Source organism: Colletes latitarsis, chromosome 3 (genome assembly GCF_051014445.1).
Source record: "Colletes latitarsis isolate SP2378_abdomen chromosome 3, iyColLati1, whole genome shotgun sequence".
Lineage (NCBI taxonomy): Eukaryota > Metazoa > Arthropoda > Insecta > Hymenoptera > Colletidae > Colletes > Colletes latitarsis.
This window is the reverse complement of record NC_135136.1, coordinates 33,067,522-34,211,038: the sequence shown is the minus strand read 5'-3', so window position 1 is coordinate 34,211,038 and position 1,143,517 is coordinate 33,067,522. Positions and strand designations below refer to the sequence as shown.

At 37.5% G+C, this 1,143,517-nt stretch overlaps 20 protein-coding genes, 2 long non-coding RNA genes and 2 other non-coding genes across 59 annotated transcripts; 15 read left to right on the top strand and 9 right to left on the bottom strand.

Annotated features, from left to right (window-relative positions):
• Window positions 1-49,692: 49,692 nt before the first annotated feature.
• Window positions 49,693-63,419, bottom strand: LOC143340208 (uncharacterized). Its single transcript, XM_076761888.1, has 2 exons — window positions 52,959-63,419; window positions 49,693-52,922 (listed from the first exon to the last, which is right to left on the bottom strand). Exon 1 carries the CDS (start codon window positions 62,076-62,078, stop codon window positions 58,929-58,931), a length of 3,150 nt encoding a protein of 1,049 aa, XP_076618003.1. The 5' UTR covers window positions 62,079-63,419; the 3' UTR covers window positions 49,693-52,922; window positions 52,959-58,928.
• A 92,753-nt stretch (window positions 63,420-156,172) lies between these two features.
• LOC143340335 (cytochrome P450 6k1-like) lies at window positions 156,173-160,740 on the top strand. Of its 2 annotated transcripts, none has more exons than XM_076762162.1 (6): window positions 156,173-156,292; window positions 156,670-157,197; window positions 158,179-158,550; window positions 158,942-159,126; window positions 159,262-159,550; window positions 160,435-160,740. In XM_076762162.1, exons 2-6 carry the CDS (start codon window positions 156,681-156,683, stop codon window positions 160,611-160,613), a joined length of 1,542 nt encoding a protein of 513 aa, XP_076618277.1. In that variant the 5' UTR covers window positions 156,173-156,292; window positions 156,670-156,680; the 3' UTR covers window positions 160,614-160,740. The 2 variants fall into 2 exon arrangements, with proteins under 2 accessions (XP_076618277.1, XP_076618276.1); XM_076762161.1 differs by having other exon boundaries at window positions 156,173-156,295.
• A 2,263-nt stretch (window positions 160,741-163,003) lies between these two features.
• LOC143340334 (cytochrome P450 6k1-like) lies at window positions 163,004-169,395 on the top strand. 6 transcript variants are annotated; one of them, XM_076762157.1, is made up of 6 exons: window positions 163,004-163,132; window positions 164,812-165,339; window positions 165,731-166,102; window positions 166,869-167,053; window positions 167,576-167,864; window positions 168,794-169,395. In XM_076762157.1, the coding sequence occupies exons 2-6, from the start codon at window positions 164,823-164,825 to the stop codon at window positions 168,970-168,972; spliced, it is 1,542 nt and encodes a 513-aa protein (XP_076618272.1). In that variant the 5' UTR covers window positions 163,004-163,132; window positions 164,812-164,822; the 3' UTR covers window positions 168,973-169,395. The 6 variants fall into 6 exon arrangements, with proteins under 6 accessions (XP_076618272.1, XP_076618271.1, XP_076618270.1 ...); XM_076762156.1 differs by lacking the exon at window positions 163,004-163,132 and adding an exon at window positions 163,298-163,411; XM_076762155.1 differs by lacking the exon at window positions 163,004-163,132 and adding an exon at window positions 163,349-163,434.
• Window positions 169,396-173,489: 4,094 nt separating this feature from the next.
• LOC143340338 (uncharacterized) lies at window positions 173,490-175,776 on the top strand. The gene is made up of 5 exons (XR_013079415.1): window positions 173,490-173,970; window positions 174,663-174,814; window positions 174,914-175,148; window positions 175,260-175,412; window positions 175,513-175,776. It is a non-coding gene; the product is annotated as an uncharacterized LOC143340338 (long non-coding RNA).
• A 4,198-nt stretch (window positions 175,777-179,974) lies between these two features.
• LOC143340337 (cytochrome P450 6k1-like) lies at window positions 179,975-184,870 on the top strand. Of its 2 annotated transcripts, none has more exons than XM_076762163.1 (6): window positions 179,975-180,238; window positions 181,252-181,779; window positions 182,145-182,516; window positions 182,942-183,126; window positions 183,301-183,589; window positions 184,598-184,870. In XM_076762163.1, exons 2-6 carry the CDS (start codon window positions 181,263-181,265, stop codon window positions 184,774-184,776), a joined length of 1,542 nt encoding a protein of 513 aa, XP_076618278.1. In that variant the 5' UTR covers window positions 179,975-180,238; window positions 181,252-181,262; the 3' UTR covers window positions 184,777-184,870. The 2 variants fall into 2 exon arrangements, with proteins under 2 accessions (XP_076618278.1, XP_076618279.1); XM_076762164.1 differs by lacking the exon at window positions 179,975-180,238 and adding an exon at window positions 181,008-181,040.
• Window positions 184,871-188,925: 4,055 nt separating this feature from the next.
• Pde9 (phosphodiesterase 9) lies at window positions 188,926-396,419 on the bottom strand. Of its 5 annotated transcripts, XM_076762153.1 has the most exons (13): window positions 396,112-396,419; window positions 395,005-395,100; window positions 355,885-355,949; window positions 332,352-332,607; window positions 257,638-257,880; window positions 254,935-255,165; window positions 222,752-222,876; window positions 218,838-219,045; window positions 216,290-216,404; window positions 196,957-197,194; window positions 196,002-196,388; window positions 195,417-195,668; window positions 188,926-194,242 (listed from the first exon to the last, which is right to left on the bottom strand). In XM_076762153.1, exons 6-13 carry the CDS (start codon window positions 255,065-255,067, stop codon window positions 192,455-192,457), a joined length of 3,246 nt encoding a protein of 1,081 aa, XP_076618268.1. In that variant the 5' UTR covers window positions 255,068-255,165; window positions 257,638-257,880; window positions 332,352-332,607; window positions 355,885-355,949; window positions 395,005-395,100; window positions 396,112-396,419; the 3' UTR covers window positions 188,926-192,454. The 5 variants fall into 5 exon arrangements, with proteins under 5 accessions (XP_076618268.1, XP_076618267.1, XP_076618265.1 ...); XM_076762152.1 differs by having other exon boundaries at window positions 395,005-396,419; XM_076762150.1 differs by lacking the exon at window positions 355,885-355,949.
• Window positions 396,420-406,996: 10,577 nt separating this feature from the next.
• Window positions 406,997-409,565, top strand: LOC143340671 (protein ST7 homolog). Of its 2 annotated transcripts, XM_076762895.1 has the most exons (3): window positions 406,997-407,947; window positions 408,015-408,913; window positions 408,984-409,121. In XM_076762895.1, exons 1-3 carry the CDS (start codon window positions 407,524-407,526, stop codon window positions 408,990-408,992), a joined length of 1,332 nt encoding a protein of 443 aa, XP_076619010.1. In that variant the 5' UTR covers window positions 406,997-407,523; the 3' UTR covers window positions 408,993-409,121. The 2 variants fall into 2 exon arrangements, with proteins under 2 accessions (XP_076619010.1, XP_076619009.1); XM_076762894.1 differs by having other exon boundaries at window positions 408,015-409,565.
• Window positions 409,566-409,694: 129 nt separating this feature from the next.
• On the bottom strand, window positions 409,695-420,194 carry Fwd (phosphatidylinositol 4-kinase beta fwd). 3 transcript variants are annotated; one of them, XM_076762890.1, is made up of 12 exons: window positions 419,621-420,192; window positions 417,106-417,349; window positions 414,228-415,147; window positions 413,775-413,892; window positions 413,560-413,694; window positions 413,303-413,469; window positions 413,064-413,194; window positions 412,735-412,965; window positions 412,330-412,644; window positions 411,875-412,251; window positions 411,322-411,794; window positions 409,695-411,244 (listed from the first exon to the last, which is right to left on the bottom strand). In XM_076762890.1, the coding sequence occupies exons 2-12, from the start codon at window positions 417,285-417,287 to the stop codon at window positions 411,057-411,059; spliced, it is 3,237 nt and encodes a 1,078-aa protein (XP_076619005.1). In that variant the 5' UTR covers window positions 417,288-417,349; window positions 419,621-420,192; the 3' UTR covers window positions 409,695-411,056. The 3 variants fall into 3 exon arrangements, with proteins under 3 accessions (XP_076619005.1, XP_076619006.1, XP_076619007.1); XM_076762891.1 differs by lacking the exon at window positions 419,621-420,192 and adding an exon at window positions 418,711-419,559; XM_076762892.1 differs by lacking the exon at window positions 417,106-417,349 and having other exon boundaries at window positions 419,621-420,194.
• On the top strand, window positions 414,065-432,515 carry LOC143340672 (uncharacterized). Of its 7 annotated transcripts, XR_013079476.1 has the most exons (6): window positions 414,065-414,231; window positions 415,321-415,402; window positions 415,500-415,581; window positions 415,707-415,878; window positions 416,808-416,845; window positions 427,248-432,515. It is a non-coding gene; the product is annotated as an uncharacterized LOC143340672 (long non-coding RNA). The 7 variants fall into 7 exon arrangements; XR_013079482.1 differs by lacking the exons at window positions 414,065-414,231; window positions 415,321-415,402; window positions 415,500-415,581; window positions 415,707-415,878; window positions 416,808-416,845 and adding exons at window positions 420,313-420,747; window positions 420,913-421,047; XR_013079480.1 differs by lacking the exons at window positions 414,065-414,231; window positions 415,321-415,402; window positions 415,500-415,581; window positions 415,707-415,878; window positions 416,808-416,845 and adding exons at window positions 421,066-421,639; window positions 421,740-426,340.
• A 335-nt stretch (window positions 432,516-432,850) lies between these two features.
• On the bottom strand, window positions 432,851-436,664 carry LOC143340670 (ATP-dependent RNA helicase DDX54). Its single transcript, XM_076762893.1, has 11 exons — window positions 436,187-436,664; window positions 435,730-436,106; window positions 435,352-435,667; window positions 434,676-434,886; window positions 434,379-434,605; window positions 434,092-434,283; window positions 433,870-434,005; window positions 433,605-433,797; window positions 433,410-433,548; window positions 433,189-433,339; window positions 432,851-433,100 (listed from the first exon to the last, which is right to left on the bottom strand). Exons 1-11 carry the CDS (start codon window positions 436,397-436,399, stop codon window positions 432,913-432,915), a joined length of 2,343 nt encoding a protein of 780 aa, XP_076619008.1. The 5' UTR covers window positions 436,400-436,664; the 3' UTR covers window positions 432,851-432,912.
• A 2,917-nt stretch (window positions 436,665-439,581) lies between these two features.
• Window positions 439,582-442,561, top strand: Rpl24 (ribosomal protein L24). Its single transcript, XM_076762889.1, has 5 exons — window positions 439,582-439,673; window positions 439,798-439,873; window positions 440,000-440,085; window positions 440,160-440,321; window positions 440,615-442,561. The coding sequence occupies exons 1-5, from the start codon at window positions 439,669-439,671 to the stop codon at window positions 440,748-440,750; spliced, it is 465 nt and encodes a 154-aa protein (XP_076619004.1). The 5' UTR covers window positions 439,582-439,668; the 3' UTR covers window positions 440,751-442,561.
• LOC143340772 (small nucleolar RNA SNORA79) lies at window positions 440,412-440,541 on the top strand. The gene has a single exon (XR_013079506.1). It is a non-coding gene; the product is annotated as a small nucleolar RNA SNORA79 (small nucleolar RNA).
• Had1 (beta Hydroxy acid dehydrogenase 1) lies at window positions 441,215-443,521 on the bottom strand. The gene is made up of 6 exons (XM_076762886.1): window positions 443,364-443,521; window positions 442,419-442,606; window positions 442,089-442,297; window positions 441,849-442,006; window positions 441,626-441,768; window positions 441,215-441,510 (listed from the first exon to the last, which is right to left on the bottom strand). The coding sequence occupies exons 1-6, from the start codon at window positions 443,402-443,404 to the stop codon at window positions 441,293-441,295; spliced, it is 957 nt and encodes a 318-aa protein (XP_076619001.1). The 5' UTR covers window positions 443,405-443,521; the 3' UTR covers window positions 441,215-441,292.
• Window positions 443,522-443,648: 127 nt separating this feature from the next.
• On the top strand, window positions 443,649-448,921 carry Rel (nuclear factor NF-kappa-B family member relish). Of its 3 annotated transcripts, none has more exons than XM_076762881.1 (18): window positions 443,649-443,978; window positions 444,734-444,835; window positions 444,893-445,038; window positions 445,122-445,285; window positions 445,392-445,530; window positions 445,677-445,818; window positions 445,914-446,018; window positions 446,112-446,223; window positions 446,300-446,427; window positions 446,483-446,686; window positions 446,747-446,814; window positions 446,879-447,124; window positions 447,236-447,359; window positions 447,441-447,685; window positions 447,803-447,958; window positions 448,109-448,231; window positions 448,323-448,577; window positions 448,662-448,918. In XM_076762881.1, exons 2-18 carry the CDS (start codon window positions 444,745-444,747, stop codon window positions 448,782-448,784), a joined length of 2,571 nt encoding a protein of 856 aa, XP_076618996.1. In that variant the 5' UTR covers window positions 443,649-443,978; window positions 444,734-444,744; the 3' UTR covers window positions 448,785-448,918. The 3 variants fall into 3 exon arrangements, with proteins under 3 accessions (XP_076618996.1, XP_076618995.1, XP_076618994.1); XM_076762880.1 differs by having other exon boundaries at window positions 443,649-444,229; XM_076762879.1 differs by having other exon boundaries at window positions 443,649-444,229; window positions 444,734-445,038; window positions 448,662-448,921.
• A 166-nt stretch (window positions 448,922-449,087) lies between these two features.
• On the top strand, window positions 449,088-451,087 carry LOC143340666 (vesicle transport protein SFT2A). Of its 2 annotated transcripts, XM_076762887.1 has the most exons (5): window positions 449,088-449,638; window positions 449,735-449,758; window positions 449,869-450,038; window positions 450,365-450,482; window positions 450,557-451,087. In XM_076762887.1, the coding sequence occupies exons 1-5, from the start codon at window positions 449,570-449,572 to the stop codon at window positions 450,683-450,685; spliced, it is 510 nt and encodes a 169-aa protein (XP_076619002.1). In that variant the 5' UTR covers window positions 449,088-449,569; the 3' UTR covers window positions 450,686-451,087. The 2 variants fall into 2 exon arrangements, with proteins under 2 accessions (XP_076619002.1, XP_076619003.1); XM_076762888.1 differs by lacking the exon at window positions 449,735-449,758 and having other exon boundaries at window positions 449,092-449,638.
• A 677-nt stretch (window positions 451,088-451,764) lies between these two features.
• Window positions 451,765-454,796, top strand: Pen (karyopherin subunit alpha). 2 transcript variants are annotated; one of them, XM_076762883.1, is made up of 8 exons: window positions 451,765-451,955; window positions 452,369-452,473; window positions 452,627-452,940; window positions 453,019-453,274; window positions 453,336-453,474; window positions 453,590-453,948; window positions 454,016-454,348; window positions 454,547-454,796. In XM_076762883.1, exons 2-8 carry the CDS (start codon window positions 452,408-452,410, stop codon window positions 454,637-454,639), a joined length of 1,560 nt encoding a protein of 519 aa, XP_076618998.1. In that variant the 5' UTR covers window positions 451,765-451,955; window positions 452,369-452,407; the 3' UTR covers window positions 454,640-454,796. The 2 variants fall into 2 exon arrangements, with proteins under 2 accessions (XP_076618998.1, XP_076619000.1); XM_076762885.1 differs by lacking the exon at window positions 451,765-451,955 and adding an exon at window positions 452,028-452,056.
• Window positions 454,797-455,229: 433 nt separating this feature from the next.
• On the bottom strand, window positions 455,230-460,447 carry Ocrl (Oculocerebrorenal syndrome of Lowe). Of its 2 annotated transcripts, XM_076762882.1 has the most exons (18): window positions 459,717-460,445; window positions 459,447-459,627; window positions 459,208-459,342; window positions 459,023-459,135; window positions 458,791-458,933; window positions 458,547-458,720; window positions 458,313-458,475; window positions 458,048-458,226; window positions 457,750-457,971; window positions 457,465-457,600; window positions 457,210-457,389; window positions 457,050-457,146; window positions 456,836-456,973; window positions 456,665-456,762; window positions 456,404-456,581; window positions 456,210-456,337; window positions 456,019-456,130; window positions 455,230-455,954 (listed from the first exon to the last, which is right to left on the bottom strand). In XM_076762882.1, the coding sequence occupies exons 1-18, from the start codon at window positions 459,780-459,782 to the stop codon at window positions 455,788-455,790; spliced, it is 2,610 nt and encodes an 869-aa protein (XP_076618997.1). In that variant the 5' UTR covers window positions 459,783-460,445; the 3' UTR covers window positions 455,230-455,787. The 2 variants fall into 2 exon arrangements, 1 of the variants encoding a protein (XP_076618997.1); XR_013079475.1 differs by lacking the exon at window positions 455,230-455,954 and having other exon boundaries at window positions 456,210-456,330; window positions 459,717-460,447.
• Window positions 460,448-461,210: 763 nt separating this feature from the next.
• LOC143340466 (uncharacterized) lies at window positions 461,211-468,288 on the top strand. Of its 3 annotated transcripts, none has more exons than XM_076762461.1 (14): window positions 461,211-461,281; window positions 461,390-461,584; window positions 462,120-462,354; window positions 462,438-462,640; window positions 462,758-463,038; window positions 463,128-463,398; window positions 463,481-464,208; window positions 464,462-464,734; window positions 465,484-465,741; window positions 466,591-466,899; window positions 466,997-467,214; window positions 467,309-467,425; window positions 467,520-467,638; window positions 467,791-468,288. In XM_076762461.1, the coding sequence occupies exons 3-14, from the start codon at window positions 462,146-462,148 to the stop codon at window positions 467,961-467,963; spliced, it is 3,159 nt and encodes a 1,052-aa protein (XP_076618576.1). In that variant the 5' UTR covers window positions 461,211-461,281; window positions 461,390-461,584; window positions 462,120-462,145; the 3' UTR covers window positions 467,964-468,288. The 3 variants fall into 3 exon arrangements, with proteins under 3 accessions (XP_076618576.1, XP_076618575.1, XP_076618578.1); XM_076762460.1 differs by having other exon boundaries at window positions 461,390-461,606; XM_076762463.1 differs by lacking the exon at window positions 461,390-461,584 and having other exon boundaries at window positions 461,213-461,281.
• Window positions 468,289-469,019: 731 nt separating this feature from the next.
• Fstl5 (follistatin-like 5) lies at window positions 469,020-590,853 on the bottom strand. 2 transcript variants are annotated; one of them, XM_076762468.1, is made up of 18 exons: window positions 590,470-590,853; window positions 549,511-549,578; window positions 502,046-502,138; window positions 488,433-488,568; window positions 477,217-477,441; window positions 476,691-476,875; window positions 476,440-476,574; window positions 476,213-476,345; window positions 475,462-475,622; window positions 475,167-475,290; window positions 474,581-474,874; window positions 473,654-473,775; window positions 472,773-472,910; window positions 472,472-472,687; window positions 472,248-472,398; window positions 471,965-472,165; window positions 471,743-471,889; window positions 469,020-470,023 (listed from the first exon to the last, which is right to left on the bottom strand). In XM_076762468.1, exons 3-18 carry the CDS (start codon window positions 502,136-502,138, stop codon window positions 469,794-469,796), a joined length of 2,691 nt encoding a protein of 896 aa, XP_076618583.1. In that variant the 5' UTR covers window positions 549,511-549,578; window positions 590,470-590,853; the 3' UTR covers window positions 469,020-469,793. The 2 variants fall into 2 exon arrangements, with proteins under 2 accessions (XP_076618583.1, XP_076618582.1); XM_076762467.1 differs by lacking the exon at window positions 549,511-549,578.
• Window positions 472,614-536,816, top strand: LOC143340480 (uncharacterized). Its single transcript, XM_076762494.1, has 7 exons — window positions 472,614-473,385; window positions 480,568-480,792; window positions 481,050-482,136; window positions 501,684-501,763; window positions 515,964-516,151; window positions 534,141-534,541; window positions 536,252-536,816. Exons 6-7 carry the CDS (start codon window positions 534,162-534,164, stop codon window positions 536,814-536,816), a joined length of 945 nt encoding a protein of 314 aa, XP_076618609.1. The 5' UTR covers window positions 472,614-473,385; window positions 480,568-480,792; window positions 481,050-482,136; window positions 501,684-501,763; window positions 515,964-516,151; window positions 534,141-534,161.
• Window positions 537,575-571,812, top strand: LOC143340474 (acyl-CoA Delta(11) desaturase). The gene is made up of 7 exons (XM_076762483.1): window positions 537,575-537,714; window positions 538,193-538,472; window positions 568,302-568,553; window positions 568,960-569,090; window positions 569,183-569,388; window positions 570,955-571,137; window positions 571,196-571,812. The coding sequence occupies exons 2-7, from the start codon at window positions 538,250-538,252 to the stop codon at window positions 571,458-571,460; spliced, it is 1,260 nt and encodes a 419-aa protein (XP_076618598.1). The 5' UTR covers window positions 537,575-537,714; window positions 538,193-538,249; the 3' UTR covers window positions 571,461-571,812.
• Window positions 590,854-605,165: 14,312 nt separating the features above from the next.
• Tspan6 (tetraspanin 6) lies at window positions 605,166-622,858 on the top strand. 2 transcript variants are annotated; one of them, XM_076762501.1, is made up of 7 exons: window positions 605,166-605,269; window positions 605,807-606,073; window positions 620,809-620,997; window positions 621,251-621,427; window positions 621,511-621,723; window positions 622,375-622,463; window positions 622,538-622,858. In XM_076762501.1, the coding sequence occupies exons 2-6, from the start codon at window positions 606,014-606,016 to the stop codon at window positions 622,447-622,449; spliced, it is 714 nt and encodes a 237-aa protein (XP_076618616.1). In that variant the 5' UTR covers window positions 605,166-605,269; window positions 605,807-606,013; the 3' UTR covers window positions 622,450-622,463; window positions 622,538-622,858. The 2 variants fall into 2 exon arrangements, with proteins under 2 accessions (XP_076618616.1, XP_076618617.1); XM_076762502.1 differs by lacking the exons at window positions 605,166-605,269; window positions 605,807-606,073 and adding an exon at window positions 609,404-609,615.
• Window positions 622,859-623,362: 504 nt separating this feature from the next.
• Window positions 623,363-1,129,915, bottom strand: LOC143340465 (uncharacterized). 7 transcript variants are annotated; one of them, XR_013079448.1, is made up of 17 exons: window positions 1,129,760-1,129,915; window positions 1,128,031-1,128,375; window positions 912,237-912,317; window positions 903,446-903,668; window positions 754,123-754,233; window positions 679,055-679,188; window positions 640,768-640,858; window positions 634,232-634,480; window positions 633,013-633,277; window positions 632,078-632,531; window positions 631,335-631,593; window positions 630,714-631,083; window positions 630,161-630,450; window positions 629,690-629,923; window positions 629,391-629,541; window positions 628,542-628,677; window positions 626,635-626,852 (listed from the first exon to the last, which is right to left on the bottom strand). XR_013079448.1 is itself a non-coding variant. In XM_076762454.1 (16 exons), the coding sequence occupies exons 2-16, from the start codon at window positions 1,128,069-1,128,071 to the stop codon at window positions 626,523-626,525; spliced, it is 3,207 nt and encodes a 1,068-aa protein (XP_076618569.1). In that variant the 5' UTR covers window positions 1,128,072-1,128,375; window positions 1,129,760-1,129,915; the 3' UTR covers window positions 623,363-626,522. The 7 variants fall into 7 exon arrangements, 6 of the variants coding, with proteins under 6 accessions (XP_076618569.1, XP_076618571.1, XP_076618570.1 ...); XM_076762454.1 differs by lacking the exon at window positions 628,542-628,677 and having other exon boundaries at window positions 623,363-626,776; XM_076762456.1 differs by lacking the exon at window positions 628,542-628,677 and having other exon boundaries at window positions 623,363-626,776; window positions 634,259-634,480.
• LOC143340770 (5S ribosomal RNA) lies at window positions 1,031,432-1,031,550 on the bottom strand. Its single transcript, XR_013079504.1, has one exon. It is a non-coding gene; the product is annotated as a 5S ribosomal RNA (ribosomal RNA).
• Window positions 1,129,916-1,143,517: the final 13,602 nt, after the last annotated feature.

The following is a 1,143,517-nucleotide window of genomic DNA, read 5'->3' as shown; positions in this document are numbered from 1 at the left end:
AGAAATATTGCAAATAATTTTAATATTTTTCCACAAAAGTGGCCTTCATAATCTGTGAAATATAATTCCAATATGTAAATTGGACGACTATGTCTTGGAAAACGAAGTCACTCTCTTCTACTAACATAGCCATGCAATTTGATGGTCTACTGGTGTTTGAAAGTAGGTTTGTAGGCTATTTTCACTTCTCTTCTTGCTACGAGATAATTGTTTGCAACATTCTTTACCAGTGTGTTGAACTGTTGTAGAGGCTTGGTAAATCTTAACAAACCTTTGCATTTTCTCAGTGAGTATACATTGAGATCTCTGTGCATCGTGTAGGTAGCAACAAAGTGCACTTCATACGAGCATTTTTGATTGAAATCTTTGCATGAAATTTATGTTGATTGACTTAGCACATCTCCAGAGTTGCATTCCATAGGTCCAAACCGGTTTTAGAACGATGTTTGTATAGAAGCAATTTGTTTCAATTGAAAGTTATGATCGACACGCAGTCAGTATATTATTCTAAACTTCGTGCTAGTACCGTAAATAAATTTAAAATAATTATAAGTACCAAAACAATGAAGTTTCTATTAACGTCTCGTAAAAAGATTATTCTTCGACAGGCTTTTCACGAGAAATTCTTCAAACTGATTACTCGATCTCAAAACGTTCTACGAATCAACGCCAAGCATAATTTCGCGTCGTAATTATGTACTCCATTCCAGCAATCTGTTCCCCAGAAGACCCGTTTCCAGCAGAAACACCACCTTCGAAACAACCCCAACTCTCGCCTACCCCGCGACAAGCAAACAACGTAAAACAAATAAATATTTGAAGAACCTTCCAACTGTTTAGTCGCTCATTTCCTGGATCGACTTCTGCGCCGAAAATCCCGTATTTTACCGACTGGAGCCCAAAGCTCGTTCGCAAGAATAATTCACAGGATCGCGAGAGTTAGAAAAGATCCTGTCATTCCAGAAAATGGCGGTCCACGACTCGCAGTCGTATCCCAGACGACGTTGTTTCGCGAAGGATAATGAGCGACTTGGCTGGACGATATCGCTCCGTCGAATGAAAGTTTCAGGCGAAAAGGCTGCGCGACGGCCACTTGTCAGTTGGGAATTTATAGTCGACGCGATCGAAACGTATAAATTAAATTTAGCGGCGTCCCTTCTTATCAGCGATTGTTCCAACTGTCGCTTAAAATTAAAACAGTAACATTACGACCATAGTACGTGATCGAGGCAAAGATATTTTGATAATATCGAACAAGTTTTTAATTATTCAAATAAAACTGTATTGATGTAGAACACAGTGGTCTGTGTCTAAGAGGACTTTATATGAAACTCGAATTCTTATGGCGAGTTTGATTTATGTCTTAGTTGAACTAGATATGAGATTCAATATTGAGAAGAAGAAGGTTCTATTTTTATGTATTTGTGTCTAAGAAGATTTTATATAAAATTTGAATTGGTATGGCGAGTTTGATTTATGTCTTTGTTAAACTAGATATGAGATTCAACATTGAGAAGAAGAAGATTCTACTTTTATGTATTTGTGTCTGAGATTTTATATAAAATTCGAATTGTTATGACGAGTTTGGTTTATGTTTTAATTAAACATAGCTACAAGATTCAATATTGAGAAGAAGAAGATTCTATTTTTATGTATTTGTGTCTAAAAGTTTGATTTATGTCTTAGTTAAACTAGATACGAGATTCAACATTAAAAAAAAGAAAACTCTATTTATATATATTTGTGTCTAAGAAGACTTTATATAAAATTCGAATTCCTATGGCAAGTTTGATTTGTGTCTCAGTCAACCTAATTTTACAAGATTCAACATAGAAAAGAAGAACACAGAAAGTTCCATTTTATCACTCCAGTTATTTCTATCATTTTTTCGATCCCGAAATTGGGATAAAACACAAGTCTACAAAATTAAGAATAGAGCAGCGAGACACTATGTCGAATATTTATAAATAACAAAATAACATGTTAATTAGACATTTCTTACTGCACTTGTCGAGTATTTTTTTTTGCATTAGTCAGTGATGGAGGGTCGAATCGTTGCGTTTCAATTTCTAGCGACGCTAAAAAGTCTCCGATAAAAAAGTCTCCGTTAAATTTCATTTATATATTGGCGACTTGTCAGTTGTCACGGTTGCCCAGGGAGGAATTGGCACACTGACACAGTGGCGTCCTGCATTATTAAACGGGCAAGAGCGAGCCCAAGGCCGCGGCCAGGATTGGCCCCGAGCAAAAATTAGCCGGCTGTCGCTCAACCGTGGCATTAGCCCGCGAGCGAAGGCGGCCTTCAACCGGACCATAGTCGGTTCTTCTCAACGAACTCCCGCGGGATCGAGTCTCGCCGACGAGCCATAATTGCCGGAAGATCAACGATTCCGCGACCCGCGTTCCATCGTTTCGACTCAGTTGTCGCTCCGGACGCTGATGGTTCCTACGCCTGGACCAAACTCTTCACGCAAAATTTGTCAACGGAAGACAATTTGGGGATCGAGGTTGCAACGAAAAATACAGTTTTCGATGCAATTTTAATTATTTCATTTCGAAATCTTCTTCGTTGAGTGTCTATAATCTGTGGGCATTGATAGTCAAATGTTTTAAACTGTGTTGCTATCATTTGGGATTCGATCATTTTCTTCGACGCAGTTCAGAATTTATTAATAGTTTTCATACTGATTTGATCCATCATTGTTGGATATTCCACTGGTCTTTGGTCGAATTGCATTCAGCAAATTCAGGCATCGTATGTCATTTCATGACTTATATTGAGTTTGAATACTTATTTGTTGTTTCTTCTAATGCACAAGAAATTAACGAGTTATCAAGTACTTTTCTCTGAATAGTCAACAAGGTCGATCAGACCCGTATCTAGGCGTATCAACACCCACATCAACGATGAAATGCAACGCCCTTTCGAATACAATATCTGACAATGAAAACATAATTCTAAAATAAAAAGATTAAGTAACACTCAAGTTTCGAATTATGAAAGGAAATATTCTAATACTTGATTTAATATTTTCTACTTTCAAGAACGTCTGACTCAAGTTGATTACCTAATGGAAATTGTAAACTCTTAAGAAACACTTAACGAACACGATCAAATGTAAAAGCAGGAACTACTAGATAAATAGTCTTGCTAGATTGGAGTGAATGCAATGAAAATTCATTATTGAAAATGTGAAGCAAATCAATTTACAACGACACGCTTCGAAATTATGTAACACTTGTTGTCATACGCAATTCACAAGGTATTAAACATCGCATAATACAACGCGAATAATCGTGCATTATTTGCAAGTTAAAGAAGCGAATATCTTTGAAACGATCGAGAATTTGCATGCGTATATTGCAACTTCGTTCCACGTATCGAACAAACCGTATTCCACTCGTCAATTAATATTTCGCCAGTCCCACATCAAAACAATTTTCATCGAGGTAAAAATAATTTCTTTCCCTTACAAAATATGTTCTATAGAGTGGTACACCATTATAAAAAAATAAATATAAAAATTACAGGGAATTTAATTTTCCAGAAAAGAGCTCACTCTTCACAATCACTTTATACAATTAACACAGGAGTCAGGTAGTCGCGAAATTGAAACAAAATGAAAGTTTCCATCCTCTCCTTCGATTTCCGTTTTACGAGCAATTTGACGCGATCGAGGGTACGCTTTTTTCGAATTCGCCCAACGACAAAGACTCCCGCGTTCTTTCCACGCACCGCGACACGGGAAATCTCTTGTAGTATCGACGTATTTTGAATGCAGGGTGCGAGAAGGAGGAACAACGGGAGAAAAGAGACGATCGAAAGCCGATGGAAGGGGAAAGGATGGTCCAGAGAACGATCTTCCAAGTCCACGTTCCTCGACCCTATCTCGTTACCCCTCTCATTGTCTCGCTCTAGCTGCTTTTACCTTCACTCTCACTCTTTGCTTTTATCTTCCCTGTCTCTGATCCTCTCCTCCCCCCGAGTTCGAACCTCTCTCTCTCTATTTCTTCCCAGTTTTTCCGTATCGTCTTCCGTTCTCGTATCTCTTTCGCTTCCTCCTTGGCTCCGGTATCCGTCCACCTGCTTCACCCTTCTTCGCCGTCGGTACCACCCTTCGTCAGCACCCTCGCGAACCATTCGACCTATCCAACCCTCCTTTGGATATCTCCATACGCCACTTACCGGGCTCAGGATGTTCTTCGTGCGTACGTGCGTGGAATCCGTAAGCACTGATAAGGCGCCGCGATTGTATTCGTAGTTTATTTGCATCGAGATCGTAATTCCGCGCGTCTTCGTTCGATGGTCACGACCATACGATAGCAGCGTCTGCCATAATGGCCCCTCGAAGTGAAATACACGTATTCCTCCGCAAATAAAGGCTTGTCGAGCGTCGTGAATTCTTTCACAAAAACTTGACTCGTTACGCTTCGAAATTTGTAAACGTTCAGCGGCGATACCTTTTTTAATCGATTGAAGTTTACTGTTGTAAACGAGTAATTAATATTAAAATATAGAAACACATACACCGCGCGATGCACCACTCAAAATCATTTAATTTTTCCTAATGTGACTTTGTTCTATCTTCTACTGTTTTAATGTTATGACTTTACGATTTACGAAACAATTTTGGAACATTCGAATTTGAAATCACTGATAGGGGAGACCAGAGTCAATTGTAACATGTTAAATAATTTAAAATCTGTGTCTTAACAATAGAGTTATTCCCACCCCCAAGAATACCGAAAATGGATCAACTATTAGAACAGTGAAGGGATTTAAAAAGTTTTAAAAAAATTGCTCAATCTAGATCTTAAGGAAACGCGCGACATTCCGCGTAGAAAACGGAAAAACAGTGATTGATTTCTTTCGAAATAAATGCGAGTACATACGTCGTGAGAGCATCGAAGAAACGTTGCTGGCAAGCCGGTGCCATAATGGCTCGAGTGTCCATCGAGGCGATCGCGTTCTTCGTCTTGCATCGAGTAATTAAAAGCAATAAAGCTGAAGTAATTCATCTCCCGTCGAGGGGCAAGTGGGGGGTGGGGTTAGTAATACGGCGGAAAAGCAAAAGACTCGACGATAAAAAAAGAAACATTCCTTATCAGGCGTCGTTCGCGCTAGCTTGAGCGTCACTGTCCTCGGTCCGTACCCTCGGAAGGGGTAGTCACCCTCTCGCTAGACTGCAGAATGTTGTCGCTGGAGGCGGCAGCGACGATGGTCAGAGAAAGCTGTGTCCACGGGAGACAGTGAGCCCGAGAGGGGAAAAAGAACGAGAGATATGGGGTGGCTGGTCGGACGGCCAGCTAAGGGGGTGGACTTTAGAGTCCACCCCAAGGGGAGCGACTGGATGGTGGAGGAAACGAGGACGGAGGCAGAGAATTTACGCCCGGCAGTGAATTCCTACAGGACCTCATATCACACGCACGCACTCACGCACCTAGATGATCGTGTGTGTGTATGTGTAGATGGACGTACATGCGCGAGATAGTGTACAGGGCAGGAAAATTTCTCGCGCGCTGGTGAATTGTACGGGCCCTACCAAAGGGAATCCATAAATTCTGTAACACATGGACCAAGGGAATTTGTTAAGGTTCTTATGATTTGCTGGGCGTTATTAGACGATGTACCGCCCTGGTCTATGTTGACGTCTCGCGTATGGTGCAACCTGGACCATGCTCGAGGTTGTAAACAGCGTCGCGTGCGTTTCAATGTGCACACGGTCGTCCAAAGGGAATCTATTACTTTTCGGTTTCCTTCTCGAGAATTTTATCTGGAATTCCCGGCATTCGATAAACGATATAAAACAGAAACAAGTCGCGAACGTAGATCTGACACGATTTTTACTCGAGCACCTTGAACCATTGGAGGAATTTTAATAATTGCGGTACTAATTTTACTTGTACAAGGAATAATTAATGATACACAGTGTAATATTACTGAAATCTGAGTCAATTATAGATAGAATAATTCTCACTCTAATGTATCATAGAAACTGAAAATTCTAAGAACACATGTGTTTAGTACTTTGATCTGCAATTAACAAAAACTGTACCAATTTTTCTGGAAACTGAATTTCGAGGGGACAAACTCTATCAATCTTCCAATTACTTTCTGTCGTTTCAAATACTATCCTCTCGATTGACATAAAATTTCTAACCAAGAAAGAGTTAATCCACATATATCAGACATCAAGAAGTAATTTAGACTCAAGGATTAACATGGGTGCGAGTAGTTTCAGGAAGTGGTGGAGCCCTGACAACTTGATGAAGAGAAATCGCGACAACCCGACAGACAGCGCTGCATTAGTCACACGACAATGTACCAGACGTCTCAGATATGCTAAACATTTAAGAAAAATCGCGTCAAAGCGCAGAAGTCGACCCGAGAAACTTAGATATTCGTATCAAACGGGATTTAAACAATTTTCACGGAATAATATTTAACCTAATAAAAGAATCTTCGACTGAGATCGGTGTTCCCGAGTAATTCTATAACGTCGTCGGTTCTGCATACGCTCGTTACCGAAGTTAAATGTCAATAAACAGTCGCGTAGACGGGAATTCCAAGGCACCTTGACGTTGGACCAAACAGAAGCGGCAAAGCAAGGCGCCAATCACGCGCGAAGACAAACAGCGGCTGCGGACCATCGCTGATTGCCGAGGAAGTCCTTCCAGGACCTCGTATTCCTGCTGGTAGGCAGTGCTCTGCGCCACCGGAGGACAACGTACCCTGAATACGAAATCAAAAGGCGTCCGTGAACGCGCAAGTTCCGACTACGAAGTTCAAACATTCGCCCGAACGTAGTCGAACTACGGTGCTTAAAGGCAATCTTGCAATTATTAAATGTATCTTTCGAGTACCACGAAAATCGAGTTGCAAATGTTTGGAACCCTTTACAGATGCATTTTCCACGCAATTAAAAGGGGAGACTCGTGTAAAATGGTCAAACCAGAAATGATATTTGACAATATTTTACAGCATGAAAAATGTTTGGTCATCCCTGAGAAAAATTGTAATGGGAGATTCTAGAGGCCAAAATAAGACGAAAATCAAGAATAGCAATTTGTTGATTAAGGCGTCGCTAAAAAGTTATTAACGTTTAAAGTTCCGCCTGTATTTTTAAGAATTGTAAGTAGGTAAGAATTTTTTTCTCGAAAGTACGTAAGATTTCGGGGATATGTCTATTCACCAAAAATGATTGCAATTGACCCCCGCAACCAAAAATAATTTTTCCAGAACGATTTGAAATCTTTTAAATTTGTCGAAAAATTTGTCCACCTACTCGAATTTTTTTCTCGAAAGTGAGTAGGAATTCGAGGGTATATAATAAAAAATCGAACACATTTTGTTCATATTAGTACTACGCGTCGTACGAACTAAAATTCTCCTTGAAAAATGCAAAATTGTCGAAGATACACAGTTTTGAACACAAAAAAATAATTCTTGCAATAAATTTCTAATTCAATTATGCAATAAACATAGTTTAAATAATTATTATTATGAAGGATGTTAGCTCGCGCTCGACATTTTCATCTCCCAAATCCTTATTCTTCACGCCTTAATGTCATGAAATCTTGGTATTTAATTTCCTAATAGTATTACTTTCGAAACAAAATAAGAAGAAAATCGATTTTCTGACTGCCTGGTCCCTTTAAACAATGTTCTTTGAGGAAAGTGTTCCGTCGTTTAGCAAACATGTTCTCTACCTCAACTATAAAAATATTTTCTCTTGCACACTATTGGGGTTTTTATGCGTGTAATAAATAAATGAACATAGTAGCTATTTATAAAGATCAAATTGACAGGGTGTTATCGAATTGGTGACGCGATAAAAGGGATCTATCTATAAGTCAAAAATGTAGAGTGACATAGACTCGTACGAAACTTGATGTTCGAATAAATTGATATTAAATATCGCTTATATCAGCGTTAAAAGATTTTGTATATATCGAATGGTCTGCGTAGGGTTGAATAAGATATGGGAAAGCGTACTCGAGAATACGGTTGATCAACGTAACGTTATCGAGTCCTGGACGAACGTATTTGGTCGCGAAAGGGTGAACGACCAGAAACAATATTACGTTGCTTCCGACAGGCAATCGTCAAGCGACCGGGGGCGTCCATTATACGCATCCACGCAGCGCGAACGATCCAGGACGTCAGAAATCAACTTAGCCGATCTTCGCCAGCCGATTTGATTTTAGGGCGTGACGTCCAAAGAAGCAGATATCGAGGGATGTGTTTCGCTTGTCCAAGCCACGGCCTCGTGAATATTCCAAGCTCTAAAAGCTTCTCTTCCCCCTTTCTGCCCGGTCTACTTGCCCAGATGTACGACGAACGAAGGGTCCATCACGTCCATAACAAGCTCCCCCCTCCCCCCTTCATGGCTCACTCTCACTCTTCCGCCCCTTCGTTCCCTGTCCTCGGTGGTCTTCGTCTCTTCTCTCTACTCCCTCGTCCGAGGCCTCTCCGTCGCACCAGCCTCCTCTCTAGGCCTCCTCGAGGAGAGCTCTCAAAGGGTCCAGAGCTATGGAGACGTTGGCACCAGGGGAGCGAACCAGCGCAGAGAAGGCAGGAGAACGGAAGAGTAACGCCACCGGGAGAGACGGAGAGAGGAACAAGAGGAAGAGAGGCTACCTACCGCGCCTACGTTAGGTAAATTCGGTGTAACTCGAGGGGGATGAGGATAAGAGGAGCTCGCTGTCGAGGGGAAGAGAGGAACGATCGAGAGAGAGAGATGGAGGGAGGGACAGAGAGAGAATTTGCTAGGAGGAGAGACCATCGCCCACAGGGGTGGACCGGTGATCGATAGCCACACACTTCGTCCGCCACCACCTTCAGACCCTGGACTCTTCCTACGGTGGATAACTCTGCAAGCTTCCCAGGCTACGAAAGCTTCCCCCGAAAATCCAGATTCTAAAACCGTGGGCATTCCGTCCTCGAATCGATCGTTAATTGGACGACGCCTCCACAGAGAGCCGCGTCATCGATTTTAAACTTAATCGTTGGTAAATTTCAGCGAGTTCGGAAAAACTTTTGGTCAGCGTTACGGAAGTTTGAGCGGGGAGGGTGAATCGATCGCGAATTACGACCGCGGGGAGGAGGTTCTCTGTTTCTGTAAATTAGAATTCCGCGTTTCTTCTCGATTTCCCCCGAAGAAGTTTCGCGCCACGCTCGAGGAACTCCGTGGAATCATTAGTCTTCCTCGACAGGGCCCGGAGTCGACGGTGACCGGTGTTTGCTCAGGTGGCAGCCGGGGGATTAGAGTTCAGTTCATCGAGTTCCCGATCCAGATTTTCCGAACGCTGCAACCTCACCGAAGTCGCCGGGCATTAGCATCGACCTGAGAGCTGAGCCGGTCTAATTGGGATTTTCCCAAGAAGAGCAGAATGACCGGCCTTTGGAAAAGTACCGAATTCACGTAACGTGCTTTCTCCTGGAAAGCATAATGCGAAATCCTGGTCGTCGCGTTAGGGCCGCCTGTCCTCGTTACGGCGCTTCCGCGCTGCCGCTTCGACGACGAAAATTACAGGTCGGTGATTGACCCACGTGTCGAATCAATTCAATGCCCTTTCCCCGTTGTTTAGAAGTCGAAGAGTCGCACAGTGAGGTATTTGTCCCGAAATTCTGGACATAAGACAATTTTAAAAATTTCACGTAAACTACAATATTTTTGGCGTCTAAGGTAGTCTATATTATTGTGTGTTAATATTAGTGTATTAGGTTGGGGAAAAGAAATCCATTATTTTTCACTTAAATGGCTGTAGTGATATATATCTTGTATTGACCAAACAAATTGAGACTTGTGGTCGTTGGAAAAGTGGCATTCCGTACTAAAAAGAATTCTTTTACTGTTTTTTGGGTGGTCGATTCAGTTGTGAGTTACATGGTGTAAAAGATGGAAGTTAACAAAGAGAAAATTCTGTATATTTTACAATTTTGGCTGAAACTGTGAATGGTGTTTATGGTTCTCAAAATACTTTCAGACCAAATTAAAAGCCTGTCTTTAAGATACTCTTCGTTGGGTTGTAGAATGTATGGACAGAATAATTTCTTGGAGGAACAAAATATTTAATACTTATAATCAGTGTTTTAAAATTATGTTCCTGCATGTGTGGCCTGTTTACCATACTTTGCCAATTTCGTGAAAAAATAACGTTTGAGGAACGTTTCCTAATTAGTGGAAAAACACTCTTCCTCCAATTATCGTAAAAAATATAAAGCTGTTATTTGTTTTTTTTCTCAGCATATTATAATTAATGATGCACATAAGGCAGACAATACAAGCAGTAAAATAATAAAGATGATTACACTGCCTGTCAAATATTTAATTTTTTTGTCAACTACGCAAGAAGTCGAATTACTCGAACATAATAAGACTGTAATTATAATTACGAAAAGCTATAGTTACGACCACTGTATTATTTTTATACATATTGTTAGTCTTATTGCTTCAATATTCGCGATCCCCTTACGCTTTCGTATAAGTTTACCATACAGATTTTGTTTTTATATCTTAATTGTTCCACTGTCTTGCCTTGCTGCTAACAAATTACTGTTTTTATATTCCCATAGTTGAACGTTTACCAACAAAAAACAAAATCGAAGTAACATGGATTTAAAATGGATATCTTATCTCTTTTTCAAAGTGAACATTTAGTCCTTAATGATAGAAAACTATTGCCAAAAATCATTTCTATAAAAATTGATGCTTCAAATTTTGCTCCAATTGCTTTCAACGTCGAATTTAATTACGATTGTAATTATGTTTCTTTGCTAAACGCTTCTGAATTATTTGAATTGAACACTCAGAATGTAATACCTTATCTCTTTTTCAAACAAGTGAACATTTAGTCCTTAATGATAGGAAACTATTGCCAAAAATCATTTCTATAAAAATCGATGCTCCAATTGCTTTCAACGCAAAATAAGATTGCAAATAAGATTCTTTGCTAAAAATTTTTAAAAATGTAATACCATCTGAATTATCTAAATCAAACACTCAGAATGTAATGTACCACGGTTATTGAATCGCCACGAACATTTTAGTTCCTGTTACAAGGGTTAATCTCTTCACTGTGGTTCGCGTTTCGGAGCGACTCTCGCTGCTCCAGTACCCAAGCACGATTTATTTTCGGCCTGATACGCGGAGGGGCCGAATTCTTTTACAATAGCCGCGTCCAGGGTTGCAACGAAATGCACTTTTCCCGCAAAGAGGCGTTACTTCCCGCCATTACGCCGCGCAAAGATTAACAGCAGCTTCCTGCTCCGCCGGCCGCCATTCGACGTTCTCCTTTTTCGCGGTTCGTCGCAACTAATTGCGACGATGCAGGCATATTTCTGCCCACCGGAGGGCGAGAAAAATGGCGCTTACACCGACCTACCCTCCGGAATTCTTTCCCGTCCCACTCGAAACCCGCCCGAACGGGCCATTGTACTCGAAATTCGACCAACTTTATCTCCGTGCAACGAATAACAATTCTAAGCACGTTTCCAAACTGACCCCTACTCTTTTGGTCGCCTGGATGCTTAAAAAATCCCTTAACGATTACTCGTTCTAATTCACGAAACATAAATGCAACGAAAATTGGTTCACGAACAAAGAAAAAATTGTTACAAAGCGAAGAAAAATGGAAGTAATTTATCGTGCTATTGAAAACGATCGAAATTTATCAGAATATTTTATCATCAAATTGAGCATAGAATCCATTTGGAAATTCGTCCACGTAGCATTTGATATTTTTTGTATTTTGAAACGTCAGTGTGGTTAATTTTCAATTGTACAAAGCACAGAGAAATAGAAGTAATTTATAGTGCTATTAAAAACGATTGAAATTTAAATTAAGCGTAGAATCCTTTTGAAAACTTCAGATTGGCGATTGGGTTTTAGCAAATTCACATAGCATTTGATATCTTTTGTATTTTGAATCGTCGATGTGGTTAGTTTTTTTTTTCGAAAACTGATTAACCATGGGAAAGTATCGGTGTAAAGCGACTGGTAAAAATGAGGGTGGAAAAATGTTGGGTGCCTTTACTGGAGTAGAACGTATCCCGGCCTAGTGTGCGCCATTTCCTCGTCCAGCGTCGTTTTCGCCCTCCCAGCATTGTGCCTGTCTATTCGCTCGCGTTCCGTTGGCTTTTATTGCGGCGAGTTTTCCCGCATTTGCGGCCTCGTCGGGGCTTTCCCCGAAATCGCGATTAGCGCCAGGACACTCCGCAACCACGTGCTGCTCGGCTGTGATTTATTTTTATTACCCCGTGGGAGCAGCTTCCTTTCTCATTATCGTCGCTGCGTTATTACGAAGCCGTTACGCGTTATTGTGGCCACGACGTACCTCGTTCGACGAACACGACCGACGAAAAAAGCATTCAGAGAGTTCTACAAATATTTTTGCAAAATTTCAGACCCCCTTTCGAACGAATATTTCTCGAGAATTTGAAAAAACATTATACGCCAATGCGGTTAGTCCTTCTTAACCCTTGACTCTCAATTTCAACTGAATTATTTTACTTAATGTTGATTTTATTTTATTCATAATAAACTAATGGATTACATAAATTTTCAAATAATTACATTGACATATATTAAATAACTATTAGCAGCAGCCACGCTAGTGCAGTGTGTCCTTAACCTTTAACACTAAACCTACCGCGACCGGTCATCTGACCGGTTGAATGATTTATATGTTTCTGTAAAAAACTGGACAAAATTTGGTATCAAATTCTGGTTAGCTTCCGATGTAAATAGGAAATATATGTATAGCAAAGACGAAAGGAGTGAATCTACAGTTTCCACTGTCTTAGAACAGTCTAACAACGCGTATTAAAAATACTAAAACTTTAGATGCGTGCAGTTCTGGAAGTATTAGTGTTTTATTAATAATTAAGCCATTGTTAGAAGCGGTAAGGCCTCCCCTTTAAAATGGCTTTTGGTTTTTGTCGATCCGACTTTCCGTTTTCGAGATATCATCGTGTAAAGACAATCGTAATTTTTAAAATTCCGCTACGGCTCGCTCACCGCCTTACGAAAGCCTATTCACGCGTATTAAAAATACTAAAAACTTTAGATGCGTGCAGTTCTGAAACTACTAGTGTTTTATTAATAATTAAGCTACTGTTAGAAGCGGTAAGGCCTCCCCTTTAAAATGGCTTTTGGTTTTTGTCGATCCGACTTGTCGTTTTCGAGATATCGTAATTTATGTAAATAGGTAATTTTTAGAAAATTCTCTTATGGCGCTTTACGTGTTACGGCAGGCTACTAACGCGCATTAAATTACTAAAAACTTTAATTACCTGCAATTTCGAAACTACTAATGTTTCATTAATAATCAAGGCATTGTTAGAAGCGGCAATGCTTCCCCTTCAAAGTGGTTTTTGGTTTTTGACGATCCGACTTGTCGTTTTCGAGATATCGTAATTTATGTAAAGGGGTAATTTTTTAATTTCTACTATCTCTGTCTCCGTCTGACGCGTCGCGTCGTACCTCCTTGTCTACCTCGAGTACGTGACTCTCGTGACCTAGTTCCGGCGTAGTATTTCCAAGAATTTACTACGCGCTGTACTATTTTCACGCACGCGAGATGAATGAACTCGCGCGAGCGCAACAAAACGTAAACAAATCCTATCTCCGAAACTAGCCACCGCATCGATGCGAAACTAAGAACGCTATATCTCCGGAACTAATAAAGCTATCGACTCGTACGAACGCTCATTTTAAAGGGCTTTTCATCCCCTATCTGATGACTATACTAACTACTATAATTTATGCTACCTTCTATGTTTATTTTGACATTTACTTTGACGCTCGACTTGAAACAAAAATTATCATATCTCCGGAACTAATTATGCTATCGACTTGTACAAACGCTCGTTTTAAAGGGCATTTCATCCCCTATCCGATGACCATATCAACTATTATTATTTATATTGTCTTCTATGTTTATTTTAACATTTATTTTAACTCTACATATCCAAACAAATTTCAGTAATTCTTACTGATCGTACGACAAGTGTACGATAAAACTGGACCATAAATTGTTTATTTAACTGAAAATGAATTTAAATACAGGATGTTTGCGTAATTGCTAGCACTTTTTCTTAAATAGTTCTTTTCTCTAGAGCTAACTATGGTATCGACAAGTACAAAAATTAGAAGTACGTTGCCTCGTAAAAGAAAAAAAGAAAGTCATTTGACTAATCATAATAGAAATGTGTATACCTGAAGTGTCGGTAGGTTTAGTGTTAAGTGCACTCTCAATCTCAACTGAATTATTTTACTTAATGTTGATTCTACTTTATTGATAATAAACTAATGGAAGATTACATAAATTTTCAAATAATTACATTGACATATATTAAGTAACTATTAGCAGCAGCCCCAATAATCCACTTAAGGGTTAACAGAAATGGACAAAATTAATTATCTAAAAATTTAAATTACAAAACCGTTGTTTCAATTTCTTGTTATTTATATTTTATTTTACCGATGTTCGTTACGATGGAGTGGATTTTTCTGTATATTGATAAACGATGGAACCTTCTGTATAAGCTCGACAGTGGACGCGAGGGGTAAAATTCCTTCGTAGGTGATTCATTCGGACCTTGTTTAAAGAATTATTTATACCGTGTCCAGGATCAGCGGGATTTGTATTCCGGGAAAGAAGAAAATCACAGGGAGCTAGAATCGCCGCGTACACGGATGAAAATAAGGGACGGTGTCCCTGGAGTACCACGATCCTAGGATTTGTTTGCCACCGCCTACCCCCGGTAAACGTGCTTTCATCTAACGGAGTCAATTCCGATGGGGAAACGCGACGGATTCGCGTTTTAGGTCCCGCCGAATATGGCCAGGGCACGAATTAATATTTACGAATGTCGGAGGACACCCTACGGGTCCCCGTGTCCCCGTCTCTGATACAATTTTTGAAACGCAAACTGTGTCGGTGAATTACGTTGTCTTAACCCTTCGTCGAATGAATTTTTATTACGCTTCGAATAATAATCTTCCAGGGTAGAAAATATAATTTCTTCACCCTCGTACGTTTCCATTTGGTGAACGAAAAATTATAAAATATAGAGGCTAACTTGTAATATATTAGTCTTATCAAATTGTAATTATATCTGTTTCTATTGGATTTTAGTTTACTTTTTTCCAGCAAACTAGAGCAGTTACCGATAACGTTTTATAAAATATTAAGATGTATAATGGGTACGTGGATAGATTAGTCACTTTATAAATTTTAATGTGTGTGGTGGTGAGATTAGCAGGATGGGTATTGAATCGAGTGGAAAAAATCTTTCCATACAATCTCTCGTGCAAGGTTATCTACGGTTATCTGTCGTTATCTAAGTCCCGCTGTGGGCGATGATATAAGTTATTAATGAGTTACCGAGACGGTCGAGTAATATGTTTAAATGTTTTACCTTATCGTTGTAATATACAATGAGAATGATACTAATCCTAAACATGTTCAGACGATTCTGAATCGAACACTTTCTTAATAAAAGAAGTATGTACCAAAATTGCATCGAAAATTTCAATTATTGTTATGTAAAATATACTTTCAAAAACAGAGAGGAAGTACACTAATAGAATTATGAAGATAACCAAATTAACAGCTTTTCAATTTACATTCCATCAAAACATTTCGACAGTCATTGTCAAAAAGTAAAATTAAATAGAATTGAGAACAAATTGGATTGGTTATTTCCACGAACTGTGCCACTACTTAAACCCAAAATAGTTAAATTATAAATTTAACGAAGAAGAGACTATTGGACGTCCCTCAAAAAATAAAATTAAATAAAATTGAGAACAAATTGAGGTGGTTATTTCTAAGAACCGTGCCACTATTCAACCCCAAAATACTGTTACTCTTCAAAATAATTAAATCACAAAATAAACGAATGGAAGGCTGTTGGACTTCCCTCAAAATCAACCCTGAAGCTCCGTCGGTCTCTCAGGGTAGATTCTTCCCCGGTACCACCCGCGTTCTGTCGTAATTAAAAAATTCATCCCCGAACGAACGTTTTTCCCAGCGAATAACTGGTTGGAAAGTAGAAGAAAACCACCGATTCTTATTTTCTGAAGCGTGCACCCTCGTGCAATCCCAGTAGGTGCAGCATCGCGACGCGGTTCCAACGAGTGGCGACTCCGGGAGGGGGGAGGGGACGGTGAAAGATGCGGAAAGACAGATAGAGGAAAACGTAGCCGGATGAATGCAGCCGGTAGATTCGGCATGGATTTCCAGCGACGGTGAAACCGTCACGATTTCCGTGCGATTGTCGTCGTGAACGGTCGGACAAGCATTGTCCGTGGAGCAAGAAGGGGCGCAGCGGGTGGCGAACGTTAGGAAATTCGCCTGTGGAGGGGCTAAGGGGAGGTCAGGAGGGGGTGGCAAAGGCTAAGCCGAAACCTTTTTCAAGGATGAAGGGCTCGTTCTCCCTTCGTCTCGTGCATTGTACACCGTCGGTGTTTCTTCTACTGTGTTACTTATCTCTCTCTCTCTTGTTTAGCGCAGACTACGGTCTGCCGCCTTCTTTCTCGTTGCAAGAACGAGTACTTATATATACGTCTTCGTGGGCGCGCTTCTTCGTCCGTCTTCTCTCGCTTTGAGCTTTGTCAACGGGACCCGGAGACTACGCGTTTGTACTCGTCGCCATTCCACTTTTCCCGTTGTTTATCCCGTCGCGCGTTTTTCCTCGCGAGTTTCGCTTTCACTTGCCACGCGCGCCCCCCGCGCTATCCTCTTGGCTTCACAGGTTGTCCGCTTAAATTATTACGCGAAACATAGAAATCTTTTATAATTGAGCGTGTCATTTTACAGTATTCGTAATTAGAGCGTTATTTGGAAGGTGAATTAACCCTTAAGTGCATTAACCCACAAGTTTAAACTAATAATTGTTTGATATATGTAAATGTAGTTATTTGAAAATTTACGTAATCCTCCATTAGTTCATTATGTTTTAAATGCTTTAAAAGAAAGTTGGTTAAACTTAAAGTGGTACAGTTCAAGAATAATATGCTAGTACCTAGTATTCTATATAAAATTATCTTTTTGTTACCTTTACATGAAAGAGGTATTTGGCATACGTGAAACGTTAGTAATACTAGCCACACCAATCCCCAGATGCAAACCCAATAGAAATCGCGTGAAACCTCGTGAAATATAAGGCTCCAGGAAACTGCACATACTCTAAGCCCAAAAGCTCTCGTTTTCAATTGTCACATATGCAGAAAAATTAGTCAAAAATGTGTCCAGACACTTCTCACTGTCAAGCTATGATCAATAACGTTAGAGATTGAACAGACAATTAATCGACCGACACAATTATAAAAAGAATTAATTTTTACAAGAATGTTGCGTCCCCGTTTCGGTGTGTCGAGATTGGGGAATCCGTTTGTATCGCGTATTTTCCAGTCGTAGCGTGACAATCGTAATAAAGAACGAATCGAGCGCGTCGAAAGACAAACCGTGGCCGCGAGCGTGCGCGCGTGTCAATGGCCCCGTGCCAAAATTGCAGAAACACACCGTCGAAGCCGTTGATGGCTTTTCGGTCCTTTTGCTTGATTTTTGGTAATTACGCCGCGCGGAAGGCTAGCAATCTCGTAGCCAGGCCGTGCTGCCTCCGCGAAACTTCTCCCGATGATAGCTCGGCAAATAACAGAGACTGGCGAGGCGGACGGCAAGAGTTGCCAGTAGACTCTTCCCTCCTTGGACGTTCATCTTCGTCGTCGATTGTTCCACGTCGATCGTCGTGGATCGTGTAATTGGATCTGTACTTGCGTGGCCGGACTCGTCGAAATTCGTCTTCGCGAACGAGGGAGGACCGAAACCTCGAAATTTACACACCCTGTAGCTACATCCCCGCCAAACGGTCCAAAGCAACCCCCACGAAACGAGAACGAACACTCGAAATGGATCAAACAATTCTGATGCGTCTAATAAATTATTTACCCTCGTATTGGGTGCTATTTCTATATTTCTTATATAGAATCATTATATGTAACAATAACTTATTATTACATCGACTTGTTAAAAATGAAATTAATTTACCTACAGTACTTAGTTATCAAAAATGATAGACGTTTTATGAATGTAAACATGGACTTTTGATTGAGAAAAAAAGACCTATTATTTGTTAATTATTTTCTTAAAACTGTGTCTAGATATTTTGGTTCTTGATGCTACAATGGAATATTGTGCACATCCTATATTTTGCTTTGTTTTTCTTTCACCCTTATTATTTAATATCTCAACCTATGTATTTACCATAAAAATTCCCCAATGGAATTGATTGTAAATTTAGTGGCGCAATAATAATAAAAAGAACAAAAATGGAATATGGTACCCTACGCCCACTTTTCTTTGCGATGGAAACACGTACATAGTTCTTTTGCATTATAGTTAAAATATAATTTTAATTCTACGTACTAAAACTCAAAGGTTTACTTTGTAGAATTTAAAGCTGAAATTTTTAGTTAACAAAAACTAATAATTGAATAAAAAATGTAACAAGAAACACTTTCGTATAATCATTTGATTCGAACAATATTATTTTACAGATAATAGTAACTTCATGGTAATTTCATATTTTGGTAAATAGAAATTATTTAAATACCAAATGACTGAAACGTTACTCTGTCTTTTATACAAAGAAATACTTTTAAGTGGCTCATGCCGTAACAATCTAGCGTGTTTGTATCTGGAGAACGAACAAACAAAGCAATAGGTTCTGCACGATCTATCCATTTGTTAGAAAATCGTTCGTTCAAGAACTGTCTGGCTACTCGGCTGAAACGGGGCGGTGCACCTTCATGCATAAATCACATGCAGTGCACAACATCTAATGGAACTTCTTCCAATAATTCATGCAATTTCACATAAATGTAAATTCCTGCGATATAAATAAATAACCTTAGTAATCTAGTCCATATAGACATACCATGTTTTCGAACAAAATCTACAAATATTTCGACGCGAATTTAAACGATCTTCAGTACGTATCTACGAAGTTCAAAACTATTTTTATTTATAAATTATAATTAAGAAGAAAAAAATTAATATTATGAATAGACATAGAAAGCTAAGTTTTTAAATTTATATCATCTACTCTTTTCGTTGTCTATTTTGAACTCTATTCATACCTTCTCAGAAAAATTTGTTTCTCAAAAGACAATGTCTTCTTGGACATTAATATTTATACGTTTAAGTGATACTAACTGCAAGTTACAAACGCCGATGTTCCCAGCGTGGCTCGCGTCGTTAAAAAATTACGGATCTCTGGTGTAAACGAACATTCAAATCTCAAGCCGAAATTACTGCGTCTGAAACATTTAATTGTCCCTGGAATTCTTTTGTTCGTTTTGTTCGTGGGTCCGTTGGAACGCACTGACCGGTGGCTTAATTAAGCCCAGGGAAGAGCCACGTCCGCGACAAGGGAACTGCACATTTTCCCCGGTTAATTCGTGACAAGTGATAATTGCTAGACAGAGTCTGTCGTAAATCTATCGGCGCTCGGTATGCAAAAGGACACCAAAGGCTCCCGTTCGTTCGATTAGGAATCCATGGAGATTCCCGGTTCGTGCTGTTCTCAAAGCGACGCGGTCCCAACGTTCAGTGAAAGTCCTGGCGGGGAAGGTAATCTCCGTTTCTGGAAGAGTTCCTGGCGCGAGAGTATCCATCAGCGTTATCTTGAAATCTTTAAGGACCCGGTGTGGATTCATTAAGGGCGAGCTTCATTAGTATCCCGGGGGAGACTCTTCGTACATAAGCGCTTCTTCCACGTTCTTTCCTTTCATCCTTTTACCGTTTCAATTTTCTTCGCGATTTTCCCTGCATTTGTCTGTTTAACAATTTATTCCTTTTTCCTGCGCTACGATCCATCCCTCGTCGTACCTTTCCTTTTGTTTCTACTAAAAAAAACTATCGATGGGCAAAAAAAGCACGCTACCAGGATCTTGTTCGAAATTTTCAACGAAAACGTGCATATTATTTTAGAAACGATTCGAAATAATTACGAATAAACGATGAGTTCAGGAAACAGTAAGGTATGAATGAAGTAATGGTTTCGGAGATACTTAATATTTCTCAATTTTAACATTTATCACAGTTAATAGAATGCTTTCCAAATTGCAAAGTGGCAAAATTGTAAATGTTCCCATCATTTACTCGTTAAAAGAAACAGTTAAGTATGAATAAAGTAATAGTATCAAAAATACTTAATATTTTGATATTAATAATAAATACTTAATATTGCCTACATTTTGTCTACATATTTGCAAAATCCAAGTATACTCATCGTATAGTTTCTTTTAAATAATACCAAGCAAACATTCCATACAATTTTTGATTCGAATATTTCAAATTTGCAAAGACAATAGTCTCTACGCTTTTGAGGTGAGACTTGGTGGTCAGATAGCTATTTTAGAACGCAGTCGCGGTAATTCGAGCCCTGACAAGTTGATCGTGGAATTCCTATCATTACGGGTACGCGATAACAAAAGGAGAACCGAACTTTTCATCTTGCACGTTTTCGCCCCCGTCGCAATTCAATTTCGCGTAGCTCCTCATCCTCTTTCTTTATTTCCTCCGTATCATTATCTCTGGAAGCTATACTTTATTCAAGACCTTCGTTCTCTTCGTGTTCGCCGTGGCGATCTTCGTTCGCCGCGTCCTCGCGCGATCTTAACTTCATCTGGGAAGCATCGATAATCTCGTGTCGCGCGTTCGAGTCCTCCACGAGATCGTAAATACTTCAGGATCTCGATGCTCGGGCAACCTCTGTTGCCATTGTTCTACGCACCGCGGGAGGTCCTTCCTTTTTCGCTAGTTTATCCTAGATCGTCGCTCTGGCAGCCTTAAGTCTTCGAGGCCCTCGTCTTCTTCGCGTTCATGGAACTGCCTCGTGTACGGAATTTTTAAAACGCTCTCAGCTCCGAGCACGCTCTTCTCGGAAATTTCGTTACGAATGTGCCTATTCGACGTATCTATCAACGTCTACGCGCACCTCCTAAATCAATTAATTTCAACCGAATCCAAGACACGGATCGATCCTAATTACCAACACTTTTTGCTTCTTTTCACAGTGGAACTACAGAACTGGTCAAAATGACCCTTTGGTAATTTCTAATAAAAATTCTTGCAAATTTACTCGACTGAATTTTTGCAAATTTGCATTTGTACAAGTAAATCAAGATTGCAATCTCTTGCTAGTCAAATTATCTACACTTTTTGCTTCTCTTAACAGTGGAATTACAGAACTGATCAAAGTAACCCTTCGGTAATTTCTAATAAAAATTCTTGCAAATTTACTCGACTGAATTTTTGCAAATTTGCATTTGCATTGTGCAAATAAATAGACTAACTTTCGTATGAAATATTTTTATAAATTTTAATACGTTTTTATTGGACATTTGACGAACAGCGAACATTCTCTTACGTAAAAGTTCAATTAAAATTTCAGAACGTTCGTCACGAGCGCTTCACCGAACTTCTAACCCCCTGGGTCGAGGCGCGACGATTTTGCCCGGCGATAATTCTCGGAGAAGCGTTCAGCACGCCTAATTAACGCCCGGATAACAGGGAAAGCGGTTTATTCCCAAACGTCCGATCGATCGGGTGCTTTAATCCGTAAATGACATTAATACCGTTGGTTGTAAAACAATGCGGCCGCCGAAAGCAGCCCCTCGAACGAATAACATTCGTAGGGAATTAACAGTTATGGCGAGGAACAAACGGTTGTACCTCCCCCCTTGCGTCTCCACTCTCACTTTGCGCCCGCAACTAATCGCATTACCGTTTTCCTGAAAGCTCGTGTCTCGCTCGGACGCGAGGCTCACGAAATCCCGCAGGTAGACGGCCGAGTCTATTGTTCGCGTTCTTCGAAATCTTTATTGTTTTAGCGGAAATATTATTTCAGGCACCGTTCGAGCTGGCTAACGAACACCAACGAGGCACCGTAAATTCTTTCACGTCCGTGTAAACCGTGCATTTTTCACCCTTTTCGGATTTTCTCTCCCTCCCAAAAAGAAACGAATTATGTATAAATCACTGTTCGAATCGTCGACCGAAATAAAAGTTGGGAATTCTTACGATCTTTCTTTTCATTCTCGACAGAAACGTGGCAAATATTTAACGCTGGAGTGTTTTCTTTGTTTTTACACGATATTCTGAGGACTATTTCTATTCATAGATATTTTCAAAGCTGAATTATTAATATTTCACAGGGCTTATGATTGTTGGAGAACATGTTGATCGATTCAGGGGGTGCAAATATCTTCAGAGTATGAAATCGTTTCCTCAGGAATTATCAATTTTCTTAATTTCTAATTTTATTGTAACATTCGATGTCTATTCATACTTACAGTTAACTTATTTTTTCATGCATTACTTCTTAATTTTTCTAAATGCATTGAAATACAAATAAACGTCAAATTTAGAAATTATTTTAAACCTTCTTCATTAGAGATCCACAGATTCACCACAATTGCATTCGAAGACCTACAGTGAGGACCAAAACTGAACACACATACGACATTAGAAACAAAATGTACTTAGTATTAAGCGAAATAATAATGGTACCACAAACGTTAAATTTGTTTTGAAAAACCAAAAGATTGTAGATAATACTAAGTATATTTTGTTTCCTTTGTATTCTAATGCAAATATTGAATAAAAAATTATTTTTATTTAAATGTCGCATATGTGTTCAGTTTTGCTACCTACTGTTCGTCTCCAAATGCAATTTTAGTCAATCTGTGAATCTCTAATGAAGAAGCTATAGAATAATTTTTAAATTTCACGTTTATTTGTACTCTGATGTATTCAGAAAAATTGAAAAGTAATGCATGAAAAAATAAGTTAACTTTGATATGAACAGATAGAATTATGAAAATACTGAACCACTGAATCAAAATATCTCCAATCCCCTCAAAGCCTAGCTTACTATATTATTTCACCCTCCCCCAAATGTAACTAAAAGATACCCAAAAAAAAGACTGGCCAAGGCGTCAAAGCCTAAACAATTCCGTAAAGCCACGAGTCCTGCGCAGGATCCACAGGAAGGACCAATTCCGTTTGAATGGATCGCGCGACTCACGGTGCGTTCGATGCGAAATCGTGTAACCCCTTCGTCCACCCCATGGACAAAAAAAAAGGTGCAGGGATAATCCTATCGGTGACACAATGTTCGCGTAACCGACGGTTGTAAGGACTCGACCTGGACGAAGACGAAGGAGGAGGAGGAGGAAGAGGATGGTCCTCGAGGACCTCCGGCACGTCACACTCGCACCCCATAATCCTCGAACGGGATTCACGATCAGACAGCGCACACACGCGAGCACGCGCGCCCGCGCGCGATCCAGGAGAAATCGGCGCGCGCGGAGAACCAAGAGAAAACGAGTCGCGCGACCTGAATAACTCCGCCTGGATGTTTCTAATGCGTGGCTTAGGAGGCTCACGAGTTCGTGAAGAGGACCGATGAACTTCGGATAATCATCCGACCCCCTCGTCCCGTTCACGTACGGACGATTTCTTCTCTCCCGGACTCCTTTTCATCCCTCGGACGAGCACAATCGAATTTTTCCACAATGGCGACGACGCGCTCGCCTTCGTTCGTGACTCGTCTTCTGCGTAAATTTCTTTAACGTTTTCAGGAATTATTTTGTTCTTAATAAACGAAAAAGCAAATTCACGTTCACCCACGACGTCAATTTTTTGACAATCCTGCCATGTGATATTATTGTAGTCACTATTATGATGTAGTATTCGAAATAAGTTAAATATTAGACGTACACATATGGGTCATCCTTAAACAATTCTTCAATATGAAGAGCAAAAATGTAGAATAAAGAAACGAATCTACATTGTGAAGGGATAGGACATTGTGAAATGGAACTAACACTTGTTTATTCACTTCATTATGAAGGAAATGTAACACATATTGTATGTTATGAATTTTACCGAAATAATATAGCGAAGAATTCAGAATTTTCGTTTTATGAGTGTGTCGTCCTCGAAGAACCCTTCAATTAATCCTAGAATTTTATCAACGATTGTTTTTTTTATTAATATCACGCTAATTTTTCTATAATATTGTTTTTCAGAACTTCTTCGATTTTAAACGCGTTTATTTTCAAAAATTTGCTTCCTCGAACAATTTTTATATTTATTTTAATTTCGTACCAGAATTTTTAAATTTATAATAAAGTTAAAATGACTAAATATAAAACAGCGGGATAATAAAATTGTATCTGTACCTTAATTCGCATTTTCCAAGATGAACAGTAAAAAAATAAATATTTAAAATTTCTATGTGCAAATTCACAGACCCTCAGATACCTATTTACGGTCATTACTAAAACAAATGATGCGTTATATGCATCGAGTTGCACAAGTATACAAAAACTGAATATTCAAAATTTCTCTGTGGAAATTCACAGGCCCCCAGATATTTATTTACGGGGCCCTTCGAAGCGTACCCCAGGTTACTGCGTTAGAACATGAAACTACGATTCGACGAAGAGAATGAAAAGCAAAGAACGATACAGCGATGGAAATCGTAAGACGAGCGAAACGTGGGACAAAGTAACGAAAAGAGGTGGAGGGGGGGAACAATATTGTACGCGTTTACGACGTCGTTTTGCCACGATAAATATGCTCGGAACCCCTTTCGTGGGGATGCAAAACACCCCTCCGGTAGGCGGGGTGCAACGAAACCTGTGTAATCTGCCATACGTTTCCCATGAATATGCATCTGCGAGGCTAATGCGATTTGATTCACGATTGGCCTAAAGTGTACGACCGGAGGGAGATCTCTCGAAACCCACAATAATTCGATACATCGACCGTGAGGGCACAAATTAACGTTTGTTAGCGTAACGTTTCTCTCGACGTTGCCCCGGAGACGTTACGATCTCGTGATGAAAATAAATCGTTCCATGAACCGGGATTACCGAACGGAATTGATTATAGATATGAAAATTCGATATTCGTTGGTCTTCGGGACAATCCTCGACGCGATACACGCAAAAGAAAAATCAAACAGTTTTGTATCACGAAAGCGACCATAACCAAATGTTTACAATAAATAAAATTAATATTTGTTTCATTCCACACGCGATATTCAGTTTTTGTAACCCCTATGGACACTGATCTGATCTGTAGCGAAGAGGCACATCAGATGATTCGACCGCTAAAAATGTTTCCTGATATAAAATATAATAAAACTCATTTTTGTTGCACGTTAGAATTGTGCATTTTTCAACCCTCTTAATTTTTCCTCAAAAATAAAGAAGATCGTTCGGTTTTGAGACCGTTTCGATGCAACGATTCAACCAATAGCTCCGAAGACCATAAACTCGACTACCATGGGTGTTAAATAATTTTGCAGTTGGCGTATTTTGCGCGAATCTTAACTAATAAACAACTAGGCGTCGTGCAACTCCAGGCTCGCAGTTCCCAATAGATCTATTTTATCTTCGTTTTCCAAGCAAATTTACTACGCAAATTTATCCGGACGTTACTTTGCGCCGCCTCGAAGGATTTAATAAATCACCCAGACAATTAACAAGTTCTCAGGCTCGCGTTCCGTTAGGTAGCCCGGACAGGTACGGCCATTGATTCGCGCTCTTTTACGATCTTCCGCCGATACTGTTCGATCTCTCGTGGAAAATTCTAAATTGCACTCGGCCCGTCGTGACCCGCACAAAGCTTTCGAAACGAGGTGAGGGGCTGCGCGAGGGACGCGGTGGGCCGAACCGGAGGGAAGATTTTAATTGCTTTATTGCCCGGGAATTTCCGTGAAGCCGGCTGCACGCCAATAAAACCGATTTTACCCGGCCCTCGTAAACTTTATGCCAGTACAGCCGAGCAACGTCGAGTTTTCGCCGGTCGTGGAAACTCCGGGGACGATTCCGTGCTTCCAGGGCCGAGCAAAGGGGTGGCCCGATGGAACACGGAAGGCGAACCCAGGGGCCAGGAAACGAAAAAAAAAAAAAGGAAAAGAGGAGAAAGAAGAAGGCGTTTAACGACTCACCTGTTTGCCTGCGAGGTGGATCGTCGAACGCTTCGTTCTTTTTCTTCTTTAATAATTCTCCTGGTGTTTGCGAGGGTAGCGGCGGTCACGGCGTTCTCCGAGGGATCGTCTTCGTCTTTCCTGTTGGAAATAAAGGGGACTAGTACGAGCAATTACGGAGAGTTGTTAACGAGGTGGCCTTACGGCCTCGCAGATCGTTGTCTTTCAGGCATTACGCTTGTAATTTAGATACTGCCGATGGGCGCGCTCCCGAAGATGCTGTTATACCGGGGATTAAATAGAAACTCGACCGAGGTCCTTGCACCTGGAAGTGTCGGACCTCCTGGTGTAATATCGCGTCACTTGCAAGAGAACGCGCCCGATCGCGAGCACGACGGTGCATGATTGATTCCCTGATTTTATCCGAGACTCGAGTAACGACCATCTTTACGGCCCAATAAAAATGCCCTCGAAACGATTGGGGGTGTCGATGCAAATCCCACAGAGTTCGAATCCGTGCTTCGAAGATGCATTTTGATGCAGAGTTTTCGACAATTTTTCTAATTATCGTGAATAGAAATATTCGATAGTTAATTCACAGCTCAGAAAAATAATAAAACAATTATGATGAATTTATAAAATAACAAATAACTTAAAAAATTATGTTATTTTTTAACACACTCTTACCCTATGTATAACTATCGAATAATAAATTTGAAAATTATAGCTGCAACGGTCAATTGTCGACTACACAATTTTCTATGAAACTAATTAAAACAATATGCAGTTTCAATTCAGAGAATTTCTTGGGAATTCCTAAATTTTATATAAAAATTTTATCCTAAAAATGTCGTAGTACTATGGAATTATAACTCTTGTACAAGACTCTTGTATACGTTGTGTTATTTTTATACATTTTCTAAATATTTTTTGTTTGAGAAATAGTAAATTATTTTAAAATTTATTTTTAAACACCTTATGGTTAAAGGTTAATTAAAATTCAGATTCTGTTCTTTCGTTCGCGTAAGTATATGTCATCTGTGTCTTCGAACCATTTTAACCCTTCTTTTATGAGTGTAATTATGCCTTAACGTAGACGCGTTTTTATTATTTACTTTGACTGGACAAATCTCAGATAGTTTGTCATGTGCCTTTTAGTTTCTTTTCTCACCGACTATGGTTTCTTCTTTTCCGACTTTACACTCCTAATGGAAGGGTTGGCGACGCGCCATATTTATGTTACGCATTACTTATGTTGTTCCTGAAAGAAGGCTGCACGATAACGTATCCGAAACGTTGATCAAACAACGTGACATGCTTCCAAATAATTCAACTTTATCTTTCACACTTGTTTTGTTTCAAAAAATTAATACGTAAACGCAGCACAGTGTTCGAATAATTATATCCATATACAATCACGAATCAGATAAACATTGATAAAACTACGCAAACAATTTTAGCCGTTGAAAATTGTCAATTCTATTCTCCAGTTTCTCGTTAAATATTTTCACCGTTAAATACAGAGAACATTTTATCGGGAGCTTCTACCAATAATAAATAAAAAGTCCCAATAAACGAAGAAACGTCTTCGCGTCACGAGGAAACTTATTTAACTTCAATACGAAAATTATGTAGTAAAGTTGAGATTGAAGAACTTTCGAAGAGCTTCTTCTTTTTCCCTGCCTTAGAAATATTCCCTCGTGGAGATTCTACCTCGAGTAATTAGTTAGTAATTAAGTTTAAAATCCGAGAAAGAAGAAAATCTATACTTCCAGTTAAGGTTTAAACGAAGTTTCTTTCGACTTGACCAGAAGTAAAAAATAAAATCTACGATCCTTCCGTCGTCGCTTAACGGCGCGCGAGACTCGAGAAAATGAGTAATAGGTTTTAATAATTCTCGTAATAATAGTTTTCTACCGTTATTCCCCCGAAAGTATATTCATTTTCGCGCTTCTATTGGCTTTTGCGCGGTGAAATGAGTTTGGCTCCGGAGATGAGTTCTGAACTTGGGAACAAGTGTTCTCCCGTAAGATTTTCAGGACCCTAACGCGTAACGATCACCGCTGACAGGGCAACTCGTTACAGAAGAAGTGAAATATTGCTAGGAAGAAGAACTCGATCGTTTTTGTCGACCGTCGGAATAGAGTGCAATGTTTGCTCGTGGATATCCTACATTAAGTAATGAGTGGCTTCGAGACTCGAAAAGAAGAAGGTATTCATAATCCAGGTGAAGATTTGAGCAACCTCCGCTGCAAGTTGCACAGCAAGCTGTACTTAAGCCCAAGTGCCATAATATCCGTAACCAGTTTTCTACATTGATTAACCCTCGACCGGCAAAGTGTTGCAGGAATATCTTACGCTCTTCTTTCGAACCATTTTTGTACTCCGGTAATGTGCAATTGCTTACCTTCGCAATAAGTGCCCGAAACGATCACCTTCGACCTGAACACAGGGTATGCCGATTTTTTTCCCCCCACTTGTTTTAGCCCCCGAGTTCTTAAACATTTTTTTTTTTAATAAATCGAAAAGCCACGGGGCAAAGAATTATGAAATGTAAAACACTGGATTTGGCTGTAACAAAATTATGAGAGAATATATAAATGCGAAACATATAGTTAAGTAAATATTAAATCTATTAGAATTTGGAAAAACGATAGGTGATTGATAACCCTCAGGAGGGTGTAAGATCGGTAAAAAACGATCGATTCGAAAAGAAATAGATGCCTTTTGATTATTCTTCTTAAAAGGAATAGGGGAAATTAACAATTACTTATTTACTTTGATATTACGTAGGAATTTTTTTCTCGAAAATGGTTAGGATTTTGAGGGTATGTATAATGACCAAAAATGATTGTAATTGACCCCCACAACTAGAAATAATTTTTTCAGAACGATTTGAAATTTTTTAATTTTGTCGAAAAATTTGTCCACCTACTCGAATTTTTTTCTCGAAAGTGAATAGGATTTTGGGAGTATGTCTATTCACCAAAAATGATTGCAATTGACCCTACAAGCTAAAACTAATTTTTTTAGAACGATTTAAAATTTTTTTTTTTCGGCGAAAAATTTAGGCACCTACCCCCTGTCGATTTTTCTTAAAAATTCGTTTTTCATTTTTAGTAATTTTGTTTGACGCCCTATAGAAAAGTTGTCTAATACTTTTTTGTAGGTACCCATGGGCTCTACTTCAGAAAAAAGTTTCATTGAAATATATTCACTATTGCAGGAGTTGTGGCTGTTTGAAAATTGGACCATTTTTATGAGGTTTTTCTAATTTTGCGGGGTCAAGGACCAACTTTTCGAATATTTTTGCGATTTATACATATTCTCCATCAAAATACGCGTAGTTTGTTTTTTTAAACATTAAAATCGTCCAATCCGTTCAGGAGTTATGACGTTTTAAAGATTCGCATGAAAATTCGGGCAGAAATTTCTGGCCAGAAATTATATTTTCGGTGAGGAATATTTTTTCTCGAAAATGGTTAGGATTTCGGGGGTATGTCTGTTGACCAAAAATGATTGTAATTGGCCCCTGCAGCCAAAAGTATTTTTTTTAGAACGATTTGAAATTTTTTATTTTTGCCGAAAAATTTAGGCACCTACCCCCCTGTCGATTTTTCTTAAAAATTCGTTTTTCATTTTTAGTAATTTTGTTTGACGCCCTATAGAAAAGTTGTCTAATACTTTTTTGTAGGTACCCATGGGCTCTACTTCAGAAAAAAGTTTCATTGAAATATATTCACTATTGCAGAAGTTGTGGCTGTTTGAAAATTGGACCATTTTTATGAGGTTTTTCTAATTTTGCGGGGTCAAGGACCAACTTTTCGAATACTTTTGCGATTTGTACATATTCTCCATCAAAATACGCGTAGTTTGCTTTTTTAAACATTAAAATCGTCCAATCCGTTCAGAAGTTATGACGTTTTAAAGATTTGCATGAAAATTCGGGCAGACATTTCTGGCCAGAAATTATATTTTCGGTGAGGAATTTTTTTCTCGAAAATGGTTAGGATTTTGAGGGTATGTGTAATGACCAAAAATGACTGTAATTGATCCCTACAACTGAAAATAATTTTTCCAGAGCGATTTGAAATTTTTTTTTTTCGTCGAAAAATGTTCTAGTGGGTACAAAACTTTAAACATTAATAACTATTTAACGAAGCTTCAATCAACAAATTAGTATTCTTGATTTTCGTCTTATTTTGACCTCTAGAATCTCCCATTCAAATTTTTCCGAGAGGTGATCGAACACCCTGTATAATAAAGTCGCCTTGGAAAATTAAATTTCGCCATTCCTTGTACGAATGAATTTAAATAAAATTAAATAGTATACATTCGACCAACTATTTGGAATTAAATCGTACGTCAAGGGGTTAATAGTAGAACTCTATCAACGATTATTTTTTAATATTTTTTCCACTAGTCCTCCCTTGATTATAAACGCGTTTACCCTCAAAATCAGCTTACTCTTACAATCTTACTGCACATTTATTTTAATCCCACACGAGAGTTACAAAATTTATAGTAAATTAAAAATGAAAGCTACATAACAAAGTCGCCCTGGAAAATTAAATTTGCATCTCCTAAGATGTACGATAGCCTATGTTCAAATTACCCGAGCGTTCGAGGATCGAAATACGAAAAAGGTTCGCGTGGAAGTTGCCGAAGAGTGGCCCGGAGCCCAATTAAAACGAAAAAGTCCAATGGTCGCGGTCCCGGGGCGGTTGATTCTCAGAAAACCGGAAGGGCACCTGCGCCTCCGGTCATTTCCTGCATCATCCCCCGGGGGTAACCAGGTTAATCCTCGATTGACCCTCCTCTGCACGCAGGTTGGACCTGTCCACGGCTTGCTGGAAAAAAGGGGAGCTGTCGGGGGAGCAAGAGAGACGGATTCCGGTCCGGCACGCGACCAGAACCGCATCGCGGTGACAAAAAGGTCGCCCCGACGACGTCACACACGACCGTTTCTGTGTGGGACCCCGTTCAGCGAGATCGAACGAGGTCGGTTGCTCGCCTCCTTAAACGCAAGCTCACGGACCCCGCGCGGACCTTCTCCGAGCGTCGATCAATTGGAACGAAGGGCTTCCTTCTTGCCCTTGGGCGCCGTCCACCGCCCTAATCGACAGGTTGTCGATAAACTTTAACCGTGCCCGGACGAACCAGCGACGTCTACTCCGCGGATCGGTAGAAAACCCGTAACGAGGCGGTCTCGATCAATCGATGGCGGACGAGAAAGCTGTCGCAAGTTAGAGACCGACGTCTTTACGCGCTGTTATGGGCAGGAACTATCGTACACTCTTCCGGTCGCGTCCCTTCGGAAGAAGACTCTCGTTCACGGTGAAATCTACGAAGGGCGGGGAGAACTTTCCCCCGTTATTCGATATTCGATATTCAGAAGAATACTTTGGAATACGTGAAATAAATTTTTTGTTGAGAGTAGACATAGTATGTTGATTAGAAACGATACGAATCGTGGTGGAAGCTTGTGGGAGGACAGAAAAATTTAAAATATTTACAAGTGTACTATTCAAGCAATTAAATTGGCAATACAGAATCTTGTGCTGTTTTTGATATAGTAGAGGGAGGCATATTGCAAAGAATACTGTATAACTGTGTATTCAATGTTTAAAAAGATACTTTAGAGTTCGTAAAATAAATTTTAAATTGAGAGAAGCCATAGTAGGTCGATTAGAAACAATACGACTTATACTCGAAGCTTGTGAGAGGACAGAAAAATTTTAAAAATACACGAGTGTTCTCTTCAAACAATTGAATTGGTAGCAAAGTTGTTCGATACTCGATATTCAATGAAATCTTTTGGAGTACGTGAAATAAATTTTTAATTGAGGGGAGCCATAGTGGGTCGATTAGAAACGATACGAATCAAGCTTGAAGCTTGTAAAAGAATGGAAAAAATAAAATAAGATTCACAAGTATTCTCTTCAAACAATTAAATTGGCAGTAAAAAGATATGTGCTGTTTTTGACTTACATTAAGTTGAGAGGAACTATTATGGGTTGATTAGGAACGATACGAATCAAGCTTGAGACCTGTAAAAGAATGGAATAATTAAAAAAGATTCGCAAGTATTCCGTTGGAGCAATTAAATTGATACTAAAGAGTTCTATGGTGTTGATTTAGTAGAGGGAGACGTCTCACAAAGAATACTACATAACTGTTTATTCAATATTCTTTAAAATACGCAAAATAGATTCTATATTGAGAGGAACCATCGTAAGTCGATTAGAAACTATACGAATCATGCTCGAAGCTTGTAAGAGTATTTAAAAGATTCATAAGTGTTCCCTTCAAACAATTAAACTGGCAGTAAAAAGTTCTGTATTATTTTAGACATGGTAACGTGAGAAGTCTCGCAAAGAATGCTAAATAACTTTTCAGGTTTGCTTATGTTATTGCACTCGAAAAACTAAATACCACGTATTTCTTATACTCGATTTAAAACGGTAAAATACAGCCCCAAAAGTGTAGAATGTAACAAGAATATCGAATTCTCCTGAATTTTAATACTTGTCTAGAATGATCCTTGAATTTTCCAATTACAAACATATCTCGAAAACAGAATAGTATCTCTTCTTCCAAATTACTTAAAAGAAACGTTTTTGTGTGTAGCTACGTTTGAACTCTGTCTCTCCCATCGAATATATAGAAATTAGAAAAAAATGACCATGAACGAACGTCCTATCTAGATATAGATCCACAATAAATATTTCCTTTACGTGGTAAGAATACAAATAAACGTGTTTCGATGAAATTCTGTCGAATATTGTACGCGAACGATGCAAGTCGATACTAACGAAGGTTCTAATAAAATCCGATACCTAAACTCGAACAAAATTTCGACTCACCTGCACAGCCACGTAGAATAACTTCGGCAGATCGCGTAGAAGAGAAAAGGGCGTGCACTTTGAACGTCATCTTCAGGTACGGCGACAGGTTGTCGATAAACCACGGCACAGCACGAACCACGTCGACGAACACTTTGTGCCAAGACGGAGCGAGACGTTCTACATTCTTCGAAAGCCCGACGTAAACTGTGACCGTCCAATAATATAACTTATCAGCGCACGTATTACTGCCTCGGAAATATAAACATTGTTTTTCTGTTTGGAGTCCTTGGACCTCTGAGCGGCCAGGTACGCTCTTCGTTCGAATCAAAAGTTATCGAGACGTTACGAGAATGCTAAATATATTCTTTCTAGCTCGTTGAAAAATAAACCACTGCTGGACTTTATGTTGACGTATTTCGCTCTGTACAATGTCCCCAGGTAGTATTATTCTGCGTGACCTTACTCGTTACCGTACGATTTTCGAACGAAATGTCTTTACGACTGCCTCGTTTCTAAATGAATTTATTACCGTGAAGCAACACGACATTGTTTCTTACCATATAATTTCCTCTATATTTTTAAGTCAATTTATTACTATGAAGTGCTTGAATAATAGTGATGGTACGTTTAACTTTTTTTAATGGAACGATAAATAGTATTACTAATTTTCATTTAATACTGTAAAGTACGTCAATAATGCATAAAGTATAGTTGCGTGTATAATTTATACGAAACTGAAATATTACAATCCTAACCCTTTATCAATTTATTTAATTTATTTACCATCCCTGTTACGTAAAGCCTGGCAACATTAATAAACAAATTTTATTCCGATTGTGAAAAACTGTACTTTCGTTCGCCTTATTCTCGTCCCGTTAGAACACACATTGAAACAACGCGAAGCAATTAAATTTAAAACGTAACAGACCTTCTTACGTCCGTCAAATTCGTCCAATTGAACGCGCGGAAATAATGTTTGTGGTTCAACGTACCTCGTCGAGTCGAATAACAAAAACGTTTCAGCGTAGAGAGATTTCGATTGGCGGTGTTCCTTCGGTTCCCATGAGCTCCTAGAGTGGCAAGAAAAACAGAAGGGGGATTTTCATGGGATGTAGGTCGTCGATTCAGGAGCACGGAGGATATCCTGTCCATAGATCGGGCGAAAGAACCAGAAGGAGAGGAAGGAGCGTGAAGTGCGTTTATGAATGAGGAATCCCGAGGACCTGATCCAGGACTCTGTGCACTTGCGTTCCGCTTTCGCCCTTGGCGACACCCACTTCCGGCTCGATAGTTCCGAGGGGGTTGCCAGCACCGTATGTCGCGACAACTGTTACCTTAAATTCTCGGGGGTGGCGAGATTCACCTTCGATTCTCGTTTTTCATCCCTTAGCTTCGACGACATCGTGAAATTCCGTGGCGTAACTTAATATGCCAGAATACTACGGGGTGGCCTAGTATCGACTCGTATGGAATCAGAATATGATCGTACTCTCTAAAAAAAAATAAAATAAAAATGTAATTCAACATTGGAAGTAGTTTTGTTCATATTAAGCGAATTTGGTTATACAAGTGTTCGTTGATAAATAAATATTAGTATTTTCACAGTGATTTAATTTTAAATGATCACAGTTCAAATTTCTGAGGATGACTAATTTAATAATAATATTTGTTTATCAGTAAATATTCCCTTGCTTGTGTAAGAAAATTTGTAAACATTCTGATATCTAAGTAAGAACAAATATCGTTATTTAGTTGCTGTACGATTCAAAACTTTGGAAAATTGAAATAAAATATATTAGAATCAGACTATTTTTATACTGATGATAAAAAGTAAATGATTCGAATGGTTACTGTGGAACAGTACAGAGTTTTACATTTACCTCCTCCATTCGCGAATGAAAAGAGGGCTTCGACAATGCATATTATTGTAAAACCACATAATTAATATGAGCTTGAAAGCTATCGCTGTAGCACCGATAAGAAGTTTAAAGGTTCAAGTATAAATGGAGCGAGAATGCGCATGAAGCAGGCGCGGGAGATCACTGGGATTTACGCGAGAGTCGGTAGCAAGCGCATCTAAGCTCAAAATAAATATATTTTAATACACTCTCTTCCATTCGTTGCTTCCTACTCGAAAAAATCCAATCCTACGATTACATTCGTTAATTGTAAACTAAACTCCTGAAACTGTTCAAGATATTAGCAAAATAAAGTAAACGAAGCAGAGTAGTCTTTTCACTTTGTGTTTAGCATTCGAACAAAATCAAAATAATGAAAAGTTTTGGTCAACTTCTGGCCCTCTTCAGGGGTACAACCGTAAAATACAGTAATACACAAATGATCATACAGCGTTCTCGCGTTACAAATTATTTCATTTCCATTTAATAATCTTAGATATTTTGCACCCACCGATTTCTGTAATTTTCACAAGTGATCGATTAATTCAAAACGATTTATTTTTCGAACGGTAGAATTTCTTGAGGCTGCTAGAATGTAACGTTTCCAGAAAATTTGAAAATTACACAGAGCGAGCAACGATCCTCGGGGAACCCGTGTGTCTTCCTCGAACCCTCTAAACTGTCGTGGAAACGGTGGCCCGCGACCGTCAAACACGAACCGTCGCTTCCACGTCCGTCAAGATTTGCCAGCAAAATGGATTCATCTCTCCTGCTGCCCTATCGTCACAATGCGTGCAAGCCTTTTTTCCGTGGCTTCCCGTCGAAACGGATTCCTTTAACCGGGCGAAAGAGGCCCCTGCGCCGCTTGGAACACGTGTGCCAGCGACACATCACCGGGCGAGGACGTATTTTAACGCGAAAACGTCAGAAAGGATTCCGTGGGAACCTGGATGGGAGAGGTAGGCAAGAGTTGGATTTCCTGAAGGAGAGGAAAAATCGTCCTGTCTCTGTGCTTCGTGGTATTCGATAGAAAAGGGGCTGCGGGGAGAGAATGAACTATATTAAGGGAGAAACGCTTTTTTTCTTACTTTTAGGGGTGAATGGCGTATTTCATGCGATACACGCACCCCGATAAATTGTTTAACGCGTTAACCATGGCTTAACACGTTCACTGTCACGTATTTGTTCAAATTTTAGTGCACAAAATATAGAAATATTCAAAGATATGTTTACTATTTTACAACCCTCCTAAAGTCACTTATAATATTCAACTCTTTGTTAATAACGATTCATACATTCTTTGTGCTAAATTTCACAATAACGAAGCTTAGTCATAGCAGTCTATCCATCAAAATTAAAACATTCTCACATTTGCAAGGTATTTGTAAAACAAATCTCTTTTCTGTGAACATCATATGTATGAAGAAATTTAAACAAAATTATATACTATATTTTTGTAGAATTACGTGTAATTACATCGTACGTCAAAAGGTTAAATCTCTATAAATATTAGGATTCATTCATTCCAAATGTTTGAGAGTTCTACAGTTAAGTACGAGAGAATCATTTTTATTTAGAAAATTATGCACAATAAACATAGTACAAAATGTAACGGATGTTCAGAATATATTACAAGTACTCTCTAGAAATTATAAAGCAACATAATATATTAACAACGATGGAAATACCGTTGAATTTAGAGCCAACGAGGGAGAGAAATTATTTATAATCGGTACAACGTGATGTAATTTCACGTTTATCTTTGCTAAACGCGAAGGTAGATTGGAAATATTGTAATAAAGTTTGTTCTCGTGTAACTAAAATTCCTACGAAGGTAACCGACGGCGTAAGAAAACATGGAAATATTGCAAGTAAAAGGGGCGCGATCGTTTCCATCGATCGCGACGCTGCGCAAGGGAGGTCACAAGTCCGCGATATCAAAGTTAAATCGACAAGGGTCGCGTTGATTGACGATCGATAGGGTACACTTTGCAGAAAAGAGGCCAACTTTTGCGGTAAATGGACCTCCTTTTTGCGTGATTTGTGTCTACGACGAAAGGGTGAAACGAGCGTTTTAACACGCGATCTTGTACATTTCACGGAGAAAGGGTTGCGCGAAGAATCGTTCGCGATCGTTTCCCGTTGAACAGGTTCTTCTCTAACGAGTAAATTGCATTGATTTTTGGGGGAAAAGGGTTACCATGGGAAACACGTTTCTTCGAAATTAATTTCGAACACCGGGGGAAGAAAATCTTCCCAAGAAATTCGTTGAACCTCGAGACTTTGACATTTTCGAAAAGGCTGGATCTTTCTCTCCTTATTAAACTTGCACATGCTAGTATTTTCAAAGGGATCGATAAGTGGCTGGAACCGTTATTGCCGAACCGGTACCATTATTACGAGGAACGTTGCTCCGCCTCGAAATAGAATTTAAAATATCGAAGGAACTTTGGAATTTTATTATTTCCAAAAATAAAAATATAGAAGAAAGACACTTAAATTTGGATTCAAGAATTGGATGAAATCGATTTAAACTCTTTCCTCGCCTTTTCTGGAAATATCTACAATAAAAATTTTCTTTCGTATTCGTAAACGTTTCGTCGATGCTCCAGTTCTACACAATCTATCGATTATCAAGTCGCAATATCGGGCTAAAAAGGGCATCGAAACGACCTTCCAGGCTAGAAATCGTTGACGAAACAACGCGAGCTCGCGATGGGTTTCTCGGACAGGAACGGTTTTTCTTACGTTTAAAACACTCGTACGCCGTTTTACGATGATCCGCAACGTCCACACGCACGAACCACACAGAATTCCATTGTCGAAGGATTCCCTTGTTTGCTCGAGGATCTGGTGAGCAGCTGATTGGGATTTTCGCTCTCGAGTTTTGTGAATTACACATGGCTGCTCTCCTCGACGATATCGTATTTGTGAGAAGACTAGAAAAATAGTTCGAGGGAGGTTCAACTCGAAAAACGTACGAAAAAATATTTCAACCCTTTCAAACTATGTATTTCTATATTTAAATAATAAAACCCCAATTTATGGTAATTTAATATACACGAAGCAGTTGTAGATTACAGTAATTTTTAGAAATATTTAGAGAACTTTCCAGTCAGCTTACAAATTTCTCTATCTCTTCGAATTTCATAAAAAGTGAACGGAGGGCCGTAATTACCCTAAATATTTTTACAATTTTTCATAATTGATCGTGTCCTAGCACATATTATACTTTTAGTCTCCTGAAAAATTAAACGAAAGTCTTGAGCAACAAAAATGAATCCTCTCGCAAAAAGTACTCCCCCAAAAAGAGGAAAAACGAATATTATAACGGTGGAGGAGATTGATCGGGTCTCTGATGAGTTATACGCGTCACTCTGTTACCCTACGAATCCAACAAAAGGGAGAGAAATCACCCCATCGTCAGATTTATTTAATACAGCGCCGAGTGGAGGTGGCGTGTGGGGTGGTACAGGACTGCAAGTGTTGGGGGTGGAATTGAGGGTGGCTGCAACCTGTTGAGTCAGACAATATCGCGTTTTTACTAATGCCAACATCGCTGTCCCGGCACGAGGATCCGAGGGGGTAGCTACATTTTTGCCGTTCCGGAACCCCAGCTCGGTATCGTTATTATCGAGCACGGGATTATTAACCCCAAAATACGTGTAAATCCTCGCTACTCGTCGGGGACTGCGAATTTTTCTGCGCTCGAAACAAGAGCAGTTTCTCGTTTCGCGATAAACGAAGTACGAACAACCCTCCTACGACACGATTAATTCGTTTTGTTTCAAGATACAAAGTTAAACAAAAGTAGAGACTTCTATAACGTAAATTCACATCGTATAGAAAAAGGAAATAAATTTTCTGCGAGTATTTATTTATGTTACCGAGTGAGAAGATTTTGATATCCAGAATTTTCTAATCTTGTATTACATTTAATTTAATAGTTGAAAATAAATTGTCAGGCTGTATTCGAGCAATTGCATCTGTTAAAACGAAATATTTGTGTCGTGTATCTCATCTCGTTCGTCTGAAAAGGACACCCTCTTTCTTGAGATAATTCAAATGGGTATTATATTACCGGTGTATTATTAATGCTATCATCACAATGTATTTATTATGTAAATTAGTAGAAAGCCTATCATGATCTAAGAAAGAATACCGTAACGAAGAGTATGTAATTGCATAATTGGATAAAGACCAGGTACAGCTAAAGGCTGCTTTCAAACCAATCTCAAAGTTACTGCACGAAACAAAATATAAAAGAAAGCCATTATGGATAAATAAATTCAATTATCTAATAATCGTCCCTCGCACAGTTCGTAACGTAATACTTAATAATATGACGTGTACAAGTAATTAAGATCGTAAAGCAAACTACGAACGCGTCGTTGTAAAATTTTAAATGACTTCCGTTCTCGCGAAAAAACCAACCATTAAAGGCAGAATTCAAAGAATTTCTTCCTCGTCAGCATTTTTCGACCATGTGTAGGCCAGCCGCGAGTATTCGAGCTACTACTTCGTTTTTCTGCCTAAAAGTACACCGATTTCCAAACCGTAAATTACTATTCCAATTAAATTACGTTTCTGGTTCGAGTGAAATCATTCTGGGAACGCGTCTAAAAAGTGCAGCGCAGAAATCTTTAGGAGCAAAGTAGCTGAGTCAAAATAATCGTGCTAACGAATGATATTGAGAAGTGATAGATCCAACAAACATAAACCAAAACATCGTACAAACAAGTAAATAAAACTCAACGTTCTAACGAAGAAGTCGTATATGTATTACGTTGCACAGAAATAAATTTCAATGTTTAATTTCTACGTTCAAACAAGTAGAAGTCAGAAGGGAATTAAATTTCATTAATCAAGACGTGGACTATTTCATATACTTTTGCAAATAATGAAGTTGGCCTATTTGTCCCATGTAGAAGTTAACATTTCTAGTCTCAGTGGTTCCAAAGATTTCTAAATAACTATCAAGATACTTGAACAAGTAGTAGTTTGAGTAATCTTCAATTTTCGAGCACTGAATTTCACTGGATATTGAACACATTTTCATTCCGTCCGTATTTAAATGCACTGAACATAGTTTCTTTTTCCTGGCTAAAATTAATACCGTCTATTTAGATACGAATTTAGAAATGTAATGTTCCAGAAATAGAAGTAAAAAACACTCTTAACATCGGTACAGTCAATATTTTCCAAGTGGTATTATCTGGAATACTAAATTAAATTTAAAAATAACTAATCGTTTAGAAATTAATCTTTCTAAAACAATAAAAATTAGTAAAATTAATCTATTGAATGAAATTAAAGAACCTAAAGAAGATTATTTTTCTCTCATTCGTTCTATGTCGCCTCTTATACTCTGTACCAATAAATGAATAAATAAAATATAATTACTTTTTCAATCGACTAGAAAAGCTACAGTTCTTGAAGACAGTCGGTTTACTCAAAATTTTCCAGGCGTCACTATTTTGATTAACAATTGTAACATCGTTCTATATCGTCTCTTACAATCAGGCTCGACTAAATAAATAAAGTATAATTACATTTCGTGGGAAGAGGGCAATTTTGCCGCGACTGTCGAGTATACGGGAACTGTGACTGGGTGGATTTCGTCGAGATCGACGGAATCACCGTGCATTCGGAGGAGGTTCACGGGCGTAGATAAATCTCGGAAACGATGGGCAGGGCCTGTACAACGAGCCGTGCCGGCATTGAACCGACGCTGGGCCGTACCATCGCGCTATTCAGGTTCACGAGAGCATGTCTCTCTTCTAGCTAGAGCCGGTGAAGCAAAGAGGCGGCGGAGGGGCCAAGGGGGGAGGGAGGGGAGAAGGCAAATGCACCGGCACCACGGTGGACCAGGTGCATCCCGTGGAGCCTGGGAAGCGCAAACTACGGCAACGAATAACGCCGGCAGATGCTACCGAGTCACGGCCTCTGGGGCCCTCCGTATTCGGCGTCTATGTGCACAGACGCCGACGTCGTCGGCGACTTTTGTTTGTTCAACGAGCGCGACCGCGGTGCATCGCTCTCCGAATCCGGGGACCACGGATGCACCGGCGGAGGACTCGCATTGTCGCGATACCGCGAGCCTCGCGGGGACCCACACGAGACCAAAAACGGGCACAGTCCCCGTTTCGACGAGTATTCCAACCAACGTCATAACTACAGTTCGCGACGCTCGATTAAATATTCGTTCGATATGAACGTCAACCTCAAATTAATAGATTCTATTTTCCTACGATGAAAGGCCCTATTTGATGAAACTACATTCGTTTGTTTTGGAAAATTTATTTCTTTATTTTATTCTATTTAACGTTGTATTTAATATTTTTTCGATATCATCCTGAAGTCAATCTCAACAAAAATATATATTCTATTTTTCTACGATGAAAAGACCTATTTGATAAAATTACATGCGTTTGTTTTCAGCAATTTATTTCTTTATTTAGTTATTAGGAACCATCGATAACTGGCATATTCTTCTTTTAGATCATGTTATGTACACTCATATCATTGAAAAAACTGATGAGTTTCCTATGATGAAAATCATTGCATCTAAATATAATATGTTTCATACTGACATTTACGTTACAGTTTGGACTATTTCTGACCATTTTTCTGAAACTACATGCATTTGTTTTAGGCAATTTATCTATTTGGGAAATGTTTTATAGAAGATCATGTTTATGATACTCGAATAAACACATAGTAAATAAAACAGAAGAAAACAATACTTTATTAAAGAATATACTTTATTGATACTTCGTTTGACCACCGTTTTTATTTCCCACTCGAAAAATACGATTTGGCATTCATTCGTACAGTGAATATAAAATTGTATGTTTTATATATTCTTTTAATTCTACATTAAATGATGCTTTCGCTTCTTTAACTATACTGGAAGAATTCGTGTGGCACCAATTTATGTATATACTATTGTCAACTTTATTATATCTTTATACATATTTTGAGGGCTCTTTCCACCGGATATTCTTTCCACAAAAAAATGCATGTGGGCCTGTTAACTTTAATTAACTTTCGAATCCAACATTGTATAAAGTCGGAGCCTCTAAGATAAGAGCTTAACACGTCCAGTATCGCGATAATTACTACTTTCCATTTACGGCGCATGAATCATCAATAACCCGTTCTGACGACTTTATTATACAAGGTGTTCCGTAACAGGTGGCTCACGCATAAAGATAACGATTCGTATCGGAAAAATATATCGAAATAATTCTTTGAACTTATAAAAGTTTAGATGTAATTTTCGATACTTTTGGATTTTTGTACAACGGTACCCAACAGTTTCCATGTTTCGCCGCAAATGTAAACGACCACTTTTCGTAGTTTAATGTCTACGGTTTTGTGGATTTCTCTAAAGGCGTTGGTTTACGAAAGTTCTGTTAGATTTTCACAAGTCTTGAATTCACCGTTTGCGTGGTACCGCCAATCGTTTACTTGTTTCATAACACATTTTCTGTTGGCACATTCCTTAGAAGGCACTGACACGAATCACGCATATTTTTATAATTTTTCTCAATCAGCCAGCCTCGTTTCCACCGATTATTCAATTATGGAACGGAGATATTCTTCCGGTGATAATTATTTGCCAGAAACTACTTCCATGGTTGGGAAAACTAAAGTATAAAAGAATATCGAAAATAAAATAATGTCTCTTAGAGAATTTTGTTACGTATACGAATTTCTATTATTGATAAAATCATCTTTTACGCCTTTTCAAACATGGTTTTTCCAATTACACGTGAAAGAAAAACGTCGAGCAAAAACAATAAGGTATTCTCGGAAAATGTTTATTCGTTTCATAACTTTTCACGGTCCCGTCTATACATAGAGTTACACACGGGCAGAAATTTATTATAGTCGAGACTCCCTCGCGTTTCCTCAAGCATCACTTTCCAATTACACGCGCGAGAACAACCTGTGAAGTGTCGAGAACGAGTGTAAACGACTCTTGTTACACCTATTGCACGTCGACCTCATGCAGCATTCTTTTTATAACAACGTTACATTTTAATCAAAGTTAATTTCAGATACATGCAAAATGCTTTGATCTGCAGTTATCGCGCGTTTAATAAAAATATTAATATTATTCTTTTACGCTAAAATTGACAAAACTCGAAAGTTCCTCGAGTTTTCTGTTGCACGCGCAAGAACAATTGTCTAAATGACCACTTATTACACCTATTGCTCAACGACCTTGTAAAACTCGCGATCCTCTCCCCTGGGAAGGAATATCGACACGGTCGACTCGAAACAATGAATTTAACAGTCTCTCGTCAAGTATTACAAACGTGCCCGCCACTTATCCTGAACTTTCTCCGCCGCTTTCACCAACCTCCACGAACGAACAATCGACCGATAATCGTCTTATTATTTGTACTATGTAACTGTTATGCAAACCGGCTCTCAACAGTCGAAGAAATCCTTTCACGCGACACGCAGAGATCTCAAGACTCAAAATGTTGATCGAAACGCTGATCTTACTATCTCTGAGATTCATTTAAATTAACGAAAAAATCTACGATTGATTGGAAAACGTAAAATAAATATAATTTTTAACAAAGCATTTCTATCTATGCTTATAAAAATGGTTGTGGAACTGAAAAACTACTTTCGAAATTAGTTTGGAATAAAGACCATCGAATTCTTCAAATTTGGAGTCGAGAATAATATTTAAACGAAGCGCCCTGTATTCTTTATCGTGCAAGAATAATATTTTACCGACAACTAAAACGAAGCACGCAGTTGATGATTCAAAGTATACGAATACGGAATGAGTCAACTAATTTGACCACTTAAAATTGTTGTATTATCTAACGTGTGTTTTCTTTTAAACGTATAAACAAAAATACTTAGTTTGTCAAATAGATTTCATATCGTTAGTATACTAACACATTGATAAGTGGATTTCTTATGTCCTATGACCTCGATATTAATTCAAGCTATAATAAAGAAAATAGAAATAGTGATATTATTTAAAAGTTAACGAATATTAGACTTCGTTCGTTGCAAGAGTTTCATAGAAGTAAGTTTGGTCGATCTTTTTTAAATAACGTTTAAAAGAGAAACGATTTGTTAAATAACGTTTCGATTACTCGACTCGTTTTGCATATCGCATGATATTAATAACGAGCACCGATCGAACGTTAAATTTTAATACCGGCAAAGTTCTGCAACAACGTTGCCAGCTTCTTTAGTTCCGAAGGTCGAAGCGTTTATGCAAATCAGCTAAACTGTTGCTCGTGAATGTTAAATTCTTCGTTCCTTATCGGGATTTTAGTTTGAAGAAAACACTGTTGACCAGTTTTTCGAGATTCCTGACTACCGTGCAAGGACCAATTAGTCGCGAATCGAATGTGCACCGGTCGTGGAAAATCGAAAGTATGCATCGGTAGCGTGGGATCCGTTCGAATAATTCTGTGGCCTGCACGATGACGAATCACGAAACCGGAATGATTTACGATCGATCGGCCTGGTCCCGCCCCGCGGCGAGATAAGATTAAGTAATGACGATGATGCGGAGCCGATAAGAACGCCGGTTCAATTACTCTTCCCTGTTCTTACTTATTCTTTTCGTTTTTCTTTTTTTTTTTTATTTGGAGAGGGCGGAGGTTGACTCTTCGGCGCGTTACATAAATTTCAATGTGATTGGAATTTCGGGATTTCGTTTTGGAGCACGAAGGGTTCGTTCCAGCGTCGCTGTTGTCAATTAAATTATTATGAAAGGGAATTCATTGTAAAATTCTTTCGTTCAAATGCACAGTCAGTTTTGAATTATTTTTGGAATAAACTGTGACATGTGAAATGTGAATTTATATTACAAACGTTTAAGAGAAACGATAATATTAAATGGAAAAGAAATTAGAAAATAAAATAACATAGCATCAATATAAATTTGAAAACTTGAATCGAAGCAATTAACTCAAGTACAATCAAACAACTTGATTGCTTAAATAATCGGATACTAAAATAAGAAAACTATAATTTGTAAATTTAATAGGCGTCTTAATAATAGTAAAAGAAGTTTAAGCCCCGAAATATTTTTCGTTCAAGTGGTATTTTTTCGACTGGGTTATTTGGACGTTAAAAGGATTAAAGGATCTAACGCGTGAAAGAAACGACAGATTTATCGATCGAGTTTCGAAAAAGGGAGTCGTACAAACGAAGTTTCCCTCCCTTTTCTCATCATTCTTTCGAGATGAAGTGGCGTGGACGATCGAACCAAACTCGCGCATGATACAATAATACGTCGAGGGCACCTCGATTCGACCTTTGCCCCGGAAGTGTCACGACAAACTTTGGCGAGGATCGTTCTGAAACCTTCTTCGCGCACGACCTACCCCACGCTTGCGTTTGCTGTTAACCACTTCAAGCCTGTAACGTAATCGAAAGGTCCTTCGAATTTTCGCGATCGATTGCTCATTGTCATACTTATAAATTGTCATAATACAATTATAGATTATAACGTTCATTTTGTCCAAAAAATGAATTGGAAAGTCAACGTAATTAAAAATGTACTGTTTCGATGATCCATGCAGATCGACAACAAATTATCCATTATAGTGTTATACAAATACACAAATTATAGTATTATACAAATATACAATTATACAAATATAATATAATTATACAATTATACATTGTAGTATACTATTACATCAGTTCATTGAACAAATTTTGTTTTATATATGAATGAATAAACACCCATTCAGGAAAGGAAAGTATCAAGTATTTTAAAAATTAATTTGTTTTCTTCAAAGAAATACTTTTAGAAGATTGTAGAAACCATTATTCTGACGTGACTGATGAGAACTGGATGAAAACAGTCCTTGTAAAGTGTGTTAAGGCAATACATATTATGCGAGTGATGTTTACTAATAGGACGATCTAATTATTTTGCAAGTTCAATCACCGACTGTATATAATCATACAAAAATGTCTGTCGAGAAAAATAAAAAGAAATAAAAAATTCTTGTCTAGATAAAAATTATTAGCCCATCCGTTGTTTGTTAGAATAAAATTCGACGATCGAATACAAATCGATCGAACGAATAAATTGCTAAACGTTGGTCCCCGTTGACTATCTACTATTCGAATCAAATTTTGCCCGGTTCCGAATGCGACGTAGGGTTAAATTCAAATATTCCGTAGAGACACGGAACGTTTATACAGGAGTGTTTGCGAATCCCCCACGATGGGAGAGTCGAATGGCCATTACTAGGGGGTGTCTATTCTTCCACAGACAAAAGAAAGCGAACCAGGTCCGAGTAAGAAAACGAAGGAAGCACCTCAGTGGCGATTCCAGCAGCTGGGATCGCGAATTCCGATCGGACTGGCCGTTATCCGCGTTATCGGGACGATTTATGCCCTGCTGTGGGCTCGTTTCTCAAATTTCGTCGGGCCTGTTCTCTCACCCCTCCGTTTAGAGACGCCGCGATAAAGGAAGAGGGAACCTGTATTGTCACGTAGGGCATGTATCCTCTTCCGAAAAAATGCGACGATCGCTGATCGCGTCGAAGGTAGCTAGCGGATAGATAAAACCTTGGAGCCGAAGAGGAACAGAGACGTGAGGATGCAACTCATTACGACAGCTGTCTTCGCTGTGGGAAAAATCCCCGGATACGCATCAGTGAACCGAATCGAACGCCCGAAACTGCGGGGGATTCTGATTTAAGGGAACCCGTGAACGAGACGACGAAAACTCTGGCGCTAACGACTATCGAATTTCTCCATCGCACGAATCAAACGGAAGTGGTCAAGAGTAATTTCTTTTTCGGGGTTTAAAAAAAATTATACTTTGAAATGTAGACGTACGCGACGACTTGGAAAAGTCGGCGACCAGATTGCAGTTTGGATATTGAGAGATTGGAAAAATATTTTTAAGTGCGATGTTTTGACGAGTCTTTTAAAAATGACAACTTAAAGACTGTTTTCCACAAAACTTTTATCTGAAAGGAATATATATATTTCTAATTACGTCGATATTTGTGTTATCGCTGCCATTACTGAATGGCTTTCACTATCTCGAGTTCAACGTTTTATTCCAATTTTTGCAATCTCTTGCATTCAAAGGATTAATTGTGCTTCGTACTTGAACTGATACCTATAACTAGTGTCCTAATTAATTTAAATATTCTTTATTTGTATTATCGATGTTCCAACAACTAAATAAATTTCAATGTATGCAATAAATTAAGTACTTGCTACTTTTGTTAGTTGTATGTATAATTTGTTGGTACTAGACGAGAAATTAATTGGTATTCTTTTAGATTTATTTATATTTGATACTTGATGATTTCATGCATTATATTTTCGGTAGGGAATTTTTTTCTCGAACATGTGTAGGATTTTGGGAGTATATCTATTGACCAAAAATGATTGTAATTGACCCTTGCAACCGAAAATAATTTTTCCGAAACGATTTGAAACTTTTCATTTTCGCTGAAAAATTTATCCACTTATTGAATTTTTTTCTCGAATATGGTTAGGATTTCGGGGATATATGTAATGACCAAAAATGATTGTAATTGACCCTCCTAGCTAAAACTAATTTTTTTAAAACGTCTTGAAATTTTTATTTTCGCCGAAAAATTTATTGAATTTTTTTCTCGACACTGGTTAGGATTTCGAGGGTATGTCTATTCACCAAAAATTATTGTAATTGACCCCCACAACCAATAATAATTTTTTCAGAACGATTTGAAACTTTTCAATTTCGTCGAAAAATTTAGGCACCCTGTCGATTTTTCTTAAAAATTCGTTTTCGACTTTTAGTAATTTTGTTTGACGCCCTATAGAAAAGTTGTCTAATACTTTTTTGTAGGTACCCATGAGCTCTACTTCAGAAAAAAGTTTCATTGAAATATATTCACTATTGTGGGAGTTATGGCTGTTTAAAAATTGAACCATTTTTATGAGGTTTTTCTAATTTTGCGGGGTCAAGGACCAACTTTTCGAATATTTTTGCGATTTGTACATATTCTCCATCAAAATACGCGTAGTTTGCTTTTTTAAACATGAAAATCGTCCAATCCGTTCAAGAGTTATGACGTTTTAAAGATTCGCATGAAATTTTGGGCTAACATTTTTGGCCAGAAATTATATTTTCGATAAGGAATTTTTTTCTCGAAACTGGTTAGGATTTCGAGGGTATGTGTATTGACCAAAAACGATCGTAATTGATCCCTACAACCGAAAATAATTTTTCCAGAGCGATTTGACATTTTTTTTTTTCGCCGAAAAATTTCAGCATTGACCTGTCGATTTTTCTTAAAAATTTGTTCTTGATTTTTAATAAACGCAACCATGGGTAATGTAGCAATACCATTTATTAATAAAAAATAAAATATATAAAATTCCTACGCTTTATTCGTCACTGCTGGATGCATGCAGCTGTGACTTCTTTGTTTGCATAAAACATAATCCATAACCAATCTTTTGCCAACAAATTATATGTACAACTAACATTAATTTTAGAGAGACAAAATAACCTCATTTATTGCATTTACTTTCTCGAAATCATCATTGTTGATGCTTGTTCATAAATCCAAAAACAATCAATATCGAAAAATTAATTCGCCTTTTGATAACAAGAAAGGCATGAATGAAAAACTTGAGTGGTCCGATTTTGGTGCAGTTCCTCTACATTTAAATAATTAATTAAAAGCGTAACATAAACAGCATTTTATGTTACAAAAACGTCTTCGAGCATTGCTCGGTAACTATTGCCACCCAGGTTATTAATAAAAGCCACTCTGTAATTTAAAACCAAGGATTTCGCCATAACTCGAAAATAAAGTTCCGCGCGGATAAAAATTTATGAATTCCCAGTACCTAAGGAAGGATTACCGCGAACATTAACTGGCGTAATAAAATTATACACACAACGGTCGTATTCTCTCATAATCATTCGCTATTCTTCGGGTTACCAAAGGACCGCTCCGCCTTCGCAGTTAATAAACACAAATGTATGCAAAAGTTTTCGTCCAAGAGCGATACTGAAATATGACAGGCAATCTTTCGCGTTCATCCCTCTAATCTCGTTCCGCGTGAAAAATGTGTTTTATATATTTCACCGGATAATCGGCCGAATTGTTAAAGGCTGAGTCGTCGGTTCACGCGTGAACGTGGCCCAAGTTTGGGCAAAGGGTCTCACAGCCTTGGAGGAACATATGGTCCACGAGCCGGAGGCATCGTTCATTGGCCGACACGTAGACTCGTAATCTTGCTATTTATCACAGGATGCGAGAGGGGAGGCTGAATAAGAAGGGGCGAAGTTATTCTTTTTTCTCCTCTCCTCCTCGGAGTTACGCGCATCGGGAAAACGAGTTTAAATGCAACCATGGAATAAACTATCGTTCCGCGAATCGTACACCATCGGTCGAAAAAAATCTTCGCACACCTTATGCTGTATGATTTTTTATTGAATTTTAACGTAAAGCTTCAGAGAGCAATAACATTCAGCATCGAACGTAACATTCTCAAGAATTGTTTGGAAAACATTGCAGCTTTTCTACAGCTGTGTTCAAAGATTTTTTTTATGTAACTGTTATTAAGTTTCCATCTGTATTAAATTTAAGATGTCTATTTTTATTGCAATGGTAAACGAATGATTCTAAGTGGATACAAGCTAGTCTTTCAATAACCAACAAACTGTAAAAGATTGAATATCAATTAATATTTAGATAACGCTTTTTGCATGCAACCGGTCGTCTGGAAATCAACGTCTTCACGTTGCAAAGATGAAAACCAAATACTCGAACACGTTTAAATTACTTACTGTGTCTGTTGTCCCGCTGTTCGTCAGAGTCAGTAAACATAGTTTCGGATCGAGAAAATCGTGGGATAGGGAAGAACCATTGAGAAGAAATCCACAGAGAAGGTCCTAATCTGGATATTAATTATTTATTAATTAGCTAATATTCTGAAAACGTATGAACATTTGTACATGTGTTTTGTATCATGAGGTACTTGTGTATGGCATTCGTCAAATACGTAATTAACACGGTATCGACGCGTATACAGATACACGGGACAAACGGGTGTCTGTATGCGGATCCACGTGGGCCTACATAAGTCGATCGTTTTCACATTTTCTATCGTATTTTCTTTCTTCCCTTTTTTTTTTCCTTTATTACCTTTCGTTTCGTGGCGGCAGTGAACTCCTCTCGAAAGGACAAATAGACGTTCTATATAAATAAAACCGACAGCAGAATATCACGTCGTCTCATGCTTCCTATTTAATTCATTCTCTTTTCTGATTTTGTGCACGGATCGATCCGTTTTCGAATCGCTATTGGATGGCTTTCGGTGACGTTTCTCGGTAACGAGCTATATATATATATATAATATATATCTTATATGTATATCGTAGAATTACGCGAATTATTACGTTGCTGTTTCTCTTTGACGCAGAATTCGACGATCGAGCGCAGAAAAGATTTCACCTTGAACGGTATTTTATCATTTTCGCGGTTACAAGATGAACATTGATCCTGATCTCTCTGCTGAATTCCGTGAACGAGGAAACATTCTACCGATAGAATTTCTTCCGCGCGGAGAAAGGTTTTGACGCACAAATTGGTTTCGATAAAAATGGAGGGAGACTTTTTAATATTTGAATATCGAGTCGCTCGAGGGAAACGATCTTAATAATTTCGATCGGTTCTATCTATTTTCTATGGGTCATTGTCGTCGATATATTTAGTAGAAAATTACGCGTTTCGTGTGACTGACATCGTCGAACGATCGCGTGTCGGAAGTTCTTTTGCGCGTCGATGATCGGAACACTGCCCCAGAAATTCAAAAAATGCATCTTCCTTGTTACGTAGATCTCGATTGTCGCAACGATTCACGCGTCAACGTTGAAAAATTTACCCAATGGTTGTCGATACGCGGCGGTGGACAACGGCTCGTTGATTGGCTTACCACTTACAATTAATATCCTAAAATTTAAATATATTTATATATATATATATAGATTCATTTATTTATATATTTATACCAAAAAACATTCGTTCACAACGAATTAGAAAACATAAAAATTTAGCTAGGAGACGCATAGTACAATATAGTGGACTACACCTAACATCATCTTACTCTCGATTTATTTTGTTTCCGTTCGAATACCTTCCGTTTCCAAACTTCCCCGTCTCCATTCTTAGCTCTTATCAGCGTTCTTTCTCGTCATCACTGCCGTCTTAATAAATCGTAGGTAGATCGCATCAATATATTGCTTCGTCATCAGGTAGATGTTGCCTAAGTCTAACAATGGCGGGATACGCCGCGTGTACGCGGAGCAAACATTTGCAAACGACGCGACGATATAAGAGAACGTCGATGATGGTGCTTTCCGTGCGTTCGGTTGAACGTCCTCCATCTCGCGAATATCAATTCGTTCTATCGAATCGAACCACGATCGTCGATCTTTGCTCCGCGCAACTTTCGATTCGCGAACGCTTCGCGCCGTTTACACGTGGCTCCCTCGATTCCCGCGCTTTCTACAAATTTTGTGACATACGCGATTCCCATTGACTCTCAAGAGACGCCACAGAAAATATAGTAACATTCCACGAGGGTGTTTTTGTATTTGATCGATGGGAGCATAATTACTTTCGAAATTTATTTAACCACAAACGTCTCATTGACCATTGTTTTTAATCTTTTTCAGATACATATAATGCATAGAATTAAAAAATAAATAGAAGAGATTACGCTGAAGATCATTATTAAGCAAATTACTGAACAAAATTTTTCCTTTGTGTCTGTTTTAACTTGTATGTAAATTAATTTCACTTCTTTGATGAAGGAAAACTTTTGATGGACCACCTGGAGTAGAATTAAATAATTGCTTTTTAATTATTCTTCGAAACTGTTTCAAAACAAAATGTATTTATAACATTAAAATTCTCGTTTGATTTAATTTACAGTGGCCATTTCAAGTCTAATAGTCATCATTCAGTTTTATTAACTCTGAAATAGTAGGATAGTGTACTGTCTATTTATTTGCAATTGTCACAATGAATTAAAAAATTGTGATATTCATAAAGAAATGATTTTGTTAGACCATTTAAGCTGTACATTTACTTATTTTCATAGTTGGTGTGGAGTTATATGGTTCAAGTATAAATACAGAAAGGAGTAAACGTGACATCGGACCTGATACTACTATTATTCAGAGTTACGCCTAATAGCCCCACTTAATTTCCGATGATACATCTCATTAAAGCCCGGCCAGCGAAAGAATCGAGTCGGTTAGGGGAAGAGGTTCCAAGAATGAAAGCCCCCCACTCTTTCGGTCCCTTGGCTACTTTCATTGAATGCTGTCACACTCTGATCTGTCAGCTGAAGCAGTAAAAGGTGGAAGAATTCCCATCAACAGTATAATTGGCGGCGAAGGTCTCTTAAATCAATTCTTTCACTGGCTGGACCTTAAATTTAGGCTTGTAAAATTTTCGTGAACCGTTTCACCAACATTCCAAGATTTTAATAAAAGATTCCCATTACCCTTTAATTAATTTATCATTGAAGAAGAAAAATGGATTCTAACTGTACATATTCGTTAAATTTTTCGTTTGCAGTAGTGTCAATTTAAATTCAAGAACAATATTAATTTATTATATATTTATAATTATTTTTGTGCATTTCTTTAGTAAACATTATTAGATGAATGTATTTTCTGTAGGAAAGTTTTGAAATATATGTAAAAATTAATATAATTTTACTCAAGGTGATCTACCAAAATTTCTCCTTTATTAAAGGGGTCGAGAAGATGAAGTTTGTAAAACACTAGATTAGGGGCTGAAGGAAAAAATTTGTGTAATAACTGGATGGTTTTCGACATAATCTTTTTACCTTTTCTTCTGTTTCAGTCTATATAAATGATTCAATCTTCGCGTTTCAACATCTGTTCCTCTATTCTTGTTCTATTCTACCTGAAGAGAGTCAAAAACAATGTTCGACGTGTTTGTTTATGAATAAATAAATTGTACGAGTAATTTGGAGCTCACTGATCAATTACAGATAAAACACGAATAAAATATTATAATATTTTCCGTTGAGTTTCTTGAGCTTTAGTGCAGGTATGTCAAACTGCAAAACCGTATCCATAAAAGTTTCATTCTCAGCTTTTTTAAAATCTATGAAATCAAAATTAACCGATTGAAATGTTTAACATTTTGATGTTTGCACAAACCAATGCGAATTACTACTTTAATCCAGATAATTTATCAATGAAAATTACTCTTAAACAACTGTTCTCTCGTACGTATCTCGAGAATAGATCGTTGTGCAAAGTTTCTATCAGTCATCTGTTGATTCTGCCCGTCTCTGAGACTCCGAAATGACTGTTAAGGGGCCGTAAAAACATTTTCGAGACATAGTAGCAAAGCGAAAATTGGCCCTTCGGGTACGAAATGAGTTTGACGTGGCTGCGTTTACGGGTATCGCGAGAAACGATGATGGCGAAACGAATTCCCCGGCAGACGCGATCATGCACCGTGGAAGCCCGCCATTATCGTCGCTGTCCCGAGTTCTTCGTCGAAGGCGTTCGCGAATCGAGCGATTCCTTTCGCCCAGTCCGCAACAATTTACTAAATTACAGAATGCCCAAGGTTATGAGTGCGCGACGAGAGGCTGGCGTACGGGGGAGGAATATTGCGAGGGGGTTAAGAGGGAGGCACGGCGGGGGCGTGTACACCGACGAAATCCTGCTGGACAGGGTGATGACGCGCGAACGATTCAGCCCCGTCGCGATCAGTAATTTTTCGCGGAGTCACGCGCCATCGTGCAATCCGCCATTAAAGAAATCAACCGACAAAACCGAACCCGCGAATAACACGCGCTTTCTCGAATAATACGCACGCGACTTTGGTCGCGAACGTCAAAGTCCCAGGCGGCGAATAACTGTCAAAATTTATTTAATTAATCGACAAACAACGCGTCGGTCACGTAAATGCCCAGGTGTTATTTATTAATGGGAATCAACATATATTTTAGAATAATATTGTTTCTCGTGCTCGATCATATTTGAGCAGATTAAAAGGTTGGTAGAATTATTCGTGAAAAAATATATCTGCTTTTTGCAAAAGAAAATGCATGGATTAAAATTGAATTTTTCTTTGAACCTTCACAAAATTGTATTTCGAAAAGTAGAATATGGTTTTAAATAGGAAAGAAATGCAATTACTGAATTAAGTTCTATCAAAGACAATAGGAATGCCACTTACTAAAACTTGATTTCGTTTTACAGATTATTTCAAGCACTACTTTGGAAACAAACCTCCTTTTTGCTTTATTAAACTTTCTATTACAAAAGGTAAAGTGATTTTAAGATTTTAAAACACTTAAATCTGTGTCTATAGATCTCAATATTGTCTCGCCTAAAAATCTAAACATTTTGCAGAGATATGTTCAAATTAATATATAGATATTTCTGCTATTACCTTCAAATATCGACTCGAGCGATTACACGAAAAATATAAAAAAAACATAAATACCCGTTAAGTCGATAGACACGTAGGAATTAATTTAACAGAACAACCCATCAAAGACTTTAAATTTGAAACGCGTTGCGAGAAAGGAAATTGTTAAACGAGAAAAGAAAAATAAGGAGGCCGTGATTGTTTGGGAAATAAAATATATTTATAAAAACAAAATTAAACGCGTATAAAATAATACAGGTCGTAAATATTATACTTTATCTTCGTCTTCATAGGTTCTCTCTTTCATCTCTTAACCTTCTCTCTCGTTCGTCTTATGTTTAACGTCGGCTGTGTATCGCAATTACGAGAAGGAAAAACATGTACACAAAAAAAAAAAAAAAGGAGGAACAGAAACCGCGTGTCGTCGCAACTAAAATGTTACACGTGTTCGGGTATTTTCGCTTCGCGCGCCTATTCTCTTACGAACAGACCAAAGATCGTCGCACGATTATACTCGAAAAATCTCATTCCGTCTCGCCTTCTCTCTATTTCCGTCGCACGTTACTGTATATTTTGTATACATATAATATATACTATATGTATATATATATATTCGACTCTTGCTCTCTCCCATACGAAATTTCTCACACACTGTCACGCATACATGCTCGGCCGCTTACAAATTTTCATCGACGCACATTATTATGGCACAAAACGAGGAATGGGCGTGCACGGAAATACTTTGCTGTTACCGGATAAGAATTCCATCGACTTTCCCTTTCTTTCGTTACCTGTTTTATTTCTCACCCCTCTATCACTCGCGCGCGTACACCTGAATCCGTTTCTCACTCACTCTAGCGCTCGTGAATTATTATTTATAATCTTTTTTTTCATAGATTTCTCTCTCTTCTCTTTCTGTGAAATGCCCGCGAAATTAGAATCACACGTGAGGGGAAGCACACAAGGTTCTATTACATCTCGTCATCTTTCTTTTTTTTTCTTGTTTTTGGCACAACCAACGACAGTTTGGTACCGTGTGTATACATATACACATATGTATCTATATTTATATATATATATATATAATATATATATAATAATAATAATTTTGCACTCGCGTGCTGGAACAATTATTTTACAATTACAAACATTCTGTCGCGCCTTAAAAACGCGCCCACGGAACGAGTGAAAAAATACCAACGATGCGCGTCTTTCGTAATAATAATAATAATAATAATTGTAATAATTATAATAATATTCATAATACAATAATAATATTAATAATACAAGAAACAAGTGTAACGCGCGTTGTCGTCTAGAAACAAATCTACAATAAAAAAAAAAAAAAAAATGGAAAACTATCTCGCCGCTTCGTCGTCGTTCGCGAAATCACCGTCGTATATTTCGCTGATAAATGCCCAAAATGTATCATTATTGATTTTGTAACGCGATCTTTAACTCTACAAATATCTTATCATCCTTCGCCTCTCTCTCTCACTCATTCTCTTCCTTTCTTTCTCTCACTTTCATCGAATTGATCGAATGAACGAAAAAAAAAAAACGCGTTAATCTTTACTTTTCGTTTTGCATTATCTCTGCATCGCTAATTTTACCGGCCGCCGTGCGAACCGCACGCTTCACGCGCGCCGTTTTTTTCTCTGCCCGAACGCATTTCGCAAGACGAATTGATCCTGACAATGATATGATTATCGGAAATATGTTGATTCTCGATCGTTCGCTCGCAGTCTCGCTCCCCGTCGATCGGGCGAGTCGCTACTTTCCATCCCTTCCCTCCTTTTTTTTTTCTCTCCGTTAACTTTACAATTACCTAATAATAAAAACTGAGTGTACAGTAATACTGTTTGATATGTCTCTAAAACGTACATCCATCTCTAGAGCCCTCCTCTCGTTTTATCGTCTCACGCTTCTCGCTCGTCGCTCATTTTTTTTTTTTTCTTTATTCTTCGTTTATATTAGATTCTATATGTATAATGTTCTATTACGCGCGCTTCGCGACCGCCGGGCGACTCGAGGAACTCTTGTGGCGACAGAAAAATGGAAAAAAGAACGTCCTTTATTTATCTCTCTTGTATTTATTCGACGACCAATCGAAGAAACGAATATAAAATTTACCGGATACGAAATAATCGAACGTTACCTGCAAATTCTACTTTATTCCGCGACAAATCATACGGGCATCGACTTTTATCGAATTCTCGTTCGAAGCGCGAAAAAAACAAGGAATGCAATGAAGTAAGTCGTTCCGCCCGCGCGGTTGCGCGCTCAGCTACATTTCATTCTTCATCTTTTTTTTTCACTTTTTAATAACATTATTATTATTGCATTGGCTCTTTCATCTTTTCTTTCTTCCTTTCATTCATCGTTAAATTCCTGAACTCTGAGGTAGTCTGTTCTGGGTGTCATATTACGTAGTAAAAATGGCAAGAGTGCTATATAATTTATCGTCTTTTTTTTTTCTCTCATCTCCTCTCGCTTTCACGTATTTATTTCTGTCACATTTATACGAAACAACTAAAAAAAAAAAGAAAAGGAAACTCGTGAAAGGACGTCGTATGTGCAGACGTGTGCGTGTGCATATACGTGTACGTGTGTGCGTGTTCCGATGTGTCTCGTCGCGCGAGTACATTGGAATCGCGTTCGATTTATATGTACAATTTTTTTTTTTCGCCGTGCCGCTCGAAATAGTTGGAGAATTAACAGATCCGAAACGATACACGCGATACGAAATTCCAACGTTCTCGAATTATTTCGAGCGGTATCGTTAAACGTCGGCAAATCATTTAAAAAGAAGAAAACAGAAAACAGTAGAAAAACGATTACGTTTTTTGTCAAATTATTTAAGAAAACAATGAAACGATTCAACTTGTGACAGGAAAGACAACATTCTGACAACAATAACAAACGAACGGAAGTCATTCGAAAAATAATCGCGTTTCAACAACTATTACAAACGCCTAACTCCAATCGATTAAACGACGATCAACGGAAATAGTTATGCGTGAAGTGTATATATTTTGTCACGGCGAGGTCAACGTTTATTTTGTGTCAATGTGTGTGTGTGTGTTTGGTGAGCTGTGTCTAGCTCGAAGGGAAATTCGCTCGTGTCGCGAGAAAGGCGAGACTCGATCCGAGCCTCGTTGATCGGCTCATTTCGCGCTCCGCGGGCAATTAATCGGGCATTAATTGATCGTGCTGCGCAATTAGAGACACCGCGTTCAACGGAACCTCGGAATGATTATTAATCGATCCAACGAATTATGCCCGTAATCAATCGCGACACGTTCGCCCCGATATTCCGCGATTGAAACGAACGTCACCGCGGGGAAAACTGAATTTCGCGGTGAAACGATTTCGATATGTACGAGAACGTCGAGACACGAGCAAGATTCGATCCGGGCGACGTACTATTCGGAACTTAGGCTATCTTAAAATTTAGAAAAAAAAAAGAAAGAAAAAAGAAACGGAAAATACTGGGCCGCGAAAATTTATCCGACGACGGTCGCGTTCCTCGGAAATCGGAATGTACGAAATTGCAAGGAATGTAATCGTTTCGAGAGATTTCAAATTTTAGTTCTCCTCTCGCGTTCCGAAGAAAAGGAAACACACGAAACGAGTCATAGAATATGTTGCCGCGAAACACACCGTCGCACGAATAGAAATTCTCGCGAATCGAAATTTCCCGCGTCCTTTCGCGATTACCTATATATCGACCGTGATTATTTATTTTTTTCCTCTCGTTTTTTTTCCCTCGATAAAGTATGCTATATACGCTATAAAATACGAGTATTATGAATCGTAATCACTTTCTAGACGATATTCAATTGAGTTCGATAATTACAATGATGATAATTAGAATAATTATACGCCTATACATTTAACATATTTTGTACAATCGATAAGCTTCGAAGGTTCGACGTCGCATTAGGAAGTCTCTTCCAGATTGCGCGTTTTTCAGAGTTATTATCGTGTTCGAGCGCGCGCGATTTTTCGACGGAAACCGGTGGGAAGTCGCGATCCGCGGAGTCGAGCACGCCGACGCGAGAACGGAAAAAGGTTCTCTCGTCGACGTTTCTCGATCGACTCCGCGTATCGCGACCCGCGAGATGTCCACGCGAGAATCACGGTTCGAAAAAAAAAAAAAATAATCGAACAAACTCGCTGCGCGTCAGGGTTCTAAACGCGCACAGACCATCGAATCTGCTCGTCGGGACGTGCTGAATATCTCGATTCGCTGATCCCGGGAGTCGAGGGTCAAATAAATATTACACCGTTGAGCAAAAAACGAATATCCTTCCGAGCACCGACGAGTCCGCGCGATACTCTGGCTCTGAAGAACGACGATCGATCGCTTGGAAGAAACAAACGTAACGTCATTTTTCTCCTTTGTACAAACGAAAGTATGCGTGTGTTCTCTCGTCGTTCTGAATCGATGGAAGAGAGAATATTTCAGGCGGATTCAAGGGGGGGGAGAGGAAACTTGGACGACAGAGATATTAAAAGGATGCCTTAACCGAGAACTATATAATAAATACAAATTTGATCACGATCGAACGGTTTGTGCACTCGAGTACCAGTGTCTCTGATCGATGAAACGCGAAGTTCGGATTGCAATGTCGCACGTTTTTACGGTCTCACCTTTCGAACGAACAATCACGAGGACCGTGGCATGGTCGAACTTCTGGAATCACGCCCGCAGATGGACGTTGTGGTTGTTGGATTTTTTTTTGTGCGTCTCGAGATGCTTCATCATGTGGTCCTTCCTGATGAATCCCTTGCCGCAATTATCACAGGCGTACGGCTTTTGGCCAGTGTGGAGGCACATGTGCCGCCTGAGGTCGGTTTTGTGGTTGAACTGCTTCGGACATGTTTCGCACTTGTACGGCTTGTCGCCTGCGTGCTTCTGCAGGTGCTCCGCGTGCAGGTACTCGAGGGGGAACCTCTTGCCGCACTGATTGCATTTGAACGGCTTGTCGCCGGAGTGGAAGCTCTTGTTGTGTTGCGTCAGGTAGCAAGCCTTGTTGAATACCTTGTCGCACTCGATGCACTTGTGAAAGCCGTCCTGCGAGATGTAGTGCGAGCCGGTGTTCGTGCTGGTCACCTGATGCTCCTTCGTGATCACCGCGGCGATCTTCGATTTGTGATCCTTCGCGTATTGTCTACCGATGTTCGGATTCAGCTCCTCCTTTGCCTGAATCATCTGCGGCAGATTATTGTTCGCCTCGAGGTTGTCCCGCGAATGCTGAAGCGGATGGGGCAGATGGTGGGTTTGGATCTCGTACTGCTTGATGATCATGCCGTCGGTGTTTGGCATCATGTCAGCGTCCATGTTGGTGAGGGACTCGTATCGAGGCGGCGAACTTCTGTAGGGATCGTACGTCGATCCAGGCGATTCGAACGATCTATCTTGAGGAGATGCGTTCTCCTCCGGACTTAGCCCCCCCACGTTAACGGCCTGTGGTTGATTCTGGCCAATTAAGAACCCGGTAACGTTGAATTGCGTGAAACTTGGCAGGGTCCTCTGATGGTTGCTGAAGGTCCCAAAACCGGGTAAAACATCCTGAGTCTGCTGCTGCTGGTGGAGTTGCTGCTGCTGTCGTTGTTGTTGCTGCTGCTGGTGTTGCCCAGAGATCGTCATAGGCATCTCATTACCAGTAGTAGTTAGCTGGATGGTGATAGACTCCAGCAGGCCCGGGATGTTGGTAGTAGTTGTAACGTGGGGGGGCAAGGCGTTTGGGTACGGCTGATGAGGCATCGTAGTACCCCCCATCGCCGTGGGCGAAGCCATTGCTGGGTGGACCGAGCCCGGCGTTATGGGAGACGGCGAACTCATGTGGTGCGGGTGGGACGAGCCCATTGGCGAAGGAGAATTCAGGTGGGGCGCCGGCGGCGGGTGCATGGGCGACATGGGCGAACTCATGGGATGGTGGACCGGAAGTTGGCCCGATGGCGAACCCATTGGCAGGTGATGGAGCTGCTGCTGCTGTTGCTGCTGCTGATGGTGGCCCAACTGGGGGGACGGGGAACCCATTTGTTGCTGATGGTGGCCCGCCATTGGGGACTGGGCCGGCGAATTGAGCGGCGGTACCATTGTGGAGCCCAAGTGGACCGCCGAAGGCTGCTGTTGTTGCGTTAGGGCCGCCGCCGCCGCCGCCGAAGATTCGCTGCTGCTGCTGCTGTTGCTGTTGTTGGAATTGTTGTTGCTGAAGAGACTGGTGGTGGTGGGCGTGTGCAGCAGGCCCCTCGCCGCCTCGCCCGAAGGACCTGCCATCAAGTTTGGGGGACTCCCGGAAGAAGATAATTCTGGCGATCTCGACGATCCCCCGCTCCTGCCGCCGGAATGGTTATCTCTACCCGGATGATGATGAGCGCTGATCGGCATGTTGGCAGGATCCGGTTGATTGCTCTGCTTCACCGCGTTCTTGTGCAACGTCGTGTTGTAGTGCCTTTTCAGATGGCCCGAGCTGGTGAACCACTTGTTGCACGCGGTGCAGTTGTAGGTCTTTGGTCGCCGCGCCTCGTTACTTTTCCACGATTGATTGGCTATCGGCGGAGGCTTGGGCGGTTGTTGCAACAGACCTCCGGGGATCTGGTGGCCGGGCATCGGTTGCGTGCTCGTAATGATAGGCGAGCCTGGATGTCGCGGCGGTTCGACGGGCATGTGTTGCCCACGCATGAACTGCCCCTGATCTGGGAGCGGCGAAACACTGTCCATGGGGCCCATTGGCGATAACCCGGGGTGATAATCATGAGGCTGGGCGGCCGGTGGCCAACCCAGCATAGAACTCACCGAATGCGATCCTGCTCTTTGCTGCTGCTGGTGCTGCTGTTGCAACACTTGCTGCTGATGCAACTGCATCTGCAGCTCCTGTTGTTGCTGCTGATGCAGCCTCATCAGTTCCTCCTCGTACCTGTGAGTCTGAACCTTGTGAGAATCCAGATCGAGAATCTCGGCCTGTTCCTCCGGTTCCTGCTTCACCTCCGACTTCGAGGGTTGCCCGCTATTGTAGTCGTAGCCGGATTGCTGCTGCTGTTGTTGCTGCTGCTGGCTGGACTGGGGCGGAGACGCGTGCATCTGTTGCTGCTGCTGACTCTGCTGTTGAGGGCTGCTACCCAATTGTTGATATTGATGCTGCCCAGGGTATCCTCCGGGCGAGTTCGAGTGGCTCGTTCTCACGTGTTCGCCCAGCTGATTCGCGTCCTCGTACACCGCACCGCATTTGTCACAGTGTATAGGAGGGCTCCTCGGGCTGGTGGAACTGACGGAGCTGGTTCGTTCCGGTGGAAAGTGTTGCTGATGCTGATACGGGTGGTAGCGCGAATAACTTCCGCCGCCACCACTACCACCGCCATTGTTCTGCGTATCGTCTGGCGGCGGTGAGTAATGATGGGGCAGGATATAGGCCGGTTCGTTCTGCATAAAATAGTTGGCCTCGCCGAACATCGGCGTCTGGAAATGATTGTAACTTTGTCCGGCAGGCTGTTGCTGCTGCGGCGGCTGTTGCTGCTGCTGTTGCTGAGAGGACGTTGGATCTTTGGAGGGCGGCCTCGAGGACGACTCGCTCGAGTCCGCCGGCGCGGTCACGCTCTCGCGTTTAACGCCCACGTGGCTGTTGTGATTGCCTGCCTTACTGTTATTGTTGTTACTCTCCTCCTGCTGCGCCTGGCTCGCCCACTGACTTAGCAGGTTCTCCTGGTGGTATCGCAGGTGCACCTCGAGACTCTTGTCGCTCTCGAAGTAGAGGCCGCAGTCCTTGCAATGATGCTCCGGATTCGAACTGCTGCCCACGTACTGTTGCTGTTGTTGCTGCTGCTCGACACTCGTCATCTCACTCATATTGTCTATCGGTCGCTACTCTTATCTCTTTCTTTCGCATAGACGACGACGCGGTCTCTTCCCCCGAGCACAGCACTTGTCCGTTACACAAGGGACAGAGATAAGCGACGCGCACCTCGCACAACCGAATATTCAACGCACATACGCGCGCGTACACGCGCTCGCGCGCGCACCAAGTCCCGATAACAGTCTGTTCCTCCAGGTATCGCGGGACGGTCCGTTTGCTCTGTTTCACTATTCCCGATCTCCGTGAACGGGGCACCAGAACTCTCGTAAACGTTCGACCGGGTCGCGGGGAAACACGCGCGTCAGGTCGCGACGTCTCGCGCCTCCCTCCTTTCAGCCGTCGACGACCGCCGATGTGGGTTTCCTCGCGTGCAGCACATGGACGATGCCTCGAAAGACGCGCGAAACAGGAGTCACGTGAGATACGTCGTTAGAGAGAACTTTGGCTAGACGAGGTGCTGCGAAAGGGGGCGGGGGGAGACCGAACGAAAATGAAAAGAACGGAAAAAAGAAAAAAAGGCGGGGCAAAACGTGTTCTACATTTATCATATGATCGCACGTACGCCAGTCACGAAAGTCCAGATTAACCTCGAGCGCTCCAGCTGGTGCGACGTCGAGCGTGTCACCGCGTGCGGCATATCGTCGTCTTCGCCTCGACGATGTGCCGACGACGACGAGACAACCGTCCGATGGTCGATGGCTGCTCCAAACCGCTTCGACAGGGTGCGCGTCCGCCGACGCCGTGTCCAAAAGAAACCACGAACTCTCGTGCTCCGGGGCGAAACTCACCAAAGGGGCGAACCCAGGATAAACAACGGAACGAAAGGAAAAAAAAATTAAACGAAGGTGACAGGCGCGTGCGATTTACATGTTGAAACGATCCGCTCGATTTACCCGTCACTCGTTCCCGATGGTTCGATCGACTCCCCGACGAACGGATTCACGCGGTCCAACGGTAACTGTGACTCTTCGTTTTCGAACCATTGGTCATCACGATCGATCACTTTTCACTTTTCTCACTGGTATTCGTGTCCATTCCGCCACTTTCCGCGAGTAGCCTCTGTCCCCCAAACCGTGGATTCTATGGTATATCGAGTATCGTGGTGTTTCGCGCGTTTGAAATTCGGCACCTCGAGGAACACAGAACTGCGCTACGACGCGCGCGGGCACGAGACAAGCAAGCGGTTTATCCTTCGAATTGCGATTGTAAATAGCTCTAGCGTTCGTCTACAACCTCGTGTCCCTCTCCCCTCTCTTCCGCCTCGCCCCTCTTTCCTCCGCGATTGCTCGCTCTCTCACTCTATCCTGTTCACACACTCTCGAGACCCGCGTCGTACGACCGCCGGCACTGTTCTGTCGGTTGGAATTCCGGAGTTTCGAGTCCTCGGGCTCGCGCCAAGGCACTGCTCTCCCCCTACCTTCCAAGCGCCTTCGCCACCGCCCCCTCCCTGCCGACACTTGCTTGCTCTGGCACTGGCTCTTTCTAACGTCCCCGACTCTCTCTCCTTTCCACCGACTTCTCCCCCTTCTCCTCTCTAAACAACCATTTCGCTCTCTCTTTCCCACCTTGGTGCACCTACTCCAACCTTCTCCTCGTGTTTCCCTCCTTCGCCGTTCTTAATGTCAGTCGTCCGCTGGGACTTTCTCCGTTCAACCTTTCCCCCTCGTGTTTCGTCCGTCTTTGTCTCGAGAGTGTCCCCATCCCTTCTTCGGCTTACCAGAATAACATTTGTCTCCCTTCAACTTACACTGCTTCGTACGGTCTCTCGCTCCAGCCGATTTCCTACCTTTTCCTTCGAACCGCTCACGAACCACCGCGTCTCTTTGTTCCTCTCACGGGATCGCCCTCCCTTTCCCACCTAGCTCCATCGTCCTCAACCCCCCTTTCCGTGACGATATAGCTCGGTGCACGAGCAACAAAGACACCGCGAAAGATGGAAAAGCGAGAAAGAGAGGCTAGGAGCTCGAGACAGCCAACCAAATTTGAGACGTCGAGCGCTTCTTGCCCCCACCAGATCTGACTTGCCCCTCTGCCCTTCTGTTACAGTCCACGATTCCTCCGGTTCTCGGACTCCTTCTCTTTCTCGCCACGATCGTCTCTATCACCCCCTCGTCTAAAAGGACGACGAATCCTACAGGACGCCGAACGTTTTTCTTCTTCGTCTGTTATTGCTCCCTTTGATTTCTTTTCTTCTTCCCGCTAGAGCCTGACGCTCTGTTGTTCTTCCTCGGCACCCTCCTCCCTCTCGTCGTCGTCTTTATTCCAGCTTCGTCTTCGTCTTCGTCTTCTTCTTCTTCTTCTTCTTCTTCTTCTTCTTCTTCTTCATCTTCTCCCCGTACGATCGCCAGAAAAGGACGAAGCGACGCGCGCATGGCACAGGAATCCTTGCGCGTCCGTATCCTCTCGGCGTTGTCCTTACACACGAAACTTTATCCGACGAGATTTTTCGGAACCCCGTCCGCCCCGTGGCCCGCGCTTTCTCGCCGGGATTTTCGTGCCCGATGGACGTCGTTTTCTCGCAACTCCGGCCACGATCTCTCACTCGGTCCTTTATTTTCCTTCGCTTTACGCCCGATACGTTTAGGAAGGATTTACGAAGGACACGCGTCCCGCGCGCCCGCGAGATTGAATATCTCGCCTCCTACGGGGCGTTCGTTGTTCGAGTTTCGGCAGCTGGAGGTCGCTGACCATCCCGAAATTCGCCGCGATATCCTTGAGGATCCTTCGCACCGACGTGCCGTTGGCGATAAAACTTGCCCCGGGAAATTTTATACGAGCTAATCCACGCTGAATCCTGATTTCGACGCGGAATTTCGTAGCAACGATCGGAAGTTTATTCGTAATCTTGGACGTTTCACTTTCATTTTCGAAATATTCATCCGTGACGGGGATCGAACGTGCAATATAGTTTGATAGCTTCGAGCGGGAATATTTTTTAAAAAATCAAAGAGCGATTTTATATTTTTTAAACGAATTTTTTTTAATCAAGATATGGCTAGCTTTCTGTATGGATTTCTATGAAGCGTGGATTTCGTTTTTCTATGGTTCTTTTCAAATTTTATATTTTTATTTTTCTTTATTCGTCGATTGTTAAACATCCTTGTAAGATAGTATTCGTCAATTGTCAATTTTTTAATCAATTTCAGTCATTTCGATTCAAAATTGATCCCAGATTCTGTCTATATGATTACTTGACTTCTTTGGATATAAATACGCTACTAATAATGGCAAACGGAACAGTTTTGGAGCAGACGACAGAAAATGATCGTGTATCTAAAAATTACTTTATTCGATGTATGAATTCTAATTTTCAATCCAATGATCCATTCCATGCGTATTAGAAAAATCAATTTTTCTTTGAATATCAATAAGGTAAGGCAATGATGAACGTTTTGGAGCGCAAACATTAGTCAAAACGGAATAGTTTTGGAGCACACAGCAGAAAATTGAATCACTTGATTTGAAAATTGATCGTAGAGAATATCGATAAGGTACTGACAATGACAAATACAAGTATAATTTAATTCTACGCAGAGAGAAATTTTGGAGCACGAACCTCAAACAGAACGAATTAGCATAATTAAAAGTAACGAAAGAGTATATAATTAGCAAAAAGCGATTTATATAAAAAGATGTGTTAAGTAGAACAGTAGATATTCCGGCGACAGAAAAAGTTTTTTAAACCGTGATTTAATTGTTTCGTGATATTCAATCGAGCAATTACATTACGTATACATCTAAGAATCCCTTTCTTCCGAGTTAAATTAAAACTAACGAGTAAACGTGTCGTGTCTCGCGTTGACTTCCCCCCCCCCCCACCCACCCAGCCAACGGGGGGCGTTTTGTTTCACGAAATTACCCGCTTAACAGGTTCAAAGTGGCCACGAGCCTTAACCGTAGGTGTCTGCGTAAAAAATGCGTCGGTATTATTCACCGATAACCGAACTCCCCTCCATCGCGTCTTTCGCCGTCCTGCCACCCTCGATCCCCTCGATCGACGCCACCCCGCAACAGCCGCGAAGCTGCTCGTCGGGGCAGGGAGTAAAAAAAAATGTGGGTAACCTTGCATTTTTTTATCATACCTTTTTTTCCACGCGACGAAGCGGGTCCCCGTGGCCCGTGCACTTTGCATACGGAATGCGACAAGTCCCTCTCCCCCGCCCCTCGATCGACTCCCTCCCCCCATCGACTCAGGTCTCCGCCCCTCTCCTCTCGCACCACTTTATTCCACCTATGAATATGTTTATTACGTTGCACCGCGGCCACCTGACGCAAAAAGAAATTCGGCCCGCGTGTGGCCGACCAGGCACTGGCACGTGCTGTCAAGACGGATAAACGTCAGTCGTGCTCGCGCTGTCGCGCATCCTTTGATCTCGATCCAACTATACCGTCGAACACGGGGCTGTTTAGTAATCGTTGTTTAACGGGCGCTCGTTAAGGGGGTATTCTCGTTTGACGAGCAGACAAACTTAAATTCTTTTTTTCTCGAACGACGTTTCCTTCCAGTTCAACCCTTTACGGTTCTACAATATTCTATATCCAACGGGACGACATTCGAGTACCATTACATGGATATTTGGAAAATCAGAGTACCTACACTCTGTAAAAACTTTGATTAAAGTAAACGATAACTTTGCTCGATGTTTATTTGTTAATTATTATGTGATAAAGTATATTATTCTTTGGGAAATATTTTAACGAATGAGGGTAAGGACGAACTATGCATCTCATAAACGTGCTCGTGCGATCTTATTTTTTTTTAGATTACAGGTTATGTTAATATTCCGTCGGGCCTCGTTTTGCCTCTAAAACGGCTCCTCATCTTCTCGGAATAGAGTGCACTAATTTTGTGATGGAATTTAAAGGAATTTTTGCCTTTGTTTATTTGGTATATCATCCTATTTTATATTTCTTTTCCAATATGTGCTCTGTAGTATTTTAATCGGGAGGCTAAAGCGGTGAAAAAAGTCGTTTAGGAATATTATATATAGTAACCATTATTGTAACTTTTTCGAATCTTTCAACAAATGATTTCTGAAAATATTTAAATGTATCCATCGATCCATTATAGTATCTATAAATTTCTTATCGCAAACAACTATAAATCTGCCACTATGTTTTGGAGGTGGCTTCTTCTTTACACTTTGCCTCTCGTGAAAAATTTTGTAGTCAAATTTCACGAAATAATATTGAAAATTGGCAAAGTTTCTTTACACTATATATAATTATGATAAATAAAAAAAAATAATCGTGCCCTCTTAAGGGGACCAGGCAGTCAGATTGAGCCTTTTTGTAAGGGTTTATTAAAGAAAAATAAATAATTTCCCATTCACACGATGGTTTGGTAACTTAAAATATATACGAATACAAACTTTTTATTGCAAAATCTTGTCAAACAACCATGCAGCGAACACTTAAACAAATACAAATTATTTTTACTCTGCAGTGATTTCTCTTCTCCAGATGAAAGGAATCGATTGTATCAAACGGCAAAATACTCGAAACAACCCCTGCTTTGCGCTGAACCTATTTAAACCCATTACCTATTACTTTGGCATTTAATTTTCGAATAGTATTACTTTCAAAAAAAAAAAGAAAATCGATTTTCTGACTGTCTGGCTCCTTTAAGATCGCGAAATTAAAAAAATTGATTTTTTTGAAGATCTACCCAGAAACAAACACGCGACTTTTTTTCAGGGGCAATCAGTAATCGAAAGAGGATTATCGCGATGCGTTTTACGATCCAGCAATAGCTAAACAGTTATAAGCACATCGTCGAGTTGGGCTTCGAAAGAATTCCCGCAGTTGTTCCTTATTGTTTTATGGGGGGAGAAATCGTTACGACCGGTGCAGGTAGGCGACTGTGCGTGCGAATTGTAATTCACGCGAGCTAAATAAAGAGCGGCAATAAAAATCGCCGCTCGTTAGGAAAGTACACGGAACAACGGAGGAAAATCCGAGCGTACAAATTGCAACGTTTTATAACGGCGGTCGAAACGGGGCACCGATAATAGGGGCGAAAGTTTTATTGACGGCAATCGGGCCCGATTATTATCGAGACGCATAATCGAGTTCCCGGCGGCGAAGTGAAGCACTTCGTGCAATTCGAAATAATCTCGGAGACACGCCGGAAAGTGTTACCTGGAAGAGAGCTTGAAAACGAGGGGGAGGGGCGAAGGTTGCGGCACACGGGGCGGCTCGGCGGGCGGAAGGTGGAAATTGTTCACAAATCTAATTGTACGACGCGCCTTTGTACTTCGTCCTTATTGTTCTACTTTGTACCTGGATGTTTTATTGCGGCCCATTGTGGCCGCCTTAACCGTGCAACGTAATTAATTCTGAGTTTCAATTTTCTTTTCCAGAGAAATCATTTATGAATACGCGGCCGAGGAGCCCGGCGACCGCCAACCTTGAATATTCTCTTCCGCGATCGTCTTCTGGAACGAGTTTAGGATTGCTTCTTTCCCCCCCCCCCCCCTTTAACTTATGCATTTAATTAAACGCGCAATTTTGTTTTGCTCCCCCGGTAGCCTTTGATGCGAAAAGTAAAGTCGGTCTTGAGAACAATACCGATCGATTTAAATCGCGGTCCAAAGATGGCAGTCGTAGTAGAAATTTCCATGAAAATAATCGTTCGCGTAAAATTTTTCTAAGAACAATGATAACAAAATATTGGCTTTCAAACTTTCTCATCGTACGACGATCGTTATCTGCGATTGAAATTTTTATTTTGGCTGTTCGTAATGAGAATTTTTTTACTGGAAGTGCATTAGAATAGATCGTGGCATTTCAGTCTGCAACCAGAATTATTTAAATAATGAGAAGGAAGCACTCTATTATTCGCCTCTAATAAATGAAGAACGGAAACGCTGATCAATTTTGAAACGTTGAACGAAGCGAGAATTAATTAATGGAAACTTTTTACAATGGTAATTTTTAAAAATATGGTTACGATTGCTATTTACTATTTCAGCGTTCGTAAAATCGAATGAATATTTATCACTTTCTACGCTTCGGATGCGTCATTGATTTCGACCACGTATTTTGCATCGAGTTTATGTTACCATACTTATGAGAGAAGGGGCGAGGCATACAAGATTTGAATAATACATCCCCCGATCGCATGCGACACGAAGAGCCGACGAAAGAAAGGTAAATATCGTCGAGCCTCGGCAAACAACGTCTATCCGGACCGAAGAGTTAGTGGAACGATCTTTCCTTCGCTGGAAATTGACTTCCTGACAACAAATCGATGAAAAAGAAAATTTATTTTCACACAGAGACGTCCCTCTAGCTTAGAATATCAATAGAATATTAATTAAACTAATCTTCAACGAGGAAACTACTAAAAGTTTTCCACTAATTTTTATATATGTAGCTTCTGATTATAATTATTACAATCACTGTCAGATATATTAAAATTTTTATATGATATTGTTTTGCAAGAAATTTTGTATCAAATTATATTCCTATGAACTGCTCCTCTGATTTATCATTAATCGAAATATGACACTATCGTGTATTTTATAATTAATAGTACAAACGATGCTACGGGAGCATAACAAGTAATCCGTAATATACGATGAACATTAATTTTGATTGTTGCAAAACTTGGAATTTTTATGGAGCTAGCAGCTTTTGTAAATGGGATGATCGCAAATTCAGAGGAATATTTATTACAATCCTGATTCCACCTCTGGCACTCTTCCTGCATTTCGTGCACGTTCGATCGACAAAGAGAACAGCAAGCTGGAGCTTCTGGAAGATAGACTTCGGCAGAAATAACGCGGTCTACGTGGACGGAAACAGGCGAAATGCTCGCTAGCACCTTCAGGACTGTGTTTTCGAACGAGAAACGACGTCGATTTTGGAACGAGCTTCCTGTCGATGTAATAGATTACGGTCGATCACCTGTGCCACGGAATGCGACAATAACAGATATTTGGAGAACATGGATTTTTAACTAGTCGAAACCAGTATGGCGGACCAGCATCTGAAGCTACAATTTAAATATATCAAACAATACAAAAAACAAGCATTAATATTCAAGCTGTCAGATATGTTAGCAGAGTAACGTTTCTATCTCACAAAGTTTTTTTCTTTTAGTATTACAACGATAGTTCCTAAGCAATTTTAAATACTTCATCAGGAATCATTTCTATGCATAGAATATACAAATAATCAGAATCTCTAAAAGCATATCACGAATTTATACGATAATAAAACAAGATTACATTGCAGGAATAAAATCTAATATCGAAGAAGCGAAAATAAAATGTGAAATATCGCGTCATGCTAGAAATGAAATATATTTTGTAGAAATAAACACATAACGACGACCGGAAGTCAGAAGCATCAAGAACTAAGAATCTGGTCCCTAAAGACCAGACACCTCAGGTAAATAATTCTTCTTTGAAATTCCAAAGTAAAAATATATCGAGAGAATAACATCGTTGGACGTTTTCAGTATTTTCCGCGTATAATATCTGAATAATATTTGGAGAAGAAATTCGAGGAATGTAATTGTAACCATCCATTTTCTTAGACGACGTAACGTCACCAAGGTGTTCTCAACAGCTTCTGCTTCCGAAATGGAACATTTGATAACATGCATTTTGCAGAGGGTTTGCGATATCGACTCGAACCACTCTCACCCTCTGACACTTGTAGACACACAAACACACGGATTCACACGGAGAGCCACGAACAATAATTTCCATACTAACGTTATCACGAGCGCCCCTGCATCTCTGGACTACGTGTTAGATTTGGATAACGCTAACTTGACAGAAGGGGATGGTCACCCTCATGGAAATCTTCTCGCCTTTCTGCCAGGAAAACCGCATCCCCGCGTCCCTTGCAATCCGACGTCTCTGCATGTTTGCGATATACTTTAAATGATCGAGCAAAGTTCGACTTTTTACAAATTTAACGTTCCAGCGCACGTTTTTGCGCGACAAAAGTTCGTAAAAAAATCCCCTCACTGAAATTTATTGAAGGATTTTTCTAACGATTATTGTAAGATAGTTTGCAATATTACGATTAAAATAATGGTAATATTGCAGACTATCTTGCAATAATTGTTAGAAAACTCTCCTATAGATTTCAGTCGCATAGACGATTCAATCCGTCAGATGGAATTTAAAGCGCAGAGACTCTTTTTAAAAATTCTTACTTTTTAAATTGTGTACATAAATAAAACTTGAGAAGAGACCACGTGACAAGAAAGGCTACGATACGGCTAAATTAATAAGACCCCTAACATCGTAAGCCATAAAGGCGCCATAAACCGATTCATCGGTTCTTCGAGTAGGAAAGATCGTGAGGGAATATTGTCTTTCTTGATCTTTCCCCTCAAAGTTGCATTTGTCGATAGCAAAGGGACCATCGACCAGCTGTAACGATACAGGATAAATCCGGATCCTCATAACCAAGCGGCCGCGCGATAGATTGAATCGGCCTAAGCAACACCAACCCTCTCACGGATTTCATCCTAGCAACCCCCTCTTTTGCCTTACGTTTCAGCTCGGCATTTTCGAGGTGGACGTCGAGCTGACCGAATCACTATCAGCTAGATATTCGCTGGCGTGGCGTTTGCGCCCCATTTTATTAAGGAAATCCTACCCTGTCCACCTCTTCGACCACCCCCTTTGCACCTCTCGCCGCTCGGATCCGTTGGGACGAGGGAGGAGATTTCCTCGTCGTAACACGTGCGACGACGTGCATTTCCACCGATCCTGGTTTTCCACCTTTTCCCGTTCCGCCCCCTTTTCGAACCATACCGACGACCATGGAATTGTTTTCCCCCGGACGGAGCATTTTTCTCGCGAACAGGCGCGGGAACAGGAAGATAGGAGGACCGGGGAAACGGAAGCAGAAACGCCGGCTTCGCTTGCAAATCGACGACTGCGTCACGCATATCGATGAGACTCTTTCGCGGATGCGAGGAAATCCCGATGTCCTCGCGTGCAAAGTACGAAATTTTATTAAGAGACTTTGTCACGGTGACGATCGCCAAAACGAACCTGGCCGAGAACCCAGCCTGAAATATTCATGAACGCGCGAACGTACCTGATTTAATTATTTATTTATTTGTCGGGGTTAATCTACGACAATAAACTACACACATTCTCGAGGACCTTAGCGAACGATCCTAGATGTAATTCAGGTTTAATATTTTTGTAGGTCATTTTTAAACTCCCAAGCATTAAAAAGAGATAATAAAAACATTTCGATTTCTTCGAATCCGTCACAATGGTTTGCTTAATTAGATCTTGCATTGAGTATTCTATGGAGATTCTTAATAGCGTGTGTGAATTGGATTTGGCAGTAAAGTATACAAAGTGTTCAGCCACCTCTGGGAAAAATTTTAATGGGAGATTCTAGAGGGCAAAATAAGACGAAAATCAAGAATACGAATTTGTTGATTATGACTCCGTTAAAAAGTTATTAGTGTTCAAAGTTCCGCCTGAAGAACGGCAATCTGCGAACAGCTGCGTACACGTGACAGTGGTTCTCACTCAGAAAACTGTAACACTGTTGATACGTCAGTAATTAATAACTCTTTAACGAAGCTCCAATCGACAAATTGGTATTCTTGATTTTTGTCTTATTTTGGCCTCTAGAAACTACCATTAAAATTTTTCGTACAATAAGAGCGTAACAGGCAGTGAGAACGGAACTGTAAAGAAAGCCGCGAGCCAAATTGTACTAATATTAAAATACAAAGATACTAAAGATTAAAATGAAACCAAATTAAATAATTACTACAGTGTACTCTCGAGAGCAACCTAGATATCAATTTCAACGATACGAATTCAGGAAGCAGCGACGAAGAAGCCACCGGGGATTTCGGGCATCTGGCAGCGAGAAAAAGTCGCAATAAAGCATTTCAACTGGCTAGAATCATCCAGCAATTTGACCTCGGGGCAAGATTTTCCAGTCTCCGCACCCTCAATCTCGCGGAACGGGTCTGAGCTCCATCGCGCGGCCGCTAGACAAGGGCAAAGTAATAAAAATATTCCGCACCGCCGGCAACGCGGGGAAGTAGACAGTGGAAGGGTGGCAGGACCGCGTCATTAAAGGAAATTATAACAAAGTGGGTCCTCCGCAGTCCCGTGAGTTCCCGTTGGCCCGCGGATGAAGCTTTACAAGAGAAGAAGACGGACGCGGGACGGAAGAAGGACGAAGGGCTGACTCAGTTCGCGCGGAAAACGAATTGAAATTTTAATCGCCCACCCCCTCCGTGGACAGAATGCGTCCACCTTTCTCGTCCCTACGCCGTAACAATCCCTTCTTCCTGCGCCGGTCCTCCGCTCGACCTCTCCATCCGACTTTTTCTACTTCCTACTTTCTTCCTCTGCCCCCGGTTCTTTTTTCTATTTCGTTTTTTTCTCCCTCCCAGGAACGGGGTAAATGCTTCTACGCGCGTCGCCATTATGTCCCGTCGATGTCCTCGGCTCGTTTTTAAACCCTGTGTTTATTCTCGCGAAGTCCAAAAGCGATAACCAGATTTTCGACGACTAAATGGCCCAAGTCCCGGAATTTAGACAATGATACTTGAATAATATTGAATCGCAACTTTAGTTTGGGATAATTTTACGTAAAATGTTGGGATGAGATTAACTGTACACGTGAGATTATAGGGTCAGGTGCTTTAATATGGAGTACGTTCCTAATTTGGGACATACCAATGTTAAAGAATCGTGATTTTGTCATCTATTGGTAATGAATGCAATCGATTATAACACGTGTTTGTAGAAGAATATTAAAGGAAATATTGCAGTCTAAGTTTTTGCAAGGTGATCTTTAACCCTAATGCAATACATAATAAGGTAAGTGCATCAGCTTTGTATTAGCTTGATTATTTCTTCAACAATGGTCAAATTTTCGCAACAATTGTCGAAAGTATGAATTTCTATCTTGTAAACCTAATACGTCCAAAAACTCAAGGAACATACAGGGTGTTCGGCCACCCCTGGGAAAAATTTTAATGGGAGATTCTGGAGGCCAAAATAAAGTGAAAATCAAGGATACTAATTTGTTGATTGAAGCTTCGCTAAAAAGTTATATAAACATTTCTACACAGTATATTTTCGGTAAAGAATTTTTTTCTCGAAAGTACGCAGGATTTTGGGGGTATGTATATTCACCAAAAATGATTGTAATTGACACCTGCAACTAAAAATAATTTTTCTAGAACGATTTGAAATTTTTTATTTTTGCCGAAAAATTTATCTACTTATTGAATTTTTTCCTCGAAACTGGTTAGGATTTTTGGGGTAGGTCTATTCACTAAAAATGATTGTAATTGACCTCCGCAACCAATAATAATTTTTTCAGAACGATTTGAAACTTTTTAATTTTGCCGAAAAATTTCAGCACCTACCCCCTGTCGATTTTTCTTGGAAATTCCTTTTTCATTTTTAGTAATTTTGTTTGACGCCCTACAGAAAAGTTGTGTAATACTTTTTTGTAGGTACCCATGAGCTCTACTTCAGAAAAAAGTTTCATTGAAATATATTCACTATTGTAGGAGTTATGGCTGTTTGAAAATTGGACCATTTTTATGGGGTTTTTCTCATTTTGCGGGGTCAAGGACCAACTTTTCGAATATTTTTGCGATTTGTACATATTCTCTACCAAAATACGCGTAGTTTGCTTTTTTAAACATTAAAATCGTCCAATCCGTTCAGGAGTTATGACGTTTTAAAGATTCGCATGAAATTTTGGGCTAACATTTCTGGCCAGAAATTATATTTTCGGTAAGGAATTTTTTTCTCAAAAATGGTTCGGATTTCGAGGGTATGTCTATTGACTGAAAATGATTATAATTGGCCCCTGCAATCGAAAATAATTTTTTTAGTACAATTTGAAATTTTTTAATTTAATTTTTTATGTTTATATTTATATTTTAACTAGTGTTGCTTTGAACTTTGAACATATGCACACTAGTTGCAACAAATGACACTCGTAATCGATTATATTTATATACTAATATAAATATATATAAATATAGTACTTCATATTACGAACACTGTGAGCCTAATATGGGAAATGAGGGCCTCAGTAAAAACAGTGAACATTTCCTAAATCGTTATTTTATTTTATTTTTATTATTTTGCCTATACCATAAAATTTCCTATAAATTCATAGTATGTAAGTTTTTATAAATGTTCTGCAAACAATTGAAACATGTGCATAATAAAAAGTATTCCATATTAAGGCGACTGATCCTATAGAAGCGCAACTTTATTTCATGATAATTTAATATAAGAAGTTACGATGAGATTACCTGTACACGTAAGAGTGTATTTGTACGTAAATAAAAATGAATTGGGATAAAATTAAGATCATAAATTAAAATGACGACATGAACAAAACTTTTTTAAGGAACGTTCACAATACCTATCAAAAACGAAGTCTATCGCATAAAAGGAGAACGGAGACAGTTTAAAAATGATATCGAATTCGCGTTGGAAACATATTTGACCGGTCAATCCGCCATGTTCGAGGGTTAACCCGTTATCCCAGACCGATTCGTTCGCTTCCAGCTACGATCCGTTCTCGGAGACTAGTTTCTTCCGATCTCTTCGTCCCTCGGTTGAATATCGTGTTACGCCGTCCACGAGGCGAGCATAAATTACCGTAAAAATGAAATGTGGAGGAACGGTAACGTTAACAACGCGCGCGAATTGAATGGCGGACGGTGACAAACAAGCGGCCCCCGGGAAACGGATAGAAGAAAGGACGGAAAAGATAAAGAAATAGGGTCGAAATGGATGCTGAAGAGCGGAGAGGGGGGAAGAAAGCACGTCGCGTCGATCTTAGGTGGCCGACGCACCTGACGAAAAATGGATCGTTCAAGGATGAACCGCCGTGATCCAAGGACTCCTCCACGGTCCTCGTTGCGCCCTACCGTATCCGTATCAAATTTTTCTCGTTCACGGGACGCGGGCTCGTGCGACGGGGACGCCATGTCGGCCCTCAAAGCCATTGAAAACTTATTGAGAAATCGTGAAAGTCGATCGGCGCTCGACCCTTCGTCGACGCCATTGTCGACCACGTGCAACTCGTCCAAGGAGCGATGCCCGCGGACAGAGAGCAACGGAGAGAGCAAAAAGGGAGCATTGTGTGAAATTAGAGCCCTTCTTATGGTAATTGGACCACCGTATGATTGCCGGGTTACATTCGACGATCGCGCGGACCTTATAGTTTCCTACTGCATTAGAAGGCCAACGACTTCCACCGGGACTTTCGGGGCACGTGTCTCGGGGACCATTCCTACATTTTCTTTTTCTTCTCGCCAGTGATTCGTGACCACGCACGGCAGGCTAGAATCCGTTCGTTGCACGACACAAATAATTTACTGATTTCCGTGCGAACCCCGGTAGAACGACGATTATCGAAACGCAAGACGACTTCTCAGTCCCTTTCGATGGACTGACAAAAAAATGTTTTGCATCGAAACTAATCAGTATTTAATCGACAAGAAATTGCAGCTTAAATTTAAAAACAAATTGATTTTCGATATAAAATTAAGGTCACTGTTATATTTTTAACTTCATAGTATTGTAGGGTACCTTAAAACGAATTCAACGACCTGCTACGCTATGATCTTGAAAGAAAAATTGCCATGAATTGTGAGTGCCACAATATTTGAAATTATTCAGCGATACGTAACACTAAGGCCTCGCATTTGCACGTAAACGAATGAAGGTAAACAATACAAATGCTTCTTTATTCAACTTCAGAAATTTCTACAAAATGTGTAGAAATGTACAAAGAAGTTCTCTGACTGAAGCTATACGTAAGATTTTATTACAAAGAATAGAACTTTACGTTGCAGAAGGTGGAATGCACTTCGAACATTTAATTTAATTACTAATTACATGCACCTTTTTAACATGCGTGCTTTCAGTTTGGTTCTGTATAAATTTTTCTTTTATTTTGTGTGTTAAGTCCTGAAGTTGGATATTATGTTATTAATAAGGCATTCGTAATGTTTACGTTCATTTGTTTACGAAATTTTTAGAAGAGAAAAGCTATTACTTCTTTAATTTTTCAAACGTTAAATAGTGTACCATCGACGATTTACATATTGGAAATAATTTAATCAGAGCTGTATTTACATGCAAAATGGTAAGTTATGTACTTTAACGTTCGCCCTAAGTGTGATAGAACGTAAAATTGTAAGCTCCTTACAATTTGCAGTCTAAGAGCATACATTAATAGATGCTTTTCAGGGTGAAACATCAGTTCCATAGCTTGACGTTAGAAAAGATTAAGATTGCATTACTAGGCATTAAGAACACGTAGTGCAGTATGGCTGAATACAATCTATGTTCCACTAAATTATATTATACGTTCACAGTATCCAGAAAACCGTGGTCTGAAAGAACTCACGTGCAAATTTTCTATGAAAATATGGTTACTTATAATCGATAGCAAATTAACATTAATTGTATGTTTTTTGTATAATAAATGATGATTAAATAAATTAATATGTTTTTGATATGTGCTTTATTTGGACAGATTATTAAACATGAATTACAGAAAGAGAAACTTTTCAATATTTTGAAACGTGAATTGATTGTTCTGTAAAATCTAAGTAAAGCTCTCATTGTGTAATCTTATCGATTGATAATACAGTTGAGCAAAAGAAGAGAATAACAATGTTTGATTATTTAAAATGAGCCATTGCATGAAGATGAAGATTCTCGGCTATTTTTCTTGTATAAATCAATGAAATTTCGCTACGACAAGGCTGTTGAATTACTTTCTACTTGGTCTCGATCCTCGACATTATTTTAAGAAGAAATGTCTTAATAATACATTCAATATAATAATAATACATTCGAGCAAAACGAAAAGGAAATGATATTTAATATATTGTTCTTTTTGATTCTAAAAACGATACATGAAACTATTTTTTCAAAAAGATGTTCTAAATATTCTCCTTTTATAAAGTAAAAAACGTATGCATTCTAAACTTAATATAACAGTGATGTTTATAACAGTATTTTGGCAATATAAATATAGAAGTTGAAAGAAATATAGAATTGAGTATTTCTCCTAGGTGATATACTTTCTCTCTAGCTCTTATCATGGCAATATTTGTCCACCATTGCTATATAATCTGTACACTAATATTAAGAGGCTCACTTTGTTTAAATTTATTTTAATTCAGTATCAAGTTAACTTTGGTTTATGCTTTAAAATGAAGTTTCATACAACTATAAAGGACATACACCCCTGAATGTTGTGTTATGAAAACGAAAACAGACTTAAACTACAACGTACCCAAACATATCTGCTTGCAACGAAAACCATATTACAGTAATGATTTTTAAAATGAACTCCAGGAGTGATTCGTAAATTGAACACACTCGCTGTCCTCTTCTACGTTTGTCGATCACGGCCATTGGCAAAACATAAAGGTGACTCTGGGGATTCAACGATATCGCTGCGTGCAAATATCAGCCCCTACTGTAAGAAAAATGAACCTACCAACCCTGGAGGTATGTTCATTTTACGAATCATTACTGTAACTCGTCCAAACGACACGATCAATATCGCTAGCTCAAAGGGACGAAACGAAGGAGTCTCGAGGTATGCAAAACTTTAAGATCTTCAATCTCAAAACGGAAACGATTCATTTTCTCCTCACCAACAACGCGTTGCGTCACGAGAACGCGTAAACGTTTCCCCAAGTCGACACTCGGTCGTTTAATAACCAACGAGTCCAGTTAATCAAAGCGGCTCTGACGTCTCAAGGTCACCCTGTGTTTTTTCGCCGTCTCGAGAACGACCCAGAGAGTTAATTAAGAGAAACGAGTTGTCCAATCGCGATCGAAAAAATCGGAAAAAATCCTCTCGATTTCCCTTTCCCCCGACGTTCTTTTCCCTAATGTTTCCCCATTCTTTTTCCTTGTTTTTTCTCGTGTCGATCCTCCCACTGGTTCCTCCCCCGCGTCTCTCGTTCCTCGCGATACGGCCGCGAGAGACTCGCCGGCACCACGGTTCCCACAACATCCTTTGTCCAGCCTGGCCGCGAAGCCTAAAACTAAAACTAGTCTAACTGCATCCTGACGTCATCCGCGGCGCGATTTGCCTTAACCTTGAACAGTCTCGCTCTCTCCTTTAACCCGTGATCCTCTTTTTCGCCGGAGCAGCGAGAGAAAAGGAGCAGGATAACGCTGCGGAGAGAAGGTGGAGCGGAGGTGGGACCAGGAGTGGAGGGGGTTCGGTGGTCCTTTTGTTTGGAGCAGCTCCGGCACAATTAAAGTTCGTTCACACGTTTTCCACGAATTTCAGCCACGTTGTTCGACGTCGCGCGGCGCCGACCGCCTCAGCGGATCTGCACCCGCGTCGATTATGAAAATTGCTTCGATCGTAGGCGAACGAGGACCTTGATCGGACGCAACCAAACGACGAGGATGGTCTAGTTCGTCCTTTGATCATCACCGTCGTTTCTACACAGGGCGTATACCAATCTAAATGGCCGAGCTTTGCTAAAGATATTCTATATAATGTATTGCTGAACGATGAGACTACGAAAAGTAGTACATTTCTTACGTGCTACAAATGTTTCGTAAATTATTTATTTTGAACTTAGGTAATTTCGAAACATGCAAGATGTAAACATCTAATAATCGTGACATTTAATGTAGGATTTGCAGCATGCAGCATTGTTTTACAATTAAACGAGACAAGACAAGGAAAAACATAGAATCGTTGTGATATCGCAACGTCAAAAGTCGCTCGTTTGTTTCTAGCCTAATACTAGCCTAAGCTGTTATTAACATTTAAGTTTACTACATTAGTGGAGCTATCATTTGGTATACTGATACACAAGAATTAACAGTTTTTCTTTTTTTTATTAGTTGTGGAGTTTTATAAAAAACAAATCTTGAGAAAAAATTATTGACCCTTAAAATAGTGTCACTTGGTCCTAAGGAGTACTTTTCACGCGACTATGAATCAATATTTACTACGATTTAATGCCTCCTGATTATGTATGTCACAGATATCAACGTGTTAACACTTATCGAATAATAAGATTGATTGGCGTCACAATGGACAATAGTACGCGATGAGCAACCAATGGTCGAATGAATTGATTATCTAACAGTTTCGTGGACCGTAAAATACGCGCAAAAGTCCCCCTTTGGTATTTAGAATCGATTGACAACCGTCTACAATGCGATTGCGAGGACCTTTCAAATTAACAAATGGTCTTCCGTGGGCAAGTTGTCTCAGATATCCCCAAACGAAGAAGTCAAACGGATTGATGTCCCCGGAGGGTTCGGATCATGATCCTCCTCTACGCTACGACCTTATCTATCTCTTTGACTTCCAATCGGTCTTGCATTACGATATCCTGGACTTTATTTGCAATAGTCGAACACTTGTAGCCCTATCAATCGTGTACTTTTCGAAGCAGTTAACCACCCTTGCTTTTCACTTATCGATGTCAGATGTACTCTTTGAACCGACGAAAAAGTAATCAGAGTTTTTAGAGGATCAAGACTTATGGTCGAAAACCTTGTGTTAAATGTTAGGCACGTAGAGTTCGCGATACTTAAAAATTGTTTCTTTCCAGCCAGCAATTATCCTAATGGTTGTTTTGATTTATATTTAATTGACATAAAACTCCATTTTGGGAAACCGAAATTAATTACGACGATGACTCGAGATCAAGATAGGGGTGCAGACCGTTCATCGTCAGATTACTTTCTCGAAATAGTCTTGTTAAACCAATGGTTTATAACCCTTTTGGATTCACTGCACAGTTTGGAAGAAAATATATCATTCTTGGAACTTTTCATTAACGGGCTAAAAGCAATGTAAAAGAATGTTTGTTTTTTATATGTAAATATTAATCGTACGAGACGATGAAAGTATTAATCATAAATATAGTTTCCTCCTCTGTCTCTCGTAACTATACTTAGTACTGTAAGCAATCATGTTGTCTAATCGCAATGATATATTGTCTTACAGTAACAGAGTTCTTGTTAGAAGTCTAGTGAGAGTGAAATCTCCGTTGGGAAAACTCGTGATCGGTCATTTTTTGCCCCTAGCTCGGTTGTCGTGGGTGTGAGATCACCCAGCTAAGAACGTTGTCGTCTCCAATTAGGGTTACGAACTCTTCAATGACGATTGTACGATTAGCGAATTATTCTGATCTACCAGTCTAGGGTGAAACATACCATCAAAAGGTACAATATTTATTGACAATTTTAAATTCCACAACGAAAACGTAGACTCTTTCTGAAATTAAAAATTGCTTACATCGTTAACAGCAGTCAAGAAAAAGCTTCGTAACAATTCAACCCCTTGCTGTACAATAACGTCTGACTTTAATTTGATTCGACAATTCTTGATATCAAGTTTCACAATCATGAAGCTACTCATTGGACATCAAGTCTTACGTATTAAACTTAACACATTTTTACATTCACCAGGTATTCTTAAAACAAATCTATGCTTTCTCGTGGCCATTCTTTGTAAAAACAAATTTAAACAAAATTAAATAGTATACGTTTGAAAAATGATTTGAAACTAACTCGTACGTCAAATTAAAAGAAACACTTTTGTAATGTCGAAGCTTAGAAGATAATGTGAAGTGAAAATTCAATGTATTAAAGAGCTCGACCTGTTGATAATAAATAATAACTCCGAAAGGGAAGAGAATAATTTTACAGAATTTGTCTTTCGATAACTGTGGGAATAATTCTCAACCCCTTGACGTACAATGATGAGTCTGACTCGTTACGAGTTCTTGGTGTCATCAAGTCTTACATACTAGAATCAACACATTTTTACATTCACGAAGTATTCGTAAAACAAATTCCTTTTCGAGGCCATTGTACTCACAAATTTAAACAAAATTAAATATTACGCGATTGAAAAATTCTTTGAAATTAAATCGCACGCCAAGGGGTTAACTACGTTTCCCAATTTTCTGTAAAATAAATTCGGTAAACGTAACCTTAAGGTTGATCCGTTCGTCTGGCTCGTTCTTGGGGTCGGAGCATTCCTGGCCATTCCTCTCGTTTGGCCGTGACGAGATCGAGAAATAATTCAAACCGCGAAAACCTATAATTTTGGTTTGCCGCGTCTCGCTGAAGATCTTATCGATCTCGAACTGGCGCGGAGGGGGGGGGCAGAGGGGGAGACAAGAGAGAACGACGAAAAAAAAAAGAAGACGAAGAAATATCATCGATACTATTGGTAAATACAGAAATACCGTTCCCGCGGGCGAATGCCGCGGGGACCAGTTTCGTGGTATTCACATTAATTTTCGATGCGTCGTCGATCCGCCATGGCGAGCGCGGTTCGATTTCTTCTTCTTCGTCGCGTTCGTTCCTCCTTTTTCTGTCTATCGACTCCGCCGCCGGACCCGAGTCTCTTTTCCACGGTTCCGGGCCCTGGCAAACACGAAACGCCGCGAGAAACGAGCCGCAAAAATCCTTTGTTCCCGTCTACGTGACGCGGTCATGAAGCGCGTTCCATTTTGCGGGACCGTTTTGCCCAACGCGTTTAGGCTAGGCCAGCGACGGGGAACCTACGACCCGAGACCGCCTCTGGGGCCTTTCGAGACGTCTAGTCTCCCTCGTTACGGATTCTATCAATTACTTATTTATTTTTAATTAGCTAAACCACTCAACAATCCTTTTACTACAGACGTTACAACAGAGAAGAAAAGAAACGTGTAATATTATATTTTCGAATCTTTTAAATGCACGATGATTTATAAGAACTCCGTTTAAGAAAAGCTACAAGTACTGCACGTGTTAAGAATGATTGCAAAATAAAAACCATAAGCTGTCTCAGCTGAAAAAGCGTTGAATATACTTGAGATAGTTTTTAGAAGAAATATGTGTATAGTCTGAGGTAGAAAAAAGGTTTTATTCAATTTTAGTTTCCTTAAATTTCTGTCGAAAATACTGGTCCCTCGAATAAAGGAGCGTTGAACACAGAAAACTGCATCTCATCTGCAAACCCTTCCCTGCAGTCTCTGTTGCTCCTGCAATTGTTTTACATCAGGCACATAAAACATGCGAGCTCTATTAGAGTTTACTGCCTACTTGAACTTTCTATTGTGTTTTATTTTCTTTTTATTGCACAGAGTTTTGTAGCTCACGCACCACCTATGGCGTATACGTTTACGTGGATAGCTTTCTTGACAATAAAACATCCGACAAATAAAAATTAATTGGAATTGATATCAAAGTTTTATTTTAGTGCCTGAAAAATTGTGGCTAGTATCGTTAATCGTAAAAATAATTTCATTTATTTAACATCTATTGTCCAAAACACGATAATGAAATGCAAACAGGCCATCGTATAAAAATAATTTTAATACGTTCGTGTTCCATAATTTATAGAATACTGCTTTTCGCGCAAAAACACGTTTTGACGTCAATTGTGCCCGTAATTGAGGCGACTAATACTTTAGCGTTCAATTTGTGACTTCGTGGGATGTTAGCCATTGCGTTTCGACGCAACGGAGGGTTGATTTTTCGAACTACACAGGGGGGAAAAAGTTTCCCGCGGAGACGTGGTTGATTCAATTTTTTACGAGAAGAAAGTCTGTTAACAAATCACATTCGTCGACTAAAACTCTCCAAGTTCGAGTTATCGACTAACCAGCGTGACACGACCACTTTCAGGCTCGAACAGAATTCTTTCGACCGATTCTATTAATTTCCACGGAAATAAAATCCAGCCGAAGAAGTTTTATGGCTGGTCTTTACAGTCTGGACAGTTTGTTTTCGGTCGACTATTCGACGCTTTCACTAATGAGAGGCTAGGGTTTCATTGCTTTAGGGCCAAAACGTAATTCCGTGTACCGTTCATTTTGGATTTCTCGCCTTGAACGTCGTTAGCTGGGTTTTTCTATTCCGACAACTTTATTCACCTTACGTTGACCAATTTGTAACATTGCCCCTTACGGGGATTATCGATTCAGATTTATAATAAGACTCTTCAGGGATATACTAGGCCGGTATCTATCGACGCAAACAAATCGAGTAGAATTTTTCAACGCTGGTTGACACTCGATTTAAATTAAAATAATGAAGTCGAAACTTCTAACGCTTTGTTTGGACCACGCGTTATATTAAATAATTCTCGATTGTTGAAAAATAAAACGTCCACCACATAATATTGGTTCGACATCCATAAGTGAGACCCAAAGTACCCAAAGTTTAGATACGTATCAATACTTGTCATAGTACTTTGCTATCAAATTAACCCTTAAGTGGATTATTGAGGCCACTTCAACCCTCCACAAGTTTAAACTAACATTGTATAATGTATATCAATGTAATTATTTGAAAAATGATATAATCCTCCATTAGTTCATTATTATTTAAATGCTTCAAAGGAAAGTCGATTTCCAATTACCAATTTGAAATAATTCAGTTGAGATCGAGAGTCCACTCAAGGGTTAAATATCAACAGTACCGATCGTTACACGTTTACAATCAGAAATAAAAATAATCCCAAAGCTCCCGATCAACAATACTCGATTTCAAATCTAAATAAACAATACTAATTACGTGTACGAAACAGATCGAAGCTTATCGTTAGATCAGTGACGGCGTCCCTCGGGCGAGCACTCGCTGTCCGTCTTCTTCCCGCGTATCGTAGCCAAGGACGTGCAGCCGTGAGTCAAAGGAAATTAGGGCAATCATAATTTGCCGTGGCGCAGCGACGATAAGAAAGGACAAGTGCACTTGTTCCGTGCAGGTGTGGTCGAACGTAGCGAAGGCAGGGGAAGAGTTCAACGCGAGCCCAAGCAGTAGGGAGGCAGCGAATTCCATTGTTTCGCGAACAATGTTGTATACCGGGTGTTTCCAGTGGCACTGTCAGACGGCTCTATGCAACCAAGAGGCCGAAGAGTGCACGACGCATCGGCGTATCGGCGCCTCATTGTGTCGAGACTCAGGTACGAAACGGTACCCTGGGCGTCGTTCCGGCCACTTGGTCGTTGCTCGAACGCTACGCGGCCGTGGCATCGATTGCTTTATTACCGCAATTTCGGGATTAATTCGCCGAACGGGCATTCACGGGTCCACGCTTTCCAGGAATCCTCCAATATTCGTCGACTAATTGCACGCGCGTTTAGAGGATTAATTAATTTACAACCAGCGACTGCCACCCCTGCCTGTCGATTCCCAGGAATCGTCTTTCCAGAATACGTTGCAAAATACTCCAAACACTGGGCAAACACTTTCTCATAAATTGAATTCTTTTTTAAACTGTTATAAATCCATTTCTTTGTACACCGACACCACGTATTTTGTAAAGTATACTGTTTATATCATTATACTTCTCTATTAATTTTATAATGCTCGTCAATATTTAAAAAGAAACTCGTAATATAGTATGACAAACAACATTTAATAAAAATAAATGGAAAGAATTCATAAGAAACAAGTCTCTTTTCATTAACGTAACGTATCGTATAAGTGACCGTAGTTTTTGATTACGATTTCAAAGACTCTATTACTAGTAAACAAAAACAATTACAAAGTTACTGCCCCTTTTTTCTCAACAAAAACAATCACAAAGTTCTCCTCTTTGATAGTGAAAACTTATAAGGGAATTTATTAAAACTGAAGAAACAGAAATCGAATGTTAGCCATTCGTTTATAACGTATCGTATAAGTGACCGTAGTTTTTGATTACGATTTCAAAAACTCTATCAATATAACAATAATCGCAAAGTTCCTGCCTCTTACTTCTCAATACTACATTTTCTAACGCTAAATACAGGAAGATAAACGTCTCCCAAAGACCAGAATGGTAATACGAGAACGATCACTTGTCAGGTTTCTTTTCGTTATCGTAAGTAGAACCGAAACGACAATTTCGAGCACCGTCTTCGTGAATAATGTATTCAGCGATCAAAGTTGATAACCGAATGGACTATTTCGTCTGCACAATGACTTCGCCCGATTCCGCATTGTCGCGAATAATTATCGCCTGGAAAACCGCCGAAGGGAGTGAACGAAGGGGAAAAAGGAGGGCGAACGATGGAGAGGGAGATGAGAGAGGAACGATCGCGGCGTCGACGACAATCGGTAATTTCTTCGGTCATCGATCATCGCGAAACGGAGACGCGATTGGCCGGAGTTTCGGGGTTGTCGGTGGAATCGGGCCCTACGATTGGCTCGCGGCAAGTGTGAGAAAATCTCCGACGAGAGCGCTCAATGGCTGTCGGGGCCAAGATGATTTATCGCAATGACGCTATTTTTTTTCTATTTTCCTTTCGTGCACCGCCTGTCAACGTGACCGGCGACGCGCCGTTTGGCGATACGTCGTTGGCGATCATTTTGCGCCGACACAGGAAACGCGCTGGATTTTCCTCGGATACGCGAGCAGGACGAGTCAAAGGAGAAATAAGAAAAGGACAATTTTGCACCAGGTGAACGAAATTTCATTTATGCGTTCCCATCGGAGGCGAACTGAACTCGAGTAACAGACGAGGAATAAAAATTTCGTATTGAGTAAAGTTGTCCAAGTCTCACCCTCTGAGGGACTTTTGCATTTGTAAACAAGGAATTTTCTGAGTGAAGTTATAAAAAGTATAAATTAAGGCTTCTTAAGGGGAATGAATTTCTTGTAATAATCATTTTAAAAAAGGATACGATTTTAAAAGAATTATATATGTAGTTTTTAAACGAATACAAATAATGTATTTGATTTGACAATTTACTAGAAGTTGAATTTTTCAGCCTATTATTCGATCAAAATATTGCACTAGATTGCATTAGTACGAACTTCGAAATTCTTATGAAAGTTTAATCAATATTTGAGTTTCATGCATAATAAATATGTCGCGGTTAATTACTTCCAGCTACTATAGCCTTGCGTACACAATTTAATTCATCGAAAATTTATGGTTAAAGTTTGAAGTAAATATCGTCATAGGTTCCTGTGGTACAGAAAATTATGCAAATTAGTTCACATGGACTGACGATGGATCGTTCGCTCGTCAGTTTCCCCGACACTGCAGGTGCACGCCAAACCAAACATTAGAATTTAAGGAGGTTAAAAATAATAATTATTATTTCCCTTTTCAAATTTCCAATGAAATAACGTGAAATTTATTATAGGATTTGTCATTTATGCAAACCAACGTAATTATATTACAATCCGATGTTTTAACTCGAAAAATGATCTTAATTAGTACAAAGTTATGATTACTGATATTTTCAGAAAGAAACTCTTTAACCCCTTAAGATTATATTTTCTTGAATATACCAGACTCAAATAACAAAGCCAAATAATTCAAATGATTAAATACCATCGAATGAAACTCAAATACCAGTAATTAAAAATTAAATTTAAGTATCTGAAACAGTCGCAGGTACACCTGACAATTGAGACCAATTCTTTCATAAGAGATTCCCGTTTCCAAAGTCGAACTACGAATTACGAAACTCCCGCTGCATAAATTGAATCGCAGTCGATCCTTTTGCAAACGTCGTTTGGACACAAACTGAAACGCAAGCGATAAACAATGGCTTCTAATTGAATCGAACAGCGTCGAAGTGAACTCGGGGGGAAATTCAAACTCCTGCTACGCCGCAGTCTCAATCGCGGTCCTTCCTTCCTTTTATTTTTTTTTTTTTTTCATCGTGGTCGATGACGTGCATCTATGCGGTACGACGCGGTGCGTTCGCCGTTATATTCGTGGCATGTAAATAATGCATCCGCTGCACCGCATCGCTGAGCGCCCCGGCGTCGAAATTTTCATAGGAGGGTGCGCTCCCAACAATGGACGATGATCGAGCTATTTTTGCAGGTGAACCGACACGACGCGTGAAACGATTTTTCGCCGTTGAAAAACTTTCCGAATCGTCGTCAGGGCGAAAAACTGAAATTTAACTCGAACGATAACCAACACCGTGGACGAAAAAGGCTACGCGAGTCTCCCGGAAGATCAAAGAAGAATTATCTCGTTACTTTCGAACGAGAAATCACTGCGGTTCGTTGCCAGCGACGAAGGTACTCACGGAAATCAGTTTTTAGGTGGGCCAAAAAATGAGAAATTACTTCTGTTTTCATTTTTTCTCGATCGTACAAAAATGGGTGTCGAATTTTAGGGTCATCGGTATTTTTTAAACGGGATTACATGCTGGGTAAAATTTTAATGGGAGATTCTAGAGGGCAAAATAAGACGAAAATCAAGAATATCAATTTGTTGTTTGAAGTATCGTTAAAGAGTTATTAACGTTTACAGTTCCGTTTGTAGAACGGCAATCTGCGAACAGCTGCGTGAGTGTGATAGTGGTTCTCATTCACAAAGCTGTAACGCTGTCGATACGTAAGTAATTAGAGTTTCTCATGCTGTGAACTTTAAACGTTAATAACTTTTTAACGAAGCCTCAATCAACAAATTTCTATTCTTGATTTTCGTTTTATTTTGGCCTCTAAAATCTACCATTAAAATTGTTTTCCCAGAGGTGGTCGAACACCCTGTATATCTATCGATGTGGTATCAAAAGATTATGTATGTCGTAATCCATTAGAAAGTTTTTATTCGTGCGCGAGAGAAGTTAAAAGAATCCCTGCGAAGGACTCATCCGTTTTCGTTGAGTATTCTTGCTTGTCTCAGTTATTAGTTGATCGTTTACTTAGTTAAAAGTTTCAGACAAAATGAAGAGAGTGACAAGACAAAGTCCAAGAGCAATGGTTGATGAAGTTGTTTCTCTGACGTATAAATTAACTTCGAGGATCGCGTGAGAAGTTTCAAAAACAATTTTTTCCCATTTACAGCGAATCGCTACGAAAACGTACGAGTGGGGGTGACTGCATTCGACGGAAGTAGCCAACCGTGAGTCGTTGAGTTAGCGAGTAAAAATCAATTGCTCGAGTAGCAAGAAAAAATGGGGATTCTTGAATAGGTACGGTAACGGTGGTACGTTGATAAAACGTAGCGGAGGGAACGCAGAGAGCAGCCCTAAAGAAGAAAACGATCGAATTTATCGGTCGATTACTTACGGAGTCGCGGCGGTACGAGCTAATGCACGGGTTGAAGAGTTAATTTAAAGAGAGGACCGTTCCGATTCCGGAATAATGCAAACGTTTCGTCGGATATCTGCTTACGAGGATGCGGGATCTGCAGTCTCTTTACGAGGGTGCATGTCAATGACCCCCCTGGAGCAAGCTCCGTCGAGGGCTGACACACAGGGGCGGTCCCGGGAACCGGGGATGAGTACAGGGGACCGGCGTGTTTCGGCATTTTTCCGACTACCGTCGCGGGTGGGGGTGATGAGCTGCTGTCGTTGCTAGTTTGGGGTAGGTCGGCGCACGAACGCCGCCTTGTGATTTAAGATACGCTCGGAAAAAGGAGAAAGGAACCCCTAAGAGAGGGTTATTTACCGCTAAAACTCGAGAAGCCTATGTTCCACATTTCCCTTTGTCCCTGAGTACAAGGTTTTCGAATTTCCAAACAGCCTCCTACCTACGTAGTGTTTGCCAACCGATGTGAAATTATGTTTTCTATGGGGCGGGGAGAGGGTCCCCGTCAACGATGCTTCAGTAAATAAAACGCGACCGACGGAATCGCGAAAATTATTTTTTTCCGTGTATTTCTTTCCGTGGGGTGGTGGTTTCCGCCTCGTCTTCCTCGACGTCGCTCAGGGAAACGGAAGAATTGATAGTCTTTTACGCGTTACGTACGGAACCGAGTCGAGAAGAGCCGTCAGGGGACTCGTTAGGCGCCGTCCACAACGAGATTAGATATTGCAAATGGACGTGGCTTATCTCGGACGAAACGGCCGGCTGGACTTCGGCCCCGCTCGCGATAAGACCTACTACGGGTGGATTTCGCGCCCTCTTTTACGGTTCGACAGGGGCTTGCATTTGCATTTTTCTCGAATTTTCTCCCGGCCCCTCTGACCTCGACAATTTCCACTGGCTTGACGAAGTGATTACGGTCCGCTGGTACGTACTTTATTACGCGAACCTACTTTACTTTCGAGTTTTTTCAACGCGTTATAATCGCAACAAGTAAATTGGCTAAATCAGTAAGACGACTCCAAAAAATCAACGTGCATCTTCCCTTAACCCCTTGACGTACGATTTAATTCCAAATAATTTTTCAAACTTATACTATTTAATTTTATTCAAATTTCTTTGTACAAGGAATGGTCACGAAAAAGAATAGATTCATTTTACGATTACCTCGTGAAAACGTGTCGATTTTAATATATAAGACTTAATGACAAGTCAGACTCGTGATTGCATGCCAAGGGGTTAAGTATAGATTTACTAATCGCAGAAACGTACCAGCCTGTTGAAGTATTTTCACCTTTTCTAAAAACTGTAACTTTAAAATTTAATGTAACGTAACTTAATGTCAACTATAATTTAAGTATTGTATAATCATTATATATACCAGAAATAAACCTCAGATTAGGTTTCAAATGTTAAAAATAAGTAAAAATAAGTAAATTGGACCACGGACTGTATCTTAAAGCAGTTTTCTAAAGAGGACGATAACATAAACATTCTCCTATGAATAAATTCCAAGTTTAACAACCGTAGGAGTATAGTTTTTCTCTATCGGTCCAAGAAGGGAGAGGTCCTCCCGAAAAGTTTGGAAATCGATATCTCGGAGGGAGAAGTCATCCATCGATGTCACTCCCTTCTACCAATAACGTTCTTCGAGTATTGAAAGTATAATAAATTTGTTTTATCTTTTTATCGTCGGACAGTTCACGTCAAGTCTAAACAGAGTATGGATAATAATTAATAAAAAAAGCTTGGAACAAAATATCGAGGGTATGTAGCATTCTGATTATAAATTTCTCGAGAACTAGAAAGAGGTACTGTTTATATGCGAATCCTGTTACCTTACTATTGCAAATAAAAAGAATATGTTAGCGCACCACGCACGTAGAATACAAGGCACAACACATTCGCGTACGCGTTCGTACAAAAGAATTCTACCAGGGTGGCAAATGTCCTTTTCTACATCGGAAAGGGTAGTATTCTTATTCGTATTCCGTGACGGTCCACGGCAGACCGTGCTACATTTTAAATTTCAACCAGTTGACGTAGTCAACCGCGTATTCACTTATAAAGTTACACAGTGTGTCAATCGTCAAATATTAACAACTTCACGATGCTATTTGTAGATTATTTCACAATGACCCCGTAATTTAAATCTCATAATAGACAAAAGGTTTTTAAATCACGATACGAATAGAAGCAATTTATGTTTTTTATGTTTTATTTGCTAGGAACGAAACTTAAACTTCGGGGATGAAGTTTCTAACTTTATTTTAATGGTGATTTCTACAGTGATTGATAAATTATCTAACAAAAATACATACGTAAGGGTATATTTATTTTCTTGCTACCTGCGTCTGTCGATTGGTATTTGATATGTTTTGTGTATTTCGTCCTATTATTTTAAATTATAACGAAAGCTCGTGTGCAAGTTGATCGAGAAAATGAGCCGACGGTCAGTCTTACGGGGTGTGAACGTAACTTCGAAGAGATCTCTTCTCGCGCCGAAGATAACCATGACAGTTCCATCCCTCAAACGGACCGAGATAAAGCGAGTCTTTAACGAGCACTTAGCTGTCCCTCGCCAATAAAAGAAAACTTCGTCTAACGCGCTTGAACCAGTGACACCTTCTCTTCTAGCTCTTGATAAATCGTAGGCGTTTAGAAAATGAATTACTTTATTATCTTTAGGTTTTCGACCACGATAGCACGGTAACATGATTCCATAAATGACGCTGAAATCTTTTTACGCCGCTAACGATGGAAAATCATTCAAACCGTGCATCAAATTGTCTGTACTTCTCTTCTCTAAATGGTTAATTCGTTTCATTCCTACGTATTTTATATTTCATCCAGATATTAAATTGAATAAATTATTCAAGTGAAAACTAGGGAGTTCGATAGATGTCTGCAATGTTTTCTTTTCACAAATAAATTTTCTAAATTTGGAAGAACCTAACACTTCGATTGAATTAAGTCGTTATTGTCATTTCGTTCGTATACAGACTGTCAAGAAATATATCATCTCTTGCGTTCTGTTAGTGTTTAAATAACTCCCAAATTACGAAAGACGTTAAAAAGCAATTCGAACAGAAGATCGGTAGAGAAATAAAGGGTAGTAAGAATTAAATTCGTCGGTTGCAAGGCACAACAAAGCGTAGAAGCGTAAGCCGTTTTAAAAGATTAATTCCACGCCCGTAAATCGTTGTCCTTACTTTTCCAAGTTTGCGGATCGGCAGGCAAATAACCTGAATCAATAAAAGTTCGCAGAAGGATGGGACTCGCGATGACCCAGGGCATACAACGCGCCACCGTCGGCGAAATCTTCGAGCAGCGTGCGTTAGACTGTTCCAGATGATGCCAGGGAAACGTAACGTATAGACACGGAGCGCTGTAAATCCACAAACTGAGGCCATCCTAATAGTACCGCGGCCATACAATGTTATTAATCACGCGAACGGGCCGCGAGGGTCTTGCGAACTTGATTAATTAAATAATATAATAGCCGGAGAAACTAGGGAGCAACTCCACTCTCGTTCTCTCCGCCACTTTCCAACCCCTTCTGTCTCGGTTTGTCCCTATCCAAGTCGTCCCTTGCTCGCTCTGTTCGTCTCTCTCGTATCGGAAACGTCCGTCAGCGGCAGCATCCCCGAGGCGCTGTTTCTCCTCGCTGTCCAAACCTCATGGCGAACGCATGGATATATCGCCGGTATGCAGCTGTAATTGCGTAATTTCTCCGCGTATTTGCTTCTACGCGTGGATATTTACATTTCAAGCGTTCCTGATCTTCAGAATAAAGTCTTCGAACAACGACTTCCGCGACGAAATCGAGACTTACGTCTTCTTTGGTAAGCAGGATCCTCATACAACACGGTTCTTGGGGTAGTTCTTGGGTAATGTGAACTTTATTTTATTTCTTGGTCGTGTGTATCGTACGTAACTTGTACGTATCCTCTGAAGCACAAATCCTGTAGAATATCTTCAGTAAACTTCACAGCTTCTTGATTTTTAAATTAATTATATCTTCTGCAATTTACTTTCAAGAAAGAGTTTGTGATTTAGATCCACTAACATTGTGAAGCAATAAAGGAAATAACTTTCGATAATTTCCGTCATTAAATTTCTCAAAATTGGAATCTTCGGAGACTATCAAATTCCAATAATATTCCAGTTGATTCAAACTTCGAGAGAACTATGTTGTGTGCGAGCTAGAGAATTTAATTGACCATCAAAGTCACTCGAGCGTCGGCATTATAACAATTTAGCTGTAATTTAGTTGTTGCCTCGAGAGCAAATAAAAAAGAATCGATGAAGTCTTTCTTCCATCTCAGGGAAAGCGTGTCTATTAAAAAAGAGAATCGTAACAAGAAACACGGGAAATCAATTTGCGAGGAACAACCTGCACCGTATCGGTTCCTTTCCTGCCTTTTATTCTAGATTGCTGAATCCCCCAGCCTCGCGGAACAATTTGTCTCTCAACCTTCTGATATTTAATCAAACGTAATTGGTCATTTCGCGCGTTTACCCGGCAATAATATTTCGAACCGTTCTTTTCAAAGTATTCGAATCATGTACAATATGATTGAAAATTACCCCCTCGCCTATTAGTCAAGATTTCGTATCGCGTAGAGAAATGATTAATAACATTGCTATCATGACAAATCATTTCACGGGTGAAAAGATGGATTTCTCTCGTATCGTGAACATCACTCAAAGGCAGTCTTTATGGCTGCGCGCAGTACATCCCGTACAGGGTCTTTGGATGTGTTAGAAGCTAACACTTTACCTTTCAGGAGCCTATTCGTGGCAGGTAATTTCAGCGTTTAGAGATCGAAGTCTATTAAACGTGTTGTTGGTCGTCAATTTATAATACTGGATTTGTGAAAACGGGCAAAAAGGCTCTTCACATACCTAACGTGTAGATAACGTGATCCTAGCTCAGACTATTATCTTTTACTGCACATGATCAGATGATTAGTAGTGAAAAATCATAACATTTGTATGAAATAAATGACCATCACTCCTATTTAGAAAAGGAGGTAACGTACGATGATGTGTTTAACTAAAATTATTGTGCTTTGGTTGAGATACATTATTTCATACATTAAAAAATTCTATCGATAGAAAATCGTTTGAAAACACCGAAGAAATAAGTGTACACGAAGATATCTACATTTTTAGCCCACAGTAGGTTATTTTTTATACATATAAGCTTAATACAAAACCGTGAATACACTACATCAAGAAATTCAAACATTTGCAAAGTATCTAGAAAATTTCAACGTCCTCAAGAATCTCACAATCACCCTCCAGTAAGAAGGGTGAAGCAAAACTGTCCTGCTTTCAATCCTCAAAAACTGATAGTTTCATATCATAAACATCACTTTGACTCTATCCAACTTACACGAGAAACTTCACAACGAATTAATCGTACAAACTATTGTGATTAATCTGTCTCAAAAAAAAAAGTTCGCCATCCTCCAGTTTGCAATCGTACAGAACCGGACGCGAGATCCTCGCAAACCACGAAACTCCGCGATTACAACACGATTGCAACTTGAACTCGAGACCTGGCGACTCCGAGGGCTTCATAATTTATAGAACCACCTAAACTTCGACTTATCGCCGAAACATGCAACTGGCCGGATGCAACCGATCGATAGTCCGCCCGATAACCTTGGTCCAGGCTTACGGAAAGAGTTTCGTGTCCCTTCTTCTCGCCCCCTGGTCATCGCTTTATCAGTGGATGCTCGTTTGGCGCCGGCGGCATGCATCATTAAGTTTCCAGCGTGCCGTAACGCCGACGAAGCTTGCTTGCGCGGGGCTGGTGAACGCGCGAGCGCTGCTTCCTCTCGCTCACCCTCTTTATTCCACCCTCCCTCGTTCCACCTGTCTCTTCCTTCGCCCCCTCACCGACCCATACCAACGAAAAGGCACACGAACGCGCGACACGTGGGTGGCTACGACGCTCACACGCGTATACATCCGCCTGCACACCGACTCCGCGAGCTTTCGTCCACCCTTTCAGGGTTCCTCCACCCTCCGGCTTCAACCCAATTCCCCTTAACGCTAATTTATCTTAATTACATTCTACGCGCGTCGGCTGCTGCGCTCGCGCGCACGCGTGTGAGCCCGTACGACGAGGCTTACGACGTTGCGTCCAATTTACATACGTGTGCCTGCGTGTGCGTGCACGTAGGCGCGTGTATTATTGCACGATGGTGTCGTACACATACTCGCGTAAGCATAATCGCGCCTAGGCAATGTTAACAGTATAAAATTTTCAACGGGTTGTAATGACGCCATTGCTCAAGAGGCTTTGGAAAATAGAGAACCTATTGTCGAATTATTAGGTCGTCCCTTAAGTTCGTTTTAAAAATATAAAATTCATTCGTTTACACCTTTCCAATATTTTTAATAGCTTTACTGCCTCTAGTTTGAGAAAGGATCTCACTCCCTCGATATGAACGATGGCTGATCAAGAAAATAAGAGATCAAATATCTTGGGTCGCTCTTCCAGTGTGGCAAATTACGTTAAAATCAACGATTGACACTTTGGTATGTTATGTAAGTTATGAATTTTATCCCTAATCCAGACCTAACATTTGTTTCTCGAGTATCTTGAACAGTTCAAATATTCTTCGAATAAAATTCAAGCACTATTTCGATATTTAATTAATTTAACTGGTCCCTGGTTTATATAATCCTAAAAACTAGGCTTCATTTGCAATATGTTTGACGCGAGTTTGTATGTAGGTAACATTTGGTTTGATAGCAAATCCTGTTACGCTTGTCTTGGCCGAAGCAAATTGTTGCCGTACGTAATAAACTCGATGCATTGTTGCGACCGTTTTCGTCGTTTTTGCAATCGCAAAGTTCAGTCGTGCACACCCACGACGTCGCGAGGGCGGGTGTGTTCGTGGGGTCGTTACACGCGAGCTTTAATCTTAGCGACACGGAATATCCAACCTGCGTCCAGGGCCGAATTTCCAGGGGATGGTTCTTTACTCCTGCATCGATCGACGATTCGCCGAAATTTCCGGGTGACGGCAACACGATCTTTTTCACCCTGTCTGAATCTGTGGTATTCTTGGTCTACACTTTCGCGATTGCAATTTTTCAACGGTTCGAACAGGCCTCGCGACGTTTGATGAAATTTAATTCGTAATTATCGAGTCTCTGAACGAGTTCTTTCCAGTTAGATGATATTTAACTTCGTGAAAAAGAACTTTCATTCGTTTATAATAAGGACCATTCTCTTAAGTACCATTTTAGATGCAGTTATACATTTACGTAAGTCCAAATAGATCATTATTATATTAAAATAGGCGTGCAAAACTGTTTCAGACTTCAGGAGAAATCATTGAAGTGTAGTAAGAAATTATAGTACATAACTAGTAAGACCCATTAATACACTGGGATAAACATTTGATTTTTTGAGCCATTTATTTTTAGCAAAGTATGTATACGGAATTCAGTAATTTTGTGAAACAAGACAGAAATTAATTTACTATCTAACGTAACGTTTCTTGTACGATAGAGTTATAATTTCTAATACTTGGTTTCGATATTAAGTTTCTGATTTTCTAACAAATTCAGCTCCCAGTCCAAACAAGGTTTAATCGACACTCGACGATAAAATTGTAATTTTGAAATAATATAGTCCCGCTGATCACTCGATGGGCAATTTAATGGACGTGTTAGTATATGCCGAGTATGCATCGTAACTGTTATTACTGCGTATATTACAGGCTTGACGTACTTATGACGTAATAATTCAGGGCATAATATTACATTCGCGTAATTGCACTATCATCTCCGTAATATATTATACTCAAACATGCGACCCAATTTAATACCCAATGTTCCGCGTAATTCGTATTATCAATTTCTACTTCGATTGTTTTCCCACTGTTCGACGATATCGGTCGATCCTGATCATCGAGCATTATGCATAAAGAATCAGTATCTAACGAAATTGCATCGATATTACTGTTACGACTACATAAATTTACTATAGACTTTGAAACAGGGGAGGCTTAAAATTGAAACTATTTTAATAATCGAATAGTTCAACGCATTTTCCTTCAAAAACGAAAATAACCATTTATGACACGAATAACAGGAACAACTAACAATACCTCACTAAAACAATTAAACAAAGGATTAGGATCGTATAAATTGCCTTTTTCTACATTTCTGTCGACCATATACATATTTATCGTTTTACTGTCTTCCTTGAAGAGCGATTGTCCCGTCATAAATTCAGGACACGATGGTAAAAATCGATTGTATCATATATCCAACCCTTTGGGTCCGAATTCTTCGTGTCCCTCCCACACGCGATCAAGCTCACCATCTGTTAGAATCGACTTTATATTTAACTAAGACTCCCCAAACAGACAATTCTAAGACTTAGAATTCCAAGCAAGTTGTAATTTTAGTAGCAATCAGTGAATTTTGATTTGTTAATTTGCCATTCGAAACGATGTACTGTAATTTAAGTACCAATAAACGTATAACAAATTAATAATTCTATTTTATTTAAAAAGTCTGAATACCCCCTTGGTACAATTTTCTTCGTGAAAAGATTGCTAAACGTCTCGTAACCGTCGCGATTGTCAATTTATAGTCTGTGATAGTCACTCATTTCGATTTTGGTTATCAAATAAGAGTAAGTGGTGGGGGTAACGTGAAACTATCACCCCGATTCGGCCATCGAGGAGGCGAAAAGGGGCGTCGTAGGAGGTTTGCCCCGTTTATCTTGAGATTGAGCATTAGGATTCAGTATATGGTGCCGGCCTTGCCGGTGGGAGATAAGGGGGTAATTTCTGTTCACCGAGGGGGTCAGAACTGCCCGTAGCTCATCTCTACGGCGTATACCTACCACCCCCGTGGCCACTTGGCCCACGAGCCCCCATGGTCGAAAGTCGTTTCCACGATCTTAGGGCCACGGTCTCGGCTTAAGCCCCATGCAAATTAGATGCCGGGTCTTATGGATGTAGATATAGCCATAAGACCGTTGATATAGATACGCGGACGGCATCATGGAAAGGGGATAAATGACTGTTGCTTGGTCACTGGACTACCGCGTTAATGATTTACACTGTAGATTAAAGATATCTTGTTGGAACGTTAGTCCAATCGATCCCTTTCATTACCATTCGAGAATAGCGACCTTTGCACTTTAGACACGATTGAATTCGTTGTAAATATTAAGCCGAAAATATGCTGCTTAACCCCTTGACGTACGATTTAATGTAATTGTTCAAACGTATACAATACAATTTTATTTAAATTTATTCGTACAAAGTATGGCCACGAGAAAGTATAGATTTGTTTTACGAGTACCTTGTGAATGTAAAAATGTGTTGATTTTAATATGTAAGACTCGATGACCAGTGAGTAGCCTTATGATTGTGTAAACTTGTATAAACTAAACCTAACTTAGACCTCTACATGTATTTTTACTGATCTCTATTGTTCGTTAGAGTTTCGTCGAATTCCTCAATATTCGTCACTTTGATAATCTTTTGGTTCTGATAGTTTTCACTGTCACTATTACCTGCCCTATCAGCTCGTGAAATACTTTACTTCCTGACAACTGTTCTTTCGTCTTGGGCACCGTAATGTTATGGAATAATTGCGAAACGTTATAACACGTTCAACTAACGACGATCTAAACAGAGCCCAGAATACGACTTGACATTTAGAGGTCTCACGAAACACTGTCGAGAAATACATCCTCTGAACCGTACTCGTATAGTTATCGCTCTGATGTAAACACAAGTGTCGAAGAACCCTAGAGTGGGGTCCGAACGGACCCGAACGCTACCATCCGAGTGGTATATAAATATACAGTAACCTCTGTTGAAACGACAAAATATACGCTCACAAAATAAATTAGCACTACTAGAGAAGGAATAATATTGTTCTTAAAATGGTAGCAAAAATTATTCCAAGGATTCTCTCACTGATATAACAAAACACAACGGAACAAAATTTTATTGAAACGCGTCTTTACCTATGCAGAATAAAATAAATAGACTACCAATATTTTAAGTAAATTGACAATTTAATGTGAAGAAATCTTAATAATTTTGTCTAGCTTTATCGTTTATTACTGTCAAACTAGGACGAAAGTAAATTCAAGTATTTTAAATAAGCTTGCTAGTCTACTGTCGGCATCAAAGTGGAACTTATTTCCGTTTCTTCCACTTTTAGGCTGAGATGGGGCCGATTTCGACCCGCGCTTAGCCTGTTCAACCTACTTTAGCGATGCTCGATAGCACCTAGATTCAGTCTCAACGACCTATTTACAGGGTGACTCGTATTACTGTATAAATACATATGTTATATAAAGTATGTTGGAATGAAAATATTGGTTTTGGAAAATTACTTGCTCCAGTCATGGGCGCATTTCTGTTCAAAAATTTGAATAAATTTTATTTCTTATTTGGAATTGATGTTGATAACATAAAAGTGGCAGACGTACACGGGGAAAAAATACAGAGATAAGTAAACGCGATAATAGCATGCCCCGCGGAAATTGACAAAAATTGCAGAACGTGGTTTCCGCATTGTCTGTGTCTGGAGGGTTAAAAAAGTTCAAGGGGAACACCTTATGGCCGACATAACTTTGCTACAGGGTGGAATCGCTACCAAGATTTAATTTTACATATAAAAACATTAAAGTAAAATTCGAAACGTGAATGGTTTAAGAGATATTTCATATTTGATGCTAAAATATATCGGTACAAAATATGAAATATGGAACACTCGACAACCACAACCGTCGGCCAGTTTCCACGACAAAATAAACGAAAATAAAATTTCCATTTTCTAATATTTCTTTTTCTCACTTTATTCCCCGAAAAATGTATCTTTTAAATAAATGACAAGAAATGGTTATACCCTTAATACAAAATGAATTTGTAATAATTGATACTGAATATAAAAATTCCTTATAGACTCTATCGAATTATCTAAACTTTTATTGCCAATAAAAAGAAATAAGAAAGAGTAAATAGCATATCTCATTGAACCTCCGTTCCATGTTTTTCTATTATTTTACTCGAAGTTTACAAAATGTGACTGTAAACTCTATATTTTTATTGCTTCGATTTTACCAAATATAAAAGCGTAAAGTCCAGGAAGCGAAAGAATCGACTTGGTTAGGGGATGATATTCCAGAGATGACAGACCCAACTTTCTCGGTCCCGTCGCTACTTTCACTGAACGCTGTCGCAACTCTGAGCATCCGAAACGTCTGTTTGAGACAGTAAGAGATGAAAGAGTTCTCCCGAATAGGGTAACTGGCGGAAGGTTCCCTCAGCCGATTATTTCGTGACTGTATAAATGTGAAAGTTCGCGAAAAATACTCCCACAGTTCACGTTTCTTGCGATGCGTTCACCTACATCAAGCTTGAAAAGTAGAGTATATCTAAAATGAATTTCCCTTAAATTTGTTTTCAACTGGTGGACATTAATCATCCCCAAACTGGTGTCCACGCCTAGCAGAAGACTAAATATAAAGCATTTGTGGAAATCCTCTGGTCTGAACTGGCAGAAATATGTTTAGATACGCTTTCGTTCGATCAAAATTTCTCTACAGGTTTATGAAATGATTTAATAAAAGTCCTTGTAGCACTGTAGAGTATCGAAAGGAGGTCTTCTAGAACGAGTAATAGTTGCAATCTTGCCATAATAGTATTGAAATACGGCGTAGAAATAGTTGTCTCAAGCAAAATCTATTTAGAACACGTTATTGAAGTTGAAAGTAGGTTGATATTGAATTTATCTGCGTTTGCAAACCAGCGAAATCAATAATAGTCTGAGATTCAGTAGTCTAAAATTAATTTTAACGAGCAATGAAGTAGAAGAGGTCAATATAATATCTTGTCAGTAGATGGAACTATAGTTAGTAGATAAATCTCGGTCAAAACATCGTATTTTCTGCGATTCTCGGGAAAAATAAATACTGGCAGAACCGTATTTCTAAGAGGAAGTGATTTTTAATATAAATATTTTTCTGAGATCATATCGAGCTAATTTCTACGATTTCTAACCAATTAATGATTGTGCTGCCCTGACTAGACTACTTTCGCAAGCTTTCAATTAAAAAAAATTACTCATTATATTATTAACGTATTCAGACCTGAATAACAAAATGAGTTTAGAATACAGTTTTAACACGACGTTTTGTTTTTCTTGTACAATACGATAGCTCATAGCTCGTCGACGAACTATAATTCAGGCCCACGCGAACCAGGGAGAGGAGATAGTCAAAGAAAAATTGATTTCCACGAAGAACGGAAACGATTTCACTTCTCTCGTGTAACAGCTCGATTAAAACACTCGTTCGAAACCGGTCCGCGACAACTTTGTCATCGGTTGTTGTAGACCATATTTTTTGGATCCTTTTGTACATCCGACGGTCGACGTGTCACGCAAACTCGTAACATTTTCTGCCAGCACGCATACCTCTCGCAATTCTCGGTAGACAAACGCCGATTCGCGCTCGAAAACATCTCGCAATTATGCAGAAAACCGCGTGTGTCATTATGCTACATTTCGACGCGTCGCTGCATCCGTTTCGCTACATTCTCACGTTCTTCTTCGAACGTTGGCAAACCTGTATCCCGAGGAGTTTTTAAAAATTGCTGCTCGCCTTTCGCAGCTTTTTCTTCCTCCGACTCTTTTTCAGACAACGAAATAGGAGAAACCTATTCCGTCCGTCCCCCCTCGTTCCCAGTCCCGGGATCGATTTTCCAGGATCGCGAGGGGTTCTTTACGCCGGGGGATGGTCGCCTTCCAGATTATTTACGAAGTTCTCCGGGGGTTGTGTGTCCGTTTTTTCGGCGCCGTGGCGATTTCGCGCGCTCCACGGTCCACGTCCAGGACTGGCAACCCCTTTGGCTTCTACATCCGGCCGACACCCTCGCGGTCATTCCTCGCATCCATTGGCGTAGAAGAGGAATTTCTTAGCTCCGAGAAAGGATACATGATATACGAAGTGAACCACACAACTCATTCACCCGTATTCCTTCCATTGTCAGCGGATCGACTATTTCTTTATCGTGGTTGACGAGATTCAGGAGGTTCATCGATGTTATATAAGCTCCCGTGGATGGTCCTTGCACCTTTTTAAGAGAAGATTTTAAAGGAATATATTTCCTAATTTATTATTCTTTTTATTTTTTAAGAAGAGATCCTCGTGGATTTTAAAATTTATTGGCATATGCACCGTTTTATGGATCAACCTTTTGTCACGTACTGGATAAACGCACGATCTGTTACCCCGAAATTTATTACCTTTTTCCCCATCGAAAACTGACAGATGCAGCCTCGAGTTCTCCAGGGATTCGAAATTGGTTCGATCGAGGGAAAATTTCAAAGGCCTAAACAAGTAGAAAGTCGATGCCGTCGAGTTAGGAGAATATTGAAGATGATTGATCGTATTTCAATTCTGGAGTCACACTTATACCGTAGATTACTATTACAGAACGTTATCCAAATACTGTAAAGAAAATTCCTTTAACAACAGTATTGCTTGAACTTCTAGTCACCAAGAAATTCTTACTTTCTTAACCCTTTGCACTCGAAAACTTTTCTTCGACCATCTACTACTAATTCAAACACACTTTCTTACGAAATATTAAATTAAGAAATTTACATTCTTCGTTTATGTATTTTATCCTATATAATTATTTTAAAACAATAATATCGTTGTGTTCCCCTAGAGGATACATCGAAATTCTTTGCTGATAGAAAAGGGTTAACTATTCTGATCGAGTAAGTCTGCACACGATAATTGAAGAAATCCACAAAGGTCGCAGAAGGGTGGACATTCGAAATCTGAAATAACGTTTGTTCTTTTCGTGACATCTTCCAAGAACAAAATCGCGTTAAGGCAAATCTGTAGAGCAAACGAAAAAACTCGCCGCCCTCGAGCTGCCCAGCTACGCCAATGTTCCGTCCACCCCTTGGTCAAGGGTGGTTTAGGGTGTGTAAGCCGTGGGGGCGAGCGGAGGAAAGACGGGAGAAACGGGCGCCGAATCGTACGGTGTGCGTGAGCCTTTACGCATCCCCTTACGTGTATCCAGGTAACGTACACTTTTGCATAAACCGACTCTGTCGACCACGGGTACGCGCACACCCACGCAACACCTTCTTCGCGCACGCGAGCACGCCACCCTCCACGCGTACAATGGCGATCGTATAAACGGGAAAAACGTTTTTACACGATTCGACTAAATGTATGGTTGTTCTTGAAGTAAAAAAAAAACGTACGCTTTAAACTGGAATACAGCTTATACAGGAGGGGGTTGTAGAAATTCACGTTCTGCATTTTCTCAAATTGTAACGTCTCTGACAAACAGATGAAGTCAAGGTTAAAAATAGAAGAAAACAATGTTAAAAGCTGGAGTAGATTGCCCTTCCATTAGGAATTATCCTACTTATTAGGTCGAATGCTCTGAAAATATATCAATGAACTTACACTTGATATAAAAATGTATAATTTTCCTTCGTATGAAAAACAACTTGGACCCAGCGGTAGATAAACTTGAAATGCTTCTGGACCGTTAAGGATTGAATTTGATTAATTATTTAAAAAAGAATCATGGAAACGTTATTAACAGGCGACAGTGACATACAAATGAGTCTTACCTACGCTAGTAATAATTTGCATTCGCGTTGTATAGATATTTAAGGTCTCCGTGGCGTGGTAGCATTTTGCTTCCACGGACGGGAACGAGGTTCGCGAAATCACGGACATTTGCAAATAAATATTTTCCTATTTATATTCTTGCCGCTGTAAATTTCCAGCAGAGTCACGTGTGTGCGCGCTCGAGATACGGAGCACCGGGAGTAGCCGCGTCCAGGCGAAGGTTTGCCCCGGAGAAACGTGAAACAAGGACGAGAGACGCGTCCCGGCCGCGGGGGCGACGAGGAGGACGCGTACGCGGTACGCTCGTAAGAGAGAACACGCGATAGAGAGACCCAGAAGCGTAAGACAGAGAGAGAGAGGACGCAAAGACGGACACGGGTCGGAGGTTGCCAGTGGCCTGGAGGAGGGGGTGGACGAGGGGGTGGCTCTATCTCCTGCACTCCTAACTAACATGTATTTTGCATAAAGCTTACATTACTTGAATTACAATGCTCCAGTGCCGTCTCATACTCCTTCGTAGCCCTTCGCTACCGACCGACGCCCCCTTATATCCCGTACCCAGACCACCCTTCGTCCTTCTGGAGGAGAGACGCTGCCATGTAAATTGCTTCCAGAGCCAAGTTTGCGCGCAAGTGCTCGACGTGCGTGCGTGTGATACGTCAACGGGACGCGCGAGCACCGAGTCTGCGTCCTCGGGTCAGTGTGTTCGTTCGCGAGGGTGATTCTGGACAACGCGCCCTCCACTCTATGCTATTAGGTACACAGACGGAGAAATCGAGGGATGCGCGCGGAAACGGGGTTTCGACGGATGGGTGGGGTACGGGTGAAATTCATTATCTCGGTTATTCCGCGGCCAGAGCGTTATCGGAGGTAATTCGAATCAATGTTGATAAAATTCGAATCGCCGCGGCGGGTTATCGTGAACTCGCGGTCGCGAAAACGCTCGCGTCAACGCGCGCCCGGAAGGATCGAGATCGAGGGTGGGACGGTAATTCTGGTTCGGGACGATAAACATTACGAAATTTTTAAAAACTTTCTTTAATGTGAGGTATCCCGTCCGACTTAAGGATCTTGAATATTTCACTTGTTTTTTTAGGATACGAAAAGATGTCCGGAGGAAGATATTATTTTGAGGGGGCAAATACAGTAAAATTCTGGTTATCCGGTATACTCGAGAATAATGCACTGCTGAGAAAATCAAATATCCCGAATAAATGGATTATACTTATATATGAAGTGATAAAAACGAGAAACTGGACCATTTTTATGGGGGGTTTCTTCACTTTACGGGGTTAAGGGTAATTTTGAATTCGTCCACCTTTCATGAAACATGGATTTCTTCCTGTTGCGATAAAAGCAAGAATTTTTCTGGATTTTCTACGTTATTCTTACTAGGAATTCTAAAAAAATAATTGAAAGATACACAAGACACCTACCCCTCGATGAGCATCGTTGACAGATAGTATTTATCAATTATAAAGAAATTCCCATTCAGTTAAAGCGATTATTTCCTAAAGCAAGCAGCACATAATACTGCTTGCCTATCGGAAGTCAAATGTATTTCCCAAAGAAAGAATGGAAAACCACGAACGAAAGGGTTAATTTCGAACAACCTTTCCGAGTTCCCGTTCACCTTGAAAGTCAAGAAACTACTAGATGTTTAATTAAAATAATTTAACGGGCGCGGTTAAATTGACCGAGGAGAGCAGCTAAAGAGTGGGCGGTAAGGGGGGTGGCTCTTTGATTATTAAATATTACGGGTGCAACAGGGGCGCGGGACGTTTTCCGTTTTCGGTTTCGACGCTACGGGGATTGGTTTTAATTTTAAAAGTATAATCGCCCGTACTCCGCGCGTTTTCTGCGAATAGCGTGGTTTCAAAAGGAACATTCCTGCACGGGAGGGAACGTATTCTTCGTCTTCTTTTCCTCTTTTCGCGCCAGGGGCGTTTAAATGAGTTTCCCGGTATTAAAAAGATTCCCCGGTGTTTCTTCCGCAGGACTGTTTAATTTCTTCGCGTTTAAATTGCAACGCGGCTGCTGAAAGGGACAATTCCAACGTCCGCCGCCGAACTTCCGAGCTTCGCGATCTATTTCCGTGTGAAGACTGTTGGAAAACGGAACTTCCTGCCTCCCTCTCACTCTCTCTCTCTCCCGGCGGTAGCGCAGAATAAGCTTCTTCAGGAGGCAGCTCGGCTACGGGAGCATGGACAAAGCCCCCATTGGTTTTCACCCTAGCCGCGGAGCCCTTTCGAACCGGTTCTTCTTTTCTTACATTACTCATGCTCGCGTACGCGCGTCTATTCCCGCGCACCAGGACCCCGAAGAGAGGAAGAAAGAGAGAGACTTTTCACGTACTAAAAAAGATCATTTTCTCTTCGCACGCAGAAACAACTCACAAAGACTTTTTTCCCGCGCGTAGCCCTTATCGGTTTTTCACCTCGCAGATCCCTTTACCTCAGGCGCTCTCTTTCCATTACTCACGCTCGCGTGGTCACCACGCGCGTGCCTAGCGCCGTATGAAAAAAAAATAAATAAAAAGGAACGAACCCCGAAGAAAATAAAGACTTTTCAGCAGGTACTAAAAATTCTTTTTTTTTTCTTGGCCGAGAAGGACATACGAAGGGGCAGGCGCATCTTCCGCGGCCCTGCCACCCGGCTGGACAAAGCCCTTATTGGTTTTTTCTTCGACCCCCTCCCCTCCCACTGCCCCTCCACTACCGTTAGCTAGCCGTGTCCCTTTTGCCCGGCTTTCCTTACATTATTCACGCTTACGTGCCGCCCGCGTACATGCGTGGGCGCATGAGCGTAACGAGGAAGACTGACGACCGCGCCGCTGACTAATGGACATCCCCGGTGCGCGCGTCTGCGCGCCTCTGCGCGAGATAATTACCAACTCGTGTCCACGACGTCCTCGTCGTCCTTTCTTCCTGTCGGGATAACCCTCGCGCGTAGGACCACGCTACCGGAAACGTTCAAGCAAGTCGCGTGCCGCACCTGCCCACTTTCTGCTCACTTCGAATCGGTAAAAACATTTGTCGCGATATTTAAAATTTGACAAACACGATTGAAATTACTAAATTGGTCGTTGAACTTAAAAAACAGACCCTGAGGCGGATGGCGGGTCACTTCCGACCCGTTGTAAAATTTCTCTCGTACGCGTGCCAACTGAATTTTGAATGTTTCTTTTCGAAAATGATAAAGCACGATTGAAATTGTTAAATTGGTCGTTGAACTTGAAAAACGGACCCTGAGGCGGATGGTGGGTCACTTCCGACCCATTGTAAAATTTCTCTCGTACGCGTTGCAAATGAATTTTGAATGTTTCTTTTCGAAAATGATCAAGCATGATTGAAATTGTTAAATTGATCGTTGAAATTGATTTACTTCGAAAAACGGTCGCTGAGGCGGATGGCGGGTCACTTCTGATCCGTGGTAAAATTTCATTCATTCGTGTTGCAAGTGAATTTTCAATGTCTCTTTTTCGAAAATGATACTAACGTTGAAAATATATTTGTAACTTGTAGTTGTAATTATTATTTCAATTATAACATTATGATATTCGTCTTATCTTTTCATTTGTTGACTTTCAAAACTTTATAAACAATGAAAATGGATTAAAAGCTGGAATTGAGAGAGCCACGTTTATATGTAACTAAAAATAAATTTTTTCTAGTATCTAATAAGTTTCTTTACGAGTATGAAATCATTTTAAGGGTCAAAGAAGCGGCAGAAAGGTTGAATAGCAACGGTAGCGCCGCGTGTAAACATTTACAAGAAATTGGAAAAATATTAGACTTTCGAAAATGGGTTCCGCGCGACCTGTCAGAGATGAATCGTACCAAGCAAAATGCTTCATTGCGAGAGCGATAAATCAGCTGTTCGTTTCTCGATAAAATTGCTGCTCGCTATGAAATGTGGGTCTTACATGGGAATCCAAAACGTGAAGGACAATGACTTTCATTGGATCAAAATTCAATATCGTACCCCAGAGCGAAACTTGGTCCACGAAACTTTTACTATACATATAGTATTGTGTAAGAAGCGTGATTCACTTTGAATTTTTAAATCAGAATTAAACGATAACAACAAATAAATATAACCTTTCTCTTTGCTTTCTTTATACTCCATTTGTCTCGTTCGATTTTACTTATTCCAAAATTGTCCTACGAAGCGTTTAACGTTAATAAAATTAAACTATGCTTGCAAATTGGTAAATTTACTTTCGACCTCAATTATTCTCAAACGTAGTACCACCTGATAAGTCATTTTACGTTCGCGATAATATAAACGCACTCACCGAGCATACATTCCCACTTGAACCGTCTCTGCTCGACGTGCCGCGACAATAATCGCCCGCAATCTCGGCTCTTCTCCGCATTAATTCCCCCTACTCCACAACAGCATACACTTCAGTAGCAAGGACGTCATCAGCCGCTGAACCGAGACGCGTTTGTCATTCGCGTACGGGTCGGTGATGTTCAACTTATCGTATCGCTACCGAGCGGTACGCGATGATTTACACCTTGTCATCGGGTTACCGGTATCGTCTTCCATTGTGCGAGCAGGGTCCCGTTGGATCTACTCCCTCTCTGAGCGCGAGCGCGCGTGGTCATCGATGATCATGCACGCCCACGCGTTTCACGCAATATTAAACATTAATCAACTACCGTTGCTAATCAATCTATTAAACTTAATTTTTGTCCTCCTATTAAACTAAGTTACGTGAACAGAAATTCGAGAACCAACAAATTATTTCCCATTTGCGTACAATTAAAAATTATTCCAACAGCGAAGAAGCCTTTTAAACGACCTATAGTAATGATGAGCACTTTGAAAGATGACCACCAAGAATTAGCTTTATATTACACGTTTAGCAGTTATAATTTTTGCCCACTTATTAAACTAAATTATATGAACAGAAATTCGAGAACCAACAGAGGATTTCTTGTTTGCATATAATTAAAAATTAATCCAACAACGAAGAAGTCTTTTAAGCGACCTATAGTAATGATGAGCACTTTGGAAGATGACCACTAAGAATTAATATTATATTCCACGTTTAATAGTTATAACGAAGGTCTCTCTGCGAGCAAAGAATTTTTCTACCACCTTGAAGCTCTAGCTGTACCGAGCGGCGAGCATACGCTAGCGTATAAATTGAAGGATTACAAACTCCTCCATTGAAATGACCTTCCACATCGGCCGTAGCCAGGAGAGGACATCGTTACCTCCAGCTGGATAACTTATTTAAGGCAGACAACGTACAAGACTCTGCGTAGAGGGCCGGCGACCGGGACGAACATTGGGCTACTTTGTATGTACGCATGCTGACATCTTACCCACCCTTTCAACCGCCTCCGCCTTCCTTCAACGGTGGTCGAAGGGAAGGAGTGGGCCACCAGATCAATACTGGCGCCCCCTGGACCAGACCCGCCACCGACTCCCCCTTTTTCACCCCCATCCTCACCCCTCTCGGAGGAGGAAGAGAGAGAAACGAGGCCCACGCGTGTGAGAGCCGGACCTCTTAGAATCACCGACCCCCAAAAACCCAGCCGCCTACGCTGTGCTGCCTCACGGCCACCGCCGTAGCAACCACCCTCCGAACATCCACTCTCACCCTTCGTTGCTTTAAAGCGATGTATCCGTATTAGGCCTGCTACCCGCGTGGCCACGTCGAAATTTCGATTCCTCGTTTCATAGATTCTTCAAAAAAATTAATCCAGAGAAGGGATCGAAAGTATTCCGGAGGGTGAAACTTGGACACAGAAATAATTTAACCGAGAAACTATTTCTGTACGGGAAGAACGTATTCCAATCGTCCTGAAGGAGAGAAAGGAATTATCCCACGAAGAATTTTGCATCCACGTCGGTGGGATTTGCGAGAAGCTGCCTGGAAACGTCTTGTCTGAACCCTTCGGTGGACCAATCCGTGTCCCCTTCTCGCGACGCATCGCGGTGATCCCCTGTTTAATCATCCTGATAACTTATGCTGGTCTCTTTGCCAACCAGCAAAAAGTTCGACGACCTGGACGCCGGCGAACGGCTGAAGACGGACACTCCTATCATTCCGTTAGCCATCGTGAGTTTTTGCATGGCAATTAATCCACGGAGGTAATGGTCCTGATCCTAGCCACCTGGTGCCCAACGTCCTGTAGGACAATGGCGTGTCCTGCGCTCTCCTCTCTTTTCTTTTTACGCGTCACGGCTCTCTCCTGGTCCGGCTTTCATTAAGGGGGAACCGTGAGATGATGACCTGCATCTCGCGTCGCAGCTTCATGCGCGTGTGAATGCAGATACCAGGACACCAGGACTCTTGGGGGATTGAAATCAAGAGAAACAGGCTCTCATCTTCTGACATCAAAAGAGGGTGGTTTGGTACTGGGGATACAGCTATTAACGATTAGATAACGTTCAATGTACAGTCACACGATTTTTACGAATAAATATTTCATATATAAACTTCGTGTATGCTTCAAATTTAGTAACCATTCAACGTTCTGCAATCTTGTTACGGTAGAACACTGATTTCTCTGATTAAATTATTGCCATATTCGAAGAACACGAACAATTTAGTCAGTAATAATAAGCAAATTGAGAATTTGTCGAAACTTCCCTTTTCCTCCACGGACTGTTCAGTTAGTATCAATCATAACATTAACAAACTTCGTCGAGGGAAGAATCGTAAGACTGTTCCCCAGTAAAAATCATAGAGAACAATCAATTAGCCAAGTTGTTTTTCAATTACGAAACGGATTGTTCGTTTAGCACAGACGTTCACCGTTAAGCGCTCAACTTGGTCGGAGAACCGTACCCCAGTAGCAAAACTTGAACCAACTTTTCGTCACTTCCGTTGACTTTAGAACTTTCCTCGGCAAACGGTTCGATCCTCTCCGGTTTGGGTCAATTAATTTCTAAGGACTTCGATCAGAGGTCCGTCCACGTGGTACCGTGACCTTACCAACATGACCCCGGGTTGGCCAAAGGCGCGCTGGCTGCCCCCTGACCCATTGCTCGTCGCGATTACACGGTCGTCAAAGTTAATGACACCGTAATGATTGGCCGGCTTGTAGGTCCTCGCGAGGTGACCGCGGTCAAAGAAGGGGAGGGATGTTCAGGAATTGGCTTATGGAGGGGGACCTGGATGACTGATGGTCATCACGCGAACAGTGGACAGCGCGAGGTTAAGGGTCGGTTCTTCGACTAATCCTGATTAATCGAGGAACGTTACTCCCGTGCTTGTAGATTTCTTCCCTTCCCAAGTGGTATTAGACAAGGGTTGCTCTAAAGGAACTTGAATCGCGGTTTTGGGCTCGTGATCGTCGTACGCCGTGCAGAGCCTCGATTACGACGATACATTCCACCGACTAATTCGCTCGATCGTGGAGGAAATGGATCTCGAAATTGGAATTTCATTCGCGAATTAAAATTCAGTCGAACATTACGAAATTTAATTCTTAGATTTATTTGACCCTCGAGTGGACTCTCAATCTCTACTGAATTGTTTTACTTAATATTATTTTGGTAAATGGAAATCAACTTTCCTCCAAAGCATTCAATAAATAATGAACTAATGGAGAGGTACATAAATTTTCAAATAATTAGATTGAAATATATTAAGCAATTATTAGTTTAAACTTGTGGAGAGGTCTAATAATCCACTCAAGGGTTGAAAGACTCTGAGCTTTTATACGTTACTACTATCAGAAAACCACAAGACAATTGGGCTATTCAATAATTTACAACTACTATTCGTAAACAATATCCTGCTTTTTCTACTCAAAATTGAAATGTGTTCTAATTCGAAGTCGAAGGCAAACGAAATACGTTAGTTTTCGTAAAAATAGTTTCCAAATGTTGGAGCCACCTCCTCAAAGATCATCAACTTTCCCCCATGTTATCAATTAAGTCGAACGATCGGGCGATCGAGCGTCGCAGCTGTCGGCTCTAATCTTCTGTCGCGTACCATCATTAGCGTAATAGAGCGGGGGCCATCGGGTACGTAATATCCATGAATCGCCGTTAGGAGCGCCATTGGACAGGAAGGATCCCAGATACCGTCGTAAAGGAGCACGTGCAGTCGGAGAGGATCGGGGGCTGGTTGAAAGAAGGTAAATTCGCATCCGGCGTCGACGTCGTCCAGAACGGAATTGAATCCTGCGCTACCCCTTCCACGCTAACGTCCAGGAAGGTGTTTTTCGGCGAGGACCACAGGTCACAATCTGGGCGTTGCCCAATCCGATCCGATTTCAGCTGGCAGGTCGACACGGCACACGGGCCGCTGGCCAGAATTTTTCTATTGTTTGCAGGTAAAACGCTCGTACGCTCGTTACGGGCCACTGTTCGACGTGGACGCAACGTACGTGTGCGTGTACGTGTACACGGGGCACAGCACGTGCTTGTCAGAGGAACTGCTCGCGGTCAAACGATAGGGATGACGGGGGTACGTTGGACGCCCTTTGAGAATATGTAGCGAATCGCGGCCGACCAACGGCACCGGGCCGACTCTGATGACCAGAAAAAAAAGCATTCAAAAGCTTCAGCGAGGAAAAGGCGAGCAACTGTCGTAACGGATAATATGCAAATCGCAGGAATTTCCAGGCGGGCTCGCGGTCAACGGATTTTTCGCGTCGCGAGATTTGACGAGGGCCCGGACTTTTCGTACTTCAACGCGGATTATTGAAACAGTTTAGTTTGTAGGACCAGTTTCTGAGGACGAACGCCTTCTGTATTTATTGTCTGAAAAGCTGCGTTCGTTTGCATAGACGTTCTTGGTCGGTATTTTATACTCCATCTTGGTTACGAGGGAACGTTGCAAATTGTTAGTCTCGATACACTGTTCTTCGACTTTAACACTTAAGTGGATTATTGGGGCCCACTGCAAGTTTAAACTAACAAATTATAAATATACGTCAGTGTAATTATTTGAAAATTTATGTAATCCTTCATTGGTTCATTATTTTTTAAACTATTAAATTTTTTATTTGAACGAAGAAAGAAATACTTTGTATCTAAGAGTTTGTTCCCTTTGCTTCTTCCTGTTCTTTTTTACTGTTACTAGCTGAACAGGTGTTATTCGGTATCACCACGGCGTTATGCAGTATCGCCTCTTGTTAAAACAATCTCTGGACCACGATTGACAGCACGTGCCTCGGTTCTTCTTGGCAGGAGGCAACCGGTTCTCTTCCTTTTGTGTTCCCTCCTGCAACAATGACCAATGGTCACTCGAGTTCCAGTAGCGACGGCATTCAGGAGATCTAGCACGTGCCTCGTCAGCTCGTCTTAATCCGAAGATTCGCGCCGGAGACACGTCGGGCGAACTTTCAATCGTTTCCTTCTTCTTCCCCTTCGCCTTTACGCGTGGTCAGTGCAATAATCCTGCTCACGCGTCCTGGGGACCCCATTACGTAGAATTTATGGAAAACAGCCGACCACTGTCAGGCAAACTATTATATCGTACCATAACAATAGTAGCATTTACGTACATTTTTGGCAAATCTTTGAAATTTCAAACAAGGAAACAAGGAGATAAATTCTTCGTCCTAGATTCTTACTTCACATATATATGGATGACAGGACTACTTACTATAAAATTTCAAAAATTAATTTGCAGCAGACTTCTCACGTTTTTTTCTTCATCAGCTTCTAATCCAGACGATTCGACTAGTCTCAATCTTTTTCCATAATATTAAATATAGCTATCTCCTTGGCATTCACATTTAACATGTAACTTAGTCTCCGTACGTGCCCTTTTTCCACCCAATGGCTCGATTTGGTAATTTTAGGACAATTTGTCGCGGTTCGAAAGTTTCGTTCGCCGCAAGAAATCGTCCACGTTCGCGGCTACCGCGTCGAAATTAATCGTCGACATGAGTTACGAATAAATTTCGGTTCACCGACGGTGTATGTGCGTTGTTTCTCTTGCTGTCGTCGTCCCCGTCGGTCCTTATTTCCATACTGTCTTCGACACGTGGTCAAGAGTTGTATTTTTGCAGCTCGTAAAATAAATCGCGCGGCGCGCCGCAAGCGTTGCACCACGACTCTTTCGCACGTTTCTCCACCCCTCGACGAGACACTTGGCGTCGGACAGGAGTCCGTCAAGCGGTACATTAATCACGAATCTTTTTGCGGTCGACGCTCTACCCTTCAAGAATTCCCCCGAACGTGCCGGCGAGCTCGTGTAATATTCACGAATAAACGCTACAAGAGTTGCACTCGACTCTGGTCGTCGAGAATCTACGAGCACGAGCGGTGAGTGCACCGATAAAAAATTTAATTTCTTCAATCGAGTTCACGACGCAAGACATTTCTGGTGTGTCCCTTGGAAATTGATCGACCTTGACCCATTGGAAATCATGGATTTTTCAGTCAGATAATCACCCTGGACCAGACGGTTTATACGAATAAAGTTTAAGCATTTTATTTTAATCTCTCACTACCGCCTGCTGTGAAAATTGCAACAGACTAATCACAAATTGAAAAGGTACCAAGAACAATGCATTTTCTAATTTTATACCCCTCTCTTTCTACTAGATTGACGTTTGTTCTTTTACTATGCTTCGTCGAAGAGATTTCATAAATGATTAAAATATATTTATACTTCAACCTAAATTTTCTTTTCATAGATTTTATATTTTGCAAGATTATTATAGGTGACTTTTTCTCTAAGAAACGTCTAAACGATTGCTTCGAAGAAAGGAAGTTTCAATTGAATTGTGTTGAAATTAAACGGAATTAAAGCTAAATTTTAGCTTCGTTCAAGAGGTTTCATTCAACTTATAACTCTTCAATGGAAAACGCTTCTTTGGAGGAGCACCGACGTACAGTGATACTCTGATTTTCAAGGAAGCGATAACCTTTTCCCCTCGAGAACGAAGTGATTTACTTTCATTAAGCAATATTCATTCTTAAAGAGTAAAGTTCAAGATAGAGTTAAGGGCCTTATCTACTTTTCGATCCTACAAATTAGACGATGCGTGAGATTCATTTCGGAGAAAACTGTTGGACACGTTAGTGTTAATCTTTATATATATTTTTACTTAGATTTTAATAAATCGTAGGAAAGGTTGAAGTATAAATAACTGATTTTGTTGAAATCGTACATCTATAAAAGAAGAATTTCTATGATTGGCGTAGAAAAATGGTATGTACCATAAATGAGTAAAATTCATATTTGTAACGAATGAAAAATAAACACCTTATCCGTTATTCGTCGAATAAAAATTATAGTTTGAATTATAAAATGGAATACTTTAGGAAAAATAATAAAACTATCGTAGTTTGTTCTGTCTTATCTGCAGTAAAATAAATAAAAAAACACGGAAATTAAACAAATAGGTAGATTCTAAATAATTGGAATAAATAAGTTGTGTAATCGTCTTAGAAGATTTTGCTTATAGGACATAAGTTTTCTATTATTATATAAACAAGCATTGATTGAAAATATGCATGTTGTAATATTTTATATACTTTAAACGTTTACAGTGCTTAAGGAAACATTCCCAAAACAACAAGAAAATGTATTAACTATTATACTGAAGATAACGATACTGCAGGAAGACGTAGAATCTCTTGGCTCGGTATCTGAGAACGATTATTTCCGTGAAAATTCAGATATTTTAGATTCCATGATTCACAGTTACGCAGTGAGATGAAAGAGTCATGGTCCAAGACTGATTCATGCTTTTCCAACGCATTTCATTCCAAAACAAAAATAAACATAACTGGTGTATCACACCACAAAAGCATTCTTTGCGATCGTTCAAGTAATAACTATTTAAAAGACCTAGAAGCCGTGAAACACAAATTATAATATGGTCCCCATAGTTGATTTGAACTCGAAAATTATCGGTGAATTGGATAGAAGAGATAAAAATAAGTCCAAAATCAAAAGAAGACTCATGAAAGAAATTAGAAAAAGAAGCTTGGCTGGAAATTGAACTCGAAGTATTAACAAAATTAATTTCAAAACTCAAGTGGTCCACGCGGGATAGTTTCATCGACAAAAAGAAGGTACAAGATTACTTCCAAACTTTTTGGTAAAATTTACAGACATACTACGTATGCAGTACATAATAACTATAGTTCATAATATATTTCCCATATCTCAATTCATCGTTATGGACGGGAGTATATTGAAGTAATCACATTTCTAATATGAATCCAACATAAGCTATAATAATTTAACCGAATTAAAAATTCCCAGACGAAAACGAATTTCACGCGTTCGAGGAAAGAACGATAGACGATATTTCTGGTTCTCTTTGGAACCGATAACCCTGTCCCTTTTGGCTTTTCTTAGCGTCGAATAGAAAGGCGTCTACGCACAATAACGCGATCAACGCAACGATTGACACAGCGCCACGGAAATCTACATAGCGCCGCGCACTGTAACCGGATAATATTCTTAACCGTCGTTTTCAGCTTTAGAATAGACGGCGTGGATGGTATCGATACGAGGATCCCGGGCCCTGAAAGAGGAGAAAGACTTCCGTTGCGTCGCACAAAAGGAAAGCGCATTGTGCCTGGCTCGCGATTGTGAACGTTTTCATCGTGAGGCGTATGCAAAATCCGCGCGAATAATTCCGCCGGTTTAATCCAATTTCCGTCGGGGCCGTTAATGTATGCCGGGCCTCGTTCGGCACACATTCGCAAGCCTGAGAGAGTCTTTCACTGATCGATACGAAATCCCCAGGCGTTCGATAATCCTCGCCGAAATGTGCCGCGAGAACGTAAGAGCGTTTCCAACCGTTTCCTTCGTACGACGACGTTGGCAGGTTTTCGTGGAATTTCACCCCGAACCAGCCACGATTCCGTGACTTTCAGGGACTACCGTAGATCTCTGTCGCGATAACCAAAATTGGGGTGAACGATGTCCGACGGCGATCGTGCGTAGAAACACTGGACCCCGTGAATCCTGGGCTACGATTTCTCTTCTACGTCCAAGTTTTACCAGAGATTTCATTCATTTATATTGGGCTATTATCGCTATTTATAACTATCTCCATCGATCTTAAAAATTTTCAGTTGAAATTGCTTTCTAAGCTTCAACTTTAGAAAAATATTTCTTTTAATTTGACGTACGATTTAATTCCAAATCATTGTGGGAATACTACCCCCGACAAATTATTTGCCAGTTTCCAATTGTCTAAAAGTTTCATTTTCGTGGACAATTTGAGAGGCTCAATCAACGCGTTAAATATATTACAATATAATGTACGAGGGAACGAATGAAAGTCCTATTTTTATGTTTAAGCGGATGTTAAAGAACTAAAAAAATTTACTAGCACGATTGGATATCGTGCAGAGTCCGGAGAAGCAAAATTTAAATAGTTTAGGCATGAAAGCAGGAAAATTGCTGATCCGACGAGACGGCTAAATTGTCCGGCGCGAAAAGAAACTAATTCGCAGGAGAAACGTGGGCGGTTCTAACGCTCAGCGTGGACCAATTACTTTCGTTGATAATTTAATCTCGGTTAAACGGTTTTCCCGGAAAGCTCCGGAAATTAAGTAAACGCAGCCGTTCCGCAACGGAGGTTCGTTACCAACGGTTTCGACGCATCGATTCGAGGTCGGTGGCATAACATTTCCTTAGAATTCGCTCGGTAACCCATAAATCGGTACGTTACGCCATAACGAAGGGGTGGAAGAGCTCGTAAGAAAGAGAGACGGCGAGACGCCAGAGAAGGACGACCAACGAGAGGGAACATTATAATGTTAAAGGGATGCCACCTAGTCGAAGAAGGGAAGGAACAGTGGAGCCAAAAGCAGAGATATACCGAAGGATAGAGGGAGAGGGAAGTGGAAGCTCTGAAAGGCCGACGCGAAAGGGGAGAAATTAAAATGTAAAAGGGATGATGTGCGTGGAAAACCGGAGGTTGCTGGTTCCCCTGTCCTTTTTCATCATCTTTTCTCGTTCGTCGTTATCCCCGTCGCTCGCATTTTTCTCCTGTCTGACAGTCATTGACTGGCCTCCGCGCGACTATAAAGAAGGGATTTCGGTAGGAAATTAAAATTAAAAGGGATACAACCCTGCACGAAGGGGTGCTTCCGTGCTCTTTGGCCCGAGAGGAGACAAGGCCGGTTATCGCGTCTCGAAGATACGTTTCGCGCTCGGGGTGAAACCAACGCCATGACAACGACCTTTACACCGATCAGAATATTCGGGAAAAATTCGCGAATAAAATTCGTAAACTACGTTTCGTTCATTAGCTAATTTTTTTTTGTGCTGAAAGCCCATATTTCGATTATTGGGAAAGAACAAACGAAGTGCGCTGCGTTTTTAACCCTTAAGTGGGCTCTCAATCTCAACTGAATTATTTCACTTAATTTTGATTTCTACCAAATTGATAAATGGAAATCAACTTTAAAGCATTTAAAAAATAATCAACTAATAGAGGATTACATAAATTTTCGAATAATCACATTGACATATTTTAAACAATTAGTAGTTTAAACTTGGAAGTTAAGACTAAAATTAATTCCAACCACTGCAGGGTGTACGTAACTTCTCAAAACTTCACAATCCCTCGACGTATGTAAATACATCTCGATAATAAAATCACGAATACGGTTAGCCACAAATCTTCGAAGTCCCCATTAATTCCAAACAAAGTAGACTCCCAGCACAATATTTTAGTAGTTTTTTTTACCATATTGGCAAGCAAATCACCGATTGGATCTCTTTCCAATGTCTCTGGGAAACCGGTAGAGCAATCGAAACAGATTCCCCGTTTCTCCAGGTAATCGAGGCTCCGCCCTATTCAAAACGGAAGCACACACGCGCGTCCCAATGTGCTCCATTGAACGAACAGTCTACTCGAAACGGAAACGATCGATTCCCGGGATCGATCCTCCCGATGGCAGATGACACCGATCGCTGGGGGTAAGCAGGCTCCTCTCGAGCCAGGATACTGTCCCAAATGGCTACAGGTGATCTCTTCAGCACTGTGAGAACATTCCCACAGCATCCGCGCAACGTGTCACCCCTTCTATTGCCGGATACCACAGCCTACTTCTAGTTTCGCCCTTCCGTACCTGTGTTTCCCGGTGTTTCGTCAAGCACCTTTCGGCTCTCGATCCGCTGAAGGTGCTATAGTGCTACCCGGTGCACCCCTTTTCGTCCAAATAAGTTCGCTCGACGATCACCGGCGACAGTAAGTTGAGACCAACCCCTGCAGAACCGACGGGATCGCAGAATGGGAAACGGTTAGGGGTATATTTCTTCCGGGGGCCATCGCGAGACATATTCCTCGCTCGTAGATCTGTTGCGCGGCCTATCTTTCTCTCTGTCTATCGCTTCTTTCTTTCTCGCTTCGAGAGAAATATTGGGCAGAAGAATACGGGACGACGACGGGACGTCATTGTCCCGGAGATAGGAGGACTGACAACAGAAACGATTCGCCGGCTCATCTTTACCTGAACGATTCCTGGCGTGTTTTCTCGGTGAACAGGGAGAATCGCGGCACGGTGGAAACTCGGTGGCCCTTTTTCGGAGGCTGGTCTCAGCGATCCTTAAACGGGCGCATGAATAGCCCTTCTTTTTTCGTTTTATCGCTCGGCATTCTTCCTGTTTTTGGGACGGGAACGAAGAATCGCTGTTAGCGAATCAAGGGACTTCCTTTTTTTACCGCTCATTTTATTCGACTTCGCGGTTACATTAAGAGAGTAGCGGATTTAAAATGTTTTACGAATTTAAGGACTAGCTAAAGTAATATCTACGTAGATGATGTTCTAAATATTAACCTATGGACTTTCATATATAGGAATTATATTACATGTATAAAACCTAACTACCATGTATATTGGAACAAAACAGCAATTCTAAAATAAAGGTACAAACAATATTTTGTCAAATAATCGCTTAGAATGAGGATCTTTCTTGAATTTAAACATCTTCCCTTCTACCTAGTTGGAGTTTAAATCTTATTCAACCATGAAAGTCTCTGTGAAATTGCATTCTGTTAATAAATTCTAAAACTCTTTGCTTTTCAAAGACGCGGTTGGAATAAGGGAAATATTGTTTCTTTCTTCTTACGAATATTTTACCAACGACATTTTATGTTTTTTTAAATTTGTAGAAATCGTTAGAGTATAGCCGGCCATAAAATAGCGAATTGATGTTCCAGGAAACCGGCGAGTATTCGCGTCGAAACAGGTGTAAGCAACATTTCCTTTTCATATGTCGCGAAGAATCGATCTTTTATAACCTGGGAGCAAAGGTCGAACGTCGAGGAGAATTGAGTCGTTCCAGAACCAGATTCACAACGGCGTCCAGTGACTCGCGTAGTGACCCCTCTGACCCGATTTCCGGTTCGTCATCTGGACCTTTGACCACCGAACAGGTCCCTGTCACGGTCCCATTAGGATATCGTTTTACGGATTCCAACCCCCTGAAAAGGGAAAGGGAAATCGGGACGCGTTTCCAAACCTGGCAATACGAAACCCTTTGCAACGGAAGTGAAACGAGCTTCGAAAATTATTCTCAGCCGGTTCTGGATAAAGTTACGAACCGATGAAGTATGGGAATCAACTGAAAAACACTGTTACCATACTTGTTCAAAAATAATAAAATTGTATTACTACTTGCATCTGAAGCTATAGAAATAATTGGATGTACACGTATGAGATTTAGAATTTTTGCGCTTTGAAAGGTCTAAACAATTTTTAATGAAACAGAACGTATTTAATGAAAACAGAAATTCAGCCTGAAACTGTTTGATACAAGTGAGGATAACGAACGAGGTACAAAATTTTCTAAGGAAAAAGTCGAGAACTCGTCTTTCATAAGTCGTCACATATTTATGGACCTACCCGAAGGATGAGGGTCCTGCTGGAGGATCCTGTTCATGTGTCACCGGTTTAAAGAGCCCTCTTAATTCAGACAGGTATCCAAGCATGGGACCTTGTGTCTCCACGACGACCATGATCTCCGATGATTTCTGGAATCGTCGCTCGTGGAAACCAAATCCTTTACTTTTCTGCCCAAAACATATGCGAATACCGATAATCTAGATCCGTGGGAGACTTCAAAGGAATTTCAAAGGCTAACAGTAATCATCGAAAGAACTAATTGGGGGGCCACTACCTGAATTTTTATATGTACTCAAATTACAATTGACGATAAGAACAACGTACCCAGTTCCCATACAAATGAATAAAACAAACAATCTCTTCGACACTAACCTTATTATATCAATTCCCACACAATGAACAGTCTCACGAGTTTTGCAAGGGGTCGAAGAATCCCGATAACCTGGTTAATTACCAGCACTAATCCCGGATCTTTTGAATGACGAATCCCTCTGGTTGGCGCAATTCGAGATACACGGGCCGATAGAGGCGGTTAGGAGGAGGAGTTACGAGACGGGGTCATCCCCGTGGGAGCTAGGGGTCAACGAAGTCGAAGCACACGAATTCACCAACTGGTCGCGGGAAGTCGAACGCCCGGACCGGAAACGAACAAACCGGGCAAACGATCTTATTTAGCAATCGGTGGACAGCACGCGTTGCTCGCAGGTTGCTATCGAAACGGGATTCGAGTGGAAAAGCAAGGATAACAATTCGTTCTCGATCCACCGGTTCGACCGGTGGCCGAAATGAAGCGGTCGACGGGTGGAAACTCTGTCAACGGTCGTTCTTCACGGGTCAAGATCGCCAGGGGTCATCCGCGATCGCGTGGACAACTCGTTAGAAAGGTGAAAGGTTTCCAGGATCGGGATCAGGTCGACTACGAAGCAGGATCGACACGTACCGACGAGGTTTGCGCGGGACAGACACCCAGACTGGTCTTCTTTGGTCACCCAGGTCATATGTCAACGGATTACTGGGCGGCGATCGTGGCTAATGACGACTGGTCTATTCTGACAGACTATAGAATACAGGAAACGATCAGTGTTACGCGACTGGTTCACGGATTTTGATGGATGAGATAAGATTCGAGCTGAATACTCGGTTCCTTTCATCCTCGCTTCTGTAATTTGTGAGATTTACAGATCGAAGAGATAATGAAATAATGGGGAACACGGTTTCTTTGGCAAATCCTGACAGTTACAAAATGTGTCCATGAATGTGTTAATAGAAACGACGAGTAATGAATTCGGGTACTATAGAGGCGTACGTGATTTCTAGATAAATATGCAAATTGTTTAAACTCGAAGATGTACGAGCATATTATGCTCGTTCAAAGTAAACGTTTTTTTTCTTATAGAAAATCTGCGAATTCAAGTTTTATTTGGTCTGGTCGATTATGAAAATGTGAAAAGAAACACTGTGTTGCACTGTAACAAGTAGTAAATATGAGTCGTAAATTCAAATACGTATATAATTATCGTGTCACGTTCAGGACAGGACTTTAACGACGTGTTTCTTCCCGGTGGATGTCCGGTAGGTCTCCTTCCGGTCAGTCCGGGTCATGTGTCGACGGATTATGAGGTGACGAGCGCGGCTAATGGTCGTACGATGATCTTGACCCGTGAGACACGAGCGTGTAATCCGTTGCTGGCCGCACGGGTCCTACGGGGCACCGTGATAGGGGTTCTAGCTTTCCAAACAAGCAATAAAAGCGAATGTGTGACTGCAAATATCGTGTAAATTACACACGCGTTACGTACGAGTTCGAAACCGTTTCAATATTTGAATAACATGTTATACGTATTCCGGACTCCTACGATGCAATAATGCTGCAAACTGCAGGGACACGTTTACTTTGTGCGTTAGAAATATAATACAATAGATTATATAAGCTGTTCCACAGCTCGTGGAAGTCGCTTTAGGAGTGTCTTATTTAACTTTCTTGTCAAATTACGGTCAATTTTGCAGGGTGGTAATTTTTAATCGCGAACTGAGCTAATTATAACTTAGTTGTTTTTATACGATAAGTAGAATCTAGTTCATTATCTCGATTAGAAGTGGTAAATATTTAAACCAGAGAATGTTAAACATCCATTTGATTCAGTTGAAGGAAGACGTTCGTATACGAGTCGTTACCCTAACAGTATCTGACAAATGGGAAAACATTCCAGAGATTACACGAATGCCTCAGAGATAATTTAGGTGACGAGTGTCAGACTATGGTAGAACAATTAGTATCGCAATAGTGTGTCTAGAAAATCGAATTCCGAATCACGTCGAAAAAATAATCGCGAATAACGGTCAAAGTCCATCCATATTCAACGAATTGAGATCGGTAGACAAAAGAGCCGCGGAGAATGGAAAATCGTTTCATTCGCGTTCTATTAGTAATTTAATTCTGCTCGTTTCGTATCGAGGTCAAACTTATTTGCTCGATCAGTAATATTAGCTTTCAGAATACTGAAAATTTGATGAAGCCATATAAAAAACGAACGTTACAAAATATATACAATTATTTCACCATTCTTCAGCGTTTAAATAGTCACATAAAAGCGTGGAAATGTAGAAAACGAAACAAAATTTAGAAATAAAATTACATTAATTTGTTAAATTGACTGTCAAGTATGCATAGTGGAGGCAATGAGGGCATAAATACAGCTCATTAGAATTGCTAAGTAGACGCTTAATCCAATATATCTTCGTCGTTAGCGTTTAAACAAAGATCGCGCGAACTCTCCTCAATTATTTAGTACGCGAATCACGCACGGCGTTCATCGAGTCGATGCATAGAGAATCAATCACGTTGATTCGCGAGTAGGCAGAAACCCAAGCTATAATGGGAGGCAGTCTCCCCGTGATATGTGGCCCCGGAAGACAATGGCTCGGAAGAGGATAAACAATGTTTGACAGCCACGATAAGAGCTAACCGGCGATTAAAGGTAAGCAGCTGCGCGAAACTGACAAGGTGGCAGCCTAGGGTGGGAAAATCGTGGCTACGTGGTCGTTTACTTCGAACGGGATGCTGCAAGGGAGTGATCTTTCTTTTTTTTCAGTGACGTCACCGACTCTCACGAAAGCAGCTGTTGGCTTCTGGCCGCGCCTGCCCTAAGATTGATTGCTAGATTAGTCTAAGTATCACCGACGCGGAAAGGGTTCGTTCTCGGTATCTGTTCCGTTGAAGAAAGTCGATTTCATCGTCTCGATCGAGCTGATCTCTTCCAAGTCGCATTAACCACGCATGCTACCCTTTAAACGATGGGAACTTTAAGCGTTTTCCGCGTTGGACTTCCGGTTGTACTCTACGATAATAATTTTAGTAACAGTTAAGCCGTTAGTAAAGTGCTCTTACGCAAGAGACTGGACCAAACTGATTAAAACCAACCTTCTCAATAAATATTAAATTTAATCATTAACCCCTTGACGTACGATTCAATTTCAAAGAATTTTTCAAACGAATAATATTTAATTTTGTTTAAATTTTTTCATACAATGCCCACGAAAAAGAATTTGTTTGAAGAATATCTTGTGAATGTAAAAATGTGTTGATTTTAATATACAGGGTGTTCGGCCACCTTTGGGAAAAATATGAATGGGAGATTCTAGAGGCCAAAATAAGACGAAAATCAAGAATAGCAATTTGTTGATTGAGGCTTCGTTAAAAAGTTATAAAAGTTCCATACCGACCGGAAAATTTTTCGGTAAAATTAAAAGATTTCAAATCGTTCTAAAAAAATTATTTTTGGTTCCGGGGATCAATTACAATCATTTTTGGTCATTACACATACCCCCGAAATCCTACGCATTTTCGAGAAAAAAATTCCTCACCGACAATATAATTTCTGGCCAGAAATGTTTGCCCGAAATTTCATGCAAATCTTTAAAACATCATAACTCCTGAACGGATTGGACGATTTTAATGTTTAAAAAAACAAACTACGCGTATTTTGATGGAGAATATGTATAAATTATAAAAATATTAGAAAAGTTAATCCTTGACCCCGCAAAATAAGAAAAACCACATAAAAATGGTCCAATTTTCAAACTTCCATAACTCCCACAATAGTGAATATATTTGAATGAAACTTTTTCCTGAAGTAGAGCCCATGGGTACCTACAAAAAAGTATTAGACAACTTTTCTGTAGGGCGTCAAACAAAATCACTACAAATGAAAATCGAATTTTTAAGAAAAATCGACAGGGGGTAGGTGCCTAAATTTTTCGGCAAAAAAAAAAATTTCGATACGTTCTAAAAAAAATATTTTTGGTTCCGGGGATCAATTACAATCATTTTTTGTTAATAGACATACCCTCGAATTCCAACGCACTTTCGAGAAAAATATTCGCGTAGGTGAATAAATTTTATTAATAATTTGTAACAGTAACTTTGTTAATAACTCTTTAACGAAGCCTCAATCAACAAATTGGTACTCTTAATTTTCGTCTTATTTTGGTCTCTAGAAATTCTCATTAAAATAGTTTCCGGGGGTGTCCGAACACCCTGTATAAAACTCGATGACGAGTGAGTAGCCTCGTGATTGTGAAACTTGACATCCAAGAATCGTCATTGTTAAAAGTCACTAATACTTCGAACCCTTTCAGAAAATCGAACAAAAAGGAATTCAATTCTTTTTTTTTAAGTTCCTAATGGCGATGCCCCCTCAAACGTTTCGCGACGCCTCGCATTTCACGCGGATAGGCATGAATCATCCGCCCCGAGTCCAAGCGGATCCGCGCCGAATTAACCCACAAATTATTCGTCGAGCTTAATCCCCGCGTTTCGTGAAGCCGGCTCCACGAGACGGCGGTTGTTCCTCGTTAACAAAACGAATCTGCCGGGGCCTTATGCGCGAGCCAGCCCCCGTCAGATTTTTCAGGTGTCCAGGTGACAAACGATCGTCGTACGTGCGGATGCGTTTCTTCGTGGATTTTCGCAGCCGCGCGCTTCAGAGAAATGAACCTGTTGCGGAGGTTTATGAGAGGCATTAGCATACTTCGTCGTTGGCTCGTCTCGCGAAGAGTGGCCCTCCGCGCGCCACAGGCCCCAGGACCGTGTCTCGGTGCATCGACGATGCACCGACGAAACAACTGCGAGATAAAAAGAAACCGACGCCCGCGGGGTGATGCACTTGTTGCGTCAGCAGTTTCGACCCACGGGTATACTGCTGTTCCCGCGCCACGAGACGAGGATCCAACTCTTTATCCTGCTTCTTGGGAAAAGGATCAAAATTGTCGAGCACGAAGACTCAGAGATTCACCATTACGATAGAAAATCGGAATCGGAGTTACGCGTGTATAGTTTCGGTACAAAAGTGTCTTAGAACCGTAGGCCTAGAAAAAATAGTCGCCCTTTTGGGCCCCAATCCTAAACTTTAAAGCGCTTCTTACAGCTGCTGGAAAGACTCTTACGACGTATCTTTAGCTTGAAGAATAATCAACGATCATGAGAAGCTATGTTTGAAGTTTGAAAACTAACTGAAGGGGGATTCTTGTGTAACAAGTCAAAAAAATTAATTTTTGTCTGTTACCGTAAATTAAAAGTATAATAATTCCTACAGATATTCCTAAAATTTTAATATCGAATTAGAAAAAGATTCGATCGAGCCTAACAGGGATAAAAATTGACAGTTTCCGAGTACCTCACTGTAATTTCTTAATCGATCAGTTTTTCATGATTTCGACTTATTCACGGTCTACCAGATCACTGTCAATTGAAATTCGACCATCTTTAAACTGGTTAAATCATTGTATTATTTATGTAACTTGTGAGCAAAAAACCAAGTCTAATACACCACGGTGTTAAGTATCTCCTCCGAGCTTGAAATGGTTTCCACGAAAGAAATAAAGTCAGATACCTTTTGATCGGACCTCGTATATCCGGGGTTGGACACGAATTCGTTCCAAGAATCGACCTTTCTTATCTCGAACGGAGACCCAGCCACGCTACTCTCCCTACAAAAGTTAGGTTCGCTATAAAAGATTTCCGTTTGCATTAGGCCTCGGTTAAACAAGTATTTTTCATTGCTTCTACGGATAAAATAGACGAGAGATTCTCAAGTTACATTACTACGGTGACTAAACTAAAGAACAATCATCGATTAACTCAGGGTGTTTTAACGTGGAGTTTACGGGTTTGAGAAGGGGAGGAAGCAATTTTGAATATTCTTCGGGGTAGTTCAAAGTTAATTGTGAAAAGTCCCATTCCCGAATATCTGCAGCTTCGATACTTTCGTCAAAAAAGCTTTCAATTTGCATCAGGCCTCGATTGAACAAGTATTTTTCATTGCTTCTACGGCGAATAAAATAGACGAGAGATTCTCAAGTTACACTACTACGGTGACTAAACTAGAGAACAATCAACGATTAACTCAGGGTGTTTTAACATGGAGTTTATGTGTCTGAGAAGGCTAAGGAGCAATTTTGAACGTTTTTCGTGAAAAATTGTCCCGTTCGCGGGCAGCTGCAGCACCGACGTTTTCGTCGAGGCTGACGGGACGTTGTTGGCTCCTCGTACGTGTAAGAAGATGCCAAGCTGCGAAAATAATTGCCCCGCGAGAGACAGAGGCGTTGCGGAACGAGTCGGTGCAAGGAAGGATAGGTGGAAATAAATAAAGAAGGAAGAAGAGAAAAAACGGTTCCCAGGATTCGAATGGCTTCGTGTGTCTCCTATAAAGGGAAGATTGTTCTGGCTCCATTCTGTTCGGAGGGATGTCTAAAAACGAAGGGTCTCGGTGGCGGTGGCTCCGCGAAGGGTGGCCCGGGAGGGATGCTGGCTGTTGCTGTTCAGGGCTCCTGCTGCATCTGTCCCTTTAGTGTAATGATATCCGAAAAAAAGCCCGAGCCATTCACTCGCGCGCCTCTCGGCCATCAATTTGCCTCTTAAATGGATTTTCGACGGCGCGCGGAGCCACGGGGTACGTCGCGACGCCGTCCACGTGAATTATCGTGATCGCCTCGCCTCGCCGCGGACCGATAACGGGGCCCGTTTAAGTGTGATATCAGAAAACGAACGAGCCCGAGTTCTGCCGCGAAACCCTGTCGCGGATGGGATTATTTATCGCGGAAACTAACGTAATCTCTGGGAACGCTGAAAGAGGAACGCGCTCGAACGCGAGACTTCGCCATCAATTTGCACCCGTAAACTGGCCTACGTTCGTGGAATATTTTTGGACGAGTTCAACGCAGTCGCGATAAATTTGCTCAGAAATTTGCTTAGAATATTTAAATACCAGCGGATTAAAATGGAATGTTAACTCGAACGAAGAAAGGCTGTGACAACCATTTTGAAACCTATCCAGCGATATTTTGTGTAAAACGAGGTTTCGAATTTGGTGAGATATCCTAATCAAACTGTAATAATGTGGGGTGAAAAACAACTCTTTTTCTAAATATGGTTGTTACTTCTACTATATAGTTTGTTTCAGAGGAAAACAGTGCACCACGTCTTGTGAACATATTTTCTATATACTTTAAGATTCCTTCAGGAAAATTGTCACAATTGGTGTACTTCTAATACACCAATAAAAGATTTTTATGAATAGTCTGATTATTTTTCGTCTTTAAGGTGATGTGCACCCTCTAGATTATTGTTAAAAAGTATTCGATATTTTTTTGACTGCGTTTGCGAGAATTCGACCAAACGTTCGTATCGGAAAGACATAAAATAAACAATGTAAGGATGCGGTCGAGGGACGACCAAAACTGCGTTTCAAAGAAAAAGATTTTCCTGGCGCTGAGCCGAACCAGAGAGGATTGTACCTGAATAGGATAAGGGGGAGAGGGCGAGATAGGTGAAACACAAATTCCTCGGAAAGGTTCTCAACTCCAATTTCAATGGCTTGACTGATTTCTTCTAGAATTTCACCCCTAATTTCGAATCTCCCATGTCATTTCGGTTTGTCTTAGAAGAAATTGAATCCAGGGAATGTTTGAACTAAATAAGTGCTCTGTGAATAATGGAAAGAACCATCACGACAATTGTTCAAACGTATTTCGAAGAAGCATATCATAAATATTCTTTGGAAAAACTTGAAACGCTTACAACCTTTCTCAAGAAAACTCTAGTTATCGAGACATATCTATAATTGTACTACAAGAATTACAATTACATATAATTATAGGTGTGACGACTATAGTTATATCGATGCTCTATTAACAGATTATTCAAACGAACTCGTTGAACCAGAGAGAAAGTCCACGCCCTGATTAAGACTGCTAAATTACAGATTCTATAGGGTCATTATGAGATAGCTTGGTTCTATACCTTATTGATCGGAATAAAGGAGCAGATCTGACTGATCCTGAAGATGCATTCATAGGAATCCTTCTGGACAGACCAGGACAAATGGTCACATCATTTGAGATTTTAAATGAGAAGATTAGATCAATGGCTGTTCAGTTTTCAAGTCTATTAATACTATTTCGCAATTATTATTGCATGTGTCTCTTAAAATACTGTAACCCTTGCCCTGAGGAGTTTTTCCACATGGCTCTAACTTTATTTATTTATCTAACGGTATTTAATACACTTAAATACATAGTATAAAAATTGAGAAAACAATAAATGCACTGTTTCTCCACGAGAAGAATGCATAGCGTGTTTACGTTCTCACTACTTTGCTATTGGCTGAAGACGGAGAATCAGCTGACTGCAACAGGGGATGTGAACATGCTGTGCCTTCTTCTTGTGAGAGAACAGTACATATTGCAATCGGTGTCGACGAAATCGTGTCGGTGAAATGATTGTCGATGAAATAATTGTCCGTGAGACGAAGGTAACCCGAAATTTATTATAACTTGAAATACCTTTCCACCAGTTTCTTTCCATTACTCTTTATCGAAAGGACAGAGAAGGAGAACGAACGAAGGAAAAAGAAAGATCTCGTTCTCCACGGGATCTACGATCTAGCAGGACGTCGAAGAGGGACGTGATCCGCCTCGGTTTCTGCATCGGTCATACAGAAATCGAAGTCACGGGGACGCGTGCAAACTATAAGAGAAACAGGACACGAGCAACGAAACTATTTTCTCCGGCGTAACGCGGCCCACCGACGTGAGTTTCCAGAAAAGGCGAATCGGAATGGTCATTTCACGGTCCTCATTGTCCCGCAGGACGAAAAGAGAGCAGAAACACGGAGCCTGTGGCAGGAGCCGCGAAGGGGAGAAAGACAGCCCGACACCCTATATTTTGGTCTCATTTTACTAAAAGCCGATCGTATTTCACGATTCCACTCGTCGCGAGGACAATACGCCTGCGTGACGTTTTCTATTCGTCTGCATCGTTCCTGCTCTCCGCGTTACGTCCGCCAGGGGCCCAGTTTTTACAAAATTCGTAACCTGACTTGGGGAACGACAGCTTTCCCCTGTCTCTTTTACAGTCCCCCGCTCTCTATTGCTCCCTTTTTCACGTTCGTAGAATCGCTGATATTGAGAGACGCGGTCATTTGTCCGCAATTTGACCATAAATGGACCCATCGGGGGATATTTACTCGGAGAAGACTTTTTTCTCCACCGTCATTTTTTTCCCTTTTTCGCTTTTTGCTCTAGTTTTTCTATCCGTTTCCCTTTGGTTTCACTTTTTCCTACGAGCGCGGTTGTCTCGTCGGACGATATATCGTCTTAAGGTTCAAACGGCACGAACCGTAGAAATTTCGAATACTCGTCGCTGCCACGTGATCGCGTCACGCATTTAAGAATAAAGAGACAACCATGTGAAACGTAAATAAAGGAATTCCTCCGGTTTGGGGTATTTTTTGGAATTTTGTGAAACGAAAATCATTTAACCTACCGAGAAATCGTGTGTGGAATTTTCCACCGGATGCAGTACGTATAATTAACGAGAGAATGGCAGCGTTGGAAACTTTGGCACACCCTCCACCTTTCTCTTTATCTATTTACGGAAAATTAGATCATGCTTCGTTAGCAATACGAATACGTTTGTCTACGCTATCGAATAAATTTAAAACTAAACTAAATAGAATAAACTGCTAGTTATAAGTTTCAGATAGATCTTGAAAATATCCTACAAAATGCACAAAATACAGATACGAAAGGACCTCTGGTTAATCGACTTTTGTACATAATATTCGTTTGAAAAAATCACGTTTGACAGTTACAACAGACACCGAGGAAGTTAAGTCAAGAAATCATACCTCGTGCAACTAGTTCACGGCAGGGCAGAGTAATTGGGTCACTCGTGTAGAGCAGAGGCTCGACCAATGGGCGTTCGTTCTCGAAAGAAAAAAAATTCTCTGCCAAAGATGTCCCGTGGAACGTATTCGGCCAGTCGTCGATCGCGAGGAGGGACCAGGAACCAGAGGAGGGGGGATCGAATCAGTCGAATCCACGGACGATCAAGAAGGACACTTCGGAGCACGGGGACACACGAAATCCGACATGACAATGGCGCTCGTCCGTTGAAGAGATTCATGCAGGACCGTTGATACAGATTTGAATATTAATTTGGGGTCGTCCACGGGACGTGCAAGGATAATGTTCCTAAGGGTCAAACCGTAGGTCCGAAATAAGGATCCCCGAGGATCCTTGGTATTCGACTGTTAATAAAACGTCGCCATCTTTGCTCGATTTACAGATCGTACGCTACGCAACGGATCCTAGGAAGCGTTTCGTTTACGCAAATGATCGTTTCGAACGTCATTCGAATTTCAAAGTACAGCACGGCCAGGTTTCGGTTTTACTGTGACTGGAGATTTACATTTATCGATACAGTGAAATCATGTTGTATGACATTCGTTGATGTTGACGGGTTATTCGAAGTCACCGTGTAATGGAACGATGCTTGAGATCAATGACTCGGTTTTGGATGACGTTAATTAAGTTGTGACGTTTCGAGCTTCTTTTTAGATCTTCGACGTTTAATCTTTTGCACTCGTATGTCGCCATATAGTGATCATCCTACATTTTATTATTATACACATATTTACATTGCATAATAGAAGAAAAATCACAGATATTATGTTCGTGTTCAACGATTACTCAATTGTTTCCTTTGTATGTACCATCAAGATATTGCAACTATTTTTCATACATTCATAAAGGTAATAAAAAATATACCAAAGCCTTATATTTTATGTAGCACAGCATTATTTTAGCCCTTAGTATTCCTGTGTGTCCTACGTGTTCCTTCAAATTTAGAAGTTTTATTTATTTTTTAAATATTTTGAAATATCAAAATTTTGTTTCGATAATTCTTTTTCAAGAGGGGGTGAGATGCAAATTAAATTTGTGTATTTTTCTACTAAACCAACAAGTTAAAATTGCAATGTGTTCCCATAAAAATGTTTTGATTTCAATCACATATGAAAAAAAGTTCCGATTTGATTGGGAACCTTCTCAAACATACATACGAGTGCAAAGGGTTAATAATTGGTATAATTGCGAAGAATAGATCAATTTTTTTTTAAAGAAATAGTATTTTTGCACACTTATAACTCTAAAAGAAACTAACGAGAAGCATCTGAAACACGTGAACGATTCAATCGTATAAACTCCATAATTAGGAATAAGCCTCACTGCGAGGTTCGTTTATCTATTTAACTTATCAGTGTATTATATGTAACGAATTGCGAATACTCGTAGTAAATCGCATTCTTGAATCGAAATATCGCGAGAAAAACTTGGCTTATCGTACACGTTCAGCGTGCATTGTTATTAATGATTTTCAAAGTACTCGGTGCGATATCGGATACAGCAAGAATGGCGACGACATTAACGTCCACGCTCGAGGATGTTCCATCGGGTTCAAGGAGATTCTCCCGGCGTTCTCTCGATTCTCGGAAAGACAAAATTAACGATACCGCTTTCGAGTTTGCTTCGAGTCTGGCAACGAGTTATTAGAGTGTCGTAATTACAATGTACGGATTCACGAGTGACAGCGATGAACGAACGTTTCGAGAATCGATCGATCCCGCGTCAGGATCCTTCCTTCCACTTCTACCACGATCTTTTTTCCCCCCTCCTTCTTTCTAGTTTCGTTGCTATTATTGCCTTTGGAGAAACGCCGGCGATCTTTCCGTCTCTCTAGAATCCGCTGATTGCCGTGCGTGGAAATCGTGGGAGCGGCGGTCTCGAATAAATCGAATTATCATATTAATACCAGCGTGTCATCGTCGCATTATTCGTGTGACCGCGACGAGTATTCTCGTAGACGGCAGTCCCGGTTGTAAATCAACGGTTCGTGGAAGCCGGCCTTTCCTGTGATTTTGAAAATTCCCGAGCCCGTTATTTACAAAGAATCTTTTACTCTTCCCTGATAATCATCGAACGATCGCCGGGCACTGTCGCTTCGTATTATTACGATTGAATGGCCATCGTCTTCGGTTCCTATTGCTCGTAAACCGTGTTTCGGAAATTCCTTACCCGTACTTGTGAAACAACCCGTGAGATTCGACAAATTATTGCTTCGCGTTAAATTGATTTCAAGTTAAGTATACGCGTCCACGATCCTCGTAATTACTATTTTAATACTCTGACTTCCGTTATAGTCGTTGATGATCGTTGATTTTTAAATGGTTTGAAGCGAACCGTGATACTTATACAATTTTAAATAACGTTATTATCGTTGGAAATACTATAAAAAAATTGTTGTAGTGTTAGAAGGTATATTTACATTATTGTAAGAAGAAGTTTATTTTTCAAGTATTTATAAATATAAATTTACAACCTTATCTTGATGATAATACAAGACCCTATACGTGAGGGTAATTTGGGACCCGGTTCTATATTACCCTCATTAATTTTGTATGAGGTTTAAAATGTTTTTTTATCTGTTGGATACACGTAGATATGCCTCGAAGCATACTTTCACCTCCAGTGAACCGACAAAAAAATCATGGGATGAAAATGATATGACTGAAGCCATCAAGGCAGCTAGAGTGAAGAATATAGGTCTAAATAAATCATCTCGTATATTTTCAAAACGAGCAGTGATATAAAAATGTTATTGGACAACACTTGCAGATTTAATTTATTTTATTAGAACTGTGTATATTTCATATTAAAAGTTTACTCGTATCTACAAAATATTTAAATTATTCGAGTAGCCCCAGTGTTGATAGGAATTACTTTCGTAAATTGAAAACCATTCCCAACTCGTTGATTTCCTATTTCATTCATATGCAAATAACCAACGTTTCGCATTTGTATTGAGACTTTTGATGAAGAACGATCGGCGCGCGGAACGAAAAGAAAAAGAATTGAAAATTATCATCGAGATCAAGCGTGAGAGTGCAACAAAAACAGTTCCCGCTGAGGAACATTTAGAAGAGTCTCGCAAACCTGTAAAACCAGTCTGTGCGTATTAATAATTTTCGGGAAAAAGGGTAACAACCGAGATGTCGCTTGGAGTATCGCGTTTTGTCGCGCGTCTCGCGAGAAATGGCGACCCATCGCGATCGAAAATAATGATCGATCGCGTATCGCGCTTGAAATTGAGAAACAAGCTCGTTCCCAGGCGACGACCAGACGAAAAGGAAAGTACGAGCAGGAAGGATTTCTTTATTCCTACGTTTCTTTTATTTTTTGCCTTCCATTTCGAAGACCGAACGCCGAGATTCGAGCAATAATTCAATTAGCCCCGAAGATTTAGTGGCGCGGACTCCATAATTCAAGGTGCACCGTACGAGTGAAATAGAAACGGTGAACGGGCGGGGGCAGGGTGGGACGGAAAGGGGCCGAAAGGAGGTGGAAGAGCGGCGGCTAGACCCACCTTGGCATAAATTAGAAGAACAATGCGCGGGACCAAGGTGGACGAGCGTAATGGCTCCGGCCAGGGGTGAGCGCGGAGGACGCTAATAATATAAGCCGCGTGTTGCGCCCGGAAGAACGGACATCGTCGAAAATTCATGCGCGATACATGCGACTAGCGTCCATGTTCCTCTTCGGGTGTACGTTAAAAACGTGTTACGTTCTTTCGTGGGATTCTTTCCACAGTTTTTTTCCTTTTTTGTAACGAACGTTTATTGTACCAGAGAAACAATTGTAAATATAGAGTGGATCAAACGAGTATTGGCACACCCAAATTTTTGTAAATATCTTTATTTGTTTAAGTATTTTATTAACACCATATACTATTAATGTTTGACATGTCTGACTCGTCACAAGTTCTTGATGTCAAGATTCACAATTATGAGACCACTCACTCGTCATTGAGTCTTATAAATTAAAATTAACATATTTCTGCATTCACGAGGTATTCGTAAAACAAATTCTTTTTCATGACCATTTCTTGTACGAAGAAATTCAAACAAAATTAAATAGTATATATTGGAAAAATTACATAAAATTGTCCGTCAAGGGGTTAATTTAATGATTTGGGGATTATTTTTGAAGCAAACAATTTGATAAATATTAAATTCATAGTGATTGATGAGTACAAATAAATTTTGGCATGAATCTTCAAATAATTATGTCAAGATATATTTAAACTAAGTTAAAGTTGCGCGAGGTCGCAGCGGTTACCATAATCCGGATAAAGGTTAAAGTTTCAGGTATGGTTTGTGTGTGTTATAGTAGTGCTATTTCCTCCCCATAACTTCGACAATTTCAAGAATGTTTTAATATAATTTAAACTGTTTATTCTCGAATATACATACTTTCAGAAAGTACAATAAAAATTCTATTTGCATTATTTGATTAATTCCCTCTCACCCATTACTTACACACTCCATGGATATAGAAAATATTAAAAATAAGCAAATATTTTATCACGGTGGAAGAATATTACCGATGCACTGAACTATTATATTAAAAAGCAAAAAAGGACAAACTATAAAAGGAGCATGCACATTCAGAAATACTTTCCAATACTTTAAAATGTATTTAGCGATGTACGGCAGGTTGCACAACGCCAGGAACGAGTCCTTGTTTCGAAAAACACGTCTGGACCGTGTACAAGGTTAAAGGAGAACGGCTCATTTAAATAAAAAAAAAATTGAATGGTTTTTTGATCTGAAATAATTTCGTTATGGTGTGACCGACGTTTTCTGGAAAATATTAAAAAAATGCTCGTCTAAAGAACCATAGATTAGTTTCAAATTTTGAGAGAACCACATCTTTCATACATATTTATATTCTATATTATATACCAAATAGCAGATCGATTTGAGTAATTTCCTTAGAAATTGCCAGCATTTGGCACAAGTAAGTCCGAAACTTCCATTAATTGTAACACACTGTCATAATCATTATTAGCAAATAGTATTTTAAATATTAATTCTTAGATATCTATTTTTATTTCGAATAATGTCACCGATACAACGTTGGATTAAGTTTTAATTGCTCGAAACTGTGTATATCGATTCAATATCTTTAACAACATTTTCTGAAACTTCTGACTTGTATCTATAATTATGCAATTCCTAGTCTGCCTGTAGTTTCTGATATGACAGCTGTAGTTATTGATGGATGTTCGAATCTGGGTCTCGCAAGAGAAACTTTCAAGATTGCGAAGATTCGAACTGCATCGAACATTATTCGAAACCAGACGGTCTTGAAACTCTTGATTGGTTTCGAACTTTCAGTCGATCTTAGATTTTTTTATGGGTTTCGAAACTTTTGATAAACCTTAAACGTTTCGCGTGAGTACATAAATTTATTTGCAAATTTAACAATTCATTTTCGAAAACAAGAAATAATAAAAAGCTTCGTGAACGTGTATACAAATTCGTTTATGGATTCGAGTAGAATATTCAAGTCTCGTTAAAAGTTTTAAAATCTCTAATGACTTTCAAGACCCAATCAAGACTTTCTAAATTGTTAGGATTTAAATAATATTAAACGTAAAGTTGTCCAAATTGTTTTCTTCGATTCTTCCATCGAACTGTCTGTTTTTTAATGAACTATATAATTCGTTTGCAAATTCTACAGCTCATTTTTCTCAAGTCGAAGCCAATAAAATTCTAACTGTTCGAAGCCCATAAAATTCTATCCCCCAGGAACGACTTTCCATATTCATCGTGGTTACAATATAGGACCAAGGGGAGGTTTACTCTTCTCATAATTTTAAATAAAACGTTTCGAAGAATCGTCTTAAGATTCTTTTACAAAGACAAAACTTTAACGTGGGTTTTAAAGTAGGTCTCATATTTAAAGACTTATTAATTTAAAATTTGATGATCCATTTTATCAACCATTGATCTCATAATATTTAAGTACCTCCTGTACTAATAATATTTGTACATAAATAGATTAATACCTTTTGAAGATACTTTCGAAACCATCCAACTTTACATGAAACATTTTATGAAATGACAATAATTCACGAACCCTCACCTCTCCTCCACTTTGAAGAATGATACACACTCTCTAAACATACGATCAGGCTTCTAAACAAAAATGAGTTTCATAAAATTCGTCGAGTTGATCGTTCTTTGTCAGGCAATAAAAAAAAGACACTAAAATCTGAATCTTACGTGGCGATGACCCAGCCAGAGTGCTTTCGGTGGAAAATCGTCGACCGCCGATGTTCGCCAATGCGAAAGTCGAAAGAACGGGCCTCGTCAGGGTCGAGCATAAGGGATGGTAATAACTCGGGGCTGACACGGCCGATGTCACGCGGAAGGAGGAACGGACAGAGGCGAAATTCATGCGTAATGTATGCGATACGCGAGAGGCATGGCAGCGGCGTCGTTGGCCTCCCAAACAATTAGAAAGGGTCCTTGGCGTGTACGAAACGGCCGGCGGCGAGGGCCGACGTAGGGGTTGCGTTTCAATTTCGCTAGGAACCGTTATATTGCAACGTCTTCCGAAATTAAAACGCTTGGACTGCTTCCAACGTATGCGAATGGCCGAAGTAGAGAAAGAGGGAACCACGGAGACGGGCAGTGGGGGGAAGATCGGGGGTTGAAAGGAGAGAGAAAGAGAGTTTAGTTCGCCGTGGCACGAATACGTTTCTCATGAGACACTTGCCGCGCGCTGCGACCGTACTTCTGGCTACGGCTTAAATGTCCTGTGAATTCGTTCGGTTGAAAATACCGTCGTCATCGGTGAACGTTCCCGGTGCTCGTCGAGACAGACTGACGTCCGTGAAATTTGAGACGTCTCCGTGGCTTCTGGGGGATGATATTCCTGCGGTATTCGTTCGGGTTGTTGTTCGGGGCCCGGCAAGATGCATCGGGAAAAACGAAATTTTGAGTATTGAACTTCCAGAAATATACGAATTATGAATTTGGATCTACTTTCTGGGCCCTTTGTCGGAAAATAGGGGGTTGGAAACACGGATGGGCCATTTCTGACCCCGGAAATACATTACTACACTGTTGGGGGATGAATCGATAAAATAAGTAAAAATTATCGTACGTTCTTTATATCTTGATTTTCTTAGGCTTAGTTAACCCCTTGACGTACGATTTAATGTAATTTTTCAAAACGTACGCCATTCAATTTTGCCCAAACCCGCTCCTACAAAGAATGGCCACGAAAAAGAACAGACTTGTCTCACGAATGTATATATAAGACTTGATGACCAGTGATTAGCCTCATGATTGTGAAACTTGACATCAAGAATTGTAACGACTCAGTAATTGTAACGTGTTAAGTGTAGATGAACGAAGATCATAGAATTCTGTCATATAGAACGGTCACCGATAGCATCTCGACACTCATCGAGGAACATTCACGATGACCGTGCGGAACAATGTTGGGAGCAGGCCCTATGGGTTGGCCACGAACCGAAAAGGGGATAGAAACCCCCGGAAACCGGTAAGGCCCGTGCCCCGAATTTCGCTCGATCGACTCGGTAGTTTCCAAGTGAAGTGTCCGAGGCCTCGAAAAAAAAAAAATTGGTTACAAGACGAGGTGGACGATGACCCTTTGGAGAGGTCACCCAGAAGGGTCACTGATGTCCGACCAATGACCCAGCCCCGCCCCGACACTCCCGTGTACAATTATAAATGTATTAAACCCATCCCCTTTACAAGATAATATTTAAATCGTGCCGATGGGTTAAAGGACGAGTCGGTTTTTGAAAGGGTTGTCTCGGAAGTGTGCTGCCAGGCTGTTTTATCGCGTGAGTATTGGTGTCCACGGCCCGGTAGCCTCGATTTTATTGCGCGTATTTGGCGTTATAAATTCACTGGCCTTTGCAACCCCTTCCGAGACGCCCGGGGAAAAGAACCTTTGGGCTGGACTCCTAAAAGGAAGAATGCACGCGAACGATTTGCATGGGACTGAATTTTTCCGCGGCCAGCGAATCACGATGTTCGATTCTAGGTAGAAGATTCTAACGAACGAAACGTTTGTATCTCACGAAGATTGTTTATAATCTGAAAGGAAGTTTAGTCAACGCCGTTTGTGTTTCATTCAAATTATTAACGACCTCTAGTTTCGTGAATTCTGTAGATAAAAGAATGCAATTCTATTTTATTTTATTTAAGATGTATCTAAAACAATTTCTAAATATTTATAAATAACTCTATTAAAGATCGTCAAATGTTCAAACCTCTTAGAAACACTTTATTTACAACAATTTTTAAAATGTTTATAAATAGCGAGTACCTATCAGAAAACTCAAAAAGCTATAAAAGATCGATTTTGCTCGAAGTCTGATCGAATCCTGTATAAAAATTGTTTAAAATCAGTCTCGATTACTCTTTTAAAAGATGGAAAACTAAAAAGAAAGGATTAACACCTGTCTTATCAGCGTCTCCCTATCTCCCACCTGTCCAGTCCCTCACAATTATTTCTTCGTTTCTATAATAACGGTCGTGGACCCCCGAAAGTCGTCGGTGAACAAAAAACTCGGCAAGTTATTTAAATGGTCCCCGTGACACGCCATTTAGTTTAAACGGTGGCCCGACGGCGACGGTAGAGGCCTCATTTTCCGCATAATTTCTGAGCTGGTCGTATTTTTGCAACTGTGTCGCCGCGTTATTTTATCGCCGTGTATTTTCTGTCATAAATTCACTGACCGTCTCCCTTGCCAACGAAAGGGTCCCGGGAACGGGGCACAAAGGTACCTCCTCGCACAATGACCAACAACTTAAAGAGAGATACGGAGTGATAGAAAGAATTCGGGTGCGCGGAGTGGAAAGAGGAGAGGAGGCAAGACAATGAGAAATTGCGTGTACGCTGCGTGGCAACGTACATTTTAGTGCGTGCAAAACACGCACTAAATCGCGCCCGGGACCGTGTTTCGTGGCGATTTTTTTGCCCCTACGGAGTTCTGTTTCCCAAGGATCGCTAGAGACCGCGACACAGTGACTTAGTTTATAACGACGGCTCCTAACTCGTGACAGGCCTTCGACGAAGTTTTCCTTAGGGTTATTCATGCTAAATTGGATCGTGCTTCGAAATATTTTCAGCATCGAGCACGTATAATCGAAAACTTTGGTGTAGATGTTTATTTCCTTCGACGAATTTTATTGAGTCTTGAACATAGAGTTGAACACAAAATTGAAGATAGAGTAATTCTATCGAGACTCAGAAATGGACACTCAATATCAACACACCATCTACTGTATGAATGCCAAAGATTTACTGTACAAGAAAGAAAATATGGACTGTATCCAGAAAGATCATTGACTTCAGAAGACCACGTCAGGAATACTTTGAACAATCTGAGAGAAACCCAATTATATAATAAAATTTAACAGAATGACCCAAAAAACAACCGCATAGAACCTGTCGCTAATGACCTTGCAGTCAATGCAACATTAAACCCAAAAGAAAAAGAAGAAAAATTAAAAATGATATACTAGGTAATGAATTCACTTGAACACATAATGAAACTTATTTTTTTAAAAGAAATTAATATGAATATCATCCAAAATAAGATTATGTAAGTTATTGATGACCACTCATGATATTAATGCGACCTTGAATAAAATAAAAGATCGAGATAAGACAATAACATTAAAGTCAGTTATCGAATGTACAGTTTGTCTAACGAAAGACTAACAAAGTGAAATTTTAAAAGAACGCGTATCAGAAGAAGAGTGAAGCTCTTCTTATGGTTTCCAGGTAAAAATTGATCATGCTCTCGTTAGAGAAAGTGTATATGAAGATGTCTGTGAGGTTCTGGGTAGGTGGGTCAGTAAGACGTCCGAAGTTTTTCAGTGAAGATCGGGTTCACCTGGACGAAGGTACCCTTTTAAATTCAAATCGAGCGGTGTCCTCGAAGCCTCCATTTGTTACGAAGTAATTCGATTCACAGATGCTACGGAACGTCGCGCGAATCCGACCGAGACTCCCTTTTTGTATTCTTTGCCCTTTCGTCAGGTTGGCATCCTCCTCGATACTAAATCTTAGGGATCGTTGTATAGTCAATTCCATCTTAGAATTCACGCCTGACATTCTTATTTATATCCTTAATCTTTCTTCCCTTACAATTGGTCCAAAACGACGTTTCTTATTATCTCAGATTATCCACTTTATTGGAAGATAATTTAGTGGATAAACAGAAATAAAAAAATAGTTGGTGAAACTAATTTCTTCTATAAATTCTCCTCTTAACCCCTTGCTGTACAATAACGCGTCTGACTCGTTACAATTCTTGATGTCAAGTTTCACAATCATGAGATCGTCAAGTCTCATAGATATTCGTAAAACAAATCTATTCTTTTTTGTGGCCATTCCTTGTGCGAACAAATGTAAACAAAATTAAATAGTATAAGTTTGACGAATTTTCTAAAATCCTAGGTCCGCCGAACGTAATCTCCACCGAAGTTAAACTCCAGCATTACCAACCTTCGTGCTTACTTTACTTCTATCCGGGCCAAAACGAGCAAACCTGAACTTCCAAACGGAAATTCCATTCGTCTGGCGCGCAGACGAGCCAGCTAGCGGCAATTTCGAGTGGATTCTGCGTTCGCAGCTCGCCGCTTCCGGTTTCGTTTTTCCCTTCTGCCGTTTCCTGCGAAACGGCACGGCCAATCCGCGTACAGGAAAACCTAGTTGTCGCGGAAACTAGCCAACTCTGATGCATCACAGACGTTCTTTCCACGATTCCCAGGACGCGTACCGAATTTAATCTACCCGAGAATTTCCCTTTGCCGATGGAAATTCGACGTCCGTTAATAACGACCGTCGTTATCCGAAAGAAAATCGAAAAGTTCGACCGGAAGAAACACGATGGGAAACGTGGTTCCAACACATAAAAAATTCCTATCAACATCGACACTGGACGAAGAAAATTAAATACGAATAGAATATTTTAGAAACGATCGGAAAGTTCATTTTTATTTATAATATTCTATTTAAAATTTCGTACAATTATTCGAATAGAATATTTTAGAAATGATCAGAAAGTTCATTTTTATTTATAATATTCTATTTAAAATTTCGTACAATTATTCGAATAGAATATTTTAGAAACGATCAGAGAGTTCATTTTTAATTATAATATTCTATTTAAAATTTCGTAGAATTTATATTTCAAAACAAATATTTTTCGAGTCCTTCGTTATCAAAAGGTTCTATTATTCGGATTAAGCATCTAAGAAGTATTTCTTATTGAAATATTCTATTTTAATGGCCAAAATTAATCGTTAGTCGGTTTTGAATAATTTGTTACATTACACTGGACAATTTATTTAAAAGATAAATGAAGTCTATGTCGTCGTTGGTTTTTGAGAAAACAGATTGGAACACTTTGAAGCAACACGATATTCCTGTAGTTTGAAGGATTATAATTTTAAAGCATTCACTGTGAATAAAAATCTGTTTTATCCGACCACGAGAAGTTGTGATTATAATTTTCATTTCTGTTTCTTTTTCTTTTGGATAGAAGTTAAAACTGGTAGAGTCGAAGCGCGAACAAAAGTGTCGACGAATCCCGAATTACCTTTTTCTTACGCAAGCCTTAGAGAACGGGCCAAATTCGATCGATTAAACGAATCGGTCGTTTCTATTCGGCGCAACGGTCCACCGTCGGTGCCAGATACCAGATAAGTGAACTTCCTGAGCTCCTGTCGCGTATCGATCCGAATTCCGATTCAATTTTCTACGCCCCCGACACACACGGCGAAACGCCATGCATTAAACATCGCGCATAACGCATACCGTTGCGTTAATCTAGCCGGAGATGTAAGCGCATCAGCTTCGATACAAATGTGAATACGATCTTACACCGATCCACCACGAGAAAGAATATTTCGAACAATACTGTCCTCGACCACGATCAAACAGGTACGACTAATTCCAATAAGAAGAAAAAAATTGAGAAAAGGAACATTTTTTATCACTCAAAAATTTTCACCGTTTCAAATAAGCGCACAAGTATCAAAATTTAATTTAATCTAAATTTACTGAGCTATATTCGGTTACAATGATAGCCTTCGGATAATCTGCACGATGGAAAAATAGGCAAACCGAGTTTTTAAAACAAAATTGTTCAATATAGTTTGTCACGACTTTAACCTTTAACAGTATAGTGGAGACTTATTGACTCATTTTTCTTTTTATAGCGATAAAAGTAGTCAAAAAAATAGTTTAGCAGAATTATTCTTCTTGCAGTTTTCGAGGACCAACGATGAGGTGTTTAAAAATAAATTTTAAAATAATTTACTATTTCTCAAATAAAAAATATTCAGAAGAAACTATAACAATAACACAAACGTATACAAGAGTCTGAAAGATTATAATTTCATAGTACTATGACATTTTTAGGATAAAATTTTTCGTGGAATTTGAGGAGCCATCTTGTTTTATAATTATAGTTTTTTTTAGCCCAATGACTTCAAAACAAAATAAAAAATTATGTGAATAGGAATGGTTTCGGATGAATTAGTATCTATTAGTAATTATTATTGCATTTCTTTACTATTACAGAATTGAGAAAATAATAAACTATGAATTAAGAAAATTTAAAATATTTAAAAATTTTTATTCTCAACTGTTTTGAAACGATTTCAAATGATGAGTCTTATTCACTCTTCTATGTAGATGTTTATGTTATAAAAGTATACTATCCCGTTACAGGTTAAAACACAGTGAGAAAAATAATAGTGCAAGCTTTCGTTATATTTAATTCTTGAAGGTAAAAATTTGTTCATTTTCCAATGCATAATATTGCGTAGAAAAAAAAATGAAAGATATCGATTTGCAAGTACTTCGGGTGCTCCGTCAGAAATAAGTTCTGTAACAACCTTTGAATCGTAACAAAATTCAAGAAACAATAATTGAACCCACATGGGTTTGCTAATTAAACTGTTTATATATTCAAATGCCTTTGAATTTGCTTCAGAGACAAAAAAATATCAAAGTTGTCATCGTTGTTGGAGGAGGATGCTTCTTTAATAAAGGATAAAAAATGCATAAATAATGCAAATCGAACGTGCGATACCAGTTTCATCCTTGGCGACGAAATGCACCAGTCGGTCGTAGAAATTCAACGAAAAGGGCACCAGGGTTTATCATAATAATTACACGCGTCGGTCGCACATATTACACGCGCGCGTAATTGGCCCAGGCGCGAAATAACTATAATTTAAGCGTATCACCGTGTTCCGTATGCCCGGCTACGGTCGTAAAGTATTTGAGCTGGCCATCGAAAATTATAATCGACCGCGAGTTATTTAAGTTACCAATTTCGATTTCGTCCTTTGGACGCGTCCTGCGGATACGCGCGAGTCCTGGTATCGTTTCATCGACCAGCCACCAGAAAACAGCGGCTGGCTTGCTCTATTATTAGGCGTAATGGCCTGGGAAAACTTTCATTAACTTGTCCGATGCCTAATTCATGAGACGACCGACGCGATACCGTGTAATCCACGCCAGTTCTCGACCCGCCTTGCACGAGAAAAGGATCGAACCCAATCGGAGAAACGATCTCGTCCGCAAGAGATGAAAGGAAAATGATTTTTTACGCCACACCACGTAGTGGAATCACGTTCGATTCCAATTCTCGGTACATCGATTCTTTCTAGTAATTTTTAAATCTTACGCTGTGCACAATCTTCCTATATTATGTTTGACGCACGATTCAGAATTGTATATTGCGTATTTTGCGAAATATTTTGAACAGTAACACTTAGACATAATGTTGTATTTCTTTTGGAACGGAACGTTATGTGAAATACAAGAAATTATCAACATTACATTTTTAGTTGATTTGAATGGACCAATATATTCTGATGTTTCGTCTTTTTGTTTTATTCGTAACATTTATATTATATGTAATATAAACCTGTAATTTATACTTGTTTTGCCCTTTTATTTTTCACTATAATTAATTACTGAAAAGAAAAACATAAAAATTTGTCCAATATAAAATATATAGAATGGTTATTACGTAACGTAATAAAAATAATAAACTATACATAACTCTGATACTTTCCCATAAACGAGTATAATAAATATATAAAACAATCACTCTGCTCATTTGCTCCAACAACGATGCAACTTGTAAATCATTAGCTTACTTAGAATTTTACATCGAGGTGACAAATTAGTACACGATGATATTGTATCGAGACTAAATAAATCATATAGAATTTATCCATCTATTTCAATCATTACAATATATTATTCTACGTTTCTTCGGAAGCACCCGTAGATCTACAAATTCAAATATGGACGCTAGTTTTCCCGCCAGCGACTTAAATCCGACTTTTCCGCCACCTATGGGAGTCCAAAAATACCACTCGACCTCGATAAACGCTTAGCGATGGCTCAGGAAGCCTTACCTTCTGCAACCTCCACTACCGACGCTCTTTCCGCTCATAGCGTTTCCTGCCTTCCCCTATGTCGATGAAACATCACAAATTTTCCTACTCATGGCGTCATGACGCCGCGAAAACTGAAAAATGCCGTCAGATTGTCGACACAATAATCTGACCGCCACGTTACCGACACCCCGTACATGAAAATCGAACCACAGACCAGATATACGAGTAGACCTTCCACCCAATGTATTTTTTCGACCCATTTTTCTGATGTCTCGAAACCCCACTACCATTTTCGTGTTACTCGCAACATTACCAACAGGTTACACAAATGAACGCACGAGGAAGTGAGACAGGAAATGAAATTACAGAAATTTTATTGATTTTTATCGGAATGAAAGCTGCACGGTCCTGAATTGGGCATCAATCAATTAATTTCATTGAAAATATAAAATCATTAAATATCCCCTGTCGATTTTTCTCGAAAATTCGTTTTTGATTTGTAATAAATTTGTTTGACGCTGTACGGAAATGTGGTTTAATACTTTTTTGTAGGTATTCATGAGCTCTAGTTCATAAATAAATTTCAATTAGATAATTACCCTCAATATAAGTTAGGCTGCTTCATGATGCTGCACCAGATTCCAATATGTTTTGGGCATTTTATACGTGTCGCAACTGTAATCAAAATAAACGCGATTAGTTAATATCGCAACACTAATACAAAACGCCTAAAATATAATCACGATTCGTTCGTAGTATTTGCAACGCGATTAATATTTCGCAACTCTAATGCAAACCGTGATCAATGCTTATACGCAACGCTACTCTGAAAGAAATCGCGAAAAATTTACATTGTTCGCAACTCTAAATGGAACTACAAGACTAATTATTTGCACAATTATCTAGACAAACAGCGCGAGTATCATTCATGTTTCGCAACGCTAATAGCAAACCGTCATCCGTTCTTTTTCGTGACACTAACCTGAAAAGCAAACGCGAAAAATGATCGTCACTCTAAAACTAATCACCGAGAAGTTAAAATAATTGCAACGCGTTCGTTCATAATTCGTAACACTAAAGCAAGTCGCGATTTGCCCCAAAACACTGACCGTTGTGGTAGAAGTACCATCTGAAAAGCTACAAGTACTACAACTACAGGCGAATACAATGACACAGTAGAAACCAAGAATGATTCTCCATCCTCATCCGAAGATGAAGATGAATAATCATTTGTTGTAGCCCACTCTTGAGACAGTTTGTCAGGGCCTCTTCGACTCATCGAGTCTCTTCTTTCTTCGGCGGTCCTGCCGAAACCTGAAACTTAAATCTACGTTCGAGATCCCGTGCAATACGCAGTCCTTTAACGATTCCAAGAATTGTTATCGGACCAGGTGTGTAGAAACTCGAGCGGGACGAGCGATTCGGGGAACTTACCGCGAACGACCGCGAACGCGAAGAGCGACTTTAAGAGCCGCGACGATTTCAAGAATCGAAAGTAACACCAAAACAAACGGTAGAAACCGTTTGACATGGCTAACTTTTCAACTCTCGAAATCCAACTACAGGTATAGGACCTGTGACAGACCTATCCTGACCCTACCTACTTATACCTAACACACATACCAGAAGATAAGTGACCTACCTACCTAGCCCTATATTTAAAAAATTGCAAAACTCATTCTCGCAAACATACGCTCCACGGTTCTCACACATAATGTTCGGGCGCAAAAGCCTACACTAGAGAGGATTCCCCGGGGTTCCTCCGACACCCGAACATTGCAAACATTCACACTCTAATGTTTACGTACCAATGCCTGAAATCAACTGACAAAGCCAAGTGATCATTGCGTACCTTTATTATATACATATATTACTTTATTTTAATGTAATGAAATCTTTGATACATTATATTATTGTACAAATGAAATAAATTATTGTATTATTGTATAAATGATCGCAATCGAATTTCTTCAGTCTATTGCTCAAAGTCAAACGATATTTGTCGTTTATATTTTATTAAATATTCTGTACTATGATTTACGCATATGCAAAAAATATGTGCAAGACGAAATAGAATTTTATTTATAAATTATACTGAACTTTTAAAACGACGCAATTCCACAGCCTAACCACACACACAAACACACACATGTGGAAATTACGTCGCGCACGATACACTAACGCAATGTCAGTCGCAGATAGATATTATTAGAAATTTATATAAACTAAATCATCGTGCTCATTGCCTTCGCTTACACAGGTAGCACCTGGGCACCTGGGCGAGTTTAGGCAACGAACACGGGAAAGTACCCTGAAAATCCTGAGCTAGAAAGAGTGGTTAATAAACAATACAAACGGTATTTTTTATTTTATTTTCTGTTAAAATAATTCGACTTTTTATTTCTGATGTATTAAAAACAAAATATATTAATATTAAAATATGAAAATTATGAAAAATCTTATTATTAAACAAAATATTCTAATTGAAATTTAATTATTTAAAAGGAAAACTTTAATTATGACTTTGTGATAAAATTATGTACTTTGAAAATTTTAGATGTATCATTTAAATAAATTTATTGTATTATTAATTCAAATATTCAAATATTCTCGGTCGATTTTGTCGTCAAAGTTTTAAAAAAATGAGTATATTATAGAATGCTTATTACTTTGACTCACAAATCTACCAGTCGCGAATAGTCTTCTTGTACGTGAAATGCATCATATTTTGTAATAATTAAAGAACGAATAATATACAGGGTGTTCGGCCATCCCTGGGAAAAATTTTAATGGGAGATTCTAGAAGCCAAAATAAGACGAAAATCAAGAATACCAATTTGTTGATGGTGGCTTCGTTAAGAAGTTATTAACGTTTAATGTTTCGCCAATACTGAATTTTTTTCTCGAAAGTGGATAAGATTTCGGGAATATGTCTATTCACCAAAAATGATTGTAATTGATCCCCGGAACCAAACATAATTTTTTTAGAACGATTTGAAACTTTTCAATTTCGCCGAAAAATTTAGGCACCTACCCCCTGTCGATTTTTTTTAAAAATTCATTTTTCATTTTTAATAATTTTGTTTAACGCCCTACAGAAAAGTTGTCTAATACTTTTTTGTAGGTACCCATGGGCTCTACTTCAGAAAAAAGTTTCATTCAAATATATTGACTATTGTGGGAGTTATGGAAGTTTGAAAATTGGACCATTTTTATGGGGTTTTTCTTATTTTGCGGGGTCAAGGATCAACTTTTCTAATATTTTTACAATTTATACATCTTCTCCACCAAAATACGCGTAGTTTGCTTTTTTAAACATTAAAATCGTCCAATCCGTTCAGCAGTTATGACGTTTTAAAGATTTGCATGAAATTTTGGGCTGACATTTCTGGCCAGATATTATATTTTCGGTAAGGAATTTTTTTCTCAAAAATGGTTAGGATTTTGAGGGTATGTGTAATGACCAAAAATGATTGTAATTACCCACTGTAACTAAATATAATTTTTTTAGTATGATTTGATATTTTTTAATTGTCTTTAAAAATTTCAGTACCTATTCGAATTTTTTTCTCGAAAGTGGGTAGGATTTCAGGGGTATGTCTACCAACTAAAAATGATTGTAATTCAGCCCCGCAACCGAAAATAATTTTTCCAGAACGATTTGAAATTTTTTAATTTAATTGTTAATAACTTTTTAACGAAGGCTCCATCGACAAATTGGTATTGTTGATTTTCGTCTTATTTTGGCCTTTAGAATCCCCCATTAAAATTTTTCCCAAGGGTGGCCGAACACCCTTTATAATCCATATACGTACACTATTATTAGAGTCATCATTTTATAATGAAGCTAACAAATTAGATAAGAAAATAAATAATTACCTTCTATATTTTAATATGTGTTCAATCATGTGATGGTGATAATATTTAATATATTTTCATGCATAAATATTCTTAATAGAAATTGTACTAGTCTTCATTTTATAATGAAGCTACCAAATTAGATAAGAAAATAAATAATTAACTTCTATATTTTAATATGTGTTCAATCATGTGATAGTGAAAATATTTAATATACTTTCATGCATAAATGTTCTTAATAGAAATTGTAATAGTCCTCATTTCATAATGTAGCTACCAAATTAGATAAGAAAATAAATAACTACCTTCTATATTTTAATATGTGTTCAATCATGTGATGGTGATAATATTTAATATATTTTCATGCATAAATATTCTTAATAGAAATTGTACTAGTCTTCATTTTATAATGAAGCTACCAAATTAGATAAGAAAATAAATAATTAACTTCTATATTTTAATATGTGTTCAATCATGTGATAGTGAAAATATTTAATATACTTTCATGCATAAATGTTCTTAATAGAAATTGTAATAGTCCTCATTTCATAATGTAGCTACCAAATTAGATAAGAAAATAAATAATTAACTTCTATATTTTAATATGTGTTCAATCATGTGATAGTGAAAATATTTAATATACTTTCATGCATAAATGTTCTAAATAGAAATTGCACTAGTCCTCATTTCATAATGTAGCTACCAAATTAGATAAGAAAATAATTAACTTCTATATTTTAATATGTGTTCAATCATGTGATAGTGAAAATATTTAATATACTTTCATGCATAAATGTTCTAAATAGAAATTGCACTAGTCCTCATTTCATAATGTAGCTACCAAATTAGATAAGAAAATAAATAATTAACTTCTACATTTTAATATGTGTTCAATCATGTGATGGTGATAATATTTAATATATTTTCATGCATAAATATTCTTAATAGAAATTGCACTAGTCCTCATTTCATAATGTAGCTACCAAATTAGATAAGAAAATAATTAACTTCTATATTTTAATATGTGTTCAATCATGTGATAGTGAAAATATTTAATATACTTTCATGCATAAATGTTCTAAATAGAAATTGCACTAGTCCTCATTTCATAATGTAGCTACCAAATTAGATAAGAAAATAAATAATTAACTTCTACATTTTAATATGTGTTCAATCATGTGATAGTGAAAATATTTAATATACTTTCATGCATAAATGTTCTTAATAGAAATTGTACTAGTCTTCATTTTATAATGAAGCTAAGAAATTAGATAAGAAAATAAATAATTAACTTCTATATTTTAATATGTATTCAATCATGTGATAGTGAAAATATTTAATATACTTTCATGCATAAATGTTCTTAATAAAAATTATTTATTATTCTGTGAAGTATTTATGTATAATAACTAAAAAAACACGGAGCAAAAGAAGACTCTAACCTGAACTACAAAATAAAATAATGCGCATGTTTCTACTCACGGGTATAAAAAATACCCGCGGTCATTATATTCGCCAAAGATACTACGTATACAACCGGTCACCCGTGTTGATTCGGACCTTTCGTCCTACAACATGATTGGGGACCAGAGGAACAAAAGCACATGCGACTCACCAACCGTTGACTACGACGAATTTCTAGGTTAGACCTCTGAGATGCTGCTTCCTAGTCTAGTCAACGAAATCGTCTGCACGGTCCTGCTGGTTGCCAAGATGTAGGGATCAAATCTAGAAACTGTAAAGAATAAGGAAACAATTATAATCTACCGTAAAAATGAAAAACAATTCGTAATTTAATATAAAAGTATCTATATGCTCAAAATTGAGCAATACTTACATTTTTTACTCGTGGAGCATCGCCCAAAACTCCTCTTCAGTGATGCACTGATTCTAATACCGGTAACGAGCAATTCTACTTTTGAAAGGAATAATTGAAAAAAATATTAAAGAAAATGATAAACTATCGCGACCGAAAATCATAGTCGGCGGACAAGAGACTCTACTGTCGCGATTTAGAAAGCTAAGAGCCACGATGCTCTGGAAAAAATATACTAATGCGCAATATACACTGAATCGACCTTCGCGTGTGCCTAAAGTATAAACGAAACTCTACTCGAAGCAGCTGTGCTTCGAAAAACAATCAACTAACCTACGCAACAAACACTGATTCTACCGACCGCATTGCGCGCGGTCATAAAACTTTCTGGAAGAAAAGCTGAAATATGAAATAAGAAATAATTAAGTAATTACTCGGGCATGTCTATTAATAAATTTAGTATTACATTTGACCGATAAAAACGCAAAAATATGTAAACATATATAGGTACACACTCACATGTTATAATGAAGTCGATTTTCCCAATATTCCATTTTCAGTTCCCTCCATTTGCCATTTCCGAACATGGCGTCGATTGCGTGCCGGTAGCGTGCCTTTCAATTGAACACGAACAATCAGAATCTGTAACAGCAATGAAACACATATTATGATCCAATGCGTTAAAATAAATGTATCTATAACTTAAATAAACATCGACTGAACCCGAAATATGGTCCATGAATTGTTAATTATGTTTACGGACATCATAATTGACGAAGATTATGTGTGGGAAGAGTACGTGCGAAACAGATGAAACATTTTTCGCGATTCCGATTGACTTGAACGTCAGAAACGTGTTAATATTAAATGAAAGCACTACCAGGCAATAAAGGAAAGTACTACGAGCGATTTGGAACATTAAGACGACAATAATTAAAAATTACGTACCTCATTAGGCGCGAAGCCTGTCACAGCAGCTCATCACAGGAATTTCCAGAGGACGAATGGCGGGCAGCAACGGTCGCGTCTACCGCGGGGGGGCAATGGGTGGGGAGCGGGACGCGGTGGTCACGTAGTCCGTCTCGACTCTCGATTTGAATTTCGGAAGAAAAGGTTAAGCTTTATATCTCGAATAAATGAAAATAAATCAAGTAAATACATGAAATAAATACAAATAGATATCAGACTAACAATTAATTAATGATTTATTGTCTTTATATTCTTGTGACGTCACAATGAATAACAGCCAATCACAGACGCTGTTTGAACATCGATCCGTTAATCGACACATAAATAACTAGATCGATTGAAATACATTAATTATCACTATTTTCATAAATGCTTTTCCTGTAAATTGTGTGAATGCAATAACAATAGACAAATAATACGTATAAAATATACGAAAATATTTTAATTTTTCACGATGTTTTTCTGATGTGTCATAGGACTCCCACTAAATACTGTTCCTGTCTGTTACTCGTCTGTACCTATTTCTTGTGTATTCTATAATATCCTTTGAAAATAATTTTATACTTACCGTTGTTAGCATTCCTTGGCCAAGGACAACGATGCGATGCGTTTCTTATCTTTTGAATGCTCGGTCGGGCTGTGTTTATATTCTCGGACGCCGGCCTCTCGACTTCTCCTTGGAGACGAGCTCATGAATTCCTGGTCTGCGTGACACAAACACTGTTGTTTTATGCGTCTATACTATGCATTGTCTGTGCCCTTAATCCGTGTGTCACGAAAAACTTATCGCGTTCGGCGTCTACTTCGCACGTCGTTTATGCCCGTAGGAGATTTCTTACCAAAACCGTGTCAAGTTCAATGTTATCGACACTGCGTCAAAGAAGGTTGGTAATCTAGTGAGAATTAAAACAAATATTTTTAGTAAATTTAGCAGAAACAAAAGAAACTTTTATATGAATTACTGATTGAAATTTAGATTGAAAGTTAATATTTACACATTATATGGTTAGAATTAATATATCTTAATTGATCTAGTTACATATGCAACTAATAACAGATCGATATTATATGAGCCAATGACAGCTTCTCATTGTGACGTCACAGTAGTATAAAGATTATAAATCAGTAATTAATTGTTTGTTTAATATCTTTTTATATTCATTTTATTTACTTCATGTATTTATTTTATTTATTTTTAATTCTTCGAGATATAAGGTTTAAACTTTCTTTCGAAAATACACATCGAAGATATACAATTCAGCAAATAATTTCTCAACTGATCGCCATCCACGAGTAGGGGGCACTAAAATCATTTTTTAATTTTTTTAAATCAATATGACTGTCAGCTTAGACTACGAAAGTCCGTAATGTGTAAGGTCTACTTGTAAAATCCTCATCATCGTGCACCGACGCGTAGAAAATTACTCTTAAACAATCCTCTCGAGGTGCACGAACAGCACTTTAGGGGTCTGGATGCCTACACAGTATAATCTACACCCCTACATTACAATGTATACTCCTCGAGCTTATTATCCGCGAATGTTGTGGATCACGAAGCGTTTCCAGCGACTCGCGTGTCGGTGAGACCGATTCCTCTTTAAAGAAATCTACGTAAACAAGCATAGAGGAAACGTACCAACGAAAGAGGGACAGGCAAAAAGAATCGAGGGCCGACAGGGTTGAGAAGGAACGGAACAAAACGTATATTTAACGAGCTACTTTGTCGGAGAATGGATCATGCCCAGGAGGCGGGTGCATTCGAAGAATGAGCTGGTTGGGAGGATGGGATGTAGAGGGGAGGGATGCATCTTGTTTGTTTCAACAAAGTTTAATTATATTTATGGATATATCTACTACACTAAGTAGGCAAATTAAAATGTTTAGTAGTTGTTCAAACGATTTCCTTTGAAATCTAATTTCCTAAACTAGCAACCAAGCTCGCGATATTTTGATTCAATTTTTGGCCTCCAAAAATTTTGTTAATTAAAATGGGTCGATCCTGGTTCGAAGCTTTTTAAAAAAAGGACAAGAACAACGCGATTCGATGTATGGTACGATTGCACGTGGTTCGCGTGAACGACACGGTAGCAAATTTCGTGACCTACGTGACTCGCAGACGTACAAAGTAACTTCACGGTAGATTGAAATTGCCGTCGATCTTCATCCCCCAAGGGCGTGTTTCCGTGATGGCTGTGGAGTTGGGCCAACGAACGAGGAAAAATTGCGTAATCGCCGAAACAGCGCACGCGAGAAAGTTGTACATCGATAAATTACAAAAGGCTCTTGGTTGACAGGTCGTTTACCCCCCAAAAGCGGAAGAAAGCGATTTTATAAACATAATCCAGTGATAAAAAGTTATTTCACCACAGTCGATCGAACATATGGGCCATCGTTTGAGAGAGAAACTGTGATGGTTGAAAATAAAGGCAATTTGCAAGAATTTTTGGGCGTAACCATGAAACTTTTTCTGATAAATGTTTAATGCTTTCGAAAGTGCATTTCATAAACTACTTCTTGGAAAAATTTTATATAAAAATATTAATTATTATAGCCATAAAATATGAAATGTGATGGTTTTTTTATTTACTAAACAAACAAATTTATTAAAATTTTGATTAGAGAGAGCAACTGCTACATTTCTTTATCAGAGTTTAGTTTCTATCATTTATCTGGGATGCTGAAGTGTTCTTTCTTCGATGATAACTTTGTCATAAATTGTTCAAGTTTATGCTCAGTAAATTGCAAAGAAACTCACGGTATCGAATGCTTGCAAAAGATCGATTTCACTTTATTATAAATTTTTTTTCCTATTTTAATGTCCTGAATCTCAACCGAGTTTTACAGTTCGTATTTTTGTTATAACTTCTTAACAAAGTATTTATGGATTTTTTGTTATATAACATTTTAGTCTTAACTTTACTCGTATAACACACTGCTGAAGTCATCCTGTATGTCTACCTAATCGGGGGAACGTAAACATGAAAGAAAAGCTGTCCTGAGGCCGTCGATTCTCATTCTATCGCTGCTAATGATCGCGCCATAATCATTATGGTTTTCTTCGAACAGCCTGGACACCCACGTAGCATACACTTTTTCGGAAGCTCGTTTCCACCTGTCATCGTACCTGTACGGATCATTGTTCACTATGTAGCAACGGAGGTTGTTTCCCACGTCGCCGATCCACCGGGTGAAACTTAACCATACGCTCGTTTTTATCGAGACGACCAGATATGCGTGCTTGAATTTTCTTTCCACGACACGGCACGCTATGCTGCGAGTAATGAACGGTTAGGCCAGCGAGCAGAAATTGCGAGCGTGTCGTCCTGGAGACTGTTGCACGCGTGTACGTCTCGGTCTCTAGACGCATCACGACACAGTAATTTCCCAGTCAGGACGAGTCACGGGAACTAAATGGCGCGATTGTCGGGAATTAATCTTCACGAAAATGAAATCCGATCGATGGAAAGTTCGCGGAACGAAAATCGTCGATGGCCAACGTTATTATTTGCATCTTCCCTGAGAAACCTGGCGATCCGAGAGAAGACCATTCAAACGAAATTCAATCAATTTTTTATCGGCCACGAATGGAAATTTTTAAACGGTATTTAAATTCAATGGTCTCGTGGATGATGGCCTCTCATTCGAATTCAATTTAAAAAAACTGTTCAATTTATACACTTGTTTCTCTCGAAATTAAGTTCTATTATAACCAAGTAACAAATGAAGGTTTCCAAATGTATATTTTCCGGGGTCACCCTAGTAATTACCCGCCATTGTGTCTAAAAGATAAACACTTATCGAGTTTCAAGCATAGAACGGGAATTTTTAAACGATATTATTTACGAATTCATCGTCTCGCGACTGAGACGAATTCAATGGTCTCTTATTCGAATTTAAAAAAATTGTTCTTCAATTTATAATATATCAAAAGACCACAAACGTATTACTGAAAATGCGTAATATTCGTTCCTCCCAAAATTAAGTTCTATTATAACCAAGCAACAAATGAAGGTTTCGAAATGTATATTTTCCGGGTCACCGTAGTAATTACTAGTGTTTGAAAGCAAATTAACGCTTACCGAGTTTTAATCACAGCACAGGAATTTTTGTTCTACGCGAAAATAATCGTCGACGAGGGCGGTGTCTACAATATTTTCAATGAATCCCTTCTACAGGTAAACAATGATGCAACATTAAATAGTTCCACGAAGGAAGGGAGGAATGTTTATATTCTACGGTGCATATATAGACCTGTATCCAATGGCGTAAACGTCACTCCTTGTATCGCAGTTTGCAAAGCATCACGGGTGGAGGTCCTCGTGGAAAATGCTTTGCTGTGTTACGAATTCGATTGAACTTTTCGTACTGTGATAGTGGACGATATTCCAAGTTGTAAATAAGTTGTTTTTAAATTGCCTCTCCGCCCTGTACTATTCGATTTTGTATCTTTATTTCATGTAGCAGTCCATCTACATTTGTTTCTTTGATGGCTGCTTGGTGGAGATCTTCTTCAAAACACAATCGTGATAAATTTAGAAAAATAGTTACGAGACTTTAATTTGATTGCTCTTCTTTTATTTTATCTTCTCTTTTCGTCCTACTGTTCACAAAATATCGCTGTTCTTCTTCTGATTCCATCCAAATTAATTTAAATAAAATCGTACTTCTTCATCCTTTCTCTTTGAACTTCTAATTTTTAATCATTCAGTGATCCAACGATCGTTTCCATTAATCCAGAATGTACAACGAACGTGTTTATTCCGCAGCTTGATTCAACATGGCCCTGATAACTCCCTACTGGGGCCTGGACGGTCTCATACTCTTCTCGTCGTTAATGATAACCGCCTACATGTACATGACTCGTAAATTTAAATACTGGTCCAAACGGGGCATCATGGAGATCCCTCCGACACCGTTCATAGGAAACTTCACGGAATGCCTCATGATGAAGAAAACGGCCGCTGATTTCGTGAAGGACCTGTACAATATGTCCAAAGGATTGCCCTACATGGGATTCTACATTTTCGACAAACCGTTCTTCCTGGTACGAGATCCCGAGCTCGTTAAGCATATCCTGGTGAAGGACTTCAACGTATTCAACGACAGATACGCATCGCCTAACGTGACCGATCGTCTTGGATACGCGGGCGTTTTCCAGATAAAGAATCCTGCATGGAAGATCCTTCGAGCGAAATTAACGCCCATCTTCACTACTGGTAAATTGAAGAGGATGTTCGACTTGATGCTTGTGGTCGCTGATGATCTCGACAACCATCTCGAGGCTTTGAATTTAAGTAAGTTCTATCTTAATTGCTAGAATTAATATTTTTAACACGTTCGTTGAAAAAGAAGATCATGCTTTCGAATAATCCATCTGCAAAAGTATTTAATGTGGTAGTCCATCTACTATGCATTTGTTTCTTTGATGGCTGCTTGGTTCATCTATTCTTTTTGAAAACACAATCGTGATAAATTTAGAAAAGAACCCTGTGTCTCAAATTTCACTATTTTAAGAAGCGTTCAGAATTTTAGAGAAACAGCTATGAGGCTTTAATTTCATTACACTTCGTTTCTTTTATTTTACACGCAGCTATGAAAATTTGTGTACATTTATCATCGATATGAGGTGCGAAGAATAAACTTATAAATTTAAGAAATCATTATTACGTCAACGTAAGCACAATTATGCAAATATTATATAACGCAATTAAAGATGGTGGCGCTTCGTGTAAACCGTGTTACGTCGTATTTGTGTTAGGCATGTCATCGTTGATATATAGTCTGATTTATGCAACTGTCAACTCGAGTGATTATATCGTCTAATAACACGGTGGACGAACAATAAAAAATACGATTATGAATATTGTAACGATACTACCAACACGATTATACGATGATCACTGAGATTCAATGATATATTCCAGTGAATTACTGTACAGAAAAAACTATTATCTTGTATCTTTTATTATAAGTGCTCCACAAAAAATCTCAAAGATGATTGGAAAATAATACAGCACATTTGATAATATAACATTGAGTTGTTCGGAAGCTTTTAACAATCGTCATTTTTCGTTAAAAATATTTTAAAAATCATAGCTTTGGACGCTATTTAAAAAAACAGGGATATTAAAAATATCAAATACTACCGTATATAATATTTTTAATTATTATTATTTTTATTTATTCTACTATTCTATAATCATGGAAGTCTACATAGATTTCAAATACATTGCAAGTGGATTGGCGTTTAATTTGATAATTAATACTTGTTCCAGGCACCCCGAAGGAGGTAGAAATGAAGGAACTTTGTGCCAGTTTTACCACGGACATGATTGGCAGCACTGCCTTCGGTTTAAGGGTGAATTCACTGCAAGATCCAAAAGCTCCGTTCCGAGAAGTCGGCAGACAAATTTTTGGTTACGATTTCTTTCGTGGAATGGAATTCCTTATCATATTTTTCATGCCACATTTAACCAAATACACCGGTGCTAAATTTTTCGGAAAAGAGCCCAGCAAATTTCTACGAACCGTTTTCTGGGACGTGATCAATGATCGTATAGCGTCGGGACAGAAGAGGCACGATCTCATCGATCTTCTAATCGATCTGAAAGTGAAGCACGAGGCAGATGGCGATCTGGGTGGATTTAGTGAGTCGACAAACGAATTTTTCATTACCTTTCTCTAGCATTTCATAGATTACTTTAACGTCACCGTAAAAATTTACCAAATTTTGTTTAAAATACTTTGTTGTCTAATCGTTGGAAGTGCTCGAAAAATTGTGATAAGAGTCAAACGAGATCTGATTATTTATTTTAATTTATTACAAGTTCCAATCCCGAATGTACGAGTATTAAAATTAATCAATAATAACAATTTTCACCGGGGATGAAGATGATATCAATCTGTATTAGCATTGAACTATCGCCTCGAGCGCAACCCGTTTCAATTAGTTTTGCAAGTGTGAAAATTCAATTTCCATTTTCACGCTCCTGTCGTTGCCTTAATCGAAAGTAAATATTTCGATAATTCGCGTTTCAGGGTTCAGCGGCGACGATTTGGTGGCACAGGCGGCCGTGTTTTTCACCGGGGGTTTCGAAACATCGTCCACCACCATGTCTTTCACGCTTTACGAGCTCGCGTTGAACATGGAGATTCAAAGAACTCTACGAAAAGAGATTTTGGACGCGTTGGAAGAATCTGGCGGCAAGATTACGTACGAAATGGTACTATAATCGTAAATATATTTGACAAAAAGAAGAATTTAAGTGTTACTTTTTACGAAAGATGTGTACACGAGAAAATAAATAACGCAACATTTTTCCTTGACATTGTAAACGTTGAGTAACTCTTTTTCGCAGATCACGTCGTTGCCATATTTGGATATGGTTGTCTCCGAGACTCTCCGCATGTATCCGCCGCTGGGATTTCTAGATCGCGTCTCTAACGCCGAGTATAAGGTGCCTAATTCAGATCTGGTAATAGAGAAAGGTACTCCCGTGTACATATCTATGATCGGGATGCATTACGATCCAGAATACTTCCCCGAACCGAACAAATTCGATCCTGATCGATTCACGGACGAGAACAAACAGAAGAGACCGAATTTTGTTTACTTCCCATTTGGCGAGGGCCCACACATCTGCATCGGTTAGTATACTCACAAAATTTACGTCCATAATCTTTCAAAATTAGTCTCAACTTTCTTGCTGGGCCATTTATTTAATATGTAAAATATTTACCTAGGCAGAGTAAGAGTATTTATTTTTCACGATGTTTCGAGTCACATCGAGTTCTATTTAGAATTCATAATAAATATGACACGCTTATTCTATAATTTTCTAAGCTTTTTTAAGTAAATTATGTTGCACTTACATTATTCGAAAGATTTTTTGGATGGCTATCTATTCCCATTTTCCAACTAATTTTGTATTATATTGTGTTATAAAATAAGCAAGACTCGTGTATTTGACTGTTAAAGACCTCACGTGCTTCGAAATATCGAAAAGATAAATTTGTATATTAAAATAAATTGCTCTTATGGAAAAAGAAAGATGACGAAGCAACAAACAGCAATTTATATGTTTACAGAAGTAATATAGTATACTTGCATTTAACGTAATATAAATATTTTTAAAGCATGTATATTCAGAAGATTAATTTTTGTTCTGCCTGCTACTGATATCTTAAGGTTATAAAAGCATGTAAATGTTGTCGTTGCATATTATACAATACAAGTTCTTTGACACTTGACTTTAACGAAGTTGCAAAATATTATTTAGATTTGCAACTCATTGAGTTTCACAATTTGATAACATTACGAATGTAAATATTACAGAACACTGTTGTGAGAATAGTGCTAGTGAATTTATCCAATAATATTGCAGGCGAATTTTTTTGTTTTACATCTCTCAGTTTTGTATTTTTCATACAGATTTTTTAATTTCCATTTTATATTGTATTTTAATTTGTGTCCCACAGTTTTGATCACTTTCAGTTCACTTTTGGTCCAAGATAAGAAGTAATCGTTTCAGGTCTTCGACTAGGACTAATGCAATCGAAACTTGGGATCGTTCAATTTTTAAGGAAGTTTGAAGTGTCACCATGCGAGAAAACAAGAATCCCGATGGTGCTCGATCCCAAGGGAATCACCACGACAGCCCTAGGAGGGATATACCTAAACGTTCGAAAGATCACCTCTGAAGCTGGTTAATGATCGTTCGAACGTTAGTTCATTTTAGATCTTGAGTGACGCTCAACACGATTTATTTGACAACTAATTAAAAACTTCCCAACTAAATGATTTACATAGTTTTCGAACATGCTCTTGGACTCAACCAACATAACAAAATATTATGTCACTGTACTTTTAACGCCAGATTATTTTATTTACCATTGACATTTATTGCGAGTTTATTATGGAAATTGTTGAATTTTTTAAATAAAAATTTCGAAACTTCTTGGAACGAGGAAATCGTTTGAACATTGTTTCATTTTCTAATTGAAAAAATTCCATTTAAAGGATGTTATTTGCAGTATGTACAAAAGTTCTAATATCAAGTGTCATGCAGTATTCATTCAAAAGTTGTAAATAGTAATTTGTGAATGTTACATAACAACGTTATGTGCGTGATTTTATGCTATGAATTGAGTCACGCGTTACATAATTCGGATGAAATTAGTGCTTCTTAATTACGAAACATCATCGCATATTTAACTTTGTACAGAACTTTTAAATAATGAACTATTGCAGCGTTGCAAGTTTAATTTACTTGTGCAGTTCAAAACTATATTCGTACATTGACGTTCTTTAATCCCATTGATTTTTATTTTTCTTTAAACAAACAAAATAACAATATGCAGCAAACATTGATGCTTCACTCGTATCATATTTTTTACTTTGATATAGTGTTATTCATAAACAAAAAATTGAAAAGGTTTCTAATATACTTTTATAAAATAGTTTACTAATATACGACACCAATAAAAAAATGTAAATTTAAATAATTTATCTACAGTATAAATCTTGCATCAAGACAACAATTTTATGTTATTCATATGAGTTATTTCAGTGCATTCGTTTTGCAAGTTTGAAACTTATCTATTTGCAAAAAATATTGTTATCATTTGTCTCTAGCACAGATAAAGCGATAACAATAGTCTTATCTAAAAACTTGTCAAGCATTTTACAATGAAACTTATCCGTAAATAAAAGTTTCTGCAACTAGAACAAGAAACATTTCCACTCGTATATGAGATCTTCTTCCTTCAAGATAAATAAAATCCGATCAAATCTTTTGTTTACAATAGAAATGCGTCGTTCATCGATCTATCTTTCTTGTCTATATGTATAATGTACAATGATTTCCTCGTAGAATTACCGAAGATTACCTGACTGCTGGCAGTTATTATACAAGCAGTCGTAACAGGTTAGTTATTGAGCAACGCTAGTTTTTGTATCTTGTCTTTCTGTTGAAGCTAATTATCACCTCACTCTACGTACGTCGCGTGAAACATTGTGCATATATTCATTATTAAAATGAAGAATTGCACAAACAAGATTTCAAACACCCAATGCCAATCAACCACGCGTTATCTATACGTGCAATTCTGTCGATTTTAATAATTAAATTCTTGCAAAGCAGAAAAGGGATTAAGATAATTGCGATGTTATTCGTTCCTATAATTCTATAAACTTTAATATCTGTCGAATGAAGCGTTTTAAACGTTACCTGTTTTCTTTTTTTCTTTCACACCCTGGTCTCGTTCGATCAAACCCCCGTGCACTTGAAACATCAATTTCAGTTTCAGTAGTACCTCAATTATTGCAAAAATTTCGAAAATACCTTGCAATAATTAATGTAAAATACTACAATTATTTACGGTTCGTAATGTCTTCCGCCATGTTGCTTAGCACCTAATTATTTTACTCGTCAACACCGTGCAATACTAGAGGCTCTCGCGCGGTAATCGAGGTTTTACTAGAAATGAATATCGTAACGATCCTGTCGACTGTACGGAAGGCGCTGGGCAAATTTACAGCTATTATTTATTGCTCAGAGCCAAGCTGGTGTCCCCGTCGTCGCCCCAAGCGTCAACGTGACTAGATTTGTTTACGTTCGAAGTTTCAAGTTCGGGTGCAAGTAACACGCTTTGCTCGCGTCGTTTGGCTTTGTTGTAAGGTTACAACTATCCTCATCTATCCACGACTTCCTCGTCAGACACGTTGTTCTCTCGATGGAATTTCTAGTGCTTGTTTTGCTATCTCGCTTCCCACGATTTAGCAACTTCCAATGAACGTTTCGATACGAAGTTCATAAATTAAGTAATACAGATTATCAACGGCCAAGAACTTCTGTTCGCCTAATGCAATCTATTTGACAAATATATTCTTTGGCAAATATATGTGCATGGAGCATCCACAGTCTGAGAAAATACAAAATTGAGTCAAATTATTAAATAGCTTATCTTATTTTGGCTGATTTATCCTTCACCAAGAAGATGTCTAATACGGTCCAATTCGATTTCTAATTTTGTGTTCACGATTAGATATCCCCTCCATGGTGACCGTATAATTTCGAATGGCTGAAATATAATATGATCGACTGATTGAAAAGTCACTGGCTCGTAAAGATCTATAGCAACGCGGATATTGAGATCAACGGGCTCGAGAAACTATATTTTAAAGGACAGTTTCAGGCATTTGCTATTCCACATCTTTGAATAGGAACCGTGAATATTAATTTTAATCGCTGTAATCGTTTACAAATCCTAGACATTTGTGTTGCATTTGGAAATCATCGCAGCCGGAGTAATAACTACTTACATCCTGGTTGGTAAATGTTTTCCTGGTACAATTCCACCGATAACATACTGATCAAACAGTTGCAGGAAAGGGGGAGGGATGATGGGATTCTACGATGCATATATAGACCTGCAACAAATAGCATGAAAATTAATAGACGTCTTGCTGTTTGCAAATCGCCAGGCGTGGACGGACTTCGCGAAAGTGTAAATTAAAATTTTTTTTTTAAGTGTATGATATTGTAAATTGTAAATAACAGTTTTTAAATTAGAGTAAGATTGCCTCGTTTGTATCGTCGTCCATGTGGCTACGATCCTTGGAATTGAAGCAATTGATTTTCTGATTTTTTGGAGATTGGTGAATTTTGAATTTCGTATTTGATGTTTGCATATATATACAGCAAAGTTTAACAAAATAAGATTTAACGTAAAGTGTGTACGAGTTTTTTAAGTAGAACTCCAATAGTTTGCTCAAATTGGACCAGTCTTAATGCTTTGTAATCAATTTCAACGTGTTTGTGTGCTACGTATGTGTTTCGTGCGTTAAGAGTGATGAAAATAAAACAATAGAATGAACGACTAGTTCCCTAGTGCTATTTGCAATATTCATAGTTTTGTTTTTAATTCAGCTTATCGCTTGTCAGCTATGCCCCTATATCTATCGCATTCAGATATCGTATTTTTAATTTAGGTTAACGTTATCTCTCTTTTAAAATACGGAACCTTAATATCATTTCTATTTAATGAAGCATATCGATTATCTTCTCTGCTTAATCTATCGGTATTGTTGTAATTTTTCCCAATTTCCAATAAATCAGTGCATTCTATATCAGATAACAATCATATTTATTCTCATATAATAATTTTAATTAATTTTAATCGTGCAACACAATATTTCATTTTGTAAATTAACACGATTTTCTCAGATATGGTACTTGTAATAATCTTCATACGATAAAACGAACACGTATTATTAGATAAACGTTCCACCCATTGTTTCCACTTTTCAAGTTTTTAGCACTCAGACTGCTTAGTTGTGTCAGGAGGTAATTTACAAATTTAAAGTGTACAGAAAACATTACACTACATTAATGCAGTGCAATCTTCGGTAAAATAGAATGAAAAAATTCGAATTACCAAAACTAACAGCCATTCTACAAAATACGTAAAATAAACGAAATTAAATATACAATAGACTGTAAGCATTAAACCGAATTATTATATTTTGGGGCATCCGGTGTATTGTCGCGGTGTACACAATGCCCCTCTCCCCGCGCGGAGAGAACGGTTTTTGTTTAGGCGGACACAGGTAACGGCTTCCGGAATTGGGATAAGCGACAGTAGTCGTAGACAACGCCTTGAACCGTCGATAAGGTCCTCGAAAATTATTATATTCCCTGCACGCCTTTTGTTCCTTCTTTTGGTTAATAAAATATGTGTCCGTGAAAGCGGCCCAACTCATTACGTACCCTACAAGACAAATATTTTTGTGCCATTAATAATTATCATTCTGAGTTTGTGTCTACGCTAATTTACCAATAATAACCAAGAACCTGAAAAGTGGAAAGTCTTAATCCTAAAACGATCAACAGATTTTCTCGATTCAGATCAATTCAAAATGGCCCTGATAACTGCCTACTGGGGCCTGGACGGCATCCTAATCTTCGCGTCCCTAATGGTGGCCGCCTACATGTACATGACACGCAAATTCAGATACTGGACGAAACGAGGCATCCTGGAGGTCTCTCCGATGCCATTTTTTGGGAATTTCAGGGATTGTTTGATACAGAAAATATCGCCCTCCGAATGGGTGAAGAATCTGTACGATATATCCAAAGGATTACCCTACATTGGATTTTACATAATGGACAAACCGTTCCTCCTAGTAAGAGATCCCGAGCTTGTCAAGCACATTCTGGTGAAGGACTTTGACGTGTTCAATGACAGATACGCGTCGCCAGACGTGACCGATCGTCTTGGATACGCGAACCTGTTCCAAATTAAGAATCCTGGCTGGAAGATCCTTCGAACGAAGCTATCACCGATCTTCACCACCAACAAACTGAAAAGAATGTACGAATTGATGCTTTTGGTCGCCGACGATCTCGACGAGCACCTCGATTCTTTGAATTTGGGTAAGTTTCAATCAATTCCCCTCGTATTTGTTTCAGTTCTTTGCATAGTTCTCCCAACCAACTCACTTTTATTCAATCGTTTTAGGAATTTATTTCCTTTTACGTGTATGATTAAGAACTGGAAGATATCTGGGAAATTAAGACCACGTAGTCAATATCATTCTTCACGTTTGAAAATATTGATATTTCATGAATTTTCACCAATGCAAACATACAAGATCAACTAGAAGCGGTACATCAGGTGCTCCATATTCCATCGGTAGCGAAACTATAGTGTTTAATCTCAATTAAATCATTGGTTTAAAAAATAACCACGACAAATAAACGCAAAGAAATAACGAATCTACAAATCTATAATTTTCCAACAACGAACTCGATACTTGTGTTCCAGAAACTCAGAGAACTATGGAACTGAAAGAACTGGCATCGAATTTCACTACAGACATGATTACTAGCACTGCTTTCGGTCTGAGAGTGAATTCGCTGAAGAATCCGAAAACAGCGTTCCGCGAAGCTGGCAGGAAACTGTTCGGCTACGGTCTCCTTCGAAGCATGGAGTTTTACATTATATTTTTCCTGCCTCACTTGACCAAATACACCGGCGCCAAATTCTTTGGGACATACGCCAGCAAATTTCTACGAAACATTTTCTGGGAAGTGATCAACGAACGAAAAGCGTCAGGACAGAAGAGGAACGATCTCATCGATCTTCTGATCGAGCTGAAAGACAAGCACGAAAACGATGGCGATCTGGGTGGATTCAGTAAGTCGACAAACGAATTTTTCGTCACTATTTTCATCATTATTTTAAAAATTCACCAAATTTTGTTTAAAATACTCTGTTGTCTAATCGTTGGAAGTGCTTGAAAAATTGTGATAAGAGTCAAATGAGATCTGTGTAAATTTAGTAGCACGTTTATCTACTGTTTTTGAAGGAATTATACCTATTCAAAATGTCCATTTTAGTCTTGTAATGATTTCATATTTTTTGTCTCTATATTCTCAATTGCAACGTATAGTAATATTTCGAAAGATAATTATCCGAATAAACTTTAATATTAAATATCTTGAAAAATATTAACGTTATCACTGTACCGAAGCTTCTTGCAAAGTGAAAGGTATGCATAGGGCATTCTCCTTGCAAGCTTTTCATGTTACATTCCCCCTCAAACTCTTTCATCTTTTCTCTTCAATACGGCGTGAAAGTTACAAAAGGAAACCTTAAGAAGAAATAATAAAAAATCTCTCTCTATACGAAACACAAGCATTTTGAGAATCACTTACAGCATTCAAATTGTAATGTCAAAATTATAGTTTCTTTTTATGTGAATCATTTGCATCTCTCTTAATTTATCACTCATTTAACATAAGTTAAATTTTTATTTATAAAGACTGACAGTTTCTGATTATATCTATCGATATTTCTAAATCTTTCAAATAGTTTACCAAATGGAAGAGCTTGATTTTCATTTTTGCGCTTTTATCGTTGATTTAATTGAGAATTAATAGTTCGATAATTCGTTTTTCAGGGTTCAGTGGTGACGATTTAGTGGCACAGGCGGCCGTGTTCTTCTCCGGTGGCTTTGAAACTTCGTCGGGCACCATGTCTTTCACGCTTTACGAGCTCGCGTTGCACATGGACATTCAGAAAACTCTGAGGAAAGAGATCCAGGACGCGCTGAAAGAATCCGATGGCAAGGTCACGTATGAAATGGTAATCTCGCCAATTATCGACACTAATCTATGCATTACGCGCAAAATCTGATTAAAAATTCCAAACAATTGCATAGAGTTTCTCGAAACCGGTTACGCCTCGCTTAATTATTTGTCCATAATCACTAACTTCGTCATGTTACTGCAGGATGATGAATCCATACGTAAGTGTTTAGTATTAGATATTAGACAGACAAAGGGAATGTGTATCGTACACATTTAATACTAAAGAGACTAAAATTAAAATGTCGGGATTAACAATTTTTCACAAGTTATCTTGATGACCATTTAACTATTTCCAGAAACATTTTTGACATAATTAATTACCGAAGAACTAAAAAAATTATTTCTCAAGATTGGATGTTAAAAATAATAGAACTATTGAATTTAACGAGACTGCAAAAATAAATTCTATGACAAACTGTATCACAACGACAAAGTTTCGATTATCGTGGACAATTTCAGGGGCGTTTAAAAATATAAAACATTCCATTTTGCTGTAAACCTTTAATAATTTTCACAGATCACTTCACTCTCCTATTTGGATAGAGTCGTCTCTGAGACTCTACGCAAGTATCCGCCCCTAGGATTTCTGGATCGCATCGCCAGTGTCGACTACAAGGTGCCTAATTCAGATCTGGTAATAGAGAAAGGTACTCCCGTGTACATATCTATGATCGGGATGCATTACGATCCAAAATACTTCCCTGAACCGGAAAAATTCGATCCTGATCGATTCACGGACGAGAACAAACAGAAGAGACCAAATTTCGTTTACTTCCCATTTGGCGAGGGTCCACATACCTGCATCGGTTAGTATACTCACAAAATTTACGTCCATAATCTTTCAAAATTTTAATTTAGTCTCAACTTTCTTCCTGGGCCATTTATTTAATATGTAAAATATTTACCTAGGCAGAGTAAGAGTATTTATTTTTCACAATGTTTCGAGTCACATCGAGTTCTATTTAGAATTCATAATAAATATGACACGCTTATTCTATAATTTTCTAAGCTTTTTTAAGTAAATTATGTTGCACTTACATTATTCGAAAGATTTTTTGGATGGCTATCTATTCCCATTTTCCAACTAATTTTAAAGACCCTACGTGCTTTGAAATATCGAAAAGATAAATTTGTATATTAAAATAAGTTGCTCTTATGGAAAAAGAAAAATGACGAAGCAACAAACGATCAAACGATATTGATGAGTAAACGACAAATTGTATGTTTACAGAAGTAACCTAGTATGTTTGTATTTAACGTAATATAAATATTTTTAAAGCATGTATATTCAAAAGATTAATTTTTGTTCTGTCTGCTACTGATATCTTAAGGTTATAAAAGCATGTAAATGCTGTAGTTGCATATTATACAATACAAGTTCTTTGACACCTGACTTTAACGAAGTTTCACAATTGAATAACGTTACGAATGTAAATGTTACAGAAAACACTTGTGAAAATAGTGCATTGCTAGTGAATTTTCTTTTTTTTTACATGTCTCAGTTTTATATTTTTCATATAGATTTTTTAATTTACATTTTATGTTGTATTTTAATTTGTATCCCATAGTTTTGATCACTTTCAGTTCACTTTTGGTCCAAGATCGTATGGAATATAAATTTCGATTAGGCTTCGATCGTAAAATCGTCTCAATATTTATTATCTTAGGCATAAGCAATCGTTGTCACGAACGAAATATGCATTTAACGCGTTTCTGAGTGCGAATCCCATTCCAGGTCTTCGACTGGGACTCTTGCAAGCGAAACTCGGGGTTATACAAATAATCAGGAAGTACGAAGTGACACCATGCGAGAAAACAAGAATCCCGATGGTGCTCGATCCCAAGGGACTCACGACGACAGCCCTCGGAGGGGTATACCTAAACGTTCGAAAGATCACCTCTGAAGCTGGTTAATAATCGTTCGAACGTCGACACGATCTATTTGACAATTAATTAAAAACTTAGGAACTGTGATTTACATGGTTTTCAAACATTCTCTTGCACTCATCCAATCTAACAAAATATTATGTCAATACATTTTTAACACCAGACTATTTTATTTACCATTATTTAGGGATTTGCTGATCGAATCACCCCCCATAATACAATTTATATATTTAAACAACTACCGAACAGGAAGAACTCAGATTGTACAGAATTTTCAAGATTTTCAAAGATTTTCAAGAACTCAATATTCAAGATTGAACTCGAGGTAAGATATTAAAGATTTTCAAGAACTTATGAATTGAACTGCTTTACATATATCCGCACTGGACATTTTCTGTTAAATTGTTTTATATTTTCGAATTGTTAATAAATTATTGTATTGGTAAATAAGCGTTGCTTTCTCTATTTGTTAAATAATCGGCTTCACGAATTTTGCGGGAGCCAACACTTGTTTTGTTAGAATTAATACAGAGTGTTCGGCCACCCCTGGGAAAAATTTTAATGAGAGATTCTAGAGGCTAAAATAAGACGAAAATCAAGGATATTAATTTGTTGATTGAGGCTTCGTTAAAAAGTTATAAAAACATTTCCGGCCATACAGTATATTTTCGGTAAAGAATTTTTTTCTCGAAAGTACGTAGGATTTCGGGGGTATGTCTATTCTCCAAAAATGATTGTAATTGACCCCCGCAACTGAAAATATTTTTTCTAGAACGATTTGAAAAATTTTTTTTTGCCAAAAAATTTAGGCACCTACCCCCTGTCGATTTTTCTTAAAAATTCGTTTTTCATTTTTAGTAATTTTGTTTGACGCCGTACGGAAATTTTGTCTAATACTTTTTTGTAGGTACCCATGAGCTCTACTTTAGAAAAAAGTTTCATTGAAATATATTCACTATTGTGGGAGTTATGGCTGTTTGAAAGTTGGACCATTTTTATGGGGTTTTTCTTATTTTGCGTGGTCAAGGATCAACTTTTCGGATATTTTTACGATTTGTACATATTCTCCACCAAAATACGCGTAGTTTGCTTTTTTAAACATTAAAATCGTCCAATCCGTTCAGAAGTTATGACGTTTTAAAGATTTGCATGAAAATTCGGGAAGACATTCCTGGCCAGAAATGATATTTTCAGTAAGGAATTTTTTTCTCGAAAGTGCGTAGGAATTCGGGGGTATGTCTAATTTACAAAAATGATTGTAAGTGACCCCTGTAGCTAAAAATAATTTTTGCAGAACGATTTGAAATTTTTTTTTTCGCCGAAAAATTTCACACCTACTCGAATTTTTTTCTCGAAAGTGGATAGGATTTCGAGGATATGTCTGTTCACCAAAAATGATTGTAATTGACCCCCGCAAACTAAAATAATTTTTCCGTGAATGATTTGAAATTTTTTAATTTAATTTTTTAATAACTTTTTAACGAAGTCTCAATTAACAAATTGATATTTCAATTTTTAAATTGAGTTTTCAATAGTATTTTTAAATTACTATTATAAATAACTTTGGAAGGGAACGCAGATACAACGTAATAGAATATGCAACCGACAATGAGTTTGATCGATTCCTAACTAATTAACACATAATGGAGATGTTGTAAGTTTAAATTACTCTTAATAACGTTTTTTGCATTTTAAAGCAGCAAACAAGTTTCAAGTGTTTTTCGCGTAATTTGTTTCTACCTCGTGAAATCTACCGTACTGATACTTTGATATTAATTTCCCTTGTCTAGGTTTAATAAATTTTAATTACCTGTAACATTAACTTTAATTTTAAATTTTCTTGTATTTACAATATTAAGTACTTTCTAAAGTACTATCTTTCCTGTACTATATTCAACGGTCATAAATTTTAAAAAATTTGCATTTTAATATAGTGACTAATTGGTGTCAACATCATTTATCGTAAGATTATGTAACGTATAATCAACAAGGAACATTTACGTCGCAATCAAGAATGCGCGAATTTATATTCGATCTTAGAACGCACATTACGCGTACATTTATTTATTTACTTTTTAATCTGTCGACGACGATTATTATTATTTATTCCCAACACAAATAAAGCGATAACGGTAGTTGCGTCTCTAACGTCGTCAGTGTTCCTACGAATCTTCGATGCAAATGGAATCTATGTGTAATTAGGAAGAGATTCGTTTCCATATATTATGTAACATGCAGTACCTATTTCGGTGGTGAATAGAAGATGAAAAGAACATGAAAGAAACGTGGAAAGCTAAAAAAGCTGAAGATAAGAAAGGAGAGGATGGATGAAGATCCATCGTACGAGATGAGGAGAAGACAGTGGAAAATAAGGAGTATAAATAAACTATGCAGGAGTATGGATTGAAGGAGTTTGATGGAAATGGGACGAAGAGGGAGAAACAATGGGGTGTAACACATGCAGGGTATTGGCAGAAGTGAAACAGAGTGGATGACAGGGGTAATGGGAAGGTGAAAGGGAAGATAGAAAGGGAAATGTCAAAGGGAAGCGTGTTGACATGGGGGAGTTGACGATAGAAAGAACGAGTGGGAGGAAAGGGTGGAACGAGAAAGATCTTACAAGGTGCGTAGTCTGGTGATATAAGTTGCGTTTAGGCTTAAAAGCAAGCGGCGTGAAGCATGAATGGCGGTAAAGGAAATTGTAGACCGAATAGGAAGCAATTAAAAACGATTATAATTGTAAAAATCTTTTTACGATATCTCGAGAATCTAATAAACATTATAAATTCTAACGAAGAAACTCTATGTGTTTCTGTAAATTATTTGACGAATTTTATTTTAAATATAAGAATTTCGTCGCAGTTGATCAATTTACAAATTGTTATCTTTGACATCCTTTAAAATGAATAGGTGAAATTCGTATAAAAATTAATATCGTTCGAACCTGTTCGATAAATAATATCGAAATTCCATGGTACGTATATGGAAATTTATCTATCTATTTATTAAAGGAGTACCCGTTATGTCATTTCGAAAGTGCTCGTACACACGTAACCTGATTACATACGCAAGATTGCGTACCGAATCCCAGTGAGTTTCGAAAATGTTCGTGATTAGGGCGGAGGTTACGAGAACATGATATCACTCTTCCATAAATAACAGAGACGAATACGTCAAATGATTTTACCTAATACTGTTTTAATCAAGGATAATCATTTGAAAGGAACAAAATTTTCACAAATATGTTAATCACAATATTTATGGTGTACATTATAAGTATGCAACAAATAGGATTCTATTTAATCATTTCTTTATCAAAAAGAGAAATTTCTTTTATATGGAATTATTAATCCTTTCCGAGATTTACTTGTAAGTTCAGAATTTTTGCAAATAACTATTAGAGTAAATTATTATCCGTGGTCTGAGTTTATCCAAATTCTAATCAAACTTTACGACGAGACTATATCAAAAATATAAATTAAATAATAAAGTTTCCTTGAAAGAAAAATTGTTTTACTAGTCAAAACGTGAAAATAAATAATTAGATATTGTCAGGATTGAAAAATTCTTAAAAAACGTGTTAGTTGTGAAGTTTTCCATTTTGTTCCATCGTCACGTTTTTCAATTACCACGACTTCCTTATATTTAAAAAATAAAAATGAAATGCAAGAAATTCGATCGAAATATTTTAACTCGACTTTGCAAGTGACACGATATTAACACGTATAGTAGAAAATACGTAAAAATAAAAATAAAAGCATTCGGTTGCGCTGATAGTCGCGGGTTAAAGTGGATTAAACCAATTTCAACCAATGAAGAACGTATTCGGTACTAAATCATAATAAGACTTTAATCAACGACACAAGCACCAACCAGCAAGTTCAATATTTGTTAGATAAGCACGAGATGATGATAAGAAGTTGTGAGATTATCAGCTTTTCTTAATCACGTGGACGTAATCGAATATAAAACACGAACAAGAGATGACAAACCGAACAATTTGTAAATGTTTGGTTATTCTGTATCAGCGAATCGCGTTTATCTTAAGTGTAAAAGAGCATTGTAAAAGAAATGTGGGTACTACGTCAACGATATTACTCATTTTCCGCTGATTACGATATCTATAGCTTTCTTTAAACATCTGCTAGCAAAGAACGAATCGAATAAAATGTAATTTTCATTTAAATAACTGAAGGTGACAAACCGTGCATATTTAAAATATTTAAAACAAATTATTAGAGAATTGGTGGAAACTCTTATCGTTAATTATAGAATTAAACATTGTTGCCACGCGTTTCTACCAAGCATTTCATATGCGTTACAATGCGATAGTTTATTCTTTTAACGACAAACCATGTTTCAGGTCTTCGACTTGGACTTATGCAATCGAAACTCGGGATTTTCCAAGTTATCAGGAAATTCGAGGTGACACCATGCGAGAAAACAAAAATTCCAATGCCATTGGATCCGAGGAGACTCACCATGACAGCCTTGGGAGGAATCTACTTGAACATCCTGAAGATCACTGAAGTTTAAGCCTAGCCAAAGTTTTCTGTTTGATAGCCATTCGAATATCGAAACATTTTGAATTCCGAGTCAACAAAGTTCTGTTCGAGAATTACTTCGAAAGTTTCGGTTCCCTTCTTTGGGTGGTATTTCACGAAACGTTCGAACACATTTTTGTAATTCGTCATGCAAAACAAAATATTATATTAGCACGTTTTAATGGTACCGTTTGTATTTACTTGGTTATTTTAATCGACACTCAGAGATGCCAGAAAAGCACCGCAGGTGCTCTCTCACACTATGTCAGATCACACGTACGTGAGCTCGTGGAGTTTCGGAAACCCGACAAAGGCAAAATGACGCATGCCCTCTTTCTCGATTATTCCGAAGCTGCTCGAAGTAATTTCGGACCGTCACGTGGGAGTCGAGAGAGAAAGGCTCACATTTGCCTTCTCGCTCTTAACAACTGAAATCCGACCTCCCGTCTACGACATACGATTCGGAATCTCGACTGCCCAGGTATTTTTACTTGCCTTTCCTAGAGTTCATTACTGAACTCAGCAAATTACTCCTGCTTTCTATTTGCCTCTGATGACCTCTGATGACCAGTGCTGACAAAAGTACAGAACTCCCGACAACTTTTGACACCATACAGCGACTGTTACTGCTTGCCTCTGCTGGACACTGCTGACCATCGCTTATATTTCTGACAACGTATAACGATTACTACTGACTTCTGCTAACCTCTGTTGGTCTTTGCTGATCTCTGTCAGCGCGTGCTTGTCTCTGCTGAACTTTCCTGGCCTCTGCCGAACGCTACTGACCACTGCAGGTATTTCTGATAATGCATAACGATTAATACTTACTACTGCATGACCCTACAAGTCTCTGCTTGCCTTTGCAGGTTTCTGCTTGCCTGTGCATGCCTTTGCTGGCCTCTGCTGAACAGTGCTGACCACCCCTGATGCTTCTGACATCGTATAACAATTACTACATGCTACTGTTCGCCCCTGTTGATCTGTGCTTGCCACTGCATGCCTCTGCTCGTCTCTGCTGACCGCTACTGACCACTCCTGATACTTCTGACAACGTATAACGATTACAACTTGCTACTGCCTGCCCCTGTTGGACTCTGCTTGCCACTGCTAGCCTTTGCTGACCACCGTATATATTTCTGACAACGTATTACGATAACTACTGACTTCTGCCAGCCTCTGCCCGTCTCTGCTGACCGCTGTTGACCACTCCTGACACTTCTGACAATGTATAACGATTACGACTTACTTATGCCTGCCTCCGCTGCTCTCTACTGACCGCTGCTGGTCTCTACATGCCTCTACTGGTGGCTAACTTGATTTAACAGGTAATGTCATAAAACTGTTTTACGCTTTTTGGCTGAACTATACTGTAAAATGTACGAGATACAAGATACGACTACATATACTTCTGAATCTTGCCACAGACCTCCGCTGGCTCATGCTGGCTTCCGCTGACCACCACTTATATTTTTGACAACATATAACGATTACTACTGACTTCTGCCAGACTCTCCCAACCTCTGCTAGCCTCAACTGACCAGCACTTATATTTCTGACAACGTACAACGATTACTACTGACTTCTGCCAGCCTCTGCCCGTCTCAGCTGACCACTGCTGGTCTCTACATGCCTCTACTGTTGGTTAACTTGTGTTAGCAGGTAATGTCATAAAACTGTTTTCTCAGTTATACCCCTTTTTTGACTGAATTATAATGTAAAAAGTACGAGTTATAAGGTACGACTACATGTATTTCTGAATTTTTCCCACAGACCTCCGCTGGCCTCTGCTGGCCGCTGTTGATAACTCCTGATACTTTTGACAACGTGTAAAGATTACTACTGACTTCTGCCAGCCTCTGCCCGCCTCTGCTGACCACTGCTGGTCTCTACATAACTCTACTGGTGGTTAACTTGTGTTAGCAGGTAATGTTATAAAACTGTTTTACACTTTTTGGCTGAATTATAATGTAAAAAGTACGAGGTACAAGGTATGACTATATGTACTTCTGAATTTTTCTCACAGGCCTCCGCTGGCCTCTGCTGACCGCTGCTGATCACCCCTGGTACTTCTGACAATGTATGGCGATTACTACTGGCTACTGCCAGCCTCCCCAACTTCTGCTCTCCTCTGCTGACCACTCCTGATACTTCTGACAACGTACAACGATTGCTACTGTCTTCTGCCAGCCTCTGCCCGTCTCTGCTGACCGCTGCTGACCACCCCTGATACTTCTGACAACGTGTAAGGATTATTACTTGCTACTGTTTGCCAGCTGGCCTCTGCCAACATCTCCCGACGTCAGTTAATCATCGCTGACCACAGCTGATCGTTGCTGACAACTTGCGATATGATATAATATAATATAATATGTTTATATGTATCAAAGTTTTGTATAATGTAAATCTGCGACAATAAATGATATAATTTCAAAGAATTCCATGTGTCCTCATTATTTTTACCTTTTCTTTCCTCTCGAAATCATTCCCTTAGTTATAAGATACGTGCCATCTCTTCTCCTACCATCCCCTCCTGATAACAAGTCTAAAATGGACATAAAACCGTCATCGCCTGACCTATGGTCGATTAGAGATACTTATTCATTCATTCAGTAAACGTCAGCTCCCGTACTAGCTGCCAGAGATAAAAATTTTCAAAGTTCCGCGGAAAAATTTCGAATCTGCCGCCGCCTGGGCTTTCTCACAAGCGCTCGCTCGGGCCTTCGTTTCTATATATACACTCGTTAACCCAACTCTAAATGGGCCATTTCATGACATGCCTTCCTAGCAGCAACATCTCCCAGCAGCAGCGGAGCCGGCAGGAGCTGGTCCTCCCCTGGAGGGGAGGGGGGTGGGAGTCCGGCCAGGTCTGGCTGGCGGTCTCCCACCCAGTGGGGGGGGGGGGGGGGTCGCTGCAAAATTTTCGGGATGTTCCTTCCCGAAAATTTTCTAAGTTCCACAGCCGGCAGGAGACAACAACAATGGCGGATGGCGACTACCAGGAGAGCGGAGAAGGGGCCAGCGACGATCTTCCAGAAAAATTTCAAAGTCCCACGGCTGGCAGGAAGCAACAAACACTTAGCGGAAAAATTTCAAAGTCCCACAGCTAGCACGGAGGCACTGGCGGTTGACGGCTGGCAGGAGAGATGAAAGCCGGGCTGCCGGATGGGTTCTTCCAGAGAAATGTCAAAGTGCCCGGGAAAGATTTCAGGGGGGGGCTTTTTAAAATTTTTGCCGAAAAATTCAGGCCGGAGCGGCTGCCTGAAACTTCCAAGAAGTTTCAGGGATTCCGAGAAATTTCAGGGATTCCAAGAATTTTCAGGGTTTCCGAGAAATTTCAGGGCTCCCGTAAAGTTTCAGGGTTTTCCGATCTGTTTCAGGGATTCCGAGAAATTTCAGGAATTCCTAGAAATGACGTCATTTCCAGGAATTCGCAGAAATTTTCTGGCGGCGGGAGATTTGAAATCTTTCCGGGGAACTTAGAAAATTTTTAAAGATACGGAGAATCGGTCGAGCGCTTCTGAGGGAGTCTTATAACTAAGGAAATGATTCGGAGAGGAAAAGAAGATAAAAAATGATGAGAACAGATAGAATTTGTTTAAATTATAACATTTATTGGTGTAGATTTACATTATACAAAACTTTAATACATATAAACATATTATATTATATTATAACATGTCACAAGTTGTCTGCAACGGTCAGCAGTGGTCAGCAATGGTCAGCTGACGTCGGAAGATATTCGCAGAGGCCAGCTTAGGCCAGGAGATGCTGGCAGAGGTCAGCAGAAGCAGCCAGTAGCAAGTAGTAATCGTTATACGTTGTCACAAGTATCAGGAGTGGTCAGCAGCGGTCATCAGAGGTCAGCGGAGGCTGGCAGAAGTCAGTAGTAATCGTTATACGATGCCAGATATATACACGTTGGTCAGTAGTGGCCAGCAGAGGCGGGGAGAGGTTGACAGTAGCCAATCGTAATCGTTATACCTTGTCAGAAATGTAAGCGGTGGTCAGCAGTGGCCAGCAGAGGTTAGGAGAGGCTGGCAGTAGCCAGTCGTAATTGTTATATGTTGTCAGAAGTATCAGGAGTTGTCAGCAGCGGTCAGCAGTGGCCAGCGATGGCCTGTAGGAAAATACAAAAGTACATGTAGTCATACCTTGTACCTCGTACATTTTACATTATACTTCAGCCAAAAAGCGTAAAACAGTTTTATGACATTACCTGTTAAATCAAGTTAGCCACCAGTAGAGGCATGTAGAGACCAGCAGCGGTCAGTAGAGAACAGCGGAGGCAGGCATAAGTCAGTCGTAATCGTTATACATTGTCAGAAGTGTCAGGAGTGGTCAACAGCGGTCAGCAGAGACGGGCAGAGGCTGGCAGAAGTCAGTAGTTATCGTAATACGTTGTCAGAAATATATACGGTGGTCAGCAAAGGCTAGCAGTGGCAAGCAGAGTCCAACAGGGGCAGGCAGTAGCAAGTTGTAATCGTTATACGTTGTCAGAAGTATCAGGAGTGGTCAGTAGCGGTCAGCAGAGACGAGCAGAGGCATGCAGTGGCAAGCACAGATCAACAGGGGCGAACAGTAGCATGTAGTAATTGTTATACGATGTCAGAAGCATCAGGGGTGGTCAGCACTGTTGAGCAGAGGCCAGCAAAGGCATGCTCAGGCAAGCAGAAACCTGCAAAGGCAAGCAGAGACTTGTAGGGTCATGCAGTAGTAAGTATTAATCGTTATAGATTATCAGAAATACCTGCAGTGGTCAGTAGCGTTCGGCAGAGGTCAGGAAAGTTCAGCAGAGACAAGCACGCGCTGACAGAGATCAGCAAAGACCAACAGAGGTTAGCAGAAGTCAGTAGTAATCGTTATAGGTTGTCAGAAATATAAGCGATGGTCAGCATTGTCCAGCAGAGGCAAGCAGTAATCAGGAGCAGTCTGTAACAGTCGCTGTATGGTGTCAAAAGTTGTCGGGAGTTCTGTACTTTTGTCAGCACTGGTCATGAGAGGTTATCAGAGGCAAATAGAAACCAGGAGTAATTTGCAGAGTTCAGTAATGAACTCTAGGAAAGGCAAGTAAAAATACCTGGGCAGTCGAGATTCCGAATCGTATGCCGTAGACGGGAGGTCGGATTTCAGTTGTTCAAGAGCGAGAAGGCAAATGTGAGCCTTTCTCTCTCGACTCCCACGAGACGGTCCGAAATTACTTCGGGCAGCTTCGGAATAATCGAGAAAGAGGGCATGCGTCATTTTGCCTTTGTCGGGTTTCCGAAACTCTACGAGCTCACGTACGCGTGATCTGGTATGTGTGAGTAGGGCACCGGGTGCTGAATCTCTGTCGACACTGGGAGTTTCTACGATTTAATATGGAAACTATTTTTTAAATAAAACTTATGTGAATTTTTTTGGAGCAACCAAACTAGCGAATTTTATGATTTGTTATACACGCTCAAACATTGTGCGTTTCCATCGCGAAACAATTTATGATGAGTACATGGAAAAGTTTCGTCATTGAATAATAATGGTTTCAATGTGCAGAAGACTTTCGGAAATGTTTGATGCAGTATGTACGCGCAAGTTGCGAATAGTTCATTATGGATGCTGCACGACAGCATGATGTACACGTTTCCATGTTGCTACTTAGTAACGAGTCACGAGTTATATAATTACGATGAAGTTCGTGCTCGTTAATTACGAAACGTATCGAGAACGTGAATCTTTAATCACGTATGAAATTGACCTTTCGTATATATTTTCCATTCTCTGGCGTGCAACGCTACATAGTTAAGTAATTTATAATTCAAGTTTCGTGCGTTTGAGTCGGCGTCGATGACGTTTCTCATACGTATCTGCACATAATTGCAACGTAATTAAATTTTGCAAACTTATAAAATGTATCGTTTTGGTATCTTGATGTCGATTTTCTTTCTCTGAGTTCAGTCATTGTTAATTTCCTATTTCTATTGACTGTTAACGGTTACGTATTTAATCTGGTATTAACAAGTGCTTCTAGAATGTATCAAAAAAATATGAATTTTTTTTTGATCGTAGAAAATTTGGAAATTCTCGAATCTGTACAATAAAATCTCTGAGACGCTCTTCGTTTGGCCTTTCAAAGGCTTTTCTCGTACTTCCTGATAAGCTAAGCTGTTTTTGCCAACAAAACTATGAACCTAACAAATTTAGGAAAGTGTCAAATAAGTGCAAAATATTTTTGCAGCCATAACAATAGGTCAGAGAAATTATGTCGTACTTTAACGCATGTTAAAGTGGCTGTTCTCTAATGAGATAGAAGATTAATTCTAAATGTAAATTGTTGAAGTAAATAAATCTGTATTGGACTCGTAGATTTCAACGAAGTTAAAAATATAAGTACGTTAAAATCAGCAATTAGCACGATATTCTCGACGAAGCCTTTCCTTATCATACTTCACTGGCGTAAAATGATTACATGGTTCCATTAAGGGGGGCGCATGAGTAAAGTCTACAGAGTACGTATATAGACACGTAGAATAGTTGTATACCAGTCACTCCTCATTTTGAAACATGCGAAGTAATGAACAGTCCTCGAAAAAATGAGAATTTCGTAGAATTTGTGTTATAAATTCAAGTGATGTTTCTTACTGTGACAGAGCTTGAACGATTCTATGTTTGGTGATGCAAAAACAAATTTAGTATCATTGTTTATGGTGGAAACTCGTGTTTGAAAGTGCAACAGTTTCGTTACTCGCGAGGAAAACCTGGAATAATAAAATTTCGTAAGTAGAAAGGAAACCAAAACACTTTCGTGCCATACGTTAACTATTGATAGTTTATGAGATACTATTTCTCGAGAAGTAAAAACATCACTGTTTTAAATGAACTAGTGACTCTACAGTCAATTTTTGGTAGATTTTTGTTATTTATAGTGGATTTAGTTTCCAAGATGGGGGTACAAACCGTTAACGATCTCGTGCACGGTGGCCGGAAGTGTGTCAGCAATGCGGAATTCTCAGCTGTTCTGTGTGTACCACGGCCCCCGAGCATTTCCGGGTTTATGGCAGGCTCTGTATCACCGTGGGTTCGCCACATGTGGCAAAATAAGCAAAACCTTTCTAAACATTATTCTAATGTAAATACCTATCATGCCATACACCATATTCCAGGCGAAAATTTAAACTCTTTCGATTCGAAAATTCATAATCATTTCTAATTTCACGAATAACTATCCCATTAACACGCTTTCTCCAAAATTATCGCTTGAGCTATATATCTTCTCTATATTTTATACGTTCATATCTTCTTAATTAAACTTAATAATATCGTTTCATTTTAATCTGGAACACGAATATCGTTTTATCATAATCAAATTTAATGATGATATCTTTCGTTCGATCATCTAGAATCATACTTTTCCCTGTCCAAATATCAGCTAATAATTGTTTTAATTATTAGCAGTTCTTAGTAACGTGTTCTCATTGACACGGATTATACAATAAAGTACGTTGTTGTTTAGGTTAGTTCAAAATGGGCGCTCTAACTGGGGCCTGGACTTTTCGTACTGTGATAGTGGACGATATTGCAAGTTGCAAATAAGTTGATTTTAAATCTTTATCTTCTCTTCTTCGTTCCACTGTTGATAAAATATTCTTCTTGAAAATCCATTCAAATTAATTCAGATAAAATCGTAATTCTTCATCCTTTCTCTTTCAACTTCTAAATTTCAATCATTCAGTGGTCATACGATCGTTCCATTAATTCAGAACGTACAACGGACGTGTTTATTTTGCAGCTTGATTCAACATGGCCCTGATAACTCCCTACTGGGGCCTGGACGGTCTCATACTCTTCTCGTCCCTAATAGTGCTTGCATATTTATACATGACACGCAACTTCAAATACTGGTCCAAACGGGGCATCATGGAGATCCCTCCGACACCATTTCTAGGAAACTTCACGGAATGCCTCATGATGAAAAAAGCGGGCTTCGAATTCGTGAAGGATATGTACAATATGTCCAAAGGATTTCCCTACATGGGATTCTACATTTTCGACAAACCGTTCTTCCTCGCGCGGGATCCCGAGCTCGTTAAGCGTATCCTGGTGAAGGACTTCGAAGTGTTTTCCGACAGATACGCTTCATCCAACGTGACGGATCGTCTTGGATACGCGAACGTGTTCCAGATGAAGAATCCTGGCTGGAAGATCCTCCGAGCGAAGCTGACGCCAATTTTTACTACCGGAAAACTGAAGAAGATGTTCGATTTGATGGTTCTGATCGCTGATGATCTCTACGAACACCTGGAGTCTTTGAATTTGAGTAAGTTTAATCATTAATGGCAAGTAGACTGTGGATATTTATGCATTTATAGAAAATTTTTATTCTCAAAAAACATAATTAATCGAATCAGTGAAATGGAAGCTTTGTAGAGGGTTGAACCCTGAATATTATAATTTATATTTTGCTTTAAGTATTTACTTCAATTGATGTTACTATTAATCGAATTAATGAAATAGGAGCTTTGTAAAGGGCAGCTTTGTGTTTCAACCCCTAAATGTAATTAAATAAATATTTAAAGTAAAATGCGAATTCCATTAATTCTATTAATAAAAATATTAATTTGCATAAAGATCCACAGTCTAATCATAAGTTTGACTCGTTTTATTGAATAATACTTATTTTAGAATCTGTAAACGAGGTTGAAATGAAGGAAATCTGCGCCAAGTTTACCACCGACATGATTGGCAGCACTGCGTTCGGGCTGAAGGCGAATGCACTGCAAGATCCGAAATCTCCGTTCCGGGAAGCCGGAAAACGAATCATTTCCGTCAGTTTTTTCCGCAGCCTCGAGTTTCTTACAATATTTTTCATGCCTCACCTGGCCAAATACACAGGCGCGAAGTTCTTCGGGGACGAGTCCAGTAGATTTCTACGTAGCGTCTTTTGGGACGTGATCAATAAACGAATAGAGACGAAAGAAAAGAGGAACGATCTCATCGATCTTCTCATCGAGTTGAAGCAGAAGCACGAACACGAAGGCGATCTGGGCGGATTCTGTGAGTAAACGAGTGTACGTTTTAATAATTTAGTAAGGAAATTTTGGTATTTTATGTTACGTTTCTGCTTATCTCCTTTGAATCTTTTTCTTATGTGTGTAATATGGAAGTTGTGGAAAATTACCTTGAAAAGAAATTAACATTAAATTATTCTGTAGATCAAATTTTGTTAGATCTATTTATGAAATTGACTAACCCAATGAAATATATAAATAATATACGTTCTTCGTTTGATTATTAAAAATTAAATTAGCGTAAATTCAATGTGTGCAAAGTTAAATAAAATTCTAAGGATTAACGTTGCGAGTTCCTCAAAAATTAAAGTTTTTAATGGAGACGTGGGACACAGAATTTGTTAAAATTTGATTCTCGTCGTGCTTCTGCTAGTTACTTCGAAATTAATATTTGGATAATTCGCGTCTCAGGTTTCAGTGGCGATGATCTGGTGGCACAGGCGGTCATTTTCTTCACCGCTGGTTTCGAAACTTCTTCGAGCACCATGTCTTTCACGCTGTACGAGCTCGCGTTGCATTTAGACATTCAGAGAACGCTCAGGAAAGAGATTCATGAGGCTCTTGAAAAATCTGATGGCAAAATTACTTACGAAATGGTATATACAACACAAAATAATATTAACGATAGTCTTCATACTGATTTGGAACACATTATACTCGATCTGTAAAAGTTTCTTCGTACAAGCATTGCTAGATTACAGTAAATTTTTAATATGTGAATATGTAATGTTAAACGAATACAGAGGCAGATTACCGTACCTTTCTTGCAGATCATGACGCTGCCATACCTGGATATGGTCGTTGCTGAGTCTCTCCGCAAGTATCCACCGCTAGCATTTCTGGATCGTGTCTGCAACACCAATTACAAAGTACCTAATTCTGACCTGGTACTGGAGAAGGACACTCCAGTGTACATTTCCAGTTTCGGATTGCATTACGACCCACAGTACTACCCCGATCCAGAGAAATTTGATCCGCTTAGATTCACCGAAGAGAATAAACAGAAGAGGCCTAACTGCGTTTATTTGTCTTTTGGCGAGGGACCACACAATTGCATCGGTCAGTAAATCACTAAACTACTAATTATTAATTTCTCTTTCGTCTCGTTCCGTTACCACGCCCACCAATTACTATTACGTTATTCTTTTGAAGTTTCAATCACGTTCTACAATGTTGAACGATAAGAGCAGGTATGGGAAGCAATTAAATCGAAGGGTAGAAATTCTTTGACAGCGAATACAATCTTGCCAGTATGCTTCTACGCGTTGCAAATATTGCATCATCATCGAACAATTTTAATGTACTGTTCTCAATGCGCCCCTTCTCGATTGAAGACTATTTTTATTTTATCATGCTCGCGTTATGCATTGCAGCTTATCGATTGATCGGCTGAATCTGTTAAAAATCGTACGTCCATCAGATATTGTTTTCCTATATCAATATTTTTATGAGTGCCTTATATGTTGTTGAAATGTTGATAAAACTGGACGATACTGTCTTGAAGAGATACATTCCCTCAAATAGTACTAACCCAAGTAACTCAGTTTTTAAACTATATTGTATAATTATTAATCGAGATTTTAATTTTCAAATTCATAACGGTTCTGTGAGTCGTGATACTTTTTGCGTTGAGTAGTCATAGTGCATAGTTACAGTTTGCATTATCTCTATTCTTGTCTATTGTCAGGTGAAGATAAATAGAAGATTGGACTTTACGATGTATCGAGAAAGATATAATTAATTTCTATCGCGATATTGCTTTCGTTGTAGCACCGATAACGCTTATTACGTGTAACTTTTGTCAATTACTTTTAAGACAAACGACTATCGTTTATAGGAAGTATTAATCTACCATTTCTTAGCTGAACGTCGGTACTATTTTCTTTGCAGACAGAAATTTCTACCCTCAATTGCGAAATTAAATATTATAAACACAGAAATCTAATTGCCAAATGATTCGTATATGAAGTATCTTGCGATATATTAAACAATACTAGGAGCATAGTGCCTAGAAAAAGGATGTTTAAACAGATAAGTGCCCCAACGTGATTGTTAATTATATTTCAGGTCTTCGACTTGGACTCATGCAATCGAAACTCGGGATCGTACAAGTTATCAAGGATTACGAGGTGTCACCCACTGAGAAAACAGTGATCCCGATTGTGCTGGATCCCAAAGGACTCACCACGACAGCCCAGGGAGGGATATACCTGAACATCCGGAAGATCACCTCCAAAACTAGTTAATTCGAGACTCGTATTTGTAGATTTGTTAAATGGTTTTCGTTTAAGACGCCATCTGTTGTTCTACCATACAGAGCATAAGATCGTTAGTATTCTACGAAGAGAAAAAGAACTTTTCACCCCCATAAGATACAATTATTCGACTTTGACCAAACTCTATTTAATCGTAGTGCGATACTTCATCCAGGACAGGTTTTTCTTTTCTTCCTACGATACCAATATGGAATAAATGAGGTTCCTTCTTTTCTCGAAATCTGAAAGGAGACGTGCATGTAGGAAACACCTAATACGTCTTTAATTTACTCGGTGACGTACACATATTTATTTCATTCACTTATTCTCATTTACAAAAGAGACTAACAGGCCGACGCTCGACCGGCCGTTTACTTACAATCGAATGTCTGTAATATATTAGTACGACACCTTGGAATCAAATGGAATGACGGATACCGCGATTTAACGGTATCCTGCATTTCGTTCGCGCGCGTCGCCCGATGACAGCGCTCAACGTTGACAGCTGATTCTACGATCTATGATTATTCCACCTTAGATCACACGCGTACCCTGTGCTCGACGAATGCTCGTCCTCGAAATCGAGTGGAAAACTTTGGAGAACGCTTAAAGTTAGTGTCATTAGCTCCACGATTAAAATCGGACGATTCTGTACTCACATAAGCATTAAACTTTGTCTTCAGACGCAATTAGATTTAAACTAATCGACAAAATTTCGAAACGAATATTAAAAGGATGGGTTTTAATATTTCCCTGTTGGGTTCATCGAGGGAAAAATTCCGTCAATTAACGAGGGAATACTGTACTCAGTTCTGGAAACAGTACAATATTATTGGAGATCTGCTTATGAAATACATTTGTCATAGACTTTCTTGGAAATAAAACCTCGCACTTTATACCAGCTTTTTGATACCAAATTATCTATTCAGAATTATTTTGTAAATGAATTTACTATTCTCCAGAAGTATCGAAGAATCCTTTTTTCTCGAGAATCGCGTTTCAGAATCGCTAACGATTACAAAACGAGCGTCGTTCGTCGAGCACAGAATCGATTACAGAGTCCGTGAACGATGACTATTCTTTTCAAACGCAACAAGTCGAGCGTTTGATGTTCCTCGACCCCGTATATATATATATATTTTTTTTCTCAATCGACGGTGATCGATCTCTTGTTGCGAACGGATTAATCGCGACGAACGAACCGGCAACCGATCGCCGTCACCGAGCAGCAAACGAATCGACGCGCTGGATCCCTTTCACGGCACTCTTACACACATAATAACTATACAATTCATCGTTTATAATATCGTGATAGTAACTCGCCCGCGAGCTTAGCAGTTATTTTCGCGTCCATCGTTCCATAATTCTTCTCGCCAGGTAAATATACATTATACATATATCTAGTCGTTTTGTTCGTGCGCTTCGTACATTTCGACCTGTCCCTTCGTTACGGTAATTGCAGGTTGTTTTACCCCCGTTCCTTGTCCCCGTTAATCTTTATCGTGCGTTCACAATGTGCGTGTCAACGCGACATCGTTCAGTTCGTCGCGAGCCTCTTCGTTTTTCTACGGTCACGCGAAATCTACCTCGAAAAGCCAACGAAACGACGACTGGAGAACAAAAATTGCAATCTCGGTGGCTCAGAAATTACAAATTTCTAAATTCATATGATTTAAACATTTTTCCAGGCGTTCGTAGAAATAGAAACGTGATTTTTAACCCCTGTCACATGTTCTTCATGTCAAGTTTCACAATTATGAGGCTACTCGCTCGTCGTCGAGTCTTATAAATTGACATCAACACATTTTTATATTCACGAGGTATTCGTAAAGCAAATCTATTTCGTGACCATTCCTTGCACGTATAACTTGAAACGCAATTAAATAGTATACGTTTGAAAAATTACATTAAATCGTACGTCAAGGGGTTAAGAGATTTGCTGACTCGTGAACGAAGATAAACAATTCGAATTCCAATGTGACGTAATAGCAATACGAAGGTATTTTAAATAATATGTTATGTCGAAAAGACTCGTTCAACGATATTTAAGTGTGTTCAACTTCCTTTTTACGCAGTTGTTAGCATCGATATTGCCAATTTTCAACCCTTAAACTCAGACGAGCGCTGAATTTCATGTTTAAAATTATCAACAACATTGCATCTGCTCGGTGCTTCGATGAATTTGCAATTACTCTCTTCTCATTGACTTTGTTGATCTCTCCTGTGTTATGCAATTGCTGCACGGCAACCAGGAGCACTTTAATTGTTTCGCTAACGAGTCTCTGGATCGTGATTTTGAAAATAAGAATTCCATTCTAAATATGGAGACTTTGACATTTAATTTATATTTCTGATCTCACGATCGTCGAAGACTACATACAGGTTCTCGATATCGTATTTTATCGTTAAATCGCACTTTATTCCAAATGCAATCGCCCTCTAGGCGATGATACCGCCAAAAATTACAATATAGCCACAGCCAACGTATTAATTATAAAATAATGTTTTCGCTTGGGTCTAATAGGATGTATCGGATCCCGCAGGGCTATCACTACGAAGCTTATTACAACGCTCTGCAGTAAAATATCGCAGCGTTCGCTTGTGCAGTTGGTATCACGATTGTGCATCCTCGAAATAAATTTCTCTAATTTGTCATTTTGTATTCGAATTATTATTCTTCGTTCAACGTCGAACAACAAAAATTCACGACACGTAACAGGTATCTTTCGTGTTCCTTTTTTGAAATACCAAATGTTCTACGTTGTACTGTTTCTTTTTTCCAAGACACTCGAGATAAGCCCGACGTCAGAGACGAACAAAAGGCAGACTTCCCCGCTGAACAATTGCACGATCGTGCGCTTGGTTGAAATTCCCTGGCACGCAAACTATTCACGGGTGAAACGTTTTCGCCCATACATTTTGGTAATTGGTATTGCCGTGCTCTTTTATTAACGCTTTCGCCGCTGTAACCGATGCTCGGCTTCCTGTTCGTCAAACGTACAACGCGAACACACTGCAGATCATAAATACGAGACCGACAGGTAAATTCAATTTCCGACTACGAGTTTTCGTACCTCCAAGATAAACGGGTGCTCGAACCTTGCAATCGGGATCACGTCGCAACGAAACCGAATTAAGTTCATTATTTCAACACGCTCAGGAATGATTTATTCACAGTAAATCTGAATTCTGTTCAAGGTCTCTGCAATTCTTCGTTAATTGTATTATTGAATATATCGTTCGATCTATGTTGGTTGTTGTAATTTAAAAAACAATTTTAAATAACCAAAGAGATCCGTTCTGTACGTATTCGAGTAATAGATATGTTTCGAAGAGGACTTTGAAAAATAAATTCGAAATGGTCGTTCCCATGGGAAACACAGAATGCTTCGATATAATTAATAAAAGAAAGTCTTCGAGACAGTTAATTATCCGTCTTGCGCGTATTTATGCCACGTTGCCACATAATTGATGCAATTTTGTCGTCTCGTGATCGATCGATGCTCCGTAAAATCGACGTGACCCTGTTGCAAGAACGTCTTCGAGTCTCTCCGCTCGTAAATTGCTTTTTCACGGTAGTGGTGCAACCGGTCATTGTTTTATATAATACGAAATCCTGACCAGTAGCAAATCGACCATTTTAAAATTTCTTAATATCCAAGACTGGACCAGAATTCGCACGATAAAGGTTAAAGGGGCAGGAAGGTTTCAACGGAACGTTCCGTTTCACGTTCGACGATCGATTCCTTACTCGCTAATTAGCTTCGATTTGCGGCGTAGGAGGTTGAACGGACGACGGAAACCAAGGAACACGGAGGCTGCAGAGACGAGTAAACCCCCAGAGGTTTCTCGTGGAATTTCAGGATCGCGGCCTGCGTTTCACGATCGTCGCGATCGTCCTCCCCGCCGCCACGTAGGAGAAAACGTGGGATCGATTACGATACCTTTCGTAATTGACGAGAACGATTGGGACACGAGGACTACCTCGGCGCGGATAAACGATCAATTGACGGAGTAGAAACGCGACGTCGTACCTCCCACGACACCGTTTTGGACCGTCGAGTCTCCCGTTTATTCTCCTCTTCTCGGTCCTCGTCGACGTCCTGATTTCCTCCGGAAACCGAGGTCCCCGATTTATTACTCTTTTTGCGATCGACCGACGCCACATCGCTCGAAATAATAACACACCGGTGATCGGAAAGTTCGATTGTCGGTACAGGTGGTCCGATATAGATTAGGAAAAAATCGCCTCGCGGCTCGATATCGTCCGACGGATAATCGATTTTACTGTCTAGGAAGAGACAAATAAATATTGACAAAGGTCAGGCACAGACAGTGAGTGATAGAACGAAAAAAGCATTTGACTACCCCCCGGCTGGTGGCTGCGTTCGACGTAGCGAAACATTTTACCAAATACTTTTTTCTCTCGTACCACTGGAAGTTTAATAATTTATATTATAGCGTGTATACAACGTTATTATGGTTCGACGTAGCTCGCTCGCTCGAAGACGCCGTTTGCGTCTCTCACATTCGTCGATCCCTTTCCTCGATCCACTGTTACGGTTCAAGATTTCGACGTGGTTCCACAGGGTGGAAAGATTCGCGTGAGATTTCGTGTCCGGCGTGGGAGGGGCTGGAGTGAAAATATTCGCGCAAATCCTGAGCCCCGCGGGAAGAGATTCCGTCGATTCGACGATAACGTTTCGATTGTAACTACAACCTTGTCAAACTTTAGTTGAAACAAAAGTAGGAAACTGTTACTTGAAATATTTATTTTCCTATTTGAAATTTGACTCGGGGTACTTCTAATATGCTAGTAAAGTTTGCATGGAAACCTGTTGAATAACCTGTATATTTATAAATATCTTTTTCGTTAATATAGAATTCTTATTTTTAATAGTATTTTTAAAATGGAGTAACTTTGAAACAAGATAACCTGTTACTTAAAATAGCATTTGCAATAACATTGTTTCAGAAGTAATGAGTGAATGAAACATGTAAATTATAGTCATTCGTGTTATGAAAAATGCTGGATGAATCTTGGTTGCAAAACGGGAGTATATTGCACGAATTTATAATTGCATAATTTAAGGTCTAAATATAATAGAGAAGATCCTAAGAACACCACAAAAAATATGATTTTTAAATCAGTGTCTAATAGAAAGTACCAAAAACAATTATTTGAAAATATATGGAACAATTTTGAATATAGAACCATGTATTTATATTTGGTATATTCTAACAATAAGATGAAACAAGGGGAGTAAAAGTGAAAAACCTCTTTTGATACATTGAATATCTGACAGTATTCTATACAAACTTTATCATCACATTCTATAGTCAAAAACTAAAAAGAATAATCACGAAGCAAATGCTGTATTTAATTCTAAATTTCAAAATGTTGCCCTCTCCTAGCGAGTCACTGAATTTTAATATCGAATTTATTATACGTCAAACGCGATATAAACATTTTAAGTTAAAACCTGTGATCTTTTTCAATGAATCTAAGGGGCTAAGAGACTAGTGATCCTCGACTTATTCTTATTCTGTACGATTCCCCGTTGTCCTTATTTTCAAGCTTACTTTGCCAGTTTTATACGATTTTTCCAAATTACAATATAAAATACGATTTACGTCTCGCTTGTAAGACCGTATTGGCAAAGCGTATTAAAAGTTTTTCAAAAGGATTCGATCGAATCTCTTCCCGCGGCTCCGAAGGGAAAAATCGAACAAGCATTGCGCAGAATGCAGGGTTCATATTCCCGCTCTACGATCGCCGTAGAAAACGAAGAATGCCCAAAACGAGTTTTGGGTGCTGAAGACAATAACATAAGACTAGAGTTCAACAATACATGCGGTTTTTAATCGCCGTACAGACACACTGGTGGAGTATAAAAATATAAACATCTAAAAATGAAAAAAGCGAGACGCCGTTAGAGAACTAATTGTGTCGAGGCTGAGAAACACGTGTGTGATGCGCTGTGGACGAACTGATCACGGGGGTTGTTTTTTTTTTCTTTTAATATTACTCTCCACGACGGAGGCTACCGGTTTAGGCTGCGTTACGTTTATAGTTTTCTCCCGTTCACCGTTCATCTGCGTTTCAAAACGATTCGAGAGTCGGACATTTGTCGATCTGTGAAAAATTTATGCGGCGAGCGGGAAACGAACGGAACGAAAGTACCATTGTCTTCGATCGGCAAATGTTTACGCGTGCAAGTCGAGAACGAATCGTCGTCGCTCGTCGTTAAATTTTCATCTTACATCGTCGCGTAACACGGAAATTATTTATCAGTTCGTAGCTTTCGATCGGAGGAAGACACCTTCTCACGAGTGAACAGCGTTTAATCGACGTTCGTCTAAATTTCTGGCAGACCAACAGGAAAGTTCTCCGCGCGTTCTCGTGTTCGCGACGTTTCACGGGGTTACACCGGGAAACATTCTTTCTTCGTTTTAGTATATTCGATCGTGATTCGACGCGACGTTGCCCGTCGGAATCCGTTCCATTTTCTACCTACGCGCTTACGCTCCTCCTGTATTATATAGATTTGCATCTTTATATGATTTCTTTCCTTATATATTTATATATTTATATATGTACGCTTTCGTCTCGATGGGAGTTGCATATTTTCACGTCTTTGTATACATTGCGCCTTGCATATATTTATATATATATATAGTTTTTTTTCTTTATGTATATATATATGTATATATGTATAATAACGAACAACATTAATGATTACTCATTAGGCTATTCTTTTAATTGGACAATAAATAAAATAGTCTATATAATGCGCATTCTTTTCTTATTATTCTTCAAGCCATGTGCATCCCCTTCTCTTTCATCTCCCCCCTCCCCCAAATCGACTGCTTTGCGTCTCCCCTACGCCTGTCGAAACGAACCTTCGTTTCCACCGCGTATCATCAACCACAAAAGCTCTCTCTCTCTCTCTCTCTCTCTCTCTCTCTCTCGCTCGCTCTTTCTTTCTTCCTCCCACTCCCACTACGCTTTCAGAACAGAGATCGATAATTAGGAGCAATATACATATATTTGGTATTTGCCACTTGTTCGACAGTTTGGCTTCGATACGAACGTTAATTACACTCACACATTCTCTGGCTACATTTGGAAACAGCTAATCGACATACTACACGCATGTACTAAGACAATTTTAATTGCGTTTGATCCTCGTTACAACGTTTGACTTCGCTCCCCCCTAAAACCCTATTCTCTTTGATCTCGTATTATTATTTTACAGGCCATCATCGGGGCAGTCGAGTCCTCCCGCGCGAACTGAAGTGTTCCTGGTCGACTGCGCGACAAAAAGAAACGTCGTCGAGAGATCGAATCGATCTCGAAACCCCCGGGAAAAGCCTCGTCAGAATCCCTCGCGAGAGATCGCCCGACCGAATCGACGTCCCCCCCCCCCCAAAAAAAAAAACGAACACCGCGTACGTCACTCACGGTTACCCCTCGACTTCTCTATCTATCGTTCCCCTCATCGTCAACGATCTTTGGCTCCGTCCGCCTCCTCCGATCATCGACCCTCCCTCCGCTAACGAAGCGAAACGTTCGCGTTCAACCGCTGCAACAAAAGAAATTCTCAGCCAGCCACCTGTGCAGGCCCGACAACTGTTTCTCGGAAGAGTCCTCGACCACCAGGCCGTATCACTTGATCTCCTCCCGACTCGGTGAACGCGGGGGATGGGACGACGGGGGAGCCTGAGCCTCCAGGACCTGCCTCTTCGGCCGGAAGCTCGCCGTCAGCGAGGATATCCAACCGCTTGGCGACTGGGAGTTCTGATCGTGCAACGAGTCGCTGTTGCTGTTGCTCCTGGTGCTGTCGACGCTCATCCCGGACTTGAATCGCGACAGCAGCCCGGGCGACGACTTCTTGGAGGTAGCCGGTGACGAGAACAACGGCTTCTTCCTGGACTTGGTCGAGTCCTTGCACAGCATCGAGTCGAGGCTACCGGCGTGGGGGCGTTCCTCGGCTTTCTTTGGCTCCAACGAACCGAGCATCACGCTCTCGGTCTGCTTGGTCATCTTCGAGATGTCCTCCATGCTCGCCGAGCTCCTTCTGATCTCGATCTTACCTACGTCCTCCTGGATGTCCTCCCTGGACGCGTGCTGGGTCTCCACGACGATCTCCGGCTGCTTCTGTTTGCTCGCTGGCACGTTTATCTCACCGAACTCGATGTCCAGGTTCTTCTGCTCCACCTCCTTCAGGCTTTGCGATTTACCCTCGGGGTTCGAGAAGTTCCGTCGGTGCTCCGTCAACGAGGCCTCCGACATCGCGCCCGGTAGGGTCTCCAGCGAGGTGGACGAGCTCTTCTCCTTGGCGAACACCGTCCGCCAGCTTTTGTTCTTGCAATCGGCCGATTTCCTCACCTTGGGCAGCGTGGTGGCTCTCTTGTCCACCGAGGACAGCTCCACCACCGTGGCGATGGCCTTGCCCTCTCTGGCCGCGGGTTTCGCGAGGTTGCACCGCTTGCAGACCGACAGGGACGCGTTGTTGTGCCTGGACGATGTGGTAGGCGACGACGCGTTGCTCACCGAGTTGCTCTTGTTCAGCGTCTTCGTCACGTGCTTGGTCAACTTGGGCGACGGGGAGTCCTTCGAATCGAAGCTGATGTTCAGCCGATCGGTGAAGTTCCGGAGTCGCGAGAACAGAGACTTGTGATTGTTGGAGCCGCCTTTGTCGTCGCAGCAGCAACGGAGACCGATAGATTCCCTCTGAACCTCCTTGCGACTAGACCTGACCTCCTGATCGTTCTCCACCAAGCTACCCGCCCTCTTCAGGTTGTTCCTCTGTTGCGTCTCGACCACCAGGTTACCGTTACCCTCGACCAACCTCTTCTCCGAGAAAACCGTGTCGTCCTTCTCCAGCTCCTCCAGGATCCTCGTTCCCTCCGCCGACCTAGCGCTGACCGGCGAGTTCAGATCGCTCCCGAAATTCTCTCCTTTGCTTCGTCTTCTTTCGTGCTCCCTGACAGCCCTGGCCAGGTCGTGATTATGATAATCCAAAGAAGACTTCTCTCGACTACCCTTCCGACTACCCGGGTAGCTTTTCCTACCTGATGGCGGCCCGACCAACGAACCCTCCGTAGAGATCTTGAACTTCAACGCCTTCTCGCTGACCTCCACCTCCGTGGCTGTCTCCGGGTCGGAGCTCTCCAGGTTCTCCGCGTCCTCCGCCGTCAGGTTCTCCGTGATATCCTCGTCGGTGGACCGCGATCTCGAGTGAATCGTCCCGGCGGAACGTTTCGAGCGCATGCTGTGCGACGAGGTGGACTTCACCACCGTCGACGAACCGATACCACCAGGCGTCGTCGTCAGCGGCGTCGATTCCCCCAGGTCCGCCAAGCTTTTTCTATGGTGACGCTCGTCCTTGGCAGCCTCGTTCAATCTACGATAGTACTCTAACGCTTCCCTCACTGGCTGGACTATCAGACTCTGAAACAATTAGGCAGTTACGTAACTTAAAATTTGTTTCAATAGTTCTCGTAATATCGATAAAATTGACTGTTTATGATCTTTCGACTTGAGAATTAAATATAGGCAATTTTCAAGAATTTTTTGGGGTGTAACTTTGAAACTTTTTCTAATAAATATTTAATGTTTTCGAACAATACAATTCTTAAGCTACTTCTTGCAAAAATTTCATATAAAAATATTAATACTTTATTATAGATATATGATAGAAACCAGCGTGAGAGGCTTCCAAAAATTTGTTGGAAACGAGTAGAAGTGTAAAGTTTTACTCTATTGATGCATACGTAAGGATTGTTTGAAATTTCTGGGAGACGTTCGATAGGGGAATAAATAATCGCAGCTCGTAAAGAAACGAAAACAGTGAAACTACTTTGTTGTTGAAGTAACGAGTACAGCGTAGCAACAGTTGGGTGACATCATTGAACCGAATAGGTTATTTTATAATCCGCGCGGAATGTCATACGCGGATAAACAGCCTCATATACTTAGCTTTCAATACGCAATTATGCGATGTAATAGTTCAATCTTTCATAAATTACCCATGACAAATTGCAACTACTTCATCGGTATATTATTAACCTGTTGACTACCAAGTATGAACTAACTCGTAGATGATTTGTTACTGTCACTTACGAACGATGGATTGTAGAAATTTTAAAAGTGAATAAAAATTAAAGTACTTTGGGAAATTAAATTTTCATTAAAAATAAAAGAGACGAGTAGTGTCTGAAATCGTTTCGTTCGATAGTATTGTGGCAGTCAACGTGTTATTTCTTTGTTTCATGACTGAACTGAATCTTTATGCAAATTCATATTTCTATTAATAGAATTAATGAAATGGGAGCTTTGTAGAGGATTGTCTCAACCCCTAAATATAATACTTCTGTAGTTTTTTGAGAACTAAAACGTCTCATAAGTTTATAAACATCCATAGTCATTGATTGTTAATGTAATAATAATAGTAATGTGTTCGAATATGAATATTTTCAGATTCCTGATGAAAGCAGTTCCAGAATATCGAATGTTTTAAATTTAAGAACTTGGCTGAAGAAAGTATCGAACGTCTCGCGGGAAATTTTGGCGAGAAATTGTAGGGGATGCAGTTTATTAATATTGAAAATGATGGCAGACGTACTTGCAGTTCAGGAAGCAGTTCCCCGAGGGCCTCGAAAAGAGGAATCAAAACTAGACCGATGAAGCTGACCTGGGACGACGGTTTGGTCACTTTATCGCGATCCATGAATGGCGTCACAGGAAGTCCCTCGAGCTTCTCCATGTCGCTCTGCTTAAAAAATTCTTGAAGCAACCTATCCAGCCACGGTTCCGCGACTTCCATCGGTCGGGCTTCGTTACTAATATCCGCCACTTTGATGAGGATCATTGATAACTGAAACAGGTTGTCAATTTGCGATACAAAACACAATTTGGGACTCGATTCTTATCGTGCTTGAAAGCATTACAAGGAGCAAAGAAAACTCTTCTGATTATTATGGAACGATTACGTCTGATCACAACTGTTCCTTTATCATCTAACAAGGCTAATGTATTTTATGAAAACCATAAAATGTTTCACAGTTCACGTATTTAAAATGTTTGACTGTTACGTATTATTTTGAGAACAAGGAATTCGAAACTTAAAGGCAGAAGAGCAATTCTTTTACGGAAAGGAACATAAGGCAACTGCACGAATTTCGTTTCTAGGAGAAAGTGAGAGACTTACTGAATTGATATGGGATTTGTTGGAATAATCGAACTCCGGGATGATATCGGTGAATTTCCCGAGGATCTCGTTGTGCCTGGCCATATCCGTCGCGAGGATGCATCTGATGATCTCCTCGCGCACTATTCGATAGGTCGCGTTATCCAGAGACGCCAATATGTTGCATTCAGGCGCTTCCAGGATGCGAAACGCCACGGAGCAATGGTGGTTCTCCAGAGGCGAGATATCGTTGTACCGCAGAGCCAACTCGGTACGAGCGTTTATTTGATAAATGTTGTTGTATCCCGGATGATCTAGATCGTGACAGATGCAGGAGACGATCAGTATAAAAACCTCGAGGTCGCCGATCCGCGACGGAAGATTCGCTGCCCAGACTATCGCGTACATCTGCAAATCCAGAAGATTTATTAAAATATGTCTTCGAACTCTACAAAAATAAAAATAGTTTTACATGAAAGTAAAACGAGCCACAAGAACCCTTTCTTTTTTTGGTAAATTTACCCTTATGGGAAATGTTTAAAACGCATTTTTGTTTAACCGTGTCTTTATTGAGTTTTACTATACTCGAAGAGAAATTATATACTAAATATTTTTTATATCAAGGTATTTCTTTTCAGTGAAAATTCGTTGATTCTCAAACACAGTTTTTTATGTTTAAAAGCAAGTCTGGACAAAGGAACCAGAATATACAAGATAGTTTAAATAACGTTAATTATATTCTCGTCGCTCGTAAGCATCTTGCTCCAAAAAATGTCACTCTAAATACAACAACGGCTTCAAAGAGGACAGACACTTTGAATTTGATATTTTTAAATGCAAATGCAAACATTATTCGATAATTATAATTTAAATGCCGTCCATGCCGGTTTCTGGGAGTAGATGAAACCCGTTCGTTAAGAGCCGAGCTTCGAGCGAAGTTATTTCGATGGAAATGTGTGCAGTCGTATATACTTGCCATTTGCGCCACGCAGAAGCAGTGCCTGAAATTATGAAATGGCACTTCGTTATAGTTGTTGTAAACTTCGTAGAGGAAGTTCCTCAGGATTGGTAAAGGAATGTGAAACTTTTGAGGTAGGTCGAGCTCGACGAACATTGTCTGTAACAGCAGCAACAGCTCTTCGTCTTCCCACTGACGGGCGTCGAAAGATGGAGAGCGCAGCCACTCCAAAACGCTCGATGACACTGATACGTCGCTGAAACAGAATCGTAAACATTATTATTTTAACCATAGAACAATTTTTCTGAACAAATTTGCGGTACCAATTCCCCCCATTTTTATTTCAATTAATTCCCAGAATTATAATTACCCCTCAAATGGGTATCACAGGTACTGGTTGGACGATTCAACCCTTTTAGATTTGATAATAATGTGTATTAACGCTCAAAAATATTCGACCACTCGTACATGCGTATTATAACAGAATTTTTGAAGTCAAGGATTGTGTATACAAAAAGAGATTAATTCTAAATAATTTCGAACGTGTTTAAAATATTCGACCACTCGTATGTGCGTATTATAATAGAATTTATGAAGTCAAGGTTTGTGTATACAAAAAGAGATTTTAATTTCGAACGTGTTTTAAAATAAACAAACCGAATGTTGGATTTGGTTTAAAATATGCGGCGTCCGGAAATAACGGAGAAACTTTCCAGCAGAATATTTGTAAAATCGCTTGAAAATTCTTTTCCTACCGCCGAGCGTCATTATGTCATACGTGAGACACATAAATCATCTGTACAGTCTGAAAGTTTTCCAGCAAAAACGTGATTTGAATGTCTGTGATCTCGTATCGATGACTCATAAATATGCAAGAGTAACAGAAACGGATTTTCCCCAAAAAATTCGTATTCATTTTAATTGAAACGTGACGCGTACATTCGTACAGATCGTTTGCAACGACAATGCATAGTCTCAAAGAAGCATTGCAACTGCACATGAATTCTGTTTAATATTCTGGGAGAATGGATGGTATATAAGTTGACGATTAGCGATTCATTCGAGGGAATAAATCGTCCCACGTGCAAAGTCTGGTCCCTTTGATTGAGAAATCAACGGTTTGGATTCCTGTCGAGATGAAATTAATTGGATTAATATGCCATCTCATCGGAGTGCGGATGTTGATCAGCATTCAGTACTTTGTGGAATAATGGGTTATCCGCTTATTGAACTAAATCAACGTGGAAGCCAACCTATGACAGATTGGAATTACATTAGGAGCATATCGATTCACATGAGTAATGTGACAGATAACGTACGTGGTTGCTTCTGTGGCGCGAAATATGGCATACGTTATTAGGTACTCCTTAATAGTTCGAATAAAGAAAATGATTATGTACGTAAATCGATGTATACATTATGAATGCAACAATTATTGTTGTATAATGTACTATCTGTTTTATTATTGTGTTGAAAATGAATATAAGTGGTGTTCTTATCTCAAAGAATAATCCATAAATGGAAACGCACAATTGATGTTGCAGTAAGAATAAACATTACAGTGAGCACGAAGAGGTTAAAAAGTATTATTTGTAACGAATAATTGCGCGAAGAAGACAGCTTAAATTCCCGTGAAATGCTACCGACGTAATTAAAATTCTTGCGCAAAATTAAAAAACCAGGGAAGATAAACGCGCGAGAACATTCCCTGGAACGTAATAATTTTACATTTCTACGGTTGCCACTGTAAACTATTTAACTCTTTGAAATTTCTTTCTCTGTCTAATACAAATCCACCAACCTTAAATAATAAGACTACTACGTAATATTAAATGTTAATATTTTATATGTAGAAGATTCTTTTACGTAAAGACTCTATGCTCAAGGACTGTTCGATCATATTAATTCTGTAATGAAGAATAGTAGTGTACGAAATATCTCACGATATACTGATTTTTTAAACGTTTCATCCAAATACTGAGTAGTAAAAAAAGAAATACTATTTTGTTTAAAGAAAAAGTACATTTAAACATAGAAGAGAGCATAAATTATAGTAGTTGTTACGTTCATAGGATAGGGGATGAAAAGCCCTTTAAAATGAGCGTTTGTACAAGTCGATAGCTTAATTAGTTCCGGAGATATAGCGATTTTAGTTTCAAGTCGATGCGGTGGCTAGTTTCGGAGATATGAGGCTTCGAAGTCTGTTTACGTCGCAAGATCAATGAACTTTCTTACTACGGCCTTGCCAAGGTCGTTGACCGCACGTGCTCGTAGTAAGTAGTAAGCTCTACGTCACTCACTTGCGAGACAAAGAGGTCCGACGCGTGAGACGGAGACAGAGATAGTCGAATTAAAAAAATTACCCCTTAACATAAATTACGATATCTCGAAAACGAAAAGTCGGATCGATAAAAACCAAAAACCAGTTTAAAGGGGAGGCTTCACCGCTTCTAACAATTGCTCAATAATTAATAAAACGCTAGTAGTTTCGGAACTGCACGCGCCTAAAGTTTTAATATTTTTAATATGCGTTAATAGGCTTTCGTAAGACGGAGAGCGAAATTAAAAAATTACCTTTTACATAAATTACGATATCTCGAAAACGGAAAGTCGGATCGCCAAAAACCAAAAGCCATTTTAAAGGGGAAGCTTCACCGCTGCCAACAGTGGCTCAATTATTAATAAAACATTAATAGTTTCGGAACTGCATGTGTGTAAAGTTTAACTATTTTTAATACGCATTATTAGACTGTTCTAAAACAGTGGAATATTGTCTCCTTTTATCTTTGCTATATATTTCCTATTTGCATCGGAAGCTAACCAGAATTTAATACCAAACTTTGTCCTGTTTTTTATAAAAAAATATAAATCGTTCAACCGGTCAGATGACCAGTCATTTTTCTTAGAAAACAAACAATAAGAATAGAAGTGAATATTGAGAAAATTCATTGTACGTACACTACAAGAAGAGTCGTGAAATTAAATGGCGATAAATAATATTGCATGTTAGAAATCCTAAACGAAATATTAAAAACGGTCATTCGACTAGTCGTGATAGGTTTAGTGTTAAATAAAGAAGCCAAACGGAACTTGTAGAATTTGTGGGATTTGAATAAAGCGACTGGAAATATACTCGCTTGGAATCGCGTTCGGATTCGATCGAATCGATGCATCCAGATCAACCTGGGATCAAGGAGATCAAGCCGAAGCACGTGGTAATGAAGACCGCTAATTGGTAATCCACATTTAGTCCGCGCATCAAATCGTACCACGCGATAATGTTTGCTTTGTGACACTTGCCATTACAACCTGGCAACGGCAGGTTATTACAGAGATAACGGTATCTTAATAACATTTCGTGGCCAATGCAACCGGAGGCTACGTGTCCGCGATCATCCTTTGGCGGTGTCGACGAATGCTGAGGAACAGACTTACGAACCAAGTGAATTCGATTTTCAATTATTACGTTTTTTACAAATTCGGTTCTTGAAAATACATTACCTCAAACTATACATACAGTTATTGCCACTCGTATTCGTACACTGTAATGGTGATTCACTATAAATAGAGAGAAACTTGTTTCTCGTGAATTCTTATTTTTACCAAATGTTGTTTATTACGCTGTATTATTTCTATTAACGGATCAGCTTTTTCAAAATATTAAGAAACAAGTAATGCTTAATTATAAAACCGATAGAGAGGCATAATCCAAGCAGTGTATATTGATAAATAAATGTTCTTATATTATTATCGTATAGTTTTAACTAATATTATTGTATGTAACGTGTTTGGACAAGATTTCCTGTACTAGTTTCTGTTTAACTTTCTTAAAAGCACGCCCAGGGTACGTCAAAGGCAAAGCAAGTACTCTCGCCAGAATAATATTGACAGAACAACTCAGGGAAACTGTTTGAAAACTAAAAAACAATGAAATGAGATTAAGTACCGTGTGCAAAGAGTATGAAATATCTACACATCTTTTAAAATCACCGCTAATCCTTGGTTTATGAAGAGAAAAGAACTGACTAGTTAAAAAAATATAAAAGAGAATTTTTGAATGAAAAAATGAAGACTAGACTACGTAGAAACGTTGGAATAAGCTTCCATTAATGTTTAAGAGTCGCTCGATATTTCCAAAGAACATTCATTTGGAAATTACATACGCACATCCAATATTTCAAGTACATTTTAATTATAAACTTATTCGAACGAGTTCGTCTCTGTTTTCTACCCCTTCGTTCGCGTCGATGGATGCTCGAGTATTCCTTCAAGTTTAGGAAATGGTTGGAGTTTGCACGAGTGCCAAGTCTGGTTTATCTATATGCATAGTGGATGAGATCCAACTTCGCAGTTGTCTTTGTTGGTTTCTGAGATTCGAGGTCTAACACATTGTCGTGTTCCAGTAAAATTTCCGTCTTCCGCTTTTTAGCTGTTTTTATTTGTCATTTCAATCCGAAGAGAGGACAAGACTGCCAGAACCTGGTTAAGGAAACAAAGCGTTGAGTTCCTTAGCGAGGATGCCAGGAATCGTGTCTATCGTTAAGAGTATGCAGTGAATAGTGGTGATTATGTGGCAATGTAGATACAAATGACAAAAGAGTTCACTTTAGGGATTAGTTTCCTGTTTCATTTATTAAAATATAGTTAATATTATTATTCTCTGTAACCTACACGTTGTTTCCTTCCATTTCATATACTCATTTAGCGTGTTTAAAATATTATTGTAATTCGTTGCATAAATTTATCTATGTAATCAAATTTGACACTTGTACATGTATTTCGTACCAATCTAACTAAAATTGATTTCTAGGTTTCATTCTACTTCTCGTGTTACTTAATACTGTTCAATTTATAATACGTAAAGATCACTCTGAATTAACAATTCCAAAAGAAGATCTAAAAAAATCAAAACGTTGAAAATAAAATATCCAATGCATTGCTTCGAAAAGACCAAATAATAATAATCAGTAAAAGAAAGAAAAGAAAAAGAAAATGTATTAAATTCTCTAAGAAAATACTCCTTCATCAGTTTATCCTTTGAAAAAGTTAGAGACTCTAATGACACAAACAATTATTAAGTCCTTTGGGCTAACGTTTGCTTTTATCTCTTTAATATACCATACGTTTCCTTTGTCTGTTGCAAGTATTTCGTTCGGAATAAACGATGGAATTTGCTACTTCGAAGGGAGGAATTTAGTATATGAATAACTGACGAATAGCAATGAAAAATTTCGCTTTGAAAATGTACCATACACGCGGAATTGCAACCGTTCTTTTGAGTAACTTTTCCCACTCGAACAATAGTGTTTGCCCCCGGTGGAAAATACGATTGCGCGATACAATCCCTGGGTTTCCATTTTATTTACGTCGACAAGTAGGGAGTTTAATATGATTCCCAACAACTGGACGAGAATTTTGTTTATACATTTTCATTGTTCTCTTTACGAACGAATACAATATATCGAGAATTTTACCGTAAAAATTGGATATAAATGGAAAGTATTTTCCGGTACGCACATTTTTTACTTTCTTTCCGTGGAAAAAAACTGAACGATCCGAGCATTAAAAATAATTACTGCATATCGAAACTGCTCAATATTTTACTTTACCAATCGCTGCAGCTAAAATAAAAAAAGCTCGCAATTATTTTCTCGACAGTGTTTCCAACGTCTCGTTTGAAAAAAATACAAATCGATAATATGGTACTCGATTAATTAAAATCTTTTACTTAATTTTAAATAATATAAATTAAAATTTTAAATTAAGATCTAAAATTAAGTAAAAGAATTTAATTAATCGAGTACCAAATTATCGATTTGTTTGTTTCAAACGAGACGTTGAAAACACTGTCGAGAGAATAATTACTCTGTAAGTTTTTCATATTTCAGTTGGAAATTCCGTTTTCTATCAAGAGTGATTTTGTTTCCAACAACCGTGAAAGTTACACGTTTACGGTCTCGAATAATTAACTTTAGCTGTCTAGTTTCTCGAGTTCTATATTTTCCTACGGTTTCCACGTACGTCGGACTTACAACATTTGCATTACGCCCGATCGATGTACTTGTACGCTCTTGCTTCGTACACACGGCACGTTTGCTCCAGTTTATTTGCCTTGTTTCGACACGAAAATCGATCCGCGTTTGTTTTCGCGCGCGTTCTTTCCGCGGAAGAGAAACCTTTATAAACGATCATGGGGATTTCGTTCGCTCGCCAGTGAATTCCCGCCATGTAAAGATTTCCAACGGTTGTTTCGATAGTTTGGATATTCACCAGCGATGGTGTATTAAAAAAAAACACACACACACACGCTCGAATGAAATCGCCGCGCAGAGAAAGGAAGAACGCAAACAAGGCGGTTGCGTTTCGTTACCTGCGAACGTGTTTTGTGGAAATTTTATGCGACTGCTGTTTTCTCAACACAATTTAAACACTCTGTTACTGTGAATTACAAGCACGTTGCGGACAAAACGCATTAACATAAGAATATGGGCCTTTAGCGCACCGTAGAACGTACGTACCACCTCGAGATTTAAATTTACACAGCGTCATTCGTGTATGAATGACAGTAAAATTACAATTTTTAAGGTTCAGATTCCAGTGTGAAAAGATTCAACTAAAATATTGTTCCGCTAGAATGAAGTAAACGACGAACAAACGTGTTAATAGACTGCACAGAATTAGAGAAACCAGATTAAGTCACTGTAAATGTGTTACAGTATTTTTATTGTTTGAAATAAAGTCTACTTTGATAGAAGATGCATGCAAGTGCAATTCTTCTACTAAATAACTAAAATTAAAGTCGAAGAAGACTTTACAAATATTCGTAAGAATTGTATTTTAATTGGAAACCTCTCTGGCTAAGGGAAATTTTTATAAAATCAACTGGGGCAGTGTACGTGACAGGACATGCGCGAAATTACCATTTTAATCGCTTATTGCACGAATTTTTTCTCAAAAGTGTATGATATAACGTTCGCGTTGCATACGCACGAGCATTCACTGAATTTTCTTTAAACGATTATACGAAACGCGGCGAGGAGTTAAGTTTCTTTTTCAATTTCTCTAAAAAAATCCCCGTTATCTCTTTTTCCTGAATATTTATTAAAGACCTCTTTCAAGCTTCGCCTCGTTCTCCAGGTTTTTAATGCTATTTTCAAAGTGGCATTAAATCCTGAAATATTGTATGCATTCAAAGCCGCTTAAAAGCTTTCAATTTCTAAACGCTAAGTGCCACGTTATTGACACAAAAGTGACTACCAAATGATATTCTAAAAACGAACAACTTGAACATCATTTCGTCCACGCTTTCAGCTTTCGTTTTATTAGAAGTCTCGTTAATTTTTCAAGCTTCCCATGTATTTCGGTTTTGTTACGGATGGTTCTCGTAACGTCGTTCATTATGTAAATAATTGGGATTGCGTGCCACTCTCACCTGTACACATTTTAAAATAGGATGGGGCTGGTGCACTCGCCGAATTTCATTATTTCGAGCGTCAAAAGTGAACCCTCGGGCGGATTGAATCGCGCGATCCAACTTGAAATTCAATTTACCGAGAATCCCGAGGGCTACGAGCTTAATCGCCCACGAAATGATTTCGAACGTGTTCTCCGGCCTCGCGCCGCCAGATCTTCGCTACGCGAATGCATAAAGAATGCAACGGAGGACAATGCGTTTTAATGGAGCCACGTAAAAATTCATGACGCGGAATATAATTACGACGTCAAAGGTAAAAGCACCACGATAACGATAAGCGCCCTCAGAAATACTCGGAAACATTTAAACGCGAGTTAGGAATTTAGGTAAATTAATAATTCATAAATTATTCTAGTCCCTCTTTCGTTTTAGTTCACCTTCCTTGGCATGCATATATTCATGAATTTTCAACCGTCAAAACTTTCATGCTTTTCTTATTTCTTTTTCGTATTATATTTTTTTATTAACGTAGTTATGCTCCTTCTTTTGTCATCTTTTTCGTAACAGGTTAATAAATTAATATTCTAATATAAATTCGAGACTCGTTCCAAAAAATTCTATCAACACCTATAGACCCTTTTTCATTTTACTCCAACTTCCTTAATATGCATATACTCATGAATTTTCAACCCTCAACTTTATGCTTTTCTCATTTCTTTTCCTTGTCATTATATTTTTATATTAACGTAGTTATACTTCTTCTTTCTCATCTTTTTCGTAATAGGTTAACGAATCAATATTCTCTGATAAAAATTCGAGACTCGTTCCACAGAGTTCTATCAACACCTAGATAGAAGGATTTCGAAAGATTCCAAGAACAAATAGATATCTCGCGTCTTAATATGCACGGAATCCAGCGTGGTGCGTTTGAAATACGAAGATTGCAAAATTCTGTTTCCCTCTAGTTAAGTCTGCTTCTGGTTTACGTTAAAGCGCGATGACGTGCGTGCACTTGAAGCGCTTTGAAATTTAGAACGCAACGTGATTCTGACGTCTTTGACCACGGCCGACACAGAGAACTGGAAATTGCGAGGTCCCCGATCGTTATGTTTTTCAGCAAGTTTGAAAAATGCTACCGTTGCCACGAGTCCGTTCGAATTAACGTAAAGTCGCGTTAAGCTTTATAAAAGTGGAACACGTGGCCTCTGATTGCAACGTATCGATAATATTACATCGTTGAAAATTATCGCCACGATCGGGATTAAATTTCCGTCGTTCTTATTTCTATAAAATACGTTCGAAGAAGGTCGAAAATGTAAAGTGGAATATTTCATTTTTATACTAAACGAAACCTACGTCAGCTACGATATTCCAATCATACTACTACAAAGCGAAAAATACGCAAAGGGGATCGCAATAAATTCTTTTTCAATATGTTTCGATAAAATCGTATATTAGTTTACAGAGGCGTCCCGGAACGGGTCATCGATTGACCATTTTCGAAACTAGAAAACGCCCACCGCGAAATAATATATTAAACGGCAATATCGGGACACGTCGACACTGAAATTAATTAATTCCATTAACGAGTCGATTACTTTCATCGATCGGTCGTAAATTAATTCCTTGTTCTTTCGTACAAAGCTGATTAATATTTTCATCGATTCGAGAGATAATAAAATATTTATGAGCCGCGCGTTTAAAATAATTGTTCAAATAAATTATATTTCGTCCTCTATCGCGTACGACGTGACCGCGTTCACTTCGTTTGCATGCGCGAAGTTTCCTTATCGTTTTAAATTGCCTTCATCGAAGATGGGGGAAGAAGAGGCTTCGCCATTTGTCAACATTAAATTCGTCGTACGTCGGTTGCACCGCGGAATAGCAACTCCGACATTATGCTCAAAAGCTGTAGCCTCTTATTTATAACTTGACATTTAAATGTCTCAGCCGGAACATCAAAGTTTCTTAGTTACTAAAACTACTCGAACGTATCTGGCATTTGATGCACGTAGACTGGAAAAGTCGGTGAGCTTCACTATTCGACATAGTGTTCGCTCGAATATTTCATCGAGTGCAAATTGACGTTTGCAGGTGATAAATAAGCCTGTCAAGTGATTCACTAGCCTACGCGGAAACATATTAATCGATCTAAACGCTCTCCTAATTCACGCAGAACGCTTACAGGACGAAGATTCTATTTTTGAGAAAAACAGAATAAAGCAGAACAAAGATCGAGCGCGCTGTTTCTTTCGCAAAAGTAATTGCACAGTTGAGAATTTAATTAACTTTTTTCGCCGTTGCGTTTATTCTTCAATTTAATAATCCGTTAAACCTTTGTTCGCGAGGAAAGACCGAGCAAGTTTTCGTTGCAAAACCTTTACGAGATATTTGCTTTTATTTTTGTTCCAACGTGATCGAGCCAACTTAACGAACCGTGGGAACGGTTTTCTTTTTTATCGCGAAAACTGGTCTCGATGGGAAGAATATCTTTCGTATTATATGTACATTTGATATCTTTATGCGACTTAATATAGTCATCTCTTGGGAAGCAATCCAAACTAGCTCGAGAAAGAATAATATTTACCGAGAATATAAAGATAACATAACAGTCTTTGAACGTATCGGTAAAATCTACCACTATGAACAATTTCCATCGTGCAAGAATAGTTTTCGGAGAATTTCGTGTTGTTTCATGTCGAATTTCATCGTCGGCTTAATAGTCTGATTCTGGGAGCGTAAATTTAGGCTTCACTTGCATATTAATTTAATTGATACGATACGCGTATTCGTGCATACATTGTTTCGAGCATTATTCGTTCTCGAGTTACGTACTATATTGTTAAAAAGTAGTCATTTGTAAACTAGGTCTTTTTAAATTAATGAAAATAATGAAAGATGCCTCTGTGGTGCAATAAGGATTGGATTTAATAGCGCATAAAAATAATTGGGCAACTTTCATTCAAATTATAACTCGAGTTATTATACATCAAATATGGTAACTGATCCATGTAAATGCTATGAAACTCGTCTAAAAAACATTTCAACTTCTCAGATTTAGAATACTAAATAAAATAATTTAATTAATATTATTGTCAATATTTCCATCCCTTTCCAAATGTCGAAGCTCTGATTTAAAAATATTTAAAAATGTTTCAATCTTCGATTTCAACATTGTTCCTCCAATATCGACATGGTCAACAATATTGCCAATATTTGTCGATGTTTGAGATTTCAGGGTTTCCTGACCGAAGTTAATGTTTAAGTTCCTCGTCGATGAACACGGATATAAAAGGACTTATTGAAATCGTGGGGTTTCGATATCAGAGTCTCTCAGTCCTGAAGATATAAATTGTAACATTTGCATCCATTCGGAAGCCACGAATACTATTTGTCGATGTTGACAATATTATTGACCGCTCGCTGGTCGCTCGAGGCGAAAGATTAATTTAATCAGAGCGAGTAAAATAGGGAATTCGCGTCTATAACTCGAGGCCAGCCGGAATGCAGTTGTCACGCGGTCGTACTTAAGTGCAAACCCGCCTTTCGCATTCAACGACTGGTTTGCGTCGATTTGAGCGCTGAACTGCACGCACCGCAAAGTGTTTGACAGCGTTTCGATAGAGCCACTGTTTACGCTCGCGTACGTTTCCACCCACATAGCAAACTTCACCCTGTCGCGCGAACAAGCGATCCAACTAATAGGGGTTCGACAATCGATGTACCAAAAAATCTGATATTTTTCATAAATCAAGCACACGCGAACCTAATCGCGTTGCTATTTTTCATTTTGGTCCAAAAACGATTCTCTAGATTCTATAGATTCCCATCTCTGCAAAATTCTGATTTTTCTTTTTTATCAAAAACCGATTCTAGGTTCTATAGATTTTCATTTCTACAAAATTCTGATTTTTCATATTTTCTACATCTTTCTTTTAAATATGTAAGTAGTTTTCTTCAAGCAAGGACAACAAAATATTAAAACATATACACAAAATGAAAGAAAATAAATTGTATATTGATAATTTCTTCTTATTCATTTTCATTTTGCTTCCAGATATAGAACAAAAGATATAAAACTACTTTTTAAATCTTTTATCAAAGCCATGTATAATCTTTTGTATTTAACTTCTTTCCAATATCTCTTATAGTTTCAGAGAATTCCTCCGAAGGGGTGAAAACACTCCTAGAACCGTATTGGGGCCAACATAAAAAATAACAATGTGATTAGGTTCACGTGTACATCATTTGTGGAAAATTTCAAATCTTTTGAAGTCTATAGATTGTTGAACTTCCCTTGTGAGGGAAAAGGTCGCCTTTCAACCCTTGAACGTGCTTGTAATTTTCTACGTAAAGCAATCGAACCCATAACAAGTTTCAAAGAGAAAACTCACTGGAAGTCTCTTTGACAAATAATAATATTAACGTGTTTTTTATGCTCACAATGTCTGCCATGGAAAATGTTGAAATTTGTTAGAATAACAGGACGTATCAGAAGCTTCTATTTATTTATTTATTTCGCGTAACCGAGTAATATATTCGCTGACTAAATATTCCTTTTCATGTCATTTTTAAGTATGATAAGCAAACGAAGGTATGCGATTTTTACGTCACAGCAAACAAGTTCACTTATACGACGAAATAAAAAATTTACAGGAACCCTGCTTTTCAAATTTCAGCACGTGTAGACCGAAAGCGTGCATGTTATTACGTTTATCTTAACGACGCATTTAAATATGAAAAACGTTCTGAAAATACCAACTAAATTCCGAACTCGAATACCAACGATCATCCGCGAAGACATTTGTCACAACTTTTTCAAATATATTTAAATTAACTCTTCGAACAGAAACTTTACAATTTAATTTTTATTTCTACTTTCACCACGTTCGAATAGAGAATATTTAATTGACGGTTGTGTCTCAAATTTGTGATAGCAAGTTTAGGTATTGTTCGAAAATCTTTGCACGATATTTTTAAAGTATTATAAACTATCGAAGAGATCGAATCGAGACGAAACACTAATTTTTAATTTAATTTTCCAAACTATTGTATGCATATTACGATATTGTAAAGTAACCTAGATATTAAATTAGTTTTAACAAAATAATGTGAGACAGACATGTGAGAAAATGGCGACAAAGTTTCTATCGAAAAGGTGTTACCCATCGATTAATAATGTGCTTCTAAGAAAAAACAATGACAAATATAAAAATTTCACCAGGAATTAGAAACCATTCAATTACATATAATTAAAAGTAGCAATGCTTTTGGTAAAATGTCAAATATATAAATACTAAATGTACATAAAGTGTTCAAACCCTTAGATATCAATAACGGGGATGATTTCGTTCCACTTATTCGAAAAAGGAACATTTACACGGACGGATCAGCTAATTTTGTAAATCTGGGAAACCAAAGACGTCAATTTTGAATGGTCCTGTATATTCCAGGATCCTTTCCTTCCCAGTTGATTTCAACAGTGATTCAACGGACGCGGAATTCGCGGGACGGAACTTCCTCCTCCGACGTTCCCCTTCTTTTTTTCTTTCCCTCGTGTTTCAATCGCTGCCACCTTCCTCCTTTCATGAACCGTTCAAAATTCCGCGCGCGTCTTACGCGCGGTGCTCCCCGCTGCCGACAGAACATCCTGCCGCAGGTATCAGCGCGATAAAGTCCCGGCCAGATAAATGAATAAATAATTCCGCGGCTAACCCTCCCCGTCCCCTTCCGTTTTCGTCGCTTCAAGTCCTTAAATAAACTTGCGGCGCTATCAGCGATCAACGAAGGGCATTAATGTGCCCCGGCGACGAGTTGATTTATTATGGAACTTCGTGTTCGCCTCACTTCGCGTGTGTCGCGCGTTCAAATAAAAACCGCTGATTTATAATCTTCCCGAACGTGGACGTGTGGAACAGGAAACGGAATCTTCTCTTCCCCCGCCCCCTTCGCCATACGTCGTCCCGATTTGTCAATTTGTCACTGAGAATCGTCCGTCAGTTTTTCGGTATGTTTCGTCGTTTGATCGTTTACACCAGAAATATGCGGATACATTCATCGAAATATCACTAAACGCGTTAATTAGGATCGAGAAACTCCATAGATCTTTCCTGCGGAAAAGAAATTGACATCAGAGTGGCCTCAGAAATTTTTATGCCCCCCTCTCTGGCATAACAGTCGATCGAGTTCTGAAATAGTATTATGTGAATAGTTTGAGTAAAGAAAGGGCTTATTAAAAATAGTGTTTGAATTAAGCCCTGTCTTAGGTTGGTCGAGCACTTGTGAGAGAGACAGGTTGAGCGTAGCCCTCTGATGGCAAGCGCGCGAAGCGTCGCCACGTATTCTATATTGGAATATTCCCCCGTAAAACATGAGAAAGGCATCAAGAAATTTTCTTACACAAATTAGATTTTTTTAAATGTTATATACGTTACTTTGTTGAGTGCACTATCCTCGTGAGAAGTGGAATAAACCCATAATATTCACACGTCCGTTCCCAGAACGCTCTTTCGTTTCAAGTGCACTCGATTTATTAATAATTAATGCGGCATCAGAGCTTTGCACACTACTATAATCGTCCCATGAAAAGATAGTAAAAATGTAAAATTGCTCCCGGGGTGGAAAGGTCGCCTCGAGGAATCGACTTCCGAGTCTTTTCTTGGATCATGTATTTTTAAGTAAGCACACACGGGAAGCCCTCGAGACGTGCGAATAAATGTTATATAGGAAACTGACGGATCCTGGGCAATTTATTTGCCTTTTGGGTGACGATCGCGACGATAGGAAAATCTCCCACGCGGCGTCGATGCTGACAAAATAAAATTTGACATTTATTTATCTCGTCCCCGTCGTCGTTTTGCACAACGTTCGCATTTCGCTGCAATCTACGCCTGTCACGATCGAGGACTCCTCAAAAATATGGTGTCGAACGACGTCGACAAAATATAGGGTGTTCGACAACGAACAGCGCGGCTGAAACGGAAATGCCCCTACGTGCAACGATAAATCAAAAACGTGAAATAAAATTTTTATTTTGGAAGTTACGTCGGCCGAACATGCGTTTCGCTGATACGTCTCAACGTCGTGAATCTCTCTACGCTTTCTTAATAACAGGAGAAAAATAATTTTGGATAAACAGATATATTCTCGTAGTACTTCTGGCAATAGAAAAAAAAGACCATCAGAAATAGAAGAAACATTCAATCACTTCATAGATTTTTTATTTCTGTATCCTTGAATAGATCTATCATACGTATTTCGTTTGAAAATAAATCGAATACGAAAACAATTGCTACGGTTTATAGAATCACTTTAAAGCATGTGATGCTCGAGGTTTTCATTTTGCATACTTCTATAAACAGCGCGTATGTAAATAAGTAACATGACTAGCAAGTTTGACCGGTTTTAACTTCTCACTACACTAAGTGAAATAACTTATTTTTCATCGTAGTTAACCTTGAACGTCCTTGAACGAACTTCATCCACAGATTATTACACGCATTATAAATGTTCTTGCTGCGTATCACCTCAAATTCATTCATACTTTTAATTTATCTCAACGTATGCTAAAAATAAAATTTCTTTCGTTAATATCGAAATTTCGAATTCGTGCATGTTCACTATGAGCAGTAGTTTCTCAATTTGAAAAAGAACAGTTTTAATATTTTTGCGAATGATGAAGCGTATAAAAAAAATATTATTCCACGTTATTTGATTTATTTTTGAACGAAATATAACTCGTCCTCGACGCGAGACATTTTGCGTATAAATCTCCGAAAGTGCAACGGTTAATATTTTTCGAAACAGACACGGTTCAGCCATCGCGTTCACGATTCATCGGTTTCAAACGTGCTTCTCTGCTCGACAACGCGATACCGTCGATCCATTGCGCTCCAAGTGTCGGTCAGCTCGTTGAAAACGGTAGTTACATGACATTGTTTCCTTCCAAACACAGGACGCGTCGCGTACGCCGCAAATAGTTTGAATAATTCATACCCACGAGCATCATCTCGAGAAAGGATCCGACACATACGGACACCGCCAAAATTCTAGTCTAGAAATCATGAAATTCTGCGTGAAAAGGAAAATAACGAGTAACATATCCGTGTTTGAACCAGAGACGAGCCTAATTGTAGAAGCAATCAAATATAAAATATTTCAGCAATCCTGTGACCCAAATATTTCTGGAATATAATTTGCATAATTTAGAAATTAATTAAAATAACGAATAACATATCTGTGTTTGAAGCAGAGACGAGCCTAATCGTAGAAACAATCAAATATAAAATATTTCAGCAATCCTGTGACCCAAATATTTCTGGAATATAAGTTGAATAATATAGAAATTAATTAAAGGAATTTATTCCAATTAAAACACCATGCAAACCACAGAGGACGACATCAAAATAACGAATTTCTGTTTTTGTATAGTCAGAGTAAACTTGAATATCGTACAAGCAAGATTATTTATAATATTTTTATAATTTGATATAGCATTTCGTGCGTCACAGTAAAATTTAATGAATTTCATATCCGACGTGCAAACTGCCGCACAAATGTTTGAACACACTTACATTTGCATTTTGCGAATGAATAGAATTTCGATGGTCCAATATTTGACCTACCCCAATCTACATTTATTGAATAATTTTCCGCAAGTAAGAGTGTTTAGTTTGCTTTCAACTGCAAATAATAAAATTCAAATACGCGTGGGAATATTTGTACTTTGTTTTATAATTTCTCGACTCTGTAAATTTGTGTACTGTCATATTTTTATATTAAAGTATTTTAATATAAATACTTTTATTTATATTAAAAATGACAAATTGACGAGTACTTCAATTATCAATAATATATCTAGACTTTTGTGCAGCGTAGTAGGAACGAAAACCCTGCGTCTGATCACACATTGAGCTATACTACTGAGAAATATAAAATAGCTGCAGTAATCTCTAACGATGTATCTTTTCTTCAATGGCTCGATGGATTAACAATTCTCTATCGTTTTATTACATTTATAAACGACTGTTTAATTATAAATTAATATTTACCATCTGTAAACAATCTGGGAAAAATTGAATCAAACAACGAGAAACATGTAACGTTGAATCCAGTAGAAAAGGACTTTCATAAATCTATCAGAAATATATTGTTTTTTAATCCATATTTAACACACGAATCAACCATCGTATTATCGATTCTGAATCGCGTGAATTATTATTTCAGTCAGATTTATTATTCCATCAGTCGAATATATTTCATATTTTCACCGATGGAGAAGTAACAATGAAACATAATATTTTATAGTAGCGGTGAATTTACTGGAGTAATAATTTTTGCTAAAACTGAACCAGAATTCTGATAACAACAGTTTATAGCGGATTATCGTTTATCAATACGAATGTACAGTGGATGACGTAGGAGAATCACCCAACACTTTAAACGCCTCCATTGTGCATCGAGTTATTGTTTCACGTTGTAAGAAAATATGGTTAAACAATAACATTGTAACTTCTAATCACAATGCAATTAACTCTTTACGATCAAAAGAAACTTATGTCACTTATCGTTTGCTATTCATTGCACGGCTGAACAATTTTAAGCAGAAAAATATGGAAATTATATTTACGTCATCGCGAGCAAATTCACGTATACGTGTATCGATTAAAAATAAATCGTCGTATTTTTTGCTTTCGAATACTTGGAAACACGAAGGCTAAAAGCGTGTCACGTTTAATCATTTACGTTCAATTTGTCGACCTTTAATATAAATATCAAAAACGTCACAAAAACGCCCACCATGCAGTGAACATTCGTATCAAAGGTCGCTCGAAAACCTACAATTCGCATTTAACAAACTTTTTCATAAAACGTTACACAAGAAACGGGAAATATATTTTATAATTTGTTAAACGCTGTACGTTCCGTTAATATTGATTTGTGTACAAAACTTGTTGCTTGGATCTCATCTTATTCTTCCTTTGGAGTTTATTGGCTTAAACAGTGTACTCTAATTTAATATAAATTTTAAAATCTGAGTAATACGCGTACGATTCAATTTTGTTTCAGGTATGGTAAAATTTAAAAAGATCATGTCATCGTTTAGTTTCAAAATAAATGCTTTCCTATTACGAGAAAACTGAGTTAATCGATTATATGAATAATTAAGGATCCGCCATAATATATTTACAAATATTTCAGTGCATCGCTTCCTCGCGCAGGTATCATAATTTCTGAATTTTAATTGCCTGTCATATGTAAAGGATCGAAGACGCCGTTCAATTGACTTCGAATACGACGCAACTTAGAACTGGTCCTAATCTGTTCCGATAAGAATCTCGTAATTAACTGACCGTCGCCATCGGTGCTACATTGTAGCTGGTAGCAGGAGCTTAATAGATCGGATTATCGGCGTCACTTAATCATCTCGAGGCAACGTAACAAGGTGGCCTGTTCGAGTTAACAGGTTCTCGGTAGCTCATTGATAGTCGAATCGAATGCGTCAAGATAATCTTCGGTCTCAACTTATGCACCGAGTCGCGTCGTAATTAATGGAAAATAAGACAACTCTAAATTTCGTTTTTATCGCGTCAGAGTCACTTTCGTTAACTCTTCGCTGCACGATACTTTAATGATCGAATTACTACCACTTTCAGAGGAAAATATTAAATATCGAGGGGAAAGAATCTTTCTAGAATCTGTAATATTCGAACATAGTTTTTGCACAATTTAATATCAACAGTGGCAAGAGTTTTGAAAAGACTAACAAATGATGAATATATAATCTCCCAATCGTACGTTTTGATTTTAGTGGATAAATTTTGTCTTTTAAGAAGACCTTGGGCGTTCAGTATTAATTTCTCCTGTTATTCAGTAGTGTAAAGAGGTTATTTAAATTTTTTCGACGTTTTTACCCTTTGCTTTGATCTCTACGCGATTGATCTTCGCGGTAGATGGCCACGACGCGAGTACAACGGTAAAAGATATTGCGCAAACCAACGGAGAGAATCACGGTAAACGTCTCCTAGAGAGAGAAATTAATCATCGTCGTTGAGGCGATTGGATATTTAAACGGGGACTAGAGATAGCATCGTCTCCGTAATGAAATAATCCGTCAAAGAAATCTACATCGGAATAAATATCTTTTGAGAAATCGCGTCGAGAAGTCTTTGTGCAAATAAACGATCGTGAAACGACGATCGGCGTTATTTAAGAGAAGCTAACCATTAAAACGATCGTATCCTCGTTAATTTATATACCATTACGACACATACGCGTAACTACATAATTCAATGTACCGAGTGTTTCCGCGATTCGAACTCTGATGAGTAATGACGGATTAGGAAAGATGGTTAAGCGAAGTGGCAAACGAGTGTTTAAACGTGTACGATTTTAAACCATTCGATTACCATTCGACCAATTGGTTTTTCATTAAACTGTTACAGAAAAGATTTGATATATAATATATTATCTTAAAATTATTGATTTTAAAATAACACTCTTCAGACCTGTTGTATCATATAGTACGTAGATTATTTCTTAATACGAATCAATTTAATCAAACCATAATTACTCCAAACACTGCAATCGAAACACGACAGAGCATAAATAATTTGGATAATATTCTGCACGTATTCCTCGTGCATTTAACATATTTTTCGTACACATTCTCGTGTGTAGTTTACGTATTAATATATTGTTTTGCACATCATACGAGCACAAACATCCGGCGGCGCAGGAATTATTAATTTCGAACGCGGTCGATCGCGTTTAAATGTCGAAAAGTAAACATTCGCATTCTGCAAACTTCGCAGCTTTACGATTCACTCGTTTGTCGTTTGTTTTGCCATTTACACGGTGAGATACGTCGAGTGTAAGTCGCGGAGAAAGCAGAGAAACTCTGACGACCGTAAATGTGAGCAATTTCTATCGACTCACCAGATATTGAGGAACTTTTCCCGCACCTTCCGCTTCATGCTGTCGCTCATCCGACGATACTGCAATTTGCAGCAAGAATCCGCGAAGATGGGCTCCGGAAGATGTTTGTAGAAACCTGAAAGTGACAGCGGTCTGAAGATTGAACCGGAAACTTCGACTCGTCCCGTTGGTCGAAACCGCGTTCTTGATCGATCGGAACATTATCTTAAGGCGATTTCGTGCTCTGTATAACGCTGTTCGTCCACGCAGCTACAGTGGAACCTCCATTATCCGAACTAATAGAGAAACAGGACGATTCAGATCAGAGAATATTCCGATAACATCGCGATTGGGTGTCTGATATTCACCGTTCCGTGTTTACAAGGAGAGACGCGAATGTCGACGATCAGAATTAAAGTAACGCGTATACGCGAAGCTTGTTGTTTTCAAAACAATTGCCATTGGTAACGTGACAAGTTTAAGGCGATACGCGGATATTTTCGATTGGAACTAAAATTTTTAAGTTGCTTGTTACGTACGAAACAATTATTGCGATAAATGTACGAGCATTCTATTTTTCAGCCTACAATGGAGAAATCGAGATCTTTGAAGCTCCGACAAATTGAAAAATTATTTCAAAGGTATCTGATATTTTTGACATTCTAATACGATCGAAATCAGGTTTTAGAAAAGAATATTTGTATAGAAGAAGGGATAATGTATAACGACATGTTGTTTTCTGACAATACAACAGCAGTGTAGTCACATAATGGAGGTTCTACTATAATCGCAGATTTTCCGTCTATTTCTGCGTTTCAAGAGCCAAGTACAAAGTCGAATAGGTCGGGGGCATTGAAAAACGGAAACGAATGCTCGCTGCAGCGACCAAAAACAAATTAATAACCCGGAAACTTCTAAATGCTGTTCATCGAAAAGTTTTAAACTCGGAATAAGCTCATCAAGTTGAAAAGCGGAAAAATTGGACTGTCTGGCGAAGTGGAGACGCAGACAAGCATGAAAAGAAAAATCTCGAGGTGAAGTTTGCTCGATAAGCCTTTTATCTATACAGAGCGATCCAAGAACTCCATTCGCCTCGATTTCGCTGTTTCAAACGTTGGAAACAAGTTGAACGGTGGATTCGCCCAAGATTTACGAAATATTATGCTTCGGGGAAAAATAAAAAATTTCTTTCTCTTCAGAATACAAAAACATACGATTTGTAATATTAGATAACGTGGAAAAAATATTCGAGGGTGTAACTCAGTGTTCCCTAATATTTTTTGGAGGGACTTCAACGCCTCAAAGATTTTAATTCCTCTGTAACTAGATTCTGAAAAAGAATAAATGCAATATAATTTTCTAAATACCCCAAAAATACTTAAAATTGTCCCTCTGGGGGGTGTAGACTAACAACACTAGGGATTATACACGCAGTTTCATTAATTTCAAACGCCACTTCATATTTTTATTTATTTTTTCTAATTTATAGTACTCAAAGCTGCAACTCTTTAACTTCATTAATATTTGAAAGAAACCATGACTCATATTTGTTACTTATTTAAATGTCTACCTAATAAATCGAAACTTAATGTATAAATAACGTTCAAAGTTCTATGATTCCAAACGTCAAACGATAAAATTATATTTCGATTTTAAGTTGAAACTTCTTTTCATTCTTTAAAATAGCGAAGCCCCTTCGCGATGGACGGAGCGACTGTATCACCCTGTATACGCGTTTGGCTAGGAACCGGAGATAGGAATAGATAGGACGGTTCCTTGCATGGGCAAATATTTATTCAGCGGTAGGCGTATTCAGCCAGTCCGCTGTTTATCCGCGCGTATATCCATCGTCCCTATCGGATCGTTAACGTCGAAATGATTTTTCGAATCGTTTCGGGAGTCCAGGAATTTTTCAAAACACAGTCGAATCGACAGCAGTGGACCAAAAACCCGAGTGATCGGGGGAAAAAAAAAACGGTGAAAAATAAAACGCGCTGGGGAAAAACACAGGTTTCGAGGGGGAAAACCCGAGCACCGGAAGTGTTCTCGTCGTCGAGGCACGTCGATGTTTCGAACCACGGGTCGCACGCGTCTCTAAATCGAGCCTCGATGCTCTAATTTCGATATTCGATCGGCATCGAAACGACGAATAGCCCTCCAACGAGAATAGTTTCGTTAGAGCGAAAGTTCTCGTTTTTCGGCTGAAAAATGTTTGAAAAGCTCGCTGCGCGTCACGCGATACGACAAAAGCGAAAGAAACAAGCGATGAAAGGATGAAAAGGACTATCGGCTCGTATTCTGTTATGGTTATTTGACCATGCAGCATCGAACCATGTTTACCAGAAACAGCAATCAATTAAATTGTAAAAGCAATTGACTTTCGTTTCGCGATTTTTAATTTCAATCGTCAATTTCTGAACGATCGAATTTCGTCGGAATTCTACGAAGAGACAAAGGAACGGGATCGTATCGAAGATTTCACGCTTTCGATTTACCGATTTTACGAGAACCACGCGTCACCGAAATGTTTTCTCGCGCCGGAAATAGGGATACTTTGTGCAAAACTTACTCAGCCAATTCAGCTGGTCGTTCTGTTCCAACTTGTTCTTGAAACTATCGACCTGCCGCTTGAGTTCACGAAGAGCGAAGGATGGTGACGCGTACAGAGCTTCTTGCTGCTCCCGAAGTTGCCGTTCCAAGGCCGTCACGCGTCTCTCGAGAGCCCACAGCACTTCCGCCTCGGTCACCCTTGACGAGGCCGGATGCGCTCCGACGATCTTGAAAAGCGGAGACACGTTTACCACCACGCTCGAATCATCGCGAGATCTACAATCCCTGACATTTGATTACTCGCGTCCCATAAACACACATCTTATTCAACCTCGAGGAGATCGCGTTTCACCTGATTACTATGACTAGACTGCGGATCTTTATGCAAATTCAGATTTTTATTAATAGAATAAATGAAATCTGAGCATTGTAGAGGGTTGTCTCAATCTTTAAATACGGACTATTCTTCGGCAAATGTTACGGATTAAGTTTCACACAAATAAATACTAAACAGTTGACGAATAAACCGTAGGAATTTTATATAATTTATTTTTTATTCATAAATTGTATTGCTATAGTACCCATGGTTGCGTTCATTAAAAATCAGAAACCAATTTTTAAGAAAAATCGATAGGCAGGTGCAGAAATTTTTCGGCGAAATTAAAGAGTTTCAAATCGTTATAAAAAAATTATTTTTAGTTGCAGGGGTCAATTACAATCATTTTTGGTCAATACACATAACCCCGAAATCCTACTCACTTTCGAGAAAAAAATTCCTTACCGAAAATATAATTTCTGACCGGAAATGTCAGCCCAAAATTTCAGGCGAATCTTTAAAACGTCATAACTCCTGAACGGATTGGACGATTTTAATGTTTAAAAAAGCAAACTACGCGTATTTTAATGGGGAATATGTACAAATCGTAAAAATATTCGAAAAGTTGATCCTTGAGCCCCCAAAATGAGAAAAACCCCATAAAAATGGTCCAATTTTCAAACAGCCATAACTCCTGCAATAGTGAATATATTTCAATGAAACTTTTTTCTGAAGTAGAGCTCATGGGTACCTACAAAAAAGTATTGAACAACTTTTCTGTAGGGTGTCAAACAAAATTATGAAAAATGAAAAACGAATTTTTAAGAAAAATCGACAGGGGGTAGGTGCCTAAATTTTTCGGCGAAAAAAAAAAATTTTAAATCGTTCTAAAAAAATTAGTTTTAGCTAGGAGGGTCAATTACAATCATTTTTGGTGAATAGACATCCCCGCGAAATCCTAACCAGTTTCGAGAAAAAAATTCAATAAGTGGATAAATTTTTTGGCAAAAATAAAAAATTTGGAATCGTTCTAAAAAAATTATTTTTAGTTGCAGGGGTCAATTACAATAATTTTTTGTGAATAGACATACCCCCGAAATCCTACTCAGTTTCGAGAAAAAAATTCTTTTCCGAAAATATGATGTGAGGCCAAAATTGTTTCCCCGAAATTTTTCCCCCATCCATAAGAAATCGTAAAATGAACTTAAAGAATTAAACGAAGTAGTGCTATTATTATTAATTAGATACATTTTGATCTTTTCATTTACTTTGAGGAATCACAATTTTAAAAAATACAAAGCATCAATATGAATTACATGATAGTTATTCTGATTTTAAATTCGAATTAAATTTAAATCGATTATTTTTAATTGCTCGAAATGAAAGTATTATAGAGAATCGTGTGTTGTATAACTTCTTCGATATCTCACTAAACTTGAGTCGTCTGTGCTTCAAACAAATGCAACTCGGAATATGAAGAAACACGAAGGGATGATAAATCTTTGGTGTCGGATAAATAACTTGGTGCTGCGATGTGTTCTTACGAAAATATCGTGTCTCTGTCAGTTGAGAGTAATCAAGTGTCAAGGAGCGTATGTCAGAACTATCATAAAAGTACAGAATGAACTGCACTCTCGGTAACCGAGGGAAAATATACTACTGGCTAAAAATGCGAGACTACCCGACATCTTGTCACTTTTGATAGCGCAGCTAGTTTTAACATTCCTAAATTTAAATATGCAATATATCCCGCACATACAGCGTTATAAAAGTTGTATTTCCACTAATTTGCATACCTCTCTGTATCGTATTGACGAAACAACCGACGTTTCGACTGGAATATTAATAATAAATAATCAATAGAAACCAAATGAACCATTTTCAGTAATATCGAGTACTCGATACAGCTCGTATAAACAGAAGCGTTAAGTATCCTCGACCTACTTTCATACTGTATCGTAATATCAATAAAGTATCTTCCTAATTTAAAATATCAAGTATCTCATAAAGTATTGTGTTTTCAATGGTCAAACAATCGTACTTTTACGTACAGAATAATGAAACGAATCGATTTATGTATAAAAGTATATGGCTTCGTTGAAAAATTAAATACGAGTGCACATTGCGCCTACACAGTTGCATAAAAAATATATATTCTTAAAAGACAGTTGTTATTTAATTATTTCTATCTTCAGAACAAAGTTACAGCTTGCTTCAATTTCTAAAATTAAACTGAATAGACTAACTTATTTTAAATCTTTGGAATCAAATTTCTATTTTTATATAAACCTGGACTCTAATTGCACGATTTTCAGTAACACCTAACACAATCACCATGTTTACCCAAACTCTTAAGTATTTTTAATGATTTATTTTGAACATGAAACCCAGAAATAATTCAGAGTGACGTTTCCAAAAGCCTAGAATTAATTTTATTTTTACTTTAATTGAAATTTCATCCTATTAAAAGTTAGAAAAGTAAAGAACGAACCTAGATCATAATCATTCGGAGTAAACTGTCCCCTCGGTGCTCGAGTTAAGCACTCGCTAACGAAATAAATCACAGAGAGAGTTTTTAGTTCGTTCAGTCGAAATTAATGGGAACAAAATGGCGACGATCTAAATAATCCTTTTAATGTAATTAAAAACAGCTTGGGAGTTTGTGCGTTTCTAACTCCCAAACAACACGTTTATTATAACGAACGTATGAGAAAATTTATGAAATCGTCATAAAGAGTAATTCTATCAAAGCGTTTCGCTCGTCCAAATCGAGCCAAGTACTCATCGACGAAACAGTGAATTGGGGGTGGATTTTCGCTCAATCAATTCCGGTTAAGAGCACTGAAATCGTGAAAATGGGACTCTCGAATCGTAAACCACTCGTAGTAATTGCCCTACTCTTTTCGACGAAACAACGAATCTTGGAAAGATTTTATCCGAACCAATTCTCCACCTGGGAGGCGTAAAATAGAGAATTATACATTTTTCATAGACATTTCTTTTCTAAAAAAATTGTTTCAAAAATAATTTACGAACGAAAATATTCATCAAACCATTTAATACTTTCTTATATTTGCTTTCCACGACGAAAGTTGCTGCAATTTTCGTCTGTAAAGAATTGTGAATTCATTGTCAATCTTGACTTGAAATAAATTAAAAAAGATATACTACATTTACGAATCACTGGGTATAATAAACATTCTTGTCTCGTAAAGAAGACGAGTTCTGAAGCATTGAAAAACAGGGTTGAAATTTCTTTTTTAAAAAATTGTTTCAAAAATAATTGATGAACAAAAATAATCGTCGAACCATTTAATCTTCCTCTTATATTTGCTTTCCACGACGAAAGTTGCTGCAATTTTCGTCTGTAAAGAATTGTGAATTCATTGTCAATCTTGACTTGAAGTAAATTAAAAAAGAAACACTCGATTTACGAAGCCCAAGGTATAATAAACGTGCTTGTCTCGTAAAGAAGACGAGTTCTAAAGGGTTGAAAAACACGGAGGGTTCCCGGAAAACGCTGAATTATATAATTTAACGAGAAAGGTAAACGATTTGGAGGGTCGAGAACGAACCGAAACGGCGGGGACAGCTGTGTACGATAGCTGGATCGTTACCTGAAGAACATAAGGTGCGTCCGGGGTATTCTCCGGCAAATTAGTTGAAATGTTCAAGAGCTTGTCCCCCTTGCGAAGCTTCACGATGTCCAGAGGGCCAGCCTCTGCAGCATTTCTAAAGAGTTCTGCAACAGAAATGCAATTTATCAGAAACGCCGTATTGATACGACAGAAATATTTTTACAACGCTGCAACGGAGTTATTACCCTTCGCGTGCTTCGTCATCGTTCTGGATTTCAATCTCGATATTCGATTAGTCATTTCAATGTTCGATAGAATGGAAGTCGAACGTGGTATCGTATCGACATAGCGTGGTTCGACGATGGAGATATTCGATACTTTAATATTTACACTTTTAATATCACGGGGATGAAATGAAAGACGATTCTGCATAGATATGAAAAGTATCGTGGGCGGTCGTTCGTTATTTTCGAACGAAATATGCATGGTATTAAAAATCTGTAGGTTTTAATTACTGATAAGCACTTCAGGAGCGACACGTTGTTAATTTTATGGAGAAATAATTAAATTATAAAATTCAAGAAGGGAATATTTCATATAATGAATCCTCATATAATGAATTTTTTAATTTCTACATATCATATATTTCTTTCAAAGAAACCGAACTCCATTTAGCCGAAAAATCGAAAGTTCGTACTATCGCTGAATTTATATTTTAGTCTAATGATCCATATAGTTTTGAAAATTATAGTTTCTGGGTTAATCCGAATTTTCCATTATATCGAGACCCCAGTAACTACAGAATTTGACCAAATGGTCCAACTGCAGATGACTACCCTTTTCGAGTATTAAGTTTGGAGAGGATGAGCCCCTCAGCTTTCCGAATTAGAGAGAGAATCCGACTCGATAATTATCGCCAGTTCAAATTCCAAAATTCAAGTAAAATCCGCCCTGTTTTCATTGCATTAAGGCCACTCTGGCATTTATCGTTCTCGCGGGAAAATTGACTGTGACGCTTCGAAAATCCACCGAAAACTGCCCGTCCGAGGCAAATTCATTATTCAAATGTCGCGGCCTGGAGCGTTGTATACTTTCGGTTATATCGAGCGTAATGCGCGCTCACATTTTATAAGTGCATGTTTTATTCATAATCGAAACAGACAGTCCAGTTACGCGCGACTCCGGGCCAACGCGTGCATTATGCTGGCGCAATTACTGCCACGCGGAGACACAATGCCGGGATGACAGCCATAACGTTCGTTTCCCTTCGCTTTCGACGGATGACAAAACGATTCAGCGAGCTACTCGAATCCCCGTACGCGTTTACCCGGGAGATGCCGGAAATGGTCAACGCGAGACGACACGAGTTCCACCCACGCGGCGAATAATCTCTGAAATTTGCTCCGTATACAAATCGTTGAGCTGTAAAATTCAGATTGGGAGGATCAGAGCCGCAGAAACGGAACGGGAAATAGAGGGTTGTTTGAGAAATAAAGGGATGGTTGGTTCGAATAATATTAAAACGAGAACTCTTGTACTGTTAGAATTATTAGGCGGAATCCTTTTATTCGTACAGCCATGGAAGGTTTTCTAGAAATGCTTACTTTGGTAAAATAGCGTTATAAAATTGATTAACGAAATTTAGATTTATTAGAAATTCAGAATAAACGCGAAAATTGAAAACAATGAGAGAAATATCGCAACAGGTACATATTTAATTATGTTAGAATTGCTCGTTGTTTTTGAGACGAACAATTATCTATAAAAAGATTTAAAATTACTGTGATATTTCAATGTTATGCTTAAGCTCGTAATAAATTGCAGAATGTTCATTTTATCTCACTATTTATCACGACCTATCGGTTTCAGGTATCGACCGTTATAGTAGAGTACATTTAACTTTATCTGATACTTTATTCTTCGTTGCAAATTTCACCTAATTCTACTCTAATCTTATCTAACCTTACATTACTCCTCTTCAATTCTTAATCACATTCACCCTTCCTTTTTTACTAACTCATCCCCTTCAATCTCTACATACCCTGTCTGCTTTCCTCTCCCACCTTTCCAATTTATTCCCTCAATTTTCATCTTGTTCTTATCAATAATTTTTCCACGCCTTAAACCTTTAACATCTGCGAAGTGCTTTCCACCTACGCACATTCTGCACCTTCTTTTCCCTTCCTGTATCCAATATGTGCTACCTTGCCAAAATTACCACGTTTCTTGCTGTTAGCTTTCTTTTTTTTCTTCGTTCTAATATATTTTCTTAATGTTCTACCTCTTTGCAAACTTTGCAGATTTTTTTAATAAATCAACCTTAAAACATTACCGTGCAGATGTGTATGATAGACATAACTTCGTTTCAAGCAGAAACATTTCTGAAGTTTCAGACTTTAAGCTCACCTTTGTTCTTTTAATTATCGATTTTTTTTAGTGGGTCTGCAACTTGCAAATAAATAAATCCAATTACTACTTAAAGTTATTCAAGGATAAGTTCCATGTAAGTAAATGATAAGAATATATGACGACACTTCTTGTACTTGTCAGTAGAGGGCTACGCTCATATCTTTCTCACAAGCACTCGACTCACCATCTATTCCTATATGTACATTCTTCAACATTCAACATTCTATAGTCTACAAGATATTGTATACTACAGAATGTATTGAATACAGAACGTTGTATACAAACTGTTGAATAAAAACTGTTGCATACACAATGTAATTTTTCATAAATATCGCTGATTACACGGTATGTGTTCCCATTGACTAATCGACGTGTTATGCAAGTAGATATGTCAGAGGGGGAATAATCGTATCATGAACCGACTTCAACGATGCAAGTCTCAACAAATACAAAACTTCGACATTCTTTCTTACGAATAAATTATATCTTTCCATTGTCGAACAAAAACAAACAGAAATATCACGTTAATACGGTTCAGAAAGGTACATCGGCAGTAATAAAGGCGACTGGCTGCGTGTCTCGAATCGTCGCGCCCTTAATCATATTCGAATGGTTGAATTCCATAAATTCAGCGCCCGGAGCGAAGTCGCGCGGGCCTTGATGAACTAACAGCGAGTAAAGAACAACCGCATAAATCCCACGGTGCGCCAAATGAAATTACCATTTAACAACTGCGACCGTACACACTATTCCACTTTCAGGACGCTGCAGAGCCATGGAACGCGTGAGTTAGCGGAACGTCTGGTGAACGCTGCGCGACGAAGACGGGGGAAAATATTCTCGGCGCTGTACTATAGGGGATTAACACGTTTCTCAATGAGTAATGGTAGCGCGAACGCGCGCGCGGTCGACAACAATTAATCATCGCTACGTAGGTGTGCATTCTAATGTAGATTTATACTCGTAATAAATCGATATGTACTTCCGTTCGCGTTGCAAATAATAAAGAACGAAACCTAATGAATTACGAAGCCCGGTAAATAATTATTACGGGTATCGCGAACACGGTAATCGACTTGCAATTTTCAACGGGAATTATTCCTTTTACCGTTCCGAATTCGAGTACTGAACACTGAACGTGGTCACGAAGATCAACCAACGAGGATTCTTTTTCAAAACAGTTGTTTATCGTCTGTATACTATCGTTGACATTGAAAGCCGCTGATGTTTCTGTTCGATGCTTAGATACGAGATGTATTCTGATTTCGAGGCGTGCAAACGTTTACCGTATAAATAATAAATTTATGAATTCCGTGACGACAGCACTGATTAATTATACAGAACGCGAATCGATTCGAAGGGGGAGCAAAAGAGACATTATTTTCTACGCGTTGAATCGATTTGTTTACTAAATATGCGGAAAATCTGGAGTTTCAAATACGTTGCATTTCAATTTTATGAGTTCTACACGTTTACTGTGTAAGAGGATAAAACGATTCAGAGAGGCCATAGATCACGAAACGTTGCTGAAGATTTAGCCAATTAGACCGTGCAGAATTGTACTCGAGTTACAAAGCGTCTCCGCTTTCCTCTCAGTTATTACTTGTTACGATCGTAATAATAAGAGGAGATTTCCCGTCCAAAAAGCTTGGAGAAGATAATTTATTTTAGACGGGTTCCTTCACGACAAAATTAACTTTGAAGTTTGTTACATGCTCGCCGATCGACTAGAATTCCTCGGTGTTCCGTCATGCAAAACCGCCACAATGTTTTGATAGCATATACATTACAGCCTGTCTATCGGAGTAATTTAACACAATTTCACGCGTTAACGATGTACTGACATTGTTAAGCAATAAATTGTTGAAAGTGTTTTCCTCGTCGGTGCACAGAAAATTGAGCCCGTCTACGTTCTCAGCAATTTATTACTCAACAAAGTAATTTCTCTGTATACAGAAACGTGATAAATTACCTTTTAAATTTATTAGGACGTTCATCGCGTTTAAATATAGCAATCGTTCGGACAGAAATCCGTTCTAAAGTGCACCCGAGTGGAAAAAGATTTATTCCTCGAGTTATATTCATTTCGTCCTTCGCGAAGACTCGTAAAAATCAATCAACCGACAGTTGACGTATTCATAAACAAATTTATAATTTTAAAAGCAGGGAAACAAGTATGCAAATATTAAACTCTAACAGTAAAATTTTTAAACACTCGCCAGAGTAAAATAATTTCTCAACCCAAGGTCTAAAATATCTCGTGAAGCATTACATTTTTAATATTCGTAACCTAATATTTTTACGCGGAGAAGAATAAAAAGAATCTCTTTACGCAGAGTAAATGTACGGGTTCGTTTAAAGAACAAGTGCATTTTCACCAAAGAAAGAAACGTATGCAATTAAAACAGATTAAAAAATTTGTATTTAGAAAAGAACTACAGTTTGTCTACCTTTGTTTGATTATTTATAACAGTCGTTAATTTCCACAATGAGGAATATTAAACGTCCCAAATGCAATGCTACATAACGTGAAAAATCGAAGCAACAGCTTCGATGCTTTTTTCGAATAACACGTGATTCAACAACGAAGATCCAGTTTTATCCTTAGGGTACGACGAGGGATAAAAAAACCCCCGTTAATGTCGTTCTTTTTTTCGAGCCTAAGCTGGATGATAAAGGCAGGAGGAAAGTCAAAAGTTTTCCCGTCGTTCGAGTTATCGATTCGATGGAACGGGGACCTCGGACGTTTCCGTATTCCGAGAAAAAGATTCATGATCCCGGGTGAAAAATGAGTTTTCCAACGTACGTCATACGGGATCCATTTATAAAATTCAGCTGTTGCTCTTTCACTTTAGCCAGCGACCGACTGACGTTTACGCGAACACGTGAGGGGAACGCGAACGAAAATACGCGGCCAAGCTGGCTTTAATTAAATTTCCTTTGCTTGATTCGACAAACGAAGCACCTTCGATTCTCTTTTTATGCAGGATAGATATGTTCCAAAGAGTATCGCGTGAAAAGCATACGCTGCTTATGACAAAGTGCAGAATTTTCATAACTTAAAAAAATTGTATAAAACAGAAGTATGTATTTGTGAACGTTTCGATAAATTGTAAGTAAAAACGTTTTTAGGAAAGGGGAAAACACAACCTCGATTGTTTTAAAATATTGATTGCTTCCTTTTACTACCTAAACATCGCCTCGTTTAGCAGTAAATCGTTCTCTTTGCTTTCTTTGGTCCCATGTTTACGATTATATTAACCACTGATGCAGTAATTACATTTTACGACGATTTTAACAAGAGTTTCACGCGAAGTATTACAGGAAGATAGGGACAGTCTTGGATTAACAACGTCTAGTAATTTTGCCTTACGAAAAGCTTCGTAAAATATACAAAGAAAAAATATAAATTTAAGTTTAAGTTTGAGTTTCACTCAAAGTATTACAGGGAGGAAGATAGGACAGTCTTGGATTAACAACGTCTAGTAATTTTGCCTTACGAAAAGCTTTGTAGAATATACAAAGATAAAATATAAATTTAAGAAATTAAAAATAGAAAATATAAAGTAGAAAGTTTCCAAACTGTGTTATAAAACGACTATTCTTGTACCATTTTTTTAAAGAATGGCTGATATGTTAGAATCCATTAGTGTCGCGAAATGGCCGAGTATATTTCTTTTATTCCTCTCGAGGACACATTGATCCTCGAACGACGAAGATTGCACGATAGCGTGAAACAGATTTCTTGCCGGCCCCGTCGATTCGTCCTCGGGGAAAATATGAAATAAAATATAGGAAACAGGTCTCGTTTCTGGAACGAAATCCCGCGGTGACCTGCTCCGCCGACTAAAACTGAAATGAAATCGAAGGAAAGCGGATTGACGGAGGGCGAAAAAGCTCGTAGAAAAATATTTCGCCCGGTCTGGCAGCTTTCACTCCCCCTTAATTTCGAAAATGGCTTGAAATGTGTTTTCATTCTATGGGTAAAAAATGCGAAACTCTTTTCTAAACGGGAGAATCGAGTCCTCTGGCAAGTGGCGCGCGACGAAAAATTGACTGACAAGTTTGACAAAGCTCAGCGAATTTTCAAGAAGAGTTTTTTCAAAGGGACCACGTTAGAAGGCAACGGATATTCATAGTGATTGATACTTCTTATTCATACACGTACACATCTCGAGTTGAGCAAATTTATTCTCACACGTGTTTTGAAAGAGATATATTTAAAGAGAGAAATTATTAATTGCACTTAAGAACAGTGTTATGATATTAAAAAGAATTCTTCTTAATTGAAAATTTAATTACGTTCAATGAAACACATTTTAAAATGCTTTTTACATTTTTCATATATTTTTCTACTTTCCAATTGGAGTTTCAATTTATGTTGCTCGCGCCCTGTCGGAATCTAGTTCAGTTTCAGAAATCAACTTCGACGTTGGGTTTTTCCATTTTCCATTTGACGTTTTAATTTTCGTCGTTTTCGGTACGTAATCCTGTACACAACAGCTTTATCAACGATTTTTAAATTTGCCATTCCATACGAAAATCGTTTCCCTGAAGTTGCAAACATTTTACTGGAGTAACAAATAAACTCATCGAAATTTGTAAATAGAACTGATATGATAATATTGAAGAAATTCGATACTAAAGCATTTAATGAGAATTATCGAAAGGTATCGAAATCTCAAACTATTGATATCAAAAATTGAAATTAATTTGATATTCAGAAAGCATAAATATTATTATAAGTACCGTGCATGAAAACAAATGCAATTTCTATTAATTTCTTATCGATTAAATTTTGTTTTTCATTTTTTATACATTTGCAATTGATCACTCGATTCACACTTTGTAGAAGTATATGTTCTATTTAATTGACACGTACCGATACTTTTGTCCAAACAGTTCGATACAAAACGATATTTTATTTGAGGTATCTATAGTACAGATACGGTGTTGCCCCCAATCATTAATCATTGGAATCCTAATCGGTGTCGCGCTGAGATTTTCACTTGTACCGCTTGTCAACGACTAATCTATAACTAAACCTGTCATAGTAGATATTTTTGTAAATGTTTTCCCTCCGAATTTGTTATATATTCAAGTTTACCGAACGATATCAAAGTCCAAAAATGTATTTTTAAATTTATTGTTTGTATATCCGTCTGTCGGAATGTTTGTCCCGTCGTAATTCGAAAACGGCTCGACAAATTTCGATAAAACTTTGTACACACGTAGAAATCTTTCCAACACAAAGAACAAGTCACTTACATTAAGCTTTGTTCGAGTTGTGATGTACAAAAAAACGAGTATAATAAATTAAAAGATTCTAGGACAATTCTATATGAAAGAGTAAATCAAAAATTTTTATAAATAACATTCTACTGATTTGTTGTCGATGTAAGATGCACCATGTTGAAGATTATTAATATTTATAATAATTTTGTCGGATCGACCTGGAACGAAAAATTGACCCGGACGACAAAGGATTGAAAAATAAAAAAGGGAACTCGAGTTAGGTCAGACGATAATTTCGATGTCGCGTAGGTCCAATATTCATGAATATCTCGAACACCCTTTGTACACGACTACGTGGAACCGCGCGCGCGAGCACGAAATCCAGGAACGCGAGACTAATACAACGCTCACGCCCACACGTGCAGCTGAATGAGGGCCGCTAATTAAACTGAAATTGTTCATACCGGTTCGGGAACAATATTTATAACGCAGACGCGCTCACGAGCTGCAACGGAAGGATCTGCACGTGCCCGATCCACCGCGAAAGACTGCATTTAATTAATCCAACCTGTAACATTTCATCAATTATCCGCGACCTATGAATATCAAAACGATTATTTCATTTGATTTCAGAAAGGCTGTTGACCGCGCTGCTGTGGAAAAAATCACATTTTTCCTTCCCTTTTTTTCTAATAAAGTTAAGAAACTTTAAACACAAGTTATCGCCATCGAATCCAAATGAATGATAGTCGACCAAAAATAATCTTTCCATCTAAAAATAGATAGAAAGTGCAATTCCACAGGAGAAACATTGTTTCAAAAAGAGGCAATAATTTATTTGTAGATTTGTTGGATTAATTAATGTATTCAAGTTTGGCCAAAAATATAAATTTATAGTGTATAGATTAATAAATGTTTATATTTGATTGATACATCTTATTGATATTATGAAAGAAAAAAAAATAAATTATAGATTAATATATATTTAATGTTTGTGAGAATAAAAGAATAGATTGATAATATATTTTATTTTTAAGTCTCTGAAACGACCATTCTTTCGAACAAGAAAGTCATTTCGGTTATTTCTTTCTCTGATCTCAAATGAAATTTGCCCTGTCACGTATCTCCCTTTCGGTGTGTTTAATATTTTACAATCTTACCAACGAAATTTCGCCCTCGTAAAGCACCTTATGGCACCCATTGCTCGTCCCTACGCGCCACGCTCGTAGATTTACATGGTAATATTCGTAAGCAACGGGAATTTAAATATCTCCCACGCGTACATAAAACGAAGCGACCCAAATAAAGGGACGAATGCGAATGAACGAGTTTTATCGAACTGTGGAAACGTAGCCACGTTTTAACGATGGTTGGGGCAGTCCATGTGCTGGCGATATCCTGTTCGAATTTTCTCGAAATACGCCCGCCAGAGGAAAACTGATAAATGTTGGTGCGTTTCTTTGTGACTGAATATTACTAAAATTCATTGATTAATGGTAACGGGCTTTATGATGAATTTTGCGCTTTATGATGTATGGCAGTCCGACCAGACTTTGAAAGTTAAATAAAATTAATTAATATCGGATCCCGAAGTGAACGTATTCCTTAACCGAAACAATAGAAACGGATAGAGTATAAATTAGACTACCCTCTGTGGTATATTAATTAAATATGAGTACGATTTTTACAATGTGTAGATTTTTAAATATTTTAAACAAAAAGGAACGATCATGGAATATTGAAAAATATTTTTACTGTATGCAGCTTCGTTAACTTTTATGGAAATTTTATTCGGATTATATTTTAATAATTTTTTGGTGAAACCGATAACGAGAAATGTAATATATATTTTCATTGAAAAGATTCGATAAGTCTCAATTTAATTTCACGATGACTATTCGTTCTTAATATTCATTTATTAAGTGTCTGTTAATCTATGACCGGAAGTGTAAGTCTTCCGTAACTAATAGGGTTTGGGTAACGCTGCTTTAGTTTGAACACCCACTCGAACGTGTCGGTATTATTGTCTCCTACACCTACAGTTTCTAAGTATAATTTCATCACCATTACAGATTTGAAATGGAACGTTCTGCCTAGGAACTGAATCGAGGTAGTTTGTATGCAACCCTTGACAACCGTCCTCCGACCACTTGGAATCTAACATCGCTATTACGATATCCTAATTCAGGATTATGTAGGTATAGTGTTCCAGATCTCAGAAATCTAATGCAGACGTTGTATGTATAATTCGAACATGATAGATACAATTGTAAACCCAAGAGACATCAAAACAGAATACCGTTCCTCGAAACACAAAGAAACCCAAAGCACATAATTTCATATTTCAATCATTCGTATAAACACTAAATCTACCACAACTGGTCGAATGATCGTTTTAAAATTAGAATTTCTAACATACAATGTTATTTTAGCGCCATTTAACTTCAGAGATAATCTCCAGAAATTATTAAAATTCCACTCTTTGTCATACGAAAGTCGATTAACGTCTATTAAAAATAATAAAACTTCAGACGCGTGCGGTTCTGAAAGTACTAATGGTTTATTCATAATTAAGCCATGTTAGAAGCAGTAAAGCTTCCCCTTTGAAATGGTTTTTGGATTAGGTCGATCCGACTTTCCGTTTTGAAGATATCGTAATTTATATGAAGGGGTAATTTTTTAAATTCCGCTCTCCGTCTTACGAAAGCCTATTAATGCGTATTAAAAATACTAAAAACTTTAGGCGCGTGCAGTTCCGAAACTACTACTGTTTTAATAATTATTAAGCCATCGTTAGAAGCGGCAAAGCCGCCCCTTTAAAATGGCTTTTGGTTTTTGTCGATCCGACTTTCCGTTTTCGAGATATCATCGTGTAAAGACAATCGTAATTTTTAAGATTCCGCTACGTCTGACTCTCTGCCTTACGAAAGCCTATTAACGCGTATTAAAAATACTAAAAACTTTAGACACGTGCAGTTCCGAAACTACTAGTGTTTTAATAATAATTGAACCACTGTTGGCAGCGGTGAAGCTTCCTCTTTAAAATGGTTTTTGGTTTCTGACGATCCGACTTTCCGTTTTCGAGATATCATCGTGTAAAGACAATCGTAATTTTTAAGAGTCCGCTACGTCTGACTGACCGCCTTACGAAAGCCTATTAGCGCGTATTAAAAATACTAAAAACTTTAGACGCGTGCAGTTCCGAAACTACTAGTGTTTTAATAATAATTGAGCCACTGTTGGCAGCGGTGAAGCTTCCTCTTTAAAATGGTTTTTGGTTTTTGACGATCCGACTTTCCGTTTCGGAGATATCGTAATTTATGTAAAAGGGTATTTTTCTTAATTTGACTATCTGTGTCTCCGTCTGACGCGTCGCGTCGTACCTCCTTGTCGCACGTGAGACGTGACTCTCGTGACCTAGTTCCGGCGTAGTATTTCCAAGAATTTACTACGCACTGTACTATTGTCACGCGCGCGAGATGAATGAACTCGCGCGAGCGCAACAAAAACGTAAACAAATCCTATCTCCGAAACTAGCCACCGCATCGATGCGAAATTAAAAACGCTATATCTCCGGAACTAATTAAGCTATCGACTCGTACAAACGCTCATTTTAAAGGGCTTTTCATCCTCTATCTGATGACTATACCACCTACTATAATTTATGCTATCTTACGTGTTTATTTTGACATTTACTTTGACTCTCGACTTGAAACAAAAATTTTCACATCTCCGGAACCAATTATGCTATCGACTTGAAACAAATTTCACTTTATAGGGCTTTTCATCCCCTATCCTATGAACGTAACAACTACTATAATTTATGCTACCTTCTATGTTTATTTTTAAATTTATTTTGACGCTCAACTTGAAACAAAAATTTTCATATCTCCGGAACTAATTATGCTATCGACTTGTACAAACGCTCATTTTAAAGGGCTTTTCATCCCCTATCCTACGAACGTAACAACTACTATAATTTATGCTGTCTTCCATATTTATTTTTAAATTTACTTTGGCGCTATATACCCAAAGATTATACAACTAATGCGTGATAAAACTGGATTGTAAATTATTCATTTAATTAAAAATGAATGTAAATTTATATTCAGGATGTTTTCTCTGGAACTTTGAAACAATATTCGTTTTCTATCTCCTATCCGATGAAAATTAATATTTTTCTGAAAGAACTGGTCATTTTAACTGATTATGGCAGAAATGGATGTACATGAAGTGTCCATAGGTTTAGTGTTAAGTCCCACAGAGCTTGATTCGTCTGTGTCGTAGTTCCACAAAGTCGAGATCATCTAGAATTTTTTTTAAATGATTGACTATGATCTGAAATGTTCTTTATCCAATCAGCATCGACTCCCATGACTTTGTGATGCATAGGATTCTACATTTCGATTGTGTATCGAACACCTGTGACTCGTTCTATATAATGTTCCACTATTTGGAAGGGAGCTGCATCGAGTTTCACGACTCGTGAGTGCTTTGATAAGGGGCTTGCAACTGAAGGTTGTCAGTATCGTGTTCCCCAATTCTGAAGTTGTCGATATTCTGTCTTTTGACCCTAGTGTTATCGACATCGACTAGAAGTTTCATAATTAACTTTAGACTTGCTTTTCTATTTCACCTGACTTTCATATTAAGAAACACACATCGATGGTACACAAATTTCTTTGCAATGGTTTGTTTGGTTCGTTTAAATTTTACTTCAATCTATCCAACTTAACAGAAAACTTAATAGAATAAAATTGCTTTCTTGAATTATTTAGACTACCTAATCTCCAATAAATATGAAACGAAAATATCCACGAACGTCTTCAAAGTATCAAATTATTTTCATAAATTGATTACGTACGTAAATAGAGACAAATATCTTTCCCTGTGACTTTTTGATAATACGAGAATAAAAAGGTGTTACGAAAGAGACCGGTTGCCTCCATTCTATGTGCAAACGGATCAAGCACCCTTGCAAGAGATCGAACAAATTGTCCTCGTTGTTATCGATATGACGTAACGCAACACGAATATATAAAGAAAATGTTGAGACGCTAGAAGCGAACAGTGTTGTAAAATTATTTTTAATGATGATCGTACAAGACCGTAAATAAATGTCGATGATATTGTAAAATACAATGTTATTACAATACAACGCAATACGTATTGAACATCGTGACGTTCTCGAGAGGGAAATATTCGCGTCTCGTTTCGTAACGTATATAAATACGCTGCTAACTGAAACCATCCACGCGAATATTCACTGTATAATGATATCCCTAAATTCCGCACGAAAGTCCGACGGAGACCTAGCCCACGTCAAAATTTAGTATCTCGAACAATATTATACGTTTTCTTTGCCCGCAGAAAAACCCTCGTATAGCCCCTGGGCTCGCCTCTACGAACGTGATAAGCGTACGAAGCTTTTAGTCATAAAATGGCTGTCTGTTCGTTGCTTGAAAATCTCGTGAAAAACACACGATCTACGTTCAACTAAACCTTCCATCGCGAGGAAGCTTCTGGACACAACGAGACAGGCTGTCACGCAAAAACCTGATCCCGGGAAGAAAAGTTTCACGTTAGTTCGAGAAATGTTTCCATGAAATTTAATAAATTCCTCGGATTAGCTTCAAACAATATACAAAATTGGTAGTGTATTTTTAAAATCATTCTCTTCTTCCATGGAACAGTACATATAAAAATAATTTATTGATAATACTCGTATTCGTATCGATGTTGTATTAACGCTCCTGGAGAGATTTCGTTAATATTATAAAGCTTCTCCACATTTTCAAAACGCCATCTAAATTGTGTAGTAGACACAAGAAATGTCGTATTTTAATATACAACCGTAATTTAAATTTAGTTTACGTCTTTCAATAATTGTTTTAGCAAGACTGAAATTTTGATTTCAGACCATTTAATTTGTAGCCTTGTTAAAATTTACAAACCCTATCTAAATTTGTTTCCTTCGACGTCTCGACTTGGGAATTAATTTTTCCAATTCCATAGTGTCAGACACTCAAAGTGTCGACTCGTAGAAATTATTAAATCTAAGTATCGTTCAAAATGAATAAACCTGCAAAGCTTAATGTGTCCGTACCTATTTTATCGCGACAAAATATTCGCGTTTCCCTATAATTCCGTTGCTCCTCGTCGTTTCTTATATCCTCCGAACGAGCGTGTCTCCGACTCCACGGTTGTCAAGGTTCTCCACAGTTTAAATACAGCCACTCTGACGGCGTTTCGCTTCCGAAGCCCCTGTCGCGACGCGGTGTCGCAAGTCAGATGGACGTAAAATTTTCCAAACGAAGAAAGGACGATCGACCGTCGCTACGAAGGACTGTTCTCGCCGCCAATTACGTCTGGTCGGGAATTACCGAATCAAATATTAGCGTAGCGGCTCGCGAAGGGTGGTTACGGCAATTTCGCGAACATAGAAAACGCGAGCAGGAATAATGGACTCTGAAATTAGAATCGGGGACGCGAGCGTAGGTCAAAGGCGGAGAAGCTGGTTGGCAAACGATAAAAATCGACGAGCGAGAACTGTCATTGAATGCGGCATGCGCAATCGTTTGCCGAGCAAACTCTTTTAATTGACCAGAGGGGTGGGAGCGGTTCGTGGAATCATCGTAGAACCCTCTTCGACTGCTTTGCTGATACGACCGGTCGTTTTGTCCTTTCAGGGCGCGATTCGAATTTAAACTTAGCCCCTTAGTCGACGAATTAAGTATACACGGCAATGAATAAAAATATAACGTGGTTAGAATTTTTTTATACTTTGTATAATTGAAAGAAAAAGATTGTTTGCTTTGTACGATGTCCTACTTTATGTCAAGTTTTAGAATTTTAGAGGCTCTAAAACGCTTTGAATGTAATAAATTTATGTTATAAACCGTCGAAATAGTTCGTTGCAACATGCATGGAATATATAAAAAGTTCCAAATGGTTTTATAACTTCAAAGATCGTAAATCAATGTAACTTTGAAAACGTTCTCCTCGAAATGTTTCGATTATAATTTCGTTACGTAAGTTATTTCCATAATTGATAAAATAAATAATTTTGATTATCGAAGATTAATATTTAACGATTATAAACCTTGACGAATTGTACTCGTGTTAATGATTATACGAGTTCGTTTATTTTCTTCCGTCTCCCTTCTGAAATTTCATTTTTCGCGAAGAATAATTTTTTTCCCATCATCTCGATCATCAAAAGCGAGAAGAAAAGTACAAGCTCGGAGGAGAACGTTTCCAAACGAGCATTCCCATGAATCTCTTCCTGAAAAGAGGCGAGATAAATCTCGAGTTACCCGCAGATCTCGCGACAACATCCTCGCAAGCAGCGCGAAGCACGCAAGTCGATGATTCACCTAAACCGTGGTTGAATTGTCCTAAACCAGGAGTGGGAAACCTTTTAACATTAAACGGCCACGTGTCGCTTCACGCCAGATATAGACATAATTTTTAACCACTACTCTTTGAAGAAAAGTTAGAGTTTGAATCACGTAATAAAATATTTGAAGAAAACGATAGGATTCAAAGTTGTGTGCAAATTAAAAATTTTCGTTTTATGATTTGTGGATTATTACAAATAACGAGTACGATATACACGACATTCAAATAAAAGTTCAAATAAAAATCGTTTCCTCATCGTTGGAGATGAGGTTGCAAACTTGAATAAAAATCAACCCATTTGTAAATAAATCGCGAGTCCATCCGTGTACTCTCGAAAATAAATGCTAGTAGTGGCAAGATTGTAAGCGTCCTTTTCGACCATACAATTACCCAATCCACTCGAAGGAAGTAGTTGGCCCATTGTTGGAGCCAATATCCATTATGAAAATAAATCGTGAGCACCGCGGCCACCTGTGTACTTCCAAAAATACTCTCCAAACGAGAAGCAGCTAGCACCTATTACCCCGTTTATGCTTTACGTGTTCCATGTGTAGTCTCAAAAAATAAATAAATGTCACGTTCGTATATACAAAGTCTTGACGAAGGACTTTACGATAAAAGAAATGATAAAGAGGTCGAGACAAGATATTGTATTTTAAAAATAACGATTCCTTCGTTTCAATTGATTAAAATAAAATATGAGAATCGACAAATTGTGAGAAAAGGAATATCTGAAAAGGTTGGAAGAGTTCCCTGAAACGATGTCTGCTCTAAAACGCTATCATAACGCTTTCAACGGCACCCGGCACGGACGGTGTTACGAACCGCCTCCTCCCACCCCGGTGCCCCCTCTCCACGCCGCTACCACAGTTGAAACTTAAGTTACTCGTTGAAATCAAAGTGATCTTCCTACCTTCTATATTCGCTCGTCCGCTTACACGACTCAACACGCGAGGTTCGAGCGAGCGACAGATCTTGCGGCTGGCTTACGGGTCGACGCCGCTCGTCCTGGCTCACACGACGCGGGTCCGTACGAAACGAAACGAACGTGGTGGCACATATACAGACCGAAAGAAGGGGGAGAGCTATCTTCCGACCGTCCATTGGCTCTAATAGGATAATGAAACGTGAATCATGGATGTACGGCGGACGATTATATTTTTATTGTGACCCACGCTCAATTTATTCATTATTTTGTTGAGGCCAATATCATTGGTACGAGGTGTAGGAAGCCATTGCGGTCTGGTAGCGTCTCTCTCTCACTCTCTCTCTCTCGGGTACTCCCCGTTACGATTATTATTTTTTATCATCCGTCGCCGTGTTAGAATCTAAACGCATAAACGGATTGGCCACATCCTCGATATCAGACCCTCTTATTCTGCAACTAGGTTGCTCGATCGCCCTCCCAAGGATCCTTCGTCCTCTTTTATTTAACGACCCTCCTGTGTAGGTGGCGCGTCCACTCCTCCCGTTCATTTGATACTTTGTAAAATCAATCGAGGCATTTTTAATCGCCGAGAGTCGTATTTCAAAAACTTAAGACGACAGATTCTCGGATAAAAATTCATTTGTACGGTCAGTTTTCTATCCTAAACGACAGTTTCCGCGCTCGCCAGTAGAGGGCCATGCTCAACCTGTAGCTCTCTCACAAGCACTCGATAAGACAGGGCCTCTTATGGTTGCTTTAACGGTCCCAATTTAAAATCATGTTTTATTTTCAATTGCGATCAAATATCTTAAGTGGACTTTGGCAACTCGTCCCCACGGCGAAAAGCAACTTTGACAGAATAATCCGTTCGTGGCACTCGTGACTCGTACCAATCGTTTCATAATGGTCGCTGGAGGGACTCTCCGACGTGGAAACCGAAGCTTTTCCAATACTCCGACTGTCTGTGACCACGCTCTTCCGAAAAATGATGTCACAGTGACAGTCTATTTCACGACCCGAGCGTTCAGACTGCCGAAACGTTCCGGAAACGGCCGCTCGACCGTCCCGGCAATTTCGGAGCGCTCGATTTCCGGTTGGAATCGGTGCTCTGCCCCGAGTATAGAGCTCTGTCGAAAGTTCGTTCGCTCCCGGTGATCGGAGCCACGCGAAAATCGACGATGATTGCGCATCGCGGAAAGTTATGGTGAACTTGGCTCCATTTTCAACGAACTCGATGTCCAAATGCTTCACTGGATTTCTAGAGCGGCCAAAAACAAGCTACGTATCGCTTAGAGGCGATAACTCGAACGTATATAAAATGTAATTTACTGATATTGATAGAACGAGCGTTTTTTTAAATGAAACAGGGCTCACAAAGTGGAGGATACAATGGATAAGCAAATATTAATTAATCATTCCCAATACTCTGCTTTGTAAAGTGTCTCATCTATGATCGAAACAAATCTCAGAATATTTGCTAAATATACAAATTTTGAAGCTTAGAATAATGATTCGTAAAATGAACATCACTCCGGAGATGAAATTTGACATCAGATAATATTTACACACAGCTCTCATCGTGTTTTAGGAACATTCAACTTACGAATCACGTCTGGAGTTCATTTTAAGAATCGTTACTGTATTAATTTCGTTTTGGATCCAACTTGTACATCTCTAAGAAAGGAAATTCTTGTATATTTTTGCTCCAGGATCATTTTCTTAGGATTTTCTTAAGGTCTCAAGTATATAGAGAATATTGAGTCAAAGGGACGTATCGAAATGGAAACATCTACTGAAGTCTCAACGACAAAAAGGTAGACGCGTCGTATCGAAAACTTCCAGTGCTCTTGGCACTGATCAAAGTTGAACAATGCTTTGAAGGACTATGTCCACAAACATCCTCTTGCTAAAGTTGTCGAAGATTCGATTCGTCTGGTTTACGAGAACCTCGGGTCAAGAAAGCTTTCAAAAAGATGCGAAAGCAGATTGCTCGGTGAATAGCTTTCAACGATACAAGTGATACATTTCTACAATTCATATGATAAATATTATAACAAAATAAGAATGTATTACAGTGGATCTGTTTCAAACTGTTGAAAGAATTAACAAAAAATCAGCTATTGGTATGTTAATTTCTTAAAAGTTCGAGATTACGAAATTTAACAATTTTAAAAATACGTATCTCTTATTTTTGGGCTTGAAAGACCTGCAAAATTTCGCAAAAAATTGGGGTACTTCGTGGGTGCTTCTTGTCGGTTCGAGAACTTGGTAAAAAAAACTGAACGAGGGTAAAATTGTTATCGCGGACCACTTTAACGAGTCGCTCTAATGAACTCACGCGAGCTGAGTTGCCACTCTGAAAAATCATCCTTTGTTTTCGCCAAGTACTTTGTGAACGCGAAACGAATTTCTCTGCCCGGAATAATTAGAATCGTTTGCACGTATCCTCGGAGCAATTAAGGGATCGCGATTATGAATAATAATTTGGAAGAACATACCAAGTGCCGAGGATACTAGACATTGTATGTATTTAATATAATATATTTGCTGCATGCGTAGGTTGCGTAAGATTTGGACATTTTTTAAGCAGATGATAAAGTGTGATAAAGTGCCTTGCATTACTTCGTGAAACACACTTCCCACATTACATCATACGAGACAGATCGCCACCATGTGCTCCATAGATCCTTAAACTTTAACGAAACATTAACGAACATCTCGCCATCAAAAGAAACATTAACACATGGTAGTAATCTCTTACTAAAATTTATATTTATTTGTGTAAGATGAGAAAGCCTTCTTACAAGATTGTTTACTTTTCTCTCTTTACTTTATTTAACGACTTTACATGTCACGTACGAACCGAGAACAGAAAATGAGGCCACGAAACGTTGCAGTTTATAGAAAAATTTAATACACAACTTATAATCAAAATTAAATATAAAATGAAGTATTATAAAAAATGAGAGAATGAAATAAGGAATGGCGTGTTTGAAAGAAGCGTTGGAATCTATGGAACTTTTCAGGAAATCTTGTAAACAGGACTTTCGTTCGTTTCCGCGACGGTTGAATGCGTCCAGAATAATTTTCAACTCACGCCTTTACGACTCATTTTAAGTTCACGCGCGAGCACCACCGTTAAGATTGCATAAAGCTCTTTGATCCCGTCAAAATTAAACGCCGTAATTAGATTTATGGCACGGTTGCTGTCACGAGTTGTAATTTCCATCGGCGAGACGAGAATAAAATCAGAGTCCCAGCAAGTCGAGGCGACGCAATTTCCTACGCGAAAAGAACCGTGAGTTTTTACGCTACAATAAAATTAATATCTTTCTCCCTTCATAATAGTCAAATAAATAATTATTAGCTCGTTTAAACGACGATTGGTAGGAATATTATTACTCTATAACTCCTTTCTTCCAGTCTTTCTTTTATTAGTTTTTATTCTACTCTCTTTTGAGAAGAATCTTGAAAAATCTTTTATTTTATTCTATGCGATTGTCTCTTATATTAATGGACTAAAAAAGCTCGCTTTCAACTGGTTTCGTTACAGTGCGTTTAATATGGATTTCTTATTTTCGTTCGCAAATAAATTTCTTAAAATAATGACGGTGAGAAACGAAGGAAATACGCAATGGAAAGAAAAATAAATTTCCGTCGAGCGTAAAGTACGAAAAGGCCAGATTACGAAAGTCACTCGACCGGTGCAAAACCGATGGCCAGACAGCTGGATGCGGTTTTTTAATGGAAACACACATTCGTACGCAAAGCTGATAAACCGGACGCAACGACGCTGCGAAGCGATATTGCAAACATTGCAGACCAAATAATTTTTTCACGGATCAAAATACGCGGCCATTACTGCTCGCATTGCATATCGAACGGTGTTTTTATTGATTGAGCAAATAGGTTCGTTGCAAACCGTGCAACTAATGACCATATAGCAACGTACAGTCAAGATATACAGTTTTTTGCAAATAAATATTCATTAGTCGTTCCATAAGTTCGATGAAATGTCGAGGAACTATTAAAAGTATATAAATTAATTTCTTTCCCGTAACAACTTTGTTGACGATGTAGCTCAATCTACATTATTTTCTTATTGATATCTTTATGGTTTCGAAGGACTCCAAGATTCAAATGTTCAGCAAACATTTTCTTAATTTATTAATTTCTTGATTCCATATTGAGTTTGACAGAAAATTCACTTAAAATCGACGAACGTACGTTTAATTTTGGAATCATCTAATTGAATTATCCTAGAACGTGTCTAACGATACTGAGATACGAAAAAGGTCTAAAAATCCTAGCCATCCGTCTCCCGTTGATTACAAAACTCGACGAGAGCAAAATATCGCCTAATTTTTTCTCACGGACGCTAAACCTCCATCCGGCGAGAAAGCTGTGGGTCAATCTCGTTATCGTCGAGATAGAAAAAACTGCGTTCAATCTTGCTTTTGTGGACACGTATCTAGCGCTAGGGATCGCGCTAAGGGATGTTCACTAGGGCAGCCTGATTGATTTGCAGCCAGGGTTACACGCAAACAGCATCACCTCGCTAATCGATACATTTGTACATGGACGTGCGGTTTATTGTGTCAGGTAACCGCGTAAGGACACGAATAACCCGCACACCCACGCTTAATGTTCGAATTCATTAACTCCTCGAAAATAAAACAAACCTACATAGGTATCGCGTTCCTTAATATTTGTTTCGTACATTTCATAACGTAATATTTGTTACTGTATTACGTGCTTCTAATGTAACTCAAGGAAACAGTAGGAAGAGTAAAATTGGAGTTTTAAGAATTTTTCTCACCCTTTGATTTACTAAATGACTGTCATTAACATTTTTAAATATACACCTTTTTGTAAATGGGATTTCTGTTACTGGGAATATCTTCGTTAATTTTTACGTGAAACAAAAAGTCTAAATAGAATTTGATTATTGAAATAGGATGTGAATTGTACCACTGTACGTTCAATTCAAAAATCTATGTCATCTGGGTGTGCTACTTTTTAACTTTAAAAGGTGTCGTAGCACAGATTCAGCCCCACGACTATTCCTTATTTCCTAAGTTACAAGAAAAGCAGACAGATACGAAGCATTCAGAAGCCTTCGACCGTGTCTTTTTACGCCATCTCGAACAAGGCGTATAGGAGATATTTCAAAAGCTTCTGCAAACATCGCGAAACAAATACTTCCTCCGAGGAAGTGTATTTTCATAAAATTGATAATAAAAGTTTCGACCATGTTCGAAATATTCTTTTAAAAACGAATAGTAACATTCTCATTTTCTCGGGTTTTAAAAATATCTTTTGCTCGAAGAAATGTCTATTAAACAAATTTACTTTGTATTATTTAAGACCAAGGTTGATTCTGAATTTTGAATTACTCAATGCCTATGAACGATAATTCTAGTCGGTAACAGACAGTAGTGCAGCGTTAATTTTCGTAAATTTTAAATTTCTCGCCCATTCCCAGATTCGATTCCTGTTTAACCTAAATCCACCAAGCTCCGTGAATTCTGTTAACATCGGCGAAACACCATCATCCGCTGAAAGCTCGTAGCATTAACGTTAATCGCGGAATAATGCTCCAGGCAAACAATAGCGTTTCGATTTCATACATCCTGGCACTGTGAGATCGATTTCTCGGTTATTCTACGCGCCTTTCCGCGATCTCTCGACCCTAACCCTTTTAAGATTGAATTTTAGGCGTGTCCTTTTATATTAGATTTCGTTAACTGACCTCCTTGTAGTAGTATTTTCGACAAAATTTGTTTACTGTATAGTGTAAAATATATTGGCGAGAAAATTATATTTATAGAAGTCGTAGATCATTGTAATTTATAAGATAATTATACAATGCAAGAAATATTAATGATCTTGAAAACAAGACGAAGAAAAATTGCATTAGAAACAAGATCCTTTTTTAATAAAGGAGATATTTAGGCTCTCTGCAAAGACAACCTGTATACGAATATTACTGCAAAACTCGAATGGTTTAATGCTGTACAGACGAGATCGTAATCGGATAAATGGTTGGAAAGAAAATCGCTCGTACGTTTCCTTGGATGGAAGGGTAATTCAAAGCGCTAATTACGCGGTATTATCCGTGCCGCGTGTGTACAACAATTAGTGCAAAGAAGCTTGGAAATCACAGGATATGCACGCTGTACACGTGAGCTCTAATTTCGCGTAAATCGTCCTTGTCATGGTCGAAAAACCTGCTATCTTCCTTTTTAGAATCACTGTATTACACAGAAATTTAGCGAGTAACGGAAATTTATAGAATTTTATAAAAATTTCATGGAAAGGATTAACAGATATTTATTAAAAATGTGAATTATCATCGACTCAAAATGTTCGCTGTTTCCATTTTTAATTCACGTTCCAAAATACCAAATTGTTCTCTTAATTAAATTCGTCGTTCGTAATGGAATATAAAAATTGTCAATTTTACGCAACGAAACTTCATTGGTTTTACAAAAGCATTCCAATCAAAAATCTCTGCGATTTTTGATATTTTCCTGCTTCTGTTTGTTGAGATCTGTCAACACCAAATAACGGCGGCGAATGTTTTGATTGGAATAGGTTTTCCAATCTGTGGACATTGGTTTTGACGTCTTTTGTTTGCTGGCCTTAATTTTGTTCTCTTTTTGTAGCAATCGCGTGCATAATGAATCTATTTTATAGAGCCAAAGTACGTTCAATCTTATCGTTATTCGAGCTTAAAAATAGCTCTATTTAATTTGCTAAAATAACGTAAATGTCCTGGCTAATGTCTAATGAGATTATAAACGACCGTACGTATTAATGAAACAATAATTCGACGATTTGGTAATTACCACGAAATCGATATTGCGATACCAGCTGCTTAACGACCAATTTGTTCAACCAATATAATGAAACAGGTAACCGTGTCATTAGCGATTCGTTGGCCCGAATTAAACACGGAACTCGGATGTTTTGTATCGTTGGAACGATTAGAGACACGAAAGAGAGTGATAAGGCAAACTTAAATGGACTTCTATGTTCTATTTTCTTGCGTTACCATTATGCATTTATGTACGTGCGTGCAGTTGATATTATGTTTATGAATTTCCACGATACGTTTCAAAGATAAAGATAGATGTATTGCGACCGGTAATTATTTCCAAAGCAAATTATCTAGAAAAACATCGTTTTATTAGAGATTCAATAATCTGATAATGGATAGTAAATGTTCCTCTAAAATAGAAGTTAATTAAGGAAAACTGCGTTGAAAACTAATACACTCGCAATTAGGGAGACTTTATTTTCTTAGAATCTAGCAAACGTTTAAGAAAAATAATATGAGAAAACGTTGGGACAAAATGTCGTGACAAATGTTCACTACGTTTTAAAAAATGACTAATACAGTTTGTGTTTTTGTTTAATCAGATCTGAAAAGTCCTCAAAATTATTTTAAGAGTATTTAAAAAATTATTTCACTCGTTACTTTTCTGATTAAATAAGAGAACATTCTTTTTAATATATATCTGAAGACCAAGAAAAGTCTGCAATTACTATTTTCTTTATATCTGAATTTATCGTCTGGTAAATGAAACTATTGCATATATAGGGTGTAAGAAATTATAAAATTGATCTATCGATCCCACATTAAGGTATTTGAAGCTTTCAAAATTCTATTTTGCAACCCCTGAGCTGACAAAAATGTGCTGACACAAACCTTGAATCGTGCACAGCGCAATTAGGCGACTTTCGTGTTCCTTCCCCTTCACTGAAATATTCTGAAGAGAGGAAATTTCGCGGTAATGGCTAGCCAATAAGGATCAATTTAGCCTGCGAACTCTATCGATTCCCAACGGGGTATCGTCGGCATACCTTTTACGCTATGCGGTGACCGACCTCGTTAAAAAGCTTTCTAATTAAGTAGAGAGAAGAATATACATCGTCGGTTCGCAAAGCCGCCATATCACTGCGGGGATGTCGTCACAAAGGGGAGAAAATTGACGAAAAAACGAGCTTAATGCGCGGGGGTTGCAAATTTCGAGACAAAAGGACGAACTGTTCATGAATCGTCGCCATTAGAGAAACGTATCGAGCTCTCACGACTTTGATAAAATTTACTAAAAAGGTTTTTATCGAGTAACATTCAGTTTAAAAGGGTAGACATAATTAATTCAAAAATTCTTTATTCGAAAACATACAATTAAAAGAAAACCATCTTCCTCCCAAGATATTCCAAAAATATGTTTTCAGCACCCCAAATTTGAAGACTAACAACCTTTCAAAGTGAACGTCTAATCCTATAAAATCTCGTAAAAATTAATTCATCTTCGTTTTTTTAGTTGCATACACTATGAAATATTTAAATCTGCATATTGTACGAAGGGAAATAATAATCAGAAATTAAATGATTCATACACATATGCAGAACTCGATTCAAAGTCTTGTAATCATACTAATTTGTCGAACTTTGTTAACAACCTTTCCAACATAATGTCCTAAAAGTTCGAGACATTAAGAAAATGTAAGAAAACCAATTTAAAGAATGACAACCGTTCAACTAATACGCTTTCATCGAAATGAAAATGAAGCCGCAATTAGGCAGATTTCGATGGAATTGAATAGGGGAGAAAAGAAACCAAGATAAGAGTGATTTCATCGTAACTTGAACGGAAGCTGACGATCGACCGCAGCGACGAAGTTATTTAAATGTTCTCGAAAGTTATGTTTTCTCGATATTAATAAAACCAATTCTATTTGCTCCGTAATATCAACAATTATACAATTTTTGTATTTACTCGATTCGCGTGGTCCCCATTTTCCTCCGTTTCAAATTTCCCCAATCTCGTTCACTCGATTGGAAACTATTTTCAAAGTCCTCCTTGATCTTGATCAAGCAGTGCAAGTCATCCGTTTTCATTTCCCGAGGTCGCCTAGAACGATCACGATCACTGATATCGGTATCACCAGAGATAGAAACTATTCAGACCATCTTCTGCATGATCGATCAGCTATGGTACCTTCGTCGTAGCAAAATCGAATCATTACGAGGCCATCCGTGTCACATTTTCTAAGTCCAAACATAAATAAATATGCTTCTTCGTGACATCGGGTTTATTATTAATTTTTTGCGCTGCCCCATTTCAGTTTTATTCATTTTCTTCTAATTGAGACAAAACCTACTCTAACTATTCGTAAAACAAAGTTCTCTTTCATAAGCATTGGATATAAAAACAAAATTAGACATACGTTTGAAAAATTATAATTAAATCCTACGTCGAGAAGATAATTTCTACATACAGGGTGTGCGGCCACCCCTGGGAAAAATTTTAATAGGAGATTCTAGAGGCCAAAACAAGACGAAAATCATGGATACTAATTTGTTGATTGAGGCTTCGTTAAAAAGTTACAGAAACATTCCCGGCCACACAGTATATTTTCGGAGAAAAGAATTTTTTTCTCAGAAGTACGTAGGATTGCAGGGGCATGTGTATTCACCAAAAATGATTGTAATTGACTCCTGCAACCAAAAATAATTTTTCCACGTATGATTTGAAATTTTTTAATTTAATTTTTTACTAACTTTTTAACGAAGCCTCAATCAGAAGTCTCTAGCAGTTCCCATTAAAATTTTTCCCAGGGATGGCCGAACGCCCTGTATATTCGTAAGCACATTTATTGAAACATAAATTGTGAAATTAATTCAACTTTTCCTACCACCGATTAATTCCAGCGATAAAAAAGGTTAATAAGCGCGTCGTTGGAACGATCCTATCGCCAGTTCCGCGATTCGTGATCCACGAACGACCAACAGGATTAATTGTTCACGGTTTCCACCCCCGATTGTAATTACTACGCGATTGATTTTTATTCCGGTCGTAGGTTACGCTTCTGTTCGGCCTTTTTTGCCACCGTCGGTTTTCTTTTTATCGCGCGCGATCGTCGAACAGCGACAACAATGAGTAATCCTCTAACGCGGAAACGAGACGATGAACGTGCAGTTTACGAAACGCGGGGGTAAACTCGTGACCCGTTTGCAGCGTATTGAATGGCGCGCGATGCATTAACAGAGATTGTGCGCGTTCAACGAGGGCAATTTTTTACATCGATGTGCCGTTATTGCGCCCACGGATAAAGAATCGCGCGAATACGTTCGGGGGACTTAATTAACATCGCGATCGAATGCACATTGTGTCGCGATTTGCCCCGCACAAAACTGTCGAGATTACAAATTAATGTCATTCACCGATTTGGCGTTCATCGAGTTCGTGCTCTGTTTAAAATTTGTACCTTTTAAGAGCTTCTGGTTTGGACCATCGAACAATCGTGGTACAATTTTTATTTTCTTTTTTTTTCATTTCTCGTTTGCAAAGAAATGTTTGTTCAGAGACCTTATACAGGAGGCTGAGAAACGTACACGGTTTGCGTGCTCGCAACACTCACGGAAATAAAAATACTCTTATTCATGATACAAAATGTGTCATATGTCCAGCCACCTGAATATTTCCACTCGTCTGAATATTTCCACCCATCTGAATACATAACTTGGCGCGTCCCTTTATTGTGACTCGCGGGGGCTGAAAAACATCGAGCTTTTCATTTACTACTTGACAATAATCTGACCTGTAATACAATATCGCGCGCAGCAACTAACAAATCGATAAACCGTGTTGAATAATAAAATAAAGCCTGATATCTAACGGAAAAAATTGATTTTCGAGACGAGGTATAATTCAATGTTAAAAATATTAAAATCTGTAAACATCTTGTTAAGATTGAAAGTTGCATTCGTTAAATCAATGATGATTTTTTAATGAAATCTGGGTTTACAAATACTATTGGAAAACCTGTTATCAGTAGGCTGTACGTTGTTTATAGATAGAAGATAATATCTATAAACAAAGCCTGAAGGAACTCCAAAGATCGTTTAAAAATGGATTTCGAAGATGATAAAAATGCAGTTTTATTCGTTTAACAGTGTATGGGTCAGAATTGACTCGCTTTTACCGGTGAATAATTAATTTTTCCCAAAGCTTCGATGGAAGCTCTTTGTGCCCGTATCGTAAATTGATTAAAACGATGATCATGTACATTCGAAAAATACGTTTTCTTGAAAATGCTCGCGGAACGTAGCAAGAAGAGGATCGATGAAGAAGTTTTTCATCCAGCAGTTTTCTACTAACGCGAGTTCGAGAACGATTGAGGCTCAACGAAAAGAACCGGACCCGGAAACAGCGTGGTACAAAGGCTCATTGCCAGGATCCACTTAGCTTCGTACGGAGCCTTTGTAATGTCGGCGAATCTCGTAATGACATTGGCGGCAAAGCAATTTCCGTTAACTGGCCGACAACAAACCGGCGCAAATTTTAATGGCATTATCAGTCTAATTACGCCATGAACTTTGACACGAATTCCCCGCTTATATTCATAATACGGTAATTACGGTTCTAAAATAAACTACGAACGACATGCGATTAACGACGTTAGAAATAATTTAGAAATTGAGGAAACCAGTAGCGTCGCGTAGATACGGTGCGTCGAGTCAGACGCGGTTTAAGTAGATCAAACCAGCAATGGTCAGACGTTTGAAAAACTTTTACTATGCTCGAGAATTCTCGAGATTTTTAACAAATTGTCTAAAATGTAAGACCTCAGGAATATTGGAAAGCGATGTAATAAATTGTTTGTGATTTTTGAAAAGTTACATGGGGGGAAAAAGAATTATCGAGACATATATTTAATGGAAAAATATTCAAAAGGATGTTGCTTTTCGTACTTAGTACGATTCTCTATTCTTATTTCTGCCTTCGAAAATATGATTGTTGACGTATTATATTATTTACTGTCATGTTTGAAGTTACTTTACTAAATAAATACAGTCGTTCCGTAATTCGTATTTCAACAGCAATAACAGACCTCGAGATTCTCAAGAATTTCAAAAAACGAAACAAACAAATTATACGTTGGTATTAGAATTAATTTTCGATACAAACAATTTATTATAGTTTCCTATTACGAGTTTTATAAATAAGCTAGCAACGAAGTAGTAATAATCATTTTGCAGTTTCAGTAGATCCCTGCCATTATGATCAGACACAATTCCTTTTATTTCGTATAATATCATTTTAATTGCAGTCACGAGTAACAAAGTGCAAATTTTAACTTGCAATTAGTCGATATTAATCGACAGACAATAACTGCTAATGCCCAACCGCGACTTCAAAGTAGCCACAGTGGATTAAAGCGAGACTGATCAGACAGGCGGGAAATACTCAGGTAGAAAGTGGAATGGCTTGCAACGTTAGACGCTATTGTTGCATTGAGAAGCTAAATGACGCGGCGTTGTATCGCGTTGCACGCGGATTAACTAGATTGAGGCGGTAACGAGGAAACAAGCAGAAAATCGGCACGGGTGTCGGGCTAATGTTCATAATTCACCGAATAGGAAATGAAACATGCTGGCGGTTGTCACGAACCGTTTAGCTTTACGCGGTTACGTTCGCGATAAGGGAGAGCTCGCGGAGCCAAGGAAATCCGGCGAAGTTAACGAAGCTGTTCATATACGCGCGGCTCCCGACGTCGCTACGGAAAACTCTGTAATTTCCATTAACCAGCGAAATGAGTTTCTTCCCTTCTATCTTCCTACCTTCCCCCAAGTGCTTTCACAAAGGGAATGCAATCTTAACGAGGACAAGCGAAGATTATCTCCTCCTGCAACGGCGCAAAACCTCGCCATACCGACTAATGGTGTTTCTAACACCCAACCCCAATGAAACATGGAGGAAATTACGGAAAATGTATCATTTAAAATGGACAACCATTCGAGGAGCATTAGACCAAATATGTCTTTATTTACACGAGAGCTTTCGAACATATTTCGATCTTCGAACCTACTTAAAACTATCATTTGTGCTTCGTGTGTCTAAAATTCTATTTTTGTCTTTCTTATTTCGAATTTATCCCGAGGAATTAGAAATCACGTGCCAGAAACAGACACAGGAATGTAGGAAACGCGGTGTCCGACAAACGATCTGAATATTTCGTGCCACGAAATTTCGTCTTGGCGTGTTGACTCGAACAACCGTGTGGACATAAATCCATGTTTACCCTGTCGTCTGGCAAACGGTAGGGTGAAACAGGGTTGATTGGCAAGCCAGACACTCGAAGGTTGCTTTTGGAAGGCTACGGTTCAGTCGATAGGTCACGGTTCGAAGTATGTGCAAACATAATTTCGATAGTGCTTATGGACCCTTTCATATCGCTCGCGGGGGGTTTAGTCGCGTGGGCGTTAAAGGGAAGGATTTTGTTGAAGATTGCTCGGGTTTATTGAAACGACGATCGATAATTGAGTGGATCCAACGAATATCGAATACTCGGGGCTGCATCGGGCATCCGAGCAATCTCAATCTTTATCGAGAGGACGAGTACCTCAATAGCTGTCGTCGAACTCGAGCGAAAAGATCCAATCGGCCTGGCAAACCAATGGCTACCGAACTCACGGTGAAATGCCTCTCTGCTTCGAGATACTTTCGATAACAGGAAACCATTCTGCTCGAGGAGGAACATTCGTCTTGCTGATACCTATCATTTCGACTTCGAGCGAACGAACATCGTCACGAACGTCAATAATCATTTTTTTAACATTTTTGTTGTAGAATGTGTTCTCGCGATATGAGTATTTTGTAAATATGAAGATTGAAAATTAAATGAAAACTCCAGTGCTACTGTGACGAAGAGTATCGTGTAATTTGTTTCGAACGAACTCCAAACACAGAACGTCGTACCGATTTATTTCAATGGAACTTCTAATGTAATCAGTTTGAAAAAATCTTATTAGATCATTGAATTTCCATTCAACATTGTACTGTCTTAGTTTTGTAATAATCTATTGAAGATGACAAAAAATAGAATTAAACATCTTAAACGAATTGAAGAAATGAATGATAAAGAAAAGCAATCCAAAGGTTTAATATTCCATAAATTTCCAAACCAACTATCATTGCTATCAATATTTAACTTTAGAAAAATATGATCAACTATTTGAAACGTTCTGTGAAAAGTTTGATCTTTAAATCAGTATTCAAGCCTTTCAATAAAGTAAACTATACTATCGTTCTTGGCAAAGATAAAGTCGACAAGTAAGATAAAACACGTATTATCTATTTAGTAAAGTGCAATAACTGTAATTTTTGCAACACGCGCCAGACAGAAAGAAAATTGAAAACTAGGTTGAAACAATGTTAAACGTAAAAGAAAGTATTTAGAAGACTCATCAACGTGTTATTTAAAATTATTGTGTCTAATTTGAACGCACGATAAATTAACAGAAAATTATATACCTATTATTAAATGTATTGCAATGTATACGAATATCAAATTAAATTAGTTTCTTCCTCGAAATAATATTAGCCGTGGCTTGAATTATAGAACCGAAAGTTTATGTGCTCTAGAGGCAGCGGATTTGAATCCTCTTCGCCGTATAATGGTTTTTTAAATGGATTCGTACATAACGGAAACAACTTGGTACGCTGAAAAATTAATTACTTCTCGGGAAATATTTTATGAGCTTAAATAAATTGCTTTCTTGGAAGAAGTAAAAAGTAAAAAATATGGTTGATTGCGTGTTCCTGGTGTCGAATATTTTTTATGATTCCAACGCATCTATAATAATTACTATTTTACATTATACAGATTCCTGTAGTAATAATAAAATAAACAATTTAATATATCTGGTAAATGAAGCTCGAACATAAAAATTCGCGTTTCCACCATCGAAAAGGCAACAAATATTATCGTAATTGACAAAAATCTATTAAAGAAACTAACTGCAAATGTGTATTTGTCGATTCTTAGTTCGAAACCCTATTCATTATCGCTCCTAACACACAACGAACTAAAGAAATATCGAGTGCTCTTATCGAACAGAATGGTCAACTGGATTGAAAGATATCAATAACAAACAGTTTCGAAGGATTAATTATACCAGCTCAGTTTGCGATTAAGAGCTGTCGAAGTACAAAAGAGACTATTACTGGGGAAACAAGATCAAATAGAAGTATTTTTCATTGCTTTTGCGTCTCTTTACATTGTTTAAGAGTTACGACCGTTAGTCGAGGCATTAAACCGTTGAAATATACGTATCCTTTGTGCACATTGATCTACACAGTGGCCTAATAATATACACTAGTTAAAATTTATTTATAGGAACTCGACTGGGGTTTACACTGTGTCTCCGTGATTTTATGTTTCCTACAAGATCGAGAGCAGCTGGACAAAATCAGTTAGCTGTTTCTCAGGGAAACAGTCCGTGCGAAGGACAAAATTTATGAACCTGTTCCCTAATATAAAATAATGGACTGTGCAAAATCTCCCCAGGCATCACGCACACAGACGAATGGCGTAGGATTCAGAAAACCTTCCTAAATATCCATTAGTATTTATCTGTTCTGACACACATAGGCCTTAAAAATTGTCTCGGAAAGGGAACTGAGAAATTTAGTAAAAATTCTCAAAATCTACATGTAGATAAAACCTATTATTAATTTAAACGTCACAATTTTGTTTTTGTTTGCATGCATTTTATAAATTTGTGTTTTACTTTTAATATTTTTAATCAAAACGAATACGACTACTCGATACAACTTCAACCCTTAAATGATATCGTCAAGTACTTTAACAGCCCCAATAACTAAAATTTATTTCATTAATATTGTTACAAACTGCATTAAATAAAGGCAATCGTGCAAGTAAGCTGCTTTTCATTTTTTAACCCCTTGCCCTACATTGACGATTCATAAAGTCTTATTAAAATCAACACATTTTTACGTTCACGAGGTACTCGTAAATTCATTCCTTGTACGAACAGATTTAAACAAAATTATTTGGAATTAAATCGTAAGTCAAGGGATTAATAGCATACGTTTGAGCATAAAAATGCTCCAAGGCACTAGATAAGGGTTTAAAGAAAAGAATAGAATCTTTTATTAATAGAAAATAGAGTTATTTCCCGAAAGAAAAAATTCATGCATTAGAGAGACCAGAAGCATGCGTTTCGTTGGAACCACTTCCGCGTTGTTGTTATGAAAATTATTAGAACCAATTACCTGCTGGTTGCGGTCTATCGTGCCAGTCGGGCCAAGTTACGTAACATTAATGCCCGTCGATAGAAAGCAACCGTTCCCCGACGTCTACAACTACGTTTTGACAAACTGCCACCCGAGTTCTATTAACGGATCAATTAATTAAGTGGACTTGCCCTTAAGCTCCATATCCGTGACCTCATCCGTTTTATACATGGCCGACTCCCTGCGATCGCCATTGATGTAGTAAATATTCGTGTATTCCTCGTCGTCGTTCCCGCCGGTTCCGTTCCTCACCTCGAGGTCCATGGCCAGGCGAATAATTTCGGCCTTGAACCGGCTTCCGCTCCTCTGTACTCGACCTTGCGACAGCTTGCGAGGCGACCCGGCCTTGCTACTACTCGGGGCTGCGAAAAAATTCACCAGGATCTTGTTCAAGCAGATGCACGTCTCGTTTTTCACGCGCGGTTCTCACAAAGGGACAGATCAAAAAGAAAACATTCGAGGCTCGTCGTTAAAGCTCAAAGTTCAAAGTGAGAAAGGACAAGATATAAATTAACATTCTGATATTTGAGGGCTCGTTCGATGGCTGATACAAAATGGGAAGGTTCTACAGAGATTAACTAAATACACATAATAGTAGAAATATTAATGGTCGATGTATTATACAGGGTGTTCGACCACCCCTGGCAAAAATTTTAATGGGAGATTCTAGAGGCCAAAATAAGACGAAAATCAAGAATATCAATTTGTCGATGGTGGCTTCGTTAAGAAGTTATTAACGTTTAAAGTTCCGCCAATACTGAATTTTTTTCTCGAAAGTGCGTAGGATTTCGGGGGTATGTCTATTCACCAAAAATGATTATAATCGACCCCCGCAACCGAAAATAATTTTTCCAGAACGATTTGAAATTTTTCAATTTCGCCGAAAAATATAGGCACCTACCCCCTGTCGATTTTTCTTTAAAATTCGTTTTTCATTTGTAGTGATTTTGTTTGACGCCCTACAGAAAAGTTGTCTAATACTTTTTTGTAGGTACCCATGGGCTCTACTTCAGAAAAAAGTTTCATTCAAATATATTCACTATTGTGGGAGTTATGGAAGTTTGAAAATTGGACCATTTTTATGGTGTTTTTCTTATTTTGCGGGGTCAAGGATTAACTTTTCTAATATTTTTATAATTTATACATATTCTTCACCAAAATACGCGTAGTTTGCTTTTTTAAACATTAAAATCGTCCAATCCGTTCAGAAGTTATGACGTTTTAAAGATACACATGAAATTTCGGGATAACAATTCTGGCCAGAAATGATATTTTCGGTGAGGAATTTTTTTCTCGAAAATGGTTAGGATTTCGAGGGTATGTCTATTGACCAAAAACGATTGTAATGGACCCCCGTAACCAAAAATAATTTTTTTAAAACGATTTGAAAATTTTTAATTTTGTCGAAAAATTTAACACCTCGAATTTTTTTGTGGAAAGAGGGTAGGATTTCGGGAATATGTGTATTCATAAAAAATGATTGTAATCGACCTTCGTAACCGAATATAATTTTTCCAGAACGATTTCAAATTTTTTAATTTAATTGTTAATAACTTTTTAACGAAGCCTTCATCAACAAATTGGTATTCTTGATTTTCGTCTTATTTTGACCTCTAGAATTCCTCATTAAAATTTTTCCCAGGGGTGGCCGAACACCCTGTATAAGTATTACTCTGATAATTATAAAATGAAACATTACCATCGCATCGTATATTGTACAATTATTATATTAAGAGGATTTCACAATGATGGGATAATAGAAGTAAAACGATACGCGGACACGTTCCATTAGGAATTATTATTATTATTGCTTTCCTAGTGCTCATAGTCCGAGTCATTACTAACATCCCCAGAAAACAGATTAGGGGTAATTCGTATCCAGCCCCTAGAGAACCGAACCATCAGATGCAGAATTTATAGCTTCCAATATTACTGACCAATCCCCGTAATTGCCATCAATTTTTTACGGAATTCATTCCGGTCACCCTTTACAAGAAACGTCTAGAACACGCTTTTTTATTTTGCCTATTAAATTTTAATTAATTACCGACAGATCATTATCCGTATATAGTGACAACGTATTCTCACGCATATCTTGATTTAAATTTAAAAAAATTAATTTTCAGATTAAATACCAGCCTACGTTGTACTACGTTCAAATCCAATTTACGATCTAATTAAGAGTACGCGAAAGGAAACCGGAGGCATAAAATTCGAAACGCGAATCTTTATAAATTTAGAATTAAATCTTCTCGTTAATTCACTCCTTGAGCTTTTTGTGCGCGAGATTTAATAATTAATACGAAGAGACGCGATAAATATTTCTGTTTCCAACATATAAAAAAAGTTTGATGCATAATCTTTAAAGCCGGAGTAAGTTAAAGTTTAGCTGCATTAGAAGGTGTACTGGATCGATCTCATCGATAGAAATATTGAAATGTCAATTTCTATTGTAACCAAGAAATGTAGATATAACTATTCAGTGGTAATATTTTTGTTTCGGTGCCATAGATCCTTTGAAAATTTTCTCAAATAATATACTTCACAGAAAAAGATCTATTTTCGTTGAAAAACCGTGCAAGTAAAATCGTCGATCTTCTAGAACTATAATTTTCCTTGTGAAATTAAATATCTGAAGAAAAGTCTAAATGATTAAGTGTTGTCTATTTAAAAAATTAGAAAATTACAGACGCTGTTACAATCTTTAGCTGTTGCTTGTAGATTCAGAGGATCTTAGTTCGAAGAATATTCAAAGAAGAATCGAAAATTTGAAAGATTGATTGATTTGTGGTAGAATTATAAATACTGGTGGAACAGATGGTGTTTATACTAACCTCTGGTCGGGTGTAGAGGGATAGCAGTATCCTCGGCGAGCTCATCGTCGCATCGCCGCCCCGGCGGCAGCAACCGGGTCACCCCCGATTATTGCACCTGTCGACCTCGTGCCTGCCGTGCGCAACACCTGCAGGGTGAATAATCGAACGTTGCAGGATCCTGTCGACGATTGTCGTGGCACCAATCGAGAGGACGACCGCTCGTCTACTACCAGCTCGCGCTGCGCTCCTTCATTGTCCATTCTGAAAGTCGAACAAAAATCGTTCCGCTAAGTTCGACGTCGATTCGATTAAACCGCGCCATTTTCGCTTTGTCGCCTCGAAATCGATTTATCGCGACACAACGTCCGCGGATAATACCATACGCGGTCGCACAAAACACAGTTATTACGTTTTTAACATTTCCAAAAGTATCTTTGATTATTTTTATATCGAAGAAACTTTCATTAAAAAAGTTGCACTCTATAAAGACGTATGTATAATAATATGCAACAATAATTAATAAGTAAACTCAGAGTGATGTACAATTTTACAAGAATTAAGAATGTTATGAGAAAAATCTAGATACCGATTACGTTTTGTAAGAACAGTAGAATTTCTGTTATTAATAGTTTTTAATTGCTTAGACATGATAAACTTTGTCACAAGTAAAATTTCAAATCGAAACGACGAGATAAATGGAATTACAATGGCAACCTGAATTGAACTCTCCGGTAAAAAATTCATATTTCCCCGCATACAAAAAATCAAAGTAGGTTATCGAATTACCGAGGCAAAGCGAACAACATCTAAAGTACGAACGCGAATTAGCAAGTGCAGTTTCAATTCCCTCGTCCTTGATCCGCGAAACGATCAGAGGACGTCGCAGCGTATTTTAATGACGTATCCGTCCATCGCGTCAAAGGACTCTTCAATTCTCGTTCCTCGTTCGCGGGATATTAGCAATTTAATTTTCATACGGTCCGCGAAATAACCGAGCCCCGCCGGGCTCGCGGTTAGTACAGGAAGAAAACCAGAATCTCGTGCTGATTATGAATTGTAGGGCCAGCGATACCTCCGGATAATTTCGTTTGGCAAATATAGGGGTACGTGGCCCACCTTGGACTTGAAACTTCGCGTAAGTATACGTCCAGGTACGTCCCGGCGGTAGTCTGACAGCGGGATGTTCGCGAAGAGAGAGAAAAAATAATATTTACTACTTCTGACTGTCGAGCGAGAGCAAATTGATTACAGGGTTTCAGCCAACCGAACTTTCTCGCTGCCGAGCGTATGCAAAGTGCTGGGCTCCCGAAGAATTCAAGAAACACCAGTCGGAGAATCTTCAGTTTCCACTGTCTTAGGACACTATAACAACGCGTGTTAAAAATAGTTAAATTTTAGACGTGTGCAGTTCCGAAACTACTAGTGATTTATTAATTATTAAGCCATCGTTAGAAGCGGTGAACCTTCCTCTTTAAAATGGCTTTTGGTTTTTGTCGATCGGACTTTTCGTTTTCGAGATATCGTAATTTATATGAAGGGGTAATTTTTAAAATTCCGCTCTCCGTCTTACAAAAGCCTATTAGCGCGTATTAAAAATAGTAAAAGTTTAGATGCGCGCAGTTCTGAAACTACTAGTGTTTTATTAATTATTAAGCCATCGTTAGAAGCGGTGAACCTTCCTCTTTAAAATGGCTTTTGGTTTTTGACGATCCGACTTTCCATTTCGGAGATATCGTAATTTATGTAAAAGGGTATTTTTCTTAATTTCACTATCTCTGTCTTCGTTTGACGCGTCGCGTTGGACCTCTCTTTTTCGTACGTGACTCGTGATCGAGTGACCTAGAGCCGGGCGTAGTATTTCCAAGAATTTACTACGCACTGTTTACTATCTACGCGCACGAGGGATGAATGAACTCGCGCGAGCGCAACAAAAACGTAAACAAACCCTATCTCCGAAACTAACCACCCCATCGACTTGAAACTAAAATCGCTATATCTGCGGAACTAATAAAGCTATCGACTCGTACAAACGCTCATTTTAAAGGGTTTTTCATTCTCCATCATATGAACGTAACAACTACTATAATTTATGCTATCTTCTATGTTTATTTCGACATTTACTTTGACGCTATATACCCAAAGATGTTTCAGCAATTTCTATTGATTATACAACCAATGCGATTGTTTGTTTAATTGAAAATGAGTTTAAATTTATTTACATGTGTTTTATGAGAATTACGAAAATTTTTCTAGAAGAAACGGAATATCCTACGTTACCTTTTGCCACGAAATAATTTGACGTCTGTTATTATACTCCTTGAATATAACATTGCATAATGAGTGACAAAGGTAATATTTCATTCTCGTTAAATGCCGGAAATAAATTTCGCGACGTGTACGTTTAAATTTTCAAATTATTATATTCAGCGAAATTGGAATATACAAAGTTGAGATTGAATTTGATTCCTTGGATGTAATTTAACTGGAATTTCGTAATCAGTACTGCAACTGGGATAGACTCAATAAATTATTTATTATTTTCTGAAATGTACGCAAATACGATTATTGGAAAGGAAATGAACCCAAGGAAAAGTAACGAGATTTCGAGAAGTTCTTCGAATCCCCTTAGTAAATCGACAGAAACAATCGACGCTGAGCTTCTTGTTAATCCATTTCTTCTCACCTTTCAGGAATGCCACGCCCAAGCATCACACGGGGCAGAGGAAATTTACGATTTCTTTGCCCAAGGTCGCCGGCGGAAATTAAAAGCTCCGACATACTGTGTCTCACCCTTAACCCATGACCTCAAACAACGCCTTGCGTCAGTCGACAAAGATGTACGAACGTCGACGTATATTTATGACGTCCTCGTCAAGTTATATTCCGCTTTGAAACTTCTAGCGTAGCTTGGTCTCTGGACAAACGGTGGAAATTCAACGAGACTAACAAGGGAGACGTCAAACATGGCTCGCACCAATTTCAACAAAACTTGATGGAATAATGTGTCCATATCTACGACAAACGTAATTCTAATTGTAACCATAGATTATAGTATAGTATTAAAATAATAGAACTCTTTACTAAATAACAGAATATTTTCTCTCAGGTTCGAATCCTATCACGAGGTAACAAACTAGAAATCTTTGTTAGATTTACTTGTTGCGAATTAGGGGCATGCAATTTAGTATTGTCAGAATTCACAAGCTGAATTTATACTAGAGTTTAGAAGTTCAACGTGCTCTGCCTACGATTCTTAAGACTGATCTAGTGCCAAGTTTCAGCTTTAATTTCTCCCTTCGAGTTTACAGGGAGTTACAGATAGAGGTGATGGCGTACGAACGCGGACGAGAACTTTTGGGTAACTTCCTGAATTCAGTGTAAACTCTGGGCCAAAGGTATGCAAAGTAATGCAAGATTGTCCCGTGCATGCCCTGTATTTCAGAAACTAGCGTTAAAATCATATGGGAGCCTCGAACAACTGGAGAGAGAAAAAAGTTACGTTGAGTTTCGAAAACGTCGATGAGTTATTTAATTACAAAACACTAACAAAGTCTTTCTAGAGTAAGATAATTTATGTGAATTATATTACCTGATTCGTTTAATTCTTTTGTTACTAACCTCTTTATTATTATTTATTTTTTAACCGTTTAAAATCATTTGAATTTATATTTTGGATGTATATTTCCTATTGCTCTATTTAGAAACGAAAATAAATCACCAACTATTTGGTCCAAAACAAATCATCGAGTCCTAGACAACTTTCCCCACGAAATGTTTCTTTCTCGTCGAGTGCCAAAGACCATTTTTCATTTTCCTTTAACCAGAACAGTAATATTAACATCTGTGCCCAAATTGCTTCCGCGTCTACCGTGTTAATCGTCTCTCGACTTGGTACTTTATTCGCTAAAAGATCGAACCGAACGTTATCTATCGAAAGTATCTTGAGTAGTCTCGAGACCGGTATTACGTGGCTGGGATTATGGTTGAACAAAACGCGCGTAGTCCAGGGTGCAATTCCACGGAATTTATCGCCGTGCGAACCGGCGGGAGCGTAACTTTTAATCGATGGAAAATCTCAACCAGTCGGCAACATCCGCGGCCGCAAATTGCCATAAACGCCCCCGCAACTGTCACCGCGGGCCTCCAACGCGACCAGATTACACGAATAATAATAACAACAATAAACAATGTCGTAACGATCGATCGAGATGAATGAATATTTAACGATTCTTCAAACTGATTAAAAAATTGTTGATGGTTTTATTGTTTTAGTAGTATACATTTCATTTCGAAAGTTTGTACTTGGAATATTAGAACATATTTTCATTACGTATTATGGGAAAAATTTACATTTTCATGGTATCCGTAAATTTAATTTCAAAAGATTTTACTTTCTTTTTATTATTCTGTTCGTACACTGTATTGTACCGATGCTGTGTTTTCTACGTTTCAGAGTCGGAAGAAAGTTTCGCGTGAATGAAAATACCCTGTTATTGAGTTCTGAAATCAGTTTTCGATTACGGACTTCCTCCCAATTTGTCTACTCCTTCGCTTACATCCTTGTCGGAGAAGTGAAACGAACGGTAGATAAAACTCGAATCAACGAGTTTAGCATGCAATTGCTTTTCACGGACCACTCAAAGCAACCAGCAAAATTTGAAACGGAGTTACAAACAGCAAGAAAGCAACTACTTCTGAGAGGATAAATTAGTTAAATAAAAACAGCATTCTCTCAAATATAAGACAGGAGATAAAATAGAAGTGAAATCAGTTTTTAAAAGCAATCAAGTTTTGGGAGAAAAGACGGAACAAATCTTCCACTTTTTAATTAATCCTTAAGTAGATGCACTTATACCAATAACTTAATTCTTTCTCGCTTTTAGGATTTAATTTTAATTCAGGTTTTAACACAGAAAGAGCACTATCTCAAAAATGAAAAACGAGAGTGTTTAAAAAATGTATCATTGCTCTTAATCGTCAAAAAAGAGTGTTTCAGGACAATCTAAAGCCAAAAAGAAAATTGAATAAACGTTCGTCTTTGCTAAATTGTTTCATCGAGAAATAAATACCGTTCATTAACAATTACACCCTGCATAATTATTTACCATCATTCTAGCGTAAAATAAATGATTCGCAAACGTGCCGTCTCTCCAAGCTGTTTCGCCGCTGACTTAATTATTTATCGCCGTTGCATCGTTAAATAAAATACACGCTGCGAGAAACCCCGCGTTTCCTCGCTGCTTCTGCGAACGGAATACGTCGCGCGAAATTTGTAGGGAACCTGTTGCGGAACAGTGTCTATTACGGAATCGAATTACTCCGTATCTCGGCCTAATGGCTTCCAATTCGTTCGATATGAAATCTGCATGAAAATTGACGCTGTCGCGTCGCCGGGGAGAAATAGAGAGCCACGATTTTAATTGGATTGTACCATTTCGTGTTTGATAACGTGACAAGACATTCGGCGTGATGGATACAATCGAATGAGACGCGTCAGATGCATCGACGGGGACATCGAAGTCGGCGTCGCGACAGGGATGAAAATGGAGATATCACCGGCTAATCATGACGGATGCAGACACATTCTCTAAGAGAAAAAATTACATAGTGATTTCCAATCTTTTTTCAAGGTTATATAATGCAAAAGAACATTTATGGGCTCGTGGGAGGTTTCAAACCATACGAGAAAAATATAATTCTACTAAACTAAAAAATATCTCGATGATTCTTAAAATGAACAGATGTGATTTATGAGTTGAACATTTCTATCCCTCCCTATAACGTATGTGAACTAATTTGTATAGGAAAGAAATACGTACGATATCTTTAGAAGCCTCCCTTTATATTTTAATTACTTGTTTCTTTCATAAGTCACAATTTTAATTTATTGAAAAGGAAACACAGCGGTAAGATTAAAAATACAAGCTTGTCAATTATTTCCAAAAATAGTGTGCATGATTTACTAGAAATAAGAAATTTAAAACCTCCATTTTGTTTATTTTGAAGGGAGTTGGACGATACGAAAGACAGTTTCAGGGCACCCTTCGCGTGAAATCCATTTCTTGGCGAGAGACAATTCGTAATTCAGCCCGACCGCGTGAATTTCTGAAACACCGTTCAGAGTTTCCCTCGCTACCAAGCCATAACAAAATTTCATCAAGCATCGCGAACCCTTGCAAGCTGGTAAGCGATATTGGCTAATCAACCAGGATCTGTCGAACACGCAGAGGGACGTAGGACGACCGAAGCGACGCAGTAACAAGGGTGGAGTAGAAACGCCGTAAACCAATCAGTATCGACAACACAGGTACACCCCGGGCGAGGCCAATCGGAACTCGCGTAACGCGCAACTGCAATTGCGCCCAACTTTTAATCCTGAAAAATCGCCCTTTAGATTGTCCCTTGGGATTAAAGCCAGATTAACAGTGATGCCTACGCTGCAATACAGTCTTCAAACCCGCTGTATAGGATGCTTAAACAAAATGACAACATTTATATAGCGATCTACCCTGTTATTGCCTCCTAGTGCACTTCCACCCCCTCTGCTACAAATATCTCTCAACCATTAAAGTCATTATTTTCCTAATATACAAGATGGTAATCGAGAGAAATAATTGTAGAATCAATAGTGGTAACATATTTTTTCTTGTAATATTAAATATAAATTTGGAAAGCTATAAGATCCCAGATAAATTTTAGGTAGATTTACAGACCAAATGTGAAAGATCTTGAATATTAACACTAAAAGTTGCCAAAATGACTCATTCGTAATTTCTAATAAAAATTGTAAAAAATTTACTCGACTAGATTTTTGAAAATTTACCGTGGTTTTCTGTAAGAGAATGAATAAACACTCATTTCCATTGCATTATATAATAGTTCAAATAGACGTTAAGTATGGAAACAAAAAGTATATAGAAATTGCCTTCACGATAGCGTTGAACAGTCGTGAATTTTGTATTAAAATTTCTATTAATATTCGAAAGCTGCGCGATATTGCCAAATAAGATAGTTCGAAAAGTTTGAACAGTTGTGCTTTGTAGTCGAAACAGCAAAAAAGTACAAATTTTAAAGTTACTTTCGCGTTAGCGTCAAAATTTTATTGAAATATTCTGTATTTCAAATTTCCAACTCGCGACAGGGAAACGCTTCGAACTTTGTTTGCAGAATGCTTCGTTCATTGAGCAGTTTTTTAGAAGAGTTTTCCAGAGATTAAAACGGTTCACTAGTAGAGGTTTTTTCCGAAAAAAGAGCGAAACCGTGTGCGTTTTTCCACACATAGGATTCATTTGGCAAAACAAAAGTATGAATAGAAATTATTGGCGAACCGGAGTTCATTTCGATCGGCGAGGGATTTTAATATACCGTCGACGAGTACGCAGCCGTGATTCGCAAACACGGTTACATCTGTGCAAACACCGCTGTCAATATTAACAAGTGGATCGCGAATAATATTAAATGTTAATTTCGGGGATACTGCCGCTGACGCGTGCACATTTTCGACGGATCTGCCATAGGAGAAATTGAATAATTTATTTTCGAATGAACACCATCACGCGATATCAGAAATTACGTGGAACAATTTCTTTTACGATTCTGATTCACTATTCCTCGCGAAGCACAAGGTAAAGATAATTCTTTGCTTCTATTTTCACATAATTTCTACTTCTGATGCCATTTTTAGGAAAAAATCAATTTTATTACATCGATTTTTATTTATCAAATATTCTTCTCTCTGGTTATTCTACTCGTGTTTCGGTACATTTGATATTTGTTTGCAATTTTATTCTACTTTTTCTTTCAAATAAAAATTTTCGTATTCAATGACTGTTCTCATTATTTGTAAAACAATTTGTAAAATCCCTCAAATTATTATTCGTTTAATAGGATTTTTACTCTTCGTTTTCAAACACTGTGCTTCGGAGTAGTGAAACTAATTCTATTTATAAGTGTCACAAAAATGTAATACTGTCAGTGTTTACTTTTTCAGTTAGTAATGGAGAAAGAAAATTTTACTTTGCTGTTTTATGAACTTAGGAGATCTTGAGCTGCTGTAGAAACCGATTGGGAGTGGAGTTTCGAGTGCAAATGGTTAATATCTATTACCAGAGTACTCCCGAGTCGTTATTTTGAACGACCACCGAACGACAAAATACTAGATCCGCAGGAGAGTTCGCGCGAACGATGTTTATAACTCGCAAACACGTGCTATGGGTCTTCCATTTGTGATGTACTCGATCTGTTGCAGTAGCGATAAATGTTGCATCATAAAAAGGCACTCCGTGAAATTGTCAAGCAAAGGATGTTACATTGACAAACGTGCTCGTAAAACGAATGATCGTATCTTTATCATTCGAGATGTTCTCCATAAAAAATTGAATCGACTGCGTCCTATAAAATAGAACGCCTCAGAGCCCTTTTCTTCGCGGATCCCAGTCGTACGTAATAAACTGTGAAAACAATGAAGATAGCCAAAGAACACCGAAGCGTTCGCGAAACGAAACGACCGCAAAACTGAACATTCAACGAGCGACGCGTCCAGATTATGGCGAAACCGAAGCCCTTCGAGCGTTTCCTCGAATGCAAATTACGTGGACCAGGAATATCTCAACGATCTAATTAACTGCGAAAATTCATTCCTTTTTTTGCAGCCAGTCTTCGAATCTGGACCATTCAAAAATTTCAATATTTTTTATTCCATTGATAAAATTAAAGCGAGAACAATGCTTAACACTAGAACTACCGACAATTATAATGTGAAATTAAAATATTTGAAGATATGTATAATGCAATGGAAATAAATGTTTATTCGTTCTCTTATAGAAAACTACGGTCAAAAATCCAGTGTTGAAATTAATAGTAAAGTTTATTATTTACTAAAATGTAAAACTGTTTAATTTTTTAAATGTGGAATGAAGATTTATCAGGCCCTCAATTATTGCAAGCTTGTAAATTAATAATAATTCTTTTCTCCGCGATTCTAGAATTTGTATTCGTCGTTCGAGTCTGAAAGTTGTCAGACTCTGGCTTTGAGCTGGGTCGAAACGATCTCGAAGTCTCTCCCCGCCCGAACGACTTCCACCTCGGATGACTCAGGGAAAAAGGAAACGTGCTAACGAGCCCCGGTCAACATTAATTGTAACATCCTCCCGACGGTGGCGGACCACTTCCGTCGCGCGATCGCCGCGTCTCTGAAACGAAGGAAGCTGCCAAGACGACCTCAACGCCCACGCACACCGGCTAAAGGCCCTTTCCTTCGACCCGGCTGCCAGACGTCTTTAACAGCGCTTCTAAAACTACGTAACACCCAACAAGATACGTAAGAGGATCCAGAAGATGGGCGAAAATACGAGGCAGTTACCTCGAGGAAATGTCAGGGAAACTGGCTTCATTTATTGCACTATAGCCTACGCCCACGACCATTTTATTTTTATGAAAACATTCGGCGTGTCGGGAACAGAGGCTTCAAACAGGTTGTTCCTTGCGCCAGGGCGCAACGAGAAACTCATAAAACTTCCTTTAGAAATGTATTTTTCGAATAACCTGCACATCTTTTAATTCCCTCATTATAGCGTTAGTTTGTCACGAATGCGACGGAAGTCCATTTATCTTCGTTTCGAGATGTCGAAGGTTTTGCATTGCAATAGGCTTAGACGATCTTAAACAAGAGCTTCTATTCATTCTTATTTATTAAATAAAATTGCACCACAATGAGTTATTCTTGGATAATAAATCGATCCAATATGGCAATGTAAAAATCGAAACTTATGTTTTGAACGTTTGTCATTTTGTAGCTCGACGTCCAGATTCAAAGGAGAAGCTACGCAGACTAACTTACACGCGATTAAAATAAATTTACTTCTGAGATAGAGCTTATTGCAATCTATGCGCCACTTTAAAATTGGAAATCTGGGAAAGATATGGAACTCGTAAGAAATGGAAACGAATGCACACGATCAGTCACTTCACTGCAAACTCGATGGAAAAACAGTACCAGCATTGCAGTCATCCATCAGAATTATGCAGAATATCTTTCTTAATACTCCTTTTTAACAAATTAGATAAACAATAGTTTGAACGAGATTCGAAGATACCTGAAAGGAGAGAATTCTACACAGATTGTTAGCTGCGCTTTAGTAATTCAGGGTAAGTCTAGAGTATTAAGGACGATAGGAAATTATTGTGTAATCGGAGATCTAGTTTTACTACAACAATGAATCTTGCATGCATTGGAAAGTACTGGTCGTTAAAATAATTTCGAGTTTATCTCATCGTAAATTATAGGCATCGTAAAGTTGAGTCGAATATTTTCTTTCGTTCGCTATAAAGCTACGCGAATAAAGTCTAATGTAACCGTTGATCACGATATGATACAACATTTTTAATACATTTTTGATTTTTGTGACACTGTTCTGAGACTAGAATTCAATGACACCGCACTGGCTGAATTTTGGCCAAAAGTACATTTAGTTTCATTCGAGTCTAAATACACGAACAGTTAAAAAAAATTGATTGAATTAAAAAACACCAAAACGTTTAAATAATCAGACTCCTAAAATTCACTCTTCAGTCATCGAACGGAATAAAAAGATCCATCAAGAACGACACTCGATCATTTTAATAAGTAAGAAAAACCTTTCATTTAAGATAACACGTTTTAAATTCAGGCACTTATGTCGCCGGCGCTAAAAATACTCGGAAACAGTGATCGGGAATGGAATTAATAATATTATATTATCCCCATAAAATTCGTAGATATCGTCGAACGCAACCAGTTTTCTCGATATTAAAAAAAAAGTATGCGTCGTTGCCTTATTAAATTATATCAGAGAAGTTAGAATATATGCAACGGGTGTACCAAAAGTACAAAAGGAACAGAGTTGTCCAGGTCAAAGGTAACCAAAAGGAGAGGAATGCGTCGGTCTGGCGTGATCGAAAGATGTCAATTAAACGACTTCATAGCCTGGTGACGACTCAATCTTCGTGGAACATTGAGGACGTTTGCGGGAACAGGCTCCACCCTGACAAGGCGTTAATGCGATTGCAGCACCGTTGTCGATCAGACACACGCGCAGCCCCGTAGATTCGACGAATTCCCAGCGCGATCGCGTCATGTCGACGCGGCTTTAAGTGCATTATGCCATTTACGAGGCAGTAGCACTCTCATTCCGGACACAGGTACCGTAGACATTAAATTCCACGCACGACGAACCGTGCTGCATGCGGGCGCGGGACAACTAGTACACCCATCGTTGTTCTCTCGCGTTGGGATTCGAGTTTTACCGTCTTCGTTTTATTATACGCGCGCCGATAAAATTCAGACCAGCCAGGGATTCCTTTGATAAACTTTATCGAGGAACGTCCGAGAAACAGTCGACGACATTTCTACTCTGGACGAATCAGTTCAGGATTTTGAAGAGCTTGGGGATACTTAACTGGACTTAAAGCTATGCAACTTTGGTACTTTAATGTATACGATATTCGAAACTAACAACCCTGAAGAAGCTACGATACTGGGCAGAATTCAGTTTCATAGAAATTCTGTGAAACGAAGTCATAGACAAATGAGCTTAACATTAGAACTGGTCAAAATGACTCATTCGTAATTTCTTATAAAAATTGTTACAAATTTACTCGACTGGAGTTTTGCAAAACCGTGGTTTGCTGTACGAGAATGAATAAACATTTATTTCCATTGCAGTATACATTTCTTTAAGTATCTGTTATTTTAATTTCTTTGGTACAAATAAATACATCATAATTGTAGTTTCAGGGTTAACGACCAGGAGACCATGTATAAAATATTATTCTCAGCTACAGTTATTTTTACGATTATCAGAACGACGATTTGCAATTCTCGATTAAAAGTTAGAGTTCTGAACCTCGAATAGAGTAAGTTTGGTATCGTTTCAGATGTACTTAGGCTTTACAGCCCATAACCTGCCTGATCCAAAGATCTTGAACACGTTCCTCCTAGTGCACTACTAGGGGGGGTATTGGACTCGGAATAACTAGGCTCCTTATCGCTATCAGAGTCATAAAGGACCCCAGTTAACATAAGAAACCTTTCGAGTCCCTGTTTCTAGAGTCTAACACAATTTCTTCAGGGGGACTCGAAGGTAGAACAACTTGGAAACATCTGCAGAGGAAATTATTGTCCTCCGCGTCTGTTTACTAGATAAGAAGACATTCTTGCTGAAACGTTGTGGCTATAAACGTTTAGTGCAAGGACACAGAAAGACTCTGATGTTTGCTACGCTGTTGTTCCGTCTCTCGAATCGATCAATGTCCAGGAGAAAGTTGACCTTATTAGTTGGCGGACCAAATCAAAATAAACAAATATATCGGCTTCTACCTACACGGAATGCATAAAACGAAGAAATTTATAAACAACCAGTCTAGTCAACCTCTGAGTCAACTACTCTACGTCAATCACTGTCAACGTTGGTCACGGATACCAGTTCTCGATATTTTATCGAATTAATTTATCCGAGACTACGATTGTACAATACCTTGCGCGTACAGGGTATTTCTGAATGGTATTTCCACGAGAAACTTTTACCCGTGTAATAGATAACCAATTAAAAAATGATACAATGATTTATTAATAATGTTTACTCGACAGTTATTTAGATAAGCCTTTATTCGTTCCACGCGAAACATACTTTCATTTCATATTTTAAATTCCAATTTCTGGTGACCCAACAATGCATTAAAATTGTCTCTAAATAACATTCAAAAGGTGATGTATTTTTTATCATCATTTGAAAAGGGGAAGAGGTTCAATATTTTATATTTAACGCAATTTTATATAAAATAAAACGATGACTCAAATGTTAGAGTGCCTTTCGAGTGTAGCTTCAAAAATTATTACGATTCAGAATACAAGTTACGTGTTATATAAAAAAAAAAACATAAAAGGAAACAGAGGGTGGCAAAAACAGGGTTACAACGACGTAAATTCTTATTGTGCTTTTGATGGGATTACCAAGGCGTTATTTATTATATTACGAATTCCTACCACCTAATTTCTCTCAATTTTACGTAGAAGCTAAAATATAGAACTACGAATGTTAAAATTAAAAAATACCATAGCACAAAAATATCCACAACCTCCGAAGCGAAGGAGTCTCGTGTTTCGGCAAGACAACATCCACCCACGCGTTGAAAGAAACGTGCAAAAAAAAGCTACGCAATTTCGGCTGGGAAAATTTATAGCCGTATTCTCCATCGCCCAGCCAGACCACCATTCATCCAAATACGCTGCCGAGAAATTGTTTGCAAAACCATCAAAAAATCCACGTGAAACAATTTCTTGTCCAAAAGAGTGGAAACTGTAACGAAAGTGGCATAACAAAGGAGATATAAAATAGAATCGTACGCATAAAAACGACACTTTTCGAACGACTTAATATTTCTCAAGCACTTTATTGTTCTTTCTGTCTTTTTTGCAACGGAAGAACTGTTTTCTTAAGCCGAGAGGCTCGTATTTTTCATTCCAGTTTAATTAGAGCATCGAAGACGGTTCGCGGCGTCGATTTAATTATCGTCGATATTCGTGAACGCGGCTCCTCTATGTTATTGCAAACGCTGTGGCTCGACACGAGCGCAGCGGGGATGTTTGTTTCTATGACGACAACAATTACAGAGGCACAAATATCGTGGCGGGCGAAGCCCTCGTAACGAGATTTCCTCGGCCAGACACAGGAGGCGTCTTCGTGTCGGCCTCGATAATTATACTTTAATCAAAATCGTGACGAAATTTCCTTTGACCCTCTCCCCGATGATTGTCGTTATTCAGACGCAAACAAAATAATAATCGCGTGATTGTCGTATTTCCCTCGGTTTTTACGGGGCCACTTTGACGCCTGGCGTAAACGATTGGCCACGATTCCACCGAAATTCACGAAATTACGTCAACCATTCTTGTTCTCGACAACCCCAATTTATTTTTCCGGCTTTATATTAAACGTGTCGCAAGCTGGAAGCTCAACACGCGCCACTAAACAGGAAAGAAACAGCATTTTATGGTCTTCCAAACTGTGTTTACATTGCCTTTAAAATCGTCTTTATGGCCTGCTCTTTCCATAATCATTATTATTAAATTCGTTGAACTCGTCCCTTTCTCTTATTAAATCACTAACATAAAACCTACACGATTATACGGAGGAAAGAAGTCGAAATTCATAATAAATAGACACTTGATTTCTATCTTATTCTTGATAAACGAAATACAGAATTAAACCTGAAGAACGTACGACCTACGTCTAAACACTGTGTTCTTGTCTTATTGCGTCTAAAAAAAAATTCAATGGTTACGAAATGGAAATTAATATCACATCATGGTGAATGCAATTGCTTCCGATACACTTGTTAAACGAGTCGATTCAGCAATATTGCTCGCCAATATCGAAAGTCTAATTTCATTGTGGATATTTAATAAACTTTTTATTAAGATTTTTTCTTTCTGGTCAACGGAACCGATATAATTGAGGAACGATACCGTCTTCTTCTTACGTTAATATTATATTTCGTATCGATTGCCACGTATATCAACGAAACACAGAGCACGAATTTTTCCTTTCCACGCCAGCGAACGAAATGACTTCTGGAGAACGAAAAGGATCGCGTAAACAAGCCCTCTTTTCCTTCTGTGCTCTCCTTTGCTGTCTCACGCTGTTTTTTCCACCCGCCCGAGTCGAAGGTAATTAGACCGCCATTACGAGTTATCGAGACCTCTGTTCCGATGGTAAAAACGACCAATGTCTCGAGCAATCGACCGAATGGAAGCACGAACCAACCACAATATTTATTTACTTATTTTACTTGTGGTCGAATAATATTAAAAAAAAAGGAACAACTGTTCCCTTCGATATTTGAATTTCATTGTTCTAACAACAGGTTAACGCTTTGAATGCCACAATAAGACTTTCCACTTTGGAACTAAATAATTAATTCTCAAGTTGAAATATTAAAAGAAATAAATGTCAATAAGGTTCACGAATTTTAATGTGATTACGAAAATAATTACTAAAACAAATTTTGATATATGCAGTTTACGATTGTCTAAAATCAGTTTTGGTCTGACAGTAAACGTGTTAAACAAATACCAGACAATTACTATATCTTCAATTACGTGTGAAACAATTAAAACATTCCTTTATTTTATAAAGGATGTTTGTACAAGTCCTGAGGAAACAGATTTTCATTTGTATGTGCAGCAAAGAAATCAGAACGCACGCTGATGGCTTTGCATTTCCACGCTGCACGAGCTTTGAATTTGATACGCGCCACGGGTAAGAGGTTAACAGCTACCTTAAATACGAAACACGAGGGGACAGACTCTCGTGGGTTCTATAAAGCTTTACGACAACGTAATGCCTAGGTGTGAATAACAAGTTAATGACAAAAGAGTTGAATGTTGAGAACGATCTGTAAATCAGGGTGGAACGAAATATAGGGGCAGATTTATTTTTATATAATTCATAACTTTAATAGGAAGCAAACAATGATATTTAAGCCGTCACAAACATTATTTTTATAATTCTTATAATTTTATTTATTTTCTGAAATTTTAGAACGAATCGAAGCATAAACGAAACTCGCGAAAATAATCAAAATGCTAACGCCACGTTTCATTGTGCGATTAATAAATCATGATATGATAATAACATTGTTACGAGCCATTAATATAAAAGTACTTTGCTGACTATAAGAAGAACATTCTTTGACCGAAAGCGCTACGGAAGTTGAACTTCCCCTTGCCTCGTTAAATAAACACTCAACAATTTCGTGTAGCGCATAATAAATGATTTAATGGTATTGTTGGAAAAATATTAATGCAAAATATTTTTAATGCATCCACGTTTTACGACTTTGAACCGAGAGATCAATATTCTTTGAAAAGGATTACAATTTTAATTGTTGAGGACAGTTTAAAGTGGATTAATAATATTTTATACTCGAAAATTATATAAAAATAGTAATTCTATGCGCTTAAATAGATCTATAATTGAAGAATGTTGCAAACGAAGACACCACCAAAATGTGCTATTTCTTATTACTTTTTACAGAAGCAGTATGGAAATTCATGAATAATGAACGAGTTCAGCCAAAACTTTTCAGTTTTTAATTTCTCTTTTTATGTCTTTACTGCTGAAGGCTGAAAACTTTTTAATGGCTCTTTAATAAGAATAAAATTCTAGTGAAAGCATTCTTTTTATCTCATTGTAAAACACCCTTCTTTTTTCTTTTGTTAGCTCGCAGACATTATTTAAGGAGCACTACTTTAGTAGACACAGATGATTTTATCCAAATATTGAAAGAAACGTCATAAATAAAATTATAAATACACCGTATAATATCGACAAATTCCAGTTCCTCGATTAAAAATCGAATCTGTGTGCAACGACTCGTCTCCCCAACACGAATAGATTTCAAACTCGTATTCAGTAGTACAATTCCGATCGTATTCAGCCAATTTAATAACCGAATGCCCTTCTATTTCGTCGCGAACCTCGAAGCTGCAGACCTATTGCATCGCGTTGAAAAATCAGTTAACTGAAATAAACGTGCAGGAATCGTAACAAAACCGCAACGTTTTTGATTGAATTCCACATGGTCCGGACAAACAGCAAACGAGATGAAAACATGCAGGGAAAATGATGCATCGAATCAGAGCACTTATCTCTAGAAATGTTTCAACAGGAAAATCAGAGAAGAAAATATTTAAAAAATTAATAAAAAAGTCTCTTTGTAAACCCCTTTCACTACTTCATCAATATTGTATATACACTACATCGATTACCCAATTTAAAATCATCGATACTACTGTGTTATATGATTATATGTCAATTTTTTCTGACTACATATTTAACTCAATTTTTTTTACATATGTAAATTATCGTTAAAATGGATAGGACAAATGTATATAATTTTCTTGTTATTGACAATCACTGAATGTTTCAATTCTAACATTTACAAAGAAATAATTTTCACATCCTACAATAATATCATTATATTCATGCCTTTACCACTTCCTTTGAGATATCGTATATGCTCTGTATTAATTTTTAATTTCTGTTATACACTTCTCTACGTATATATATATTTGCTAAATTAATGTCCGTGATATTGTAACTTAAAAAACAGATGTTTGAAAAGACATTGGATGCTATTCGACTGTTTTATATCGACGTTCTGAAGTTGAGTGTAAAAAAGAAGAAAAACTCGAAACATGGTGTTCCTTTTTCTAGTAGCAATGACCGTTGTAGGTTTTGTGCCCCAACCGAAAACAGGAAATGAAACATGCGTCGAAAATCCAGGATAACCATTGCCAGTGGTTGTCCAATTAAAATCTGTCTCCTGTCAGTTATAATAATATTCCTGTACACAGCGTGCGTGGACGCAATTAAACGAGCAAGAGAATGTCGTCCGTACCGTCGTTCGCTCGATAAATTATTGCGAACCAAACGTCCCCCTCGATGTTCATTATATCGGCACGGGAACGGTCCCGTAATCGTTTCGCGCAAATTTGAACAATACACGACACCGAAATTTCGTCTAACCCTGTCAGAATGTTAAACGAGCCACGCAGTATAAAACCAATCGCTTATTCCTACATGAACATTCGTAGCTCAATCTTTAGACACTTTCCAACCTTTAAACAAAGCATCCGTAATTGATAAAAACACATTTCAAGGCTCCATTGATGAAAGTTGATTATAAAAAAAATTTTATAGAAATTGGAAATCCTCGACACGTGTGATCGAGCCTCGAGTAACACGTCTGCCCATAACTCGCTATTTCTACTTGTGTTTGCAAATGTTGATCGTAGTATAGTATTATCCACTTTTCGTCAATCTTATTAATTGCTAGTTGAAACGTACTAAAACAGGTAATTTCGTACCTGCTATATTTAGAACGATATTTAGAACCATCGATGCAAGTAGAAATAATCAGTAATGGTCAGACGCACTGAGCAAGTGGTTCCTAGGAATATTCGAAATCGATTTTCTCGAAAACTAATTTTATTCTTGATACGTAAATAATATTAAATAGTTTTCTGTTTACTTTCTATTCTGTTACACGATCATTGTTAACCAGAAGCTGCTTCGTTAAATAATGTCCGACAGAACAAACGAATTCCACGAGAGGAACGAAATAGCTCGTTTAATCCGCGACTCTTTTATGTAACTTTGCCGTACAACTATGTTTCGTACGCTTTGAGCGATAAATACTTCTACATGAAAGCCACATAAAATCGAACTATTCCATACTGAATACGCACGATGTGTTATTAATTGGCTGACGGTGTAAATCGCAATTAGTATTTTCCTTTGACACGGCTAATGGCATAATTTCATTGGCCGTAATCTCTCTGTGAATCGAACAGAAGTACGTCAGTAACGTTTATCGATCGATGTAAATCAAATCTGCAACGGTATAATCAAATAAACCGCAAACGTTTCGTCCTTAGTGCGAAAACACTCGTCCCTCGCGTTAGCTTACGTAGCTGATTAATCAAGAGAAACGCTGTCACACCGATCGAGCACACGGATTAATTTTGTTAATGAACCGTGTTCATCTTGCAGATGCTGCCACTATCGAACAAATAGCTTCGCAAGACTAATCAGTTGTCTCTAAATATTGAAAATTAAATTTAAGATAAACGCTTCCTGAAGTACATTTTTAGAGATATTAAAATAGATATTTTTAATCCACAACTTTGATTGAAATAACAAGTGCATAATATCTTTTAATACGCCGTCCACGAGCCAAGTTTCATAAATGTCTTGTCGGAAGGCGCGAAAAGTCAATATAAAAAGTCCACTAAAAACACGATGACAAACATTCGCTTTGGAAATGGCAGTCAATCTCTGGAAACAATTTGATGAATCAATTTGTCGAATGTACTGAAATGGGTCAGAGAACAATATCGGTTGACTTCTCTTAATTACCTTTTACACCATCGAGCATATCAATTCAATTTGTACAATTAATTTCGCGACGAGCTTTGCAAAAACCTCGATCAAACACTTACGCCAGTAAAGGGGTGTTTTCGACGCTACAGCTAAAATGGCGAACGTTAATATAATATTTCACTAATTAACTAACAAACAATTATGTTTACGTTACATATCATTCATTTCGTATCTGGATATTCTTTTTCGTATTTTTGTTTGAGAGAAATAGAAAGGTGCATAGACACAATTTTAACAATATTGTATGATTCTAACGTTTTCGATTTAAATTAAAATATAAACAAGGCAGCGAAAGGAGAGGGATGAAAAATTCAGAATACAATAAATATTTTACCTACGAGTGCTCTCACACTCTTTAAAGAAAGTGTTAGGTTAAAGTAAAAACATGCAAAAACTTTAAAAGGATTAAAATTACAGGTCCTACTTGAAAAGTCAAGAGTCTCATTCATAAATGCATTCATAAATTAAAATTCTTCAACCAATATTTAAAAACTGACTTCTTCCTGAAAGAGATTTTCCCTTTTGTTCCGGTTAATAATTTAAAAATAAATTTCATTATTTAAACTAAGGTACATTTAAAATTTTGACGTGTCGAATAAAATAGTTCATTAAGTGAATTACATTTATAACTCATTTGGCGCTCGAAGGATTATTCTCGATACCTTGTGAGAGTAAAACTCCTGGAGTATAACGCCAGGTATTATGTTTATCACATAACTTTCATCCATGCTACTGTACACACAGCACACGCGACCCTGTGCACGCCGAAGTGCGTGTCTATCCAGTTTATTACGCGAATTTAATGCATTATTCAAACGTTTAACGTTCGCATATCGCACGAGATGGCTTCTGGCTGTCTTCGGTTTTTATTTCGACGCTCCTTGTGCACTTCGGTATCATCGTCATCGATCGACTATCTTCACCATTGGTATCGTTTTACAACGCGGCTACTGGCGTGCACCGCCAGCAATTACGAGCCATATTTTACGCCCACGTACTTCGAGCGACAAATTCTGCGTGCTCGACTAATCATAATGCTGAGCCGCCTGTCGCGTTTCAAACTGTCGCGGTGCCGCGACAGGGGTGCACTTTGAACAAATAAAAACGACGACAATGACACGGTATCAAGTAGCAGGGATTGATGAACTTTTACGATACGAATAATGATATTTGACCATCGTTGTTGAGCGTTTGCGTAGCCGTAACGATCAATCCAAATACTACTGCCATCGCTTTAGACGTAACAGACATTATCGTTATTTTGAAAACACAAATTAAAATTTGTGGAAAATTATGGAATTTTATAAAAATTTGGAAATTCTTACAACGTTATTGATTTAGGGATCAATTTGTTGCATTTTAATATTTTCTACGTTTGACTACAATCGGTGTGTGACAAATCATGGGATAACCTTATTAACGATTGCTATATTCTCAGAAAATATTGAACTCATCTTCCTGGCACTCGAGGTCGCGAACTCGAATAGGTCTCCAAGATGATATATCTGCAGAATTCTATCAGGAAATACCTATCGACCTTCGTATATCCCTGGTAAGCTAAATTATATTCTTGCAACATTCGTTGAGTATTGGGGAAACGCGACTGGAAATTCTTCTCGCGAAGAAATAGTGAAGAAGAGATGAGAAAAATATAAGGTCGAAGATTGGAAATTATATATAACGAATTTTTACGAATTTCTTGAATGAAGGTACACTGAGTAATAAAATAATAATTTATAACAAACCTATCGTTATTCAACGAATTTCAGCTGAAAGTTAATCTCGCTTAAACTGAAAAAAGGAGAGAAGCTCAACTACGTGTCAGACGTTTCGTCGACCCTCTTCAGAAAATTTAATTGAAAACCTTAAAACTTCGTTTACAACCATTGCGTAGCACTGAAAAAACCCGTCCATGATACGGTAAAAACAAATGTACAAAGTAGACTGTCGACGAGCGTTTAAATCATGATTTACATGGTCGATTTCCGACCAATTACCGCGCGTGAATAAATTATCATTTTCTTCTTTCACCCGTTGGTTCTGGCCAAACTTTCGACTACAGGAGCTTTAACTACCGCCAAGGCTTCGCTTAATTAACGTTAACAAGCCATAACTCCGATTCTTTTTCCGAATTTAAATATTTCGTGGCAGATATCCAATTACTTCCGACTTGCTTTGTCCCGTCTTGTAAAATTACGATTCTAAAATCGCAGTCTCTTTGAATCGCGGGACACGACGACTCGTTACAGGCAACTTTCTTCTTAATGATTCGCGTTTATCCCCTATTATACTTCTTTGACTTCGCTGACGCGGAGGAAACCTGGCGAAACTTTCCTCTTCTGGCAACACGTAATTTTACGCCGATTTTCGACGCTGATGATTCCCTTCGCGGGATATAATTCTGGGTAATCGTATTCGCTTAAAATATAATCCTAAATAATTATTATTGCGTAAATGACTCGGTTTCGGGGGGCTATCAAAATGTTATGTTGAGATTTTAACATAATATTATCTTAATCTTGAGACTTTATTTCTTATTTTATTTTATTTAACGTCGTATTTGCAGCTAAGGTCATCGAACGATCATTTATTACTTGCATATTCTTATTTTATATAAATTAATGTCCTTTAAGAAGCTGACAAGTTTCATTATTATCATCTTTTTCATTATGCGATGAAAATCATTGTATTCAAATATAATATATTTCACTATATTAATATTCGTGTTACAATGTCCAACATTTCGAACATTTTTTCCAGTGATTCACTACCAAAAAAGTAAGGTACGTATTTTTCAGTCACTTCAGCGCGTAGATTCGACTTCTTAATATTAACACGTGTTTCTGAATCGCTCTGTATAACGATCAGTGACATTTTCAGGGGTCTTTTTGTGCCGAGACGTGGGTTTAAGAGCCTCGTAGCTGGTACACACCACCTATTTATCGATTTCACCCGAACGGAGTCGAAGCTTTCACGCTCTGCCGCGCTCCAAAACTTCTACGCCGTGAAATCACCTGCAAAATAGATGCTTAATCTTCCATGATCGGGCAAGGAGGATTGCAATTTACCGGATGAATCCGGGAGAGCTTCTGGCGAATTGTGCAAGGAGTAAAGACCCGTGATCCTCTTTTCTTCTCTTTCGATCTTATTGGAAAATTCCGGATACGTGTTCCCTTGTGCTTCGCGGAGCGGAAACGCGCCCCTTTCTTTTTCATTTGGTAGACGCGGACTCCTTTCGTATTTTTTTTTTCTACCCGTAGTATCCCTGACCGTCATCCCCGCTGACATTTTAATCTGTGAATTTTGCTCGCGACGAAGAAACCCGAGGATCGATTGTAATTATTAGCGCTGGCAATTAAAGTGCTTCTTTCGGTGCTTCTTGGTCGGTTAATGAGTTTGGTTCGTTAGAGCGACTGGGGAAATTGTGGAGATTTAGTTCGACCAAAGAGCATAGGGGCCCCTGGTTCGTGCTATATTTTTGCTCGCGTTCGCGTATAATCATACTAAATAAGTTTCGAGCGTGGGAGGAAGCTTCCTTTCATAACGGTTGTGTGGAACGTTCTATTATAATTTTTCATATTTTGATGGGTGTAATATGTCTGTACTGTCATTAGTCGCAGTCGTTTTTATTCATTCTGTCGAAACGTTGATTGAATATTAATCACTACAGTTTTCAAATAAAATGTGGGCCAATTATTTTGGGACATTTTAATTGCAATATTACAGTATTTCAAATGTGAAATGATTAATGACAATTATTAAGAGAATCAATAGAGAATTAATTCATTCAAGTAGCTACAAATAATAATTTAGTTTCATTTAATTTCATTGCGATACACTTTGTTTTTGAATTTCTTAAAATAAAACTATTATTCGTTGCCAAACATAGAATCTGAGTTCGTACCAAAACTATGATTTGAAAGTCATAAGAAGAGTTTATAAACAAAAAAATTTATATTATTGCAGTCTACAATTAATTCAAGTCGAAAATTCTAACAAACAACGTGATTATAACATAAAATATTTATATTCTAGATAGGATTCATTAATACATTTAATTAACGGCAGAGGAAATGGTACTCGTTTAAGTCCACAACGGAGGCCATTTTAAATTGTATATGAATTTCTTGAGCGGCTTTATAGGGATTGTTATTGGAGGTTCCGACCACACAACCACGACGGAATCCAGGGAATATGCCGTTCAGCAAAACCGAAATTCCAACAGGACGAGTTCAATAATAAACTGACTTAATGAACCAATTCCAATATTCGCGAGTAATCACCGGAAATTCAAGAAATTCAAAACTCGTTTGATATTACGGTCCCGCGGAATGTTCGGCTTAAATTCCGCTTAAACGGCCGCAAAAATTGCCCAGAGAGGATCGATACGAATCTCGACGGTTTTGAGAGTAAAGAAATTAGAGTAAATTAAGCAGGGATTTTCCGTCCCCTCTTTGTCCCTTCATTTCCTGGGGGAAAGATTTCGAGCAGTTTTATATTCGATTCCCCGTGGCGAGCCGATCTGACATTTAAATGAGAAAAGCGACGTTTAGTTCAAGTGAATTTTAAGAAGCTCCTAAGACTATGGGGGCGAACTGTTTTTATGAATGTGAGATTACGATCGCGCCTAAATTCAGAAAAATTAGGAAAAAGAAGACCAATAAAGTAATTATTAAATCGTTAAATATAGTATTTGGTCTTATTAAATGAACCATAAAAATATTTACTTTGAAAAATCGTTGTATTCCTCACTGTATTATTTCTAATGTCTTTCAATTTTCTAACCAATTTTTTAATACGTTATCTTATCGCATTTTAGACTTTATTTTCGTACCAAAATTTCTTCTATTCAAAAAATATTCAAAAGATAGCAATAACAAGGGATTTTCTCCACTAAAGAAACAAATTATGAAACACAGCGGAAAATGCTGTACCTCCGAACGAGTTTCGGTTCTTTTATTTTCCGTGGAGGATATTCTACTTATAATCTGTCTGTAATACAACGTGATTCTCTAACATGGGATAAGCTGCAGCTCTTTTCCCAGCGAAGATACCAAAGATTCGTAGAGAAAAAAGTTAAATCCCTCATCTTTCGATGCCACAAATTTTTTGCAAAGTTCCAGGCAAGGATTAAATTTTAACTAATACCATCAACGTTCGTTGGTACGTTTAATAACAGTAAATTAAAAATGGAATCACGAATGCACCGAGGACGATTAAACAATAGAAATGCATTCGTGCATACATGCCAATATCTTTCGCGAGATATGTACAATCGACGAACGTTTAAACAGAACATTTCGTGACGAAGTTATTACGTTAAATTCTCCAAAGGATTCTTGGCGATCGATACTGCTCATGCAAATTCGATTCCATCGTGTTTTCATTATTTCGATCGGAATAATTATATCTACGCTTCTCGACGTATCTTCTCCCCGAGTATTTTCCTTTGCGTACGATTCTCAGCGTTTATTTCGTTGCAAGTAGGTTACGCTTTACATGCACAATGAAATATTAAAGTAAGCCACAAACGAATTTTAATGAAAGGACCTATATTCCCGTTGGAAACAACTTCCTTCCTATTCCGCGAGGCTCAAAGAAACTTTCAGATTGCCTCGAATCCTCCTCCTTGCTTCTTAAATACGTATTTCAGAACAAAGTAACATGCAAGGGTCTGTGTGTCCTTCAAGAGTATAGAAATGAGATCAAATGTATGATTTACTTGACGGGAAATATATTTCTGTCCGTCTCTCGTTCGTTTCCTTTCGTTATCGATTCGAGGGAAGATTTTCGAGGAAAAAGTAACTCGAGGTATTCCGAATGTATTTCTGGCTTTTGCGATTACAGTGATTTATAAATGTCTGCGTAGCGAAATTACTGTACCCGTTAAGCTGCAATTACTGGCATTAAAAGTGTCCCGTGGTAAATATTTTCGAAGCATTCGAGAAAGAACTAGGATGGTTTAGAAGTAACGAGATCCCAGCAGTTAAATGTGCCAAGACTTTTGTGTAGGATAATTAAGAAGGAATAATCGTGATTTTGCAAATAACCAAAACAGGTATTTCTATGCTAATAAGAGTAATGTGTAATATAAAATAATTGTATTATAATTAATATCTACGTACATCGTAATGTAAATACAATTTTGATACGATTTTCGTTTTAGACTGTGTTTACTGACGCTTTCGTTTATCTCCAGTGATTATTTACTTCGAAATTTTGATGATAATTAACACATCCTAGGTATTATCAGTAAACCCATTGTGAAACTCTATTTATATACCCCTGTATGGAGCGGGACAGAATTTTATTCGAATAATAAATGACAAATAAATAATTGAACAGTTAGGCAGATAAATATCTGTAAGTGAAACACAATATGATTGTACCGTTCATATTGTAGTTTTTATTGAACAATTAACGCATTGTACATTATTCGAAATCTAGGTGCTCGATTCATATCAATATTTATATGATTTTATCTGAAATATGAAATCCTCAACGTTCGAAGTGTGAGAATTTTACTACTTAAAAATTCTTTTATCTAAATAATCAAGTCTATTACAGTTTCTGAGAAAGCAATTTATACTACTTCGTGTGAATCACGCCATGACTCAGATCTTAAATTTTTTTGTAATTTGACCACATCCTATAAAATAGCTATCACTCTGTATTCAAAAGAGTCCCAAGGATTAAACTTCAGTAATATTAATATCCCTGCCAACGGCGTTTGATATTCTGAAAAAATGCATAAAATCATTGAGGAACAAAACGAACGTTGACCGAACGTGTGTATCATTTTCATAGCGAGTAATTATAATGCAATCGAGACGTAACGAGTAGTTGCGTTCAAAGGAATACATTTCATCTTAGGCTTGGCGCGGTTCTATTACGTATACGTGGTGTATAATTCGAATATGTTAACGTCACGTGCCTGTGTATGTAGGCTAAGAATCGAGCAGCGGACTATACCGACACCCTGTCATTACGGTCGTTTCAACCACTCTCACAAGTGATATTCAAATATTTAATTACTTCTCGCGATAACATCCAACGTGAAAACTATTACGAATTTCTCATAGTCATTAGGCGCGCTAACCGTAAAAAAAAGCATCCGTGTACTTTTGATCACCTCAAATTACTATTCACGAGTTTGTACGGTTTTTGAAATTTCCAAACGAACGAGGTTATTCAGAAATGTTCTAAAAATGAAAAAAACTTCATTGTAAATTTTACTCCTGAATTATTTCGAAAAAGCTTTCTCCTCGAAATTCCGGAATACAATGTCCATTCTATTCGCGAACCTATTGTTGGTAGTTCTCTATATTAATTTTGCAAAAACTAGTTTTAAAAAATGTACCCTTTCAAACGACTCTTCGAATTTTACCATTTACCGAATAGTTTCATTGCGTTTATATAAAGAAGACTATTAAGAAATTCTTTATCACAATTAAATATTTCAAACAGTCACTATTAAGAATTCCCAGACCTGCTTTTTTTACAGATTTTTTTTTTAAACAGAGAAAGAAATTAATTAAGCCGAAACTGCGATAAAAATTGTTGTCTCCGTAACAGAAAGCAGAAGCACCTCGGGCCACGTCAAACTAAAAGAACTTTTTATCGATTGAATATGGCGCAACAGGCAAGTTATTGATAAATACTCCGTTCCTGTGCTTGAAATGCATCCTTCTGTCAACCAATATTGCTGTACGTTCGACTTCGTAGCCGATATTTCATCGACGTTTCGTCGAAGCAACGTGAAAACATGAAATATAATCGCAACTATCCTGTTACGAAAAGTACGACAAACGAACGATTAAACGGACGTCGCTTGTAAAGACTAATTGACTGGTTAAAAGTATTTATATTCCCTCTTAAGCATTATCATAAACATGACTAGATAATGAATTAATTTAATTATTGGACTTTTAGTTTTTAGTCTTATTTGATCTTCTCTAGTACAGTTCTTCTTATATTAATGTAAAAGAAATTTTAATGGAATTATTACATAAAAGTATGCATGGAATGTAATGTAGAGACATTTTTCATTTAAAATCTCACGTATGTAGCTCGGAATTTCAATTTTAATTGCCAAGGCAAATGATTAATTTGGAGACAACAGAAGACTGTAGATTCTGTCAGCGAATTTAGAAGAAACACGACGAAATTTACGCTTGTTTCTTGAAACTTTCCACAATACCCCGAGGACCTACTCCTATCAAAAGATTACTACAACTTTGCAAGAACTTTTTCTCCTTTGTGTTCTAAACTTTTACACACATATATCACTTCCGTCACGTTTCCTTTTATTTCTAGCTTCAGCCATTAATTACTGCCTTTCCTTTATTGCAAATCTTTCCTCCTTCCTCAGTATACTATTTGTTTATTTTCTTCGTCAGGAATCATAACACAATGCTTTTTTCTTCGCATAATTACGTTTCCATAATTGATCCATAAATTATAAAGCTTGGAATCAACAGAGAAAGAAACGTAGAGAAAACATTATACGTCAGATTCCATTTTTCGATATATAAGGAAGAAAAGTATTGTAATTGAGAAAAATTTTAAACTTCTTTTACTGAAATGCGTGTCTAAATTAAATTTGAAACAGAATCAATAAATAATAATGGCTATCTCTTGTAGCTATTTACCTGATGTATATTTATCATTTGTAAAAATTATAAATAGAATAAGAAAGCTGAATAAACATTTCCCCTATTTCCTTTGACGAACAAAAAATTAAACAAATTCTCTATCGTTGCGTACTCAAATCACATTAATATCATATTTAATTCTTCGTACATTTATTTTCTTCCATCATCGTGACGTATTCTCTTTTATTCAAAACTCAAATCGTCAAATTCGAAACAAAGAATATGGATAAAGAATACAAAGCGTGTTAATCTTGTTCTCAAGATTTATTTCCACGACGCGACTTTAATTGAAAACGAATGCCAGGACGCAAAAAGAATGTACGCCACACGTACGCCCGGGAACGAGCTACACGCTGCTTTGTTCCCCTCGCAAAAAAGAGACTCTGAAATTAATTTCGCTAATGCACGGAACGACGGGATAAAGGATCAAACGTCGCCGCCTCGCGGAAAGCTTCTCCGTTTTATTACGTTTTGAGAACGACGCGAGATCTTAGCAGCACGTTTCCCTTTATTCATAATAATGCGAATTTCATATCGTCAGAAGGTATCCGGTATCGTGTAACGTGTATTTCGCGTCGTCGGAGATATACTCGATATATTCCGCGCAAAAGGAAAACGATCGCACGGAAAGGACTTTCTCGACAGAGAATAATTCTCTTTGACTCGATACGTTCCGTGAATTCACCACTGTACGTAGAAATCGCTGGAGATTAATTGACTTCTGAACTTTTAAAAGGGTGGAGTTTAAGTAGAATTGCCAACAATGCGTCAGCCTTCGATGTGACACGCTAATTTTTAATACGTTCGTTAGCAAACATTTGCTCGTCTTTATCGAAGACTTAGAGTATGCTATTTGTTTAAATTTTTTGGCAGTAAAAAGAAGCAGAAAAATTCTATTAGTCTCATCGTGGTCAATCGACATTAATGTACTTTTCATTGGTTATATATTCTTGGGAACTGCATTGATCGAAGCATTATTTCGTAAAGACATAATTAATAGATCTGTAGCTATTAAATACAAAATACGAACAAGAAGTCAAACGAGAAGATTCGTTTTAAAGGGGTGAATACAGGTGGAAATCGATTAACGAAAAGTTAGTTTTTCCTCGACATTTGTACTATTATTCGATATAGAAAAATTAATAAAGGAAAGTCTTTTGTATTCGAGGCGTCCGTTTAGGCGTTCTTGGTGAGGCAAAGGGACAGAGATGAAATTTCCGCGAGCCGGAAAAAGCGCAGCGGCGTTAATCGCGACAATCCGCCGGAGCGCGTTAGACATTTCAACGGCGGGAAACAATGCGGCTGGCCGGAAGGCGGAAGTCGCGACGGTACTTTGAAAAATAAGGATCCATCTCGAGCCTCAGGTCGTCGCGAACCTCGCCCGTCTCCTCGTCCTAAGTATTCTCGAGAGTGCTGAAAGTAGCGTGTGAGCCAGTAGACACCAGGCATTAAAAGAATGGGTACGCGAAGGAAAGTCAGAGAGCAAAGTGCAAAAGGCTGAGACGAGAAGAAAATTCTACTGCGTAGCGATAGTGCTCGAAACATCGAAGCCAACGATGTACAGTTTTTACGATTATCTGGTATACTATAACGCATGTATTCTGCTTTCGAACTTCCACTTGTATCCATATTTAATATTTCTCTTCGTCAGTTTTCACGAGGGGTTGAGGGAATGATTTTCACCACCAACAATTTTAATTTAAGAAATAATAAACGCAATTTGTCGATGCATCTTCTTTCGTAAAGTAAAATTAAATGCACTGAGGTCTGTCAATAGCAAAAATATCATTCGAGTGTTAAGGTATGGAGTAAAGAGCAAACGAAGACTATTATGGTTCCTAAAATTCTTGAAATTGAGCTGCACTTTAAATTTAGGACACCCTGGATTTGAGAAAAATCGTGCATAAAATTACAATTACAAATTGAGGATACTTTCGTACACATATAATTAGACTACAGACCTTTATGTAAATTCATATTTTTATTAATAGAATTAATGAAATGAGAGTTTTATAGAGGGTTATCTCAACCCCTAAATATAATAATTCGTATCTGACTTTAAATATTTCTTATATTTTTCCATATTAAGTGCATAAATATCCTCAATCTACCTATAATACAAACAGATCTAACAAAACGCTTAAATCATGACTACAATATATTTTTAGTGTATCATTTTGTTTTCTCGACCCTCTGCACTGGTCTCCATTTTCCTCAAAGGCTGGAGTTTGAAATCTAATCGAGTATTAAGTAGCAAAGTTTCAGTGTATTTTTCTCGAAGGTGACGAGGAAAATAACCGCGATATTAGGCGTATGTATCTCCATACGAGACGTTTCCGCGGGAAAATCGACACGAATCGGAAAATTCAGAAGCGATCGGGGAGGATGGAGAAGCGAAAAGTTGAAAGGGACCGTGATAAGCTCGGATAAAAGAGCGGAAAGAGGAGGAAAGAAACCAAAGGATAGCAAACGGCGAACACGACGGAAGAAAACAAACGCTCGTTAACGAGGCGCATCAGGGCAGATTGAAGAGATTTCCTGCCGCGGTTTAGCCGGCAAACTCTTTCTCTCTCTCTCTCTTCTGCCCCATAGACCCCGACGACGACCTGGACCAGAGGTTAATTTATCGAATTAAACGTCGCACAATTGCGTTATAAGTCCGAGTCGCCGGGACTTTTTGCCGGTGCGTTTGTGTGTCAACATACGTGTCCGTAAGCGGCGATGTTCATCTTCGAATCCGAAACGAGGAACATTTTCTCAGCATCCGAACGCATTATCAGAAAATTCCATTAAACGTTTCAGGGATCGTGTGAACAATTTTAGCGAGTAAAATAAATATTTACTCTTACGAGAAAATAAGTTGAACGAATATAATTAACCGATAATAACCGAGTTTAATAAGCTATATCGTTCTTCATGTCGTCGCGGTTTCTGTTTCATGTCCGCAACAACTTGAAAGCGCTATATGCGTTGACACGTTTTATGTAGACGTGAGTTTCCAGCGTCTAACTTCCAAGCAACTTCCTCGAACAACCATTATCTTATGAACGGCTGGCTCGTCTCGTCGTGTGAAATGCATTCTTAATCGTCCCGCCATTGAGATTTTCATTTCGATAGGTTTCACATGGTGGTCCATACACAGTCTCCCTTTGGACGCGAGTCGCTGAAATTTCCCAACTGTCAAACTTCTCTTTAGGCAATTATTTTCAAGGACCATTATTCATCGCCTCGCTGTATAGTTCGAAGTCTAAACTCGGTTGAACTTCGTCTTCCTCGTTGTGGCAAGTGACAGGTAGAGTTCACCTATCCACCGAATGCTCTAATATTTATATCTCTTCAAAGCCAGTGTTCTAGTTCAATTAGTTCAGTTGGTTAATGGTCAGCTCTACGTAGTACTCGGTAACTAGATGCTTAGCGTTCGTAGCAGTTAACGTCAATATTAATTAGATATACGTCAAGATAGTTTAGCCACCGAGTAGCGTTGTACTCCGTGATAGTGGAAGCAACTATTATACATGTATAATAATTAAAATCGATGCTTGGTGGAAGATTACTATTCGCAAGCTTATTAAATGGAATAAATAATTAATAATTGAGACATTGGATAGGAAACACGCACTGTCTTAGTCAATCATCTACATGAACTATGTCGATTTAGATACGTTTTGTACAGCAAAATTTCGATTACCTGGCATACTCGGAACTGGAGCAATGCCGGAAAATCAAATATACCGGATAATAGAACTGTACCTACATTTTATGGAGGTTTTCTCATTTTACGGGGTTAAGGAAATACTTTTCGAACGTTCTTAAAATTTCTAAATATTCTTCACTAAAATACGCGTAGTTTGCATATTGAAACATTAAAATCCACCAATCCGTTCAGGAGTTATGATGTTTTAAAGATATACACGAAATTTCAGGAGAATCATTCATCCATGATCAGACATTATATTTTCGGTAGGAATTTTTTTCTTGAAAGTATGCAGGATTTAGGGGGTATGTCTATTGACCAAAAATGATTGTAATTGACACCTACAACTAAAAATAATTTTTTTATAACGATTTGAAAAAATTTTTTTTGGCCGAAAAATTTAGGCAGCTACCCCCTGTCGATTTTTCTTAAAAATTCGTTTTTCATTTTTAGTAATTTTGATTGACGCCTTATAGAAAAGTTGTGTAATACTTTTTTGTAGGTATCCATGAGCTCTACTTCAGAAAAAAGTTTCATTGAAATATATTCACTATTGTGGAAGTTATGAAAGTTTGAATATTAGACCATTTTTGTAGGGTTTTTCTCATTTTCCGGGCTCAAGGATCAACTATTCGAATATTTTTACAATTTCTACATATTCTCCACTAAAATACGCGTAGTTTGCTTTTTTGAACATTAAAATCGTCCAATCCGTTCAGGAGTTATGATGTTTTAAAGAATTGCATGAAATTTCGGGCAAACATTTCTGGCCAGAAATGATGTTTTCGGGGAGGAATTTTTTTCTCGAAAGTGCGTAGGATTTCGGGGATATGTCTAATGACCAAAAATTATTGTAATTGACCCTTGCAACTAAAAATAATTTTTTTATAACGATTTGAAAATTTTGAATTTTGTCAAAAAATGTCACAGCTACTCGAATTTTTTCTCGAAAGTGGTTAAGATTTCGGGGGTATTTCTATTCACCAAAAATGATTGTAATTGACCCCTGGAGCTAGAAATAATTTTTTTAGAATGATTTAAAATTTTTTAATTTCCCTCCTGTCGATTTTTCTTAAAAATTCATTTTTGATTTTCAGTAAATTTGTTTGGCGCTCCACAAAGCTCAATCCTCTACAAAACTCCGATTTCAGGAATTCTATTAATAAAAATATGAATTTCCATAAAGATTCGCAGTCTAATAATAAAGATTTGAATGGTTTGAATCCGTGAAACTCGGGTTCATACAGCTATTCAAGAATTTCTGCTTTATTTCGCCGGTATTATAAAACGATTTCTGAAGTGAGAACATTTTCACGTGGCCTTCGCGCATCCACTTTCCTTAGGAATGCGAGAGGAGCTTTTTAAATCAGACGAGGGTGAAACGAGTGGCATTAAAGCAAGGAATATCGAAAAGTCAACCATACGGCGAGGAGGATACTCGACGCAACTAGTGATTACAGGGTGAAACGAGCTTGCAAGCACGCACATCTACGGCTCAAAGTCGCCATGGAAACGTTGCTAAACCCCGCGACTACGGCGCAATTTAGGATCCGCTTCGAGGTAAAAGGAGAAATTGGATAAAACGTGTTCGTTTGCAACGACGGCAAAGTAAAATTGTTCTCCTGACTTCGACAGATTTTTCGTCCACGAGACATAATTCACTGATTCTTTTGCGCGACTCGAATCATAATTTCCTCGACGTTTTGTTCATTTAAGTAACACTCAAGTTTAACCAACGATGATTCTTAAAATGAGCATCGCTTCAGGGTAGTTACACTCATTTTTCGTACAACGGAGATGAATTCTCTCAAATTGGGTAAGATAGAAATGTTCAATTTACGAATCACGTCTCGGGGGAAATCATTTTAAGAATCATTACTCTAACCTCTTCAATTTCACGTGGATCACGTTTCTGTAAATCCTAGTTCCCTAAAATCTATGACATCGAATGGAAAATGTGATGAACTTGATATGTATTACTATGTATTAAAAATTGCAACGATGTTTCACTGTCGCGAGGACAAGAAATTCGTGGCTCAACGTCTCGCGAACACGCGCCTTTAACGTCGACAACGACGATCGTCGCTTCAGCCCGTGTATCGCGAAAATGATCCAGGTTGTTACGAGCCAAGTGAACAAGAAAACGTTACGGCGAAGTGCCTCGTGGAACGTAAAGCCTCGTTCGCGCTCCCGTGGTCATGGAAACCGGCGTTGAAGCCGTTCGCGTCGGCGGAAACGAAAGCCGATTTCGCTTGGTGAATACAGGAATATCGATTACGAAATTCCCGGTGCTCTCTTGCACTTGAGGCATCGACGTGGGAGGCTGACCCGGCCAGACATCGCGAATCGGAAGTCTGAATAGCGCCGGGCGAATGGAAATACCAGTTTCCCAATTCCCCCCGGGGAACAAGGTGTCGAAGATGCAGGGGGTTCCCGTATCTGGTCACAATGGCGGCGATGGACGAGAAAATTTGAACGATCGATGCACGCGGAATCCGTGACGATGGATACGGCACGATCTACCGACCAGCATCGATATCGAGACGATCCGGGTGTAATTTGAATGTATATTAGATCGGGCGAGGTTTTCGTGGTACGAACAAGATCGAAAGGCAGCTCTGAAAGGATCTATCCATAGCCTGGGATCCAGCGTACCTTAAACGAAGGATTTAATGCAGGATTGAACTTTCAAGCGAAATTCGATTGATAGGATACAATGGTTCGTCACGATGAAAGTGAAGAGAAGAATGTTAGTTTTGGGAATAAATCAACTTCGATCTTGTTAATATGTTTGTTATAATGGTCTATAGCGTTCTAGAACACGTTGGTTGACACATTTAGCTAGATGTATTACACATACATACGACAAAGAAAACAATGTGAACGTTGGGAAAGTTTTCTGAAATGTTTTGAATTGCACGAACCTTGAGGAACGAAATTATGGAATATTTTGGTGGAACGAAAACTTGAGAATTAAATTTCTCGAAAACGAAAGCACATTTTGACAAAATCCTTTACGGTTTTGCAACATTGGAAAAACTGTTGGTTTGTATGCCTTGGAGGTATAGTCGAAAAACAATATGACTTTCTAAGAAATTAAAATGGAACATGTATGTTTCCCTATTTGGTTACATAGAACTGGTTTTGGGCCTCTTTGGGGAATTACAAAATCTTAGAAAAGGAAAGATGAAGACAAATTTCATAATTTCTCGAAGAAGCCTCGAGCCAAAAGTCAGAATATTGAAGTAAGCAAATTTGATTCATCTAATTTTCATTGCTTGTAATTTTATTTGTAAAATTATTCTTCAATTTCAGAAAATAAAACTAGCACACATACATATACTCTCAGTCAAATATATAATAATTATAAAAATCAACCAAATGTATACTCAATGTGTACTTCGTCTGTTTTCATTTTATATTTTTATTTCTTTTCTCAAAAAATCTTTCAAATTTATATAATATGAATTAGTACAGATGCTAAGAAGAAAAAAGAAGCTCGAAACCCTTCAAACACAAATTAAAATTTGTATTCCCCCTGTCCATACAGAACCAAATAGAAAAATGTCGAGCACACAACTTTCAAATCTAGAAAATAAGCAAGAAATCGCATTACAAACCCAGCCCACGTCGCGATCCTTAACAATTGTATCAAGTTTGAAGTTGTCCTCTTCCTAATACGTATTTTTTTACTTCGCATTTTCAGAAACGAAACGTCTCATGGATAATTCATTGCAAAGAATCGGATTCTGCGCGACCAGTTGGCGCAACGGCAAAGAATTCTTTATACTCGAAAGAATGAACTACTAAACAAGAAACGCGTCGCGTTTCGAGGAAGGAATTCCCGACACACTGGCAGAAATTTGCAAACCGAACCCCTAATCTAGCCTCTCATTAACGTTAAACAAATACAAATGGTGAAAACGTTTCGAAACCTGAGAGCCTTTTCTAGCCTCTACGAAAGTGAATTTAACGATTCCATTCGCGTCTTGCAAAACGGATCTAGCTGTAAATCGCGTGGTTGCAAACACTACTAATGAACGAGCAAACGAGACACAAAAGACAGAATAATAAATAAACTAAGCTAAAGATTCACGTGCAAAAACAGGACAAAAACTAATTTTTAATATTAGAAATTTAATAAAAACTGCAAATCTTTCTTTGAGAGATCGGGATCTCGAGGCGAACGGAGTAATAATTAGAGTCGAAAGATCGTTCGAAAGGAAATTTCCGCTTTGTCCGATGTCGCGAAATTGCATTTACTTTCAGGATAATTCGTACACGCCACTCGATATTTATTAGCAGGAAACTCAAGAATATAATCGAATTGCGGATCCTTCCGTTCCACCCTAATTCGATCATTCGCCTGCACTCCGCGCCAAAATGAATTCCCCCTTCCCTGTTTTCACCCCCGCAAACGACGACATACAACCAAAGGAGCCGGAGATACACACGCGCGTGCATCCACGCGACCTCGGACACAAAATGTACTTAGGGATTGTCCATCTACGGGACCATCATAGCAGGAGGAAGCTTTGGCCACCCATCGCCGTGAAAGCACTTGAGTCCAAGTCAAGGAAATGCGATAGTATGGATCTCTAGCGAGCAATATCGTCCACGCACCGGGATATCGTCTTTATCATTGTATTTTCAACGAATTGGTAACCTTCTTCGATGGTCCCTCGAACTGGTCCGTAAGGAAAACCGGAATTTTTCTCGAGAAGAGAAAATGAAAATCTAATAAGACAGAGTTATAGGACGTTGAAAGCTTGTAGTAAAATCTCGAAGAATCATATTTAAAAAATGAAATTATGCATCGTAATCTTTGCACTCTCTATCAATAGAAATTTTGGAATGAAAAATATAAAAAACAAAAATAGTGTAAATAAAAAGTAGAAATAACGGAAGACACAGACGAGTTAACTTGTTTTCAACAGGATAAAATGAACTATGTTAAGGCAATATTGATCACTGAGGTACAGTGGAGATGGTTGTAAAGAGATTTCTGAATTCAGTGCTCCAGAGATCAGGTTCTATCGACAGGTGCCAATATCATTATCAAAGGTTAATACTTAAACGAGCTTCGACGATCAAAAAGCAAGCTCCGATTTCATGCAATTCGCGAAATTACCTCCGCAAACTGTTCGCTCCTCGGGAGGAAACCTCGTGGAAATTAACAGCAGTCAAGGATAGCGCATTTAATTGGCGAATACGAAGCTACACGTTGCAACGGATGAACCAACATGATCTTATCGCGTCCCAATGGCTCTGGATACATTTGAGGACATATTACGAAGGGAACGATCATGCAACTACAGAATATCGAAAACTCGATAGTCCTGGAATTAATTAATTACGACAACGATCCTCGGATCCAGTTTTCCATTTATTCCCCGGTTCTTTCCACGAATAAGCTGGATTTATCTCGAGTAGAATATTGCATTTTAATGATATGGTACATATACTGACGTATGACAATCTGTTCAACCATTACAGCATATTAAACTAGATTATTGCGGAGTATTGTATCGATATACTATGCACTACATTATAATTTTCTCCATAGAGGATTACGACAAATAACGGGAATTTATCGTTAATATTAAAGTGCAGGTACACTAGGGACAAATAATTTGAATACGTCAGTATTATTTGCCCTTCAAATTTTGATGGATATAAAATATTTTCATACTTTTTGCATATTAAGAAAACGGTCCATTAGAAAAATACGAAAGTACCAATATAGATCACTGCTGGTTCATTTAATGAATAATGGACCATCGGAATTCATTATTTGCTCCTTCATTCGTCGAAATTTGAATGTTCCTATAGCTATTAATCTCATAATTTTTTTTTCAAATCACGAAGAATCGCATAACGATTTCCGATAGTGCATTATTCATTCAATAATTGAAGCGACCTATATATTTAACAATTTCATCGATCCGGTCTGTAAAGCTGAACAAATTTTTCCTGTATCGAATGTCTGTCACAAATTAGTCTTTGTTAACACCGTTAGGTTGCTTTTAAACGTTCGACGCAAATATTCTAAAGGTAAGATAATTAAAATTTAATTGCATCTAAGGCAAGATGTGCTGAGTCAGCTACGAAAATGAAACATAAATTCTCATTTTCAAAACCTTCCGTTTGATGTTTCGAAACCGGGAACTAATCAAGTAATGCATTGGAGGCAAGGTTCAACTTCCGAATATTTTGAAACGTCATGATTCCAATATAAATCTTCCTACAACCATTAATCTCTTCAAAACACGAAGAACTTTTTTATTACTTTTTATTTTATTAGTTTTTAATAAGAATAAATCGACTTCACTCTTGCTAATTCGTCTGATACAATGGTCTACACTGTTCTGATTGAAAACGTTTTAGAACATGTGTTGCTCGAATATTCTGAAATGCAACGAACTATTTACATACACTAAACAATCACAGATGTCGTATAATTATTATGTAATTAGCCTTTTCTTTATTGACACCTATAAGTAGCTATCTTACACATACACACGATAGGTTTTAACTAAGATATTGTTTTGTAGACATTCATGAGGTTTATTTTCAAGACATCAGTAATAAGAATTTGTTAAGTGCTCCATCTACATCTTTCAACTATGTATTTTAACTTCACTTTTCTCAGTGGATTTGTATTAACAAATATCAGAAAATTCTTATACTCCACGATTTCTTGATCCTTTAAATCCTTTACGAAGCAAAATCTCGCATCTATATAAATATATTTATATATCTATGTATATAATTTTATTGTTGAATTTGTTATTCCTTACGAGATGAAGGCAGCTTTGGTTGCCTTCGTATATAATATTTTTCTTTGAGATCCTTTCCCCGAAATCTTATAATAACCATTTCACAAACCATCCTGATACTTTCTACGAGAGAAATATATTTCGCCCCCGTTTATAACAATGCAACGTTTGTTACTTTCTTGCAATTCCCACTTATGGTTGCACCGAAAAGTTGGAATACAAAATCACCGTTTGTATTTTCTGCCCAATTCGCATCCGCAAAGCCGATTAGCTTTCGTCGACTGTGTACCCAAATTTTGACAACTCGTTTAACCGGCTTAATTGAAATCGCGTTAGCTTTGTTAAATAGAGGGTAACAGACTATCAAAGCAAGCAAAATTTCATGAAACAATTATAGTCGCTAACGTCAAAAACATTTGATAGAATTGTTACGAATAAGACGACCCGAATAGTTCACTTACTGATTATATTATTTGAATAAATAGTCTAATAACGAGCATTGAAAGTAATAAAACTTTAGACGCGTACAATTCTGAAGCTACTAGTGTTTTATTAATTATTAAGCAGCCATTAGAAGCGGCAAAGCCTCCCCTTTAAAATGGTTTTTGAATTTTGTCGATCCGACTTTCCGTTTTCGAGATATCGTAATTTATGTAAAGGGGTAATTTTTCTAATTCGACTATCTCTATCTCCGTCTCACGCGTCGGACCTCTTTGTCTCGCAAGTGAGTGGCGTAGAGCTTACTACTTACTACGAGCACGTGCGGTCAACGACCTTGGCAAGGCCGTAGTAAGAAAGTTCATTGATCTCGCGACGTAAACAAACTTCGAAGCCTCATATCTCCGAAACTAGCCACCGCATCGATGCGAAACTAAAATCACTATATCTCTGGAACTAATTACTCTATCGACTTGTACAAACGCTCATTTTAAAGGACCTTTCATCCCCTATCCTATAAACATAACAACAAAATGTTCGCGCTAAATAATAAGGGAGTATGAATACATTTATGTAAACATACTTATTTGTTTTTGGTACATTTTTGTTTATAGTGTACCACGTTATTTCTTTTTATCAATTTTCAATGCATAGGTAGGCATACATTTGTATTGACTGTTGTAAGGTCTGATAAAAAATTAAATATTACTTTGTAGCCTTAGTTATATAATTCTAACAATGAACAAACACACCGGGAAGAAACTATTCCCTAATCCAGTGATTTTATGGAATAGAAAAAAAGTATTAAAGGTGTCCATTGCTTTAACCCTTAACTGGCATCGTATATTTACAATAACTATTATCGTGGAGCATTTCTCTACTCTAAAATATATTATTAAAAAATAAAAAGGACCCAAACAGCTTCCCCATTTGTATATATTTTACACAGTTAATTGCTTACAATACCAGTTAAGGATTAATCTTAAATGACAAATTAGAAATTCGAATACTTTTAAACCGTACGCATTTCCACGTTCCCTTCAGTCGATCCTGTTAATATTTATAGTTTACGTCGATCCTGAACATTAAATAAATTCCCTCCGACGCGCCTGACAGTGGAAACAATAAAACTCCGGGATGAAAAGCATGATTCGCGCAGAAGTAACCTTCGAGAAAATCCTCGTCCATGAATTACTGACGGATAATAGATCACCTACGTCGAGCGCTCGTTCTCGAATCAACGGCGAGAGTTCTCCCTCCATCGAAGGTCGTTACATCCGATATAAAACCGATAGGAAACGACGCCATCGACGTCGTATACTATCCCGTCGCAAAATGCATTATCAAACGGGTAGCTGCGAAAGCGAGCGGATTGTTCCCTCGCTATTCGTGGTAACAGTATTTGCGGAACACTTAAATGGAATCCTGTCTCAGGGGCCGGCCCTCGTGCGCCCAACGCAGCCGGCGTTACACTGCCAGCGATACTGTGCACATACCGTCGTAAAGTATGCGCTATTATTATGTCCGTGATGGCGCAAGTATATACACGGCACTTTACGCGAACGGGGGGAGAACGATCTTGTCCCGAGGGTGTAGGAGGAGGGCGGCGAGGAGCGAGTGCTAAGAGAGCAGATCGACAAAAAAAAGATGTAAGCGCGATAAGATATCTCGCGACAACGATAACTTTCTCTTTTGGAAATTTTCACCATTTTCTGGGCCAGCTAGAAATTTTCGTTTGCTTTGTGCCCACCTTTCAGCGTTCGAATCTTTAATGGACCCGCGACGAACTTGTTTCTTTCTCGTGCAACAATGTTACCTGAATTTTAAACGATGAAAAGAAAGATCGAACTCTCCACTCGATTCAGTGAGAATTTTTAAGTGAGTCGTGTGTAAGTGATCATTTCCAAATGATATTTACCGAACTTAAAACCGTTAGATCATTTTTTGCAAAGGTTAGTAAACACATCCTTTATTATTTGCGACTCGAGAAAGGAATTGCGTATGCAAGTCTAACAAAAGAAACGATCGCTTGTACGATCAATAATTCATTCCGTGGCAAATTACAGTATTTACGAGCTGAAGATGCAAATTTCGAACGTATCATGTAAATACGCACGGAGTAATCAAGATATTTTTTATCGTCTGTTTCAACAATTTTTACTATGCTGTGACTTTGCATTCCGTTAAAGTTACACTACTCATATCCACATGATAATAGAAAATAAGTAAACTCTTGAAATATGCATACGCACAATTGTTGTTCGTATAAATTCAGTTTTGCAACGTCTCGTCTACGTTCAATTCATCAGAAAAGATTTAATATCTTTCGATTTGAATGAAACTATTTTAATTAAAAAACATTAATATATGCCAATAATCGGACATTAAATTTACGGTAATGAACCCATGCAAGCTAACTATGTTATCAGATATAATAAAATTAAACAAAAAACTAGTCATTTAGTTGTAACCTAACGAATGAATAAAATTAAGGAGATAACATATTGAGAATAAAATTCGACCCTAAAAATGCCACCCTGGTCGAAGTCCAACGATTAACGAAATTCTAATTACCGAGCTCTTTACCTAAGTAAATAAGGTGATCGAGACAAATCAGAAAATCGCGTCGATCGTTACGTTAATTTGTACAGGTGTAAAGATTAGCGATTCAGTAATAATAACCGTTATCGCGAACGCTACGATCGAGGATTGGTTCTATTGGACTACCAGGCTCCTCCGTGTTCGTTATTTCATTTAAATTTCCGTTCAAAGTAAGCAATGCTATCATTACTTCGGTCGCTCGAACTAAGCATCTTAACCGTACTTGGACTTTTATAATCGTTATTGCGGAGATAAGAGCGCGATTATCGACGCTGAGGGTGAAACGAAGGCGCAACGCCGCGTCCGTAACGTATCATTACGTCAGAATGTTAATGTGCAACGAGCGGCGGTAAACAATAATTACGTGTGATATCGCGGTCGTAAAACTAGCCACATTGTAGCAACCTTGCAATAAGGAATTGCTTAAGTTTCGTTCCTACCGATGGTTTATTGCTGCGTATAATAATCTTCTGGTTCCCGGTTCGTGGCACTGGTCCTCGTTAAATGCATCCGAGCATTGCTTACGACTGCTATTTACGTTCGTATGAGTATGATTTCAAAGGCGTCGGGATACCCCTTTTGTACTAAGGTGAAAATCCTGCCTCGATAATATTCCAGTTAGAATATTCCGAACAAATGGAAGCTACAACTTTATTCGAATTTTCACCGGTTCGGATCACTGTGAGCAAACGAAGGATAAACAGGTGATTCGCGATATAGAGAAGGTCGTTTAATGAAATAGGTAAACGCAACAATGTGTATTACGAGGCTATAACTCAGAGTTTAATGGTTTAAGTTAAGCAACGAAGCTCGGTTTCACATTTAAAAGCGACTCTCGAACGAGTAACGCGAGTATCGACGACTGTATCTAAACGATTGACTCGAGCATGGTCACACTGCGTTTGTAAATTAAATCCTTGATCTCAGATACGTGCATACTTTGTTGAGAACCGATCGTCCACAATGTTGACCTTGTATGGAACTTTGCACTCGAGGCAAGATTACAACGAAGAAGTAATGAAATTTCTTATCGGTCGTTCGAGCGAAACCAAACACAAATTAAACTGTTTATTTTACCGTTTTGGAACACACAGCACATTGGTCCTCATTAAATTTGCGCGAGCACTGCTTACTACGATTGCTATTTACGGACATTCTACTGGACAAAGAAGAAAATTCTACCTCGACGTATTCCAGTCAGAATATTCTACGCTGCAAGTCGAACGAAAGCAAGTTGCAACTTCCAATCTTCACTGGTTCAGATTATCGTAACGAAAGAGACAAACTGACGATCCACGATGCAGAGAAAATTATGAAATAGTTATCGACTTGCTTTTCACAGCAACTCCCAAGAAATAATTAACGATTAAGTATGGACGACTGTATTTAATCTAACTCGAATATGGTACTGCTGCATTATTAAATTAAATGACAAACTTGTATTAAATGTTTTCTTTGACTCGAAACTTATTTTCGTTGGTTTCTATGATACGAGAGAAGTTATGATATTTTTGCTATTAAATCGAAACTATTTCAATCTGAGTTTCTGTTTAATTCCTATTCGTTGCTTGAAAGTTTCTGGAGTTCTTAAGAGTAATAAATTCTGTTTTTCAAAAATAAAATATTCTGAAAAAAGATTCTTCCATCTATTAAGTAGATGAAAATATCAAGAAATTCAGCACCCACACTTTCCTTCGTGTAATAGAAAATAATAGTAATAACTTTTGTTCGAGTTTCTGATATCTAGATATGTAAACAACGGAAGATGGAATCTAATGAGACGCGAAAACAGCTTTATAGAAAATGCGTTGGTAAGTAAAAACGTATTGATCAACACTTCAGTTTCCTCGAAGACGCATTATTCATGTGTGTACCTTGTTAAATAGCTCCCGGCGCATCTTCGATGTACCTTCGCACTGACGTTAGCAATTATTTTCTCATCCACGCTACCGTCATTACCGCGTGTATCTTGCTCAATTTTTTACAGTGGAACGATTACTTCTATCATGGGCGTCGACGAAACGCAAATGAGCCACCGAGATCATCAAAGTTCTGAAACTTCAAGACTCTTTCGCCTTGACAGGAAGTATCTTTAATACGTGATCAACGAAAGGGAAACGATGCAATGTACTACAAACGCTTTTTATACATATAAAGATGATTTCTTCGTCGTTGTGTTATTTATCAAACGTGAAAAAACTCGAAAGCAATTTCTCTCAAATTCTACATTGATCAAATTTTGTTTTCAAACAAGCAAAAAAGTTGTTAATAATTTTACTATGATCGAATCTTTCGAAAGAATACATTCTGGGAAACAACGTTTATTTTTTCGTAAATGTAATTTTAATCTTGTGATAACAAATTTGTTAAATAAATACCACTCTGGTAGGAGGAAAAACAGAAAAGCAAACGTATAACAATGTAATACTATTTAAATATTAAAACGGATATTGTTTCCATTATACAATTTGTCCAAAACATACCCGTATGCAAACTTCTCCTACGATTCATTTCCACTGTTACGACCACAAACACCGAACAATTTTCAACAAACTCGACGATCTCGACGTGCAGTTACAAAACTTTAGGCCAACTAAAATTTATTGCACACAAATACCACTAAACGTATGTAATATTTCAATCTGAATCCTTCCAATAATTGCGAAAAAATTTGGTTATAAACTTTCATTAAGAATGCTTTGTTTTATTTACTCCTACTTTAGCTATTTAGACATTCTCGATAATCGTTGCATCTTTATTTCGAAATCTTCGATTTGAAAATTCAGAGAACTTTAAAAAATCGCGTGCAAGTAGGTCAGTTTATCTGCAACACAAAACCATTTCTCATTCGTGCGGAATTCCTGCTCGAGCAGGTGCAATCGCTCAACTAAAATGCAGATTCCCCTTCTTGCGGAATATTCTCGTAATAGCGAAATGTATCGAAGAAAAGTTTACACAAAAGTTCGTGTTTTATCTCTGCAAAACTTCGTAGAAATCATTATCGAAAGGAAATGACTATTTGAAAAACATTTTTCTGTTTCTATATTAAACGAAATTGTCATAGTTGCAACTGAGCTGTATTATAAATTTTTGATATACAGGGTGTTCGACCACTCCTGGGAAAAATTTTAATGGGAGATTCTAGAGGCCAAAATAAGACGAACATCAAGAATATCAATTTCTTGACTGAAGCTTCATTAAAAAGTTATTAAAAAATTAAATTAAAAAATTTCAAATCATTCTGAAAAAATTATTTCTAGCTGCAGGGGTCAATTACAATCATTTTTGGTGAATAGAAATACCCTCGAAATCTTAACCACTTTCGAGAAAAAAATTCAAGTAGCTATGACATTTTTCGACAAAATTCAAAATTTTCAAATCGTTATAAAAAAATTATTGTTAGTTGCAAGGGTCAATTACAATCATTTTTGGTCAATAGACATACCCCCGAAATCCTACGCACTTTCGAGAAAAAAATTCCTCACCGAAAACATCTTTTGTGGCCAGAAATGTTTGCCCGAAATTTCATGCAAAACTTTAAAACATCATAACTCCTGAACGGATTGGACGATTTTAATGTTTAAAAAAGCAAACGACGCGTATTTTGGTGGAGAATATGTATAAATTATAAAAATATTAGAAAAGTTAATCCTTGACCCCGCAAAATAAGAAAAACCCCATAAAAATGGTCCAATTTTCAAACTTCCATAACTCCCACAATAGTGAATATATTTGAATGAAACTTTTTCCTGAAGTAGAGCCCATAGGTACCTACAAAAAAGTATTAGACAACTTTTCTGTAGGGCGTCAAACAAAATTACTAAAAATCAAAAAGGAATTTTTAAGAAAAATCGACAGGGGGTAGCTGCCTAAATTTTTCGGCCAAAAAAAATTTTTTCAAATCGTTATAAAAAAATTATTTTTAGTTGTAGGTGTCAATTACAATCATTTTTGGTCAATAGACATTTCCCCGAAATTCTACGCACTTTCGAGAAAAAAATTCGAGAAGGTGTGAAATTTTTCGACAAAATTAAAAAATATCAAATCGTTCTGCAAAACTTATGTTCGGTTGCGGGGGTCAATTACAATAATTTTTTATGTATAGACCTACCCCCGAAATCCTACTCACTTTCTAGAAAAACAGTTAGTACGGGTGGAACTTTAAACGTTTATAACTTTTTAACAAAGCCTCAATCATCAAATTAGCATTCTTGATTTTCGTCTTATTTTGACCTCTAGAATCTCCCACTAAATTTTTTCCCTGGGGTGGCCGAACACCCTGTATAGGTTTGACTTACAATGGAGGAATGTTTGGATTTTTTTTAATGGTTGATATTTCACTTTTTCGATTCAGAAACGAGAAATGGTTTTGATAACTCATTAGTCTAAATTTTCTAAAATATACTGAATGTTCAGGTTCGCGATGTTTCCTTGACTGCACACGCAGAGAGGCTGTTGCGACGATCGGACATCTTTGTACGCGCGTCCCAAGTGTATCATTGCGATAACTGTCGCAGTAGCCGGAAGGAAACACCGTGTTGTTACCATTCACGCCGCGTTGCTGATAACGCGCGATCGTAGGATGCACGCGAACATTGACGCTGTCGGTTACGATACCGCGCCTAGCTACAGTCGGAACAAAATCGACTGGCCACACAAGGACACCCTCCCCACCACTTAGTCTCTCGTAGTGCCTCGTTAACTGTCTCGAAAAAACATCGAGCTAATGGCGGCGAATTTAAAATCACTTACTGAGATACAAGGGAAAATCGTAGCCTGTAGATTTTTGCAAAATTTAAAAATATATTTAACGAAATTAGAAACTGTGTGACTATGTCTGAACGTTTCCTTTTTACTCCTTTCCTCATAGGACTCTAAATCGTCTGATGGAGGGAAATATTACATTTAAATGTGATCATGCCTTTTTAAAATATAAAATATTGAAGCTTAGAATTGATAGGGCTATAGGCAGATATGGAACTTTGGCTGTTTTAAATACAGTGTTTCCTTACAGTGCGGGTGTTTATCAATTCACTTTCCTTGGCTCAATTTTATATGAGCATGCGAGGACACGTAGGAACTTAATATTTCAAGGATTACGTATCGCAACAATAATAACTTTTCCCATCTCTGGTGTAACAGGATCGTTCTCTCCGGTCGGGAGATGCTTGCACGCGAGATTGTCAGCGGCCACGTAAGGAAGCACGTGCGTAAGTAACGGAGCACGCGTTCCAAAGGTCGGAGAGAGAAGGAACAAGAGCTGGTCGAGCGATAAGGAAGTGACAAATTGTCTAGCTAGACGAGAACGCAGTCGCCTCGAATCCCAAGCCCCGTTCATCACCGAGAAATATTTCACGATGCCTCGAATAAAAAATAATTTACGGACATTTAGCGGAACGAACGCGAAGATTAATCGTGCTTCATTGGAGTATCAGAGCCTTACGAGAGAAAGAGAGGAAGATCGATGTAACAATAAGTCAGCCACGTCAAATCCATTTTGACCCGTAGAACAATTTATACTTTGATACCGTATCGCGGACCACGGGTGTACAATTATTTCAGAAAGGTAAAAAGTATATTGAGGCTCATTTTTCACGCTGCAGGAAAATGCATCGATAAGAAAACCGCTAAAATGTGGAAACAAAAACTAAGAAAAACTATATTTTCTACATTTTTGGATTCACCGAACAATCGACGATCAATTTTTTATTACGACTTGTGTTTACGAAAGTGAGAAATGCTTTTGAATATTCATAAATCTTTTGTAATTATTCTAATCGCGTTAACATTTAATTCAAGTGAGAAAGATAAACAAATTATGATCGAAAGCTGTATTAAATAGTTTCAAAATTCGATTTATTATTAAACGAGATATTTATGCAATGTGAATTTCAATATTTTGGTAACAGATATAATGGACATAGAATAAGCTATTATTTCAAATATCATCCGCACTGATTAATATTTGAAAATCAAGAGAATGGCGATACAATTGGTCGCAACCACTGTTAGTTGTCCTATATTCGGAAACAATGTTCGCCATTAGTACTCCAAATAATATGTCATGCAAGTAACTGCAAAACGGATTACTACAATGGAGCTAATCGAGTCTAATAAATCTGCGGCTGTTTCGACGCTTCGATAGTCGCGTTGATCGACACCATGTTTAATCGACCGCTTCATCTTTTTGAATTGCGAGCAATTAAACTCTACAAACATGTAATTTTTCCGACAACTGTAAAACGAACGATAGTGACACAATAACGAATTCCCATTGGTTCAAACGAATATCATAATGCACCATCAAAAACCAGTTTTGTTCCTTAATAATCTAATATTCGATGCAAACAAGATATAAAAAAAACAATTTTTGCTTTAACTCTGAGAAATGATTATTACATATCAATTAGATTTCATCAAATTTAAATTAGTTGAATTTGTGTTATTTACAAAACGAATATAAAATATTAGTTTTATATTTAATGTTCTGTAAATCTCGAATAGTAACGAAACTAAATAAACATTCACCTCGCACGTAGAATTAAAAAAAAACTGTCGTTACTGCCTTAATTCTTTCATTAGTCACCATTACCGATACAACAATCTATCTAGGTAAAAAGTAGTGTAACAGGATAGCATTTACCCAACATGGTGACAAAGCTTGCAAAGAAGGAATTTACTCTTAGTGGAGGACCACATGGTGCGATACACAGCTATTTTAATGAGGCTTTCTGGATAGAGACAGAATCGAAAACTATTTGTCCTCTAATTGGCCGTTTTCTTGGAAATTATTAAGCAATAAAGATCACAATTCGCACGTTGGTTACTCGAGTATTCTTTTATGGCATCAGTATTTTTTTAAATAATAAATACCTGTAACCAGAATTTTCTTTGCAAAATAGTTGTGGATTCGTTTATGTTTCGTCCTCGTAACTTACCTGAAACAAAAAGAAAAATCAAGTTAGTGAAAATGACAATTTGGGCTTTAGATAGGGGTAGAGAACATTTTATCATTAGAAGCCAATTATTATTTAAAACAGTTAATTTTTGAGGCTAAATCTGTATTTGTTCCCCAATAGTGTACAATTCTCTAGAAGTTAGAATTTTCGTGAACCGACTGTAACAACATTTATCTCTTTAGAAAACAAGGAACCAAGAAATGCACTCATGGGTCAGCGTGGCACTTAAGCGTGTTTATAAGCAAACGGGGGAGTGTATGTGTTCCTAAGGGCCATCAAAAGCATCGTGAGAACGAAATTTTATGAAGAATAACGAGTCCCTCCAGTATACAAAGAGATTTAGGATCAACCAGAATAGCAGCATTTAAGTGCGAAGAGGAAGACTTATTGTTAAGTGTATATTCTATTAAGCTCGTCGCAAACGTTCGTTAACCCCATCTAAAACCATTGGCGTAGAGGTTTATCAAAAATATATTTAAACAAACTCTTTTCCTCTTCTCTGATCGATTTGTTTTTTCTATGTCACAAATTTTTATTTTGTTTTTCGAATCATTCATTCTCTTTCAATTTTAAGAATTCCCTGTCAAATCTTTTATACGCTGGTATGATTGCTCTATATATTAAGTTTTTTTAAATGTACCCAATTTAGGTTTTAATGTGAGTCCTTGTTCACTTGGAAGCCTTTATTTTGTCAGCTATTTTATCAGTTATTCATCAATTTTTTTGTTTGCTATTTTATCAAACTGTTTCAATCCCTCGAACATTTATTTTTTATTATCTATTCTTCTGACCACTAAAACGAAATTACAAGGAACAATGTGTGTGAATCCAAAGGACAACAAATCACTATATACAGAAAAAAGGCTCTTAAAAGAACACTTACCAAAGCAGTACAATAACATAATTCATGTTCTGGGGGCCACTATAGTTTCCTAAATACAAATAACTGAATAACTTGCCTATGCAAACGCAACCAAACTATCACACTCTTTTATTTTATATTCACTCAACATTTTATAAACGCCACTAATGTCACAGAACTGAACCTCGATCACAAAATCAAGAAATAGAACTTCACACTCGTTTCATCAAACAATTCGAGCGATCAAAAGAAGACGATTACTCCCTGATCGAGAACATATATATTAAAAATATTAAATATTGCGTGCACGATGCTCTCGTCGTCACCATCGTTAATTACTATTTTTACTCGTAGCCTCGTCCGAATTAAATCCTGGTTAAAAGCGTTCGTTTTGCGGCGGCCTGTACAAAATTTTCTTTTCGCCCCGTGCATCGAAAAGAGCCATTTTCGAGCGGCGTCCTTTCCAATCTTGTTTCCGCGCGAAAGGAACCGATCCGACGAGACTGCGTTTCGCGGAGCTCGAAAGCAAAAACCAGCACACGGTTTAACGTAAGAATGGCTCTAGAGCGACGTCAGCCGCGTCCATTCAGCCGTGCCGAGCGGTTACGTAATCGTTCCACTCGACGGGCGAATGCACTACGAGATTACGGCTGATAAAAGCGTGTTGCATTCGCGAGGTCAGTCGACCGCTTTTATGAATGAAAATTTATATTGTTCGCCGACGGTTCACGCTCGCGCGTCAACGCTCCGCCGCGAGCATTCGCGCGACCACCACGCGACGCGTAATTAATTAACGCGCGACGTTTTACTTTTTTCTGTTTTTCGCGACGCGTCTGCGAAACCCCCTCCCACCCTCGTAAATCTATCTAGACGAAGTTTATCCCTTACGGAGTAATCGTGTAATCTGGCGGCAACGTTCAATTAAATCAGTTCGCGAAGTTTCGCGGCGTACAACTCGTCATAATTTAATTCGCGGCAGTCGGAGGACTCGAAATGAAATTTCAACTTTTATAAGCAATCGCGTATTTGTGAAAGTTTGTAATGAAGTATGGGGGAATTTTATTGGCGCTGTGAGTGTTGGATCCGTGATCAAGAATCACGTGGTGCGTGGAGGTTTGCTGTTGTTGGAATCCTTGAATCTCAATAGCGATCTAAAATTAAAGTCTACTTTCTTCCTGGAGGATCCTCCCTTGGAGAATTGCGGACGCGAGGGAAGTTGCAGGAACGCCAATGAGAATTTTCAACGTGGTTTCCTAAATTTTGCATGCGACCTGCGCGAACCTTTTGCATGGAATACGCAGATATGGAGTATAATGTTAGTTTGAGAAACCGAGTTTCTAATAAAATAGCCTGTTTTTGAAATTTAACTCTCGATTTGGTCCGTTTCAGTTTAATCGCTATTGAGAAACAAAGATTCCACTTAAGAGTTTTTGTTACCCACACGCAATGAATTGCAATAAATAGAGAAAGACATTTAGACACTCGTAAACAAGAGATTCTATTAAAACTAATTTTGTAAAGCTATAACATTCGAACAAAACTTTATAAATACAGCACAAAAATTAAACACAAAGTCATATGAATCCTAAATCTCAAAATCAATAGAGAAACGGCGATATTAATATTAGATTAAGTGTAAGTCACCGCAAGTAGAAAAAGTAGGTTCAGGCTAGACGCTAAGTAGAGACAGGAAATCAAAGTCAGACACCTACACCTGAAGAGCGGTGAACTTGAAAAGTTGAAACAGCAAAAGTTCAGGAAGTAAAGGCATGGTACGATTGCAAATTGAGTCTAAGCAGCTATTGAAATATTGTTTACCTCTGAAAGAAGGCTGCCAAGTCGATGGCGATTGGAAATTATTTGTAAACGCAACCGAACGCGAAATATCGATTCTTTCGATTGCACGATCTGTCGACAGGTTTCGAGGTAATGAACAAAAAGTGACCTTGGTCGTAATCTTCTTCGACGACCATGGATGCGCCCTTCGAGGCTGACAGAATATGAATTTCCGTTCGGCCGTCCGTACCGACCACAAAATGTCGATCGAATCGATCGCGAAACCATCGCGTACAAGTCCATCAGAATTTCATTACGCGTAAACCTCATAGCCAATTTCAAGTCGTGACTTCGGTATATACCTCGAACGATCCAGGAATTGTTGACGTACTCGGTTTACAATCGACTGAAAGCTTATAAAAGCATCGATATCGGACCATTCGATAAACTTGTACGTAACCGACTATAAGTGGCCATTGCATGTAATTACATCAAAGTTTTCCTCGAGTGCAGCCTGGTCGAGCGTAAACACAAAATATAGATCTCCACTCTCAATACATTTTTCAATGGCTTTTAACATGGGAATTTCTACAAGGAATTATTAAATATTTATTTACCACATTTAAAAATATCAATTTGATCCTTTCGCTACTTCGAAACGACGATAACAAACTTTTTATCAGTTTTTTACGAAACAAAATTTTTGTACTCCTGGAAAGAAGACATCGCGTTCTATTTAATATAAATTCTTATTTAATGGCACCTTTATGGAAAAATGTAGTAGATCGTTAGTTTGAAAAAATATTGGTTTAACGAATTTTCGAAAACATCATTTTAAAAAAGGAATTTTTAATCAAGAACTACTGTTCTCTATCGAGCATGTTAAAATTTATACCTGAGTAAAAGTATTCTGAAAAGGATAATAATTTACAAAGCTCTACAAACCATCTTTTTCCATTTAATTTTTACTGAATAATGAAACGTTAGATTGATCCAATTCTTAGATGCTCTGTATGACAGATTTCAAAAGGTTTACACCTTGACGGCGACAAAAAGAGAATATGTTTATGATTTTTTTATAGCAACACTATACGTCCAAACGAAATAAGTTTTTTATTATGATTGAAACATATAATAAGCTGTAAAATAAAATTTCGTACGTGTACTTTAGAAGGAAGCAAATAAAATAAAAAATACTAGAACACTTAAGCTAATTTTAATTAATATAAAAGAACCCCTCATAGTGGACACTTCTTTATTATATTTCATCTACGAGCAAATTGGAAAGTTGGTTGAATAAATCTGTTTATTGACTTTATTTGGGCCAGCAATAACACGATCTACAAAAGATATTAATGAAGATCGATCTAACTGACTACAGTAACGTCACCTACAACATTCTTTCTATCTTTATTAGTTTCTGAAAAGTCCAACCAGATATTTTACACTTTGGACGCGAAAGTCAATCGATAAAGAAAAACACGGGTAATATTTTTCAGTGCTCTATCCGTGTGCAAAGTTTCATAAAAATCGACCTGTCACGGTTCGGTTGACGTTCCCTGCAAGACGTCCTCGTCCCGTTTTCCCGCTCGCAACTATTTATCAAGCCATTCGAATTTTACGACACGGATCAGCCTAGTTTATTCCTCGTTTCGTCCTGCTGCATCCCCGACGACATCTCGTCGAAAGATTCGAGAGAGGAGCTCGCAAGAAACGGGGAAACGGACCGATTAACCGTTTTAAGGATTCCAACCCGTTGATGACTAGAGACGTCCGTAAATAGGACATAATATTTCAACGAAGTTTTGCAGAGATCGTTTGAGTTCAGTCGTTGCGCGAAATTGAAAGCGACGAAAAAGAACGTGCGTCCCTTTAGTCCCGGTGGAACTAAAATTACACCGAAAAGCGTTCCGTCATGCGGGTTCGCGCAACGCAAAATGCACAAGGCGTGCCTTGCATTCGCGAGCAGTTTCTTTTTTAACGAATGTCCGAAATAACATGACGAAAGAAGAGAAGAAGAAGGAAGAGAAGAGAAAAAAAAAATGGGAAAAATTACGCCGGCCTGCGAAATTTTATTACGATCGTTAAAGATCACATGGTAGCTAGAACATACGCCGCGGACACGACATCTGGCAGTTACCGTGGATTCTTGGGCAAACGCAGCGTGAGATCACCGCGACTAGGTGAACTTATGATGACGCTGTTCCATCATGAAAGAAAAAAGTATAAACAACACCCAGAGCAACCGGATCGCGGACTCGAGGCGTACTCGCGATGTTCTGCGTTTTGCGATGAATAAACCGTACTCCAGGGTTATTAGCATGACGTGTAACTACTGCACGCCCATTTTTCTTTCCTCCTTTCAGCGTCCTTTCAGCCCCCTTCGCGTGATCAAATATTTTCATACGTCCGTGCGATTCGAACGCGAAGCACGGCCCGCAATAAACCGAGCTCCGTTACGCGTCTAGTTCTGTATCGCGATCGTAAATCATTTTGTAATTTGGATGCGGTCTGGCTTGCTCGTTGTTCTTTTGCTCCCTGTCCAGCCACGACCAGTAACTATAATTTCGGGACAAAAATGGAATCTACGAAGACAGCGAACCCCGTACCGACCTGTGGATCTCTGCATGCTGTGTGACCGTCGCTCGTAAATATTAGGACACTTGGCCGAGTGGTTATTAATCTTTGAATTATTGTAACTCCGAAAAACAGTCGTCCAATAATGTTCAGAATTGGAGATTCTTTTTAGAGTCGAGAAAGTGGGAAAAATGTTTGTCGAGGCAAGGCAGATAAAATGAAATTTTGCGTGATAAATATAGAAGTAATCGTTCTGTATTAGTAAATAAAAAGGGAACTTTGGAATATATCATTTTGGATTTACAAGGACTTTTTTACGGAATCTACCTTATAAATCAAGAGTTATATGTTGTATCAAATAAAAGACCACTTCTGATCGGGAAAACAAGAGTAAAACTGCAAGCGTTCTCTCGCGTTCCATTTTCTCGACTATCAATTTCCCTGGGGGCCAATATCCTAAATCTCTTTTGCCATTATTGTTATTATAAGCGAAACGAACTTTCTGAATACATCGGAATATAAATACAAATGCACAGATAATATTCTACAAAAAGAAACGAAAGTGTAAGTATTAGATTACGATACAGCGTTACGAATGGCTTTTCGTAATGTTAAAGTGCTACAAAAAGTATTTATTCCTTACAATAAGTACCAATTTAAATTAAATTAAATAGTTGATTTAAATAGCTTAATTCTGAGAAGGGAAAATTTCTAATTCGACGTGTGCATTCAAATTGTACTTTTCGAGTTGCCTCGATATTCACAACTATGATTGTTATATTTATATATAAATTGCCTAAATTTGAATGATTTGATGAAGAAATTTATTTAGTCTCAAGAACAATGGACATCAGTGGTTATTTAAAAAACATAAACTGAATATTATAAATTATACTGATCTTAAACTAAATGGAGATATTTTTAAACAGAGAAATAATTACATAAAAAAAGTTCAGAAGAATGATATCTATAATCTGTTTCCATAAAAATATATTATTGAGAAAAACAATTTTCTACGAATTTTGTAATGGAGTAATTTAAAGTAGCTGATGAAGCAAAGATACTTAAAGCAACTTGTAACATTACTATAACTTTATGTATATTAATGAGTGGTTCCTTATTGCAGAAATAAATGTGTTAGGCATACGATGCGTCGTAAACAGTTTTCTTTTCCAACGCCAAGAGTTTCCTTCTGTGGTACAGACATAAAATTAATATTCAAAAGTAATTTAATACGAGTTTCTAGAAAACGTTTCAGGTACCGGTCTTTCGATTAACAGGATGCTTAGATAGCACATTTCCCGACTACCTAACCGAATTTCAGTAGCGCTGAGACTACGTGCTCCCGGTGCTTCGCGCATAAATGTCGTCCCGACGACTCCGGGTATCGTATTAAAAAGGATTTGCGTATAACCTTCCGACGTGGCGCGCGAGGCGGATTCCTTATTAGATGCCATAACTTAGGTAAACCGCGGCAGACTGTAAACTAGGAGAGCTCGCGCTCCTTGCGATCCTACATTCGCCGACTACACTCTATCGCTTAAGAACGTAACTGCTTACAAAATACACTTCGTAGGGTGGTGGAAAGGGTGATCGTCTCAACGTAAAACTTGTCTAAATATCTCTCCGAAACTCGAAGATATGAAAAATATCTCGCAAACAATTTGAATATGGTATCGAAGTACGATAAAAGTTGTGAGTTACAAGACTTTGTGATAAAAAATTATCATTTTTTAAAAGTTTTCTAGGCCACTATTCTCCCTTGTATAGTATAGCTGACGTGAAAATGATTTTCCACGCGAGACGTATTTCTAAACCAAATTTTCAGATCTACGCTAAAAACCAAACTAAAGCAAGATGCTTGTATCGAACAACCTACAATAAATTATGGAATTATTGGTTTCATTTAACAACTACGTGAAATAGAAGAAATAGGAATAATTCTAATAGTGGAACAGGAAGAAACTCTATGCAAAACTCCCATCAAGAATCGTCCCTCTCGTCAGAAGTCGACGTCTTAATAAAATTACCGAATCAGAATGAATTCTTCGATAAATAAATAAAATAGCCAGTAAATCAGTTTCGAGGAAACTGTACACGAACGGAGAAATCCAAGTAGAATTTTTTTAGCAAGCGCAGAGTCGTCAGTTAGTCATCTAACGTCGTCAGTAGTTAGTCGTTCACGGTCGCCGGTGATCGATGCATAAATCAATGAGTCGTAGGAACGTCGCGATCGTAATCATACTCTCGTAGCGTCAATCGTATTCTATGGAGGCTCGCGCGAAGTCTTAAGCAATTACGGTTCGCGTTGATACGGTCCCGATCGGATCGGAAAATCTGCGTACGTGGAAAGAGAGAAGGTACGCGTTCGAGTAAAAGTTAATCGAACGGCAGCCGCGATAGGACGAAACCAAAGACAGGGAGACGCTCGAAGCAATATTTCACGATCATTTGCCAACGTCGTCCGCGTCTCTGCTTTTCCCATATCCCTCGATAACCAGCTTCCTATCAGAAATTACCTTTGGCACGAACACGAACACGAAAGGCCGCCGATAAAGTGAAAAAGCGAAGAAAAAGTAGATTCCCTATCGGAGGAAGGTATCCGGGCACGATTTTAATTAAGTACCGAATCTTGATTAAACCACGAAACGACAGTCGCTCCTCCTTCGGGTTGACGCTCGGTTTAGGCCTAGCCACTTAACATAGCCGCGTCCCAGACGAGCAATTACGAGTCTCCATTAAGCATCCGAATCGTAGAAGCGAAGGGGACCCCGGGCAATTATTCCGAGCGGCTAATAAATTTGGCCGTTGGCCCCCTCGCACGTGTAGACGGCGTTTCCCGGTCCACGGTGCGCACGGACCTGCAGGTAATATTGTTTACGGCGCGAAGTTAGATTAGTCTTGTAATAACGGTACCGTACGTGGACGCGGTCGCGAGGGAATTAGGCTTTCACGGCACCGACGATTCCCGTGGTAACGATCGAACACGACCGCCGTGACCGTGTACGTGGCGTGCATCTTGGTCCACCAAGTGGGGTCAATAATTAAAGGGGATCCAGCAATCGTGCAAGTGGACCGAGACACCCGGTGCACGTGATCGGCTGTAGCTGCCACGCGTGTGTGTCACGCGATCATCGATACACTGTGCCTCAGCTGTTCGCCTACTAAACTGTTCCCAGCTGTGTCGATACAATTTCGTACGTATTTCGCTATAACCCGCCTAATATGCCTGACCTAACCCTTCGATTACAGTAAACCCATTATTACCTCTAATTAAACTGGCCCCCCAGTGCCTCTGCTCGAAAAGTTTATAATCTTTACAATTACTGGTTTCTTTAACCCTTCTTTGCTCTCGATGATTTGCAGTATATTTTTACGTCTGTGAATCGAGCTATATTATATATTTTCTTTTGCAACATTTTTTTATTGACACAATTACTCCGAGGATAAGTGAACTAATATCAATAGAACCAACCTACATCAATTTACTCGTGACTTTTATTATCTAAAATATTTTTTATTATCCTTAGGAATAAGTACTACAATGCAGCAAAATAGTTCTATTCGGTTCACCGTATATTCAATGGAAAAAATCTCTTAATTTTTAGAAGAAAATTCAGAATTCGAAAGTTTTAGCGAAAGCTGTCGTTCTGCCGTAGAAAATATAGTCTTGCGAAAGTAATGTTGATAGTTGTGAAAGTTAAAATGAGGAAGAAGAAAATTCAAATAAGAAATTCAGTAAATTTGTAAAAGAAATATAAAAATAATGTAGCAAACCGAATCATTGTCCAGGGACAAACATCCAGCATCGCATATTATCAAGGATAAATGTGGTATTATAAGTTATGTAGACCTAAAATAAATGCCATGAAATCTGCATTAATTTTGTTTGTAAATCAGAACATAAAAATTGTAATTCTGTACATTAAAGAATTTTAACAAGAATTTCGTAGAATACTCCATAAATTTTGATTTACCACCGTAAAGAGATGTTCGTTTTTAGAGTTATTAAAATCCTTTTTACGAAAACCACCGTTGAAAATTCTATCAAACAAATGAGTTAAAATTTCAACAATTTTAAAAGCACTGTGTAACGAGTTTGGAAATAAATGTTCAAAGGAAGTAATTAAAACTTTCGTTATTATTCCGTATATTACTGCCCAGACATCGTTTAAAAGGTAATACTATAAAGCTTCGCAAATAAAGATCAAAAAGTAACTAAAACTGAACTGAAATATTCTTCTTTGTGTACCATACTTTCTGGATTTAACATCTAGTCTATGTAAAGCTCTCTTCAGAGTTGAAATTTTAATACAGCATTGAAAATAATAAGAAACGATGAAAAGTCATCGAACAAATCGGTCTTTCGATTGCTGGATAACGTTGTAGACGAGTACAATAGTTTCACTTTTGGTGTTTCATCAAAAATCGTCACGAACATTTCGGACGACCCAATAATTTCCTCGTGCAGTCAATGTGCTTCGTACAGATTCCAGAAGAATGTGCGTTTCTATGAATATTGCCAGAGTCTCTTTCACTCGTCCGCCTTAACCTCGTTTCCTCGGTCGTAGTTGATAGCTGGCAATCGTCACCTTACGACTGGAAATTTATGAATTTTCCATACGATATCAAAGTGCTCATTGCTTCGAGATCGAACATTTATTATTTGTGAAAGCTTCGTCTCTCAATTGTGTACGGACAGCATCCTCGGCTGTTGATTACAATGTAGACAGCGTGAAATCTTGAAGATTGATAGCCTTTGTTCGACGCTTTGAAGTTTCCCCGACGTTTTGCGGAAATTAAAAATATTTTTTGTTATTACGTTACGTTACGTTTTTCTTATTCTGCACAGTTACAATTATACCGAAAAATATTCATCTTCACAGACATTTCGATACTTTTTAATTCAAATTTTCAGACTACAGAGAAAAGAAGACATAAAAGTTGAATTTATCGCATCACAGGGTTGATACATTGTTGCTGGCAAAGTGTCAAAGGAAACTCGTTCATTCAGAACTATAGCAACTTTCGGAGGATCACGTCGCACCTGTGTCAACCTGGATCCCCAGGATACAGATACTCTTCAATTTTTCAATGTTTCAGCAACGTCGAGCGATAAGTTGTTTCGTCGTCGTCGGTCGTTGCGTTCATAATTCATCGACTATACGTCCGAGTTAATTTAAACTACGGACGTCACAGTTAAAAATTAAACGACATCCCCTCCACTAATTTCTTTCACCGTGATACAACGAATTTTAATCGGTATTACAAGCATTTGAATTTTTAAATTCAAGTCTATTTTAAATATACAAATAAATACGCGGAGTTTGAAAAATCTGTCAATAATACTCAAGCAAAAAATTCACGAAGCTTTGTGTACCGTTCCAGGTCAGAAAGCACCCTTAAAAGTGCGACAAAATGGGAGGAACGAGTGCGCGACGAATGGAAAAAGGGGCAATCAAATAGATAAGAGTAACATCCAGCGAAACGGATCCGGATCGATGTGGATCCTTGCAGCCGGCTGTCGAGTTCGATTAATTTCAAGACATTCTTTCGCGCGCAAGTTTAATTAAACTTACACGCTTCGCAGTTCCGCGTCTCGCGCGGAGTTGAATAGCGATCGAACGAACGAACGAACAAACGAATGAACTTGTTGCCGCACGACGCATCGTTTTCACTTCGCTCCGAAGTACCGGCTGCAAAACGAATTACGAAATAACGTAATTATCCAGCTACGCTACTCGCAGCAATTTCACGGGCAGATTCTGAACGAGCTATCTCCGTAAACGTGATCTTTCTTTTTTTTCTCCTTTTCTTCTTTCCACTCACACCCGGTAACCCAACCTACAATCACATTATTCACGGAAAACTTTCGTTTATTTTACCGCGATGAAACGTAATACCGTCCATTTTTCAGTGCATTTGGAAATTTTCAAAAAGTTTGCAGGTTTGATATTTCACGATCGGCGGGAGAGGGTGAAACGCGAAGGGGCATGGAAAGAAAACATGGTACACCTGCAGGGCGTTACGGTGTGGATTCCTCGAAACGTAGCTAAAATTTTAACGATCCAAATAAAATGGAAATTCGCTCGTTCTGAAATAAAAATTCATAGAAACGAACGAACAAACTTCTCCAATTTTCCATGTATTTGTATACAGGGTTTTCGGCCACCCCTAGGCAAAATTTTAATAGGAGATTCTAGAGGACAAAATAAGACGAAAATCAAGAATATCAATTTGTTGATTGAGGATTCGTTAAAAAATTATTAAACAATTAAATTAAAAAATTTCAAATGGTTCTAAAAAAATTATTTTTAGTTGCAGGGGTCAATTACAATCATTTTTGGTGAAAACACATACCCCCGAAATCCTATGTATTTTCGAGAAAAAAATTCTTTACCAAAAATATACTGTGTGGCCGGAAATGTTTCTATAACTTTTTAACGAAGCCTCAATCAACAAATTTGTATCCTTGATTTTCGTCTTATTTTAGCCTCTAGAATCTCCCTTTAAAATTTATCCCAGAAGTGGCCGAACACCCTGTCTATTTTAAGTATTTTGAAGGATATTAATATAGTTTGAGTATTATTTAAGTTTTTCTTTATTAGAGAAGATAAATAAGATATTAATAAGAATGATTAACTTCAAGTTTACTAGCGATCTACTCTAAGGTAATGGAATTTATTTTCCTCTCCGCTGGTTATTATTCCAACCTGATAAAATACTCTTTGAGGAGCAACATGATCTCCGTGGAAACGCTATTTTTCATACTATGAAAAGGAGAACGTGAACAGCTTGTAATAAGGCTGAACGATATAAGAGGCATGCGTAATAGATCCTCGTTTGAAATTATTTTTAAAATTTTCCGGAGGGAATTTGAGCGAAAATTTTTGAGACCTTTGTTCTGACTTTCTGAGCTTCCTTGGATAATTGGTTCGTATATACGAAACTTGCGGTATGATGACAGGATCATGAACGAGTACTTTGTGAACAGAGGCAGACAAGACTGACGTATTAAATGTACAAAGACAAAATTTCTAAGGAAGTATTTTTAAGTAATAACCAACGTGAAAAATAATTGGTAGTGAAATGACATTGGAACATACTTCAGAACCAAAGGAACGCTCGTCAATTTTACCAGGATCAATTTCATTGCCCAAATAAAATAAAAATGCAAATGTTTTATATTCGTTCTAACACTATTTACTAATGTTGTCCGATCAATCATAGTTCTTATAATTATTTAAGTCTGAACTGACCATATTTTTCAAAATATTAACAGAAATATATACAATAGAACACTCAAATCATAAAGTATATGCACTATACGTGCATTTCACGAGAAAATTACACAATTACAGATTTTAGTCACGTTTTGGGAATTTTATCCTAACGGTGTATCATCGTTTGGAAGTTTGAAATTCCTAAGGTTCTTTGCTCGCGAAGCGAGAGATCCTGGCTGCATTAGCATATTCATCCGAATCTGCATGACTTTGGTTCTTCCGATGTATTTTTTTCTTTTCCCTTTGGAATAATTTCTAAGATGGGAGAACTGTATTTACCGAAGGAACGTTGAGAAAACAACTGTGATCTTTTGATTTTTGAGCTTTCGTCGAAGGTAAACTAAATTGTGATAATAATTACAAATTTTAATACTGTATTTTAATTAATTCGGTATTTCAGGTTTTAAAAAAATCTACGCGAACGTTTGCTTGCTTAATAAACACGCTTTGCTGTATAATTGTAATTTATGACCCCCATTATTCATTAATTCTTCGGCTTAATGTCAGGTTAACAATCAATTCTTTCGATGAAAACCCCCCCATTCAGGATCAAAGCGTAAATCGTGTTTCATTAATTACTCTATTCACAGATATGGACAGCCGCAGCCTTTGTACTAATATAATAGATAGTACATGAAAAAGTCATTTCGCTGTGCCGCGTCTATGAAGTCACGACAGCTAAAGGTTGAACGAATTTGTGAGAACAATTACGTGACAATAGGTTGTAATTTCAAGTACTCAGCTCTTTGCATGCGAGTGACGTAGGTTCGCGTCGCCTGCGAACTTACCATTCAATATGGTACACTGAGATTTCGTGACTGTGGCCAGGCTGTATCAATTGTTGCTCCGTTTTCAAAATTTTCTAACATCAAATACGTCTCGTGATATACTATCGTTCGTGCAAAATTGAAAGGAACAAATAGTTTACGGATTGCAAAAATTTTCATGGCAGTAATATTTTATTCGCTGATCCAATATGGCTATCGTAGGCAACGAAAGAGTTAAACATGATATTAAATGGTCTCACTGAAACGTTCGGACATCGACGGGGAAAAGAAAGTCGAGAAAATCACGGCGGCAAACTGGAGACATTTAAAAGGGACGCGGTAATAGCAAATTCAACCGCGAATGGCGAGAGTTTAAAGCGACGTTAAGCCGTATGCAGACAGTATCTGGTCAGTCGTTTAATATTCCATCGGACGTAACACTTCGGCGTCGGTCTCCAGCGCGACTGTAAATCGAGGTATTAATACGAAACGGCTCATTGTTTGCCAAATGACAGTGCCTAATATGATCGATTTATCGCCGGTGAAAACGATTTGCGGCTGAACGCGTGATGATTACACCCCGTGAACGCGAGCACGCGCTGCTTTGAAAATGCAATCAGTGCTGACGACGATTCTGCTAACGCGATCGGAAATCAAACGTTTGTTTCGAGAACATAGAAAAAATCCACTTCGATCTTCAAATTAGTGGACCAGCTCGTTTCTCGTTGTTTATAAAGTCTTTAGAAAAGATACATCACTACAAATTCCATTTTATAAATATGATAGAATAATTATTTTCAGTTAGAAACTCTTGCAAATTATTGGAACTATTTTTGTTATCGAATTAACAATCACTGGATACTATTTTCATGATACATATACACAGTTTTATTAGGATTGTTCCTTTTATTTATACTGGAGTTTATATTTATAGATTCCACTCATTTTCCCTTTCCTTCTTTATTAAGAAATGTACGTAACTATAATATGTCCACACCCTAAGTTTTATCACCTAAGATAACTTATGTCTTGTCCTCTCGTAACATATTAAATTTTTATAAATATTTTAAGTCTCTGAAAGTGACCCTCAGTCATTAGATTCGAACATCAACAATATAAGCTTGTCTGTAACACTCACATGATTCGCAATACTTTTCCATTGTGGTTATATTTTTGCTAACTGAATTATTTTTTACAGTGTATATAATTGTTTTCTTGGTTTCTAAGAGCTCGTGAATCTCCGTTGACGGCACAGTTTGAGAAACTAAAATATTCAGAACGCGCGATAGGTGCCATCGCGGTCATTAATAATTTAATCTTCTCTCCTTTCTATTCGCGCGAATGAATATAGGATAACGCGTTATTTATTCGCAGGGTGCATAGATTCATCAACAGTGATACAACGTCTGATTCGAAATTAAAGTTTCTCCGCGTAGAAGCGGGTAGCATTAAAGTTAGTCGAAACTACTCCTCCTGTCAGTATACATTATTTGCGACCAGTTATCCAGACGGAAGAGAAGCACGTAGGCAGGAAGAGTCCTGAATGATTGATGCAGCAGAGTCGGCCAAGACTTAACACCAACGTGCGCGAAAGCTGGTGAACACTGCTTTGTACAATCAGTAGCTATATTGTGAAGACAAAATAGATAATTGTTTCAATACCGTGATATTCGAGGATCCAAAGTGTTAAAAAATGTTACATCAGTATTAGAGAAATAATCAATAATTACACATGTAACTTCGCTGGGTATTAGAATGTTTTAAACTACTCATCCCTAGAATAAACCATGTTACAAAGCACAAAAGTTTTTTTTAAATATAATGTAATAATTTGAAAGTTACTCTAAATTCAAATTCACTAAAACACGTATGCCCAGCATGGCCTGCACAGGATTAAGATTAAAAATATGACGCTACGAAAAAATGTATAAATATTGTCACGATCGATCACATTAAATTCCAGTTAAATTTTCGATTGTCCAACTCAAGCTAAATACACATTATTTTTGTATGTTTAGATTCGAGTATGAATGAAAAATTATATTTATTTTTCCAAAAGTGATGAATCTCTCGATGTCTAATCATCGTTAGATTTTTCCTTTGCCGCGTACCCGCTCGATTAAATTGCCATCATCGTACGAATATGCCTTTTTCCAAAGCCGACGAATCTCGTGACCGATAATCATCGTCATTAAAATGCTGCCAGCGATCGGACAGCAGCGAGTAAATCGTCGTCGGTGGTCCCGGTCGTACAAATCTTTCGTTAGATCCTTACCGGAAAGCTTGTCGCGGGCCATTACTCACCGCAAACGTCCGCGAACACGCGAAAGACACGCCGGTTAGCGACGACCTCCGTGACGGTCCCCAGATTCTGCTCGTCGCGATCCACAAGAAGAAGACGACAAAAGCTTTCGGTCGGAAGCGCTCGTGAATCGTCCAAGACTCGTCGGACGTGCATCATTCCAGATTACGTACAACAATTTTTCACTCTTACTCCTACAAATTTGCCCGAAATAATCACTGTAAATCTTTATTTTCAGTTCGAAAGCTTTCGAGAATTTGGGGCCCTCGCGACGATGATCGACGACACCCACTGGGTGAGAAACAAGATCTCATTTATTTTGAATCTCAGAGACTTTACGACTTTAACACTGTCATACATGGGTGGCAGGACTAAAATTAATTCTCATGTTAAAGAAAATGAATTTTTTAAATTTCGAAAATAAGTACCGAAACAAATTTTTAATTTACAATTGACTAAAATCAAAGTTTTGGTCTTGGAAAAAATTCTACGATTTTAATCTACATATTAATCCCAATATATTCTTTTTGAATAGAGTCTACTTTTTATTTAGTAACACTTCCAAGGACGAGACTCGAATTTGTCACACCCAACTCACCGCTCAAAAATAAAGCTACGACACAGTGTCGTCTGTCTACTGCAAATGCTCGTGATAACTTTTTTTAATCTAGTTTTTAGTCTTCTATATCGAAAGGAAGAAAGAACGAAACGCTCGTTAAAATCTGAGCACGGTTGACCCGAGAGGCGCGAATCGTTGAAATTTTCCATTTTTACCCGTTTTTCCCACCGAAATTCCCACGGGTAATTACGCCCACGTTCTTTTCTCCCTCGTTTCCTCGTTACGAGTATTTCTTCGACAACTGCGCAATCAACGGGCACACCTGCGAAATATTAACGCGACTCGCGGTCAGGGTGGTTCACGCAAACAAAAGGAACGGCGATAAAAAGTTGGTAAGCACGCTTTTGTGACAATAAATTACCACCAACGAGATGATAATCGATTTAGAGAAATATAAACGTTCGGTACACACACTATAATTTTTATCGAACCTTTACACAATTGTTTATTGGATCGATCTAAGACCTCTAAGTATCCATAAAAAACAATTTATTCCGAAATTTCCCAAATGAAGTTAAAAAAAAAATAACAGTGCATACGTTAATACGTCGTCTATTTTTCGAAAAAAAAAAAATCAGGGAACCCGAGGGAACCCCCAATAATGGAATATCGTATGAAGTCCTTTCAAACGTTACTTCGCTTTGTTCTATACAGGTTTTCGTTTAAAAAGAAAGTTTCAAATTACTTCGTTTCTTCGTATTTGAAAGAAAATTCTAATTTGCTCTGCGAACCAGAGAAATGGAACTTCCGCGATCGCAAATATCGGCGTATAAATTTAAAATAAAATTTATTTCGTCCGTCTCATTTAATTCGTAATATACTTTCGTGCGATATTCCTACAAAGAATCACGATATCGAAATATTTTTCAAATCACTGAAACGTAAATATAATCGACGATGAGTTGTTTGATGTTCGTTGTCGCAATTCCTTTGTTGTATTTTATTTTTTTTTGTTTATATATATTTAGCTGATCCTTAAATTAATAGAATAGTCTGGAAAGAATCTCAGATTTGTCCTTTAATTTGTCCAAGAAAGTATGGTCATCATAGTGATCGACAAATCAACGTCACGCGAGACAGTATTATCGATAGTAAACAGAAGAAGTAGTATCCCCTTTCATAGTCATATTCCATTAATAGCAAAGAGTATATTGTGTTTCAACGTTGGAAAGGCCAGACCAAGCCTTTTGATTATTAAAACAATTGAGTTTGTTGAGTTTTCGAAAACGTACGTTCAGGCAATACTTTCATGTTTAAACTATAACCATGTGTCATTGCAATTTTTAAAAATTGAAAAATATTAACTGTAAAGAGTGTCGAGTGGTAGCCTATACAGATATTTAAAAAAGAAAAAAAATAAAACAAATCTCCTAAAAATTGAAGTAACTCTAGTATAAACCAAAGATAGACATCAATGAACAAAAATCGTTGCTTTAAAATTTTCAGTCGTATTCTACGATCTATACAGAGATCTCTTCGATGGGTTATAACCTTTTTAAATCTTCAAATATCGCCACGAAATTCGAGGAGCATAATTTTAGGATCTAAGAGCGTAGAAAATGCAATTAGTAAAATGTCGATTGTTCTGATATACTGATCAGAACAATGGCTTCGTTATTTGATTCTGTTTTCCTCGACTTTCGAAATAAGCTTGCCCTTTTCAATCTGACACGAAAGTTCATCGAGAAAGCCATTCAATTAGTACCGCTCAATCTCTCTCGTCGGTTAAGTCGTTCGTTCGCTCGATCGGGCGGATTAAATTAACATTCGCGAGCGATTAGCAACCGACCGGAAGATGATTTATTGTCAACGTTGAAATTAAACGATCATGTCGACGGGAAGTTACTTTCGAGAGCTTCACAGTCAACGGAAATCTAACAATTTCTATCTTGCTACTTCAAATATGATTGTATACGAAACCACGTATACAAAAATTACTTAAATCAGGAAACTCGAATAAACTGTTGTGTGGTTGTTAAATGAACAAACATACTTTCGTTGTTTTACTCTAATTTATCAAATTCCAAACGAGTTATGAACCTCACATCACAATAAAAAAAATTCGTTATCGTCTGTTCAATTTAATAACTATATTGTATTATAATAAAAGTTAAAGTAATCCTTCGTGTAAAGATTATAAATTATTGATTTACGATTATCATGATTAAGTTTTGTAATCAATTACTGTTTAACTCTGACGCAAATCAGACGAAGTTTCGTGGATTCCGCTTCTTGTTTTCTCGTCTATCTTAACAGCGACCGTTTACTTGCACAGTGTGCGCTGCTCGTTTGCATGCTCGCATTAACTTACACCATTAACTTTACCTTGACGATCACTTAACGCCATTTTCAACGTAAACACGCTACCGTATCGCCGTACAACAATGTATTTGCATTGGCCTGCTTCATTCGGATTGTTCCGAATTGGCGGCCAGCGCGAAACAAACTCTCGCGAAATTCGTTTCACGAACGAAAATTTAAACTTCTTTGAAATTTTCACTATATTTGAAACCATCAGGTTTCAAGGAATCTGTCAAAATTAAATGCACTCTACGTTGACGACGAAAGAAAAGTAGATTACTTTATAAGTTGCATTTATAGGGAAAATTCAATCGATCAAAGACTTTCAACTGTGCTCGATGATTAGAGTAAATTACCTGACGAGAGTTCAAAGCGAAGCTTTCACGAACATTGCAGAGAAAATGGAATTAGAAAATTGCAATGTTTAAACATAACTAAATATTTCCATTAAGGTAATTACCTTTTAAAATAGAAACGAGAAGCGTAAGGCTTTTCGATAATTTCGTAAACAAAAGTAGTAATGTCGATATCGCTTAATGTAAATATTACAATCGACAATTGTACCGTAGTTTATATTATACATATATAGCCAAAAATTGTTTTAATGTCCAAAAAGTAACGATAAAGCAAAATCAAATTGCATCAAGAATTTCGAGAACAAAGAAAGTTATTTTATTTAACGATTTTATTCGTCAGATAAGATTATTCAGCAAATAAAACTGTTTTCAAAGCTGACCCAAATTATACTGTTGACTTATAATAACTGTTCATCTGTAATGACATCTATCATTACATTACAGGTATATTAAATTTATGTGAAATTAAGTCGTTCCACTCCTTATATCTTATCTGTCGATATTGAATCGTAGAAAGGTTTAACCGATGGTTCAACAAAACAAACACGTTTCACGAAATCAACGATATACGAGAACCGTATCGAATCTAATCAATTCTCTCCGAAGGAATCGAAATCCCGACGAAACACGGAAAGTACTTGATCCCAACGAGGATATTGTATTTCCTTTTGCTAAAATCGTTCGAAAAAACGGACCGAAGTGGAAGAATGTTACGGTTAGTTTCTCTCAAACGAGTGTTTCGATTCTGTGTGGATACGTGTAGAACTACGAACAAAACGATAGCAGAAAGTTCGAAGATGGACAAAGTTTTTACTGTGATATCTTCAGACGAAGTAAGAACTATTTTCATCGCTGCGTGTTTTCGCAGTTTCATATTACATATATACCTCGTTCGAGAAAATCTAGCGGAAAATTGATGCAGTCCTGGGCACTCGAAATCGAAGGAATAATTGGAAAAATGTTTTCTTCTAATCTCGTTGATTCTCAATAACGAGATTATATTTTTATTGCGTGTTACTTTCGACTAATTCGCAATATACGTGTCTACGTTCGACGCCTTTAAATCTTCCTTATCGCATCTTATCTCAAATATTTAGGCTTTTCGTTAACGTAGCCTTAAATGCAAAATAAAAGCAAAATCACTAACACCGAAACTTTTTAGAATCATGGAAGCGACGAAACATGATTTTGTAAATATCTGTTTAATATAGTATAGTTTTTATAACTCTCGAATGGTCGACTCTTCGTACGATCTTTTCAAATCATTTTAATAATTACGGTCCTCGAGCGAAAAAGAAATATCTTTTGAAAGAGTTTTTTTAATTTTAGGATTTTTGCAAACGTGTTAACGAGGATCGTGTTAGTTTCCGTGTTTCATCTCGTAACGTTAGGTATTACCGATTTTGCTCTATAGTAGAATCGCACAAAATTTATATAAAATAATTGCACACAATATTTAATTCTAGATATTATTGATATTGGATACGTTACTGTAATGAGATAGGAAACGCAAAAAATTTTAATATCTAACAAAAAATGACAATGTAATCGCGTAAGATCCGATAAACTACTATCTGCTTTAAGCCTCTTCGAATCTAAAGTATTATATTTTCGCAATTCCACACAAACAAACATATTTATTCGAAACGTTTAGATCGCGTACGTTTTATCGTGTAATATAGTATTCCGTACATTAAAAATAATCTCAAATTGATCGCGTACACCAGTATTAAATAGATAGACACGTCCCATGCGTATTTCAAAGTTCACAGTTCGTAGTGAACCATAACCATAAACTACATGTAGGAGATAATCTTAAAGCACGATTAGATTCGATACGTGATATAAAATCGCCAAACTACGAAGAAAATGGAATTTTAGAGAAACCCTATTTGTTAAAATATTTCTAAGAAACGTATATTGTCTAAAAATTTCTAAAAAATCATATAGTATTAAAAAAGAAGTAGAATGATCAATTTCAAATTGGTAGAACCAACGTTTCAACGCTCACACGGACACAGAATCATTTACTAATACACACGTAGAGATCTAAACACATCAATTACCGAATCTTCAAACTTGATTTCCACGAAAACGAAGCCTCCTACAAACAAACCTTGTGCTACATTTTCGTCGTTCCGATTAGCTATGCACGAAGAACCTCTTTTTCGGTTGTACAGCGTATCAGAGGCGGGCAAAATTTACATTAAATACAAATAAAAATTTATATTATAGAATGAAATACTTCACGATAAACAAATAAAAATTTAACCGTTTGTTCGAATAAATTGCTACACGCAGATCTATATTTCAACAAAATTTTGCCCATCTAAATTCAAATTATTACAAATAATAGAAAATAGAAAATTTAATACAACTTAAATGAAACTGGAAACATATAATTCCAACAGAATTACATTTGGCTGAAACTAATGACTTTCTTATTTCAAAGTATTATTTTTCATTTATGTATACAAATTGCATCAACATTATGGTAATTAACGACTTGCTATGTTTATCAGTGCTTGTTTAACAAGTGTATAATCGTGAGAAACGCAGTGACATTTTTATTTCTTTTCAGCGTGATTAATAATTCGTGACTGTACTTGGTCTGAAAATTATAATTTTGGCATTCAATTAATATATTATTCGACTGTGCATTGAATTTTGCACGCTTCTCAAGAAGGTGGGTCTGTCTTTTCTGTGAGATATTTGTGTGTTATTCTTGCTTGGTCTATTCTAAGTCTTGCCAATGTTGTTTGCCCTTTTCTAGTAAGGTTATCTTGTGTTATTTTAAAATAGAGATTCTCTATGATTTTATCTTTATGTTTGTTGCTTTCACGGATACCCAAGTTCTATTCCATTATCCATTGGACACATTATGGTATATTTTATAGTATTTTCGTATGGAATTAGTAATCTTCTGTTTTGTGACGATGCCCATATTAAAACGATGTTATATTTGTTACTATTTAATTTCATATGGTTCTTAAATTGCCCTTACGAACACATTTTTCAGGTTAAATAATAATAATAACACTTCGTAGGAGCACCAAACTTGTATAAATTAAGAAATTTAGAATTTAAAAAAAGGAAAAAATTAAAATAAATGTATAGAATTAAAAATAAATATGTTTATCGATCATTCACTTAAAGAATTGTTAAATATATTGTTAGATTTTTCCTTCCCTATTAATATTAGTATTTTTAAAATGACATGTGTCCCTGCTGCAAAAATATGTACATTATTTTTTGCAAGGAGCGTAAACGTTTATTATTTTCTCGTTACATTATAAATTCTACGGTTCAGTTTTAGATGCATCGGTGAATACGTTGGAATAATTTTTGTATTATTTTAACAATAATCGAACTTTAAAGTTATATTATACAGGGTGTTCGGCCACCTCTGGGAAAAATTTTAATGGGGGATTCTAGAGGCCAAAATAAAACGAAAATCAAGAATAGCAATTTGTTGATGGAGGCTTCGTCAAAAAATTATTAAGAATTAAATTCAAAAATTTCAAATCGTTCTGGAAAAATTATTTTTGGTTGCAGTGGTCAATTATAAACATTTTTGGTGAATAGACATATCCCTGAAATCCTACCCAGTTTCGAGAAAAAAAATCGGGTAGGTGTTGAAATTTTTTGGGAGAAAAAAAAATTTTTCAAAACGTTCTAAAAAAATTATTTTTAGATGCAGATGTCAATTACAAGCATTTTTGGTGAATACATATACCCCCGAAATCCTATTCACTTTCGAGAAAAAAATTCCTTACCGAAAATATAATTTCTGGCCAGAAATGTCAGCCCAAAATTTCATGCAAATCTTTAAAACGTCATAACTCCTGAACGGATTGGACGATTTTAATGTTTAAAAAAGCAAACGACGCGTATTTTAATGGAGAATATGTAGAAATCGTAAAAATATTCGAGAAGTTGATCCTTGACCCCGGAAAATGAGAAAAACCCTACAAAAATGGTCCAATTTTCAAACAGCCATAACTCCTACAATTATGAATATATTTCAATGAAACTTTTTTCTGAAGCAGAGCTCATGGGTACCTACAAAAAAGTATTAGACAACTTTTCTGTGGGGCGTCAAACAAGATTACTAAAAATCGAAAACGAATTTTTAAGAAAAATCGACAGGGTGTAGGTGCCTAAATTTTTCGGCGAAAAAAAAAAATTTCAAATCGTTCTAAAAAAATTATTTTTAGTTGCAGGAGTCAATTACAATCATTTTTGGTCAATAGACATTTCCCCGAAATTCTACGCACTTTCGAGAAAAAAATTCGAGAAGGTGTGAAATTTTTCGACAAAATTAAAAAATATCAAATCGTTCTGCAAAACTTATGTTCGGTTGCGGGGGCCAATTACAATAATTTTTGATGTATAGCCCTACCCCCGAAATCCTACTCACTTTCTAGAAAAAAAGTTAGTACGGGCGGAACTTTAAACGTTTATAACTTTTTAACAAAGCCTCAATCAACAAATTAGCATTCTTGATTTTCGTCTTATTTCGACCTCTAGAATCTCCCACTAAATTTTTTCCCTGGGGTGGCCGAGCAGCCTGTATATTGTATTTTATAACAGTATTTCTAGCCTCTGCACTAAAAATGATGTGTTATCGTGAGCAACGTAAAAAGTTTTTTCTTCGACCTGTTAATTACCAAAGGAAATAAATAAAAGCAAGTAGATCCTTTTCGGTCGTCGCGACTCATTATACCGATTTCATGACTTGCTGCTCCAAAGTAAATTAACACCTTAAAAGCTACTCACAATTAGTCTCGATGCCACAGACATCCCAACCGAGACGTTCCCGTAAGGGTAACCATTTAAACTGAAACTTCTTCACCTTGACCAATGTACCAGGCCACCGAGTAAGAAGTTTTCGCGGTGCTACAACCCGACACTTCTCAAATCGACTTTTCCTTAAGAGATTCTATTATATCCCTGTCGCGAGGAGAGACGTAAAACCATTTTTAGATCGTCGAGGGCTCTCCATTTCGCCTGGCGCTTCGACTGGAGCTAAGAGAGAACTAACAACCGGAATACCGGGGCTGAACGCCGCTAAAATCCTGCATAAATCCCGAGGGAGGAATCCGTACACGTTCTACGACCGTCGTATATTACTGGAAAGATTCCGGACAATCGAGTACTCGAAAAAATGAAGCGTCGGTCTGTTGCGCTCCGCGGAGTCTTGAAACGAGATATGAAATTGAATCTAACTGAAAACTTCCCCAACGACGACGCGACTTCTTCGTCATCCTGCTCCTCGATAGTGAACTTTGACACTAAACGTTCGAAAACTCTCGTTCCTAGCTTAACTGGCGATCGAAAAAATTTTATCTTCGCTCGTTAATTAACTTTCAGTCGTTGATTAAAAAGTCTGTTAACTCTGACTCACGAATGAAACGCGAAATTTGTATTCGTCAGTCTCGTCTTTTTTTATAATAAAATTGAACGATTAGTAAGACACTTTCAGAGAAATCTCAATATTGCACTAAACGACATTTGGTAGAAATAAGCGAAAAGAGACAAAACTATGTAAATAGAAGTAACACACTGTGATAAATAGACTGTGGATGTTTATGCGAAATTCATATTTTTATGAGCAGTATTTTACTTTAAGTGTTTCTTATATTTTTGCATATGGAGTGCATTCTGTAGTAAACATCCAGTTTAATTGTTAAGGAAATTGTTTCGAATATTGTTCTCGGCCACAATAGTTTCTCATGGGTTGAAGAGTAACAACTATCTCTGTTCTAAACTTAATAACCCGAAACTCAAAGGGAACCGCGAATTTCTCGAGTGCAACAAATTCTTGCAAGCGAGCCGGAGACCTTTGCAATTAAAGCGTGCTCGTGGAAGATGTAACTCAGTTCCGTGCGTCTTCAGAGTATCACGTGCGCGAACGTTAGCATAAAGTAAGATACATGGGACAACGAGGGAGACAAATGGTGCCAATAGTTGTCAACGCTGGGAACGCTGGGGAACGAAATTGTCCCTTACACGGGCACGCAAGTACTATTTCGAGCCTTGTTCGCGACCTTAAACCCTGCAGACCTTAAACTTGCGAGCATGGCCACGTGTCATGAAGGTGCTCCAAGCGAGAATGCACCTCGACGGTAAACATTCTTCAGTATCAGGCCATCCCATAAATTCGTGGTGTTCGACATTCTCAAATTGACGGGGATAAAATTCGCGATTCAGTAGGGAAAGAGAAAAACATTTGTCGGGTCAGGAGAGCCTCGAAATTTCAAACATACGAACTAAGACGATTTGTAAACATTTGGGGAAAAATGGGGGTGCTTCGAAGCTCCTAATATGGGTATAATAAAACCGAACCTTCCCCAAAACCATTCGATAAATGGAGATGGGAAATGTACACGACAATATTCGACGAAAAAGAAAAAGTTTTGTATGAAAAATATTTTTTCTATCGTTATATGTAATATCAATTGATTGAAAACTTCTTTTAGTTGTTCCTCGATGGATTTAATCGAAATATGCTTTGACATTAAAATAACATCCAGGGCTAAAATAATTGATTCTGTGGTACTTACAAGCAATGCTTCATATTTCGTGTACCATTTTGCTAACTACAGTAGTGTCTCCTAATTATTGCGGTTTCTGTCTCATTAGCTATCGTTTAGTTTACCTAGCGCTTCAACTACATCTCACTTGCTCTTACTGTTTAACACTCGCTCATACTGGTTCTCACTCTCATCCTCGACGCACTTGGAGAGCAGAGAGCTGGAGATAGATAGCGGTAAATTCCTGGAACACATACCTCCCTCGTTAACTACATTCTGTAAATACCACCCTCATAATGTTCCTACAGAACCTACTGTTCGCGCTCCATGGGAAAAACACTGTACTCAGAAGCTTCTAGTTCTCTGTTTTTTTTGCGCTGAAAACAAACAGCTGCACATTTTTCTCACTGAACGATTTCTTAACACTTTTACCCATCGCTAGAAAAGAAAATTGTTTCTTTGGATGAAACTTTGAATTTTCATACGCAAGCACCTGAGTTAATGAACTTGACAGATTTTAATCCCATGAATTTTTGAGGACAATACTTTATAAAGGTATACAATAAGATTGCCAAGAATTTCGAGAATCTTATTTAAAATATAAACTTTGATAAATGCAAACCTGAGAACTACTAAAGTGTAAAGGTTGATATAATGATCGAAAAAATATTAACTTCTATTTTATATCTATATAAAATAGTTAAAAACTGTAATTTTACAATTGTATCGATTCGTCTATCGATACTAAAGCAAATCTTTAAATCCCATTAATGCACCCTGAAGTGACTTTGCAGTATCCATGACATCTTTATCGACTTCCCTCTATGAAATTCTAATGACTTCCTAAAACCCCTTCAAGACCTATGCATTCATCTTTTTCTCTATTCAACTACTTTCCAAGATAAATTCACGTGTAAAGTAAAATAGGTCACCGTGTATCCAGAGCTGGGTAACATTTTCTTCGAATAATGTATACCGAATCGAAACGTTCGTTCAAAGCGAAATATAGTTTTATTTCATAGTTCAGAATGCAATTTTAGACAAGAATTTTGACCAACTACGACTATACCTAACTTTACTTCAAGACAAAAGAACAGAAAATGTGAGAAAAACGAAATTTCCGATACACTGAAAAGACGAGCGAAACGATAGAACTTGCACCAACGAGACAACGGAAAATTTGATCGTAGTTCGATCGCGATAACAAACGCGTTTGATAAAAATTTGAGAATATGGTTAACTTACCTTATTCCAGGGCGACAGTAGTTGAAGAGATCCTTGCTTTCCGCTTTCTTCCCTTTCTGCTTACTCGTCGATCCCTGTCCTCGACGTTCCTCTTCGTGTTCTTTATTCACCACTCGACGAACTTTTAAAGACGAGCAAAGAGTTCGAGGAACTAATTCTACCTTGTCCCTCGGGCAATTGCTCGGGATTTCAAACAGAGCATAGAATTTTGTTTTCCGTAGAATCGAAGGCCATGGTTCCTGAACGATTTGACGATCTGTAAAAAGAACAGAACATAATATACGATTAGATTAGATTAGACACGATACTTTAGACGCATTACGTAAAGTTCTTGAGAAAATAGTTTGACGATTCTACGGAAGAATTGTTCCAAGAACGATTCAACTACGCCACATAGATAGTTCGAGAAACAAAGAAGAAAAACAGTCAACGATTTGCAAAACTTTCCCTGTTTAAAATTTATAATAAAAATAATGAAGGTTCTTTAAAATGAAAAGTCAAAGACTGTCGATTATTCCATACAATTTGAAGTTAATGCTTTTCATTTGTGGATCACGATACAATTTTTTATTTTTTTCGTTACACAGTGGACGCATTATCGTTTAAAAAATGCCATCAATTTTCAATCAACACATTTTCCCGAATAAACAGAGAACTCTCTTTAAGGAACATTAATTTGCTGTATAAACAATCGCAGTCGAGTTCAGAGTTTGACTGTTTATTCAGTTCCGCAGGGAAAAAAATTCTCGCGAGAAAGTACGTGAATATCTGCGGAAATCAGACGCAGATGAAAACTTGTGTAAACACAAAGAGGGCAATTTCGCGCAAGGGTCGCAAAGCAATAAAACTTGAAACCCTCGCTTCCCAAGATTCCCCAATCTTCGAGTATATTAGCGTACATAATCGTTGACTGGAATAATATTTCGGGATATCCGGTGGAACATTTCCATCTAATTATAAGTTTCATCTTTACGGTTTCGTGGGATCATCAACGTGTTTATATCCAGCAATTAACTCCTCCGTTACTCGTTAATAGGCAGGTGTTTAAACTTTCAAATTTCTATCTAAACAATACTGAAACATGTATGCTCTTGTGTTCGATGCAAAATTCAAGTTTGAAAAGTACGAATGAGATAAGATTTTAAAAATATATATATTTATGTAGGTTATTCTTTCCCACTTCGATTGCATTTTCGAAAACAATAACAAAAGTTCATATAAACAGGTGCCAAAGACATTGCTCTTACGAATAAATAAAAGATTAAAAGGATTGGTTTGAAAAAGAATTTTTACTGACGACGTAATAATGCTTCTAGAATTCTAGTGTGAAATTTTAAGGACACAATTATGCCTCCAATAAATTATATAATTCGTTCCGGGTTTAAGAATTACAAATAAAAGATAACATAAAAGTGACTCATGTTGCGTAGCCTTCGAGCATTCGTTTTAACGTTTTCAACCTTGATAAGAGGTTCGTAAAATTTGTTTTTAGAATTTAAAATGAACAAAGAATGTAACATAATTGCAGCATTAACGTTAGGAATGTTGATTGACATAGTACAATAAAATTTACAATAGCAAGTAGTTAATGAAAAAAGAACACTATGTAGTAATTTTATTTTTGTGTAAAATTGATTACGATCAATTGAAATAACAACCATGATGACTTGTTGGGAATGTGTGAATGTTTAATTCGACGCAAACCGACAGGATCCAAAGAGGCACGATGCCAAAGGGCCAATCAGCACTCGAATTAAGAAAAGAAGAGACGCTGGTTGATTCTCCGGTCACGTACCATTGAACACAGCCAATCGTGATCGTTGAACGTATCTTTACTTGAGATTAAACGGCGGTGAAATTTAGAAATGAAAGAAACTTAATTTTGTTCCATTATTAAGTAGCAAAAGTGGTCCTTGGTGGTGCATTATTTATTTTATTAATGAAGTATTAGCTATCTATATATTAAAAATAATTCTGAAGGAATACTCGTGTCGGTAAAAGTATATCTCAAAACTATTCCTTTTATTTTTTGATTTATTCTTTAAAGGCCAATGGTAATTTATTATACCCTTGAAAGCAAATGACCACTGATAAAAATTGTTAACTCGCTATTAAATATTTGATTGCGGTACTCTAAAGCCATTGTTTGTCAAAAGTCTTAGTCGCGTCTAAGGCAAAATGTGCTGAGTCAGTTTTCCTGATGAATCCACCAGCAGAACTACGACGAAACGCCAACTTAGTTTTCCACACTCTTTTATTTGCATTTATATTGAACATTTCGATCACTAATTAATTGTAAACATAAATTAAAAGTCAGACGTATATATAAAGTTTATCAGACTCCCTACAATAATTTTGGTCTTTGAATTATAAAATTAAATATCTTCGTAATTGAAAAGTAGTTTAATTATATTAAAGTTAGTGGTAGAAATGATCGAAATAAATTTTTAAAAATGCTTGAAATGATATTTTTACATGGCTGTATGGCTTTTACATGACTGGATTTAGAACGATTATACATTTAATCGTAGAATTCTAAACATCGACGATGACTTGTATTTATCGGAGAATGCTCTAATTAAATAATTGATGCATAACAAGAAAAAAGAAATCACTCTGTAAATGAATACTTTACTTACAAACTACACTTGACAGATGAAGATAATTACACATGAATCAAGTACATACTTCGATAAGCAACGCAGTATCGTAGTCTAGCGAAGTAATTAGAAGTAATCGAGTAATCTTCAATGTCGCTTCGATATCGCGTGAAATGTAATAGAGGCAATGTCAGCGAACTTGCAAATTCAGTCACGTAGTTCCTCAAACGTAAGCAAGTATGCAAAGGAACAAGTTAATTAAGGACCACCCAGAAGAACCTCCCTTTCTTCCAATGTGCCGCAGTGCACGATGGAAACGTGCCAAGGAGACACGTAAACGCCTATTCTTCTCTCCGATTTGATATATTATTATTAGAGTACCAATTATCCAACACCCGGTTATACGAAAGACTATTCCGACTATTTTTCGGTAAATGTTACGAATTATATTTCACACAAACAAAGAAGTCACAGCTGCATGCATCTAGCAGTGACATCGATACTACACAGTTGACGAATAAAGCGTTGGAATTTTATATATTCTATTTTTTATTAATAAATTGTATTACTACATTACTCATAGTTGAGTTTATTAAAAATTAAAAACGAATTTTTAAGAAAAATCGACAGGGAGTAGGTTGACAAAGTCGACGAAATTAAAAAATTTCAAATCATTCTAAAAAAATTATTTTTAATTGCAGGGGTCAATTACAATCATTTTTTATCGATACACATTTCATGCTATACAAAATTTCATGCGTATGTTTAAAAAATCATAACTCCTGAACGGATTATAATGTGATGTGCATTTTTGAAACATCTTCCCTCGATAGGATCTATTTAAAAAACTATGCATGATTAAAAAAAATTACTACGCTGTAAAATAGCAATCAACTTTACTTTATCCCCACGTTTTCATGCACTTTAACTTGGTTATTTCTTTTTTTCAATTATAATAAGTACAACATGATCCACGAAGAACGGAAAAACTTAAGTGCTGAAACTTTTAAACGACTCGACCTGTGCCTCGGTAAAATATATTAAATTTCAAACAAATTTACGACCGCCTTTCATACCCGGAACGCACGATGAATTCGCTATGGCCCTATTTTCTAGGCAAAGTGTTGCATCAAAGCAATAAAATTTCTACAAATTCACTCCGTTTCACCGAAATACGCTGGCTCTTTTGGAGCACTGTGTACCGTTAAGTACGCGGAAGTCGAGACAATGAAGCCAGTAAAACAAAGCGAAGGTACGTGAAACGACTGTCCGGTAATGAGATTACGCCGTCGATTAAATTTTAATTCGACGAACTCGGCTTAATTTCATGCGCCACTCGGTTCGCGAAACTTCTCTCTCGCTTATCGATCCCGGAGACAATGGTGTATTCTCTCCCGCACTTTTGGACAAACTATAAATCACACGGCTTTTCGTTAATGCGCTACGCTACGGTACTTTTAAATTCGCGCGAAAATCCTTTTCGTGGAAGCATATTTCTTGGCCACTCGAAAATCCCGCAGCATCCCCGATGGACCTATCTCTCTGCTTTTTATTCCATACTTAGAGAGGCACGGCACGAACAAAAGAAAAAGACCGCGGATAAACGTCTAAGGCGGCAGTAGCGGACAGGATCAGCGGCCGAAGAGAATTTTCAAAAAGGAACCGACAACCTTGCGCGCTAGCTTCCTCCCAAGGATATTCCTAATTTATTGCTTCCTATCCGCCGAGGATTAACACCGTTTGGTGACAACGGCCAAAGAAACACCGACGAAGAAATTTATTGCGATCCTGGAAACAAAGTGCGAGCGTTAAATCCCACCCGTGACACTATCTCGAAAAGATGACCAAAATTAGCAAAAATTACAAAGTTCGACGAGACTTTCAAGACTATTGCTGCACAACCAGTAGAACCTTACTGTAAACGTAACTGATTTATTCTAAATTTGACAAAAATACAGTCAAGATATGGTCTTACAAAACACTTTGAACGCTAAAAGTACTCGCTGCAATAACAGAGACGTTGCAAAGGCTCTACCAACTGAATGAGAGAAAGAAGATTCGATTCGGTTTTGGCGAACGAAAAACTTGAATTTTTGCTAGCTTTTCAAACGCGATCGAAGGTGGACCGATATTTAGCGATTACGAGACGAATTTTCTTTTTCCGCTTTAACGATTGTAACGAAACTTAAACGCTGGACTTTACGAGCTTGTAAATCAAACGTGTAAGTTCGCGGACTGTCACTGAAGGAATCGTTTCGACGAGATTACCTGCCGCCATAAATTTAGCAGGTAATCGAAAGGCTTCCTGCCTCGTTGCCGAACGCACCATCCGAATGTTCTGTTCTCCAGCTTCCATATAAAATATCGTTAAACACGATTGAAAATTCGTATATTGCTGTGATTGATTGATCAATAGCGAATTGAAACGAAGAAAGACGCATGGAACGAACCGATAAACGCAAGATATTATGACATCCGTAGGCTATAAAGTTCATATTTCCCGATCAACGTCAGAATAGCAGACCCGCTTCTGTGTCGCCCCCAACCTACCATAATTTTCGAATATTTATGTTCGGGGTACACAAAGAGACAGGCTAGAGTTAAACTTCGCGTCGTTTTAACGCGTTGAGACTTCAAAGGGAACATAAACGCCCAACAAAGAACCAATAAATCCACGAAACCTCAAAAATCATTTCTCGTATTGGGTTGCACAATAATTATATAGAAAAAGAAGAAAGTCACAGTTTGCGCTCGTAAATAAATCGTTTGAATATCGTTAAGAAAACGACAAAAAATTATAGTACGATCCAATAATTCTCGCCAAGAACCGAAAGTTTCGAAGAGCCTCCAACGAAGCGACGCTTTATCAACGAAAGATAAAACACCGATGACAAAGAAATATCTTTCGGAAATATTTACAGACGCAAACGGATCCTTCGTTGCTTCGAACGTTACGCGAACATCACCCACCACTAAGTTTATTCGCATTCATGCAAAATTCGAGCGATCCGTGTGACGTAAACGCGCGTAAACTTACACGACCGAGCTTTGACTCTCGTCGACTAAAATAAGGTTCCGTTTGACGAGGCAACAACGGCCGAAGAACGCGACTGACTGACACGAATTGTCCATTCAATGCGGCTTATTTGCCCGGGACTTCAGTTCGTTAGCTTCGCGAACTGGGCCCTCCGCCGATAAATATTTACACGTCACCGAATGTGGGTTAACGTTTTGCATATCGCCCCCACGAAGGATATTACTAGCCGCGACAAATGTTATGGATCGAGAACAGCAACGAGGATACGTGGCCCTGATAAGAGCTTCCTTTTGCTCCACGGTCTTAATTGCTCATTCTTATCACCGTACGACGAACCATCGCCTCGTTAAGTTCGCCAAAGTTTCGACCAAGTTTCTGGACAGCTGAAACAGCCGAAACGATTCTAACGATCCCGGACATACACTGAAGTCCATGAGTATCTGGACACCCGGTGGAATATGCTCGAAGGTTTATATTCTCGCTATAATGGAAGCAACCCAAGCTATAATTTAACACTAGAACTATGAAAGCAATCAAATTAACCCATTCGTAATTTCTAATAAAACTGGACTGAATTTTTGAAAATTTACCGTAATTTTCTATAAGAGAAAGGATAAATACTTATTTTATTTCCTTTGGTACAAATAAATACACTATAATTGTCGGTAGCGTTAAAACAGAATAACGGCTTATCTACTAACTTTCATTTTATTTAATATAATAGATATAGAGGTAAGTGGAAATCGAAATAAAGAGACCATGTCAGTAATAACGATCTAGAAAACATCTTAGACGTCCCGTAGGTCGAACTTTTAATTGGATTAGGATTCAACAACCACTAAAATTCGACAGTGAAAGACTGCCTGATAACATTATCGAGGAGATTACGTAGATCGCGTCCATTGGACAACTATACAGTGACCTCGCTGGAACACTGGCGAAGGCGAGGGTGACGAACACGAATGAATGTGGAAAGAATGAGTAGTGGAATGATAGGACACAAATTATGTAAAAGCGTGCAACAGTAAGACTAAGTGCACGAATAGATTTCTTTTTTTTATTATTACACCACTAAATTTACAATCGATTCCATTGGGGAACTTTTAGTAAATATGTTGACCAAGGCAATGGCATGAATAGTATACTGGTGAATATATAGATTGAGATATTAAATAATAAGGGTGAAAGAATAAAAGGAGACTTGTAAAAACAAATAAATTGAATTTTGTTCGATGAAGCAAACGTGAAAAATGTATCGTAGATTATGATGTTCTGTTTCTGACACGTATAATACAAATTTCAAAGAGAGATATGAAAGATACTTAAACCGAAAATGCACCGAACACGTCTATAGTGTGTCTTTTATAGCACAAAGCCTCAAGGGTATGATATAAATAACGCACAGTTTTTTATTCCTAAAAATCGACGAGGATGAACTTGGTCTCGTAGAATTTGAGGCAAACTACTCCAGACTAATACAGACAGCCCTGGTTTTGCGATATTAAGACTTTCGCCCCTGAGGGGGTAGTAAGAATGACATAAGAGAGAACTTCCTTACGCCAACTAGAGCCCTCTGAGATAACGATGAGAAGGCTAATTATTCCGGAGTCCAAAATAGCTAGAGTACCAGTGGGTAGAATATGTTCGTAATATTTGAATTCCTTAACATTATGGCGCTGAAACACTAGTTTTGAGATATTGCCAGATACGTAAGCAATATAGGACCCACCATTTAAAAATCTGACATTCGATCGTCGTCCTTAAAACTCTTGTGTCAAGATCGTATGCAAGGAATTTCCTAAGAAAGGAATGGAATAGGAAAGAAATAAAATCCATAATAATGATATTGAATGATCGTGTACGTGTTCTTGCAAACATGTAAAACGATTTCTTGGCTAGTTAAGAGTATGTTTACCATGCATCGTCTTTAAAACTCTTGTGTCAAGATCGTATACAAGGAATTCCGTAAGAAAGGAATGGAATAGGAAAGAAGTAGAATCCATAATAATGATATTGAATGATCGTGTACGTGTTCTTGCAAAGATGTGAAACGATTTCTTGGCTAGTTAAGAGTATGTTTACCATGCACGTGTAAAAGTGAGACGAGCAACACGCGACAAGAGAGTTGCATTGCGTGTATGAACGTTGATGTCTGCAAGGTGAACGTCAGACGTCGTAACCTGAAAAATCCGTAGCCTTCCACGTGAGACTACTTCCACCGCGGCATTCCAGCGAATACTTATTCAAATTCGATCCCGAGCTCGATAACTAGTCCCGCGGGCTCTCGAAGGGCGGCTTTCTATTCGCCGGGGAAAGAGTCGTGCATCTTCTATGCCGTGTGTGCAGTGTCTGGCTACACGTGTGCGTACCTGGAATTCGCATAAGTGAATGATCGCGGCAAGGATTCCACGGATTCCCAGAATCCTGCCTCCGTATCTCTATTTCCGGTCACAGAGATCCAGATACCCCCGAGGCGCGCTAGAGAGGCTATAGGCGTTTCGTAAGCATCGAAAAATGTAACAAAAAGAGCTTTGCAACTCGATAGAATCCACACTTGTGAATCGTACGATATTCCTATTGCGTTTGCGAATGAATTTTTTAAACTATATCTTCCGTATAAAGCAACTTTTTTACTTATTTCTTTTATTTTTACCGTGTCGAAGTAAAAGAAGAAACGGAAATGTATAATTGGAAGATTTAATAAAAAATGATCACGATTTAAATAACCTTGGGGAAAACTGAGAAATTTAAATATACCAAGGTTCCAACGAAATTGTCCTCGTACGCTGAAAATGTTTTGAAAAAATTCGATTCCATCGATTTCCACGCGACGTTTGCTGAACTAAAAGAATTTAAACTTCGTTTACATAGACATTGTATATATCTGAATTTTTACAGAGCTCTCGATGCAACTTATTTGTGCTCGACTCACGTTACTGATACAATCCCATACAATTTTCTTCGCGGTTCACGATTCTTTCGCATTCCTGGCTACCATTTTCGGTAAATAAGCGACCAATTTCGCGTACAATCGCTATTTCATACGATTCTCATAAATGAATCATGGAGCATTCGCTCGGACTTTATAGGGACTGGAAACAACGTTTTGCCTCAATGACAATTACGATTGCTTTCGATATGTATCCGCTCACCTTGATAGGTAGGAAACCGGTGCTCAAGGACGCTTTAGGAATTTCACGGCAATCCTAACTTTCGTCGTTCGACGTTTCCGCTTCTTCTTCGAACGTGCTTTCTCTGTTGTTAGGTACATTGCTCGCGAAAAGTAATTTCCATTTGCGGGTAAATAACTTCGTGAGCATTGCCACGCGAATTACAGTGAATTTAAAAGAAACTACCACGTATAGAAAATATAAGAACTCTTTTGGTCTTCGAGATGAGCTTTCCTGGTAGTTGGTAAATCGATATTGGAAATCTGATATCGATTTCGTCGCCAACCTTGCAAATTTTCAAGATTGTAGATCCCAGTGAGCACGAGTATAAGTACACAATACTGTGTGAAAATTGTAGCATTGAAAATGTACAGACGTATGTACACAATTCGTTCGTTTCCTTCCACAGAATAGAGGAAATGCGTTTTCATTCTATTTCCTCGAAACGATCATTCTTCGCGAACTTCTATTTCGTAAACGAAAATGTAGAATATGGATGCATTTGTTCGAGTATTAATTTCAAGTTTATCATCGTTGCATTTAGCATGTTGGATCATATTAATTTTTTCAGACCCGCCATCTTAGAATTTTGCAAGATTAATCTCAAATTCGTGATCAGCAGATTCATATAAAATGAAAAAATATATTCTACTAGAACTTCAAAGAAAATCTAATAATGTCGAGAGAAAACGCACACAAATAACTGTGACTTTGATAAATAACTGAAGATGCACTTATAATATGAAGTTTGTATGCATTAATACTTCATACGTTTCCCTTTGTTCTTCATGACTTCAAAAATCTGACAAATGAAACGAATCGTACAGGGAATGTAAATATGCTTCCGCGATATTCATCGAAGTAACCTTTATAATATAATATTAATAAAAGCGAACGAATGTTCACATTGCCTCCCACCATTCGTAAATTAATTTCAAAAGTTCCGTTCGTTTCCAAACATTATTAAATTTGGAGAAACGAGGATCAGATAAAACTTTAACGAATATCGAATCTTTATTCATTTTTAAAAATGTGTCTTTGATGTCCCATTATGTAAGAAATTCTGTTAATAATAGTTATTTTCTACTGTTTTATCGCCAAGTCTCATATTGGTAGCATACTTTTTAAAGCATGGTCGAGGGTTAAAAAATTTCTGACACAAGATACGTGTTTCGATACAATTAATTAACAATTGCAAGTTCTCAATAACAAGAAACAATTAAATTGAATCGACTATTTAGTAGTGGTTAGGTTTATTAGCATGGAAAAAAGTTTTTTTTACGTAATGGTATGAATAACAGGTGAGAAATTATATATCATTGTCATTGTTATCAGCGCGGAACGTTCTTCACTGTAATTTTACACGGTGCATACCTACACCGAGTGCACGGCGATGTATTCAATCTCGAGTCGGCTCGAATAGTCTGTCACCGTTGTAAACAACATCGTACATCTTGCTACTCTGAGATAAAAATAATCGAGTCTAAATTTCAACTCGCAGAATGTGTGATTTCATCTGCTGTAGCGAGTGAAACAAGCACATTGCTCGTAATTCTTACGAATTCGCTACGAATGAATGAAAACTGTATCAAATCAAAGATTACGAAACTGCTTTTTATATTAAAAAATTGAACCAAAAAGTTTAATTCATTTTTTTTTCTTGCAACGATAATAGTATTCGCTTCGTTTCCCAATAATTGACAGCGTAAAACAAAAATACCGACACGAGGAGTATAATGTAAATGCAATAACGTTAATAGATTAATAATATTGTAAACTCGAGACATATGATTACTGAAAATATTTCTGTACGACGATATTTCTCGTGTTTCCCCGCAACGCAGAAACCACGGTACACGTTTCATATTTCCGATTGATACATTTCGGGCACGAGCGTATTTGAAACGAACGATTGACCTAATTTAGCACCAAACTGACCAGCCGTCGCTTCTTTAATTTTCTAAAAACCATCATGACGCGCGTTCAACGCGTCGATTCGCGATTACCAGCGCGATGCAATTTCTCTGCGTCGCGTCGGTCGTTAAATTTTCCAGCAGCAGCAAGGACAGATTTTTACGAGTTCTGACCCACGTGTCGCTTTGCATAATGTATTCCACTATGAAACGCAAAATACGTCTAACAATAAAGAAATTCGAAACCATTTAATCCATAAAAAACGTTACAATTTCCTGCTCTTTACGCGATAACAAATCTTTGGATAATTTTCATTACGTATTAATTTACCTAACAGATCAAGCTTATCATTGGTAAAACTCTTGAATAGTCCCAATATTAACCCCCTATAATCCATATTATAATTGAATTCTGAAAGAATTTATTCGATAGAACCGTTGATAAATTCTAGTAATGGGATATAAATTGAAATATTAATTTTTATAAATATAACCTTCCAATTAGGTACGAGCAAATATATTTTGATTGTCAATCGTTATTATTATCTAGCTATAATATTATTTTACTTATTGGAGCATTTACTAATCGAAGAATTCACGAGAAAAAAAGGAATATCTCAGGAAACGGAATTTTATTTTTCAATATAATAATGCAACTTCATATTTTCTCATATATACAGTGGCGATTATTTACTTATGCACAAGTTATAATTTAATTTATAAATTATGTATATTATTCTGGAAAGCTTGTGAAAATATTTAAACTAGATTATTATACAGTCTGAACCTTTATTTATACAAGGTGTTCGCCCACTCCTGGGAAAATTTTAATGGAGGATTCTAGAGGTCAAAATAAAACGAAAATCAAGAATAGCAATTTGTTGATGGAGGCTTCGTCAAAAAATTATTAAGAATTAAATTCAAAAATTTCAAATCGTTCTGGAAAAATTATTTTTGGTTGCAGGGGTCAATTATAAACATTTTTGGTGAATAGACATATCCCTGAAATCCTACCCACTTTCGAGAGAAAAAATCGGGTAGGTGTTGAGATTTTTTGGGAGAAAAAAAAATTTTTCAAATCGTTCTAAAAAAATTATTTTTAGATGCAGATGTCAATTACAAGCATTTTTGGTGAATACATATACCCCCGAAATCCTATTCACTTTCGAGAAAAAAATTCCTTACCGAAAATATAATTTCTGGCCAGAAATGTCAGCCCAAAATTTCATGCAAATCTTTAAAACGTCATAACTCCTGAACGGATTGGACGATTTTAATGTTTAAAAAAGCAAACGACGCGTATTTTAATGGAGAATATGTAGAAATCGTAAAAATATTCGAAAAGTTGATCCTTGACCCCGGAAAATGAGAAAAACCCTACAAAAATGGTCCAATTTTCAAACAGCCATAACTCCTACAATTATGAATATATTTGAATGAAACTTTTTTCTGAAGTAGGGCTCATGGGTACCTACAAAAAAGTATTAGACAACTTTTCTGTAGGGCGTCAAACAAAATTACTAAAAATCGAAAACGAATTTTTAAAAAAAATCGACAGGGGGTAGGTGCCTAAATTTTTCGGCGAAAAAAAAAAATTTTAAATCGTTCTAAAAAAATTAGTTTTAGCTAGAAGGGTCAATTACAATCATTTTTGGTGAATAGACATACTCTCGAATTCCTAACCAATTTCGAGAAAAAAATTGGAGTAGGTTGACAAAATCGACAAAATTCAAAAATTTCAAATCGTTCTGGAAAAATTATTTTCGGTTGCGGGGGTCAATTACAATAATTTTTGGTGAATAGACCTACCCCCGAAATCCTACCCATTTTCTAGAAAAAAATTCAGTACGTGCGGAACTTTAAACGTTAATAACGTTTTAACGTAATCTCCATCAACAAATTAGTATTCTTGATTTTCGTCTTATTTTGGCCTCTAGAATCTCCCATTAAAATTTTGCCCAGGGGTAGCCGAACACCCTGTATAAAGAATTCCACTAATTGGAATGAATATTGGTTAACGTAAAAATTTTAAATAGAAACCCCTGTGAAAAATTATATTTTTGCATTCTTCAAATAAAAACAACTTAATTTTTTGTCAGATGTTTTTGTCGCATCTTCGAGTTATAATTATATTATAATCGCAAATATTTATGATGGAAAACCAACGATTCATTTCCTTGGCGCGTGAAAACCAAGAGCCACAGCTGAACTGAATTTTATTTCTGTTGCGAGATATAAAAATAAATAAATGGTAAATTTCACCGGGATGAGATAGAAATTAGACAAAGGCGTAACCCAGTTTTTCGTCACTCTCGTCTCGTGTCCCATAATAATTTCAGTAAAATTAAAACAAGAAAATGTAATTTTGTGTTTGCGCGTCGTCCGTACAGAATGTTTTTTTAAACAATTACAAACGAAACTGTAAATAATCTTTCTCTGACGACATAATACGACACTAAATATTTTGAAATATTAATTATTACATCATAATTGTGATATATTAATCTTTTTCATTATATATTTTGTAACCTTTAGTGATCATTTTCTGACATAAAACCTATTATGAACGGTAAAATTGTTGGAAAAAATTAGTTTGAAAATCAAATTAGTTTAAAAATACGATGTGTTATAATTTTGTCATGAACTATTGGAAATAGAGGCAAGATTGAGCACAGCTTGTACAGAACGTTGAGAAAAGTAAGATTGCAGAAAGGTTATAGCACTCGGCAAGGGGCCAAAATTCTGTACTTCAACAATCAACAGGTTATGATTAATCCTGTTAAACGTACGCACGAGGTCCAACGGAGAAATGCATGCAACGCGACGCGAAAACTATGTAAACCATAAAAATTAAACTAAATAATTTATAAAACAGAGGGGATTTTTTCAAATTAGTAGGTCGCCTGGGGGATTAATAATGTTTAATAGAATAATTATTTCGAGTGTTCTATCAAGTCTCGTACTGCAATAACGGTTTGACTATCGATCTTGACCCAACGTTCGGATGAAAATATTTCTGAAGGGTATTACTGACCTTCATAGCGGATGAAGCGTCGTGGACGTAACCTAAATACAGACGATCGCCAAACGAACAAGACAATTAAGCCAGCCGGAAGTCGTACGAATAGCTGCTCAAAATGTAATTGACACACAATGGCGCACACATGATACGCCTACTCTCTTAATTACATTCCAACGTCGCGCCTAATACGTACGTATCTAGCATAACTCTCGCGTTCTTCGGTTGGCTCCTGAACTTGGAAATGAGCTTTGTGTTTCCGCGGCTACGGTCGAACCTACGCGTCTCGACTTCCCGATGAAGGCTATGCCAACTGAGACGCAAAATCGTTTTCAGTACTTTAAAACTCCAACAACATTAAGCTCACGATCAATATCAGGCCAATAACATCTTTCGAATTTATTCAGTCATTGTTACTGTGCCAACACGACGAAAATTACTACTTCCGCGCATTTCTCCATGCCACGTGGTCAATATAATCGCCATAAAATATATTTTCCTAACAACTATATTTTACTATCGTCGAGAATATTTATTAATTAAATTTTACGCGAAAATAAAATTTTATTGTTCTTAATTAGGCGTTCTTTCCTCAATACTTAATATAATAATATGAAATATGCTGTTTTATCGTACCGAGGATTTACTTTTGTTCGTTTAATTTTATCTTTCGATAAAGATGAACCATGAATGTGCAATTCTATAAATTCTGAACACTGGACAGTAACTCTCGTGAGTTTGGAGTATAATCAACATTGTTATTTAACGTACGCATTCATAGTTTAGCCAGAGAATTGGGAATAAAAACAGACATTCAATAATTTAATATTCATCTTTGCAAATGATTTAAAATGCTGTGAAAACTATCTGGGTTAGATTTGTTTTCTTCTTAATATAAAATATAAAATTGATAAAATACAAAATGAAGTATAATATTACGACATATCTATCAGATATACACAGTTTATTAAATGTCTTCAAAAATGGCTTCATTGCTTTGTAAAACAATCCCTTGTTGCAGAGGATATCCACTGAAAATTTTGTTCATAAAGCTTCTTCACTTAGCGAACTAAAACATACTGTTCTTTGTGAAATGAATGAAACGTGCAGATTGATATAAAATGGAATTTTAAAATGAAAATTCTGCAACTATTCCGAGACGTAATAACTAGAAATTGCATCAATTGAAAAACAATATTAGAAATTACTTCTATTTGACAACTATTGTTATGAGATGTCAATCTATCTAAACTTGCAATTGCAGTGGAACCTCGATTATCTGAACAATGTCACGTGACAAGGGAAAACAAATATTCTGGGTAACACTATGTCGATTCATGGTTCCGAATTCGTCGTTACACTATACACAAACATGTCAATGAAACATAAACGTACCGTCTTCGCTGAAAAGTCAAAGCGTGAGATACAAAATCGGATGCAACCGTAACCGAAATAGCCTTCAATTACGTTATTGGAAAATCGCCAGTTCGCGACATAGAAAGACAAAAATGTGACATTTCGAACTGCAATGAAGATTTCTCGATTTGCACGTGGAAAATGTGAAACCTGTTAAGAATGTTTGTCCTATAAAAAAGGACAAACGAAAGCCTATATCACGACTTGCATATATGTGAGATAATGACAAATACAGTTTTTATTGCCTAAACAAAACAATTCTATAGCCAATACTAAACAGAGCAAAGAAGAAGTGGAATTTATGTTGATAGTGTAACAAGAGTTTGAAAGAAAAATTCGATTATCTAGTTACCAATTAAATTCGAATAATTGTGGTCTTATTGCGTCTCGAGCTTCACGAAACTCGTTTGTTGGCGATTCGCGAGCACATACCGTTTTCAGCGGCAAAAACGAAAGCTTTTACGCTAATGGAAAGTACAACTGGTTCGACAGATGGTAAAATACATGAACATTGTTCGCATAAAACGCGATACGAGTTGTCGTGCCGCTGAAACGTCCGATAGAATTTATCAGTCGACGCGTTGTTTCTGCAAAAATGAACCGAACCGGTCAGCGAATTTCCAAGGAGGAAATTTCTCCTACGAATTCGATTTGAAACCATAACCAGCACTCGCGGAATGTTCCTCGTGACTCGTCGCGAACGAAACGATATTACGGAGGCTGAAGCGCGCCGCGAATTTACGATGTAACGACGGAAAATTCCTTATCTCTTCGCCGAGCACCGCGTTTCTTAAAAATCAAAGGCCGTCGGCGTCAGTCGGTTAGAGGGACGTGGATAGATGAGGCAAATACAGCCGCCCCAACGATTCCGTAACTACGTAAATCTAATAACAAAGAAGAACAAGCATTTTCGAAACGAAACATTTCAACTCCGCGCGAGACGAAATTTAATCTCTAGCGACGATTAAAATCTCGATTAACTTGGAATATTAACGTTTTGGTTACGACTTAACTCAAACTTCTATAACTTTTGCAACTATTATAATAACATGGAATTTTTAAATAACTATTTAAGACTAAAGTTTTTTAAAAGTTAATGGTTAAAAAGTATTCGGTAAATATACTTTTTCCTAATCAAATACTTTATTTAAATTCACTCGAGATTGTACTGCTCGAATTATACAGCTTTTTCCGATCCCTGCAAAATATAAAATTGTGAAGCAAAATGGTTAAGACGCTGTTTGATAGTTTCCTATATTTAAGACCAACCCAATAAACTCTCGAAACCTAACCACCAGCCTAATAAAACGGTCACTGTACACTCAAACGAGTAAATAAATAATCATTTCCTTAAATAATGGTATTTCGAGTCGACGAAGCGACGCTTCCTTCTCGGTTTCCCCAGGAAATATTTGAATTCTCGCAGTGGAAATGATCACGATCTTCCGGAACAAAGTGCTTTCAAGAAGGAACAAAACCTCTACTCGTTCGGTTCAATTGTAGACGTTCGATCTCTAGTTTTTCCTCCCGGTGGAATTGTTTTTAAATTCGCATTACGTTGACTGCAGTATTGATCGAGGTCAGGAGGCACGTTTTACGGACGGCAGCAGGGTATTTATCGATCACGGTTCTTCCCTGGACGCTTCATCCATCTCTTGGCGATTTCCTGTCCGCTTCTTTCCCTTAATAATCGATGCCCCGTTGAATAAAGGGTGCAGTCAGGCGTGCACGACGAAAAGGTGACAATTACGATTTGTTTTCTCCGCGAACGATAAGCTGCGTCGTTGAACACAGTCTCTGCTTTTTCATTCAGCTTTGTATCGCGGAAACGCTCCACCCGAGGTTCTCCCCGTTCAATGAAACTTATTGCATCCCGGTAATGCTTCGTGTCGCGCTTTAAGTAACGTTTTTACATTCGTCGCTGAACAATTTCAATAGCGCGTATTTACATCGACACTCGTGCTTCTACGATACATTGTGCCCGCGAAACGTCTCGAAGCATCGGAGAAAATTAAACGTTCGTCGAAAGGCGTAAATGTCGACGGAACCGAAGCTACGAAAGAACTTGGATTCATAGAGGAGAAAATTAAATACACGGAACGCCTTGGTCTCGTTAATTTAGTTCGACAATTTTAAAGAAAACTCGTTGGACTCATGAGGGAAGATACCCTCAACAATACAGAAAATTACAAAACTTTGACAATATGCTTCTTCCTCTTTGCTTCAAAAATTTACTTTGAGGAGCTGAAATTGTCCCCAGGAATATTCGACTATTTCTTTTTTATTTTATTTTGTAACTCGCTGTGAGAGAGGGAAGAACAGTTTTCAGGCGAAACTTGCCTCTTTCAGTTGGATCTATCGATCTCTGTCGCTCAGAAATTCACCGTAAGTATACTCTTGAAAGGCTATCTTGCGACCTACTTCCTTGGTTCTTTTAATTTCTGCAATATTTCTGCAATTTCTGCATTGGAATATCCATTGTTTTGTTTCTTTTTGCGTTCGTAAAGAAACTGGAGACTATTGTCTTGGTAGTCAATAGTGATGTCCTCGCGTAACCGAGCCTCGTTTACCAGTTCCAAGAATCACGAGTGAATTCGAGTTGGAAGTGGTGCTGATGGTGTCACGAAGGCCTCGCCAGAGCTTAAATGGTACCACGGGGGCTATCTGAAGAGGTTGAGAGGGTTGAGTATTTTCCAGTACTTCCGATGCTCCAAGACCAACAGTGAGCATAGTCGTTGGTGTCTATAGCAGTGCTCTTAATACACAGGTAACAGAACACTCGAGTATAACGCTGTGTTACTTTAAAGTTACGTGTCCATGTATCTATATTTTTTGGATCTTATTTCGTTTGTTTACCACCGTGTATCATATTATGACTTTAAAGGTACAATATTTCCATCAAACAGTCTGTTTAATATAGCTATTAGTTCTCGTTTCTTAAGCCAAAGGATTATCTGAAAACTATTATAAATAGTTTTGACAAGCAATGAAAGAAAATTGCACAATAATTATGAATATGTTTGTGTCACATTATAATGATGAAATATAGAGTATTTTATTTTTTCTTGTTCCTTTTATAAAATTCTAGTTCTGAAATATGGAATTACAACCATTCTGTTGGAAGAAGCAAAAAGCTATTAAAATAAGAGACATTAATTCCAGATCAAATGACTCTTTGACAAGCTCTGATTCCGATGAGGAGCACTCGATATAAATCGCTCGACGTAGTACAAATATTATTAAAAATGACAATAAGAACGAGCTTTATAACCAGTTTCTACCAATGGAAAAAAATACTACGTTTGAGCAAATTATTTTCTGGAAAACTATATCTTTGTAGAAACAAAAAGGAATTATTCGAAACTTTAATAATAACTGTTTCAAAAATTATCCGAGATGTTTCATTACATTTTCCCCGGATCGTTTGGGTTCTATTGAAATCTATTTCAATGTTTCAATTTACGGGAACAGTAGCTTATTATACCAGCTATGGAGGGCATATTTCATTACGCGAATGCCATTAAACATTGGACAATGTGACGATACGTAGTTCGCAATCGCTTCCACGTTAAAGCGAGATTGGAAATCATTTTGCAAAAGACAAATTGTAAACACGTTCGTCGCGTTAATAAACGGGCGAAATTAAACACGAAACGTTACAAATTACTACTCAAAGCTGAAATATACAGCGCGTGTAACGTTGCAAAAATCGTGCGTCTAATTTGCATTTCAAGAACGAAAATAACGACCGTCGAAGTCGTTAAATATAACTTCTCTCGTAGTTGTACGTCTCCCCGAGAACAAACTAATTATTAACTGAATCTCGACGCAACGTAACATTTCACGTTCGACACCTACCGAACTGTTCATGCATACTGTTGGAAATCGGGAAGTTCCACTCGTAATTTCCCAAGCGGAAACAAGTGTTGCTAAAGAAACGGAGTATCAAATTATCCCTGCTAACGTGAAAACGAAGTTTCAGTTTCTACGCGAGCGAACTGAAACGACTGTTAGAGTGTTTCGCGGAGGAAGCACTTTCAAATATATATAATTATCGCTCTTATTGCCGGCAAGACGCTGTTTACGATCATCTTTATATGTTCTGAATAAAACAGCTTGTAAAAATCAAATTATTTACTGGAGCAAATGTTCTTATTACGCAAATTGTAAGAAACTGTTTTTGCTCATTCGTAAAAATCCAGTACGTAGCCTTCGAAAGGTAAATATAGATTTTATTAGAAAAATACTACACAATTTAACTAACAACGTAAATAGCTATAATCAGCACATTAATAAAAACATTAATCAAATTGAAATATGAATGTAAGAAAAAGAAGAATCTTTATATGGATTCAAAGTCCCAGTTTCTTAGGATCAAATAGAATAATAGATGTGTTCAAATTTTTATATCATACTTCTTATATTAAGGAGCACAGGCCATTTGTTAAATTTCCAACAACATGTATTTTAAGAAAGTTCGTTTGCAACGTAGTATAATGTACAAAGTATGAATATTCGAAGTAATTATACTTGATTTTCTTTGCAGGGCTGAGGAAACGATGTTTGGTAATGGCAGGCGCATCGAATACTTAATTACAATACAAAATTTCTAATGACTCGCGCGACATTAAGCGACTCTGACAAACACTGACATCTCCCTTTTAATTAATTTCAGTAATCCGACGAGCCATACATTAACTATTCTAATTAAAGTTACGCTTAGGCAAGAATTATTCTATTAAATCCTCGGTTTCCATTAAACGTACGTATGCATCCATTAAACATACACATGCATCCATTTTGCGTGCACCGAGAGAATGTTTGTGCATCCTCGATCGCTCATGCGAAGAGAGTAAAGGGCAAATCGAACTTCTCCAAGTTAATAGGTAATGTATAAGCCAGTTATTTATCGTTTTAAACAAAAAGAAAATAGAACTTAATAACACCCTGCGTCTACATATACCAATAATATTATCATTATTAATATTTAATTTTTAATTCTACGCGAGACTTCGATGCACACAAAACGGACGACAGACTTTTATGAATGAAATATATGTCAGAGATTAATCACGATATAAATCTACACAAAGAGGTTGAATATTGATTGAATATAATAGGAGTATTATTAAATACTTAATTTATATTAAACATTCCTCCTCTCGTTTGAATAAACAATCCTCTGATTATCTTTACTTTGTCCTCGACTTGTTGCCGCTAAAATATTTCCTTTCAGAAAGGAATGCTTGATTTTATTGCAAATAATAATAATTATGAAATTCCTTTCCTCCTAAATTTCTTCTATTATCAAACGATTTCATACGACCAGAGGTTCGAAGAGGACTAAAATACAACAGACTACGTCGTCGTTATAAATATTAATATTCCACTGTTCTATGCTCCGAGAACCGAGTTTTCCTTTCCGCTTTTATCAACTACCGAGAGAATCGGAACCAAGAATCTTTTAATTAATTTTTCTCGTATTTAGCTTCTCGCTCGGCGAGGAAATTTTAATTTAACGACGTTCAAACACTTTCCTGTTAAACGAGAGTCACCTCGCTCTCGAATCGTGCTCCTCGACGAGCCAAAATCACCATCCTCGCGCGAAAAATCTCACGCAAGAAAATCCAGCCACGAACCGCCCCTCGGAAATTATTCCTCCGGCCAGCCACGTCAAACGTGTAATAGGACTTGTCTAGGAAAGTCTAAACGCAATACACGTCCATGGTGGATCGTGGCGGACCAACGCTAGTGCTCAACGTGCGTCAGAGAGTTACGTATAATTGGCAATGGAATATTATTATTGCACAACGTGACGTGGAACCGACCGAGAGAGTTACGAATAGTGTAAGACCATGAGAAGGATACAAATACAGAGAGAAACTGTTTGGAATCGTTGTCCTTGCGAGGGTGTACACGAACGAAACGAGATTCATGAAATATCGTGCAAAATGTGATAACGGTGTGCAACAAAAGAAATTGAAAACAAAGTAACAAGAGACGATGACGTGCGTCAGAGTCGAACAAATTTAATTCACGAACAAAGAATAGATATTTTATATTCGTTTGTAAACTAACTTTTGCCCGAGGCTTTACTCGAAATATTGATTTTCAACACAGGCCAATACGTTACTCTGCTTCAACGTTATTTTAATAGATAATAATTACCCACCCGAGTCAATATTTCCATAAATGTGTTCACCGAAGTATTTATTTCATTTTTTTTTTTTAAAGAGATTTTCCTCGTAGATTAAAATCCATTAAAGGTATTCGAATTTAAATAAGTATTCGTAATTAAATTATCCAGCTTAACGACATCTCCGCAGGATAAGTAAATCGTCGTTAGAATTTTTAATTATTTCAAACGAAATAATTTGTCCCCGAATAGGTAAACTTCGAGTATCGAGCGAACGTTAACTGGAGCCAACGTTTCCAGAGACAATGCCTTTGACGATAATTATTCAATTTAAGTTTAAACCAGTTGCTGGTGTTCGTCGCGCGATGGTGATACTTTGGTAGCTGTCAAAGTTCAAAGATCTATCTGTTAACAATAGGTGCATTCTTATACGCATATGCACGCGCAGGAGTTGTCGTACAGGTGCGCCCAGACTTTGTCGTCACATCCTGCCAAGCTGTTGCATTTTTCATTTTGCAAACGTTGCCGCGCGCTATTCGTGGCTGTATGTAAATAGATAGAGCGGTTTTCGCGGCCGAATACTAGCGGCGGTAAAAATAAAATGCAACGAAAGCTCTGAAATTGAAATGAACTTATATTTAGGTTCCAATCGAAGCGCGAGTCAGCGAATCTTGCGGAAACATTTCGATGCTGTCGACCAATTTGTGTCTCCCGTACGGTTTCGACAAAACGTTACGGACAGAAAATAAAATGATTTTTCCAGCCCCAGAAACGAATGAAAAATGTAAAATAAAATGTTTGTGTACGTTTTCGCGTGCAACGTTTCATTTTTCACGAAATTCAATCACAGCTTGTAACCTGTGGCTCGTGACAGAAGTATTAATTAACGAGTTAATCCTATCTCTGGCGCCATTTATCTTAATATTCGTCACTGTGCTACTGTTAACATTGTACTCTCGTAACAGAAGTTATTTTCCTCGATTAGTAATGCATTATTGAGAATGCCTTTCATTATAGAAACGAAATATTTTTCTTTTAATTTCAGCATAGTAATTCAAAAGGTATGCGACAACTCAAATTCAAGTTCAAATTCCACGTAAATGTAGTAAATATTATAGAACAGTGTTTCTCAAATAAAAGAAATTTTTTGTCAGACCTTCTAGAATTATTATATTTTAGAATATTTTAAAACTACTTCTGAAAAATATATATTTAACTTTAAAGGTATTCATTCAATTTAAATGGTATAAATATAAAACAAATATCAAAGTAGCCTGGGACTTTTTCAAATTTTCTAACATCATTTAATAATAAATGAATTTTCGTACTGAATAATATTAGATAATCCTTCTTCAAAAAAAATACAATAAAATGTACTGACTCTGATTAGTTTCAACCAAAAGTCACGAATGATGAACAAAAATAAATTGAATTGTTTCTTGATTTATTTCACTTTATGATACGATTCTTTTTATATTTTGAGAGCTTGCAGGTTCTTCCCAACACATTTATGGATTAGTTTGAGGAACACTGTTATAGAATAAATCGGAAAACGACTTTCGTTAGGAGCGACGAAAGTCCTGCAGAGGTAGTAACTGCGCCTCTCGATAGTGCGCCGTGTTGGTGCACCTGCAAGCCAAGGGTACATCTCCTGCCACGATGATCAATAACTTGAACTACTCTCGGCCATCGCTATCGACTTCTCGGATCTTAGGTTAGTTTCCCCCATCTCCTACACGCACTCTAGAGAAGCTGTACTATTCGAATTCCTTGCATAGTAAATGCAGTAATGTTTACGATAACATCTAACGCAGTTATGCCAAAGTAATTTTGGTAGGAGGGTCAATTTGTACTTCGTTTCTATATCCCCGGGCCACGAATACCTATATCATTTATTAATTATAATTTTCCAATCAATTTCTATTTCAATTCCCACAGAAACGAGCAAAATGGTACATTTATTTAACAGAAGTTATATTAAAAATAATAATTTCGAATAGTACAAAGCCCTGTGGTGAATCATAGAACAATTTTGACACCGATAAACTGAGAAAATTATTTCGTTTTTTTTTAAATACTTGGCACAATTTTCACAAATAGTACAAGATCAAAATTTGATACAAAATTTTGAACCGATGTTAGTTTCAAAATTGAGAAATAAAACTATTATCGATTCTATCTCAAATAAGTTTCGAAAATAGCTAAACGAATACTTCTCAGTCAACAATAAGTAGTTAAATACCTGTATTGTGAAATTTCTTTGAAAATGAGGGGTGGATTCGTCTATGTTAAATTCTCGTGACTAACCTGAAACAAAAAAAGAACAATCAAATTAGTGACAACAAACGACAGCTTTAGATTCAATTAGATCAGAGGTACTAAATACTAGGTAACAATTCTATTTTTTCAAAATTGCAATTTGACTTCCATCTTTTTGCTTTATTTGAAACAGTTATTAGAAATAGAAAAAAAACTCGATCCTCAAAGCAAAATCGTAGAATTCAACCAGTTATATTTTCGTTGTCTTCAGTCAATCTTTAGTAGCATTAACAAATTTATCGAGTAACAAAACAGTTCTTAACGATTTTCTAGCAGATGGATAGATCGTGCAGGACTAATAGCCTCGTGTGCTCGTTCGTCAGATCTAAATCCACTGGACTTTTATTTTTGGAGCCATTTAAAAACATTTGTTTATTCAACACCCACTACCAGTGCCGAAATACTTCGAGAACATGTACGAAACGGCTGCCAATGAATTCGATTAAATACTTGGAATATTTGGAAAATTAAAAAATTCTATGACAAGACATCCAAAGACTAGCATTTGAGTAAAAAATAAGTACAGAAATGGCTATCACGTGGGAACAATGTCAAACAGGGCACGTGTTCATTTGAACCTCTTTAATTACTTAATGTCCCCTGTTCACCGTTCCATCACACGTTATGAAACACCTTGTACATTCAGTGCTGTTTGTGTTGTAGTTCACAGAAGACCTTATTCTCGTGTGATCCGATACTCGCGATCAAGAATTCATAGAACATGATATAGACAATCACGGACTACTGGTACACGGTGTTGATTAACCCGAATCCAATGGAAATGATCCAGAAATTCTCTTACGAAACATGGTACGTACGATTCCGGACTCAATACGTGCGACTTTGGAATCATGAGATGTAATATAAATAATCGTGGATTCGCAAGATCCAATACAACTCTCGACTCACAGGTGTCGATATCTAAAACTTTGGTCTCGTGATCCAATACTCGCAATCTTGAACTCGTTTGTCTCTAATTGTAATTCAACAACCACTATCAGTGTTGAGATACTTTGGAAGATCTGACAACTGTATGACACGAAGACGTTTTATTCCAAAAATGGCCACGTTGATCACTTTTTTTGAAGATAAATAACTGCATATTATTGGAGTACAAAAATAACGAAGGATAAATGTTTATATGGACCCAATCCTTCACTGAAATGGTTCCCATATGATTCTTTCTCTTTGAATCTCATATATGAAGACAAATAAAGCCTAGACTATCGATTACATTATGTGAAATTAAGTTAGACTATTTACTATATTTAATTTGCATTACACTGAATGAGATTACTACGACAGTGAGTGTCGAATAAAACATTGAACTACATTTTCACCACATTCTATAGAATCCTTTCGACACCTGAAGTAACGCGACCGAAAAAGTTATTCTCGTCCGTATCCTCGCGAGTGTACTCAGAAATGCGCCCACTGCTCGCGATCCAAGCCGCGTGAATCATACCGAGGGATATTTATTTAATTTCCACAGTTATTCTTTACCATCTTTAAGCAGCCAACAAATACCATTAAGTTTATCTAGCGTCGAATTACTTTGCATTGAAAATCGCGCGTCTTCATCTCGAAATGCTACAATCAGCTTCGCGTCTAAACTGAAACGCTGTCTATCAAAAACGATGCACGAGGAATTACGAAAATATACGATATCGCCGCGATGCAATCTGCAGCAAATAATTTCTTATCTGTCATGGCTGACACTAGACGGTACGATCTTCCGCGTTCTTCTGGGAAAATAATTCCGCGCGAAACGAATCACGCGTGCTGTCGCAGGTAGAACGAAGCGTTAGAAAAATGATGTGCGGATGCAAATTTAAACTACCCTTTTTTATTCCTACGCTTGCAACGTTATTCTCCGTTGCTTCGCGAAACGTGAAAAACGATTTTGTTTGCGAATTTCAACCCCCTAAAGAATTCTAACGTTTTCAACAAATATTAACATTTTTTTAATACTACTAATGTTTTGACAATTAATAACTACACAGTCTAAGAATGTCGTTATTTATTATAAATCGTACGCGAAAAAATTGAATGTCGAATAACGATTTAATAGAATCATCGAAAAAATCGTTAAATTATACTACAACAAGGAGAGTTACAAGTTGATTGCCTCGACCAACGAAAAGCTACGTAAAATAAATTGTTTAATTTTTCGACCAATGTCGTTTTGCATAGGCATGCTAAAAAATGGTATACGAATAGAATTTTCATCAATCCAACGTCGCTAGAGATACGATATCGGCCGTTTGTTATCTCCCATCTCGTTTGCCTACGTTTTCCAAAATTTAATAGCATTAATGGCCCATATGTAGAAGTTATCGTACGAAATTTCAACTTATTTGGTCGATCCGCTTCCGAGATAATTGAATGTCCAGAAATTAATACATTTCGGCCCGCTGCGAACGTTACCACGAAATTCCTGATATCTGGTCCCCCGAAACGACGAGGACTCGCAATTCTGGTGGCCGATTACGTATCGCGGCCGCTATCCAACCTCGTTCGTTTCGTGCAGGTAATTTTTACAAACAGGAAAGCGACGGAGACGACGTCGAACAGGAAGGAAGAAGAGAGAGACGAGGAACCAGCATGTGGCCACGATGCTCGTAAATTCCAGGGCCGCCAGCGATGGGCGCGTTTTTACGAGCACGGGAGCGTCGGATAAACGTCGCTCCTAATGTTGGCCTAAACCGAATTATGCGAATTAGAGACCGGTCGTGAACAGATAATGCCCACCGCCCTCTTTGGAAACCAGGTAAACCCCTATGTCCCTCTTCGTCCTCCCGCAGCTTTTGCGGGGAAGATTAAATATTATTAATGACTGCGACACGGTTGCACGTACAACGGTGCCTCGCTACTTTCCTCTAATGTCCCTAACAGTATGTAAAAAATTACGTATTTTAGATAAATACGTGGACAATTTATGAGATGCCTTGTTACCGTTTTAATTTTTTAAATTATTAAAGTCTGGCTGTTACTTGAATGGTGGACGAGAGACGTGAAACAAATGAAAAGAATGGGGTTGAAATATTCGAAACCCTTCAAACCTAAATATAAAGTCAACTAGACAAGAAATCTTGATTAGATATTTCTATAGACAACATTTATTAAATCAGGTTCTAACTCATATTCAGAAAAGCTATTTTCTCTAGCAAATTATGGCCATTTTGATTCTACTAAACTATCTGCATACAATGTTCGATTATTGCTTGTTTTCCTCGGTGGGAGATTAACAAGTCAATTTCATGTAAATTTATAGACTAATCGATTGAATAAACTATTGAAAAAAATTCCACTTGATGTTTTGCATCGCACGTGGCACACGAACAGAGAGTATTTATGTAAAATATTTTAGATTAAACTATACTTTGGAAACCAGGTCAAATAATTCGTATCGCTACAATAAACAAAGAATGAAATTTATTCCTTTGAGGATTCGTTTTCCAGAACATCGACTTCAAACAATTATTGTGCGTGCTTGCAGCAAAATACGATTTGGGCTTCGGTATAAGTAGAAACAGTAGGTAATGGACAGACATAGCAGAGCAACTCGTATTCGATCGCACGCGTATCCCACAAGCCTCCTTCCGTAATTTCTATTCATAGAAAATTGTCGACAAAATTTATTCACCTTGTGCTTTTCCTGTTAACGAGAATTAGTAAAGAATCTACGAGATCAAAGTCATAGTTGCTAACCATCACGTGCGTTACAACATTTTAGCAAGAGTTAGCGACCATGCCTTTGATCTTTCGGACTCTACGCTTGTATTTTTTTTAATAACGATGAAATACGAAGAATTTTACATTAGTTCATTACCACAGACAAACTGGAACATAGAAAAAATTTCTTTCTTGAAATTGACGCGATGTTAAAATAATTAATTCTGAGAGTACTTTGAGAGAAATATGAATTACTGTTTGTGACGTTAAAATTCAATAAACAAATTAGTGCTGGATATTTATTTATTCTCGGCCGCTTTTGATTTAAATCTAAACTCCCTCGAGCACCCCTCGAACCCTGTTCGGTATTTACGCAAACAAAGAGCACGATAGCACAAAATCGTTAAGTGGATCGTGTCGGTCCATTTCCAAGTTGCAATCACGCAAAGTTGAATAATATCGCCGCGAATCAGTTCTCTCTCCGCCATCGGAATCCATCTAACGAGCAAACCGAGCGATGAAACCTCCGCGAGGTAAACATTCGAAGATTCGTTATGGAAATGGTTAGCAGCAGTTTTCATAGCATGTTTCGCGACTGGAGTCCTCGTGTTACACGACCTATCGAGTTTGCAGAGTTTAACCGTGTCCCGATATACGTGGAACTTGGACTGCTTCCCAGTTCCTGAGAGCAATTACTCCTGTCTACCATAATTACGCGACGTTGCACCGGCGTTACAAGGTACTCGAACGTCGCTAGATAAGGTCAGGACATGGCTTCCCCTTCCCCTACAACCTCTTACCCAGGATCCTTTCATGCTCGTCCTTTTATAGTCTCGAGTGTTATATCCGACGGTGCCACGATCGAGATACAGGCAAAATTAATCGACGATAAATAAGCAACTTGTTACGCGATAAATAATTTCACGCTGATTTAATTAGTCTCCCCTGTATCGAATTTTACTCTTATCGAAACGACTTTTCACATCGAAGGAAGGACGACTTAAAAATGTGGACGCTGTAGTATACTCGTGTTAATGTCTCGTATTCTTATTAAGATCTTTTTATTATTTTATCGTTGAATATATAATATTTGGAAGAGTATGTTCGTTATAAAAAGAAGATTGATTCAAAAAATCCAACATCAGTCTATGGACTACGAAACAACATAGATGATACAATACAGGACCAAAAATAATAAATTATTGTATGGAAAATATACGCAAGTTCAAAGTAAATAAAAATAAATTCCTGTTGTCCCAGGCGGATAATCAAATATACTTTGAACACTCAAGAAGTTTAAAACATGAAAATGAAAACGTGATTCTAATCACGAAGAACGTGCAATAAGATACGATAAAATTTATAATTTCTACCGTTTGTTTGGAGAATACAAGAATGCAAAGTTTACCTCGGTGTCTCTACGAAACGCTTTTTGTTCCGTTCGAGAAAGGAAAGAAGCTAATTGAATTCAAACACCGGGGTAACAGCTATTTCCTTCCACCGCTAGTTAGACTCAACAATTTCAACGATATTCTGTGTAACGCCTATTATTCTACTCCGAAGTGTTTTCACAAACCGTGGTGCAAACACTTTGGAACATGACGTAACGCGATTCTCGAGAACTCGAATGCTGCACTCGGAGAAGAAGTTGTAGTCTACAGTATTTTACTGATCCTGTTCTCGCGTAGTACCCACCGTGCTTCAAAACGTTAATATTGCGACAAAAGAATAACAGTTTCAAGAAACTTGGCCTCTATCAAATATCCTTGAGTCAAAATTACCTTTCAGGAAAGTAAAATATTTCCAAGATGAGAATAATATACTATTCATGAAATAATATGACATACGAGTAAGAATAATATTATAAATTATGCGGGACTAACAGTTATCCTTTCTCGAAAGCAGGTCAAGTACGATTAGAAGTTTGATAAAATCATATATGATAATGTAGGAGTCTAAGGAACTTTCTCAATAAGAAGTAACTAGTTAATACAAAACACGTGACTAAAAACAGTTACTTTTCCTAACGAAATATTAAAAAATGTATTGTTCGTTGGTAGAAAGATATAAAAACAAATGAAATTTCATTCATGTTATGTCAATTCATGAATGTGGTACACCAAATTTGTTGCATCAATGTTTTCATAATGAATCAGAAATTTAAATGTTAAGTATATCATCATAGTTTCACAAGAATCTTCAATCATTCCTATAATTATCCTATTATACACACGATAATCCAGTCGAATTAATTACTCCAATATGGGGACAAGTATTATGTAACATTTTAGTTTTATGAAAAGGAGTTTCTAAGCATTCCTACGTTAATTCAATATACACAATGCGTTTAATTAACTGTTCGAAATCGCCATGTTTAGAACTTCAAACGGATGCAATTTAAACAAACCACACTCGCCGCTGGTCGAGACTGAAAATTTTCCATTTACTTGACATCGGATGTTCTCAAAGGACGCGAATGTGCCGCGCATAGGCGCATACCCACGCCGTGTTTGGTCATAACCAGATACTGGTGCTCCTGGTTTGTTCGACAAACGTCCGGCCAACCTGTGGCAAGAGATTATGCACGAGACGATCGTACAGTTGTAGTAAACTTGTGCAAACACGCAACGCAGCTCCTATGTGCGTCAGCTCGCAATATTCCATTGAGAATACGACGATGGTCCCGTTAAATTATCTTTAAGAGGATATTGCGACCATGTCACTGTTAGTTTAGAATTACGAACCAACTGTCCAAAGCTGCACACACGCCATATTAACTTCGAAAGGTTTCTTGCAACCACTATGATATTACAGCGTAAACCTCCCAGAAATACGAAACAGAATTCTGATCTTTAAAGTCGTAATCAGATAACTTTGATTAGTGGATACAGCTGGTCTCCAACTTTCTCTGACACATTTTACTGCCAATTTTCTACGACCATTATTTAGAGTGATGTTGTCTTCCTCGTTTGTGATCTATCCACCTAAGCCTGGATCTTCCAGGAAATCCATCTCTGCACGAAATTTGTCTCCCAAGCAACTTTTATTATTGGATCATCCGGAGATCTTTGGCCATGTCCGGACCACCGGAAACATTGACGTTTTATTTCATTTGCGATGTTCGGTTTCTGGGTATGGTTCTTTCAGCTTGATGTTATTTCTTCTTGGACAATGGCCGGAGTCTCGGAGGCATCGAAAATGCATTGTTATATTTCTCGTTCCAAACTGCATACAGACAGTTCGTCTTGCTTGGCTAGTGTCCAGGTTTCACAATGTGCATGTCGTTATTTTAGATACTAATTACAGAAAGTTGGATTTGAAGCAAAATTTGTTACTCTCTTGTCTGAAGTGATGTGAAAATGTCTTTGAATTCAGTCAAACAAGTTAAATATAATAAATCATTCTTTGGAAATGTTAAAACTCTACGCCAAGATCGAAATTTTAGACATAGGTAGATGAACAAAATTAAAGACTGTTATTATATTCTCTTTTCCTCACGAATCTTGCAAGAAAATTTAGTTTGGTTTTCTGTACAGCTAGCTGGCTCTTCACACGTATTGTAAAACGCTGTATTCGTACCTTTTGAAATCAGCACCCATGCTTTATAAAGCACACGGCATTGTCATTCATCTACTGCAGCGAAGATGTCAGTAAGTGGCCTCAACAATAGTAAATACTACAAAAACTTTATAATAATAAGAAAATAATAACAAAAGCTCTCCTTCGAGCACAATCTAGAAGTAATAGATAGGAATTTGATAGAAAACCATCTTTTATACGTACATTGATGCCATTTGCTAAGCAAGAGATTAACTATGGTTTAAATAATCTAATACAGCCTTGAGTGGTGCTATTACTGACCAGTATATATGATTAAAACATCAAAAATAGCTGGTCACGATAGATCGGTCGCGTGAGTTTCCTAGCAAGGACTATAGCTGGCGAAATATCGACCAGGCTAAGAGTAAAAGGGTTAATTGAGATACAGATAGAGTCTCAAAGGTACAACGAAACCGAGGGAAGGAAAATACCAGTGCACGGTAATCATTTTATGGCCAAACTCCTATTTTCCATCTCTAATTTTAAAACAAATTCTTATCTATCAAATGTCAACACTTTAAAGCCCTGAAACCTAAATTTATTACTTTTCAAAATCATAAGATTGAAAGCTAAACTAATTGTTTTAATTACTCGTTATAGGATATTAAACCAGTTTCTTCGTTTCGTTCCCTAGTGCAAACTGTGCTCTTTTTACCGTAAATGATCGAATAAAAATGTGTTTAATTTTGTACCACGAAATTTCTTTTAGAAATTAAACTTTCTTTGGAAATACCGCTTTCGAGACCACTGTGGAAGGCTAGGAGGTAAGAAGAGGGGACGAACGAGGAACGAGAAGGAGAACATGTCGTCGAGAATAAGGACGAGAAGAAGAACACGGCGGAGGTCGACGGCGTGATGCTGGATGAGGACGAGAATGGAATGCAAGAATGTATTGGGCGCACCTGCTCGAGGCATCGGCTCAAACTGAGACGGAGCTGGACCTTACCTGTGAGGAATCTTTCGCCAAAGTGTGGGTGACGCTTACACGCGTGTATCCTGCGGAGACGAGAGGCACGAGCGAGGGGGGAGGAAGAGAGAAGAACCGATGGATCGAACACGAGGATCGAGTAGCGAACCCGGAGGACGGGAAACGAGCAAAAGGGAAGGGCGAAGAGGTGCAAAAAGTGGACAAAGAGGGTCACCAGGAGGTCCCGAAATTGCTGGATGGGATCGAGCACGTGTGCGCGGAGCGGGCAGATCGCGCGCGAGAAAGGGGCGTTTTATCTGGCTGAAAGTGAGGCTTATTGACCTACCGCTGACCGTCGGCCACATCGACGTGTGCCACAGCCTGAAAAACAAGCTCTCGACATCCTCGAGGCCGTTCGTGGTATCTAAGATTGATCTTCGCTGAAAGAGACCACGTACACGAAAAGGGACCGTAAGCGCGACAGGGAAAACGAAGAATCGGGTCCTACGACACGTACGCGGCTCCACGCTTTATCGTCTACGGACATCTTTTGTTTATTAACCCTTGGACGCCCAGGGGAACCCTTTTTCCATATTTCGTTAAAAACTTTTTAACGTAATACTTGCATTTTCGAAATACACATTTATGGAGAAACGCTTGTAAAATACAACTAACATCACTAATTTCAACATAGTGGTCATAACTAATCACGTTTGTCTTATTCTTGAGTACTGTATGTTTCGTAATTAGACCGAAACAACGAAAATTAATTTGTTGAAACGTCAATGAAAGAAGTTTAACCTGTCAGGGACCAACGAAAAGTTGTTTCAGAAACAACGAGGTAAAAGTAACCTTTCGCGTCTACTCTAGAAACCATACATATTTTTATATTTCAAAACATATTGCTTCGTTTCTGTTCGTCGATATTTTAATTGCGGACGCTCGACTTTAGAATAACACAAAAAAATACAGTTCGATAACAAACGAAATAACGTAATTGATTTAGAAATCTATTTATACGTTAAAAATTCGCCTAAGATGCAACATAACTATCCCAAGGACGAGCTAACTGGACGTCGTACGTTATCGCAATTATTTACAAACACGCTGCGTTTTATCGTTTTAAGATTCCTGGCATCGGTATTGCAAATATCGTGCCTTATCTTTCGGACGATTATAATTTAATGGATACAACTGTTTCTCGGAATACAGAGCTAATTAACAATATTCTCTCAAAACATTCGATACTTTCGAAACTTACGTTCAAAGTTATTCGCGAACTTCCGTTTACGTTTCGTGCACAAATTAATCTGCAAATTGGAAATTAATAACGAAGTGAGAAAACTTCTTCACGGAACGAATCTAAAAGTTTTAGATTACAAAACGATCGTTACATTAACATACACCGGCGAGACAGTTTATTTAATCAGTATCAATTCGGTATGAGTGTAGATTAATGACGATTAATGACGCTTTTCTCGAACGATTCGTAATTAAACGCGTGTCTCGAATCGAGGGCCTGTTCCGCGTACTCGTGTCTATTAAGTGTTCCAGAACGTCCGTGGGACAGTAATTTCGAATAATATTCCAAGCAGAACGTCGAATGCTCATCATACGCCACAACTCGATGCCCAAGGGCTAACCTGTCCGTATTGTGTTGGCGTCCTCTCGCGCGTAAATGGTCCTTCATCTATCTCCGACAGATCAAGAAGCCGATCATTGGCCAGTAAATTGTACACGTTCCCATCATCCAGGTGCAGGTCTCCATATTGAAATGTTACGGTCAATTATTGACTCTGTTTATACGAAGAACGACTAACCGCGCCTTAATAATCGTGGCGTCGATACGCGACGCGTAGGTCAAGCGCGCTCGGCGTAATGGCCAAAGATTAATTAATCGCTACGCTCATAGCGCGCCCTCGATTTTTTTTTCAACTAGCCCGCCGGCGCCTCTAATCTCTGCGAACGCGACTCTCGACGTCAGTTGCGCGTCCAAAGAGGTGGACGCAATTAACGAACAAGGTTAATAGAATATCACAGTGTTTCTCAACGCGGTTTTCAATATTTTTAGGGCAATTATAAAATTATTAACCCCCAACGAACGAAAAATTCTACGAGATTCTGTATTTACGTACAGTGATCCCTCGAAAGAGGTACTGGAACAAAAATTACCGACTGTTATCTGTTAGTGTGAAATGTTCAACTGTTTACACTGTTTCTATAATGGTTCTAAAATACTTCAGACGTCAAAGTACACAGTTGCTTTACAAATTGCATAATTTTCGTTGCCTCAATTTTAAAATAGCGTAGATTTGTTAATAACGTTCACCAGAAATCATCTGTTCATTTGTATCGCAACATTTTTTACGATTTCAAGAAATTTTGGTTTAATTAAGTGACTAGTATCGAGAGAAAATGTAACATTAACGAGGAACTACTGTATACATCTAAGATTATCGATCCTCGAAGTCATGTTTAATATTCGTTTGAATACGTTCTAATCATCAGGTATTTACAGTGGTTAATTAATCATTCTATAATTACAATCAGAATAATTACTAAACTAGCGCTACATCGTACATTGATATTCGTGCAATTGCTTTTGTTTTGGTATTGTATCAAAATTAATTATTGAACTGCAATGGGTAAATTAATTACTTCGTTGCTTCGAGAGGAAAGAAAGTTTGAAAAACACAATTCCTTATATTAATTAATTTAAAATAATTAATTCAGTTTCACGTGCACGTTAAAAGGATATTATAGAATCAAACAATGGTACATGTTTTAGTTCTTTTGATCAGTGAACAATACAAATTACTTGCATCGATTTTAATATCAACGCAACTTTCATTTTCATTTCTTATAAATTGCATTCGAGCTAGAACTTTTATTTATCTGTTTTCGTACCGGAAACTATGACGCCAAGAACTTTCATTACAAAAGTTCCGTTTCAACCGTTTCAACGGGAACTTATTGAAAAAGTTCTGTTGTTTCGACCCCTACATTAATTCGAGAAAATACACTTTGTCGATCGTCGAATAGAAGAAATATAAGATTTCGATAAAATATAATTTTGTTTTAAATTTGTAGAAAGAATCGAAACGTACGGAACAATATTAATTTATTAACCGAACACGACTCTGCCAATTAGAAGGTCGTAAATGTAAATTTAAAGTTCATAAATTTGAAGTAGCGTTAATGAAAGGAATCCACCCGGAAACAATTAAGCCGCGTAATGATATGTTGCTTCTTCGCACTCAGGTATTTACCATCGATAATAAATCATATCGGATCGACGATCAAATGGAACCTCCTAATATAAGTATGGCAATTTAGGTCCTCGCCGGAAGCAATTTTCCATCTACGCGCTTTGTACGCTCCCGAACAGATATTGAATTCGTTTGTGCGACTTATCTTGTTATTACATACAATAAAATAACAAGTAGACCTACTTGACCTCGTGAAACAATTCCATTGATCCGCTCGGGGACACTCGCGCCCCTGTTTTTTAACATACTCGCTTATCGTTTCCTACTACTCGATTTCCTTCGAGCTTCAACAATTGAAGATTAGAGTGTCATTGAAATTACTGAAGTGCAAACAATCGGTGTGCACTTCCGTAAACACGACGGAATGTCATACTTTCTTTTTAATTTCTCCCGATTTATTTTAAACTTGGCATTAAACTCGTCCTGAAAACTGACACGAAACCAATTGAATTAACACTTTGATCGATGTAATGGATTATTACACAAAGAAAATCACTTTCGATCAACCTGACAACTCCATTTTCATAGAAGATAGAATGACGCAGGGTAGATGAAGCACGGATAAAGGGTGAATACATTATACCGAGCATGTCAAACTCGCTTTTATCCGTGTCATTCGACTCATTTTTCAGTCGTATCAGCACCAATCATTTTATTACTTTTGTTTATAATTCATCAGACCACGCGATTGACACGCTCGTATTACACCCTGGTAGCTTTCAAAGTATCTTGAAATAAGCTTGTATCTGATGGTAAATTGAATGTATCTTTCATACATCGTGATTATTTACATTAAACGTAACAAATTTCTGTTCTGACAAAAATCTCGAAAACGAATATGCTCTGCAATGTCGTAAGTTCTTCCAAATTTATCATTTTAAAATAACAAAATCAAGGCATTTTCACAGGTATTTATAAAATAAATTTTTTGTGAGCATCGCATGTACAAGCAATTTTAACCAAAATTAAATATTGTACGTTTGAAAAATTGCTTCTAGATTAAATCGTACGTCGATGGTGTTACGTTGAAGTTATATCAACGTTACCAGGTTAAAGTTAGAAACGGTGAAAAACTTAGAAGAGATCGCGATCGAGTAAGAGACATTTTCTAATGAGAAACGATTCTTTATTCGATCGTTAAACTTCCTCTCGCGCATAGATGCAGAAACCGACGCGACGGCACACTCGATAATAACACGACACGCGAACTGCGTTTGCATTATGCTTAAACGACGTAGCTTCGTGCTCGTACCTGCTGATTATAACGGTCGCGAGTTTTCCGTGCTGCTCTTCCGCGGTTGATCCGCGCAAAAGATAGCCGAGGCTTCCGTAATAGTTTACACGCGTGTATAATTTGTAATTGGTTCGAGCCTCGAGGCACAAATTATCGATGTTACATAGATACATATCTAATGCTTTATTTCATACCCAGATGCGCCAAGGCAACGACGAGCATCGAAAATACTTGACGCTATTAGATATCACGATGATTTCTTGATTCATCTAATTATACCTGTTTCTAGTACGCGTAAATAAAATCAAAAAGAGAATCGCTCGTAGTGGGCGATTTTATAACACAGATAAATTTACGTGCTTAGAATTTAATGGCACACATTATGAATACAAATTGTTATTGACTGGTCCGTATCGCTTTCGAACAGTCTTTCGTGTCCTTATCACCATGTATCCATGTTTAATAATAATCGTGTTTGGTTATTCTTATTTTATAAAATACTGTAATTAACGTTTTGGTTATACAAGGTGTTCGACCAACCCTGGGAAAAATTTTAATGGAAGAATATCAATTTGTTGATTGAGGCTTTGTTAAAAAGTTATTAAAAAATTTCAAATCGTTCTAAAAAAATTATTTTTAGTTGCAGGGGTCAATTACAATCATTTTTGGTGAATACACGTAACCACAAAATCCTACTCACTTTCGAGAAAAAAATTAATTACTGAAAATATAATGTCTGACCAGAACTGTCTGGTTACCCTAAAAAAAAAAAATTTCCTAAATCCTCGTATAATTCTATATAGAAAAGATACTAGAACAAATTGCTTCGTAACGATGTTAGAAACATTTCCTAGTCATTGGATAGAGCAGAACAGAATTAAACAAAATTTGTACATTTCTAATAACTTTTATCAGCACACAAACTTCACGAAAGCAATTATAAACAAAAGTAGACCCGAGAATCTCTTGAAACCGCCTTCCTCGTAACGAACAACGAATAAATTAAGCGCAACCGATTTGCGCGAAGGATCCATTCAACCACGTAGCTTTAGAAAGCGAAACAGAGTCGTTTGTTTTCGAAACATCGTCAAAATGCGTGGACGTGGGCGCGTGACGTGATCAATAATTAAAGCGCGCGAAGACGGAAACCGCGGTCGCATAAATCGCGGTTAATCGACCGAAAAATCGCTCGAGGTCCGCGACACTGACCGGAATCTTAAACAGAGCCTCGCATTGTGGGATCGTAAACGGTTCTCTGTCTTGAATACCAGTCTGCGTTAGTATTTCGCTGGTCACGTACACAATAGTGTTTCAGATCGTCGATCCGTACAATGAAAACATTGTTTCCACTCTGGTCAAGGGGGGCAAATTGCACGCGGAGGGGAAGGATCTTTCGATCTCGAGCGAGACTCGAACACAGCCGCGATCGACGATTAACTTTCGTCACGATCGCGAAACGGCTCGTTGCGGAGTCTGGACGCGAGCAACGCGTGTCTAGCGGAGCCATCGACCAAGGCGCGTCGATTAAGCGCCGCGGATCGCGTGGGCAAAGCTATCGGGAGACAATAAAACCGGCGCCTCCGCCAGACGCTCCTGGAATCCGGCCAGATCTCCTTGCGATAGCTCGCTCGCTCAGCCCTGCGCCTAACGGTTGCCCGCGTCGATTAGCGCCGACTGCTTTTTGCACAAACCAGAGGAAAGCAGATGGCTATTAAAGGTTGCAACGCATGAAACGCCCGCTTTCCTTAACTCACGGTAAAACGATCGTCCTTGCATCTCTTATCGCGAAAATGACCAAATTAGTCGACGCCTCCTCCGCGAACGCGAGGCGCGCTTCTTCGACTTCCAAGTTTTGCACTCAACGTTCTTACAAACATAGTGTGTTTTTACCTAACACCATTTTATGTGTCGAAAACCGTTTAGCGATTATCATGCGTGATTTGGATGTTGACAATTATCTGTCATTATTAGACTGCCGATGTTTATCCATTTATGGGAAGTTTTAATTTTCAAAGAACTATGTAAAATAAAATACGAATTATTATATGTAGGAATTAAGACAGACAACCCTTTACAAAACTCCCATTTCATTAATTCTAATTTCACAGTCAAAAGAACTCTCAAAGAGAGTTATATAGCATTATATGCATTTACACGCATGAATTATAATTCCATTTTTATTTAAAACAAAAATTTTTAGTTAGAATTTAATTTAATTTAGGAATACACACTAGATGTTGTATTATTATAATTCTTTAAAATTTTTAAATAGCATCGATGGGCAGAATCCACAACTTTTGAGTCTGTTTGGTACTCTGATCGTTAAATCGGAGGCATTGATATAATTGAAATTTTTATTTTTATTTAACGAGTTAAGAATTAACAATTGTTTATCTTTTATTAGTTGTTTAGACAAGAACAAATTTCGATGAAAATATAATATAATGAGCTGACATCAAAGTATTCCTCATATTTAATTAATTAATATAGAACTTCTCCAATATAATATAAACCAGTTACAACTTTTAACATTGCTATTATTAGAAGCACGATCCTCATCGAATAGTATAATTTTGTTGTACTACGGGGCTCCGTTTGTAAATAAGAGAAATAAATATTTAATTGCAATCGTAGTTACGTATTCCGCTTTGTATGTTGAAATGGAGTTCGAGCGGAGATTAGGTGAAGAGAAACGCGCAAACATGAGACCAAAAGTCGAGACGCGTTTGTTGGTGAAGAATTTAAATTAAATCCGAGGGACGAGAATCGGAAGATAAAGACACGACACAATTTAATCGCTTCTCTATCAATTTCAATTTATTTCAATACAACTCGCTCGACAGCGCATCTGTTTTCTTTACTTTTACTATATGCAAAGTCCCCTTCGCGATGACTTGTTAACCGCTCCGCGTTTGTCTTTCCTGCCAGCCAAACGTATTCGAATTTTCTTGCCTTTGATAATATGACGCAACTGACAATATCGACTATTCATGTTATCGATGTTCACGAATAATTAGAGTTTCTCTCGCGTATATATCGATGTAAAAGTCGACTTTTAATCGCATTTATCAATAATTTTACTTTCATTTACGTTTATCAACAAGTTTCATTAATATTATAGAGTGGCCTGAGATTCGCTTACATTTACCAATAAGTCGAGTTTTGTTTGTATTTATCAACAGATGGAATTTTGTTGATATTTATCAACCAGGTGAATCTTTCTCTACTAGTGAGTCTAGTTTCACTTAAATATATCAATACTACAGTTTAATTCGTAGGCCACCCATGGGAAAAATTTGAATAAGAAATTCTAGAGGTCAAAATAAGACGAAAATCAGGAATACCAATTTGTTGATTGAGGCTTCGTTAAAAAGTTATTAACCTTTAAAGTTCCATACAGACCAGAAAATTTTTCGGCGAAATTAAAAAATTTCAAATCATTCTAAAAAAATTATTTTTACTTACAGGGGTTAATTACAATCATTTTTGGTCAATAGATATACCCCCGAAATCCTACGCGCTTTCGAGAAAAAAATTCCTCACCGAAAATATAATTTCTGCCCAGAAATATCAGCCCAAAATTTCATGCGAATCTTTAAAACGTCATAACTCCTGAACGGATTGGACGATTTTAATGTTTAAAAAAGCAAACTACGCGTATTTTGATGGAGAATATGTAAAAATTACAAAAATATTGGAAAAGTTGATCCTTGAGCCCGGAAAATGAGAAAAACCCTACAAAAATGGTCAAATTTTCAAACAGTCATAACTTCTACAATAGTGAATATATTTGTATGAAACTTTTTTCTGAAGTAGAGCTCATAGGTACCTACAAAAAAGTATTAGACAACTTTTCTATAGGGCGTCAAACAAAATTACTACAAATGAAAAACGAATTTTTAAGAAAAATCGACAGGGGGTAGAGGTGCCTAAATTTTTCGGCGAAAAAAAAAAATTTTAAATCGTTCTGAAAAAATTATTTTTAGCTAGGAGGGTCAATTACAATCATTTTTGGTGAATAGACATACCCTCAAAATCCTACGCACTTTTGAGAAAAAAATTTGTGTAGGTGGACAAATTTTATTAATAATTTTTAACAATAATTCTGTTAATAACTTTTTAATGAAGCGTCAATCAACAAATTGGTACTCCTGATTTTCGTCTTATTTTGGCCTCTAGAATCTCTCATTAAAATTTTTCCCAGGAGTGACCGAATACCCTGAAGTTTAGTAATAAGTTGAATTTAACTTATTGATAAATATGGGTGTATTGTATCTCAACTTATACATTAACGCAAATGAAACTTACGTGCATTTCTCAAGAACAAATCTTATTGAACACGTTATTATTCAATGTTTTCTCTTATCTTCAGTCAGCGAAGTATTGATTGTTACTTTACATAATCTTCGTGAAAGACAAAAACTCAAAGAGTTGGAGACGTTCGTTGTTTGCTTGTTAAGACCAATAAATCTATAAACTAGTAAAACTATCGTTGGATCTTATTATAAAATATTTATAACATTTTCCTCTACTTTTTATTTCGCCTAGTCAATAACGTATTCAAGAGGAGTGAATAATGTGGTCCGCTCAAGTTCAAGATCAAGAATTTCTTACGCTCTATGAGCCAGACAAGATTAACGAATCCGGCTCTACTTGCGATCGTAGCATAAATGCGTAAAGACTTAGAACATTTATGAAGTCATTTCCACAGAAAATAAAACTAAAAGCAAAGAATCCCGTATCTATCTTTGAAAAGAAATACCTGTTATTGATACCAAATACTACCAAAATTTGACTTCTGAAAAGATCGTTCCAAGTACCGTGTACGGAAGAAAGAAAACATTTATAGGTAGACCTACGTTCGTAATTCTCATTTCTTTTCGTGAAGTTTAAATATTAATCAGATTATTTTCCGTCTATGCAAGAACTAAGGAGCGCCCTGCATTTGGTATCTCTTCTTTCAATTTTCCGATATCCGTATCGTTAACAACGTCGTCGATACGTCGAAAATACTCGATAAGCTCTCGATATCCGATCGGGAATCGTTAACAGCGTCTCTGTTAGTGGGCAGATCGTACGCGATATGCGTCCCTGCGAATCCGAAATGCAACGGCGAGCGCTCATTATCGTTCGCGCGCGGCTGCCATTCCCAGCGATTAGCATTTTCATGTAGCTACCTACCCGAGCGACGAGAAAACGCGGCAGTGATTCATCGAACGAGTTCTGCGACCGGCAGACAAGCGCCAGAAGGTTTTAATACTTGTCCCGATCGAAGGCATTCGAGCAATGGTGCGTCCCTTCCACGCGGTTCTTTTTCCGAACCGGCCGCCTATAAATCTGCGAATTTACAGGCATCTATAAATCCAAGCACGTGCTACCATTTCTGATATCGACATTATTAAGGGAAATGCGTCGTGCATACATGACAGTCGCCTTTCGTTTTATTCCGATCGAGGATACGTATCGAAGCGCATGCACCTTGTCGCTTTGAAACCCGCCCGTTGCTCTCGAGCATTTTCCGATTCGTTTCCAACGGGGCTCAGCTTCTGATTCTGTCGCGAAAATAAGGGAAACAAAACGAGAAAGTACTGCAAAAAAAAAGAAAAGAATCACCCGAGACGATTTCAATTCTGCCTCCCGGTGACTTATGGTTTCAGGCTGATTTAATATTTATGGCGTTTATACTATACATTATCGACGTACTTGTGGGAACGATACTCGATGCTAATGGTACTCCATCAATCATATCAGAACACTCTTATTTAACCGTAGGGCCATTAGAAACCCTCGACTAATAATTATCAATTGTTCCAGCTTCGAGCAATTTTATTCAAACGGTTTTATTGTACTGTTGTCGGAATATTTACGGCGTCTCGTTATTAACAATATTATCGATTGCTTGTTCGCATAAAAATGTGCAGCGGAATTAATATATCATCTTTGTTGCGTGTACAGTAGGAAATTAAGAGGATACTACTGTCTTCCAAATTAATTTTTAAGTCGTTTCATAAACAATAAACTTTCTCTAAATACAAGGAAAACGAAATAAATCACAAATATAAACGCAGGAGATCTGCTCAGTATAGATTCGCTTATAAAAATAAAAATGAAATTTCAAAGCTTACAATATTATCAATTAATGTTTCTTGTGGAATGTACTGTATTTTATATTTAAAGAAATTTAATTACTATTGTTTACTTAAGAAGTCCCTACCTTCATGCATTTATAAGTACAATTTTAAATAACAAAAAGCTTGTTAAACATCCTTAAAGAATTAAATACTTTTGTACATGTACCAAATTGGAGCTACTAAGAAAAGTTAAAACAGAACAAAAGATCGAGTATATACAGTTATTAATTACAGTTTTCTACGGAAATTTCAATTCCCCTGCATCGATCTGAGAAACTTAATCCCACGAGATTCTGAGTCTCTAAATGAAACTGGAACAACGAACGAATCCGGAATGCAAAATATCTGTAATAGAAACTAGTGGAACTAAATGAGGAAATATTAAGCCTGATGGATCGCGTGACTGCAGTTCCTTTTTCCATACCATTTGCTTATTTTCGTAGATTTATTTTGCAGAAAAGATACACAAGGACAGAAAACACGAAACTCGTGCATGAGAAAATAGAAATTTTGCGCGATTAAAATTCAAAATTCAATCAATAACATTTTTAAAATGCTTTACAAAAACGATCAAAATGTAATTGATATACAGGAAGCGCAAATTTAATCGATTAACACAGATATCTTTAGAACTGTTAACGATGAATCGACAAATGTTTCTAAACGATACTCCAAAAGTCTCGAAAAGAACGAAAATTTATATTATAAATGAAAAATTTAACGAATTCGTGTGTACATAATTTATAACCATAATAGAAATACTATTTTATTGTAATTAAATTTAGATTAGATTAGATTATAATATTCAGATTAGATAGTGACCCACGTATTTTCGAAATTAATTTTCTTGGAAACAATATCACGTGCCATCAAATTTTACTCTACATTGTCGATTCATTTGTGCGCATAGAATCGATTCTAACGAGTGACCCGTTAATGAGAGAAAAGAAGAACAATCCTCGAAGGAATTATGGATCGTACTGGGTCAGACCCTTTAATCAGCTTTCGTAAGGTCCATAAGTAACTATACTATAAATTCATAGTTACATGTATAGCTCATCATACGCTTTAACAACATTTGTTATACGTTATAAATGCTTCTATTCAAATTTTTCCGTATCTCTATATTTTTTAATATCTCAGTACAGTAATGGAACACGGATAAAGCATTTAGAAATATTACTGGAGGTGAAAATACATTTAAGTATGCATTTTATTGTCGATTTCAACACTAATAAAACATTGGAATCTAACCTTGCGAAAATCGGGAGTGGCGGATATCGTCAAAATATTTGCGCAAGGAAATTGCAAGATATTTATTTGGCATCCCATCACGTTGGTCTAAGATATTTCAAATTTTACTGGATAATCTATAGACGAACGCGTCCGTTGGATCCGACGTTTCAAAGGAAACACTTAAAACGGGAAACGAAATATCTGTCAGAACGATCCATATCGCTGCTCCGTGTACGTAAGTGGAAAAAGAGGAACGATCCATAAAGGTTAAAATTGAACCCAAGGCGAATCGGCCAGCGAATTACAAACAATATTTTTTATTTTAAAACAAATGGTTACCTGCCCTCTATTGAAAAATAATAAAGCAACGAAGAAAATACGTTGAAAAAAACAATGTTCGAAAATTGTCGTTTTTGGTATTCGTCGAAAAAGGAATATTTTTATATTGTAAACCAACCTTTAACTCAAATAAAATAAAACAGTATTCTCTGCGTGCCAACTTTCGAATAAACGTGAAAATAAAATATTCTGTAACAATTTAACGCAGTATAAAATTTATTTAAAGATACACGTATTTAAAAGTTTTATTGACGTGCACTGATTTTGAATCTTGAAAATTGATGAAATACTACAAGAATCGATATATAAAAGAGCAAATATTTTATTACTTTCTACCGAATAAAAGAAATATTCTATGGAACCAAACTATGGATAATAGACAGTTCAAATGATACGAGTGTTCCGATAATAAAGAATTCGGATAACGGAAGTCTGGAAAAAAGTTCCTACCGTAATTACTTCGGAAACGAACCATCGCACGAAGAAGACAAGGATGAATCACATTAATTGGATGAATTATACTCGCTGTAACGTTTCAACCTTTAGGAGTGTTCCGTGCTGCTTTTTCATCACATGCCAATTAACCCTGCTATTTCATCGTGTTACAGTACAAGTTTATCTCCATTCCACATGTTTTGTTTCAATTACGAACAATAGTTACTTTCTGGACGATGCGTGACAGGCAAACAGCAACATCAAAAATACAAAATCATATAATACGATACACGAAAGGTAAATATTAATTTTCCACCATCGTTCCTATCTCCAAGCACGGCTGTTGGTTATCGTACCTGGCGAGATATAGTCAGCACGCGTAAGCATCTTATCGATACTTAAAATCTCACGGTCAATACTCAAGTGCCGTAGAAAAACACCAGTCGTCGTTTCTTTTTCCCGCCTATTCTTCTTCGACGAATAAAAAATTCGAGACTATCTGACGAAAACACGTTGTCTCCTTCGAACCCGTAGACTTTGTACTGAAAATCCCCTGTCTCTCCATATACGCGTCGAACAATCAACGTTCCAACGCATCGACAGAAAAACAGATACCTCGACGAGAGAACGCAGTTCCCCAGTTACGTAAGGATCCGTAATCGTTGGAAAACGTGCACGCAGAAGACGCGACGGCGACAGACTCGTCCGACGTTCGAGCAGGTACGGAACAACGCGAAGAAAACGACACTTTATCGCATCTGGGTGCCAAGAAACGCGATACGCGGTAGTTCCTCGATGCAAGACTCGATTTTTGCATCCGATTCAAGATCAAAAATCAATCACTGTTTGGATTCCTCGACGACGAAGCAATATATGGGTAGCAAGCTTTAACCCCTCATCAGTATCTTTTTATGATACAGATAGAGAATTTAAAAAATGGTTTATAGAACTCTAGGAAGAGGTAAAAACCTAAGTTCAGTTTAGACTAAAGCTGAGATTCTTTATACGTGGAACGTAAACAGAAACCAACTGTCGAGGGAACCTTACAGTCGTAGAAATTGCTTTGGAAAGGATAGGTAAAAGTTGTAGGATATAGTATCAAAGAACCCTAATAGGGTTCTTCACAATGGACCTTCGATTTCGAGGTATTCTTCTTTAAAGTTTGATATGCAGGTAGTAAAAGAACTACTTATATTTATTTTACAGAAGAAAATGTTCCAATCCCCACCAAGTTACTTCTTTTCTTTTATTATTTTGAAGTGCAAATCTAAATATTAAGACAAAGATCCTTAAATTTTTAATACTAGAAACAATAATAAATACAGTAGTAAAATAGCATTATACATCATATATATTTTTCTGTATTAGTCATTCGTATTAATCATTATCAAATAAATTCTGATACGACTAACTAATACAGAATTTAATTGATAATGCTATTTTACTACTATACTTACTACTGTTTTTTGTATTAAAAATTGAAGATGATAGAGTTCCACAACTGCTAACCCCTATATTTGTTAAACTAATTCAGCTTCCGTGTAACTTCTCTGTCACTCTATTTTCGTTTCTATCAACCCTTATTCGAGATAACCAATGTCTTCTAACTGCCGTATCGCGTCCGCTACTATGCAAAGATCGCAAGTTGTCGACGAGTCAAATTGTACCACCACCATTATTGATTAATCGATCCACGAGTACTATATCGTGCAATGAAACGTCGAACCCAGAGATTTCTGGTAGATACGACCCCTTTGGCCTACTGTCGAAAAGTTTGGGCACAACTTACGAGTTTTGTCGATCCATCGGGGGCCATTTTTCGATCGAACTTGTCGCCCTCTCGCGGCGAGCGCACACGCGTGTCATCAATATTCAACGGCGTCTGAGATTTTCGATAATTCAACATCCGGCTACGGGCGACAAATTGCACGCATCAATATCGTTTATACGGTGTACGAAACGATTTCCTCGAAAAGCCCGATCCGTCGATAATTTCGAGGTCGTGCGCGAAATTAGCGTCACGAGGATCGTCTATAAGTCACCGCGGGACAAATAAGCAACCGAAGATCTCTGACGTTCCTTCTCGCGCGTTTCCCCTCCCTCCATTTCGCTTCTTCGATCGCTGGCTGGCGGATCCATCGATCCTCCTCGTTCCTTCGTTCTTTCGTCTCGTTCGTCCCGCCGCTCTCAGCGTCTCGTTCGCTCTTACCCTCGCGTACGTTTGTTCTCTCTCTTTCTCAGCTTTCTGGCCGGCGGTATCTACGGGTCGTTGATATCGCTTCGCCTCGTGTTTTCTCGGATAACGTTATATAGTCGTCGTCTGCCTTGATCGCGGCGTACCAACGCTGCCGCGGCGACGGCTACGTGCTCAACGATAATAATTATTGACAGATGCGACTGACTAATGCGGCCGCCTCGGCGCGACGACGTTTCTCGTCTAGCGCGCCCCGAACTTTCAGCTTACGCGACTCTCGTCGTCGTAGACGACGCTCGAACCCGACGAGGGATTTGACGCCGACACGCCGCGCCAGTTGATGCAACTTTAACGATCCAATGCATTCCGAATGCTTTCGGGACTCGCCGGCTGACCCCCGGCGACCCCGCCGGAGTTTCGTAGCCTCGCGTAACGAGCGCTTCGAACTTTTTACGCGACCAAAATGCCCCCAAAAACCAAACGCAGTGAAACGTCGATCTACCAGAGTCAGATATTTTTCAAATTTTCTAAAATGCACTTTTTGTTTAAAAATCTTCGTGTCCTCCAGGACATTGTAAGTCATCGCGTTCAAAATGAGTTAATCGTTGCCTTAGCCACCCTTTGACTGAGGGTTGTGGTCATCATCCACCACCACCAAACGTGAGATATTATAAAACTGAAATCCGTTTGCGTCAAAAACATCTTTCTTATCAAGTTTGTAACCGAGTGTTGTACATAGAGTATTTGCATATTAAGTGCATTACATAGCCCTTTGAAAATTAAAATTTTCCATAAATGCATAAACATCTGCAGTCTAATAATTACAATCTCCACATTTTCACCGTGGAATACGGTATTTCTGTTTAACTACTTTTGCCAGAATACCAATTAACCTGTAGCGTGTAACGTTTAGCATAAAATAGATCGTAAAAGGAAAGGAATTGTCTCGTTAGAACGAAAACTTGAAACTCCAGGAATCGATCATCGGTGATTGGAAAGAAAAATAAAAATAGAAAACGTTCGAATTAATCGATCGTGAACTAAGACGATCCTCGATCACGAAGCTAGTATTACTGACTCTATTAAACTGTTTGTATATAATGTTTGATAACTCTCTTTTTCCTTAATGGGAGAGTAACAGGTCAAGCTTGTGTCAATTTCTTGTGTAATCAATTGCACGAATTAATGAAAGAAGTTATACGATGCAAATAATTCACGTGGAACAGTGCACCGTCTCTTAATGGAACGTCTGCTCGTTCTCCAGATTTTTATTTTTAGAGCCATTTAAAAAACATTTTAAATAATACTTTGATAGAATATGCGAAAAAACTACCAACGAATAGTAATGTCTATTGAAGAATTACAAAATTGAATAAACGAACAAACTTGGACAATATTTTGCTCTAAATAGAACAACTGTTTAGGGTTTTTTTTACTTTTATTTTTGCGAGACAGATTTTGCTCCTACTTAGAGCATTATCGTCTGACTAATCCAACACTTAATAACTACTCCAGCAGTCAATGAACAATGTGAGAGTCATCGGTCGATATATGAATGTAAGATATAAAAAGACACATCTATTCTCGTAATAAAAACCATCCGCTCGGATATACAGAGTGAAGCGCCTAAGACAGGATATCTAAATAACTCGCTTACTTCTTGTGACAAAAAAAGGTCCATTAAACTAATCCTACTTGGTTCGAAGGGCCAAATATTATGAAATACAGTTTTTCACAACTTTGAGACCATCGATATTTTTGTATCGTCGTTACATAATAGCGGAATTCAAAACCAATCCAATAATGTATGAAAATATGAAAATATGCTCGAGGAAAATATTTATTTGGAAGGGGCAAATATTATGGTAAACAAACAATTACATATTCTTGTCGCTGCGGTGTTATAATTATTAAATTTGTTACTTCATTATACTAATTACATATATTATATTAAAATATGATAAAGAGTGATGGTCGTTTCATATTGTAATATATCATGCAGGTTCATATTGTAACATATCACTGCATTTCCTATGACATCAGCTATAAAAATACGTATTTACCATAATACTTACTCTATCGAGCCAAGCAAGACTAGATTTATTACGTATTTTCTATCGTCAAAAGTAAGAAAGTTATTCTATTTCATCAAATAACAAATACAAAGTAGAAATTGATTTTTAATAACATCAATTGACATCGAAAGAGTTCATCGACGACGTTGAAATTTATTTGTATCTTTTATATGGTCCGATAGAAAATCTAATGAAATTATTTATTTAACGGTAGATTGAATAGGGAGTTTCATTTGCTTGAATATTCAATGCAGCACTTTGCGAATTGCAGTTAGCGAATGCGACTCCCGAAGCTTATCACCTTAGCTATCCCTGGTATAGATTGTAATGTACCCATTTAATCTATACGTGACTTCTCAGTCACAAGTACTGCGTCACTCGTGTCTGTAAACACAATGTTATACACGCCCTACCAACCCTGTCGTCATCTCTGCTACCTCCATGAAACTTCCTAACTTCGCCCTATCCTATTACCCCCTCTGCTGCTTCCAAAATCCTTCAAAGCCACTAAACAGGGTGTTTCCCGTTAAATTGTGGAAATTAATTCCATCAAACTGCTCGAACATATTCTACAAGTAAAAATAAGGAACGAGTATTATACGAAAGACGGCTGCAATTAATTTATTACGGAAGTGTAAGTAAATATTGATCTCAATGTGAAGTAGGTAGCAATGGACTTCCATTAAAAAATATAAAAAGTCGATCGTGTTTGTCTTATTCTATTCTGTATGTTTGTTGTCGCAATAATCGATTACTTAATACTCTGAATTTCTCATTACAAAGTGTTGTCTTTTGATATTGATGTGGTAACCAGATAAAGCTTCCTTTTAAGATGAATTGTGTGTGAAATAGTAAATGTATCGATCAATTTTAAATACACTGTGGTTCATAATTCGCGGTACAAATGAAGTTAGGAAGATTTTAAGACCCCGAATGAGACGAAAATGAATAACAAAATCGCGTTGGAGGCTTCCTTTTTAAAAGAAATGCATTTGATAATCAGTTGAGTACGCGTGCACCTAACTGATAACTGTTTTTGCACATGATACAACGTCAAGGCTTATTTATTATCAACAAGGATACTAGTATTGCCCGCTCGTTTCGTAATTTCGACTTCGACTCGTACTCGAAACGACAATTCCTATTAAACGAGCATGGTGTGAAACACTAATGAAATGCATACGGAATATGATTTATGTGTTTAATGTATCCTTCTGACACTTTAAGAACGCGTTAATAAGCAAGTATCGATAGTTAATGAGCCCTGACATTCTTCGCAAAAACGGCTGTAGCAGCAATTTATACTGAAATTCGTAATGACAGTTATTATTAGGTTGTATAATAAGTCCATTCGCGTCGACGGCGGTACTTTAATAATTTATTATAAACTTTTACTGAAAGCAACGACACAAAAGACTCAAATTGACAGATAGAATGAAGAAACCACAATTAGGATGCTCGAGGACTCATTGTAATTAAGCTACAGCAGATTGGTGATATGAATTTATGATTTATCTTTTTATTTATCGTCTTAGGAAGATTGCTAAATTTTTACAAATTTTATATAAATTCAATAAGACCAATTTGTGAGAAAACGACCAAATCAGCAGAAACATCTTTGCATATATAATATTAAAACTTAATGAACGTTGTTATTAAAGTTCACTCGTGTCTTGTGATCTTGTTAAGAGAAATTTCCATAACTTCCACGATTAAAGAAGACAACTTGTAAAAGTAAATAAACATATTTACTGCAGTACGACGGATCGAAGAATAGGTACATTCATGAGTTAACTTACTTTCTGGATTATCGTGATATTAAATGCTCGAAACGACATCCCTGAACGGCGATAAATTGTTTAAAACGAGCTATGACGGGTTCTGTTTTGATGAAAATAAGTTTCATATTTGGAGTTCAAGACCATTTTAAAAGGTGCGCAATTTTATATTTAGTGGAAAGGTTGACTGAAACTCTGAAACTTTTATATTTAAAGGAATGGTTGACTGAGTCAGAGTTTAAAAATATAGATAACGAGTACGTGATTATAAAGTTACGCGGTGTTGTAGAGAAAATCTAATTTTATTCTTTTACTCGATGATACAAATTAAATGTTATTTAGTGAGACTGATTTTTTATGGAACGTACGAGGGCAATTTTTTACCCGTTCCACACATTCTAACATTCCTAGAAGATTCCTCGTCGCGTCTTGCTCATTTTGCGTTCCTAAAATTCCTGGAGACTTGGTCTCGAAGCTGAGAAATAGAGTGAATAACGATAAGGTTATTAATGAACATCCTTCTGCCTTGAATCTTATCAGTTCTACCTTGAAACTAATTTCATTTGTAACTCTGAATCGCCGTATGAAACGAAGAGCCTGACGTATTCGTTAATCTGACCTTCTTCCTCAAATCCCACGCGTACAACACGTTAGCAAACTTGGTAACTCTGTTTATGGATCACCCTGTACACTGTTGAATTCTCTCCCTCGTGGGATAATTTGTTTTCGCCAACAAGTAGTCGAAGTCTAGAAAATCTGTTACTCAAAAAAGCTTGAAGAGAAGGGCTTTGAAAATATCAAAATCTCGAAATAAAAAATAGCATACCGATGAGACTATTAATAACATTTTTAATATTCTGTATAGTTTTTGTAAATTGGAACTAGAGTTCCTCAACGCGTACATAGAGTTAGTTCTACTATCCCCGAAGAGTGTTAATGAATTCTTCTTCTCTTTCTCAATAAGTCGTAATATCGAGCTCCTCTTTCTTCGCGAATTTTAAAGCAGACATCAAAGTGTCTCAGAAAACATCGCTCGTTTTTAAACTGGAATTTATTCGATCGTAATTGCAACGAAATATAATTTCAAATAATTCATAACGATGGTTTTCTACCCCCATTCTGAAAACAATAGCGTTTCTCTGCGATACCATACTGATTCTTTGCGTGCAAAAAACTCTGCACATCCAGTTCAAAAAGCGCGCCATTGTTCGGAAGAGGCGATAGTCGAACGTAGCAAGATCTGAATTATACACTGGGTGAATTCTAGTTTTAATTACCGAGCCACGGTTTGCAACACAGAAATTTAGTTCGCGACTCGTTCTAAAATTAAACGAGGCGAACAATGAAAACGCAAACAAATACAAGATACATTATCGTAATCAACACAAAAAGAGCTTTACAACAATGTAATAATACACATGCTTTATTCCGATAGACGGTTTAACAACAGCGAGCAAAGCGACTAAAACAGCTCGGTATACATACCTATTTCTCTACCACGTCGCGTTTCAGAACAATACAAAAATATATTAGCAGTACCTTTTCCTGTTATACAAACGATATATTGAAAAGCAAATAAAAATCTCTTACGATTTCTTGTACATAAATTTTCTATTTATACTTGAGGCTTCTTGGGCAAATTTTATTCATAACCAATCAATTAAAATTTTAGATTCGTTTGTAAACTAACTTACTTCGTAAATTAGACTGTTTGTAGTCGTGAGCAAAAACTGTAAAAGACTTGGTGAGGACCTATAAAAATTATGCTCGAATTAATTTTCTATATCAGAATGTGTTCGTAAACAAATCGTCTGGGGTGGATTAAACCGACGCGGTCCGAAAACATGGAAAAAGTCGAACAAACCGCGTGTGCTCCTGAACATAGACACACGCGTAAACGCGTAACCGGTGTCTCCAGTTCTCATTTCTTCGCCGTGCCGCCGCATACACGAGGCATTATGAGAGGTAAAGTATACCCTGATAATTACATAATTTCCTGTAACGAGATTTTTCCCAAGTGTCCCGCGGTTCTGGATCTCGTGTCCGATATACCCGGCCCGCGAAGTAAATAGAAGATTACCAGAAGCACCTTAACACCTTCCTCCCCGTTGGCGCACGTTGGTGTGACGCAATCTGTGCAAACAGCGTGTTCTCTCGCGAGATCGAATTCCTACGCGTGTCACGTGCGCGCGAAATCGTATCGACCGCGAAATTCTACCGAGGAACGATCCGATTCGAGGATTTGCGAGAGCACTCTTAATTGAAACGTCCTTTCCCAGGCGATATTTACAACTGAATGTAGAAAAAACAAATATCAGGTCGTTCCAGAAGTCCGTACCGAGTTTTCCACTACGACTTGCAACTCGTTTGACAACTCGACGAAGCCATTATATCGTCGCTGCAAAACTTCGATTTTTCATTAAAATGTCCTTCGACTCTGTTTCTTGGAACGTTGACATTTTCAAATTGTTTGCCCGTTAATAATATAGATTTTTGTACGTGCTCCATTTCTTATCATTAGTTATTAAATGATTTAGGAAAGTTTCGATTTTATTGTGCGCTAACGAAAATATTTATTGAAGAAGTGGTCGAACCCACAAGTTTTGTTTGTTTTCTAATAAGTTGAAAATTTGTCATTGTTAATTTAAGAATGTCGAACGAACCCATGGGAGAACACTTGAAAGACACTAGATTTAAAACACGTGTCGTAACTATATTACGTCTATTGGAAATTCAGGTAATTGCACGTGTTTTCTTTTTCGAATTGGCTGTAATATTTAAAAAACGAACGGATTGATTAAATTTACATTTTACAAACATGTAAAGTAGACCTCTAAGGCCTCTGAAAGTAAAGAGATGTGTGCAAAAATCGATGTTTTTTCTTCTAAATTATTCTATTATAGAAATTATTTGGATACACCACGAAGGATAATTAATATCTTTATAAACACATGAGATTCTACAAGCTCGAATAAGTTGTAAGATACAATAAATAGATCCAGAATAAATTTGAATTTCCCTATGGAAAGTATCTTTTGATGTTCTTACTTGTTCTTTAAATAAAAACATGCACTTTATACACAAATCAATACGTTCCAATTGTTTTGCATATAATGTATTAAGGTATAACCATTGAAACAGTAGATCCAAATCTTCGTGAAGAAATTGTATTCATAATACCAGATCACGCAATACTGATGACCGTGATTACGAGTGTCAGATAGACGATGCGATTTGTGAGCACATTTCATTAAGTTCATGATAGATCTGGATCTTGAATACCCTTGATATTCAAAGTTTGCTTAGTAACTGTGTTTTATCGAGTTAGTTTGAAACACGTTATAATAGGGTTTACTAATAACAAGTATATACATTGAATTATAAATTAAAACGAAACCTAAACACAAAGTGTATTCGCCTTTTGTTTCACTCGATGAGTTAGAAATTAAGATTAAAATGAACTATCCAAATGTAACTGCTGCAGAAATGAAAAATATAAAGGAACTAATAAACTAATAAATTCCAAAAATATCAAATGAAATATCTCATTCAGTATTACGTTTTCGCTGGTTATATTTTAAATATTTTTGACTGCGTAATAATGGAAGGAAAATATTGTAATCAGAATAAAAGAAACGTTATATCATCGGAAGATAGTCCTGGTTAAAGGATTAAACTTTTCTAGTATAAACTTTTTGTATCTTTGTTTGATAAAGAGCGTGAGCTTGTTCCAGTTTCTAGAAACGATCCTTATATTTGTGTTTTAAGAAAGAACTTATTTTGTGTGTTTATAAAGTTATCAAATATTCAGTGTGGCGTGTCAAAATCTCCACACCTGCCACGATTTATAATATGTAGAAATGATTACGATATTTACGTTTCCACCGATAAGGGTCTGCTTCAAAATCACAATTTTATCAAGTATAGGTACTACAAAAATAGATAAGATTGTACAAGTGGTAACAATAAAATTAATAGACGACTAATATCGTCGGGTGTAAATTAGATACAATTTTTTGTTCGTAAAAACATTTATTTTATTTATGAGAAGTAAGACAATTAGAAACAAGTTCAAAAATCTGTACGAAAAGATTAGAAATTTTTATTAGAATTGTAATATGGCCAAATGGTACAACAATATTAATTATTAACAAGAATTTGATGAAAAATGGAAATCTAAATACTATTATGCAATTCTCTACAACTTCAATGAAACCAAACTTTAAACAACTTGTGTTTGAGATCCCCAAATCAGTTCAAATTCAACTTCAACATCATAAATAAATCTTTAAACATATTTACTCAAATGAATTTTATCGTACTCTCGGATCTACAGAAAATGTTATTTTATTTGAACCACTAGCGTAAAAAGTTGTGTACCATTTTTCAGAAGAGTCGTTAAGAGTATTAGAAGTTTAAATTGTTATAGGAAAATGATAATACGGCACTTGTCCAGTATGACCCACCTGTGGTTCAAGCTCAATATTCGTACAGGGTGGAATGACCCCACTGGTGAGTCAGACTGCAACTTGTTAACACTCTGCAATGTAACTGTACCTCCCAAGCAGAGGCAATATCTAGCACTGTGGTCCAATGGTGCCTGGGAGGCACATTGAAGTTTAGACTAACCTTATCAGTAGATTATTTTATCGTTTGTAACTGAAACGCTCACTGGCGCTTTTATGCTCCGCAGCTTCTGTTCGTGTTTTGCTGATAGAATGTAATCTCTTAAACTCTTTGAATTCTTGAATCTCTGAATTCTTTGAATTATGGTCAAGAGAAATGTTCCGTTTTTGACCAAACGGATCAATAACAAATTTGTTCAAGTTAATCTTGCGACAGCGCGAATACGGTTCGTGCTCGTAGAATGAAAATATTTAAAATGAATTATAAATATCGTGATTATTATTTCGGTGAGCATTTTGGGATATCCGGACCACTGTGTGCCGCGTTAAGCGCGTTAATTTCTGCAAGAACGAGCGAACGTTGCAGCGTAAACTGCCGCAGATAAGAGCGCCTCCGTGCATTTGTTTTTCCAACCGATAAAAACCACAGCAATGATTCGACGATTCGCGGAAACACCAACTTGGCTTTCCATCCAGCGGAGTCCCTACAACGAAACTGTTGCGCGCAAATTTTGTCATCCGACGCCATACCAGACTTGGCGAACGACGCGATTTCATGCTCGTACGGACGAGAATGTCGTCGTTTGACGCGGATCGAACACTTGTTGCAACCCGTGCGCCCCAAAGTCGCCACGACGCATAGTACATCGTCAACGGTCGAAAGATTTCGTCATTTTTATCGTGAATTATCGAAAAATATTTGGAACATCGATAAACAGATCCACGACTTGATTTTACGGAGCCTAATTACCGCGATACCTGCCCAAACTTGACCAATCTTTTATGTCGTACTTGTAAAATATTTAAAGAAATATTTTCAATGAAACATTGGTTAGATTTTGAATCAAATTGATCTGTGGATAATATAATTTTTAAACATAGATAAAAAAAGTTGTAGTTTTCTTTACATTCTCTAATAAAGAAAAAATGTAATGATATTTCAGTTTCTGAAACTCAGTTTCGTCTTACTTTTGTAGAATCACCTGTTAAAAGTTTGCTCGCCTATGAAAATTTCTTGCACATCACAGACAGACGGAATTAAGATGCATATGACGACCGTGTGTGCACTGATATTTTGTTTAATCGAATTATATATGTTTCTAGCAGGAGTACGCGGAATGAAGACAAATACAACGAGTATCCATACATTAATAAACTTTCAACGTGGCCACCCCTCTAGCCAGACAAAACTTCTACAGAACTTGTACAACTTTTTAAAGAACTTTATGCCATTAATTTCTTTTTACGATAGAAGTTGAGCGGAGATGTTTACCACGAACTATCCACGACAGCGCGAAACATGCGGGAACGGATAATTAAGACGTGTACCGTAATTACTCAGAGTGTCGCAAAAAGAATAACGCGTCTTCCCTCGAATTTCTCATATTAGATTATGCGTCGATGCATATGGACCACTTTGAAAGCTAATTATTCGATCGTTCCAAGAAATCCTTCGATTCTTATCGCAAACATCTTTTCTTCGAAGCAAAAGGGATAATTAGGATTATTGATTATTGACTCGTTAATGAAAGTCATGCTTGCAACGAAATTCGTTCGAAATACTGCATATTCTAATTGCAGAGTCGTTGCATCCAAGCCCTGAAGTAAAACAACTTTAAAGATAGAAGTTCCCTATTAACTTCACCGTCACGTTTATCGGAACATTATCGAGTGAAATGTTAAACAAGAGAAACAAATAAGAAACAGCGCTTCCTTTCTCTGCTGGTAGCCTGCGTTGCTTGCATCGACGTTATGCGAATCGAACCGTTCGCAAGAATAATCGTTCGTGATCGTTTGCATTCAAGGCGATACATTAACTTTCTTTTACTTGTCGACAAGTAAATAACTCGGTTAATTTTAGATATGCAAGTGATTCCGACGATCCGATAACGGTTATCGCACGAAACAACTTATCTGGCAAATCAGTTCGAATCGCAGTAAACGTCTAGAGATACGACGCCAACGGTCTCGTGTAATTTCCCTGAGTAATTACGCGAATCATTCTGACAAAAAATACGTCGAAACGTAAGAATTGTCGGCAACGATACTCGACGCGGTATTTAGCACGGTGAATAAAAATCCTAAGTCTATTCGTTTATATATTACTGGTACTAATACACGGTAACATCAGTGGTAATTTACATTATATTATTAAATTTTTTAATAGATGCAATGCACAATAAAGTAATATTGTTCTTATTAATTCAATTCTTATTTATTTCAAACAAAATCATTCTTCTTCGAAGAAATTAATATAATAGATAGAGAAATTCAAGATAATATGGATTCTACGGTAGAACTTTGATCGTTAAAGGAAAACTGGTCTGAAAATTCTTACATGCATTCGTGTAGTAATCAAGGTAACTAATTTAATGAGAAGCTCCATTTAACGCAGCATATCGCCACTACCTGTAGCCCCTACACTAATTACTTCACCTTCGCTCGTTGCTAAATAACCATCCCTTCAACTTGTTAACACAAAACATCGAACGAGCAATAATTGAGATTCTCTATTGGCAGTGTAACGACAATGGATGAACGTTATTTTCTATTTATACTAGTTATTACTGGCCCACAAATCTTCGAAATAATAAAATTCAGTAACGAAACTAAACGTGCTCAGCTTTTTTAACTCAGACATTTTTTAAAATGCTTCAAAGGTACTCTAAACCGCCTGTTGCACGCGTGGAAACGTGGCTTAAAATAACTCTTCGGTTCGTGTTGTCCTTCTATAAATGTTATATTTATACTACACTATACTTTTTATAAACACTAAAAATAACTAACACGGAGACTTTTTAAATGCTTCGAATATGCTTTGAGCGTCGCATGCATGGGGAATGTAGCTTAACAGTTGCTCAACGCGTTAAGATTAACGGTACGTCTGTCTCGTTTTCGTGTCGAACGTCGATAATGCTGCTAAAAAATAACGTGTCACGATTCATAAGCGACTTTGATAATCTATTTACGCTCGAAGAAATGAAAAACGATCTCGACACAATACGGTAACTTCACGAATATCTTCTACTTTCCATTTCACGAGATTTCCATAATGCGAAGCGGTACAAATCTTAGTGACGCACTTCACGACCTATTTATTAATAGCAATCATGTCCGTATACGATGTACAATAACTTCATTCAAAGTAAAAGGCATCGATAGGATTTCAATGGCTTTAAAAGTAAAGAAACGATATTTGAACAATTAGGAAGAAATAGTTTCTAACGTTTTTTAACTTTAAAACCTCAAAGATTCTTTTCAATTCTTTATTTATTCTCCCAAAGATCCCTTCCATTAATCGTATCGTAATATTTGTATTAACTTGGAGTATCATGTATTCGTATTTACTATAGGATAAGATGGGATAAATCGACTTTATTTCTTTCTAAGTTTCTCACCGAATTATTAAAAAGTTTTTAATGATTTTTCTATAAGAATTCAATGCTTGACGTAGAAAATAAATCCACTACTCAAAGATGGTTAAGATAAAAAGTGTTCCACGTTGTTTTCGAAAATTCCGAGTTTGTAACGTATCGTTAGAAATAGTGCCAAGAGGAAAACTAAAGGAATTTGTAAACAATGAAATGTTCAACGGAGCCGATAAAAATAATCCACGGCAAACCATACGATATACTCAATGAATATTAGTCATTCTACGATCGTTCGTGGCTTGGCAAAGACAAGCAAAGTAAAGAAGATGAATAAATGGGTGGCGCAGTTGAACAAAGTTCAAAAGTCTAAGTGAATAGAGAATATCGATTCGTGAATTCAACAGAAACAAACCATCGAGACAATAGTTGAATAAATAAAAACAAACTAACGTATGTATGTCGAAATCATTTGTTTTTGCTCGAAAAGAATAATGGTGTTCTACGATTCTACGCGAGAAGTTATTCGTTACAACGTTCCTGAAACCCAAAAAGTAAATCGTAGCGAAAGCGTGTCGCAATCATGTTGCAGAAATGCAATTGAAGCCTGAGAGAAAAACAACTTGCATCTGTAAATAAGTAGGTAGGAGTCGATGCAAGGTAACGCAAGATCTCGTGTATCAAGGATGACGGTAGAAAAACATAGCGAAACGGAATATAAAATTTTATCACATCCTCCCTGTGTCCTTGATCTTTCACCGGCAGATTTGCACTTCCTCGAGCATTCGGATCATTCTTTACAAAATAACTTGTCCCGAAATGGAGAATCTACAAAAAACCGTTCGAAGAATTTTTGACTTTCAGAACTCCTCCTGTTCATTGTACAAAAGCGACGAAGCTGATCGATCGTTCAAAAATGAAAATTATGACGATTAAATATGTATTTTCAGAATTCGTCTATTTGTCCAAACACTTGTTCTGTCATAACTGGAATACGGCTCAACGTATTTCGATAAAATTTCGATTATCTTTAATCGGTATTAAAAATTTTGATTCGATAATGTACGATTCCGTTTAAGAAAATACAGTTGACCTTTGTATGTGCTCTACGTGTACGAGAAAACTTATTTCAGATTATGCGCCTCCTGATATCATTTAACTTTTGTTCGAAACAATTTTTAGTACAACCTTATATAACAGAGTTTTTTTAACCGTCATCCAGACGAGGAAAGTGGCAGGCAAAAGCTACCCACGAATAAATACTGTTTATTCCTATTCTTTATTCTATAAATAATGTAGTTAATATTCTTAAATTTAATTATAAAATAACCAATCTACATCAGGCAGCAGCACATTATGTATTCCGGTCAAAGTCTACTAGACTCCCGCGGGCCTACTTAAGAGCTAAATATACGAAGTTTCAAGCAACCTGCGTGGGTTTGAAGTTACATTGAAAAGAATAAAATAGCGTTTCGGCTGCGGCAATCTAATGTTTACACTTTACAAACTTAGCGCAAAAGGGCTACAGCGATTCCATATTAGTCGGTAGGTAATTTTCTCAAGCATTCATTCTTCTACAAAATAAAATATTTCAGAAGTTTTTACTTTTAACATTCTTAATTTTAAAAGGGAATTGAATATGTAAAAAACAATAAGGAGACAATTTTGTTCGATAGACAAATATTCAAGTCATCGATCCAAAAGAACAAAAATAGAAAATTTATAACAGGAAAATACTGACAGACTTTAACTTCTTTTGAGCGATGATTATGCGAAAAAATGTATTCTCAATAAAGACATTCTTCATAAAATAAATTATTTCAAAATGAGGAATTTGCAAATACGTCATTCTAGGAATGTTCGACTCGTAGAACTCTAAATTTTCGTCGAAAATGGAAACTGTTACGAGTAAATTTACCAAGTTACAAGGAAGCAAGTAACTATGTTTACAGTTACATCGAAAAGAATGAAGTGCAGTTTGGTAAGCGTAAATCTAATATTTTAACACGTGCGAGAGACCCGTTTCATGAATGGCCGTGCGATACGAATAGAACTACGCAAACTAAATAGCACAATAGCGCTACGTAATTCCATATTCTCAGCCAGATTCTCGCATCCTCGAGCACGCGGCTCGTTCTTTATAAAGTAAATTATTCCGGAGCGGAAAAATTGCAGAAACATCGTTCTGAGAATCCCTGACTTTCAGAAATTCGAGTTTTCATCAAACGGGAAGAACAAAACTGATCGATCTTTGCGAATTTTACGATCATAGATCACAATAATTTCTTTAAACGATGCTCGTCTGTTATTCTTAATAAAAGGTGACAGAATAATGTTGGGATTGGTCTTTGAAAATTATTATCCGTCAGAACTAGTAATTTTCATCAAACTTGCCCGATCCTCGGGAAACAGATATCATCCTGATTAAACGTACGAAGTGTCGAGATAGGTTTGAAGTTTCATTGAAAAGAATAAACCCACGTTTCGTATGCGGCAACCTGATGTTTACCATACGCGAGGCTCTCTTCGTGAATGTCTGCGTGATACGAATGGGACTACGCAAACCTAATAACACAATGGCGCCACAGTAATTCCATATTCCGGGCATTTGCGTGACAAACGGTCTGCGACGATGCCGCCGGTGTCGAGCGAATAATAAGGAATCGGCACAGCGGTAGTTCTGGCTCGCGTGATAAAAGGGCATACGTTTCGCGGAATCGAGGCGTATTCAAATTGCCCGCCATTCAACAGGAGAAAAAAGAACGCGATACCTCTAGGATTTCTCATTCAGGTTAGCGCGGGCGCGGTATTTACGCGCGCGAACACCGATACTTCGTGCGTTCGGTAGTGGCGGAAGAACCACGCAACAAGAAATTGTTTACCCCCCGCCAGGATGTAAATATTTCATGGAATAATGGCTACAATCAACCGAATCGTCTCGATAAATCTGCTCAACGATCGTCGTGTTATCGCTATTTTATACGTAATTATCGAGTACCGAAAAAGTTCGAGTACGAAGCGTTTTCCTACCATAGTCAAAGATAGTACAACGATATTGATATCAACGAAAAGTGTAGGTCGCCTAGTTTCTCATTTTATTTCGATGGTGTGATTTTGCTGAATAATTTTTTCAATTTAATCTACTATTAAGAATGTTGAAAATGTCTAAAAACACCGTCTGTAAAGGCAGACAAACAACTGCAACATTAAAATGATTACAACTTGAAAATAACTATCACTAAATTTCAAAGCAATAAAAATAAGACTATTTTTTGGTAGAGTGAGTCTTCCAGGTAGGTCTAATACATACTTTATATGTGCAGCGTATACTTAGATATTAAATAAGGAGTGTATATAGATTCGTGAAGCATAAATTAATATTTAAAAGTGAGATTATACACTAAATGTATTCTAAGGGGAAAGAAATATCAGCCCTGGTAAGAATGATTGGTCATATTAGGTCAAACATTTTAATCAGCCCTCGTTAGACTTGCAAATAACAAGGAACAATGGGTAAGCAACATATGTTCTTTTTATATCTGCGAATATTTGATTTGAAGGGGTGAAACCTACCCTCAAAGATTTAACGTGTAATGTACTTCGAAATATACTCGTGAAAAATATAATTAAACTGATAGAATTTTGTTAAATAATAATTTTGACGCCAGAGATATTATAATAAGAGATCATATCAAAAAGCACAAGAGGAAATTTAGAAATTTCAAATTTAGAATTTCGAACAATTGTGTCAAGTTTTTACACGTTTCCTGCTCCGATTTAATATTATTATTAAAAATTTCAAACATTCTCCTATGAGAGTTAAATCTTTCAGGGTGGGATTCGCCCTTTTAAACTGAATATCCCTAAATATAAAATAACATGTGTCCCTACGTTTTTGGAGTACTATACCATATGTACATGAAAAATTGGAGCACGATAGTTACCTATTGTTTTTGTAAGCAAAAATTACTCGAAATTGCCCAAATTTCCTTTATTCATAATGCTAAATTGTTCTTTCTTTCTCTGTACAGTATATTCTAAGCAAGAATTAATGTAATAAGTCGAGGACGTACTTAATATGCACGTAGAACGACCGTTTCTACGCGTAATGAAACAGAAAGATGCTGAAAGCGTCCGCGAAGGCCGATTAAAGTGAATGAATAACACATTTACTCACCTCTCGTGTAAAAACGTCAACAACCGGCGTATTCCTCGAACGGGATGTTTTTCACCTCCTCTTCGACGTTCCGGAGTCGCGTGGGCAGTCCGCCTTCTAAGTAAACAAAAACACAGACTTCAAATCGTCGATCCCGTTTCCACGAAAGTTTTCTCTCCCCCGTAATCACTCGCGTGGGTCCTTTTTTTTTTTGTCGATCGGCGAGAACAAAAATAATAGTCGTCGCGAGAAGCGGCAAGAGTTAAACGCGGCAAGAGAGGTGGCGGAACCGAGACAGAGAAGATACGCGGACAGCACGAGCGAGAGGAAGAAAGATGGAGTGGAAAGGAACAGAAAAACGAGACACGAGAAAAGTAGCCAGATAACGAGCACGAGTTTCCTGCACTGGAAGAGCGTACGTGATACGGGAGTCTCACACGTCGATCACCGCACACACGCACACGTACGCGCGCGCGAGCTCACACACACACGCGCACACACACGCGTCGGGGTACAACGTCGAGACGAAAGGCATTTTCGTCGATCTGTCGACGATTTTTCGGTGACCGGCCTGACCGTAGATGTCACGTCGTCAGCGAGAGAATCCACCTTTCCCCGCGGCTCTTTCGAACGTCCCGGGTGAGAGTTACGGTTTACGGATTTACGGGTCTCACTAGTGCAGTTTCCACCGGGTCAAGGGAAACCCTTTCGTGAGGGATAAGAAACGTATTCTTTTTTTTTTTTTTGGCCGCTCCGTTTCGAGGTGCGTGGCTGCGTGCGTGGCGCGCGTGTGTGGCTCCGAGTCTCGCGACGAGGGAGATCGTCCTCCTCCTCCGGTGTGTCTTCCTGCTCAGGATCCGATCGAGCAGCCACTGACCCCACGAGACGACGGCGGAGCGAAGGAGACGGAGACAGAACGAGCTGTTCAAGGGAGAGAGAATATTACCGGAGGGAGCGTACGAAAGACGAACGAAGAAAAGAAGGGAAGGGGAACGACAGGGAGAAGGAATCGAAGAAAGAGATAGCGGTGAAATGAACAGAGAGTGAAGGAGAAGAGCGAAGGAGAGAACGAGAAATAGAAGAACGAAGAACGGATGATCGCGGGTTCGCGTATAATACCGAACTCACGGTTGCCCAGAGTCTCTCTGCTCCCGTGTCTTCTGCCGCGTTGTTACTCTTCCGAATTTAACCGCGCGTGAGCCGTTCGGTTCGTCGAGGGATCGCCGACGTGTTTAAAATCGACGCCGTACGCACTGATTTTATGTGATCGGAGCACTGATGCAATGTCACCGTTGATATTCGAGCGTATCGTCCGGCGGGACACGGGTTCGCGCGCACAAACGAAACGTGACAGCACGTCGCGCGCTTGTTTAGAATATACTGAATATATTTTGACCCGAGCGCTCCGTTCAGGCTCGGCCAGCGCTGGCGCTTCGCGCGTTCGGCCGTCTTCGGCCGCGCTCGGGTCCTCTGCCCGAACCAACCACGACTCCCGGCCGACCGCGAACGAAACTCGCGCCCTCGCTCGATTGCAAATTACCTTGCAGGGACGATGCACCGCGGATCCGTGTTTACCGAAACGATACCACTTTCCGTTTTACTTTTCCTCAAACCGCGACACGAATAATGGCCCGAAAATACGTCACCACGGGATCTCGATCTCGGTCGCTGCCGAAACCGCTTATCGATCGCGTGCGCGTGACGTAATTCGAAAATCAAGGAACGTCGTGCGACGCAACGCGTTCGATATTGCGTTGTCAACTTCGTTATATTTTACGTTGTATTTTTGTTTAAAATAAACATTTATTTATTTCCATAACGTACTATTATCGTTCTTCGTTTCTAATAATGGCAAGTTTCTTGAAAATAGAAAATAAGAGGTAAACTTGCAATCCTTAATCGAATGGATACTTTTACTAGAGAGGCTAATTGAAATCCTTGGAAACCAAGATTGCGAATAAACAAGATTCCAGATAATTGAATCGCAGGTAATTGAGAGTCTGCTGTACGTGTATAAATTATAAAATCTGTTGAATATTGAAACTGCATTCTACATAATGAAAATCGAAACAATATATGTTATAAATTTGTTTAAATTTTATGTTATATATTATTGCTTTACGCATGCATTTAATGCATGTACATTTAAAGGGACACATAGTTCTTCGTAGGTAAACATTTTACAATAATCAGGGTAACCAATGCGATAAACAGTAGCTCCACACATCGTACCCCCACTACTTGTAACACATGCGTAGTGCCTCCAACCTAACTTGTTGCTTAGCGACCAACCCATCTAATGAACGAGGTCGTGCAATGATCGAGGTTCTATCGTATTTATCCTATGTAAATATAAAAATAATAATGTACAAATGCTTAATAATTCTTGGAAATAATATCTAACCAAATTAGAGCAATTTTAATCAATGTTCGAAAAGCCTGCGACTAAATACGATTTACTCGACACTGTCCACATTCCCTTTATCGATGATACCACATTATTCTTAACTTGCATTTGATCCGCCTTTCTCCCTGTAATATATCGGCATTTATATAATTGGGCTTACACAGTAAAGCTCTGGGATTTATTATAGCCTCAGACTTAATGTACCTCTATGCTATACACGTATTCTATGGAAGAAAAACCTGTTAAACAAACGACAAAAAGTACCTCATACCTCGCAAAACCAGTAACGATATCTATTATTGTGGACTGATTTTGTCGCGACCAAAGTGTTGAAGTGCACTTCCACGTTAAAAGGAAAACGATTTAAATTATCCGCGACGGATCTAACGCTGACAATACCTCCGCGATTTAATAAATTTTTTTCGTACGACGCGATCACAGCTTAATTATCGATCGAAGACGCGTTTCTTTGAAACAAAATGTTCGCAGATGCCAGGTACACTTAATTACACCATACGACCGATAAGAACCGCGAGAAGACAGGTCTTTATCGGTTTCTTTGTCCCGACGAGAACGGTTCGAAGCGATTTCATTACACAGGCAAGATTGAAAAGCTCTCTCGCCCCATTTGAAACAATGCATCATAGCAGATGCCTAGCACAGAAGCGCGGAATGGAAGCGAATCGGAAACGGCAGTAAAGAATGCTGGGTGTCCTTTGCATGAACGTTACCGTCGAAGTGTCACGAGAGCCTATCGAAACATTTAAGTTTCACGCCAGTTTTACAATACGTTGCCACGTACGAACGTTTACTTAATAAGAAACAAATATATGTAAATAAACGCTAATAGAAGATGCACGTATACTAATTTCGCAGGCCCGCAAAAGGAAATTCCGCGGCGTGTCGTAAAGCCCGATATAATTGTCATTAAACCGCTACGTTTCCTCGGTATCGCAAAAATCTTATCAAGAATTTTAATCGCATCACCAGCGCTCCGACCCCACCGCCCGCCTTCGATATCGCCTGGCAAAGGCAAGAGCAGTATCGGAGAGCATTGTGGAACATACACTTTCGCGTGTATACATTATGCAAATTGATTCTATCGATTGGCCGGGTAAACCCAACGCGCGTACACAGACTTCGGTAACACTGCTCTAGCTTCTGCTCCCCGTGACACAGCTATCCGGGGACTTCCATTTACCAGGCAATCTGCAGAAAATAACATCGCTGCGGAACAGAACCGAGAACCATCCAAAGGGTTACTCTAGATACGACAGTGTGTAACATATATCCGCGCAACAAGTGACCCTCTTGCGTTTGAAACAGTGATTTGGGTAATTAGTGCTTCTATGGTTTAAATAATACGGTGTAAACATAGTCGTGCCTAACTCATACTATTTTAAAGAGGAATTATAACTTTTAGAACTACAAATAAATATGTGTTACTGTGGTAGAAGCATTTAATTTGTATTATATTCTTTATGATAATTCTCAGTTTACTATTTTATGGTATTTACTGTAATCTGACTTGAATTTTCTACTTGAAGAAGACTCCACCAAAGTAGAGTCGAACGTACTCTCTCTTGTATATGTACTGTTACCTAACCCAGACCTAACATTACGAAATATTATGCGAACAATACGAGGCTTCAGCAACGAATTTTGCATACGAAAACACTATAAAAGTTCATGTAGACGTGTATCCGATTTGACTTTGTTTTCAAATTGTAGCGAATTTATTTTTTGACACACTGTATCTGTTTAGCTTCGCAAAAGTTTCTATATCTTAACTATTTTGCCAACTTTTTAAATAATTTTTAATTAAATATATAAGTAAATCAAAATTAAAATACGTCGTAAATAAATTTCTATTATTGGTTTCAATGCGCTTTCAAAGGTAGAAATAGAAATAGAATGGAGTAAATAAACGAGAAATAGAAATAAAACGAAGAACAGCAAAATACAGCGTTCTCATTTCGACGATAATTAAAAGGATCGATAAAAGAGGCGGTCAGAAACGAGCAATTCGAACCCTTTGCTCTGACAATGAAAATATGAAAAACGGCGGAAAATTACACACTCTCGAATGGTCGTCAAACACGCAATTGATCAACAAACCGTCATAAATGCGACATTGTATTCGCTGCATTTATTATTCATGTTTAAACAATGATTCCTGTAACGACTGAGCCCGTTAAATTTTCAACGATGAATTTTCACGTAGCGACTGTCGCTTTGAAGTACATACGTACTCGATGAATTACACTGAGGTCTATTTTACCAAGTGAGATTCGACGTTTGTTAAAGATGGCATCTTGTTCCATGCAACACGAAAAGAAACGTCGATGGTGTAGTTCCCTTTCTTGCCTCCCACGCACAACAGAGATGGATAAAATGCTCGTTTAAATAACAATTTTATACAACAAATAAAAGACGTGTATTCTGACACAAGAAAACTGATTGCTGACGCTTACTTTTTAAGGCATTGGTGTTGCAAATCTTTTAGAATTGATACCTACACACGAATAAGTAGCATCTGGTTGCCTATTATTACAGACCAGGTATACGAATACACCTTTCACCCAATGTATTTTTTCGGCCCATTTTTCTGGAGCTCTAGAACCCCATTACTCATTTTCCACTACCCACTTTCGAGAAAAAAATTCGAGCATGTGTGAAATTTTTCGACGAAATTAAAAAATTTTTAATCGTTCTAAAAAAATTATTGTTAGTTGCAGGGGTCAATTACAATCATTTTTGGTCAATACACATAACCCCGAAATCCTACTCACTTTCGAGAAAAAAATTCATTACTGAAAATGTAATGTCTGACCATAACTGTCTGATTACCCTGAAAAAAAAAAATTTCTAATAGTTCTAAAAAAATTATTTTTAGTTGCAAGGGTCAATTACAATCATTTTTGGTCAATACACATAACCCCGAAATCCTACTCACTTTCGAGAAAAAAATTGTTTACCGAAAATCTAATGTGAGGCCAGAAATGCTTCCCTAAAATTTCATGCATATCTTTAAAATGTCATAACTTCTGAACCGATTGGACGATTTTAATGTTTAAAAAAGCAAACTACGCGTATTTTAATGGAGAATATGTACAAATCGCAAAAATATTCGAAAAGTTGATCCTTGACCTCGCAAAATAAGAAAAACCCCATAAAAATGGTCCAATATTCAAACAGCCATAACTCCTGCAATAGTGAATATATTTCAATGAAACTTTTTTCTGAAGTAGAGCTCATGGGTACCTACAAAAAAGTATTAGACAACTTTTCTGTAGGGCGTCAAACAAAATTACTAAAAATCAAAAACGAATTTTTAAGAAAAATCGACAGGGGGTAGGTGCCTAAATTTTTCGGCGAAAAAAAAAATTTTAAATCGTTCTAAAAAAAATAATTTTAGCTAAGAGGGTCAATTACAATCATTTTTGGTGAATAGATATACCCTCGAAATCCTAACCAGTTTCGAGAAAAAAATTCGAGTATGTGTGAAATTTTTCGATAAAATTAAAAATTTCCAAATCATTATAAAAAAATTATTTTCAATTGCGGAGGTTAATTACAATCATTTTTAGTGAATACACATACCTCCGAAATTCTATATATTTGTATATATATTTCATTCTATGTATTTCATTGTGCCTACCTCTTGGCATTTCCTTGATCTTCACTAGATCGCTGACCGTGATGATCAACCTCATTGTTTGCCATCTATAACCATAATCCAACCATTGTTGACCGTCGAACACTTTTTGGGAAATGTATCCCAAGGCTGGAAAATAAAAGAATAAATGTTAATCGGACATTTGGGATGATTGATACAATAAGAGATACATACACATAATTTAAAATTATACTTACAACTGGATACTGAATCCCTGCTTATTCTAATGCTATCGAGCATCATTTTATAAGCGTAATGGGCACCAAGAATATCATCAAAGCAGTCCTACTAGAAATTTAAAGGCCATATTTAATGATTTTATATTTCCAATAAAATTAATCGATTGATGCCCAATTCTGGACTTTAAAGCTCCATTAAAAACAATACAAATTTTCTAATTTCATTTTTTGTCTCACTTCCTCTTATGTTCATGTCTGTAACCTGTGAGTAATGTTGCGAGTGACACGAAAATGGTAGTGGGGTTTCGAGACCCCAGAAAAATGGACCGAAAAAATATATTAAATGTAGCGACATCGCGTCGATCCCGATGGTAATTATGTTTAAAATAATTGACGATCGGCAAATTCAGTTATAGTTCCTGCCGTTCTGTTAGCGCTGCAAGCTTATTCATTTAGGGGTTGGTAAAGTTGCATATGACCACTGCCGATATATAAATTCATCTATCACTCGCAACATTACCAACATGCCATGGAAAGCGATCGTAGCGCTTATTATGGTAGGAAATGAAATTATAGGAATTCTTTCTACTGTACGATTCAGAGTTCGGCATCAATCGATTAATTTCATTGAAGTAATCAGTCGCTTAATGGATGCGACTGAGAATTTAATTGTCGTAAGTAAATCACGATTAATAATCGGAAACAGCTGTTTCAAGCTGCGGAGAATCACAGCTGATGGACCCAATTTAGCTGTTTCGTGGTTCCTGGACCCTAACCTGAAAATCAAACGCGAAAAAATAATCGCAACACTAAAAACAATCGCGATCAAATTCATATTATTTACAACTTGCAACGCGATTAATATTCCCATTTCGTGACACTAATAAAATCACGTATTGAATAATGGCGCAACACTAATTTTTCTAACGAATACAGCTGTTCCAGACTGCTTCCTGATATCAACGTAATATTTTGGGCTTTTTATATGTCGCAACGCTACGTTAAAACAAACGCAATCAGTGATTACTCTCAACGCTAACCCAAAAACAAACGCGAAAATGTTCAGTTCGCAACGCTATCTTGAAGTCACTAATGCAAAACGCGATTTGCCCAAAAATATTGAACGTCGTGGTACAAATACCATTTGAAAAACTAAAACTACTACTACTACAATTACAAGTGAGTACAGTGACAAAGTACTAATATGTAATGACTTTCCATCCTCATCCGTAGATGAAGATGAAGAGCCATTTGTTGCAGCCCACTCTTGAGACAATTTGTCAGGGCCTCTTCGGCACATGGCCTTTTCTTTCTTCGGGCGGTCCTGCCCAAGCCTGAAACTTAATACTAAGGTCGAGATTCCGTGCAATACACAGCCCTCCAACGATTCTACGAATCGTTATCGGAACAGATGCGAAGAAACTCGAGCGGGACGAACGTTTCGAAGGGGGCCTAACCACGTCCGCGAGCGCGAAAAGCGACTCTAAAGTCGCCGCACGATTCCAAAAATCGAAAGTAAAACCAAAACAAACGGTGGAATCCGTTTGGATCGGCTAACGTTTCGATTCTCCAAATCGAACTACAGGTTACAAGACTGTTACGCGAAAACGCGCCTACCCGAAAGAGACTGTAACAGTCCTGCCCTGACCCTACCTACTTATGTCTAAACACACACACCAGAAAGTTACCTACCTACCTAAACCTATATTTAAAAAATAGCAAAACTCATTCTCGCAAACATACGCTCCACGGTTCTCACACATAATGTCCGGGCGCAAAAGCCTACACTAGAGAGGAAGCCCCGGGGTTCCTCCGACACCCGACATTGCAAACATTCACACTCTAAGGGTACGTACCATTTCCTGAAATCGGCTGACAAAGACTAGTGAACATTGCGCTTTTGTATTATATCCATAAACATTTATATAGTAATATAGTCTTTAGTAAAATATATTGTATACATGTATGATTATACAGGGTGTTCGGCCACCCCTGAGAAAAATTTTAATGGGAGATTCTAGAGTCCAAAATAAGATGAAAATCAAGAATACCAATTTGTTGATCGAGGCTTCGTTAAAAAGTTATTAACGTTTAAATTTCCGCCTGTAGATAGGCAACCTACATACAGCTGCGTGCGGGCGATAATGGTTCTCACTCAGCATGAGATACTCTACTTAGTAACGTATAAAAGCTAATCTATTTTTGAATATTATTATTTTATTTTAAAATATTACTACCGTGAATGCAATTTAAACAATTGTCAAGTAAATGCTAAATAAAAATTTGGAATTATTATTGTAATTGATAAGAATCAAGTATTATAAAATTCTGTATGTAAATTCTAATAAACTTTTAAAACGACGTACTTCCACAACCTAACCACACACACACACATGTGGAAAGTACACCGTGCACGATACACTAGCAGTGTCAGCCGCTCACATATAGATTATTGTTACAAATCATATAAACTAAGTCATCATGCCCATTGCCTTCGCTCATGCAAGTAGCACCTGGGCACTTGGGTGAGTTTAGGCAATGAACATGGAAAAGTATCCTGAAAATCCTAAGCTAGAAAAAATGATTATAGTAAATACTAGCGCGCAAGGAAGTAGTGTTTCTATATTCTTTATTATTTTATGTAAGGATAAATAAGGAACAAAAGTTTAGTATACTTTAATAATGAAAAATATTATTGAAAAAGGAAATGATTCTGATTAAAATTAAATTATTTAAGACAAAAGACTTTAATCAAGACTTTAGAATAAAAGAATTTTCTTTGAGCATTTAAGGAAAAATTATTGAAACAAACTAATTAAACTATTTAACTGTCGAGCAATTCTGTTGTCAAAGCGAATTTTTTGAAGATGAAAATAGTACATAATGCATGTTCCTTTGACTCAAGAATTTACCAATCGCGAAATGTCTTTTTGTACATGAATTGAAACATCAAATTTTTCAATACGTAAAGATAGACTTTGATATAAAGTCATTAAATTATATTTGAATGTGAGGTATGAACAACATAAAAAACAGTCGATATTCAACATTATATATTCAATAAACATCATTGAATATAGATATAATATAAATACAAGTCAAAGAATTTTCATATTTAATTTATATTATAAACATTATTCTATATTTATTTTATTATTCGATGATATATTTTCATGTTATATTAAAAATCGCGGAGTACAAAAAGACCCTAGCCTGAACCAAAAAATAAAACAATGTGCATATGTTACTACTCACGGGTATAAAAAATACCCGCAGTCACTGTACTCACTAAAAATACTACGTATACAACCGGTCACCCGTGTTGATTAGGACCTTTCGTCCTACAACATGATTGGGGACCAGAGGAACAAAAACACATGCGACTCACCAACCGTTGACTATGATGACGTAATACCTCTGCAACGATGACGATGATGCTGGCCAGTGGAATACATCAGCGAAGTCATCTGCATGGTCTGGTTGATTTCCAAGATGTACAGACGAAATACAAAAACTGTAAAACACAAGAAAACAATTATAATCTATCGTCAAAATTATAGCATTTCATAATTTAATATAAAAGATACTACGTTTAAAACAAATCACAGGTTTTTGATAACTTAGAAAATTGTAAACCGACATTTGAAAATATCATTTCTTTCTAAACGTGCATAGAATAAAATAGGATGATACTTACATTTTTTGCTTGCAAACTTTCGCCCAATATGTATATCCTTCTCTTCAGTGATGTATTGACTTTAACACCGGTAACGAGTAATTTTAATTTTTAAAGGAAAAACGAAAAAAAGAAAAATATTAAACTAACGCAACCGAAAATCAAATTCGACGAACAAATGATTCGATTGTCGCGATTTGTAAAGTAAAGAGAGCCACGATGCTCTAGAAAAAATTTACAACTACGCAATAATCATAATATAAAAAATAAATTATAAACTCAACTCTGCTTGAAGCAACTGTGCTTCGAAAAACAATAAACTATTTCACGAAACAAACACTGATTCTATTGACCGCATTGCACGCGGTCGTCAAAATTTCTGAAAAAAAAATTGAAATTAGAAATAAGAAATAATTAAGTAATCGCAGAGACCTGTCTATTTACAGATTTAGTATTAAATTTGACCGATAAAAAGACAAAAATTTGTAAAGATATGTAGGTACATACTCACTTATTACAATAAAGTTGATTTTTCCGATGTGCAATTTCAAATTCCTTCGATTCGCGATTTTCAAACATGGCGTCGATTGAATGTCGATAGCGTCCCTTTCAGTTGAATTGCAGCAATCAAAATCTCTAACAGTAATAAAACACAAATTACGATCAAATTCATTAAAATTAATGTATCTATATGTTAATTGAGTATCAACTGAACAGAAATATGTTTCATGAGTTGTTAATTTCGTTTAGAAATATGATAATTCATGTTAAATACGTATAGAAAAAGACGCGCGAAACTGATTCAACTTTTTTCGCGATTCTGACTGAATTTATAATAGATACGTGTTAATATCTAACAAAATCACCAACAGAGAGTGGCAGAGGGTACTAGTAGCAATTAGAAACGTTTAGATGATAATTAGTAAAAAGTACGTACCTCATTAGACGCAAAGCTTTCAACGCATCTTGCTACACCAATTTCTACAGAACGAATGGCGCCACCAATGTCGTTAGCCAATGAAATTAAAGTGTGGGGGGAGGGGGAGAAGTGGTCACGTAGTCCTACGTCTCAATTCTCGGTGTGTATTTCTGAAAGAAAAATTAAACCGTATATCTCGAATAACTGAAAATAAATGAAGTAAATACATAAAATAAATACAAAAAAATACCAAACAAACAATTAATTAATGATTTACTATCTTTATATTCTTGTGACGTCACAATGCATAGCATCGACTTTCGATCATTCGATAGATTCGATAGTGTCTCTTAAAGATGAAATATCGATAAATTATGCTATTCATAAGTAACTCTATCGGTCGAAATATGTAACTAATAATATGTAAATGTATTAATTTTTAATTAATCTTTTTAATTAAAATACCGCTCGTGAGATCTAATTTTAATTGCACGCGAAATAATTAAATTCTCCTAATATTTAGTTTTAATACCTAACACTAGGAGTGCTAAATTCGAATTCCAGTGTGAACCGTTAACATTGAAAGTGATACGGAAATAGTAAGGGAGCTCGCGAAACTCCAATCCGTGTAACAAAAGAAAGCATTGCATGTAACATCTATTCTATATCTTGTCTGTGATTTAGCTATCGTCAGTTATTTTAAATATCATTACAATCGTGATCGACGAATAGTATTCAAATCGCGGTCGTGATGTTAAGATACAGTTAGTAGTGGAGCGACGAGATACAAGGACAGCGCGAGGTGAGCGTTACAATAAAATCAAACAAATCTAACGCAATGGAAGTGTTTATAGTAAAAATAAAAATGCTTTTCTGCTAGTCTACAAGCTCTCCTCCTCGCTCACCTTTGTTCTCGTCGATCCACTATAATCGTTTACTTAGTGAAAAACTGTTCTGTTAGAGTGACACGTCCTGGGAGGCAGCCAAGTAAGTAAACGTTTAAATTATTATTATTTTATATTATTGTATAGTTTCAAAAATAATTTAAATAGCTTCATATAACTACCATATCATACTCAATGATAGGTGCAAGAACAAAAGCATTTAAAATAAATTAACCCTGCGAACCACATTACACGAAAATGTGTTGGATGATATGTCTATTCTGTACCTAGTCTGTGACGAAATCTCATAGAATGTAACGTCTATTTCGTACGTCGTCAGTGCCTCGAACGTTTATTCTATACTATTGTTGGTAGAATTCTATAATTTTCTTTAATTACTTATCTACTAAAACGAAATACCGGGTTTAATATATCTCTTAAAAGTGACGCAGCAAGCGCTACGAATCTCGAAAAGTCTCGTTGCAGAGTTAGGATTCTGATTTCGACAACTTCAGACAAAATAAATGCCACCACGTTTGTTAATAGAATGAAAGCGGTTGCGCCTTATTTGAAAATTTGAAAGAAAACATGTGTAAATGTTGAGAGCATTCGTAAAGGTTGTTTTGTTTTTATTAGTTAAGACGTAATATCAAAAGTAACACTTTTCCAATGATGTAAGAATTTGGCAGTATCGTTTAGTGTTATGATGTTTAATTAGTACCATATTCAACAATATTAGTGCAATCTGGAACAATAAAGAAACACAAAAAATATACTCGGTGTTTAAGTATTATAAATGGCCCTATTATTCACAAACATGTGGGATTCCGCAATGTTTTTGAGTACCTTAACCCCAAAATTTTACGTCGCTCTTACCGGAACATCATCTTTAATTTCTGGATTGATTCTTATTTTTGAATGGTGGTACTTTAGAAAATATGGAACATCATTTATCGAGCAAGTGTCCTTAAATCACATTTCCCCGTGGATCGGTGGAGGTGACAATGGATCAGATGGAAATAATTCAAGTTTAAATGGTTCAAATTCGAATCAACAAAACATTCCGGAATGTAAAGTGTGGCGTAATCCAATAAATTTGTTTAGAGGGGCTGAATATCAAAGATTTTATTGGGCTACAAATAAAGAACCATTAACATATTATGATATGAATTTATCTGCTCAAGATCATCAAACATTTTTCACCTGCGAAGGTGACACAGGTAAATGCTGTGCAAGTGATATTAACTACCTGTTAATACTTAAATACTGATTAACTACTTCTGGCAGGTAAGACAGAATATGAAATAATGCAAACAGCTTGGAGGGAACGTAATCCGGTAGTGCGAATAAAAGCAGCCCATAGTGCTCTTGATCGTAACCCTGATTGTGCTCCTGCGTATATATTACTTGCTGAAGAAGAAGCTATCACTATTGTAGAAGCAGAAAAAATTTTGAAACAGGCATTAAAGGTAGCAGAAAATAATTACAGAAAATCTCAGAGTACGCAACATCAAGGATCGATCGCGGAAGCCATACATAGGAGGGACACAAATGTATTAATATATATTAAACGACGATTAGCTATGTGCGCAAGAAAATTAGGAAAACTAAAAGAAGCTGTAAAAATGTTTAGGGATCTAACAAAAGAAGTTCCACCAATTATGAATGTGTTGAATATTCATGAAAATTTGATTGAAGCTTTATTAGAAATGCAAGCATACGCGGATGTTCAATCAGTATTAACGAAATACGATGATATAAACCTACCGAAATCAGCAACTATTTGTTATACAGCTGCATTATTGAAAGCGCGAGTAGTTGCTGATAAGTTTTCAACAGACATTGCTAGCAAAAGAGGCTTAACTACTCCAGAAATGATAGCAGTTGAAGCTATTCATAGAGCTGTTGAATTCAATCCTCATGTACCTAAATATTTACTAGAAATGAAGCCTTTGATTTTACCACCAGAACATGTACTGAAAAGAGGAGATTCAGAAGCAATTGCTTATGCATTCTTCCACCTTGCACATTGGAAACAAATGGAAGGTGCTCTCAATTTACTACATTGTACTTGGGAAGGTACATTCAGAATGTTACCATATCCCCTGGAAAGAGGACATTTATTTTATCCATATCCGACCTGCACAGAATATGCAGATCGCGAACTATTACCTTCGTTTCATGATGTAAGCGTCTACCCAAAGAAGGAGTTGCCGTTCTTTATTTTATTTACAGCAGGTCTATGTTCCTTTACAGCACTCTTAGCGCTTTTAACGCACCAGTATCCTGATACTATGGGCGTAGTTGCACGATCGATGCTTGCCTGGTTTTCTCATCCATTTTATTATATTTTAGACAAATTGGAAGCTATTTTACCTTCTAATTTATTACAACAGCTCTCTAGAATATAAGACATTTGTATGATCTCTGTAATCATAACTTATTGTGATATTTATGATACTTATGCTTTCATTGTCATATACATCAATTATATATGTACATCCGTACTTCCCGAATTTCTTATGACTGATATCCTAATACGTATTTATAGAATTAATTATTTACTTAATGTTGTTAGTTAAAAGCGCCGTGTAGCAATCGATGTACAATTAAATAAAAATTTGAATATCTTTGAGTTATTTTCTATTTCTTTTTTACATATTCTGTACTTAATATTTTATTTAAACTAGGATGTTGGGTATATCAATCAAAAAAAAAAAAATTTGATTGGATTTCATATTTATTTAATAATTGATATTATCAGTAGCTCATAATTGGAGGCGAAAGAACAAGGCAAATCAGAGATACTAATGTTTTAATTTGTACAGAATATGTGGAATTTATTATATGAAATCAATGAAATTTTTGTTATAACATTTACAATTGTTTATGGTAAATAGAAAAATTGCACTAAATAGCTGAAATAGTAGCACTAACAAAAATTAGTGCAACGATTTTACGCAAATGTACAGTATTAAAATGCAAAGTTTATTGAGCGTTATGCAATATCAATTATCCTGAATCTCTGATCCGCCTTTCTATCATGAGACGGTTATGACAGAAGAAAGAGAGTTAAGACACTTGGAAGTCAGACGGCCCAGATTTTATACATAGGCTGGCTCGCTGTGACTTTGATTTTGCTTCAACATTCATTCTCAATTAATTTTAACTGATAAGTGATAAAATTTGTCACTTTATATACAATACCTCTTTACTTTATAATTTACTTACTTAATCGAACATATGTAACGCAGAAATACTATTAAATAACTATCTTCACACAACTAAGATATTTCGCATTACAACTATTAATGTATTGTATGTAATAAGAACATGTAAAAACTTTCAAATGTGATCCTTACTATATAGTTACTTCTTAGCATATCGTTACAATTAAATGTATTTATAATAGTATTAATCTATAAAGTAGGAAATATTTTGAGTATTCGTCTTCTGCTAATATCTGAGCCTGTTTACGCGCTTCTTCCATTGAAAGATCCTATACGAATCTTAACATCGTGTAATTCCTTCATTATCATCATGGTGGGATTATTTATTGCCGAAAATTAACTACGAAAGGAATTCGACAAAAGTTCGCGCAATGTATTTATGTACAAACTATAGATTGTCCTTTTCGTAATAGATCAGTTTTTTTCTTAATAGATCAACACACATAATCACTTCACTGTGTTCAGATTTGATCATTCCGCCATTCTCTACAAATAAGGCACCTTTAACAAATTACGCTGTTATAGGCTATAACGATCTAGCAGTCCAACATTCAGTCAATGTCACATAGTCTGCACCGACGATAGTTAACTCGTAGTTGCCAATAAGGCATACATAGTCATTTTAACGTACACAACAAAACCAATTATACATATTTAATATTGCTTAACGTAACAATAAAAATTTCATAAATTATTCCCTGTTTCGTACACTATCTTTCACGGGCAATGTGAGGCATACAATTTTGTAAACGATACTTTTCACAAACCATCCTTAATTACTGACGAATGCGGTATTTATACAAGTTTTATCAAAAACGGCTGTCATATTATTTTTAAAAAACTAAGGAATAATTTAAGAGCGAGTAAAATTAATCTATTGAAATCAGCCTACCCTATTTGGAATAAATCTATTTTTTTTTTTTTTTTAATAGCATTATCAACGCGCGATCAAATAATTAAGTTCAAAGGTAATTTGTGCTTACGGAATGCTATAAAGTGTAAAAGTTTCTGGAAGAAGTACCATATTATCAAACGCAAGGTTTTCACTTTCTGATAAAAATCATTATCTTTGTCACACAGACAAAAATTATTGTTATTATTAAAGGGTGCCATTTGCGAAATATTGATACCGATCGTATAATTTAGTAGACCACGAATGTATACTGGCTTCAACTAAGTCCTCCACGTGCCGGCGTAGTTGATCCTCTGTCAATGTAAGATGGAATCTATTTTTTAATCCTTGTACAGTCGCTGCCCCGCCACTACGGAAACACGGAAGTTGCGATCCTGCAACAATCGATATTTTATTTAATTTATAAGAATTATCAATATATTCTACTAAATTTCACCTAAATAATGCTTACCTGATAACATGATCTCTACGAGATTAAGTATTTTTTCCATGTGCTTCCGCGCTGCAATTAATCCTTGGAGAATCAAGGTTTTGAATTCTTGAAATTGTTTAGATTGACTTCCGCCCATAACCTCTACAAATTCTGGTGTTAATTTAAACGGGCTAGTCTCAAAACCTAGGTTCCTCGGTGAAGTTGATAGAATAAATCCAAAATCTATATGTATCAAATGACCATCGCTATGAAGCAAAATATTTCCATTGTGACGATCTTTAACTTGAATGAGATAACAAACAAGGCAATATGCCGCACAACTTTGAATAAAATTCTTCTGCGCAATACTAAATGTTTCCGATGTAGATGGTCCGAATTCTCTTTCGAAGTATTGAACAAGCGTCAATTGACACTGTTTCTTTACTTGATGTAATGATACAGTATTCAAAATTGGTTCGATCAAACCACTATCATTAGATAAGCATAAAATTCTGTAAAATAAAATTTAATACTTAATCAATTGTTTTACAGACAAGTTGCTAAATATGTGTGGTAGTAAAGGTGTTCGTACTTGTATGGCCGCACCCAAAGAGGTACTTGTTCATCTTGCCAAATCTTTTGCAGCATTGAAAGTAATTGTGAGGCAAGTAGCTCCTGTCGAAGGTCATCGCCACATTTCACGATAACAGCAAGTAGTTTCCAAGACGCTAAATGGCCATAAGGACTGGAAGCCCTTATACGATGCTGTTTTAGTTCCCATGGTTCTTTCAAGACTGCAGCCGACGGATCTTCCGGATCATGATTAAACGTTGCACTAGGTGTAGCAGCCATCTCACTTAATCGACGCTTTATATCACCAGGTACAAATGTTGGTTCTTTACTATCTGATGATTCTTGACTTAACTGAGATATTGTATCCCTATCTTTTGGCTTACGAAGTTGTAAATACTGTAAAAACAAAATAAGCAAAATCATGTATTTAATTTTTCCTCGATCCTTAAATGTATCAACTAAACGTATAAATACCTGTTGCGTGATTTCGTCATCTTCTTGACTCCAACAATCGTTAGGATCATCATCAGGAAAGTTAAATGCGACATCTGTACTTCTCACAGAATATGGAGAAATATTTTTAACCGGAGTTTGCCTAATTGGTGGCATATTCTGTTGTGTTTCTGAAGCGGATATGTTTGATGAATCAATCACAGTAGATTGTTCGCCTCCAGTTAAATTTTCTTCAGATTTAGTGTGCCTTAATGAACACCCCACTATTTTTGTCGGTACGGGCGATGTATAAATATCTTCTACTTCTAACACTTCAACGTAAATTATGTATGGTGCCTGAATGTTATAAAGTACATTAATATTCTGTCATATAAAGAATGTCATTAACAAAGGCGGATAATAACACTATCAGTTTAGATAATTTACCTTATCTTTACTATTAAGGACAGCAGCATATTGCGGTGGCACTCGTACGATATGATGTGGTACTGAACTGTGCAAAGGAAGCCATACCCTTGCAGGGAGATTCAAATTGAGAGTATTAAGCTCTGCTATTAATTGAACAGTTTTACTTTCCTTTGTTGGAATAGTTCCAAGCAATTTACCAATTGATATTAATGCTTGTATAAATTCGAGTTCTGGAGCAAGACGTGGTGCCTAGAAATACAAATGTTATTAATTGTACAAATTTGTACATGAAAATTATTAACGATATAAAAAAGAATAATTATATTGAATAAAGATAATCAAGTTACATTACAAAAGCAGTCGGTTTTTTGTCCTCGTAAATCATTTACCACACCTTGGCAGGAATAAAAACAGGTACAACCATTGTCAAATGCTCGACCAGAGCGCAGGTCCCCAAGACTTACTTTATTTATTGTACCTTAAAATAAGTAATAGAAACATAGTGAAATTTATGTTTGTACAAGTACTATTACTATTGATACAATTTTGTAATAAGACAGTATGTGAATTTGTGCGATCTATTTACCGGAATGGCTACGACGTAATGTTTGAAATAATCCAGTGGCGTCGGACTGAGATCTTTGGTGTGTCTTTTTATTAGGAGATGTAACACTTTGCACCGCCGTTAACGATATTGGCGCGGGAGTTTGCAATCCAGTTACACGTTGCTTCTTATTCTCATTTCCCTTTGGCCTGTTTTATATAAGAAAATCGAATACAGAAAATTTATACGGTTTTATTCTGTTTACAACATATTTTTCTATTTTTTATTTGTTTTTATACCTAAGTTCATCCGAGAGAATAAGATTTTTTAGTTTGGTCCCATGAGACTTCTTTTTGGATGGCAAATGAGCATCAGAACTATATGCATCTAATAGCCAGGCACATTTTAAAGAGAAATCTGCTGACTGTCTACACCTAATACATATATTTTGGACATTACATACACTTTTATAATTAAAGACATCGATTGTCTTCGTTTGCTAATATACACATACCTATGGACAAGATATGGATAAAGGACTTCTGTAACATCGTGGAGTTGTATGTACATTACAACCAGTTGTGGTAAATAGAAGTCTACCTCGTTATCTGGGAAACTAAACATCTTGTTCCCTAAAAAATACCATTCTTTATATTTTGTTTGCTATGAGATAGATATTTCGTATTACCGATTTACAAAAATTACAGATTACATAATCTCTTTACATTAATAACAAAACAAATTAGATAACAACAATACTCCAAATCTATTAAATTATACAAAGTATTATCTCTATCAGTTTAATATATAATTAATATATTATAATCGTGTTTTCTTTATTAATATTTCTAATTTTTTCTTTTTCTTATGTCCTAGCAAGAGGTACCCCAATGAAGAGCATCGTTTGCTATCGCACGAAGCCGGCTCTGTTTGAAGCTACCGACTATGGATCGCTGCAAATGCTCACCAAGGTAACTCTGGACGCCAGGCTCCTTAGAATTGAACAGATAAGAGATCGCCATCGACATATCGAAGATCTGGCTCTCGAATAATCTGAGCAAACATCCCTCGGACGGTTTCGGTTGAACCGTTTCTTGCCTCCGACAAACGATACCAGTCTGTTTTTTTACAGCCGTCTCGCTGGCTTCGGATTGCACGGCGGTCCCGCAACACAAAGTCATAGCCGCGCCTGCCAACTCGCTCTGTTTATCGTTCACCGGCAGGACCGCCATCGAATTTTGAAAATCTCGCGCGTCGTCGACCGTTACGCCCATTTCGGTGCGCAGTTCACCGCCGCGCGTGTACTCGTGCTGCGCCTCGAGCTCTTTGATCGCGTTGCCGGACCGCAGTTCATGCTGTTCACTCGAATCACTGATCGTGTACTCGCGTTTACCCGGCTCGTTGCAATCACCATTTTCACCCTTACTCGACGGAGGTTCACTTAAATGCACCAGTTCCACGGGCGACACTGGCACCGATACCGAGACGCGTGCACTGTTTTCCTCGCCGTCCACCGCGTCCACGCCATCCATATCACCCGGCTGCGACAACGACGAATCGAGGCTTTCGCGGCTGTGGAGGTGGTCCACGCTCGACTCTCTAGTCGCTGCGTTCGTAGCGTCGCTGGAACCGCTATCGGAACCGCAAAGTATACCCGAGTCATCGGATCCCAGACTGGCGAGATCCTCGCGTTCCCGGCTGCGCACCTTGCACGCCGGTACTACGGCCTTAGCCACCGGGGCTGGTGTCGTCTCGCATTCCGGGCTCGGCGTCACGTCCACCTCCGGGATTCGTTGTAGCGCGGAATCGAGACTTCGATTTCTGTGATGGTGCGTCAGCGTCGTCGCGCCCGCCTGTGGAACCGGCGGCAATAGAATACCCATTGACCTGCAAACAATCAATGCCGTTGGACAAATATCAAGCGATCGTTCGGTTAAATAAAACCACGAGGTACTGTAGCAGTTTTACTGCGAAATCTAACAAGGAAAGAACTGAATCTGTCCTCCAAAAAAATGGAGTTAAATGAGATTTACTATAATATTAATATCTGATTTTTCTAGGTACACCATGGTAGACTCTTCATAAACATGCTAGGTATTGCTGCTGTAAATGCATACATAACAGATCAAGATTGGAACCACAGTAAGTGCAAAATCTAACAAGGAAAGAACTGAATCTGTCCTCCAGAAAAATGGAGTAGAATGAGATTTACTATAAAATTAAAATCTGATCTTTGTAGGTACACCATGGTAGACTCCTCATAAACATGCTAGGTATTGCTGCAATAAACTCATACATAACAGATCAAGATTGGAACAACAGTAAGTGCAATGGAAGATACCAATTTTTGTTAAGGCTAAATAAAAAATACTTGTAAGACACAACAAATAAACATCTTTTGCAGTTAAAAGTCACGATTTCTGATAATATCTTTGTCACGTTTAAGGGTTAAAACACACCAAATGAGATCCGACTTCAATTAATGGGACAACGACAGGAGGTTGTGTTGTATCTTGTTTGAAAGCTTATGTTTCAAGAATCACAATGGTGGTCCGGATTGCCGGATACTTCCCGTTCATGAGATATGAGGGGAGGCGGTGCAAGAAGGGCGTATCTGGGTAGGATTTCCATTTAATGTATACCCTTTTATAAACCAGTTTACACATGTTATTGAAATCATAGTATTCATATTATTAAATGTATTTAAGCCTAAATTGAGATGCTATAAATTTGGTGATCTCATCAAATCTTTTGCTCAACTTCTTTAAGCCAGAGATATTTACACATACCCAATTAATTTCTACTTCTAATATATCCGGATCGAAGCTCGGAGTTTGTTTATGTTTGTTGCCAAACGTATGAAAGCATAGCAAGTAAAAGGCAGAGAGAAATGTTTTTATTATTAAATGTTTACCGTTTAAATTCACCAGCAATGATAGTTGCTATAAAAGCTGAAACGTGAACAAATGATTCCTCCTGGCGGGAGGGGGAGGGGCAGTGTTTTCTTTAAAAAAATCTAGCCTAACTCACTCTGATCCGTTTAATTTATAAATCTTTGAAGCCAGACTAGTAACTGGAACGGGCTATAACTCTATTTCAAGTGGAGTTAGAACAAAATTATAAAAGAAATTTGTCGTTATTTAATACGCTCTATCATACTGTACAATATTTTTTTTACAGATGAACCAGCGTTTTTTAAAAAATAAAATGTGCTACGATTTTTAAATAATTCAAAATTACGGTGTTTTCTTCAAATCATTTACCTTTTAAACTTTCTTTTATTCGTCGCTGTATGTATAATGTATAAGTATTTAGTATCACGTACATCGTTAATGCAATGTAAATGAAAGCAATTAAAACAAAAATATTCGGTGAACGGTACACAAACCCACGTTCTTCGGACGCATAAACTCCCTGTTTATACCATTTGCGTCACGAATACTTTGATGACAATAATTAATGTTCAAAGTCTATATAATAAGGTACATTATTTCAATTACTTATATCTCTAAAAATAATATCTAATATTTAAACTAATATTTTACAGATAATAACGAGGACTTGTGATAAACACATTGTGCAGAGGTAGGTTAAAATCAAAGGACAGGTCGAGTCCTTCTCCAGAAAAAAAAGACGAAGGATTGCAAAAAGAATTACAGAGTGATCTGATCCCTTAATGTTAACTCAGAGAATGACCACACTTTGTCCCGGTTCATAGAATCACCTTGTATAGATAGTACCGCGAACTATAGAGCAGATAACAGACACGAAAAATTACCAGCTATCTGCATCTATAAATGTCCTCCGGAAGCGATTCAACGCGACCACGACTATTCGTTACATACCTAAAATCCAAACTATGATTTCGTTGATGGGTGGTCAGCCTGTTACGGTTGTTGATCGGCGAATTCGTTCGTCCGTGCACGAGAGGAACATTACAGTTGGCTAATTTATGTCGTTTAATGTGTACCACGCTTTCCTGGCTTGTCGATCCACCACTAGGTGTAACAGCTACTAATTCGCTCATATTAAAGTCGAGCGAGCATTGGCTCGGCTAACAGTCATCTGCTGTTCATGTTGATCGTTCACCTGCCAACACCAACGTGTAATCGAAACGTTGAAGCAATCGTAATTTAATGGGAAAAGAAACATACGCGTAAGGTGCAACGTTATAGAAAAAACAATAGCTGGAAAAGCAATAAACGATTATAACGATTGTAATAATATTTGACGTAAAATACGAGTTTGCAGAAACATTTCCCGTGCATGTATCGATAATGAATCAGATTAATCGCGCATACTTGCGGTATTGTTCACAATAACTCGAACGATAGCGTACTTTGACTTTTACAACAGTTGTGTTATTATTTCTCAGATTAGTAACTTAAAAGGTGAAAATGTCTTTTTAGTATTCCCGGGGGATAAAAATATATAATAAAGCAAAAAATTTTCATTAGAAAATTAACTTTATCAATTGTACAAATCTAAAATAAATATGATAAAGAAACAATGACAATGATAAAGAAACATAATTTGTCAGTGAATGTTATCGATGTAAATGAAAAATGAAACGAGAGTATTTACAAGTAAAAGAAAACATATAATATATTAATTTATGTGTATAACTGAATGTTTAACAAAGAACTGCTTATTATGTGAACAAATATGTACGGATTAACATTTAAAGCTTGTGTATCCTTAATCGCTTTAATGCTAAAATTTTCCCTTGAACGCTTAAAATAGAAATATTAATTATAAATTTGTTTCAATCGTGGTAAATTCGAAATGGGAAAATCGAATTTTCATAGCTGATACGGTGGTTATAAATATTAAAATTAAACTTCTTCAGAGTCGCATTGTTTTAATGTTTCTTTATAAACATAGAAGTAATATCTTTTTTTGTATTTCCTGTATCTCTTCTTTCGTGTTTCGTTTAAATATATGATGATAAAATTAGAACAATTGTGAACAGTACTGTATGTCCAACAGAAGTAGGTAAAATTTTTACTAACGAACAAAACACAACACAATGTTATCCCTTATTATTTATTAGAAGCAATTAACTTTTATTCCGATATAAAACTATTATTTACTGACGAATAAAATGTTATCCATCATTCGTTACTTGAATAAAATTCTGCCAAACGACAATGTTCAGTTTATAACGATAGATTCGACGCGAAATGTTTTTGGATGTTATCGATAGCATTCGAAACTGATAAAGAAATTCGTATCTTATGCACGTTCATAAATTATTAAATAAGATCGTAATAAATCAAACGTACCACTTTGTAAACGTGTTACGCTTGGATTTTACTTACGACACACATGTCTCTATAGAAACTTTCTTTTCTATTAACGCTTATTAAGATTCACGGTAAAATAGCCGATCGAACATGCTCGAGATTTAAAATCACACGAGAATACAATCGCAGGTATCAGGCACATACTTTGATAACTGAAATTCCGTAACTTATTATCTCAGCTATACGCAGTAAACAGCGTTGCGTCGGAATTGCCGAGTTGATAATCCCATCCATAAATTATAATCAGTGTCGAGACGATAACGATCTTACATTAAAGCGAAATTCAAAGAACGACCGTATGTTCGTTGCATTTGCATTCTACAAAAAAAAAGATCATCTTATATGTACGTACAAATGCGGAACGATGACCAACCACGCAAGGCGGCACCATGACAGGAGCGTGAAACTCGTGCTAGGTACGAGAAAGTCGAATGCCAGTCGGAACAAAGCGTAGTACGTCAGAATTTTGCTCTCTACTCCGTGACTGCACGGTTGTACAATTTCTTACGATTTTTTCCTCGATCTCTTTTTTGTCTTGTTTCGAGGAAAATGAAAGTCGCCGCCCCCTTATCCCTTCCGAAAAATGACGCGTTTTAAAGATGATCACTTTCTAGACGGAATTGTTTCGCGTTATCGTAACCGAAATCACACGGAACGTGCTTCCTTTCCCGCGAGATTAATCGTCGGGGCGACCGGTCGAGTGAAATCCCCGGGAGAGGAATAATTCAATAAGGAGGAAAATGGAGCGAAGTCTAAGTCTGTGGTATGCCGGCTTTTACTCTCCCTCTTTTACTCAAGAGAGAGACTCGTCCTTCCGCTTGGTTCGTACTCACACGCTGACCAGCGGTCGCCCAGTAATGGGTGTGCCAAAAGCACAGAAACCAAGCACCGACTGTATGCCGACAGCCAATGGAATCCACACCCCCATAGATATTATGCCTCTCCCTTATTCATATACTTCTGTTCGATAAAATCAATCGGACGCGGAAAATCCGTTTTCTACTAAACGCTACCGTACAGTTAGGTAAAACGAAACGGAATGTCAATAACTTACCTCGTACTTGAATTCGGAACTTTGTTGCGATTGCGACTGCACCATGCGTGAACGTTCTTCGGGTTTTGCCTGTACAGCGCGTACAAAGTAGTACGGATGGATAGTATTACGGAATGAAAAGTTGGAAAGAGAGGTAGGGAGAAAGAGAGAGCGCGAGAAAGGATAATGATGATGATGCAGCGAACTCCCAAGTATGCAAAGTGCCACTGGTGCGAAAAAGACAACAAGATATCCTTTCCAATGGCAGACTCGGACTGTCACGCACCGCCTAGTCGTCGCTCGTTTTCAGACGATTTTGCACAACGCCTGGCTACGCCCTGCACGTTCGCGCACAGAGTCACACTTCATCACTTTCGTTTGATCGCACTAAAGTGTAATAGACACGAGGATGATGATGTACAGAGTTTTTTCAGTCTGAAAACGTAACTAAAAACACGCACGAACGAATTTCCGTGCCAACGCAAAAGGCGACCTCGCCAAGCTCGACTGCTTTTCGCACGACGCACTGAATACTACTCTCCGCACTGCTGCCAACGAAAAAGATGCAAAGTCCAGGCAGCCATTAGACAGTAACGTACTAAGGCATTTAAGAGCCCCTGCACTTAATAATAATCATAATAAATCTTCACTTTTACTTTCGAAAATCTAACACGATCTTCTTACATTTAGTAATTTTACTACCAACGAATCAAATAAACATAGTGTTTTAAAAATATTCCCATAATAAATGTGAATATTTTTCAATATTGTAAAAAAGTTCAACGTTTGGCTATAATCTATGGAACAATATTTTAATTTCAACAGACTAATAATGATAGAGATCACTCTAATGAACGGGTAAAAATAAGAAAGACGATATAATTTATATATTTAATATTAATTTACAAGTTAATATAAACAGAAGAAATTCTTTAAATATTTTTAAAGTGTCGTCACTGAACGTGCATATACTGTATGTGAATGTGTGTATGCGAAGTTTGATACTATGGACTGACTGACAGTAGCTGTGTGTCTCTATTTACATACATCACACACTCGTGCTTACGATAATAATGTTGGAACGAACTGTCAGTATCAGGAAAACCAAGCCGAGATAATGATGGAATGCAAATCAGCACGACCGCCAGGCATGTACAGTTCATTTTACTTTAATCTCTGTCGTAGAACAACACGTACGTACACATTATTGCGATGACACGATAAAAAAAACGTGGTTCATATGTAGATGGTACGTGATCAGCGACACTGTTCATTTATTTTTCACATGGGGTTTAGTGAACGACTAATTTTAGGTTGGTAGTAGCCGTTCGAGTGCTCGAATGGGAAAGGTCGTACAACTGTAAGTGCAGCTGTACTCGACGTACCAAACTGCAGACCGGTGTTAGAACCATTAAGAATTTGCGCCCCAGATGTATCTGCATACCATCGTATGTAAACAAGCATCATATATATTTTTATTTAAAAGTATTTTACGGGAAGTAGGATCTCGTTCTAATTTCGCACATGTAACAGTACAGGTGAAGGGTAGCATATCATACTCTGTACTAAGATTATTAATAACATAACATTATTAAGTATCGTTAATTTTTGAAGTTTATAGTGCAAACGAACAACCATTTCTTATCTTTAATGCGTGTACAATCAAAGAAATATGACGTCTGGCAAACGTCATAAATATACTATAATGTTAAATATTTGTATCTTCGAATACGATAATTACACGTTTATAATGGATGAATACGTTATACAGACTTTGAACGTATAATATTACAGAATTTATTCATACAATTCTAAACGTTATATATTCATTGATTTTTCGTTATGGACATTATATGTATTTATACATACATAATTATTTTTTGCAAGAGACCGAATGCCCGTGAATCTTGGGGTAAAAGCGAACGGTCGATGCTTCCTGTAATTTTATACGCTTTCTAACCGTACTTAAAAGCGAAGAGTAAATGCAGGTATAATTGTCATCGACTATTTGGCAATCATCTACTATACTATCCCGTGAACGTAAGATGATTTCACTTTTTACCAAGTATCGCTCAGCTAGTTCCCACCATATATCATTGCAGTTTGCGGTTAGGGAGTAAGAGGTGCTCATTTTCGATAGATAACATGAGACGCCCGACATAGTGATGCCAAGTCGATGAATCGTAGGAAATACCGGCTACATACATATATGTTTCTAACGATCGAAGAAATGATACATTTGTTACGTCTCACATACTAAGTATATAATATCTGAAACGCTTTAAACGTAAGTAAAACATTACTCAATTACGAACCAAAACATATGGAACTATTTATGGATTTCGTAACCTTCTTATAAAATAGTTCCCCAAATATTTTAAAACAAATGAAATTCCATATAACTTCTGTATTTCGATACTTTGTTTATTTTATAATCAACGTCAGTCTTCCTGTTCCAACTTGTTTGTATATACTAAAAATTCTATCTATTAATAGCGATAATAATAAATAGAACGTGGGATGCATTTATTTCTAAAGAAAATGAAAACCGCTAATTTATTGTTAGCACTGGCAGCAACTCTATACAAGATTTTGGCGCAGAGCCCGCAAACGCTACTCAGGAATTCCAAGCTTTATCACACGTTTGATAACTGCAATTACAGGTGTCCGTTTGATTTCGTTGCGCAACTAATCGCTTGCCGCAATTTGAATTCTAATCTCTATGCGCAAACGCGCGGGATCCAAGAGACTCCGCAGTTAAGAATCACAGAACGATCACTCGAGCAAACAGGAACATATCGAGGCGCGTCGTCGAAGCTCCATTCGTCCGCATCTGCGGGTCTTCCCTGAAGAATTAGTCACTGGAAGCGTACTGCTAATCGTTAAGTAGCACGAAAGGACGCATCGTGCGATTTGCTAATGTAAACACTGCCACCTCGTCGACCATGCTGCGTTTTGCATCCCGCCGCTGCTTTTGGAATTCGCATGTCAATAATCCTTGACCTATTAGACGTATCAACGAACGGGAATGGAGAAACGTGCAATCACTAAACGCTGAGAAACCTTTGCCCTTGCCATTACGATTTAATGCGTTCGTCTATAACTGTTATGGTTTCCGTCTAATTTCGATCGTGACGAATAAGGTATAGTCAAGCACCACTGGATGCATACTGGAAACTGTTGGAAACGGGATATTCAAACGGCGACTCCGATGCCCTGCGCTGAAGGGCAGGGACCAACATTGACTTTCCTTACCCCTCTTCTAGCATCTTCCGATGTCGTACGGCACGCATCGTGCAGCGTGTAGCGCATAGTGACCATACGGCACATAGTATATACCCACACCCAATGATGATACGCAGTCACCTTAGCAGCGGTGCTCATAACGATCGGTTCGCGTGCTATCGTTGCATTTATCGATACCACACAATGCTGCAGAGTCTTTTTTTAAACGTGAAAGAGTTTGCAGTCGCGTTGCTCGAAAACCGAGTAAATTTATGGGCTATTAAGAAACGTAGTTCTTTCTGCATTACTCGTAACAGCGACTGCTCTACAGCCTTGTTAATAAGGTGACCAGTAAAAACTTCGTAATATTAATACACGGTGTGTTTTTCATACTCGATATTTAACCCTTAAATACTTAAGTTTCAGAAGTATCGCATAATTATTGTCGTTGGTGGAACGTGTATATAGTCGGACAAAAATGTTCGTTCCGTTTCGACTTTATTCGTTAGAATGACGAAGCTTTGAATTCGAGACATCAATGCCACAGATAATTGACCTCCAGCGAGGAGACCGAAGCGTGTAAAATAAAATGATAGGCCCCCATGATGATGCTCAAATTACCATTTCCGGGCTGTACGGTTGTGTTTCACAAACAATCTGTTATCTAGAGAAGTCGGATTTCAATCGCGACGCAAGAGCTGGTGAGACAAGCGTCGGCGACAGCTCGCTGAACCTTGCGTGTCGTGTTGTCTCGCTGTAGCCTTGACCTTCTGTCATATACCAATTAGATTCGCGAGCTTTCTTATTCCAGACAATTGTTTCGAACTGGTCGAATCCAACATTAAAAGGAATCGCTCACGTACATACGTCGGGGAGTTGATACACATCTACCTTTCGAATTCCAGATACGCATGTGCGATATTCGCGTTCACGATATTGCATAACGAAAACGCTTTGCAAATTAGACATAGATATTGTTTTGTTCCGTAACCTGTAAACAACGTAGTTTCAAAAAACTCAATATTAATCTCCTTACAATTCTGTTTTCGCGTAATTCTTAGTTATTGACGATCCACCGTCCCCCTAATCACGAGTACCTATATTAGCGCCTATTACGAGTCGATTCGAGCGCCTATTACGATTCTACTAGTGTTATTTGAACGTATACAATCCTTGACAGACTTTTTTTTTCTCCGTCTCTTATCGTAGACATTCTTCCTCACGGTTAACCTTATTGATAAAGTCTTCTAGTAATTGACTGGCAGATGCCTTTCTGCTTAGCTTTCCTGCAAGAGCGACGTACATACATATGTGTATTGACAGGTTTTCGTTAGGGGCATTCTGCGACTGATTAGATATAAATAAATCCATGAGGGTGGGTATTTTTGTAACTTCCTTTTTCCACCGAATTTTCGATATTTCTATATTTGCGTCCATGTGTCTACCTGTATATTTAATTGTTTGTTACAGCGTAAGAATGCTTTCAACTTAGAAAATAGATTGCTTTATAAAAGGCTTTTGAATACTTTTGAAAACAAAATGTAATGGATTCTTTAAAATCCGACAAACACGCGAGCGAAGCCGCGAGAAGAAGTTAGTAAATAATAAATTAACAGGTATATTCGTTTTATTGAACATCTATGGGCTGATAAAGGCTAATTTCTGAACAAATGCTGACGCATCACGCGTACGTCGCAACTAAATTCGCGCGTACAACACAGCTTGTCCCAAAAGTTTCCTCGACGCTGGCAAGCGACACGCTCGATCCCATATTTTGCTAAGATTTCTCCTCCTCGTTCTACTTTCAGTGCAGATGCTCCATCATAATAGTTTCTATTTTCGGTCGGAGGGTTGGCTACACGTTGTAGGTGCAGATGTTCACCGCCCGGCTAAAAGCGTTTGGGGGAGAAGGTCGAGCTTGGCGCTACGTATTTTCACGGGACTAATAGACAAATAGACTAGACGAACAACTGCGGAGTAACGTCTGCGAGACTAGCAAACGGATATCGGTCGTTTTCAGACAAAACGAAGCATAAAGGATGCTTCCAGTCACATTTACGAAAATGAAAGAACTCGCAATTAAAAATAGAAAGGATACAAGCTTCCTCTGCGCCGATCGTGAGATTGAATTTTACTCCGGAATAATACAAGTACCGCAAACCCTGCATGCTACCAGCATTGTAGCCTGGGGGACACAATCGAGGACGTGATGAAAATACAAAGACACGCCGGGGACATTATAGGGAAACACTAAGGGAGTAAACGAAAGCTTAGAAAAAGAAAAGAATGAATGAAACATGCCGGCGTCTGTTATAACCGTCGTCTTCAAGCACACTCGAGCTATCTGTTTGATAACGCGAGCCAAAGATATAACCATGAGACACATACACGATAAGATTAAAGAATATTATAATATTTCGTATAATGAAATAACGTTGGCTTTTATTACGACTTAAGTCCTTTTTAGCCGTGTTTGTTTATCGAACATTTCTATAAAACAAAAAAATTCCAAAGCAACATGATTGTAAACATAAATAAGTATAAGCAAGATATCACACACTTTATATTTGGTGTCCCAATATATGTATTTGATATTATAATAGAGCTGATCTCTTCTAGGTATACACGTCATTAATTCTTTGAAATGTTGATTTAACGATTTGAAACGCACGAAAATATGAGTGGTGCTATAATTATACAACGCATCGTACATACGCGCTGTTGATAAAATGACTTGGTATAATTTTTAATAAGCTTTATCTCAAAGATACAGAAGTATGTCAAAAGCGTACCACTAAAGAAACAAGAAGCATTCGAAAAAAATTGAGAATAAAATTGCAGCTAGTTAATAACGAGCTTAGCAAACGGAAAGCGTCCTAGAAAAGGCTATATCGTTTAGCTTCAAGTTGCGCGAATTCCAGGTCGTTGGTGCTCTCGAGTAATCGTGCTAACTTGTAAGAACGCGAGAATCAAGAGGCATCAGACTTGGCTTCTATTCAATTAATTGTCTAGTCCATATGTCGTCTCGTGGCGTTTGTACTGCTGACAACTGGGAGAATGTCTCTGGAATGCGGGCATTATACGTCACAATTTTCATACATGCAAGTATCTGCCATTGCAAATACACCTGCCAACTTTTTTATCATCGATGAACAACAATATCGTTGCAAAAATACACTCCATAAATGAACCTGCGGACTATTTGCTTCATAGAACTTTTCTAGTAAAATATATATGTCATTAATTGTGTATATATTTACAGCATTTATGTACCTTGAGCTGTGCACGTACATAAGTACCTACTTACATACATTTTGTGACACAAACAGATCAACCAGCATAAAGTTACGACACCATATATGTATCACAGATATCAGATTTCTAGTACGTTCCCACAGATTGCGTTTCATATGGAATTTGGTGTCGAGCTTACGTTTTAAAGCGTTTAAAGTGTTACTAGCTAATTGGGAAATAAATATTATCCGAAATCGAAGGAAAATTGTATCTGTTCTCACGGTATTTTATTTTAATATTTTATTGCGCCATTATATGTCCGCGGCTTACAATCAGAACGTCCCCTCTCGTAGATATTATTGTACGACTACATAACTTTTCACACGTATAATCCGACACTGTCTATTTGAAAATAGCTGGAATTACCTATCAGCACAATACGCCTTTAGAAACGCGAACGTTCAATTCTTCGCTGCGTGTTCATTCATTTGGCATTTTCTTTTATGGCAGTTTGATGATTGTCAATGATGTGGTCGCTCAAGGCTATTCATATAATAGACTAAGAAATTGCTTTATGATTTCTAAGTATCCATACGTAAAATATAGATATCGTAGCATTACGCGAGATCTCCATTTTGCTCTTTTATAAACAAAATTACAGAAAACTGTAAGCAATCTGAAAGCGTATACATGTAATATATAGTATGTTTCATAATACGTCGTATCTACATATAATTCGTACAAACATATGCCCTGTTTGTCCTTGCTCTCAAATTATTGCTATTTTGCTATTTTTAATGCAACTGATTCTACCAAACTGTTTATATAAAACGCTCGATAATTCCTTGTTATCTCTTGGCCTTGTTGGCTATTCTGTTCTACGACTCAGTCTAGTTCAGAGATAGGAAACGTACGAACTTTTGAGTTGAATTCTCAATAAAATTAAAAGCAATGCAAAACGATTCCATGTTCAATCATTGAACATGCATACGTATACCACATATTATGAAATAGCTTGTAGTTGGACTTATACGCCCAACCGATTGCCGGTGGTGTATTTTCCAGTTCTCCACTTCCTGCTTTCGTCTCTTTCTTCCTTTCGCCGTCTCCTTTTGGTGTTTTACGTACGTGCCTCGGCCAATAATACGATGCACGTGCGTTCATTCATAGAACGCTAACGTGGTTTCAGAGTGCCGTGTACGGTTCAGTCGTAATCAAGTAAGATGCGGACACCATGAGTGGCAGCCTTGCAGTCGAGATGACACGTATGCATAGTCGGATGTGCATTGCATACAGCTGCATCGCCAACCGAGCGACATCTCATTCGTTCTTGCGTGAAATGTAAGCGTCTGATAGCTGTGAAGCGATCGACATTGGTCATTGTTAATGTTTCGCCAATAGTAGCCCAGACTTCTAGCCCTTCAAAAATTTCTATCGACGAATAGAGATATAAACAATGGAGAGACCACGCTATTTCGACTAGGAAAAACCACAGTTTGGAAAAACTTTAGATAATTAGTACCGTTATTCTTCAAGTATAGACAATTGCGTTTAGTTTATAGTACGTTGCGTACGGTCGTCAATATGGATGATTTGTTATAGAAATGAGCATTGAAAGAAGAGCGAGTTGTCATGAAGTTCTTGAGTACGGAGGACGTAGATATTCACAGAGGAATTATTATTTAATATTGGATGAACTACTAGATAATTTGTCAGATGTTCAACGCCTAGAATCATCAATTCAATTCTGACTTCATCAGCAACTGAAGAGGCGCTTTTGTTCTTTCGACCGTAATACGATTACGATTCTCCAAGATCACAAATATTTAAAGAAACGAGCGTTTAATTTATTTTAAATGTCTGTTGAACTCGTCAGGGCTTACACTTTGAACTATGGCTCATAAAAACATAAATATTTCTCAAATTAGTCATACTAATTGCGTGTTTCCATTTTTAGTAGCCCCTTGCTTAGTTTAAGTCTTTTTACTCATTGTGTGACATTGTTTTGGTATCATTAAAAGATAAAATATTTGATAGATAGCCTCGAAATGCTTACACATGCTGATAAAGCTGTTAATTACCTAGAGATTAACATGTATTTTTTCGTCAATACAGGAAAAATTTGAGGAACTACTTTATCCGATTAAAAAGCTACGAACAACGCTTTTTTAGCGCCCGTAATATTCAGAACGATTCTGTTCGAATAACATTCAACGCCTCGAGAAGAACACTGAAAACTTTAATTCGTTGAAGCTCTTTTCTCCGGAAGACGAAGTGCTTTTGTTACGAACGGAGAAAAATGAACACTTTCTATATTAAAATCCGACAGTCACGAATGAAGAATAAATCGAAGTTATCCTTTAGTAGGTCCTTTAACAATGGAGTCCAATTGTCTTAATCGGTAAGCAAAGCACATCTATCTTGTAGCTTACAGTCCACAGCACATTAGTTAATGTTACACCTTTCATTATTACTTAATGTAAAAGGAAGAAAAAAATTTAAGTTCCACTTGAAAAATAAGTGCAAGTGTAAGTGTAAGTGCAAAATTCAATTTTCTGCTGTATTAATTTTGTGTATCTTCGTTTAGAAAAGAGCTTGTCCCAGTTATTCCATTTTTAGTTTCAATTCGTATTAGAAAATTAACAGATGATCCTGTGATAGTAGAAAATAAATAAATAAATAAATAATAAATAATAAAAAGTTAATAAATCAATCGATAAATCTGTTTGTACTAATGTGTACTATGATTTAACTGTACTAATACTTTCTTTACTGAAGTAATTAACATAAGACAAGAAGGGTTAACGATGACTTCCTAACGAGTGCGCGTTTCGATAACGATTCGCCGTCAATTAAGAATCTGGGTTTCAATATACTTCACAATGCGAAATATCTTAATATTGATAAGCGGTAAAAGTAGCTTGGTAATAGAAAGTGTACTCGGCGAGTAATTAATTTCATATATTCCGCGTATAGAAATGTGTGTTTCTGGTGAACAATTTGAACGATTGCGCGGTAGTGTGCAATTGTAACGGTCGGATACTAATTGCGTGTGGCTCACTTTTACGATACGATATACGCTCATTACGTAACAACTCTGGTTTCGACAGTACGAAATTTCTATGAGAGATTGTAAAAAGATATCCGCTCTCTGGGCGAACATTCGGCATGCCAATTAAGCAATCAGTCCTGAGGGCTTCCTGCGTGGACCACCCTCGTAAGTGTAATAAACATGATTCACTGTTGTTTCTCGTACGTTATAAATATATTTCAATCTACGTAATTTTAATGTTATCCACAGCGGTGAACGATCTATTAACTACGCAGTCCTCTTTTTTTCTCAGACGACATTCCGCGCATTTGAGCAATTTTCTCAAGTACTTACGGCCATGTGCACCTCTCTCCCGTGTTCCGGTTACTTTTAATACTGGAAAATTAACGCAAAATTGACCAACTATTTTTATAATGGACGGGTGAAAACAAGCTCAACGACATCGTGGAAAATTGCTAGCGTCCACGGAAAACACGAAGATTTTTCGGAGAATGAAAATTTATTCTGTAACGCGTTGAACTGTAAAAAAACAAATCGTATTCCAAGAATATTCTATGCAAAACAGGGACATGTCGGTAAAAAATTTTGATATTCTCTCTCACAATTAGTCCGTTAAATCGAGGCTTTACTGTAATTCCATCTCCGATACTTCACCTAATTACAAGGTAAAAAATGAAGTTTCTAGAGTATGGAAGATAGCGCGTCGTGGAGAGTTATCAAACAATTTCGCTGTACCAGCGACTTTATTAAACGCTTATCTTTGAAGCGTTCTCGATTAACTGCTTGTGTTTGTCATTACAATGGATTTGAAGTTTTAAATAGAAAATTTAGCCTTCGCAAAGTCTTACGGCACAGAATACATTTCTTAATCCATAAATCTTTTCTTTTTCCATATTATAGAATTGATAGACACCGAAGACAGGTCCTCTCGTCTCTGATGTTTCGCTCGCAACAATGTTTCCCAAGGTATTTTCCATTACCATTGTACGTCAGCCGAGAACCGTCACAAAATAGAGAACAGCGAATCCGTGCAGGAACAATGAATTTTCGCCACCAGTTTCTCGATCAGAGATTCGTGCCAAGGCAGCTGCAGCCGCTACTCGGTCACGATCCCAATGACACCGACCGTGGAAATAAGTCTATTCGTAACCAGACGGTCACGTCTACGATCTACCGTTCACCATCCACGCCGTTACTGACTGTCTCTCGACTACGTCATACGGTTAAAAATACGTGATACTCAACCCGGACAACCGTACGCAAAACGATGATGCCGTGGTTTTCTGTGAAAGCAGCGTCATGTCTGTTGCGTTTACTCGCATGTACCGCTACAAAACAAAAAACGATTCCGCGTGTACTTTGTATTCGTCGATGGATGACGAACACGTGCTAAGGTCTTCGTACTTACGTTGCTTACGTACGCACATGGAAACAGAGTTCAACAGTTCTTCAGAACCGACCCTTCTTAAAAATGAACGAAATATCAGAACTAAATTAACACGTTCCGTGCAGGACCGATTTTTAGTTTCCGTCCAGGTCGTGCGATTTTACTGAATCATTTTCGCTTATTCTTACATACTATTTTTTAACGATGTTAAAATTAATTGTAAATAGGACATTTTATTTAAAATATTTTTAATATTATTGATATAAAAGGAGATATAAAGATATAAAGATCGACTGAAAAATATTGATAAGCGCTAATTGGCAAATTGTATTCTACTAGTGATCGCCGATAAGTATATTTGTCATATCTTTAAAGAATAAAATGGACTACACCGCTTTCGTTAATTACCGAATTTCGAAAGTACCAATGTTCTGTTTAAGACACGGAAGCAGATACTTACGTAATTCGTTATCTAATAGGTAAGTATGTAAAAATAGTAAATAATAATTGAAATTAATAGAATGAAATTTGAAAAATGAAATAAAAAATTTCATTAACTGAATTCTAACAGTCTTATGAAGCAGATGTTCACGAGGGTGTTTAATTTTAAGAAAAGATGGAAATCGCATACTTTCAACTGGTTCTTGGTATGTGAGCTTTAGCGTTATTATTTTGTAAACAAATTTAATTATTTACCTCCAATCAGAAAGCGATGGAAAGGACTGTCAGGGATTAATTGAAGAAACTCGAAGAATCTTGCGTGACTACTTCAAGAATTCGTAAATACCGAGGTGTGGCGAATGATGATTAATATGGAACAGTGAGTTTATTTAAAATTGAATAACAAAGGGTTTTTTTTAAATTGTACAACAATATTAATTATGTAGTTGTATAATTATTTTTTTAAAATAATATATTAGATTAAGTAGATTGAATTTGTTAAACAAAAATTGCGCAGTCAAAGAAATTTACAATTTTAGAGTAGCATAGATCTTCGTAGTATACGTGCGAATTGACTGTCATGACCTTGTCCCAGAGCTTTCAACAGTTGAACCATCTGCATAATTTGCATCGATCAATATTGCAGCGAATAATTGTGAGGGAATTATTGTTATCGCGTACACGTATTTTACTATACATATGTCTACATTCCTTTAAATTATATTGATTAGCGAAAAAGTTGATGGAAAGATAGAGCCTTTAATGTACTGTGATATATCGATGAAATTAAAAAATCGCAGAACTTTTCGAGAGTGAAAATTTATTCGATCTAATATCGACAAGTTTCATGTTGAAAATGGAATAACCCAAATAGACGTTTCATTACTCGTAAGCACGTTGAAAAATGTGCCCCACCCTGACATTTCGTGAATCGTAATGATATGGGCGCGTCTATCCCTTTTTCAATTTCGTACAAACTTTGAAGCGATACAACTTGAGTCAGATATAAGATTCACGAATAACTCTACGTAAATGAATTTCGAAAGAATTGAAATCATCCATTACTAATCGACTTATAAAATTCATATCTATACCATTTGGCGATAGGTGCATATATATAAATAAACGATGATCAATATTAACGCGTGACTCATAATATTTCAGTACCAATGTTTTACATACATATTAACAAACTAACTTCAAACCAGTTGTCATTTATGACTCACGGACTAGCGTTGTTTCCTTTCTCTCCTTTTACTTCCTTTTCTAAAATCGCTCGATACAGTACGATAACAATTTTTGAAATATAAAACAAAAAAAAACAGATTTGGTTTCAATCCATGTTTGTTACATCTTGTAATATTTTTTACTAAACTTTAACTTTCCGGGACTTTCGTCATTTTGCAGAAAATCACCTACCAACTTCGTATTAAATCTCTGACGTAAATCCTGGCAATTAGGCAAGGAAATTGCAATGATGCAACGGAAATCTTTGCAAATTGTATAATACTCCATAATCACTCCGCAACGAAGGTTCGACGTGACATTATTTTTAATTTGTGGTAATTTTGTAGCATTTTTTTAAAATTATTCTGTCTAATATACACATCAGAAAACAGGTTTGGTTATTTATTGTCGGATCTCTTCTCAATAAAAGTAAGTACTTAACTATAAATAGAACATAATTGTATCTATTTATTATCGCGTTATGGAAAAACGGATACACGTTTCGCTTGTACTTGCTTTTACAGCAAAAGCATTTAACATAATTTGTTGAAAATTAAAATTTTTAAACTTAAAATGCCGACGGAACCATGAGTAATAGCTAGTTCTTAATAACCGTATAGTTGTGAAACAATACACGGTAAAAATAATAAGGGGATAAAACAGAATCGATGTTAAAAATAAATATTATATATATTGCAAAATGTATTTGTCATTATAAATTTATACACAATACAAAGGAATCATATGCTATCGTTTCTTTTTCCCACTCTTCTTCCGACCTGAGCGACCTTTCCTGCCATTTCTATTACGTTTTCGTTCCATTAACTTGCGCGCCTTTAGAATTTGTTCTGGTGTTCTCAGTTCATTCTTTGTTTTAATCTTTTCCTTAAGTTTTTGATTGTGACGCGCCCAATGTGTGTTAGCCGTTGTACGTACTAAATTATACAGAACAAAATAAATGTGTACATATAATAAATAATAAAATATTAAACAGCATTAAATATAAATATTATGTCCACATACGTTTCTGCATTTCTGAAGGCTCTTCTTCGCTATCGTAGTCATTCGTGGCGTCAATTTTGCTTTTTTCTTTCCAAGCTGAATAACGATTTGTTTTATAACTAGCAGGTATCCAAACACCAGACTCTGTTCGAAATTTGTTAGCTTTCCGATCCTTTGAAAAAGATATAGGTTTGAAATACTTCTAAATTTATTAATTTATCAATAACATAAGGTACACTTACATTATTAATGGTAACCATCTTCTTCTTTTTACGATCCCATTTTTTAATCTGTGCTTGAAGGCGCTGAGATTCTTCATTATCTGCAGTTAGATCCAATTGTGCTTTATTTGCTTCCGTGTCGAAAAAATTAACAGCCAAACTGTAAAGGAACATGTAAATATAATTTCTTTTTATAATAAAAATATGATTACTTACCCTTCTTCTGTGTGTTTATCTGGGGCGAAATATGGAATGAAAAACTCTTTGTCCTGCGTTACTGATTGTTTTTTCTTTTTAGAGGGTTTGTATAAATCATCAAGATTTCTTTTCTTTGGAAAAATCACTGTGTTAAATGCTGCATTAATCTCATCAGTTGTACTTGAAGGAAGATTCGTCCTTTTAGGTTGATCTACATGAAATCGTCAATTATTAAAATAATAACTTTTATTAAATTGTTCTTTTCTTCTTATTATATAGTTACCCTCTAAAACCCTTTTTGCTTCCATTTCTTCCGCTTTTTTATGAAAATTTATGATATCTTGTTTATGTTGCGACCGTTTTGTTTTCATAACTTGATAGTCAATAGAGGATGCTTTCGCTCCAATTTCAAATATCGTCTATTGCACATAAACATTGAAATTTAATAACAACATAATTTATTTACCTGTAACATAATCTACGTAAATTTAAACGATATACGTACTCCTTGTGGCTTGTAACTCATTATTTTCGACAATAAATTCGTAGTATTAGAAGAAACGTCAGAATATTCTGGTATAACACCTGCTTCACCAATATGCAACTCCTTTACCCTTTTAATACTTTCTGACGATGCTGCTGGTCGCGATCTGATATATTGTTTATATGCATTATCACAAACCTGTTCCATATTTTGCTATATACAAAGAAGATGTTCTAATTAAAATACAAATATTGACTGTAAACTTGATAACGTTCAACTTCGTCTAACAATATATTAAAAGCACATACGAGATCTGTGGAATTTTTTTGCCAATTTATTAATTCAGCAAGTTCTTCTTCTACCATTGCTTGTGGCATTTTGCCAACAGCACCCTCTGTATTTTCTATAGATCCTGAGGGTGGAATAATACGTAACGATCGACCGAGAAAAAGATGTAAATCTATAAGGTAAGCATATTCATCTGGACCTACAATATTGTAAGCAGTTCCAATTCGACCCGCTCGCGCACAACGTCCTGTTAAAAAAATTATTGATTACGCGTTATGAAACTTTTACAGAGTACAAATAATAATGTAGTTACTTACCTACTCTATGTACAAAAAGTTTCGATTTTGCAGGAAAATTAAAATTTATTACATTGTCCAAATGTGGAATATCTAGACCTCGAGCAGCAACGTCTGTTACTATTAAAACTCTAACTTTAGAAGTTTGGAACTTAGCTGCATTTATTTTTCGTGCTGATGGGTCCAAATTTGAATAAATAAACGTATTAGAAATCCCAGCTTTATCCAATACCTGTTGATTAAAGAAAAATCTACAAAAACGAAATAAATATTTTTACTCGAGTTCATGACTTCCGGATAAACACTTTATCTATCTTCAGCAATTTGCCGACATTTCGCAAACGTTGCAGTTTGCATTTTCAGAGCTGAAGGCTCTGGTTTAAGGTCTCCTGTTTTTCAAAAGTCCTTGTACGTATAGCGATGGTTGTTCATCCAGAACGATGCATCAGCCAATCAGCGGAGTTTTAATAGATCAGCCGATCTATTAAATTACACCGCTATATAAGGACTTCCGAAAAATAGGAGACCTCAAACCAGAGCCTTCAACCCTGAAGATGTAAACTGCAACGTTAGTAAAGAAGAGAGACACGGCATCTATTTAGAAGCCATGAACTCGTGTATAAACTTAGGCAGTGAAAGTCTTAGATCTCAGATAAATATTTTATCAAAAATCAAGACATATATTCCATTTGTATACCTGATGAATGTATTCAACATGGTGTTGTGTTGCTGCAAATATTACTGTCTGAGAATCACTTTTAATAACAGTTTTTAATAAACATAATAGTACTGCCAATTTTTCTTCTGGACGGCATACTATAAATGAAAGTATTAATTCTTCTGGTATTTTACTTTCTACATCTAAACGTAATAGAACAGGATCTGTTAACCCAGCTTTCGCAAAATCTACCAGAATTTTAGGTAATGTTGCAGAAAATAACAATGTCTGCCGTGACTCTGGTAGTCTATTTGCAATTTCATTAATTTGCTCACCAAAACCCATTTCAAATAATCTGTAACAAATTTTGTACTATTAAATGAAAATTAGATATAATAACAAAGATATTATCCTTACCTATCAGCTTCATCAAAAACAACATATTCAATGCTGTTCAATTGTAAATCCATCTCTATACATATGTGCAAAAATCTGCCTGGTGTTGCTACTAATATATCAGGACTTCCATGAATCACACTAAATTGATTTTCCATACTATCACCCCCCAAAATAACAGATGCTTTTAAGCCTGTAAATTTTCCCAATTCCTTTATGAACTTTAGTGTTTGTAATGCTAGCTCGCGAGTAGGTGATAGTATCAAAGCTCTGGCACCAGCTTTTGCTTGTCTTGCCTTAAGTTTCTCAAACAAAGGAATTAAAAAACAAGCTGTTTTTCCACTACCTGTTCTAGCCATTGCAACTACATCACGACCTTCTAAGGCTAAAGGAATTGTCTACAATAAACAATGTTTAAATAAATATCGGTAATTATTTCATTTATGATACAATTTATTTAGTTTAGTTAACGACTTACTTTTCTCTGTATAGGTGTGGGTAACTTATATCCACGTTTCAATATTCCCTTTAAGACGGGAAAACTAAGAGCCATAGACTGAAACCCTCCTGACTTTTTACATACTTTCTTTTTGATATTTGTAATTTCATTTTCTTCGTCATTATCGCTTATTTCTTCGGGGTGGGCAAACCCCACAAGTTCAGTATTTTTCAACCTTGTAACCTCAAACATAATTCATCTAGCACGTGGGTTTCTTCCCCCAGTTACAACAGATATTAATGAAACAGGTTTTCAATTCAGAAGTCAGATATCATTAAAAGTTTTACTGATTAATAATAGTTACAAATCCTCTAATTTTGTAATAAATAGGTATCATGAACTCTGACTGAAATACATTTTCCTTTTAACTATTATTGCCACCACACTGGTGATCAATGTGGCCAGTTCTGGCATAATTGAGTGCATCGACGTCGACATTAGTAACGACGAACTTCCATAGCGTTTAACAGAGTGGTGGAAAAAGCTAACATATCCTACCGTAAGAGCCACATGTTACGCCAGGTCAGCACTTCATGCACCTTCGGGAAATTGATAAAGAACGAGAATAAACCTTTCCTTCTTGCTCTTGAACAGCTGTGTTCAGCTACCCTTGGGAAAAATTTTAATGGGAGATTCTAGAGGCTAAAATAAGGCGAAAATCAAGAATATCAATTTCTTGATTGAGGCTTCATTAAAAAGTTATTAACAGATTAAATTAAAAAATTTCAAATAGTTCTGGAAAAATTATTTTTGGTTGCAGGGGTTAATCACAATTATTTTTTATCAATATACATACCCCCGAATTCCTACGCATTTTTGAGAAAAAAATTCCTAATCGAAACTGTAATTTATGGCCAGAAATGTTGCCCGAAAATTTCATGCGAATCTTTAAAATGCCATAACTTCTGAACGGATTCACGGATTTTAATGTTTAAAAAAACAAACTACGCGTATTTTGGTGGAGAATATGTATAAATCGCAAAAATATTCGAAAAGTTGGTCCTTGACCCCGTAAAATGGGAAAAACCCCATAAAAATGGACCAATTTTCAAACAGCCATAACTCCTACAATTGTGAATATATTTCAATGAAACTTTTTTCTGAAGTAGAGCTCATGGGTACCTACAAAAAAATATTAGATAACTTTTTTATAGGGCGTCAAAGAAAGGTATTAAAAATCGGAAACGAATTTTTAAGAAAAATCGACAGGGGGTAGGTAAAAAAAAAAAATTCAAATCTAATTAAGTTACTCAAACATTTTTCTATACATTACTTCATCTAATTAATTAGTTATAAACAATTTCTGGAAGCGATAGTTATTTATTCCAATATTGCGCCAAAAGTGACAAAGTATCGCCATCTATCGGAATGTTAGAGGAAGTATCTAGAGTATTGTCCCCTCACCCCCCAAGGTTTGGTGCACACGAATAGTATCGCCATCTAAGAACAGGTATCGAACTGAAAAAGTTACAGCTACCCCCACTCCTGCTACTCCTGATACGCAGTATGTATTTTGATTATTCGTTAATAACTTCTTTTCTGGGAATAAAATTTGAACTTTTAGAATCGAAGAATATAGTATGGACCCTCGGCAACATTCAAGGATACTATTATAATTTTCACACCTTCTGGAATTTTTTCTAGAAAGTAGGTAGGATTTCGGGAGTAGGTTTGTTCACCAAAAATTATTGTAATTGACCCCTGCAACTGAATATAATTTGTTTAGAACGATTTGAAACTTTTCAATTTCGCCGAAAAATTTAGGCGAAATAATTTTACAATAATTTTTGGTGTACAAACCTACCCCCGAAGTCCTACCCACTTTCTAGAAAAAATTCCAGAAGGTGTGAAAATTATAATAGTATCCTTGAATGTTGCCGAGAGTCTATACTATATTCTTCGATTCTAAAAGTTCATATTTTATTCTCAGAAAAGGAGTTATTAACAAATAATCAAGGTACATACTGTGTATCAGGAGTAGCAGGAGTGGGGGTAGCTGTAACTTTTTTAGTTCGATACCTGTTCTTAGATGGCGATACTATTCGTGTGCACCAAACCTTGGGGGGTGAGGGGACAATACTCTAGATACTTCCTCTAACATTCCGATAGATGGCGATACTTTGTCACTTTTGGCGCAATATTGGAATAAATAAGTATAGCTTTCAGAAATTGTTTATAACTAATTAATTAGATGAAGTAATGTATAGAAAAATGGTTGAGTAACTTAATTAGATTCGAATTTTTTTTTTTTTACTTTAGTACTTTTACTTTTTTTTTACTATAATTTCTGGCCAGAAATGTCTGCCCGAATTTTCATGCGAATCTTTAAAACGTCATAACTTCTGAACGGATTGGACGATTTTAATGTTTAAAAAAGCAAACTACGCGCATTTTGGTGTAGAATATGTAGAAATTCTAACAATAATGAAAAAGTTGTTCTTTGACCCCGTAAAATGAGGAAAACCCCATAAAAATGGTCCAATTTTCAAACAGCCATAACTCCTACAATAGTGAATATATTTGTATGAAACTTTTTTCTGAAGTAGAGCTCATGGGTACCTACAAAAAAGTATAACACAACTTTTCTGTAGGGCGTCAAATGAAATTACTAAAAATCAAAAACGAATTTTTAAGAAAAATCGATAGGGGGTAGGTGTCTAAATTTTTCGACAAAAAAAAAATTTTTCAAATCGTTCTAAAAAAATTATTTTCAGTTGCGGGGGTCAATTACAATAATTTTTGGTGAATAGACCTACCCCCGAAATCCTACCCATTTTCTAGAAAAAAATTCAGTGCGGGCGGAACTTTAAACGTTAATAACTTTTTAACGAATTCTCCATCAACAAATTAATATTCTTGATTTTCGTCTTATTTTGACTTCTAGAATCTCCCATTAAAATTTTTCACAGGGGTAGCCGAACACAGCTGTTCAAGAGCAAGAAGGAAAGGTTTATTCTCGTTCTTTATCAATTTCCCGAAGGTGCATGAAGTACTGACCTAGTATAACATATGGCTCTTACGGTAGGATATGTCTGCTTTTCCCACTACTCTGTTAAACGCTAAAGAAGTTCGTCGTTACTAATGTCGACGTCGATGCACTCAATTATGCCAGATTTGACCTCACTGCTGGTGATACTGGTGAACAATCAAACAGTGTGACAATCAGAGTCTTCAACTTTACAAAACTACTAATAGATAATAAAAGAAATTATAAATTCGAGTGCATTACAGTTTAGATTTAAGTCGTAAAATTATAGGTATTTGTTTTCTTTTGCATTATTAGTTATTCATATCATTTACTATTTTCAATTCATAAGTATGGATATAGTTATTTGTATTTTACTCAGATTATAGAGTTTTAGTTCCAGAATATTGGTACTACGTAATTTACGTTTGAACGTGTGTGAAATTGGTTGGAATCGGCCATTTTTGTCGAATCCGTCTTTTCGTGGTTATTCAATATGAAGTAAGTGAAGACTTTTGAGATAAATATCCGTCCGTTGTAGTGCAATCATTAAAAATTTCTTCAATGTGTTAGAATAATTACACTATTCAAATATTTTTCATGATTATGTCGTCAATCTTTCCAGGATCGGTCTTTGTGCATACAGTGGATATAAAATATATCCCGGTCATGGGAAAACCATGGTTAAAGTGGATGGAAAAGTAGGTACAACACGATTTACATATGCTTGTTGTTATAATATTAAATTCTTCTTTCCATAATTAAGCAACGTTGACTTTTTATTTAGTTAATATTCATCTGTCAATCTTAACCTCTTGATGTTTTAGACATTCACTTTTTTAAACTCAAAATGTGAATCTGCACATTTAATGAGGCGCAATCCTAGAAAAGTCACATGGACTGTTCTATACAGGTAATGTTATTTTATTTCTTTGAGAATTGTTAGAAGTAGAAAGCAGGTATGTTAAACGTAATTTTATGTTACAGACGGAAACACAAGAAGGGCCAAGAAGAAGAACAAGCAAAGAAGAGAACAAGACGTACTCAAAAATTCCAACGTGCTATTGTTGGTGCATCTCTTACAGATATCTTGGCAAAACGTAATATGAAACCAGAAATTCGTAGAGCTCAGAGAGAACAAGCAATTAAGTAAGTATGATTTGTTGTCAAATTTTTCATATATGTATAAAGTGTAACTTTGTTTATCATAATTTGAATATAATTAAAAATTAATATTATAGACATCTGTTCCTCTAATGTGATATTTCATATCATGTTGGATTTCAGAATGTCTTAAATTAAATGGACTGCTTCACCCAGAATTGTGTTATATATTCACACTGTCTGGCTTTTGCGGGTTCACACAAATTTAATAATATTGTATGTATTATAGTTTACATATCCAATACTCAATTTAATTTATTTGAATCATTTAATTTCAGAGCTGCAAAGGAACAGAAAAAAGCTGCAAAAGCAACGAAGAAGGCTGTTGTTACTCCCAAAGCAAAAACTGCACCAAAACATAAAGCTGCAAAAGTAACACAAAAGGCAGCACCACGTGTTGGAGGAAAACGTTAAATTCTGATACAATATAAATAAAATAAACTTTATATTTAAACAATTTATTTTTCAATTTTACCTAAAATATTTTAAACTAGGAAATTTAATTTTAATCCAACTGTACAGTCGTATTCAATATGTGCCTCATTGCTTTCAATTTTCTTTTAACATGGCATAAATTCTAAAGAAAACAGTGTAAAAGGAAACTCGACCAGGTAATATAATCATATCTTAAAGTAGCCTTAGACTGAACAGATATTCGATTAGTCACATAAGAGAAGGATACGAACTGTCCAATTTCGATTTTGTATATTATAGTCTACACCAGGTCGCGACACTTCTAGACGATTGACTGTAGTATGTGAGCGCCAATAGAAGGCAATTGACTTAACTGCAACACTACATTAAAATCGAAGTCCGACATTTCGTGTCCTTTCCTTGTTAGTTTTCAAAAGAAACAAACGACTCTTGATATTCTTAACTGATTGTAGAAATACAATTTTTATTTAAACTTCATTAATTAAATGCATATTAACATAAAATAATTTCAACACATGCTTTTATTTTTTCTTGTTCAATTCTTTCTTTAACAAAGACAATTTTGTCAAAGCTTCGTCCCTCCACGCACGTCTCTCTTGAAGTTTATCCAATGGACACATTTGATTCAGTTCGTTACTTATTTGTTCCGCCATCTCGCCTTCGAATTTAGGAACTGGACCAAATGTCATACTGACATTATACATTGAATTTTTATATGTTTCGCAGTACTTTTTCATTCCTGAAAGAATGAAAAATTAGATAATATTAGATAGAAAATTAGATCAATAATATTTCATATTTTTATATTATATATTTTCGAACGTTTATTTTCAATGCCTAGGAAATAATTTTACCTTCCGCATTTAAATGCGCAGCTTCAAAAGCACCGAGGAATGCATATCGCATTCCGAGACCTTCGCTCATAACTGCATCTACGTCTTTTGCGCTCAATACTCCATCAGCTACTAATCTCCATGCTTCGTTTAAGATCGCATATCTAGGTGTAGATTAATTTTATATAATAGATATAAAGTTACTTACATTAAAATGGGTTAATATGAACAAAAATTTACATACTGTATTCTGTTGAGCGCGAAACCATCAATTTCTCTACTAAGCACAACGGGTGTTTGGCCTATTTCAGTCATAATAGCCTTCGTCTGTAATGGTATTTCAGCACGAGTCCATGGTGCAGGTACAATTTCTACGAGCGGTACATAGTATGGAGGATTCACCTATGTTCATAGTAATATAAATGTTTAACTGCTTGTAAAACATTTTTAAGGTGAATGTATTATTTTTTAAACGTGTACATACTGGGTGCGATACGATTACTTGCTCACGATGTTTTAATTTTTCACTAAACAAAGATGGACGGAATGTGGACGTTGATGAAGACAAAATTACTTTATCGTCGACTACATTATCAAGCTCATCGTAAACCTTTAATTTTAACGGTAAATTTTCAGGAACACATTCTTGAATAAGCTTAGCCCCTTTTACGGTTTCAGCCAAATTAGACGATCCTATTCAAAATATTTTAATATTTAATTAATAATATTTTGAAATGAACAATTAAATTATTGGTAATATTACGAACAGCTTTTTGTATATGGATACATAGTAATTTCAAACATATAAGTAAACCTTTGATTAGCTTAAATTGTTGATCCGCAGAAAGTACACCTCGTAAAAGGCCGCCATTTTCAAGTCGTTTTAATTGTTGTTGAATATCTTCAAGGGCTTTTTTAATTTGTTCATTTACAATATCATAAATAATTACTTCATATCCTACACTAGCAAAAAGCATTGCCCAACTGCGACCGATTAAGCCACTAAAATAATAATTAAAATGGAATAATATTATACAAATTCATCATCGATATTATTTTATCGTAGTTTTTATTGTTTTCTTTTCATTTATAATTCATGTCTTCGAAATTATTTTTTATATTTTACACATTTTATAATTATAAATTGCATTAAGTAATAATACAAGTGAAGAGATTTATGTAACTCTACAATTTATCGTTTTATTTTTTCGCTGTTATCTTATCAATGGTGAACTAATTCAAAACATCGGTTATTCGATTTTTTGAAATTAATGTCAATTAAAAATCAGCTTGCAAGTAAATGTAATTTTTATTTTTATTTTCTGTGATTAATATTCAATGGAAATATTGGATGTTATATTGACCTTGAAGGGAATTTTACACTGAATTATTCCGGGGAAATCAAAGCAAATAATTAAAATAAAAGTTTCTAATCTACCGCGTATAAAAAGATATCTGATAAAAAAACACTTACGCTTTATCAATTAATATCACATAAATGTTGATCTCTAAAAAATATTAATCTCAAAAGGTTCTATTACTATTATGAAATTGATCGATTCTGTTTTTAATGTCAAATTTATATTTTAATTGTTACCGCTTATAAATAATTCTTGTTATATGCAAATATAATTACATGTATGAACGTAGCACATTAGTATATAAATAACTATATAATTCATTTAAAAAAAATTGCAATTTAGAAAACAAAATAATTATATGTATTTTTAATAACATTTTATTTAATTGAACTCGTTACCTGCCAACTATTCCAATTTTTTGATTTTTCACCGACATCATTTAACAATTAAATCACTCTAGACAGCAGTATACTTCTGAGTAAAGTACAAGTGTGTAACACGATGTCAGCAATCAGAGACATATGTAACTCGCCTTTCTAATGTATATATATGTACATAATCATGAGATAAAACCCCACCCCTCATGCATGTTTCAATTATTATTATTTTACAGACATTTTGTTTGCATTCAGCTACCTCTAACGATACTTTGCAGTATTACACGCAATGCAATGACGACGTTGAAGAGTTAGTTTATATGTATGTGTGAAATTAAAAGAGATTAAATAAATTATCATTTAAGATTATATTATCATTACACAAATCATAATTTAATATTAATTTAATGAATTTGTGTGAAATCAAGATAATATCTAAGATACAGTAAAACAATTTTAATATAGATGATCAGGGTCTTTGTAATTGTTGTTACGATCCTTTATCTGCGGTGAATTTGTTAGTGAAGAATGATTGGTTAATAATATATATATGTAACTTGATGTATACGGGGAAAAACCTACTTCTGTAATCAAGGTTATATTCTGACGTATTATCAAGATAAGTTAATACGTTTGGTGAGTACGCGATCGTCTTAAGGATCTTACATGATTGTGACAGTTCGCTGTTTAACTTTTAAAAGTTTCTGCATAAGAATTTAATATTTAACGTTTATTATTTGACAATTTCATTATAATTTAAATATTAAGCTTTTATTTAATTGTATAAGAGTTTCTTATTGAAAAATACACAATGCCCGAAGTTTATGAAAATTATATGGTTTTACAAAATGTGTCAGAAAGCCAGGATTATTTTCCGTATGGACATGGTAATTATTAATAATGTTTTTTGTATGAACCGTTATATATTTCATATTAGTTATAACTAAACAAAAACAGCTGTAAATATGTGTTATTTTATTATACTAGCATACTATAATTCAGTTTGATTCTAATGTGGACATGTCAAACAGTTTGATTATAATGTTGATATGTCAAGTTTGCAACACATTCATGAAGTAAAACTCGTAATCAAGTAATAATAATGCTATTGATCTAATAAAATTATTGATGTTGTAGTAATTTTACTTTCTATTTTAATTTACTTTAAAAGTATTAAATATGAAAAAAGTATAAATTATGAGGTTTGCTTCTTTTAGAAACATATGCATAAAAAGGTACATTAATTATTGTGTTAGAATATTTTTTAAGTATGAATATTACAGTTGCTACAATTTCCTATAATATGTTTGTCTGTATTTTCAATAAAAGTACATATATATATATTTTTTTTTTGTTCTGTCATATATATATATATGTATTTTGTACTAAAGATTTACAGACAATGAATAGCCAAGGTCTATGTAGTCCATTTAATGGATCTCAAGGAACTGCAAGTGTTGGTTCACCCATGTCAGCTTCATCATCATTACAAGGTATTAATTATATTAGTAGTGTTTTTATTCAAGAATATTCAAACTTCTTTTTTTCAGTACTAGGAGAACCACATATAACAATTTTAGAGCAACCAATTGAAAAATTTAGATTTCGATACAAATCAGAGATGATAGGAACACATGGAAGCTTGGTAGCTTCAAATAATGTTAATGGTCGTAAAAAATATGCACCAACAGTTCAAGTATGTATATGTGTATTATCAAAAAGAAATAATCCATTAGAATTTCTTGAGTAGTTGATAAATGATTTCAATGTATTATTTAGCTACATAATTACTTGGAAAATGCAGTAATACGTTGTACACTGGTTACATCTGATGGAGGTCAAAGAATACGTCATGCTCATAGATTAGTGCGTAGAAAAGATGGCATTGATTCTGATGATCCACATCATGTTAAAGTTTCTTGTGAAACTGGATTCACTGCAACGTATGTTATTTCTTGTTTATCTGTTAGTTGTATAAAATTACATTTAATTAAATTAGTCCTAATAATAATTTATTTTTCTTTATTACTTTTGTAATATAATATCTAGATTTCATGGAATGGGAATTATACATACAGCAAAGAAGCATATTAGGGATGAACTTGTAAGAAAGATGCGTATGGATGCTTTAGAAAAAAAGAGATGGAAGAACATAAATGCAACTCTTAGCACTCGAGAAGAAGCACAAGTATGTTATTTTCTTATATTTGTTTCCAACCTTTTTTTTCATTAGTTGGTTAATTATTTTGTGTTTACCGTATTAGTTATTATAGTATATATTTATATAGAAGTACAGAAATATGCTTTTATTTTAATAAACACTTGATTTTAAAGATCAAAGCTGATGCAGAATACTTCCAAAAATGTGTGAATTTGAATAGTGTTGCATTATGTTTTCAAGCATTTATTTTGGATAAACATGATATTATGAGACCAATAACAGAACCTGTTTACTCAAATGCTATTAATAATCTTAGTAAGTAAGACATTATAGCATACATGAAGAAATATTTTATATTTAGTTAAAAGTTGACGAAATAAATGTTGACAAAAATGTTTGTAATTTATTAGAAAGTGCGTTGACAGGAGAACTTAAAATATGTAGGATTGACAAATATACCAGCAGTGTTGAAGGAGGAGAAGAAGTATTTATACTTGTAGAAAAAGTAGGAAAAAGTAAGTATACTTTTTAATAAAAGTTATGTTAGAAATTAATAAGAGAAGTAACTAATTTACGTCATTTTCTGATTAATTCCTTTTCTACTGTAGAGAATATTCGGATAAAATTTTTTGAGGTAAATGAAGATGATTGTGAAATTTGGAGCGCGTATGGACGTTTTTCAGAATTGGACGTACATCATCAATATGCAATTGTATTTCGGTAATTTAACATTTACAATAACTAAATCATTTTTAAATACAGTATTATTTATATTATATTTTTAATTTTTATTTAGAACTCCACCATACAGAGATCTTAATATTACTTCTCCAATAGAGGTTTTTATACAATTAGAGCGACCATCTGATGCAGATTGTTCAGAACCAATAAAATTTACTTACAAACCAAGTGATAGAATTATAGGTAAGTTATGTATATAAACACAATTAAAATGGGATTAAAAATGATATATTTCCAGGCAAGAAACGTCAAAGAATATCCTATTCAGGAAGTGCAGAATTATCTCATATAATATCAACTTTTAATAATACTGAAATGGGAAATACATCAGGAATATTAGGTAACGACAGTCGAGAAACTTCTAAAGAATTAAGAGAGATGTTGTCTGAGGGTTGTTCATCATCAGAGTTCATGGACTTTCTTAATAATATGGATTTCGATAGTAAGTATGAAATTTATCATCTGTATAAATTAAAATACTTTTAATTGTATACTCTTCTAGCATATCAACAATTTATCGACACAGATGACAAGAATATGCTAGCTCACGATGGTCCGTTATGTAAGGAAGTATGTATTCCTTTTCTTCAAAATTTAACATTTTATTTTTTTAATATTTTTTTTAACTAACTAGTATCAAGCGGATTCAATGTTCCCTAAACACATACTTATCGAAGCTGTAAGATGTATGAAAATGGATTCAAGAAATATGAAAGATCATGTACAAAAGTTACTTAAAGATCGCTCCTCCTATGGGGATTCCCCATTACACGCAGCACTCCGATATGGCCAACGTGATATTGTCAAATATATTTTAATGTTGATAAGCACTGATAAAGATTGTAAAATACTTGTCAATGGGCAGAATAGTTCTGGAAAAGTAAATATTTAACAAAATATTTAAATATATTTATTTAAAATTAAAATTCAATTAAACAAGTATATTACTATAATGTAATTATTCTAATCTGTATAACACTTCATTTATTAGACGCCATTGCATTATGCAGTTTTACAAAATCAACCAGAAATTACAAAAGCATTACTCATGCTTGGAGCTGATCCAAATCGATCGGACGAACATGGATCTACTCCATTACATGCTGCTGTAAGAAGTAAGTTAAATTAGTGTCAAGTTATTTAAATTATTAGGAATTGAATTGAAGTTCAATCAACCATATATATGTATATTCCAGTCCCTCAAGCTGGTGCTTGTGTCGATGCCTTATTGGCAGAAAAGATAGTTGATATTGAAATTTGTAATGATGCTGGATGGACACCATTACATCTTGCCACAGAAGCAGGATCATATGATGCAGTATGCTCACTTGTTCGAGCTGGAGCTAATGTAAATAACACTGACATGTCTTATGGTCGAACAGCATTACATATAGCTGTAGAAGGCGGACATAAAGACATTGTTGAGTATTTACTTAAAAAGGTACAATGTCACTTTTTTAAACCCAATTATTTACTTAATTTTAGAAAAAAAATATATGAGAGCAATGTAATCATAAAATAAAGTATTAATTAAATTGAACATATTTTTTGATCACAGACAGATATATCTGTGAATAAGAGAAACTTTAGTGGAAATACTGCTTTACATACTGCAGTTGTATATTCTGGAGTAAGAGCAAAAGAATTATGTGCATTGTTAATACAACATGGCGCAGATCCACACATTCAGAATCATAATCGAGAGTCAAATGATGTATGTGCTTTTTTTTAAAAATATTTTATCACACAATTTCAAATGCTTAACCATTTCAGTGTTAAAGGTGATCGTAAAACTCTGAGATTGCACTTCTTAACACAAAAATGGTTAATATATTGAATATATTTTATTTGACACATTTGTTAGGTGGACAAATGGAAAGGATGCCAAGTTGATATAAAAGTGGAAGTTGACTCTGAGAATGAAAATGAAAACACAGAAGAATCGACTGGACAATCATCATTTGATTTGGCTACAAATAAACCAGATGTAAATTATGTTACATTATTTGTATACACTCGTGTTAGAAGATTACGTATATATAGCTTTTAAATCTAAAACATATTTTTGTTTTGTAAAGATTTTACAGCTTCTTATTGGTCAGACTGACGAAGTTGCAAATGAAATGGGCATGGTTTCCACTAAATTAGAAGTAGAAGAAGCGGAGTTACAAATAAACTGGTTAAATAATGAAAGAAAAGAAAAATTATCTGTTATTCTAGATAAAACACAAGGATGGAAGAAGCTTGCAAAACATTTAAATTTTCAATACGTTTTAAATACACTTCAACAGACTTCTTCAAGTCCATCTTTACTTCTTCTAAATTACATTGATGTAAACTATACATTTCGTTATTAAAATATAATTTATATTGACATTTTATATGGTACTAAATATACTAAAAAAATGTTCCTTTAGGTACAGGCATCTTTATCTCTTACTGATATGGAATCTGTATTAAGAGATATTGAAGAAGAAGAAGCTGCAGATTATATTAATGAAATCTCATCTAATTCACAAAATACGTTTAATTATTTTTGAATGTTTTCTACTATGTATTATGCCTGTAATATAGAACAATATTCTGTAAAATATATATAAATTTTATTTAATTTTGTATTTGTTGGTTTTTTGTTTTATTAAGATATAATAAACAAAATTATCATAAATGTGTATGTTATATATGTACGAATATGAAATATTTAATTTTTGAAAATTATGAGGTTAACGTCATTTATATTAAAAAATTTCAGGCAGCAAAAGTTATATTTTTTTTTTTACCTATTAGAATGAATATTACGCATATGTTGAATTTAATTTATTACTTATATATATATACAATACAACAATTTAACCACACACTTACGTATGTATCATCATTGCATCCATCAACGGATAACCTGCTTTAGTACAAAAGTGTGAACATTTTAAACCTGATTCTAATTTGCATCACTCGATGCCTTTGAAAACATTCTAAATGCTTTTACGTATTTGTGTTCGAAAAGATCATGATGTACTCAATAATATTTAGTGAACCGCATTATAAAATCTCGTAAAGGAATAGCTGCTTTATGTAGTGTACTATATTATTAATACGCCTCATTTTTGTACGAGGAAACTGTTTAACGTTATACTACTTATAACACGTAATCTACTGTTTGTTGTGTATTTTAGTATTAATATCAGTTAATTTATCATTACTATCGTATCGAAATTAAACATTTAAATGAATCATGTTTTTATGAAGGAACAATATTGTATTAATTTACAATAGTATTACAGATAAAGTATTATTTCTTGAAAATTCCAGTTAATTTAAAGTAAAAATGGATAAACTAAGGAGAGCCTTAAGTGGCAATGATCAATGTGATGAAGAAAGCGGTATTATTACTCAGGTAATTAATATTAATTAATTTTTAATAACATTAGTTTTATTACATATTATTTTTATGCTGTATAAAATAATTATTTTGAATGCTCACGATTGACAGTGGAAGGCTGATGTAGATTTTGTGGTAAGGATATACACTTAAAAACTACGTAGGATTTATATATTTTTTCATCATTAGTAATTTTAATGTTTTAATTTTAATTTAATCTTAATTAAAGAATATTTTATTTATAGATTATGGACCAAAGTACATTGAGTTGGTCCACTCGGATAAAAGGTTTTGCTATTTGTTTTATTGTTGGTATTCTATGCTCCTTCCTTGGATCGTTCGCTTTATTCTTAAATAAAGGACTTACTGTATTTGCTGTATTCTATACATTAGGAAATGTCATCTCACTAGCAAGGTAGAATAATATATTTCTATATTAACATTAAATAAAATATTTAATCATTTTATCTAAGCAATTAGATAAATTTTCCTTTCTCTTTTGAAACTAAACTGAATAGTTTAGTACTCTACTCTATTTACATGAGGTAACTTTTTCATAGCACAATCAAGCGAATAATTGAATTTATCCAATAAGTTGTAAAAAAATTTGTTTCATAAAAATTATTTCACAACAGATTTGTGTATAATTATTTTTCCAGGAACCCTTTTAGTTTTATGAATAAATTTTACGTAAGGTTTATAATTACTTTAAAGGGAAAACATTTTTTATTCTATTTGTAGCACATGCTTTTTAATGGGTCCATGCAATCAATTAAAAAAGATGTTTGCAGCAACAAGAGTGATTGCAACTATTTTAGTATTTGTTACAATCACAATGACACTATTTGCAGCTTTACACGTGAGTATAGAAAAAGTAAACATTTATAATATGTTCTGTTTCAATGGTAATATTTTTAATATACATATTTTTAGCTAAAAAATCCTGGATTGGCTCTTTTGTTTATAATTATCCAATCATTGGCAATGACATGGTATTCCTTGTCTTATATACCTTATGCTCGTGATGCTGTTAAAAAAACTGTGGAATCATGTATCACATGAATATAATTGCAAAGTATGCAGTGAAACACTTTACTTAATAGATATATTCAACTTTCACAATCTATATTGTATAAGTTGTAAATTGAGCTACAAAACTGATTTAAGGATATGAAACATAACACTAACAAAACATATGAATAAATCATAGGATGCATTTATTTTAATGAAATACTAAACATTTACCTATACTCAATCGACAATACAATAAAAATGTTTTTGAATATAAATTTAATATTGTAATATTTTATAACAATATCATAACTAAACGAAATTATATAGTTTGTATCAAAATTTATAATATCCCAATAATCTTATTTCTTTTGTAATACTTATTATACATATATATATAATCGTTGTACAGTATGAGTAATTTTGTACATTAAAATAAAATTAAACTATTTATTCCCTGTAACATAACTTTCCTTCTACTACAGATATTTTTGCATTAATATATTTATTAATTTTACATTTACTTTATTACAGTTTTGATTAATATCTTACTTCTCAAAGTCAGTCACAATTCTTAAAATATTGTTAATATAAATAAATTTAAAGTGTAAATTACGATTTCTGACATTTTATTCGTGTATAAGTAAGTATACTTTAATAATATAACAAATTGATAAAGACTAACAGTTTAAATTTATAATAAGCAGAATATCAGGAACAATAAGTAATAAATCATGATAATGTCAATGTTAACAAATTATTAATATTATTTTTTTCAATAAGAAATGCTTATTCGTAAAAACTTAATTTTCAATTTTGTAGTGTTAAGTTTACGTTAAAAATAACTACACATTTAAGCAATAAAATGAATAAAATACACATTTGCTGTTTGAAATGTCAATATATACAATAACTATACAATTTCAGAAAAATTATAACTGAATTGTTTGATATCACTATAATGCATTATATTGAAAGTCTGAAAGATAATTAACAATGTTTCGACTATTTATGTAGTGTACTTAGATTTAAAATCTGAACGTTGAATATTAAACGACCAATCACGTAATGTCACAATTTTCATCACCAATCATAATTCAATACGTTATTTCGTCATACAAAGATGGAGGTTCTAATTGGACGTAGATAAACAATAATTTCTTTTTCGTCCTCCGATCAGCAGCAACAGGTTCTAAGTACAAAGAAACTTCTTAACCAGCCATTATACGTTTGACGCGCGGGTCGCGATCAGTTCATAAAGTGTGTGATAATTCTACGTTCTATTTTCTGTTTTGTTCTAATATATATTGGTATATCTACGGTTAGTGGAATTTTTTATCTTGACAGTTAGTTTTAAACTATATTTTAAACATAGTTCGTACGATGTACAAAAAAATTGCAAATTACCGTTAGAAAATGAAGGTTTGAAATAGCGTATTATTTAAATATGATTTACTGCATGATGTACGTACTTTAGATTGTCGTAAATACAGTTATTCAAATTCACATAGACCGGTAATATAATTCATTTTTTCTACTCCGTTTGCTGTATACATATATTCATTAGTTAGTAATTACAATTTAGGTATATTCTCGAAGTTTCCTATATCATTAAATAATAAAACATAAACAACTTATTTGTACCTTATTTTCTTATAACATCGTATAATTTAGTTAATTTTCATACAGTAATTTTTGTACATTAGCGTATAAGTATCGTTCGTTTTTTTACAGATAAAAGTACATACCCATTTTGCTTAATTTTTTGAAAAGATGCCTGCACCAGAAGCTGACAACCATAACCGCAAGGCTAATTTTAAATTTAATTACAAACATGAAGTAAGTTAACTCTGTAAAATAATTGAAATATAAAAGTTTATTTAGTATTTTTTTATTCTATTCTTCTATTTATGTTAAATAGAAGTAGTACATATGAGTGTATTTTTTGTTTACATTATATGTTATGTAATATTATATAATTTACTATTACAGGAGGCACGTAGAAGAAGAAGCGAAATATCAGTAGAATTGCGAAAAGCTAGGAAAGATGAACAATTATTAAAACGTCGTAATCTCACCGTAGGCAAAGAGCCACAAAGCCCTATAGGTGAAACTAATCTTTCACCTATTTCTACATCTATAGATGAAATTGTTACTGGGATGAAATCTTCAGATGAAACAATTCAACTACAGGCGACACAAGCATGTAGAAAAATGTTGAGCAGAGAAAAGAATCCACCTATAGATATTATGATACGACGTGGAATTGTCCCCCGCTGCATTCAATTCTTAGATTGTCATCACAAGTATGAATAACATAGTAAATTTATTTTACTCTTACTTAAATTCACGAATTATTTATTATTACCATAAAATGTTTGTAGTGCTGCACTGCAATTTGAAGCAGCATGGGCACTCACGAATGTAGCTTCTGGTACACAAGATCAAACTTATGTTGTTATTAAACATGGCGCTATACCAAAATTAGTTGCATTGCTTAAGTCTGTATCACCTAATGTTGCTGAACAAGCAGTGTGGGCACTTGGAAATATAGCTGGAGATGGACCAATAGCTCGTGATTTTGTTCTTGGAAACGATGCTATGCCCCATTTATTAGAATTAATCAAACCTGACACTTCTGTACGTATAATATGCATTTATTTTAATGTAGGTTCATTACTAAAATTCATTATTGATATAGGTGTCATTTACGCGTAACATTGTCTGGACATTATCAAATTTGTGCCGCAATAAAAATCCTCCGCCTCCGTTTGAAGTTGTACGAACTGCTCTTCCAGTATTAAATCGTTTGCTTAGTTATACTGATAAAGTCATTCTTGGTGAGTTAATAGTATTCATTACTGTATTTTTAGAGTACACTGTACTTCTAAATGAAAGAGACATTTTTTAAGCATGTATCGGACTTTAAAATAATTTAACATTTTAACATTACAGCTGATGCTTGCTGGGCTCTATCATACCTTACCGATGGTTCCAATGATAAAATACAAGCAGTTGTAGAATCTGGAGTTATTTCAAAACTTGTGGATTTACTTGCTTCAACTGAAGTAACAGTTCTGACACCAGCACTTCGTGCAGTTGGAAATATAGTTACAGGCAATGATATGCAGACAGATGCAATAATATCAGCAGGCGGTTTACAACATTTAGGGTTATTATTGCAACATCATCGTGTTAATATTGTTAAAGAAGCAGCATGGACTATTAGCAACATCACTGCTGGTAATATAGATCAAATTCAGCATGTCATAAATGCTGGATTACTTCCATCTTTAATACATGTTCTACAGTCTGTAAGTAAATTGTGTTTCGTAGTAAAAATGATTTTAGTTTTAAATAATTTTGTATTTTATTATTCAGGGAGATTTTAAATCTCAAAAAGAAGCAGCATGGGCTGTGACTAACTTAACATCTGGTGGATCTGTACAACAATTAGCTCAATTAGTACAGTTGGGAGTGCTAGTGCCATTCTGTAACTTGCTAGAAGTCAAGGATTGGAAAACTGTGGTTGTTGTTCTTGATGGCTTGATTAATATTTTGAGTGCAGCAGAAAAAATGGGAGAAGTCGAACGTGTAGCTATCATGATAGAAGAAGTTGGAGGTTTAGACAAACTGGAGGTTCTTCAACATCATGAAGTAGAACAAGTGTATCAAAAAGCCGTTGCAATGATCGATACTTTCTTCTCGGATGGGGTAAGCAATTTTCCGAAAATTTATTATTCGACTACTAATATAATTGTTCAATAAGTCCCTGTTTCGCGAATTGTACGCGTTCTTGTCTTAAACCAGAAGCAAAAGTCCTTTCTTACTTTTAGTTTTTAGAGAAACACATGATTTTGAATAAAAATGAAAACCAAAAATAATATTCATATAAAACTATTTTATTCATAGGATACTGAAGAAGCAACGGTAGCACCTACAACAACTGATGGTCAGTTGGAATTCAAACCAACTGAATCGAATCAAAAAGGTTTCAATTTTTAAATTTTCTTAATTATTTGTCATTTAATATGCTATCCTATCGTGTGTTTCAATTCGTTTTGTAAATAGATTTGCACTTGTTCATCAGGAAAGATAAACATTAAAGGCAAGTCTTTTTTTGTCTTTTTTGTAATTCTTTACCTATGTTTTGCACACTCCATGACAAAAGTAATTTTCATTTAATGTTTCTTTTCATACATAATATTAAAACTGCCAGTTGTTCATTATTCCCTTCTTCCATTCCTAATTTAGTATTTTTTTATATGAATTATGTGCTTTATAATTTTTTCAACAATTGTTTTTAAAACCGTTTTACTATTTTAAGTTCTTTTCTAAAATTGAAAATGTTTAAAGAAATCTTTAAAATTAATCACCACCAAAATCTTATTTACCAATTGTTTTCATGTTTTTCCTTTTTATTTACAAGTAAATGTCATAGCTTGTTATATTATGTGGCTGGAAATAAAATATTGTTAATAGCCCTTTATGTAACTCGTTCACCTTTCACGTGTCATAGTCAAAAAAATCAACATAGTTACGCGTTCCCGTTTTTCTTGAATATGGGAGACGTTCATATTGGACATGCATCGTATAGTGAATTAGTGATTACAGAACATAAGGGAGGGTTGAACTTTAGAACTCGGTTTGGACATTCCTGATTAAGTTTTTTCTAAATGATCTTGTGCATGTATATAACATTATAATATTAATAAATGTTGTACACTGTTTAAACTTAAAATTACTTATATGCAAACTTAAAATTATTGTTTCTATTCTAAACACTTGATGATAATATTAAGCTAATATAAAATTAATTTAGAATGTATCAAAGAACGTAATTATTACGAATAAATTTACATATTACGCAATTAGCCATTTTAGGCTGTAAAGACTAGATGAGATTGTAACTCGAGATTACTTATTCTTATTACCTAGTTACGAGTATTTCACACAAGCATACAGTGTATTCGTTCAAAATAAGTTTTTGAATTGGCAAGTTATTTATATATATTATGTTGACATAAAAATTTAGTTCGCATCATTGTTAAGTACTATCATAGAAGTATTAAACGTCACAAAATATTTTCTTAATGTTGCTAATTAAATTACTATTTCTAACTAAACGAAATGCTTTTAATGCGCTGGTTCTTTTAAAGCGAATAATGACTGTATTGATCACTTTGATCATTCACTAAAAAGTGATAAACAAATGCTGCCTTTTTTCTGTCAATTGTTGCTTGAACAGTACGACTTCTTTGATTTCGATCATCTCTACTTCGTGGTGGATCCCTTAGGAATATTGATCCAAACAATGTTGCTATAAAATGAATAATACAAATTTGTTGATTGTAATAAAAAATGACTACATGATAAAGTCTTACCTAAAGTTTTTGCATCTAATTCATTGTCTTGAGTATGATTTAGTAACTCCTTTAAAAAATAACATATGTAAAGAAAAACTGTTCTTCTTATCTCCGGAAGTTGCATTACAATCTACAAAACGATTAAAACAATGATTATTATGTATATAACATTTTTTCTCTATAAATAATTTACTCGTTGATTTATATACCTGTTTACACTGTAAGTAATTCGTTGCTGCAGATAAACATACACTGTGCAGATTATATGGAATTAATGGTTCAGCTGTTGACTCTAAAAGTAAGAGTAATGCTTCTGCAACAGAATGCACGCTACCAGCTTTGTAAAAGTTAAGGAATTAAAATGATTTACAGTCTTTTAAGTTTCATTTTTAGAGAAGGATACGCATTGGATCTTGACTCCAGTTGTCTAACCAATCTCTTATAGCTATAATTTCACTATGAAGTCCTGGAGTTTCAAAAAGTCCTGCAGTTTTTATACCATGTCTGTACAATCTGTCGACCAATAACCATATTTCTTTCGGTACAGCATATGGATCTTGAGAAAGATTTTTATTATTTTCCTATAATATAAAAGAATTTACTAATATTGATTTTCTTGCAAAATTTTAATTTTTTTTGTTCATTTTTTATATAACTTGCATACAAGTTCCATTAATCTGCCAATAGGAATTTCTCGGATTGGTATTGGAATGTGAACTAATGCTTCTATTGAAGATCCAAAACAACTTCTCTCATAAGTACCTGAAAGCATTAATTCATATTATCTGTACTTTTTATTTCGCGTGAACGTAGAATACATTTTGAGTCTAACTACCTGTAACGGTTATGAATATATCCTTTCCTCCTTCAAGATGTAAAATCAAAATATCATATAATTTATCTTCCCCAGAATTTAATTTACAAGCCGATCTTTTGTCAACATATATTTCGAATCTAGTGTCACACTTTTCTCCTGAAGTATAATAGATATTACATTTTAAAATAGCGTAGTTATCTTGGGAAAAAAAGGAAAACTGTTTAGATTGTACCTGGTTTTATAAAACCTTTGAAGGGTTCTATATCCAACCAATCTTTACAGTAACTAGCGTCGCCTAATTTTTTTATGAATTCGAACTGAACTGGTACCTATGGACAATGTAATTATTATCTATAGAAAGTTTGTCTTAGTTAAAAAAAATATCTTTTTACCTGGCCAGTATTAGCAATAATAAGTTCTTTGCTACTAGGTTCAAGAAATTTCAATGTATCAAATATGATTTCTGTAGTATCAACCATTACTTGCGGTAAGAATTCGTTTTCCAGTTTATCAAGTTTTTTCATAACTTCTTCATGAATTTTACGATATTTTGTCATGTCAATAATTCTGATCTGAAAACAGTTATAAAGTAAGAAACTAAATAATGAATAATTATTATACTACTAATTCGAAATGTCTGTACTTACTTGAGAATCAAAAATAGCACTAACTGGTTTGTGATCAGAGATTTTTAATTCAGAATGACTTCTATAGTCAATTGACGTGATTGCTTCTCCTTTCCATAGTATACGATCACACCATGCTGGTGCTCTGCCCTTTTCACTGTATAATTTGTATATTTGTACATGATAAATTAACAGAAACGCAAAAGACTATTTTCAAAATTTTTCTCGATTACAATACTTTCATTTTTTATAAGTCATGAAGTAAAATGTGTATACAAATATGAGTATCATAATTATTTAATTGACCTTGAGTCCCAATTATCAGTGCCTGGGTCGTATTTATACGTTGGTTTAAATTTAATTTCTGCCTCTTGAAAGCCTTGCAACACACGGCCTAATCGCCGCTGTTGAACAAGTTGATCTAAAGCCAAAACAGGAGCATAGTTTGCCGTTTCTATGTGTTGTTTAGCAACTGTAACGTCCATTTCTGTTATTCGATAATTCAAATCTCCCAACCAGTAGATTTGGCTATGTTTAAAATTGCATTGTTTTAAGTATGTCTATTGGAATATATTTCAATAGATTATTTAAATCGAATACTTACTCGTGATCTTTAAAACTTTTAGGTGGGACATATTTTGAAAAAGATAATCGTGTACATATATCAGAATAATCTTGATTTCGTCTTTCATACTCTTCACAATGTGCTGCTAAGTGAGCATTGACAAAACAAATAGACGTGTTATGAATAGAACAACTTACTGCTACCCCGCCTTTGTTTCCCTATTAGGATTAAATAAACTACAATAGTTTTCATATAGTAATGTTCAAATTTTTTAATTATATTTTTAAAAAACAATATATATTACCATTTTACCCATAATACCAGTGCCGACTGTATCAATCGATACGTCTTTTATATATGGCACATGACTGTTTAAGGCATATATAAGCAACATCATACCTACTAATCTCACAATGGCCACTTGTTCATATACACCATCTGGGTGAAGAGATTTTGCTACAACTTGTCTATGAAAATAATGTTTTATATATACCACTATTATTATATATATATAATAAAAAACGTTGAATTTCAGTACCTCCATTCTTCTTCTCTTGGAGTGTCATTAAAAAGAAATGCTTCTTTAGTTAAATCTAATTCTTGAAATCCTATTGCATATACATCTGGCGGTGTTTTGTCATAACTTAACCACTCATGCAATTTAATACCATTTGGTGGTTGACCATTTACATTCCATGTACCAACAAATATACTATAATAAATTGATTTCAGTAGATGAAAAATATTAAAATAAATTAAATTTATACAGAAAAAGGACTGACTGAAATGTTTTACTGTATGTATAATCATCTTCCTTGCATGCCATTTGATATCGTACTGCTGATTCTCTGGCAGCTACTGGAGATTTTCCAGAAGCAATGCTACGTCTTGTTACAACTAGAACTGGACTTTCTAAATCTACCAACTACAAAAAGATATTTTTAAATTAGAACACTTCAATTGTCGTTCATTGTAAAGAAATATAATTATCTTAATATAGAACTGCATGCTAACAGGATCAGCAATATCTTGCACATCTTCATTGGTGGTACTCAAGTTACGTGTACTCCCTGATAATTTTTGAATCCATAAGAATTCTGATGCAGAACTTTTTGTTTTCTGATATACTGGAATTGTTGAAAAATAACTCTATTAAAGTTAAATATGAAATTCTATTACAATCAGTAGTACACACTTACCTTCTACAGCTCTAAATATTTCAGATACCAAAGAACTAGTTCCCACTCCAGGTCTCATTTCAAATATTAAGTGTAATTTTCTTGATGTCACATTAAGATAAACATCTAAACTGTCTTGTTGTTTTTCACCTGTGTCTTTGAACAAATGATATTTATTGAATAAAAAATAAATTCTAATATCAAGTTTACATTACACACAACCGACTATAGTCAATTGCAAACTTAGAAAGATAACTTACTTATATTACATTTAAAATCTTGGTCAATGGGTAAAACTCTTTCTATGGTAAGATCACTATAAACTTGAGGAGGTGTTCTAGAACTAATTAAAACAACCAATGCTTGAGTTGTTCCTTTACTGAGAAGTGCTACAATTCTTGCAGCTTTAACCCAACCCTGTATCAGTGATGCCTCCATTGTCTGAACGTATGATTAAGGTTTTATACAGAAATCTATGATATATGTATTATGAAATAAAAGAAATAATATTAGTTTTAATAAAAGGATACAACTATCACAGTTTCCCCCGAAACAAATTTTGATTGCACAACAGTTAATTGTTCGGGTGAAGACATATTTAATGGTGAAATATTGTATACTCCTTAAAATATTTCACATAAACTTTTCAAATGGCATGTGACTGCTATTTATAAGAATGGTAAAATACTACTAAATCATATTACACTATGTATTATGCTACATAATATTATTATTGCAATACTTGTCAACGACACTTGTTAGTTATTAATTACAATAATAAAATGTGGAGTGACAATAATACGATTGAGAAACTAGCTACTCTATATTATTATTAATGATATAGCAAAATAATATTGGTGATAATAAAAGTTTTTAAAAATTAGATACAGTTATCGCTATCTAAATTGATTGGTTCCCGTCAAAAATCGTATTTTTCACGTGTAGAAAATGCGTCACCTTACTTTATTTATACTAAAAATTAGCTATCGTTGCATTTTTTTTACAGAGACTACTCCATTTTATTAGGAAATATTTTAATACTATTAATAAAACATTTGTACTAAATAGTTTAATTTATCATTGAGTAAATATGAATGACAGATTATCGTAACTGACGTTAGACATGATTGAATTTGTTTCGTAGTGTGTGCTACAGAAGTCAGTAGTGGTTGATCTCTACACTGCATTCTACTTATCTGTATACGTATATATATGTATAAGTATTATCAATGAGTAGAAACTTGCATTGGAGCGTTTTCACATAGCGAATACGGAATAATAAGAGTAATTTCTATTAAAATTTCTCAGTAATGTAAATTAATTCGTGAATAAATGTATATCAAAGTTTAATTACTCCAGTTTTTATTTTCATTCTTATTTTCAATAATTAACTGCCAATTTTCATGACAGATCAACGATGGTTATTTATTTTATATTCGTATAAACAAATGAAGTATAAACTGTCGACCGTTGTCATATTATTTGTACATAACTAAAAGCATGCACTATACTGAATAAAATTATTGCAAACATAGCGTGGTCTGTCTACATGTGCTGTATAGGATATATCATTGGCTTTTGAGAATGAATATCGATACATGAAATCAATATTTTGTTTATTTTACGTAAATGATATATACACAAATGTATTTAAACGAAATAATATCTGTTTAATAAATAATAATTTGTTTGCTGTATTTATATTCTATAAATTTAGCCTGGCGAGAAGTAGCATCGTTTCATGAAAACAGGACTTGGTAACTTTCTCCTTATTTGGTGAAAATCTGTGCCATTAAGTGTACAAAGTTGTGTCTATTATATACATATATATATTTCTTAGTTTATACACATCTATATGTACAAATAAAATTGTTGTTTTAGTCTAAATTACAATGCAGTCGAGTTTTAAAATTTTTGGCGCGCAAATAGAATTTCCCTAGTGGGCAGGAAGTACCCATATTGCGGATTGAAAAATATGCCAACTTCCTGAAGCGCCGCAAGCGAATCTTCCTTTTCTTGCGCATCCATTGACCATGCCGTTTACTGCAATGGCGGTATAGATATTTCACAAAGAAGAAAGTGGATTTTCTGTAAAGTAAGTAGATTTTGTTTTTGTTTTTTTTTACTTATCTGTATTAATTGCAAAATAGTGTAATATTACGTAAACATTTATACGAAATCTGAGTTGTTGTAACATTTACAGGATGATCACGATTTGAATGGGCAAGGTCTAGTTGTACTTTTATAGACTACAGAATTCAGTTTCTTCCATATTGATCAATGTACTAGCCAATATAACATAATCATACTCTTAAAAAGTAAAAAATCTAGTTATCGATAATAATTGTTCCTCGAGGAGTTTACTGCCTTGCACGAATACGACGCCAAAGAATTCGCGGTAATCATTCCCGACATCTTAGGTTAGGACGATTTTAAATATTGTTTGGTAATTCTGTGTAATCTAAATTTAATTTGCAAAAGTTTAAACTGTAATCATTTCAGATGTGCTGTATTATATATACATTTTTTTGTACATTATTTATTGTTAATTCTAGTATTGATACAAGATACTCTGATAAAGCTTTGTCAATTATACCTTAAATGGGATAAAGGAAAATGAAAGTTAGATATAATTTAATTTTGTTAAGTCCTTTCATTTCTTGTATAAGTTTTCAATTTATGACATTCAGGTATATACATTAGATTTTTCATGTATTTTTTCTTCAATGTTACAATTCTATTTATTATTTGAGAAAATTATAAGTTTGTTTTAACTTTTCTTTGGTTAAACATAAAAGTTATTAAAAAGAAAACTGTTTAGATATAAATAAAATTAATAAAAAAAATATGTTTGCATTGTTAAGGAAATATGAATACAATGTATAGTTTTATAACCATTTGTGGATTTTTTCTTTTATTGTAACTGATTTTAGGTAAAATTTAATATTTTGTTACCTGAATGGACAATAAGGTGAATGTCTCAGAAGTAGAAAATATTTTAATGATTGGATCGTCTAAAATTTTTCACCTGCCCGAGGTCCCAGAGATATCAGAGGTTTTAGAATCTACTGGTCTCAGCCCATTAACATCTTCCTTAGACCATACTCTTACTCTTCAAGAGGATAAATTACTTTCATCTGAAGTTAATATGGGCATAGAAGACACATGGTACAATCAATATTATTAATGCAATTTTTAATAACTGTTACATAAATTATATAAATTACATTGTTGATTCAATTTTATTATAGGACTGAAGCAAATAGTTCTACATCAGACTATGCCATTCCACTTCCACCGCCACCTGGTTTAAACGATTTCACAGATATCGTTGCAGATTCTATCAGTGATAGTGGAATTGGTATAGAGCATGGTCCATTTTTACCACCTGGTGGTTCAGCTGTAAACAATTTGTTTTTGGAGGGTGGAGATTCTCAAGATGATTCGCCAATGGGTAGGTTTAAATATTTGTATATTTTGTATATAAAATTAAAAGGATTAATTATATTTTTAAACGAATTTCTTTTCTAAATTCATTGAGTAAGAAAGATTTCATTTTTTTTATTTTTAGAGGATATAGTTTTACGTGCAGGTGTATGTGGTCTTCATAATCTTGGTAATACTTGTTTTATGGCTGCTGGTTTGCAATGTTTAACTGCAACACCACCCGTCCTGCGACACTTTTTGGATTTGCAGCAAAGAGTAGAAAAACTACCACCACCTGGATCTTTGATGGCACATTTTAGTGTACTTCTTGGAAAAATGTGGTCTGGCAGATACAGTGTTCTCAGGCCAACTGAATTTAAGCAAACTTTAGGGGCATATCATTCACAATTTAAAGATTATAGACAGGTGAATTTACTTAATTTTTTATAAAATTACTTAATTGCTAGTACAATATGGGAATAATTGTTAAAAATAATAACAATTGTTATTTAAAGCACGATTGTCAAGAATTTCTTGCTCTTCTATTGGACTCATTGCACGAACAAATGAATACGGCAAAGTGTACAAAAAATTGTCAAACTCCATCATCTACAACCACTACCAACTCGATTAATTCAAATGAGAATTCAAACGGAAAAATCATGTCTCCAGTCACTGCCACTAGTAATTCCAACTGTAATACAGATTTATTGGAAATGTATGATTGCTTACCATCGCCAGAATGCCCTAATAGTCCGAATGTCACAATGGCTGGTTCTCCCAGAGGTAGAAATATTCATTGCAAACTTTATAAATCACTAAAGAAAGTTGTCATAGAAGATTATTTAATCTTAATGTTACTTTTCAGATTTAGATTCGCCAATAGGCGAGTTAGATAGTATTGCAAATTCACCCCGTGGATCACCTTTAAACGACGGCGATGACGATGAGGAGACGCTCGATTCCGATGAAACTGTCGAAGCAAAATCAAACACTTTTATTTATAATAAAGTTGGCGAAAAAGAAAATGATGTTACACCTTCGTTAAGACTGGACACGTTGATTGAACTTTCGAAAAATGTTCCCAAATATCATGGACTATACGATATTCATAAAGAAGCGAAAACCAGCAATGCGAATTTTTTAGTAACTCAACAGGAATGTAACAATGAGATTCATTATGATTCCCAAAAGTTTCCAAAAGAAAATCTCCGTAGAATGCCTTTGGATAACTCAAATTTAATGGAGAATCACGATTTCGACAATAAAAGCGTCAGTGTTAAAAGAATAAAAGAAATTAATGTTCAAAAAGTCAATTGTGGCGTAGATTACGCGTCAAGTGGTTCCGACATAGAGTATGACAATGGTTTAGAAAAGTGTAATGTAAAACGTATGAGACTCGATGATCAAGAGAAGAATCATAAACGCGATGGTCTTGGAAGTATTAGTACCCAATGCACACGGATTTCCCAAAGTTACGGAAATGGTGCTATAGCGACACAAGACGAGATCGAGGCGGATAAGCATTGGGCAAAACACTTAAGGTCTAATAGAAGTATCATCGTTGATACCTTCCAGGGACAGTTTAAAAGCAAGGTAAATTTTACAGTATCTTATCAAATATTTTATATGGTATGGAAACTGTACGTTGGGGTGATGCCTAAAACAGTTGGTTTTTACCGTAAAATGTTTCCTACACTAAAATTCAGTAGCTATACCTTCTTTCTTTGAGAAGCATCAGAGGCAAGTCTCATTCTGCTGATACACATTAATTTTCAAATTTTTTACCGGTAACGTACGATAGAAATTAGGAACAACATTGGTTTTCATGTTTCCTTTTCTATTGCAGGTAGTTTGTGCAGTATGTAAGCACGTGTCTGTCACGTATGAGCCTTTTATGTATTTATCAGTGCCACTGCCCCATGCAATGGAAAGACAATTGAATGTTACATATGTTCCTGCAAATGGCGATCAACCTGTAAAGTGTGTTGTTTCATTAAACAAACAATCGCGCATTGGGAAATTGAAGGAGGAACTATTAAAAACACTTGATAAGGAAGACATTGCAGTAACAAATATCGCGCTGGCTGAAGTTTTAGAAAATCATATATCAAAGATTCTGGTAAGCATATCGAATTTAAACCCCATTGTATTTGCGATAGTCGAGGTTATCAAAAGTGTATGTGTTTTCAACATATTTTTATTACCAATTTATATATATATCATGTGTATGTGTACATATTTTAAGAAATTTCTGTTCGGTTGTTAAATACGATGTGACCTTGTATTGTTGTCAATACAAATCTACAATTTAGCAGAATAATCTGGGTACAAAAATCACTCGATAGATAGGTAGTTTATAGTATACTTAATTTTATTGTCAATTTAATAATATTCTCTTTGTGTGTGTTCATGTTGAATATTGAAGATATTTTACTTTTGATAGGAATGAAGTTCAATTTTCTTCGATTTTATGCAAACATGATGCGCGGGTTTTAATTTTCATGACAGGACAATTACGGAGGGTGAAGAAGGCGGTTTATCGAGTAGTCTCGATAATCGTTGATACTGCCCTCCAAGAAAAAAAAAACATTATGGAAGAACATTCTCGTAGCGCAAAGACATAGTTACGAGGCTACAGTCCATCGTACAGACTCAGTTTCTCATTCTTTGCATTTCTCTTTCTACTTTTGAATTTGTCTCTTGTTGTCCATTCCCTTGTTAATGGCCTGTCTGTGGTCACAACTCCTCGACTATATTATTTTACCCTTGCACCGTAGGTATCGAGACTTACGTACCTTGCTTGCCGTAGCTTATCGCACTAGATGGAAATGTCACTGTTGGATTGTACATCAAGGTTTTAAATTTAAGGATGACAATATACTCTTGAGACACATCAATGATACGAATCGATCTATATACGCCTTTGAACTCACGGAACCTCCTGACGCATACACTTCAGTGCCAGATGGTGGCGGAGATCGTGTGATGGATGCTGATACCTGTCAAAAGTGTACAGTTACGGGGGAGGAAGTTCCATGTACGATTTGCCTCGAAGAATTGGACGGAGATTTGAAGAGACACAGCGAGAAGAGCTGTAACTTCGCCATGTGTGATACCTGCATTGAGGTGAGTTTTTTTCTACCGTTTATGTAGGGTAACTTTTCGTAGCAATGCTTTTTGAGCCCACTGGCGACAAAATCATCCTGTGCGTTGTTAAATAGTAAATAGAAAGATATTTTTTGTCAAAACCCGATGATGAAAACGGCAGCTTCAATCTAGCGGTAGGGGTGCACCAGCCAAGGTACACGGTTACCACTATTTCACCCCGGGAAGGTCTGAGATTAAATCCACGAACATTCTAGCCGGACGGTATCATAAGGATACGTGCGGGAACCAGAAACAGCTTTGCGTTACCAATTAGCCGGGGAAGCTTCGTTTGAAGCTGAGGTGCTTGGGAACGAGAAGATGGAAACCCGTATGATTCGCTATTTGAGTACAATCCGCAAGCCAGACTGCTTATGTTCTGGAACTCAATTCAGACTAATCTGAGGCTGCCGTGTACTGAGGGTACTATGCAGTATGATATTATATATCATCGTGTTTACATGTTACTACAAGTTACACTTCACTTCAATCGTTTTGAGATAAAATCGTCGATAGTAACGCGCGGTCACCTCAAGACCAGCTTTTTTCAAAATTATCCATGTTTCTTATAAGTAACGACGGTGGTTGGAGGTTAAACAGCGTGAAGGGCCTGCTAGTGGAACATCAGTAAAATGTTACCTAGCAAACTTTTAGATGCAATTAAAAGTCGATAGGATCTTATATGTATAAATGTAACCTAAAAAAATCAACTTTGAACTGAGAATGTGATTGATAAAAGTTTTAATTAATTTATATACCGAATTTCATGTAGTGCAAATGACAATAATGTATATTATGTATTCTACATTATTGGTGTATTGACTATTGTAGGATTACTTCAAGAATCAAACAGAACCTCAAATGTGTCCAGTGTGTTCAACGTACATGACTGCATCATCCTTCATTAAAATAGATCAAACGGGACGGCCAAGGCCGGCAGTTAGGATCTTAAACGTACCGTTGGTTTTACGGCACGACACGACGAATGAAACGACAAACAACCGTAAAGGGACGAAGCTTTTCGGTTATCCGCATTTAGTGAGATTACCTTCAAGAGTGAACGCTAAAGACTTGTACGATATCGTGAGGAGAAACGTGCCGCAAGAAAGAAGTTACACGCTTCATTTTGTTACAGGCCAGGTTAGAGCATTATTATCATGTTCATTGATGTATTACTGAATAGTTAGACCAATTGTAGAAACAAAAGAAGTTAACGAATAAAAAATATTTCTTACAGGGACACCATTGTTCTCGTTGTATCTATACAGCACACTGTACGGGCTGTAGTGTGCCGGAAACTGGGATGGTAGTCCTTCAAAATGGCGATACGTTGGCTGTGCGTTACACGGAACACGTTCCTAAGATATCACCTCCTGTTGATCATGTCAGTGTAAGCAAACAGAGGCCCCATCTTCCTTTGTCTTTGTACGACTGTCTTCAAGCATTTAGTCAAAGGTAGATCTTACTTTTAATAATAGTAGTAGCCCTTTGTTTTGAAGATTTCATTTATACAATTATTCTTTTGACTTATAATTCATGTATACTTCAGTGAAACGTTAGACGAACACAATCCTTGGTTTTGCCCGAAGTGCGAACGAAATCAGTGCGCAACGAAAACACTTACGGTTCACAGATACCCTAAGTTCCTCATAGTATATTTGAAACGGTATGTTCATTATTTATATAGTAACATAAATACTTGTACTTTACGTGTTTGTATGAAATCAATAATTTTTTTCTTTCTATAATGTCTATTATAGATTTGTGTTTTACGAGTGTGCTAGCATGAAGTTGGACGATAAAGTCACATTCCCTTTGGTTGGTTTAAGCGTAGGCCGACACTTGTACGACCTGTATGCTTGCGTTTGTCACTTTGGAGGTACGTGTCGTTTGTTCATTTATAAGAGCTATATATGGGTTCTATATATTAGTTATATATGGGGTTTATATATTAGTTCATATATGGGGTCTATATATTAGTTCATATATGGGTTCTATATATTAGTTCATATATTTTTAATGGTACTGTAGGAGTATCAGCTGGACATTACACGGCGTATGCGAAAAATCCTCGAACCGATGTATGGTATTATTACAATGATGAAATCACGAGCAGGCAAAAACCTCAGGACGAAGATTTTAGCAACGCTTATATACTTTTTTATAGTCGACAAGGGGCCAATTTAAAGCCGTGCAATATATAACCAGTGCTGAATCGAAGAACCTGGCGAACCTGGAGAAGTGCCAGTGAGATAAAAAGGGTGGGGATAAGAAAAGGGTATTGGAAGTTGAAGGAGAGGTTGACTAGGTGTTTCATTTACGTGTTGATCGGACTACGTCGTGTATTGAATGGAAAACTGCTTACACAATTCATTATCTATTTTTCCTGGTGATCCGCTCGTGGTCTGTCTCCTTCGTGTCTTTTCCCCTTCCTTCCATTTTCTAACTTCTCGCTGTTTTGGAATTCCACTTACGTGCATCCTTCAGAGAGTGCAACGTGTGTGCGATATAAATCTGTGAATTCGCTGACTGTCGACTATCATTAGCCCGTAGGCTGTGCGTTTCTCCGATGATCGTTTACAATTCGGTCGGAAGATATTTTTCTTGCGATTACCGTACCGTCAGTGTTATTTAATGTGAAAGCAGAGCCTGTGCGCGGTACATTAGTATAATAATTGGAAAGGACTGAGCGTATTTATACCGGATTATAGAGCGTAAATGTACGTCGAATTTGTACAGTAGGTGATTAAACGTAGACTCCAGGATTTTGAACAGACGTAATTTATTAGCGAATAAAAGGTGAACGTTACGACTAGAAGACACTTAAAAATATGCCCGTTTAACGACAGATTGTAACCATTCACTATATCATCGTTTCCTTTTTACCCGAACGGATACAAGACTGCTAACATATATATTTATAATCTGCATGTACATTGCGTAGCAAAAATGAACGTTGTATTTGCAGATTATTTATTAAATTAGTTTTGTTGTAATTTTGTTACAAGGTATTCATTTTAATTGTTATATATATATATATATTCACACGCACACACACAGATGAAACACGCATGCGTATAATACATAATCATCATACCCGATGTCAGTGTGCTGTCTGTGGTTCGATAATTGTATTATAATATCGTCATCGTACGTGTTCAAACGTTTTATTGTAAAAATTGTTATTGCCGCGAAACGAATGGTTCAATTTCTCGGTTGAAACAACTTGCCTCGATTTGAGGTTACTATACTGTACTATATTTTTCTGTTCACTCAGATTTTGTAAGTTTGTGACTATTCGATTCCTAATTATTTAATTAGCTAGCATATACAATTCACGGATCAATGATTGGTTATAATATATTATTGACACCCGACATCGTTTAAAAAGGATTACAACTTTGTCGTAAATAAAAACATTCGGTTCCCCAAGTTTCTCAGGTATCGGCGAAACCGTGTTTTAAATTTACAGTTCGTATCGGATACGATATGACGAATATCATCTTGGATCGTTGTCTGGGAAGTTAGTTGTACTGTTTATAGCCATCGAAAATTTATCCGAAAAAGGAGAAATATATAGATACAAAGATGGAGGATATGCAAAATTGAGGGAAACTAAGGCCACCGATAGGGTAACGATTAGATACATTCAATTTATGTAAAAGACGATCTTTGGTATGTATGTACATTAAAAAGTCTTATTGGTAATGGTTCCGTGACAGTTGTTCGCGTTTATAACGATCAAAGTCTTCGCTCGATGGTGTCAAAAATACGCCATAATTATTGAAGAGCGGTGCTCGGAAAATTTTCAATGGTTTAACGATAACCACGAATAATGGTGTTAGAATATATTTCTCAAAATTTCTTTCAACCGTTTCCTCTTCTAATCTAAACAACAGAAATCCGTTTACTCTATCTTCTCGATCAAACAATATGGCGACGCACGATGTTCGTTCGTTGTCACCGCTTTTCCAGTGCTTTGCTAGTATTATCTATCTAGACGTTCTGTATATTGTTGTTAAAAATTTCGATTGTTAATGTAAAGACACTGTAAACCATACCACTGCCCCAGGGTGTACCAGACCACCGATCTCGCAATTTATTGTTCGAGTTTCTCCGTTTAGAATGAAAAGCGCGTCGTTCGAAGGACTGACCATGTATTTACCGAATACACCGCTTTGTACGATTGGTCTGTTCGGGTTGCCCCATCTGGTGAAATTTGGCGGTGTGGCTTTCCCTACACCAGTTATCATTTCCACTTTACCTGTAAATGATAATGAAAATATTTATTTTGTTTGAATTTCCAGAAGCTGAAATTATTTGAAGTATTTAGGCGCTCAGATTTCGACGCTCAAACAGTTCAGCGGTCATTTAATTTTGTTACGACTTAAAACCAAGAGTTATTGGGCACGTTAAAGTTTGTTGCAATTCTAACCATAGACGAGGTATATGAGTAGATCTTTCACCTTATGGACTTTCGTGGTCCGATCTAACTGTCATACCGACCTGAAAATTCGGAGATGATTTTAGCGTCCTCTACTCACGGATGGCGGTCAGTTGAGAAACTATTCACTGAATTAGTATTTATGGGCAGCCAGCTGTAGTGTTGCGTAATTACATGTGATTGACTATGAAACGGATTAAAAAACGTAATTTTCAAACGATTATAACACCTACAATAGTGAATATATTTGAATGAAACTTTTTTCTGAAGTAGAACTCATGGGTACCTACAAGAAAGTGTTACACAACGAATTTTTAAGGAAGATCAACAGAGGTTAGGTGCCTAAATTTTTCAGTGAAAAAAAGAAATTTTAAATCGTTCTAAAAAAATTAGTTTTAGCTAGGAGGGTCAATTACAATCATTTTTGGTGAATAGACATACCCTCGAAATCCTAACCAATTTCGAGAAAAAAATTCAATAAGTGAATAAATTTTTCGGTGAAAAAAAAAATTTCGAATCGTTCTGAAAAAATTATATTCAGTTGCGGGGGTTAATAACAAGCATTTTTGGTGAGTAGACATACCCCCGAAATCCTACGCAGTTTCGAGAAAAAAATTCATTACCGAAAATTGCATGTCTGACCATACCATTGATATGTATCACTGAAATTTCATGTGTATCTTTAAAACATCATAACTTTTGAACGGATTGGACGATTTTAATGTTTAAAAAAGCAAACGACGCGTATTTTAATGGAGAATATGTAGAAATCGTGAAAATATTCGAAAAATTGCTCCTTGACCCCGGTAAATTAGAAAAACCCTATAAAAATGGTTTAATTTTCAAACTCCCATAACTCCTACAATAGTGAATATATTTGAATGAAACTTTTTTTTGAAGTAGAGCCCATGAGTACCTACAAAAAAGTATTAGACAATTTTTCTATACGGCGTCAAACAAAATTACTAAAAATCGAAAACGAATTTTTAAGAAAAATCGACAGGGGGTAGGTGCCTAAATTTTTCGGTGAAAAAAAAAAATTTTAAATCGTTCTAAAAAAATTAGTTTTAGCTAGGAGGGTCAATTACAATCATTTTTGGTGAATAGACATCCCCGCGAAATCCTAACCAGTTTCGAGAAAAAAATTCAATAAGTGGATAAATTTTTTGGCAAAAATAAAAAATTTCGAATCGTTCTAAAAAAATTATTTTTAGTTGCAGGTGTCAATTACAATCATTTTTGGTCAATACACATACCCCCGAAATCCTACGCACTTTCGAGAAAAAAATTCTTGTACCGAAAATATAATTTCAGGTCAGAAATGTTTCTGTAATTTCATTTTCTGTCTCACTTCCTCTTGTATTCATTTGTGTAACCTGTTAGTAATGTTGCTAGTATCACAAGAATCGTAATGGGGCCCTAGAGCCCCATAAAAATGGGCCCAAAAAATACAATGGATGTAAGGTCTACTCGATACCTCGTCTGTGTTTTAACGAAACAATAGAATGCTCTATCAGAAGATTAACATTCATATCTTACCGGTGGAGAGATCGAGGAATAGGATGTCCTCTTTGTCGATGGATGACGCGTAAATGTCGTAACCATGCGTCGTCTGCGACGGATAGAGTGCAATGTCACTGATGTTCAATGTTGTCTTCACGTCGAACGCAAATTTTAAGCCTTCGGCTAAAGTAAAAGATAGAATTCATCGATCGTCATAAACAACCATTGCGTTAATCGTAATGTAAGAGTTCAAATTACATGATATTTCCTGTACGACGAGAGTCACGCCTGAATCTTGCTTGTCCAACGTGACAAGGTGTCTAGAGTCGGGTGATATTGTTGGCCGTCCGAAGAGCTTCGGTTTATGAACGAGAACGGTGTCGGTGAGATAATCCAACAATAGTTGACCCGTTGGACGATTAGTAACCGGTTCCTTGCATTCGATTATCACGAAACCGTCTAGAACACAAACGGATTAATCTCTAATAATAATAGACGATCTTGATCCATCAGTGTCGACAAAGTTTAAAAGATTACTCACAAAGAACCGAGAATTGGACGTTCATTGGAACACAATTGTAAGAACTCAAGTCAGCAATACGCGTGTATTTCATGTTCTTCAGGTCGAGCTTGTACATGCTACGTTGGTTCGTGTGACTCACGTAACCGTACTTGTACGGGTGCTCGATGTCCTAAATAAATCGAACAGACGTATAGCGGTTCGTGACAATAGTTAAATTAATGTCCAATAATTGTAAGACATACCTGTGGTTCGGGTATGTAAATATTTTCGATTATGTCAAACTGGGCGTCGATAGGTTCCGGCCGTATAGTTTGGTGTTTCTTTTTCTGACCGGCGCCCTCGATCACTTGTACCGTTTTCACACCGATGTTCTTCTCGTTTCTCCAATTTAATACCCACACTTGATCGAGGGCGACCACGTACCAGAGTTGTACGGGATTCTTATCGGTGGGTATCACCTATGCAAATTACCGTAGATCATCGTTGATTTTTCCGTACTACTCGTAAATCAATCGAAACGAAGAACAAGCACGATTTACTTACGTCGACTATAACCATTTGTATCTTGCTAATAACGAGCACTCGATCCTTGTCCGGTTGACTGACGTACACGTACCGGTTTGCAACGTTGATCGCGCGTCCCCAGGAGCAAGGTACATCTTTGACTCCGCAGACGTGTTCCTAAGACACGGGTTTCAGAAATTACAGACAAAAATGTGTCGATTACGACTGAATTTTACTGGATACAATAAACCACACAGTTCAGTAAAGTCATTTAATTAAAAAAAAAAAACGTGTCGATATCTTCATTGGTTTCTGAGAAGATAGCTTGTAACATTTTATTTAGACCAAATGGTATAGTAAAATTGCTACGTATATTTCTGAACTTAGAAGTTTATTATGTCCACTAAAATCGTTAAAATAAATTTTTTGTATTGCTTTATTTTTATTGCATTTTATTTTTTATTTTTGATTTGTTCTTTCATGTAGAATCATCCTCAGGTGTATCATCAATGAAAACCCTACATTTAAAAGAAATCAACACTATTCCAAGTGTGGACTCAGCTCAATGACTTAGGAAAGTGCAACTTGCAAGATGAAGATGTTTATGGGAATGGATCTATGGGACTGCATCGATCACGATGTAATAGAAGAGGTACGTGTAATCGCCTACGCATGAAAAGTCACTGTCATGCACGCGTACTATCGGTGAAAATAGCAATGGAAGAATAAGTAAGTAAGGCATATGAAAATACGTGCCTCGTAAGAGTTTTGTTAGAGTAGAGATAGAGATAGATTCTCGATTATCGTAAGATGTTTCCTTTTCGGTATGCAATTTTGTTGGTCAATTGAAGAAAAATCAAGAATGGGTTTCTCCGCAAACGGTTAGTTGATTTTGTCGCAATTGACGTCAATAGTTTTACCTGAGTCCCAGGAATAACGTCCGTCGATCGAATCTCGTGTCGTGGCCGACACGTGGATGGCTCGTAGACCAAAATGCCCCATTCGTGGAAAGAGAAGAACCTGCGCTCCTCGCTTGCGGTTGCTAGATACGAGATCGCTATTATTAGTGTCAATTAATCAACGACCTGCTCCTGTTTTTACAATACCCCGCGATACAGATTATCTTGTCAGCCGATGACTAATTTGACTACTTTGGTTAATGGTAGCCTTAGAGCGATGGTTGTGACAGTCCTAATACTGAACATTGAGCGTATATACAGAGCGTTCAAGCGTTAAGTTATTAGTGTTATTAGTGTTAAAGCAAGAATTTGTTGATCGAGGCTTCGTGAAAAAGTTACTAACGTTTAAAGTTGCGCCTGTAGATAGGCAACCTGCGTACAGCTGCGTGCGCGCGATAGAGGTTCTCATTCAGCATGAGAAACTCTACTTAGTGACGTATCGACAGCCTTACAGTTTTCTTTAAAGCCTTACAGTGAGAATCATTATCACGCGTACGCAGCTGTTCGCAGATTGCCTATCTACAGGCGGAACTTTAAACGTTAATAACTTTTTAACGAAGCCTCAATCAACAAATTCTTGCTTTTCGTCTTATTTTGACCCCTAGAATCTCCCATTAAAATTTTTCCCAGGGGTGGTCAAACACTCCTTATATTTATTTCCCACGCTTAATTTATATTCCATAATGGACATATTCAGCCGTATAACCGTACAAACTATCGCAACACGAACACGGTGTCTAGTTTTTATTAGAATAGTGGGAAAAGGTAGTAGAAACTGGTGGTACGATGACTAACGAAATCTCTTATAGAAATCATGAAAACTTTTGCATGCTCCTAATAATTTATAGATGACCTTTAAAATAAGATGGCGTCCTGATAGTGACTTACTCGGCGTGGGTTGTTCTTGAACGACTAAGCTACTGATGTCCCTGGTGACACCACCGACGCTGCTAGCTTGACACATATAGGCGCCTGTGTCGGCATAGTCGACTGATTTGATGATCAGTTTCGTGCCGTTCCCAATGAGATCGTACTTGTCTGGTTGGTCGTGGCTTAAAGGTTCGTCGTTTTTGAGCCACTCCACCCGCGGGAGCGGCTCACCGGCGACGTGACACTTTATGGTCGCCTCTTCCTTCAAGCGTTTCGATTGTAACCGCGGTGTTACTATTACCTCGGGGATAGCTGAGCACAGATAACACCATGTATTAATACTAGATCTACCAAGAGGGTCCGAATTTCAGAAGTTTCTCATAAGATTTCCGTATAGTTAGAATACTTTTTTTAAAAAATTAAATACATTTCAGAATTTACACGCTGTATAAAAATGATCTATGCCTGGGTTAGTTTGAAGCAAATGTCTATGAAGGAAACAATGTTGCGTCTTAATACTAGTTCTTTGTAGGAACAGGTGATTTTGACTCGGTAGAAAACGGTAGATATCAATCGTCGGTAGTTATAGCGTTAAAATACTTACTGTATATTGTTAATACGTGCGTTTGAACGACATCTTGATTCCTGATCGCGTGGCAGGTGTAATTCCCAGCGTGCATCAGTTGCACTTTCGTCAGATAGAGACTGCCGTCGTTGAAAACGCGAATCTGTAGGGAAGTAAGTGCGAAGATGTAGCAGATAATAATAAAAGTGAGTTTCATTTATAATATAGTTGATGCGAATAATACTGAATGAAAATCTAATTTTTCGTAATAATCTTGTGTACTTGTTTTCAAGTAAATTTTACTTTTTGGATAATTAACGCTTCCTGATCGTACCTCAGGCTCGTTCAGAGTTTCCAGATCGGCTTCATTGCGTCGCCACACTAATGGCGGTGGTGGTGTGCCGGTGACATCGCACTTGATTTCAACGTTATCGCCCACTCTCGCGGATATGTGATTCACTTCGAGAGACTTGTCGAGAGACACCACTGAAACGCCTACAAATAATTGCGTTGGTTTAAAAAAAAAAAGAAAAAAAGAATAATACTTCGAACCTCTGGCGGCTTTCAATGCCTCCGCGAGAAAACAATGGAGTGTAATATTCTCGGAAAACTTTTGTCGTGGCTTTTGTTAGAAGCAGGAAAATATATAGATCGTTGGCAGTTCATTATTCCATGAATAATGCATTATCAGAAACCATTATTTGCTCCTTCACGATACAAATAAAAAATTAAGGTATTAATGGCGTATAGGGGCATTTATATTAGAAACATCACTACCCTTCGTAACTTTCGTTAAAAATTCCGGGAATGAAATCGTGCTTCCTATACATCAAAACACTCTATATGAAATTCTTAATTAAATAATATTATATTAATACGCGACATTGTTTCTGCGCTTGAAACACAGTCGAAAATACAGGAACGGTCCTTGTTAGACACAGCCATTGTTAATATTTTTGTTAAACGTAACCGAGTATAACGCAAGATTAAATAATCGAGAAAATCGCTGCTTTATGATATCAATTACTTGAAGAATCATTGACAGTCTGATAGGCTTAAATTAATAAGGAGAAAGGTGTACTCACTGTACAGTTTGCTGAACGCCATGTAAAATTCATTCACGTTCAATTTCCCGTCTCCGTCCGTGTCGTCGTAACTGATCATGTGCCCCAGACTGCAGCCTTTGCATAACTCTTTTAAATCTTCGTTCTCCGCGATCTGGATGACAAGAATTATCGCGCAGAAAGGTTTAACCATCGATTTCGGAATAAGAGATTTATCAGGGATATAAAATCGCGGTGAAAATAAGTACCTGTTCCAATTCCTCACGTTCGAGGTTCCCATTGTTATTACGATCGTAATGTGAAAACATTATACTGACAAGATACTCTTTGCTGTGGTTGTCTTGAGCCATTAGTCTTGCATGGTTGTAGAGTAACAAATTATCCTGAAGCGTGAACAAGTTGTTATTTGATTCACGACGTTTAATCAATAGTGAAAGTATTTAATCTCGGCGTGTTGGTACAACAGAGACGAATTGTTAAAAATCGTATTACATTATACCTTCATTATTTCGTATTCTTGGTTCGTGCACTCTTTCGAGTCCAAATCGTCCTTCTCCGGGATCAAGTTATCTTTCAAGTCATCTTTCATTCTGTTCCTGGATCGTGGATAAGAGATGATGTCCTCAGTCTTGGACGACGTCCGGTTCACGTGCAGTGTCCTTCGAGCGTGTGCGTTTTCGATATCTGAAAAGTTTAATTACACCGGTGCTATTTTTCACGTTCCATCTGACAGGATAAAATTTTCGTACGCGACTCGTATTCTTTCAATTTTTTCTTATTTAGATTTTTGCTATTAGAATAATACATGTATTAAAGAAATATGTATAAAATTTTTGTTTACCTTGTGTACTTTGCGAATTATAACAATAGAAAACAGGCAAATATTTGAGGGTTAGTTTTCATCCTTTAAAGTAAATTTTTGCATCAACAAAAAATTGTGTAATACTTATCTGTATATGTCCTATACATATGTCTCTGAAAGCTTGACAATTTTTTAAACATGCGTGTTTTCTTCGTACTCTTACCGTGGTGTAGACATCTTATGAGCCTGCTTCTAGTCAATGGTGATCCAGCGTTGCATGCAGCTTTGTGCAGCTCGCAATGATTAGCATAAATCTGCCCGTTGCTCGCGCAAACAGGTCGATGTCTTCGTGGGCATTTTCGTGCACAGACACACAGGGCCACGGTACTGTTGGGTGAACGTTCGCATTCTTTTCCGGGACCGCAATATTTCTTCGCGCAGGGATCAACTGTGACAGAGAAATTATGTTTCCTTTATTGTTACTTCAAAACACGTTAAATTTCAAGACGCTTGAGATCTGTTACGGTATCTATCTGTTATGATAGAAGACAAAACGCATTTGAAAACGAATTCTGTTTCAAGTCGATACCGTAGTTAATTTCGGGGAAAACCATTATTTACGGAAAAAATGCTAGCTAATAATTATGTAAACATCCTGTAAATTTATATTCATTTTCAATTAAACAAACAATCTGTAATTCAATTTTATCGCACATCAGTTGTATAATTAATAAGAATTGTTGAAACTTTTTTGTAGTGTCAAAGTAAATATGAAAATAAACATAGAAGATAGCATAAATTATAGTAATTGGTATATTCATAGGATAGAGGATGAAAAGCCCTTTAAAATGAGCGTTTGTACGAGTCGATAGCTTAATTAGTTCCGGAGATACAGTGATTTTTATTTCAAGTCGAGAGTCAAAGTAAACGTTAAAATAAACATAGAAGATTTAAAATGAAATTTGTTTCAAGTCGATAGCTTAATTAGTTCCGGAGATACAGTGATTTTTGTTTCAAGTCGAGAGTCAAAGTAAATGTCAAAATAAACATGGAAGTTAGCATAAATTATAGTAATTGGTACATTCATAGGACAGAGGATGAAAAGCCCTTTAAAATGAGCGTTTATACGAGTCGATAGCGTAATTAGTTCCGGAGATACAGCGATTTTTGTTTCAAGTCGGGCGTCAAAGTAAATGCCAAAATGAACATAGAAGATAGCATAAATTATAGTAATTGGTATATTCATAGGACAGAGGATGAAAAGCCCTTTAAAATGAGCGTTTATACGAGTCGATAGCGTAATTAGTTCCGGAGATATAGCAATTTTTGTTTCAAGTCGATGCGGTGGTTAGTTCCGGAGATATAAGGGTTCGAAGCGTTTGTTTACTTTTCATTGTTGACGTCGCGAGGACGAGGAAATTCTTGGAAATGCAACGGCCTTGGCAAGGCCGTCACGTATGCACTCGTAGTAAATAGTAAATTGGGGTAGGTCAGCGCGATGCACGCGCGAGAGAGAGGTCCGACGCGCGAGACGGAGACAGCGATATTCAAATTAAAAAAATTACCCCTTTACATAAATTACGATATCTCGAGAACGGAAAGTCGGATCGTCAAAAACCAAAAACCACTTCAAAGGGGAAGCTTCACCGCTGCCAACAGTGGTGCAATTATTAATAAAACACTAGTAGTTTCGAAACTGCACGCATCTAAAGTTTTACCATTTTTAATACGCGTTAATAAGCTTTTTCTCAGACGGAGAGTGGAATTTAAGAAATTACCTTTTACATAAATTACGATATCTCGAAGACGGAAAGTCGGATTGTCAAAAACCAAAAACCACTTCAAAGGGGAAGCTTCACTGCTGCCAACAGTGGTGCAATTATTAATAAAACACTAGTAGTTTCGAAATTGCACGCGTGTAAAGTTTTACTATTTTTAATACTTGTTCGAAGACGGATAGGAAGATAGTGGAATTTTAAAAATCATGTCAGTTGTGGTAGACAAAAGTAGACTACATATTTTTCTTATAAAACAAACAATAAGAACAGCAGTGAATATTGAAAAATTTATTGTACATATACTGTAAGAAAAAGATAAGTAAACGTGTGCTTGTATCGGACCATACATTGTTTTAAATTCTTTCGTCGTGTTTGTCACTTAAAAAGGGTACGAAACGTCAATCTTATTCTTGAAACTTTTCTTTGCCAAGTGTGTATTTAAAAGGTGTGAACGATGTCAAGTATACTCGAGAAGAAATAATACAAAGCGAAGTCCGTCTCTTCAGCATTTGATATCTTTGAAAACATTACTCTTGGCACCTTGAAATAAATATACAGGAATCTTTAAGGAATGAGGTAGTGCTTTTTTTGTTCCATATACTTATGTTCTTTCTATCGTGATCGATACATTATGTATCGATTAAAGTAACTCGTGCATCGTAATTCTCTTTTTCGCAGATTACGTATCCACAACGATGTTTGAATGTTTTATTTAGAGGGATCTCTACACTTTGATAAAAGTATACCGAAATGAACAAGGAAGTTGTATTCGATTCAGAGATAATATACGTTACACGCGTTTGTACGAAACGATGCGTCGAACGCATTGAATTTTCGATTAAGCGACGACAGATAAATCTGCCCGCACGCATTTGTCACGTATTGCACTTTACATAAAAGAGTAAATATTCTATACGCGCAGATTGGTGTAATTAATACGCCCGCTTGCGATCCTCATTAATTAGCCCCCATTTTCCCGCACGAAAGTCACAACAAAGCAGCAAGTAATTATATCGAGGATGATAATGAAACGTCACGCGCGTTAACACAAATTCCATTACTTTCAGATACTTGATATCACCGACGATTATTCTCGATTATAATCAAATATTACATCAGACCGTTTCGTAACTTATATGGGGATCGAACGAAAGAGTAAACTTCTATAAAGAAAATTCATTTAATAATCTTTAGACATTTAAATTATTTATTCACCGTTTTAAGTCAAGCTTCTGAATTAATCATTCTTTTGTACCTTAAAGTAAATATCAATTCAAAGTCTTAAAATGTACTTGCGTCAGTCGTTGGTGCAAATTCAGTGCAAATTCCGGAGTCATAACCATCGCATTCACAGTGTGCCCACGTTTCGCGCATGAAACACTTCACCCACTCTTCTCCTCTTTTGTCTTCGCTGTAATTCGCATTGCAGAAGAGAATGCCTTGGAATATTCCAAATTATGTTATCTTCGGTATTCCGAATTTGCAACATGGCATTCGAATCTAAAATTTCGTGTCACATTCTCGAAACGATCGTAAAATTGACACGAGACCATAGAATTAATACACAAACGTGTAGATTGTATGATTTACTACAAAGTTTTTATACGTTTTCCTTCAACAAATGTAGTCGGTTAACAGGTAATTTTTAATTTAATATTTGCAATTTGTAATTTAGGTCTGAGTTAGGTCTCAGTTAGGTTTAGTTTATTATTAAATTAAATAACATTAATGGTGTTTTAAATTACTAACAGTAGCCTGTACGTTCGACAAAAAAATATTTTATTACTATTTTTGAGAGTTGGAAAGACGATTATCCCAGAGGGATATTGCGCATGTGCCATCCGAGTCCCACGATTATGTCTCCTCTACCTGCCGCCATTGGGCCTTCGACGACTTGAGCTCAGTCGACGCGACCTTTTCGACGAGTGATAAACAACAATCGAGTGTTTGCGCGTGATTCACTATGGCCAATCGTACACATCTGCTCATCATTTTTCCAACTCTGCAAGTGAATTAACAAGGTAATTAATTCCCGAGAACCCACTAACCAGTTATATTCGCTTTATACTGTCTTCGTGGCAGCAAATACTTGTAATAAAAATACAGTAGAGCCTCCATTGCCTCGATTCTTATTCTCGTGCTTAGCGTTTCCAACCATACTTGTTGCTCAGCGACCATTTCTCCCACTCGTCGATGCAACGCATGAAACTCTTATTATTATTAAGTTCTCAGACTCGACCACGTTCTTTTAGTAATTAAACATTAATTTTTGTTCCAGAATTCGGTACACAGAAGTCTGGAGAATTTTAGAAGCGTTTGTCCGCGTCCAAGGTCGCGTGTTCCTTTTATCCCCGCCTTGTCACGGTTCTGCGTCGCACCTGATTCAACGTTGAGCAACGTACGTAGAAATAATGAAAAAAGTTTATACAAACGTGTACCCTATTTAACTTTGTTCACAAGTTACTTCTACGTAATTATCGAGGTAATTATTAACCACGAATTCGAGCAATTTAACTGATTTTACCGAACTGTTTGTTATTCGTACTTCGATAATTTCGTGTTGTCTCTCGACCTTGTTGATTGTTCCGTTCGAAACTTGTTTCTACTCTCGAGAAGGGCACTCGATACGCAATACATTCATCCACCGCGTATTAGAAGAGATAACGAGTAACTATTCAAAGCAGGAAATAGCAGGCATCCATTTGATGTATGGACTTGCTGAATATAATTCAACCGAAGCAAGGCCTCTGTATGCAAATCGTTTCCCCAATAGACGTCTGCCAGGCAAGAGAACGTTTCAGAGAATATTCGAACGCTTCTCGAGCACAGGTTCATTTTAAAAACGAGTGTCGGACGGTAGTAGACCAATCAGATCTATTAATCTCGATGAGAGAATTTTAAATTACGTTGAAGAAAATTGTACGGGTGGCTGAAAAATAGCGAAACTCTTTACTTAAATCCGTGTAATTTCTTTCTTTTCGTACGTTCAGTTATTTTTATTAGTACTCCAAACGTGATAGAGTCGAGACACGTAATTTCCAATGCGTTTCAAAGAATTATAACGAAGTTCTCGTGCAATAATCGAGATTTTAATGTATATTGTTTCGAGTCTGTGGACGATCGGGTGCCACTGGATGAGGATGGAGGATCGCGGACAAACTGATGTATGGCTAACACCAAAAGCCACGGAATAGGCTAATTTTCATGGACGAACCGGTGTCCAGTTAATACCGGGAGTCACTCAAATGGAGACTGTTTTCGTGGACAAACTGATGTACGGCTAATACCGGAAGCCACAAGATGGTTAGGTTTCGTAGACGAATCGGTGTGTCCGGCTAACACCAGCAGCCACCAGGATGGAATAGGTAAGCCTTGTAACTTTATACTGACGTAGTTCGAGCGATAAAAGTATATCAGTGTGGGTCCTTTTAAACTATTAAATATATTTAATTAAAAGAAAGGTCCCTCGAATTACATCGACTCGTAATAAGTGTAAAACACAATGGGTCGAAATCATAGGTCAAACATTTACTCTTTCTTTATGTTTCTAAAAAGTATCCATTTTGTAGAAAGTATGGTCGAAACAAATAGTTTTCTATAGAAGATTAATTCATTGAATATAATCAATCGAGAGTTTAATTTATTTAAAAAATTAGAAAAGAAATCCAATTTTTAAATTTTCTTGTTACAACGTACGATGAAGTAGAATGTATTTTTAATAAAACGATGTTCGCGTAGCTGGTCCTCCATCCATTTGGTATAACAGTAATTGAACGTACTGTACGTAATTATTATATGCTCGAATGGAACTCGGGTGCCCGATCTTGCAGCGTTTCGCCCTTTCGAAAACTTTCCTCCGAATTAATCTGACTAGTCTTCGCAGCTGCTGCTTTTATACCCGAAAAGTCCGTATGAAAAGTGGTAGGAAAAGTACGTTACTATGCAAGTCTTACTGGAAAATTCTGATGATGTTATGCAATCTGCGACCAGCTGCGCCCCGAATATAGCGACTTAGTCTAAACACCAGCGTTCCGACTTCCTGGAAAAGACTACGAAATAGGGATGAAAAATATTCGTACGTAATAATATCGCGTATACACACTCAAGACGTCGTAATAATATCGGGATTGACCAGAAAGTAATGTGGGAATTTCCAGTAAGAAACAGCAGTAATTTATTTTTAAATATAAGACATTTTGTTAACCATTTTTATCCACAACGAAAACAAAATAAAAACTTGCAATTTGACGGTTATTCGTGTCCAAGTTTGTCTTAAACAGACTTTGGTTATCGTTATAACACGGAATGGCGTTTGTGGAGTCGAGTTTGCACGAAACTTTTTCCACACTACGAGCAGAATATGCTCCTAAACTTTGACTACTTATTTCAGAAACACCCTGTAAACGCGTACCCCGGAAACGCTTTCTTTATCAGAATACTTGTTATCCACGGTGAAGTTTTGTAAGAATCCTCGCGAAGGTCAAAGATAAAAGTAGGGAAGCTAATTATAAAAAATTAAAAAGTTTTAATTTTTTATAATCTGCTTATAATCGAGTCATAATATACGCGAACAATGTATATCAGTCTTTGTAATGGAGCGTTAAAACACGTGCTCCATTGTCATCGATTTCTTTGTGTTGTAGTAAATAATAAGAATATGTGTTGCGATCAGATAAGTCGGCTCGACATGTCGTATGAAGTGGAAACGGAGCAATATCCGTTCTGAGATCAAACTTTCACGAACTTCCTACGTATTTTCGCAAAACTTCACCGCAGATGAAAAGTGTTCGGAACTCGAAAGAGTTTCGATGTTTTCCTTTTATTCTCACCGTGAACATAATACGTTGCCAAAGTTTATCCGCCTATTTTGTGGATATCCTGTATACACGCTGTAGATTGCACAAGTATCGTCCACTATAGACGTTTACGAAAACCATTTCGTTTATATTTAAATAACAAGGGACAGTTTATGGTGAAAGTCTTTTTAAAATAATCTCTCGCGACAATTGCTATTTCATGAATAAGATTTATATTTAGAATAAGTATTGTCAGTTAGTAGAAAATGCATTTGAGACTTTCGTAACTTGGTGTGGGATTATTAAACTGTAATAATTTTCAAGACGATTCTCGCTTTGTAGAGTAATGCAACAGCGATACGATAAAGGAATGTAGTACCGGTAAAATGAAAATCTCGATCGATCAGAAATTTAATGTCTAATGACAGAGGTGAAGAATAAATATTAAAACGTATAAAAGTAAATCTCTCGTATGAGTGGTTTGAGCAATTTTCACGGAACTGCGAGAAAATATAAGTACAGAAACAGTTCGTCGGTCGATTATGTGAGCCGGTTATTACGGTCGAGGTTCCAGAAAGAAGACTTGGATTAACTAACGAAATAGGCGAAAGCGGATCTACTTTGCTGAAACATATTTAGCGTTCACAGAAGCTTTCTGGAATTTTGTAATATGTAGCAACGAGTGTAAATTTGAATTATTTAATTCTTCTGGGAGAGAACCAGAAGAAGAAATAAAAAAATCTCCGGCTCACAGTTAAATACGGAGGCGGGAACAGTAGTTAACAGCAGGGATTGGCAATCTCCATTTTATACAAGGTACAATGGACGATACACGTATCTTAACCCTTTCATTCCCACTGTATTCACGTGGCTAAATATTCAGACCTATTGAATAAAATATTACTGTCTAGATTTTGAATAGCGGACATAAAGAAATATTTTTCGAATGGAATAAAATTAGTTTCAATTTGACTAAAAATCTAATTGGTTTCGAATAGATTAGAGGGTGTCATCAAATTTCGAGTGTTCATTTTTGTATTTTTAAATTATATTAGAATATTGGTTATATCTTGGTTTGCATAATATATAATTTAAATCACTTAAAAATTAATTCCAAAAAATAAAATTGAAATATAATGAAGGTTTATAATTAAATTTTCGAACTTTGGTATCACAGTATCAGTTTCATGGAATAATAGATTTTCGTTGGTTGGTCGAGCGAATACTTTTGCAACCCACTGTATATTTATTTAATGCACGACGTAGCCAAGCTGGTCCACCGTTGTAGCAATCTCGCTTACAATGTGCGCAATATTCTACATAGTTGCAATAATATTAATTTGCGGGCTCATTCTGTACGTGGTTCTTGCCACGTACCATTTGGTCTGAGAGGGTAACGAGTTTTTAAAAGAATTAAATCGTGCGCCGTCGGAAACCGAGAAAAAAAGAGGAAATCGAAGAATCAACCGCAAGTACGAGCGTTTTCTCCCTTCCTTCCCTACGTAATCTTTTGCGCCAAATCCGAATATGTAATTTCCTTTTCTCGAACTCAATTGTGAAACATACAGTGGAGGTTTTAAAATTTATGAAAGGTAACCTAAATTTGTGTTTTTGACAGTCGAAGTCACCGAAATCTCTGATATTTTGATAGTCAAAATATGTGAATTCATTTCACAATCATATAATATTCCGTATTAATCTAATATTTATCATTATTTTTAAATATGGTCTAAATTGAAGAATAGTCATTTCGAATTTGAAAGAAACTAGATTATTATGTTTTTTAAATTAATGTAAATTTTGCATACATATTAATAGTATCCGTAGTTTCATTCGCGTGAGTTGTTTATACTCAAACAAATAATAAAATAAAAACGTAGACTTTTCAATATTTTTCTTTCTTCATTAATTTCAACACTTATAATAACACGATAACGCAGTGTCAAAGTAATTTAAATTACTTTCGGTGTCAGGTTTTCATCAATTTTTTAACTGTCCACTTCACAGTTGAGTCTAACAAAAATTAATCATACGTTCAGAGTATCAGGAAAAACACCGAATCTGTAAATTTTAGGTCGGTGGTTGATTCTTTGTTCGAAGAGGGTCACGAAGGTCTCCATTGGCGTTCAAATTGTCGGTGCGTTGATCGTCACCGGCGTGGTGTGTTTTATTCTCAAGATGCAATATCTGTAACGCCATGAATCCGGCCAGAAAATTTCCATCTCTACCGTGGCCATTTATTAAAGTTACCACCCAGCCCGGAGTCTCGTTACGCGACGCTTATACATTTCTTCTGTGCGGTTACATTGCGCGGCCATAAATTGTTCATTTGCCGTATAATGAGTCAATTAAAAGATATTCGGTACGCGAGGAAAATAACGCGACGCGCAAACAAGTGAAAATACGCTTTTAGAATAATTCGCGAACTCGAAGAAAAGGTTCACGGTACGAATGTCGGGAATGCTTGGCTTTTGATTCTTGGCGGTCCGTATCAAATGCACGCCCCGTGTAAACGCGTTCATTAATTTTTTCCGGCGTGCGGATATGTTTGTCGGTTCTTTTCAATTTTACCTCGTCCTGCGTTACGGTTAGAAGAAAAAAAAAAACAAACGTAACTTTGTTGTGCCTTACAGATTCATCCTTTTTACAATATTTTATCGAGGCATTTCGTGGTGCAGATGGAAAGGGAAAATGAGTTTGCAATGAAATTATTTACTCGAGGTGGGTTAAGACCTGATTTTAAACAGAAAAATATATCAGAGGGAGGAAATTTGCAATTCTTAGCTTTTGTTGAGTCTACAAATGCAAAATACCAGTTAAAAAATTCTTTGTATGTCGATGTATGTTATGGAATTTCATATTATACTGTGGAGGAAACATTGCTGAAAATGAAAACAAAATTAATACTTATAAAACGTTCGTTCATTTTGTTATGGCCACTTTGTGTGTTCTTTCATTTTTTTTTTTTATTATAGTACAACTGTACGACTATTTAATTTTAAGTGCTTCGATGCACTTACAAAGTGTTATTGTCAGTTAAAATTCCAATTTGGTCAGCTCGTAAGGAATCGTATTCCATTTTCTCCGAAAATGAAATCCTGTACGAAAATATTTTACGTTGTAATTTCAATGTGATTTGAAATTCCATTTCATTTGCACCACGAATTACGTCAGTGTATAAAATGCAGGGTATGAACGAACTACATGTGCGAGCTTTGGGGGTTGATAGAACTCATCGGGAAAACAAATAGCTTTTAACAAACATACGCTCACACAGATGTCTCAACGGATCAGTGTGTCAATTTCGGACGTGTTCGAAGCATTTAAAATGCCTCAAACTGAAAGGTCATTATTTTCAGCATTTATTATGAGAGACATACTGGGTCGGTGTGTGACATGTGCAGTCGTACAAACGTATCTGTTTACTTTATTAAATACTGATTTATTTTGCGAATTCCATCAATCTCTAAACAAGTTCCACTTACAATGGATGGGAAAAAGTATTTGCATACTCCAGTTTCTTGTTAGTATTTGTATATAAGGTTAATTTTATTTTAGCTTTAATAATTTCCATCAGAAAGTTCGATAATTAAACGCGAGAAAATTTGAAATGTTTAAATATAATACTGGGAAAGTTTTGTATGGAGTTTTTACGTAATTCACCGTGGAGCTATTTGCGATAATCGAATTGTATACAATGCATTGCAGGGAGAAAGAAATATCAATCCCAATTATTATCGCCAAATGGAATAGATATTATTAATTTAAAATTGTTAAGATACTAACTGGGATACTTTAACACATTTAGTTTGTAATATTCGTTATAAAAGTGAATTAAAATTAAATAGTTCCCTACCTGCTCTTTTGTGGAGAGTAAAATTGAAGAACAGAATGTTTTATTTTATATGTAAATATATACACGCGTAAAAAATATGCGCAAGAACATAAATGAGGGCATTGCCGCGTAACTCGAGACCGCGAAGCGCGAAGAGTGTAGTTTTAAATTACTAAAAATACAATGTATTTGTATACTATTAATTTCAATTTAATTTAAATGGTTTCACGTTTCTTTATTAAAATATTTCGTTTGTTAATTAAATCAATGCCCAATAATAAATATTATTATTATTAATAGAAGAATGCTTTGATAGAAAATGCATTTAATTTTCTATCGCTTGACTTTCAGGTAAAATTTATTACAAATTTGAACAAATCGAAATTTAATAAAACGAATGATGCCACTTCTCAGAAATTAGGTGGAGGATGTTTCTTTTTCTATGGTTTTATTATTGGCGGTTCAACGTATTCAAACGTGACGATTATTGAGAATAAAATACCGTGGAAAATGCTTCTGTTATTTCTGTACATAATATGCTTCTTTCTTTCTTCCGAGCGCGAACCGTAGTTTGAGAAACGCTGCTTTAAAATATACAGACGCGTTGCGGAGCAATTTGCCAGAAAGTACAATTAAACTGGGCACGAGTAATGCATATTATTTCCAACAGGACAACGATCAAAACCATACTTCCAGAAAACCCAGATAGTGGTTACAGTATAATGTTCCCCACACAATTGGTTAAATCTCAGACATAAGGTATTAATAATAACTTTTTCGGTTGCTCGTAGCAGTTATTGATGAGAGAAATCGTTAATCTTTGTTTCGTTTTTGTACTTTCCATCTAATACGTTATAGGAACAAAATATAATTTCGTTACTAAATATATAAACAAAGAGTCGATCGTTTATTACCAGAAAGGAACAGTATATTTGTATTTTTTTTTCGTACAAAAATTTCTTGTCGTCTTAATCTTTTGCCCGCTACTGTAGCTCGTAGTTTTTACGGTATTGAATGAATCGTCACTTACTTTCGGAGAAGTATGGCTCTTCGGGAAGCGGAGATTGATCGATCGCCGGCGATATCGTCATCGGAACGCTGTCAATCTTGGACGATGACGCATCGTAACTTTCGGCCACTGTGAAGTCTCGGTGTCGCCTCGAGTGCTGAAAAGAGTGAAAAAATGCATACGTAAGAACTGCAGAGGAAACTGGGTTAAAGCTAGAGGGTCAAGAAAGAGTCACCTCTCGCGAGTAGGTGCCGAGAGAATCGATGGAAGCCACGATTAGGCACGATCGAGCTTGGAAAAACTGCTTGGTCGACGAAAATTAGAACAGTCCTCTGCGGATGATCGAGGACACAGAGAGTAAATCGTTACAGATAATTCTTTCACGATAAAAAAGGGGGAAAAACCATTGCAATCTTTCCTTGAAACGATAGAAGCAAAATTGCACTATAAAAGTTCCATTACCGGACGCGATTTTTAATACTAGAACAATTATAGTGTATTTATCTGTATCACAAAAATTAAAATGCAATGGAAATCAATTTTTAAAAAATATTAGAAATTACAAAGGGGTCATTTTGACTGCTTTGGTAGTTCTAGTGCTAACAAGTGGCCACAGAAATTAAAATGCAATGGAAATCAATTTTTAAAAAATATTAGAAATTACAAATATGTAATTTTGACTGCTTGGATATTTCTAGTGTTAATGAGTGTTCTGATCGTTTATTAAGAAATTTTCTTGCGAGGGGAGGTAGAAAGAAACTTCGAGATGGAACTCTTTCCAGCAATGAAATAAAAGATTAGAACACTCCTGGAGCACATCGACCGTGATAATTCGTCGCGATAATGCCATCCGCGATCGATCGTGCTAAAATAAAAATAAAATGGATCCCTACTGTTTCCCGATGTCCGTTTCGACGTCAAGTTTTCATCGTCGTGAATTTTATCAATATCAGGGGACAAACGGGACGAAGAGCGACCGATTCTGTCACAGAGTCTCTATTTATTTAATTTTTCATATGAAACGCGAAAGGATGTAGGCGGTCGTGCAGTAAGGATGGAAGGGATATGATACACACGAATCGATCGAGAGACGCGAGGAGGTTAATATACGAAGTCGAAATATGAGAATGACATCGAAAAATATGACTAGTTTTAGTATCCATTCGTTCTCACGGTCACGTTACTTCAGCGGCAAATTTATGGGGACACCGCTGCGTTCCGTACCTCCATTAGTGTCTCCTGAAATTGTTCATTCGAGGGAACGGGTGTTTTCAATTACTTGTAGAAATTACCGGGAGGAAGAAACTCCTCGTCAGAACTTTAACATTCAATTAGATACTCTGAAAACTTGTCTTTGGGAATCATCGAACTTCGAGTGATTATTATTTCGTGCTTTGTAGCTGAGATTGAATCGGTATTGTTACCTTCGTCCCCTTAAAATACGAAATATATTTAATATTTTGTTCTAGCAGGTTCACAGGCAATTGTTTCAATCTGGTCAAAGCTCCCTACGTTGTTTCAATATTTTCGGAATATTCAAATATCAGCTCTATGCAATTTTGTTATAACTCGTCGATATCGTCGTAAATATAGAAGACAGTATTTTCATATAAAAATCATTGTTTTAAAACGTATGATAACACTTTCATATTTGTTTATTTTCTTAATATAATTATTAGATTATGTATTTTTGGGAAATTTTTATTCTCAAAAAGCTACAGAATGTACTTAATATACAAAAATATAAAAAATACATAAGATACGAATGATCATACAGGGTGTTCCGCATTTTTCCATACACGTGTCTCGTGTCTCAACTAGCAGTCGCTTTTTTTAAACAAAATTTTAGAAAATTTGTTGTAAATAAAAAAACATCACATTTCATATTTTTGTCAACACTTTAGTCTTATTTTTACTTGTAGAACACACTGCTGAAGTGTGTACGGAAAAATGCGTAACACCCTGTATTTGGGGGTTGGAACAACCCTCTACAAAGCTCTCATTTGATTAACTCCGTTAATAAAAATATGAATTTGCGTAAAGATTCGCAGTGTAATAATTATGTACCTTGCAATAATTTGTATTTAGTTTCTAAATTGAACCTCACTCCCTCTTTCCGACCGTTTTCCGTGTATCAATCGTCAGTTACCAAACGATCAATTTATTTCGCAAAGAATTGCGATTTCGTTCGGTGCAAAGAATCGTACATTTACACGTTCGCGCCGTGTATTCGACAGCCGCGTTCGATCCAATTACGGCCGACAATTTCGTTGGTTCCTGGTCTTGCTGTATTAACGCGTGTTATTTTGGATTATCGATTAACGCTGTCGGCTGGCCCGTTGCCTCTTTACAGCTCGCGATAACGTACGGAGCTTTCAATGTTGCGTCCATCGTTTACGAATATGGCCGCTGAGTTTCGTCGTGCGAGAAAATGGGAAAAATTCAAAACGCGAGCAACCTTTGCGTCAACTTCTCTGAAACTGAGATTAATAACAATGTTTTGACATTCATAAATTCAAAAGATAATTTATCAACTCGAATAAGTTTTCAGTAAAAATCGAAATGTTTTGAGTACCGGAATGCCACATAAAGCTTTGTCTTTACAATCGCGAGTCACTTATCACCGCTGTTGAGACCAACATTAATAATATTTATCTCGATTTATTCTGCGTTGAATTAAAAGTCACACACGCTGTAGGTCTGTTTCGTTTCGTTCCCGAGATAAGCATTGTTAATGTTGATTTCAAAAGCAGGGATAAATGGTTCTCAATGCCGACGGCAAAGTTTGCGTGACATTTAGTTCGCGGCTTAGTTTTCGGTAGCTACGAACGGATTCGTGTATGAAATTTTTTTGTTTTAAGTGGCTCACTGAACACCACGGACGAAGTTTATTGAATACGATAGGAGCGAGGTATAGGAAATATCATGGGGACTATGGGAGGCTAGGATGACGGTAGAGTTCACAGTAAAATCGACGTCTCCAAACGAAAATACGCCTCTAGCGCTTTCACTGTCATCCATATATAGGTTTGGTTTGAACTTTTTGCTGTGAAATTAAAACAATTCTCAATTGTCAAGATAAAGTTCATGAATTTTAGTTCGATTTTTTAAACAAACGCATGAAATTTTGGAGGAATCATTTATGGCCAGACACTATTTTCCGTAATGAATTTTTTTCTCGAAAGCGAGTAGGAATTCGGGGGTATGTATATCCACCAAAAATGATTGTAATTGAACCCCCTAACTAAAAATAATTTTTTTAAAACGATTTGAAATTTTTTAATTTCGCCGAAAAATTTCAGACCTACTCGAATTTTTTTCTCGAAACTGGTTAGGATTTCGAGAGTATGTCTATTCACCAAAAATGATTGTAATTGGCCCTCCTAGCTAAAACTAATTTTTTTAGAACGATTAAAAATTTTTTTTTCGGCGAAAAATATAGGCACCTACCCCCCGTCGATTTTTCTTAAGAATTCCTTTTTGATTTTTAGTAATTTTATTTGACGCTCTACAGAAAAGTTGTGTAATACTTTTCTGTAGGTACCCATAAGCTCTACTTCAGAAAAAAGTTTCATTGAAATATATTCACTATTGTAGGAGTTATGGCTGTTTGAAAATTGGACCATTTTTATGGGGTTTTTCTCATTTTCGGGGGTCAAGGAATAACTTTTCGAATATTTTTGCGATTTATACATATTCTCCACCAAAATACGCGTAGTTTGCTTTTTTAAACATTAAAATCGGCCTATCCGTTCAGGAGTTATGACATTTTAAAGATTTGAATGAAATTTTGGGCTGACATTTCTGGCCAGAAATTATATTTTCGGTAAGGAATTTTTTTCTCGAAAGTGAGTAGGATTTCGGGGTTATATGTATTGACCAAAAATGATTATAATTGACACCTGCAACTAAAAATAATTTTTTTAGAACGATTTAAAATTTTTGTTTTTCGCCGAAAAATTTAGGCACCTACCCCCTGTCGATTTTTCTTAAAAATTCGTTTTCGATTTTTAGTAATTTTGTTTGACGCCGTATAGAAAAGTTGTCTAATACTTTTTTGTAGGTACCCATGGGCTCTACTTCAAAAAAAAGTTTCATTCAAATATATTCACTATTGTAGGAGTTATGGGTGTTTGAAAATTAGACAACTTTTATGAGGTTTTTCTCATTTCACGCGGTTTAGGAGCAACTTTTCGAAAATTTTTGTAATTTCTACATATTCTCCATTAAAATACGCGTTGTTTGCTTTTTTAAACATTAAAATCGTCCAATCCGTTCGGAAGTTATGACGTTTTAAAGATACGCATGAAATTTCAGTGATACATATCAATGGTATGGTCAGACATGCAATTTTCGGTAATGAATTTTTTTCTCAAAACTGCGTAGGATTTCGGGGGTATGTGTAATGACCAAAAATGATTGTAATTGACCCTCGCAACCAAAAATAATTTTTCCAGAACGATTTGAAATTTTTGAATTTCAAAATTTTTTAAATTGGTATTAGTATATTCTTGAGTTTCGTCTTATTTTGGTCTCTAAAATCTCCCATTAAAATTTTTCCCAGCGGTGGTCGAACACCCTGAATATAATTGCGAAAGAATCGAACGACCGTAAAAATCGTTCGATAAGATCGCAAATTAATTAGCGAACACGGAAAGTCCTTGAAATTCAGCGTTCGCGCGTACGTTTCTTAATGGACGAAATCGCTCGGTCCGTTGTCTTCCGCGAGGTAATAAAATGCCGCGATGGGAACGCTTTATGTTTGTTAAAGACCGTTACGCGGCACGGTAACGACGGTAATTAATTATTAACGTTTTACCCTGTCGAGTGTCTACGTCTCGAGTTTAGATAGCGCCTGGTGGGGGGAGGGTGGCGAGTCGTGCGGGAGCGTAGTCGCGCGTGAGACCAGTTTCTGGGAAGATCGTTTCGAATCGAAATCGGAAGAACAAGACGATATGGAAATTAGCCGGCGCGCCGCGGATTCGGTTGTCGAGGATTGTTTGCATTTACATTTATCATGGACGTCGCGCAATCAAATCCGCTTCAGGCTGCGACGAATTATCCTCGCATACAGGGTGGATGTACACAGTACAGGGACAAATGCCAGCACCGATCCAGCCACCTATGTGCTGGGTAAATTCTGGCACGCCAACAATTATGTTGGACTACAGCGTTACACGATCCACGAGACAAGTGCTGTCCAGCATGCTACTGCTGCACGCATCGGAACAAACACTTCCGGTCAACATTAGCGGAATGGCCAGCATACGTGCTCGGGTAGCGTTGACGGCATGTCAGATGTCGGTCGACCACTGATTTTCTACGTTCCAACAGAATTCAACCCGACCATTGATCGATCACGCGTTCAACAGGGACTTACACGGGACGTTCATTTTTCTTTCCCTTTTAACCCCTCGCGTCAATAATCAACTTCCCTTCGGTGCCCCGTCACCGATTCATCTTGCTTCTATGGTTTTCCTCCGATTATACAGAGCGTTATCCATTGATCAATCGTCGGGGTGTGATTTCTCGTGAAGAAATGCGAGTTGAGAATGTAGAATGAAAATCTTATGATGCTTCGTTTTCGAGATAATTGTATTTTAACACTGGAACTACCGAAAGTGGTAAACATTGCAAATACTCGACTGAATTTTTGCAAATTCACCATAGTTTTCAATAATAGAATGAATAAACATTTACTTCCATTGCACTGTACATTTATTCCGATATCTATCGTTTTAATTGCTTTGGTACAATTAAATGTACCGCAATTGTCGATAGTTTTAGTGTTAAAAGTCGAATGTGTGATGGAATACAATTTGATCCTGATGTCCAAATCAAATTCTATTACACTCTAATAAATTTTCGAAGTTTCAGAACACAAAAATAAAATGTTTCAAGTAAATGTTACCAAGCTCGATAAGAGCTATTCGAATCCAAAAAATTAATCCCAGTTTCATTTAAATGAAAAGGATCGAAATAGATATCTGCACAGAGTTAATTTGATTTCCAAATAATGAATAATGATTTTAGATCTATTTATAAACTTTTACTCGTGGCTGTTGTTAACGGATGAATTTACGAAACGAAACGAAACGTAAACGGAGGGTCGTTCGCGAACGAATCTAAAATTTTTAATTCTTGTTCGGGAATAAAAATTGCTCGACTTCGATGTATGGGGACATCGATGTGTCAGTAAATATTTGAAAAAAAATTTATGAGCGCGAAGTTATTGACGCAAAGGGTGTCACATTTTGTTTTATAACGCGGAGGTACGTTGATTCTGGGTCGAGAATCGACTCGAATACGTTGAAATGTAAGATTTGAAATTCTGTCTGTTAAAAGCAAGAAAATTTGATCCCTTCTAGATTAATAACGGGGAAAGTTCCCCAACAACTTTACCAATTTTTCCTTTTTTCAGTCGAGAATCTATTCTTTCATGAAGCAAGGATTTCGTTTTCCTTTCGTTCTTTTCAAACTTTAGGTGGATTTCTTTTCTTCCTTTTGCGATAAAAGCGAGTACTCCTGCTGGTCCATCTGCGTTTTTCTCATTGGGTGTTCCTAAAGAATTATTAGAAAGTACACGAGATTATGTATTTATCGTTAATCTATCAATTGTTGGGAATATTCGAGTATCGTCTGATCCATCTGCAATTTCTGGTTAATCTTTTACGCATTAAACAGGGCAAAACTTATGCCAAAAAATTTTGCCTATAATCCCTTTTTTTAATAAACTCTTTATTTCGTTACCGTACGCGACGTTTACGATTTTTTAATTTTAAAATACACAGAAAGTAGTCTTAGTTGTAATGTTAACTAACAGTCCCAATGTTTCGAGGTACAAACTTCCCCAACGTTGTTATTTCACTCGCTGTAATGGGTTTGTAGTCGACGTGCATATTTTCCTTTGCGTTACGGGTAATCTCTGAGGGATATTTAATATGTTTGTAAAAATAAAAGTTTCTTTCTTTTAGATACAAACATTGTGCCTTATTATTAACCATGCTACATCCTCAATTGTAAATAAAAATTGCACATACATTATGAGATAAACTCGTGCTAAAATTGTAACATTAAATATTAATAGAGATGGTTGTATAAATAAATACGTAATAGAGGTAGCCAAGGTGACAAGTTTTCAGGAGCCGCGTTCACGAACTGGAGTTCGCAAAAAGCTGCATTGAATATTCAAGTACGTAAAACCCGATATTTAATCTACCGATGAAATAAATAATTTCATCAGATTTTCCGCCAGACAATTTAATATTTAAACAAATTTAAACGTCATTAATAAATTCTTCCAATGTTAACCAATGATATTAAAAATCAATTTCTGTTTTGAAATTGTAATTTAGGGAAATATAAATGTTTTTAACCCATCATTTATACATCAGAATGGATTTTCTTAACACGTTATTCTAAAAATTATGGTCAGTCTCAGTTCGGTCTCATAGTTTTTTTTTTTTATAAATTAGCTTACATGTTCTGTTGCGATTTGCACATCGTTTGGAAGGATCTCGAAGACACGATATCTTAGTATATACAGGGTGTTCGGCCACCCCTGGGAAAAATTTTAATGGGAGATTCTAAAGGCCAAAATAAGGCGAAAATCAAGAATATCAATTTCTTGACTGAGGCTTCATTAAAAAGTTATTAACAAATTAAATTAAAAAATTTCAAATAGTTCTGGAAAAATTATTTTTGGTTGCAAGAGTCGATTACAATCATTTTTGGTCATTACACATACCCCCGAAATCCTACGCATTTTCGAGAAAAAAATTCCTTACCGAAAATGTAATGTCTGACCATACCATCGATATGTTTCACTGAAATTTCATGCGTATGTTTAAAACACCATAACTCCTGAACGGATTGGACGATTTTAATGTTTAAAAAAGCAAACAACGCGTATTTTGGTGTAGAATATGTAGAAATTCTAACAATAATGAAAAAGTTGTTCTTTGACCCCGTAGGATGAGAAAAACCACATAAAAATGATTCAATTTTCAAACAGCCAATACTCGTACAATAGTGAATATATTTCAATGAAACTTTTTTCTGAAGTAGAGCTTATGGGTACCTACAGAAAAGTATTACACAATTTTTCTGTAGGGCGTCAAATGAAATTACTAAAAATCAAAAATGAATTTTTAAGAAAAATCAACAGGGGATAGGTACCTAAAGTTGACGGGGAAAAAATTTTTCAAATCGTTCTAAAAAAATTATTTTCAGTTGCGGGGGTCAATTACAATAATTTTTGGTGAATAGACCCACCCCCGAAATACTACGCACTTTCTAGAAAAAAATTCAGTACGGGCGGAACTTTAAACGTTAATAACATTTTAATGAAATCTCCATCAACAAATTAGTATTCTTGATTTTCGTCTTATTTTGAAAATTTTTCCCAGGGGTGGCCGAACACCCTGTATTCTTAACGTAATATTTTCCATGGAAATGTTTTGCAAAATTTTATAATAATTTTTAATCTATCGTGTGTTATTAAATGCATCCTTCGATCGTGGACAATCTCGACAAGGAGTATATTATCGAAGCTGGTTCATATTTGTCACTGGCAGGATGTATATATTTGTTAAATACGTTTCGAAGCTATTAACGCTAGAATAATTGGATTAATCTCCATCAAATGTAATGTGCACACAATAGATAGTCCAGTAACTTCGTGTTTATGTTTCAGCTTTAACCACTGTTGAATTTACTTCGTTTGGCATCGCGACATTTCGATGACCCTCCTGCCAGTTTCACTCTTTCCGATCGAACAGCAACTATCATGAATCATTGAAACGATTTAGAATTATGAAACAATATTACTGGCATTATTAAATATTCTGTAGAATATTTTATTACATAGGGCGAACCCCATAAATTGATACAAACTGATTTCTTTTAGAAATATTGGAGATTCGACTGAAACTTTATTTAGCATTATGAGAGACGATCTTTCTTTTTTTAAATGAACTGTCACATAAATGTTTGTAGTTTTCGACAGTGATTTTAATAGTAAATAACGTTTACTTAGAGAATTGTATTATTTTTTATATAGTTGCTATTTTGGATATTTAATAAAATGAATTTTAATTTAAAAAGTGTAAATAATGGGTATATAACTTGAGTCACGCTGAGTTATAGAGTGTTCATACCACTATTAATTGCAAAAATTGATGTAGATATAATTTAAAAAAAGGGGTAATAGTACAGGAATTAAGACAAAATAATTATCGTGTATGAACTGAATTTTAAACAGTTTATGACCCAAATGCATAAACCACAAATTTTCTACCATTAAGTAATGAAAGTGACATTCTAAGGTTCTCAAGGAGAAACCCTGAAAGGAATGCGACGCGAAATATTACTGCTGTCTTTGTGATGTCTGGGGCTGAGCAAAGCCTATAGAAAACGTCGTCCATTGGTGGTCGTACCATCTTGTCACATAGTACTTGCTTATTTTTAATAAACAACTACTAAGTCAGGCGTACACAGATGCCATCATAGGTCGCGTCAGGTCGTAAATTATTTCTCCCGGAGATTTTACAATACATAAACAGTGGCCCAAAGAAGTATTTGTGGACGAGAATGAAATTTGCGCAACTTAATTTTATTTGCATTTAAATGACGCTTGGTCCTTAAAATATAAAAGTATAAATGATTATCCAAAATTGCATTTGTTAGCCATTGTCCCACAAAAAAGTGTTTATCGATTCTAACGATACTGAAAAAAGATTCTGTTATTATCGCCAATAAAACAGGTTGTACACTTTTCACTCTAGTCAAATATTATTTATCGGTGACAGTCTCGTCGTGTTTTAATTTAATTTGATGCACTTTTATAGATTCATTAATTCTGCACGGCTTTCAAACACTTTCATACAAAATGTCAAAGCGATAACGATTAATTTCCATACGTATGCCGCGCGCTGCACGTATTCTGACTTCTGGGTCGTGTTCTGAATAACATCCGTTAATAGAAAATGTCATGCTATTTTAGCGAATCGTATTTGAGTTTGATCGATTATTACCACCCATGGCAAGTGGGTCACTCTACAGTGGAATCCATTCGAAGAAACCGGTTATGCTATTTCTTGCCCGATAAGGGACTGTCACGCGAATATTGTTGAATTACACCGATGCACCGGGACAAGGGGGTGGCACCGACAACGTCTACAGCAATTCTTTCCCTGTCCTTTGTGAAATTCCCATTGTGCCGTCTATACAGCCGGAGCATCGCGCGTGTAATGCACATTACCGATGCACTGTGTTGCTTATCACTTCGCGAACTAATGGAACATCCAGCAGCACAATCACTGAGAATCTTTGTAAATAAAAGGCGAAAGAACGTTTCTAGCGAACCGTGCGACCGACTGTAGTTCACATCTGCCCATGCAAACGAAAGTAATACATTTTTAACCAGTCGATGCGATAGGAAAGAGATATACGGTAGCGATACATACAAATGGGGAAATAATTTTGTCAATATATGTATAAGATGCTCTAAGGGAAAGAATTGCATTAACACTAAACCTATCGACACTTTATATATGTATATCCATTTCTACCACGATCGCCTGCTTAGTAATTATACAAACATTCTGTATATAAATGTATATTCATTTTGAATTAAATAAACAATTTATAATCCAGTTTTATTACACACAAGTTGTATGATCAATAGAAATTGCTAAAACTTCTTTGGGTATATAATGTCAAAGTAAATGTCAAAATAAACATAGAAGACAGCATAAATTATAGTAGTTGTTACGTTCATAAGATAGGGGATGGAAAACCCTTTAAAATGAGTGCTTGTACAAGTCGATAGCGTAATTAGTTCCGGAGATACAGCGATTTTTATTTCAAGTCAAGTTGTTCACTTTTCATTGTTTACGTCGCGAGGTCAATGAACTCTCTTACTACGGCCTTGCCAAGGTCGTTGACCGCACGTGCTCGTATCGAATTAAAAAAATTACCATTTACATACATTACGATATCTCTAAAACAGAAAGTTTGATCAACAAATATCAAAAACCATTTCAAAGGGGAGGCTTTGCCGCTTTTAATTATGGATCAATTATTTAATTTTAATTATTAGTTTCGGAACTGTGCGTATGTAAAGTTTGACTATTTTTAATACGCGTTTTCAGACTGTTTTAAGACAATGGTAGGTTTAGTGTTAAATTAAGTATCATTATAGATTATAACGAAGCTTTGATGTCTTCGATCAAACTTTGTTTAAACACGGTTACTGTAAATGCATGGATTATATCGAGCTGAGGAAAAAATTAGTTATGCATCTGATATCCTTGCAATGGTAATGATTATAATACGAAAAAGAAATCGTCACGAAATAAAAAATAGCGAAACGTAGTCATCGTGGAATTTTTTAGTTTATAATTCCGTTTTTCCTTGCGTCGAGAAATTAACGCCGAATCACTGGTATTCCCGCATCACGGATTTCCATCGGAAGGAAAATCGACTCCAAAATAATCAGCAAACGACTCCGTTCATCGTTGGTTATTTTTTCGGTTTCTGAAATCCCACGAGATCGACCCTCCCGCTTGCTTCTATTTCAAGTATTCTCCCATCGCAGTTTCTTGGTTCCTTCTCTCCATCTGCCAGCTTCCTCCTTCCGCTTCGACGCCAATAACTTGGTGCACCCGAGGAAGCAAAAAGGCGGGAAAAAAGAATTTCGAGGGGTGCACCAGGTCGATCCATAAATCTGTGTACAGAAATATTGTGCGTTTCCGAGGCGAACGAACAGGTAGGCGAGCAGGTAGACAGGTATACGAAAAACGAACCTATTTCTACCTTCGGGCCCAGGATTTTTGTGCCATTCTTTTTTCGTGTACAATGGTTTGAAAAAAACCATTTCTCCATACCATGACAAATCAACGCTTGAGTTTTGCTTTTTAAATTTTAATAATTTTGTTTGCTCTAAAGGTCCAATCAGATTTGTTATTGGTAGTCAGTATTAGATTAAAGAGAACTCAATGAGATTTAGAAATATAAATATTTATTATTCGCAAAGAAATTACAAATTAGACGAAAATAGAGTGGTTCGAAATTCATGGCAGAATCAACAATTTTAAAACGCCACCCTGACGAGTCAACATCGACATCCTGTGCAGTTTGTCCTAGGAATCGACCCTTTTAATTAGCGAAAACGTTTCGAATACGCTTTGTCCTGTGGGAAACGTCGGTCTTGTTCCTCCGTGAAATCGAATGGCCAATCACGTTCGACTAACCCCCAAATAATCGTCACTGAATCCGCGGTACGGTCGTTGCGGAGAATTCGAAAAGTTTTCGAGCGGACACAGTCGATCTATGATCGTAACTGGTGGAAGACATTTCGTAGCGGGAATCGAGTTTCATTTACTAAAACGTCGAACATTCGAGATCGTGTAACTTCGATTACGCGTTTAAATCCTTGGACAGCAGATTTGTGAACAATGTTAGGGTTGGTTGACCATGGGTCGTTTATGATCCATCTTATCATATACTTTAGAAATACTTTGTTTCATAAATATGCATTTAAAAGAGTTCTTATTTAACTCGAAAATAAATTGTGAACAGAGATAACGCAAGAGATATTTGCAAACTAGATTTATTTACTAAAATGTTCTTAGAAGTAACATATTATTTTTTCGTCGCTGATAAAAATTATCGAAAATTTATTTACGAGTAATTTGAAGTAAAATGTGTACCGTTGGTAATCGTGAAACATAAAACCACGACGTACAGCGAAAAATTTAATCGGTCAATTGCAATCGAAGTAAATTTCTCTCATCGATTACCATCGTGAGAACTCGAAATAAATTTCCCTCGTCAATAATGGCTATCGAAACAAAATTTCGGTCATGAATATTGTTGTGTAACCGAAACGTATAGAAATTTACATTATTTTAGTTACGTTGTTTTTTTGACAAATTTTCTGCGACTTTTCCGTTACGAATATGTCCGATGTCGGTTAGTTAAATTAGTCACCCAATATTAAATTGGTGGCTAGTACCACTAATTGCGCCTACAGCGGTTCATAGAAAATTCAATGAACAATTCACGCCATTAGCTCGCAACATAAACTGAGTTAGCGACTAATTCTAATAAATTGTTTATATACAATGCTCGATAACTCGGTGAAATTTCTATAATGGATTAAACTATTCAAATATGTCTCTCTTAATGTTGCACATTGTTCGTGTATGGTTCCTTAAAGAATGATTATTTAACAAACTCGTGTACTAATTTAACTTGCTCGTGTTTCAGACTTGAACCCGGTGGATCGTCGTAATTCTTGCAAGATTGAGAAACTTACAAGCTTGCAAGGCTGTTTTGATACTATACAGGTAAGCATCAGAGATAAAATGTAATGTTATAAATATATAATTATTTTATTCCAACTATAAAACCTCTGTTTTAATTAGGTGCAATTCTATAGCGACAAAACGGTATTAAAATATATAAAATGGGGGCGCGAACTGATCGTCGACGACACCAGGCGGTGTAAACGTCTTTTTTGAAGTTGTTCTGTTTTTTAAGCCACGCGCGTTACGGTGAATGCTATCGTGTCCAGGTCAATATGTAATTATGTTCAACGAGATGCACGCGATGCAGGCGTCGATACTCACCTTATGACCGACGACAGGGACAATGTAGGTCGAGGCGATCGACAGCGATAGCAGCAGGAAGCAAAAAGGCGCGACCTGGGATTTACGTCTCATCTGAAATAAACATCGGGAAGCGTTAATAGAAATGTCGTGTGTCGAGGGGAAGGGGGAAAGGGGATCGATCGGTTTCAATTACAGTTCGAACTCGGCGTATTTTTTTTTTCCATGCGGGAATAAATGCGCGTTCAAGTGATCTGCGCGTGATTTGTAGCGGCGATAAAAATTGCGATATTCATGTCGCGGGAATATCGAACACGCGGTGAATAACGCACACTGTATCCAGTTACGCTCGAAGGTGGCTCAATATTTTACGATTTAATTGCTTCCGCAATTACGTATCGGCTGGAAAAGGAAGGAGATCCGCGTCTACCTTCGTCGATTAATCCCCCCTGTAATCCAAATTATTTTTGGCTTCCTGAAAAACGGATTATCTTTTTGTCGATCGAGGCAGCGCAGCGTGTTTCGAATTTCGATGCGTCTAAAATATTATTAACGTTATTTAATTTGCAACGAAGTAAAAGGAAACTTCAATTTGCAGGAAATTTTTCGATCGTGGCAACCACGGTTGAAATATATCAAAACTTTAGAGTGCATCCTTTTATTTACTTGCTTGTTTATTTTTCTGTAGTTTAAAGTATCGAAATGTGACGTGAAATTTCAAGTTTCAATGCTAGTGCCCGTTTGGTTCGAAGGTTAGTTTTTGTTCGTGGACTCTTCGTCTTTCCTTTTTGTATGTCCGTTGTGTGATTTATTGTATTGTACTTCTCGTATATAACATTGCAGTCTTCTTTTTAGTTTGTTTTTATATTGGAAAGCCATTCTAAAGTCGGATTTATTACAGACTTTTTGGCTTCGACGTGAGTGATTGTATTTAAAAAAACACCCCATCAGAGAATTAAGATATCGCTTGATAATGAAAACGCATTTTAAAATGTGTATTAAGCAATTTCTTAAGCGATGATTTTCCAAGTAGTGATAACCGATCGCGTTAAATTTTAAAAAATTCTCCAAACTTTCAGGTTACGCGCGAAACAAAGTTTTTTTTTGAAAACTTTTATTCACGGTACATTAAACCTCATGGTCACGTTTTTAATTCTATTTTTTGTAAGTTGGACACCACCCTGAACAGCGTTAATGCTGGTGGAGTGAGTCGAACTTTGTTCCGAAAAAAGGCAAAACGTACGGTTCTCCTTAAATCGCGATTACCCTTCCTTAAGTAATCGGCCCCAATATTTGTATTTTTTAACTGAAAAAGAAAATAAGAACATAATTATTCCTTCGTAGCAAAAAAGAAAACAAGAAACAATTATAAAGGATCCTTAATTTTCGGTCGAAAATATCCAGACTGCCCCCTTAATCGTCTCCGGTGTACGATAGATCATTGTCTGTCCCCGCCTATGTTAATAAAATACAGCTACGAACAAAGTTTCGGTGAATTTATCGGTCGTGCGGTCAGAGGGTGGCAAATAAATGTTTATCTACTCGAGCTACCAGCTTTTCAATTACCCGACCAACAAGATCCTCTGCGATTAGAATCTCTTAGGATTCTCAAGGCGAAGTGCATTCGGGGATTAAACGCTTCCTCGCTAACACCGACGATCTATCCTTTGGATCTTTTTAGCGTTTAATTTCCAGCTTTGGGCTCGGTTGTTCGCGCGATACTTAATCACAATTTTTCATTAAACCTTGTACTTTATATTTCGCTTAATTAAAGATACTACTCCGAACGAAACACCGTAACAACGCGAATAAATAAGACGGATGTTGGAATTGCACGAAAAAGAATCGATGGGCAGGATTACGTTCCAAGATCACTTAGGTGTCTTCAGTGAACTAGTCGATTAACCATTTCATAGAGTGTATAATTATATTTAAAAATAAGATATACGAAAAAAGAATTACGTAGCTTCTGCTTTTTTTTTTAATAGTAAGAATTCGAATGCAACAGTTAAGATTTTTAATTAGTTCCGATATAGCAGCAATTTTTTCATTGCCAACTCCGAGTGAAAAAGTCTACGTACTTTGCAGTTTTTAAAATATTAAAAGTTCTTGAAATTCCCTTAACGTTTCCTTTCCTCGCAATATACGTCTACTTCACTGGAAAGTTCTAATGCCTTTTATTCTCGAAGTATAGAAAATCCTTTGATACTCCGTATCTCCGTGTTCATTTCCTATTCAACTTACTTTCCGAGACAAATCCATTTATTGCTTCGAACGGCTCACTTTGTACCCTATAGTTTCAAATTAAATTCAACTTATTCCTAAGAAGCATCGATTTGCGCGGTAGACAGCGTTTCGAAGTTTCCTTTTCCGCGTGAACGACGAAATACTCGATAACAGGTAACACGGTTATCTTATACGCTGCTCGAACCCGACTTCGGTCGTTAGAATTTTTGTTATTCGACCACAAACCTTTGTGTCTCGATTTATATTTGTGAATTAGAAGTTATTTTATTGGGTGACGCGCGAATATTTATTTTTTTAACAATCATTGGCATTCCCATTCAGCGTAGAGGCGCATATTAATTTACTAAAATATGTAAAAAAATTAGAGATCTGTCAAGATATTTTGTTAAGAAAAAATATTTCTTTTCATGGTCATGTTTTACACTGATCTTTCAATAACATTGTAAAACAAAAATGTATCTATTTTACTGCCAGAAATTATGTTTAAGATCCCTTAAAAAATTAAGTTTCATGTTCGAAAGTGTTAATAATAATCGCTTGGAGCACTTCTAACCTGCTTCGTACCGAATAGTTTTAAATTGAGTTTAACTTATTGCTAAGAATTATCGATTCGCGCGATGGACAGCGTTTCGTAGTTTCTATTTCCGCGTGATGAACGAAATATTGGTTGAATCGTGTACAGTAGACAGATTGTACCGTTCAATAGCAAGTGACACGGTTATGGAAGGGAAATCTTATACACTACCTGTACCCGGTTCTAATCGCCTTATCGCAAAGGCGATTCGCGAAGTGCTCCATCCGCGTGACCCGTTTACCACCGGGCAAATATTCCGTACGGAAAATGAGGATGTCAGTAGACGCGGAATGCATTAATTAAAAAGTGTTGGTGCCTGTTTTTGCTTTGAACGAGACAGCTTCATTCGCGTGGCTCGCCTCTGGCGCGCCAGAATTTCGTTGGAGATTCCCTTTGCTCGTTGAAATGCCACCGGAGCGTGCCATTTTTTCAGAAAAATACGTATCACGGAATGTTCAGTACATTTTTACGCGCGATCATCGCCGTTACGTTACAACCGAACACCGTGGACACTATTTTTTGATCGCGGTCTAAGAAAATGTCCACCGTCGACACGGTGACCGAATCAATAAAAGAATACTAGCGGCGAACTTTTAAGGTTATCGCTTAGAATAACTCTTTTTTTTATTGTTCTCTATACCTTAAAGTGGTTCGAGAAAGAGTTACACGGTTACAAAGAAGAAACTTCTCGTGTAGAATGAAAGTTTAATGCCGTGGATCCATTACGAGATATCGGGCGTCTCACCATTTATCGAATCGTATATTTATGTTTCCTTTCGTGAAATATTACCGAATCGGTGTCGTGTCGCCGTAATGGTTCGTCGAGAAACACAACAATTTTATGTTTATTTGAAAGCTGTAATTCAATTTTCCGTTGAAAAAGAAGACATTATTTCCACTTGTAGATTTCAAACACTGAAACGAAAAGTAAGCGTGTGAGACTTGTTTTTCTTATTTAACACTAGGTTTACGAACATTCGTAATTCGTTGTGTTGACAGTTATATTAAAATGCAGTTTTCCATGCTACCATTACATCAATTAAATTCAACATAAACTGCTAACAAATAATGTTTACGAGAATCTGAATGCGTCCGTAAACCTAGCGTTGATAAAAATCTTTGAAAAAGGAATTTTGAAGTTTAAAGAAACCCCGTGTGGCCAGCATTTGAAGATTCTGTACCGTCCCTGGTCCGATATTTATCCGACCGGTCGAACAATTTATTCAAACGTTTCGCGAGTTAGAGTGTCCCCGAGACGGATTGCGTTTCCGTACGAGGGCGTCGGATACCGAATTTTTCTCACGTGCTGTGCCCGCGCGAAGCGTTGGGTGAAAAATGAATTTCCCTTAACCGTATTCTCCGCGATACGCGATGCTTTATTTGGTCTGTTTAATCCGCGGGTGAGAAGCGGAAGATAAATCCGGCGGTCGTCTCCGGCGCAGGCCGTAAATCGAGCGTCCCAACGCTAGGCGGAGATCGTTCCGTCGTTTTAGATCGCTCCCGACTTAAGGTTCCGCCCTTTCTGAATTCATCCCGGCTTTTCAATCGAAAGACAAATAGCATTGATAAAGCCCGGTAGTATATATATTGTTATTGGTCGAAGCTTCTCGATCCCCCAACACATCCACCCTCCTGTCGATGGCACTATATTCGAAAAACGTTTATATGGCAGCGATTGGCTCGCTTTAAATCTTGTCCCCGATCCTTGCGACTGGTTCTTATTACCTCCGCTACGGACGGGGGAAGAGCAGAAGCCATTTTAAGGAATAAGAACGGCCGATCGATTCCCCTCGCTCGGGTTGCACGCGTGTCTTTTGCCTTTCTAGCTTTACGTTTTTGACGCGAATCTAAGACCGCCTCGACGCTCGAGATTTCACCCTCAAAGTCCCCGGGATCCCCGCTTCCCGACGCTTAAGTAAGTCCTCCTCGGTCCATTTAGCATTCTGATTTCCGGCAAGGTTTATGAGCTCTCCCCTCTATCGAAAGGGTGAAATTGAAACGCGATTTAAGAAGTTCCTCAGTCCACGGACACTAGAGCAATTTCTTCGTTCGATATTCACTTCGTCCTTTTTTCGGGTTCCCAATTAAACACTTGAATGTTATCCGCTGGGTTACGTTTCCGGGTAACTATCTCCATTGTTACCCCAACCCTTTCTTCGCGAAGAAATATCTCGCCACCGCAATGTCGGCTGCAAACGAGATACCTTGCGTCGTTATTCCTGTTTTGCTATGGATTAAATATTTCGCGTACTTTCCGTTGGGTAAATTTTTGGTCGAAGAATTTACAACAAAGAATCCATTTGAATATATTTGGTCGTTAGTGGCGAACAAGGGGTCTCTTGGAAATTCATTTTTGTATTCAATTTGTGCTAAATGCTTCAAAGCATTTTTTGTAAAAATATTTTATTTGCAAAGCACACATCTCTATGTTGTATTTTACTACCAAAACAATTAATAGCAAGTATACGATTTAAATCTGAGGTAGAAAATTGTTCTTTTATTACTAGGTTTCTATTCCTACTTTGATTCGAATCTTTTATACAGGTTCTTCGGTCACACCTGGGAAAAATTTTAATGGGAGATTCCAGAGACCAAAATAAGATGAAAATCAAGGATATTTGTTGATTGAGGCTTCGTTAAAAAGTTATAGAAACATTTCCGGTCACACAGTATATTTTCGGTAAAGAATTTTTTTCTCGAAAGTGAGTAGGATTTCGGGGTTATGTGTATTCACCAAAAATAATTGTAATTGACACCTGCAACTAAAAATAATTTTTTTATTTCACTGAAAAATTTATTCACTTATTGAATTTTTTTCTCGAAACTGGTTAGGATTTCGAGGGTACGTCTATTCACCAAAAATTATTGTAATTGACCCTCCTAGCTAAAACTAATTTTTTTAGAACGATTTAAAATTTTTTTTTTCGTCGAAAAATTTGGGCACCTATCCCCTGTCGATTTTTCTTAAAAATTCGTTTTTCATTTTTAATAATTTCATTTGACGCCCTACAGAAAAGTTGTCTAATACTTTTTTGTAGGTACCCATAAGTACCACTTCAGAAAAAAGTTTCATTGAAATATATTCACTATTGTAGGAGTTATGGCTATTTGAAGATTAGACCATTTTTATGGGGTTTTTCTTATTTTGCGGAGTCAAGGATCAACTTTTCGAATATTTTAGCAATTTATACATATTCTACACCAAAATACGCGTAGTTTGCTTTTTTAAACATTAAAATCGTCCAATCCGTTCAAAAGTTATGATGTTTTAAAGATACGCATGAAATTTCAGTGAAAGATATCAATGCTATGGTCAGACAGGAAATTTTCGGTAATGAATTTTTTTCTCAAAACTGGTAAGGAATTCGAGGGTATGTCTATTCACCAAAAACGATTGTAATTGACCCTCCTAGCTGAAACTAATTTTTTTAGAACGATTTAAAATTTTTTTTTTTTTCGCCGAAAAATTTAGGCACCTACCCCTGTCGATTTTTTTTGAAAATTCGTTTTCGATTTTTAGTCATTTTGTTTGACGCCGTATAGAAAAGTTGTCTAATACTTTTTTGTAGGTACCCATGGGCTCTACTTCAAAAAAAAGTTTCATTCAAATATATTCACTATTGTAGGAGTTATGGCTGTTTGAAAATTGGACCATTTTTATGAGGTTTTTCTCACTTTACGAGGTTTAGGAGCAACTTTTTGAACATTTTATAATTTCTATATATTCTCCGTTAAAATACGCGTAGTTTGCTTTTTTAAACATTAAAATCGCCCAATCCGTTCAGAAGTTATGACGTTTTGAAGATTCGCATGAAATTTTGGGCTGACATTTCCGACCAGAAATTATATTTTCGGTAAGGAATTTTTTTCTCGAAAATGTGTAGAAATTCGGGCATATATGTAATAACTAAAAATGATTATAATTGACCCCTGCAACTGAAAATAATTTTTCCGTGAATGATTCGAAATTTTTTAATTTAATTTTTTGATAACTTTTTAACGAAGCCTCAATCAACAAATTAATATCCTTGATTTTCGTCTTATTTCGGCCTCTAGAATCTCCCATTAAAATTTTTCCAAGGGGTGGCTGAATACCCTGCGTATAAGAAAAAGCAGTAAAATAAATAACAACGAGAATATACTTTCCAAATATTTTCTAGACAGTCAAATGTATTGACTGGCTTCGTATGTTTTTCCGAATACATTTGTAGTTTTCGATACATTTCCATTTTTTAAAAGTAGCTGGCGGTCGTATCACTCCCGTTGAGGATCCCTGCCCCAGAGAGTCTTATGCCTGGTGTCCACTTAAGGGTTTTACTCTTAATGCCTGGTGTCCACTCGAAAGTTTTTCTCTCGAGAATAAGAAGTCGGTTCTCGAGAATAAGAAGTTCGCGAGAGCATACGGAAAAGCTATCGCACCGGAAGTTGTTTCGTCGCTCGTGAGCTCTGCTCCCACGACGTCCGTGTGAAAGGTACCCTTAATCTTAATGCCGGTGCCCACTGGAAAGTCTTACCTTTAATACCGACTCTTCAGAGTTTTACTTTCGAATGGACGCCGTACGTAAGATCCGGAATCGAGAATAAGCGTTCTTCTGTACGAGCGAGCACAACGGAAGTTGCCTCGTCTTATTTTCAATGCTGTTCCGCGTCCAATAGAGAGTTTCTTGCTCGTAATAGCCATTCTTGAGCGGCAAACTGTCTGTGGATACCTAGGCATTAGAGTCAAGTTCAATATATACTCGCGAATCCCGAGTAAAGTCCAACATTCAAGGTTCGTGGGCTCGAATATTACTGGTAAGGAACACGGTTTCGTTTGTTGAATTTGTCGCTTCGTAACCGGAGTAATATGTAATCTGATCACGTTCGAAACGATAAAATTACGTGTAATCGTACCGTAATTACGCGTCAAATTAGACACCTTTTACATGTTTTAAAGATTTACAATTGCAAATAGAGATCAGACGGTAAATACCCGTGGTAAATATAATCAGATTAAATTTTGCCCAGCATCTATGTAACGTAACAGCATGCTCTCGGATAATATCAGTTCAGCGGGAACATTAATGCATCGTGACGATCGATGAACAATGGACGCTCCAACAATTGTCTTCGTAATTAATCGCGAGCATAGTTATTTCGTATCGATATCGTCTACATATTTACAACTAAAAGTGGACGCTCGCTTCCAACAATCCAACTCATAATTAATCGCGAGCGTAGTCGTTTCGCATCAATTTCACACGAACCGATAGTATTTACAAGTGACTATTTTATTTTCTCATTTTTTCACTGATATTTGCATCATATAATTTTTCATAAAAAGTTGGAGATATCGTATCTTTGTTCCGGAAAACCAGCAAAGTTTCGATCGAAATCGAACGCGTTACGGATGTTCGTTGTCAGTCTCATTCCCACCACGTTCGGTCCCTCGGAGACCTTTTCTAAATTATCGAGCTATACGTGCCCCCATACCCGGTCTCGCGCCTGCGACAGTTAGTCAGGAAGTACAGTATTCAACTTAGAGGGAAAGACTCTGTCACGGCAAATGGATTCCAGGTCCAAAGTAATTCGATCGACCAATTTTCTTCCTTCTACGTTAGAGAGATAATTGAAGCAAAGTAACCGAGTAGTCGGGACTTTTTGTCGATTCAACGGCGCAATTAGCGTTCCCCCTTCTGACGTTTCATTCCTCTATCAAATTAGAGGCAACGAGAATCGAGGGATGGAAATAGAAACTGGGTTAGGGCTGATTCCGTTCGCGGTACCACCCGAGATATACCGCGGCGATCGCCGATCATTTATTTCGCTCCGAGCGAACACCGTTCTCGTCCGAGGAGAACAATTCGGGCACGTACTCGTAGCGTATTTTCATTAACCTTTTTTTCCTCGTTCCGGGAGATCGAAGAGGATCGTTTCTCATCCGCGAGCTTAATCGCGACACGTCCGACGCGGTGTCTCTAATTTTGCGTCCATCTCTTTTCCGTCGGCCTTAAAAGGTCCATGTTCGTCGGAAGACGAAGCCCGGAAGACGTTTCGAAGCACTGCAGAGCAAAAGAATCCGTAGCAAACGAAATAAAAAGTGTTTCGTTTAATTATCGTCCATCCACAGGCTGATATTTTTTCAAGAAACGGACGTGGAAGAGGAAACGATCGAGAGGTGGTGGATGAGCTGACCGTGGACTGGTTTATTGGACTAAAATAGCGAGACTAGTAAACATATCAAAACGGTTGTTTTTTTAACGTCGACTTGTTGGTAAAATCAATCGATTTGGCCCCACGGAATAGAATTTAATTAATTAGAATTTAATATTTTACGAACGAGGGTTGCTTTATTTGTGACACGATAGACGTGAGAAGTTAGAAATCACAAGGGGAAACAGGACTGATTGTTAAAAATTGAATAATATTTAAAATCTATCCAATTACTTTAAAATCCATAAAAAAGTTCGAGTTCACAATGCATATAGTGTAAACGATTTACAAAGTGTAATTGAAGTTCTCGTAGTTCTAACGACTCCTGTCATTTCGTAATTCTGTAAATCTGTAATTCCCTGACTTTCGTGTTTCCTGTAACTTTTGCAACGTCCACGAATTATGCCAAGTTTGGTCATGCTAAAACACGGAGTGTAGTATAATAAATGTTTACAGAGTTCGAGACACGCGCTGTTATAAGATTCTTATGGGTACATAATTATTTATAGGGGATTGGTTTCTGTGTATCGTCAATATTCCGAGTCGTTAATCTGTCGGCCATAAAAAACAAACGACTCGGGAAACTGTGGGGGAGGGTTGCTCCCCTCCGCGATAATGTTCGTTCACATTCTGTGGTTGCAACATAAAAGCCGTTGCGTTAATTTCAGTGGAAACAATGGGATTCTCCATCTTATAGTTCAAACTTATCATCGCACGATTTTCACCTGTTTTCCTAAATGAAGAGAGATACGGTTGGGAATAATTTCAACGTGGACGATGAGGCGAAGGATGCAACGTTGAAAATGGTGTCGAGAAATCGAAATGCAAATTCTTCGAAGACACAATACATAAATTAGTTCTGCTTTACAACAAATGCTTGCAAACGCTGGGAAACTATGTTGAGAAATGGTAACTCCTTTGGAAATGAAAGATACTTTATAATAAAAATAGAAATTAATTTTATTCACCGACGAAAATTAAAATTTGTAGATCGCTTCTTTATAACAATATTACCAATAGGTTGGAGAGGTTGCTTTAAAAGAAAATAGGGCCAATTACAAACCTATTGGGACTACTTTCAATTATACGTATTTAGAAATTTGTCAAAATAGATTTAAATAACGTGCAATTAAATCCATAGAATAATATCGTATAGTTTCGTAATTATAATTTTCCCTTTAAGGGTTTCCGCCAGCTTGATTGCGATAAGCGATTTCCATTTGGATATTTACGTAATATGCGCAAATTTGATTACAAACAGTTGCACTTTTAATGGATTTTTGAGCGCTCTTTTACGACGGTGTACAAAACACATCACGCGAGCAATTACATATGTTGCATTTTAAGGCGCGTGTAATTAAAGGTTAAGGGTTAACACGGCGGGTGAGCGCTGTAATACGAGAATACGCTCGCTACACGGTGGTCTGGAAATCGTGACCAAAATTAAAAACATCTGTACAGTTATTTTACGGCAAGAAAAAAAACAAAAAAAAGAATCGATTTAACATTATCTCCATCAGCAAATTGAAACATAAAACAATGAGAAATTCGTCTTGTTTCCTCCATAGCTACAACGTGGATGTCGATGGTTCTGGTTCGGTAGATAGAGAGCACAGAAACGATAAAACTTCGCAAGACAATTTAAAGTTTTTTGAGCTGCTGTTTTTGCTACCTGTTTCTTTGATTTATGTTTGATATAAACGGATCTGAAGTTTCCGTGGTTCCGTTAAATATATCTTCTCGGTTATTCTTCCGACTACTTTTTCGAGCATGAAATTCTCCGGGACGCCTGTAAAATTTATTTTTGGATTTTGTTGGCTTCTAGCAACAGATAAGGTTCACGCAACGGAAACGTCTCAGTCTCTTAACCGCTATTTATGCTGTTACACGGCGTGATACGCGTTCAGAATGCAAGACAACGTTGAAGTACCTCCGGGCGTCCATTTGTTAAAATTCGTGCGGAGTTGAAGGTTGCAGGAAGTTGCATCCGAAGTTTCTATATTGCTTTTAGTACGAAGAAAGTTCGACGTTCTTCGCTATCAATCATGTTTTTACAAATCTACTAAAAGTTTCAATTCCTCTAAATTTTAATAAAACATTAAAAGTTTCACTTTCAATTATATAATTTTCTCTTTGGAACGCTATCTTTGATTACAGAATGATTCAATAATTAATTCAATAATAAATGATTATAAATTAAATATCTTTAAAAGCATCAAGTAATTACATTCGTACCGGTAGAAATATATGTATATATATGTATTCTATCTATTTTCACGCTTTTACGAACAATTTCTCTTTAAGATGACTGTTTAGGAAGTGAATATAATCGTTTTAAAATGTACAGAAACAAATCCAATGTAGGAAACCGATCGTTTGTGGCGTGTTAGGTCGAAAAATCCAAGCAGCCTAAGATAAGAAAGGTGGATTCGCCTGAACGAGTTCACGATCCACCCACGAATATATGCAAAACTTATAGTTTGGCGCTACTGTTCGAGCCAATCGGTGGCCCCGATTTTATTGCTGGAAAGCGAGAATTACTCAATCTTGTCGGCAACGGTAGAAATAAAAGCGGTCGTCCCATTAACGTTCCACTCGACAAACCAATTTAATTTTTTACCCCCGAGACCTAACGAGCGGTTACGTGTTATTTGAATATACACGGCGCGTTGTTCATTTTTGCCTGGCATAACCGCAACGCCACCGCCGCCAGAGTAAATTTTACTTCTGCGGTTTTAAATATCTGCTCGACTGGCAGCTCGAATTTCTATTAATCATGTTTAAAAAAGGTATCTCACGTGTACAGGAATTGAAACGTTATTATTGCCGCGATCTCTCGCGAAACCTGTGCCACTGCTCGATCGATGTTCCGTAGATTAACGAAATCGGTATTCGCATAATTAATTAATTCCTTTACGCGTTACGTCGATAATGAAAATATTGTTACGTCAGTTTTATCGATTCTGTTCGCACTTTGTTTTCAATTTCGTGATTGACAAACAAAAATGTTATTTATCAACGATTGAAAGTTCGTTTTTCGACCCGTGTAACACGAAGCATTGCGATGGCTGAATAATATAGCGTAAATGAGAATGACCAGAGCTGTTCTAATTCAGCTGCCATCGCAGAGCTGCGCGATATTTGAATAATGTAGATTGAATGTTTATCCGAGATAATTCTAGGAAGACATTGTTTGGATGAATAATTCATTCGAATAATGAATCATTTGTTATCCTTGATGATCCATTTTACCTATCGTGGTTGAATAACTTTTCGCCAGGTATTCGAACAGTTATAAAAATATTATTAGCGTGTCCCGAACGTTGGTTTTCTAATCTTTATAGTTAAAATGATAAAATAAAATGAAAGATAGAATATCGTTTAGTATACATTTAGGTAACACGTTAGACATTTACGCGAACTCTGAATATCGATTACAAATTAAATAAAAATCATTACGGGTATAACGATACGGGTGGATATCATATAACGCGAATATATTGAATTATAAATAATATTATCAACATTTAAGTTAAATTATTTGCCTTCGTAATATTTCTATTTTTTTTTTTTTTGTTAGTTTTTAAATCAACTAAAAAGAATTGCAACGTAATAATAATTGCACGAATAGTGCATTAATGATTTTATATCTCACAATCTAAAAAGCATAAAAGTTGGATTCAACAATAGTACACGTAAAATAACAAAATGTTATTTTGCATATTTTTATGATATAATAGAGAAAACATACGTATATTGCTATTTGTATTAGGTATATTAAAAATATTCAGAATTATCGCGTATTAATTTAACATCGAAAGTCGAGCAACGGTAATTACAGTCGTAATTATTCGCGTTTACTAATTAAAACACGCTATACGACGAACACTAATTTTTTCGGATCGATGATTATATGTAGAGCGTGAAGTAACATCCGAACATCGGTTCAGTGAACGAGAGTTAAAATAAACATAAACCGTATTCAACCCTCTTTTCAAGTTTGTGGTTATTTTATGATCCATTAATTCCTTCAGCAAATTATGCTAATTTAACAGATTGTACGAACTTTCTATAATCAATGCTTGTTACCCCGTTTATTATTTTATCAACCGCGATGGAATCGCTTGTTATATATTTTGATAAATTTTTTAGTTTCTGTTTAAATCGTATGTAATTATTAAAAATGTAAAAAATACGTATTTCGTGATATTGCAGTTTTCCGTTATATTATACTTGTCATTTAAGTATACTTCACGGAGCGTTAAATGTCTTCGTTGCTCGTGCTAATGGTATTCCACTTGCTACTGCTTTTAACCCTAATTCTACCGGGATGTAATTTTGGGTCACATGTTAAGTTTGAGTAACTGTAGGCTCTGTAAGTAAATTTATATACTAATGACATTTTATGTATTATTAAATTACGAAACGTATTCGCTATTACGTTATAAAATACATTAAATATAATTACTACACAAATTTAATTACAGACACTGGAGCTACTCAAATTTGTGTGACCCAAAATTTTTTAAAGAGAGTAAAAGCATTAATTATCGTTGCAGAAATGCTCAGTTTCGTAGCTTAATTATTGGACTTGTATTGTATTTTCGATTACACTGAACACTTGTAAAGAGTAATATGCACCTTTAATTTAAAACATTAATAATTTTATCTACGATTAAGTCAGAATATTACTGTCAACGTATAGTTTTAAATGATAGGCACCTTTTAAAGAAACATCGTGTTAAAAAATCTGTTTAAGTTTGTTTCGTATCATTAAAAACCTACATTAAAAATAAGAAATGGACTACTTGTAAAAGATAAAGTTTTCATACATCGTGGAGAGATGTTTTTATGGAAGGCCAAAGGTATACGTTTTTAAGGGGCGTATGTATTTAAATCGCACTAAATATAAAATTTATATTTCAGACTGCTGTGAATTGGACCGCCTTGTCGATGTGTCATACTCGGTCTTTTCAAGAAACATACAAAGATTTTCAATGAAACGTCGAGGGTCCAGAGCATACAAAGTTTGGTGGAAGAGACTTTGGCGTTCGTTCTTATACAACGTCAAGATGTCACCCAAACGTCCTACGTAAAGCAGATTACATCTGGTCGTATGTACATTTGACATTTTCAAAATAATGTTCTTTTTTCTAGATCGGGGCGAACCAAAACTGTGTTAAAAGGAAATCGTGTGTACTTCTTTTGTTAACGCAGATGTTCTAATTTCTCGCAGTGTATTATTTATCAGGTTTAAATGATTTACCTGCATCTTTAAAAGTTTGACGAAATCAGCTTTGGTATTTTTTCTTGTATCATTTATTGTTGTGTTTTGTTTTTGTAAGAGCCTTTTTCGCGGATAATAGTACAACAAGCATACAGGATGAAGTATGGCATGAAAAATCTATCGAACTTTAACAAAAAATTAATTAAAACATTCATCCTTGTCACTGACAATTTATTATCGTATCAGTAATATCTTATTTCTATATTCAATTGATTAAAATAAATAGAATTAAAATATCAAGACATTCCAGTGATCGTAGTAAAATCAAAAACCTTCATAAGAATCATTTAATTTTGCAATTAATTTTGAATGTGAAATTACATTTTTTAAACCGCGTCACAGGCAGTCATTCTTCATTTACTATAACGCGACGTAACCTAACAAGGGAAGATTCCCAACCCGGAAATTCAGAAAATTACGAAGCTGAAGACACCGTAGAGCATATACAGGGTGTTCGGCCACCCCTGGAGAAAGTTTTAATGGGAGATTCTAGAGGCCAAAATAAGACGAAAATTAAGGATACTAATTTGTTGATTGAGGCTTCGTTAAAAGGTTATAGAAACATTTCCGGCCACGTAGTATATTTTCGGTAAAGAATTTTTTTCTCGAAAGTGAGTAGGATTTCGGAGTTATGTGTATTCATCAAAAATAATTATAATTGACACCTGCAACTAAAAATAATTTTTTTAGAACGATTTGAAATTTTTTATTTTTGCCGAAAAATTTATCCACTTATTGAATTTTTTTCTCAAAAGTGGTAAGGAATTCGAGGGTACGTCTATTCATCCAAAACGATTGTAATTGACCCCCCTAGCTAAAATTAATTTTTTTAGAACGATTAAAAATTTTTTTTTTTCGCCGAAAAATTTAGGCATCTACCCCCTGTCGATTTTTCTTAAAAATTCGTTTTTGATTCTTAGTAATTTCATTTGACGTCCTACAGAAAAGTTGTCTAATACTTTTTTGTAGGTACCCATGAGCACCACTTCAGAAAAAAGTTTCATTGAAATATATTCGCTATTGTAGGAGTTGTGGCTGTTTGAAAATTGAACCGTTTTTATGGGGTTTTTCTTATTTTGCGGAGTCAAGGATCAACTTTTCGAGTATTTTTACGATTTGTACATATTCCCCAGCAAAATACGCGTAGTTTGCTTTTTTAAACATTAAAATCGTTCAATCCGTTCAGACGTTATGATGTTTTAAAGATACGCATGAAATTTCAGTGAAAGATATCAATGGTATGATCAGACAGGAAATTTTCGGTAATGAATTTTTTTCTCAAAACTGGTAAGGAATTCGAGGGTACGTCTATTCACCCAAAACGATTGTAATTGACCTCCCTAGCTAAACCTAATTTTTTTAGAACGATTAAAAATTTTTTTTTTCGCCGAAAAATTTAGGCATCTACCCCCTGTCGATTTTTAGTCATTTTGTTTGACGCCGTATAGAAAAGTTGTCTAATACTTTTTTGTAGGTACCCATGAGCTCTACTTCAGAAAAAAGTTTCATTGAAATATATTCACAATTGTAGGAGTTATGGCTGTTTGAAAATTGGACCATTTTTATGGCGTTTTTCTCATTTTGCGGTGTCAAGGATCAACTTTTCGAATATTTTTACGATTTCTACATATTCTTCGTCAAAATACGCGTTGATTGCTTTTTTAAACATTAAAATCGTCCAATCCGTTCAGGAGTTATGACGTTTTAAAGATTCGCATGAAATGTGGGGCTGACATTTCTGGCCAGAAATTATATTTTCGGTAAGGAATTTTTTTCTCGAAAATGCGTAGAAATTCGGGGGTATATCTAATAACCAAAAATGATTATAATTGACCCCTGAAATTAAGAATAATTTTTCCGTGAATGATTTGAAATTTTGTAATTTAATTTTTTGATAACTTTTTAACGAAGCCTCAATCAACAAATTGATATCCTTGATTTTCGTCTTATTTTGGCCTTTAGAATCTCCCATTAAAATTTTTCCCAGGGTTGACCGAACACCCTGTATAGGTATACTTATAATAATTTCTTTTATTGCTCAAATTCATTCCAAATAATTGAAAGTAATCGCTTAAAAATGTGACATTATTTCGATCCTACATTCTATCTAGCAATCTTTAAGGCACAGAGAACAAGTTTTCAAACAAAAGTTACTCCTTTTAAGAAGATACTTAAATTCCATAGTCTATCTATTATTCAAATAATACATACATTTTTCTACAATTCGTTACTTTTAATGGCTCTGTTGACAGCGTAATTGGCGAATAAAATAATTAGAAAATAGCACCTGTCAGATTCTTCGGCGAGTGGAACCGATACCAATTTGCACTTTTATCATTTTTGTCGTCTCGCATGCTCGCGGAAGATGATAAACTAAATTACGGTCGCATCCGGTATAATTATGGTTTTTCGCGGTCGTACGACAGCCGCTCCAGGATGTGGGGTGGCGTTTAAATTGTGTTACTTTCTAATGAGCCATCGAACGATGTCCAAAGTTGCAATTACCGTAATTGAAGTGCACGTCGTCGAACGATGAACAACAGACCATGGGGGGACGCGTCGATACAGTCGGTCTGGTCAGTCTGTGCTCGCGAAACGCGAATATTTTCTGGCCGCAGCTGTTGCTGGAGTGTCGCTCATTACCCGAACCATCGTTCCAGAATTTCCCCAACGTTTAAGAAACACCGACGGAATTTCTCCGTTGTCGCATTACGGCTGCGATTACCGTTATTCACGGTCCGCGGCACCGAGAGCGCCGACCAACGATATTTGGACTGCATTAATTGCCGAAGATAGGTCAAGCGCCGGTCCGACTTGCAATTACACTAATTGCGTCGATCGATGGGAAACGACGAGCCCGATAGACGTTCTTTTACCCCGTTCTTCCGCCGCTACAAATTTTCCATCGGTTTGCAAAAAGTTCGTTGCTTTTTCGAAGTATCGAATACCCTGCAAAAAGTTCGCCCCGTTTTTCGGGAAGATACCATTAAGCATTATGCGTTGCAATCGTCGGTTCGTTCGTTATAGCGTCATCATTCATTAACGGGGAATTCTCGTCTAACAGGCGTTAATATAAAAGTTTACTTTTTAATTTTTTCTCGTAAAGAATTAACAGTTCTATTGTTCTAGACTTTTAGGAACACGAAGAGAACTATACGAAAACGTTCTTGTTAGTCCATTTCTTATTATCTTTTATTAAACAGTAATGAAGGAAACATTTTCATACTGGGAAATAATTTTTTCTTATACAGGGTGTTCGGAGGCCAAAATAAGACGAAAATCAAGAATACCAATTTGTTGATTCAGGCTTCGTTAAAAAATTTTAAATCGTTTTGGAAAAATTATATTCGGTTGCGGGGGTCAATTACAATCATTTTTTATGAATACACATATTCCCGAAATTCTACCCTCCTTCGAGAAAAAAATTCGGGTAGGTGGTGAAATTTTTCGGTGGAAAAAAAATTTTTCTAATCGTTCTAAAAAAATTATTTTCGATGGCAAGGGTCGATTATAATCATTTTTGATGAATAGATATACCCCCGAAATCGTAGCCAGTTATGAGAAAAAAATTCGAGAATGTGTGAAATTTTTCGTCAAAATTAAAAAATTTCAAATCGTTCTAAAAAAATTATTTTTGATTGCAGTGATCAATTATAATCATTTTTGGTCAATAGACATACCCTCGAAATCTTAACCATTTTCGAGAAAAAAATTCCTTATTGAAAATATAATTTCAGGCCCAGAAATGCTTCCCTAAAATTCATGCGAATCTTTAAAACACCATAACTTCTGAACGGATTGGCCGATTTTAATGTTTAAAAAAGCAAACTACGCGTATTTTGGTGGAGAATATGTTTACATCGTAAAAATATTGGAAAAGTTGATCCTTGACCCCGGAAAATGAGAAAAACCCCATAAAAATGGTCCAATTTTCAAACAGCCATACCTCCTACAATAGTGAATGTATTTGAATGAAACTTTTTTCTGAAGTAGAGCTCATGGGTACCTACAAAAAAGTATTAGACAACTTTTCTGTAGGGCGTCGAACAAAATTATTAAAAATCAAAAACTAATTTTTAAGAAAAATTGACAAGGGGGTAGGTGCCTAAATTTTTCGGTGAAAAAAAAAATTTTTAATCGTTCTAAAAAAATTAGTTTTAGCTAGGAGGGTCAATTACAATCATTTTTGGTGAATAGACATACCCCCGAAATCCTACCCACTTTCGAGAAAAAAATTCAGTACTGGCGGAACTTTAATAACTTTTTAAAGAAGCCACCGTCAACAAATTGGTATTCTTGATTTTGGTCTTATTTTGACCTCTAGAATCTCCCATTAAAATTTTTCCCAGGGGTGGCCGAACACCCTATATAGTTTTTAAAATTTTTCATATTTTTTATTTAAAATAGGTTCAGTATCGGTGGAAGCTAACCAGTTTTAAGAAAATCTTTTATTTGTTACGTTTTGATCTCCATGATACGCTGTACACTAACTATAGTTACATCGTCGGATAGGATTAACTATCATTTAATAACAGATAATAAAAAGTGGACGAAAAAAATGTTTTCGTATAGTTTAAGGGTCTCTCTTCGCGTTCTAGAATTTTTCATTAAATTTTTTCCGAGAGGTAGCCGAACATCCTGTATGTAAAATATCCTGGGATAACGGGAAACGGACACTGAGCTTTGAAATGTGTGGTCGAAGAAAAGAAACAATAGAGACACATAGGTATTCGACGTAAATAATTATCATTGTTGTGATGTATTCCTTAGATACAACACAGTGTTAAGAAGTAATTAAAATTTCAGGCTTCGTTTTCCTGTATTTCCTTCCTCCAGAAATACGTGCTCTTCCAACCTACTTCGCTTTTAAACGCTGCCCCAGATCTTTTATCCATCAGCATTTCGTCTAATTTTTCCTAGTCCTTTCATCCGGTCTCGTTTTGTTTTATTTTATATTTTGTTTCACGCAATAGCACGGAGGTTAGGTTTAAAATCAACCTTACTTGGGCGCGAAATGCGCCCTTCTTTAATTTTGCTTTAGAAAAACGTCGTAATAATCATGGTAACAACAGTGTATATATTCTAACAAAGTGTGTGTACGTTCGTGCATAGACGTCAGCTATAGTAAAAGGTTGCTTTTTAAGTTTAACCTTAAAGTTAATCTCTTAAGGGATCTTTGCTTAATTAACGGTGCTTAATTTAACGATGCAAACAATTATTTTTCTGACACGTTCGAACTTTGTAATTCTTTCTCTTCGTCCACACTCGATCGTGCTAAATTTTAACGACGTTGGATGTATATAGCGTTTTCACAGTTGATGCCTAACTGACAATAGTTATCGAGTTGAGGGAACAACGAAATTAAACGCGAACGACGAAACCATTTATTTGCGTTCGTGTGTCTGTTAGGAGATGTACACGAACTCGGCAAACGAGAACTACACGAACTTACAGAAGACAACAAACTGCAGAGACTAACGACTTGCGTGTCGCTAGTTTCGCGTCAATATAATGATTAGGTAATTCTATCTCATCCTCCACATTACCTACGCGTCTCACTACTTTGTTACCACCCTTCTGTATACTCGAACAATCGCGCGTGGAATAAATTTGTAAATCAAAAGACGTCGAAATCGATGAAATCAACGTCGTAAAAATCAATTCTTGAAACTGTCTTTGGCCCAAATTTTTTATATCCCAGATACGATTCTGTACAATTTTTATTTATTCTTATTTACACATTTTTACATTCACATGAAACAAATTTATTCTTTTTATCATTCCATGTACGAACAAAATTAAATAGTATGCGTTCGACAAATTATTTGGAATTAAATCGTATGTTAAAGGGTTAATAAAAACACGAAACCTGAAGACAGTAAAGTGCACTCGCGTTAGAGGCATCTTTAAATTAAATTTTCTCGAAAACTAAACTCGAGTCGAAATGCTCAGCTTACCATTTCGGCTTACGTTTTCCAACAAGCTGAAAAGCGTTAAGCGAGGCTGAATTAAAATATTTTAAATACGCCCGCTAGCCTACACTCAGCCTCGAATGGGCAACTTCTTCCCGTTTTCTTCAGTCTTAAGCCGAGAAGAGGTTGAATTCGACTTACGTTTAACCTGTTCAACCTACCTTAACGATGCTCGATAGGACCTAGATTCAGCCCCAGACGAGGTATTCGAGTAGACCTTACATCCAATGTATTTTTTTTACCATTTTCGTGTCACTGACAACATTACCAACAGATTCAAAAATGAATTTTAATCCCTTCTCTGCTCATTAATACTAATTTAGTGAATAGTTTTTCAACTAATCGTCATTTATGACAAGACATAAGGTGAAAGGTCTACTCGTATACCTCGTCTGTGATTCAGCCTTTACGACCTATCTAGTCTATAGGGTGACTCATTTTAACCTCTAATTGCACATACAGGGTGGTAATCGTACGCAATCGAGAGTGGGATGTATTCCATGCCAAAAAATAAATCAAAAACGTTGCGATAGTTCATTAATAGTTTCAAAAAATAGTAAAGATTACTTTGTGACGACTATCTTGATCGTAGACTGTTTCTAGTTTCGATCTAGTCCATACGCAATAAATTTTCCTCTGTTTTTCAATTTTGTTTTTGCATAAGGAATCGTTTTATGCCGGCTGCGCCACGATTACCGGGACACCCTCTATTACGGAAAGTATGTTGTATCGGAGATATTGCTTTTGGAGGGATAAAGGAATTTAAAGGGGACATTTTATGGCGAGCATAACTTTGCTGAAGTCTCTTTCGAGATTTAAAAGTCGCGAGTATTTTCTTCGATGAAATTATGTTGTTTTCTACGCGTAACGTTGACTCGATCAATTTGTTATACGCGATAGTATAGCGTCGAAATTAATTTTATGGAACGATGAGACCAAAGGGAAATTTTGGACACGAAAGAATTAATATAATAGGTTGGAAAGTAACAAGAAGGCGAAAAATTTTCTTCTTTTCTAATTTTTAACATCGGTGAGCTGGAATAACACGCGAAATTCTGTGGTTGAAGCTAACGTAAGTTCCCCACGACAATTCCGTGGTCGAAGCTAACGTAAGTTCCCCAGGACCATTGTGACCATGTACCATGTCGACGATTTGTTCTCTTTAACCTGGCTTCGAAAGACTCGATTGCACATTCACCGTTCGAAGCTGACGCGTTTCTTACGCTTTGACTCTTCATTAGAGAGTTTTGTTCTCTTCGGTGAGATCTCGTATTATTCGCCACGAATTGACGCGTAAATTTTGTTCACTAAACCAAAACTTTGATCTTAGACAATTGTAAAGTGCAAAAAATTCGAGATTCCTATACAAATTTGTTTCGTTTAACGTTTCAATTTGAGAATGTAATTGTTTCAGTTTCAGAGCGTTAAATTCGAATGTCTAAGTATTATTATTATTTATTATGGACAGGTTAATACTTTATAACTGTACAGAACCCTTCTTTCATATTTTTTTTTTTAAATTTGTAAACTGAGCCCTCATTCTTTTGTAAACAACAGCGTACACTTGATAGTTCTAGTCTAATATCATAAATCTGGTAGATACTGTCGTTAGTCATAGACATCGACATTTTGACAATTCTGTCTATGAATCTTATACAAAACTATTCCGAAAGAGAGAATTTTTTGGTACAATCTCGCGACATACACTTAACAAACCACTGTCAGATTTTAAAAGCGTGAAATTCAATTCCGCAACCGGAAATCCAAGAAAATCTGAGCTGAAAATATAAAGTTTTCTCGTACGAGGCTTGCGGCCCCCAATTTCTGCTTGCATTTGTAAACAGTATTAGGTAGGATTTTATCGAATAGTAAATTGTAAATTTGAATAATTTATTTTAATAATCAACGAACGTTGAAAATCTCGTCTTTGATATTGCAGGTAGATTCTTGCTCGTCAAAGGAACGAACGCGAGTCGTGCGACGGAAATCGTACTACGACAGAAAAGAGGATTATGTATTATATTTTATATAAAAATGAATCGAAAATTGGAAATGAAATTTGTTCGTACGAGGTTTCATTTTCGAGGGAATCAATATTGAAAATTCGTCCGGTACGCGTGTTCTTGACTATAGAGAACAGATTTTCGAATGATACTTTAAATCATTGTTATGCATATTAACCGTGTGTACGATCACGTTTGTTTGCACGCGCATATTTCACGATTTATACAGGTCAGTTTTAAAAAATTTGACGTCCCCAACGAAAATATTTGGTAACGAACAAGGCGTTTCGTGAATTAAAAGTTCGAGGTATACCATCGAGTGTCAGTGCGTCAACAATAAGATAAAGCCAGCTGCGAATTTTTCATTTAATAAATCAATTAATTTTCAAGCGTATTTTGTTTTTTATTGAGCTTTGCAAATCATGGGCTCGTATAAAACGAACGTAACAACTGTCTGAAGCTGGCATAAAACACGCGACTCGAATCAACAAATGTCCCCCCGTTTGATCATTCTATATGTTTTATTTTTTTTATTGCTCTGACAACCAATAAATTCATTTTTATTCGTTTGGTAGATAAATCACTTACGAAACAAATAGGTTAAATCTTTTTTATAATTTTTATTTCCGTTGTTGTCCGTAGTTCTGTTACAGGCATGCTATCTATGCGAGTTATACCCGTGCAAATAACTTTTTCTTTATACAAAGGAAGCATTATAAAACATCTAAAAAATCAATACTAGTTTACCAATACATCCTTTTAATTTTGAAAATATCAAGCAATTAGTTAGTCTTGGCATGTTTAATTGTGAAAACTTTTGGTTCAGTGTAAATGTGCATAAATTTTTATTATTATATTGATCATCCAGGTTTAACATCTGCACGGGAATACTTTTTTTTTGTATCATTTAAACCACTCTCCACTACTACTTATTTGGGGTGCAAAAATGTTCTGTTTCTTGTTTTTTATCGGGGCTCCTTCCAAAAGGTTTAGAGACTACCGCTGTATACACTTGATTGCGCTGGCGGAACCGTCGCGTGTTGCGGTGTCCAATTATAACACCGTTTTTCTCAAAATTACTTTTACCAAGCCAGTGTCTCTAAAAACTTTGACACTAATGAACCAAAACTTCATGAAACTTTTTCCTATTCGAAAAAATATTTCACCCTTTCTGTAAATTTTCTGCATTTTTTCTGCATGGAATACGAACAAATGTCGTTCTTTTTGTTTCGGATTAATGGAATATATTATTCATAGAATATATCAGTACACAGAAGCTCTATGGCACACGTATTTTTTTCTTTTTAAATTAATATTTGAAAAAGAGAAAATAATATTTAAGTGAAAGATCTTTGAAATAAAAATCCTTCTAGTAAAAGGTTATATATAAATTAACATTATTATGTAAAAATATATTTTCTTAAAATCTGTAAGTATAAATAAATGTTTCCAGCGTTTTAAAATAGAAAACTTTCATAAAGGGGATAGTCGGGGTGTTATTTCTTTGAATTCAATAATTATTTTTTGTCTAAAGTCACGTGAAAAAAGAACAGTTAAAAGGTATATAATAAAATAATAATTTGTAATGAAACGGTTATTATTTAAAGTAAAAAATTTCATTTCACGGTATTTTTTACCACAAAATAAAAAGTATCGAAGAAATGGGAAAAAGCAATATATCTAAAAATATACCATCGACATTTTAAGTCAATAAGTTTATTACATTTCGAGAAATCTTGACAACCAATTCGACAAATACGGTTCCCAGGAAAATGCATTAAAACCTGCCCTGGGCGATGCGCTTGAGCAACATGGGTCCACTGAAAAGTTTTGCTCTTAAGAGTTAAAGGTTTTTCCACGCGGGCACGTGGGAGTCGGCCTTGTGGCAGTTACGAGTGACAAGACAATTTCCAGAATAAAGGCTTTCACGTGTGTTTGTGCGAATGAAAACACTCTCCAGTGGACTCCATGCTTTCTATATAGATTATAGAAAACGAATTCGAATTCGTTAAATAAAATATTTTTGTTCTCGATCCTTTTTCTGATTTTTCTGTTACAGCAGTATCGCTCCAAATTGCGTCGAAAAATAAACGAACAAAGAGATTTCAAAAGGAGTATATAGGGTTTCCTTTTAGTAATCGAAAGCTTTATTAAATTTGTTGTGAAGCAAATAATCAGAAAAAAATATTTCAAAAATATTTCCGCCATAATCTAGCACTCTACTTAATCTGCTAAAGCGCTTTCGTACTGCCGCGTCATCATTCATGACAGACACTGCGCTGGTGAAATCTGAAAAACTTTAACTTGTTTTTGTTTAAAAATGAAACGAAAATAGCTGTTTTTTGATTGTATTAATCCTTGTGTCAATAACCGGGCACACTTTCCCATATTTCGTTCAGAAACTTTTGATGTTGAAATATCACCAAACCTCTATGACAATCCAGGGTTTTATTGGTCAAATTTTGTTAGTATATTCTGTAGGACTAAATAACAAAAAAAAATACGAAGAATGGATTAGCAATATTTACGTTTAATCTGTTTTCGAGAAATGATATATGATCTGAGGTTGCGAAACACTTTGAAGATAATTTTCGCAGAACCATTAGAAAGTTGCTAAACTTCATATCGAAATACTTCAATTATTTACGAATCGAGAGTGTGCAGATACGCGTCTCGTTTACAGTTTTCGCAATGGGAATGCCCGAGGTGCTGGGAGGAAGTATTAACTACCATGATCGAACGCATACTTCGGCCTCAAAGTTTGTCTAAACTCGCGTCGCTGGACTTTTATCTGCGTAGAATTTTAAATGAATTGAATAAAGATAAATTTGCGTAACGAGCAGACACGAAAACTTAATAATCCGGTCGAATGATTTATTACAACCATGGATTTCTTATAATATAATTTATTATAAAAAGAAAAAAATACTTTATAAAGTTAATCATTTCTGTCAGTCTTGCACAAGCTGAGCTCTGGAACTTAATGAGTTTCCCTCGACTACGTCTCCATCGTCTTAAGAAAAACCGTTCACTAGTTCTAAACTATCTATTTACTATGAAGTACTCGAACAAAAATGTATAATCTTTGTACAGTAAAATTGGACTAGATAATTGGACTATACCTACGTACGAAGTGATAAAAACAAGAAAAACAGAAATGAACACAAGAAGAAGTGAGACAGAAAATGAAATTAGAGAAACATTGTTGGCTACACATTATATTTTCGGTAAAGAATTTTTTTCTCGAAAGTGCGTAGAATTTCGGGGATATGTGTATTCACAAAAAATGCTTGTAATTGACCCTCCTAGCTAAAATTAATTTTTTTAGAACGTTTTGAAATTTTTTTTTTGTCGACGAAAAATTTACCTACCCCTTGTCGATTTTTCTTAAAAATTTGTTTTTACTTGTAATAAACACAACCATGGTCAATAAAATTTATTAGTAAAAAATAAAATAGATAAAATTCCTACGCTTTATTCGTCAACTGTTTAGTACCGACGTCACTGCTGGATGCAAGCGACTGTGATTTCGTTATTTGTATAAAATATAATCCGTAACATTTACCGAAAAATAAAGGAGTTAAATGACGGTTGGTCGGACATTCCGGATAAACGGGTGTCGGATCGGAACTCTACTCTATAACGAAACAAGTAATTTCAAGCCGTCTGAGGAAAAGCGTATTTTCTATTTATCAAGGAGCGCGCGAAAAGTTTCGAGCGTTTCGTTTTGTACTCGTCGCGTTTGTTCGGTGCCGGCTAAAGCTCGGATCAGTGAAATCGGAACGGGTTCAATTCGCGTTGGATTCGATCGACCGACGTGTGGGACGCGTTTTATCTCACAGGACCGCGCCGGACCCGAATTAACCGTGTCAGCGATTTATATTTCGCCTCTTTGAGCCATCACAGACGCCATTAGCGCTCGCGAAACGGCGCCTGCTGAAAGGGCGATTTATGGTGGCTCGATTAAAAGCGTCAGATAGCGTCACTCAGCTGTTCCCGCCCTCCTCTCTTTTTTTTTTTCCTAGATATTAATGGATATATTTAATCGATCGTGACTCGGTGGAGAGTGTCGTTGCGTATCCGGTCGTAGCCTTCCTGGGTATACACGATCTCTATTCGAAAGGGCGATTGGGTCGCTCGTGAAGACTGGATTTACCGGGTGGAGCGACAAGTGGGGTGGACAGCCGGATAATGGGGGTGGAGTGCAAGATTGCGGCGCCTTCAAATAGGAAGGCGCGATGGACGACGTCACCTGCGACACGCCACTCCCGTTCAAGGCCGTTGTAACGGGTGTTTAATTTCCTTTTTTCGCGCGATCGCCGACCCAAGAGATTTTTCCGCCAACCCGAGATCGTCGTCTCGGGACGTTACGAGAGATTGCGACGTCCATCCTTACGACGCCTTGTCGTTGCGACGCGATACGATTAACAGCCCGTCGCCATTTACCTCGGAAAGCTAGTTAATTGGCACGATAGTACGTCGTAGGTTCATTATATAATTTTCTCCTACATTCTTAATGAACGTGCGATTTCTTTAAAGCGAATTACGACAACGATCTTTAAGCAATTCACCGTAGCAAATATAATTTATTGCTTTGTATTCGATAACGTTAACTCCGTATAACTTTGGTCGAATATTTATTCGGGACGCTTCGCCGTTTCGATTATGTCGCTAGTCACGCGGCGGTGATGCTATACTCGGTCCAACGAGTCGAGTCGGTAAATATAAACAAATGCACGTGAGCGGCATTTAGACGAAACGGTTCCTGAACGTCAAGAATTGACCAGCCAATGTCAACTATTGCTAATAAATTAAATCTATTATATGATTTACGGGACGACGCTTTGTTTATTCGTCCCTGATTCGATTCGTTGAACGTAGCGTAGGGTTGATCTCCTCGTTGAATAAACTATGGACAAACGGTTCCAGTCAGTTTGATTCGTAATCGATTCTAAAGTTTAAAGAAATAGATGTTCGGGAGCCCATGTAAGCATTAACTTTTGTGAAAGGAAATATAATAAACATACATGACATATGTTTTTATAAAAGATATGCAAAATAATATAGTTTTGAGGACCTTTAGTGATGAAACAAACTTCTATTTAGTCATTACTGTTTAATCGTTACTGTCTACTCGTTACTGTTATTAGTGTTATTAATTTTATCCAGTATCGGTCACTCGTAGTTTCAGTTTAATAAGTTTCACCAATCGAGGTCCTATTTCTCGTCATGTAACGCGGCAGTATTGTTCGCCCTACGAAAGTGGACGATTACAAGAATAATTCCCGTATCATTGAAGAGATATTTAATAACGTAGGACTTTGTACGTTCAATAATATTGTCATTGTTGCTATTATTTTTCCATCTCACACGATTACCATTATAAGTTTCGGTAATTTGTTTCGATATCAGTAGACTAAGATAGAATATTATCTTCATTCAAGAATGGATTTGAAAGAAATTGCGTTCAACTATAATTTTAAATTATAAATTGTAGTTTATGATTTTCCATTAAGCGATAGAAAAATCGTAACGAATCTATTAATAATAGTTACGATAAATAACTGAAGTACGTAGAAACGAATTAAGTATTTTTTACTAATCTCGACATTGGATAAATTACGGGAAATGAGTGAACCGTTTTTAAGCAGGAAAGGACACTGTCGCGCGGAATAGTTTGTCGGTGAATGAAAGATTGGCCTTAACCCTGAGGCATCCAGCCACTGGAAGAAACTTTAAAGATACGAAGTTTTCAGCTTTAATGTCTCCAACTTCGATAAGTGCTGTCATTCTTGAAATCTGCGTATATCTTTTGGAGGCTTGCTCCCTAATCTTGCCGTGTAAGTTTTCATTTGTATTTTACGCGAGACAGACACTGTGCACAGCGATTAATTTGGTTTTCGTCAGTTACTTTACCGTAAATATTGTTCTATCAAGGCTTACATATTACCCTCTAGAGAAATATCAAGCAAACTAACTTTTTGTGCAGTATTAGAGTATGAAAGGATATTTACAATTAAATGCTATGTAAATTTGTACAGTTTTGAATAACTCTTATTATTTTTAACATTGTTTATTTAAAAGAATTTCTTGTTTATAGTTAATCGTAGAACATCAATATGAAAATGAAGACTTTCAAATGGTGTAAATTATTTGAATTACTTGCATTTGCTGATGCAGTAATGTATGGTATGGATAATATTGTCAAACTTGTAATATTCGGTGAACCGAAGTTCAACCGATTCTGTTATCGCTTGCTATTTATCGAATGTTGGTCTCCGGAGTTTCAATAATTTGAGTCAATGCATTAATCCCATTATCATTTATTACGAATTTCCTTCTATTTGGTGTTTTGCAACATTGTACGCTGTCAGCAGAGACGGGGAAAATTTGATTCGAACGATAGATAACTGTTGAATTCTCGAAAATCTAAAGTTTCAAAAATAATATAAAATCCAAATTAATATTTTTTTATTATGTTTGCAATGCGTTTCGCTTGGCGAACAAAAACATCGTCGGTGTAGCCTTAATTTTCGATGTTGAGACCAGAACAAATCGACAAAATTTATAACAGATCGACAATGCAGTTATTTTCGAAAACTTCTGAACTTCTCCTAACCAGTGCAATTAGTTACAAAGTCACGATCGTCGTATTGAACAGCTGCAACGTATCATAAGCCCGGGACCATTGGACCATTGCAGTTGGCTCTGTGTTAGGTCTTCGACAACTTTGAGCCACCCCCGCAAGATATATGAAAGAGCAGAAAGTAGACAGAAGTCTGAGTGAATATGCTTAAATGTAAAATTTCTTTGCGCGAAGATACAGTATCCATCGTCGTAAATGGATAGAAAAAGAAAGAGTTTTGTCACAAAAATGATAAACACTGGTTAAACGTGGCGAGGCAGCGAGCGGGGAAAGCGATAAAAAAGGCTCGTTAAGTTAATCGAGTAGATAAAAAAGAAACGGGGAACATAGTTGCAGAACTACATAGTAGGTTTACTTAATGGATCGAGAATAACTCATTGAGGTTGAAGGAGGAAAAAACGTTTTATCGAAAGAAAAAATTAGCAACTTTCTGCGATCTTTTCGTAATCAATTTTCGGGGTAGTCGATTTTACAAAACGCGTTGAAACTAAAAATTCGTACAAAAGAATGGAATTACTTGTTAAAACGAAACCGTGCAAAAAGAGAATCGAGCGTGAATTAAAACGCCCGTGCGATCGCACGTGATAAAATTGATGAACTCGTAAAATACAGCAAGGAAATTATATTTATTCTGGCAAATAATTTTCATTGTAAATACAGGCTTGTTAGCACTTTCGTAGATCATTATCGACAACAGGCGAATTTCCTGTAATAAGTGATTTATTTCCTGATGCATATGTTTTGACTGACAGAATCGTTTGAGGTGAATGTACACACTTACGTAATAATCAGATTATATTTCTCAACTGGTAATTAAGCCAGCCCAGGCATTTCATAAAACATATCAATCTACAACTATTCCTAACTTTCAAATCTCATTTACATTTACGACTAGTACAGAATATATATATCAAACGATTTGCGTTACAAAACTTCTTTAAAGGCAACATTTTCAATAAAAATTACATTAATTTACACTATTGGTTTTCTAACTGTTGACATTTTAACGATTTCGACAATTCAATTTAACTTCGATGAATGCGCAAAAGGCATATAGTAACTCGTGGTGTAAATCCGTCGTCGGGAAAGCGTTAATTATTTACTGAACCATGCCATTAATGCGAGATGCTTGAATCCGACGTCCAGACGCTTTAAAGTTTCATAATAGGAGCGGTAATTCAAAGTTGTAAAATTTTTTACTTTAATGCTATTCCGGGCTCGTGAATATCACCAGCAACAATACACGGGGTTGTTAAGTTACAAACAGAACATAGGGGTAAGATTGTTCTCGACGTTAGCCGGCGATTTCGCGCACTCACAGTGTCTATAAATTGTTCCTGTTTTGTCGATTTTTACTCCCGGCCGTCGCTATCTATCTCCCTTGTTAATACGATTTTTCCGCCCCCGAACCATCCCTCTTCCCTGTTTTGTTTCCTTTTTCTTGTTTTTTTTCTTTTTTTTTTATTATTTTCTTCCACGCCACGCCCTGATGCTCGCAATCCCCTCGAAGTATTTTTAATGGTGTTTCCACCTACAGGACGAGACGGAAACTGGTTCTTGAGTGCTTCCAATGTACTGCAAACAACTCTGAAACAAGAGCACAAAGAGCGGAACACAGCGAGACCGACACGGCCGTGCCGGCGTTTTATTTCCACGGCGATATCAGTGTCGTATTTTCCCTCTGTTTATAAAAGAACGAAAAAATCGAATAAGAACCGGCATTGAAAGATTGATGAGGTCAACTTCGTCGTCTTTGTTGTTTGACAGAACTCATTTATTCCACGGCCAATTTATTTTTCGATAAAAGTTACCCCCCGCCGGGGCCGAGGTTTCGAATTATTCGACGATATGAAATTTAGAGTCGATGGCGCGGATTCCGTTCGTTGATTATTTCAGACGATCGAGGAAACGAAGTCGGCCGATAGACAGGATGGAAATAAAATTTATTTCGATAGAGAGGTCCCGTCAGAGGGCTCCAGCGATGTCGCAAAATTGGAAAACGCGACACGCTCGAACCTTTAACTCCGTGATTTACCCGGAGATAGTTAATAACTACTAAAAAATTCAAAATCTTCCCACTTGACAGTTTATCGGCGATAAATCAAACTTCTCGAAGAATTACGCGAGGTTGCCGAAGGAAGCGTAGAACGAACAGGACGCGTAATATATTACATGGTGCCACGATGTCGTCGTTGATCGTAGCTCACGACTCGCGGATGATAATGTTAGAGCTAGCCGTGCAAAATGCAAGTAGTTGTCGCTGATATATCGTAATTTCCGTCGTAGTCGACGTAAGTAATTATTTTACGTCTTTCGTCTCTTCAAAAAATGATCTCGACGACAATGGGGGGGTTAACGTTCAACAAACTATAGGGATGGACAATCTCAATTCGGTTTAAAATAAAATAAATTACGTTTCTAATTTATTGCACTTTGCCATCATTATGCTGTAATAATTTTACAACAGAATATGTTTGAATTTTATCTGTTCGATGATAATTGACGATTTTCTAGTCGTCAAAACGACAAAATTCAATTCATCTCGATCTGTTAGGTATTTATTAATTATACAAAGCTGTACCCCTAAAACAAAGATAATAGAAAAGGAAATAAAAGATTAAACGACCGTCAAGGTTAGGGTGTTTTGCAAAGATTTCAACGTAGAGAGATGTAGATAACTCGACCGTATTTTTCTTGTATAATTTTAAATCAGCCACGCATCCCGGGCGCAGAAATTTTCCACTTGCTTTAATTTATCGTTGATTTTATTCAAGTGTCGAATTTAAAATTATTCTTTCAATAAGTAAGATCGAGTAAAACTAGAACGAAATCGTTATAATAAAAAAGAATAAACTTATAAATGGAAGCTTTCCATGTAAAATCTGTGCTTGAAGAAGGTCGAACGACTTGGAGAACATAGGGGTGGGAGGAAAAAAAATAAAAGTTGAGTGCTACGCCCGGAGAAATGCAGGTCCGACGAGACTTCGACGCAAGTTGAATGTTTGTTAAACATTGTGTGCGCCGAAAGGGTCAAATTTTTTTATTACAAAGTGATACGATGCTTTATTCCAAGTCAGACACGCAAAATAAAGTTGAACATTGGACTTTCATCCTTTATGAATTTTCGTTTCATAGATATATATTGTCTTATAAATCCAATATTAAAGAGTTAATGTATTTAATCCATGATTATAGTTGTACATACCATGGACCGACATGTTCGACGAGGCACTTTTGAAGAAAACTATCATAATGTTTCGAATGCTGGACGACGAGTGGACGACTCTGGTGCCGAATCGACGCGATTATCGTTCTTATCGTGGCTCTAACTATCAAAACGAAAGCTTCTACGGTGGAAAATCGGTGCTGTTCGCCGTATCGGAAACCGTCTTCGATGAGGACGTGTCCGGAGTGGACGTGCAGCTTTACGTCTACAAACAGGTGTCCAAGTTCTTCGAACTTGAGCGACAGCAGAATTTTGGGTTCACCCTCGTCACGGTAGACGCTCTACTTAACGGTATTATCAAGGACCTCCGCGAACGGAAGGAGCTGGAAGGTTATTTTTCCAAGGAGCTCGAGCGGGAACCTATATCAAGGTGAATGCATTTAAATACGCGAAGCTGGCGTTTATGCAAATGCGTTAGCGTAACGGATTACCTGACAGAGAATGTTACCAGGTCAGGTTAATGCAATTTAAAAAACCGCTGTACCGTGTACACCCTGCATTAGTTTGAACGTTCTGTTCATTTGTATTGGAAACTCGAGGCACGTCCGACCCGTATCCACGAAAATCCCTTTTCCCCGAAAGAACTTGTTCCTTTTTCTATTGACATTAATATGTTCCATTTCGACGAGCACGCAAAATACATTAAACGAAAATGTTCAAGTGGGGATTTTTTAAGAACGTAGTATTCGCAAAAATATGGAAGCTATGTGCTGTTTCTTGTTTCATTCTTTGCTAGGTAATTAAATGATAATATTTTAAATATCGATGGCCTCCAATCTGTGTTTCTACAGTAGACAAATTTTATTTTTACAATTCGTTGCATTATTTTGAGACTAAAAACATATTCGTGAAAATGATTGGTGTATTTGATCAATTATAATTGTTTAACCTAAAATTTGTAAATGAAAATATCGCGTACGAATTTTCTATCGTTTCGCGTAACTTTGGTTAGTAAGTTTGTTCCTCGGATTAAAGTTATATAAATTACGAGATATCGTTTTATCTTTCTCGTCCAAAGGTTGTAGATGAGCTTGTTGGTGAAGCTCAGCAGAGAGTCGTTCATAAATCCGCTCTTCCCTGTGAACGAATTAATACGTTGAGTAGTCACACCGGTGTCTGCTGCTAAACTTTGGGTGTCGCTCACCGGTGACCAACGTTACAAACTTCGTGCCTCGGGTGAAAAATGTCGATTCTTTACTATGTTTTTCTCGAAGTGGAGAATTTTAAAAGCGCGCCTTTAAAATAGTCAAGATATCAAGGTTTGAATAGACAATTGAAAACTTCGATCTATCAAATGGAGGGTTGAGAGCCACAGTGGTGCAAGTTCAAATTCTTCACTGGGTTTGAAACCTTCAAGCTGTCTTCTATTTATCATCATAATCGATTTACTTGCAAGTTCATACTTTGCCGAGAAATGGCGAAACTTTTGTTTATCATTAAACAAAGTTAGCAGAGCGTCGAACCATAATGGTGTAAGTCCACCTTACGCTCTATTATTAATACTTCCACATAAAAATTAAAGAACATATAATATTATATATATTATATTGCACGTTAAAAATTATTATTCATTATTAAATTTTCATACAAAATTTAAACATCCTTCAATTATTTTCATACACAGATATTTTTAAACACTTTTCTACACTTTTAGATGTGTTTTTGCAACGTTAGTATTTATCTGGAATCTTTTTAATCAATGATTGCAAAACATTTTATGCGAGATAATTAAAATGTGACTTACACCACTATGTCTCTCAATCCGCCGTTTTCGAAACAGTAGAATGTACAGTGTCCAATTTAAGGGATACAAAGAAAAATACTTTTTCGCTGATATTAAAATTTATTTCAATATTATGTGATTTTTAAGGTTTCAAATTGCCCAAATAAAATTCTTCAATTTTTTTTCCAGATTATAGAATCGTTTTAATGAAAATTGTAAAACGAATATTTATACTAGTCGTGATGGACAGCATTTGATCATTGTCTAATGTCGCTAATGATCTTTTGTGGCTCCAGAATGTAAAGATCTAATCTAACACACCGTTAAGTGAGCGTACGTTCAATTTGTTGATTCAAGATCGATCCGCGGGACGTTTCCGCTGCTGGGCGATGATATGCGAGAAACGGACGCGACCATAGAGCTGTACGTGCGCATCAGCTACCTGGGCAAGTGCATCGTGACCGAGGTGCACGCCCCCATGAGCATACGGAAGGCGTTCTACGCGCGCGAAGAGACCGACGAGAAATATCCCTATCAACTTCGCGAGCTGACCACGGAGGACGTCGAGTCCTATCGCTGGGGTAGTCTGACGATTCTGGCGCCCCTTCACCCCGACAAATTGGTGTGTCGTTGCCACGAGCTGGAACCACCCGTGGAGGAGGAGGCGACGCAGACGAGAAGACGAAAACGCAGACACTCCGATTTCTGGGCCAGAATCGAGCACGTGCAGAGGCTGTTGGCACTGATGAAAGAAATGAGGAAGAACCGACCGGAAATCATGGGTCACGGGGAGGGTCCCAAGAAAGTTTGCCCTCCCTGCGTCTGCCCCACGGTCGACCCAACTCCCTGCGTATTCACTTTGTCCTCCATTTGTCCGAATCCCTGCCCACCCACCGTTTGTTGCCTGCCACCGTCCTGTTGAGAGGAAAATCGCGAGACTCTGGATTCCGAATTCCGGATTCCGGATTCGCATTATCCGTTTTTCCATGCAAAGGTATTTCTCGCGAATATTGTGCACACGCGAAGCAAATTCGCGGCGAGAGAAAGTTACCAGCGCAGAATCTCTGCTGTTCGGAGCGTTCTTCTCGAGTTAAGTTGTTCCGCGTTACGCGGTCATATCATAAAGTTTTCGAACTGCTTCCATAAAAAGTGACAGACTAAGTTAAGATTTTAGTGGCCGGGATCCCCCTCAGAAGCGATCCCCTTGGGAGTTGACGCCGCGGTTCCATCGATTCCACCATTGTTGGAATGCTTTTCGAAGCTCTTTTTTCTTCATGGTGTTCCGGTGCAACGCGTCTTCCCGAGTCCTCTCGACTATGGCGAAATCTCCACCCTGCGAACTGTGTTCAATTTAGGGAAGATAATCCTCTATATTCTCCTGATTTGGACATCTGTGACATTTTGATCTTCCCTCGAACTAAGCTCGACCGGAGATTTGGCACAGTCGAGGAGACTCAGAACGAGACGAGGATTGCGCCGGACAGGATGAAGGAAGAGGACTTTCGTAAGACGTTCCGACAATGGCAGAGTCGCTGGAACCGTTGCGTCAACTCCCAATGGGACTGCATCGAGGGAGGGATGGCGGCCAGTAAAATCTCACGTTAGTCTGTCACTTTTTATAGACGCAGTTTGGAAACTTTTTGTTCCCTCGGATTCTGCGTCGAGAGTGAGTTAACCGGTTGTAGAGTACGGTGACTCGCGACCTGTTATAAAGAAACGGTTTCAAGAAGACGACCCATTGCGGCAGTAAACTAATAAGAGAAGATCCTCAACCCGGAAATTCTGGAAACGTCGAAACTTGGAGGATATCCTGAGAATAGGTACGTGTAATACGCGATTTCGTTTTCGTTGAAGATTTAAATTAATTATTTTTCAGACCATCTTGACGAGCTACTTGTCATCAGCTATCCCTTTTCATAACCTTTCACTTATTTTTAACACGCTCGTTTATTAACCCCTTACCGTACAATTACGAGTCTGACTCGTGACATGATGATGTCAAGTTTCACGATTATGAGGCAACTCGTTATCAAGGCTTATACAGGGTGTTCGGCCACCCCTGGGAAAAATTTTAAAATCAACAGATTTTAACATACACGAGATATTCGTAAAACAAATCTATTCTTTTTCGTGGTTGTTCCTTGTACCAACAAATTTAAACAAAATTAAATAGTATACGTTTGAAAAATTACATTAAATCGTACGTTAAGGGGTTAATTATTTTCTTGTCTTGTACTTTGGGCAGAAATTTATTAACCTTCCTGCAAACGTCTACCATCGTCCTTTATTCAACCGCAGAAGTTGTGGCTCCGTCGAAGGAGCCCAGAAAGCACAAAGTCGGGTATCTCGGAGTACATGGGGAAGCCAAAGAAAGTTTGCCCATCGCCGTCGTGCGTCTGTCCAGTGGTCAGTCCGACGCCCTACGTTTACATTCCGTCTCCCAGCGTTTGTCCCAATCCCCGCTGGCAACCAACCGTTTACCGTCTGCCGACGAACCGGTACGAGAGAGGACGGATTTGCATGCGAAGGGAAATCGCAAAATCGCTGCGGCGTTTCGCCATTATACGATCATGCCGAGGTAATCGCGAGGAGAACCATCGTGTTTTATGATCCATTCATCCCCTCGCGATCGGACGGTTCTCCAAATTGCCTGAGCGAAATTTTATGCAAGTGGGCGTTTCGCGCGAGTGCAGTCGAATTCCGTTCGGAGGGGTTACATCGGGCTCTCGGATTACTTATTCCTAGGGATGGGACCGTAACGCAGTTGATCGCGAAGGTAGACCCTATACAGGGTGAGGCACCAACCCCCACGATTATTCAGCCCCTTTCGATAGCCTGACAAACAAATATTTGATTTTTGAATTGTAAACAAATTGATTTTCGATAAAAAGTTAAGGTTATTGTTATATTTTTAAACGGAACTAGGTATTCTTTTCAACAACTTACTACACGATCACTTTTAGACGACATTGAAGGAAAAATTGCTATGATCCGATTGCCACAATATTTGAAATAATTAATATTTAAAACTTCAGAACTTAATACACAAAATAAAAGAAAAGTTTATACGAAACCAAACTGCAAACATACATGTTAAAAAGGTGCATGTAATTAGTAATTGAATTAAATGTTCGAACTGCATTCCACCTTCTGCAACGCAAAGTTCTATTCTTTGTAATAAAGTCTTATGTATAGCTTCAATTAGAAAACTTCCTTGTACATTTCTACACATTTTGTAGAAATTTTGTAGAAGTTTTCCTTTTATTTTGTCTGTTAGGTGAAAGTTGAATAAATAAGCATTCGTAATGTTTACGTTCATTTGTGTATGTCCAAATGTAAGGCCTTATGAAGTTAAAAATTCTTAGTTCCATTTATAAATATAATATAACAGTGACTTTAATTTTTCATCGTAAATGAATTTGTTTTCAAATTTAAGCAATTGCAATTTCTTGTCGGTTAAATACTAATTATGAACGATTTATATTTTTTTGCAAAAAGCATCCGATGTAAATAGGAAATACATAGTAAAGGTGAAAGGAAAGAATCTTCAGTTCCCACTGCTTAGAACGGTCGAACAACGCGTATTAAAAATAGTAAAACTTTAGACGCGTGCAGTTCCGAAACTACTAGTGTTTTATTAATAATTGAATGATCATTAGAAGCGGCAAACCTTCCCCTTTGAAATGGCTTTTGGTTTTTGTCGATCCGACTTTTCGTTTTCGAGATATCGTAATTTATGTAAATAGGTAATTTTTAGAAAATTCTCTTATGGCGCTTCCCGTGTTACGGCGGCTACTAACGCGCATTGAAATTACTAAAAACTTTAATTATCTGCAGCTTCGAAATTATTAACATTTTCTTCATGATCGAGCCACCGTTGGCAGCGGCAAAGCTTCCTCTTTGACATGGTTTTTGGTTTTTGTCGATCCGACTTTTCGTTTTCGAGATATCGTAATTTATGTAAAAGAGTATTTTTCTTAATTTGACTATCTCTGTCTCCGTCTGACGCGTCGCGCCGGACCTCTCTTTTTCGTACGTGACTCGTGACCGAGTGACTTAGTTCCGGGCGTAGTATTTCCAAGAATTTACTACGCACTGTTTACTATCTACGCGCGCGCGAGTTCATTGATATCAATGAACGTAAACAAACGCTTCGAAACCTTATATCTCCGAAACTAGCCACCGCATCGACTTGAAACTAAAATCGCTATATCTCCGGAACTAATAAAGCTATCGACTCGTACAAACGCTCATTTTAAAGGGCTTTTCATCCTCTATCTGATGACTATAATAACTACTATAATTTATGCTACCTTCTATGTTTATTTTAACATTTACTTTGACGGTTGACTTGAAACAAAAATTATCATATCTCCGGAACTAATTATGCTATCGACTCGTACAAACGCTCATTTTAAAGGGATTTTCATCCCCTATCTGATGATTATACTAACTACTATAATTTATGCTAACTTCTGTGTTTCTTTTGATATTTACTTTGACGCTCGACTTGTAACAAAAATTATCATATCTCCGGAACTAATTATGCTATCGACTCGTACAAACGCTCATTTTAAAGGGATTTTCATCCCCTATCCTATGAATGTAACAACTACTATAATTTATGCTATCTTCTATGTTTATTTTAACATTTACTTTGACAAAGAAGTTTCAACAATTTTTATTGTTTATACAACTGGTGCATGATAAAACTGGATTATAAATTGTTTGAAATGAAAAAGGGCTAGTCTCTTAAAGTATATAATAATTCCAAGCGGCAACATTAATGGTTATGGGAAAAACGTTTTCTTTTTTTTTTTAAATTGATCACTAATAGTGATGTATTGATATAGTAAAATTTATTCTCGTATTTACTTATTTGATTTATTTATATGGGACGAGCTTTTTAATACTGAAAGTAAACAGTCGAGCGAATGGATAAAGGAAAAAAGACCGAGTAAATGCATAAGGCAACAGGGAGGGGAAAAGTTATGATAAGTCACGTACGGCAGTGAATAATGAACGTTTAAATAACGGGAGGGAATCAGGCAAAAAGTTAATATCAATAAAACCAGCTACATTATGTGAAACCGAAAATAATATATATATCGTCTGCTATAAAGTTAATAGATAAATATACAGATTTTCTCTCGATAACGCTTGTTAAATATTAATTTAAGTTTAGCATCATGTAAATATTTTATTAATATGATGATAAATTGTACAGTACCAAGGAAAAATGTTTCATTCATAATCATTAACATTGCCATTTGTAATTATCATACACTTTAAGCAATTTAAGTCTGACTTCATATTTTTGTAATTATTTTCTAACAAAGTCCCGTGTAAAAAGCGTACTGAAAACGAACGAAGTACCGAAAAAAAGTTGTTTCAGTTTGAAACAAATTTTCCTTTACCTCTCTTTTGCAATTGTTCTACATTGACGAGATTTTACAATAGCTACAGCAAATTGTAAAATTTGAAAAACGTGAAAATACAGTACTATTTACCTTTTCCAAGTAATTAAAAGAAAACACAAATAGTAAAACTGACTTTATGGAAATTCATTGCAGTTAAAATCGGACGTTTGCATACAGATTTATGTTTGAATACCAATTCCAACACCGTGACAAATGCATTGAAGTTATTGACACGTTGAAAATATGAAACAATAGTACGTAGACGTAGTTTGAACAAGGATAGCCTCTATAAAACAATGGTAACGCCTAAACAAATAACTGTTTTACAAACATTTTTCAAGGGATGAAATTCCCCCTCAAAATAGAGGCAGTAAAAGATCTATCTCCTGTCATCGAATCGGTCTCGTCACTACTTATTCTGTTCACGCAGAGACAGAAGAAAGACCGCGTGCAAACCACCTTGTCAAACTGGATTTCTTTCAACGCGTGGGAGTTTTTCTTTACGTATGATCGACTCGTGCAACGCGACGTGCGATAATCTCGTTTCGAGGCGCGGTTGCAAATTGCACAACGAACGTCTTCGGAGGAATCTCCCCATCCCTCCGGAGCTTGTAGTTTTTCTCAGGTTCGGGAGTAGCTCGATATTCACTTGGCGCGGATATTCCGATATTCCATGCAATTGAAAGCCGGCGGAGTTTTGCATTTTGATTATAACCCTGTAACCCCCCCCCCCCCCCCCCCCCCCCCCCCCCCCCCCCCCCCGTCGTCGGTATCGTCGCGCGCGGGATACACGCTCGTACACTCACAAGCCGGTTTTTCGATTTGCAGGTACGCGGGAGTATTTTATCACGGCATTATGCGAAGACTCCCCAAACTCGAGTGGGTGAAAATCTTTCATCGCGGGGCGCTTGTCGAAAAATAGAACGGGGAACGCTTCCTTTAGCGATCGATGAATTTTCGTGGGTGCATCGTCTCCGGCTCGAAAATTTATGAAAGTCGAACGCAGAAAAATGATTTCTTCGCTTACATCGTCTGCCAGATAGTTCGGTATTAAAATCTTTCGACGGTGATCATATGTTAAATTTGAATAACGTGGACAAGTCTAAGAAATAAACCGGTGGACGTTCAGTTTTTGCACGACGCGCGGTGAGTCAGAATCGAATTTTAACTGCTCAGTCTTTTACAAAAATATATGAGTATAGAGGCTTCGTCTAAACTATATTTAATGGGGTTCGAGTTATAGGTTTTCATGTTTTTTAAATTCGTTTGATCTACCAAATTTCGAGCCTGGCTCGCCGTGTGACGCGAATCTTTTGGACTGTCAACTCGCGTCGTTGTTTGAATTCGTTGCATATTTAGTGTTGAGAGTAAGGATAATTTTGTGTCAGCCATAATATCCCGAATGTCTCGAAAGCAGACAAGTTTGGTATCGTACGGAAGATCTTTGCTCGAAGTTGCGTCTTTTCGAAGTTCCCAGGTCCCCTTTACTTCTGATTCGGAAGTTGCTAATTATTCGCTCTTGGAACTATGTCAACGGAAACATATAGAGTGTCTGTTCTATCTGAAAATGTGAGGGTAATTCGAAAACTATGCATCCTACGGAAAGTTGTTTCGAATGAGGGTTGATTGGTATCAAAGGGAACATATCGCGGTGAAAGATATTTTAAGAACCTAAAAGATTTTGAATTTTTGTGTAATAAAAGAAAATATATGTAGTCTTTGTCAATTTAATTCGTACACAGTTAAAAGCACATATTAAATAAAGTTACTACAAATGAAGAGATTCCAACTGAATCGCAGCGAACGAGTTAAATAACGTGTAATGGTTCCAACGCTTTTGTAAAAAATTTTGGTGAGCATAACCGTGCAAAATAATGTTCGTAACTTTTTTTCGGAGGTTCGTTGACTATATTAAAAGTATGCAAAGTCGGTCAAATTTTGTCAGGTTACAAGTGGTCATTGTAAATGAATTATACTAGGATTTACCATGTTAATTAAATTGTTTCAACGCGACGATAAAGTCTAGACTTCGTAAAGCAGGACGTATCCCCTATTTTAATATATCGTTTGTGGACGCTCGAGTATTATAGCGTTTTTGGACATGAACAACCGCGACATACGAATAATTATGCTTGGCAAGTTTAAAGTGGGTCATAACGCAACAGAAGCTATTTGAAATCTACATAAAGCTTAAGGCGACGATGAAACTACCGAATACACTGTACGTCGTTGATTTAAGAAGTTTCATTCAGGAGATACAAGCCTCAAAGATTAAGAAGGTCGAGGCCGCGTACCAACTGTGAATAGAGTTTCTTTAAAGGGAATAGTTGAAGAAAAACCATGAAAAACGGCTCGAGAGTACGCATTGCAGTTTAGTGTGAACCAACCATTTGGAAAAAGAAAGAACAAAATTTGATAAATGGATACCCCATAAATTAAATGAAACATTAGCGACAGAAATTATTATTTTTTACTTTCATAAAGTCAGTTACAGATATTTTGGTTTTTGCTGGTAGATCAATAAAATTCCTTATGATTTTAAGTTTGTATTATAATTGTATGTAAAAGAGAAATATTAAATGTATAATGATCGTATTAGATACTTCAATCTTAATTTTCTGGACTCTCTAAACACATCGTACGTGTATATGCAATATTTACAAATTCTTTTTATTTTTATTCCGAGCTATCGAGGAAAAGTACGTCTCGCTTTGATTCGGGTCCATAAGGTTAACAATGTTAGAGAAGAAAAAACTAATAACGTCTGAATTGCCAAATCGATATTCAACGAAACGATGCTTTTCGACCGTGTTTCGCAAGCGTTGCACAGAAAGTGTAAAGTTTTCTTTCGCGTAGGTGACGCAAATATGTGCAACGATGCACGCAATTGTGATTGAAATATTTGATGGATCTTCGTGAATTCTTAGCTGACGAAATAAGAAAAAGGTCTTAGCCAAGCAGATGCATATTTGTTGTCACAATTTAGATTTACAGCACGCTTCGAAATCATAGGTACTTTGTCATAAAAAATATACCGAAAATGACAGTTGAATATTTTAGGTGAACTATCGATTTCATAGCAAAGCAAAGAGATTTTACCATTCGTTTCGTCGAGATGTACAGTAGGGAACAAACGCAAAGTTAATCTCTCGAATTTTAATGTTGTAGGATCTGATTCAATTCGTCGCCCTACATTTTAAATCCGGTTTCATCCAAAAAGCGCTTGAATCCATTAGTATCCTCCCTTTGTCAGATCACTAATCTTTTAATTGGGTACACGCATTAATGAGATTTATGGAACGAATATATTTTTAATAGGCAGTTAACCATTATTATGGACCAACGATAATAAAATTTTATCTGTCGGGTCTTTGTTAATTTATAATGAACTTTTGAAATTTGAGTCATTTGAAGAACTGGGGTTAAATATCGAGAGCGTAGAAGCATTTCCAATAGGCTGTGCGGGGCCATAGTTATTGCTTGATGCGTCAATTCTGTACATAATTTTACAAAAGCATTTCCAACTATTCATTCATAATTGGTTCGGTTTAGTATACAGGGTGTTCGGCCACCCCTGGGAAAAATTTTAATAGAGGATTCTAGAGGCCAAAATAAGACGAAAATCAAGAATACCAATTTGTTGATGGAGGCTTCGTTAAAAAGTTATTAACAATTAAATTAAAAAATTTCAAATCGTTCTAAAAAAATTAGTTTTAGCTAGGAGGGTCAATTACAATCATTTTTGGTGAATAGACATACCCCCGAAATCTTGCGCATTTTCGAGAAAAAAATTCAGTACTGGCGGAACTTTAAACATTAATAACTTTTTAACGAAGCCTCCATCAACAAATTAGTATTCTTGATTTTCATCTTATTTTTGTCTCTAGAATCCCCCATTAAAATTTTTCTCAGGGGTGGTTGAACACCCTGTATATTGAGTTTGCATAAATGAAAGTAAATAAACGTGTTGCAACTAACAGCACAGAAATGACACTGGAATTTGGCGTTCTCGTATCGAAATATCTTAATCGGAAATGTGAAATTGAATTTGATGCAATACGCGAAGAGTTTCGATATTGGAAAAGGGGAAGAAAATAAAATGAACGTTGTATGGATTCGAATATGGGATATCTCTTATTATACTTCAGAATTTACTTATAATCGTTATTTCTAATTGAAAATATTTTAATCAAGAAAGTAATTATTATCCTATAGCTTTTCTTTATTTTGGTTATAACGATTCTCGTTTAAATTCATCGAGCCCCACATTTTAAGACCAGTTTCATTAAAAATAGCTTTTGTCTAATTTATGCACCCTCCCCTTGCGAATGAATAATAATGCTTGCAATAAGAAACATGTTTTTCTGACGAAACACAAGAAACATTGAATATTTCTACATACATTTATTATATATATTAATTCTATAAATAAAAGAATTAATAAAGTGTATCCCGTAACAATTAGCAATACGTACAAAGTGAAATTCATTTATATAATATGCGTGTACACAATTTTTAATGGAAGTAATTTCTGTAAACGATGGAGATCAACGGGGAAATGCGCACCGAAAGTGAAAGTTGTATCTTCACATCCGCACGATTTTAACAAAATAGCTATAATAAATCATCGTCATGAAAGTACGTTGAATCATGCTACTGAATGGTTGCTGCCTGGCGTTAATGAATTTGCTTGTGCGGCACGCCACATTATCCAGTGCAATGTTTCTTACACTCGACAGGATCGCAACTCGAAGGTATTATAACACAATTTCCAGATCAAGGTTGAGAGCATCGTAGAATCTTATTCGCAGAGATTTAAATCGCCAAGCATTAGGTAGAATCGAATCCTTGAAAACGCCATCGATCTTTTGTTCAAAGATAATATAATAACTTGTTTTGTCTATTTCGAAATACGAAGTTAAACGTGCTCGACACGTGCACAAAGGAATATTAAAAAGACAATGTTTTTACTATTCAATGCTCTGTATTCTTTTGGTTTAGTCAGGCTCGACCGTAGTATGCTGCTCCTGAATCCTCTCCAAAAGTGGATTCTGTCGGATTTTCGAATTTTCCTAGCATGCTCGTACGTTCGGTTTCAATTTATCGCGGTTTGGAAGTAGATACCGCAGAGAGACGATCGGAAAGAAATCCGAAAATCCAGTAGAATCTAGTGTTCGAGAGAATTCAAGAGTAACATATCGCGTCGATTATCGCGACAGAGACAATATGCACTGCTCTTACCATTCCCGGCCAAAGACGCTTTGTTTAATCTACATGGTAACTCCGTGTTATCGATCCACTCGAATATCGGTGAAATTTTCAGATAAAACTTCAAAGGTACGTCGATATTCTTTTAGACGTGGATGTTTTAAAGACACCGTTGCGTTTATCAACACTCTGAAGTGTTCTCGATCGAAATTCGGAAGTTGTGGAATGTAAACGAGACTCGAAAAAAAGAATAAAATGCTCGTGTGATCAATTTGGAAAAACAATTTAAGAAAGTACTCGTCTTTTTGTCGTTACGAATCCGACGATCCTTTTAAACCGTAGATTTCACGAAATGTTTGTCATTGTTCGAATCTCGTGTCGTTGTACGAATATCTCTGGACGTTAGTGGTAGAATTCAGAGACAGTGGATGTTTCGAGGCACGAGACGTACGCGTAAGATTAATATACTTTCCGGCGCGTGCTTTTTAAATTTGACTGCAACAATCTCGACGGAATCTCGCTCAATCATAGCCGGAAATGCAGACAGCTCCTTCTTTCCGGAGGCCCCCGTCGACGTTTAGATAAATAGTGGGAATCCGGGAAAAGGGGGAAGCATACGAGAGCAATAGTTTGGCGAGGATAAGCGGGATGCGAAATGGCTTCGTCGTAAAAGGAAAAATGCGACCGCGGACATGTGTGCGCCGTGTACACGTTTCGCGGAACAATGTGCGTGTAAGAGCACCGGGGTATTTCGGGATTGCAGGCACAAACAGCTTGAAAAGAAGAGTATTACTTCTGTCATCAACACGAAATATCGACATTAAATATTACTGCAGGAATTTAATATTGATATTCGAACAAACGTGTTATCACGTATTCAGTCAGGAAGCGCTTAGAAATTATTTTATCACCCTGTTTACGGTTTTTTATATTTAATATCGCGACTCAAATTCTAATTCAAAGTGTAATTTGAGTTACTTCATGAATTGTGCGTCCAAGTTGAAATATAGCCTAAAATATTTGCAATTGTTTACGAAAAAGTTATTACTATAGACATGTTTTATTTCTTCTGAAAGATTCCCATAGAAATTTTTAATTTGAAGTTAGAAATATTTTGAGAAATAGTAAAAATGTTTATGTGAAAACACTAGGAAAATAAAATGCCACAGAAATGTGCACGGACGTATCACGTGTGCGTTATGCGTAGAAAGATAGTTACCATCGTATTAATATTTATTCAAATCCATAACAGCGTGCATTATTTCGTTTCTTGTACCGTATTTATTAGATGGGCGTATGTAAATTCCCGTAACTAAGTGTACAGAAGCGTGTAAATTATTAGGTGCGACAAAATATTTTAGTAATTTTGCTAGTTTTCTGCGAGAATGCAAGGAGACTGCGGTCAGAGGTTCCATTCTCGTTTATTAATCACTTTCCTGCCGAGTTTTTTCCCCCAGCAGTTGGTCCAAAGAACGCGTTTTCTTCGCGGGCTTGTTAAATATTTAATAGGAATTACGCAAATGTATTTAAGAATTTCTGCTCGGAATATTATATTTCTCCCTTTTATTTTGATCGTTATTATTTCAGTCATTCAGCATGATTTCGTTTATTTGTTCGATAATTATCCGAGTTAAGTCGGTCGCGATTGTTAATTTGGTTAATCCGTAATTGTTATCGAATATTATCTGAGAAATTTGAAGTATTTATTCACAGTTCGTTTCCTATTTTTATTATGAATTTCTTTTCTTATCGTTAATATCGTTTCTATTTCGATACAAGAATTTATTGCACATATTAAGTTGTGTTTTGTATAGAAATAATTATATAGAGGGCATATGTCTTGCTTTTCGTGGCTCTACTAATAGAAAGGACAACTATTTTTTGATCCATTGTACATACATATTTACATTCAATAATTAAATCAGTGATCAGTGATCAGGGACATTTAAAATGCACGATTCCATAAACAAAAGTTTTTACCAATAGAATGCTTTCTTTCTTTCTAACTCGGTGACCAAAAAATACAACGAATTTTCATGTAAGTGTTTACTAAGACTTCCGCGGTTTCTGCCGACTGAATTCATATCTAGAATTCTGAAACACTCGGTATACGATGGTACATAACCCCCGGGCCGAGAGGACGCGAAGGACTCGAGGGAAACGAGATTACAGGAGCTCAAGGGGGAGGAATAAGAAGGAGCAAGAGTCGAAACTGTCGAGTGACTCTTTTACTTCCTGTTCTTAGACCAGAGATGGGCAAAATTTTATTCGAACAATAGATGGCGAAAAAGACCAAGGGAACGCTATTTATTTACGACGTTTATTCCGTCGAACGGTTACATTTTTAATAATAACGTAAAAATTTAGTCGTACCAAGCACGTGTATATTTTAAAGTAATTTTTATTTTAGTTCGAATATACGGCTTCTCTTTACGCTTATCAGGTATTTATTTTAGTTGTTAAACTTTGATACGTTGCCTCGAAAAGGGCTTTCACTATAAGCTGAAACGTCGACTAATAAATCGTCGGTTCTAAATTGCTCTTACAACCTGGAGTCTAATTCTTTTCTCCTCGCCATATATTGGCTTATATTGTTATTTGTTCGCTTGTGAAATATATCGATGTCTAAATAAAATTCTAGTTCATACTTTAAATATTTCTCGTAAAAAAAATAAAAACAATATAGCTAATAATAGCGTAAACGAGTATAGTTTGTTCTAAAATGAACGTTTCGACCATTAGTTTATGGTCCTCTTCGGTATAAACGATCAAAAGAAAAGTAAATTCTAAGAGAAAGTAATATGCATTGCATAAAAATTATTAGGCAAGAAGAACTTTATAAATAATAATCTTATAAATAAACTTTACGAATGTCTAACTTAATTCTAAGTCTATCTAGTTTAAAAATAAATATTGAGGCTATAAAATATAATATTTCAACGTTTAATGAAAAGGCCATAAAAGATTTCAAGATATCAAATTACTTACTTTTCTGTACAAAGTGATGCTGATGGTTGAAGTATACAAAATAAGCAATTGTGTACTGTTCTTCTTGCCTGTATATGAAATACATAAATCGTAAGTCGAGAATTGCACATATATCTACAGGATATTCTAGTATTGATGGTATAATCGAGGAGGGTGTGATTCTACATGAAAAGACAAATCGAAAGTAAACAATAAATTTGTTCGTTTGGGGATTTATTTTTAAGAAAATTGATTTTAAAAATGCATTGCAATTTGAACGTTAGCATAAGTAGAAACAGTCGGTAGTGGACAGACACGAGTGCCAGAAAAACTCGATAAATTTTCAAATTCAATTAACTCAAAAAATAAGCTTTAAATGGAAAAACGTTATTCTTGATTTTCCATTTCTTTTTTCATATAAGATCATCTTCTTCTCGGTCGTACCATCGATACTGGAACACCCTGTATAATAGAAAAGAATCGAGCAAAACATTATTTACGAACTTATATTAAATATAAATTATGGAAGGCTTCTCGACGTGAAATGAATAATTAAATATTAAATTTAATTTTAATATAATATCATCTGAGAAAATAATTCAGTTAAATTGTTTATATCAGTGTTGCGTTTACATCTTAAATTAACAGAAGGAATGTTTTTAGAAGTTTCTTCTTTCCAGAAGGGAGAAACACAGTATAATTAATTAATTATTCAATTCATCGTAGTCGAGCAATAAATTTTGTCGTAATATTAAAACAATTTTAATTTTTTAATATTTGCTTAGATACGTTTCAATTAACAGATATTTACGTTTATATACAGGTACTAATAATTCCTTTTGTACAGCAGCAACAGAATTTCTAACAATACAAGCAAAATTCTTTTTATGATGAAAAGATATCCGTGAGTTTGTGCGATTAAAAGCTTCCTTTCTTTCGCTTCTCAGGTAATTTACAAAAGGAAGTGTCTGTTCCCAAAGTATATAAATCTTTTCTCATATTATTTCTATATACTTGCACATATTGCATATGCTTACACATTATAATAGCGAGTTTGCAAGTAAATCACAAATGCATAGTCGTAATAATCTCATTCGAAATTAAAATCATTGGTCTTCCTTCTAATAATTTCCAAGTAAATTCTCGAAACGTAACAAATAATATCAGTGATTTTATATTAATTCGTCAAATTCTAAAAAGCAATCAGAAATTCATAATCCTGAAAATCGTAACTTGCAAATTCACTATTATTTACTTATAGAATAATGTGCAAGAATTTTAATTCTAATTTTTGTTTGACAAATAACGGCGGGGAGAAAAATTCATCATTTATTCGTTATTAGACATTTTCGCCGATCTCTGACAATGTCAGTAATTTTATAATAACTCGTCAGATTCCAAAAAACAATCGTGTAACAAAAATTCACAATCCTAAAACTCGTAAATTGCAAGAATGTGAATTTTAATTTCTATTCGATAATAACGGTGGTGGGGAAAAATTCATCTTTTATTCGTTATTAGACATTTTCGCCGATCTCTGACAATGTCAGTAATTTTATAATAACTCGTCAGATTCCAAAAAACAATCGTGTAACAAAAATTCACAATCCTGAAACTCGTAAATTGCAAGAATGTGAATTTTAATTTCTATTCGATAATAACGGTGGTGGGAAAAAATTCATCTTTTATTCGTTATTAGACATTTTTGTCAATCTCTGTGGGGACGTAGCATTCTCTGGTCCGATCCAGCCCACCACACCGTGAGCTGGTAGCTATGGATTGCCGTGGCCAGCTCTCCCTCCATCGGCCTAGGAGCGCGCTGATAGCTCGTCGCTAACAATGAACGAACGCCGCGAGATTAGGGGACGAACGGGGGTAAGTTTATAAACGCGAGGCCGTCCCGCGAATCGCCGTAAAACGGTTTCCCAGCGGGTTCGTCGGTGCCTGCCTCGTCGTTAGAGCCCCAACGCGGTGGTGTAACTGGCTGTTCTAAGTGTCTGGTAGCTGGCTGACAGGCGGGTGAGTAGAGAACGTACCAAGCAAACTTGACGGCCCTCGATATTACCCCGGTGGTGTGCTCGTGGTGACATCGGCGCAGACAAGATGTATCGATTACTGATACTTAAGCACCGATGTGCGATGAGTTGGACGACCACCGTTCCGCAACTAGACTAGACCACCGATCGTTACACGAAAACGTTTCCGTAGCAAGAAGACCGACATCGGGTTCTTGCTCATCGCCTAATCGACGAGGATAACGCTGTTCAACGCGAATTTTGTTCACCAACATCCGCCCTGCGATCCTTATAGAGTTTCTTGCTCAAACTAGACTTCCTTTCTCATCCACGGCTCTTAAGAAACACGAATTTTTACTTCTCACTCGTCGAACTCAATAAAATTTTAGAAATCCCAAAATTGAATATCTATTCTCGTAATCTCGTAATTATTTTATGGGGGAGCAAAAGATTATCTGTGAGTAGTTCGTTTGTGTTTGTATTCTTGGCTTTACGAGAACTCTAGCTATTGATTATATTTACGCGAATTGTGATTCTGAAATTTCTTTATTTCATCGAATATTTAATACGCGTCGAGCACTTAAAGAAATTGCATGTCCTCCCTCTGACCCTCTCCAGTGTCTTTTGTATTATTTTTTTTTACGATGGTAATTTCGTAACGAATACAAGATTAGTCAGACTGCTTTAAATAAACTTTTGTTTCAAAATAGTTGGAATCCAAAATTTCTCAGCGTGTTTGCTCGTCGAAAATAAAAAGCTAGATAGTACAAGATAGTTTTAAATGTCAGAGGAGAGATTCAACGTGTCAGTGTATAATTTCAATAAATCTTCTGATTTTGAATTGTTGTAAATAGTCGTAAACGTTTGTGAGAGAGTTTAGAAGTAGTCCAGAGCTAGAACAAACGTTTAATTTTGCGAAGGACAGTATTTTACAAAACTTTTACAATGTTTTTAATTTAACGTCAAATTTGTCGAAAAGCAAAAAGAAAAAGAAGCATAATATTACAGACATACTATTTTTATTTGGTCAGAAGTTTTCTATATGAATATTGCATTTTGTTTGGCATTGGCATACAATGTTTGCGTAGATAGAATATTTGTATTCTGGAGCGTACAGTAAATAAAAATATTCGTTATAACAAATTCATACGGTGCAGGAAGGTATAATATTTATACAGCATAAAGAAACGACAGTCGTTTGCAGCATATAAAACCGTAAATTTAACAAACAGTGGATATATAATACGTGTTTTGTAAACTATTGATGCTTTATCGTATTTGTTGAAAGAAGAGAACGACGAACGTATATTGTAACCATTGTTTTTGTATTTTTACGATAAATTTTATATCTAATATGAATTTCCTGTAAAGTATCGGATCCATAAATACTTCTGAGGAAGAAGCTACACAGAAAATGTGTCAGATCGATTTTTAATTGGGCCAGATCGAAAAAAGTATGAATCTGGAATGTGTGCACTGCAGCTGCTGCTATGGCATAGTTCCCTTGCCTCGATTCGTTTGATGTCTTTAATCTGGTTTTGGATTTTCATCAGGAAGTTAAAAAAACCTTTCCTGACTACAGTTGCTTTTAAACAAGTTTGACGTTTCGCTATAATTATTTTACCAATATAATTGTACTAAATGTAATTTATTTTTATGCATTTTTCGTGAATTCACAGAAAGTTGTATTTGACGTTTAACGATATCACAGGTAGAATAAATCCATTTTAAAATAATCGAATACTGTACATGTAAAATATAAATGTCTGTTGGTCTGCGCTATCGGTATCGAAAGTCGTTAAATTTCATTTCTGAATAATGAATAAAATTGTTACATCCACTGTTCCTGTTTACGCTTCATTCGTCAATTAAATCGGTTAACGGATTTTTTTAAATCGACATCCAGGAGTGTAACGCGCAAAAACTAGTTTACGAATGGATCTAAAATTTTATTTTGTCGTTTGGAAAGAAAATTTGCCCAATTCTGTTATTGATTCGATTATCCAAAGTTCTAACGCTCTCCTGGGTAACATTTTCTTCAAAAATTTTTCTGAAAGCTCATCTTTATTTTCTAAGATTAGGCTGAAATCTCTAGCAATCTCTACTTCACTTTTGCACGATTTTACAAAAATTCCTGTTTTACTAAAACTGTGAGTGACGGAACAATTTCGCCTCTGTGCTCGCGTTTGGGACGAGAAACTTTCCGACGATCGGTGGGTGTTGTAAAATAGGAAATAGATTTTTATTCGTTGAACAATGTTATCGATCGACGCGCACAGGGTCGCGAATATTTAAAACAACGATTATGCTTTCCGGTTACGTCTGAGAGACTCTTATATGCATTCAGATATGAAAATCCTGGTTTACGATCGGAGACAAGAAAATTTCTAGTCTAGATAAAAACGTCGAATAATAGGGGGAAGGATAAATTACAAATTACAATCCAGATCATAAAACGAAATTATATTTCGCGTTGGGCAAACGAAAGCTTACATCAATAAATTTTTCGATGGAATAAACGTTGAGAATGAATCGCTGTACGGAGTTTTCATTCGTCATCTATTATTCGAAAGTGCTCATCTCTGTTTACGATCGGACCTATATGCCCTCATATAGCAGCTTTATTCTCGATAAATATGCTCATACGCGGAGTTTGTTCTTTAATGACCCATTTATTTCGTACGATGTTAACATATCTCGTTTAACGTAATTTAAGTAGACGTCCCCGAGCGCAGAAATTAATTGTAAATATTCAAGCTTCCCCGTCTCGATCTTACGCGATTAGTGTCAGGTCCTTTTTAGGAAATTCGACGTTAATATAAGATTAGACTGTCACATGTTATATCTCTTCGAACTCCAAATATAGTTAATCAATAGAAATTCTCTATAAATACACGTGGCCACCTAATAAAATAAAAATTAAAACTAAATTATCATTTAGCTCATCTTTCGATAAAATTAGATATTACAATATTATAATTTAATACTAATTCAGCTCTAGGCATGAAACGAATTATCTCAAATAAAATAAGAATCTGTTATCTTTTTTAAACGAATTAACTTTCATTTCGACCACAATAAATTGTTAAACTGCTTCAAAAAAATTTCCTAACGTGGAAGTAGAATTATTTCAAATAAAGTTTAGCCGAATAAGATAATATATAATTTTGCGATGCTCAAACTCGTTCGATATCTCATGCTGTTAGCGTAATAAGTTCACTGTCGGATTTTTCAGCAAAGCATCGGCTACGATCACGCGAACGTAGTCTAATCAACGTACGCACGGTTCTGTTCAAGAACTTTTCGCCATTTTTTGCTCGTTTGTACGTTTCATTAGCACGAAAGCTTCTGTTATTGCCGTTGGGGAACTCAGACCCGTGATTTTTCGTATCGCAGTTGTTCTCGAACGTTGCGCCACTCGGCGCGATTGAAAATTGAATTGCGAATGGATTGTTCCTGTAATTTTGCGGCAATTCTTTTCGTTATATCATTCCGGCGATACCGGATCCCACGATACCGTCAGAAATACTTTCTTGGATAGCAAATTAGAAATCTCGATGATTAATGATCGCTGTCGTAGTTTAGATCAAGGTTTTCTCCTTTGCGAATAATCCATCTTTTATTTCTCGTTTTCAAGTACTTCGTTTAAGAGAGCCTTTCTAGCGAAATCTTTATGACATTGATTCGCTCGGAGCTCAAACGTCGTGCTTGTTTAAAAGACGATTTTATGCGAAGAAAGTGGCTTCTGGCAAATACTTAATGTTGCATATCGCATAGACTCGTTATGTGTCAAAGTTCTATTTCGATAACACTCGGAAAAACATTTGTTTATTGGTATTAAAATCGATTCGAACGTCGTGCAATCTCCAAGGCCTTGAATAAAATGCGCTGTAAATATATTTGATAAGTGAAAGAGTGCACTTTTGAATGAAACATACAGAAAACGTCAGTTTTGGAAAGCAACAATCTGGAATTTAATGGGTTAATAAAAGCAAATGTGTGATCGTATCATTTCGTTTCATCTCCACGTTCGTTGATGATATTTTAATCATAGGCAGCATAACACTCTTTTTGTTGTACGCGCCGCGCTTTTCTCTTTCTAGAACGCTATCACTTTCTTACGATGCAAAGCATCGTTCGATATGTCAGTAGAAATCAGCTTTCATAAGTAACGTCGGGTGTAATGCTCTCGAAACCGCTCTCGTCTACAAAATTTGAACTTACTACTTGATCTTGAGAGGTAATTAGTCGATGCAATTAACGTTCTAAGTGCTGCACTCAAGTATTAGTTTGGGAAACAGCGAACATTTTGCGATACTTAATTTCACAATCAAAAACCAAATGTGACTTTTTCACTTGATCTTTTAATATCGTTTGAAACCATTCAAGGTTAATATTTTTAAAAAAATCTTCACATTCTTTCACTGATTTACTAATATCTTGTTAAAAAGGTTTAACTCTTGCACAATTGAATTCAGTGTACGAGACGATATTAAAATACGGTATTTTCAAAATTTTATTTTTAGAATTACCAGTGGTCAATTTTCCCCTAACTGTATTCGCTAATAGTATCGGGGAAAACAGGTATCGTGGGGAGCAGCAATTTTTCGTTTGGCCGTGAGCCAATTACAAAGTACATACATACAGTTAGCGAACAATGATTTCGTGGAAAATTAGTAGTTTATGTATTATGTTTTCCATCAAGTATTTAATTGCGTATCGTTGTCACGTAATTGTTCTAAACTAGCCGTGTAACCTATACCGTATTCTGCGCGTCGAAAATACAGCATCGTCTTTGGCAATTATCGATAATCGATAGATGATGCGCTCCATTACGGTGTACCTACCGAATTACACGTATGTATAGCTTGTTAATTCGGGACAGCTAATAGAGTGTCGTCGTACGAGTACTTGATAAGGCAATATATAGCTACTAACATTGAACGAATGATCGAATATTAAATGGTCAGCTAATGACGGATTATTCCTCGGTGTTCGATAGTGAATAAACGTCGTCTAATTAAATAGAATCGGGTTTAAGCATTCCTAATGCGATAATCTGGTAGACCATTTGATATTAGCCTCAAAAACTTAAGGAAAGGCCAGAATTCCTCCAAATCCACTTATACTATCGACTACGTGTATATCGATAATGTTTTGTCATTATTATAAAACCCAATGACCGAATGTAAAAAAAAACACTTCGGTTGGGATTCTTTAATGGAAACAACGAGTAAGCATTACAAGCTGCAACCTCCATAATTATTTTCCCAGTTATTTTCATTTTCTCGCGTCAGTGATGGCTGAAGAGCGAAAATGAACAAAATACAGAAAGAGGTCATCTTCGAGTGCTAAAATATATTTTTTGCCACCTGGTTATCAATGTCGACACCTGCTTTTGTTTCCTTATGAAACAAATTTTGCACATTTTTAATTTGTACGAGTTGTGTTTCGATTCGACGACGATCTCTAAATATCAAATTTGGTGGTTCGTATAACGATAATTAATTTTCTGAGAACATTCTATAGAGAAGAGTTAGTATCATTTGAACATTTTTCGACTCGCGACTTTACGAGCATCCCCCTCGGGAGTTTCAGGGTTAATTGTATGCCAAGTCAGAGCAAATGTACATTGGATATTGCAATAAAGTAATGAAGAAGGTACGTAAAGAAATTTTATGCGAAACAGTTCGCAACAAGGACAATTATGCTCAAACTCGAGTTAACGAGATACAGCATCGCGCTTGGGAATGGAGTACAATTCATTGCGCTTAAAAGTATTATAACTCGGATAATTGAAAGCGACAGTACGAGTAACGATCCTGTTTTACGGTTGCCAGATACTCCTGGTAGTTAGGTGCGCTAGTCTGCGCACCGACAAACCAGTTAGAATCCTAATTTGCTCATCAAAGTCGGTGCGTGTTTAATGTTCAACGCGTATCTTCGAGCCAGGTGTGTAATTGTATCGAACCATTGTTAATTATGCCTCCAAGACGAAGTACTCAACTTTGGATACGAATTCCATTCGTTCCAGCGACGGGACAGAAACACTTCATAAACATACGTTCATAAACTTTTCAGTTAACCTTCTGTAACCAAAATTATATTTAAAAAGAATAAAAACACGAACTTTCTAGGCTGAGATTTCAATTGCAGTTCCATTAAAATACGTATTCGAAAGCTAAAGAATTACGATACAATACAATATATTTACTCGTGCGGGGGTTAAAAGCGAACAGGACGCCAAACTTTGTTATTTTGGGATAGGTGAAATATGATAGAACGTCCACGCGGGACGTTTAGATGGAATCGATGAAATTCAATCAATTTTATTAATGGTCCGTTTGCTCGCGATTGTAATCTCCTCTGCGAGATTGCACGAGTACGACACTAGGAAATGAAATCTTCGATATGAGTTCTAGTATTTGTTGTTGCGCGTACGTCGTACGGTGGTTTTATTCGCAGACTCCATTTCCCGCTCGCGGACAAATATTCTGAGCTAGAATACGATTAGCGTGAACGTATTTCGGATAACGGTGTCTCCACTTCATCATTATCCGTCAACACGAAATTTTCAAACGATCCCTCGATAATTGTTTGCGACTAGGCGTTTGTGTTCTTCCCCTGTCTACGAGATTAGAATTGAATCTCTCTCTTTGGCAGCAAACTTCGCAGCGATCCATCATATACAAAGCTTTTCGCTGAAAATACTGTGCAGGATGGGTCACTTAACTCCCAAAGTACGCGTTCCACGAAAGTGTTTTATATCAAAATTATACGATATCGGAGGGAATTCGATTATCAAACAATTTTTTCAAATAACCTATCCGTTTACAAAACGTTAAAGTAACCTAAATATATCTTTTTCTAACGAATTAGTTCTTGTTTACTAATAGTTTTAAAATTTATTCAGTTAAAGGTAGAAAAACTCTTTTGTTACGATTCATCCCAGTTTCTCTTACTATCTGTATGCAGTCTGTGTACCATATTGTAGAGCTGTAAATCGTATTTGAATTGTAATGTGATAAATAGACCAACATTCCGCTACATGTCTACAAGGCTCTTGTCAATTACAAAAGTATTTCATCGTCGTTTCTCCAATGCTCGATAAAAATTGTTGCGGAGAAATTTTCTATTTACCTGTAAATTATGTTCGCGAAAGTTAATTTGATGGGATGGAACAAGGTTTAAAAATATTTTTAATGTATCGAAAATAAACGTTGTAGTATGAAATTCGATAACGTGGGACGCGCATAGTCGTGACAAGCCACTGATTATTCGTGTTAAACGTTTCAGACCTACCATTTATGGTGACTTTCACAAACTATCATTGTAGTAAAAATGTATATAATAATACATTTTTTTACTTAAGTGAGTCGATATATGCATAGATAATCCATATATTTTTGATATTTTGCTTTTATTTAAGTACTCTAAAGTCATAGTCTATCAAAATGTGGGTTTGTTTAATATATCCTTTCGATCATTTCTGGAGAAATTATTGTTTCTCATATCTAGTTTAAAAAAATGTTATACGAAGCTCGTCCCGCGGGTTTATTCAAATTCATATCATTAAAATTCAAAAATCTACATGAAAGATATGAAAGTATAATTTATATATTCTATTCAGAGAGTGTTTTAATTTACAAAATATGTTGTGTAACAAAAACAAGTTCCCACGATAAAATATACAGGTTGAATCGTTTAACTCTCTCACCTAAATTTATTTGTAAACTACCTTTCGTATAAAAAATTGTATTCTATTATTTTATTTTCATTATAACTTGAAATTCAATTAGTAGAAAATATTATTTGATCTACTAACGAGAAACGTTGTTCACCTAAGGCAACATTTGCTCGAGCAGCTTTAGTAACATGTTCACCGACAAAACCTGAGCAAAAACGAAATTTTTTTATTTTTTTAAACTTTTCATTTGAACTTCCAAACCTCGAAACTAACAATGTAGTTCCCTAAGGCAAGGTTCGCTGGGTCAAACTTACAGACGAATTCGCTGGCAGAGCCAAAAGTCATTTTTATTTTTGCGATCTTTTCATTCAGAGTTTCAAACACTGGAACTAACCGTTTAATGCATTTTCAACCATACATTTTTAAACGATTTTCTTTTCTTTAATAAAATTGTAAAAGAATCTTACACGTGTTTGCACAATGAATAAGGACCACAGAAAAGTTTCAACATTTTTTATATTTTCAGTATAACTTTAAGGCATATACGAACTCTGCTAGGAACGTTTATTATTACGACGTTACTCATATACCCGTTAATAATTCGTATCGTTTGATTTGGTTCATTTGAGCTGACCTGTCGTTTTCCCATATTAATTTTCGGTTACTCTACCTTTCTCTGAACTCGAGTCTGATCGATCCTCGATCAACGATTTACGCACGACTCTCTCGTTTCTCAAATAAATCATACTCTTAAAGATCTCACACGTACAACACACATCGTTGTCGTGTGCAGTGAAGCGTGGAAAATCTTCGCGTGCACTCACCGAATCGCTTCTTGCTCGCTGTCGATATTTCAGCATAAACACCCGCTCGTTATCCACGCGAATTCCATCGTTCCAACGGTAGTCATAAATTAATTATTATCTACATATTATCGCATACATATTTAATAATAATCTAGACAATTATGTGATGTTCTACCATTTAGGATGCTACCGTTGCATACTCGAGATACGTGGGAAAACAAGTTGGACACGAATCGTTTCGAGTATAGAGAAACTAATTCAATCGTAAATTTCCGCGGGTCCTAAGGCTTTCATATGGTTAAAATGGTCAATAAAGTTCAGAGCAGAATCGATGGTATTCCAAGATCACGAACGAATTTAACAGTCACGAGGGGAACTGCATTTATCGAATAATTGAATGTGACCAGAGACTTACTACGAGAGAACCAAGTTTATATGGCGTTTGTCAGTGTTGATAAAGAGCTTATTCGACACCGATTTTCAAACCTGTAATACCAGATTTCGATGCATCAGACTCGAAAGTTATCGATTTTAAACACCTTTGGTCGGTAAATAACAAACAAGAATTTTCTTCGAGATCGATAACGATATTGTCAACGAAAATAATAAATAGTTCCCTTTGACTTTTAATCCAAGCCATTCTTAAATCATAATTCCTTTCGTACCTTCCACCGTGGGCATTATGGTTGCACGAATCGCGAGGACGTCATTAACAGATGAAACTAATTAGAAAGCGTCACCTGCAGCGTTGTTGCTCATTATCTATGGCCTAAAGTGAACGCGGTTAGTATTTGACCCGAGTTCACGCAAGAAGTACTACGAAAGATCGTTCGTTTGTAGGATTACGGGCAGCCTAACTGCATCATAATGCGTACGTGCTTTCTAAATTAAGTGTCCGTGAAACGTGTGCTGTTCGGTTTGGTGTGGTGGACGCCCCGCTGACCGTAACATTAACGATATCTATCGATCAATGCACGTGAATAATTTAACGCATTGGATTTCGTTGGTGCGTTTCGAAGAACATCCGTCTCGCGTTGTGCCGTGATTTAATTAGTTTTGTTCGCCGGAGCGCGTGTTTTTAATTAGGTACGAAGATACTCCAACGAAAAGATGAAGCTAATTTGCAACGATAGCTCACGTACGCGTAATACTTTCTATCCGTGTCACGCAATAAATCTGATGTACAAAAAGAAATGGAAAGAATAATTTCGTTTTTCACGATGCATCGTTTTCGAGGAGATTGAAAAAAAGTGTTTTATTTATATTTCGCGTACGACGTTGATATTTAGAAATTGTATAATATTTGTCGAACAAGGTTCTGAGATCCATCAATTCCAAACTGATTCATCGAGAATATGGAAAGGCACCGATGCTCGTAAACTTTTATTTTATCGATATACATAAAGCGCGAAATTATTGGTTTTCCATTTATGGTACGTACACGATGCAAAATATGTTCGAAATACGCAAGAATAGAAGCGATCGGTAATGCTGTGGAATGGATGTAGCGATCAATCAAATCGTGGAACTGTACCAGGGAGATTCTGAAAAATTGCAGACGGATAGAAGGAAAAATCGATTTGGTAGGTTTCGCTCTTCACATACATTTCTCTGTTTTACTTTTACTTTCTCGAAGATCTCGAGTGTAGTACTAAAAAGGTAATAAGATTTCCATCTATCTAAATTATACGATATTGTGCAATTATTTTATAAGCTAGAAATTTTTATTTCGAAGTATAATATAACACGATATTGATTGGTCAAAATTGTTCAATAGAGGTCTTTGATGGTAATTTCCCATATATTAATATCATCACACTTTGTGGAACCTTATAATATATAATAAACGCAATTAAAACTATTGTGAATTCTTAATATGAATTCTTGTGAATTCCAATTAGAAAAATTTGCGATAATTATTCAGATTAGGGGAGAATACTTTAATAACCTTGACCTTCACATACGTTTTCAAGGGCATCATTTTGAACAATTCCTTTCTCTAGAACAAATTCATCACGCTCGACAAAAAGACCTCTACTACTTCGGTTTGTTTGCACGCTCGAAAATACCGATACGATCATTCCTGTCGCTTCGATCGTTAACATCATTGATTTAGTGATGATGAATGGTCGAGTAATTACTAACAGGCGGAACTCGTTCTTAGAACCTGTTTCTGTTTGCTTTCATTTTCATGCCATGAATATCGAGATCATAATTAACGAGACGAACAGGAGCAACGAAAGTCTATGAGATAAAATTTACATATGGTTGCTTCTATCTTTTTACACTCAGAAACTTATCTTTTCTTTTGTGTACAGGGCGTCTCAAAGCGATAGGACATGTTTATATCCCAGGAATAGTTTACCGAGAAATCAAGAAAACTGGTACAGTAGCGTTCGGATTATCCGGCACCCGGTTATTTGAATAACTATAATAGAGGGTGTGAAATTTTTCGACAAAATTTAAAAATTTCAAGTCATTCTAAAAAAATTATTTTTAGTTGCAGGGGTCAATTACAATCATTTTTCGTCAATAGACATATCCCCGAATTCCTACGCACTTTCGAGAAAAAAATTCGAGAAGGTACGAAATTTTTCAAAATTTAAAAATTTTAAATCGTTCTAAAAAAATTAGTTTTAGCTAGGAGGGTCAATTACAATCATTTTTGGTGAGCAGACATACCCTCGAAATCCTAACTAGTTTCGAGAAAAAAATTTCTTACCGAAAATACAATTTCTGGCCAGAAATGTCAGACCAAAATTTCATGCGAATCTTTAAAACGTCATAACTTCTGAACGGATTGGACGATTTTAATGTTTAAAAAAGCAAACGACGCGTATTTTAGTGTAGAATATGTAGAAATTCTAAAAATATTCGAAAAGTTGCCCCTTCATCTCGTAAAATGAAAAAAACCTCATAAAAATTGTCTAATTTTCAAACAGCCATAACTCCTACAATAGTGAATATATTTCAATGAAACTTTTTTCTGAAGTAGAGCTCATGGGTACCTACAAAAAAGTATTAGACAACTTTTCTGTAGGGCGTCAAACAAAATTACTAAAACTCGAAAACGAATTTTTAAGAAAAATCGACAGGGGGTGGATGCCTAAATTTTTCGGCGAAAAAAAAAAATTTTAAATCGTTCTAAAAAAATTAGTTTTAGCTAGGGGGGTCAATTACAATCATTTTTGGTGTATAGACATACCCTCGAAATCCTAACCAGTTTCGAGAAAAAAATTCAATAAGTGGATAAATTTTTCGGCAAAAATAAAAAATTTCAAATCGTTCTAAAAAAATTATTTTTAGTTGCAGGTGTTAATCACAATTATTTTTGGTCAATACACATAACCCCGAAATCCTACTCACTTTCCAGAAAAAAATTCATTACTGAAAATATAAAGTCTGACCATAACAGTCTGGTTACCCTGAAAAAGAAAAATTTCAAATCTTTCGAAAAAAATTATTTTTAGTTGCAGGGGTCAATTACAATCATTTTTGGTGAGTACACATACCCCCGAATCCTACGTACTTTCGAGAAAAAAATTCTTTACCGAAAATATACTATGTGGCCGGAAATGTTTCTATAACTTTTTAACGAAGCCTCAATCAACAAATTAGTATCCTTGATTTTCGTCTTATTTTGGCCTCTGGAATCTCCCATTAAAATTTTTCCCAAGGATGGTCAAACACCCTGTATATATATGGTTGCTTCTATCTTTTTACCCTCACAAACCTATCTTTTCTTTTGTTGTACAGGGCGTTTCAAAGTAATAGAACATGCACAGAAACTGTACGATTTAAAATTGTGTCAAATTGATATTTCGGTTATCCCCGAGTATCGATAGTAACTTTTTAATTTTGTATTGTATATAATTTGTCCAAGTCTGTAAACAACTTAGTGGTTTTATGGCGCGAACGATGGAAAAATGAACGATAATGTAAGCGCGCGGAAGATTGCATCGCGCTCGCAGTCGGTTCGATGATTTGTCGGTTTGATGGTTCATCATACGCGAGCTACGTGGCCCGTGGATCGCGCGTACTTTTACGATCCGGCATGGAAAACGAGAAGGAAATTGCCGTCATGTCGAAAGACAAGCATTTTACGAGCTGGGTGCTCGACAGGCTCGGTTTGATGCACCGTGAGCCCGGCGCGTCGTAAATCACAGCGTGAATTTCGAAAGATGCTCGTTCGAGTAAACGATCTCAACAAATTAATGGGCAGAACGATTAGCGGTGTGGTGTACACTTTGTTGCACAGCGTCGATCAAGGTAATTAACTTCTGGCCGCGTCAAAACGTACGGGTTACAAGTGTTACGTATGTACTTACATCCATCTGATATACGATACGGCTCAAAAGTTTCGAGCACTCTCACTTATTCAAAGCTTTTTCTAAACCGTAACGCATGGCAGAGCCTTGCTTGTAAATCTCTTTTACCAAGTAGTAAGATACACAGAAGCGAGCGATAAATTTATGGGCTGTTTTAATACGATGAAAGATAAATGATTGTGAATTTAGAAACTTATTTTGAGAAATCTATTATTGTCTTTTGTATAAAAAACATGACGTTGGGCTGACAGAGGAAGAATGTTGAAAATGAAAGAAGTTATTATTACGTGGAAGGAAGTAAATGATCCCAGTCTCGATAGGAATGGCTGGGATAGATAGGAATAGACTAGAAGCGATGAATTATTAAAAGAAGATACTTGCTCGGGTATGTAGCATCTAGAAATAACAATTCGTTCAATACCGAGCCATCGCAGACACGACGGATAAGGAAAAGGAAGTTTTCCATATATCAAAGAACTGACTGGCGCACAGCGTATTCGGAAGTCGCAGACGTCGAGCGTTGCAGTTTTATGCTACGATCAGATGCCGCAGGTATTGGGCTGCATGTGTGTCATCGGTTTTATTGAATTATTAATATAAAGTCGGACATCTGTTCGAAACATATTTCGGTCGCGTTTCGGGAAGTAGGGCGGCTGATAAAATTGATGAAACGCGACGATGTAACCATACTTCCTCGCTTCAAGATGGAATTTTTGCATCAACGCGTTGACGTTTGTTCGAATTGAAAATTAAACATTCTCGATAACTCGATGGTTGTGCCTGTTATTTTATAGCATTTCTAATAATAGCGAACGATTTTTAAATACGAACACGTATGAATAAAATTTAAGGTGTAACCGTACTTCCTCGCTTCAAGATGGAATTTTAGTATCAACGCGTTGACGTTTGTTCGAATTGAAAATTAAACATTCTCGATAACTCGATGGTTGTGCCTGTTATTTTATAGCATTTCTAATAATAGCGAACGATTTTGAAATACGTACACGTAGGAATAAAATTTAGATTCATTTTTATTGGAAAATTCTCACAGATTAATTTTGCTCTCGAAAAAATATAGTGAAAAATAGACGAAATTTGGATTCTCATAGTGTTAACACACCGATACGCGATCGACGTTGCTTTGAAGTTTCGCTCGCTCGATGACACGCCTCATTTGCTGTCCTGTACGAGAGGATCTATTTGAATTCGTGGCCAGAACAAATTTTTGGGTAAATGTTTACGTTACTGAGGAGATCACCGATTTCTAAATACAGCGATCGCGTTGATATTCGGCTAGTATGGCATTTTTATAATTAATTTAAGCATTAAAAAACAGAAATTTTTTCAGAAAGCAAATAATGAAATCGTAGTTTGATTTTCGAATTATTAGTAAAATTTAAAATAACTAAATATTCGTTCTCGTCTGAAATCTTATTAGTAAAAATTAATTTTTATTTAAAGTTCTTGATCGTGCAAGTCGTACCATCATTTCATCGTGTGTATTCTTTGATAACAAAGCCTTCGGCGAACATTAATCGATTCCTTGGGCATAATTTATGTATGCTTACTACAAGCAACTCTACCGTTATATTTTTCATGTATATATGTATATTTTACGCGTATAAATCTCATATGTTCTTTGCATACGTTATATGCATAAACATGCTTAATCTAAATATTATACATTGCGCACAGATTATCAACATTGGAGGAAATTTAAATACGCCTCGATAAAATTGTATGATTTAAAGAGATTATACGCAGCATTTAAACTTATCTTTTTGGCACACGTTGTCAGTCCTCGTTTCATATTATAGAAAAAAAAAATAGTTTCGATATTAAACAAAATTCTATAGACTCTCTGGTACCCACGAAAGTACATTTTTGTTGCATTTATCGTGCACATACTTCACATATATTTTGCATACACTTTGCATATTAACGACATTCTATAAACTCCCGCAATCTAATCATTAAAAATCTTGAGTTTTACCCCGTCGAGTTACCCCGTGGCTATGGACGACTCAATAAGAAATTATAATTTATTTTGAACTTACAATTGTTTATTCGTCGTTGTTGTCTTGCAAAACTAAATCAGACCAACCCAGATCACGACAATCAAAAAGTACTAATTCTGGTTGCTTTGATTTATAATAATTATATCTTAAAAAATATTAATGACTTTCGTAAACATTCACCAAATTCTCTACCCTCGATCAAAGAAAATTGATAGATTAATATACACTTGGATAACGATAACTGCTTTGATGTTTATATATTCTTAAAATGTACGATTTGTTTCTGGGTTAGAATGCGTCGCAGTCAAAGGGTTAAAGCCAATTTATCAATGTCAAAAAACGTCGTATGAATCTGGTGTTCTATTAAAAGGTTATTAAATGTCCAAGCTCGACAGGAGCAGAATTAAGCGAGAAATTACTGTATACATTCTGTTCTAAATCGATAGTACAGACTGAGAAAGTGTTTCGGGAATATCTTTCTAATCTCCCGAGGCAGGGGTTCGAGCTACGGGAAGTCGTTTTCGAACGCATTAAACTTTTTGATCGAACTCGGTACCCGACGCAATATACTCGCCAAGAATATCGAGAGTTTAGTTTCCCTCGAATCCCATGAATTTCTTCGATTGTGTTCTAGCCTGTTGTCGAATCCATGATCGAATAATCGCGATAAATCTTAAACTGTGTATCAGAGTTGGGCGTTATTCCAATAAAAGAAATAAACAGGATTTGAATATTAATTCAAAATCTATTAAAATTGTCTCCCTGGTTGTAGAATACAAATTTTTGCATTTTGATAATCGAAGAATGCATTTGCCTTTTTCGAATCCACCTTTGCACTTATAAAGTAAATGAGCCATTGGAGAATAGATATTACCATACCATTCAACTTTTCCCTTTAAAGTTGTTTTCTATTTCTTACTTTTGAGATATAATCCGAATAGGGGTGGTTTATAGTAAACTTTTTGCTTTAACTTGCAACGAACAACCAGACAAGAATTGTTACAAAGTTACAATCGAGGAGAGTTTATTGAAAACAACGTAGAAAAATTTAGTTTTCTCTTCTCAAAATATTATAGTACCATAGAAGTATATGTCTTTCGAAATAATAATAAATAATTTAAATAAAAATTCTGTTAATGGTCCAAAGTCACCAATGCTTTCTCCTTCTCCTAAAAAATTAAATTCTCGACGCTCGTGTTGTTCTCTATTTTCTAATTTTATTTGTACGGATATAATTTGCCCAACTTTGTGGTATGCTTGCGAGCAACGGTCGATTCGTGGGCGTGTATTAGCGATAAAAAGTGGAAAAGACGAGGTGATTGTCGGTGCGTGTGTTCAAGCAGAAGCATTAAAATCACCAAGGCGAGATTGTTCCACGCCATTTGCAGATGTTCGATTCGCTCGCTTTCGGTATCCGCGGCGAAGCAAGCTCATTACGCGAAGAGGGAAAGTAGTTAATTGCTTGTAAGAAGCATTAGGTGTTTTATCGTATTCACGCTGCATTAGGATACTATCGCTTAACGCCGAGATTGCTTGTCTCGATTGAAAAATTACCTCGAGTGAAACTTTACCATTCCTTCTGCGTGGCCGTTGAACTCGATGGTAATGTTCCCAGAACTACGAAAGCTGATATTAGCGAGTTAGGATGCATCAGGCTGAGCCGTATTATGGTTTTTAAGACTCGGGGTCGGGGAAGAGTTCGAGACTGATGGGAAAAGAATATTTCTTAATTCTCAGTTCTATCAGAGAATATATTTCCTTTTGAAATTTAATCACTTTCAAAATGAAATACAAATTCTTTTTTAAAAGTCAATTTTAACAAAAATTATTATACTAGCTTTAGCAAGTTTTAAAAGTTTACAATCAAAGGACTCTTTCCACAGTCCTTTATTTTGGAGTATTTCGACGATTTTAATTGGTATCGCACGGTGTTATAATTAGAATTTGTAATTTTCAAGTCGATAGAGTAATTCGAGTGGAGGGTCTCGTTTCCAAAATGTACATTTCGACGGTGACCGAGTACGAGGAGAAGAAGGACAGTCAAAGCGTGGAAGAGGACGCAGAGCCATGTCAGCTACCGAAAGGACAAACCTTAGAGAGGCAACCGATAATATGGCAAAATGTGATTGGTATCGCAGTGCTTCATTTCCTGGCCATTTACGGCTTCGCGACCGGTTATCGAGATGGCAAGTTTTGGACGTGGATTTGGTGTAAGTATAGGTCCAACCTCATTTGAACGTCGTTTAGAACAGTCACGATCGACTATATCTTGCAGCAGATTGCAATTGAAAACTCTACGATCCGTACCGTCATTAATCTATAATAAATTAATATATAGTATAACTTCTCTATTCGTAACATAGGTAACAATAAACAGTTGAGAATCATAGTGGTGTAAATTACACTCGTTTATCGTTTCAAAAACTCTACATACATATTGAACTTGTAAAAGCTGTGTGTATGTGAAAATTAAAGTATTTTCTATTACACTATTATGTATCCAAACCCTTTGGTTAATCAAAATAGAGGGAAGCTTTTTATTAGTTTCCTTTTCGCGAATATCAAGTTTGTTAATATTGAAAAATAGTATAAATAGTAAATTTTTTTCCCTCCAAGCTATATGTTACGGAATCTCCTGTGGCTACGGAATAACAGCAGGGATGCATCGACTGTGGGCGCATAGAAGTTACTCGGCCAAGACTCCTCTGCGAATTTTTCTAGTCTGTTTATATTGCATAGCTGGCCAGGTGAGCTAACGATTGCAATTCCTCTCCCCTGTGTTATTCCGTGCAATAAAAAATAGCTACACCGACTTGATCGATGCGTTTCGTTGTATTAGACGCGCACCTACAATTGGATACGAGACCACAGAACGCACCACAAGTACACGGAAACGGTCGCAGACCCGCACGACGCGACTCGTGGATTCTTCTTCTCCCATATGGGTTGGTTGATGGTTAAACGACACCCGGCCGTGAAGAAATATGGCAGCAAAATTGACATGAGCGACATCGTCGCGGATCCTGTACTGCAATTCGTCGACAAGTAAGATATTCTCACGTGCAAGTGTTTCGTGGAATTTCGGATGCATCGTTGCACCTGTAAAAAATATTATCATACCATTCGATAGTTTCCTCTAGAGTTTTTTTTTATTTTTCACTAAATTCGAAATATAATCGATCGTGTGGCTTACTTTGTATATAAATTTTAACTGGTTGCATAGCATTTTCTCCGTTTCGAAAAATTAAGGAACGTAATTATGATTTACTTAAAAAATAATCGATTCGTCTTGAAATACTGTTACGATTAAAATCGTGGAACGAACGGAAGCTTCTCGATAATGATCTTACAAAATATAACGGCGAAGAAAATAGCTTTATTCCTGTTTAGCTTCCAGCGTACTCTTCCTTTAAATCTATACGACTCGTGGTCATACGGCTTCTGAATTTCTCTGTGGAAATCAGTTTTCAGAGTATTATTCGGCTCACGCGTTGCATTGTTGTGGATTTCTTCGATGAATTCAAAATGACGACATTTCAAGTGGGATTGCAACTTGGGGAACAGAAAATATTGACCGGTGCCAAATCCGATGAACAAGGTGGTCGGTTAAGGACAGTAACGCTTTTCTTGGCGAGAAATTCTTTAACGACGATTACGAGAACGGGTATCCTTGAATATCAAGACCGGATCTTGAAATTTCCGACAATTTTAGGTCTAATACGCTGAATACTTTTAAGAAGTTTCTCCATAATTTCTTTATAATATCAGAAGATAACCGTTTGCCTCGAGTTCCCTTAAAGGTTAGCCTCATCATCGTTTCAAGACACGGGAATACGACCACCTCTTTAGTTCTGTCCATTTAAGAATAAAATTGATTTATTCAGATAATTCACATAGCATTTTTAGGAGATAATTAGTCCCAATACTTGGTAGACGTATCGTGCGTTTTAATTTCATTAAATTAATTTCGTTAAATATCTCACTGGGGTTTCTGCTTACTTCGAGACATGATATCGTATCTAATTCTACTATTCCACGTGATTTCATGCGTCTCGCCAAAAGGCAACACGATCCATCGGCGGCTTGCGCGAGGAACAAACGTGTTAAAGTATGGTGAATAATATTGTTTGAAACTTTCATGCACGAATAATATTTCGATGAGTTTTCCGACGTTAGCATTGACGAAACCCTGTCTATATTCCTGGTGAATCTAGAATACAACGGTATTGAATCTCAGTTCTCTGATAAAGCTAGGACACGTATCAACCAACGGTCTTCAAACGTTCGAATTGTCGAAAGAATTGTTGGCCGATCGAAATCACTGACAAGGGGATCCCACTGCCCGATTTCGAGCTTTCGTAAGTCGATATAGAGGCTCCTAATCGTATGTATGAAATATTAGGTGCAGTCGATATAAATAATTAAAGTTACGTACCCTCTGATGAATCGATTTTTGTTAAATGAAATTTTAGAAAAATGTCAGAAATGATCTTATGGGATTTTTCAGGTCCTTAAAACGCGACGATATTACTCCAAACTGCATAATAATTGGTTTGGTTATGAATAATGTCGAACACTCGTTGATTTTCACGATTTGATGTCACGTTGCAGGTATTTCGAGATCATTATGTTGTCGTTGTGCTTCTTTGTGCCTATACTGGTGCCAATTTACGGATGGGGCGAAGCGTGGCACTTAAGCTTCTACGCTACGTTGGTTCGTTACGTTTGGTCGTTGCACGCCACTTTTACAGTGAACAGTGTCGCTCACATGTGGGGGAATCGACCGTACAACAGGCAAGTCTCCTAAGTTAATTAAAACTTTTCAACTTACAGAGTCTCTCTGTTTCGGTAGGACGGTCAAGCCTACGGAGAACGCGATCGTGTCTTACTTCGCTTTAGGCGAAGGCTGGCACAATTACCATCATTCTTTCCCGTGGGATTACAAGACTGCAGAATTGGGAGCGTACAGCCTGAATCCCACCGCGGCTTTTATAGAATTTATGGCGTATTTAGGGTTGGCCTATGATCTGAAAACGGTGAAGAAGGAGCTGGTCGATCGTACGGTTCTGAAAAAGGGGGATGGAACCGACAGCCTTTGGGGCTACAAGAGACATTGAAACGTTTTGGAGAAACAATGGTTTATCAACGATTAAAAGTTCAAAGTTTAAAGTTTAAGGAAAATACGTTTCCTCGGGTAGAAGCAAACGATGAAAAAAATAAATTCACTTCGAAAATAGTACGTTTACAGAAAATGTTTAAACAGTTACACGAGTATCGTCTTCATGATAGTGGTAGATGACGTTCCCTTGATCGTGATGAACGAAGCGATAATCGGTTTACGCAGAGATCATGTCCATAGGATTCCAAGTTTGTTTACAAACATTCTGTTCAACGATTACCTGGCTGTTAATTATTCCAGCTAGTTTGTCGATTGGCTTAGTTGGATAGAACAACGTGTGTACCAGGGATTATAATTATTCATGATTAATAACAGATAGTTGGACAGGTTACCTATAGAATTCATATTCGGTGATTAGAATTTTTAAATAAAATTATTTCACTCTTTGTCGATTAAATTAATAAGTATTATTTTACACTTTCTGAGCGAAAAGACAGATTTAATTATACCTCCGTAAGTAATGCTAATTTATCAAGAAACTTTGCTAATAGAAATAACTGACGCTTTTTACGTTTGAAATGGTTCTAATTCGAAGCGTTTGCAAAAAGTACGTTATTAAAAGTCTCGTATGAGCTTTTTACGATTGGAACGACGTAACGATGTATCGGCAATCGCATGGAAAAATCGTTAAGTTAATTGGTACCTGTCCTAATTTCTCTTGTTCTAATTGGGATCTGATTGAGCAAACCAATCCGATTTTATTCGAAAGTGTAACAATCCATTGATAAAATTCTAATTGGACACCCCGCTTAGAGCTCTGATATAGTTCTGGTGAGATTCAGATATATTTCTAATTATTGTAATTTACAAGTAAATGAAATAAAGTATTGTTAATTATTATAATATATGTGCACTTATAATGAACTTATTACTATCTTCATATGACTTTTAGCTACTATAGATTGTAACAAATAATTCAATATATTTTTCGACGAAACTACGAAAAGAAAAATTTAGGTTTTCCCTGACCAGTTGCAGAATGTATCTGGCCGCTGGAAGCTCGTCAACAAAATAATTTACCGAGTCAAAGTGAAGCTGAAAAAGCTTGTGGCTGATAACGAAAGATTTCGTAATTAAAAATAGAATTAAAAAGCCAACTTTTTGCCTCGTAGGCATGAAAAATAATCAAAATATTTGTAAGGCGAAATTACTCAACGTAAAATTCCAAACACACACGATCCTTTCATTTTCCCATGTTTCTTCTTTTCAGTTCTTTTTCATCCCCCGCGAGTGTTCACAATTCTAGATTTCAAATTTCTCGTATTCCGAGGGTATATTTGCATCTCATACCATAATTAAAAACAACGGAAATAATTTGTGTATCTAATAAAAATGAATGATCTATCCTTAGATGTAAACGATGGTAACGAACAGTATAACGACTGAAATATATTCTCCTAAGAAAAAGGACGATTGACCACAGATTGTACACACGTTGGTCGTCAATTAAAAAAATCCCCAGTAACTCAGAAATTATTTTTTTCAGTTATCACGGTTGATGCACGCTATCGACCACCTGCTCCGTATCCTAATGCTGGAGAAATACAACCATAGTCTGCAACGCTTTAGCAGAGACGCCCTGCATGATACATGCTGGCGCACGCAAAATGGTAATGGCTATCCTGAGCCTGTGTCCTCCCGTTTCTCTCGCGGAACGAATGCACGGGGAACAGAGCAGAAGATAGGGAACGCGGAATAGAAGCGTGTGTCGGCGTACAATGGTCGCCGGCCGGGTCAAAAGTTCAGAACTTTTGTCATGTAGCTGCGTGTGTAGCTGAACTAGGAACAGTATTGATCTCGAGTCGAGCGAGCGAACAAAGTTCTTGGAGATTTAACGAGAGGCTCTTGGCGATGAGCTGCTTTCCAAACAATACCGCCAGTATGTATGCACCGCCGCGGCGTCCGAACGAGCGCTTATACTTGAAAGCGACTATGCTGGCGGCGCGCAAACCGTCTAGCGGCATCGCGGCACATTTTCGCTGGTCCTCGGCGAGCGTCAGCCACTCGCAGCCGCCATTATCGCCGTCTTTTTTGATCGCCTTCGGTGCTCGATTTCTGTAACACGCGCGCTTTTACCCTACCCTCGTCGACCTACGAAACGAGCCCGGAAACCACGCCGCCGCCGCGAGCATTATCGTCTGCTTTCGCACGAGTCGCGTAATGGTCCCCTTTGATTCAGAACTGGGACTGTTCGAACATTTTTTGCAGGCCGTCGTAACCGCTATAGTGACCTGTTACGTGTCTCTCGATGACCTACAACCGGAACGGGATTGTTTGAAGGAATGAGAACTGGCAGGAAATATGAACAAACGTCCAAGTCTTCTCGTTGAGATGAATATTGGAGAATCCCAAGCTTGTGAATTGTAAACAGAACCAGGAGAATTAAAGTTTCGACGACTCAACGTCTGTCAACGAATAAAGAAATTGCTACGAAGAATTGATATTCAGGTAACAGACTTTAAAGAAGTTTAGTATAAAAACGGTGGGTACGAAGTATTGGAAAAACAAACAGATGGTTCTAATTCGAGTACAGAATGATGGATTTCAGATGACTGAACATGGTCGTCGATTACTTAAGGGGGTCTTCGATTGTAAACCGCCAAAAAATTCGACTTTTTTTTGCATTTTCTTAGAAATATGTATGCAAAAGCATATCACTGATCTAAAATTCAAAATTTTGTTTAAATTTGGTGTGTACCTTCAGTACATGTGTCGCTATAGCCCATACTAGAACGAAGTCAAAATCATTATTCTATTTTTTTTTTTTTAGCCTGAAATCAATATTTCAACTTCAAAATAAGAATTCACTCAAAATTTAAAAAATAAATATTTAATCGTAGTTAGCATTAAATAGGAAGGCCTGATTTTCGATATACAATCCACATTAACTTCTTGTTAATATATAAGGGCAAGTAAAAACAACAGACTGGAAGAGAGTACTTCATTTAGTCGCTTTTCTATTCGGTTCTTTTCCTTGGAGCCCTCTTCAGGCATGTAACTAATTAAAAAAATAAAAGGTTGGATTTCACAAATCTACAATACTGTTAATTAATTCATCATACAATTTTTCCATATTTTTTACACTCACTTGCTTATGTTGTACTACTTTTCATACCTTTGTATTCATATTGAATCCCACCTTCTTTTTAATTAATTATATATTTGAAAAGAGCTCGCTGTAAAAGAGTCGAAATCTCGACTAAATGAATTACTACGTACTTCTACAATTTTTATTTACTCTCGTCTATTAATTAAAAGCTATTAAATACAATACCCCATATCGAATACATACGATATAAAATGAACACATCGTTTTAGCTTGAAACAAAATGCAATCGATGGAAATAAAAGAAAGAAACGAATAATAAGAAATTGTCGAGGAACGATATTTTTTAAACAAATTCGAAATAAACCTTCCCTAATTATTCGAGAATTACGCGATTCAGTTCCTATAAATTCGCTGGCATCGAGCGTATAAAGAGATGGATTCGTCGTGGAACGACCTTTTCGTTTCGTTATGGCGGTCCGCTTTGTGTCCGAGACTCGATGGTCGTCCTTTCGTATTCGGTGTGCGTACGAGAACAGCCGTTTTCCGGGGTTGTACGTAAGATATATCGTAACTCGTGAATACATCAAATCAGCAAGTATAATGATAACCAGCAGCGGCGACGGCGAAGTTTATTGATATACGGATTACGGAGATTCGCGCATAAAATCGTTTCGAGCAATAGACACACGCAATTCGGGCATAACTTTCTTGTCGGTTTAAAGCCGACATTGCTGATGCATTTATGCATACCATGGGCGCGTGCTGGCGCCTAATGACCAGCGTAATGCATTGCCTGCTAGGCATTAAACTGTGCAAAACTGTGACCATGCTTATAAGTATTGTGCCCCTCGTAATAAGATCGTAATTCTTTTCTTTAATTAAAATGTACGCCTCGGCTCTTACAACTATAACCTTAACTCATCAATTATTTTCCGTGCAGTATCTTCCGTGGATAGCAGAAACTCCGTTCCTTACTTTTTACATTATTAAATATCAGTATTTTCAATTTTAATATCATCGAGATGAACGTAAGTGTTAGAAGAAGAATATTTCCAGGTGTTTGAAAATTCATTTCTTAAAATAGAGTAAATTCTTACATTTCTCTTCGATGACAGTAGCTTAGTCGAGAAGGCTTGTAATTCCCTTGTACACGACATAATTGGCAAGATTTATTTTAGTCTAATAGCTACCAAAAATTGGTATTTCTAGGCCTAACGAAAATAAATATTCAAAATTTCTGTGCGCAAGTTCTAACCCCCGATATCTATTTATGGCCCCCTCGCGGTCCACGAACCACAGGTTAAGCCTGGCTTAGGTTATGTATATCGTTTAATCGATATATTTATTATACATATATGTGTACATACTACTTCAATATTATAGAAACTATTATACGTGTCATAGTTTAGACATAGTTTAAATTACATGTTATAAATAACCCCCCAGTGACATGTCTGATCCTCATCTGGATATATGGTAATCCCCATGTGATATTTTTTAAACCGTTAAAAACCCGTAAATAGTTCCGAACTGAAAAACGGCGAGTCTCGTTTTTTAAAACTGACTGTGCCACAAAAAACTCTTCCTCGTTCTGCGTCACGTTCAATTTGTTCGTTTCTGTCAATATTATAGGTGTAAACAATGTGTACGTGGAATTTAATTAGTACGAAAGACAACTGGTCCGCGTTTGTATAATCAAACTTCAATTTACTGATTGTTGCCACGCGTACAAAGAGCAGGCTTTAAGTTGCAGTCAAACATTTCAATGAAAAAGTGTAAAACGAAATTTTGCTTCTGGCGGACTACGCTTCTCAGTTACAGCTTTTCGACCGTCTGACGTTCGTAAACGTATTCAACACTAATTACGACCGGTGCCATTAATGTGCGCCATATATTAGTAAAATAACACGCGACTCCTCGTTCTGCCTCGCTCGCCATATATCCGGAGACATATATTTTTAATTAATTTTCACAATAATAAATTTCATTTAATATTCGTCGCTACGAACGTTGCGATTATTATTAATTAGAAAAATTTTATACAGACACAGTTAACGATATTAAAACAAAAATGTTACTGTTGGTCTTAGAAACATTGAAAATAGCTCTAATAAGAGCAACGTATCTAGACGTTATTATTCGTGGAAGATAACGACAAAATAAAATAATTAATCAGAAAAATTTTTAAAACAAAAATGTTACTGTTGGTCTTAGAAACATCGAAAATAGCTCTAATAAGAGCAACGTATCTAGACGTCATTATTCGAGGAAGATAACGACAAAATAAAATAAGATTTGAGTTTATTTTTAGATACGAAGCACAAGAAAATTGTATTTCATATTTTCGTGTTATCTTTTTCAGACAGACTTTTCCGATTGTACCGTGATTACTGTCGAGTGTAAGAGGAGTGCACTTTTAAATAAATTCGTTTCAGCGAAACGAGCTTAAAGTGAAAACGTATCCTGTGGAAGTTTTCGTTGGCAACGGGCTTGAAAATTGATAAATTTCTACCATTGTTCTTCGATTTCCCTCAAAGACCCGGTAAGCGAAGCGTGGTCACCGCGCGTTATCATACCTCGCGATCAAAGGGAACGAAAAGGAACGTCGAAAATCTGATTTCTCGTCTAATATCGGATCGTTGAATGACCCTTTCGCATGTACGCGAGTCAAATTTATTCCATCGCCGCGGGCCGACGGTGAAAGACACATCAGAGCCAGGCACAGACAGAATGTGTCTTATCGATCCGTTCTATTGCGATGGTCGTAACAAATTCATGAAGGAAAATACTCGGCGATGCCGTGGAAGAGGCAAGAATACACCGTGTAGTGTGAGAACGCAGCAGACACTGATTTCGCCTCGTATCGTTAATCGATACGCTTACTGAAATTGTTGGAAAAATGTCGAGATACTTTTCTCGCGAAAGCTCGTCTCGAACTATAACTTCGATCGCGGAAAACCGATAAAGCTAACCTACGCTTCTTTTAGCTTTCATTACAATCGTTCAATGCGTTCTTACCTTTCGTTGAAGTCTCCCGAAAATATTCGAGTCGTTAAAAATGATGATTCCTGTTGTTGAAAATTGCTCATCGATCACGAAATATTTCGAGGATCTTGTAAACAATGAGTGACAGTAAATCTCGAGGATCACGATCGAGGAAATAAACAAGAAAGAGGTTGGAAATATTTATACCTATTCCAGGCGATGAACTTAATTATTCCAAGATTTAGTTCCCCACGTGTCTAAAAACAAGACCAAAAAGTGGATAATAATTTTGTCCAGAAAAGTAGGCTAACGGGAAATTAAAATAACATCTCTATCAACTCGATCGATTTATTCTCAGCTGACCGATCAATTAAGAAGAACGCCAAAATTTCCAACCGTCTTAGAACGTTTATATATCAGGATCTACGGCATCTAAAACGGTATCTAGCGTCATTCGATCGTCGTTTTTGCTTGTAACGTGTTGCTCCCTTTCGATTGTAAGTATAGTCGGTAAAAAAATTATCTTGGCGTTGTTATTATCGTTCACCTATTGTCTGGAAATATCTATTTATCCTAAAAATACGCCGGTGGCCGGTTACGTCGTGTACGCGGAATGAAATAAAGTTCTGTCCGTGGTTATAAATACCAAAACGGCCTATAACTTTGCTGCCTTCGTATCATACTTATGGAAATACGCGATGTATTTTTACCCGACTTTACGACAGTCCACTGACCGACGAATCATTTTTCCCTGTCGCTTAAAAATAAACCAGAGGGGGTGGTCTATGCATAATCTAAAACGCGTAGGTGTACGATATCTACATATTGCAGAGTCGACAGGCTCGCGGGGGGTCGTTTTGGACGCAGTATTTATAAAGCGTGTAACGTATGAGCAATATCGCGTGGCTAATACAAATCTGCAAAGTATTAAATAACCGCAAACACGCCGGATTATGCGTGTTCTCTGTGTTGCGACCGACCAGCATGCAATTACTACGTCATTGGTGCTTCGATTGCCGCTGCTGCGCCGATAATTAATTTTCGTCGTTTCGATGAATAATGTTTGCGATATGTACAGACTCCCCGGGGATCTAGTGAAAGTGCTGGCACGTACGCAAAATACGTTCAGTGATAATTATAAGCGGGAACAGCAATAATTCCGCGATGAAAATTCATAAGCAATCGGTTAACGTGCCCCAAACTAACCGCTAAACGAATCTAAATTATTCGTTTATTCGTTGATTATGTTGCTTCGTTTACCCCGCCAAGTGGCCGATAAACGGCGACAAGCTAAACGATGAACGACGAATCGTTCGACGCGATTATCAATCATCCTGTGGGCAAGAATGGCTCTAAAGTGCGTTTCATGAAACTTTGTCTGGAGTATAATCATCTTTGCTTGTTAGTGTAAAAGATCTGCACCCGGAAATTCAATATAAACTTATGAAACTACTGTGTATACGCGAGAAGTTGGCTAACGAAAGGAATGTGGGTGTGATTGGGTAGTTTGGAGCCCACGCTATTGGCCAAAAGTGGGAATAGGCGGAGCAAGCGAAGTATCGTCCCACTAGCCAACTTCTCGCGGACGCACAGTAGAAGATTCAACCCTTAAAATAATCCTAGTAGAATTCTTTGACGAATTCTTTTCTTGGAATGATAATAATCCAAAGATTATCGACGTTCCAGCCGAGTATTATTTACGAACGAAGTGTAATTAACTCTTTAAACAATTCTCTGCACTTAAGTAAATTTAAGTAAATCTGTTTTTATTCAAAAATTACCGAATAAAGTCGTGCATCGTTGGCCTATTCCTTGAGGGGAGAGACTCACCATCTATTAGCTCCTGCTTGTTTTTTTTCAAGAATAACTAAGAATTTCACTTTGAAATTTTTACACAACATTCTCAAGATGTAAAATCATTATTTTATACGAAAGAAAAAAATAAATCGATTTCTTTGATCCGTTACTCGAGTCTCTCACCTTTACGTCGACAGAAAAGGAACATTTTTTCGGCGATGTCTAATTTCCTCCGACCAGTCAGTAACAGTTCAGAGTTAACACTCCGTACAATGCACGGCTGTTTTGAGAAGATAATGCAATTCATAACGGGGCGTCGCAATGCGTTCCGTCGGCGTTTCCGCGCTCCCGGGGCGGTCCGACGACGAAAATAACAATGCTTACGACCGTTAATAATCATAAAAATGGTAATGTTAATGACGCCGTCGCGCGTGGCCGGCCGAGACATTAATGGAGAACGGGCCGCTGGAACGGGAAGCAATAATAAGAATAATGGAAACAACGACGACAGTAATGAGAACGATAATAGGAAGGAAACGCGGCGAAACGAACAGTACTGCAGTTGTAACTGCCGCGCGAGAGCGAGCGTGTTAAATTGTTTAACGAGATCATCGGCGGTTCTTCGCGCGAGTACGATTCCAAAGTGAATATCGAGTCGACTTTTTTTTATCTATTTGTATCGAGATATTTCGCGGCGTTCGATCGGAAATTTCCTTCCCCCCCCCCCCACCCCTCCCCCTCGCGTTACGCCTCGTAGTTCGTGTCGTATTGCGTTTTGTAAATAGAAGAGTTAGCGATTTTGATCGAACAGACAACAACCGGTGCGAACGGTAGAAAAAAATATACGTCGTTTTATCCCGGGGAACGTAACTTTTATTTTTCGTAAAAGAATTTGCGGATGCGTGTAATATATGGGCGCTGTTGTTCGAATACTTTCAGTACCGCGATAGGGAATATTTTGGTCCACGGTTTCCTTTTTTCATGCCATAACTGTTAACGGTACAGTAATATCCGGTGTGGGTTTTTAAGGGTTTCGAGGCCTGGTGCCGGGGAACGATTAGAGGTTCCTTTGATAAGGAAACCAGGTTATGACGGTACTTGTGGATATTTTTTTTAAGGGAGAAATGTTATCTTATCGAGTGAGTGTAATTTAATACTTGCATCGTAAAAGCTGTAGTCGAGTAATTTTTATCGACAGACGGATTAAAGCAGCAAGGAAATTTCGTGTAACGGTGTATTAAGAGACCCTACAGGATGTCCCTTTTAAAACTTTGACCCCGTTTTTCGCGAGAAACAACGCGTCCGACCTGTTTCAAGAAGACGAATAAGACTACGTTCTCAGATCTGTTTAGACTTTAAAAATTTCCTCAGCGCCAAGTGAGAGACTTTTTTAAACTGCTAAATAAATTTTCAACAGTTATATTGAAACAATGTGCTAGCACCACTTTTTCGAGCAACCGTAAAAACAACGATTTTCAAAATTTGTTCAAATGTTTTCGAACACGTTGAAATAAAACTAAAAGCTACAATATCAATTTGAGACAAAATCTGAAACGCTACTCGAAAGAGTGTACGATTTCACATGGAATGACCCTTCAGCTTTTTTCCACATTTTTTTGTCATTCTAACATGTCCAAAGTAAACAGGATTTTATACAGAATATGGTTTCAAATGTGATTTTTGGCAAACAGGGTTTCATGTACTCGCAGAAAATCGTAAAGTTATATTTCAAATTGAAATTCGGAGGTAAATATATTTGATGTTAATGTTTTACCGAGCTTCGTTTTTTTTTCTCTCGATGGGATAAAAGTTTTCAAAGGCTACTCGAAGAGTGAATTTTTTAAAATGCAATTTATGGCGTTCGTTCAGAATTACGATTATTTGTAACAGCATTTTGGAAAGTTTGCGTTCAATTAAAAAAGAAGAAATATGACTGATGTGATTTTGTTTTAATTTTGTACCGCTGGTGAATGAGATCTTACGTTGTACGAGGGAAAGATTGATAATCTAAGCATAAACAACCTTGATTAATGCGAGTTTCTCTGAAGGCTCTTGTGTCTGATGTTCACTTTAGAATTTTACTCTTGAGAGTCGGTATGGAGTATAAGTGGAGTATAACTCTTCCACGCGGGCGACCGTAGGAGAACATTCATGCTGAAAATTGTCTCGTGAGTATGGCAGGGATTTGTCGAATTATTTGTTTGCGAATACGGCGAACGGTTCAGCGGTTCAAATATTCGTCGAATAAAGTTTGAATTCTATTCGGACGTTCGACGATGCCGTTTTCTTCGAACGAACCGCCGAGTTAGTATAAAACCCAGATCCAAGAAGGTATTTTCTGTAAAACTCTGTTAACGTCACGCCTCCCGCGCGAGATTTAGATTTTATTCAATCGCCGCGCTGCATCTCAATAAGTTCCAATTGAACGTTTTCTGGTACGGTGCCCATTTCCACGTCAAACGAAGTGCCAAAATGCGTCAAATCGCACGCGATCGAACGAATGTCAGCGAAAACTGGAGGGAAACTCGGTTCTCGATTCGCTTATCACGCAATCACGAATATTTTGGCGTCCCGTTCATTTGGTTCCCCGTGGATTACGAAGACGCGTTTGATCTCGGAAGTTGACATCTCCAGAATCTCAATTATCATATATTTTCGTCTTCAAATCTGCTAGGATGTTAAATAGAACGTCTTAAATAGATTCTAATATGTTAAACTTTAAATATTTAACGCAAGATGCTTCTTGGTGAACTCTTCATATTGTACCCACGAACTACCATTCGTTTCAAGCTCGACAAAGCTTCTAAATTATTAAAAAATTAAAAAGTTTATTATGTTTCCATCAAAATGTTAAATTAAATTCATTCTCCCCAAATCCTCATTCGTGAGTCGTGATTTGAAATTTAAAAAACGATACGATGTTACTGTTCTACCATTTTCTCCTGACTATACGCGCGAGCGCAGATAAAACTTTAATGGGAGATTCTAGAGGCCAAAATAAGACGAAAATCAAGAATACCATTTTGTTGATTGAGGCGGAAAATTCGAGTAAGTGCTTAAATTTTTCGGCAAAATTAAAAAATTTTAAATCGTTCTGGAAAAATTATTTTTAGCTAGAGGGGTTAATTACAATCATTTTTTGTGGATACACATCACCTCGAAATCCTACGCATTTTCGAGAAAAAAATTCCTTACCGAAAATACAATGTCTGACCATACCATTGATATCTTTCACTGAAATTTCAAGCGTATGTTTAAAACGTCATAACTTCTGAACGGATTGGACGATTTTAATGTTTAAAAAAGCAAACAATGCGTATTTTAATGGAGTATATGTAGAAATTCTGACAATAATGAAAAAGTTGGTCCTTGACCCTGTAAAATGAGAAAAACCCCATAAAAATGGACCAATTTTCAAACAGCCATAACTCCTACAATTGTGAATATATTTCAATGAAACTTTTTTCTGAAGTAGAACTCGTAGGTACCTACAAAAAAGTATTAAACAACTTTTCTGTAGGGCGTCAAACAAAATTACTAAAAATGAAAAAGCAATTTTGAAGAAAAATTGACAGGGGGTAGGTGCCTAAATTTTTCAGCGAAAAAAAAAAATTTTAAATCGTTCTAAAAAAATTAGTTTTATCTAGGAGGGTCAATTACAATCATTTTTGGTGAATAGAAATACCCTCGAAATCCTAACCAGTTTCGAGAAAAAAAATCAATAAGTGGATAAATTTTTCGGCAAAAAAAAAATTTCAAATCGTTCTGGAAAAATTATTTTCAGCTGCAGGAGTTAATTACAATCATTTTTGGTGAATAAACATACCCCCGAAATCCCACTCACTTTCGAGAAAAAAATTCATTATCGAAAATACAGTGACTGACCATAAATGCTTCCCCTGAAATTTCATGGGTATGTTTAAAAAATCATAAGGGTGGCCGAACATCCTGTATAGCAGTTACGTAAAATTTTAACGCAGAATGGGAATAAAAACTTTCTTTGTTTTAAAGAATAAACCCTCACTCCGCCGTGGCAGTTATTTTATTCGCGTCGGAATGCCGGACATTTTCGTCTTTCGAGGACTGTTTCCTGCTTGAAAACGTTAGGAACTGCCTTTTGAATCACGGTTGGCCTCTCGAAAATCCGCCCCGCCAAATATCATTCCGCTTCTCAGCGGGAATAAATCCTATCTGGCGTTGGAAGTGGATCGTTTCCGCAAATGCCGTTCTACCTTCTTGCCATAAAGTCGACGGTTCGCAGGGAGGGCATGTTGTTCTAAAGTACGTTTAATAAAAACAAAAATAATAATAATATTCCTGTAGCTTGATGGCATTCCGCTGTCTGCACATGCGGTATATCCTGCCCTCTGGATACCTGATGCTTCTTTCTTAAATTCTTTTTCTTCTGTCTCTCGAAGCTCCTCTCCTTTCCAAAGTCCTCCGAAAGCTCTGTGTATCTCGTAACTGCAAACGTTTATCGGCTCCAACGATGTTGTGTCGGTTTCCCAATCTGGATTTCGTAACGGTCGTAGTAATACTTCAGCGTTATTGCACGCTTCTGTGGTCTTCTGTGTTCCCGGCTAGCGTCGTGTTGCATACTTCGTCGGAGTTCACAGAAGCGTTCGATACGTTTGATCACGGCCTGTTGTTAAATTACAATTTTGTCGATCGCGGTAAACCTTATTCTCCTAATATCAGAGGACAGTTCTCGCGACCAATTTAATTTACGACGCGAGAATCGTTCGAAAGAATAATCCTTTGGAGCAATTAGTAGACATTTCGAGCATTAAAATAATTAAGAGATTAGAGTGTCGCAATTTCAATTTCGCGAGTGCTCCGCGTAAATCGAAATTACAAATTTATTCCAGCAATAAATTATTTAGGACAAAACTGAGGTTTTTTATCAGTTTCCATTAACAATTTTTAAATTGTCGTCTTCCTCGCGCAACATAGATTCGAGGACCTCGATTCCAGCTCGAAAGTACTCCAGATCCGTACAATCGAAGACCTATAGCGTCAAAGTCGATGAAATAATTTCCGAGGCATCGAGTTGTAAAAAGTTGTGCGGGCCATCCCCCGCGCATCGCATTATTTTAACAATAGACGCGGTTCGAATGCTGAGTTCGATTCGAAATTTGTAATAATCGTTGCGCGTATACGTACACCGATTGCACTTAACCGATTAAGATTCTTGATCCGCTAAGTGCGAGATAGTAGATGACTTTGGTATGCTTTTGCATTGGTGCAGCGTGCGTGGTTTGCATTTAAATCCCTTCAAATCCTCCGTGTTGGTTGTCAGCTTTTCTCCCTCCACTTTGGAATTTACCTTCTTTCAGTATCTCGCTTGATTCGACCCTCCTCGTCGTGCAATCTGTCTCCGAAACTTTTTGGCTCAACGTTACCTTCTCCTTGACGTTTCGAGCATCATATTGTTACGCCCTAGCCATTTTGCTTTTACATCTTTTACATCGTTCTCGTCGCGTTTTATCAACTCCGCTCTGAACTCATACTTTCTTAATCCTTAGCGGTACGCCTGTTTGCCTGCACGGTTTATGATCCTCATTTTTCTTCGCGACTATCTTCCCCTGTTCAGCGGATTCAAAACTCGTACTTTCGTTGTTCTTACCGTTCTTGTAAATTTGACTACATCGCTCTTCCGTTTTAACGTTCTGGTTGGCTGAATGCGCCGCCAGATATCGATTCATCATCGCTGCTGCCTTGTTTACAAGGTTCTTGCATCAAAGCCTCCTATTCACCTGTTTAATTTACCCTCGTCCACTCCGTTCCCATATTCCAATAATGAATCGTGTTTCATAGATTACTACGCTTCTTGTAAACATGCAGCTCGTATTTTTCTTTTGTCTCTTCCGCAGTATTATATTTTCTCGTTTTCTCTTGTACGCGGAACACGTTAACGTCGTATTTGCCGTAAATAAAATTCAAGCTTGTGGATTTAAAAGGTCCCTGTATAGGATATACTCTTTTTACCGCTTTTAGTCTTAATACGTCAACAGAAACAACGATGTTTGTTTGTATACAAATAGCAGAAAAATTGCTTAAATCGTACTAAAAAGCATCGCACGGTTATTAAAGTGTTGAGGGATTAAGTTGTAAAATACGTTAATTAATGCTACCACATTGTCCTTGCATGTATTTCGTGCGCGTTTTCATAAATGTCTGCATGCATGATTTTAATTTTAATTAACTTTTGCAACGAAGATTGTGTACCATATGTATCGCAGGGAAAAAGAAGGAATGGTTTTGAATTAAGGGGAGTGTGGTATTCTGCGGAGAAAGCGAGACCTTCCGTGCGAGTCGCATTATTAGGTCAGACGTACTATAGTCAGTATTATAGTCAGGCTTCGTAATGCAAAATTTCTCGACGTTATCCACATTCTACTTACCCGTAGTGCCACATTTCCCTTAAACCAGGACTCTTCTTTCCTCCCTTTAATAATGCAAGTAAATAAAATGTGCATAGTTTCGAGTAATTTTGTACTACGTGGGCTGATTATACTCCACAGAATAGTCATTTATTTTCTGTAAAGTTTAATTTTGTCTAAGATTTATTCAAAGCACTTTTCAAAGCACCTAAAAATCTCCAGTATATGCTATATAGTAATTCTGTATAAAAATGTGAAATGATGATTTGTCATACGGGTCTTTACATTGGAGATAATTTTCGTTGATTACTCACCTAACATGCAGGCCATTCAGTACGACTCGTCTAGCGTGTCTGACCATTGCTCGATGTTTCTACTTGCATTGGGTGGTCGTAAGCATTCGTGTTTGCACGTCATTATTTCATTCAACTGGTTGTAATTAGTTAAACGATAATAAAGTCAATGGATAAAACAAAAATAGAATTGAGTTTTCTAATAATAGAAATTGTAACTGAGAGATGCTTAGGTGAATAATCGTAGAGGCAAAAGTTTTCTTATTTCACAGCTCATAATTATTTTACTAAAGTTAGAGTTAAATAATCTTGTGATAAATTTTACATACTTGTAACATCTCATTTGTACAAATAGGGAGTGTAGAAATTTCTTGATCAATTGAAGTTAGAATTAAATAATGTCATGATAAATTTCACATATTTGTAATCTCATTTGTGAAAACAGGGAATGTAGAAATTTGTTGATAAATTGAAGCTATAATTAAATAATGTCATGATAAATTTCACATATTTGTAACATCTAATTTGTACAAACAGGGAGTATAGAAATTTTTTGATCACTTAAAGTTAGATTTAAATATGGTCGTGATTACTTTTACATATTTGTAACATCTTATTTGCAAAAACATGGAGTGTAGAAATTACTTGATCAATTGAAGTTAGAATTAAATAATGTCATGATAAATTTCACATATTTGTAATCTCATTTGTAAAAACAGGGAGTGTAGAAATTTGTCGATCAATTGAAGCTATAATTAAATAATGTCATGATAAATTTCACATATTTGTAAAATCTAATTTGTACAAACAGGGAGAAATTTCCGGATCAGTTAATCGAAACAATTTGGGACAGCGAAATGTTAAAGTTTACAAACATCGAGCAGCCAGTACGCATCGATCGAGTTATAAAATTTCATGAAAATGGAAAGTCTCTCAGTGAAATTGCTTTATCTATCGGAAAGTCAACAGCGAACGATGTAATTGTCAATTATCGTGCCGGATATAATCTCCAGAGTCATCTAAAAAGTGGAAGGCCACGGAAAACATCCGAAAGAGCGGATCGAAGTATAAAACGGAAGGGGGTAACGGGCGGATGTAAAGAAAACGGCTATCGACGTTGCTTGCGAATTACGTGTAGAAAATTTAACGGATATTAGTCGTTCGACCGTAACAAAACGTCTGGCGTACGATTTTTTCGTCGTGTTTGCGTGAAAACATTTTTCATTCGTGAGAAAAACCAGAAGGCCAGCCTGCAGTTCGCTCTCGACCACTGGGACTCTCGAAGATTGGAAAAAGTGGCCTTTTTCGATTAATCGAGGTATAATTGCTTTGGCCGCGATGGAAAACAATATATTCGAGGAACAGCAAGTCGTACTGAAGAAATAATATCACAGTGTGTGACCAAACTATTAATTAAACATCGTGAATTAATAGTCACTTACCGTTGAAGTAAGGCCAGGCGTCGAATACATTTTTAATTAGTTTTGTTTGGGGTTTAGAATCTCTTGGACGCTCTCAATAATTCAAGTCTCTTCGGCGGGGAAAATTTAACGTTTCGCTTTGGCAATTTAATTTTAACCCCGTTAGGAAGCCCGTTTTATAAATTCTAATATGTAATTTTCACACGCGTAACTAATAATTTAGTCATCCCCTGTGGATAGCAAATTTTCGGTATCAAACACGACGGAGGAGATACTTTCGCGAATATTTTCTGCCAAAGGAGTTGGAATTCTAGTAAAAATCAACGCTATCATGAATAATGAGTAATGGACAAACACGTTTAGCGTCGTTTACAGAGGAATTTTCGAGAAGAATTTACACCACCGTATGTTGAAATGAAAATACCTTAAAATCGGGACAACGGTTCGAGGCGTACGTTGAAGTTGGTCAAAGAGTGATTATCTTTTAGAGTTTTAAAGCGGTTAACGTAATGGCCGGATTAAAAACCCGATTAAGCGTTTATTGGATGAGTTGCGACGTCGTATCGCTGAAACGAAACATTCGAATAAAATAGAATCACCGATTCCCTAAAGGAAACGAAATCAAGTTTCGCCCGATTACATAATAAGATTAATCGAACCGATGCCTCGAATCAATCGCGTAGTTGTGTCGCTGGGCATAGCTGCGAAAAATATTAATCAGAGAGGTTGACGTACATAGTTCATAGTATTATCTAATCATTTCGAGATTAAATATAATAAATCAAATGGATTGAAACTTTCTGGCTATTATCACATTGACTGCCAGTCTAAAACCGTTAAATTGTTTACGAGACCAGAAGATTGATTTTAGACAATTGTAAACTACATAACTTAAAACTTGTAATACTTGCTTTCATGACTTCACTAAAATTTATGAAGCCTATTCAAATTTATTTTCTTCAACATTTCAACTTGAGAATTGTTTTAGTTCCATTATTAAAAGTTCTGTCATACACATATGGGTGACGTGGCAGTCAAAGTGTCGTATAATTTCTTTTAATAAATAAGTTATTACGATGTAATAGTCTGGCTTCTTTTATGTCATAATTGATCCTAAGGTTGTTAGATCTTATTTGTTGAAATTGTTTGGGAAATTTATTTGTCGTTATTGGAATATTTAGGTTTCATTGATGTAAAAATTCTGCAAAGATTTTTACAGTGTGTAATAAATATTCGACTGTAATGTCACAGACTTGCTCGATTTAAGGGTAATTTTTATCCTATCTTCCCCTGAAATATCTACCCGATAATTCTCTCTGTACGCTTGATATTCGAATGCGGTTATCGTGGGTGCATTTTTGGTGATACGCGACACGAATGTGTGATGTACGTGTGAATTCTGTGAATGGCGTGTAATCTCGATGCGTATCTAATGAAATCATCGGAGTTAAATGAAACATCGCAAAGAATCGTCGTAAAAATTTGTAACATATAATGGAGAACGGAAATAAGTGTATTTCGACAATGGAAATAGTCGTCGACGAAGATTAATCAAAATAGTACTATTGTTACACAAGCAAACTTACTTATGTTACCATCCCTATAAATTTATGAGTTTTAAGTTTTTATAAAAGTTCTGCAAGCAAGTAAAACAATTTGAGGAGGATATTCAATTAACAATGCTACATTAAATCGATTTCATTCATTTCATTTTATTCCTCCATTAATTATGCATCCCATGAAATCCAGTTAATAAATAAAATATTGATCCAAGAATTCTATCATTGATACAAAATTTTGCTTCATTATATTCTAAATATTGTGTTATTGAAAAATAAATTCCTAAAATAATTGGAATAAATAATCGTTATTCCATATTAAGGCAACTGACCCTACTATTTTGACTAATTTGCATTGACACCTATTTCCGAATTTGGGCCAATTTCGGGGGTCTCCAGGCCCACTTTCGCGCCGTGGGTAGGCTTCCAGTCGTGATTCGACTCAGTGGCGTAGGACACCCCGTATACACGTACGGCGGTAGGTATCGGGGAAAGAGGAAGAGGCACTATCGTACCTTTCGTGGCGATGCAATTCCACGATCCCTGTGATCCTAGGACAACATTTCCTTACTACCGGTGTAATAAAAGGAAGAAGGAGGTGGGAGTAATACGCGAACCGTACTGCGAGCACGGATCCTTCAACGAGATACGTAATTTTATCGATCTCGCCTCGCCGTTGGTTCGTTTCCGCGCGTATGTACGTGGATACGCGACGCTGTACAATTCTGTGACCCCCTGAACACATCCACCAGAACGGTAAAAAGTGCTACCAGTGTAGAGATGCGTTCTTTCTTCAGGGGAAGGGGGAGGGAGAAAAAAAGAAAATAGTAATTCTATTGATCCGCGTACGCCGGCGATGCTCTGTTCCACCGACGGATAAATCTAGGCATTTAGCCTCGCGTACACCAGCGTATCTACAGGTGGAGGCGCCTGCGCCCCGACGCCGGAGTTTATTCGTAGACGTCACTCACACCTGCCTGACTTTGGAATACGCGGGGCTACGTGTCTCTGCGTATTCATCCCGCGCGTACTGCACCCGCAGCCAGGACCGTGGGATTCTTCTATATCAATTCAACCTGTATCCCCCCCCCCCCACCCTCCTCCTCGCGTCTCTTTCGCTCTTCCACCCCCGTTCCATCGTTCGGTAACGCGTGTTCCGACGCTCGTGGCCTCGTTTACGCATCTTTCGTTGCCCGTTTATCGCCACATTGTTAAACGCGAAACGAAAACGCGCGACCCTTTCACCCCTCCTCCTCCACCCTCCTCCCCCGTTCCCTTTCGCGTCCAAGTTTCAACAATGCACGGTAAAACAAGTATGCAAAATTATTCCGCGCGCGGTGCACGCGTTCGCGCTTTACCGCGTTTAAAACTTCACGCGTGAATTAATAGAACGAAACGTTTGGATCGATTGCCATTGTTAAAGTGACAAAATCTTGTAATGCGTAAATCGTTCGACTCACCCTATGTGCAGCGACTGGTTACGCCGAGTCAGTCTCTCGATAAGAAATCTTCACGGTCACTGCAACACTTTCCACCCTTCTTCAGTGCGAACCGATCCCCTTGCGCATCTTTGCATCGGTGATATCGACGTTATTCGCGATCTTCGATCGATCGAGGGAGAACAAGTTTGCCCGTTAGAGTGGTAAAAATTTCATATTTCCGTCGGGTTCTCGATAACGCGCCGCGCGAATCGACGCATTCGACGCCGGGGATCGACGATCGAACGAACAACGCGAACGCGTTGGGTAAATAAAAATCGAACCGATGCGCTCGCGCGTTGCTATGTAGACGCGTGCACTCGCTGCTGGAGGGTGTATGTTGTGCAACCTACCGACCGCAGTGATAGCTTGGGGTGTACTGAACATGAGGAGAGGGTTGGAAAACGACGTGGAATCGCACCTAACCTTACCTAACCGAGTGGCAGTGGCGCAGCGTGTGCCCTTCAGTCGCGCCTGCGTAGCCACAGTCACGCTCAAACTTTCCCGACAGTTCGAGCAATCGGGAAGGAAAGTGGAAACGGGATTAACTAATACGTTCGATTCCAATTGGATATTCGGATCTACCCGAGGAATCTCTCGAGTTTGGTTTCGTGCGGTGTTCCCCGGACACGAGCGACGTTCCGATAGTTTCGAACTTTTTATATAGCTTTAACTCTTCCGTACTCGGGATAAAAATTGTAACGCGGTTTGCGCGACCCCAAACCGTAATTCATGAGCGAAGGCAACTATTTTATAGGTATAAAACAATAAAGAAAAGACGGGTGACAATTTTAACTTGGTAGGGTTGATGAAACCCTCAAATTGCCTGCGAAAACGATACTTTGTTTCTGGACAATTGGGAACTAATGTAAAATTAGTCACAAAACTTATTTTTATGGGGGAAAAATTAATGAGCTGCATGAAGATTTAACATGCTAACGTTTAAAGAATTGATTGCCAGACCCAACCCCTTAAATTATTTACATAAATTGTAATTTGTACTTCGATTGGAAACTAGCATATCCACAATTTGTTATAGAATGTATTTTTACAACAAAATAATAAATGGAATCTACGAAGATAATTGACAATTTTAACATGCTAACGTTTAATGCATTGATTGTCAGACCCAACCCCTTAAATTGTCCATGATAATTGTATTTCGTTCGTACTTTGATTAGAAACTAACATATTCACAATTTGCCATAGAACTTATTTTTACAGCAAAATAATAAATGGCCTCCACGAAGATAGATGACAATTGTAACATGTTAATATTTAACGCTTTGATTGTCAGACCAAACCCCTCAAATTGTCCACGAAAACGATAGTTTTTAAATAATTGAAACCTAGCCTACCCAGAATTACTCATAATAATAAGTGTAATAATGTAATGTAAAATAAGTGTAATAATTACATTTATTTTCACAGCTTCGTTAAAATTCAAGGATCTATCTATTTTCTTTGACATCTAATCTTGAGAATTAATTTTTTTAACTCCTCAGGGAACAATCATATCACAAGGTGTCCCGTAGCATGTGGGATCCACTCCAGAGATGAATTCTACAGAAGATAATAACAAAAGTTCATATAAACATGTGCCCTATTCAACCCCATTTTCCTTCTTGAAAACATTGTACCTATTTACCTTCCCAATATTTGTTAAAAGTAACTTTCTTGCATCTAAGGATAAGTCTGGAGACGTCCTACAAGTGGCTGTCTTACCCTCTCTATTTGACAAGATATTATTTATAATAATAAACCTATATTCATGGTTCATATCTGCTACTCATTGACTAGACAAAGTTTCCATTTTCACACATGATGTATTTCAATAATCTGATACATAGTACTCTAATGTTCATAGGAAGTATTTACAGAATTAAAATACAAGATTGAACGTCAAATATTGGGCTCTGATCATAAATAGTTGAGTGAAATCCAACTATCCTCGTCTTTTAAAAGAATTATTCCAACACAGAACTCGCTATAACTTGAAAATGGGGTCAAATAGAACATACGTTTCTATGAACTTTTGTTACTGTTTTTTTGTGTAGAATCTATCTCTATCCCACGTGCTACGGGACACCCTGACATAAGTGACATGGCAATATGTTAAATCATCGTGGACAAGTTTTATCATTATTTTAAATAAATAACGAAATGCGTGTGTATTTTGGTTTTTATCTTTCGAGGACGTTCTTCAATTTTTTCCATATCGTACAGGAGTCCAGTCAATAAGAAAAAAGGATTAGGATTTTTGTGGAGAGATTTATTTTAAAGGTTTTAGAATTTTGTTATATTTTTTAACGAAAGTAAGTTTAACTTTTTGGGGATCTGATGACCAGGCAAAAGTTTGGTGCAAACCAAACGACGCAACGAACTAAATCCCAACAATTTGTATAGCTCAATTAATCACTGGGGTGATAAAGTGTTGGTAAACTGCACTTTGTCACGGAAACTATGGATAGAGTAATGTATTTAGATGTTACAAAAAATGATCTGCAGTATAGAGCTAAAGAAATGAGTATTATAGATGCTTTTCTTTGCTATCAAGATAGCTATTCTAAGTGTAAATTAGAGAATGTACTATAATTGCATTTAAATCCAACTGAGATGATGTTGAATAGAGTTGATGATAGACTTGCAAAACAGATTGAAGAAAGATTAATTAAAAAAGAATCGTATAAATTAGGAAGCAAAAAGAATATCCAATGAAATATCAATTGTAATGAAACTTGTACGAAATTTGCCAATGATTTTTTAAGTAAAAGTATGCAAATATTAATGAAGAATCTAAACTATCAATTTTTTAATAAAACAATATTACAGCCCTTTTATTCTCTTTCACATGTTGTAATCTTCTAACGAACGTAGAAAATATTTTTTACTTTTTGAAACCTTATTTTACGATACAATGCGATATTTGCGTTCTGACATTGCAATCCTGTGAAAAACGAGCGAGACTCTTATTTATTGTTGTTTTTCCCTCCAATTGTTACGTTTGGTGATAAATTTCAGTCTTCGTAGAATGGAATGTCGTGCCTATTTTAGTACAATGTTTGCAGAAGCTTATGTATTACGGTGCTTTTCGAACGTGAACAGTCACGATGTACGAATAGTTATGCCTCGCGAGTTCGAAGTAGGTCATAATGCAGCAGTAGCTATTCGAAACGAACAAAAAGCTTAGGGCGATGATGCAACTATCGAACGTACTGCATGTCGCTTGTTCAAGGAACATCGAAGAAGAGATACCTCAAAAATCGAAAAGTTCGAGGGCGAGAATAAAAGTGGACAAAAGCGTTTTTAATATAGAATAAAATGACAACGAAAATGATTTTGGACGCCTTCTTTCCGAATATCGGATTTCCCTGCAACGTCACACACGTCAAATGCTCTAAAAAATCACATAAATAGATGCAAAGCAATAAAAATAGATAGAAGTTGTTTTAAATATTAATTGCAAAGAAGACAAATATAAATGAAAGACTATAATTGAAGCTTAAATTGAGGTATATTAAAATTTAATTTTCTGTAATTTTAACATAATCGTAGGAGCAGATAATATACGAGGAATATTTATTGCATTCCATAGTAAAAGCCATTAGGTTTATACATTATCAGTTTATACGATTAAATTCTAAATTCGATACTTTTGAATTTCGGAGTTGATTGCTTCAACTATAAATTAAATTATTCTATTCACATAAAGAGCGATATGTTATTTGAATTTATTTATAATAGAGTTATTTATTAATGCGTCATTAATTTTAAACGCGAATTTGCAATGCATTGCATTAACGTCGAAGTTATTGATATTATCGAAATTACAAAATATAGATTATCATCGTTGATTAAAGCAAAATATATTATTTAGAAGTATTAAGATGAAAATTGATAAAAAATTCTCTTTCAATATTATCGTAAAGTGTCAATGTTTCTCAAGAAATGCCTTTTCTTAAATTAGGAAAGTATTTAATTGAAAAAGGGCATTTCTCGATGTTTCTTTTCTATTTAATTTTTTATATCTAAGCGAATTATTGCAGTATAACATTAACAATTCATCATTTTCAGATTATAAAATTGCGAGGCTGAAAGAGCAGATTTCGAGAAAGGCTCGTAATTCAAGGAGCTCCTCGATTGAAGAAAATCCATGAAAATCAACTCGAAAATATGCATCATAATTCAGCGAGGACCATTCAACTATTCCCAATCGTTTAAAAGTTGGAAAGTAACAAAATTTGATGAATGCCGCGCGAATGAAATGAAAAGCAACAAAACGACTGGTGGAAGTCCTATTCATCCCTGATAATTCGTCACAAATATGATAATTCTCTGAATCGTAAACTTGCTTCTTTGAAAAATTGCAATAGGGCCACAGTTTTCTTTCTACCAAACGGTCGAGCAATTTTTGTATAAAAAATTTTACACCGCCGCGTAATAACAATGTTCATTGCTGGTTTTCTTAACAATGTTCAAGAACGTTGTTAAGAAAACCAGCAACTGAGAAAAATGGGGATCTCGACCGTTCTGAATTCGCAATACAGATGTTTCGAAGCTTTCATTTGCATTCTGCGTGCGCTGGTTCGAATATCTTTCCGCAAGATCTTTGTAAATTGGTAACAAGTGCTTCTGAATGAAGTGCAGTTGAGTGCTTCAAATTTTTCACATTACCAGCAGTCTCCAGGACAAGCCACTTACATCAACTATCTGCTCTCGATGGACAATTTTGATGCAACTACATTTCATTTGCGGAGCATCGATGATAAAAAGTGGCCATTACAGACTTTTCCATTTCATTAACTGATTTAGGATTCCTTCTTGTCATCCATCCATAATACTTTGCAAGTTCTTTCGCAAGTACGTTCGATAATTTCCCTTTTTCTTCGAGTTCATCTGTTTCTCTACATGTCGAAGATTGACTCCATACGTTCTTTTTTTTCCACGCGACCAACACACACTCTTTTAATTGTTTCGATCGCTGGCTACAATCGCGAAACCTATTCGAGAGATCCAATTATTTCGAAAAATTATTCCGTTCGGATCGTTTCATCAGTCATATTCAGAACCTACGTTCAATTGATGCTTTCACATAAATACGTTTCCGTAGAGTCTTTGGTTGTGCTCGAAACATTCGTACAGTCCCAAAATACAACCAAAACGCAAGTCAGTTTCATTTATTTCATACGCGTAATTCAATTTCAACGGGATTCTATTTCATCGCATTGTTGTATGCAAACGTACATGAATATACTACAGCAGTGATTCTTAATTTTTATTTTCTTAAAATACTAGTTAAATCTATATTTTCCATAAAAATACGTTACTAAATAAGAATAAGGTAGAAAAAAAGAATAGTATAAATATCAATAAGTAACCAATTGCCACTATAATTAAAAATTTTATATCGATTAATTTTTAACAAATTTCTATTCAAATTAGAAAAATGAACATATTATTTCAAGCAAGATCTTTCCAAAAATATATATCGTAGGTCGAATGTTAGTTTAATATGAAAAATAGTTTCAAACTGATATGGCATATGCAATTAATAATAATTTAGTACTATTCTAGTAAATTATTTATTACACATGATTCTATCTTTCTCTTTGATTATGGGAATTCACAGTGAAAAGGAAGTACGATGTTAACGCAAGTATGTTTAGAATTTCTGCTTTAATTAATTGTGATATTTTGATATCAGTACGTAGTAAAGCTGGCTTTCTAATGGAATAGTTTCATTCGCGACGTGTATTAATTATTTGCTTAGAATGCTTTCATACGACTCGATATCTACCTTTACATGGTAAACTGCGATAAATCATGGTCCAGCATGACAATATGGCAATCTATTACATGTATCATTTTAACAACGAAGCATACTGTTAAACAGGACTGCTTCTATAAAAATTTGATTTAGGTAAAACGAATTTTGAAATAAAATAACGAAACTTTAAAAAATTGAAATAATAACATAGATTTCACTCTTATCGACGTAATCTTCGTATCCAGTTTTGTGAAATCTATCTTATGCGAGTAAGGTACGCTATAAACTGAAGTACGGCGGTTTTCTACATGTACAACTGAGGGATATAGTCATGAGGGTATAGTCACAGACGATTGTACAAAAAGATACGTATTAACAAAAATTAACGAATAGAAAATGAGTAATACTACAGATACGGAGGTCATACATATGTGTCTTGATAAATCTAAAAATTGATTCATAACAGAGTTATCAGACGACAGACCGGTGCCCAGAGTAAGCTTACCCCTCCATTTACACACACCAATTCTCAGCCATGAGTACGTGAGATGAATGTGAGTCTTTCTTTCTTGCTTTCGAAATAGCTGAAATCCGATTTGTGTCAACCTGCATACGATTTTGAGTCTCAACTGCCCAGGCATTTTTATTTTCCAACCCACGTATACCTGTTACACATAAACGAGGTAAAAAGTACACTCTTCCAAAGTGGAACAAAATGTTAAAAAGATCATGCATCAAATTGTAAAGGGATCCTCGTAAGAAGACTTTAATCTTCGTAATGGTTTTAATGGGTCGATGACCAATGACTAACTTATGGTCACTGGTGGTCAACAGTGAGGTTGACGTCAAGATCAGCGGTCCAGTGAAGATCCAGAAATGGTCAAGAGGTGGGACCAATCGAAATAATGTTGTTCTCTAGACCAAGCAGTTCTTAACTCTTCACGTTGATACTGTCTCCCCACTCTTCGACTTCCCCACTCGAAGACTACCGCTGGACAAATTCTTCAGTACCCCTGGGGCGTCCAGGGGAATCGGGTCTCGCGGGCCTAAGTCAGGCCATTCGTGGAGCGCTGACCACTGGGGACCAGGAGTGACCAGGAGTGACCAGAACTGACCAGAACTGACCACTACTGACCAGTGCCGGACCGTGATGACCACTGGTAAGAATTATTTAAAATTGCTCTCCCCACTTCTATTTTGTCGTTTGATACCAATTGAACATTATGGAACTGTCTATCGCTTTTGCTAAATTACGAATCGTTTCTTATGTTACAGCTGGACCTTTGGTGCTTCCTTGGTAATGGTAACTAATGCTCAACAAGTAGTAAGCCCACTTTACTTATTTATATTATTATCACGAAATTGACCAGTTTATTTTATTTGTTTGGTCATAATTCAATGTTCTTTGACTGTCCGGTTCTAGCTGATTATTATGTTTTTCTCCTCTATTTCTACTACTGCCTTATTTTTTGAATTTGCATGATTGTATCGAATCATATACCATTTTTGTTTGTATACTATTTTATGGATTTTGATGTCACTGATTAGAATAGGATTTTTATTCTTGTGCTATTTCGCTCAGACATTTTGTTTAATTCTTGGATATTTTCACTCTTTGATTTCATCGTTGGATTTTCAATTCTGCTCCATCTTTGTTTCTGTTCGTCTTCGTTGGTATGGTTCTTCAGATAATTTTTGTAATCGTTTGCTATTTTACTTCGACATTATACCATGAATTTTTATCTCTCGTTACGCAAGTATAGGTAGGATGCTTTGTTTGTATCATGTGTAAATTTTGTACATTTCCTTAGGTAGGTCTAACATCGAGAATCTTATAGATTCTCACTCTTCGATACATCAGCACGACAAATTATTCCATCGCTTTGTCTAGTTTGCATGGTGTTTATTAAATTTCCTTTCGTATGTCACTAATATGTATATCAATTTTAGTTTCAGATTATTCGCAGGGACATCGATGGAAAACACCACAACCACAGGGGGACATTTAATTCTAAGTCGATTAGATTTAAGCTTCGTCGCGAATCTTAAAATTAACGTCGAAGATTTCTTTATTGTACATATTTCCGCATCCTACCAAGCAATTATTAAACAAGTAGCTTCTTCTCTCGTTATTTCGTTTCTTGCTTCGGTCACCACTGTTTCATCGATTGAAACATGTGATCGGCCGTGTATTTGGTCCGAAAGATCTAATCGCCTTCCCTTGGTAAGCTTGATCGAGGGAAAACGGCACTTCGCTGGAAGGTGTGGAGTTTCCGTATTCTGCGGAAACGCATACCTTCCAGCGGAAGTCGACACTGATTCAGGTACTCTCTCTTTGTCAGACAGCCTAAGTCGGGTCCTTCGGGCTCCCGACGGGTTGCGTTGGAGAAATGGAGACCTCGATTCAGAGTTGCAGTTATCTGTTTTCTTGTTGAGATCGAGTTAGCAAAGGCAGTAGGTTCGATCCTCGGATCCGCTGCACGGTTCAGCGTCGCGTCGCGTCGCGTATCCCACGATTTAGCTTCATCCCTCTTTTTAACCACATAATTGCTTGGTACAACTAACATCCAAGGAACTTTGTTTCCTTCTATCGTCCGAATTTTAGATTCAACTTGACTAGTCTTGAGCTTCGACGTTAATTTTAAGTCCCTATTGTATGCGTCTCCCAATATTGCCAAGTAATTATTTAACAAGTAGCTTCTCTCGACTCGTTCTCTCGTTTCTTGCTTCGGTCACCACTGTTTCGTCGAACGAAACATGTGATCGGCCGTCCAGTTTGTCCGAAAGATCTAGTCACCTGCCAATGATAGATCGATTTCTAGAAATAGAAATCAATCTACCAAGGGCAGTGTCGATTCGATCCGAAGATCTGCTGTACGGTTCAGCATCGCGTTGCGTCGCGTCTCCCATAATTTAGCTTCACCCCTTTTTAAACGAAATAATTACTTGGTACAACTAAACTAGAAGATCGAAGGAACATTGCTTCCTTCTATCTCTCTAATTTAGTAATTTAGCTTCTAAGAATGTAAAGGGGAGATCGATGGAACTGTGATTCCATTTATCTCCCTTCAGGTCTCCGCTCGCAGCAACCTCCTCGTGGTGAGACCTGGTAATCGGTATCACCCACGATGGAAAAGTTATTCTTCGTGGGTGACACCGAGCTAATGGCTGCGAATTTAGAATTGTTTCTTGATATCACAAACGAACTTAGATTTATAGTTAGGCACGTGTTTAGTTAACCATTATGTTAAGCAGGTTGTTTTTATTTGACGACAAATTCTTTTAAAAATTCTTTCAACCTTCTTCGTTGGTTGTGCATCTTTCATTAGTTGTACTTTCGTTTGTTACTTCGTTGACCAACGATCGTTGGTCACAGAAGATCTTTATTAATGGATGGTGGTTGGAATTCGGTTAGGGCGGGTCTCCACTCGCAGCAACCTCCTCGTGGTGAGACCTGGGTAATATTATTTAACGTTTAATTAATAATCGTATCACTCTTGGCTGGGTAATGCAATTATTAATTAAAAACTAAATAATATTAGCAAATTGGCTGCGATCCGCTTTGCATAGGTCATTATAAATATAGTGCTTCTTCGTTAGATTAATTTTGATTCTCATTGGGGAAAGTGAACCCTTACGTGGCGCGTCACCCACATGGTGGATAGAGACAGCTGCTGGGATAGTATGCGAGGGTCATCAGCCTGAGAAGCCTGACCTACTACCATCTGCCAGCCTCCGCTGGCTTCTGCTGACGTTGCTGACCATTCCTGATACTCCTGACAACATATAACAACTACGACTGGCTACTGCCAGCCTCTCCCAGCCTCTGCTGGTCACTGTTGACCACCGCTTATATTTCTGACAACGTATAACGATTACTACTGACTTATGCCTGCCTCCGCTGTCCTCTGCTGACCGCTGCTGGTCTCTATATGCCTCTACTCGTGGCAAACTTGAGTTAACAGGTAATGTCATAAAACTGTTTTACCCACTTATACTCCTTTTTACCTGAAATATAAGATAGAGAGTACGAGGCACAAGGTATGACTACATGTACTTTTGTATTTTCCTACAGGCCTTCGCTGGCCTCTGCTGACCGCTGCTGATCACTCTTGATATTTCTGACAACGTATATCGATTACTACTGACTTCTGCCTGCCTCCGTTGGCCTCCGCTGACGCTGCTGACCACTCCTGATACTACTGACAACGTATAACGATTACTCCTGACTTCTGCTAGCCTCCACTGGCCTCTGCTGACCGCTGCTGGTCTCTACATGCCTCTACTCGTGGCAAACTTTAGTTAACAGGTAATGTCATAAAACTGTTTTACCCACTTATACCTCTTTTCACCTGAAGTATAAGATAAAGAGTACGAGATACAAGGTATGACTACATGTACTTTTGTATTTTCCTACAGGCCTTCGCTGGCCTATGCTGACCGCTGCTGATCACTCCTGACACTTCTGACAACGTATACCGATTACGAGTGGCTATTGCCAGTCCCTCCCAGCCACTGCTGGTCTCTGCTGACCACCGTTTATATTTCTGACAACGTATAAGGATTTGTACTGACTTCTGTCAGCTTCCGCTGGCCTGTACTGACCGCTGCTGACCACACCTGCCACTTCTAACAACGTATACCGATTACGACTGGCTACTGTCAACCTCTCCCAGCCTCTGCTGGCCACTACTGACCAACGTGTATATATCTGGCATCGTATAACGATTACTACTGACTTCTGCCAGCCTCCGCTGACCTCTGATGACCGCTGCTGACCACTCCTATTACTTCTGACAACGTATAACGCTTACTACTTACTACTGCCAGCCTCTGCTGACCTCTGCCAGCATCTCCTGGCCTCACCTGGCCCCTGCCAACATCTCACGACGTCAGCTGACCATTGCTGACCACTGCTGACCGTTGCAGACAACTTATGACATGTTATAATGTAATATAATATGTTTATATGTATTAAAGTTTTGTATAATGTAAATCTACACCAATAAATGTTATAATTTAAACAAATTCTATCTGTTCTCATCATTTTTTACCTTCTTTTCCTCTCCGAATCATTTCCTTAGTTATAAGACTCCCTCAGAAGCGCTCGACCGATTCTCCGTATCTTTAAAAATTTTCTAAGTTCCCCGGAATGATTTCAAATCTCCCGCCGCCAGAAAATTTCTGCGAATTCCTGGAAATGACGTCATTTCCAAGAAATCCCACGAATTCCTGGAAATGACGTCATTTCTAGGAATTCCTGAAATTTCTCGGAATCCCTGAAACAGATCGGAAAACCCTGAAACTTTACGGGAGCCCTGAAATTTCTCGGAAACCCTGAAAATTCTTGGAATCCCTGAAATTTCTCGGAATCCCTGAAACTTCTTGGAAGTTTCAGGCAGCAGCCGCGGCCTGAATTTTTCGGCAAAAATTTTAAAGAGCCCCCCCCTGAAATCTTTCCCGGGCACTTTGACATTTCTCTGGAAGAACCCATCCGGCAGCCCGGGCTTTCATCTTTCCTGCCAGCCCGTCAACCGCCAGTGCCTCGTGCTAGCTGTGGGACTTTGAAATTTTTCCGCCAAGTGTTTGTTGTCCTCCTGCCAGCCGTGGAACTTAGAAATTTTTCTGGAAGATCGTCGCTGGCCCCTTCTCCGCTCTCCTGGTAGTAGTCGCCATTCGCCATTGTTGTTGTCTCCTGCCGGCTGTGGAACTTAGAAATTTTTCGGGAAGGAACATCCCGAAAATTTTGCAGCGACCCCCCCCCCCCCCCCACTGGGTGGGAGACCGCCAGCCAGACCTGGCCGGACCCCCACCCCCCTCCAGGGGAGGACCAGCTCCTGCCGGCTCCGCTGCTGCTGGAGATGTTGCTGCTAGGAAGGCATGTCATGAAATGGCCCATTTAGAGTTGGGTTAACGAGTGTATATATAGAAACGAAGGCCCGAGCGAGCACTTGTGAGAAAGCCTAGGCGGCGGCAAATTCGAAATCTTTCCGCGGGACTTTGAAAATTTTTGCCTCTGGCAAGCGGCGCAATATTTGAAATCTTTCCGGGGAACTTAGAAAATTTTTGCCTCTGGCAGCTAGTACGCGGAGCTGGCGTTTACCTATCGACCATAGCTATGACGCTGACGGTTTCAGGTCCATTTTAGACTTGAAAATTTTTATCTCTGGCAGCTAGTACGGGAGCTGACGTTTACTGAATGAATGAATAAGTATCTCTAATCGACCATAAGTAAGACGCAGATGTTTTATGTCCATTTTAGACTTTGTTATCACGAGGAAATGAAATGGGAAGGGGTGGCACGTATCTTATAAGTAAGAGAATGGTTTCGAGAGGAAAGGAAAGGTAGAAATGATGAGAACACATAGCATTCTTTGAAATTATATCATTTATTGCCATAGATTTACATTATACAAAACTTTAATACATATAAACATATTATATTATATTATATCATTTCACAAGTTGTCAGCAACGGTCAGCAGTGATCGACACTGGTCAGCTGACGTCGGGAGATGTTGGCAGAGGCCAGCTTAGGCCAGGAGACGCTGGCAGAGGTTAACAGAAGAAGGCAGGAGTCGTAGTAATCATTGTACGTTGCCAGAAATATAAGCGGTGGTCAGCAGAGGCCAGCAGTGGCAAGCAGAGTTCACCAAGGGCGAATAGTAGCAAATAGTAAGCGTTATACGTTGTCAGAAGTATCAGGGGTGGTCAGCAGCGGTCAACAGAGATGAGCAAAGGCATGCGAAGGCAAACAGAAACCTGCAAAGGCAAGCAGAGAATTGTAGGGGCATGCAGTAGCAAGTATTAATCGTTACACAATATCAGAAATACCTGCAGTGGTCAGTAGCATCCGGCAGAGGCCAGGAAAATTCAGCAGAGACAAGCACACGCTGACACAGATTAGCAAAGACTAACAGAGGTTAGGAGAAGTCAGTAGTAATCGTTATACGTTGTCAGAAATATAAGCAATGGTCAGCAGAGTCCAGCAGAGGCAAGCAGTAATCAGGAGCAGTAATCAGGAGCAGTCAGTAACAGTCGCAGTATGGTGTCAAAAGTTGTCGGGAGTTCTGTACTTTTGTCAGCACTGGTCATGAGAGGTTATCAGAGGCAAATAGAAACCAGGAGTAATTTGTAGAGTTCAATAATGAACTCTACGAAAGGAAAGTAAAAATACCTGGGCAGTCGAGATTCCGAATCGTATGCCGTTGACGTGAGATTGGATTTCAATTGTTCAAAAGCAAGAAGGCAAATGTGAGCCTGCCTCTATTAACTCTCACGAGACGTGTCCACGGTCCACCCGGCGCTCTGTCTGGCATCACTGGTTTATACCACAGATGACAGATCACGCGTACGTGAGCTCGTTCTATATCGGAAGGGCGACGAAAGTAAACTGACTGCTCTCCTTCAAGTCTCTCAAGCTACGTCGTGAGATAGTTCGTTATTTCCAACGCTAGATGGCGTTTATTTACCGACCTTAAACCCTCTGGTGCTAAAACGCCCAAGTTTGTCGTGGAATAGATCGTTACCTTCAACGCTAGATGGCGCCTATTTACTGATCTCAAGCCCCCTGGTGCTAAAACGCCTAAGCTTGTCGAGAAATCCATCTAGCGTGCACAATACGAACTATTCCACGACAAACTTGGGCATTTTAGCACCAGGGGGCTTGAGATCAGTAAATAGGCGCCATCTAGCGTTGATGGTAACGAACTATTCCACGACAAACTTGGGCGTTTTAGCACCAGAGGGTTTGAGGTCGAAAAATAAGCGCCATCTATCGTTGAAAATAGCGAACTATTCCTCGACAAACTCGGTCGTTTTACCATCCGGATTTCCAAAGTGCTCGGAACATTTCCAAAATGTTGGCGGCCTTGTGAAGAGCTGGCATGTATCTTACAGCTAAGGGAATAATGGGGAGAGGAAAAGAAAGGTAAAAATAATGAGAACACATAGAATTCTTTGAAATTATATTATATATTTTTGTATCACTCGTAACATTACCAACAGGTTTAGAAATGAATTTCAATCCCTTCCCCATAATCAACTCGCATGTATTTACGCACACGTTACAACTATCTGCCCATCAATACTAATTCAGTGAATAGTTTCTCAACTGACCACCATCCATGAGAATAGAACGCTATAATCAAGTAATGGGGCTCTAGATCCCCAGAAAAATGGGCCGAAAAAATATATTCGATGTAAGGTCTGCTCGTATATCTCGTCTATGGTGTAAGGTCTACCTCGTCTATGATAGCATCAAGAAAAAATGTTTAAAATAAGATATATTGTTTGATCCCTTGGTACTTGCACTATGCAAGCATTCCTTCAATTCGTACATGTTCATTATTTCACCATATTTTTTATATCACGTAACATCGAATCAGTGTTTAAATACATTAACTTCAGATTATGTACTTTGGTTTATTTAATATACTTAGTCCAAAGGTTATTTTTATAATAAAAAAGAAAGTTTCCTTCACACTATTCTATAAAAGATGGCACCGTCATTTACGACAGAAGGTTCAAGTTTCTCGAGAAATAGTTCACGGTCTCCAAAACTAGATTCCGCCTCAAACATGTCTGATTGAGACAACAAATATAAAATATTGAATACGCTGTACGAGTTAAAAGAATACTTGCAAAATACAAGTAGCAGTCAATCGAACAAAATACCGTGCTTTAAACATTCTTTCTCGTATGTTACATTCCTCGGTAGAGGTAAATTTCGCTCGAGAAATAAATAAAATATCCGGCAAGTTTGCATCAAAATATTCTAGGATTCTAGGGAATACGATTTTAGTTCCTATCTGCCTCTTCGCTCTCTAACAAACGTTTGTAAGAAATGACAACACTGTAGATGCCTAATAACGGCAACCCTGTACCCAAGGTGGGGGAAGAGATTTTCCGTGTTTGCTAACTTCGATCTCAGTAGTTGAATGGGCTATATGTAGATCCTAAGATCACTGTTCTTTAAACGAATAGGTCGCTCGAAAACCACTAGTTTTTTACCAGGTCGGTATTTCAGTTCGTGGGTGATTTCTCAAATTGTATACATCATTAAAAAGACCATAGAAAACAAATTTCTATGAAACAAACTAAGCATTTTAGCATTTTGAGTGTACAATAACTTTATTATATCGAAGGCTTTTGGAACTAGGGCTGGTCAAATTTTTCTATACTCGATGTATTTGAATAATATCTCATAGTCAACTTCCTTTCACATATACTATGTTTTCAACCCGTAGGAAAAATTCTTTCCACAAAATAATTAACATAAATATTTAAATTTATCTACAATGCACGATTTTGGGGGATCTACGGTCGTACTCGATCATCGTAACAGTAATATTCGAACGGTTTCAGTCTTGGAAACACGTTCGTCGAGCGAACGCTTCGTTTTTTTTTTCTCAACAAAAGAATGTAAACTCGTGGAAGTTTTTTTTAAGAATTTAACGTGCCTGATACGTTTTATTTTGAACGCAACGTCATATTATCAATACCTAACGGTGTGAAGTTACACTGGAATCCAAGCTTGCTTAATCTTTCTAGATAAAGGCGGGCGCGGCATTATTGCGCTTTACAACGGGAACTCGTTTCGGCTCTTGCATCAGTTGAACACGAGACGTCGGTGCCGCAGTTGTTCTTTGTGTCGCCTCTAACCTAACCTGTTGAGCGTCTCTGCGCGTCCTCCGAGCAACTTTTGATATTTTAACGGGCAGTTTCGTCGCGAGGGTCGCCGGAAGAAAATCTACGAAAATGGGCTGCGGAATGGGAATGATAAAATACCTACTCTTCATATTTAATTTCATCTTTGCGGTAAGTAAACTACGAAACGAACCGCTCGAACGGTTCGCGACGCAGTATATTCGATTTGCTCGAAACGATCGAACATATTTTATTACACACATCGAGCCTCTGAATGGAAACGTACAAACTATTCGTCGCACGTTGAAACGGACGTTAATTTCTGCATTTCAAAGATACCTATTATTCTTTCGTAGTTATGTAAAAGATTCGTCGGTGATTCAGAACGGGAGAAAGTTTTTACGTTCAATTTTCTCCGAGCATCCATCACTGCGCTATTTTTAAATTGATAAACGCACTTTCGTTCGATGATATCCGTTATGTTCGACCAGTTGGTTGTTTACACAATTGTTAGAACTTTCGTTCCAATCTTTCAGTCTCGTTAAGAATGTTTTTAACTTCTCGATTAAGCGTCACGCGTGTGATTCGTAACATTTTTAATACATAAATTATTCCAGTTCTTTTACGTGGAACATTTCGTTGTGTGACGCATCGAACGATCAAACGCGAAATTCGTCACTTTAATTTTAATTATTACGTGCTATTGAAACAGCAAAGATACCGTCGTGAAACGTGCCATAATTTCTAAGTCGGTGGTTTTTTTTCACACATGCTTGTTTAAACATACGCCAATGGTAGTGACACAGCGTGAGTCATGCGATAAGGATATCGGTTATAGTTGCAAAAAAATACTTTCGTGAGCTGTCAGTGTTAATCAAACGCTTGGGTAATATTAAAATAATTATCGAACGATTTCGTTTAAATATTTTATAGTTATTGCTTAACTTTGACACGTTGAGTGGTATACGTATTGTTTTAAAGTATTCACAATGATATTAATGTTATACAGAAGTTATATTTTACAAAAGTGTACATCGAAATATCGGTTACCGGAAACCGACGTAGTTGAAACGGAAATAGTAATGGCGGGGGCCGATAGCTACGTCACGGCATTCAATCTGTTAATTCTTCGACGTTACATATTTAAATATGAGAATCTTCGATGCACCAAATGTTTATTTTTAATATAATCATCGATAAAAAATTACTTTTCTCGTGTCTGAACAAATTTTGTTTGGTTTTATTTGTTCGTTACTATTTTTTCTATCGACCTGATAGTTCAAATGCATATACAAGGTGTTCGAGCACATCTGGGAAAAATTTTAATGGGACTGAGGCTTCGTTAAAAAGTTATTAAAAAATTAAATTAAAAATTTTAATATTCTGAAAAAATTATTTTTGGTTGCGAGGGTCAATTATAATTATTTTTGGTGAATAGACATAATCTCGAAATCCTAACCAGTTTCGAGAAAAAAATTCAATAAGTAGAAAACATTCTTCGAAGAAATTAAAAAATTTCAAATCGTTTTAAAAAAATTATATTTAGTTGCAAGGGTCGATTACAATCATTTTTGGTGATTTGACATACCCCCGAAATCTTACGCACTTTCGAGAAAGAAATTCGAGTAGGTGTGAAATATTTTGACAAAATTAAAAAATTTAAAATCGTTTTAAAAAAATTATTTTTAGTTGCAGGAGCCAAGTACAATCATTTTTGGTCAATAGACATACCCCCAAAATCCTACTTATTTTCGAGAAAAAAATTCATTACTGAAAATATAATTTCTGACCAGAAATCTTGCCCTGAAATTTCGTGTGAATCTTTAAAACGTCATAACTTCTGAACGGATTGGACGATTTTAATGTTTAAAAAAGCAAACTACGCATATTTTGGTGGAGAATATGTATAAATCGCAAAAATATTCGAAAAGCTGGTCCTCGACCCCGCAAAATGGGAAAAACCCCATAAAAATGGTCCAATTTTCAAACAGCCATAACTCCTACAATAGTGAATATATTTCAATGAAACTTTTTTCTGAAGTAGAGCTCATGGGTACCTACAATAAAGTATTAGACAACTTTTCTGTAGAGCGTCAAATAAAATTACTAAAAATCAAAAACGAATTTTTAAGAAAAATCGACAGGGGGTAGGTGCCTAAATTTTTCGCCGAAAAAAAAAAATTTTAAATCGTTCTAAAAAAATTAGTTTTAGCTAGGGGGGTCAATTACAATCATTTTTGGTGAATAGACCTACCCCCGAAATCCTATCCACTTTCTAGAAAAAAATTCGAGAAGGTGTGAAATTTTTCGACAAAATTAAAACATTTGGAATCGTTCTAAAAAAATTATTTTTAGTTACGGGGGTCGATTATAAGCATTTTTGGTGAATAGACATACCCCCAAAATCCTACTTATTTTCGAGAAAAAAATTCAGTACGAGCGGAATTTTAAGCATTAATAACTTTTTAACGAAGCCTCTATCAATAAATTAGTATTCTTGATTTTCGTCTTACTTTGGCCTCTAGAATCTCCCATTAAAATTTTACCTCCGGTATAATTGCAATTTTGAATAATAATGTTCGTAGAAATTCTTTTCCAAACGCGACAGAGATAAAACTTGAACGTAAAATTTGAATGCACCAACTGTTTATTTTTAATATAATCATCGATGCAAAAACTACTTTTCACGTGTCTCAACAAATTTTATATACTTTCATTTGTTCGTTACTGCTTTTTTTTATCGACCTGGCAGTTGAAGCGCATATGTATTACACATTTCTTCGGAGAAACTGCTATTTTGAATAATAACGTTCGTAGAAATTCATTTCCAAACGCGATAGAGATAAAACTCATATCGTGCTAGCTTATCAAATTTTACGTTCGAATTCTGCCGTATGTTCTCAATGGTGACAGAAAAGTGGGCAAATGTATATCCTATTCAACTATTAAATAATCGATATAGCCATTCTATTTGTGTCAGGAGGGTGCTGTACTATTCTATGGAACTAGGTTCAACATTTCGAACAACTTCTCTGCATGAATTCTATATAAATTCACGTTCCCTCTCTTTTCTACAGCATACAATATTTCTTCTAAGTTTTATCGAAACGAAAATCGATTATGTAAGTTCGTTCTATGAATAAATACATTATCGTATTTGATAATGGAAAACACTTGCAGGACTGATGGTATCTTCGTGACATTAGAATTCTTAGATTATTGTTTCCGGGTATATATTTTTTTTTTTTTTTATCATGATAAAGCGACGGAGTGTTGCAAGACTATAAGTCATTGTTTCCGGGCAGTTTCCTGCTTTTCGTTGCAGCGCGGCCACGCGCATCGGTTTTCTTGAGAAATAAATTTACGCGTTGACGAGTGACGTACTCGCGAACCATTGGCTTGCCAGAAAATTCCGATCGGTGCTGCGTTTAAAATGGGATAGAGGGAGAGGAGAAGAGCCTCATCTCGCTTATTTTGGCCGAGACGCACTACAGTTGCGTTTTTAGTGTTCGTTCCACGTTCGTCTCGTTCTTACTCCTCGTGCATCGTCTCGATCGTCGTTCCTCGAGACGTTTCAATACGTTTTCTTTGTTTTCGCGCGACCGCGCTGAGCCTTCGAACGGACGATCGATTCCAAGAAGAACCGAGTCGAAATGAGCTGTGTCTTTAATTGTATCAAGTGGTTACTGTATATCTTTAATTTTTTCTTTTTAGTAAGTAATCTTCGTACGTTTACCGATAATCCAGGCAGAAAAAGAATCGATAAGTAGGGTTACTGGACTCCGGGGAGTCGAACGCTGTTTTACCGACCGAATTCTTTAGATCGTTAACGTATTATTTTTGTATATTTAATATCAGGAGAAGAAAAACAATTTGAAAAATATTTCTTCGAATAATATTCGTCGACTTGGTTTTGGATCGTGCGCTAACAGTGATATTCAGTTGTTCCGGTCGTATCGTCTAGCACAGGGGGAGAGAAAAACAGGAATTAGGGGATGGTGGTGCAAACGAGAGAAAAACACGTTTCAGTGTCTAACTTTCGCGGAGGAACGACTAGAATATCGGTTCGAAGCAACGTGTCTGCTTTGCAATGAAACTGCGTCATTTCTCCATGGTCAGAGGGGAACTGGATGTGTAATTCCGTTCTAAATTCCTCGTTTTACTCGGGGAACGCGTGCGTTACGTCATTCCTGACATTTTATAGCTTAATAAAATTGACATTAATATTTTCCTTCTAAACGAATGCCCGTCGAACGAAATTAAAAATATTCCAAACTTCTCAATTGCTTTGTTGAAATTGTGGAAACACCTAATACCTAATTGAAAATAACGAAACTTCATCGTGGGTCTTCGAACTTCAGAAATTTATAAATTATTCGTTCAGATTATATTCCAGTGTTTACAAAGCAAACGATTCCGTGGCTAATGTTTTCGTGACATCGTTGGTGTCTCTGCTAACCGAGAAATTATCTTGAGTTCCCTGCATTATGAGTCAGGTTATTAAGTACTAACGCATTCTTTGTCTCGTGTTACGATCGTGTGAAATAAAATTCTTTTCATGATTGAATCTAGTCATGCGATGTTTGCACATTTTGATAAGTACTCCATAAGAATTCTTACGTAATTCAAGACTTCTTTCGAATCAAACTGGTGATTTGATCAGTACGTGCAGTGATTACAATAAATAGATTAGTTATTAGAAATTATTTTTTTAAATGGTAACAGTGATATGCAGTATTAAAACTGATATCGATATTATTTCTATACTAATATTACCAGCAATGCAATGTTAATCGTACTTGTAATATTAATATTAGAATTGGCTTTGCACATTTCGATAAGTACTCCATAATAATTGTTAAGTAATTCAAGACTTCTTTCGAATCAAACTGGTGATTTGATCAGTGCAGTGGTCACAATAAATGGATTAGTTATTAGAAATTATTTTTTTGAATGGTAACAATGATATATAGTATTAAAACTGATATCGATATTATTACTATACTAATATTACCAGCAATGCAATGTTAATCGTACTTGTAATATTAATATTAGAATTGGCTTTGCACATTTCGATAAGTACTCCATAATAATTGTTAAGTAATTCAAGACTTCTTTCGAATCAAACTGGTGATTTGATCAGTGCAGTGGTCACAATAAATGGATTAGTTATTAGAAATTATTTTTTTAAATGGTAACAGTGATATACAGTATTAAAACTGATATCGATATTATTTCTATACTAATATTACCAGCAATGCAATGTTAATCGTACTTGTAATATTAATATTAGAATCTGCTTCTCCTTGCTCAAATACCTTTCCAGCGTTATTTATCTGCAATTCTTCCTGTTCACCCGCCCATCAGATTACGGTTATGGACGTGTGCCAGTGATCATATTTTTCCTTTGCATACTATTATAATATTCAGCGCTGATTCCTGTAGTAATATTACTGTTATTGCGTAAACTGTCGTACAACGCAGTGAAAATCCCAACAGAGTAGAGACCAGCAATGCGAATAAAAGTATCATTTCAACCACAATCGTATACCCAATTATAGTAGCAAGAAATTACGTTCATGCAAGATCCTTTTACGTAACCCGAGAATCATTTCCTAGCGTACCAACATCGATCACATATCGCACACAAAACACGACGATTTACGCGTTTCCTCTTTTACGAGCCTAGCACAAGGTGATACAACGCGCGCAAATGAACGTAGCTTTAGATAAAATGTAGTTCCCCCGACGCGTATAACATAGGTGTTGGCGCGAGGAGCAATAATTGGCACGTAGGACGAGATTGCAGCGCGGACCAAGGCTGAGACTAACAAATCTGAATGAAAACTGCAACGTTTCAAAGTGTACCGGATGATCTTTAAAATTGTTCCTGCGGTTGGAAACCTCAGTAACTCTTTTTCAATAGCAGTGCTATTCGAAGAAGCATTCGACGTCGATAAAATTCCTTTTAACTCGCGACTGTTAGACACCGTCGAACGTGACTCACGCTGTTCTAAAACGTTTCCATTCGAATGTAGCAGAGAGCAACAAGATTGGCCGTGCTGACCTTTCTCCCTATGGTTGTCGTTCAATAGGTTTCCCCTATGAATTCACGTTCGTTGCTCGGTCCACAACGTGATGTCCGACGACGAGCTTCGCACGCACCGGAAAGAGACGTGTTACATATGCGCGTCGTGTGGCCTCTCCACGCCCAGACTTAGTAACAACGTGCTATGCACGTTTCGCGACTTCTCCTTATTAGTACTCAGAACTAAAACTCCTGCTGCATGGCCTGTAAGCATTCATTAAAAATCTGAAACGTTTTTGACCTAGTACGTCGGTTCTCTTCGGTATAATTCTCTATACAAGGCGCATTGAATAATTGGAACGGTTTACAGGGTAAACGTGTCGGCCATTTAAACCATAATGAAAATTCAACGTGTGATTATCGTCAACAAATTATTTTCTGAACATTTTATATATTTCTGTAATCGTTAATGCACTTTCAAAATATCTGTTCGTTTAATAATTTATAGTCTCTTTTCTAATGCATACTTTCAAGCATAGTCGCTTTTAAAAATGTAAGAATAGACAGTTCATTATGATTTTTTTTACAAAGGCTGTTATTTCCTGAACACTTTATATCTATGTAATTATTAACGCACTTTGAAAATATCTGTTCGTTTAATAATACAGGGTGTTCAGCCACCCCTGGGAAAAATTTTAATGGGAGATTCTAGAGGCCAAAATAAGACGAAAATCAAGAATACTAATTTATTGATAGAGGCTTCGTTAAAAAGTTATTAATGCTTAAAATTCCGCTCGTACTGAATTTTTTTCTCGAAAATAAGTAGGATTTTGGGGGTATGTCTATTCACCAAAAATGCTTATAATCGACCCTCGCAACTAAAAATAATTTTTTTAGAACGATTCGAAATGTTTTAATTTTGTCGAAAAATTTCACACCTTCTCGAATTTTTTTCTAGAAAGTGGATAGGATTTCGGGGGTAGGTCTATTCACCAAAAATAATTGTATTTGACCCCCCTAGCTAAAACTAATTTTTTTAGAACGATTTAAAATTTTTTTTTTTCGGCGAAAAATTTAGGCACCTACCCCCTGTCGATTTTTCTTAAAAATTCGTTTTTGATTTTTAGTAATTTTATTTGACGCTCTACAGAAAAGTTGTCTAATACTTTATTGTAGGTACCCATGAGCTCTACTTCAGAAAAAAGTTTCATTCAAATATATTCACTATTGTAGGAGTTATGGCTGTTTGAAAATTGGACCATTTTTATGGAGTTTTTCTCATTTTACAGGATCAAGGATCATCTTTTTCATTATTGTTAGAATTTCTACATATTCTCCACCAAAATACGCGTACTTTGCTTTTTTATACATTAAAATCGTCCAATCCGTTCAGAAGTTATGACGTTTTAAAGATTCACACGAAATTTCAGGGCAAGATTTCTGGCCAGAAATTATATTTTCAGTAATGAATTTTTTTCTCGAAAATAAGTAGGATTTTGGGGGTATGTCTATTGACCAAAAATGATTGTACTTGGCTCCTGCAACTGGAAATAATTTTTTTAGAACGATTTGAAATTTTTTAATTTTGTCGAAAAATTTGTCAACCTACGCCAATTTTTTTCTCGAAACTGGTTAGGAATTCGAGGGTATGTCTATTCATAAAAAATGATTGTAATTGACCCCCCTAGCTAAAACTAATTTTTCCAGAACGATTTGAAATTTCTGAATTTAATTCTTAATAACTTTTTAACGAAGCCTCCATCAACAAATTGGTATTCCTGATTTTCGTCTTATTTTGGCCTCTAGAATCCCCCATTAAAATTTTTCCCAGGGTTGGCCGAACACTCTGTATTTTAATTTATAGTCTCTTTTCTAATGCATACTCTCAACTTTTAAAGGAGGTCTTTAAGAAAGCAGTTTTGTATGATTTTGATTACAAAGTTTATATTTGGAGACTTGGAGCAAAGCCAATAAAGTAAACACGTACCAAATTGATATTTATATGCTGATACATCTAGGTAGAGGTAATATTTGAATACTTATAGAATGTTCAATTTAAAAATACCGGGTCAAGGTGCAGTTAGCGAGTTTCTACCAAGATTGAGACTGTCGTGAAAATCGTCGATGATGGGTAACTGTCTTCGCGTGAAACCTGTGCGGCCATTAAAGTGTTAAGCCATAAACTTGGAACGACGAACAAGCGCTCACAACTGTCTGGCCGTAACGGACCAACAGGTTTTAAGTTTTCTTAGATTTCCTGACTCGGTGGACGACCGGGAAAATCCACAGGTTGCCAGATCGCAGACATTTTTAAATAAAGCATCGTTGTGATCACGAGTTTCCTAACGTCGTGATCCACTGTGAATTTATATGAGTTTCTACAATCGATGTTTGATCAAATGTAATTTCTCATTCACTCTGACTGTTCTCTATATGTTTTCACAGTTTCCTATTCGCCCTAATCGTTTCTCATTTTCTTTTATTGTTGAAAACAAGGGAGAATCTCGTTTCGAAGTGAAAATTTCTCTTTAATTTACAGTCCAGTCCTATAAACTCTGAAGGATATTGCATTATGTTAATAATGATGTAACGATAACAGACGTTAATGATAGAGCACTATGAATAATGAATGCAATGAATCATTATGATACGTGTATAAGCAATTGCTGTACTTTTTTTTTACGTACCAGTTCTTCCCATTCATGCTTAGTGGTATTAATGGCCAGGAATTCGGAGATATTGCCAAGTCGCGTAATGTATATTTTGTGAGCTATTGCACGCTTATCGATCACTTTTATACGTGATGTCAGAAATTTTGTTCCGAATTAGTCACCCGAGAAATAGGTTACACGGGAAAGTAGATACGTACGAAACATGACTAACGATAAAAGAAACACTGCTATCAAAATTAACGAGTACAAGTATGACTGGGATTTTCTTGATAGGTATCATAATTACCGTATGAATAATGTTTTCCATTCGTGTACTTGTCCAGGAATACTTTTCTCTAACGAGTTATGTAATCTTTAATCAAATATATCGGTTTGAAAGCTACGTTAATTTACTTTTGACATGTTTCGTTATTAATATAGTATTCTGTGTACAAAGCTATTGCTATCTCGTATAAAGTATTTCGGTGTATGAACACTTTTATTTCTTTTCGAACATTTTATCTTAGAATAATTGGAAAACCAGTTCGTTAAGAGTTACTGTATGCTTACGGTACGGTTTATCTTTGACAAGAAAGCGTGATATTCATTTTAAGAGATAAGGACACCGGTTATACTGGTTATTTTTTAATATCTTTACGTCCTGGTTTTTAGAGATTTATCAATGTTTCGACAGATATATTATAATCGATCTGAACACGATAAAATGGAGTATCGAATGCAAGTAATTGGTCGTTGGTGTTACAGACTGAATATTATTTTGTCCTTTGCTATTGATGGAGTAATAAGAAAGGTCGTTCTGGGTCTTTTGGACAAATTCCGGTAGACCGTGTCTGCCGACAAAAGAATGTTGTTTCATGACTTGACCCGCGGCGAGGTTCAAAGCACGTCGTGCATCCTGTTTACAACGATAGTATCTTCAAGTCAACTGTTCGGTCAAGGGTACTTTCTCGCCAACGAAATCCGTTATTCTCCACTTTCTTTCAAAGCACTTAATTCTGTCTCGACTTTGGTAGAAACGAATGCAATATGATTTCCTAGTTCCCCTAAAAATATTCACGATTGCAGCTTTCGGTGTATTTTTAAAAAACATTTATTCGTTGATAGACGAGCGAAAACGTGGTCAAAATTCACGAATTAATCAACTATTTCTGTTCGTTATTAAAGAATAGAATTTGCTTAACTCTTTGCCTGGTTTGAGAAACTTTATTGTGTATACTGGCACCTAGAATTCTATGGAAGGCAGTTAGTGAGTCATCCACATGTGGTTTCTTTCGACCGTTTGCGCGCAGATTCAAGAGATCGTATGAGAATCTTAAAAAATAACTTCTCAAGTCGCGACGTCCTTTTGTGCCACAGCAGTCCGTTTCAGTCAAGGTCTCATATTGTACAAAACAACGGGTTTTGTTACATTCTGTGACGAGTACAGTTTGCAAAACTGGAATCGCGCGTTCTTAGAGGTATGGAGGTCGATAGACAGTCACTCACGAAAGTCTTCGTACTTTGCCATAATAAAGATCATTTTGATTTAAATAAACGATAATGCTCATTTAATATTATATTTACGTCGTTAACACGTTTATTGCCACGAATATTTTCCATGTATACAGGGTGTTCGGCTATCCTTGGAAAAATTTTAATGGGAGATTCTAGAGGCCAAAATGAGACGAAAATCAAGAATATCAATTTCTTCACTGAGGCTTCCTTAAAAAGTTATTAAAAAATTAAATTAAAAAATTTCAAATCGTTCTAGAAAAATTATTTTCGATTACGGGAGTCAATTACAATCATTTTTGGTGATTAGACATACCCCCGAAATCCTACGCACTTTCCAGAAAAAAATTCTTTACCGAAAATACAATGTCTGACCATACCATTGATTTATTCCCCTGAAATTCCATACATATCTTTAAAACGTCATAACTTCTGAACGAATTGGACGATTTTAATGTTTAAAAAAGCAAACTACGCGTATTTTAATGGAGAATATGTACAAATCGCAAAAATATTCGAAAAATTGATCCTTGACCCCGTAGAATGAAAAAAACCTCATAAAAATGGTCCAATATTCGAACAGCCATAACTCCTACAATAGTAAATATATTTCAATGAAACTTTTTTCTGAAGTAGAGCTCATGGGTACCTACAAAAAAGTATTACACAATTTTTCTGTAGGGCGTCAAATGAAATTACTAAAAATCGAAAACGAATTTTTAAGAAAAATCGACAGGGGGTAGGTGCCTAAATTTTTCGGCGAAACTAACAAATTTCAAATCGTTCTAAAAAAATTAGTTTTAGCTAGGGGGATCAATTACAATCATTTTTGGTGAATAGACATACCCTCGAATTCTTAACCAGTTTTGAGAAAAAAATTGGCGTAGGTTGACAAATTTTTCGACAAAATTAAAAAATTTCAAATCGTTCTAAAAAAATTATTTCTAGTTGCAGGGGTCGATTACAATAATTTTTGGTCATTAGACATACCCTCGAAATCCTACCCACTTTCTAGAAAAAAATTCAGTTACGAGCGAAACTTGAAACGTTAATAACTTTTTAACGAAGCCTCCATCAACAAATTAGTATTCTTGATTTTCGTCTTATTTTGGCCTCTAGAATCTCCCATTAAAATTTTTCCCAGGGATGGCCGAACTGTATAGGTGCACACAACGTTTGTTAAAATTAACATTATTTAAAAGTTTCACTCTGATATTGAATTTTTCGAAAGCATATATACTATAAATCATTGTTTCATTGAAAGTAATTCCACTTCATTGGCAATGTCGGTTGACGATGTCGGTTTAACTAATTAGTATTAATAACGTGCCTATGATGGCCACTAACGTCAAACGCTATTAATACGTGGGGTAATGTTAACTGCAAGCATAATATACAACGCCTAAATCGAGTTAGTCACTTTTAATGGTTCATTAATGTTAAGATTGGCGTACGTTGAAAATGTATCATTTATCAACTTTGGTGTGCGATTATTAAGCTAGTTAATCCTTCATCTTAATTATTATATTTGTTCCTAAATAATTAATAGTGCTCATCATACTACGTTACATAGTATACTTGAATGTGTTTATCGATTTCCCTGGAAATATAAACCGGCTCACTATTAACTATGTCAAAGTTGCATCGATACACATACGCATCATTTACTACTATGGTAACCTACATTTTTTAACGGTTCGAGCGATTTATGAATCTGTTTTTATATAAACGCAGAATATTTTAAAATTACTGCAAATCAGATTACATTTTTCGTCATGTTGTATCTTCGATTATATTTTTAGTTTACGGAGATTGTGTATATATTTTTAATCCGTTGAATGTGAGGTTCAAGTCGTCTCGAGGAACATAAACGCGAATAGGATGATGTCATCCAGTTTGGTGATCAAATCTACGCTCCCGGCGATGTTATCGTAACATCGATCATGATGATCGGAGAAGCTCGATCTTTAACGATTTGTTTTTCTCTGAAAATAAATTCCACCAATAAACTACTAAATAATATTGAATTGGAAGTCTAATTCTAAACACAGAACTCTATTCCTGAAGTCTAAATGAGTGTTAGAAGGTATACAGTAAATCTTAGTTTAGTTAATTTAGTTTTTCACGAAAATTAAAAAACATTCGTACGATCCACGATGAAATGATAGCACATTCAAGCGTTTCTAGTGTTCACTCGATCGAGTGTTAGATTCATTGTATATAAATGAAATCTAATATAAATTGTATTTCTTAAATATTTCATTCGAAAATCGGTCGCGAAAGAAAACTAGACGGTGAAAGACAAACATTATTGTCAGTTTAAAAATTTGCGAAAAATATGAACAGATGCAGGAAGGTAATCTACAATTTATTTATAAACTCTGATAACTATGGAAAAGCCGTCGACAATCCGGTAATCGCGAATAACGAGCAACGTTCAATACAGTAAACATTTTTGTTCAATACAGTAATACATAGCTGAAGAAATTGATGTCGAAGTTCGTTATTAGAAATCGAAAATATATAAAGTTTGGTAAAATATTATTTCAAGATACAGATTGTAGAAGAATTTCCCTGAGTATATTAGTCTTCATTAATCATAGTTAGAGAGTTAATCAAACAGGAATAAATTATAGATATTGTTCTTTTAATAATTCATAATCAAACAGAAAGTATTAATTTTTTTTTAATAGACATTCAGGGTTGCATGTCACACACTTAGATCCGTCGTAATACTTTTTGCAAAGAATCAATTGCTTGATTTATAAACGTTTCCCTTCTTTTCTCCTATTTAAATAATGCAAATGATCCGTTAAACATACGGTAAAGTATGTCGTACAAAGAAAAACATGTTTGAAAGTAACTCGAGACCTACTCTCTGATAAAACTGATACGAGACATTCGAAGTCGTCGGAACTATAGTCGAAGGCAGATATCAAGTGATATATTCACGTTGGTCACTCAAGTTAAATAACATACATATACACGTGTGACGGTCTCATCATCGATCACAATAATTCTGAACGAATGTAAAGCACTGAAACAGCATGTCTACAACGTGTCAAGGATACAATATACAAAGTGAGTGACCTATTTGAATCAATCCACGTAAGCACAGAATATTGGAACTATTCAAATATCCAACAAATGATCACAAAAATTTAAGATTAAAGTTTCTTTAGAGGCCAGAAGATTTTCACTTTCCAATCCATGAGGAAGGAATCGTTCACATCACTAATGTTTATCATAAATATTTTAATAGATTTATGAAAATATTGTTTCCAATTAAAGTAGTATTAAAGAATGTATCACTGTGACGTGTCCCTATCGATTTACTTTTGTTCTTTGAAACTATGCTTTCAGGAGAGACTGTACTAATGATTGGTATTAGTCGAGGTCATTTTTCTAAGTTCTAAGAACACTCTTGGAACGGATATCATTAGTTGACGTTAACACAATTATCAAAATTTTCACTATATTTCACTTTTATAAATTATCACCTAATACTCGTGTGAAATTTTGTTAGAAATGAGATAACAATGTTTGTGTTAATGTACCTTCATTGACGTATCTATTTTATCACGATTTTGCTATGTTTCCAGGTAAACAGTATCATTCGATTTCTTGGTAATATTTGTGAAATATAATCTTATCGTAATTTAATTAGGTATCATAAGTGTTCACAGTGATTTCACTACTGCCTTCTGCGGAAGATCTAGTGATGCAATTTAAAAAAATTGACACTGTTATTCCTTACACTTCCAATTTCTTCCATTCGTCCTGTAAGAAATGTTTGAATTTGTTTCACGCATATTATTAAAATAAAAATAATTATATTTTGTATTTCCTACCTTGTATCACGATTAAGGCGAGTATTGGTCGATTACAGCAGCGACGATACGTAACATTATTGCATTATGGTTGCCCGATAACGCGATATGACTCTGTTATTATGAAAAATATTTATGCATTCGATATATATTATTGTTATTGAATCTGGTTCTATCGTAATCGAGCAAAACATTTTTTCCCCAAGTAGTTGAACATAAGACGTTAAATATTGCAATACGAACAAGTAACCGAAAACGTTAGGGGCTTATCTTTATTCGTTATGATAAATATTATTGATACTGTGTCAAAAAATTATCTTTCCACGACGTCCAAACGTTGTCTGCAAGTACGTTGAACCATCTGGCTTGCACCTGGAACATGACCTAAATTCACGTACAGGATATTCGCAATCGTAGTGTACCGCATACAGAATGTTCAATGCCAACCGGTTGATATTGCGCAATATGATGTAATAAGTGCCTCTGTTGTCAGTGGCGCAAGTCGTCCCAGTCTTTAATCTTAGACCAGTATAGAAATACGAAAATTAAACCAATTGACAATTGTTGACAATAGATATAACGATTTCTGTAAAGTGGTCGATATCTGACGAGTATATTCTTTGATAGGAATTTCTTAAATTACGAGTTTATTTACAAATGGAGACCATTTTGACCCGTGATTCATTTTGGAATTGTAAAGTATTAATTTTTACTAAATAGTAATAGCAACGGTATGCAAACTTGTAAAAAACAAACGATAATAATAAATATACATAATAATGCAGAATTACGATCGAAACGCGAAATAACAATTAAAGTATTAAAAATAAATGCCTTGAAAGGAAACATTTCGACGAATATTTAATTGTGATATTGTTGCAACAGGTATGTGGCTTAGGTATCGTGGCCATTGCTGTCGTTTTACACCTTCAGCTCTCACAAGTAACCAAATTCATGGATACGAATTTTATGTTCCCATCGATATCATTGATGGTTATCGGTAGCATTATTTTCTTGGTTTCGTTCTTCGGATGTTGTGGTGCCATTCGGGAAAGTCATTGCATGACTGTCACAGTAAGTAAACGAATATTGTTATTTAATTGTAAGCAATGCCATACCTAGAAACAAATGTTTGTTGAATCGTATAGTACATTTATAAAATGCTTGTCAGATTTAATGAATTACAATCTTTTGAAAAAGACGAGCATTGCACGTTTCTAAGCACAAATTGAGCACAAATTCTAAGCTACAAATTACAAATGATAAAACGAGCTCATGGCACGATAAATTGTTACACGTATCGATCACTCGATGTTTCTTTTCATAGTTTGCGTCGTGCCTCCTTTTCATCTTGCTTATACAAGTGGCGGTCGCAGTATACTCTTTCGTTGTTCTTTCAAACAACGACAATCGCGTCAACATTGCAGACGGTTACAAGAAGATATTCCAGAGTTATTATCTAAACCATGAAGACGAAGGTTTTGTGGACTTCATTCAAAATGAAGTGAGTATCCAAGTGTTTACATATTCTTGAACAAGTCCACATTTATTTTTAGATGTACTCAAATTTGGAATACTTTGTTACAGTTACATTGCTGTGGTGTTACCTCTTCGAGTGATTTCTACCGTCTTCAAAATTCTACCAATACCATTCCTGCCAGTTGCTGCGGTAAACAACCAAAAGAGATTTGTGAACCAAAGGAGTCGTATCCGGATGGTTGTGGGTCTACATTAACAGATGCCTTTAAAAAAGCAGGAACTGTGTTAGGTGGTGTTGCTATAGGCATTGCTGGAGTCGAGGTAAGTTCATTATCCGTTGTTCATTATTAAAGTAATCACTAATATATATTTTTGTCGATTAGACACATGTAATTTTTTTTTTTAAATATATCTATTCATCCCTGGGAAAAATTTTACTGGGAGATTCTAGGAGCCGAAATAAGACGAAAATGAAGAACAGCAATTTGTCGATGGAGGCTTCGTTAAAAAGTTATTAGCGTTTAAAGTTTCGTCTGTAGAGCGGCGATCAGCGAACAGCTGCGTACGCGTGATAGTGGTTCTCACTCAGAAAACCGTAAGGCTGTCGATACGTCAGTAAGTAGAGCTTCTCGTGTTAAGTGAGAACCACTATCGCGTGCACGCCAGCTGATCGCAGATTCTACAGGCGGAACTTTAGACGTTAATAATTTTTAAACGAAGCCTCAATCAACAAATTGGTATTCTTCATTTTCGTCTCATTTTGGTCCTTAGAATCTACCATTAAAATTTTTCCCAGGGGTGACTGAACACCCCGTATATTTTTGCCAATTAGACACGTTTAATTTTGTTTTTAAATCACTAATGTCTATTTCCTGTCCTCGTAAAGGATTTGCATAACATTTACATTTAAACTTCCATTAATGCGCCTACTAAAACCTATACGTACACGTATATTATTGTATTATGTTCCAGTTGATCGGCATAATTTTCTCACTTTACTTGGCGAACTCCATTAAGAATGCCGAGCGCAGAGGTTACAGAGTGTAAAAAGCTTAACAAGCGTAAGGAGAATTATAAACACTACGAGAAACATTAATGCAATTATAACATTATTTTACCATAATTAAAATTGCAGATTGCAATGCAACAAATTTAGACAGTCTGTACAAATGATGAAGGAGTAAACCAGATGCGGGGAAGTGCCTTTCATTGTAATTTGGAATATAATTTTGCTTTAAGCTTTTGACCTTTGTATGTGATATTGAATGTATAAACATATTATTTAATGTATTTTTTACTTTGATATTTTCATTAATTTGAATATATTTTCTATCCATGGTAGATGGAAACACAGTAGTAATAATATTAATAGTAATAATAATAATAGTAATAATGATAATGATAATGATAATAATAATAATAATAATAATAATAATAATAATAATAATACCAACAATCGGTGCAAAATGTTTTTAGAAGCCCGGCAGCTATACTTTGTTCTTAACTCCTATAATACTAAATATAACTTACCTAGCATTTGTGCACATAATTCAGAAAAATCGATTTCCAATGACCCCGAACAATAATTGTTTTTTTTTTTTTTTTTTTTTTTTGGAATTATAATTTGCAATCTCTTAAATGAGAAATTATATTCTAATGTACTTTACCTCGGGTAATGAGATACTAAATCACAATGAGCGTTACGTAGTCCCGCGATTGTGTAAAAAATATTTTTGTAATAACATTTTAATAATTCCATTATTATTTCCGGAGTGTAATATCGAATCATATACATTTCACATTTAATAAAATCTATTATGTCCAAATTAGCGTGTTTTTGTCATTGATTATGCATGTTGTGATGTTAAAAAGAATCTAATTTAAAATACACATCTAATGGCATTTTTGATCATAGTAAATTTTGATATTTACGCTTTATCATATTCCCAATTTTCGAACGTATTTATCACAGCTATTTACGTGTAAATGAAACGTTAATGCAATTAAACTATTTCAAATGTTTATTGAATTACTTGATCTATCGTAATAGACAATACGATTAAATGGACCGATAACGTATCGATATTTTTTTAGGAACGGTTTTTTTTTAAATTGATAAATCGATCATGCGTCTTTACATTCATTATATTGTCGTTATTTATTAAGTTCAAGAGAGGATAACTTACATCTGTTGTGCTATAATACATATTATTTACAATATCCCAATCGTATTTACGGTTATCGATCGATTTCGTAATAGTTGTTTACCTTTGATTGGGGATTGAGGGGGAGGGGAAAGGGGGAGGGGGAGCAGTGCTTAGTAATCGAATTTTCGATATAATGTAACTTACATGTACCTTACAGCTATATCATTAATCGATTACTCAGAGACTGCAGGACAAAAGTTGTTTTCGTCGGAACTTCTTCGTTGTAGTCACTAAATATTAAAATTAGTAATACGATACGATAACATTTCTATGATAACTAGATACAAATCATACGATACATCGTTTTCGTAGTTATTTACGCGTTGATAACGTAAAATTGGATCCGGTATTTCTCATACACGTGCCATTCTATTCGGTTTAATCCATATGTGAACAGACGGGTTAGACTTACGAATATGGTACGAAGAATAATTGGTAGAAATGGTTGAACGCAAAAGACAACTTTGTACCCATACAGTCTTCGTTTCAAATATTGAAAATATCCATCGTGTTTAATATGTCTACGTGTAAAATATCTTGATTTCTATCGACTCATTATCTTAACGTTAATACGGACTAATGATATTATTCCTAATAATTTGACCAAACGCAAATTAACCGTTATACCGAACGTTTACGTTCGTGGCGAATTTCGTATAAATTAGACGAAATGTCTACTTGGTACAGCGTTTTGATCGTAACGGAACTACTTTGTTTCGAGTTTCATTTCTTTCTACAGTCTACGACTCGCGCGTTTGTTCGAATCCCGGACACTCTACTATCTTACAATCAGCAAGACACGTAGACTCAATATTTTTTTTTTTTTTTTCTAAACACGGAACGAAAGTAATACGCGCTCGTAGCGTACGGTATAATACGAGTTTAACACAAATAATAATAGATTATAATGCGTCTCCAACGTCGATCGTCCAGGAAACAGTACAAATTCGTGTTTATACAAAATCGTCGAATAGTCTTAATCTAGAGTTTCTAAGCTCAGTTTCGGAAGATGACGCGTTAACATCGCGTTACATTTAAATCATAAGATTTTGTTGAAAAATATAGAAACGGTTATTCTATCACTTGTATTCGTTTAACGTAATGTCATTACGTTTTTAGTTAATCAAACGTTTTAAAGTTGCACTTTGTCCTATCGGTAACTAACTCTTTTTTTTCGAAACATCAAATTTCCGGTAAGAATGACAGAAGTGAAAATTAAAATTTTCTGTACGCGACGTGTAAATTTCTACGACAGAATACTCGTTGCACTTTTAATAAAGTTACCTCGATCTGTACTATTATTTACTGTGATCTAGTTCAACAAGATCATCGATGGAAGTACTATTGGAAATACTTGACACAATTCCGATGATATTTGTATCGAGTTTTGTAGCATGAAGTATGGTCATAGTTCCAGTCTATGATGCCTTCATCGTGGTAATTCATATGCACTGTACACGCTACATCCTAATAGTGTTTAGACCACCTCTTACGGAATATTACTCATACTTCAGTGTTACTTGTACGCATACGCTAATTAAGAAATCTACTTCCATCTTGCGAGCAAGAGTACATTTCAAGTACATACAATAATTGTCTTCTGCTCGTTCCCTTATTCGCCTATATAAATTTAAGTAATCGAGAAAGGGTTGCATCGTTCGAATGAAATTATTTCGCGGAGTAGAGCTCATCCTCTTACACGACAGACGCGATAAAATCTACCAATCGGAAATAGTTTCACTGAATATTCCGCTAACAGGAAGCTCCCAAATAAAACAAGAAAGTAAGACATTAATGCCGTGACGTAAATTGTACAATTACTTCATCGAAACTTTGTTTATCCAGACGAAACACGATGCTCTTAGCTTTAGTTACCTTCAATGCACGTTGTTTAAGGATATATAAAAACATTAATGCATTGTATAGCATCGGGGCGATGCAACTTGAAAATAATTAAACTGTTCTTATTTATAGAAAAGTGAGTACCCTATTTACAGGTTCAAATATTTAAGAGCGAGTTCCATAGGGATGTAGTAACAAATAGTAAGTAGCTGGAGACCAGAAAAGGTGCACATTTTGAGAAGTTCTGTCATAGATAGGCAAACTATAATACATATGCTCGTTAATTTATTAACTCATTTAATTCTTCATCTTGTGCGCCAATATTTGTTTTATAACAAATATGTAACTTAAGGCAGTAGGATGATAAAGAATATTCTAGCATGGTTTTCTCAAATCTTGCGTACTCTTTCAAACTATAAAAAATAAATGTGTAGTAAGTCATAAAATAGTTGGAAGATCAAGAGTCCAAACGGCGAAAATTGTGGTTTGATATGATTAAATTTTACAATAGTTATCTTTCTCTTTTCTTGGAGTAAGTTCTGTTTATTATATTGTACGTTTACCACAATAAATAAAATATTACCAAAATTTTTGCTTTTGTTTAATCATTTTCCAGTAGGTTGCGATCAGGATTAATTTTATGCGTAAGTAAGCAACGTACCTTATCAAGCTGCTTTATCTTCAATTTTTGATATCACTGTGCCCGCATTTAACAGTAATTTGTGCAATAATATTGTCACGTAACAAACTGTTTCGGTAATTATTTAAAAAAAGGGTCTCACCGATTTCGACGACTTTTAAGTATTTTACAAGGGATGATTTTTAGATTTTATTTACCTTGATTTCTGTAGCGTTAAAAAAATCATCAAAATCGACACTTTCCCTGAATATCTGCCCCAAATTTAAGCTTCTCTATAAGGAATCAAGTTGACGAAGAATTCTACGTAAACTTTTATCAGGAGTAAACCTCTATGGTACAAGGAATCGAGTTTCAACAGAGTTTGCCTATCCCTGACGAGAGTCATCCCTCAGCGTGTAGCTTTAGAGCAGAGTCCTGCCGCGAAGCTGATCCTAGAGCGGGGAGAGCGTCATGATGTCGCTATGGAGGTCGGGAGACGGAGTGTCATCCAAATCGATAAGACTGGCGTTGGAGCCCGTCGACGAGGGTGCCACGAACTCGTCAAGGAAGTCGAAGGAGGCCACAGCTTCGCGTTCCTTGTCCCCGTATCGCACGAAGAAGTCGTCACCTCGTCCTATGATCGACGGCCTCGACGAGCCCCAGGTAGACGGTAGACGCAGCACACGGTGTGCCTGGGCCGCCGATGCTGAGAAACCAAGCGTAGCGGGTCAACATGCCTCAGACCTCACTTGATCTCTTTTCTCTTTCTTCCTATACCGGCTCTAGCAGACACAGAGTAGCTCGGCTTAGCACTCTTACACGTATCACGTCCCTCTCTTTCTCTCCCTCACTCTTCTCTATCGTATTTTATTATATCCATCTCTTTCTCCGTCCTCCATCGTCATTGTCATATGCGTGATTGTCAGTTAACTTCTCTCGTGGATATATTCTTTCTTTGCGGTAGACTTTGCATTGGCAAGTGCACGACTTTACATCTTGGAACTCGTGGCAGTCGAATAGCATAGCTTGGAACTGCATGCACTTTTTTTATTTTTTTAGAAACTTTGAATCACAATTAACGTATTCGAAACGGAACTCAAATCTCTTCGATAATCGTGTAGACGGATGCATACTATTGGTCTGCCACCAGTAATTTGTTAGGCGATCGAAAGAAACGAAACGATGCGGACATCTACGTAGGTTACTGCGTTAGGAGCTATGATACTCCCAGAAAATATTGCCCAATTTTAGTTGCTTTTAAACGGTTAGACGAAATGAAACATTTATACCTAAAAATATCGACTCTACCGAAACCATAATTCAGACAACGTATAATGCGACTCTTATCTGATACGCCTAATTCGTTGCATCGAGGGAACTAGCATTGCAGAAGGCTTGAAATTATTTTTCGTTCCAATTATTACTTAAGGAATTGAAGTTTTCAAGTATGCAATATTTTCTGAGACACCTTAATAACTCGGGGCAAAAGAGCCTCTCAAGGTTATCGAGTAATTATTTAAAACATATTAGAAAGTGTCTTTGCATATCCTATAGAGAGTAAAACTGGAAGTTTACCTGGAAGAGTAACCTTTAACTAATATCTTTTGCCCCGGGTTTACCCAGGTAAGATTCTTGTTATGATAGTTTAAGACGAATGGTGAATAATAGAAAAATGACGATCAGGAGCGTGTCAAGGTATTTTTGCATCTACACTCTTTAACAGTATCTTTTTTTCTTTTGAGCGCCATTAATAGCGTTTAGTGCCTTGCCACGGTCCCGACGATGAAAAACAGCTTAACGGAGTCGGAGTAAAATTATCACGAATGAACAATGATTGTGTAACAGTCAAGTACCTGCCAATGACATTCGGAAAGTATCAATCTTGCACAGAATGAGAGAGACAGTAACTGCTTTATCTAACCCTTGACGCAATTCCAGACGCGTTATCGACTCGACGCGATGACGGCATTTCAGTGAACGATAGGAACTTATTTACATAACGATTTACAATACGGAAAACGACTTCGAGACGTTCGTTCGTGTTTAGTAGTTTTAGATCGGTAGTATATTCGCGTACAAATTTCATTATTACTACATTACCCTAGTAGAATGAATGTTATTATATAGGTAGATAAAAAAAAATAATAAAAAAAAAAAGATTGAATAATAATCTATTAACACATTACGGACAAATTTTCATCCATAGCTGCGAACGCGCTTTGTTATTGGGTACGCGATCGAATCGAAACGCGGGACAAGTTTTATTTAAAATAATACAAAATAAATATTTCGGTCGACGTTGGAAATAATACGTGTTCGTAATGTGTTAACCGTGGTCGACCGGATTCCCATTTGTTCAACGGTTGACAGAATTGGAATTGCGTAAAAGGTGGACCCGTGTCGAATTCGTTCTAACGTCTTCTGGTTAATAATCTGTTAGTAAGCCAATGGAAAATCCGTTGTAGCCGTACAGTTCACGTTGAAATGTAGGTCCCGGCGGAACGATTCCTCCCAACTGGCATGTCGGTTACAGAAACTGATCGTCACTAAGCCGAACTACGTAGCTTTTCTTGTGACAATCAAAGCACACCGCGTAGGAGCTACCATCTGAACAGAAAACGTGGAAAAGGCTATGTACAGCGAGGGCTACTCTAGCGTTCGTGTTCTTGTTCCGTTTCTTGTGACTGTACACACTGACGGTGTTAAGAAAAATGGCAAATACCGCTTAACAGCGTGACGTGTTAACGGGCCAGTGCAGAGCACACGCTAATATACCGTGCAAACACGACGCTAGACAATTGCCACCTTTTTAATCGAATCCTGACGTTCTCTTTTCACCTGAATGCGCTTTTATCAGAGATGAATCGAACTGCGATGCAACCGTTGATGACTTAGCAATGTGTCGAGTATATTAGCGTGATCATGAGTATATTAGCAAATGTCGTTAGCGATGTTATCTTAAGTATAAATAAGCGGAAGCGTTTCTTTCGTACTGCATTCTTGGAAGAAGATTGCTCGTGAAAAGACGTGTTTTTTAAATTTATTATGACACGGTAAACGAGAAGTGTGCAAATGATTTTAAATATTGTTAGGACAGAGTAACGTTTACGATACACATTTAATTACTACGAGAAAAGGATAGTCGTGTGATAAGGTGATGATAGTTACGAAAAAAAGTATAGAACAAAACATCGTTGAACACGTCTCGACGATTGTGTTAAGCGGAAGGTATGTTTTAATTGAAAGGGGGGGATAATTTCAGAGTGATATGCAGGATTGGGCAAATAGACGGTCTCTAGGGAGAATCAGTGAATATGTACCTTTCTTTTGTCGTCGGTATCGGTGTAATCTATGCAAGTGACGGTAGTCAGGCGGTTCATCCCCCGAGTCACTTCCGGCTGATCCGTTGCTCGATGCCGCCGAAGAACTTTCGCTGCTTGCTAGCATCACGTCTAAAAGATTGGCTCTTGCCTGAAGAGACACGAATTTGTATTAATTCCTAAATAACAGCCGTCAAAATTGCACGACGCGTTAACTGAACTCGGATCAAATTCAACTGGACGTTCAAGACCATTGCAAAATGTTCACGAAGGTGTCATAGTTTCTGCGATCTACTTACTTTTGGGTCGGTGAAGTCAATGTCACGTTCAACGTGAACCCATCCGGTTGGACAGCAGCAAGCGAGATCTAATTTTTCGAGCGGCAAGTGGGCCTCTTGGTTAAGATTGTGCTCCTCGCCCTTCCTGATCATTCGATTCAGTTCGTCTATGACGTCCTTCGACGTGGCGCGTTCGTGAAAGCTCAACGATCGGTCCCTGCCCTCGATCAGCAGCGGAGCCCTCGCTGGACTGACCTGGTACAGACAAAACGTGCCTTTTAATTTCAAAAATATTTTGCTCGTATTTAGAAGATCATGCAGTTTACTATCTTCCCCCTTCTTTTGTAGATGACAAAATTACGATTCTTTAATATCGCGGTGTTCCAAATTAGGAACGTATTCCATATTGGCTCAAATGACCCTACTTCTACTAGTTCGGTGGGAGTAAATTGCATTTGTGATCTAAACGACGAGTTTTTAAATGGAACTTACGACTGTGCTCGGCGTGGAGGAAGTAGCAGCTTCTTCGTCTTCTTCGGGAACGGCGCCTAATTCGGAGGGCGCAACCGTGGTGTACGAAACACCACCGTTGCAAGCCACTGCGCTAATTATTCTCTCCTCTGGTGCTAAAGGCGGTACAGGTATCTGATCCAGCAAATCATCGTTACTGCTCATTTCGACAATATCTTCCGCGTTGGTGTTATCCTGGTCGACGGACGCCTCCATTTCGGTGCACATTTCTTCCGTTCCACATTCGTCCTTGTTCTCCGTCTCCTCCAGAGCTGTCCATGCGAAATATAACTTTAATTTTCTACAGTATACATGTTCCTTGAAAGGGGAGTCGAAAAGGAAGGTCTGGGTTAGGTCTGACACAGCCATTAGTATTGATTATTAAGATAAAAGTACGTAGAAACACGCCGTTGATAACGTTTACATGCTTGTAAACAAGCGAAAACACAATAAAATTCAGCTAAATATCAAATGCTGTCACTTTTATCGAATCGGGAGTTTGAATTTAAAGATATTTATGGAACAAGCAACGAACCTTCTGTTGTAAGAGACGCGTTGTTGTGCTCCAAGAGGTTGTTCGGCAGCTCTGCCAAATACATTTGCTGCTCGGCGATGAAGGATAGGACGCTCTGGAGGGCCTGTTCTCTGTCCGGCGGTGGTCTTCCGCTTCTCGACGACGTGCTGGCCAAGCTCTTCGTACTCTCGAACTTTACCAGTCGGTAGAAGTCTCTGGTGAAGTCCGTACCGATCGATGGGGAGTCCGGATCGTCGCTGCAGCCGGACAATGCTGCGGATGAACGTTTGCTGGAGTTCTCGAGAATTCCTTCCTCGCTGCTCCAGGAAGCACCGGGGCTCGTAGCGTACGGCCAGGATCCGGTCGCTCTGGCGTCCATGAGAAGGGCAACCTACGCGGTAAAAGATTCCACAAGTTACGTAATTTCGAAAGATTTTCACTCTTTGCCTCGTAATACGGGATTGAAGAACAGCAAAATATATTTCACATTTTATTTTTGCAATGGACATTCGTTATAGATCAACTCTTGTATCGTATCCTTTAGAAATAAGTAACTTTCCGAAGGAGACGAAAGGGGTAAAAATATTTTCCGCGAAAGCAATGTTGTAACGTTTTTATTGTATTCTGTTGCAACGATCGTACCAATTCTCCTCCTGTTCTATCAGCGAGATAACTGGCGCCATTCCATAAGCATTCGTTCGCGTCCTCTTCCAATTCCAGAGGATTATGCTCCTTGATTGCTGGAAGCGCGGGGGTGGGAACGGGTTCCTTCCATACCGTGGTTTCATTTTGAACAAGGTCCTCGGTGGACAACGAGAAACTCCAATCTTCCAGTTCTGCTCTGTCGTATTCCAACTCGAGGAGATCTCGATGTTGTTGAGCACTTCTGCTGTCGTCCAACCTGAAATTCATCCCGCCGTTTAATCGCCGTGAAATTATCTACGCGTGATCTGCTTTACTCGACAGATTCAATTTAAGCAGCCCTACATAAAGACTCGTAAACGATTTAGAATTACTTTTACTCTTCAAGATATTAAGTACGCGAAAAGGACTCGTGGAATATTCTTTTTTGTGGCGAGTCTCTGCAATGGAGACTGTCGAGTAAAACTATCACTACAAATTCTTAAAACATCGGTTCGACAAGAATCACAAAAGTACCACGACAATAGAAGTTCTTTATCCTACGACCGCCCGTGAGACTCGTGGTCAGTTTTGTTTAAATTTTAAAAGAAATAAAGTATAATTTCGAACAGAATTAATCTCTGGTTATCTACCACCTCGTAAAAGTAGGTTAAAATCGAGGGGCAAGTTCTTCAGTACCATTGTTTGCAACTTCGTGCAATACTGTGTATTATTACTATTACCAGTAAATATTTTGTACGAACCTGAGCCACTGTTGCACGTACTCGGCGTCCCAGCCCTCCTCCTCGACGAGGAGGAGGGACGAGGATCCCATGGGGCTGGGTAGCTTGTACGGTGTAAAATTGGTCGTTGTGGTTAGCTTGAGACACAAGTGACTGTCAGAGAAGCTGCGCATCACGTGCTGATACGGCAGCAAATCTTTGGTCGGCGGGTAGCTGTGACGTGGATTTATTCCCACGGTGAGATTCAGCGGCAAGAAGAGGACGTCCGGGTCGCCGGCGTCGAGGGCGACCAGTCGTGCATCCGGTGAAACATCAGCCTCGGTCTCATCGGTGGCTTCCTTGAGATCCTCCAATCCTCGGGAGGGTTCCTGTCGCGCACCCTCGCCCTGAACATCGCTGGACATTGTTGAGTAACCCTCGTCCCTGTTTCCACTCTCCGGGCTCTCGCTACCCTCCTCCTCCGACGGTTTTTGGGCTGAATTTAAATAATGCTAATATTACGTACGACGAGACAATATTTGCTCCCACAACTAATAGCCTAACAACGTTTTATACCGAATCTATTAGTTACAAGTATTCATTGTAAAGCGCTTTTTAACGACTCTAATAGAAATTAAATAAATCCAGAAACCAAGTACTTTCCTCTTCGATAGGATTTAAGAATGTCTTCTAAACAAAATTTTTATATTATTATTAATAGTCTAATAAAGCTTTGCACCGGATCTACTAGTTGTATTCATTGTAAAACGATTTTTAACGAATCTAATAGAAATTAAATAAATCCAGAAACCAAGTCCCTCTTCGTCAGTATTTAAGAAAGTTTTCTAAACAAAATTTTGATATTATTTAGTTATCTCACAACTACCCTCGACGACCTGAAGTCATTCTACAACCTTATTCGAATCGACAGTGTAAATTTTGCTGAGGATATTTTCATTTTGGACTGTCGAGCGTACCCAAAGGTCTGTTTCGTCGACATTTCGTAGCCGCCATGACCGGTATTTGTAAATTGAGAGACCGAGGCCTGGACAAAGGGACCCAAGATGGATCCAAACCGAGGGCAGCCACCACGGCCGCTGGTCCAGCTTCAAGGATCCCTTGAATCAACTCCGATGGACTGCCAGGGCTGGCAGCTTGAGCCAACAGTCCCGAGAGGGCTCGATTTTGCGCTTCGAGCTCGCGAATGCGCCTCTGCAGCGCGCCGATTTCCTCCCTCAGACTCTGCGTACGGTAGAAACGGCGACGATTAGCGTATCTTTCGAGTTCGATCTAACCTCGAATGACAGAAAGCGCGATAGCGGACAAAGAACGAGGACCGGAGACTTTAACGATGGGTTGGTGTGATTTTTTGCACGCATAAAGCATTTGTGACGCATAATACTGCACTAATACTAGTCGAGTGTCTGTTACGCCAACGCTAAGTGACGGTTAAACGAATGTAAATAGCAAAGTGGAGGTAGATTTCAATTAATTCTATGAAGTCTACGTGATTAATAATTGGATAATTTGAACTCTTCAAATCTATTATTTGTTTTTTTTATAAAGGAAGTAAAATTGAAAATTCTAAATCAATCTAGTCTCGATATGCGCGAAACACATTCGCAGCCTTGCAACTTCGCAGCTTCAGCGGATGCAGATGGATCGGGAAGGATCGATGGTGGTGAGGGTGAAGATCGATCAACGGACAATGGACACGATTAAACGATTGGTACAAACTATTATACGATTAACGTGCCCATGGAGACTTAAACGATTCTCGTATTGCTAGCAAACAGAATTATTCTGGTTGAAGTAAATAAAAATTCAAACTTGATCCCACGATATCTATCAACGTTCTATGTTGCTGTGCTATATCGTCGGGGAAATTTAATTACGAATACTTCGTAACTTCGCCGTTTTATTTAAAATAATAATATAAAAACTAAACGCTCACGTGTGTGGCAGTATCCTTGAAGAGGTTAAAAACAGCGTGGGTGAAACATAACTGTGCTGCTCACATTTAGAAAATACGATGAACATTGAGTATTTTTGTAAAGTATCGTTCAAGATACCGTTTAAATAATACGTTGGAATTAGTTCGAATAATGAGAAAGATCGATTAGATATCGGAAAGCGGAGGTAGAGTGAGAGTGAAAGAGAAGTCGAGGACATGGTAACGAGAGCATAGCAATGAACCTTTTGGGATAGAAGGGCGCGGACCACCTGGTTGGCGACGTCGTCCAGGCACCGCTCGTACTGGCGACGCTGAGCGTCGGCGTCCCGCGCCAAGGCGGCGTGTTCCGTCTCCAAGGTCGCCAGACGCGCCACCAGTGCAGCGTGCACTTCACCAGCGCATGCAGCCTCCAAACCACGGAGCTGACCCCTCATGGACTCGTTCTCCAGCTGGAGCTTCGAGATCTGAGCCTGGTATTGGTGCACGCGTGCCTGTGCACAAAAAGAAACGATACACCAATTAAAATATTTCTATCTAGACAAGAATAAGCTTTAGTTCTTTTTGCACGTATACTTAATTAATAACCAATCGTTAGAGACCGCTGTTGTAATACATTAAACATGGGGTAGTAAAATAATCATAGAATCTTTCGTCAAATGGGATCAGAATAATCGAGACGAACCCCAGTTAAAAATATTTGATTTCGAGGCATTCTTAAAAACATGGTTTCTTTTGGAATTGCTCCATAACAATTCCTACATCTCGTTCTAATTTTTTAGGATGCCTCGAAAGTTATTGTCGTCGAACAAAAATTACACGTGTTCCTGCAAAGGCACTCGCAGAATCGTGGGGTGGTTCCATGGTGCTAGCAGGCTGGATCGAGGGCCCCTATTGTCGATTGCAGTTTTCTTGCAAGATTTCGTTGCAAGGGAGTTAATAATACGAACGGTCGTTATTAGCAGAAAGGCGTTTAACGTTAAATTAGGGCTGCGGAGACCTGTCGGAGACAGGGGTGCTAATAGAGGGTGCGTGTGTCTGATTTATAACAGTCGTGCCAGCCAGGCGGCCCCTGCTAATGTCTACACCCCCTTCTTCCGAAAGTGAAGGGAGGCCAACGATTTTCTGTCATCTCGCTCGGGGGAAAATAAAAATACAAACTGGTCGCTTCTTGGAATTCTCCCCGTGGCACATCTGACTCTTCGCCTTTCTCAGTCCGTTTCTCCCTCTCTGTTTCTCCTTCTTACCCTGTTACTGCGTACGTACGAGTCACTCGTGGTAATTTATCGTCGCGCACCGACGGAAGACAGACTGTCGCTTCTGCGCTTCTAAATTGCACGCATCGGCGTCGTGAAATTTCTAATCTAATTTTGAAGCGACGTCACCGCGACGAGTAACGACTCGAGGAAGCGTGCTTGCAACGCTCGCGACCGTGTCAACTTGAAGTACGTCGAAGTGCGGGGAATGTAGTCACTTGGATTTGAGGGGAGCCTCGAATGCCAAGCGATGCACGGGTTAAGAACGCGACTACGCGTTTCCACAATTTTGTATCAAAGGTAACGAAATTCTTGTCTGAAGGACAACATGAAACGTCAAGGTCGAATTTTGGGCAGCCTCGATTTTTGAAGTATTTATTTTCAACCCTCCTGCTATCTTGCTTGCTTCTATATTATCATTTGTTAGTAAGCAATATTTTCTGCATCAAACTTTGAATGAAACTTTTGAAATTAAATAAAATCTATTATCTGGTAACTGGATTTCAAAATAAACATGGAAGACAGTATAAATTATAATAGTTGGTATAGTGATTGGATAGGGGATGATATGCTCTTTAAAATGCAATTTGTTTCAAGTCGATAGCATAATTAGTTCCGGAGATATGAAAATATTTGTTTCAAATCGAGCGTCAAAGTAAATGTCAAAATAAACATAGAAGATAGAAGAAATTATAGTAGATGATATGGTCATTAGGTAGAGGATAAAATGCTCTTTAAAATGAGCGTTTGTGAGAGTCGATAGCTTTATTAGTTCCGGAGATATAGCGATTTTAATTTCAAGTCGATGCAGTGGCTTGTTTACGTCGCGAGGTCAATGAACTTTCTTACTACGGCCTTGTCAAGGTCGCTGGCTGCACGTGCTCGTAGTAAAGTGACCACGTCACTCATGTGCAAGACAAAGAGGTCCGACGCGTAAGACGGAGACAGAGATAGTCGAATTAAAAAAATTACCCTTTACATAAATTACGATATCTCGAAAACGGAAAGTCCGATCGACAAAAATCAAAAACCAGTTTAAAGGGGAAGCTTCACCGCCGCCAACAGTGGTTCAATTATTAATAAAACACTAGTAGTTTCGAAACTGCACGCGACTAAAGTTTTTAGTATTTTTAATACGCGTTTATACGCTTTCGTAAGGCGGAGAGTCAGGCGTAGCGGAATTTAAAAAATTACGATTGTCTTTACACGATGATATCTCCAAAACGGAAAGTCGGATCGACAAAAACCAAAAACCAGTTTAAAGGGGAAGCTTTGCCGCTTCTAACGATGTTTCATTTATTAATAAAATCCTAGTAGTTTCAGAATTGCACGCGTCAAAAGTTTTACTATTTTTAATACGCGTTAATAGATGTTCGTAAGACGGAGAGTGGAATTTAGAAAATTACCTCTTTACATAAATTACGATATCTCGAAAACGAAAAGTCCAATCGATAAAAACCAAAAGCCATTTCAAAGAGAAAGCTTTACAGCCTCCAACAGTGGCTCAATTATGAATAAAACACTAATAGTTTCGGAACTGCACGCGTCTAAAGTTTTACTACTTTTAATACGCGTGAGACCTTCGTAAGATGGAGAGTGGAATTTAAAAAATTATCATGCAACTGTCAAGTTCCTCTGGTCCCTCGGTCAGCGATCTCTATAATGGAACATTCGCTCACAAAGATCAATTACTCCCCCATTCAACGCAGTCTGTCCAACTGTCGGACGGAATTATCGAACGCAGAGAGTTCTCGAAGTAACTTTTCGACGCAAGATCGGCAGCCATCGAGAACACTGTGCTCGCGAAGGGGGTGCGCTTCGAAAGTAAAATCGAACAGCTACAGAAGGAACACTTGCAGGCGTGTGCACGCTTCCTCGTAACCGATAGAGGGATTTTCAGGGGTCTGGCGTCGGTGGGGCGGCCGACATTGAACCAGGGGGATCGAGCGACGATCGATAATAAACGGTATTTCGTGGGGGCAGTGATGCACACCCCTCGTCTCTGAATCTACGACTCTTTTAGGAGCAAACCGGCCGTGAACGAGATAGTGCGTACATTCTAAGGGCTCCCAGTAAACGCGAGCGTTTACTGTGTTCTCCCTTTTCATTGCACCGGCGGTGGTTGCGTTACTTTGTTAAGTCCGGAATATTGGTCGTTGGCAAATACATGGCGAAAGTATCGTCGGTTATTGCGTCCGGGTCCGCGTGGTACGAACTGAAAATTGTTCAACTCGCTCGGAACGTTATCTCTGCCTACAGCCTTGAATACGTTCGTACAAAACCGACCAAAAGTTTCGAATCGCTTGCTGATCGCCAAAATCCTGATAAATTTTAATCGTGGACACCGGACAAAGGCATCTACGTATCTCATCAAGTTCATCTACAGTAGCAAACAATTTTATTTTATTAAATATTCTGATAAATTTTATTCCTAGATATCAGACAAAGGCATCTACGTATCTCACTAACTTCATCCACAGTAGCAAACAAACAAATAAATTTATTTTATTAAATATCCTGATAAATTTTACTCCTAAATATCAGACAAAGGCATCTACGTATCTCACTAACTTCATCCACAGTACCAAACAAACAATTTCATTCCATTAAATATTACGTAATACTCACACTACTAACAGTAAAGCATTTATATTTCACGATTAAAGTGTGCCCATAACCGATACACCACAGTTCGAAACGATTATTCCTGTTATCTCTTCAACCTCTGGTGAACAATCGTGCCGGAAGTGAACTCTTCGTAAAGCTGTCGTTCGATCCGTACTGTCCGGTGTCAACGGTGGCAGAAGTGGATCGCGCAGTTAATTGAAACGCCAAAACTGTGGACCATCGCGGCGATCGCCGATAAGTCCGTGGCTACGCGGAATTGTTTAATCCCGAATCGAGTATCGCGTGTTTTGGCTCTTGGTCGAAAGTATCGGTAAGGGGGCGAAATAAATTGCATTACGTACACGCGAGCTGACAGCACGGCTGGCAAGATCGGTCTCGCTTTGGCGGCCGCTGCCAGGAACAATCGTGCACGACAACGTCGGAGTGAAATACAATAACGGGCCGCTGGCCCGTACGAGGACGGTTGTTATTGGACGAGGGGAGAACTGTTTTTGCTCGAGTGTCATCCGTGCACGAACATAAAAAAAAAAAAAAGAATGAACGACGGACAACAGCAAACGATTCGACTATTCGATCGGCTAGAGGGAGTTTCTCTTCGATATCTAACCGTGCTTATCGACAAACGCGGGGGTCCAATATTTCCGCGATGGCTCTCGTTCCAATGGGCCCCAGCAGATTGAAATCGAGCCACTCGAACGAATATAAATTTAAGGAGGACGGCGTGCATCGCGAAATTGAACTCGCGGCTCGTTTACATCGGTGTCCAAGCAATACTGGTAACGCTAAATACATTCAATTATCGGGCAATCCAACGTTCAAAATGCCTCTTTTTATTGTACCAATTGAAATCTCTGAAGAAATTTGCTCGATGTAGGACGTTTCGTCTTTATACGTAATATAAATTTTATCAAGGGACCGATACCGTGCACAGAATATTTTTTCCGGAATTTTTGAGATATCGTGTAACATTAAAATACGTTCATAAATAGTTAAAATAGCTGTTTGATAATGGAATACTGTAATGATTCTTAAGATGAACAGTGGAGATGAAATTCCATAGCAGTATCGTATTTTAAATGTCGTCTTTCGTCAGTTGGAAGGAATAATCATATCTGGAGTTTATTTTAAAAATCATTACTGTACTAGCAAATATTAAAGACCTACGTTTTTAACAAATTTTATTTTTTGATATTTATCTATACAGGGTCGACCAGCCCTGGGGAAAATTGTAATGGGCGATTTTAGAGGCCAAAATAGCACGAAAGTCAAGAATAACAATTTGTTGATGGAGACTTCGTTAAAAAGTTATTAACGTTTAAAGATCCGCAACTACTGAATTTTTTTCTCGAAAATGCGTAGGAATTCGCGGGTACGTGTAATGACCAGAAATGATTGTAATCGACCCCTGCAACTGAAAATAATTTTTTTAGAACGATTCGAAATGTTTTAATTTTGTCGAAAAATTTTACACCTTCACAAATTTTTTCCTAAAAAGTGAGTAGGATTTCGGGGGTATGTCTATTGACCAAAAATAATTGTAATTGACTCCCACAATCCCCAATAATTTTTCCAGAACGATTCGAAATTTTTTAGTTTCGCCGAAAAATATAGGCAGCTACCCCCTGTCGATTTTTCTTAAAAATTCGTTTTTGATTTTTAGTAATTTTGTTTGACGCCGTATAGAAAAGTTGTCTAATACTTTTTTGTAGGTACCCATAAGCTCTACTTCAGAAAAAAGTTTCATTCAAATATATTCACTATTGTGGGAGTTATGGCTGTTTGAAAATTGGACCATTTTTATGAGGTTTTTTTCATTTTGCGGGGTCAAGGATCAACTTTTCGAATATTTTTGCGATTTGTACATATTCTCCACCAAAATACGCGTAGTTTGCTTTTTTAAACATTAAAATCGTCCAATCCGTTCAGGAGTTATGACGTTTTAAAGATACGTATGGAATTTCAGGGGAATAAATCAATGGTATGGTCAGACATTGTATTTTCAGTAATGAATTTTTTTCTCGAAAATGAGTAGGATTTCGGGGATATGTCTAATTACCAAAAATGATTGTAATCGACCCTTGCAACTAAAAATAATTTTTTTAAAACGATTCGAAATTTTTTAATTTCTTCGAAAAATTTGTCTACTTATTAAATTTTTTTCTCGAAACTGGGTAGGATTTCAGAGGTATGTGTATTCACCAAAAATGATTATAATTAATCCCCGCAACCAAAAATAATTTTTTTCGAATGATTTGAAATTTTTTAATAACTTTTTAACGAAGCCTCAGTCAAGAAATTGATATTCTTGATTTTTTTATTTTTGCCTCTAGAATGTCCTATTAAAATTTTTCCCAGGGTTGGCCGAACATCCTGCATAAACGAGTGCCTTTATTTTTTGTCTTGTGCTGTGTTCTTTAGAATTTACACCTAATTTTTATTGAATAAACAAATTCATAAATAAATATTCTCTACAGTGGTATCACGTTCTTTGTGACCAAGCTGCGTCCTTTCTATTCCAATAGCTATTTAATAATGGAATATAGTAATCATTCTTAAGATGAACAGTGGAAACGAAATTCAACACCAGTATCATACTTTAAACGTTCTTTCGTCAGTTTGAAGGAATAATCACGTCTGGAATTCATTTTAAAAATCATTACTGTACTTGCAAATACTCAAAACTAGATCTACATTTTATTTCTTGTCTCGTGCAGTGTTCTTTAGGATTCACACCTAACTCTTATTGAATTTACTATTATAAATAAATATTCTCTACAGAGGTATCACGTTCTTCGTGACCAAGCTTCTTTCTGTTCCAACGACGACTATTGTTCGTATTCGTATATTTAATTAAACGCAATCCAAGAATATTGGACGAGGTCGGAGTAGAAGCTTACCTCGTAAGAAAGTGTGAGTGCAGTTTTCTCTTGCTTCAGCTGTTCGGCCCTGTGCTTGTGCTGCAGCAGCCCCCGCGACGACTCCTCCATCCTGTAACAAATCAAACTCGCTTGAAGGAGCAGTCCAATTTTAATTCCCGTCGAAAAGATTCTAATTGAACGACCCGGCGTCGGTCCTCCAATCCCTTTCGCCTCTTCGCGAAGGAACGGTACGACCGTTGTTATATACGTTTCAATTGCTTTCAGCGTGCCAACTCCACCGCGAAAAATATTAATGCTTCCGGGGAGTCGAGCGTTCCGGCGCCCTGTAAAGTGTTCGTCGATAAATAGAATTTGGAAAAAAAAAATGTTTGTGATCGACGGAGCGTCGACGATGTTCTTGAGCGACTGGAACGCAGGGAGGTCCCTTTGTCCGTGTATTTATACGATTAGGTATGGTACGGCGAGCCCTCGACTCGCGCGGTTAATTCGTTTCGAAGCTCCTCGCGCGAATTGTACAAATACACTTTCGGTGCACGGTCTTCGAAACTGTTGCAAACGAATTTTTATACATTTATTTTCCAAAGTTGAATGAAGCAACATACGACTTTTGTTAGAAAGAGAGTCCAAACGATCATCGTTTACTGAAACAAACACCGTGATACTCGCAATTCATGTCCATCGTTTCTGTACACCGCATATTTGATTTGATAAATTCCTAATTCGTTCCTCGAGTTTATTATTCCGTATCCCGGCCTCATCAACAACTTTCATGGCCCCAAACTATCGCAGCTGCGTGGCGAACGAAAGTGTTGCAGTTTGGAGGACAGTTGTGACTCCACAGAAGCTTCATCCCCCAAAACGAGTCGAACACGCTAAAGTTTGGCCATCTGTTATGGTAACCGCATCTATCGACTCTGAACTGCTAGTTACAGGCTTCCGCGTGTTTTGCTACGGAACTGCGGCCTCATAATCTTCCGAAGACCATAGCAATACACGCGAATTAACGACAAATTCGATATTTCAGAAATCTCTCGGAATATTCGGAAGGAGAATCTTCAACGAAGAAGAACAAATACGAAAACCGCCCCCTATTCTAAGCAAGCTAATGGCTCGATGTGTACCCAAAGGTTTATCCCTGAGAGCGTGAATTTCTGTGAAGCTATCGCGGGGGAGAAAAAGATCGCGACTCCCCCCTCGACACACAAGTGATTCGATTATCCGTTTCTTTGGGCGCGCTTCGGCTGATTCGCGCGAGTCGCCTCGCTGCCCTTCGCGACAAATTCCTTCGTGCGCACGCTCCGCGGACTTAATGATCTGATTAGAGATACAAGAGGGTCGCGAAGGGCTAAGATATGAAGCCGATTTAAGCTTTCCGAGGGAGACGAACCGAGGGCTTTCCTCGACGCCTGGCAACACCCATTTCCCCGACCGCCACCCCCTCCCGTTTCCCCTTCTAGTCTCTCCCGTGCCAACTTTCAAACTAACTGCGCACTTTTGGGGCAACGTCCAATTGTTTTCTATCGTAGGAGCCATCTGCAGTCGCGCGGAAGGGTTTAATGAAGATTAATTGGCAATTACTTTAGCGGCAGTTCACTGCTATTTCCACGCACTGCTTCCGAGGGGAAAAGTTACTCTCGAAACGGCCGACATTTCGTTTTTCAATGCCAAACGATGCCCAATTCCCGTGTCTCAGGTGTCCCTGCAGCGAGCCACGCTGCGACATTAACCCCTTCATTTTGTTTAAATTAACCTATTCCCCGTACCATTTAGCTCGACGAAATCCGGGCCTTAAACTGCTTTGTAACAGAGGTTGTGAGAATCGTGACCGATTCTTGTGACGTACTGATAGGAACTGAAACTCAATCACGTGATTTGCTGTCTGTGAGCCTGGCTCGCGATGTTTACATTTGGGCCGACTTTCTGTCCGCGAGTCTGGCTCGTGATATTTATGTTTGGGCTAAAATCTTTGTCAGACTCGTTGAAGTACGGGAAGGGGTTAAAAATACGGAAAAGTATAGATTTATGAAATATAAAAACCAAACCCTTTCACCAAATATATCAGAAAGTAAAAATACCTCTTTGTAAACTATCGTCACATTTGTCCTTAATCGCTTGACGTACGATTTAATGTAATTTTTCAAACGTTTATTAGACAATTTTATTTAAATTTATTTGTACAAGGAATGGCCATGAAAAAGTATAGATTTGTTATACGAATACTCTGTGAATGGAAAAATGTGTTGATTTTAATATACAGAGTGTTCGACTACCCCTGGGAAAAATATTAATGGAAGATTCTAGAGGCTAAGATAAGATGAAAATCAAGAATACTAATTTGTTGATGGAGGCTTCGTTAGAAAGTTATTAATGTTTAAAGTTTCGCCAGTACTGAATTTTTTTATAGAAAGTGGGTAGGATTTTGAGGGTATGTCTATTGACCACAAATTATTGTAATTGACCCTTGCAGTCGAAAATAATTTTTCTAAAGTGATTTGAAACTTTTCAATTTTGTCGAAAAATTTAGGCAGCTACCCTCTGTCGATTTTTCTTAAAAATTCGTTTTTGATTTTCAGTAATTTTATTTGACGCCATATAGAAAAGTTGTCTAATACTTTCTTGTAGCTACCCATGGGCTCTACTACAGAAAAAAGTTTCATTCAAATATATTCACAATTGTAGAAGTTATGGCTGTTTGAAAATTGGACTACTTTAATGGGGTTTTCTGATTTTACGGTGTCAAGGATCAATTTTTCGAATATTTTTGGAATTTCTACATATTCTCCATTAAAATACGCGTAGTTTGCTTTTTTTAAACATTAAAATCGTCCAATCCGTTCAGGAGTTATGACGTTTTAAAGATACGTATGGAATTTCAGGGGAATAAATCAATGGTATGGTCAGACATTGTATTTTCGGTAAAGAATTTTTTTCTCGAAACTGCGTAGGATTTCGGGGGTATGTCTAATCACCAAAAATAATTGTAATCGACCCTCGCAGCTAAAAATAATTTTTTCAAAACGATTTGAAAATTTTTAATTTCGTCTAAAAATGTGTCCGCCTTCAGAATTTTTTTCTCGAAAAGGGGTAGGAATTCGCGAGTATGTCTATTCACCAAAAATGATTATAATTGTCCCCCGCAATCAAAAATAATTTTTTCAGAATCATTTGAAATTTTTTAATAATTTTTTAACGAAGCCTCAGTCAAGAAATTGATATTCTTGATTTTCGTTTTATTTTTGCCTCTAGAATCTCCCATTAAAATTTTTCTCAGGGTTGTCCGAACACACTGTATAAGACTTGACGTGTGAGTAGTCTCGTGATTGTGAAACTTGACATCGAAAACTTATAACAAGTCAGACTTATCATTACACGACCAAGGAATTAACAGAAAACTCTCGTTTATTGTTTTTATCGATTAACCTTATCACGATGAAAAATCATTTAAACTCGGAAACATAGTACGTAAAATGGGACAGTCATCTCGTCGCCACTTATATCAAACGAAAAATGAAATGAATCCACTGGCGAATTAAGAGAAAGCAATTAATGAGAAAAGGTACCCCCTAATAAAGTTGCCAATTCTAAACTCCGATTGTTTCTCGTTTAAAGCGTCTGCAAGGTGGTCCCGCGGTCCGTTTGCTATCGCTGTCGTCTCATAGAAGATTCATTCGTGTACACATCGGATCGCGAAAAGAAACTCGGCCGAATAAGCTGATTGTCCCGGCGCACTTGCTTGTTCAGGCTCCAGGACTGTGTATATTCGCGGAGTTCGAGGACGTTAATCGGCTTAAAACTCCGCTCGTTAAAGTTTCCAGTTTACCTTAGCTCTTAATGTGCGTCTGAAACGATTATGAGAGCCGGCCTTCGGCAGATTGAAGCGTCAGATCGGTCGTAACGAAAGATAAACCGTTCGTCTTTATTAACGTGGAGGTGACAACGTTCGCTTCTTATCGGTCGTGAGCTCCCTCGCTCGCCTCATTTGCATCCCGTTTATGCAAACAGGCATTTTTCTAGAACGAATCTGGTTACTTCGTTTAGAGTATGAAATAGGAGCGGGATATAGGAAAATATTACGAGTTTCTCGAGGATAATATGATCACCGATGCATATACGAATCTCTCGTGTGACACGTTTTTACCATTACGATCTCGTTCTGGTAGCAAGTAACATTAAAATAACAATAATTTTCACTGATATTACAAGTAGGATGATTATAGTCTTGTCCACCATGTTCTCCAATTTTTGCTATTAATATAGTAACCTTGAACATGTGATAAACTATGTTTCCCTGATCGAGAACTCAGTGCAAGTAGAACTAGCGAGCAATGAACAGACACGCGCCAAATTTTCAAATTTATTTTTTCACCGCCTTTTCTAGCGCACCATGCTCACTGGAATATTCTGTACAGTTTAATTCAAGCCTTGAAGTAATGGTTCGAGCCTGGGAAAGTGAGTGGCATCAGATCGAGCGATTAGACTATCGTCTAGTCACGTAAGCTAGTTAGCTGCTGAGATATCGGTGCTATCTGATACTGTTTAGTGCAAGACCACGAGGAGAGCATCGACTAACCGAGTTCGAGGATCTTACTTAACTTGCTACATGTTCTTGGAGGCTTGTTTTATCGTTGTTGAAACGAGTTCCGCAGTGTCATCCATTTTTCAGGGTTCCAATTTTCTGAACACCCAAGTCGCGCTTCGTTCGTTTCTCCAGAGAACTGGGAACGACAATTCACTCGAACAGATCATGAATGCTAACAAACGAGTCTTATCCCTCTTACGGGGTACAACGCGGCAATTCACAGGATCCAGAAGTAACCTCGTAACCTCCTTCATTAGAGTTTTACTCAGGCGGTCGATTCCGCCAGCGAAACGCAGGGACTCTTCCTCCTGCGGTGATTGCGCGTAACTTATCAACTGGGGTGCCATTCCACGCGGTGGGCTTAAGAACAATGCTCCGCAAACAGTAATTATAAGTGCAAACAGAAGAGCGATTGTCAGCGAGCTAGTCATACGACGGATAATCAAAATCGCAAGCCCTTGGGCTCAGTTTGCGTATTGCCCCCTTAAGCTCTTCCTCCGGGTTTCACGGATTTCTAGCCGACCGTGTAATCGGAGGCAATTTGTACCAAACATGCTTAAAATCTAACCTACGTCTATGCTTTTATCGATCGATCGCAACTTTAGTATTTAATTTTTTGAAAAAACATCATTGTTTGACATAGATTTTCGTTGTTTGATTTCATCCTCGCAAGCTTTGTATCTACCCTCTATTGTCTAAAGTTATGGATAGGAATAACTATCCATAACTACGTCTATGTTTTTATCGATCAATTGAAATTTTAGTATTTAATTTTTAGGAAAAACATCATTGTATGACATAGATCTTTGTTGTTTGATTTCATCCTCGCAAGTTTTGTATCTACTCTCTATTGTCGAAAGTTATGGATAGGAGTAAAACAAGGTATACAATTTAATTTAAGTTACGCAGAATATATGTATTACATGCAAAAGATAGAAATGTTAAATTAAAATAGAGATTTATTATTATTCCCATTTTGAAAGTCCCAATGGTGTTCTTATGGAATTCATATTAATTGATTTAATGTTTCACAAGAATATTTTCCTATTCAAATAATAATACTCGAGTACCATTCAAATAGTAATACAGTAAAATTCCGATCATCAAATATGCCGGATAATTGAACTATAGTATATTCTATATATTATATACGATGTATACGAGTAGACTTTATATCCAATGAATTTTTTCAACACATTTTTTTGGAGCTTCAGAGCCCCATTAATCGTGTCAGAGAATGTGTCAAAAATTTTTTTCTCAAAAATGCGTAGGGTTTCGGGGGTATATCTATTCACCAAAAATTATTGTAATCGACCCCTGCAACTGGAAATAATTTTTTGAGAACAATTCGAAATGTTTTAATTTTGTCGAAAAATTCCACAACTTCTCGAATTTTTTTCTAGAAAGTGGGTAGGATTTTGAGGGTATGTTTATTGACCAAAACTGATTGTAATTGACCCCCGCAATTGGAAATAATTTTTCCAGAATGATTTGGAACTTTTCAAATTTGCCGAAAAATTTAGGCAGCTACCCCCTGTTGATTTTTCTTAAAAATTCGTTTTCGATTTTTAGTAATTTTGTTCGACACCCTACAGAAAAGTTGTCTAATATTTTTTTGTAGGTACCCATGAGCCCTACTTCAGAAAAAAGTTTCATTCAAATATATTCACTATTGTAGGAGTTATGGCTATTTGAAAATTGGACTACTTTAATGGGGTTTTTCTGATTTTACGGTGCCAAGGATCAACTTTTCGAATATTTTTGGAATTTCTACATATTCCCCATTAAAATACGCGTTGTTTGCTTTTTTAAACATTAAAATCGGCCAATCCGTTCAGGAGTTATGACGTTTTAAAGATAAGTATGGAATTTCAGGGGAATAAACCAACGGTATGGTCAGACATAGTATTTTCGGTAAAGAATTTTTTTCTCGAAACTGCGTAGGATTTCGGGGGTATGTCTAATCACCAAAAATGATTGTAATCGACCCTCGCAGCTAAAAATAATTTTTTCAGAACGATTTGAAATTTTTTAATTTCGTCGAACTATGTGTCCGCCTTCAGAATTTATTTCTCGAAAACGGGTAGGAATTCGTGAGTATGTCTATTCACCAAAAATGATTATAATTGACCCCCGCAATCAAAAATAATTTTCTCAGAATAATTAAAAATTTTTTAATTACGTCGAAAAATTTTTGCACCTACCCTCTATCGATTCATTAATAAAACATTAAATATATAAAATTCCCATTATTCGTCAACTATATTCGTCGATTTATTCGTCAAAGAATAATCGTATCAAATATGCTGGTTATTCCTACATCCAGATAACCAGGTGCTAGATAATTGAAACCCCGCTTCGAATACTAATTAATCAGGTATCGAAATAACAATGTTCGAATATTATTCGTCCTGTCGGTGGTCATCAGTGCTAACGACGAGAAGTGTGTCGCCCAACTTCGGTTAAATTGAAAGTAAATTCCGCGCTGTTTCCTTTTACGAGCGCCGGGGGTGAGTTTTTCTCAGCATCCGCGCGCTGCATTCTTTTCCACGCCGGGGAAAAGAGTTTGAATCGCGATAGAAGGCGGTGCAACGACGAAACAATGCTCGAAAGACGCATTGTTCACCGGGGTTCCGGTCGTTCCGGCGAGTACACGGAAGATGATTATCGTTTAATGAAAGTCCGGCGACGCGGTTCCGCGTGTAATTCGGCGCGGCGCGTTCCTGCATCATTATAATCGAGTTTGCGCGGCAACGGCCGTAAATCACGAGAAACGGCTGACCGTTGCCGCGTGCTCGGGGGTTGGGGGTCGCGACTAGGATGTCTCGACCCAAGAGGAACAGCAATGGGCGTGGAATTACGTTGGTCACGCAGAAACCAGCAGAATTTCTTACACACGTAAAAATATCAAGCAACATTTTATTCGTTACACCTCGAGTGAAATTAAATTTGTTAACTATCGAGGAATTTCTACCGGTCAAACTGTAATAAGATGTTTGATATTTTTGGGTAAATAAGAAATTTTACATTGTATTCACACGAATATTCAACGTTCACTCTTGTATCAGATAACATGGTTTCATCTTCTCTATATTGTACGTATTTTCTTATCTTTCGTTTTGAGTACGTTTCACTTAGACTTCGTAAGTTCCATAAACGATGTAGCTTAGATTTTAGCTCGAATTGTGCTTTCAGTTCCATTTGAAAGAGTTCTGTTAAAAAAAAAAAACGATTTTAATATACATAACTAGAAGTTCGGAATTACTCAACATATACTGCTTTATTTGCTCGTAACAGCAGACTTTGGTTACGTTTGCACGAATTCAAAACGCAATAACGATTTCTGTTCGTTTCCATTCCTCTCAGAATTCGATAAAAATCCCACTCGTTTATATCCCCGTGTTTCTACACAGAAACGCTATGAAAATTCGATTGGTCGCCGTCCCTCTAGCCAGGCGCCATAAACTCGCGTTCCGCCGTAGTCCCGGCGCTGCACTTGGCGCAGAAACTGCATAAAACGCAGCTACGCGGAAAGAGGGTCGTGCACGGGAAAAATATGATCCACAGAGATCGTTATTGCGCCCGACTGCACAACCGTCGATAATTGCCAGGGCCAGGTTGAGGTGGTTCGTCGGTGGATTGATCAAGAGCTCGCTTTCCCTTCTTCGATCGTTTCTTTCGTGCGACAGAAAACATTCTCGGTAAGACCATTAATCTCGACCCCGGTGAATTGAGTCGGATCGCGGGCATTTTTCAAACGGGCGAACAACGATCGAGAAGATGTATTGGTACGAGGCGAGCCGCGGTTGTTAAATGTTCCCAATTCTTTCGCGATAAATTGGAAAACCCGAACCGATTACCCGACCTTCCATTCAAGTATCCCGTTACAAGAACGACTGAGTGAGATTTATGGCAACGTTATTGCAAATAAAATTTTAGATCAAGTGGGAGAGGAATGAAAATTATTTGAAAAATTCCACCCTTCCAGCGAGGGGAGGAACGATCGAATTCATTTGCTCGATACTTTGTTCTGCATTCCCTAATTCTGGGATCTTATTTACGTTGGATATAAATAACGATCAATTTGATGTAATTTTTTTTTATTTTTCCAGATTATTGTTTTATTTTGTAAGAGAAAGTGAAAGTATCGATCGAGCTATCGTAGAACGTATCTGGTATTACTTTCTTGAATTTTCTTGGACAGAAATTTAATTTCATCGTGTTAATAAAAAAATGGTATAATGAAATGTTTAAATTACGTTTTGCAGAAACGGTTTGAAGCAGGTCTGAGCTTTTATTCTATCGAAAACACGACTGTTTCTGTACAAGCCTATTGTGTCTGCGCTATTACTGACTCGAACTACTTGAATTTCTCATCGATCGGTTATCTTGCATTCTCCGTAATACTAATCGTCACATATGCAAGAAATATGCAAGATATATGGGAACTTTTTAACTACATTTAAATTACTGTGAACTGTGGCAAGATTTTTCAGACCAGGTTGCCCTTTCTCAGTGATTTCTCATAAAAATACTTGCACGAACATTCACAAGTTTACTCGTAAGTATTTTTATATTTTATTATACCACAGCAGATGCAATAAAAACACAAAATAAGTAAACATTCTATTGTACAGACTTACAAGTAATCTCAAAAATAATTCCCAAAAGGAAAGCACACATTTCCCTAATAATAAATTAAGTTTACATAGATTATAGATTATATAGTAAATAATAGATTATAGCTCACTGAATAGAAAAAGTAAACATGTAAACTGAAGATCACTCCAAGTCTACCAGGCAAGGATTAAATAAAATAAATAATAATAACAATATAAAATATTGAAGAATAGTTGGCAAGGATTAATGCAATAGATGCGATGCAATGAAAACACAAAATAAATAAACATTCTATCGTACAGGCTTACAAGTAATCTCAAAAATAATACCCAAAAGGAAAGCACACGTTTCTCTAATAATAATTGATGAATAGAAAAAGTAAACATGTAAACTGGAGATCACCCCAAGTCTACCAGGCAAGGATTAAATAAAATAAATAATAATAACAATATAAAATGTTGAACTGTTGCAATAAAGTGTTGCTCGAAGCAATCTCGAGTTGTCCGAAGGAGTCGCGTGCGACGAGAAACGGGATCGCAGACGACGTCCTTGCAGACTGGTCCTAACCAGGGCGCGTAATAATTTCCACGGGACAATAATGGCGCCGGTATACAAAGGCACGCCACCGCGAGGGCGGCTTTAACACCCGCCCCACGCGATTCAATAATATATTCGCGGATACCTGTTTACCTTAGCCGCTCGTCTGCGTTTGCATAGCTCACGTGTGCGTGAACGTGCGTGCCCCTACGTCGCTCGCGTGCGATCTAACGTGTAAACAATAATTACTCGACGGCTCGGGTCTGCCGTGACGCGTGGGAGGACCCTCATCGACGAACGCTGAAGATTTCGACGAAACGTTCGCGGAAGCCCGATCGCGTGCCGCGGATCGATGGAACCAGAAACGCGAAGGGGGCGCGCCCCGACGGAATCGTTTCTGTAAATTAGTCGCACGGTCCGTGAAACTTTGCGATATATGCTGGGGAAATATTTGTCCAAGACCATGACGAGGGGTTGTTACCGATCTGTGAAAAAGAAACTCGCTGCAGAATTTTAAGCAGCGAACTCGCCGAGACTCGCCGAGAAGATGTTTGACAGGGAATACTAATGCGCTTTTGCACGTGTAACTTTGGTTTTAACGGATAAGAACGACCCTTGGGGAGCTTTTCTGTTCGATCACAGCAAAATTACAAGTTTCTTTTCATTAATCACTATTTAAAAAATTTGTTTTGGTTGAAAACAATTTTATACGTTCCTACTGTGTGTTGTTTACGGTCTTTAGGGATACTTAGAATCTATCTAGTGATAGAAGGTACCCATTGTTCTAAATGGTATGTGTAAAATTGTATGTTGTAACGATAATGTGCTATGGAAGAATTTGTCAAAGATTGTGAGAAGGGTTGTTATCGAACTGTAACTTTGGTTTTAACGGACAGAAACGACCCTAAGGGAGCTTTTCTGTTCGATCAGAGCAAAATTACAAGTTTCTTTTCATTGATCACTATTTAAAACATTTGTTTTGGTTGAGAACAATTTTATACGTTCCTTCTGTGTGGTTTACGGTGTATTTAGGGATACTTACGAACTATCTAGTGATAGAAAGTACCCATAGTTCTAAATGATATGTGTAAAATCGTGGAAATATTTGTCGAAGATCGTGACAAGGGTTGTTATCGATCTGTAAAAGGAACCGATCTAAAAAGGAATTTTAAGTTACGAGCAGGGAATTATAAACAATGTATGTATAATGTGTAGCAACAGTGAGCTTTTATGTAAATATTTGTCGAAGACCACGTGGAGGGTTGTTACCGATCTGTGAAAAAGGAATCTATAGAATTTTAAGCAGTAAGGGAAGCTGCAGAGATTCGGGGAGAAGTTTAACAGGGAATACTAATGTCTTAGGTAGAACTTTGTTTCTAGTGGAGAGGTATGCTCCTGTATTTTCTTAGGCCAATTAAAGCAAGGTCGAACGTTTATTTGTTCTACATTTCGACGGGTTTAGGGTCCATTTCAACAATGTAATTTTGAAATATAAAAATATGAATTATACCTGGTGCTAAGGTACTCGTAATTATACAAAAATATACATAGAAGAATAGATGTAAAAGCATAGTAGAAACAGAAGGTCTTAATTAACAATAAAAATAGAAATCATAGAATATAAAAACGAATAATGGAATAAATATGAGGAAATTTTAATATTGATGCAGGATTATTAATTCGTTTGCAATATGCAATAAATTTAAGTACAAATGTTTCAAAAATTATTACAAATTTAATATTTCAGCTACCACTGTTTAGTCACAATGTGAATTTTGGATAGGAATTTTTTGAATAAGAAACTTAATATTTCATCTTCGAGTATTTTCTATATTTTAAGGGTTGTTGAAATTCGAGAATAACATGCTGGAACAAGATTCAGAGAATCGTAGATTGAATCGTGATTGAGGTTCTAAAGGGTTGGTAGACATAATATTTACACAGAAAATTTTGATAATTATATGCTGTGAAAGAAAATAGATATACGGGGTGCATTAAAGGGTAGATAATGCATCCCTTTAAACGTGGTTTAACACGACATATGGTCTTTAACATACATTTGCTTTCAATTCCATTTGAAAGAGTCATGTTAAAAAAAAAAACTAACTCCGTACAACCCAGTGTGTCTCTAAAATCAAAACTGATATTATCAATACTACAGTCGATAAATAATTTATTTACACCAATTATTACTTATACTTTTCCACAACAGAATAGACAGAGGAAACGAAAATATATACTAATTTGTTGATTGAGGCTTCGTTAAAAAGTTATACAAACATTTCCACACAGTATATTGCCGGTAAAGAATTTTTTTCTCGAAAGTACGTAGGATTTTGAGGGTATGTGTATTCACCAAAAATGATTGAAATTGACCCCCGCAACCGAAAATAATTTTTTCAGAATGATTTGAAACTTTTCAATTTTCAGGGTAACAGACAGTTATGGTCAGACATTATATTCTCAGTAATGAATTTTTTTCTCGAAAATGCGTAGGATTTCGGGGGTATGTCTATTGACTAAAAATGATTATAATTGGCCCCTGCAATGAAAAATAATTTTTTTAGTACAATTTGAAATTTTTTAATAACTTTTTAAGGAAGCTTCAATCAACAAATTGATATTCTTGATTTTCGTCTTATTTTGGCCTCTAGAATCTCCCATTAAAATTTTTCCCTGTATAGTGTCAATATTTTGTCCACACAATTAACTGTCATTTTCGATTAAAAACTGTCACTCTTTATATCGTAGATATCAGGGCACCGAAAAATGTAGGAAACCTTGATCTGGATAGCAGCTATAAAAACCGATCCAGTTTCCAATACGAAGTATCGCCGAAGCCTAGATAACATCCAAGAGAGTAGGAAGCCCGTTTCGTCTCCTCGAGCCTTAGAAGTGCATAATTTGTTTATGACTCGCAGAAACTGACTGAGATATAGGGTAAATAGTCTCGTAATGCATTCGTACGGATTGCATGGGGCAACGTTCCGTTGACAGGAAAGACAAACGCGGGTTACGGTGGACACGAACCTTTTCTCGGAAGGCGACAGTAAAGGTTGATAACAAACATGGCCGGATGACAAGTGGTGACACGATAATGGCTGGTTTATTAGACAGGATCGTGCTTTCGTCCGGCAAACACGAACCACAATGTAAACGCTTGTTCAGCGATATAAAGAGGTGTACGATTTCTCTATCTACAGCAAAGAATCGCTTTCAATTTTTCAAACTCGTCGAGAAAGCCATTCGCAATCGTGTCAAGAACAGTACTTATAAAAAGAACGATTTATGTAGAAATTCTTCGACTCGACTGTAATCAGTGTAAATCCGAAAACTAACTTTTAGTTATCGCGTGAGTTTAAAAAATAAATAAAAGCAAACTGATCGATTCTTTCGTACGAAAAAGATTGCTCGTTTCGATCGTGTGATGGAAAAATGGTTTATTCGTTCGCGTTGCATGTTTCTTTTTCAGTAGAAAAAAGTACTTACTTTTTCCTGAGTACGTTTTCATGTATTTCTGTTCGTGGCGCTCGATTCCACGAACTAATTAGCCTATAACGCGATCCGTCGAGCGGTTAAGATCAATTTTATGGAAAAGCGAGCAGAAAAGTTTCGTGGAACGGACACGCGACGCGCGTAAAATAGATTGTATTTTACGGTGGATGGAAATTGAAGGTTTATCTTTCTAACGCCGCAGTCTCGTCGAAGGGCGATAATAATCGGACAGAGCACGCCGGGCTGTTTTCCCACAAAGGTTTCGCCTATCGAATGGAATCGCGTGTCGTTCGGGGGATCCCATTATGAGAAACGAAATCTACCCCAATTTTCAATCCAACGTTCGATTATCCCCGCTTATGACAGCTTTGATCAAATGGAATCGATAGCGACGAAAATTGTCTCTGTCAGAATTATTCATAACGATGCGGGCGACGAATTTACCTTCCATAGAAAATTGCGTTTAAATTTACATTCTTTCACGCTTCATCGTGTACCTGAAACTAGAACGATATATCTGACAAATATTACTGTTATTATGCGTGAAAGTATGTACAGTAATAGTTATGCAAATAAGAAAATTCATCGTTGGAAGGGTAATATTTTTCTTTTGATAAATTTTTACACGCTCGTGAGTGAACGACGAGGTGCAGCTAAAAAGTTTCACCTTGGCTTCTAGACTTCTACAAAGTGCGCGTGTAAAAAGAAGGAAAATTTCATTTAGGACCGCGAGAAAGAAAATTTCTGTACTCGACGAAGCGCAGTCAAAGGCGTAGTTTCCACTGTTTCAGACAGACATTTTTTAAACATCATTTCCAACATCGTATTACTTAATACAAACACGGTTCTTCATATAGTTATTTTAACGGTGTTGAGAACAACTAAATTTATTATTTATAGACATTCAAAGACATTTCGACTGCCTTTAAATTAGCAAGGTTTGTTCTTATTCCAGGTTATTTAAAGACCATTAAAAAATCGTAACATTTATTAGACCAAAACAAATAACTAAATAAAGCAAATAAATTTATTATTTATAGACATTCAAAAACGTTTCGATTGCCTTTAAATTAGCAAAATTTGTCCTCATAATAGGTTATTTAAAGACCATTAAAAAATCGTAACATTTCTTGGACCAAAATAAATCAATTTATAGACATTTAAAAACATTTAGACTGACTTTAAATTATTTAAAAACCATTAAAAAATTGCAACATTGTTTGGACTAAAACAAATAACTAAATAAAGCAAATAAATTTATTATTTATAGACATTCATAAACGTTTCGATTGTCTTCAAATTAGCAAGATTGGTTCTCATTCGAGGTTGTCTGAAGATCGTTAAAATAATCGTAACACTTTTTGGACCAAACAAATTTCTTAACAAAGAAGATAATAGAAATCTCTTTGGATAGAAGTAGTTTGCAACAAGTTGAACTCCATGTCTACGGTAGCAGGCTAATTATACCTGGTTGTGGATCGATCCGTGACCACCAGGCAATATTCCTTTGCCTTGAATCGCGTTTAATTAACGCCGAAACCGCGCCACGTCCGATTCATTTGATCCCCAAACGATAACTGACGATTATCCCGGTACGGTGGGATCGCTGTCCGTGTGATGCATTTACGGGAGCCGAGCAGCGACAAAAGGAGACAAGAATACGAGAGGGAGGCTATGGAGAAGGGCCACTCTTGGCCGTAAAATCTGTAATAAACGGTGCTCGTGTATCTGGCTAATACAATGCGACGGTAACCGTGCTTAACAGGAACTCGTAAAACTGTATTCGGTAAAATAAATTGAACAGCGCCGTCATAGGGCGAAATAGCGCGGCTCGATCTCGCGAAATGCAATAACGCCGAACGTGCTACGGGAATAGAACAATGGCGGACCTCGACAAACGAATCGCTGACCGCGATCGAATCTTCCAACGATGGTTAGGCTAACCCATGCACAGGAAGACCTTTCGAGACTTTTAGAGCGGTCATGTCGCATGTTTTATCTATTTTCGAAGCAATCGTTACAAATATTTTTGTTTACATTTGCAATTTCTGGGGCTGGGATTCTCGAATTCTTTCACTGTTTTCTAACAAATGAGAAAATATCTAAAGCGTGAAACAGATATGTAAAGCATTCGATTCTTGAACAGCGTTTGAGAACTCTCTCGTTACGGTCTTCGAAATTACAAATTTAACGGGATTCAAAATACGTAGAATTGCACCTTTTTAGAATTTGCAAGAAAAATATAAAAATTGTATGGGGGAAATGGAATAAAAAAACAGCGAATTTGAAATATATTCTTAAACATTTCATGGGTTAATGTAATATCCCAGTATCCCAAGAGATCAAGTCTGAAGCGTGTCACACGTAAACCCACGAATTTTCCAAACTGTCCTGTCGCTTCACATGATCACATAACACAAGTATAACTGAATTAGGCTCGTGGGTTTGTCGAATAATGTAAACTTAAACGGAAGACAAATTCTTCCAAAATAAAGTCTCCTTTAGAAATTCCATCTGAAAATTTATTAAATATCTCTGCTACAGACTGTGAACAAATCGCTTAATAATTATCCACGAACGAAATGCTTCGTAGTTTCATTTACATGAAATCGTGCAATTTTCGAGCAACCAGCCGCGTATTTTTGTTCTCGTTTTTTCGCAACCAGCGTCCAGAATTGATCGGTACACGCTGGGCGCGCGAATTTTCGAACCGGCACGCAGAGTCGCCAAATATCGCTCGACGATGAGATATTTTATCGACGCCGCGCGTTCCGCATTATATTTTACGGTCGTAATTGCCACGAAGATTCGCAATTACGCGGGGAAAAATGAAAAGTGTCGGGAGGAAATGGCGGCTAATTCGACGTTAATGGCCGTCGACACACGGACGCGCCATAATTTCGCGGCAATTTTCGATCGTTACCATCGAAATTGCCATTTCCACGCGGGCTTTGGAATTGAATAATTCTCACCTATCATTTCCGTGTTCGCGACTCTAATCCGGGGTTTCACGGAATCGGAAATAATTCGGCCTCCTTCTATGGGAATCCCGGGACTGTAATTCGCGCGGTTAACTTTCGATTTTCGTCCGTCGTTTCGTAAATAGCTCCCTTCGCGACGAACCTGGAACTTCATTTTACATACGTGCTCGCGGGCACGAAACGTTGCATGTTACGAGCACCTAAATTTCTCGAGAACTTACGAAACCGATATAATTAAATAGCTGGGTCAGCGTAACAACTGGTATTTTTCTACAAAAATTATTATCCAAGTTTCTACTTCATATTCCTACATTTTTAACTCTCGTTCGTTGTATTGGATTTTGTTAAGAATTACTGAAAATCACACAGGTAGACGCGTGAAACGTGTGAACCGTTGTCGAAGTGATAGAGTAATTTGTAATAATCTGTTAGTAATCTAAAATGGAACCCTACTATAAAATTAACTGATTTACTTTACGATAATGTGTTCCTGTTAATATTAAAAATATCATATCGGTCGCGGTGATTGTAATTGTGGCGGACGAGCGGCCCCGAGAAGAAATCGATCGTCGTCGCGATGAAACGCGACGAGACGCGTTCGTTGTCCTCTCGACGAACCTGTCGAAGCGAGCCGTGCAACGAACTCTCTTCGGCGCCGCTTTAAAATCACAGGCAAACATTCCACCCTGCCAGGCCAGCGGAAATTACCTAACAGCCTGTTAAGAGCGTTCGTTCGCGCGTGACTCTCGGCCGGATCGAACGAACGAGACGACTCCGAGGCTCCGCGGCGTTCCGCGTCTGGAACGACGACGTTCTCCGACGCCGGCGAATAATCGGGGGCTCTTCCGTCGCCGTGAGCCACGGTAAAATTAACCTTCCGTAGGTGAATGGCTCCGGGACGGATGAAGATCATATTGACCCGCACCAGAACGCCACGCAGGCTTCAAAAGAAGGAATCGAGCAGAAAATTTGACGTACACTGGCGATTCAAGTATTCTGGACGACGCTTTAACGCGCTCACTGCCGGATCGAACTCCTCAAACTGTCCATCGAAACGAAACTTTGAGTTTGGATCGTTTGGAAATTGGCACAACCACGACAGCTTCGTTAAAATTCGAGAGTCCTATTTATTTTCTTTAATCTTGAGAATTCATGTTTGTGAATTGCAATATAATCGATAGGAAACATCTTTGGGTTAGCTTAATTTCGTACCTAATAAATAACTTGGTTTTATTACCAGAAAAAAATTACTTCCTCACAGTAAACCTATCGACACTTATACGAAGTTTGTTTCAGGTCTATTTCGTACTTAGTTCAAGAGAAAGCTATTATTTACAAAACAATACTAGTTAGTAACTATGCAAACATCCTGTACACAAATTTAAATTCATTTTCGGTTGAATAAACAATTTATAATCCAGTTATATCGCGTATCAGTTCTTTGGGCGCATAGACTCGATCCAAACTTTAAAGTAAATATAGAATATAGCATAAATAATAACAGTTGATATACGCATCGGATACAGGGTAAAATGCCCTTTAAAATGAGTGCTCAAACAAGTCGATAGCGTAATTAGTTCCGGAGATATGACAATTTTTGTTTCAAGTCGAACGTCAAAGTAAATGTAAAAAAAAACATAGAAGATAGCAAAAATTATAGTAGTTGTTATGTTCATAGGATAGAGGATGAAAAGCCCTTTAAAATGAGCGTTTGTACAAGTCGATAGCGTAATTAGTTCCGGAGATATGACAATTTTTATTTCATGTCGAGTGTTAAAGTAAAATGTCAAAATAAACACGGAAGCTAGCATAAATTATAGTAGGCGGTATAGTCATCAGATAGAGGATGAAAAGCCCTTTAAAATGAGCGTTTGTACGAGTCGATAGCATAATTAGTTCCAGAGATATAGCGTTTTTAATTTCGCATCGATGCGGTGGCTAGTTTCGGAGATAGGGTTTGTTTACGTTTTGTAGTGCGCTCGCGCGAGTTCATTCATCTCGCGTACGTGACAATAGTACAGCGCGTAGTAAATTCTTGGAAATACTACGCCGGAACTAGGTCACTCGGTCACGTCTCACGTGCGACAAGGAGGTACGACGCGACGCGTCAGACGGAGACAGAGATAGTCAAATTAAGAAAAATACCCTTTTACATAAATTACGATATCTCGAAAACGGTAAGTCGGATCGTCAAAAACCAAAAACCATTTTAAAGAGGAAGCTTCACCGCTGCCAACAGTGGCTCAATTATTATTAAAACACTAGTAGTTTCGGAACTGCGCGCGTCTAAAGTTTTTAGTATTTTTAATACGCGTTAATAGGCTTTCGTAAGGCGGAGAGTTAGACGTAGCGGAATCTTAAAAATTACGATTGTCTTTACACGATGATATCTCGAAAACGAAAAGTCGGATCGACAAAAACCAAAAACCAGTTTAAAGAGGAAGCTTTGCCACCGCTAACAATCGCTTAATAATGGATAAAACATTAGTAGTTTCGGAGCTACACGTGTTTGAAGTTTTTGCATTTTTAATACACGTTAATAAGCTTTTCTCAGACGGAGGGCGGAATTTTAAAAATTATCTTTCACATAAATTACGATATCTCGAAAACGGAAAGTCGGATCGACAAAATTCAAAAACCAGTTTAAAGAGGAAGGTTTGCAGCTTCCCACTGTGGCTCAGTCATGAAGAAAATATTATTAATTTCGAAACTGCACGCATCTAAAGTTTAACTATTTTTAATACGCTTTATTACACTGCTCAGTAGAATATTATAACCAATAAGTAAATTACTCGAGTAATTTCATTCGTAATAATTGTTTTAAATGTTCTTTACGTTACTAACAATGCTTCAATATCCTCGAGTAAACACTTTGTTACAATTTGTATTCTTTCTCGATTACGAAACTAAATTAATTTTTATTTAGTTTATTGTTTTCAGTAGTCGTTGCTGGATCATATTACGATACAAGATGTCCCTGCTTTTCAGCTGATAAAACGAAGACACAACGGTCAGAATGGCGCGTGACGTCGTTCGGGGTAAAAATACAGCCCTGCGCGGAACTTTTGGATACGTTACGTTAGTTTTGCGCGACCAAACGGAAAATTGAATTTTCCATTCACCCTCCGTCGTCCGCGTTTTCCGCGAGCCGTCGAGAGGACCCATTAGCGACGCTGAGGAACAATGGCGGCTAAACAGACGCGCCGTGGAGGGAACTTGGAAAGGTTGAGGAGGATAAAGAGAGGCTGAAGAGAGGTCGCGATGCTGAGCAGAGAGACATAAACGTTGAAAGAGAAGAGCAGAGAGAGAGGGGTTTGATCAAATGAGAACGGAAAGGAGAAGATGAAAAGATGACGAAGGGAAGAAAACCGGAGGCAGAGGGAAACGAAACGGGAAATGGAACGGAAGAATTTAAGTATGAACGCTGAAAAATGAAAAGGTTGCAGAGGGACGAGAATGATTGCGTTGCGTTCTAGATCTGTCAGTAGACTTGTCGGTAAGGTAGCCTAACGCAGCTTTAATCAAAGGCGAATGGGATTTGGTTGGACCAGTCCGGATCGATGTGACCCGGGGGCGTTCTAGTTTATTTCTCTCAAAAGTTTGCACATCGACCTACTTAAATAAATTATAAAAAAACTATAAAATATAGAAGAAATAGTATCTAGAGGAAGAATTTAATCGAACGTGAAAATTTGAGAATTTCTCGAGTGAAACGCGTGTGTTGTGTTCGAGAAATGAAATTAATTTGTTTAATTCGATATAAAAGAGATGCTATGTAGTTGTTTTTCCTTGGCATGGATAGCCCCTCGAGAAATGGTCGGTGTTTTGCAGACAAAAGAAGACCTTCGGGCGAATCGTATTGGGTCAGACGTTACAGTCAGCCTTTGTGAGGCAAAATTACTCGGTGCTGTCGCATTCTACTTATTCCTAACATTCCCCTTAATTCGGGACTGTTCCTACCCCTTCCTGCAATTTATCAAGCCCAAGTTCGACCAACAAAGGAAGTCTACGAATCGGACAATCCTTTTTAAAATAATATCTAACTCGAAATCAAAGGAACCAGTGAATGTAAAGTAATTGCAGAATGTCAGTTATACTTGGCCAGTGATTTTGAGTAAACTTTGAATAAATTAAATATTGTTAATATGAATGTTACATAATTTGTCAACTTTTATACATCGTATAAATAGAAAAATAAAAAGCAATTCGAGAATAAATTATATCGAACAAAAATTCAGAAGCCTAACTGGGAATTCGAACCAAGAACTTTTCAACAAACACAGTAGCTGATTAATTTTGGAAATTTAATTACATGATACAATTATAAAAACAAATTATTATTTTACAGTTAGTTTCATTATTAATTTACACGTCAGTGATAGTGTTAGAAAGAATAAACGTACGATTCAAATTATGCTTATTGCTGCTGCGCTATGCACGAGTTAAAAAGTGCAAGGTTCGAGAAGAAAATGAAGCGAAAGTGAGAACCGTGCACAGAGCAGACAATAGAATTCCAGCAAAAAATCTAAAAACGATGATAAAGCGTGAACGCTTGCCGAATGAACGCTAGCGTTAAATTTGACGGAATGAGAATCAAAGAAGTGGACAAATGGCGGAGACACAAAAGGAGGAAAATAAAACACGAGGAAGAGGACGAGGGTAGAGCAAAGTCAAACGAGACAAAAGAAGGGAAAGTGTTAAAACAGAGACCGGTGAAAAGACAAACAACTGGAAGACAAAGGAGAGGCTGGAAAACGAAACGGATGAAAGGAGGAACGAGGGCGAGAGAGACAGGCGGAAGAACGACGAGGGTTGGAAAAAGAAACGAGTGGAAGGCACTGGATGGAGGCAGAGAGAGCGAGAAATCGTTGTCAGAGGGTATTAAGGGGATATACTACGGTTAATGCACCGAAATTACGTGCTTCGAGACGCTATAAAAACCAACTATTAAACGGGGAGATCTTAGTACCTTTTTGTAATTAAAAGAACGCTCACGAATACTTTTCAATTTATCTCTCTTACCATTGACTTTGTTATTTCGTCTGTACATCTATTAATTAATTATATTCCCTCAACATTCAAATTAAAAATGCAATTTCTCAGATAAATTTACAATCGTTCTTCGCGAAAGGGAAACATTAAATTTGGGCTATTTATACATTGATAAATGAAATTTTTTAGTTTTCTACAGTGCAGAAAGGGTTAATAATTGTATCGCGGGGCACCCTGTATTTCAAGAGCTGTTTTCTCTCTCTTTTTCCGTGTACAGAGTTTATTAATGACGAGTCTGACTCGTTAGAAGTTCTTGATGTCAAGATTCACAATCATGAAGCTACTCACTGGTCATCAAATCTTATACAGGGTGTTCACCCTTGGGAAAAATTGCAAAGGGAGATTCTAGGGGCCAAAATAAGACGAAAATCAAGACCATCAAATTCTTGACTGAGGCTTCGTTAAAATGTTATTAAAAAATTAAATTCAAAAATTTCAAATCATTCTGAAAAAATTATTTTTGGTTGCGGGGGTCAATTACAATAATTTTTGGTCATTATACATACCCCCGATATCCTACTCACTTTCGAGGAAAAAATTCAGTATGGGAGGAACTTCAAATGTTAATAACTTTTTAACGAAGTCTCCATCAACAAATTGGTATTCTTGATTTTCATCCTATTTTAGCCTCTAGAATCTCCCATTACAATTTTCCCCAGGGGTGGTTGAACACCCTCTACATTAAAAACAACACATTTTTACATTTAGAAAGTATTCGTGAAACAAATCTACTCTTTTTCGTGGCCATTTCTCGTACGAACAAATTTAAATAAAATTAAATAGTATACGTTTGAGAAATTATTTGAAATTAAATCGTACGCCAAGGGGTTGAATAACAGCAAACGCTGAACTTTTCTACGTGACCCTCGATTCGAGGTAGCATTTTTTTCCCTGCTCGAAGAACAAAGTCCAGGATAGGGTTAGGCGATCGTAGTTATTTCGCGTACGCGTTGTCGCCCGGTTTGCTAGACGATCGAGAGCCGAAAGTTTGCCACGCAATTACGGGGCCCTGAGTGTGCATTAATGCGCGAGAATGAAGATCGAAATGTGCACGCGGCGGTTCTCCCCTTCGGGCACAGTGCGCGATGACATTTCGTGCAGCCCGTTCATAAATTGCGGCGAGCGTACTTAGCCGAGAAATTACGGAAATTAATTATCGTTGATTCACGCGTCGCGACTTCTATACGCTATACCTCGCGCCGTTCATTATCTCCCGCATTTCTGTTTTCTTTTTCAAATCGCCACGAACGAAAATACACGGTGATTTCTCTCGCGAGCGTCCGTTATAAATAGAAATTAAACCGTTATCGGTGAATAAAAAGAACCTTGATTTACCATCTTACCACGAATTAACAGCGACTAGAGGAGGATAATGCGAGAGTGATGCATCGTTACCCGAAACGGTCGTGTTGTTTGCAGCCACTTCGTTTTCTATTATCGCGACTCGATCACCGGGTTCCCCGGTAATTATTCCCGCGATTAATCACGAGCTAAATAATAAATTGCCTCTCATATGTTTTGGAATCAACTGACCGTTGCGGCGTACGAATCCAGTGACAGGAGAATTAAATTAATGTCCGATTGCGCTAATTATTAATTCCGTTCAAACACGTTCGATGGGTACCCGTGTAATTCAATATGATCGATACTTCAACACGTGTTGCTAATTGTACCAGGCGAACACGTATGCTTAACGTTTGTATGCTTGAGAGTGAAGTTTGTGTATCTTTTTAGATATTACGTTTAAGAGTTATCAGGATTATTAAACAAATTCTTCGACAGGTTTCCACGGTCACTTACGAAGCAGTCTTCGTTAATTTTTGTCTATATAACACTAAAATTAATATGTATGTACAGATATTATTACGGTAAATAAAAGAGTAAGGAATCAAGTTGTTAACGTTAAGGGGAAACTATCTAATATATAATTTTATTTTGAATATTCTCCAAAATGTACAATATAATTAGTAGTCTTGCTTTTCTCAGATAGTAATTAGAAGTAAAAAGAATTATTAATTTGAATAAATATTCTCGTCCAATCACTAACAAATATCACACGTGGAAGATTGAATTTCTCCTCGCGATTAAATTTCTATTCACAATAAAATTACATTCCTAACTATTATTTTCCAAGTTCGTTACTGTTGGTTCCCGCAGACTGATTTTCACAGCATTAACACGTTCACTGCCAGATCAAAACCGTATAATATTCTGTAAAAGTAAAATTTTAGACCATTGTAAGCTACATAACCGAAAATTTGTTTCACTACTTTAACCTTGTTAAAATTCACAAATTCTATCCAAATTTAGTTCCTCGTCTTAACTTGAGAATTAATTTCTCTAGTATCACGGTGGTAAATCCTGTCACCCATATACAAAGTGTTCAGCCACCACTGGGAAAAATTTTAATGAACAATTCTAGAGGCCAAAATAAGACGAAAATGAAGAATACCAATTTGTTGATGGAGGCTTCGTTAAAAAGTTATTAACGTTTAAAGTCCCGCCTGTAGAACAGCAACCTGTGAACAGCTGCGTGTTTAAAACTTTAAACGTTAATAACTTTCAAACGAAGCCTCAATCAACAAATTGGTATTCTTCATTTTCGTCTTATTTTGCCCTCTAGAATCCCCCATTAAAATTTCTCCCGGTAACACCCTGTATAGGTGACGTGGAAGTCAAAGTGTTAAAAATTCCACAAGTGTCTCGAGTTGTGGCGATCGACGCTTATCGTTTCCCGGACAATAACCACCAATCCCGGTCTCCCATTAGAAAGAAATAACGGTGTAGATCGGATCTCTGCTAGTAATGAGAACCTTACACGAGGGGGAGGGACACGAGCGAAGGAAAGACGTGGATGGTCGAACGTGTCGCGTTTACCGGCGCGATTATTCATTCAGGACAGAAAACCGTCAGCCGGTATATCCGGCCGGTTGTAATGCATCATGTTGCGTTATATTCTCTAAAACAAAAATGTCCGCTCGACGTACACGCATTCTGGTCGCGTGTTACGCGGTGCGTGAGCCGTCGTTCCCCTTGCTTCCTGGAACGAGTCGCGCGAGGAATTCACGGCGGCGTGGATTGATCCCTCAACCCGTTCGAAAGGCTTTTTCCTTTTACCCCGACGATGTAACGCGTGACAAGGGTAGCGTATGATCCAGGACTGGCCTCGAGAAGGATCGTAGGATGGATCGCATATTTATTTTTTGCCACCTTACGAGCCTGTTACGCGACGAGGCTGTTTTTCAGGCTATTTATTAGGGGATGAGCGCAAGATTGAATCCTACAGGAGAGAAAAAGGGCTCTCGTTTGCTTCGCTAATGCGCTTGGGGTTCATTTTGAGAATCATTGCTATATCTGGATTCACGAACCTTTGTATTGTAGATTTAACTCTTTGACTGCCACGTCACCCATATATAGGTAAGAAGACTATGGAACTAAAATGATTCATTCTGAAGTTGAAATTGAAATGTTAAACAAATTTGAATAGGACGAAGTTCAGCGAGGTTACGATAATTATTACCGAAGACAAATTTTAAGTTATGCAGTTTACAAGTGACTAAAATCGAAGTTTTGGTCTCATAAAAATTGTACGGTTTTGGTGTAGCGGATAACGTGTTAAATGTGACTTTTCTTTTAATTAGTATACAGGTTTGTGGCAATAAAATTCAATATAAATTGCTGACAAATAATATTTACGAGTTCTGGGTAACTTCGAACATGGGAATCTAAAATCCAGTGTTGATATTTGACAACTTAATATTCGACAGTTTGTGTTTCAATGTATAATTAGGATACTTTCAGTGTTAACGTTTAATAACAGAAAGCTTGAAACCCCAAGTCACCAATGACCACGTGTTAAATAAATTTTTTCCTGTTCTCCAAATAGGAATGTTATCGAATGTGTAATTATTGATGAAGCTAATGTTCTCTGCGATGTTAGGCACGACGGAAGTTAACAAATAAACGACAGCGTATAATTTCGTTTAGACGTGCAATAAAACGACACAGATTTATCGAATACGACGCCCCGCAGGGACGTTCAGGTGATTCGAGACGCTGGATTCCAAACGGGCGATGTCGTTACTGCTGTCTGTAGACTGTCATTTCCGTCAGCTAGCAGATACAGTGGTAATTCCAGACTGTTATCGGCCCTCTACCAAATGCTAGTCGCGATTGATCGTAATACGTCTTCTACTTTACGATTTTCAGCGAATCTCTGACTGGAGTTTACGCGCGTCGCAACGCCCGGAGCTTCGAAGCTCGACGAGTGCTCTGAAAGCAGGAAATACAGTCGACGCTCTTCCTTATAGCCACTAAAACGCGAGGTAGGATTCGTATTGCTAACAAAGAGCATCATCGAAATCGCCTAAGCGTCGGAATCGATAAAATTTCGCGCGTTACAGTCCAGAGTCGGGCGTCGTTCGAATTGTTTCGATGACGAATAAAATTTTATCCAATTCTGGTTATAGTAGTATGCAAATCGCGGTGCAAACGTGTCTATCAGGACCTTCGTAATGTGACACTAGATATCGACGTTCTTGAAATTCTTAGGGTCGAGGTGACGCTATTCGAACAGTCGAATACGAAAGCAACGATCGTCGATTATGTAAAATACGAAACCTCGGTCCTCTGGAGTTGGGGTTACAATCACAGACGAGGTATACGAGTAGACCTTACATGTGTTCACCAAAAATGATTATTACTGAGCCCTGGAATTGAAAATAATTTTTTTAGAACGATTTGAAATTTTTTTTCTTCTGGGTAACCAGATAGTTATGGTCAAACATTATATTTTCAATAATGAATTTTTTCCTTGAAAGTGCGTAAGATTTCGGGGGTATATCTATTCACCAAAAATGTTTGTAATCAATCCCAGCAACTAACAATAATTTTTTTAGAACGATTTGAAATTTTTTAATTTTGTCGAAAAATTTCACACCTACTCGAATTTTTTTCTCGAAAATGGTTAGAATTTCGAGGGTATGTCTAATGACCAAAAATGGTTGTAATTGACTCCTGCAATTGAAAATATTTTGTCCAGAATGATTTGAAACTTTTCGATTTCGTTGAAAAATTTAGGTACCTACCCCCTGTCGATTTTTCTTAAAAATTCCTTTTTCATTTTTAATAATTTTGTTTGTCGCCCTACGGAAAAGTTGTCTAATACTTTTTTGTAGATACCCATGAGCTCTACTTCAGAAAAAAGTTTCATTCAAATATATTCACTATTGTAGGAGTTATGACTGTTTGAAAATTAGACCACTTTAATGGGGTTTTTCTGATTTTACGGTGTCAAGGATCAACTTTTCGAATATTTTTGGAATTTCTACATATTCTCCATTAAAATACGCGTTGTTTGCTTTTTTAAACATTAAAATCGTCCAATCCGTTCAGGAGTTATGACGTTTTAAAGATATGTATGGAATTTCAGGGGAATAAATCAACGGTATGGTCAGACATTGTATTTTCGGTAAAGAATTTTTTTCTCGAAAGTGCGTAGGATTTCGGGTTTATATGTATTCACCAAAAATGATTGTAATTGACCCTCGCAGCTAAAAATAATTTTTTCAGAACGATTTGAAATTTTTTAATTTTGTCGATTTTTCTTAATAATTCGTTTTTGATTTTTAATAAATTTGCTTTACACTGTATGAAAATATTGTTTAATACTTTTTCTAGGTATCCATGAGCTCTACTCCATAAATAAATTTGAATGAAATACACTCACTATTGCAGGAGACCATTAAAATAAACTACTTCTTCCTCGAGTCATATTAATGTGTGTAAATGGATTTACAGTTTTTCAGGTCATGTTGGCAGTCAGATTGGGCCATAAGGTGTAAGGTCTGCTCGTGTACTTCGTCTGTGTTACAATATCGTGGATTTACGAGTACCGGAAACCGATAAAAACGACTGGACGAATCATCGAGAACCGGCTCTGACAATTTTAGATTTCAAGGATACGTTATTGACAATCTTCGGGACACGAGATTTGGGATTCGATATCGACAACACCGGGGTTATGGGAATTGATGTAGGCAATTCCCGGGGTTATGGGATTCGATAACGGCGATGCCAGATTAGCGGGACGCGACACTGATAATTTTGGACTCCCAAAATCCGGTACAAATGATTCTGAAATACAGAAATATTGCAAAGAGTTCTGACTCGAAGGGTCGTGTTTATTAGATTCAATGAATTCGGAAACAACGCTCGTATCTGGTTTCACGTGTCCAATATACAGTAATGATTCTTAAAATGAATATCGCTCTAGGGTTGCTAGGTTTATTCATCGTACATTGGCGGTGAAATTCGACACCAGCTCATATTTCTACTCAGCGATAAGCATAAAAACATTCAACTTACGAATCACGTATTCATTTTAAGAATGCTTTCTGCAATCGTTAGTAATACTAACTCTTCGATCGTTCGAAAGTTGAGTTTTGTATCTCGTTCATAGACCATTTGTGCTTACTCTAATGATCCCACAATTTTCAACACCACTATATTTGCTGTCACTGTGAAGGGTAATACTTTTAAATTGAACGACACTCTCGATACAAACTCTCAAACTATCGAACCAGATGTCAATCTCTTACACTAACTTTCCACACAGAATATTGTCGATTCAAGTACCTGTACCGTGTTCGAACTCGTAACATTCCCGCTCGAAAATCACGCGACGCAGAAATTTGGAATCAGAGTAGTCAGCGCGGGGTTTTGTTAATTAAGGGAAGCAAATTTCGCGGGAACGAGGCTCGCAGACTCGTCGCGGATAAATAACCGGTCGCGTTACCCCTCGGGGAGCTGCCAAAGTCTGCTCGATTCTCGCGCAATTTCAAGTTCTCCCAGCTGTTCGGCAAGTTCCGAGCTGCATTTTAACGAGACGCGGTTCTATTAGGCGTCTTCATCTGGCAGGTATCGTTACCTCCGAACTCCGCACTAAATGGTTTCATGTTTGTTAAGTGTTTCGGTAATTCCTTGCCCGGCGAATACCGGATATCGTCGCGCGGGCGAACTTTCTGGCAGGCTCCACGCGATTGTCATCCCCGAGGCGTAGTTCGGACTCGAAAGGGGTAGGGAACGGAGACAAGGACGGAGACAAATTCCGTGCTCGTTTCTGCCCGGTCGAGCTCGATTCGTGGTACGACCACGGCTTGGTAACATTGTTTCGAGAAAAGGGTGCGGATCGATGTCATGAGTGATTTAATGTTGCGTCTACCGTGGCCTTCCTTTAAAAGACTCTCTTCCCTCTCTTTCCCTTCGACGTACTTTATCCGAGAGACTATGTTTGCTTAATATAATACAGACGAATTGCTTCATTTGTTCCTCACGATTTAACAAGGTAAATATTGTGTATTCAGTCTGGACTTTACACGAGCACAAGAGCAATATTTTTGGTCAATTTCTTAGCTCTATTTATAATTAATTATGAAGAATTGTATATACATTCATTAACACATTGATTGTCAGACTAAAAAACTAAAAGAATTGAAGTTTGGCAATACAAATTTATTTCTCTTAATATTTCTGCTTGAGAATTAATTGTTTTGTCTTGTCTATACAGGGTGATCGGCCACCCCTGGGAAAAATTTTAATGAGAGATTCTGGAGGCAAAAATAAGACGAAAATCAAGAATATCAATTTCTTGACTAAGGCTTCGTTAAAAAGTTATTACAAAATTTCAAATCATTCTGAAAAAATTATTTTTGATTGCGGGGGTTAATTATAATCATTTTTGGTGAATAGACATACCCCCGAATTCCTACTCGGTTTCGAGAAAAAAATTCGTTACCGAAAATATAATGTCTGATTATGAATGAATGATTCCCCGGAAATTTCACGTGTTTCAAATCGTTCTGAAAAAATTATTTTCCGTTGCAGGGGTTAACTACAATCATTTTTGGTGAATAGACATATCCTCGAAATCCTGCGCACTTTCGAGAAAAAAATTCAGGAAGTTGGACTTTTTCGGCGAAATTGAAAAATTTGAAATCGTTCTAAAAAAATTATTTTCGGTTGCAGGGGTCGATTACAATCATTTTTGGTCATTACACATACCCTCGAAATCCTACGCATTTTCGAGAAAAAAATTCCTAAACGAAAATATAATGTATGGCTAGAAATGTACCCCGGAAATTTCATGCAAATCTTTAAAACGTCATAACTTTTGAACGGATTGGACGATTTTAATGTTTAAAAAAGCAAACTACGCGTATTTTGGTGGAGAATATGTACAAATCGCAAAAATATTCGAAAAGTTGATCCTTGACACCGCAAAATGAGAAAAACCCTATAAAAATGGTCCAATTTTCAAACAGCCATAACTCCCACAATTGTGTATATATTTCAATGAAACTTTTTTCTGAAGTTGAGCTCATGGGTACCTACAAAAAAGTATTAGACAACTTTTCTGTAGGACGTCAAACAAAATTACTAAAAATGAAAAAGGAATTTTTAAGAAAAATCGACAGGGGGTAGGTGCCTAAATTTTTCGGCGAAACTAAAAAATTTCAAATTGTTCTAAAAAAATTAGTTTTAGCTAGGGGGGTCAATTACAATCATTTTTGGTCAATAGACATACCCTCGAAATCCTACCCAGTTCCCAGAAAAAAATTCAGTACGGGAGGAACTTTAAACATTAATAATTTTTTAACGAAGCCTCCATCAACAAATTGGTATTCTTGATTTTCGTTCTATTTTGGCCTCTAGAATCTCCCATTACAATTTTTTTCAGGAGTGGCCGAACACCCTGTATATGGATAACGTGGCAGTCAAAGTATTAAACAAATAAAAAGACAATATTTTCAATTTCTAACAATGAATAACTATCACGTATATCAATTACTAATTTTTACAAACATTCCTCATCTATGTTATTTTTCTTTTTCAAGGTGGATTTTAAATAATTAATTTTCAAATAATCGAAGTACCATTTTGCGTGTTTTATAAATACTTATAACGAAGCTTGTCCGCTTCGCGTTGATCGCAATCTATAACGTTGATGTCTGTGTCTATTTAGATTCAATCTTTCGTAAGTTTTTTTTACGATTATTCCTCCACCGAATCTACACTTCCATTTAATGATTATTAACGTTTACTGTGTTATCTCTGTCTTTTAAGTTGAATTGCTCGAACAGTTAAAAAAGCTCGTTTCGACAACTTTGAACGTTACAACTGTCTTTGATTACGGTAGATTTCAATGAAAATAATGCATTGGAGTAAAAGATTGCGTCCACGATTATCCAGCCGTGGAACGAGCTTTACGAATAATCTGATCGATGTATCGTTATTGTCCGGCAGGGGGCCAAGAAGTTTTTTGATAAAATTCAAACTTCCACGATATAATGCGTACCATTCCGGTTTCGGAGGGTTATTGGCTGCGGGAAATACGATACCGGTGCCAAATGGGCTTCGCGATAAAAATTCGTTTCGCTGGCTGGGGGGGTTGGCGTCGCGCAGAAATCGTCAGAGACATGCTTACAAGCCAGAAGATGGAGCAATGTAAAACGCTTCGCGTCCTTATCGACGAAATTACATCTCGACGCTTTTATTCGAAGGCACGTAAAGCCAGCAATAGAATAAATTAAACGTTTTCCGAACTACAGTGAAATAATTTCTTAGTGGATTTGAATCTCCATCAGAATTCATTCCGACGAACTAAACAAACAAGTTACGTAAGCGACGTATCTCACAGTTAGGATTCGATTTTCCTTCAAAGACCAACAGAAGTTAATTGTTCCTTCGATATTTGAAATCGTGCAAAATACTAGCTGGAATTTGGGATGTCGAGACTTTCTTTCTTTGTGATTATGTAATACCTTCGAGACAAAGTGGAACCAGAGGAAGAGGTAAGGTTTTTCAGACGCCAACTTTCAGTGGGATCGTTGCACAGTCGGAAAGGACAATGTTCGGAACTATGATCGATCCTACGCTCCAAAGGATCGGATGAAATTAGACGACAAACACACAAGAATTTCAGAGTGAAAAGAGATGAAAGTTTCCTTTGCAACCGTCTCCTCAAAACGACACTGGTTCAAGGGATTTTTAGGCGGCTTTCGAAAGCTCGTCAACCGTGACGCTTAAAAACCAACGCAAAAATCAGAAATACCAAAGGCACTAAGCGTTAAATAATAGTTTCTCCATTACGAAAAGAAACCATTTCGTTCGTCTCGAATCCACTTGTTCTGCAAAAGTCTGTAACAAGGATCACAAGAAAAATTACATTAAACTATACCCAAGCAGTGAGATCAAGTACTGTGCATTCGCGAGAAATTGGCTAGCGAAAGGAATGCGAGTCTGATTGGCGCTAGAGTCTGAGATAGGCGGAGCAAGCCACTCCCCTGTCTCCTGTGCCCGCCCACTTGCCAACTTCTCGCGGATGCACAGTAGATTCGTTCTAAAAGGAAGACGAAACTCTAATTTTTCTTTCTCTAATGGCTCCTTTGCAATACTGCAAAGTAAGTTTGTAAACAAATTCTCAATTTCCAATTTTGGTGCTCACGAAGACTATTGCTTTCAAAAATTCTCCATCAAGAAATACAATATTTTCGTGGGAAAGACCACTCTGAAGCAGACGCTATGCATTGGACCCTTTGGTGATTTCATCCCCGTGCAATTGTCGCTGGCATAGCCATCAGGATCGTGTACGCGCGACATTTGCAGCTGAAACAGAAGTCGTCCTGCGCGCACCAACGGACCCGGCGAGAAGCGCATCGGTGCTTTAGTCGTTTCAACGCACAATACGACGCGGCGTCTCGTTTCTCGTGGCAGAATGCCACGAACAACCCTCTCGCGGGATCGATCATGTCCTGTTTCCGAGATGCGTTGGACGTGACTCGCCCCCGAGGGGAGATCGCGTGGCCCCCGGTTCAACGTGCTCTTTTCGTTCCTCTGGTAGTTTCGATACACGCGCGGAAGACTCGCGACTTTTTGTTGGCGAGCTTGGCTGACGATCTTTTCTTCCGGAATTTATTCGCGAAATAACCCTTTGCACTCCACTGGCGTTGCTATGGCGAGATACGATGGCATAGTTCGATTCAAGTTTCATTTATTATGACTCAAATTGAATTTAGGAAATTTAAATTACAAGGGGGAAAGAATATTTTATTATTCTTAGAAATCACATTACAAAATTGCAATTATTGCTTGATATGGCTGGTACTCGTCGAACAGTATTTATTGAGGAAAAGTACAGTCAAATATCTATTGTGTATCCGCGAGAAATTGGCTAGTGCATCCCCACTTTCACCGTACGACGTACAAACTCTCAACTAGAGTGGGGAACCAATCAGACTCGCATTCCTTTCGCTAGCCAACTTCTCGCGGACGCACAGTAGTCTACGAATGGCGAGAATATCCCTAGATTGCGAAAACTGGTGTGACAGACAAAGTGTCTACATCTGAAGATCTTGAAGATTAAATAAATAAGTCACGAAATTGAAAATACGCGTTATTTGGCGAATAACTTTAAATTAAACCTGAGACTTTGTATTGACCAAGACGTAGAAATAATTAAAAATGGCACCGTTTCTCGAGAAACGTACGACAACGAGAAGTGCTTACGAGGAGAATGGGACCCGCCGTCGAGAGGTCGATAATAATTCTTACATATTGGCTCTATCCCAACGACAAATCTCGACGTCGAAAATGGCACCCAGCGGATATATTACAACGGATATTGGAAGGCTAGAGCCGGGACATTAAATCGTAAGAGGTCGTTCGATTTGCTAAAGGATTACATTTCGCGAATCGAGCCCAGTGTAGTACGGGGAACACTACCGAAAGCTGTTACGGATAAATCTTCGTTTCTCGACTACTGCAAAAGGAAACGGCTCGTTTCACTTCGCGTCGCTCGCGAATACTTTACAGTTTGAATAACGGGAAACGCGATCCGTTTCGCGTCTCGTTCCTCGCGATACATTCAATAATCGCGCCTCGAAGCCCGCGGACGATCCAGGGGAATGGTGACCGATCATAATTCTAATCCACCCGGCCGTTTCTTCTCCCATCGTTCTGTCCGATGCAAAAAATGACTCGAAACGGTCCATTAACAATGCTTATCGGTTCCTTATTTTACGCCCGGCGGCATGTAACTCGATGTAACGGCTGGCAGGAATTTATCGTCCCGCAGTGCACAGGCACTTGCCGCGGAAGATTAGAGAAATCGATTTCTTCGCTTTCCCTCCTACGCCGGGGCGAGTCAACTATAAATTCATGCGAAGGGAGAAAAAAATGCCGCGTCGTTCGCGTTATCCGTTAATAAACGTCGACCCTGGCCGCGACACACCCGGGGACCGACGATATACCGCGAAAATCGAAGCGCCAGAGTCGAATAATTGCTTAATTATCCGCGATTCATTAGTCGTGTCCAATTACCCGAGCGTTAAACGGGGTATTAAGTGTAAAATACAATGTTGAAACGTCGATACTCGGGCTTCGAAACGGAGAAAATTTAATTCCCGCGTTCGATTGTATCCGTGGGAGCTGGCGTCGGATTCAAAAATTTTAATAGGCGCGCCACGCGTCGTTCGCGTTGCACGATTTCGAGAATTGAAGGGGAGAATTAATTGTTTTTCCGTTTGCAGCGTTTGCAATTTGTACTATTCAACACCGTGGAGTGTTATCGTCGATTTATTGCGGTGGAAATCGAATACATTCGACGGCGTTAACTAGGTAAGTACGCCGATTTCTGTCTCCGTTTCGAAGAAGCGAATATTTTAACAATTGAACCGTTCACGCAGGACAGATTCCACTTTTTGAAATATTTTACATTTGAGTATTGAAACATTTGGTTCAGACATAACTATTTGTATTTGTAATCAAAATTAACACCACCAAACTACCAAATGTTGTGGACTCTGAGTAATAAATAAGCTAGTCTGGTTAACTCTGTACTCTGATGTAAATCGTTGCAATAATGTAATTCAAATGCAGTAGGAAGTGTTTAATGATAGTGGTAAATTTTTTAGTGACGTCTTATCAGAATTAAGCTCAAGGTAACACTGTAACAAGAGAAACAGAGACACGATGGACCTGCTAAAATTTATTTCTCCTGTTAAATATGATTACTATCCAAACTTGCACACTAATCGAAATGAGATCTCATATACAGCTGACGAAGAAGACATCAATTATATTACTGATGAATTAATACAAAATAATATACAGGGTGTTCGGCTACCCCTGGGAAAAATTGTAATGGGAGATTCCAGAGGCCAAAATATGACGAAAATCAAGAATACCAATTTGTTGATGGAAGCTTCGTTAAAAAGTTATTAACAATTAAATTAAAAAATATCAAATCGTTCTAAAAAAATTATTTTCCGTTGCAGGGGTAGATTACAATCATTTTCGGTCATTACACATACCCCCGAATTCCTACTCAGTTTCGAGAAAAAAATTCGAGAAGGTGTAAAATTTTTCGACAAAATTAAAAAATTTCAAATCGTTCTAAAAAAATTATTTTCGGTTGCAGGGGTCGATTACAATCATTTTTGGTCATTACACATACCCTTGAAATCCTGCGCACTTTCGAGGAAAAAATTCCTTACCGAAAATAAAATTTCTGGCCAGAAATGTCTGCCCGAATTTTCATGCGAATCTTTAAAACGTCATAACTTCTGAACGGATTGGACGATTTTAATGTTTAAAAAGCCAAACGCCGCGTATTTTAGTGTAGAATAAGTAGCAATTATAAAAATATTCGAAAAGTTGGTCCTTGACCCCGCAAAATGAGAAAAACCCCATAAAAATGGTCCAATTTTCAAACAGCCATAACTCCTACAATTGTGAATATATTTCAATGAAACTTTTTTCTGAAGTTGAGCTCATGGGTACCTACAAAAAAGTATTAGACAACTTTTCTGTAGGGCGTCAAACAAAATTACTAAAAATCAGAAACGAATTTTAAAAAAAAAATCGATAGGGGGTAGGTGCCTAAATTTTTCGACGAAAAAAAAAATTTTCGAATTGTTCTGAAAAAATTATTTTCGATTGCAGGGGTTAATTACAATCATTTTTGGTCAATAGACATACCCTCAAAATCCTACCCAGTTTCAAGAAAAAAATTCAACAAGTTGACAAATTTGTCGACGAAATTAAAAAATTTTGAATCATTCTAAAAAAATTATTTTTGGTTGCAGGGGTCAATTATAATCACTTTTGGTCAATAAACATACCCTCGAAATCCTACCCAGTTTCGAGAAAAAAATTCAGTACGGGAGGAATTTTAAACATTAATAACTTCTTAACGAAGCCTCCATCAACAAATTGGTATTCTTGATTTTCGTCCTATTTTGGCATCTAGAATCTTCCATTAAAATTTTTCCTAGGGGTGGCCAAACACTCTGCATTATAACAGATCTATTGATATTCATTTTTATAAAAAATCTGTAATAAAAAACATACAAATTAGAACACTGAATTTACTTCTAGTCACATAAAAATTGTAGCATTACTGACGATTACTCTAAAGCTATTCTATTTTACATACCATTAGATGAAAGCTACGTCTGTATTTATGCGTTCTATAAAATTTATTTGAATTTATATCATAAAAGGAATGTTAAAAAACGAGTTACGGAGTTAATCGATTTAAATATCGTATGCTATGTTGGGCTGTATACATATAAAGATACCAGTTGCCAACTTTTCGCGTACAAACAGTACAATTTGCTGAAAGTTACATCTGTATTTACGCATTCTCACAAAGTTCATTTGAATTTACATCATAAAAGTAATTTTAAAAAACAATGTACATTTTAAACTGCATATAGAGATACTAGTTGCCAACTTCTCCTGTACAAACAGTACAGTTTGCAAAAGCTATATCTGTATTTATGCATTCTCACAAAGTTTATTTGAATTTATATCATAAAAGGAATTTTAAAAAACAATATACATTTATGACTGCATATAAAGATACCAGTTGCCAACTTCTCGCACACGAACAGTACAGTTTGTAAAGAAATACACGAGAGTCAAGGGAGAATTTTCGCGCCAGATCGAATGGAGGAGACAGTAGTAGGAACCAAGGATCGTAATCTCGGCCCTGATAATGTATCCGCGGGGGTGACCAGCTCCTAGCCCGCGATACGTTATTGGAAGAATGCCAATATCGATGATTTACCATGAAATCCGCTAGTTATTGCGCGGGAAACGCGGTCTCATTATTTATACGTTATATCGCGCCGGTAGTTTTCCAGCGAGGCCGGTGCGCGGGAAATAAAGTGCTGTCTGCGGTTCGATGAAACAAGCGATTTTCGCAAGCCCCGTCGCCCGTAGGAAAGCAGAGCGAGAGAGATCGAGGCCAAACGAAGGAAGAAGAAATCGATGTCGGACAAGCGTCTCGAATTATTGCCGGATGTTTGGCAACCGCATCGATTTACAGGCCTGGTTTCTCTTTTCCTGTCCGAGCGCGACATAGAGTGGAAAAGAGCTGCTCCTCGATTCGATAGAACTCCGATTTGAAATCCCGCGAACGCCTGGCTCCAGAGATTCGATCAAGGGGGATGAATCGGTACGACTGTATCGCGTCTAAGGGTTGTCACGGAACTAATAGAGGATCGAGGGGAGTCTGAACCTGGATCTGTCATCGACTGTTGACTTGGGGTCCCCAACATCCGTGAAATGAATTTCTCTGCTTTACCGAGGAGCTGAAAAAATTACTCAAGATTAGATGTCTGTGAGGAATCGTGAATATGCTGGTTTTCAATCGTCTATAAACAAAGTTTTGCTTTCCTGGGCAATTTGAGAGGTTCGATTAATTTTTGTGAAAATTTCTACACGAAAGAGTTTCTTGAGAGTACAATAGTTTTGAAGATAGAGTGGGAACTCTGAAACTTCTGTAGTTTCACCCCTTAAACTTGAGACACTGCCTTATTTTTGGCCACTCGAGAAACTCGCGAAGTTTCATCGAAACTTGTGATGAGTTTTTTAATTAATAAAATTTAAAGTTCTGTAATTGTATGAAATCTAAATCTGAATTTTCTCACTGTGTAATATAAAGAATACTTTGATAAAAAATTAATTATCGATGGATTTGATATTCCGTTTTTAACACGATGCGAGCGCAGGCTTTGAAACGTGCAATGTTTAATGCCAATCGTAACGCGATAAAAGTCAATGTCGTCTCTGTCGGGAGTCGAACAAAACGAGTAACGAGAGGGCTCGAAATTGTTGGAAATTAATTGGGTCCGTGTGTTCCATTATACGCAATCGACGAACTCCCTTTCGACTCGAGCCTCTCTTTCTCGATTAGTATTCCATATATTTTTCCATACCAATGACTCCGGCTGTTTTTACTACGTATAAGCGCGCCTGGTTTTAATTAAATTGAAACGTATTGCGCAAATACTGCAGCCGAGCCTGGGAAATTAAAAGAGTAATTGATCTGGCAACGGAATCCAGGATAAATCGTACCAGGATTTTTGTTTCGTCCGCCTATCACAAACAGTGGAGGCTTTCGCAATTATTTGGTCGACCAGAACATTCTTATGCTCTAATTTCTTTCACGATCTAACAGGAATTCCAATATCGAAGGAACATATTAAAAAAGAAAAATAAAAAACTACACGATCGAATGGATCTTTAATAAAATAAATTCTGTTCTTCTATTATCCGTCGATGTTTTTTCGAATCGTTGCAGGGGATAAAAATGTGTTTGATAGAAGGGGCTTAAAATTATATACCAGCTAAAATATTATTTTACAAATAAAATGGGAGACCTTTTTATTTTAATATTGAAATCAACCATTTCAGTCGAATGATCCCTGTTCTTTGTTTGTATGTAGAATTGTAGCTAACAAAAGTTGGTTTGTATCGAACATCGAGCTATCCTCGTAAGTAATTCGCAATAAATATTCATCGAAATGTCACACGAGCACAGGAGACAAATATATTCTACGATAATTGGCTTACCATCGCAAAGGATTACATTTGCGTTGCATTACCATTGTTTAGAAATGGAAATTTCTTAGAAAAGCGACGCGATATCAATCGTATCTGTTTATCGAACACGATCTAGCATGTTTCTCCTCACCTGGCCAATTCTCTCTGAAGGTGATGGACTCTGGAACGTGCTCTTTCAGCTTCAGCCGTAGCCTCGCGTACCCGAGCTTCGGCCTCCATTCGTTGTCGTCGTTCGCGTTCCACATCTCGTTGCGTAGCCTCTCTCTGCAACAAACAAACCACCATTTTTGTTAGTTGAAATGCAAAAATTAATCATCGACGAGTGCAAAAGAAAACACGAGTTTAAGAGAACTTCTGTGGAAGGACAGAACGTGTAATTTATCTGAAAATTAGAGCAACAGACGTAGAAATGTGCATAGAATGAAATATCGATGGAAGTATAGTGGAGCATCGAGTATTGGAACGTCGATTAAATGCAAATATAGACATGCTTGGCCTAGAAATCTGTAGCGCTGGGCAGAATTAGAGCACATTCTCTTTTCTACTAAAATTCAATATTCCATGAATATATTTTGCATTACGAACAGTTTTCTAACCGTACTTATACCATAAAACTAGCCTTAAATTAATTTCTTTGTTCAATTTTCTATTGATAAAATCGCCAGAGTTAAAAATCTCAATTTTCAATATTGAGAAAGACTTTGCAGGAAGAAATTCGATATCAACTCTATCATTACAACCCCAACACGCTGTTCTTCAAGGTCTCAGAGGATCATTCGATCCTCGTTGAACCAGTTCACCCCTGCGTCATCCGAAAACGTTCCAGTGTCCTCGAAACCGACAATCGAGGACCCCGTGCTCGTCATTTCGCCTTATTCACATGCAAATTTCTAGCTTTTCGAGACCATTGATCTTCCTCCCCCGATGCATCCAAGCATTTTTTCTTTTTCTGCAGATGTTCATCGACCCTCGCGATAATTTCCAATGCTCTTTTCTCACCCCTCGAACTTCCGGCGAGAGTCCAGCGAACTTTATCGCAACATTGTCGATGCTTTTCGGCTCGGGCGAGCATAAGCGACCAGTTTTATGGCCGCGGGGAACGCGAAATGAATCGTAAAAAAAAAAGAAGAAGAGGAGCTTAACGAGCAAATAAAACATCGACTCGGGACTCTTCCGGGCAAATACATACGTCCTATTTACGATTCGTTTCCCGTCAGGGCAACGTTCCGATCAGAAACGATAACGGGATCCTCCCGCGGCTCTGGCTTCCGGTGCCCTCACATCCGTCCAGGACGAGTCCCGAAATCGAATCGTTATTGAGAATTTTACGTCGACTGCTTTCGAATCGGAGGGAAACATTGTAAATAGAAGAAGATCGTGAATCAGTGTTTCTCGAAGTCGAGCAACCTCTAAAACTATCATTCGATATTATAAATTCTTTTTATTCTCGTTTAGAAATCCTAAGTAATACATTTTCAGTAAATTGAAGAAGATCGTGAATCAGTGTTCCTCAAAGTCAACCCCTGAAACTATCATTAGATATTGTCGTAATATTATTCGAGACAATGAAAAGAACCACGAAGCTGAATTTATCGCTTGGCTTCCGATTTATTTTGTGCGTGTCTCCGTTCAAAACAGAACGATCGAATCGTAGGACGTTGCTGGTCGAATCGTAAATAAATAAAATTGATTTTACTCTCTTTAGGAAGAAGGTGGCGGGTGTAGTGGCCTTGATTACTGGAAAAGAGTCCACGTAGCTGGATTTGGAGCTGCCCGTGTGCCGAAAGATCCTTTCCCCGTTGTGTCGAAGCCTTTTGACGAGTCCTTTCCTGTCCTTAGACGCTGATGTTTACACTATGACGGATTCGTAGCCACTGAGAAGTCGCTCAACGCGAGGTTACGCGAGGTTTCGCGAGGCTGGCCGCGCTCCACCACCAAACCACGCGTATTGGACAAAGGCACGTTTTCAGACACGACATATTACATTGTTAATTATTTTTATTCTCATTAAGAAACCCTAACCAATACCATTTTCATTTCGAGCGTTAAAATTCTGTATTTTTCCCAATACGCGATTTGTTGCGATCCACCCTCCCACGTCCATTCCGCGTTGGAGTTACGCTTTCATATTGATTGTACGGTCGGATTAATTTCGCCTTTTTTCGCAACGCAACAAAAATAAATTGGCTCTCAGGGAATAATCCTACGCAGTTTTTACTGTATACTTTAATACGCGCCCGTGCGTTCATTTTATTTTTGTCGTTCTTTCGATACCCGTCGGAAAAGCTGATTTGGAGGTGTGTTCGTGCGTGCGTTCTGCGTCTGACACTGTCACGTTTTTTTCATCGTTCCGCTACAGGACGTCCTGTCATCGGGAAATGACAAGTTCCGAAACTACCGAAACCTTCTACAAAGCTGTTTTAATTACCGAATTTCAAATTCAAAAAATTGTCGTACGTTTAGACGAGAAAATCACTGTTTAAAAACGGAGTAAAAAGGTAGACTTAATTTTAATACAAATGGCTCCTTCGTTTCTATCGCAGTTACAAAATGTGACAGGAAAAATGATTGTAAAAATTTTTTAAATATTCTTCAGCCACACAATGTTTCTAAATTTTAACATATTTTGAGTGATCTTCATTAATTTTTGCAAATCTAGGAATTGTGCAATTATAATTTCTAAAAACGTATTTTTTAATTCTGTGATCCATACAGCAATTTTAAAATAGTTAGATGATAGTGTATACATTCAAGGCTTTCAAAGTATTGCCACTGTTTAGAAACAAGAGTAAAAAGGTAGACTTAATTTGCATACAAATGGCTCCTTCGTTTCAATCGCAGTTACAAAATGTGACAGGAAAAATGATTAAAAAAATTTTTTAAATATTCTCCAAACAATGTTTCCAAATTCTCGGAGTCTTCAAGAGTTCCCTAACTTTCCCTGTAAGCATAACGGGAGGTTTTTGAAGCGTCCACGCGACCCCGTACCGAAGGGAAAGAGATGACTCCGCGTGGCGGTCGGACATTTTCTTGATTAAACCAAGATTCAAGCTCGATCCGATCGAACCGAGAGAGCCAATGGGTGGGTCTGATAAAAAGGCAGAGGAGGAGAGCTCGTCGATCTTCGACCGTCGGTGGGAGGAATTATTCATGAATTTAAATCGAAGCGTCGCACGGTACATTGATTGCACCCTTTCGATTCCTGTGCGCGGCTAGAATCGCCTCCACCTACTTTTGCCCCGGCTCCTGGCCTATCAATAATTGCGCCCCGACCAAATGTGCCGAAAGCAGTATTTCACGCGATTTAACCCCGCGACCGTGTTGCGCCTATGGCCGCCACCGATAAATCCTGGGCTGCAGAAACTTGGAAAATGTGTCGACCTCGTATCGGTCGTTCCGAGCTCCTAGCAGGGTATATTTGTTGGGAATCCTACTCTGGACCGTCCCCGGTATCTTCCCCTCCCTTAACGTTTCAATTTCCTCGGATTGCAGCGGGACTTCCGTTATTTCACGACGCTCGCCAGGATCCGTGGAATCTCCGTCCGAATCCGGCGGATTTTTCTTTCTTATCGCGCGGACCAACGATCCCTGAACCCGCAGTCTGCTGCACGCGGATCTTTCGCAAACTTCCCTCGAATCTGGCACCGAAAATTCCAACGAACCAACCTCGTTTACCTATTTATTTATTATAAACCGGAGGAACGAAGAAAAGGAATTTTGTTCCTGGATACCTTCATACGAATTAATTTTTCCATATCAACGCTATCTATTTTTATGAAACATTTTAAACGATGAAATTGTTACAAATCTGTCTCATACCACGAGTACTTAGAATTAATTTCAATTAATTTCTGAACACTAAGAAACAAGCATTAAGAACTTCAAAAAGAAACTAAAAATTTCAATTTCACAAAGCTCAAAGTTATTATTCGTACCTTTCGCAGAAGAAGACCGTACAAAACCGGTGATTTCAATGCTTGTATTCGAATGGAGTCTATCGTTTAATTTTAATTGGATGTTACTAAAAACTAACGGTTTTAAATTGCAATTTCCTCGATCCTTCGGTTTTCCTCTGGACAAAGGATTCAATCTCGGAGGAAACTCTTGTTCGAAGCTACGAGGGAATTAAGCGACGATGGTTAAAGTCGTTGCAATCTTGAGGAGAGGGTCTATTAAAGAGAGTCAGGTGAAACGCGTTTAGGCGAGGGTCCGAAACGAAAGATATCGCGGAATACAATCTGGTAAAAGCCGACTGACCACCGTGTGGAGGGTTTAAGGGATGGTCCTGCCGGATTTATGGAGCCTTAAATCCCGACGAACGTTCGCCCGTCGCCTCCCGCGCGCCATTCTTCCTTTTTTTTGGGGGGGTGGTTTGCTTCTAGCCGTAACGTAATGCGATCTTCTTGTCCTTTGCGAGCTGCGAGTCAACGAAACGCCGTCACGACGGGCTAGGGTTGCTCACGGAACTCGGGACTGCTTCGGGGGATGCGGAAGTTGTCGCGTTTGACTTTGGAACTTTCGTTTCCCCGACGTGGATTCCAATGGACGCGAACGTACGAGGTTAAAAGCAATCCTTTCGCACTTTTCTGCTGCTCGCGTGCTCCACCAGCCACCAATTACGCTTATGGACCATTTATGTCCGCTCAGAGAGAAACATTTGTATTTATAACGATTATGTCAAAGTTTTAACCCTTTGCACTCGGCTGCCCTCTCTGAAAGGACATCCTTCTAAAGAAACACAACATTATTCTTTCAAAGTGATTGTATAGGACAAAACACATAAGCAAAGAATGTAAAAAAAGATATGTTTGCTTGGAGTATTTCGTAAGGAAATGTGCTTGATTTAGTAGTAGGTGATCGAAGGAAATTCTCCAATTTATATTCGATTATAATTATCAGCAAAGCCAAATTTTTGTATCAAAGGATCAATTTTATTCGAAAGGTGATAGTTTTAAAATTTCACTGTATTTTCATCAAGTTTTCCCTGGACTTTATTTTCCATCGATTTGAATTTTATTCCCGAACCGAATCTACGAGTATATTGTAGCTTTAGCCCGCGCTTCGTGAAACACTGTTCAATTCGACCGAACGATAGCTTTTGTTTGAAACTGTCTCTGCAGACGAGGTAACGTGAAAGCTTCGCTTACGCGCGAAAGGAGCAAGATAAAGCAGAAAGAATTCAATTTCCCACGGACGGTATACTCCCGTTTTTTCGTTTCTTTTATTTCTGTCGATTCGGGAACCCTCGCGCTAGATTCTTTCTATTATTTAATCATTCGAGCCAATTGACTCCAATTATGTCCGTCCTCCCCGACACTCATCAACATCGATCCATTCCCGTGGATTTCAATCGCTGGACGTTCTAATTCACTATTTCGATCGCTCTCTTTCATTCTTTAAAAGGTTTTAACTCGATACCTTTTGTTAAATCGCTCGATAACCGTACACCACGTTCGTGCATAAATTTTCAAGAACAAATTATCTCCTTTGTACGATAAATATCCATTGTGTCTTCCTTTTATACACTACGAATTACTCTTTATTATATTATTAATTCTTTCTTCTTTCTATAAGAAATAATAATTATTACAAACGTTATAAAAATAAATAAAATAGCGATCGATTCGATCGAACAAATTTTTATTCGTCGATCGCGAAACGCAATTCCACGAATGAAAATTTTAATTTCGATTCAACGAATGACCGACAAAGAGTGGTGGATCTTTTATTCGTTATTTGTAATTCTCACCCGAAACGTGCATTTAATGATTAAACAGTATTTCAATTAACGCGATAATTTTATATTTAAACCGAGCGTTCGTGCAATAAATTCGAACGACAGTGCAGAGCGCTTGTGATTAAAATTCTATTATAATTTTGGTTTATTTTGCCAGTTTAATCCCGTGTAATCCCAATCGCGCGGTCGAAAACAAAGAGGCGACTACCGTAAATAAATAATGTAACGAATTTCGGTGTTGATTATGCGCGTGTAAATTGCAACGCGTATTTCGAGTTTTTATTCCTCGCGTTAAAAATGTATATAATATCATATATCATAAAAATTGACGAATTTCGATTTTTTAGTTTTTATTACTCGCGTTAAAAAAATGTATGTCTATCGAAACGTTTAAAATTTTTAAATTGTACTACGATTATGATGGTTTCGAGTTAATAATTCGTTGTATTTGATCAGTCAAATAAAAATTGACGAATTTTGATTTTTTAGTTTTTATTTCTCGCGTTAAAAAAATATATATCTATCGAAACATTTAAAATTTTAAAATTGTACTACCATTATGATGGTTTCGAGTTAATAATTCGTTGTATTTGATCAGTCAAATTCAGTAATTCGAAGCAGATCAGTAAAATTTTAAAATTGTATTACAATAATAATCGTTTCGAATTAATAATTCTGTGTTGTATTTGATCAGTCGAATAAAAATTGACGAGCTTGGTAGTCGTGTACAAGAGAGGAGCTTAACATATTCTAAAATGTACAGCATCGCTTACACAACGAACAGGAACGGGGGTGGCACGTCGATCGATAGTCGCACGTGAGTTTCAACCATGACACGTGCATCGTGTGAAAAATTTACGCTCGTAACAAGATTCAGTGGTAACCCATCTCACCGGTATATCAAAAGGATTCACTGATCGATTATAACAAATCTTCACAGCGTTTCAACACCTTCTCTACTCCATCTTAAATTCCTACAACTTAATTTCAAAAGCTAACTGGCGATTGTATTTTCTAAAAACGTAATCTAATTCTGTGATCTATGCAATTTTATCAAAATTTTCAATTTACGATCGTGAAAGATAACAATGTATACATTTTTAAACGTAGAATATTTGGAAATAAGAAAGTAACATTTATTTTTATTAAATATCTAAATTATTTTTGTTTTTCGAACGCTTTCGAAGTGTTGGTTAACTGAAGAATAAAGCAATTTGAGTAGGTAAATATTTAATTTGAGCAGCGTAGATTTACGACAAAGCAAGGTAAAATAGACGATACGGAAATATGAATAATTTGAAATTTAATACCAGCATCGGGAAAGGGACGATCGACATTCTTGTTCTTTAAATTAGGTAACTCGATCACCAGTCGCGAGGGGTAGATTCATATTCACGTGCCTCGAACATAATAACCCTATCATTTCATAAAGGGTTGAATTATATTCTTCTTTCTCCTACTATGCGATCGTTTATCGCAGAGGGTCGATTCGCGTTCCTGTGCCTTGCTATTAAATAAATTATACAACATATACGATGGCTAATTACACGCTGAGTAATTTAGGTTTTCACAATATCTCCACGAACTGATAACACTTATAAAAAATAAATAACCCAATTTATGACACGGTATAAAATTTTCGACGTAAATAGGTTAATATCGTCTACTAAAAATAACGCCCCTCTTCTGCGATAATTCCAAGAATTAATTGTTTAGCAATAACTAAAACTATTATGTGTACGCTAAAGGGACTTTTCTCCAGTTTATTGAATCAATTTATTATTATTAGTACAATACTTTTGTGTAAAAATCTAGCATCAGAAAGCGTCTATTTAAAAATATTTGTTTCTATACCAAACATTTTTCGCTGTACGTAATAATATTGCCAAAAATCGAGGTACTATCATCTCTGGTGACCTACCCTGATTACTATAATATAGTAGATAAAACTTTCTCCACTCGTTTACCACCCTATTCAAATTAACACTAGAAGTGGTCTGACCCATTCATAAGTTCTAATAAAAATTGTAAAAAATATACTCCACTGAATTCTTGCAACCATGATTTTCTATAATACAATGAATGAACATTTATTTCCACTGAACTATACATTTCTTAAACTATCTACCGTTTTACTTTCTTTAGTACGAGTAAATACATTAGTGTCAACCTCTCTCATTCTATCGTCGCCCAAGTAATTTTTTAAAACTTCGAATTTCCCAATAAATGCATAAACATCCGCAGTCTACCTATCGTGTGCGACGTTTTTCAGCCCTCAACCCCTTTGAATATTCCGAAAACAAGAAGCTCGTAACTCAGACCGCTCGAAGGAAGAAAGACTGCTCGTATGTCTTGGCCGCGGTTGCACCTGGTGCATTCCTCGCGTCGCGGGCCCTTCCTTTCGCATTCCCCCATTAGTATTCCCGGTTTTTCGGCGGACACGGACTGCATCGTCGGTTCGAAGCTCCCGGATGACTCAGTGGCGCGTGTGCGTTTTATTCGGGGCACGTGCGTGTCGAGGAAGCTGAAAGAAGACCTCCTCCACGTCGATCGACGTCATCGAGTTAGAGGGGACCCGGAGGGTTCGATGATCGAGCAACAAATAATTAATGAACAACTGCGATCCAGCCTCCAACGTTTGGCGATCGCGTCTCAATAATTCACCGTCGACGAATTTCTCGCCCACGATCGGATTCCCAGCCGCCCCCGTACGCTTCCGGGGATCCGTCAGAAAGGGAGAGCAAAAGCTGGAAAGGCAGGTGAACGCGTTTCTTCGAGAAACCGGGATTGATAGCTGGGTCACGTGCCACTGATCCTCGCCACTCGTCGCCCCGGCTAGGAAACCGCGATAAATCTTGCAGGGGATTCGCACCTTCGAGAATCACGGGGGTGGGTCCGATGGGAACGCGAACGTGTCAGTCGTTCGTTAGTTGCTTTATTACTGGGCCACTCCGCGACGATTAACGGACCCTCGCGAGATTATGAGAAACTCCGTTCGACGATCACCGATGTGGAATCGCTGCATTCGCGAATATTTACGAGCTAGGTTTATTTTAATCCAAACTAGGGTGCTTCTCGAGCATGTTAACCCTTTGATTACGAAAAGTATGTATAGAAGTTCGGTCTGTTGACGGGGTGAAAAAGTTTCCGTACGCGACTTATGCTTGGGTCAAAATTGACCGTAGTTGAAGGGTACTTAAAGGATTAGATCACAAGTTGAAATAATATAAGCTGAGAACAAATGTTCAACATTACAAAATGTGATGGGGGAATTTGCTGAAGTAGCATGCTTTAATTGATTAATACTATTCATAGCATCAATGAACTTTTACCATGCATGATTCACTATAGGAAAACATGAGATGTATAAATAGCTATGTTGTCATTTCTGAAATTCAATAAATATACATAACATAAGCAGTCTCGACGTATGTTTTTATAAAAAAATACATTTTTAAGGACCTCTAGCGACGAAACAAACTTCTATTTAGGTTTCAATCTTTCATCTACTTCCTAGAAACATATGCATTTGCACAAACACCCACAGTCGAGTAATAAAATTTGTCTAGGTTTTGAAAAAATATCGGATCAAAGCGTCAAAGTGTAACGGTGTCGGTGTTTCCAGAGAACACAACCAAGGATCAACACGTGCTTTAACGAGTGCCGGTTTCCGGGAAAGGAGGGAGCAGAAAAGTTGCTAGAAATCACAAAAGCTGGTAACAAACACCCGCGCGTGCACCAAAGGGTAGCCACGACAAACGAACGAGTCGCCGGCGCAACTGTACAAACAGAATAATTAGCACCTCTCGACCTGAACGTTACCGGTCGCAACACGAGCCCTGTGTACTTTTCCGTTTCATGGGCAGATCTTGCTTTTTGTTGTTTGTCGACGGACGTTCGATCCCCGCGGTCACGGCGTATCGTGCTGCTTATCCGTGCGAAAATTCGCAACGCAGCTGCGATAACAGAGCAACGACGATCGCCGATTCGCGTCGAATGTGACCCCAAACGCGGTGTTCCCTAAAACGCTTCTGCGTTAGGTTAGGCTCGTTACGCGAGTATACGAACGAGCCGGGTCGTTGCACGCGTTAATATCCCTTCGTTCGTTGCGGTTACCACCTTTCTCTTCTGGTTTCGCCGGTACGTTTTCTTTTTCTATTGTAATCCGTCTGAAATCGTTTAGTTCTGACAAACTGATTTCGTACGATAGATAAATCAGATCTCTCAAATTCTGAAGTTGAGAATCGAAATTCGAATGGAAAAATCGGGGGGAATGAAGAGTATTTATTTTTATAGAGAATCAAAATTTGTCGTAAGAGATTGGAGTTCTTATTTAAAAAAATTAAGTGGCCAAAAGGTGACGAAAATCGAGAATAACAATTTGTTGATCGAGGCTTCGTTGAAATTTATTAAACTTCGAAGTTCTCGCTCATAAAGACTGTAAGGCTGTCGATTAGTAAAGTTGTTTCGACAAAATTAAAAAATTTCAAATCGTTTAAAAAAAATTATTTTTAGCTAGGGGGGTCAATTATAATCATTTTTGGTCAATATACATACCCCCGAAATCCTACGCACTCTCGAGAACAAAATTCAGGAAGGTGGACTTTTTCGGCGAAATTGAAAAATTTCAAATCGTTCTAAAAAAATTATTTTTAGTTACAGGGGTCGATTACAATTATTTATGGTGAATAGACATACCCTCGAAATCCTGCGCACTTTCGAGAAAAAAATTCCTAAACGAAAATATAATGTATGGCCAGAAATGTACGCCGGAAATTTCATGCAAATCTTTAAAACGTCATAACTCCTGAACGCATTGGACGATTTTAATGTTTAAAAAAGCAAACTACGCGTATTTTGGTGGAGAATATGTACAAATCGCAAAAATATTCGAAAAGTTGGTCCTTGACTCCGCAAAATAAGAAAAACCCCATAAAAATGGTCCAATTTTCAAACGTCCATAACTCCTACAATAGTGAATATATTTCAATGAAACTTTTTTCTGAAGTAGAGCTCATGAGTACCTACAAAAAAGTATTAGACAACTTTTCTGTAGGGCGTCAAACAAAATTATTAAACATCAGAAACGAATTTTTAAGAAAAATCGACAGGGGGTAGGTGCCTAAATTTTTCGACGAAAAAGAAATTCTTCAAATCGTTCTGAAAAAAATATTGTTAGCTGTGGGGGTCAATTACAATCATTTTTGGTCAATAGACATACCCTCGAAATCCTAACCATTTTCGAGAAAAAAATTCCTTACCGAAAATGTCTGACCATACCATCGATATGTTTCACTGAAATTTCATGCGTATATTTAAAACACTATAACTCCTGAACGGATTGGACGATTTTAATGTTTAAAAAAGCAAACAACGCGTATTTTGGTGTAGAATATGTAGAAATTCTAACAATAATGAAAAAGTTATTCTTTGACCCCGTAAAATGAGAAAAACCCCATAAAAATGGTCCAATTTTCAAACGACCATAACTCCTACAATAGTGAACACATTTCAATGAAACTTTTTTCTGAAGTAGAGCTCATGGGTACCTACTAAAAAGTATTAGACAACTTTTCTATAGGGCGTCAAATAAAATGATTAAAAAGGAAAAACTAATTTTTAAGAAAAATCGATAGGGGGTAGCTGCTGAAATTTTTCGGCGAAAAGAACAAATTTCAAATCCTTCTGGAAAAATTATTTTCGGTTGCGGGGGCCAATTATAATCATTTTTGGTGAATAGACATACCCTCGAAATCCTACCCATTTTCGAGGAAAAAATTCGAAAAGGTGTTAAATGTTTCGACGAAATAAAAAAATTTCAAATCCTTCTGGAAAAATTATTTTCGGTTACGGGGGCCAATTATAATCATTTTTGGTGAATAGACATACCCTCGAAATCCTACCCACTTTCGAGAAAAAAATTCGAAAAGGTGTGAAATGTTTTGACAAAATTAAAAAATTTCAAATCGTTCTGGAAAAATTGTTTTTAATTATATAGAATAGACATACACCCGAAATGTATATCATTGTGCCATTGAATTTGTTCTTAGTTATTTGTTTCTTAGATTTAGATATATTTAGTCCGAGTTAAGATGACGTGTATTTTGTTTAATTCTTCGAGTTAAAGATGTGAGCCACGAAAATTATTAACGAAATATTATAATACCTCTACGCATATAAATAAAAATGTGAATCAGCAGTTTGAGCTAGATTTTTAAATCCTGAATAATATCTCAAAATTTCTACTTTCCATGGAAACAATTAATCACACTAAAACAGTTCGAATAATACTTTCAATTATGTATCAAGCACTGCCAATATTTCAGAAATATCATATTATATTATCAAAAATATAAAAATAAAACACTCTGGTTAATAAATGAAACTAGGAAATGGGTCACGAGTAAAAAGACGTTGAGAGACACTGTTTCTACACAACCACGACACAACGAAAACAACAAACTATACACGCAGCTTATAATAAAACGCTCCTTTCAGCGATATTTCGATTTTTTCCACGGTTTCCATTACCTCGACAATGCCGATCCCGGAGGAAACGAACGCATCGACGCGAATCGACGAAGCGTGTTCGAGCCTCACGGTGCGCGATTCAGATCATCAAAGTAAACTCTGAGTTTTACGGACGCGAGGCGTATGAATGCTTCATTCATCGGCGCGGAAAGCGGCCAGTGAATGGGTGTCTCTCACGAGCGCAGATATCTACGCATTGATACCTGCAGGAGAGCTTAAATGGCCCATGAATTTCTTCGTTATCCTCTCTTTTTTATTTCCATCCGTTCTGTATTTCCATCCATGTTCTTGAACCTTTACTCGAAAACGTCCACTTTCGTACCTCCATCCTATATTTTAAACACTTTTCCTTGTGGAACAGTGCTTATAGATTTTCAAACGTAAAAACATGTCGAATATGATTGCTTTTCGAAAATTGATCAAACTGTAACGAATAAAGCTTGACAGTCTATTAATTTAAAGGTGTCTATTAATCTCGTTAATTTCGATCATTTGACGCCTCTGAGAATATATAGAGAATGCAAATAATAATATACAGAAGTGACACAATTAAAATAATTAAATATATTTAAACTGCTGTATTATCGAAACTTGATTTTATATCTGCAACAGAATTTCTTCGTACTTTTACTCCGTTTTTTTACATTATCAAAATTATATAAGGTATATAAAAATACAGCAATTTAATCATTCTTTTGTCGCAACGACAAAATATTTCACGAACTCGAAGGTGGAAAACGACCGTATTTCACCACGAGTAATTTACATTTTCTTATTTTTAACTACTTTGCATTCGTATCCGTTGTGTGCGGAAGAGCTTCGACTTTTCCAGCAGTTCCCATTCGCCGGGACAAGAAGAATCGATTCAACGAAGAGCAAAGTCACGAAAGTTTCTCACTAGGGGCGAAAATTTCGTGCAAAAATTCCTCTCTCCCGTTTATAATTTATTTTCTCTCGCGTTGAACGGCACCCAGAGAGCCCCGTAATTGGCGGAGTCGTTAAATTTGCAAGAAGCTCCCGCGTAAGAATTTTTCTACTCTTGGTATAGTAATTCAACCATTTATTTGCTTCAATTAGAACGCGTTCCCGCGTAAACGCTTTCGATCATCCGTCTGGCTAATGATGAGACTAAAAAATAAAAAACTCACCGAAAATACATTCGTTACTTGTCGAATAAAACTTGAAAGTTCAATTATATTCCACAATGCACGAGCAAAGAGCTTCGATCGAACGGGCTGAATAAATTGCTATTCATTGCTTTTATTGGTTCCCCGAGGTGAAAATTCGCAGCGAAAGCGCTTCCATTCCGGTGCATAATTTATTTCCTCCGACGCTTAAATATACGGTGCAGCTGGAATCGTTATATTCGCGAGCGTTTTCTTCGATTCGCCGTTCCAGCAGAATTCTCGTCGTTCGCGAGCAACAGCGTTTAAACGTCGAACGGTTTCCACAGTTTCGTAACTTCGTCGCGGAAGAAGCGCAGAGAATACCGGGCGGGCTTTCGGTCCTCGATTATTGCGCAACTTTTTCCGCGATCGTTGAGAATTGGCTTTCGTCGGGGCTCGAAAAAGTTTCCGCGTTTTCGCAGCACGACAATGGTTATGTCTCTGCGACGCTTAGAGTTCCGCGGAAACTTTTCTCGCGATTACCGTTTATGGCACGAGACGAATATCCAAACAAGTTCGCCGGGAGCTTTTTACCAAGGGAACTCGCCCTCGACGCGAACAAATAACGTTAAAAGTCATCGTAATAAAATAAGGATTATTTAAGAAAAATTTTGGGTGGAAAATCCACTCGGTGTGTGTGTGATGAATGGTAGACAAAACCACTCGAATTGTCCATGAAAACGATTCTGTTTGGACGATTGGAAACTAGCATACTAGATTTCTTATAGAACTTATTTTTAGAGTTGAAATTTTAGGATTCTTTGGATTTGTTTTCTTTAATCTTGAGAATTAATTGTTGAATGGTAGACAAAACTCCTCGAATTGTTCACGAAAACGATTGTGTTTGGACGATTGGAAACTAGCATACTAGATTTCTTATAGAACTTATTTTTAGAGTTGAAATTTTGGGGTTCTATCTGGATTTGTTTTCTTTAAAATCTAATCTTGAGAATTAACTTTGTTAGCTTCATTAACACTATAACTATCGAAGCAGTCAAAAAGACCTATTAGTAATTTCTAATAAAATTTGTAAACAATCTAGTCGACTGAATTTTTGAAATTTTACTGTAATTTCCAATAAGAGAAAAAATGAACACTTACTTTGTTTTACATTGGTTCACGTATCTATCGTTTTAATTTTCTTCTAGTGTTAATGAAAAATAGACTCCTTTTAGAATGAAACTCTATACAGTTAAAACGGTATCATTTATGTACTTCTAATCCATAGTGTGGAGGGCTGGTAATTCTGAGTCATAACCCCTTGGTTTTCGAGTAGCCAGGGGGTAAATACAAATGTTCAGCTTAGGATAGAGCAGTTGTAGGCTACTCGACCAGACACACTTAACACATGTACTCGTGTTTAGATTTAAAAAGAGAAACCTGTTTCCTTATGTCATCAAGAAATAATTGAGAGTATATTTTCCACTTAAATGTTCGTTATTACTAGACTACAGTTTTTTATGCAAATTCATATTTTTGTTAATAGAATTGATGAAATGGGAGCTTTACAGAGGGTTCTTTCAACCCCTACATATAGAAATTCGTATCTCATTTGAAGTATTTCTTATATTTTTGCATATTATGTGCATTCTATAGTTTTCTGAAAATTTAAATTTCCTACAAATACATAAACAGTCGACAAAAACGAGTCACATTTGTAGTAAAACTAATTGCATTTTGTAAACATTGCATAATATTTTTAAAACAGTTTAAAATTTAATTGTAAGACAAGGGATTAATATTATACAAACAATCTACTTGTTCTATGGGAGAATCCTCAATGTAAATAAAACTTTGTTCACTCGTTTACTCGTTAACTGTTGATATTTCTTAAAAGTTAGTTTTTAATTTTTAATAAATTTGTTTCACGCTGTACGGAAAAGTTGTTTAGTACTTTTTGGTAGGAACCCATGGGCTCTGCTTCAAAAAAAAATTTCAATCAGTTACCTTTACTATTGTAGGAGTTATGGCCTTTTGAAAATTGAACCAGTTTTAAGGAGTTTTTCTCACTTTACGTGGTCAAGGAACAACTTTTCCAATATTGTTAAAATTTCTACATATTCCCTAGTAAAATACGCGTTGTTTGCCTTTTTAAACATTAAAATCCTTCAATCCGTTCAGAAGTTATGACGTTTTAAAGATACGTACGAAATTTTGGAGTGACATTTCTGGTCTCACATTAGATTTTCGGTAACGAATTTTTGTCTCGAAAGTGGGTAGGATTTCGGGGGTATATGTAATGACCAAAAATGATTGTAATTGATCCCCTCAACCGAAAACAATTTTTCCAGAAAGATTACAAATTTTTTAATTTTGTCAAAAAATTTGTTCACCTACTCGAATTTTTTTCTCGAAATTGCATAGGATTTCGAGGGTATGTGTATTCACCAAAAATGATTGTAATTTACCCCCGCAACCAAAAATAATTTTTCCAGAACGATTAGAAATTTTTTAATTTAATTTCTAATAAATTTTTAACGAAGCCTCAGTCAAGAAATTGATATTCTCGATTTTCCTAGGGGTGGCTAAACACCCTGTATATCTCCCATTAATTAGTTTTACTTTCAAGTGACTTTTCGATTCGTACATCTTCTAGCTTCATCTCTTTACAATTCGTTTGTACACCTCACTTTCTAACACAAGCAATAAATATTCTTCCCAAAATGAAACAAGCCCCTGTAAAGTTTATTTGACCCAACTACCCGATACTCGAAGCGATAAACCAGACATATTTCCTACGTCGCGATCCAGCAGCCCGTCGCCCGTCCCGTGATCTCCAAATCGATACACATATTCCGAGTAAAAATAAGAAAGCAAGAGAAACGTGGCGGGAGCAGCACGTGCAAGGATTCCGAATGAAAGGAGCGCACGCGGCTACGGTTCACAGAAGGCTCTCTCACCCTGCTCTGCTTAGTGAGGTTGGCGCCCATCAGCCGGCGATTCTTCGTGGCGTCGAGGACGCTCCGACGGGGGGTACCCTCTCCGCCGGGACATTCCCCCCGTCCTGACGTTGCAGAGGGATTGACCCCTCCTGCTGTTCCCCAACGGTGCACTCGTGCGGCCACCCTGCCTATCGGGCCCTCCACCAGTCCCTTTAGAAGTCGCAACGTGCCACCCCTGCACGACAGTCCGCGGCTGTTCCCGTTGCTACCGCTCCCGCCGGCGGTGCTACTTTTATCGTTGACACCGCTAGTTCCACTGGCACCAACAACACTACCACCATCGACACCACTTCCACCCTCCACCTCCTTCTTTTCCAGCGTCGCCTTCTCCTCCTCCGCCACCCCGGTTCCCTCCGCCCGTGTCACCTTCGACGATCGCGACAGCGACCCCGAACGATCACCGCCACCCTCCGGACAATGTTGTCCCAGCTGTCCCGAAATCGTTGCAGCTGCAACGCAACCGGTCGATCGACGAGCGACGCGCTCGTCGAGTCGCGTGGACTGGTTTCCCTTTCGTTCGCGACCTCGACCGACCTCCTCGAGAGATCTGTCCGTCGTAGGGAATCGTCGAGGGTTCCTCCCCGCTCAACAACCTTCGAACGCGGACTCGGGGACAGAGCTGAAGATGCTTCTGGAAGAACTCTCGGGACGTTCGAGCTTGTGGAAGACCTGCGTCCGCGGGGGTGGTTCGGACAGAGTCTTAGAAAATACATACAAAAAATATATCACGATTTCGAGGTAGAGGATTCCGAGCTCGATACCAACTAAGGCAACGTTCCCGAACTGAGGGTTCAGAACTCGGGATGGCTTCTTCTCTGGCACCATCAGCTAAACGTCTCCTCGTTCATCTCCGCGCTTGGTCGCGTCCCGTCAACGCACTCTGTGCTCGCCTGTCAACTCCCATTACGCGTCTCGTTCGCTGTCATGTCCACCGCGATGGTCCTCGTGTCGTTCGAATTCGCGTGCCAGCGGACATCGATATCCTCGTCACCGCGACAGAATCAATTATCCCCGTCGCCGTGGCAGAATCAATTTCCCTCGTCGCCTCCGCGCGCAAAAAGTTACGAACGACTGTCGAACGAAGCAGGATCCACGGTTCAGCGATGCACGAATCCCAATCGAATCGTGGACTTCGTCGAGGAGCTCAACGACGAGGGTCCCATCCCTTCGACCTAAACATCCACGTCTCGGTGAGCCAGGATCATCGTAGGAGCGTTTTCGATCGAAGGTTTCCCGTCATTCTCGATGTTCGCGCGAAACGGTGTCAGCACATTGTCCCTGACACGACGAACGGATTAGCACGCCGAAGCCTGACGATTTCACGCACGACCAGGGACGAAACCGACGTGGAAGGCAGGGTCGAGAACGCAGGCTGACGTCCGTGAGGCGCGCTGGTTGCCGACCGACTGACTGGGTATCACCGATTAACGGCCTCCCTTTGGCCGTGCGTCGTCTGACTCACTCCAACCCTTGGGGAGGATTTTCGTCGACGCGCATGCGCACCACACTCAGACGCCTCGCGCGTGCATACGTAGCCGCGCGTGTCCAACCGATAATACGCGTTTTTAAGGGAGGAACTACCTTTGCGTCTTTCAAAATATCGAAAATTCGATTTTGGGCAGAAAAAGTTTGTTTGAACCTTCAAAAATATAGTGCAAGCGGTTTTAAAGCGGGATTCGAAGTGTTATGAAAGTTATAATATAGTTACCTGTGCAAAAATATAATGCAAACCCTATATTCTGATATATGAAATTGATCGTGCAATATCGAATTGACCCTAATATTGAATAATTTGAATTTGAAGATCAACTTGTAATTATAATAGGAAATATTTATAATCTTATAATTCTTAATATAAATATAATTGAATATTTATCAGAATATAAATTAAAATGAAAAGGAGTTACTAATCATAATATAAATGATGAAAATTAGATCTTCTTTGTTATGTAGTTTATATGATTTATAATTACATATATTTTACACTTATGTCTCTCTATCTTTCTGTAAAAGGGGATCCATAAATAAATAAATTTGTATTGAATTTCATTGATTTAACCCTTATCACTCCTATGTCAACTGTGGCTCGTCATCAGATTTCTTACACTAACTCTGACATTGTACAATGCAATTTTTAAAATAATTCAGAATGTTTAAGTCTGATTTTTTTCAAGTACTTTGTAGTACGTAAACGAAGACTGAATTTGTCATTAATCTGTAAATAATCTGAGGACTCTTTGGTAGGTGGAAAAAAAAAATTAAGGAGTGCAAAGGGGTAATCAATTTGTATTTTAATTTTTAGAAAATTTGCATTTTCAATGAAATCGTCAAGGTAGCGAATTTCAATAAAAATATGGGCAACCAACGGTCGTAAATCGAGAGTTAATAACGGACCGTTCCATTGTTTATCCGAACAAATAATTTGGATATTAATATAAAAATAATTTCCACCTGTTTTTTAACGTATTAAAATTGAATCTAGCTTCTTCAGACGTTCCAAAGTCGAAGATCTTAACACGTTGTTAACGCTCCACGAAACGACTATCTTCAAACATATTTTAAACGAAAAATTCCTACCACAAATATAGCATTATATTGAATCAAAAATTCATATTTATCTTCTACGAAATTACCATGTTTTTGCACACAAAATTACCCAACGCAAAGAAACTATACTTGCAATGTTGTATTAGTGATGATCGAAGGAAGATCTTCAAGATAGATCTCGTCAAGCCACGCAACACAGTCTACAAATTCTTTTCACGTTTGTCGTTAAATCACAAGTACGCGTCCAGTTCTTTTCGCCGCCATTGTACATTATCGTCCAACGTCTGAACACGAGCGATAAATATAGTACCCCGAGCAAATTAATCTTTCGAGTGTTCCGCGAGAAACTGGCGATGAATAATCTACCAAACGGAGAATCCCTTAGCCGCAACAAGAACCGAGTCGCTCGCCGTCGTCGATTTGTAACAGTCGTCGAGCCTCGATATTCCCCCACCGGGTGGTTTTATATTAAAAACACCGGACAGCGAAAAATTCGCGTTATAAATATAAAACGCGATCGTCCTTTTCTGCGGGGGAAATTTCTACGGTGTTCGAGCGTTTCGTGCCGCGAAAATGATATCTCGGTCCTCTCGTCTAGGATCGCGTGCTCTAAATCACGTTGTTGCGCGTCAAAGATGGCCACAGAATGCTCGTTTAAATAATAAAATATAATTAGCATTCGAAGCTATTAATTGTTTGTTCAATAAAAATTGCAATCTAAAATTTTTGATATATTTACACACGAATTATTAAATTCATTTATCCATGTTCAAGTTCCGTCACATGCTGACCGAAAATTAAATAGTTGAGAATGTTGTTGGTAGACTACTCTAATCTATCCACGATAGATTCCTGCTTTGATGGTATTTCAATTTTGTTTACTAATATATAACAAAATATTTTATCGAATCGATGGTGTAGATATAACTTGAGAACTAAGGTACGTAGGCATTTAATAATCTATTCTAGTACGTAGATATTTTAATTTTGTCCAATAATATATAAAAAAAAATTGATTCAATCGATAGTGTAGATATAATTGTATTCGAAGTCTAAATGTAACTTGAAAACTAAGCGTAGTCATTTTTTATTTATTCTAGTATGTAGATTCAGCTTTTTAAGTATTTTTATGCATTTCTGAAACAGAATGCAGAGTTTATGTTGTTCGAATGAAACTCTCGCCTTGCAAAGAGGTCGATCTGTTGGCTGTTCTTAGAAATTTCCGCAACGGTGAGAACTCCGAGGGTCCTGCAAGCTCGGTGCGCCCTTTCGCGTTAACGTTATCCTTAATCAGTTTTAAAAAGCCATAAAAGCGGATTAACCACCAAGGATATTACGAGTCAATCGAAGTTATGAATTTATCGCGGGGGCGTAAACGAGATTACGAGGTCGTAATCGGCCCGATTCCGTGCTCGTGTAATAATCGCCTTGGCGCGCCGTTTGCCTAATTATCGCCAGTGTCTTTTACGGTGGAAAACGACAGTAGCCAGGTACCACAAACGATCTGACCGGATCATTTGAGGTTGGGACTGTTTATCGATCAAAATATGAAAGCCAGATGTTTCTCGTTATTTCCATTATGAAATATAATGCAGTGCCTATCACAACACATAGAAGCCACTTCAGATGGCGACTGGAGACACAGAAACAACGTTTGTACTTTGATAATTTCATATAATGCAAATATTAACTCTACTTGATCCTACGATCACATATGCAAGGTCTTCTATTAACACTTTTTACCATCGTGAAATTAGAAAAATTAATTCTCGAGTTAAGATGTTGAGGGAAATAAATTTAGATGGATTTTGTGAATTTTAACAAGATTACGTAAATAAGTATTGAAATAAATTGTAAGTTATGTAGCTTGCAATGGTCTAAAATCAAAATTTTACTTTTGTAGAATATTAAATGGTTTTGATCTGGCAGTGAACGTGTTAAGCACCTAACGCTTCAATGTACAGTACCAAAAGAATGACCTTGAAATGTCCTTGACGTTTTCACCCTGGAACCAAACGTCACTCCACCATGTTTCCCACGAAATGAAACAACTTTCGTCCCGTTTTTACCATCGAAAGATGAACGAAGATGCCTAGGTGGCCCGTTTTAAACGTCTCGCGATGCAAACGAGCCAATCAAGCGGCCCCAGTTCGACGCCCAACGCTTCTCGAATACCAGCATCCCGCGGTTCCTCGGGCCACCGAATCTCGAACGATCGATACGCTCGTTCCTCAGCCATTCCGCAAAGTATATTAACAGGTTGCCAATATCTCGATAGTGGCTGGAAGGATCCTCACAGGAGGGGCGACATTGTGAGGCAAACAATTTAATATGCGCGGCCTCTCGGCGAAAGTCCTCGCTAAGGACCCTTCCTCGGCATACCTTATCTGTCTTCTGGCAGTCACAAAGCCGAGATCTCTCCGTTTATTGGAAAGCTCTGCCGTCGCGACGATCCCCGGACGGGATGAAAGGCGCTTTCGCCCTGCTCTTCTATTCGCGTATCATCGATACAGATGCCCCGGGCCCCGGTATGTCGTCTGAATGTTGATGCTGCGCGGGGCAATTTGGGCGAAAGTGGAATTTGCGTGGCATTCCGGTTTTGAGGGATCGCCCGGGTCCACTCGAAACAATTATACACTGTTACTTCCACTCGGTGATTCGTTATAAACGAGAACAAACTTGTTCCGAGTGGAATTTTTTCCATTTATTTCCGACAAATGTCTATCTAGACAACGGAAATTTTAATATTTGGAAGACTACAGGAAGCAATCGATATTGAAAAATTTGAGAATTGAAGCAAGATGGGGATTATTATATTTAGGGGTTGAAACAACCCTCTACAAAGTTTCCATTTCGATCAATAAAAATTTGCATAAAGAACTCTATTTATTACACTACGTTTTGTTTCTCACTAATTTCCATTTACTTCAAATATACATCATAAATTTCTCTGATAGCGTCTTACTAATCGTTGAATTTTATTATAAAAAGGGCCAAGACAAAATTGTCCACCTTCGCGGAAGTGGTTTTCCCGATTATTAAATTGAAACGCGAAGGAGAATGTAATTCTAAGACGAAAGCGTCGCGGAGGATTCCTTAATCCGCGATTTTCGATCCACAGCACGTTCATCCCCGAGCACTGTGTCGCACTTTTCATTGACTGCGCTGCTTTCAAGAGTGTTTCACCCTCGAAGGGCTGCTCGAAGGGGCGGATTTTGCGCCACCCTTCTTCTTTCTTTCTTTCGAGCATGCCTGAGCGAAGTATAAAAGACAGAACATTCGTAGCGAAATTCTTCGTTCCAATCAGTCGCGTTTCACGGGATATAACCTTCCACGAATCAGGGACTCGCGTCGATGCATATTTCAAACGTTTACGCTGCGTAAACGTATGCAGACACGATGAATTTTAATCAAACGAATCGTTAAAATTCGTTGCATTTTAATCTTCTGACAAATCAACGACAAAAACTCTTGTCACACACGAGTGTGACTCGTTACAAATTCTTTATGTCAAGTGTTGTACTCATCATCAAGTCATATATTAAAATCAACACCTTTTTACATTTACGAAGTATTCGTAAAAACTTTTCATATTTTTAAACAAGATCAAATAGTACACGTTTGAAAAATACTTTGAAATTAAATCGTACGTCAAGGGGTTGAATTAACTTTCTGATAAAAATTTTATCAATATTTCGTCTCACAAAGGTTTAACATCTGCTCCCAACAACAATTGGACGTGTAATTATTCGAAGTGTAAAGAGCATCTCGGGAACTTCCGAGAGCTTGCAATCCACGTCTAAAATTTATTCGAAAGTTAATCTCGCGAACTCTTGAACCGCCTTCGGGTCTTTTCCCCGGGACGTCGTCCTTGCGCGAGAGCGAAACGAACGCCCATCACGGAAGACCCGCGGATCATTAGCAGAACTTTGCTGTATTATATGAGGGAGACCACAAAGTTCGACAAACTTCCGAACAGAGAGGAACATTACAATAAAAGGCCAACAGATAAAAGATCCGCGCGCGCCAGACGACTTTCATCTTTCCGAGGGAAAAGGCTCTCGGTAACTTCGTAACCATGGATCCCGATATGTCTATATCGAGGCTATAGTCTTCTTTCATTCGAGGTAGACGAGTTCAACGAGCTCGACGTAGAAGATCTCGAACGCATTGGGAACACGTCGCAAGTAGAATCAGACTGGCGGGATCAGACACGGTCACGTTTGGTCTCGTGAGATACGATAGAGACTATTCTGAATTCGCAGCATCTACAATAGACGACGTATTAGGGCACGATATGGCTGATTACTGTCAGAATTGTGGGACTCCACGTGATCTGAAATCGTACAATCTGAGAATTCTGAATTCCAAAGGAAATGGAAGACTGGGAATTTTAGGGAGATTTAGAGGATTTCTAGCGTTGTAGGAGAGCTTTAATGGTCTAGAAATCGTCAGAATTGAGGGGTTTCAAGGACTCTAGAATAAAGAATTTTTGACTGTCATGGATCCTTAAAACTATAGACTCTCCTCATATTTTAAATACTCTAAGAATTTCAGGTTTGAGAACTGTCTTTACAAGCTTGATAAGACTATTTGTATCTGGGTCTACCTAGTCTCAAAATTTATGTATTTAATGCAACGAGTCCAGAACGTTAATCGATTCTATTTATTTATTTCTGATATATTGGGTTTCACAAATCCAGAGTTAGGACTCTCGAATAACGATTTCCTGACTGTGGGTACAGTTTAATAAAACTATTTGTATCTATGCCTACCTGGTCCCAAAATGTATGTGATGCAACCATTCCACAGTTGCCATTAGAACCTCATCAATCGATTGCATTCATAATCTATTACAGTGGGTTACGTTCATCTTGTCTGTCAGGTAACCTTTGAAATTGTTCGCGACTAACCCAGAGACTAACTGAACGAAATCGTTGCAACTTTATCGCTCGATTACCGTGTTACGAGCGAAACAGCATAATGCAAATTGTTTTGATAAACCGTTCGTAACGCAGGGCCCGTGCAACGTGCAGGAAAACGGGTAACGCAACGAGCCCCAACGACTTAGCGCAGGTAACGTGTTAAGTCCTAGGCGAGTTGTCCCTACGCATAACAATGCACGTAGAAACGGCAGGAACAGTGACGTATGCGCATCATAATGCGGCGGTGTGTACGTCTTCATGGCAATTAGCATGCATCCAGCGGAGCTTAGGGCACGTAGGGGCGTCCGAATAATCCCGCGTGATCTACGCACGTTTCCGATACCCATATGCACTGTGCTTATGGCAGTGCTTGCCGCAAACCTCACATACACAAGTAGCCCCCGTATTCCGCGAGCCAGTGTGGGTGGTTCGAGGGAGGAATAAAGAGGGAGACACCCAGAGCGGACCTCCGAGCCCTTTGAATAATTTCCCTTTTTAATCGCGGCGACCAGGGCCGCTTTATTTGTTTCCTGGGGAAAAATCGATCGGGGGACGCGTTGGAATAACTGTCCTTTAATAACGACTTGCTCCAGGAAGATCTTGCGAACTTGTGATCGATGAATGCGAGAGATTCTATCGCTACTTGTTCGTCGACCTCGTTTTAACGCCTTAAATTGTTTACGAAAACGATACTCTTTTTTTTGAACAATTCAAAACTAGAAACAATTTGTCGTGGAATTTATTTTTAAAATTTAAGTTTTCTATCAAGATTTATTTTCTCTGACATCTGATCTTGAGAAATCATTTCCCTAGCTCATCAGTGAATATTCATGTTACGTATGGGTGAAATCAATGTGTTAACTGAACTCAAGATTTATTTTCTTTGATATTTGATATTGAGAAATTATTTTTTTAGCTCATCAGTAAACATTTGTGGCTCCTATATGCATATTTCTAAGCTTCAATTTCAATTTAGAAAATGCTTTAAAATAATTTACTTGATTTTTCCCGATCCGAACCATCCCTAAGTGTTAACAAAACAAATCTAGAATCTTCCTATACTATTGTTTCTTATTTTTTTTGTATTAGTTTCTGAATTATAGGGTACATTTTTCGAAAATTAACTGCAGATGTTAGGATAAGGGAGCGTAGAAGTCGCGTGGATTGAATAACTCCGCGGATCAAAGGACGAGTATCGCGAGGAGGGCCTCTTAATATGAATATTACACGTCGTACGCGAAGAGGAAACGTCACGGTCTCGCGACGCCAACGAAACGCCGGTGGAAAGGAGGGGCGGGGCAGAAATCTTGATTTGATATTCCGCACGGAGGGCCCCGTTCTCGGGAAGCTTTTACACGGCCGACCTGAGTCTCCCAACGTTCCGCTGAATATGAACAAGAGCGACGCGAGACGATAACGGCCAAGAGCTTTCCCTTTTACTATGTCGTATTTACAGCTCAAGGGAAGCACGGAGCGATTTGTAATGAAATAACTTTCCCAAATGTTGCTCGAAGAAATATTCTGACGTTACTATGCCTGGAACACGTGGAGCCAGAATCTCCCTTGATGGCGTTAACGATCTCTCTCGATCTAAATTATAACCATGTTTGGATCGAGAAACATCGAGTTTTTAATATCAATGTATCACATTAGCTTGCAATGTCACTGGGGACTATTAAAAAAAAAAGTATAAACTTCGATGGTAATCACAAAAATCAGTGACATCACAAAGCTGTTAAACAGTGTTTAAAAATAAAATTTTGACCTCGTGGATTTTATTCGATTTCCAGAAAAAATTGCGACCTCGCACAATGGACTGAAAGGGTCGGAAACGTGAGCAAAATTCAAGATTTCATTGAATCTTAAAATCAAAAACTTCTAACTCAAAATGACGATATCAATACGCTTTAGTAGCTTTGACACACATGAAAATAACAGAAATATACTTACTCATCTGTGCAAAAATATAATACAATCCTTATATTTTGATATTTTGTAATAAATAATTAAAATAATTTCACTTAAAATCCAAAATTTTACCTCTACAGTGCTACATTTAATCACAAAATCACCTAAAAAGGGAAATATGCGTAGATTTCGAAGCTCTGCAGTGTGGTTAGTTTACAAAACAAATCCTGTTCTTAAATAAAAGTTGAAAAATTGGATTTTGGTTATGAATCATCGTTTTCTAGCCCACTGTGCCACGTTGGGAATTAAAGGTCGATCATCGACGTCGATACGGTCAGGTTTCCCGAGTTTTTCGAACGACCGTTCGATAAATCGCCGTTAATGACACGGGTTATAGCTGGAAATTTAAACTAAAACCCCGAGATCGTCGTGGACCGTTCGACCCCACGTTATCCAGGCTATCTCGAGGCCGCACCCCCGCGACCATCGTCGCCCCACGCTTTATACGCCCGAAGGTTTTTATCGGGGAGAGCGCACTCAGGGGCCCCTTTAATTAATGGCGAGGCACACACGCGTTCACGAAACGAACAGAGGAAACAGGCGCTCCTGCCCGACGAATTATTTGGAGAAGCATCGCGCGCTTCCTGGGGATGGAACGAAGAACGAAAGGGGTGTCGTTGCTGACCCACCGAGGGACGTGCCCTCGTTTGGGAAATTTACCATAATTTCCGGGAAACGCACGAGAATGACAGGTGCTGGGGGACGGGCTGACCGTTGCACGACGTCGAAATTTTGCTTTTTGTTTGTCGAACGATGTCAAAATAGGACAAAAATTAAGAATACCAATTTGTTGATGTACTGAATTTTTTCTCGAAAATGCGCAGGATTTCGGGGGTATGTCTATTCACCAAAAATGATCGTAATCGACCCTTGCAACTAAAAATAATTTTTCTAGAACGATTTGAAACATGTGAAATTTCAAGGGAGTCATTCATTCATGATCAGACATTATATTTTCGGTAAGGAATTTTTTTCTCGAAAATGCCCAGGATTTTGGGGATATGTCTATTCACAAAAAATGATTATAATCTACGCCTGCAACCGAAAATAATTTTTTTAGAACGATTAGAAAAATTTTTAATTTAATTTTTTAATAACTTTTTAACGAAGCCTCAGTCAAGAAATCGATATTCTTGATTTTCGTCTTATTTTGGCCTCTAGAATCTCCCATTACAATTGTTCCCAGCCTGTATATTACTCTGCAGTATTTGCTGGAACAAAGTTTATATCAAATGTAGAACCAAATCTTCTGAATGTTGCAGAGACAAAGTTCACTCGAGATGAAGTGTACTTCAAAGCCACTTTTGCCTTCGCGTTTCGCCCGTCCAAGGGCCTCTTCGGAAGTTTTATTTTAACGTAGACCACAATAAAAATAGAGTACACGGAAGTAAGTATGCTTTCGACAAACGGAGTGTGCACAACGAGTAAACACCGAAAGAGACGGACTTAATTGCGGAGGGAAGTTTACGACGATTAAATTCTTCTTCACTTAGCAAATAACAGTGTCAAGAAATTATACGCAGGAAAGTTCGTTACGTTCACCGTGTTACGAGTGTTTCGTAACAAAGGGAACACTGCTTTTTCGGTTAGAATTTATCGCAGATTAAACGAAGCGACAGGCATTACTCTTAGTTGGCTCTTTGGGATTCCCTCCAGGTAATATCGCGTCTCACGCATGGCCGGAAACAAATAACCGCGCAGAAAACCTACATAATTGTCATTACAGCCCTACCAATTATTCGAGAGGCATCATCCATCCCTCCTTTAGGGTCGGGACAAAGAGCATCAGCGTTACTGACCCAACGAGGAACGCGCCCCTGTTTGCTGGATACGCGGTTATTCATGGAAAATGTTTTTGCGGCAGGTGGCCACGGAACGATATGCACTTATCGTGCACGGACATCCGCAAAAGTTTATGAGTGGAAACAGAGCAACGATTGACACAACATAATGAAAAAACAGCAAAAGAAAAATACATTACACAGACGACGAATAAACCTGTGAGAATAAGCACTGCATGCATGTATGTATTTTTAATGAAAATTTGTATCCACTGGTGCAGTCCCCTTGCAAAGGTCAGTACTACCTGAGGGCACTCGTTCTGAGCGTTCCTTTTTTTCTGAGCTTCAAACTCAGCAGAAAACCGTCAAGAACAGCACTTTCGTTTTGTAAAACTACATTAATTAAATACATACTTAGGTCGAAATTCTGTCGTATTTATTTAGCAAATATTCAACAAAAGTAATCGTTAAAACATTACAGAACGTTCGACAGATAATGTGTTTAATACAAATCAGTCTTTATCAACGATAACATTGAAATTGATTTTCTCAAAATCTCCTTAGGGTAATTCGATCACTTTTCCATCTTTCGCTGGATAATTTATCGAGTGGCGCGTTTCGATCTCGACGTAGATTCTCGTATCATCGAGCCCGCGAACAAATTTACGTTCGTTGTCTCGTGCAACAATTTATCGCCGTCTGGCTGGTTTTTACACGGTGTCGCGTCGAAGTGTATCGACACGAATTGAAATACTGGAAAACACTTCGCCCAGAGAAACGAAGGGTAAATGGAGAACGCGGTCCAGACAGAATTTCGTCACGAAATACCCATTCTGACTTTTTGACCCTGCGGAAACGGGTCCTGGTCTATTAAAAAAAAAAAAAAAAAAAAATGTCAGCGTTATCGCCGCGATAGCAGAAAGCACTTTCGTCGCCGGATAGTTCGTCGACCGACTCCGATTCCTCGTTCATAAATAACAAACATTCGCGTGAATTTCCATATTGTTCGCGTATCGTTTTATCAATCCTCGCGTAGGAAACGCGCATATTTCATCGAGATCCCGGAGCTTTGTTGCCTTCGATGCACATTTCACACTAACGAATGTATTTGTTCGATGCTGACCAGGATTTACGCGTCGAATTTAATTTTATTTTCAGGGATATCCATTCTTCTCTAATCTCTTCTTATTTACGATTGTGTTATTATATTTCTGCTTTATCCGTTAAATCGTTTAAAAAAGACGTAATTTTTAAATACCACTATGGCTTATTCTTCGTCTCGGAAGAGTCTATTAAGGCGTATTAAAAATAATAAAACTTTAGACGCGTGCAGTTCCGAAACTACTAGCATTTTGTTAATCATTGAGCAATTGTTAGAAGCGGTGAAGCCTCCCCTTTAAAATGGTTTTTGATTTTTGTCGATCGGACTTTCCGTTTTCGAGATATCGTAATTTATGTAAAAGGTAATTTTTTAAATTCCGCTCTCCGTCTGAGAAAAGCTTATTAACCCGTATTAAAAATGCAAAAACTTTGAACACCTGTAGTTCCGAAACTACTAGTGTTTTATTAATAATTGAACCACTGTTGGCAGCGGAGAAGCTTCCCCTTTAAAATGGTTTTTGGTTTTTGTCGATCGGACTTACCGTTTTTGAGATATCGTAATTTATGTAAAAGGTAATTTTTTTAGTTTGACCATCTCTGTCTCCGTCTAGCGCATCGCGCCGGACCTCTTTGTCTCGCACGCGAGTCACGTAATATCTACTACTTACTACGATCACGTGTGGTCAACGACCTTGGCAAGACCGTAGTAAGAAAGTTCATTGATCTCGCGACGTAAACAAACTTCGAAGCCTCATATCTCCGAAACTAGCCACCGCATCGACTTGAAACTAAAATCGCTATATCTCCGGAACTAATAAAGCTATCGACTTGTACAAACGCTCATTTTAAAGGGCTTTTCATCCCCTATCCTATGAATATATAAACTATTATTATTTATGCTGTCTTCTATGTTTATTTTGACATTTATTCTGACGCTCGACTTGAAACAAAAATTGTCATACCTCCGGAATTAATTATGCTATCGACTTGAAACAAATTTCATTTTAAAGGGGTTTTCATCCTCTGTCCAACGAACGCAATAACTACTATAATTTCTGCTATCTTCTATGTTTATTTCGACATTTACTTCGACGCTGTATACCCAAAGAAGTTTCAGCAATTCCTATCGATTATATTACAATTTACAAACATTTTATAATAATTTTAAGTAACGAATTTAAAGATGAGCTGCTATTGAAAGTTCTTATTGATATAAACATAACAATAGATGATACCATACTAACTATCTTCTTTTTAAAAAATGTCAATCATTTCTTTGGAATAGTTGAACATTTCAAAGAAATTACTTTCTTATTATTTCTTAGTATGATTTTTAAACTCTTTTATGTTTCGAATAAATCTCTACCGTTCATATTTCACGCAATCAATTAATGTATTACGAGTCGAGTTTCGCACGCTCCGCGATTAGGTTGGACCTGTTGGTGCTCAATTCAATTAAAAAAGTTGTTCGTAACGAAGTTACGGGAGTTTAAAGTTTCGCCGCGACAACAATTCAATTTTGAATAGCAGTCGTGAAATATGAGCTCGGGAGTATATTGCAGAAAATATACAGAATCGAGTTCCGTCTTTAAAACGTCGTCGTCCTCTGCTCTCCACTCAACTTTTCACTTTCACTGCTTTTTTAATGTACTTCGCCCCGTCGCTCGACATTCTTGCAACTTCGTTAACCTTTCGAGCGGTTAACAGAATCGAGCCACCGACTTGCGTAAACTCTGCTCGACAACTTTATTTCTTGGCGAATTATCTCGACGAGTGCTTCTCCTTTTCATTAAGATGTTACACCCTTATTGAAAGCTTGCAACGTCTCACGATTGACGCTACATAAAATTACAATTAATCTGAATGAAATTACGTTTCCTTATTCGACGAGGAAAAAAGGATTTTTAACAATGTTTATCACATCAGTTTTTTTTACAGTGTCAATTTCCATAGTTGTACACGTTGACAGTAAAAATACGACACGTGTTAAATACCATCAGAAAATAAATTAATAAATACATAAATTACTGATTTATTATGAAAGATTAGGCGACATCCGACAAGTTTATAATCCCAATGCAACTTCCATTGACACATCAACTTTCGACGTGGAATATATTAAGCCAATTATCGTTGACTAAATAATGGTACTTAAATTATTTGCATAAATATCATTACTTGTTCGAATCCTAGGTACAAATAATCAAGTGACACCGTAATTGGTATCAAACGTGTAATCAATAATTATGGCGGATAATGGGCATTATCTAGTTAATTGGGAGCGGGAAAGTAGTAATAACGTGAACAAAACGACACGGATTTTCGTATTAACTCGATCATACGATACCGTTGTTTCTGGTAATTGCTACACTAATTGCTTATGCATTCGGGGTTCTAAATACGTAACGAAGCTTGTATCTCTGGAGAATAAACGTTCGAATTTATCTCGAATACGAATTTACAACACTTTCGTTTTACCGCGATACGTTTCCAAGATTTGTAATTTTTGATCAAAACTTGATCGATCTTTCGTTGAAACAATATACAAACTAAAATACAATTTCAACTCGAGACTATTTTAAAATTCAAATGCAACGATCTACAATTTATACAAGTTCTCTACTGTTTCATCTGTTCTCATCTGTCCCTTCTACCTTCGATTTTGAAAACTATATTCACAAAACAGCTTCCATACAATTTTCTACTCAAAATAAACATCTGCTAAGTGTCTTCCCCCAGCCCTAATGGAACTTTGTGGGGAGGCCAAAAATAAGGGATACATATTTATAACTCACGTCTAAAAATAAGGGATGAAACTACCCTTCAAAATTTCACCCTCACTTCTATCTTGAAAACTATCAAATTTAAGCAGACTATGTATAGATCTATTTAAACATACGTATTACATACTACTATTGTTTCTTACGGTAAATTAACTAATCGATTGTTCATTTTACCGTTATCTGCTTCGATGTTCCTCGAAGACGAACAAGCATAAATCGCCGTTTAGTTGTACGATGTTGTTCATTGTTCGAAACGAAGGGCGTTACCGATTTGATGCAACACGCGGAAACGACGCGGGTCAAAGTGCAAAGTTATGTACCGATCAGCTGCGCCACCGTAAACCACAACGCGCACTGTTCCATCCCCTAATGTGGCTCAGTCATTAGTCATTACTTAGGCTCGCTGTTCGAGTGATTAGAATGGGTTAGCAGGGTACGATTTAGTGTCCCGTGGGAGTTTTCGGTCTCTTGCCTCGGTTATAAAGCGACGCGTCTTCGAGTAAGTCTATTGTCATGGAAAAATAGACACAGGGGACCCACGCGTACCCAGGAGTTTAGAACGCCAAAATAGCTTTTAGTTTTTTAGCACTAGAGATCTGAAACCTTGCGTGCACCCATTCAAATTCACCCTCGAGTATAGTTTGGGCTTGTTACAGAAATTTAGAAAGCAATAACTCATCAATTAACAGTTATACACTCTGTATTTTGATAAAAATTTCTATGCACTTGAATTGGACTCGGAACTTTTCATTTAATTAGACATTAAATGAAGACATTAGAAATTGTATCAAATACATATATAAATAAATAAAGAAATTGTATGAAATACATATAAAAATAAATTATATTAAAAATACTTCGTCTGATAGGGACACGATGAATGTCTGTGGTTATGATTTATTTAAGGTACTATGTGATGCATATAATCGACCACAGATTTTGGATCACGGTCCATGAATTAGAAACACGAAAAGAGGGTCTTCCAGATGACGTTCCAATGGACAGTAATATCCCTATTTATGTTATTAGGGTGACTCGATCTGTATTTTCCTCATATTTTGTATCCACTCGAACTATTTCAATATGTCTAATCGGTATGACAATATCAGAATTAAAAAATTTATTAATCCACATCCGGATAATTAGTAAACAGTCTTAAAATGTGTTCTTCAGTAGCAAACAAGAGTGACGATGCAAAGCAAAACAATGATCAATGTTGAGTAGTGAGGTTTAATTACAAGGATGATACAATAGACCGATGATGTATCGTTTATAATTAAGATTCTCTCGTAACTCGGTTCAGGATATACAAAGACCGAATCAGCAGCAATCCCTTTGACTATCGAATTAATTCGTTTCTATGATTCGCCGAATATTCCTCCAGCAATCACTCGCGGAGTCATTGAAACGCACGCCGCGTGAAACTTAATCGATCTTGAACCACCGACGGCCCTTTGATCAACAAACACGTTGATAACACAGTCATCGTTCCCGAGCAATGATTCGGACCGAAACGCTCGCAGGCTGCGATTAATTGAGTCGCAATCACGCAGTCAGTCGAGGCGTAAGATTGCGTTCGGTTCGCAACATAAATGCAACGCGCGTAAGGCAATGATTCGATTTAGGCTTGGGATTCGTGCCGCGCGTACGATCGACGATCAATCGACACCGTGGCAAGAAAATAGCATCGTTAATGGAGCCCGATCGCCCAATTAATCGCGTGTAAACGACTTCTATTCGAAACTTGAAATTGCGACGAACTTTTCGACGAAAATCGGGATTAAATCGGGCACAGATTATATCGTTGAACAATTACGGTTGATGGGGCTAAGCGGGAGTAAATATGGGAAATAAGAATTGAATTATCCTCGAAATTGGGATCGAATTTGCACGGTTAATGGAGGCATTACATGCACGTTAACTAGTTTTAATTATTGCGATAGGAAGAGGATTTTTTTTTAACTGAAACAGGAATTATCCATTTTTGATACGATAATAAAAATTTATAAAAAACAATTTTTCAAATAATTATCTTTTTTTCAAACATCGAATTTGATTCGTACGTTTCCAAATTAATTTTAAAAAATTATATTCGAGTCGGTGAGTTTGAAATCTGGTTCACAGTTCGATGACGCGAAAGAAATCATTTTAACGAGCTCTTGATCTCAGATGACGGGGCAGTAATTATTGACGAGGACAATTGTTGCAAACTGTGCATGAGTTTCACTCGATTATCGCGAACGCGTCGTTCCTACTAAATATCGAGCAGCCTACCTACGTCGGAGTAGTCGAAATCCATTAAAGGGTTTCGCGCCCTCCGCGGTGCGTGTATCCGCGAGCCTATCCGGTTCAACCCTTCTGATACAACCCTCTCGCGGCCGGCCACTGGGCTTCCGCTTTTCCACCCCTTCGCGTTGCGGCTTTGAACGGCCACCGACAATGTTTTTCTTTGTTCGAAGACCGTGTACCGTGACCGATAAAATTTCCTTCGTTCCGAATTCATCAACGATAAGGCAAACGTACCTTATCCATCATTTTGACAATTATTACCGATTCAGTGACTCCTGATGCTGCAATACACCCCCATAATCTCGTGCTTAACAGTAGATACGAGCTTCATATTCGTTTGAGAATACAATATTATACCAAAATTCTATACCACAATTTAATATTAGAATTATTGAAATTACATTCCTAATTTTTAATAGAAATTGTAAAAAATTTAATCGACTGGATTTTTAACAATTTTCTATAAGAGAATGAGTAAACATTAAATTATAAATACACCATAAATGAACAGTAGATACGAGCTTCATATTCGTTTGAAAATACAATATTATACCCAAATTCTACACCACAATTTAACATTAGAATTATCGAAATTACATTCGTAATTTTTAATAGAAATTGTAAAAAATTTGGTCGACTAGATTTATAACAATTTGCCATAGTTTCCTATAACAGAATGAGTAAACATTAAATTATAAATACACCATGAATGTAGGTAGTATTAAATATTCTTCCACGAACTGAATTCTCTTTTTTCAATCCATAAAGAAATTCTATTTCTTTATTACTTCTTTACGGTGGCTTGTTTATTTTATTTTGTTTTAAGCAAATATGCTTCTACCAGGGTTGCACCACCAGTTCGGAGACACCGTGTAGAATCGAGAGAAGTTTGGGCAGATGTTTGCTTTCAAAGTATGCAGGAAATTCGGAATTCAGGGAAGATCGAGTTACGCGAGCTGTCGGATTAGAGGGTGGGTGCTCGAGCGAGGAAATTTGGAAAATTATATATCCTTCGGAATCTCTTCGTAGCTTGAATTAGTTTCCTCTTTTCGTGATTATTTCACTAAATATCCCTTTACTCTGTAATTCGGAAATAATAAATGCCTCGTGGCGATTACCCATTTGCAGTATCATTGAATTATGTGCGGTACAAACCTCCATGAAACAATTTAATAGCGAGTCACAGCTGTTTTGGTTACAGAACGCTTACTTTTCTCGCATTAATCATTTTATATTCAAGGTAAAATAACAAACATAAGAAGAAGCGATAGAAACAAATGAGTTTCTTAAAAATTCAGGAGTTTCAAATAATTTTCTAAACATTTCGAATCCTACGTAAAATTACAAAAATAAACGAATCACGTGTTCGTTTTAAAAATGAATTCAGCCAGAGATTTGAACGCGAAAGTTTGATAAATCATGCCTTAAATATCGTCGAATTTCTATAAAGCTTTCGCTAGATTATGGTTCATTTCTCGCAGGAAGAAAACAATTTCCATGCCCAACCAATGCCCACCGTGGAAACTTAAGAACCGCACGGAACGCCCTGCTAGTAAATTTTATCCGCGACGCGTACAATGTTAAAACTCTGCCGGCGACAAATGAAAGTAAACTTTATGCAACGATAACGATCGTCCTGTACTTAAATACGCGTGAATTTCCACGGTTTCCCGAGTAATCCTTGGAAGCGGTTTTACGACGTTTTTACTGTCCTCCGCGCCCCGCCGCAGCCCGCAACCCTCGTCACGAGAGATATCTGCAGGGGTTGAAAACGGGCGAGAGTACATTTTAAAATTATCAAGCACGGCCACGCAAAAATCCACGAGCATCCTCGTAAATGATCGAAAACCATCTCGTTACCGCCTTCGAAATTACGAAATACATTGAAAAATATTCCATCTACAGAAATTCTACGTAACTTCGTACGAGGTGTAAACGTAGGAATCGATTTAAATGAGAGAATTGCACATTTATAGAATCTGCAAGAAAAATATATAAATTGTAAGGGTGAATTTTGGTCGAAGAAACTAAAATCAATTCGAAATGGAATAAAAATAAAATTATAAATAAGACATTGTTCATCTGGGGATGCACGATGGCTGAAGGTGTTGATCATTTAGACAAAGAGATTTTAAATTTGTATTATACAGGGTGTTCGGCCACTCCCGGGAAAAATTTTAATGGGAGATTTCTTTAAAAAGTTATTAACGTTTAAAATTCTGCCCATATTGAATTTTTTTCTAGAAAGTGGGTAGGATTTCGGGGGTCGGTCTATTCACCAAAAATTATTTTAATTGACCCCCGCAACTGAAAATAATTTTTTTAGAACGATTTGAAAAATTTTTTTTTCGTCGAAAAATTTAGGCACCTACCCCCTGTTGATTTTTCTTAAAAATTCGTCTTTGATTTTTAGTAATTTCATTTAACGCCCTACAGAAAAGTTGTGTAATACTTTTTTGTAGGTACCCATGAGCTCTACTTCAGAAAAAAGTTTCATTGAAATATATTCACTATTGTAGGAGTATTGGCAGTTTGAAAATTGGACCATTTTTATGTGGTTTTTCTCATTTTGCGGGGTCAAGGACCAACTTTTCCAATATTTTTGCAATTTGTATATATTCTCCACCAAAATACGCGTAGTTTGCTTTTTTAAACATTAAAATCGTCCAATCTGTTCAGGAGTTATGACGTTTTAAAGATTTGCATGAAATTTCAGTGAAACATATCGATAATATGGTCAGACATTACATTTTCGGTAAGGAATTTTTTTCTCGAAAATGCGTAGGATTTCGGGGGTATGTGTAATGACCAAAAATGATTGTAATCGACTCTTGCAACCGAAAATAATTTTTCTAGAACTATTTGAAATTTTTTAATTTAATTTGTTAACAACTTTTTAATGAAGCCTCAGTTAAGAAATTGTTATTCTTGATTTTCGCCTTATTTTGGCTTCCAGAATCTCCCATTAAAATTTTTCCCAGGGGTGGCCGAACATCCTGTATAATTGGGAAGTGTAATTGTACTTCTCCAGACATTGTTAAAAAATATAAAAATTGCAACGATGAATTTTAGCAAAAGAAACTGAAATCAATAGATTTGAGTCAGAAATCGATTTGAAACAGAACAAAAGTAGAATTATAAAAGAGACATCGTCCACCCTATTTGAAATTTCGAAGGATGAAGCTATTAATAATTAAAAAAAAAAATCTTAAACTTGTATTATGTAATTTCGAAGTGTAACTGTACTTCTCCAGACTTTGCTAAAAAATATAAAAATTGCAACGATGAATTTTAGCAAAAGAAACTGAAATCAATAGATTTGATTCAGAAATGAATTTCAAACAGAAGGAAAGTAAAATTATTTGCAACTTTGGACGAGGAATATCGTGATCTAGGTATGCACGATGGCTGAAGATATTAATAAATTTTAAAAATATCTTCATGTATAATTTTTGGGTTCGTAGCTCCACCATTAAGAGTTAAATAAAGCAAAACAAATTTTCGTAACTTTGGTTTCCAGTCTCATCGAAAAGTGTCTATCGATGATCCACGCTGTAACACGAATCAGTACAACGATATATCAACACACAGGGGTAGCCCCCTAGGCGACAGAAGTACATTCAAAGGCGTCGGGGATGAACGATGGCCAGGGACGTGAAAGCAGAGGGAGGGGGTTGGAAGGATGAACAGAGAACGCAAGAAAGTCGAAAGGACGAAACGAAGACGGGACGCTACCCTCTTGGATTCCATGGCGCCGCGACGTCGCAAACAGTCTAAAGGTACAATGTCGCCCCGACGACGTCGAACCGTGTCTCGTTGCGATATCGATCATTAATACGATGAAAAACAATCGGGAGAGCGAACCAAGAGGGGCGAGAAACAGAACCCTCCAGGAACGTCTGGTATTATCGAGAAGATTGCATTTCTTCTTGTCCGATTTTTTGGTATCAATCATTGGCTCCTCGGCTATAAGTATCGATTAGAGTCGAGGCATCGTGGGGGGGTTGGAAACAGCGAGAACTGAGGGACGGAGGGAGGGAAATATCGTTCTATAAAATGCAATTCTGTTCCCTTGTTAAGCGGTAACTGGCTGAGTTATTCCTTCTCGTTGCTTCGTTTCTTGCTCGAATACGATTTACAGAAATGGAATTGGTCGCCAGGGAGTTTCGAATCTTACAATTTCTATCATTTTACTTGGACAACGCGATTATTAAAATCGGGGAAAATAGGATTTCACTGACACTAGATTTACAAAACTCGTCAACTGGGTTTCAGATTCCATGCATATTATAGGACTCGTAAATATTATTCGTTAACAATTTATACTAAGTTTGAATATCCCAACAATTAAAAGAAAAATTACATATTAACGTACCATGACGGATTTTAATAAAAAATAAATTCACCCTTGTCTTGTTTACTTTCAAGTTATCCAATAAAATTTATCTCTGAACCCGTAAAAAACCGTACGCGACCTTGACAGCTCGCACGTTTACCCGCCATCGCCTCGAGAACGTTCCAACCCTCAGAAAGCGGTTTCCGCGAAAGGAACGAACCGTCCAAATAAAATACGCGTCTACGAATTAAACGCGTCAAAGGTCCCCGGTCGCGTCAATTTTCTAATTTGCGCGCGTATTTCGCCCACGCCTCCATCGTAACCCGAGCGAACGGAAACACGAAAGTTGACGGAAAAGTATCGAAAAGCCGGGTCTCCCTAATTCATAAGCCGTGAACGTGCGCGGCGTACGGCAGCGCGAAATTTGCAAAGGAAATTACCGTAGCCAGCCGGTCTAGTAAAACCGCGGCGTCTACTTTGCGGTCCACGTTAATTGAGTTGGTAGAAAAAGAAAAAAAAAAATTTGTATCTCAAAGCCGACTAACGACGTCACGCCGAACCGCGAAAGACGCCGCGGCGCAAAAGAGCGATGATCATTTATGCAGATTCGTATCATGCGCGCCGTTAACATCGATTCATCGGACATCCACCCTTACGATCCGTCGCTGGAACAACAAAGAAGCGTCCCTCGCCACCCTCGCAGCTGAGCAACCCCTTCCGCGTAATCCTTTCAAAACAGATCCCCGACGCGCGGCTGATGGAAATTATGCGGCGCGCACGTACCAGCCGTCGAAAATTTGAATTTCAACGTGGGAACGGTGTCGTGTAGCCGTTTGCTATTTGTTGTTGGCGTCGCGTAAACCTGCTACTTGGATTCGTTTCGTCGAGACGGCATAAATTACGCCCGGGCCCTGGCAGGCCAAAGCGCTTGGACTTCTGGATCTCTTCGGGATTAGCGCTTTCCAAAGCGGGGGAGCTTTTTTAGGAGTGAATTACATCGGGGTAGCGAAACGAAATTTTTAATCTAGAAGCATGTGGATGAACCTTCCATCTGATCCTTAAAACACTCCAGCGTCGAGACATCGCGTTTGTACTGTGCAAAATGAGGGGTTACACTATGAGGAATAATATGTTTGAAATACTAGTAAAATATCAAAACTTATGTAAAGTTTTAAGTATTCACCAAAATACGCGTTGTTTGCATTTTGAAACATTAAAATGCTTCAATCCGTTCGGGAGTTATGATTTTTTTAATATATGCGTCAAATTTCAGGGATCGATGTTTGGACATAGAATATATTTTCGGTAAGGAATTTTTTTCTCCAAAGTGCGTAGGATTTCGTGGGTATGTCTATTAACCAAAAATTATTGTAATTGACCCCCTTAGCTAAAAATAATTTTTTCAAACCGATTTGAAATTTCTTTTTTCGCTGAAAATGTTAAGCATCTACCCCCTGTCGATTTTTCTTAAAAATTAGTTCTTGATTCTTAATAATTTTGTTTGACGTCCTACAGAAAAAGTGTCTAATACTTTTTTGTAGGCGCCCATTAGCTCTACTTCAGAAATAAATTTCAATGAATTCCATTGACTATTATAGAAGTTGTGGGTGTTTGAATATTTAACCTATTTTATGGGGGTTTTCTCATTTTACGGGGTTAAGAAACAACTTTCTGAACATTCTTGGAATTTCTACATATTCTACACCAAAATACGCGTTGTTTGCTTTTTGAAACATTAAAATCGTCCCATCCGTTCAGGAGTTATGATTTTTTAAACATACGCATGAAATTTTAGTGAAACATATCAATGATATGGTCAGACATGGCATTTTCGGTAAGGAATTTTTTTCTCGAAAGTGCGTAGGATTTCGGGGGTATGTGTATCCACGAAAAATGTTTATAATTGACCTCTGCAAATAGAAATAATTTTTTCAGAATGATTTGGAACATTTTAATTTCACCAAAAAATTTCTGCACCTAGCCTGTCGTTTTTTATTTTTAATAAATTTGTTTGACGCTGTACGAAAATGTTGTTTAATTCTTTTTCGTAGGTATCCATGAGCTCTACTTGCCAAATAAATTTCAATGCAATAAAATCACTATTATAGGAGTTATGGTCGTTTAAAAATTGAACTATTTTTATAGTGTTTTTAATCATATTTTCCCTTTAACGCTTAAAAGATATTAACATGAAGACATCGCACTTACACCACAAAATACGAAAGTTTCCACAACGAGAAATATTATGTTTGAAATACCACTAAAATATCAAAATTAATATAAGTTTTTGAGATGTAATTATTACAGGTTGCAGTTTATTTTTGTGGTTTCGATATTTGTAGTTCCAGGATGTAAGATTTCAAGTGGCGTACTGTCGATTATGTCTCGATAGAAAAATTGAAGGCGAGAAATATTCTGACGACAGTCATGTAGAAGTCCGTTTCGCCGAATGGTCTTGCTGATTATTATTTACTCGTCCGGAGATAGAAGTAATTATACCGCGAGACGGCCTCCTTACGTTCGGAATAATTATTCCATGCATATTTTAACAATTCGCCGCCTGGTCCTCCGCATCGTCATAACAGAAACTTATTGTATTGCAAATGTACATTGTGGCTGACGATAACGCGATTAAAACCGGAATAATCATGGGGCCCGAAAATGAAAATTCTATTTCGCCATATTGCTTGACACATTCTTGTATTAAATTAACCGTTCCATCCCTTCTCTGTCGGTTCCTTCGTTCGGTTTCTATCATGGTTTTATCAACCGTCGTGGTAATTTGTTACTTTCACCCCTATTTTGCTCACCCCTTCTTAGCGCACACCCCCCGTCGACCTCCGAGCAACGTGAATACAAAATCAAGGGACAAACTCGAATAATAACCGAAAGAAATAAACGCAAACGTGACGAATAATTCCATCGATATCGCGTATGGGGTGTGTCATCCCCCAACAGAGTTTTTAATATAAGAATTAATGACACTGAAAGTATCAGACGAAATTTACTAAATCATGTCTTCTTCGTTTCTTTGAAAAATATTCAATTTCCATATTTGTACACACAGTTGATTTCTCTTTAAGTTCTAAGTTGAATAAACTCATAAACATGAACTTCAAAAAGACAAATTCAAAGCAAGATTTTTCGAAAGCTACTTAAGTCTACTTTAGGGCACTTTTCTTTTCAATATGTAAACGTGAAAGGCAGATATAATTTTGAGTGAAATTAATTTGTCATAAAGTGTCTGACGTCGAATCCGGTCCCGTGAATTAATTTCGTTCGATTTGTCCTTCCACGCAAAGATTTACATTTGCCCATCAATCCCGTCCATTGTCTTCTTTTTCGCGTGGTCATAGAGCTCGCATTATTCAGACCAAATGACCGTTGATTTGTCAGAACTAGTTGTCAGAGCAGAGACCATCGGCGAGAAAAAAAAAAAACGTATGGCGCGGATCGACTAAAGCGTATTAATCTTTTCCTACGCGACACGTACCTCAGCCGAATTGATGGTTAAAACCGTACAGAAGCAAAAATCAGCGAATTCGCGCCTGTATCGGGGAAAAATATATCTCGCCATTACGTTCGCTTCATTTTTTCCAGCGGCGGAATCATTTTTCATCGCCGCGGGGTCGACTTTATGCGTGTAACGCCGCGAGCCACGGTCATCAATAAGGCTTTCCTGTGTCTCACATAAATATCCGAGGATTAACATATATCGACCTATTCGCCGTCCTTCGAGTGTGCAGTTAATATTCGAGATCGCCGGGGATCCTCAGACATTTTCATGCAAATCATTTTTTTTTTCTACGGAGGAATGCCTATTCATCGAATTAAAAATTCTTAGAAGCTTCCTGTATTTTTCACGTTTTAAATTGACGCATGGTTTTCGCTAAAAATCTCAGTGACGAAACATATTACGTGCAATGATTTTCATCGTTGGAAAGAAAAACACAGTATAGTGAGAATATGTAAGTTATTGATGATTGCTCATGAGTTTGGTCTATTAATGCGACCTTAAATAAAATAATATAAAAAATAAAATACATGGCCTTGGATCTCAGTGACGACACATATGCAGGGTGTTCAGCCAACCCTGGGAGAAATTTTAATGGGAGATTCTAGAGGCCAAAATAAGACGAAAATCAAGAATATCAATTTCTTCACTGAGGCTTCGTTAAAAAGTTATTAAAAAATGAAATTAAAAATTTTTCAAATAGTTCTAAAAAAATTATTTTCCGTTGCAGGGGTCGATTACAATCATTTTTGGTCATTACACATACCCCCGAAATTCTACCCACTTTCGAGAAAAAAATTAGGGTAGGTGTTGAAATTTTTCGGCGAAAAAAAAATTTTTCAAATCGTTTAAAAAAAATTATTTTCGATTGCAGGGGTCGATTACAATCATTTTTGGTCATTACACATACCCCCGAATTCCTACGCATTTTCGAGAAAAAAATTTCTTACCGAAAATCTAATTTTAGGCCAGAAATGTCACTCCAAAATTTCGTGCGTATCTTTAAAACGTCATAACTTTTGAATGGATTGGACGATTTTCATTTTTAAAAAAGCAATCTACGCGTATTTTGGCGGAGAATATGTACAAATTGCAAAAATATTCGAAAAGTTGGTCCTTAACCCCGAAAAATGAGGAAAACCCCTTAAAAATGGTCAAATTTTCAGATACCCATAACTCCTACAATAGTGAATATATTTCAATGAAACTTTTTTTTGAAGTAGAGCCCATGGGTACCTACAAAAAAGTATTAGACAATTTTTCTGTAGGACTTCAAAGAAAATTTTTACAAATCGAAAACGAATTTTTAAGAAAAATCGACAAGGGTGCCTAAATTTTTCGGCGAAAAAAAAAAATTTCGAAATGTTCTAAAAAAATTATTTCTAGATTCTGAGGTAAAATACAACCATTTTTGGTGAATACACATACCCCCCAAATCTTGCGCATTTTCGAGAAAAAAATTCATTACTGAAAATATAGTGTCTGGACATAACTGTCTGGTTACCCTCATAGAAAAATATTTCAAATCGTTTTGGAAAAATTATGTTCGGTTGCAAGGGTCGATTACGATCATTTTTGGTGAATAGACATACTCCCGAAATCCTGCGCATTTTCGAGAAAAAAATTCAGTACTTGCAGAACTTTAAACGTTAATAACTTCTTAACGAAGCCTCCACCAACAAATTGGTATTCTTGATTTTCGTTCTCTTTTGGCCTCGAGAATCTCCCATTAAAATTATTCCCAGAGGTGGTCGAACATCCTGCATACGATTTTCACCGTAGCAGAGGAAAACACAAAATTAAAATATAATATACTGAATCCTATCAGTTTTTTAAAAGAAATTAATATATAATGAGAATATGTAAGTTACTGATGATAGCTATAAAATAATATAAAAAATAAGACATCGTTTACTTGTTTATAAACGTCTTGGATCTCAGCAACAAAACATATTCGAATGCAATAATTTTCATCGTAGCAGAGGAAACACAAAATTAAAAATATAATATACTGAATCCTATCAGTTTTTTAAAAGAAATTAATATATAATGAGAATATGTAAGTTACTGATGATAGCTATAAAATAATATAAAAAATAAGACATCGCTCATTTGGTCATAAACTTTGTGGATCTCTTCGTGTATCGAGCAGAATTTTCACTTTGGAATCAAGTTGGGATAGTTCAACTTACGAATCATGTATGAGGCTAATTTTAAGAATCATCAGTGTAAAAAAAGAATTATTACGAATAAAGATACAATTGACAGAGAAATTTATTTCGTGATTAGTACGGATCGAAGTTGACCGAGGTTAATCGTACACATTGGGAATGATTTCCCCGGAAGGACGGGAACAATAGTAGCAATTAACCATCGCGGTCCATCCGGTTCCGAAATACTTGGCGCTCTGGGCCGTGTAAACACCTTCCCGTGTAACGGCCGCAGGGCGACGTCGCGTTATTTTCCAAATAATTACGTTACCGCACACCCCCAGTCGTATTCGCGAATCGAATAAAGCGCCGTATCCCGAGGGCGCCACTCGACGCCCGGCGAAATGTTAATTTCGCGCGAAACAGAGAGACATCCACGCCTAACTTCGCCTCGCGCTCTAATTAACAAAGCCCCGACCGTCCCTCTCACACCCCCCCGAAAGAAACACACTTTTCCAATGAAATTTTTCGCCCTGGCCAATCGTAACTTGGCCGACCAATCACCAACGGGACCATGAATCGCCAACGAAAAAAGACGCGAACTTGTTTCGCGAAACAAATTCGAAAGGTCGTTAGAAGGGCCTGTTAGCCCCTGCCGTAACTCGTGGGGCCGATTATACGGCGAATGATAAATCGTGCTTGCAAACTCGATGACATTTATTAACCCTACGTCACCTACGAAACGTTTCCTGTTGTTTTCAGGTACCCACAAAAATAATACGAACTGAGCAACTGTTTATCCATTGTTTGTCGAATGAAAATAAAGATTTCCCGACGAACTGATAAAGGACAATTTATAGATGTGTTAGAGTTATGAGTTTCCTTTATTGAAAATTATTTGGAATAACGTGCTGCTTCTTCTGCGATCATTCGTACAATCGACGATCACACTTTTTCCACCAAGATATATCCAAGATATTTAAAAATGAAATTTTTATTTTGATAGAATGTTTGAGAAGTTGAAAGTTCTATCGTGGACGTTTTTAAAGATTTTTTAAAAGCAAACCTGTTATATTTATAGTAACAGAATTAATGAAATGGGAGCTTTATAGAGAGTTGTCTCACCCTTTAAATATAATAATTCGCATCTTCGAGTATTTCTTATATTTTTGCATGTCAAGTGCATTCTGTAGTTCCTTGAGAACTATTTACAATTCCCCCAAAATCTCTTAACAAAACTCGACCGAAAATAATGTTGAAATTCCAGACCCAAGCGTTAGTTCGATGCATCGTAACAATAGAGACACGGGAAAAGGAGAACGTTGAATGGGAACTTTTGTCGGGCGAAAGCAATTATTCAAGCTTAACGTTCCCAAAAAAGCAGCGTGCTCGAGGAATCCGTGTCAGAAATCTAGCCTTTGAAACGTCGGTAATGGTGCCCTTTGGTCCTCCTTCGGAATTCAAGCGAGAACGTTTGGTACGGGCGCGTGCATCGCGACGCCTCTCGTTCGGGGAGACCGCGGAAATATTCCCGCCGCGAGAAAAACAGAGGCAATTTGCCAAAACGTCGGCTTGATGGTCGCAGACACGAGGGTAACGCCGCGCAGGAGGCTCGAGAGGAGCCTCCGCGACAGGAAGCTCTGCAAGAACTCGTGAAAAGGGGGAGAGAAACAGAGAGAGGGGGGCAGAGGTAGAAAGGAGGGTCGTAAGGAGGAGGCCAAGGGTGGAGGATATCTTCTTGCAAAGTGGGATGTAAATTGCTCGCACGTACATTAGTCATCATCACTCGCAGCCCACTCACCTCAACTTTGTTGCTTCCAAGTGGCTGCCCCCCCACTCTCTCTCTCTCTCTTTCCTGCCTTTTCTCCCTTCGTATCGCTCCTTTGCTTCTCGACGATCTAGTTTCTACTCCTACGCTATGCACAGTGGAGCATCTTGCTCGAAATGCTGGCCAGAAGTCGACTTTTTACACTTTGCTTTGAACTACTATTTCTCTTGCTGCGAGTTAAACCTATAGAAAACAGTGTACTATTTTTTCACTCGCGCATTCGTGAAGAGTTTTTCTAGCAGACGTTTAAGTTTTGAATATGGTTTGAAACGTTGTTCGCTTATTAGTAATTTTGACAAGTTTTAGGAAGTGGTATTTCTAAGGTGAAGATACCTAACATGGTCTAGTGAAATATTATTCATATTTTTGCATTTAATCGATGTAAAAAGAAATTATTTGTTTCTCAGAACAGAACTGTCAAAATCTATGGATTTTTAATTATATCTTTGTACACAGGTTTCAGGATTACAGTGATGATTCTTAAAATGAACGTGATTCGTAAATTGAACATTTCTATCCCCCACAATTGAAGCCATCTCCCTTGAAACCAGTGAAGAAATATATTTAAAAGAAGATCGTTCGAGTGATGTTCATTTTAAGAATCATTGCTGCAATTCAGGTAATCACCGATTTTTAGTAGTCGTTTCGCAGGTTCACGACTGGCCATATTACTGGGCACACAGCAACGGTAAAAAGCCATAAAATCTTGCTCGTTAAACCAGCTTACGCCAAGTCTTAATTAGTCTTAATTTGAAATTTTTGTGTCAGCGATCCTGCTATCGTTCGAGTGTGTCTTTCAACGGAAAGCTAGACACGCGTGAACCGATCTGCATAACGACGTAGCATTACGTAACACGTTCTCGACGATAACAACGTCTCCAAAGCAATTTAAAACCAGACATAAACTCGAGCAATTCTAGGATCACGAATTCCTAAGGCGACGATATTAAATTTCTATTTTCACTGTTTCCTTCGCGATCTGTCAATGTTTCGTTTCTCGTTGTCGCGCGAGGAAAGACGCCAAAACCGTCGCAGGAATTCGTCTTTTTTCGAATTCATCCCCGATGAGAGCTTCTCCTGGACCGCTGCGTTCGAAAGAGTACGTATCACCGTGGAGATACATTTTTATATTTTTCGAGGATCTCGATGTCGACTCTTACTTCCAGACGCATGATTTTATCGAATTCCTCTTACATTTGCATTCTATTCACCGCTTCGTTTCTTCTTCCTATTTGCTGTCGAATGTTCCGCCGCGCCGCGATTTCGTTCCGTCGCACTTTGTTCTTCCGCGTTGTTGGTAACCGTTCGTTTTCCTTTTCCGCGTGATTTACTCACGGTTTTCGTATACATTCTACGCCCCTTTGATCAACCGTAAAATGAACGAAATTGCTCTGAGCACCAAATTATTGTTTCCTTTTCCGTACGCTGTTCTGGACCTCATTAATTGGAAAATTAATATTCTCAAAGGAAATGTTCGATAATATTGAAACAATCACAGAGTATACAGAAATAAAAATAGTAAAATGGACCGAATTATTGTTTTCTTTTCTGTACGTTGTTTTGGACCTCATTAATTGGGAAATTAATTTTCCTAAAGAAAGTGTTCCATAATATTGAAACACTCATAGAGTATACGGAAATAAAAATAGTAAAATGGACCAAATTATTGTTTCTCTTCCTGTACCTTGTTCTGGACTTCATTAATTGGAAAATTAATATTCCCAAAGAAAGTGTTCCTTGTATATAATGCCAAAAACGAAGAAAACTATACAAATATTTTTCTTTTAGTTGGAATCTTAGTAATGTACGATTATTAACATCTGAAAGCATGGGTCTAGAGTGACCCTAGCTCTTTTTAATACATTTAAGTCTCTTTTCTCCGCAATTTCTGCACAGAACTGAAACAACAATAAATACTTTCGCGAATTCACTATTTACGGTTCTATCGTCGCGTTCTGTATTGGCACGTTTATTTCCTGCCCTGAATTTCCTGTCTCCGCGAGCATCGATTCCCTCCGTACGGGTTGGTCCGTTCCGTCTCCATCGGTCAAAGTCGTTTATCGACGCTCGTTTCTACGGCTCCCTTATTTTCTCTTACTTCCGTTTACCTTTTGCGACTCCTCGAACGTCTCTGCCGCGTCTTTCGCCGAAACGACGTTTGTTCGACTTAACTTGAAATAAATTCGACCGAGAGGAAATTGCTCGCCGGCTGTATGCAGAGCGCTCCAGCTCGAGTCCCATCTCGGCCGTCTTCGAACCATGTGACGCTCTCGTTCATCTCGTTTCTCGTCCCGAGCTCCTCGAAACGTTGATTTATTGAATGGAATCCACTCCAAGGGGATGATGACCCACCAAAGACCCCGCCTACTTATTCCTTTAATATTCAATTACCCAGAACTTCGGTATTTTCGTCAAGCTTCTCTCGAAAATTGCTTCCTCTACAAGAAATTCTCGATACTCATACTACTCTAATCTATCTTGTCGCGAGATTAATCTGCTTCATTTCCAACGTTGTAAACGTAACGTTATGATTTTTCTTGTAATAAATTATACAACCACTTTCAACGCGTCCATTCGATGGACAATTGTAAAATATTTGGGGTTGTTACATTAGGATGTTTCTATTAATCTGCTTCAGTTTCAACGTTGTAAATGTTAATAGTTTAATACGATTTTTCGTGTAATAAATTATACAATCACTGTCAACACGTCCATTCGAATGATAATTGTAAAATATTTGGGATTGCTACATTAGAATGTTTTTATTTAATTAATGCATTGCAGAAAAGCTGTCACGAAAGTGAACTGTAAATGTATTCTGATAAAGTCTCATCTTCTTTGGAATTCTTTGACGATAAATGAATTTTAGTAGAAACATGGTTGAACAATATTAAAGAAAAAAAGTTTCCACGAAGTACCACGATTTTTAATCTAAAAAGTCTGGCAGCGAACACATTAAATATCGTTAAAAATAAAAAGAAATAAGAATGTAAGACGTAGGATGTGGAATAGCCAGTAATTAGAGCACAATGCCACCGAAATTGACGTTTCATATATTCTCGAGGATGTAATCGCGAATAATGGCGGGATCGATCAACGGTTTCATCATCGTTACGTTCCTTCGTATTTGAAGTAACAAGTTGACGGGGAGACGTGATTAAGGGTAACAACACCTCCATTCTTTCGAACGGAATAGCAAGTTCAACACGAACGGGCCGATCTTTCCTTGCTTCTTACCCGGCCCGCCTGCTGAGCGCTGGTAAAATCTTGCCAAACTTATAATGAAGAGATTTTTCACCCAGTGCACCGGCGCGACCCCGACCGCGGTTAATTAACATTTTGTTTGCAGCGGGAAAGTTATCGGGATGGTCTCCGACGTCCTGGAAAATTATTAATATCGCCGACGATTAATTAAGCCCTTGGTAACTAATTGCAGTAACGTAACGACCGAAGAAATTTTCATCGTATTACACGAAACGATTCGAGGAAGTTTCGCCGGGTGCACAAACACGTCCATGGAAGTGAAAACATTGACTCTTTACAGGAACAACATAACTGTTCGTTTTCACTAATTTATTACTTTATATGCTTTTCATGTACTATTTGTATTTCCTTTAATTTCTTTAATTTCTTGAGATTCGTACGATATGTTTTAATATCAGTAATTTAGCTTCTAATCTCAGCTTCTAAACAAAGCTTCTAAAATTATTTTTCCTTTCCTCAAGGAACGTAAATCACAAATTTAAGAACTTCGATTGTTCTATCTTTTCCCATCATTTCAAAGCACATAAACCTGTATCCATGGTTTCAAATTTTTAATAAATAAAAAATAACACGAAATTAGTGTTCACGTAATGATTCAAGGGTCATTAAGCCTTCTGAAATTGGCTGATTATAGCAGCGCACGTTGCATGGAAGCGAAGACGAGATTCTTTTGTGGCGAGCGGCGCGGTTCACGTGGCCGCGCATAATTGAAGCGGACGCGTGGGTGGATCGGTAAATCTTGCTTTTTACAGCGAATCCATGGGGTTTATTGTCGTGTTCTAGGTACCGGCGGATACGGCGACGTGGTAGATAGTCAGGTTGCCCGCCGATGATTACGTTTCTCGATATCGGAGATTTATTGTCGCGCGTAGGAACCGGAGGCCAACCTCGCGTTTCCATTCCGATTATTATTCAACGCTGTTGAAACCGCTGTCTTTATATTTCACGCCGGCTCGATGGGAAACGTTATCGCGAAACGGTGTCGGTCCTTCGATATTCCGAGGGCTCGATCGAATTTACTTTTTCATACGTCGATCGTCGGAGACACGTTTCCACGAAATTCGAACTTGAAAAACTAAGTCAATTCCAACGTTTCCCACATATTTCGCATTATTTTTTCATTATACGTTTCTTGATGATAAGTAACTATAATTTAGACAACGAACAAAGTTGCAACTTTTGTTCGAGTATTAAAAAAATCGAATGTAAATATAAAAAATTGTGATAGAAATATTAGGTTCAGTCAGCCCTGGGAAAAATTTTAATGGGAGATTCTAGAGGCCAAAATAAGACGAAAATCAAGAACACTAATTTGTTGATTGAAGCTTCGTTAAGAAGTTATCAAAACATTTCCGGCCAGACAGAATATTTTCGGTAAAGAATTTTTTTCTCGAAAGTGGGTAGGATTTCGGGGGTATGTCTAATGATAAAAAATGATTGTAATTGATCCCTGCAAATGCAAATAATTTTTTCAAAACGATTTGAAATTTTTTTTTTCGTCGAAAAATTTAGGCACAATTTTACACAAATTTACCCCCTGTCGATTTTTCTTAAAAATTCGTTTTCGATTTTTAAAAATTTTCTTTGAAGTCCTACAGAAAAATTGTCTAATATTTTTTTGTAGGTACTCATGAGCTCTACTTCAGAAAAAAGTTTCATTAAAATATATTCACTATTGTAGGAGTTATGGCTGTTTGAATATTGAACCATTTTTATGGGCTTTTTCTCATTTTGCGGGGTCAAGGATCAACTTTTCGAATATTTTTGCGATTTGTACATATTCTCCACCAAAATACGCGTAGTTTGCTTTTTTAAACATTAAAATCGTCCAATCCGTTCAGGAGTTATGACGTTTTAAAGATTTGTATGAAATTTCCGGGGTCCATTTTTGGCCATAAATTATATTTTCGTTTAGGAATTTTTTTCTCGAAAGTGCGCAGGATTTCGAGGGTATGTCTGTTAACCATAAATGATTGTAATTGACCCCTGCAACTAAAAATAATTTTTTTAGAACGATTTGAAATTTTTCAATTTCGCCGAAAAAGTCCACCTTCTCGAATTTTTTTCTCGAAAGTGGGTACGATTTCGAGGGTATGTCTAATGACCAAAAATGATTGTAATTGATCGCCGCAACCGAAAATAATTTTTCCAGAACGATTTGAAATTTTTGAATTTAATTGTTAATAACTTTTTAACGAAGCCTCAATCAACAAATTGGTATTCTTGATTTTCGTCTTATTTTGGTCTCTAGAATCCTCTATTAAAATTTTTTCCAGGGATGGCCGAACATCCTGTATATGTATTTGATACAATTTCTAATGTCTTCATTTAATGTCTAATTAAATGAAAAATTCCGAGTCCAATTCAAGTGCATGGAAATTCTTATCGAAACACAGAGTGTATGACTGTTAATTGATGAGTTATTATGAGTTATTATATATATAATTTAGACAACGAACAGAGTTGCCTCTTGTGCTCGAATATTTAAAAAATCGAATGTAAATATAAAAAATTATGATAGGAAAAAATATTTTGTTGCGTTTCCTGTTTTCAATCGACGTTGGTCCATGCATTACAAAACAATAGATTTAATATTTCCTTTCACCGTCTATTTTAATCTGTTTGAAACATTTCTCTACGTATATGTTTATAACGTGAAAGATTCAAGGACAAAAACAGCCCTTCTAAATTAGAATTTTTCAATGCAATGAGAAAGTTACAGCAATTGGAAAAGACTCGGGCGTATTTCACCACCGTTGGACTTTATCCAACATTTTTCAAGCGTTCGAGCGTTAAGGGTTGCAACGATCAACAGAATAGATTCTTTCTCATAAATTCTCAAAAGCAACTTTCATTTTAAGACGTCCAAACACGAAAATTCTCTTAAATGTTCCAAAGAGTTCTCTCTCCTTCGAACCGAAAGAAAGACCAGAAAACGTTTCCGTTACGATTTCTATATTCTTCGAGGCGTAAACGTTCCGGGTATTCATTACTCTCGCTTTCGTTTCGAGGACCGTTCACGGGAGAAGTATCAAGGTGACGAGGGTTAAAGTTTTTCGAAGAGCAGCCCGATGTAAAATTTTAATCCACCCCTGCAGCAGAGCGCGCCCAGCCCGGTCGATGGTAGACGCTAACCCCGCTCGACCCTCCGCCAAGAACTTGCAAACCAGCAAACAAAGAATATTAGCGTGATTATCGAGGGCTCTGTGGTTCTCGTGCCACTGCTGTTTCGTTCGTTTGCCCTGGAAGGAGTCTTTTCGATTCCTTCTCTTCCCTCTGAACCTCGAAAAATGCTAAAAATTTCTATCTGGACCTTTCATGTTTCGAAACTTCAATTTATCTAAAACTGGAATTTCCAGGATAAAATCAACTCTAATTAATAGAGCTTTTCAAGTTCTTTATTTTGAAGCTTCAAACGTTTGTAATGTAAGAATTTCAATCAGTTGATAGACTGGAATTAAATTACTGTCATTTTTATATATGAGGAGAAACATTCAGTACATTTCTACTAAGTTCAGATTGATTTTGGTTTGTAACAAGTATTTTAGAGTCATTTTGTATTATTTAAATTTTATCCATGGAACAATGTGAGATTTTCTAACGACTTTAAATAAGACAAGCTGGCTGGAAAATTGCAAAAATTACAAAACTAGAATTACCTAAACCACGAATAAAATAATACGAGCCTATTTTCAATTAATTTACTGATTCTTTCATTGAATTATTCAATGCTATAATTTAATTTTTGCAACACCCAAAATTGAAAATCCAAACATTCAAACGAGCCATCGCGAACAGAAATAACAATTTTATTTACAGAAAGAAAAACGACTAAATTCTAAATATTATCCAAGACACGATTGCAGCGAAAGAAAAGAACAAACGAGACGAAAGTCTGACCGATGAGGTACGAATTAAGAGTTCCTTCGCGCGAATTAACGGAGATTAATGAGACGAACGCTTTGCGAAACAGCCGTTCAATGGAAACGTCGTCCCCGCCGTAGCGCGGAATTTTCTTTATTCGTCGTACAACCTGCTGGCGCCATTTATCAACGACGATTAATAATTAAAGGGGGGTACCGTGGAGGAACGACTTTCAACAATTACACAACTCTGGAAGAAGCTCGCGAACTGCAGAGGCGTGCGTATAAAGCGTCAACGTGATTAATCGATAAGGCGCCGCGGCGTTTTCCTCGCCGATTTATGCCACTTACGGTGAATTGATCGATACCTCCTGATGAGGCGTGATTAATGACGTTAACGAAAGGCGGCGCACGGTTTCCCGGATCTTTTTTTTCCGCGGAATAATATTTAATAACGTCCCGTTCCTTGTCGTCGACTACCCATCGATCAGCTCGATCGAGGTTTTCGTGCGCGAAAATTTACTGCGGAATCGTCTTAATTGGCGTACGAGAGATCGCCACGGACGTTCGACAATGATGAATCGCCATTTCCGGAAGCTTCCACGATGAGTCGGAAATAGAAAATTTTCTGCAACCTCGACGACCTTTCCCTTATTTTATTTCAGTCTTGCCTTCGATAAAGGCTTCGTCAACCTTATTTAATAATATTATCGGTTTATCGACGCTGACGCTAGTCAACGAATTTTCTACGCGTTGCAAATTCTAGGATTGCTTCGTATATACCAGCTATTTTTGCTTTTATATTGGAATATATTTAAGGAATTTGCGAGGAGCATTTTTTCAGATTTCGTAAATTTAGAGAAACGATTGAGTTAAAGGAGAGTATTTTTATATTATATGTTTCTTTGATGACTATATTTATAGCTGGAATTATAGTTCCACGAGAATTATTATGTGGAAAATTTCGGGAACATAAAAGTTTAGTGTTTTGTCTGTGGACAAATAAAGAATTGTTTAGCACTTTCACTGCCACGTCATCCTCACATGGCCACCATTGTGATACTAGAAAAATTAATTCTCGAGTCAAGACGAGGGAAATAAATTTTGATAGTATTTGTGAATTTTGACAAGCTTATGAAAAAAAGTATTAAAAGTACAAAATTTTACTTTGTTAGATATTTCATGTGGTGCTAGTTTTTATTTTAACGCAGAAATTTAAGATATTTGCAAAGATTTAATGGAGTTTATTACCCTTAATGCCTCGAGGGGTTAATCAGTTCCTCTTAAAAGGAGGTATTAAAACCTGGGACAGCGTAGACTATCAAGAAGACTAGAAGTAGTAAAACCCTCGAGTGTGACTTCCTTTCAAGAAAGATAGTCTTTTCAATAAAACTTTGTCTCACAAAGTGAAAGCAATTCACGAGTAGCTACGTAACGATGTCTCAAAGTTCGTTTCAGAAGAATGGCCTTCTGGACTGCCAGATTTGAATCTGCTCGAATATAAATCGTGGTCAGAATCGGAGAATGTAACTTCTGAAATAATCTTGGAAATCTCTGAAGATGAATAATATTTATTCTATGATTATCACTAAAAAAATTTTAATTCTCACAGAATGCACTTGAAACTCAAAATATACGAAATACATGAGATACGAATTATTATATTTAGGGGTTGAGACAATCCTCCACAAAGCTATCATTTCATTAATTCCATTAAAAAAAATATGAATTTAAAAATAGTCCAGTATACTCGTAATAGATCTTGTAGCTGAATTGGGGTCTCTCAAAAAAAAGAAGCACGATATATCATGGAATAAGAAAAATGGTTCGAGTAATATTTTACTCTTAATAAGGGGGGACGTTCACCCCTCTGTAACCCAAATTAACGGGATGCACACCATAAAAATTCATTTTACATTTTAAACTTTTCCACGGAGAAACATTCCTTTTAAATTCATCGAAAAAAGAATTTCTTTACAGTTAAAATTCATTTCGTTACAGTTAAAGACGATTTTAAGAATTAACCCCCAAAAAAGGAGATGGCCAGATGTCTGTCACCGCGAAAGGTGGAAAAGTTTTTCGACCATTCCTGGTCATCCTTCTCGAGTTAATCGATAATCGTTAAGGAACCTGACTGAAAGGAGGGTTTCACGGCTGGCACGAAAACCGCGTCTACGTAGGTGGTTCCCGCGGGATTGAATGACTGATGAGGATTCGTCCCTCCCCCAGCTACACGTAGACGACCACAGCCACGAGCAATTTTAAGATTCACTTTACGGAGACATCCGAGATAAATTGCGGCTTCATGCAAATATCCGCGATACGTCAACGCCACTACGACCGGGGCTCGTTATGCACGTGTTGCGCGAGACCTGTGCTCGCGCCTGTTATCGTATCCCATTGTTATCGCGAAGAAACGTCGCGCTGATACGATACTTTTCGACCACCGTAACGAACAAGTGGTTCGTGTAACCGAAAAACTCGTATTCGCGAGGCTCGTTTCGCGCGTCGAGCGGCCTCCATTCAACCGGAAGCACAATCGAAATCGATCCGAGGCCCCGAGGGAAAATTTTGTTGCTAGAAAACCGTGTTCAATCCTTTCGAGGAGGAGTCATTGAGAATATCTGAAAGCTGACGAAGCAGGGAAAATAGGGGTGTGTTTCTTTTTAAGGAAACGTTTAAGCAATACATTGAGTTCTCTTGGCGTGTTGTAATTATAGTGGAATTTTATTTATTCGAAATAAATAAGAATTGAAATTGTTTAGGAGGCCGAAAATTTCGATTTTAGATAATTGTAAACTATATAATTTAAAATTGGGATTAGTGGAGCTAACTTGGAATTCTATAAATTCTATAAAAATACATTTATATCGTTTAATCACGTATTTTGGGCAATTATTTATTCCACGAACCTATAACAATAAAATTGAAGGATCAAAAATACAAGATCTATCACCCAAGATGGAAAACATTACTCTAAGAAGCTTGCCTACGGTCATAAACACATGTTTACTGTGGGCGTAATAAAACCATCAAAAGTCAATAAAAATGATTGAAAAATTTACTTTGTATTCCCAAAGGATAGTCAATTAAATTGCGAAAATAAATCATAGCGTTAGATGTTACATTTAGTTAAAAAAAAAATTAATCAATATGGTTAAATTTTGCAACGTGCACATGAGACTGCACCATTAAAATATACTTTGAGTAAACTACTAGACAAATTAATTTTAGGCTTCGTATAAATGTTTATAAATATTAATTCTTAAAAATGAATACTTTTGCATTAATTTTGGAAAACAGTGCTCCACATTGTACCAAGATGGAAAACATTACCCTAAGAAGCTTGCCTACGGTCATAAACACATGTTTACTGTGGGCGTAATAAAACCATCAAAAGTCAATAAAAATTATTGAAAAATTTACTTTGTATTCCCAAAGGATAGTCAATTAAATTGCAAAAATAAATCATAGCGCTAGATGTTACATTTAGTAAAAAAAAAATTAATCAGTATGGTTAAATTTTGCAACGTACACATGAGACTGCACCCTTAAGATATATTTTGACTGAACTACTAGACAAATTAATTTTAGGCTTCGTATAAATATTTACAAATGTCCAGAGCGTTAATTCTTAAAAACGAATACTTTTTCACTAATTTTGTAAAACAGTGCTCTACACATTGTATCAAGTATTCCCCTTTGCGGATTGCCCCTTTGTTTCCACTCGCGTAAAATTGTTTTCGTTGGACGTCGCGGGGCGCGCGTAGCCAACTGACAGCTCCGAAAACGTGGACGAACGTCTCGCGGAAGGGTGGCGTAATGAATAATTCCGGCGTTGCCGTCTTGGATGTCAGCGTGGTCTCCCTTTGTCAGCCAGCGATGCAAATCGCTGGTGGCTGGCGTGTATCGCGTTTTATTCTTGATTTTAACGTCCTCCGCGGGGCGGATCCGCGACTACGCGGGGTAACATCCGGTTTACGCCCCCGCGGACCGGCCCGCGGTGTAATAATGATTATCCTGTCGTCCTGCGCATTAAAGTTACGACTTCCCTTCGCCGGCAGCGACTTTGCACCGCGTGTCCCTGAGCTCCGCCGGGACCGCGGGACTCATTAATGGAAGACGAATTCGTTTCTTCGATGATGTACGAGGCCCCCATCTATTTCGATCAGGAAATTTAATGCGAAACCCGCCCCGTCCCGCGACTTGACGGATGGGCCACGCATTGATCACGCGCGTGCATCCATGGGGCTTTTGTTGGTACACTATTATAACGTGTTTACGATACTTTTTACTATTGGTCAAGTGGTCCTTGTATGTTCTTCCAGCTTTGGGGCTCTTTGAGTGATCGTATTATGCATAGAGCTGTGTAGGGATTTCGAATTGACCATCTTTCTTAACGCTGGAACTATCGACAATTATGGTGTATTTATTTGTATCGAAGATATTAACCCTTAACCCTCAATATCAATTGAATTATTTTACTCAATGGTGATTTTTATCTAATTGGTAAATGGAAAGCAATATTTCTTTAAAGAATTTGAAAAATAATAAATTAACGGAGGATTAGATAAATTATTAGTTTAAGTCATTTACCCACTTGAGAGTTAAAACGATAGATGCTTGAAGAAATATAATATAATGGGAATTGTTTATTCATTTTCTTAGAGAAAACCACGGTTTTGTAAAAATTCAGTCGAGTGAATTTGTAATAATTTTTATTGGAAATTACGAATGGATTATTTTGACTTGGGTGTCTTTTAGTATGACACATATTTTTTCTAAGATTCTCTGAGAATTTTTTGCAAAGATTGCTATAACACTTTTTGCACAAAAATTTACGAGGTTTATATATTTATATTTGAGTAACATTCTAACATTTTTTTGGGCCAAGAAAAATCAAAATTGAGCGTACTGGATTCTCTCAAACATAGTCCCTCTTAAAAAAGGCTATTCCACAGTCTCCATGCGACCATTTTGTTTATTTGAAATCAAAAAACGCGTCCATTTATAGTGAATATACAAAAATAAACATACACATCAATTGACAATTATATTATATCACTGTATACAGTGGGATATCGTTTTAACTCGCCCAACAACACCGAATAAACATTTTATTTTAACGAATAAATATTTCCTCGCTCCGCAGCGAATCAATACGAACTGATAAAATTTATTTATCAAATAAATCCAACGTTAAGATTGGTAGACAATCGAATGTGTAAAGTGTTCGTACGTTATTATACCTGAAGGTTCGTTGTTCCTGTTATAATCAACAATAAGCAATAAATCTATTCAATGTAAAACAAAAATATATTTTGTTAAATTCAATATTGAGATCAGTAGTAGTAATTCTTGTGTTATTATCGGAGGTTCGTTATTCTTCTTATAACCAACAATTAGCAGTAAATTTATTCAACGTAAAATAAAAAGATACTTCGTTAGATTCGATATTGAGATTAGTACTAGTACTCTTTCACACAACCGGAGAATTTTCATTAATTTAATGTGAAATAAAATAACCAGCGAAATCTATTAATTACGTTTCTCGTTCGACAATAAATCATTATTAATCGCGAGGGGGGGGTTGTTTACGAAACCAGTCGTAAACTTAATCACTAACATTGCAACTCGGTTTCTTGGTACAACCGTACCAGGTGGCGCCCGTAAGTAAAACGGAGTTGCTATAAAATTATTATTAAGCGTTCTTCGTTACACAATCATTCCGGCGCCCCGAAGAAATCGGGAATTCCTCGTGAATGGATCCAGTTAAATGGTAATTATCTGCTGTATACGAAAATATAACTGTTGCCTTTCGTGCAATATTTTTATTATCGATCGTCTCGTTACGCGGCGATTGTCCGCGATCCACAGAGCCCGACGAGCCCTCGATCGATCGTACGAAGAACAAACCTCGCCGTTTAAAATCGATTCAGTCCCGTCGATTCGCGGATTTTTCACACGCCATCCCGTTATCCAAACAGGCGCGTCGATATCACTTCTATTTGCTTTTAATATAATTTCCTGCGATTCGCGGCCGACCGTAAATAAACCTGTCAATCCCCGGAGCGAACGGGACGCAATAAACGAGAAACAGTTGGCGCAACGATCGGTCCACGACGCTCGAATAGCGCCATTGCGTATGATCGGCCATAAACGGCAACGACGAACAATCTGGAACAGTAATTGAACTCATCCAACTCTCATTTAGGGAGACAATTTCCACGGCAAGCACCGGCAACGATAGATCAGAGCTGGTCTAAGCACGCCCACGCGATGGAACCGAGCCCTCGAAACGTGGATAAATGTCTAACCATCGATTTACATGCAACACCTTCAAGAGAAATTAGTTAGATCATTCTTGGAATATAGATTTCAAGGTTTTAATTGTGCATTGTCGTTTGTATTTATACTTGAATGAAATTTGTATTGATTGTTATTAAGTACTTGAAAATGCTATACTACGCGATGGAAGTAGCATTCTCATGTAATATTATTTAGCAATAACTTCAATTTTAATTTCAATGTGTGAAATCTTAAAATTGTCAGAAATATTTAATAAATTTATTTTCTTGTTTTATGCTTGTAGATTTAAGAATTTTTATATTTTAGGAGAATGCATTCCTCTGTACTCGATTTATTATTTATATTTTTATTAATTTTTATGAATAGTTCACTCAACCCCTAAATACAATAATTCGTATCTTACGTATTTCTTATATTTTTGCATATTAAGTGCATTCTGTAATTCCCTGAGAATTAAAATTTCCCATAAATGCATAAACATCCAGTCTACTCATATAATAAATTTCTGAAGTTAGTATACATTTTTAAATTTCCAATATTTGGCGAGAATTAGTAGTTTTAATAAATACCTGTGACAACAAATTTGTTTTCCAATTGGTTGTAGATTGACTCACCTGAAACAGAAAGGAAAGATCAAGTTAGCGACAAGGGATAACAATTTTTGCAACGATTTTTTACGAAGCTCCATATTTTGTGCACAGTTCGTTTTAATAACATTATGAAGTGATACTAAGCTAAATATGAATTAATAATGTCTGTCTTGGAACCTGTAAACGACAGACTTCCATTTTCCAGCCTATAAAAAAAATATTTAGACTATTCTAGTTTGTTTAATAATTCTATGCACACGTAGTTCGATTTAACTGTAAAACCACCTGTCAAACATCCTGTTTGCTTAACACGAACCTCCAGAAAATTCAGGAAATGTTTATCGTTTCAACTCTCGTATAAATTACGCATATCAGAGTAACAGTTGAAAAGAAACACATTTCTCGGCATTAACCGATAATTGTCGAGACAGGTACATTTAATAGTAAGAGAAAGATACTCTTCAGGAGACACGATCGCAAATAATGACGCGAAATAAAAAAGTAAAATCGCGTGACAGAGTCTTAAAGAATTTTCTTGTTTGGGAATCGGATGTCGAGGTTCGAAGAGACACTTTTGTCCGGTTTTTTTAGGGTTTTCCGACCACCGTACAATGTGGTCCGTGTTGTCGTCTGTGGGTGTGCGTTGAATGTGGATGCGTGGCGCCGTCGCGACGGCCAGTTTTCCACTCCGAAAAGCCCAGAAGCCGTGGACGACAGAGCGTCTTCGTACGTGGCTAGGTTCTTTAACCTTTGCGGAGGAACCTTTATTGGAAGCAAATTGCGATCCGCGACCATCTCGTGGGGTGGCGCACGGATGAAAGTTATCGATCACGCGAAACGGGCGCGACGTTACGGCTGATTTTACGTTCAATAAAGATTAGAACGCCTGTCGGGAATGGCGCCCCGACGACGATTTTCGTTCGAGATAGGGAAACCAAACGACGAAACTTCGTGTGGATTCTTCGATCGTTCGTACATTTTCCTTGCCGACGTATGGGGAAACGATCGTGTTCGATTTGATACTTTGTATTTTACACGGTTTTCCCTAGCGTTGAAGCTTCAAAATTATTAAGGGACCGATTTTTACTGTGGACAGCACAAGATATTTCTTTTTTTAATTTGGTATTGTTGATAAATACTGGGTATCTGTTGACTATTTTAACACATTTATATATGGGTGACATGATTCTTCACTGAGTAGCTAAAACAATTGATTCTTAAGATCAGATGTTAAAGAAAATAAACCTAGATAGGAGTCTTGAATTTTAACGAGTCTGTAAAAATAAGTTCAATGACAAATTATTTTAATTTATTATACAGGGTGTTCGGCCATCCCTGGGAAAAATTTTAATGGGAGATTCTAGAGGCTAAAATAAGACGAAAATCAAGAATATTAATTTTTCGATAGAGGTTTAGTTAAAATGTTATTAAAAAATTTCAAAACATTCTGGAAAAATTATTTTCGGTTGCAGGGGGCAATTACAATCATTTTTGGTGAATAGACATACCCCCGAAATCCTAACCATTTTCGAGAAAAAAATTCATTACTGAAAATATAATGTCTGATCATAACTGTCTGTTACCCTGAAAATTGAAAAGCTTCAAATAATTTTGGAAAAATTATTTTCGGTTGCAGGGGGCAATTACAATCGTTTTTGGTGAACAGAGATACCCTCGAAATCCTACGCACTTTCGAGAAAAAAATTCAAGAAGGAAGAACTTTAAATGCTAATAACTTTTTAAATTAGTTACGAATTTTATAAACCTATAAATGGTACATAGATTATAAAACTCTCAGTATATACTAATAGATGTACGGGTATGCTAGTTTCCAGTTGTCTCAAAACAAAGTTTCGTTTCTGTGAACAATTTGAGGGGCTTGGTCTGTCGACGTGTTAATGCACCTACTAAGTTTCAAGGTAAACGATCTTTTGTAATTTACGATGAGCTAATAAATGTAATAAACAGCGGTTGAGGGGTTGGATATTATTTTTGGTAATTTATTTCTAAGCGACAGAAACACTTTCGATAAAAATTTTATATCGTACAAATAGTATGTATACAAAAGTTTAATTTTTCTTTAAGGACAAATGTGACAGTTTACGAAGTGTTTTTATTTCCAGATATATTTGGTGAAAGATTCTAAAACGTGTTCTGTTTCCATGGATGTAATTGACGAATGGCCAGCGACGATGGACAGGGAGCGTAAACGTCGAAAGTGTGAAAATCAATCGAACGTAAGGGAAAAGCATACGGGCAATCGTACGATCGACCGGATCGACGACGTTTTCCATTAACGGGGGATTTCTATTCAGCAGGATGGATCGGGTATCGAAGCGTGGTCCACGTGTACCGGGACTTTTCCTACCCACCTCATAACGTATAAGGATCCGAAGCGTTTAGTACACGCGATCCTACCAAGGCTGGCGTAAATCACCCCGATAGGGAAGTGCGCCACTACGATTCTGACCAGAAACGAGGAAAACCGGACGACAAAACGGCAGTTCGCGCCGGGACCGAGCCATTCAATTAAGTTTATCTTCGGCCCTTAAGGACGGCCGCCACGTCCAGATACATATATCAGTTTCTGCCGGAATCTTGCAACCTGACCACGTACCTACCCTCCGCTTGTCAGCCGTGTCTGCACTGTTAAGGACACGTGCAAGTCTCAGCGCAAAAGTTCAACCAGCTGCACCGTGAACCGTTGCACAGTCCACCATTTAACCCACAATACCGGAACAAAGCAATTTTATCAAAAGATCTCCATAATAAGAAGTTATTTCATCGATAGTAAACTTTTTATCACGCGTCGATTTGGTACACGACGATTTCGAAACAATTAAAAAAGCTCAAAGTCAAAGCCGAAGTAGTTGCTATTTTGCTTGGGTTTTAAAATTAATCAACGAATGATAAAATTAGGTGACCAGAATCGTGATGTTTTAGATTTTAATAAAGAACAATTATAATATTATTACTGTTTCGAAATGATCGATTAAAAAAGCTCAATTGCAATTTCATTTTGTTTTTAAAATTAATCGACGAATGATAAAATTAATAATACAAATATCAAGCTCGTAAAATGAACACTGTTCGTGAGTAAAATATTTGCAAATACGACAACGCAAAAATTAAATCGGAAACCTCGTACTGGACCACGAAATGATACAATTCAAATTGAAATAAAAATGGACTCCAATACTTTTAAAAATGACTTAAATGTCACGGTATTTTTTGGGGTTCCCAGGATCCCCAAACGTTCATGGATTTTTTACGAACTACGTATTGGATGCTTTCTCCTCAAGCTTATAACTCTGGCGTGTTTCGGTGCAAATGGTTGCGTATCTTATCTATCCCCCATTCGATACAGTTCCTTCCTTTCCATTTCTACGGTCCATTTCACCGTTCGTAAGTTCATTTTTCCGTGATATCGTCCTGCTCGTGCGTAAAACGGCCATTGGGCTTCTCTCGAAATTCGAGCCTGTCCATAAAGTTGCTTTAAAGCACGAAAACTGGGGGCCAGTCGGATAAGGGAAATTCCCTCGAAGCGTTGACCCACTTTTCGCGGGATATCTACCATCACGAAGGCGAGTAGACTTTTTCAACGATTGCCATCCGTGTGTACGAGGCTAGGAAACGGTGTAAATTTAACTTTGTCGTCGAAGGTTTATCACGAATGGTCTGGCTTTTTCGAATGAAAAATGTTAGTCGAATTGCTTCTATCGATATCACCAAAAGTATTTATGGACATGATTCTTTCAAGTTTTTCAGTATCTAGAAACGTGGTTTTTTAATCATCTTTATTGCACAAAGCCTGGTGTACTTTCTTTACGATGAAAAATATCAGATTCATGTATGGAAATCTAAAAAAATGTTTCTAGAAAGTGAAACTGACATCTATGTTCTTTTTATCTGAGATAGAGAAGGCAACAATCAGTTTCAGATTAAGAAGTATGTGGACCCAGGTGAACAAATGTCTTCAAAGAACACAGCTTGCACCTATATTGATTTTATTCTATCTTCGTTGCAGGAAGAAACAAAGATTAGATATTAGATAAGGAGTACGCCATTTGAGGTGGAGAAATTTCTTCTAAAACTGATCTCCCTTTTCTCTGACAATACATACACTGAAATTATCGTGATCAACAATATTCTCATCTAAAATTAATATAAGGTCCTCCTTTTAGCAATTAAAAGAATCAGATTTATACATAAAAATCTTTCCCTGAGAAGAGAATTCTTCCAAAAACCTTAGCTCGTGTCTATGCTAATTTTACTATCTCCATTGGGGAGAAAATCAGCTCCAAGTTAAGGAGAATTATTATGTAAGCCTCACGATGTTCAAGAATGACCTTTCTTTCAGGACCCATCTCTCTTTCTTCCTACACTACATACACGTTCTTCCTGAATTTTTTCGTACCCAGCTCGGAAGCATCATGATTCCAAGCTAAAAAGAATTTTTATAGTAAGCCTTGATGCCCAATGACTCGTCATTCCTCCCAGAACCTGTCTCTCGTTCTCCCTACTCTACATACATATTGTCTATAGTCTTCGTTCCAAATTTTGTTGGACCCAGTTTCAAATTAGCCTCGATTCCAAGCTAAGAAGAACTTTCATAGTAAGGCTTACGATTACTCATCATTCCTTCCAGGACTCATTTCTCGTTCTCCCTACTCTACATACACGTTGTCTATAATCTTCTTTCTGAATTTTTTGGTACCAAACTCAGAAGCATCATGATTTCAAGCTAAGGAGAATTTTTATAACAAACTTTACGATGTCCAATGATCCACCATTCCTTCCAAGACCCATTTCTCGTTCTCCCTACTCTACATACATGTTGTCTATAGTCTTCGTTCTCAATTTTTTTGTACCCAGCCCCGAATTATCTCGATTCCAAGCTATGGAGAATTTTTATAGTAAGCCTTACGATGTCCAATGACTCGCCATTTCTTCCAGGACCCATCTTTCGTTCTCCCTGCACTACATTCGCGCTGCTTACAGTCTTTGTTCCAAATTTTTTCGTATCCAACCTCGAATTATCTTGGTTTCAAGCTAAGGTGAATTTTTATAGCAAACCTTACGATGTCCAATGACTCGCCATTCCTTTCAAAACCCATCTTTCGTTCTCCCTGCACTACATTCGCGCTGCTCGCAGTCTTCGTTCCGAATTTTCTCGTATCCGGCCCCCGAAGCGATCGATTCCCGAAAACATACTCGCGCGAGGGTTTGTGTAAAAAATTGCTTCTATTGTTCGAGGGCAAAGTTCAATGGAAGGCGGAACGGAGCTTCTTTAGCTGCAACGGCGTCGTGTCTCGGAGCCAAGGAGGACTCGGACAGGGGAGCCAGTCTGCCGTGAAGGCGATTCCGGCTCTTCTTAAAACTCACCCTCCGTTCTTATACTTTCCCTTCCGTTCACGGGGCCACCCCCTTAGCTTCTCAGTTAGGTTAATGGAACGCATTGCCGCAAACGGCAGGAAAGTTAAGGCCGTTTCCGATTGCAAATGGACCGAAGGGAAATCACACTGGCGACGGTTCGACGAATCCCGTGGCTACCGCGAGACACAGGTAGCCTAATCGGACATTTGTCAAACCCCATCCTAATATTAACGACTGTTCTTAACTTTTATTCGGTCTCATAGTTTCGATCGCACGATTTACTACTGTTTTACTTCCCGATCCTGGTTATTCCCCTATGCACATTATTCGAAGTCGTTATCTGGTAATAATATTGTTTTTTCGCGTCTGGTAAGTTATTTCGTACCGCAATAATTCAAGTATTTTCCTTGAAAAAATTGCTTGGAAATCTTAGATAACTGATTTAAGACATCTACTAATTATTTAAATATATCGAATACTTTTCTTCGAGTTTAGTGACCGTTTCAGCGGACTTTCCCGTCAGATTTTCAATCAAAGCTTCATTTTCCCGAGGGAGAATCGCTTTAAACCCGGTGAGGCGGGCAAAGAAACGCATCAATCTTTGTTCGCTGGAAAAGTCGCAACGCTTCGTCGCGTCGAAAAGGAGCAAAGGAGAACTCGAACGCAGCAACACGGTATTTATCTCGAGGTAAAGCATCGCGTGGCGGAAAAGGAAGCCCGGGGGCCGCGAACGAAAACCGAAGACGAAGCTCTACCGGTCGCGTAGGAATGAAATGCTCCTGGTTATTGCTTGTTTATTCCGTTGTTTTGCATGCCGCGACAGATAGCAAGGAACGCGTTTCTAACGTGGAGTGCATTTCGTGCTTGTTCCGCTATAGTCGCCAGCCAGAATCCTTTGCAACGATCCCCTTTGTCCCTCTCATACTCTCGAGTCTCGGATTTTTCAGTCAGACGCGCGCTGCATACTCATTCGAACGGTTATTCGCCTCTTTCGGTTTTCTCTGCTGTGAAAATTTTTTAAGCCGCTCCGTAGAAGCGACGACGAACGATCCTAGCGTACTCCGCACCACCGGGAATACCGAATCGAGTATTTTTGTTTGCTTAATATTCCGACGTCGTTGCTCGTACTCGAATCGATTTAACTTTCGTCGACTTCTCAGCTATTTTAGAATTTCTATTGTAAAAGATTCTACAATTTTTGCGTATTTTGCATCGTTTTAATAGCTTCTCGAAATTAACAAAAGCAGTCCAATCCTACTCGACGATTTCTTTCGCAGTTTCTTGCGGAATCGAATGAAATTACCTTCGAATTAGCTATAACCACTCGAAACTTCCGGTTCGGTTCTCGTTTTCCCGCCACATTCACGCGCAATTTGCTCACCGCGCGCGGTTAATTACACTCTCCGTAATTTTTCCCCGACTGTCTTGCCCCGTCAATTTTCATTTATTAACATCGGAGACGCCGCGTGCAACGGCGTTTAATTAACAGCGGTCGTTAACGCTGGATCTCCTCGGCCCGAGCGAAATTTATATCGACGGTTCGCGCGGATTTTATATTCGTCGCGGATTGTATTTACGCGCGATTTAGAATTCTAATTAAACGGGTTAATTAACGGTGACGCGTGCGGTTCGTTACAGCGCCGCGGCACGCAAAAATTTTTCGCGAAACGACGCCCCCCCCCCCATCGCGTCGAAGGATTTCTTACGACGGTTGAAGAGTCTCGTTGTTTCCAACGTGAATTAGAAAATTATGAGTATCAGGTTTTCTCATTATCAAAAAAAATTCTTACGAAGGGAAATTTCGAATAGTTTTATCGAGATATTAAAAAGCGTGTTTGTTTATTATTTTTCAAGCATTTTACTGGGTAAGGTATTTATCCAGGGTTTAATTGACGAAGAAAAATTAATTAAATTAGAAGGTGATTGAATATTGATTATTTTGTACTATTTTTCTCTATTATTCTATGGGTCTGGTTCTCTGATTATACAGTGTCCGGCCACGCTGGGGGAAATTTGAATGGGAGATTCTAGAGGCCAAAGTAAGACCAGAATCCAGAATACCAATTTTTTAATTGAGGTTTTGCTAAAAAGTTATTAAAAAAATAAATTAAAAAATTTCAAATCATTCACGGAAAAATTATTTTCGATTGCGGGGGTCAATTACAATCATTTTTGGTGAATAGACATACCCCCGAAATCCTACGCACTTTCGAGAAAAAAATTCAAGAAGGTGGACCTTTTTGGCGAAATTGAAAAATTTCAAATCGTTCTGGAAAAATTATTTTTAGTTGCAGGGGTCAATTACAAACATTTTCGGTCAACATACATACCCCCGAAATCCTACTCAGTTTCGAGAAAAAAATTCCTTACCGAAAATATAATTTCTGCCCAGAAATGTCCGCTCGAATTCTCATGCGAATCTTTAAAACGTCATAACTTCTGAACGGATTGGACGATTTTAATGTTTAAAAAAGCAAACTACGCGTATTTTAATGGAGAATATGTACAAATTGCAAAAATATTGGAAAAGTTGGTCCTTGACCCCGCAAAATGAGAAAAACTCCATAAAAATGGTCCAATTTTCAAACTGCCATAACTCCTATAATAGTGAATATATTTCAATGAAACTTTTTCCTGAAGTAGAGCTCATGGGTACCTACAAAAAAGTATTAGACAACTTTTCTGTAGAACGTCAAATAAAATTAATAAAAATCGAAAACGCATTTTTGAGAAAAATCGACAGGGGGTAGGTGCCTAAATTTTTCGACGAAATTAAAATATTTCAAATCGTTCTGAAAAAAATATTGTTAGCTGTGGGGGTCAATTACAATCATTTTTGGTGAATAGACATACCCCCGAAATCTTGCGCATTTTCGAGAAAAAAATTCAGTACGGTCTAAACTTCAAACGTTAATAACTATTTAACGAAGCCTTCATCAACAAATTGCTATTCTTGATTTTCGTCTTATTTTGACCTCTAGAATATCTCATTAAAATTTTTCCCAGGACGAACACCCCGTATACGAATGACCAATTAATCTGAAATTTGTTATCAATGTATTAATCACTCGTTAATGAACAAAACGTGTGTAACCCGTACATTTACTGATAAATATTTTAGGAAGTGGTTCTACACGTCAAATAAAATTAACCAGTCGGTCGAAAGTGAACGATCAGTCGTCAATAATTTTTCTGTCGGTCGCTTCTATTATCCAAACAAAAATATGACCGGTTAAACTGGATGACCACTGTGCGTGTCGAATAAGAGTAAGAGATCGTAACGTTAATGTTTCAAAGATTGTCGATCCGCTTTTATTATGTACGCAAGCATAAATATTACTTAACCATGATCGAGTTTCTCGATTACGTAATAGGACAACATCGTTAGAAGATCGATTGAAGTTATGCATAGGGTATTACCAGAAATTATACGGTCTTTTAACGATCGCGATCAATTATATCGACAACGTTCCGCGATTACGAATTGTTAGTGAAACTCCTCGTTAATTAACCGTAACGACCAGGCACGATACTCGCTCCGAATTAATGTTACAATCGTAAGAATTTTACACTCAGCGACGAGCGTGAATTATCAGCGTTCGCGTACGAGAATTATTTTTCCGCGAAGCAGCGCGGAAGTCGCGATTAAACGCCGCCGCCGGTATCATTATCGCCTTTGCAGATACCGTAAAGTGCACCTAGCATTAAGCCTCTAAAAGATTTTCGATGTTACTCATCTATCACTAAGCACGCGGGGCTATCTCGGATAAATGGACGCCGGATACGATGATTTATGAAAATAACTGTAATTCGGCACGAATAAAAATTTTAACGCGCGGCATACAGCATCGCCATATTTGCATTTTCCGCGGAATTACCGCGTCAGACGTTCCTCCGGAACGAAAGTGTCCGGGGACTCGTTTCGGTCAACATTCTGGACGCACGCGAGACTATTAATATCGTCTAATCGCGAATTAAATTATCCAACTAATATTTTATCGGAACACATTATCCGAGTAAATTATTTTAACGCAACGCACCGTCGTTAGAGTAAAACGAGAGTGTCTCACGAACTGATAACATTACGAGAAAATGTTACGTAGAAGTTGCATTTGTTTTTTTCCAAATGGAATAATTTTTTTATGGTCGATTTCGACAGACTGGAGTATTCTGAGCATAAAAGTACTAGTGTACATTTGTCCTAAAATTGACCATTTCTGAGATATTTAACTGTTTTTAGGAAGCATATTCAAAATGGCGGTCATCTACAGTCTTTGAATTGTTGCACACCTTATTACTGGATCGTCATCTCTATTTCTTTCGATCTTTATATTGCATAGTAGTAAATAATAGTTTATGAAACAATTTCTAAGCAATAGAAATAAAATTCTATCGTTTCTGGAGGAGAAAAGGGGGGTAAAAATCGACGACATCGTTGTTCGAAGTAAATTAACCTTCGAGGTACACAGTTTTTCAGAGTCGGTGCCCCATCGCCGGGCAGTCGTGCAATTAATTGAAGTTGATAACGCTAATAGGAATTTTCCGTGCGCGAAACGGGACCGATTCCATCAGGAGTAAAAGTTACCAACGAAACGAAATACCCCGCAGGAAACGGTGCACATAATTGGCAATACGCCGTGGCATTAGCATTTCGCCAAGAATTCACGCGGAACAATATCGTACCGGTGAAAACGGCATTTCGTTAAGGGCCTGGGCGCCGTTTCTGGCCCTGTCCTTCGTTTCAATTCACTTTCACGGGCGGTTAATTCGCGAAGAATGCGCTTTGTCTCGTTTCTCGTTTCGACGGAATTTACAAAGTGCGTGGGATTCGGACCCGCCGGCCGTCTCCTGCAGTCCATTATATTTCCTCTAATGAATCAGCCTTGTCCGTTTCGAGCACGCGAAAATATTTGCGTTCGCCGACGAAACGCGTCGAAAAGAACAAAAGAGGAGAGGGCGATTCAAGGCCGCGTCGATTGTTTGAACCGCTAATTGTTCGAAATTACAATTCGAGACAATTGCTCCTTTCGTTATCATTTGGCAACGCGTTGTTCGACGAATATTTCCTGATAGCAGGACAATTTCTAATTATTCGACGTTTCGATTCTTCGGAACCCCCCTTAGAAATATTCCAAATAAATATTGATTTGACAGTAATCGAAATATCAATATCAGTCGTATGGTAAATTTTTTGTATACTGAGATTCGGAATTATAATTGAATAACTCTTCCAGATCTGACCTGACCTCTTCGAATCTCCACCCTAAGCAACTTTCCCTTTTTAGGAATATTCCAAATAAATATTGATTTGACAGTTGTCGAAATATTAATATCAACTGTGTAGGTATGAGAAATTTTTTGTATACTGAGATTCAGAATTATAATTAAATTCCAGATCTGATCTGACCCCTTCGAATTTCCACCCTAAGCAACCCTTTCCCTTTTTAGGAATATTCCAAATAGATACTGATTTATTTGACAGTGATTGAAATATCAATATCAGTCGTATGGCAAATTTTTTGTACACTGAGATTCGGAATTATAATTGAATAACCCTTCCAAATCTGACCTGATCCCTTCGAATCTCCACCCTAAGCAACTTTGTCTAGTAAGCTCTGTATTCATTACAAATAATAGGCCATTTCCTCGACGACCACTTTGAAACGCGTGTTGCTCGAGTGGCGTTAAAATAAGTTACGCGTTTTATGGCTCCTACCCCCTTTATAAACAACCCCTCTCTCTCTGACCTATCGAAAAAGCACCATATGGCACGAAATACCGTTTGAAAATTATCAAAAAATAACACTGTATCGTTACCCCTCTAATTATTTTTCACTTCTGGACGAAGAACATTCAAATAAACAGTTTTCTATAATATTTTGCAATCTGTTAATAACCAGTGCATAAATATTTTCGTCATCACGTAATAAAAATACTGAAATCGGGGTTGAAAGTAACAGTGTCTACGAGTCCCAAATTTCTCAACGAACGACGTTTACAGCAAGCATTTCAGCATTCGGAATCTGCGTTGCCATAATGATAACAGCTTGTGTCGTTGGGTAGTTGATTTCCCCACGAAAATTACAGAGCGTGAGGTTTTCTCGAAGGAAGTAATTTGCCAATGTGCATTTGCTAGTCCGATAAAATCACAGTTTTGTGCAGTTCGTGGAAGGTAACTGCTTATTGCAACAGTGAACTACGTTCGCTATTCGAAGTATCAAATTTGAAACTTCGTTTACTACAGAGTTTAATTCATTGAAAATGTTACTAAAAAATAAATACTATCGTTCGTTATTTTAATTCCCCCCAAAGTAATATTTGTAATCTGAGATACTTTAATCTTCTAGTAAAGATTCTCGAGAGAACTGAGAAGCTAACGATGTTTAAGAAGCAGCTCGATATAACTCCGGAGTAATTTAACTATCGTCGAAAATCGTTTAAAAATGTTCCAGAGGAAGTTATTTTACATCCCAGCAGCACGCGAAAATTTAAATAACGTCGGCGAAATTCTTGAGCAAGTCGCGGAGAAACTCTCTCATCGACAGTCGCGGGAAGACTTCTTTAAACTTTCCATTTTTATTCCTCTCCAGCGAACAGCATCGCGAAAAGTTGGCGTACGAATTCGCGAGAAGGATAATCCGAGACGGGGCGTAAAAAAACGAAATCTAATTGAAAGCAGTCTTTTGTGTACTTTCTTATCACTGGGAGAACGACTTTATAATCCTTGGACCGGAACTCGATGAGGCAAAAGTCTTTTTACCCTGTAGTCTCTCATTGAATCAGACTCTCCTCGTGGACAATAAATGGGATTCAAGTAGCTTAAGAACAGATTAAACGCTATAATTAAGCAATTGTTTTCAATCTAATCTGGACTGTCGAGTTCAGAGCCACCAGTTCCGGGATGAAACGCATTAATATTCGTATCAGAGTCGTATCTATCATTGTACAAAACCTTATGGATTTTATATTTTAATATAGTTTCGATTATGGTATTTGATACTCTTTAGAAACGTGTAATTTTAAAAAGACAAATTATATTCATACTTTTCGATCATTTCTAAATTTCTCAAATGCTTGATATGTTTTTACATAAAAATGTTTTTTATTAATTTTATATTATATATTTTAACATAGTTTTGATTATGGTATTTGATACTCTTTAAAAACGTGTAATTTTAAAACGACAAATTATATTCATACTTTTTGATTCTTCCTAAATTTCTCAAATGCTTGATATGTTTTTAAATAAAAATTATTTTATTATTTTTTTCTGTATATCTGGGTAATGACAGTACTATGGGGTTGAAACGTACAAAGTCTCGTTAGAAATTTTATTGAGTTTTGTAGGGATTTCTGAGTCGTTTTCAGGGATATCAAATTTCCGTACGATTGAGATTTTGCCTATTCCCGGGCCGAGATTAGTACAGCGAGGTTAAATAGAAATTGTTGGGACAAAACGATGGAGTCTAGATTCGACTCGACTACATTCCGCCGTGCCGAGATAAGAAACGAATTTCTCTAATTCTCGCGCTGATTTCCAATTTGGATGGAAATTCGGTAGATACGATCTGCAAAAGTGGAACCCTCGCGTGTCGTTGAAAATTGTGTCGGTATTCGTGACCAAGAAATTCTCCAACCAGCCCTCCATTTTAACGACTTCCTTCCTTTATACTTTCTGATTGTTCCCGTTACGAAGGCTTATTCGCAATTCTGTATTAAATGTAACATATTTATATCACAAAATTCTGCTGTTCTCCTTTACTCAAATTATAAACTTTCCACCGGGCATTTTAACTTGTCGATCTTTCGCTTTAAAATGTTTCGTTAAGCCTCCCTTTGAATTTTTTTAAATCCACCACTGTTTGTACCGCGATATTATATTAATATATAATCTGTCTGCAGATTTTCTGAAGGATTTACATAAATCTTCTTGTAATATAAATTCTTATGCAAATAATCCAAAAAATGAAATACGTAAAAATAAATTAATGATCCCTAGTGAATGCGTTAAAAAGTATAATGTTACATCAACAAATCAGCCTTCGCTATTTTTAAGATGAGTACCATATCAAAATCATGCAATTTGAAAAAGAGCTATATATGTAATTAATTTCTGAACGATTTTAGAACCTTTAGAATAAACAAACATTAACCATTTCTCTCTATTTCACTCATCCTCAATTTTGCAATGTGAACAAGCCTATCATAGATGACATTTATCAATTCTCAAGTACCTCTCTCTATCTCTATCTTTCATCAGCTATCCGTCCCGTTTTCAATTCGAAAGTCGCGACGATCAATCGTTTTCAAGTCCGACTCATCGCGAGGCTCCATCGATGGGGAATAAATAATTTTAACGCGTCGGTGTATCGGTCCCGACGTCGGCGGTACAAACGGCGCATAAATCATGGGAGATTACACCGCACCGGCGGTGTATTTTCCGTTTTTCCGGCTCTTTGCACGCGGTTGTTTTTGTCGCGATGCTTCATAGAACGAAGCAAACGGAGGAAAAGAGCTCGGGGCACGTCAGACGCAGACCAACAACCGGCCTGTCGTAGATCATTCTTCACCACGGGGTGCACGATCTCGCCCACAATTTCGAACGGGCTCCGCCACCCCCGCGCAGAAACAGATTAAAACGGAATAAACGGTATTATCCAGGATATTATGCCGCCTAGGTGAATTTATGCGACTTCCTAAGACCCCTTCGCGTTTTTCGCGCAAACCTTCGTTTGCACTTCCGGTCTCTGGATCCTCGAGCAGAAATGAATAAATTACGCGATTAAGTATCAGAAGCTCTGCAATCTATTTTTATTTTTATTCAATCCCTACCTAGTAGGTCTATAATTCATACTGTAAGTGAACAATTTTTTTAATTAAATAAAACATCGAAAGTGACTGTTTGAGTATCAAGCTTGCTAAGATGGTTGTTGAGGGACAAAGACCTAATTCGAATAAATATCAGAAGCTCTGCAATCTATTTTTATTTTTATTCAATCCCTACCTAGTAGGTCTATAATTTATACTGCACAATTACCTAGTGAACAATTTTTTTAATTAAATAAAACATCGAAAGTAATTATTTGCACGAGTATCAAATATTCTTGGGCTGGTTGTTGAGGGGCAAAGACTCTGACTTTTTTTCAACTGGAATATCCGTGTTTCAATTACTTTAAAAATTTATTTTTTTATCACTCAAGAGCTCTCTTCTCTTAAAATTCTGCCAAGTGTGGCATAAGTTAGTGGCGCTAGAAACAGTTTGGTCGTAGAATTAACGAATGGCCACAACCGGCGATATTGATTTTAATGCAACAACCAATACTCCTGATAATTAAAGTGGATTGTCTGGCGCGTTCCAATTTCAGTTAGGTTCTCGCGTATCACGAGATTGCCGGTCTTTCGTTCGGATAATCCTGGCCAGAGCGAGATAATTCAGCGGATTCCGCGGGACCGCGCCAGATAACCCAGACGAAAGCGATTACAGGAGCTGGTAGGGGCATCCGTGGACCGAAATGACATAACACGGAGTAAATCACGGGAAAGGAGAGAAGCGTGATTACGGTTAGGCGAAACGCAGACCCGTTTGCTTCGGGTTTACGCGGGGATCCTGTTATCTGATACGAACTCGCGAGGCGTCGTGTCAAATACAACTCCGCGGAATAGTTTCTATTTTTCTTCCGGTCTTTGATGTGCCACGGCCCCCCTTTGTGCCGCGGCAATTCCAATCGCAACGGCTGTAATTAATTTCCTATCCTCGACGTACACCCGATCCAGACGTTTGTTGCCAGTGCGTTAATTGCATCTTCTACCCGCGTTTCATCATCGAAATGGAATTTATGAGAAATTATCGAAGAGAATATCTGGTGACTCGCTATTGGACAGTCGATCGAGTGCTTGTGAGAAAGAGAGGTTGAGCGTAGCCCTCTGTTGGCGAGTGTAGAAAGTATCACAGAAATAACAGACGATGTATTATTAGAATTAATTTATAAATTGTCTCGTAAATTTCCACGATATTTCGTTTACGTTAAAATCTGATTTTGACAATTCATTAAAGACAAGTACGATTCGAATACAGTCGTGGAAACAGTGAGTAATGGACAGACGCGCCAGTGGAATTTACTGTACGCGTAAAACTTTTTAATTTAATTACTTTGAGAAGGAGAGAGGAATTTGGAAATTAGCGTACGGATTAACTGACCTTGTTGATTTGTCGTTGCAACTTTGTGATCGTCGCACGATCGCGTTGAGCAGCGACTCGTTCTGCTTGCAACGCCTGTTCGAGTTCCTGCACCCGTTCCTCCAAACTTTCCTGAAACAGCAACAAATTTAACGTTAACAAATTTTATCCGACTCGTTTAAAATTGTATTCTAAAAGCTAGAGAGGAAGTTGCTTTTGAGAAAGTTTAAGTGCTGTCAATCGTGTTTGAAAAATGTTTAATCATAGAGTTACACAGAGGGGTTTCAATGAGTTCAACGAACTTTTTTTTTGATATGTTACGACTTTACTAAATCGAAACAAAAAAGGAAAACGTGCAAAAAATTATTTCGAGTAGGTTAAAATGTCGAGGCAATGGAAGAGAGAATATTTATGACATTTTTTAGGGAGATTATTTTATAGTAAACTTGATTGCTTAATCGTTTGTTAATTTTTTATTGTATGTAAAAATTTTATTGAATAATTTCGTACGATACGATTCGTTTAAAGTTGCATTTTTATTTTAGTAAAAGATTAAGATTTAACGCAGAGGTTACACAGTGAATATGAAAATTAAAAATTAACAGAGTGTAAGTTTTCTTGGAATTGCTGGTACTAAATCGACGTAAGTTAAATCCGAGCACCTTATGACCACATCAGTAATTGCTTCTCTTCGAAGCAATGTTCTCTGCGGTAAGATTAGTGGATTTTGGCTAGAAACTACTGCCAGAGCTTCTGCAGTGTTACAGACACCATGAAGCCGATTTATCAAAATGACTAAGACATTGAACGACGCTGTTGGGTAAAGAAAAATGGATATGACTGATCCTCAAGGTTGATGAGGTTTTTTTATCCCATATGAAGAGCTTATATCAGATCAGTCTATTAAATGACAACGAAAAACTAATAACGATTCTATTTATAAAATACTTTGTATTAGTGATGTGTTATTTATTTACTATTGCAATAGCAATTTTTTAAATACAATCATTCTAGATTCGAAGAGGAACATTCAGAGAAACTGCATTCTATTTAAAAAAAAAAATAATAACTTTCGTATGTACTTCATGAGTTTACTTAAAAAAGACAAAATTAAAGCAGATTATGCAGCCGTCAAAACCATTTATTTTTTGTCCCAAACACCATCAACAGTTTGAGAGACACACATGTACATTGTGACAAAAGTTTTCATAAGTAAATACACAGACTTATGAAAGCACCTGATATTTTAAGAGTTGAAGCAAGGTATTGGTCAGCTAATATTCAAGTAACAAATTACATCTATAACAAAGAAAAATAATAAATTACTAAAAAGAATTAGTAATCGAAGTAATGGAAATGAATAGAAATAAAACAAATATAAAGGCCAATTGAGGTTTGATACTGTTTGAAGTCGTATGTTCCCAAATTTCAATAAAAGTTAAACTATCCTTTAACCACACTACGTCTGTGAAAAAAAAGTAACAATAAATTACTAAAAAGGATTAGTAATCGAAGAAATAAAACAAATATAAAGGCCAATCGAGGTTTGATACTGTTTGAAGTCGTATGTTCCCAAATTATAATAAAAATTAAACTCTTCTTCAACCATACTACGCCTGTGATAGAAAACTAATAATAAATAAATGGAAATAAAACAGATATAAATGCCAATCGAGGTTTGATACTGTTTGAAGTCGTATGTTCCCAAATTTTAGTAAAAATTAAACTATCCTTCAACCATACTACGCCTGTGATAGAAAACTAATAATAAATAAATGGAAATAAAACAGATATAAATGCCAATCGAGGTTTGATACTGTTTGAAGTCGTATGTTCCCAAATTTTAGTAAAAATTAAACTATCCTTCAACCATACTACGCCTGTGATAGAGAACTAATAATAAATAAATGGAAATAAAACAGATATAAACACCAATCGAGGTTTGATGCTGTTTGAATACATTTTCAAACTCTCGATTTAATCTTTCCAAATTTTATAGAGCCAACCTATCGTTTTACGTACTGAGACACAAATTTGAAGCTTCCAAGTAAAAACAATAGCATCAGACTCTGCGAAAGTATCATTATGGTCCACCCAAGGGGCGTTCCAGCGTGAAAAAGCACGATTTCGTTCAGTGTAATCTCGACGTAAGCCAGAGCTCCTCAAGTTGAACGCGGTAATCTCGGCCACCGGTCGGTTTTGGTGGTTCGATTCCGAATCGCGCATAGATCGAAAGCTTACCGTCGACCGTTTCTCAATTAACTTTCGCGCCCCGCAAACGCAACTCAAAACTTTCCCTGTAACTTTCAGCGGGATATTCCCAGTAATTCCTGTTGCTCGAGTTTTAAGCTGCCTTAACAGGGGATTAAAGTTCCTCGAGAGATCACGCCGCTGCACGTGTACTTAGAGATTACGAGAACGCGGATGGGCGATCCGGATTCCCGAAACCGAGAAATACCATACCGCGCGCCGCGGGTTCAACCGGTTTTCGCTTTTTCCCCGGGAAGAACTGCGACGGTGCATTTGTTACGCCTTCCAGCAAAACCGACCAACGGTCAGTTTATCCTTTTGATACCCGAAATCGTTGTTTGATGACGGAAAGTTCGTGCAACGCCGTGTTTCACGACCTACTTTGGCTCGTCGCCATGTTTCACCTGACGGTTTTATTTCCTTGCCGGTAATTTCTAAATTTTCTGGACGTAACTCCTGAATTTCGAAGGTATACATTTTTACACAGAGGAAAATATACTAAAAATCATATAAATTTGTTTATGCAAGACCCACAGACTGTCCTATAGGATAGTCTGTCGAAATTTTGTTCTACGGCGATTTTTGCCGCCGGAGCGATCGTTCGCGTCAGTTTTTCGTTAATAACTTGAAAACGAGCATGTTAACGCTTATTTTTGCTTATATGATACTTGTGCAGTTTAACGTTCTCAACCTGTTAGGCTAGTCGTTTTTTTTTTATCTCGAATTTTAAGACTTTTTTTCTAGAAAACGAGCACGTAGAGTGTACAAGCCTTTGTATCTTGATTCGATCAGTACATTGATTGAATAACAAAATATATATCTGTGTAACAGTGGAAGAACTCAAAGGTTACCTTGACCAAAAAGTATTTTTACCATTGATAATGGTACTTGATAAGCAATGGTGTTTCCACCATTGGAAATGGTAATCTCTATTTCTCGAAGAGTAACTTCTATTCCAGTCCAATTCCCGTCTTCGCCAAGGTATTTCTGATTATCAAAAGCGCTCATTGAGGCCATTCGAGCGGAATGGTAATGAGTGCCGGTCTCTGAGGGCTGTTGGTCGCGATTTGACCATAAGTATCGGTGCAATCCATTAGATTCGAGGCGACGCCGACGGTTTCAGGGGTCCTCGAGGCGCCCGGCGACGCTTCCACATCGCGCGGGGGATGATTCGTATGCGGGGGCACGTAGCTGCAATTCACCCTTTCTAACCCCTCGGCGAGTCCACGTTTTAGTACTCCAAGCCGATCCACGAGTACCCCTGGCCATTGTTTGTCGCGAACGAACAAAATTATACCGGGTGTGCCGCCTCTTATCATCCGCGCCAACTGACCACGCTCCACTCGAATAAATTTCAACCAAAAATCCCGCGAACTCGACGTTTAAAAACCTTTTCACTCGCCAATTACACGGCCAATCACTTTACACCCAAAAATCTTGAGAAATTCTATAGACTTTGACTTTCAATGGATTTAATTAAAATAATAATAATATATACCGCACACGATGGTCTTAGAAAATCTGTCTTACGAATATTATTTAAATATTACCGCTGTTGAGGATAGAACAAAACTAACTGGTCGATTGTAGTATTGTATGAATATTGAAAGAATTTTTATTTTTTTCTGGGATAAATTTGCAAGGCACCCGGTATAAAGATGCAAGGGTCGACTGGCGTATACTTGTAAATCTGTATTAAAGGGTTTCCAGAATGACCATGGGGCTGACATTATCGGGAAAGTATTGGTTTTCCTTGGATTAATGGCGCGGTCCGCGTCGTGAATAATTATGAGCCAGTCAGGCCAGAACAAACAAGAAAAGATTTAAGGCTCGACCTCCCTCGTCGTTATTTTCGCGGGAGTTTAAGCCTGAACACATTCTTTTATCGATCTTATAACTTCTTCAATTATTACATCCTCCTATTTCTTCTTTGATCTCAAATTAACTCGTAAACAATTTAAAAATCTCGAGATTAGACATTTTCAGAGTTACGAAATTTCATACAAACTTTCTCGGAGCTTCGAAATTCCATAGAAACGATTTCAGTAAACATAGAATTCAATAGATTCAATAGATACTGTGCTCATCCGATCCAATGCTCGAATCAAATTACGTCCAGTAACTCTAATACCAGTAAGAAAGGAAACCGACAAAAAAATCCCCCCCCAGCAAACGTTATTTTTAAACCCGTAAATCCACTTTGATACAAAACGGTTCGTCTCGACTTTCGTCTCTCCGTTTCCCCGTTCCCTCGCAATCCGTTCGTTCCGGTACGTTTCAAGGATTCTTCCTCGTACTTCGAAGAGAAATTAAATTCGACGGCTCCTCCGCCATCTCGACGCGTTTTTCACCGATTAATTAAATCCCATCGACGAGCAACGTCTCGTCTCGCGGGTCGCGTGGTCGACGGAGCCAGGTCCGCGCAATTACAACAAGCTGCCCCCTGAATAACTAGCCCTTGTCTTGCGCACCCTTCAGGATGGACGAAAGGGAGCGTCACCATGTACGAGGATCCATTCGAAGACCCATAGAATTAGTACGGGGACTTCCGGGACGTCATTTAAAGTACAGAACCGCCGCGATGAGCCCACTCTATATGCAGAGATTCCGTTAAATTGCAAACGCCCATTTTCCAGTGAAGGGAGGTGAACGAGAACAAGGGTAAGGTCCCGTCCGCGTCGCCCTCGAGTAATCAGACGGTTAACTCGATCCAGGGAACGTTTACGGGACGACAGCTCGAACCGATTTTCTTATGCCCCGGAGAAAACCTCGCGTCTACGATCTACCCTCTCTCTCACTCTGTTCCTATCGCGAGTCCTGTCCGACTGTCCTCGGGGAATGTTAATTTCGGTGGAACGAATTTATTCGATTCAATCGAGAAGAGATTAAATCTCCAAAGATGCACTAACTGGGGATCGAAGACTGATTGGAGACCTGGGCGATCGCCATAAAGTATCTTAAACGTTTGGAAAGTCAGGTGAATCGATGCAGAATTTAATATTTGTTAAAATGAAATTAAAGTTCATTTTTGTGTTTTTGTTTAGTTACATTTGCATTATTGCTTCGTTCAAGATCGAATGTTTTCAAATGCAATATTGATTTATTAACAGTAGAACTACCAAAGCAGATATATTGACCCATTTTTAATATAGCTCTTAAAAATTTACTGTAATTTTCTATGAGGAAATGAATAATTTCCATTGCATTATACATTTCTTCACGTATCTAACGTTTCAATTTCTTTGGTATAAATAAATACACTATAATAATCGGTTGTTCTAGTGCAAAACTGTGGATTATATTATTACAAAATAAGACGAAAATCAGGGATACTAATTTGTTTATTGAGGCTTCGTTAAAAAGTTATAGATACATTTTCATAGAGTATATTTTCGGAAAAGAATTTTTTTCTCGAAAGTACGTAGGATTTTGGGGGTATGTGTATTGACCAAAAATTATTGTAATTGACCCCACTAGCTAAAAAGAATTTTTTCAGAACGATTTGAAATTTTTTTTTTTCGTCGAAAAATTTAGGCAGTTACCCCCCTGTCGATTTTTCTTAAAAATTCGTTTTCGATTTTTAGTAATTTTGTTTGACGAGCTACAGAAAAGTTGTCTAATACTTTTTTGTATGTACCCATGAGCTCTGCTTCAGAAAAAAGTTTCATTCAAATATATTCACTATTGTAGGAGTTATGACAGTTTGAAAATTGAAACATGTTTATGGGGGTTTTCTCATTTTACGGGGTTAAGGAGAAACTTTTCGAATAATTTTTGAATTTCTACATATTCTCCATTAAAATACGCGTTGTTTGCTTTTTTAAACATTAAAATCCTTCAATCCTTTCAAAAGTTATAACGTTTTAAACATTTGCATGAAATTTCAGTGAAACATGTCAAAGGTATGGTCAGACATGAAATTTTCGATAATGAATTTTTTTCTCGAAACTGCGCAGGATTTCGAGGGTATGTCTAATGACCAAAAATGATTGTAATTAACCCCCGCAACCGAAAATAATTTTTTCAGAACGATTTGAAATTTTTTAATTTAATTTTTTAATAATTTTTTAACGAAGCCTCAATCAACAAATTGATATTTTTGATTTTCGTCTTATTTTGGCCTCTAGAATCTCCCATTAAAATTTTTCCCAGGGTTAACCGAACACCCTGTATATTGTAGAATAAGCAAGTCTTATGTTCTATGACCAGAAAAGAAAAATAATAAAGCAACGATTTTAATATGGCCAAACGAACGAGACGTTGCATTTTTTATTTATTAAATAACTGAAATTGTATTCAATGAATACACAATGGTGATTTATTTAAAATCCAAGTTAATTTTTGTATCTTCCTTTAGTTACATTTTCATTATTGATTCATTCAAAATCAAATATTTTCAACCACGATATTTATTTATTAATTCTTTTACGAATTTAAAACCATTTAAATCACGAAAAAAATAATAATAAAGCAACCATTTTAATATTGCCAAACGAACAAAATTATATAGCAGTGAAATTGTGTTTAATTAATACACAGTGAATGGTGATTTATTTAAAATCCAGGTTAATCTTTGAATCTCCCTTCAGTTACATTTTCATTATTGATTTGTTCAAAATCAAATATTTTCAACCACGATATTTATTTATTAATTCTTTTACAAACATAATATCATTTAAATCTCGTATTGTAAAATAAACAAGTCTTATATTCCACGATCAGAGAAGAAAAATAATGAAGCAACGACTTTAATATTGCCAAACGAACGAAATGTATTTTTTATTTATTATATACCAGTGAAATTGTATTCAATTAATACGCAGCGAATAGTAACAATGGTGATTTATCTCGGTCCGACGAATAAATTTGTTCGAATTTAATTCCTAAATGATACACTGCTAGCGGCACGCACGGGCAAGAAAGAAAGAGTTAATAAATTTCGCGAGAACACCGGTGGCCAGCAACGAGAAAACGAAAATCCGTACGCGATTGAATTACCTGGCTGCCATAAAATCTTCGTGATATTTTAACGTTGTAATATATCGATGTCGTGCAATAAATATTCCCGAACAGCATCGTCGAAAATTTATGTTCGTGCTCAAAGTATATAACTTCTGTACGTGTGAAATTCAATATAATAATTCCAAATGTTTGCTCTGTTGGACTTGATAATTGAAAATATTGTTTCAAAATTTTTTTAAATTACAACAAATAGAAACACATTTCTTGCCATTTAAAATCACCACTAAAATATTGACATCACTCAAAAAATGCAATGTAAAATCTAAAGTTTAAGTTAACGTAACTTTGGTACAAAGCGTAGGTGTATTCCGAGCAATCAATTAAAATCACCACAAAAATATGGACTACAGCAAAAAACACTTGGAATGTAATATCTGAAGTTTAAGTTAACGTATCGTTGATACAAGGCGTAGGTGTATTCCGAGCAGAAGTAGATTACACGAACCATTTGTATTCGAGATCGTAGTTCATGCGTTTCGCGTATTCCATCATAATTCCTTCTCGTTGAAACGCCGTGACGCATTAGTTGAAATCACGATAGTTCTGCATACGCGAGAACACGCGTCAAAAGCGAGCTTTATGTTGTGTAAAACGCGTCGGGATCGCGATATTTGCTCCTTTGTAGTCTCTGATGCAAACACGCGCACTCAATTTTGACGTCAAGGATACCGTGAAGCTCGTCTCTAAACAGCGACACCGAAATTTGCGTTACGAAGCCTTTGCTCTTCCCGTCTGTTTCTCGTCATTCACTTTCGCTGGATCGTTTAGTCCTAAAATTAACTGGATCCGACAAAAAGTTATTTCCCCTCAAAATAATCGAGATAAAAGAGCATGGTACACTAGATTAAACAGGAAAACACTTTTCAAACAGTGAAACAAAATTGTCCTAGTGTTCAAAGCATATTAAATTGAGTGGCTGTGTTTTCTCGACGCGAAATAAGCGAAGTAATTAACATTTTGACGCTGTTTACTATGGAACTAAAACAATTAATTCTCAGGTTTAAACGTCAAAGGAAATGAATGGGATTCATAAATTTCAGCTATGAAAATAAATGCTAAGACAAATTTTAACTTACGTTGTTTACAATTGTAAGAAGTCAAAGTCTTGGTCTCCTGAACAATTTTACAGCTCTGGTTTGGCAATTAACATGTTAAACGGAAAAACACTTTTCAAATTTTGCCCAAACGTCTAAATAAAAAATACACGCGCCCTAAACACTCTAAAAATTGAAACAAAATTGGCTCCGCGTTCGAAGCGTTGAAATTAAATTTGGTGGCTGTGTTTTATCGACAGAAGATGGGTTTATTCGTCCTAATTTCCAACAACGAAGATGCATACATCTTTGAATCATCTCACAATCACGACACAAGGTATCTCGCTTTGGCAGCGATTTCCAAATCATAGCGACTGGCGAAGAGATTTAATACACTCTAGACGCGAAATATGATCGCTTAGCATACGCGAGAGGTCGAAGGCAAAGGGTGTCCTTTGCAGCGCGCCAGCCACTTACTCGGAAGCGACTTACCCCAAAGACGACAACGGCTCTTTGGTGTCGAAATACGTGTGAAGCATTCGCGCCTCTAAATGCGACCGCCTTCGGCTAACACCTCTCCCTTCCTCCGTATTTTCCCCCCTTTTCATCGTGCACAGACACAAGTGTATCTTCCTTCAAAACGCGTTACCATAAATCTTAATGAACTTCGAGGATTTAGGAATCATTTATACATGCTACTCGAAACGCCTCCAAGGTTAAGCGAACTCGCGAAACGCGTAGCAAACCGGGTGTTTCGAGTTACTTTCTGTAATCTTCTTAGAGTTTCTGCGTCAAGACGAGGCTCCATCGATTAATTAACATGTTCCAGATGGGCACTCTTCGTTTTAATGCGTTTCTTTCGGGAGTCGTATGTATCCAGTCGAACCTCAATGCTTATATTAGTTTGTTAAACTACATTTCCTTCTCATCAAATTTTTGTTTGGTACGTGACAAGTGTTTAATCAGATTTTTAAATCAACGTACAAATGAATCTAATGTTTCAATTGTGTAGAGAAATTCCTCATTTCATGTTGAATTTTGCAATACCATATCTTTTGTTCCAAATTCTTTTGTTAAATGAAATTTCTGTTGCATCAAACTTTCTTTCGGTTTACGAGAGACAGGAATTGTTTAATCAGATTTTTAAATCAATGTATTAAAGTTTTGACTAAGCAGAGAAATTCTTCAATTTTGTCAAACATATTTAATTTTACACAGTATTTGTCTTATACAATACCCTCCAGGATGAATTAATCGCATAAATTGAGGGTTTGATACACTTTTAAAAGAATAAACAATTCGCCAGATCGATTTTTAAATCCTCAGAATTACTAAGAATTCCACTAAAAGGTATAATTATAAAACGTTCAATAATTTCGATTTAAAATTATAGGATACATCTGTCGACCACAGGATGGTTCACGATTTAATAAAACAATCATCAACGATGGAGTACAACGAGATCCACAAATCATGTTCCACGGTTAAAACGCGATACTAATTCTAGCGATATTCGATGAGTTATGAGTCAGCGGGATCGAACAGTCCGCCATATGCAAGGCATAAAGGTACAAAATCAAAGGGACATTCGTGTCAGCGACATGTGTTTTTAATTTCCGCGTGGAAACGCTCGCGCCTTTCAAGCTCGAGGCCCCGAGCGACGAGGAAAAGCATCCCCCTCGTTCGACGCAAACCTCGTTTCGTCCCCAGGTAAAGGTAATGAAAATCGAACGATCAAGAACGCGAAAAGCCTTTTCTCGTTTCAGGGGTTTGCCTTTGAATTATGCGGAAAAGCGTTAGAAATCGAAATAATCTCGTACAGCGCCGTCGAACGGGGTTGTTTTCGCTCGACGAGATTCTGTTCTTTGAACCCGTTACTACGAGGGGGGAAAAACAACCCTGCAAATTCATTTTTTAATGGAATCGAAAACATTCGACATGATCTAAACCGTGAAATACATATAAACTTTGTTGTAATAAAATACTGTTCGGAGGGATATGAATCGTTATTTTATATTTGTTACTTTTTATGAATGAAAATTTTTTTCTCGAAAGTGCGACGGATTTCGGGGGTGTGTCTATTGAGCAAAAATTATTGTAATCGACTCCTGCAACTAAGAATAATTTTTTCAGAACGATTCGAAATTTCTTTTCTCGTTGAAAAATTTAGGCATTCCCTATCGATTTTTCTTAAATATTGGTTTTTCATTTTTAATAAATTTGTTTCAAACTCTACAGAAAAGTTGTCTAATACTTTTTTGTAGATATCCATGAGCTCTATCTTAAAAAAAAGTTTCATTCAAATATATTCACTATTGTAGGAGTTATGGCAGTTTGAAAATTGGAACATTTTTATGGGGTTTTTCTCATTCTACAGGGTTAAGGAAAAACTTTTCGAATGTTTTTGGAATTTCTACATATTCTCCATTAAAATATGCGTCGTTTGCATTTTTGAAAATTAAAATCCTCCAATCCGTTCAAAAGTTATGACGTTTTAAAGATTTGCATGAAATTTCAGTGAAACATATCAATGGTATGGTCAGACATGAAATTTTCGGTAATGAATTTTTTTCTCGAAACTGCGCAGGATTTCGAGGGTATGTCTATTCACAAAAAATGATTGTAATTGACCCCTGCAACTAAAAATAATTTTTTTAAAATGATTTGAAATTTTTTAGTTTTGTCGAAAAGTTTCACTTACTCGAATTTTTTTCTCGAAAATGTGTAGGATTTCGGGGGTACGACTGTCCACCAGAAATGATTGTAATTTGTCTCCGCAACGGAAAATAATTTTTCCGTGAATGATTTGAAATTTTTTAGTAACTCTTTAACGAAGCCTCGATCAACAAATTGATATTCTTGATTTTCGTCTTATCTTGGCCTCTAGAATCTCCCATTAAAATTTTTCTCAGGGATGGCCGAACACCCTGTATATACCAGAGAGAGTGTAGACTCGCTACAGCGGTAATAGTAGCTTCCCAAGCATCGTTGCCGTAGCGAAAGGGTTAATTCTCGGTGCAGAAGGCCTTGAACGCTCGTATTGGCGAGATCGTGTACCGGATTTCAATTAACCCCCCTCCTTGGCAATCTAGTCGAAGATCAAATAATTCAGCCCGATTAATGGTCGAGTAATTATAATATTACGCATGCGAGAACGGAGAGTCCTCCTTCCTCCTCGCCACCGTCGATAGCGATTCGGTCGCGAAGCAACAACGAACAGGACGCCAGAGAGAGAAAGAGAGAGACAGAGAGAGAACGGCGACCGCAATTACGGCGATTATGGTATCAAAGCGGCACAGTGTATCCGGAATGCCGATCGCACGGGCGTTCGAGATTCTGCACAGTCTTTTAATGCTCCCGGTGCAGTCTTTAAACGCGCACGCACCGTGGCGATTTATTATCGCCAGGTTGACGCGCAGCCATAATTTACCGATACATTCGCGGAATATTTTCTCGGGGCCTCGGTATACCGCGGAAAACGCGAGACAAACTGGCGATCCTCGGTTCATTCCCTCGGTGCTTACAGAACGATATTTATAACAACGATTCGGGCGCTTCTTACTACCTCTTTCGTTTTATTTCGTCTCCCGGGGGAAACCTGTATGCGAATTACCCGCTCGAGGAACGCGGACTACCTTGCAGCACGGAGAAACTGTCACTCGTTTGTATTCAAAAACACGAGCTACGTTAATGCAAAACCGTGGATGACTGGTGATTTTAATTAATATTAGTTTTTGCTCGTAGCTTCGCCCGCATGGTGTTTCATACGATTTTAATAGGAACCCCTGGGAAAAATTTTAATGAGGGATTCTAGAGGCCAAAATAAGACGATAATCAAGAATACCAATTTCTTGATGAAGGCTTCGTTAAACAGTTATTAACGTTTAAAGTTCCGACCGTACTGAATTTTTTTCTCAAAAATGAGCAAGATTTCGGGGGTATGTCTATTCACCAAAAATGATTGTAATTGACCCCCACAGATAACAATATTTTTTTCAGAACGATTTGAAATATTTTAATTTCGTCGAAAAATTTAGGCACCTCCCTGTCAATTTTTCTTAAAAATTCCTTTTCCATTTTTAATAATTTTGTTTGACGCCTTACAGAAAAGTTGTGTAATACTTTTTTGTAGGTACCCATGAGCTCTACTTCAGAAAAAAGTTTCATTGAAATATATTCATTATTGTAGGAGTTATGGCTGTTTGAAAATTGGACCAATTTTATGTGGTTTTTCTCATTTTACGGTGTCAAGCAACAACTTTTTCAATATTGTTAGAATTTCTACATATTCTCTATTAAAATACGCGTAGTTTGTTTTTTTAAACATTAAAAACGTCCAATCCGTTCAGAAGTTATGACGTTTTAAAGATTTGCATGAGAATTCGGGCAGACATTTCTGGCCAGAAATTATATTTTCGGTAAGGAATTTTTTTCTCGAAACTGAATAGGATTTCGGGGGTATGTCTGTTGACCAAAAATGCTTGCAATTGACCCCTGCAACTAAAAATGATTTTTTCAGAACAATTTGAAATTTTTTTTTTTCGTCGAAAAATTTAGGCACTTACTCGAATTTTTTTCTGGAAAGTGGGTAGGATTTTGGGGGTATATATAATGACCAAAAATGATTGTAATTGACTCCCGCAATAATTTTTCCAGAACGATTTAGAATTTTTGAATTTAATTGTTAATAACTTTTTAACGAAGCCTCCATCAACAAATTGGTATTCTTGATTTTCGTCTTATTTTGGCCTCTAGAATCCTCTATTAAAATTTTTCCCTGGGGTGTCCGAACACCCTCTTTACTCTCGAGAGCCTTGTAGTCCACTGTCAAATTAGTGGGTCATCCTTGTAAGTTGCGTCGTTTTTTATTGTATCTTATTTCGAAAATATGTTTTATAAAGATTTCGTATGCCTTTGGTGTGCCTCCTTAATTTGAAACGTAAGTTCGATGGATTTATATTTATTGAAAAGTCAGAGTGTTGACTCTGAAAGTCATACAGTTAAAGATATTTTAGTGAAGTTGAATGTGACATTGAATTAACATCTTGGAAGCACTTTACATCTAGTAAACTTCTTTTAGGAATGAATATTTTACAGATAATTTCTGTTGGTTTCTGAAACTGAACATTAATTCATAGTGGAAGGGAAAACCCTGTTTCCTCAATTTTTAATAACCAAAATTGAGGAAGCAGGGCTTTTCCCTTCCATTATGGATTAATTTTCTCTTTCAGAAACCTACAGCAATTGTTTATAATATATTCCTTCCTAAGAGAATGTAATCTATCGATATAAGAAAACTTTGCATCATATAATGTGGACATTACTGTAAATTCTGTCAAAAAATGATCTCCATTGCAGGTTGAAACTGTGTTAAAATAATAATAATAAAAAAATAACATCGTGGAATACCACGGACACTACACAAGATCCAAGTTAATGTAAAATACGGAATCGATACGAGGGACAAAAGTGGATTATTGCATCCTTCGCATTTGAAAACCTTTTACCCTTTAAATGTCGAAGAATTATCGCTAATAATTTATAAAATAACCAGCACGATACTTTGATCGATACTTTCCTAACATCCCAACGATCGACTTCCGTCGAACTTTGCTTAGACTATAACCGTATCGACGATCGCCACGGAGAATGCAATTTTAATATTAATTATTTGCAAGCGATTATTACAATTACGATGCTACTTGCGTCGCGCGAATGGAATGACGATCGACGCGAATCGTTTCATAGCCATCGATGTGCACAGCCGCATCCTACGGAACAATACGATATTGTGGCCGTTGTTTAGTATAAACCGGAAGAACAGGTCGGCTCGCGTTGCATTAATATTAATTGCAGCTCTGGAAGTGTGCAACGTCGGTGACTAATTCTTAATTGTCATTTTATAGTAGTCTGATTCTTCGCTCATGGAATAATGTTAATAATTTCTTTGTGTGTTGCATTAAATGACACCTTTCAAGTGGTTCTGTCCATCTTATAAAGGTCTATTAATCCGTATTAAAAATAATACATCTTTAGACGCGTGCAGTTCCGAAACTACTAGCGTTTTATTAATTATTGAGCAATTGTTAGGAGCGGTGAAGCCTCCCCTTTAAACTGGTTTTTGGTTTTTATCGATCCGACTTTTCGTTTTCGAGATATCGTAATTTATGTAAAAGGTATTTTTCGACTACGATCTCGCTCGACGCCTATTAACGCGTATTAAAAATGATAAAACTTTAGACGCGTGCAGTTCCGAAACTACTAGCGTTTCGTTAATTATTAAGCAATTGTTAGAAGCGGTGAAGCTTCCCCTTTAAACTGGTTTTTGGATTTTGTCGATCCGACTTTCCGTTTTCGAGATATCGCAATTTATGTAAAAGGTAATTTTTTAAATTCCGCTGTTTCTCGCTTCCCCGTGTTAGAAATGCCTATTACCGCGTATTAAAAATACTAAAACTTTAATTACGTGCAGTTTCGAAACTATTAATATTTTCTTCATGATCGAGCCACCGTTGGCAGCGGCAAACCTTCCTCTTTGAAATGGTTTTTGGTTTTTGTCGATCGGACTTTTCGTTTTCGAGATATCGTAATTTATGTAAAAGGGTATTTTTCTTAATTCGACTATCTCTGTCTTCGTCTGACGCGTCGCGCCGGACCTCTCTTTTTTCGTACGTGACTTGTGACCGAGTGACCTAGTTCCGGGCGTAGTATTTCCAAGAATTTACTACGCACTGTTACTATCTACGCGCGCGGGGGATGAATGAACTCGCGCGAGCGCAACAAAAACGTAAACAAACGCTATCTCCGAAACTAGCCACCGCATCGACTTGAAATTAAAAACGCTATATCTCCGGAACTAATAAAGCTATCGACTCGTACAAACGCTCATTTTAAAGGGTGTTTCATCCCCTATCATATGAATATATAAACTATTATTACTTATGCTGTCTTCTATGTTTATTTTGACATTTACTTTGACACTCGACTTGAAACAAAAATTTTCATATCTCCGGAACTAATTACGCTATCGACTTGAAACAAATTTCATTTTAAAGGGCTTTTCATCCTCTATCCGATGACTATACCAACTACTGTAATTTATGCTATCTTCCGTGTTTATTTTGACATTTACTTTGACGCTCGACTTGAAACAAAAATTTTCATATCTCCGGAACTAATTACGCTATCGACTTGAAACAAATTTCATTTTAAAGGGTTTTTCATCCCCTATCATATGAATATTTAAACTATTACTATTTATGCTGTCTTCTATGTTTATTTTGAAATCTGCTTCGACTCTATGCACCCAAAGGAGTCTAAATGATCGTTTCTAGATCCTGGATGCAGAATAGTAATTTTAATATTAAATATTTCATTGCTTCATACGAAATGTACAGTGTCGACTCAACTATTAAGTCAATCATAAAACTTAGACTCTATGAACACTCATTTTAAAGGGCTTTTCACCCTCTATCCGATGAATATATCAATTATTATTACTTATGCTATCTTCTATGTTTATTTTGACATTTACTTTAACTCTATCTACTCTAAGATGTTTCAGCAATTCGTATTGATTATACAACCAGTGTACAATTAACACTGGATCATAGATTGTTTATTTAATCGAAAATGAGTTTAAATTTGTATACAGGGGATTCACATCGTTACTAATCAGAACTTTTTTACTGTAAATGATGGGGCTTTCTCCAAAACTAACCATGACATCGTAATTTATAATTTATATTGTTTTCTGTGCTTACTTTGAAACTTTCTTTAACACTATGTATGCAAAGAAGTTTTTTAACCACTCCTATCGATTCTGTTATAATTCATAAAAACTGTTGGTTTACAGGTTGAAGCAACGTAACGCACACATTTACAAAAAGGAGGTTTATTAATATAAATACATGCTTGCACACAAACACGTGGCGAGACAAGTAAAAAGAAGATCGTCGAGTTAGTAGTGGAGCCCAACCATAGACAAAAGGAAGTTAAGAAGCGTTTGCATATTCAACAAAAACATTCCGTAAGGAATTTGAAGATTCGAGCGAATTACAAAGAATGCCAATTACAACTTTAAAAACTACTTTCGTACTGCACTATATAAACCTTGCATGGTTTCAAATGCTTGATAAAACAAAAAAATATTAATACAACCGAGAAACAGAGACTGGAAACGCGTAGCAGCGATAGGATTAAAGGGGGAAAGAGTCTTTCCCAATAGCTGTCTCTCGTCGATCGAAGCAACAAACTGCGTATCGAGCCCCGTATTCGCGGATTAGCCAATTTAAGGAAGATCACGGACCGAAAAGAAAGCCCGTATCGGTGTCCATCGTGTGTCCGTTGCTATCCGTGCTACCATTACGTTCGACTACCAAAATCCTCTTTGCAGTTTTCCACGCGGCCGTAACTTTGATCCTGATTAGCGTTGCCGCCCCTTTCCGTAACGAGACCTTGCTTTTAGGGCTATCGAAAATCTCACAAAAGGGGGAGGACCACGTACTCCTGTCGAGCGTTTCCGCGTGTATACACGGCTGAAGAAACGGAGCTTTAGATGTTGTCACGTCCAGCTGAGCTTTTCGGCCCGATAATTAGGCGGCGAAAACGGAGGGGAACGGGGGATGAGACAAATCAGGTGGAAAACAATGTACTTCAAAGGCCCTACGCTCGTTACCCTCACGTTCGAACAATTCCTTGTTCGATGTAAGGATGCATTAATACTTTGTCGTACACGTGATCTTATTCATTCAGCAGCGAGAAAATATTTCATATTTATCGTATATTGAACAATTTTTATATTTTTGAATAAACTGCAGGAGTTCAAAGGAACTCTTATTAGTTTGATATAGTTATACATATAGGTAAGTATCGTGCAAGAGATTCGACAAGCTATAGAAGAAAAATGGAGAACAACCAACATACACAATATCACACAAGACCTCTTCATGCCAATAAAGAAAAAGCTATAATGTTCAGATTAAGAAGTGGCCATACAAAAATAACACTCGACTACATTCTTGATAAAACAAACTCACCAAACAAAGACCCACAAGCAAAGACAGGTTTATAGCATCAGGTCAGATACGGTTCTAACATCCAAGGACCATTAAAATTCAACACCTTGAAATTCACGAGCGACTCAAACCTATGGCACAAAATTTAACGATGCAAATGTGAGAATCGTTAACTGTCGCTAACGACCCAGATGCCAAACAGAAAAGAAAACTAGAAGAAGATTCGACTAAGGACAAGGTAAGATCGTGAGACTATCGAAACGTCAAAGTCGTTTCTCGGTTCGTAAATATGGATTTTCGTTTTCCCGGAGTAAACAGAATTTTCGTCCGTGTAAAAAGTCAGCAACTCCTTAAGTCGGTTAATTCCAGTGTCCCTAACGAAGTCGAGATTCGCGAGAGTCTGGAGAGAATGTCTGATCCGAAAAGCGCAGTTCGTAGCCACGAGGGTGACGACGAGTTAAGCTCTGGTACGGCGTATTAAGTTCCACGGATATCTCGAGGGCTTCCGCAAGCTTCACATACCGAGGACACGGGCACGGTCTGAAAATTATGCGGGAAATATGTACAAGACGCCCTTGTATATTGGTCGTCGAGCTAGAAAACGTACTCTCGTAGATACGCTATGTGCAACTACGGATTTCACGAGAGTCGGATGCAGACTTTAATGCTGTCGACGCGTCCGCTGAAATCTCCGTTTCCATACTTTTGTTACTGTGCAAAATCTATTAAATATCTCAACAGAAAATAATAAAGATAAAATACTCTTAATTGGTCGATAAGATCAAATAAAATTTTATATTTTTATTAATAATTTCACATCGAATTTTGATCATTCAATGTATTAAAAATAATGGTTCAATTCATGACAAATATTTTTTCATTTCTAGTGAATCTCAATAATATAATAAAAATGAAATGTTTTTATTCTTAATTGATCGATAAGATCAAATAAAATTTTACATTTTTATCAATAATTCCACATTGAATTTTGATCATTCATATACCAATGTTTGAAAAATAACGGTTCAATTCACAACGAACAAATTTTTTCCTATTTCTAGTGAACCACCATTATAGTGTACGAATACGAATGGAAGTAATCGTATTTACAGATATCAAAAAATTAAACACTAAATACCTTTGTAAAATTCTGATATTTAATTTTGTTTTAAAATCGCCGGGAGAAGATCGAATAAAATTGTGCTTTGAACGTTTAAAAATCGTCGATTCTCGCGTTGATACCGGAAACGCGACCTCCGTTCGCCAGCCAAGAGTCACCCGGCAAATTCACGCGACTTCCGGTCCCTTTGTGCGTGGCTCGATGCTTTTAAGCAGATGGAGATTTATGCTCGGTAGACGAATCCCGAGCGATCGCTGGGTAATGGAGAGCACTCGTGGAAAAATCATGCATGGATGATTGGTTCGTTGACCTCTTTGCATCCTGCTGACTCTTGGCCTCGTAACGGCTCTCGAAGATGGGCCCTGGATTTTAACGGAAAATCGAAGGAGCTTGAAATTCCGTGGCCCTCGACTTACGATACGTTTCGTTTAATTTCACGCTTAGAATCGGTTTACCATTGCCAACCGATGCTTTGAGCGTCGAACTGGGTCGAATTTTATGCAACTCGAAAGTTCCTGTGTCCTTGCACAAAAGAATTTTATTCTACGCTTTGAAACGAAAGATCTCTTTGTATCATTTGTTACACAAAATCTTGTGTATCGAATAAATGTGTATATAAAGAAATTTTTATCAACACTAGAACTACCACAAAATTATAATATATTTATTTGTATCAAAAAGAATTACAACGATAGATACGTGAAGAAATGTATAATGCAATGGAAATAAATGTTTATTCATTCTCTTATAGAAAATTACGGTAAATTTTCCAAAACTCAGTCGAGTAAATTTTTCACAAGTTCGATTAGAAATTACGAGTTGGTCATTTCGACTGTTTTAGTAGTTCCAGTGTTAATTGAAGATCGAAGAAGAATATAATGCTCATCAGGCAAACGTTTATACGATAGGAATTGAGGATGAAATCCTAATGAAATAGAGCCAACGAGAGCCCACTTTCATAAATAATCGAAATGAAATCTGGAGGCTCTAGTAAGCGGAGATAACAACGTGTCGATATAGGTTACAGCGTGGTAAGGAACGCTATAAGACTCGTGCCTATAAATTTCGCGCTATTACTTCTGGCAAGTATATACGGCGAGGTAATAAAATGCAATATAACACACCCTGGACGCGTCTACTCGCCTCGAATACGGGACCACCTATGGAGTTGGTGTTCGAGCACAGAGGAAATAGATTTCTTTCGAAGATGAACATCGCAATCACCACTCGATAGCTTTATCTTACAAATTTTGTCATTCTTACGGATCAGACACGATTCAAATCAACGCAAGTGTCAAAGAAATGATTGGTAATCGTGTTTAAGGAGCTCCAAATTCTCGTCAATAGTCTAGACATTCCTTTCAAGCGATTGAAATAACTAATTTTTTAAAATAAAAATATTTTCAAAGCTCTAGAAGTAGAAAATCACATCACAGAGACCACAATACGAAAATTAAATGAGGATCAGCCGTGTCCCTAAGATAGTACAAAATTATGAAATAATAACAATGAATACAAGAAACAAACAAAAATCTTATCGTTTGTAGACAGAACAAAATTATTTTGCACACCCATAAGAGTCCAAATCTTTACATAGGGTTGATGTCAAATAACTTACGGTTCTATAACTTATTTTAAAATGTCCATTGTAAACGAAAAACCGTGTAAAAGGAACGATTCCATCAAGGGATGACGAACGTGGACGAGTATTTTTTCGATCGACGTCTATTCTCACTGCGAGTGATTTACATGGCAATAAACTAACGCCTTGGCGTGCCACGAAAAACGCTTTTGATTTATCCGTGCACTTTCGCGAAGTACTGGACTTCTGCCAGACCGGAAGGTCCATCTCGCCGGAAATCACGGTCATAATTCAGTGCCCGGAGGAAAGCCGAGGACCATGAAAACACCCTCGAGTCGAGTGTCCTGCCAGGGAAATTTGCATAAAACGGGCCGCGGTTTTGCAAAATCAATTTGAACTTTTGCGGTTGTACCTTGGCCCCGCAGACGCGTCCTCTTCCGGGGGCCGTCTCTCGGCTTTAACTTTATTACGTCCGCGAACGTCTGTTTGCAGAGTCTGGTAATAGACTCCCGGGGGCGAAAGGAAGTCGCCGGTCGAAACCGCGGGGAAGCGAAATTTTATTCGTTTCTCACACCTCTACGTCCTTCTTTCAAGGCTACGGACCTTCTGAATTCGCCGTACGATCGCGGCGAACCCTTTTCACCATACTCGCCATCGTAATTAACCCTTTCAGACGTTAACGTACGAGGGACTGGAAAATCGTACGGTAACCCTGTCTCGGGCTAAAAACAGTTTCTGAAACTCATGCTTTGTACTAAAAAATTTATCAGAGCCTCTATTTCTGCGGTTTTTCAATTTATATTATTTAGGGAATTTTCACGTCGATGTTATGAAATTATGAGAAATTTATTTACCTTAGACTTAGACTTTCTTGTGTTATTATACATTAACTTCCTTGAAAATCTCATAAATTTTATCGTGTTTTCGATTTATTATTTCACTCGTGTACAGGGTGTTCGGCCACCCCTGGGCGAAAAATTTTAATGGGAGATTCTAGAGGCCAAAATAAGACGAAAATCGAGGATACTAATTTGTTGATTGAGGGTTTATTAAAAAGTTATAGAAACATTTCCAGCTACAGTATATATTTTCGGTAAAGAATTTTTTTCTCGATAGTCCGAAGGATTTCAAGGGCATGTCTAATGACCAAAAATGATTGTAATTGACCCCTGCAACTGAAAACAATTTTCTTAGAACGATTTGAAATTTTTTAATTTTGTCGATAAATTTCACACCTACTCGAATTTTTTTCTCGAAAGTGCGTAGGATTTCGGGGGTATGTGTATTGACCAAAAATGATTGTAATTGACCCCCGGAACTAAAAATAATTTTTTTAGAATGATTTAAAATTTTTTAATTTCGTCGAAAAATTTAGGCACCTACCACCTGTCGATTTTTCTTAAAAATTAGTTTTTCATTTTTGATAATTTTATTTGACGCCCTACAGAAAAGTTGTCTAATACTTTTTTGTAGGTACCCATGAGCTCTACTTCAAAAAAAAGTTTCATTGAAATGTATTCATAATTGTAGGAGTTATGGCTGTTTGAAAATTGAATCATTTTTATAGGGTTTTTCTTATTTTGCGGGGTCAAGGGCCAACTTTTTGAATATTTTTGCAATTTGTACATATTCTACATTAAAATACGCATTGTTTGCTTTTTTAAACATTAAAATCGTTCAATCCGTTCAAAAGTTATGACGTTTTAAAGATTCGCATGAAAATTCGGGCAGACATTTCTGGCCAGAAATTATATTTTCGGTAAGGAATTTTTTTCTCGAAACTGAGTAGGATTTCGGGGGTATATCTATTGACCAAAAATGCTTGCAATTGACCCTTGCAACTAAAAATAATTTTTCCAAGACGTTTCGAAAATCTTTTTTTTTTCACCCAAAACTTTCAGCACATACTCGAATTTTTTTCTCGAAAGTGAGTACGATTTGGGGGTTATATGTGTTGACCAAAAATTATTGTAATTGACCCTCGCAAACGAAAATAATTTTTTTAGAACGATTTGAAATTGCTTAATTTAATTTTTTAATAACGAAGCCTTAATCAACATATTCTTCCAAGGGATGGTCGAATACCCTGTATATTAATTTACTTAAGAAACTCATATATATTTACTTCGAAATGTATACTGCTTTTTGTTCTAAATAACAAATTTATCAGGGCCTCTATTTCTGCAATTTTTAAATTTGTATTATTTAGGGAACTTTCACATCGATGCTATAAAATTACTTACAAGAAATTAATTTGTCTCCATCTTTTTCTTAAGTTTGATAAGGAACATTTCGATCAAATTCATCGAAGAACAACTAAAATCTACGTAATTTCATAAAACTGTAAGGGAAGAAATTTATTCTATAATATTCTTCCAATCAAAGGAAGATATATTAATTTATATAGTCAACGACTAAAAATATCCTAATGTTTTATGCAACGTCGACGTTTAAGCAACAGAAAGGTTAGGGTGAATTTGATCGAATTTGCACATTCGACCAGTAAAATGGAAAATCCGAATGATCGAGTCGCCGATTTGCTCGCGAATGATAGCTTTTCCCATGAAATCGCGTAGAATATATCAACCCTTTCTAGACGACGTTTCGCTTTATAAGGAAGTTGCGGGGAAGTTTCGAATCGTCCTACGGGGGATTGAATTCTCCGGAGAATGCTACCCGAAATTGAGAAGAAAGATGAAAGGTAGAAAGGGGAGACGCTCGGAGCGAGGAAAGGGAACGGAGAAGAATGAAGTGGAAGATATGAAGCAGCCCACGTATTGACGTAAAACGCGGTTAGAAACAGACGCGGAATAAACCGTAAAACGTGCAGTGGGTTTCGTTGAATTATTGCAAATTGTAGTTTCGTCTAGTTTTTACGCGATACCAATACCAACACGTAGGGGAAGAAAATGAAACAGACGAAAACAATGAAAAGCTTTAGAGCGATTGAATTCCGATTTATTATCACTGATCTAGTGCATATTTCGAAGATATACGTGGAAGATACTTAGAAGTGTTTCGTTGAATTATTGCAAATTCTAGTTTCGTCTAGTTTTTACGCGATACCAATACCAACACGTGGTGGGAGAAAATGAAACAGACGAAAACAATGAAAAGCTTTAGAGCGATTGAATTCCGATTTATTATCACTGATCTAGTGCATATTTCGAAGATATACGTGGAAGATACTTAGAAGTGTTTCGTTGAATTATTGCAAATTCTAGTTTCGTCTAGTTTTTACGCGATACCAATACCAACACGTAGGGGAAGAAAATGAAACAGACGAAAACAATGAAAAGCTTTAGAGCGATTGAATTCCGATTTATTATCACTGATCTAGTGCATATTTCGAAGATATACGTGGAAGATACTTAGAAGTGTTTCGTTGAATTATTGCAAATTCTAGTTTCGTCTAGGTTTTACGCGATACTAATACCAACACGTGGGGGAAGAAAATGAAACAGACGAAAACAATGAAAAGCTTTAGAGCGATTGAATTCCGATTTATTATCACTGATCTAGTGCATATTTCGAAGATAAACGTGGAAGATACTTAGAAGTGTTTCGTTGAATTATTGCAAATTCTAGTTTCGTCTAGTTTTTACGCGATACCAATACCAACACGTGGTGGGAGAAAATGAAACAGACGAAAACAATGAAAAGCTTTAGAGCGATTGAATTCCGATTTATTATCACTGATCTAGTGCATATTTCGAAGATATACGTGGAAGATACTTAGAAGTGTTTTGTTGAATTATTGCAAATTCTAGTTTCGTCTAGTTTTTACGCGATACCAATACTAACACGTGGTGGGAGAAAATGAAACAGATGAAAACAATGAAAAGCTTTAGAGCGATTGAATTCCGATTTATTATCACTGATCTAGTGCATATTTCGAAGATATACGTGGAGGATACTTAGAAAGAGGGATAAGTAAAAGAGCAAAAATACTTTGGAAACTGCGGGGTGTTTCGGGTGAGAATTGACTTCCCTGAACGATGAGACTCCAGGGAGAAACGCATCGCGGAGGGTCGAAATAAAAGGAATCGCGAACAAAGAGACGACACGGAAAAATAAAGATTGGTAAAGGTACCTCTCCTCAATTTGGCATCTGCGTTTTATTGTCCCGTGCCTATAGAATCCGAATACGCTCTGAGAGACAATACGACCGAGCTTTATTCCTTTGCGAGTAAATAAAGTTTGATAATACGCTCGGTTTCATATTTCTGCAAAAAGCTTCGTTTTGCGACGACGCTGCAGTTTCTCGAGGGCTCCTTGGCCCGCGAATAAAAGACTATTTATCGTCGAAACGTTCGAAAGAAGTAGGATTAAGGTAGCTGTATTTTCAAGAATTCAAAGCGCATTGTGTTTCCTTTGCCTCTTGCATCGAAAAGTACGAGCTACAATGCTTGGGTCGATGTTATTGTACAATGTTGATACATACTGAAACGAATTTTATTCGTCACTTTCTGTTACCCTTTCAATTCTTTCAAATTTAAGTATAGGTTGATTAACTTCTTTTGTGTTTTAAGAATATAAACAGGTAATAATACGAATAAAAATTTATTTAGAAATGTATGGTAAAAAAAAAAATAATAAAAAATATCATTTATATAGGCTATGGTACTACTAAATTACTCTACTATTCATCCTAATAATTAAGCCTACACAAATTGTGTACAAACGATTCCATTGCATACAAAAATAAGTCGAAAGTGTACAATGAAATATACATTCATATGGTGCCTCCTTAAAATTCATTAGTAAAAGTAGAAACAGTAAATAGCGGGCAGACGCGTCAGCCAAATCGTATTCTGTCGCACGAGTGCCCCAAAAATTTTCAAACTCAATTATCTCGAAAATGAAGCAGTGCACGGCAAAATTTTATTCTACACTTTCGACGTACCTTTACACGTAGAAGTGTCTAATTCGCGGTTGTGCCACTCATCTCGATACACAGAGTAGTACACAGTCGTTCCCTCCACAAGGACCAAGAGACCTAACAGAAAACGATGCCCAGTTCCTTTCGAAGGGGGTTGCATTTTATAAAGCAGTTGCGACCATGTTTCCAAACCGCTCTCGGGGGAATCGATTCTCTCGAAAGACGAAATTCGCAAGAGAAAAGGGGAGGGTTTCGAGCGAAGAAAAAGAGAACGCGGGAGAAGACACGAAACAGGCGGAAGCAAAGATTAGACGCGGGACGTCGAACGACAGGACCGAAGAAAACCTAAAAAACCATCCCCTCGATACGCTCCTTCGACGGAGACATTTTAATTTACGTCCCCTTCGGCGCGATATCGCATCGAATTCCATTTCCACGCGGCCGGGACTCTCCCGTTGGATTCATATTGTCATATTTTAAGATAAAGGAACCGTCGAAGAGACTCCTCGAAGCTCTGGATCATTCTGATACCGATCCTAGCTGCTTCCTTTTGTTTCGTCCCTGGTTAATTAACGGATACTCCCCTTACGTTCCTTCTTACGAGATCATATTTAGAAAACTCGACTGTCTCTCGAGCTTCGAAAATTAATTAAGTAAATCTATGCGTCGTGAGAACGAACAGATTTACTTAATTAATTTTCGAGGCTCGAAAGACAGTTTAAATTATAGGTATTCATACATTTTTCTGGAGAAGAGAATGTGTTTTTATTTTTAGAAGTGACAAAATTAAGCATATATAAATTACTTAAAGTCTAAACATAGATTTACTTAATTAATTACCGAAGCTCGAAAGACAGTCGAGTTTTCTGAATTTATATTATATGCTTACTTTTGAGACTTCTAAAAATAAAGATATATTCTTTCTTCCAGAAAAATGTACAAATACCTATAATTTAAACTTCATCGTAAGAACCCATAGATTTACTTCTTTATTAATATGAACAACGAACAATGCCAACTGTAATTTTGTGATGTGACTTCTAAAATTACGCATATTCTTTTCTCCCGAAAAATGTACAAATATCTATAATTTAAATTTTATTCCTATATTTTCTAAATGAAACTCGAATCGAGCTATGGTATTATATTTGTCGCCATAGTGATACCAGTAGAGTGCAAAGGGTTAACAATCGTTAGCAAAGAATGAGCTTTGGGTAGCTGGATGACACCTGAGGTATGAATATTGCGTGAACTTTCCAATTAGGAAAGTTTGCACGAACTTTCTCATTATCCTTTTGTTTTCAATTCGTCTCTGAAGCGATGTTCACATATTGTGATACACCCTGTATAGATATGTTGTTGGAACTGAAAGTCTGTCGAAACGGGTGCACCATTAACTGAATCAACATTTACTCGTCCTATTTTTGTCCCAGAAAATGGAAACCATGTTCTTACGCGTCACTGAGTGCTTGTCGGCGATTTTCGTACGTGACGCGTTCTACACGAAAAATCTGTACGACAAAAATACTGATCGATTCGATCTGGAATTATTCTAAACAAAGTACAATTCATCCCCTACTTCTGAACCAACAATTTACACATTTCTTTTTACGTGCATTCTATTGGAAAAGTCGCGTAAAAAGAAGAAACGTTTCTCTGATTAATATTATGCTTCGATTTTTCTATTTCATCGTTGATTTATTAATTAATAACTGATTTGTTCCTATGGTCGAGAGCAAACCATATATTTAGAACGATAGAGTTGGACGAAACGCCCCGTATAAACGCGATCAAAGTCAAATGTTATCAAGTACAACAGAAAAATTCATCAAAATTACCAGACTGGTCGACTGTGAACGATTAATCGGTTAAAAGCTTTTCCCCGTGCTTGAACGAGCGAGTTGATGAAAGCTTTAATCAATCCGGAGTGAGTTATGGTGTTCCATGCTTCTTAAGAGCTCGCGTCGTTTCTTATTCACAGCAAGTCAGCCCTCGAGGCTTCGTCGTTAAAAACCGAAAATCTCCGTTGAAATCTTGACCCTCCCTCGTCGAGATTACCGGTTTAAATTCTGATACAGCAGAAACTTCTTTATGGGGAACGTTCGTTACTCGAATGCTTTATCACTGTGACTCTTCTAACGAGATATTCATTGTACACTCAATATTTGTATCGAAGTAGAACGATGAAAATAATACATTTCAGTGTCTATTTCATTTTAATATTTTTTTAACCCATTAAATAGCTATTTAAATTATGTGATTTGGTAGGTACATGGGGGTTGGATGAAGTTCACTTTTGCAATTTTTTTTATTTTATATTATGGACAAAAATAAATTTTCGTTGACAAGGCTAACTATAAAAACAAGGCAGGGAATGAAAATAATATATTTGACTGTTTATCTCATTTCAATATTTTCTTAATCCATTAAGCAACGTTATCCAAGCCCCAACTTCATACCCTTTAAATTACACAATTGAAATAAAGTAAAAAGAAAATTATTTGATTTAACAAGAAAGAATTTGTGAAACTGATTTGAACTCAAGTTATGATTTCTCATTAAACACGTTGATACGAGCTTACTAGTTAATAAGAAAATACAATTTAGTACTTAATGAGGTAGAATAATAATAATACACATTACATTTAAGAGCACAAAATTAAAAAAGTAGTGGTGGTGGGATTAAATATATGTGATTCCCAAAATCTTGTTTGTTGCATTACGGAGGGTTTACTCATTAAAATAGCTGTAAAATTCATCGGGAGCAAGCAACGATGGCCGTTTCCAGTGGCCATACGTCGCAGCAATTCGTCTATCCATCAGTGATTACTACGCAAATATATCCAGCCGCAATAAAAGATCTCGAGTTCGATTTATAGCGGCGAAAGTGGCGTTTTATTGGCGCTATCGATCTTTCCGATCCTGTGGACCCCCCGTCCCGCGCTGTCCTGCTCTCTGATACCCCGTCGAAATAAGAGGGATTCGGCGTAGCAGGTGTCGCGGATAAACTGACAAGGGTAAAATATAGTGTGTGCGCGTTTAATGTATGTATAACTGTAGATAATTTATCTTTTCGCCCCGGCGTCGCGATACGTTATCGCCTTATTTTGTTTCGCGAGCACTGTACGCACGTATTTGTTCTTCGACGTAGCGTCGGTGTACCGTTATTTGCGTTATGGTTATTCCAGAGCTTTAGGAAACCATCTAGCGAAAATATCACGATCATATTGCAGGATGACGAAAACGCAAATATCAGGAGAAATCGTTGGAAAATATTTCGATATCCTCAACTTCAATATTCGATCCATGTTCGTAACTGTTAAACTTTCGCTAATATAAACTATTCTTTATACAAACAATTATAAGGAATTTACTATTAAATTCCTTAAGGTTTATTTTAAAAATTATTCTGCGTCTCGATGTTATTATTTTTCGATTTTATGACAGTATGTATTGTACACAGCTGATGTGATGACAAGTGGAAGAAATATGGGTTTGGTTGATTTTCGTAATCGTTAAACTTTTATAAATATAAACTATTCATGATACAAACAATTATAAGGAATTAATTTTTAAATTACTTAAAGTCCATTTTAAAAATTACTTTGCATTCCAATGTTATTATTTTTTGATTTTATGAAAGTATGTATTGTACACAGCTGAAATGATGACATATGGAAGGAATATGAGTTAGGTCTGGGTTATATTAATGTTTGTAATCGTTAAACTTCCACAAATATAAACTAGTCATGACACAAACAATTATAAAAAATTAACTATTAAATCCCTTAAAGTTCACGTTAAGAATTATTCTGCATTCCGATTTTACGAAAGTACTGTGCACAGTTGAAATGGTGACAAGTGGAAGGAATCTGTGTGCTTCTTTTATTATTGAACAAAGTTTTCCAGCTCTGCACAGTACTTTAGTACCTTCAACATCGATTTTACATGTCATTTACTTGTTATTTATTAATTTGAAAAGTTCAATTTACGTTTCACTGTCACCTACAGGTATCAACACAAGTTTTCTTAACTAACCTTGTATTATATTAAATTCTAGAACAAACTCTATGTATTATCAAATATCCAGAAAATAGAAACCTTAGCGATAAAAAGGCAATTTTTATATCAACACGAAACTACCCAACTAAAAACAAAACCTGCAAAGTAGAAAGAACTTCGAATCGTTATAAAAGTCTTAAACATTTCGCATGGTCCTGACGGGGCTGGATACAGGGAGAACTTTAAATCTATCGAGTCGTCGACATTTTCCATAAACACGTATCAAAATTGTAATACTCGTCGAGAGGATCGTATTTAACCAAAGATGGGGCAAATTTCCCTCCTCCTTTCTCGTATCGAACGTGAAATATTTATCGTTCCCGTCGTCCCGGGGATCTTCTGGGCGAATAATTGACTCGCCGGCGAGTTAGACGTTCGCTCGAAAGGGCTCGGAGGGGTGCACCTTTAAGATCGAAGTCTGGGTGGCGGAGAATGAAGAACAATGGGGGAAGGATGAACGGGTATGAGAGCGGTTTAGGGCGAGGGGAGGATTCGAGCTTGTGTCATGGGTTCTCGGGCTTCTTGGTGGAAGGCCTAGCCGAGAGATAGAAGGGTGAAGGAGCTCGAAGGGAGGCTAATAGAAATGAAGAGGCTGCCTGTCGTCGAGGCATAAGGCTGTAAACCGTACAGGTGCCATTGTCGTCGGTGGTTTGAGAATATGAAACGAAGGAACGTCGATCGCTCGCTGTGGATTTACCTAAGCTCCGGGCGAAAGAGGGCCTCGTCGCCACGCGATGAAAACGGAAACTCGTAATGCTTTAATTTGATACTTAAGTGGACTTTCGCGACGACAGTTTTCCTTCCAGAGCAGTTTTTAAAACGACATTTCGGTTCCTTCAAAGCTAATAGCAAAAGATAAATTAGCTCTCGACTCTGTTCTGTGGACACCGTGGTTTTGCACTTTTTTTATTTACATTAAACAGTCTGACCAATACTGTCAGTTACCTGAATTCTTTTAAAACATTCTGAATACTGAAAATAGTTAAAATTGATTTTATGAGAAACCACAAATAAATTGTTATGATTATCTTACTTCGTGTGAAAATTAATGCATTGAAAATGGTGATAATTAACGGATCTATGGACCAAACTTTTATCCAGATAAACGTCAGAAAATTAAAATATAAATTAGAATCGAATAAATAAATAAATAGTTATGATCATCTTATTCTATATGAAAATTAATGCATTTGAAATGGTAATAATTAACGAATCTATTGACTAAACTTTTATTTAGATAAACGTCTAAAAAATGAAAATATAAATTGGAATTGAAATTAATGTTATTCGAGTAAAATTCTGCCTGTCTGGACGAAGTCTAGAGCTTTCCTAGAATAAGGAATATTTGATTTAAGATATTTAAAGGAAGTGTATGTAGACAGGAGGATACCGTGGGCTTTAATTTTATCTACGATCGTGATTTTTCACGGTTTTTCTAGAGGCGGAACGATAAATCATAAAGGGTAGCTCCACGGGCTAAACCGATGGCGGCAAGTATAAATTCTTATTCCTCAAAGAAGTAGGAAGTTTTGTGTTATGAATAAAATATATTCGCGACCGTTGGCGGTTTCTTGCAAGTTTTTTTTCGTACGAAAAAAGAACGCAGTTCGTTATTTCTTGGCAACGAAGGCAGACCGGTAAAAATAATCGAATCGAACCGAAGTTTCTAATTTCTTAACGTTTACTAGTTTGTCACGATAAAAACGCAGTCGTTAAGTCACGAATTACTTCCAATGAAATTCTCCTTTGAGAGTGAAACGGATTGTCCGCAATCTGCGTAAAAGCAGGTGGTAAATCGTAAATACGCTCGGGAGGTTTTCGAAATCGTCGATAGAAGCTGGAGGTTCTGAAAGGAACGCTTGGTATTCGAAATAGTGCCCATGAATTCACAACGAATCGCGTAAAAGAGGGAAAAGGAACGAGCGTGCATTCCAAGATACCTGTTGTTTGCGTATTTCGAAATACAAGATCGCGATTCATGTTCCTTATTTAGCAACGATAAATAGAATTGCTCAGAAAATAAGTATCTTTAACGGAAACGTAAGTACCTCTCCATTCGAAACTGAAAATGAATCGATATCCTTAAAAATCCATAGAATTTTAAACATTTTAGAGAATTATTGGAAAGTACACGATAGAATGAATTTTTTAAAAGATTCCAATAATTCCAAAAGGGGAAATCGAATCGTAACCAACAAAGCAGGAACAGATATAAATTTTATGCCGCAAGCTTGAATCCTTTAATTCTCCCGGAGTTCTACCTTTTCCCAAACACACAAATCATCCATTTTTCAGCCCTTATTCCGGTTCGCCATTTTCAGATTTCAATTCGAGGTGGCATTTACCGCGAACTACGGTGAAAAACGAAAGCTCGTCTTCGGGATTCGTCCGTACGAAACCCGACGCGCAGTGATCCCTTTTTATTTGTGCATTTCGCGCAAAACTGGTCGAGACTTAGAAGATTTACGACTTCCTTCGAGGCTCTGACGCTGCACTCGCCCCATTCCCGGTCTCGTCCCCCTGCTTATGTATCTCGCGATTCTTCCACGACCCCCCGACGATCCTTAAGTTATGCAGATTTCGTGGATCGCGCGGAAATTTCCACCGAAAATTGAAATTTCATCCTCCTTTGTCTCCCATCGGGGACGAGACCGCGAAGAAGGCTCCCTCGAGATTACGTTCGCGCGGTAAAACAATCGCGGCGACGCCTCGGTTTTCATTATCGAAAAAAAAAAAACGACACAGCATTATCCAAGTTATGAATATTTTTCTGCTTTGATCTACTCACGGGTTATGCATACCGTAGACGTCAGTCGCGGGAACGCCGTGTGATACGTACCTGAAAACAATCACAAAAATAACGGGATTAGTATGATCTGACGATTAGTCATCTGTTTCTGATTTTGATTCAATTTTTCAGATTTAAAAGGTTGATATATTAGGTTCTGCAATTTTTTTAAATCTAAATTTGTTATTTCTTTCATACGAAAGTACACAAAGTATTATAAGAAATTGTATGCATTTATTGATTTTGTTAAAATCTCTCTAAATAGATAGGGGAAAAGAAATATCAAAACTAGCAGGAATTAGGTAAATCCAATTTTGAAGATACTAGATTTTGCAATTTTTAAAAATTTAAATTTGTTATTTGTTTAATACGAAATCGAACAAAGTATTAGAAGAAATTGTATGCATTCATTGATTTTGTTAAAATCTCCTTAAATAAATAGGGAGAAAGAAATATCAAAATTAGCAGGAATTAGGTAAATCCAATTTTGAAGACTTTTTAAAAAATTGATATATCAGGTTTTGCAATTTTTTTAAATTTAAATTTGTTACTCGTTTGGTACGAAATCGAACAAAGTATTATAAGAAATTGTGATAACTCTTGATAACTCTTCCTATCTAACAGATGGTTCTTTCTGAGATCCTATGGCAGCTTTCTCTAAACGATGGAACCACTGATGTCTCTTTCTAACCGTTTAACCATAAATAGTTCTCTGGAAGTGATTAATCATCGATGGCTTCTTTTAAGCTACCATTGATAACTTTCTCTAAACGACTAACTTTTAGTAACTTTCCCTACGCGACTGACGTTGAGGACTCCTTTTAAACCCCTAATCATTGTCAACTCTTTTTAAACGATGATACGTTGAATTGATTTAAACGACAGGCCTCTCTAAACGACAAAATCGCAAACTCCAAGTTCAATTTCACGTCCTGCTTATTCACCAGATTTTACATCATCAACGAATAAACGATTAGGTCGTCCCATAAGTTCGTGTTGTTAGATATTTTAAAATTGACGAGAATAGAATTTGTAATTTAATAGAAAACTAAATTTGTCAGTAAGGAGGATTTCTGAAATTCGAAACATACAAATAGATTTTGTGTGCAAAACTCGAAATTTTCTTGATCGTGCATGTGCCTTGTGAGAAATAAAATACCACAATATCCAGGCTTATTAGCGTATTAGGTAAACAATTTGAAAATGTCATTAACGAAAGACGTTGAATTTTAATAAAAAATCAAACAAGTTTTGTAACGACGATATTATAGCTTTGTCAAAGAAAAGATAGTTGTAGAACGAGAAGAGGTTTACTGTTTTTTATAAAATTCCATTATACGATTAAAATATTGCTTCAAGTTGTAGTATAAAATAGGATTGCAAAAAAGCTTTGGAACATCGTTGAAGAAAAAGATTTTGTTGAAGAATGAAGGCAGTTTAGAACTCAAAATATGAGAACAGATCCACTGTACACAAAAAATAAAAAGATTCCTGAAGAGATTACTCACCAAGCAGTTGGATAATATAATTCACGTTCTGTGGGTTACTACTGGTTTCTAAATGCAATATTTATTTATTTATTCAATAAACGAGAAGCCCCATTAGTGTACCAAAATAGTAGAACACGATAGTCAATATATTACTTTTACTTAACACGATACGACGATTATTGTACTAAGATTTCGTTTTCAAGCTACGTTGTGGCCACGTTCTAGGACGAGAAACTCTGAACCGTGTAAACATTATCAAGACGCGTATACTACGAGTACTGAAACCTAACTGATATCGAAAAACAGAGCGCGACCTTCTCCAGGTACTAGCGTGACGTCAAATTCCTCGAACGTTCGCCTGGTGTCGACGATGGAATTTTGAAAACAAGTCAGTGTCGATCGTAAATACATTTCACCAATACTTGCGTATCAACTGAGTCAACAAGGCCACGTACACAGAAACGCAACAAATTTTAACCAGCCAGCCGTGACCTCTTCTCAGAGCACAGAGTTGTTCGTTTTATTTCGTTTCGACTTCCAAAGATTCTAAATATATTGTAATTTACGAATATATTTTAGTCTTCGCTAAAATTACAATTTAAATAGCAAATATGACATAAAACACTGTCATTTCTTCATGACGGACATAATCGTCGAACACAGTTGACTGGTTAAGGGAACCAGGCAGTCAGATTGAGGCTTTTTCTAAGGGCTAAATATACTATTTTTTTTTTCCCCTAAAAATTTGTGCACCTTCCTGAATTTTTTTCTCGAGAGTGCGTAGGATTTCGGGGGTATGTGTATTGACCAAAAATGATTGTAATTGACCCCCGGAACCAAAAATAATTTTTTTAGAATGATTAAAAATTTTTTAATTTCGCCGGAAAATTTCAGCACCTACCCCTGTCGATTTTTCTTAAAAATTAGTTTTTCATTTTTGATAATTTTATTTGACGCCCTACAGAAAAGTTATCTAATACTTTTTTGTAGGTACCCATGAACTCTACTTCAGAAAAAAGTTTCATTGAAATATATTCATTATTGTAGGAGTTATGGCTGTTTGAAAATTGGACCATTTTTATGGGGTTTTTCTCATTTTGCGGGGTCAAGCAACAACTTTTTGAATATTTTTATGATTTGTACATATTCTCCATTAAAATACGCGTTGTTTGCTTTTTTAAACATTAAAATTGTCCAATCCGTTCAGAAGTTATGACGTTTTAAAGATTCGCATGAAATTTTGGGCTGATATTTCTGGTCAGAAAGTATATTTTCGGTAAGGAATTTTTTTCTCCAAAACGCGTAGGTTTTCGGGTGTATGTCTATTCACCAAAAATGATTGTAATCGACTCCTGCATCCGAAAATAATTTTTCCGTGAATGATTTGAAATTTTTTAATAACTTTTTAACGAAGCCTGAATCAAGAAATTAATATTCTTATTTTGGCCTCTGAAATCTCCCATTAAAATAATGTCTCTTTTACACGATGTTTTGGTAGCTTAAAATGTATGCGAATATAAATTCAGCAGCACTTAAACAAATACAAATTATTTTCATATTACAGTGATTTCTCTTCTCCTAAATCCTCATTTTTCAACACAACGTCATAAAACTTTGGCATTTAATTTCTGAACAGTGTTACTTTCGAAAACAAATTGTTTAAAAATCGATTTTCTGCCTGGTCTCGTTACAAGTTCTTGATGCCAAGTTTCACAATCATGAGGCTACTCCTACTCACCAAGTCTTACACATTAAAATCAACACATTTTTACATTCACGAGATACTCGTAAAACCTATTCTCTTTCGTGGCCATTGTACGAACAAATTTAAACAAAATCAAATACTATACGTTTGAAAAATGATTTGAAATTAAATCGTACGTCAAGGGGTTAAAAGAATGAAAATTGCACGTTGGAATTATTTTTCCGTAAGATTAATTCCGCGAGAATATTTTGAATATTTAACGTCAGCTCGAGTTCTCTGTTCCAAGACTAGCCGAAGATCCTACTCGAAAGTTTTCCGTGTGCAGGGGGGGGATTCATAAAACGTCTAGGAACCTTGCCTTTAAAGCCCCCCGGTCCGCGGAGGAGCGTTTAAATTCGGCGGACGAGAAGTTCCCTAACAATTCCTTTAGCTCGACGTCTGCGCTCACCTTTGTGCTCGGAGCACGGTTCCCACCAGCGAAAACATCCACGAAACTTCCCGCCGGTGTCGAAGACAAGAAGCTCCTCGTCGATAATACACTCGGTTTAATCAAAGGGGGCATGTCGCGTCGTCGAGTGTACGCTTCAATTTAGATTCAAGATTGTCCCTGGCGGTAACGTTTTGCGAGCCCCCTAAACGACGAGCGACGAGTTCCGTCGCGTTTTAATGGAGAACCAAGATAAGTTCTCGCCTAAACGAGCCTCCCAGGCACGTGGCGCCCTTTCGTCGGGGGCGGGAGGGAAAAAAGAAAACACAACCTAGACCCGTGGCTCGAGTTACCAGAAAGGGTTAACCGAGTTTGGCTACGCGCGGAAGGGGTGAAAACGCCGACCGTGGAACGACAGGTTCCCCGTTCTGTTCGCAGGACGACCTCCTTGACCCTTTTCCGCATCGACGTGCTCTGCCTAATCGCCCTTAAAGACTCTTCGAGGAATGATGAATCGGTGGCTTAACGAGGGCCACGGGGGACCATCCAGCCCCAAATGTATCGGCTTACCGGCCATTGATTTTAACCGTCAAGGAGTTGCAATTGCGGGGCTGGATCCTGCGTCTGATAGAAGGATCATCGTTCACGAGTTCCCGACGAAGGAGCTACGGGGGCCAACTTGACGCGTCACGCGTTTGATGGAACTGTCTGGAGAACTCGGAACTCGTTCCGACGAGGAAATGGAATCTCGTACGGATATCCTTCGATCTTTATTTCGTTGCTAATCGATTTCGAACGCTTTAAATTATTTAATATTGCGTGTTGCATTGTTTGAGAATATTTAAAAATTGCTTCGATGGGCTCAGATCATTTTTATAAACATTCACTGTGTGTGGAACGCAGAAGTTTCAGTAGTGTCATTTTTTAATATTTTTGGGGTATTTATAATTCGTCAATTTGCTCTTTCATCACTTTGCAATTTACTTTATTTCTTTACTAATCGATTTCGAACGCTCTAAATTATTTAATATTGCGTGTTGCTTTGTTTGAGAATATTTAAAAATTGCTTCGGTGGGCTCAGATCATTTTTATAGACATTCACCGTATGTGGAATGCTGAAGTTTCAGTAATGTCATTTTTTAATATTTTTGGGGTATTTATAAATCTTTAATTTGCTCTTTCATCACTTTGCAATTTACTTTATTTCGTTGCTAATCGATTTCGAACGCTTTAAATTATTTAATATTGAGTATTGCTTTGTTTGAGAATATTTAAAAATTGCTTCGATGGGCTCAGATCATTTTTATAAACATTCACTGTGTGTGGAACGCAGAAGTTTCAGTAGTGTCATTTTTTAAGATTTTTGGGGTATTTATAATTCGTCAATTTGCTCTTTCATCACTTTGCAATTTACTTTATTTCGTTGCTAATCGATTTCGAACGCTCTAAATTATTTAATATTGAGTATTGCATTGTTTGAGAATATTTAAAAATTGCTTCGATGGGCTCAGATCATTTTTATAAACATTCACTGTGTGTGGAACGCAGAAGTTTCAGTAGTGTCATTTTTTAATATTTCTGGGGTATTTATAATTCGTCAATTTGCTCTTTCATCATTTTGCAATTTATATCATGTGTTAATCCTATATTTCTTTTTTTAATAATTAATTTTATAAACGTTTGAACATTGTAGTAATTAAGAGGGAGAACTCACTGTGATGGTTGAGAATAAAAGTGTGAGGAATGTAGAAGTTTCAGTAGTGGCAATTTTTAATATTTTTGGGGTATTTATAATTCGTCAATTTGCTCTTTCATCACTTTGCAATTTACTTTATTTCGTTACTAATCGATTTCGAACGCTCTAAATTATTTAATATTGCGTGTTGCATTGTTTGAGAATATTTAAAAATTGCTTCGATGGGCTCAGATCATTTTTATAAACATTCACTGTGTGTGGAACGCAGAAGTTTCAGTAGTGTCATTTTTTAATATTTTTGGGGTATTTATAATTCGTCAATTTGCTCTTTCATCACTTTGCAATTTACTTTATTTCGTTACTAATCGATTTCGAACGCTCTAAATTATTTAATATTGCGTATTGCTTTGTTTGAGAATATTTAAAAATTGCTTCGATGGGCTCAGATCATTTTTATAGACATTCACCGTGCGAGGAACGCAGAAGTTTCAGTAGTGTCATTTTTTAATATTTTTGGGGTATTTATAATTCGTCAATTTGCTCTTTCATCACTTTGCAATTTATATCATGTGTTAATCCTATATTTCTTTTTTTAATAATTAATTTTATAAACGTTTGAACATTGTAGTAATTAAGAGGGGGAACTCACTGTGATGGTTGAGAATAAAAGTGTGAGGAATGTAGAAGTTTCAGTAGTGGCAATGTTTAATATTTTTGGGGTATTTATAATTCGTCAATTTGCTCTTTCATCACTTTGCAATTTACTTTATTTCTTTACTAATCGATTTCGAACACTCTAAATTATTTGATATTGAGTATTGCTTTGTTTGAGAATATTTAAAAATTGCTTCGATGGGCTCAGATCATTTTTATAGACATTCACCGTGTGTGGAATGCAGAAGTTTCAGTAGTGTCATTTTTTAATATTTTTGGGGAATTTATAATTCGTCAATTTGCTCTTTCATCACTTTACAATTTACTTTATTTCGTTGCTAATCGATTTCGAACGCTTTAAATTATTTAATATTGAGTATTGCTTTGTTTGAGAATATTTAAAAATTGCTTCGGTGGGCTCAGATCATTTTTATAGACATTCACCGTATGTGGAATGCTGAAGTTTCAGTAATGTCATTTTTTAATATTTTTGGGGTATTTAATTCGTCAATTTGCTCTTTCATCATTTTGCAATTTATATCATGTGTTAATCCTATATTTCTTTTTTTAATAATTAATTTTATAAACGTTTGAACATTGTAGTAATTAAGGGGGAGAACTCACTGTGATGGTTGAGAACAAAAGTGAAGATTTTTATTTTTGGTGAGCTTCTTCAAATAAATCTTTGACGTTTCTGAATAGTACAATTCTTGAACTACTTCTTGTAACAATATTTATTATTACAAACATGGTAGGAACCAGTGTGAGAATCCCCCAAAAGATTGTTGGATAGTTGTGTAATCAATGTGAATTTTGGAACAAGAAATTATACAAATTTTCTTGAATTATTAGTAGCTTCAGTTGTATATACAAATTAAAAAGAAATAATCACTTATTATAAAAATATAGAACATTGAAAAAATCTCAAAAACGTGTGCAAAATCTCTTCTTTCAGCACAAAGATTAAAAATGTCAAACATTGCAAAAGAGGTAAAAAATAAAATTTCGATTCTTTCAATCCATCACAATGGGTCCATCCATCTTTAACACTTTGGCTGCCACGTCATCCATATATGGGTGACAGGATTTTTTACTATGGGACTAGAACAATCAATTCTCAGGATAAAATGTTAAAGTTGAAATTTGAATAGGATCCATGAATTTTAGCGAGGTTACGAAAATAAATAAGACAAATTTTAAGTTATGCAGTTTACAATTGTCTAAAACCAAACTTTTAGTCCCGTAAAAAATTGTAAGCTTGGGCTTTCGAAATAAAATCCTGATAAGTACTTCCATTTCAACTTTAATGGCCAGAAAAATGATGTTCAAGTTAAGTTAAGTTAGTGTAATTGTAAGTTAAGATTCTCATTGATTACTCTTGTATCCTCTGTAAAATTTTAATTCGAAATCTTGAAAATTACTACAGATTATCAGAAATGTTTTGGGTGATATCGCTAAAAGATGTACCGAGCGTGTGTAATTAAAAATCTAAGGAAAACGGTTAGTTACAGGCACAAATACGAGTACAAGTACATTAGAATACAAATTGCCATGCATTATTCGGAAATGCGCATGTAATGACGTCTACTGCTATTGATTTCATTCGAGGCGGAGAGTCGAAATTGGCATCAGAGACCAGCCTGAATGCTCGGATACAGGTGTCTTATTGTCTGAATGCCCTGAGGGTTTCATTGTTCGGACGTCCCAGATGTTAATTCGAGGTATATCTGCATGAAATACGGGGATCCTTACAAACTGACATGAATGTGAATGCAAATGAAACGCAAGGACGAATATGAAAAATAGTTGACATACTGCGCCTATTATTCTTCTATTCACCGTAATATCTGAAACGTGACTGAAAAATTTAGAGCAACGAGAGTTGCATCAGTATCCATCTCGATACACCAATAATAGCAACATTTTACATAAATCATGATATTTCTAAATTTCTGTGCTCCTATTTATTGTTAGACATCATTGCATTAATTTCATAACATTTGACATCACATTAACATTAGAACTACCAACAATTATGATGTATTTATTTGTGAACTGTGTATTCATTGAAAACTGTGATAAATGCAAATATAAATTTGCAATAATTTTTATTAGAAATTCGTATGGGTCATTTTGACCAATCAGGTAGTTCTAGCGTTAACTACACGCAGTATTTTGCACATATGAGGGAGCAAAGTATCAAAACAAATTTTAATTTCACTCGATTATATTATAGAATATTGCATTTTCAAAGGCTCGTGAAATCTTCGATAGCGTGAGTATTTGTTTTATCGAAAGATCTAAGAGCAGATGAGATCGTTGCCTGAAATCGTGCAGGATCGAAACGGAGATCGATGACGAGCGTTTTCGCGATTTCTGTAACTTTCTTTTCACGAACGACGCCAGCCGTGATTGCATTCGGGAAGGAAGCCCGGAATCGCCGATTATGAATCACCGATTCGTGTAATCACTGCCTCGTGGGACTCCGTTAAGAGTCGAGTCTCCTACGAGGACCAGGTCGTCATCCTCCGGCGAGCAACGTGGGAGGATACGCTACGGCGGATATCGCAATTCGAAGACAGAGGCCCTCGGATCAGCCGCAGGAAATGGAAGATCAATATGTACTCTCCTACTTTACAGTGTCTTGTTTCATGGACGAGATCTACAGATACGAAAGTATTCCCTCCGGTCCGTTCTACATTCAAATTCAACGCTGATAACACTTTCGAGGAATCAAGATGTTAAGGATACTCTCAACGATCGAAGTATTTTCGTTCTTCAATAGTGATTTTTGCCAATGTATGTAGAATGATTCTAATATAAATATAACATCGAGGAAGTAAAAATGTTTCTATTTCTATGATGATATCAAAGCAGTAGAAAGTTGGAAAATATAGATAAATATGTCAAAATTATGTATATGTTCAACTAGAATTTTCAAAATGATTATTCAAGGATCTCAAAATAGTATATCTTAAAGAATAGACTTTTCCTTGTGAATTATAATTCAATTAATATTTCCTATATTAAGAAGACAAAAATGTTTCTATTTCTACAAAGTATATCAAAGTAGTAGAAAGTTGGAAAACATAGCTAAATGTTTACTTTTCCTTGCAAATTATAACTCAATATCTCGTATACCAACACATGCTAATAAATCTAACATACACAATTTTACAATAAATTTCTTTACATTAAAAATTATTTCCACGATTTCTCGCAAAATTGTCAACGTCCTGATTCACTCGCTTGGCTTCATCCCAAGTATGGACCCCGAGAGCATATTTTCCATTCCCCCGCGTATTTCATGCAAATACCAAACGCTATCTTTCGCAAATCAACAAGGAAAAATATTTCTTCTTGAATATCCTGGATAGCACAGACTAGGAAGTATACGACTTCGATTCCACCCTTGAAAGCGAACGATGTGTATGTGCTTTTCCCCTTCTATGGGGGGTAGCGAAAAATTCTCTGATTGAATGTTTCTTTCCTCGCGTTTAAGCAAATAGCGAAGTTTGCTCGTCGATACTGTAAAACGAAATATTCATTCGGGAAAAGTGTCTGATATTTATTTGTTTTGCTACGTTTCGCTCGTTTTTCTCGCGTGAAAGGAATTACGACGAGATATTTCTGTAAGCGAGTCGAAAACTCGTGTTTGAGCTTACCGAGGATATTCAAAATTTCGTCTGTGGTTCCAGTCGGGGACGACAACAGAAGTTCGCGTTACACAGTGCGCAGCTGTCAAGCTGGCCACACCTTAAAGGATACGGTGCACGGTAGAACCATATGAAACTTCCTGTGGTAATAACGTATTTGACTGTCAGGTATATAGCTTCGCGTCCAAGGTGCAATTTATGCATACGACTGCGGGAACTTTAAGCTCGACGAACCGTGAAACGTAGTTACAATTGCGGCATCTGCATTTCTCGCTGGAACAACGCGTTGTAAGAATCAACTGCACCTACGAGAACGATGGGAAACTTGGATCGTATATATTGTACAATTTGTACAGGATCGAAAAAGATGCAACGTTGCTCGTTGCAGGGTCGCAGGAGCTAATATCGGGGAATGAATGGATCAGATACTCGATACACAGGGCGTCCAAATATTCGTACTCAATATCGAGAAGCCAAAAGGACATGCTGCTGAATATCGAGGACCTAAAGTTCTAGGTACTCGATATCGAGGACCTGAGAAAGGACGAGGGTGCAATATCGAGAACTTAAAAGTCTATTCGATATCGAGGATGCAAGGTCTATTCAGTGTTGGGAATCTAAAACGTGGAATTAAATATTCCAAAATTGAATATATTGGGAATACAAAAATTGTGAGAGTTGATTTCCAGATCCTGAAGAAGATCAAGGGTCGAATGGAATGGTCGACGAAAGGTACTTGCATTTGAGAACTCTGAAGATGGAACTCAATATCAAGAAATCCAAGGTTGAGAGACCTTTGAACTAAAAATCTAGCTATTCGATATTGAGGATCCAAGGTGTATTCAGTGTTGAAAATCTAAAACGTGGAATTAAAGATCATAAAATTGAATATATTGAGAATCCAAAAATTATGGGAGTTAATTTCGAGATCCTAAAGAAGTTCAAAGGTCGAGTGTGCCAGGAACTTGAATTTGAGAAGTCTAAAGGTGGAACAGAATATCAAAGAATCAAAGGTTGAGAGACCTTTGATCATTGCAAGTCTTCTTATCGAGGTTACCAAAGATCCTACGATTTTAAATTGCTACATTCTGGATCATAGGACTTGATAAGGTAACATAGGATCCTGGAGAAGCGAAGCTCGATGACTATAGACTGCAGTCTGCGTGGTTCAGGTACTTAGTCTTACCTACATGCCTCAGTACCTAGTCCCACGAGTCCGATATCGTCTACAATGAGCTCCATTAATCCGGGATCTTCAATATCGAGTCATATGGCTCCATGCATACTAATATCGAGTCACATAACGTTGAATATGTTGGCAGCAAATCCCATGACTCTGAGCGGTCTATATCGTACCTCATGACCCTGCTTAAGGCGTTCTCGGGTCCATTGTCGCGATTAACAAAAGGTATCCGACCATCAATTTAATAACCAGACGTGCTTCCTAAAACACACCGGACGAGGCACTTAAAATTGGCTTCATTTCGAAGACAAAAGATATTCATCACACTAGTCTCAAAGGTACCAATACTTTAAACTGACTTTGAAAATATTTATTGTACTAGTCTTGCTTGATTTTAAAGACTCCTCGATTATTCAAGATTGCTGAAGATGAAACTACGAAAAATAATCATTCTTAAATTTTGAGGACAAAAAATATTCATCACGCTAGTCTCAAAGATTCCTGTAATCATTTTACACAATTCTGGCCCACATTCTATCGACTGTTTAAACTTCTAACGACTCTTTCGACACCTGTAAGTCTCTCTATAAAATATTTTCGATTCACCACCCTCTCAGAATGCGTTTACGTGAAAGTACGACCCGTTAGCATTAACTCATTACGCCGAAAGGCTCCATTACACGACTCGACAAGATTGAATGGCCTCGATAAACGAGGCTACTCGAGATTCCACCAGCACGAGGAAACGAATTCCCGCTGATGCGGTGGGAAAGATGATTTCTTCGTTAGAAGAAACGGGGGCTACCGGAGGGAACTTTGATTTCGTGACATCAGCTTCTTCGTCGAGTGGGAGTATTTCATTTGGTTAGATCGCGAGGGGCTGGCGTAACCGCATTAGTCAAGCTGTCGTGCTTCGTTCGAGATCGCTTGTCAGTCGATCCTTTGACGGGGGGGCTGCTGCCCGAACAATAATTTCATATCTCTGAAAGTGCCGGGCAATCTAGCGCCGCGTCGTTGCACCCCGTCGCCTCCTTGCTGCCCTGATGAATATCGATGGCCTTCTTCTTGCTCTTTCTTCGCAATGTCGTCTCTCAGACGTCGCCCATTTCAATTATAATGGTCGACGCTCGCTGGTGCTTCGTTGCTCCTTTCGTCAACTACCAGACACGCGAAACGAAGGGCAATCCCCGACAATGGGACTTCAAATTCGATTCTTCTCGCGTTTATTTACTTAATCCTTTCGACCCTTCTAGCCAGATGGCCACGTACTTGGAGTTATTAAATAAATTAACGGTGGCGTCCGAGTATCGGTTCTTTTTAATTTTGTGTATTTAAATTCTCAGCTGTGGAGCCCTCTTTCATAAACACAGCAGTGTTTATATTGATTTAATAGGCTCAGAGAAGAAATTAAAATCGCCAATGTTAATTTTAGATTTGGGGAATTGTCAGTTTGACAGATGCCAAATTCCATGCTTAAAATTAGAGAAAATTAGAGAAACATTACATTTTAATAAAATCGTCTTGATAAGGAGTTTTAATAGAAATATGTGCAATTAATGTCCGTGACTTTAGCGTTGGAATTATTACCGATCGACGAGATAATTTTTGTGCACATCTGTTTTTCGAACGATTGCTCCTGGCTAGCCGATTCGAGCGAGAAACGCGATCGGCACTTTAGAAAATTGTGACGAGCAACGAACGTCAGTGACGAATTCGCCCGGGTCCTTTGTGCATCCATCAAGCGAACTGCCAGACGAACAACAAAGGGAGAAATATGGGAAGGAAAGATAATTGCAACGGGGAGGATGGAACTACGAAAATCCTGCTTGACCTCGTTCGAGTATCGAGAAACGCCACGCAAACCTTGCTCCGGTGAAAACCGTCGACGCGAAAACTTTCACGCGATTGTTTCGAAATATTTACGAGACGCGTGTAAACGATTTCGTTGTCGGAATAAGTAATTGCTAACCGATGCAAACTTTTTACTTTGTTACAATACTATACGGATGATTATGTATGCTACATTGAAAATTAAATTTTATATATTTCTAGAGAATGTTATCGATCTGTAAAATATCGATGTATCTTCAAATTAGATTTAAAAATGAAATCCTGCGATACAATTGGTAATTTATAACCTGTATAGTGCAAAATTAATTCATCCTCCATATCATCAAGCTCAACTTTCTCAAAAATTAAATAATATAGGTTTTCGATTCGTTTCTACTAATTTAAAATTTTAACATAGCACGTGACTTCCTGTATAGTGCAGAAGAAATTCATCCCCAAAAAATATCATGAAGCTCAACTTCCTCAAAAATTAAATAATTAATATACATTTTCAATTTCTACCAAATTTACATTTTAACACCCCAAGTGACTAGTATACTCTCAGTATACTACAAAATAAATTCATCCCCAAAAAATATTATCAAGCTGAACTTTCTCAAAAATGAAATAACACGCAATTTCGATACGATTCAATATAATTTAAAAATTTGACGTTCTCGAGTACGCGGAAAAAATTGAATTTGCTCGTTCGAGGGGGTGCGTTGGAATCCCAGGGTCGGTGTGTGGTCGCGTTTGAACGCAGAAAGTCAGATCACCGCGGCGATTTATCGTTGCGTACCAACCGTCAATCCGTTTGCGAACGGAGAGCACGTATAATTGGGAGGACTAGCGTCCTGGGCCGTGTTTAGCTACCTTTTGTGGGATCAAGGTATTACCACGACCGGTGCTCCCGGTGCCATTGTTATCCAGCCGAACGGGGTGGGTTCCATTGTGACTCGCGGCACCCCAATAGGGGCCAGGGAGCCTCCGAAACGCCGGAAGTTACGGGGGCTGGGCGTTTGCTGTTAAATTTTAGCGCTCAATGAAACACCAGGTCCACCAAAAGAAATTTCGTTCCTGTCGTAATTTCCCGTCGAACGTTTCGGCGTGAATTCTCCGTCGAGCCTCGTGCAACGTTGCAGGAACGAAATTTTTGTTTTTAGTGCCCTCGTAAATCTCTGACAATAGTCCTTACCGAGACCAGGGTGCCAAGATTTACTGCAACGAACATCCTAGAATATTCTGCGACTGTATAATTACATTGAAAAATGGAAATGCTACCGATCAAAATTTCGAAATACCGTAACTCTTTCTAGTTTTTATTGGAAATTAAAATAGCTGTTAGTAAAGGGTTGTTCTAGTATTTTTGATTCTATTATGGTGAAAGTTATGCTATGTTTTTTGGACGAAATCTACCAAATCGATCGTTACTATGTTCGAAGGGATTGTTTCTAACAAAAGGGAGACACGAAGACTGGACTCGAGGAGGAGCACACGTCGGATTTCCTGGCTCTTCTTCGGTTTTATCCTTCAAAGGCGACAGATGGCTGGACAAGCGAGCGCTATTCAGCGAATCCAGAGGGAACTACTTCCCTTTCCCTTTTGTGCAACTCCCGAGGGCACGAATTTGAAAATAATCGCAATAACGATGGCTAGAAGATCGATCCACGTGTACGAAAACTAGCGACTGGATTATTATTACTTAAGGAAATTGTAATTTATTTAGCAACGAAATCATTTCCCAACGTTCTCAGCACATTTATACAGGGTGGTCGGCAATGGGAGATTCTAGAGGCCAAAATAAGACGAAAATCAAGGATACTAATTTGTCGATTGAGGCTTCGTTAAAAAGTTATAGAAACATTTCTGGCCACAGAGTATATTTTCGATAAAGAATTTTTTTCTCGAAAGTACGTAAGATTTCGAGGGTATGTCTATTCACCAAAAATGATTGTAATTGACCCCCGGAACCAAAAATAATTTTTTTAGAATGATTTAAAATTTTTTAATTTCGCCGGAAAATTTCAGCACCTACCACCTGTCGATTTTTCTTAAAAATTAGTTTTTCATTTTTGATAATTTTATTTGACGCCCTACAGAAAAGTTGTCTAATACTTTTTTGTAGGTACGCATAAGCTCTACTTCAGAAAAAAGTTTCATTGAAATATATTTACTATTGTAGGAGTTATGGTTGTTTGATAATTCGACCATTTTTATGGGATTTTTCTCATTTTGCGGGGTCAAGGACCAACTTTTCGAATATTTTTGCAATTTGTCAATATTCTCCATTAAAATACGCGTAGTTTGCTTTTTTAAACATTAAAATCGTTCAATCCGTTCAAAAGTTATGACGTTTTAAAGATTCGCATGAGAATTCGGGCAGACATTTTTAGCCAGAAATTATATTTTCGTTAAGGAATTTTTTTCTCCAAACCGCGTAGGAATTCGGGGGTATGTGTATTGACCAGAAATGATTGTAATTGACCCCCGCAACCAAAAATAATTTTTTTAGAATGATTTGAAATTTTTTAATTTAATTTTTTAATAACTTTTTTACGAAGCCTCAATCAACAAATTGATATTCTCGATTTTCGTCTTATTGTGGCCTCTAGAATCTCCCATTATAATTTTTCCCAGGGGTGGTTGAACACCCTGTATATTATAAATATATTGCTTTATAATATTAATAAAACACCGTGTAAAGACTTTATTTAGCAACGAAATCTTTTTCCAACGTTCTCATCACATTTATATATTATAAAGAAGCCACGTATCTGTAATATAATGCTTTGTAATGTTAATAAAATACCATGTGAAGTCGGAAATTTAGTAAAAACTGTAAGAAAGAGATCTCGTTGTTCCTGACGATATTCGTTCATTTTGCAGCAACTTATTTGTTCGGTAGTCGCGTAAAAACGATACCTTTATCGCCGGTTCGCGCAAGAAACAGTGAAAGGCGGAACGCGTTTCCGCTTCCTAACCGCGAAAAGAGGCCATTTGCAGCAAAATGTAAGCAGAAACTGTGGTTTCTGGTTTTCTGCCACTGCATTTCCCTGGTGGGAACATCGAGATATAACGCCTGGGACTATTTGTAAATTTAACGATACATAACTGCACCTTGAAAACTTCTGGTGAGAAGTCGTTAACCGCGTGTCGGTTTAATTATTTCATAAAATAATAGCTACGACGTGCACTTCGATCTAGAACACGGTATTCTATGCACATTTCACTTTTATATTACATCAATGCACGCATGTACTTTCACATATTAACAGCTCTTTCGTTCTCAAATATAAAAAACCATACACGTAAAATACCAAATTTACATTAAACGATTCTGCAATTATTGATGGTGCAAGAAATTCTTTCAGTCAAAATTACATGTGCACACACAAATATATTAATTTAATTACTACAACTATAAAGAAACTCGATCGAAAGGGAAACAAATAATTCGTTATATTTTATCCCCAACTATCAAACGTCAATGAATTGTCAGGAACAGCTGCAAAAGAAACAAGGACAATGTACACCAGTCGATACAACGCGTTCGATCGGGAGGTTTCACTTAATCTACCCTTGGGAGACGACTGCAGAGGATTCGATGCGATAACAGAATGTCCCTACGGATGCACGTCACTCGTATTTGTTCCTGTCAATCAAAACAATCCTGGATCGAACTCGAGGAGCAGCACGGGGGTTGAATCAACCACGCGCGTGCAACGTGTCGGGGATGCGTGTGACGTTTCGCCCAATATACGTCCGTCTGACCCACGCCAGGATTAATCTACTTCAAAGGGACGCGCCACGTTTTCTTTCGACCTTTTAATTCTACGCGGGATTTTTAATCGACTGCCAGGCGCCAAACAATAATCGACGAGACCTTCCTTGTACATTCTTCTACCGTGTAAAATTAAAGAAGAATTAGTTCTAACGCGTGCTTAGAATATATGTTTTCGTATTATATTTTATTCTATCGCGTTCAAATTTAGACTATTATGAACGAAAATAATTGTAATAAATAGGTTATTTGAAAGTACGTTGCATGGAATTATTAAAGAAAGTGAAATTAATATATAAATTCTTTTATATTATAATATAAAGGGAAATTTAATACAGGAAGTTACTTGCTACAAATAATAAAAAGATTTAATTTACATATTTGTCTGTTCCTTAATTATCTTTTGTTTTGAAGATGAATGGTTATTGATTTTAATAGAATTATTTCCATTCATTTTAGGGAGGATTATCCTTGCGTTAAATTCTCATGTAATTTTTATCGCGTTTCGTATAAATTTTCCGTTATCGTTCGATTGCAGGGCAATGAAATAAATGTATAGTTATCGAGAATTTTCATTCATTCATATTTTACAAAGCTGATTTGTAGACCTATTTGAAACGTGAGCTTTTCATCTACTTTAATATAAATTTTTACTGAACTCTCTTTAATATAAATTTTTACTGATATCCACACGAAATATTTAATAGTAATTACCAGAACTCGTAATTACGAACGAATACAGTACGAAAATTGTGCGCAGACGCTCAAAAATGTATTTAAAGCGACTGAATTTATTTCTCCCGCAGCAGCTGGTGACGATTTCATAAACATATACGCGTGATAATTTCGACAACTTGTGGGAGGTAACAGTTGCAGCAGTCGTTAATTAAATTTGCAAAATATTTAGGATATTTGCTCGATTTGCAAAAATTCGAGCCAGCAAAATCAGTAAATACCTGATATCTATCTCGTTGCTTCGTACAGCGCAAGTAGCTTCCACTATAATAACTGAGCTCGTTTGGCTAACCAATCCCCCATTATTCTAAACACGTGTTTTCAATAGTGGCCTAATGAACTCACTCGTACCGACTCCGTCTTCAAATGGAGATATTTAACCGACGATAACTCAGCAACAAAGTTGCTCCCAGAATAATATCTTCTACTCGAGAAGCACCGTGGGTTCACAGTCTCAACAGTTTGAAACGTTAAAGCGAGCGGAGGCGGGTTCGAGGAGCTCGTTAGCGGTAACCACGAGCGATTTATAATTATCGCGAGCTTCGTCCGGCGAAAGAGAAACGAAAAGAGGGAAAGCGACAGCGAGACTTAGGCACGGAGGTTTCCTTTTCTCTCGAGCAGAGGCACAGTTTCCCGCGTTTATCCTGAATCATCGGCGCACACTCGACTCGCGTGACTCTCGTTGGAGTACGTTTACCATTCTGAAAGCTCGAGTATCGCTTCGCGGAACCCCGTGGCCTCTTAATCCGCTTTAAAGCACACGTACGCCGCGAAGATAACTCTGTCGGGGGCTGTTCTCGCGCAGATTACGCGTTAAAGTCGACCGCGAAAACACCAAAGCTAGCGTCTCTTTTTATAGATACTTAGCGACGAGTTGAATGGAAGACAAACGACGAGACAATAATTCACGCTTTCGAGCATTTTTACAGTGAATTCGAACGACCAAATCCCACTGCGTTTCGGTTAGATAGCTATATTTATGGATACTTGGCCGCTTTATTGTAGAATAAATCGCTGGGATGGAATTTTGTATTTGGTGTACGATAAATGTGAATATCTCGAGGTTAATACGTTTATTGTTTTAATATTTTTTGATTATTCTAATTCTTGTTATAATCACGTCCATGTCTGATACAAATGAATCTGGTATAAATGAATCTTGATAATATGGTTTTTAATATTTTTTGATTATTCTAGTTCCTGTTATAATCGCGTCCATATTGAATAACATGCTTTTCTGAAGGACCTTTACTAAGGTTACCATAACTTGTAAAATATTGAATATATTTTTACGAAAAAAATTGTGAGTATTCTTGAAATATAGATCTAAATATATGCATTTAAACTTAATACAAAAATATTTCAACGTTTCCCTCAAAAAAATTCCAAAGTACACTAAAAAATTGCGTTCTAGAGTAGAATACCGTTTAAATTTATTCTTAAACAAAATTAGTATTTTTATTCTGTATACACTGAATCGAAAATATTTTAATTACAGTGGAAATGTTGGCCTTCGATACTTTCTAAAAATTCCTGTTCCAATCTCTCTCTTAGTTTTACACTTTCAAATCTCAACTGCAAACTAAAAGATTTCAAATTCCAAACGAGCGTGTCGAGACGATGGGAACGAAATCGTTGCGCCGAAATGGGATAGACCGTTTTATAATAACGATACGACGCCCACGAGGTCGATCGCGTTACCCTCTATCCTTAATTGCCCAGAGATAATTGTGCGGACCTTTCTAAGCGGTCGCGCGATCTCGTACGGCCTCCTCTGATTCACGTTCCTCCGTTCAAAGGCTAAAGGGATTTTTTTTTCTCTCTCGATCGGTCGAGCGGCCTGCCAGGAAGAAAACGCGAACGGAAAGACAGGCGAAGGCGGGAACAGACGCGAGAACGGAGTCACGCTTTGCTTGTTCGTCCCACGCGAGCCAATATCCAACGCGGATACGCGATATTGCGATCAATGCCATTGGCCTATCTGGAATACGATCCGAACGAGCACTTCGAACGTGTGAGAATCCCGCCGCGCTTCGAGATCGATTACCGGAGATACAAGCGTGGTCGCGTCCGTCACTTTTCGTTCAAAAACGACCAGAACGACCCGCCCCCGTCACGGACGATACATTTTTGCCACGGTTCGAACCGTCAAAGATACTTGGAACGAAACGTGGAGACGTTCAGGAATCCTTGTTTCGCAACATTCGGTTGTAAACTGCGCTTCAGTACTGTTTTGAATACGTGACAAATTAGAGATTTGCATTTTCGAGCAGTGGAATAGAATTCGATAAAAGTTTTTTAAGAGTGAACCAAGGGTGGCTCACAAAGTTCTTTTTTTAAAATACATATGCAACATATGATTTTGCACAAAAGAAACGATTGTTTTAAATGTAACATGTACTAGAATATACCCTGAGTAATCGATCTCCAAATGAAATATAGAAATAAGCAACTTATGAGGTGTGCTACACAAACTCTGACAAGCGACTGTCGTCGAATTTCTTCTCTATTTTTAAAAATACCCAAAGTGATCGCGACAATGTGGAACATATTCGAATCGTAATCTCTGGAGTGAAAATTGTTCTTTCACGACCAAAGTCGTTCGATCGAAAAGACGGGACAGATGTTGGAATAATGCATCGAACGGGAGGCATCCTGGAATTCCTGTTTCACACGCCGCTCCCGGAATTAGAAAGCGCAGTAAAGCCTAACGCTGGTTTATCGACGAACGAAACAGTAATTTTGCGAGAGGACACGCTGGTCGAGGGTCGAAGCTGCGAATTGAATTCTCAAATTGCGTGTCGCGTAAATTGCCCGGCGTATCTTTAATCCCTCCGTGGCCGCCATCTCCGCGGACGATCCAATAATCGTAAAGGGTAATTCGTGGACGTCCATCCACGGACATTCCATCTCGGAATCTGTTACGGTACATTTACTTCGGAACGTCGCCTAACCCGAGCGCGCAGCATGCGAAAACACCGGCTACGCGTAATCCTCGGCTATACGGTTAACGTCGAGTTGGCAAAGAGTTGTTTCCGACCCCCGGAGCAATAAATTCCCTTCCACGCACGAGCATCGACAATTTCAAATTTCCGCCAACCTCCTGCCTTTTCAGCCATTTTTCACGCGCGAGTATAACAGTGTACTTAACACTAAACCTACCACGATCGGTCGAATTACCGTTTTTAAAATTTCCTTTAGAATTTCCAACGTACAATGTTAGTTTAATGCCATTTCACGAGTTTTCTCAATATTCTATTCTTATTGTTTGTTTTCTGAGAAAAATATGTGGTCGTTTGAACGATTTATATTTTTTGTATTTGTTTTGTAGAACATTGAACAAAATTTGGTACCAAATTCTGGAGAGTTTCCGATGTAAATAGGAAAGATGAAAAAAGCAAAGATATAAGCAAAGAAGAAAAGAGTATTAAAAGTAATAAAACTTTAGACGCGTGCAATTCTGAAACTATTAATATTTTATTAATAATTGGACCACTGTTAGAAGCGGCAAACCTTCTCCTTTAAAATGGTTTTTGAATTTTGTGGATTCGACTTTCCGTTTTCGAGATATCGTAATTTATGTAAAAGGTAATTTTTTTAGTTTGACTATCTTTGTCTCCGTCTAGCGCGTCGCATCGGACCTCTTTGTCTCTCACGTGAGTCACGTAGTATCTACTACTTACTACGATCACGTGCGGTCAACGACCTTGGCAAGGCCGTAGTAAGAGAGTTCATTGATCTCGCGACGTAAACAAACTTCGAAGCCTCATATCTCCGAAACTAGTCACCGAATCGACTTGAAACTAAAATCGCTATATCTCCGGAACTAATAAAGCTATCGACTCGTACAAACGCTCATTTTAAAGGGTGTTTCATCCCCTATCATATGAATATATAAACTATTATTATTTATGCTGTCTTCTATGTTTATTTTGACATTTATTCTGACGCTCGACTTGAAACAAAAATTGTCATACCTCCGGAATTAATTATGCTATCGACTTGAAACAAATTTCATTTTAAAGGGGTTTTCATCCTCTGTCCGACGAGTATATCAACTATTATTATTTATGCTGTTTGCCATGTTTATTTTGTGATCTACTTCGACTGTATGTACCCAAATAAGTTTTAGTAATTCCTATTGATTATTCGACCAGAATGCGATAGAACTGCATTATAAATTGTTTATTTAATTGAACCCCGACACTATGAAATTATCATCTTTCTAGGTGAATTGATGAATTATCTAAGGGATACAAAAATAGATTGGACGAAGTTTAATCCATTAATTTTAAATATCAGTAATCGAGTATATAAAACTATTGCAAACTAATATACTTTTCCGCTGACCCAGTATATTACTTTTGTCGAAGGGTCAATAACTGTGTACCTTGCCCAATAGTGTCGTCGAATGTAGGACGAACGTCCGGGACACCGGACGGCAAGAAAAATTAAGCACATCATGGAACCAGTATTGATAGGAAGAGAACTCTCGAGACAATTTCGACACGAAAGATGAGAGGTGGCTCCTTCACGGCTTCATTCACGGCAACCCTCGACCTACTACCAGTCTCCGGCTGTTCTCAAAGCCTTGTCCTCTTCATCAACTCTCTCCTCTCCTTTTACCACTATCCTTTCTTCGCGACCTTCGATCCAACCCCTTAATTTGCTCCCCAAAGTCGCCTAGTACTTATGGCCGCTGTTGGCCTTTTCACGAGGGTTTTAACCGCTCATTGAATTACCTTTGATAATTACTTAAGATACTCGAATGATCCCCGGTAATGGCGGAAAAAATTCATTTTGGCCCATCGTTTTATAGCCGCTGAAAGGGTACGACGAGCGGAATTTGTCTCCGAATTTTTCACCCTGTTCTGAAATTGCCTCGACGTACGCTGATGTCGTTTGTCGAGACACTTTGCGTGAAAATTTAACATCGTGGTCGGCAAAAAAGGCTTCTCTCACTATGGTTCCATCTTACTCTAATTAATCTTTATAATCGAGAACATGTCAGACAATAATCATAATGATATTTCCATGTCACAATTCCTCTCGCGAGTGTAGAGCGAAAGAAGTTAATTAATATCGAGTCTCTGGCCGCAACATCGTTTCGTTAGGGAATTTTCGAGTCTGCAAAAAGTTTCGTGCAATGGAAAGAGAAGGGGAGGGGGGAAGAAACGGTAAAAAGACGTTGCACGTCGAAGGACGCCAAAGAAAGAAAGTATAATACACGAAGGATGCTGATGAAGAGAGCGAGGTTCCAAGGATGGATGAAGAGCGGTACTGGGTCGAGGGTTCGGATGAATGAAACCACCGAGGAGGAACCTCTCTCGTCTTCTACGAGGGACAAAGAACTGCCGCAGTCGACGACGACAACGTTGAAAATACCCGAAGGGAAGTTTACTTTGATTAAAACTGTTCCAGTAACGTCGGGGGCCTTTTCATGCGTGCTTGGCACACAGAATTCGTTTGGCTTACATTAAAGATACGGGGGAAATACGTACTCCCGTCGATTCGTGCTCCGCGATGCGTGCTGGAAACGAACTGGAGATGTTGAAAGCATAGACCTCGCGTGGCCTGGCGATCTAACGCTCGCGAACGGTAAGAAGATTTATGGCACTTCGTTCCGAGAAATATCGGAATAATTGCTCGCCCGACGGAAATTAAAATACGTTTCTCTATCAGTTTCTGCAAGACTTAATGCTACTTCAAATTCGCGTTGAAAAATTCTTTCATTTTTCATGCAATACGCAACACGTCAATTTATCCAAATTGATTGCAAAATAAATACGAAGCCTGCATAAAACAAATATTAAAAATTTGTCAAGAGAATTACAATACTTTTAAAAACGTTCTGAATTTTCGAGTTCACATTTTGATATATTGTAGTAATTTTAAAAACTCTTGGAGCGTTCTATCGTTTTACTAAACATACAAATGTCTTTTATAACGAAGCAGAGTTAAAATTTACTGCTGGAGCCTTTCTCCCTCCGATCAAATGGAATGAAGCAACCAAACAAAGCAATTGTCGAAGCGCAAACGTTATGTTCGTAAAATCGACGCGAGACGAGACGTCGTTTCGATATTTCATAACCCCATAAGTCGCCGTTTATTGTGCCGCGTCGAAACGATTGCATCAGCGGTGGAAACGCCGCGAAATAATTGAAACCGTCGATGAGAAGCCCTTTGTTCGTCCAAGAACAAAGAGGCACCAGGGACGTCGCGAAAGTTTACCTTGATTAAAATTGTTTTAACAATAACGAGAACCCGGTGCACTTGCACAGATAGTTTCCACGGCGTTGAAATTACCATGGAACGAAGAAAAATGGAAGGAAGAAGGAGATACACCCTCGAATCTCGTTTGTTTACGAGCAGCTTTTTGTGCTTCCATTAACGTTTCGCGTTTAATTGTTTTAAGCGTTTCGCTCGAAAGGAACTTTTACGACTGCAATATCGGTCTCGCTTCATTATCATATTTAAACGTAACAATTTTATGGTCGCGCACAAAACTTTCACGAATAAATAATGATCTAAACCAGCGTTTCCCAACATAGAAATGATTACAAAATTACTCGGTTAATCTCGTTACGATCTGTCTTATCAATATAATAATTTTGTACAATTTGCTAATATTATCGAAGAAGACTCGAAGCTTTCCAGTCGAAACGTTTGATCAGATAGATCCTCTTGTGCAAGACCGGATAATTAGAACGTTTTGTTGTTCGACCACAAATCATTGCGTTGGACTGACATTAGGTTGACGTTGGTGAAAGTATCCAACAATCTGGTTCTTATTTTAACCCTGGATTACTATAGCGGAGCATATGAATAGCAAACTGCATTCCACGCGGTTTTGTTACCGATTTATTTCAACTCCAAATGTTGCAAGTTAAATTTTTCTTGGATTTGGAGGCCCAAATTAACAAATTTCCACTAAGTTTCGAGTCCTGTACATCCCTGAATGATTCGACTACGTGTTTTTAATCATCCTATACGCTCCTTTCGTGGATATATCGTTTCACAGGAAACGTGACCAAGTTCTTGATCAATTATTTGTTCCGCGTCCTTCGATATTTATGCCGTCATGCACGATCGTTAAAATCGCAATTGCTCCCCACTCGGCCACTTCGACGGTCATAAATTACGTGCACCGTGAGCTGGTATACATGTTGCTAGCGTGAACCGGGCAACAAGTTGCAATTATAAACTGCCCCCGGTGCTGGGCTCGCATGACTGCAGCACAAATATTCTCTATCGTGCAAAAAACAACGGTGCGATCCTTCTTTTCCGCCGTTGTTCCTACGACAAAGCCCATCGACCCTCGTCCATCTCGAGGAACACAATTTTATTAATATATTTTTTCCCTCCAATTAATTGATTACGAAAGGCGTCGCGAATACTCTCGAAAATAGAAACGAACCACGGATTCGTTGATTACGGGACGCACAGTGTGAAACACGACTGGGGAAAAAAAAGAATTTTTACGATCCTGGCTAAAGATATTAATGATCGTCCGGGGGAACTGCAATAATTCACTAAAACAAAAAGCACAGAAATTACTGTGAAATCTCATCAATCATCGGACAGGAGTTCCTATCCGCCGCGAACGACTCTATCGAGCACGAACGATCGATATCGACCTTTTAAGGTAACCCTGATCTAGACGGACAATTTATCACCCGAGGCATGATGCGTGAAACGGAGCAAGGAGAATGATCACCGCGCGGACAGATCGGCGCGAGACATTGCGAGGATAGGTACACTGCGGTTGGAAATCAAAGGCTGTTGATCGACGATCAAAAACCACGATTTTTCGCTCCGGGGTGGTATCAAAGGGTTCATCACGTGCATAGAATGAAACAGAATCACTTTGTTTGCTGTTTCTTAAAGTGTAGAGCTCCTGAAGTACGGTTAAAAAATAAGTTTTTCTAGAATTGAGAATTCTAAAATCGATAAATACGTTATTATTAACTTCTCGATAGTATATGTTTGCATACTTGTAAATTATGTGTTGATGGACGCTTCGTTAAAAAGTTATTAACAATTAAATTCAAGAATTTCAAATCGTGAAAAAAAAGATTTTCGAATCGTCTTGGAAAAATTATTTTTAGTTGCAGGGGTCAATTGCAAGCATTTTTGGTCATTACACATACCCCCGAAATCCTATTCAGTTTCGAGAAAAAAATTCCTTACCGAAAATATAATTTCTGGCCAGAAATGTCTGCCCGACTTTTCATGCGAATCTTTAAAACGTCATAACTTCTGAACGGATTGGACGATTTTCATTTTTAAAAAAGCAAACTACGCGTATTTTAATGGAGAATATGTACAAATTGCAAAAATATTCGAAAATTTGGTCCTTAACCCCGGAAAATGAGGAAAACCCCATAAAAATGGTCCAATTTTCAAACAGCCATAACTCCTACAATCATGAATATATTTCAATGAAACTTTTTTCTGAAGTAGAGCTCATGGGTACCTACAAAAAAGTATTAGACAACTTTTCTGTAGGGCGTCAAATAAAATTATCAAAAATGAAAAACTCATTTTTAAGAAAAATCGACAGGGGGTAGGTGCCTATATTTTTCGACGAAAAAAAAAAATTTCAAATCGTTCTGGAAAAATTATTTTCAGTTGCGGGGATCAATTAGAATCATTTTTGGTCATTAGACGTATCGTCGAAATCCTACCTAGTTTCGAGAAAAAAATTCGCGAACACCCTGTATATAATAGAATAATAAATTTTATAACAATTTTTAATAATTGTTTCCCATGCATGTAATTGTTTTAGGTTCTTTAACAATCTGACCTCATAAAATTACTTCAGAATTACTGATTAATACTATTCGTAGCATCTATGAACTCTTACCACTAATGATTTGCAATAAATAAACACGAGATGTATAAACAACATAAACATCCGCAGTCTACTTATAAAACTAGCGAATCAATCGACTTGAAATTTTAGGAACACGTAAAGTAAATTGAATTTACATTGTCTCAAAAGTATTTTATAATACAAAAGTGGTACCAAAACAGACTATTTAAAGCTACCGTAATTTACAAATGGCGTTTAACTCTGGGCATCGCGTCTCATTTTTACGCGTAACAGCGATTAGAATAAGCCGCGAAAAAGCGACTCGTCGAGACGAAATTGAGCTAGTCGCGGAGTAATTATCAATCCTCGTTTTAACAAGCCCTGGTCCGACCGGCAAATTGACAAAGAAGTCCGCTGGAAATTGAATCTGCGATAAACGTACGTAACGTTTAACGAAGTTACGGCGGCTGAACGAGAGTTTACACGATTACCCCCGACTCTCAGGGATCCCTTTTCCTTTTCGTCGTTTCGTATCCTGTCGACGACAGGGCAAAACTTCGCCCCAGCCTCCCCCCTAATTATTTTGTTTCCGTAACCGTGGCGACAAACGCCGAACAACGCGGGGCTGCGCGTCGTAATCCGCGAATTTCCATTCCGTGAAATAAATTTTTTCGTCGGACAATCCTCGCGGAAAGCAACGATTGCTCGTGGCCGATCGATCTTTCGACGAAACGATTAAGGAAAGAGTCATTGGGCACTCCGAGCCAGACGTCTACCGTATTATGGTTATTACTCCGCCATTATAGATTTTATTCCAAGACGGTGCAATTTATATTTTCGAACTGACTGGGGAGAAGTACAGTATTTAAATCATTCTATTATAACTATTTCCATTTGCTGTGAAATTAGGAAAATTAATTCTCAAGTTCAGATGTCGAGGAAAATAAATTTGGATAGAATTCATGAATTTTGGCAAACTTAGAAAAATAAGTACCGAATCAAATTCTATGTCATCCAGTTTACGATGGTTTAAAATTGTAGTCGTGTAGAAAATTGCACGGGTTTCGTCTGGCAGTAAACGTGTTATAAATAGGTCGATCGAGCACTTGTGAGAAAGCTACAGAGCGTGGCCCTCTTCTGGCGAGTAGGGGAACTCTATATGGAATATAAATGTGATATCTGATCTACGACTTGATTATATTATCGTTAATGACTCTGTTTATTTGCGGAGCACCGATTAAATTCCTTCACGCGTTAACTCATCCCGATAGTCGAATCTAGAGCTCCCATATTCAAGATTCCACGTGGTCACATTTCGACGTTAATGCGACCACTTTATCCCAAAGGGAAAAATATAACGTCTGTTTTATTTTATGTAATTGCATCAATTTATTATACTCGTTCTTGAAATTAATACTTGTCACTTCCTAGATAGTAAATACTCAAACCTGTTTCCCCCGGCGAAAGAATTCCCATTCAAGAGATAGCGTTGTATTCATAAAACTCGTGAAAGTTTTCGTTCTTTTTTTTACCGCACGAAAACGAGACAGGATCGTAGGATAATAAAGAGAGTTGTAACTACGTGCAAGAGGGGTATGCTTATTATCTACGATTCTGTATGGGAATTGGCGCCTAACCGAGAGGCCGGGAATATTAGAAACTAGAAAGTAAATGGCGACAGTTTCGACGCGTTTCGTAAAATTCTTTTACGACCACGATTATCGCCTCCGTCGTAAAGATGGATGCTGGAAGCTCACCGAGTCCAGTGAGAATAGTACTTTTTACGCAACCACTGGTTTATTTAATCGCTACATGGACGCAGGAATAGAACCTGTCGGACAGTTGTCTCGTAAAAGAAATCGAACTACGTTGGAAAGCTTAATACGCGATATATAAATCTCTCTATAAAATAATTTACGATCGAGGAAACGTGTGCTTTCGATGGAAAATTTTATGATGCGTTCACGCGTATCGCGTTACTTGTAACTTTAATATACAGGGTGTCCGACTACCACTGGGAAAAATTTTAATGGGAGATTCTAGAGGCCAAAATAAGACGAAAATCAAGAATACCAATTTGTTGATTGAGGCTTCGTTAAAAAGTTATTAACGTTTACAGTTTTACCCCTTATTTTGAAATTTTTCTCAGAGGTGACCGAACACCCTGTATAACTTCTATTGTTCAAGAATTTCCAAAACATTATAATGTAAAAGATTACTCTTGTAAGTCAAAACAGTCTTCTTTAGGAACTCTAATAATAAAATAAAAATTCTTTTTCTTCACCTTCGATCGACTTTTGTACGTTCGATTATTTGAGAAATTTTTATAACGAGATTGACAAAGGTGTATATTCTCCCAAGTAATGGGAGAAAAAGATTCGTTTATATTTGATAATTATTGCTTTCTTTAATACGAACGGGTTGGACGAGGAATTAATTATTCCAAATGTTGGAGAAAACCGTTTGAAACTTGCCGGGCGAATTTGCATTGACGTAGACGTCTAGCCGGACACAAATCACCTTTTCAGCGTTGAACAGTTAAGCAGATGCGACTCGATAATAGGACTAGTCCTGCACGTCGTCGAAGCTCTCGACATCTTGCAGATAGTTCGTCGATGTCCCCACGGAGAGACGGTGTAAAGTGAATTAACGCCATCGTTGAGCCGTAAGAGCGCCGGATAAGTAGATAACGCGATTAATGCGCGAACACATCTGATCCCCCTGCGTTTAGGTCTTAGACGAACTTGGAATTGATCCACTGTACGTCTTCGCCGACGCAAATTCGTAAACTTTTTCGTTGCCAGCGAACAACTTTAAAACGATCACTTTTAAACAGACGAGCAAACTCAAAAGAAGATAAAAGAATTTCTTTTAATTGCGTATTATTTTTATTTCGTGCGATTTGCACCCCTTTTTCCAACCTAACATTCATATATGGGGTTGCTCGGGCACCGTAAAAGCAAGGGTTAAATCCTCCCGTATCTTGTTTTAATTATACAGAGTGAATCCCGTAATTTGATCAGTTTAATTTGTTCTGTTACTAATGGTCCGTTAAAAGAATTCTTTTTCTAGTACATGGTTTAAGGGTAGTTTTAACTTGAGTAAATTAAAAATTAAAATTAAAATTAAAATTTCTATAAATTAAAGACCAGTTATTTTAAAACATAGAAGCAATATATTTTCTGTTATAGTTGACCTTGTGTAACCTCGAATGACCTTTATTTATAAGTCTTCGTATCGGTCCCGAGAAGCTCTATCAGAATATGCATAAAAACTTACATCGTCTCATTTATAAAAACAAGTTTGACCATTTGTATCTCCTCAATGCCTACACTTGTAAAAAAATTATTAGTATTGCTTCACGTGGCCCTCGAAATCGAACAACTTTTACCCTACACTTTCCTTTCTATCATCGCAAACGAGTCATTCAGGCGACTACAAGTGTTCCAGGTATCTCGCCCTGTGTAATAGTCGTACGCTTCCCGCGCTCGTCAACAGAGGGCTACGCACGACTCGATCCTTTCTCACAAGTGCTCGACATAAGTCCACTTTTCTTTTCACAGCAACGAATCATTTAACGCCACAAAAGGATTTTTCACCCCCTAAATGTGCTCATGGAACGCTAGTTTGGAAAATACACAACTTGGTGTATATTGGCGATGCATCGAGATGGCTTATGGCGAATACCGGTCTCGCGTAGGGGGCAGAGGCGACTTTCAAGAGCGTCGCTTCGCCCGTCAGTGCAATTACCAGTCGATTGTTCGCGATCGCCGCGAGTCGACAGATTTATCAAGCGCGATAAATATCGACGCGCGTGTGCAAGACCGCGTAGAGTGGTGTCCAGCAATCCGTGGCCCTCCCGCGTAGACGCATAGCGCATTGTGTCCGGCGGTTTATCCTGCACTCTCAATTAATCGAGCGGGCTGATTGCAGCCGCGATACCGTCCGTTTGTCGCCCGGGCGTCGCGCGCGACGATGCAACGATACAAAGCACCGAAAGAGCACTGAATACGGCGTCATTAACGGGACGCCGCCCACGTCGCGACGCTCGCCCTCGAAAGGGTCGTTCGAACTAATCGAAAATTGCTCTCTCGGTAGACGCTGGACCGTAACCCCGCCAAACGATGCTAATTTCGAACCGTGTGTTTATCTTTTGCGTTCGACGGAGTGTTCCGTGCGCGAGTTTGTCACGGTTCAGCTTTGATGCCTCGTAAATGGACCGAGAAACGACGAACGACCGTACGAGATGAAAAGAACATCTCTAACGGTCGCGTCCATCGTTCATTTTTTCCGCGGGAGACGCGATGAATGTTTCGATTACAAGGTGCTCGTTGAATGGCCAAACTAGAAGTTTGAATCTAGGATCTCGAAGGAAATATTTTGAAAACAATATAGAGTTCGGCCATACCTGGGGGAAAGTTTAATGGGAGATTCTAGAGGCCAAAAGAAGACGAAAATCAAGGATACTAATTTGTTGATTGAGGTTTCGTTGAAAAGTTATAGAAACATTTCAGGCCACGCAGTATATTTTTGGTAAATAATTTTTTTCTCGAAAGTACGTAAGATTTCGAGGGTATGTCTATTCACCAAAAATGATTGTAATCGACCCTTGCAACTAAAAATAATTTTTTTAAAACGATTTGGAATTTTTTCTTTTCGTCGAAAAAATTAGGCACCTACCCCCTGTAGATTTTTCTTAAAAATTCGTTTTCGATTTTTAGTAATTTTGTTTGACGCCCTACAGAAAAGTTGTCTAATACTTTTTTGTAGGTACTCATAAGCTCTACTTCAGAAAACAGTTTCATTGAAATATATTCACAATTATAGGAGTTATGGCTGTTTGAAAATTGGACTATTTTTATGGGGGTTTTCTCATTTTGCGAGGTCAAGGACCAACTTTTCGAATATTTTTGTAATTTCTACATATCCTACACCAAAATACGCGTAGTTTGCTTTTTTAAAAATGAAAATCGTCCAATCCGTTCAGGAGTTATGACATTTTAAAGATTCACATGTAATTTCGGAGAACCATTTCTGGCCAGAAATTATGTTTTCGGTAAGGAATTTTTTTCTCGAAAACGTGTAGGAATTTGGGGATATGTCTATTGACCAAAAATGATTGTAACTGACCCCTGCAACTAAAAATAATTTTTTTAAAACGATTTGAAATTTTTTAATTTTGTCGAAATATTTCACACCTACTCGAACTTTTTTCTCGAAAGTGCGTAGGATTTTAGGGGTATGTCTAATCACAAAAAATGATTGTAATCGACCCCAGTAAATAAAAATAATTTTTTTAAATCGATTTGAAATTTTTTAATATAAAGAAATAGGGTTACCTGTTGAAAAATTTGAAAACCACTTTTTGCAACGAAGGTACAGCCAATGCTTTATCTTCAAGGTCTATGGGGATCTCTGTTTTTTACCCCAAAGGATTCGTCCACCGAGTTTCTGTTTTTAAAAGGAAACAGTGAACCAATTTGTGCAAGTCTCAATTTTGTTTAATTTCATTTTAAGGAAGCAGCAAATTCGGTTACTTTGAATGTAGTAATGACTGTTGGAAAGGGATAGGGGGTAATTTTAAAGGGCCCAAGTAATTCTAGCGCCGGTCCTGACCTCATCAACCACTGTTCCAACTTCCCTCGCGTTCAGCTACGAACGCGAACCTGATACCACACCATTGCCGCTGTACCGTCGTAATAGTACATTACACTGATCTATTACCTCGATAGGAATGGGTACTGCGATATCTTGTTAATCAGATTAGTCAGATCGCTATTACATATAATTGCAACTCGACACCATTCGATAATACTATACATCTTCGATTAGCGATCGATCAAACATCTACGCCGCGACACAGCAAATTAAATTTACCAATCCGGAAGATAATTCGATCAATTTGTATGTAGATAATAAGCACCCCTTCATAATTATTCATAAGCACTGGAAACTATAAAATATTACTTCCGTACCTTATTTTAAACAATTACTATAACGCAATGGAAAGAAATATATAAGCATCGATCACTGATAAAATTACACAATAAAACTGTAACTTTGTACGCATAAACTCTTTCATTATTCTCTTTTTTAACCCCAACGTAGACAATATATATAAACTAGTAAAAGAAATAACAATTTTAATAATCGAAGCTCCCAGGACTGTGCTATAAACGAAGTATCGAATGTTCGATTCTTACCTGCTGAAGTTTACGATAATTGGACGTTGTGGAACCAGTATAATGAGCAGAGGAAAAAGCGAAGCAACGATAAATTCGATTTCACTCGTTGTTAACTCTGCCCGTCATAAAAGGGTGATTTCAAAGTACTCTATCAATGAATTACGTTATCCGATGACCACGTTGTACTTTCTATTCCGCGCCCAGCGTGCACCAAATTTATGATAACCAATAGAATGTAATCGTCCTTCGAGCACAAGTATCAGTAGCTAAGGCAAGGCCATAATGGACGAGCTGGAGAACAATGGAGAAGATAAGGGAAAGCTGCTGGTGCTACCGACGTCTCTCCCGTTCGGTGCTATTCTATTTTACGATTGCACTTGCAATGCACTGCGTTTCGTGCAAGTTTGATGCTTTACGGACCTTCTCGGTAATTGGAAATTCGGCTCGAGTTATCGGTGAAAATTGCGAAATCAAATTGCTAAATCTTTGCCTTGAAACTTCACTATTTCGTCTCCTTTACTCTCATGATCAAATAAGGTAAGTGTATTCCAAATTGTGACGATTAAAGAAAATAAATTTTTAACTGATTCAATATTAAATTCAGGCTAGCTTAATTTAGATCAGGTGCTATTATAATATCTCAATATTTCACCACCCTAGTACTAAATATAAATTTATATATTTTCCAAACTCCAAAAGTAAATTTTAAGGTGATACTTCTTATAAGCACATTTTACATTTTGTCTTGATTGATAATTATCTCACTGTAATGATTTTTTCCCTATCATTTAGGGTTGACTTTTAACGAGATTGGGTGCAGTTTATTGCAAAGTTAAAGAAGACGATAGAGGAAAATAATTCGGACGAAGACTGTTTTTCGATGGCCTTGCCTAATCTCCTGTCGCACTTGTTTGACTCACAGGTTCCCCACGAGAAATAAACATTGTTCTGGGGGGGATTTCAAGTATCGAAGTTGTTTAATTTAGCTAGGAACAGAGTACGCGATTGTCTGGGCAATGCAATCCTACCGCGGAGACAGGTAGATTAACTATCGGTGCTTTATGAGCGACACGCGAATGTATTAGATCGGTATGAACCGCGATCGATAACTGTTTACGCGGTTAGGCAGCTACAAACTAGAGACGGAATCAAGTAACATGTGCATCGGTTTGGGGGTGGTCCCTCTAAACGCAATATAATCTCGATTATTGGAACACTTAATTAATGGAATGTTATGCGAATATTATAACGGATATATAGTCTGAACAAGCATAGATTATTCAATATAGACGTACCGGGACCCTTAATTAGAATCCTCTCCAACCGAGATGGGCAAAATTTCATTTCGATAACGGGTAATCGATTCAATCTCTTCGTTGTGAAATATTTTATCATATCATTCAAATTTCAATTTTTGTACAAAAGGTAATAGATAAACTCTTTTAAAATTGTCCTCGTTCAGGCTATATTTGTTATATAAATTTAGTGTAAAAAATTATTACAATTATCATCTTTTGAATTAATTACATTGTTTTCTGAGGGAGACCAAAATAAAATACCTGAAATATTTTCTCATAAATAAACGAAGTATGAACTATCAACGTTACGTGAGATATTATATTAAAAATATTCGATTGGCCCATCGAATAAATTTTATTTGCAGACAATTGAAAGCCTGCATCCCGTTGAAGTCACTGAAATATTTTCTCATAAATAAACGAAGCATGAACTATCAACGATTGTAACGTTACGTGAGATATTACATTAAAAATATTCGGTTGGCTTATACATTTTATTTGCAGACAATCGAGAGCCTGCATCCCGTTGAAGTTACGCTTTCCACTGATTTCCTAAATCCCGTTTTTATTCAACAGGCATTTTATTGAAAACGAGGCGAGGCGTGGAGGTGTTTTCAATTCACGAAACAATTACGAAACTGATCGTATCGCCGTAGCGAGCCAGCCGGATCAATGAAACGTTATCGGCTCTTGCCACGGTTCTGAATCAGAGAATCTCACGAGTCAACGCTCTGATGCACTTTGCTGTCAGAAACGATGAATCACCGAAACGATACGATTATTCGGCGACAATCGGGCAGAGGCGAGTGAATCAGTCGCGATTCCGATTGCAGAAGTGTTTCTAATTAATTACTGCGCCATTAAAAAAATTGCAGAACACCTCGAACCCGCTTTAAAATGATTTGCAAACGTCGACGGGGAATAGAAATTGCAACTCCAGCGAAAAATAACCGTGCTTAACGCGACTGAAGTGAATGATTATTTTATGCAAAATACCTCGAGTTTGTGATTAATATTGCAGTACTCAAACGTGAGGTCACTCACCTGTAACAGAAAATGAAAAGAATATATTAGTAAATCTCAATTTTAAAAATATGTTTCGTATGAAAATATTACTTTAAAAATTTATATATTGTTTTCTTTGCTATATTCTGAGCTATTTCATTTTTGGGAAAACAAATTATTTTCATTTTAGATTATATACTATTTTTCTCATTCCTCTACTACTAGTAATTTCATTTAATTTTTCGATAATTATAAACAGTCTGTTTCCTTTTACACTTGTTATTAGAAATAGTTATGTACTGAAGAGAGCTGAAATTGGAAGCAGACGACAAGTATGCCAAGGGAATTTTTCATTTTCATTTAGTTTTCTCAGGACTAGGACCAGGTTGATAGAAGGACAACGGTGGCCGTTTGCGTGCGAATTACTCTTGCTTCTAAGCGCGGGTCGTGCATTCCACCAACGAGGTAAAACGTTTCCTCGTTTGCCATCTTCTACGAGAGTCCGTATCTCCTACCTAATCCGCGGAGAACGCTTCGTTGCACAGTTTTTGTCCTTCGGGGCCGATCGAACGGAAAATTACACTGTTCTTGAAACGGTTACTACGCAGAGACACGAAGAACACTGGCGAAGAAAATGGGTTGCACGACAGAATGTCACAAAAAATATCAGGCGAAAATATTTTACCAAAATGCACCACGAAGAGCTTTATTTTAGTTAAAAATAAAAAACTGGTCAAAATTTGCTATCAAATTGTGGTTAGCTTTCGATGTAAATAGAAACAATTATAAAAGGAGAGAATCTCCAGTCTTCACTGTCTTAAAATAGTCCCTTTTGAAATGATTTTTGGATTACGTCGATTCGACTTTCCGTTTCGAAGATATCGTAATTTAAATGAAGGGGTAATTTTTATTAATTCAACTATCTGAATCACATTTTCTGCTATAATTAAAAGCCTGTCGAACACTTTAAGAGAAACTTTTTCTTCCTTTCAGGCGGTCGGCTACCAAACAAATATGGAAACTGACGAGATAAAGTATTCCTCGTTCGAAGTAATTTACAAATATCTGCAAAGAGAGTTCCTCGAAGTACCTGTCCGAAAGATCCTTACGCTTTCTCTTGCGCGAAACGTTTTGCCAGTGAGAAAGCGCGCAGCAAGGAGTTATCGCTGTTTATTAAGACATTGACTCAATTTATTAAGACGTTAACGACGCTGCGTGAAAATTTGTTTATCGCAAACGCGACAAGCTTGTTGATTTCTGAACGTTTACACATCATCGTGACTTTATCAGTTTTCATTTAAGTAAAATAAATATTCGATAGAATTTCAATATACAATATTACAATCGCTTAGATTTCTTTGAAGATTATCATCTTTTGATGAACATTGTTATTTTACAATAGGTTAAATTCTGAAATTATATATCTTTACGTATATACAGATTATATTTTACAATACTTTTTATATGTATTATAGTATAAGTGATGCTTGTTACAATTAGTAAGCAAAGTCTAATAAATGATAGTAACTTTATCCTTCTATGCAACGAATAAAATTTCATTTAGTTTTTTTTTTATCAGAGATAATAGAGAAATAAAATTTAATTCCTTGTAAGATTCGTTTAAAACATGTTTTAGAATACATTTTACAAATAGAAAATGTTCGATAAAATTCATTAGGTACACGTGCCATTGAAAGACTTGTCCAACAGGTCTGTCCATTACTTGCTATTTCTACTTGGGTTCGGTGTTTCTAAGTATTAATGTTGGAAAAATATTTTTTTTTAAATTGGTTTTAATTAGGAGACGAATCAACGAAAAATAAATAATATTACTTTAGGATCAATATTTGAGAACATCGATACAAGTAGAAATAACTAGCAATGAACAGACAAATTAGCCAAGTAGTGCTAAATATTATATTCTTTGCATCTACTTTATCATTCTTCCTGTTGTTCATAGCACAATACCGAAAAGGATCCAGAAAACTGAAAGTGCAACGGTTAAAAAGTTCTGCACGGAATTCGCTATTTTTATCTTTATAAATATCACAAAGCACGTTCTCGCGAAGAAAAATCTGTCGGCGAAGGCGTAATAAGCACGTGCATGAGTATAAATTACGTTGTGGCTCTGATTACAGAGTCGTATAACCAAACATAATAGTTACAAAACGAGATCAACGTAATTGCACGGAAGAAAGTCTACGCAGAAGAAAAAAAAAACAAATAAAAATTGTGTATACTGATTAACTCATCACGTACCAGTGTCCTCGAAACTGATATTAATCTTAGAACAAAACGAGTCTGAAATCTACAAAATTTTAACATAAACCCACCCGTTTATCGGACCTTTTACTTCCAAATTGCGTAACATGTTTTTAAAAGGAAATTTCAAGATTACAAGTTGAGAGGACTCTGTACTGCGGAGGGCTTTCGAGAAGATGGCCAACGATACGATACGCAGGAGGGAATTAAGAAAAAAGAGAAGAAACAAGAGGGTATGCATGAAGAGTCATCGAGGTGGGGGGGCAGAGAGAAAAAGTATGACATGACCGTGTAACAGACCGAAGACAAAGCTGATGGGAGACGAAGGGAACAAGAGCAACGAGAAAACTAAGGAAGAGAAGATAGTGGCGAACGATAATGTCCGGCCGTGAGCGTTACTCCGACCGTGAATGTGTCTGGCAGCGTCGGGTCCTCATCCTTCGAAGGACTATTTGTTCCACGCAACGCGTAAATTACGACCAATCGGGCCCGGGGAGAGCCGACGGAGCAGCAACAACGACGGTCCGTTGCTTCGACGTCCATTATGTATCTCGAAGACGAGGGAATTTCGCGAGGTTGCCTGGAGGGTACTGATCCAGAGCACGTCACGGTTCGACGGTCTGTTCAGCCCGAAGTTATCCACGGTGAATGTGGCGGTGCTTCTCCAACGGGGAAACTCGTACCCCGGAATTTGATTATTCTTTCACCTGGATGTTTGTCTATCGCGCACTCCGATGGCTTCGTTAACCCTTAACCCCTTGACGCTCATATTTTTCCAAGAATGATCAGTTTTCTGTATTGCACTTGTATCTAAGCTATATAAAAATGCAGTTTTTGTTAATTACAATGTTGTATCTAACGTATGATTTGAAGGGAGACAAGTATTGTTATCCCATAAACTGTTAAATTAAATAAATATCGTTTTTCAAAACAGTCAGACTCGGGCATGAGCGTTAAGGGGTTAAGCAACCGTGGCTAAAAATTCCAACAGCATGTTCCAAACCGCAATTTCCGATAAATACCAGCCGGGCTGGATCCTTCATGTCGATTTATCAGGTTAAAAAAGAAATAAAGTAGAATTTTGATAAAAACATGTTTCGTACAAAAGTTTGTCCCGTTTCAGAATGATAGTGTAGGTCTTCTATATTATAGGATAATAAATAGATAAAATAGTTGTGTTTTCCTTTAGAAACCAAGTAACTTTTGCGTTTGATATTTCTCCAGAAAATGTGTTGTTTTCAAGATATTTGAAGTTTTTAAATGAATAGTATACGCTACGTTCGAACCAAATTTTATTCATGAATTAAAATCTAATAATAAAAATTTGTTAGATCGACGTTTAAGAATGTGTGTTCGTTAGGAATAAAATTTGGTTAGAACAATAAGACGAAAATCAAGAATATCAATTTCTTGACTGAGGCTTCATTAGAAAGTTATTAAAAAATTAAATTAAAAAATTTGAAATCGTTCTGGAAAAATTATTTTCAATTGTAGGGGTCAATTACAATCATTTTTGGTCATTAGACATACACTCGAAATTTTACCCATTTTCGAGAAAAAAATTCGAGAAGGTGTGAAATTTTTCGACGAAATTAAAAAATTTAGAATCATTATAAAAAAATTATTGTTGGCTAGAGGGGTCAATTACAGCCATTTTTGGTGAATAGACATACCTCTGAAATCCTAACCATTTTCGAGAAAAAAATTCTTTTCTGAAAATATAATTTCTGACCAGAAATGTTTGCCCGAATTTTCATGCGAATCTTTAAAGCGTCATAATTTCTGAACGGATTGGACGATTTTAATGTTTAAAAAAGCAAACGACGCGTATTTTAATGGAGAATATGTAGAAATCATAAAAATATTCAAAAGGTTGTTCCTTGACCCCGTAAAGTTCGAAAACCCTCATAAACATGGTCCTATTTTCAAACTGACATAACTTCTACAATAGTGAATATATTTCAATGAAACTTTTTCCTGAAGTGGAGCCCATAGGTACCTACAAAAAAGTATTAAACAACTTTTCTGTAGGACGTCAAACCAAATTACTAAAAATCAAAACCGAATTTTTAAGAAAAATCGATAGAGGGTAGGTGCCTAATTTTCCGGCGAAAAAAAAAAATTTCAAATCGTTTTGAAAAAATTATTTTCAATTGCAGGGGTCAAGTACAATCATTTTTGGTGAATAGATATACCCTCGAAATCCTAACCACTTTCGAGAAGAAAATTCGAGTAAGTGCTGAAAGTTTTGTGTGAAAAAAGATTTTCGAATCGTCTTGGAAAAATTATTTTCAGTTGCAGGGGTTAATTGCAAGCAATTTTGGTCATTACACATACCTCCGAAATCCAACTCAATTTCGAGAAAAAAATTCCTTACCGAAAATATAATTTCTGGCCAGAAATGTTTGCCCGAATTTTCATGCGAATCTTTAAAACGTCATAACTCCTGAACGGATTGGACGATTTTAATGTTTAAAAAAGCAAACAACGCGTATTTTAATGGAGAATATGTAGGAATTCTAACAATATTGAAAAAGTTGTTCCTCGACACCGTAAAATGAGAAAACCCCCATAAAAATGGTCCAATTTTCAAACAGCCACAACTCCTACAATAGTGAATATATTTCAATGAAACTTTTTTTCGAAGTAGTGCTCATGGGTATCCACAAAAAAGTATTAGACAACTTTTCTGTAAAGCGTCAAACGAAATGATTAAAACTCAAAAACGAATTTTTAAGGAAAATCGACAGGGGGTAGGTGCCTAATTTTTCGACGAAAAAAAAAATTTCAAATCGTTTTGAAAAAATTATTTTCATTTGCGGGGATCAATTAGAATCATTTTTGGTGAATACACATACCCCTGAAATCTTACGTACTTTCGAGAAAAAATTTTTTTATCGCAAATATACTGTGTAACCGGAAATGTTTTTATAACTTTTTAACGAAGCCTCAATCAAGAAATTGATACTCTTAATTTTCGTTTTATTTTGCCCTCTAAGAGAAATAATTGAAGACACTGTTTTGGTAGCAAAATCATTTCCACGTTTGTAGGATATCTTGCAACAACTCAACAATTTTGTAATTCTAAAATATCACCTTTTTCACATAGTATAATGTTATACGAAATAAATGTAAAATAATGTTCGTGCAATACATTTTATGTACAGTTTAGCATGAAAATGTTCCTCAGAAAGTGAAATCTTGCTCAACGTTCGCGAACTTGCAGACATTTTCCCAACGACACGATAGTTATGATTATTCCTTCAATTTTATCGCCATTGACGCTGTACACATGTTGCAACGAATGTAAGACACATTAGTTCCCGTGATTCATCGTGTTTCACGATTCAATACAAATCCCCCTGTACTAATATAAATTACAAAGCGATTGTGTTTGAATGTTACGCTTCGCGCGGCGCTGTGAATTTACGTCTGGGAGTATCGGGAGGCCGTTGCGCGGCATTAAAAATTAACGCTGACAAGAAAAGCCGACAACAACGAAACGCGCGTTGAACAGTCGAAGAGATATGCAGCCATTATTCGCGGGAATTACCGACAGCCTGACCTTTGACCTTTCGTTCGGCTGAATAGAATGAAGTATTTTCAATCACTTGGCTGCGCGGCTCTTAAAAAACGCCCGTCCATAAATAGTAACGCGTATGGGCATTACTGTACGCCGCGCGTTAACAATAATTGATTGTTGCCGTGCAATAAATTTCAGTCGAAACACCTTACCGGTCGAAAGAAGGAAACAGTCTGCGTGCATCTAACCGTTCTGTCGCCATTTCGTTGCTTTCTATCCGAACGAAGTTACTTAAACTTTACCTTCTCTACCAAATCTTTTATTTTTACTCCTTTTTACATGTCGCAGGGATTTTCAAATTGTGGTCTACTATTTTAGTTATACGTTAGAATGTTGGGGGTTCGACGTATGGTCTAAAAGGGTCACGAAAAAGTGACAAATATTATAATATTATACATTGATAAATATTCTGAATTCTTACTCTATTTTTATTCTAATATTATTTCTGTTATGTTTAGGTGTAATTTGTCATTTCGTTACTCGTTCATTTCTTATACAGTTTGTACATACATATACTTTTATACTTGTGTCTATTTTATTTGTATATAAGAGAATTCATACCCGTAAATAAAGAAATAATCTTATGTTCATGCTATTAATTTCCTAGCAATCGTTCTCAGATCATTAAGATTTTATACATATTTTTATACTGATGTCTCTTTATTTTATTTGTTTACAAGAGGATTCATACCCGTAAATAAAGTAATCAATTATTCTTACGCTCGTGCTATTAGTTTCCAAGCGAACAAAATGTAACAGACTGAATTTTTTTATAAAAAATGCACGAGTTCGAGTAACGGAGTACAGTGACCGTGGAAAACGAGTTTTTTTCGCAGAAACAAACAGGCTCGTTTCGTCTGGTCCGCGAGTAAACCGCCAAAAGAAAAAGGCGCATAAATATTTTCGGTCGCTGAAAGCCAAACGGGAACAAATTTTATTGCCGCCAGTAAACTTTTTCGCCCGTCGTTTTCCCCGGGTCTCGTCGTCGCCCTCGGGCCTGCCGCCACCATGATGCAGACATTAAGATAATCGCCCGTACCGAGAACGTTTCACCGTGGAACGCGATGGGGATCCGCGGTCGAACGATGACCAGCGTTCCATCGAGTTGTGTATCGGTGCCAGGTTATTTCCTGGGCCCGCTATCGGGAGGGGGGAGGGCCCAAGTGCTCGTGATTGCTGGGTTTCCGCAACGAGGACTACGCGGAAAAAGCGATCGCGCAGTCTCGAAACAATCGTCAGTCGTACAGTTCCTGAAAACGTTTTGCACGTTCCGCGAGTCGACGAGAAAATTGGTATTGTTTCGACCAGAGATTCTTTTTTTGGGGGAGTAAATAAAATTACAGAGTTCGAAATTAAGATTATTTGAAAGATTATCTTCGACTATCGGTGTCGAGATAATGTTGCGTAAGGATTGACTGGGGTGGGATTTAATTTATGGAATTTCATAAATCTGGATATATTTTGCGTTTCTTTATTAAAACTGGAAAGGACTGAACACTTGGGATTGATCATGAAGATCGTAGAGGAATAGTTATGATTAGACTGTGGATGTTTATGCAATTATGGGAAACTTTAATTTTTGGAAAATTACAGAATACACTTGATATACAAAAATGTAATATTTAAAGTAAGATAGGAATTATTATATTTAGGGGTTGAGACAACCTTCTACGAAGCTACCATTTCATTAATTCTACAAACATGAATTTGTATAAAGATGTCTAGTTATAAGGGTAATAGAACTACTTTTGATAATTGTTATATTTGTACTGAACTTAGCGATGTTCTTTTGCAGTGCAAAATTGATACTTTGAACACTGAAAGTGAGATAGGTACCAAAAAGTTTGCAAAATAACAGACTGAAAGGAGAAGAAATGCTTGTATGTCAGAGAGGAAATTATTGTCCACTGTTCATAATATAGAAATGATAAAAGCTTGAGAGAAGGAACGAAACAAAAAAAAATTCTGAAAGTGATCAAAGATTACTAGTAACTCTATAGGTTCATCAATATCTAACGAGTTATCTCATGATTAAAAAACGAGGAAAAGAGTTTTATAAAATATTGATGCACCTCATAATCCTTTTGCACCAATCCTTATGATATTCATTCAAAATAGAAGGGTTCAAAATCATCTATAATTCAGACTATCTCTAGTAGGATAAATCGTCCAAGACGTTCACCATAGTTTTCATTCCAACATTGAAGTTGTACCATCTACAGTAAAAAGGGGAAGAATTACTGGTGACTCTATGAGTAGTGTTGATAGAGTTGATGAACGTCTAACAAGTTATCTTACGATTAAAAAACGAGGAAAAAAATATTATAAAATATTGATGTACTCCCTAGACCAAACAATATCTATGATAATCATTCAAAACAGAGGAGGAGAGTCAAATCATCTACAATTCAGACTATCTCCAATGGAACAAATAATAGAAAAATAGGGTATACTGAGTGCCAACCAGGACGTCCACCATAGTCTTCATTCCAACATTTTATTGAAATTGTACCATCTACAGAGAAAAAGAATTCCTAATAACTCTACACATGGTGTGACAGAGTTGATCAACATCTAACTAGTTATCCCATAAACAAATAACGAGGAAAACATGCACCCCTTAGACCAAACAATACCTTTGCTATTTATTCAAAACAGAGTGGTTCAAAATTATCTACAATGGAATAAATAATAGAAAAATAGGGTATACTGAGTGCCAACCATGACGTCCACCAAAGTCTTCATGCTAACATTTAGTGTGTACACATTTTATTGAAACTGTACCATCTATAAAGACAAAGGGAAGAATTACTAGTGACTCTATGAGTGGTGTTGATAGAGTTGATCAACATCAAACAAGTTATCCTACGATTAAAACCCGAGGAAAAGAGTATTATAAAATATTAATCCACTCCCTAGACCAAACAATACATATGCTATTTATTCAAAACAGGGTGGTTCAAACTCATCTACAATTCAGACTATCTCTAATAAAATAAATAATATGGTATACGGAGTGCCAACCAGGACGTCCACCATGGTGTTCATTTCAACATTTTATCGAAGTTGTACCATCTACAAAGTCTTCTAAACCGAAATTATCGAGCGTTCTCAAGTATATGACCGTCCATGGTGCTCACCGAAAATCCAATAATAAAAGAGATCAATTTTTGTTGACGTTCCTAATTGGAATCCCCCCCTGGGAAACGAAATCCGAGGATACGGCGCGCCAGGTGTCGCAAGTCATCGTATCGAAAGGATATTGCGAAAAAGCAACGCCGACGCGGCCGGTTCCCGAATTCCCCGAAACGAAGCCGAATAAATGAGCAAGCTTAAACGCGGTCCGGGAGCTTAAAAAGCAAATCCCTCGTTTCCGCGGGACTTTATCGGCCGGCCAGCAGGCGTACGAGCAAATATAATCACGTAGGCAGGATTTAGTCGGGCCGAGGTTAATTCGGCGACGCTGCCTCCTGATCGTCGGCCATTCGGTCCCGCTTTAAATTCAAATTTCAGAACGGAGGACAAGGGGGCGAGGGAATCTAACGCGAGCACACGGGCGCCAAGTTCCGCCCTCCTGAATTACGATTCGTCGGTCGTGTTGCTCGTTTACGTGGTACGAGCGCGCGGATCCAGAAGCGGTCCCCATGGAAATGATTGCTCCCACGCGAGATGTCTGGCTCATTAGGCATTCCTTCAGTCTGTGCGGTTATACTTGGCTTCTCCCTATTCTCGACTCCACGTGTGGACAGAAAAGATGAACGAAGCTGGGAGTTGGGCTGCTGATGAGCGCGGCCGCCGCTTCGGAAACGAGAGAGGGACCGCGCGAGGATGAAAATCGCAGACCGGACGAGATACGCTGATACCCTCTTCCGGGGGCAAACGCGTGAATAGACGAAACGGAAAAGGGGCGAAGATGCTTTGGCTCCCTGGCGTTTCTTGCATTCAAACCCCAACTTCGTCCAAGTATACCTGTAGCTTTTGTGCCCAGAAGTACGTACGTATCTCGCGGTGCACGCCAATCTCCGGTTCACGGCCGTTTCCGGTTTTCGGGAAGAAATTAGGCTGTCGATTCAATCTCAGTAGTATGATGTACGACTCTACGATTTTGCTTCTGTTAGACTGTCATTTTGTGGACATTTCGACATACTAGAGTAATGATTCTTAAAATGAACGTTTCTATCTCGCCCAACTTGACCAACGAAGCATGAAAGACAATGATTTATGTGAAAACTATGGCTTATTCACTTTGGAAAGATGTTCTTAAAAATAGGCTATTTACCACGTTGAACTATTTAATAATTTGATAATATAATAGTATATGACGAATGTGTATCATCAGATGCATTCAATTCTAATTAAATTAAAATAAATTATGTTATTTCCATGTTATATAATTCGTAAATTTTTACTAATACCAATTCACGGATTTCATCCTTTTAAGGAATGTACGGAACGGTGATTCTGATCGTGATATTAGCAAAGTCTCAATCTTTTGTCATCTTCGACGATGATTTACAGTACTGACGAAAAGATCGAGACGATCATGATCTACGATGCTGGCATAATTCAGTGTTGGCTCAGCAATTACACGCTGCACGATAATCCGATAAACGTTCGGTATGATTGGGAACTGGTTAATTGGATCCCATTTTAACGACGGTGCCTTAAATGGTAAGATATACGCCGCATTCCTTGAAAGCAAATTATAATTTTTCTTTTGATCGAGTACCGATATCACATAGCAATGAGACGTGGTATCAACGCGACGGCTGCCCGTATTATATAACGACAGCGAGTGAAATGCTTGACAGAAAATTTCCTGGACATCGACGGAATCGAAACGGTAAAATAATTGACGATAATTTGATTAGACTCGTTTTTCTGGGAGATTGACAGATCAATTTTATTGGACGAACTGTTTGAAGAAATGTACTGTTGTGATCGAAGAATTGCAAGATATTAAAAAAAATCAACTTGGTTCACAAAGGGTTAAGAAACAGAAACATATTTGAACGTACGTTTTACAATAGTTTGCCTTGTTTAAGGAGATAAAAGAAAGAATTAGTGAATAGTATGCAAATGCACGTGTGCGTTGGAGAGGATTTTAAAATGGAAAACGACAGAGGAATACCTGGGAGTAAGTTGTGTAAACTTACCGTTATTCTTTCGCAGAGGAAGAAACGTTTCGTTTCAAACGCGAGTACATCGATGTCTATGTAAGTAAATAGTTGGAACGCAGAAAATCCTCGACGTGGAGAAATGAGTTGAAAATACCTGGATTAAGGGATATTGCATACGGAGAATGCATGGAGTAAGGCGCATGAGAGGAATCAAGGGCTCGGCAAGAGACGAACAAATATGCGACCGAGACACACGGGGGAATCCTCTTCCAAATTCATGTGTGGACAGAAGGGATAGAGGGAAGTGTAACGAGAGATAAAAATGCAAATGACGTACATAGATTCGTTATCCTTTTCCGAATTTACCCCAGATAAATCCACGAGCCACGCACACGCAATAATCTTATTAATTAAATCAGCACTCTACATGTATAGTGCAGAAGTTGGACAAAAACAATGAGGAACGTATAGAAATCGAGTTTTTCCAATACGATTCTAAACATAAGTGTAACGATTTTAATTTTCTCGGTAAAGAATTTTTTTCTCGAAACTGCGTAGGAATTCGAGGGTACGTCTATTCACCAAAAATGATTGCAACTGACCCCTGCAACTGAAAATAATTTTTTCAGAACGATCTGAAATTTTTTTTTCAGGGTAACCAGACACTTATGGTCAGACACTACATTTTCAGTAATGAATTTTTTTCTCGAAAATGGTTAGGATTTCGGGGGCATGTCTAATGACTAAAAATGATTGTAATTGACCCCTGCAACTGAAAATAATTTTTCTAGAACAATTTAATATCTTTTTTTTCGCCGAAAAATTTCAGCAGCTACCCCCTGACGATTTTTCGTTTTTTATTTTTAATAAATTTGTTTGAAGCTGTACGGAGATGTTGTTTAATACTTTTCTGTAGGTACCAATGAGCACTACTTCACAAATAAATTTCAATGAAAGACACTCACTATTATAGGAAGCAACGCGGATAAATTTCCGAAGACGATCGTATTTTGCTCGCGAAAACCTTTATCTGGGACAATTTTCGACGCGCTGATGCAAATACGGTTACAGAACGCTAGCTAGGGAAAGGCAAAGAGAAAGCTAAAACTCGTAGGTAGACGAATCCAACGTTCAAGCTGATTCACCTAACTCGCCGCGTCTCCCACGAATGTTCGGCAACATCTGGACGAACGAACATGTTTCCGGCTAACGAGTCACGTTTCATTATATGGCTGCTTGGGATCGTCGATCGGAAATCGAATCGGACTGAACGGTCTTCGCAAACTTTGTTTTAATCCTGACCAATTATGCAATCAGTCCTCCGGATCAGCCGAAGGGAATTGCCCCCCAGTGATCTTTTTCTTTATTTTTGAAAAGTGCTCGTCTAAAAAGAAGTTTATTATAGCATTCGATATAAATGGTAGGCTTAAAATGGCAAAAAATGAAATTAGATTATACTCGTCACGATTCAGTAATTATACCAAACCCCTCGAATTGATCATGAAAATCGAAGCTAGCATACTTACAATTTATCACATTTTTCTAAACATCTAATCTTGAGAATCAATTCTTTTAACTCTAGAGTTCTTTTAACTAAAGAGTTGGAGCGGAAAAATGAAATTCGAGCTTCCCCGACGAGAACCGACGCGTGTATTTCGAAATGATATAATCCGAATTTTATTCTGTGAATTTGCAACCGTCCAATCGAGAACAATTTCCACATGAAAGTTAACCGCGAGCGATACGAATCGCTTTGAGAAACGCATCGCCATTTTGGAGCGAGGTAGGGTAATTACAATGTATGGAAATTGAAGTTAGCAAGATGTTCGCTACAGAGAGCGACCACTCGAATGTTGACTACCGGAGATGTTGGCATGACTAAGTAATTAAACGCGCATGAATACACATACGGTATTCCGTATTCAGAATCTATCCTCGACGAACAATTAATAGTTTACGCAAGGATTCTGTTCCACGCTGACGTTTAAGTCGATGCATGTTAACGTACATAGTACACACAAGACAAAACGATGGATCGTTTAAACGTTGTACGAAATTGAAAAGGTCAAAAGAACGTTCAGAAAAAAGAAAAATAAAACGTTACTCCTCAATATTACATTATACAATATTAATTCTACCCCCAAAATTAATTTTGTTCTACGAATCTTTCTCTATAAAATGTGTATTCTAAAAAGACTGAATTTCAGAACGTCTAAAACAAAAAAGAAAATAAAATTTATTGGAATCTATCACCGAAAATGTACTTTTTATTATATCCTTAATAAAAGATCTAATATACGTTTGATAAAACATTTCTATCAAAGAAAAACTGTTTTATAATTTTAATGAAAGATTCTAGAGATCAAAATAAGACGAAAATCAAGAATACTAATTTGTTGATGGAGGTTTCGTTAAAAAGTTATTAACCTTTAAAGTTCCGTCCGTAGTGAATTTTTTTCTAGAAAGTGAGTAGGATTTCAGGGGTAGGTCTATTCACCAAAAAGTATTGTAATTGACCCCCGCAACAGAAAATAATTTTTTTAGAATGATTCAAAATTTTTTAATTTCGTCGACAAATTTGTCAACTTGTTGAATTTTTTTCTGGAAACTGGGTAGGATTTCGAGGGTATGTCTATTCACCAAAAATGATTGTAATTGACCCCCGGAATCAAAAATAATTTTTTTAGACTAATTTAAAATTTTTTAATTTCGCCGGAAATTTCAGCACCTACCCCCTGTCGGTTTTTCTTAAAAATAAGTTTTTCATTTTTGATAATTTTATTTAACGCCCTACAGAAAAGTTGTCTAATACTTTTTTGTAGGTACCCATGAGCTCTACCTTAGAGAAAAGTTTCATTGAAATATATTCACTATCGTAGGAGTTATGGCTGTTTGAATATTGGACCATTTTAGTGGGGTTTTTCTCTTTTTAGGGGGTCAAGGAACAACTTTTCGAATATTTTTAGAATTTCTACATATTCTACACTAAAATACGCGTCGTTTGCTTTTTTAAACATTAAAATCGTCCAATCCGTTCAAAAGTTATGACGTTTTAAAGATTGCATGAAATTTCAGTGAAACATATCAATGGTATGGTCAGACATGAAATTTTCGGTAATGAATTTTTTTCTCGAAACTGAGTAGGATTTCGGGGGTATGTATAATGACCAAAAATGATTGTAATTGCCTACTGTAACTAAATATAATTTTTTTAGTATGATTTGAAATTTTTTAATTTCGTCTAAAAATTTCACTACCTACTCGAATTTTTTTCTCGAAAGTCGGTAGGATTTCGAGGATATGTCTAATGACCAAAAATGATTGTAATTGACCCCTGCAATTGAAAATAATTTTTCCAGAACGATTTCAAATTTTTTAATTTAATTTTTTAATAACTTTTTAATGATGCCTCAGTCAGCAAATTGGTATTCTTGATTTTCGTCTTATTCTGGCCTCTGTATAAACGTTTTCTTCTCCAATCTTTTGATTATTTATTATATGCAACACGTAGGATTTATAAAAGAAAAATACAGTTCCTTCAAAACCAAACGATAATTTCGCTCGCAACGTTCGAATTTACCCAACGATTATTTTAACCAAACTCCCGAGAGGGTTAAGATGTCCGAATTGCTACCGATGAAATCGTCGTGTAGACTGTGAAGAGAAAAAATTGGTCCATCAACAGATGCGTCAGAGAAGAAGCTGCGGAATGCTCGACGTACGATCGTAATCGCGCGTGGGCGTAGCAAAGAAAAATTTCAATAACCAGTTACCGAGCGGCCACTTAACCGCGGGGCCAGGCTGTATCGCGTTTAACCGACAATGAGCTACTAACATACATGCGAATGTTAACGGTAATCACGCAATTACCGCTGCACTGCCTCTTCGCGGCGTTCGTCTGTAATAATCCGATATTTATGGTCGAATTTATGCGATGGCGCTTAACCGCTTAAAATATCAGCGATTTACTGGCGAATACCGCGCGAAATAAATGCTCGGGACGTTCCTTTCCGCAACGTTTACCGTACAAAAACGAGATACAGCCCCGGAGACCGAAACATCGGGGGGTTTTAGGGTCGTAAAAAGACAGCTGGGTCCTCCACGTGACTCGTCCTCGAGGAATCCTTAGGAATTCGACCCACGTGAAGAACGAGAAATAGAAGGAGAACGCTAGTGACGCGCATAGGTGTGTATATAAGGTGTCTTGGCATTAAATCTTGTTACCATTGACTGGGCGAGAGAGACGGAAGGGGACGGGAGCGGAGAGATTGAATCTCGGGAGTCGTCTGGTGGCAGAGACCTTGGCTTTCGCGGTATCCATAACGAGATTAATCATACCTCGGCCACTCGGGAGTCGAGAATGCGCGAATTGAGAAATTCGCGCGCCCACACACCGACACAACGCGACAAAAAGCTTGAGTAACGTCTCCCGTTCGCCTCGAAAACATATTGCACGGATAAGACGAAGAGATAGAAAGCGAATGTGACGGGTGAGGCCACGTTGCGGACGTTAACGTTCCGTTTTGGGACCATTAAATGGTCAGAAATATGTTTTTTTATATTGTACAGAGATTCTACGAGAGAAAATGATATCAAAAGTTCGTATAAACGTATGCCCCACAGTGAGAATTTAAAAATAATATGAACAGAACTTACTACTTTGTTTATTTTGAGAAATTCTTTATCATGGAAAAAATAATCAGCAGAGCTTCACGTATACAAAAAACAGAAATAAAAAATATGAAACGATGAAAGTAATTTCATCGATTTAGTGTGTTTAATAGTGCAGCGAATTCTGTGAAATTTAAGTGCATCGAAGCAATACAAAAGGAACAGCAGATCGCAAAGGAATCGAAAATAATTTGCACACGATTTAATTAATTTGATAGTCGAAGACATTTTATGAGATTAAAAGAAACGCGCGCTCGTAATAAATTCGCCGTTTAATGGAATCATTTATCACGATGGAAACAATTATTTACAATAAAGAAGACGGAGTTGGATTTATAAAAAGCATAAAGTAAGGAAAATAACGGGAGTAATTTAATTTATTTAACAGCGCAGCGCGTTCAATGGAATTAAAAGAAACAATTCATTGCCCAGGCAAGAATGGTTGGATTAAAAAGGAACATGAAAAAGAAGAACAATGTCTACGACTTGGTCCATTTATTACTGCAACGAGAGTTAGTATTTATGAAAAGAATTCTTTACTCAGAGAAACGTAGAAATTCCAGAATGTCGATCGTAACGTGTACGAAAGGATTCGTTCGATAATGCAAGGTATCGCGTGCAATTAAAAAACATTAAATGAAATTCGCGTGTTACGCAATAAAGTTATCGTGTAAAGGAATCATTTATTGCGGAAAGAAACGATTCTTGACAAAGGGAAACGCGGAGATTTCAGAATGCTGCATGACCTGTCAAGCAATAATGCATACAAATTAATTCGTTTAACAGTGCAATGTGCTGCATGCAATTGAGGCAGTTGCAACGTTGTGGCAGCATTTGAAATTTAACATGAATTTAGTAACGTTTGATTGACGCAAGAAAATGTTACTAATGCTGTTTCAAATGCACATAAATCAGTGCATTCACATGGATTAATTCCTTTTCAAATTGTTGAGAATATTTTTTAATAAAGGTGTAAGTAAATGTTACGTCTTAAGCATCGAAACTTTGGAATAAAATTACTCGAATTTAAAAAAACAATTAGATAATATTATTATTGGCCCATAGTTGAGATTTGAACAAATTCCTGAGGATTTTAAAACACGTTGAAATGAAAATGTTATCTTCTACAACACAGTGAATTTTCACTAAAACAATAAATTTTCAAGATTGTTTGTCAAAGAAAACAAATCTAGAAGAAATTCTTGAATTTTATTGAATTGAATTGAATTCTTCAATTTCCATGACAAACTGAGAATATGCACGTTTCGAATTCTCAAAGAACAAAGTACGGTTTTCGCGAACAATTCGAGTTTGGCCTAGCGTTCGATGCAAGAAGCAACGTCTCTGCAGTTTCTTTGTTATCTCGTACGACTTCGTCGCACTTCAATCGCGCCGAAGCGTTACCACGTTTTTAACGGCCTCTTAATTTCCCGCAAACGAGCGTTCGTCGCTCATTATCTCGACCCGCGGTCTTAAAATTTGTTTTCGAGGGTAACGGTACGCGGACCTGCACCGGAACGTCGTATTCCTTGTCTCTCTCCTTTCATCTCGCGAGATCTTCGATGCAACGTACTGTTGTAATTATCATTAAGGGTCGTATATTCTCTTGGGCGAAACGATGATTCATGCCCCCGTCGTGAATATTTTCGCAAACGACCGAACCTTGGAATTCACCTTGTCGCCGATCCTCCGGCACACCTGACTTCTCTCATGCACAGGGTGATCGCGAAGAAAACACTCTATCGAAATAGTAGACGACGAAAACGATCATTCTTTCATTCATCCAACGAATAAAATTTTATTACAAGAAACGAATGAGAAATAAATTTTATGAACATGAAGTTGATATTTTCAACCTCCATTAACGGTGATAAATTAACGCTAAATTTACGGACACTCGATGCACATATTTTTATTGCAATCCACTGTGTTAACAATTAGATTAAAATGCAGTATTTCTTTTAATCACATCAATTAAATTCAATATCCAAGAAATCATATTTATGAGTTTTCTAACGTTAGTTTTAGAATCTGAATGCGCCAAATTGTTCCGTAAACCTAGTGTTAAATAATTCGCTAAAAATGATCACTATTTTACTTATCTAACGAGTATTGATTACAATTTGATTGCACGAGACGAATGAGAAATAAATTTGACGTGAAGTTGATATTTTCGGTCTCCATTAACGCTGGCGGAATTATGCGAGTGAATTTACCGTGGAAAAAGTAAAGGAGTAATAGGATTTTCGTAGACAAATTCCGGGTGAATAAAACGATCCCGGAGGCGAAGGAACAGCCTGCCGTGCATTGAAATTTTCCATCGAGCCACTCGTTTTTCCGCAAATACACGTCTCTGGCCTCAATTACCGTGCATGTGGCCTGGCCAGCGGTCGCGGATCGCTCGTTTACATAATTTAACGGAAATCATCAAGCTTATCCCGCAACGGGAGGACGAACGAACGGCCCTCCAAAGCATAATCAGCCAATTTAGTCCGGCTGGCAAATGCATCTAACGCACGAACGAAAGAAGACGGAGAAACATCGCAGATCTCGAGCCACCAATTTCGATATGTGATATTCCTACCGGCATGTAAATAAGGCGCTTCGAAACGTCCATCGAACGTACACGAACAGGGCACGTGAAATAAATAAAATTAAAATCTCGATGTGAAATAAAAATTTTAACTTTGAATAAATTTCCTATTGTGTACGTATATTCTTCTTTATATTTCTTTTCTCCTTAGATTGAATTTTATTTTCTATTTTTATTTACACGTATCTTTTTATATTTTCTCCGTAATAGAATCGTCGAAAGAGTGCCCCTTATTGATTTCGGTTGTACGAAACGAAAGGAAAGTATTCGATCAACGTGATAGGAAACCTGGACTCCGTCCAGGTCGCTGTACGCCGATGCAAAGTTTATATTTCACGATTGTCCGGCGTTGGAACAACCGAACCGGTCAAGGGGCAAATATTGAAACAAAGGCATGCAAATGAGCTCTATTCGCCCGGGGAACTCTTTTTCCCTCCGCCCTGGACGAGAGAAATGTCGGTTTACGAGACAAACCGGTTAATTGCAGGCAACAAAAGGGGGATGCGCGAAGGATCGGTCCGCGACACGAAGAACCGGACACGGCAGATATCCTGTCGAGTTGTCGGCCTATCTACTTATGGTCGCGGACACCTGTGAATTCCGGTTCGTTTCGGGCCTTCGTGAGCGCCGAGGTAATTTAGCATTCGCTTCGACCACAAACTGCTCTCACCGCAAACCGCTCGAGAGAGACCACGGGGCTGAGTCACACCTCCGAGGTGTTTTAATGCCACGAAACGCGAATGGATTTTTATGTCGGTCCCTTTTAATGTATACACCCTGTACCGGCGTGCTTCCGAATCTTGTTCGTGCCGCGTTACTCGTTTCGACGATTGTACCTACATTTGTATCGCATCGGGCCACCGCGAGCAAACGACGCTTTCCAACGGAACAAATTCCTCCTTTACGATTACGATTAATTTAAACGATCCATACACTCTACGTTCGTCCACCTTCAGGATATGCAAATCAAGGCGCAGATTCGATTTTCTAAAACGATCCTATCGTCTTAATTCGTCACTGTAAATTTAAATTTCGACAGGCTACGTCAAAAAATTGCGTAGTTTTGGGAATACGACTGAAATTTATTTATATTATAAAAAATTTGGTAGTTCGAATGATTACGTTTGCTTGGAAAAATAAATCGCGGAGCAATCGATTGTATAACTATTTTATTATAAATTTTATAAAAATAAGTTGAAGATAAGCAAGTTTAAAATCGAAGGATTCGTGAACAGTATCAGAGAAAGATTGGAATGGTATTGATGAAAGAAATACTAAAAATTGAATTCTACCATTGATTTGAATAAAATAAAAATCATGTTTCCTTTGTAATGAAATGAATAAATAAGTATTCCATAAGTTAATTTCTTTTAAAAACTTAGATTGCTTCACAGTGTTAATTTCTATGAGTGTATGCAAAGGGTGATATTTTAAATAGACGTTGCTTGCATTTCACCTAAGCCTAATCTGTAATATTTCTACATCAACGTTTAATGTACTCGAATGTGTGGTCTTTAAAAGTGTTTTCAATTGAAAATTATAATACAGAGTTTACCAAGAAAGACAGATTTACCGAGCACAAAGGAGACAATTCGGAGAAGTCGAGGTCAACGAGGAATGGCAGCGTTGACTTAATTTCACCGATTGAGATAATCAGGACCGTTGTTACAAGGGTCAACAAGGGATAATATTCTCTTTCAGCGACACGTACAGTTCGCAGCTTCTTTCGGGAGGATTCTTCGAACAAACGGAATGTTTGTTATCAAAACATTTTCAACGGAATCCTCTCCCCTCGCTTGAGAACGCCGAAACCTACCAGATTGATCGGACGAAGTATTAAAGATTCGAGGGGAAGAATTTTAATTAGTTACTAAGGCGGGAAAGCTTCTTAAGGATTCTCAATGGCCTCTCGAAGCACCTTCGAAACTCTTTAATGCTTCGAGTGCTGCAAGGGAACGAAGTCTCTTTTTCTGCTCTCCCAACGAGTAGCTAAATGAACTGTTCGCTGCATCCGACGAACTCGTTCTCTCTTAATTCTTTTTCTCAATCACCGAACACCGGGCGAGCAAACAGAGGGCCCCCGTACCATTTTCGAAACTTTTTCGAACTCCCATCGAATCCTTGTTCCGACACAATTGGCACCTGTAAGGACACATGGGTTCTGCAAACTAATTTCGTCCAATTAACGCGGTGCTCTAACTGTGAGTTCATTTCGCTATTTACACTCTTCGAAGTTACTACAGAAAACGTACCACGAAACATACCTACGTATGAAGTGGTAAAAACGAGGAATCGAACCATTTTTACGGGGGTTTTCCCACTTTAAATCATTTTTATGTGATTAAGGAATAATTTTTCAAATATTCTTAGAATTTTTACATATTCATTACTAAAATACGTGGTGTTTGCATTTTGAAACATTACAATCCTCCAATCTGTTCAGGAGTTATGATTTTTTTAAAATATGCGTAAAATTTCGAGAAAACATTTCTGGCCAGAAATTATACTTTCGGTAAAGAATTTTTTTCTCGAAACTGAGTAGGATTTCGATGGTATGTCTATTCACCAAAAATAATTGTATTTGACCCCCACAACTAAAAATAATTTTTTCAGAGTGATTTGAAATTTTTAAATTTCGCTAAAAATTTTCTACACCTACCCTGTCGATTTACTCTACTGTATCGTGGAACTTTTAAAAAGAAATAAAGTTTATATCATAATTTCAATGAATCCACAAGCAAATCCACAACCAAACATTGTATATTCCAATAATTATGTAATTTTTATAAAATTTCCTTCACTGATATTTAAATTTCTATCTGGATACGACGAGGTACGATGAAAATGACTTTTGTTTACATACGAGTAAATGGAGCACGCGCGAAAAGCCAACGAAGGAAAGAAAAACGAAGGTGGCGAAAGTGGTCAGAGTCCCTCATCGACAAATTACTCCTTCGTCGTCTCTTTCTTTGGGATCGGTTTTTTCACCCCCCGAACAGAGACAGACAGCTTTCGTTCTTCGAGCATGCCCAGCCATTTTCCTCGTTTTCGAAAAACGGGAGCGCGAGTTCGATCTACTTCGACAGAGGGGTTGGAAAGCAGCCGAGGGTGGCTGAAGTGGAGTCTCTTTTGCCTCCCTTGGCAACGGTCACTTGGAAACCCTGTCGACGGAGTGGACATTTCGCGGAGGCACCGCGGAGGGGAGACTTTTCGAGACTCTTTTTACCATCTGTAAAGAGCTTTCGAGGGTGCACGGCCCCGGGAAAACGAATTTCCTTTCTTGAAATTTTCACGAAACGTCGCGGACCGTCGGAGCTGACGCTCGTTAATGTTTCAGGAACGATAAGCCGGCTTTAAATATGGGATAAACGCCACGTCGACTTTTATTTCACGCGTTACGAGTGTGCTGCACTTAGCGCCACGTGCGTTTGTGGACTCTCCGCAAGGAAACTTCAAATACAGAATTGATTCGAACGTCTTCGAATCTTCGAGCTTCGCTAAAAGTAAAACTCGAAAGAAATTGTGACATTCAAATAAAAAGTGTCATCGATAAAATTCCGTTGTTTTTTTTCTCGTATTTAAGGTATATAAATCTTGATTTCCCTTTTTCTGGCTGTGTTTACGAGTTCGTGCGAGTCTGAAGGGGTTCGAGCGAGTTCATAAACGTCAATCGAGGAAAGAGGATGCTCGCGAGGACACGGTAAAAATTACGAGGAAGAAGAAAACGGGCACGCTGCAAAGGGTTCCCTCCAATTTGCGACTACGTCGTGTACGTGAGTAATTGCGAGATTCCGAAACAAAAGCTCGCGGGCTAAACAAAAGATTGACCCTCGCTTCCTTGTCAGGGGTTGCGCGTCCTTAGGACGATGTATGATTGCGTGTCTCTTGACTCTTACGCCGAGAGAAAAGGCGAATCAGTTTACACTATTCGCGTGGCTGACATTTTCGTTCCTATCATTACGAGCGCAATAATTTTGCTCGATAACGAGACCGCGTACGCTCGCCGAAAATTATTGTCAGCGATACCGGGGGAACGATCACAATATTGCTTCGTCCATCTAACCAAACAATTACGTTCGATTAAAATTACACCTTGAGGGTCGAACAAAATATTTTCGAAGAGCAAAAGACAAGGTGCATCATAATTCGTCAAAATTTTGAGCAATTCTTGTAATGTATTTAAAAACAACCCCTTGAAAAATTTCATGTGTTTCTCCAACTTTAAAATAAATTCGTACATTTTAATAATGGTTTGTATAGAAACTAGAACTGTTACACGAAAAAAATTATGAAATATATTTAATAACAACTTCTTCAAAAATTTCATGTGTTTCTCCAACTTTAAAATAAATGTTTCATACTTTCTAATAATGGTTTGTATAGAAACCAGAACTGTTAGGCGATAAAATTAAGAAATACATTTAAAAACAAGCCCTTGAAAAGTTTGATGTAGCTGATCAAATTTTTAAATAAATTCTCAATAATAATGATTTTTATTAGTGCTTAATTGATACGAATCACTGGACTATTCAATTTACTTACTCTTTGTAGGCAGATTGTCAATTTTATAAGACAATAAAAAGAAAAAAAAATGATATCTCTGTATAGAAAGTGGAACTGTTAAGAAAAGGAATTCGTGAATGTCCCTTTCGCGATTCCGTCTGCATGGATTCTTAAAATTAACACGGCGTTCTAAAATTTCAAAGGCAATTCGCGTAAAACGAGGCATAACAGCCGACTACTATTATTGCACAATAATTTCAGCTACCGATGAAAGCGCGCACCACATCGTCGACAACGTAAACGCACCGAATGAGATTGCCTTCTGCCACATATTTCTCCTTTCGGCCGCCTCTCTTTCCGCTCGAGAGGGACGGGATCTCGAGAACACACCCACGTACGCGATGGGTGTACGTCTTATTTACGGTAATTGCTTCTCATCTAACTAAGAGGCCACCGTGGGTTTTCCGGGTTCCCTGGTCGCGCGGAGATTCGCTTCTTCCTGATCTCTCGAACCTCGAGCTAACCCATCGTACGATAATATTCGTCGTTACGATCCTTAGATACCTAATTTTATTTGCCAACGTTTAGACTCGAAGCTAGACGGTATTTTTAATGTTTTTATCTCCCAAAGTTTCGAGTCATTCTTAAGAAAACTGTGGGAAATTAAAAATTCATCAATTGACGTATAATAATTCTATTAAAATCAGAAGTGAGATGTTTACTAAAGCCAAGCTGCTTGTAAGTCTCGTTTACAATATTGAGGATATGTAGAGTGAAATTTGATAAAGGTTTGAAAGTAATTAATTCCTTTGCTTCAAATATGTAAGATAAAGGAGAACAAGAGAATTTGTTTTTAAAGGCAATATGATGAAGACTCGATCGATAAGAAATTGAAAATTCGTCAATTGACATAAAATAATTCTATTAAAATCAGAACTGAGATGTTTTCTAAAGCCAAAAGCTGCTTGTAAGTCTCGTTTACAATATTGAGGATATGTAGAGTGAAATTTAATAAAAGTTTGAAAGTAATTTCTAAATCTTTTGCTTCAGACATACGAGATAAACGAGAACATAATTTGTCTTCAAAGACAATATGATGAGAACTCGATCCCGTGAACCAACACTTATCAATGTTAAAATAGATCAAGCTGCAGTTCGATGCAGAGCTCACGTTTTATTTTTTGTTTAATTTTAATATCGTCAGAGAAAAGCAGAGTTTACACTGGATTGTAAAGATCGTTATTGAATATTGTAAGGAGGAAATTATGAGTCTTAACGATGAGAAGTGTGTCAAACGTCTATTAATACCATGTACAGCGACTCTTTTCTCGGTCGAGCAACGCGGAGAGTTAGCTCGCCGATATTAACCCGTCCTGGTAGCAGCGCGCAGCCTCTGCCTCGAAGCGTTATCTCGATTTATGGCTATCGAGGAGAGACTTCTTGTGGGTTTAACGCGAGATCTATCTCGGGTACATTTAGCAGCGCGGAAAATCGAGTAACGAAGCCTCCTTCCTTGGCGTCCGCTCTGCCCCGATCGTCCTTATTATCCGGCTTGATCGCCGATCGTTTGTAACGCCCCGCGCCATGGACGAGATAATTATTAATCACGGAACCCCGGGAGATCACCGGCAAACGCTATACTCGAGGATTTAAGTCGACGAATATGGAATCTAACTCTGCTTCCCGGCTTCTAGCGATTATTAACTAATTTGCCGGCGAGCGTACCGTAAAGATACCCGCCAATCGTTAACTTCCGCGTATCGGTTTAACGTCTTATCGGGTTTGCGAGAACGCGTCAGTAAATTAATCGAATTAACAAAGCGTTTGGTCGAGGCAATAATCCAATGTGAAGATTTAATTGACAGGGGGAAAATTCACGAGTAGGTCGATTTCGATTTTATCGAGCTTTTGTAAAATAATGGATGATCGTGACATTGTGATGAACTTTTATCAGTATGAAAGACTTGATGGATTTTACCAAAGAGTATATACACAATTTTAGGACATGTATTTTTTATATTTATATGAGTGAAAAAGAAGAAATTTGAATAATAGAATAGGTATGGTCACAATGATGTTCGAAGTAGAGTTTGAACATTATTCAGATAAAAATTCCAGCCATTTATCGAGCTTTCGTAAAATAATAGAGGTTGATTGTGATGATCGTGACACTAATAAACTTTTATCAATATGCAAAACTGACGCGATTTTATCGAAAAATATACACAACATTTTTGGACACGTATTCTTGATATTTACACTAATAGAAAAGAAGAAATTTGAAGAGCTATGTTCACAATGATGGGCAAAGACAACTTTGAACATTATTCAGATAAAAACTCCAGCCTTTTATCGATCTTTGTAAAATAATTGTATTTTTGATATTTACAATTTTATTCACTGTGTCTACCAAGTCTGAAAGCTGTTATTAAACTCTCTCTTTTGTTTGTTCTGAGCGTTTAACTAGAATTCTTCGAAGAAGCAAACGTTTCTTCGAATCGACACCAGCATTTGACACTGTCCGTCTTAATGGGCCGAGTTAAATCCCAGCAGTTAGGATCCAGTGGAAGATCGTTCGGGATTTGGAAGAATGCGGGCTAATCGATAGATAAAGTATCGAGGCTCGAGGCTCTGAAATTCGTCATGGCTTAATGATCCTCGAACCGGTGTGGTCCAAGGGAAGAGCAAAAGGGAAGCTGTTCAACGTCTTTATGGACGATTTCTGCGGTAGCTCGTAGGGGCGATGACGAATGTAGCCTCCGTTAAGATGGACATTACCGTTAGGAATCATTGTTGGCGACGGGAACGATGGCGGAGGATGAATTCTATATTTGATAACGTAACAAATGCCATTCTAAAAGCTTCACGTTAGCAAACGAAAGACGACGTTTGTATGATGTTCGATACGGTCGTTGTAAAATCTTTTGCGAGTTATAAATGTTAAAGAAACAAATGCGCTCTCCGAACTGTCCAAGTTATTTATAAATTGAAATAGAAAAACGAGGCACCTGCGATCCTCGACGAATCAAACCCGATATTCAGAGTATATAACATAAATTATATCTCTATAATTATCGAGTTACTACACTTAATATTTTACACACAGAAGAACCTGTTTCCTACCATCCTGCGAATCATCATTAAAATCGAAACCGGTTGGATTCTCATTAGTGCTTCTCAGTCAATAGGAACATTCGACTGTAAGTCGTTCAGAATTTAGAAAATTTTAGGCGAAGCAGTCGAGTCAAATTCAAATTTTTTTTATAAAACACCTAGGAGACATCTATACGATCATTAACGATTTCATCTTCGATCTCGTTTCCCATTAAACGTAACACGTCCAAGATCGATAGATTCGTAATCCCCGCTTGTAACGAATAAAACAGAATCCGTACTTACTACGATCGGAGGCGATCTGTTCATTTATAAACGCCTTACGTTCCCTTCGTAGCCCACAATTATTCACCCCGTGTCCGTAATCTCGTCTTCGTATCCTAATAACTCCATTCATCCAATCAAAACAACGATCCTGTCGAGGGACACGAAGCACCGCGACGCTTCATCCACCTTGGTAATCGAACTCCGGACTATTCGATAAAAAGCATCCGGAGAAGAGGAGACTCGATACCTCGTAGCAGCGAGGATAATAAGCGGCTTGGCGCAGCTGTTGGCGCCAGCGGAAAACGGGATAAAAGATCAATAAAGGATCATCTCGACGCGCATACCGCGATCGCGTGACGATCATCGTGCGCTCGGAGCTAGCGATGGAACCGAGACGCGTTTAGATACTATCGACGTACACGGACGTCGATTGATTCCCTTGTATCAATCTATTAAAAGCAACGATTACGAATGCTTTGCGATTTATCGGTTGTGGACATCTTCGAGGCGCTTTCTACGAGAAAAACTACTGTACTTCCTGGTTATTCTTATCGAATTGCAACGATAAATCACTGGACGTGTAAATAGGCGATAAAAAGATTTTTTGATAAAGTTAGAAATTCGGTATAGTTGATAGGACCCTTTGGTTCAAAATTGCGAGCGAATTGTATTTTTGGAAGGTAAAAACATCGAAACATTACAATTGATGCTGCACCAGTTTAATAGAACAATGAATGCGTTGTAGTGGAAGGAATTTATTGGTCGCATATATTAATGGATATGTCGAGGTGAATTCGTACAATTTTGTGGTAAACATTTTATAAAATAATTTTGTAAAAATTGAGGAGAATACACGAAGTAATTTGATTATAAAATTTTCTGAATTGAAATTTCAGTGTAATTTGGTATTACTTATATCTGTAAATAGACTTTTGACAATTTGAAATTTTACAGTAATAAATAAAAATGGCTATTGTATACAGGGTGTTCGACCACCTCTGGGAAAAATTTTAATGGGAGATTCTAGAGGCCAAAATAAAACGAAAATCAAGAATACTAATTTGTTGATGCAGGCTCCGTTAAAAAGTTATTAACGTTTAAAGTTCCGCTCGTACTGAATTTTTTTCTAGAATGTGGGTAGGATTTCGGGGGTAGGTCTATTCACAAAAAATTATTGTAATTAACCCTTGCAACCGAAAATAATTTTTCCAGAACGATTTGAAATTTTTTAATTTTCTCGAAAAATTTTACTTTCTCGAAATTTGTATCTCGAAAGTGGATAGGATTTCGAGGGTACGTGTATTGACCAAAAATGATTGTAATTGATCCCTACAACCAAAAATAATTTTTTTAGAACGATTTGAAATTTTTTTTTTTCTGCGAAAAATTTCAGCACCTACCCTGTCGATTTTTCTTAAAAATTAGTTTTTGATTTTTAATAATTTTGTTTGACACCCTACAGAAAAGTTGTCTAATACTTTTTTGTAAGTACCTATGGGCTCTACTTCAGAAAAAAGTTTCATTGGAATATATTCACTATTACAGGAGTTATGGCTGTTTGAAAATTGGACCAGTTTTATGGGGTTTTTCTCATTTTGCGGGGTCAAGCAACAACTTTTTGAATATTTTTATGATTTGTACATATTCTCCATTAAAATACGCGTTGTTTGCTTTTTTAAACATTAAAATCGCCCAATCCGTTCAGAAGTTATGACATTTTAAAGATTCGCATGTAATTTCAGGGAAGCATTTCTAGCCTCACATTAGATTTTCAGAAAGGAATTTTTTTCTCGAAAATGGTTAGGAATTCAGAGGTATGTATAATGACCAAAAATGACTGTAATTGACCCCTGTAGTCAAAAATAATTTTTTTATAATGATTCTAAATTTTTTAATTTCGTCGAAAAATTTATCCACTAACTCAATTTTTTTCTCGAAAGTGGGTAGAATTTGGAGGATATGTCTAATGACCAAACATAATTGTAATTGACCCCTGCAATTAAAAATAATTTTTCCAGAACGATTTGAAATTTTTTAATTTAATTTTTTAATAACTTTTTAATGAAGCCTCAGTCAAGAAATTGATATTCTTGATTTTCGTCTTATTTTGGCCTCTGGAATTCCCCATTAAAATTTTTCCCAGGCGTGGCCGAACACCCTGTATATAAGAATCTATAAATGAAGCGTTAAAACAAAACAAAAGCAAAGGTAAATAAAGAGAAAACTGAATATAGCTTGAAGCAAAATGGAAGCAGAAAAAGAAGAAAACAGAAACTTAAATGATTAAAAAAAGTATAATTCAAAGTATAAGAACTTAATTCTTTTTACATTTTCTAATAACTGTCCTGTTTTTCCTCGACATACCATAAGACTTGTGCGTGTGGTTTCAAACGCTGGATAAAAAGAAACGGAAATATACGGTACGTCTCTGAACAGGTCCCATCGCTGAGGCAACGCGTGTCCGTGATATTGTCGCGGAAAGAAAGGACGGTCGTCGAGGCGGAGAAAAGACGGCGTTCGTAGCGGAACCACCCCGAGGAGCTCGAAGGAATCAACCAGCCCGGAATAAACGGTCTGGCCTGCGGGCATAATTAAACTTGTCGCTTAAAAATGAGTAGCCACGATGGCGCCGTAAACAGCGAGTTTCGGAGAGTGCAACAGTGAGGCGGCGGCCCGAGCGGTAATTAACGTTCTGCTCGGCGACCGGCGCGAGCAAGAGGGCAACGAACACGCCATTGGTGGAGGAAGGGAGGCACGGAGAAAATTCTACTCCTTTTGCTTTATCCTTGAGTGGCTCTTGCCGCGGTGGAAGGGAGCTGGAAAGGTCGCGGACGGAACGAAAGACGCGACAAGGAAGAGGAGCGCAGGTGAAGGAAATAATTTGCTAGCGGTAGGCGCTGCTGCTGTCGCGACTAAAGCTGGATCCACACTGACCATTTCCCCCCAACTGCCCATCGAAATATTCCGTGGGGGGAGACTCATTTATTGGGAAATTTTAATTCTCAAAAAATATGCGAAAATATAAGAATACGAATTATTATATTTAGGGGTTGAGACAACACTCTATGAAGCTTCCATTTCACTAATTCTATTAATAATTGAATTTGCATGAAGATCTGCAGTTCGATCCCTTATTTTTCAAATATAATAATATACGAATTTTTAGAAATTGAATCGTACCACTGTTTATAAATAAATAAAATTCTCATGAGCCCTCTTATTCTTCCTTTAATTCTGTTGTTTATATCACGATATTTTAGAAATATAGCCTTATGAATGGAACCGTACCACCGTTTAAAAAATAAAAATATTCTTACGAGCCCTCTTATTCGTCCCTTAATCTTTCTGTTTATACCACGAAAGGAGGAATAATAAGTTTCGGTATTTTATGAACACTTGCCACCCGGTATAGTGCAATGTTTCTCGAACTGTGGCTGCCGGAACCGCAGGGGTCCCACGTGTGTGTTGACGGGGGTCCGCGAACTGTCAGAAGAAAATAAGAAGCACTTATACAAGGTGAATCGTAAAGTGTAGGACCCACTTGACTGGAATATAAAAGAAAATGTCCTGACCTTCGCAACGATAAATTTGTCGCTCGAACGAGTCGAGGGAAAAATTAATATCGCGAGAAAACGAACGACACGATATTCTTTGACGAACCCGTGATATCGTTTTAAAATTAGAAAATGGTAAATATCGTCCGGAGAGAGTCCGGGATTCTCGTAAAGAAGACTCGAGCCGTTTTTTTCGACTCGGTTCGCGTTGTAACACGTATTTTTAATCGGCTTGTACGTTCCTACGCTCGTTCGGAATATATCGTGCAATTTGCAACCGGTACCGTCTCGCTTCTGTATCGCAACATGTTTCCACGGGATTTTATTCGATTTTTAGTGCCAATAATGGTACCGTGAAAAGGGAGATAGAGGATCGAGAGAGCTACGAGACGAATAAAAAGAGTAAATCCTCTTTGGCTTCCTTTCGTTCCCTCTCGAGGAATTCCCTTCGTTTCGCCCGGGAGATAAAGAATGCGGTGACCTCTTCCCCGCTGATAGGATCTAAATTAAATGGCTAATTAATTGCCTGGACGTGCATCGCGGTGCGCAATTAATTGCCTTATTCCGCGGTACTCGAATTGGCCTGCGGTGACAGCCTGATGAGAATTATTACGTCATTAGGTCACAGGAATGAGTCGGCGTTGCTGAATCGCAATCCGCGGTACAAACAGCATTTTCGCGGCGGTCGAAATTAACCGCCCCGACGCCGTAAATTTACGAATTCACAACTACCTGAGACTCGTTAAGATCGAAAAAATACAACGGGATCCTTAATGCACCGTTATTAGGATAGACTTCCAAAAATCGTACCCAATTAGCATACTCCGTCTTGGATTTTTCTATTTTCACGGTAATTTGTACGCATACCAACACCGAAACTTCTAGCTTATCTTTACGACACCATTTATTACCTGTTCAACCTTTTATTAACGAGAAAAGGATACAGCTGACGCCCTAGGGATTTTTACGCAACTCTCGCGCGGTGCATCTGCGCCGAAAAAAGTCCACATCTGCTAAACCCTTTCTGCCATTTGGCTTTAGCATTCGAGAAATGCTTCTTGAAAAATTACCTTCGTCAATGTTTATCGTATCTCTATATAATTTATATTTTGAACGATGAATTTTATGTTATACTTTTCAGTATATAGTATACCTCACTAAGAAAAACTGTTTACTAATATATTTAATTTTATTTATATAATGTTCGATTCAATTATAAAACGTTTTCAATCTCCTGTCCTTTGAATTACCCTTAGAAATAAACTTGTTTAGAATATTCGAAGTTGAATTTAACTTACACAAGTTGGGATAGTTTATGCAAATAACTTCCTCGACAATCTGAAATGACAGTACCCAAAGTTTTTAATGGAACACTGTTGTTGATCTCAACGTGCCTAAACCTAAATCTGATTGGTCCCTCGTTTCTGTACCCTATTTTCTTGGCATCATCGAAAACAGATTAGTGGACGCTCGTAAAAGCACAAAGAAGACCGGAAGGACAGACGCGTGGTGAAATCAGTCTCGTGCTAGAGGGCGAGGTTAAGTGAAAGAATGGAGGTTTCGCGATAGTCTCGGATTCAGGAGTAAAAAGGATGAACGTCCCATCTCGTGGGAAGTACTTAGCAAAATCCTCTCATCCGCGTGGTCGTTCCAAAGCTGATCCTTCTCTGCGGTCTAAGTTCCACTCGTAAAATAGCATTAATTGCTGTTACTTTCCGGAGAGGTCCGCTGCACTCTCGAAGATTATTCCTTGGAGAGGAATTGATATTGTATACGAGTCGATTAAAGTTAAAAGTTCCCTCGCTAATACGAACGGGGATCTAGAGACGGAGATTTCAGCCAAGTTTTCAAATAATTTTAATTCAACATTCATATATACTTCGACTGGTCAGAGAATTTTTATCCGACAGGTTACTAAGCTTTCAGACTTGCAGATTTATTAGAATTATTAATAAATAATTTCTTTACTGGAATGTACACGTGACCAGAATAAACTGAACACTGTATATTACAGATACAAATTAAAAACATCAAATTAATGCTACTCCATTAAAACCGAAAAGCTGCTATTGAAATTATTACGATCGGAGCGCTCGAATGCATTTTCAGTAGTATAAGTTCGTACTTGGTCAGACGTAGTAGATTATAATATACAAACTAAAAAATTTTTAAGTAAATCTTTCTCATTGACCGACTCATTAATGTCCAAGTTTCCAGAGAATCGAAGGATCGTTGAACAAATTATTAATAAACAATCCTCGAGCTAACCTGAAGGCAATTATACACATATAAACAACTCAATTAGTGAATATTATCCTACATACTCATAATTTCTCAGCACTTTTGCAATGAACAAGTCTGATAATACTGACTGTATCAATAAACAACGATGACCAATATTATGAAAGCTCGAGTGATATAGTTATTTTTTCAAATGTTTGAAAAATGATATACGGTTATCCCTCTTGGAATTCCTCCTAACGATTTATTAATACGCGCACGGCATCGTATTACCTTCGTCGTGAATGATATCGTCCTTTATTTTAGTGGGGCTTTTTTGGCGCTGCAAAATATCGGTGTTTACCTCGCGGAATTTTCCCCCCTGTTGTAAATCATAATCCGATGCAAGAATGTTCATGGCTCGTATGACCGTCATTATTTACGCATCCTGCTACGAACAGAACGAGGGTTCGCCGCGTTGCTATCGCGCCCCCTCTGCTCTCTATACCATCATCCACGAGTCCTGGAACGAAGAAATCTCTATCCAACCCCCGTTTTGCGCCTCGGGGATTATATATAGCGTCCAAGTACGTTGCACTTAAAATTCGACGAGTTTGTTTTTCGCGAGCATCGTGAACCGCTTCCACCGTAAATTTCCATTTTTATTTTGATCGCTACGAATCTATATTATTACCCCACAAAGTCTCCAACCACTATCCAGCGCGTTTCAATGATTTTATTCATTTTTATTTGACAATTTTGATCGATGACGAACGAAATTTACTTTATCCTGAACTTTTCCCCCCTGTGGGTAAACAAAATATTCCAAGTTTATTTACTTCTACGACTTTCTACAGGAAATTTAATATCGTAAGATTGTGCAACGCTTCCATTCATAATTTTCCGCACATTATTATTTAGCAACACCGTAAAATATGCGTATTTACTACTCGTTTACCGTGATCATTCGATCTTCGTTTGCGTCTGGGTTGCAAGATCGTCTAGGAATTGCTTTATTGCCAGTCGTTAAGAGAAATCAGGCACAAAGGAAAAGGAATGACATTTACACGCATTTTTCTCCGGCAATCATTCACGAAGCGACGCTGATTTTTAACCCAGACGTAGAAATATTCTATAAATGAAACTTCGTGGTAGACCCGCGTGGCTCGAAACGAAACGAGATTATAAATTGCGTTTAATGGTTTCTTGATCAACGCCAATTTCACTTTAATAGGACGTTATTAACTCGAACATCACCAGACACAATTACTCGATCGAATTTCCAGCTATACGCGCAACAGCAATAACAATTTAATGAAATTTTAACGACGCCGGACGTCGTTGGCTTCGCGCTATCCAAACGCAATAAACTGAACTTCGTGGAAGAGACGATTCTAGGAACTAAGATGTCCTTGTTCCTTTCCGAAACAATTATTAGAAAGCATTACACCGTTTCAATACGAACTTATCTTTATTGTACTTTATATAGACGCGCAACCTACGTGTTAAATTCAACGAGAAATTCCTTGATCGCCAATTTTTACGTGTCAATGGTAATTGTAGGTCGAAATAATGGAGAAAATTTGTGTACACGTATGACTTACATCGTGCAGCTTACTACTGTAAGTAGAATGAGTGGTCAGACGTGGCGTAAGGGGAATTTGAAAATGATTTCTGCTTAGAAATTTTTGGAATTCTTAAAAGAGTTAAAATAATATTTTTTACTGGGAAAATTCATATGTATTAATACAAATTTATAAATTATATGATATTGAAACAACTTCATTGTATTTTTTTTTTAATTTAGTTAGAATTTAACGTATCTGATGATACAAATTCATCATTGTATATTATTATATTATTAAATTATTAAATAAATCAACGTGGTGAATAACATATGCTTAAAAATATCTTTCCAGAGTTAATAAGCTGTGGTCTTTAAATGTTATTACACTAAGTCCTAAAAAAAGGGATTCTCCAAATCGAGAGGGATCAAATGTTCAACTTACGAACCACGTCTGGAGCTCATTTTAAGAATCATTACTGTAACAAACTTCTAAGAGTAAACCACTTCTCATATGGAAAATTTAAGCATATCAGACGAAATTATGACACGAAACTAGAAACCACCATCATTTCTAAGCATCCTACAGTTGACGACGAGCAGTCGATGCGATGTAAAATAAGAAAACAAAGGAAAAATGAATAAAAAAGCAGTGCATGAATCCTCCACACCTCTTTTCCGTTTTCTTTGTGATTTTCGCGAACGCTAGCCTCTCGCACGCCACGACAATATTTCATCGAAAGCGATTCGAGTGGGCTGTTTGCTGGCAACACGCGGACACCTGGTGTCGCGTTGTCGGTGCGCCAAAAGCCAGCTGCGCTCGCTGCACAGATTATGGTCGGGCCTTTTTTCCCTCCCCCCGCCCCGAAATTCTTAATGATATTGGCGGCGGCGATGATATAGGGCGACCGATAAAATTACACCGGCCACGCAGCCACGGAATCGAACGCCCGCCGCGATTTTCTTTTTTTTCTTTTGGAACGTAGCAGATTTCGCCGGTACACGCTCCAGAACCGCGTGTTTATCGAACCGCGCGCGCAAAACGAATGGCTTTTACGAAGAACGCTGACGCGTGACGCGATACACGCTCGCCAACGATTGGCGTTTTCAAATTCCATTTTCGTTGAGTCGACGTCAGTTTCTCGCTCGACTTTCGATTCTCCAGTAATACTCGCCTCGAACTTAAGAAAATAATTATATAATACAACAGGCTATGACTACATTAAATTAAAATAAAAATAAAAATTATGTAATACTGTGAAAATACACTGCAAATCGTCTAGAGTGCAATAATAATATCCTGAAAAAAACCTGATAAATAATAACACGACTAAGAACCTTCTATGATATCTAAAATTGACAAGACTGTACAACAGGCTATGATTAATTAAATTAAAATAAAAATAAAAATTATACAGAGTGTTCGACCACCTCTGGGAAAAATTTTAATGGAAGATTCTAGAGGTTAAAATAAGACGAAAATAAAGAATACCAATTTGCTGATGGAGACTTCGTCAAGAAGTTATTAACGTTTAAAGTTCTGCTCGTATTGAATTTTTTTCTCGAAAATGGCTAGAATTTCGGGGGTATGTCTATTCACCAAACATTATTGTAATTGATCCCCGCAACCGAAAATAATTTTTCCAGAACGATTCGAAATTTTTTAATTTTGTCGAAAAATTTAGGCACCTACCCCCTGTCGATTTTCCTTAAAAATTCGTTTTTCATTTTTACTAATTTTGTTTGACGCTCTACAGAAAAGTTGCCTAATACTTTTTTGTAGGTGCCCATAAGCTCTACCTCGGAAAAAAGTTTCATTGAAATATATTCACTATTGTAGGAATTATGGCTGTTTGAAAATTGGACAATTTTTATGGGGTTTTTCTCATTTTGCGAAGTCAAGGACGAACTTTTCGAATATTTTTACGATTTGTATACATTCTACACTAAAATGCGCGTAGTTTGCTTTTTTAAACATTAAAATCGTCCAATCCGTTCAGAAGTTATGACGTTTCAAAGATTCGCATGAAATTTCAGTGAAACATGTCAATGGTATGGTCAGACATGAAATTTTCGGTAAGGAATTTTTTTCTCGAAACTGAATAGGATTTCGGGGGTATGTCTAATGACCAAAAATGATTGTAATTAACCCCCGCAACCGAGAATAATTTTTCCAGAACGATTTGAAACTTTTATTTTTCGTCGAAAAATTTAGGCAGCTACCCCCTGTCGATTTTTCATAAAAATTCCTTTTTCAGTTTTAGTAATTTTGTTTGACGACCTACAGAAAAGTTGTGTAATACTTTTTTGTAGGTACCCATGAGCTCTACTTCAGAAAAAAGTTTCATTGAAATATATTCGCAATTGTAGGAGTTATGGCTGTTTGAAAATTGGACCATTTTTATGGGGTTTTTCTCATTTTGCGGAGTGAAGGACCAACTTTTCGAATATTTTTGCGATTTGTGCATATTCTCCATCAAAATACGCGTAGTTTGCTTTTTTAAACGTTAAAATCGTCGAATCCGTTCAGAACTTATGACGATTTAAAGATTCGCACGTAATTTCGGGATAACATTTCTGGCCAGAAATTATATTTTCAGAAAGGAATTTTTTTCTCGAAAATGGTTAGGAATTCACAGGTATGTCTATTCACCAAAAATAACTGTAATTGACCCCTATAGCCAAAAATGATTTTTTTATAATGATTTGAAATTTTTTAATTTCGTCGAAAAATTTCACACACCTTCTCGAATTTTTTTCTCGAAAGTGAGTAGGATTTTGAGGGTATGTCTATTCACCAAAAATGATTGTAATTGACTCCCACAACCAAAAATAATTTTTCCAGAATGATGTGAAATTTTTTAATTTAGTTTTTTAATAACTTTTTAACAAAGCTTCAATTGAGAAATTGATATTCTTGATTTTCGTCTTATTTTAGTTTCTAGAATCTCCCATTAAAATTTATCCCTGAGATGGCCGAACACCCTGTATAATACTGTGAAAATATACTGCAAATCGTCTAGAGTGCAATAAAAATCCTGTGAAACAACCTGATGGGCACGATTAAGAACCTTCTAAGATATCTAAAACTGACAAGACTGTACAACAAGCTATGACTATTTACGACTAAATTAAATTAAAATTAAAATAAAAATCATATAATAACACAGTTGCACGGATACCTTTCTTGCCAGAAGCTAATCGTAAAATCCAATTGCGAAATGGTCGAAATAGCACGAATAAGAATAAATTTCTCAAGACAGTCGTTGGTTCGAGTATCTAGGCGAACGCTCCCAGAAATATCAGGAATTCCGACGCGGAAGAATCAACGTTTCACACGGTTGCTCGAAAGAAACACCATTCGATTTGCATGAAAGGGACTTTAGAATTTCGACGCCTTTGTGACTCGTCAAACGTCTTTCCTGAATCCTCGTTCGCGCCAGCTTCTCTTTCAGAATAGATAAACAGTTACCCTTTCCCCGAGGGATTAAACACGGAGCTCGTCGGTCCCTTCCCCGTCGGTGGCGGCCTGTAATTACGTAAACTGCGCGGATAACAAGACCACGTCCGTGAAGAAGTTACTTTTTCTCTGTCGCGGGGCGCGAAGACTTCGTTAAAACGGGGGAAAAAGCGAGGTGAAAGGATTCGAGACGGAACGCGACGATTCACTCGAACAGAGACCGGACTCGCGTCCTGCCGTCGCCTTTTCTTCGAGTTTGCACAGGCTTTCCCGCTTCTCGTCTACCCCGCTGCCTCCGCCATCGGTTATTTTAATCGCTTTTTGCCCGACGAACACGGAAATGACACAGACGTCTCGTTCCTCGGGATGCCGCTTTCGAATCTGGTCTTGCGATTAATTTTCGAAAAGACTCGAAGAAGACGTCAGACAACTTTTGCAACTGTTCACGAGTTACAAATTGATTTCTCCGTCCCGTCTTTTTAATTCGTTGCCGTACAACGACGAGCTCAACTCGTTACAAGTTTCACAATCAGCTACTCATCGTCATTTTCACATTGACGATTCATAAAATAAATCTATCCCTTTTCGTGGCTATTTCTTGTACAAATAAATTTAAATAAAATTGAAAAAATTACATTAAATCGTGCGTCAAGGGGTTAATACCCTGACACGTACTATAGTTCATAAGCTACCATGATAAGAAAGATTTTAAATAGAATTTTATTCGATCGTGTATTTTGTTAACGTTCCCGTGTATCTCGTTCGTTTTATTTATTCGTCGTTTTCGGTGGAATTACAGAGACCCTTCGACGCAATTATGGGTTCTTTGTCCCGTTGCTCGCACGGATGGTAACAGGTTTGCTGGTTGCCTTCGGTAAATGAAGAGATCAAAGGGAAGAACGCGGGACATCGTGAAGAGGAAGGCGAGGCAGAGACCGAGAGAAGCCGTGAGGGAAGCAAATAGGCAGGTAAGCAGATAAATAGAGATATAAACAAAGGGAAAATAGTGGATCGAGAATGAGGGAAACACGGAGGCGAGAGCGAGTGGAAGTACGTGGAATGGGAGGACGGTCACGCAACGAAGGGAAAGGTAGGCCTGAATGGGATTCGGCGGATCCATTCAAACCTATCGGGGAAATAATACCCTTTGTGCATTGTGACCAGTCTCGTTAGTTACCTAACGCTCTCCAGCGCCTGCGTTCCCGCTATCGCCCTGCCAATTCTCATTAACGTCAGACGGCAAAAATAAAAGAGAGACCCCAGCCGTCAGTGACGAGGCGTGACGCGACGTGCTGGCACGTGAAAATTTCGTTTGGAACACGACCGAATTAATAGGGAAATCCTCCTCGACGGGGATCCATTTCCCGGATAGATGGGACTAACGAGCAGAACGCGATCACACGATCAATTTCACGACGAATGTGTACCCTAAATCTCTCCACGTTCGTCCAACTTCTTTAACGATCCGATGTACTCGAGCCAAGCTTCTGGCGTTTGCATGGAAAATAAAATAATAACCATGTTCGTTACAGTGATGATTCTTAAGACGAACGTGTACCCTAAATATCCACGTTCTTTCAGCCTCTTTAACCCCTTGACGTACGATTTAATTTCGAATGTTTATTTAGGTTTGTTCGTACAAGAAATGACCACGAAAGAGAATGGATTTGTTTATTGAATACCTCGTAAATGTAAAAATGTGTTGATTTTAATATATGAGAATTTGTGTGAACTTAGCATTGTACGGTAAGGGGTTAACGATCTGGCTGATGAACTCGAAAGCGCCAAGCGTCTGGCATTTGCATGGAAGATAAAAGAATAATAATAACGATTCTTCTAAGAAACATCGAAGGATTCTTGAGCACCGAGTCGATTCGAAAGTGTCTATTTTAATAAACGACGAAGGAACAAAGACAATGGGCCGACTAGAAGCGTGCAATTTGAGTCTAATTGTTCGCTGAGTTAATCGAAATCCAACTGATCGTATCGACTTGTTAGAAGCCTGATCGCTTCTAAAGTGACTGTACGCCGCTGGAGTCGATTGCTCTTTTGAATCGACTAAGCCGACTGACTCTAGATTTCTGAACGTCCACCCGAAAGCCAACTATACTCTTCAACGTTAACTATCGTAGTTAAGTAACTAGAAACCTGACTGGTTCTACTAACGATAAGACCGAACAACTGTAGTTTGACTGTTGACCTCTAACTTTTAACTAGTTAAATACTCCGGTGTGTCCAAGGGCATTGCAGTAATACGAATTAGGTTCTCCACTCTGTGTAATGGACAAACAGCTTAATTTTGTGCCTAATACGTAACTTGGTTTTGCAATAATCCTGTTTGAAATCCGCTGTTGCATACGCTTTATTTTATTTCAGAGAAAAATTAGTTCTTAACACTACACCTATCGATACTTTATGTATACGAATTTTGTTTCAAGTCTATTTTGTACTTAGTTCCAAAGAAAACTATTATTTACGAAACAATACTGGCTAATAACTATATAAACATCCTGGATATAAATTTAAATTTATTTTCAATTAAATAAACGATTTATAATCCAGTTATATCGTACACCAGTTCTTTGCGCGCATAAAGTCAAAGCAAACTTCAAAATAAATATAGAAGAGAAAAATTATAATAGTCCATTCAAGTCGATAGCATAATTAGTTCCGGAGATATGACAATTTTTGTTTCAAGTCGAGAGTCAAAGTAAATGTCAAAATAAACATAGAAGACAGCATAAATAATAATAGTTTATATATTCATATGATAGGGGATGAAACACCCTTTAAAATGAGCGTTCGTACGAGTCGATAGCTTTATTAGTTCCGGAGATATAGCGATTTTAGTTTCAAGTCGATGCGGTGGCTAGTTTTGGAGATAGCGTTTGTTTACGTTTTTGTTGCGCTCGCGCGAGTTCATTCATCCCCCGCGCGCGTAGATAGTAACAGTGCGTAGTAAATTCTTGGAAATACTACGCTCGGGACTAGGTCACTCGGTCACGAGTCACGTACGAAAAAAGAGAGGTCCGGCGCGACGCGTCAGACGGAGACAGAGATAGTCGAATTAAGAAAAATACTCTCTTACATAAATTACGATATCTCGAAAACGAAAAGTCCGATCGACAAAAACCAAAAACCATTTCAAAGAGGAAGGTTTGCCGCTGCCAACGATGGCTTGATCACGAAGAAAATATTAATAGTTTCGAAACTGCACGTAATTAAAGTTTTAGTATTTTTAATACGCGGTAATAGGCATTTCTAACACGGGGAAGCGAGAGACAGCGGAATTTAAAAAATTACCTTTTACATAAATTACGATATCTCGAAAACGGAAAGTCGGATCGACAAAAACCAAAAACCATTTTAAAGGGGAGGCTTTACCGCTGCTAACGATGGCTCAATAATTAATAAAACGCTAGTAGTTTCGAAACTGCACGCATCTAAAGTTTTACTATTTTTAATACGTGTTAATAGACTGTTGGAAGACAGAGTGAAATTTTAAAAATTCTCCCCTCATTCAAATTACGATATCTCCAAAAAGAAAAGTCGAATCGACTTAAAACAAAAACCATTTTAAAGGGGAAGGTTTACCGCTTCTAATGATGACTCAGTTATAGAGAACACTTTAATATCTTCGGAACTGTACAGGTCTAAAGTTTTATTATTTTTAATACACATTGTAAAACTGTTCTAAGACAGTGGGCACTGAAGATTCTCTCCTTTCACTTTTCCTTGCATACTAATTAAGTTCGCGAGTGAATTCTCATTAAAATAAAATAATTTTTCGATCAACTACTGCACCTCACTCAGTTCTGTGATTCACTAAATGTTACCCAAAAGCTCCTCGAGTTATTAACTCTGCAATCCCGTAAAATTTCCTCGTTGAGTGTTTCAATAATTTTATTTTATTGAGCCCCGGACATTGTGCGATAGAGGACTGAGTATTCCTCGTGTAAAAAAAGAGACTTTGATTCTTGTACTCGATGACGCCGCGAGACTCGACGACACGAAGCTCGGAACTGCCCAGTCAGCTCTCTCGAACCTCTTCTAAAATCGACCCGATGAGCATTATGAACGACGCGAGGCGCACACCTTATCGCGAGGGGTGGAGGAATGAGTATTCCATTCAGAGAAGGTCAGTCGGCGAGTATCGCGTACTTTACGGCGTCGTAAAATTCCTTAACGATTGGCAACGAGACCGAAAGGTGAAGGAACGCGAGTTAAAAAAAGACGGAAGAGAGAACGTGGAAAGCGCGTCTCGTTGTCCTCGAAACGTCGCGTTAATGTTGGTTTAATGGCCTTTCTCCCTCGCTCGAATCGCTGAAACGCTCGGAGTCTTTTCGGGGCTTCTGCCTCGAAAACGACGATGCGATATTTCTCGATTTACTGGCCGTTCGAAATGCACTGTTTACAAGCCGCCGGATCACGGAATCCGCTCGTTTACGGAGCGTTGAACGCGTTCCCAGGCGCGCTGGTCGCTCCATCTTCCTGACAGACCCGAGCACGCTGGGTGTGACGTCTTGTTTCTGTTGCGTGAGTCGAGACTCTCGACGTCAGGGGATGGGAATCGTGAGCTTGCACAATGGAATCTTCCCCGACAGAAACTTAATTGATCCCGGCTGAACACCGTAGGCCCACTATTTTTCATGGCCCTGCGATTACACTCTTTATTTTCCACGAAATAAACCTTGAATTTTATTAATCCTTCGGTAGAACCAAAGTCGATTCTCTCGAAACAAATCTTATCATTTATTTCCGATTTTCTTTCTCGTGTAGAAACCCTTCTAGCTTGTACCATCGATACTGGGAGATTAAGAAGAAAAAGGAGAACGGCCATAACTCCTAGAATAGTGAATGGACTTGATTGAAATTTATTTCTGAAGTAGAGCTCATGGATGCCTACAAAAAACTATAAGACAACTTTTCTGTAGCTCGTCAAACAAATTTATTAAAAATGAAAAACTAATTCTTATGAAAAATCGACAGGGGGTAGGTGCCTAAATTTTTCGACGAAAAGAAAAAATTTCAAATCATTCTGGAAAAATTATTCCCGGTTGTGGGGGTTAATTACAATCATTTTTGGTCAAAAGACATACCCTCTAAATCCTAACCAGTTTCGAGAAAAAAATTCGAGAAGGTGTAAAATTTTTCGACAAAATTAAAAAATTTCGAATCGTTCTAAAAAAATTATTTTTAGTTGCAAGGGTCAATTACAATCATTTTTGGTCATTATACATACCCCCGAAATCCTACGCATTTTCGAGAAAAAAATTGTTTACCGAAAATCTAACGTGAGGACAGAAATGCTTCCCTGAAATTTCATGCATATCTTTAAAACGTCATAACTTCTGAACGGATTGGACGATTTTAATGTTTAAAAAAGCAAACAACGTGTATTTTAATGGAGAATATGTAGAAATTCTAAAAATATTGGAAAAGTTGTTACTTGACACCGTAAAATGAGAAAAACCCCATAAAACTGGTCCAATTTTCAAACAGTTATAACTCTTACAATAGTGAATATATTTCAATGAAACTTTTTTCTGAAATAAAGCTCATGGGTACCTACAAAAAAGTATTGGACAACTTTTCTGTAGGGCGTCAAACAAAATTATTAAAAATCGAAAACGAATTTTTAAGAAAAATCGACAGGGGTAGGTGCCTAAATTTTTCGACGAAAAAGAAAAATTTCAAATCGTTTTAAAAAAATTATTTTCAGTTGCAGGGGTCAATTACAATCACTTTTGGTGAATAGACATACCCCCGAAATCCTGCGCATTTTCAAGAAAAAAATTCAGTCCAGACGGAACTTTAAATGTTAATAACTTTTTAATGAAGCTTCCATCAACAAATTGTTATTCTTGATTTTCGTCCTATTTTGACCTCTAGAATCTCCCATTAAAATTTTTCCCAGAGGTGGCCGAACACCCTGTACAATTTCGTACAACAAAGGCCACCAGTAGTGATTTCCAAAACGAACCCCAGACCGTCATTCGTAAGTTGAAGATTTACTTTTACTGCACGTTATTTCTTGAAGTACTCTCACATAACCACCGCCATCGATAATATTATAAGTCCTCTGCCTATACCGTGCACTCGAGTTTCTCCACCGATTCATAGGAATTGCTCCGCGACTGGCGCCCGACGCATAATTCTCACAACGCGACTTTTACCTCAATAGCGTCGTTCGAACAGGATAGTGGCTTTACGGTTCACTTTCGCCGTTGCCCCGAACCGTTTTCGTGCGGCGTTTGCCGGTGAAACGATCCTGGACCGACGAAACAAGAAAGCCCCGCGTCATTAAACGTCGTTCGACGACGCTCGTTCGGGGATCGCCGGTGACGTCGCGTGATTGACACGCCGGGGGTTGAAACAGAGAACGGAAAGGGAGAACCGAAGGAAGGTTCGAGGGAGAGCGAGCGATCGGATGCCGCCAGACGCGCACGATGAGTTATCGATTTCGGTTTCGATTGTCCGCCACCCTAGCTGGCCAACGTTGCTCGGTTTTGTTGCCTGCCCCCGCCGTGTTTCGTCTCCGCCAGCACAACCGCCGTCACCATTACGCCGATACCACCGGAGTTTCTTGTTAATGAATTCCCTCTCTCGCAACGCTCGGTAGCCCGCAATGCCTGCTTATCGATATGTGCCCCGAGCCGCGCGGAAAAAGCTCTCCGCGCGGCTCGGTTAACCCGAAACCGTACGAGAATTATGCTAATGAACGCGCCCGGAAGATGAACGCTGCAGATATATTACGTATTCCGCTAACGATTTTACATCCATTACGCTCGCGCGATAACGCGATTGGAATTAAAAAGTTGACGGTGGAAGATTTATAAATTTTTCACGTGCGGAATAGGATTGTTTAAAAACCCTTAGGTGGATTATGGGGCACAGGATCGAGACATTTAATGACATTTTGGCGAGATCAACTTTCTCTTATCGCTATTTGATTAATGTATATTGTTTGTGAAAAGTTCATCGACCTCGAATCTGAGAATACTAATGCAATTTAACGGGAACTTTAGTTAAAATAAACGGGGTAAAGTTGGACACTAAACATAGTATTTTCCAGCTGAAAAGATTGGTTCCATTCTTTGAGTTATCCTGACGACTCAGTTGAATATTTTTATTTCTTTTGTTTTTAATACAAGGAGCATTTCTTTGCGATAAAAATCACACTTTACGTGAGTATTTGTCGTATAAAATGTACTGAAAATATAAAGTTGAATGGGATGAAGAAAATTCTCAAAATCCCTATTTTCTATGTTTAAAAGCATCTATTAATTAAAATTTTTATTTTCGTTTCTTCTTTGCAGATATATATGTATATATACAATAGAATCATAAATTTTGTAACAATATTTAATAATTGTTTTCTGTATCATCAAAAAAAGGAGAGTAAGGTATGAAATTTAACTTAAAACGTTAATAAAAAAACTAATTCAATAAACATCAGCATATTAAATAGTATGCTATGAGAAAGGAATAATATTTTAAAAAATTTTAGTTCAAATTTCATTCCCATATCCTTTTCGGTTCAAAAGTTATACAAAAATATCACTAAATTTCTCAATCCGGCCCACTGTGGGCCCTCCGCAAGTTTAAATTAATAATTGTTTAATACATGTCAATGTAGTTACTTGAAAATTTATGTAATACTCCATTAGATCATTATTTTTTATATGCATCAAAGAGAAGTTGATTTCCATGTACCAATTTGGTAAAAATCAACATTAAGTATAATAATTCAGTTGAGATTGAGAGTCCACATAATGGTTAAGCAAATTGAAAACGTTTGTACAAATAAACCATAGTTATACCATGGTGCCAACTTTCCAGCTTCGAGCAATACATACGTTACACATTTTCTCATCGATAAAATATAAGGAGTTTACACAACTTTCTAACTTGTAGACAGAATACTAAATACGTAATTTTAAGTAGGTCCACAGGGAAGAGTTTATACTAGACCCCACAAAAGGTGCCAACTTTCCAGCTTCGAGCAATACATTTGTTATCACATTTTCCCATCGATAGAATACAACTACTTTACACAACTTTGTAACCCGTAGACATTAAAAACGTTATATTTTTCGTAACAAAAATTACAACAATTAGTACCGCATGCTAGCGAAGGCAAAACGCTTGAGAATGCCGAGTGTAGGGTCGATTTTGTTCAAACGTAAAGTTTCGTCGTAAAATCGATGCCCTGTAACGGGACACTCTTAAACCTGCATGAGAGACCTACGCGTTTGCTTTTCGCGTTAATTTCACCGCTTACTCCCGTTATCACGTCCCGTATTCGAACGTTATAAACCTTTTCCAACGTCGTAAACGACCGGGAGGGGGGGGGGGCGCTATTAACGAATTATTTGTATCCCCCTCCGGCGTAGATTTATTTATTAATCTCGAACGCGCCGTAATTAAAATGTGTACCGTGCCGGGGCGACTGTGGCATTCCGACCGATAAAATTCATATTTTACGCGTGTAATTGGATCGTTTAATTACGTTAATAAATAACTGGCGCGGATTTCCAGGCCCCGACGCACGAAAATGTCCACGCACGCGAAAACGCGACGCACTCCTAAATGGATTGCGAACGGTTTACGTACACCCATCGAAATGATTTAGCGATACCGTTCGGGCTTTTATGCAGGTAATCAATTACCATTCAGCTTCTTATTTTCTTTCGGGGGGCCTTTCTTTTACGCCGCCAACGACGCGTTTTCCGTTAATGAATTCGCTGGCCAACGATCAGATATCCGCGTCGTCGCTCACGATGAATGGTTTCGCGCGCTCTTGCACGCCTGTATAGTGTGTTAAAAATGAAAGGTCAACTTCTTTAGGGGGCTAACGTAATCACTGAGAAGAATAAAAGATACTTAATCAACCCGCGGAGAAATTTTCAATCTCACGGAGCGATGATAAAATGGCACAGATAAAGAAACTGAATTAAAGCGACTTTATAGTGGTACTTGATCAAAACAAGATGTGAAGATTGTCCTAAATTGTGTGTAGGGATAGTTGATAGGGACAGAGTAAAAATTGAGGTGGTTGCTTGATATGTAAAAATATAAGAAATACAGTGAGACACGAATTATTATATTTAGGGGTTGAGACAAAGCTCACATTTCATTAATTCTATTAATAAAAATATGAATTTGCTAAGGATGAAAATATCAAGATAAAAGATTTGCCAAGTTAAAATATATATTTTAAACATTATGTTCGATTCTAAATAGCCACATGGCTGGAAATGAAAGTGTCAACGACGTATGCTGAAAATTCCGAACAGCAGGGTGCCTGGTAAATCCATTTCAGACCACACACCTAAACGCGTTGCATTGTAACGCTGTTGCGCAGTGATTAATTACGGATTATTCTTCGATTAGAGGAGATCCTCTCGATTAGTTGAAATTGTACTAATTATTCATTTACATAGTAAATGCACTGCTCGCGTGCTACGCGGAATTACTCCGCTCGTAGCGAAACCTCGCAGGATTTAACGAGGACGAGATCGACGATCGCGCATTGTTACAATTTTTGAAGCGATATTAAATTTTAAAGATTCAAGAGTCGAGTCAGAGGGATAAGACTCTCTCGCTGATTTCGTTGCTCGACATCGAAACGTTTCAATTACTCGAGATATATTTTTTCCAGGAAACCCCGGTTACGGAATGTAAAACGACTCGCGATTGGTTTTCCCGCGCGTTCGCCTCGCATAAAAATTGTTCAACACGGAACAGCCATTAAGAGGGGCAGAAATTCCGTTTGAAGCATTGGCCAATGACGAGGGTTAATTTAGTTTTCATGCTGCGGACTTGTGAATGCTTCCGCGCCATTAATTCTTTAACGGTCGCGCTGGCGTTAATAATCGCGCCTGGAAATTTGTTGTGTCAGCGTTCCGTAATCGGAAATTCTACTTTGTATAGACTCTCGTTCGTTGGAACGAATTTCTACTAACAAGTTCTGGATAAAAGTTTTCTATAGAAATAAACATTTCAAGCACAAATTTCACGACGAAATATTGTTCGAATCAAATTCTACCCATTTCTGATTCATCGATAGTCAAATATGATATTGTTTTCAGTTTATAAAATCGAGTGATTTCAACAAAGACGTACTCACAGTTTTCAGGAGAGACGGAGACAAAATATTACTGTGTCGTTGCAAGTTACGTACCTGGAAAATAAAGAGAATCATTCGTTAGAACTTATAATTACTTTTCTATATTACTATTTGAATTAAATATATTTTTTGGGTTTGTTTATTTCGATGTTTCAGCTTTGGTACATATAAAATCGTTCCAAAATTGTACCCAGAATTCCAGTATGTGAACAGAGAAGTAATATAATAAATTAGACACTTGGAAAATAAAGAGAATCATTCGTCAGAACTTATAACTTGAAAACTTGATTTGAAAACTATAATTGCTCTTCTATATTATTATTTGAACAAAGCATACTTTTTAGACTTATTTATTTCCACGTTTCAGCCTTGATACATATAAAATCGTCCCAAAATTGTACCCTGAATTCACGTATATAAACAGCAAAAAAATATAATAACTTGCATTGCTTTTAATATAATAACTGAACAATACAATAACTTAATTGCTCTTCTATATTATTATTTGAACAAAGCATACTTTTTGGACTTATTTATTTCGACGTTTCAGCCTTGATACATATAAAATCGTCCCAAAATTGTACCCTGAGTTCACGAATATAAACATAAAAATAATATAATAACTTGCATTATAAAATTTCTCTCGATCACGTGAGTAAGTAAAAATGAATGAGAAACCTAGGAGAGGACTCAGCCCGTTTTGATCCTATTTTTCCCCTACGATTCGCGAACTTTCCGTAACAACTTTCTCTACGTTGTCGTTGCATCCGATCCGAGAGGTACTGGGCGTTCGAGCGTTGAATTCCCGCGGCGTTAAAAAATTAACCGACAGGAAATATCAATTCCCGCAAGATCGCGAATCGTTCCCGGCGCGGCGAGCTCGTCGGAATATTCTCATAAGCATCGAAATAAATCCTTCCCCGCCATTGTTCCCATTTTTCTCGACGATCGCGAGTCGCCTTTTCATCGTGTACCCTCCGCGTAGCCGGGTCTTCTCGGAATTGTTAAGCGCCAACGTTAACGGTGGGCGTCGACTTTCGAGGCCGACTATGGTGGACGTATGCATTAACAACTACAGAAGGGATTCTGAAAGGACGAAGGAAGAAGACGAAAGAACGGACGACGAAGGGAGAGGGGAGGCCGACCCAGACAGGGTTAAAGTCCCCGCTGAGGAACTCGAGGGCAGTGCCGTAACCACGGCTTGATAAATTACAGTATTTTTCGATACCCCGCAGGAAAAAGCGGACCAGCGTCGAATATGAGCGCCGCCCTTAATGGAATCCGATGGATTACACCGGAGAGAGCAACGATTTCGTACCTTCTCGACACGGTCTTTCCTTTCGTCGAGCGTAATCTCAATTTGGCAAGGATCTCCGATTTTTTCACGGCCAACGATTACACTGCCCTTTAACGTACGGCGGAACGAGAAAACGAAACTTCGAGACCCTTCTAATTGCTGCTCGGAAATTAACCTTTAAATATTATTTTTGGGCAGCGTGTGCACTCGAGGTCAACAACCCCCACACTTCGCGATAGGAATTTTGCAATATACAGTACTATATGACCATCTAAATATGATACAACTTTTATCTGAAACACGCTTTTTGGACGATAATAATTCATGAGTTATTTGAAATCGTCACGTTATAAGACTGACCCTGTATATCGTCTCTATTTGTCAATACACATATACAAAAATTCTTCGAATTGTATAGTTGACATTGTAACTCTAGTTTAGGGAAACTTTCTAGTATTAGAAGTAGCAGACAGAACTATGTTTTATTTATAATTGTACTACGAGAATGACTTCTGCTTAAGGGGGTGGAAGAGTAAACGCGAAAGAGCAGATAACTTCTGCTATTTCTTCCCTAACAATCAGAATATATTGCTGGAATTTCGGGGAATCGACTCACACGAAGTATAATAACCCAGGAGTCTCAGTTTGTGTCTTCATTTTTCGCGACCCTTGCCTAAGTCCGTTTCAGAGTTTGATTTTTGGGTAAAGTCGATGGAATTTCTGGGAAAAAGGACCGAACGTCCCTCGGAATACGGTGTCACGACCTTCCAGAGGAAGACAGAAGCGGCGAAGAACTATTAGGGCGACACATCACGTGGCAGCCTTATCAACAGAGGGATCTTCGTTCCTCGTCGGTCCTAGCGTTAGGGTGCCGGTGGTGGTATTGTTCGACCTTGTCGACGGCGATGATGGCGAGCCTTATCTCGGTGGACGCGCGTGACTGGTCCCTGACAGAAGACAGAGGAACGGGGTGGGTGCCTTTGCAGCCTCTGAAAGTCTGACACGGCGTGCTCAGACCGAAACGCAGAAACAGTGCAGATAACGAAGAAGCGAGGCGGAGAACTCCGAGCGGCGGGCAAGAAGCGACGGGAAAAAGAGGGACGAACAGTAAGATTGCAGAGATAACGCGAGTAAGAGGAAGGTCAGAGACCACGAGGAGGTAGGAACGCGTTACGCGGGGTGAGATATTGCAACGATTGCATATTTTAAAGAGAGTCGAGGAATGATGCGGAATAATCATCTTGGGCGCAATCTTCCCTGGGAACCTCGACCTTAAAAGGAACGAGAGATGGCCAGGCTCGACGCTGGCGAATTTAAACGTCGACGATGCGATCTTTGGAACAAATTGGACGGTCAGGTATTTAATTTTTTCTTTGTAGGACGTAGAAAATAGCAGACATGAATGTTTCAAATGTGAAGAGTCTGATATTCAATTTCTAACCAAGAAGGGTTAATTACTCTCGTTATCCTTTGTTCGTTGATAATTCAATTAAATTTTCCTTCTGTAATATAGTTAATTGTAGCACTGCGTGATAGAATTATTCAATTGAATATTATTGAGATATCTATACACGGACGAGGTATACGACCTTTCACCTTACGCATTCGGAGGTGATTTTAGCGTCCTCTTCTCATGGATCAGTTGAGAAATTATTCACTGAATTAGTATTGATGAGCAGACAACTGTAGTCTGTGGGTAAATACATGTGAGTTGACTATGGAGGGGATTAAAAAACGCAATTTTCAAACGACCATAACTCCTAGAATAGTGAATGAATTTGATTGAAATTTATTTGTGAAGTAGAGCTCATGGGCACCTACAAAAAAGTATTAGACAACTTTTAAAAAACGAATTTTTAAGAAACATCGACAGAGGGTAAGCGCTATTGTTGAAATGTTTTGGTGAAATTGAAAAATTTCTAATCGTTCTGACAAAATTATTTTTAGCTACAGGGGTTAATTACAATCATTTTTGGTGAATAGACATACCACCGAAATCCTACGCACTTTTGAGAAAAAAATTCTATACCGAAAATACAATGTCTGATCATGAATTCCCCTGAAATTTCATGCAAATGTTTAAAAGATCATAACTCCTGAACGGATTGGACGATTTTAATGTTTCAAAATGCAAACAACGCGTATTTTGATGAAGAATATGTAGAAATTCTAAGAATGTTTGATAAGTTGTTGCTTAACCCCGTACAATGAGAAAAACTCCATAAAAATAGTCTAATAATTCACTACAAATATCTTTAATGCAAAGTTTTAATAACATTTCTCCAATGGAATACGCTTTCTTTCATTTAGAATATATTTTGTATGTTTTTAATTAATCGCAACTTCTTATATAGAAATCTCTAAATTTATCCTTGTATCATCTTTATTATCAGAATTAGTTTCTTTCCAATTTTCTGTTTCTTTTATTTAAAAAAACTGAGATTAATTACTCTGTTGATTCGTTGTTAACTTCTTTAAGGATACTGGCTCGTATGTGTACGTTTCTAAGCTATTTTGAATATTACATCATAATAGTAACCACTAGAGTTACGAATGAATGTTCATAATTAAATATCCCAACGATGTCAGATTGTCAGAAAATTGATGGACGTCGTGGGTGAATGTTCCTGAAGAGGTTAAACGCGTAGAAGAAAACGAAACTCAAACCACAGCTTCAAGCAACCACGAATTCACCGAGTTAGAGTATCGTTAATTTACAAAAAAAAGTGGTGTTTTTAAATAAAAGTAGAGAAATTGAATTTTGTCCACGAATCATCGTTTTCTAACCCACTGTGCTCGAGGAAACGAAACCCACTGATTATCGCGAGGCTTCTAATAACGCTCGATACCTAGCTGGAAAGTGGATTAACCGCAAAAAAGAAGGAGTCTCGAGCAAAGTGGAACGAAAGGAACAAGACCGAAACGAAGAACGTAAGGGAAAAGGAGCTCGGTGAAGCTCGAAACGGATAAGGTGAAGCGAAGGATGAGGTGCTGGGAAAGTGGATCGTAGAAAGCAGAGGGAAATAGAGAGAACCTGGCTGGAGAGACAGACGCGTTGAGCAGGAAGGGTAGAACGTCGTCCGATAACGGTTCTCGTCTCGCCGACAACCGGCGCCGGTCGCACGGCGTATAAAACACCCTCGCGCCTCGTTGCGAGCGTCGATGCATCGGTGCTGCGACTGCAATTTCCACCTCCAGCGGTCGGTGCTCGATGCCAGGTTTCCATGCTTTCTCAATGGCGATCTAGATAGTCCATTCCCGTCCACCAGTGCGATTCGTTGCACGATTGACGTTCCTACGATATACAGACTGCTTCCGAGGGAAAGGGTCCAGACGATAAACAATAACACCGACGCGTATTGGACCGAGAGATTGGACGGGAACGATCGCAAGGTTATCGGTGGGGATACTTTTTGGAAAAACGATGGGACCCCACGGCGAGCATAATCGAGTGTAAATTGATGGATGTCGATCCTACGCAAAAAATTACACGAAGGAGGAATCACGCGTGTGGAAATCTTCAACCCCTTGACGACCCCCCTCCGGGGTTCGTGGAACGGAAACTTCGTAAACCGGAGATAAATCACCGATTTGTATTGTTTGGAAGACTTGTAAATAAATACATACAATGTATTTTATGATTTTATGCGTAAAATGTTACTTTGATTAACACTGTTCCTAATACAAATAATTGCCAAAACTGTCGGGATATATTTATCGATACACTGATATGTATTTATTAGAGATTATTTAATCAGGTTGTGAATTTTAGCTTAGTTCATCAATCTACAAAATATAAATATACGTAAATGTAATCAAACATGTTTTATACTTCGACAGTAACAATAATCAAAAAATTTTCTACATTTTTCTATTTTTATTAGAAAGATAATCAAACATTGTAATATTATTAACTTAACGACGACTATATAACAGATGTACATATTTGATTTCGTAAAACAATTTAGAAAAAGAAATTAATAATTGAAAAGCTAAATTATTAATTCCTAAAACACTTTTAGCATGTCTAACTCGATACAACCCTCAGGATTGCTCTCAGATACAAAGGGTGGGGGTCAAGGAGTTCCAGAGAAGACGTTTGGTAGTCGAGCGTGTCGAAATGTATAATATATCCGAACACTATCTTTCGAGAGATGGAACAAAAATTTTGCTATGGTAACATGTATTCCCAAGAAGGTCCTCGTGGCAAAAAGCATCCCTGTATCGTGTAATAAATGGATCCGGGGGGTGTCCCAGCCCTGGCGTCGCCAGCGACCAAGCGTGGAGCGTTAAACGGAGCTAAAAGAATTCATTTTGCGAAACCGATGATGCCGAACGGCCAGGACGCCGCGACGCCTGCACGGCCAGCCTGGACGCCGAAGTAGCCAATTAAAATCTCTTTGGAAGTCTTTTTTAGGAAGGCTCGGCCAGCATCAAGGAGGGGCGGGCTAATGAATTCTGGCAGAGGGTGTTGGGACGTAAAGCTGGTTTCCAGCGTAAACGCTTGGGACCAGACATCGAACAGAGAGGATCAGAGATAGAGAGCGAGAGAGAGACGTGCTGGTACAGGGATTCCTGGTGTACAGTGCAGCCGGCAGACAGGATCGATGCTTCCTGTCTGCTCGAGAGCCTTTAAGCAACGAGTCATTGACTGGCTGCGCCTTTGTCAAAGCGATGAACTGGAAATTTTCGCACTTGCGTTTTAAGGTCGACAGTGGTTGGCAAGGGCGAAACGGTCGGGGGTCGTAGCGGCAGAACGGCGCGCGATTACGCTGAGAAAGTGCACCGAGTCGATCCTAAGAATCATTGTAAAGTGCTACCTTACGAACTCAAATTTAGTAATCGAAGCTTTTAACACGTTTACTGCAAGAAAATCCCAAATCTCTCAAATTGTCTACGAATACTAGCATACTCATCATTTGTCTTGGAATTTATTTTTAAAGACCCGTTCTAATTCAAGAGAAATTCTTTCATCTAATCTTGAAAATTAATTGTTCTAGCTCCTCACCCATGACGTGGCAGTCAATGTGGTGAAAAAGGTCCTTCCATTATTTATCAGCCCTTTGTAATGTACAAATTGGTAGCTCTACTCTGAAGAAACAACTTATGGATCACGAAATGGATTTCTTTCAGATCATAAACATCGTTTGTATAATTATAATTCAAATTCTACACCTATCTGAAGTAGTACAATACTGCAAGAAGTTGTAAATTTGCAACTATTGTATTGTACTACTTCATATACGTGCACAATTTGAATTTAGAATAAAAACGTATTCATAAATATAAAGTTATAAATGTACAACTTCTTGCAGTACTGTACTACATCAGATACATACAGAATTAGAATTTAGACCAAAAAGATATTTAAAAAAGATGAAAAGTTGAATCTTCATTTAACTACTGCCCTATCGCTAATATTACAAAAGTTTACAAGCACTTTCGTGGGCCGTAGTAGCCTTTAATATCGTTGAAAGCAAGAGTTCGAATCGATTCCGACTAGACGTTATAACTTTTACGCCATTCTCTTACAACATCCGCGAGATTCGCTGACGCCCACCATTATACGCCGCTAGACACCATCCACTCCCAAATAGGAGATTCCGTTTATGGCAGATTTGCGACTCCCGTGTGTTTCGCTAACTCGTAACGATATTTTCGATCGCCTGAAACCCTGGCTCCTCTCGAACGATAATCAACAAAACGTTCCTCGATGAAACCAACCCTGTTTCGAGGAACTGTTCGAAAGGAAGCCAGAGGATTCGAAAAAGGGCGCAAGCGAGAACGAGGGGTGGAAAGTCTCGTGACTCGAGCAGCGGGGGAGGACGGTTGATTTATGGAAATTGGGTGGCCCGACCGAAAGCACGACGTGGCTTGTTGCGAGCGAAGAACCGGTGTGCTGGGGTTGGAAGAACATCGGCGGGACGAGAACCGATGCCAGGACGATCTTTGATCTCCCTTTTCGAGGGCAATGCGAGGCGCGAATGCCCCGCTATTGTTAGCGGAGGCTGTTGATACACTTTTATCGGTGATTATCTGCCTTCGAAACGCGCTACGGATCAAAGGTATCGCGCTTGTTTTTCCCCGGAATTTGTTAGGCTAAGTGGACCCTATTGCTTGCGTTATTAAACGAGACGAGGAGACTACAACACACGGGGTCGATGAAAAATCGCAACGGGGAGTAATTCTACGTTAAAAAATAGGGGAAAAATGTGGTAAACAATTTTTTCATTCGAGCCTTCGTTTTCGAGAAAATGAAAAATTTGAAGTTCTATTGCTTTCGTTTAAAGAGGATAATTTAAATTCCAAAATAGGGAATGTGTTAATTAGTTGTTGAGTAATAAAATTCGAAGTTTTCGCTCTGTTTGTATTTTCTCAAACGCTGGAAGAGTGGTTGCAACCCCCAAAGTCGCCAAAACTGAAGAATATCGTCAACAAATTTCATCCAGTTAATTTCAGGAAACAGATGCTCTTAATGAAAAAGATTTTCGTTGTATCCCGAAAGGGAAGCAATTTGCTCATCTTATTTGAAATCCCTCGTCGCGTTAAGAGCCCTAGAACGTCAATTAGAATATAATGGAGCCTCTTCTGTTCCCTTTGGTAGTCGTACCTTTGTGACAGATCACGATGATGCAGACCCGTGTGTCTACCAAAAGTGTCTAGAGAGCCTGTACGTGTCTCCATAAATGTTAATTAACAGTGATTACGAAGCACCCTTCCTGTTTAACGTTCCTGCCAACTACCGTCCAGCCACTAGATGCTATTGGCACAGGCTACCCGCGTGTCTGACGCCGTTAGGCAGCTGCTGCGTCAACACCGAAAACCATAACTATGAGAAATCGCCCAAAATTCAGCCAACCCCGCGTAAATTACATTTATCATCAATATCTTTTTACTATTCCTCCAGGCTGACCTTTTCACTTTCAAATTAGCTCTCTTTGAATTAATTTCTGAAACGTCATCGTCCTTGCTTGCGTATACCTCAAGAAAAACATCTCGTTTGTTACGTTGATCGAAAGAGAAAACGCCTTTGGTTAGCCAAAAATAGTCCAAAGAAGAAGGCAAGCTTTTTCTCTCCACCCTCAAAATCCATCGAGTTTGCAAATTAATTATACTTCTTTTCATTACGTCAGATCGCCAGGAATTAATTTTTTAACAATACTGTCTACGTATTATACTCGAATCAAAAATTTTCAATGAAGAGGAAACAAATACGCGCACAAGGGGCTGATAAAAATAAAAGCAATCGATGAATCGACGAAATTGCTATTACGAAATCAATTAGATGCGTTATGAGATAAGGCTTGTTGACCACCGATCCGTGGCAACTCGAAAGTAATAAGAGGAGCAACCAGACTAATCCTGTACAATGCTTCTTGGGAGTAAATAAACGACTAAGAGTCGTGTCTCGCGAAACGAGCTGGTCGATTACGATCAGCACGAGGTAACTCGAGAATTCCAGAGAAAATGGATGTTAAATACGACATGTAACAGGTTCCACAACGTTCTGTATCGTGTCGTATATGGAACCAGGCGCTCTTGATCTTCCGTTCAGCGTCCGTGAAAAAGAAAATTGTTTACTTGTCCGCCTCTCGCGTATAATCGATTCCGAACGCACATATCTACCACACACCAAGTCCTCCTCGATGAATTATTTTAATATTTTCTAAACGAATATTTAGAGTTTCAAATCGACGAATTTTTTAGAGAATCTTCCAGGTTGATCCATCGAGTTAAACGCAGCAATTCCGACAACCGTTTGGTTAATTGTAAAAAAATATAAAACAACAAATTTTGCAAGAATTTGTACTTTTTGAATTTAGAGAAGACGAGGAGATCATTTGCTGAATTAATTACGATTTCGAAACACGTGAATAAATCTGCGAGTCGCTGTATATTGATCGTACCATTAACCCCTGTAACCTTTTCACTGACCATCCTTTTTACTCGTGTATTTTTACACTCTGTATCGATTATTCGATGGCACGAAACGACGGCGTTACAACATTCGGAACTTCCAATGCGAAACAGGAAACAGATTTATTTATTGTATGACGAAAGGGTGAGTTTACTGTAAACGAGTCATTTTAATATATTAGCTATTTTTAATAGTAGGAAAAATTCATAATTAAAAATTTATATGCATAGTAGAAGCAATCGTGTTTAGAATTTTATTTTTAATTTTAAATTGCTGGATTTTTTCGATAGAACAACCTCTATAGAGATACAACTGAAAGAGGATAATTCTACGTGCAAAAATACACAGAAAATGTACATCGAACTTTTTCCATACGAGGTTTTGTTTTTAAGAAAAATCGATTTGGAAACTGCTTGGAGCATGCGCAATTTTACTAGAGTTCAGTTTAATGTATCTCTATACGTAGATTATTATCACCTTTGTATACGTGTCGAGGTAACAATTTGGCCCCTTTCCAATGGACCATACAGGGTGTTCTACATCCGACTAATACAACTGAGAAACAAATAATTCTACATATAACAATATTTTAAAAATGTATGTGTTTCTTTATAATTCCAAAATTATTTTCCCGAATGGATTACTTTGTCTCGACATTGCACGGTCGAAACGTTGTACAGATTTGATTATTACGAGCAATTATTAAAATTTGAATTTTCTGTAAAGGCTTTTCCTGGCACAGAACAATAAGGTTCGATATCGATTGTATCGTTTGTTTGGGACACCCAGTGTATCCGGTAACTCTGAGCGTCGAAATTAAATCGCGTTCAGGCATATACGAAATTAGTTGAGCGTGCCCATTAGTAATTAGTAGACATCATTCAGGACAGGATATTTTCGAGTGAGCGTTTCGAAATTCGCTCGAACAGTACCGGCATCACAGGTTGGCAGGAACGGGCGTAATTAGTCGACCCTTTGAGGTTTCAGACCCTCTTTCGAGCATCGATATTAGTAGTATAGCGCACGAGAATCGCTGCAACCTCCCCCTCTTTGCACGTGGTGGGGGCGAAACAGGAGGGTAGTTCGCAGGATGGAAACGGGGCCGAGTTTGTTGCCGCGTGCTTCGTCGAAAACCGTTCCAAAGTTGACAAACTATTATTGGTATATTCGAACCTAACGTCTGGAATGTATTCCTAGGAACCCTAACCCTTCGCTAATATATCGCTGTACGAATTTCGAGCAACTTAACCGACTCCGTTTGCGTAACTTTTCGACATTACGAATGTTCCAATTAAAACAGAATCTACTTTCGGGGTCATTACACACTACAATTTGAATGCAATGATTTTCATTACAATAGAGGAGAATATATATTGAAACTTATCAATTTTTTAAAGGACATATGATCAAAAACAAGAGTATTTACGTTATCAATGGCCATGATTTTAGTTGCTAATGTAACCTTGAATAAAATTAAAATAAATGAATAAATTCGTCCCTGAAGAGATTAATTTGATACATATAATAATTTGAGTGAAATGATTTTCATTACAGTAGAGGAGAATATACAGGGTGTTCGACCAGTCCTGGGAAAAATTTTAATGGGAGATTCTAGAGGCCAAAATAAGACGAAAATCAAGAATATCAATTTGTTGATTGAGGCTTCATTAAAAAGTTATTAAAAAATTAAATTAAAAAATTTCAAATCATTCTGAAAAAATTATATTTAGTTGCAGGGTTCAATTACAATTATTTTTGGTGAACAGATATAGCCCCGAAATCCTACGCACTTTCGAGAAAAAAATTCGAGTAGGTGTGAAATATTTCGACAAAATTAAAAAATTTTAAATCGTTTTAAAAAAAATATTTTTAGTTGCAGGAGTCAATTACAACCATTTTTGGTCATTATACATACCCCCGAAATCCTACGCATTTTCGAGAAAAAAATTGTTTACCGAAAATCTAATGTGAGGCCAGAAATGCTTCCCTGAAATTTCATGCATATCTTTAAAACGTCATAACTTCTGAACGGATTGGACGATTTTAATGTTTAAAAAAGCAAACAACGCGTATTTTAATGGAGAATATGTAGAAATTCTAAAAATATTGGAAAAGTTGTTACTTGACACCGTAAAATGAGAAAAACCCCATAAAACTGGTCCAATTTTCAAACAGCTATAATTCCTACAATTGTGAATATATTTCAATGAAACTTTTTCCTGAAGTAGAGCTCATAGGTACCTACAAAAAAGTATTACACAACTTTTCTGTAGGGCATCGAACAAAATTACTAAAAATCGAAAACAAATTTTTAAGAAAAATCGATAGGGGGTAGGTGCCTAAATTTTTCGGCGAAACTAAAAAATTTCAAATCACTTTAGAAAAATTATTTTCGATTGCAGGGGTCAATTACAATAATTTTTGATGAATAGACCTACCCCCAAAATCCTACTCACTTCCTAGAAAAAAATTCGAGAAGTTGTGAAATTTTTCGACAAAACTAAAAAATTTTAAATCGTACTAAAAAAATTATATTTAGTTACAGGGGTCAATTACAATCATTTTTGGTCAATAGACCTACCCCCAAAATCCTACCCACTTTCTAGAAAAAAATTCAGTATGGACGGAACTTTAAACGTTAATAACTTTTTAACGAAGCCTCCATCAAGAAATTAGTATTCTTGATTTTCGTCTTATTTTGGCCCCTAGAATCTCCCATTAAAATTTTTCCCAGGGTTGTCCAAACACCCTGTGTATTGAAACATATCAGTTTTTTTAAAGAACATATAACAAGATCTAAAACAAAAGTATCTTATCAATGGTCATGATATTAGTTGCTAATGGAACCTAAAATAAAATTAAGAATTAAGAGAAGATTAATTTGACATATACAATAATATAAATGCAATGATTTTCATTACAATAGAGAAAAATATATAGTAAAACTTATTAATTTTTTTAAAGAACATATAACAAGATCTAAAACAAGAGTATCTTATGTATGGCCATGATCTTAGTTGCTAATGAAACCTAAAATAAAATTAATATAAACAAATAAATTCAAAGGTTTCATGCAACATTTATGTTTTGTTTTGCTGTGTATCGTCGATAGTCAATAACAGTCTACTTTTCGATCTCTTAAACGGCGATTAATCGAGCAGCTACCGAAGCGACAGAAATCACTAACATTACCCGACGTAAACGACGCATGAAAATAATTTATGCGTCGTCGTTCCAGCAGAAATTGCTTACTTCCAACGAAAAGTATCGCCGCGGGGAAATTGCGCGTCGACTCGCCGCGTAGTTAATGCACGGCAACGTTGGAAATCGGTTGATTATAGGACTCAAAATTTTCTAATACGAGCATTAAATGAAAACCGAGCCCTGAGCAACCGCCCAGCCGCGCGTTACGCTGGACTTCCTTTTAAACGATCGCCTACCCCGCCATTATCGGACGCGGGATAATTTTCCAGTCTCGCCAGGAACCTCCCATTTTCGAACACGACCTTTTCTAGCGCCTGAGAATTATTAATGACGCCCAACATTAGCTATCGTCGTTCCAACAACGCCACCGTATCGTGTGGTAGCGTTCAAAATTCCCGCGCAAAAGATCTATACACATTGCGTCATGTGACGCGCAATATGCGTTGGATCCGATCGATTCTTTCGTCAAACTTTTGTTAAAGTTAATGTTACATCATAAGAAACTTAAAGATACTCACGTATAATAAATATCAGTCTTTAGTTGTACAAAGAAAGCACGAAAGTTTTATTGATTTGTCATGCTTTGATCGATGTCCTTTTCAGGTTAACCTAATACGAAGATCGATAGCGAAACTTATTTATGCACGTTATATTGCATCGAAAGAATATACTTTTTTATGCAAAGATCGTTTCTATCAGGTTTTTCTTAGTTTCTAATTGAAAAGGAAAGAAAAAGTAGTAACATAACCTGATCCAGACATCGACAAATTTTAGATTGCACAATGTAATTCGAATAACTTACTTGGCGCAGGAAGGGTAGATCGACGAAACAGCAATGCTGTTTAATAGATGCACACACTGGTTAATTAACAAACGCACTAGAAACTACACGTGCACAATGACGAACAATTGAATAAAGATTTCAAGCGGGAGCAGAGAATTGGACTGAGGAAGACAACCGCGTCGCGAGAAACAAAGATGGCTGCCATGCGCGCGCAGCTAACGTTCGACGAAATAACCACGCCGTTTAATGGATGCACATGCTGGTTAGGTTTAGGTTAGATTAATGTGGCAAAAGATTTTCTCTTCCGTTGGATCCGATCAATTCTTTCGTTAAAGCTAATGTTACAACATATGAAACGTAAAGATACTCGCGTATAATAAATATCTGTTGTACAAAGGAACCACGAAAGATTATTGATTTGCCACGCTTTGATCAATGTCCTTTTCAGGTTAATACGAAGATCGATAGCGAAATTTATTTATGCACGTTGTGTCGTATCGAAAGAATATATTGCAAAGTATGTTTTTGTACCACGATCATTTCTATCATAAGTTTATAGTTGGAAAGGAGAGAAAAAGTAGTAACATAACCTGATCCAGACCTGATCATCGACAAATTTTAGACTGCACAATGTAATTTGAATAACTTAGCGCAGAAAGGGTAGATCGACGAAATAGCAATGCTGTTTAATAGATGCACACACTGGTTAATTAACAAACGCACTAGAAACTACACGTGCACAATAACGAACAATTGAATAAAGATTCCAAGCGGGAGCAGAGAATTAAACTGAGGGAGACAACCGCGACGCGAGAAACAAAGATGGCTGCCATGCGCGCGCAGCTAGCGGTCAATTCAAGAAGCGCATCGCGAAGACAAAATCCGACTCGTATTTTTAATTTATTTATTACGACCGCATTCGATAGAATTAACAAGTGGAAAGCATCTGGAACTCGTGGGTCTTTCTACTAAGAATTACTAATTAATGCTCGTACTAATATTAATACGTGGTAATTTAAATAACAGGGTTATAATCACAAGTCACACGAAGCCTAACTTGAAACGTCTGACTCAGTACGGTCAACAACCCCTGCTGGAATATTTTTTTCTCCCTACAATACGAAGTTCTAATGGCGAAAATAATTCGTATATCGTTAGATTTAGCTTATCTACTGAAAGATGAACGGGAAGAAATCACAGGAAGTATCTGAGATGGTCTTATAAGATATTTGAAGCTTCCGGGTGTGCATTGCAGCTAGCTTCTTCAGGGATCAATATCAGTGTGTCATTCGACCCATGAAGAAGCTAGCAATATCGGCGAAACGTCGGAACACTGATCCAGTATCAACTGAAAATGATCTTGGTAACCACTTACAGAAAGGATATCAATTTGCGGACCACTTTCTTTGTTAAAGTGATTCACTAAGAAAAACTAGTCAAAAAGTCTCGTTCTAATAATACTTCGTATTAAAAAACTATATGTTAATATTTATAAAAATTATAAGACCTCTGGAAAATAAACTCTTCGATCATAATAGCAATTATATTTTGCACGTTAGTGGTACCGTAATAAATAAACAGAAATCGCGTACAAGAAGTTATAAATTATATGACATCGATAAAAATGATAGGTACATATTAAAACGTCATTATTTTGCATATATATTATCAACAATATCAGCTTCAATGATCTGTGAAGCGATCTCAACGAAAAACAACGATTAATCACGGCCTCGTGAGAAAATCGACGTACGTCGCTCGACAGTCATCGGAGCTAATGGCTTCGTGTTTTTAACGTGAACGGTAAGTTTCGTTGCTCTACTTGGAATATGATTAGCGTAACGATATGCTCTGTAGGCGATAAAAAATTTGTGCACCACTGCGCTAGATCGTGCCCGCACGCGTACCCCGCACACACGCGAGTTATTATTAGCCGACCACCTGTGCGACCCGAGGCGATTGCTCTCGTACAATCGGTTGCATACGTGTACCAGACCCTCAGGGCCGTATCGAGTCGCAGCAGGAAGTATCCGTAAGTCTAATTGTCGAAAGTTTCGCGTAGCATGCTGAAAACGACTCGTCTCGTCGATCAATCATCGCGACTTACGCTCCCCCGGCGGTTCAAGTTCGAGGAAAATAATTTCCTACGTCTCGTACAGGGTCAGACGACATCGAAACAAACTCTCATTCGAACGATTCTTTAAATAAAATCTCTAGTCTGCTTATTTTATTTTGGTAGATTATTTTATTTGAGATTTAAGTATTTGTTATTTGGTTTCTCTCATCGAGAGTGGATCTTCTGTTCTATTAGTGCTTTGAAAATTATCCAGAACTTTAAACTCGATTCAACAACTGGTAGATGATTAATTATAGATCATCGATTATATAGTGAGTTGTTAGAACTATGTTTATAAATGTTCGTTTCAAAGAATCCATATAGTTAAATACTTAAATAATTATCTGTGCAAATAAATAAAAAAAGAGGTCTTCGACAATCCTGATATAACGAATACAGGAAATGTTATCGTATCGTCTGTCGCAAAAGTGTCAAGATTATTTAGTCTCGATTTTCCGACAAAATAATTGCCAATCCCTTAAACCAACGGAAGCGTAAGTAACGCTTCGCGAAACCGGTTGGCACAATATATTTTACACGTCGGACACTCCTGCATCTCCAAGTTGATTCACGATTCCTTCACACGGATCCACTTCTCAAGAAACGTCAACGGGGATTATTAATCTCCAAACTAAGTATGATAAACAGGGTCCCGTCGAACGAAGTCCCATAAAGCATGGAACGCGATCCACCGGATTACATCTTATCGTCGATCTCTGTTATATTCGGACTTTATTTATCGGTTCCCACAGGTGAATTCGCAGACAAAATCAGAGCAAATTGAATTCAACTGAGTCGACAAGCTGCAACGATAGCTACGAAACTGATAAGAAGGCATAATTCACACAGCTGGACTAGATTATATTGAAAAATATTAATCGCATGTTTTTCACCTACAAATACCATAAAATCTCAAAATATAACAAAGATCGATCGAACTATCCACAACTTAAATTCCTTATTGCACAATGTGTTCGATCGAGAATCCAATAAAAACAATCCCCACGAAATTTTACAGTGTTTACACATGGAGACATTTCATGACTGCGAGTTTATATGTATAATTAAGAAATAATTTTTCTTTGGAAAGATGAAATATAATTCGTGCAACAGAGGCTTAATACTAGACTTTGTTGAAGTCTTAATGGTACTTGCTGTTCGAATTAGGCTATAATAGATGACAATACTGTAAGAGATTTGTATTGAATATCTGTCTGTAGTTTTGTTGAATATTTATTTGTGTAAAAAGATCGCGTGTGTTTTAAATTCGTTTGTATAATTATATCGTTTGCACATTTGTTTCAAATACAATTCTCTTTGTTAAATCCTACAATACCTTATAATACCTAGACACAATGGTTGGATATTAATGAGTATGTCACTGGTTCCATCATTAACCGTGGACGTTTCCAAGGCGGAGGATTTATCCGCGCTTACGCAGCCGTATTCGACGGAAGTTAAAGCAACCTGTTCTCGGCCGGTGTCCATAAATTTTACCGATTAATTCGAGCAAATCCGGTCTGATGCCGCGATTAAAAAGCTTTAAATAACCGTGGCTGAATCGACTGCACGGAACTTTTGCAATGCCGTGAACTCATTCTAGGAACTTATCGATCGAGTTCTTCATTCAAGAACCAGTCAGGTTAATTTCCTTCTTTTCCGTGGAAACGGCCACGAGCGAATATCGTTTTATTTTCTCGTTACACGATCCCGAGGAGGGGGGACGTTAATTAAAACACAGGTTTAAATCAGCTTTAGTACCGTACTTTGTTTATTTCTAAACTGCTGGAAGATAAATTAAAATAATAACGAGCCATCGAACGGACCTCGGAAAGCATTTCTATTTGTGTCGAACACGCTTACCTGTTCTTCTCTAAACGTTTCAAACACTATCGAGGATTGTAATCTCTACATTATATGATATAAAGGTCCTAGATCGATAGATTGCATTCTTTTAGGGAGGAATAATTTTACAAACAATTGCTATAGGTTCCTGAAGGAAAACATTAAGGGAAAAGTTTCCTCAATTTGTGAATTAGTTTGATCCTTTTATTATTTAGTCAAAGACACTGCCATAACAAATGATTTGTATATAAAAATATTGTACACAAATATTGAAATTAATCCAAGTAAATGTACCCTCAATAATACACAAAAGAATGGACATATTTTACGTTGAGAGTATCAATTTATCAGTTAGTTTGATCCTTTGGTTATCCAATAAAAAACACTGCCATAACAGATGATTTGTATATACAAATATTGCATATCAATAATACACAAACGAAAGGACATGTTTTGCTTTGAAACTATTCTGCAGATTCGATCGCTGTCGAGTAAATTTCTTGAGATTAAAAAATAATATTCCAGAATTGTTCGAGTCTGTTCAGAGAGAAAGAAGCATCGAGCATTATTGCAACGAAAGAGGGCTGTTTATGGAAGAATCGATGGTCTAAAATTAACACCTAGGGTCACCGTTACGCATAAGCGTCCGTTTTATGCGACTCGATTGCAAATTCGAACGCGAATCTCCACGGGTGGGTACGTCAATGTATTCGTCAGCGTTCCCCGCGGCGCTGGTAGCGACAGGAACGGCGATAGAGCGACGAGTAATTAGGCTAATCAATCGAATCGCGTGGTCCGTGTACACGTGTACGCCACCGATACGTCGGTACATGACGTGGATTCATGACGATCGCGTGGACTTCAAAGGGTAGGACCGCGAAGGTGCAACCCCGAGCTTTTCCGTGCAACGAATGCAACGAATGCAACGCGATGCACGCTCGAATGCAGTCGTAGTCGCTACAGACGCCTCTGTCGCCGCACACGACGTTATTTTGACTTGCAAACTCGAGAAACTGCGGCTGTCGTTGCACATCGTCCATTGATTGAGAAACGAACGTTTAATTGATGAGTCCGCAAGCTGTAAATGCATTTACACGGTGCACTCGATCTTGGTGAATGCACCGAGAGGATAGTTTGCACTAACAATTTAGTTCTGCTGCGTTGAAAAAATAGTATTACGAATATTCGTTATCCTCCAAAATGTATCGAAATATTACGGAATAAATGATTTATTGATATTGTGAAATTTGTATTTTTTAAAAAATATCGTAAAATTCGAACGTGCTTAAGCTGCTAATTATTTTATTTTAGTTATTTTAAAATAGGGGAGTCAAATTGATGATCAAAATAGGTCTTGTCATTTTTGTAAAATGATATAAAATTAGATGGAACCTTGGAATATTTCCAACGCGTTCTATACTTTGACAGAAATTATACATAATTTTGTTAAAGTGAATCGAAAGGAGGGTTAAACTGCTGTACAATGTTCGTAACACGTCACAGTGGAGTTTGAGACATGTTATTTTAAAATAGGGGAGTCAAATTGATGATCAAAATAGGTCTTGCCCATTTTGAAAAATAAAATAAAATTAGATGGAACCTTGGAATATTTCCAACGCGTCCTATACTTTGACACAAATCATATATAATTTTGTTAAAGTAAATCGAAAGGAGGGTTAAACTGCTATACAATGTTTGTAACACATCAAAGTGGAGTTTGAGACATGTTATTTTAAAATAAGAAAGTCAAATTGACAATTAAAAATTCTCTTCCTTCGTGAAAAATAAAATAAAATTCGATGGAACTTTGGAATATTTCTAAGGTAAATCAGCTACACAATGTGCAGTTTGGAACGCGTTGAAATGAGACAAATTGACGACAGAAAATTGAGAGACCACAAAAAAGGCCAAAGCGCGCGGAATGAAAAAATTGCTTTTTAATAGGAAAGGTGAGAAGAATCAGGCTTCCAACGATGCGTGAGTAATGGTACTATGCGGGGCACGATCTCCTAAATTTAATTACTGGCTTCGTAGTAACTAGGGGGTGTTATACACGTATGCGAGGCACATGCGAAAATCGGGGCCACGTACCGTTTTCCGCGCGAAATATGCCCGGAGATGAGCGTGATGCGTACAGTCGCGGACTTCAAAGGACGCCGCGACCGACCAAATCGCTTGTTTGCCGAAAACGATACGTACATACAGGCAGTCAAGTCGACGAGGGTGGAATACACAACGCACGGCAAATGTAATTTCGCTAATAAATGGCGAAATCGCGGTGTTGATCGGCGCGACGTGCATTCGGAACAAGCCACGAAAAGTTGTGAGAATTCGAATAAATTTACACACTCTCCGCTGCATCACGATCGTTAGCTTCTTTTACGAACACAAGAATTTTCGTGACATTTTTTTAGTTAGAAATAATGACAGAACTTTCCACTGTAGAACTAAAATTAAGTCTCAAGTTGAAATGTTGATGATATTTTTTAGTTCGAAAACAAACAATTCCCAAATCGAAACGTTAAGGGAAATTTGAATCGAGCAAGTTTACGTAAATAAATACGGAGTCAAATTTTAATCTGCGTGATTTACAATTGCCGAAAAATGAACGTATGCAATTTTGCAGTTTTGATCTGGCAGTGAATGAGTTGGGAAACTATCGAAAGATAAGGGTAAACCAGGGAGTGGATTCCGTTTAATTCGGAGATTTTAAACGGTACGTAGCGTTTTGCAGACGGGTTGATAATCGCTGGCAAGATTATCGCGCGCGCCTTTCGTTTGCAAAATAGCCACCGACCAGGATGATAATGGGACAGAGATAGCCACGCTACCGGGCAAGTGTCGTCGTCGAGATAACATTCCACGGGCTCAGGTAGCGCTTGCAAGTGGCGAGTTAACGTGTCAACTGGTAATGAAACGGTTACAGCGGCGGCTGGGTGATAACTGGCGGGAGCAAAAATATTTCTCCTACGCGCACTCGTAAACATTTGATCATTATTTCAGATACCGGGTCGCGTATGGAATTTAATTGGGACCGCTCGGTTAAATCGTGCTTGTTAAACGACAGAAGGTAGGTGATAGCCGTGTTAAGTAGACGAGCGCCTCCAGCGTACGCGAATCTCACGCATTCTGATCGTTGTTTACCGTACTGCAAACCCACGCTGAACAAACTCGAGTCGAAACAGAATTCTGCGAACAAATTGTCCACCTAATGGTCTCTTATAATGGTGAAACATATGTTCCTACGTTGACGAATTAAAATTTTATACATGTTCGTAAATCGGAATCTGGTTTTAATTGAATCTTAAAAACTAGTGGCAACTCTGGTCCTCGTGTGTTAATTCTATTTTTACAAAATGTGCAATTGCGAAATATTTGTCTTTTGCTCTACGGGGATTTTACTATTTTTACTTTGGACAAATTTAAATAGAAAAATATACTTGGTATTTGAGCAAATGAAATACATCATTGCAATCAAATTTTAATTTAAGAATATATTTGGTATTCAAGCAAATGAAATGCATCATTGTAAACAGATTTAAATACAAAAATATATTTAGTATTCAATCGAATGAAATACATCATTGTAAACAAATTTAAATACAAAAATATATTTGGTACCCAATCGAACGAAACACATCATTCTAATCAATTATAAATACAAAACTATACACGGTATTCAAGCACGTGAAATATATCATTGCATACGAATGTAAATACAAAAATACATTCGTTATTGAACCAAACAAACTACACCATTAAATTTAAATAGAAAAATACATTTCGTTATTGAACATTGCTACAACCTACCCAATTTATTACAATCGATCTGTGCATCGTTCTCGAACGACCATCGAGACGATAGTTTCATTTGAAACGTATGAAACGTCTAAAGCCCTGCCTCCACATCGAAATGATTTCCAATTAGAGGCAATGATACGCGCGATTCTTGTATTAATTAAAATCCGCCGTCACCGAGCGCGCGAGGTTTTTCGTTCGCGTCGACCGTGTCGATAAATTGTCCTTGTTAATTAATACGCGTTGCACGCGCATAATTGCCGAGAGTCTCGTTCGCGACTTAGCACAGTATTCCTAATTAACGAAGGAGGGTGGGGCGCGGATTGTCGACCAGCTGCTCGATGATCCGCCGTTTAATCGCTCGAACTACACTTTTTTTTTTCTCTCGCGACGAGATCAAAGCCAATAACATCAAAGCGCGTCTAGAAGAGCCTATCGGGAGCCGCGACGCCCTGAGCCGTGAGATTTCAGGCAATTTTTTTCATTCCGCTGGGGAATTCCGCGAATACCGACGCGGGTTTTGCGAATTTTACCCTCCATGGTTTCACAGAGACTAAAAAAAGGAAAAACAACAGCCCGCGTTTTGCAATTCGACTCGAAACGTCGTGTGTAAACCCTTGAACGTTGCGACTAAACGTACGCGCTGTGACTGTTCGATAGGAACACACGGTTTCAGTTTTTATTTACGGAAAGAACGATTTATACAGGGATTTGAACAAATATAAAAGCTGCGTACGATAGTTTTTTCGAGTTGATGGTTATTCAATTTGCTTTAATTTTGAGCACATTTTTCTTAGAATAAAAACGATGAAATGGTAAATTCAACCTAGAAAAATTATTTAGAAATTCTCGTAACGCAAACAACGTGTGTAACGACTTTATTATTCTTTCTTGTTTTGACATCGTTGTATATTGAGATTAAAGAAAGTCACAAATATTTGCATTCGAATAATAAATCTCCCGAACAAATGTAAATTATTCCCGTAATCTACTTGTCTAAAATCAAAGGTAACTTAATTTTTCTTCTCGTTACGTTTATGTTAATTAACTCATGAAATCGCGAAATTGCTACATTACCATCGAGTAAAGCGCTCAGTCAGTGCACTTTATGCAACTGTTGGTATTATAAATCTGTGTTGCTTACGTTACGAGCAGTTTCTCTTTTTATTCTTTTCGTTTCGTTAACCTAATCTCCGTAAGATACCAATGTTGTCAGATATTAATGAAAAATAAATATCAATGATTAATAGAAACAATTTAAAATGCGTTCTCTAACTCGTTTATCAGATGGGAAAAATGACTATGCTTTCTTATTCCCCTGTTATAGTTCAAATAATAATTCAAAATAATAAAGAATTATTAAAAGTATCAAGTACATACATCGACACAAATGTACCGATCAGCCTACGAATGCTACTAAATATTAATTTATCATTGCATCTTTCGTAAAAATCAATTTATTTCCAAAAACGTGAAACTCGTGAAGACAAATAATTATTTCTTTCGATTCGAAATAAATCGTGTTCCGTTCGAAAGAACAAAGTCTCGACGGTGATGTCATGGTCGTCGTATCGTATTGAAGGAAACCATCGGTTATGTGGTCGGTCACGCTAATTGCACCAACAATAGCCCGCTTGAAAACTTTCTCTTTGGTCGACTGTGCTTGCCGGGCTCCTAATTAACGAACGTACGAGCGCTCGAGCAACGTCCTCATTCATAAATTCGTTCGCCATTCATGCGAAACCGGTGCCTCGGCGCACGAGCCGCCAGGATCGCGACATCGTTCGCGAATTTCATCGACGTGAATGAACGCTATCGTGAATGAAACAGGCTGTTGAACTTTATTCGCTACGTATCGACATTGTTAGACGCCGTTCCTATCGAAGAAAACGTTTAACCTCTTGCAAAACCAACATCGTCGCAGATTTGCGTCGCGTTAACCTCGAACAACGACCGCTATTATTAACATCGAAACGAAGGCATAATTTAACACTAAATTTACAGAATTCGACCTGTTTCAGATTCCACATTTACAGTTACGAAACTTGCAAATATTATTTGTTAGCAATTTACATTCACTTTGATTAATATATATTGTAATTGATACGAAAATGATTTGATTAATATATATTCTAATTGAAGCAAAAATCGTATTGCAATATAAACGTAAACATGAGGGATTTCAATAAAATCATCAAACCGAAGGGTTCCACTTTAAAAACGAAAATTTCCATGATTGTTAATATTTTATTACGAATAAAAACAACGTGCAACGATTTATCAGATACCAGCATAAATGTTTTATTCCAACGCGACGAACGATAGGAAAATATATCTTGTTTATATTTGCGTTTGCAACAACAGTATTTTTACGTAACTCCCGGAAATTAAATTTAAACAAATACGCCTAGGGGGAGAAAAAATACTGAAAAAAAAAACTTGTCGAAACGGTTTCGACGCAGACGGTTAATAGCCGGTAGATAATAATTTTGCCCGTCTCTGTTTGGCGTAGAAATTCGAAACGGGGATGCAACGACAGCGATTAATGCTCCCGTCGAGCTATACGTTCGTACGGAGGACACAATACGAGCAATGTCTATCATGAAGAAAACTCGCCAAAATGTCCGAGGGGTGGACCACCCGTTCGTTCCGAGCAACCCCGACGTATTGTTGACCTATTCAATTCGGTTTGGTCGCTAGCCGTATGCCCGGAACATAGAGACCGTGTTTCACGCGTTTCCAACGTGTAATTTTCAACGAAGCGACCGTTCGGGGAACGTGGAGACAGGAGAATGAAAAACAGGTGATATAGGAGTCCCTTTGACAATGTTGATAGAAAACTTCTGGGTATCGACAGGCCTCGAACGCTCAGTCCCATTGACGTTTCAAGATAAATGTTTTTAATAAAACTCCGGCACCGACCGATAGCAAAGTCTGGGGGGTAGTTTTGGTCTACTGGAATGACGAAAAATGTTCATTTTCATTGGAAACGACAATGAAATTACTATTCTTGGTAATAGACGAGCATCGAGTGTCTTGGATACTTTTTGGAAATTCTTTTTCAATCTTTATATTATTTCCATATTTTCAAATACTAAATTATAAATTGAAAAGGGCAGATGTGATCTACTGGAATGAAAAAATGTTCATTTTTATTAGGAACGACAATGGAATTTCTATTCTTGGCAATTGACAAGCATCGAGTGTCTTGGAAACTTTTTAGAAATTCTTTTTCAATCTTTATATTATTTTTATATTTTCAAATACTAATTTATCAATTGAAAGTATCGATGGAATTAAGTGACAATATTAGTGAACTTTGACATAGGATAATGTAGGAGATTTCTATTGAATATTTGTGTTTTGTTGAATTTATGTACACAAGAGTTGAAGGTATTTTAATCATGAAAGAATTATACAATATTAATTTGTGTAAAAAGATTGCGTGCTTGGTGCGTTTCGCATTCATTTATATAATCATATCATTTGTACATTTAAATACAATTCTCCTTGCTAGATCCTACAAGAATCATTTTTTTATTTTCTTTTCGATAGAGCTCGAGTACGATATTTTCTTTTTCTAGTTAAAAATCTGTTATTGGGTACTCAGCCGGATTGGTACTTCTACGTTAAAGAATCCAGCCTATTGAGGAACGAGGCACGGAGACAAAACGATTTGTCACGTGCAATGGCGTTATGTGGGTACTTAGTCCTTCTTACTCTTCTTCTTGTCGAGCCTCTCCCAAGCCTTTTAAAATCTTACGCGCCCCGCGATAACGACGGATAAGCCTCGAGGGAATCCCTTCGATTAATGATCCCTACAGATAACCTAAACCAGGGTCAACGACACGCTGATATGGGAGATTTTACCAGGGATGTTGGGGTGCTGCTGGACATCCCAGATACATGGGCCTCTTTATGGCCAAAAATTTGTCACAAAAGACCAAGTTCTCTAAAAAAGTACTCTATTAATATCAAAGAATAAAACAAAACGATTCTGTATACCTAATCCCTGATTATTCACTTTGATTTCTATTATTTTTAAATTGTCCATCGAAATGCAGTATGTGTATTGATACTTTATTAGAAGTCGCTATTTGCGTTGATTAAGAGCATACAATATATCTTTATACAAAAACAAATGAAAAATGCAGAATAAAGCTTCTTTGTACAACAGAGTAATGTATTAATTAACCCCTTGACGTACAATTTAATTTCGAATAGTTTTTCAAACGTGTACTATTTAATTTTGTTTAAATTTGTTCGTACAATGGCCACAAGAAGGAATAGATTTGTTTTACTAATACCTTTGAATTTGTTTTGAAATCATTTTAAATGCCCAAGAAAACTATTAACTACTAAAGATTGAGTAATATGCTGTGACCAAAAGATGCAAGATGTTAAAGGAGATGAAAAGATGAAAAAGTACCATAACATTGTATCAACTTTTTCAACGACTAGTTTTACTTTCTAACAGATTACTTCTCTTTGATTACTCGCTACTTTTCTCGACCGAAACTTCATGTATGTGTGTCTGGTGCTGCTCCACGTCGGCGAGAGTAAACAGGTAAGTCGCGTTACGCTTTTATCGTGCTTTCAGAGAACAATCGCGTCGGGAACATTTTATTTTCCCACATTTCTCTTGTTAACGCGCGCGTACCTCGAAACAAAGAGCGGCCCCGAGAAGTTGGAACGGCAATCAGTTACGTCTGTTTCGCTGGCCAGGGAGCCCAACAAACACTCCGAAGGGCTCGAAAACTTCCTGACTCGGTTACGCCAATTGTATCACGAACTCTTTCGATTCCGCCAGGATCGATTCCACTAAATTACAGGTAAGCAGATACCGGTACTAATTTTATTTCGCGTCGGTGCTCGCTGGAAGACCTTTTACTAACTTTTCGAAAGACAACCCCCTTAGGAAAGAGGAATCAGTGTTCGCGTTCCCATTACGTTACTTCCAGTTAGGGTCAGGGTTGTATACTGTATTAATATTCGAACGCTAACAACACGCTTTGAATAATCGAGTACTGGAATATATCATTGTTCGATGTATTATTTCTCGAATATTGGTTTGAAAATGAGAAAGTATTCGGATACTTGCAACGGGGCAAAATAATTTTCGTTTTTTGTTTTCGTTACCTTTTTTCTTGACAAAATAATACAATTTAATTTCACTAACTGAATTTAAACATTTTCTCTGCCTTTCTGTTATTCCTATCTGAATGTTATACGTGTTTGGTAATATTGGTGATATCAATTATGTATATTATCTTGTTTACTGTGTTATTTAATAAAATATAAAATATTTAAATAGTAGTGGTGTGAGTAACCTAAGCACCACAAAGGCTAGGTAAACTTAACTATAGTTATATAGGTAGAAAGGGAAGTCACCCTTAAATTAAAACTCATGGTAATTTGCAGTCAATTGAACGCAAACTCATTATGGAAAGAGCAACAGTTACCCTTCAAAATTAACAATTCAATTATGCTAATTTACACTGTAATGAAACGTACATGTTTACGCATAGATATTGCTTGATAAAAGAAACCACCGACTTTTAGAATACATTACATGTAAATGAGTACTAACTAGTCTTCAAGCATTTTAACAGTCTAACAACGCGTACTGACGATACTAAAACTTTACACGCGTACAATTCCGAAGGCAATAGCGTTTTTTCCATAACTGAGCCACTGTTAGAAGCAGCAAGGCTTCCCCTTTAAAATGGTTTTTGGTTTTTGTCGATCCGATTTTCCGTTTTCGAGATATCGTAATTTATGTAAAAGATAGTTTTCGACTACGATCTCGCTCGACGCTTACTAACGCGTATTAAAAATGATAAAACTTCAGACGCGTGCAGTTCCGAAACTACTAGCGTTTTATTAATTATTGAGCCACTGTTAGAAGCGGTAAAGCCTCCCCTTTAAAATGGTTTTTGGTTTTTGTCGATCCGACTTTCCGTTTTCGAGATATCGTAATTTATGTAAAAGGTAATTTTTTAAATTCCGCTGTCTCCCGCTTCCCCACGTTAGAAATGCCTATTACCGCGTATTAAAAATACTAAAACTTTAATTACGTGCAGTTTCGAAACTATTAATATTTTCTTCATGATCGAGCCACCGTTGGCAGCGGCAAAGCTTCCTCTTTGAAATGGTTTTTGGTTTTTGTCGATCGGACTTTTCGTTTTCGAGATATCGTAATTTATGTAAAAGGGTATTTTTCTTAATTCGACTATCTCTGTCTTCGTCTGACGCGTCGCGCCGGACCTCTCTTTTTTCGTACGTGACTCGTGACCGAGTGACCTAGAGCCGGCCGTAGTATTTCCAAGAATTTACTACGCACTGGTTACTATCTACGCGCGCGGGGGATGAATGAACTCGCGCGAGCGCAACAAAAACGTAAACAAACTCTATCTTCGAAACTAGCCACCGCATCGACTTGAAACTAAAAACGCTATATCTCCGGAACTAATAAAGCTATCGACTCGTACAAACGCTCATTTTAAAGGGTGTTTCATCCCCTATCATATGAATATATAAACTATTATTATTTATGCTGTCTTCTATGTTTATTTTGACATTTACTTTGACTCTCGACTTGAAACAAAAATTGTCATATCTCCGGGACTAATTACGCTATCGACTTGAAACAAATTTCATTTTAAAGGGCTTTACATCCCCTATGCGATGGGTATATCAACTATTATTATTTATGCCGTTTTCCATGTTAATTTTGAAATTTGCTTCGACTCTATGCACCCAAAGAAGTCTAAATGATCGTTTCTAGATTCTGGATGTAGAATAGTCCTTTTAATATTGAATTTTTCACTGTTTCATAAAAAATGTACATAGTGTCGACTCAACTATTAAGTCAATCATAAAACTTGGACTCTATGAACACTCATTTTAAAGGGCTTTTCATTCTCTATCCGATGAATGTATCAACTATTATTATTTATGCTGTCTTTCATGTTTATTTTGAAATCTGCTTCGACTCCATGCACCCAAAGAAGTTTCAGTAATCCCTATTGATTATACGACTGGTCTGCGATTATAAATTTTTTATATAATGGAAAAAGAATGAAAATATATACAGGATATGTTTGCGTGATTACCAGTCACAATTCTTTTCGTAAATAATCGTTTTCTCTGGAACTAATTGCAGTATCAATTTGAAATAAAATTTGTTAATTCTCTATTGCACTTTATATTATTTCTCGAAAAAGAAATTATTTCCCAATTATTCGTGTACGTATAAATTAATTAATTCCTTCTTTTGATATTGAATCAAATCGAGCGGATCGGAAACACTCGCGCCAGGAGCAAATTTTACAAAATTCAGCTCGCCGTGGTCCGTATTCCCAATGAAATATGCTAATTATAACGCCCAAAGAGCGGAACTAATTGAATTAAACGAAGTAAAAAGTTCCCGGCCTAAAATTAGCATAAATTAGGCCGCCCCGTTTATCTTCTTATCGTGTTGCAGCGGCATCCCAATTGCCTGTTTTGTAATTATCGAGCCAGTCTCGATTATTCGAAGCGAGACGCGAGTATCAATTTGTAACGATTCGCGGAAAAGATCGTATCGTTGGTAATTCTCGATAACCCAAATTACGCGGGGAATAAATTGAAAGGAAAATTTCAATCGGCACAATTTCACCGTGCAAACGAACATTAGTAATAGAAAATAGAATACAGAAAATTTGCAGTAAAAAATTATATAGAGAATACGATTTTTACATCGACCATCGATGAATATTTACTTGTCGAGGAAGTGGTTAATCGCGAGCGTTCGAAGGAAGGTGTAATTCTATCGATTCACGTCCGTCTCTAAACAACCAGTTTACTATCATCGACAGGATACTTCACACGCTTTCTCCCGTGCGTACAGGGCTGAAAAGTTTAAACAGCTGTTCCACAAAAGTCGCGTCACGAAATTTCACTTGGGCAAGAGTGTCGTCGCGATCGCACGGGGGAACAGTCTAGCGTACTGTCCGTGTGATTTATAACGCTTCCACTCGATGAATAGGGCCTTAATCAGCTCTCCCGCTGCGATTAATTATTATTCATAAAGGCAAACACGCAGGCCACAAAGTACACCAATGTATGTCGTACAACTTACGCACCCACCATTCGTCACAACTATTTTAATGACGTTCTTCAACCCTTCTTCAACCATTCGACATCGTTCTATCTGCATTTGAATTACATTTCGATTACGCAACAGAAACTGCAAATTATATCGAATAATCTATTCTCACGATGCACTGACAATTTATTAAAAGCAAAATTGCACAATTGCTCTCCATAAAATGAACAATAACAACATCTAGACTCAATTAAACGTAATTACCATTTATATTTCATACTATACGCGAGCATGCAAATATTCCTACGCTGAAAAATTAAACGAAGCAATTGTAATAATCTTGTATCGTTAAAGTGGAGGATCGTTAGCGAATCATGTTTTTACAACTCGAATTTCAAACCGTCAATTGCATACTTGACTACGAGCTGGTATAAACTGCGAAATATTCATACTATGTTCGAGTGAATAAAAGCGATAAATTACGAAAGAATGTTTGATAGCGTAGAAGTGAAATTCTCCTCGTCGTAAAAACCTGGTCGAAATTTGAGACGGCAACGACCGCGGTAACTGCGGGAAAATACAAAAGTAAACCGTGGCCGCGCATGCATGAATTTCAGTTATGCTCCTTTATTTTATTTCGCCGTCCTTTTATTTAACCGAGCCGCGCGCATAGACTGCACGTAATTAAAATTAATTCGCCCGCTTGCGAAAAACCTTCGAATTATTCCCTCCGGCTACATGGGAATCCTGTAAAAAGCTCCTTAATTCAGCGCTGCGATTTACTCATTTTCGGTACGAGTTTGCAAGAAATCCGGCGGAGACGGAACGATCTACGCAACTGCTGGATTCGTTCCTAGCTTCTCGTTGAATCTGATCCACGGTTCAACGAAAATAATGAAAATTCAGCTTCGTTCGATTAATTTAGCACGAATCACTGAGTGAATCAATTTTAAAAATTTCATCAAGTTAAATAGTAGGTGAAATGACCTTATAAATGTAAAAGTTATTTTTTTACTAGGAAATAATTAATGATATTCGCAATTTTTTAATAAATTTAACACGAATCATTGATAAATCAATTTCTAAAAATTTCACAAAGTTAAACAGTAGGTAAAATAACCCTGTAAATATAAAAGTTATTTTTTTATTGGGATATAATTAATAAGATTCGCCATTTTTTAATAAATTTGGTACGAATTGCTGGGTAAATCGATTTTAAAAATTTCATCAAATTAAATAGTAGGTAAAATAACCTTAGAAATATAAAAATTACTTTTTTACTAGGATATAATTAATGATATTCGCAATTTTTTAATAAATTCGGTACGAATTACTGGGTGAATCATTTTAAAAATCTCATAAAGTTAAATAGTAGGTAAAATGACTCCGTAAATATAAAAATTGTTTTTTACCAAGAGATAATTAATTTCATAAAGTAATATAGTCGCCCCGAAATACTTAATTCTTATTTTCATATTTCAAATAGCACGGCTATAATGGCACGAATAATCGGTCCCAAATTGAAAAGAAAACCGCGAGCAGTCTGTTAACGGAGCAATACCGGGAACTTGATAACACCGGAAGCTTCTAACAATCCCAAAATTAAATTTCTCGGCGACCCGCGCGTTTAAAGCCGAATAAAACCGTAATTAAAAGCGGCCCCGTTCCTATTGGCATCAAACGAAATTGCGTATCCTTGGTCGCGGCGGGGATCGCGTTAAAATGTTTGGAGCTCCCCTAATCTCTCGTCCAGTAATAAAAATTCGACATAACTCGCCTCGTCCAGCCCGGAAGAGAAGGACGAGTTGATTAATCGCATGCAAATGCTCCGTGACGACACCTCCGAGGAGTTTAATACTTTGTCAGAAAACGCGTCACGGACTGCTTTACAAAGGTCGGATGATCACTTTAGAAAGGGGATTTCATCACACTTTCGACCGTGTCTCGAGTTATTCTTCCGCGTTATATACAGAGAATCGATAGTTCCAGATGTTGTCGACATTGCAAAACGTTCTCGACGCTACCTCGATCCGTTCTTCGCTGTATTATTGTTGGACACAGGATACATGGACAGCGAAACGTTGACAAATGTTTCGACGTGACAGTAAATACACTTTTGCAGGTAATAATAGATTGTAGGAGCGTCTACTTGACAGTTTCTTCGCCATTTACTTACTGAAAATGGAAACGTTTAGTTGTTGGGGTAATGATTCTTAAAATAAACATGTTGGTATGTTCATCTCACGTAGAGAATACAGTATAGTGTTTCTAATCTCGTCTTTTATGATTTATTGGCTTCAAGGGAGATCTCCATAGTGGAGAAGGACAGAAATGTTCAAGTTACGAATCATATGTGGAGTTCATTTTACGAATCATGACCTATTATAGGTCTATGGTAATTCAAAGTGAAATACTACGATTAATATTAAAATAATTTAACGTGGACAGGCTTCGTTAGTTTCTTTTGATTCGTACAAATGCAAAAGAAATGAATTTGGCAAACATAATGTTATTTATATCGAGCAAATATTGAGAAAATTAATTCTCTATTAACGAAGTAAATTTCAATAAAAATGCAGTGGTTTCAAGGGGGATTCCCATAGTGGAGGACAGAAATGTTCAAATTATAAATCGTATGTAGAGTTCATTTTACGAATCATTACCTGTAACAGGTCTATGGTAATTCAAAGCTAAATACTACGATTAATATTAAAATAATTGAACGTGGATAGACTTCATTAGTGCAAATGCACGAGATAAACTTGGTAAACAGAATGTTAATTAATTATTAATTCTCTATTCACGAAATAATTATTAATTCTCTAATAGAGAAGTTAATTATTAATTCACGAAGTATATAAAAAGGAAAAAAGTTAGTAAATTTCACCAAATAAAATCAAGTTCAATTCGAAAAATTATATCAAATTTATAATAATTTTTCCAAGCTGGAGTTACGTTCGAGGCTCGTCGAATTCAAGTAAGTTAGACTTGTTCTCAAAATTCGCGAACGACTTTCGCAATTCCGCGCGGCCACAATTGACCCTAAATGCCGTAAAACGAACGAGCAGACACGGACAAAGGGGTTAAGTCGTTAGAATTACGGACGTCGCGGGCGCGACGCGACGCGGAACGTCGTTAATTTCAGAATAATCGTCGCGTATCGACGCGCGCGCGGGCCCAGAGAGAAAGCTCGCGCGCTCCAATTTAATATGGAAATCCCGCTACGCCCTATCGAGAAAATCAATTACGTCTAATGAATACAACATGAAGGGTTAAAGGGTTCGGCAGGAATCCTCGCGCACTTTTCCCTCCGACGTTCGAGCAACGTTGACCGGGCGTCGCGACGACCGGGGGCGGAATTTCGAAGTCGTCGAACACGATTTGTCAAGACTTAATGGCCGCGACAGATTTCATCGCTGGACCGATTTTATTAAACCTGTCTACGCCGTCGGCGAAAGTATCGGGCGCTAGAATATTCGAATCGAATGGAGGGCTGTATGGGGAATTAATTAATACAGAATTAAGTAATCAAATTCCGGCGCCATACAGGCCAGAGGGCTTCTGATCGATTTACGGTAATTTCCGCTTTCGAACGACGGAATCTGGCCTCCCAGATCCCTCGAAAACGAAGTATACTTTTTCGTTTTTTATTATTAAAGTATTTGATACCTCCTACGATGTTCATTTCTGTTGAACAAATGGACAATGTTAGCTTGATACATCAATTTATAGAATTACACTTTAAATTTAGTTTTCTAAGAAAGTGAAAATACACGTCGAAACTCATATTTTTGACTGGGAAAAATTTTAATGGGAGATTCTAGAGGCCAAATTAAGACGAAAATCAAGGATACTATTTCGTTGATTGAGGCTTCATTAAATAGTTATAGAAACATTTCTGACCACACAGTATATTTTCGGTAAAGAATTTTTTTCTCGAAAGTGAGTAGCATTTCGGGGGTATGTCTAATGACCAAAAATGATCGTAATCGACCCCTCCAACTAAAAATAATTTTTTTAGAATGATTTAAAATTTTTTTTTTTCGCCGAGAAATTTAGGCACCTACCCCCTGTCAATTTTTCTTAAAAATTCGTTTTTCATTTTTAGTAATTTTGTTTGACGCCCTATAGAAAAGTTGTCTAATACTTTTTTGTAGGTACCTATGAGCTCTACTTCAGAAAAAAGTTTTATTGAAATATATTCACTATTGTAGGAGTTATGACTGTTTGAGAATTGGACCAATTTTATGGAGTTTTTCTCATTTTACGGTGTCAAGCAACAACTTTTTCAATATTGTTAGAATCTCTACATATTCTCTATTAAAATACGCGTTGTTTGCTTTTTTAAACATTAAAATCGTCCAATCCGTTCAGGAGTTATGACATTTTAAAGATTCGCATGAAATTTCAGTGAAGCATTTCTGGCCTCACATTAGATTTTCGGTAAACAATTTTTTTCTCGAAAATGCGTAGGATTTCGGGAGTATGTATAATGACCAAAAATGATTGTAATTGACCCCTGCAACTAAAAATAATTTTTTTAGAACGATTTGAAATTTTTTAATTTTGTCGAAATAATTCGCATCTACTCGAATTTTTTTCTTGAAAGTGGGTGGGATTTCGGGGGTATGTCTATTCACCAAAAATGATTGTAATCAACTCCTGTAACTAAAACTAATTTTTCCGTGAATGATTTGAAAGTTTTTAATTTAATTTTTTTTATTAAATTACAAATTTTATCCTTGTCAATTTCAAAATTTCGAACGTCATGTACTTAACTTATGGGACGACCTAATATTTTGTAGTATTTTCTACACCACCGAAAAACTACTGCTTCTATTATCAATTTATAGAACTACACTTTAAATTTAGTTTTCTAAAAAAGTGATAATACAAACTCATATTTGACTGAGCAATTATACATTCCATATCTGAAGGAAGAAACAGTTTCAATCAATTTACTTGTCTCTTTTTATTTTATAATATTTTCCACGTTATCGAAATGCTTCTATTAATAATAAACAGTAATAACAACGTCTGAGAACACGAAACTAAATAAACATACCTCTAACTGTTTTATATTATTTCCTATCGAAGACCATTTGTATTCCTAATAAATAATAATGTCCGAAATATAGAAATAAGAATAAAATTTTTCTGTTTCCGTGGTCTCGACGAAGATGAACGTTTCAGACAGTACTATTAAGACCCTTTAATAATGAAAAAGGAAAGAGGGAATTTCGGGTTTAACGAGCAGCGCTTTGTTCAGAACGTAGAGAGCGTAATATAATTATCACGAGTTGTCAATTGAGACTGAGAGGAGCGCAAAAAAGGATTCAACGCGATATTTTAACCAGAAGCTAACGAGCTGGCTTGATTCCGGGTACGCTCGTAGACTGCAAGTAGACTGTAGTTAAGGCACTTCGCGCGTTACAACTTATTCTATTATGGGCACGTCTAATGAATACAACATGAAGGGTTTAAAGGGTTCAACAAAAATCACCGCGTCGGTTCCGCCCCATCAAAAACCCAAGTAACCGAATTCGCGGTCGAGTGGCCCGAAGGAATATGATTTCGAGTCCAAAACGCAAACAGCAGAGGATTGCATTAAGAAACGTCGCGCACCGTCAATTAAACGCTACGAAGGGACGAAGCTCAATTCGCGAAACGAAGGGATCACGGACGAAACGCCAGGAATCATTTGAATGAACATCTACAACCAATTATAAATAAAAATGTATCATTTCTCGTTTTAAATCTGGACCATTCGAATTAAATTGTAATTTATCTGGACGGACGTAACAAAATTTTGATCAGTCACGTTTCAGACTTCTTTAAATTTCTGATAAATTAGAATCTTAAAATCTTAATTCTTTGAAATTAACATTTTCTCCAGAAAAATAAAATACAGAAATTAAATATTATCCTTTTGAAATACATAAACAATTGAAAAAACCTGAATTTAATAAACTACATGAAACTGAGTAAAGAATGCAAGTCTGACTTTGATTAAATTAACGAAGAAAAAGCTTTTTAATTTTAAGGGAAATTAACATATTCTCCAGAATAATAAAATACAGAAATTAAATATTGTCCTTCTTTTGACACACACAAACAATAGAAGAAACATAAAAATAAGCTACATGAAACTGAATAAAGAATGTAAGTCTGATAAAATTGGATGTAAGTTTGATAAAATTGAATGTAAGTTTAATAAAATTGAACGTAAGTTTGATAAAATTAACGAAATTAATTAACTTTAAGATCGTATAAAAGGAATTTTGTTTCCCCAGATAATAAGATTCTATTTTCTTTTGAGAACTCGAGAACTCTTAAGGAACTGATGGAGAAACACTGTTCTAGACTTCTGTGCAATAGTCTGAGAATTATTTGGCTACCAACTATTAGTCGGAGTATTGTTGATGTAAGCCTGTGAAATTACTCTAAGCTTCTATGCATCGAATATTGTCTGAGGCTTTCGGGAGTAAACTATGTCCATTTGGTTGTTTGCTTGGGATGCTAGCATTGCACCTAGATTCAACAAGGATTTGGGGGTGTATTAACACCGTATTCGTTCGTCAGAAATGCTCTATATCCATCCTGAAGCGTAAAACAATACTAACTACAAGAATTTGATTTCTACTTATACTCAGACTTTTCATTTGAACTGAAAATAATATTCAAAATTTTTATTCGCTGTAGTATTATTTAGAAATAATATCGACATATTAGTAATAAATTTCGTTCAGAATTCTGACGCTCACCATAATTTTTCCACCCCTGTACGCTTCATTCAAAAAGAAGGTCATTTTAACAGACGATTCTCTGCTCGTATCGAACGCGATCAGCACCCCCAATTTGCTCAATCGAAATTCCCTGTCGTCTCCATTTTATTTGCACGAAAGAAGTGAACTCGTGGACGGTCTGTAGCAAGCACGAAACACTTATGGATTCGGTCACCGTGCGTAAACACGGTCCAAGCAAACAATTTCAGAATGGGAACGACCGCTGGAAAAATAAAAAACCGACTTACCTTCGCAGGATCAGACTTCTCCGGCTCGTCGTTGAAGGTCTGCGACCCTCTGGAGGTCGTGTTCCTCCGGGGTGTGGTGGTGCCATCCTGCGAGGGGCGCACGAACTCGATCCTGCCACCCTCGACGACGATGTTAGGGGCTGGTGGAAAATTCTCCGCGTTACCGACTGGATCGCAGTACCCCAGCAACCCTGCCTTCTCGCCGTACAAGGGATGAATTTGTCTGCAACAGTCGGTAAAGTGACGCCATTGTTATCAAAAGGTTGAAACTCCAGGTGGAGGTTCCATCGAAAACCACCGTGAAAAACTGGAGGAAAATCTTTCTTTTTACACTTTGTTAACGATCAGGGGTTCAAAAACCTCAGAACTCGAGAAGATACAGTCGAATGAAACAGGGGGTAATCTTAAATTTTTAAAGAAGCAGTTAATCGACTCGAAATTTTGGTGACACATAAAATGTAAAAGTAGTTAGGGAAAATAATATTTTTTGGCTATTTAGGAAAGATTTTTGGACACAATTTCTTACGATATTTATTGTTACATCCACTTGTATTCATACAGTATAATAGTGATTCATTATAAATGGAAATAAATTTGTATTTCTTAAATGGTACGAGTCCATTTGTTTATATATTGAGATATTTAAGGGTTAATATTATTATACCTCTCTGTCGATTTTGTAATTGGGAATTATTTACTCATTAATATTAAAGAGAAAATTAGTTTGTGAATAGAAGTAACATAGTGTAATAAACAAAATTTGTAAAAATAAATAGAAAGAATTCATAAGAAACAAAATTACGTAAATGAAAATAGCACAGTGTAACAAACAATATTTATTAAAAATACATGGAAAGAATTCATAAGAAAATCAAGTTTCTTTCCATTCATAGTGAATCACCATTCTACGAATACAAGTAGGAGTATAATTGTTTGTATTAAATGGAAAGAATTCATGAGAAACAAAACAACGTAAATAGAAGTAACACAAAACTATTTCACAAATTGAAATAGCATAATAAACAACATTTAATAAAAATAAATGAAACAGGGGGCAAAATCTAAAATTTAAAAAAAAAGCAGTTAATCGACTAGAAAATTTACTTACACATAAAATGAACGTCTGATTTTTCTCAATAAGCCTTTTTTTACAATGCAGAAATAAAGTGTAAAATTTGTAAAGCCTGTTTAAGTGGTGAAGCAACTATTTTTACAGTCGTTTTCGTAGTGACGTATCGTTTCCTGACAGCATATATTTTTCTATTTTCCTAGCTACATGATATTACTTTTAGTTTTTCCCACGTGTCCACCAATGGCCACGTCGCCTTTCAGACGTGGAATGAAATATGAAATATCCACCAGTGAACGCGCGGGGCTCGATGCGTTAAATCATTTCCAGCGTCGAATGATGAATGAAACTCATCTATTATTTCTCCCTGAAATACAAAACTCGACTGAATTACTCGTACATTTTTTTTGTACTATCTGTTGACAGATGCATCATGTTATACTCGCATCATATAATTTCTTTAAAAGTCTAATTTGTTTCGAAAATATTAAAAATTGCAAATTATCTTTTACAGAGAATTGTAATTTATATTAAGACTCAATTTATCGTTGGAAAATTTTTTATAAACTCGTTCACAGTAATATTGACGCGCGTTGGAGAATTGTTTTTATTATAATAAAAATTTCTGACTGGAAAATCCATCGATGAAACTTGTTGCAACAAAAACTAAGTTAAAAAAACGTTTCACACAGTGATTCACGACGGAAACGCGTGGATTGATTTGTTCGTAAATTATTTGCACGTGGTATTTCAACGACTATGATCACTTTACCTTTGAAAGTCGAAACTTCATTAATTAAACAACAGATTTATTAATGTTCAGTTTGAGTATCCAGTAATTCAAGAAACATATTAAAGCGAGCATTATTCAAAGAAAACATCGAGTGCAATATTAAAAGATTTCAAATAATTTAAATTGATTAAAAATTGTTAAAATCTGGCTCGAAATTTTTCCACTTTACTTGATAAAAGAAGGACAAAAATATGATACCTGGAAGTAAGTTCAGCGCGTGACTCTGAATAAATAAATAAAATTGAAGACACATGGCCCCGAGGTATTCATTAAATTAAAACGAAGGCGTCGCGATGTGGTCGAAACGAATTTAAATCGACGGTGCCCGATGAAGTAAAAACGATGCCAGGGAAATTGCATTACCGCCAGTTAAATTTACGCGACAGACACCCGCCATTAAGATTAAAAAGAGAGCCCTCGATTCGCGCTTTTTGCTCGTTTTTGTAACACGAACGCGACAGAGGAAAAATTTCATAACTCTGACGCAGTTAGGCGAAATTGGAAAATTGCGTTTGACAGCTAATGTCTTTTCCCTGGCAAATTAATAATATTAATTACACAAACTATTTTCAAACTGCTCTATTAATTATTTATCCAAACAAAAGCATTCTGAACACTCGAAACGCTCGATATTAAAACAATGCTAAATGTTAACAAACCTATCATCTCGATGTGTGCTATTTAATTCGTTAACTGCCTCTTGATTAATCAGTTGCAAGAAATGATTTGATAAACTATTCTTATCGCTTTGATAATACTACAGGACTTCAACGTTCTTTCTATTTTTGTTTAATTTTCAATTGGTGGAATAAGAACTATCGAGCATTATTTACACGATGCAATTTTGTAACAAGCTAATTTATCATTAACAGTTAACCAAGTTACAAATCATATGTGGAGTTCATTTTGCGAATCATTACCGTATAAATGTATTTACGATTAATAGTAGAATAATTTAACGTGGACAGACTTCGTCAGTTTCTTTTTATTTGTACAAGTGCACGAATTTGGTAAACAGAATGTTATTTATTTCGAGCAAATATTGAGATAATTAATTCTCTATTCACGAAGTATACAAGATGTTTGGCCACCCCTGGGAAACATTTTAATGAGAGATTCTAGAGGTCAAAATAAGACGAAAATCAAGAATACTAATTTGGTGATGGAGGCTTCCTTAAAAAGTTATTAATGTTTAAAGTTCCGCTCGTACTGAATTTTTTTCTCGAAAGTGGGTAGGAATTCAGGGGTATATCTAATGACCAAAAATTATTACAATTGACTCCTGCAACCGAAAATAATTTTTTCAAAACGATTTGATATTTTTTAATTTTGTCGAAAAATTTTAAACCTTCTCGAATTTTTTTCTTGAAAGTAGGTAGGATTTCGAGGGTATGTCTAATGACCAAAAATGATTGTAATTGACCCACGCAACCGAAAATAATTTCTCCAGAACGATTTGAAATTTTTTATTTTCGTCGAAAAATTTAGGCACCTACCCCCTGTCGATTTTCCTTAAAAATTAGTTTTTCATTTTTACTAATTTTGTTTGACGCTCTATAGAAAAGTTGCCTAATACTTTTTTGTAGGTACCCATAAGCTCTACCTCGAAAAAAAGTTTTATTGAAATATATTCACTATTGTAGGAGTTATGGTTGTTTGAAAATTGGACAATTTTTATGGGGTTTTTCTCATTTTGCGGAGTCAAGGACCAACTTTTCGAATATTTTTACGATTTGTATATATTCTACACTAAAATGCGCGTAGTTTGCTTTTTTAAACATTAAAATCGTCCAATCCGTTCAGAAGTTATGACGTTTTAAAGATTCGTACGAAATTTCAGTGAAACATATCAATGGTATGGTCAGACATGAAATTTTCGGTAATGAATTTTTTTCTCGAAACTGCGTAGGATTTCGGGGGTATGTCCAATGACCAAAAATGATTGCAATTGACCCCTGTAACTAAAAATAATTTTTTTAGATCGATTTGAAATTTTGTAATTTTGTCGAAAAATTTCACACCTATTCGAATTTTGTTCTCGAAAGGTGATAGGATTTCGGGGATATGTCTAATAACCAAAAATGATTGCAATTGACCCCCGCGACCGAAAATAATTTTTTCAGAGTGATTTGAAATTTTCGAATTTAATTGTTAATAACTTTTTAACGAAGCCTCCATCGACAAATTGATACACTTGATTTTCGTGTTATTTTGGCCTCTAGAATCTCCTATTAAAATTTTTCCCAGGGGTGGCTGAACACCTTGTATAAAAAGGAAAAACGTCCTTCAAAAATCAAGCTCAACGTGAAAAATTAAGTACCATAATAACTAATTTATCATTAATGTAACCACAGTAATATTTTTAATTTAGTACAGTTTGTATAATCTGCATTAGGAATCGGGATTAAAATTGAAACACCAACAGTTGTAAACTAAATACTTTGCTTATTAGAAACTGTTGGAAATAAAGCGCCATTTGTTTCTGCGCCACCTAGAAACTATCTGACTTACCTTTTTCTTTCCGGAACCGTGTGTCTTTTGTCTATAACAAAGCCTCGTGCTGAACAAATGTGTTTTGCCGAAAGTTAGCTGAGTGTTGCTCATTTGCATCCCCAAAATTCCCACAGAAACTTGAAGATTAATTTTGAAACTGAAAATTAAATGACTCTTCAAAATAATGAATGGAACTGTTTTTTAAATAATATTACCCACCACTGGTGGAATCATTTGACAAACAAATGTATCGAATATATCGTCCCATTTCAGGCTTCGGAATACACATTTTCCAGGATGCATTTCAAATTTATTTCTACAATTTCAACAAACTTTTATAAATACAGTTCCAATTGTACACCTCGTCGGAAAAATATTCTAAACAATACAAAACTGTGAGAACAGAAATTTAAATGTAGTACTGAGACAGAAATTTAACGCGAGAACGCGATTCAAACTTACAATAACAAATATTTATACGATTTTGATTCGTTCTAAAGGCTAGAGAAACGAGGAAACGATATTATTCGAGCAATGCATGGACTCTCTGATCCCAAAAGCGATGAATCGCCACACTCGGACAAACTATTCTCCAACTAACTGACCTGCTTGTAGCTCGTTCAAATTGATGAACACAAATAGCGCGGAAAGCACGCAAACGATGCAAGTATGCGGCGGAAACGATCGCGCGAGTATTCGCACGGAGAATTTCGAAGGTAATGCCAGCACGTTTCACGATTCTGCGTTGCCAAGAATATGGAAACGGGAGTCAGATTTCGTTAAGCTGGGGAAATGAATTGACCGCGAAGCGATTTGCTACCGTGACCTACGCGGAACCGAGTTTCTGGGAAATGGCTCGTTACCTCGACGTAAACAATTTCGAACACGCTGTGACAACCGAAGGGGACAACGAACGACAGCTAACTAAAGGGACTGTCGATGCTACAGGCTATCATATACCTGCCAACTCAAAGTCACAAATGTTTACGAATCGACACGCTACGCGAAACCTTGCCGAAATTATTTCTGTTCTATCACAGTCCCGTATTTTTAGAGAGAATATTTTTCTACAGTTCGTTATGTCGATTGTATTGAAAACTGTGAAATGTCTAGTATTTTCCTTTGTTTTTAGAATGAGCAGAGAATATTTTAAGGTGTGAATTTGAATATTTATAGTTACACTTGATTCGTGTTACGTTAATTATATTAAAAACTGTGTCTAGTATTTTTGTTTTTATAATGAGTAGAGAATATTTTAAAGTGTGAATTTGAGGCACAGTTTATTTTTATATTTGAAATGAGAGAAATCTGATATTTTAATAGGAAGCAAGTAGTTTAAGTTTCATTTGGGAAAAGAATATTTTTTGGTTATTTAGGAAAGCTTTTGGAGCACAATTTCTTACGATATTTATTGTTACACTTGGTTCGTGTTATGTTAATTATATTAAAAATTGTGTCTAGTATTTTTGTTTTTATAATGAGTAGAGAATATTTTAAAATGTGATTTTGAGGCACAGTTTATTTTTATATTTGAAATGAGAGAAATCTGATATTTTAATAGGAAGCAAGTAGTTTAAGTTTCATTTGGGAAAATAATATTTTTTTAGGTATTTAGGAAAGCTTTTGGAGCACAATTTCTTGTAATATTTATAATTATATCCATTTGTATTCATACAGTATAATAGTGATTCATTATAAATGGAAATAAATTTGTATTTCATATGAATTGAAATGTTTTTAAAATTTGTACGAATCCATTTGTTTATACATTGAGATATTTAACGATTTATATTATTATACCTCTCTATAGATTTTGTAATTGAGAATTATTTACTCATTAATATTAAAAAGAAAACTAGTTTGCGAATAGAAGTAACATATTGCAATAAACATTTGTAAAAATAAATAGAAAGAATTCATAAGAAACAAAACTACGTACATGAAAATGGCACAGTGTAATAAACAATGTTTATTAAAAATAAATGGAAAGAATTCATAAGAAAATCAAGTTTCTTTCCATTTATAGTGAATCACCATTTTACGAATACAAGTGGGAGTATAACTGTTTGTATTAAATGGAAAGAATTCGTGAGGAACAAATCTACATAAATAGAACAACATTTAATAAAAATAAATGGAAAGAATTCATAAGAAAACCAAGTTTCTTTCCACTTATACCGAATCACCATTATAGTGTACGAATATAAGTGGCAGTAAATGGGAATGCACAGAGAGAACACTAGTACGTAATACGTTTAATTAACTAAGTGATCTTCTACATGCGATCTCATGGCTTTAATAAGCACGACAAACTGAAATAGTAATAAAATTATTGAAAATTCAATTTGATTTTAGCAGCCAAGGAATAGACTGAATATAAGTACCATTCTTCAATAATATTAATAATATTCAACAATATTTAATAGCACAACAAACTGAAATATTAATAAAACGATCGAAAATCCCATTTGATTTTAACAGCCAAGGAATAGACTGAATATAAGTACCATTCTTCAATAATATCAATAATATTCAACAATACTCAATAGCACGAGAAACTGAAATATTAATAAAATGATCGAAAATCCAATTTGATTTTAGCAGTCAGGGAATAGACTGAATATAAGTACCATTCTTCAATAATATCAATAATATTCAACAATACTCAATAGCATAAGAAACTGAAATATTAATAAAATGATCGAAAATCCAATTTGATTTTAGCATCCAAGGAATAGACTGAGAATATAAGTACCATTCATCAACAATATTTAATAAAGCCTCGCCTGGACAAGCCTTTGTACGTCGACTTGAATTTTTCGAAAAATTTCGTAACGTTCGTTACTTTCGAAGCAAAATCGTGTACCGTATCATCGTCGTGTGCGTTTCGATTGCCCTCTAGAAACTATTGGTGTTCGAATTGCAGTGCACTCCCTCTGTCAGAATGTTCGTGCCCGCGATGGAAATATTTTTTCCCCCCCCGACTAGCCCGACAGACAATGGCGAAACGCGCGAGAGAGCGAAAGATAAAGGAAAACGCGCTGGATACTCGATAGCGAGTGGCTTTACCTAGGGATCCCCGATGGGGTTCAATCTCGACAGGTGGCGAGTCTGAGTTCACGGGGGTTCAGTTCGTCGTCGAAGGGTGGGGTGGGGGAGGGCTCGAAATATACCACGTGTCGACGAGGAAATAAAATAGGCGTTTGAGTGTGCACGGCGAATGGTTATTGTGTTGCCAGGCTTATCGAACGTCAAGACTCCATCGAGGGGTGAATCTCGTCAGGTAGGGTGAAACGTACCAGGCTCGGGGTAAAAATAGAACTTCCTGAGCGTGTCGCGAGAAGTACGGTTTATTAACACTTCGAACGCGAATAGGGAGATGTTTCAGAAAAGAACGACGGGGGACGCGCTGCGAACAAATAATTGAATCGCTGGAAGTTTTCGATGGAAACAGTCTTATATAGTATTATTTAGCAATAATTTAAATTTTAATTTCAACGTATGGACTCTTAAAATCGTTGAAAGTACTTGATAGATTTATTTCCCTTTTTTTACGTTTGTAAATTTATGTTTTGAGTCTATTTTATACAATAAAATATAAGATTTTCAAGTTACCTAAATTCGTTCGTGAATTTTATTAATTTTATTCTATAAGATAGATTCAAAACATAAATTTGCAAAAATAAAAAGAAGAAAATAAATCTATCAAGTATTTTCAACTATTTTGAGAGTCCATACGTTGAAATTGAGTCTCGAATTTTTATATTTTAGAGGAACACCCCTATACTTTAGTTATTATTAAACTAGGATCTTTATGAAAATTCATATTTTTATTAATAGAATTAATGAAATAGGAGATTCGTAGATTTCTTCTATTTTTGTGTATCAAGTGCATTCTGTTTGAGAATTAAAATTTCCTAGAAACGCAAAAACATCCACAGTCTATTTATTATACTAAAATCTCTCTCTCCATGCTCTCAACACTAGAAAAAACTGGTAAAAATGACCCATTCGTAATTTCTAATAAAAATTGTTGCAAATTTACTCGACTGTATTTTTGCAAATTTTATCGTGGTTTTCTATAGGAGAATGAACAAACATTTACATCTTTGGTACAAATACACTGATATATTAAACTTCACGAACGAATTTGCATAACTTGTGAATCTCATATTTCAATATTAATTTTTAACGATAACTTTATATTGTTTCGCCGTTTCAATTAGTACGTATCATCGAGATGGAGCAGCGTCCTTGGAATATGGGTCGAAGCCCTTCAGAGGATGAAAAGCCTCGGCCGTGAGGAGTAAGTCCTTCGATACCTTCCCGCCAAGTTTTCCAATTAACCGGAGTTTATTACACGCGAAATCGGGGTCGAGGTTTTTTCCATTCGGCCATAAAGGTGAGAAAGGGTTAGACGCAACGAAGAGGCTTACCTGGGCGATGGTATGGGGCGAGGCTTATCAAGCGCCAGATCCGAGTTGAGGGGCGAATCAGGTCCGCGGACGCTGGAAGCCCTGCAACAAACAGATATATCGTTAGTTTAATTAGCATTCGGAAGCCAATACCCTAATTCGGCCTGTCTCACGTTTACCTCGTTCCTTCCCCGATAAAAAAATTTCCATACTATTTCACTTCTTCCCTCTGTTTCCATGACAAATGGACGCTTTTTTTGAAGATTATACAAGTCGATTAGTAGCTAAAAAATTGTGTTTATTAGTTACTATTAGATACAAAAATTTAATTGTATAGTTTTAAAAACATTACTCGAATTTGTTACGGTTTGCCAGTATTTTTAAGTCGACTCGAAAACAGGGGATAAAAGTAAACGATTATCTTTTCTTTATCATTTCTATACAATTTCACTTCTTCCCTCTGTTTCCATGGAAAATGGACGCTTTTTTTAAAGATTACATAAGTCGATTAGTAGCTAAAAAATTATATTTATTAGTTACTATTAGATACAAAAATTTAATTGTATAGTTTTAAAAACATTACTCGAATTTATTAAGGTTTGCCAGTATTTTTAAGTCGACTAGAAAACAGAGGATAAAAGTAAACGATTATCTTCTACATGATAAAAATTTATAGAGAATATCTTTTAGTTTAATTGAACTGTTTATATAATTATATAAAATTTATTATATTGTACGATGACATCAATTAAAAGATATACGTATCATGTACAGTACAAAGTAAGTTGAAAAATTGAATTATATGTATATGTGTTCAATATGTGTCTGTGTATTATAATAGACTTTAAATAAGGAATATTATAAAATCGTGAAAGTATATAAAAAGTAACCTTTATCGTCTAATTTAGTAAAGATATATATATTGTGATTCTACTGTAGATAATAATTTATTTTGTTAATAAAGGTGAAGTAAATTGTTATCTTTTCATCCAATCTTTTAATATCTCAATGTATGACAAAATTGAATTATTTGAGATGAAAATTTCCTCACTCAAAATCGAGTTTATAATTTATAATTAAATTAGAAGTCTCGATAGATCAATTCTATTTTGTTCTATGGGTATTTCTATATTATATTATATATATAATAATAATAAATATAGTCAAAATAAGACGAAACTGAAGAATATCAATTTCTTGAGTGACGCTTCATTAAAAAGTTATTAAAAAATTAAATTAAAAGATTTCAAATCATTCTGAAAAAATTATATTTAGCTACAGGGGTAAATTACAATCATTTTTGGTTATTAGACATACCCCTGAAATCCTACCCACTTTCGAGAAAAAAAATTCGAGTAGATGCGAATTATTTCGACAAAATTAAAAAATTTCAAATCGTTCTAAAAAAATTAGTTTTAGTTGCAGGGGTCAATTACAATCATTTTTGGTCATTATACATACCCCCGAAATCCTACGCATTTTCGAGAAGAAAATTGTTTACCGAAAATCTAATGTGAGGCCAGAAATGTTACCCCGAAATTTCGTGCGAATCTTTAAAATGTCATAACTCCTGAACGGATTGGGCGATTTTCATTTTTAAAAAAGCAATCTACGCGTATTTTGATGGAGAATATGTATAAATTGCAAAAATATTCGAAAAGTTGGTCCTCAAACCCGCAAAATGAGAAAAACCGCATAAAAATGGTCCAATTTTCAAACAGCCATAACTTCTACAATAGTGTGTATATTTCAATGAAACATTTTTCTGAAGTAGAACTCATGAGTACCTACAAAAAAGTATTAGACAACTTTTCTGTGGGACATCAAACAAAATTATTAAAAATCAAAAACTTGTTTTCAAGAAAAATCGACAAGTAGGTGCCTAAATTTTTCGTCGAAAAAAAAAAATTTCAAGACCTTCTAAAAAAATTATTTCTAGTTGTGGGGGTCAATTACAATCATTTTTGGTTATTATACATACCCCCGAAATCCTACCCACTTTCTAGAAAAAAATTCGAGGTGTGAAATTCTTCGACAAAACTAAAGTATTTCAAATCGTTCTGGAAAAATTATTCTCGTTTTGCGAAACTACATTAATTAAACACATTCTTTGGTCGAAACTCTGTCGCATTTACGTAGCATATAAATATTCACCACCAACAGAACGTAAAAACGTAAAAAGCTTTTAATTATATCGTACTCACGAAAAATTTAATTCCACCGAGTCATCAGTGTAATCCGTGAGAAATCCAAGTTTAACGTTACATAATATATAAAACCGTCGTCCCGGGGCTACGGCCGCCCAGATATTTCAAAGTGCACCGGTATAAATTCAAAGTGGTCTCGAGTTATCGGATCTCGAAGTACAATCGCGTTACGAAAATAAAACGTCTCCGGTCGTAAATTGCACGGCGCGCTGTTCGAATTATTGGAAAATGAATACACGTAGCGGCTGTTAACCCTTTCCGTATAATATAAACGACGTCGCTTTCTCAGTTTCGGGCGCTCGAAGCGGCCCCCGGGGTCGAGGATCGTCCACCGAATTACATGTCGTGCTTACGCAAGAACCCGTGAACGTTGCTTTTACGAATCGACCGGTAAACGATCGCGGATGTTAATGCAAGATTCATTTGCACGGGCCACACCTCGAGCGAATCTATTTTCGTTGCTCGCCGCGGCTCTTGTCGCCTGCATATCGAAAAGACGTCGAGAATAACCGCGCGCGATTATGCAACCACCGATTCGGACTCGCGTTTCTCACCGCGTTACGAGGCAATATTTACATTTCGCGCGACGAGGCGATATCGAACGGACCGTAACTCAGTTTCTGGCGCCCGCGCGACCGACAGAAATTAATAAGTTCAACGAATAAATGCGACGGAATCGCGAACGCATTTACGCGAAATCGTAGAATCGGCGCCTTTCGTTCCGCGCCGATAACTTCGATCGACGAAATTACCGCGATAAATGTTGGGGAAAAATTTGATACCGAGTGGCCGGTTCGAGTTTAACGTCGGAATTATGTAAAGATATTATTTCGAACGGCGTACAGTGTGTATAGTAATGGATAAAAGTCAAAAAACTGAAGTCTGTTTTACAAATTCCTATACAGGGTGTTTGGCTACCCCTGGGAAAAATTTTAATGGGGGATTCTAGAGGCCAAAATAAGATGAAAATGAAGAATACCAATTTCTTGATGGAGGCTTCGTTAAAAAGTTATTAACGTTTAAAGTTCCGACCGTACTGAATTTTTTTCTCGAAAATGCGCAGGAATTCGGGGGTATGTATAATGACCAAAAATGATTGAAATTAACCCCCGCAACCGAGAATAATTTTTCCAGAACGATTTGAAACTTTTTAGTTTCGTCGAAAAATTTAGGCACCTACCTCCTGTCGATTTTTCTGAAAAATTCGTTTTTTATTTTTAATAAATTTGGTTGGCGTTGTATGGAAAAGTTGTCTAATACTTTTTTGTAGGCGCCCATGAGCTCTACTTCAGAAATAAATTTCAATCAAATCCATTCACTATTCTAGAAGTTATGGCCGTTTGAAAATTCAATCACTTTTATGGTGGTTTTCGCATTTTACGGGGTCAAGGACCAATTTTTCCAATATTTTTAGAATTTCTACATATTCTCCATTAAAATACGCGTTGTTTGCTTTTTTAAACATTAAAATCGTCCAATCCGTTCAGAAGTTATGACGTTTTAAAGATATGCATGAAATTTCAGGGAAGCATTTCTGGCCTCACATTAGATTTTCGGTAAACAATTTTTTTCTCGAAAATGCGTAGGATTTCGGGGGTATGTATAATGACCAAAAATGACTGTAATTAACCCCTATAGCTAAATATAATTTTTTTAGTATGATTTGAAATTTTTTAATTTCGTCTAAAAATTTCAGTATCTACTCGAATTTTTTTTTCGAAAGTGGGTAGGATTTCGGGGGTATGTCTATTCACCAAAAATGATTGTAATTGACCCCTGCAACTAAAAATAATTTTTTCAGAATGATTTGAAATCTTGTAATTTAATTTTTTAATAACTTTTTAACGAAGCCTCAGTCGAGAAATTGATATTCTTGATGGTAGTCTTATTTTGGCCTTTAGAATCTCCTATTAAAATTTTTCCCAGGGGTGGCCGAACACCCTGTATATCCCAAAATGTTAATAAAGGAACGTAGATTTTATCACTATCCATAACCTCTACTGAATTTACCAATTTGTTGTTGAAAATGATGCTAGAAATTTATTGCAATTTTCGGTGCATTTAAACATGTGCCATTTACCGAAAATTTGTGTTTTTAATTTGATTTTTACAAGTTATGTACAGTATCATAGCACTTTCCAAACTGCTGAACAATCTTTTTACAATATTAACAATTGATCTCAATTTTTTATGTCAAATGTTTATCAATTTTGAATTGAGTTTAAAAAAAAATACGAAAAAATACCTCGATGATTTTTTGTATATTAATTTAGAACACATTAAACTTTAATTTAACGCCAATTTTAGCTGCCCAAATGTAAAATCAAACTTTCTCATCAAGTATAAGTAAGGTCTACCATAATTTTTACTGTGTAACCACAAGAAGTGGACTTTAAAGTTTATTTTTTTTTTAAATGCAAGATAATGTGTAGGTTTTCTCGTAATGGTGATAACAATGCTATTTTATAGAATATAATTAAGCGTTTGGATAGATGTTAGAACAATCTTACGATTATTTCGTACAAAGGGGCTGCTATTTTTCACCGACAAACGCATTCATGCGACGCTGACACTTTCTAACGCCATGATTAATGTGTGGTTCGAGGTAATTTGGACACAGGCTAAGAAGTTTAACCTGATTGACTGACACTCGAAGCTACAGTTTCGCTATCTCATCCCTAATCCGCCTGAAACTCTACTCGACGCCGAGAGAAATTACGCTGGTAATTACTCCTGTGTTTTGCAAGCGACCCGTGGACTCTCTTAATCCACGGACCACAATTAATCACTATTTCGCAAGTTTTGGCAGAGGCGCATGCTGTGGAAAACATCTAACAAAAGAGTTACAAAAACTGTGGACTACGTTGACCCGTTAATACAAATTCTATTTCAAATTATCATCTATTACATCTAAAAAACATTATGAAAAGGTAGGAAACATTTGCGTTGATGTCTCTTAGTGAACAAAATAAGTTAGATCAGAAAACAAGTCGCAAATAAAATACTTTTTCTCGTTATTTAAATACCTATTTCTAAAAGGTGCGTTGTTCATGGAATTTAATCATCAACGCCTCTATTATCTCAAAATTTCAATTGTTTAGGCCTCTTCTAAAAATATATCAAGAATCCTTCCTGCACTCTCCTAAAATTAAAATTAAAATTAAAATCTCTTAGATCATTAAATACTAAACAAATCAAATACAAAATATATTTCTAGTAAACACACCTGAAGAGGTTCTTAAAAAATATTAAAATACGAAAAATAAATATCTGATCTTTTTTATTAAGTTCCAAGTTAGACCTACACGAAAAAATTGAAGAACCTGGACGATTTAGACGCACAATTAAAAAAAAACAAGCACTCGAAATGCACTTCGTTTTTGCTTGAAACGTCAAACATTCCTTTCCCCCATAAAGAACACATATTACAAGTTGCATCACTCTTCTCGCGCGGGCAGATTCTTCAAACATTTTGCAACGAAAATAGTACCTCTTGGCATTTCTACAAATTACAGACTACGAGTAATTAATTAACGAAATAAACATTTATAACTCGCGCCATAACGCGTCCTTTGGAACGGGTTCTTTCGCGCTGGCAAAATCGACTGGACAGGCGCGCGCGTTCTAATTACAAACATCCTCTCTTGGCTTTTCTTAATTGATGAATGACAGATCTAACGGCGTATAAGCAATCGTAGACGTTTTCAAAACGTACTGGCATTTTAATTGAGATAAATACGCGTTAACGCTAGCTCTGACCGCTACTTCGGGATGCAAACGTAATTGCACGCGACTGCTACGGTCGAAACCCACGATTATTATTAATTAGTCGCGATCTCGTAATTACACGTTTCCCGATCCACTTTCGGCGTCCTTTCCTCGTTATGCTGGTATACAGAATGTTCGACCATCCCTGGGAAAAATTTTAATGCGAAAGAATATCAATTTGTCGATTGAGGCTCCGTTAAAAAGTTATTAAAAAATTTCAAATCATTCTCGAAAAATTATTTTCGGTTGCGGGGGTCGATTACAATCATTTTTGGTGATTACATTTACCTCCGAAATGCTACTCACTTTCGAGAAAAAAATTCATTACTGAAAATATAATGTCCGACCATGACTGTCTGGTTACCCTGAAAAAAAACATTTCAAATCGTTCTGAAAAAATTATTTTCGGTTGAGGGGGTCAATTACAATCATTTTTGGTGAATAGACGTACCTTCGAAATCCTACGTGCTTTCGAGAAAAAAATTCTTTAACGAAAATATACTGTGTGACAGGAAATGTTTCTACAACTTTTTAACTAAGCCTCAATCAACAAATTAGTATCCTTTATTTTCGTCTTATTTTGGCCTCTAGAATCTCCTATATTAACCCCAATTAAAATATGTATCTATACTCTTTTACAGGTTTATTAATATAACGGAAAAGCGTGTATTTGCGTTCAATAAATTATTTTTGTGTAACACAGTAATTAAACACCTGAATATCGACGAGTATTTTCAAGCCTCAATTATCGTGTTGCGTAATAATAGAATTTTTTTGAAGGGTGTATGTTTCGAACATGATATCGCGAAAGTTGAAGTGTTCTTTTATTATTGTTGAATAACAACGCTTCAAGCGATATTTGCATCTGTATAATTGGCAAAATGAAGGTCTACGATCTGCCAGTTCTATTCGTTTTGGAAGCTTGCGCGGTATCATTATTTCTACGCCATTGTACGTACCGCACATTGGACGGTTTTATACACATTTTATTTCGTGACGGGAGAGCGAAGCTGGAAGGAATAAAAAACGGATCGATTTCCCGTGCACCAGGAGAGTGGATCCCGGGCATGAATTTTCAGGATACGCGTTCCATGAGACATTTTAATTAATTTAGCAATTCGCCCGAGACGGACGTTATCGCGAACATTTCACGGTAAAGTACACCATTACAGCGCGTTCATATTATAACAAAAGATACAATTACTTTCCACGATAGCATCTCGTACAATTCTCCGTAATTACGAAATTTATCCGAAAACGAGCATCCACGTTCGAGATTCTGGAAAGACCAAAATTATTACTGTGATTCTTTTAATTTTGGAACCCTTAATTACAACTAAACAGAAAAATCTGATTATTTTTATCTACTTAAAAGATATGTACCTTGAAACATGCACCTACTGCTTTATTTATTTTTATTTGCAGAAAAATTCTGTCGAAAGAATTTATATTCACTTCGAACTTCGTTATTCATATAAAATATCGATTACTTTTTAAAAGGCAGAAAGATACGATTGTTTGTGTCTTTGGTTGACAATTTTATTAACTTGACGAATATTCGTTCGATGTTGCTCGTATAATGATTTATTTTACTTTCAACGTTTCCTTCGTCATCGATCATGCGCGCTCGTCAAGCATAAAAATACCGCCCCAAGGTATTTGCACTTCGTGCGGGCACATGTTAGTTTCGCACGCAGAATACTCCAGCGTGCGTCTAATTTGCGTACAAAGCAAATAAACTAGCGAATCGCTGGATACCCAATCGATAGCCTCCGGTTCGTGTACGCCTATCAGTGTCCACCAATTTCGCCATCATAATATGTTCTCGTCAAAAAACTAAAATTGCATGCTCCCCTAATTAAAATGAAAACGAAAGAAAACATTTGTCGATATGAAAGTGACTAAAATAACGAAGGAAATATACAGCAAAGATGAAACGAGAGAATCTTCAATTTCCACTGTCTTAGAACAGTTTGAGAATAATTATTAGGTGTTAAAAATAATAAAACTTTAGACGCGTGCAGTTCTGACACTACTGGAGTTTTATTAATAATTGAACCTCCGTTAGAAGCGATGAAGCTTCCCCTTTAAAATGGTTTTTGGTTTTTATCGATTCGACTTTTCATTTTCGAGATATCGTAATTTATGTAAAAGATATTTTTTGACTACGATCTCGCTCGACGCCTATTAACGCGTATTAAAAATGATAAAACTTTAGACGCGTGCAGTTCCGAAACGACTAACGTTTTATTAATTATTGAGCCACTGTTAGAAGCGGTAAAGCCACCCCTTTAAAATGGTTTTTGGTTTCTGTCGATCCGACATTCCGTTTTTGAGATATCGTAATTTATGTGAAAGGTAATTTTTTAAATTCCGCTGTCTCTCGCTTCCCCGTGTTAGAAATGCCTATTACCGCGTATTAAAAATACTAAAACTTTAATTACGTGCAGCTTCGAAACTAATAATATTTTCTTCATGATCGAGCCACCGTTGGCAGCGGCAAAGCTTCCTCTTTGAAATGGTTTTTGGTTTTTGTCGATCCGACTTTTCGTTTTCGAGATATCGTAATTTATGTAAAAGGGTATTTTTCTTAATTCGACTATCTCTGTCTTCGTCTGACGCGTCGCGCCGGACCTCTCTTTTTTCGTACGTGACTCGTGATCGAGTGACCTAGAGCCGGACGTAGTATTTCCAAGAATTTACTACGCACTGTTACTATCTACGCGCGCGGGGGATGAATGAACTCGCGCGAGCGCAACAAAAACGTAAACAAACGCTATCTCCGAAACTAGCCACCGCATCGACTTGAAATTAAAAACGCTATATCTCCGGAACTAATAAAGCTATCGACTCGTACGAACGCTCATTTTAAAGGGTGTTTCATCCCCTATCATATGAATATATAAACTATTATTATTTATGCTGTCTTCTATGTTTAGTTTGACATTTACTTTGACACTTGACTTGAAACAAAAATTTTCATATCTCCGGAACTAATTACGCTATCGACTTGAAACAAATTTCATTTTAAAGGGCTTTTCATCCTCTATCCGATGACTATACCAACTACTGTAATTTATGCTATCTTCCGTGTTTATTTTGACATTTACTTTGACGCTCGACTTGAAACAAAAATTTTCATATCTCCGGAACTAATTACGCTACCGACTTGAAACAAATTTCATTTTAAAGGGTTTTTCATCCCCTATCATATGAATATATAAACTATTACTATTTATGCTGTCTTTCATGTTTATTTTGAAATCTGCTTCGACGCTATGCACCCAAAGAAATCTAAATGTTCGTTTCTAAATCCTAGATGCAGAATAGTCATTTTAATATTAAATATTTCATTGCTTCATACGAAATGTACAGTGTCGACTTAAATATTAACCCCTTAACTCTCATGCCCGAGTCCGACTGCTTTAAAAAACGATATTTGTTTAATTTATCGGTTTAAGGAATAACAATACTTGTTTTCCTTCAAATTATACATTAGATATAACGTAATTAACAAAGACCGCATTTTTATGTAGCTTAGAAACAAGTCCAATGCAGAAAACTGATCATTCTTGGAAAAATATGAGCGTTAAGGGGTTAAGTCAATCATAAAATTTAGACTCAAGTGATAATCGAATAATGAAGTCTATCACTGAATCTACCCACTACCACGAATTTTCCTTGATATTTAATTAATTCTCTAATATTATACTCATTAAAATATCGAACGATTCTGTTAAATTTATATTACGGTTTCTATTTTAGTTGACTAACAAATTATTACAAATTACTTCATCAGTTGGGTAACAACCCACACTTTTTCTTCTGAAACATTCCTCACAACGCTGTCCATATTTATACATACATACATACTAGGTAAATTTGTCTCAAGACTATAGATGTGACAAGTCTGTTTACCTACGTACATATTAACATAAATCTTATACTATCTTATCTGCGTGATTTTCAGCTATTCTCAAAAAATTCACGCTGAATATCTATGTCACTTTCCGATTGCAAAGGTGCTTTTTCAGTCGCGAAACCCCATCCATAGTTTCCGCGCGAGAATGATCGCGAGCAATTGATTCGCGTATGAGGCGAGGGAAGTAGAAACCCCCTGGAAAAAAGGGGGATGCAGACAGCTCGTCCGTCCGTTTACAACAGCAACTGACAGACCGCCCGGAGCACTTTCATCAGACGTGCCTTTCCAGCTTTTTCAATATCCCGAGTCGCGATCAAATGCGAACCGCGCTAAAGTCGTTTTAATTAAACCCGAACCCCGTAACGTTATGAACTTACGCTCCGACAAATTTTATCGTTCCCTATTTATTAAATACACGCGGCACGAAATCTTCAAAACGACCGCCGTTCCCGTCGTCCGTGGTCCCGCGAAAGCATTCGGTGCACAAGATTAACCGTTGCGGTGCGCCGCGGCTCGGACAATTGACCGCCGAACTAATATTGGACGATGAGTTTCAAAGCAGATTAAATACCGGGATACGCGGAACTGACTATCGCGATGGTCGGAGATCGGTAGACTGGTTGCATCGAAACGCAATTAAAATTTCTCTTACGTCAGATCAAAAGTGGATAAAATTCATACGCAGATAAAAATAGTAAATTAAATACAAATTAAAAAATTTTGTTGGTAGATGGGGCAAATAATATACATTTTCCCATATCTGTGTCTAAGATTGTGAAGATGAATACTACTATAAAATCTATTTCTTTGAAATTATAATAAATCTCAATCAAATGGTCCAGACTCTAAATACGACAAAATTTTATTGTTAGACGGTGCAAATAATATAAATTTTCCCATCTCTGTGTCAAAGATTTGCCTGTTTTTGGGAATTCTGAATATCCTGGGTTACTTTTTCTTAAATATTGCAAAGTAACAATTTAAATACTGAGCCTCAAGTTATGGGGATGAATTCTACCATAAAATCTATTTCCATGAAATTATAATAAATCTCAATCAAATGGTCCAGATTCTAAATATGACCAAACAAGTTAAACTAACTTTTTCTTCGCTCTCGTCCACCTGAGAATAGTGTCGACTCCCAAAGCCTGTAGCCGTGATTTACTAGCAGCTGGTGCATCCGAAATCGCGTTTCTCGGTGTTCATTCGCGAGACAGATGTCGGAAAGGGCGAAGAAGACGGAAGAAGAAAGGAAAGAAGCAACCTTTGTGAACGAGAGTGGTACCCGTAGGGCGTTTTAACGTACGCGGGTTTTATCGTGCGATCCATTCACCGTTCAGTCAAGCATTTGCCTTTCCCCACTCGCGACGTTCCTCCGAGGAGACCTAGAGGACGTTGAATTCGCACAAAACGTGCATTAGCGGAAGAAATTCCGCGTCCGCTGCGCGGAGGAGAGTTCCCGGACGCAGCCACGGCCCTTTGTGACAACAGACCTTTGACTGCGTCTTCCGGTGTCGGTTTAACAAGCTAACCGTCCGAAAAGAAACGTGGTTCTCTAAGTTTGTCAACGTTTCCTCTTTTAACCAACATAATACTCCAAAAGAAAAGTGGGAAAACGATAAGTCGTAGATTCTTGACGTCTGACTGGTAGAATTTCCACTAAAGAAGCTTCGATTATTCGATTCGTATTGTTTTAATCGTAAAATAAACATACTGCACCTTTTCCCTTAAAATGCATTGAAAACGCAGAATGAAAGCTTTCCTTGTGTCTCGATTTCGAAATAATCCTGAAAATTTTTCGTGTTATACGACTCCTGTTTACCTGATGACGTGTCTGTTCATTACTGGCTGCTTCTACTTAAATAGATGTCCAACTCGAATACTATTATACTCGACCTCATATACAGTAACTCCCACTCGTATTCGTACACTGGTAATTGTGTATTTTCTATGAATAATGAGAAACTTGTTTCTTATGAATTCTTTCCATTTAATTTTTACCAAATGTAGTTTATTACACTCTGACACTTTTATTTGTGAAGTAGTTTTGTTTCTCATGAATTCTTTCCATTTAATTTTTACCAAATGTTGTTTGTCACACTCTGTCACTTATATTTGCAAAGTAGTTTTGTTTCTCATGAATTTTTACCAAATGTTGTTCATCAGGCTCTGTCACTTTTATTTACGAAATAGTATCGTTTCTCATGAATTCGTTCCATTTAATTTTTACCAAATCTGATTTACACTATGTTACTTTTATTTACAAAGTACCTTTCTTCATTTTGTTAAATATTAATAAGCAAACAATCCCAGCGAGATAATTCTAGAGTAATAATAAATGTACAGCCGCTACATACGATGCAACTTTGTTTTTAACATCGTGAAAGAGTAAGGGGTCTCGTTGTCAACGCATTAAAGCGATCCTGGAAATTGTATATCAGGAGTTTCCGACAAAACATGCTCGAGGCTCGTTTGGTACGAGGGTAGAAAACTGAGCGTATTAATCTCTTCCGTCTTTAACTGGTCGGACGTGGACAACGAATCGTAATTCACAAGGCGTCTTGGCACACTGTGCAAGTTTACCTTCATTGGTCGATGAATAGAAGCGGTTCCCCCTCTTCCACGTCCATCAAACGCTCAGCTGGCGGAACGGAGGCACTAAATTAGGTCTGTAGTAACGATAGGCTAAAACCTAACCCGGATGAAACTGTCGAACGACGAATAAAAGACCAGCAAGACGGAAAGCTTTATTGGCGCGCCAACTTCGATCAAATTTCAAGGTTCTAATTTATTTACTTTTCCATTCTGAGGGAAGTTTGCCGTGCAATTTATACTCCGGAAGTGGCCAAACCTCTTTCGTTAATTTTGTAGGACTCTCCGACAGATCCTCGAGATAAGTTCTTCCGTAGTCTTCGATCAAGTTTCGAGTCTTCGCGACGAAGTTTAGCAAACTGTAGTTAGAAACGTTTCGAAGGGCTCCGCAGTATTTAAAAGTTTTACAATGATAGATTTTAAATTTCGAAATGCTCGTAATCTCTACGGTAATCAACATATCGAATAATCTCCGACGGTTATCGATTCGTTTATTTATTACTAAAAACTTCGATATGCAAAACTCGTCGTGCAACGTCCGTAAGAAAATTTCTCTAGCTCGAATGTGACCTATACGCAAAGTGTGTCCGTATTATTTACGACGCCATAATTTCGCGAAATTACACTTCTATATATCAAGACGTGTTTTGCCGTTGGAAACATGCAGTATCCTTTCTTTGATCAACAAGAGCAACGTTAGTTAGAAAATCACATTTGTCGAATACAACGTTTCAAACGTTACACAGAATAATGCATAAGATTCTGTGTACAGTTTTCCCCCAATGGTTAAACAAGTTTTTAAAATTGTATTATATCTATATTATTGTATTTAAAATTTGATATATCTGAATTAAACACAATTTGAAAGCTTCTGTTTAAAAGGAGAATATTTTCCGGCCTCCACGAAAATCTAACTGGTTTATAGAATTAGATTCGCTCGATACAACCTTTATGGTCGTTGTATTCGAAAGAAATTTATTTGAAACACAGGGGAGGGAAAATTAAATTTATATAACTATATTTAAAATTTAATTTAAATTTAATTTAATTTATATATTATACATTTACGTATTTATATATTTATATGAATTTAATTTTCCCTCCCCTGTGTTTCAAATAAATTTCTTTCGAATACAACGATCATAAAGGTTGTATCGAACGAATCTAATTTTATAAATCAAATTTATATAAATATGTAAATGTATAATATATAAATTAAATTAAATTTATAAGTTTACATATAATACATATATTTATATATTTATATGAATTTAATTTTCCCTCCCCTGTGTTTCAAATTTTATTTTGAAAACGATCATAAAGGTATTGAACGAATTTAATTCTCTAAACCAGTCAGATTTTTACTGACCAACGAAAGGACAGCGCTTAAACTTGCATGAGTGGTGCGTCAACAATGATAATTCGAGCCTCTTCTTAACGGAAAGCTCGGGCAGTCCTGCAAGTGGAAGCTGTGGTTCTTTCAGGAGGATATTGTGTTACATCACTGGGACGAGATCCGAAGCTGCTAATGCACCAGCATCTGACACCGGCTTCATTCGAGAAATATGCATCGAGGGTGTACCGTTACCGGTCGAGCAGCTTCGCTGTCGCGGATTATGCAATGCAAAATGAACAGGAAAAGACGCTTTATCTTTTGCCTTTGTTAATTAAATCGCGTCTTCTCCTATTACACGCTCCTCGATCCAGCTCTCGAACGATATAGACTAACCGAGAAATTAAATTGTTTCCAATTTTTAACACCGACGCTTATCGTGAATCTTCGTTGCGAACTGACCTTTGACTTTAGTGGAATTTCCCTTGTAAATTACCTGTAACATATTCGTTACCTGCTTCCTTATCGTTGCACCAACTTGAGAGAATATCAAAGGTGTTCAATAACCTATCGTAAGATCGACTTCTCAGAATTTGGAAATTAAAATCGTATAAATAAGTATTTGTATTTGCAACCTTGGTAAAATTCACGAATTCAGATTTATTTCTGTCAGCACTTCAACTGGAGAATTAATTTCTTTAACTTTATAATGAATAATTCTATCATACATGGGTGACAGTCAAAGTGTTAACAAGTCGATTAGTAGAATTTTATGTTATAAATCGAGGAAATAGAAGACTACTTTCTGTGAATTATTTGTATAAGTTCGTAAAAGTTTCTGCTACCATGCCTCGCGAGACTTTCGAATTATCAGTGATAATAAAATTTTTTACTGAAAGCAGAGTTCCAGAGACCAATAAAGTCAATTGGTTTTGACCGTACAAATTATTTTATGGGACTTTGCGAAATCGATTCGACAGCCAACGCGCTAAAAGCCTCTTTTGCGGCTTATTATAAGGAAACGGGGCTCGTGTGCGTCGTTAACACGAATCAGACAATTTTTTCGTCGACCAGAGACGCGGCATCGTCATCTGGCAAGCATTTTTAAGTTTTCTTTTTCTCCAGTCATCAAGGTGCCCAGTTACCGCGGTTTAAGTTACTACCGGGCGAATTCTGAGCGCGAAATAATTCGCCTTCTTGGTGGCCACCCTTTCTCCGTGATTTTCGGCCTGGCGAGACGTTCCCGTTGCATTTTTTACGAGAAGCCACGGGGCACTCGACAAATTAGGTTCCGCGCGGGAATCAGATTTTCGTTTCGCTTCTTTCTTGAATTTCCGCTTCCTTCTGTGTCGCGCGGTTAATCCTCTTTCGTTACAGGATTCGCCAGGCATAATCCTCGAAATCTTTGGCAAATTTTTTTACGGATACGTTGCTAGTATTACTGGAATTTGGAATTTTTATTCGACTTTTCAAACGATTTCTTTAGAGCGTATAATAACAATGTTTATGGAAAGAAAGAAACCACAATAAAAAGTGTAATGTTTCCTGAGTTATAATTAGAAATGCTTTCCTAGGATATTTTAAGTATGTGAAAAAGCTTGAAAATTATAGCTGAACCTAGTAAAAATTTTACTGCATATATCGAGTATATATAGGATACTTTAAGTATGTGAAAAAGCTTGAAAATTACAGCTGAACCTAGTAAAAATTTACTTCATATATCGAGTATAGAGGGTGTTCGACCACCCCTGGGAGAAATTTTAATGGGAGATTCTAGAGGCCAAAGTAAGACGAAAATCAAGAGCATCAATTTCTTGACTGAGGCTTTGTTAAAAATGTATTAAAAAATTAAATTAAAAAATTTCAAATCATTCTAAAAAAATTATTTTCGGTTGCGGGGATTAATTACAATCATTTTTGGTCATTATACATACCCCCGAAATCCTACCCACTTTCTAGAAAAAAATTCATTTAGGGCGGAACTTTAAACGTTAATAACTTTTTAACGAAGCCTCCATCAAGAAATTGGTATCCTTGATTTTCGTCTTATTTTGGCCTCTAATATCTCCCATTAAAATTTTTTCCAGAGGCCAAACACAAATTTTCATTTTTGAAATAGTTCTACTCACGATCCCACGTTCCACGAAAGGCAAACATAAGGAGTCCAATTGTGATTTTCATCTTACCTGAAATAAGGAAATCAAAATTAGACATATAAATTTAACTATAACACGTTCATAAATTTTATAAATATTAAATTAAATAGCTCCAAGAATATCAAACAAGAGAAACCCTGGGAAACGTTCTCGAACAACTCTCAAACCGAAACGAGTCTTATCGTATCCTGTACCAGTTCCAATATCGTGGATCTTGTATGACATCCCTTTCTATAAAACCACGATACACCGTTTCGTGTCTCCGTGCTTCGCAGTTCTGAACCCCGACGTACATTCTGTCCCTGACAAGAAAATAAAATCGTCGCAGGTGTTCAACGACTTCGTAAATCCTGCCACGAACTCTGCCTTTCGTCGCGAAGCCACCACCCCGCTTTTTATCCGCTGTCTGAAGAAAAAGGGGAAAAAGACGCGAGGAGTAAACGTTTCTTCCAACTCCATCGTTCACCGCAGAAAGATGCACTCAGAGTCCACCGATACCGTTGCTGGAAAGTTTCTAAGACACCTGCTTGGTCTTAACGAAACTTTAAATATTTGAAACCGGGGATCGCGAACTTTGACTTCTATTTACGTCGGTTAATTCACCAGAGAATCGATGGTTTAATGATCACTGGAATTTGAAACGAATTTACAGATTTTTTTATCGAATCTGTAGTTGTAAAAACTATATGTTTTCGATAGAATAAAGAATTTTTAGTTGCTTTAGTGATTTAACCATTTCAAAGGAGAAGACTGATTAATTATTAATTTTGTAATATTTTAAGAGCAATTAATTTCGAAATGTTCGATTTTTAAAGTGAGTTTGAGTTAGGATTAGTCGAAGCTATGTTAAGTTTTATCACTTGTTTAATATAAACTAGATATTTCCCAGTATAACGAGGAATAATTAGAGACGAAACAAATAAATAAAAAATGTAGTATTCATCGCGTAAGTTATAATAGTAAAGGGAAATTGTTTCCATTTTTAAACTTCTAGGAGCACAAACTAAGGCACTAATACTTTCTTTAGTTCCTCCATTAGCTTATGTTTTGATAAAGTCACGACACGAAACGACGGGTTTCGAATTTCAATTACATTTTCGAAAACAGTGGATTACTTATTCATGCGCCTCATAGATCATTCCTCGGGCCAGTTTCACGGTCGAATTAATGCTCTCGACTGGCTGTTGCAGGTCGAACGACTCTGTAGGACGGTTTGCGGCTACCGTATAGCAATAAACGTGCGATATTTGCCAGGAACACGTCGAGTAGCATTATCATTAAGGCTGGCGACAGCGTCGAGCTCCGGGATCTTCGCAGACACTGCGGAGGAGATAATATTAATCCTAGAAATACCGAGCCCCCGAGCCGTCACGCGAAAGCCTAATACCATACCTTAGCCATTTATTTCGTGAAAAATTATGTAACGTTCGAATACATCGTACGTACTTTCTACAAAATTTTTCTCGTACGTATTTACGATAATAAATATCGGCCATTTTGGAGCACGCAGGCTAGGGAAATGTAGATTACTTTATTCGACGTATAGATTCTATATTAATTTAAATTGTTACACAGGGTTGGAGACTCAATTGATTTTTAATTTTATTACATTAAAAGGACTATCATTTTGGAGCACGAAGATTAGGGAGACGTAATTACTTTATTGGATGCATAATTTTTATTTTCATGGAATCTGTTATACAGGATGAAAGATCCAATTTTTCGTTTTGTTAAAATAAAAGGACCGTAGAAAAAAATGTCAATCCCGAAGCACGAAGGTTAGAGAAACGTAGATTACTTCATTCGACGTATAAATTTCATTTCAATTTAATCTATTACACAGTTCAAGAGATCTAATTGATTTTGTTAAAATAAAAAGGCCATAGTAAAATAGAAAAAAAATAAATGTCAGTCATCCCGAAGCACGAAGGTTAGAGAAACGTAAATTACTTCATTCGACGTATAAATTTCATTTTAATTTAAACTGTTACGCAAAATAAGAGACCCAATTGGATTTCTCGTTTAATCAAAATAAAAGGACCGTGGTAGAACAGTAAAACCCCGAGAAAACCCGGGTAAACTGCGAAATTACCATGCTGGAATCCTGGGGGGCGAGAACGCAAAGAGAAAAAATTGATTTTCTTATCTGAAACTACCCAGGTTCGCCCTGGTAACGAGAGGACTTGGGGAACCCTCGTTCGAAGTGCCTTATTAAAGTAACGCGTTCTCGAACTGGGCATAAAATGCCCGCGAACGTCGTAAATCACGGCCGATAGCGACGCCGCGGCACAGGGGCGACAAGGGCCCCGGTGGAAAAACCATCAAACAACGGCCAAAGAACGGTTCACATTACTAACGAACCTAAAAGCGACGGTTTGGTGGCCGCGCCGGCGTGACTCTCTTTGAGTTCACTGGCCACACGACACCGTTTTAAAGGGCCGTTCGCACGCCGCGAGAATACCGAGCCGTATGATTCTAAGTGGTTCGTAATAGACTTTCGGGAAACAGGCGCTTTTAGAATTTCACCGAGGGTGGTGATTCACCCCTCCACGTGAGAATGCGACGGGAAGAAGGAGACGAGGACGAGGAAGAAGGGGGTCAAGCGAGATTTCGGCCGCGATTCCGTATGCGTGCAGCTGTCGGCCCGTGTAACCAGTCGCGCTTCCAAACCAAGAGGACTCCTTGGCTCGAGGGCCATCGCGTCTCCTTGTAGCCGGGGCCTGTCAGCAATTTCGGTAATTGGTTAAGTTTAGTATGCGTGACGCGAGACACGGGACACGGGATACGCGACATGGAGACCGGGGCCGTTTGATACACGGTTCGCGTTGCCGGAGCGATCGGTCGCCGGAACCGACGAAAAACCGACGCGCCGGGACCGCCGACGCAACCATTTAACCCGGTGTTTCCCAACGGGGGCGCAATTCGATTGTTAACCCCTCGACGTACGATTTAATGCAATTTTTCAAACGTATACTATTTAATTTCTGTTTAACCAGTTAACTGTGTTTGACGAGTATACCCGTCACGAAGAAGTGCTAGGATTTTTTGCCACGACGAGTTTTATAAAATAAACCTATCTTTTTGATGCAATGTTTTAGCAGCGACACTTACTCTGTGCTTGACAATTAAAAAGAATTTGTTTCAGGAATACCTCGTGAATGCAAGAGTGATTTTAATATATAAAATTTGACATCGAGAACTTGTACCGAGCCAGAGACAGTTATTGTATGGCAAAGGGTTAAATGTCTCATTTGACGATAGGAAAAAGGTCAGAAAATGGAGTTATTTGTTTTGGTAAGGGTAAATATTATTATACGGCAGTCTTCAATCGAGATTGGAAGAAATTTAAGTTATTAGTAGATAAATTCATATTTTTATTAGTAGAATTAATGAAATGGGAGCTTTGCAGAGGGTTGCCTCAACCTCTAAACATAATTCGTATCTTACTTTAAGTATTTCTCATATTTTTGCATGTCAAATGCATTTTGTAGTTTTTTGAAAATGTATAAATAGCTATGTTGTCATTTCTGTGGCGATTATCGTACACAAACGTTAAATTAATAGATCGAAATAGATGTTCAGATGCAAAATAAAAAAATATACTTTTAAGGGCCTCTAGCGATGAAACAAACTTCTATTTAGGTTTCACTCTTTTATCTGTTTCTTAGAAATATATGCTTTTGCATAAATATCCTCAGTCTAGTAATAACTGTCACGATTTTCAATATCTTTGTCATACTGAATGTTGAAACAAATATAGTAATTTAAAGAATCTTTGCAAATAAATAATAACATTTTTTGGACGTTGTTAGAAATTGTTTTCGTCGTTCCTTCGACGAAGAGTGCGAGGGTCTCGTCCCGTCACGGCGAATCAAGCACGCTCGATTCAAAACAATACGCAGGACGGCTCGTTCCAAACTATTCGACGACTGAATAACAAACAATGCCGGCATATGGTACGGTATTTGTTTGGAATGCAAGCTAGGAGCACGCGGCGAGCGCGCGACATTCCCGCTCGAAACAAATGCCACGCCACTGATTCATTCAATGCCAACAGCCGATAGCGGTTTCGCATTAAATAGCTTCATCCGGGCGCGTGCATCTTATTTGCCTGGACTGCACGATTAATTTCGACAAGTTACAAGGACTCGACTTGTCCCGACTCGTGGACATTTTGTTGGGAAATAAATACAGAGTGTCGCGGAAATTTCACACAAACATGCGTTTACAACGGTGCACTAGAATGTATAATCGTTGCAATTATTCTGCGTAGAATTGTCACCTTAATTTTGTATATTTCCTATATTCATTTGTTAATTTTAATACTTGCGTTTATGACTGTATAATTAATTTCATCATAATGTGATCACCTTTGTTTTCTAAGCTTTTTGAAATACGATTTCAGTTAAAAATACGCAGTAATAAATCTATACAATATACTTACAATAATTATATTATATTTAAGGAATAGAGAAGCCCCCATTTGTGAGAAAAAATTACCTCAAAAAATGAAGGTGGGGACAATTTAATTTTTGTAAAAAACAATAATCTTCTTTTCTCAGATTTATCACGGAGTCTCCAGAAACTTTAATAACTTTTATCTAGACTATTGCTGCCGTTCCGTTGTCTGCAACTTGTAGAAAGCGTCGAACAGGCAGATTACAGTTTAAGAAGATCGCTTTGCGAATAGTTCCTAAGACACCACGCTGGGAACCCAGCTTCCCTATGACTCATTTTATTTACTGACGAGACGGGATTCGCTAGAAATGAGATAATAAATTATCATAATGGACGTGCCTGGCCAGAAGATAATCCACACGCAAGCCTGCAGTCAGGGCACCAACAGTCTGTTGATGTGTGGGAAGGGATTGCGAAGGACACTCTTTTGGGATCGTACTTCCTTCCAGTTCAACCGATTCATCTTGATCTTTAACTACTGTAGAATATCTCTGGATATCAGGCAAAATTCGCGATGAACAGCATATTTATAAAACTAGGGATAGAACAAGGCGAATCATGATCTCCTGATTTCAACCCTTCAGTTTTGAGCTACCAAAGAGTCATCCAAGTTTATTAAATCGTGGTATTTCTTTAAATGCAACAAATTATCTATATTTCACGCAAAGAGAAATTCAGAAACCTTCGCTAGATTTGAAGCTAATGTTCATTATAATACCAAGTACTGTTTATATTTTGGAATTTCTTAAATCGATCACAAATAATAATTGTAAGATCAACTACGAATTAATGGCTATTCAGAAACGATAAGTTAGTCTTCTTTTGTTCTATTTTTGTGAAAAATAGTGTAGGAGATTTGTAGTGAATATTTGTGCCACGCTGTAGTTTTGTTGAATGTTAATTTATGTGCAAAAGGGTTGAAAGTGTTTTATAAAACGAGTGATTGTGAAAGACAGACGCGATTATAATTTGTGTTGTCAATTAATATGATTTTAATTTGTGTGTTTCAAATTCGTTTATTATAATTATATGATTTGTACATTCGTTCTTCAAATAAATTCTCTCCGTTAAATCCTACAATAGGATCATGGAAACGGATAGATCGTTCAGATTTTTCGACACGATTTCTTGACCTCAACCCTCCAACTTTGCGCTACCAAAAAGTAAAGTTAATCGTGCTATATGGAAACCGTATTATAGGAGGGTCGCAATTTTTACACCGTTTCCAGAATACCGTCTTACGAGAGGGTCGAGTGTAGCCACGAAAATAAATTGGCCTTTCGTCCAAATATTGCGGCTGGAGCTATGGCTGACTCAGCAAACGTTGCCTTATGAAGAACAACTGTCATAAAAATGCAAATGAACAAGAATAAAATTGAAATAAAACCGAGAAAATTCAGCTGCACCAGCACGTACGTATACGTACATCTCGGGCACGTTTTCCCCAAGTTAATTAGTCAAAAATTTATTAAATTCTCCAGGCGCAGCAAATAAGACAACAGAAACGCAGGGTTAAAAGAAACGTTTCAAAACCACTTATAAAACTATATTTTCTATCAACAGCAACACATTTACAAACCGAATATTAGAATCTAGATTTTTAATAAAGTCTCTCCTTCTTTGTGGCCCATAGAACCCAAGATTTAAGCTTTCAGAGATTTCTAAATAATTATTTTTCGTGTTCTCGTCACTTTGCATTGTCGGTGTTGCTTCCATCGCGCTTCGTGCTCTCGAAAAAGTTTCTATTCCTGACTCGAAACGCGCGGAACGAGGAAAAACGTGCACCGTAACTCGGCGAGGCAGCTGCGTTAATTGGCAGAGTGAATCGAATACCTAACGAATCGAGGATTCGCGTGTGCAAGGAGCAAGCTTCCTGGTTCGCGGAGGAATGCAGGCGCGCGATTTTCGTGCGTCCCAGGACTTCCAGGTCGTTTCGGGCCGCGCCGCGGAAGATCAAAGTCAGCCGTGCTAGATATTTCATCGCGAACGTCTGAGCCGCTGCCAAGAGCTCCAAATGCGTCCGTCCCGAGGATTTGCGAGCGGAAGTGAGCAGCCGGGAGGACGGAAAAAACGGAAAGCAGAAAGCTTGCCGCGGCGCCGCGTAAACAGACGCCTCTCGTACGCCCTGCGCTTCCTAGACTGCGTCTTGGGCGCGTCGTAGCTGAAAAGTTCGCCACCTACGCCCTTACTCGTACACTGTCAGACCAAACCTTTCATTTTAAACGGTAGTCTTGAAGGGTTGAGCAAAGAATTTCATTTGTTGAAAGAAATCTGTCAGTTATGCCCAATTTCATAGGTTAACTTAATGACGAATACTTTGTAGAATATGAAAGGTATATAGTAACAACCAATAATTTTATTTATGTTTAGTCGAAAAGACGAAAATGTATAAGAGTTACTTGGAATATTCAATATAATAGTGAATCGTCGAAGAATTTTTAGAAATTTATCAATTTAGAATCCCAGGGATTCCACTTTTCCTCGAATCAATTTTTCTTTTTTTCTTTTTGCTATTTGGTAATATTTTTATTTTAAGCAACTAAGAAAAATAAATGTAGGTCTCTATTCTGAGAGATCTTGTTTATGTAATTTATCTTTTTTTATTCTCGTGGCTTTTCTTTATGTAAATCCTTCCACAAAGGGGAGGTTGACTGCATAAAAAAGAATTTCTTTACTATTATAATTATATTACGTAGTACAATTTTTCTATTCCTTTTTTTTTGTCATTGGTAGTATACAGGGTGTTCGGTCAAATGGGAAATTTTAGAGGCCAAAATAAGACGAGAATCAAGAATATCAATTTCTTGACTGAGGCTTCGTTAAAAGGTTATTAAAAAATTAAATTACAAAATTTTAAATCGTTCTACAAAAATTATTTTTGGTTGCAGGGGTCAATTATAATCATTTTTGATCAACAGACATACACCCGAAATCCTACCCATTTTCGAGAAAAAAATTCAGTACGGGCGGAACTTTAAACGTCAATAACTTTTTAACAAAGCCTGTATAAAATCTTGTGAATACACAGTTATGATTTCGTCAATTATTTCACCAACCAACAAAATTGGAAGCGTTTTCCCCGGGAAAAGGTCCGACTGAACCGCGAAACGGGAAAACGATTCGACGGGGGTCGCGGCACGAAGGACCTAAACGTTTCCTTTCCACGATTCGTTTCAAGTTCGCAAAGGAGGTCGCACGACCGATCGTCGAGCAGAAGGGAACAGCAACAAAAGAGCAGAAACCGATAGGAGATCCGAGCATCCCTCGGTGAAACGAAACGCTTCCCACGGAGGGCACCTGCACGACTCTGCCTGCTATTTCTGGTCGGGCGATGTCACTCGCTGGTAGCTGTTCACGCGCCGTTGAAACGGCGTTATATTTACCGCTTCCTCGTACTCGAGGCGTTCCGCAGCTACTCGTCGTTCTGGGTCAAAAGTCTCCGCGGCCGGCGCGGCAAGAAAGAGGCACCGAACGCCGAAACAAGTGGCTCGCGAAAGAACAGAAGCGGACTTCGCGCGAAACCGGAGACCGGGAACCACTGAATCTACTTCGAGGAGCCATCGAACCGACCCCTCGATCGCTCGAAAACGCGATACGTTTGTTGCATCGCGTCGTTGTCATCCGCAGACGACCAAAATACAAGCTAAAAAACTAGTAAACAAAAGTACAGACCAAAATGCAAACTTGTTTCAGCTTCTGAACAGTAGAAATTTTAGTACTAATTTAAGAATTTTAGCAAGGATAATATTTTTTAATATTTCAGAGATAAAGTATGTAAAAAAACAGTTGAACTTTGCTTGTGTCTTGACTGAATGGGTTTTGTGTTAGCCTTTGAGGCTCTTTTGTGTCTGACGTGGGCAGACTTATTCTACTGATGGCAGCCGTCTCACGGCACAGACGGCGTTGCACAGCATTTTAAATTACTGTTCCTTTGTTTAATTGGTCTAGAACAGTTATTTAAATAAACTAATACGCGCACCAAAATCCGTAGACAGTAGTTTTTACGATAGAAAGATTTTGAAGCATCAAACAGTACGCAAATGTATTTTAATTTTTTGAATAAACTCGAATGGTTTAGTATTTTAATATTAATTGATGATCGATGGAATTTTTATTTTGTTTCTATTTTGTAGCACGAATTCAGTCTTGTAGTTCTCGTAAAAATAGTTGTTCTCGAAAATTCATTCTATTAGAAATTTAGATAGATGGATTGCTTCGACTTACAAAGGAAATTTTTAAAAACGTTTGAGAGAATCTTTAAATGGATACGTTACATTATTGTCAATGTTCTATTAGCATTTTGCATTTCTCCTAAGTGCCATTTCCGATATGCAACGAGATATACGCAATGCGATATTTATGAACGCGCGTAAAATTCTACAAACCCGTAATTCACTTTACTGCTTCTTAGCATCGCGAAGGGAAAAGAAGCGTGAACGTAAAAGCTGATGGTTCGTGAAAATGAAAGCACCCGCATTGCGCCTTTCTGTCTTCCCTCTGGGTCTCCTCTTTCGGTGAGCAGCGTTAAATTATGTGGAATGAGCGATAAATCGCAAAGGAAACTTTCTGCTATTTCAATATCTACATTTGTAATTTTAGATTCGCGCGACAAAGGACAGAACGTTTGATGTTAAAACTGAAATTTGGAATAATTTATAAACACTTCTACACAGGTTGAATCATTGTAACTCAATATCTCAAGTAACTGTAAATTTAATGTCATAGAAATATTAAATTTACTTCAATAATCTTCGAAACTAATATCCATTATAATTCCAAGTACTATTTATATTTTGGAATATATTAGATCGATCACAAATGACGATTGCAAGACCAACTACGAATTACTGGCTACTTCTACACAAATTGAATTATTGTAACTCTTAAATAACTGTAAATTTAATATTATAGGAATATAGTCCATTCAATAAAATGCAATGCTTTGATTTCTTTATATGCAACAAATTATTTATATTTTACGCAAAAAGAAATTCAGAAATCGATAGTCTTGAAACTAATATTCATAATTCCAAATACTGTTTATATTTTACAATTTATTAAATCGACCACAAATAATAATTGTAAGACCAACTACGAATTACTGGCTATTCAGTAACAAGTCAGTCTCCTTTTGTTCCCTACCATACACGGAAAAACAGGATCGTGGAAACAGATAGATCGTTGAAATTTTTCGACACGATCCAGCGAGCTCCGAAAGGAAAAAGGCGGGCGTACGAGCCGCCAAAGCAGCGAAACGAGAAGTCGTATAATGTCACGAAGAAGAGCGGAACGGTTGGAAAAACACTCGACGAATACCAACGATAACTACTTCCGCCGGATACGCCACTCACGAATCCTCCTTTCTCTAACACGACGCTCCTTTCCCTCCCGTGACTTTCGATTTCGTTTCCCCTCGATCACTCGGTGATCCAATCGCGATTCGACGCTCCAAGTTACGAGAACCAATCACGAAACGCGCCTTATCGCGCCGGTTCCCTTCGAAATGGAATTTCTAAAATGATGGACGACCTCGTAACAAACAACCCTCCCTCGGGGAGGCTTCGTCTTCCCGCCGGATAAGAATCGCGTAGTCCACGTTTTAAAAATAGACTTCGAAAAATTTATTCTCGATCGCAACGACGATAAATAAATCATTCTGCTCGATAGAACCACTCGCGAACCGATTACGAATTACGAAAGTCGACTCGCGATTCCACGGGCCCACACAGAATTATTCCAACGATTCTGTCCGCGAACGACACAATGGCGTCCTGGGTAAATCGACATCGACCGGGTGAAAAATGCAGAAACTGGTTCTACTCGGGCGATCCATCGCTTTCCGCATCGGTGTCACGGAATTACGCAACCGACGTCGCCGCGAATGATCTACGAGACCCCGACCGCCGTATATCGTCTGCGTTACGAGCGTAACTTTAGGAGCGACGTTTCGCAAACTGGTTACCATTGAAATCGTTCATAAATACAATTAACCTCTGCACCCGAGCGTCTTCCTTCTAAGCGTCTCGCGAAAGAAATATATTCCACGCGAAGGACTTTTCCGTCGATGTCCATTTCCGCGTAGGCAACTCTCGAGGAACTTCGTCCAGGTCTGGCTTCCATGAAATTTCAGAAATTTATCAATTTAGAATCCCTGGAATTCCACACACTTTACCTAGGATCAATTTTTCTTTTCTTTTTGTCATTTGGTAGTATTTTTATTTTGAACGACTGAGAAAAATAATTGTAAGCCTCCCTCCTTCTGTAGGATCTTTTTTTTATTATTATTTTCTATTCTCATGGCTTTTCATCTTATGTAAAATAGAATTTCTTTACTATTATGATTAGAATACGTTGCACAACAATTTTTCTATTTCTTTTTCTTCTTTTATAATTTGGTAGTATTTTCATTTCGAGCAAAAAGAAAAATAAATGCATGTCGAATAGATAGTACACATTATTGTACCCCCCCTTCTGAGATCTTTTTTTTTATAATTTATTATTTTCTATTCTCGTAGTTTTTCGTCATGTAAATTGTTCCACGAAGGGGAAGTTGATTTTACATACAAAAAGAATATGTTTACTATCACAAGTATAATATTAACGTAGCACAATTTTTTATAGACTGTTAATCGTGTTAGCAAAATATAATTATTCTTATTTAGCCAAGACAATGTACTCTTTTCAATCCAAAAATTCAGACCATTAATAAGTTTAATTAAAGTCAAAACGTGAATATGTTTTTCTATGCCAACTATTTCTTGCGCTGTCTTCGTTCAGATCGAAGGATCCTCGAGTTATTACAGGATATGCATGGTGATATAGAGAGAGGAACTCGTCGCTAGAGGACAAAGAAGCCAACAGATTTCCGCAACAGTGACTGCATGACAATATCGTCTACCTATTTCTCGCGCGCGTAACAATGCATCAGTCCTAGTTTCCATAGCACGGTAACAAGGACAGGTCGAGGGAAGGGATTCTGCTCTCGGAAACAATTCTGGGTCAGGACTTAAGTAGGTGGTAAGAGGTCGGGTACAGTACATTCGACCAAAGGCAAAACTGTCATTATTCTCTTACGTCTTGTCTGTTACGAGCCCCTACGACACTCTTACTCTCGCTTAAACCGGTCGACTATCTGATTCTCCCTAATACTATGCGATTCTGAGCCTGAACCCTCGCGTAATACGTTTCCCAGACCATTTATCTACACGACTATTAAGCAGTGGGACTGTTTCTAATCTCAAAATCAAATTCAACGAACGATCGACTGAAATAACTTACGAAAGTTGGGAGTTTCAATATTTCTAATGTCTTCAACAAATTATTAAAACGATGTCTGGAAAAAGTGTGAAAATGAAGGACTGTGACCAGGTGGGTTAGGTCTGAGTTGTGAGTTTCAATATTTCCAATGTCATCAAAAAATTATTAAAACGATATCTGAAATTTAAAAGTATGAGAATAAAGGACTGACCAGGTGGGTTAGGTCTGGGTTGTGAGTTTCAATATTTCTAATGTCTTCAAAAAATTATTAAAACGATTTCTAGAAAAAGTGTGAAGATGAAGGACTATGAACAGGTGGGATGAAAATTAGTAGTCCTGAGTTAGGGGATGAATAATCTGAGCAAGATAAGAAGAAGAATCAGCAGGTATTAAGGGTGTATCTCTGCTTAATAGTGAGCTAGCTGGATTTTTCAAAGCTGTAATCATGTTAATGACCACTGATGGTCGTTCTTTGATCGACTGACATACCACTGTCAATTATTAAATTAAAAATCGAATAACCAAGTCGAATAATCAACCCTCATAGCTCAAGCCTAAATTTTATCGTCAAATTATAGCACCATATACTTACTCCTGTTTCACAGGACTTGGCAACCATGGTCACCGGCCCTAATCGATCAGACATCAGCTACACTTTTTGCGTGTTTATGCTCGTGGTCGCTAGGACTACCGACACAGGCCGATCGCAAATGGCATCGCCATAATCTTTGAACTTCGTATCCCTGGCCTTCCATAATATTCGATGAATATTTATTACGAACTATCCAATCAAAACTACGGAAGATTCAATCTAAGATCGATAGGCCCGATCGCGAGTGTAAAAATAATTTTGTTCGTCAAGCGTAAGTTTTAAATTTATTGAATCGCGTAACAAAAATGACGTGAATAAAAATTACGAGCTTGGAGTCGTGAAACACACGCATACGTCGACAGATAATTATCACTGCGGTGCGACTCGGTAACTCGCAAGTTACAATGGCCGAGTCGTCGACCGGGAGAGGTGAACGGCTGCTATATCGCGTCTCAGATTATGTAAATAATTGTTCACGGGTAGGTGAAATTAAAGAGCCACGGATATCGTGACAACAATGACCGCGCGTCCTTTTAATAAACAATCGGGACCGACACGGTACACCATGATGGACGATCTCTCTTCCCCGACACACTTCGAGAAAATCGTTGAACGACTGACACGAATAACTTGGGGATAAATCACACTACACGACCGGGTACCTAATTGCTTGCTGTGTTTAATACTCTTAATTAAATTAAAACGCTTATAATTCGTGCAGGATAGCATCTCTAAAATTTAATTTAAATGTTTCGTACCGAAATTATACGAATTAAGAGAGACTTTGATGCTTTCAATTTCTCGTTTACCCTCTTTAGCAGGGAATTTTATTTCAATTTATTACCACAGTAAAACTTTTATATTTGACCAGTATTTGCTTTTCTCTTTCAGTTTGTTTTATTCTTCCGATCTTTTACTACTTTTTATTCGTTATTTGCGTTGGCGTAAAACGAAAGGGGATTTCTAATTTAATTTTTTTATTATAGAAATAATAATGTTAAAAATCGTCGACCCTCGAACTGCTGTAATTTTCTGTCAACATTTTTACCTTGACGCGTGTAAAACGTCAAAACCGACCGAACGAATTATTTTGACCGAATTTGCACTCGGACGCTAAGAATGAACATTTATTTCTGGAGTCTCTTAATTATCTCTGGAACTATGAATAAGATGCAGATAGTTTGTAAGCGCTGCCAAGAGCAATTCATAGAACCAGAAATACAACTTCTCGACTAAACCGTAACAATGTGACAGCTACGGAGTTACAGCCGAGATCGCGTTATTTCTGCGACATTTATGGCTGGTTTACGGATACGAGGACCCGAGTTAAATATAATCCTCGCCCTTGCAAACACGACCACGGATCGCGGGATCGCGGGAATTAAAATCGTGGGCGGCTGCGAGGCGAAAAAAATTCCCCTTATCGCGATCCGCTTTGTCCTGTTTTTATAGACGGTTTGCAAAATACCAGGTCGGGAGTCTCGCATTTTCTGTTAATAAGTTTCTTTATATCAAATTTTAATATCGATCAAATAGAAATTTATGTATAGGCAATTTATAGTAGCTGCAAAATCATTTCGTTGACATTAAATTATTCTTAACTAAGTAACGAGCGATATACTTTACACTATATTAACGTTCAAACAAATCGTTAATAAAATTGAGCGAGTAAAGTCCCAGTATAAGATTCACAAGCATTAAATCATTTATGAAAAACACAAAAATTGTTTCTATACCCCCTAGTCTTGTTTATCTTTAGTTATTTACAACATATTCCGAATTTCCAGTCGAAACGGATATACTCTATATAAGAATAGATCGAGTACTTGCGAGAGAGGTACAGATCGAGCGTAGCCCTCTAGCGGCGAGCGCTGGAAGCAACGACTTTCAGGTCCCTCGATCCGCGAAAACCGGACTTTAATTCAACTAAAAACTTCAATCTTTCCAGCTGCTTCTTATTCATGGGCGGAATTGAAAAAGGTACCGCAATGCAAACTTCCTAACGCGTAAACTTTCCGCGCGTTGTGCCACAGGAGAGCGTCCACAATGTTTCAAACTTTTTTACACGACGTCCTTTGCTCCTTTCACGGCGAATTAACCGGCGTTCTATCACGGAGTTCCCTCTTCGTGTAATAAATTATTTATGACAACGTGTATTTGCGATTTTAGGGCTCTCGATGTTCGACGAATGTGATGTTCTGCGAATTCGTGATTTCTTTCCTTTCTCACGGTATTATTTCGCGGGAATTCGTTAACGAAAGTTCAAGCGGGATAAACAAAACTTCCATCCAGTTTCAAAGGACCAATATCGTCCCGGTGACGCGTCTGTTAATACTTGTTCCTTGTCTATGAGGAATTCGTTCTTTGGGCACGCGATTAATCAACGAGTTTCGTTCCGTTCTTGCAAAACACGTGGAAAGGAGGCTTCGAGCTGAATGCAACGATATTTAATCTTACCCAGAGACCGAGACGAATGTAGCCCAGGACCTCTGGGAACTTCGAATTAATGGAAACGACAAAGTGCTAGATCAATCCTGCCCACGAGTCTTGTTGGATTAATACGTATCTTGTTTCAAGATTAATCAAACTAAAATTTTTCAACCGGAAAATCTGTTTTCTTTTCAGACCAGAAGAATTATTAGGTACGAATTAGATTCATCGTCGAACATCTCTTCTGCATCCACCGTGCATACTTTTACTTTATTGCAGTTATTTATGCTCGTGTCTTTCCTTCTCCATCGATCTGATCATCATCCATTCATGGTTCTCGCATTGTAAATCTACACAGCGTTTCTCTTCGTGGCTTGATTCTCTTCGAGGACATTGTCCCAGAGTAATAAATTTCTTACCTTCTCTAATTCTTTAACTCTTCGAAAGAAAATATTAGCCACTAATCAGATTTATTACCTTTCACTTTACTCTGAGATTAATCGAGCTATTTTTCGACGAGCTGGAAATCTTTTTCTTCGAGGAATCATTCATTACGCGCCTCTTAAGACCGGGATATACAAAATACGGCATTTACGCTGATAATTCGTTTCCATTTAAAGAAATTACACATTCGAACGGGGATCACCGTTGCAACCTGAAAGTAAATTCATCAAACGAGATTGCTACTTGTGCCAAATGACTGGTTACGTTTAATTGCCTCCGGTGATCGTGAGAACTCGATGCGTTTACGACGGATTTATGAAACGACCTAACGAGAAACGTAACTTAACGTTCTCTCGAAATCGAAGCGCACGCGATATCCAAAACTATTCATTATCGTGAAGATCAATTAACCCATAATTGTCGACGTTAAAGCATCATGCACGACACGATAGGATCTGAGAGTCATCAAATTGAACGATAACAGTTTATTCTTCTTCGTCGCGACCGGCGATACTTTGTTATTATTTGATGGATTTAATGTTCTTCCAAGTGAGGCTAATGCATCGCTGAAATAACATACAAGATCGATCAAAGGAGACGGGACTATTAATAAACCCGGACAGGGTCTATTAATACGGAAAACGGAAGATTAGACGTTTCTTACGGCGTTCTGAAAGGCTATTTTGCACCGACGTCCGGGCACAGTGTAGACTCTGTCAACGATGCAATGACTCACGTCGGCCGCCGCCGCGAGAACTAACTCAAACTCCCCCTGCCGGGGTGGGATTCGTTGAAGTTACAGTAGGAACTTGCGTATGATTCAGCTGGTAATTACATTCCACGCGTTGGACGAGCCGAGTAACACCGAATCCGAAATAGATTTTCTAGAACACGGAAGAATGCGCTGATCGCCACACCGTCTTTCTTACCTCGGGTAATTATAGGATCGTCCTATTTCTCGCGAAGTTTCGACCCGAGTCCTCCGAACATAGACATTATACGATAGAAACTGAGACATTGGAAAGATCGTTAGTCAGACGTGAAACATTTTCGTCGTACGTATGTCTTATTGTACCGATTATGTGGAATGTTATTCTTCTATTTCCTAGTCTTGAAATACACTGCTTCAAAGTGGAACGAAATATGAAGAAGATCGAGTATCAAATTGTAAGGGGATCCTTGTAAGAAGGATTAATCGTCGACTTCGCGATGGTTTTAATGAATTATTGGTTATTAAGACATTGGTTATTCGATGGTTAATAATGGTTAGATTATGCCCATAGATGGCTGACGATAGGTTGTCATAATGGTCAGCGATCTGTTTGTATTTTGAAAGACAAAAATCATCTAATCTCCTCACAATTTATGATTTTTCATAACACTTTCTGGCCAAACGTTATGTTATTCAGTAAAGAATTTTTTTCTCAAAAGTGCGTAAGATTTCGATGGTCTGAGTAATCACCAAAAATGATCGTAGTTGACCCCTGCAAAAGCAAATAATTTTTCCAGGACGATTTGAAATTTTTTAATTTCGTCGAAAAATTTATCCAATTGTTGATTTTTTTTCTCGAAACTGGTTACGATTTCATGGGTATATGTATTGACCAAAAATGATTGTAATTAATCCCTGGAACCAAAAATAATTTTTCCAGAACGATTTGAAACTTTTTAGTTTCGTTGAAAAATTTAGGCACCTACCCCTTGTCGATTTTTCTTAAAAATTCTTTTTTCATTTTTAGTAATTTTGTTTGACGCCTTACAGAAAAGTTGTGTAATACTTTTTTGTAGGTACCCATGAGCTCTACTTCAGAAAAAAGTTTTATTATAATATATTCACAATTGTAGGAATTATGGCTGTTTGAAAATTGGACCAGTTTTAGTGGGTTTTTCTCATTTTGCGGGGTCAAGGATCAACTTTTCGAATATTTTTGCTATTTCCACATATTCTCCATTAAAATACGCGTAGATTGCTTTTTTAAAAATGAAAATCGTCCAATCCGTTCAGGAGTTATGACATTTTAAAGATTCACTTGAAATTTTGGAGTGACATATCTGGCCTGAAATTATATTTTCGGTAAAGAATTTTTTTCTCGAAAATGGCTACAATTTCGTGGGTATGTCTATTGACCAAAAATGATTATAATTAATCCCTGCAACTAAAAATAATTTTTTTACAACGATTTGATATTTTTTAATTTTTACCAAAAATTTCAGACCTACTCGAATTTTTATCTCGAAAGTATGTAGGATTTCGGGTGTATGTCTATTCACCAAAAATGATTGTAATTGCCTCCTGCAACTAAAAACAATTTTTTCAAATAGATTTAAAATTTTTTAATTTCGCCGAAAAATTCCTGAACCTACTTGATCGACAATTTTTATATTTTCAATGCATAGAATTCCAGGATGGATTGAATATTCAACTTACTAATACAGTCAAATTATTATTAAATGATTTTATGTATCATTCAGACAAAACATCGTTTCAAAATTTCATCCGGATAGGGGAAAAATAGTATCAGACAGATGAAAGTCGTAAACCCACGAATTTTGTATCAATAAATCAGTTTTTCTTTGCTTCAGGCCGACGAAGTTATTGTCCACGCCCATGGCAATATTCTCGTACTTCCGACAAGGTATAAGTATCTTCCCGAATAGGGAAAACGGCGATGGAAAGATCCATTTGACGTAGAAAAGAATTCATGAGTCAGTCTCCGCGTGGGCGGAGACTCCCGTTCGTTTCTTCTACGATCACCGAGGTTTCCTCGATCGGACACGGTCCCAGGCACCGAAAATTATCGAACAGAATTTCCACGATGTAACACCGCGGGACACGGATACACTCGTAGAACGTTACAGATGCGTGAGAGAGCCGGAGTCGCGTGGGTGAACTCCCACGCATCCGCTAGACCTATTTGAATATTTATCCATCTCACGATCAGGCGCGTCGTTCTCCAGCGATAAGGCCGGAAAGTGGATCGCACGCGTCCGTTCCGATCGAAGAATCCAGTTCGCGATCAATTTCCAAAGCACTTGTGGATCTTTCATTCTTATTATCATTTCGATCTTTGAAAAAACAAAGTCACTTTTGATCACGCGCTAACTATTAAACAAAACTTTTGTAACACACGTTTGTACATGATAAGTTATGCAGCCAATTTTCTATCTTCAATATTAGTTGAATTCATAGCTGTAGTTTTCATCCCTCAGTGTAAGATTGTATTAGAAAAGTAAAAATATATGATATTAAAATTGTAGAGACGAGGTATTAAACAAGATGAACAAGAATGTTATTAGTTTGAGCTTGAGTCTGTTATGAAAGAATTCTTTTTTTTCTAATTATAAGATCTAAGGTGAATTAATCAAATGCTACCTCTGACTTTGCACTATGTAAATATGTATTCAAATTGGATATATCCTGTGTATTAAATAAATAAAATATGTATGAGATTGAAGTATCGAGAACATCGAAGGTTCGATTTAAAGTTGAGACCACAAGATAAGTTACAATTTAAAGCACCTTTTTGCTATTCGTCAAATTTCTTTTAATCGATCAGAAAGAGAATTCTCTACAGAAACGAAGGAAACGTTTTCCAGAGAAACCACCCCGTGAATTCAGGTATCCAAGAAAACGCCGACACGTGAAAGAACTGGTTCCCATCGAAAGCTCGTTCGCCTCGAAAATTCGAACACGTTCGTGCCCAATCAAATATCGAGTTACGCATAAATCGTTCCGATGCGATATGAAACGAAGACAGAAATCGTGAAAGCGAACGACATCTTTCCCCGAACGAAACCGAGACACGCTTTCACGAGCGTCGCGTCTCGATTTCTTAGGTCTATCCGACGAATATTCTTTGCCGCAGAAACCAATGAAACGTGGAAATACTTCGCGCGATATTAAATTTCTTTACCTTTAACGAGAGAAAAATAAAAATCGAATAAAAATGTAACTCGCTGGTGTTTCGCTGTGGCTCGTTGGGTTACTCAAATTTTAATCGAAAGTATGTTCGAAGTGTTAAATAAAATGCAGATGTTATTGACAAGTTTCGACCAAAAATGTCTAATCTCTCGATCGTAGATACCAACATTGAAACAGGAACTCGATAGCCAATTAAATTATCATCGAAACATCGTAACTGTCTGGTAACGAGGGTTCTGATTAACCGATTCGACTCGATTTTGTTGCATGTTAACGAGTAACGATCGAGATATACAAGTTTCACGCGACAAGCAACTCGATTCGATTCCGAGCAACTTTGTGGGCCGCCCCGTCGATGGAACGAGATCGAGTCAATTAAAAGACGATAGTATCTCGAAAAGTAAACTTCATCGAATCTTATAAATAGCGCGAATTTCTTGCCGCGTTAAAAATAATCGTGTAACGTTGCCGTATAAAATATGGCCGACGGCGTGTTACTTTCACGGGTGTACGAAACGCAAGACGCGACGCATGACCGTAAAGAAACACGTTAATTAACTGTAGTCTTCTGTAAATTGTCAACGAGACTCGCTCCAGGTACAGTTTCTCTGCTCATCCCGCGATTTCTCTTTCTTTATCTACGTTATAAAGCATAATTTTAAATGCTTCCGCGGGCATAAAGTCGCATGTTTATTCAGACACCGAGGCAACCGCGCTTCTAGCGCTCGTTTCCTCAAATATTTTCCGAGATAACGATTAACACACTTTTTCAACCTGACCCACCAAAAAATGATTAATTAATATTTTATTTGATTTGGTACTAGACTACGTAGCAATGTGGCTTTCGTTAATTACAATTGTTGCATCTTGCGTTTCTAATATAGAAATTGAAGAATTATTTTGATCCTTTAAATGGTCAGATATTGTTCTTAACATTAAAACAAAAGTCGTCAATTTTAAAGAGTTCAAGTTCCACATTTAAGGTTACAGAACTTATAGATATTATTTGTTAGCAATCTATGTTGAGTTTGATTAACTTCGAATTGAATTTGATAATTAAAACAAAAATTGTACTTCAATGTAACCACCAATACGACGAGTTTTAATAGAAATATATGTGAATGTAGCGTTAAAAGACAGTCTCAGTGAGTGTCAAGGGGTTCAAAATAATATTTACAACCTAATAAATAATCCTGTTCTCCATTCTCGTTAATACTGTTTTCCAATGCATTGCAGCAGTCACTGTCCATTTTTCGATGCACTCCCAGTTGCTATAGTTGTGCAAATGTTTTGAAACACAAGGAAGATGGAAGTTAACGACATAATACCGGTATACGTGTACCGATTTACGATCGATCGCGTTATGAAACGCAGATCGAACGCAATGTCTTCGCGAGAGCCACGACGCGATTACTTCACCCGTCGCCTCGACTCTAATTTCTCGCTGAAATTTTTCCACCGTTTGCAAAACGTCCTTCGTTAAAGCGACAAGCAACAGCGGAGCTTTGCCTCTTGACGTACTCGCGGAACCGTGTACGGCGTTTCGTTTACGAAGCGTGACAAACACGTAGAACAAAGGGGTCTTTGCGAAATATGCATTTACATAAGTTCACACTTAAACGAGTCCCGAAGAAACGGGAAGCTGAATTTAAATGAAATTAGCATTCGCTGATAGGATCAATTAAGTGTATTCTACTTGTCGCCAGTGTTTCACCTACCGGATCGACAGCCGAAGATTCCGATCGACAGTGTCTCGTTTATAACCGGAGTCAAGGTATCACGGAGTAAATTGCTGGAACAACCTCTCGAGCGTTTCTTGGATCTCTAAATCCGTTTTCCCCGCTCGCGTCCTTAAAGAAACGATTCCGAAGATCAAGTAGTCGGAGTGGCGAGGCCAACTTCGTGGGAATGAATGTAAATCGCCCTTTAAGAGTGTTAAAAATATTCGAACTAAGAAATTAACGGGACACAGCCGTTAAAAATTGTCCGATCTATGCTCGATCTTTCAATTAAAACTGTCAATAGTAAATTTTTATGGTTCTTAGAGATCCTCCAGGCTTATGTGCACATTTATTTCAAAACACTACAGATTTCGGTTTCTTAATTCGGATACTACAGCGATGATTCGTTAATTGAACACTGCTTTGAGGTCGGTGCGTTCATTTTTCACATCAGCAGATATTTATGCTCTGCGATATCGTTGAGTTTCAAAGTCGTCTTTACCTTTTGCAGAAACGATCAATTTACGAATCACATATGGAATTCATTTTAAGAATCATTACTGTATACGAATGCTGTGTATCTGTTGACTTTTTCGATGCGTCTCGAGACATTTCGAGGTCGGATAGACAGTCTTCTGTTATTTTTGTAAATCAATGGGGTTTTTGGCTCGTGAATGAGCAAGCAAATAATTCCCTGTGCATGGCAGTCTCGACGTCGCGTAACCTCTGGCTGGATCCTGGAGGATCGGTCACGAAGGCACGGGAGAACGCAAAGGAACGAAACGGGGCTGCATATGCAGCTGCCACGAAGCTCGGGACTCGCGGCGGGATCATTACGCGTCATTACGGAGTTACACGCTCGAATGGCCGACGTTACAAATTACAGAGAGACCGGCAACCTGCTCGCGCTATCCGGTACCTGCTGCTAACCGCGGCCCTGCATCCGACTCGCGTCCATCCTGCAGCATTGTTATCGGGATTATTCGCGAATCCCCGGAACCGTAGTATCAACCTTTGCCCCGGAAGTACTATTGGCAGAAACGTCGAAACGCTACGAGGGAAATCAGACCCCGCAAAAGTAATTTTTGGCGACCGTAGATCTTTTAATTTTAATTACAAGTTGGAAATGATTTGGAACGATTGCAATTTCTTCAATTTTTATTTCAATTCAATTTTATTAATTCTTTCTACTCCGATACGACTAGATATTTAGAATTGTCGAATAAAATATTACTGCATTTTTTGGACCATCAGGAATCATATTCAGTTCGATATATTCGAATTTCGTTCCTTTTTTTGGAAACTTCGTCAGATGTACAACTTTTTAAAATTACGTTATAAATATTTTAAATTATTATTTATTCTTCTGTTAATCAAACATATTTTAAGAATATACTATATATATACTATAATATACAATTTTTTTAAATTACGCTATTTTTAATTATTTTTATTTTTTCTTTAGGTTTAACGTCGCATCGACTGCATTTTAAATTATTATTTATTCTTTTGTTAATCAAACAACATACTTTAAGAGATTTATTACTTCTTATATATAAAATACAACTGTATGCACTGAAGAATTAAAGTAAGGTTAAAGGGAACTAACGAACAATATAAAGGGTGGAGCAGCAACTTAGATCGCCTCGAATATCTCCTTTATTTTTTGAGCTACATTGAAACATTATTAACAAAAGTTCTATGGTTTGAGGGGGGCCATAATGTGACGTTAACAAATTCTTTACAGGTGGAGGGATTTCGAAGATTCTAAACTTTATTTCTTTTAATAGCAATACTTTTCTATTCCCAATGAAACAACGAGTGTACGTTTTCGATAATTCTAAATACATAGTCGTACGATTGCAGTAGAAAGAATTAATTATTCGCAAAAAATTCAACTGCAATTTGTCTATGTACTTTCCGTGACAATCTCTATCATTTCCAATAGAACGGAGTGGATCCGTGGATTCATACGTTCCACGACACGGTATCCGTGTATGGTAATTTCTGAGCAGCAGTTTGGTTTCACCGCGTGACGTTTCCCAGTGCATTGGGCACGCGTGAATGGCTTCTTGATCATCTCGATCAAAGGCCTCGAGAATCCATATGCGAAGGCCTATGCTGTTCACCGCGTCTATTGTGTGGCCGGGAAAATCGATCACTCGATCGTCAGAATTAACAAACCTTCGAAGGGTGAATATCCGAAATTGCGCGTCCATGATTTAACGTGGTGTAAAAGGCACTTTCGATCGTTCCCACGATGATTTTGGAGCAGGGAGGTTTGTGCATGGTTTCGAGGGTATTTTTGTCGCCACGCGGTTCGCTAAACATCCCCAGAGTAATTTTCCATGGGGCCACATCGACGGAGTGTGAACAAAATGATTGGGAAAAACAACGATACACGCAAGCTCAATTTAAATAATTATAAAGTGGAAATTCAATAATAAAAACTAGTTTATAAAACGTTATATATTATTCTCTGCTTGCACGTAAGACATTATCAACCCTTTGCACTCCACTGGCGCCGCTATGGCGACAAACATTACACGTACGATCGATTGAAGTTTCATTTGTAATGACACAAATTGAATTTAGAAAATATACAGGGTGTTCGGCCATACCTGGGAAAAATTTTAATGGGAGATTCTAGAGGCCAAAATAAGACGAAAATCAAGGATACCAATTTGTTGACTGAAGCTTCGTTAAAAAGTTATTAATGTTTAAAGTTCCGCACGTATTGAATTTCTTTCTCGAAAATGCGCAAGATTTCGGGGGTATGTCTGTTCACCAAAAATGATTGTAATTGACCCCCCTAGCTAAAAATAATTTTTTTAGAAAGATTTGAAAAATTTTTTTTTCGCCGAAGAATTTCTGCACCTACCCCCTGTCGATTATTCTTAAAAATTCGTTTTTCATTTTTAATAAATTTGTTTGGCGCTGTACAGAAATTTTGTTTAATACTTTTCTGTAGGTATCCATGAGCTCTACTTCAGAAAAAAATTTCAATGAGATACGTTCAATATTGTAGAAGTTATGGCCGTTTGAAAATTGGACCATTTATATGGGGTTTTTCTCATTTTACGGTGTCAAGTAATAACTTTTTCAATATTCTTAGAATTTCTACATATTCTCCACCAAAATACGCGTAGTTTGCTTTTTTAAAAATGAAAATCGTCCAATCCGTTCAGAAGTTATGACATTTTAAAGATTCACTTGAAATTTTGGAGTGACATTTCTGGGTTGAAATTATATTTTCGGTAAGGAATTTTTTTCTCGAAAATGCGTAGGATTTCGAGGGTATGTGTAATGACCAAAAATGATTGTAATTCACCCCCGCAACCGAAAATAATTTTTTTAGAATGATTTGAAATTTTTGATCTTAATTGTTAATAACTTTTTAACGAAGCCTCCATCAACAAATTGGTATTCTTGATTTTCGTCTTATTTTGACCTCTAGAATCCAAGGGGTGGCCGAACACCCTGTATAAATAAAATTTAAATTATACGTATTCATATACATATTTGTGAAGAGAATATTTTTTTATTTTTAAAAATCACATCGCAAAATTTAATTTGGTATTGCTAATCGTTCGTATTAGTAAATATTCTCGGAGTGTAAAGGGTTAATAAATACTTTTATAGTAGAGAAACAGAACATTTGTTTTAGATAAATTTACGTTTTGATATATTTTTAGTATCGAACGAAGAATTCTTTGTTAACGTGAGAACGTTTATAAATTGTAGATAAAATTTAGATCGCAATTAGTACACAATATTTAACCCCTTAATACTCGTATTTTACAAATTACCCAAGAATAATCAGGTTTCTTTATTGTATTTGTTTCTAAGCTATATAAAAATGCAATTTTTGTTAATTACAATGTTGCATCTAATTTGAAGGAAGACAAATAATGTCATCCTTTAAATCGTTAGATTAAAGAAATATCGTTTTTCAAAGCAGTCAGACACGAGCGTTAAGGGGTTAATTACCCCACCATTGGAAAGTACGAAAGTGGGAGATTTAACTTGGAGGATGCTTGTAGCCGATAAACATCGTGGATAGTAAGCAGAGACACGCAGAGACAGGCATTATTTTATGTAATTTCGCAGGAAGCAATAGTTATTTGCCGCTTCTTCGGCGATATTTTATCCCCGGACCCGTGGCGTGAGAAACCGTGCTCGCCGCGACCTTTCGCAGAAAATACCTTTTTCCGTTCGAGAAAAAACGTCCGAGAAAACCCGAGGCTCTATCTGATGGAGACAAATTCCAGCGACCGGGAGTTATAAATTAATGGCGCGCGACTGGCCTAAGTGAAACCGATCCGATGGAGCCATTTATCTTAATCAGCGTGCCAACGCTTTTCCAGATCTTTCGGGTGTCGATTGAAATTTGCATTCCTATCGCTAACTGCGTTAAACGTTGTGCAACACGATCCGATACGAAATCGTTCGAATATATGGCCGAGCCATTAGATAAACCATTGTGATACGAAAAATCGTTCTTAGCTAATGCGCGGCATTACGCGACTCGAATAAAATTCTCGATCTACGATCCCTCGATACGCAGGTTTCGCCAACTTCGACTATTTCTCCCGGATGAATTCAATCTACGATCTGATATACGAATCTTATTAGCAGTGTAGGAATTTTATTCTATAATTAAAATTAAAATTCTGCTTCTTGAACCCTGCTAATATTCTATTTTCTTTTTAATTGCAATTAAAACATCTCTGCTGTTTGAACGGTACCTCTCGATAATTCGAGTCGTAGAAATATTTCGTTGCTGCTGGTTTGCACATTATCTTCATTAAATTTACAATTTATCTGATACGAATAAAAACATTTTACATTTAATTTTGCAGGGAGAATAAAGTCTTATGGTACAAAAAAATTTCAGAATGAAAATTGTAATTTATTAGAGTAAAACCAAATTAATTTCGTAATGGATGTTTCAAATGTAATTTATATTGCAATATCTATTTTGTAATATCCATCGAAAGTTTCGTTACGAGTTCGGCCATTTAATTCGCGAAAATTTGATAGAATATTTTCGTTGATTTTACTAATCTTATTAGCGGCGCAGGAATTTTATTCTATAATTAAAATTAATATTCTGCTTCTTGCACCCTGCTAATATTCTATTTTCTTTTTAATTGCAATTAAAATATTTCGTTGCAGTTGTTTGAACGTTGCCTCTCGATAATTCGTTTCGAATCCTATTCGAGTCGTAGAAATATTTCGTTGCTGCTGATTTGCACATTATCTTCATTAAATTTACGATTTATCTAATGTGAATAAAAACATTATACAGTAAAGAAATTTAATTTTCCAGAGAGAATAAAGTCTGATACTACAAAAAAATTTCACGATGAAAATGTAATTTATTTAAAAAGAGTAAAACCAGATTAATTTCGTAATGGATGTTTCAAATGCAATTTAAATGCCATTTTTTAATATCCATCGATAGTTTCGTTACGCGTTCGACCATTTAGTTCGCGGCAATTTGACAGAATATTTTCGTCGAAAAAAACTAAATGTTAGAAAAATGGACGAGCCTACTTCTCAGACACTGGATAGGTGTCCAATGTTTCGTTGCGTCGAGAGATCGTCGCATTACGTCGTTACATGTCAAATAGAACACTTCCGTACAGCCATATTTGCATTTATATTTTCTCTCTTGTTCGTTAAGTGTGTCTAAGTTTACCATTTCGTATCCTGACCTCATCGACACTGATATTACGTGTTCTAGAAGAGGCTCCCTGCTGGAGAAATATTAATAACGAACGCTGGAAGCGAAAACGTCGGAACGATTCAAGTTCGAGAGGAGCGTTGAAGCGAATTCTGTACCGTTTCGCCGCGGTGTAAATGTATCCGACGTCCAGGGCTTTTAATCGCGACGCCGTATTACGTTCGATTTAACGGGTGGCCATTAACGACGCGTAGCAAATCGAGACGTCGACCACAAAATCGGTCATCGCGCAGTAAACCGTCTTTACGACCTGACAGCGGTGACCGCATCGCGGTCGCTGTAAAGTTCCGCGAAAGGAACCACGACCGTCCAAGACGGATTTAACGCTCGTGGACGAGACACCACCGGATGTCGTGACAGAAAATCTCGCTTTACACGCCGCGAACGACAATCTTGTCCATTTACCGCGCGTAAAGCCACCTAACCCGGCTCGTAAAAGTGACAATATTGCAAAGATTCGATCGTGGCTTTCCACTACGGTGGGTGTAAAAAGTATTCGTACAGTGACTAATCACGACTGAAATTCCGATAATAATATTTATTAAACGATATTTTTAAGCATGGTACATGTATTCTGCAGTCTGTCAACAATATCAAATGAACAAAAAAAATATTCATTTTGTTTGTATAAATAGCAAGAAAAATGTACAGTTCTGTTGCCATTATCAAGTGTACAAGTAATTTAAACATTCGTAATAAAAACAAATAATTGTAAAATTAATATTTATAATCAGTATTTAGTAAGTAGTATAAGAAATCAATTACGTTTGCACAACAAAATTTGAATCATAGATAAATTGTAACTGTACGAATATTTATTACTGGTTCATTTCTGTCATTTTTCTTTGTATTTATATAAATGAATGTTTATTTTATTTATTTGATATTGTCGTTCTGCAGACTTTGGAATGATTAAAAAAATATTGTTTGATAAACATTATTATTCAGTACGAATACTTTTCACAACAAATTAAATCCATCAAATATCAAGCGAAAAACACTTTTGATAATCACATCACGAGAAGAGTATGTCTCAATACTTCGTTTATTTTCTCTAACGTTACTTGGAAATAACGTATTAACAATATTCTCAGAATTTTTCGAGATTATAGAACCGTATGCACCTCAGAGAAACGAAAGATGCTTTCAAAGTACGCGTTTCTGCAGCAGACAACAAACGGCGCATACGTCGGTATGAAAGCACGTACGAATTTTATTACGCACTAAAGGATATTAAAAACTCCCGGGAAAAGGAGAAAGAACTTGCCACAGATTCACGGTAAACGTGAGCATTCGAGGAAATTTTAATATCTGAAGAGCTCGCGTCTAGAATGTACATCGACGTATTCGTTGCCCACTTTCATTATCTCCGGGAAAATGCAGACCGAACGAAGACTGCGCGAGTATTAATATCGAAATTGACTCGTTTCGACGATAACTTCGCTTTAATCGTCGCGAATTCGGACGAAATAAATTATTCACGTTACGTCGGTCGTTGTCTGATCACAAACGACATCGTTTCACTGGCGGCTGCTGGAAATAAAAAGCTTCCAGGCAAGGACCTTCCGTGGAAACGTATTTGTCCGGCAGTTCAAGGGTGAGGGACTGAAGGTTCGCTGTGAAAACTGTTAATGGAACGCAAACGTCGGTCGATGGTCGATTTAACGAGTCGATTCTTATTACCGCGGCCGAGCGACGAATTTTAAAACTTTTCCGCCCTATTTGCATTCAATATCCATTAGTCCTCTTCAATATTTCGATTCATAAATCGAGTCCATTGTAACCGCCGCGTTTATAAGGCTCGACGGTATTTACATTCGTATCGAAAATGCGCCTCGTACGAATATAAATTATCGTATATAAATCGAGGGTTGTCGGTGACCACGCGCAGTTCAGATGCACATTTGTTTCCTTTGTTAATTTCGAAACTGTTCGACGGTATCGATTTGCTCGTCGCGAATTAAATGTCTATTTAATATTAAAATTTCTAATATCGAAAAAGGAAAGAGAAAGCGAAGTCTGTGCAAACACGAAAAGATCAAAGTTTACTTTGTAGTTGTCGCTAATAATTTATTTCAAATTTCATAATTCGCGATACGCGACACTAACCAGAAAGCAAGAGTAGTATTTACTAGCATCGGGTCCAATATGAACGACCTCTTAACCGCTGGAGAATTTCTTTTACTCAACTAGGAACTCGTGTCTAACGATTTATGTGCGACTGCTGTAATTACGAGGCTTTTAAAATCGGGGGGAAAAAGCATGGACCTTTTCATCTCGAAGGTATTTCGTCCCGGAAGCACTCGGGGATCATCGATCAAGGATATTCGGGGGAGCTTTTCCAATTTAGCTGTTGGCCCTTTCAATTTCTGGATCGACGGAAGTTTGATCGAAACCACTCCAGGGTACCACCAATTAAGTTTGAAAATAAGTTAAACGTTAAAGTGGATTGAAAAATGGCAGAAAAATATATTTTTCAGTGGTTGTGATTACTTCTGAAAAATTGATAGGAGATTGACTATTTGTAATTGTAAGATATTAAAATTAATCAATGGTTATTGAGATAAAATGATTCCTCGATGAGATTTGATACAGAGGACACTGTTATAGTAATATTAAAATACTATGATGCTGAAAAAGTGAGGTACTAGGATATTGAGAAAGACCAATCTCGAGTCGAAGAGAATGTGCTACCATAAGAAAATAAAATATAAGTAATTTTGCTTAGTCACAGACCTTTTAATTAAAATGTCTGCAACTCGATATGACTCGCTGATTTTTCCGTGAAACGTTACAAACTTTCCGTACAACTCAACATAACTAAATAAATGTTATATAATGTATCATTTGAGGGGAGTATTTCTATCTAGATTGTAATTTTTTCTTTTAATGATAGGTAAGCTATTTTGCATTGAGATTTTGCAGATGTATTTATTCATCTCGTAAGCATGTACAGTATTTTTTTCATCGAAAAATATTAAAAATTGTGCGAGTTATAACTTCTTGTTTAACCCCTTAACGCTAAAATTTTCCGTCTTAACCAAGAAAGATCAATTTTCCTTATTCGATTTGATTCTAAGCTATATGAAAGTGCAGTTTTTGTTGTATCTAACGTATAAATTGAAGGAAAATAAATATTGTCATTCCTTGAAACGTTAGATTAAACAAACATCGTTTTTCAAAGCAGTCAGACTCGAGCATGATCGTTAAGGAGTTAAATGCGTCTTTTTAAGTTTAATCCATGATATTTCAAGATCTATCAGACCGATTGACTTCAAATTTGGAGAAAATATTCATCAGATACGCCTTTATTGCTGGAATACAGAGTTTTACTATCTTTTTAAGGTTAAAAAATAAAAATTCGAAACTTGAAGTACAGCTATTGTAGACAATGAGAGCTTTTCAGAAGAGACATTAAACAAGAAGTTATAACTCCCTCAATTTTTAATATTTTTTAATGAAAAAAATACTGTACACGCTTGTAAGATGAATAAATACATCTACGAAATCTCAGTACAAAACAGCTTACCTACCATAAAAAAAAAAAATCACGAAAAGGACATTCGACTATGAGTTTGCGAGGGATCAGAGTCAACAAGGACTTTTTGATCGAGTTTGCGGGGACGATCGAAGAAGATGGCCACGTTGGAGTATTCGAGAGTCGTTTGGCTTCGCTTCGAGGGCGGCACACTGTGATTCTTCGTCGGTGGGAGGCAGATAACTAAACCGTGATCGAACCGTCGGCCTTCGAGCGTCGTATCTCCCCCCTCGAGGCGTTAGATCCAAACGGAACACGGTGGAATAGAGGGCAACGTTGTCGTTGAATGCAGCGAACATATTGCTTACGACGGTCCTTGCGGAGCGGCCTTGCAAGTACTCGTAATAGGCGATAGCCCATAGATACGGTTGGTCGATCGAAACCATGATTGGTCGACTCGTAGAAGCATGTGTTCGAAAACATTCCACTCTTGGTACACGGACTTCAATTTTACTCTCTATACAATACCACAACGTTATAGATGCTATTCAAGAAGCAGTTTTTCATTAATTTCTATATGCAGTTACTTCCACTCATATTCGTATACTGTACTGGTGATTCGTTATAAATGAAAAGAAATTTATTTCTTGTGAATTTTTACCAAATATACTCTTGGTACATCTTTTGTACGGATTTCAATTTTACTGTACAATACCACAACGTTATAGATGATATTCAAGAAGCATTTAAATTTTATTAATTTCTATATCTCGCTCATATTCATACACTCTAATGGTGAGATTCGTTATAAACGAAAAGAAATATATTTCTTAATAATTCTTCTCCATTTATTTTTACCAAACGTTTTGACGAGCTTGTGAGGTCCAGTTACAAAACTTATAGAGTTATAATAATAAAAACAGTATACAAAAATCAACAATACTCGGTGTATTCAACATGGCATAACCGTTGATGAATTTTTTTTGTAATTTATTCGAATATATCCCCATAAATATCTTGATGTACGATAAATGGATTTATACCAGTTTTGAAAACAAAAGCTGAATTCATAAGAAACAAGTTTCTTTTCGATCTATCCCAGAAATTGTAATTAGTATCTTATTACACAACTATTAAAAACACAGTTCCATGAGTTACAATCACTAAAGAGCAACATAAAACCCATCTTGAAAGGCAATGATAAATAACAGCACAACCAAGAAGCTTCTACAATATCTAAACCAGACTATGACCTACCTGAATAACCCACAAAGCAGTTGAATCAACCTTAAATAACAAAATTAAAAAGAAAAGTTTCTTTTCAATTTGTAAAGTGAATCACCATTATAGTGTACCAATACAATAATACTAACAGTCAGTAAGTGTATCTCTCTGCATGCACGTCCACTGTATTTATCCTGTTTAAATTCGTATGGAAAACTAGCAAAACAAAAATCCACGTGTTTCATAGGCGTCGATTCGATTATTCCGCGTAAACGAGCGAGCTAAACAAGAAGTCGTCCGTCCCCCGAGAATTCGAAGGTTTCTATTCGCGGAACGGGGCGGGCCATACTGGTCTTTGATATTAATAATTTACGCGTGGCTGTATTTCAATCAGCCCGACCAGGCCACACTTCCTCGTCCAGCTCGCGTTAACAGCCACCGGCAGGCGTGTCGTTTAAAGTCGCGTTGGCCAGCGACGCGAACTGTCGCCAACAATCGTTGATTTAAATCCAGGCCCCGGCCGGTCTCCCGATAATTTGTTTCGACCGGTGTTACATCACGCGTATTTTATATAATTCCTCTCGATACACCGTTTCGATCCCCTCTGCCCCGCTCGTTACGTGAGCGTGATTAAACCGGAGGGAATTTTTGTCGACCAACTGGGCGGGGGGGGACTCCACCAGCCGCGAAACGGGCCACGGTTGCGCGAGCATTGTCTAATCTCCTCGCATTAGTCGTTATTCATTGCTCGTGTTACAATAACTGGCCGCCTTGTTCGCAGTGAGGTATGATAAGATCGATAGAAAGTACGCCGCGATTGCTACCACACCGGGGACCACATTGTTGCGGACCGTGGGGGTCCTTGGCGTTGACAGAGGCTACGCGAGAAACGGAACACGGCTTCTACGAAAAGAACAATAGCCTGTTCCCTCTTTGCGGAGGGAATGCGAGGCCTGATCGACTTTGAGACACGCCGATAATTTCCAACGACCGGAACGCTGGAATCGCGACGCTGGCGCCAGTCGATAGATCGACCGCTATTTTCTGTTTCCTTTTTCGGTACGGAGACGATTATGTAGGATTTTTGCGGCGGGGAATTATTGGAGGAAAATGAACTGATTATGCAGGGTGTTCAGCCACCCCTGGGAAAAATTTTAATGGGAGATTCTAGAGGCCAAAGTAAGACGAAAATCGAGAATATCAGTTCGTTGACTGAGGCTTCATTAGAAAGTTATTAAAAAATTTTTAATCGTTCTGAAAAAATTATTTTTGGTTGCGAGGCTCAATTGCTATTATTTTTAGTGGATACACATATCCTCGAAATCCTACTCAGTTTCGAGAAAAAAATTCGAGTAGGTACTGAAGTTCTTAGACGAAATTAAAAAATTTCAAATCATACTAAAAAAATTATATTTAGTTGCAGAGGTCAATTGCAAGCACTTTTGATGAATAGACATACCCCCGAAATCCTACCCACTATTGAGAAAAAAATTTGAGAAGGTGTGAAATTTTTTGACAAAATTAAATAATTTCAAATCGTTGTAAAAAAATTATTTTTAGTTGCAGGGGTCAAATAGAATTATTTTTGATCAATAGACATACACCCGAATTCCTACCCACTATTGAGAAAAAAATTCAAGAAGGTGTGAAATTTTTTGACAAAATTAAATAATTTCAAATCGTTGTAAAAAAATTATTTTTAGTTGCAGGGGTCAAATAGAATCATTTTTGGTCATTACACATACCCCTGAAATCCTACTCAGTTTCGAGAAAAAAATTCCTTACCAAAAATATAATTTCTGGCCAGAAATGTCTGCCCGAATTTTCATGCGAATCTTTAAAATGCCATAACTCCTGAACGGATTGGACGATTTTCATTTTTAAAAAAGCAAACTACGCGTATTTTGGTGAAGAATATGTAAAAATCGCAAAAATATTCGAAAAGTTGCTCCTTGACTCCGAAAAATGAGGAAAACCTCATAAAAGTGGTCCAATTTTCAAACACCCATAACTCCTACAATAGTGAAAATATTTCATTGAAATTTTGGGGAGAAGTAGAACTCATGGGTACCTACAAAAAAGTATTAGACAATTTTTCTGTAGGACTTCAAAGAAAATTTTTAAAAATCGAAAACGAATTTTTAAGAAAAATCGACAATGGGTAGGTGCCTAAATTATACGGCGACAAAAAAAAATTTCAAATCGTTCTGGAAAAATTATTTTCGGTTGCAGGGATTAATTACAATAATTTTTGGTGAATAAACCTACCCCCGAAATCCTACCCACTTGCTAGAAAAAAATTCAGTACGAGCGGAATTTTAAACGTTAACAACTTTTTAACGAAGCCTCCATCAATAAATTAGTATTCTTAATTTTCGTCTTATCAAATGTTCAAATACAATCGCACTGAATTGCGTATAAAACTTATGTCTATGAACATCCCAGTTGTTTGATAAAATATGTGCAATTCAATTATCGTTAATATTAAATTTATTCTCGTCCTTGAAGGTTCTGCACGTTTGATAGTTATTTTTTGAAATTTTTATTCATCAAAATGGAAGAAGAAAATAACGCTTACAGCGATATTGCGGATAGCCATTTTTAAGAGATCGTTTTAAAAAGTGCCGTAGTTTAAAAAAATATAAATAACAATAAACTAATTATTCGTATTTTGATATACATTTTTTCTAAACAATCGTTCTGTTAATACAACATTAAACTTTAAATAACTGCAAGCAATTACTTCATACCCGACATGTGATATCAAAACTACAAAAATTAAATCAGAGTCGGCCGCGAACTACGAAAACAATTACAGTGAAAAGGGTTAATCTTACGTTTCGATGGAGCTTGCGTCTCTTTTCGCGAGTAGAAAGTACACACGTCTTTCGATAGTTTAATTGTTAATCGCTGTCGCTGTCGATGTATTGTTTAACGCGGAACGGTGCTCGTGGCGCGCGACTATGAACAATCACTTACGGGCGACAAAACATCGCGTGATCGTCTAACGATTCACGTGGCGGGCACGATTTGAATTGGCCGCGACCTTAATTGCAACGATAAAGTTAATTTGCCATAAGCACGCAACCGGCCATCGAGCTCACGTGAAACGAAACTGTTGCGGCCCGTGAGCGCCAACGAGGAAAATAAACGTCGAACGAAGACTGATAAAAAGTCGCTTTGTTATCGGACTTGTTCGTGTTTACATAAAATTAATGGATCCGTCCAATGAAATGTGCAGTTTTATAACTCTATCGTGATAAAGGGAACGAACCAATGGGGCCTTATAATATTTATTGCGTGGCGTGTTCACGGCTCAGCGTGGGATTGATTGCAATAATCGATGGCCCGTTGGAAGAAGTCTCGTTGGCACTTCTTCCACTTCGAATACAAGAATGTTCGGTCACCCCTGGGGAAAATTTTAATGGGGGATTCTCGAGGCCAAAATAAGACGAAAATCAAGAATACCAATTTCTTGATGGAGGCTTCCTTAAAAAGTTATTAACAATTAAATTCAAAAATTTCAAATCGTTCTGGAAAAATTATTTTCGGTTGAGAGAGTCAATTACAATCATTTTTGGTAAAGAGACATACCCCCGAAATCCTACCCACTTTCGAGAAAAAAATTCGAGTAAGTGCTGAATGTTTTTGGTGAAAAAAAAAGACTTTCGAATCGTCTTGGAAAAATTATTTTTAGTTGCAGAACTCAATTGCAAGCATTTTTGGTCAATAGACATACCCCCGAAATCCTACACGTTTTTGAGAAAAAAATTCCTTACCGAAAGTATAATTTCTGGTCAGAAATGTCTGCCCGAATTTTCATGCGAATCTTTAAAACGTCATAACTTCTGAACGGATTGGACGATTTTAATGTTTAAAAAAGCAAACTACGCGTATTTTGATGGAGAATATGTACAAATCGCAAAAATATTCGAAAAGTTGGTCCTTAACCCTGAAAAATAAGGAAAACCCTATAAAAATGGTCCAGTTTTCAAATTGCCATAACTCCTACAATTGTGAATATATTTCAATGAAACTTTTTTCTGAAGTAGAGCTCATGGGTACCTACAAAAAAGTATTAGACAATTTTTCTGTAGGACTTCAAAGAAAATTTTTGAAAAACGAAAACGAATTTTTAAGAAAAATCGACAGGGGGTTACTGCTGAAATTTTTCGGCGAAAAGAAAAAATTTCAAATCGTTCTAAAAAAATTATTTTTGCTTCCAGGGATTAATTACAATCATTTTTGGTCAATATATATACCCATGAAATCGTAACCAGTTTCGAGAAAAAAAATCAGCAATTGGGTGAATTTTTCGACGAAATTAAAAAATTTCATATCATATTAAAAAAATTATATTTAGTTACAGAGGTCAATTACAATCATTTTTGGTGAATATACATACCCCCGAAATCCTACCCACTTTCTAGAAAAAAATTCAGTACGAGCGGAACTTTAAACGTTAATAACTTTTTAACGAAGCCTCCATCAACAAATTGGTATTCTTGACTTTCGTCTTATTTTGGCCTCTAGAATCCCCCATTAAAATTTTTCTCAGGGGTAATCGAACACCCTGTATAATCAAAATAATACACTGTGTAGTAAAAACCTCAACATAAACTAATAATGATTTTGCAAAGCAACATTTTACTTGCAGCGGTTTCGACTGTTTCGATGAACAGTTGTACCGAGTTTGTCGGTTCACCATCCTAGTAATTTACAGAAACGTGAACGCGGTAATCGCGTAATTAGACGTGCAGATGGTGCGTGCGTCTATTCAGCACGTGATGTCAAATTGCATACAATTTTCAGGATGACAGTGCGTGTACCTCTTACCATGCACGACAATTAATAAACGTGCAGTGGCCGGAAAGCGTTTGCGCAATGTATTATGCTTGTACTATTAAATAACGGGCCACTGACCTCCGTGTGCACGCGGATCTATTTAGAACGGAAATAAAAATAGAAACATAAACGATAACATAGAAAAATCTTTCATTAAAATTATTTTGTAGTCAAATTTCAGTTCTCCGTTATATATTCTGGAAATTACCTACTGCGTTTGCTCAATAATTTCCTAGTGATTTCTTTCTTCTAGTCAATTTTTGAATATTAAAAATTATGTACACGTCACCTCAGATTCTCTAAATAACGATTTGGGCATACATAATATCAAACAACAGATAGAAACGAATATTAAATCACAAGACAGAGGACTAGAACATAATCAAATCAGAGGACTAAAAAGGAACGAACCGATTAGCAGAATTAAAAGCAATGAAGCTAGTCGTAAATGTAATTTAATATTAATAAAAAAGATACTTGTAAGATTCCAAACTATTTCCAGTAAAGGAGCGGAAAGGGAATGGAAACTAATAAAAAACTCCAAAGTTAGTGAAACGAAAAGTGAAAGAAAGGACTCCTCGATGTTCAAGCTATCCTCTTTAAAGGATTCACGGCTGCAGTACGATTTTCTCCACCCTCCGCGTTCGCGGTAAAAAAATAAAAATGGAAGAACAGGACCTGGAGACTGCGTGGAGGACGCGCACAATGCACCGTCGTCGTTCGTTCCGCTTTAACGGGTCCCGATTGAGTAACAAAACGACGGAAAGAAGAGCCCGATATCGCCACTCCTTTTAGCTCCGCCGGAGAGAAAGGAGACCGAAACAAGTTTCGGGAGTACCCTTAGGGTTTCATCCGGAATAATTGACCGAAAGGAGGCCCCCCGTCCCTCCCCGTCCGAAACCTCACCGACCATGGATAATTTACTCTTCGCCTCCCAGCCAGCGCCGGCTTATCCGTCCATTCGGATGCAAAGGACACGCTGTATCGTCGACGTCGATAGGGGGTTTAATCCCGACCCGAAGAATAATATAACGGGAACACGTTTCTGCGTTCGCGTCGACGCGTATGCTCGATACGGAGCCCTTTCGTACGACTGCATTCGAGGACACGCGTGTCAACGGGACCAGGAAGCACGGTTACGACGTATTTCTGGGGCGATTAATTTATATGCTAATGGGAAGAGGTATCGTTCTTTTTAACCTGGTCTGCTTTGATCCAGAGAAGATACGGAAACACGGTGGTTGAAGATCGTCGTTTGGTGTTTGAAACGAGCGTCTCAGTTTTGGGGAGTTTGAAATTATGAGAATTTCTTTCTACGATGATCCTCTTTTTACAGTATTTCATTTGAAACGTAAGTTCGATGAATTTGTATTTGGTAAAAATGTCAGAGTATTGAATTTAAGGGGACCAGGCAGTCAAAAAATCGATTTTTTGTTTTGTTTGAAAAAGTAATACTAGTATAAAGTTTCATGACGTTGTGGTGAAAAATAAGGATTTGCAAAGACTCAAAATAATTTGGAGAGGTATGAATATAAATTAGCACTTCCCGATGATGTTTTTAAAGTAATTTTACGCATTTATGAAGACTCGAGCAATGAAAAGCTATTTGTGCGATGTATTGGTGGCTGTACACAGAATGCAAACGAAAGCTTTAATTTAGTTTGAATAGAAATTATTGAATTTGCAGCCTATTTATCGATATGTATCTTAAATAATGATCAAGTGCTTTTTTGTAATGCCAAAACCAAAAATGTATGATTATACATCGCCTGATTAAGTTTAACAATGTCAGACGAATTTCTGAACTTATTGAATTAAGTAATTCACAAAGTTCTAATTCTGTTCTACTGTCATTTAACTAGAAACTATCTAGAAAATCAAGTACTTTTCTATAAAGCCAAAACTAAAAATGTGTGATTATACGTCGCCTGATTAAGTTTATTGAATTAAGTATTCCACGAAATTCTAATTCTGATCTACTGTCATTTAGCTAGAAACTGTCTACAAAATCAAGTGCTGTGCCCATTAAAAAAGAAAAGTGAGTATATTTCTATTGGTTTTTGAATTCGATGGTGTCCCAGGGATATAGTATTTAACGCGATCGTTGATCGACCATAAATTCCAAAGTCCCCAAGTCTTGAGCAAGTAGATTTACAGTGCTGTCTCTCTTGTTGCAATCTGATCGGGACTGTCAGATCTCGCGAGAGAGGCCCCAGCAAACGGGTCCCTCAAATGGGTTTTTAATTACACAGCTGCCGGCCACTCGAGTCGACGGCCGTCCAAGCTGAAGAAACACTGTGGTGGGGATGTTCCGTTGCAAATATCCCTAATACAGATTGTGCAAGAAGCGAGGCGGTACTGCATACATTCTATACACTGTGAGCCAATATCGAGTCAATATATCGTCTTAGATATTACAAAAAGAAATATTTCAAAATTAAAAATTCCCAAAACGAACATATCTTACTTTTAAAAAAGGAAAATCTACCGATAAGCGATTAACTATTTCTTTTGTAGTGCTGAAGAGCCGTCTCGCGTCTAGAATTTAGAATCTAGAATGCTTTATTCTGGACACGGATCGACAATAGAAAATCCCCAATCTTCTCTTCTCGATGAATTCTGAATTCTTGAAAGAGGAACCGGAGACCTGGTCGGCCAATTTCGACGATCGAATTGCCACTCGAACGAGATTATCCGCGCGGCTCGATGATCTTGCGCGAAAAGAAGCCACGTATATAGTCGATAAAAAGACTCGATAATATCCAGCGATAGGGGGAGTTTCGGAAAATGTCCCGCGGCGAATGGTAAGACGATTACGGCTTATTTTGCCGTAACGTCGTTGGATTAATCAGAAGAAAGCGAGGAGAAGGGCCAGACGGACCAGACGATCAATTTTTGGCAACCGGTGGCAAACAAAATAACGGCTCGTCGACTACGAGGAACGCTCAATATCGAACGTGCATGTAACTGATTGCGAATACTAATTACAGTTTGATTTATAACCGATGGAAGGAACTGGGACGTGGTTTTCAGAAGTTCAATCACTGGTTTACGATATACAGAATGAAACATATTGACTCTATCACCTTAAATAACTTTGTAGCAGTATGAAATGCACACTAGTTTAGTGTGTTTTTTTATAAAATTCAACTCTCGTTAAGAATCTATCGTTTTTCCAACTGCAGTGTTGAAATTTATTATTTTCACTGAAACATTAATAAGCAGCAACATCTAGTAGTATCTCCAACTCGGAAGAAAGTATAGAAATTAGTTGCATTACTCACAGCGTTGTTTTCCAACAAGTCGAAAACAGACGATACTCTCGTGGACTTTTTGTGCTTCTTACCTGAAACAAAAACAGAGATTTCGTTAATAAAGAATGTAAATATAGCAGACCCACAAATATTTGGAATTGTCAAACTGCAAAATTTTCCAGGACATCTGAGTCTCATATGTTACTTTTGCGATCAATGTCGTCGACCATGCACCATCGAACACAAAAAATGAATAAAAAATAACATAAAGGTTTGTTGGAACATGGAATACTACAACTCTCGAGGAACTTTGTCCAGGTAGTCACTGGCTTCCAAGAATTTTTCGAAATTTGTCAATTTAGAATCCCAGGAATTCCACAGACTTTTCCTCGAATCAATATTTCTTTTTTTTTCTCTTTGGTAATATTTTTATTTTAAGGAACTAAGAAAAATAAATGTCTCTCTTCTGTCAGAAGAAAACCTTTTATAATTTTATGATTTTAGTTTCTCTAATTTTGACCATAATACACCCTAATGTTTATTTCACGCCGTAACAATTGAATTATCGACAATTAACACTTTGACTGCCACGTCATCCATATATGAGTGATAGAATTTCCTATTATGGTACTAGAAAAATTAATTATCAAGTTAACACATTGAGGGAGATAAATTTGAATAGAATTCGTGAATTTTAACAACGTTACAAAAATGAGTGCTCTAAAATCAAAATTTTACTTTTGCAGAATATTATACGGTTTTCAGAACACGTCCTTCTTTGTACATAAAGCGTCGTGAATACACAATCGTGATCTCGTCAATTATTTTATCAACCAACTCCACTCGAAATTCTACGAAATAGAAACGAAACGCTACCTAATAAATATAATCCCGCGATAATAGGATTCACCGAGTTCCATATTCCCCGCATCGATGCGCATAAATTCTCCTGTAAATCACGTCAAACCGCGGCATCGAGCCCCGTAATTGTGAATCACGCGTCGTAGAACGAGAAAACCAATTCGGCGTCAATTTTCTTCTCGTCGACGTAATATCACGGGCTCCCTGGCCGTGGACCGATGGAAATCGAGTTCCGACGATAAAAGCCTACCGTAAGGCGGCCTCGAACTGAGTCATCGGAAACGAGTAGCCCGGAGGAACGAGTCGAGAGGACGTCCCGTCGACGATTCGCCCGCGAGAGCGATCCTCGAGCCTCGGGGGCACGCGTCGATCACCCTGACAAACGTTCGAGGGTTGGTCCAAGGATTAATTGTGACATGCCAATTCCGCGCGTTACTCCGTCACGAGTGGCTCCCGCTACGATCGACGAGTTATTTCGTTACGCGGACGCGGACTAACGCGAAGGGCCGCGTCCAAGCCGGGCTGTAATTGGCTAGCAAACTTCAAAACGAAAACTCGTCGCTGGTAATAAGACCGACGAGGGAACGCTCGGATTTTAATGAAACTTTACAGTTGGATGGAGGACCATTTCGCTTGGGTTTTGTCGTAAGAGTAGGGCGATCGATCGTGGTATTTCACGAAGGGAAGAGATCTCTCGAAGAGAAAATTTTTTGATTGATTATATTTGTGCTTATTTTTTCAAACGTTTTTGTCAGTATTCTTTACGATGAAATCCAGTGTGGTCGATTCTAAATCTATCTCGATCCATACGCGTCGAACGTGATGCTTCACACACGTATTTTATTTTATTTTCTTCTTATAGAATAAATTTTAGTGCATATATTGTGTGAACGAAGTTATTTTACGAACTACTCACGAACTACTCGATTGTCATGAAATTTGAATGAAAATAATAATTTATCGATTTCGAATAAGATTTTTATAGTGAGAACGAAGTAATGAATGAGAAGCAAGGGTGTCAAGCCTGTCAGGAGCGAATTTTGCTCGCGAACGAATCGCTGGATCGGCCCTCGAGCCGCAAACGAGAGACACTCGACACGAAAATGGAAAGCATCGCGTGGGCGTTGTCCTCTTCGGGCTCCTCGCGATCGCGATACACTCTTTTTATCGGCACGACCTCCCACCGCATTTACGCCGCATGTGCATCCGCCTATCTGCCGGTGCATCTGGCCCGATATGCATCATACGTATGTACATACATGCATGAGCGCCGAAGGGAAGGAACAACCGTCCAGAAACAAAGATTTATTCCCACATTTCGTTGTATTCATTGAATACATTCGATCGCGCGAACTACGCTACGTTCCATACGCTCGCGCCAATAAATATCGGCTGATAACCTTGAAGCATCGATGCCAAAGTGGAAAATATTTTATAAACCATGGGAAATTTTAATAAAATAATTACCAAAGGATTCGCCTGGTATTCTCATAAAAGTGTAAAGATTTCATCATTACTCTTAACTTGCATTGGAATTGTTAAAGATCCTAAATGTAAATGTTGTAACGATTTTTAAGATTTAAATCACATTTTGTGGCGACGAAATCTATAGCAAAAAACTTGATTAAACGACTCTTTGATAGCTTCAAGTTTACAATTGCAAATAAACATTGATTTTCTATATAACTGTGCCACTGTTAAAAGTGGCAAGGCTTCCCCTTTAAAATGGTTTTCGAAATATGTCGATCCCACTTTCTGTTTTGGAGATAACCTAATTTAAATGAAAGGATAATCTTAAAAATTCTACTTTTCATCTTAGAAAGCTCTAATAACGTGTATTAAAAATAATAAAACTTTAGACGCGCGCAGTTCCGAAACTAGTAGCGTTTTATTAATTATTGAGCCACTGTTAGAAGTGGTAAAGCCTCCCCTTTAAAATAGTTTTTGGTTTTTGTCGATCCGACTTTTCGTTTTCGAGATATCGTAATTTATGTAAAAGGTAATTTTTTAAATTCCGCTGTCTCTCGCTTCCCCGTGTTAGAAATGCCTATTACCGCGTATTAAAAATACTAAAACTTTAATTACGTGCAGTTTCGAAACTATTAATATTTTCTTCATGATCAAGCCACCGTTGGCAGCGGCAAAGCTTCCTCTTTGAAATGGTTTTTGGTTTTTGTCGATCCGACTTTTCGTTTTCGAGATATCGTAATTTATGTAAAAGGGTATTTTTCTTAATTCGACTATCTCTGTCTTCGTCTGACGCGTCGCGCCGGACCTCTCTTTTTTCGTACGTGACTCGTGACCGAGTGACCTAGAGCCGGCCGTAGTATTTCCAAGAATTTACTACGCACTGTTACTATCTACGCGCGCGGGGGATGAATGAACTCGCGCGAGCGCAACAAAAACGTAAACAAACCCTATCTCCGAAACTAGCCACCGCATCGACTTGAAATTAAAAACGTTATATCTCCGGAACTAATAAAGCTATCGACTCGTACAAACGCTCATTTTAAAGGGTGTTTCATCCCCTATCATATGAATATATAAACTATTATTATTTATGCTGTCTTCTATGTTTATTTTGACTTTTACTTTGACACACGACTTGAAACAAAAATTTTCATATCTCCGGAACTAATTACGCTATCGACTTGAAACAAATTTCATTTTAAAGGGCTTTTCATCCTCTATCCGATGACTATACCAACTACTGTAATTTATGCTATCTTCCGTGTTTATTTTGACATTTACTTTGACTCTGGATTTGAAACAAAAATTTTCATATCTCCGGGACTAATTACACTATCGACTTGAAACAAATTTTATTTTAAATGGCTTTTTATCCTCTATCCGATGAATATATCAATTATTATCATTTATGTTATCTTCTATATTTATTTTGAAATTTATTTTGTCGCTGTTTACCCAACGTATTTCAGCAATTTTTATCGATTATATTATAATTCATAAACATCGTGTAAGAATATTAAGTAAAGAATTTAAAGATGGAAGTAATAAATAGCAGGTGACTTCTCATCGAGAGTTCGTTTTTATAGTTTGTGTAATCCAATAGAAATCTATCGTGAGTAATTAACTACACGAATAATATAAAAGACGTCTATGATGTAACGAAAATATAGTTTATTGGTACACTTCAGAAATTAAAATATAAATATTACTTATCCAATCAGTCATGGTAATAGGAATTATTTCCACTATAAAATATGTTAGACAGAACATCTTGGAAACATACTACGTAGATAATACTTCCTTGTCTACTAAACTAAAAACTTTGAATAATTTTTAACAAAATGGCCGGCCCCATGGAAAGTTTTAGCAAACCGAAGATCATCAATACCTTAACCCTCAAGTGGATTATTGAAGCCCTTCACAAATTTAAACTAATATTGTATAATATATATCAATGTAATTATTTGAATATTTATGTAATCCTTCATTCATTATTTTTTAAATGCTTTAAAAGAAAATTGATTTCCATTTACCAATTTGGTAAAAAATCAACATTAAGTGAAATAATTCAGTTGAGATTGAGTGTCCACTTAAGGGTTAATATAAAATTAAATTATTTATCGAGATATTCGTCTACTTTAAGCCTGTCACGATAGTTTCTCCGCGGGTCCTGCATCATCCCATCCTGTCAGTAATTTTTAAACCTATCGTTTGTGTTCGAGGCGCACGAATCCTGCACAGAGAACGGAACAACGACCGGCAACCCACATGATCGTGAAACGCTAATTAATGAACAGAGCTCGGCTATTCTCGTTAAACATAGAGGAGAGCTATTCGAAACCGCCATTTTATTTCACGACAATGCTCGACCGCACGCTGTTAATTGGACAACCGAAACACGATCTTACGCTGTGTGATTTTCAAGTTTCGATTGTTCCCCACGTTCCGTGAAACCTGGTCGATGACTTACAGAAATAATTTATGTACATTACCATGAATTCTCCTATTAATTACTATCGACATACACAAGTGTGCTTCATAATTCCTCCACCTGGAAACACTGTGGAACTCTCTTAACAGTTATTTTTATCCCAATGACGTTAAACAAACGCAAACATAATTGATCTCAGAACCAAAAATATGCTACAATTCGAATTAAAGAATTATTTCTTTAATGAGGTTAAAAACACCTTGACATTCTATACACAAGTGTGCTTCATAATTCCTCCACCTGAAAACACTGTGGAACTCTCTTAACAGTTATTTTTATCCCAATGACGTTAAACAAACGCAAACATAATTGATCTCAGAACCAAAAATATGCTACAATTCGAATTAAAGAATTATTTCTTTAATGAGGATAAAAACACCTTGACATTCTATACACAAGTGTGCTTCATAATTCCTCCACCTGAAAACACTGTGGAACTCTCTTAACAGTTATTTTTATCCCAATGACGTTAAACAAACGCAAACATAATTGATCTCACAACCAAAAATATGCTACAATTCAAATTAAAAAGTTATTTTTTTAACGAGGTTAAAGCCCCTGCGCTCCGGTTCGATTCTTTTCTGTCCTCAGCACGTCGTCGATGAAAATTTAAATTCCCTACGTAAGTTATGATCCTCTCGAGGCTCGAGTCGAACCTGGCAAAAGCGTGGTTAATCCGATCCTCGTTCAAGGATCACGAATCAGCCCTGGATGAATTGCACCGGGCCTCGTTCGGTTACGTTCAAGATCGCGAAGACGAATCACCGGAGGATCGAAGGTCCTGTCGTCGAGATTATTCATCATGGTTTCTCGCGGCGGAATCGTTAACGTTCCGGTCCCGTTTCCGATGGGGAACGAAACCACCGCGACCAGTACGACGACGACGGGCCCCTCGGGCTCGTTTTTCATCCGGCGAGCGCCGCGACGTCCACTGTGACACTGGTTCGTGGTCCCGAGGCTCGAGTAAAGGTCACTACGAGCACAGAACACTTCTGCTAAGCAGATATAACAAGGCAGATAAGCGTGAATCGCGAATGATTTACGGCGAGAACCTGCGACCGGCGTTCCTCCTCGTTAAGATCGAACCTCGAAACGTGTCACTGGATTTATCCTCGCGCTGACGCTGTTTCCGGGCTTCGTGTCTCCGCTGTTGCACGCAGGGCGTACATCGAAACACTTTCGCCGCGAATTCGCGCCTCGAAGTCGATTTCCTTCACAAAACCAACGCCCGCCAAGTCGACGATCGAAAGGGATCTCTGGACGAGTTACAACATCGCGTTCGATATTCTCGGGCAAGGAACTGCCAATTTCTAGCGGATTTCGAGCGCGAAAAATATTGGACGCCTCGACGGTGATTTTACATAAATGTCTTTGGTATTTCCTTCGACTGGGAATAAAATATTTTGAAAAGAAGCTGGAAGAGTGCCTTCAAAGGAGGTGACGTTCTCTAATTTTTGAATAAAAAATGGTATTTTTTGTAGAAACTATCTACTACTGGCAGGAATTATTGACTGTATTGGGTCAGACTTTGTAACATACTAAAATAAATGAAAAATGTTATATACAGGGTGTTCGGCACCCCTGAGAAAAATTTTAATGTGAGATTCTAGAGGCCAAAATAAGACGAAAATCAAGAATAGTAATTTGTTGATGGAGGCTTCGTTAAAAAGTTATTAACATTTAAAGTTCCACTCATATTGAATTTTTTTCTCGACAATGCGCAAGATTTCGAGGGTACGTCTATTCACTAAAAATGATTGTAATTGACCCCTGCAACTAAAAATAATTTTTTTAAAACGATTTGAAATTTTTTAATTTCGTCGAAAAATTTCAGCAGCTACCCCCTGTCGATTTTTCTTCAAAATTCGTTTTCGATTTTTAAAAACTTTCTTTGAAGTCCTACAGAAAAATTGTCTAATACTTTTTTGTAGGTACCCATGAGCTCTACTTCAGAAAAAAGTTTCATTGAAATATATTCACAATTGTAGGAGTTATGGCAATTTGAAAACTGGACCACTTTTATAGGGTTTTCCTTATTTTTCAGGGTTAAGGACCAACTTTTCGAACATTTTTGCGATTTCTACATATTCTCCACCAAAATACGCGTAGTTTGCTTTTTTAAAAATGAAAATCGTCCAATCCGTTCGGGAGTTATGACATTTTAAAGATTCGCATGAAATTTTCGGGCAAGATTTCTGGCCATAAATCATATTTTCGATCAGGAATTTTTTTCTCGGAAATGGTTAAGATTTCGGAGGTATGTCTATTCACCAACAATGATTGTAATTGACCTCTGCAACTAAAAATAATTTTTTCAGAGTGATTTGAAATTTTTAAAATTTTTTTAATGATGCTTCAGTCGAGAAATTGATATTCTTGATTTTCGTTTTATTTTGACCTCTAGGATCTCCCATTAAAATTTTCCCCATTGGTGACCGAAGACCCTGTATAAATATGCCCTACGTAGCTTACTTTTCGACCGATGGACGATTGAAGATAATCCAAGCATAAGCTTTAAATCAAAGCACCAAATTTCAGCTCGATTTAATGGGACTGTTTACCTTGATTTTTATCATTTAGAAAAACTTCAAAATCTATTGTGCAAAACGAGCATACAATGTCCAAGATTCACTTCCTATCTTGTCTACAACGTTAGAAATATTCGATAGGCTCGATAACGTTTCGACCATCGTCCTAGATGATCAAGAACCTCTTTTGATCTTAGAGAATATAAATATACCACAGTAAGAGCAATACTACGAGTAACCTATGTGTGTCAAGGATGTTAGGAGTACCCTGACTTTAAAACCTATAACATCCCCGATCCGAAGAACGTGAATACCTCCCAAGGGAGTATTGGACTCGAAGTAACTAGCTCTATCGCCGTTACCCGAGTCGTAAAAAAGGGGTCAAGAGTCCCTCCAGCAGCCTCTACACAGCCTAAGAGAGTTTTCTCTTATAATACAACTACTCCAGAGATAAGACCCGGAGAAATCAATGATTTAGTATCAGTCCTGGACCATAGAGCTTGGAGAAACATTAAAAAAAGTATACCGACGCAACGATAGCAATTGTAATTCCTATGATTCGAAGATCGTGAATATTTTCACCTCCTCTCATGATCATACATAAGTCATAAATGCACAAGATTAGCAAATTCATTAAACTTCGAAAGTTTCCTGACGCAACTTATCCCAGGTCGCTTCGCTTTTCAGGGTCAATCTTGTGGTTGATCCACTGTTTGAAGAAAATAGAAATAAACTTATTCGTAATCTTCGCAAAAATAGATGTTTCCCTCCTGGTACCACTGATGTCTTCTTGGCCAAACCACATATTACCATCGTTACTTATTGTTCATAATTATCTTAAAAAGCACAAGTCCTTAACACGTTTACTGCCAGTCTGAAACCGTAAAATTATTTACGAGGCCAAAACTTTGATTTTAGACAATTGTAACCTCGCTAAAATTTATGAAGTCTATTCAAATTTATTTTCTTTAACATTTCAACTTGAGAACTGTTTTAGACATGTAAGAACTCTGTATTTATAATGTTAGTACACGCAGCTGAGTGCACAGTGCTAATAACCTAGTTCCTAGCGTAAATAAAAAGAAAAATGAAACGGTGATTTGGTGAAATGGCTCTAGCGAACGAATATCTCGACGATCGAGAAGAAAGCGCAAGCCGCTCTACGGGCGGATCACGAGAGATCACTGTGAGCGGATCCTCTCAGTGCACGAGGTTCCTCGGTATCGGTGAATCTGAAATTCCCGGAGAGACCGGCTCCGTTCCTCTTTTTATTCGTCGCCGCTTTGCTCTGACTGGATCTAAGCACGCCGTAGTAAAAGAATCTTCCACGGATCGTGCGAGAAACCTTTCGTTTCGGGACGTCTCCTCTCGGCCAGCACGAGAATCCGACGAGATTGGAAGCTCGATTCTCGTTTCTCGCGTTCCCTTGGCTTTTAATGCCCCCGCTGTTTTCTCTTTTCGCCTCCCCCGCTTCCGCGCCGGGGCCGATCGTAATTCGGGATCGAGCACGCGAGGGGTTACTCTCTGAATACGAATTCGATCGAGGGACTCCTGCCACCGAATAATGGAGCGATTTTTTAATGACATTCGAGGCGTGCCCAGAGTAGAGAATAAGAAAGATATATTGGATTGCTCGATATTCGAACTCGCCATGTTTGTGAAGCAATGCAAACGAGTTGAGAGAGTATTGCTGTCTAGACTGTTATTTTTTTTATTTTTTTTGCTAATGATAGGTAGGCCCTTTTGCACTGAGATTTTGCAGATATATTTATTCATCTTATAAGCATGTACAGTATTTTTTTCGTCAAAAAATATTAAAAATTCTGAGAGTTATAATTTCTTGTTTAAATGCATTTGCTTAGAACTGCCTTCCATGATATTTCAAGATCTAACAAACCGATTGACTTCCAATTTGGAGAGAGTATTCAGCAGACACGCCTTTATGGCTGGAACTAGAGATTTTTAAAATTCGAACTCGCTATATTTGTGAAGCAATGCAAACGAGTTGAAGGAGTATTGCTGTCTAGACTGTTATTTTTTCGATTTTTTTTGCTAATGATAGGTAGGCCCTTTTGCACTGAGATTTTGCAGATATATTTATTCATCTTATAAGCATATACAGTATTTTTTTCGTCAAAAAATATTAAAAATTTTGAGAGTTATAATTTCTTGTTTAAATGCATTTGCTTAAAACTGCCTTCCATGATATTTCAAGATCTAACAGACCGATTGACTTCCAATTTGGAGAGAGTATTTAGTAGATACGCTTTTATAGCTGGAACTAGAGATTTTTAAAATTCGAACTCGCTATATTTGTGGAGCAATGCAAACGAGTTAAGGGGGTTATTGCTAGTTTGGTCTGTTATTTTTTCGATTTTTTTTGCTAATGATAGGTAGGCCCTTTTGCACTGAGATTTTGCAGATATATTTATTCATCTTATAAGCATATACAGTATTTTTTTCGTCAAAAAATATTAACAATTCTGAGAGTTATAATTTCTTGTTTAAATGCATTTGCTTAAAACTGCCTTCCATGATATTTCAAGATCTAACAAACCGATTGACTTCCAATTTGGAGAGAGTATTTAGTAGATACGCTTTTATAGCTGGAACTAGAGATTTTTAAAATTCGAACTCGCTATATTTGTGGAGCAATGCAAACGAGTTAAGGGGGTTATTGCTAGTTTGGTCTGTTATTTTTTCGATTTTTTTTGCTAATGATAGGTAGGCCCTTTTGCACTGAGATTTTGCAGATATATTTATTCATCTTATAAGCATGTACAGTATTTTTTTCGTCAAAAAATATTAAAAATTGTGGGAGTTATAATTTCTTGTTTAAATGCCTTTGTTTAAAACTGCCTTCCATGATATTTCAAGATCTAACAGACTGATTGACTTCCAATTTGGAGAGAGTATTTAGTAGATACGCTTTTATAGCTGGAACTAGAGATTTTTTAAATTCGAACTTGCTATATTTGTGGAGCAATGCAAACGAGTTAAGGGGGTTATTGCTAGTTTGGTCTGTTATTTTTTCGATTTTTTTTGCTAATGATAGGTAGGCCCTTTTGCACTGAGATTTTGCAGATATATTTATTCATCTTATAAGCATGTACAGTATTTTTTTCGTCAAAAAATATTAAAAATTCTGAGAGTTATAATTTCTTGTTTAAATGCATTTGCTTAAAACTGCCTTCCATGATATTTCAAGATCTAACAAACCGATTGACTTCCAATTTGGAGAGAGTATTTAGTAGATACGCTTTTATAGCTGGAACTAGAGATTTTTAAAATTCGAACTCGCTATATTTGTGGAGCAATGCAAACGAGTTAAGGGGGTTATTGCTAGTTTGGTCTGTTATTTTTTCGATTTTTTTTGCTAATGATAGGTAGGCCCTTTTGCACTGAGATTTTGCAGATATATTTATTCATCTTATAAGCATGTACAGTATTTTTTTCGTCAAAAAATATTAAAAATTCTGAGAGTTATAATTTCTTGTTTAAATGCATTTGCTTAGAACTGCCTTCCATGATATTTCAAGATCTAACAAACCGATTGACTTCCAATTTGGAGAGAGTATTCAGCAGACACGCCTTTATGGCTGGAACTAGAGATTTTTAAAATTCGAACTCGTTATATTTGTGGAGCAATGCAAACGAGTTAAGGGGGTTATTGCTAGTTTGGTCTGTTATTTTTTCGATTTTTTTTGCTAATGATAAGTAGGCTGTTTTGCACTGAGATTTTACAAATATATTGTATGTTGTAAAAAATATAAAAACTAAAAAATAATATGCAAAATAAAAAATATACTTTCAAGGACCTCTACTGATGAAACAAGCTTCTATTTGGGTTTCACTCTTTTATCTATTTCCTAGGAACATATGCATTTGCTTAAACAATCCCAGTCTAGTAATTACATCAGCATCCTTTTGTTAATATACTCTTGAGCGCTGAGGCTCTGAATCAACACTATCCGTACAGTCCCGCGAATCTTATCCCTGTAGGGGCTGTATTAGACTCCCTGATCCCTTCCTTTATGACTCGGATAACGATGGGAGGGCTAATTATCCAGAATCTACAATCCCCCCGGCAGTAACACGCTGGGGGCGGAGGAACACATGTTTAAGATCCTTGGATCAATTAAGTATAGGCGCCCGAGAATTCCTGAGAGTTCCTATTAATTCAAAATAGCTGAAATGGAGCTCGAGTGCCGTGAGACTTGGAACCACTCCCCTTCACTTCAGTCAACTGAATCTTTAACAAATCATTTCTAAAAAAACTGTCGACTATGTACAATTACAAGCAATCCAAATAAGATAGTGTTTAGACATATTCTCATTGAGAAAATCTCGTTAATCCGTGGATAATTCTCTCGTAAAATGGCACCAAGAGATCGTGATATCCTCAAGAGCATTGAAGATGATTGGTATCGTTATATCGAGGGAGAAATCAGTCGTTATATCGAGGGATTACCGCGTATCCTCGTAAATTAGTTTCTAGATTAAAACGGGACGCCTCGTATCTGACTCATCTTACAGCTGAGGTCGACGTTGCGTTACTATACGACCCTGAGCACACTATACCAGTGGTACAACGATAAAAGAGCAGAGTGGACGCTCCATATGTATAACCATTCAATGTTTGCTCATACAACGCAAGACCTCCCACGATACTCTGCCCCGCGGTTTCTCTTTTCAGGTTGAAATACTGTTTCAGCGTGATCTCGATGTTGCTCGAGGCTCGATTTGCATTTGAAAAAAAAAAAAGGAAAGAGTAGAAAATCGACGCGCGAACGTTCCCCGATATATTCCATCGTCGATGTAGCGCGAATCACGGCGGTGTCGCGTTGCATTACTGGAAGTATGCATGCAGATATCGCGCGTATCGCGTTGTTATTGCGCGCAGTGTTCCGTTGTTATGTCTTATGGCTGATGCAATGGACGTGGCCCACCTTAAAGGCCTATCTGCAGCGATGGGAATGATCAATACTGTCGGCACTGGCCTGTAAATTACGCTATCGAATATTGTGGGTATTAAACGGAAACAATATCCAGTTTATGCTTCCAAGAAAGCATCGATACCTACTCAATAACTGACGAAACAATCGAAATATTCAATGGTTCGATGGAGTCGTTATTTCGTAATATTATTGTAGGATTTAACAAAGAGAATTGCATTTGGAACAAATGTACAAATAATATAATTATATAAACGAATTTGGAACACATCAAGCACACAATCTTTTTACACAAATTAATATCACGTCTGACTTTTACAAACACTCGTTTCGTTCTCCTTGTTGTTTCGCTGTCCATGGTTGCCCATTCTTTCTCAAACGAAACACTTTCAGCCCTTTTGCAAGTAAATTAACATTCAACAAAACTACAGTATGGCACAAATATTCAATACAAATCTCCTACATTCTAATCGATCCTAAAATTCAGTAAATTACAAGCAAAGATGAATATATTCGATAGACTCTTGTCTACGAACTGAAGCTACCCAATTTTTAATAAACTCTTTAAAACGAAAAATGAGTCATGTATGACAATGCTGTTCAAACAAGAGGACCTTCTTGGAAAATTTATAACATTCTTATAAAGAAACACGAAGAGATTCATTACACAGCCTAATATTTTGGAATTAAATTTTCGGTAAGGAATTTTTTTCTCGAAAACGCGTAGGAATTCTGAGGTATGTCTATTGACCAAAAATGATTCTAATTCACCCCTGCAACTAAAAATAATTTTTTTACTATGATTTGAAATTTTTTAATTTTGTCGAAAAATGTCACTCGAATTTTTTTCTCGAAAATGGGTAAGATTTCGGGGGTATGTCTATTGACCAAAAATGATTCTATTTGACCCCTGTAATTAAAAATAATTTTTTTACAATGATTTGAAATTTTTTTTTTCGCGGAAAAATTTTAGCAGTTATCCCGTGTCGATTTTTCTTAAAAATTCTTTCTTCATTTTTAATAAATTTGTTTGACATTCTACAGAAAAGTTGTCTAATACTTTTTTGTAGGTACCCATGAGCTCTGATTCAAGAAAAAGTTTCGTTGAAATATATTCACTATTGTAGGAGTTATGGCTGTTTGAAAATGGGACCATTTTTATGAGGTTTTCCTCATTTTTCGGAGGCAAGGACCAAAGAAGCTTGCTGTTTACGTGACCAAGTCCCTTTCCATCGCGAGATATGTGGCTGCACATTGAAATGGTATTCACGGACACGTCGTTTATCGAATCGAACGAAATACTGAGTTATACCCGCCATTTGTTTCGGCATCGCCCGGAGTTAAACGTTTTATTGTAGCCGCGAGATTACGTCGATAGTGGCTGTAAAATATCATCGTGAAATGGCAAAATAATCTTCGCGCGACCGACCGTGCCGATTTCTGTCTCGAATACGAAACGTTTCTTCTTTTGCTCCACGTGTTTTGACATTGAGATTCATCGAAGCGGGCTGACGCTACGCGCTCTCGAGCATTCTTTCGACCCTGGATAAAATAACATCGAAACGCTCCCTGCTTGGTCTCTCAAAGCGCCATAACCGATCGAATTTATTATTTCAACGGTTAAAAAGAAAATTTTATTATTGGTACTAGTAGAGAAAATTTCCACAGCGGCGAATCACAAGTTCTTGATGCCAAGTTTCACAATTATAAAGCCACTCATCGACAAGTCTCATAAATCAAAATCAACACATTTTTGCATTCGCGAGGTATTCGTAAAACAATTCTATTCTTCTTCGTGACCATTACATTAAAAAAATTACATTAAATCGTAAGTTAAAGGGTTAAACAAACTTAAAAGACACTAGATACATTACGAGTTAATTCTCTAACCGTTAGTCGTGCGTTATTTCCAAAAAAATTTTAAACGAAGCGTAATTTCTATATAGAAGATATCTATTATCGAATCATCGTGTAAAATAGAGTCGACGGTCTTCCTGCCCCATCCACCCTCCGTTAAAAATCAAAAGTAATTTCCTTCGTAAACAAATTGCATGCAGTACGTTGCGCGAGTACCGCTTCAAAACGCGTATCTGGTTTTTCTGTTCGCCGCGCGCGTTACCTTTCTTCGTTACCCCGGGTCGTTAAGCGGGAGTAACGGTGAACAATTAGTCTCTCACACTGAATTCCTGAAAAATGAAACACCTCGGGCCGTCCCGAACGTTCAACGCGCAAAACACGCGAAACAAGTTCCCTCGACAACATAATAGTAATAATAAACAGCTGGGAGGGAAAATGAGTATTAAACTCGAAGGCGTTGGAAATTCCTGATAGCAGTGGCGGACGCGGAAGGGACTCGAGGGCGCTATTGGACTAGAAAATGATCCATACTATAAAGAAAATTTCTGCGATGGAAATTCTGTATTTAGAAATTTTCTATACCTGTAAAACTGTATATCTAGCTATTAGAGTCAAGAATTTGTATTTGTTTAGCCATTACTGAAAATTGGAGATAGTTCTAGATTTATATAGTAGACGAAATACTAATATAAAAATTAAAATTGTAAGTAAGGTACGTATAAAATAAAATCAAATAAAATTTTGGACATATGGACTAGAAAATGACCCATATTATAAAAAGAATATCTTCTGAGATGGAAATTCTGTATTTAGAAATTTTCTATACTTGTAAAATTCTATATCCAGCAATTGGATTCAAGAATTTATATTTGTTTAGTCATTGCTGAAAATTGAAGATAGTTCTAGATTTATATAGTAGATGAAATACTAATATAAAAATTAAAATTGTGAGTAAGATACTTGAAAATACCAAATTTAACTTTGTACGTATCAATAGATCCTCAACAGAAAATTCTTTTCTATCAAATATTAATCCACTACCTCTACTATTAGGATAATTACAAGATATAGTTTACAATTTAATCGCCATTTCTTTAGTTATATTACAGACGGTGAGTTAACAGAATAAACTTTGCACGAACCGAAAAGGATCAAAACGGTTCTATTGGGAACACAGCCGTTGAAGCGTGTGTTTAGCCATTTCTACGGAAATAAAATATCGAGCGTCGGACGATCGTCTGACCATTACTCGATAAATATACAGGCCAGCCAGGAACTGGCACAATAAGGCGTAAATTACGTCCGTGGTAATGCACGCGTCATTAAAATACTCTTCGACCCACGCGTTCTCCGCGTGTCGGCTCCGAGCAACCGACCATCGGGAACCATTAAACGCTTACGTTTAAAAACATTAAATAAAGGTTGCTTGTCCTGTGCATCGTTGATAACGTGCAACGATCAGGAACGAGCAATATTTATATTCGAATAATAGGTAACATTTACCTTTCGATCGTTGTTCGAAACTTTTATCTGGACAAGAATTTTGCAATTTCTCATTTTAATAACCGATGGCGCAGCAGGTTTCGAGTGAACTGCACATTTAACATTCATAGTTCATTCACACGATATAAAGATATACATACACACTAAATAACAAGTAATTAATAATACGTTAACCGGTAAATCGCGGATGCATTTTCCCAAAGAAACACGCGTACTCTCACGCTATGTCAGATCACGCGTACGTGAGCTCGTGGAGTTTCGGAAACCCGACAAAGGCAAAATGACGCATGCCCTCTTTCTCGATTTTCCGAAGTTGCCCGAAGTAATTTCGGACCGCCTCGTGGGAGTCGAGAGAGAAAGGCTCACACTTCCCTTCTCGCTCTTGAACAACTAATATCCGACCTCCCGTCAACAGGTCTCCACTGGCCTCTGCTGACCGTTGCTGACCACTCCTGGAATTTCTGACAACGTATAACGATTACTACTGACTTCTGCCAGCCTCCGCTGGCCTCTGATGACCGCTACTGATCACTCCTATTACTTCTGACAACGTATAACGATTACGACTGGCTACTGTTAGCCTCTCCCAGCCTCTGCTGGCCTCTGCTGACCACCGCTTATATTTCTGACAACGTATAACGATTACTACTGATTTCTGCCAGCCTCCACTGGACTCTGCTGACCGCTACTGACCACTCCTGATACTTCTGACAACGTATAACGATTACAACTTGCTACTGCCTGCCCCTGCTGAACTCTGCTTGCCACTGCTTGCCACTGCTAGCCTCTGCTGACCACAGCTGACCACCCCTGATGCTTCCGACAACGTACAACGATTACTACTGGCTACTGCCAGCCTCTGCTGACCTCTGCCAGCATCTCCCGACGTCAACTGACCATCGCTGACCATTGCTGACCGTTGCTGACAACTTGTGGCATGATGTAATGTAATATAATATGTTTAAATGTATTAAAGTTTTGTATAATGTAAATCTAATGCAATAAATGATATAATTTCAAAGAATTCTATGTATTCTCATCATTTTTTACCCCTCTTTCCCTCTACAAATTTCCCGCCGCCAGGAATTACTGCGAATTCCTGGAAATAACGTCATTTCTAAAAATTCTGGAAAATTCTTGGATCCCTGGAACTTACCGGCGTCCCTGAAACTTCTCGGAATCCCTGAAATTTCCAAGAAGTTTCAGGCAGCGGCTAAAATTCCGGCCTGAATTTTTCGGGAAAAATTTTAAAAAGCCGTTACGTAATATTACGTAACATTACGTAATAGCTCTTCAAAATTTCTCGCGGCCGGAATTTTTCGGCAAAAATTACGTAATATTACGTAACATTATATAATATTACGTAATATTACGTAACGGCTTTTTGAAATTGTTGCCGAAAAATTCAGGCCGGAATTGTAGTCGCTGCCTGAAACTTCTTGGAAATTTCAGGGATTCCGAGAAGTTTCAGGGACCCCGGTAAGTTCCAGGGATTCCGAAAAATTTGAAATCTTTCCGGGGAACTTAGAAAATTTTAAAAGATCGTCTTATAACTAAGGGAATGATTTCGATAGGAAAAAAAGGGTAAAAATGATGAAAACACATAAAATTCTTTGAAATTATATCATTTATTGCCATAGATTTACATTATACAACACTTTAATACATATAAACATATTATATTATATTACACCGCGTCACACGTTGTCAGCAACGGTCAGCAGTGGTCAGCGATGGTCAGCTGGTGTCGGGAGATGTTGGCAGAGGTCAGCAGAGGGTGGCAGTAGCCAGTAGTAATCGTTGTACGTTGCCAGAAATATAAACGGTGGTCAGCAGTAGTCAGCAGCGGTCAGCAGAGGCCAGCTTAGACCAGGGGACGCTGGCAGAGGTTGACAGAGGAAGGCAGGAGTCGTAGTAGTCGTTGTACGTTGTCAGAAATATAAGCGGTGGTCAGCAGAGGCCAGCAGTGGCAAGTAGTAAGCGTTATATATTGTCAGAAGCATCAGAGGTGGTCAGCAGCGGTCAGCAGAAACGAGTAGAGGCATGCAGTGGCGAGTAGAGATCAGCAGGGGCGAACAGTAGCATGTAGTAATTGTTATACGATGTCAGAAGTATCAGGGGTGGTCAGCAGTGTTCAGCAGAGGCCAGCAAAGGCATGCACAGGCAAGCAGAAACCTGCAAAGGCAAGCAGAGACTTGTAGGGGCATGCAGTAGTAAGTATTAATCGTTATACATTATCAGAAATACCTGCAGTGGTCAGTAGCGTTCGGCAGAGGCCAGGAAAGTTCAGCAGAGACAAGCACACGCTGACAGAGATCAGCAAAGACCAACAGAGGTTAGCAGAAGTCAGTTGTAATCGTTATAGGTTGTCAGAAATATAAGCGATGGTCAGCAGAGTCCAGCAGAGGCAAGCAGTAATCAGGAGCAGTCAGTAACAGTTGCTGTATGGTGTTAAAAGCTGTCGGGAGTTCTGTAATTTTGTCAGCACTGGTCATCAGAGGTCATCAGAGGCAAATAGAAACCAGGAGTAATTTGCAGAGTTCAGTAACGAACTCTAGGAAAGGCAAGTAAAAATACCTGGGCAGTCGAGATTCCGAATCATATGCCGTAGACGGGAGGTCGGATTTCAGTTGTTAAGAGCGAGAAGGCAAATGTGAGCCTTTCTCTCTCGACTCCCACGAGGCGGTCCGAAATTACTTTGGGCAGCTTCGGAATAATCGAGGAAGAGGGCATGTGTCAGTTTGCCTTTGTCGACTTTCCGAAACTCTACGAGCTCACGTACGCGTGATCTGGCATGTGTGAGTAGGGCACCGTGTGCTGAATCTGGCATCTCTGGAGCGTTATGCACCAAGCGGAAGTAGACAGCGACGCGCTACGACGGGCCCCAACATTACGCTAGGCGGGAATTATAACCCAATTACAATAACGATATTTGACTATCCAGAACATGGGAAATTATAGATTTTAATTGAATTATCAAATTTACGTCTCGACCTCTTTTTTTTGTCGAAGCAATTTTAATGTTCGTTGAGAATTTAGATATAACATAAACAAATACTCCGTTTCTAAAATAAATTTCGAACTATCATAGAAAGAATTCAAAATACTGAACGTATTAAAAATGTCGTGAATATATATAAATTTGAGAACCATAAGACAATTGCAGTTTCCAAATTGTCTAACATAGTTTCTAAATTACCTAATGTCGTTTGTATTTTATCTACACACAGCAGAAATAATGACGAGGAGTCAAAGGTGCAAACGTTTCTAATTACATTCACTCAATGTACCTCCCTTGCTTCTTTTTCTTCCACTCCCTGTCCCTCACCGTTTCCACTGACATTAGGACGCAAAAGGTTAATGGACCTCGGTGTTCTGCTGATGCAACCCGTTCGTTACGATGTTCTACGAGAGTTTCGATTTCTTTGCTGGAAGGTAACGCTAAAAGTTTGTCGAGGAAGACTCCGAACCCGCCTAAAATCTTAATGAAGCGGAAGTGTGGATCCAGAAAAAGTTTTATAGAGGCAGTCTATTACGACAAAATTAACTTTTCAACTCTCAGCGTTCCTTGAGCCATAAAACCCTGGAACCGTTTTTTACTATCCACTCTGTGCCATTAAATCCCATTTTTCTGCAGAATAAAAGCCAGTTAATTTTTATAAAATTCTTCGTGCAAATCACATCAAATCCGTGAAATATAGTAGACCAAAAAAAAAAAAGTAATAATTTGTGTATAATTCCAAGATTAATATAAACTTAGTCGTCTAATCGATGCCCCATGTATCTAGTAAATCCCATGTTTCTGTAGAATAAAAGTGTTCCAGTTAATTTTTATTCAATTTAATTAAATTGATTAAACTTTAATAATTTTTAAATTAATTTATTTTTAAATTATTCGTGCAAATCACGCCAAATGAAGTGTAGTATACCAAGAAAAGAAGAATATCAATTTGTGTATAATTCCAAGATTAATATAAACTTAGACTGATTGATGATCCGTGTATCTCGTTGCGTTTGTTAGAAAATCTAAACGAATTTTCACACCCGATACGGCGGAAACGCGATCAGCTTTCCTTCGGTGGCTTTCGATCAGCCGGAATACCTGCGGCGGCATTAATTAACGTCAATTTTGTCACGCGCGTATCGGAGTACACGCATGACCGTTATGAAGCATTACACGCAGTCGACGCGGTCTCCTCGACACCTCGCAGAACACCGTGGCAGCCTTTCATTGCTCCAGGATAGAGATGGGATCAAGCCGACGTACACTTGACAACGACACCTTGGAAAATTGATGCTTCGAGCGAATCGATGTACTCGCGATGAACATGCCCCTGACGAGGCACTTAGTCGTCGCAATTATTATTTAATAACGCTGGAATGCCTGAAAAACGACCTCCACCGATTCGTCTCCCTAACGAGCTGTTTACTTTTTATTCCCGTAAAACTACACGGCAAAAGACTTATCAATCCAGTTCTCCACCTTGCTAAATTGTCAGTAATATGCAATATTATAGAGAAATATACAATTTCTAAAAAATATTCTGGACTAGTTGAGTGACGAGCACCAATCTCTTTTGCCGAATCTAAGAGAATCGTGAAAAAATGAGGAAGAAAAATAGCAAGGTACACTGTTTGAAAAGTACTAAAATGTTACTCGATGTAGTATATATTATTTAAATTAACTTATATATATACGAGTTTCATACGAAGATTTCTTAATAAACGTCGACGTATAGAACTCTTCAGAGATTGGACAATTGATCGATTTTTAATATTAGAATAGCAGAGCACAACTTATATGAATGAATATAATTTTCACCGTACCAAGTGTGACGATAAAATCTCGAGAACAATTTTGTTTGCGTTCTCAGTTACGATCGAAACAAGTACTGTGCGTTCTTCGGAAGTTGAATGCGGGTCTGATTGGCTCCCCACTCTAGTTTAGAGTTCAGCGAGCCCAATGACGAGGCGTCGTACGACGAAAGTGGGGATGGGCGGAGCAAACGAAGTACCGTCCCACTAGCCAACTTCTCGCAAATGCACAGTACATACTGCGCATTCTCGATGAAAAATGACGATTTAGGGCAAAGAACTCGGAAGAAATTTTCTACGAAAGGTGGACCAGAATACCAATGTAACGTTTGGTGTATGAGTTCGAGAATTGTTCGTCCTCGAGTCTCGAGCTCGCAAAGTAGACGTTCGAGGTCCTCCCCTAGTTGTCCGATTGTTCGAAATCCACAAATCAATTACCAGCTTGATCCCATCTCTAGCGAACAACACCGTCGTATACGTAGGTACGCGCGTACGTGTGTCGTATTATTTATAGAAGCCCGAGCCACGGAGTCTGATAGGCAATCAAGGCAGGGCGCGTGTGCAGCATTCCGCGGCTGAGTCACCAGTCGTACATAAACCAGTCCTCCGGTGCCGCGACGATACGTCGTAATAATGGCAACGCTTCCACCATTGTTTACGTCTATCGTCGGATCATCCGTGGCCCTCTCACCTGGCGGATGCATCGTCGATACATGAACGACGATCAGATACCCCCCTCGGTGGACAAATGCGAAGATTTATCGTGCGAACCAACGCGAAACCGGTGTTTCCATCGTTTCTGGTTCCACCCCTTTCAATGTTTCTTTCGGAGGGAGAACCGTCGCCGTCAAGACGAGGTCGTTCGCGCTTATCCACCACGATGATACATTTCAACGATACAGGAACGATTTCCAAACATGTTTTTTCGCTTGCAAATTATTTCTAGCAACCATTCTCAAGACAATTTCAACGTTTGATGATGATAGTAACCGTGGTATAATCACCAGAATTTTCAGCGAGAAACTTGTTGCCATTTTGTGGATAAATATAGCTTGATTTTGAGTCAATTAAAACGGGTGACCGTAGAATTTTTTGTTTGTCAATTTGGAGTCCAGAAATTCTTTCCATTTGATACAGGAACGCGTTCCAAACATGTTTTTCCACTGGTCGAGAATTATTTCCTGTCTACCAACAATTCTCAAAACAATTTCAAGGATTCTTGATGATGAGAGCAACGTCGCTATATGATTACTAAAATTTCTCGATTTTTGAGTCAATTAAAATGAGTGTGACCGTAGAATTTTTTGTTTGTCAATGTAGAGTCCAGAAATTCTCTCCATTTGATACAGGAACGTTTTCCAACCATTCCCAAAACAATTTCAACATTTGCTCATGATGATAACAACATCGTATAATTACCAGAATTTTCAGTGAGAAACCTGTTGCCATTTCGTGGATAAATAGCTCGATTTTGAGTCAATTAAAGTGTGACAATCTTTTGTTTTTAAATTTGGAGCCCAGAAATTCCCTCCATTTGTTGAATGCGAGTTATCTTGGAAGAAGTTCAGAAACAACTGATTCGAACGAATATTCCTCGCTCGAAAGAGACGATCGACGATCTCCAGAGACACTTCGATTCACTGACACGCGTCGTATCTCGATCGGAGTCGAGAGACACGGCCGGAGAATCGGGATTTAATCCGAACACGTCGATGAGAGCGATCAAGATTCGAAACGGCCTTTATATTCATTCAACGCCAGCGAACGGTCATCGATCTTCCTATTGATCGTTTCAATCGTTATCCCCCGTATCGAGGGTAGCCTATTGTTCGAAGCGTGCCTTGAATATTTTACGTACGAAACGACGATTCGGAAGAATTCCACCTGTGATGTTTTTTAACGACCGCCAAGTTCGAAAGCTACGTCAAATGCAAAATATCCGAATTTTGGAGACAATTCAGCATCTTAATACTTCACAATTATTTCCAGAAATACAATCTAAGAATCTATTAAATTATTCGAATTTAAATAAACGAATTTAAATTTCGACGAAAATAAAAATAAATATACAGTAACTATATATAAAAAAATAAATGAAATAAAAATATAGAAACAAAAGAGCACAGAACAGTTCTCTTTCTGAATATTTTAAAATGCTGGATTTTTCGAGTGCGTTTTTTAACCTCGAAAGCTATTTGCCTGGTAAAACGCGTCGTCCTTCGGCAACGCGTACTCATTTCTTACAATAGTTCTGAAACATGAATAATGCCAGGCCGCATAAAAGTTGTTGATTAACGTTCTCTTTAACTTTTTCAGCCGTGCGTGACACTTTGCAGAGCACTGAGTTTCCACTTCCACGCAAGCATTCTCAAAGGGGACAAAACGCAATTACGAGCAAATTTAATTGGTCTTTGGTGGACGCATGTAATTACATCCGAGGCCCCCTCCGGGCGGACATTACGAAATCTAACGTGGCGTATACGCGAACACCAGCGAATCCCACATGCGCGTTAAATAAAAATGTCACTTCTCGCCGCGTGGCTCGCAACTCAATATCAACGCGCGAGAAAAACTTGACGTTTGTCGTGAATAAAATATCGTACATTCCTAGTCCATGGAAAAAGTCAGCTCCAACGAATTATAATCTTCATTTAGTCTTCATCGTTTTATACTTGCTTACAATTTAATATTTTACAGTTATTAATAAAATTTCTTCATTTTTCTTGGCGTCGAAGAAATCGATTTAAATAGTTTCAGAATTCTCTATATTATACTCGTTTTTTTCACCAAACGGAGACTCATTGACTCGGTTGGAATGCAATAGCTTCCTTTGTGGATGCCTGCTAAAGTGGAACACGCAAATGGCTTTCGGTTTCGAGTGCGTAAGTATCATTGTGTCGGTTGAAAGAAGCCAACCACTCCCATCTAATAGGTAATCGAGTGAATAGCGATGCCACTAAGCACACGTTTCTAGAATAATTCCAAGACGAACCGTCCAAGTGGAACACGTAAAAGGTTTTCGGTTTCGAGTGGACAACTATTACTATTTTGAAGTTTCGTGCAAAGAGGACTTTGTCGAAGTGGGAAACATGAAAGGTTTTCAGTTTCGAGTGCACTGGCTATAATCATCTCTTCTAAAAGGAACTAACCGCTCCCACGTAATAGGTAATCGAATGAATCATTTCACGAAGCGCGCAAAGCCTGAATTCCGTGCGTCTAAAGTTCAGAAGCTGACCTACGACCTTCGTAACAAAGGATCGTACCGTGAAAAATGTAATTTCTAAACTATAAATAGACGTAGACGCAATTTATAACGGGAAGGGAACGCGTGAGTTGAAACAACGGTACTAAAGGTAAAGTTGAGGTGACGTGATGAATAAAAATGGCGACAGTGTGCCACTGGAGCATAACAGAGGCGTCGACGCGCCAAGTATCAATGAATTTTTATATTTCGAACAACGAACCACCAACGAGAGACTCATGAATGAAATTCGGGTTTTAAATTTTCAAATAACAACTCGACTTCCGGTAGTTCGAGCAAGCCATCGAAGAGTAAATGCGCGAGGAACTTTAATTTCATTTCGTTCATTTATTTGCCAGCCACTTTCAGACCTATGCTAATGCAGCGTGATTGTTGGTCATGAGAGGAATGGAAATTATGACGTTTCGTCCTAGATCCGCTGTAAGACTCGTCATTAAGGTCATTCTAACGGATCCTGCCCTAGACGCGCCTCCCAGCTGGAACTCCTACGAACAGGATTCACGATTGAAACTCGCCAGTGAAAGAGATCCGTCATCTAATAGCTATTTGAATAATCTTCACGACGAGGAAAACTGCGAATAAAGAAGAATTTTCAAATGTATTGAAAGTGCAAAAATAACTTTATTTTCACAGCGTCCTTTGAGGATTTCAATATTCAGTGCATAATTGTCATTTTCCTAGTTAATTGTGTTTGTGTAATAGGCAGTCGAATGAAACGTAATGTCACAAAGCACGTAGGCTTGATAATCGTGCGGGTGAAGTTCAAAAGCTTCTGACAAGGGGCACTAAACGAAGAAGCTGACTCCTAGACTGTGAATGGGCACATCCGTTGTCATTATGAATTTACTGCCCCGCTATACAACGCACTCTATGGCAGAAAGGATACACAAGAGCTCAAACAACAACGCTAAACACAAAGTTGACGTAATGAATAAGAGTGGCTCGTAGTTGACGTCATTCGAGCGAGTAACTGTAGAATTAATGTATAGAGAGTTGTTTCCCTTTCATTCTCTCAAAATGTATCCCGAAATGGACAACCCCGGAGCACCGTCCTCTCAAATTTTCAATTTCCAAAACGTAATTATCACTTTGAGGTGTCCCTCAATTTTGGACGACTTATTTACGATTTTCGCGTCTGTTTTGTTTATTCTTGATTCTTTGATATTTTCACTGGCTCGATAATTTTATCAAACTGGATATTAAAAGCTTTCAGATCAGAAAACGATAACCACTCTTATCTAATTGGTAATCGAATCGATCATAATTGCACGAAGTACATGGACCATGAAACACTCGCGGTTTAAGTGACTTAGAGCCTTCGTGACAATAGGCTATTAGCAGAGATCTAATTTTAAAACTATAAACGAGTAGATCCACGGTCGCCTATGATTTACTGACACGATTTACTGTCAACGCACTGCACACGACGCTGAAGGCATAGTTTTAGTGACGCAATAACTAAAAGTGACTGGTAATAGTATTCCACAGAATTAAGTTCTTTTTTATTTTATTACAAAATTAAACTTACTTTCATCGTTGAAAATAGCTCGTTATAATTTTTCTCAACTTGGCAAAGAACTTTTCACCGTGGAAATAAAAAAATTCTCAAGTTAGAGATGTGAATTTTATCGAGAAAGATAAAGAACGCGTTATGAAAATTCGTTCCAGAAAATGATTGATTTTTGCAAAAATTCCTGAAAAACGAATGAAAGTGTATGTCGAACGGGAAGAACAACTTAGCAAAAAAGTTTTCATTGTGAAAATAAAAAAATTCTCAACTTGGAGACGTCGTGAATTTCATCGAGAGAAATAAACAACGCGTTAAGAAAACTCGTTCCAGAAAACGATCAATTTTTGTAAAAATACCTGAAAAACGACCAAAAGTGGACGTAGAACGGGCAGAACAACTTAATAAAAGACTATCCACCATAGAAATAAAAAAATTCTCAAGTTAGAGATGTGAATTTTATCGAGAAAGATAAAGAACGCGTTAAGAAAACTCGTTCCAGAAAACGATTGATTTTTGTAATAATTCCTGAAAAACGAACGAAAGCGGATGTGGAATGGGCAGAACAACTTAGCAAAAAACTATCCACCGTAGAAATAAAAAAATTCTCAAGTTGGAGACGTCGTGAATTTCATCGAGAGAAATAAACAACACGTTAAGAAAACTCGTTCCAGAAAACGATCAATTTTTGTAATCATTCCCGAAAAAAGACCAAAAGTGAACGTAGAACGGGTAGAACAATTTAACAAAAGACTATCCACCATAGAAATAAAAAAATTCTGAACTTGACGACGTCGTGAATTTCATTGAGAAAAATAAACAACACGTTAAGAAAAATCGTTCAAGAAAACGATTGATTTTTGCAATAATTCCTGAAAAACGAACGAAAGCGGATGTGGAATGGGCAGAACAACTTAGCAAAAAACTATCCACCATAGAAATAAAAAAATTCTCAAGTTGGAGACGTCGTAAATTTTATCGAGATAAATAAACAACGCGTTAAGAAAACTCGTTCCAGGAAACAATCAATTTTTGTAAAAATTCCCGAAAAAAGACCAAAAGTGGACGTAGAACGGGCAGGGCAACTTAGCAAAAAACTATCCACCATAGAAATAAAAAAATTCTCAAGTTGGAAACGTCGTAAATTTTATCGAGATAAATAAACAACGCGTTAAGAAAAATCGTTCCAGAAAACGATCAATTTTTGTAAAAATTCCCGAAAAAAGACCAAAAGTGGACCAAAAGTGGACCAAAAGTGGACGTAGAACGGGCAAAACAACTTAACAAAAAACTATCCACCATAGAAATAAAAAAATTCTGAACTTGACGACGTCGTGAATTTCATTGAGAAAAATAAACAACACGTTAAGAAAACTCGTTCCAGAAAACGATCAATTTTTGTAAAAATTCCTGAAAAACGACCGAAAGTGGACGTAGAACGAGCAGAACAACTTAGCAAAAAACTATCCACCGTAGAAATAAAAAAATTCTGAATTTGGAGACGTCGTGAATTTCATTGAGAAAAATAAACGACACGTTAAGAAAAATCGTTCCAGAAAACGATCAATTTTTGTAAAAATTCCTGAAAAACGAACGAAAGTGGATGTGGAATGGGCAGAACAACTTAGCAAAAAACTATCCACCATAGAAATAAAAAAATTCTCAAGTTGGAGACGTCGTAAATTTTATCGAGATAAATAAACAACGCGTTAAGAAAACTCGTTCCAGAAAACGATCAATTTTTGTAAAAATTCCCGAAAAAAGACCAAAAGTGGACGTAGAACGGGCAGGGCAACTTAGCAAAAAACTATCCACCATAGAAATAAAAAAATTCTCAAGTTGGAAACGTCGTGAATTTTATCGAGAGAAATAAACAACGCGTTAAGAAAACGATCAATTTTTGTAAAAATTCCTGAAAAACGACCGAAAGTGGACGTAAAACGAGCAGAACAACTTAACAAAAAACTATCCACCGTAGAAATAAAAAAATTCTGAACTTGACGACGTCGTGAATTTCATTGAGAAAAATAAACAACACGTTAAGAAAAATCGTTCAAGAAAACGATCAATTTTTGTAAAAATTCCTGAAAAACGAACGAAAGTGGATGTGGAACGGGAAGGGTAACCGAGCAGTCGACGTACAGGGTGTTAATTGCTTTTAATTTTCCCGGAACTCATTCGAAAACCGAGGGCGCCATCGATCAGAATCCTTTCAGCGTCGAATACGCGACCCGGCCGGAGGTTCATAAATTTCGAGATTAAAGGGAACGGGTTTCCGTGCGCGACCGCGAGTAATTAAGAGCGATTTTAATTGGCTCTAAGTGGGCGAGCCTAACCGGTGAGCGTGCCTTCCGCGAATCTGCGTTTCGATTGCGTGAGCCAACGGGGATGCTGCACCTGCCGCGGAGGCGACTCGCAATGTCGGGGCTGAGAGTTATTTTCGGCGGTCGCAGAAACAAGCTCTGCAGGAGCGTCACACTGTCTGTTCGCGGGGGCACACGTGCCGCCGGCTAATGGCTCATTCAAGACACGCAGCGTGAAAATTGAAATCAAAGAGCTCGTCTCCGGCCATTTCGGGAACCACGTTGAAATTCCTACGGTTCCCCACGAACGAGCATGCCTCGTTTCAGACGCGGCTATTCTCCAAATTACGAAGACGCCAAAAAATGCTACAAGTTGGGCGAAAGTGTTCTCAAACTTCAGTTTTGACGGATCGATGAATAGACGCCTCTAAAGAAAAGTTATTCCGGTCGAATATTAACACTGGAACTATCGATGCAGTCAAAATTACCTATTTGTAATTTTTAATAGAATTTGTAAAAAATTTACTAGGTTGAAGTTTTGAAAATTTGGCGCAATTTTGTATGAGAGAATGAATAGACACTTATTTCCATTGCATTATATATTTCTTCGGTAGTTGGAATTGTAGATACCACCCGTTTAAAAAGAATAAAAGAAATACCCTTTTTTAATCTCGTTTACTATGACACACTTGTTAAAAAAATCTAAAGAAATTGTACATTATTAGTCGTACTAATTTGTTGGAATAATATAAATATGGTCAACCGAGTACTTAAGACAATAATTTAAACAGTTGAGGATTTTAATTTTGTTAACTATGTTCCACCACTTTGAAAACTCTGTCAAAATTACGCAGTAACCATAGCAAGACTCAAAAATTATAAAAATATAAACGTGATCACTTGATAACTATATAAAATTGGCCTCTTTAAACTTTCTTAATCGAATCCTTGATTTTTTCATAGTTTTTTATTCGATACAGGAAAAGAAGCTGAAAGTGGTTAGTAACTGTAATAATCCTGATTTAATTTATGTATTTGGGAAAATATCGTGTCGTTTAAATAATTATTCCCTCCAATTAAAATAGTATCACTCGCCCTGCCTTGCAATACTATAAAAAGCAATAAGCTCTAGTCGAGAGAAATTGAATGGTTTTGTATTTGAGAATAACAGGTTATGTTTGATTGATCGATCACGCGATCGATCGTATGGGCATAGATCGGTAGAATATGAGAACTTGTTATCTTGATTTTCTTTCGGTCTGTTTCTTCGATCGATAATAAAAATAGTTCGAAAATAAATTAATTAACAACCGACATTCCAACTATGTAATTTTCAACACCGACTGCGATACTGCGATATAAATACGTGGAAATAATTCTGGCCACATAGTATATTCTCAGTAATGAATTTTTTTCTCGAAAGCGTGCAGAAATTCGGGAATATATCTATTGACCAAAAATGAGTGTCATTGACTCCCCTAGCTAAAAGTAATTTTTTTAGAACGATTTAAAATTTTTTGTTTTCGCCGAAAAATTTAGACATCTACCCCCTTGTCGATTTTTCTTAAAAATTTGTTCTTCATTTTTAATAAATTTGTTTGACACCCTATAGAAAAATTGTCTAATACTTTTTTGTACGTACCCATGAGCTCTATTTCAGAAAAAAGTTTCAATGAAATATATTCACTATTGTAGGAGTTATGGCCGTTTGAAAATTGAACCCTTTTTATGCAGTTTTTCTTACTTCACGGTGTCAAGGATCAATTTTTCGAATATTTTTGCGATTTCTACATATTCTCCACCAAAATACGCGTAGTTTGCTTCTTTAAAAATGAAAATCGTCCAATCCGTTCGGAAATTATGACGTTTTAAAGATACACTTGAAATTTCAGGGAAATCGTCGTTCATGATCAGACACTGTATTTTAGATAAACAATATTTTTCTCGAAAGTGAGTAGGATTTCGGGGGTACATCTATTCACCAAAAATGAATGAAAGTGACCCCTGCAACCAAAAATAATTTTTCCAGAACGATTTAAAATTTTCTAATTTCGCCAAAAAATTTCAGCACCTACTCGAATTTTTTTCTCGAAAATGCGTAGGATTTCAGAGGTATGTGTATTAACCAAAAATGATTGTAATTGACCTCCTCAATCAAAAGTAATTTTTCCAAAGTGATTAGAAATTTTTTCCCCAAGCTGTTTACAAACACCTCTGGCCAAGTTGGACAGAGTAAAAAGGGTCAAAAGTAATAATAAAATTTGATAAAATCGACTTAGGAATCGAATCATTAAAATGTTAGGGCATCGTTAGATCGCGAACCGACGTCGACGAAGCGGATTAAAAAAGGAAAGACATCCTGTCGTAGTTTAAAAAAAATCACCAGCTTAAAAACAGTCAGTCCACTCGCGGAGGTAAGTAGACAGCGTGAGCCGACGGCGGATTTTTCCAGACTCCGATCCATCAGAGATCTCGGGGAAACACGCGATCCTCTGAGGTCTGGCTCAACCACGATATACACGAGCGTGACGTGATACCGGATCCGCCTCCGGTTGGACGTCGAGTATCGCATCCGAGGCAATTCAGCTCCACCACTCGGTTATTACCCGGAGTAACTTCTCGTATGTCTCCACTCTCTCACCCCCGTTTCCTTCGTCTGGTTCGCCCCCTCGCTACGAACAAATCGACCCGGAGATAACCCCTCCCCCCTTCAAACAATCCTTTTCACGTCGCCTCGTACGCCGGAAATCCTCGTGTTTCTGTTAATCATGCACGCGTCTGCGACACTTCTCCACCGCCTTAAGCCACGATTCCGATCTGCCCAACGATAAAACGAGTCGTTCTCGTTAACGAGTATTTTGGAAACAAAGTATCGCCCCGACGATCAAAATTAACCTCGTGATTTAAATTGCGCTGACATTGGTATTGCAATTTTTAAACGAGATCTTGAAATCATGTGAGAATAATTTTTAGAAAGAGTAACAAGTGTAAAAATCTTGCATATCGACCCAACGAATGGAAATAAACGAATTGGAATTGATATTCCAATATCAACGCAATTTTATTTGCAATTTTTAATATGCAAAATTTGTACAGTTGTTACTCTTTCTAAAAATTATTCACGTAATTTTAAAGTCTCGTTTAAAAATTGCAATTCAAATATTGAAACTAGAACACAAGGGATTCCTAAAAAGAGTTTGTTTTTTATTTGCACGCTTTTGTAGCGTGCGTCAAAGGTACGGTTTGCAAATTATTGGATTTGTAAAATTGTCGAAGTTATGGAAACCGTCGAGCAATCGCGTGTAAGGAAAAATCGAAGGTCTCGGACACACGCAAACTGCTTGCTGGAAAAATCGACGCCAAGGTGGCTCGGTTTACTTTTTGGTATCCTTATTTGTATTTAACGAAGGTCGCGATGCGATCGAACGTATCGTTGAATTTCAATAATAATCTTTAGACGATATGCACGATGTTCGACTCTAATGAATTCAGCACTTATGAATCTTTAAATCTTTACGAAACTTGGTAATAAAGTAATACAATCACCCTATTTCTATTTTCAAAAATGTTTCCTTTCCTTCTGTGAATTTTTGCTATTTTAAATATTTTTTACATCTTTAACCCTTTTCACTCCACTATGGCGACAAACATAATACGTACCACAGCTCGATTAAAGTTTCATTTATGATAACACAAACTGAATTTAGAAAATATAAATAAAATTTTAATTATAAGTATTCATATACATGTCTGTGGAAAGAATGTTTTTTTATTTTTAGAAATCACATCACAAAATTTAATTTGGTATTGCTAATCGTTCATATTAATAAATATTCTCAGATTGCAAAGAGTTAACACTTCTAGTCCAAAGTCTCTCGAGAAACGTCATTATTTTTACTTCTGAATAAAAAGAAAATCTATTCTAAATGTAATGAAATACAGTCTACTGTGGATGCAGATACAAATGGATGGTTTGCTACCTTCTTTCACAATATTTTAAGCAGTGCTGCTCTCGCTGGTTGCGCAATTTATACAGCAAACACACAAACATCGTATATTCTCGTGTCAGTTAGGGGAAGAGTTATATCTCCGGAGCAATTCAAGATCGATCACGGAACGTGCAGGTAATGAGAAATTTTTCCACGAGAACAGGTATCGAGAGCATGCTCGAAAGCCCTATGCGCGCAACGGAAATCGACTTTGCTATTCACCTCTGCGGCTGCAACCAGCGAGAGGCCAAACCGGAAGGAAGGAAGTTGTACGAGTTTGCCGCGTACACACGTAACAGCATAGAAATTCAAAAGCGTAAAAAGGACTGGGGAAATCTTCTGCGAGTACTTGGCAAACCCTTGCATTCTCATACGTTCGGTAACAGTTGCCTTCAAACCTTATAGAATAGTACAATTTTGATAAAAATATTTCCAGTCTCTTCAACGTACTCGCAAGAAACTTATTTGAGTCGTAAATAATGAAAACGTAATTTTTTATTATCAACTTGACGTTCGATTTAATTTCAAATTACTTTCCAAACGTGTACTATTTAGTTGTTTAAATTCGTTCGTACAAGAAGTGGTCACGAGAAAGAACAGACTTGTTTTATAAGATTTGATGATGAAGTGAGTAAGCTCACGATTGTGACATTAAGGAACTTGTAACGAGTCAGACTTTTTGCATGGCAAGGGGTTAATAGCTCAATTCTCGTGATAAATATTATTTATGAAATTTTATAGATTTTGCTTGTTAACTGTGTTAGATCGAAACACTTTGAAACATATCGTAACGAGTTTTAGTCCACGAGAGGAGTGAAAATCGTTCTCGATGTTTAGTGCAACGTACAAACAGAATGGAGAGGGTTTTCTTGTTTGATCTTCACCACGTATGGACGAAGAGGATCGTTCTATCGATTATGGAATCTTCGTTGAATAGTGGCTACTGCAAAACAACTGACGACTGCTTACTTGCGACTAGAATTGACTAACAGGATATCCATCAGAGAAAAATAGAAAATATTTTCAAAAAACTGTAAAAATTATTGTAATTGATTCGCCCAACCAAAAATAATTTTTCCAGAACGATTTGTAATTTTTTTTTTTAGTCGAAAACTTACTCGAATTTTTTTCTCGAAAATGGGTAGGATTTCGAGGATACGTTTATTCACCAAAAATGTTTGTAATTGGTCCCTGCAACTAAAAATAATTTTTTCAGAACGATTTGAAATTTTTTTTTCCAGGGTAACCAGACAGTCATGGTCAGACATTACATTTTCAGTAATGAATTTTTTTCTTCAAAGTACGTAGGATTTCGAAGGTATGTCTATTCACCAAAAATGATTGTAATTGACCCCCGCAACCGAAAATAATTTTTCCGTGAATGATTTGTAATTATTTTATTTAATAACTTTTTAACGAGACCTCCATTAACAAATTGATATTCTTAACTTTCGTCTTATTCTGGCCTCTAGAATCTCTTATTAAAATTTTTCCCAGGTGTGCTCGAATACCCTGCATAATGGATAAATTGTAATAATCACAAACATCCCATCTGTATCCATCTTGATCACAGAAATTGTAAATTTGACAATATAATCGAAAGCATAGACAACGAACACCGTCGTTCAAAGCCATTAAGAATTACATTTATCCTAAAAACCCCTCTATACATGGAACTAAATTAAAAATAACAAGGTTTCCTCCAGTTTTTTGACCAATTAACTCTCCCCTGTAATGGACAAGGAGTCGCTAAAACGTGGCTGCTTTGTTCCGCTCGCGGGAGGCTAATCGCGTTATTTCGAGGACCCAGAAAGTTGTTCGTCCCTTGTCGTAATTGCTAATCTCCGCTGGCGATTCCATTTTCATTCGTCTTGATTGCCTCGACGGAATTGTGCGCACTCTCGATATCGAAATAAAAAGTGCCATCGCGACTGACCTTTTCCCGTGGCACGGAAATCGTGCTCGCGATTAAACTCTCGAATAAACCCCACGTTTGTGCAAACTCCTCTCCATTCTCTCTCTCTCGTCTTCATCAAGCTCTGTCCGCGAGCAGCGCTAATTTAGCAAGCAACTCGACCGACGGTTGCAACAGATACGCTTTGATTACCCTACGTTGCGATTATCATTTCGGTTCAGCCTCGCCCGGAGCCAGCAGCTCGCGTTTGAAGCTGTCTGAACGCGCAAACCGCTGTGTATAATTCCAACGTTTCGTAAGATAATATTCCACGCGCGAAAGATTCCGCTTTATCGCATTCCGCGGTGGACCCCTCGAAATTTCGGTGCTCCCACCACTCGAAGATCTCTATAATTCCTGTGGCCACGAGATGGGATCTCGATACAACATCCGAAAATTGAAATTCTTCGAAATTTACCGCTACGTCCGTGAACCCGTGATCGAATGGACACGAGTTTGGCAACGTTTGTAATTTGTGGCGTCTTCTTGTCGTAGGAAGAATTTGTGGACTTTGTTATGGATTCATGGAAGAAATAACTGATCACAATTAATGGCTCAAGCAATATAAATGTATTTTCAAATTTATTGCACGTGTGTTTCGCATGGATGATTCACAAATCACAGATTACTGAATAAAACAACTGAACATAAAGAAATAAGGTGGCCATAACTCGCCAATCGTTTTATGAATGACTAAATAGAACTGGAGCGCCGATTACAAACACCTGAATTACATTTAATACATTTAACACAGTTTTATAGAAGGATATTCATTACTATTTTTTATAATAACTACTACGATAGTAAGTGTATCTTATTGAAATTTAGTTGTGAAGTAGAGCTGATGGATACGTGCAAAAATATATTAGACAACATTTCCGTATAGCGTCAAATAAATATATTGAAAATCAAAAACGAATTTTTAAGAAAAATCGACAGAGGGTAGGTACAAGAAAAAAAAATATTTCAAATCGTTCTGAAAAAATTATTTTCAGTTGCAGGAGTCAATTACAATCATTTTTGGTCATTAGACATACCCTCGAAATCCTACGCATTTTCGAGAAAAAAATACCTTACCGAAAATCTAATGTGAGGCCCAGAAATGGTTCCCCAAAATTTTACGCAAATATTTAAAATGTCATAACTCCTGAACGGATTGGACGATTTTCATTTTTAAAAAAGCAAACTACGCGTATTTTAATGGAGAATATGTAGAAATTGTAAAAATATTCAAAAAGTTGGTCCTTGACCCCGCAAAATGAGAAAAACCCCATGAAAATGGTCCAATTTTCAAACTGCCATAACTCCTATAATTGTGAATATATTTCAATGAAACTTTTTTCTGAAGCAGAGCCCATGGGTATCTACAAAAAAGTATTAGACAAGTTTTCTGTAAAATGTCAAACAAAGTTATTAAAAATGAAAAACGAATTTGTAAGAAAAATCAACCAGGGGGTAGGTGCCTAAATTTTTCGACGAAAAAAAAAATTTCAAATCGTTATAAAAAAATTATTTTTGGTTGGAGGAGTCAATTACAATCATTTTTAGTTAATACACATACCCTCGAAAAACTGGAGGAAATCTTGTTATTTTTAATGTTGTCTATGCTTTGCAAGTCTGATTCGATTATATTGTCAGTGTGTATAAATTGTGTTTTAAAACAATTTACAATTTCTCAGACCAAGATGGATACAAATGGGAAGTTTGTGATTATGAAAATTTACCTTTCAATTCGTCCATTATATATCTATTATTTGTATTTGTGGTAGTGAGGGTTAAAACGTGGCAAACGATTACGGATTATAGCTTTCGATAGACATTTTTCCACCCTCTGGGTCCAGCACGCCAATGGATTGGAGCCCAGAACGACCAGCCTTATCATTTCCAATCATAGAGGATCAGATACTCGAGAACTCTTCTTTCCTACAAGTATACTTCATTATAAGCACCCTTTCTCTTACGTCTTCCTTTTCGAATCGAAACTATATTATTTTCACGACCTCCCCCAAGAACGAAACTCGGATTTTATCGAAGACGAGAAACTTTGGAGAAATAGAATTTCTCACATAAATCTAAAATAGAAGGAAATCGTTCGTAAAACACTCTTGTTTTTTTTTTTAAATCAATAACAGCCCCTACACAGTACACTGTTCGATCTTTCGCATTCCCTCTGACCATTCTTTAAAAATATTCAATTTTCCAAGTTCTTACGTAACGTTCGCGAACAGGGATGAAAACTGAGTCGGAGGAAACTTGATGCATGAATTATCGCGAACATTTTCGAGCGCTTATTCCGTTTTGTCCTGCGTCGAGAAATTCAATCGTATTCGGAGAAGTGGATATTTATTATTCATCGGGAGTCTAGCAAATGGGAAAAGTATACCGTGAGACTGATAGTGTAAAATGGTTACTTCGATCGAGAGAAACGTTGCACCGTCTTGGCGAGACTTTTAGCATAATAAACAGCGTGCAAAATTCTTGCAAACGGCCGCTATGGCAATTGGCTCGAATACGAAATAAGTAATTTTCACTTCTCATGGGTCTTTCACCGAGTTTACCTAACAAGATCTCATTTTCTACTAACTCTGAGTGAATGAAATCTATCTTCAGTTTCCATAACCCAAAGTATTTAATTGGCAAGAAATAAAAATTTCAAACATGGTCGAAAGAATTTATTTACGTCAAAAAATCATCTATGGACCTTTGAATTTTTATTGCACAACCCAATGGGAAATCGATCCAAGGAAAAGATTGTCAAATTTTTGGACATAAATATCTTGGGGAAAGAAATTATTATTTTCAATTGCGATCAATTTCTCAAATCTTTCGATCTTTATGGGGGTCACGATCTCCTGATCGTCGAAATTACATCTGAAAGCATTAATCTTCAGATTTATAGTGGCGGGTGGCACCAGAAGGGGCCCGAATTCATAGTTTCCCCTTATTATAACATACGTCTCCTAATAAAGTTCCATCCCCCTCCATAGCGAGGTTATTGAACGCGTCGGAAGTTTCTCATTGTGATTGATCGTTCCTACCTTCCGCTGACCATCGCGAAATAATTTCACTCGATTGAAATTTCTCTAAACTATTGAAATTAATCGATAAACCACACTTTTTGTTTACGCCTTTCGTCTCGTTTTCGAGCAATTTTCTCATATTTCGATCGATTTCCCCGCGATATTTAATATTACGTTCCCCGTTAGCAGAGTGCATTTATTGTTTTATTCGAACACAATCGAGATGTACTTAGAACGCCATAGTTATGCGCACGAGAAATCCTATCTTCCTCTCTCGAGTCGAGACACTGAAATGCACTAAGATCTCGCGAGACCAGTCGGTCACGCCACCGTATAAAACGACTTCCGAGATTTATAGATCAAGAAATAATTGCCCTCAATATCGATGCGGCGGCGGTATCGGAATCGTCGTCCGTGTGTTTCGAATCGAGCGAAGAAAACGTCCTCCCAAGCGCATTCCTGCCCGCTAAAAACGCCAAACGATAATAAATAATGCAGAATGGATTCCCGGGAGAAGAACGAATTGAAACCTTTGTAGAAATTAACGGAATATTTATTTGCTCCGTTTAATCACGATCGATACAATGTTTCTTCAAAATTAAGACTTTCAAAACTCTATAAAGAGTCTTTTAAAATTAACTAATGCCTTCAATTACGACATAAAACTGTACGAAAAACATACACAGGGTGTTCAGCTATCCTGGGAAAAATTTTAAAGGGAGATTCTAGAGGCCAAAATAAGACTTGATTGAGGCTTCGATAAAAAGTTAACAAAATTAAATTAAAACATTTCAAAGCATTCTGAAAAAATTATTTTCAGTTGCAGGGGTCAATTACAATCACTTTTGGTGAACAGACATACCCTCGAAATCCTACGCACTTTCGAGAAAAAAATTCATTACTAAATATGTAATGTCTGATCATGACTGTCTGGTTACCCTGAAAATTAAAAAATTTCAAATCATTCTGAAAAAATTATTTTCAGTTGCAGGAGTCAATTACAATCATTTTTGGTCATTAGACATACCCCCGAAATCCTACACATTTTCGAGAAAAAAATTCATTATCGAAAATCTAATGTGAGGCCAGAAATGGTTCTCGAAAATTTCATGTGAATCTTTAAAATGTCATAACTCCTGAACGGATTGGACGATTTTCATTTTTAAAAAAGCAAACTACGCGTATTTTAATGGAGAATATGTAGAAATTGTAAAAATATTCGAAAAGTTGGTCCTTGACCCCGCAGAATGAGAAAAACCCCATGAAAATGGTCCAATTTTCAAACTGCCATAACTCCTATAATTGTGAATATATTTCAATGAAACTTTTTTCTGAAGTAGAGACCATGGATACCTACAAAAAAGTACTAGACAACTTTTCTGTAGGGCGTTAAACAAAATTATTCAAAATGAAAAATGAATTTTTAAGAAAAATCGACAGGGGGGTGCCTAAATTTTTTGACGACAAAAAAAAATTTCAAATCGTTATAAAAAAATTATTTTTGGTTGGAAGAGTCAATTAGAATCATTTTTGGCGAATACACATACCCTTGAAATCCTAACCATTTTCAAGAAAAAAATTCGTGATCGAAACTGTAATTTATGGCCAGAAATTTTGCCCCAAAATTTCATGTGAATCTTTAAAACGTCATAACTCCTGAACGAATTGGACGATTTTCATTTTTAAAAAAGCAAACTACGCGTATTTTTATGGAGAATATGTATAAATTCTAAAAATATTCGAAAACTTGCTCCTTGACACCGAAAAATGAGGAAACCCCCATAAAAATGGTCAAATTTTCAAACAGCTATAATTCCTACAATAGTGAATATATTGGAATAAAACTTTTTTCTAGACTAGAGCTCATAGGCACCTACAAAAAAGTGTTACACAACTTTTCTGTAGAATGTCAAACAAAATTATTAAAAATGAAAAACGAATTCTTAAGAAAAATCGACAGGGGGTAGGTGCCTAAATTTTTCGACCAAAAAAAGAATTTCAAATCGTCCAGGAAAAATTATGGTCCAACATCCTGTATAATAAGATATTATTTTTGTCTGTTTTTTAAAAGTTTGCAGGAGAAACTTGGAGCACATTGTTATTACTTTGAAAAGGAATATCTGGAGCAAAATATGGCACGCTACTATCGTATGCTCTTCTCGCGACCACATAAAGTACCAATCGTCAATTTTAACTGATAGTTCGACGTATCTCGAGAGGCATCTCCGAATGCAATTCCATTTTCTGTGCGCCACCCGTTCAGCGATCGACTGTCGGATAATCTTTCATCGCGAAAATTGAATTCAATGGCTCGAGGGATCGACGAACGAGCGAACTATTCTCCCAAGAATTCTAATCGTTTCACGGATTGGAAGGAAACGTTTCGATGAAAAATGCTGGTATTGAATGTTTGCTCGTGAAATTTGCTCAAATTCGTACGATTTCTTCCGATTCACCGATAATAGTTTTTTTTTTTAATTGAAAGCTTAATGTCGCATCCACAAGGTCATTAACGACATAAATTATTATTTATCTATGATTAAATAGATAAATTTGAGAGTATTCATTGCATTCTCACCGAAAATATTACGTACAATCCAGAATCAAGATCCCTGATTCAAATAATACAGATTGAAAAATTAAATTCCACGCGTACATGATCTGAAGCAGAAGCAACAAAATGTTCGTGTCAGAAGACAGAGATTGATAACTAAATGAAACAAAGAGACGAAGAAGTGGATACGTAAATTAACAAGGCGGCTAAGAACGGGAAAAACGCAAAACAGAGACACAAAGGGCAAGGAAGTTGAAAACAGACGACAGAGAGATAAATAGATAAAGCGGAAGACAGAGAGGCCGTCTATGGAATTATTAACGCAACGGAGAACCCTTTTACGAAGAGGACGATGAAACCAGAGCTCGAAAAATCACTCGAGATTCGATCTCACTATTCTAGATCTGCTTTGTCTCTTGGATTTTCGTCCCCAGAAACGAGATCTCCGGCGACAGTATGCATCCTCCAACTTCGTAGGTCTTCATCCGTATTCTTGAATATCAACCAGTATCGAGATGTATATCGGAATTACTATACTCTTGCTATAAAAGCTGTCGACTCCATTTGTGGCGTACCGGGCTTATTAAAATTCTGATTTTATCCGTAGAATAAAACGATAAGGCAAACATCTCAATTTCTACTCCGATGTTTATCAAATAATTTTTAATCCAGGGTTCTTTTGAGGAATAAATCGGTAGACAAATATCTGATGCAACGTAGTTTAATGAGATTATTTTTTCGAACAGAGTTTGTATTATTTTTAATCGTTTAAGGAATGATAAGAAAAGAATGTTATTCAAAATTAATCATCATTTTTCTATGATTCTTTTAAACAGTATTTTTTTACAGAATATCTCTCAAAAGTCTGTTCTTCCACTTTAAGATGATCGAATCTTTTCCTCGGTTGTCGCGGGAGTTAATTTCACGCTTGAAAAAGAAGGAACGATGACACTTTTCGTGCCTCTCCCGTGTTTATCCAAGCAGACGACAAAAGCCAAGATTTCACGTGAATGGAAACCAGAAAGCCGACGGAGGAACGAATAGGAACCGCGATCGTATCTAACAAATTTATTCAGATTTCTGGTCGCATCGAAAGTCTCGATTTCTGTGCTCTCGTATCGTCTCACGTTTCATCCTCTCGATGAAAAGAAAAATCGAGTTTCGCCCTGATTGGATCTCATTTTACGCGTTCCTCTCCGATCGGAAACATCGATGAATTCCATCCTCGCTTAGTAGCCGTTTCTTAATATCGCTCGAATCTGATTTTATCGACGACGAACTCGACGTTCGAGTGCCAACCAATTCACGAGGAGGATATTCTTCTGTCCTTTGTTGTGCCTTATTAGATCGGTTCGATAAGTCGCCGATTGAAACTTGTTTTCTCACAATTATTCGTCGATAGGACATTTTTATGAAACACCTTCCAATTGGGGATAGAAATACTCCCATCGAATATACTGCACTTTGCATCTTTCATTTTTTAAATTTGATAAGTATTCCATTGAATTTTGTCCTTCACTGTGCCTTATTAGATCGGTTCGATAAGTCGTCGATTGAAACTTGTTTTCTCATAATTATCCGTCGATAGGACATTTTTATGAAACACCTTCCAATTGGGGATAGAAATACTCCCATCAAATATACTGTACTTTGCATCTCCCATTTTTTATATTTGATATTCCATTGAATACATAGTTTGAATTAGAAATAGAAAGATTATTATTTGATATCACAAAATTACAACGAAACTGAAACTGCTCTGTAGCCTTGGATAATTAAGGTAGCATTGTTACGTGGTACTTTTGAATTATTTGTAGAGCCAAGTATTAGAACGTGGACTAAATTCTAGCTCTCACGACCTATGTGTGTGTATACGTTGACAAGGTATCGAGCTAACGAACACAAATGGGTTCACGTGTTTTGTGCCCAGGCTCACAAGGTGAGATCAGATGCTAATCCTGCTAATCCCATTAGGAAACAAAGTCCGAAACCAGTTTACTAAAAGAGGGACAGTTCGAAATGTTGTAGACAGCGGATAAGATTCTGTACAGTGGGTTAAATCACGGGAGACCCCATTTCTGGAACTCGTGGCGAGCCTCCTTTTGAGTCCCCGATTCCCCAAATCTAATTCAAACTCCATTCTTATGTCTGAGGTATTCTTAATGGGATTTTTAATTTACGTTCTTTGCAATTGAGAATTTAAAAATTTTTGTACGTTCCTCTATAGAATAGAGACTCCTGTGAGACTAAATTTTCAAGAATAAATCTTCTTTTGAATCCCTGATTCCCTAAATCTAATTCAAACTCCATTCTTATGTCTGAAGAATTCTTAATGGGATTTTTAATTTACGTTCTTTGTAATTGAGAATTTAAAAATTTTTGTACGTTCCCCTGTAGGATTGAGGCTTCTGTGAGACGCTAAATTTTCAAGAAAAATATCCTAGATAATCAGGAAATCATACTCAAGGGAACCACACTTAAGTTAATCTTGGAGTACGAGAATTTCCAGCGTTTTTATTCGCTCGTACGTTCCCAAAGTTGGGAACAAAGTCACTGTTGGGCGCGATTTTCCGCGAAGATTTCGTAACGAGCTTCCTGGAAGAGATTCTAAGGCGAGTGCCTTGAACCCTCCACGGCGTACTTCCAGAAGAAAACCGGTAGTCGTAATTCCAGTATCTCCGAGTGTCACCGACTAGGCAGAGCGTTATCGCCTAGCCCAGGGATGAGCAACCTGCAGTCCTACAGGTCGCGTGCAACCTTTTGCAGATCATGGATGCCATCTTTCCACATATCGATTATATTCTCTGTTTATAAATTACACGTTCTCTTCTCTTGGGCTGGCCAACCCGTTCCCCTGAGATTAATATAACCGAAAACTGTTGGACAATTGGCCAGAGCTGTGTACGCTAAAGGGAAACAAATTCAAACAGTTAAGGAATTAAAGGAATGTATTATACAAAATACAATAAGCTAAAAGTATATAAAAAAGCTATACAAATTCATCCCAAAACGTTTGCTCCAGATTGTACACACTAAAGGAGGGCACACGAAGTATTAGAAATAACATTAGCGAAGTATTCATTAAATAAAAGCTTTTGTTCTTTTCGTCAATCGACTAAAATAATTTGTTACACCCACTCTAAACATATTAAGTAAAATAATCTTTTAAAATTAAGGAACTAGTATACTTTCAGGGTATGCTATCATTTTGTCAATGACAATTCTGTACTTGCTATTTTAAACCATTCCTTTTTTTTTAGATTAATTTTCAATTAGAATCCTATTTTCAGTCAGCCTTGCAAGGGAGGACCACGACCTGAACCAGCGATTTTTAAACAAGAATTTTTATAAAAAAAGTGCCTTTAAAGATAAATATTTCCAACAATGTGTCTAAGTTGTGGCCTTCCCCTGTCGAACCCTGAAAGTCTTCAGAACAAATTCGAGGTATACAGAAACAGTGGCCGTGGAAAAAAGCAAATCTTGAAACGAGAAATCGTGGCAGCCTCGGTATAAGCATTTCGTCCCCCAAGCAGATACACAGCTTCCCAAAGTCGTGTCGAATCAGTTCCAGTTCACTGGACGAAAGGACCCGTCTATTCCACGATCTTGGAATCCCAAGAAAATTATCAATTTCTCTCGTACACTTTTCGACAGCTAGTGACGGTCGAAGGTAACAATTTTCGTAATTTACACGGAATTTACGAGTCTGAAATTGTATCAGATCCAGCGTCATAAGGTGCTCCTTAAGTATTGGCGATTGCGTGGGATCGAATAAGGAAAATACGAGGCTTTCTATCCGCGTCAGGATGATAAAGAACGCGGCTGTATGCTTTTTACGCGCGTATAAAATCGCATATTGGACTCCCGCTGGCTGTTCGAAGCGGCCGTGATTCAGTGAACGTTCCACCGGGCGCCGATAATCCAGTTTGGCGTGCTCGTAAGATCCGCGTAACAAACATACTCTTTGAGCCGCGCAGATTAACGATTGTAAACAGTCGCGATTTTACGAGTGCCAGCGTCCAATGCACATTTCTGACTTCCAGCCTCGTCGACTTTTCAGCGAGAAGGCATCGTTTCTCAACCCGTTTCATAAAGAAAAAAAAATAGACTCTTCGTTCGGTCCTGTCGCGAGCTAATTGAGAGAATTGTATTTACCCCCTTAACGTACGATTTAATGTAATTTTATACCAATTAATTTTGTTTGAAGTTCGTACAAGGAATGGCCTAAAATGTGTTGATTTTATGACGGATGAGTAGCCTCGTGATTGTAAAACTTGACATCAAGAACTTGTCACGAGTCGAATGAGTCATTGTACGGTAAGGGGTAAGGATTCAAATTAAATAGATTGAAAATTAAACTATCTACGCCCAGAAAACAATTTTAGAAACGTTGCATTTTTATTCACAAACTTCTCTCCACGCGAGGAACTTGTGGCACATGGGGAACGTAGGGGAACCCCCAAGTAAAGCTGACCAGTCGCGAGGAATTTCCTTGTTTGTGTATCACTATCGAAATAGTTTTATAAAACATCTGTTCCTTGTAATTTCGCTGTATGGTTCATTAGACTCGAATAAATTCGTGACCACAGAACAGTGGTCTAGACGTTTACTTAAAAAGAAACGAAGATTCGCACGAATGCAGTTTTCTGGAGCGTTTCTGGAGCGACGAAATTTTCCCTTCCCAGACGCAGGGAAAGGGAGAATTTCTGATTATTTTCACGCACGAAGAGTCAACGCGAAACGATCGTCCAGTTATCGTGGGGCAAACAAAGTGCAAACGGTCGCGCTGGCTTTATTGCGCGCGGCATTCGGTTTTCAAGCAGTTCCGTGCTTCCCTTTTAGCAATGCAACGACGGATATACAGAGCAGAAACGAAAGGGAGACAGAGAAAAGTGGCGAGCGGTTACGCCGGGGCGCAGCGCGGGTTAACCCCAATTGGAATCCATGCAAAACCAAAGACCTTTTCAGAACTTTTCTCGACCGCTCGTCGGGAGTGATATTCCGCCCTGAAATTCTGTTTGGAGCACCGCGAATGCGCTCGCCTTCTATTTACCCCGCGAAATCATTCGACGATTAACTCGTGCTTGTTGCGACAGAAAGGCATCGAGCATTCGTCTAGACTCATCGAAGCTCGAAACTGCAGTCGACGAGATTTGCATAGGGACTGTGATTCACTGACATGCATTGATTTCGATTATAAATTTTTATTAGCTACAAGTTGGAAACCTCGTGAGCACCACAGTGTTGTTAGTGACAAGAATTCTGTTCGAGTTATGAAATTTGTATTGGGGACATTTACTTAGTTTTATTTTAGTATTCAGACTAGTAACATCATTTACAACTCACAGAATGTATGTATTGAGAATATTTATGATATCCTATTTAATAAATAATTTTAAATAATTTCACTTTCATTGGACTGCCGCGAAGAAACGTTCTTAGTAAAGATCTATTGTTTATGAAAAAAACAAAGGAGTTTTTTTGTTTGTTAGTCATTCTATTTCTTATTTTCCTTAATTTCTTTTATTAAAAAATATTAGTGTCCCTATATAAATTTCATCCACAAAAAGCAATATTTAAAGCAATTAAGCAATTAAATAAAACATTAAAGCAATATTTTGAAAGTATAATGGAATTTTAAATTGCAAATTGCTCACCTAATACGCTAATAAGCCTTGATATTGTTGCATTTTATTTCTCACAAGTTGCAAGTTTCAAAAAATCATTCAATTTCAAACTGTTGAGCTTTGACACTATATCTATTCAAATTTTTATGAATTCTTCATGTTTATTTAAAACTTCTGAACTTACAAATTTTCTTTGTTTTCTATTGAATTACAAATTTTATTGTAATTAAGAACGACACGAATTCATGAGACGACCTAATAATGAGGAAGATCTCTTTCTAAAATATTTGGCGAAAGACAAGTATGAGAAAGGAGTCGTAGAACAATCTTCTTTCAGTGTAGTTAGGCGACACTCTGTATTATGGGGTGTTGAAATACCCTGAGTTAAGCATACAATCGACTATAGAACGCAACGACAGCGATTATTGAATTTTAATTGCACTTTTTGCCACTTTTTCGTCATTTCAGGCCACAGTGCCGCGTCTATGAAAAAAAACGCGGCATTCGCAGAGAATGTTCATCAATATAACATGACTTCACCTTCTCGTCGAGTGCAAAAGTCCATGTGCACTTCGTTCGAGACGGTGCCGCCTATCTACATATGTATGAAGGTGTTCAGACAAGGTGTTCAGGAAATTAATACTTCACGTTACCGTATTGACCCGTAGATCGTGTGCTTCTTCGAACACAAACGCCTCTACGCGCGCAGATAAAAATAAAGAATGACGATTTAATGCATCTCGCTACGCAGCGAACATAATTACGACACAATAACGATGCAAACGTCACGATTCGATCAAAGATTGAGATCTTCGGAATAAATAAACCAGTGAGAAATTACCGGAAAACATAGGTGAATACAAACGACGAATTAAAACCGGGTTTCTGTAACCGCGATCGATTCACGATTTATTATTAATAGCTTGTATCGTTGCTCGTTAGCGATCTTGTTTATTAAAACTATGCTCCTAGAATTGAATGAGCCATGGTCGTCTATTTCGAGGACAATGAAATTTAAGGATCTGTTTTCAAACGATCCTCGTGATATATATTATATATTTCGTTAGTAACACTTTTATGGCAAGATTAATAGCTAATTTTGAATATGATTTAAAAAAAATTATTGCTTTATCTATATTAAGACATTAAGCTAGAATTGAACAAATGTCTACGTGATCTACTATTTTGAGGACCTTGAAATTTAAGGACGATTTTATTAAAAAATACAAATAATTTCAAGCCTCTTTTCAAAGAATCCTCCTGGAATAAAACTAGAATTGATCAAATATCTACATGATCAACTATTTCAAACACCTTGAAATTTAAGGATGATTTTATTAAAAAATCTCAATAATTTCAAGCCTCTTTTCAAACAACCCTCGTTGGAATAAAACTACATTTCGAGCATGAAAACTGGTCCCGTCGAAACGAGGACAATTTGATAACCTCGATAAAAGGCGTTTCGTAAGCCTCTAGCGAGAGATTCCATCTACCCAGTAACGTGAAACGGGACTTTGGTACGAATTCTGTGTACGATGGTTTTCTGGTTGCAACCATAGAAAAGGATTATCCATTTTCGTACGTGGAACTCCTATTTTCAAGCGAAACGCGACCGTCCACTGACGGACGGCAAACAAACTAATCGCCCGTACGGTTATCTTATCCGCATCGCGTTGCCCCGCGGCACGAATACCGTTCTTTGGCAACAATAAATTCATTACCGTGCCTGACAAGCCTCTCCCGGCTGTACGAGCGCCGCTGACAGACGTTTTATGGCGCTTATCTCCAGAGTATGCCACCGCGTACCCTACAATGCACCCGACTCCCCAAGTGTGCCACTGAATGCACCGAATGCACCCGTCGAAACGGTTCACGGCTATGCACTTGCGGCCACGGTACTCTCGAACGATCGAGATCGAAATATTAGATCCCACAATAACGGGAAATTGAATACTAATTGGTCTACTTAAATAATTTTCAAGTGCTCCTTAGCTACAGGGGTCAAAATATTTTTTTAGTTTTTTCCCACGTACCGCCATAGATTGCAACACTCGATGAAGAAATCGTTTATCCCAAAAGCGTGATTGGGCAACTGGAACACGCGCTGCATTTGAATCGAAGCTTTAAAATTATAACGATTTCGCATTAGAATCAAATCTAAATTTATTAACCGACACTTTTTGGTGAAATTATGATTCCTTTAGTGTAAAATAATAACATTATCTCCAATACTATCGTTCAATTTATTATTAAATAGTTCGCGGTAAATAATAAAAAAGTAATCGAAAATCGAGAAATAAGGATCACCCTATTATAGATTTGTAATGACTACCCCTTGAAGTTGTTTTAACTACAGTAATGATTCTTAAAATGAGCGTGATCTCGCCAGTTAGGTACTTAGAGACCACAGTTCTATATTAACTGTAGAAAGATATTTTTCAAAAATATAAAATAAATTATTTAGTAATTATATAATAGCGTATTATCAAATGCATTACATTCTGTCTGAATTGAAATAAATAATTACAATAAAAGCAAACAAAAAATGTAACTTCATTTTAAGAATCATTACTGTACATTTGCTGTAATCTTATTCCCATGTTTTCAATCACGTACAAATTAAATACACTAGAACATTAATCATCGTCGATAAAAGGATGTTTGCTGGTACGATGGCGTTCCGCTTGTTGAATTTTCTGTTGTCGTTGTACCATGCCATTAGTGCTCAACGTAAAAATGACGCCTCTGTTATTATTCTAAAACCTGAACCGTAAAATTTACAATTCGATACGAAATACCATGGGAACGAAAGTGAAAGTTTCGAAATGCACGCAATATTTCGCGAACGAATGATTTGAATAAAATTGAGGACACAACGCGGAGAAGCTACAGAAGCTATCGCGTTCGTATAAATCCAGGAACTAGGTATCGATCCATCCGCCGGATGTCACGTATATTTTACATCCAATTTGTGTTTCGTTTCTCCTTTAGCCCATATACTTCCGACCGGATATACTCTCATAATTCAACGTATTCACTGAATATTTCAATGCCCCGCGGCGCACAGAAAAATATAGAATAACTGAAGCTAAACTCGGCTTCGAGCAGCGCCATTGTGAAATAGAACTACGTTTCGAACGACCGCCGAGTGCCTCTTCGAATGCATCTCTGCGAATAGTAAATAAAACATGTACTTTTCCACTGGCCCTCTATTTTCCGCCTATAATATAATTGAAACTAATTGGAAACTCTGCCGAACTGTTAAATACGTTTCTCTGATTCCTCTAGTCTGCCTGATAAACGATAAAACTTTGTGGAGCATTCGTTCTGCTTGCAACAGATGTGCAGAATTTTCAAAAGAAATGTAATAATGTATCTGGCAACGATTACCTGACAGAAGCAATATTCACGTGTGAATTTATCGAAAGACGTTGCCTCGAATTACAAAAACCGATTATTCTATTTTAGAATCAACTGCAATTCGAACCATGGAACCATTTTTAAAAGTTTGTATTAATGTACAGAGTGTCTTAGTAACGATGGTAAAATTGAGAAAACTAAGGGCAGAATTGGTTCGTTCGAGCTCTGTCTGTCCACTACCCACTGTTTCTACTTACATTGACGGTCAAATTGTACTAGAGTAGAGAGTGCATACAGGGTGTTCGGCCACCCATGGGAAAAATTTTAATAAGACGAAAATCAAGAATAACAATTTCTTGATTAAAGCTTCGTTAGTAAGTTAGTAAGTTATTAAAAAATTAAATTAAAAAATTTCAAATCATTCTGAAAAAATTATTTTCGATTGCAGGGGCCAATTGTAATCATTTTTGATGAATACACATACCCCCGAAATCTTACCCACTTTCCAGAAAAAAATTCAGGTAGGTGCCGAAATTTTTTTACGAAAAAAAAAATTTTTAATCGTTCTAAAAAAATTAGTTTTAGCTAGAGGGGCCAATTACAACCGTTTTTGGTGAATACATATACCCTCGAAATCCTACCCACTTTCGAGAAAAAAATTCGAGTATGTGTGAAATTTGTCGACAAAATTAAAAAATTTCAAATCATTCTAAAAAAATTATTTTCAGTTGCAGGGGTCAAATAGGATTATTTTTGGTCAATAGACATACTCACGAAATCCTAACCATTTTCGAGAAAAAAATTCCTCACCGAAAACATAATTTCAGGCCAGAAATCTCTGCCCGAATTTTCATGCGAATCTTTAAAACATCATAACTTTTGAACGGATTGGACGATTTTAATGTTTAAAAAAGCAAATTACGCGTATTTTGGTGGAGAATAGGTAGAAATTGTAAAAATATTGAAAAAATTGATCCTTAAACCCTAAAAATGAGAAAAACCCCATAAATATGGTCCAATCTTCGAACAGCCATAACTCCTACAATAGTGAATATATTTCAATGAAACTTTTTCCTGAGGCAGAGCTCATGGGTACCTACAAAAAAGTATTAGACAACTTTTCTGTAGGATGTCAAACAAATTTATTAAAAATGGAAAACGAATATTTAAGAAAAATCGACAGGGGGTAGGTGCCTAAATTTTTTGGTGAAAAAAAATTTTTTCAAATCGTTCTAAAAAAATTATTTTCAGTTGCAGAAGTCGATTACAATAATTTTTGGTCATTACACATACCCTCGAAATCCTACGCATTTTCAAGAAAAAAAATTCAGATCGGGCGGAACTTTGAATGTTAATAACTTTTTAACGAAGCCTCCATCAACAAATTGGTATTCTTGATTTTCGTCCTATTTTGACCTCTAGAATCTCCCATTAAAAATTTTCCCAGGGGTGGCCAAACACCCTGTATAAAGTCGATTTCCTGAAAAACAGATCCTCTAATGACAAAATTTTATTCCTTATTTTCGATTTGTTTTTCCATGAAGAATTTTCCCTCTCTTCGATTTCACCATCGATAGTGTAATATCCTGTATTTTACAACAGTTAACCATTTGTTTACCAACGCCTGTAATTGCATTCTCTTAATTCACGTTCAATGAATTCCATGAATGTTTACAAAATAGACATATATATAAAAATCTCTAAAAAGGAGTTAGTTACATATTTATCTCCCACAGAATTATTTAATTATTTTGAAAATACTAATTACAGTTTTCCAGAGATATACACAATTGGAAAAACACGTTATAATTGAGTCAAAAAATATCGAATCTAACTTCTTCAGGGACGAACTATTTTATTTGAAATAAACAGAAGCTGAAACTGAGTCATGCATAAGATACTAATTACAGTTTTCTAGGCACCGAAATATCTTTGATATACACGATTGAAAAAACACGTTATAATTTAGTCAAAAAATAACTTCTTCAGGGACGAACTATTTTATTTGAAATAAACAAAAGCTCAAACTGAGTCATGCAAATCACACCAGTAAAAATAATTAACACACGTTGTTGGAAGAATAATGCATTCGCGTATCGCGTGAATAAATTCGAGAAACACGCGCCCGATAAATGGCGAGAAAAAATCGCGAAATCGTTGACCCACGGTCGACTTGGAGAGTGGTCAAACCCCTGGTTTAAAGTCCCATTTGCAAGAACGTAAAACGAGCTTGTAATCGGGCTGGCTATCTCTGCAGACTTCGCTGCTTGTGTTAGCTGGTACTAGTTTATAGACTGCATCATCCGATATGCAACGACACAGCGAGCAAATTTAGGAGGCCATGCTTTGTCCTTGGACCAGAGATTCTAGTCCGATCGAGTTACCTAAAGCCAATTTATTCCAGCCTCGTGAACCGTACGGCTACCCCGTGAAAGACGTAAACTAGGATCTATCTTCTCGGCCAGGAGTGCCTGCTCGAGAGATTTTTTCTCGAGAAAACGCTCGTAAAATTCTCGAAATTATATCTCGTCGTATCAGCGACTCCAACTTTATCGGTATAAGCACACCATGGCTATTTTGAAGCCTTTATTATTTGACTTTACTTCGTAACAAGTGTCTGGATTACGTCTTGGTTCGACCAGAATACAAGTGTCTTCTTCGAAACTTCGTATTCAAGAGAGAATTTTTTGTCGATCGAGTAATTCACATATTCGTATTTGGTCTATTAATTCGTACGATATTTTATTCGAGTCAAGAGGAACGTTATTCGATAAATTAAAAGTTATCGAAAATATTCAAAACATTTTACGTGATATTTTAATTTAATATACCGATCTATTGCACTTTGTAAATTCTATTCACATCAATTTTTAGATTTAGTATTTCATGACTCAAATTTCTGGATTAGTTACGTTATTCGATAAATTAAAAGTTATCGAAAATATTCAAAACATTCTATGTGATATTTTAATTTAATATTCCGATCTTTTGTACTCCTTAAATTCTATTCACATCAATTTTTAGATTTAGAATTTCATGACTCAAATCTGGTCGATCGAAAAGCTAAATAATTAAAATTAAAAACTATATAAAACTAATTAAAAACTAACAAACTCTAGGGAATCATAAATTATTTGAACGGTCAGTATAAAAAATGCAGGTTTTCTGATGGAACCTGCACTCTTTTCGCGCCAGAACCGATCGTGTTTCTAAGCACAGTGTGGTCCGTGAATATTTAAGAATCGTTCGACTCCAAATACTGCGCGTTGGTATCAATCGCACGGACGAAATCGATTGTTCAAACAAACCGGTCAAATAGCACCGAACAACGTGCAAACCGTAACCTCGAGCCACGACTAACGCGCCATATTGATTTTTCTAGGAGAGACTTCTATTATTATGCAGCAGGTAAACACTGATACCGTGTAAACTTTGTTATCGTATCTAATTAGCTTCCGTTCCCTTGAGTTACATAATAAGAAGGCACGTGGAGCAAACACACTCGACATCTTCAATGAGAAAAGCCGGATAACGCGTATCCAATACTAATTTAGATTTCGTAACTGTTCCTTCGTATTAAAACTATCGAAGAATCGAAAGAAAGAAAAGAGTGAATAATGCATATCGGAACTTACGGAAATTTAACCCTTTGCACTCTTTGAAGATCCATTTACGATAACACAAATTGAATTTGGAAAATATAAATAAAATTTAAATTATAGGTATTCGTATACATGTTTGTGGAAAGATCTTTTTATTTCTAAATTTAATTTGACATTGCTAATCGTTAAAGTACGTAATATACTAAAAAATGAAATGATTCTTTCACCAAACAATAATTAATAAAATAAAAGACACAGTGATCATCGATATGAAAACGTTAAAATTCTCACCGCACCGAAGACGTTCGATAGTCAAATTTCGTGGTCGTGGAGGCTGCTTACCTGCAACAAAAACCGACAATTTGTTAGGAAGGGATGTACGTAATTGCAGTTTCGTTACAACTATCGGCGTTCCCTTGAGCTCCTTTGTAATTCAAACGAAACCATATTTCACGCCCCGACGCTGAATAAGTTGACTAAAATGCAAATACATAATACAATCGGCCCTTCCGCCGAGACAGACGAATAACTTACAACTCTTTCGTTTTACTCCTTACGAGATTTACGACCGAAAATACGCGACTCGGTGCTCATTAGCGCCTTCGACGCGTAATACCGAAAAACCAATAATTTCTTACGCGGAATCGCCGCGGATACGGCTCGTGCATTTATCACTGGACGTCTCGAATGGCATATTGCACCTTCGATACACTGCATTCAACGACACCAGTCGTCTGGCAATAAAACACGCCGTATTAACGACTACCAAGCAGATGGTTTACACACTCTCTCTATGACAATGAGATGAACATGAAAATAACAGGAATCGTAGAAGAAATTCCCTTAACTTGAAAATTGTTTCTATCGTATGCCATAGAAAATTCAACGAGCTCTATAATGCATCGACTAAATGGTTTCGAAGGGTGTAAATATTGTAACCACTTTCTGTTTCTTTCTTTATGACAATGAGATGAACATGAAAATAACAGGAATCGTAGAAGAGATGCACTTGTCTTGAAAATTGTTTCTATCGTATTGCCATAGAAAATTCAACGAGCTCTATAATTGATCGATTAAACCGTCAACTAAACCGTCAAAGACTATAATCATTGTAACAGACGCAAAATGTTACAGAAAAATTACTTCGTTCAGGTACCAATTTCCTAAGAATCGTATTATACACAAATATTTCTTTAATAGAATTATCGAATGATAAATAAAATAGAGACCGACACGAAGAAAATGAAATATGTAAACAGCATAGAAACGTGGGGAGTTTGGAATAAATAAAAACTAGAAAAACATGAATACGCAAGGATTATGTAGACGTAAGCATTATAGCGATTCGTGAGAGGACTCCAGTGGAGGATCAGGTACGTGCCACGCGTGTGGTCCATCTCTGACCCCTGTTTTCGAGGTCGGGGCCCGAAAAGGTTCGCGTATAAGTGTTCTGATGTACGATCGGTTGGTATCGTTACTCCTTCGTGGCTGCTTGACCTCTGTCCATTCCTACGGCCCCGAATCTTCTTTATCGCGGGCCAATTCCTGTAAATATTTACGCGTCCCGACGAGAAAGAATGGGAAATGCCCCGGCGACCTCTGATTCGGGCACAATTTATAAGGGGGGCCCGTGAAATTTATAAACAAGATCTTTTTTAAATCCTTACGTTTTATTTACTGCTCGCGGCGGAAACATACCCATATGAGCCATGGCTCTCTGTGTCGATAACTATAAGTCTAACGAACGAGAGAAATTGATGATTTCTGACCCTTGGATGGAAATGAAACAAAGGTACAATTTTACACCTTCGATATTTGGAAACAATGTCAGAATTTTCCTAACATTAACACTGAACAGTGACAAAACTTTGATTGTAAACAATTCTAAACTATTATACATACATTAACATTCGTCTGAGTAATTACTTTTGTAACCACGTCAAAATTCACGAATCCTATACAAAGTGTTCCTTAACATTTCAGCCTATTTTTTTAAAGTGAAAAGTTTCATCGCCCAAAAGTGTCGAGCGAAAGTTTAGAGCCCACTTTAAGGGGCCAAAATGTAATTTACTCTATCTTGCTACTATCAACGTGTCTCCTACTTAACAAACGCGTATTAATTCCGGTGAGTTATCGTGCAGTTGAAAAATGTCGAAAAACTTTATTTTCTCCGAATAGAATAATAAACCTGTCCAGAGGGACCTTCATAAATTTCTACGGGAACTTCCTCTCCTATGCAGCGTCTACGAACGTCCGTATTCCAGTATATCGCGGCGAACAGGCAGTCCTGTCGTCGTCGAATTTTTCCCTAGTGACTCGGTGCCTTCAAACGCATTATTTCGTTCCACCGATCCTGGAGATAGCGTTGCGTCATCGTTACACGGCCAGGTGATATCTGATGGCTGGCGCTACCACCTAGAGCTTCAGCATGATTTCTTCCAACGGAGATACACGACACTTCAACCTTCCAACTTCGTTACAAGCGTTTCGTGGGTCGCGTTCGACCGCGGGTTTAAATGTACCGTATTCCTTACTGCCGCGCTCGATGTAGATCAATATCAAAGCATGCGGAACAACGTACTGATAAATCTCTCTATTTCACGGATCCTGACAATGGAAACGAGGGGAACCGGGCAATTTCAGAAAATTTCGAAACACTGACACGTCAGTAATTTATCTACGATGTAAAATTATTTCCCCTTGGTAAAATTTATTTGAATATCGTACGATTGCTAGGATTGGAAGTTGACACTCTTAAGGGGGGAATACCTTTACATTTTCCAAAATATCGGTCGGTTTTGGTAGAAAAAGTTAGTTTGAACGTAGCAAAAATTCTGTTAAAAATTGAAGTTAGTTTCAAAAAGGCCAAATTTACAATTTTTTAATTTCTCATGTTTTAATTGGTATATCTATAGCGTAAATATATCATTCATCGAAAAATACCTTGCTTTTCTGTTTCAGATAAGTCGCGTGAGAGTACACCTACAAGATTGCACAATAAAGTCGTCATTTTTTGTCATTTTTTAAAATAAAAAATTTTTTTAATACCCTGAAACAATAATGTAATGTTATGAAACTTTCAGAAATAATAGATTGTTTTATAACATTAAAAAAAATTCCTGAAAAACGCCTCATTTTCGGACATCTAAAGGTATATCTTTCCTTAAATGGAGTGTAATCTTTTTGTAACATTTTTTATAATACATTGTGGGAGGTGCAGTAGTGATTCTTAAAATGAACTTCAGGCATGATTCGTAAATTGAACGTTTTTATCACCCTTGGAGCCAGTGAAGCATGAAAGACGAGATTTGAAACACGATACTGGTGTCGAATTTCAACACCACTGTACGAAAGATGAACGTGCCAGCCCTGGGGCAACGTTCATCTTACGAATCATTACTGTGCCTAGAATACTACCAGAAAGCTAAAGAACTGAACAGATAAGAAGCTATTAAGATAGAACAATAGAGAGCTATCTAGAGGAATAGAAATTAAGGGAGTATTTCTTCGGCCTTTCTTTGTGATTTTTTTTTTAACGACAGGTAGGTTGTTTTGTAGTGATATTTTGCAGATATATTTATTCGTCTTATAGATATGTACAGTATTTTTTTCATAAAAAAATATTAAAAATTGCGAGAGTTATAGCTTCTTGTTTTAAAAAAACGCATTTAAACTGGCTTACATGATATTTCAAGATCTAGCAAACCGATTGATGAAAAAAATATTGTACATGCTTATAAGATGAGTAAATATATCTACAAAGTCTCAGTACAAAACAGCCTATCTATCATTCAAAAAAAAATCACAAAAAGGGCCGTGAAATTGAAAGTCTAGACAGCAATACCTCCTTAAATTGTATACCCAATTCCAGAATAATAGAGACATAGAACCAGAAAGCTAGACTAGAGTTACTCCCGATTCCAGCTGCTTTCGAATTGATACATATCGAAGACTATGCAATTACCCCCGAATATCATTTTCCAGTTCCTGATTATCCACGAATCCAGCCGATATCTGCGTCGATGTTACCTGGTCGCAAGATGCTCCTAGAGTTAAACAGTCCCGGGCCAAAGATCGCCAGACATCCGTGGAACTATTCCAAGCAAATCTGATTCGCGTTGCATGGACGACGTGTCTTGAATCCCAAACGAGGAAACCTCCGTATATACCGAAAGTTTCGAGGACGTTGGTTATAGCTTGCGCCTAACGAGAGGGTTAAATTGGTCGCCAACCGAGCGCCAGGGTTGCTTTCAATGAGTCCACTCGCCGCGATATCGCTATTCAGCATCGAACTTCGTCCGGCTATGTAGATCCGATAGGAATCTGCGAACCGTTGGATTCTACCTAATCGCTCAATCCTATCGTCCGTGGCTGTGTCGCGGTGCAACCAAACCAGCAATATGAACCTCTCTAATGTCAGAGGCCGAACTACCGTTCCCGCGTGATTTCCAAGCAAAACCCGCGACAGGTAAGCGTTCGATCCATGGAAACCTGTGCGTATTATGCGTCTGAGGGAAAGGTCCGTGGCGTCGAGCAACTTCGATGTCGATAAACAGAATTAATAGCGAACGTCGTCGGTAGCAGAGCGCAATATCGAGACTAAGAAACGTCTCATGATTACTAAACGATTTGACAGCCTCTATAAAATTTACGTAGTAAGCAACGAGAGCACTCGATATTAGTTTAATCCGCGTAGCACGAGAGTTCAAGCTCTGACTGGTTTAATAATGAACGAAAGAACTTCTTCAAAGGCTGCAGATAGAGTGTCAGAGGCCATGTTTGAATTTTGCATGCGCCTGACGCGAAACTGGCGCAAGCTGCGCGCAAATATCAAGAAGCTTAAGACCTTAACGAGCACGTTTTCTTTCGCACTTTGGCTACGAGGACCATGGAAATAAAAAGTTGGACAATACAACGATTAATGTATGTATTACTTAAGAAGAGAATGCGTCCTAGTTTGGAGGCTTTAGAGCTAATTGCTTCCTTCTCGTGAAAAACGATCCCCCTTTTTCCCCGGGCGGGATAATCGTGAAAAATGTGGAGGGGAATTACTTGCCAGTGGTCTGAATTAGTAGTTGCAAAGGTTGCCAAGTAGTGGGCAGGCGATTTAATTTGAGTTTAAATGAGCCTCGGCCTGCGGAACCATTGCCAACTGCTCCAGACACGGTAGAACCTTAATATTCTACCAGCCATTTTTACGAGCATCGTTTTGGAACGCTTTCTGCCGCTCCAATAAGTTTAATCCCGTACAGGTACGGTGCTTAAGTCTCGGAACAGAAGTCGGATTAAAACTGGAAAGATTCAGCGATCTACGTACATTTTATCAGGATACTGTTATTATTCGAAAACTTTAACTAGATCAAGCTCGTATCTATACAAATAGTATTTATTATCGCAATATTCCGAGTCTTGGTCCTGGTAGAGTTGTTATCAAGTCATAGATTCGATCATGTAGAATAATGGAAGTACGTATATCCGTGTTTTAACAATTCAGTTACTCAATAAACAAATATTATTAAAATAAAAAAAATAAATTATAGATCAATATATATACAGAGTGTTCGACCACCACTGGGAAAAATTTTAATGGGGGATTCTAGAGGCCAAAATAAGACGAAAATCAAGAATTAGTTGATGGAGGCCTCGTTAAAAAGTTATTAACAATTGAATTCAAAAATTTCAAATCGTTCTAAAAAAATTATTTTCGGTTGCGGGGTTCAATTACAATCATTTTTGGTCATTACACATACCCCCGAAATCCTACGCACTTTCGAGAAAAAAATTCCTTACCGAAAATCTAATTTCTGGCCAGAAATCTTTGCCCGAATTTTCATGCGAATCTTTAAAACGTCATAACTTTTGAACGGATTGGACGATTTTAATGTTTAAAAAAGCAAACTACGCGTATTTTGATGGAGAATATGTACAAATCGTAAAAATATTCGAAAAGTTGCTCCTTGACACCGCAAAATGAGAAAAACCCTATAAAAATGGTCCAATTTTCAAACAGCCATAACTCCTACAATAGTGAATATATTTCATTGAAACTTTTTTTTGAAGTAGAGCCCATGGGTACCTACAAAAAAGTATTAGACAACTTTTCTGTACGACGTCAAACAAAATTACTAAAAATCGAAAAGGAATTTTTAAGAAAAATCGACAGGGGGTAGCTGCTGAAATTTTTCGGCAAAAAAAAAAATTTGAAATCGTTCTAAAAAAATTAGTTTTAGCTAGGGGGGTCAATTACAATCATTTTTGGTGAATAGACCTACCCCCGAAATCCTACCCACTTTCTAGAAAAAAATTCAGTACGGGCGGAACTTTAAACGTTAATAACTTTTTAACGAAATCTCCATCAACGAATTAGTATTCTTGATTTTCGTCTTATTTTGGCCTCTAGAATTTCACATTAAAATTTTTCCCAGGGGTGGCCGAACACCCTGTATAGTGTATAATAAATATGTTATAGAATACATATATATTTATTTATTGTGAGATCTATATACATTTATTAATATATACTGAGAGTTTCATAATCTATATACCATTTATGGGTTTGTCGAACATATAATTTATATATTAATATATAATCCTCAATTAATATAAAATAAATTTATAGTTTATAGATTGATAAATATTTATATTGAATAAAGACATATTATTGAAATTTAATAAATTCAAAAGTGAGATCTGGGATAATTGTAACACATAAAAGAGACCCAAAAGAAAATGTCGATAATAAAACATATTTTGTGTAATTTTTAAATGCAACTTGGAACTTTTCGAATACCTGAATAAAATATTACCAATGAAATTTAATACGATACACCAGTTAGGAAAAAGTACTACTAATAAAATAATTTTCCATATCTCAAGTTGCTATGTTCATTTATTATCGATTCGAAGAACCGGCTTGCAATGCATATCGACGAATTTCGTTCCGTTTAACTAGTCTTATTAGCTAATATAGCTTGTATTCCCTTACATAATTGTTCTAATCGCGATCTAGTGCGCTACATATTCCTAATCGTTCGCACACATCTCGAGCCCAGTGTACACAGTGTTGCGTAAGAAACTCGGAACCCGTATCGCGTGAAAATCGAGTTAACGCAGAAACACGAACGTATCGCTCGAACCGTCACGGTTCTTGCACTATGGTTAACACTTAATTTCATTCCGCGATGATGATTCATTACTGTTTACAGGAAACGTTTTCTAAACTTCGTCACTCCGCACCTGCAATCCCCGCAGTGAAAGCTACGGGTAAGTAAAAAGATGCGAATCGTTCGATTCCGTAATATTGACGTATACGATGTTAAGTAAATTTATTTTTCTTATTTATCGCGCGACTCTGTTTACCATCATGGGAGAGAAATATATAACTTCGAATAATATGAACGATGTATAGCAGTAGAATAAGGTTCTACGAAACGGGAGTCGTTCCAGGTCACGATATAATCATAACGAGTGTATTGTTTGGCACCTAATTAAAATAATGACATAACAGTTTTTTTTTTTCTGCGCTTGTGAAAGTTACTGCTACTTCGTTCTCACTACGTAAACGTCTGTTAATGTTGTATACACTAGATGTGCTTCTGGGAAATCTAAAGATATTAGGATCTAGGAAAGGATCTGTCTAAAATTTATTTAGAAATTACTTTTCGAAACCATATTTCGTTTCGAATTCTTGTAGATTTCGTCGATTTGGAGTTATCTATGGCGATGGTGATTCGTAAATTCTGCAAAATATATTTTAATTGAGGATTACTTATTAATATATAAATTCGATTAACTCATAAATGGTGTATAGATCATCAAACTCTCAGTATATATTAATAGATGTATATAGATCTCAAGATAAGTAAATATATTATTATTAATATATGTATTTATTATACATTTCATATACATTGATCTATAATTCTCTATTCAATGTAAATATTTATTAATCTATAAACTATAAATTTACTGTATACTAATTGAGGATTATATATTAATATATAAATGATATGTTCAACCATAAATAATATATAGATTATCAAACCCTCATTATATATTAATATGTAAATCTCAAGATAAATAGAATAGAATAAAAGAAAGAATAATAATAGAAAAAAAGATCACTATGTAACGAATAGTAAATAAATATAGGTTCAATGATATCATTATGCACTGGTGTCGAATTCGCCACCGCTCTACGAAAAATGAACGCGCCAATTCTTGAGCCACGTTCATTTTACGAATCATTACCGTACGACGCTGCAACTTTATTAAGAAATCAGAGAGAACTGGAAAAACCTTTTGCAACGCAAATGCAGGGGAAAACGAAGATTGCAAACAAGACCTTAAACCGTAAACGTTCAGACAGGCGTACGAAGCAAAATCGTACACGATCTCCTCCTAGGAGAAATCCTAAATTGCACTCGACGAGGGTGTGAAGCAAGCCACTTTCAACACCTCGTTTGCAAAAGACCTTTGATGTTACCACAATGTTACGATCGCGCGGAGCCTCTGGCCGGAGAATCGACCTATAGAACCTGTCACTGCAGGGTTGATCCCTTTCCGCGCGTCGTTCTTTCCTCGACCGTTCGCCGCGAGCTGCGTGGTCCTTTGGTCGCCTTTATTTATACACCCGGTCGCGCGTGAAAAAAGGAAACGTCCAGCGTCGCGACGTTCAATTCCCGCGGAAAATCCGCGGTCACCCCGGACACTTAATTGCTTTTTCTTCGCCAATGTTCCCTTTGCCGCGCGGTCGAAGGCCCTCTCACAGCCTCTCGGGATTCTCTGTTCCTTCTCACTCGTTAGCCTCTCATCCGCGCTTTATATTATCGGCCTAATCGTTCTCCTCTCCGTTCCCTCTCTTTCGTTCCACGACCGTCGGCTGAACTCACAGGAAGATCTCGGTTTCCTCTCTTTTGCTCCGTTCGTCGTTCTTCTTCCACGTTCTTCTCTCCGGCTGGCTCCGCGCCGCTTCCGTGTACATAATGCAGCCTGGATGCACGGGCTAATGTAAATTAAGCCGTGCATGCATATTAACTACGTGTTGTTCGCCCCGCGTAACGGATGCCCCGTGATATAATCTCACTGTAACACATTCGCGGGACGACGCGTTGAATTATTCGCGGCTCCGTCCGCGGAACGGTACTTCGATGCGACGCGGTCGCGTTCGAGTTGCAGCGTTTTAACCGCGGCTAACGAGCCGAGGCGTCTCGACGCTCGCGAGAAGGATCGTTGGTCGCGTGACTGGGCCCCAAGCTTTTGAACAGCACCGTGGAAAATTGCCACGATTGTCCCTTGCGTCGGACACATCGAATTTTCGAGGCACGTATCTATATTTGCGTTTCCTTCTAATTTTACTTTGGGGTACGATACATTTGGAACAAATTACGCGTTGTTTGCATTTTGAAACATTAAAATCCTCCAATCCGTTCACGAGCTATGATTTTTTAAAGATACACATGACATTTCAGAAGAATCATCATTCATGATCAGACATTGTATTTTTGGTAAAGAATTTTTTTCTCGAAAGCTCGTAGAATTTCGGGGACATGTGTATTCACCAAAAATAATTGTAATTGACTCCTGTAACTAAAAATAATTTTTTCAGAACGACTTGAAATTTTTTTTTTGCAGGGTAACCAGACAGTTATGATCAGACATTATATTTTCAGTAATAAATTTTTTTCTCGAAACTACGTAGGATTTCGATAGTATGTCTATTCACCAAAGATGCTCATAATTGACCCCCGCAATCGAAAATAATTTTTTCAGAATGATTTGAAATTTTTAAATTTAATTTTTTAAATCAATGATGAGAAAAATAAACATAAAATCTGTACAAAAAGGTTAGGCAGATCTCTATTATCAAAATGAAAATATTCTAACATAAACTCGATTGCAAGCTAATTAATTGTTAGAAGCGTATAATCCCGGTTCGAATCATGCTGTCCAAATTCCATGGAGGCGTTTAATTACGTAATATTAGCGTTCGTATTACAAATTTTGTCCAAGGAAGCGAAGGACCGTAAAATAAAATGTACTTTCGCGAATCTTAAGCAACGCCTCGGTACCAGACTTCGATTCCACGTATTTACTTTCTAGCAATGAATAATGCGACCGCCGATCGTTACGATAATGACCTTACAACGCACAAAATGCAATCAGTAGCGCTAGCTCATCGCACAACGAATCAGATTACCGGCTGTAATCGTATAATATTCTTTCCCAGCCGCTAATGAACCCGTACGCGCCACTCATTAGACACTGACGTTCAGGAAACAGTCTCGTATAATGAATGGTACACGTTTTTGCTCGCGGTGCTCGGTTGTCGGACAAATCATCGCGAATGAACGGCTACCTGGATGGTATCGTGATATCTGCGATCTTGGCGGCAATAATTTACAAACCAGATTAAGACACGTGCTATTACGATGCTGCGCGCTTTATCCGTTCACACATCGATTTTTCCTACGTTGTAATTTTACAATCGCTCACCGAGACCAACGCTGTGTTGCGATATAATTGAAACAGGTGTTGCTGGATGCGTTCGAAGTCTATCGACGAACTGTTCACATTTTAATAACGCTCTCCAACGATCGACTGACAAGGAGAGATCACCGTACCACGGAATGTATATTTCCGACGATACGCGTGCAATATTAAGTGTTTGATATTTTTAAAGATACGATTGACTGAAATTGCTCGTTGTAACGAAAGAACAATTATTAGTTATTTTTCTTTTTCATTTGAAATCTCCGTCTGAAGATTTCAACCCCTCCTCGCTCCCAATGATTCAACACACGTACGTCGATTGAAAAATTGCGCTCGAGCACGGCACACCGGTTCCAGAGACAGTTAAATCGTCCTTGCAGTTTACGAGTCACTAGTCGGTTAAGTACTCGATTCCTCTGTAATGAACGTCAATTACCGTTAACCTTCGAACCAAGCTTTAATTCCGTGTTATTGCAAGAACTGTTATCGAGTCTAAATACGCTTGGATTCCAGGGGTACGTTTCCAAGTAACGTTTCTCGACTAAAAAGTTCCGCCAAGTGGAAAAAGGAATCAATCTATTTTCAACCGTCGCGAAGTAATTCAACTTCTTCGATCCATTACATCTGCAATAATTACTCGTCTTCATTGTTCTCCGCTCAGCGAATCGATTCGAGGCAAGCAATCACGCTCGCCTGCATTTGCAAGAAAATCTCATTTCCGTCCGCGTGTTCGCCGAACGAAGTCGAACGATAAAAGCAACTTTCGACGCGTTAATCACAGGTATTGGGAAAGAAAACAAAGAGATGTTAGACTAACCGTAAAAAACCTTCCAGTTTGCCGCGTTGTGTTCGCTTCCTAGTTCTCGACGAGCTCGTTCATAGTGGATGAATGCAACGCGATTAGAAGGTTCGAGCGGATGAAAGCTCGCGAGCCACCCAAGGGTGCTTCCTGCGCTTACTGATAACTTGCTAATTAGCAGCGAACTTCGCGAGCTGCTTGTACTAGGGGATTACCGGCGACGAACAGCAACGACGTTTATCGGAAAACGATCGATCCGTGTGCGTTCACTGCACCTTTTTCCTTAAAACGCATTGAGAAAATGAAAGCTTTCCTTGTGTCTCGTTTTCGAAATAATCCTGAAAATTTGTCGTATCATACGACTCGTGTGTACTTGAGCGCGATGACGCGTCTGTTCATTACTGGCTGTCTCTACTTACATGGATGTTCGACTCTAATACTATTCGCGACCTCGTATACAATTACTCCCACTCATATTCGTACACTGGGAATTGTGTATTTGCTATAAATAACGAGAAACTTGTTTCTCATGAATTCTTTCCATTTATTTTTATTCAATGTTCTTTATTATTCTGTGCTATTTCAATTTGTGAAGTAGTTTTACTTCTATTTACTTTGTTTTGTTTGTTATGAATTGTTTTTCATTTATTTTTAACATATGCTGTTCATTACACTGTGCTATTTCAATTTGTGAAGTAGTTTTATGATACTACTATTTTTACTCTGTTTTGTTTGTTATGAATTGTTTCTCATTTATTTTTACCAAATGTTGTTTATTACACTGTGTTACCTCTCTATTTACGAAGTATTGTTTTTCTAAATATTATTTATTATTTTTTTATATTATAGAGACAAGTATACCCGATTACAAAACCGATAGAAAGGTGTAATACAAACAGTGTAAAACAACAATAATGCCAAACAACACGCGTTGTTCCCAAGCGGTCACCCATCCTGGTACTAACCGCGCCCAACGTTGCTTAACTTCGGTGATCTAACGAGAACCGGTGCTTTCAACGTGGCAGGATCGTTGACAAATGTTTTCAATTTATTCAAACACGAACTCTTAAATATCTCAATGCGTGACATAAATGGACCCATACCAGTTTCAAAAACAACTCAATTGACAAGAAACAAGTTTTTCCCATTTACAGAGAATCGCCATTATAGTGAAAAGAATACGAGTGGGAGTAACTGGGTTTTCAAACACGATTTTCTTGAAAGCCTCTTCACGACTGAATCATTAATTTATTTGTAATAATAATACTGTGAATAGTTTCTTAAAAAATATATAATAGATATAGTAGGAGTTTGTATTATAATTGTAACATGTTAAATAATTTAAGATCTATCAATCTTTATGCAAATCCATATTTTTATTAATAGAATTACTGAAATGTGACCTTTGTAAAGGGTTGTCTCAATCTCTGTACATCAAGTGCATTCTATAATCTTTTAAAAATTAAAACTTCCCATAAATGCGTAAACATCCTCAGTTTACTAATGACTTAAACAACTTCGATACATTTGCTACATGATACATAAACTATGGAAATTAAAGAGCAAGAATATTAAGGACACCGGATCTGGTAGCTTCTTTTAAAGGAGGTGAAAGCTGGACAGTTTGGAACCGTTTCCCTGTCCATAAAAATGCAACAAATATGCATACGTCGAGCATTTTTAATGCGCGACAGGCTCGCGTGTGATATCCTGTTCCTGCGTCGGTGGATCGTGTGGGAAAAATTTGTCTCACCGTATATTTAGACGCGCGACAAAGATTTACTAGAAACCGGACTGTCTGATAACCTCTCGACCTCTGACATATCAAGTACCGTCGCTTGCTCGAAGGATCGGTAATAGATGCATGAACTCCTCACCTATCACGAAAGTTACGCCGGCTACCGCGTTTCCTCGAACAGGCGACGCGAACATTTCGGCGCATTTGAAAATGCCACTAACCGACAAATATAGCGTATTCGGACTGGGTCGGACGAGAAACTAGGCGTCTGACATTTCCAATGCAGAAAATACCGAATGTTATTATCGTACAACACGCAAATCTGTCCCGACACGCGAGCGTTATAACTTCGCTAATGGAAGCTATTAAGATACAAAATTGGAAACCTGCACCGCGGGCTATCGGCAGATTTTTTTCTCGAGAGGGGACCAGATCAATTAAGAGATAAACAAACTGACGAATAAATTTGTCGACGATTATTTATTAGAATAGAATTTCAAACGAGACATCGAACCCTCCACTTAGCGGCGTTAAGTATGCTCGAGTGTTAAGATGAAAATAGCGACTTTCGTGATGAGGTCGTCGACATTAAATGCACGCAAGCCGACGTGCACTCGAAAACGTCTCTCGAGGTGCTAAAGGTCGAACAAGTGGGCTTGGTAATGAAAGTCGATGATGCGTGACCTGACGACGAGTGTCGGTCAGAAACGGCCAACGCAAAAATTTCAATCGATTCACGGACACCTACTCCCTACCGACACTTAAGATTTAGTGTCGCTAAACTAGTTGCAATTTATGAGAAACATCTGATTCTTCAGAATGTGGTGAAATCGATTTGGATTATATTGATCAACAATTGAACCAGTTCGAATTTGTCCACCAAACGACGAGAGTGCCATTGGTCAATTCAACCCATCATAAATCATATACAGGGTATTCGGATAGTTCTGAGAAAAATTTTAATGAGAGATTCTAGAGGCCAAAATAAGACGAAAATCAAGAATACCAATTTGGTGATAGAGGCTCTGTTAAAAAGTTATTAACGCTGGTATTATTGATTTTCGTCTTATTTTGGACTCTAAAATCTCCCATTGAAATTTTATATGCCGGATAATTGGACTATATCTACATATGAAGTGATAAAAATGAGGAATATAATCACAGATCTCTGACCACACATTATATTTACGATAAAGAATTTTTTTCTAGAAAGTACGTAGGAATTCTGGGGTATGTCTATTCACCAAACATGATTGTAATTGACTCCTGCAACTAAAAATAATTTTTTTAGAACGATTTGAAATTTTTGAATTTTGTTGAAAAATTTTACACCTTCTCGAATTTTTTTCTAGAAAGTAGGTAGGATTTCGAGGGTATGTCTAATCACCAAAAATGATTGTAATCGACCCCTGTAATTGAGAATAATTTTTTTAGAACGATTTGAAATGTTTTAATTTTGCCGGAAAATTGCAGCACCGACCCCCTGTCGATTTTTCTTAAAAATTCATTTCTGATTTTTAGTAATTTTGTTTGTCACTGTACAGAAAAGTTGTCTAATACTTTTTTGTAGGTACCCATGAGCTCTACTTCAGAAAAAAGTTTCGTTGAAATATATTCACTGTTGTAGGAGTTGCGGCTGTTTGAAAATTTGACCATTTTTATGGGGTTTTCCTCATTTTTCGGGGTTAAGGACCAACTTTTCGAATAATTTTGCGATTTCTACATATTCTCCACTAAAATACGCGTACTTTGCTTTTTTAAAAATGAAAATCCTTCAATCCGTTCAGAAGTTATGCCATTTTAAAGATTCGCATAAAATTTTTGGGCAAGATTTCTGGCCATAAATTATATTTTCGTTTAGGAATTTTTTTCTCGAAAGTGTGTAGGATTTCGAGGGTAAGTCTGTTCACCAAAAATGATTGTAATCAACCCCTGCAACTAAAACTAATTTTTTTAGAACGATTTCAAATTTTTTAATTTTGTCGACAAATTTCACACATACTCGAATTTTTTTCTAGAAAGTGGATAGGATTTCGAGGGTATGTCTAATGACCAAAAATGATTGAAATTGACCCCCGCAACCGAGAATAATTTTTCCAAAACGATTTGAAAAAATTTTTTTTCACCAAAAAATGTAGTCACCTATCCCCTGTCGATTTTTCTTAAAAATTCATATCTGATTTTTAGTAATTTTGTTTGTCACTGTACAGACAAGTTGTCTAATACTTTTTTGTAGGTACCCATGAGCTCTACTTCAGAAAAAAGTTTCTTTGAAATATATTCACTATTGTAGGAGTTACGGCTGTTTGAAAATTTGACCATTTTTATGGGGTTTTCCTCATTTTTCGGGGTTAAGGACCAACTTTTCGAATAATTTTGCGATTTCTACATATTCTCCACTAAAATACGCGTACTTTGCTTTTTTAAAAATGAAAATCCTTCAATCCATTCAGAAGTTATGCCATTTTAAAGATTCGCATAAAATTTTTGGGCAAGATTTCTGGCCAGAAATTAGATTTTCGGTAAGGAATTTTTTTCTCGAAAGTGCGTAGGATTTCGGGGGTATGTGTAATGACCAAAAATGATTGTAATTGACCCGCGCAACCAAATATAATTTTTTCAGAATGCAGATTGCCGTTCTACCGGCAGACCTTTAAACGTTAATAACTTTTCAACGAATCTTCGATCAACAAATTGATATTCTTGATTTTCGTCTTATTTTAGCCTCTAGAATCCCCCATTAAAATTTTTCCCATATAATAATACCACATGACTCGAATAAAAGAGTAACAAACTTTTATTGGAAAACCCTATATTTTCTGTGACTTCCAACTTCCAAGGAACGGTTTCGCTAACTTTTACTCCCACTGTTTTCCAATTTACGATGTCCCGTCGAAGCAGCAACAGTGTCCCGACTCGCATTCAGCCACGACCGTCCTCTCCGAGAGCGGTGTCTGCAATTACGAGATTGCGAGCCGCATTTTACGAGCTTTCCCCAGGGAAGTTCCGCGATGACGAGCAAGTTACGAGATAGACTCCCGTCGTTCCGAAGCCGCGTAGAAGCCAAGTAGCCTTCGAGTTTAACCGTGGAAATTCACGTCGCGCCGAAGAACGCGATGAAACCTCGAACGGCTGATGGTGCACGCAAATGAAGAGGATTTCGACGCGCCAGACGAGTCGTAAAGCGCCCACGTGTAAGATCGGGGCGACCGTGGTAACCTTGGCTGCAATGCTAATTGCGAGAATTCTTTCCAGCCGTTTTATGGAGATCTTCCTGCGCCCGACGACACTGCCGTGGTAATCGTGTAACAAGATCAAATAGTTTCCAATTCGTAGGGACGAAATTTATTCTACCGATAGGAAGGATGATTCGACGTTCTTGCGTAACGGTACAGGTGCGTGTAAATCCTATTTCAGGCGCGAGAGGAATTTATGATTCGAACGCCTGATGATACCGTGAAATCGTAAACTCTAAGAGAGACTTACTTTTGTATTTCTTCCCTTTGAATGGGAACGATTCGTTTTATGCCGGGGGAACAAGCGGCAACCGAGCCTCGAAGATTTATAGCTAGAGAAGATGAATGTAACAACGGTAGGCGAGAAATATGAAATGACACCAAGGTTTTATTGTGCTTGGATCACGGTTTATTCAATTGTCGATACACATACCTTCCACCGGAGTGAGTTTTCCGTGTTGCATACCGTATCGGTAGCAGGAGTCGACGAACCTCAGATCAACGACCCCGAGATCATAGAATACAATACCGAAGCGTGTAAACGCTGGGTTGAAATTTCTAAATAGAAGAACCACGGAGTGATTCGGTTGTCGCCGAGCCAACCATCGAGGCTTTTCAGCGCGATCGTGCTGGGGAAACAGCCACGGAGAAATACGACCGTCGCGATGGCGTCGAAATTGTTACCGCCAAAACAGCGATGGGTACATTCCTTCCTTTCTATTAAGAAACAGAAAGACACGACTTTTCCAGAAGGTAAAAAGATCCAACCAGAGGAACTCCCCCCTATCCCATGATTTTGGGAATCCCTCGTACTTGATCCCACGAATTATTTGGTATCAGGGCAAGTTTCTCCATCATTGTATCAAATCCTCCTACAGTCTTCGACGTCGAGTCTCACGGTCCCGAGAACCTGGGCAACGAATCCCTTGACCTCAGACGTCCGTGCATAGCTCTACGACCCCGAGAATTCACCGTACGATCCCAAAGCACCTCGTGCCCAAAAGAGTCTTCCTATCTAGGATCGCCATTCTAAAATCCTCGGTGTCGAGTGTCGCGACACGTGAGATCCATAGTGCCCAAAGTCATAATCGCCAATCTAGCGACCTAGACAATTACCTGTTTAACCCTTTGCCCTAGAACCACGTGTGAGACTCGTGGTGAGGTGTTTGGACTAAATGTAAACATCGCAAGACTGAGCAGTTTCGTTTAAATTTTGCTACTTCTCCTTGCAAGTCCAAGCAATCTCTTCGCCTGAGAATTACCTTGTCCACGGCCGAAAGAGGAGTCTGGAAGAGGAGAAGATCGAAAGGCAAGGTGCGGTGACCTATCACCGAGCAGTCGGTTACACGCCAGTCCCGACTATCGGCAGTAAGAGCGGTAAGAGTGACTCATCCGCTCGTAACACGCCGCGCACCACCGTTCTCCTCGTTCCTTCAACCTCACGCTCATTCCGCTCGGTTCCACTTGGCTCCACGGCGATGCAACGCGTCGCGATATCGCTTTTCCCGGCTCCTAGAAGCGTCTGGTCTAGGCGAACCGTCTGCTCTGGCTGCGTTTCGCGCTTGAAAAAAGCTGCTCGGCCAGCCGGCGCGTCTGCTCTTCGACGACCCGTCGACGTCGCGACATCTATTACGCGGGCAGCCTCTCCGAAGGTGTTGCCAGCGTATTGTTCACCGGACCCGGGACAACGAGCGTAATAGTGGTCTCGTAACGCCGTTTTTCCCGTCGGAAATTTCATCGGAGAATCGAGCTACGTTGCTCAATTTAGACCATTTTCATATTGATACTGTTGGATGTTGCAGAAATCATCTCCATGTTGCTCAATTTAGACCACTCTCAAATTGAGACTGTCGGATGTTGCAAAAATCATCTCCATGTTGCTTAATTTAGACCATTTTCTCATTGAGACTGTTACAAAATCATCCCTATGTTGCTCACTTTAGACCATTTTCGAATTGAGACTGTTGGATGTTACAAAAATCACCTCCATGTTGCTTAATTTAGACCATTTTCAAATTGAGACTGTTACAAAATCATCTCCAAGTTGCTCAATTTAGACCACTGTCAAATTGAGACTGTTGGATGTTACAAAAATCATCTCCACGTTGCTCAATTTAGACCATTCTCAAATTGAGACTGTTGGATGTCGCAAAAATCATCTCCATGTTGCTCAATTAAGACCACTGTCAAATTGAGACTGTTGGATATTGCAAAAGTCATCTCCATGTTGCTCAATTTAGACCACTGTCAAATTGAGACTGTTGGATGTTACAAAAATCACCTCCATGTTGCTCAATTTAGACCACTGTCAAATTGAGACTGTTGGATGTTACAAAAATCATCTCCATGTTGCTCAATTTAGACCACTCACAAATTGAGACTGTTGGATGTTGCAAAAGTCATCTCCACGTTGTTCAATTTAGACCACTGTCAAATTGAGACTGTTGGATGTTACAAAAATCATCTCCACGTTGCTCAATTTAAACCACTCTGAAATTGAGACTGTTGGATGTTGCAAAAATCACCTCCACGTTGCTCAATTTAGACCGCTGTCAAATTGAGACTGTTGGATGTTGCAAAAGTCATCTTTACGTTGTTCAATTTAGACCACTGTCAAATTGAGACTGTTGGATGTTGCAAAAATCACCTCCATGTTGCTCAATTTAGACCACTGTCAAATTGAGACTGTTGGATGTTACAAAAATCATCTCCACGTTGCTCAATTTAGACCATTCTCAAATTGAGACTGTTGGATGTCGCAAAAATCATCTCCATGTTGCTCAATTTAGACCACTGTCAAATTGAGACTGTTGGATATTGCAAAAGTCATCTCCATGTTGTTCAATTTAGACCACTGTCAAATTGAGACTGTTGGATGTTACAAAAATCACCTCCATGTTGCTCAATTTAGACCACTGTCAAATTGAGACTGTTACAAAATCATCTCCATGTTGCTTAATTTACACCATTTTCAAATTGAGACTGTTGGATATTGCAAAAGTCATCTCCATGTTGTTCAATTTAGACCACTGTCAAATTGAGACTGTTACAAAATCATCTCCATGTTGCTTAATTTACACCATTTTCAAATTGAGGCTGTTACAAAATCATCTCCACGTTGCTCAATTTAGACCACTGTCAAATTGAGACTGTTGGATGTTGCAAAAGTCATCTTCACGTTGTTCAATTTAGACCACTGTCAAATTGAGACTGTTGGATGTTGCAAAAATCATCTCCATGTTGCTCAATTTAGACCACTGTCAAATTGAGACTGTTGCATGTTACAAAAATCACCTCCATGTTGCTCAATTTAGACCACTGTCAAATTGAGACTGTTGGATGTTGCAAAAGTCATCTCCACGTTGTTCAATTTAGACCACTGTCAAATTGAGACTGTTGGATGTTACAAAAATCATCTCCATGTTGCTCAATTTAGACCACTGTCAAATTGAGACTGTTACAAAATCATCTCCATGTTGCTTAATTTAGACCACTGTCAAATTGAGACTGTTGGATGTTACAAAAATCATCTCCACGTTGCTCAATTTAAACCACTCTGAAATTGAGACTGTTGGATGTTGCAAAAGTCATCTTCACGTTGTTCAATTTAGACCACTGTCAAATTGAGACTGTTGGATGTTGCAAAAGTCATCTCCGCGTTGTTCAATTTAGACCACTGTCAAATTGAGACTGTTGGATGTTACAAAAATCATCTCCACGTTGCTCAATTTAAACCACTCTGAAATTGAGACTGTTGGATGTTACAAAAATCATCTCCACGTTGCTCATTTTAGACCATTCTCAAATTGAGACTGTCGGATGTTACAAAAATCATTTCCATTGTCAACATATATGTCTAAAGTTTCTCACTGAAGAAAGAAATGGCGAAAAGTTATTTTTACTGACGAGAAACGTTTTAATTTGGATGGACCAAATGGAACAAGATATTATTTCCACGATCTTAGGAAAGAAGAGCAGATTTTAAGTCGTAATGAAAGTGGTGGAGGTTGGAGATTGGAGGTTCGACGATCGAATCGCGTAATACAAATTAATATTTAATTGTTAAATTAATTATTCCGTTACCTAGAAATTGATACAGGCTAAATGCATCAGTAGAGACGCTATGAAATAGAATCTCGAAGGAATATGGGCCCGATTGTTGCATCGAAATAATAAGAGAACGAGGAGTAGATGCGAGATTGACTACCTTTCGTTCCGGGATGAAACAGAAATCGTGATGGGCCGATTACTAACACTCGTTGCGCTAGTTGTACCTCGGTTTACCAGCGATATTTTGAGTGACGTTTAAAATTACTTCGTGCCAACCGACCAGAGGTTTCCTGCTAACGCAAACCAGGCTGTGGCGTGCGCGAAGATCGTACCGCGGTTAATTTTCTCGAATTTCACGATAAACTTTAAAAACCCACGAGGACAGAGTTCAGAGTTCAGAACCGAGAACTCGAATTTTCATAAAAATTCTACGCGCGTCACCTACTTACATTAGAAGTTTTATTTACTCAAATCTAATCTAAGCACGCAGCCAGTTGTTGACCAATTAAGAACTATCAGAATAAAATTTCTAATTTTTTTTTTATCGAATATGCCATTTAACATTAATTTTACTATTCTTTAATTTTTAAAATAAACTTTTCATCGTATTACACGCAGTATTACGAGTAAATAAATTTCAACGAGAATAATGTTACTTTCAGCTATTCTCTCATTTTCCACGCCATTTTGCCTCATTAGTCGGGGCTGTCAACTAAAAGGCGACTAAATAAGAACCTAGAGAGCCTAGAGAGTCGCTCCGGACGCGTAACCTCTTCCGGTTTCACGTTTTATGGATGTCCAACGCGATCGAAGATCCTTTTCGTCCGATTTGAACCGCTGTTACGCCAATCTGCTTCAGGAATAATACAGTTTAACCCCGCGGTTCGCTCGGTTATCATATTTCACGGTGCTCGTACGAATTATCTCGTGCGTCGAGCTAAACGAGTCTGTCGACGCTTCCAACCCTCCGCCGATCCGACACTGTCAATTAGAAAAAAAATTGTTTCAAAGCTGTTCCCGTGCACGGCAGTTCATCCCTGTTTTTTCAACGAATTAAACGACGGCACCAAGCGGCTTGTATCCGACGATAATTACGTATGACGTCGTTTTTCCAGCCCCGACGTAGAGTTCGAGAGAGCCTGGTCGACACGCACCGTCCGCTTCGTTGAACTTGTTGCGCTTCGTGCTTCAAAAAGGTTGCTCGATCAACCGGTATGTCTGGTCGAGAAACGTACCGGTGCTTCACTCGCGGACGAAACGAGCAAACCGAGATATTCGACTAGCCTTCTCGACGTCAAATTGATCGCGAATCGACTGGGACTACCCCACGATGGATCCTCCGACGAAATGCAAATTTTATTTCTCGAGCACCCTTGACTTTTCGAGGACTCGATTGCGTTTACGGGGAACCTGACAGTCCTGGACTCGAATCGTGCGTGGGAATATTAGCGTTACATGGGGTGAATCCTGATGTAACGTGCACCTTTGAGGCTGAGAGGTCACACAGAAGAGTTTGTGAAATGCTAGTGAAACGTGGTTGCTCGTAGCATTGGTCAAAATTATGAGACTATTTTTATTAATAGAGTTAACGAAACGGAGCTTTAAAGAGGGTTGTCTCAACCTTTAAATATAATAATTCGAATCTTACTTTAATTATGTCTTATATTTTTGCACATTAAGTGCATTCTGTAGTTTCTTAAGAATTAAAATTTCACATAAATGGATAAACATTCTCAGTCTAATTATGAGTATAGCGTTTGTGAAATGCTAGTTGCTGTTGTGAAGCATTTGTGAAATGCTAGTTGCTGTTGTGAAGCATTTGTGAGTGATAGTTGCTGTTGTGAAGCATTTGTGAAATGCTAGTTGCTGTTGTGAAGCATTTGTGACATGCTAGTTGCTGTTGTGAAGCATTTGTGAAATGCTAGTTGCTATTGTGAAGTATTTGTGAAATGCTAGTGAAACGTGGTTGCTCGTAGCATTGGTCCGAATTATGAGACTATTTTTATTAATAGATTTAACGAAACGGAGCTTTGAAAAGGGTTGTCTCAACCCCTAAATATAATAATTCGAATCTTACTTCAATTATGTCTCATACTTATGCACATTAAGTGCATTCTGCAGTTTCTTAAGAATTAAAATTTCACATAAATGCATAAACATTCTCAGTCTAATTATGAGTATAGAATTTTTTGTTAGATCGTTCGATTGACAATTGGAAACTAGCATGACCACTATATAGCACAAAATTTATTTTGCAATTCGAGAGTCCTATCTAGATTCACTTTCTTTAACATCTAATCTCGAGAATTAACTTTTTAGCTCCTCAGTAAAAAATCTGTCCTGGTTTTGAACCCTCAAGAAATCATTTTTATTTGATTTGCTGAAGGTACACACACATAGGATGAATATACAAATAAATAATAAAGTATCAAAAATACTATGAAGCAATATTATCTATGTGTGTGTACCTTCAGCAAATAAAATAAAAATGATTCATTTATTGAGAAATAATTTTTTTGGCGCAGTGAAAAATCCATCCTGGTTTTGAACCCTCAAGAAATCAATTTTTTTTATTTGATTTGCTAAAGGTACACACTCAGAGAATAAATGTACAAATAATTAAGAAAGTATTAAAAATACTGTGAAGCAATATTATTAAACACTATGCACCGTATGATTATAATCTCTACATCACACGATCTCAAAGGAAAAGTAAAGAAAATAATGCCATAAAACAATGTTTCTCGTACATATTATTAGTGCAGCGTATGATTACGAACCTCTATGTCACACAGTATCAGAAAGAGGTTGTCATCCGGGGAAAAAAACGAATGAAATAACAGTTGCCATGGCTCAGCGAAACATGCAGGTATTATTAGTGCAACTTACGGTTATACAGCTTTTTGTGATATATTGTCAAAGTGACAAGCGACCCAGCGTGTTTATAAACTGGAACGAATTCTTTTCCCCGTTGTGCACCGATACCACTGCGAATGGCTTGGCCAGTAAATTAAAAATTAAAGCTTAGCATAAGAAACGATTTGATCGATCGTTTATGTCGCTCGAAAGACGAGTAATTTGAATAATGCATCTCGATGCTTAATGGACTGTTTAATAACCATTTCAATGCTGACAACAGTCGGTAAATTGCTTTGAGACCTGTCCAAGAAACAGCATGCAAATTCGCGGTTTCGTTTATGGCATTGCAGATAATGTGCACAACAAGCGGATGGAAATACAGATGGACGTATACCTGAGTGCAACTGGATTAATTAATTCACCTTAGAATGATCTCATGTGTCCGCTGTATGACGACTCGTATGAATTATTAAAACGTTTCTGCTCGATGCGTCGAATCTAGTTGCAGTGTGTTTATCGACAAGCTTCGTAGAAATTAAAGTACTATGTTTAGAATTCCATTAGACGTGAAATATAAAATGCAAATAAAACTCCACTATAGTGTGCTGCTCTCACTGGCAGTATACAAAACAATTTCTCATGACATAAAGGGGTTGCTTTAACAATGAATCCATGTATAAAGAAGGTAATCCTACGTGTGGAAATAAATCGAAAATGTGGAATAAAATCAAATAATGCACCAATCAATTTGTCAAGAGAAATCATTCAATTTTTTGAGGAATAAGATGGTTATTCGAAAATAAAAACAAATTTTTGTTTCCCCATTTCGTCTCGACTCTAAGTAATCGTATATTTATCAAGTTTGTATCAAACGAGAAAGATTTATTTAAATGGTCGTTTAAAGAGCCATAACAAATATTCTACTTTATCGAATGTCAATAAAATCAAATAATGCACCAATTAATTTGTCAAGAAAAATTCCAAACAAAGATCGTCATACAAAATTCAATTGTTTGAGGAATAAGATGGTTATTCGAAAATAAAAACAAACTTTTGTTTCTGTATTTCGTCTCGACTCCAAGTAATCGTATATTTATCAAGTTTGTATTAAACGAGGAAGATTTATTTAAATCGTCGTTTAAAGAGCCATAAAAAATATTCTACTTTGCCAAACGTAATCTTTGCGGAGGAGATATCGAGATAATAACGAACGACTCGTATAAAGCACGAGATTCGCGCGAGGGGCGGGTTAACGATTGAAAAAGTCGCGCTATCAGTTATCTTTAAGCTCGATGTTTCTCATCTTCAAGTCTTTCTTACGTTCAACAGCCCCGACAGTTTCGGTTTTGCGGTTCGTTTTAAGGCCAGAGTCCAGACTCCACGTCTGCTGACCGGTCCGGTGAATTTGCGGCGTTTCGTGGTTCGAAAAGGCTGCTCGTCCAGGCGGTAAGTCTAGACCGAAACGACAGGTCACTCGTGAATGGAGCCGATGGACCAGCGTCGCGCCGATATTTTGCCGCGTCTACAATAGAGCAATTTTTCGGCCCTGTCGTCCGCACGCTTCTAGAAACTATTTCTCGATGATTTTACGGTCGAAAGTTCCTTTTAAACCGCGTTCGCCCGGAAAGTAACATTGTTTAAGGAGGTTCCAACGAGCAGAATTACGCCATCTAAGTACAATTTTTGCAAGCAGATCATTAAAAAATTATATATCACGATGAAATAATTTTCTTTTCCTTTTTATATTTAATCAAAATATTAAAGAATATACAGGGTGTACGACCACCACTAGGAAAAATTTTAATGGGAGATTCTAGAGGCCAAAATAAGACGAAAATCAAGAATACCAATTTGTTGATTGAGGCTTTGTTAAGAAGTTATTAACATTTGAAGTTCCGCCAGTATTGAATTTTTTTCTCCAAAATGCGCAGGATTTCGGGGGTATGTCTATTCACCAAAAATTATTGTAATTCACCCCTGCATTCAAAAATATTTTTTTTAGGATCATTTGAAATTTTTTAATATTGTCGAACAATTTGCCCCCTTCTCGAATTTTTTTCTCGAATGTGAGTAGAATTTCGGGGATATGTCTGTTGACCAAAAATGAATGTCATCGACTCCCCTAGCTAAAAATAATTTTTTTAGAACGATTTAAAATTTTTTTAAATCGTTTAAATTTAGGCACTTACCCCTGTCGATTTTTCTTAGAAATTAGTTTTCAATTTTTAATAATTTTGTTTGACGCTGTACAGAAAAGTTGTCTAATACTTTTTTGTAGGTACCTATGAGCTCTACTTCTCCCCAAAATTTCAATGAAATATATTCACTATTGTAGGAGTTATGGCTGTTTGAAAATTGGACCACTTTTATGGGGTTTTTCTTATTTTGCGGGGTCAAGGATCAACTTTTCGAATATTTTTAGAATTTCTACATATTCTCCACCAAAATACGCGTAGTTTGCTTTTTTAAAAATGAAAATCGTCCAATCCCTTCAGGAGTTATGACATTTTAAAGATTCGCATGAAATTTCAGGGAAGCATTTTTGGCCCCACATTAGATTTTCGCTAAGGAATTTTTATCTCGAAAATGCGTAAGATTTTGGGGGTATATGTAATGACCAAAAATGATTATAATCGACCCTTGCAACCTAAAATAATTTTTTTAGAACGATTTGAAAAATTTTTTTTCCGCCGAAAAATTTCAACTAACCGAATTTTTTTCTCGAAAATAGGTAGGATTTCGGGGGTATGTGTTTTCACCAAAAATAATTGCAATTGACTCCCACAACTAAAAATAATTTTTTCAGAACGATTTGAAAAATTTTTTTTCCCAGGGTAATCAGACAGTTGTGATCAGACATTATATATTCTGTAATGAATTTTTTTCTCGAAACTGCATAGGATTTCGGGGGTATGTCTATTCACCAAAAATGATTGTAATTAACACCCACAACTGAATATAATTTTTCCAGAATGATTTGAAATTTTTTAATAACTTTTTAACGAAGCCTCAATCAAGAAATTGATATTCTTCATTTTCGTCTTATTTTAGTCTCTGAAATCTCCCCTGGAGTCCATTTTTACCCGAATCTTCAAATGACCAGTTTCTCACTGAATTTTTGCATTACTATATATTTGTAAATTCTTCATTTACAAAGAAATAATTTTCCTTTCCTTTGTATATTTATTCAAAATATCAAAGAAAATATAAATGGTGTCTGGAGTCCATTTTTACCCAAATCTTCAAATGACCAGTTTCTCACTGAATTTTTGCATTACTATATATTTGTAAATTCTTTATTTTATCGTTTACTGTTAAAAGTTCACGTTTTGCTATTACTACTCTCCAGTGAAAATTAAAATGAATCGTTTCCATGGGTCAACGTGGACCCAGAGATCTCTGTGTTTTTTGCATACAGGATTCGAAAAGAAAACGTTTGTTAACAAGATAATGGATTTCAGAAAAGTTAACTACTTTTAAATGTCATTTTTTAACACGACACTTAAATCTTCTAATCCCGTCGAAGATAAATTGACCAAAAGGGTGGAATCGGAAGAACCAACGTATTATAAATAAAATATAACGCTCAGCTTGCGTCTTGAGCGAACGTGGCAAAGATGGACGAAAGTAGTGGCCGATTTTCGTACAGGAACTTACATCCTGCCCTCTGGACACGCATAATTTAACGCGGGTCAGCCACGCGAACAGGACAATCTGTTCATCCGCTTTTTCTTGGTCAAGGAGAACACGGACTTCCTTTGTCCGAACGACGTGCCGCATAATTAGAGAATGTGGCGTCGCGAAATGGAAATACCGGGGAGGGCGGTCGCCTTGTAATCAGCTAATTACCGTTGGAATTGTGCGTCGACTGCGAATCGGTTATCCTTTTGTTTGCACTTCGCTTGCTGGTTGCAGCCAAGCAGAAGGGCGAGAACCCTTCGTGTGTTCCGTCGCGACGACGGTGCTTTGAAAACAGATACGCAGGTGGAAACACTCGTTTGCGGCCAAGCTGAATCTTCGTCACTTACCTGCGTAATTAGAAAGCTCGACGCGCCAGAATTTCACCAAAGCGTCACTTAGTCCGTTATTAACCCCTTAACGTACGACTTAATGTAATTTTTCAAACGTATACTATTTTATTTCGTTTAAATTTGTCCGTACAATGGCCACGACAGAGAATTTGTTTTACGAATACATCGTGAATGTAAATATGTGTTGATTTTCATTTATAAGACTTGATAACGCTTGCAAAATTTTAAATAGAATACCTTGAGGTTTGGAAATTTTAATTAGGAACATTCCAATCTAAAATACCGGAACTTCTTATTTTTTAAAGCCTCATAACACCTAAACAAAGTCTTCAAAGTATTCGAATTCACTTCGAACTTGGAGTGTTTCTAAACAAATCCTAACGCTTGCAAAATTTTAAATAGAATACCTCGAGGTTTGGAAATTTTAATTAGGAACATTCCAATCTAAAATACCGAAACTTCTTATTTTTAAAGCCTCATAGCATCTAAACAAAATCTAAATTAAACAAAAATAACCATCGTAGAAAGATCACAAGCCCAAAGTTCACGAATTTTCTATCAACTTCGAAACGTTGAAATGATTTGAAAAAATTCTCCATCTGAAATGTTGCTCCGAAAAATGAATTTCATTATCGATATTATAGAACAGAGGAACGATGCATTATTTGCACTTTCCCGAACATTTCGAAGCGTCGAGGAACAGAGAAACGCGTGGGCAGGGGGAAATTTTGATCGACAGCGATATTTTCCTCCGTTAATATCTACGCGCGGGCAAAGTGAAATTGCTTTCGAGCAATTACCTCGAGGCAAATACAGTGCTTCTGTGCGGGAGGTTGAACCGATCATTGTTAAAACGCACATGCCACGAGCACGCGGCAACCTCGGTGACTGCATTTTGAACGGCATCCGGAACGAAGGGAACACAACGTGGTTGCATTCCGCGATGGTTAATCTACGTATATCATTACGCCTCGATCGCGGCTGCGGTTCGACAAACTCGCGCGCCGATATACCGATCCCGAGCGTCGATTTTCTGGAAGCGAACGTTTCAGAAAATCATTTCGCGGCTCCGCGAAACGCGGAATTTCTCACGCTCGAGCGGACTGATTCAGCGGTACGTCGAGTGGAAATCCCGTGGGACCTCGCCAGATGTCCCGGGAGATCCTGGGCAATTCATGCGAACATGAATGTCTGAAACCACGGGCGCACAACAGACCCTGTACGGAACTACTTAACCCCTTAACGCTTACATATTTTTCAGATTTACGGTCCCAAATACTAAAACTTTCCCTAAATTCGTGTATTATAAATGTAATATGTTTTATTTTACATCTCTAATAGTGTACTTTTGCCAAGATACAGATTATCTTTCTGTATTCTGTACAGAGTGTTCGGCCAACCCTGGAAAAAATTTGAATGGGAGATTCTAGAGGGCAAAATAAGACGAAAATCAAGAATACTAATTTGTTGATCGAGGCTTCGTTAAAAAGTTATTAACGTTTAAAGTTCCGCGTGTAGAACCACTATCGTGCGCGCGCAGCTGTTCGAAGATTGTCGTTCTACACGCGGAACTTTAAACGTTAATAACTTTTTAACGAAACCTCGATCAACAAATTGGTATTCCTGATTTTAGTCTTATTTTGGCCTCTAGAATCCCCCATTAAAATTTTAGCCAAACACCCTGTATAAATTTGATCTGCATGTATAGTAATCAGCTTAAGGGAGCAGTCTCATGTGTACGTTGTAAAATTTAACCATCTTTATTAATTTCTTTTTAATTAAACGTTACATCTAACTGTAATTTATTTTCGCAATTTACTTAACTGTCCTTTGGAAATGCAAAATAAATTTTTCATGTTTTCATTACGCCCACAGTAAACACGTGTTTAATCACTGGCATAGGTGATTGCAACAAGGTTGATTAAATAAAAAAATCAAAAAGATTTTTATTCGGTAGGTAGCAAAATAATTAATTTATGCTGAAAATAGGCAAAATGGCGAAAGCTTAAATTAAAAGTTTAACAGTACATTCTTAAATATATATACTTTCACATGAAATTGCCCTCTTAATAACATGCATGCCCAAAAGAAGTTACTTCAAATTTTCCTCGAACCATAAGAATGCTTACTATATAAATTTTTGTTTATGAACTCATTTCCTTCGAATTCGAGCCACTATCAACCGTAAATAAATGATAGAATGCAGAAAATATTTACAAAACGATATCGAAACTATTAAATAAAACATCGAACGAACATTAATATTTGATAAGCTTCCTCGAGCACTTTCAATTAATAAATCAGTGCAAATTGTCATTGTATTCATGAAAAGCTTGCCCGTAACTGGGTTCCAAGCGTCCTCGATCGTTGTTTCGAGATCGTTCGCATCGCTGTATCGCGATTATTGCACGCGTCACGTACAAACCGAAACCATAAATTTTCCAAGAGGATCGAGGTCCGTTGAAAGAGTGTCTCGCGTGTTCTTTTCTTGCAATGGCAACCGTAGCCCGCGAGGAAACGCAATCCCGATAGCGGGAGACGTTTAATCGACGATATTGCGCGTGAAACGAAACCGTGGCTCCGGCGATCCTCGCTCGAATTCGCGCGTGGAATTTGATTAGGGTCGAAACAAGAAGCCGAGAAAACGCAAGACTCTCCGCACTCGATCCTTAGATCAAACCAGTTTGCTGGCTCGGCGTGTCGGTGGGTAGCGGTAGCGCGATTCTTATCGACAAAATGGTCTGAATATTTGATCGATCCGACTCTCGTTCCGCTTGTAATCGATCCTTTTCTCGTTTGTAAAATCTGCCGGGCTCTGAAATATCGCCACACCTGCCGTTGCTACAGCCCCGCTGATTCGATCGCCATTTTACGACCGCCGCGGCCACTATGACCGTATCGATCTCCTGCAAGATGCTCGATAGATCTCACTGGAAACTTGTAGATTCGAATTTCAAGTTAGAAAATACTTATATTCCATCTATGTGTGAGAATCCATCGGTGTGAATTGTACGAATTTTCAAAGCTAGCAGTTTCATGTATGATCGATAGATCTCACTTTAAACGACCCTTATAGATTCGTATTTCAAGTTAGAAAATGTTTATATTCCATGTATAATATATATGAAAATTCATTGGTATGAATTGTACGAATTTTCAAAGCTAACAGTTTCGTATATGATCGATAGATCTCACTTTAAACGACCTTTATAGATTCGTATTTCAAGTTAGAAAATATTTATATTTCATCTATGTATTAAAATCTATCGATATGAATTGTACGAATTTTCAAAGCTAGCAGTTTCATATACGATAGATCTCGTTGTAATAAAATATTTATATTCCATCCGTGACACGTGCTAAAATCCATTACTATAAATTATACAAACTCTCAAAGCTAGCAGTAATTCGAATTCGAGGTTACACAATTTTTATGTTCGATCGATCTCAATGGAGTTAATAATTTCATTAATATAGACCCCCAAGCGCTTCGATAAAAAAGATAGAATAAAATGTACCTTCGTCAACAAACGCAACAGGTAAAAAGCACATTTGAAAACCAATCGTCGGACCATTTATAGAAAAACCGCTGTTATATAAACGTAGATCTCAATTTCTATATTCGATCGATCTCGGTGGAGTTAATAATTTCTTTAATATAGACCCCCAAGTGTTTCGATAAAAAAAATAAAATATACCTTCGTCAACAAACGCAACAGGTAAAAAGCACATTTGAAAACCAATCGTCGGACCATTTATAGAAAAACCGCTGTTATATAAACATAGATCTCGATTCCTATATTCGATCGATCTCGGTGGAGTTAATAATTTCTTTAATATAGATCCCCAAGTGTTTCGATAAAAAAAATAAAATATAACTTTGTCAACAAACGCAACAGGTAAAAAGCACATTTGAAAAGCAATCGTCGCACCATTTATAGAAAAATCTATATAAACAAAGATCTTGCTGTACCACTCTATGGTTTATTTCCAAGCACGATGAAAGATTAACGACCATTTCCAATCGCGTGATACGTCCCGTAGTTAATTGTTACGGTACAACTTGATCTCGTCCGGATTCCAGCGTCGCGTTTACCAGCGTCTGTTCCCTAGTGTACAGACGTTTTCGCGGCGTGTTTCGAATTAACGACAACTCTTTCGCAAAATGTGTCCATAACGCGGCAAAGGGAATTATATATAGAAATCGTATAGCCGTCGTCGTCGGAGACGAGGAGACGAGGACTCTTTGAGAGAAAGGAAGTCGTTTTGTTGGCTCGCCACCGAGCCGGCATTATCTTATTGCAGATGCTTGTTGTCGCGTGCGAACGTACGCGAATTTTCAACGGTCTATAGCGCGTAAAGGAACTGGAGGTTTCGAGAACATATGGAATTACCAGGAGTACGATGGACGAATTGAACGGGTCCGTGGAACAGCTGCTACCACACGCACAGCACGTGGAACTCGACGCGTACAATTATAGGTTGCTCTACCTATACGAATAGCTGGCAATTTCGCGGAAAGCGAAACGCACGATCGAACGAATCGACGAGGACGCTCGAGTATTAAAATCGACCGCTGAAGAGCCTCCGATTCGAAGGTGCAAAGCACTCTCTTCAACGTGGACTCGTAGAAATTCCAAAAATTCGTCCATTAACCCTTTGCACTCCGAATTATACTTCAATTTTGTTATCAGGAGCTCCCAACGCTTTTGAGTGTTTTATTTGGAATCTATGTTAATTAAAAAATGGGGTGTTTTATTTGAAATCTACGTTAACTAGAAGATAATAACTAAAAATATACTATTCTTGTATTTTGTAATTTTCGAGTGTATGATATCTCTTTGATACTTAATCAAATGTCGAGTGGGAGTGCAAAGGGTTAACAAGTGGACCTTACAAGCTTGGTGATACAAATTTTATGAATTTTATTAAATTAAAGTTCATTTATATCCACTCGAAGCACAGGTCGATAGTGTTTTATCGTTATTTTTTATTATTCGTTAATATATTTGTTCTTTTTTGGAAAAAATGAGTTAATGATAGTTTTAATGACATATAGATATCCTCTCACTCTTCTATGAACTGTGTATACTGTCTTGGGAAGTTTATAAAAATGTATAAACTATATTACTGTAGAATTTGAACATTCTATTATGGAGTTTCAACAAAGATTTCAGTATTATTCTCCGATATATGAAGTTATGATTTTAGATTTAATAATTATTCATATAACACACAATATAAACCAAATAGAAATAAACAAATCAAAATGATATTGTTGATGTACCAACTTGCACTTAAGGGGCAAAATAAGGCGAAAATCAAGAATACTAATTTGTTGATGGAGGCTTCGTTAAAAAGTTATTAATGTTTAAAGTTCCGCCTGTTTTGGTTTCTTTTCTCGAAAATGCGCAGGATTTCGAGGGTATGTCTATTGACCAAAAATGATTGTAACTGACCCTCGCAAACGAAAATAATTTTTCCAGAACGATTTGAAATTTTTTAATTTTGTCAAAAAATTTGTGCACCTACTCGAATTTTTTTCTCGAAAGTGGGTAGGAATTCGGAGGTATGTCTATTCACCAAAAATGATCGTAACTGACCCTCGCAAACGAAAATAATTTTTTCAAAACGATTTGAAATTTTTTAATTTTCCCGAAAAATTTCACACCTTCTCGAATTTTTTTCTAGAAAGTGGTTACGATTTCGGGCATATGTCTATTAACCAAAACTTATTGTAATCAACCCCCCTCGCTAAAAATAATTTTTTTAGACCGATTTGAAATTTTTTTTTTCGCCGAAAAATTTCAGCAGCTACCCCCTTGTCGATTTTTTTTAGAAATTCGTTTTCAATTTTTAATAATTTTATTTGACGCCCTACAGAAAAGTTGTCTAATACTTTTTTGTAGGTACCCATAAGCTCTACTTCAGAAAAAAGTTTCATTGAAATATATTCACTATTGTGGGAGTTATGGAAGTTTGAAAATTGGGCCATTTTTATGGGGTTTTTCTGATTTTGCGGTGTCAAGGATCAACTTTCGACTATTTTTGCGATTTATACATATTCTCCATTAAAATACGCGTAGTTTGCTTTTTTAAACATTAAAATCGTCCAATCCGTTCAGGAGTTATGACATTTTAAAGATTCGCATGAAATTTCAGGGAAGCATTTCTGACCTCACATTAGATTTTCGCTAAGGAATTTTTTTCTCGAAAATGGTTAGGATTTCGAGGGTATGTCTAATCACCAAAAATGCTTGTAATGGACCCCTGCAACTAAATATAATTTTTTTAGTATGATTTGAAATTTTTTAATTTTGTCAAAAAATTTGTGCACCTACTCGAATTTTTTTCTCGAAAGTGGGTAGGAATTCGGAGGTATGTCTATTCACCAAAAATGATTGTAATTGACCTCTGCAACTAAAAATGATTTTTTCAGATTGATTTGAAATTTTTAAATTTAATTTTTTAATAACTTTTTCACCAAGCCTCAGTCAAGAAATTGATATTCTTGATTTTCGTTTTCTTTTAGCCTCTAGAATCTCCCATTAAAATTTTTCCCAGGGGTGGCCAAACACCCTGTATATGGAGAACATGAATACAAATTATGTATACTAAAAATCCATTTATGTTAATTAATTCATTGTTTTTTTATTGAATTTAAAAGGAAAGTTTATAATATAATTAATGCAATAACAATAATGTCAGTCATACATAATTTTATACCCATAATTGGATTAAATAGTATTTGATTTTTCAATCGGAATTGAAAGTTTTATCAAAATCATTAAATTCAAACATAAAGTAATACAGTACTCAATTTTATGGCATACAATGTTATGCTAATTCTCATTTAACAACGAAATAATGGTCCACCAATATGATAGTACTGCCACAAGTTGAAAACAATTTTTATCAGTAATTAAAAGTTCATTAACCACGATGAGTGGAGGCAGAAAAAATACACCAAATCAACGTCATTGTATCGAATTGCTTCGTAAAGCTCTGTAATAGCACCACAAGATAAAGGAAATAATAACAACTAAATAAAAATTTGATGGAGAAGCGTTCACAATCGTGTGAATACTAGAACTCGCCTAATTAATGTTTCCTTCTTCACCGCAAGAACAAACAAAATTAAGATCACAGGATGTTCGAAAGTTGGAACGTGTTTTGCATTGAAAGGACTACAGAGTGCATTTCAAAGAAACAAGAGATTACAATACTACAATAAACTGCAGGAAATACACATTAACACTACGTGTGATAAATAAATTCAAACAGAAATTCTACCGAATCTCTATATTCACAATTTATTTTAACATTGATTTTTAAAATAACAAATATTCTGCGTACAAACTAGAGACAAAACAATATTAAAATATGAATTGACGGAACTGCAGTCGAATATGTAAACGAAAAATTAAACGACTCGTGTTTCTAAAAATTTGTTTTGGTCATTTTATTCATCACAACATGCATGTGCAATCCCAGAATCAAATTAACAGTGAAAACAAATATTACGAGGAAATGTAACGTCGATAATTGGAACGAATAGTAATAAAATAGCTGCGAAATTCGCTTCACGGTTGCAAATATATGGCGAGCAAAAGCGTTGTAGTTTCTGATAAAAACACGGAAAAATGGCGTAATAATGTTTCTTTAATATTCAGCATTCCCTTGCGCAAAGTTTCCGCGTAATACCATCGTTACTGTACTGCACGGAGGAACATATTTTCCTCTAATAGAGATTCTCTTTCCCGGCATGTTTGCATTGGATTACGAATAATGGGGGGTGAGGGGGCGAGAGACATCAAAAGAAAGCTCCGTCGGGACGAAGAACCTTGGCTTTCCGGGGTAGCCGGAGCCAAGCAATCCTTCTTTTAGGGAAACTCCGACGAAGAAGAAATTGCTGCGCGGCGGAAATCCTGCAGGTATTTTTTCGAATCCAGGATTTAATGGATCATGGCGTATATAAAACCCCTACGGAACAAGAAACGGAGTAGTTTGCATTCATTAAAATGCATAAAGAAATAAAGAAAAATATTGTGTCGGTTACTATTTATAAATCCACTAATAATTATAGAAATTTGCTTGGATCGTTGTTCATTCAGAGTTACATCACCTTGTTGATATAAAAGTGGATTTTATATACAATAATTCTAAACGCAAATGATCAACATTTTTACTGTTCCTCGAAAGATATTTTTTGTACGTTTGAAAACGATGAAAATTAAAAATTTTTATTTTGCACCACTGAATACTGCATCAAAAGATTATTATATATGTGTTTCGATCGATGCAACATTTTTTAATTGGTAAAAATTTTAACTACCGTGTAATATCAGTATTGCACGAATTTTTTATTTTAAAATCTTCCATATTTTTTGAAGGTGGAGTCGAAAAGTTGATAAATAGGAAATAGTAAATATTGATTTCTGAGTGGAATAACCTCGATAATTTCATCAACGATATCAAAGAAATCACTGCACGAATTTTTTAATTTAAAATCTTCGACATCTTTTGAAGGTGAAATCGGAAAGTTGATACATAGGAAATCGTAAATATTGCTTTCTGAGTGGAATGACCTCGATAATTGTACCAACGATACCAAAGAAAGCACTGGATTTTTATTAGAATCGTTTGCAAGCATTTATTATCGAGATATTGTAACGTGCGCGCATTAAGGACAATCAACGGTGATTTTCAACGAACGTGCATCGTAAAACGATCTAGCAAGCGTCAACAGTTCACCTCGCCGCGGGCAGACTGTTTACGAAGCTTAAAGCTTTCTTAGACGAACTAATTTGCGCTCCATTCATTGCTCCCTGTGTATTACGCACGAGCGAAATAATATAATTTACGGCCCCGGTAGCTTTCCAACGACAGAGTTCGCCATTGCGCAAGAACAAGGGGTTGCTAATTGCCTTGCACCTGCAACCGTACGCGGTTGCAAGGAGCGTTCTTGTAAGACGCCTCGCTCCAGCGAACTTTCGCGAGGAGCAGGGACGGTTTAACGACTTTGCCCTTAAACAGTTTAACGAGGCGGATGTTCCCTGGCCGGGAAGCGACCCTTGGATACCGGCTACATAAACGAACCGTACGTTTTAAGCGTAAAGTCCGCTGAAATATGCGGCAGCACGCAGACCCGAAGCGTGCGTAAACGTCGGTTCGCTACGGATGAATTTGTACCGCGCCAGGATCAAAATACAGCTAGCTTCAGAATGGCAATTTGTACCAAAATACTCAGGGTTGCTCGCTGAGGGCACTCCAAGGGTGGAATGCACCGTAATGCATCGAAAGAATCGAGATTTTTTTACCTTTGGAGTCTTGAGAAATTTTTAGAAACGTCGAATGTTTATTTAAAAAGGCTTAGAAATTTTGAAAAAATATTCTTCGATATTACTTTTACTTTCAGTCGTCACTTTCAGATGTAAGAAAATGATTTTGCTTCCATAGTTTCCCTCAATTCTCTTTTGATCTCCTACAATGCAGCACCACATACTTATTTTCAAAGATCTTCACAATTAATATTTACCTAAACATTGCGTGTTGTATTCTTTTTATTCTAACGTTGATCGCCAAAATAATTAAGAAAAACAACAGCAGATAAGACAGCTAAAAGGACATTATTAAAATACCTGCATGAATTTTTAATTTTCAGATGGATTGAAAAATGGCAATTTTTTTAAGATAATTCCTTGTATAAGCCACTTCGAACTGTTTGTAACGCAATAAAACAGACTTGGATTAAAGAAGTAATCGAACTGCGAATCGAATTCTGTTCGATGGATGAGAAAGATCGCCATTCCCACTGTTAGTCACCAATCCGTGGGAAGGATCGTTAAAAATGAATCCGTTCTTACAGAATGGGACACGGTCATTACCTCCTGGAGAAAACGGCAGTGCAACGTCTGCGAGCATCAAAAAAAGCTTAAGAAGCTGCGCTCCCATGCAATCGTTCGGTACGTTTCACGGATGAGAAGATTTTCACCGTTCAACAAACATCGCCGTCGTTTCCCAGCTTCTGCGGTGCTTCGAACCGGTATCCGTGCTACGCGATAAACACCATTGGCTTCTGTGAACCACGAGGTCAAGATTAACACTACCAGCGATAAATTCAAAGGAATGCATTAGAATTACGAAAACAGGATTCGATGGAGATTGGGCAACCGCGCGTGGGAGGAAAATATATTGAAACGCATCGAACAACACTTTCGAGAAGATGATCTTCAGAAATGGAGCTAGGTGGGCATTACTGAAGGTACTGTATCTTTTGAAAACAACGTTTAGCCTCTTATGTCGAAGGTAAATATCCGATCCCAGTTGTTGCACCGCGTGTGAAGGCAGTCTCGACTATGAAAATAGTAAAACGTAAATATAGAAGCAGACCTGGAGACTTACAGATCATATCGAGAACTGCACGAGGATGGAAATTAGAAATATTCACTAAATTGTAGAAAACAACCCTTTCTATCAAATAAAAATTCTTTTCTATCTTGTTATTCTATCACACTTTTGTTATTTGATCATTGTGTATCGTTGAATATTGAAAAAATTATTCGTTTGATGGAGCAAGTGAACCCTTTTAAAAACTCTGTCCCAAACGAAATTAGAAATATTCACAAAATTGTCAATCGAAAACAACCCTTTTTGTCAAATAAAAATTCTTTTCTATCGTGTTATTCTATCACACTTTTGCTATTTGATCATCGAGTATCGTTGAATATTGAAAAAATTATTCGTTTGATGGAGCAAGTGAACCCTTTTGGAAGCTCTGTCCCAAACGAAATTAGAAATATTCACAAAATTGTCAGTCGAAAGCAACCCTTTTTATCAAATAAAAATTCTTTTCTATCGTGTTATTCTATCACACTTTTGTTATTTGATCATCGAGTATCGTTGAATATTGAAAAAATTATTCGTTTGATGGAGCAAGTGAACCCTTTTAAAAGCTCTGTCCCAAACGATCGATGAACTCGTAAAATATAAAAATAGAAATAACATCTAAAAACCTTCTATTTAATTTCGAGAAAAATTGCAGTGAAATTCTGGTTTCCACGAGGCAAAATAAATGAATTCGAGAGAGCCCCAAGACAAATATTACTTAATCGAAGTAGCCTCGTTTTTTGTAACCCGAATAAATATGACATCATTCGCGTGATTAACGACGTGGATATTAACCTGTCGACGATTCGCTAAATTATACGTACAACGTTACGAGACACGCGACAAATTCTCAATTAGCGCATTCTTTCGCGTACACGGGCACAAATTATTCTGCAATTATCAGCGATTACAGGACACCGTGTTGCACCGTGGAACGCCGACCGACGAGTCGTGGATAATTTAACTACCTCGAACGTTTAACCGCCTTAAATATAATTTAACGAGGCTCGCCTCTTTAAGGTTGTACGCTATTTGCATAGGCACATGCGCGAGTGCACGCGTACAGACTGCAACCGTACACGATTCGCCCAGTCGACCAATGTCATACCCGTGTTGCATTCGCGTGCTTTTGCACTTTGCTCATTTATTCGCCTCTAGCTATAAAAAAACAGGCTTCAAGCATTACTAAACATTCGTTTTTGCTTCGGATTTGCATTTCTAATGTATTCGTAAAAATTCGAAAAGGTGAACTTAAAAATATATAAAAATTCAATCGTTTTCTATCACAATCTCCAATCTCTTGATCCACGAAACGTGCGATCTAGAATCATTTTAGAAGAATTTTAAATAAAAAATTTGTTTTAATCGCAGCAAATCTGAATCTAAAGTTTCACGAAAGTTTAATTAATACATTTTCTGATCGAGATGACCTGGTCAGAAAAAGACAAGTCGTCCAACGAGGAACACGTTCAAAGAGGCAGGAGAAATTATGATCAAACAGAAACTTTAAAAGCAAGGTTGTTTGCGTACGAAAGAGTCGTCGCTGACGTAAATAAATCATAAAGTTTCTTTCGCAAAAAGCGGTAGACGTTCTCGGTAGCTTACCTGTAATGCTGTAGCAGGTGCTTGAAAAATAACTAAAACATAACGAGCCGAGACATGATAAACACCGCTCCTTTTCGGAGAGCCGGAGAATTATTGCTGTTACCAAAATCAAGAGTGGCGACAAGTTATGGCGCAAGCAACTATAAATCACTCGTTTATCGTTCCGATCGGTGGCGATTCCTCGTCTATCGATATATTTCACTCTTATCAAAATTACCTCGAAACATGACTTTGTGATTCGAATTTAAATATATACTTGTAAAGTTAAAAAAATCTCGTGGAAATTAATTTCTTAATTCAAAATTAAGAAAGGAAGGAAATTAATTTCTTAGTGTCTAACGATATATTTATTTGTATGTATCGAAATTGTTTTCCATAGAATGAGGTACGAGTAAGAGATGATTGTCGTTACTTGTTAAATAAATTCTAATCGAATTTGAAATTTCAATCAAAAATAAGGACCGTTCGAGAGGATTGGTGTTTGAAAATAGGACCATAAAACGCCCGAGAAGGTCGTAAGGGTGTAAGCAACAAAAGATATAAAGGTACGAGAAAACAAACAACCGTATCCTGCTCTCTGAAGCTACCGCGTCTCGTTGGTACGAATCGGTATTAAAAAGCCGAGAAACTCTGCAGTTAAACATTATTCTCGTACCCCGCGGGGTTGTCGACACTCCGTAATAATTTTCTTTCGGGGAACTGCGAACGCCCAGGTGCTCGCACACTCGAAGTTCCTTGTAACGAAAACAAATTAGAATTAATAGTCGAGCAACGACTTTCCTGGCGGTGCACGTCGTTCGAACCCTCCACTTTCGTATCTGTGAAATTTGTTCGAAAAGTAAAACTACTCAATATTTTAATTGTAATTTTGCTACTATGCGAAGAGAGCCACCGTCGTAATGATTAAACTTTCGAGTTTGCAAACTTCACTCGTAAAGAAAAGTTATTGTTATTATTGTTATTGTTGTCATTGTCATTGTCATTGTCATTGTAATTGTAAATGTAATTATAATTGTAATTGTGTCACTGTCATTGTCATTGTAATTGTAAATGTAATTATAATTGTAATTGTGTCACTGTCATTGTCATTGTAATTGTAAATGTAATTATAATTGTAATTGTGTCACTGTCATTGTCATTGTAATTGTGTAATTGTAATTGTAATTGTAATTATAATTGTAATTGTAATTGTAATTGTGTCATTGTAATTGTAATTGTGGCATTGTCATTGTCATTGTGTCATTGTCATTGTCATTGTCATTGTCATTGTAATTGTAATTGTGGCATTGTCATTGTAATTGTAATTGTGTAATTGTCATTGTCATTGTCATTGTCGTTCATTTATTAACGGGAATAAACCCTTTACTACAAAACATGTAATATGTAAGGAACTACAAATGTGGATTTTACATAGTCAAACAGTATCACTTTAAATTTTAACAAAGTAAATTAATTTACAATACGTTGCAAAAATAATTTTAGACCTTCTAATGATTGTTCAATTAAATCAGTCTTAGTGTGGACAAAATTTGCATGACTAATCATTCTATTTACTTTCAGTATAAAATAGTGATTTCTGAAATATCTTGATGGTACATACAAAGGGAACAATTGAGTAATTGTTGAACGCGAAATATGACCTTTGATTAGCTTATTTACGAACATAATATCTGTGATTTTTCTTCTATTATGCAACGTTTGAAGATTAGTGTTAATAAATCATTATAATTATGTGATTCAAGAGGTATGGGACACCCACTATGCCTAGCAACAAGACGAAGTTTGTGTTAAACTCTCTCAATGTTGTCGATATATGTTTTGTAACGAGGAGACCAAATTTTGCTACCATATTGCAGCAGAATATTCTGCTAGAATAGTTAGTCTTGTTAGACTAGAATAGTTAGTAACTCAATCTTGAGAAGGGAAGAGAAGTTTGTTACGTACAAAGGCGTTTGAATAACTCATCTTCGACGACGTCAACCTGTATTTTAGCGATCACATTTTGAAATAAATATTTTTCAAGTCTCTGTAAGGATAGAAGTCTGTTTATCGGATTCCGTTACTTTCTCTCGCGATCCGAATCACGCCGATTATGAAATACTCGAACACTTAATTTTATGTATCCAGTAGACTTGAGAAGTCTCAATTTCAATTTCCAATCCTGTTACTCTCTACTGGTTCGTATAATCATAATATAAGTCATACTCTAATCACGTATTAAGCAAGTCAATTTACATATACACTCAACCGTTACTATAAATACAGCAATCGAGGCAGAAGGGGAATTTTAACACATTGACTGCCACGTCACCCATATGTGGATAACATAATTGTTCACTGAGGAGTCAAAAAAATTCATCTTCGAGATTAGATGTTAGATAGGACTCTTGAATTTTAACGAGGCTCTAAAGATCAGTTGACAAATTCTAGATATGCTAGTTTCCAATTGTCTGAAGACAAAGTCTCGTTTTCGTGAACAATTCTTAAGTTTGACATGGCAATCGTGTTAAAAGACTCTGTTCCCTATCGACTCGATAATATCGTTGGTGATGTCCTTCTTTTGTATTCTCTAAACATGATATAAATTCACTTTCAAACCAGAAATCCCTAAGAAACTGACAAGTGTTTCCAAACAATAGCTTCCAGGAAGTCGTCGCGGACAGGTGTTGGCAGGTTTCGACGGCCCTTGAAGCGAAAACAAATCACGATTAATAATACCCCAGAGAGAGGAGAGGCTCGGAGTTTTCATCCTCTTTTGAAAAGCTCATCTGCGCGGTATCTATTCCGGGTTTACTAGGAAAAGGCCCTGTCTCCGGCAGCCGGGAATGCGAAGATGTATAAATACTTGAGGAGTCGGTCCTCTCTTCTTTCCTTCCTCCTTCTCGTTTCTTCCACATTCGTTTCGCCTCGCCTCCATTTCCCCCGCGTCTTCCTCGACGCTGGCACTCGCCGCTAATTGCCAATACGAAAAATCCAACACCAAAGGAACGCGAGCTGGGAGACTCCTCGCTTCGTCCGCCCAGTCGGTGACTGCCCGGTTTTCTGACACAGTTTAACGCGTGACTCAGACGTCAGACGGATACTTTCAAATTGCAGGTTACGTTTCTTTTTTTCTCTCTCTTTTTAAACGTCCACCGAATACTATCGCCGCAGAAACCGCTGCAAACTCGACGATGCGGTTAGCGATCTTTTTCCCCCCGTACAAAATTTACAGCGAGGTTTTAAACCTGAAGGTGCAAGTCAAAGATGTTTCGAAAAGACTTTTTTTACATAAGAAAATATGGGCAATTTAGCCTCGTTTAAGGTCGAAGCCTCTCGTATTAAACTTCCAAAGGTCGCCGTTCTTTTATCTACCTTGGATCCTTAAAGTTTTCAAGTTCAGAGCCTTCTCTGACCTTGAGAATTCAGAAGTTTGTGCACCTTGAATTCCGTGTACCGGTGCTTCTTTATTTAGAACTTTCAAGCGTCAGAACTTCATTCATCTCGAACTTCTTGGCTTCGAGCTCTCCAAGTCGCAGATTTTAAACTGGCAATTTCACTCGTTTGGTATGTCTGTCCACTATCCACTGTTTCTACTTATATCAAAGTTCGAATCGTACTTCATTGAATGCGTGTACAATGAATTTTCAAAGTCGACACAAATTAAATTGTTTTGAAAGAGATCTAAAAATATTTGAATCACGAGACTTGGAACACAAATATACAGAAAGCTTTGGAAAGTCCAAGAAATGCTTTTTCTTAACTTATTAACTTACTTTCCCGGTTTATTACTGAGAAATGCATATACTAAAAAATAAAAGAAAATTTGTCCACTTATTGAATTTTTTTCTCGAAACTGGGTAGGATTTCGAGGATATGTCTATTGATCAAAAATGATTGTAATTGATCCCTGCAACTAAAAATAATTTTTTCAGAATGTTCTGAAATTTTTTAATTTTCTTGAAAAATTTCAACACCTACTCGAATTTTTTTCTCGAAAGTGGTTACGATTTCGGGAGTACGTCTATTCACCAAAAATTATTGCAATTAATCCCCCCAGCTAAAAATAATTTTTTCAGATCAATTTAAAATTTTTTTTTTCGCCGAAAAATTTAAGCACCTACCCCCTGTCGATTTTTCTTAAAAATTCGTTTCTGATTTTTAGTAATTTTGTTTGACGCCCTACGGAAAAATTGTCTAATACTTTTTTGTAGGTATCCATGAGCTCTACTTCAGAAAAAAGTTTCATTGAAATATATTCACTATAGGAGGAGTTATGGCTGTTTGAAAATTGAACCATTTTTATGAGGTTTTTCTCATTTTTCGGAGTTAAGGAATAACTTTTCGAATATTTTTGCGATTTCTACATATTCTCCACCAAAATACGCGTAGTTTGCTTCTTTAAAAATGAAAATCGTCCAATCCGTTCATGAGTTATGACGTTTTAAACATACGCATGAAATTTCAGGGAAATCGTCGTTCATGATCAGACACTGTATTTTAGATAAACAATTTTTTTCTCGAAAGTGAGTAGGATTTCGGGGGTATGTCTATTCACCAAAAATGATTGCAATCGACCCCCCCAACCGAAAATAATTTTTCTGTGAATGATTTGAAATTTTTTAATTTAATTTTTTAATAACTTCTTAACGAACCCTCAATCAACAAATTGATGTTCTTGATTTTCGTCTTATTTTGGCCTCCAGAATCTTGCATTAAAATTTTTCCCACGGATGGCCGAACACCCTGTATAATGGATGTAATTGATAGTTACTGCTCTTTTGAAAAAGGTAACATTACAATCAGAATATTATTAAGTCAATTAACGATTCTTTCTAGTCTTGTAACGAGTAATTTTTCAAACGAGTCCACAGTTTTGTGCTTCGTCTGTTTTGAAGCTTCAACTTTAAGTACGCGCGAAAGACCGAAAACTGTACCGTTAGCGACGAAGGCACATAAGAAATTTATGAAGGAAGAACCTTGGAGACAAGAGAATGCACCGACCTTGGTTACGCGCAAGATCAGCGTAAAGAAACTTGGTTGGGCTGTGAAGGACGAGCCTTGTCAAAGGCCACACACCACGCTCGCCATTGGCTTAAAACGCCTTTAATTAACACGGATTATCAATTAATCTCTGGAATCTCGCGCGATTTATACGTCGTTCTATCGCGGGCTGAGATATAATTAAACTTGATCACATTTATGCATATCTCCGTGAAGCAATTCCGCGGAAATACAACCGCTAGTAATAACTGCAAAAACAGTTGTATTAGATTCCGTTTCTCACTTTCAGTAATTTAGTTGATCGATACTAAATAATACCGTTAGATAAGTAACCTTAAATTATCGATTTCGATTCCTGTTTTTAACAATTTTCTTCTATCTTTTCCCAACGAATTCTGTTCGATATTACGAGTTTAAAATTCTTGTCAACCATGAATGGCAAAGCACTATTCGTGATTTACGTGACACGTAATTCTTCCTAAATGCAATTTCATTTTGCAAAGCACACCTTTCGCGTGTTTTACGACCCTCCCGCCGCTTCAATAATATATCACAATTATTATGAAAGGTGCACAATGATCTGTATTTACTGTCAGATTATGTTGCACGGCTGAATTAGCCGCAATGCATCACGTCGCTTAACGATTTCACCGCCGAGATCTATTCCCTTCTTCGAGTCAGCCAGTAACTTTGTGTTCTGAATTATTAAGCAACTTCTAAGCAACGGAGATGACAGTTCTGTACCACGCAGCTTGGAGAATTGCCACATCTCCGTTGGCATGCCAGCCAGACTCTCTCTGCTGGTACCGAAACGCCAACGTCGAGCTTCTTCCACGAGTGTATCGCGATTCTGCTGACCGTATCTCCTCCTTCAAATTTCTTCCACCTCCTCTGAGACCTCGCCTCGAAAAGATCTAATGAAATATGGAAAACCACTTCCTTAAACGATTCCCAAACGGTCTGCATCCGTCGTTCGTATCATTTCTATCTTTGACCTCCCAAAGATACCATTGTAAATACCGAAATAGCAAACCGATGTTCGTAATCAAATCTCCCAACCGTGTAATCCGACGCGAGATTGACAGATGCCAATAATAGTTTCAAACTTTTATTTCGAGCAGAATGGCGAAAAAGAGGCAGAATGTAGGTCGTCGACGAACTGTTAATTAACAGATAAATACGGTTTGGCATTGAGATTCCAAATTTTGTATAAGATTAAGATACAGGGAACTCCACTTTTACGTCTGTCAGCCACTATCTGGCGTTCGCGGAAGTACGGTCGGGTTATCGTGCATGAATTTGAGATTGGCTGCCGGAAAACGGCGAATGTAGGGCAACACGTTGCTCCAAGAGCGTCTGTTATTTTCGAGAATCCAATCGAGCGTTAATTAAAGGCCAACGACACTCTACCGAACGCAGAAAAAGCGCCATCGAGGTTGCGCTTTGAAAAGTAACGCGGTTCAGTGCGCGGATCGTTGCAGTATTTCGCTAACCCACGTATCCCGTTCGAATTCAATTTTTTTTCCTCGCCCGACCAAACAATAAAAAAGCTGAACAATAAGTTACACGCCACTAATTGGGTTAAGGTAACCCGGAGGGCAATTTTGCTGGTTCGATCAAGATTTCGGTCGCTTTTTCTGCACTCATCGAAACCTAGATGGCCTTTGACTGCTTCCCCACTATGAAACTGAAACAATTCATTCTGAAATTGAAAAGTTAAATAAATTTGAATAAAATCGAAGTTTGGGTCACGTAAAAAATTGTACGACATGGCAGTGAACGTATTAAAAAGAAAATATTTCGATGTTAATTTATTCCAGTAATCGAATCTCGAGACAGAGAGAAGCGTTCGATAACGATCATCTTCGTAAAGGGAACGTCTGAGCAACGAGCAGTTTAACGCGCGTTCTCCAAACGCATGGACCCAAGAAGATACATCAAATTCAGACTATTTTCGCGCCGGAGATTTCCCTGTCCGTAGCATTTCACGCTGCCAATCCGCCTCTGGTCCGCGCGAAACAAGAACAGTCGCGCTGGCGTCAGAACGGAGACTGCGTTTCTGCGAGCGAACGCACCTGCTTCGACTTTAAGTGTCCGAGTAAACGCACGGTCCCATTTGCATGAACATATGCGCTCGAGGAAGATCTTGATGGGAACACGATAGTTATCTAGACCGAAATGGGGATGGCGGACACGCTTCAGGACGCGATAAAACGCGCTCACGCGATGCATCCTGCCTCACTGGTGGTCCCCTTGTTGTCGAACCAACCTCCACCCGTGTTTCAGCGCGTATCGTACACGAAAAAATATAGATCCGGGACTGGGGCTCGCTAATCTACCCTTACGGAGTACGAACACGACGCCATTTTTCGATTTTACCGATAACTAATTTTACGGAGAACACTGTATAATAATTCTGAATCTATTTTTGTAATCGACTTGAATTCTATACATATAATTTTGTTATTATAATAGTCTGGTATATCGATACGGATGTGTATTTCCTCGAACGGATATTTCTTAGACGGTCACGTTGGCTAACCACCATTTTGCAGAGGGCGCTCGATGAAACTTTAAAAAATGGCCGACTGCAGCTGCGCCCGATCTGCACGCTCCGTGCGTACAAGGTACACCGATTTCGCGGATACACGGCGATCCTAATAACTATAATTATTCCGCTGGTATGTAAACGAAGCGCGACTCGATCGACGGTATCCAGGTTCGGGTAAAACCGGTGAACGAACGATCATTAAAACGCTTATCGTTCCCATTTAATCTCGTGTGCTTTACATTGATGAATGCCCGCAAATGATAGGCTTGAATCTGCCCGCATCTCTATCGGAATAGAGACATCAGTAAATAATCACGGCGATCGATCTTGGGGCAAATTTTCAGTCTAGGAACATTTACCTAATTACCGTTCGTAATTATGCTTTCGCGTGTTTAGATACAGCCGCTATTGAATCAAATTGTGGGATAAATCGCGGCGAACAGTTTCTCAAGACCGCGGGAAAACTATCCTTCCGGCGATCGATCTCTGATAAAACCTTCCATGTCTCGACTTATTAATAGATTTTCGAAACGTAAAAAAAGGAAATTAAACATTGGCAGAAACAGTTAAAAATAATCGTACCCTCATTTGAAAATACAGAAGGATCATGAGGCTACTCGTCATCGAGTCTTGCATATTAAAATGAACACATTTTTACATTCACGAGATATAATTTAAACAAAATTAAGTACTATACGTTAAAAAATTATTTGGAATTAAATTGTATGTCAAGTTAACATCGTAGTGTAATAATAAAATTATAATTTCCATCCTAAATCAAATAAAAATTCTTTCGATATATAAGGTTAAAGTTTCTGTTTATTTGAAGACGAAAGAATGCCTCAGACTTTCGAGATGCAACGTGGAGGTATTGTTTGAACGAGGCTATCGAAAGTATTTTCCATGCTCGCTGTGCGAACACTTTTTAGGCGTAGCTCGTTTCGCGGACGACCGCGATGAGGTTGTTAAATTCCCAAGCACGTGTCTAGGTATTCGAACCTATAAAGCGCCCGTAATCGTCTGAATTCTCGCACGCGCCGTAGTCGTTCCTCTCCGCTGAATCACGCCCGCGGGGATAAGGTATTCTCGCGCGTCGTGGTCTCAGGCTTTCGCATAAACGGCCGTGTAACGAAACGAGAGGCCCCGCGCAGGTACATTTACATAAAACACGAAAGCCGTGCGTGTCTTCCACGTCATAGATGCGCGTCCCGGCTGGCTGCACGTGCACGCGTTGCACTTCCCGGTGGTGGACACGCCACGTGGGCGACGAGGAGAACCCATCGGAAGAGACAAAAGGCCTCGACGGGCCGTGGTCCCTTTGAATCACCGAAGGGCCATTGTAACAAGTTCGGAGGAGGAACGACGTGAAAGCCTCGAGAGCTTTCGGTGCACCAGCGTGTGAGAGCCCGCTCGCGACGCGTCCTTAATCCATCCCATCCGGTATTAATTTCTCGCGATACGGATCGATATCCGCGCGACGCCACGATCTTTCGAATTATTAAACCGGGAACAACGTGTCCAACGTGAGGACAATTACATTTCTCGACGATGTTTATGTTGATGCACTACCCATTGTTTCTAGTGTGCATCTGCAAGTAGATGGGTAGCGAGAGGAGACAAAATGATACATATTAGATAATGAAAAGAATTTATGCAAAGTAACTAGTTATTTTTTGTAAAAATTGTGAAGTAGTATTGTTTTAGACTACCAAAGCATGATCAAAACTTGCAAGATGTAAACTATACGTAGATACAAAATTATTTATATGTATTTCGAGGAGACAAAATGATACGTATTAGGTAATGAAAACAATCTAAGGAAATAAACTAGTTATTTTTTGTAAAAATTGTGAAGTAGTATTGTTTTAGACTACCAAAGGATGATCAAGACTTGCAAGATGTAAACTATACGTAGATACAAAATTATTTATATCTATTTCGAGGAGACATTTCTGGCCACATATTATATTATCAGTAAAGAATTTTTTTCTCGAAAGTGCGTAGGATTTCGGGTGCATGTGTATTCACCAAAAATAATTATAACTAACCCCGACAACCAAAAATAATTTTTTCACAATGATTTGAAACTTTTCAATTTTCAGAGTAACGGACAGTAATGATCAGACATTATATTTTCAGTAATGAATTTTTTTCTCAAAATTGGGTAGGATTTCGGGGGTATGTCTATCGACCAAAAATGATTGCAATTGACCACTCTAGTTAAAAATAATTTTTTTAGAACGATTTGAAATGTTTCAATTTTGTCGAAAAATTTATGCACTTATTGAATTTTTTTCTCGAAACTGGTTAGGATTTCGGGGGTATGTCTATTCACCAAAAATGGTTGTAATTGATCCCCGCAACCGATAATAATTTTTCCAGAGCGATTTGAAATTTTTTTTTTCGCCGAAAAATTTCAGCAGCTACCCCCTGTCGATTCTTCTTAAAAATTCGTTTTTCATTTCTAGTAATTTTGTTTGACGCCCTACAGAAAAGTTGTCTAATACTTTTTTGTAGGTACCAATGAGCTCTACTTCAGAAAAAAGTTTCATTGAAATATATTCACTATTGTAGTAGTTATGGGCGTTTGAAAATTGGACCATTTTTATGGGGTTTTTCTCACTTTGCGGGGACAAGGACCAACTTTTCGAATATTTTTACGATTTGTACATATTTTCCATCAAAATACGCGTAGTTTACTTTTTTAAACATTAAAATCGTCCAATCCGTTCAGAAGTTATGACGTTTTAAAGATTCGCATGAAAATTCGGGCAGACATTTCAGGCCAGAAATTATATTTTCGGTAAGGAATTTTTTTCTCGAAACTGAGTAGGATTTCGGGGGTATGTCTATTGACCAAAAATACTTGCAATTGACCCCTGCAACTAAAAATAATTTTTCCAAGACGATTCGAAAGTCTTTTTTTTCACCCAAAACTTTCAGCACTTACTCGAATTTTTTTCTCGAAAGTGGATAGGATTTCGAGGGTATGTGTAATGACCAAAAATGATTGTAATTGACCCCTGCAACCGATAATAATTTTTCCAGAGCGATTTGAAATTTTTGAATTTAATTGCTAATAACTTTTTAACGAAGCCTCCATCAACAAACTGGTATACCTGATTTTCGTCTTATTTAGGCCTCTAGAATCCCCCAATAAAATTTTTCCCAGGGATGGCCGAACACCCTGTATACCATGCTTCAGTATATAGTGATCTAGCGGAACAGTGGGAATGATAAAAGATTCGTGGATAAGTGTGGTCGAAAATTCGAATGGAAAAAACGATACATTTACATAGTAAGTGTTGGCACGTTACATTGCTTTTCGGTGCAATAAACACGTAAGCGCGCAAATTTGTTCCGACAAGTATATTAGCCTATAGATCAAAGGGTATTTCGCAATAGTAAGAGCGTTACCATTAAGATAAGTATGCCAAAGGCGTACTGCTACACTTGCGCGCACAATAAATGTCGATAGAAACTATTACAAAATACATATTCCACGGTGAGAACGAGTTTTAATACCGCCGGGAGAGATTTATCACCCGATTTTATACTCACTTAATGGAACGTAACAAAAGATATGAGAAATTCAGATTTCCCCCGCCGATAATGACGTGACTCATTAATTTTAATTTCACAAAAACGGAACGTGCGACGGCCTCGCGTAATCGTTCCTGCGATCGCGGTGCATTTCAACTAATAGCAGAGTGTCTGGTGCAATGAATAGGTTCTCAAAACAGAGATCGTAATAGTTGTTGTTACAACAAAGCGGTCGTTGCACAAATATCTAATGCATAACCCACCCGCCTGTCGTAAATCAAACGAGCATTGACATTTTCTTCTGTATTTACGTAACGTCTCGTTAATTATCTTCCCCGCGATACAATCGACTCTCTGACCCAATTAATCTTTACCGTGGCGCAGGCAACAGAGAAAGGAGGCAACTTCGTCGTGTGAACTTTTAGAAACGGTTATTGATTATTCATTAATCTTGCAAGAAAAACGACCGGATCGTTCGCACGACCTTATCTCGACGGTAATTATCGATTATTGGTCCTATCCCATTAATTATTGCAACCCCAGATGTCTGTATACCGAAACAGCACTTACGGAGATTAATTGGAAAAAAAAATGATAAAAACACGAGAAGACGGGTTCCTGAAATAGGAATCAAAGCTAGTTCTAAAATACTTCGCCTTCGACCTTCTCTGGAAAATAGTTCGAGGGCCCACAATGTAACAAACAAAATTAACAATACTACATTCAACAGTCAAGTGTTTTAAAAAAACATTTCGAGAACCCAAGGTTTTCAAAGCCTATTTTACGTCAAAAGAACTTCAAAGTGACTCGAAACTCCACGTTCATATGTTTGTAAATTTGTAAATACCACAACGTAAGGACACAGGTTAGTAATCCCCCAAGTATCATAATTAGAAAAGCAATCAGCTTATCAGAGACCTGATAACAAAGGCTCCGTGACACGCGTCGATCAAAGAGCGTGAAAGTATCCCATTAACGCGAATAAAAAGCGAAATAACACTGTACAGACGGAAAAGAATAATTCGCGACCGTGACCGTGACACGACTGAAAGCAAGGTCGAGCAACAAAGGGACCTGGCAGCATGATCCACCTTCGTCACGAAGCTTTATTCGTGACTGGCGCGTTTCGCATCTAATCGTGGCATTGTGAAATCAATTAGAAAAACGTTGACCGTGCTCAATCGACTTTGCCTGATTTATTCCAGCCGCGCGTTGATCAATATGCTGGAAGCGCCGAATCGTTTGCATAAATGCAGTCTCGAACGCCGCGCGGAAAAAGTAGGACGTCCTCTCGCATCGAATTGGTAATTCGCGTGACAAAATACAGTTCAATTATTATAACGCGATCACGGGTTGATTACAGGCTTATCGCGCGGTTAAAATTGTGACATTAGCGATCCCAAAGCTATATTACGAAAGAAAGAAAATTGTTGGCTCCCTAGTCCCTTATCAAGTTCAAGCTGGGTCAATAAATAAATTTACAGGGACTATTTCAGTATGGATGATTGTATATGAGAAAACAAATCGAAAAAGAAGAATAACCATTTTTCATTTGAGGCTCTGTTATCGAGATAATTGAATTTGAAAGTTTATTGATCGAACGAGAGTGGATCTGGTGTGTCTGTCCACGGCCCACTGTTTCTATTTATATGGAAGTTGTCTATCGCGTGTATGTAAAATCGATTTTCTGGAAAACGAAGCCTCAAATGAAAAAATTTTGTTCATTTTCATTGTAGCTACATGAAAAAACAAATCGAAAATAAAGAATAATATTCTTTCATTTGAGGCTTTGTTATCAAGATATTTGAAGTTGAAACTTCGTAAGATCGAACGAGAATGGATCTGGTGTGTCTGTCCACGACCCTCTGTTTCTACTTATATCGAAGTTGTCTATCGTGCATATGTAAAATCGATTTTCTGGAAAACGAAGCCTCGAATGAAAAAATGTTGTTCTTCATTTTCGATTTGTTTTTTTACGTAGGGTTTTATTTTATTTGTATTTTAAGCTCGACTCGATCGATTCGGTAGAACGCGCGATGTAATTAAAAATTGCTCAATGACCTTTTCGTCGACGTTAATCAGCGCAAGGTTAAACGAGGCAAAGACAAGCACAATCAAAGTTGCACGGTTATCGCATCGTGTCAGCGGTAATTAAAGCGAAACGTAAACCAGAGAACCTTTATTCGAACCTCCGTTACAATGCTCTATTATCGAAACACACTCTGCTCGAAATTTCCATAAAGCCTGCAGATTCTTCCACGAACTCTTACATAATTATTTTCTATTAATAACAAGAGAATGTACGACAATATTTGGGGATCAACAAACTCTTTTTTAAATTATCTTGCACCCTGAACGTTTCTAAATTAAATTTCTTTCAATTCTGGACAAAATTTTGCAACTTTTCTGCCCATCGAAAATAATTATTAAGAGTTCGAATTTTCGATTTCAACGCAACAAATCAAGTTTCGTCGACGCTTCGTTGGATCGTACAAAGTATTTGCAAAAAATCCAAGCGTACGAGTGCTTCCTTCACGAGCGTTGCGTCGGTCGCGCGCGACTAACGAAAGAATAATGGAGGTTCTATAGTAATTTCGAACCTGTTTCGCGACAAGAAGGAAGCTGCGACACGTGACCGCGACCGGGATTTTGTTTCACCGACTTTCCGCGTCCGGTCGTGTACCCTCTCGTCGAACGTATCAGTAATTCAGAGCTTGTCGCTGTCGGCCGCTGCGGAGGACTCCTGGCACGACGCGAAAAACCGGTGCATTGACTTGGCTATGACGTAAAAGAACGCGGTCCGTTTCTTCTCCGGACGTCTGCGGACCGCCTTTCAATGGGAGTCGCTTCGATTCACGTTTATTCGACTTCCTCCCGTATCCCGACGCGGGCATTGGCGTCGCACCCCGGCCGTAGGAGCTCGGGAAAAGGTGCAAAGCAAGGCTTTGTCTCGCGAAAATGTCTGAAGACCGAGGAACTCCAGAACAAAGAGTCGCGTACCCTTTCAGACGGATAGAAAAGTTTTTAAAGAGGTTCCTGCGAGACGCGTTTCGAATTTCGTCCGACCAACAACGTACACGTCCAGTTTGTCTAAATCACAGTCGTTGGAGAAACGATCTTTCTTATCTTCGAGTAGTCTCAGAATCTTTCAAGAAGCTTCGAGAAAAGAAATGAAAGATTTCAGTTTTTTGATTGCATTGGTTGCATTGAAATGAAACCCTTCATATTTTTGATTGCATTGATATAAAACATTTCATATTTTTGATTGCATTGATTGCATTGAAACAAAACATTTCATATTTTTGATTGCATTGATTGCATTGAAATGAAACATTTCATTTCTTTGATTGCATTGGTTGCATTGAAATAAAACCCTTCATATTTTTGATTGCATTGATATAAAACATTTCATATTTTTGATTGCATTGATTGCATTAAAATAAAGCAATTCATATTTTTGATTGCATCGAATAAGATATTTTATTTTCAAAAGCATATCTACGGTCTACGACGAAATGTTTATATCCAGTTCGTTGATTAAAACAGTATTTTGGCCAGCTTCGGTTCTGACCCTGGCTGTAACGACCCATTGTGTCGAATCTTACGTAACAGTGTCCCTTTAAACCGCCAGAAAGCAACACCCCCGCTTCAACCCTGCGTACGTACGGCACTGCGCATGCACCTCCCGACCACCGCACTGGCGAAGGTCAAAGAATGCAACTGGGATGGTTAATATAAGCTTCGATTGAAATGCAGCTCGCGAAGGAGACGAGGACGCCGACCAGTCTGCGCAGTGCGTTCCATGTTCGAAACTCATCTCGCTTCTTCCTCTTCAACGCTCCCTTCGCTTCCCCAACCCCTCCGCGCCTGCTACAGAATACTTAATATGACGAAACCATGCTTCATCTTATTTCATCCCGTCTCACCTCCGTGTTATCCATGGATAATGCAGATGTTCGCGTTTAATCCCATTCCGTTTTAATTTGACTCGGTATCCATCAACCTGGCCTGCTTTCCCGCGTGTTTCCTTCTGTTAACATTGTACGTTTCGCGAGAATTTACGATTCTCGTTTTGCACGCCCTTATTTTACCTTGGAACGGTTATTCGACGAATTTTACTTTCGATTCGATCGTTCGCGTTTCGTTTCCTGTATGCTCTGCTCGTTCGACTGCCAAGAAATATCTCTCCGTTACGCTATCGCGCGTCGAAAAGAAAGCGTGTACTGTCGTTGAATTTTTAAAACTTTCGGAGTGCCGACAGCGAAGTGCTTTTCGCGATGATAAATCTTAGAAATATTAAAATTTCAGCACTATAATAACGTGACTGTTATTTTTAGGGCTATTTATACATAGCTTGTTTTTTTAACGTGCTACAGTAATGATTCGTAAAATGAACCTCAGATTCGTAAGTTGAACGTCTCTATCCCTTTCAACCTCAGATTCGTAAGTTGAACATCTCTATCCCTTCCAAATAAGAAAATCCTCCTTGGAGCTCAATGAAACTTGAGACATTTAAAAAACGATACGATCTATCTGTAAATATTTGCTGGTGTCGAATTTCACTTCAACTGTACGAAAGATGAGCCTACCAAGCCCGGCGCGATGTGCATTTTGGGAATCCATTACTGTATAGGCGTGTGAAAATTCGACGATAGCGACGAGTTTTTAAAAAGTATAAAGGCGAAAAGAATGTTAATACTTATGGACCCAGCACCGTTAGCAGGCGCGTAGCGTATGAATGGTACTCGAGATTCACGAGTGGAAGTTTGACAGTCGATGATAATCGACGGCGTGGCAGGCCACGATCCGTGTCATTGACGTCATCGAAGAGGATCCAACTCTGACTGCGCGTATTTTGGCTGGACCACACGCAGCCTGTCGATCGCGAATAAAATTTGAAAAAATGGACTGAGAAGTGTTGGGAACTTTCCACGTACCTAGAAATGTGAAGAATAACGAAGAAATTTAACTATTCCCACTGAATCTCGTTAATGTTTACACGGTGTGCACTCGTTCTGACGTCACTAGACAACTTTTCAGGCTTGATTACGACTATCGTGTTTACGCTTATATCAATATTTAAGGTCGATATGAAAGAGCCATTAATGGAAGTCTGGGAACCTATCTTTCGATCGAAAACAGTTCTGTTCAAATACTCTGTACGAGCAGAATATCCAAGAAAAATATGAAGATATTGCTAAACCTTCGGTGAGACAGAAGAGATATAAAAATAAACGCAGAAGCGAACCCAGTCTCGGTGGCGACAGTGGAAAGATGACTAGGCTGTAAAAAACCCCATTATTAAAATCGTAAAATAACGTTAAAACTCGAATTACGTTGTAAAACCTTATTCTCTGAACCTCGTGCCTTCACCCTCTTCCTCTATCTACATTTTACGTTTGCTTTAATGTAACGAAGTCGTCAAAGAAACAAATAAAAGAATATCCGTACGAACTTTCACGGTGGAGATTATTCGAGGAACCAGGACCTGAAGGTTTTCTATTATTCACGAAGATGTAACTCTCCCATTACGAAAGATAATGTTTTATGAGAAACGTTTATTTATTAAACAATCGTTTAATAGCATTTAGAGTCTAATAATGATACGCGTCGATATCTTAGCCCGTCGTGTTTCATTCATTACGATTTAACCGCGTGTTACCTTCCCTCGAGCCGTCTTGTATGGATTGCCTTATTTCATTCCTTTAGGCCGAGCCTCTCAACGTCACCTTTGACACCACGTGTGCGCGGACGGTAGTTGGATTTAACATCTGCCGCCGCGTTACAACCAGGAAACCGCGGGACATTATTGTCCAGATGCCGACGACCATCAACAAGGCGCGCGTGATGACTATCAATCCGTAAGAGTACAAAACATCGTTGACTAGGGGGAGACATTCGTCTCCGATGAAGACGTACAAATCAGGAAGGGCCTTGACGTTTATTCCCTCTTTGTTCGAATCGGGTTCACGGGTCAACTGCGTGGGATATTTTAAGCGAAATTATCCAACCAACGATCGACGTCTTAACGTCGCACCGACCAGAATGCCAAACACCTACACAATAACCAGACGAGGATTTTATCTCGAACAAACGACTGGCCAATATAATTAATACACGTACGTAAATTTTCTATCAAATGTCTCGTTCCTACTATTAGGATTTTTTCAATAATTATAATTAAAATAATATAAGAAATTACAGCACGTCTTTACGATACTTGGAAGACCATTTGGAGACCATCAGGGACTCATTATTTCCTTAATAACAATTTTACTTAATTAAATCGATACTTGTTGTTTTATGTGATTCTCTTGTAACCTCCTTTGTCTTGATTTTGTAAATATTTTTCAAAGATTAAATTTACAGTAAAGAAATAGAAGAAGCTTTAAGACCTTCGGGAGCTCCCTCATTTTTCTTTAATAACAATTTTACTTAATTAAATCGATATTTGTCGTTTTATGTGATTCTCTTGCAACCTCAGTCTTGATTCATATACATTTAGCTATTTATGAAGCAAGTAAAAATTTACGAATTTCTTGATTTCGTAAATATTTTTTAAAGATTAAATTTACAGTAAAGAAATAGAAGAAGCTTTAAGACTATCAGGAACTGCCTCATTTTTCCTTAATAACAATTTTACTTAATTAAATCGATATTTGTTATTTTATGTGATTCTCTTGCAACCTCAGTCTTGATTCATATACATTTAGCTATTTATGAAGCAAGTAAAAATTTACGAATTTCTTGATTTCGTAAATATTTTTTAAAGATTTTTACAATAAAGAAAAAGAAGCATTAAAAACGACGAGTAATAGAAGTTCCACTGGTGAAATAGTCGAAACGAGAATCGACCGATATCGGCGACTAAATTAACAGGGATAATTAGAGAGCACAGTACGAAATACATCCAATAAATCAACGGTAAACACTACGCAGGACATACGTCGCTAGTTGGATTACTATAATGCAGGATACGAGATAGCACGCCACGGTATGTATGCCAATTTCCAGATACATCCGCAACGTAGGTCAACAACCCCTCGCATACAATACGTATTTCGCACCGGTACATCGTACACGGGATATATTTCAAAGGCCCCGGTGTAATATAATATTCTTGCGTCGAACAATGTGAATTCTGAAACACTAAACGTGCATCACCTACGACTTTCGTAATAATAATGCATTTCGATCGATAGCGACCAACAATATGATATTCGCGTTTGTGGAACCGAAAATCCTTTGTTCTGCTTATCCCGCGGGTGAGAACCGTGCATGAAACTTCTTTGCGGATACTCTGGGATAACTTCGTAAGACGTATACACTTTCAACGCTGGAACTCAAAGAAAACCTTCCACGAAAGAGATTCAAAGGACTTCGATAAAAGTGCAATACTACTGGCGGGGGAAAAAAGATCGAAGTTTTGTAAAATGAAAAATTGAACCGAAATGAAAATGTACAGAATATACGAAAATGAAAAATTCTGCGTTTTCATCGTAAGAAAACCCCCGTTATACAGAGTGTTCGGCCACACCTGGGGAAAATTATAATGGGAGATTTTAGAGGTCGAATTTTCTCGAATTTTTTTCTAGAAAGTAAGTAGGATTTCAGGGCTGTGTCTATTCACCAAAAATGATTGTAATTGATCCCCACAACTAAAAATAATTTTCTTAGGACGATTCGAAACTTTTTAATTTTGTCGAAAAATTTCACGCCCTCTTGAATTTTTTTCTCAAAAGTGGGTAGGAATTCGAGGGCATGTCTAATGACCAAAAATGATTATAATTGACCGTTGCAACCGAAAATAATTTTTTTAAAATGATTTGAAATTTTTTTCTTTCACCGAAAAATTTCCCCCTGTCGATTTTTCTTAAAAATTCGCTTTTCATGTGTAACTAATTTGGTTGACGCTGTACGGAAAAGTTGTATAATACTTTTTTGTAGGTATTCGCGAGCTCTACTTCCACACGAAATTTCAATGAGATATGTTTACTATTGTAGGAGTTATAACAGTTTGAAAATTGGACTATTTTTATGGGGTTTTTCTCATTTTGCAGGGTCAAGGACCAACTTTTCGAATATTTTTGGAATTTCTACATATTCTCCACCAAAATACGCGTAGTTTGCTTTTTTAAAAATGAAAATCGTCCAATTCGTTCAGAAGTTATGATGTTTTAAAGATTCGCATGAAATTTTCGGGCAAGATTTCTGGCCAGAAATTAAATTTTCGTTTAGGAATTTTTTTCTCGAAAGCGCGTAGGATTTCGAGGGTATGTGTAATGACCAAAAATTTTTGCAATTGATCCCCGCATCCAAATATAATTTTTTCAGAACGATTTGAAATTTTTTAATTTTGTCGGAAGATTTCACATCTTCTCGAATTTTTTTCTCGAAAGTGGGTAGAAATTCGAGGGTGTGTTTATTAACCAGAAATGATTGTAATCGACCCCTGCAATCAAAAATAATTTTTTCAGAACGATTTGAAACACATGAAATTTCAGGGGAATCTTTCATTCATGACCAGACATTATATTTTCGCTAACGAATTTTTTTCTCGAAACTGCGTAGGATTTCGGGGGTGTGTATAATGACCAAAAATGATTGTAATTGACCCCCGCAACCAAAGATAATTTTTTTAGAATGATTCGAAATTTGTTAATATAATTTTTTAATATCTTTTTAACGAAGCCTTAGTCAAGAAATTGATATTCTTAATTTTCGTCTGATTTTGATCTCTAGAATCCATTATATCCCATTATAAATTTTCCCAGGGGTGGCTGAACCACCACGCTATATATTCAGGTTCAATTTTTCACTTTACAAAACTTCGATCTTTTCTTATTTCGGTTCTTTAACACATATTATGCACCTATATTATATCAAAGGGTATACAAACCCGTAAATAAATAAATAAATATATAAAATGTCCTATTGGAGAAATAGCAATACAGAATTATATTTAAAATCATATAGAAGCTATTTGAAAAGAGTCGAAACCTAGTCTAGAATAAATAAGCAGACACGAATAAAACACGGATAAGGAATGTCCTCGAGCCCAGTCTAATTACCGCGATCGCAATTGATGCCAGAACGAATAATCGAACAGGAATAATTAACTTTTTCGCCACATCCGACTCGCGGGTTTTGTGCAACCCTCGGGTCCCAATTAATATTCTCGAACCTCTGTAACGACGAAGTGATACTTCAGATTTGCATTGGTGCGTCCCGACGGGCACGGTTCGCGCCGATGTTTGCGAAACACAAAGGGAGAAAAGCTGCATTACATAACCGTGCACCAAGGAAATTAAATTGAAATTCTGATGTATTCGTAGCGCGCGTATCAGCGGAAATTGTGCCAGCGCGGTTTAAGCGGAATACCGGATCGCCTCCCGGGCAGGATTTTCATTGAAAACCGACGCTCCGTTCTCCGTCGTATTACTCTCGACGAGCGATCGCTCTTTCCTCATTTATTAATCAGCATCGCGTTCGGTCGTACGTAATTTCTGATTCCAATTTCGTTATTGTTTTACTTTGTGCCCCGATCGAAAACCGTCCGAACGATCTCCTATTATACATTAATTTCGCATAAACCTCCATGCATATTTCATCGGATACATATCCAACTTATCCGTATTAATCTGTATAACCGTTGAATAATAATTAGCAATTGTTCCAAAATGAATAGGCAATTTGCTGACTTGTTTCGTCTATCGTTAGAAATGAAAGGACAGATAAAAGAAGTTTGAGAAATAAATGATTCTTAAAAAGGTGGAATCGATAAATTTTAAACGCGTGTCCAACCGTGTGTCTTTCTACGATGACAAACGTAACCCCCCATATAACGTTCGAGAGCATTTTAATAGGAACTCAGCCCGTATAAACTTCGTCGTTCCACCGAAAGTTCGACGGTCCGACAAACGCGAATCGAACGGAACGAGAAGAAAAAGGTAAGGAACGATTACTCGAGTAGCAGTCATAAATCGAGAACGATCGTCGCGACGGATATACCTTTGGTAAGGTTTTTTCGAGCCGCTCGGCGAATGACGCAGATCAATGAATCGAATGTATCTGGAGCTGAATCAAAATCCTCGCCGGAACGAGCCAAGGAACGAAACGATCACCGATTCGTAAGAGAAAGATAAAGAAAAAAGGCGGGGAGGAGGAAGGGAGGGGAGAGAAATAAACCCTCCGCGACATCGAAGAGCAAGAGCGTTTCTTTGCCTCCTCCTGGATTACCAGTTTATCGAAGCCTTAATCAATCGGCCATAAATTGGCAAGCTGTCCAGCCCGGTAAGAAAGAGAACCGACCACCGAGAGGCGCTCTGTCGTTGATCCATCGCTTCCGATTTCTTCGCGATAGAGCCTCGTCTCTACCCCGGCGGATATTCATTTTTCGCTACGAAACGCTCCGTCGAAGCTCATTTTTCCCGAAAACACGTACAACGACGACGACAAGACCTCGCTGCAGCGGCGTGGCTTTTGTTTCCTCTGTCTGCTTCACCCGTCGTCGCGACGCCATTCAACGACGCATCATTACTCGTACCTCGAGGAAACGCAGCTGCAACCCCCTTCCCGCAGAAAACGCAATTAAGCGGCGGCACTGTCGCGCCATTTTTCAGTTAAGAAACACGTCTACCGAACGCGTTCTCGTTAATTGCACACGCCATCGGACGATATCGACGAAAGTTCCCAACGACCGATCGAATAGGAAAACTTTGCTCGCGAACGATCGCTCCGGCGATATCGTCCAACGAGAATCTTTGCTCGTGAAAGCCAATCGAGAAACGAGAGGACGTTCCTTCGACCGGAGTTCGCGGTACCATTGACTCCCACGATTTTCTATTATACCTGGGAATTGAGTTATCGGAATGGAAAGTTCCAAGAACATCGTGGAATTCTTGTTCGAGAATCTGGATGGGTAAATCGAAGACATGCTCGAAAAGTTCAGCGACTAGGCTACATCGACTGGATCGCTCGGTATCATTTTTATCGGCGCGAAAGCTTTTCTCCAATGCTTGGAGAAAGTTGGAGTAAATTGTTTTTATTTCCATAGAAGTCCTCGAGGACCAACTGTTTGGAACACGAAAGATGTTTATGTGAACGTGAATTTGTCGATGTGACGTTATGCTTTCGATTAAAAGAAAAATCGTTACTCCGTGTTATTTTAAGATTGGAGCAAGATTTCAGATATTTTGAAAATTTTTAATTTCAGTTGTTCCAAGTATATCTGACGTTTAATAAGTAGGAGACTTCGTCGAGAGATCCAGTGGCATTATGGGAATTAAGGACAGGATGGAAATTAAACACTGACCACGTACACTCGAGCAAGAAGAACCATAATTTACGAATGTACCAAGTCGCTTTATAAACCCGTTCCACTCTGGGCCGTTCGAGGTATCGACGATACACCCATCCACGCGTTGAATCTCAATGCAAGCCGACAGAACAGCCGTTCTTATTATCATAATTGAGGGATACGCCCCCTAAACTACCTCTTCTTCCGTTATCCGAAAGTACCGACTGACCCTAAAACGTCTCGTCCGTCGAGGATTCTCTTTTCGGTCATACATTATGCAGGGAATCCCGACACTCCCGTACGACGCCAGAAACGGACGGAACGGTCCCATCCATCACCTAAGTCGCCGTTGTCGGTGTTTAGCAGCGACAGAACCGATAAATGTTCGCGATACGTCCGTTTCGTAGCTCGTGCAACGCGCGACGATCCGTTGTTTTGAAACCCCGAAAGGCGACGCGGCTCTTCAATCTCACGGAAAGGGTGCAATCGACCAAATTGCAGATTCCGATCGGGACGCCCTAGCAATTTACTCTTCAATTTCGATGCGTCCGACTGCGGTGCAGTTGTTCTTGATTAAATGCGAAACTCGTCTCGAAATTTGTTTACAAAACGTTCGACGCGCCACTTGAATTTTGACAATTGTTTGAACATCGAGTGACCTTTGGCTTTAAATTCAGTGTATACTTTTGGTAAAATAACAGAAATTTTATCAGTGAAAATATATCGTAACGGAAAATTTGTAGAATATCGATATTTGGAATACATTATTCACAATCAGATACTATTTTTATTAATTTTTTTTTTTTTAATGTAAAGAAGACGTCCGTGAGTCGAGATTTATCGTTCGAACGCACGCCAGACCAATTTTAAAATTGATTTTATCGGGCTGGTACGAAAAGCTTTTTATTTTACATTTTCGATTTATTTTTTGCGCGGAGGAACGCCCGCCTCTTAGTTGTGGCAATCGTTACGAGATACCCTGCATTAACTCGATCGAATGTTACCGTCATTAATTCCACGTCAACGTGAAAACAAATTATACGATACAAAATTCTGATTACGCAACGTTTCCACGTAGGATCAATTACTCTTGCAATACCCATCGGTCCAAACCACTGCAAGATTCCGCTGAACTCAGATTTCTCGTTTGCAATTATATTGAGTTGTGAAACGTCGGGGGCAAGCACGATGGAAACATTTACCATCGCGAGAGTCCGAATCTAAACGATTATTTCGCTTTGCTACGCTTCTAAATCCGAGGCTGGACGAGATTCCCGCGCTCGATCGACGTGTCCTGCCGATTCGCTTTTAAATCCTGACGTATCCCCTGCAATCCCCCACAACGGCACCGTTTAAATAACTGTAACTCGGTCAACTTTTCACTTGAATTGACTTCTGAACGATCGAAAAAGCGTACGTACACAATCGATACTGGTATAGAGAATTCAAATGAATCCCCCTTTCTTTGGAAAATCAGAATAAATTCAAGTGATCTTATTTTACGTTTATTAGTTCGACGTTTCAACCACGTAATTTAAAAATATATTCATTGTACCAAATTTATAAAAATAAAAATTATAAACACGGATATACATTAGGTACAAAGGCGATATACAGGATGTTCGACCAACCCTGGGAAATATTTCAATGAGAGATTCTAGAGGTTAAAATAAGACGAAAATCAAGAATACCAATTTGTTGATTGAGGTTTTGTTAAAAATTTATTAACAAAATTATAGTTAAAACTTAGTAATAAAATTTCTCCACCTACAGGAATTTTTTTTCTCGAAACTGCACAGGATTTCGGGGGTATGTCTATTCACAAAAAATGATTGTAATTAATCCCTGCAATCGAAAATAATTTTCCCAGAACGATTTGAAATTTTTTAATTTTGTGGAAAAACTTGTTCTCCTTCCTGAATTTTTTTCTCGAAAATGCGAAGGAATTCGAGGGTATGTCTATTCACCAAAAATGATTGTAATTGACCTCGGCAACTAAAAATAATTTTTTCATAATCATTTGAAACTTTTCAATTATCAGGATAACAGACAGTAATGATCAGACATTATATTTTCAGTAAAGAATTTTTTTCCTCGAAACTGAGTAGGATTACGGGGGTATGTCTATTCACCAAAAATTATTGTAATCGACCCCCCTAGCTGAAAATCATTTTTTCAGACCGATTTGAAATTTTTTTTTTTCGCCAAAAAATTTCAGCAGCTACCCCCTGTCGATTTTTCTTCAAAATTCGTTTTATATTTTTAATAATTTTATTTGACGCCCTACAGAAAAATTGTCTAATACTTTTTTGTAGGTACCTATGAGCTCTACTTCAGAAAAAAGTTTCATTGAAATATATTCACTATTGTAGGAGTTATGGCTGTTTGAAAATTGGACCATTTTTATGGGGTTTTTCTCATTTTGCGGGGACAAGGACCAACTTTTCGAATATTTTTACGATTTGTACATATTCTCCATCAAAATACGCGTAGTTTGCTTTTTTAAACATTAAAATCGTCCAATCCGTTCAGGAGTTATGACGTTCCAAAGATTCGCATGAAATTTTGGAGAACTATTTCAGGCCTCAGATTATATTTTCGGTAATGAATTTTTTTCTCGAAAATGCGTAGGATTTCGGGGCTATACCTATTCACCAAAAATAATTGTAATTAACCCCTGTAACTAAAAATAATTTTTTTTAAACGATTTGAACATTTTTAATTTTATCGAAAATTTCCATACCTTCTCGAATTTTTTTCTCGAAAATGGTTAAGATTTCGAAGGTACATCTATCGACCAAAAGCGATTGTAATTGACCCCTGCGATCGAAAATAATTTTTCCAGAATGATTTAAAACTTCCCAATTCGCCGAAAAATTTTCCAGTGAGTATGAAACTTTAAACGTTAATAACTTTTTAACGAAGCCCCAATCAACAAATTGGTATTCTTGATTTTCATCTTATTTTGACCTCTAGAACCCCCCACTAAAATTTTTCAAAATAAATAAAATATACACAAATATTTTCGTATTTTATAACAATATTGTTTCAAAAAAACCAAAATCACTCACAAAACATCGAACCAATAAACGTAGCGAGTTACGAATGCTTTTGCTTCAGTTTATTCGCAAACAACAAAGAATATTCATCTCGATTATTATCCATGGAAAATTTTTGATTTCACAAAAAAGCGCATCGTGCTCGATCTCGTATTTGAATAAACCCTCGAAAAATTCCGATGGACTTGTTCATCGCGTATCGTGCTGTTATTGCGTTCCATTTCCATTCGCAGTTTTCAACGATCGGTCATCGAAGTAAAGCAAATTTCGCGTACGATTTTTTCCCCCCCAACGCGAACGATCCGCACACAACCAACTAACTAACGTTGGAATTCTGTTAAATAATTCTCTGGCTCCCATGACCCGGATTACATAACGTTCGCGATCGCTATAATACTTATCAATCAATACAGAGAACCCTGAACGAGCGCATAATGTCCTCTTGAATTCTAAACGCGGTATTGGCAAGATTCCCAAATTCGATTTTCGCATCCCACTAATTTGCTCGTCGAACTCGTTGCGCGATTGCAGTTCTCGGCGCGACGAGTGATTCCTAATGAGAACCGGAAATGGCACGAAATTATTCCTGTGTACCGGTGTATCGCGAACTATGTGCAGTCGACGTCGTTCCGCGAGTATCGGAATTATTAATTAAAAACATCGAATAAAATAAATCGACGTCGCGTCAACCATTTGCAATAACTATAAATCGATCGCAGTCAATATTGATCGCCGATACCACAAACCGGTACTTCGTGTCGGGCCACCGAAGCATGCAGACAAAAATGCCCAGTTAGCGATAAGTTGTACGAAATTATACAACAAAATTGTTAGTTTCTCTTTAAATATGTTAGTTATTTGAAACACGTTTCGAACAAGGCATTTACATTGCTTGCTATTATTATTTTCTTAAATTACATACGCACCGAGTATAATATTAGAGATCGGTACATACTCCCAACGAGAAACTGGTTATAGGTACACGATATGTCTATTAACGTTTGTGTCTTATTGTGTTTCGTACGCAATAAATATTCAATTAAGTTATATACTTTTACTTTTTTATAAGTTATACATTTTTCAATTTATATATTTTTCTTTTTAACCATTCTTGTATTTATATGTTATCTGACGATGATCTATGAATGCAATAAATGTAAAATACTTGCCAAAACACATAATTAAAACGACACTATCTGACAAATAAAATTAAATAAAGATTCTAAATAATTACAGATATTTAGTTTTTCCAATGTGAACATTATTGGTGTTTTTGTGCGTTGAAACATTCGAGGACGATCGATTTATTCGAAAGAATGATACAGAAATTAATTGCATTAGGAAAAAGTGATCACACAGGGAAAGAGGGCGTATTGGACAATTTAGCTTTATCTCCTGTCATTAATTCCTATCTCTAATCAAGCAGTGGATACAGTTCGTCTCGTTTAGATGATTCACCATGTATAAACGTCAGCATAAGTAACTCGATGAAGAAAGAACATTAAGGATATCAATTAATCGTTTCAATTGAATCGTGCAATCCATTAAGATTACAGCATCCCATTCACGCCGCGAAGCTCTCGATCCTTCAGTGATTTTTCACTAGATCCTGAACGCTGAACATCAAACGGTGCAGTTGCACGAACGCGAGTGCTTAAGTTCGATGCCGAAAGCCCCTATGAGTGATCAATAACGCTACGATATTAATGACACCCGGGGGAGGGGATTTCAGAACCCCATAATCCTTGATTAATGGCGGAAATTCTCACGATGTTATGAATGAAACAACTATCGTAAACAGTGGAGCTCCAAACGTTCTATGCTTCGTCCATTTTGACCCACGAAAACTATTTCAGAACAGTAAACTTTTGGTTTTTACTAAATAACAGTGGGTAATATAAATTAAAAATTTGCAAAAACTTTAGTGCAGAAATTAGATCAGAAACCTTGTACAGTAATAGAAAATAACGAAATTCAGATTCGGGTCAAAATGGACCCAGACTCCACCATCCGAGGATTAAATAGAATCGTTTTAATTGCAATGTTGGTTACTTAAATTCTTTCCAAATGAAAAGATATGCTAAAATGAGGATGATAAGATAAGTATTGCTGTACAAAACTATTTTTATGAAAGCAGAAAAATGAACGAACTACGTTGCTTCTACTATTATGTATGATTGTTCACGATTACCATCTCTGAGGAACGTTTTCGCGAAGTTTAGACGACAGGATCGATGACTTTGATCCCAACAGGACAAAGACGAATGTCCCGCTCCTTGAAAATGGAGGCAGCCCCTCGTGCAAGGGGTGTTTCCCTTTTCCCTTATAAACTACGCTTGAAAAATCAGTCTCGATCCGTTTGCGTTCGCGAGACTGCAATATTATCTCTGTATCCATCATCGAGGCGAGAATGATGGCCACGTAAATCTCGCGAAAAATTCAAGTAAATATCCCTGGGATTCCATCGAGTTACGGTTTCTCCGTTTAAGATCAATGACGTTCCACCTAACACGGCTACCGGCGTGGAACTACACAGTCGGTACTGCCATAAAGCAAATTTATGGCGAATACCGAAGGAACTCGAGAATATTTCGTGCATAGGATATATTTTACGACGCGCGTTTGTTTGTCGATAAATTTCCGCGAAAGCGTTCCAGCCAGTTTCGTCCTTTTCGTCGGGACTACATTGACGCGTTATTACGATCCCTAGAATGCAGATACTCGTTACGACAAGTTATGGCTGTCGTTAATTGCCACATTATACGCTGCAATAACCGCGCATAATTTTGTGAGAGAATTTATGATTTGTTAGTAAATCGATAGTACCATTGTTCGACAAAATTTCGTTCTGTGCTTTAGATTATTATTACTTTATATATCTTGTTGGCTAAGGGTAGAAAATAGAATTGACACCCATGCATAAAAGTATTAGGATTAAACGTTGGGAAAGGACAAACTGATACTTCAGCTGAGACTTACGTCGTTAAAAAAGATATGTAAATACTTTATACATAATCATTGTGACTCTACTGTAAGGAAACCGTACATATGTATATGTAGCGCCTTTCACGTCAGGTTACGAAACATCCGCGAATGGAGCGTACAGATTTTCACCCTCGAGCTACTTTATATTGAAATTTCAAAAGAAATGTCTCGAATCGTAAAAATATTATACGTATTCAAATTATTGGTCGATACCAGTTCGCTACGATACGTCGACGTGAAGGAAATCATAAATTTAAAATTCCAATTCGATATCATCGGTAATCCTCGCACCATCCACGCGTTCTTGAAACACCTCTGTACACCGTATACCTCCCGTTAAGAGTTTCGATCGAGCTTTCTTCGAATCCAGACGCTACTTAAAAATGCCCCGCGTCGACGAGGGTTCGAATCTGATACCTTTCTCGGGCGATTCTTCCCTCTTCGAACGCATTAAAATTTTCTAAGCAGCCCCGGGCGATTTTCGTCCGCCACAAAAGGCTTCGTGGTACAGTATCGTCGTCAAAATTTGCTCTCAGGACGACAAAAATAATTCACAACACCGACTATGGCTACGAAAATATTCAAAAACTCGGTGCTTTAATTTTTCTGTTCGTTGTTACTTTCATCTTGCTTGCTCGAGCATTCTAATTGCATTATATCAGCGATTTAAATCTACCAGTTTTCAAATTTTCAACTTGAAGGGATACATTTAAAAAACAACAAGAGTAAATATCAGAAAGGAAGAATAATATATTTATGTGTAATATCGAAGCCACAATACCGTACGCAATTTATTTCTTTGCGATTAAAAACGACGTTGATGAATAATACACGCGATGTCTGTTAGTTTCAATTAGTAGTTCATTTTGGAGAAAACAATTAGTTAAATCTACCGTTTAGTTTGCAAATTTTTTACAACTCGATGAAGAGGTAGATTTAAAAAAAACAAGAGGAAATATTAGAAAGAATTATATACTTATGTATAATATCGAATCTATAATACTCATTTAATTTCTTTGTGATTAAAAACAACGTTGACGAATAATACACACGATGCCTGTTAGTTTCAATTAGTGGACCACTTTGGAGAAGACAATTAGTTAAATCTACCTTTTAGTTTGCAAATTTTTTTACAACTCGATGAAGAGATAGATTAAAAAAAAAGCAAGAATAAATATCAGAAAGAAAGAATAGTATATTTATGTGTAATATCGAACCTATAATACTCAATTTATTTCTTTGTAATTGAAAACGACGTTGGTGGATAATAAACGCGATGTCTGTTAGTTTCAATTAGCGAACCCCCTCGTAAAAGATAATTGCCACGTGTCGTTACAGATTACTAATAGCAAGTTGCCCGAGAAAAATTCTGGGAAATCGATAAACTATTTTTGAATTCTGTGCCACGCGTTGCAATGAGCGCGAAACACGGGTTTTCACCGTGTAAACTCGCGTATTTCGGAACGTTTCGTCCAGATCCGTCCAGATTTCCCTCCGTCGACGATACATTCTGCTTCGCGAGCGTAATTGCCACTCGCATCGTAGGAAAATCTGTGGAATACAGGAAGGCCACGGACAAATAAAGGCCGCGGTGCATTTAATTAAATTTCGCCCCGTACAACACGCGGGCAGTTTAAACGGATTGGAAGTTCATCGAGTTTTTGTAAACCGTACGCCAGCGCGAAAAACAACCCCCCCAAAGGCCGAGCAAACGCGTTACATATTAAATTCGCAACTTTTCAGCCCCTCTGGCAACTAATTCCAACGATTACACGCCGGTTCGCGCTTGTAATTACCAACGAGCGTTCTCGATTATGTTTCTGAACACGTACAACGCACCGCCACTGTTTTCGATCCACCCAAATTTAATTACAAACGTCGTAAAGCATTCTGGATTCGAGAAATATTGAGTGTCCTTTATGGCTTACAATATTACCCGTTGGGTGGAATAATTTTGGAAAAATTGAATTCTTTTTACTTGAATGAAGAATTGTAAAGTTAAAGTCATGACAAAAAATATTTAATTGACTGCCAGGCAAATTTAGAACGTCTTGCCCTGGGAGCCAAGATTTTATTTTAAAGAAAACATGAAATTTCCCAAAATATAATAATACTAATTGCAAGTTAGAGATTTAGTAATTTTGATTGAAAAAAAACACTACGAGATATCACGTAGGTGGCAGTCAATGGGTTATCGAATGTTCAAACTAATTGTCTCAGACTTGTTAAGTTTCGTAAACAACAGATCGTAACGTCATTCGATGCACTTTTATTTTATTTTCAGAACGAGTTGCGAAATAATCGAAGTTATGGCGCACCTGTGACCAGCAATTTACACCTGTGTACAACAATACGACCATAAAGACATCACGGGTCCACGTATGGCGAAATTATGCCTATAGGTTCTTCGAGTAAACACTACGCGTCCGTAGTTCGTGCATATTAATTAGTCACCATCAATTAACGGTCAGCCAATCGGGTCACCGCTTTGTTCAGCGAATCGGGATCGCGTACGAATGCGTTGAACGTAAACCTTGGCAGAAACACGTATTTGCACCGTGCATATAAAACGTGAAGCATTCTAGCACGTCGCGAGATTCTACGTTAAAACAGAAATTAGAATTCTCACAAAAACGTAACAATTAAAACGAGAACCGTAAGGGAACCATAAAAAAAAATGAATTTCTGTATAATAACTGGGGGAACGAAATTCCATGTTTTTTAAAAGTACAAGTATACTAAGAAATTGTATAACTGCAGAGCTTGTGTATTTAAGATCGTTAACAGCCAGAATTTTATGCAAAAGCGCGAGTTAATAAAAGTCGGAATCGCGAAAAAGAAAAAGGTTAGCAATAAGAGTCGAAGAAGGATCTCGATATCCTTATGCGTCTGGATATCTCGAGCTTCTCGTGCAACCTCGCGTTCTTTTTCTCTTCCCCGACGTTCACGAACGGGTAGATACGGTCCGTTTACTTTCAGGATCCTCGCGAAATGTCCATGAACCGATAAGGCAGCCCTTTTGCGGGCGACACCTTGCAGAATCGTTATTCACTTATCGCTTTTCGAGAGCGCTAAAAATTGTAGTCGCCCGCGATACGGTTGAAGGTGAACAGGTGTCGACTAAGAATACCTACACTGTCGGTCCTGGACCCCAATGGTCCGAGATTAGTAAAACTACCAGGTTCGAGAAAGAATTTCGGGACTTCAAAGGACCCGTGAAATCCCTAAACTATCTGTTCTTTTTGCTCCTCGAAGGGGCACAAACGAATTTTCGATAAAGCTGAGTTTAAGAAACTGTAAACGCGATCCGTCGAGGGAATTATAGAATATCCGAACTTCGAGTGGATTCGTTAACGAGTGCTCGGAGCTGTTTGCGAGATTCAACTTTCCACGAAACGGATTCCTTTGATGCAAAGTTTCGACTCTGCTTACGTTTCAAAATTTCCTTCACGGTCTGTCCTTAGAGAGAAGTGAACGCGCTCAGGTAGTTTGAAAGTTACGTCGATTAACGAAAGCGAGATAAGATCGTCAAGAAAGCCGACACGTGCATGCAATTAAAGCGCTGTGATTTTCAACTCGAAGGACTGCGATCTGATGTAACCGAAAATGTCCGTGTTAATTGCGACCTGGCGGTGCGACGTGTTACCTTTAAAAAAATCTGGATTAGTTGAAAACGTTTGACGTATTCAACGTTCGTGTCGGTGACGCCTATTATTGACAACTTTCGAATTCAAATTTCATCAACTCCAAGATTACGTTCACACCCTATTCCTCGAAGTAACCTCTACGAAATATGCATTTCAACAAGATGGAAAACCCTTGGAGTTGCTTGAGAAAAAATAAACTGTGGGTGCCCTGCAGCAATTTCAATTTTCAATGTGAAATCTATAGTTTTTGATGAGCCAAAAATCCTTGATTTCCTTTTGGTTTCCAAACACTATCCTGCATAGTCCTACTAATGGGGATTTTCTTCGATTATCGAGGGGATAGTGGAACGATAAATCGAACCACGAATCGAAAATTACTAGTTGGCGATAATTAAACGGACAACAAAATAATGGATGAGAAAATAAACCGATTCCGCGCGGAAGATCCTAAACGATTAAGACCGAGCAACCACAGAGACCTCTTTGTTCTTGCATTCCTCCTGCTGCGGCATAAATATCGTTCAAACTGTAATTCGAGACCGCCACCCTCCTTCGAGCTATTAAACCGGATTCATACGGGCAAGAAAGCTGTGCTCCTTTTTGCGCCAAATTCGCGAGTTACTGACTCGTGCATAATACGCGTTTTAATCCGAGGAATCATAACGAAAATATAAGTTCGAGTAATCCTGGAGTGTGCTTCTAATTTTTAAAATCCAGGGGGCAAACGTTCTTTTTCCCCTCGTTTATTGTTGTTGGTTTAATTAACTCCCTCGAAAGCTACTGAACGGTTCGTCTTTTCATGGACAGCAAACATCTTTTCAATTTTATTCATGAGTTTTTATCGATCCCCTCCCTTTGAGCTTCTCTAGATTCGCCACTGAGTACAATTAATATGTTCATCGTACAAAAATTACCCTTTCTCTGCGATACGAAAAATTGAGCTTTGTGTAGCGTTGAACCGATTAGAAAAACACTATGTAACGGTACACCGGTACTGTACTAACTCGTGCATAATACGCACGTGTGATGTAGAAAAAAAAAAATTCTCAAAATTCGAGATAAAAAAAAAAAAAACTCGCCTAACCGGTAGACAACGTTAAGCTGCACAATTATCGTATGAGCGAAAATACGCATTAACGTGCTCGTTTTCGAGTTATTAAAGAAAGACGGATGCGAGCGATCGGTCCGACGGCAAAAATCGTCGTAGGACAGAAATTCGACACGTTATCCTGTAGGAAAAAGTCAGGGGAACACAATGCCGTCGCTTTCTCTGCGATACGAAAAATAAAGCTTTTTATAGCGTTGAACCGATTAGAAAAAGATTATGCAACGGTACAGCGATACTGTAACGCGAATCTCGCGAGTCCCGTGATTTCTAAAATTTTTAAATCGCTTCGAATTTATTGTCGCGTCGTGGTCTACGCTCGCCGGATACTTTCTACGTACGAGTTCCGTTATCACTAATTTACGATATGATTATTATTCCACGTGCAATGGTCACGATAAGCAGAAGATCGTAGATTATGACCGGTACACCTATTGCTTACGCAACGAACATTTATCACGGCATTCACTCAGAACGATTGTATTCTCCGTGTTCCGTAACATTGTAACCCGATTGTAAAGTCTTTCGCCGCAACGAACGCTTCCACGATCGAACGCGAGAAAACGGGATAAATTATTGCTGAATTCCTGAACAATAACGACGATGTGCAACGCTTTGCTTCTTAAAGTTTCAAACGTTCCGACAAACGTAATAGTGGACGCGCTATTCTGCTTTCAAACGGCTCGTTGCGTTCTTGTGCCGAGCCATTTATTGTTTCTGGTGCACGTTCTCGACCAAGAATTTGCAATCTTCAAAAAAAGATGATCTAAACTAGCAAAAGTGAGAAACTGGTCTACAGAAATTAATACGTGTTTAGATCAGTAAAAATAAAAAATAATCAAATAAATTAAAGCGTGAGTAATTTATATTTCTTTTTTTTTGGTAACTTCTAAATAGCTTGTTATTCACGTTATTGATTTTCCTAGAACCAGCTTTATTCCTGACAACAAATTATGGTTCAATTACGCTTACTGACTCAAACTATTAATTAATTGCTTCGGGATAGATTCTTTCAAGGAATTGAATTTCTATAAACAGAATGTAATTAATGGAGGCACATCACTTTCATACTATTCTAATTTAAGATAATTTAAATAAAATTATATTTTCATAAAAAGAAAGTTACTTTATATACAAACCAGAGAAAGTCCAACGTGTTTGAACACGAACTTTTTATTTAAAAAAAATAATTAATATTACTAGTTTAAAAAATAATAAGTTACTCGATTTACATATTAGAATAGATAAAATTAAAATGCAATATCCTTTGGGAAATAAAACTTGATAGGAGTAAAGCTGATATCGTCGACAATTTAGCGCGATTTTCAAATTTCTGAGACGTCGAGAAGCCATTACAGCCGAACGAGCACGGTTTTCCGTACACTGAGGAGATTAAAGGAATTTTAATTGTACTTTGGCTGCTCCCGCGGCTACAAAGCACAGGTCAAGGAGGGTAAGTAATGAGGAAACTTTTTTATCGTTTCATCCACAAAGCCGATTTGAAGCACTTTTTTTTCAAAGCTCCGCACCGAACATGTTTGATCTCTTTTTAACAACTTAATGCATACAATATCTCCCTGTTTGATACGCATCGCGAGACACGCAAGAATGAAACGTTCTGGGGAGCATGCTTGCCACGGATATGGAGTTACACGCCACATGTACCCAAAGCTTGGAACACAACTTTCATGAATGCATTAACACTCTCATTAATTGTTTCAACGACATCAAAGCGGATGTTGGCGAACACAGCTAACGAGGAACGTTTGTCGTTTTACAACACACTGACCAGTCTAATCTCTCGAAAGTTATTCCTTTACTACACTTTTAAATAATTATTATAAGTCATCTATTATTATAGATCATAAAATACTCTATGAAGAACAGTTCCTTTTTTTACGAGTGGGCATCAGCTTTCGAAAGATACCAGTTTTCTTAATAAATTACTTTATTGAAATAAAAAATCTATCATGAAACGAACAAATTGAATAATCGTTCGATTCTAAATATATTTATTGAGAATGTTTCCCACCTTGGTGGTTCAGGAATTATTTAAAATTATTTCAAACAAAAATAAGTGGACCAGTTGTTCGACGCAAACGTTTCTTTTTTTTACGAGTGAGCATCAGCTTTCGAAAGATACCAGTTTTCTTAATAAATTACTTTATTGAAATAAAAAATCTATCATGAAACGAACAAATTGAATAATCGTTCGATTCTAAATATATTTATTGAGAATGTTTCCCACCTTGGTGGTTCAGGAATTATTTAAAATTATTTCAAACAAAAATAAGTGGATCCAGTTGTTCAACGCACGTAGTTAAATAATTTTTACATAACCCACAAAATTAAGGTCGAAAACGATCCAAATAAATAAATTTAGAGCCAAATGATCGACTAAAAAAAAAACTATTAAGATTCAAAAGTTTTAAACCTGTGTGTTTAATTCTTATCAAACTGAAATTGGTGGAGAATTATAAGAAATCGCAGGGAAACTATTTCACAGGATAAGTTTAAAAGTTGACCAAGAGTAAATTTGTTGTACCAGGGACAGTATTAAAAGGCGATTAACCAGTAAGGAACTTAAAAACCCATTAAATTTGATCGTGATAATGGAAAGAGCATGTGAAACAAAAATTCTAATTAACTTTTCGCTCTATTAACGTACACACTTCTCCGCCGTTTTCTACGACGATTTTCTAGATCGATTTCCTGACCTACATGCTTCGAAAGTCTAGCTCGCAAACGGCTGGAGCACTCCGTTTCGTTTCTGGACTAAAAATCGTTCACGAAAGTTCTGCTGGAAGCTTTCGAGTAACCTTCGCGAGCACGTTTCTCCCAAGCGTTTCGTCAAGATTGAAATATGGCATGCATAATGTGAACAGGCATTATTTATTGAACACTGATGTTTCAACCCTTAGTTTTGGTCATTTCTGGTTCGTAAAAATTGATGTTAATTCTTTTTGTCACACACATTTCGTATGAGGTCTCTTTTTGGGGCATTTCATATATTTAGAAAAAGAAGCTTTCTCTTAGATATTTTTCCTTGGAAAAATATAAAGTTTTTGACAACAAAAAATTGGTTAAAAATCTTATATTTTTCCATTGGATAAACTCGTTTTTAGAAATGATGAAATTGACTATAGTCTAAATAGAAATTGTAATACAATAAAGAACAAAAGTTTCAAAACTATTGTTATAAGTGTTGCAAGACTTTGTCGACGACCTAATAAATACTCGTAATACATAATTAATTGCACTACTTACGCATCTGAAGTTCGCCAACGGAATTAATCGCAAATCAAATGCTCTTACCTGTAAACAAAGACAATATCCATCAGATTGATCGATAGTAGAGCTTAAGTGGACTAACAAGCAAGATCACAAACAGGATATCTTATCGAGTTATAGATGAAATAAAAAAATGTTTACAAGTATGACCATACTTCATCTATAATTTGAAAAAGAAAATATGTAGGACATTTTTTAATTATATTAATATGTAGATCCATCTCTTTAAGCAATTACATGTTACACAATCATGCAATATTTATATTCCTTTCATTGTGATCTACAAATTTCAATATTTAACGCTTTTTTTATAAAAACACACGATTGACGAATACCTAATATTCTAGAATTTATTTCAATTCATCGTCTCCTACGGCTCAGTTTCATCAAAAAGTGCTCGTCTCATTCGTATCCTCCCATTGTAAGCCACCCGACCTTATACAGTGTGTTCAAAAAAAAAGAGTCCACGACTTGTAAAATACTTGCCAAATGGAGGAACAAAGTTCTAATAAATATGCATCGATATTCTGTTTACGATGAAATGGGAGAATTTGCAACCCTTTTAAAAGTCCCTGACTTTTAAGAAATCCTCAAAGGAAATGAAACTGGTTTAAATTTCGATTTAAATCAAGTGAGTCACGAGCTTCGACTGAAATTAATTATAATTCCGGGAATATTAATTTTCCAAGCCTTTCTTCTTCCATTTGGCGAGTGTTATCTGTCCTCGAAGTCCCTGAACCCTTTTTATTTAATACCCTGTATGCGCCAGGGAACCGCCTTGGCGCGGCTGCTGGAGCTCGTTCGAATTTCCTCTTGGAAGACAACCCTCACCTTGCGAAGACTGCTTGTGTGGTAGTAGGTCAGTAAAGCCGAGGTTGGGGGCGGGCTGGTGAACTACATTCGCGAGCAGACGACAGGGTGGGGCTGCGAGCTACCCCAATCAATAAACCTCCGCCGTGCGACATTCAGATTCGGTCGCGAATTCGACCCTGTCGTGACGGATAACAGGAAAATCCAAGAAACGTCAGGCAACGTCACTTTCTTATTAGAACGTGACGCGAGAGCTGCCAGCTGTCACCTAATCGAGGAAAGAAAATGGAAACCTGTCCGATCGACCCGATATTGAACTCGATATTAATCTCGACACCGAACGGCGAAAGGAAACGGCCTTTGACTATAAAAAAAGGCGATATTAATTATTTGTTGGTGGACGACATAGTTTCTAAAAAAAAAATATTTAACTCGTATCTGCGCTACGATAATTTCATGATTGCATCGTGGAATTTTACACGACGAATTTCAAGGTCAATCTTCAACTGTGAATAGATCGTTAGAGGATGAAACAAATTTTACGAGAACGTTCGAATCCTACTTGAAACGATCCAAGGTCACGAATGATATCGAATTGAAGCCACGGCGTTGATTCAATCTGTATATTTATGTATAATCTGCTATGAGGTGATCGATGAATAATGTTTTACAAAGACAACCAACAAGTTTTTGGAAAACGTAAACCTTAAAGTGCTTAGAAAAAGAGCTTTTAAATTTGGGAAACTTCTAAGATCGTATACAGGATGCTCGGCCACCCTTGGGGAAAATTTTAATGGGGGATTCTAGAGGCCAAAATAAGATGAAAATCAAGAATACCGATTTGTTGATGGAAATTTCGTTAAAAAATTATTAACAATTAAATTCACAAATTTCAAATCGTTCTGGAAAAATTATTTTTAGTTGCAGGGGTCAATTGCAAGCATTTTTGGTCAACAGACATACCCCCGAAATCCTACTCAGTTTCGAGAAAAAAATTCCTTACCGAAAATATAATTTCTGGCCTGAAATGTCTGCCCAAATTTTCATGCGAATCTTTAAAACGTCATAACTTCTGAACGGATTGGACGATTTTCATTTTTAAAAAAGCAAACTACGCGTATTTTGATGGAGAATATGTAGAAATCGTAAAAATATTCGAAAAGTTGGTCCTTGACTCTGCAAAATGAGAAAACCCCCATAAAAATGCTCCAATTTTTAAACAGCCATAACTCGTACAATTGTGAATATATTTCAATGAAACTTTTTTCTGAAGTAGAGCTCATGGGTACCTACAAAAAAGTATTAGACAACTTTTCTGTAGGGCGTCAAACAAAATTACTAAAAATGAAAAAGGAATTTTTAAAAAAATCGACAGGGGGTAGATGCCTAAATTTTTTGGTGAAAAAAAATTTTTTCAAATCGTTTTAAAAAAATTATTTTCAGTTACGGGGGTCAATTACAATCATTTTTGGTGAATAGACATACCCCCTAAATCCTACCCACTTTCTAGAAAAAAATTCGAGACGGTGTGAAATTTTTCGACGAAAAAAAAAAATTTCAAATCACTTTAGAAAAATTATTTTCGGTTGCGGGGGTCAATCACAATCATTTTTGGTGAATAGACATATCCCCGGAATCTTGCGCATTTTCGAGAAAAAAATTCAATAAGGGCGAAACTTTAAACATTAATAACTTTTTAACGAAGTTTCCATCAACAAATTGGTATTCTTGATTTTCGTCTTATTTTGGCCTCTAGAATCCCCCATTAAAATTTTCCCCAGGGGTGGCCGAATACCTTGTATATTGTGATCGATGTTCGCCAAGTACATTGAGATGCGTGTACAACTAGATTGTAAAACAAGAGACGACGTTGTCATTATGTAATTAAATATGCAATGATAAAAATAAATTCAATAGTCAAGATCTCGACAAGAAAAACCGGTCTGACGATATTATTCATTCAAGTAGCGTCTTGAAGGGAATGCGTCTTCCCGTTCACCATAATTACAAAGCTCCTCGTACCTGCAACGAATAAGGAAACATCTGTATACCTTCACGGAATACTGTTTCAAAGAATACCCCTCATAACTCAAACTTTCAATTTACAGAGAGAAAGGTTGCCACCAGATTCCTAGTAAAACACTTGTATTCGTTTCTTGCACAATTCGATTATACGTATTAAGTGGATATTTGGTTTATCAAATACCGAATAAACTTCGGAAGTTCACAGTTACCAGTACTAATAGAAACGTACGAATTTATTCGGACGTCAAAATTTATTTGATACCTTGTTAACGTTAATACCGAGTAATCGCTGGAATTAATACTGATTGCAACAGATTACTCGCAAAGAATAAAGGAGAATTCACTGATACGTGTTATGGGAATAACTGATGTGTTTATATTTAAATGGTAATAATTAATATGCTATCGATTTGGATTCGAAAGGATTATTAATCGTTTTCATAGTATAGTAAAAAGGAATATTAAATTCTTAAATATACTAAATTGTTATATTAAGTAAATCACTTAATATAACAATTTAAAATATTTAATTTCGATCTAGTAATATGTAGATTTAGATATAAACTGACGCTGCCAAAGTGGATCGATCTTTTCTTTCATCAATTTATACTAATATTCAGTACATATAATGATTAGGAATTTCACAAAAATAAATGTATTTCTAATAAATTGAGTACCATATCCTGCAAAAGAATAACAAATAAATACTATTTACTCCAAATGCATTGTTCTAATTTGTAACTTTAATGGTAGTACGCAACAATTGTCCCTCTGTATCCAAGTTCTGTATCTAAAACAGGAATAATACCTCTACTTTCGAGTTAGAAGTGGGTCACTTGGATCTACAGGGTGCTCGTAGGGGTTAAAACCGTAACGGAAAAGCCGTTTCGAGCACATTCTCCGCAAGGCCTTCGTCGTTTGTGCGAAGTCCTTGGATGTACAACGTTGTCCAATGTTGCACGAAAGTGATGGGGTTCTTGGAATATTCAACGAGACTACACCCCCGGGGACGGAATCTTATTTATTCGGCACACACTGGCTGTACACCGGGGCACAAACAACGTTTACCCGCCAGAGAACGTTTGCTCGATTCAAGGCTGGATTCGCGTGCGTCTCATCTGCGTTCGCGTACCGTGTTTGACCAACTTCTATCCAGGGTTCTGTCCTTCCTTCGACAGGAGAATCGCAAATGGAACGACAAACGACTTCAATGTCCCCTGGAAACAGGGACACACACACCCCCATTGACCTCTTTAAAGCTACGTTTCCAATGGGACGCGAGTTCCAGTCGATCCGCTTTCGAGAAAGAGACTTCTATCGAAACACTCCGAACACACGCTTACTTCCGTTTGGAGAAAAGATCCATACCTTTTCACGACTGAACGATTAAAGACAAAGACATTTAACAGCATAGTTCATAGGATATCTGCACCGAATTATTAGAATTTTTACAATTTTTGTCTGTTTGTTTCTTTTGGGTCAACTCAGATTTCAATTAAACCACCACTATTCTGTTTCATAGTATCATAAATAAAACTTAATTTTGTCTGTATAGCAGCTATACAGGGTGTTCGGCCACCCCTGGAAAAAATTTTAAAGGGGAATTCTAGAGGCTAAAATTAGAATACCAATACCAATTTGTTGATGGAGGCTTCGTTAAAAAGTTATTAACAATTAAATTGAAAAATTTCAAATTGTTCTGGAAAAATTATTTTCGGTTGCGGGGCTGAATTACAATCATTTTTGGTGAATACACATACCTCTGAAATCCTACCCACTTTCGAGAAAAAAAATCGAATAGATACTGAAATTTTTAGACGAAATTAAAAAATTTCAAATCATACTAAAAAAAATTATATTTAGTTACAGTGGGTAATTACAATCATTTTTGGTCATTATACATACACCCGAAATCTTACGCATTTTCGAGAAAAAAATTGTTTACCAAAAATATCATTTTTGGCCAGAAATGTCTGCCCGAATTTTCATGCGAATCTTTAAAACGTCATAACTTCTGAACGGATTGGACGATTTTAATGTTTAAAAAAGCAAACGACGCGTATTTTAGTGTAGAATATGTAGAAATTCTAAAAATATTGGAAAGGTTGCTCCTTGACCCCGGAAAATGAGAAAAACCCCATAAAAATGGTCCAATTTTCAAACAGCCATAACTCCTACAATAGTGAATATATTTCAATGAAACTTTTTTCTGAAGTAGAGCTCATAGGTACCTACAAAAAAGTATTAGACAATTTTTCTGTAGGGCGCCAAATAAAATTATCAAAAATGAAAAACTAATTTTTAAGAAAAATCACCAGGGGGTAGGTGCCTAAATTTTTCGGCGAAAAAAAAAAATTTCAAATCGTTCTGGAAAAATTATTTTCGATTACGGCGGTCAATTACAATAATTTTTGGTGAATAGACCTACCTCCGAAATCCTACTTCCTTTCTAGAAAAAAATTCAGTACGGACGGAACTTTAAACGTTAATAACTTTTTAAGGAAGCCTTCATCAACAAATTGGTATTCTTGATTTTCGTCTTATTTTGACCTCTAGTACACCCTGTATAGTCCTCTTTTAATTTTAATTCATAATTTTTACAATTTTTGTCTGTCTGTTTCTTCTGAGTCAACTCAGATTTCAATTAAACCACCAATATTCTGTTTCATAGTATCAGAAATAAAACTTAGTTTTGTCTGTCTGTGAGATTGCGATTAAACGACTTAAAATAGCAGCTATACAGTCCTCTTTTAACTTTAATTTAGAATTTTTACAATTTTTATCTGTTTGTTTGTTTCTTCTCAACTCAGATTTCAATTAAACCACCAATATTCTGTTTCATATTATCAGAAATAAAACTTAGTCTAATCTGTCTGTGAGATTGCGATTAAACGACTTAAAATAGCAGCTATACAGTTCCCTTTTAATTTTAATTCAGAATTTTTACAATTTTTGTCTGTCTGTTTGTTTCTTCTCAACTCAGATTTCAATTAAACCACCAATATTCTGTTTCATATTATCAGAAATAAAACTTAGTTTTGTCTGTCTGTGAGAGATTAAATGTAGAATCAAACTGAAAATATCATGACAGTCCTCTTTTAACTTTAAACTCTCCTCAGAAGGGCTGAAATCATTAAGCTAATTATCGACATGGTTTGTTAAATAAAATCTCTATATAAATCATTTGCTCTTTATGACCACCATTATCTATTGTATTTATATCTGTAATTTGTTCTCGAGATATTAATGTCTTGCGAGTTTTGATTGCACGAATTTTTGCCAAGCGACTGATAGCTTTTATCATTTTAACCTCGAATGCCACTTGTGCCAAATGCTCGATTAATATACTGATTTATGTATACATAGCGTTGAAGAAGAGATTCGATGAAACTTTAAACACACGTAACGACTAAAAACATTGTTTTAAATATTCGATATAGGTGAAATATTACCCAAAAATACGAAATAATAATTCGAAACGATAACTCGAAACATTATGACGTTCAATGTTTTAGCATCGAAGATCGTATTTCGGTAGACGGAAGAGCGAACAGAGCCAGGTAAGAATAGACTGACCTCCAAAAGCTCTGTCTCGAGAGAGACTGCACCAAATTGCAACCGAGGTGTACAATACAAGCGGAGCATATAATGAGACAGCGTATAATGGTCCTCGCGGGAATGTCGAGTCGTCGAGGACGGGGCACACACGTTGACAGATAGTTAAATGTTCAAAGATCACTCTGATGTCAAATCTGGAGCGACCGTGCTCGTCACTAATGCTCGTTTGTACGGGAAATGAAGCTCTTTCGTACGCGAAATTTAAGAGGAGCAATTAACCGTTACTACCAATGAGCCTTAATCACAAATGACTAAAATTCTCATCCAGATAACAGATTTCGAACGTTTCAAAATATTCCACGTTCTCGAATTAATTACACAATAATATTTCACTGTTATACAATTAAGACCGAGCCTAAAATTTTGAAACGCGTCATATTTCATACTAGATATTCATCGAAGCTCTTTGTTTAAAATAAGAATTTCATACACAGACTTTTAAATAGTTTTTTTTCATGAGAAAATATTTTTTATGGACAAGAAACTACGAAAGTGTCTGTAAGATAGAAATAAGTTATAAATAGAATGAATGTTCGCGAATTTATGGAAAATTTTAATTTTCAAAAATATAAGAAACACTATTAATAAAACTACGAATTTACATAAAGATTCACAATCCAGTTACAAATTACATCGGAAAACGATTATCAAATAAAGATATATTTCCTGCCATAAAAGAACTGCTTTCGATTTACGTAACATTTTGGCCGGCCAAAATACATACGTCAATGACAACCAGCTACAGGCTTCGAAACGACGTAGGATTACGTCGGAGGCTGCCAATTTGTTAATCGTCGTTTATATCGAGACACTCGAAACTTCGAATTAATTCAAGCGAGCAGTGTCTTTCGACGAGAACCTTTTCGACTTCGTGTAACGGTCGTTTATTTCATTCCAAAGTATTTTAATGTCTTCCAGATCGTTCGCAGAAACGTACATGACGATAACTCCGGGCGTCGAATAAAAGGTCGATTGCATTATTCACTCGCGGGCGTGAGATTGCACGAGCGGAACAGATCGATCGCGGTTTCAAACGTCTCAATTAACAGTGATCCATGCTCGAGTCGCAACCGATAAATACGCCGATATTTTATGGTTCCGCTTTTCTCGCTGTTTCTTATCTGTCCTCGCGTACGAACGACCGAGAAACAGTGTAAAAAGCGACGGAACAACAATCGCCAAAGTCCCACGGTGGTTTCTTTTTTGTTTCATTCGGTTCAAAAGTACGCTCTTTCGCGCTACAATCGCGAAGCTCGTTGCACGATAATCTCATAATAAATCGCCTCGAGCGCCAAACGAGCATTTAAAACCAACACACATAACCATCGCGGTATCAAGCTCGAGATTTATCGTGCTATTCATAAAGCATTTGCCTATAATCTTTCTCTAGGATGTTGTACCTAATAGCGACGCACCAGGCTGCACGTGAACATTACGACGATCCACGGTGCACCGACATCGCCGAACCGACGCGCGGGAATTAATAAGTATCGGGACGCGTGTGTTCGTAAAGCGTCTCGTTAATAACGGAAAAATGTGACGAGAGCAAACCGCGAGCAAAGTGGCGGTTCAACGAGGTGTTCTTAACTGGCCGTGTCTCGATACACGCGAGTAACTGTTAATAAACGAGACGCAGCTGGAAACGTTATCGACCCGCAGGAACATGAAAATTGAACTTCGTGCACCGGGCCACTTAGTAGTTTCCATGGGCGAACGATAATTACGCTAATGCTCGTGAACGTCGATGAGAGTACATTAGAGCAGCCTTTCTCGAAGTGCAAGTCGATTTCTTGATGGACGTACGAGAGCTCTGACTTAATTTCCTTGAGAATTTACACGACTTCGAACCAAACATTTAATAGTTAACACGTCCAGTCACGAAATTAGCAGAGCTTTGCAAATAATTTGTAAGATATTATGTACTGACGACGTGCTACATTATTTCGATGCTTTGATGTTACGAAATCTATTGGACTAAAATGAATCTTTATATAGTATTATAGTATTTCTTAGCTATAGAATCTGACGTCTTTGAAAAGTACTTTGAGACAGATCCAAAATTCTTTAAGAATATATCTGAGAATCGAATTTTTCAAGCACAAAAAAAATTAATGAGTTCGATATAAAAGAATAATATAGACAATGAGCAACCTAAAATTAACGATTACGATTTATTGTACGACTCATCGTGCATCGATTTGCAAGAATAAACCGTATGACAGCACCGTACCGTCATTCGTTTTAAAATTATCGTTTGAACAGTCCGTGCAAGACGTAATTGTACAATTTATCATACCATAAATCCACTGCAGATTTCAAGAGACAATGTTTCAAACACCGATACGTCCCGTTTATCGTGAATCACTTTTCGCCAAATTTTTGTAAACAGCAAGAGAACAGAGGGACACATTGTTGTTCGCTGGATAGAAGTCATTAGACTTCTCAGTGTTCTTTAATCCAACCGAGATAAACCATTGTGCCCTTTCAATGGAAAGAAATCAATATCGGGAGCAGGAACCGTGCAACTTCCTTTCCGCTTAGCTTCCCTGGTTGGTTTTCATCGGTAGACTGCTCTTTAAAATACGGGGGAACCGTCCTGAAAGCCGATTGTCTCCTGTGCCCGGAAGTGGTTTCGGGCGTCCGACCACTTCCGCCAGAATGAGCTTTAAACTTCGCCCCCCGCCCCCTCAGTCCGATGGGAAAAGATGATATCTTCCGAAACAACGAACTCTTACCGCGAAAACTTTGTACCGCCGCTTCCACGGAATCTCCCATCAAGTTTGCAAATTGTTCTTCGAATACTACTTGCGCCACAGATAAAGGATAACCCCTTGTGAAGGAAATAACCCTAAACGTCGAAATATTCTTTCAGAAACACGTGTATAAACGAGTCCACATCGCTAGCGATCAGCGTTTTCCTAGAGAGTACTTAATCGAGATTCAAGAATTCTCCAATTCTTTTGTTTTTCTTTTTTCCTTTTCAGAAAAGACTTCGAATTCCACCCCTGGACACACTAAGTGGTGAGCTGGCTCTGTCTTAGATTAGTGGAAGAATATAAAAATTCGATCGAGCACTTGTGAGAGAGATAGAAGTCGAGCGTAGCCCTCTGTTGGCGAGTACGTGAACTGTCGCCAACCATCTGTTCTGCCTGCATTACGACGTTACAAGTTCTTACTTGCGCCATAAATAAAGGATAACCCTAAACGTTGAAATATTTTTTCAGAAACGCGTATAAACGAGCCCACATACGCTAGCGATGGGTGTTTTTCTAGGGAGTTTTACTTAATCAAAATTCAAGAATTCTCCAATTCTTCTGTTTTCCTTTTTTCCTTTTCAGGAAAGACTTCTAATTCTACTCCTGGTCCCTAACAGACCCTATCTTAGATTAGTGAAAGAATATAAAAATAGCTGTTCGATCGAGCACTTGTGAGACAGGTGCAAGTCGAGGGTAGCCCTCTGTTGACGAGTACGCGAACTATCGCCAACCATCTGCCTGCATTACAACGTTAGAAGTTCTTAATATTCTGAATGTTAACGGCGAGCCAGACGGTGGCGTTCGGTTATCAGCCACGAGAGATAACTCTGAAGACGATAACAGCGACTTTAATCCGACCTCGTAAAAAGCGTCGCATCGTTTCGAAGTTTATCGCCAATATTTTTCGGCGATGCGTCATCCGGAGGGTTCGTTATCCCCCTCGGTCCCCACTCCCCCCCCCCCCCCCCCCCCACCCGGTGTCGGTGCCAAAAACTCTCGACAGAAACTAACGGGAAAAAATAAAGGAAACGACGAAAAAGGAAACGAAATTTGAATTTTACGACTGCTCTGCGAGAATCCACCTCTTCCTCTGCCGCGCGGCGATACTAAATTTGCACGTGACGCGTACCAGCAAAAGCTCCGCAATTTTTACGAGCTTTTATTAAGGGCAGCGGCACGACTGCTCCAGCATAGAGATCTCGGACAAAAGCGAGCCCCGGGGCCAGCCGAGTATCTTTTCGGCGAGCGCAGACGGCATTATTATCCGCCTTTAAAAATAGAGTCGTTCAAAACCGTGGAAATACATTTCCTGTGCGCGTCTCTCGGACAGCTGGTGCGTGGCCGTGCTTCGTTAAACCACGATTGTGTGTATAAATCGACCGCGGGGAGGGGGATAATTAGAGACGCGACGGATTGTTGGGCATCTTAAACAGGTTCGAAGAAGGAAATTGATTTTTTACCCGTTGGCCGCACCTTTTTCCTGCAACGTGCCGCCACGCTGGGTTGAATCATTCCTCAGGAAATCCTCGACCATCGTTATTTATTCTACATTCTTAAACGTAATTATGGGGATGTCTGCCCGTTAATCTAAATTTTCTTAATTTAAGAATCTAAATAGGGAATTGAATTGATCCTTCGAGCCGGATCATATATTGGCAAATAGAAAAGAAAACAACACTAATTTGCCCATCCCGTATGGGTTAGTCTTTTCGAACTGCCAATCAAGACACCTCCCATAATAGAATTGTTGTATTTACGAGCCCAGAATTAAAGATTTAAAGAACTAGATTCAGTTTTTTCAAGAACTTGTATGAATTGAATTTATATATCCACACTGAACATTTTCTGTTAATTCATTTTATAATGAATTATTTAAAGCCAAAAAATGATTAAAGTTTGCGTTCTGCTAGCGTTAAGAATGTTCGTAAAAAATATTACTAATCAAAATTTTGACCGTGGTCCCTTTCGTTCCATGTGGGCTGTACGAGCGATTCGTAGAGAGTAACGAGTCATTTAGGGGTTATTAGTTCCGGCTCGAGAGCAGAGAAACACGAAATTAGGGAATGAACGAAGGCGTAAAGGCAGCGAAGCGTGTCTCTTTCCCGTTCCCTTATGTGTTTCCCTTACATCCCCTCATGGATTCGTTCTAAGAGGAAACTCCACTTGTAAGGTCATCGCCTCTACGAAGTACTACATGCCATTCGCACGACTCCCCTGACTAGAGAGACCAAAACTGTCCAAACTCATTTGTGAAGTAATATTTACGTAAATGTTTACGCAGGCCTCCTTTGCTCGAAGAGGAGCGCAAACGTCGTTGACTTAGAAACTTTCACCCCTCGTATCCTCGAAGAGTACAACGTTAATAAGTTGTATACATAAACGAGAAAAATTATTCCTAGCTCTAATGTTATGGAGAAACGATGGTTAGCAGTTGAGCAAGACTTTTGTGGAATTAACAAAAATATTTCAATTTCTTTTCTTCGATCAAAATTAAGGGTTGCAACTATTCCATTCGTTTTTATATTTTACTTTATTTATAACTAGGCTGAAATATTATAATTTCAATAATGTGGTATAATTTCTTTTCTTCGATCAAAATTAAGGGTTGCAACTATTCCATTCGTTTTTATTTTCTACTCTATTTATAACGAGGCTAAAATATTATGATTGCAATAATATAGTATAAAAATGTCAACCTGGAATATAAACAGATTTTTTGCAACTGTAACAATTTTTATGCACATAATTGTATATTCCTATAATAGTAAAAACAACCCAAATTTAAATTACAAGTATCATAAAGACGTATCCTTTCGAATTAAATAACGTACTAGAATAGAAAGTTAAATGGCTTTAGAGCTCCTCTTATTCTACACCCCCTCAAACGTAGAACCTAATTGCCATCAAATTAGCAATATTTTCAACCGATGCGAGAAATGTTATATTATTACTCCGTTCCTGGGAAGTATTTGTCACCGTGATTCCTGTAACATCGGGTTACACGGTTCTTGCTTTTCGAATTTGTCAAGCGGCGCGTCGTTATCCGAAATAAATTTCTACGTAGCAAAATTTTCCTCGTAACTCTGCACTGTCAACGAACCTGCCTCGAAAGCCGTCGTTTCTTTTCACCGTCGTCATTCCGCAGAATTTCGCGAAGCACTCGCAAGACGCGTTAACGTTGCAAGAAAAATCAAAACACCCGTCCCATTCCCTGAAAGCATTTGTCTCTGCGATCCACCCCACGATTTTAACTTTTCGCGTTCATTCTTTCCACTATACGATGCACCGTACATTTAGAATCGACCTCAACTCCTCGATGCTTCTTCTACTTCCCCAAGAAAGAACTAACAAACATTAAAACGGTAAAAATATATTCACGAATTTGGAGAAAAAGTCGTCCAAAAAATGGCTTAATAAACTTCCTGAAAACTACCAAAAAAATAACAAAACTCGAATCATACGTTAAAGTAACAGCTAAATGAAATTTCGAAAATCTGCTTCATTTATCGCCCTCATTTGCAACGAAACATTTTAAATTTCTAGAGTAAACACAGGATGTGTAACGAAAGCGAAATTCAGTCGAATGCCTCGTTAAAATACCAAGAAATTAGCTGGAACTCGAGGATACCAAGTTCCTTTCTTTGTTTTTGGAAAAAAATATGCGTTCTTGACGAATTCGTGGATTCGGCTGCGTTAAATCGAGCGTCCCCCCGCGGTGGGCCTGGAATTCGCGAATCGCGCCAACAAGGCGGAGACGTTATGCTCCGACTAATCTACTAATTGGAGGGTGACCATGGGCGCACGGGGGTTACGAAGCAAATTGGGCTAATACAGAAGCAAACAGCATGACGCCTATAAATACGCGGGAACATCTTCGAGCAACAAACGCGCGACAAACGCTACACATCGACCACAAACTCTCGTTCGCGTGAAGCTCCGTCCACAAACAGGACCAATATGATTCAAAAACTCCCCGAATACCATCTCTTCGTTCAGCCATTTTTGTATGAAATCATTTTACCAAAAAAAATCGGCCCAAAAATGTCTAGAGGTTTGTGCATGGACCAGATTGATAAATCAAAGACATATCACTATTTTTTCTGCAACTGAATAAAAAATCTTTACAGTAAAGATTTGTTCGTGGATATTTATACGTCTAAATGGTATCGTCTCCTGTGCGATCACTTTTAATAGAATGTTATTTCTGTGTAGCTTGCAAGAAGTTCGATAAAAAATTTCCCCCACAGGTTTATACAAAGACGAGATTTATAAATTGAAAATTCACATGTTGCGAACAATTTAATAAAGGATCACCTACACCTGCATCTCGACAACTTCATTGTTCTTTTTACTCGCAAATTTCTATCGAGAAATCCAATGAAAAACGATTAATGTTCTTCAAGATGTACAGTAAACTCATAGAGTCGGAGTTTACAACAGCAATTAACGTCAAACCTCGTCCATTCGCAACTAGGTTACTCTCCTTTGGATGTTATTACAGTAGATATAATTAGCATTATCCTTATTCGTGGTATGTAAATTTTCGAGGAAATTTATCTCGGATATATGAAATTAGACAGGGTTATAAGATTGTTGGGCAACTTATCTTGGAATTATAATAATCGTTTACCAAGTGTCATATTTATGAACGACAGTAAGTATATTGCAATTGCTCCAAATTTTTCTCTGCTCCACAGGTTTCAATTAAGAATCCTGAATACACACTGTGACGAAATTTCGGTTAACAGAGGGACGATGGTAGCTACATTCCGCGACCCCTTGATTACCGTAACACCAAATCTACTTAAGAACATAATGCGAATCCTCGTTTAAAAGACATTCCCGGCAAGGAACAGAGAGACTAATCCTTGTGTGGACAGACCTTAACGCGTAAAGGCGCCTCGAGTGTTCGAGGGTGAAGAGGAGAGGCCTGCTGCCTCTCACCCTCCAGATACGGGTAACGCAACGCGTTCCTATAATAAGTCCTTAACGACCTTTCTAAATGCAGTCGGTACCTTCACGACCGCTACCCACTATGTGACAAGAGCATCCATTAGACGGGGGTTGCGTGGTTCGTAACACGCAGGGACGAAGAGGTCGATGAAGGGAGGTCTCCAACCATGAAACGACAGAAACGACCATTTTTTTTCTCGTCGACCCGTAACAGGAAATGTTTTTTTCCTTCCATTCCGTTCCCCTGTAGTTTTACTTGTCGAAGAGGACAGATTGAAATAATAATCCGAAGTAGAATCGACAAATCCAAACTTCTGCATTTGGCAGTAAACGGTATTTCGGGAGACGTTTGGTCACAGACGAGGTGTACGAGTAGACTTTACATCCAATGTACTTTCTCAGCCCATTTTTCTGGGGCTCTACATCCCCATTACAATTTTCGTGACAGGTTACACAAATGAACGCAAGAGGAAGTGAAACCAAAAATGAAATTACAGAAACATTCCTGACCACACGTTATATTTTCGATAAAGAATTTTTTTCTCGAAAATGGTTAAGATTTCGAGGGTATGTCTATTGACCAAAAATGATTGTAATTGACCCCTGCAACTGAAAATAATTTTTTCAAAACGATTTGAAATTTTTTTGTTTCGTCGAAAAATTTCAACACATACTCGAATTTTTTTCTCGAAAATGGTTAGGATTTCGAGGGTATGTCTATTCACCAAAAATGATTGTAATTGACCCCCCTAGCTAAAACTAATTTTTTCAGAACGATTCGAAATTTTTTTTTTTCGCCGAAATATTTAGGCACCTACCCCCTGTCGATTTTTCTTAAAAATTCGTTTTCGATTTTTAAAAATTTTCTTTGAAGTCCTACAGAAAAATTGTCTAATACTTTTTTGTAGGTACCCATGAGCTCTACTTCAGAAAAAAGTTTCATTGAAATATATTCACTATTGCAGGAGTTATGACTGTTTGAAAATTGGACCATTTTTATGGGGGTTTTCTCATTTTGCGGGGTCAAGGACCAACTTTTCTAATATTTTTGCAATTTGTACATATTCTCCAGCAAAATACGCGTAGTTTGCTTTTTTAAACATTAAAATCGTCCAATCCGTTCAGGAGTTATGACGTTTTAAAGATTCGCATGAAATTTTGGGCTGACATTTCTAGCCAGAAATTATATTTTCGGTAAGGAATTTTTTTCTCGAAAATGGTAAGGATTTCGAGGGTATGTCTATTGACCAAAAATGATTGTAATTGACCCCTGCAACTAAAAATAATTTTTTTAGAACGATTTGAAATTTTTTGATTTCGCCAATAAACAGCACTTACCCCTTGTTGATTTTTCTTAAAAATTCGTTTTTGATTTTTAATGAATTCGACGCTGTACGGAAATGTTGTCTAATACTGTTTTGTAGGTATCCATGATCTCTACTTCAGAAACAAAGTTCAATGAAATACATTCACTATTGTAAAAGATATCACACTACAGCTATCTGCCCATCAATACCAATTCAGTGAATAGTTTCTCAACTGACCGCCATCCATGAGAAGAGGGTGCTAAAATTACCTCCGAATTTTCAGGTCAGTATGGCAGTCAAATTGGATCACGAAAGTCCATAAAGTGTAAGGTCTACTCATATACCTCGTCTGTGATTCTCTGTAGCGCTACTTCCCACGTTCGCCAGTAGAGGGCTATGCTTCACTTGTAACTCTCTCACAAGCACTCGATCTACTATTTTTCCTACTACAGCAAATCACCACAGCTTTAACATCGAATGTCTTTATATCTAAGAGTGTGTTAGATCAGTAATTAAGCTATTGGAGTGTACAAATACCGCCCTAATGATTATAAAGAGCGATGAAAATTATACAGATTGTACCTTGAATCTACAATTCTTATCGTAAATTTATCGCGAACGATTCGAACGTTTTTTACGCGACAAAAAAACCCGCAACAATCGTGCGCGTATTTTCGAGCACCGCGACAGCCCGGAATGATGCAATGCGCACGCAGCTACCTATGTAAAATCGAAGAGCCGTATGCGGAGAACGTTTACAGGTTGCAGGTGCACCTGTACCGTGGCAATAATTCAATGCATCGAAACGGTCGGGCGCGCGTTGCGGCCCCGAGAGGCACGAAAGAACACGAAAGTCGTGGAGAAATGCAGAAATGATAAATTACATCGACCGGGCTCGCGTCCGGGGCTCGTCGATGTCAATTATTAAGAAATAAAAGTCTCCCCTAACGCGAGCGGAACAAAGAAGCGCAGAAAGGATTCCGGGTCTCTCGCTACGCTCGTAGGATGCGCCGGCGGTAATAATTCAATTTCTTGCGGGAACGTGCAACGACTCGAAAGGGCCGCGTTCGCCTCGTAAACCCGTAAAAAGTGCAAAGAGCATGCGAACGGGCGAAACTACGGGCGAGCTACGGCATCGCCAAAAGTTTCCAGCCGAAATGGAAAGAGGCCGCGAAGAAATCGCGTAAATTGAAAAAGAACCGGGGGAAAAAACAATGGTAAACGACCAGGGACGTACAACGGTTGCCAAGACGCTTTTACGATACCCTAGGATTTTCTCGTCGACGCGAAAGTTTACACGTCTCGACGTTCACACGGTGTATCGAAAATCGTGCGCGGTCGTCGAAAGTAAAAAATGATATTTCGCGAAACGTTCATTTTTATGCCGGTTGTGTTCCAATTCCGCTTGAAACGACACGGGGAAAAAGTTAATGGCGAATTATGCTTCGTTGCAGCGGGCAATAACCGTTTTCGCATAAAACTAGGAGAACGTAACTACGAAACGAGCGTTGGAACGGATACTTTCACGGAGTCGATACACACGAAACTGACGTTCGATTTTCTGCAGGTTGGCATGGTGGCAAACGGGATCACGGTGGCAAAAACAAACGCGAAGCTACGATTCGATTCGCGTTGCCGGAACGCAAGAAAGCTCAGTCGTGCGCAAAGTGCTGAGTACCGTTGATGCGGATAAGTCGCACGGCATTAGACGCAACGACGCCGTTTGCTACCCCTCTTCGATGATATTTTGTTACAGAACGTGCTCGAGACCCTCCAACGAAGTGGATTTTTAACTCGACGGAACGAAGGAAAGCAGGTCTCGATCGAGGTTAATGTCAATCGTTAGCTTTTCTCTCCCTTTTGGGGATCTAACGGAGCTCGTGGACCTTAAGTTTTTCGACCAGAAAGTTCTACTTTGAAACAGTATTCAAAATTCCAGGATTCGTACTTATCTCTGGAATATCGTTACTAAATATTTAAGGACGTTTGGACCTGTAGAAATTTGGAGATTCAAATGAGCAACACTCGACTTCCTCTTAACAACACACATTTAACGAGCACACGGTACAAAAGTAGTAAGTCAGAAGAATTCTAGGTCGCGCAGAAGCAAATGGCGCTTTATTTCCAACACAATCGTCGTCTATTGTCTATTATTAAGTCCACCGACAGCGCCAATAATTCTATGCACAGAACAATTAGATACAATGGAAACAGAATGTCCTCTAAATACGTAATATGAAATACATTGACGCCACGATTCTACAAAACATTACACATACAGGGCAAGTAATGGTGAACCCTTTATATTCGCGAATGACTTCGTTTAAATTGCTTAAGGAGGGAGGCTCATGTAAAATGGTAAAACAAGAAGTGATATTTGACCATTTTTTTACAGCATAAGAGTTTGATGAAACTTTTTGCATCTTACCACATATATTCTTTAACATTTCAAGATACAAATATTTTTTTTTCGTTACGTTTTATCGACTTTGGATGAATGGTGCAGTCTAACATTTGTATTCTTCGATTTGGAATAAAAAATTAAAAAATACAAAATTGTCAAAGATACACGACTCTGAACACAAAGAAATGATTCTTGTAGTAAATTTGTAATTTAATTATGCAATAAACATAGTTCAAATAATTATTATTATGCAGTCTATATATAGACATAAGGAATAACATTTATTATTTCATCCAAAGTCCGTAAAACGTAACGGAAAAAAAGATATTTGTACCTTGAAATGTTAAGGAATATATGTGGAAAGTGGCGAAAAGTTTCATCAAACCCTTATGCTGTAAAAAAATTGTCAAATCCCCTCCCTAACTCATCAATAATCTCGATTCACTCTATACGAAATCGATGGTTTCGCGATGATCGTGTAAAATGCTAGTTTTTCCTCAAAATCTCGTTGCTCTCTGATTAATCTATGACCATGAGGGTGTCAGTGATGGGCCGTTTCGAATGATTAAACCTAAGCTGGCTCCCCCGGCGCCATATTTCATCGCCGCGTTCGAAAGAAAGAACGCAACAGCACTTGGCCAGTCAAACGATTGCGACACGGAAAAAGAGAAGGAAAGGATATTGCCAGCTCATTCTTGAACTCCTTCCATTCATCCGCGGAATGTCGCAATCGGCGTCTGTACGTTCATTCATAAAAATACGAGTGAAAGACCCCAGCGAGGCGACACGGTCACTGCAACGAAAAAAGATGAGCGAACGACACGGTTTTTTTAAACATTTTTTTATCCGTCGATTACGCTGAATACATGCAGATACTATGCAGGATTTCTATACGAGTGTGCAAGGTGTTCCAAAGGTACGCGTCTTGTGAAATTGTGAGAGTAATAACGATTAGAGACTGAGGCAAATATTGGCTATTTTATTTTAAATTGCTAAATTTTATCAAACCATCTAAACCAAGGATTTTCAGTTACAGTAATCGCTAAATTTCTTTTATTTTATTTCGTTTTGTTTCCACTAAAATAACAGTATTTATGTTGCTTCTATTTGAACCGCCAACTAAAATTTCACGTGAAACATAAAAATTTAACAAAAATAATCAAATATTAAAGGGTTAATATTCAATAATTGCGTAATACAAATTTTTTTTAAATTTCCGGAATGAAGATCGTGTCTGACGAGCGTTCGATCGTGATCGAACAGAAACGGAAGCGTTTTCTGAGCGAAAGAAGAGAAGCTCTCGAGATGCTGGTGGCTCGTGTGAGAACGTGCGCCCTTATACGGAATTTCGCACACGACCCTATTCGTGATCCCCCGGTATTATCGACTAAACAGAACCAACTGTGCACGGTGACCTTTGATTCGACCCGCGATGGGCCCGCGATTCGTGGCAGCCGAGAAAAGGTGAAAAGAGCAGGTGAGGTAAGGAGGGATAAGTTCATCCGCGTCTAAAGCCGGCACGAGAAAACAATACCACGGCTATTTAAACTTCCCGTACCGACGCGAGGATGCAAATACCGTCGCGCTCGCCTACTCGCGCGGAATCGTCGCAGAACTCTCGTAAACCATGCTGGAACTCGCGCGTAGTCGCCGAACAAACGACGACGCGTCGTTAGGGAACCATAAAGAGCCGCGAACGCGATGCTGGAGCTGTCCGGATACACCAAACGATCCGGTAGCTTCTTGTTTCGGACGATGAAAACTCGATTCTTACGAACTGAACCGAGCATTCGGTTGTTCGAGCGACAGGATACGCTCGAAACTTAAAGAATTGCTTATTTGAGAGCCAAAAAATTGCCTTCTGTTCGTTTAACTTTGATTTTAAAAATCTGTAAATTAAAAAATATGTTTGAATTAAAATTTGTCCTAGTAATCATTCTCGTAATCATTTTAAGATTCATCAACCCTATTCAAATTTATATCTTTTAATATTTCAGCTTGAGAATAACTTATCTTAGTATCAAAGTGAAAAGTGTTGAAAGGCAAAGTTTCAATTTCCACGACTCTTGAATGAATTTTCTCGAGGATACTTCTACAGTCGAACACAGAGCAAGAAAATTCTTTTCCCCAAAATCCTCCAAATTCGAACAACTCCACGTAGTTGAATTTTTTTTGCAATTTGTTTTAGAACGTGCTAAAAAGGAGAAGCTTCCCCTTTGCAACCCTTAAAAATTAATGTATGATTTTTTGTTGCCCAGTTGAATGAAAAGTGTACCAAGAAATTCTATCGCTTAAATTTGTAACAATATAATATTGTATTACGAAATAAAACTAAATTGATCCTTGCTCCTCCAGGAGAAAGTCGCCAGCTTTGGCATCGATCAAAACCCTGTCTCTTTCGGGCAGGCCTCTTAATTAGTACAAGTGCTGATGACTTTCTCCTAGAAAGGCGAGAATCCATTTGACTCGATGCACCATAAACGCGATATGGCCGTTCTATTTATTTTATAACGCTTACTCTACTAACATAACTGAAATAGCCATATCTGTAGATCTTTCGTTACGCAAATTTTGAACAATCAGACAGGAATATTTTTCAAACAAATTCGTAACGACAACAATTGTTTTCCATTAAAATATACTATAAAAATTCTCCCAAACAAATATGAGCTTTAATACAATTTAGAAAAAAGATTGCTTCCTTCTATCTTTGTGAAAAGTGCAATTGATCTAAATAAGAGCCATAACGTAACATTTATAACGTTGCACATTAATAAACTGTATATTTATAGAACAGACGTGGCCATAGCGCTTCTACGATGCGGCTCTTAATTTTATTTTCATGAAACCCACTTTCTACTAGAAATTTTATTAGTCCAATTATTTCAGAACAATATATCATTTTAATGAGAACAAAAAGAAATTAGAAAATCTGATGAAACTGTATTCTCATCTAATTTTCATCTACTTCGATATCATCAAGATTAAAAATACTGAAGACCAAACAAAGATTATAAAGAACCGTTCCTTCCCTGCTTTAATTTTCAATTTCCTATTCTATCCAATACACGATACGTCAAAAATGATCGTAGAGACCGTATTGTGCATCGTTCGATAGACCGTGCGTCATTCTAACGTTGCAACACCGGAACGAACCGACTGCCCAAATCGAACACGATCCCCGCCATTAATTACCGATGGTACAACGATACGCTCGAAAAGATCACCGTGTATGTTCTCGCGAGATCTAACGATCTTCCCCTGGCGTGGTAATGAATCTAAGGATACGAATCTCCCAGCTTTCTTTTCGGTACGGACAAACGCTAATTAGAAGCGATATATTATCCACGGTCGCTTATCAGCGAGAGAACTTGAATAATTCAAGGCATGATTACCGCCAAGGTGAGCCGGTCGTAAGGTCATTCTTCGGCGACGGTGGCCGGGGCAGCCTCTCTCGCAATTAAATTTATCCGCCAGAGAGAGAGAGGAGAGGACCGGTGGCTTGGCAGACGAAAAGCGTTTCCACCGACAGAATTTGTTTGTTATGCCTGGCCGATCGTAAGTTGCCCGCGTCCAGAACGGTAATGGAACAACGCACTCGAAGCCAGCGTTCGGTTCACGTCCATCAGCCAGCCACGAGATTTATACTTTCTACGATGTTTCTGAAATAGGTGGCCAAACTTTGCAACCATATTCTACTCGCGTGGACGAGAAAGGGGCCCCATCGACGCGAACCCCCCGTAGTGCTCCACCTGTTTCAGAAACACTCCTCGTGCAACGTAGAACTCAATTTCCGCGTTCAATTTCGAGTGCAATGTGACGATTAATCGTCGAAAATAGATCAGAGATCGCAACGTTGCACAGTGTATCCAGCAATGGACAAAAGTCTATGTTTTATAAATTCTTATATCGCAAAATGTTAACAAAGTAACGTGGATTTTAACACACATAACTTTTACTGAATCTACCAATTTGTTGTTCAAAATGATGCCAGTTTATTACAACTTAATTCGGTGCATTTGAACGTGTGCTATTTACCGAAAGTTTGTGTTTTTAATTTGATTTTTGTAAATTGTGTACAATATTATAGTACTTTCCAAACTGCTAAACAATCTTTTTACAATATTAACAATTGGTCCCAATTTTTTATGTTAAATGTTTATCAACTTTGAATTGAGTTTAAAGAAAAATACCCCGATGATTTTCTGTATATTAATTTAGGGCACACTAAACTTTAATTTAACGCCAATTTTAGCTGCCAAATTTGCCCGGAATATTAATCTAATAAAAAAAGGTTTATTTATTTACAAGATAAGAAATTGTTTCTGTATCTATTTTATAATTTAATTAAAAAGAAATAAAGGAAAAACATTACACAGATGCAAAGTTACGATTTTGTACGTACGAATTATTTAAAATAAAAGATTTTTTAAATTTCGACCAAACAAATTTTACTTCAAGTCCCAAATTTTCTTAGTGCAAATTAATAGTTTTATTAATAGAATTTAATGAACTGAGAGCTTTGTGGAGGTTTGTTTCAACCCCTAAATATAATAATTTGTATCTAATTTTATCGTAGCTTCTTGAAAATTAAAATTTTCCATAAATGCATAAACAACCGCAGTCTACGTGTGATATGTACGTAAGAATTATTTAAAATGAAAGATTTTTTAAATTTCGACCAAACAGATTTTACTCCAAGTCCCAGTTTTCCATCCTTTCTTTTTAAAGATTTTTATGAACACCCGCGGTATAATCATAAATCATGAGTTCCGCGTGTTTCGCAATGAGGTTGGTTCCGTGTTTTCTATAAGGTAATTATGCATTACTATAACGTATTCTAATAAAATTTATTTTCTATTACAATTTCTTTATTTTAAGGATTTTCAAAGCTACGGTTTCTTCTACCGTTTCGCGATTCTGGTCACGAAATTCGTTTAAAAATCATTGTTGCCTCACGCCTCGTGGTTTGCCAAGCCCTGGTTTAAAGGACAGAGTCGTCGACGTACGGTTAAGTTTATCATACTCTGGTCGACGGAATTTCGCGTTTCTAGGTGGACACAAAATCGTCCTCTGCTCGGCTTTCGCTATTTTTACTCGGTGGACGGACGCGCAGAATTCTAGCCTCGATGATACACAAGTACTATGCAGAACTCTTACATAGCGTCTACCAAAAACTATTAATTAGAAATCTCGTAGAGTTTCTAACAAATTAATAATATTCCAAGCCATGTCCAAAGTGGTATACATCGTTGAGAGAAAGTATCGCGAAATAATTGGAAATTAATCTCAAATAATCGATATTATGCGTTCACGGGTTTCATTTATCAAATGAATGTTTGAAAACAAGATGCAAGTTGGCTCGGAAAACAAGTACGGCCGATGGCTCGAATATCGAACTCTGTGTAAACACGTCGCGCCCAAGCTTCGAATACTGTTTCAAAAGAAGGGGAACCGAGGTGTGTTGTTACAGAAAGTCGAGAACGTCCCAACTTTTCAAGGGACACGAACGTGAAACGCTTGGAACTCGTGCTTCCCTTCTGTTTAACGATCGATTTAAGTAGTACTTACACTCGAATCTTTAAAAGGATAAACAACACACCAAATGTTCTTCGTACGTTCACGGTTACTTACAACAACGAAGGACATTTTCAATAATTCACTGAATAACTGGGAAAAGGGGCGTATATACAATTTCATAAATTTCAGAGGATATCGGGGAAACGATTAACCACTGTAGCAAAAGAAAATTTAATAGTTCTGTTGTCATTTATGGGAAATTTTAATTCTCAAGAAACTGCAGAATGTACTTAATATTTGTAAGATACAAATTATTATATTTAGGGGTTGAGACAACCCTCTACAAAGCTCCCATTTAATTAATAAAAATACGAATTTGTATGAAGATTCTCTGATAACTATAAATAGTCGTAAATTTTAGTAAAATCTGTAACCAACAATAACGATATACATAAAAGAAATACCGAAACACATTATGTTTGTTAAATTATAACTTCGCGTTTCTAGATTCGGAATACAACACGGTGATTTATTAACTGGGAATCTGTGTCGAAGGTTCGCAGGTTCTCGTAGAAATTTCTGCGGGAAGAAAGAAGGAAGGATCGATCGATAGCCGCGGAACGAAATTCTAAAGTTAGATCGTCTCTGCATAATTTCTCTTCGCGTTGGAGAACGTGTTCGCAGAACCGCGGGCTTCGCTAACCGAAGAAATTCCGCTGATGTAACAACGGTCTACGGCTACGACCAAATATCTCGTATCCCTGCCGCATAAATTTCGAGAAATATTTAAAAGCTCCCGCTATTTCAGGCCCACTCGGAGTACGCGAGTGTTTTGTTTCTCTTTGACTCAAATGAATTACATCCGATTGTCGCTTGGAAGCCACAGCTTCCATACTAAGGATTCGATGTTTCGATTAAGGAGATATTGCTGTCTAAACTGCCAATTTCACGGCCCTTTTTGTGATTTTTTTTTTTAATGATAGATAGGCTGTTTTGTACTGAGACTTTGTAGATATATTTATTCATCTTATAGGCATGTACAATATTTTTTTCATGGAAAAATATTAAAAATCGTGGGAATTGTAACTTCTTATTTAATGGCCCTTTTGGAAAAGGTGCTCCAATGGCTTCCAGGATTCCAGATAATTTGAAACAGAGGGGGTTAAAGTATCTTCATAAGGAAGGTTGTAGTTATAGCGGGAACTAGGGAGAAGTCAAAATCCTGATAAATAAAGAAATGGCGACGCTTGAAGTTTCGAATTTCTATTTGTTAATCGTTCCTTTGTCTTTAGCGTATCAAAAAAAATAGTAAAACTCAATATTTTTTTAAATCTCTAGTTCCAGCTATAAGGGCGCGTCTGCTGAATATTCTCTCCAAATTTGAAGTCAATCGGTTTGCTAGATCTCGAAATATCATGTAAGCCAGTTTAAATGCGTTTTTTTAAAGAAGAAGCTATAACTCTCGCAATTTTTAATATTTTTTGATGAAAAAAATACTGTACATACCTATAAGACGAATAAATATATCTGCAAAATATCACTACAAAACAACCTACCTGTCGTTAAAAAAAAAATCACAAAAAAAGGCCGAAGAAATGACAGTCTAGACAGCAATACTTCCTTAGACACTGCTGTGTTAGATTTTTAACGCCAGAACTGACGACAATTATGGTGTATTTATTTGTACCAAAGGAATTAAAACGATAGATACTCGAGGGCACGTATAATGGAAATAAATATTTATTCATTTTCTTATAGAAAACTCCAATTTTTATTAGAAATTACGAATGGGTCATTTTGACCAGTTCTCGGTAGTTCTAATGTTAGGAACGTAAAAGAAATTTTAATACCGAGATTACGTTCTACGTAAAATAGCTATGAAAATACGCTCAAGGTATGGAAGTACTAAAGTAACTAAATCAAGATATTTCATATTTAATGCTAGAGCATCAGTTTATTCGGCCAAGCAGTATTCAATAGAAACTGACATTGTATTTATGATGTAATATTCAAGACTTACTGTCACGTTCTTAAGTGTTACTCACGTGTATCAGTTAGTGACTGAATTCGATTTTGAAATAAATGTCGGATTACTATGAAACACAGCACTTTATTAAGATTTAACAGCAGCTCAATTTACATCGTAAAACCAATGACGTAACGCTTTTTAGTGCCTAGTATTTAATACTCTCATTATACGCACACTGATAAGAAGGATCGATAGGCGTAGAAAAAGTGGTTCCATTAAAATTACAACGTATACTTTTCCCGTACGAAAAATCACAAAGTTTACATTCCTTTCGACAATTATAATTACACAATCCTGTATTGCATAGTATACTATTTAGAGTCTAAATAATTTAAGGAAAAAAACAGACCACCATCGACAAAATTAAATGAAAATTATAAAAACTCCTAAGCAACCAAGTTCCTCAATGTTCGCTGAAGAAATAATGTAACTTACGTTAAAATAAAATTAACAAGGTGAATTCTCGGTTGCCAAAACCACTCTACAACGAGAACTGGAACAATAAGTTCCCGCGAAGAAAAAGTTCTCGCGTGACCCACATTTCTCGCCCCGAAATACTGATCGAGATCTAAAAATTCGTAGGTTTCAGGGGATCAAGTGCCCCGGTGCTTTTCCTCCGTACAGACAATACACGAAAACGCGAAACACCCGAACGATCGCTCCGAAGTGCATCGTATCCATTTTTGTTCGGAGAGAAAAAAAAAGCTTTCGACAGCGACTGCAGCAGCGCAGAAACTCGGTCGGAATTTAGCTGTTCCGTAGAGCGAGATTTCTTGCTCGTTCGCGAGGACTTCTAATTGACGCTGGAGGAAAGAAACCATTCGGATTCGCTGGCGGAATTTCACCTGCGCTGGGTTACATACGAGCACAATGAAATTCCGGACAAGGAGATTCCGTTGAAAATCGCTGGCCCATTCGTTTTAGTTTTCTACCTTTTTCCCACAGTATTTCATTATTTAACCAACCCAAGAAAATTGTCTTAAACCCTGGCAAGGAAAACACAGGCAATTCTCTGTCGAGTTCAGAATTAGAAACAACTTTTTACTGCTACTTTTTAGAATTTTTTAACACCGTTCAATAAGTTCCCTTCGTGTTTCGTAGACTTCTGTTGGTCATTGAAGTTGGGACAATCTGTACGAATTTTTACGTAAAACTTACTTAATTTACAGAAATATGGTACATACGTCTTTCATTCAAAAATTATTTTGTTCTTTTCTCGAGTCCCCCCAGTATTTCATTATTTAATCCAAAAAGATTGTCTTAAACCCTGATGAAGAAAACGTTAGGCAATTCTCTGTCGAATTCAAAGCTCGAAACTCCTTTTCCCTATTTTTTTAGAATTTTTTAACACAATTCCCAACATTATCAATAAGCTTCCTTCGTGTTTCTTAATTTTTTAGTTTGGCCATTGAAATTTGGGACACCCTGTACGAATTTTTACGTAAAACTTACTTAAGGGAGTATTGCTGTCTAGGCTATCATATCTTCGGCCTTTTTTTGTGATTTTTTTTTTTAACGACAGGTAGGTTGTTTTGTAGTGGCATTTTGCAGATATATTTATTCGTCTTATAGGTATGTATAGTATTTTTTTCATCAAAAAATATTAAAAATTGCGAGAGTTATAGCTTCTTGTTTAAAAAAACGCATTTAAACTGGCTTACATGATATTTCGAGATCTAGCAAACCGATTGACTTCAAATTTGGAGAGAATATTCAGCAGACGCGCCCTTATAGCTGGAACTAGAGATTTAAAAAAATATTGAGTTTTGCTATTTTTTTTGATACGCTAAAGACAAAGGAACGATTAACAAATAGAAATTCGAAACTTGAAGCGTCGCCATTTCTTTATTTATCAGGATTTTGACTTCTCCCTAGTTCCTGCTATAACTACAATCTTCCTTATGAAGATACTTTAACCCCCTCTGTTTCAAATTATCTGGAATCCTGGAAGTCATTGGAGCACCTTTTCCAAAAGGGCCATTAAATAAGAAGTTACAATTCCCACGATTTTTAATATTTTTTCATGAAAAAAATATTCTACATGCTTATAAGATAAATAAATATATCTAGAAAGTCTCAGTACAAAACAGCCTATCTATCATTAAAAAAAAAATCACAAAAAGGGCCGTGAAATTGACAGTCTAAACAGCAATACCTCCTTAATATGGTACAAGTCTTTTATTCCAAAATTATGTTTTTCTCTTCTCGAGCCCCGTATCGCATTTGAATAATTTTGCACGCGTGTTCCCCGCTGGGATATCGGTCTGCAAAATATCATACCGTTCCGTCAGCACGGATAATCCATCTATTCTCGACTTATCTTATTCTATCCGTCGTGGCACCGTCAGGTGAACCTGAGTGCAACGAAACCCGATTACGATCCGTCCTTATTTTCCGCGGCGAGACGCCATATTCTCTTTTCCATGGCATTCGCAATCTCTTTACGGTTTGTCCTTTTTCCTTTTGTCATGCCGGAATATCCGGAAACGAGAGGAGGATTTACGCTTGATCGAGTTGCGCGCTTCTAACGCGCGACAGATATAATTACGAACGAGATTACACCCACGCGCAAATCCTATTCGACCCTTTCACGTTGCTCATCGTTTCACGCATTTCCGCGAGATGGATGCCCGGTGAAGCAAAAAAAGAACCGAGGTTTTATCGAATAACGTTCGTCGATCCGTAATGGCCCCGACAGACACTGTCTGCCGCGAAATTGCGCGTTACTCTGTGCCCGAATATTGGAAAATATTTTATTTAACCCCTCCACAAATGGCCCCGAAAAATTACAATACCTGGCAAACACTTTTTAATGCGCAATTTCAGCATACGATACAATACATATCGTATCAATTAATAAAAACACTCAAACGTGACAAAAGAAAAACAAATTTCTCAGTAACTTTACAAAATATACAGAACAAAATTACAAAATAAAAGCACATTCTATGGTCCGCCAAACTGAGAATTAATAAATATAATTGTAACGTGTACAAGCTAAACAAACGAATTTATAAAAATTGATTTATCGAGTTGAGGAACGCGGTTATTTTTGATGTAATTTTTTGTAACGTTCCCCCGCAACTGTTGTGCATGCCACCCGATGCGCTTCCTGTGTGTGAATTCCTTAACGAACTAGTTTTCATCCGCGTTTGCATTTCAAGCGCATCGCACACATTTCTTGCACTAGACACGCGGAATCGCGTGCACTAGTTAGCATTTTGACCGAACACGGGTTTAATTTCGAATACCGTTACGAGGCTGCTCGCGTGGAAAATTTATATTAAATCAAATTATACAAATTAAATCGCGGTGAACACGGTCGACCGTTCGTCTTAATAATTCGCCGCGAGGCTCGAACTGGTATTAATTTTTAAGGAAAACCGTAAACGCGCGTTCAAAAACTCGTTGCTATCTGTACGACACGTGTCCCAATTAAATTATTAATCTGGAATATATCAAACAACACGCTTTTACCATTACGGGCGTAGATCGTTACGTTTGCTCTCGGTATTTCACTCGAACGCTTGCGATTTTAATTTTGTAAGATGACTTACGAGTCGAATTAATAGCAAAGATAATATAAATTATATTATACTGATGTAATAAACAGACTGGTAATAGCCTTTGACAAGTGCAAAGGAAACAAACAATATTTCCTTTTGCATTCTCCATCCACATGCGGGTCAGAGTTTTGTTGTTCGATAAACCAAGTTTCTGAAGAGAGGCTACATGCGGGATAAAATGTAGAAAGAAAAACTGTTTTTTTCCTTCGTATCTGTCCACTGACTAGTATTAATAATTTTTCCGGAAAGATTTGGAATTTTTTTTTTTCAGCAGCTACCCCCTGTCGATATTTCTTAAAACTTCGTTTTTTATTTTTAATAATTTTGTTTGACGTCCTACGAAAATTTTGTCTAATACTTTTTTGTAGGTACCCATAAGCTCTAGTTCAGAAAAAAGTTTCATTAAAATATATTCACTGTTATAGGAGTTATGACTGTTTGAAAATAGGACCATTTTTATGGGGTTTTTCTTATTTTGCGAGGTCAAGGATCAACTTTTCGAATATTTTTGCAATTTATACATATTCTCCGCCAAAGTACGCGTAGTTTGCTTTTATATTTTTGATAAAATAAGGTGAACCATCTTTTCCAAACTGAAATTTGGCGGAATTCGAACGGTAAAAATGGCACCGTACGAGTCTTCCATCGACGGGGACCGTTTCGTTCTTGATTTAGTCAACGGGTGATCTAATGAAAATTAATTAGGGGACCTGTGCGCAGCAGGTGTTATGATAATTCGTTTAAATTAGCCCGGGTAAACATTATCATGCAAAGTTATGCAGCGGGCCACGTAATCACCTTCGTTGCACACATCAACGTTCGCTTTTACGTCGAAGCGTTATTTACGAAGATGCAATTATGTTACACGAATCCGCGGCCACGTCGTCGGTGTTATTCTAATTTACGATGCAAGGACGCGTTCGGATATTTTCACGGATTATAGTTACGTTTCGATAACCATATTTATTCACCTAGCCAGCACGCGCGCCACTCGATCGTATTTCGGAGGATAAATTTTAATACCACGGCCAAACGCGCATAAACGTGACGAGATTATAGTTAACGGACTTTTACCTATTATACTGAGAATAATTAGAGGACTGTCTAATATTTCAACGAGTCGAACGTTATTTCATAAGCTGCTTATACTATACAATTTAGCAAACATTGTACCATCGAAGAGATGTTTCCTTCATATTTCATATCTAGTTTGTTCTCCACAAATCGATTCTATACATGTCGACATAATTCATATGCCATTGGTGAAGGGTTATAAATACTGTTTCATGTGTCGTCAGCAATAATGGGAGCGAATTTTTTGGTTCATTTTGGTTTAGTGGTGGATTTAAAAAAATAGGAAATTAAATAAATTAGTAAGGATCAAAATAGTATACAGGGTGTTCGGCCAACCCTGCGAAAAATTTTAATGAGAGATTCTAGAGGCCAAAATAAGACGAAAATTAAGGATACTAATTTGTTGATTGAGGCTTCGTTAAAAAGTTATGGAAACATTTCCGGCCACACAGTATATTTTCGGTAAAGAATTTTTTTCTCGAAAGTACGTAAGAATTCCGGGGTATATGTATTCACCAAAAATTATTGTAATTGATCCTCGCAACTGAAAATAATTTTTCCAAAACGATTTGAAATTTTTGAATTTTGTCGAAAAATTTCACAACTTCTCGAATTTTTTTCTCGAAAATGTGTAGGAATTCGGGGGTATGTCTATTCAGCAAAAATGATTGTAATTGACCACTGCAACTACATATAATTTTTTCAGAATGATTTGAAATTTTTTAATTTTTTTCGAAAAATTTGTCCACCGACTCGAATTTTTTTCTCGAAACTGCGTAGGATTTCGGGGGTATGTCTATTCACCAAAAATTATTGTAATCGACCCCTGCAACTAAAAATAATTTTTCTAGAACGATATGTAATTCTTTTTTTTCGTCGGAAAATATAGGCACCTACCCCCTGTCGATTTTTCTTGAAAATTCGTTTTCCATTTTTAGTAATTTTGTTTGACACCCTATAGAAAAGTTGTCTAATACTTTTTTTTAGGTACCCATGAGCCCTACTTCAGAAAAAAGTTTCATTGAAATATATTCACTATTGCAGGAGTTATGGCTATTTGAAAATTGGAGCATTTTTATGGGGTTTTTCTTATTTTGCGGGGTCAAGGATCAACTTTTCGAATATTTTTGCAATTTCTACATATTCCGCATCAAAATACACGTAGTTTGCTTTTTTAAACATTAAAATCGTCCAATCCGTTCAGAAGTTATGACATTTTAAAGATTTGCATGAAATTTCAGGGAAGCATTTCTGGCCTCACATTAGATTTTCGGTAAAGAATTTTTTTCTCGAAAATGTGAGGGAATTCGTAGGTATATCTATTCACAAAAAATGCTTGTAATTGACCTCTGTAACTAAAAATAATTTTTTTTAAACAACTTGAAATTTTTTAATTTTGTCAAAAAATTTGTGCACCTACTCGAATTTTTTTCTCGAAATTGGGTAGGATTTCAGAGTTATGTGTGTTCACCTAAAATGATTGTAATTGAGCCCCGCAACTAAAAATAATTTTTTTAGAATGTTTTGAAATTTTTTAATTTAATTTTTTAATAACTTTTTAATGAAGTCTCAGTTGATTTTCATCTAATTTTGGCCTCTAGAATCTCTCATTAAAATTTTTCCCAGACCTGACCCAACACCCTGTATATTTCTCTTTCTAAAACTTTACTTCTCCTATCTTAGATTTCTTATATGTAAAAACAGAGAGAAGAATATTAATTTCGATTTTATGTTCCATGAACATAGCATTAAAATAAATATATAACCAAGCATTTAATAATGTGTACGCTCCACTTATATTCTTAATTAGGGTCAAAACCCTACTCCATAAGTTACGTACTTCACCCTACCATTTAAGAGTTAAAACAATATAACCTGAAGGTTTTACTCCAATTCTTATAATTAAATGCTAATTCAGGGAGAAAATTGCATTGCAATACCACAAGAATCCAAAGAATTAAAATTTCAGTAAAACCGTTATTCAATAAACATTATCACTAAAGCTATTTTCCTTCATTTACGACAATGACGTTTGCACTATTCTTTGCAAATAGCAAAATATCAGATCGATATAATTTATTCTACTTTATAAAATAATTTAGAAAATTCTACTCGCCCATTCCTTCGTAATTTACCGTGTCTACGAACATTCTGAGCCATCATTTCCTCGAACAAAGTGGATTAACGCCAAGAAACGAAGAATCGTAAAATTCATGCACGAGTAACTCGTTGTTTCTACCACTGGAAGAACGAAGAGAATTAAAACGAGTGTCTCTGAGTCGTAAACTTGCATACGAGGGATAAACGTACTCGCGTCCCTTTTCAATTTTAGCCCCCAACTATTCAGCCTAATTTTTCACGCGGAACAACGCTTTTTGTAAATCCTCGAAGTCACCGCTGGAATTAAACGACAATCCTTTCAAAGGTTCTGGAGATGGTGCGTTTACTCTGAAGCAATCTTACGACAAATACGAAACCAGAAGGCAGGTGTGTTTACCTATGGCCCTATGCCCGATCCTCTCTACTAACGACATTTCAAACAGGACGGTTCCACCATACGGTTCCACGAACAGGATATAACTGTTCAAGAGGAAAAAGAAAAACGTCGTTCGACAAATAACGAGACATCGAAATTCTTCGATGCATGCAGGTCCCTACGACTGTTATCCGATTATTCAAAAACTTTTTCGACAACTAAAATCGCCGGTATGCGGCCCGTTTATTTTCACTGTAACTCGTTCTGTAACACTGCTTCTCGTTAGAGTCGCATTACTCTATTGTTCCATTGTTCTATTGTTCTAGTTACGGCGGAGTTGTAAATATTGCTGCAACAAATTTCTTCGTACAACAATATTGGCACGAATTCAGCAACGCAAGCCACAGTTTTGGACAAAAGCTATCATTTCAAAATAAATCCACAAGGATTTATTCTCCAACAAAATTTTTAATATTCTCGATGACCACCGAAAGGACAAATTAATTGAAATTCGACAAAGTGTGCATAGTGTTTTTCGATGCACGTAAAAGGAATATTTTCCTCGAAAGAGGCGGTGGAAAAGGTGCGTTGGAGAAAAGGGCTCACCTTTTCGATGGCTTCCAGCGCCGCTTCAAAACTCCCAACATGAGTAAACCGATGTAAACGAGGCCCAGGTGCCAACGGGCTTCCGACTCCCAGGAGCGTATCAACCACCACCACCAAAACCAATCACCACACAACCACCGGTCAACCTCGTCGATCTTTCCGAAAGATCTCTTTAGCTACCCGAGTCACACCATGATCGTCCACTGTTCTCTGTTACTTCGCGACGATTATTCGCTATTCCTCAGCCAGGTCGACACTCGATCGACCGACACTCGCGAAGAACTCGTTTCGAAACGATCGAGGGACTCCACGGGATTGGCTCGCTCGTTCGCGCGCGAACCTTCGCTGTCCCTTGAAAAAAGAATCGAGAGATTCGTAGTCGCGAGCACGATTCGTAGGCTCCAGTTTTATTCAACATCCACCATTTAGATTATCGTCAAACGCTTGGTTGCTGCGAGAGATTTTATTTGGAACAGAATCGGAAACGATCTGAAGCATCGACGGAAGAATAAAAGTCTTTCGAACAACGGTTGAGTTATCGACGTTTCGTTATCGATGCGCGAAAGTTGCCCCTCGAGACCGACGATATGAAAAGTTTCGACGGAGAACCTCTAGCGTTTCTGCGATCCGTTAACGCGTAATAAGCTCTTTCGCGCGTCAGTACAGGTGAACGTTCCGCGATCGTACTCCGTTTTAAAGAAGAAAGGTACAAAAGATGTCGAGCAAAAGGCAAGGAACGTTAATATCAAGTAGATTGAGTCAGCTCTTCATTGTCCTCTTATCAATGAACAATCACCGTCTCGACATAATCGGAATCATCGAACAAAGCTAATCAACTGGAAAACAGTCGACTCGACGAAAATCTTATTTCCCTTTTTCGAGAAAACAGAAACGATTTTATTGTTCACCGACGATAAAAAAGAACTAAGCAATTATAGATCGCAGTGTCCGTATACAAGAAAGCTCGTTAAGAATTCTGTTGTCAAATAACGGCTGTTTTCGTGGACGCATCTCGGTAAACGTCCGACGTTGCATGTTCACAAGATTCGTATGTCACTGATTAATTAGCTGTCAATGTTGTCAGCGTGAGCGCTACCTAGTCTCCCTGATTGATCGTTCGTCCCAAACAATAAATTACCGTGATAATGAAAGCAATAATTAACCCAAAGTTGCTGAACGAATATTCTCCGAAGACTTACGACATTAACAATGATCTAAACTTCTAGTTTCGCCCGAGAACTCGTGTTAAAAATGGACGCGTATTATGTAAAGATATGTAAACACGTTTCTAAACTGTCAAAGCTGGCAACAAGAAGAAGACGCGCGAACGTAGCAAACCCCCGAACGGAAACACGTCCCACGAGATCGCGTCCGTCTTGACGTTTCTCAAAGACGCCAGATCCACTGTCGTCGCACGAACGCGTCGAACGGTCGATATTTCGGAGCAATCTACGTCGCAATGTTCACGTTTGCGACTGATCTCGCAACACGGCGAAGCTACGGTGCATTGGGAAAAGTCGAAACGCGATTCGCGCGTAAACGTGGCGAAACAACCCCTCTGTTCGATATTTGCGATGAATCACCGTCCCGTCGACGGCGTGCAACGCGGGCCGAGCATTCGTAACGCAACGGAATCGTCGAAAGACTCTATTCTTCCGGCGAAGGGCCACACGCTGGATCGGCCAAAGCTCGTCGAGGAACAGAATAGCTACGAATCGATGCTCGATACTAACGTTATCGGGGGAAGCACGACCTGGTGACCGCGTTCCGGGGCAGAAGTCGACGAGAAAACACTGGTGACGAAGTATCGACGCCAGTCGCCGCGGAGAAGAAACGAGCGATCAGGCGGAAGTCGCGCGCGAAACACACGGACACGAACCGGCTGCGCGCCGAACTCGAACTGAACCAAAGACAGAGATGGCAGACACGCGGTACTCCTTCCCGGCTGCTCGCCGGGCTCCTCGTTTCCCCCACCCTGCTCCTACTCCCCACAAACTTCCCCTTCCGACCAGGCACGGCTCAAGGTACAACCGATACCGAGCGCCACGGGCCACTTCGCTGATAATCAATCGAATTATACAGGTAACCCTCGTACTGCGCGGTAGCGGGCACGGATTAGAGGGCACTGCAGCCTCCGGGGGCCTCGTTTATGTACGAATGATGAAACTAATTTTTCGAACTATTCAAGGGGCGAAACCAACGTGAAATTTTTTTTTTTTATCTGTTCAATTGGTGGTATGAGCAACAATACGGTTATTCTGTATGAAAGGTATAAATCGATGCAAGCGGATGTTTATAGACAACGATATTGAAATTTCCTATTTGCAAATCACGTTTGAAGTTTATTTTGAGAATAATTATAGTGACGCTTTGTCTGCCTATTGCTTGTTATTTCTTGGCCTACTTAAGGGGGGAAACCATTGTAACGAATTGAAAAAATTGAAATTTTTTTTTTTATCTCTGTTCGATGCTTGGGGGTTTTAGAATGACCTAAAATATTAAAGTAAAATTCGCAAAAATGACAAAGTTACAGAAGATATACAAATGTAGAAAATGTAATATGCATAATGCTTGAAACTAACTGCTCTTTATTTCGGGATATTCATTTGAAACTCTTTTATTATTTTTGCTGTGGTAAAGGTTTCATATGAACGAATAAAAACTATATAAGAATTGAATGCATGATAATATGGCTTATAAATTTGAATGTTACAGCTAGATTGCGAATCTTTATGCAAATTAATATTTTTATTAATAAAATTAATGAAATGGAAGCTTCGTAGAGGGGTGTCTCGACCCCACAAATATAATAATTCGTATCTTACTTTAAGTATTTCTTATATTTTTGCATATTAAGTGCATTCTATAGTTTCTTAAAAATTTAAATTTCCTATAAATGCATAAAGATCCGTGTCATTTTGCATCACAATAAAAATGAATGTTATAGTATTTACTTCCATGAAAGTATTAATAATCGAGGGTACCGAATACCCATATAACGAAAGTTGTAGTTGAGATTGTTATAAAGTATTTTACTTTTGCTGAAAGGCAATTCTTAGAACAAGAATTTTCTCCTTACTATAATAACTGATCATTGACAGTTCTGACAGGAGTTTTTGCCTTTTCTAACAGAATCAGTGCGACACGTATAATAAATTAACTTTCTTTTCTTTTCATTTGTATCTCATAGCTATAGAAAATATTGAATATTGTGATTTGTCTCTAACATACTTTCGATTACTAATTATCGATATACAGGGTGTTCGGACACCCCTGGGAAAAATTTTAATGGAGGATTCTAGAGGTCGAAATAAGACGAAAATCAAGAATACTAATTTGTTGATGGACGCTTCGTTAAAAAATTATTAACAATTAAATTCAAAAATTTCAAATCGTTCTGGAAAAATTATTTTCGGTAGCGGGGGTCAATTACAATCATTTTTGGTGAATACACATACCTCCGAAATCTTATCCACTTTCGAGAAAAAAATTCAAGTAGGTACTGAAATTTTTAGACGAAATTAAAAAATTTCAGATCATACTAAAAAAAATTGTATTTAGTTACAGGGGGGAATTACAATCATTTTTGGTCATTATACATACCCCCGAAATCCTACGCATTTTTGAGAAAAAAATTGTTTACCGAAAATCTAATGTGAGACCAGAAATGCTTCCCTGAAATTTCATGCAAATCTTTAAAATGTCATAACTCCTGAACGGATTGGCCGATTTTAATGTTTAAAAAAGCAAACAACGTGTATTTTGGTGGAGAATAGGTAAAAATTGCAAAAATATTTGAAAAGTTGGTCCTTGACCTCGCAAAATGAGAAAAATCCCATAAAAATGATCCAATTTTCAAACAGCTATGACTCCTACAATAGTGAATATATTTCAATGAAACTTTTTTCCGAAGTAGTGTTCATGGATACCTACAAAAAAGTATTAGACAATTTTTCTGTAAGGCGTCAAACAAAATTATTAAAAATTAAAAACGAATTTTTAAGAAAAATCGACAGGGAGTAGGTGCCTAAATTTTTCGGCGAAATTGAAAAGTTTCAAATCGTTCTGGAAAAATTATTTTCGGTTGCAGGGGTCGATTGTAATAATTTTTGATGAATAGATATACCCCCGAAATCTTACCCAGTTTCGAGAAAAAAATTCGAGAAGGTGTTAAATTTTTCGACAAAATTAAAAAATTTCAAATCGTTCTAAAAAAATTATTTTTAGTTACGGGGATCAATTACAATCATTTTTGGTCCACAGACATACCCTCGAAATCCTAACCATTTTTGAGAAAAAAATTCCTCACCGAAAATATTATTTCTGGCCAGAATTGTTATGCCGAAATTTCATGTGTATCTTTAAAACGTCATAACTTCTGAACGAATTGGACGATTTTAATGTTTAAAAAAGCAAACTACGCGTATTTTAATGTAGAATATGTAGAAATTCTAAAAATATTCGAAAAGTTGGTCCTTGACCCCGCAAAATGAGAAAAACCCCATAAAAATGGTCCAATTTTCAAACAGCCATAACTCCTACGATAGTGAATATATTTCAATGAAACTTTTTTCTAAAGTAGAGCTCATGGGTACCTACAAAAAAGTATTAGACAAAATTTTCGTAGGACGTCAAACAAAATTATTAAAAATAAAAAACGAATTTTTAAGAAAAATCGACAGGGGGTAGGTGCCTAAATTTTTCGGTGAAAAAAAATTTTTTCAAATCATTTTAAAAAAATTATTTTCGGTTGCAGGAGTCGATTGCAATAATTTTTGGTCATTACACATACCCGCGAAATCCTACGCATTTTCAAGGAAAAAATTCCTCACCGAAAATATTATTTCTGGCCAGAATTGTTATGCCGAAATTTCATGTGTATCTTTAAAACGTCATAACTTCTGAACGAATTGGACGATTTTAATGTTTAAAAAAGCAAACTACGCGTATTTTAATGTAGAATATGTACAAATCGCAAAAATATTCGAAAAGTTGGTCCTTGACCCCGCAAAATGAGAAAAACCCCATAAAAATGGTCCAATTTTCAAACAGCCATAACTCCTACGATAGTGAATATATTTCAATGAAACTTTTTTCTAAAGTAGAGCTCATGGGTACCTACAAAAAAGTATTAGACAAAATTTTCGTAGGACATCAAACAAAATTATTAAAAATAAAAAACGAATTTTTAAGAAAAATCGACAGGGGGTAGGTGCCTAAATTTTTCGGTGAAAAAAAATTTTTTCAAATCATTTTAAAAAAATTATTTTCGGTTGCAGGAGTCGATTGCAATAATTTTTGGTCATTACACATACCCGCGAAATCCTACGCATTTTCAAGGAAAAAATTCAGTACGGGCGGAACTTTAAACGTTAATAACTTTTTAACAAAGCCTCAATCAACAAATTGATATTCTTGATTTTCGTTTTCTTTTGGCCTCTAGCATCTCCCATTAACATTATTCCCAGGGGTGACCGAACACCCTGTACATAAAGAAGGCATCAAAAACAGGAATATGGAGTACATCGTAGAAAAAAACCAACGATCGTTAATTTGTCTACGTGTAGTGGATCGTCCCAACATTTGGTCTGCTATGACTACTCCAAAAAGTTTAAATTCGTACACTAATCCATGGTATAGTGTCTACGATTAGAGGGGATAATTGCTAAGCAACAAGTAAGCTTAGAGACGCTACGCATGAGCTACACGTAGTAGAGATACGCTATGGGGATTGTTTCTCACTGGGTTGATTATTGCAACAACCTCAGTAATCAAGATTCCATCAATCATCAATAAATGAAACATAAATTAATAAAGAATGTTCTGTAATGCAATAGCTGCGAACACTACTTCGATAACATAATCAGATTATACAAACTTATCAATCAGAAGAATTGTTATTAGACAGCGGATGTTTACACATTTATGGGAAACTTTAATTTCCAAAAAAACCACCCAATGCACTTGATATACAAAAAATATAAGAAATACTTAAAATAAGATACAAATTATTATATTTGAATGTTGAGACAACTTTCTATAAAACTCCTACTTCATTAATTCTATTAATAAAAACATGAATTTGCCTAAAGATCCGCAGTCTAATTATTATTAAATAATACTCATTCTGTGAAATAATAATATTTCTGTATGGTTTGATAATATTATCAAAGTAACGTTAGTGGTAATGTATAATGAAGGCGTCCTTCATCTACTTAAAACATGACGCGATAGAGAAACGTTCGTGCTAAAATTCAGAGAGAAATAAGACCGTAAAACACGTGTACGCGAAACTGTGGGATTTCATCTGCATCCTGTAACCAGGGCATAAAAAGCTCGGGACAACGGAGAGGATGAGCTCAACTGGCATTACACAATCTGGTGTTCGCTAATCGGATTAAAAGATAGTTAATTCGTAGCAGAATTGGAGCGTAACTAGCCACTCCATCAAAACATTGATGTACTCGACCGACGATAGTCCGGACGTTGACGATATTATAAGTTTTTAGGTGCTTCTTTACTTTTTGGCTGCACTCTCCCACGATTCGATGATTAAAAATAGCTATTACGAACTAACCGTTACGAAAGAATAACGAAATGGAAACCGTGCGTGCATTAAGAGCGTTATCAATGTACGTATTATGGGAAAATGTAATTGCTACTTGACCCGGACCGAATATTAATACTAAACGAACCCCCTAACGGTGACATCGCCGAGAAACTATAGGAATATCCCTTGACATTTGCACCTCCCACGAGAGTTTTCTATTTCCCTTGCACCGATCGCTGCTAAAGGTTGCCTCTGATATTTCGTTCTATTTCTAACTGCAAAATTTTTTCATTGTAATTACGTGTAAAATGATTACGTCGATTGCTCCGAAGTAGCTTAATATTTTTAATTTTAAACGATAAGTCGAAGTTTCGTCGAAAGGCGTACAATTTGTTTAAGTAACTCCATTCAGCGAAAATATAATAGCTTTTTTTACTTATTTAGATGAAGATCTGAATACGACAATTACTCGTTATCTGTCTATGTTAAAAATTAATACAATAGCTGAAATAAACAAAAGGCACCCTCTCCTTTCAAAGGCCCGTTTCGCGTGTGTTTCAAAGCAGATAATGAAGAACGCCACTTTGCGTTTTATTCTTTCGCTTTAACGAATTTAAATGAAATCCTGCGAGCCACGAGGCGAATACAATGTTAAATGATAATTGAATTGTCATACTCTGGAGCAGTTCTTTCCTAAATCAAGATTGTTTCGCTAATTTTATCAAATGTCACGGTACCTATACAGTTCTTCAAAAATACGAACTTTTAAATGTAAAATTTAATTTTCTAGTTATACCACTGTCAGTGCCAAGGGATGTTATAAATGCGTGCTCATACACTCGAGACTAAACTTCTAAAGGGTTGCAATCTCCAAGAAACTGTGCATATTCTCGCATAAAATTTCAAATCGAAGAACAATCAAGACGCGTCCCAGATATCTCCGGCGAAGAAAGTTCCGAAGCATCGTCGAGATATCCACGAAATCGACGTCGTGGCTCGTCATTTCGAACTTTCCACTTTTCGAGATGCAATCGTGCCGAATTATTCGGCTCTTTCGAGACCATCGTCTCACTCGAACTCGCTCGAAACTTGAAGCAAACACCCATCCGTGTCACTGTCGAGACACAGCAAGAGTCACGAAAAATACGATCACGATGGTCGTTCGACACATTGACTGCCACGTCACCCACATATGGGTGACGCGACTTTTCATCGAGGAATTAAAAAAATTAATTCTGAAGCTTAGATGTCAAAGAAAACAAAGCTAGGTAGGGTCCTTGAATTTTAACGAGTCTGTGAAAATAAATTCAATAACAAATGATGGGTATACTAGTCTCCAATTGTCTAAAAACAAAATTTAATATCCCTTTTAATTTGAGGGGTTTGATCTGGCAGTCAACGTGTGAAATAATATTTCATTCCACGTATAATGTCATCGAAGGTACATTAAACAATGAGCACCAGGTAATCTTCATAATTTTTGTTTCATTTTAATTCAAAGTTCTGTCACCCTCGATCGATTATCCATACAAGTCGAATGATAGTTGTTTATCTTTTATATCGTTTATCTAGATGAGAATTTAGCTCATTTACTGCCTCAACCCTTACACGCTGGTCCCTCGTATTCGACCCAGCTGAGCCGACTTCGGCTCGGCGGCGCTCGGCCACAATCGCAGGCGATGCATCGATTTTTCCTTCGTGCAGCCGCTGCTGCAACTGCGGTGCATCGCCTTTGCACCGGTTACGTTGATGCCAACCTTCCTTCCAGAACCTTTCGTCCCCGCGACAATCCGACGTCCCTTCTCGCCCTTTTCTCCGCGCGCCAAAGTGATTCATCCGCGCATCCTTCTCCACCAATCGCTTACGTTCCACTGTCAAATCGATCAAGAATTTTTCAAGAAAATTCAAATGCAACGCTAGTCGATCTCAGTAACTATTTTAGACGGTTTCTAATTCGTTTGATTTAATTATTAATCAAGTGACTCGTTTCGAATTGGATGGTTTGGTCACACGCTAATGTCAACATATACAGGGTTTTTGGCCACCCTTGGGAAAAATTTTAATGGGAGATTCTAAAGGCCAAAATAAGACGAAAATCGAGAATATCAATTTGTTGATGGTGGCTTCGTTAAAAAGTTATTAACTTTAAAAGTTGCGCCAGTAATGAATTTTTTACTCGAAAATGCGCAAGATTTCGAGGGTATGTCTATTCACCAAAAATGACTGTAATTGACTCCCGCAATCGTATATAATTTTTCCAAAACGATTTGAAATTTTTTAATTTTGTCTAAAACTTTCACGCCTACTCGAATTTTTTTCTCGAAAATGTGTAGGAATTCAGGGATATGTCTATTCACCAAAAATGCTTGCAATTGACCCCTGTAACTAAATATAATTTTTTTAGTATGATTTGAAATTTTTTAATTTCGTCGAATTTGCCCCACTTATTGAATTTTTATTTCGAAACTGAGTAAGATTTCGTACATTTGTAATTTATAATAAAGATTGTAACAAATTGACTCGATTGAATTTTCGAAAATTCACTCTAATTTTCTATGAGAGAATGAATAAACATTTCCATTGCATTATACTATCGTTTTAATTTCTTTGGAACAAATAAATACACTATTATGGTCGATAGTTCTACTTTTAATTAAAGAATTTCACAGTCGTGAAATTTTGTTTCTTCGTCCCCTCGTGAGAGCGACTGTACAATAGAAGTACAAAAGTAGCTACAGAATGAAACTTGTAAAAAATTGACTCGACTTCATTTTTATTCGTTTTAATTTCTATTTAATTCATGTATATCGTTTTAATTTCTTTGGTACAAATAAATACATTACAATTGTAATTCTGGTATCAATAAAATACTAAACCAGCAAAATGATAAGTGAAAACACAAATTTTACGCGAAATACAACACAAGATCCTTGATCAATTTGACGTGGAATGACCACCCCCTACTTCTCGCTAAGAAATCGTTGGTTCCGTTAATCGTGGTCCCATCGATAGCATGAAAACGATACGCGGTATAATGGAGCCCCAACGTCATTGAATATTCATAATTCCACGATGATTCATGCGAGTCATGCTACACGGTCCACGATACGACGTTTGAATTTCTTTCTGTCCGAAACGGATTTATTAATAAGACGAAAGGCAAATGTCCCAGTTATCCATACATTTTTTGGCAACCACCACCTTAAACTATAATAAAAAATTCTATAATATTATGATGTTTATGCGTTCATGGAAAATTTTAATTTTTAAAAATATAAAAAACACTTAAAGTAAAATATGAATTATTTAATACGAATTATATTTAGGGGTTGAAAGAACCCTCTAGAAAGCTCCCATTTCATTAATTCTATTAATAAAAACATGAATTTGTAAAGATCCGTAGTCTAATTATTACTGAATAATATTCCTCGTGTGAAATAATAATATTTCTGTACAGTTTTATAATATCAAAGTAACGTTAGTGCCAATAACATAAGATACAACATTTCATACAGTACAAAAGACCAGTATATTTTTCTTTGTTAATTAAAAGTAAAACAGATAATTAACGAACCAAAGTGAAAGTGTCGATTGCTAGTTTACTGTAAAAATTGAACACACTGAATCTTCCGTTTCGTTGAGAATGAAACTCGAACGTGTCCAAACATGGACAGGATAAAGTAACCGAGGCTTGAAACTATTGCTTTTAATTAACTCCAAGAACGCTCCCTTTTATGCGGCGCTTAAGAAAATGCTAGATAACTATTAACGTTAATCAATCCCGGGGAGAAATTTATCGTCCCTTTCGCGCCAACTTTTTAAACCCGTTCCTTGCCTTGTCCGCGCGAAACTTTCGCGTTCCTTCGTCGCTTTCGCGTCGCATCCTTCTTCGTGATGGACGCGCGTTTCAGGACTTTAATAATAGCCAGGAATTAGAAAAATGCTACGAATCGAGTGTTTTACGTTGAAAAGGAAACTTTTTTATTAACTATCAGTGATTTCGATGGAACATGTCATGCTTCTGGAATAGTAAAAAATAATAGACCGCTTGTTCCTTTGTTTGTTGGCCTGAAATTCGTATCTGGATGAAAAACTGGCCTCGAACTTGTGAAATACATGTTCGATCGAACGTCTCAGAAACAAATGTTACTATTGTGAATGACTTAATTTTGTAGTTGTTATACTCTTATTTATATCGTGTTAGTGTGTTGAATAATAGACTGTGCATTCCTTTGTTTGTTGGCCTGAAATTCGTATCTGGATGAAAAACTGGCCTCAAACTTGTGAAATACATGTTCGATCGAACGTCTCAGAAACAAATGTTACTATTGTGAATGACTTAATTTTGTAGTTGTTATACTCTTATTTGTACCGTGTTAGCCTAACGAATAAAAGTGTTTACAGCCTGATAAATAAAAATTAAAGTTACAAGAAAAAATATTGAAAGGTGTAGACCTATATAAATAGTTTGCACGATGCAGAACTGTTACACAATTTCGCTAATAAACGAACCATGCTTTACAAAAAATATTAATATATTGTTCCTCGAATATTTAACTTTCAGAAACACAGGTTCGATAACATATTCGAAATTGCCTTTTGACCAACTTTTCGACTCGAATAGCCCACTGTACCTAGGCAGAAAGTGTCAAATTGTTTAGTAGAAAGGTTCCCAAGCTTTTGGTAAGAAGAAAAGGAAATTGTATCCCCGTTGAAAGTGACGACAACTGGTTTGTTTGACACCTAATTTTGCTAATTACACAAACGGTGCATTAACGATATTTGGCAATTTTATTCAGCGATCAAACGTTCGATACCACCCTGGGGTAGCCATTGAATCTAATCTAATCGTTGCTCGAGATACGATTCCAGATTAGGGTGAATTTAAGCGGCCCTAAGATCGAAGGACGGTGGAAAAGAAGCCGCAGGTGGACGCCGCCGTTGGCTGGAAATATTAACAACCGTGAGACTGGTTTCTCGAGATTTCACGGACAGGTAGTGCCCGCAGGACACACGAAAGACCCGGTGGAAACCGAGCGGATCGGCCCGGACGAGCCCGTCATTGAAACTGATCGTTCCACGCGGGAGGTAAAGGTCCTTGCGTCTTATTCATGAGCGACTACTTCTGGCCAATCATCCCGCATCCTGAATGGGCCACCTGCAGCTACGAGGGAACACGGATGCATGATAAATTCCAATCGCTCGATTCGGGTTGTTACCTAATCCTTTATTGGGGCTTAGTTGCAACGAATCGATCATATTCGAAGCAAGAAACTGTAACCATCAAATTTTCTCGTTCCGTAAAATCGAAATTCTAGCAAGGAGTCAAACAAGAACGACAGGTCAGGTTAAACTGTAAATCTTTTCAATTTTTGTGGTCGTCAATAATATACACGATGCTCGATATCGAAAACTACTGGATTCTTATTATTAGTTTGATTTATGAGTTGGACCAAGATATTCTTATATAGGATGGGAGATTTTAGACGCCAAAATAAGAAGAAAATCGAGGATACCAATTTGTTGATTGAGGCTTCGTCAAAAAGTTATGGAAACATTTCCGGCCACACAGTATATTTTACGTAAAGAATTTTTTTTTCGAAAGTACGTAGGATTTCAGGGGGATGTCTATCGACCAAAAATGATTATAATTGGCCCCTGCAACTAAAAATAATTTTTTCAGAACGATTTGAAATTTTTTTATTCCGCCGAATAATTTAGGCACCTACCCCCTGTCGATTTTTCTTGAAAATTCGTTTTCGAGTTTTAGTAATTTTGTTTGACGCTCTATAGAAAAGTTGTCTAATACTTTTTTGTAGGTACCCACAAGCTTTACTTCAGAAAAAAGTTTCATTGAAATATATTCACAATTGTAGGAGTTATGGCTGTTTGAAAATTGGACCATTTTTATGGGGTTTTTCTTATTTTGCGGAGTCAAGGAGCAACTTTTTGAATATTTCTGCGATTTGTACATATTCTCCATCAAAATACGCGTAGTTTGCTTTTTTAAACATTAAAATCGTCCAATCCGTTCAGGAGTTATGACGTTTTAAAGATTCGCATGAAATTTTGAGCTAACATTTCTGGATAGAAATTATAATTTCGGTAAAGAATTTTTTTCTCGGAAACGCGTAGGATTTCGAGGGTATATCTATTGACCAAAAATGATTATAATTTACCCCTGCAACTAAAAATAATTTTTTTAGGACGATTCGAAATTTTTTAATTTTGTCGAAAAATTTCAAACATACTTGAATTTTTTTCTAGGAAGTAGGTAGGAATTCGAGGGTATATGTAATCACCAAAAATGATTGTAATTGACACTTGCAACTAAAAATAATTTTTTTAGAATGATTTGAAATGTTTCAATTTCCTCGAAAAATTTCAATACCTACTCAAATTTTTTTCTCGAAAGTGGTTACGATTTTGGGAGTACGTCTATTCGCCAAAAATTATTGTAATTGATCCCCTCAGCTAAAAATAATTTTTTCAGACCAATTTGAAATTTTTTTTTTTCGTCGAAAAATTTAGGCACCTACACCCTGTCGATTTTTCTTAAAAATTCGTTTTTCATTTTTAGTAATTTTATTTGATGTCCTACGGAAAAGTTGTTTAATACTTTTTTGTAGGTACCCACAAGCTTTACTTCAGAAAAAAGTTTCATTGAGATATATTCCCTATTGTAGGAATTATGGCTGTTTGAAAATTGGACCAATTTTATGGGGTTTTTCTCATTTTACGATGTCAAGCAACAACTTTTTCAATTTTGTTAGAATTTCTACATATTCTCTATTAAAATACGCGTAGTTTGCTTTTTTAAACATTAAAATCGTCCAATCCGTTCAGGAGTTATGACATTTTAAAGATTCGCATGAAATTTCAGGGAAGTATTTCTGGCCAAAAATTATATTTTCGGTAAAGAATTTTTTTCTCGAAATTGCGTAGGATTTCGAGGGTATATTTAATGACCAAAAATGATTGTAATTGACCCCTGCAACTAAAAATAATTTTTTTAGGACGATTCGAAATTTTTTAATTTTGTCGAAAAATTTAAAACCTACTCGAATTTTTTTCTAGAAAGTGGGTAGGAATTCGGGGGTATATCTAATGACCAAAAATGATTGTAATTGACCCCTGCAACTAAAAATAATTTTCCCAGGCGATTTGAAATTTTTTAAAAACTTTTTAACGAAGCCTCAATCAACAAATTGATATTCCTGATTTTCGTCTTATTTTGGCCTCTAGAATCTGTTACTAAAATTGTTCCCAGGGGTGGCCGAATACCCTGTATACTTTCAAACGAAGAATCGATCATTTCTGAAGTAAGGAACTGTAACCATCAAATTTTCTTATTTCGTAAAATCAAAATTCTAAGAAGGAGCCAAAGAAGAACTGTAAATCTTTTCAATTGTTATATTCATCAATATCATTTTACATGCTCGATACCGAAAACTACTAGACTCTTATTAATAGTTTGTTTTACAAGTTGTTAGACCAAGTCAGATATTCTTATCTGCTATAAAACGAAAAATCCGTCGACTCAAGAATTCGATTTAACGATAAACTAGTTTGATAAGATAAAATGAAGCACTCTAGAAACACGTACTCTTGCAATGTCCAAACGGATAATTAACTTGTGTAAAACATATAGATCAAAAATTTTATGTAGTGAAAATAGAATAAACCGAGTGTCGAAATTAAATTAGACAGAAGGTCTTCTCGTTTATTTTTTAATTCTGGACTCTTAGTTCAACAACTGAATTATTTCACTGATTGTTGATTTTTACCAAATTCATAAATGGAAATCAACTGTCCTTCAAAGCATTTAAAAAATAATGAATTAATGAAGGATTACATAAATGTTTGATACAAATCGAACGACATTTTGTTTCGTAATAGTACAGCGCGTCGTATGAACTAAAATCCTCCTTAAAAAATGCAAAATTGTCGAAGATACACGGATCTGCACACAAAAAAGTGATTCTTGCAATAAATTTCTAATTTAATTATGCAATAAACATAGTTTAAATAATTATTTTTACGAATGATATTAGTTCATTCAACGTGTAGTACTATTATGAACAAAATGCAGTTCGATTTTTTATTCTGGATCAAAGGAAAGCAATGCTATAAGGAATAACATTTATTATTTCATCAAAAGTCGATGAAACGTAACGAAAAAAATATATCTGTATCTTGAAATGTTAAAAAATATACGTATAAAGTGGCGAAAAAGTTTCATCAAACCCTTATGCAATAAAAAAATTATCAAAATCACTTTTCGTTTCACCATTTTACGTGAATTTCCCCCCCTAAGGTCACTCGTCAGCGATGGGAACAAATTTATCGTTTTTGGATCTGACGAACGAAGGAAAAGTAGCGAGAAAAAAAACTAATTTAAATTTAAAAACTCAAATTAGAATCATTCGAAATTCTGTCGCGCGATGCACGAAAACAAGGTGGAACAAAGCGAGTCGCGGAAGCGAAAGACCCGGGAATCAACGTACGTCTCGTAAAAAGATAGGGGCTGCGCAAGAACACTAGACTTTGAAGACGCCCTAAAGTATTCTCACGACGCTCGACCCAATTCCGTCCTCGGTCGTGTAATTACTAACAAGTGAGTTAGATCCATTCCGATCCTTCAGACTCGAATGTTTTCGCTCTGGCTCGACGACGAAAAACTCGTGTCAGGGTGGATCTTACACAGGGTGTTCGGCCACCCCTGGGAAAAATTTTAATGGGAGATTCTAGGAGCCAAAATAAGACGAAAATCAAGAATACCAATTTGTTGATCGAGGCTTCGTTAATAACTTTTTAACGAAGCCTCGATCAACAAATTGGTATTCTTGATTTTCGTCTTATTTTGGCTCCCAGAATCTCCCATTAAAATTTTTCCCAGGGTTTAATATACAAAGAGAAGAGTTCATCGCTAGGGTT

Excerpts from the sequence above, each read along its gene's own strand:
- Pen (XM_076762883.1), top strand. The coding sequence starts at position 452,408 with ATGCCTGCACCAGAAGCTGACAACCATAACCGCAAGGCTAATTTTAAA. Across the intron at positions 452,474-452,626 it reads AATTTAATTACAAACATGAA|GAGGCACGTAGAAGAAGAAG; the intron begins GTAAGTTAACTC and ends TTACTATTACAG. Across the intron at positions 452,941-453,018 it reads TTCTTAGATTGTCATCACAA|TGCTGCACTGCAATTTGAAG; the intron begins GTATGAATAACA and ends AAATGTTTGTAG.
- Tspan6 (XM_076762501.1), top strand. The coding sequence starts at position 606,014 with ATGGGCTGCGGAATGGGAATGATAAAATACCTACTCTTCATATTTAAT. Across the intron at positions 621,428-621,510 it reads TGGACTTCATTCAAAATGAA|TTACATTGCTGTGGTGTTAC; the intron begins GTGAGTATCCAA and ends ACTTTGTTACAG. Across the intron at positions 621,724-622,374 it reads TAGGCATTGCTGGAGTCGAG|TTGATCGGCATAATTTTCTC; the intron begins GTAAGTTCATTA and ends ATTATGTTCCAG.
- LOC143340208 (XM_076761888.1), bottom strand. The coding sequence starts at position 62,078 with ATGAGTGAGATGACGAGTGTCGAGCAGCAGCAACAACAGCAACAGTAC.
- Fstl5 (XM_076762468.1), bottom strand. The coding sequence starts at position 502,138 with ATGAGACGTAAATCCCAGGTCGCGCCTTTTTGCTTCCTGCTGCTATCG. Across the intron at positions 474,875-475,166 it reads GCACGTATTAACAATATACA|CTATCCCCGAGGTAATAGTA; the intron begins GTAAGTATTTTA and ends ATCTGTGCTCAG. Across the intron at positions 471,890-471,964 it reads CGTCGTACAGGAAATATCAT|CCGAAGGCTTAAAATTTGCG; the intron begins GTAATTTGAACT and ends CTTTTACTTTAG.
- LOC143340670 (XM_076762893.1), bottom strand. The coding sequence starts at position 436,399 with ATGTTTGAGGTTACAAGGTTGAAAAATACTGAACTTGTGGGGTTTGCC. Across the intron at positions 434,284-434,378 it reads AAAAAAATTCCACAGATCTC|CAAAATATGGAACAGGTTTG; the intron begins GTATGTGCTTTT and ends CTTTGTATATAG. Across the intron at positions 433,340-433,409 it reads AGATGGTTACCATTAATAAT|GATCGGAAAGCTAACAAATT; the intron begins GTAAGTGTACCT and ends TCTTTTTCAAAG.
- LOC143340671 (XM_076762894.1), top strand. The coding sequence starts at position 407,524 with ATGGCCCTATTATTCACAAACATGTGGGATTCCGCAATGTTTTTGAGT. Across the intron at positions 407,948-408,014 it reads CACCTGCGAAGGTGACACAG|GTAAGACAGAATATGAAATA; the intron begins GTAAATGCTGTG and ends TACTTCTGGCAG.
- Ocrl (XM_076762882.1), bottom strand. The coding sequence starts at position 459,782 with ATGTCTTCACCCGAACAATTAACTGTTGTGCAATCAAAATTTGTTTCG. Across the intron at positions 459,628-459,716 it reads CGGGGGAAACTGTGATAGTT|ACAATGGAGGCATCACTGAT; the intron begins GTATCCTTTTAT and ends TCATACGTTCAG. Across the intron at positions 456,582-456,664 it reads TTGGCAGATTAATGGAACTT|GAAAATAATAAAAATCTTTC; the intron begins GTATGCAAGTTA and ends TTTATATTATAG.
- Pde9 (XM_076762152.1), bottom strand. The coding sequence starts at position 255,067 with ATGGACCTCGAGGTGAGGAACGGAACCGGCGGGAACGACGACGAGGAA. Across the intron at positions 219,046-222,751 it reads ACGCACCTTATGTTCTTCAG|ATCGTCGGAGCGCATCCGGC; the intron begins GTAACGATCCAG and ends CCGCTTTTCAAG. Across the intron at positions 195,669-196,001 it reads ACAAATCCCATATCAATTCA|TTATCAATGATCCTCATCAA; the intron begins GTAAGTCTCTCA and ends AACCTGTTTCAG.
- LOC143340334 (XM_076762157.1), top strand. The coding sequence starts at position 164,823 with ATGGCCCTGATAACTGCCTACTGGGGCCTGGACGGCATCCTAATCTTC. Across the intron at positions 166,103-166,868 it reads TGGCGATCTGGGTGGATTCA|GGTTCAGTGGTGACGATTTA; the intron begins GTAAGTCGACAA and ends TTCGTTTTTCAG. Across the intron at positions 167,865-168,793 it reads GGGTCCACATACCTGCATCG|GTCTTCGACTGGGACTCTTG; the intron begins GTTAGTATACTC and ends ATCCCATTCCAG.
- Fwd (XM_076762890.1), bottom strand. The coding sequence starts at position 417,287 with ATGAGCGAATTAGTAGCTGTTACACCTAGTGGTGGATCGACAAGCCAG. Across the intron at positions 415,148-417,105 it reads AATCATAGTTTGGATTTTAG|GTCAATGGGTATTCTATTGC; the intron begins GTATGTAACGAA and ends GATTGTTTGCAG. Across the intron at positions 411,795-411,874 it reads CTTTGGGTGCGGCCATACAA|AATTTTATGCTTATCTAATG; the intron begins GTACGAACACCT and ends TTTATTTTACAG.
- LOC143340465 (XM_076762454.1), bottom strand. The coding sequence starts at position 1,128,071 with ATGTTGGGAGTTTTGAAGCGGCGCTGGAAGCCATCGAAAAG. Across the intron at positions 912,318-1,128,030 it reads CGCTGGAAGCCATCGAAAAG|GGCTTCCAGCGTCCGCGGAC; the intron begins GTGAGCCCTTTT and ends TGTTTGTTGCAG. Across the intron at positions 631,084-631,334 it reads ATAGAACAGGAGGAGAATTG|GTTGCCCTTCTCATGGACGC; the intron begins GTACGATCGTTG and ends TTTACCGCGTAG.
- LOC143340480 (XM_076762494.1), top strand. The coding sequence starts at position 534,162 with ATGTTCGACGAGGCACTTTTGAAGAAAACTATCATAATGTTTCGAATG. Across the intron at positions 534,542-536,251 it reads GAGCGGGAACCTATATCAAG|ATCGATCCGCGGGACGTTTC; the intron begins GTGAATGCATTT and ends TGTTGATTCAAG.
- Rpl24 (XM_076762889.1), top strand. Across the intron at positions 439,874-439,999 it reads TGGTTAAAGTGGATGGAAAA|ACATTCACTTTTTTAAACTC; the intron begins GTAGGTACAACA and ends TTGATGTTTTAG. Across the intron at positions 440,086-440,159 it reads ACATGGACTGTTCTATACAG|ACGGAAACACAAGAAGGGCC; the intron begins GTAATGTTATTT and ends TTTATGTTACAG.
- Had1 (XM_076762886.1), bottom strand. The coding sequence starts at position 443,404 with ATGATGTCGGTGAAAAATCAAAAAATTGGAATAGTTGGCAG. Across the intron at positions 442,298-442,418 it reads ACAATTTAAGCTAATCAAAG|GATCGTCTAATTTGGCTGAA; the intron begins GTTTACTTATAT and ends TATTTTGAATAG. Across the intron at positions 442,007-442,088 it reads AAGTAATCGTATCGCACCCA|GTGAATCCTCCATACTATGT; the intron begins GTATGTACACGT and ends CTATGAACATAG.
- LOC143340466 (XM_076762461.1), top strand. The coding sequence starts at position 462,146 with ATGGACAATAAGGTGAATGTCTCAGAAGTAGAAAATATTTTAATGATT. Across the intron at positions 463,399-463,480 it reads AATGGCTGGTTCTCCCAGAG|ATTTAGATTCGCCAATAGGC; the intron begins GTAGAAATATTC and ends GTTACTTTTCAG. Across the intron at positions 467,426-467,519 it reads CTCATAGTATATTTGAAACG|ATTTGTGTTTTACGAGTGTG; the intron begins GTATGTTCATTA and ends TGTCTATTATAG.
- LOC143340335 (XM_076762162.1), top strand. The coding sequence starts at position 156,681 with ATGGCCCTGATAACTCCCTACTGGGGCCTGGACGGTCTCATACTCTTC. Across the intron at positions 157,198-158,178 it reads TCTCGAGGCTTTGAATTTAA|GCACCCCGAAGGAGGTAGAA; the intron begins GTAAGTTCTATC and ends TACTTGTTCCAG. Across the intron at positions 159,127-159,261 it reads GCAAGATTACGTACGAAATG|ATCACGTCGTTGCCATATTT; the intron begins GTACTATAATCG and ends TCTTTTTCGCAG.
- LOC143340666 (XM_076762887.1), top strand. The coding sequence starts at position 449,570 with ATGGATAAACTAAGGAGAGCCTTAAGTGGCAATGATCAATGTGATGAA. Across the intron at positions 450,039-450,364 it reads AATGTCATCTCACTAGCAAG|CACATGCTTTTTAATGGGTC; the intron begins GTAGAATAATAT and ends TTCTATTTGTAG. Across the intron at positions 450,483-450,556 it reads CACTATTTGCAGCTTTACAC|CTAAAAAATCCTGGATTGGC; the intron begins GTGAGTATAGAA and ends ACATATTTTTAG.
- LOC143340337 (XM_076762163.1), top strand. The coding sequence starts at position 181,263 with ATGGCCCTGATAACTCCCTACTGGGGCCTGGACGGTCTCATACTCTTC. Across the intron at positions 182,517-182,941 it reads AGGCGATCTGGGCGGATTCT|GTTTCAGTGGCGATGATCTG; the intron begins GTGAGTAAACGA and ends TTCGCGTCTCAG. Across the intron at positions 183,590-184,597 it reads GGGACCACACAATTGCATCG|GTCTTCGACTTGGACTCATG; the intron begins GTCAGTAAATCA and ends ATTATATTTCAG.
- LOC143340474 (XM_076762483.1), top strand. The coding sequence starts at position 538,250 with ATGGGGAAGCCAAAGAAAGTTTGCCCATCGCCGTCGTGCGTCTGTCCA. Across the intron at positions 538,473-568,301 it reads CATTATACGATCATGCCGAG|TCGATAGAGTAATTCGAGTG; the intron begins GTAATCGCGAGG and ends GTAATTTTCAAG. Across the intron at positions 568,554-568,959 it reads GTTTTGGACGTGGATTTGGT|CTATATGTTACGGAATCTCC; the intron begins GTAAGTATAGGT and ends TTTCCCTCCAAG.
- Rel (XM_076762879.1), top strand. The coding sequence starts at position 444,154 with ATGCCCGAAGTTTATGAAAATTATATGGTTTTACAAAATGTGTCAGAA. Across the intron at positions 447,360-447,440 it reads ATTACATGCTGCTGTAAGAA|TCCCTCAAGCTGGTGCTTGT; the intron begins GTAAGTTAAATT and ends TGTATATTCCAG. Across the intron at positions 447,686-447,802 it reads TTGAGTATTTACTTAAAAAG|ACAGATATATCTGTGAATAA; the intron begins GTACAATGTCAC and ends TTTTGATCACAG.